Raw genomic sequence first — 959,016 nt, 5'->3', positions numbered from 1 at the left:
TTGCATCTCATGAACGTTCATTAAAACAGCCGCCTGGGCATCCCATCAGACCTTTCAGTCTTGCGTCGTGCCAGCGAGAAATTACATTGGTGTCAAGATTGCTAATGAGTTCACAAGGCGGTCCTCAGTCCGCCAGAGATTTTGGGGTGGATGCAACAACTTTGTGCCATAGTGCTGCACTACATCTATGTACTGACTGCACCACCACCCCACCCCCCAGGTGGGGGGGGCAGGCCAGTTCCAGCCTCCATTTTTATGTTGAGTTGGTCTTCCATGGACAGCACTGTGCTGGTGGACCCATGGACCTTCCTGTGTCACCGTCTCGGATCAGTACTATACCTGGGGTTGGGGAGTAAAAGGTTCTTCTTCCTCCTCCCCCTCCCAGTGTCTCAGAGGAGTGTCTATCTGTATAGCACTGTGCTGTGGGACTTGTACAGCTTCCACAGCAAAGCTCTGAAGTTCAACTGGTGGGGTGGACTGCCAGGTGATGCTGCGGGGAGGTATGGCCAACAAAGATTGCGGGGGGGGGGGGCGGGGAGGTGGTGCAATGTGGAAGGAAGCCTGTGCAAGGAAGGGAGAAAGGCAAGGGTCCACAGTGGCACTCGGGGGGTGGGGGTGGGAGCAAGGAGATGGATGAAAATCAACAATGGAAGGCAGAGGGAAGACCGAGGAGAGGGAAGCAGGACCCCAACAAGGCTGCATGAAAAGCTCATAGGGGGGTCAAAGGGATACTCTTGAGAAGTACAGCAATCTCCTTTCCCCCGTGTCACACAGCAGTATTTATCTGGACAAGGAGGAGGGTGGATGGGTGAGAGATCACAATGGCACAAAGGAGCATGGAGATGGGTGAAGATGATGAACAATAGAAAAGGGAGGGAAGCTGGAGCCTGACAAGGCTGCATGGGAAGCTGAATGTGGAGATGCCGGCATTGGACTGATAACACTGTAAGGAGTCTCACAACACCAGACTGAAGTCCAACAGGTTTATTTGGTAACACAAGCCACAAGCTTTCAGAGCAGTGTGCCCCTTCATCAGGTGAGGGCGTCTTGTGTTCACAAACAGGGAATGTATAGACGTAAACTCAAATTACAAGATAATGGTTGGAATGCGAGTTTTTATAGATAATCAAGTCATAAAGGTACAGACAATGTGAGTGGAGAGAGGGTTAAGCACAGGTTAAAGAGATGTGTATTGTCTCCAGCCAGGACAGTAAGTGAGATTTTGCAAGCCCAGGCAAGTCGTGGAGGTTACAGATGGTGTGACATGAACCAAGATCCCGGTTGAGGCCGATCTCGTCCGCAGAACTTGGCTATATACAAGGGGATCAAAGGGGATGCCATACCCTTCACTGGAAGGGGATAGATGAAGATTCCAGATACAGTGGGTAGAGGTCCAAATAGGGAGTGGGTGCCTCGTAGGTGATGGGCTCAGGAGGGGAAGGTGGCTAAATGGAGGCTTTCTCATGAAGCTGCTAGTCCCCCTCTGGGTTGCCCGATCTGGTGAAGATAGATGGGCTGGAGAGTGATGCGAGGGTGCTGGACTGGTGTTTAAACATGGCACCGAGGCCTTCAAATGCATTGGTTGAGAGCGGGTGGATGAATCAGCTGCCGTCCTGTCAGGAGAGTCAGAGGGGAGCTCGTTGTACATATTAATGAGCTTCCACGCTCAGAATCTGACGCAACCTCGCTATTCTGGTCAGTGGGGGAGGTGCTGCCAAAGCTACCCATGGACAGATACATCTGCAACAGGCAGATTGGTAAAGGTGAGGTTAAGTAGGTTTTTCCCTCTTGACTGTTCTGTCACCACCTGCCTAGGACTAGAGGGCACAGCCTCAGGATAAAGGGGGGGCGGTTTAGAACAGAGTTGAGGAGGAACTTCTTCACTCAAAGGGTGGTGAATCTCTGGAATTCTCTGCCCGTTGAAGTGGTGGAGGCTGCCTCGCTAAATATTTTTAAGACGCGGGTTGATAGGTTTTTGATAAGCAAGGGGATTAAGGGTTATGGGGAGAGGGCGGGAATGTGGAACTGAGCCACGACAGATCAGCCATGATCTTATTGAATGGCGGGGCAGGCTCGAGGGGCTAGATGGCCTACTCCTGCTCCTATTTCTTATGTTCTTATAGGCCCAGCCTAACTGATATGTCCTTCAAGGCTCAACCAGCTTGGTCAATAATAATGCTGGACAATGAAACACTCCCCACCCAGAATACATTGTTGCTACCCTCAATGCTTCTTCCAACATGGAGGAATACCAATTCACCAACTGTGGGGATTAGCCAGACATTTCCTTGTTTGACCTGATGCCAATGAACTCATTGGGTTCTGGAATCATTATTGAAGACTCTCAGGGCCACTCCCTCCTGTCTGCATATCATTCTGCTGCCACCTCTGCTGGGAGTGTGGAACAGAACATATCCAGGGATGGAAATGGAGGGAGTCTGGAACATTGGCTATAAGATATGACTCAGTGACTATGACTATGTCAGGCTATTGTTTGACTAGACTGTGAGACAACTCTCAACTTTGGCACAAGTCCGCAGATGTTAGTAAGAAGGACTTCTCAGGGTTGACTTTGCCATTTCTGGTGTCTAGGTCAATGTTGGTTGGTCTGTCAAGTTTAATTATTCTACTTTTCTGTAGCAGTTCGATAGCACTGAGTTGCCTGCTCAATCATTTCAGGAGGCCAATTGAGAGGTACCCACATTGCTGTGGCTCTGGAGTCGCACGTAGGCCAGACCAGGTAAGGACAGTAGATTTCCTTTCCTAAAGGACATTAGAGAACCAGGTGAGTTTTTACTAACAGTTTTTTTCCCAGCTTCATTTATTATTTGAACAGGAATTCCACCAGCTGCTATGGTGGTGTTTGAGATCATGTCTCTGGAGGATTAGTTTGTGTCTCTAGATAACTCATCCAGTAACATTCCAGCTATGCTGCAGTTCCTATTCTCCACATGAGCCTCCTCCCACTCCTCATTCAATCTTATTTTCTTCTTCATGTGTCTATTCAATTTCCCTTTAAATATATTTGTGCCATTTTCTTATTTACACCTTCTGATAGCAAGTTCCACATTCTCAACACTCTGGACAAATACGTTTCTCCTGAATTCTTGATTTGATTTTGGGAAGATGGTGGCACAATGGTATTGTCACAGGACCAGTAACCCAGAGACCCAGGGTAATGCTTCATAACCCTGGATCGAATCCCACCATGGCAGATGGTGAGAGTTGAATTCAATAAAAATCTGAAATTAAAAGCCTAATGATGACTGTTGTGGGGTAAGTTGAGATGACCAGTACTGTCTTCAACTACAGACAATACAAAACTCACGAGGCCGCTATCTCTGGATAAAGACATTGAATACATTGAATGTATTCAAGAGGTGGCTGGTTACAGCACTTAGTACGAATGGGATCAAAGGTTATGGGGAGAAAGCAGGATTAGGCTATTGATTTGGACAATCAGCCATGATCGTAATGAATAGTGGAGCAGGCTGGAAGGGCCAAATGGCCTCCTCCTGCTCCTGTCTTCTATGTTTCTATGTTAAGAAGTAATATTTATTTAAAAACAAAAACACAACAAGCAGCTGCTTAGAGATCACCAAAAGGATTGAGTACCTCCGAAATAGAGTGACAGAACGTCTCCAATGAATCTGCCAAATACAATCAAAAACAGATCGATTATAGTTTTTCTTACTAATTATTCCTGCCTTACATTAGTTTAAAGTCAACTACATTCAGTGAACATACATCAGTAATAACCCCTGACTATACACCTTTAGCCAATTGCATTTTACCATCCAGCATAATATCTCATTCGTCCATTTAATCTGGATGCTAAACTCCCAAATTGGCTAAAGTCACTTCCTGGTTGCCTAGATGCTTGCTACAAGGGTCAAAATGGATTTTCCACTGGATCATTGTCAACCTGGATGAACATGTGATCCTGCATCCAAGCATACCTTTTTCTGTGTTTGGACAATGAATGGACCTATTCATAATGTTGCAAGCTTTATTCCCTCATGAGAAACTTTCTGGTATGAATTTCACTAACTACCAAGTTCCCAGGCCTTTGGCTCTGAACTCTTCACCTTTACCATCATCTCTTGTGGCAACCTGCTTTCGGCAAAAGTGGGCAATGATTCAACAACACTTCAAATACATCTAAAATATCAATATATGTTTTAAAATTATAATTACTTGTTTAATTCTCTTCCTACATCCATATGTGTGTAAACTATTTGTTTCATTAGCTTATTAACTTTATTTCAAGAATCATTGAACTCTGGTATTGTTGATGTCTTATATATTCTGCTTAAAACCTTATTAGCTGGTTAATAATTTCCATCTTCAATAACCATTGTCAACTGTTGTAAAAACCCATCTGGTTCACAAATATCCTTTAGGGAAGGAAATCTGTGGCCCTTACCTAGTCTGGCCTACATGTGACTCCAGATCCACAGCAATGCGGTTGACTCTTAACTGTACCTCAGTTCAAGGGCAATTTGGGACGGGCAATAAATGCTGACCCAAACAGCAATGTTCAGATACAATAAATTGAAAAAAACATATTTCTGATTTGGATATTTCAGATCATATTTCTGATTCTGTTTTGGATTCCTTTCAGGTGAGAACATCATTTCTATGTCTACCCTGTCAAGCTTATTGCTAATTCTCAGGAGGTCTAACAGGTCAAAGTTCAGCCTCTTCTGGGTGAAAGGACTTCACTCTTGTCAATCTCTCCTGATGAAAACATCCCCTCAATTCTGGTATCATCCTTGTAAATCTTTTCTCCTCCAGTGACCCCTATGATCTTTTCATAATACAGGGATCGGCTCACTTGGCAGCCTTCAATCCATTTTTGATCAAAGATTATTGATTTGAAGCAAGAATCCTGTTCCTGCCTCCCCAAGTGCGGCCTGATCCAACTCTTTCGATCCTGATCTCCAATCACTTGCTGAGCAAAGATGAAGCCGAGGGGTGTGTTCTTTGTAAGTGCATGAAGTATTTATAGTTTTTGTTTGAACTATGCTTGGGGTGGTGGAGTGTACAGATATGCCCAATGCACGCGCACACACACACATAACTTAGGAGTTGCCGAGATCAGCCAAGTAAATTCTGCATGAGATTTAACTTGACATGTTGTACTCCCATGTCACAATCAATTTTCTTTCTCGACTGTGAAGAATTTTATGAAATGCTGGATTGAGATATATGAAGTTGTCTGTCTGTCCGGGGGCAAACTCATGCCTGGAGTTCTTTTTATCGATATATTGACCCACGTTTTTATTTGGTATCTTGGGAATAGCCATGTATAGTTATTGCATCTTCAGGTCTAACCTCTTTTTGCCTTTAGTCGTCTTACATTCTTCCAGCAAACACTTAAATCAAACTAAAAGATAGAAGTGGACCTGACTAAATAGCAAACGTGGATTTAGTTCACATGATGTGCCACTTCTATCTTACATAACGGTTTGCCTTGCCAAAGGCAAGCAGCTGCCCAGCACCAATACTGGAGTGGGCTACTGAGTTTCTGTGGGGACCATGGAAACAAACAAACCAAGTGAGTCTAAAATCTGGGTCAGTTGGATATTTGAGATGCATTGAAATAGTGGGCAGGCATTCACAGTGTTTAAGAGTATCTAAACTGAGATCTCTGGAAATCTAATCCTCTGAGTGAATAGAATATCCACAATTCTCATCGAAGCCATGCCTACAGCTCCCTGAGTTGTCATGTCTGGAATTTTCTTCCTAAACTGGGCAGCCTCACCATCCTCCTTTGAGATGTTTCTTGTAACTCTGTGTCAAAATTTGTCCTTGGCCGTTTTGATCTTAAATGAACCCGGTTTCTTTTACCTCCCTTCCCCATCACTTGAGGAGGGTGTCAGTTCTATCCTTCTGGTTTGTGATTAAGCCAGTCTGTTCACAACCCTGACTTTAAGATGAGTTTTGGGGCCCATGTCATCACTAAGACCGTCTTGTCATCCCTGTCTTAGCTCACGTGCTGCTGAAACTCTGATCCATGCCTTTGTGGTCTCTATACTTTATTGCTCCACTGCAGCCTAGACTGATCTTCCACTACTCTCCTAAACCCTGCTGCCCATGTCTTATCTTGTACCCAAGTTGTGCCCCGATCACTCCTGTGCTTGCTACATGAATTCCCGCTCAAGTGATGTTTTGATTTTAAAATTCTCTTCCAATCTCTGTAACCTGCCGCAGCCCCATAACCCTCTGAGATATCTGTGCTCCTCTAATTCTGCCCTCTCGATCATCCCTGATATTCATTGTTGATGGCCATTGGTGGCTGCATCTCTAGTCGCCTAGGTTCTAAGCTCCGGAATGTCCCCCTCTGTAAACCTCTGATTTAAGATGTTTCTTAAAACCAAGCTCTTTGTCCAAGCTTTTGGCCAACTGTGTTAAATTGCCTCGTGTGGCGTGATGTCAAATATTGCTCTACAAAACCTCTTAGGACATGTTACCATGCTAAATGCACTGAATAAATACACACCATTGTTGCTAGTGTGGCTTGGACATCTGTGAACTGAAGAGGACATAGAAACTAGAAACAGGAGCAAGTTATTCAGCCCTTCGAATCTATTCTGCCATTCATCTTGATCATGGCTGATCATCAAAATCAATCTCCTGATTCCACCTTCACCCCATATCCTTTAATCCCTTTAACCCCAAGATTGCAGTGTTAATGTAAGCCTACTTGTGACAACAATAAATAAACAGAACTATATCTAATTTCTTCTTGAAATCACACAATGTTTTGGCCTCAATTCTGTGTTAGTGAATTCCTCAGATTTACCACCCTCTGGGTGGAGAAATTTCTCCTCGCTTCAGTTCTAAAAGGTTTACCCCTTATCCTCAAACTATGACTCCTAGTTCTGGATTCCCCCATCATTGGGAACATTCCTTCTGACTCTACCCTGTCTAATCCTGTTAGAATTTTATATGTTTCTATGAGATCCCCTCTCAGTCTTCTAGACTTCAGTGAATATAATCCTAACGGACTTAGTCTCTCCTCATATAACAGCCCTGCCATCCCAGGAATCAGCCTGGTAAACCTTTGCTGCGCTCCCTCTATAGCTTTCCTCAGATAAAGACACCAAAACTGCACACAGTTCTCCAGGACAAGAGTGAAAAGCATATAAGTATGATTGCAGATTGTCCAGACTACAAGAGGTATTGCATTCTGTTCCTTGTCAGTGAGGGTTGAAGAGCTAAGACGAGTTTTATTCTTTCTTGATGGCATTCCTTGCCCATCACAATGTGGGATGCCATTGAGTAGGAGATGTATCAGTGCTAGGCGCACCCAGGCCAGATACAACAGAAACAGAAACAGGGTAAAGTTTCTTCTCTGTGAGTGTTTTCCAGTCCCACTGTCAGTACAGTTCTCTTCACCACCCGAGTGTGACATTTACCTCATCCACTATCTCGGAAACCTTCTGGGATAATGCAGACAGTTAGCGTACTGATCTAGAACAGAAGTCTTTTCAAAAAGCTGAATATGTTCAGCAGACCATAAGACCCCCTGCAAAGTTGGGATCCGATTGCTTCTGAGTTGTTGTGTCCTTTGGGATGAATCTGAGTGTCAGCCTGAACTGAATGTGCAATCTTAAATTGTTTAGAACGGGAGAGGAGCTTGTGGATACTGTGGTATTGAGCCGTCTGTACAAATCGATGCATTGTTTGTTTAAGAAAGTAAAAGGCGATTAATGGGTTGGATTTAAGCATAAGTGATGTATTCAGTATTCAAAAGAACATTGAGACATCTTAGTCCATTGAATAAATCGGAAAGCCTCTATCTAAAACCATCCTTATTGTCTCTTGCACAAACTGCCTTAACATTAAATGGTAATGGCTGCATTTAAATTCACATCAAGATAAAAAAGCGTCGTTTCCTGGATCAAACGATTCCAATAACTACTCACTGATTTTGATTTCTTTTCTATGTGGAGTAACTTTCCATTGGGTATCGTAGCAAAAGCTTTGCTGAAATCCAGATTAGTGATGTCCATGCAATTTCTGTAATCTATAAATCCTGAAACCTCTTCAAAGAAGGCTAATAGGTTTATAAAATGTGATATTCCTCTCTCCTTTGAGAAGTCTGAAGGGACCACTCAATCTGTGTCTGATTGTGTGACATCTACCACTTGTTTTACAGGGGACTGTGTGGTTACTGAGAGCAGGCGGCACAGTGGCACAGCGGTTAGCACTGCTGCCTCATTGTGCCAGGGACCCGGGTTTGATTCCCGGCTTGGGTGACTATTTGTGTGAAGTCTACACATTCTCCCTGTGCCTGTGTGGGTTTCCTCCGGGGTGCTCCAGTTTCTGCCCACATTGAAAGCTGTGCTAGTTAGATGCATTGACCCAAACAGGCATGGGATTATGGCGACTAGGGGAATTTCAGAGCAACTTCATTGCAGTGTTAATGTAAACCTTACTTGTAACTAATAAATAAACTTTATATTTAAATCTATGTTATCCTTAAAATCTGTGTATATTTGTGAATATAGGTGGGAGTGAAGGAGTACTGTATTATGGTCAAAATGTCTATGTTTAATTAATACTTTATTGTAATTAATGGAGGCAAATTTGATAGGGTTTTTTAAGAGACTTCTGGATGAGTACATGGGACTTAGTAGGATTGAGGGTTATAAGTAAGCCTAATAAGTAGGGATATGATCGGCGCAACTTGTGGGCCGAAGGGCCTGTTTGTGCTGTAGTTGTTCTGTGTTTTATGTTCTATGTAACTGGCAGCCCAGTGATTCTGTTCCTCCATTTTTCCTAAAAAAAAAGTAAAAGTTCTGGTCTTTTGAGTCAGAGTTTTGTTCCTGGATCTTCCTAACATCAGCTGGGATCATAACAGCGAGGTTTAAGAGGAGATTTGATAGAATGTGTTCAGAATTAAGGCAAGCTGTGATAGAACCAACAACATGAAGCTGTTCATTGTGACAGGGTGGTTACTAACCAGAGATTATTAATATTTAAGGTGTTTGATAAAGGAATCAGCAGATACATGAGGGATTTTTTTTTAATGCAGTGAGCTGTTTTGATCTGGAAAGATTGGCTCAATAATAACATCTGAAAATAAACTCGAAACATACTGGAAGGGAAGGTATTTCATGTCTACAAGACTAATTGGATCACTACCAAGAGGCTGGAACAGTCACAATGGCTGCATCAGTTTATGATTCTGTTAACCTGATCTGAATCTGTTGGGTTCCCACATTTGGGGAGACAGTGATGGAGTGGTAATGTCACAATGCTATTAACTCACTCGGATGCTCTGGGGACACAGCTTCAAATCCCACTGTGGCAGCTGATGGAATCTAAATTCAATTAATAAAAATTTGGAACGGAAAGCTGTTCTCAGTAACGGTGACCGTGAAACCACTGCCGATTGTTGTAAAAACCCAATGTCCTTTAGGGAAGAAAATCTGCCCTCCTTACTGTGTCTGGCCTACACGTAACTCCAGACACACAGCAATGTAGTTGACTCATAAAATTCCCTCTGAAATGGCCCAGCAAGTCACTCAGTTCAAGGGTAATCAGGGATGGGCAATAAATACTAGCCCAGCTAGTAGCACTGACATCCCGTGAAAGTAAAAAAAAAAAATCCTCTTTGTGAATGCCAAAAGTAGCCTTGATAAATTGGAAACACTTTCCCCATCCTTATTTATTCGCACGTTGAGGGAAGGATGAATACAGAGTCTGTCTTTTCCTTAATCCAGGTTTATTCCCAAAACTGCAGAGTAAAGGCACAGATTCTCTTGTTCCCTCCTACACCCAGTGTGAACTGGTTTTTGTACATTCATAATGATTTCCCAATCTTTCCACAGTTGGTGGCAACTGCTCTCAATTACAAACCAAAAATGCATTACATTGCGGCATGATTCTAACATTAACATTGTCCACTGTCGATAGATATGAATCTGTCTTGAGTTCTACATTTTCATTGGGGGTGCAATATCTGATGGATTTTTACTGAAAGCAATGTGTATTTGGGAAAAGCTGAGTGTTAATCACTGAGTTTAAATGTAATTGCAGTGGGCCTTTGTTTGGGAATCTGGGAGCCATTGGAACATCTTGGATTATTTGCATACACCGAGGGCAGGCTCTGGAATTTGGGAATTCTGGGAAGTTTACACAGCGAATGTCCAGCAAGGCTGGGGATTGGATTGTTTTGGATCATGACATTTGGAATTGAAGCAAAGATGAGTATTACTGATGCTTTCTGAAATGGGTGCGTGGTTCCCATAGGTTCCTCAGATACAGTCCCGACTCTCAAAACCCAACATTTGCTCCTCTCTCCCTGTACCTCCACATCTCCAATCTGCCTAATTTCTTCCGTGTTGGCACCTCTCAAACCTCTCCTACAATTCCTCACTTTAATCTCTAGTCAGCTTCCCTCCCCCCTCCCTCCACCATCTAAACAGCCTTCAACAGAGTCACAAATGTCATCATCCATCTGCTGTCTCCTTCCTCGACCTCCTTTGACATGAAAAATCATGCCATTCTCCTGCAAAGCCCCTCTCCCATTGTCCAGCTCAGTGGAACTACACTTTTTTGGCCTTAGTCGCTTGTATTTATCCAATTGTAATCTAAGCATCTCTCGCAGTGGCTTCTGTCACCACTCTTGACAGCGGTACCTCCAGAATTCCTCAAGGATCGAACCATGACCACCCTCCGTCCCCTTCCTTTCCTCATCCACATATTTTTCTACTTATTGAGATGACCTTCTGAGCACCACATGGACAATTCCCAGCTCTGTCACTTCTCTGGCTCTCTGTAACTCTGTTGTCATAATGCTTGACTTATCACTTGCCTTTGGGAAATCTAACACATCTAAATAACGTCCACCTAACTGTTGAGTTGATTGACCATGCTAAATTGCCCCTTAGTCTCAGGATGCGTCGGTAAGAGGGGTCAGTGGGGTGTATGGGGGGAGGGGGAGGTTTGCGGGGATAAGTCTGGGTGGGATTGTTGTCGGTACAGACTCAGTGGGCCAAATGGCCTCCTGCTGCACTGTAGGAATTCTATGATTCTAATTGCTTGTATTGCTGTAGCTGTCATGCTGTAAAGTTAATTTTTGAATGTTCCATGTTAATGGCTTACTTTCCTTGTGCTGTGAATAGTGCACATTAATGTGATTAATCCATCCAAGACCCAAAACCACATATTTCTGTGAGGTTCCCTGCTAGCGTTAGACTATCACAATTAAATTCTGTTTGTGGGTGGCTGCCTGGACATGTTTAGTATGGAGAACAATATTGTAATGTTTAACAATACAGAGTTGTGTGCAGACACAGGTATTCATCATATTCTGCCCACTGTGCACTTTTGGGCTTAACAGAAGGTGGCATTTCTGGTCTGAATCAGCATCACACTGAGAGAGGTTTCAGAAATGTTAGCCACCCAGTCACAAAGCATTCCTATAAATTGAGAAGGTTACAAAACAATGGCACAGGACTGGGACTAAGTGGCTAATTGGTTCAGAGAGTCAGCATTAGAGCAATGGCTGATGGGGGGGCTGCTGGGTGGTGGAACTGAATCTCTCTCCCAGGGTACAGACAAGGTAAGTAAATAAGTTTATTTATTAATCACAGATAGGCTTCCATTAATATTGCAATGAAGTTACTGTGAAATTCCCCTAGTCGCCGCACTCCGCTTGTTTGGGTACACTGAGGGAGAATTTAGCATGGTTAATGCTAACCAGCACATCTTTTCGGACTGTAGGAGGAAACCAGAGCAACCAAAAGAAACCCATGCGGACATGAGGAGAATGTGCAAAGTCCACACAGACGTGACCCAAGCCGGGAATTGAACCTGGGCCCCTGGCGCTGTGAGGCAGCAGTGCTAACCCACTGTGCCACCATGCCACCCAACAAGACAACCTCCATCTGTGCCGTCAATGATGAATGAGGGGCCATGCTAAGGACACCAAGACGGGGTGGCATGGTGGCACAGTGGTTAGCACTGTGGCTCACAATGCCGGGGACCGAGGTTCGATTCCTGGCTCAGGTCACTGTGCAGAATCTGTATGTTCTCCCCGTGTCTGCATGGGTTTCCTCCCACAGCCTGCAAGATGTACTGGTTAGGTGCATTGGCCATGCTAAATTCTCCCTCAGTGTACCTGAACAGGTGTCGGGAGTGTGGGGACTAGGGGAATTTCACAGTAACTTCACTGCAATGTTAATGTATGCTTACTTGTGACTAATAAATAAATTTTAACTTTACAGCTGCTAGGAGCGATGCAATGTCACACAGCAATGGCTCGCGTAGGAAGCTCAAAGCACAATGGGGTTGTGCTCTGTAAGAAGGGAATTCCAGCTGTTGGGACTTTATGTTGACATCTTGAGTTTATTCGCTTTCAGTCCACCCTTTTGGCATCTCCTTCACAAACACCAAAGTGTTTAACGCTCTGAGGCCACCACCTTACAATTAATTATTGGAGAATATCAGAGCCCAAAATAATGAATACAATGTACGGGTCATGGCCCAAATTTGTATTCTCCAAAAGCTCTGTTTTTTAATCAGAGCCTTCATATTTGTCAGCCCTTTCTGTCTGCACCAAGTGAGTGAACTCCGAGTTCACGGACAATGGATTGCGGTTTAAACATCTTAATGTGCAACGGTTAATCAGTCTGTTGTCAGGGAGGCTATTACCTTGTGACATAAAACCAGTTAAGATGCTCAGAGTCTGCTCTTTTTGCTGTTTGCACATACTCCCATGTGTGCTGAGCCCAATGAGTTATCCTTCCTTCAGCACTGCGCTTGTACTGTTCAAGGTTGCAAGCATCTGCTTGAACAGACAGTGGAGCTTTAGAATTGCATGTGCTTCACATCAAACCAGAGCACCGTACAGCACACAAAGAGGCTATTTGACCCATTGGTCCTGTTTTAGCCCTTAGAAAGTGCTTCACAATTAGTTGCTCTTCCCTGCTCTTTCCCCATAGTCCTGTGCATTTTTCCTGTCATGTACTTATCTATTTCCTTTCTGAAAATCATTATTGAATCTTTTTTCACCATCCCTTTTTTAGGTAGTGCATTTCAGATCATAACTCAGAAAAAGTTCTCCTTATCTCATCCCTATTTATTTGGCCAATTAACATAAACCTGTGATCTTTTGGTGACTGATCTTCCCTGCCTGTGGGAACAAAGCTTCTAATTTACTCTGACAAAACTTAATCATTGTGAACACCATTAACGATTCTCTCCTTACGTTATTCTGCTTTAAGGAGAACTACTCCAGCTCCTTCAGTCTGTTGTCTTGCCAGCCTGATATCATTCCAAGTCCCACAATGTGTAGGTCAGGGGGATTGGCCATGCTAAATTGCCCCTTACAGTCCCACAATATGTAGGTTAGGGTGGATTGGCCATGCTCAATTGCCCCTTACAGTTCCACAATGTGCAGGTTAGGGTGGATTGGCCTTGCTGAATTGCCCCTTAGAATGCCAAGATGTGCAGGTTGGGGGTAGGAGTTAGGAGATAGGGCCCAGGTCAGATAATCTGTTGGAGGGTTGGTGCAGACTTGATGGGCCGAATGGCTGCTTCTGTGCTGTAGGGATTCTATGATTCTGCTAAATTTTCTCTAGGAACATAGGAAGAGGAGTTAGGCCATTCAGCCCACCAAGTCTGCTGTGCCATTCAATATGATCATCGCTGATTGGACACCTCCGTCAAAATTGAAATCCTTCCTTGACATTCCCCCAACTCCAACATTACCCTCCCTTCGCCCCCCCCCCCACTCCATACCCCGACCCCTCCACATCCATCCACCCCTGCCCCTTTAATTAAGATGCCACCTTTTTCTCGGAAACGGGTTCTGTGGCTAGCAGTTACCCTCTATTATCTCACACAACACCTATCCTACCTGTGTGAATGTGGATACTATCAGCAGGGGAACTGTTTGAGTTCAGCGTGATCGTAGCCAAGCCTTTGTTCTTTTACATCTTCTCGTGGGCATCACTGGCAAGGCCAGCATCTGTTACCCATCCCTAATTACTCTCGGGCCCTGTGCCTTGCTAGGTCATTCAGAGGGCCATTCAGAATCAAACACATTACTGTGAATCTAGACTCCAAAGGGAGGGCTTCATAACCGACTAACTGTACCTCCTAATAATTGAGGCAACTAGGGGTTAGTCATGCTCGGTTGTGTTCGGATCTTTATGGAGGCCATACTGCAGCAGGTTCATTCCCAACTCATGAGTGTCGTACTATTCAGACCCTAGTGAGGCCAATTTGTGCCAGTTGTCATCTCACTGTGTCAGAGGTAGGCAAGGAGCGGGATTCCTCTGAGGAACAGCAGCCAACTGGTGACTCCAAACCCCCATCCTCCTGCCTGCATGGTCTGCCTGACTGATGGTAAATTTCCCTCTCCTAAAGAGTGTTAGATGTGAGACAAGAGGGTGGCACAGTGGTTAGCACAGCTGCCTCACAGCACCAGGGACCTAGATTCAATTCCCGGCTTGGGTCGCTGTCTGTGTGGAGTTTGCACATTCTCCCCATGTCTGCGGGGGTTTCCTCTGGGTGTTCAAGTTTCCTCGTGCTATCCGAAAGACTCGCTGGTTAGGTGCGTTGGCCATGCTAAATTCTTCCTCAGTGTGTCCAGGTGCCTGAGTGTGGTGACTAGGGGATCTTCATAGTAACTTCATTGCAGTATTAATGTAAGCCTACTTGCGACATTAATTGCGACTTCATCTCCTGGATATATTTATTGAATTTAAATTCCACCAGCTACTGTGGACTATTGCTCTAGTGATATAAACACCATACTCCTCCACCCACCCACCCCACGCCACCCCAACCTGAGGCTGTTCCGACCTGGTGAACACACACCAATGATCAGGAGTGGGAACCCACCCAGATTCCTGTCCTTAACTAGACAGCCTTTGAAAGAAGTGAGTATTGGCATCGCTGTGCTGGCCAGTGAGCAGGGGGGAGTGTTACGGCAGACTGGACAAGAGTCCAGTCGCTCCAAAAGGTGCACACTGGTTAAACAGACCCCTTATAAACGACCAAAGTCTTGGTCAAAGCTGCAGAAGTTTTTGTTCCCCGATAAAAGCAGAGTCGCCGCTGTAACGGAATTGTAGTTAGTGGAGAGGAATGCAAATTAGGTGCATAAAATCAACCTCCACTCCCTTTATGATCAGGGAATAGACAAAACAGTTTGTAAATAGAATTCAAGGTAACTCAATTTTTTTAAAAAAGGTCTTGCAACCTCAAGAGAACACAAAGCAGTTTCCAGCCAATGATGTAATTCTGAAGTGTAGCACTAATGTGCAGAGAGATATCTTGCCAATGTGTTGTGTTGCAGACTTGTTTTTTATTGAGGATGTTGGTTGCAGGACAACACAGGAGGTATTCCTCTACTTTTCCCGGGATGGTTTCCTGGAATCTTTTACATGCACCCTTGGAAGGCATCAATTAAACAACTCAAATAAAGGCTAGCAGCCCCAACAGTGCGGCACTCCCTCAGTAGTGCACCAGGCTGTCAACCTAGGTTTTGAGCTTGAGGGGCGGCACAGTGGTTAGCACTGCTGCTTCATGGCGCCAGGGACTCAGGTTCGATTCCCAGCTTGGGTGACTGTTTAGACTTTGCATGTTCTCCCCTTGTCTGTGTGACTTTCTTCTAGGTGCTCTGCTTTCCTCCCATTGATGTGGATATGCCGGCGTTGGACTGGGGTAAACACAGTAAAAAGTCTGACAACACCAGGTTTTCGAAAGCTAGTGAATTTCCTATCAAATAAATCGGTTGGACTAAAACCTGGTGTTGTCAGACTTTTTACTGTGTTCCTCCCATTGTCCAAAGATATGCAGGTTAGGTGCATTAGCCATGCTGAATTGACCCTTCGTATCACAGGATGCATAGGTTAGGATTTACGGGGGGGGGGGGATAGGCCCTGGGTGGGGTTGTTGTTGGTGCAGACTCAACAGGCCGAATGGCTTCTTTCCACACTGTCGGGATTCTGTGACATCTTTGGGTGGGTTTTGAACCCGCAATGTTCTGAGGCCAGTGTGCACTGCCGAGTTTAGCTTTAACACACTAACCCATGGGCTGTTTCCCGCAGATTGAATGTTCTAGCCGGACTAAAGGACCAACAATTCTCTTTCCACTACAATGGATGTTTTTCTGCTGAATTCACAGATTAAACTGTAAGCGTGTAGTGTCAGCAAATCTGACCCTTGGGAATGTGATTTCATTAGCTTTGAAGAAATGGGAGCTATTTACTGATTCTTTAACTGTTTCAAAGCATTTAACCACAATAAGGCATATAGAGTGGGCTTTTAGTCACATGTTGGAATAAATTGAGAGCAGCTAGTTTAATGAGAAGAGCCCTACAGAGAGTGGACCTAGATTGGTCGAATGTCTTGTACAATCTCAAGGCTTTGCCAATGAAGTACTTTAATGTAATTTGGTCACTGTTGTATTCCTTTCTGAGCCACCATGTACTAATTCCATTCTGAGTGTGTACAGATCCAAGGACAGACTGTAGCCCCACTAGAAACATAGATGATAGGAGCAGGAGGAGGCCATAAGGCCCTTCGAGCCTGCTCCGCCATTCATTAAGATCATGGCTGATCATCCAATTCAATAGCCTAATCCTGCTTTCTCCCCATAACCTTTGATCCCATTCACCCCAAGGCGAATATATATCTAGCCACTTCTTGAATACAGTTAATGTTTTGGCATCAACTATTTCCTGTGGTAATGAATTCCACAGGCTCACCACTCTTTGGGTGAAGAAATCTCTCCTCACCTCCGTGCTAAATGGCCTACCCCGAATCCTCAGACTGTGACCTCTGGTTCTGGACTCCCCCACCATTGGGAACAGCCTCCCTGCATCTACCCTGTATAGTCCTGTTAGAATTTTATAAATCTCTATGAGACCGCCCCCTCATTCATCTGAACTCCAGCGAAAACAATCCTAACCTCGTCCATCTCTCCTCATACCTCAGTCCTGCCATCCCCAGAATCAGCCTGGTAAACCTTCAGTTTACTCATTCGAGGGCAAGAACATCCTTCCTTAGACAAGGAGACCAAAACTGTACACAATACTCTAGGTGTGGCCTCACCAAGGCTTATATAATTGTAACAACGCATCCCTGCTCCTGTACTTGAAACCACTCACAATGAAAGCCAATATACCATTTGCCTTCTTTACTGCCTGCTGTACCTGTATGCTTACCTTCAGTGACTGGTACACAAGGACACCCTGGTCCCACTGCGCATTCCCCTCTCCCAATTTACAGCCATTCCAGTAGTAATCTACCTTCTTGTTTTTACTTCCAACATGAATAATCCCACATTTATGAGCATAACTTTCCCCGGTTCACACAAACAACTTCTCAGTGGTGCTCTCCTTCCCGCCATCAGCCAGTCTATCTTCCTTCCTCCAATCAGAATCCTTTCTCTGCATTCTTTACTGAGGTGACCTGATTGAGACATACAAGATGATCAAAGGATTGAATAGGGTGGACAGTGAGAGCCTTTTACTTCGGATGATGATGGCTAACACAAGGGGACATAGCTTTAAATTAAGGGGTGGTAATTATAGGACGGATGTCAGAGGTAGGTTCTTTACTCAGAGGGTAGTAAGGTCGTGGAATACTCTGCCTGCAGCAGTTGTGGACTCGCCAACTTTAAGGGCGTTCAAATGGTCAGTGGATAGGCATATGGGTAACGTTGGAATAGTTTAGGTTAGAGGGTCATTAGATTGGTTCCACTGGTTGGCGCAACATCGAGGGCCGAAGGGCCTGTACTGCGCTGTAATGTTCTATGTTCTATCTTTCTAAGTGAAGCTGCTGGGACTTCAGTGGTGGCAAACACACCCGTCTCTGACTCAGGGATATGGATGGTGGTAGAACACAAACATAAGAGCAGAGGAGGCCATTCGGTCCCTCAGGTCTGCTCTAACCCTTCAATAGGGTTGTGGCTGATCTGACTGAAGCCTCAACACCAATTTACTGCCTGCCTGACCCTGAACATTGAGTCCCCTGTCAAACAAAAGTCTGTCTAACTCAGCCTCGAACATATTCAGTGACCCAGCCCCCACTTCACTCTGTGGGAAAGAATTCCACAGACTAACATCCCTCTGGGAAAAGAAATTCCTCCTCATCTCCACCTGAAATGGAAGGCCCCTTATTCTGAAACTGTTATCCCAAGTTCCATGCTCCTATGAGCAAAAACACCCTCTGAGCATTCACACTGTCACCCCTCACAATCTGATATGTTTCTGAAAGAACAAAGAACAGCACAGAAACAGGCCCTTCAGCCCACCAAGTATGTGCTGAGTAATTGACCCTTCGACCCTTAGGAAAAGACTTTGACTGTCCATCCTGTCGTAATCTTGTAAACCTCTATTGGGTCCCCCTTCATCCTCAAACGCTCCAATGAAAACAATCCCAGCTTGTTCAACCTTTCATCATAGTCCATATCCTCCAAATCAGGCAACATCCTGGTCAATCTCTTCTGCACCCTTTCCAGTGCATCAACATCCTTTTGGTAGTGTGGCAAGCAGAATTGTCCACAATGCTCCAATTGCGGCCTAACCAAAGTCTTATACAGCTGCAACATGATTTTCCAATTCCTATACTCAATGTCGTAACTAATTAAAGCCAGCATGCCATATGCCTCCTTGACCATTTTGCCTACCTGAGTTACAGGGGATCCCCAGGAATCACTGTATTTAGAGGAATCCCCAGGAATCACTGTATTTAGAGGGATCCCCAGGAATCACTGTATTTACAGGGATCCCCAGGAATCACTGTATTTACAGGGATCCCCAGGAATCACTGTATTTACAGGGATCCCCAGGAATCACTGTATTTACAGGGATCCCCAGGAATCACTGTATTTACAGGGATCCCCAGGAATCACTGTATTTACAGGGATCCCCAGGAATCACTGTATTTACAGGGATCCCCAGGAATCACTGTATTTACAGGGATCCCCAGGAATCACTGTATTTCCGGGGGTCCTTGACAATCAGTATATTTACAGGGATCCCCGGAATCATGAAATTTACAGGGCATTCCCGGAATCACAGGGGATTCCCCAGGAAACATTGTATTAACAGGGATCCCAGAATCAGTGTATTTACAGTGGATCCGTGGAATCACTGCATTTACAGGGGATTCCGGGAATCACTGTGTTTACGTAGATCCCAGAATCACTATTTATAGAAGATTCTCGGAATCACCGTATTTACAGGGGATCCCCGGAATCACCATAAGTACAGGGGATTCCCCTGGGAATCTCTGTATTTACAGGGAACCTATAATTGCTGTGTTTACAGGGGATCCCGGTGGAGAAGGTAGTCAAGAAGGCAGACGGCATGCTTGCCTTCATTGGCTGGGGCACTGAGTTTAAAAATTGGCAAGTCATGTTCACACTTTATAGAATCTTAGTGAGGCTGCACTTGGAATCTAGTGTTCAATTCTGGTTGCCACACTACCAGAAGGATGTGGAAGCTTTGGAGAAGTTACAGAAAAGATTTACCAGGATGTTGCCTGGTATGGAGGGCATTAGCTACGAGGAGAGATTGGAGCGACTTGGTTTGTTCTCACTGGAGCGACGGAGGTTGAGGGGAGACCTGATAGAAGTCTACAAGATTGTGAGGGGCATGGACAGAATGGATAGTCAGAAGTTTTTTCCCAGGGTGGAAGAGTCAATTACTAGGGGGAATAGGTTTAAGGTGAGAGGGGCAAGGTTTAAAGGAGATGTACGAGGCAGATTTTTTACACAGAGGGTAGTGGGTGCCTGGAACTCGTGCCGGGGGAGGTAGTGGAAGCGAATACGGTAGTCACTTTTAAGGGGTGTCTTGACAAGTACATGAGTAGGATGGGAATAGAGGGATATGGTCCCTGGAAGGGTAGGGGGTTTTAGTTCAGTCGGGCAGCATGGTTGGTGCAGGCTTGGAGGACCGAAGGGCCTGTTCCTGTGCTGTAATTTTCTTTGTTCTTTGACTCCCAAAAATGTCTGAGTGTTTATGGAGAATTCTCTGGGAATGTCAGAATGTTCACAGGGAATTCTCTGGGAATGTCAGAGTGTTCACAGGGAATTCTCTGGGAATGTCAGAGTGTTCACAGGGAATTCTCTGGGAATGTCAGAGTGTTTACAGGGAATTCTCTGGGAATGTCAGAGTGTTTACAGGGAATTCTCTGGGAATGTCAGAGTGTTTGTAAGGAATCCTCCCCGTCCACTATCCAGGGTTGAATATATATTTGATGGTTTGTAGACTTATTTGGGTGAGGACTATATATTGCACAGGGTTCAGTGTTCGGTGAAATGAATCATCCATCCTGTGTTCAGGCAGCTGTGTGGAGGATTCATTGAGACAAGCATCTTCCTTTGTGTAATTCCCTTAGCTATTGCTGCAGATTTCACAGTATCAGGGCAGCCGCAGAGAGCCTCTGAAGTGTCTTTTAAGTTGCGTACGCTGCCAGTGAATGCAGCAATGCCACACTAGACTGACTGCCGTGGTTAGTCATCACTTTTCTGTTTAGGTGTGGTGACATGTGGAATATTCTTTGCTTACTTTAACTGTTTCCTTAATGATTGGTTCCTTTGAACATTATCTAACAGTCACGTTCTTTCCATTGCTGAGGTGCGCGTTGCGAGACAGCTTAATAGAGCATTTAGTCTTTACCTCACAGTTTTAATGTTCTGTTCTGACATACCTGCTTTGTTTTGCTGATCTAGATTTAGCCGGGTACAAATCCACCACGGTGCCCACCCAAGTCAAGCAGGCAGGATTTCCATCTCTCAAGGACATTAATGAACCAGTTGCATTTTTACAACCTCCCATTAAGTTTATTGAATATATCCTCGTAACTTATCCTGGCAATTATTCAACAAAAATTTGACTCCGTGCACAGAACACATTGGTATCTCCTCAGCCAACCTCATCCTACTTTAACGAGTCTCCATGAAGGAGGAAAGAGGGGTAGCAGTGTTTTAGGGAGGGAGATTCCAGAGTTTTGGGATAACTAATGAGGCTGAAGATATGGGGCACAATCTTACTGCCCGTTCACGCTGCGCTCCCACTGTGACAAGGTCGGAGAATTCAGAAGGCCAACTTCTCTGGCTGGGAAAATCTCAGTGGTGTGAACAGTGGTAAGATTCCGGCACCGCCCTCCAATAGCAGGCTGAGGGACACAGGGATATACAGGAGGACTGTAATAAGTCTGCGGAGGCGGAAGTCCCTTTACCAAAATCTCTTTATTTACAACTCTAACAGCAGTACACAGAGTGCTACCAGTTATCAGTCCATCTCTGGGGGTGTCAGAGGAACTGACAGTCTCGGTCCAGTATAAGGCAAAGACTCCCTGACTGGCCAGTCAATTAGATCCTTAATCAGGGAGCTCATATTCCAATAGGCCAACCTTAATGGTTTGATTGAAGTCATGACAAGGGCGGAGTTGGAGGAGGTCAGAAATCTCGAGGGTGAGGAGTTTAGACTGGAGGTGTTGCTAGGCAGAGTACTGATAAATGTCCATTGAGCTAGAAGCAGGGAACACAAACTCTGGGGGCAGCTGCAATAACGCTGTTGGCGTGGACGGAATAGAAATCAGGGAGTGATGTGGAATAGACACTTATCACCATCACTCAAAACTGCCCCCCCTCCCCATAGTGTCCAAGCAACAAAGCAAATCCAGGATGTTGCAGCACGCTGTACGATGCTGAAACTCCACAAGCAGAACAGCACAAATAATTCTCATTGCCAAACTGAACCAAGAGATGGCACGCAGGAAAAGAACAAGGTGAAACCCTGGTACCAGAGGGAAGAGCTGTGAAGAACAGTTTGAGAAGCTGGGGCTCCTCTTCAAGAGAGATGTTTCAGAGAGAGACAGAGTCCTGGTCTGAATAGCAGCATTTCTGAGCACCCAGCGGCATCTCACTGGACTGTCAGCTTGGGCCTCTGGGTGGCCTTCTGATTCAGAGACAGGAGCGTTAGTCGCTCAGCCACAGCTGACACCTAATGTCGATTTAACTTTGATTTCAAGAAAGAATTAGATCTAGCTCTTGGGGCTAAAGGGATCAAGGGCCATGGGTGGGGAAATCAGGATATTGAACTTGATGATCAGCCATGATCAAAATGTGCAGCAGAGCAGGCTCGAAGGGCCAAATGACCTACTACTTCTATTGTCTCTATTTCTAGACACAATGGCACAGTGGTTAGCACTGCTGCCTCAGAGCACCAGGAACCCAGGTTCAATTCCTGGCTTGGGTCACTGTCTGTATGGAGTTTGCACGTTCTCCCCAAGTCTGCGTGGGTTTCCTCCCATGCTGCTATGATATGCAGGTTAGGTGATTGGTCATACTAAATTGCCCCCTACTAAATAGTCAGGAAGACTAGCTAGGGTAAATGCATGTTGTTGCGGGGATAGGGCCTGGGTGGGATTGTGGTCACTGCAGACTGCATGGCCCAATGGCCCTTCTCTGAAGGGATTCTATGATTCTGTGATTCTAGACCAATATCAGGACTTAAGAGGCTGAGAAACAGCTGGAACTAATACCGGGAGGGGAGGCTGAGTGGATTCATTTAAGAAACAGGTCTGCTCTGGAACAGACAGGCAGGTATATCTTTAAAGGATCCAATCAAATGAACCTTTCTCATCCCAACCTACCTCTTGACTTCACCATCATCTGGCTGGCGATCGGTGCCCATCACTGCCTCCTGCTGGTCCCAGGGACAGAATTCAGGTGGAAGAGGGGTAGATGTAGCAGTCTCACTGAAGGAAAGCAAGGAAGGTTTCCATAGCAATCCGTCAGAAGGGGAACTCTGGCTCTTGGGAGAAGGCTATTTAGAAAATGATATTGTTGAGGCTGATTCTTTCACTGAAAGCTCATTCTGCTCAAAGAAATCCTACCCATCCACTGTCTGCAACAATAAAGACCCATTTTCATTAATATGTGTAAGTGCGCAGACTATGGATGCGATTAATACCTAGAATAACATAAATGTATTATAATGATCCTCATACTGATCCTAGCAAATGTTAATCCACCAGCTATTCTTCTAGAAGAGAATTTAATGTGCTCTTACTGTCTGAGAGGCTTTTACTCAGGCAGCCTGTTGGAAACTGGCCTATCGTTGTGAAGTAAAGATATTCAACACCGTATTGTCAAGGGGCTACACAGAACAGAATCACAGGGCTAATTAACATCTAATTCTGACTGATAGTGAGTCATCCCTGTTTATTCCCATCTATTTCAAGCAGGCTGCCATTTCATTTCTCATTTTGTTTCTGCCGCTGTTGGAACATTTTTTTTGCTCTCTCGGCCTCTAAGCTCCTCACCCCCCCCAACTAACCCCCATCATACTTCCTCCCCAACTTCATCACATCCCAGAGCCCGGCCACAAGGAATTGCTACCGCATACGACACGGAGGTAGGTAAGTGAACTGTGAAGAGGACATAAGGGACGGGATTTTCCGGCCACGCTTGCCCCCAAGACTGGAAAATCCTGCCCGAGGTCAATGGACCTCTGCATGGTCCTGTCCCCCCATCTACTCCAATTCCTGTGAAGGTGGAATGGGAAAGTTCATCCCAAGGAATCTGCAAAGGGATACGGGCTATGTGAATGGGCAAACACTTGGCAGGTGGGGTATAATGTGGGAAAAGGAGAAAGTGTCCACGTTGGCAAAAAGAGTAGAAAAGAAGCATATTATTTAAGTGGGGAGAGAGGGATCTGGGTGTCCCAGTATATGAATCACAAAAAAGTTACCATGCAGCATAGCAAGTGATTGGGAAGGCAATGGAATCTTGGTATTTATTATGGAGGGAATGGAATATAAAATCTGGGAAATATTTGCTACAGCTGGACGTAGTGGCTGGAATTTTACCAGCACGCCCACCCTGGAATCAGGACAGGCGAGACTGACAGAACGGCATTCTCTGTTGGCCTCGGATGGGATCTTACACGCCTTGGGTGAGCGAGATGATAAAATTCCAGTAAGTGTTGGTGAGACCCCAGCTCGAGTACTGTACACAGATCTGGGCTCCTTGTTTGGAAAGGCTATAAAGAGAGTGCTGATTGGTTAGTACTACTGCCTCACAGCACCAGGGGTTTGGGTTCGATTCCCGACTTGGGTCACTGTCTGTGCGGAGTCTGCACATTCTCCCTGTGTCTGCGTGGGTTTCCTCCATGTGCTCCAGTTTCCTCCCATGCTGTTTAGATGCATTGACCCGAACTGGTGCCAGACATAAGAACATAAGAAATAGGAGCAGGAGTAGGCCATCTAGCCCTTCGAGCCTGCCCCTCCATTCAATAAGATCATGGCTGATCTGAAGTGGATCAGTTCCACTTTCCCGCTTTCTCCCCATAACCCTTAATTCCCCTATCAAAAACCTATCTACCCATGACTTAAATATACTTAGCAAGGTAGCCTCCACCACTTCAACGGGCAGAGAATTCCAGAGATTCACCACCCTTTGAATGAAGAAGTTCCTCCTCAACTCTGATCTAAGCTACGCCCCCTTATCTTGAGGCTGTGTCCTCTAGTTCTGCTATCCTTTCTAAGCAAGAAGAATCTCTCTACCTCTACCCTATCTATCCCCTTCATTATCTTATACGTCTCTATAAGATCCCCCCTTCATCCTTCTAAACTCCAACGAGTACAGACCCAGTCTATTTAGTTTCTCTTCATAGTCCAACCCCGTCATCTCCGGTATCAGCCTATTGAACCTCCTCTGCACTCTCTCCAAGGCCAAAATATCCTTTCTCAAATGCGGGGACCAAAACTGCACACAATACTCCAGTTGCGGCCTCACCAGTGCCCTGTACAGTTGCAGCAAGACCTCCCTGCTTTTATATTCCATCCCTCTCGCTATAAAGGCCAACATTCCATTCGCCTTCTTGATCACCTGCAGACTGGATTTTTGCGACTTGTGCACAAGGACCCCCAGGTCCCTCTGCACCGTAGCATAGTGCAGCTTTTCGCCTTTTAAATAATAATCCCTCCTACTATTATTTCTGCCAAAGTGGATAACCTCACACTTGCTAACATTGTACTCCAGGCTGCGGTGACTAGGGGGAATTTCACAGTAACTTCATTGCAGTGTTAATGTAAGCCTACTTGGGACTAATAAATAAACTTCAAAATAAAGTGGGCTCTGGAGCAATGGCCCACGTTCCCAAAAACTGCAATCTGGTAAATGACTGGATAATCTCTTTTAGTGATTTTGCCGGTTGGATAAACATTGACCAAACTCTCCTGCGCTCCTTTGAATCAGGGTCATGGGATCTTTGCGTTCACCCATGGAAAAAGTGGAGCCTCAGTTTAATGTTTCATCTCCAACCACACAGTTTTCCAATAGTAAAACACTGGTGTATCAGATTAGAGAGCGGGGTGGGACTGGAACCTGGGACGAGGGAGTTACCAGTGAGCCTGGCAGCCTCAGAGTTCCATCAATGATGAACTATGTCCAATTATTGTTGATGCAATGATCAAACACAGCCTCCCAGCAGGAATAGTACAGCATCAGGTTCTTTGGGCCCGTCTATCTTGTGAGCTGGAGACAAATCACTCCCATATTCCCTATTTGCTTCCCAAATATAGTCCTTAATACCAACATTTACCTGCTTTGCTTGTCCCACGGGTAAGTACAATGTAGGTACATGTGTAAGCACAAGGGCTATTTTTCCCTGCAGCTGATCTCTAGAAGCACTCAGTTCCTTGGGCATTGTCAAGAACAAAAGGAGCAGAGATTTTGCTACTACCCCATTCGCATTGCCCCCGGGATAATGGCGGGGCAACGGGAGGGGGTGCAGCACTGTCAGAGGCATTGCAAAGTGAAATAGCTGTTCCTGGTCTTTGTGACCTTGAGTTCTGGTGTGAAAACTGATCCAGAATCTGAAAATCATGGCACTGTGATTTTAGAGGTGATTCCCTCAAAAAAATTCAAAGTTTTGAATTCACGGGAAAGCAGGAGTAATTCCGTGTGTTTTGTCAGTGGGAGTTCTCACTAGATTGTGCAATGCAGAGGTCACCAGTGTGAATATCATTAGATTTCAGGGGGTGGGTCCGATTCCAGTCTGGGAGGCTAAAATCACCTGGCCTCTGCACATGCGCAATGACCCTGAACTGTCAGCCTCCTGTTTGCTGGCCAGCTTGATCACTAGTTAGCCCAGGACACCCACAGTGCTGCCTCTCCCAAGGCCTCTCCCCCCGATCCCCCACAGTCCGGTCACAGCCATTCCCAGACCAGCCCTGAACCCCCAACCATCCCACCCTGGTCTGCCCTGATCGCTAGCCCCCCCCCATTACCCCACCTCACCACCAGTGATGATCCACTCCCCATGCCACTGCGCCCCCCCCCCCCCCCCCCCAATACCCACAGGCAGATTCTTCCCTGGCAGACCTCCCCCCAGCAGACGCCCCTCCCCAGAAAACCCTCCCAGCAGACCCCACTTTCCCCAGCCTGCCCAAATCGCTGGCTTCCACACTGCCCCTATCAATGCAGAGTGGCAGCGGGAACCCCCGCTGATCACCCCAGCAGGCCACCGCTGCCCCCCCCCCAGTCCCTGCCTCAATAGGACCAGCACCCTTGGCACTGCCCGATGCTAGTGGCACAAGTTGGCACTACCAAGGTGCCCATGCCCAGGGTGCACCACCCTCCCCACCACCCAACCCATTTTGAGGGGCCCCGATTGCCCCCCTTCACTCCAGCGGCGTCGCCCCTGCTAGTTCGTCAAACGTGAGGAGCTATATTAATCCCCGCTGGATTGAAATGCTCTGGTGGATACTCTCAGGCCCAGAGAATTCGTTCCCAGACCCACTAATAGCATTTGAAGAGGAGGTTAAATGTTATTTAAATGCTAGCTCCACCTCCCAACCATGTAGACCCCTGGAAACCCGGGCTTGGGAGACCCAACTGTGGCTCGAACGCTCACGGGAATTCCACAAATTGGCCAATGCAAGATTCGTCCAGCGCACTGCACAGCAGGATGGGAGAATCACCCCACCACCACCCCCTTGTCTCTAAATCTGATCCCGCCCCATATCGCTCCTCCCAAAGGCAGAGTTTGCTGTTTGTGGGATCTTGCTCTGCACAAACCAGCTGCCGCAATTGCCTGCAGAGTAACAAGAGGCCACACTTCAGAATTAATTGGCTCTAAAGTGGCTCAGGGTTCCCTGAGGACACAAGAAGCCTGTATAAAATGTAAGTCCTCTCTCGTCTCTGCATTGCAATGCACCAGTGCCCAAAGCTGTATTTCAGTTGGCTGCACAAAGCCTCATTCCACGCTGCAGACCACATACTAATGAGGACGTCCTCTCTGCACTGTCACACTGCATCTCTCTGTCAGGGGACCAGAGACTGAAAGACCTCAACTGATGAAGGAAAAATTACCCAGATAACGATACACAAAAGATATCCATTGTTCTCACAAAAATACATCACATGTACTTCAGCCGTTCCTTCGCTGCTGCTTGGTTCAAAACCCTGGAAACATACCCCCACCCTACCTCTCTAACAGCACCGTGGATGGACCTACACCTCACTGACTGCAGTGTGTTCAAGACCACCTCCTCCTCGAAATCAATTCAGTTAATCTTTCTCTAGACCCTAGCTATGACTGTAGCACTACATTCTACACTCTCTCCTTTCTTTCTTTCTGAACAGTATTGCTCTGTCTGTATCACTGTTTGTTAATACATGTGACAATAATAAATCAAATCAGTTAGGTTTTAGCTGATAAATGCTGACCTTCTCCCATCCAGCAAATAAACTCCGAAAAGAAATACATCTGTGCTGAAGCCGTCCTTTGAAAAACAGCACAGTTTTTCTGCAATAAGAAGCAGACAAAGGTTTGAAACAAGGTTTAGGCAGCAGTGAGATGTGGGGAGGTATTAAAGCTGCACGGTAGATCAGAGGGAGCAGCGCGTGCTGTGTCTTAGACACCTGCGTGTGCCTCAGCCCTGAACTCGATCAAAGCATTAGACGGAGAACAGCACTAATCAACAACAACTTGCTTTGGCCGTCTCAGTCCCAGCACTGCCAAGGTGATCAGTGTGCTTGTCACCGCCACTGCTGAGATCAGATCAAAATGACCCAAATGCCTGGATTGTACCATGCTGAGATTCTCTGTTACAGCTCGCTCTGTGTGGAAGCAACATGTTTTTAACAAAGAGGCACCCAGCAGTGTGGTGTAAGAACATCTAGAGAGACAGAACCTTGCCCTGAGTACTCAACCTCGCAGTACAAAGATTAAGTCATCTTAAACACTTGTGCAATAAATCTGAGGTTATCTGGGGTCGCGGTCACCCTTCACTTGCCTGATACATTCTGAGGACAGGGAAAGGGAGCTGTCACCAAGAGATTAGAAATTCCAGCTACAGGGTCACACCAAGAGCTCCACAGCACCCTTATTTTGGAATGGAAAACACAGTCGGACTCTGCATGTATCTTAGCAACCCCACCCCTCACTCAGAAACACTACCGTGTTGGGCATGAATGTAAGGAAACCATGAAAGAAACTTTGGACAATGACTGGAAAATTAATTCACAAATGCATACAGTTGTGTTCTACGACAGAATCCCAAAAGCCAGTTGGTCATTTCCTAACTTGCACAAGCTCCCAGTTACCCAACACCACAGTGTTCACACTGACCAACATCTGCGCCTTATCAGACTTAATTTTAAAATTCTCCTCGCTGTTAAAAAATCCCTCGCCTCTCTGTGTCTCTGCAACCTGCTCCTCCACACCAAGGTTTCAACTCTCCAATTCTGGTCTCCTCTTTCATTACTCCACCACTGATGGCCGTAACTTACTGCTGTCTCCACCTAAGCTCTGGAATTCACTCACCAAGCTTCTCTGATTCTCTACATCTCTCTCTCCTCCTTTAGGATGTTCCTTAGGGCAACACGGTGGCACAGTGGTTGGCACTGCTGCTTCACAGTGCCAGGGACCCAGGTTCAATTCCAGTCTTTTTCTCAAATTCCATGAAGTTTGCACGTTCCCCCTGTGTCTGCGTGGGTTTCCTCCGGATACTCCGGTTTCCTCCCACAATCCAAAGATGTTCGGATTAGGTGGATTGGCCATGCTAAATTGCCCCTTAGTGTCCCTAGATGTGTCCCTAGGGTAGCACGGTGGCACAATGGTTAGCATTGCTGCCTCACAGCACCAGGGACCCAGGTTCAATTCCCAGCCTTGGGAATCATCCATCATCTGCCACCATCCGCAACTCCCGTCTGCATCCGCAAAAACGCCTGTCTGCCCCCCTCACTATAGAGTCTCCTATTAACACTGCCTTCTGCCTCCTTTCCTCACCTTTTTGAGCTACTGGGCCGGGCTCAGCTCCAGAGACACGGCCCCTGCTGCTTCCCCCAGGTGGGCTGTCCCCCCAGCAGTACTCAGACAGGAGTACTTATGAAGGGCCACATCCACCGGGGTGCTCTCCATCACTTGAGCTTTCCCCTTCCTGACTTCCAGTTGCCTTCCTCCCGTGGCCCCGGTGTGACCACCTGCCGGTAGCTCCTGTCAATCACCTCCTCATTTTCCCTAACCAGACAAAGGTCCTCGAGCTGCAGTTCCAGTTCCCTAACACAGTCCCTTAGGAACAGCAGCTCAACACACCCAGCACAGATATGGACGTCTGGGAGGCCAGGAGCCTCCAGGACCTCCCACATCCTACACTGGGAACAACATACTGGCTTCACACTCATAATTGCCCTTTTAAGAAATACAGGGGGGAAAGAAAGTAGTTAAAACTTATAAACTTACCCTGCCTCGCCCTGTTCGCCAAAGCCCTTACAGCTCATACCCTGCTCACTCCACTGTCCGCTCCCAATGCTGCCTGCTGTCTCCTGCGGCCTTTTATACTTTGCGCGGTAAAAATCCCTTCCCAGAAGAACCCGCAGCCCCACTTCCTGTTAAAGTTTTAAAGCTAGATTTAACCATTAAAAAGCCCTCAAGAAACTTTACAAAGTCAATCGCTTACCTTCACTCTCTTTATCCTTCTCTCCGTTTGCTCCAACGAACAATGACTCGTGAAGTCAGTATCCTGGTCAAAGACATATCTTTATTTGACCAACGATCGCTGGGAGAACTAGCACTGGGCAGTCCAACACCTTCCTGAGAGAAGACCCTGTGTATTCCAGTGCTACGCTGAAGTGACAGTACATCAGATAGGACAATTATACATTTTCAAGTTTGCTTTTCCTGCCTTCCCGTTAGTTATTAACCAGTCATCATTAGTACAAATCAATCATTGTTAACAGTTAACTTTAACCAATTACATGCTATCTAATGGGATTTCATTGGTCTGTAGAATCTGGATGCTTCTTTCCCCCTTTCGCTTAGTAACCCTGGACGCTTAGCCATAGAGTTAAAAGGTGCTGATCTTACCAATTCACAATTGCATCAGTGGTTGAGTCAGACAGTTGATATTCCCGTGTCTGAGAAGCATTGTCTTATCAGTATCAATTGAACAGCTCTATTCATACTATAGCTTGAGGAACCCACACTGTCCATAACCTATGCTAATAAGAGTATACACATTCTGTGGTTTCATTGTTCCAAAGAATGTGGTTCGTCTCACTAAGTCCTGATCCCATCAGGCTGCTGGGGAGCCTGCTTTTGGCTAAAGTGCACAGATTACTTTAAAAATACACTTTAAAATCCGAAATACATGTTCAAATCTCTTACCTGTTTAAATCTCTTACTGTAGGTATACGTGTTTTTATGCAGACAGTATCCTTATTAGTCTGTAAGTCTGATCTGGAGTCATTTCACTCAGTGTTAGTAGTTTGATCAGTATATTAAATCCCTGATTATTTGAGATTTCTCTAACACTGATACAGGCTGTACATCCTATTAGCAAACTCACCTTTCAGTCTGCAGGTCGTGTCCCACTTTAACACAACATTTTGGCTGATGCTTCAATTCATTACTGAGGGAGTATGACTCTGCTGGAAATGATGACTGGAATTCTCCAGCCGTTCACACCAGCAGGATTCTCCAGTTCCACCAGCAACGCAGCCCCCCCTCCCCACCATGTTTCCCAATGGCGTGGTGTGACATCAAAGGAAATTCTCATTGACCGCATTGAACATAAGAACATAAGAAGTAGGAGTAGGCCATCTAGCCCTTCGAGCCTGCCCCGCCATTCAATAAGATCATGGCTGATCTGTCGCTGCTCAGTTCCACTTTCCCGCCCTCTCCCCATAACCCTTAATCCCCTCTCTTATCAAAAACCCATCAACCCGCGTCTTAAAAATATTTAGCGAGGCAGCCTCCACCACTTCAACGGGCAGAGAATTCCAGAGATTCACCACCCTTTGAGTGAAGAAGTTCCTCCTCAACTCCGTTCTAAACCGCCCCCCTTTTATCTTGAGGCTGTGCCCCCTAGTCCTACTGTCTTTTTTGAGCGGGAAGAGTCTCTCCACCTCTATCCTATCCATCCCATTCATCATCTTATATGTCTCAATGAGATCTCCCCTCATTCTTCTAAACTCTAACGAGTACAAGCCCAGTTTATTCAGCCTCTCCTCATAGCTCAACCCCCTCAACTCCGGTATCAGCCTAGTAAACCTCCTCTGCACTCCCTCCAAGGCCAAAATATCTTTGCGCAGGTGCGGCGCCCAAAACTGCACACAGTACTCCAGCTGCGGCCTCACCAATGCCCTATACAGCTGCAGCAAGACCTCCCTACTTTTATATTCAATCCCCCTTGCTATGAAGGCCAGCATCCCATTCGCCTTCCTGACCACCTGCTGCACCTGCAAGCTGGGTTTTTGCGACTCATGCACAAGGACCCCGAGGTCCCTCTGCACTGTCGCCTGCTGCAGTTTTTCGCCCCGTAAGTAATAGTCCTTCCTACCATTCTTCCTACCAAAGTGGACCACCTCACACTTGCCAACATTAAATTCCATTTGCCATTTCCTGGCCCATTCGCCCAGCCTATCTAGATCCTTCTGCAGACTCTCCACACCCTCCGCACAATTTGCCGTTCCCCCAATCTTGGTGTCATTAGCAAATTTCGACACCCTACACTCGGTTCCCTCCTCCAGATCATCTATATAAATGGTAAAAAGCTGAGGCCCCAGCACCGACCCCTGGGGCACTCCACTAGTCACCATCCGCCAATCCGAATAGCACCCATTGACCCCCACTCTCTGCCTCCTATTTGACAACCAATCCTCTATCCACGCTAACACCCTACCCCCAACTCCATGTCCCTTGACCTTCTGCAATAACCTCTTGTGAGGTACTTTGTCAAACGCCTTCTGAAAATCAAGAAAGACCACATCCACCGGCTCTCCTCTATCCACCGCCCTAGACACATCCTCATAGAACTCCAGTAAATTTGTCAGACCAGCGAATCCTGCTGGTAGCAAACACACGGCTGGGAGGCTGGCGAATTTCACCTGATAACTTGTGAATGAGACAGTAAACAAAAGCCCTGTCTGCTTTTTCAGGTGTGGGAGAAAGATGGCACTGTTTTGAAGAAGAGTAGGAGGGGTCTCAAAATTTCTCAACCAGCTCTTAAAGCAGAACATCCGATAATTGCTGTTTGTTTGCAATTTGTCTTCTGTGTTTTCTATATTTGTAATGACTGTAGTATAAGGGTCTGGCACATACAGGGTTAACGTGGTGTCAGAAAGCAGAAGTGGTTGTATGTAATCTACCTTTGTGTTGTTGGGTTATTAGCAATAAGGTATAGATTTAAGTGGTTTTAGTGTTTCTGTGTAAGAAAGAGTAAAACTAGTTAGATTCAATTTAAAAAGTGTTTGCATGTATAGGCATTTTTGGTTTCAGTTCAAACTGAAACCAAACAGACTTTGTGTCTGTATTGTTCCTAGTGAGTTTACATCATGGAAAATAAACACGAGCCTGGAAAAAGCTTGAGATGTTGCTTAGCAACTGGGGGCTACTTTTAAGGGGAAAATCTTTTGGGTTTCCAATCACCAAGAAAGAAAAATCCCACCCTAGGCCAACGGACCTTTGCACGGTCCTGTCCCATCTTTTACATTTCCCACAATGGCGGAGGATGAGAAAATTCCATCCTTTGCGTTTTAGTGTTTAACTGGATCCAGGCAGATGGAGCTAGGGAGCCAAAAGCAGGACAAGGCAGCTGAAAAAAGCAGGCTTCCCAAAAAGAACAACGGAAATGAAAGAACAGCCAGTTATGGAAACAGGAGAATGAAAAGAGATGTTTCCAGGAAGGTTAGAATAAAAAGGAAAACAAGACCAGGAACTGGGTACTGTTCATGAAGTTAAAGATAAAACTGGAAAAGGAAGGAATAGGATAAGGCTGGCTAGTGAGAACCCAGAGACCATTCAGAAGCAATTGTAAGATTTGGTGTCCTTTTTTCCAGCCTTCGAAATGATAGCATTCTGTTGGAAACTGAGTACCTGAGTTTTTGGTAGATGTTTAGATACATGTGGCAATTCAAGGCAAAGCAACACTGAAAGTGGAGTTGGAAAACCTGGATATGGATCCTCGTTAAAACAGCTAAGAGACAGCATTGTTTGAAAGAATAGTTGAAAAACCTGGAGCTGGATCCTTGGTGAAACGAGCTGAGGGAAAGCATTGTTTGAAAGAAGATTTAAAAGCATGACATTTTGACAGTGGAGTTTGGAACCAATTGCATGGCAATCATTTGGGTTGGGGTGGGATGGATTTGAACAAAGTCCACAGAAGATCAGTTGAGTGGCACCTGCCACTTGGCTTCAGAGTGGGGTGTTAGCTGACCATGATTAGTCTGTTGGGTTACAGGGACTTGTGTTTATTGAGACCGTTATAGCGTAAGATATATTGTGTAACCTGTCTTACGTTTGAAATCCGTGTACGTTTGTGAAGATAAGTGGAACTGAAGGAGTATTGTATTACAATCAAATTTTTCATGTTTAATAAATGTTTTTTTTCCTATTGTTAAAAAAAGACAGTCTTGAGACGCTGTCCCTCCATATTTTCTAAATAAAAAGAGGAAAAGTTACAATCTTTTGAGCCAGGGTTCCATTCTGGGATTTTCCCATCCAGTAGTAACATTATCTAGGATTGAACACATTAGCGCCCACTGTTAGGGTCCTGTACCCAAACCCCAATGTATATTGTTAAACCAGACTAGATCCCAACAACTTTTTATAAGTGTGAGGATAGGATGCTTCATGCCAGAAGTAATTCCACTGACAAATTAGGGTTCCTTTATCAAAACAGGTTTATTCACAACCACAGTTTAAATATAGCTCAAACAAAATGAAGCAGCTTAACTTTTAACAGTTGAACAATAATTAAAAATGAAAGGAAACAATTCTAATTTCTAACTTATCACTATTTCAGTTCCAAATAAGCAACAGTCCTGCTTGATTCAAATGCCACTTTAAATGCAATAAGCAAACCCAGGCATACTTGCTACAAATTGGGTTAACAGTCTTGAAATTTTCAGATAGGTTTTGATTTTCAGAACAGCTTACAGACTTCTACCACACCCAGAAACTGAACAGAAATCAGTTTCTCTCTCTGATACATACCTAACTTCTCACATTAACCACACTTCCACATGGTCCAATATACCTAAAGCCACCTTCCATTCCTTTAATCAAAAAAAACCCAGCGAACCTTTTCTTTTGTAAACAAGAGTCTATTAGCCCTCTCCTAAGTAAATATTATATGACTAAAATAAGTAATTATCTTGCTCTCCGAGCATCTGAGCTATATTCCTTCTAGATACACTGACTGTAGAAAAAAACTGAACTTCAAAACAGGCCCCTTAAACACAAAATATATTAATAGCATAGTATCATCACACCACATAGAACATACGATCCATACCTAGTTGATCAGCCTAATGTTAGATAAAGCCATGTGCATAAATAAATGTGGAAACAGATCTTAGCTTGAATCTTTTACTATGGATATGTATTTAGTGCTTGTAGTTAATAAGTCAATCCTGTTAACCTACTTAATACTACAAAGATTTCATTAAGACCTACCAGGCAGTACCCAACACCCAACAAGTGTGACAGCATGAGAGGATTACTTCATTGACTGGGAAGATCTTGAGGATATCCTGAGATTGTGAAAGATGGTGTAGAAATGTAAGTTCAGTCACACATGCATTGTTCCGCAGTGGATGTTTCCCATCTCTACTGTTTGTTCTATATTTCCCTGCCACCCCCTCTGCATCTGCAAGATGATCTGCTTGATGTGTAAATGATAACCTTTTGACTTGGGCTGGTTGAACTTTTTGGAAGTGTGACAGGTATTGTGATGGAGCTGGAGACTGTTACTTCATGCTCAATAATTTTACTGATGCTCATTTGTGGAGTTGACTGGAATTCAGCTGCAAAAAGGATATAAGAAAATGTCATTTGCAAATGTCCTATGATCTTCTTCTCTGAGCTCTGACAAAGGGTCATCCAGGCTCGAAACATTGGCTCCATTCTCTGTCCACAGATGCTGTCAGATCTGCTGAGCTTTTCCAGAATTTTTTGTTTTTGTTCAACATGAAACATTTGGCCTGAATAGTCCATTTCTGTAAATTCTTTATAAAATTCCATTTCATTTTAAGTAAGCGTTGGAAGGTGCAAATGAGAAGACGTCAATAAGTAACATGTTTGCCGTCTTCACTCAGCTTTTGGTGAAGAGTTTTGGGTCCTGCAGCTGTTGAGGAAGGGTCAATAATGTGAGGAAAGGCACCAAGGGATGAAACCTTATTGTGTGAGCTTACCACTGGAAATCTGAACTACTTTCTCAAAGTTACCAGTCTCTATAGCTATCATAACATAACTGAAATCAAACTGAAAAACATGCTGCTGGTAGAATCAGTGGGGGGATATTTATACTCCACAAGACTAACTGGGAGGAAATGGCTGAGGGTCTGGCCTTTTCAAACCTAATCTTTATTTCCTACTGTTGAAAATCAGTTCAATGCTTTTAAATTATAGTGTAACAGGCTCGAGGAGCTAAATAGCCTACTCCTGTTCCGAACTTTCTGATGTAACTGTCTGTTAAGCCACAGGGATACTAACACAAGGGTCTCACTTTTCCATTGACTGTCAAGCAGACTGTGATACAATGTGCTCCATGAGGTATGTCAGCTGCTCCTGCCGTGAATTCTTAACCCCTTTGCTGAAACCTGCCTTCGCAAGGCATTCGCAGATCCTTCAACTGCTCCTGTTTTCACACCCACATGAACGGTATCGCCAGGCAGTTTGTCAAACCAGAGGCTGTAGTTTCATATTGGAATCAGGAACACAGTCCTACCTTGAGACGTGAATGCTCTATCTGAGCCAGAGATCAGTTTGGCGCTAGTGATGCTGAGTGTTACAGGGAGGCAGGAGCTGCATGCGGAGCATGCGTCGCAAAGGCAGACGGTGACCATGATGGGGGCTGCCACTGTTTTGTAGGAGAGAGCATGTTGTGTCCTCAGGCCGAGTCCCACAGCTCCACCAGGTACGAAAGTCGCCAAACAGTCAAATGAAAGGTTAAGAGCATAATCCGGCGCAAGATTCCCCCAGGTGCTGAGGTTTTACAACATTAAAGGATAACTTTAACTTCTGCCTGCTTTGAACCCAACAGCTGTGTAGGAATGTACATCAAACTGTGCAGGTTTGATGATTTCAGCTTTGAAAATACCGTTCTCACCCTCCCCAATCCTGCTAATGACCACCTCAGGGACCGTAATGGCCTTTAATTGGAGGTGGTTGGATTTCCCTTTTCTCCCTGCTTCCCTTTGAAGATTGTATCATTTTCCAGAGGCAATGGGACCCAGTCCCTGTCTCTAAAAACACAATTTTCAAATGGCTATCCCCAGCAATTGAAAATCCCAGACAATCTTCTGAAATAAAGCTCCTTGGAAAAGCACTCCAAAAGCAAAGGCCAAAATTGGAAATTTTAACCACTGCCTCACCCACCTCAAAGGAGTTAAGATCCAACTTCCAACTTGTCATGTTCCTGACAACATAATATAAAAAGCTGCAATCCCGTTAAAAGCAGCTAGCACCTTCAGAAGCAACACTTGCAATCTAGATAGGATATTGGAATTCAAGCTACAACCATCAATCACAATCTTATTGAATGGTGGAGAAGGGTTGAAGGGCCAAATCGCCCGCCTCCTGCCCCTAAATCCTGTGTTCCTATTATTCTGTGACCAATCAAGCAAACTTCAATATATCTCTAAAGTTTAAAGTTTATTTATTAGTGTCACATGTAGGCTTAGATTAACACCGCAATGAGTTTACTGTGAAAATCCCATAGTTGCCACACTCCAGCATCAGTTCGGGTAAACTGAGGGTGAATGTAGCATGGGCAATGCACCTAACCAGCACATCTTTCAGCGTGTGGAAGGAAACCGGAGCACCCAGAGGATGGAGCAAATGGCAGCTTTACCCAATTGACTGAGTCTTACAGATTATCAGTAAAAAGACTGATAAGGATGCATGTAAACATCAAGAAGGTGGAGATCAAAAGGTGCGCTTGTGTGTCCATTTTCATTTTGGAACAAAGATAGCATGTCTACAAATCTGTAAAAATAGCACATTTGAATGCCCTCATAACAGTGTCCAGGGGATGATTGCACTTTAGAACTATCACTGGAGGAGTTACACTAACTACACAATTGTCTGATTTTACACTCTATGATTTACTGGCATTTGTTCACTTACAAGTCAATTAGATTCCACTCCACTGTGGGAGCAGTACCTAACCCTCCCTGTGCTCTGTTGATGGGCTCATTTATTTCCTCTCATTCAAATCATTGCCTTCAAATCTTCTTGTGTTTGCTGAGTTATAGGCTGGAATTTTACGGGCACGTCTGCCCAGATTCTGGCTCACAGAACTGCCTTCTCCGTTGGCCTTGGGTGGGCTCTTACAAGCATTGGGCAGGCGTGCTGGTAAAATTCTGTCCACAAGCAGACAAAGCCCAATCTAGCCCTCCAATGGAACCATTGGGTCAACATTTAATTGGTGCACATTTGGAAACATTTTGCAAGACAATCAGAGGTGAATATTTTTGTGAGGTGACTGTGACTCAGAAAACATTGCATGTAGAAGGTTAAGGAGTGATCTAACTGAGATGGTTAAGATTTGGAATGAGCATGGCAGTGGGGGATGGACAGAAGCTATTTCTTGGCATAGTGGTTGCACTGCTGCCTCATGCTGCCAGGGTCCTGGGTTCAATTCTAGCCTTAGGTCACTGTCTTTGTCGCGTCTACACATTCTGTGTTTGAGTGGGTTTTCTCCGGGTGCTCCGGTTTCCTTCCACACGCTGAAAGATGTGCTGTTAGGTGCATTGCCCATGCTAAATTCACCCTCAGTGTACTCGAACAGAGTGTGGCAACTAGGGGATTTTTGAGTAAATTCATTGTGGTGTTAATCTAAGCCTACTTGTGACACTAATAAATAAACTTTAAACTTTAGAGTTCAGAACAATTGGGGATTAGAGAGGAGAGATGGTGGCATAGTGATAATGTCACGGGATAAGTAACCTGGAGGCTTAGGCTAATGTCCATAGACATAGGTTCAAATCCCATCGTGGCAGTGGGTAATTTTAATCTGACTTTCAGAGGGGGTATAGCTCAGTGGTAGAGCATTTGACTGCAGATCAAGAGGTCCGTGGTTCGAATCCACGTGTCCCCTTTGGTGGTTGGCTGCTGTTTCCTACATTATAACAACAACCTTTTATGGGCCAACATGGTGACACAGTGTTTAGCACTGCAATCTCATAGCGCCAGGGATCAGAGTTCAATCCACCCTGTGTGGAGTTTGCACATTATCTCCCTGTCTGGTGGGTTTCCTCCAGGTGCTCCAGTTTCCTCCCACAGTCCAAAGATGTGTAGGTTAGGTGGATTAGTGGGGTAAATGAGTGGGGTTACGGGGATAGGGAGACTGGCTGTTTGGATGTGGGGGCAAGATGGACCTGGCTAAGATGCTCTGAAGGAGAGTTGATGGGCCAAATGGCCTCCTTCTGCACTGTAGGGATTCTATGATTCTATAAAGAGGGTGATGTCCGGATACACTTCCTCACAAAAACACAGTGGAAATCAGCCTAGGTTTACTAGGCTGATTCCGGAGTTGAGGGGGTTGAGCTATGAGGAGAGGCTGAATAAACTAGGCTTGTACTTGTTAGAGTTTAGAAGAATGAGGGGAAATCTCATTGAGACGTATAAGATGATGAACGGGATGGATAGGATAGAGGTGGAGAGGCTCTTCCTGCTCAGAAAGGACAGTAGGACTAGAGGGTACAGCCTCAAGATAAAGGGTGGGGTGCGGTTTAGAATGGAGTTCAGGAGGAACTTCTTCACTCAAAGGGTGGTGAATCTCTGGAATTCTCTGCCCGTTGAAGTGGTGGAGGCTACCTCACTCAATATTTTTAAGACGCGGGTTGATAGGTTTTTGATAGGCAAGGGGATTAAGGGTTATGGGGAGAGGGCGGGAATGTGAAACTGAGCCACGACAGATCAGCCATGATCTTATTGAATGGCGGGGCAGGCTCGAGGGGCTAGATGGCCTACTCCTGCTCCTATTTCTTATGTTTTTAAAGCTCTCTCCTTCAAGAAGCTCTCAATTCCTGAAGCTCTGATTCAAGATTCAGTTGAAAATTTCTGAACCGGAATGTGATTTATTTTGGGTGAGGGGGTGTGAAGAGTTACAGAACCGAGGGAGGTAAAATGGAGTTAAGAGACGGGTTAGCCATGATCTGACTGAATGATGGAACAGGCCCAAGGGACTGAACAACCTCTGTCTGACTTCCCAAAAGAGATGTCTGAAGAAATCTGTAAATTCTGGGAAAAATGGCAAAGTCAAAATTAATTCGACCTGAAGAAATATCAGGAAATAGAAGGAAACCTGGGATGGGGAGAGAGAAACGGAATGAAAGCAGTGATTCTCTCAGCTGGCTGTCTCAGGATTTTCATCATATATTTATGAATATATTAAAACCAGACTTAGCGCAAGATTGGACGGTTTCTACACTTCAAGACTTTGTGAAGTGAATTGAGAAATGGCTGGCCCTAGGGGGCTGGAAATGTCACTGCTGTTAAGCTTTTACATGTTCTCAAACCACCCTTTGCAATGGACTAAAAGGACTTTTATACAGAGACCGAGGAAATAATAGTGTGATTATAAGGCAGTAATATTAGAACATCAAATCAGGAGGAGGCCATTCAGTCCCTCAAGCCAGTGCCATCATCCAATTGGACATATCTGATCTATATTTTAATTTACTGGTTTTGATTCCATATCTCTTAACACCTGACAAAATCCCTCAATCTCAGTTCTGAAATTTTCAATTGATCCCATCACAGCTCACTACCAGCCTCAACCTCAATGGTTTCTTTGGAGGAGAGAATTCTAAATTTCCTCTGTGAAGACATCATTCCTGACACCATCGCTAAATAGCCTGGCTCTGATTTTTAAGGTTGCGCCCTCTTATTCTGGATCACAGCAACCAGAGGAAATAATAAGAACATAAGAAATAGGAGCAGGAGTAGGCCATCTAGACCTTCGAGCCTGCCCCGCCATTCAATAAGATCATGGCTGATCTGAAGTGGATCAGTTCCACTTTCCCGCTTTCTCCCCATAACCCTTAATTCCCTTGCCTACCAAAAAACCTATCTACCTGTGACTTAAATATATTTAGCGAGGCAGCCTCCAAAACGTCAACGGGCAGAGAATTCCAGAGATTCACCACCCTTTGAGTGAAATAATTTCGCTCTGATGACCTTATCAATTCCTATAGTCACCTTAAACACCTCTGTTAGATCACCCCTAGGTCTTCCATAGCCAAAGAAGCACAAACCTAATCCATGCAACTGTTCTTCAGGTAATGCCCATAAACTAAAAACCTCGAAGTTTGTAATGGTCCGTGGCCTCAATATTCAGTCACGCCTATGTCTACACTTTTGGATCAGATGTGAAACGAAGGTTCCAGTTGCCAGTTTAAGGGCAATGTAGAAGGTTTGATACCGCTGTTGCACAGAAAAACAGGGCAGTTTGCTGCAGTTCTAGATTGGCATCGGTAGACGTTTAGGAACAGGTATCGTCTGCTGTCAGTGAATGCTGGAGTGCGGCAAGGCAACTTCGAGAAAAGGAGAAACACTACAACAACAACTTACACTTGTATAGCACTGTTAATCTAGTGCAATACCCCAGGGTGCTTCACAGGAGTATGATCCGATAAAAGTGATTTGAACTTAAAAAGAATTCTCACATAAACTGTAAACTAAATTCTTTTCAATTTTGATCACCTGCACCTCATTCTCTCAGCCATGTGATAGTAGCCCAATGCCTATCCCCAATCATCACTTCCTCTTGATGTATTAATTAAATAGTTCTTGGGATACTGGGTGTCGCTGGATAGGCCTGGATTTATTGCCCATCCCTAATTGCCCTTGAGAAGGTGGTGGTAAGCTGTCTTGAGCCAATGCATTACACGTGGAGAGAGTGCACCCACAGTGCTGTTAGGGAGAGAGTTTCAGGATTTTGACCAGTGACAGTGAAGGAAAGGTGATGTATTTCCAAATCAGGATGGTGAATGGTTTGGAGAGGAACATCCAGGTGATGGTATTCCCAGGTACCCGCTGCCTTTGTCCTTCTAGATAGTCAAGATTGCTGGTTTGGAAGATGCTGCCGAAGAGGCCTTGATGAGTTGTTGCAATGCATCTTGTAGATGGTACGCACTGTTGCCAATTTGTGCCAGTGTGGAGACAGAATGTTTAAGGTGTTGGAAGTGGATCGCCTTGTCCTGGATGGTGTTGTTGGAGCTGCCCCCATCCAGCCAAGTGGGGAGTATTCCATCACACTCCTGTCTTGTGTCTTGTAGATGGTGTTTAGGATTTGGGGAGTTGGGAGGTGAATTATTCGCTGCAGGATTCCCAGCCTCCAACCTGCTCTTGTAACCACAGTATTTCTATGGCTAGTCCAGTTCAATTTCAGGTCAATTTTAAACCCCAGGATGTTAATAGTGAGGGGATTAAACAGTGATAATGCCATCGAACGTTAAAGGCAAATGGTTAGATGTTCTCCTGTTTGGCGGCAGTTTTGTGGGGTTATAGATGTCACTTGCCATTTATCTGCCTAAGCCTGAATGCTGTCCAGGTCTTGCTGCATATGGACACAGACTACCTCAGTCTCTGGGGAGTTTTGAATGGTGCTGAACATTGTGGAATTGTCAGGGAACATCCCCACTGCTGACCTTTTGAAGGAAGGAAGGTTACTTATGAAGCAGCTGAAGATGGTTGGGTCTAGGACACTACCTTGAGTAACTCCCTGCAGTGATGTCCTGGAGTTAAAGTGATTGACCTCCAAAAACCACAACCATCTTCCTTTTGTGTTTGGTAAGAATTCAGTAGGAAGTTTTCCCGTTGATTCTGATTGACTTCAGATTTGCTAGGGCTCCTTGATAGCATATTCTTTCAAATACTGCCTTGATGTCAAGAACAGGCTGTTTCACCTCACCTCATCACATCACTGCAAGTGATTCACAGCACTAACTAGTTACAACAGTGCTGACATTTTATTTATTGCATGTAGATCCTGTGATGTTTTGTTCTAAACATGGAAGTAATCTAAGAAAGAAAATAGACCTAAGGGCAATGAGGTAACACATCATTGCACAATGAAGATAGCAATGATTCCACACTAACACACTTAGTGTTTTAAGATGCCATTACTTAATGACAACACAAGATAATGGGAAACTATTGAAGAGACTGATTTGTTACAATGTAAGTAAAAGTTTCATTAATGCCTTATTAACCTTAGATTCTATAGACTGAGTTTATGGAATACAAGGCATGGGAAGGTAATGGAGACCAGAAACCTTACAACCTTTTAAAAAATATTTGGATGAGCACTTGAAATATGGTAATATCCAAGGATATGTGACAAGTCAGGGAAATGGGATTGGTGTGCCTTTAGTGTTTGTTATTATTGGTGCAGACACAATGGGCCAAAGGGCCTTTTCTGCGCTGTATGCTTGTATGACATCTTGGGCATTCATTCTAGGAAGGGTAGAGTTGGGAATGGGTGGGATGGCTGTGGGGTGCTGGTGGACAAGGGGTGAGTGTTTTGTGTTTAGGAACCACTGGTTTGTATTTAGTTTGTATGAAAACTCTGCCATTTGTCTTTGCTTCAACTCTCTCTCAACTTCTAATTCTCCTCCTGAACGTGCTGGGGCTCATCTCAAATCCAGACCTGTAGGCAGCAGGAGATCTCTGCCTTGTCAAGTGACCCTTTGTCAGGCAGGGACACAACTGGAGATGTGAACCCAAGTAAACTCAATGTGAACCCAATGTGAACTCTCTCTCACTGCTGTAACCCTTTCACCCACAAAAGGTGGTCGCGCATTCACCTGTCTAGGTCCAAAATTCTGGAATTCAGTCCCTGAATGCATCTGCCTTAGCAGCCCTTTCTGCTCCTTGACTCCAACTTCCAACTATTGCCTTGGGAAGCTCAGGGACTTGTCTGATGACTCGCCTGTGAAGCACTTTGGGATGTTTTATTTCAATTAATTTAAAATTTGATAACATTCAAGGATATGGGACAAGTGCAGGGAAATGGGATTGGTGTGCCTTTAGTGTTTGTTATTATTGGTGCAGACGCAGTGGGCCAAAGGGCCTTTTCTGCGCTGTATGCTTGTATGACATATTGGGCATTCATACTGCAATTTAAATGTAAATGGCTATTGTTGTCCTCGGTCCGATGCTGATACATTGCAGCTGAGGGTTGAGATGGAGAGTGTGACTGAATTTGCCTCAGTCCTGTTCAGCAACTCCCGCCAATCTGCAATTTCTCGCAGTGCAGTGTTACATACTTAGCTGTCTTGACAAAGCTGTAAGCAGTGCTTTTTAATTTCTATTGATTCTGGATGACGAGCCAAGACCTGAGAGCTGGGAACCATGAATGAAGGGCATGCTTAAAACTTGGCCACACTAATGTGGTGATTAATGAGCGGAAGAAAGTGAGAGCGAGGAACGCACGATGATAGACTGGGGGAGGGGAGAGGGATTCAGCCAACACGTATTAGCTAGGTTAAAAACTATTAATTACAACTGACACCCAGCTTCCTTTTCCCTCGACAGATAAAAACTGAACATATTTTTAAAGGTTATTTTTACAGACGCTCCAATGATTTTACAATGAACTTTACATCATATTTCAAGACCTATATTTAGCTATATGGGTTTGCCGATACGGGGTCAGAGAATGAGATGGCAAAGAAGGAGGCCATTTGTTCCATCATGCCTGTGCCAGCTCTTTGAACAGGTTGTCTAATTAGCCCCGCTCCCCTGCTCTTTCCCCACAGCCATGCATTATTTTTTTCCCCTTCAAAGGGGAGGCGATGATCTAGTGGTATTATTGCTAGGCTATTAATCTAGAAACTCAACTAAAGTTCTGGGGACCTGGGTTCAAATCCCACAATGGCAGATGGTGGAATTTGATTTCCATGAAAAAAAATCTGGAATTAAGTATCTACTGATGATCATGAAACTATTGTCAATTGTCAGAAAAAAAAAACCACCTGGTTGACTAACATCCTAATGTGAGGGAAGGAAATCTGCCATCCTTACCTGGTCTGGCCTACATGTGACTCCAGAGCCACAGCAATGTGGTTGACTTACAACTGCTCCTTTGAAATGGCCTAGCTATGGGCAATAAATGCCAGCCAGCGATGCCCATGTCCCTTGAATGAATAAAGAAAAGTATTTATTCTTTGACAGTTGAATCTGCTTCCAATATAGATTGGAGTCATAGAGGTTTACAGCTTGGAAACAGGCTTTTTGGCCCAACTTGTCCATGCTGTCCCTTTTTTTTAAACGCCTAAGCTAGGCCCAATTGCCTGCGTTTGGCCCATATCCCTCTAAACCCATCTTATCCATGTAACTGTCTAAATGCTTTTTAAAAGACAAAATTGTACCCGCTTCTACAACTATCTCTGGCGGCTTGTTCCAGACACTCACCATCCTCTGTGACAAAATTGCCCCTCAGGACCCTTTTGTATCTCTCCCCTTTCATCTTAAACCTATGCTCTCTAGTTTTAGACTCCCCTACCTTTGGGAAAAGATATTGACTATCTAGTTGATCTTTGCCCCTCATTATTTTATAGACCTCCATAAAGATCATGCCCTAAGCCTCTTATGTTCCAGAGAAAAAAGTTCCAGTCTGTCCAGCCTTATAACTCAAACCATCAACATCCTAGTAAATCTTTTCTGCACTCTTTCAGGCAACGTATTGCTGTACACAGCATAAACTATTTTCCTTGCCTGGTTCTTCTAACAACTATTTTAAATGTGAGTCCTCTCCTCCTGCACCAGTTGTGGTAATCATCCCACAATGGTTAAAAAAACAACAGCTCAAAAGTGAATAGCCATACTCATTAGGAACTCAGGAGAAGTATTAAGTTAAAAAGTACCTCGTAATTAATTCATGGTTGGAATGTGTGCAGGGAAGAAACTGCTTCATATATAACATAAATAAGTGTCTGATTGGAAAACAATGAGGGGTTTGGATGTGCTGAGTGCCCACAATGTCCTTTCCCTTCCTTTCTCCCCAAGCACACAGCATACATGTCACTACCTAGTGGCCAGTGCTAAAACTGCACCATGACAATTTGAGTAACAAAACTGAATGGGTAAAGTTGACATAGCAATTTGTGACATTAATTTAAGTGAAAAATGTGACTGAGAAGTGTGACAACAGCAAGCAATGTGTGTGGACAGCAAGTCTTTAATAATATGTACCAAATGCACGTGAAATTATTAACTCAGCACCCAGTAATCCATGTACACAGATGTGTTAGCTGCAAAAAAATGTTCCAACACACCTTCTCTGAACTAAACACACGTTGTTTGATTAATAATGTTCATCTGCATTCTTGTAGTTTCACCCTTTTAGATCACCAGAATTACAAACCACTTTGGTCCAACTTTATTCCACTTGTGGATTTAGACAGTAAGTAATAAGCAGTTAAACCTTATTGAAATTTAAGAATTGTGCTATAGTGATAACCTTTACAGATGTATCAAGAAGCCATGTAAATGTTTTTTTCCTAGTGTTTGTGCCTTCAGGGAAGGCGATGGCCTAATGCTATTATCGCTAGACTATTAGTCCAGAAACTGAGCTAATGTTCTGGGGATCCAGGTTTGAATCCCACCACAGCAGATGGTGGAATTTGAATTCAATAAAAAGTATCTGGAATTAAGAATCTGATGACCGTGAAACTATTGCCAATTGTCGGAAAAACCCATCTGCTTCACTAATGTCCTTAAGGGAAGGAAATCTGCCGTCCTTACCTGCTCCGGTCTACATGTGACTCACAGCAATGTGGCTGACTCTGAAATGGCCAAACAAAGCCACTCACTTCCAGGCCAATTAGGGATGGGCAATAAATGCTGGCCAACCAGCAGTGCTCATGTCCAAGAATGAATGAATCAAAAAAAGTGCAACAAATCTATTGGCAATGTTAGGAACATCTGGGGAAAACTTACAACTTTTAAATAAATAATTCCAATATTTACACTAGTCCTCAGATATATCACAGATCATGAGCTAGAGGTGCACCCACTGAATCAAGTAGGCTGGATATCAAAATGCTACATGTCTTTCTTGTAGATGTCATTGTACCCTGCATACAGAGCCTCTCTGACCACCACCACCACCCCCCCACCCCCCCAGCTGAAACAATAGATAGTGAATCACGTGATGCTTGAAATGTCCCTTTTCTCATTGTGTGTGGATCCATTGGCAGGGAAATTAAGGGCCAAAGTTACCTTTGTAGACATTGAACAGGGCAAGGTGAGCTCTACCAAAGTCCAGAGTCCAGGTCAAGAGATGGTACTGTTGTGTAACCACCTCCTTGGGAAACACACTGCTCCTGTTTTAGCTCTTGTTGGGAGAAATGCTCCTAAGGACCCTGAGTATATAAGGTCTCCTATTAAGCAGCTTCCCCCTCCCGATGTGAGCACCTCAGCCTCTCTGCTGCCTCTGAGGCTGCTGCCCAAGGAGGAACTCAACTAAAGCCCCCAGGATTGACAGCAAGAGGTTTATTCAGGAGGTCTTTCAGAAGATTACAACGGACTATATTGTCTCGTCCAGCCCCTGCCTGGAATTGAGTTGAGAATTGAGCAGCCAGAATTTCTAATTCCCAATACATGCCATCCTCCCTGAACCGGGAATAATGTCAGATCGTGATCCATGCATGCATCTTTGGTGATGTCTGGGTGTCGTCATTATGAAAGCTGAGGGAAATTTGAACTTCATCTTCCCCACTAAAATTGTTGCTTTGTAAGTTCAAGATGGCTTGCCAATGCCTCCTTATATTCCCCATGATTTCTCATATCTGCCATAACGTGCCCCAGTATCCCTCTATCCGCATGCTTCCTCTTTGCTCCTTCATATCCCTTAGACCCCCATGCTCCTCCACCCTATGCACTTTACCTACCCTTCTATTACCCCCCATATTTCTTTCATGCCCCCATACCCAGTCCCTCACGATGCACAGAAACAATGGAACATTGACAAGTTAGCCAAGTCTTCAAATGCTCCAGAAACTGATACAATAAGCAAACATGCTTCAAAAGTCTCATTTGAAAAAACTGCTCATCTTACAAATTCATAAAAGTATCAATACACGATAGATATTCAAAGTATCAATGAATAAAGCTTTAATTTCCTTAACACCTGTTAATCTTGTCCAAATAAACAAACAGGCATTGAGAAACCACATCAAAGTAAGAAAAATTAAGTACAACCTCATAAAAGTGCCAATCAAACAAAGCTAGCACTCCCGGTCAGACTGTATCGACATTGCTCACCGCGCTAAATCTACTAACCAGTTTTGAGTTCAATAATTCAATATGATGCCATCTGGTGAAACAGATATCTAACCACCAGTTCAGTGTGCTTCTGTTAATAGAGTTGGCAAATAGCCATAGTTTGAATGCTTGGCTGAGTTTCATTACTGGCTAACAATTTTGACAGTTTGAAGGGAAATGGTGGGGCGAATCTCCCAAAACAATTCTAAGCGTCAAACTTGCATGAAAACTGGAATAAATCATGTTGGTTTTCTTGGTGGGAGTTTCAGATTGAATCTCCCACATTCTGTGAACTGCAGAGTGCACTAGTGTAAATCACACTGAACATCATTGGGCAGGGCCTGTCGCCACTTGAGAGGCTGGCAGCATAGCTCTGAGCAGGCCACTGTGCATCAGCTGATGGGTCAGTGCCAAGATCAGCCCATGCACAGTGACCCCTGTCTGCCTGCCTCCCAATCGCTGGCCAGCTCAATTGCTTGCCAGCCCCACGATGCTGCATTGCCAGCGAAATGACCCCCCCTCCACCATGGCCCAATCGCTGGACCCCAGACCACATCTGGGCCCAGCCACAGCCTCTCCCCAAAGCCCCTGCCCCCCCCCGACAGTGCTGACCCACCCTCCCTGGTCGTCCTAATCCAACCCACAGTGCCGCCGCCCCACAACACAGATCCAATCCCTCGTGCAGTGACAACCCGCACCCGCAGCCCAAACCTTCCCAAAGTACCTAATCCCCCTGCAGTCCTGCTCCCTCCAACCCACCCCGATCTCTGGCCTCCCTCCTTCCCCAACTGATCCTGTCTGCAGAGCGGCAGTGGCTCCCCACCCACAGATCGCCCCATCAGACCCTGACCCTAAGCTCTACCCCCCCCCCATGGGCTCCAGCCCTTTTGGCACTGCCCCATACCAAGGTGCCCCCCCCTCAGGTGTTAACTAGATGCTCAAAATAGCAGGTGAAGGTATGTCCCTTTAAGAGAATGGCATGGAGCTGACAGTGTCAGAAATCTGGCGCTGAGATTAGTGCAGCAGGACGGGACAACTGTCCCCGGTTATTTGATTCACATTTTTATGTGGTTTCTCAATGCCACTTTATTAGGACAGGGTCTCAATGGGGCAGGGACAATATTGGAGTGCAGGCTAGGGGGGCCTAACCACGGTGGAGAGGACTGGGCCAGAATCATAGAGAACCCGGGTGGCTTTCTAAACCAACCCACCACACTACCAGCAAGGCTTTGTCACAAGAGTGTTAAAATTGTTACTGCAGGCATAATTCAGTGTAGGAGGGTGTACAAGGGTAGGAAAGCCCACTGCAATGATACAGAGATGTAGGCCACAAAACTCAGCTCCTGTAGCAGGGTGCTATTATGATATTGAAACTAATAATAGACCACAAGGTCAGTGGTAGTAAACCGAGGGAGGCAGCAGTTGTGAACCTTGCCCGCCCATTTCTCACAGAGATGAGAAGGCTATGGGAATGGGAGGATGTGATGGGGGCCAGGATGGAGGAAGACATTACTTGCAGTTCCTGAGGCTGAGCGGATGATCCCTGATCCAAAGCCATCGCCATGTCCAGCACCACTCCACGGCTGAATTAACCAACTTAAACAACTCCTCCAGAAATCCAGTACAAACTCTGCAACAGCAAGTTAACAGTCAGAGGCAACTAGCCTGCAAGTTGGCTGGTGATGCCTTTAAACAGGATCAGTGGGGGGAGGAGGGAGGCCAGAGATCGGGGCAGGTTGTTGGGGCCGGGAGGGGCAAGGAGCAGGACTGCAGGGGGATTTGGTACTGTGGGAGTCATCACTGCAGGAGGGGTTGGGTCTGTGTTGTGCGGGGTTGGATCAGACTACCGGGTGCTGGTGGGGTAATCCCTGGTTCAGGTAAACACATGTTCCTGTGGGTGTATTTAAGAGCGGGTCCAAAATAGCAGGTGAAGGTACGTCCCTTTAAGAGAATGGATTAGGTGACCCAGGACTCGAGCTCCCCTCGGTGGAGCTTATCTAGCTGACTGTTCTCGGATAAAGACATGTTAATAAAGTGTTCCAGTTAGTTTACTACCACTGACCTTGTGGTCTATTATTAGTTTCAATATCATAATAGCACCCTGCTACAGGAGCTGAGTTTTGTGGCCTACATCTCTATATAATTGCAGTGGGATTTCCTACCCTTGTCATTCACTGAATTATGCCTGCAGTAACAATTCTAACACTCTTGTGACTAACACAGGAACATGGATGTCAGCACGAACTTCTGCCTACACCGTTCTTATCTGTCTCGTAAACACAACAATCACATCGGAAAGAAAGGGAGGCTGTAAAATTAAATAATCTCAATGGAGTTGCCTGCTCTATAAAAATGGCATCTGGGGTAGAAACTGCTGTAAAAATGCAATGTTTTCAGAAGTGACCTTAAAATAATAAAATCCTCTCCAGTCTACTTGTCACTGCACTGGCAGGAAAAACTGATTGTCAATCCCATCAATGCACAAACTCTTTAAGGAGATATTGTTCACCCTGAAGTTAGCAGCTGAAAATGTTACTGCTCATTCAGGCACTGGAGCACTTTGCTAGAAGGTTTGCAAGCAATCACTGGCGTTATAATTGGCTAATGCAGGAAGATGGAAAGGTGGATGCACTTTTCAAAAACACTCCCTTGTGTTGCAATTGTCAAGGGTACAGCATCAAGAGCTCAACAAAAGCAACATGTCAGCTGGTTGAAGTCTTGAGTGAAGTGAAAATGAAGTTAAGAGGTGTGTTTCTGCGCAGCATTGTGCATCCTCTGAATGAAAGGCATACTGCTTGACATTCCTGGAGGGAATCGCATCTAAGATGGCACTGCTTGTTGTTACTCTGCTGAAGATCGCAGTGGGAAGACTGGTGGGCTTGGGCATTGCTGCCTGGCATGTCTTCACCTGCTTGTGTATGCTTCTGGAAATTCAGTGCCCTCACTCCTCCCTCGGTATTTGTCCTGACTCCCATCTCTCCAACCCAGACATCATCTCTTTAGCCCCCTCTCTGAGCAAAGGAGGCCATCTGCAAAAGCAAACTCAGATACTTGCCCTCCTCACCTGGACCCACATATGTGCCTGTGAAGGCCGATACGACTAGTATTTGTATAGCACCTTTAACATGGTGCAATGTCCCAAGGCATCTCGGGTGGCATGGTGGCACAGTGGTTAGTATTGCTGCCTCACAGTGCCAGGGACCTGGGTTCAAATCCCAGCTTAGGTGACTGTCTGTCTGGCATTTGCATGTTCTCCTTGTGTCTGCGTGGGTTTCCTCCAGGTGCTCTGGCTTCCTTCCATAATCTAAAGGTTAGGTGGATTAGCCATGGCAAATGTGTGGGGTTACAGAGATAGGATAGAGAGGAGCCTGGGTAAGAGAGAGAGAGTCGGTGCAGACTCAATGGACTAAATAGCTCCTTCTGCATTGCAGGGATTCTAAGAATTATGGGAGCATCATTGGACTAAATTTGACATGGATCCACATAAGGATTGGCAATCAAAAAAATGAGGTTCTACTGGAGCCCGAAGCTCCCCGAGCATTAGCTGAGTTTCTGGATTAATAGTCTAGCGATAATACCACTAGGCCATCGCCTCCCCTTCAAAGATTATGGCAGGAAATCAAGGTCCTGGATCAGTGCACCAACTTGACAAAGGTAGGCCAGGCGAGTTCATTCTCAGGTTAGGGGTTGTGGACATGCTGCTAAACAGTAGCCTCAGTTGCTTCAACAGACAGGGGCTGCACCCAAACCCTATCTGTTAGCAATGGGTGAGTTAGGTTAAAATTACACTAAAGCCTTACAGAAAGAGAGAGTGAACAAAGATGGAGAGAGTGGCAAATCAGGACTTCATCTAGCGTAGGGGGAGCTAATCTAGTCCAGTGAAGGCCCTTGGAAACATTCTGAGCTCAGGATTGACATTTGGTTTGGAAAGGAGTCAAAAACACAAAAGTAAAAGTTTAAGTGGTAGAGTAGATTAAAACAAGCACCTTTGAATTTTCCTAAGTATAATCTGGCATGTTCTCTAAGGAAATCTGTAAAGGAGATTACACTCAATCAAATAAGTACTTTCCAAACCTGACTCCATTGTAACTCACAGAAATGACTTACATTTAATAATACCTGATCACAGTAACCTAGTGAAACGAGTTACATTTTGTTCATCAGCACACACACAGCGGCCATTTTGTACACAGCAAAAGTCCCACGCTCAAGGAGCTAAGTGACCAATTACCACCAATGGATTTTGATAGTGCTTGGAATGGGAAGGAGAAAACCTCTGGAATCTGCAGAACTGACAATAAATAATTGGGGGGCACCATACACCCCATCCGACTTTCTTTGGCAATGACTTCAATAGGAGTCACCTACCTCACAGGATAAACTCCAGCCACCTTTGCTTCATCCGTAGAACGGTCCCTCTGACAGAACAAGGCTCCCACGTTGGAATGTTGGTCCAGATTTTGCACTGACATCCTGAGGGAGGGGGGAGGGTATTTAAACTCATGATTCTTCAACTCAGAAGGGAAAATGCCCACTGAGCCTCACCGTACAGTGGTAGATCAACATATACAATAGTCACATTGCAAACAAAAAACTAGTCAATATTAGATCTAGATGGTTTTCTCCCCCAACCCCCAATTACCCAGTACTTAACAGTTGTACCAGTGAACAGTTGATACCTTTGCAACCTCACTGTGGGGGGTTAAAAAAGACAACAGAATGAATTCTGCAGAATGTCACAATTTATATTTAACAAAATAATATATTTTATAATATATGATTATTTGCCACACTAAGTACAGTTGCGCTAGAATTCCACATTGTAAATTATTTTCATCAGAATATCCTCTTTTACAGGTTCAGGCACAACATTAGTGTATCAGACTATAAAATGAACAGTCTTTTCCTGTGACAGCTTCCGTCCGTTAATTGTCAAGTGAAGATGAAGCGTACAGCAAAGTGCAGAGAGAGTCACAGCTGAACTAAATTCGGAATTGCTAGAAGGATCACGGTTTGTCTGCAAACAGCCACAAAAATGTGAATGCAAACAGGCAGTGGAGTCGAAGACAGGGAAAAAATCCTTCAGGTGACACAAAGAAGCGATAGCAACAGACGGAAGAACGAAAATATATCAGTAATCAGCAGTCGAGACGTTAATTTAACTTTCAACCAGAGTAGTAGAATGGGACAATCAACAATGTTAAAAAAGTGTTTCACCAAACAGTGTTTGCACCAGGAATCTAGGTTTTCTGGTGACTATTGCAATGGGTAGAGCTAGGCAATTTTTTTTTTTGGCTGTACAGCACACTAAGGTGCTGCTTTGCTGGCAGTTAGTTCAAAGTGGAACAGTCGTTCTGTGTCGCCCGGGTCACAGGCGTTCACACTCGCGCTTGACACACGTCGCCTGTCGTTCCGTCTTCCACCAGTCCCCGTTCTGAGAGCAGTAGCAGATGGTGCAGTCATCCACCTTCACTTCCTTCCCTGCCGGGATTATTGTCGAGCCTGCAAAACAGTTGGGACCTAGACGGAGAGGTAAACAGGCGTACCAGGGGGAGGGCACGGAGAATTAGTCACGGGGCCACTCTCACTTGACATTAACAAAAACTGTAAATCTCAAACACACACACAGAAATAAAGGAAAATGTACTGGGAGATGTACAAAGGCTGAGTCAACTAGGGAATTTTATGGAACTGCTGCAGAAGGGCTGGGAAATGCAGCAAGCCATTGGGACATCCACTGACTTTGGCAGGAGTGGAAGAAATCTGCCGGTGAAAAATTCCACCCCCTGTGAGGGGAGCCCCTTGTGAGCGAGAATGGAGAATTGGTAATCAAACCAAAGCTCCACTCACTGTCAGCAACACCAGAAAATGCCAGCCATGATCGAGGATAGAAGATTGTGGCCAACATCTATCAAACCTCAGGCTAATGATTTGTCGATGCAAGTTTATCTTGAGTTTCAGCAAATGCTTTCAACTGCCTGAAGCACTTTATTAAGTTAAGACCTGGGCGGCACGGTGGCATGGAGGTTAGCACTGCTGCCTCACTGCACCAGGGACCTGGTTCGATTCCCGGCTTGGTTCACTCTTTGTGTGGGGTTTGCACGTTCTCTCCGTGTTTGCATGGGTTTTTCTCCAAGTGCTCCAGTTTCCTCCCAAAGTCCAAAGATAGGTTAGGCGGATTGGCCATGGTAAATCATCCCTTATTGTCAAGGGGACCGACTAGGGTAAATACATGGGGATAGAGCCTGGGTGGGATTGTGGTCAGTGGTCGATGGGCTGAATGGCGTTCTATGATTACTTTACCATAGCATCTGTAACTATAAATACTTTAATATGGGTGGTGTAATAAAAATGCGGAGATGGTTTGTGTGTGTAAATAGGTCTTTACCCTTTAGCAATTTAATGATACACAGATCAACTAACTGAAAATATAATTAGCATAGCTAATGAAACAGTAATTTTGATGGCTATTTAAATGGAAACATTTTTATTCTACACTATTTTATTAGTTCTCCTGAGCTGATGGTAATATAGACAGATATCGAAATATTACGATTTGGAGTGGATTGCAAGGGGCTAAGACTTCAGCCTGCACTTTCTTTATATAGATATGCTCAGTGCTATCTCTAAACATGTCAAACAGAACAAAGGCCTAAACTGGCTGAATCTATGTCTGTCCATGATCCCAAACTAAGGAAACTACCTGATAGTATTGTGGAAACTCGCATAGTGTTATCTCTGAAGAGACACTAATGTCCCTCTGTGGGCCGACCTGACCAAAATGGCATTACCATCATTGAATCTCCCACTATTAGCACCCTGAGGGTTAGCATTGTCCAGAAACTCAACCAGACCAGTCAGATAAATACTGCGGCTATAAGAGTAGGTCAGAGGCTAGGATTCCTGCAGTAAGTACTCACATCCTGACTTCCCAAAGCCTGTTCACAATCTACAAGGCACAAGTCAGACGTATGATAGAACACTCTCCACTTGCTTGGATGGGCACAACTCCAACACTCAGGAAGCTCAGCACGATCCAGCACAAAGCAGCCCGTTTGATTGGCACCACATCCACAAACATACACTCCCTCCATCACCGACGCTCAATAGCAGCAGTGTCTACCATTTACAGGACGCACTGCAGGAGTTTATCAAGATAGCAGTGTTGGACTGGGGTGGGCACAGTAAGAAGTCTCACAACACCAGGTTAAAAGTCCAACAGATTTATTTGGTAGCATAAGCTTTCAGAGCGCAGCTCTTTCATCAAGTAAGTGGAGACCTAGTGTTTAATCTAGTGTTGTGAGACTTCTTATGGAAATCACCAAGGCTCCTTTGACAGCATTTTCCAAACCTACAACCATCATCATCTAGGAGGAGAAGGGCAGCAGATACATGGGAACACCAGCACCTGGAGGTTCCCCTCCAAGTCATTCGCCATCCTGACTTGGAAAGATAATGCCATTTCTGCACTGACGATGGGTTAAAACCGTGGAACTCCCTCCCTAACAGCACTGGGGGTGTACCTACACTACATGGGCTGCAGCAGTTCTGGAAGACTACCACCTTCTCAAGGATAACTATGTAATTAGGAATCCTGGCCTAGCCAGCAACACCTCCAACCCACAAATGAATTAAAAAATTTGAAGAAGTCTATACAAAAGTCATCAGCATTTTCCGAGCCCAAGCTGGCCAACGGCAACCTGCTCAAAGGGCCCTGCAAACCTCTTTTCAATTTCTAATGGCTGAGAGATTTAACAATTCCTGAGACTCAGGTCCGTGTCCTTTGTCAATGATAGTGTAGAAAGGTGGGTGTCATTTAACATAGGCTTGTGCAACCAGTAATATTGCCTTGCTGAACTGTAAAGTTTTGGCCTGCCTTTTCAACATCTGACTGGCAGCCTCATAGACAAGGTGTTCTGCTGGGATTGGGTAACTAGCCCCACCTACATTGCTGCCACAGGAGATGTTGTACCATTACCTACAAGACTGATCCATCTCTGCATGCCTGTCTCATCCTCTGAAAAAACCCCACTGGAAAAGTGATTAATGCAGCATTGGTTTTCAGCCTAATCACCTCCATGAAGGAATATTCAATGGATTTTGACTCTGGAATGAGGTGAAACAATATTTAATTTCTCTGTTATCTCTGCACTTTAAATATTTATTTTCACTATCCCTTCTTTACTGTGCGAATGTAAAGGAAGCAACTTAGCGACCCACTTCCTGCATTTTAAGTGTGTGCAAATAAACTAACCGTTTGAGTTCATGAGTTTGCTGTGGGGTTATTCATAGACCATGGGATTACAGCAAAACTGAAAAGTTGGGAAATGCACTGCTGCTTATGAAAGGAGAAACACAATTGAACATCTTTCTGTTTACTGTTCTGAGAGGAGAAATTAGTGCCTTTGAAATGATCTCACCTCTTGTCCAAAACAGAGTTCATGGACAAGGAAGTAGTAAGGGGCTATTTGGAAAGGCAAAATGAAACCCATCAAAGCCAGCATGGTTTTATGAAGGGTAAATCATGTTTGACTAATTTGCTGGAGTTCTTTGAAGATATAACAAGCAAAGTGGATAATGGGTCCTGTAGATGTACAGGATCTAGACTTCCAGAAGGTATTTGATAAAGTGCCACACAAAAGGTTAATACATAAGGTAAGATCGTGCAGGATTGTGGATAATATTTTAGCTTGGATAGAGAACTGTCTAATGAAAGCAGAGAGTGGGAATAAATGGTTGGCAAGATGTAACTAGTAGTGTGCCACATGGTTCAGTCCTCAAGCTGCAATTATTTACAACCTATATTAATGACTTGCATGCAAGAATAAAGGTACTATGGCTAACTTTGCAGATGACACTAAAAATAGGTGGGAAAGCAAGTTGCAATGAGGAAGTAAAAAATTTACAAATGGATATGGATGTGTTAGATGGCCAAAATTTGGCAGATGGAATTTAACATGGATAAGTGTGAGATTATCCATTTTGGCTGGAGGAATAAAAAGATAAATTATCAAAATGGAGAAAAACTTCGAAATGCTTCAGTGCAGAGGGATCTGTGTGTCTTCATGCATGAATCACAGCAAGTTAGTATGCAGGTGCAGCATGTAATAGGGAAGGCAAATGGAATTTTGGTATTCATTGCTAATGGAACAGAGTATAAAAGTAAAGTGTCACTGCAATTGTAAAGGGTATTAGTGAAACCACATCTGGAATATTGTACCTAGTATTGGCCCACTTATTTGAGGAAGGAAGCATTAGAGGTGATTCAGAGGAGGTTCACTTGATTGATTCCAGGGATCAGGGGCTTGTCTTATGAAGAGAGATTGAATGGTTGAGGCCTATACTCTCTGGAATTTAGAAGAATGTGAGGAGATCTAATTGAGGTATAAAAACGCTAAAGGGAATTGACAGAATAGACGTGGAGCAATGATTCCCCTTGTTGGATATTCTAGAACAAGAGGCCATAATTTTAAACAGATTTAAAACAGAAATGAGGAAGACTGTGAATCTGTGGAATTCTCTACCTTAGAGTGCAGTGGACGCAGGAACAGTGAATACATTTAAGGTGGCGATAGATAGGTTTTGATTAGAGGTAGGATGAAGCGTTATGGGGAGTGGGCAGGAAAGGAGAGATGAGGCTGAGATGAGTTGTAAAAGTGGATAATCCCCAGGCCCAGATGAGATGAAAAGTATATTTATGTGTGTCACCAGTAGGTTTAATTAACACTGCAATGAAGTTACTGTGAAAGTCCCCTGGTTGCCACACTCTGGCACCTGTTCAGGTAAACTGCTGGAGAATTATAGCATGGCCAATGAACCTAACCAATCTGCTGTTGGCAGCAAGGGAGAAGATTGCAGAGGCTCTGAAAGTAATTTTCAAATCTTCTCTGACCACAGGGGAGGTGCGAGAGGACTGCAGGACGGCTAATGTGGTACTATTACTCTGGAAGGGATATAGGGAAAAACCAGGAAATTACAGGCCAGTGAGTTAACTTCAATGATAGGAAAACTATTTGAAAAAATTCTGAGTGGCAGAATTAATCTCCACTTGGGGAGACAAGGATTAATCAAGGATTGTCAGCATGGCTTTGTCAAATAGGGATCACGCCTTACAAATTTGATTGAAGTTTTCGAGGACGTGACCTGGTGTGTAGATGAGGGTGGTGCAGTTACTGTAGTTTACATGGTCTTCAGTAAGGCTTTTGACACAGTCTCATTGGAGGCAGATGAAGAAGTAAGAGTCCATGGGATCCAGGGTAATTTGGCATATTGGATCCGAAATTGGCTTAATGGTAGGAGGCAGAATGTGATGGTTGAAGGTTGCTTTTGTGATTAAAAGCTTGTGTCCAGTGGTGTTCCGCAGGGATCGGTGCTGGGTTCCTTATTGTTTGCAATGTACATTAATGATCTGGATGTGAATGTAGGAAGAATGAGCAGTAAGTTCACAGATGACACAAAAATTGGCGATGGAGTAAATACTGAGCAAAGCCTTAGATTACAGAACGATATTGACAAGCTGGTTAGATGGGCAGAACAGTGGCAAATAAAATTTAACACTGAAAAGTGTGTGGTAATACATTTTGGGAAGACTAACGAGGGAATATACAACAAATGGTCAGACCATAGAAAGTACAAGGGATCAGAGGGACCTTGATATGCATGTCCATCAATCTCTGAAGATAGTAGGACAGGTAGATAAGGTGGTTATGAAGGCATGTAGAATACTTGCCTTTATTAACCGACATTAAGAGCTGTGTGAAACACTGGTTAGGCCACGACTAGAGTGTTCTGCAGTTCTGGTTGCCACACTATAAGGAGGAAGTAATTGCACTGGAGAGGGTGGAGGGGAGATACACCAGAATGTTGCCTGGGCTGGAGCGTATCAGCTACCAAGAGAGACTGAATAGACTGGGGTTGTTTTCCTTGGCACAGTGAAGGCCGAGGGGGGACTTGATTGAGGTGTGTAAAATAATAAGAGACATTATCAGGATGGATAGGAAGAAACTTTTTCCCTTAGCAGAGGGGTCAATAATCAGGGGGTATAGATTCAAGGGATAGGAAGTTTATAAGAGATGAGAGGAAAAACTTTTTCCTCCAGAGGGTGATGGGAATCTGAAACTTACTGTCTGAAAGGGTGATAACGGAAGGAAACTTCAACATTTAAGAAGCATTTAGATGAGCATTTGAAACACCATAGCGTACCAGGCTATGGACCAAGTGCTGGAAAATGGGATTACAATAGATAGGTGCTTGATGGCTGGTGCAGATACGATGGGCCAAAAGGCCTCATTCCATGCTGGAAAACTCAATTAGGGTGGGGGGGGGCGGTTTCTCTGGGCCCACTAGCTCTGATCATGAATTGCAATGACTTGGAGAATCAGGCATCAGTGCAAAATCGTGTTTTGCATTGGGCACCAAAGCCGGCGCGATGCCCTTATCCCTGGCTGAGAATCCAATCGCGTACAGCAGGCGGGAATCCAATAAATATTCCAATAGCCTCTTTACCATGTCACTGGCATGCTTGGAGGCCGATTCAATGGCCTCCGCTCTGCAGCTGCCCCTCCAACTGGACTGGTACCAGTGAGATTCATTCCAGCTCTTCACAGTCATGGACCTGGTGCATAGGATCCCAAGGGTCTGGGGGCACCACCAGCCTCTCAGCAAAGAGGGTATCCCCCTCTCCCTCACCACACCATGCAAGCAGGGGGGTGACCCTGCCCACATAGCCCCCCCCTTACACCTTTTAACCCACGCTCAGATACTTTCACCCTCAGTTCCCACTTAGCACCTGCCCCCTCCTCCTCAGATTCTCAAGCAGCTCTCACTTGCTCCTTTAGAAAGCAGAAACCACAAACTGTCAGTCAGACTTAGCTTGTGGTCAGGATCAATGAAACCACTTCAGATGTATTCACAGCTGAGGCTGTCACTAAATGCTTTCAGAAAAATGGCCGCTCTAAGCCTTCTTCTTCACTATGGCCTGAAGGGACCCTGAGGGGGGAGAGGAGCCTGAGTTAGGGTCTGAGTGTGACGGGGGTTCAGGTTGGGTCATTCCTCGGTGTGTGGTGGTCGGAGGGGTTACCATTAATTGTGGGCAGGAGGGAATATTGCCTCTCTTTGGTGAGTGCTAGTGGTGCTCCCCTGTTCAGTGTGGGTGGGTGGGTGGGTGGGGCATTTTTTGAGGGGGAGTGGGTGGTAAACGATTGCGAAGATCGGGATGTCATTTATCAACGGAGGCTCGGTTTCGGAATAGCTGGGCTGGCCGAAGATGTCTACCATTCTTCCAGGCTGTGTCCCAGATCATAACAGCTCTTTGTGGGTAAAAAAAAACCTCCTCATCTCTCCCTTGACATTTTTTATGCCAAGTATCTTAAATACCAAACAGAACGCTGGTTCTGATTCTGAACCCTGGTGGCCCCCGCCACATGGCTCTCCCATTCTGATAAACAATCACTGCCTACTTCTCTCCGTCTCTCAGCCTGTGTCATATCCATATTGCCATCACCCAATAAAAATAATGGTCTTTAAAAACGAAAGGCCTTCAAATATAAAATAGGTGAAATTCACTGAGAATTTGAGGAGGAGGATCTGGGTCTGTTCTGTAATCAGGTAAAATCTTTGACTGCAGTTTCCTCCACTCAGATCTACTCAGTAGCCAGAATTTTGTTGTCCCACTCACAGCGGGAATTGGAAGGGACGAGGGGCAGAAGATGGAAAGGTCCGTTGACCTCGGGCAGGATTTTTCAGTTTCGGGGTGAGCGAGGCTGCAAAATCCTGCCCAATATGTTTATATCCATGGTCTGATTAAGTGTTACATTTCATTTCCTACTCATCAAATCATAGAATCCTATAGTGCAGAAGGAGGCCATTTGGCCCATCGAGTCTGCACCGACCACAATCGCACCCCAGCCCTATTCCCATAACCCCATGCATTTACCCTCGCTAGTACCCCTGACACTCAGGGGCAATTTAGCACAGCCAACCCACCCAACCCGCATGTCTTTGGAGTGTGGGAGGAAACTGGAGCACCCAGAGGAAACCCACGCAGACACGGGGAGAATGTGCAAACTCCACACAGTGACCCAAAGCAGGAATTGAACCCGGGTCCCTGGCGCTGAGAGGCAGCAGTGCTAACCACTGTGCCACCATGCCGCCCATCGATCTAATGTTCAGAGCACATTAATTCAGTGAGCCAACTGCAGAAATAAGGGGACTGTTATAAGTCACTTGGCTTTAGAATTGCACTACAAAAGGAAATGTGTTTTGGGGTTTCCGGAAATAAAGAGCTCCAAACACAAGATCATCACTAATAAATGCAATAAGAAATGCAGAAGAAACCTTTAAAACTGTTTAGAATTTATACAAATGAGTTGGATGGAGGGATGATTACCAAATTTGCTGATGACACAAAGGTCAGAGAGATAATTGTGAAGTGAGTGCAAGTAGGTTGTAAAGTGATATAGTTAGTTTAAGTGAGTGCACAAAGATCTGGCAAATGGACTATAATGTGGAAAATATAAATTTGGCCAATTTGGCAGGAAGAATAAAAGTATTTCATCAAAATGGTGAGAGATTGCAGAGCACAGGATGTCCTTGTGCATGAGTTACAAAAGGCAAGTATGCAGATACAGCAAGTGGTTGGTAAAGCTAACAGAATGTTATTGGGCTGGATTCTCTGACCTCGCTCGCAGCTGGAATTCTCCAGTCCCACTGCAGTGAATGGGATTTAGCTGCATGCCAGCTTCTCACCAGGAGCAGTGGCAAGGTGTGAATGGCCAGAGAATTCCAGCCATCATTTGTTGTGAGGGCAATTGATTACAAAAGTAGGGACATTATGTTTCAGTTATACAGAGCACCAGTGAGACCATATCTCAATACAGCATTGGTCACCTTATTTCAGGAAGGATATAAATACATTGGAAGCAGATCACAGAAGGTAATACTGGTGGATTGTTTTATGAGGAAAGGTTGGACAGGCTAGACTTGTATCTGCTGGCGTTTAGAAGAGTAAAACGCAACTTGATTGAAACATAAGATTCTGAGGGGTCTTGTCAGGTTGGATGATGTGGAGAAGATACTCCCTCTTGTAGGAGAATCCAGAACTAGGGGTCACTGTTTAAAAATAAGGGGTTGTCCATTTGAAAATTAGATGGGGTGAAATTTTTTCTCTCAGAGAATTGCGAGCCTTTGGAACTCTGTTCTTGAAAAGGCAGTGGAAGCAGACTCTGAATATTTTTAAGGCAGAGGTGGATAGATTCTTGGTAAGTAAGGGGGTGCAGGCAGAATGCAGATTTGAGGTTACTATCTGGCCATGATCTTATTAGATGGCAGCGCAGGCTCAAGGAGCTGAATGGCCTCCTCCTGCCCCTTGTTCATACATACCTGGAGAGTGAACTGAATGTGGAACTTGCTTCCACTGGGACTAGCTGTTGTAATAATCTTTGACATTTTTCAGGAGAAGCTGGATCCTCACATGGGAGAAAGGAATCAAAGGAGTGATATGCTGTTAGGGTAAAGTGAATTAGGTGAGGTAGAGGCTTGTGTGGAGCTAAAACACTGGCAGTGAGCAGCTGGGCTGAGTCACTGTACATTCTGCGTAATTCTTTCCGATCAGCCCTGAATAAAGTCACAACTGCGAAGCTTCCTGTGTAAGTGCAGGTGGAACATAGTCACTCCTTGTACACGATAGACGGAAACATCCACAGCAAATTCAAACACTGTATATTACAAGAAATAAGAGTCACTAAAAGAGATTGCAAGGCAGTAATCTAATCTCAAAGTTCAGCAGGCACCATATTTCTAAGCTGCTCTCGTTTTACAATGTCACCTGAAGCTGGTGATTAGATTAGTTTTTTGTAATTGCTGTCATGTATCCAGTCCTTCCTGTTCAAATGTGCCACGTGCTCTTTCTAATGCTATCACTTACACTCTGTAAACACATGACTGTTGTAAATATTAAATGGTCCCACTAGTGATGGGGAGGTTCATCATTCTTCAGTGGCTATGGAAGACGGATAATCTAAATACTAAGGCAAGTGAAGACATCTTTCCCAAGGTAGCCAGGATTCTGCTATCGCTGGTGGGAAACAGCCTTTATTCTTTGAGTTATGCAGCTCTGGATAGAGCATTGAATGAGTTGTGCAGTAATACACCTTGCTGCCAACACTTTGCCAGCAATGCGTCAATGCAAACATTTGAATTATTCACTTGGAGTTTCAATTCAGTGATACAGATTCTGAAGGCCATAAAATTACTGACCACCTCCAAAAAATGTCAATTAGAAGCTAACTGCATAATGGATAATGATTCAGATCATTTGTTAATGCTGCGTTTTTCTATTCCTCACAACAGGACTTCCTCCTTTACTTCTCCCTCCTGACAATACATTGGCTGTATCAAATATGGGAATTTAGCATCCAGTAGCGCAGCCCCAACAACACTCAAGAAGCTCAACATCATCCAGGACAAAGTAGCCTGCTTGGTTGACATCTCATCCAACCACCTTAAACATTCACTCCATCCATTACTGACACACAGTGATAGCAGTCTGTAGTACCCACACAAAATGCACTGCAGAAACTCAGCAAGGCTCCTTAAACAGCACTTTCCAAACTCATATCCTGGTCAAAATCCTGGAGTTCACGCTAAACACCACTGTGGGTGTACCTACAGCACAGTTCAAGAAAACAGCTCATTACCGCCTTCTCAAGGACAATTAGGGATGGACAATGAATGCTGGCTTAGCATTGATACAGGGGAAACACCATCACCTGCAAGTTCCCCTGCAAACCACTCACTATCCTGACTTGGAACCGTATCGCCATTCTTTCACTGTTGCTGGGTCAAAGTGTTGGAACTACCTCCCTAACAGCCCTGTGGGTGTATTCATATCACAATTCTTCAAGAAGGTAGTTGTCACACTCAGGACAAGCATAGGGATACTGGGTATTAATGAATTGTGAGATCACACTTTATGAGTAGGGCCACAAACTCAGCCTGCAACTTAACATCTGACTACGCACACTTAAATCCTGGACACTATTCAATATTGTGATCAATATTAGTTACACATGGACTTCAATAAGGGGACTAAGTTTGAACATCTCACAGTGTAAGGATGAACCAATATTTGAGGAATATGAAATATCTCGACTGCTTCGTCTGGAACAGCTAAAACTCCAGGAAACATCTGACATTTATCTGGCAATATGGAAAATTGCCCAGGTATAATCTGTACACAAGAGACAGAATAAGTCCAAGTGGGCTAGTTACTGCCCCATCAGTCTACTCTTCATCATCAGTAAAATGATGGATAGGGTCATCAACAGTGCTATCACACAGCACCTGCTCACTGATGCCCAGTTTGGGTTTCGCCAGGGTCACTCAGCTCCTGACCTCATTGCAGCCTTAGTTCAAGCATGAACAAAAAAGCTGAACAACAGAGGTGAGGTGAGGGTGCCTACCCTTGACATCAAGGCAGCATTCAACTGAGTGTGGTATCAAGAAGCCTTATCAAAGCTGGAGTCAATAGGAATCAGAGGGAAACTCTCCGCTGATTGGAGAGTTGGTACAAAGGAAGATGGTTGTGGTGATTGGAAGTCAATCATCTCAGCTCCAAGACAACTCTACAGGAGTTCCTCAGGGTAAGGTCCTAGGTCCAATCATTTTCAACTACTGCATCAGTCACCTTCCTTCCATCATAAGGTCAGAAGTGGGGATGTTTGCTAATGATTACACAATGTTCTTGACCATCTGCAAATTCTCATACACTGAGGCAGTTTTAGAAGGCAGCTCACCATCAACTTCTGAAGGGCAATTAGGGATGGGTAATGAATGGTGACTTAGCAAGTGAAGCCTACATCCCGTGAATGAATAGAAAGAAACAAGCCTCTGAAGCACAACTTTGTGTGTTCAAATCACACTCTGAAAGGCTTGGGCACGAAATCTACGCTGACACTCCAGTGCAGTAGTGAGGGAGTGCTGCACTGTCACAGGTGCTGCCTTTCAGATAAGATGTTAAACTGAGGTTTCCTTAGTTCAGTCTGATGGACATAAAGATAATTCTATTTCAAAAAACAAAGAAAAGTACAGCACAGGAACGGGCCCTTCGGCCTATCATGATGCCTGCTTAAATTAAAACCGTATCCTTCAGTATCCTTCCATTCCCATCCTACTCATGTATTTGTCTAGTTGCCCCTTAAATACTGCAATCATACCTGCTCCCACCACCTCCCCAGGCAGCACGTTCCAGACATTGATAACCCTCTGTGTAAAAAACTTGTCTCACACATCTCCTTTAAACTTTTCCCCACACACCTAAAATCTGTGTCCCCTGGTACTTAAATTTTCTACCCTTGGAAAGAACATCTGACTATCCACTCTGTCCATGCCACTCAATCTTATAAACCTCTATCAGGTCATCCCTCAACCTCCGTTGTTCCAGTGAGAACAAATCGAGTTTATCCAACTCTCTTCATAGCTAATACCCTCCAGACCAGGCAACATCCTGGTAAACCATGCTGTACCCTCTCCAAAGCATCCATATCCTTCTGGTGATGTGGTGACCAGAATTGGACACAATATGCTGAACAAGGCCTAAGGTTCTATACAGCTGCAGCATGACTTGACAATTTTTATATTCAATGCCCTGACCGATGAAGAGAAGCATGCTGTATGCCTTCTTGACTACCTTATCCACTTGTATTGCCACTTACAGTGACTGGTAGATATGTATGCCCAGGTCTCTCTGTCTGTCAGTACTCATAAGGGTTCTACCATTTACTGTATAATTCCTCAATGCATTGGACCTTACAAAATATATTATCTCACATTTGTCCGGATTAAACTCCATCGATTATTTCTCAGCCCAAGTCTCCAACTGGTCTACATCTTGCTGTATCCTCTGACAATCCTCTTCACTATCTGCAACTCCATCAATTTTTGTTGTCCACCAATTTCAAAGAGGAAATAGGGAATTCTCCCTGCTGTCTCAGTCAATGTTTACCCCTCAATTAACATCAGTTAAAGAAAAAGTATCACATTTTTATTTGAGAGAGCTTATTGTGCATGAATGAGCAGACGCATTATCTATATTACAGCAGTAGCTACACTTCAGATGCTTCATTGGTAGTGAAGTGTTTTGGGATGTGTTCAGATTGTGGGAATTGATTCATAGATGCAAATGATTCCCCCTTTTCTGAACTTTCTTCCCCACATATCACCAATTGAACTTGGAACGAATCAAAACAATTCATACCACTTGGAGATCGCAGACGGGGTCTCTAAGTTGTTGAAGTCTTGGTGTCACAAAAGAAATCAAGACTATGAACAATACACTATCTATCATTGTAGAAACAAGGGGACCACTCAGTGGGACTCCCTAAAAGAATGGTACAACCAAGCTGCACTTTTGTTGCTAAAAATGATCTGCAATGAGTTGGTTACACATTGACTCCTCCCTGTTACTCCCTCCAATGTGCATCTCAGCAGGATGTCAGACATCCCCAAGACAAACCAGGTCATCACTAAGTTGCCACGTGTTCACTGGTACAGGGTGTTATGGCCCCTTCTGCCTGGGGGGGATATAACAGTCCAGCCTAAGGAAACGGCAATCTAAATGCCCCTGCAACCGTTGTGTGTGTGGGGGGGCTGGCGGTGGAATATGCTACGTTGGGGCCATAAAATCCTGGCCTTGAAATATCTTAACATTTGGCAGCAAGAGTTAAACTCCATCCTCTTTAATTCCATCATACTTAGAGACATTGGGCCCAGAATTTGGCTTCTGATAACATCTGCAATTTGTTAAGACTTGTCGCTGTCCCCTCAACCTCAAAACATGTTTGCTTAAGGTGTGAGCTGATAGTGGTGCAGTGAAGAAAACAGGGCATCTGGAGCATGAGTGATCAGGGTCCATTATCTTCTTAATCAATCAGATGGAGGGAACATAAACAGCATAAGGACTGAGAAGGAAATGCACATTTGTGTGGGTGAATTCAATGTCAAGTCAGACACACAAAGTGGAAAATGGGAAATGAAAGACTGGTTTAAAGAGAGAGAAAAGAGGCAAAGGAAAGTAATGTAAGTATTTAAAAATGTTAAATTTTATATTTTTAAATCTCAACTGTTTGCTTGAGTCCCTACAATTATAGCAGTTTTTTTTTTAGGACCAGAGAGGCTGAATGACAATAATCAACATTTATTACATTGTTTAAAAAGGTACAGGACTTAACTTGTTGGCAAGTTTAGCTTGCACCAACCAGCAAATATGATGACTGCATGACTTTAAGTAAATGTTAGACAGGAGATACCATTTTAACTAAACTAACAGTGAAGTACCGCCACTCACTCAGTAACTTCAAGGGCATTCACATCTAAGTATGAATCTCCTTCTCACCTGAAGTTGCTGTATCATTTACACATTAATATTGAGAGTGCAATTACCCTCAAAGTTGTTTTGACAGCAAAATCTAATGGAATATCTACTGCAATTGATGTCAGTCAGATCTTGGAACGAGTTATGGAGCATTATTAAAAAAAATTACAGGTGACATTAAACTGGCCTAGCAGCTGGAGAAGGCTCTAGTCTAATTAGAAATAGACAGTGAAGGCTTAAGGGTCCTTATTTGTGATTATGTGGCAGAACAAGCAGGTCAAAATTTGGAATACTTTGAGTTGGTGAGGGAAAGAGATGTGAATTGGTGAGGGTGTGGGGCGGGGGAGGGGCTGAATCCACAACACTAATTAGTCTAGTCATCTAGCAATATGAAGGGAAACAGGCAGAAAGCTATCTACAAGCGACTATATCAATTTGTAGAGAAATGGGTTTTCGTGATTTGGAGATAATTTAGAATCACTCGTACATGCCTCTTCAATTAGACACAGAGTGTGTTCCATTTTTAAAAAATCAATCCAGATCAATTAACTCTATCCTCACTGGATGAAGACTATACATGATATAGGTTATCAACAAAAGGGAAAAAGGAATACAATATTCCCTTCCAGTTATTTTCCAGCTCATCTGAGTTCCAGGATTTTTAAAATCATTCACCAGTTTCTGCTAAATCTGCTTCCTCTGTGTAGGGGAGTGGGGCTTGAATGGTGACTTATGGTAAAACGTTCATGGTAATGGAGCTAAAGCACAACTGCTGACGAGAGAAATAATCAGTGGGAGATCAGGAGAGATCGCGGGTGGCATAGTGGTAACATCACTTGACTAGTAATCCAAAGACTGAGGCAAGTACAATGGGGAGGGAACATGGGTTCAAATCCCACCAAGGCAGCTGGAGGAGTTTGAATTTGGCAATAATAAATGGTGACTGTGAAACGGTCAACAATTGCCTTAAAGACCCATTTAGTTCACCAATATCCTTTAGGGAGGGAAATCTGTCGATCTTACCTGATCTGGCCTACATGTGACTCCAGACCCACCACAATGTGGTTGGCTCTTAACTGTCTCTGAAATGGCCACTCAGTTCAAGGGCAATTAGGAATGGGAACTGGCCTTGCCAGTGATGACCCCATCCCCTGAAAGAATTAAAAACTGGCAAGGTCCTTTATCATATAGCAAGTCCTCAATAATACATGAAATAAAAATCTAACATAAGTTGAGAAGTTAGAAGAATTTATAATCTGATTTTCCATACTTGTTATATACTGTTTGTGAATGCAGATTCACCTGTCTTTTACACATACCTCTATTCACATATTTTGACTATCTTTGATCCAAAACAATACTTTTCACTATATACTAATACATTTGACAATAATAAATCAAAGCAAACCAAACTCATCCATTGACGCTGTCTGCACTTCCGACTGCCTCAGAAAAGCAGGACCCCACGCACCCCAGACATTCTCTCTTCACCTTCTTCTGTTGGGAAAAAGATACAAGAGTCTGAGGTCACGTACGAACCGACTCTTCCCTGTTGCCATCAGACTTTTGAATGGACCTATCTTGCATCAAGTTAATCTTTCTCTTTAACCCAGCTACGACTGGAACACTACATTCTACACTCTCTCGTTTCCTTCTCTATGTATGGTATGCTTTGTCTGTATACTGCACAAGAAACAATACTTTTCACTGTATACTAATACATGTGACAAGAAATCAAATCAAACCTCCCAATACACAGCAACATTATGTAAACTGTACCAAACACAGTTATCGTGTAGCCATATTGTCTTGAAGAATAATTGTCATTGTCATCACAAAACTACAACAACTTGCTTTGACAAATGGTCACCTGAACTCAAAACGGCTTTTCTCTCCTTACAGATGCTGGCAGACCTGCTAAGATTTTCCAGCATTTTCTCTTTTGACTATAACAACTTGCATTTATAAAGCACTTTTAACGTATTAAAACATGTTTCAAAAGGGCACTATCTGACAAAATCTGGCAGGCACCAACCGACAGCAGCAGATTTTAGGAAAGGTGATCAAAATCTTGGTCAAAGAGGTAGTGTCTGATCCCTGAGGAACACCACTTGTCACAGCCCTCCATTCAGAAATGCACCCTTCCACTGCTACCCTCTGTCTTCTTTGACTGACCCAGTTTTGTATCCACCTTGCCAGCTCATCTTTGATCCCATGCAACTTCACCTTCTACACCAGTCTGCCATGAGGGATCTTGTCAACGGCTTTACTGAAGTCCATATAGACAACATCCACTGCCCTACCCTCATCAATCATCTTCGTCACTTCCTCAAAAAACTCAGTCAAATTTGTGAGACACGGCCTCCCCTTCACAAAACCATGTTGCCTCTCACTAATATGTCCACTTATTTCCAAGTGGGAATAAATCCTATCATCTCGAAGGATCCTCTCCAATCAATTCCCTAGCACTAATGTAAAGCTCACTGGCCTGTAATTACCTGGATTATTCTTGTTACTCTTCTTAAACAAACAAACAACATTGGCTATTCTCCAGTCCTCTGGAACCTCCCCTGTAGCCAATGAAGATACAAAGATTTCTCTTAAGGCCCCAGCAATTTCCTCTCTTGCCTCTCTCAGTATTCAGGGATATGTCCCATCAGGTCCTGGGGATTTGTCTACCTTAATGTTTCTCAAGTCCTTTTTGATCTCAACTTGGCTCAAACTATCTACACATCCTTTCCCAGACTCATCATCCACCAAGTCCTTCTCTTTGGTGGATACTGACACAAAGTTTAATACCTCGCCCATTTCCTCTGGCTCCACACATAGATTCCCTCCCTTGTCCTCGAGTGGGCCAACCCTTTCCCTGGCTACCCTCTTGCTCTTTATGTATGTGTAAAAAGCCTTGGGGTTTTCCTTAATCCTGCCTGCCAATGCTTTTTCATGACCCCTTTTAGCTCTTCTTACTCCTTGCTTAAGTTTCTTTCTTCTTTCCTTGTATTCCACACTTACTTCGTGTGTTCCCAGCATCCTAGCTTTGACAAATGCTTCCTTTTTCTCTTTGACTAGGCTCACAATATCTCTCGTTATCCAAAGTACCCAAAACTTACCATACTTATCCTTCATCCTTCCAGGAATGTGCCAGTCCTGAATCCCTATCAACTTACTGAAGTCTCCCACATGCCAGATGTTGATTTGCCCTCAAACATCTGCCCCCAATCTACGTTCTTCAGCTCCTGCCTAATATTGTTATTATTCCCCCAATTTAGCATCTTAGCTTGAGGACTACACTTATCTTTATCTATCAGTACCTTAAAGCTTACTGAATTGTGGTCACTGTTCCCAAACTGCTCCTCTACTGAAACATCAATCACCTGGCCAGGCTCATTCCCCAATACCAGGTCCAGTATGGCCCCTTCCCTAGTTGGACTATCGATATACTGTTTCAGAAGCCCTCCTGGATGCTCCTTACAAACTCTGCCCCATCCACATCCCTAGCACTAACTGAGTCCCAGTCAATATAGGGGAAATTAACATTTCTCACCACAACAACCCTGTTACTTTTACACCTTGCCAAAATCTGCCTACATATCTGTTCCTCAATCTCCCGCTGGCAGCTGGATGGCCTGTAGTAAACCCCCAACACCGTAACCACACCTTTCCTATTCCTGAGTTCTACCCATATTGCCTAGCTGTATGAACCCTCTGAGGTGTCCTCCCAGAGTACAGCTGTGATATTCTCCTTAAGCAGTAGTGCAACTCCCCCACCCCTTTTACATCCCCCTCTACTATGCCTGAAACATCTATATCCTGGAATGTTAACTACCAATCTTGTCCTTCCCTTAACCAAGTCTCTGTAATAAGAACATAAGAACATAAGAAATAGGAGCAGGAGTAGGCCATCTAGCCCTTCGAGCCTGCCCCGCCATTCAATAAGATCATGGCTGATCTGTTGTGGCTCAGTTCCACTTTCCTGCCCTCTCCCCATAACCCTTAATCCCCTCTCTTATCAAGAACCCATCAACCCGCTTCTTAAAAATATTTAGCGAGGCAGCCTCCACCACTTCAACGGGCAGAGAATTCCAGAGATTCACCACCCTTTGAGTGAAGAAGTTCCTCCTCAACTCCGTTCTAAACCGCCTCCCCTTTATCTTGAGGCTGTGCCCCCTAGTCCTACTGTCTTTTTTGAGCGGGAAGAGTCTTTCCACCTCTATCCTATCCATCCCATTCATCATCTTATACGTCTCAATGAGATCTCCCCTCATTCTTCTAAACTCTAACGAGTACAAGCCCAGTTTATTCAGCCTCTCCTCATAGCTCAACCCCCTCAACTCCGGTATCAGCCTAGTAAACCTCCTCTGCACTCCCTCCAGGGCCAAAATGTCCTTGCGCAGGTGCGGCGCCCAAAACTGCACACAGTACTCCAGCTGCGGCCTCACCAATGCCCTATACAGCTGCAGCAAGACCTCCCTACTTTTATATTCAATCCCCCTCGCTATGAAGGCCAGCATCCCATTCGCCTTCCTGATCATCTGCTGCACCTGCAAGCTGGGTTTTTGCGACTCATGCACAAGGACCCCGAGGTCCCTCTGCACCGTCGCCTGCTGCAGTTTTTCGCCCCGTAAGTAATAGTCCTTCCTACCATTCTTCCTACCAAAGTGGACCACCTCACACTTGCCAACATTAAATTCCATTTGCCATTTCCTGGCCCATTCGCCCAGCCTATCTAGATCCTTCTGCAGACTCTCCACACCCTCCGCACAATTTGCCTTTCCCCCAATCTTGGTGTCATCAGCAAATTTCGACACCCTACACTCGGTTCCCTCCTCCAGATCATCTATATAAATGGTAAATAGCTGAGGCCCCAGCACCGACCCCTGGGGCACCCCACTAGTCACCAACCGCCAATCCGAATAGCACCCATTGACCCCCACTCTCTGCCTCCTATTTGACAACCAATCCTCTATCCACGCTAACCCTACCCCCAACTCCATGTCCCCTGACCTTCTGCAATAACCTCTTGTGAGGTACCTTGTCAAACGCCTTCTGAAAATCCAGAAAGACCACATCCACCGGCTCTCCTCTATCCACTGCCCGAGACACATCCTCATAGAACTCCAGTAAATTTGTCAGACACGACTTCCCTTTAATGAAACCGTGTTGCGTCCGCCCTATCAAGCAATTCCCTTCAAGATGCCTCACAATTTCCTCCTTAATGACGGATTCTAACATTTTACCTACCACAGACGTTAAACTAACCGGCCTATAATTCCCCGCCTTTTGCCTGGCACCCTTCTTAAACAACGGCGTAACATTAGCCGTTTTCCAATCTTCCAGCACTTCCCCGGAATCCAGCGACGTCTGGAAAATAACCACCAAGGCATCCACTATCACCTCCGCCATTTCTTTCAGAACCCTCGGATGCATTCCATCCGGTCCTGGGGACTTGTCCACAATCAGCCCCTCCAGTCTGTCGAGCACCACCTCTCTAGTAACAGTAATGTCATTAAGACCTCCAGTCCTACCACCTTTCCATCGCTAACACCCGGCAAATTATTCACGTCCTCCTCCGTGAAGACAGAAACAAAAAAGTTATTCAAGACCTTAGCCATATCCCCATCCCCTACCACTAGCTCCCCTTTCTCATCCTCTAAAGGACCAACGTTCACCCTAGCCAGCCTCTTCCTTTTTATATATTTATAAAAACTCTTGCTATCCTTTTTTATATTAAGTGCTAGCCCAGTCTCATAGCTTCTCCTACCCTCCTTTATCAACTTCTTTGTCAACCTTTGTTGACATTTAAACCTTTCCCAATCCTCTTCTCGCCCACTGCTCTTAGCTACTCTAAATTCCTCCGCTTTTAATTTAACACTTTCCTTCACCTCCTTCGTTATCCACGGCTTATTACCTCTCTTCCTACTGTCCTTTTTAACCATCGGAATAAATTTCTGCTGAGCACCAAGAAAGATCTCCTTAAAGATCCTCCACTGCTCCTCAGCAGACCTACCTTCCAACGCACTCCCCCAGTCCACATTCGCCAATTCTTCTCTCATCCTACCATACTCCCCTCTATTCAAACAAAGGACGCGTGTCCGGGAACCCACTTTCTCCTCCTCCATCTGCACCAGAAACTCCACCATACAATGATCACTCTCTCCAAGAGGATCCTTCACCGCAAGGTCCCTAATTCTACCCGCCTCATTACATAGCACCAGATCCAAGATAGCTCGCTCCCTCGTCGGCTCCAACACACACTGTTCAAGGAAATTATCCCGGCAGCATTCCAAGAACTCCTCCTCGAGCCCACCTCGTCCAACATGGATCGACCAATCAATATGCAGATTGAAATCTCCCATAACTACTGCCGTCCCATTCCTGCACGCCGCACTTATTTGCGCGTTAACAGCCCGCCCCACCTCCAGATCATTATTCGGGGGCCTATAGACGACACCCACCAGCGTCTTCCTCCCTTTGCTGTTCCTAATCTCCACCCACAACGATTCCACGTTCTGCTCTTTGGCTCCGATATCATCCCTTGCTACCACCTTGATGCTGTCCTTAATCAGCAGAGCTATGCCACCCCCTCTTTCCTCCTGCCTATCCTTCCTAAACACTTGATAGCCCTGTACATTCATCTCCCAATCCCTGTCACCTTGCAGCCACGTCTCTGTAATGGCCACCAGATCGTATCCATTTGTGTCGATCTGCGCCACCAGCTCATCCACTTTATTCCGAATGCTTCGTGCATTCAGATAAAGCGCTTTCATCCCAGCCTTCACCTGGACCCTATTTGCCGTAACGCCACCAATTGAGACATCCTTGGCCTCTTCCCTTACCTGTACCCTATCCTTAACTTTAGACCTCGTAGCGTCACCTACCCTCGCACCCTCCCCCCCCCTAATTAGTTTAAAGCCCTGTCTACAGTCCTCTTTACTCGATTCGCCAACACTCTGGTCCCAGCACGATTCAGACCAACTCCATCCTGCCCGAACAAGTCCCACCTACCCCAATACTGGTGCCAATGCCCCATAAATTCGAACCCATTCCTCCCACACCAATCCCTGAGCCACCCATTCACTTCCTTTATCCTGTCAACCCTACGCCCGTCTGCACTCGTTTCAGGCAGTAGCCCAGAGACGACCACCTTGTCGGTTCTACTTTTTAATTCCATTCCCAGCTTCTCATACTCCCTCCCCAGATCCTCAGTCCGCACTTTGCCTACGTCGCCGGCACCCACATGTACCACAACGACCGGATTCTCACCCTCCTACTCCAGGTTCCTCTGCAGCCCAGCTGCGACATCCCGTACCCGAGCACCAGGCAGACAACACACCCTTCTGTGCACTTTGTCATTGTGACAAAGGACAGTGTCAATACTCTTCACCCCACTATCTCCAATCACTACTACGTTCCTTTTCCCCTTCTCTTTGCCTATGTCCTGCTGCATCACTGTACTGTGTGCAGTTTGCTCACCAACCTCACCTGCCTCGTCCTCTTCCAGACTGGAAGCAAGAACCTCAAACCTGTTATGCAGATTAAGAGGCTGAGGCCTCCACTCCTCACCCCCCCTTCCTCCTCCCAGCAGCCCCCTTTTGTCCCTGACCCTTAGATTTAGCCAGTCTAGGGGCACCCTCTCTCCCCCTGATGAGCCTCAGTGTCTGTAGCTCAGAGGCCAGCTCATCCACCTTGAGCTGGAGCTCCTCCAGCAACCTGCACTTACTGCAGACATGGTCACTGGGAAGGACCCTGGGGTCCGCCAGTTCCCACATCATACAGAAACCACACATCACATGCCCCTCCATTATTCACTGTAATTTTTTATGGGGAAAAAATTTATTTCCTTGTTTCTTGCTGTAGTAGTTTTGAAAAAATTTTTTTTTCCTTTTTTTTCAAACAAACTCACCTGGCCTTTTTCCTCCAAGCCCTTTTTGATATTAAGCCCTATTAACTCACTCTGCTTCCCACTCACTCCGCTGCCCGCTCAGACACTGCCCGCTGTCTACACCAGGCCTCCTTTTAAACCTGTAATGGCAACTATGTCATAGTTTCTAGTACTAATCCAAGCTCTAAGTTCATCTACCTTACCTGTCATACTTCTCGCATTGAAACAAATCCACCAGACCTTCTCTGATTTGCAATCTCACCCTGCCTGCTGTTTCTCTGAGTCTTACTGGCCTTATTCTCTCGTTCCCCTACAGCTAATTCACCTTTGCTTTGCGTTCCACCCCCCTGCCAAACTAGTTTAAATCCTCCCGTGTGACACTAGTAAACCTCCAGGCCAGAATATTTGTGCCCCTCCAGTTCTTGTACAGGTCCCATCTGCCCTGGAAGAGACCCCAATGGTCCAGATAGCTGAAATCCTCCTTCCCCATACAAGCTGTTTAGCCACGTGTTGAGCTCCACTATCTGCCTACTCCTAGCCTCACTGGCACATGGCAGAGGGAGTAATCCTGAGATTACAACCCTAGAAGTCCTGCTTTTTAACTTTCTACCTAACTCCCTAAACTGCTGCTGCAGGACCTCATCACTCCTCCTGCCTGTGTCGTTTGTACCAATATGTACCACAACCTCTGGCTGTTCACCCTCTGCCTTCAGAATGCTTTCTCTCCGTTCAGAGATATCCAGGACCCTGGCACTAGGGTGGCAACATACCATTCTGGAGTCTCTTTCACATCCACAAAAGCACCTATCTGCACCCCTAACTATAGAGACCCCTATAACTATTGCTCTAGTCCTCTTTGTCCCTCCCTGCTTAACAACAGAGCCAGCCATGGTACCACTGCTTTGGCTGCTGCTGCTGGTATCCCCTAATACCCCATTTCCCCCAACAGTATCCAAAATGGTATACTTGTTAGCACTGCTGCCTCACAGTACCAGAGACACAAGTTTGATTCCCAGCTTGGGTTACTGTCTGTGCGGAGTTTGCACATTCTTCCCATGACTCTGGATGCTCCGGTTTCCTCCCACAATCCAAAAGACATACTGGTTATGTGCACTGGCCATGCTAAATTCTCCTTCAGTATGCCTAAAGAGTGTGGCAATGTGGGGATTTTCCACAGTAACTTCAGTGCAGTGTGAATGTAAGCTTACTTGTGACACTAATAAATGAACTTCAAACTCAGAAGGAATGCATGAACCAATTTGTATTTAAAAGGATACTAGAAGATTTGCCCAGCTGAGGCAGGGAAATAGAGCCTGTTGAATTGCTGGGAGGCACTTGAAATTTTAAATACAAAGCTATGTATCTGCCTTAAAATGTGCCCGGATGGAGAAAAGTGGCATGGGGTCTTTAGTTATGTTACGAAGTTACAGGGGAATACATTTTCTGCCGTTTAGTGTATTGCTTGCCTAATAGTAATGTTTAGTCATGCTCATTTTAGTTGATTTGTTACAGTAAAAGTATTAAAATATGAACTCTTATATGATCCTTTGCAGAAATTAATTTTTCATATGAAAGTTTTTGGTTTTCTACAGGCATTAGAGTAGTTAGGTTTTTAATAGAATCATAAAGAGAGGGAGGGAGGTAGAAAATCAGAGAGGTTTAGAGATGAAAAAGAAGGGTTTAGAGACCAAAGATATTGGAAAGGTGGACAATGCAGCAGCAAAGCTATCATCATTCCCAAAGTTTACAATTAAATTGACACACAAGTAAACAAACAGTATATAGAAAAGGTGTTCAGGCCAGAACAGTGTCAAATGTAGTATGGTGAGATAAATCAATCAACAAACTTGATATATTAATTGAGGTTGAAGAACTGCAGTCTATAAATAGGGGAGTGCACTCTCTGTACATTAAGGATTGTTTATAAAGGTCCACTGTTTTACTGCTGGAGATGTGCAAGTAAGTAAACTGCTTGTAGCAGTTTGCATAATACCTCACTACCTTTCTTCCAAATAAGTATCAGGCCTGTATTTGTTAAAGGAATTAAAAAGTAGTTTGAAATGGGGGTGGAGTTGGGAGGGGGTGCAGAATGCATTATGTTTGAAAGACCCTGGTTAGGTTAATGGGCCAGTTTGCTCACATCTTAGGAATAAGAATAGGCCATTTAGCCCCTGGTTCTGCTAATCAACTACATCAAGGCTCATCTATGTCTTAAAACATTGTCAACCTGCCCTACTTCCATATCTCTTAACACTCTAACCCAAGAAAAATCTACTGGCTTAAAATTCTCTTGAAATTTTCAACTGGCTCCAAGCCTTGACTGCTCTTTAGGGAAGAGAGCTGTAGGTTTTCATGACTCGGTATCAAACAGTGCTGCCTAAAATCACCCCTGAATGGTCTTGTTTAACAACGATGGGTCAAAGAACTGCATACTTTGCCTCATTAACCAATTTCAATACATGTTTTATTCAGTACCCATCGGTGCAGTCTCTGTATTGTTAAATGTGATTATGAACATTCTGGCAGAAATCTTGAGGTTGGTTAATTTTTTTTCCCTGCTGAGATTGTAAAGCAGTGGGCGAACTATGATTGACGGTGTAAAACACTCAAGGAGATTGACTCTAGGCTTGTTTACGTCAATGTGGCAATGGTTTAAAACAGCAGCTTCTGTGCACAGATATTGTTCCTTATGGACTGCCTCTTAAGCAACCAGAAGCATGAAATTAGGATTGTTTTGTTTTGCTGCACCAGTGCCCTTAGATCTTAAATTGACATGCGCAGCACACAGCTCATTTTGGGGGGAGATTCATGGAGGATGCCATATTGTCGTGAGTGTTGGCACACATGCATGAAGAGCCATGTTGGGCATACAATGTGACAGCATCATTTAACGCTGAAGTTGCTATTTTAGAACTCAATGGCCTTCCTTCACCTTGTACAGCTGAAGACATATTCCACAAGCACTGCTTTAAAGGGATCATCAATTACTTATAGGTTGATTTCTTCTCAACCCTATATGCGTTTGTATGACTGTTCAAAGTTGCAAGAGTCTCCAGAAGTGACGTGGCAGGTGATAAATGCGTTTTTGCTGACTTCAAGGCTCCTACACAGAGCAGTTGCTGACAGACCTGTGTATTAGCAGGCACTGTCCTTGCAATGCAACATGACTTGGAGGATGAGCAGAGCAAGGCAGATTGCTGACAGAGGGCAGAGAGGAAGGGTTCTTCAGCAGGAGGCTTTATCTGTCCAGGACGTTCTGGGAGTAATTTGCTACCTAAAGCTCAACAAGCAACATTGCCTGAGAGATCTGTGTTTTAGTACAGATGAGTTTCCTGGTATCTGCCACATTCTACAGTCACAACTACAACCTCACAGCAGGGCAAGGAGCATATTGTCACTGGCTGCGAAGGTAATTGTGGAGATGAGCCTTTGGTGTCTTTCAGGTTAGAACTGCAAGAATTTACAACACTGCGAAGTTCACTGTCTGCAGTTGTGTAATGGAGGTCACTAAAGCTCTCTACTCAAAGATAGGAACAGGAGTAGGCCATTCGGCCTGTCAAGCCTGTTCTGCCATTCCGTCATGGCTGATTATCTGCCTCAAGCCCATTTTCCTGCATTACCTCCAAATCTCTTGTTGTGATTGGTCTCCAGAAATTTCTGTCTTGAACATAATCAGTGACTGAGCTTCCATAGCCTCCTAGGGTAGAGAATGCCAAAGATTCACCATCCTCTGAGTGAAGAAAATTTTTTAATCTCAATGGCCTGCTTCCATCCTGAGATTATGGCCAGAATTTTACTCTCCCGCCTGCCATGGGAATTGGAGTGGGCCAGGGGCAGACCATGGAAAGATCTGCTGACCTCGGCTGGGATTTTACGGTTTTGGGATGAGCGAGGCTATAAATTTCCACCCTATGTCCTTTGGGTTTAGACTCCCCAGTCGGGGAAACGTTTTATCTACATCCACTCCATCACACTCTGTAAGAATTTAGTAAGTTTCAATGAGGGATGACCTCATTTGTCAAAACTCAATGAAATACAGACCCTAACTAACTATATTAGTCTAACATCAGTGGTTATCATTGTTTCTGGAAACAATTATTCCAGATAGAATTAGTAGTCACATGGAAAAATGTGAGTTGACTACGAAAAATCAGCATGGATTTCTAAAGGGGAAATCATGTTCAACTAAATGAGGCATAATACTGTGGATGCTGGAATCTGAAACAAGAACAGAGGATGCTGGAAAAGCTCAGTATGTCTGCCAGCATCTATTAGGAGATAAAAGGTGTCAAGCATCATCTATTCTTGTACCATGTTTAACTAACTTGCTGGAGTTTTTGAGGAGGTAACAGAGAGGGTCAATAATGTGGTGTACTTGGGCTTTCAAAAGGCATTCATTACAGACTTGTGAGAAAAGTTATAGCTCATGGAATAAAAGGGACAGTAGCAAAATGGATACAAAATTGGCTGAACAATTGGAAGCAGAGAGTAATGGTCGATTCATATTTTTCAGGCTGGAGGAAGATTTGTAATGGTGTTCCCCACGGATAGGTATTGGGACCCTTGCTTTTCCTGACATGTATAAAATATCTAGATCGGCGTGCACAGGACAATTACAAAGTTTGCGGGTGATATAAAACTTGGAAGCATTGTAAACTGTGAAGGGGACCGTGTAGAACTTCAAAAGGACATACACAAGTTGGTGGAGTGGGCAGATAGGTGGCAAATGAAGTTCAATTCCGAGAAGTGTGAGGTGCATTTTAGTAGGAAGGACATGGACAGACTACACAAAATAAGGTGTAAAATTCTAAAAGAGGTGCTGGAGCAGAGGAAGCTGTGTGTCTATGTGCATTGATTAATGAAGGTGAAAAGACAGGTGGAGATTGCAGTTAATAAAGCAGATAGTACTCTTAGCTTTATTAATAAGTGCATAAAATACAAGGGCAAGGAGGTCAGGCTGAATTTGTGCAAAATACTTGTTAGACCTTGGCTGCAATATTGTGTACAGTTCTGGATGCCACACCATAGTAAGCGTGCGAATGTATTGGAGAGAGTGCAGAGAAGGTTTACAAGATTGGATCAATGGATGAGAAACTTCAGTTATGAGGATAAAGTGGAAAGGTTCGCACTGTTCACCTTGGAAAGAAGGTGGCTAAGAGGAGATTTGATAGCAATGTTCAGGGGGTATGACACCAAGTCGTGATGCTCATTTGAACAGATGGCACGGACACGATAGGCCAAATGGCCTCCTACCATGCTTTAACAGTTCTGTGATACTGCAGCTCCAAACTAAGGGGTGGCTGCTGCACATCCCGGATAATCAGCTGACCACATGGAATGAAATCCATGCTGCTAGAAGAAAGGTGATAGAGTAGATTACTGGTTTGCTTCAACAACATTTCTGATGCCTAGACCATGCTGCAGGAGCCCAGTAGGACTTGGCAAAGTCACTGCCCCACTCATGCTGTTTTCTTATTCTGAGGGGATAGCCCTTGTTGAGACTATACAGTGACCAGCTGTGAAACAGGGGCATGAAGGGGAAGAGGAACTCTGTAACATGGCTCTGGAAGGATGCTGTCTTTCAGTGGAAGACATTTCAGATGGCCTTGGAGGATAGCCTCGAGCAGCTCTGTTTCTAGAAGGCCCTGCTGCACACAGCACCATCTCAGTGTAGGCTCAGACTGGACTAGCTGCCTGACAGTCACTCACAAGAGAACTGGTGGAGTGGCAGGGGTGAGAGGGCACATGCCGCCATCTTTAGAGAGGACAGCAGATCCTGCTCCATGGAGCCATTGTCAGCTCCTTGCCGTGGTGTCTCAGTAATCTTGGTAATCTGCTGGAACACTGATTGCTACACTGCTGTGAGAGACTACAGGTCCCCTTTACACAATGTAATCCATCGACATGGCGGTAGAATGATGGCGATCCCAGCTTCCACTGCCGCACTTAAACATTGGGTGGACACTGCTGGTGCTAAAATGGAAGCTGCAACATTGGCCCTTAGATTCTGCATCATAATTGGGTCCATAAGCGTGCACGTAGAGTTGGCCACTACATACATGGTGAAAAGATGAGTTCCAAATGCTCTGCAATGCCCTACACTAAATTGGCCGCAGTCTTTTCCACATTCTTTGACACTGGCAGGCTTCCTGGCACATTTTCCAATGCACCGAGCATTTTGTGGTGCACATGCATTAACCTTCTTCTGCCCACAGAGTCCTCATTTGAGTTCTCTGCGGTGTAACTTGTGTGACATTGTCCTCCATGGAGCTGGATTCTGCCTTATCTTAGCCCTCAGCTCTGTGACAGTGCACTCGTACAGGCTGCTCACTATGTACAGATTCAGCTCGGTGCTATCCTTAAATTAGTGTCAGTATCTGCCCCTGTTGCCATGCTGTGAAATTGATTGATGGTGTGCCATCATCCTATCTGCCTGCTTGCTGCTCCGCCAGGTCGCACTTCTTGACTATTTGGAAGGAGAAAGGCACAAGGGTATGGATGGAAAAGTAAGAGGTGCATGCTTCCACCATCTAGATTTGTAGATCAGAAGAGATTGTGGGATGGGGTGGGGGTAGAAGGAGGATCAATGATGAAGATACTGCCATCTTTGATTATTTTAGCCCTGCCCTGGGTCACAATCCCGGTAAAGGACCTCCCAATAATAGCCAACTCTATTGCCTGCGTTGGGATTGGATAGTTGGGAATGCCTGTCTCCCTCTGGTTAGCTCCTGCCTCTGGTTATGCATCGCCTTCTCCTGCAAGAGAACAGGAAGAGTGCCAGTGGATTTTTTACTATGTTTGACTGATGTGACTATCAGGGTTGAATAGCTGGCAAGCTGTGTAAGGTGGGTGCAACGTCATCACAATTTCCTTGCACTGGAGGTAGTTCAGAGAGGGCTCACCAGGTTGTTTCTTGGCATTATCTCCCGTGGAAAGGTTGAGCAGGTTGGACTATTTCCCATTAGATTTCTGAAGACCGGAGGTGATATTGTTGAAGCAAACAAGATTCAGAGGGAGCTTGACAGTGTAGATACCAAGAGGATGGTTCCCCTTGTGTGGGAACTCAAGAACACGGGTGTACAGCTTTAAGAAAAGGGCTTCCCACTTAAGTAAGAGGTGGGTGGTTTTGACAGCACTGTATCTAGAGCTTTACTCATGGAAACTTAGAAAATTGGAGCCGGAGTGGGCCATTCGGCCCTTCAAGCCTGCTCAACTATTTAATATAATCATTGATGATCCTCCATCTCAGCACCCCACACATCCATACTGTCCATATATCCCGTAACACCTTTACAGTCTAGAAATCTATTTCCTTCTTGAATATTTTCAATGACTTGGCCTCTACTGCGTTCTGTGATAGAGAATTCCACAGGTTCACCACTCTGTGTGAAGAAGTTTCTCCTCACCTCTGCCCTAAATGTTCTACTCTGTATCATGAGACTTTAACCTCTTGTTTTCCACCCCCCCAGCCAAAGGAAACAACACCCCTACATCCAATCTGTCCAGTCTCTCGGAATTTTATATGTTTTAATTAGATTCCCTCTCATCCTTCTAAATTCCACTGAATACAGGCCCAATCGACCAAATCTTTCCTCTTACAACAATTTCTCCTCATCCCAAAAGTCAGTCCGGTGGACATTTGTTGCATTCTCTCTACGGCAAATATATTCTTTCTCAGATAAGGAGACTAAAACTGCACACAACACTGCAGGTGTGGTCTCACCAAGGGCCTGTACAGCTACAGTAAGACATCCTTGCTCCCGTACTCAAGTCCTTTTGCAATTAAAGCCAACATACCATTTGTCTTCCTAATTGCTTGCAGTACCTGCTTTCAGTGACTGGCAAACTAAGACACCCAGGTCTCTTTGTACATTAACATTTTGTTGTCTATCATTTAAATAATATTCTGCCATTCTGTTCCTCCTTCTGAAGTGAATAACTTCACATTCACCAACATTATACTGCATCAGTCAAGTATTTGCCCACTTATTGAACTTGTCTAAATCACCTTGAAGCCTCCAAATTTCCTTTTCACCGTTCACATTCCTACCTAGTTTTGTGTCATCAGCAAACTTGGAAATATTACATTTGGTTCCATCATCTAAGTCATTGATGTATATTGTGAATATACATCAAGGCCCAAGCATTGATCCCTGCGGGACCCCACTAGTCACTGCCTGCCACTTTGAAAAAGACCCATTTATTCTTACTCTGTTTTCTGTCTGCTATTCAATTCTCAATCCATGCCAGTATATTACCCCCAATCCATGTGCTTTAATTGTGCAACTAACCTCTTATGTGGGGTTTTACCAAAAGCTTTCGGGGGGTGGGGGGGGGGGGGTGTGGGGGATGGGGAAAGGTTGAGAAGGCGAAGCCTTCATGAATAGACAGTATCCAACAATTGAAATACTCTCTAAAAGCCGGAAGCCAAGCAGAACCTTCATAGAATCCCTGCGGTTCAGAATGAGACCATTCAGGGCATGAGTCTGCACCGACCACAGTCCCACCCAGGCCCTATATCCGTAACCCCACATATTTACCCTGCTAACCCACTCTGACACCAGGGTCAATTTCACATGGCCAATCAACCTAACCTGCACATCTTTGGGAGGAAACTGGAGCATCTGGAGGAAACCCATGCAGACATAGGGAGAACATGCAAATTTCACACAGATAGTGACCCAAGGCTGGAAATGAACCCAGGTCCCTGGCACTGTGAGGCAGCAGTGATAACCACTGTGTCACCATGCCGTCCTGATTAGAATGCCTTTGAATCAGCATGCATAAAGGCCCTTCGGCCCATCGAGTCTGCACAGACAATATCTACCACCAAAGAGGCGCTAATCCCATTTTCCTGAACATCTTTGAATGTTGTGACATTTCAGGCGCTCATAGAAATATTTTTTAAAGGTTTAAGGTGTCCAGCTTCTGCTATCTTCCCAGGCAATGCATTCCAGATTCCCAACACCCTCTGAGTGAAAAAGTTTTGTTTCTCAAATCCCTTTTGCCCCTTACCCTAAAACCATGTCCCCTCGAGACTGACACCTCGACCAAGGTTGCGGGTTTGAATGAAGTTTCATTCGATTTGTTGCTTTAATTTACTAATTAGAATATTCTAAATATTCTAATCTGCACTTTAGGAAACCTGGGATGTTCTGCCCTATTAAACCCTGTGAGTCCTATAGAGGAACATCTCTCCTGCTGTCTGCAGTATCTGAGGCGAGGGATATAGAAGAGTGTGTAGTAGCTCACAGCTCCTTACCGTTCTTGCAAACAGGGCAGCATTGCTCGGGCTCATACACTGGGTTGACGCACTCCGGCACGGCACAGTCAGCGACCACACAGTGCACCTCACTGCTGGCCTCGCACCGACACCACTCACAGGGGGACGGCTGAAACAACCATACAGGTTTGCTTTATAACTCAAATCACACAGCCGCCCAAAAAAAAACTCCTTTCAATGGAGCTGACTTCAAACATTAGAGGGGGGGGGGGGGGGAGGTGGAAAAAGACACTTAGATTATAGCACAGTTACTTAACAGCAACTCACCTTCTCCGTTAAAATTTAACAATATATAGCAGACAAATAAGGCAGGGAGCGGTTACAAATACATCCAATTCACTTAGGTGATCGTCCCGAGAGAAATTAATATAGTTCCTCGCTGTTCTGCCCAATTAATCGCCAGTTTAATTTGTGTAATGCCCATTTTTTGCGGCTTTAAGGAAATGGATCAATCTCTGGTGATGTTTGTAAGAGTGCGGGGGGAGGGGACATTTACAATCTCTGAATTAAATACACAATTCTAGGTGTTCAGGTGAGCCCACTTTAAGAAAACACAGTTGAATCTGTTCCCCAGTGTATCCTCTCCCTTCTGAAGCCAGTGTTTTGAACTCACATCTGGCTTTCACCCTCTCACCAGTTGTGGAATGATGGGCACAGCTGTTGGGCTGCAATGCTCCTACCTTGAACTCTTCCAGCACCTTGTAGGTTTTGGCACGGTATTCACAAAAGTTTTTCACCTCTTTGCATTCGGGGCAGCAGCCGTTGTGTTCGACCTTGCTGCACTTGGGGTGGATCTTGGGGCACTGGGGTTGCTCGCACACCGGCCCGTCCTCCGTGCACACACACGGGCAGTTCGAGTGTCCCGGGAAAAAGCGCTCGCCCAGCTTGTACACAAAGCCACTATCGTCCACGCAGCCTTTGCCGCGGTAGTCGTCGAAGTCCATCTCGTTGTTGGTCGGTCCCAGGGTGTTGTCGCCGCCGAGGTCATCCTCCAGGTCGCCAGCAACCGGGCTGAGGAGGAGCAGGGTCAGGAGGAGGCTGCATGCTGCAGGGAGCCCTGCAATCATAGTCCACAAGTGTCTCTGCCTGGCCATCAGCTCCTGCTCCGGATTGGGCTGGAGCTGCCCATAGACTCCAGACTGGAAAACACATGACAAGTTTAAAGAAAGACTTGCATTTAAACAATGCCGTCCACCCTAAGCTAATGCACCTGACTGCCGCACCTTATTAAGCTGCTGGAATATAACGCTCAGCAAGCTTCAAAAGACATGCCACAAATGATCATGTTTTTGTTTCTGTGTATTTGTAGGACACCAGGAAAAAAAAACAACCGCCCTCACAAATAATGTCATCTTATAAACGCACCCGGAAGGAGCTCCCCACAGTGCAGCACAGTCTCAGCACTGCGCTGGAGTCTTGACCTGGATTCTGTGTTGGAGACTGGGACCTAAACCCACAATCTTACAACCTGTCGACGCGTGCTGCCCACTGGAGCCAGCCTGGCACCAAAGTAGCTGCATCTCAAACACAGACAGGGAAACTTTAAACCGAGAATCACAGCCTGCACATCTCACCATACGGTGTGATAAACATGTTAAACTTTATATTTTAAAAAGAGATGCAGGGTCTGAAGTAGACAGGAGCGGCTTCTTGCCCTGAGGCAGATCCCCATTCCTCCCCCCAGGAACTGGAATGACCTTTAGTCTCCTAGGATTCAGAGTTACACCACTGTTATCCATACAGTCATACTCACCGCCTGATTTATAGCCTCTCCGGACTATTAATTACAAGCTGGGATGGCGAGTGCAAGCAAGGCAAGGTCACTTGGGTGACGGTTGTAAATCTGATCAGTTCCTCCACATTAACTCTCCCCCCCCCCCCCCGACTCGCATTCCACAGCAGGTGGGGAATGGGAGCAACATTGACACCAGTTGCCAGCGTGTCGCATTTTCTTCCTGCAACTTATGTGCGGGTGGATAGCACTGGCTGGCTGAGGGAATGGAACCAGACATCCCACGGCCGGGCTTAGAGCTCACAGTGCAATCCCGATGACAATGTGTAGACCGGGGGGAAGCGGGGGGGGGGGGTGGATGTTGGGGGTAAATACATAAATTGACAGTACCTGGTCCGAATCAGCGCGATGGTCTCTGCCAAGATGATTTGTGGTCAACTGACTTCTTTACGCAAAGCGCATCTTCAATAAAGGCAGAATGGTCGCTAAACGGTAGCTCCGGCAAGCACACATCTTGAAATCACCTGAAATTCCCTCCCCCATCCCCCATCCTCAGCGCCCCCCCCCCCCCCCCCTCCCAGCGAGAATGACAAATAACAGAAAGTTGCCCCTTTCAAAGATTCGGTGCCAAGAGACGGATCAGCCGGGAGAAGGCGCCTTGTGGAGACTGACCGCTGGAAGTGTGTCCCAGGCGATGCGGGATCCCACCTGAGATTCTAGCAGCCCCCCTGCATGCCCGCACCAAACCCCCGAGCCCTTCTGCTTGGAACAGCTCCAAGTGCCCAGTCTTCATGAGCATCACTTTTACAAAACAGAGAGAAATCCACTTTCAGCACCGCGGACAGCGCTCCAAACCCAGAGCCTTGTGTGTGCGTGTGTGTGTATACACTCAGTCCGCGCCCTGGCCACACAGCTATCTAGATCTTTAATACAAAGACCACAGTGCAAACAGGCGAGTGCTCCATCCAGTAAAGCGGGAGATCATCCTCTCCACCGCTCGTTAATTTCTGTCTAATAGTTGCTCCGCTTTCAGCAATGGTTAAAATCGTTGGCAATTCATCACTGCAGCACACCTACACCGTGGTCCTGTTCTCCTGGCCCGCCAAGGCATCTCTGCTCTCGCTCCCACCCGTTCCTCGGTTCGGCCCGCTTGAACTTGCTTGGCTCTGGTTTATCCCAGTCAACTCCAGGTCAGGTTGCTGGCTTGGCTCAGAGTCCTGGGAGAAGGATTACACTGGCCGGGAAGTTTCCAGCCATGCAGTACGTCTGCCTTGTCATTAGGCGTCATTGTCAAGCAAGCAACTGCATATCTCCATCAGAAAAAAATCAGACCGATGGATAGTCCAGCCCACTCCCCCCTCCCCATTCCCATTCACCCCCTTCCCCCCAGCAAATACCTCCCATCCCCGCCTCCTGCATAATATGGACAAGTCATGGCCATTTCACATGCAGCAGTGTAACACACACACATAAAATATCAAACACTTACTACACTGCGGGTTCTTCAATGACCCGAAACAATCCCACTAGGCGAAGTTATTATTAAATCTTGCAGCACCATGCGGCCCATCGTGTTGCTATTGCTCCCTTCTCCCCTTTCTTCCCCTTCAGTTACTTAACTAGCTATCTGTTAGATGCTGTTATTTGAATCTGCCCCAGGTAGGCTAAGTTGAACAGTCTTCCATACCTATGGCCAGCTAGCAGAGTAACAAGGCAGAACCTTTGGGAACTGCTTCGTTTTGGGTCCGATTCCCTCCAACTAACACAACAATTCCTAGTTATAAAGCAGCCGTTTTTTAATATTTAAATAAACACCTCTGTCACGATTAGATACAAACATTGTTTATTTGAAATAAACATCTAGTCGATTCTAGACACAACAGTTTATTAAGTGACAGGAGTTGAACAAGGTAGATCGTTGCACACCGCGGATACAAAGGTTAGAAGGACTTGTCCATTACGTTACCCGATTTTTCGACAAAAATAAATCCGATTCATTACAAATAGAGTGAAAGGCACGTCATAAGCTGAAGGCACTGCGGACTTAGGTTCTTACGCCTCAAGTCCAGAGGCGGACGGTGCCATCAGAGCCTCCCGACATCACATATTCACCCTTGTGGTCAAACAGCACACACTGCACAGCATCTTCATGCCCTGTTAGGCTGTGCAACTGGCCCGAGGGCAGATCCAATATCTTCACCGTCCCATCATTGCTGGCCATGATCACCAGGTGAGCTGGGAAAGAACAACAAAAAAAACACCAGAAATGTAGAACCATTAACTAAATGAAAGTGGTATCATCATCAATAGATCTCACTGGAACAGGACACTGAGATGAACTCAATCTCTAGTTTAACACCAGTGGCTTTTGATTTTTTTTTCAAAAACCCTGCAGATGCCTGCTTACACCCTCCACCCCCACCAGCTATATGCAAATTCTCACCAAATATCTCATTAAATCATTTGTAATAATGTATACCCATTAAAAGGTCACATAGTGTCAAGAGTGACCTGCTGTGGAAATCACATCCTCAGCTTGGATGTTTTAGTTTTAATTTCTTCTTGCTAATATGAAACAAAATCAACAGGGATTTGAATTAATGAACTTGCTGTGTCTGGGCAACAAGTTCTGTATTATAAAGTGGATACTAGCCGTTGGTGTTGAATGCACCTATAATGAGCAGCCTCAAGCACAGAAAACTCCTTGTGAACAAAGAACAAAGAAAATTACAGCACAGGAACAGGCCCTTCAGCCTCCAAGCCTGCACCAACCATGCTGTCCATCTGAACTAAAACCCTCTACCCTTCCAGAGACCATATCCCTCCATTCCCATCCTATTCATGTATTTGTCCAGATGCCCCTTAAAAATCACTATTGTATCCACTTCCACTACCTCCCCCAGCAGTGAGTTCCAGTCACCCACCAGTCCCTATGTAAAAAACTTGCCTCATACATCTCCTTTAGACCTTGCTCCTTGCACCTTAAACTGAGTCTTGTAGTAATTGACTCTTCCACCCTGGAAAAAAGCTGACTATCCATTCTGTCCATGCCCCTCATAATCTTGTAGACTTCTATCAGGTAGTCTGCTTGTTTTTTTTTAGAAAATATGGTAAAGACTTTAGAGAACATACTTTTGAATGGTATACTAGCAATGTGGTTAAGTTACATGGAGAAGCTGGGCTTGTTTCTCCCAAAGGATGGAAGACTCAGGAGAGTTTTACTCAGGGTGTTCAAAATCATAAAACATTTGATACAGTAAATAAGGAGAAATTATATCCAGAACCAGAAAGCTTGGGAACCAAATTTAACCACAGATGGTATAAAACTTGGAGGTTAGTTGTTTTAGACAGTGAGTTGTTATGATTTAGAATGCACTGTCAGACAGTTTGGTGGAAGCAGAGTTAACAGTAGATTTCAAAAAGGAATTAGATAAAAACTTCAGGGGGAAAAGTCAGTGTTATGGGAGAGAGCAGGGACTGATTCGATAGCTCTTGAAAAGAGTCAGTACAGATTGGATGGAACTAATAGCCTATTCTCTGTTGTATGATTTTATGATTCTATAACTCCAGGTTCTGCTGAATCCTTGGAACTTGCATTTGAGATCAGCCTACAAAGGTTACATTATGAGGACAGCTTCCTTAGAACTAGTCTGTATTTCCTGAGGTATAGGAGATTAACGACATAACTTAATTGAAATAGCTAAGATGATTAAAGGAGTTTATAGGATAGAGAGAAACTATTTCCTCTGGTGGAGGAGCCCAGAAGAAAGGGATAACCTTAAAATTAGAAGTAGGTCACTTAGAGGTAATGTCAGCAAACATTTCCTGCCAGCAAAGGAGGCCACGATATAATGGAAATGTCATTGGACTCCAAGTCCTGGCTAATACTCTAGGGATGAGTTCAAATCCCACCACAGCAGCTGGTGCAATTTATATCAATTAACTCATAAATCTGGAATTAAAGAAACTAGTCTCAGTAAATTGTGACCATGTTGGTTTTATATCTCCACACACATTATTTTCCTTTGGGGACTAGTGGGGAAGTGTTGGACAGATTAACAGGCTTATTATCATCCTGTTGAACCACGTCATGAGCACTCCTTTGGTGGAGTGCAGCCTCAACCTGGAGCATTGTTTCAGGGGCAAGGACACTAAAATAAACAGCATTCCAGAATGGTAAACATGAAACTACCAGGAAGTAGAAATCTACTCTGCAAACAGCTGTTGAAGCTTGGGGCGGGGGGCGGGGGGATGGGTGGTGGTCAACTGAAAACCTCAAAACCGAGATTGATAGATTTTTTGTAGGGTAAACATATAATGGGATGTGGCTGTAAACAGATTGAATAGATTTCAGATACAGATCCAACGTGATCCAACTGTTTGGTGGAACAGGCCGGAGGATCTGAATGGCTGAGTCCAATGATTATGTCAATAAAATGAGCGAAGGCCTGAAGACTTTTCCTGTAGAGTTGAATTTTGTTTAAAGTTTAAAATTTATTTATTATTGTCACAAGTAGGCTTACATTAACACTGCAATTAAGTTCATGTGAAAATCCCTTGTGGCTCATTTGATACAGTCTTGTTTATGTATTATTGCTGTGAATTTTCTCTCACGTTTTGTTTTGACAGAAGCAGGTTGTGAATTTGGGCCTCTGAGATTGCTTCTGGATAACCTCTCCGGCACAGGATGTCCACTGTCACATAGAACCAGCACCAATGAAGTGGGCCAGAATAGATGCACCTTCATTTACACCGATGCAGCCATATGGAAGGAAACATTGACAGCTAATGCAACCCGCAATCTTGTACATGATGGTTAGATCAATTAATACCATTCTTGTGCAGGATACACATTGTATACTGCCTGTAAATCAGCCAGTTTTACGCCATTTAATAAACTCCCACATACTGCCAATTTTCCCAATGATTGTGCTTGACATTAATAGTTGAAACCCTTTTCAATATTGTGTTGGCTTCCTTTAATAGGGAATGAATCTCTCTCACCAGAACTCAGAAGGCTAATGTCCCTCTGCTTATGAACTAAATGTTATAATGATGAGCTGCACTCAGCGGAAAATCAATGAATTCATTTCAAGGCCCAATATGGGGGCTCATGTATATAAATAAAGCTGTAGGTGTGGACTGGCATGTATTGCAACTCATAGTGCAATCCCTTTTGAGCAGCAACGTGTCTGGTATATTTTTGGTTAAGTTGAAGTGTGCTGTGTTGACACCAATGAATCAATATGAATAATAATCTGGGAAGCAGATTTAAAATATCAAAGACACTTGAGACTGCAAGAAAGACTGTGAGCCTTGAATGACCTTCTGTATGTAAATGTGACCAGGGAATTGTCCTGCTGCTCAATTGAAACTAAATTGCTCTCAATACTGTGATATTGACTGCACACAACATAAATAATGGAAGGGGGTGGGGTATAACACATAAACTTTAATCAATCCCCTCCCCTTTATCAATAGGCAGCACAATTGAAACAGCCAGAGGGATACAAGAACATACATACTTTAGATTGAAAAATATTTATTCAGTAATTGCCATGAATATTCCACTGCCTTTGCAAGAGGTGTATTTTGTCGTCGGCAGTTAAGTGTGATAAATTCACACTGTTTACCAGCCTTTAATAACTAGCTAGCTTCTTCAGCCAGAACAAAGCCTGACGCAGCACCAGCTACTGGATAGATGGGGGTGTCCAATGCAGCAGGTTCTAGTATTTATTACAGATCCCGGTGAAGGCTTCATATCGAGTTTCCAGCTGCTCTTTGCTCTTGATACTAACAGTTTGAGGAACAGACACAGCCCCACAATCCCAGGTACATAAACATACCATCAGCAGCAAACAAATGTCCCCTAGAAGCAAACACAGGGCTCACAAGAATTGAATGCGCGACAACTAAGAACATTAGGTAAAAGAAATAGATAAAGAATCACTGCAGTCCACTGTGTTCTAATGAGAGGCAGTGAATCTGCCCATATACTTCCCCACTATGAGTCGATAAAATAGTTTCATTATAAGCAGGCAAAGCACAAGAAGGTCAACCTAATGCTCGGAGAAAGGAATTGATCTTAATTGAAAAGTGATCTTACCAGAGTTGTGAAACTGCATTCAGATAATTGATTGAATCATTACACTTGATCTTAAATGCTCCCACAAGATTAAAACAATTGTCCTCTCCCCCTCTCTTATCTGAATGTGACTAAACATTTTAATATTAAAGTGCACTTTCAGTTTTCATTGGAAAGCCAAATGATTGGAATTTTAAAACAGTAAAATCATTTAAACAAACTCTTGCTTGATTTTATATCTTCTAATGGAGCTGGTGCAGGAATTGGAAATTCATGCCCTGCCTCACCTACATATTAGGGCAGCTGGGAGCTGTCTTTCCACAATTAGCACACACAACGCCTCTATTGTAAAAAATATCTTTGTAGAATTTAACCTTGGTTATGTAGCAATGCTCTCACCCCTGTGCAAGAGGATTGTGCAGTTAAGCGAGCATCCCGATTACCAGTCAGATGCTACAGTACAGTGCTAAGGAGTACTACACTGTCACAGGCGTTGTCCCGTGGATGCAATGTCAAATTGAGCTTCTGTCTGTGCTCTCAATTGATGTAAAAGGTGGCCTTGTCATGTTTCGAAGAAATGCAGAGAGGTTCTCTCAGTGTATTAATCCACAGTAACCTCCAGTGGTATCACTAGCTTATCTGGTCATTTCATTTATTGTTGCTTGGGGATTCTTGCAATGTATGTTCTATCAATTATGAACAGTAACCACATATCATCGGCTGCGATGTGCTTGAGAGGAACTATATAAATGCAAACCCTTTTTTTCTTACCTCCCGAAGAGAAATAGAAATCCAGTGTGCCTGCACTGACAAAATGCACACTTATGATGGGTCCAAATCTGTATCCACTGGATCCACCGCCAAATATGATCACACAGCCCAGGTCAAAAGCAAGTTACAAAAATGTTTGTTAAACTTGTGTAAGTGTAACAAACTGCCTTGTGCTGTATAAGATAGGATTTATTCTCATGGTTCAATACGTCTATATAATTATGGGCTGCCCAAGACATACAAAAGTGATATCACATTACACCCCATTTTATTCTGCACCACATGAATTGGTCAAATTGTTAAGTGAATTGCCACAACCAGTTCTGAGTTTTCCACATACATGATGAAGGATGTCTGCCATACACATGAGTAATACAGTATGTGAATTTGTGTGATGTCAGTTATGTAGGGCCCTGTGTCCCAAAGATTGGTTTTGCATCAAACAGCACATCCCTTAGGTGCTTCAAAATAGGCAGAATAATGACCTTTGTCAATCAGCCCATGCTTATAAAACTCAGACCATAATCCAAAATGTTTCATGTTAGATGTGCTTCTGCAATTAGATAGCACTCACTGAACAATCCTGAGCCTGTATTCAATCCTGAGCCTTACACTAGTGATCAATTTGAAGTTACCAGTTGGATTTATAATATGCCTCACCTATGCTTGTTAGAAGTTGTTTATATTCAAACACAGTGACCCAGCCTCTGCAAACAAAAGGAACATTTCCAGCTATTCTGCCTTTTTGAATTAAATACAAGTCTGGGGGACAATAGTTCCCTGGTGCATTCTCCATGGAAATGTTTCAACCAGAGTTGACTTACCAACCAATCATCACTCTTTGTTTATGCACTACAAATTGTTGCTCCCTATGAAATTTGGCATTCTTGTATCTGCCCGGATGAATGCAAGATGAAAAACTTCAATAGCTTATTGCTTTTTCAGCAATATTCAAGTTATGTTGTGTTTGGTGAGACACTTCACTAATGTTTCCAATTCAGAATCTTATTACTGCCGGTAACTATAGATGCAACTACATGGTTCCAGCTATTTTGGTCCAGGTACTTAAATACAATTTGTTTGTGTGTGACAGGTTTTTATAGCTCAAACTTCAAAGATGATTGACTTTCTAAAGTTATATGCACAATTACATGGGGCATTAGTGAACATGGCCTGCACTTGTCGAAGGATAAATTACTGCCAGCTTAGGTCCTAAAAGGTAATAAAGTGATTAAAAGTCTGGAATCTACCCAGTGCATTCCTTATGTCAGGTGAATTCTCTTGCCTTTTATTTTTTAAAGATAATGCTCCTTCTGGGCTTTTTTGAGAACAAACTGAGCCAAAGGTGTTTGGAAAGAGTATTTAATCCATCATCCTGATGATGGATTAAATACTCAGCCTCTACATAGTGGAAAACATTGAATACCGTAGACAACAATGCAATTCTTCAACTCTCCCAAGACATTCCTTCAATTTCTTCCATTACCACAGTGACAGCACTTCAAAAGAATTTCATTGAATATGAAGTCCTTGGGAAATCCGAAGGTGGTGAAAGGAGCTGGATCAATGCTAGTCCTCCCTTTTTATAACTGAAAACAGCAAGGAATTGAATTGTTCTTGGAAAAGATGCCAATTGCACTCTGTAAATCTGTTGTACTGGCCTCCTGTGAGTTTTAGGCCCACTCTCAGAGTATTCAGGACACTCGATGAGTGAAAGAAATGATAGGATAATAGCCTCATTAATGCTTAAGAAATTAATCCACGCTCTCTTTAATTCAGCAGCCTGCGAGAGCTGACACAGACCCAGAACAGCACGGTCAGGATTTTTCACAAGGCTGCTATATCTGCCAAGGACATAAATAAGCACAGACCTTTGTGTAGGCATTCCTGGACCTCATAAAATGGAACCTCACATACAAATATCTAACACCAACTGTCTAAAGTCTAAACACCAACTGCCTCGCTAAATATTTTTAAGAAGCGGGTTGATGGGTTCTTGATAAGAGAGGGGATTAAGGGTTATGGGGAGAGGGCAGGAAAGTGGAACTGAGCCACAACAGATCAGCCATGATCTTATTGAATGGCGGGGCAGGCTCGAAGGGCTAGATGGCCTACTCCTGCTCCTATTTCTTATGTATCTTATGTAAAGAAGATAGCAAGATGCCCATAAATGAGACAGACCAGGCCAGGGATGGTCTCATTTCCTTGGAGCTGTAATAGGAGGGGCTCAACTTGGGTATCCACCTCCTGGTGTTGGACAATTGAATGGGAAGCTGTGATTGAATGATTGACTGGTATAATGTATCCATCGGCTCTAAAAACAATGTGTATAAACAAGCATCCCAGGAGGAAAGATCATGTCCCTCAAAGTGGATCTACGCTAGTATTGGCTTAACACATCCAGCCAACTGGAGAGTGAACCAGAGGAGAAATCAATGGAGATCTAACTACTTTGCCTCACCCATCTCAAGTACTTCTAATCCAGGATTGTAAACCATTGTCACCTGTTACAGGTCGTGTGTACTTCTGAATTTGAAGTGTGCCTTGTTAATAAATCGCTTGTAAAATGTCTTGACTCTTGAATAATCTGTGACCCCTGGGATCCAATCGAACATGAGGAAACGAGATGGATCTCTGCACAAAAACCATTTATTATGTGCAGTATATTGGGAAAAGGATTTTTCAATAAGTAGTTTTCCTACTGGGTTTATTACCAAGGGACAAATGCAAATTTTCTTCAAAGTAAATATCACAATACTGGAGCTTAAGTGGCATTTAGAACTCAAAAGACAAGACAATAATAGAAGGCCGATAATGTCATTCCTGTGAATAAATATGGAATATACCAACCACAGAGATAACCAAAACCCTATAAACTAAAACACATACAATTTAGAATTGATGGAATGTGTATATCTTTATAAAAGCTTGTTAAAGTGTAATTTTCCCTAAACAAATTACATACTTTTGGTGTACATTTTGCTAAACTGTTCATTGCAAATGCTATGAACCTAAGGCACTCAACAGTCAGAAATGGAGCAAATCACTAAATGTTTTTTGATAAAATGAAAACAGAAAATAAAATAACACATTACATTATGAAAGCAGTTCTGAATAAGGGCTGCATTGGAATCATTAAACTGTATCTTCTCTTTTCACATTCTGAAAAAGCTGCTCAACTTTCAATTTCTCTGGTACTTGCAATTTTATAATTAGTATTCCCCTGTTTGAACTCATTGCAGATGCGCTGTAATAATGACCATGGTTCCCTAAACATCTATTATTTCACAGGGTGACGATACCTCATAGTTGGGTATTACAGAGCAAACACATCTTTTATCACCCTAGGGTAAATATTATTCCAAAATTAGCATATTCTTTTTGATCTTGGATTTGAAACAGCCCTTTTCAAATCCATTTGGACAAACTCTGAACAGGCTGAAGCTTTTTTTCTCTAGAAAAGAGAAGATTGAGAGCTGGGCAACCTGATGGAAAAAAGTAAAAAAAAAACCCTGCATTTATATAATGCCTTTCACTACATCCCAAAGCATCTTACAGTCAATAATATATTTTTGGCATACATTCACTATTGAAAAATAGGAAACACAAAAGACAACTTGTACACACAGTGAGATCCCACAAAATCACTTAATCTGATAACAGCAGATAGCAAAAAGCTGTGTGCAGTGACGTTTGAGGGTTAAATGTCAAATTGTGTGGGCAGACAAAGTCTCAATTTAAAATTTCATCATGATGAGTTTTGAAGTAGAGAAGATGTTTCCACATCTGAGAGAGTCCAAAACTAGGGACCATGAAGATAAGACAATCAATAATATTCAAGAAGGCGTTTAGCAGAAATGTCATTATCCAGAGAGTGTTAGGAATGTAGAACTTGCCATCGTTTGGGTTGGTTAAGGCGATTAGCACAAATGCCTTTAAAGGGAAGTCAGGTGAGTGCAGGAACCATTATGCAACTTGGTGTATTGTATGGGTCACTAAATAGTGGGAAGGAGATGGAGGAGCAGATTAGCAGGGAAATTACTGAGCGGCATATGAACTATAGAGTGAATATGAAAGTCACCAAAGTCCCAGAGGATCATAAGCTGCTCTCCCCCATCAGAAAGCAAGAGAGAGAGAGAGAGAGAGCTGAATGGTGATGATTTAACCTGAGGGTCACCACACCTCAGGCAAGGGGTATGATTAAGAAGGCAGGACCTTCATGAATACCTCAGCTGATATAGGAATTGAATCCATACTATTGACATTGCTCCACCTCACGTACTAGCCAACTGAGCTAACCGACCCCACAGGCAATAGTAGTGATGATGGGAAACCTTATTGTCTCCCAGAGATTCTCTTAAGGGCAAAAAGGAAGAGGAATTTATTAAGAATGTTCAGGACAACTTTCTTCATCATTATGTCTCCTGTCTAATGGGGAAAAATACATTGCTGATTCTAGTCCTGGGGAATGAAACTAGTCATGGGGTGAAAGTCATAGTGGGGAAACATCTTGGGAATAGCGAAGGTAATATCATTGCATCTCCCAAACCTGTGATCTCTACCACCTAGAAGGCCTAGGGCAGCAGCTACAAGAGAACACCATCACCTGCAAGTTTCCCTTTAAGTCAAACACCATCCTAACTTGGAACTGTATCACCATTCTTTTTCCATTACCTGGTTAAAACCCTGGAACTCTCTCTTTACAGCTGTATGAATGTACTTACACCATATGGATTGAAGCAGTTCAAGAAGGTAGCTCATTACATCGTTTTCTTGAGGGCAATTAGGAATGGGCAATAAATGCTGGCCTTGCCTGTGATACTCATATTCCATGAAATAATAAAATCAGGTTTAAACTGATTATGGAAAAGGAAAAGGAGCAATCTAGAATTAAAATACTGAACTGGTGGAAGGCTTATTTCACCAATTAAGGACGGTTCGGGCACAGATAAATTGGTGAGAAGACAGTCAGGCAGAAAGAAAGCTCCAAAGATGTACAGGTTAGATGGATTGGCTATGCTAAATTGTCCCTTAATGTCCAAAGCTGTGTTGGTTAAGGGGATTAGCAAGATAAATCTATGGCGTTACAGGATAGGGCAGAGGGTGGGCCTGGGTAAGATGCTCCGTCAGAGAGTTAGTGCAGGCTCAATGGGCTGAATGCCCTCCTTCTGCACTGTATGGATTCTATTCTAATCTATAAATGCAAAGAGGAGATGGTTTAGGTACAGTTTACATTCCAGGAAGGGGATGGAAACCAAAGCCAGAGCTCAATGGATGATGAAGGAGTTACAGGGTTGGGTAAAGCAGGAACAGGGGAACCATGAGAGATGCCAGCTTGATAAAGTTTAATGTTTATAAGAACATAAGAACATAAGAAATAGGAGTAGGAGTAGGCCATCTAGCCCCTCAAGCCTGCCCCGCCATTCAATAAGATCATGGCTGATCTGAAGTGGCTCAGTTCCACTTTCCCGCTTTCTCCCCATAACCCTTAATCCCCTTGCCTACCAAAAACCTATCTACCCGTGTCTTAAATATATTTAGCGAGGTAGCCTCCACCACTTCAACGGGCAGAGAATTCCAGAGATTCACCACCCTTCGAGTGAAGAAGTTCCTCCTCAACTCCGTTCTAAACTGCCCCCCCCACTTATCTTGAGGCTGTGCCCTCTAGTCCTGCTGTCCTTTCTGAGCAGGAAGAACCTCTCAACCTCTACCCTATCCATCCCCTTCATCATCTTATACGTCTCAATAAGATCCCCCCTCATCCTTCTAAACTCCAATGAGTACAAGCCCAGTCTCTCAGCCTCTCTTCATAGTTCAACCCCCTCAACTCCAGTATCAGCCTACTGAACCTCCCCTGCACTCCCTCCAAGGCCAGTAATATTTATTTATTACTGTAACAAATAGGCTTATATTAACACTACAATGAAGTTACTGTGAAAATCCCCGATACGCCTGTTCGGGTACACTGAGGAAAAATTTAGCATGACAATCCACCTAATCAGCGTGTCTTTTGGATTGTGATGGAAACCGGAGCACCCAGAGGAAACCCTCGCAGAGTCAGAAAGGACGTGCAAACTCCACAGACAGTGACCCAAGCCGGGAATTGAACCTGGGTCCCTGGCACTGTGAAGCAGCAGTGTAAACCACTGTGCCACCCCATAATATCAGGAAGAATAAGATTGAATATCAAAAGTATAGGGGAAAGTTTTTGATAAGCGAAGGGATTAAGGGTTATGGGGAGAGGGCGGGAATGTGGAACTGAGCCACGACAGATCAGCCATGATCTTATTGAATGGCGGGGCAGGCTCGAAGAGCTAGATGGCCTACTCCTGCTCCTATTTCTTATGTTCTTATGTTATGTTTCTGTTCAAAGTGATTGTACCAGAGTAGATTGGTAGCTTGTTGATAAGGGAATCCAAAGTTCTTCTATAGACCTCTGGGCAGTAAAATAGTTGTCAGAGGAGCAATGGATCTGATCAGGGACCTAGACTAAGATTTATTGATGGAGGCAGCAGGCTAAATTGAGGCACTAAACCAGTACTTTGTATCAGTGTTTATCAATAAAGAGGACTTTGTTTAAGCTATGGTAAAATGACGAGGCTTTTGGGACACAGGATGAGGTGAAAATAGATAAGAAGTTGGTACTAGAAAGGTTCGCAGTACTTGAAGTGGTTATTTCACCTGGTTTGGATGGGATTAGATCCCAGGATGTTGAGAGTGGAGTAGAAATTTTAGAGGTGCTGGCTATAATCTCCCAGATCCCAACAGAGGCAATGCCAAAGGATCCAAGGATTGCATACCTTACATCCTTTTTCAAAAAGGTGAAAATAATTCACCTGACAATTGCAGTTTAGTTATTTTAATAAAGGTGATAGGAAGCTATGAGAAACAATAATCTGGGAGAAAAACTAATAACTACTTGGACAAACATAAGCTAATAGGAGACCCAACACAAACTAAGGACAAATCATGTTTGGCAATCTTGATTGAGCTTTCTGACAAGGTGGCTGAGAAAGTGGATGAGGACAGAGCAGCTAATTTTGTGTGTTTGGACTTTGGGAAGGTCCATTTGATAAGGTATCACATATTAGGATTGTCAGCAAGGTTGAAGCCTATGAGACAATATGGCTTGGACTTGGCAGCACTGGGCACAATTTCAAAATTATCAGATGACATGAAACTCTGAAATGGAGTAAGGACTGGGCAAAATAGTAATGGAGTTCAAGAGGACATGGAGGGGCTGGTGGAATGGGCGGACACATAGCGAATGAAATTCAATGCAGGAAAGTGTGAGGCAATGCACTTTTTTAGGAAGACATTATGGGTGGAAGGGGTGAAGCAGGTTTTGTAGTGATCTGTTATTTACAGCCTAACATAGGCTGAGCTGTGTTCCCCAGAGCAGGAAATCATGGAAATGATTCTCATGGAATAATGAGAATTCCAACTTTCTCCCCAACTCATCACCAGTCACGATCCCTTAAAAAGCTACATGTTGTTCAAATAACTGTAACTGGGCAATGTGATTAATAAAACTTGATGAACAGCAGAACTGACCATGAAAAAAAATCTTATAATGATGGGGTGATGTTAAATGATAAACTAGTAAATTTTTTGAGCTAATTTAAAAAGGTAATTTCTAAAAGAAGTATTTGGTTAAAATACTTTAGTGTGTGTACGCCCAATCTTTAATTTGCCCTGTGGAATTCTTTTTTAAAAGTGGTCCTCATTTAATGCTTTTAGCTTTCTGTTTGCAGGTGGAGGTAGACTGTGAAAATCCTTTAACGTGATCGGCTACTTGGACAATCTAATAGTTTCACCACGGCCCCACCCTGTGAATGTTCAGTGAGGAATGTTGCAATCAGCTGCACTATCCCTGCACAGCACGAGAACTGAAATTCTGACCAGATAAATCACTCAGTCTTTCAGCGCAATTTACTTGCTAGGAAGAGTCGAGTGTCCTGGCTTCATTGCTGACTGCAGAATCCGGCCCGATACATGTTAAATGATACAATGGATATTTTAAAGTGGGGTGTAAGAAGGGAGGGAGTTGGAGATGCTGCACGCAAATTTTTGAAGGCAGCAGGGCAGGTTAATAAGGCAGTTAATGAAGCAAACGGGATACTAGGCTTTAGAAATAGAGGTGTTGCGTATAAAAGCTAGGAAGTTATGTTAAACATGTACAATACTATTGATTTCCCCCAGCTGGGGTAATGTATCCAATTCTGGATATCACGCTTTAGGAAGGATGTGAAAGTTTTGGAGTGGGCTTAGAATGGTTCCAGAGAAGGATGATTGCAGTTATGGGATAAACTGGAGGAGCTGGGTTGTTTTATGAAAATGAACGGAAATGCTTGGGTGGAATTCTCCCAAAAAAATTCTAAGTGTCAAATCTGCGTGAAAACGGGAGTAAATCACGCTGGTTTTTCAGTGTTCAGAGAAGAATTTCCCACACTCTGCGCACTGCAGAGGTCCCAGCATGAATATCATTAAATTTCAGGGGTGGGCTTTATTCCTCCGGAGAGGCTGGAATCAGCGCACTGAGTGCCAGCCTCCTAGTTGCTGGCCAGCTTGATCACTGGCCAGTCCCATGACCCTCGCAACACTGCTCTCCAACCCCACCATGGCCGGATCGCTGGCCCCCCGACCATTTCCGGGCCTAGCTCCAATCCCCCCTCCCAGCTCACCCTGCTCTCCAGCCCCTGCCCACCGACATTGAACCCCTCCCCCCTCCACAGTTACCCCACTCCATAGCCCTGTTCCCCCCCAACCCCCAAGCAGGCTGGCTGTCCCCCACGTCGGCTGAACCCTCCCCCAGCCTGCCCCGATTGCTGGCCTCCCACCTTTCCCCACCGATCCCCGTGTGGGAACCCCCACCCCTAGCCCCACCAATCACTCCCTGGGCCCATCTCAACAGACCCAGCCCCCTAGGTCAGATCCCATATATGCCTTACGCACCCACACCCCACCACCACCCCCCCCCGGCACTGCCCCATGTCCGATGGGTAGTGCCAAGATGCGCCCTGGGCATTGGCACTTTTCCTCTTGGGCAGTGCCAGGGGACACAGGCTGGCACTGCCAGGGTGCCAATGCCTGGGGGCACCCCTGCCGCCCAACCCTCTGAGGAGCCCTGATTGCCCCAGCAGGGTCAGACCGCTAGTTCCCTGAAATTGTGGAGTTTCCCACTGGAATGAACCACTCTGGTGGGGGATGGAGATGCTAGCAGTCCTGGAGATTTCAGTTTAGGGCCCACTAATCCCACTTCAATGAGATTAAAATGATCATTTTAATGGCTTTCGCATCATCTGCCGATCTCTGGCATGGAGCAGATGTCTCTGGAAATCCGGCGCTGGGAGAGGTGTGAATGTTCGCACCACAAATCGACCGATGTGGCAATCTCCCATTCCACTGCACTAAAAAATTAGCACAGCGGGAATGTAGAATTGCAGCCTTTGTCTTTCTGCTACTCGTAAGGGATCTGAGGTAAAACATTCTGACAGTTTCAGTAAACTGGATTTTGACATTGAGTGATAGCATAAAACAGGTGTCAGCAAATCAGCAGCCTGTTTTAAAAGGGATTTTATTTTCTTTCTGTTGACAGTAGAGAGAGATTTATATGAGCTATTTGCTGTCACCTGTTCCACACTATCACACAGAGTCAAAAATCTACCACAGAGTATCTCTGTTCCAAAACTAGCCAGAATTATATTTTTAAAAAGTGAAATACATATCAAGAACAGAACAAGTTCAAGAACTAACTTCTTCCAACAGAGCCACACTTGGAAACACTTTGGATTGTGGAGTGGCCACTCCTTGAATTCTTCATGGACTAGGAGGCAGGGGTTCCTTTCCTGAGTTTCCACTTCCCCAACTCCTAAGATGGGAAGTGTTAGATGTTCCTCTTGCTGTCCCTAATCTCCTGCACTTTTCCTCTATTTATCCGTTTTTTAAAATGTTTTTAGATTATTTCTGGGTTCTAGTTTATGTCACCTGTTAATCATTTTTTATCCTCTCTCTTTGCCCTTTTTATAACAGTTCAATCCATTTCCTCCTGCGCTGTCTGTATCCTATCTTGTTTTGAATTCTATTTAGCACCCAACACTTATCATAAACCTTCCCTTCCTGTTTTATTTTCACCTTTATTTCCTCTGTCATCCAGGGTCTTCAGATTTCTGCTTCTGAGAATGTCAGTTTTGTACCCAAATTATTCCCTTCCCTTAATTTTATTGGATTGTGGCACAGGAAAAGCTTGGCCAGTGAACTTGTTTTGCAGCATATTTGGAATGGTGACATAGCAATAATGTCACTGAACTAGTGATCCAGAGATCCAGGCTAATGTCCTCGGTAATGAGTTTAAAATTCCACCACAGAAGCTGCTGAAATTTAAATCCAAATGATAAATTTGGGGTGGGATTTTCCATGCAACCTGCCATGTGTTACATGGTGGCTGAGGCCATTGGCCAATGGTGGGATATTCTGGTCCTGCCATTAACAACGGGGTTTCCCATCGAATGTAACCCTCACCGTCGTGAAACCCATAGTGGGGTTGCACCATCAGGGTGAATGGCTGGAAAGACCCGGCTTGGGAATTTAAAATGAACCTCAGGAATGGTGACCATGAAACTAACATTAAAGGTTGTAAAAACCCAACCGGTTCACTAATGCCCTGTAGGGAAGGAAATCTGCCGTCCTTACCTGGCCTGGCCTATGCGTGACTCCAAACCCACAGTAATGTGGTTGACTCTCAGCTGCCGTCTGAAATGGCCTGGCAAAGCCACTCAGGGCACTTAAAGATGGACAACAAACACTGGCGCAGCCAGTAACACCCACATTCCATGAAAGAATGAAGAAGAAAGTACCAGTGAGGCAGTCACTCTTTAAGGGCTGCAGCTGACCATTAAAGATAAAGTCACGTTGCTGGCAGAAAAATGGATTTTGGTGAGGATTCAATTTATGGTTTGGTTCACAAGAGCATTTTATTGTTTCACAGGTTCAGTTGCATTTTTGGATAACTATATACTGAGCAGTCCGAACACACTCCTAAATATAATGATTGTTTTGAAAGTGACAAGCACTGGTCCACTCATGAGAATACCCAGGACAAAAGACTAAGCTTCCATAATCATAAAAATGCATGTGATATTCCTTAAAGTTCATCTGCATTTCTGTTCTTGCAAACTGCTTCAGGTTGCTTCTCCTCCTGCATGAATGAGTCAGGCATTTGCTACTCCCTAGAAAGGAGGAAGGGAAGCTGCGAGTCATGCTAACTTCGAAGATCACACTCTGAGGAAATCCTTACCAATAGGAATGCACAATAAGGAGACATTCAGAAACTCTTTGCAGTTCTTAATTCTGCGACAATCAAAAATTCAAGAAAAGCGTTCACGGTGAGTCAAAGCTAAAGATTCCTGTTAGCATACCTGAACTTTCCTGTGGTGCTCATTACCGAAACAGCCAACAGAATTACTACAAGGCTCATAATAAAACAAGTGTGCCCACTGAACAAAGCCTTCAACAAAATTGCACCATTTGGGCACAGTATATCATGCCCCCACGCTTCAGGTTCTTGTCCATAAACTTAAAAAGTGGGTCTGTAATTGGCACATTTCTGTTGTCTAAACTACAAAGTATAGAATTTTTGCTAAAAGTTAGTTTAGCCACTTCTAACTTTGGACATGTTAGCAAATGGGGTAAAAAAACAGCCTGTTCAGATAAACCACATTGTTCAGACTTTTATTTGCTGATGAAAACCAATAAAGCACAGAAAGAAGTCACAATTTTGGACATGGAACTCAGCAAGATAACAAAGAAATCACAAGCCAGAACACTAATTCTACTAATTTAGTATTGATCAGACTCGCCTTGAAACTGGACAACTAGAATGAACTGTGCTATTGTTAGGAAAGGTAGAAGACAAAGAAAAATAAGTTTGATATACACTCCTGGGTCTACTCCAAAACAGATGCAGTGGTCAATCTATGTCCTACTTGTGAGTATTACCTAGATCAGTACCTTATTGTATTTGGCAGTGAAAGTAAGGGCTTAGCAATTTTCACAGCATTTTCTGCACTTGGTGACTTCACTTAAGTTTAGAATAAGTGTTAGAGACCAGATCAGAAACTCCAAGGTGTATTAAGAAGTTAAATTAGATCCTATTTTTGATTTTGACATTAGTGTGAGGATAAGGTGTTTCACTCCAGATGTAACTCCATCTACATACCAGGAAGCTTTTATTAAAACAAATACAATTTTATTAAAACAACACAATTTAACTAAAACAAAAATGATTAGCATAACTTTTAATGATTCATAGAATACAATCACAGAAGGAAGCTATTCAGCCCATCGAGTCGGTACCACAATCCTACCCAGGCCCTGTTCCCATCACCCCGCATATTTACTCTGCTAATCCCCTGACACTAGGGTCAATTTAGCATGGCCAATCAACCTAACCCGCACATCTTTGGACTGTAGGAGGAAACTAGAGCACCTGGAGGAAACCCACACAGACACGGGGAGTATGTGCAAACTCCACAAAGACAGTGACCCAAGGCTGGAATTGAACCCAGGTCCCTGGTGCTGTGACATAAGAACATAAGAACATAAGAAATAGGAGCAGGAGTAGGCCATCTAGCCCTACGAGCCTGCCCTGCCATTCAATAAGATCATGGCTGATCTGTCGCTGCTCAGTTCCACTTTCCCGCCCTCTCCCCATAACCCTTAATCCCCTCTCTTATCAAAAACCCATCAACCCGCGTCTTAAAAATATTTAGCGAGGCAGCCTCCACCACTTCAACGGGCAGAGAATTCCAGAGATTCACCACCCTTTGAGTGAAGAAGTTCTTCCTCAACTCCGTTCTAAACCGCCCCCCTTTTATCTTGAGGCTGTGCCCCCTAGTCCTACTGTCTTTTTTGAGCGGGAAGAGTCTTTCCACCTCTATCCTATCCATCCCATTCATCATCTTATACGTCTCAATGAGATCTCCCCTCATTCTTCTAAACTCTAACGAGTACAAGCCCAGTTTATTCAGCCTCTCCTCATAGCTCAACCCCCTCAACTCCGGTATCAGCCGAGTAAACCTCCTCTGCACTCCCTCCACGGCCAAAATATCTTTGCGCAGGTGCGGCCCCCAAAACTGCACACAGTACTCCAGCTGCAGCCTCACCAATGCCCTATACAGCTGCAGCAAGACCTCCCTACTTTTATATTCAATCCCCCTCGCTATGTAGGCCAGCATCCCATTCGCCTTCCTGACCACCTGCTGCACCTGCAAGCTGGGTTTTTGCGACTCATGCACAAGGACCCCGAGGTCCCTCTGCACCGTCGCCTGCTGCAGTTTTTCGCCATGTAAGTAATAGTCCTTCCTACCATTATTCCTACCAAAGTGGACCACCTCACACTTGCCAACATTAAATTCCATTTGCCAGTTCCTGGCCCATTCGCCCAGCCTATCTAGATCCTTCTGCAGACTCTCCACACCCTCCGCACAATTTGCCGTTCCCCCAATCTTGGTGTCATCAGCAAATTTCGACACTCTACACTTGGTTCCCTCCTCCAGATCATCTATATAAATGGTAAAAAGCTGAGGCCCCAGCACCGACCCCTGGGGCACTCCACTAGTCACCATCCGCCAATCCGAATAGCACCCGTTGACCCCCACTCTCTGCCTCCTATTTGACAACCAATCCTCTATCCACGCTAACACCCTACCCCCAACTCCATGTCCCTCGACCTTCTGCAATAACCACTTGTGAGGTACTTTGTCAAACGCCTTCTGAAAATCTAGAAAGACCACATCCACCGGCTCTCCTCTATCCACTGCCCTAGACACATCCTCATAGAACTCCAGTAAATTTGTCAGACACGACTTCCCTTTAATGAAACCGTGCTGCGTCTGCTCTATCAAGCAATTCCCTTCAAGATGCCTCGCAATTTCCTCCTTAATGACAGATTCTAACATTTTACCTACCACAGACGTTAAACTAACCGGCCTATAATTCCCCGCCTTTTGCCTGGCACCCTTCTTAAACAACGGCGTAACATTAGCCGTTTTCCAATCATCCGGCACTTCCCCGGAATCCAGCGACGTCTGGAAAATAACCACCAAGGCATCCACTATCACCTCCGCCATTTCTTTCAGAACCCTCGGATGCATTCCATCCGGTCCTGGGGACTTGTCCACAATCAGCCCCTCCAGTCTGTCGAGCACCGCCTCTCTAGTAACAGTAATGTCATTAAGACCCTCCAGTCCTACCACCTTTCCATCGCTAACACCTGGCAAATTATTCACGTCCTCCTCCGTGAAGACAGAAACAAAAAAGTTATTCAATACCTTAGCCATATCCCCATCCCCTACCACTAGCTCCCCTTTCTCATCCTCTAAAGGACCAACATTCACCCTAGCCAGCCTCTTCCTTTTTATATATTTATAAAAACTCTTGCTATCCTTTTTTATATTAAGCGCTAGCCCAGCTTCATAGTTTCTCCTACCCTTCTTTATCAACTTCTTTGTCAATCTTTGTTGACATTTAAACCTCTCCCAATCCTCTTCTCGCCCACTACTCTTAGCTACTCTAAATTCCTCTGCTTTTAGTTTAACACTTTCCTTCACCTCCTTCGTTATCCACGGCTTATTACCTCTCCTCCTACTATCCTTTTTGACCATCGGAATAAATTTCCGCTGAGCACCAAGAAAGATCTCCTTAAAGATCCTCCACTGCTCCTCAACAGACCCTCCCTCCAACGCGCTCCCCCAGTCCACATTCGCCAATTCTTCTCTCATCCTACCGTACTCCCCTCTATTCAAACAAAGGACGCGTGTCCGGGAACCCACTTTCTCCTCCTCCATCTGCACCAGAAACTCCACCATACAATGATCACTCTCCCCAAGAGGATCCTTCACCACAAGATCCCTAATTCTACCCGCCTCATTACATAGCACCAGATCCAAGATAGCTCGCTCCCTCGTCGGCTCCAACACACACTGTTCGAGGAAACTATCCCGGCAGCATTCCAAGAACTCTTCCTTGAGCCCCCCACGTCCAACATGGGTCGACCAATCAATATGCAGATTGAAATCCCCCATAACTACGGCCGTCCCATTCCTGCACGCCGCACTTATTTGCGCGTTAACAGCCCGCCCCACCTCCAGATCATTATTCGGGGGCCTATAGACAACACCCACCAGCGTCTTCCTCCCTTTGCTGTTCCTAATCTCCACCCACAACGATTCCACCCTCTGCTCCTTGGCTCCCATATCATCCCTTGCTACCACCTTGATACTATCCTTAATCAGCAGAGCTACGCCCCCCTCTTTTCCCTCCTGCCTATCCTTCCTAAACACTTGATAGCCCTGTACATTCAGCTCCCAGTCCCTGTCACCCTGCAGCCACGTCTCTGTAATGGCCACCAGATCGTATCCATTTGTGTCGACCTGCGCCACCAACTCATCCACTTTATTCCGAATGCTTCGTGCATTCAGATAAAGCGCTTTCATCCCAGCCTTCACCTGGACCCTATTTGCCGTAACGCCACCAACCATACTCACGCCCCCTACTCCCTCTATTATTGGGACATCCTCGGCCTCTTCCCTTACCTGTACCCTCTCCTTAACTTTAGACCTCGTAACATCACCTACCCTCGCACCCTCCCCCCCCCCCCCCAGTTAGTTTAAAGCCCTGTCTACAGTCCTCTTTACTCGATTCGCCAGCACTCTGGTCCCAGCACGGTTCAGACCAACCCCAACCCGCCCAAACAGGTCCCACCTACCCCAATACTGGTGCCAATGCCCCATAAATTCAAACCCATTCCTCCCACACCAATCCCTGAGCCACCCATTCACTTCCTTAATCCTGTCAACCCTACGTCCGTCTGCACTCGGTTCAGGCAGTAGCCCAGAGATAACCACCTTGTCGGTTCTACTTTTTAATTCCATTCCCAGCTTTTCATACTCCCTCCCCAGATCCTCAGTCTGCATTTTGCTTACGTCGCCGGCACCCACATGCACCACAACGACCGGATTCTCACCCTCCCACTCCAGGTTCCTCTGCAGCCCAGCTGCGACATCCCGTACCCGAGCACCAGGCAGACAACACACCCTTCTGTGCACTTTGTCATTGTGACAAAGGACAGTGTCAATACCCTTCACCCCACTATCCCCAATCACTACTACGTTCCTTTTCCCCTTCTCTTTGCCTATGTCCTGCTGCAGCACTGTACCGTGTGCAGTTTGCTCACCAACCTCACCTGCCTCGTTCTCGTCCAGCCTGGAAGCAAGAACCTCAAACCTGTTATGCAGATTAAGAGGCTGAGGCCTCCGCTCCTCACCCCCCTTCCTCCTCCCAGCAGCCCCCTCTTGTCCCTGACCCTTAGAGTTAGCCAGTCTAGGGGGGGTGGATGTCACTGGCACCCCATTGACAATGGCACCCTCTCTCCCCTTGATGAGCCTCAGTGTCTGTAGCTCAGAGGCCAGCTCATCCACCTTGAGCTGGAGCTCCTCCAGCAACCTGCACTTACTGCAGATATGGTCACTGGGATGGACCCTGGGGTCCACCAGTTCCCACATCATACAGAAACCACATATCACATGCCCCTCCATTATTCACTGTAGTAGTTTTGAAAAAAATTTTTTTTTTGTTTTTTTTTCCTTGTTTTTCAAATGAACTCACCTGGCCTTTTTTCCCTCCAGCCCTTTTTGATATTAAGCCCTAGTAGCTCACTCTGCTTCCCACTCACCCCGCTGCCCGCTCAGACGCTGCCCGCTGTCTACACCAGGCCTCCTTTTAAACCTAGCGCTGATTTAAAGCTGATATCCCACAACTGCCTGCTAACCACTCCCTCAGAATTCTTAAAGCAGTAAATACAATAAATAAATGCTTTAAACAGTTCTACAAAGAACAAAGTGCTTTAAACTTATTTTAAACAGGTTTTTAACAGGTAAGATCTTAGCTCTCTCTCTGCTCTTTCACTCGCCTGCTCCAGCAAACAATGACAGTGACACAGCAGTGCTAACCATTGTGCCATTGTGCCACCCACTTAAATACCTGAACATGGCAAGACATAATTCTTAACTGCTAGTCTATCTCTATTAATTCCAATTTAAGCAATATTCCTCACAGCCTTAAACTCTGCTTCAAAATCAGTTAGCAGACAACACAGGCTTTTGTGCTGGCATGCAGGCTGCTGGCTCTCCAGTCTTCAGAACACTTCTGAAGAGAGGTATTTATTTTCTACCAGGTCCCAAACTACAGTCTCCAGAGAGAGAAAGAGAGAGAAAAAAAGAAAAGAGCCTCTGCTCCTTCTAGACCCAAGCAGAAAAAATGCCTGCTTGTCTCTGAAAGCATAACTTCTCCTATTAGCACATGACTTGGCCTCTGTTAATCAATCTAATCAAATTCTACTCTGAAATCCCAGGGGACAACCCAAAATATAAACAAAACTGCATTAGCTCAGATTAATTATTTTGCTACATTCTCATCATGTGGGCTGCCTGGAGCATACAGATTGGCACCATTTACAGATCTGAATTTTAAACACATCCTTCACGAGACACATAATAAATATACATTAGTAATAGGTTTATTTTCCCAAAACCTTTAACAAAAATGATCCTCACACTTTGGAAATGCTGCCTGAAAGATGGGAACCAATCGTTAATTGAAGTAGGCTTTGTCTTGGCTCTTCAACTCAATCATGGCATCAGCATCCCACTTTGGGATTTCCTGGCCAGTGACAAAGTGTGGATGTGATGCTGGTGTGCACACTGTCAAGGAAGGCATCGCAATAGGGATCAGAATAGCTACAGAAAATCTTGCTGCTGAAGCATGCTGAAAACAAGAGAACGAAAGGAATGCGTTGAGAGGGTGCCTTTTGTCTTAGATCTCTGACATTTTCCTTGAGGTCATGCTGGAGGCAGTCAGAGGATAGGAGAGAACCCCTCATCAGCTGGCTGGGAGGAAAAGGTCAGCCAGCCAAATGAAAGAGGTATGGCTGGAAATAGCACAGGCTGTGAGCAACAGGAATGTCTCTGAAAGCATAGCTCCTAAGAATGTGGTGCCCAGGACATGGATTTAGTACCACAAAGGATTTAATGACCTCATGTTCAAAAAGGATGGGTGCCATTCCATTTTTAGGTGATATCCATCTTTTCTGACTACCTGAGTGTTTTCCTGTACATTGCTCTTCTGACACATCTTGCAGGTTTACATATTCCTTTCTCTTGTAAATCTGTCAATGTATCTACAAGTACACACTGTGATAATTAAATTGTTAAATAATTGCCTTATTAAAGACAGGTTATGGTTATGGGCTCAACTTGCAAAAGAGGTTAACAGACACAGCTCAAACAGCTGCTGTGGGCTTTTATATAGAGTTTGTGTCTCTGAGAGTTAGATGCAAAATAGACTTGCTGAAGGTAAAAGGCAAGCTGCTGCATTATTCCTCCATCACATTCCAAAGTTAGTATTAAAATACTTCCAGGCACCTCCTCAAATCTTTGTCTGAACAGACAACACACACACTCACTTTTATCCTATTGCCTCTCACACTTGTCCCTCACAGTCACCCTCCTCAAACATGATCATTTCCATTCTTAGTACACATTCTACATCTCAAACTCATATATCTCTGCTTTCTCTCATCACAGGAGGGGACCGCACAACTCCTGGCAGAGGCAGAAAATAAAGTGTGGACTTGCAGCCATAGCTATTCTGCCCACAATGCAGGAAGATGTCTTGAAAATTGATAATGGAGAGATGGAAGTGGCTCAGAATCCAAGTGACAGTATGAGATGATGCATTGCCATGTGGCACTTAATAGTTACCTTTGTTGAATTGATGTCACCACTAACTGAAGTGCCACGATTGGCATTATGTTGAGTTTGTAACCTTTCCCATATCAGCTCTGACTCATACCTTTGAGGTCCCACAGGTCCTTCAAGGCTGATGGAGAACTGCTGCTAAAGATGGCCGAGGAGTATTCAGAGAAGGTGAGCACTCTGATGAAGCACTGTCACATCATGCACATTCTGCATCAGTGCAAATACATGCAGCTTGGCAGGCACTGCAGTAGAGATAGCTACATGGTGATAGGACACATCACATGGTGGGATTGTGGTTGCTGCAGACTCAATAAGCCGAATGGCCTCCTTCTGCACTGTAGAGATTCTATGATTCATGTGAGCAAGAGCTGATGTTGGAGACAGGGACAGCAGTATCTCTACTGGAGGTCACAGAACACTCAGATACCAAACCTCCAGAGTCTTCCCTGAAAAGATAACTCGTGGAGCAGATATGGGAAATGTGTGTGGTTCTATCAGCATTCCCAGAGGTAGTAAGAATGCCCTTGGAGAGAGAATGGAAGACTATTCCTGAACATGCCATGCCTCAGGCATTTGTGCAGATATTCATCTCCTTCCAAGAGTTGTCACTTGAGTGTACGATCATACATGGCATGCCACTAAATGCATGCTGGCCCAGATCATAGGCCTGCATCCTTGTGACTGCCACTTTACACAGCTTGCAGGAAAGTTTCACCGTAGTGGCTCAATGTTTCACTGAAGCTGAACCCTCTGCAGCCATTGGCTAGTAGGGATGTGTGGATGAGCTAAGAGAGGGAAGATGGAGAAAGAGCATATGATTGTAGGGATTGCTCTGAAGGTACTCCTCACTTTTCATCCCTTGCCTCCTTGCAGTCAGATGTTCTGCTGTCTGAGTCTGCTGCTGAACAGGTACAAGTGGGGCAGTCTTTGACAGGGTCTTTAAGGAGATCCACCATGGTCATCTCATGTCTCAAAGCAAAGCAATGAACAGCCTGCCTCTAGCCCTGCTGGAGTTACAGAGACTGCACTATATAGGAGTAAAATGAAATGGATGAGAAACACATCTTGGTCAAACAACGGGATTCACCTGGTACTCACATTGATGTTAATGTAGTGAGAATGATATTTGTTTCAATGAATGGAAGACTTCATTTGAACTCCTCATTCTCATGGCCCCCACTTTGTTGCACTTTTTATTCTTTCTGAACAGTAGCTTTTAGGTGAATGGAAAGGGTGTGAACGTGGTGGCTGCCAATTAGAATAAGGTTTATTGGGCGACCCAGATTTTCTACTGGCACTCTCAGATGGCTTCATACATGTGATAAGTGTCTGGATGAGTCCATTGTAGGCTTTTCTGTGGGCAGGGATGCAATTGCAGGAATCATGCCACATCTGGATCCTCTTCCTCCTTTGGATATTGGTCATTCCACATCTTCCTCTTGTTGTAGTTCCACTTCTCTCTGCAGTGCAATGCTGTGAATGTTGTCCACAACAATTATGGAGACCCTGAATGGGACATATAACTCCAGATCCATCCAGGCATGTCAACTGCATTTTGAGAAACCCACTGGCTTGATTCCTTGTGGTAATGTGACTCCTGCTGTATCCTGCTGTCACTATTAGGGTTCTTTACAGGACTCAGCAGCCAGATCTTCAACATACAGCTCTCAGTTCCCAGAAACCAGCCACTGAGGCTGTATGGAGGAGAAAAGACCTATGGGAGGTGCAGAATGAATCAGACATTGCAGCTCCCTGAATGTGACTCACAAACAAGCATGATGATCTTTAGGTGATCTCCTGCCCCTGTGAGAATCCAGTCACTGCAGTGAAGCCAACAGTCCTCTGTGTCTAACTGGCTCCATGGCAAAGTTCACATGATGACAGCTTGGAAAGCAAAGTAGAATTGTGGCCAGCTGATTGTGAAATCCAGCGGATATCACCACCAGATCGCTGGAAGTAGCCAGAAGTGAAGAAACTCAGGGCTGTGATGACCATGATGATCACATGTGTCCACATGATCCTAACCCTAACCCGATCTTCATGGAAAGAGACCTTGTTCTAGGAGGCTGTGGATATCAGCAATGACCTTGCAAAGGAAGTCTGAGCCTCCTGAGACACAGTTGCTCCATCATGTTCAGGCAGTTCACCCTTGGGATGTCACCTCCTACAAGCTGCAGCTCTGTTTCATCCCTCTGTCCTGTGGAATGGTATATAGTTTCAGAACAGGCCATTCCTGGTGCTGTTGCTGCTGGTCTGACTGCTCCTCCCACTCCCCATCAGAGGTCCATGAGTTGCTGCATAAGCTGCTCTCACGCTCATACTAGTTATGTGATCCTGAAATCACTATTTTGGGGATCAATGTCAACTTTTTGAAACCACTTTCAACTGCTTTGGTACCTACTCACCTTCCTCTTAGCTTCCTTGTTGTCAGGCTCAACATTAAGGGCTTTGTTGATCTGCTTGATACATTTGCACAGACTCAAAAATGTCCCCTGGAACAGCCTGGAAGGTGCCTGACGGAAAAAAGATTAAGTACAGTGGTGATTTTGACAGCCGTTGATATCTGGGCTGGTAGGCAACAGGCTCTGATGCGAGAGGTTGTGTAAATCAATGACAAATTGGGAAGTGCAGCCTCCTGATATGGTGCTTTTCAATCATGTGCAGGAAATAATTCTTCTCCTATACACCTGGGCAGAATAAGGCCTTCTGTGAATGTTATATATTTGAGATGTTGTGTTGTTGCATGGCCACTTTAAGAGGCGATCATGTGATCACTTGGTAATGTTATCGGGCAGGCTTTGCCTTAAGCGAGATTCAGCTGTTTTACAGTGAACAGCTCTTAATAAACCTACTTGCTGTTGTCTACAAAACCCCATGTGTATGAACATCATTTTTTTGTTCATTAACATCTAAAGCAGCACATACAGCAACGAGCAGCAGCTTGCACTGGGTGTACTCAAACAGGTCCAGCTCTACTTGCACAGTGTTGAAACAGAGATATATCTGTGATAGGCTGTCTGAGCTTCGAGAGTTTCATTGCATTAGGGTAAATGTACCCTGTCAGGAAACAGGAACATCTCCTGCTCGTGACCGGGAAGCAGTGAACAAATGGATAGAATTCAAAGTGCACTCAGTTATTTAAAGAAATCCTCGCAATTTCTTCATAGGACAGTGTATTGTACAACCAGAGTACCAGGATCAGACTGCCTGTAACATTCTGTCCCTTTAAATCCAGTTTTCAGTCATGATAATCCTATAACATTTTACTCAGCAGATTTGCTTTAGGCGAACTTCTCAGCTGACCAGCTAAAATTGCATATCATATTGGTCTTATTTGGATCAGGGGGTCCAAACTTACATTTAGTCATAGTCATATTTTTGGTCCGTGTGCAAGAGTCAGGTCCCAAAGTAAAATGGAGGTCAGTGGTTTTCTGCAGGAATGGACTAGCAAGTTGATGGTCACCATTTTGACTGCTTAAACAGGGTGGATTAGGTTAAAAACAGGGCCAAAAATTCCAATTGGGATGCTCTGCAACTGGAAGAACTCAAGACTCTACTATCAATGAACATAATTTTCACACTCAGGGCAGGTGGCAAGACTGCAAGAAACTTCAAAAGGTCGTGAATGAAGCCCAGTCCATCATACAAACCAGCCTTCCATCCATTGATTCTGTCTACACTTCCCAAAGCCTCAGAAAAACAGCCAGTACAATCAGGGACCCCACCCACCCCAGACATACTCTCTTCCACCTTCTTCCATCAGGAAAAAGATACAAAAACCTGAGGTCATGTACTAACTGACTCAAGAACAGCTTCTTCCCTGCTGTCATCAGACTTTTGAATGGTCCTATCGTATATTAAGTTGATCTTTCTCTACAACCATTCTGCACCCTCTCCTTTCATTCTTCCCTTTGCACTCTATGAATGGTATGCTTTGTCTGAATAGTGCGTTAGAAACAATACTGTTCACTGTATCCCAACACTTGTGACAATAATAAAATCAAATCAATAAATCAAATTAAATCAAAGTTAATCAGAAATAGACTTGGTATTTCCCAGTGATGCAGGGAAGGGTGGCCGGAGGATTTGCCCACTTCCTCTTCTCACTTATTAGAAACTGGCTCACCTTTGAAAATGAACAGAATGCAAGCGAATAAAAGCAAATTCCTGTGGATGCTGGAATGATGGAATCCCTGCAATGCAGAAAGATGCCATTTGGCCCATCGAATCTGCATCAACTCTCTCTGACAGAATATCTTACCCAAGCCCTTTCCCCCACCCTATCTCCATAATCTAACACATTTACCATAGCTAATCCAACTAACCTACACATCTTGGGCCATAAACGGACAGTTTACCATGGCCAATCTACCTAACCTGCACATCTTTGGACTGTGGCAGGAAACTGGAGCACTCAAAGGAAACCCTCGTAGACATGGACAGAATGTGCAAACTCCACACAGACAATTACCCAAGACGGAAATGAACCTGGGTCACTGGGGCTGTGAGACAGCAGCGCTAACTAATGTGCCACCCCGAAACAAATCTGAAACAAAAACAGAAAATGCTGGAAAATCTCAGCAGGTTTGACAGCACCTGTGGACAGAGAACAGAGCTAAGTCTCTGGATGACTCTTCATCAGAGCTGAATGCAAGTGAAATCTGGTTCTATTTGATTTTGCAACCTCGTTCCAGTTAGTTTATCAGTTTTAGGTTACCCACATAGTATATATTTCAACCATATCATCATTATCAGTGTAAACAAGACGTGAATAAACTCTGTTGGCTTGAGGTGAAATGTCCAAAATGACTGAAACTGAGCAGGCTGGCTCTTTCTTTAGAAATAAAAAAGCTGAGGGATAACCTGACTGAGGTCTTTAAAATTCTGAACATATTTGATAGGATAGATAAAAGCAAAATACAGTGAATGCTTTGATAGATGTACAGAAGATGTTTCCATTTGGGCTCATAAGCAAAAGATTGTCATTAATGAAACCAATAAGGAAATCAGGAAAATTATCTTCATGCAGGAAGTTTTTAGACTATGGAACATGCTATCACATGGGGTAGTTGAGGTGAATATCATGGATGTGTTCAAAGAGGTGTTAGATAAGAATATGAGGGAGTAAGGAATAATAGGAATATGTAAAGTAGGATGTGAAGGGAACATATAGAACAGAATAGGAAAAATCTCATTGAGAGTGAACACTGGTATGAACTAATTAGATCAAATGGTGCTTTTGTGCTGTAAATTTTATGTCATGCATGAAAAGCTTTTTTATTCTGCATCCTGCTGTTTGATTAGTTTTGTTGACAAGAGGTTCCAATTTACTCAAAACATTTGGTGAAAAATTAACCTAGCTGTATACTTTACGAATGAATACCCCTTCTACATATGTACATGCTCATATGTTATGTTTTAACATGTATTGCACTACATTTATCCACATTAAATTCCATCTGTCTTCCTCAGTTCTGTTTGCTCCAATCTTTTTGAATGCTTCTTTATACTTATCACCTGGCCATTGGCCATTGGCTTAATGTCATCAGTAAACTCTATAATATCTGAAGTATTCCCATAATCCATGAACAATGGGAACAACAGGGAATTTAGAGCAGACCTCCATTGAAACTCACCTGCCATTGCTCATGCCAGAATTTTGTCATCTACTGCTTTCCTTCCTATTGACACATTTTCAATCCGGTTTACTAAAACAGCAATGGTCCGCAAGCTTTAACCTTTAGAAACCCAAAATATGCCATTTCGTTTTATAAAAAGTCTTCTGAAAATCTAATTACATTCACTTGATGAACTTAGACAGTTAACATGGCTACCTCTTCAAAGAAATTCCACACATCAGTGAGTCATTTACCATAGAGTCATGGTTTGGGAGTGCTTTGGGAGAACCATTACCAGCATCTCCTGCCTGAAAAAATGGGAATGTGGTTATGGCGTGATAATGGTCGGGGGAGGCTGCAAAGATTGGGTCATCGTTTTGCTGGACAACTTTGTTTGGTTTGCAAGCAAGATCCGGTGTTTCTGGGTACTTGCTATTTCAAATCTCCATCCCATTCCACTCTGGCCACAGTCTTCAATGCTGTTCCAACAATGTTCAATATTGAGGTGTAGCATTTTACCTTCCAACGAGGCACGTAATTGCACTGTGGAGTCTCAAACCTGAAAGGTAGTAAATTGCTCTTGGAGGCTTTTTTAAACTATTTTTCTTACTTTCATTCCCATTTCCTTTTCTTTGCTCTCCTACTTCGATCTTTCTTTAACTCCCTTTCTGGCTCTAATTCAGCCCATTTTTTTTCAGTGTCACTCCTCAGATTTGCTCTCTGTTCTCCAATTTAATTGTTCAAGGAGCTAGATGGTGGGTTCTGTCATTTGTCTTGGTCCCAAATGTTGATCATGCACAATATGCAATTCCAGCAACTTGTGGTCGAAAAATAACTGGAGTCGCGTAGGAAAATATCCAACTTGTGGTGCGTGCAGTAGGAAACCCTACTCCAGAAGATTCAAGATCAGTATCTTGCTGGTGTGGGATACAGCTTTGCAGGGTCATAATCCTTCACACAAGACAATTGGTCAAAATTCTTATGAGGAGACATGATTTTGAAATTAAGAGCACTAGAGTGTTGGTGCTGGGGATTTCAAATAAAAACAGAAAATGCTGGAAAAACTCAGCAGGTCTGGCAGCATCTGTAGAGAGAGAGAAACAGAGTTAATGTTTTGAGTCCAATATGACTTCTTTAGAACTTTGCACTCCATTGGACATGAAATGTTAACTCTGCTTTTCTCTGCAGGTGCTGCCAGACCTGCTGAGATTTTCCAGCACTTTCTGTTATGATTGGTTGAAATTATTGAGCTTAAGCATTTGCCCTCACCAGCATTATCATTCCCTGTGCTTGGCATAATTTCCTGTTGCAGAAGTGATTCGTCTGTCAGCTTTTACATTTTGGATTTGTTTTTGATGCAATGAAATCACTTGACGGTGATTAGCTGATGATTCACATTCAGTGATTCATTTTGAAAGATTTCAAGTGAGGATAAAGGAGCTCAGTTCCATCGTTGCTGCTGACACCTTGTGTTAACCCACTTTTTAATTATTAACACGCAGATACCTATGGCTCTCAGATGTCTGACAAAATGGTTCATCCACTCTTAATAGCATGCAACTGTAGACCATTTAGTCTTGGGTGCATGAATCTAGGTAATTCTCAGAGGATGATTTTTCACAGACTTATGTTTCAGTATTCATCCAAAGATTCAATTTTTTTGTTTTCTCCTGACGGCCTTTGATATCCTCCTTTAAGTAATTATCCAGTAAGTTTCCCAATACCGCAATCAATTTAGAATTGATTGTTACTTGTGAAAGCCTTTCTATGGTTTAATATCTTAGGCGAAAGAAGTTTCTTCAATCCCTCCATTTAGTGCGAAGGGAAAAGAACAGGGACCTTTCAGATTGTAAGTCCCTCAATTATGCTTGACGTGTACCTTCTGGCAATGAAACAAATGTGGTCGGGACCCATGTATTCAGGTCCAGGAGCCATTATAAAGGCTTGCACCGTCTTAGTCTGTGACATCAATATCCGATACAATGGGGCATTCAGGACTGCCAGGCAATGAGCAATGCAAACACCAAGACAAATATAAAGAGACAGAAAGAAACATTCTTTCAGTTCTTTCTGGAAAAGAACATTAACTATTGAATTTTATAGTGCCTTTAATGCAAGAAAATATCCTAAAGTGCTTCACACAGTATTATTAAACAAAATGTTACATCAATAGTTACCCAGAAAAAGTTGAAGAATTAAAACCATTTCTAGCTTCTGGGTAACTATTGTATAAACACACACAGACACACACCCCCTCCCCCCACCAGTGTGATTCCCCTCAAACTCCTGGGGACTCTTCCCCAACTCTGACTAGACACAACAAGACTGCCCTAGCCCCTTCAGTAGGGCTCCTGTCTGTCTGCAACAACCCCGCTCTTCCTCAAACGACTTACCCTCCACCCCACGGGACTTCTCACACCCCAGACTACCCCCTCCAGGATGAGCCAGCTCGATTCACCAACCCAAGGTCTGGCCTGACCCAATCTTCCCCTCCCACAAATCCCCACACCCATTAACAATATTAACTGACATGGGCAGGGAGAGAAGACGTTCTGCCCGACCCTCCTCAGCACTGGCCTGGGAGTCGAGTCATCCTTGTAGCTGCTCCCCTCAACAATCTAAGCACACAGGTGTGCTGGTGGCTCACTGGGTTCTGGCTATCTGGCCTAGCCTCTGCTCTCACTCTTGCCGTCATCGCCCAGCCCTCCCACTCTCAGCCCTGGCCTCTGGTCAAGTTGCGTGACTGCTCCCCGAAAACCACACCAATGCCTGCCTGGCCTTTGCACCTCTTGACTGCTTATCTCTTGCTTGGGTGGCTAGGCCTTGATTCTCATCAGCTGTGTGTGTCCTTGGCTGGCTGTCTGTCTGCTGCTTGTTTTATCTGACCTGCCCTGGTCTAGCCTCTGTTCTTTCTTTGGTTGGTTGCCCGCTCACCCTGGCCTGGAGGTCAAGTGTCACCCCGCTGCTCCTCTCCACAGCCATTGGCCAGCGTCTCCTCCTTGTTGAAGGCCTTGCAGACTCGCGTCCCGATGTAAGATTGGCAACTTCATGTTGCCTCAGGTTGCTGAGCCTGAATATCAGAAACGTGACTGCTGCTTTACTAACGAATAGTTCAGAAACTGAAGACCAGACAATCAGGAGATCTGTCCAAACCGCTCTTTTCACCACCACTTCTCAACATCTAGAACACTGTTTTCCCACTCTATGAGGACTCCACCAATTAGAGCCTGATGTTATTCTGCATTGACTGCCGATAGGCTCAGGAAATTTGAATGAGCCTATCAGCATATTCAGAGCTACCAGGCTCTGACTGGTGCACCCACAACCACCTCTCACTATGGGGGCCCCCATTGGCTGGGACCCTGTACTGCAGTGCTGTATGCTTCATTGTAAGTCTGCCTCTGAGTTCAGGCCGAGAATAGGGGAAAGCTTACGGGAACTTCTGTTACTTGCAAGTTTCCTTCCAAGCCACAAGTATCATGACTAATTTTATTAATGTTCTTTCATTTCTGTTGAGTCAAAATAATGGAACTCCCTTCCTAACAACACAGTGGGTGCACCTACACCTTACGGACTATAGCAATTGATTTTATTTTATTTATTGTCACATATATTGGGGTACTGTAAAAAATATTGTTTCTAGCAAGGTATAGCGGCAAAACATACTATTCATACAGTACATATGGGAGAAGAACAAGGTGCAGAAAATAGTGTTACAGATACAGCTAGGATGTGGCAAAAGATCAGCTTAATTAATAGTAGGTCCAGTCAAAGGTCTGACAGCAGAAGGGAAGGAGTTGTTCTTGAGTTGGTTGGTATGTTCAAGAAGATGGTTCACTATCACTTTCTCAATGGCAATTAGGGATGCAGGACAAATGCCAGCCTGGCCAGTGATGCCCATGTCCCATGAAAGAATTTTAAAAGTCCTTATTCATGCTTATTAAAATGCTGAAATAACACTCATGTGTGGCCACCCAAATCAATATAATATTAGACACATGTTATTAAACCTGCTATTAAACCTTGCAGTGCAAATTCCATTTCATGCCTTCTGCTTGAATCCAAAAACCTATTCCAAGTTCTTGCAGCAGATTCTCAGTAAGTAACAAGATGCAAGACTTTAAATTATAGTCAATTATGCCTCTGTGTCCAGATCTATTTATCCTCCGTCCTCCTAATTCCACTTCATCCAAATACAACACTTCAACAGCTTAACCGAATTTTAATTGATGCTATAAATTTACACCTCTATTAAAATCAGTCAGAGGGAAATTGGACCAGCTGTATAATGTGTGACCTATTCTATACTGCCCATCTTACACTACTGCACATATTTAAATTTACCCCTTTCGTCTTTGCCCCCTTATCTTTCTAACAAGAGATGGCTTAACTTTTTATATTTCATTTAGTCACACATTTCTTCACCTATCTTGAGTGTGCTCCCCATGCTTCATCTATGAATAATGAATTGAACCAGGAAATACGAGCATTGAAGACAATATTAACAATTTTTAACCATTTGTGCCACACCATGCAGCAAGAAGGGGCTGTTCAAGCAGTTTGTCCAATGATGTGAACACAGATCGTTTCATTCGTATGTTGCCAAATGCTCAGAATATCAATACCATTCAGTGGCCTGTAGCTGAGTCGTAAGAAATATTGTGAGAAACCTTTCCAATAACAGGGCATCTGAAGCTGATCAAAAGAAATGCAAAACTGGCCTAAAATGAAACTATGTCAAGGTTGTACATGTTTTACTGACCTGTAACGTTTATTAGATGATTGCTTCTGCACACACAAAAAAACTTTCTGCACATTGTAAGTTTATTGAGAGTAGCTCAATTGTAGCAACTATTTAATCAGAGCCTTTTAAAAATGCACGCAAAGCAAAATAGGAAAAACTCTGCAAACTTGAAGAAGCAGACCCAGCTGCTGAAATGACCTCTCGTCTATTTTCTGTTTCTATTGAAGTATAGCACAATAGGCAATAAAATCAGTGTGAGCATGTTTGGTCAGTGTGAGCATGTTTGGTCATGCTATTGTGACTGAGTCACATAGAACACTTAGATATAAAATCTACTTTTCTATTACTTGAACAGTATATGGGCAATATAATTCATTTCCAGATTTCCATTTCTTTTTTATTAACATCTAGCTGAGTACTTAAGCAAGTTTTATTTCCCTAAAAGCAACCATTTTTATTGACATTATGTACATTGTTGTGGCGAATCAAATGCAAGGACAACAAAAGGTGGTGAAAGCAGTGATTACTTCTTTGAACCTTTTATGAAACATAACGTGGTAACCTTTTAGAGCTGTAGATTTGATGAGGCGAATGGTCTCTTTCTGTAATGTAGGGATTAGCTCAAACCTGAACGAACACTCCCAGTGGGGTGCTGAGGGACTGCTGCATTGTCAGAACCAAGGTGTCAAACTGAGGCACTGTTTGCCCTTTTCAACACCATTTTAGAAAAGAGTAGAGGACTTTTCCCAGTCTCGGTAATATTGACAGCCGGATCAAAATCACTGAAAGATAATCCAGTAACGATTGCATTGCTATTTCTGAGCCAACTGGCTGCTGCTCTTTCAAAATTACAACTTAAAGCACTTTGGGACAAAACAGAAAATAGAGAGCATCTTACCCAGGCCCACCCCCTGCCCTATTCCTATAACTCAATCCATTTAACCCAATCCATTTACCATGGTCAATCCACCTAACCTGCACATCTTTGGAACTATGGGGCAATTTAACATGACCAATCCACCTAACCTACACATCTCTGGACACACGGGGGCAATTTAGTATGGCCAATCCATGCTAAGGATTACAAAGTGAGAGTTGAATCAACAACCTGATTCAGAAGCAAGCCTGCTATTGACTGAGTCATGGTTGACTCATCATTGCAGAGTCTATGGCCTACATCTTGTGGCCATTTCTACTGGCGGGATCTTTCTGTTCACTGATGATGACCCCCTGGTGCAGGTTCCCCAGCAGCGAAGGGTGATAAGAACACGAAAACCCATTGACAGCGGCAGGACCCGAAGATCTTGCCACTGGCCAATACTGGGCTGCCTCCGCTGCCACAAGTCACGCGGTGGGGGAGGAACGGAATATCCCACCTATTTAATTGAACCTGGAGCAGCCTTTTTAACTTTTTGTACAGTACTGGTAAGGCCAGGTTAGGATTGATGCAATTCTGAACTCAAATATTAATGTAGTGAAGGCTTTTCTAAGAAGAGTGACAGTGCAGAGGTTATTGGTCAGTATAGAAGCAAAATTTCTCCCCCTTGGGGAGAAGCAAGCTGTTATGAAGTGAGGCCAGTAGAACTGAACTCCCTTCATCGGAAAAGATCGAGAGAAGACAATATTCAGATTTTAAACTGCTGAGCTGAATGAACAATAGAGATGCATTAGATTATTTAGCTTGCACTGTGAATGTGAACTAGGAGGCATGAGCGCTAAATAAAAAACCTGAGAAATGAGATTGTTGGGTGCATTTCTTTGAAATGTGAATTGAAGATTGGAGTTCAGGGCAAGCTCCCTGGCAGAAATTTAACATTTATTTATTACAAAAAAAATCTACAAAATGCAAGCATGAGTTTCAGCCTGAGTGAAATAATGAGCTCTGTGTAGGAAAGGCTAGTACGGAGGCATTTTCAGCTAGGCAGATTCAGTGATACATGTCCTTTATTTGCCAGTAAAGATGGACAATAGCAGTCATCCTTACACATTTCACATTTAAGATTTGACAGGATATAAATGCTCCCTTCACAGAAGCAACTGAGAGAGCAGATGTAATCATTGATTAAATGATTTTATACAGATCTAAAACAATTTGGAACAATGCTTCAGATCAATATAGATGGGCAGAAAAGCTTCTCAGCATTTATTGGGTGTTGAAGGCCATATTGATTCAGCCACATTGTATTGAGCCCTGCACATTTTGAATGGCATCTGGTGCCTTTTGAAAGAAAGGTTTTTCGCTATTAGTACCTGACAACAGTTTACTTTCTGTAATTTTGATGTTAAGTCAAGCTGCAATTGTACAAAGTCAAATACCACAAAACCACATATGTGGTAAGGTTACAAAAATGTAAACAATGCAGAGCTTTCCATCTGTGTAACTGCTCAGGAATCTCTCTCTTGGTAGTGTTTAATTCCTTGTCTACCAGTTAAACATTGATTAGCATAATAAACTATTGAATAGGGAATGAGAACAGTTATTACATCACATCTCATTTGCTCCTATCAGTCTAGTGGTTCATAAAAGTCAAAATGATTGTGGTTCATTCATTGATAAAATAGTGCGCTTGAATTAAAATGTAGGACATTCGTCTAACACAATAACAAAGTCACCTAGCAAACCCAGGTATCCTACTCACGAATAATTCTTAGCACTGTATCTGATACGTAGTTGATAGTATCCAAACATTGGAAAGGTGATAACTTACAATGACTGCAAATGCAAACATGAGGATAGCAAGTATTGTTAAAGTAACAAGTTCTTTTTAATAACTTGTTTGGATATTTCTTTTGGTTTGAGTCTAAAAAAGTTAACAACCCTAAAAGACATAAGTTCCACTTTTGCATTTTGGCATCCACGCCAATAAATGAGGTGAGAAACAATGTAAAGTTAAAAGACAAACAAATATGCTGAGAAATAGGGGCTGGGAGAGTGGTGCAAAGCGAAACAGGGACACACGGAAAATAATCAGAGGTGAAAAAAAGAAATGTTAAATACAACAACCTTGCAAGGGATATTAAAGCTTAAGGAAAATGATTTTATCCATTTGCTGAGAGAAAGAGGTTGGTAAAAGGGAATATGGGGCAATAAAAGACGTATGTAAGTGGGAATATGGGTGGATTTCTCCCAGTCTGAGACAACCTCCTGTGGCAGGAGTGGGAACATGGAGCGTTCTCCATTGCAGTCTTGTAGAAATCAACACAGGAAAACATCTCACCCCAACCACACTAATTGTGCGCCTGAGTTTTTCATGCTATATTCAGTGGTAGGGCAAATCTGGATGGTTTTGATCCACCATTGTGTCCGGGTGCCATATTGAAAAGGCATCCATTATCACTGACCCACTACTGAAGAAAGAAAGTGAACCTCCTGAGAATAAAGATGGACCGGGAACACTCTGACGCTGGACGATGGACCTATCCAGGACACTTAATCCTAAAGTTCAACTTGTAGATGCACCCCGGACCCACTGCTGTGGTGTTCCAGCATCCAGGGTTGTGGTTGGCCTCCATCTTGAACTCCAGAGGCAGTCCTAGGCATCGTTCAGATGAGTCCCAGTATCTGCACAGCGCAGGGGCAATTCTCCTAAAAGTGCTGAAGTGGCGAGAAAACTGGTCTAGATCACGATTATTTTTTCAGTGCAACTTCAGATCTGAATCTCTGCACTCTGTGCAATGCAGAGGTCCCAACTGTGGACCTCATTAAAAACCCAGGGGGCAGGGCCTATTCATGCCAGACGCTGACAGTTCTGGACTTCTGCACATGCGCATGCCCCGATCTGTCAGCTCAATCACTGGCCAGCCCAGGAACCCCAGTGTGCTGCCCTTCCAGTTTTTCCATAGCCCATTTGCAGCTCCCACAATTCCTGGGCCCATCCCATCCTGGATCGCCCCGATCTCCAGGCTCGCCCCAGCAGCAGCAAAAACCTACCCCACACTGACCCCCTCCCGACAGACCAACCCCCGCCGAAGGCAGACCACCCTCCCCTCCCCGACAGGAGGCAGACCACCCCGGCAGAGCACCCACCCCAATTGTTGGCCCCCCTCCAGCCCCGACCAATCCCCATGCAGAGTGGCGGTGGGACTCCCCCCCCCCACTGATTGCCCCCTAGACCCCACACTGCCAACATCCCCCCTGGACATGAGCACTTTGCCCTTTGGGCAGTGCCAAGGGGCAAATTGTTGACCTCCCTCCAGTCCTGACCAATCCCCATGCAGATGGCAGCGGGACTCCCCACTCCCACTGATTGCCCCCTAGGCCCAGCACTGCTAACGTCCCCCCTAGACACGAGCACTTTTCCCTTTGGGCAGTGCCAAGGGGCACAGGCTGGCACCGCCAGGGTTCCCATGCCCGGGAGCACTACCGCTCACCACCCTGGGGGCCCCAATTGCCCTCCTTTCACTCCGACGGGGTCTCCTGCTGGTTCCCTGAATGTGGGGAGCTACTCTAAACCTGGCTGGAGTGAAATACTCCTGGCGGAGTGGGAGATGCTATCGGGCCCAGCAAATTCTGTGTCAGGCCCAAAAATGACATTTAAAATAGATTAAAAATTCATTTGAAACATATTAAAATCACTTATCTTTCTTCCTGCCAGTTTCCAGTATGGTCCCGATTGAGCCTGTTCTCTGATCCCACAGAATGGCCGACACGCGCATCTCCCAACCCGACAGAAAATTTGCGGATCGCAAAGGGAGAATTGCTCCTCACATGTGTACAAATGTGTTTTCCTGCTGGCATATTATCTCACCAGTGTTGCGGAGAATCTGACATGGGGTTGGGCCTTCATCTACATCCATTAACAGAATGCAAATGAGGTTCACATTGTGGAAGATCCCACTGTAAATTCACACCAGGATGAAGCTGACATCTAGCCCTTCCACCATATTCACCCACCATGCCTGCCATCAAACACACCAGTTGGGGCTTGGGAGAATTCTGCCTTTTAATGGATAATAAGGAAATTGCGGATTTGTTAAATATGAACTTTGTAACTGTTTTCACTGTGGAGGAAGAGGATAAATTAATGGTGATAAACAAGATTCAAAGAATATATCCTGGGGAGAAACTCAATAGATTTAATACATGTTAGAATTGGAAGTGGAGAAAATAAGGACTTAAGATAGACAAGCTACTGAGACCAAATGATCTCCCCTAAGATATTTAAAAGAAATAGAAGAGGAAATTTCAGTTATATTAGTCATAAAACTCTCTGGACTTATACATTTGAATGGGGAAAGTTTAAATGCAACACCATTATTTAAGGAGTAAGGCAGGCAAAAACAAGATAATTTTCAGTTTAAAATCAATTGTGGAGAAGCTACTGGAATCTACCATCAGACATAAAGGCGTGGATAGTTACAAGGAGGGTGAGAGGGATTGCAGTCAAAAAAAGGAGGCTGAAGATTTCCATGAGGGGTTGGATAGCCCAAAAGGAGCCGTTTTCATATTTTAGTAGAATGTGGGTGTTTCTGTCAAGGTCAGCAGTTGCTATCAATCTCAAACTACCCTTGAGAGGGTGTTGGGGATCCAAAGTCTTGAACCATTGCAGTTTATATGGAGCAGGTACACCAGCAATGCTGCTGGAAAGAAACTCCCAGGATTTTGATCCCACAACAGTGAAGGAATGGTGATATAGTTGCAAGTCAGCATGGTGTGTGGCTTAGAGGAGGACTTGCAGTTGGTGGCTTTCCTATGCATTTGCTGCCCTTGTCCTTCTTGGTCTGGAGGTTGTAGGCTTGAAGTTTGCTGTTGAAGAAGTCTTGGTGTTACTGCAATACCTCTTTTAAACAGTACACAAACTGCTGCCTTTATGCATAGCAGTGGAGGGAGTGAAAGTTTGAGTTGGTGGATGTGATGCTGATCAAGTGGGCTGCTGTGTCCTGAGAGGTGTAAAATTTCCTGAGCTGCATGCATCTCGGCAAGTGGAGAATATTCCATCACATTCCTGAATTGGTGTGGAGATGCCTTCACCTGATGGAGGAGCAATGCTCCGAAAGTTCGTGATTCCAAATAAACTTGTTGGACTTTAACCTGGTGTTGTGTGACTTCTTACTATCTCTGACTTGCACTTTTGTAGTGGACAGACTGTGGCGAGTAAAGAAGTGAGTTACTTGCATTAGAATTCTCAGACTTTGATCTGCTCTTGTAGTCACAGTATTTATTTGGCTGGTATAATTCATATACTGGTCAATAATAACCCCCAGGATGTTGATAGTGAGGTATTCAGCAATGGTAATCCCATTAAATGGTGATGGTTAAATTCCCTCTTGCTGGAGATGAACACCGCTTGTGTTCCATCCAGAAGGCAGGGAGAGAAATGTAGTCAACCTGGCTACTTTATAAAATTATTTTACTTTAGAATGGACAAAGGCATGCCTGACTTGCCATGTTTTATATCAGAGGAATATCTAGCCATCAGAAAACCAGCAGGGACCTTGTTATCTGTGAAGAGCTGCTGATGGCCCAGTGACTTGAGAAAATCAAATTCCAAACAAACATACCACCACTCTTTATGTTTCTAAAACAGAGCTTTGGTCAATGGTGCCAGTGTGTCTGCAAGGACAAAACAGAACCTGACTCCTTTATTAAAAGTTTTAAGATTCTAAACCTGGAAAAATACATCCTTTGTCCAACCCCCAGGAGAAGAAGTGGGAAGTATGTCAAATGACCTTCCCCAAGCTGCTAGAACCTGTGATATTGCCGTGTGGAACTGAATCCAGACAGTCTACCATTTTAGCACCTAACAGGTAGCATCAGAAAGAGCTCTATACAGGTAAATTGCCACATCTAAACTGTGTAATACAGGAAACAGCTGAACTCCTTCATTGGTGTTTATAAGGCTGATTCATCTCTTCCTGCTTTCTTACTTCATGGAAGTCCTCACTTCAGGAAAGATGGATCACCTTGCACCCTGTGTCAGCCTGCTAATGCCTGAAGGAATTCACCATTCAACTTTTGATTCTGGACTCTCATGAAACCAAAACTCTTGTTTTTATCGTGGCCTTGCCCTTCACTTCTTTCTATTCCTTACCCCTCTTTTATTGTATGAGTGCAAAAACCGACAGACATTGTTAAACCCTTTTTTCAGTTTTGTTTGTGTGCAAAATAAGCCAACCTTCTTCTCTGACCATTTCCCGAGTTTGGTGTGGGGTTAATTGAGGGTCAGATCACTCCAAATTGAAAGGTTGTGGAAAATGCCACCAAGGAGAGATCAAAAATCTAAAACACCTTCCTGTTTACAGATGGGTAGTGTGAGAAGAAATCAGGGCTGTTTAAAGTAATCCCTCCTGTCCATAACACTTGTGTGATATGGATATTACTTGCCACTTATTAGACCAAGCCTAAATGTTGACCAGATCCTGTTGCATATTGACAGTTCTTTCATTCTGTAAGAAGTTGTGAATGGTACTGAACATTGTGCAATCATCAGCGAACATCCCCACTCCTAACCTTATGATGGGGGGGAGCTCATTGATGAAGAAGCTATAAATAGTTGGGCCTAGGACACAATTCTGAGGAACTCCTGCAGTGATAAGATGATTGACGTCCAACAACCATAACCATCTCCTTTTGTTCTAGGTATGACTCTAATCAGCAGACAGCTTTCCTCAATTCCCATTGATGTCAATTTTGCCAGGACTCCCATCAATTGATGACAAGGGCAGTCACCCTCACCAGGGCTCTTGAATTCAGCTCTTCTGCCTATATTTGGTCCAGGACTGTAACGAGGTCAGGATCCAAATGGCCCAGGCAGAACGCAAACTGAGCACCAGTGTGCATGTTGATGCAGTGTCATTGACACCTTCTTTTACTGTGCAGATAATTAAGAGGAGGCTTGATGAATGGATTGGGTTCATCCTGCTTTTTATGGGCAGGACATATCTGGGCAATTTTGCACAGATGCAAATGTTGAAGCTATATAGGATCAGCTTGGTTATGGGTTCCACTAGTTCTGGAGCAGACTTCAGCACTATTGCCAGAATATTGTCAGGGCCTATAACGTTTGCAGTATCCAGCACTTTCAGCCATTTCTCAATATCACTCTGAGTTGAAGAATCTGGGGACCTCAAGAGGAGGCTAAAAGGGATCATTCACTTGTCACTTCTGCCTGAAGTTGACACTGACTTTTGCACTGATGTGCTGTGCTCCCCAATCATTGAGAATGAGGATATTTGTGGAATTTGTCCACCACTAGATGTGGCAGGACAACACAGCTTTGAATGTTGATTGTGGGATCACTGACCTCTGTGTATTGAATGCTGCTCCAGCTTCTGAAAGCAAGAACATTCTGAACCAGTACCTCCTCCCTCCAACCCCTTGTCCTTGGTGAGTCAGACTTTCCAAAAATAACATAAATATTTCTGCTACAGAAAGGTCCTAAGTAAGAAGTATTCTTTTTAGTGGAGGCCGTCATGTTTTTAAAATGATGGAAGTCATCAATCACTCATAAGGGACTGGGTCGACACATCGTGCGTTCATTTATTTAGTCTCGGCACATGATAGAAAGCTTGAGGATATCAGGACTGTGCTGTATTCTGCTCACAGGCAAAAGTGAAACTAGAACTAGATCATATGACTCAGTTCCTCTCCAGTGATGGTGTGATGCCATTTCTTAAAGGCATATACAACAGACAGCTGTCATGCGGGGTCTCCTCCTTCTATTCTGTTGATGTCAGTTATGAGGATATTTACGTCTCAGAGTGGCTCCGTTCAGTTCACTGGAGGCCAAAGCTTTGGATCAAATTGGAAGTGAATTGAGAGCTACATGATCCTGAAAGGATATTTATAATTATGTTTTCCAAAGCTTTTGAAACATTTCTTACATGGATATGAATGGGATTCTGCAGTATTAAATGATATAGTTTATTAAAGAAAGACCATGTGCCTTTACATCAATGTCTCACAGAGGGATGGGTTTCTATTTGAGATTCTTGACAGTCTTAAGTACCTTACTTATTGTACTTTTTCTATAGTATATGGAATAATGGGTTATGAATTTTACCTTGGACCAATTAGTCAATGTAATCATTGCCACTCTAAGGAAACCATTTTTAAATTTAAGTGGACAAAAGAAATGCACTGTAAATACTCACGAAGGAGGTATTAAAACCTTTTACTGGCTTCTGAATAAATTAAGTAATGGCAAACAAATTATGTATTTTCAGCGTGCATTTGAAATTAATTTAAGAAGCTAACACTTGCTAAGGACATGGTGTCAAAATGAAAGCATTAACTTTATACTCTACAATAAAATTCTGATAAAATCCTATTCTAACTGAGCAGGGAGGAAACATTGATACTGGAGACAACAATTACAGTACCATAAAAGTGCCACAAATCTGGAATGTCTGCAATTTAAGAGTCGTCTATGAATCATTCTGTGGCAGGGGTATCTTTAACTTGCACATTTCTAATCCAATTGTTGACATTCGTAAGACTCAGCAAGTGAAAACAATATTTTTTTAATGTACTAAACTTTTTAATCCATTTAATTTAATTCACAGACATATATCATTTAATCCCCAAACAGATAATCTAATTTTCTCTGGTAGTACAGCACTTGAATATTGCTGAAAAGAGAGACTATTGCCAAAGTTTTTTGTCTTGCACTTATCAGGACAAATGTAATGTGATGATACGATACCTTTAAGAAAGGTATTTGAGACATGTTTCTTGTGCAGGATCTGTTTTAGCAGTTTTTTTTAAAAAAAATCAATGCCATTATTTTGCATCTGGCAGCTCTGGATTATACAGCAGCATAATTGTGCTTGATTGCTAGAACGTTAGTTTTAATGCTGTTCTATTATTTTACTGCGGATTTACCCTGGGGTTTTGTACAGTAGGACTTATTAGCTTGATTAACAGAAAAAAACGTCTGGTGACTGGGTAGAGAAATGAAGCTTAGATGCTGCTTAGAGTTGTTAGAGAGCAGGGTCTTTCTCTTCCTCTCTGGAGTTGGAGACTGGAATCAGCAGGAATTAAGTCTGTTTTTCTGAGCATCTGCTGTTTGAGGACATATTCTTCTCTGGAAACTGCTGTATGACAGTCAGAAAACAAGTGCCTGCCTGGATCTCTGTCCAGAGATGTTAAAAAGCTGGAAGTCTAGCATCCACATAAGCACATCTGCTTTTGGTGCTAACTAGTTCTGAAGAAGGAATATCTGTTTATGGGATACTGCTTACAATTGGAACTATAGAGATTGCTATCTGTTAAGAATTAGACTTTCTCTTGTTTAAGTATTTTAATGGCTACGTTATGCTATTTTGTTTGTTATATTCCGTCTGTTCATAAGTAAAGTTTGTTTTGATAAAAGCTTCTTAGTGGGAGAATTGAATCATACCTGAAACATAACACCAAATGTTTACCCTAATGCAAAATTGAAAAGTAAAGTTAGGGTCCGTTCATAATTAACCCTGGAGTTTCTGATTTGGTCCTGAACAGTAAGAATGACAAATTTTATATGACCACACCAATTTATACCACTAAAGGGTGCTGATTGATTGGCAAGTCCACTCAAATTGGTTGATCTGTTGCCATGGAGAAGGCAATGCGGATCTGTTAACTCCAGAAACTCCCAGATAATTTAAAAGTGGCACAAGGCTTGAACATATTGCTTTTGTTTGCAGTAAACAGGTCACTGTGTATGAATATATGTTACTTTTAATAAGTGTAACTGAGCCATGTTACAAGTTTGACTGATTATCTTAGATTGGTAGTTTAACTATTAGCATAGTCAGGATTGTTCATCAAATGCAGAATCACGCTTAATAGTAGACATTTGTTTTGGGTTTGCAAGTGCAGGCTGGTTGAGTACAGTCTATACTCTGCCGAGTATGAATAGCCAAAAGAACATGCTGTCTAATCTAATCAGCCAATTGCTGGGATATGTGGCCTTTGTACTTAGTATTGCACAGGCTCTGAAATGCATACACAAAATTGCTCAACTGTTTGGTTAACAGAAGACTCTTTGGACTGATGGTAGTCATAGACATGGAGAAGATATATGGAATCTTCCCAAAAGGGGGTGGGGGGGGGAAGTCCTCATGTTATCTGGTGTCCCAGCACACTTAGGTGGGAGGTAGGAATTCCTCCGCATGATCAGATGATCATCAAAAATCAACAGTCAAGGGAGATGGTCGATTAAGGAAGCCAGGTGGACCTTCCAGGCTGCTGGTCCACTGAGAGAAGTGTCTGCTATTGAGGCCCCCTCACTGTGGTGACAGAAAGTCAGTTTTCTTACTGGGGTCAAACAGGTAGGCCCTGGTGATTGGGCAAAGCCCATCCAGCAATGATATTGAGGTCAAGCGGACAACCGTTGCCGCTGGCAGTCTCCTCCATAGGCCATGATGGTTCTCCTGGGAAGCCAGAAGGAAGCAGTCTATATGCAGCCAGCAGCCTTGAGCTCCTTTATTGCTGGCAAAATACCAACAGCCTGGGAAAATGGTCCTTAACTGGGCCTTTAATTATTCAGAGTGGACCAGCATTTCTTTCAGCCACTGCTTTTTTTTGCCACTGGGAAGCTTCCCTAACTGCGTGCCTGTATCGGGGAGCCATCCTGAAGCAATGCCCTGGTATTTCACCAGCCCACCCACCTCCTTACATGCTTGTTAATTTAGAAAACAGAATGATAGAGGAGCTTTATTATTTATAGTCAGACAGCTTTGAATAAGTAGAAGCTGTTGTCAGGAGTTCAGAGTACTACAAACATTGCAGGACACTGTGACCTCTCTGCAATCAAGGGATGGGGGTGACCGAGATCTCAATCATCAGGGTGCTGGGGCTGGGGAGTCCTTGAGTGCCCCCTGACCATTCATTGCAGGAGGGTGATGATGAGTCGCAGTGAGGAAGGGTCTGTGATTTTCCTCAGAGATGCCACTAATATCTGACTCCTGCTAGTCTGCTGCCAGCACCGTGTCACAGTGAGGTGCAGCGCTACATTCATAGTCCCTTTGTCTAGAGGGGGATTAGGGGTGAGGTCTCGGTTCATTGAATAATGACTGAGGACTATCACTGTGAATAAAGCATTTGCTCTGAGAGGGTCGAATTGTCTGGCAAGCATGAAGGCTCACTGAGAACAGCTGCGTCCTGATGGGGAGAACCGCCATACACTGACAGCTGGGTTAAAGGTTCTGAGGCATTCAAATGGTGAGCTACAAAAATACTTAATTCGGTGAGATTTCAAAAATTGACAAATAACACCAGCTACTAGTGTTTAACGTCACCGATGCTCATGCTGTGCCCCTATAATTCCATAGACTTTCTCTCCCTCGCACTATGTCTAAATGTGTCCTTAGAATGCACATCAGAGGTGGTGGTGGCCCGCTGTCTTCCATGTCTTATTGCCTGAAATTCACTTGGTGGGTGTTCTCTGGAGGGCTGAGAACTCAAGGGCCTCGGCCTACTTCCAGGCCTGGGCAAGATGCTCTTTCGGAGATTCGGTACAGGTTTGATGGGCCAGCTGGCCTCCTTCTGCACTGTAGGGATTCTACTGACTGAACCACACTTTGGACATCTCCTGCCATGGATATGGTTTCAAGACCCAGGTTTTCCACTGTGGACATCATCTTTGCAGTGTTGGACCAAATGGCCTCCATCAGCACTGTAGGGATTACATGTTTTAAGGAATTCTCTGATACAGCTTGAGCATCCCACCTCCCATCTTCTCTCACTGACTGTGGTTGTGAGTAAGCTTATCCTGCAGTATGAGGCTAGCCTTCCATCTGGTGGGTCAGAGATATCGATGAAACCTGCTATGTTTGGGCACAGCATGTGAGCAGGGAGGGGTTGTATGGAGAGGAGTCCCAAGGTGCTGTGAGGAAGCTTGTGGAAGGTTGGGTGCTGGGGCCCTGCTAGGTGGCAGCATGTGGGCTTGAGGTTACAATCCAAGGGGTAACAGCCAGATGGAGCAGGCTTGGATGGAGCTGTCTCAGGAGGGGACAACCATAATTGCCCCCTTCGGCTGTCAGCAGGAGGAAGAGGCAAAGGTAGAGGCAGCTGGAAGGATGGAGACAGACACAGCCATACTCTGTTGGGTGAGTGGATGAGGATGCAAAGCAATGGGAGTCACGTACAAAGCTGGAAAGAGTTTTGTCCCCCCAGCAGCCATCAAAGTAGTCTCTCGGGTGACTTGAACACCTGCTATGATGGCCCAGGATGCTGCTGTCATGGCAGCTATCAGAAACTGTGCACAGCCCTGAAGGAACACATGAGGTAGAGTGGAACCTCTTCTTATTGCTAAATATCTCTGGCTATTCTGCCAGGCTCCTGGTTGCCACATGGGTCCTGTTGCTTATGCCTGGCACCTGAGGGAATCCTGCCGCAGAGGCAAAGCTCAAAGTATGGCTACATCATTCTTGAATTCATAGTAGGCTGATTCCCTCCCCTAGAAGACACTCATTACCTGCCTGATGATGGGAAGTCCTCACGATTTGCCACACAGGTTAAGTGCCACGTCTTGAAATGACCCAGTGACAATGAAGTTCAGCACCATCACCACTTTTACAGTTTCTGACAGGGGCAGCACTGCTACTCCTACAGGACTGGGAAGATGATACTTTTCCAGTGCATCCAATGGAGAACATCATCCCTTCATACCCTTTCTGTCCATTAAGCATCACCTCTGTATAGTTCTGCAGCTGTTGTTGGTGCTGCTGCCCCTCATCATTAATCGTCATCAGCTCAGAGCATTCGAGCCCCTTGTCTGGGGATGATCACAGTGGCCACCGGCTGTATGGGATGAGTGACTTCAGTTATGTAGATAGTTTGGAGACGCCGCATTGCTGGGTTGTTTCACTTAGAGAAAAGAAGGTTGATAAATGTGTTCAAAATCATGAGAGTAGGCAGAGAGAAATTGTGCCCATTGGCAGAAGGATCGAGAGTCAGAGGACACAGATTTGAGGAATGGGAAAAGAACCAAAAATGATATTTAAAAATTTTCTCCTTCCTGAGTGAGTGCTTAGGATCTGGAATGCAATGCCTCAGAGTATGGCTGCTACAGATTCAAGTGTGGCTTTCAAAAGGGAATCAGTAAGAGGATATGAACCAGGGAAAAGGGCATGGGTGTGGGTAAACAAGCTAAATTATTCTTCCAGAGAGCAAGCATGGATTTGATGGGCCAGTCTTTTACTGTGCTGTAAATGCTCCATGATTCTACAATTCTTCTTCTTCTTCTATGAATATTTTTCTGATTATTGGTGGACACAATTTATTTTTCCATTCATATAAAAGCAATGTATCTCAATGCGTGGAAATTGTCCCATTCCATACCCTAAGCAGCCACAGACATTTTAAATGTGTTATAAATATATGCTCAATCAGATGAGAGATCTGCCTTTTACAACATGGAATGGCAATGCCACAAAGAATATTTTCAGCTGTAACAGGTGTGACATTTGGTAACAACTGCATCAAAGTCTAAATGACATATCTACATAATTTTCAACTTGATGGGCTGCCTTCAAAGAACAACTGCTGTTTCATTACAGAGCCATAACTATTTCTTATCTATCAACTGTGTGCTGGATTACTGCCAATGCAGAAACTGATATTGTGTGCATGATTCCTAGGTACCACTTAGCTCATTCAGAATTGTCTACACTATGCAATTAGCAAAGTAAACTTAATCAAATTCCAAGTTTCTTACATTACAACAGTGATTACTCTTCAAAAGTAATTCATTGCTTGTAAAATGTGTTGTGGTTGTGAGCTATTCTGTATAGATGGATCTTTCCATTTTAAGGAGCTTTAAAACAAAAATGGTATCATTTTCTTGCTGATTTTCTTTCCTCCTGGAACATTTATTTAAACCGCTGCAGATAGATTTTATATTAAGTTATTACAGTTGTGAGGATTAGAACATAACTATATTTTGAGATGGTGCGGCAAATTTTCCTGTTCTGCCCGCCATGGGAATTGTAGTGGGTGAGGGGTGGACCATGGAAAGGCCTGTTGACTTTGGGCAGGATTTTCCCGTTTCAGGGTGAGCACAGCCGGAATATCCCGCCCTGTATCTTTCAGTTTAGGGTAATTGAAGGGAGTTATGTGACCTGTTCAAAAGTTTGGGTGGTCTAATTGTTAAAGTTCAAAAGAAGGATTAGATTATTTTACTGAGGAGAACATGTAAGGTATTTACCTTGGATATAAGGCAGCTGTCTTAGGGTTTACACCGAGGAGATTTTTGAGTCTCTCAAAGTCCCAGAAAGGTATTGATCTATTAGGTTGTCAACAGTCGGTGCTGTCCATTTATTTCCAGAATAAAAGGGAGTTGGGATTTAGGATAGCTAACTAGGATTTCTAGCTGGATGGAAGATGAATATGTTTCATATTGACATAGGGAAGAGAGCAGAGGAAGCTATTTCTGAGATCAGAGTACAGGCTTCCCATAAATCAGTGAAATTTGCAGGCAGACAGCAGTTTTGTTTGATCAGCAGAGAAAAAAGGCTGCTTGACCTTGTGAGTTACCACAGCTTGATGTGGGATGGAGATAGTCGCTAGTCGAAGTGACACATCCTACATGGTCTTCAGGAGATTTCTTTCCCAACACTGTCAGGAGGAATAGGTTTTCCTGCTGGTGGTGGATTTAAGAAACTTGCCAAAAGCTGAGGGGAATACCTTGAGATGATCACTCAAAATTACTACTCAGTGAAGTGGAGACATGGGAACCCAATGGAAGCTGGGAGCCACTGTAACATTTTGCTATAACAATGTAATTCAGTGGAGAGTGTGAAGTATAAAAGAGGAATGTTCTTCTCTATAGTTTGAAGTATAACTTGCCTGTGAAAAGAAAATGGTGTTTAATCAATACTGTTTTAGTCATTTGTTACAGTAAAAGTTTTAAAACATGAAATCTTGTGTCATTTTTCCAGCTATCAATTGGGAGTTCCAATCTCTTTTTAAACATTTAATCAATAGTGTTTTTAGACATTTGTTACAGTATAAGTTTTAAAATGTGAAATCTTGTATCGTTCTTTTAGCTATCAGCGGCAAGCTCAAAGCCAATGAGGATTTCCTATTTAAGGTGGACATCAGGCGGAACAACTTCCTTCAGTGGGTCATTCATCTTTGGAATTCTTTTCCACAGGTAGCAGTAGAGGTCGGGTCAGAGAAAATATTCAAGATTGAGTTAGATAGATTTTTGATTGGCAGGGAGTTAAGGGTAATAGAGGGCAGGCAAGAACCCAGTGTTATGGACAGCACAGCCATGTTCTTATTGAATGGGAAAGCAGGCCTGATGGGCCAAATGGTCTACTCTTGCTCCCATTTCTTATGATCTTATTAAAAGTTACAGGCCTCTACAAAGATTGTAGCAAATGTAAATCATTTGGTTGCTGTATCATGATAGTTTTAGGTAGAATTTATATTGAAAAGAAAAATAAAACATGGGTATCAAAGATTACATTAGGAATGCTGGCAAAACAAATGCACATAAAATAAAGCAGTATGAATAACTTCATGAACTGGCACTGTATAATCGACTGGAATAATTGGACTTTTAAATGCATTGCACATATATTCTTTCTTTCTCTCAAATTCCACTGTGTCATAGCAGAATTGTAATTTATCATTTGGAGATATAACATAAAAGACTCAATAAACTGCACTGCGGGAGAAAAATAAACCAGTAATGTACACCTGCTCTAAAGTATGTATAGAGCATTTTCTTTTAATGAGGCAGCAAAAGCTTGTGAGTAATTCAACTGGAAAAAAGTGCCTAACTTTACATTCATAGTGGCTATTTTAGATGTAATTTGGAAGGGTACATCTTCTAGCCCTGGGCCTTGCTGGCCAGGAATACAGTTCCATTCTTTCTCTGATTTTTATTACATTTCCCCTCTTAAATTTGCAATGTTGGGTGCCAGAGGATGGGGGCTGGTGGCTGGTAGGCAGTGATAGGAAAAATGGGACGATCGAGGGGAAGTGCAAATTCAGTGGCAACACTAGGCTGGTATTATTGCAGTTATACTGATATTGTGGTTGCAATGTCATTGCAGTTGTAATGTCATTACAGTTGTAATGTCATTGTGATTGCAATTATATTGCAGTTGTAATGATGGTGCAGTTGTAATGTCATTGTGGTTGTGATGTCATTGCAGTTGGAATGTTATTGCAGTCGGAATATGATTGAAGTCAAAATGTTATTGTGCTCGTAATGATACTGCAGTTGTAATGTCATTGTAGATGTAATGTCACTGCGGTTGTAATGTCATTGTGGTTAGAATGATATTGCAGATGTAATGATATCGCAGTTATAATGTCACTGCAGTTGTAATGATATTACAGTTTGCAGGAGGGTGGTAGAGGAAGGTGGTGTTTCAGAAAGGAATGAATTCCAATGGAGCTGTAAGCCAGAGAAAGGGCTCCCAGGGTCTCTGATGGGACACTGGAGACCTTCTTCAAGGAGTTAGAAAGGTGCAAAGCCGGGCAGAGGTCTTGTTTCTGCAAGAGGCCAAGTGGGCACTCAAGGCATCCTGTAAAGGGAATGGGAGTAGGTAGTCATGGAAGTGATTCAAGGAGGCTGGCTTCATCTGATTGATGTGCCTTAAAAAACTTCAAGACCATGTGAGTGGTTAAGGTCAGTGGATTTTAAAAACCTTTTTCACAGGTGTAGGCATTGCCGGCTAGGCCTGTATTTATAGCCCATCCCTAATTGTTCTCGAGAAGGTGGTGGTGAGCCACCTCCTTGAACTGCTGCAGGCCATGTAGTGTAGGTACACCCACACTGCTGTAAGGAAGGGAGTTCCTGGATTTTGATGCAGTGACAGTGGAAGAACAGCAATATATTTCCAAGTCAGGATGGTGGGTGGCTTAGAGGGAATTTGCAGGTGGTGGTGTTCCCAACTATCTGCTGTCCTTGTCCTTTGAGGTGGTAGAAGCTGTGGATTTGACAGATGCTATCAAAGGGTCCATGGTGAGTTCCTGCAGTGCATCTTGTAAATGGTACACACTGCTGCCACTGTGTGTCAGTGGTGGAGGGAATGAAGGTTAAGATGGTGGATGGGGTGAAATTCAAGGGGTCTGTTTTGTCTTGGATGGTGTCGAGCCTCTTGAATGTTGTTGGAGCTGCATTCATCTGAAGAGTATTCCACCACAATCCTAACTTGAGCCTTGTAAGTAGATGGTGGACAGGCTTTGGGGAGTCAAAAGGTGAGTTACTCACTGCAGAATTCCCAGCCTCTGTCCGGATCTTGTAGTCACAGTATCTATATGGATGGTCTAGTTCAGTTTCTGATTAACTGTGACTCCTAGGATATTGATAGAGCAGTATTCAATGAATGTAATGCCATTGAATATCAAGGGACAATGGGTAGATTCTTTCTTGTTGGAGATGGTCATCATTACCTGGTACTTTGTGGCGTGAATACTACTGGCCATTTATTGGCCCTAGATTGAATGCTGTCCAGGTCTTGCTGTATTTGGACACCCTGACCAGATGAAGAATAACCTTTCTTCCACCTCACAACAGAGGTCTCAGGGACTTCTTTCCTTCCCCAATCATTACTGACATCTCTCCCAGCCATCAATGTTAGTATTTCTCCCTCTGCCGCCACCAACACTGGCATCTCTCTCCCTGACCCCCCCCACCTGCCCACCAACACCAGCATCTCTCTTCCCGACACCCCCCCTCCCCCCCCCGCAGCCCATCAACACCAGCATCTGTCCCTCTCTCTTCCTCCTCAGCAGTCATTGCTGGGATTTCCTTCCCTCTTCATTGAATGCTCTCTCCTTCCCCACTACACATATATGTTTCCCCTCTCCACTCCCATGAGGTTCCATTAGGATCTGCCCTGGCATTGCCCCCGGCACAGGTTGGCACTGCCAGGTCAACCTGACAATGCCAACCTGTACTGGGGTAGTGCCAGGGCACTGTCTAGCTGTGTCCCTTTGCCCTGGGGAAATCCCAGGGGAATACAAATCTTTGTATCCTGGGAGAATCCCCTTGACATGTTCTCGTCTGCGTGAAGCTGTTGTAAACCTTGCCAACCTAACATCACTTTGGTCAGATACAAAAAATTTAGTGAAGGGGGAAGATCTGGTGAGGGGCGTTTCATTATATTCAAATGTGTCAATATGGATATAAAGGCACAAGTCAGGAGTGTGATGGAATACTCCCCACTTGTCTGGATGGGGTGTAGCTCCAACAACACTCAAGAAGCTTGACACCATCCAGGACAAAGCAGTCCACTTGATTGGCACCACATTTACATTCAATCTCTCCACCACCGACCCTTAGTTAGCAGCCGTGTGGACCATCTCCAAGATGCATTGCAGAAATTCACCAAAGATCCTGAGACAGCACCTTCCAAACCCATGACCATTTCCATCTAGAAGGACAAGAATAGCGGATGCATTGGAATACCACCTTTCCCTCCAAGTTTCCCTCCAAGCCACTCACAATCCTGATTTGGAAATATATCACCGTTCCTTTGGGTTGAAATCCTGGAATTCCCTCCCTAATGGCAATGTAGGTCAACCTCAAGCACATGGACTGCAGCGATTCATGGCAGCAGCTCACCACCACCTTCTCAAGGGGCAACTAAGGATGGGCAATAAATGCTGGCCCAGCCAGTGATGCCCATTGTCCCACAAATTAATTTTAAAAAAAATCAGGCTCTCACTTACTATAGGCATGAACCTTACTGCGTTGCCGGTGAAGGGTGGCAACACCAGAAATCGCTATCTAGTCAGCGAGGTCTGCGATTTCTGGGATTCACCAGATTTTGAGCCTCTGCTGCTGATCCCATGGACAGAGAGTGCAGGCTCAAGATCACCCCCAACTGGTCTGATTCCTGACTTCAATTCGACCTGTTTCAATACTGAGACAAGACTGGAAACCTGATTGGAAGATCCATTTGTTGAGTTGGAGAAAGTTGGGAATGGACTTGGGAGGTTACAAGACATAAGTAGCAGAGAAACAAAGTACTGAACACATACTTGAAAATCTTTGGTAGCATGTATTCATCCATTAACATATCTTCTTATTTATCCATCAACTTCCCACATGTGATCAACAAATTAATTTATTTAGAAAATTAATGGGTGGAATTCTCCCCAAAGAAACTTATTGGTGAGATTAATGGAGTGATTGTGCCAGTCTCTCAGGTGTGCTCTGCATTGCAATCCTCCCACATTCAGTCTTTTTTTTGGAGAGGTGGGAATTTTGTGCTGGTTCCCTGAGCCTCCAGTGTGACCATCGTGCCAGTGGTGGAAACCAATGCTGATTCTTGCTGTTATTGCTTCACGCCTGAAGGTTGGAGATTTCCATGGTGCTGGGGGTTGAACTGGCTATAAATATTTAAATACTAATTTAAATATGTTAGTCAGCCTCACGCCCTTTCTGGGTGCGATCCAGCTCGCACCATTAAACAGGAGAATCGCAAACTGCTTGGCATGAGCACGAAATCGATTTTTAGGCCTGCACACTATTCTCTGGGATCAGCGCAATCTGTGCCAACCTTGGGAGGTCAGAGAATCACCCCTAATATTTTAGTTTTTCAAGGTGCAAAACTAAAAACTCAAGTTTGACTCCATCTTAATTTTCCTTTATAAAATGCAATGCCAAATATTCAAATAATCTGTCACTGAACCCCTCAAAGACATGCAGTTTTTAATGATGTGCATTATAAATGGTCTTCAAATAAATAAAGACAAATTACCTCAATTAGCTCACAGATTTGAGTTAGATTTAGTTGGACTAGTAGGAGCTTGTCAATGTAATCATCCAAGCAGCACAGGATGATCCTGACACACACCACAAACCTTTGAAAATGTCATTTCTTTTGCAGTGTAAGTGGTGAAGGGATGGAATTCGCAATGCACTGAAGCAATGCTGAAAACAGTCTCACTGAAGAATGAAATGAGAGTTCCACAATATTAACTGGTATCTGAGAGCACCTTCCACCTCAAGCACTTTTGATGGATCGGACACTCACAGAACAGAATGATTTAATCCTGAGATCTATGCTATACATGAATTATTAGAACAGTTCACTTCTTCCACAGTAAGTCTGTTACTATCCTTCTCGCTGCTCATTGTATTTCCCAGTTTTGTGTCGTTTGCAATCGTTGAAATTATTCTCTGTATATCCAAAGTCTTTTATCTAATATGTCAGGTATGGTTCAGTGCATTGCATTCTAATCTCTGAATAAGAAGGTTGTGTGTTCATTGATCCAGTCCAGTGACAGAATGCACAATCTAGGCAGACAATCCACTGCAATACTGAGAGAGTGCTTCACTGTCAGGTGAGATATTAAACTGTGGCACTGACTTGTTTCTCAGGTGGATTTAAAGGAGACATGGAACTACTTTGAGGTAGAGGAGCGGGATTCAAATTGGAGGGCTGACTAACATTTACCCTGTAAATGCAAGTCTTTCCTTTTTAAGAAATGGTTCTATCTTATGTATCTGAACATGAGCCATGTGTGGTCCATTACAAATATAATATACTATAAAGAAAAAAAAATTAAATCAAACAGAACTTCCAGTTTTGGCTTGCAATAATTTTAAGCTCTTGAATGTCCAAGAATTCCACATTTGAACTCAGGTTGTAGGTGGACTACTGTATTCGAGTAGTCCCTCACTAAATTGGTTCAATAAACTGTGACATGAGTTAATTTCTATACGTGAAACATTTGTTGGTTTCTGTGTGTGGAGTTTGCACATTCTCCCAGAGTTTGCGTGGGTTTCTTCTGGGTTCTCTGGTTTCCTCCCACAGTCCAAAAACGTGTAGGTTCGGAGATTAGTGGGGTAAGTGCAAAGGGCAGGAGATGGGCCTGGCTACAATCTCTTTTGGAGAGTTGTGGCCTCAATAGGCCTTCTGCACTGTAGGGATTCTATACGTGAGGGTGCTTTCATTAACAGAGGATTTTGTGTGCTCAGTTTTATTTTGTTTCTGATAAGAAGCACTGCTAACTGAATACACACCAGAGACTCAGAATCATGGAATCCTTACAGTGCAGAAGGAGGCCATTCAGCCCATCGAGTATGCACTGATCACAATCCCACCCTGGCCCTATTCCCGCAACCCCACGCATTGTACGTTGCTAATCCCCCTGATGCTAGTGGACAATTTAGCATGGTCAATCAACCTAACCTACATGTCTTTGGAATATGGGAAGCAACTGGAGCACCCAGAGGAAACCCATGCAGACACAGGGAGAATGTGCAAACTCCACATAGACAGTGACCCCAGGTTGGAATTGAACCTGGGAGCCTGGCACTGTGAGGCAGCAGTGTTAACCACTATGCCACTCTGCCGTCCTAACAAGACTAACAAGAGATGTTCAAGAGAACACTGCGCTAATCTATTGGACTCTGATGAAACACAAAATGATGAAATACATATATCATAAATCATAAATACAAAATCTTAATTTAACTGTTAATATGAACAGTTGTCAACATTAGGTTTGTGTACTTTCAATTTTCACACCCTCCATTCACAAAATATCAGCAATAACATTAATATTTAGTTTACCCATCACCTTTCTGTTCATTGATCTATTTTGGTTTCTGATGCAGCAATGCCTTGATTTTAAAATTCTCAATCTTGATTTCAAATCCCCTCATGGCCTCATTCCTTCCTAGCTCTGTACCCCCTCCGCACCTACAACCCTGCGAGATCTCTGCAATTCTGGCCTCTTATATACTGCTCATTTTCAGTCCTTCATCATTGGCAGCCATGCCTTCAGCTGCCTGGGCCCCATGAGTTCTGAGTCTCTCTGTCTCTTGTTAAGTTGAAAAATATTTAAAATATGCAAGTGGAGAAGCTTTTTTGGTTGAGGTTATGCTGTTGCTTGGCTAGAATAAAATGAGTTTTGCATTCAATAGTCTTACAGCACTGCTACAGAGTGGGGGAAACCCAGAACAAGGAGCTTAACCTTTAAATTAGAGGCAGGCTGTTTAGGAGTTAGGTCAGGAATACATTTTCACAGAAAGGGTAGTGGTGATCTGGAACTCTCTATTCCAAGATGCTGTTGAAACTGGAGATCAATAGAACATTTCAAAACTGAGAGGTTTAGACAGTGATGAAAATAAGAGAATTTTTGTTGCATCAGGATATAGATGGATAGGAAGCCAAGATGGATAAAGGGATCGAAGATTCAGATCAGCCACAATGTTGTGGACCAGGGTATAGAACAGGGCTTCCCAAACTGCAGATCGTGACATGAGGTGAGATTTTGGGATTGTGAGCTCTGACATAGCAATGGTTGTCATGAAGCTCAGACTGAGTGCTAACAGCTGCAAGCCCCCTATAAATCCTTGTGTTTTTTTCTGATGTTGAATGTAACCCAATGGTCAGATTTTTGAGGTCTGATTCCTGCTCCAAAGAAGCCAATGGAAAGATAGTTTATTTTCCCTCTCACACAAATTTCTCCCCCTCCACTCTCTAAAATCTCCCCCTCTGATTTCAGAAATCACCTCACCGTCCCCCTCCTTCACTCACAAATCTCACTGCCCCTTCACAAATCTACCCCTCAGTTCTCACAGGGATCTACCCACCTCCACCCCACCCCACCCCACAAAACCTGGCTCTCACTCTAGGCTGTTGTGGCAATTTTCAAGTCTCAAAATGGGGTCAGAGTGGGGTGCTGTTTGGGAAGCATTGCTCCAGAGTTTGTATGTCCTTCTCTGCTTGATGTTAAGACTGGATTTCAGACAAAAATGTTTGATTTCACAGCACTAGCATCCTTCATCTGATAAGCAACAGGAAAAAAGAACCAACATATAAATTTAGAATTAATAGTATTGCTCATGGTCAGCCAAAAATACTTGTTTTGATTGCAGAAGACATTCATGAGCAGAGCAGGATCAAACAGCCACCTTTTCAGGCAGAGAGCCATCTGCTCCAAGCCATTTGTCCCCAGTAGTCTGAGTTGATTTATAAAAACATCAGTATGGCAGCCAGTGTGTTTTTGCTAAATCCTGTGTTCCAGAAGCATAGAAACATGGAGTCACAGAATCCTACAGTGCAGAAGGAGGCCATTCAGCCCATCGAGTCTGCACCGACCACAATCCCACCCAGTCCCTATCGCCATAATCCCATGATTTACCTTGCCAATCCTCCTGACACTAAGTGGCAATTTAGCATGGCCAATCTGCCTAACGTGCACATCTTTGGACTGTGGGAGGAAACCGGAGCACCCGGAGGAAATCCATGTAGACATGAGGAGAACATGCAAATTCCACACAGACGGTGACCCAAGCTGGGAATTGAATCCGAGTCCCTGGCGCTGTGAGGCAGCAGTGCTAATCACAGTGCTGCCTTGCCGCCAGGAAGCATATATTGGCTTCCACCTCAAAGCATTGTGAGGGAATCCCAGTCCTGAACTAAATTTACCCTCTTGCCACTATTAAACGTAATTTCTTTCCATTATGTGAAACCGAGTTTTCAAATTGAATGTCAAGCATGAAGTGAACTGCAAGTATGTGGAATTTACTAAAGGAATAGTACAATGTAAACATATTTTTCTACACATAATTATCGAGATAGCACTTAATAGTTTCTAATTACTGTTTGTGCCTATTGTATAGCCGCACCAAGCTAAATTTATCATGTTTCAATAGCCGCTCTTTAGTGTTAATTTTATGTAACCTGATGAATCTGTTAGAACATAAGAACATAAGAAATAGGAGCAGGAGTAGGCCATCTAGCCCTTCGAGCCTACCCCGCCATTCAATAAGACCATGGCTGATCTGTCGCTGCTCAGTTCCACATTCCCGCCCTCTCCCCATAACCCTTAATCCCCTCTTTTATCAAAAACCCATCAACCCGCGTCTTAAAAATATTTAGCGAGGCAGCCTCCACCACTTCAACGGGCAGAGAATTCCAGAGATTCACCACCCTTTGAGTGAAGAAGTTCCTCCTCAACTCCGTTCTAAACCGCCCCCCTTTTATCTTGAGGCTGTGCCCCCTAGTCCTACTGTCTTTTTTGAGCGGGAAGAGTCTCTCCACCTCTATCCTATCCATCCCATTCATCATCTTATACGTCTCAATGAGATCTCCCCTCATTCTTCTAAACTCTAACGAGTACAAGCCCAGTTTATTCAGCCTCTCCTCATAGCTCAGCCCCCTCAACTCCGGTATCAGCCTAGTAAACCTCCTCTGCACTCCCTCCAAGGCCAAAATATCTTTGCGCAGGTGCGGCCCCCAAAACTGCACACAGTACTCCAGCTGCGGCCTCACCAATGCCCTATACAGCTGCAGCAAGACCTCCCTACTTTTATATTCAATCCCCCTCGCTATGAAGGCCAGCATCCCATTCGCCTTCCTGACCACCTGCTGCACTTGCAAGCTGGGTTTTTGCGACTCATGCACAAGGACCCCGAGGTCCCTCTGCACCGTCGCCTGCTGCAGTTTTTCGCCCCGTAAGTAATAGTCCTTCCTACCATTATTCCTACCAAAGTGGACCACCTCACACTTGCCAACATTAAATTCCATTTGCCATTTCCTGGCCCATTCGCCCAGCCTATCTAGATCCTTCTGCAGACTCTCCACACCCTCCGCACAATTTGCCGTTCCACCAATCTTGGTGTCATCAGCAAATTTCGACACCCTATACTCGGTTCCCTCCTCCAGATCATCTATATAAATGGTAAAAAGCTGAGGCCCCAGCACCGACCCCTGGGGCACTCCACTAGTCACCATCCGCCAATCCGAATAGCACCCGTTGACCCCCACTCTCTGCCTCCTATTTGACAACCAATCCTCTATCCACGCTAACACCCTACCCCCAACTCCATGTCCCTTGACCTTCTGCAATAACCTCTTGTGAGGTACTTTGTCAAACGCCTTCTGAAAATCTAGAAAGACCACATCCACCGGCTCTCCTCTATCCACCGCCCTAGACACATCCTCATAGAACTCCAGTAAATTTGTCAGACACGACTTCCCTTTAATGAAACCGTGCTGCGTCTGCTCTATCAAGCAATTCCCTTCAAGATGCCTCGCAATTTCCTCCTTAATGACAGATTCTAACATTTTACCTACCACAGACGTTAAACTAACCGGCCTATAATTCCCCGCCTTTTGCCTGGCACCCTTCTTAAACAACGGCGTAACATTAGCCGTTTTCCAATCATCCGGCACTTCCCCGGAATCCAGCGACGTCTGGAAAATAACCACCAAGGCATCCACTATCACCTCCGCCATGTCTTTCAGAACCCTCGGGTGCATTCCATCCGGTCCTGGGGACTTGTCCACAATCAGCCCCTCCAGTCTGTCGAGCACCGCCTCTCTAGTAACAGTAATGTCATTAAGACCCTCCAGTCCTACCACCTTTCCATCGCTAACACCCGGCAAATTATTCACGTCCTCCTCCGTGAAGACAGAAACAAAAAAGTTATTCAATACCTTCGCCATATCCCCATCCCCTACCACTAGGTCCCCTTTCTCATCCTCTAAAGGACCAACATTCACCCTAGCCAGCCTCTTCCTTTTTATATATTTATAAAAACTCTTGCTATTCTTTTTTATATTAAGCGCTAGCCCAGCTTCATAGTTTCTCCTACCCTTCTTTATCAACTTCTTTGTCAATCTTTGTTGACATTTAAACCTCTCCCAATCCTCTTCTCGCCCACTACTCTTAGCTACTCTAAATTCCTCCGCTTTTAATTTAACACTTCCCTTCACCTCCTTCGTTATCCACGGCTTATTACCTCTCCTCCTACTATCCTTTTTGACCATCGGAATAAATTTCCGCTGAGCACCAAGAAAGATCTCCTTAAAGATCCTCCACTGCTCCTCAACAGACCCTCCCTCCAACGCGCTCCCCCAGTCCACATTCGCCAATTCTTCTCTCATCCTACCGTACTCCCCTCTATTCAAACAAAGGACGCGTGTCCGGGAACCCACTTTCTCCTCCTCCATCTGCACCAGAAACTCCACCATACAATGATCACTCTCCCCAAGAGGATCCTTCACCACAAGATCCCTAATTCTACCCGCCTCATTACATAGCACCAGATCCAAGATAGCTCGCTCCCTCGTCGGCTCCAACACACACTGTTCCAGGAAACTATCCCGGCAGCATTCCAAGAACTCTTCCTCGAGCCCCCCGCGTCCAACATGGGTCGACCAATCAATATGCAGATTGAAATCCCCCATAACTACGGCCGTCCCATTCCTGCACGCCGCACTTATTTGCGCGTTAACAGCCCGCCCCACCTCCAGATCATTATTCGGGGGCCTATAGACGACACTCACCAGCGTCTTCCTCCCTTTGCTGTTCCTAATCTCCACCCACAACGATTCCACCCTCTGCTCCTTGGCTCCAATATCATCCCTTGCTACCACCGTGATGCTATCCTTAATCAGCAGAGCTACGCCCCCCCCCTTTCCCTCCTGCCTATCCTTCCTAAACACTTGATAGCCCTGTACATTCAGCTCCCAGTCCCTGTCACCCTGCAGCCACGTCTCTGTAATGGCCACCAGATCGTATCCATTTGTGTCGATCTGCGCCACCAGCTCATCCACTTTATTCTGAATGCTTCGTGCATTCAGATAAAGTGCTTTCATCCCAGCCTTCACCTGGACCCTATTTGCTGTAACGCCACCAACCATACTCACGCCTAGGTTTAGGCAATATTGAACAAGAAGGCATGCATGCAGTGAGAAATTTAGCATGTCGGATTGTCTCAATACAAGGTGAAGCCAGGCACCAAACATATTCCAAAGAGATGATATTTCCACTTTCATGCTCACTTTTCCTGTTATGTCCTATACCCTTTTCACTGTTTAAAAATTCAATAATAACTTTTAAAATTAAAAAAAAATCTATCCAGAACATTTTAAAATCAACTTTACTGTGTGATTGGCAGTTAATCCAACATCAAGCAAAATCATTATGCAGAAGGGAACTGAGCGTACAATACAAATTTGGAGAAAAGTAACATTACAAGCAAGTACAATGGTGATATTTAATCGCACTATTAGTATTGATTCCTCTGTGATCTGATTATCTTCTAGGCTGTTTCACTTTAAGTCAACAAAGTCTGATTCCCAATCAGTGGAAACACTGCAGTACGTGATTTAGAATGACTTTATGTCATCATTATTACAGAAGAAGAAAGATTATTATGGGGATGAATTAAGTAGTAAATGGTGGACGATAAACTGCTTCAGATATACATAGTGCTTAAGTACATGTATAGCTGACAGCTTGCTTTGTCAGTGGCATCAATTTATTAACCTTTAATTGCTAGTTAAAATGGGGGTGGGGGAAGGGAATTGGCAGGGTGGGGGTAACCCCCGAAGATGTGCTGAGGTTCTCTGGATGTCACAATGTAAGGTTTGCATGGCAATTGCCTGGGAAATTAAACTTCCCTGTAATTCCTCTGTACTGAAAACCATCCAATATTTAGATTTAAATCGGACACTTCAGATGGTTCATAACAATCATAAGAACTGGGAGTAAGAGTAGACAATTCGGCACAGCAAGCCTGCTCCACCATGTAATGCAATCAGACTGATCTTATCTCGGCCTCAAATCCATTTTCCTCTCCGTTCACCATAGTCCTTCAAATCCTTACTAATTAAAAAAATGTCCACCTCTTCCTTAAATTTATTCCAAGTCCTGGCTTCCACCACGCTCTGGGGTAGTGAATTGTACTGACTATTCTGACACAGACAGTTCAGTCTTTCATCATCAAACATGTACGCTCAGGAATCATTAGAAGGGTTCAAACTACTTATAATTCCTAGCTAGCAATGGTGCTGACTCACTGACCACACCCAAACTGGGTTTTTATCCTTCCTGATTACCCTCCTCTATCTCTTACCCCTACCCCTGTCCAGAGACCCCTTTACTGCTCTCGAGCAGACGAACCCAACAACTTCTGACTACTCCTGACTAATATCCAGGCCTTCCAACAATCTCCCATTCTCTCTCTACAACTCTAGCCCCAACTACCTTACCAACCCCATGTTTCCCCACCTCCACTATCCTCATGAACTCCAACTACCCACTACCCCGATTACCCTCCTGTCCCACAGACTATAATCCCAGTTCCTCCTGACCAACCTCCAAGTACTCCCCCACATCTTAACCACCTCCTGATCATCTGTCTACCTTCCCAACCAACATCTCCATCCCTAACTACCCCCAATCCTCACAACTACCCTCACAGCCCCCCAACTATCCTCCTTAACCTTGACTGTACCCCCACCACTCCTAATAGCCATTATGACCCTCCCAAACCCATCTTAAAGACACCCCCTCAACCTAAACTACCACCACCCCCCCATCTTGGCCCATCCATCAACCTGCTTCCCTGTAAATTCTACCCATTTACCTCACACATTCACCTTCTCCATGGCTTTTCAATGTGGCTGGATCCTTTAAACTAATCTGCTTTATGGCAGTCACTGCTGTAAAAAGGGGTCTTGTCTTCACTTCCCCAAATACTGCTGTCCTACATGGAAGGCCTCGGGAACTCGCTACACATTTCTCACCAGGCCTGAGTCGGAATGTTGGGCAAGAAATGTGCAGCTCCAATTAAGATAAGTAAAAAGGAGTGGAGTGGCAATCCAATGTGATTGTCATTGCTAAGATGTTCTGGCCCTATTTAATAATCTCTCGGAAGCCAATGCCTCAACAACACACAATGAAATGTACTGCCTTTTCTTTTCTCTCCTGCATCCACAATTGTATTTGCTTCAGCAAGGTTTAACTTCTAAAAATAGATAAGAATTCCCCTTTGAGCAATGCAAAAGATCACATAGCAAGATTTCACATTTTAAAACTTTTACTGCAACAAACAAACTAAACTCGGCATTGACCAAACCTTGTCGACAGCTCATACTCTTAACTACAGAACAGGTAAGCTCCTTGAACTTCCTATCACAGTGGAAAACAATACTGCCTTCATTCCATTACACCACACTCTCTTCAGTCATTTAGGCTGGATTTTCACCAAGTTGGAATAACTCGGGAGCCTTTTAAAAATGGGACCAGATTCCAGGACTCCAGACCCCATTCCCTGGGGTTTTCAACTTTTGGAATGCCTTTTGAATAGGGTGTGGGCTGGTTCGGATCATGGATCATGATTCCACAAGCAGGCCAGCTTCATCATGGGACTAGACCTGTCTCAGTCCCGCACAATTTTTATGAAATTGGGCCAGCTTTGCAAAGAATCCTGGTTCACAGCACCTATTGTTGTCGTGAACCACAGTCTGCACGAGAAAACCTTTTATAGGCTAAGTTCAAACGATTCTCCTCATGCTTCCTATACAAAGATAAACCCTCCCACACATCCCTTTGACTCCTCATGCCCTCCATGCCAAGTTATGGCACTTCCATGTCTATTCACCCACTGTACACCACAGACCCAATCAACCCAATAGTGACAGTGGGATATATAAAAACTTCTTTAAAAACCATCAGTCATTGGTAACTTTGCACTTTCTTAAAAATCTCCTATCTACTACAGCCTAATAAATGTGTCAACCATCTAGACACTATAAAATTTCAAAGGCTGAAATTAAAAGCACTTTTATCTCTCAAATAAACATTGTGAATTTGACAGCATAGATCAGAGAGCCAGAGCTATGAGCCAAGCAATGTTTTTTCTGAGGTTCAGGTACTTCAACAGACTAATGGATTTCTGGGCTCTCAGCCAAGCTTCATTATGAATTATTGGCCGAAAGCCCAGATATCCATTAGCCTACTGAAGCACGCTCAACCCCTAACATCCTCCTCCAACAGTGACTTGTTGACCTGGAGCAAACAAGTCATTGCTGAGAATTTTAAGTAATGCAAATATTATCACCCTTTACTATTCACTTAAGAACATAAGAACATAAGAAATAGGAGCAGGAGTAGGCCATCTAGCCCTTCGAGCCTGCCCCGCCATTCAATAAGATCATGGCTGATCTGTCGTGGCTCAGTTCCACATTCCCGCCCTCTCCCCAGAACCCTTAATCCCCTTGCCTATCAAAAACCTATCAACCCGCGTCTTAAAAATATTTAGCGAGGTAGCCTCCACCACTTCAACGGGCAGAGAATTCCAGAGATTCACCACCCTTTGAGTGAAGAAGTTCCTCCTCAACTCCGTTCTAAACCGCCCCCCCCTTTATCTTGAGGCTGTGCCCCCTAGTCCTACTGTCCTTTCTGAGAGGGAAGAGTCTCTCCACCTCTATCCTATCCATCCCATTCATCATCTTATATGTCTCAATGAGATCTCCCCTCATTCTTCTAAACTCTGACGAGTACAAGCCTAGTTTATTCAGCCTCTCCTCATAGCTCAACCCCCTCAACTCCGGTATCAGCCTAGTAAACCTCCTCTGCACTCCCTCCACGGCCAAAATATCCTTGCGTAAGTGCGGCGACCAAAACTGCACACAGTACTCCAGCTGCGGCCTCACCAATGCCCTATACAGCTGCAGCAAGACCTCCCTACTTTTATATTCAATCCCCCTCGCTATGAAGGCCAGCATCCCATTAGCCTTCCTGACCACCTGCTGCACCTGCAGGCTGGGTTTTTGCGACTCATGCACAAGGACCCCGAGGTCCCTCTGCACCGTCGCCTGCTGCAGTTTTTCGCCACGTAAGCAATAGTCCTTCCCACCATTATTCCTACCAAAGTGGACCACCTCGCACTTGCTGTCAGAGGATTGAAGAGATGTTCTGAAACATGAAGGGAGGCTTTCTAGGACATTTTATCAAGACTTCAGCACTCACTCAACATTTATTCCTGAAATTCTCTGATGGTTTCACCTAAGGGCTGTGCTACTCTATCTTTTTGGATGCATCATAGAAGTCACCAGGAGAAAGTGAATGCTTGGTTATGGGCACCTTGCTATCAGACACCTTGATCTGGAAGAGGAATGGTGGAGGAGACGTGGCCAAGCAAAGAAACACTAGCTGTTGCAGGAGAGAGGAACTCTGGATTGGTGTCTAGTTTGAGAGAATTGTCCTATGATGAGGTGCCTTAATAAGCTGGTCCTATATCCTCTGATATTTAGAGATGATTCCATTGAAATATATAAGATTCTGAGGGGACTCAATAGAGTAGACATTGAGAGGTGGTGCTGGAGTGAGTGCAGCTGACTGGGGAGTTAAATTAAAATGCAAGTACTTGCAGTACTTAAAAGCTCCACTGCTATAGGCACAGACAGCACATGACTCTGAAGTCTAAGGAAAGACACAACACATCTGGACCTCTGATGGACCTCCAACTTCAAGTCCAGTAAAAAGGTGCAAGACAAAGCATGTTCAGAACAACAGCTATCATTGGCCAAGTAGCCTGTCAATCTGGGCGGTTAGTAAGCTCTGCCTCCCTCCCCCCACAGAGGCCTGGATCCTGTCCATTTGGCGGGCACCAAACAGCCATCATTTCCTGTAATTTTGAGTATGTACTTCTGCCATTCTGGGATTTTTCCTGTGAACCCCTGAAACATTTCAGGAGATTTTTGAGAAAGGGGCAGCACGGTGGCACAGTGGTTAGCACTGCTGTCTCACAGCGCCAGAGACCCAAGTTCAATTCTGGCCTCGGGTCACTGTCTGTGTGGAGTTTGCACATTCTCCCTGTGTCTGCACAGGTTTCCTCTGGGTGCTCCGGTTCCTCCCACATCCCAAAGATGTGCAGGTTAGGTTGACTGGCCATGCTAAATTGACCCTAGCGTCAGGGGGATTAGCAGGGTAAATATGAGGGGTTACGGGAATAGGGCTGGGGTGGGATTGACCGAATGACCTCCTTCTGCACTGTAGGGATTCTATGATTTGTGAACCCCAGGTTTGGGAGTCACTGATCAAGACGATGAGAGAGGATTTTTGTGTCTGCTGTCAGTGTGTCAAAGACCCAGCTGCACTGAGAAGCATCGGCTTATTCTGTCAAAGCTTAATTCTCATGATCACTTTTTGTGTCTCCTGTAAATTCTGAGGGGGAATGCCAGAGCCCTGTTATGTCACTCGCGTAACCACAGGAAATTGAGATGCCATCACATCTTATAATGTGCATTCTCCATTTGCCCAAATAAACTCTCTCAGTGATGTTTCCTCACAAGCACTTAGATAGAGTGGCACTGCTGAAGATCGTGGCATGACTGAACAGGAAGAAGTGAGAGAGACAGAGGCAACTATAGGCAGTTTCCCTTAGTGGGGAGAGGTACACAACCATGCTCAGTTCGATGCAGATGCAGGGCCTTGTGATTCACAAGAAAGGCAGCTCCACTTACGCCAACAATAATTGTTGTGGTTCTAATGTCAGTTACCTGAAGCAATGTGCATTCATGGGCCCTGAATGAAGAAGCCTACTCAGTTCATGTGTATCCCCATAATGGCTTGGGGCTTTGAATGCATGAGGTCCTCCCTTGAGAATGTCGCCAATCCCATGCTAAGTCATAGGTTGCAACACTTGAAGAGGTTGCAGGAACAGCATGTTGACATGTGTAGAATGTATGGAGCACTCTGTAGTGTTGCCCATCAGTGGCACTGATGGCACAGAGATGTTTAGAGTGAAAATGGAAGAGATTGGGGGATCCTGATTGCTTCCCTTCAACCAGCTACAGCATCATCCAAGGACGAGGGTGCCACCTCTGACAGAGCATCATCATCATGGCCTTCTTTCTGCCTCTGTGTGAGGGATCATTTATGCAACAGATCTTGTGACTGACCCTGCCGCAGTAGTCTCTGGAGGTGTGCTGTGAACAACTCTTCCAAACAGAGACAAGCAAGTGGGCTGCCTACATCTCATCCAAGACCAAAAGGAATGCCACATAAAAGTGGTTGAAAGTGGAGGCCACTGCATCAGGCAGGTCACTGAGGTTTGCTTCATTTGCAAATGCAAATTTTTGAAGACAGTGTAAAAATTGACACTTGAGTGAGCTTCTAGGGGCAACCCTCCCGTCCTGCTGCACTGCTTTTTTAGTGCAGTGGACCAGGAGACTCTAGTGGTGGCCAGTTTGTGCAATCTGTGCTGGGCATCTGGATTGCTGCGTGTCTCCCAGCGCTGATTTCTGGCACAGAGCTACATTATATACTCAAACAGTGATTTTAATATAATTTAAATATAATTAGCAGGCCTAGGTTTACTATTGATCCCACCCCCCCTAATGGAGAGCTGGTGTCCCGATCCTGCTGGAGTGAAGAGGGGGACAATCAAGGACTCTCAGAGGGTCAGGTGCAGGGGGTTCCCCAAGGGCATTGGCATCATGGTAGTATCAGCCTTTGCCTCCTAGCACTGCCTAAGGGGCAAAGTGCCAGTTCCCAGGGGACACCTTGGCACTGCCCATCAGGCATGGGGCAGGGCATAATGAAGGGGCAAGGCCACTGAAGAGTGATTGGGGGTTGGAGGGTCCCGCTGCCACTCTGCAGTCGGGATCAGTGGGGGATGGAGGGAAGCCAACGATTGGGGCTAGCTATCAGGGTTGGGTGGGGATTGTCAGTGTGGGGAGGATGGGGGATTTGGGACTGCTGGGAAGGGGCAGGAGATTGAGGTGGACCAGGAGGGGAGTGGTCAAGGCTGGACTGGACGGTGGTGAGGGGGTGGGGTGAGAGGGCTGGCGTGTGGGGGGAGGGTGGGTGGTCACAGGGCTGGCCAGCAATTGGGAGTCCAGCAAACAGGGGCCACTGCACATGTGCCAATCTCAGCACTGACAGATCGGCGCATGTGCAATGGCTCGCTCAGTGCTATGCTGCTGGCCTCTCCAGCAGGCGTACCCAGTGATTTCTGGAGTGAATCACACTCATGTTGTCAGTGGTGCACAGAGTGTGGGAGATTCATTTTTAAACTCCCGCTGAACAAATCAGCGTGATCTAGTTCAGTTTGCACGCAAGTTCGACAATTCAAATTTTTTTTTTTAGGGAGAATCGCCTCACTATTTCCTGGTGAAACTGAAAAAGTGGGAAGAAGTCGTGAAGGGAAGCCAAAGTCTTTGGAGGGGGGTAGTGAAACTACAGTACAGATCTACATCATCAGCACAGGGACTAAATTTACAGATGATACAAAGCTGATAAAGGTGGTAGATTTTAAAGCAGAACTAGAAAAGACACGGGAGGATGTGGTGGCAAATGAAGTGCAATGGAATGTAAAATGCTTCACATAGGGACAAACTTAAATTGGAAAGAAATTAATGAGCATGGAAAATGAAAGAGCTTTGGGAATCCTGTTTGACAGTAAATTGAAGCTATTGCAAAAACACTTAGTGGCAGTGTGCAAAGCAAACCAGATATTGAAATATATTTAAAGGTCACTATTGAGTCAAGATAGTGAGATAATTTTTCTACTTCAAAAACCATTGGCGCGACTGTACTTAGGATTCTGCATGGAGCTCTGGTCACCTCAGAACTGAAAGGATATGGCAGCTATTGAAAGGATAGACAAGATGATTGAGGGGGTGGACGAATTGGATTATTAGGAGCAATTATGTAAATTGGACATGTTATCACTGGCAAAGAGAGGTTGAGAGGTAATATGATTGCTGTTTTTAGGTGTCTAAATGGATTAGATAATGTATAATATGCCCTTGCAGTTAATTCAGAACCAAAGGATGCAGCTTACATTTGAAGGGGAGTAAATTGAAAACTACTCAGTGGACACATTGGTCCCAGTACTCACAGAGCAAGGATGCCTTTTAATTTGTTTCCAAGCTTCCCATCCAGCATCCAAACTCATTGCTGGGTTGCAGGAGAAGTGTTGACAGAGAGTTGGAGATGGGCTCCATGGGAAGAGAATGCCAGGGGGAGTGGACATAGGTGGTTAGCAGAGGGATTAGGTATTGGGGGACAGAATGTGATGTTGGAAATGCCGATTTGGTGGGGCAGATTGTGGGGGTGGAGATGGAGGTTTGGGGGGATTGTGGGGGTGGAGATAGGAGTTTGGGGGGATTCTGGGGGTAGAGGTGGAGATTTTGGGGGCATTGTGAGGGTGGAGATGGGGGTTTGGGGGGAATTGCGGAGGTGGAGATGGGAGTTTGGGCGGATTCTGGGAGCGGAGATGGGTATTTGGGGGGAATGTGGAGGCGGAGATGGGGGTTTGGGGGGAATTGTGGGGGTGGAGATGGGGGTTTGGAGGGGATTGTGGAAATAAAGATGGGAGTTTGGGGGAATTGTGGGAAGGAGATGGGAGTTTGGGGGTGGTTGTGGGGGTGGAGATGGGGATTTGGGGAGATTGTGGGGACAGGGATGGGAGTTGGGGGATTGTGGGGGTGGGGATGGGGGCTTGGGGGGATTGTGGGGGGAAATGGAGGTTTGGGGGAATTGTGGGGGTGGAGATGGGGGTTTGGGATGGATTGTGGGGGTGGAGATGGGGGTTTGGGGGGATTGTTAGGGTGCAGATGGGGATTTGGGGGGGATTATGGAGATGGGGATTTGGGGGGATTGTGGGGGTGGAGATGGGAGTTTGGGGGGATTGTGGGGGTGGAGATGGGGGTTTTGGGGGGATTGTGGGGATGGAGATAGGGGTTTGGGGGGAGATTGTGGGGATGGAGATAGGGGTTTGGGGGGAGATTGTGGGGATGGAGATAGGGGTTTGGGGGGATTGTGGGGTTGGAGATGGGGGTTTGGTGGGGATTGAGAGGGTGGAGATGGGGGTTTGGTGGGGATTGAGGGGGTGGAGATAGGGGTTTGGGGGGATTGTGGGGTTGGAGATGGGGGTTTGGTGGGGATTGAGGGGGTGGAGATGGTGGTTTGGTGGGGATTGTGGGGGTGGAGATGGGGATTTTGGGGATTGTGGGGTGGAGATGGGGATTTGGTGGAATTGTGGGGGTGGCGATGTGTGTTTAGAGAGAGGGGATTTTGGGGGTAGAGATGGCTGTTTTGGGAGGAACTGTGGGGGTGAAGATGGGGGTCATTGGAGAGATGGTGGTCGGGGGAGGACTTGAAGGGATGAGATGACAATCGTGGGGAGAGATTAGCCAGGGAGAAGAGAGTGGTCACTGAGAGAGCCGGCAGTCGTGGATGGTCTGCCCCTTGACTGATATGAGTTAGAATTTAAAAGATTGCAAAAATAGAGGGTGAAGATTCCTTACAGTTTTCATTGACTGACAGCCTCCTTAAAGCAGCTTGGTTAACTGCCCCTTCTCCTGCCTCTGTTAAAACTGAAAGTGTATGAGCTTGAGCTGGCTTGGAGTTGAATTTGACAACTAAAAGATTTTAATTTCTCACCAGGTTCAAATTCACTCTTTTCTGGGGATCAGAACAAGGCCCCTTATTTCAGAGAACAAGTGGTCAATCAATGCTCACTGATGATTACACAATGTTCAGTATTGTTCACAGCACCTCAGGTACTGAAGCAATCTGTGTCCATAGAAGACTTGGACAGCATTCAGGTTAGGACTGATAAATGGCAAAAGGAGCAGAGAAAGTGTGCTTATGACATGTTGTAACCTGTACTACCTAGACACACAAGTGTCAGTACATTGGAAGACAATCAGCTGCAAGTTCCCCTCTCAGTCACACATCATTCTGATTTCAAAATATGTTGCGTTCCTTCACTGTAGCCAGGTCAGAATCCTAGAATTCCTTCACCAATATCACTGTGGGTGTACATACACCACGTAGACATTTGAGAATCAAGAAGGCAGCTCACCACCACCTTTCAAAGGCAATTAGGTTTGGGCAACAAATGCTGGCCTAGCCAATGAAACTCACATCCCAAAAGTGAATATTAAAAACAGCACAGTTATATTCTCCATGGGTCAGTCCTGGGACAGAGATTTTTTTGATATCCATTCATGACTCGGGTGTCCAGGAAAAAAATTCTAAATTTGCAAATGACACAAAATTTGGAAGTGTGGTAAACTGTGAGGAGGATGGTGAGGCACAGGTAAGCAGTGTGATGGAATCTCGTCCTTTGCCTGGGTTAATGCAGTTCTAACAACATTCATGATGGCTTGACACCATCCAAGCCATAGAGTCTTCTTAATTGGCACCACATCATGAGGAGTCTATCATCTAGAGTAGATAAAGAGAAATTGTTGCCTTGGTAGAAATGTCAAGAACTAGGCAATACAATTTAAGCTAACTGGTGAAAGAGCCAAAGGTAACTAAAGGAAAAACGTTGATGCTTGAGTGGTTATGATATAAAATGCACTGCCTGAAAGGATGTTGGTGCAGATTCAACCATGGTTTTCAAAAGGGAATTGGAAAACCATTGGGAAATGGGAAAGGATAGAAGTGGGGCCAGCTAAAATTGCTCATCAGAATGATATTAATGATCTGGATGAGGGTATAGTTGGGTGGATTAGTAAATTTGCTGATGACACCAAAGTCGGAGGTGTGGTAGATTGTGAGGAAGGGTGTCATTGTTTGCAGGGTGACTTAGACAGGTTGCAGAGCTGGGCCGCGAGGTGGCGGATGGAGTTTAATGCAGAGAAGTGTGAGGTAATTCATTTCGGTAGGAGTAACAGGTTGAGTATAGGGCTAACGGGAGGACTTTGAATAGTGTGGAGGAGCAGAGGGATCTAGGTGTATGTGTACATAGATCCCTGAAAGTTGGGAATCAAGTAGATAAGGTTGTTAAGAAGGCATACGGTGTCTTGGCGTTTATTGGTAGGGGGATTGAATTTAGGAGTCGCAGCGTCATGTTGCAACTGTACACAACTCTGGTGCGGCCGCACTTGGAGTACTGTGTGCAGTTCTGGTCCCCACATTACAGGAAGGACATGGAGGCTTTGGACAGGGTGCAGAGGAGGTTTACCAGGATGTTGCCTGGTATGGAGGGGAGGTCCTATGAGGAGAGACTGAGGGATTTGGGGTTGTTTTCGCTGGAAAGAAGGAGGCTAAGAGGGGATCTTATTGAAACATATAAGATGATTAGAGGTTTAGATAGGGTGGATAGTGATAGCCTTTTTCCTCGGATGGAGAAAGCTAGCACGAGGGGGCATGGCTTTAAATTAAGGGGGGGTAGTTATAGGACGGATGTCAGGGGTAAGTTCTTTACCCAGAAGGTGGTGAGGGATTGGAATGCCCTGCCTGCTGCGGTTGTAAATGCGCCTAGTTTGGGGGCGTTTAAGAGATCTGTGGATAGGTTTATGGACGAAAAGGGATTGGTTTAGATTAGTGGGTCAGTGTTTTTTTTTAAAAAACTGGTCGGCGCAACATCGTGGGCCGAAGGGCCTGTTCTGCGCTGTAATGTTCTATGTTCTATATCATGGGCAAATGGTCTGTTTCTGTGCTATAATATCTACTATTCTGTTCTATGAACCTTTCCTGTCAGCATGAGCTGGATTCACTGGAGAGTTCCCAAATAAAAAAGGTTATAATGTTAACATTAAGTTAGTCAGATAAAAGTACGAATGAGTTATCATACCTCAGGGATATACAGCTCCAGAGTCACCTCAAAGAAAAAGATGTCCAAAGAGAGTATAGAGCTAAACTGAAAAAAAAGACCTGCTAACTTCCAAATCGCTTTATAGCCAAGGAAGTGCTTTCAAATTACAGTCAGTGTTGTATGGCCACAGATTGTTGTTTATGAGAATTTGATGTACACAATGTGATAGTGATCAGATAATCTCTTTGAGTGTTGCTGGTTGAGGGATAAATATTGGCCTGGACATCAGAAGAATTACCTTGCTCCACTTCAAAACAGGACCATAGATTTTACATCCTTCTGAAAGGACAGGCGGGCCTTGGTTTACATCTGACCGAGGAGACGACACCACCAAAGCTCAGTCTCTTTTTCCTCTCTCCTCCCGCATATATAAGCAGCACAAGAAATCTTTGCAGCAGCACACCTCATGCAGTGTAATTAATAGCATACTTTGATCTAAAATGTCAGGGAAATAATTTGCTGGTAGCAGGCTGAAAGTTTGCTGTTTATTATTTTCGCACAATTCAATTTGTGTGAGTGTGCCTCAGTGATTTTCTGAAAGGAAGTTTAATTAGGAATGAATACGATTGTCTAATTTAAGACTGCACAGGTCTCAAGCTGCTGAAGTTAATTAAATGCTACACCTGTTCCTGCGACTTCTAAAACCCTGGTCTCCTAAATAAAGTAAAGCCAGTTTCCAGTTTTCAAAGGCTTTGCAATTATCAAATAAATCTAAACTTGAAAAACATCAAAATGGCAAGACCTCAGAATTAGCCTGCTTAAATATTAAAATGCAAACACTTCTCATGTTGGTAGAAATTCCTTTCCTTCTATCCATCGATGGTAATTAGGGACTGAATGGTCACATGGATGCAGTGATGCCACGGTCATGTGTCAGGAGCATTGGAGTTCTCCCCGGAATGTGGGCAGAGCTGCAGCATGTAAGAGTTGCTTAGACTATTGAATAATCTGTTCTTATTACAAATCCTTCGTCATCACTCACTGAAACCCAGCACTTCCACACAGTGCCAGTATTTGGCAGAATGGCACAAGGGCTTTGCCACATTACCCACTCACATTCAATGAAACCATTGCAGGCAACTGGGCAAAGTTTGAAAAAGAGTGGCACAGCTACTGTAGTGCCAGTTTAATGGACAAACCAAAGAAGGTACTGGAATACACTTTACTAAATTTAGTGATTCTCAGAAGAGAAGTTTGAATCTTTTGTTTTCTTAATGGAGGAGAAAGTGGATTCTGAGAAACTGTTAAAAAAGTTACAGAACATTTGCTTTCCAGTGTAGAACATAATACTCAATAAACACTACCAACCAAAGATCTGATGAATCAGTACAGTCTTACACTGCAACTCTAAAAACCTTCACAAAAACATGTGCGTTTGGCACCCTTACTGATGACCTAGTCAGGGATCTCATGGTATGCGGGGTTCAAAGTGATCTTGTCTGAAAATAGCTCCTTCGTGAGAAAGATCAAACATTTTAATCTACCATCAGCATCTGTAATGCTGAAAGAGCAGTCAGAAAAAAAGCAGCAAGGTGTTTATGGTGGCAAACAGGGGTTTTGGTGGGAGAGGGCACTGCCCAAATTCAATTGCCAACACCTTTGGAACAGAAGGTTGATGTTTGGTAAACATTGCAATAAATGTGCCAAGTGAAATGTTGCAGATCTTCCTATGTCGCCAACCATATTGTAGCCAGTCAATCCTCCAACGTTCGGAGCACGAATGAGCAAAATGAACTGGAGCTTAATAAGAGCCTCCAACAAGGCTTAACTGTCACAGAGAAGAGTGAAGTCTTTTAGGGTGGCATGGTGGCACCGTGGTTAGAACTACTGCCTCGCAGTGCTAGGGACCTGGGTTCAATTCTAGCCTTGGGTGACTGTCTGTGTGGAGATTGCACATTCTCCCCATGTCTGCATGGTTTTCCTCTGGGTGCTCTGGTTTTTTTCCACACTCCAAAGATGTTAGGTGGATTGGCCACGGGAAATGTGTGGGATTACAGGATAGGATGCGGGAATGGGCCTTAGTAAGATTCTTTCGAAAAGGCATTGCAGACTTGATAGGTTGAATGGCCTCCTTATGTACTTTAGAGATTCTATGGTTCACCACTTTGAACAATGCTTGCATTAATGTAAAACTGAAGGTAAAAATTGGCACTGGAGTAAAATTCAACTGTCCAGGCAAATGCTGAGGAAACTAGATCCATATGCAGCATCAGACCCTAACACCCAAGTAGACCTTGTGGCCTATGGTGGACAAACCATCCACACAGAAGGTGTGGCTACTCTTTGTTACACAGAGCAATTTCAAGTTTCACCAGAATATAAGGCCACAGTTGAGTCTTCGGAATGGCATCATACTGTGCGGCTCATCCACCTTGATCCAGGTACAAACACTCTGCAGCACCAGGCCTCAGAAGTGACAGATTACAAGGAACTATTCAATAGTGACATCATTGGTAAGCTACCTATAATATACCACATGAGGTACCACAAACAGCCTGTGTTGTGAGAGGAGTAACTTTAGCTATGAAGCAGAAAGCAGAAAGTCAATGAGCTGCATTGGATGATGACACTCCCATGGACAAGGCCACAGGGTGGGTTTTGGCAATGGTGACTGCAATAAAGAAAGATGGCATAGTTAGGATTCACAGTGACCCAGTCCATTTAAACAAGACTCTGCTCAGCCCTCATCACCTTATAAAGACAATTGAACAGGTGTCATTTATTGATACGTCCAATGCCAAGGTTTTCAGCAAAATGCAAAATGCGGGTTCTGGCAAATCCTGCTCGATGACGAATCTCAAAATTCACTATGCTCATGCCTACATTCTCCACGTTCTCTGGGATCTCCACTGGCAGTGAGGTATTCCAATAGTGCATGGAGAAACTCTTTACAAGCCAACCATGTGAAATCATTGCCAATGATATCTGGTTTGGGGTCATACAATACAAGAACATGATCTTGTCTTTGTCTAGTCCTCAAGAGAATTAGGACCACACAGTTAAAGCTCAACCCTGCTAAGTGCAGACTCAGGGTCAACCAGGTTCCCTACATGGGTCACTTATTCACAACTGATGGTGTGAAGCCAAATCCAGACAAGACAGCAGCTATTCGTCAGATGTCCATTCCTGAGAATAAGCACGCTTTGGAGACTTTCCTTGGTATGATGAATTATCTTTCATTCTTTGTTACAGTGAGGTCACTGGACCTCTTCGTCAGGTCCTCCACCAGGACTGGTGCTGGCAGGAGCACCAATCTATTGTCTTCAACACACTCAAACAGGTATTCTGAGCCCGGCCGGTGCTACAATACTTTTACATTTGACCACCCGTACTTCCATCAGCAGATGCCTCCCAACAGAGACTTTGCACAGTCTGCATCCAGAATGGCAGACAACAGCTTCAAGGGCCCTCACTGACACTGAGACTCGTTTTGCTCAGACTGAAAAGGGACTCCTTGTTCTAGTTTTTGCCTGTCAAAAATTTCATTTATTGTCGGTCTGCAAGTGTTGAAACTGATCATTAGCTACACATAACTAAGAAAGCCTCTTTGTATTGTATCTGCATGGCTGCAGCTACAACCTTACAACCTCAGTGTTGTCTATAAATGTGGCTGATATCTATCACAGACCAGACAAATCCTGTGCAGGACATCAACATAATAACTGTAGAGGTACTTTCCTCTCATAAAATCTAGGATCTCAAGGATGCCCTGTACATGCAATCCAGATCGAGATCACATTTGGCCACAACAAATTAGCAGTGGTACATAGCCATGTCCCACAGTCAAATAGCAATGTGGTGGCCTCGGATGGTGCCTACTATGTCTGAAACTGGTGTCACCTACTTCAGGTTTCGGAATCAGCACCAGCAACCGCCAGCCACCAGATTACTCCAGCCCTCTAATCTACAATCAGAGCCACCTCCACCAGTGGAAATGGAGGCTTCTCCAGAGGCCTTGGCAGCAGGCCCTACAGCCACTGGGTACACCAAAGAATGTCTGTCACCCACACTGAGGACACCAGCCCAAGAGCAGCCCCAGCATAGCCAACCAGCACAATCACACGCTCAGGGTTATGACTAAACCAAATACAATGCTCCAGGACAATCTAATAGTCTACGACTGGCCATTGTTTTTGAACAACCAAGTTGGTGGGAGGAGACGCGATGGGCTATACACCAGTTGCAGCTGCCACATCCATGTTTCACACAATGTTCAATTTGTATGTTGTAAAATAGTTTGCACCCACTGACTATTTGTGCACATCATTACATCTCAGTATCATCAGATGTCCCAACTTCATGGGGAAAATGAAGACTAAGTGGTCATGTGGGTGCCATGACGAAGCTGCTACTTAAAAACTCACACGTCAGGATGCAGGCAGAGTTAGAGTACGCACGAGCTGCTCAGAATATTTAATAAACTATTATTGTTTTAAGTACTTGGTTACCAGTCATTGGGACCCAACACTTCTACAGTAATAATCTATTTAAAGTAAATCGGTTGATCTTTCCTTTAAAATGTTGTCAAAGGAGCTTTACAGGGATGGCTTATAATATTCAAAATGCTTACTTCCAATCCTTTTAAAAATGCATTTTAATTTTTCAAACAAACATTTGATCTAAAATATAGCTCAAACATCTGGCTTTTTGAATATTCAACATTAATTATGTACACCCTCCAAAGAATTATTCAGATTTCAATTTCTGTAACATTGCCATTCACTTCAACGCTGCTATTTACTGTCATTATTGCTTGTGGTGGACAGGACAAAGTTAGGGCTAGTGAGGTACAGTGTCCTTTCCTTCTGAGCTTTATTATTCATGCAACCACCAATCAGAGAATACTATAGCACAAAAGGAGACAATTCACCCATTGAAACTGCACTGTCTCTTTTATTTATCGACCTAGGACAGCCCAACAATCTGTAGGATTTGTTGTGTGATAGTGCAAGACAGGCATTAGCAAATCAACATCCTGTTTCAGAACCCTCCTGGTTTTTATTTCCATTTAAGTCAGGAGAAATGTAACATGGGCTGTCGATTCACTAACATCTGTTTTACATTATCATTCAAAATCAAAATCTACTCTATTCATTTCAAGTACATTTAATGGATTATGCTTGCCTGCATTGTAGCATTCATATACTCAGGGTGCAGTCACACTCTCACTTCTTGTTCTGAAAAGATCTTTACAGTCACAAATACATTAATAAATCAATGGTCTATATTACTACACACCAACATGTCAATAAGACCATTTTTTCAATGTCTCAATACGACAGGTGTAGTGTGGTTTACTCCACATTTTTATACAATGAAATGATTGAAATATAGGTAAGCAGAGCATTTAAGGTATTTAAGTTTGATAAGTGCAGTTAAATGTAAGAGAGCTGTTAAATGAGATATGGGTTTCCTGAGATTTTCCTATCGTGATTTCATGCTCTACATCCAAAAGTTGTGAGAAACGCATCCAGTTAAAAGAAGCCATTAATCATTCTGTCAACATTCAAGAATAAATTTGGTAGTTGAAGGAAAGGGAAGGAAAGGGATGCAGGGACAGAGTGTGCACATGCTAGTGTGAAGGATAAACACATGTATGGACTGATCGGTCTGAGCGACATGTTAGATTGTATTTCTGTGCATTCCAATCCAAGTTAACAATAATACCAAAACCATTAACACATACAGGATGGGAATATCTTTTTATTTATGGCAGAGTTTATTAAAAGTGTGAGATGCCTTACTTTATATTACATGTTCATTATATTACATTGAAATAATTTGTGCTAAAATAAATTAAGGTGTGACCAAGGTTTGCAAAATGTGAACAAATATCCTCAAAGAAACTCTGCATGAAGCATTTGAGCCATTTAACAGGATGCTTCATTGTGATACTTATAATAACTTGCATACTTGAGTATAAGTGCCATAAAGGTTTTCAAGACCATATTTTGTTATTTATGATTGGCAAAGGGTGGAACCAAATTATTACAGCTTTTTTTAGTGGCGTACAATAAATGTAGAAATGTCATCTGTTTTGACATCTGCCTGTGCAATTAAAGGCTGAATGCAAAAAAAAGTGACACTCTGTTATCTAAGGACATTTAACACACTAAGAGTTGTATTAATATAGCCATATCCAAGAAAACAAGCTATTTAAAAAGATTGCTGTGCCAATACTGTTGCTATTTCATTACAAGATCAAATAAGAGTTCCAGTGGAAACAGAATGATTATTTTAAACAGCTTGCATACTTTAATATAACCATATTAATAGAACTGTGGGCTGTAAATGTCCTTGCACAAAGCTGTATTTCCATAGTTCACTCTTTGAAAAGAAAAAAGAGACTCAAACTATTAATTTGACATTGCTTTTTGCCCCAGGCACTGACAACATCAGTTATATTCAATGTTAAATGCGCCCACAGTATTGTTTTAAAATTGTCATCTTTAGCAGAAAGAAAAACTGACAGTTAAACAAAAGACCAGGAATATTCCAGGCAATTTTAAAAAAAAACTTTAGATCCACAAATATATGTTGCAAATCTTCCAGTAAGATAGATTATTTACAAATTGGAGTCGATGTCATTCTGTGAGCGCAATTTGTCCTCTTGCCTATCCTCGATTGCATGATGGTTATACAAAAATTATTTTCCTGAGCCTCAGATTGCACCATTTTAGCTTTAGTCAAGTCATTTTCTTTATCGTTTATTTTAATTTTAATGTTTCGATCCACCTTTGACAGCTACTCGTATTTAAGTAGTGGCTGGAATTTTAAGTTGGGTGGGGGTCTATGACCTTCAGCATGAATGCTCAGGAGGTGCAGCTCCCTCCCCCTCAATGTTATTTAATAGTTGTCAGGCTGTTATTTGTCTTGGGATGAGACTTCTGCCCCCATCTGGGCAGGAACTCTGACCACCAACAGCTGCTAATGGCTGGCGGTTCTCTGGTTCCAGCAGTGACACTAGGAATGGTGGCCACTGCTGAGATTACATCCAGTCCCCAAAGGCGATTGTCATTGGAACTGATGCAAGTTTAGTGCTGGCAGTATTGCTGGGACCCGGATGGCAAGCCCCAGTGGGGAAGGTGAGGCCAGCTGGTTTGGAGAAGAAGAAGGAGGGAAAATGTGAGGGCAGGGGGAAGAAAAGAGGGGAACTGTCCAATGGACCCATGCAGCCAATAAAGGAGGTTCACATTCCAGGACTGTCACCAGCTTAAGCAGTGAAAGCTGTTGGGCTTCACAACCGGTGCTGGTTTTCACCTGCCACAGGTTAAATACCAACTAAACAGGCCATTAACTGGCCAGTTAAGGACCTCAATTAACCCACAGGCAGGCAGGCAAGCCTCCCCATCCCAGGTAAAACTGCAGCAAAGGCAGCAGTGGGGGTGGATGGGTAGATGCTGGGAATGGTGCCCAAGGCATTGCACTCAATTTTCTGCCTCCAACTCCCACCGGCCAATCCACCCTCAAAGTGGCTTAATTTTCACGCAATATTTTTGATGTAATTCAGCGTTTCAGGCTGCTTCAGTGAATGAAGTAAAGTCTTGCATTTATATAGTGCTTTCCAAGATCACCAGATATCTTTACCATTCCAGAAAGGAGGGATAAAAAACAGGAAACTATAGGCCAGTTAGCCTATCATCTGTCATTGAGAAAATGCTGGAATCCATTATTAAGGATATAAAAACAAGACTTTTAGAAGATCAGAATACAATCAGGCAGTTGACATGGTATTGTGAAAGGGAAATCATGTTTGACTCATTATTAAAATTCTTTGAGGAAGTAACAAGCAGTGTAGATAAAGGGGAACTTGGAAATGTGGTAAACTTGGATTTCCAAACAGCATTCAATAAGGTGCCACCTCTAAGGTTATTTCACAAAATAAGAGCTCATGGTATGGGGGTAACATATAAGCATGGATCGAGGATTGGTTAGCGAACAGGATGCACAGTGTTGGATAAATGGATCATTTTCTTGTTGGGAAGCGGTGGAATGCCATGGGAATCAGTTCTGGGCCTCAACAATTTATTATCTATATCAATGACTTTGATGAAGGGAAAAATGTACGATAGCAAAGTTTGCTGGTGATACAAGGATAGATAGGAAAGGAAGTTGTCAAGTGGATAAAAAAGGCGGTATTTTATGATCACATGATGTAATTGGTGGGGGAGGGAGAATCCGCTATCAGTCTGAGTGGTGGAGGCGGGGTGGGGGTTTGGTGCCAGCTGCATCTTGGACCACGGGCCCCCGTGATTGTAGTGGATGGGGGCGGGGGGGAGACCTGCTTCAGGCTGCCTGCAGCAGCAGGGGTGTGACAGCTCTCTTTGGCTGTCAGGCCCCTGTTACTGTTAATGCGCATGTGCAGCATCAAAGGTCTGCACATGTGCACTACCTCCCTCTGCAGGCTTTCAGGTGTGTTAAGCCCCACCCACAGGCTTCTGCAGTGAGCAACAGACTTGCTCAAAATTATGCAGCCAGAGTGCGTGTGGGAAGGGGCCAGAAAATGTGCCCAAAAAACACATCTGAAACTCTCCCAGTTCCACACCCACCCGGCACTTAGAAATAAAATGGTAATATTCCAACCAAAGAGTGTACAAAGGGGTTCACCTTATTGGCTCCTGTGACGAAGGGTTTAGCTTATAAGGAAAGGTTGAGCAGGTTGGGCCTGTACCAAATAGAGTTTTGAAAAATGAGATGTGAAATGTATAAGATCCTGAGGGACTTGACAGGGTGCGGGTTAAGATGGTGATTCCCTTTGTGAGAAAGTCCAGAGCTGGGGGACACAATTTAAAAATTAGGGGTTTCCCATTTAAGAGAGATAAGAAAATGTATTTTCTCAGAAGGATGTAAGCCTGTGGAATTCTCTTCCTCAGAGCAGTAGAGGCTGGGTCATTGAAAATATTCAAGACCGAGTTAGATAGGTTTTTGATCAACAATGGAGTCAAGGGTTATAGGGGGCAGAAAGGTAAGTCGATTTGAGGCCATAATCAGATCAACCATGATATTATCCGGTGTTGCAGACTCGGAGGGCTAATGAATTAATAATAATGGATTACTTCTGCTCCTAATTCTTGTGTTCTTTATAGCCAATGAAGTACCTGTGAATTGTATTCAATGAGGAAAAGTGACAGTCTGTTATTGTGGCACTGCTGCCTCAGAGCGCCAGGGATCCGGGTTCGATTCCTGGCTTGGGTAACTGTCTATACGGAGTCTGCACGTTCTCCCCGTGTTTGCATGGGTTTCCTCCAGGTCCTCTGCTTTCCTCCCGCAGTCCAAAGATGTGCTGGTTAGGTGGACTGTCAACGGGTCTAGCTAGAGTAAATGTGTGGGATTATGGGGATAGACCCTGGGTGGGATTGTGGTCAGTGCAGACTCAATGGGCCGAATAGCCTGCTTCTGTACTGTAGGGATTCTATGATTCTCTTAACAGCAATGTGACATTGTCCAAATAATCTTTATTTTGTGATGGTGGTTGAGGGATAAATATTGGTGAGGATAACTTCCCTACTCTTATTTGAAATGGTGCATGGAATGTTTTACATCCTTCCTCACAGGTAGTTGGAACCTTGGTTTTACATCTCATCCCACTGCACCTCCAACAGTGCAGCACTCCTGTACTTTTGTTTATAGCCTAGACTGGAACTTGAACATACATAACTGTATTCTTTGAATGATCTCTTGAAGAAGGGTGTTCTCTGGAAATGGACAGAGGAATGTGACAAGGCAGTCAAATTGTGGGAAAATCAACTTGTAGAGGGTACGGTGTGTGTATATTTCTGTGTATCCAAAGAGACAAGTATAGCATGCGATGCTTCTCCATATGAAGTAATTGCTGTGATCACTCATCTGTTGAATTGTGATGGGAGGAGGCCGACTGCATTTTGCCTCTCACACCTTCAGTGAATGAATATTGGAAGGTTAGGTGAAGCAGAGTCATGAGAATATGAACATTTTTGGTCAAGATGTTTGCTTGTGGATTGGATCCGAACTAGTCTCTGACATTACTTATGTTGAGATATCTATTGCTTCTTGACTCTTTTCCAAACTAACTGATTCATCAGAATCTTTTGGTTCTTCTGAATTTCCTTTATCTTCCTGAACCTCTGAAGATAAAACATGGTCTATAACATAGATGCTCATGATCTATATCACAGTTCAGATCCAATTCAGAGTCAGACTGACATGTCTGAAGTGGAAAATTGAATTGTAGGACAAGGTTAAGATCAGCCCATGTTGGAGAAAACATTTCCTTAGATTCAGTCCAAGTTGGGCCAAGGTTTTTCCACAAATTCTGAAAGTTTGATTTAAAAAAGCGGTATCATTTTAGGAAAGGGAAACTAGTGATTAAGTTTTATTCATGAATTAAGGAAACAGAAGTGAGTGAAAATGTTATTCACTGAAAATATTGTATCATAATGTAACTTCTTCATTAAGGAGGGTGGAGTGTAATAGCACCATCTCATGGTCATTTGTGTATTCATGTATATAAGAAGTAAATAGATTAAACTAGTTTCATTATACCCATCTAGCACACGTACAAATGAGTAATTTAGTCTGTAAAGATATGACAGTGACAAAGACATAGATGAGTGTCTCAGCAAAGGTGTGCTGAGACAAGGTCAGAGTTAAACAATGTTATGGAGTAAGAAGTATGCGGTTTTGGTGATAGTGCAGACATGTGGTTGGAAACTCATCACTGAGTCAAACACGGCACCAAAGTTGTGAATGGTCTTGCTCAGCTTAAGGCAATGCCAGTGATAAAATGGCACTCAATTTGTGGTAGGACCAAAGACCATTGCCTCATTCTTCCAAATATTGGCAGAAATCTCTGCTCACCCAATGTTGGATATTGGCAAGAAATGTATCATAATCATCTAGTATTATGGTTTACATTAATATTTTTGCAGGTAATTTTTAGTTTGGGAGGATTAAATGTGTAAGGGTAAGGTAATTCAAATGCTGAACTTTAGAAATTGCTGGAACACCTCAAGTAGCGGCAATTCAAAGGATGAGGTTAGAATTGGAGGGGAGAAAATGTAAACAATGTTTTCTCCAAGATGACCTTTCTCTGAACTTGTGGTACAGCATGGAGGGCTAAACCTACCATGATAAAAGATTTGAATTATGCCTGTAGTTCCCAGATAAAAAGCTAAAAACAGTTTGAGTTTTAGAGAGTTTAAATTATGGAGTTTCCAGGTGGAACCAACAAGTTTGGAATAAAGAGTCATTAACCCTATTAGAAATATAAATTATTCATGTAGGCCTCAGAATCAAAGGTTTCCCTTGAAGTAAATTTCTATTTGGAACATCCCAGGCATGCCATATCGTCATGGAGATAGGTTGCAGGGAGCTGCCCTTTTGCATTGGACTCATCTGTATATTTTGTTCACAAACATAAGCAGTTCTGCTTGGAGACACCAGAAGATTATTTGGGTAGGAGCTGAAAGTACCCACGTTGATAGGTGTAAGTCCTGAGTTCAAAGGACAAGGGAAAATAAATTACCAAGAGCTGTGGAACAAATGTGGACCAAAGAATAGAATTATGACAAACTAAGGATGGGAACACCACCATCTGCAAGTTCTGTCCCAAGTCACACACCATACTGATTTGGAAGTATATCACCATCCCCTCACTGTCACTGCAACAGAATTCTGGCTCTCCCTTTGTTACACACTATGGATGTACCTATGCCACAAGGACTGCAGTGGTTCAAAAAGGCAGCTCATCAGCATTATCTCAAGAGCAATAAATGTTGACTATGCCAATGACATCCACATCCCGTGAAAGAACAGATTATCTTTTAAAAATTATCCTCAGTGTCCAGGCCAATATTCATTCTTCAAACATCACAATAAAACAGATTATCTGGTCATTATCACATTGCAGGTTGTGACCTTGCTGTGCACAAACCAGCTGCTGTGTTTTCTAAATTACCACAGTGATGACACTCCAAAAATATTTCAGGTGCGATCTTACCTACCGTTCACACCATGCTCCCGCTGCAGCGAGGTCAGAGAATTTGGCAGCCAGGCAAATCTCCGTTCTCTGTGGTGGGATGGGAAAATTTCATCAGTGTGAACGGTGGTAAGATTCCTGTCTTATTGTCTGTTGTGATGACCTTTGGCCTGGAAGCAGAACAACAAGAAAATTTTTTAAAAATTTAATTTAGAAAAATTGTGTGGAATCTGTAATTGTCTTTAAGAAATTTGAATGTTTAAGAGTTTACATCAATTAAGGTACCAATTATAATTTTCTTGAAATAATAAGAAATTGTTCCACTGTAACACTTTGTCTGGAAGCAGTACCAATAGGGAGAAAGTTAACATATGAAAGCCATGTGGCCAGATATTAAGGAGATCTGCAATAGAGTGAGGAAGAACAGAAAGGCACATTTGCAAGGAGCTCTGTGTGTGTGTGCGTGTGTGTGTATGTGTGTGTGTGTGAGAGAGAGAGTGTGTGTGTGTTTGTGCATGTGCATCTGCGCGTGTGTGTCTGCGCGAATGTCTGTGTGTGTTACAGTCATAGGGGACAGAATAGATGTCAAAGGCACGGTTTGGGCAGGGATTGTGAACTGGACAGTTTTACTGCTGCTGATTCCGTTTTGCCAGGAACTGACCAGACCTTTTGGTGAGATTTATTAAACAGCTCAGATAAAGGGAATTTGCGCCACCAGGACGGTTGTGAACTTACTGAAGGAGGTTCTGCAGAAGTTTGCCATTTGGGTGATGATTATCTCTGAGCCCTCAAATGGAATATAGCTGCTGGCAAACATAACTGAAGGGCTGAATCAATCAAGTGGACAAGTGAAAGACCTCCTGCAGCAGGGGCTGCACTGGAGAACTTTGCAACTGCAGATGGTACCACATGTCTGCACGTACTGATACAGGCGATGTATTTGTATATGAGGTAACTTTGTTGTATCGACAATTCATAGAGAAATCTTCCCTATTATTTGAAGTATTATTCATCTGTTAATTCATGTTTAATTTGGGTTGGTTCTAAAGTCAATGTTACAAGATAGGAAATCTTGTCATTAGTCTCTTCATTGGGAGTTGTTTGGTAAATTTGTTTATTTTGGTTTACAATTCCCCCATGGAGATAATATCACTGTAAAGTACTTTGGGACATAAGAACATATGAAATAGGAGCAGGAGTAGGCCATCTAGCCCTTTGAGCCTGCCCCGCCATTCAATAAGATCATGGCTGATCTGTCGTGGCTCAGTTCCACATTCCCGCCCTCTCCCCATAACCCTTAATCCCCTCTCTTATCAAAAACCCATCAACCTGCGTCTTAAAAATATTTAGCGAGGTAGCCTCCACCACTTCAATGGGCAGAGAATTCCAGAGATTCACCACCCTTTGAGTGAAGAAGTTCCTCCTCAACTCCATTCTAAACTGCCCCCCCTTTATCTTGAGGCTGTGCCCTCTAGTCCTACTATCCTTTCTGAGCGGGAAGAGTCTCTCCACCTCTATCCTATCCATCCCATTCATCTCAATGAGATCTCCCCTCATTCTTCTGAACTCTAACGAGTACAAGCCTAATTTATTCAGCCTCTCCTCATAGCTCAGCCCCCTCAACTCCGGCATCAGCTGAGTAAACCGCCTCTGCACTCCCTCCAAGGCCAAAATATCCTTGCGTAAGTACGGCGCCCAAAACTGCACACAGTACTCCAGCTGCGGCCTCACCAATGCCCTATACAGCCGCAGCAAGACCTCCCTACTTTTATATTCAATCCCCCTTGCTATGAAGGCCAGCATCCCATTCGCCTTCCTGACCACCTGCTGCACCTGCAAGCTGGGTTTTTGCGACTCATGCACAAGGACCCTGAGGTCCCTCTGCACCGTCGCCTGCTGCAGTTTTTCACCACGTAAGTAATAATCCTTCCTACCATCATTCCTACCAAAGTGGACCACCTCACACTTACCAACATTAAATTCCATTTGCCATTTCCTGGCCCATTCGCCCAGCCTATCTAGATCCTTCTGTAGACTCTCCACACCCTCCGCACAATTTGCTGTTCCACCAATCTTGGGGGACATCCTGAGATCATGAAAGGTGTTACATAAATATAAATATTTTATCTTTACTTGATGCAGTAATTATCAAAGATATCAAAAGATAACAAAGATATCAAATTCTGATTAATGTGGCAAATATTGAAAGGATCTTGTGTGAAAGTTGAATACAGTGCTGAATTCCACCTCAATGGACAAGCTGACCCTATGGTAGCTTTTTCCTATAGGTAAAGCTCCACTGCCTCCGCCTTTCTCACAAATCGTAAACAATGAAGTCTAGACAGTTAAACCCTGGCAAAGTGTGTGTTATTGGGCCTGAAAGGGTACCAGATGCCTGAGATGCCTATGCAACTGCCTTTCCTTCCTCTGCATGAACTCCACTTCCTTTTTTGAACACTGCACGGCCACTGGCAAATTGAATTCAATGTCCATGTTGATTCGTGTCATCAGCAGTTCAGAATACAAAGTCACTGATCCAACATATTAACCCTGTTTCTCTCTCCACAGATGTTGCCTGACCAGCTGAATATTTCCAGCATTTTCTATTTTTGTTTCAGACTTTCCAGCATTTGCTGTACTTTGCTTTTAATTAGTGCCAGATTCTGTGGCACAAAGAAAAAGAAATCTGCAGCCAATTGTAAAAACAATGGTGCAGAAACAGCAGGATAGCAAATGCAGAGCAGTAGCAACAAACGACTTTAACAGCCAGTCCCAGCTTGAAGCAGTAGACATTCTCCAATTAACAGCATAGAAGAAGTTTCAAATGCTGTACTTTAAACAGGTGAGTGGTGAACAGAGTTCAAGGACTGGAAAACAAAGAGACCTATTTACATCTCACAAAAATGTGATAAAAGCAGTCACAAACAAATGGGAGGAATACGTGTTTTAAATTTTAGCTGCAGCATCCCATTTCAACATTAAATAGAATGAAAACTTCCCACATACAATGCCAAATTTTTGACTGACCTAAAATTACTCAGTTTCTCTGTGCCAGTATAGGTCACCGGCCTATCAAGTTATGGAAGTGGACATATTAGCTGGAATTATTTACAGAAAAGTCAGGGGTGAGCCTGCCTTCACCAGCCTAGGAAGACACAACTGAGTTTTACAGTTGTCAGGCAGACAGCTACCCAAGTTGTGGCATTGGCCCCAATGTGGCAGGATGTCCCACTTCCAAGAGCTGCCAGCCAATCAGATAGCTTCAGTCCAGCAGTGCCACTGGGAGCAGTAGTCAGTGCTGGGACTGTAGTCTGTCCTCCAATGAGGAACTGCAATGGAGGCTAGATAATCAGGAGTGTGGGGTGGCTTTACTGAGAGGGCAATGATGATCATGAGGCTTTGGGGAATGACTTGGTGCGGAGAGGCTGCATATCATATCACAAGCAGGATTGGCCCTTGCTGCTGTGGGGTCTCCATTGGGGAACAAGATTCACAAACAGAAGCAAACCCCTCCTCCTGAAACCCTGCCAGACTGGCAATTAAGTGTGAGCATCCATACCAATGGTGGTGGGAAGAAGTACTTAAGCGGCCTTTAATTGGCTTCTTGAGGACCGTAATTGGTCCAAGGCCATGCAGGCCACCTGACATCTACCCTGGCACTGGTAAAATCTCAGTAGAGGGGGGTACGCAATAAAGCATCGTTCCTCTCCCTACCCCCGAACTCCCCTGTCTTCCCTGCTTCATCTTACAACCCGATTTTAGGCTTCTCGCTTACCACCCTTTTCCAGAGGTTAGTGCAAGGGTGGGATGCAAAATTCTGGTCATTAACTATGAAAGATTTCTTCTGCTTCCCAAATGTTAACGTGTAACGTGAAGGAGAGAATGCTTATACTCTGAGAAGGAAGAATTTAGTGTTGAATGCTAAACAAGCACTTGTGTCATATAGCACTTTCAATACCTCAGCACATCCCAAAGCACTTCATAGTCAATGAAATACTTCTGCAAAGTTATCACTGTTATAATGTAGGAAATGGAGCAGCCTTTTTCCATGCAGCAAATTCCTGTTCTTTTACTGATGTTGATTATTTTGTAAATATTGGTAAAGGTATGAGGGAGAAAACTCTTTCTTTTTCAAAATGATGACATGAGCTCTTATACACCCAGCTGGGAGGGCAGATGGGGCCCCACTTTCATATCTCATCAGAAGGATTATACAGTTGACAAAGAAATGATTACTTAATACTCCACTGGCGTGTCAGCCTTGATGTTGTGCTCAAATTTGTGAAGTGGGGTTTGAAGCCTCAAACTTTTGATTCAATGGATTTGAACCAAACCATGGCTGAAAGCATGCAATGTAATACCCAATACTTATTGATGCTTCTGTCAAAAGATGTAAAACATATATTCCTCCCTTTTGCTTCTGACTGCCTTCATCGATTTTTCATGAGGTGTAAGTACACCTCGTTGTTCTCCAATCCTTGAACTGTTTGCCACTCACCTGTTTAAAGCTTAGCACTTGAGACTTCTAAGTGGCATGAGAGGAATATTGTTGCCTGGATTCAGAAGAGGAAGGTCAAAAAGATTCCAGCTAAAAGTCCTTAAAATAAGCAGCAGTTCATGTAGTATTCCTTGCCTTACATCAAATGACAGACAGTGTGAACCAGGGTGGGAGGTGCTCAATCCTCCTTCCTTGAGAGAGAATAGCAAATTTGTTTGGAATATTTAATCTGTCAGGTTGTGCCATTTTAATTAACTGGAAGTAATTCCACATGTAAAGTGGATTATGGAACCTAATCGCATTTTGGAATGAAAAGCTTTCAAAAGGATTTACTAGGGAGCAGGGAACCATCAGCGCTACCTTAATAACAACTGAAAACAGTTAGGAAAGATCACAGGTCGCAAGAGAAAATTCTTGGGAATGTTCCACATGCACTAAGGAATTACGCTTTATTGTTTATATTAACAGATTACATTCATAAGCACCAATTAAAAGGTCTCAGAAAATGTAAAATCTGCATAACAAACTCTGCATTCATTGCACAGACTTTGATGTGAATTTTGCTCAGGCTGTCCTATTAGTTAGTCTTTATCCCTCATCCTTCAGCTCAGATATAGTTAGCACTGCAACTTGCTGGAAGTGGGAGCTGATACTGTGAGGAGGGCAATGGGGCATCTGAGACTTTGGGTCAAGTATGATAGCAAAAATCTGTCCCCTTAAATCAGGGGTTTCCAAGCTGTGGTCCGCGGGTACCCATGGGACCACAAAGACTCTCCAGATGGTCCATGAAATTGACCGCCAAAATGTGACCAGCAAACACTGGTTTGAACAGCAAAATTTAAAAAATATTAGAGAAAACAAATAGGCCAATCAGAGCAAGGCCTCTAACTTGCTAAAGTGCTTTACAACCAATGAAGTATTTTGGAAATATCGTCAATGTTTTAATGTAGGCAGCCAATTTGTGCACAGCAAGCTCCTGCAAATAGCAATGATAAAGACCAGATAATCTGTTTTTGTGATGTTGTGATTTTTTTACTTCCACTTGAGAGGGAAGAATCAGCTTTGCTTTAATGTCTTTTCTGAAAGGTAGCACCTTTGATACTGCAGCACTCCGTCAGTACTTGAGTTAGAATGTCAGCCTTGATTTTTAAATCATGGAGTAGGACTTGAACCTTCTGACTCAGAGGTGAGAGTGCTACCAACTGAACCACGGCTTTTCTTCAGGACTCAGAAGAGGAAGGTCAAAAAGATTCCAGCTAAAAGTCCTCAAAATAAGCAGCAGTTCATGTAATGTTCCTTGCCTTACATCAAATGACAGACAGTGTGAACAAGGGTGGGAGGGGCTCAATCCTCAAAAACTAAGAAAAAAATGTTAAAAACTCTCTAATGGAATGCTACTTTATTGTTTCAATTGTTTCCTTTCCAGGCCAGAAGGCATGTGTTCCAGTGCAGGAACTTAAATCACATCAATTAAAAGATTTCTAACACTATTAAGTACCAGCTTTAACTTCCTGTGCTAAGTTTAATGGACAATTAATGCCCAAATGCAGCAATTTTTTAAAAGTGAAGGAGAGGTTGAGAAAGAGAGCTGCCATTTCTGTGAGGCTAATTGTGAAGTGGCATAAGTTCCCCAGAAACTCAAAATGATTTATAATTCACAAATGATTGTTGGGATTACTTTCCTGTTCTATTTTGTTATGTTACTTCGAACTCCAAAACACACAGATATTAGTTGTAACAACGCATAGTCATTAATAAGCTCCTACTACACAACCCAAAGTATGTGCTCAGACAAATCACATCACATGATTTCAGTATGATTATGATTTTTCTTATTGAATTCATGATTCATTATGGAAATCTGGTACATCACACTGCACAATCCAGTGTGATTACAACGTAGTGGTTCACTCAAAACTTATACCAATTCTAAGCTTGATCTCCATATATCGTGCATACTATCACATCACACCAAAATGCACATAAATGGCATCACATTAACAACATGAAGCCAAGAAAGTGCACCTCTCCTAATCATCCTGTTATCATGGTTATGTGGTTCACTTAAGCTCTTGATCACTTTATTTCTGTAAACAGAGGACTGAACAATATTTCCCTCAACCATGATCCTTCACAACTTCCTTCAACTCCATATTCTTGCCTTTGGCTTCTTTACAAAGTACCCCTCTGAAAGCAGAAAGCTGTTTTACTCATTGACTCCTAACTTCCTCTGGACAAATGACTGGGGCTGGGAAGCATCTGACAAAGCGATATAAATCGTTAGTTTTGAATGGTTCCACCAGTGTTACCCTGATTGTTACTCTGAAAGAGAAGGGGAAAAAAATCACTCCTAACTTCTGAATAACTACTTAGAAAACTCAGACCGAGTTTTACATACACACAACCCCCAGCAAATCCTCCACACTATTCTCATTCCCTACCTCAGACCTGACCACTCCTTTCTCTGTTCAACCTACCTTCACCCCCTTCCTGACTTGACCAACCACCCATCCCACTCCCTTCCCCTCTGGGGCCTGCATGACCGTTTCCCCCTCACCCCCTGTCTCCTGGCCTGGTCCAACACTCACCCCCACTCCCAGCTTGACTCTCCCAGTCTGCCCCCTCCCCCCAGATCCGACCGTGTTCCTTTTCTTTTCCCTGAGCTTGTTCTGACCCTATCCCCGACCTAAACTCCCCAATCTAATATAATTCCACCCCTCCACCATCCTGCCCCCCTTCCCCCCTCCAGGAGTTGCCAGTCCTGGTTCTGGATGGGGGGGGGCATGGTGTATCAATAGCAGTCACACTGAGAAAGGTCGCACTCACAAGGCCACATAAAGTCCAGCCTTGGAAAGTGCCCTTGGCAAATTGCTTAGATGTGAGTGGAACCATAGTACAGTCTGGGGAGTGGGCAACTCTTTCTTTCCAATGGGCTGGCAACCATTTCAGATTCTAGCCACAAGGCAGGTAGGGACAGAAAAATATCCCAGATGGCACTTATATAAAAAGGGGTTATTCCATTGATCATAGAAACATTGGCAGGGGATCATACCAGAAGTGACATTTTGGTGCAACTGCTGGGGTTATACTCTACATAAAATTGGGGCCTCTATGCCTGGGGGTCCTGCATGGTTATTAAGATATTAATGTTTCCTCCAAAGACTTTCCATCCTTTGACAATTAACTTGTTAATGATATAGAACTCAGCATTGGCCATTGAGTGATTACACAGAGTGTGAGTTGTTGCCACCCACATTAACTACTTAAGTGAGATGTAGCTGAGGTTAACTTGGACAGAAATAAAATTTCAGTTAGTTTCTGCTAAATCAGTAATGACTCTGAGTTGGACACAAAAGTAAAATGCCATCTTTTTGGGAAGCTATCAACCTCACCATCTATATAAATATGAAAACAAATTAATACCTGTCAGTGGCCCCAGAGGGAGAATAAACAACATTTGTTATTGTTCCCCAATGGAGAAACAAGGCCAACCAATTGACTGTACACATCCCCATTAAATGATTATGGCTAGGCTTACAGTGGATAGATCCACCTTGTATGAACTTCTCTAAAATCATGGTGTTGGGGAACATTACCCATGGGAGGGGGTAACTAAATGTTGAAAAGTCTATTTCTTTCTGCGATGTCATAGAAATCACAAATGATTCTGAAATCGTTGGGCAAAGTGCCTGGGATGAATTAAAGAGTGAGGCAGTACAAAGAAGTTCAATTAACATCTGTAATTAGTTATTGATGCAGGGCAATTTAGCTGGCTTGTCATTTGAACGGTGTATGATAATGCATTTTCTTCATAATTCTACGCTTAGCACCTCTTCCGAGCAATTTCTTTGCTGATGTCATCATCATTTAGAAAAAAAACATCGAGCTAGACAAAAAGCACTGTTAATCTTTTGTTTGGTTTTCAGGATTGTACTAATGAGAAGTCTCTCTCTGTTAAAGCTGTGTTAAGATTTCAAGGACTGTTCACTCTAAAATAATTAACCAATTATCTCACTGGTAATCAACGTTTCAGCTGTTCTTTCACTCAAGCACAATACTGTTGTAATTCACTTACGTCTCTGTGAGTTATAGGCCTTTCTGAATTCTGAAGGAACATAATTAACTCATAGTCAGTAGTGTGATCTGCCCCGTTGTACAGCAACTAGGCACACAGGTAATGAAAACTGCATTCAGAAATAAAAACTTGGGCCTGAATTTTCAGAATAGTGAGCCCTTGGTGCTCGTCCTCCTGTGAGTCAGTGGGGAACACATCCCTGCTGATTCTGACAGGCCTGTTGCCATTCCACATCCAATTGAGTGTTGATTGCCAGGAGGCAGAATTTCATCCGCCCTTGGCAGGAGATCCTGCCAATCAGATTAGCCGACAGCTTTCCAGTTCCTCCAGGCAAAGTACTTGCAGTGGCCAGAAAAGGTATTGCAGTGCCATTCCTGAGCCTAAGTCCTGGGTCCGCACTTCACAAAGTACCAGGGATCCCAGGGGCAGGAGGCTAGGGGATGCCCTGGGGGATCCAGAGAGGGATGGTTTTGATGTGGGGGTAAGGCCAAGGGGTGAGGGAGCGCTGGAGTTCCCAGGCCCCTGAGGGGAGGGTGCTCCTAATCTGAAGGGGCCTTCTGATTGGGGCATTGCCACTCGTAGAACATAGAACATAGAACACTACAGCACAAACAGGCCCTTCGGCCCACGAGTTGCGCCGATCACATCAATACCTACCAATCTATAGACCTATCTATAACCCCCAATCCCATTAAATCCCATATACTCATCCAGAAGTCTTTTAAAAGACCCCAGCGAGTTCGCCTCCCCCACCACTGATGGCAGCCGATTCCATTCACTCACCACCCTCTGAGTGAAAAACTTACCCCTAACATCACTTCTGTACTTGCCTCCCCGCACCTTCAATCTGTGTCCTCTCGTAGCGACCATTTCAACCCAGGGAAATAGCCTCTGAGAATCCACCCTATCTATTCCTCTCAACATTTTATAAACCTCTATCAGGTCGCCTCTCAACCTTCGTCTCTCCAGGGAGAAGAGTACCAGCTCCCTCAACCTATCTTCATAAGGCATGCCTCCCAATCCAGGCAACATCCTTGTAAATCTCCTCTGTACCCTTTCAATAGCTTCTACGTCCTTCCTATAGTGAGGTGACCAGAACTGTGCACAGTACTCCAAGTGAGGCCTGACAAGGGTCTTATAAAGTTGCAGCATTACCTCCCGATTCCTAAACTCAATCCCTCGATTAATGAAGGCCAGTACACCATACGCCTTCTTGACCACATCCTCCACCTGCGAGGCCGATTTAAGGGTCCTGTGGACCCGGACACCAAGATCCTTCTGCTCTTCAACACTGCTAAGACTCCTGCCCTTGATAGTGTACTTGTTCATCCCATTGGTCCTGCCAAAATGGACTTCACCCATCTTCTTGCCCAAGATTGAGACTGCTCGCTTTTTCTACCTGGCATCCTGATCCAACCAGTGGCCAGAAGCCTAAAAATTGAGGTTAGGCAGAAAAAGATCAGAAGTGGCTACTTAAGGGCCTTAATAGGGGCAGTGGTGGGCTTCCTGCCCAAGGCCCTGCCCATCCTATTGTGAAATTCCATCTGGGTTGCAGTGGCCGAGATCCTGGAGGTTTTGTGGGGGGAGGTGGTGGTGTAAAATTCCGGCCTTGTGTTCGTAGACATATCTGCACTCCATCTTCGAAATACGAAGACTGCTTATTGAGCCATTTCTCAAAACCTTCCCAACAGCACTTTTTCACTCTGCCTGGTGGGAATGTTAACAAAACTGGTTACTTTCTGAAACAAATTCAAACATACAACTCGAATCCTGCCAAACCAACGGAGGAAGATAATTTGCTGGTCATACAAGGTTCATTTTATTACAAAAATCAAATATTTGAAATAAAATCAGGAAGTGCTGGAATGTGTAGCAGTTCTGATATTATTGACCTGAAACATGATTCCGAATTTTAATGTTCAAATCTGCTCACAGCAGGGAAACCTGACAGCACATTGGCAAACTAGATGTTTTAGCAGTGCATTTGTCAATCACTTTTTAACTATCCACTCTGCTTGCATCTGACTTCTGGATCTTCTGACGAGTTAGTGCAAGGAGCGTGATGATGATCCGCAGCAATCTATTTCAGCTGAAATATTTGAACCCTGCAGTTGTCAGACTTTCACAGAACTCAATCTTACAGATACGGAGATACAGGGTGGAATTATCCGCCAGTGGGATTTTCCACTCCTGTTGAAGACAATGGATTTTTGAATGACTCATCACATTTTTCAGCCTCACCCCACCCTGAACACCCCCCCCACCCCTCCCTGTATTGGGGCCATTACATTCAGGCCACAGTGTACTGAAGCAGCACCACATTCTGACAATGCCTCCCTTAAGGTCATGCTGCAGGCTCCAAGGACAAGGAGAAAGATTTCTGTTTATGCGCGGAACAAGCCTGCTGCAGAGGAACACAAATACTTGGCTGGAAGTCGCAGAAGTGTGCTACTACGCTTTTGAATGTAGTGCTGAAAGAGGTGAATGACCTAAACATAGCAAAAAAGGTCAGTGGCAAGACACAGCCAAGTATATCCTGATAAAAGCAAAATACTGTGGATGCTGGAATCTGAAACAAAAACAGAAAATGCCAGAAAATCTCAGCAGGTCTGACAGCATCTTGGGAGAAAAGAGAGCCAATGTTTCAAATTTAGATGACCCTTTATCAGATATCCTGATACCTGACTAACCTCAAGCTCATCCACTCTGCCTTTAATCTTGCTCTCATCACTTCTTATATCAATGAACTTTGTAAGTTCACACATCCTTTGTCTAGCTACTCTTTCCATTCTCATTTGGCCATCCACCGTTTACACTTTCCCTCACCTTAAGGTAACGTTACACTTAGCCCTCACTGTGTTTCTCCACAATTAATGTCCTTCCATCCCCTCGGAACATTCCATTTCTCACATTCATAGGTATCTTCTTTCTCTCCATGCCGGGTGGCGCGGTAGCCCAGTGATTAACACTGCTGCTTCACAGCTCCAGGGACCAGGGTTCGATTCCCAGCTTGCGTCACTGTCCATGTGGAGTTTGCACATTCTCCTCGTGTCTGCATGGGTTTCCTCCGGGTGCTCCAGATTCCTCCCACAGTCCAAAAATGTGTGGGTTAGGTTGATTGGCCATGCTAAAAAATTGCTCTTAGTGTCCTGAGATGTATAGGTTAGAGGGATTAGTGGGTAAATATATAGGGATATGGGGGTAGGGCCTGGGTGGGATTGTGATCGGTGCAGACTCAATGGGCCGAGTGACCTCTTTCTGTACTGTAGGGATTATAAGTTAATGAGGAAGAAAGCACAGAACACTAGGGAGAAGCAGAGAACAGAAGGCAGGCCTTTCAGCTTTGACAGTGTAGAGGAGGAGATGCTGGAAATAAGTTGCATGTCAGCAGGTATGGCCATTTGAAAAGCAGAGATGGCAATCTCCAATACCGCCACATGACATGCAAGGTTCACCAATGCAGACTTAATGTCAGCAGCCAGTGAAATATGCTGTGACATAATATCCTCTTTGACAGTTCTATTTCATGTGTTTCACCTTACATAGGCCCTTCTGTCATGAAGTGGTGCAGGAGGAGCAGGAAGACATATCTCAGCTGAGATCATTTACTCTGAGCTTCCACTTTCACAGCACTCACGTGCACACCCTCCACCAGCTCAGATACATATACCTTTGTGGGGTTACCAAGACAGTCACATTGTCTTGAACAACACAGGAGTAAAGGAGCAGGTCAAATAGGCAAGGACAGGAGTAGAGAGAGTTCCCATAGAGTGCAGGACACTCCAAGCTCTGCTCAGTGTAGATGCTGAGCCTCAGGGGCAGGGAAGAAATATTCTGGAGCGGTAATAAATGTAATGTTGCTCTCAGCATTTTCTCACATCCCCTCTAAAAGTGCTGGCCCATACCTGAGTCATTGATTCCTCCACCTAGGGCAAATGTTTCTTCCTGTCTACTCTATCTATATCCCTCATAATGTTATATATCTCACTTACGTCCCTCCTCAGTCTCCACTTCTCCAAGCAAGACAACCTCAGTCTATCCAATCTCTCTTCATAACTAAGAGCAGAAATTTCCCGTCCTGCCCGCCACAGGAATGATAGCAGGTGAGACATGGACCAAAGATCCGTTGACCTTGGGCGGGATTTTCTGGCTTTGGAGTGAGCACTTGAAAACTCTCCAGCCCAGCCCAGGCAACATCCTGGTAAATCTCCTCTGCAGCCTTTCTAATGCTACTACACCCCTCCCATAATGTGGATTCCAGAATTGCACATAATACTCTAGCTGTGGCCGAACAAAGTTCCAGCATAACCTTCCTGCCAGAGATGTGAGCAGTCTGCCTCCAGCTTCTACGAACCAACAAAGGGAGTACCTGTATAGGAGTGTCCAAAAGCGGAGGGCACCACGTAACTTAGACTAATTGGGTCACTGTGGCGTTTAGATAAGTACAGATGAATGTACAAGAAGTGCATACACTGAAGCAAAATCCTTTGTGTGAACATTTAGGATTATTTACATATATTTACAGAATTTTGCAGTTTATATGTGGTCAAACATCCTTAATTTTCCACCTGCTATCTTAGGGCAGCATCCAGTTGCTGTTCCTCAAGCCTCACATTTGGTTGAATGCATGATGTTTAAATGCCTTGCCCTTGGCATCTGCTAGTCCTTACTCTGCCTTTTAAGTTTTGCTTCACACCCTTGCAAGGTAATCATCAAGTGAGATGGGGTGAGTAGGTCTGGTTACAATGGCATCCTGCACAGACACTCAACCCCTCAACAATCATGTCATCTGCCTTGTCTTTGGGGTCACTCCCATGGACCTTCTGCCTCACTATCCTCCTCCTGATGCTCCTCATCAAAGGAGAGGCTCTGTTCCTTACCCTCCCCCGTGCCTGTGCCAGACTCCTTTGTTGCACAAAGTTATGGAACATAGTAAAATTAATTGGGATATCCTAAACAGTATATACTGTAGAGCCCCCATTGAGCAGACAGAGGATCTAAACCACATCTGAACCGGCCACTGGCCTGCTGAAATTAGAGTCCTTGTATGGAAGTGGCTTTTGTTGTACCTTCCCTGGCATCTATCTGAGGTTGCTGTCTTGCCATCTTCTTGGGGGATAGGTATCCTTATATCCCCTAGTATCCATCCATGCATGCATCTGTGAGGTTGACAGGAACATACTCGGCAGCCTTGAGTTTCATACAATAGATGATCCAGGCTGATTGCCAGGTTAACAGGTGCAGACATGCAGGTGCTTTTGTGGTGATCACAGCATAGATACACATTCAAAGAACAGTAGCTCTTTTGGCGAATACATTGTGCATTGGAGCCCTTGTCACAATACATGTAGGTTAGAGGGATTAGTGGGTATAATATGTAGGGATATGGGGGTAGGGCCTGGGTGGGATTGTGTTCAGTGCAGACTCGATGGGCTGAAGGGCCTCTTTCTGCACTGTAGGGTTCTATAGTTCTATGGTGTGCAGTCGACCATGCTTTGCATTTAGGGAAAGGCATTTATGAAGGCAAAACTAGTTGTTCTCTTTGTCTGATACATTACATCAGTTTCAGAAGAATTGAACAAAACCCCCCTGATGAAAAGGGGATCAGTCACTGCATAGATGGACCTGTAGCTGCTGGCTGAGAGATGCCATACAGGTCAGCAGCAGAGTCTTAGAACAAACCCCTGGCAAAAAAAAGAAAAGGGTCACGGTGAGCTTCAATACCACTGATTGTGTAAACATCTGATGGTCCCTTGACTGCAGGTCTTCTTGTAGAAGGGTACAAAGTTCAACCACTGCCTCAAGGGCTAAATGCAGCCTCCTTCTGCACTGTCTCGATCTCATGTATAAGAAAGAAATTCTGTTCCTGAAGACCCTCTTGAGTGGACACTGTCTCGCTGTTCAATGCCTCCTTTGTGCAGGTGTTTGGTGTCTTCATTCCTCCTGTCCATGGACTTGCCCACATGGAGCGCAAAGCACTTCAGGCTGCTACACCTGTACCTCTATGTATTGAGATGCCCTGCTGCTACACCCATGATCTAGGGAACAATTTTAAAGGGGGACCTGACTTGCAGTTTTTGACTCTGTAATGGAGCCCTGTTGCTGGCAGTTTGGTAGTTGGGCTGGGTGCGGACTGTTGAGACTCCTCCATTCACCCCTTCCTGGCAGAGAATATATTAGCTGGTAGGTAAGTGCTGTCTATCAAAAGATGAAAAAAAAAACTTAGAAAATATTGTTGCACCACTTTCCCAAAGACTTCCTGACCTGGTAGAAGTGGTCAGGACTCGATAGAAAAGATATGCTTTTTTAAGGTTCTCAAAACATGCTACAGCAGATACTGATAATGTGCAATGGGAAATAAAATGGCGGCCCTGATATCGTGCATGAAGGGTCATGATTCAAGGCCTTCTCAACCCCCAAAAAGGGCACATAAAATAGTGCAGGATTGGGAGAGGGCTGAAATTTCAAAGTCGTTGCAAAAATGCAGGTTTTTGGTTTTCCCAACTCGATTTCTGCCTCCCACAGCCAACAGAAATCTGGCCAACAGAAATCTGACCCACATTGAAGTCAGCATTCAGGCTGAAAGGAACAGATAATGAGCACTTGACATATTTAAATAGTTGACCAATCGTTCTACATAGTTTGCCTACGTGCTGCCGATCATGGTCAGGTTAAAGATAGAAATCGGCAATTTCCTGCCAACTTTCTGACTTCCCTGCAATTTTCGCTCTTTTAACTTGTCACCTACTTGCAAATCAACCCACCTTCTCAGGTTAAAATTCCCCCCATTACTCTGATTATCTCTCCACAGAAGATGCCTGTGCTACTTGAGTATTTTTGGCACTATACATTTTTATTTCTGGGATCATTTTTTAGCTCTGCCATCTTTTACATCTCAATAATTAAAAGAGAATATTTGCACTGGAATAAATATAAGCCATGATGTGTAAATGCCACTGTATTACTTCGGTTTTATCATTTTCATGAAATAATTACATATCTGTTCCCTTCATCCGCTTCCCATTTTCATATCAAGGTAAACATGACTGAACTTTAGACAAGTTTAAATTTGTTGAGGGTGTAGGAGGGTAGAGCAACAAGATAAATGAAGCAAAGCAAAGAAAAAGCTCAACTAAGGATTTCAGTTGTGGTAAGCTGAAGTAGAGTTGGAGACAGACAATTTGTAGGGATATGAGGAAGCAGTTTTGATGCTGAAAAACATATGGAGAAGAAACCTGATCTCTGGGTAAAACAAGATACCACAGGTTTGCTACAATCTAGCTAGGGAGAGAAATAGAGAGTGTGAAGTTGCAGAATTCATACCAGAGGATGAAACCAATGGAGTCAAATTTTATTTGTTTAATTGAAGGAAATTGTGACATATCCACTACATAATGTTGGACGAATAACGTGGCAGCACACAAAAGGGTGACGGAACTTATCCAAGGTACAGATAGATATCTTTATATTTGACATGTGTGTGAAAGCTGAAGCCATGAGTTGGATTTGAGTGTCTTCCTGGAATTGGGAATTGCTAAAACTGCAAATTTCAATTTCCTGTATAAAAATGGGCCCTCACAAATATCCCATTGGCACAAAGGGGTTTGGATGAGGGTCAAGTTGCAACCCTGCATCAGGTCCTCTGACATAGGGTGGCTATTAACAACCCCAGGGAAAATGTATATTTCCTGTCCCCCAGTATTTTCAATGGATGATACGGGACTTTGAAGCCTAATAGATAAGTGAGTTCCTGAAAGTTTGGGAAGGTTGCTGAGGAGTTGGGAAGATTCTGGCAATCAATTGTTGCATGTTTTAACAGCTTCAAATTAAATGTTGCCTTCTAATTTAGATGCGTTTATACTTCAGTGATTGGTAATAGGGCTCAGTCCTTCAAACGTAAGTTAACCATTAGATTGACTACCATTGTGTAAATGTTAAGATGTATTAGAGTAGTTTTCCCGTTGAGAAAATTGCTAATATGCATTCGGCTAAAGTAAACAGTGCTCGAGCACTCTCTTGTCATGCTCTGATGTGGTTTAAATGTTCACAACACTTTAAATTTGAAAAGAAAAGTTGGTCTGCAGCTTCCACTTTAAAAAAAGCAACCTGCTCCTGAGCTGCTTTAATTAACAAGCAATCTGTTTAGATTAGATTAGCCACCTATTCTTTTCCAATTTCAATAAGAACCATTGTTTGCAGTTGCAATGATTTGTTTTGATGTTTGAGCCTATTGGAATGCTTGGCTGAGTTTCCAAAGCTTAAGAACCATTTGTCTCAGCAGGGGGAGGGGGATGTATTCAGTTGAATGACAGTTTTAAGTGGTTATTCTCAATGGGACAATGTATCTAGTTTGCGAGTATAGTATCAAATAAATAGGTTGGACTAAAACCTGGTGTTGTCAGACTTTTTACTGTGTTTACGCCAGTCCAACGCCGGCATACCCACATCATGTCTAGTTTGAACAACAGTTTTAAGAGGTTATTAAAGGATTATCTAATTGATTGACCACTTCAGGTTTTTTTTTTAATAGCTGGCTCAGGCATGTTTGGGGATGCCAGCAATCGGGCTGTGAGGGGTGGGTCGCTGGACTAGCCAGCGATTGAACTGTCCTGCAATCAGGAGGCTAGCGGATAGGGACCATTGCGCATGCGCCGATCCCATGCTGACAGATCGGCGCATGTGCAATGGCTCACTCAGTGCTCTGCAGCTGGCCTCTCCAGCAGGAATCAGCCCGCCCATAGATTTTTTTTACATGATTTACACTAGTGCACTCAGCAATGCATACAGTGTGTGAGATTCTTCTCTGAACTGCCACTGCATGATTTACTCCAGTTTTCACATGAATTGCCCCCCAGGTGTTAATCACTGGAAAGATGTGAAAAAAGTACAAAATTATGAGAGGCATAAACAGGGTGGATAGTCAGAAGTTTTTCCCAGGATGCAAGTGTCAATTAAAAGGGGGCACAGGTTTGAGGTGAGAGGGGGTTGTGGGGGACATTTTCACACAGAAAGTGGTGGTGCACAGAACTTCCAGAGGAGGTGGTGGAAGCAGGCAGATTAGCAATATTTAAGAAGCATCTGGATGGGTACATGAATTGGGAGGGCACAGAGGGATACAGTCCAAGTAAGGGCAGAAGTTTTTTTTAGTTTAGTTATGCCATCATGATTGGCACAGGTTTGGAGGGCCAAAGGACCTATTCCTGTGCTGTACTTTTCTTTGTTATTTGTTCTTTGTTCAAATTGGTGGAAGACGGGAAGTGGTGAGTACACAATTGTACACCATCTACACAGACAACTTGAACTTGGAAATTGGAAGTACAACTCCAAAATTTGTGGATGAGCTCAAGTTGGGGAGCACAGTTAATATAGAGGGACTGGGCAACAAAAAGCAGAGGCATTAATAAGTTTTGAGAATGGGTGTGTAATTGGCAAACTAATTTCAAAATAGATGTGAGATAATGCGTCCTGGTAAAGGTTATAAGGGAGCAGTATGCACCTTAGGAAAAAAAGACTAAATGGGGTAGAGGAACAAGGGGATACAGGTACCAACACTTAAACTGGCACCCCAGGTTTAATAAAGCTATTTAGAAAACAAACTAAGCACTGAGGTTCTTTTCTAGAGGCATAACAGAAAAGCAGAGAAGATATGCTAAACCTGTGTAGAAATTTTGATCACAATTGGGGAACTGTACACAGTTTTGGTCTTCATATTATAAAAAATACAAACTGGCACTGGAGAAAATACTAAGAAGGTTTCCAAGGATGAGCATTCTATTCATCAGCAAAGATAAAACAGCTAACAGCTGGGATTCCTCTTCCAGGCAGAAGATTGAGGGATGATCTGGTGGTGGTCACAGTTTGAAAGAGATGATTAAGGTAGAGATAAGAGGAAATTTTCCAGTTGTGGGCAGGGAGGGACAAAAACTAGGGGTTATAAGCATTAGATAGCAGTGTTGCATATCGTTCTGGGAGTCCGGGTTGTATGCAATGTATACTTTCACATACATGCTGTACTCTAGAGCTATGGATAGTGTCACTAGAATCTCCAAATTTCTTTCCATCATATGACTGGCCAGGAATCATTCCCACTCTTATTTCCCATCAGACATTGGATGGATTTGCATGTTAACATTCAACCTGTTTGGCTGCATTATGAGTACACTTTCCTTGACCATCAAGTCCTGGGATGGGACTTGAACCCAGAAGCTTCTGGTTCTAAGGCAAAGACCCTAACCACTAGACCACATCAGAAATATATGTTTGTCACTAATAAATCCAATGGGGAATTCAGGAGAAACTTCTTCACCCAGATATTAACTGGAATGTGAACTCACTACCTTGAGGAGCAGTAAATAGCATAGGTGCATTTATGGAGAACCTGGATAAATAAATCAAGCAGAAAGGAGTAGGAACTTATATTGATAGGGTTAGATGAAGAGGGGTGGAAGATGATGATGTGGAACATAAATACCAGCACTGACCAGATGGACTGAATGCCCTGTTTCTGTGCTGAATATTCTAAGTTATGCAACTTCTTGTTGTTCAACCAAATAGTCACTTAATTGGAAGATTGGAAGTTTTCACTGCAGATGTTTTCTTGTATGATGTGGAAGATCAATGTACACATGCAGTGGACTATGAGAAAAATCAAAGTCTGCAATCTGCTTGATGATGTTAAAAGAAAACACTGACAGTAATCTGTGTAAAAGTCTCATTTAATTAATCCAAATGTTTGGTCACAGTGGAATAAAAGAATAATATGAAATTGAAATTTGATTGTATTGGTAATACTGCTAGTCAATGATAACTAAAGCTTTTCAGAAAGTATCGTGAACTATTTACACAAGTAACGTACCAACAAATATCATGAGTACACAGAATGTGGTTGCTTATAGCTGATCGTATTGCTCAGTACTTTTAACTCCTAACTAATTAGCATAAGCATAAGGACCTCAAGATGGCTGCTGTAGGCTTACTGCCCTTTCACCCATTTTGCAGGTTTTTGAGTGTGGGAGTGGCTGCCACCCTAGGGCATACCCAGCTAACAGAGTCATCTAGACCCTCTGTGTCACCAATTAGGGCCTGATTTAGCTCTCTTGAGTTTGACCTGCCTAGAGTTGTGAACCAATTGTTTGAGAATCTGACAGCTTTTTAATCGCAGACTCTGACGACAATGCAGTCACAAGTTCATCTTTCAATGCACCATACCTGCAAGAAATGGCTAGATGATAGATATATGTCAGTAAGAAACAATTCGACAGATTCCTCTGTTCATTGGGATCTGATTAAATTCTGCTTCCTCAAACACAAGGTTTTGTTTCAGACTAAATATGTTTCAAATGCTTTTAGGGCACTCTCAAAGACTGCAGTAGTCTCTTCTAACCCCCGGTCTCAAGAAGACATTGCTGGCGACAGGCTCTACAGGAAAAGAAGAATGAATTAACTTGGTACTTGTGCACTTTGACACACAAGTCTGGAGCTGCTCAACACATTAGGAAGTGTTTCTTCCATAACTCCCAATGTTGGCCTCTCTGCTGGCCCTCAAAACTTTCGAACAGGCACAGAAGGGGCAATGACTGTTCCCCTGGTGCTGACATTGCCACCATTTTCCAGTGTGCCTCCCTCTTAGTCTTCTACTTCTTGCTCCAGCAGGTCTTGCTCCAGCACACCTTATCGCTGTGGGTGTTAGAACATAGAACATAGAACATAGAACACTACAGCACAAACAGGCCCTTCGGCCCACGAGTTGCGCCGATCACATCAATACCTACCAATCTATAGACCTATCTATAACCCCCAATCCCATTAAATTCCATATACTCATCCAGAAGTCTTTTAAAAGACCCCAGCGAGTTCGCCTCCACCACCACTGACGGCAGCCGATTCCATTCACTCACCACCCTCTGAGTGAAAAACTTACCCCAACATCACTTCTGTACTTGCCTCCCCGCACCTTCAATCTGTGTCCTCTCGTAGCGACCATTTCAACCCAGGGAAATAGCCTCTGAGAATCCACCCTACCTATTCCACTCAACATTTTATAAACCTCTATCAGGTCGCCTCTCAACCTTCGTCTCTCCAGGGAAAATAGTCCCAGCTCCCTCAACCTAACTTCATAAGGCATGCCTCCCAGTCCAGGCAACATCCTTGTAAATCTCCTCTGTACCCTTTCAATAGCTTCTACGTCCTTCCTATAGTGAGGCGACCAGAACTGCGCACAGTACTCCAAATGAGGCCTGACAAGGGTCTTATAAAGTTGCAGCATTACCTCCCGATTCCTAAACTCAATCCCTCGATTAATGAAGGCCAGTACACCATATGCCTTCTTGACCACATCCTCCACCTGCGAGGCCGATTTAAGAGTCCTGTGGACCCGGACCCCAAGATCCTTCTGCTCTTCAACACTACTAAGACTCCTGCCCTTGATAGTGTACTCGTGTTCTGATAATGGCACCAACCCATCATTAGTGTAACCACCAAATGCTATCATATTCAGTATGTTGGTTGCATGATCTACATTAGAGTAACTCTGATTTGACTCAGGTAGGTTACTTCGAACTGCTTTATTAACACAATATACAGGAGAGGCTAAAGAGTAGGTTTATCTCTCTTGACTACAGACTGTTCTATCTGCTCTACATCTAGCTACCGATGTCACTCATACACATCATGATACACGTCACCAACTCATAGCCATAACTATTAATGCATTACACTACAGATTCCATGCAAAGTCTAAAAGATTTAGCACACAATTAAAAACAAAGAAACTGAAACAAATTAGATTAAACATGAAATTGGTGAAGAGCCCCAAATGAAAGGAAACATTCAAAATAGTTAAATTGACAGATAAATATGGGAGCATTGCTGAAACTATTTATCAGGATGGTCAGTTTTTAGCTTTTCCTGGTTCCAGAGAAAAGATGTATGTATTTCAAATTTATCTATGGACATTTTTCACAAGCTAATCCTAGCTGAGTTTGAAAATGAATAGTTGAGCATTTAATTGTCCAAATGGTTTTACAGACAGGGGTATAGGATATTATTAATGGTGCATTTTACTGCAGTCGAAGATTGTCTGTCAAGCAGCAAATGTCTTAGTGGACTTTGGGTTGCTGTGCTCACAGTAAGATGCAGAAGGCAAAAAGCATGTACATTACACAACAAAGAGAAACCTGGTGGATGGCATTGATTCAGGTTTATAAGATCTCAAAAAAGATCAATGTGGTAACTGTGAAGAAGTTCTTTATCACGTAACTAGGACATACAAATCTAAGTCCAATGTAATTCAAAGACACAATTTTGGATTTGTTTACTCGTCTTGAGGTTACACAAGATTTGTTTATTGATAATTGAGAAGTGTGAGCTCCATTATGAATTCTGAAGACAGGGGGGAGAGAAGTTATGAAATTTGTGCTAAAGCAAATAGAAGATAGAATTAAAGCAAAATACTGATGTTGGAAATCTGAAATAAAAACAGAAAACGCTGGATAAATCCAGCAAGTCTGAAGATAGAAATTGTTCTGACTGTGAATATTGGTCGAAGTGAAAGAGCAAGCTGGTTTAGTTGAACAGTCTCTTCTTGTCCAATATTAACTTGACTTAATATCACAAAATATGGCAAATGTCGTGGCTCTGACGAGTAAATGAATAAAAGAAAGATTTATAGGTGGTGCAAATGGCAATAGCAGAATCATTACTGACAGCTTCTGTCTTAAATAATGGGAGCTGTGATTATGAGTTGAAATCAGTGAACTTAATGTTGAGTCTGCAAGGAGAAAAGGAAAGTTTCATCCTTAGCTGAAGAGCCTTGTCTATTTTTGAATCAGCTGGAAACAAGCTTCTGCTCAGAGTGAAAGCATGGTTTCCCCACTCAGGCTTCAGCTAACATGGGATTCTATTGATGTCATACAATCCTGATTTAGATGCATTTATATGGCTCATCTGCATAAAAATTTCATATATTGGGAATGGTCAAAATTTGAACGTATAACTAACTTGCTCAATCTTAACAGTCCTTGCCCAGTTTCTACTATTGTCTTGATAAAGGGGCATTCTGCTTAGTGCACTAAGTCTTGTTAATTCTACCAATGGAAGCAGGCAACAGTTTTGTGAAAAGATAAGTCAAATCCTTGGTAAAATGAAATTGGAGTTTCCTGTCTGTACTGCTGGTCTATTTATCCAGTTGCATGGGGTAGAAACATGGACTTCCTACCGCATGTTTAATTGTTCTGTTACTGACAATATCATGTCAATAGGTGATCTGATTATACAGCATCACTACTCAGGATTTTCTGCTCCTGTTCACATTGAGAGAGTTTGGTGGAGAGAGCAGAAAATTTCACAAGAAGGCCAAAGTGGCATTTCCCACCAATGCAAAAGCCGGAAGCAATTGTCCCATGCTACCAACCCAACCCGTACCGCTCTCCCACCCCTCACCCCAACCAACAGGACACATTTCCCGTCTTTCAATGTTGGGAACCTCATTGGAATACATTTGCATAACATTATCTGGCCCCTAAGCTGGAATCATACTCCCACATCACATAATGATCCATGGCAGCATGATGTTGGTATGATGCATGATTAGTCTCGAAGGCATGCGCCTACTTAACAGTATTCCGTGGAAATTCAGTGGTGATCACAGCACTCAGGGGAGATGGTTGTCCCAGGGTAATGCTACTTTGATGCTGGGGTAGTGCCATAAGGGAGTCAGTGGGGTTGCTTGGGTGGGGTTAGGGGGGGTTCACTGGGTCAAGGATGTTTCCTGATGTGCTCGTTTTGCGCTGGGGAACCTTTAAATATGGTACCCAGACCATCAAAGCGCTGAGTTGATGGCAGGGCGGGGTGAATCAGAGGCCACCCACCAGCGACACGTCATGGAATCTCTGCCTTCCTCAATACATTGTCAATTTATACGTTGAATTATTTGTGAACTGAAAAATCATCAGCAATGCACAAAGGTTATTTGCTTTCTTTTAGGGTGGTATGCCATTGTTTCTCCTTTGTTGTAGAGCTGGCATGCCCTTCTCGCTAGCCTGCTCATCAGGCTGTCTATAGGGTTGTGATTGGACTTGTTCACTCTTATAGGCAGCCCTAATTTGAAGAAATAGCGTTGTTCAAAGAAAAACACTGGAGTTATCCCCATTGTTCTGGCCAACATCTAGCCTATAACATCACTAAAAAAAAATATCTGGTTATTATTACATTGTTGTTGTAAGATCTTGTTGTGTGCATGTTGGCTGTTGCCTCTTCTAAATTACAGCAGTATTTCCTCTTCAAAAATACTGCATTGGTTGTAAAGATCTTCGTGTCCTCCTGAGATTGTGAAAGGCATTATTCTTTCTTTCAACTGGGATACAGAGGGATACACAGGCTTTCAAAGCATAAAATTCTGATGCTAATTCATTTTTACTATCTGTGTAAAAATGTTCTCCCAACTTCTCTCTTGGATACATTACTGGCTAACTTACATTTATGACACCTAGTTCTGTTTGCACTTTAAAGTGAAAACATCTGCTGCAAAATCTGATCAGGCTTGAAAATAATTGTTGCAACTGTGGTGCTTTTAGTGCTGACAGCATCCTAACTGTGCACTGCCTAATCATTTAGATGACTGCATGCTGTTAAATGGTTGCACACCTGAGCAATGGGTGCAGAATTGAATGAGGCGTGTGCAAATGCAAGTTAGCCCACCCTACTACTGAGTCACTCCTCAATCTTCTGTAAAAAGCTCCAACCTATTCAATCTTTGCTGATATTGTAACCTATCAATTCTGGTATCATTCCAGTGATTCAAAATCCTTTTTATTACATGGAGACCACAGTATTCCACACATGGTCTAACCAAGATTCTATACAAGTTCATCACAGATTTCCTAGTTATGGATTGGAATTCTCTGGCTGTTCCCGAAATTGGGATCTTCTGGTCCTGCCAACAGCGCACCTCTGCCTCGGGATGCCAGGTGACATGGGGCGCAGTCAACAAGAAAACTCGTTGACTGAGGTAGGACCAGAAGATCCTGCCACAGGCAAATGGCATGCTGCCTCCCGCTAAGAAACACACTGCAGGGCAGCCTGAGAATCACCCCCACCATGGTCTTATTCACTTCATTTGCTAATTTTAGTGATTTCTGTAGCTGTGTCCCCAGATCTCTTTCTTCCTTTTTTTTTACCCAACTTAGACACTTATTTTCCAAGGAGTATTTGGCCTCTTGATTCTTCCTGTCAAAATTTATTACGTTTGACCATGTCTCTTTTGCAAGGTTCTTAATTCATCAGATCACTTTTTCTGCATTGGCTACAGCCCCAATAATGGTGTCCTTTACAATTTGGAAAGGTGTTTCATGATGGCATGTTTTGAGGTGATGGAGGCAACCTGCTAAAACTGGCAGAATCTTCTGGTTCCACTGCTGACAACAGGATTCTTCACTGTATGCACCACCTACCACTAGGAAACCAGCGACAGGGGTTTGCTGTCAGTGGGATTGGAAGACCTCCTGCCAGTGGGAACAGCTGGAAAATTCCAGCTGTGTTTACAATTGCCAAGAACTCCATTTTCTACCATACACGAAATCCTGTCATCCAAACTGTTAGTTGATCCAACTCCACATCTTGAAACCTTAGTGGTGTTATCTACTATGCAGTACCTTACTGAAGGCCATATAATAATCGAAGAATAATATGGCTACTACATTTCCTTTGTCTATTTTTTCTGCTGCTTCTTCAAATAACACAATAGGATTTTGCTTTATATATATATGAATCAGGTTAGCTTTCTGCCTGTCCCTGATACCAATCTCTTTTCCAATTATTCTTTACACATACATGTAATATTGCCATTGCTTTCTCTTCCCTAACTTGTTCTAACATGAGCTGATGCAAGCCAATTGGACTCGTGATTTTATCCTCTCTAATATTGATTAGTTTAGTAATTATTTCTCTCCTCTCTGTTTCAAATGTCTTTAAATGCTTTCTGATCTCTTCTCACAATGTTACATCCCACATTTTACTATCCTTGCTAAGTACAGAGGTAAAGTAATGTTTAAATATTTCAATTTGACTGCCATTACCTGTAAAGTTGTGTTCATGCACCAGTCGTGGCATTATGTGACTGCAGAATATTTCTTTCTATATTCCTTGAAAAGTTCTCCGAGATAATATCCCGGGAATAACTAAACCTGCTATCCGTCAGCTCGCTCGGCGTGGGGATGTTAAGCGCGTTTCAGGCCTTATTTATGAAGAAATCCGTGGAGTCCTGAAGGTTTCCTTGGAGAACATCATTCAGGACTGGGTTACCTACACCGAACATGCCAAACGCAAGACCGTTACTGCTATGGATGTTGTGTACACCCTGAAATGCCAAGGACGAACCCGCTACGGTCTAGGTGGTTGAAAACTTAAGGGAAAATATTTTTCTGGTGGGATATATTTCTCCTGGACTCTATTAATCCCTGTTTTAAATGTTTCCCAGTGCTATTCTATTTTGTTGTCGGTACCTTTTACCAGTTTATTTCCCCAATTCCATTTTCATCCTTTTGAAATCATCTTTTTTCCCCCCACAATTAATTATTTTGGTCTTTGTTTTATTTATATCCTTATCAATTTTCATCTAAAAGCTTAATTCGTGGTAGCAGTTAATTTCCCTGATTTAAGGGGAATCTGCATAACCACGGGAAGAAGAGGAGCAGAAGGAAATGTTGATAGGGTGAAACGAAATAATGCATGCAGAGACTCATGCGGAGTATAAACACTGCATTGACTATTTTGGATGGATGGATTGTTTCTGTGCTGTAAATACTTGGTGAAGTGTAAATTCTATGTAATCTATACTTGCAGCAAGACGGGGCTATGGCAGAAATACCAGTTTTCAGTCTGTGCAGCCTACTTCGTGCCAGTCTGAATCTAAGCACCTCAGGAGTTCTGCTTCAACTTTCACTGCAATGCAGAAAGTACAATTTCACAGTTTGTTGCTGATTTTTGATTTCTGAGCTGATGTGTGAATTCCAGCTGTTTCAGTGGACACGGCGCAAAGACACTAAAGTCAGACGACCTGCTGATGTGATCTCATTGGAAACAGAGCAGCTGAAACAGTGTGCTAGTAGAACATTGTGCTAATTTCACATTAAGTATCAGCATAAATTCAGCACAAAGATTCCGGTACAACAGGGAATCAAAGGGGATTACATTTATTAGCCACCGGAAATGCGGGCGGGGATCACAATGATGGATTACCTTGAGCCTATTGCTTCCATGCAGGAAGCACACAAATTTCACGCGGCCTGCTCATTTACATGGATTCAGCACACAGTCAGCATTAATAATTTTGTCAAGTGGCTGCTCACCTCAGCGAGGGGCCCAAAACACCAGTACAAATTAAAGGGGAGGTGTATTGTAGATCGAACAGGTGTTGGAATTCATTCTACAACTAATTCTGTTGTAGGAAAGACAGAAGACTGACACAACCAAGGGAGAGAATGAGTTCCAAAAACTTTTGAGGCTGCACTGATGGCTTTGATCATGGAATTGCAGAGGGTGAGTGATTTGCTGTGTTCACAGGGGGCCAGGAGAAACTCAAAACAGAAGGCAGTGGAGCTAGATAACTGTGGCAGTTAAGCCTCAAAGAAATGGGTACAGTGTTGCAAAATGTTGAACGGGCTCAGAAAAATACTCAAGGTCAGTGTTAGTTGCTGGAATTCTCTGGCCATTCACACTCCCTTGCTGTGCCAATCTCCATTCTCTGCAGCGGGACTATGGAATCCTAGCTGCAGGCAAGATTGGAATATCCAGCCCTGCATTTTCAAATCCATATCCCAAAAACTGCACCATTAATCTCAGATACTGTACAAAAACCCCACAAGCCCATCACTGATCTAACAACAATCTCTATCGATGATTCAAATCTAATGTTCACAGCTTCATCACACCCTCACATGCTCAGCACTGCCTCAAGCCTCCCACCCACATAGCTTGCACACACTGTCAGATATTCTATTATGATGTGGAAACCTCGAAAGCTTGTGAGTCTATTATCAAATAAATCGGTTGGACTAAAACCTGGTGTTGTCAGACTTTTTACTGTGTGTACATTCTATTATGCCAGCTGCATCACCCACCGATACAATTACCTTAGCCTTGCAGGACAAGGTGGGGCATAACCGGAGATAGCAAGATCTAACCAGCGAGGGCAGATGTGGTTCCATGTTCTTTACCCCCTGAAAATTATGGTGCTTGTCACCAAAGAAGTGGCCATTGCTGAGGCCATGGCCAGCAGTGGATATGAACTGATAGAAGAAATAGTTTCCTTGTACCTAATATTCATTCCCATATCCCACTTCCTCAACATTCCATAATTGCTTCTGATTTAAAAGCTGCGGATGGTGTAAGCAAGCAACCCGTACTTTCTTCCTTCCTCACCTTACCACAACCCATCTTCTCTTCCTTTCAGATTCACAAGAACCATGGTTCAAAATGGCACACAGTGGTCAGAATTCTTCCGTCTGGACTAAGTTCTGTGGCGGGGCGAGGATAGGGATTATTTCGCAGTGCAGAGGCTGACAGGAAATCGCAACATATTTTCCATCCTCAACGTAATTAATTATGCATCTTGAGATTTTGCACCATCTTCCGTGGTGGGGAGGGCTTGATGGCATGCCTTTGTATCTGGTTGCCAAATTTAAAATGCGCCTGACCCATTGTTGAAAGAAGAAGATGGACTTCCTGAAGAAAGATGATGAACCTTCTGAAGAAAGAAGATGGCCCTCAAGGAAGACTCTGAGGTTGGGAGATCGACCTCTGCAAAGACATTGAAGATGGAAGATCCACTTGATAGATGCTTCCCTTTACCTGCTGCAATGGTATTCCAGGGCTGTTTGCGGACTCCGTGCCTGTTATATACTTAAGTAGTTGTATGATTGCTTTAAGAGCTGATCACATGAATTGATGGTGATATCATTAAGTGTTTCAGAGGCTGCTGTAGTTTCAATTTTTGTTCTGTGCAGCGCAGAGAGTATCTTTTTCAATAAACCTGTTGTGTGTTGCTTTGCACCTGTGTGCGCAAACCACAGCTTTTTGCTTTTTGTTTAAAACCCACAATCTCTAACATAGTTAGGAAACTAAGTTCCTGAATTCTAGAGACAGCCCCAGGCCCTCTTAATGTAAGACCTGATTTTTGCACACCATGTTAGCCCAGATGTGTTGTGGACTGGCATGGTGTTTTCTCATTGGCGTAACAGAGAATTTGGCATGGTAGGAGGAAGATTCCAATCCGGCCTTCATCTGCATTCCATTAATGGGATACAAATTGGTTTCAGCCTGGGCCTCCACTGGGATTCCTGATCCACCACGGTGGGAAGTATCAGAAGATCTACTGTAAATTCATGCTGGTGTGAAACTGATTTTTGGGCCTCTCTCCAAATTCTCCCCACTCCACCCGTCATTGATCCTGCTAGTAGTGTCATGAAAGAATTCAGCCCATTGTTACCTCACCAGTACCACTGCACAAGACTTAGAGTCATAGAGGTTTACAGCATGGAAACAGGCCCTTCGGCCCAACTTGTCCATGCCATCTCTTTTTTTAAACCCCTAAGCTAATCCCAATTGCCCGCATTTGGCCCATAGCCCTCTATACTCATCATACCCATGTAACTATCTAACTGCTTTTTAAAAGATAAAATTATACCTGCATCTACTACTACCTCTGACAGCTTGTTCCAGACACTCATCACCCTCTGTGTGGAAAAAATTGCCCCTCTGGACACTTTGTATCTCTCCCCTCTCACCTTAAACCTATGCCCTCTAGTTTTAGGAAAAGATATTGACTATCTAGCTGATCTGTGGCCCTCATTATTTTATAGACCTCTATAAGATCACCCCCTCAGCCTCCTACACTCCAGAGAAAAAAGTCCCAGTTTATCCAGCCTCTCCTTATAACTTAATCCATCAAGTCCCAGTAGCATCCAAATAAATCTTTTCTGCACTTCTAGTTTAATAATATCCTTTCTATTATAGGGTGACCAGAATTACACACAGTATTCCAATGACAAAAAAGAGTAGACCCAGCACTGATCCCTCAGGCATACCGCTTGTCACAGGCCTCTAGTTTGAAAAACAATTCTCTACAACTACCCTCTGGCTTCTGTCAAGAAGTCAATTTTGTATCCATCTAGATACCTCACCTGGGTAACCTTATGCAACAACCTATCATGCGGTATCTTGTCAAAGGCCTTGCTAAAGTCCATGTAGACAACATCAACTGCAGTGCCCTCATCTACCTTCTTGGTTACCCCTTCAAAAAACTCAATCAAATTTGTGAGACATGACTTTCCACTCACAAAACCATGATGACTGTCCCTAATTAGTACTTGCATCTCTAAATGCCTGTAGATCCTGTCTCTCAAAATACCTTTCAACAATTTACCCACCACAGATGTGAGGCTCACTGGCCTGTAGTTCCCACGTTTTTCCCTGCAGCCCTTTTTAAACAAAGGCACAACATTTGCCACTCTTTAATCTTCAGGCACCTCACCCGTGACTATCGATGATTCAAATATCTCGGCTAGGAGTCTTGAATCTGGAACTTCTAGCTTGGAGGCAGGGACACTACTCATTGTGCCACAAGACCTCCCTAGTAAGCAATGAGCAAGGGAAATGGCATGTTGGCCTTTATATACATGGGATTATAGTACTACCCTCTGTGTGGAAAAATTGCCCCTCTGGATACTTCTGTATCTCTCCCCTCTCACCTTAAACCTATGCCCTCTAGTTTTAGATTCCCCTACTTTTGGGAAAAGATATTGGACACTACAATGGGTAGTGTCCCTGCCTCTAAGCTAGAAGCTCCAGATTCAAATCCCACTCTAGATCCTGATGGCACTGAAAAAACATTCATAATGTGTCAAAATGGGTTGCGTACAAGTATTTAATTCCTTCCAATTTGTTTTCCAATTGGTAACATTTTGAACTATTTCTTTTAAATGTTTCCCATTATTTATTTACCTCATGCCTTTTTGTCTATTTACCCAATTAACCTTAGCCAGTTCTCTCCTCAAACCTATGTAAATTGCTTTGCTTTATTAGAGAATCTTGTCTGTGTTTGGAATATACCACTTTCAAACTTAATATTGAATTTTAATGGTATTATGATCACAATTTGAATGAATATTTTACTGTGACATTTTTAAATAATCCCGCCTCATTCTAAGATTTAAGCTAACTTTATTTCTAATCGGTTCTACAATGTATTGCTCCAGGAAGCTGTCACAGAGACAGTCGACAAACTCATCTTCTGAATCATTCTTGTCAACTTTATTGTCGATATGAAGATTAAATTCCCCATAATTATTACATTACCTTTGTTACAAGCACCAACAATTTCTTGTTTAATGTTTCATTCAGTGATATAACTTCTGTTAAGGGGCCTATAACTTACTCCCACCAATGTTTGACTGACTCCAATTATTCCTAATTTCTCCCATACTGATTCTACTTCATGATCTGTTAAGGCCTGATCCTTTCTCACTAATGTCCTTACATACAGCGTTTATTAGTTTACACTTTGATGCAATATGGCATAGTTTGAATTTTACATTTGCCTTGGAATGTTTATTTTGTGTTGGGTTTTATTTTTGCATCGAGGTCAAGCTAGAACTGTGGTGGTCAGAAACAGAGCGAAGGTAATGTATGAAACTGATGCTGAGTGGGGAATTGTATTTTTCTTGTATCAATGCCAAATGCGTTGTCCATGGATCACCCGACGAAGAAGCGGCTATCTATGTTGCTGTCTTCCTTTCTCCTTCTCCATTTCATCCTCTTTGCCTGCTCCTGTTTCTTAACTGCTTATGGTAGTAGCTAGGGTTATTCTCTCTTGATAGTAAGGTTATATAGCAGTAATGCAGCATTGCTCCAGAGTAAGTCAGGCACCAGAAGTATTGTTTCAGAAAAGCATTTCATGCGGCTTTCTACCGTATTCGTGCAGCCCATGTATGTATGAGTTTCCCACAGTTTCTAGCCATTTGGTCACTTATTAGCCCTTCTCATCTCGTAGCCAGTTTCTTGACAATTGTGATGACGGAAATATAGATGGCACAGTGATCCGCTACAGAACGAAGACGACATGACTGTTTCCAGGATAGTAAGCATTGATCTGTATAGTGCGCTATGGTGAGACACCAATTGAATATTGAGGTAGTGTAATTCTTTTTGATTCAGTACATCTCAGAGTTAAAATGTGGGTCCACGAAGGGAAATGAGTGTAATTAATGACACCCTGACCATGGAGCAACCTGCCTGTTGTTCTCTGGCAAGAGAAAATAAAACATATTTAGCTTTCAGTGAATACAGTGTTGGTGACCTCCAATATGCAACAGTTAAGGACAAGTGCAAGATGTTGCAAAAATATGATCCTCTCTGGGAGGAGACAGAGGGATAAAGATTTATGATGCTGTCAACTTCACAACCATTGAGAATGCCATGCTTATTTTGCTTATTTCACAACGTCCTATGTGAAATGGAGATGTTTGACATACTGTTCCTTGCTGATGCATTTTTTTTAAGCTTTTGAACACTTGGTTTTTAAACACTTCTCCCCCTTATCCCTCTTCTGGAAACTTGTCCTGCTCTGTGTCACCTCTGCTCTTTCTCTATTCCAACAGGAGTACCTACTATTGCACCCATGTAGCAGCTAACATGTGCTGAAACTTTGAAATCATGAACAAGTCCTTCAGCATGTCCCAAACCACCGTGGTTAGACTTTAGCAACTTTGAAATACACAGGAAAGCACTAAAGACTTACACAATAGCCAGTCAGAATCAATTAGGAGTGAACCAGAAAGTAGGTGCTGATCTCTTTAAATAGTGCTGGTGGGCTGTCCTTGTTGGTGAGCGTTCAGCAGTGTGTGATTAAGAGATGGTGTTAGCTCAAGGATTGAGCTCCAGATTGGTAGTAGGGAATGTCGCGATCTGCCTACTCTACATACTTTCAACAGATATTCACTGTGCACATGCTAACATCCTGACTAATATGGTGTGTGGTGCAATTCGCACCAAAAATGTGTACACATAATATGGATGCCATTTTGGACCTGTAAGGCTACTCATGTACCCAGAACATGGTGAACCCAACTGGATTTTGTGCCAAATAATTTAAGTGTGGCAAAACACTTGATTAATGTTTGCAGAATTTCATATTTCTAACTATAAAATTATTCACCATCTATCATAATTTTCTTTAGACTCCGCTTCCTCAGTACTTCATTTTATTTACAACCAGTGGAATCCAACAACAATATGGTAACATTATTACAAGATTTTGTATTTAAATAGCATCTTTAATGGATCAAAACATTTCAGCTCCAATCCCAAGAAGCAATTTAAAAAATATCTACTATATAAATAGATTAGTGAGTTATAAGTGTGAGACAAATAAAAGACCACATAAGTCCAGTGCAATAAAGAAGTAATAAAGGATTTAGTTAAATTATTGCTTGTCTGTTACAGAGACAATTCTACATACAGACACACATATATATATATCTACAAAACAACCATAAATAGGTTTATAATTGTTGATTATTCACATTATGATCTACTCAACCAGCCAGAAAAAGAATGAATACAACAATAATAAGAACAAAGAAAATTACAGCACAGGAACAGGCATTTTGGCCCTCCAAGCCTGCACCGACCATGCTGCTTGACTTAACTAAAACCCCCTACACTTCCGGGGACCATATCCCTCTATTCCCACCCTATTCATGTACTTGTCAAGACGCCCCTTAAAAGTCACTACCATCTCCATTTCCACTACCTCCCCCAGCAACGAGTTCCAGGCACCCACCACTCTCTGTGTAAAAAATCTGCCTCATACATCTCTTTTAAAACTTGCCCCTTGCACCTTAAACCTATGCCCCCAGAAATTGACTCTTCCACCCTGGGACAAAGCTTCTGACTATCCACTCTGTCCATGCCTCTCATAATCTTTTAGACTTCTATCAGGTCTGCCCCCTCAACCTCTGTCGCTCCAGTGAGAACAAACCCAGTTTCTCCAATCTCTCCTCATAGCTAATGCCCTCCATACCAGGCAACATCTGGTAAATCTTTTCTGTACCCTCTCCAAAGCCTCCACATCCTTCTGGTAGTGTGGTGACCAAAATTGAACACTATATTCCAAGTGCGGCTTAGTTAAGGTTCTATGAAGCGTCAACATGACTTGCCAATTTTTAAACTCAGTATGTTGGCCGATGAAGGCAAGCATGCCGTATGCCTTCTTGACTATCTTTTCCACCTGCATTGCCACTTTCAGTGACCTTGTACCTGTACACCCAGATCCCTTTGCCTATCAATACTCCTAAGGGTTCTGCCATTTATTGTATATTTCCTATCTGTATTAGACCTTCCAAAATGCATTACCTCACATTTGTCCGGATTAAACTCCATCTGCCATCTCTCCGCCCAAATCTGCAACTGATCTATATCCTGCTGTATCCTCTGATGGTCCTCATCGCTATCCACAAGTCCACCAACCTTTGTGTCATCTGCAAACTTACTAATCAATTCAGTTACATTTTCCTCCAAACCATTTATATAACAAACAGCAAAGGTCCCAGCACTGATCCCTGAAGAATGGCAATATTGGCTTTAAAATGGCTACTCTGGCTGACAGTTAAGCATGCTGGGATTTTGGTCAACTTATAATTAAAACCAGAAGCAAGTCGGGGGTCTGGGATCTGATCTGGGAACTGTGATCTGAAGCTTCCTGTGTTGACCAAACATGGGAAGTCATTTACTTTGGAATACAGTGGCATCAAATTTTATTGCCTTTATGTAAGGGACATGCCAATCGAACTAAGCATATTGACATTGTTTACGAGTACTTGCACTGCCTGTTCTAGCTGTGTGATTGATTTCTGGCTACACAATTGGCTAGATGACAGAAAATCCTCTGCAAGCAAGTGAAGGAATTTGTAGATAAAAGACACGTGCAGTCCTTTTTTTGCCAACAATAACTCTGTAGAGATTCACTATTGTAAAAAGTGTGCCCTGAAGGATTCTTCAGAGAGAAGACTATGAAAATAGATTCTACATTAGGAATATTTCTTGGCCAAGGCTTTTCTTAAACTGGGTGGTTTTTCAGTTAAATAATAAAAGTTAACGTTCAGTTAAGAGTCAAAGTTCAAAAAAAGAGTTAAAAGAGTTGCAACTGTTTACGTTTGAGTTGGTACCTAAAGTGTTAAATAAAGGGAGATTGTTGAATGAATCAAAGAGTTGGCTCCTGTTCTCATTTGTCTCATTAAACTGGAATGCTTGGAGGGTGTTTAAATTAATAGCTGAGTAATACTAGATTATTAGCGCACAGGTAATCTTTAATTTTACCCTGAATAATTTGTTCCCTTATTTAAATGGATGGAAGGAAAACTATTGGATCTGTTGTTGAATGTGCCGCTTTGTCACTTTGTTTGAAAATAAGCACTGCAAATTATTTCCAATCTGCTAGAATCCCCCCTCATGTCCATAATGGTTATCAAAGGCTCACAAATTTTCTCCCTAATCTTACTCAACAATGTGGGTTGAAGATCATCTATCCCTGCTGATTTATTTGTTTGGGGCCTTTTTAGCTCATCTAGGATTTCATTCACAGCTGTATTGAAGGTTTTAAGTTATTTCTGTTTGAGAAGGCATGTTGCTCATGACCTCCCTGGGAATACTTGGAACAGGCAATCATTCAGAATATTTACTATCAGTACTCATTCGTAGTTTCAAGTATGTTTGCGTCTTTTATGATTTTCACCACTTCTCTGACTGAACAACTGGAACAAATCTGAATTCTCATTAGGAGACAATTTGTGGGCTCTTAAATCATCCTCACAACATAATTATCACACACAATGCCTTTTAAAGAATAAATCTAGAGATCAGGACTTCGTGCTGACTGGTTTTTCTGATCTTGGTTCCTTGACTACTTTATCCGTTCTGACTGTTATTTATAGCACAGCTAATGGACTCTCACAACTAGTCTTTCAGAAGTGATGTTAAACTGAGGCCCCATCTGCCCTCTCAGGTGGATGTAAAAGATCCCCAGGTTCAAATCCTAAGAAGAGCAGGGGCACTTTCCCTGGTGCCCTAGACACTATTTATTTCATATCACTAAAAAGCATCTTATCTGGCCATTATCAAATTGCTGTTTTTGAATCTTGCTGTGCTCAAAATAGTTGCCACATTTCCTGCACTACAACAGTGACACCATTTTAAACTTCATTGTTTGTGCAGTGTTTTGGGATGCCATGAAGGTTTCAAATGGAGTATAGAAATGATTGTTCTTCCTTGTAGTGAGACTCAAGTATGAACCTTTTTTTGTTCATTTACAAACAGAAAACAATTGCAAATACAAATAAGGTATCTTAGAAACTAAAAAGTAGAAAATTGAGTACAGGAGTTGGATGTCTTGTTGAAGTTGTACAAGGCATTGGTAAGGCCACACTTGGAATACTGTGTGCAATTCTGGTCACCCTATTATAGAAAGGATATTATTAAACTAGAAAGAGTGCAGAAAAAATTTACTAGGATGTTACCGGGACTTGATGGATTTAGTTATTAGGAGAGCCTGAATAAACTGGGACTTTTCTTTCTGGAGCATAGGAGGCTGAGGGGTGACCTTATAGCGGTCTATAAAATAATGAGGGGCATAGACAAGGTAGATAGTCAATATCTTTTCCCAAAGGTAGGGAAGCCTAAAACCAGAGGGTATAGGTTTATGGTGAAAGGGGAGAGATACAAAAGTGACCAGAGGGGCAATTTTTTCACACAGAGGATGGTTAGTGTCTGGAACAAGCTGCCAGAGGTAGTAGTAGAGACGGGTACAATTTTATCTTTTAAAAAGTATTTAGACAGTTACATGGATACGACGGGTATAAAGGGATATGGGCCAAATGTGGGTAACTGGGATTAGTATAGGGGTTTCAAAAAAAAGGGCGGCATGGACAAGCTAGGCCGAAGGGCCTGTTTCCATGCTGTACATAAGAACATAAGAACATAAGAAATAGGAGCAGGAGTAGGCCAACTAGCCCTTCGAGCCTGCCCCGCCATTCAGTAAGATCATGGCTGATCTGTCTTGGCTCAGTTCCACATTCCCGCCCTCTCCCCATAACCCTCTATGAGTCTGCGGCAGTAGTTTCAGGTGCATTGTCTCCACCAAATGCATGAAGCCATATTCCCTTTCCGTTTCTAATGGATCTTTTGTATGTTTACAACATCTGTGTTCATTTTTCAGATCCATAACATCTGCAGTTTTTCTTTTAAGCTTGACGTGTTTGCTTAAGATTGTTTCTGGATCCCTACAGCGTATTAAGAAGCAGCAGTGAGGTTTCTACGAATTTCAAGCACATCAGTCTTGCATAACACAAAGCAACAACGATAAACAAATGGACAAATACCATCCCTAAAGGTGGACTTTTAAGGATCTAGTTCATGTAAGATAATTAAACCTCATTTGTGAAACAAAAACATTTTAAAAAATGTATTATTATGACTGTTGGCAAAAATAAATCCCTGGTGAACAGTACAATAAATAAACCTTTGGAAGACTTTCTGCTTTTATGTAGCAAACAACGAATTAAGCACATGAATTGCATAATGGAACCCTGGAACACAGGAACAGGAGATCATTTCGTCCTCAAGCCTGCTTCACGACTCAACTTGATCATGGTTGATCTGTATCCTAACTCCATTTACTAACTTTGGTTCCACATGGCAGCACAGTGGCACAATGATTAGCATTGCTGTTTCACAACAGCAGGGACCAGGTTTGATTCCCAGTTTGGGTCACTGTTTGTGTGGAGTTTGCACGTTCTCCCCTTGTCTGCCTGGATTTCTTCCAGGTGCTCCAGTTTCCTCCCACACTCCATAGATGTGTGGCTTAGGTTGATTGGCCAGGTTAAATTGCCCCTTCGTGTCAGGGGGATTAGCAGCAGGGTGGATGCATGGGGTTGTGGGAATAGGGCCTAACAGGGACTGTTGTCGGTGCGAGTTTGATGAGCCAAGTGGTCCTCTTCTGAGATTCTAGATTCTTTCATAACCACCTCAGTTTTGAAATGTTCAGTTGGGGGGTGGGGGGTGGGGGGGGGGGGGGTGCAGGCAGAAGGAGGTGGAGGAGGAGAAGTAGTAGTAAAAGAAAGAGCTTGCTGACATCACTCCTGAATCACTTAGCTCTAATTTTAAGATTACATCCCTTTGTTTTGAACCCCAACACTCTCCAGAGAAAATAGAATCAGAAAATCATAGAATCCTTAAAGCACAGAGGGAAGTCATTTGGCCCATCAAGCCTGCAGCAACAACAATCTCACCCATCCGCAAATCCCCATCTATTTACCTTGCTAATCTTTCTGACACTTAGAGGCAATTTAATATGGCCAATCAACCTAACCTGCACATCTTTGGGAGTATAGGAGGGAACCGGAGCACCCGGGGGAAACCCACGCAGACGTGGGGAAAATGTGCAAACTCCACACATAGAGTAAACCAGAGGGCAGAACTGAACCCGGGTATCTGGTGCTTTGCGGCAGCAATGCTAACCACTGTGCCACCATGCCACCCGCATAGTTTCTTTCCATTTACTTTATCAACTCCCTTAATTACCTTAAAAACCTTAATTACATCACCTCTTAATCTTTTATTCTTGAGGGAATGAAAGCCATGACTATGCATCACGATTTAACCCCTTTAGCCCCGATATAATTTTGATAGATCTGCGCTGCACCTTCTCCAAGGTCAATATATCCTTCCTGAGGCACAATGTCCAGGACTGATTAACTTTCTATGCATGTCTGCAGGTGATAACAGTTTCCCTATTACTTTATGTGTTTTGTGTATTCTAATCTGGTCAGCTACAAGACTTAAGCACTTTCAAGCTCTGTTTATGTGAGCAAATGTAATGGTTCTGCATAACATCTCCCAAGTGACTGAAAAGGGAATGGTCTAACGTATATGCCAGCTTTTCGTACTGGCAAGTGGGAGAGCGATGAGGCCGTCAGCTGATGGATCAAGGCCGAATGTGTCAAGAAGCATCACGATGTGAAGCAAGCAATGTTAGACACAGTAATTGACTGAAAGAATCCATGTCTCTTCTTAAAGTTATAGAATGAATATGTTAAGCAGAAATTGATCCAGTTGGTAGGCTAGTTCCCCTTACCATAAGCAAGCGAACCAGATGCAGTGGTCTCACTGGGCAGGTGATAAAAAGAAATCAAAAGGAACTATTTTTGGTCAGAATGGACAAGCTGCCTATGAATAAATAAGATGTGATACAGTACGGCTGAACGGAAAGCAAGATATTGATTTTAATCTTTAACTCAGTTTTATGACTACCTCCTTGACTATAGGCTGTGTTAGATACAAACAAGCAGAAGATTAGATTATAGATTTACTATCAGAAGCTTGTTATGGTCTCTCAAGTTGTATTATGTTTATTATATACTCCTGCATCTCAACAGTGCAGTGCAAGAAATGCACTGAGAAAGCCAAGCATACAGCTAAAATAAATGCATCCATTTCTTCACAGTACATGGCAATCAATAACAGGGGATGAAATGAGGAACTTTACTTATAAACGTAAGAATTCCTAATTATAAAATGGCCAAAGCACAGAATAATTAGGTCTAATTTGTTACTTTTCTGTGCGGACTGTTATTATCATAAATGCACAATTTATGTACAAACAGTGGGGAGAGATGTCCTCTCCACTAAATATATAAAAAATGTACAAACAGTGGGGAGCGATGTCCACTGCACTAAATATATAAAATCATAAAGAAAGGAAAGAAAGATTGATATTTCTCTAGCATTTTTATGGGTAATCAAAGCATTTTACAGAAAATTAAGAACCTATTGACCTGTCATGCTGGCATCGGAACAATATATTTGCACAGAGCAAGTACCAACAAACAGCACAATGAATGACCAGTAAATCTATTTTTTGGGGGTTGATTGAGGGATAAATAATAGCCAGACTTTGAATCATGCAGAAGGAGGCCATTCGGCCCATTGAGTCTGCACTGACCATAATCCCTCCCAAGCCCTATCCCCATAACCCCATATATTTATCCTGTTGCCTCCCTCGACACTGAGTGGCAACTTAGAATGGCCAATCAACCTAACCCGTGCATCTTTCAAACTGTGGGAGGGAAATGGAGCATGCGGAAGAGACCCATGCAGACACTGGGACAAAGCGCAAACTCCACACAGTCACCAAAGCTGGGAGTCAAACCCGGATTCCTGGTGCTGTGAGGCAGCAGTGCTAACCACTGTGCCACCTCCAGGACGATCAACCTCAGGACAATCTTCTTTGTTCTTTGAATAGTGCCTGAGGATCCTTTATGCCCACTTGAGGGAGCAGATGGGTTAAACATGTCACCTAAAAACCAGCATCTCTGAAAGTGCAGCACACTCTCAATACTGCACTGGTACATTATCACAGGTTGCATGCTTAAGACTGGAGTATGATTTAAGTTCACAATCTATTGACTTAAAAGTGGGAGTGATATCCACTGAGCTAAAGCCAACAAACATTCTTCCAGGTGAGCTGCTAGCAGGCCTTTGGCTTATCCAATATTCTTATCATAAAGGCTATCGTGAAGGCTAACTCCAGCATCTGTATGCCAGTCAGTTTAATCTGAGTAATGGAAATGTTTTAAGAAATGATAATCCAGGACAAAATCAATAGTCATTTGGACAAGTGTGGATTAATTACAGATTTGTTAAGGGCAAACTTAATTTAGCTAACTTAATTGAGTTATTAGATGAGCTAACAGGGCCAGTTGATGAGGATACCATGGTTAACATATCAGCCAAGATTAAAGGGTGGAGCAGATTCAATGGGTCAAATGGCTTAATTCTGCTTCTGTATTTCATGGTCTTATAGTTAATGTAGCGTACATGGACTTTCAAAGGCATTTCATAAAGAGGTGTATACAGGGAATGATCCCTACACAATATTGATAGGGAGATGTGGGGAAGTTGTGTTTGGTGATGACAGCATGTTGGAGACGGTAGAGAACAATTCTTTGAATGCAGAGGCTGGTGGGGTGAAAAATTAGGACAAGGGGAACCAAATCATGGTGCTGGGAGGGAGGGGAAGGGGTGAAGGCAGAGGTGCAGGAGATGGATTAGATATAGTTGAGGACCCTGCCAACCACAGTGGAGGTGGGGTAAACCTTGGTTCAGGAAAAAGAAAGACATGTCATAAGTGCTATTTTGAAAGGTGGTATCATGGGAACCAAAGCAAAGGAGGTAGAGAAACTGGGAGAATGGGATGGCATCCTTACAGAGAGTAGGGTGTGAAGACCTGCACTCAAAATACCTGAGGGTGTTGGTAGGCTTGTAATGAATATTGGTAGACACCCAAAATGGAGGTAGAGAAGTCAAGGAGGGATGGTGCCAGAGATGGGCCATGGAAAGGTGAGACGGGAGTGGAAATTAGAAGCAAAACCAATAACTATTTTCAGGTCCAGACAGGATTCTGAGACAGCACTGAGACAGTCATCCATGTACCGGAAAAATAGTTGTGAAACGGATACTGAGTAGAACTGGAAAAAAGGAATGTTCCACATATCCCATTAAAATTTCTCATGCTGATAGCCACAACTTTAATATGCAGGAGACAAATTAAAAGGGAAGTTGTTGAGTGAGGAAACAAGTCCAAGTTGACGTGGAGTGGTAGTGGACAGAAATTCTTCAGGCCTCTGCTCAAGGAAGAAGTGGAGAGCCCAGACTCACTTGATGGTGTAGAGGGACTGGGCGTCCATAGTGAAGAGGTGGTGTTTAGGGTCAGGAAATTGGAAATGTTGATAAGACGTCAGGCATCAGAGGAATCACGAATGTAGGTAGGAAGTGACTGGACAAGGGGGGGTATAATAAATCCACGGAGGCAAAGGTCCCATCACCGAAAGCTCTTTAATTACAAGACATACTACACAACAGAGTGCTCCCTGCTTCAGCAAGCAGAGACTAACACACCTGCTTTAAATAGGGAACATGAAGTACTCTGGTTGGGCCATCAATTAGGACTCAATCAGGGACATCTTTTAGTGTGTGTTTATACTCTAGCAGACCAACCTCATTTACCTCACTGAAGTCATCACAGGGGGACAGAATGTCGTCAAGACAGGAAGAATGAGTTCAACAGGGCAGGAGTAGCTTGAAGTGATGGGTCTGCCAGGACATTCCCATTTGTGAATTTTGATTGAGAAAGAGGTATTCATGGACCGTACAGGTCGGGAGGGTCTCTCTGCCACTGCCAGGCTACAGTAAATCCAGAATCTGCAGTGTCCCCCTTAATATCTCAGGGATTGAGAGCAGTCCCACAGATGAGTCAAGTCAAGGAGCAAGCCAGTTATACTCTCAGAATGATACCTTACAGATAATGTCCCTGACACCACCATCACTATCCTTGGGAATGTACTGCTCCACCAATGGATCAGACCCACCAGAGATGGCTGTGGCACTGTGGTACAAAGTCAGGAAGGAGTTGCCATTGGAGTTCACAATAGTGACTTTGGACCCTATGGTATCAGGAGTGAAACATGGGCAAAGAAACTGTTGGCTGGCAGCCCCCCTAACCTCTTCCATGTTGAACACCACTTGGAGGAAGCATTGAGGGTTGTTGGAGAACAGACTATACTCTGGATGGGGCACTTCAATGTCCATCATCAAAATTAGCTTGGTAGAATCATTACTGGTCAAGTCCTAATGGACATAACAGCAAGACTGGATCTGCAGCTGGTGCTGAGGAAGCCAACAAGAGGAAAAACCTACTTGATCCAAAGATGTGCAGGTTAGGTTGATTGGCCATGCTAAAATTGCCCTTAGCTTCCTGAGATGTGTAGGTTAGAAGGATTAGTGGGTAAATGTGTAGGGATATGGGGATAGGGCCTGGGTGAGATAGTGGTCAGTGCAGACTCGATGGGGCAAATGGCGTCTTTCTGCACTGTAGGGATTCAATGACTCTATGACCTTGACCCCACCAATCTATCTGTCACAGGTGCATCTGTCCATGACAGTAGCAGTGACCATTGAACATATTTCTCTCCACAAGGACTGTGCAATGGTCTGAAGGTGGCTGTAAATGCTCCATCTTTTGTTTTGCACTGATGTGTTGGGTTCCCCATGATAGAATTTAGGGATATTTCTCTCCACAAGGACTCCCTAAATTCTATCATGGGGAACCCAACACATCAGTGCAAAACAAAAGATGGAGCATTTACAGCCACCTTCAGTCAGAAGTCCTTACTAGATGATCCATCTCGGCTCTCGCCCAAAGACCCCAGCATCACACTCCATGTGATATGAAGAAATAGCTGAAAGGACTGAATACTGAAAAGGCAATGAGCTCTGACAGCATTCCAGCAATACTGAAGACCTGATGGAGGGTGCTAACATCAGGAAACCCTGCACTCCAGACCTAGCTGCCAAGCTCTTTCAGTACAGCTACAACACTGACATTGACCCAATAATGTGGACAATTGCCCAGGTATGACCTCCACAAAAAGAAGGAAAAATCCAACCCAGCCTACCAGTCTACTGATCATCAGCAAATTGATGAAAGGGCTCATCAACAATGCTATTGAGTGGCACTTATTCAGTAATAACTGCTCAGTTTGGGTTCTGCCAGGCCCATTCAGTTCCTGGCTTTATTACAGCCACGGTCCAGACATAGACTTCTTGAAGTGAGGTGGGAGTGACTGTCCTTGACATCAAAGCAGCATTTGAACAGTTATGCCATCAAAGAGCCCTAGCAAAACTGGAGTCAATAGGAATCAGGGGCAAACTCTCCACTGGTTGGAGTCATACCTAGCTCAAAGGAAAATGGTTATAGTTGTTGGAGGTTAATCATTTCAGTCTCAGGAAATCACTGCAGAAGTTCCTCAGGGTAGCGTTCTAGGTTCGCAAATTATTGCACAATGTTCAGGACCATTTGGGTTTCCTCAGATACTTAAGCAGTCTGTGTCCATATGCAGCAAGACCTGGACAACATTCAGGCTACAGCTGATAAGTGACAAGTTATATTCTTGTCACATAAGTGCTAAACAATGACCATCTCCAATAATCTCCCATGAATTCAGTGATGTTGCAATTGCTGAAATTTCCACTAAAAACATCCAAGGGGGTTTTATCATTTTACCATTGACCAGAAACTGAACAACATTTTACTTTCGATTTTTATTTTAATTTTACTGCAACCTCCCACTGCTGTGAGCTGACATACATACATTTGTCAAGAAATTGATCTGAAAATTTCACAGGAACTGTCAACTTTTCACTTCACCTGTCTCAGTTATGAGTTCCTTGTGATTCAATCATATAGTGGGGCTTTGCGTAGGAGACAGATGTTTGTTTACTGACGATACTTTCAAATTCTTTCTCTCATCTGTTGCTTACACCCTAAACATTCAACAGTTATCATCCAGTCTCAATTTTAGGATTGAAAACCATTTTGCCAGCTTGCCAGAGTTAAGCTCACATACAAACATGCTGATTGGATTATTCATGTGCTCAATAGCTACCAATTCAAACGTTAATGATTGTCATTTGCTGCTTTGGAGACTCTGCCATCCACAATACCAAAAAGAAATCCTAGACCCTGGGAGCATCTGGTGAAGGTCTCCAGCTTGACCTGCACTAATCCTTGTTAAGGTCAGTGAATGGTATTAAAAACCCAGTTACTTCACTCCAGCTGTCCTGCCATGCGGAAAGGGTATGATGTGTTATGTTAAGAATTTGATCTAACATTTTGGCCAAGTTGCAGGATTCATTCACTGGATGTTAATGTCACTAGCAAGATAGGCATTTCTTGCTCATTCGTAGTGGTCCTGAGAAGGTGGTGGTCCCTCTTCTGAACCTATGGTTTTGAACTGCTGCATGTAGCAGTTTGAGTCAGAGGGCAGTTAAGAGTCCTCCAATTTACTGTGGAACTGGAGTCACATTGGCCAGATTAGGACGGCAGGTATCCTTCACTAAAGTTGGACTTTTAACAGAACCTGTTAGCTTCATGGACAATAGTACTAATACAAGGTTTTAATTTTTAATTCCAAATGAAATACTCAAACTGCTAAGGTGGGATTTAAACTTCCATTCTCCAGACTATTAGTGCATGCCCCTGGATTACTGGTGCAGTCACATAACCATTACACTGTAAAGGAAGACAAGTCATATGGACTCAAAACATTGGGCAGGCTTTTTCCGCTGTTCCTGCTGGCAGGATCTTCCAGTCCCATCGACAGTATCCTTGTGATGGAGGGTGCTAACATCGGGAAACCCTGCTGACAGCAGCAGGACTCGGAGACACATCCACTCTGACTTCTGTTTGCATAGTGATCTTGACCCAGCTAGTCAATTAGCAGGCAGTGTCATTGATGACACTATGTTTGAGGGTGGGGCTTGAGGCAGCATGTTCAATGACAACTCCCTGTTCTGTCCTCATCCACATTGCTGGGGCAAGGTTGGAGCTCCTTCGTAGGGATCTCAAATAACTAAGTCTGGATTGAGGTTCCAGAGGAGGGAAGTAGCCACAGAATTGTCTGGCAAACCTGGCTGTAGTGCTGCAAGCGGGTCAATGACCTTCTCTAATCTGCCAGAGTGAGTGACAGATCTCAGTCACCTATTTGCTGCTCCCCCCAAAGATAAGTGAGATAATGTGGATGCTGGGGAGGGAGAGCCCATCATGCAGTGGCAATGAATGGAGGCTTCACCATCTCCTGGGGAGGAATGACTACAGCTGTGTCAGGACATGTGAGGCTCGATAGGCCAAAGGGCTTTTTCTGTGCTGTATGATGCTATGGCACTGTCTGTTCTTGCTGGCCCAGTGTCATTGGCATTCCCTGCCTACTGACGCTGCAGCAACTGTGTAAATCAATTCGATCACATGTTTGTTTCAGTGCGGCTTGCTTAGAGTGTGGATCTTTATTTGTCTGGATGACTGAAGTGGCACGAATTAGGAGCAACAAATTGAGGACAATCGCCTTCCAGCCTCTCTCGCACCTAGACCTTGGTGTTCTCCAAGTGGTCCCTCATGTCTGTCAGGGCCTTACAGCTCCTGTTTGACTTCCTCTTTGTTCTCCTTGTCTGAAGATGCCTCATACTTCCTCATGATTTTGGCAGCAGGGCCTTTCACCCTCTGTAGCACCAGGCTGCATGAAGTGCAGCAGACTACCACAATCAATGAGAACCTTGCTGGAATATACTGAAGAGTACTACCCAACTGGTCCAGCCACTGGAATCCCATTTTGAAGGAACCAATGGATTGCTTGATGGCTATTGGGTCATAGTGCGGTTTGTATTATAACATTCATATGCCCCTCTCATAGGTTTCCTTACTGGTATTATCAGCCATTTCTTCAATGTCGATGAGTATATATCCTTGTAAACACACAGGGGCTATGAAAAGCTGTGGTACATGTGAGTACCAGAGAATGTAAACATTGTGACTGATCCCAGGACAGTGGGGACATACCTGATGGCAACATGCATACAGTCCTCTAGATTTTGCCCCTCTGGGAGTCCAGTCATGGCACTAAAGACTCTGGCTATCCTGGCCTGACTGTTCAGTTTAAGTTTAAGTTTATTTATTTGTGTCACAACTAGGCTTACATTAACACTGCAATGAAGTTACTGTGAAAATCCCCTAGTCGCTACACTCTGGCACCTGTTCAAATACACTGAGGGTGAATTCAGTATGACCAATGCGCCTAAGCAGCAGGTTTTTCGGATCGTGGGTGGAAGCTGAAGCACCTGCAGGAAACCCATCCTGACACAGGGAGAACATGCAGATTCTGCACAGACAGTGACCAAGCCGAGTCCCTGACACTGTGAGGCAGCAATTCTAACTGCTATGCCAACGTTTTGCTGTTCAGATTGGCTTTGTACTAATTGACTCTCCTGTAGAGGGCATTTGTCACTACCTTGAATCAGCTTTGTGCTGCTGATTGGGAGATGCTGATGCATGTCTCTTGTGAGCCCATAGGATAAACCTAAGTCATAGAAATTCAGGGCCATTTGACCTTGAGTGCCACTGGGACTGGGTGCTCACTAATACAATCAGGGCTCACCTCCTGTTCCAACATTGCGCACAGATTGGCCATGGCCACTGGGAACAAGTGTATTCTTCAGTGACATTGCTATTCTGAAACCTGGGGATAGCTCATCCATTGTCTTTACAAAGCCACTGAGTACCTTCATCTCTGTATTTGACTCGGTGTCCAGTCCCCTCTGCAATCTTCTGTCCCTTCTCTGTCAACAGGCTGCCTCTGCAGAGGGTAACTAATGTCTGCTATTTGCAGTATACTCCAGTTTTCTGCCAGTCATGTTGCAGCCACTGCAGTAATGGTATGTAGCAGCAATAAATCAGGCTCAGGCACACTAAGCCAGACACCAGAGAGAATGAAAAGGATGATTAGTGACTTTTGCATGGAATATTGGATTGTATATTGATAAAGTCGGTTGGAATGGCAGTTTTGTGCTGGCTTTTATTGCAGCGTTGTGGTCAAAAAGACACTGGGCGGGATTTTCCAACCCTTCCCCTGGTGGAATCTTTCGGTTCCACCAAAGATGAATTACATAGCACATTCCCTGGCAACAGAATGGGCAATCCATGCAAAATGCCATAGACATCGGTGAGACCAGACAACCCCACCGGCAGCCAATGGTGGGCTGCTTCCGCTGCTGGAAAACTCGCCTTGGGAAAGGGAGGTTGGAAAATCCAGCCCACTGATAGAAAAAGGGAAAAGAATGGGACTCATTTTCAGTGGGGAGTTGTATTCGCCGGTACTACTGTTTGATGAACTAATCTCAGACAGGCCCATTGAAAATGGAATCTGTTCATTGCCTCTGCCATTCCATTTACTCCTCCTTTTCACCCTTCTCCTCTTTTTCCTCAACTGTTCATTCAAGGGCTAGTGATAAAGACTGTGCTCTCATGAGAGCAAGGCAGGATTCTTGTAGACAAACATGAGGCACATTCTCTGAGTACGGCAGTGCTGCTCCAGAGTATTCCAGGCAGCAGAAGCACTGCTTCAGCACCCGGGTTGCTCACGTGGCAAGTGGTTCTCATTCCACGAATGCTACCACGTCTGTGTGGGTTGTACACCAGAGTCATGAGCCAGGTGATGAGCAGATAGTCTTTATCTCCTGGCATCCGCCCTTTGGTTTGACATTGTGGCTTAAAACTGATGGTACATTAGACAGGCACAGAATAAAGGCATGATAATTGCTGCCAGGAAACTGGACAGTGCCAAGCACAATGTGCTCTGCATGGTCACATCCAGGGAATGGAACCCTTTACAATTGTGGTATATATCCACATTTAGAAATGGCACCGGAAGACAGCATGTGGGCAGTTAATGTTGTCTGCGCTACCTCTACTCCATATCTTTGTCATATTGCATGCTAAGAGAGATAATAACCACAGCATCCACTTCTGAGAATGAGTGGTCTCAACTAAAGTCTTGAAGTGAGAACCAAGACCTTCACCACAACAATACTGCTCCCTTCACCAAAACTTCATCAAATTTAAATAACAGTAGAAAACTCACAGCACTTCCACAATCTCAGCAACAGCTAATAGAAATCAATCAGCAAAATAATGGATGGCCCATTTAAGTAGCATTCATAAGTGGTCTTTCATTCTGCTGAAAGAAAGTTCAGCTGTGCAAAGTCAAGAGAGGGCATTAATTGGGGCATTTGAGGTTGAAAAAGTCAGTGTCATGCAGAGGTGTCAAAAAACTGTCTACTCTGCATAGTTCTGGTGCACACTCTTAATATCCATGGTTATGCCCTGACTAAGGTGGAGTCAGGCTGTGCCAGCATGTGGACACCATTTTACACACAGTAAACAGCATCAGTAACACTGAAAAATTGGGTGCTATGGAGCCAAACTTTGCAACCAATTGTCTTTCATAAAGGTAAGTAGAAGATCAAAGAAAATAGCTGCCAATGCCATTCCCACTCAGAGTGGGTGGAGAGCTGGGTAAAAGTAATTTCTTAAAGAACTTGAGGAAAACAAAAATGATCACTTCCCATTTGGTTTCAAACTAGTTCTTGGGGGACATGTAAAGATAGCATCAATTATGTCTGCACATTTGATGCATGATATACATGCATAGCATGGTGGCATAGTGGTCAGCACTGCTGCTCCAAGGTGCTAAGGACCTAGGTTTGATTCCTGGTTTGGCCCACTGTCTGTGCAGAGTCTGCACGTTCTTCCCCGTGACTATGTAGGTTTCCTCTGGGTGCTCCGGTTTCATCCCATAGTCTGAAAGACCTGCTGGTTAGGTACATTGGCCATGCTAAATTTTCCCTCTGTGTACCCGAACAGGCTCCGGAGTTTGGCGACTAGGGGATTTTCACAGTAACTTCATTGCAGTATTAATGTAAGCCTACTTGTGACACAAATAAATAAATGTAAACGTACATGCCATGCTGAAATCATTGATTTGATGTGTGTTGCATTTCTGGACCAAGCTCTGGTAGGAAGGAAAACAGCTATGCAATTAGGACTTTTTATATGGGAATTCAATCCACCTTTAGGCAAGGATTATAGGATTAGATCCTGATTTTGTGTGATCATATAGATTGGGAGATTGTGGCAAACTATTTTACATTTCTCCCAATTTTACGGCAGTCAAAGGCAATAAAACTGGGGATAAAACATAGAGTCAAGTGATAAGCTCATATTCTTTATACTGCTGCAAACGTCAGTCTTTAATTCACAGATCAGCATGGGATAAGGACAGCAGTCCTCTGATGCAATTAACATATTGATAGCCCTGAGAAGACTGAGGTGATTAATCAAAGGCTGACATAGATCAAACACCAAAACACTGTACACTAAAAGAAAGCCACAACAGTTTCTCTCGATATAATCTGTGATAATTTTAATATCCAGCCATCATGGGCAGCCAAATGCCTGAAGCCATAGCAATAACTATCAGCAACCTGCATTGTGCTTTAAGTGCTTGGATTCACCAATTTGGACATCGCCAGCATCCACCCACAAAAGCTAAATGCTTTGGATGGAGATTCTGATACAATAGATTGCAAAGCATCTGCAAGAGTGAAGAACTTGCTGGAATAAATTGATTTTCAGAGATTTTAAAATACTCCTCTCCTATGCATTGCCGAGGGCTGTGAGAGTAAAGGACATTTATTTGTATAGTTTCTTTCATGGCCTCAGGACTTCCCAAAGCATTTTGCAGTACTTTCGAAGTTTAATCACTGTTGTAATGTGGGTTACAAGGTACCGCAACAGCAACGCAAGAGCAGATCAAGGACCGCCAAGTCCTTATCTATCAAACAACAACAGGGAGATATAGCTTACAAAGATTGAGAAGCAGTTGTTTTTCTGGGGGCTCATCTCAGACACCTCCTGATTGAATATTGGTCCCTCAGCCTCTCTGCCAGAGATCCCAGTGTCTCCAATAGCTGTGGTGACAGAGGACGGTTTTGCACATGCAAGAATACCTCAGCATACTGGATTCCTCCGAACCTCAGGTAGCCAGAGGACAATGACCAAGGACGGCCATCTGCCCAGTCTGCGGTTAGTTGAGCTTTGTACAGTAGACTTTCTCCCATGCACTTCTTTGAGTGGCAGTCCACTTGCACTCCCCTTTGTGTACTTTTCTGACATGTCCACTCAGGAGATAATCCTCTTGGTGCTTCTGCTGTTGATGCCAGATGCTAGTTCTCTCTCCTTTACCATTCCACTCTTCCTCCCTGCAGGGGGCCAAAAGGCTGGATTGATCCTATGTCAGTCTCTTTTGCACTGTCATTGCTGTCCACCTCCCCCAAACCTTCCACTTGCTACTTCCTTGCGCATAAATACCACTGCTCCTCTGTGTCCCTTACAAAACACCCCAAGTCCTCGGTTGCTGTTACCCTTATACATCCCTTGCTGACACCCTTACCCCCAACTGCTATTACTGGCACCCTTACCTACCTCACCTACTGTTACTGGCACCCTTCTAAACCACTTCTAACCCAATGATACAGGCACCCCTAGAGGGCTCTGTTGCCATCAGGCAAAGAACTCCGGTTCCCACTCTATTTATTTGTCACCCTGCTTTAAGAGGCTAGCATGAGGCTAGTTACCGCCACTATTAAATGGTTGGGGCTCTGAGGGCCTGTTAATCCAGTATACCATTCGCTAAGTACAAACCGTGCTGGATAATTCTGTTCAATTGTATTTATCCACCTCCTAAAAAAACACAATTAATGTCCTGTCACTTCACAGCAAGACATTTTCCCTGTTAGTCATAAATTTCAGAAGTGACACCACAACATTTGGCTTCTGTGTGAGTGTGTTCGGTCTGCATGTTTCCACACCAGCCCCCACCCCTACCTGCAATCCTGCACTAGCAGGCCCAGTAAAATTCCAGCCTAAGGGTGCACTGACTCATGACAATTTTTAGGTCTACGCCAGATGTCCACTCACGTTCATTACCATCACTCTCTGTTGTTGATGTCCCTTATGATCAGGAGATCACTTTTATTTCCCAGTAACTAGCCGTACATGTAGTGGCTGATTGCTATTAACAATGAAGTCTCTTGTTATGTGCAATGGAAGCTTTGAAACTAGCATATGGCACCACATTCACTTCTTCTTCCTTTCAAGAATTGAACTAATCAACCCTCTTGTGAAATAAATACCAAGAACAGAATAATGACTGCAGTGAATTACTGTAGGCCATAACCTTCCTTGTAATATAGAAAATTACTAAAACATCACACTACCTCTGTTAGCAGGCTAAATTGATATCTTTCAGTTGTTCTCACTCAACCTGGCACTGCTCATGGAAAGAACATTCTTTCTTAAGACCTAACTTCCATGGCAGAGATCAGAGACACTTTTCCCAGACTGCATGCAAAATTTTCAATTTGGATGGGGTGTAAAATGGATAACACTGATTGGATACTTGCTATGTATAGAATCTCAACAGCGCAGAAGGAAACCGAGAAACCCAACGAGTGTGCACCAACTACAATCCCATGCAGGCCCTTTCCCCATAACCCCATACATTTAACCTAACTAGTCTCCTGACACCAAGGAGCAATTTAGCATGGCCAATCCACCGACCTGCACATCTTTGGACTGTGGGAGGAAACCAGCGCACCCAGAGGAAACCCACACAGACATGGAGAGAATGTGTAAACTCCACACACAGACAGTGACCCAAGCCAGGAATTGAACCCAGATCCCTGGTGCTGTGAGGCAACAGTGCTAACCACTTGTGCCACTGTGCCACCCATCTAGCCGAATTTACTTTTCATTGACTTCAACGTGTTCTTTTTTTAGCTGGATGAGAAGCTTCTGGCCTTTCCCTGGTCCTTGGCATTCTAGAATTAGCCTTTTGAAGCGATACTCAAACTGGCTCTCACTTTATTTGGTCGGGCCTCCACAGCAGCTAAACCCTGGTGATTGCAATAAATGGGACCACTCCTACACAACAAGGTGTTAATGTTTTCCAGAATGTATAGATAAATCTCCATTGCCTCAAGCTGACGTGGTATGTGGGAAGCACCAGATCACCAGTTGACTCGGCTTGACTGTGGCTAAATCACATACCAGCTCTGAGGAATTGATTCCTATTGAACTTAATTGTCACATTTCAATATAAATTACATTAAAATAAGCCTGTTGTGAAATAGTCAGAAATGATAAAATGTTACAATGCCCAAAGTAAGTGAGGGAAGTCAAGGCTACTGCACACTGAAAGGTTCTAGAGCTCCAACGAATAAGATTTTGAATCATTTAAGGTGTTATGAGCAGGGGAAAATACCTCAGGTATAATATATTCTGATTGTGATATTTATATTAAAAGAAGCCTCAGTGTGACACCTGAATTTACTGTATGGGACAATTTTCAGTTATTCAGTGGAAAATTATTAATGATAGGCGTGCGTCAGATAATTTAAAAAAAGTTCTTTATCATGGTGGAGTTCCCTTAGGCCAGGAAAGGAATATTTGTGTCAAATTTCAATCATTTAATGGTCTGAGAACAAAAGGAGAATTGCGCCTCATCCTGAACCAATGGCAATTTAACTTCTTCCAGAGAGATGCGAGCTTGTTAAATTACTACAAGTCCTTCAGTGAAGAGATACTGAAGAGATTGTAGCCACAACAGAGGACTTAACACTCAGTAATATCATAACTCAGTATTGGAATAATTCAAGGAGAATCGCAAAAACTATTGATCTCCTTCAGGCTCTGATAGGAGAGAGGAAGGATATTCCAGAATCTGGGAGGCACAATATTTTTATGTAATATAGGCACTTTTCCTTGGCGATATGACCAAACATGTGGAATGATCTTCTCCACAGGTTGCCTGAACTCTAATTGCAGGAACCTGTGTGTTTCATAAGATGTTGCAAATGAAAATTGCCTTCAACCTGTGGAGGTCATTTGTTGAAGAAAGTTCTCGCTAAGAGAAGTTGACAGGATTGTTTTCTTCTTTGTCTGTACACAAAATTCTTTTAGATTTAGGGATGAGGGTGTCAGTGGCCCTGCACTGCCGGCCTCACAATCACTGGCCAGCCCTGCGACCCCGCTTTACTGCCACTCTGACACGCCCCACCCCCACCCCACCACCCTCCGATCGCTGGCCTTCCTGACATTTTGCAGTCCTGCAGCCCTTGTTGCCCTGTAAACCCCACGAGAGTGAAATACCCCTGGTGAGGGGGGGAGAGGCCAGCTGGCCCGGAGACTTCAGTCCAGGGCCCACTAATGATATTTAAATATAAATTTTAATATGGAAATCAACTCAGCGCCGGTTTCTGGTGCAGAGCAGTTGGCGCCAGAAATCCTGGCTCTGGAGGTGTGCGGAGGCCATGGCACCCAACAGGGGACCCACAAAACAGTCTCCACTGATGTCTCCTGCCTGGAGCAGCACAGTGGGCTGAGAAAACCACCCCTGAGGTTCTTGTGTTTGGACCAGTCAGGAGGTGCCCAACAATACAGCCCCCGGAGGGTTTCCTGCATTATTGCGGTCCACTGCAAACTCCACAAAATGGTGTTTCAGAAGGGAGAACATCTAAACCTGAAGGAGATGGCGGGCGCCAGATTTCATCAGATGAGGAGGATGTTGAGGGGCTGGTGGACCCGATGATGTGAAGGGAAAGTGCTGGGCAGTGGACAGAGCCAGAATTTGGTCATTGAGCAAGGGGTGCCCTGATTACATCTTGTTTTGAATGGGAGTAGCAGATGGTGAGGTTTCCCACAATGGGTGTAAGGTCAAGCAAATGATAGTACCACCATGATCTAACCACTTGGTAACATGTTTTCAATGACAGGAGGCTGCAGCCATTAGCCTGACTCTGCAGAAGAATGATAATGCTTCTCTCATCCTCAGCAACATATCTGATTTCTGCCTGACAGAGAATCGGCACATTATGGGGTTCATCAAAGCTGGAGTGATAGTCTTAGGCAAGCCCCCCTAAGTATTTGGCCAGGGTTTCACTTTCACCTTGCACCCAAGGTGGGAAGGCAATCAGCGCTTTGACAAATCCTTAGCCTCTGTCGTTCAGGTGAAGAGATGCAAAACTGAAGTGCTTTGGTTTGGACAAATGGGAAGGTGGGAGCAAGTTTGCTCCTTCTCCGAGTGAGATTTTGGGAAGGGTGGTTCGGGGGTTGGGGGTGTGGGGTGGGTTTCCTCCAGGTGCTCCGGTTTCCTCCGACAGTCCAAAGATGTGTGGGTTAGGTTGATTGGCCATGTTAAAATTGCCCCTTAGTGTCCCGGGATACATAGGTTAGAGGGATTAGTGGGTAAAATATATAGGGATATGGGGGTAGGGCCTGGGTGGGATTGTGGTCAGTGAACATAAAGAACATAAGGAATAGGAGCAGGAGTAGGCCATCTAGCCCTTTGAGCCTGCCCCGCCATTCAAAAAGATCATGGCTGATCTGAAGTGGCTCAGTTCCACTTTCCCCCCATAACCCTTAATCCCCTTGCCTACCAAAAACCTATCTACCCGTGTCTTAAATATATTTAGCGAGGTAGCCTCCACCACTTCAACAGGCAGAGAATTCCAGAGATTCACCACCCTTTGAGTGAAGAAGTTCCTCCTCAACTCTGTTCTAAACTGCCCCCCCGTTATCTTGAGGCTGTGCCCTCTAGTCCTGCTGTCCTTTCTGAGCGGGAAGAACCTCTCCACCTCTACCCTACCCATCCCTTTCATCATCTTATATGTCTCAATGAGATCTCCCCTCATCCTTCTAAACTCTAACGAGTACAAGCCCAGTCTATTCAGCCTCTCCTCATAGCTCAACCCCCTCAACTCCGGTATCAGCCTAGTAAACCTCCTCTGCACTCCCTCCAAGGCCAAATTATCCTTGCGCAAGTGCGGCGACCAAAATTGCACACAGTACTCCAGCTGCGGCCTCACCAGTGCCCTGTACAGTTGTAGCAAGACCTCCCTACTTTTATATTCAATCCCCCTCACTATGAAGGCCAGCATCCCATTTGCCTTCCTGACCACCTGCTGCACCTGTAGGCTGGGTTTTTGCGACTCATGCACAAGGACCCCCAGGTCCCTCTGCACTGTAGCATGCTGCAGCTTTTCGCCCTGTAAGTAGTAGTCCTTCCTACCATTATTCCTACCAAAGTGGATAACCTCACACTTGCCAACATTGTATTCCATCTGCCAGGTCCTCGCCCACTCGCTCAGCCTATCTAGATCCCTCTGCAGACTTTCCACACCCTCCGCACAATTTGCTGTTGCACTTATCTTTGTGTCATCAGCAAATTTCGACACCTTACACTCGGCTCCCTCCTCCAGATCATCTATATAAATGGTAGATAGCTGAGGCCCCAGCACCGATCCCTGGGGCACTCCAATAGTCACCAACCGCCAATCAGAATAGCACCCATTGACACCCACTCTCTGCCTCCTATTTGACAGCCAATCCCCTATCCACACTAACACCCTACCCCCAACTCCATGCCCCCTAACCTTCTGTAACAACCTTTTGTGCGGCACTCGATGCAGCACTTTTGTGAAGACCTCTTTCTGCACTGTAGGGTTCTATGATTCTATGACTCTATGAAGTGTTGCCTGCAGCATGGCTTCTTTCCTCTGTCCTCAGTGTGGGGAGACATAGCACAGCCATTCTCACACTCCACGGGAATGAAGAGGTGTGTGTGTGTGTGTGTGTGTGTGTGTGCGTGCGTATATGTGTGAGAGTGCATGTATGTCCGTGTGCGTCCACTGAGCTTGGCAGCATGAAATGATGGAGTGGAGGCTCTGTGAGTGGATTCCTATCAGTGCCTGCACCATGCAGTTGGAGTCCTCAGACATTGAGGTCACGGGTTAACTATGGTGTGAATCTCCTGCCACAGAGTGCATGTCCATCGCCGAGATCTCTACAACGGGTGCCAACCTAATAGTGTTGGCCTCAGTGTGCTGAAGTGATGGCACCACCTCCTGGGACATAAGGCGATGGCACTCCTCCAGCTGGCTTTGCAGGTGAAGAATGATTCTGTCATTCCGTCCTGATGCTCATGATTCTGCCTTTGCAGTTCCATCAGCTCTGGGACAACCGGATCCAGGGGCACCAGGGTCAGAAATTACATTGGAGCCTTCACTCTATTTTTCTTGCTGGAACCGACACTCTGCCAAAATCTAGAAAGATCACCCTTGTTATGTTGTGAGTTTTGCAAGCATCGACTGGCTGAATACGGTCATAATTCCGATGATTGCAAAAGGCCGAAGGGATGTGCTGTTTGATATGATCTGCCAGTCACAGAGGTGTACATACTATGTACCTGACAACTCACTGGCATTGAAATGTATATATCACATTACTCATTTGCGTGGGAGGCAGAGCATCTTTTTTGTTTGACAACAGTATCCTGTTAGTGAAGAATACCACTCATGTTGCTACAACATAATAGCAAAAATAAAAAGCTTTGATAGCACATCAGATTTTTCAGCAATACTAAACTTCCTTACTGTTGGTACTGATTCCAGGCCAATGGTCAATAGATCACCAGGATCAGAATTTATTATTTTCCAAAAAAGATTAACCCCTTAACTGATGCAAACTTTTAAATGTCCTTTCCAACGTTCTTAAAAACAATGACAGATTCCACAGACATTTTAAAGAAATGACATTTTTACCTTACTACTCTGCTTCTGGGTCACTCATAAGAACTATTAGTCCATAATGTCCTGGCTCCACAGTGTTGGATTTGGGGGCTACCTGAAGATGTGCTGAAGAATCCCTCTTGGAAGTTTCTCAGTAAGTACTTCCATGACAATTGTCCAGAAATGCTAACTTCTGGACAATTGGGTAGCACTGGGACCCATCTGACAAAGCCACTTAAATTGTCAATTTCAGATAGTTCTGCTAGTGTTACACTAATAGCTATTCTGAAAAAAATTAGAAGAAATAAAATCACTTTCAAATTCAGTATAACTGTTTTAAATACCCAGACTGAGCCTACATGAGATTCCCCCCACAATCTCAGTTTCACAGGAGACACCGCCCATTGCAAAAACCTCCATTATATGCACCCCCATGGTATTTCCCATCCACGAACACCCTCCCCCCACCCCACCTGCATAGGATTCCTCCCCACTCAATCTCCCAACCTGATCCAACTTGACTCGACCCGATTAGATTCCCCCCTCTTGACACAACTCGACTCAGCCCAAACTGATAAGACCTGGCCCCAGCCCATTAAGGAATTAGCTTTAACAATTTAATTGCTATATTTGGTAAGTACTGTGAGGTATTACCCTACCAGGGCCTTTCCATTCCCAGTGACTTTCTCTGTTATAATACACCAAAGCCCCTGAATTAAATCTCTTTGATATATTCTGTTCTGAAGAAGAGTCATATTGGACTACACATCCACTTCATTTTCCAGATGGTTCAGACTCCGAAACATAGTCCGTAATCATACACTGACAATTTGTACATGTTTTCTGACATTTTCCACAATGATCACCAGGATTGTAGTTTGTCTGATTTTTAAAAAAAGACTTTGCTTTCGACCTTTAGCTTCAGGCAGCCAATTTTCCCCCTACCCTCCTCATTTTTCCTGCCACCTACCCTCCTTCCCCAGATACCAGATGATTTGACACATAGGGCATCACGATGTGAAGTGATTCAGCAAGCCCCATTGGGTGGCTCTGATGTAAATTGCTGAAAAGAGTAGAGCCATTGTATTCAACAATATCAAAGAATGGCTGTCCATTCAATTTTGGCAAACCTTCCATGGATGATTGTTGATATAATTATGAGAGAAACAGCCATCTATTGCCATCTGCTTTACAGAACTTCAAAGGCCTCAGATAACTTATTCTGCGGATATGCTTGCCTATGGCCAGTTGCAGCTTTTTAGCCAGAACATGAAGGGCTCTGTATTGTTAAGATTCTGTGAGTCAACTGAAGGGCTTGAATATTTTTCCATCTGTGGCACTTTTTCACAGAATAAGAAGTGAGTTGTGTTTTAAAGTCTATGTTCAAAGAAAAAATGACAAAAGCTTTATTAGCTTGGGTATTAATGAGGGAAATGGTATGTGATTCACTGTTCTGCATTATTTACTGTTTATTAGCCAGTTGTATTTAAATAAAGATGTGCATTGATTCAAGACCTGGGTGTTACGCTGGCAAGAGAGATTACTGAATCAGCTTCTTGAAAATAATTACATGGCACAACATGATACATTCATTATTATTATTATACATAATTATTTGAAAGGAAAAATGTGCAGGGCCAAGTGAAGGGGAGAATACAGGGAAGCAATATGAGGAAAATTGAGAGCTAGTGCAGACAAGATGGGCTGAATGGCTCCTTCGGTACTGCAACAATTCTGTGATTCAGTGGCCGGCATGTGGTATCAAGGAGTCAGAGCAGCAGGCAGGAAAGTGGAGATAAAACACAAGCTTAGCTGTGGTCGTGTTGCTCAAATGTGCAGGCTCAATAGGCCGTATTGTTCAATTTCTCGTGTTGTTGTATCTTCTGCTGTGATTCATGTGCCTTATTGCTATTTGCCTAGGCACTGGCTCACTCCTGATCATGGGCAATGCCAGATCTGTTTAACAGAGACCCTGTGATGCTGAACTTCATAAGATATCTAATTACATTTACTTGAACATGTAACTTTCAGTGACTTATCTATCAGACTTCATGAAGTGAGAATCAAAACAAAGAATGTTTTGATAGTTTAAATATCAGCAGATTCGTATAAATGCAACTTATTTCTCATCAATGTCAGTTAAATCTGTACCTTATGCATCATTTAAGAATCGGGATTTTCATTAGTATAACAGAACAAGAACATAATAGCTGCATCAATTGAGAAGCAATAAGATGAAGATCCCAAGACACACACTCTAGCAATACGGAGCTCAAACTTGTCATTTTCATCCCTTTATCAAATTGTCAAGTGACAACATTGAATAGCTGCTAGAAACAAATGCTGTATTTAATTTGAAAGTTAAAGCAGTACAAATTGGACTGCTTGAGTCAATTCAAAAGTATCAATAGCATCTGCAACAAAGCAGAGAAAGATGTGATATATCAAAAATGAATAATTCACCTTATTCATCCACTATATTATGCACATACACAGAGTATCTTATAACCATAGTAGCTCAGAGATGAGACTATAACTATATGGCTTGAACCTCAGATTTCACGGAGTGTGGTCGACTATTTTGTGTGGACAACTATTTTGAATAGCTAGGTCTAACAACAATACTCAAAGGCAGGTTCCACTGCCAAAATAGCAGCAAGTTTCATGGCACTTGATATTATGAGTGTGCAGATCAACCAGCATCTTGTGGCGAGGAAAAAGCATGCCACAAAATGAATTCACAACATATTATTGGGTGACTTGCACCGCTCTGCCATTAATTTCACGAAAACAGCAACTTGCTCTGTGAGCTTCAATGAACTGCTGCGTTTGGCATTTGGCAATTAAACATGCCATAGAAAGTTAGAGCTGGTGCTTAACTGCATAAGTACTGCTCTAATGATGAGAGTTATGTTCCTGCAATACCATGCAACTTCTCCAGCATAGAAAAGGGACAATTTAAACCATGGAGTCTCTCCTGTTGGGAAGTAAAATGAATTTTGAAAAATATTAATACTTGACCTTAAAAAAAATAAATTTTCTAACTTTCCCTGTCTGTTCCTATATTCCTTTCTCTCGGTGCATTTTTCATAAAAGATGGGGTTCAGGAATCAGTTTGTTATAGATTCTCAATATAGAATAATTAAACCAGAAAATAAGAAAAGAACCCCATTTATAAACATCCTTCTCAACCTTGGAACATTTCAAAACATCTAGCAGCCAATAGTGTACTTTTGCAATGTAGCTACTGTTGTAATGCTGGAACTGACCCTGACATAACAGGGTCGCACAAAGAACAATGAGATAATGACTCAATAATCTAACTTAGTGACGTTGGTTGGAAGATAAATATTACCTCACAACATAGCTGTGAACTCCCGACTCTTCTTTGAGATAGTGCGATGAAATCTTTTACATCCACCTGACAGGACAGCTAGGACCTCAGTTTAACATTCCATCCAAAAGACAGCACTTCTGACAGTGCAGCACACCCTCAGTTCTGCATTGGATTTGACCATAGTATGAAAATTGGAAAGGATCCCTCCAAATCTCCAGGCCAAGTCATACATCAATCTCCCTTTATGAACGATGAAGGATATGGGATTTTTCACTTTTCATATTTTATATTTTTAAATTCAGCAGATTTCCTTCAATGACACTGACAATGTGAGTGAGGATCATTCCAACCCAGCTGGCTCCATGGGAAATTGACCGAATTTGATAAGCACCCATTTTACAACCCACCCACTGAAGAAAACAGAAAGTGAAATCAGGACAGGGGTAAGTTAAAATCGACTATCTTATTCTCTTAACAGTAATCCAACTGGCCACTTTGATTGGGTGAAGGTGGCAGCATCATGCTGAGTGAAGTCAATGAGACAAAGGTCGGCGAGGGTGTAATGCAGGTAGAGTCTTTACTATCTTCTGTTTTTGCATGATTGCCCAAAATCAATTGCAATGTTAATGAAATAGAGGCTACCAGAGCACAAACTGCCTTCAATGTCTGTCTGAGATTTGTGTGGCTGGATCCTTTCAATCATATAGTCACGGAAACAGTTTACTTAAGCAACCCAAATGGAGCCTGCAGCATGTCAAGGTACTGGAGCAATGATCAGCTGAAACTGGGAGTGAGAAGGTCAGTGTATTGATCAATTAATCTTGCTGTCAGAAGCAATGGAGGTAAACAGGTGAGAGGACAGAAGGATGAACAGAATGAGGCAATGTTGAGGCAAGTTGCAGATCAATCAGCGCTGCTGTGGCAAAATCACATTTGTCACACAGAATACATTACAAAATTCATTTGCCAATGCATGATGATGCATTAACAAATCAATAGCCTTAAACATAGCATCACCTGATTAGTTAATAACAATACCAGGTACCAGTCTCTTTTCACATAGAGGGTGGAAAATTATCTCTCTATATATCAGCAAGTCCAATGGACCATGAAAAAAGTCCCTGAACAGACTCGCAGGAATATAACCCTATTTAGTTACTGGCCATTGACCCACATTTCCAGCTGGCTTAATTGTAACGCTGATGAAGATAGATAAGGGTAAAGTTTCTTCATATGTTACCAGTGTGCAGCTGTGCTTGCAATGAATACCAGTTGCAGATAGGTTTATAATACCATTGAGATCATTCTCAACCAATTCTCCCTTGAGTGCAGCTCCTTTCTGAAAGAGTGCAATCAATCAATTTATCCTCTAGAGTCACACTTTCATATTTATATTTTATTACCTGCTCAGCAATGCGAAACTGGTGCATTATCTATTCCACACAAAGGCTTTTAAATGGTGCACCATGCATGTACAAAGCCACTTGAGACAGCTAAATCTAACAACACTTCTGAATTTTGGACCACCAAAGCCAAATTCAAATCAGCAAAAAAAAGCCTTCAGATGCTGGAAATCTGAAACAAAACCAGAAACTGATGTAAACACTTTGGAATAAATTTTCAACACCTGTCCCCCACCAAGATGGGAAAGGAGGTGGGCAGATCCCCTGGAGATGTCAGCATTGTGGCATATTGAGTGCAAGACTGTGGTCCCAGTGTCAGTGATCTTGAGCAGTGTGGTAGGAACAACGGAAGGAGTACTGCTCCTTTCCAATTAGGGCAAATTAAACACGTTAAAAACCTTATTTAGAGCTTGTGGAGGGGGAAGAGTGGGGTATTTGAAGGCAAAGGCAGGTTTTCAAAACTATCAGTTTCAGAGCAACTAAGAGGAGGCAGGTACCTAGTGTGGAGATCATCCTGACCACATAAGAGGGTCAGTGGAGATAAAGGGGGTAGCTGGGCACTTGATAAGGGTGGCAGGGAGAGTGGGCACTTACTGCCTGTGCTCTGAATATTGTTGGCACACCCCTGGTTTCATGGCTGATGAAGAGCAAGGGACAAGATTACCTAGGACAATTGGGTGACCATCTGCACAGAAGGTAGGTACCAGCTGGCGATGGGGCTGTCAAGTTTTGTGGGCCCTGTGGATCTGGGTGGCAACACCTTTCGCTGGAAGGACAGAACCTCAGGTGGGCGTGGGAAAGGAAAGATAGACAGGAAGGCAATGGAAACCAAACCCTCAACACAGAATTGACCAATGAAGATGAGCTACCTGGAGATAACCAAGAACTAATGTCATAGCTGACTGCGACTCTCCAGGCAGTGGGTTTGCAGATACTTGTGCCCTCATTGCTGAAGACATCACACCTCACGGCTTCCATCCCCTTGTTAATCAAGAACCTATTGAGTTCTGGCTTAAAAATATTCAAACAGTCTGCTTCCACTGCCTTTTGAGGAAGTGAATTCCAGGGACACTCAGTCTCTGAGGGAAAAACTTTTCCTTATCTCCATCTTAAATTATTTTTAAACAGGGACCCCTAGTTCCAGATTCTCTAACAAGAGGAAACATCCTCTGCATTTCATTACCCTTCAGGATCTTGAAGTTTTTGATCAAGTCACCTCTTATCTTCTGAATTCTAGGAGACACAAGCATAACCTTTCCAACCTTCCCTCATTCCTGATGTTAGTCTAGCAAACCTTCTCTGAACTGTTTCTAACACATTTACATATTCCCTTAAATAAAAAGACCAGTACTGTATACAATACTTCAGATGTGGTTTGCCAAATGCCCTGTGCAACTGAAGCATAACCTCTGTACTATTGTAATCAATTCCCACACAATAACCTATAACATTCTATTAGCTTTCCTAATTACTTGCTGTACCTGTATACTAGCCTTTTGTGATTCATGGAGCAAGACACCAAAAACATGATTTATAATGTTCAGATTGGACTTGAAATGTTAACTCTGCTTCTCTCTTTACAGATGCTGACAGACCTGCTAAGTTTTTCAAGCATTTTCTGTTTGTATTTCAGATTTCCAGCATCTGCAATGTTTTGGTTTTGTGGCTTATAGTGGCTCCTTATCTCTGAGCACCTCAATTCAAACATTCTCATTGTTGTGTTCAAATCTCCACATGACTGTGCCCCACCTTACTTCCAAAATCTCCTCCATGTCTACAACCCTCTGGCAGATAGAATAGTGACAAATACATGAATAGGATGGGAAAAGACGGATATGGTTCCCAGAAGGGTAGAGAGTTTTACTTCAGACGGGTAGCATAGTTGGTGCAGGCTTGGAGGGCCAAAGGGCCTGTTCCTGTGCTGTCATTTTCTTTGTTCTTTGTTGTTCTTTAATTCTACTATTGTAAAGTTCTAGCCTCTTTGGCATCCCTGAATTTCTTCGCCCCACCACAAGCGACCATGTCTTCAGTTAGTGAGATCCAAAACTCTGTAACATCCTCCATAAACCTCTCCACTTCTCTTTCCTTCTTTAAAGCACTTCTGAAGACCTACCTCTCCGACCAAGATTTAGTTCATCTGTAACAGCGGCCGGAATTCTCTGAATGCACGCCCCGCTACTGCTGCCAGTGAGAACTGAGAATCTGGCGTTCAGCCAATTCTCCATTCACTTCTGTGGGCAAGGTCAGAGAATTCCAGCCAATATCTCCTCCTTTGACTTGATATTAATTTTTCACCCTAAATACTTTCTGTGCGGTGGCTATTTTGTGAGTTTTATTATTTTGCATAGCTTCAATAATGAAATTTAACATTAATGAAAAATAATTAAACTTCATCTTGTGGCTGATATATGACCAAACAGCTTACATTATGTTTAGGATACCAGGGGTTTGCAGTTTCTACTTCAACATTACCCAGTGAGTACCATGTCAGGTGATATTATAGTCTAAAACCTGTTTTTCTCACAGGGTATCTTATATCTATGACACCTTTGAGGCTGATGAGTTATGATTCTCTCACGACAGCAATGCATCATCAGCATAAAATTTCCCATCTGTTATGCTTTCATGGTAGAGAAATGGGGAAAAAATATGAATCTGGTTGATGTAAAGCTATTCCTCTAACAACTTATTTAGCTTAACCGTGAAGGATTCTGGTGCAGGACCCAATTTACTAAAAAAAAATTGGTTTGTTTCTCAAGTACTTTGGAAATAAGAACAGGTGAAATGATATTATGAAATGAATGGCAGAAATGACTTATGACCACCCCCCCCCCCCCCTTTACGGGCCAATAGAATTCTTACTGCAAACATCATCATGTTCTATCTTTTCAATTATAGAAAAATCCAGCTTTTGCCTTTTTGACTGACAAGTAACACTCAAACAAATCTTGGAGTAAGATATTAAATAAGGTCTACATCTTGACAGGCATGAATTAAACAAAGAAAGGCTTTTCTATATAGCTGTCATTTTTCTGGTTAACCCCGAGGGATAAAGGATTCATCTTTGTCAGATGAAAGGAGCCTGGACAGTTATAATCGTTCCACAATAAGCACTGAAAACGATGGCAGCAGCGACATCAGTGGTCAATATCCATTACTGAATGGGTGGAACAGAAATACTGAATCCACTCTAGATGATTGTGCTATAGTTCGGGCACAAAATGAGATTATAGCGGGACCATGAGAGATTTTCCACCATAATTCGAATTCTGGTCCGATATCTGGGCTGTATTACAACTTCTGAAGATTAAGCCATATAAATCTCAACTATCAAATATGTAAGACATGGGTACAGACTCTTTATTCCTTTGCTCTGAATAATGGTTAAATTTTACAAGAATCTATATCTTATTAAAACTGTATCATGTGATATACCGACAAGCCATTAGAATTTGTAGATCTTAGCTACATAATGAGATCATTAAGTAACTGCAGCAATTTTTTAAAGAAATCCTGGCTTCTTTGCTGTCATCTGTCATCATTTTATTTAACTTCACCAGACATCCTGTCAGAAAGATGGGATAGTCCAAAATGCTGAGTTCTCCATTGTAACTGTCAGTATTTTCTCTTAATTGATCAGAGTAGGGTATGTTTCTTTCCCCAATCTCACCAATCTATCTTCAGAATGTATCCATAAATACCGGACATTGAAAAATCAATCTAAACCAAGTTCCTAAATTGAAATATATTTCTTCACTGGAACAGATATACTCTTCTGAGAATAGGTTATGCAAACTTCTCCCTGAGGTCCTCAAGATAATTTTGAGAATACTTATCTAACCTCACAAGAAGTATTGTTCATCCAAAATATAACAGATAGGTCATGGAATTTATTGCTTTTTTAGGCTGCAATAATGTGCTGCTAGCCACTTCCTGCATTTCCTGTGAGACATTCCATTAGGGAAAGGACATTTCCAGCATGCGCAGGAGAGCTGTCTATATATCCAATCTTGACCTTACAACACCCAGCCCAATTCGGAAAGCAAATTTGTGCAAAACCAGGCAACACATTTGTCAATTGCTCACCAAACTGCTAGAGTGTTCTTTCAGATTTAGGCATCTAAATTACAGGTAAAATAATTTTTTAAGAACTTCACTATTGCATGGTGTTTGGCGGTGTTGTAGTGAAATCAGAAACATAATGTTCTTCTCAGTGTCGCAACCAGCCCCATAATACTGAGAACCATCTCTTCTGTAACATTCAGTAAATGCAGGTGTTCTCATACCCCACAAGTCTTGCTCTGCTCGATTGTTTTGTCTGCTGCCTTTCAAGGGAAGGAGTGAGATGATTGTCAGTGAGTGTGGAACAGTGTGTTTGGATGATATGCACACCATAACTTAGTAATATGGAAATAGCGAGTGGTGGGTATGAGGCAGGCAGCATTGGCAGCCTTGAGAGGGTGGGGTGGATGTCAGATGTGAGTCCTGAGTGCCTGTGAGTGCTGCTGGATGATAATAATGAGGATGTAGTACAATACACTGAAGAATGTGAGAGGTTGGTGCTGTGGTGGAGAGGGTTTGACATGTGAAAATGCGTGCAATTACCTTGATCATCCACGTATAAATACTAGACTTTGTGTGGCACTTCTGGCAGGTCCTGAGATCAGGCTCTAGGAGCTTACCTCCCTGGTCATCTGGTCTCTTTCCCTTCTAAGGGTGGACCCTGTCAGCCTCCTAGACCCCTAAGGGAACATGGTATCTCTACTTTGCTACTAATTGCTCCAGTGCTACATCTGTCATGCTGAAACCAACCCCTGAGTTTCAATTTCCATCTTTTAAATTTCAGCAAACTTTTTGCGTGCACCTTTCCTTTCAGAGGGACAGCTTGCCTTTAAAAACAGCAGGCTGGTTGGACCAAGTGATCTCAGTACAACGCTCTTTGGTCCTCTGTTGAGTACAGAGAAGCTGGCAGCATGAAGAGAATGGTAGCAATCATGAATGGGCAAGGCCTATGGAACTATAAGATAACTAAGGAAATAAACCAGGTTTGCACACTGTCCACTGTTAACAGGACTGGCATGGGTAGGTATAAGTCGTGATCTGTGTCCAAAAACAGGCAGGCAAATATTTTGTCCAAAGTGCTGAAAATGCACAGATAGAAAAAATGGAAGATAATGTTTCAAGTGGAGATTTTTAAAAAATTATACTATATTCTCTCCTTTAAAAACTAACACGGAACTCATCCTTTGACCTGATTGTCTGGCTCTGATAAAAGGTTATCAACCTGAAACATTGGGCAGGATTTTACAGCCTTGCTCAGGCGAGATCATAAAATCCCACCCGAGGACAATCGAGATGGATGGGACCTGGATGCAGAAGCCTTACCCCATTTCCAACAGATTCAATTTTTGCTGCATGTGGAAGGGGTCAGGGCATGATTCACACAGTACTTGGTGAATGGTGTTCTCACGAGGATTGCAGCAGACACCTCCAGACGCTGATAGATGCCCTCATAAGATCAGAATATGGCGCTCAACTCATCAATCAACAGTTCTAGTGCGCCACAGTGAAAAACCGCCTCAGAAGACAAACATGGGACACGGCGGACAAAGTACCCTTCATCGTCCTGTACTTCCCCAGATCGGAGAAGCTACAACAACTTCTCCGGAGCCTTCAAAATATCACTGATGAAGATGAACATCTCGCCAGTTGAATGGCGGGGCAGGCTCGAAGGGCTAGGTGGCCTACTCCTGCTTCTATTTCTTATGTTCTTATGTTCTTATGCCAAGGCCATTCCCACACCCCCCACTTCTTGCCTTCAAACAACCGCACAATCTCAAACAGACCATTGTCTGTAACGAACAACCTAAGCCTTCAGGAGAACACTGACCACGACTCCATACAACCCTGCCACAGCAAACTCTGCAAGACATGCTGGATCATTGACACGGATGCCATCATCTTACGTGAGAACACCATCTACCAGGTACATGGTACATACTCTTGCAATTCGGCCAATGTTGTTTACCTGATACGCTGCAGGAAAGGTTGTACCGAGGCACAGTACGTTGGGGAGACCATGCAGATGCTCTGACAATGGATGAATGAACACCGCTCGACAATCACTAGTAAAGTGTTCTCTTCCTGTTGGGGAACACTTCAGCGGTCACAGGCATTCAGCCTCTGATCTTCAGGTAAGCGTTTCCAAGGCGGCCTTCACGACACACAACAACCCAGTTCAGCAGAGCAGAGACTGATAACTAAGTTCTGCACACATGAGGACAGCCTCAACCAGGATCTTGGGTACATGTCACACTATCTGTAACCCCCACAACTTGCCTGGGCTTGCAAATCTCACTGTCTGTCCTGGCTGAAGGCAATACACATCTCTTTAACCTGTGCTTAACCCTCTTGCCACCCACATTGTCTGTACCTTTAAGACTTGATTAGCTGCAAAGCATCGTATTCCAACCATTATTTTGTAAATTGAGTTTGTGTCTTCATATGCCCTGTTTGTGAACAGAGCTCCCACTCATTTGATGAAGGGACTTGTGCTACCAAGTAAACCTGTTGGACTTTATCTGGTGTTGTGAGACTTCTTACTGTGCTTACCCCAGTCCAATGCCGGCATCTCCACATCATGATTCATACAGGAAGGAAACCCAAATTCAGCAGGACTGTTTGAAAATAGTGCTGCAATCAAACAGATCCTATTTTGGCTGTATCAAGGGGTAAACCCTCTGTGTGAGAGTACCACATTGGTAGAGTGGACGTAAATGCTCTTGAAGTATGGATAAGAGTTTAAATGTCTTTTTTTTCACGTGCTGATCTTTAAACTTAAAAGAAAAACAGGCTTCAGCAGTTGGTGAAACTTTAAAAAACTGTCTATTGAATGGCTTTGATTTTGACAGACCATCTGGCAGAGGTTAGAAAAATTATGACCATCTGTTCTACAGTTTCAATAGAGATCATTATGGACATTTCTCATGGATTGGTATTATGTCATTATAAAGGGTTGGCTGAGTTTCAAAAGCTACAATTATGCCAGCGAGAATTCTGAATTCACAGTTTTATTGGCAGTTTAAAGAAGCTATTAAAGCTTTAGCTGCTTCTGATTTGGTTACTAGATAGGAGTGTGTTTGTTTTTAGAACAGAGTAACCACTTTAGCAGATTTAAAAGCTTTGAATCAAATCCATGATTGGGAGCTTTATTCACTATCAAATATGTATGATGGTGGGCTGCATTAGATTGTTTGATGCTTGTTTTTTTCCATCTCCACATGGTTCCTGACATCTGCCCAAGGTGGATACTGGGTGAGTGGCTATGGAAATGGCATGGGGGTATGAGGGGCAAGGGAATGGATGGGGAGGATGAAGTGGTGTGAGGGGTCAAAGCTAGAGGGCCTAACAGCTTCTAAATAAAACCAGGACCAAGTCCCAGAGAATTGAGGCAAACCTTCTAACCAGCCCTCACCTCAGAATCCCTCCACTGTAGAAGGGAGCCATTCGGCCCATCAAGTCTGCACCGACTCAGCATCTTAATACCATCCACCCAATTCCAGTAACCCCTAATCCACCTTACCTCAGGATACTAAGGGATAACTTAGCAAGGCCAATCCACCTAACCTACACGTCTGTGGAGTGAGAGGAAAGTGGAGCAACCGGAGGAAACCCAAGCAGACACAGGGAAAATGTGCAACCTCCACACATACAATCACCAGAGTCTGGAATTGAACCTGGGTCCTTGCGCTCTGAGGCAACTGTACCACCCATAACACCTCCCCCAATGACTGCCCATGATCTGCTTTCGAGGTTGGCAGACATGACTCCATCCCACGCCAACCCCGTTAGTGAAAATTGGGTGTAACAGATCCCTTTAAACCAAGGTAAGTCAGCTGAGTTGGAAATTTCCTGACACAATCTATCCACCTCAGTGACTAAAATGAAACTTGTTGTCCCTGTTTTTTCTTTACCACAGATGTTGCCTGAGACAGCATTTTCCGTTTGCATTTTTCATTTTGGATTTGCGGTATCCACAACATATTGAGTCTTTGATCCTTGGCCCTGTGTGCCGATACTCTCACTATTACTCTGCAAAGTGTTTTGAAATATTTTGTGCGTTACATGATGGAAATAAATGCAAGTTGTTGTTCATTGTCAGCATGACATTTGAAATTCCCAATAGTTGGAATAACAACAACTTGCATTACATTTCACCTTAACCATAATAAAAAATCCCAAAGCACACCACAAAGGATTGGACACTGAATGATTAAAGAATTAGGAAAAGTGGCTGAAAATAACGCTTGAGAAGATGCAGCTTTTGAAGACAGGGAGAGGAGTAATAAGATGGAGAGATTTAAGGAGGGCATTTTAGAGAGGAACTAATGGAACTAATAAGTCTTTGCAAATAATGGTGGACCAAAAGGAGGTTGGGATGCATGTTGGGGGAGTGAGTGATGTAGATAGCAATGGAAAACTGCATAGCAGGAAGTGAAGGGACCACGGGGGAATTTATAAACGATGATTCTGAATTTACAGCAAACATGGCTCAGAAATTGTATGGATAACATGCAGCACTGATATTTAGGGAGGGCTGAGCTTGGGACGCCTGCCATTGTGGCTCTGACTAAATGGAGTCTGGAACTAATAACTGAGTGGGTGATAGTTTCAGTCGGACTGACGGAAGGATAAAGGAGATCTCGAAATTGAAAATCAGCTGAGGATAGAACAGGACATTAAAATTATGAATCATCTGGTGCTAGTTGCTTGACCAGCTGGGTGTAGAACAGAATAAATAACAAGGGTTTTATGATGGGTTGGCTTTGGTCTCTGCAGTGTCTGACTTCAGGAAGTTCTGGATCATTCACAATCTGACATCATAGAAACAATGCAACAACAGTTGAAGGCGAGAGTGATGCCAGACAAGTACAGTTGGGTGTCATCTATACTGTGCTCCACACTATATTTAATCAATTCTCTACATATTTATTCTTTTAGCTTTCAGTCTTGTTCACCGTCTTCAATACTGTCTGCTTCCTTACCAACACTAATTGCTGAAACTATTGCACTTTATTCCACAAACATGCTATTCTTTGTGGAATCAAAAAATCTTTGCATTCTCACTGTCCGCAGGAGGGTCATTCATTTTGTGTCCCTGGCATCCTATTATGCTTGTACAACTGTGTTACATTCAAGACCATTAGCCATTCCTCTCAGCATTTCAAAACAGTCTGTGAATTTTTCTTTGCAAGTTGAATTGTCCTCATCATTCACCTTTGCACAATCATTAAAGGTAATGGCCGGAACTTTCCGACTGTTCATGTCTTGTGCCTCTGCAAGTGAGGATGGAGAATTTGGCATTCAGTCAAAACTTTGTTGAGATTTTCAAATTGCAGCAGGACCAGAGAATCCTGCTGGAGTGAATGGCCGAAAAATGGGCTCATCCTCAAAATGTGGTTCCACTATTGAGCAATGCATGGTTAGAACAAATTATTTTTGATCTGAGGTTACATGCTCTTTTGATGCATGTTGCAATCTATGTCATATTGATTACAGGGGGTGATTTTCCCATCCTGATGCAGGCTGGGAGACATAAGCGGAGGCCATTTAGTGGGCTCCCCGCTGGGCACCATGGCCTCCATGCGTTTCCTGCCACCGGAATTCTGGCGCCATCAACTCCATGCCAGAAATGGGCGTGGAGCAGATTAAAATATATAAATTTAAATCCCATGAATGGGCCCAGGACTGAAGTCTCCTGACCTGCTAGCCTTTCCCCACAGCCAGGAGTATTTCACTCCAGCAGGGTTTATAACAACTCCCCACTAATGGGAGCTGGCAGCCTGACCCAGCTGGAGTGTAGGGGGGAGGGGGTCATGGAGGCCAGAGGGAGGCAGGGCCGAGGAGCGGGGCCGGAGCTTATTGGGCAGCAGGTCTATGGGGGGAGGGGGGAGATCAGAGGGAGGGCGGTGGAGATTCTGCTGCCACTCTGCGCTTGAGATCGGTGACAGAGAGAGGGAATGACTGATTGGACCTGGCCATCGAGGTTGTGTGTGTGTGTGGGATGGGGGCAATTGGCATTCGGGGGGCTTCAGGACAATGGGGGGGTTGAGGAGGAGGGGCTGCTAGAGGGTATCAGGACAACAGGACTGCTGGGGGTGGGGGTGTGCAGGAGGAGATCAAGGCGGGCTGGGGTTCGGAGGGGGGAGTTGAAGCTGGCCTGGAGACATCCAAAAGGCCAGTGATCAAGGAGTGGGGGGGTTGGTAGGCCAGTAGTGCAGGCTTGCGAGGCTAGCCAGCAATCAAGCTGGCCAGCAACTGGGAGGCCAGCAGTGCAGGGCTACAGCACATGAGCCAATCTCAGCGCTGACAGGTTGGTCGTGAGCAGTGGCCCTTTCAGCACTATGCTGCTGGCCTCTTGGGTGGGAACAATCCCCCACCCACTGATTTTCAGCGTCAATCTCCCTCAGGCACTCTGAAGTTCATAGACTGTGGGAGATTCATTTTGAAAATCTCACTAAAAAAATCAACAGGATTTACTCCAGTTTTTACGTAAATTTGGCACTTAGAATTTTTTTGGGAGAATCCTGGCCAACGTCTTTGCAACGGTTAGGTAATTTCTATGACTGGTCAATAATCATGGGTGGCATGGTAGCACAGTGATTAGCACTGCTGCTTCACAGCTTCAGGGACCTGGGTTCGATTCCCAGCTTGGGTCACTGTCTGTGTGGAGGTTGCACATTCTCCTCATGTCTGTGTGGGTTTCCTCCAGGTGCTCTGGTTTCCTCCCACAGTCCAAAGATGTGCGGGTTAGGTTGATTGGTCATGCTAAAGAAAATTGCCCTTAGTGTCCTGAGATGCATAGGTTAGGGGGATTAGTGGGTAAATGTGTAGGGATACGGGGGTAGGGCCTGTTAGGATTGTGGTCGGTGCAGACTCGATGGGCCGAGTGGCCTATTTCTGTACTGGAGGGTTTCTATGGTAATCTATGATGATAATCATGCAGATATCCATCTGTTTTCTGACTTTCAAAAAATGTCATGAGCAGAGGCTGAATAAGATTGGTTTGTTTTCACTCGAGTGTAAGATATTCCGGGGTGATCTGATTAAAGTGTTAATTGATTTTATAGGACATATATGAGTAACTGTTTCCTTTAATTGGGGAATCAAGCTCAAGGATGGATGTGGAGAGTCTCCTCTTGCAGGAGAATCTAGAACTAGGGGTCACTAAGGGGTTGTCCTTTAAAGACAGAGGAGAAATATTTCTCTCTCAGAGGGTGGTGGGTCTCTGGAATTGGTGAAAGCAGAGTCTTTGAATATTTTTAAGGCAGAGCTGGATATATTTTTGATTAACAAGCGGGTGAAAGGTTATCAAGGGTAGGTGAGAATATGGGGTTGAAGTTACAAACAGATTAGCCATTGAATGACGGAGCAGGTTGGAAGGGCCAGGTGGCTTATTCCTGCTCCTAATTTGTATGTTTTTAAATTTCTAAAATTAGGGCCAGAACCTACAAGAGCAAAATCAGGAAATGATTTTTCACAGGATGGGTGGTGGAATTTGAAATCTTTATCCCTATAAGGCTGTGGATTTCCGTTAACTGGAGTTCTCAAGGTTAGATGGATTTCTGTCAGATAAAGGTATCAAGGGATATGGAGTTGAGGTCAACTGTGATCTAACTGAATGGCAGAACTGGCTTGAGGGGTTGGATGGCTTATTCTTGTTCCTAAGATTCCTATGATATCCATCAAGATCTTTTTCAGTTATTAAATATTTAGAGCATAGAAACAGGTCATTTGGCTCCTTGTCAATTTTCTTTACTGCACACGAGCCTCATTTTGTGCAGTGTTAAGCAGTACAATATAAAGCTGAAATACAGTGACAGATTGAATGACAAATTGAATTGAGTGAAAAGCAGAATATTGCAGATGGTGGAAATTTGGAATAAAAACAGCAAATGCAGGAAATGCTCAGCAGGTCAGGCAGTATCTGTGTAAATGGGCAGAATTCTCTCATGTCACACTAGTGGCATTAATGGGGGTGGGGGGGGGAAGTTGGTGGGGGGACTCAAAGATTGATTTCACCCCAGCATGAAATCACAACAGGATCTTCCAATGCTGCCCAGCACAGAAATGGGATCCCACCGGAGGCCAGTGTGAAACCAATTGGTGTCCCACTCATGGAATGCAGATGAAAGCCTGACCAGAATCTTCCCTCCAAGCTAGATTCTCCAAGGTGCCAATGGGAATACACGTTGCTTCAGAACAAATCTGGGACAACGTGGCATGCAGAAGTCAGGACTTACCTGAGGAAGGCCTGGGGCTGCCTCTGGAGTTTAGGATAGAGGCAGCCAGCGACACTGGACACTGGATCTGGAACACCATAGCAGTGGGTAAGGGGAGCACTTATCTTCCAGCTTCAGTGTCTTTAAGAAGGTCTACCTTGCAGGTTTAAAGTGTTCCTGGAGATCCATCTTCTTTCTCCAACAGTAGGTCAATGATGGTGAGTGTGTTTTAAACATGGCACCCAGATATGGCGCACCATCAAGCCTGCTTCATCATGAAAGATGGCACAAACTACACAGATACATAGTTAATTATGCCAGGGGTGGAAGTTATGGCATGGTTTCCCATCAAACACTCCCCAACCCCGGCACAGGGCTTAGATTTGGATGGCAGAATTCCACACAACATTTCAGAATTGGGAAAGTTAGAGATGTAATATACTTTTGATTTGATTTATTATTGTCACATGTATTAACATTTAGCAGAAATTTTGTTTCTTGCGCATGCTGCAGACAAAGCATATCGTTCATAGAATCGGAAACGAGAGAGTGCAGAATGTAGTGTTACATGCATAGCTAGAGTGTAGCAAAAGATCAACTTAATGCAAGGTAAGTCCGTTCAAAAGTCTGACAGCAGCAGGGAAGAAGGTGTTCTTGAGTTGTGACCTTAGACTTTTGTACCTTTTTCCCGATGGAAGAAGGTGGAAGAGAGAATGTCCAGGGTGCGTGGGGCCCTTAATTATGTTGGCTGCTTTGCCGACGCAACAGGAAGTGTAAACAGAGTCAATGGATGGGAGGTTGGTTTGCATGATAGATTGGGCTACATTCACGACCTTTCTAGTTCCTTGTGGTCTTGGGCAGCGCAGGAACCATACCAAGCTGTGATACAACCAGGAAGAATGCTTCCTATGGTGCATCTGTAACATTGGTAAGAGCCGTAACTGACATGCCAAATTTCCTTAGTCTTCTGAGAAAGTAGAAGCATTGGTGGTCTTTCTCAACTATAGTATTGGCATGGGGGACCAGGACAGATTGTTGGTGATCTCTCGATTCTTTCTACTTCATCCCTGTTGATGTAGACAAGGGCATGTTCTCCTTTATGCTTCCTGAAGTTGATGACAATCTCCTTCATTTTGTTGACATTGAGGGAGAGATTATTGTTGCCACACCAGTTCACGAGATTCTCTATCTCATTCCTGTACTCAGTCTCGTCATTGTTTGAGATCTGACCCACTATGGTGATGTTGTCAGCAAACTTTAAAATCAAATTGGAGGGGAATTTGGCCACACAGTCACAGGTGTATAAAGAGTACAGTAGGGAGCTGTGGAGCACCAGTGTTGAGGATGATCGTGGGGTAGGTGTTGTTACCAATCCTTACTGATTGTGGTCTGTGAGTTAGGAAGATCAGGATCCAGTCGCAGAGAGAGGTGCTGAGGAGTTTGGAAATGACTTTCGTGGGAATAATGGTGTTGAAAGCTGAACTATCATCAATAAATAGGAGTCTGACATAGGTGTCTATGTTATCTAGGTGTTCCAGGGTTGAGTGCAGGCCCAGGGAAATGGTGTTTGCTGTGGACCTGTTGCGACGGTAGGCAAACTGTAATAGATCCAGGTAATTTGGGAGGCTGGAACTGATTCACGCCATGAATAACCTTTTGAAGCACTTCATAATGATGGATGTCAGAGCCGCCAGCTGATAGTCATTAAGGCATGCTACTTGGTTTTTCTTAGATACCAGGATGATGGTCGTCTTCTTGAAGCAGATAGGGACCTCAGATTGTCATAAAGAGAGGAAGGAATGGGTGAACAAAGACAAAGTCTGTTTATGGTGGAGGGCAGGGGAGAATGAATGATAGTCTTACAGGGCCAAAGGGAATGGTGAAAGGTAAAAAAGAAACAAAAAAACAAAAAGATGTGCCTAGAGCAAGTATGCTGCTATCAGAAAGGGAAAGTAACAGAAAAAACAAAACATGCAAAGAAAAGGAAATAAACTGGGAGGAGCAAATTTACAGTATGAAATTGTTGAACTCAGTGTTGAATTGGGAAAGCTGCAAAGTGCCTAATCAATTGATGAGTTGTTGTTCCTCAAGTTTACCACTGGAAAGGTGCAGCAGACCAAGGACAAAGATGTCAGTGTGAGAGCAAGGCTGAAAATTAAAATGACACACCTCCAGAAGATCAGGGTCATGCTTGTGGGTTGAATGGAGGTATTATTCCAAGCAGTGTCCCAATCTGTTTTTGGTCAATGTAGAGAAGATACTGTTAGTAGCAAATACCATATCCTAAATTTAAAGAAGTTACCGCTTCACCAAAGGAGTGTCTGGGGCCCTTGGATATTAAGGAGAGGGAGGCAAAAAAGTGAGGTGTCACTTGGAAATGAGCTGTGGGAAGGGGTGATTGAGAAGTGGAGCAGAGTATCATGGATGGAACGATCTCTTTGGTGGTGACTTCATACTGGAGGTGTGGAAATGAAGGAAAGTAAGAGTTAGACATGGCTAGTGGGATTCAAGATGAGGACAAGAAGAACTTGATCACTGTTTTGCAAAGGATGGGAAAAGATGAGAGCAGAGGTGTGTGAATTAAAGCAGACACAGTTGATGGCTCTGTAAACCATTTGTGTTGGGGGGGTGGGTAAGTATTCAGCACAATACAGTGTTCAGTACAGAATTTAAAATAAACACACCTATTGTGCTAAATTCTGAAAGCCATCAATAGGCACTCAAGGTTTGGCCTGTCACAACCATCAAATTTCCTGACTGAGTAGTAGAAATAAAAACATTTCAGGAAGAATCTGATGCCTCAAAGGACAACAGGATTTCTCTGGATAAATAAATCAAAATGAGTCATATAGCTCCCTCAGACATAATCATCCAATGAACTTGTAAACTTACTTTTATATGCATGAAAACTCAATGTGAAGAGTAAAATAAGATTTTCCACATGTACTTTGCAAAATCGAGGCTAAAATGTGCAATTACGAGACTCAGAAGCATCTTCATTCTGCTTACAAAAACATTTCTGTATAATTTGGCATTGATAATTTGACATCTGCTGCACAAACTGAACATTTTTCTTGTACTAAACTAGATAAATATCAGATAACCACACTTTCCACAGTGCAAAACCAAACCATTATTCCATCACTTCTACATTTGTATAACAATTATATTTTAACAGCTGATAGGTTGCACTAGAAACTGTGACTACAACAGCCAATATGACACCTTGTAGGTCAAAAAGAAAAGCTTCCTACCTGATGGGTGAAAGATCACTTGGTTTCCAGGATGGGGCCCTGCGTCAACTGATAGCATTATTGATACTTTCCGCACATCCCAAAGCTTTAGTATTCCATATGAATCACAGGAAACAATAGTATCACCCTGTCAGGCAAACATGAGGAAGATTTCTGTAAGAGGTGAAGCTTCAGATTTATATGTCACATTTTGGACTGACCTTAAAAAGGGATGTTTCACAAGATGGAAATACAACTTTGATGTTAGCCCAATATCCTGAGGCTGAGTAGAGCTGCATTTGACTCAGACTGGTGCAAAGGGTGGACAAGAGTGAATGGAGAGGCTTCTGTAAATTGGGCTTCTGATTTTATATTATCTGTTTTGCACAAACATAGAAATTAAATTTCACCCTCAGACGAGAATTAAACATAAGTTAAGTTTTAGTTTATTGATGAGTGTCACAAATAGGCTTACATTAACACTTCAGTGAAATCACTGTGAAAATCCCTTGGGCGCCATACTCCGGCGCCTGTTTGGATGCACAGAGAGAGAATTCAGCATGGCCAATGCACCTAACCAGCACATCTTTTGGACTGTGGAAGGAAACTAGAACACCTGGAGGAAACCCATGCAGACACAGGGAGAATGTGTAGATTCTACACAGACAGTGATCTGAGCCAGGAATTGAACCCAGGTCCCAGGCGCTGTCAGGTAGCAGTGCTAACCACTTGCCACCGTGCCACCCCAGCCCATAATTATATAGAGTTCACAGCACAGAAGCAGGCCATTCAGCCCAATGGGTCAACAGCAATGTTTATGCTTCACACCAGTGTCTATCCACTCCTCTTCATCTAACCCTATCTGCACTTTTGTAGTCTTTTCTCCTCATCTAGCTTCTGCTTATCATCATCTATACTATCCACCTCAGTTACGCCATGTAGTAATATGCTTCACATTCTAACCGGTCTCTGGGTAAAGAAGTTGCAATTAAAATCCTGATTGGATTTATTTGTAACTGTCTTATATTTTTATGATCCCTAGTTTTAGATTTCCCAACAGCTGGAAAAATCTTTTCTATATCTTCTGTATCAAACTCCTTTATAATTTTAAAGACTGTCCATTGGGTCAGCCTCTTTTCTAGAGAAAATATTCATTATATTTTTATTTATACAATTTATATTTTGTGCAATTAATTTAATTTGTCAATATATTTTGGAAACTGGAACACTATGTTCAGTTAACTATAACATGGGCCATATTACAGCCACTGCTCCCTCTAAATTACCTGTTGAAGGTTACTCAAACTGAGTTACTCAAGCTCCAAGGAGCATTCCACACACTCCCGAAGATGCAATTTTATTGTTGACTGCAGTTGCTGAGTGAGTGTAAAATAACACTGAATCTTAGGAGCCTATGTGCAATGGGCTTGTGCCAACTGTCTTCTTGGTTCAGAGTAATCATTCATCAAAAGAAGGAGACATTGATCTCAATCTGCTCAAACTCTGCTACCCAGCATCTTGTTGTTTTGTAAATAGGCAGTGTCTGACTTTCCTGTCCCATTTTCAGGTGCAAGACCTTGTCAAAGGTTGAGCTTGCACCAAGGTTAGGACCAGGCCATGTAAATTACCAGGTCCATAAAATCCAACTGCACTGAGGCCTGGGCAGGACCAATGTATAGTAGCTGATGTGTGCCCGTCTACTTGGGAGAGGGTGCCCAGGAGACTGTCCACATACCTTGCTAATTGAATCTTAAAGGGGTAAAGGCTGTAAAATTTCAGCTAATTTCTATGAATTGCTGTTCTTGTTAAAGTTCCCAGTGTCCTTTTGTGCTGATAGGCAAAGACAGATATATTGCGCCTGGCATTTGGTGGCAGTTTAATCGAGGCTATTTTCCAAAATACATTACAATATTCAGCCTCACCAGTGTCTGTGTCAATAACTCTACTCACATTTACTTACACTGCTCCCATATCTATCCATTCCATTTTCCTGCCTCCACTTGTCCAATCTAATCTGGAACATTATCTAATCTTGAACACGGTTTACAAACAGGACAGTTTGCACCTGAACCAGAGGGGCACTAGTATCCTGGGAGGGAAATTTGCATCTGCTCTTCAGCGGGGGGTTTAAACTAATTTGTCAGGGGGATGAGAAAAATGAGATGTAGTCCAAAGAGTAGGCGTGCAGAGACTATTTCCTTGGGTGGATGTAGCTGTTACTAGGGGGAATAACTATAAGCTCATGGTGGGAGATATAAGAGGGATGTCCGAGGTAGATTCTTCACTCAGAGAGTGGTAGGAATGTGGAATAGATTGCCTGGTGTGATAGTGGAGTTGGACACTTTAGGAACTTTCAAGCGGTTATTGGACAGGCACATGGGGCACACCAGAATTATAGGGAGTGGGATTGGACATTGGGATTGATCTTGGGATTGGACATAGCTCAGCACAACATTGAGGGCTGAAGGGCCTGTACTGTGCTGTAATGTTCTACGTTCTATTAACATAGGACTGGATTTAATGGGATGGGAGGGGTGTGTGCTGTGGAGTGGAGTCTCATGATTGTCAGCAGTTATTAAATGGCCGTTGGACCATTAGTTGGTGCAGGATGAGATCTCTGCCCCCATCTAATCGGCCTGGGGGACCTGCAGAGAAGGCACCCCTTTCTCTGGCCTGAGCAATGGAAGCTGGTAAGCTTCACACCTGGTGTCTGCATTTCCCAATTTAGCTAAATTCCTGTGATGTCTGGAGGAGAACCTTAAATGACCATTAATTGGCCTCTTAAACGTCTCAAATGACCCATGGGCAGATGGGACTCCTGATGCCTCCCCCGTTACTAATAAAATTACAGTGGGGTAGGTGCAGGGTCAGGTGGGTGGACACAGGGAACAGTGCTCATGATATTATACCCAGTTTAATACCACCCCCCACCCCGCACCCACCCCCCCCCCCCCCCCCCCACCTCCGCCCCCCACCGCCTTCCAACTTATCCCTGGAGGACCATAAAACCCAGCTCATAGCATCTATCTCAAACACCAATCCTAGGAGTGAACTTCACATCCTCAAAGTCTACACAAAGAACTTAGCTGTTTGCTTCTAAATTTCTTATATTTACTCTGGTATCTATGGGCCCTCTCTTGACCTCTCAACTATTAAAAGTAGCCTGCTTCTAACTAATCTGTGCTAATCTTCCATAATTTTAAACAGTTCTGTCAAATTGCTCTTTTCTAACAAAAAAAAATGATGACCTCTCGTGTTCGTACCCAGTGTGCAAGGAAGCAAGGAAGGTGGCTAAGTACTATCAGCTGTATGAGAGGAGGTGCTATCAGAAAAATGGGGATGATTTTAATGCAGGACAATTGGGTTGTATATTTGAACAGGGACATAATGAGATATAGGACAGGAGCTTGAGCTTGATCTGTGAAATCGCAGACAATGGCTCAAGATCTGGTGAAACCTGGGAATCACGAATGTCACCAGAGAGATTGTGATTTCCAATTTTTGCCACTCCTTGCTGGCAATGTAATCAGGTGAGAACATGATTTCCACTCATTTAAATAGATTTGAATCCAATTAAAAACCCCCCTCAGTGGATTTTTATACCGAGCTGACATGATATCACGTCAGCAAGGTTTACAATAGGTTCACCTGCATGTGAACTGTCAAGGGGGTACCCCCGGGGACACAAAGGTCATTATACCCCCCAGGGCAGAGGGACATGGCAAAAGTGCTCTGGCAATGCCCCCTAGCTGTGCCAGGAGGTATTGCCAGGGCAGGCCCTAGAGAAACAATAGCACTGATTGGGCTTGGCCCAAATTGTGCCAATGCTGGTGATGAATGGGGTGGATAGTTGGGGGGATGGGCTGCTGGCGCTGATCTGTGGAGAGGTCAAGGGGGCAGATGCCAGTGATGATCAGGTGGGGGGGAGTGGCAAGGGGATGGGGGTCGATGCCACCAATGATTGTTGGGGGAGGGGGTGATGGGGAATGTCAGGGATGATCGATGTCACAGATACCTCCTTTGTGGAGTGCGGGGGCAGATTAATTATTTTTCGAGTTATAAAAAGGTTACCCCGATCTCAGTTGAGCTGCTTCCCACTTAAAAAGAGTCCCTACCTTGCCAAAGTGTCAGCAAAACTACGCCCACTCTTTTATTTTGTAAGTTAAAGGGAGAAGATCTGGAGAGAAAACTGACCAGCGGAGATCTCACCAGAACTGAAACTCTGCCAAATTCTCAGAAGATTCCGCCCATTGGCTCAAAGGGGAAAAATTCTTAAATATGTATTTAAAAGGTAGATTTTATATTTTTCAAACCGCAAGCTCTGCTTTGTTCATACATGCTTGTTTTGCACACATATCCAAATACAACAGTGACAGGGCAAAATATCAATATTGCAGATGTCATTGAAAATTGATAATCCAATTAAAACTCCGACTGCTAGAATTCCTGGATTAACCTATAGGGAAAACATATTAAACAATGCATTAATAATAGTAGGGAACTTTTTTATTGTGCAAGAAAATTAACTGGATCATCAACAATGAAAAGACAAACAGGGTTAACTTTTTTTTGTTTTGCTAAGAGAGTCAGAATTGGTTTTCACAAAGCAGCTTCTATTTAATTTTGTATTAAAATATGTATTGATGAGGTGTGGTGATGTGGCTGCATAGCATATTGGAGCTGTGCTTCTGATTCCCCATGTGGGAACTTGTCCGTCTAAGTGAGTTTGTCAGCAGGAGATGCAGAGTAAAGGCCAGGCACTATCTCTTCAAAAGAGGACAAATTGAAGGGCAGGTAAGCCATTCTTGCATATTTAAGGGCAGCCTTTGCAAGAAGCTAGCGCCTTGTTTTACTTAGATATTCAGAATGTCACACCGCCAAACACATCTTCTTCTCAGGAATCAGCATTAAATTTTCAAGATTAGAAAACAGACCAGAAGTTAATTAGCAGCAAAAAGAAGCCAGCAAGCAAACTATAGGTAATGGATGCTCCCTTAAATAAAAATGTTGAAGTTTCCTGTCCTTGGATTAGCGTCACAAGTTGTTAGGCAGTTTTATTACATGACATTACAACCATAGGAGCCTTATTAAAATATTTGAACAACCAAAGAGGGCCCTGGGAGTCTATGGAGAAATCTGTTTCAATATATTAGGCAGCTCCATTCCAGTTCATAATGAGGGCTGCCGTATCAATGAAATTGAATGCTTAAGATCCCATTTGGCACAGTGTCATCAGATATCTGGCCCACTGTTTCTATTGATTGAAGGTGTCTGGAATATGTTGGCATGGGTTTAATGCAGGAGATTTAGGAAAAAGAACGGAAGAAACATTTTTTGCATGGAGGGTTGTGACGCTTTAGAGTACACAAATGGAAGTTGTGATTAAATAGAGGCAAGATCAAGATTTAAGAAGGACGGTTAAGATAGGGTAATTGAACAAAATTGACCTAAATGATATGATAACAGAGCCAGCATATAAAATAGGTTTCTGGGCCACTACTGGCTGGGAAATAGGAGACAGAGGGTAGTTGTGGAGGGGACCTTGTCGGGCTGGAGGCCAGTGATAGTGGTGTGCCGCAGGGCTCAGTACTGGGACCTCTCCTCTTTGTAGTCTACATAAATGACTTGGAAGAGGGCGTAGGTGGTGTGATCAGCAAGTTTGCTGATGACACCAAGATGGCAGGGTTGGCGGGTACGGAACTGGATTGTCAGGTGATACAACAGGATATAGATAGGTTGGTGTAGTGGGCAGATAGGTGGCAGATGGCATTTAATCCTGACAAATGCGAGGTGATGCATTTTGGACGGAATAATGCAGAGAGGAGCTATGTGATAAAAGGTAGGCCGATTAGGAGTATAGACATACAGAGGGACCTGGGAGTGCAGGTTCACAAATCCATGAAGGTTGCGTCACAAGTGGAGAACGTTGTCAGGAAGGCTTATGGGATGTTAGCCTTTATAGGAAGGGGCATAGAGTATAAAAGCTGCCGTCTAATGCTTCAGTTGTATAGAACGTTGGTTAGACCGCATTTGGAGTACTGCGTCCAGTTCTGGTCACCTTACTACCGGAAGGACGTGGAGTCTCTGGAAAGGGTGCAGAGGAGGTTTACCAGGATGTTGCCTGGCATGGGGGGACTGGGTTACGAGGAGAGATTGAAGAAACTGGGGCTATTCTCCTTGGAAAGACGGAGATTGAGAGGGGACATGATAGAAGTATATAAGATACTGAAGGGAATAGATAGAGTTAATAGTGAGAGACTGCTCCCTAGACTGGGTACGAACACGAGAGGTCATCATTTAAGGGTGAGGGGGGGGAGGTATAATTTGGAGGTGAGAAGAAGGTTCTTTACGCAGAGAGTTGTGGGGGTCTGGAATGCGCTACCGAGTAGGGTGGTGGAGGCAGGAACGTTGGACTCGTTTAAGATGCAGTTAGATAGGCACATGAGTGAAACGAGAATGGAGGGATATGGTAGGGGCTATTAAATAGGGTTAAACCTCGGGAGACACCGGAAGGGCAGGCTGTATGATTAATATTTTTTGTCTTTATTCCACAGGTGGAGGTCCACCTCGTGTCAAGCGAGGGGCATGCACACGGCGGGTCGTGCGTGGGCTGCTCTTGGAAGTCCAGGAGTGGCCTAGTACTTCATGTCGGTGTGTGTGCTTGATCCTGGACCAGTAGACGGGCGCCGCAACAGCTCAGTGACTAGCACTGCTGGCTGTGCAGACACATGGATTTGGGCCTGTGTCTGTGGGAGTTTGCGCATTCTCCCTGTGGTTGTGTGGGTTTCCTCCGGGCGCTCCGGTTTCCTCCCACACCCCAAAGATGTGCTCTTAGGCTAATCGGTTTTTACCAAATTGACACTATTTCTTCCCTGAATCTGACTGAGTAGGGTCCCATTCGTAGACATGCAGGGTAGAATAGGTGTAGGGTGATGCGGCGGCGCGGGCTCGTTGGGCCGAAGGGCCTGTTTCCCGTGCTGGGTTGTTCTTTGTTCTTTGTACTCACCTTTCAAAGAAAGAGTTTCATACCTTCAGGATGTCTCTAAGCCAATAAATTACTTACTGAAAAGCAATCACTGTTGACATGTAGGAAAATGTAGTCAAATTTGCATGCATCCAGGTCCCACAGATGGAAACAAGATAATTGAATGGAAAAGCTCTTTGTGGTGCAAGATGAATGTTGAGATTACTGAGAGAATGCCTCTGTAATATAGTGGTGAGATTTTTATGGGCTCTCATCTGAAAGGTGGTGCCTCTGACAATGCAACAGTCCCTCGGTACCACCCTGAAAAGTCAGTTGAGATTATCACCAAGAATTTCCTTGGAAGGGGAACTTTCCAATTGATTACTATAGCTTTGGGAAAAGAGTAACGGGATGGGATTTGAAATTATATCACAGCATTCAATCAGGAGAACCTTGATTTTGAAGTCATGGTTTCAAAAGGGAGAGTTCTCCACTCAACCAAGTGGCACATTTAATTAGGTTAACACCAGAAAATTTAATTATTCACTTAATTTTCACAAATTCTAAGGACGAATCTTCCTCCAAAACATTCTGGAAATCCAAATATTTTGCTTGTTGGATTTCCCACATGCTCCTAATTCAGCAACCTCAAAGGTTGCCTTGGGGTCTCCAGGAATTGAAGATTAATCTCCAAGATATTGTTGTGAGCAACCTAGGACAAAAATCATAGTGGAGGTGGGCGGGGGCAGGTTGTTAAGAAATTGTTCCTGAAAAGCATTCTTCAAACATTTGTTTGTTTCCACATATAAAAATGTTGGGCAGCGGAAAAGTGGCCAAACGATTGGCGATCGGATATCGCTCAATCAGCTCTATTCACTTTTTGATTGACGTGGAAAGGCTATGAGAACGGACATTTCAGGAGACCAATGGCAGGAGTTTGGGGGAAGGGGGGGCAATGAGTTTAGAGGCAGGAAGTCATGTGACAAATATGTCCACCAGAGTAAACCCTAGATACCTCTTTGCAGGGCACTGCCAGATCTGTGAAGAATGCTGGGTTATTTTTAAGTAGATTATGCCTCAAACAATTTGCTCTCATTTAGATGAATATTGATATATTTTTTAAATTCTGAGCACTATTCCTGAATTTCTACTGGTAGGCAAGTATATTTAGTAGAAAAATAGAAAATGCTGGGGGGAAAAGCTCAGCAGGTCTGGCAACATTTGCAGAGACTCTTTTTCAGAGCCGGCTTAGCATTTTTGCTAGGTTTCAATATCCGCTATTTATATAAATCTGAAAAATCCTCAACTCGCTCCTCCCTTCTTCTATTTTCATTTTGCTTCTTCTGAGTCCTTTATATACAGTTAACTACTTGAGAAAAGTAAAGTTTACTTATTAGTAACAAGTAAGGCTTACATTAACACTGCAATGAAGTTACTGTGAAATTCCCCTTAGTCATCACGCTTCGGCACCTGTTCAAGTTAATGCACATAACACCTAGCCAGCACATCTTTGGACTGTAGGAGGAAACCGGAGCACCCAAAGGAAACCCACACAGACACAAGGAGAACATGCAAACTCCACACAAACAGTGACCCAAGCCAGGAATCAAACTTGGCTCCCTGGCACTGTGAGGCAGCAGTGCTCACCACTGTGCTACCGTGCCGCCATTCCTTTGTAATAGATGGCTTGCATGTGTCTACAGATTCTATAGTTTGTTTGGATCAATTTGTGTACTTTTAACTATGAAGACAGATACATTCTATTATCCTGATCCTTAATAATGTTTATCCGCCTTTATACCCTAACAAGTCTATCTCAAGTTTTATTCCCCATCAACCACTGTGGAGAGAAATCTTTTGATTACTCGAGCTAGCTATAATCCTGCAGCTATCTACCTGTTCAATGCCTTCACTCTTCTGATGCTCCTTTTAGTTGTCCTCAGCCAGCCTTTGAATGACTATCAACCTCAACTGCTGTTTGTTTACCTGTGTAACTTTTACTTTTGATGTTCTTATTTGATAGCTGTGTTCCTAATCCTGTTATCACAGTGAGTCCCAAAGTAAATAACATACCAGTCACAATAAATCCACAAGGGGAATTTTGAACTGCATATGAAATAGATTCTTAGATGACTTCAAAATAAGTTGTGTGTTTTCTTAAACAAATGATCGTATCTGATTGTAAGACAGAGAAAGGAAAGCTCCAAAATTAATTACTATTGAGCCAGGAGTCCTGAAGAAAAGAGAGAGACTTGCATTTGCACAGTGCCTTTCCTAACCTCACGATATCCCAAGCGCTTCACAGGCAATAAAGTACTTTTGTAGCGAAGGCATTGCTTTGGGTTAGAAAAGGCAGCAGCCAATCTGCACAAAGTAGACACCTACATATGGCAATGTGATAATGACCAGATAATGGACTGAAACTTCCATTCTCGGTGGGTGTCTCCTTGCTGCCGGAAAAGTTGTGAGACAAACATATCAGTTGGAATTTATGGCTGCTTTATGCCCATGTTGCGGTGGGAAAATGTTGTAAGATTGGGCGTAAAACGGCTAGTGCGAACGGTGCCAGTTTTCACATCTGTCGTGATTTTACAACACCCGGATTTCCAGTCTGGTCAGCCTCTCGCCCGAAATAGGCGAGAGGCTGATTAATTTATTTAAATTTATTTAAATGTTAACTTGAATGTGTTTAGCGAGTCCGGCATTCAATTGTCCAGGCTTGCTTGCCTTTATGGCCTCGTCAGGAGAGGCTCTCTTGGTGTGGAAAACACCTGCTCCCACGACAGGGAACAGACATATTGGCGTCGTCGGTGGAACCGGAGGTCATTGAGGGAGACCGAGGGAAAGGTAGGGATGCCCCTTGGACAGTGCCAGACTGGCAGTGCCAACCTTGCATCTGTTTTATGTTTTTTGCTACATTACATTCATATTCTATTCTCCCTTTCTTTCCCAGTTACTTGGTCCTCCTTTGCTGAATTCTAAAATGCTCCATTCCTCAGGCTTACTACTGTTTTTCAGCAACTTTATAAGCCTCCTCCTTAGATCAAATTAACTTTTTTAACTAGTTGACTCATTTTTCTGTTGGGCTTTTGTACCTTAGTGGAGTGTATTAATTCTTTAAATACTAGCTATTGTCTGACTACCTTCATAGTTTTTAATGAACTTTCTCAAACTACCACAGCTAACTTGCTGTAAACAGCTTCACAGTCCCCTTTGTTTAGATTTAAGACTCCAGTTTTGGATTGAGCTACATTGTTTTCCATTTTAATGAGTATTATATTATGGTCACTCTTCCCTAAAGGTTTTTTTTTACATCAAAAGTATTAATTAATCCCTTCTCATTGCATAATACTAGATCTAAAATAGTCTGTTATCTTATTGAGTCTTCAACGTCTTGCTCTAGAAAATTAACTCAAACACATTCCAGCAATTTGTCCCTCACAGCACGAATGTTCGTTTGACTTACTCGTCTATATGTAGAGTGAAGTCACCCAAGATTACTATTGGTCCCTTAGAGGATGAGACAAGGTAGTTAATAAGAGGGAACACATAAATGGCAGAGACACTAAATCAATATTTTGCCTCAGTTTTCATGGTGAAGGACACTAAAACCATCCTAAGAGTAACAGGTAATGCAGAGGTTATTGAAAAGGAAGAACGTAAAATAGTTGTCATCACTAGGCAAAAAAATACTGAGCAAACTATTGGAATTAAAGGCAAACAAATCCCCAGGGCCTGATGGCCTACACCCTAGTGTCTTCATAGAAATGGCAGCAGAAATAGGAGATATTGGTTATAATATTCCAAAATCCCTGGGATTCTGGAAAGATTCCAGTACATTGGAAAAAAGGCTATTCTAACAATCCTGATCAAAAAGGGAGAAAGGCAGGAAGTATGATACTATAAATGTATATTTCTAGTTGTAGTAGCAACTTCTTACAAGCAGCATTGAATCTGAAAAGAATGACATCACCAGAAGTGATGTCACCGGCTGTTTGCATGGGCAACTATGCAGAGTAGGTTTGCAGCCTGCACTGAAAACATCTCCTTAATAAAGCTCCTGAGTTTGTTGAACATCTGTGGCTTCCCAGCCCTCAAACAACAATGAGGATTGGATTAAATAACACTTGCAACCACCCAAAAGAAAAACAATAATCGAAAAATTCAAAGAAAATAATTTTAAAGAAGAGCTCACCACATCCTCTGCCCGGAACAAACTTGATAACCGAGAGTCGCAAATACCTTACAACAATAAACCCAGAGCTGGGGGTATGTTAAAACAAAGAAAAACAGGCTGAGCTTGGGTTGTGCCTTGTTTTGGGAGAAAGGAAGCTAGGTAATGCTAAATATTCACAGTACATCGTGCACTTGCAGATCCTTCCATAGAGAGAAAATTGCAGGAGTTTTGGATGCCACTGGACTGTTTGATAAAAAATACGGAGTAGAGTTGTAAACAGAACAATCTGACTATTTTGTTCAAGCTAAGAAGATAGCAGAGGATATAAAAGTTCCCATGCCCCTGAGCATAATGGGAAAACATTTAACCTCTTTAGGAGTCTGATGAGGCTGGCAAAGCCAGGCACAAAAGACATACAAAGAAATAGTGGAAATTTTGCAGGGTCATTATTCACCAAAACCTATAGTCATTGTAGAAAGGTTTCGATTTCATAAGCACGATCAAGAAAAGGATGAATCAATTGCTCAATTTGTGCTTACACTGAAAATGCTGGCAGAACACTGAGTTCAGGGATGTATTAAATGATACAATCCAAGATAAACTGGGCTGCAGTAGGAAGAGCGAGGCAATTCAAAAGCAGTTGTTAATGGAAAGAAACCTGACATTAAAGAAAACCATTGAAGTTGCTGTATGAATGGACTAACAGTCAAAGAAGCTCAGCAGTTGAGTTGAAAAATGGATTCACAAGGGACCCAGGTTCGATTCCAGTCTTGGGTGACTGTGTGAAGATTGCATGTTCTCCCTGTGTCTGTGTGGGTTTCCTCCAGATGCTCCGGTTTCTTCCCACAGTACAAAGATGTGCATGTTAGGTGTATTGGCTATGATAAATGCGCAGGGTTACAAAGAAAGGGCAGAGGGGAGGGCCTGGTTGGGATGCACTTTCAGAGAGTCGGCGTGGACTTGATTGGCTGGATGTCCACTGCACTGTAATGATTCTACAGTCCTCCTACAACCTTCTATGTCAGCCGAAACTCAAATGCAAACACAGACTCATAATTACCACAGATGTGCGAAGGCCAGACACTTAGCAGCAGACAGTTGGTGCAAAAATGCCATGTGCAGAAACTGTGGAAGAATGGGCCACATTGGACATACATGTTGGAAAAAGAAGCAAGCTTCAGATAAAAGTAGCAAAAAGCAAAAGCTGAATAAAGCAACTGGCAAACAGAGCAAAGGAAAAAGTGTCCATGTAGTACAACAGGATGAGAGGAAAGGCTTGATTTGCAGTTTGAGGATGAATCAACATTGAATGTGCTACAATAGATAATGGGTCACTACACTGGATAAAAGCAAATTACTGTGGATGCTGTCTCGCTGGTGCCAGGGACTGCTTGAAAAGAACCAACATATTCCTCTGAAACCCTTGGAACAGTGTTAAAGATTTATACAGATGGAGTTGCATTGATGTGCTATATTGGTATAGCAGCACAATTAAAGGGACAGACGGCAGGTTTATCCTTACACATAGTCAAAGGAAATAATCTGACACCAATGGATAGAACTTGATTGGAAAATATTCGACTAATTTCGGCCAAAGTCAACTGGATAACTGGTGCAGGGTCAGGCCTTATCAAAAGCCTGAAGGAACAGAAAGTGGCAGCTACTGAGAAAGCTCTAAAAGCAGCTGTGACCAAGGTCCAGGCTAGTAGTACTGGGTCCAAGAGAACAAAGATTCAGCGTATAGCAGATGTAGTTCAGGATTGAGAAACAAAGGGTGAAGAGTTCATGAAAGATGCATATGAATGCTTTGACAAAAATGAAAGTCAAAGGTATACTGAAAAGTATGGTGAGGATTACCAGAATGCATTAAAATACTCCCTTTGTAAATTTCAAACCACAGAGGGACAAGAAATTAAGGTGCATCTCCAAATTTCTTACCATAAGGAAACTCCCTAATTCACTGGAAAGAACATCCAGTTTGGAAACAGAGCTGCTGCCTTCCTTCATGTATCAATGATCAACAAGAATAAAAACATTGCTGATTGTAAACAATGGCAATCATAAGACCAAAAGCAGCCAAGAAACTCAGGAAGGATGTTTGGATGGGAGATGCCCCAGAAGACCAAATGAAAAGAGTTGAAACTGCTCAGAATGCAATCTACAATACCGATATTCCTTTCTATTTCATGCTGTAGTTCAATGGACATACCAACAACAAGATGAATTACCATGACCTGGTCAGAAGAGAAAGGCTCCTCACAGCCAGCAGCATGTTCAATAGCCTAACACTACAGGCTAAATTCGATATGTTCTTAAAGGGTGAGAATCTTTTGAAAATCATTAGGAGTAGCAGCTTCAACAGAATAGTTAAAAGTTGCATTGCAAAAACAAAACCAAAAATGAAAGGGTGAACTGCAAGAAAAATATAACCAAGAGATAGAGGAAAAGAAAAGGCTAGCTTCTGAAGTGAAAGCTCTGAACCTGTAGGTTCAGTGGTTGCAATTCAGCAGATCACAAATCCATCAGTGCCGAATTATGGCCCGGACCTTCCCGAAAACCTGACACTAACAGAACCGATTGGGGAGAACAGCACTTCAAATGCAAATCAGCTGGCGAGTCAACATCAAATCATAACATCAACTCCAGTTAAAACAACCACTAATGACATTCATATCAGGCTGAAAACATCAGAAGTTACAGCAAGTGCCAAGAAGCAGTTGTCTGAGATTTGCCAACAATCAGAGAAAGACGACCTCCAAATGGTCTGACTTATTGACTGTTGTCCGTTCGTGTTATACTTGTTTAATATGTTGGGGATGTTTGATTTAAAAGGGGGAGGAAATGTTGCGTACTCTTAGCAATTTCTTACCCGGCAGCAGGAAAGCTGAACTGAGCTCTTTTAGATGATGGCTGCACAACATCACTGGAAGTGGCGTCTATGACCATTTGCAGAGTAGGTTTGCAGCCTATACTACAGCCCGTACAGTTCTTTGCTCTTAATAAAGCTCCTGAGTTTGTTAAAGCTCTGTGGGCTCCTCTCCTGAATTGTGCAAACACCACAATAGACCAGTTAGCTTAACATTTGTCATTGGTAAATTGATGGAATCCATTATTAAGGTGAAGTTGCACGGGATTAGAGAAAGCTGGCAAGATGAAAACAGAACTGGCTCGGTCATAGAAGTGATGTGGAGATGCCAGTGTTGGATTGGGGTAAACACAAAAAGAAGTCTCACAACACCAGGTAAAGTCCAACAGGTTTATTTGGTAGCAAAAGCCATTAGTTTTCGGAGCGCTGCTCTTTCATCAGGTAAGTGGGAGTTCTGTTCACAAACAGGGCATATACAGACAAACTCAATTTACAAAATAATGGTTTGAATGCGAGTCTTCACAGGTAATCAAGTCTTAAAGGTACAGACAATGTGAGTGGAGAGAGGATTAAACACAGATTAAAGAGATGTGTATTGTCTCCAGACAAGAAAGTTAGTGAGATTTTGCAAGCCCAGGCAAGTTGTGGGGCTTACAGATAGTGCGAGATGAACCCAAGATTCTGGTTGAGGCTGTCCTCATGTGTGCAGAACTTGGCTACCAGTCTCTGCTCAGTGACTTTGCGTTTTTGTGTGTCGTGAAGGCCGCCTTGGAGAATGCTTACCCGAAGATCAGCGGCCGAATGCCCGTGACCGCTGAAGTGTTCCCCAACAGGAAGAGACCACTCTTGCCCGGTGATTGTCGAGCGGTGTTCATTCATCTATTGTCGTAACACCTGCATGGTCTCCCCAATGTACCGAGCCTCAGGACATCCTTTCCTGCAGTGTATCAGGCAGACAACGGTGGCCAAGTTGCAAGATACATAAGTTAAACACACCCGGCCGTCCCATAATATCGGACAACGGGATCCTATGCAAGAATCTCTCTGGCTACACCGAGGGCATCCTGAAACCCATTGTACAAAGAACCCTCAGCTTTTGTCGCGACACTACGGGCTTCCTACAGAAACTCAACGCACATGGAGTAGTTGAACCAGGAGCACTCCTTGTCACAATGGATGTCTCAGCACTCTACATCAGCATCACCCCAAGACAATGGCATTGCTGTAACTGCCTCAGTATTCAGCACCAACAATTGCCAGTCTCCAGATGCAATTTTACAACTCATCTGCTTCATCCTGGACCACAATGTCTTCACCTTCAACACTCAGTTCTTCATCCAGACTCATGGAACAGTCATGGGGATCAAATTTACACCTCAATATGCCAACATCTTCATGCACAGGTTCAAACAAGATCTCTTCACTGCACAGGACCTTCAACCGATGCTATAGACCAGATACATCAATGACATTTTCTTTCTTTGGATTTATGGTGACCAATCACTGAAACAACTATATGATGACATCAACAAGTTCCATCCCACCATCAGACTCACCATGAACTACTCTCTGGAATCGTCTGCATTCTTGGATACATGCACCTCCATCAAGGATGGTCACCTCAGCACTTCACTGTACCGCAAGCCCACAGATAACCTCACGATGCTCCACTTCTCCAGCTTCCACCCTAAACACGTTAAAGAAGCCATCCCTTATGGACAAGTCCTCCGAATACACAGGACCTGCTCAGATGAGGAGGATCGCAACAGACATCTCCAGATGCTGAAAGATGCCCTCATAAGAACAGGATACGGGTCGACTCATCGATCAACATTTCCAAAGTGCCACAGCGAAAAACCACACCGACCTCCTCAGAAGATAAACACAGGATTGACGGGCAGAGTACTCTTCGTTGTCCAGTACTTCCCCGGACCGGAGAAGCTATGACATCTTCTCCGGAGCCTTCAACACGTCATTGATGAAGACAAACATCTCCCCAAGGCCATCCCCACACTCCCACTTCTTGCCTTCAAACAACCGCACAACCTCAAACAGACCATTATCTGCAGCAAGCTACCCAGCCTTCAGGAGAACAGCAACCAAGTCACCACACAACCCTGCCACAGCAATCTCTGCAAGGCGTGCCCGATCATCGACACAGATGCCATCATCTCATGTGAGAATACCATCCGCCAGGTACAAGGTATATACTCTTGCAACTCGGTCAATGTTGTTTACCTGATATGCTGCAGGAAAGGATGCTCCGAGGCATGGTACATTGGGCTACAACAATGGATAAATGAACACCGCTCGACAATCACCAGGCAAGAGTGTTTTCTTCCTGTTGGGGAACACTTCATTGGTCATCGGCATTCAGCCTCTGATCTTCGGGTAAGTGTTCTCCAAGGTGGCCTTCATAACACATGATAACGCAGATTCGCTGAGCAGAGACTGATAGTCAAGTTCTGCAAACATGAGGATGGCCTCAACAGGGATCTTGGGTTAATGTCACACTCTCTGTAACCCTCATGACTTGCCTGGGCTTACAAAATCTCGCCAACTGTCCTCGCTGGAGACAATATACATCTCTTTAATCCGTATTTAATTCTCTTTCCACTCACGTTGTCTGTGTCTTTAAGACTTGATTACCTGTAAAGACTCGCATTCCAACCATTATTTTGTAAATTGAGTTTGTTTCTTTGCCCTCATTGTGAACAAAACTCCCATTTACCTAACGAAGGAACAGCCCTCCGAAAGCTAGTGGATTTTACTAACAAATAAACCCGTTGGACTTTAACCTTACTCAGTCATAGAAGACAGAGGGTAGCAGTGGAAGGGTATGTTTCTGAACAGAGGGCTGTGACAAGTGGTGTTCCTCGGGGATCAGTACTGGGACCTTTGCTGTTTGTGATATATATAAATGATTTGGAGGAAAATGTATCTGGTTTGATTAGTAAGTTTGTGGGCAACACAAAGGTTGGTGGAATTATGGATAGCATTGAGGTCAGAGGATACAGCAGGATATAGACTGGCTGGAGACTTGGGTGGAGAGATGGCAGATGGAGTTTAATCCAGATAAATATGAGATAATGCATTTTGCAAGGTCTAATACAGATAGGAAATATACAGTAAATGGCAGAACCGTTAAGATTCTTGATAGGCAGAGGTTTCTGGATGTACAGGTACACAAGTCACTGAAAGTTGCAACACAGGTGGCGAAGGTAGCCAAGAAGGCATATGGCATGCTTGTCTTCATCGGCCAAGGCATTGAGTTTAAGGCCACACTTGGAATATAGTGTTCAATTCTGGTCGCCACACCACCAGAAGGATGTGAAGGCTTTGGAGAGGGTGTGAGAATAGCTATGAGGAGAAACTTGGTTAGTTCTCACTGGAATGATGGAGGTTGAGGAGCGACCTGATAGAAGTGGAATGCATCCGAGGGTCCTGAAAGAAATGGCGGAGGTGATAGTGGATGCCTTGGTGGTGATTTTCCAGACGTCGCTGGATTCCGGGGAAGTGCCGGAAGATTGGAAAACCGCTAATGTTACGCCGTTGTTTAAGAAGGGTGCCAGCCAAAAGGCGGGGAATTATAGGCCTGTTAGTTTAACGTCTGTTGTAGGTAAAATGTTAGAATCCGTCATCAAGGAGGAAATAGCGAGGCATCTTGAGGGGAACTGCTTGATAGAGCAGACGCAGCACGGCTTCGTTAAAGGGAAGTCGTGTCTGACAAATTTACTGGAGTTCTATGAGGATGTGTCTAGGGCGGTGGATAGAGGAGAGGCGGTGGATAGAGGAGAGCCGGTGGATGTCGTCTTTCTTGATTTTCAGAAGGCGTTTGACAAGGTACCTCACAAGACGTTATTGCAGAAGGTCAGGGGGCATGGAGTTGGGGGTAGGGTGTTAGCGTGGATAGAGGACTGGTTGTCAAATAGGAGGCAGAGAGTGGGGGTCAATGGGTGCTATTCGGATTGGCGGATGGTGACTAGTGGAGTGCCCCAGGGGTCGGTGCTGGGGCCTCAGCTATTTACCATTTATATAGATGATCTGGAGGAGGGAACCGAGTGTAGGGTGTCAAAATTTGCTGATGACACCAAAATTGGTGGAAAGGCAAATTGTGCGGAGGGTGGTGAGAGTCTGCAGAAGGATCTAGATAGGCTGGGCGAATGGGCCAGGAAATGGCAAATGGAATTTAATGTTGGCAAGTGCGAGGTGGTCCACTTTGGTAGGAATAATGGTAGGAAGGATTATTACTTACGTGGAGAAAAACTGCAGCAGGCGACGGTGCAGAGGGACCTCAGGGTCCTTGTGCATGAGTTGCAAAAACCCAGCTTGCATGTGCAGCAGGTGGTCAGGAAGGCGAATGGGATGCTGGCCTTCATCGCGAGGGGGATTGAATATAAAAGTAGGGAGGTCTTGCTGCGGCTGTATAGGGCATTGGTGAGGCCGCAGCTGGAGTACTGTGTGCAGTTTTGGGCGCCGTACTTACGCAAGGATTTTTTGGCCTTGGAGGGAGTGCAGAGGAGGTTTACTAGGCTGATGCCGGAGTTGAGGGGGTTGAGCTATGAGGAGAGGCTGAATAAATTAGGCTTGTACTCGTTAGAGTTTAGAAGAATGAGGGGAGATCTCATTGAGACGTATAAGATGATGAATGGGATGGATAGGATAGAGGTGGAGAGACTCTTCCCGCTCAGAAAGGACAGTAGGACTAGGGGGCACAGCCTCAAGATAAAGGGGGGGCGGTTTAGAATGGAGTTGAGGAGGAACTTCTTCACTCAAAGGGTGGTGAATCTCTGGAATTCTCTGCCCGTTGAAGTGGTGGAGGCTACCTCGCTAAATATTTTTAAGACGCGGGTTGATGGGTTTTTGATAAGAGAGGGGATTAAGGGTTATGGGGAGAGGGCGGGAATGTGGAACTGAGCCACGACAGATCAGCCATGATCTTATTGAATGGCGTGGCAGGCTCGAGGGGCTAGTTGGCCTACTCCTGCTCCTATTTCTTATGTTCTTATGTTCTTAAGTCCATCAGATTATGAGGGCTATGGACAGAGTGGATAGTCAGAAGCTTTTTTCCAGGGTGGAAGAGTCAATTACCAGAGGGCATAGGTTTGAGGTGTACATGGCAAATTTTTTTACACAGAGGGTGGTGGGTGCCTGGAACTCACTGCTGGGGAAGGTAGTGGAAGCAGATGCGAAAGTGAATTTTAAGGGGCATCTTGACAAATACATGAATAGGATGGGAATAGAGGGATATGGGCCCTGGAAAGATAGGGGGTTTTAGTTGAGTCGGGCAGCATGGCCGGCGCCGGCGTGATGGGCCGAGTGCCTGTTCCTATGCTATCATTTTCTTTGTTCTTAATAACGGGACATTTGTAATGTTAATACACAATCCATTAGAGTCATCATGGTTTTATGAAGGGTCAATCGTGTCTGACTAATTTGCTGCAGTTCTTCAAAAATGTCACAAGGAAAATGGATAATGGAGAGTCCTGTAGATGTGGTATATCTGGACTTCCAGAAGGCATTTGATAAGGTGCCACACAAAGGTTAATACACAAGCTAAGGCTCCACTGGATTTGGGGTAATATATTAGCTTGGATAACGGACTGGCTAACCAACAGAAAGCAGAGAGTAGGAATAAATGATTGGCAAGCTGTGTGTCACAGATTTCAGACCTTGGGCTCCAACTATTTACAACCTATATTAATGATTTGCATGCAGGAATAAAGGTACTATAGTCAAATTTGCAGAATACACTAAAATAGGTGGGGAAGCAAGTTGCAATGAGGAAATAAGAAATTTAAAAATGGAAATGGATGGGTTAGGTAAGTGGCCAAAATTTGGCAGATAGAATTTAACGTGGATAAATGTGAGGTTATCCATTTTGGCTGGAGGAATAAAAAGGCAATTTATTATCAAAATGGAGAGAAACTTCAAAATGCTTCAGTGCAGAGGGATCTGGGTGTCCTCATGCATGAATCACAGCAAGTTAGTATGCAGATGCAGCAGCTAATAAGGAAAGCAAATTGAATTTTGGCACTCATTGCTAATAGAATAGAGTATAAAAGTAGTGAAGTGCAGTTGCGGCTGTAAATGGCATTGGTGAGTCCGCATCTGGAGAATTGCACCTGATTTTGGTCCTGTTACTTGAGGAAAGATGTAAATGCATTAGAGGTGGTTCAAGAATAAGAGGCCATAGCTTTAGGCTAAGGAGTTGCAGATTTAAAACAGAAATGCTGGATGCTAAATTTAAGGAGACAATAGATAGGTTTTTAATTAGAAGCAGGATGAAGGGCTATAGGGAGCAGGCAGAAAGGTGGAGATCAGGCCGACATGCGATCAGCTTTGGGCGTATTGAATGGTGGAGCAGTCTTGAGGGCCTGAGTTGCGTACTCCTTCTCCTAGTTCTTATGTTATATTCTTATGCACAGACACTGATTTAGATACTACTTAAACAGTTTAAAAGTCATACAATTATACAGCTAGAAGCCATTCAGCCCATGGGGCTGATACTGGCTCTTTGATAGGTCTATCCAATTAGTCTCTTTCACCATGGACGTTGCTAGGCTACCAGGTGGATGACAGCTAGCGTTGGGGGAAAGCCTGAAATAAAGGGAGTTTGATCCTGGGCAGGAAGGTAGTGAAATGTGCAGAAATTATATTATTGACATTGCATTCACTACTTTTCAATATAATGATTACAAAAAATCCATTGCAAACATTAACCCCATCATAAAGGACATAGAACTGCCAAATATATTTAATAAGAAAGTGTCCTTTGAAGAATTTACAATTAATACAGTTGAGGTTGTGTACAATAAAGTACATAAAATACACGATTATAGTTTATTCACAGCAGATCTATTTTGTTTAGTGTGGTAGTCTAGTGTTATTTCTTTGTGTATAAAACAGAGGGACTAATTCAGAACACTGCAAAATGGCAAAGCATTACAAATATAAAATAATACAGCACAGAAGGCGCATACAACTCAGTCTATTGTATGCGTACCAGTTCTTCGAAATTGGCCTCCATTTAGCCCAAGTGCCTTGCTGTAGACTCACAATTTCTTCACTTCAACTGTTCAACAAATTCCTTTTCAAAATTATTATTGAATCTACTTCTATTGCCCATTCAAGCAGTGCATTCTCAAGCATAACAACTTGCTTTGTACAGAATGTCTCCACGTCTCAACTCTGGATCCATTGCCAAAAGTATTATGCACTGACAGGGAAACATCTGTAGTCTTTAGAACCGCTGAATCTTCACATGGATGCGTGAAATGCTATTTTATCATATCACTGAATCAATACATTTTGCCAAAATTTACAGCACCTCAACGAGTATTCTGATTTCTTTGCTTACTTGATGTTTGGCACACCAGGACCTGCATACAATTAGAGATCCAACCAAACAGATAAAATAAAAGAAACTGCAAATGCTGGAAACTCAGTGCATGTCAATCAACTATAGAACAAACAGGTACTCAGAGTTACCTAGAATGTACAATACAGAAACAAACTACTCAGTCCAACTGATCCATGCTGGTGGTTATCCTACACACAAGCCTCTTCCCAACCTTCTTCATTTCATCCTTCCACCATATCCTTCTATTTCTTTCTTATTTATGTGCTTATTTTGCCTCCTCCTTAATTCACCTATGCTATTTACCTCAAACATTTCTTATGGTTGCAAGCACTGCATTCCTACTAGCCTCTGGATGAAAAGGTTTCTCTGGAATACATCGAGTGCTTGGGTATTTTTTCCAAACAAATTAAATAGGGGAGGAGGCAAAATCCAAAGCAATTCTCCTACGTGTTTATTGAACTCAGATCTATATCTTTATTCCCAGTCTCACAGCCCCAAGAACGCTAGATTTCACATCATTTAATGAGTCCGTGGATTTAGTGAAGGCTCAAGTGCACACTCAACCATCAGTCATACTCCAGAGAATCACATTTAATTCAAGCAAATCGATCATGACTGACATTGCTAAAGTGAAGCAAGTATAGAGTACTATGATTTTGGAGCCCCCATAAATGACATGTTATGGATTGGTTAGTCTATGGCATGAACAACAATGGTATTCATCGCAGGTTGCTTACAGAGGTCAACTTAAATTTTAAATGAGCAATGGAGATAGCAGTGGCCATAGAGAGCACTAAAAAGAATGCACAAAAGCTGCAGAGTGCACAAAGTTATGCTGTTCACCAGTTAGAACAGGAAGCTGCAACCAACTGTGACACCAAAACCACTGAAGCAGCTGCAAAGCAGGAAAGAATTTCAATAATGCACAGAATAGGCAATCAATCAGTGATGCTTAAGGGGGAATGTTACCGATGTGGAACTAACCACACTCCTGAATTATATTGGTTTAAGGAGACTGAATGTTTTCACTGTCATAAAAAGGGATGTTTGATGAAGCAGCACAGAGCTGAATCAAGATCACTGAGTAATCAATAAACTAAGATGTTACAAGTATACAATGTGCCTGATGCCTGTGATTATGGTATTCACTCTTTATTTAATCTCAAAAAATAGGCAAGAGAGATCCTAGTACTGTAACACACTGAGTAAATGGGAAGCCTCTTAAGATGGAAGTGGATGCAGGAGCATCTGCCATTGTGATGGGTGAGCATACATTTTAGTACCTTATAAAGGGAGCCCAACCATTGAACATGAATTGCACTTCTGGCAAGTTGAAGACATATTCTGGAGTAGCAATAGAAGTAAAAGGCACAGAATGGTATCTGTAAGCTGTGGGCAACAGTCTACCAATGATAATAGTGACGGGTGAAAGATCAAGCCTTCTTGGCTGTGATTAGCTCAAAGAAATCAAGTTGAATTGGGCTGAGATTTTAGAAGTGTCGGAAGGGGGACTGCCCGAATTGATAAGGAAATATGAGAGCTTGTTTGTGATGAATTGGGTAAAATCAAACGGCTACATGATAAGATTTACGTTGACCGAGAGGCAAATCCTGATTCTTTACGGCAAGAACGGTACCATATGGCAAACCAGAGGAAGTGGATACTGAGTTCAACAGGTTTGAAGAACTATGCATTATGCAGCCAGTTCTCGGAATGAGCAGCACCGATAGTTCCCATATTGAAACTGGAAATACCTGCCAGAATTCTACTGCCCCGCCCACCACAGAAATTGGAGTGGGCGAGGGGCGGACAATAGGAAGGTCTGTAGACCTCTGGTGGGATCTTCCGGTCTCGGGTTAGAGGGAAAATTGGTCCTCTTAGGGACAAAGGAAGGGAGCTATGCATCGAGTCTGAGGGAATGGGGGAGATCCTGAATGAATACTTTGCGTCGGTATTCACAAAGGAGAGGGGTTTGGTGTCGTGTAATGTCTTGGAGGGAGCTGTAGATCATTTGAAGGAAATATCCATTATGAGGGAGGAAGTGCTAGGGTTTTTAGGTAGCATAAAAATGGATAAAGCTCCAGGGCCTGATGGTATTTATCCCAGGCTGCTTAGGGAGGTGAAAGATGAAATTGCTGGGCCTCTGATGCAAATCTTTGTCTCTTCTTTGGACACAGGTGAGGTCCCAGAGGACTGGAGGGTAGCTAATGTGGTACCGCTGTTTAAAAAGGGCAGTAGGGATAACCCTGGTAAGTATAGATCAGTGAGTTTGACATCGGTGGTAGGAAAATAATTGGAAAAAATTCTTAGGGATAGGATGTATAAGCATTTGGAGCGTTGCGATCTGATTAGGGATACGCAACATGGCTTTGTTCAGGGGAGGTCTTGCCTTACGAATCTGGTCGAATTTTTTGAGGAGGTGACAAAAACGGTTGACGATGGACGAGCCGTTGATGTCATCTATATGGATTTCAGTAAGGCGTTTGACAAAGTCCCTCACGGTAGGCTGGTAGAAAAGGTTAAGGCACATGGGATACAAGGACAGGTAGCTAGATGGATTGAAAACTGGCTGGGCAACAGGAGACAGAGAGTAGTAGTGGAAGGGTCCTTTTCTGGCTGGAGGTCAGTCACCAGTGGTGTGCCGCAGGGCTCAGTACTGGGACCTCTCCTCTTTGTAATATATATAAATGACTTGGAAGAGGGCGTACATGGTGTGATCAGCAAGTTTGCAGATGACACCAAGATGGCAGGATTGGCGGATACTGAGGAAGATTGTCAGGTGACACAGCAGGATATAGATAGGTTGGTATATTGGGCAGATAGATGGCAGATGGAATTTAATCCTGACAAATGCGAGGTGATGCATTTTGGAAGGAATAACGCAGGGAGGAGTTACATGATAAAAGGTAGACCGATTAAGAGTATAGAAATACAGAGGGACCTGGGAGTGCAGGTCCCTGAAGGTGTCAACACAGGTAGAGAAGGTTGTGAAGAAAGCTTACGGAATGCTAGCCTTTATAGGAAGGGGTATAGAGTATAAGAGCTGTCGTCTAATGCTTCAGTTGTACAGAACATTGGTTAGGCCGCATTTGGAGTACTGCGTCCAGTTCTGGTCACCTTACTACCGGAAGGACGTGGAGACCCTGGAGATGGTGCAGAGGAGGTTTACCAGGATGCTGCCTGGTACGGAAGGACTGAGTTATGAGGAAAGATTGGAAAAACTGGGGCTCTTCGCCTTAGAAAGACGGAGATTAAGGGGGGATCTGATAGAGGTGTATAAAATAATGAAGGGAATAGATAGAGTCAACAGTGGCAGGCTTTTCCCTAGATTGGGGACAACTATTACGAGAGGTCACGATCTAAGGGTGAGGGGGGAGAAGTATAATTTGGATACTAGAGGAAGGTTTTTCACGCAGAGGGTCGTGGGGGTATGGAACGTGCTACCAAGTAAGGTGGTGGAGGCAGGCACGTTGGACTTGTTTAAGGTTTACTTAGATAGACACAAGTGAAACAGGGATGGAGGGTTATAGAAGACGGTATTAAAAAGGGTCAGAGCCTCGGGACGACACTGGAAATGTAATATTACATGTTAATGTTTTGTCTCTTTTAATCCACAGGTGTTGGTCCACCTTGTTGTCAAACGAGGGGCATGCACACAGTGGGTCGTGCGTGGGCTGCTCTTGGAGGTTTCGAGAGTGGCCTAGTACTTCGTGTCGTTGTGTGTGCTTAATCCTGGACCAGCAGATGGGCACCACAACAGGTCACTGACTATCACTGCTAGCTGTGCAGATACATGGATTTGGGCCAGTGTCTGTGGGAGTTTGCGCATTCTCCCTGTGGTTGTGTGGGTTTTCTCCGGGTGCTCCGGTTTCCTCCCACACCCCAAAGATGTGCTCTTAGGCTGATTGGTTTACCAAATTGACCCTACACTATTCTCCCCTGAATCTAGCTACATTAGGGGTACCATTCACATACACACGGGGCAGGGTAGGTGTAGGAAAATGCTTTGTTGAAATGGTGGCGCGGGCTCGTTGGGCCGAAGGGCCTGTTCCCCGTGCTGAGTTGTTCTTTGTTTCTTTGTTTTTGTTTCAGTTCGATTGAGGCTGAAAAATCCCACCCACCATTTACATTTCAGGTGATAATGAGCTAACAGTTAATCAAATAAAGCTGGATAAATATCCGATCCCATAAACTGAAGACCTGCAAGGAAGACAATCTTATACAAATATGAATCACACATACCAGCAATTTGAATTAGATGATGTTTCCTGGAGTATATTTTAATAAACACACACAAAGGCCTGTTCCACTTCAAGCCTGCCTTTTCATGTGTCTTCAGCATGTGCAATATTCTAAAGGACAATGGAGAATCTGCTGCAGGGGCTACTGCGGGTTGTAGTATACCTTAATGATGTCTTTATAACTGGTTCAACAAAGGCTGAGTATCTAGCAAACTTAGAGGAGGTGTTAAAGAGATTTCAGGCAGCTGGACTTTATCTCAAGAAAGAGAAGTATACTTTCAAGCCACTGAGGTGACCTACCCGGGGCACTGTGTGGATGCAAAATAATTACACTTTGTGGAAGACAAGGCGATAAAGGAGGTGCTTGCCCACACAAACACAACTGAACTCAAAGTGTTTCTGGGGATGGTAAACTACTACGGATGTTTTTTTTTAAACCAAACTTATGAACGATGTTGGCTCCCTTGCATAGTCTCCTAAAGAAACACCATAGTTGGTCTTGGAAGGCTCACCAGAGTAAAGCAATTGCTGGATTTCTCAAACTTGATAGTACATTTCAATCCATCAAAAGAACTGATTTCACCTGCAACGCTTCTCCATTTGGTGTTGGTGCGGTTTTGTCCCACGAAATGGACAATGGCTCTGAAAGGCCAATAGTTCTATCTCCAAAGCCAAAAAAGACTATTTACAAATCGAGAAGGAAGGATGATTATTAGTCTTTGGTGTCAAGAAATTCCACCAGTATCTAGATGATAGACACTTTACCATCACTTCTGACCAAAAACTGCTTTTGGGTCTCTTCAAAAAAGACAAGGCTATCCCACTGATTGCCTCAGCAAGAATTCAATAATGGATATCCATCTGTCTGCCCATGAATCTGCTTTCAAGTACCAACCTACAACACACAGGAATGTAGATGCTCTTAGCCATCTACTCTTGCAAGAAAGTACCACCTGTATTCCAGTACCACAAGAAATCATCATGGAGTTAAATATTTTAGATACATTGCCAGTCTTGGCAAAGCAGATCAGGAACTGGACTGATCAAGATCCACTTCTGTTCAAAGTGAGGGACAAAGTTTTTATAGACTGGGCCAATATGGCAGTTTCCGAGGAAATGAAACCATTCTTTACCCACACGAATGCATTGAATTGTTAGGATGGCATCATATTCTGGGAAACAAGAGTTTTCATTCCTGAACCAGACAGAGAGCTGCTCCTAACTGAATTACACATCTCTAAGGTGATGATGTTTGTTCGAGTTATGTGTGGTGGCCTGGTATTGATGCTGACATAAAGAAGCTAGTCCAACATGGTCAACAGTTCCAAAGGCAACAAATATTACCTGCCACAGCCCCAATGTACCCTCGGGAATGGCCTGGCTGGCCATGGGTTCAAATCCTTATCGATTATTTAAGTCCATCCCTGAGCACAATATTTGTGTCCAAGATTGATTCACCATCTGAATGGGTGGCCTTTTTTTTTAAACTGAACTCACCTACATTGCACGCTACCATCAAAAGATTACACCAACGCTTTTCGAATCACTCATTATCTGAAGTAATTGTTTCAGACAATGGAACCATATTCACAAGTGCTGAGTTTCAAAGTACCACTCTCAATGGCGTTAAACACATTAGAGCTGTGCCTTACCATCCAGCATCAAATGGCCTGCCCAAGAGAGCCGTGCAAACTTTCAAATCTGGCCTAAAGAAACTATCAGGAGGAACCTTGGAGGTCAAAATCTTTTGATTTCTCCTTAGCTATCATACCACTCCACATGTAACAACAGGAGTTCCTCCAGCAGAACTGCTATTGAAATGTCATCACAGAATGGGACTGACCTTCATGCTTCCAAATTTGCCAGGGAGGGGAGAAGCCAGCTAAAATAATTAGAAAGCAAGCCACGATTCACATAGTACAACATTTATGGTAAACAAAGCCATATACATGAGAAATTTCAGTAATGGAGCAAGTTGGATCCCTAGAATAATTGTCTCTAAGAACTGAGCCCTTTCATACTAAACGTACATGGAGGGATGGATCGTTCATAAACATGTGGACCACATGTTTCAGTGAAATGCTTCAGTGCTCAATGTTGCCATTAAGAAATGTTTTCGAACCCATAAGCACCATAATACCTGATAGATCTGTTGAAGCAAGTAGTGATGAATTGCCTGTGCCAGAAGAGAGGCCTGTTAATGCAGTTTTGGTTAACATTGATCCTGAGGAAGTATCTCAAACAACAGAATTATAGCACTCCACAAAAAACAGAAAAACTTCTCAAATAATTGATATCTAATTGTCCAACTCATGTACAATATGTTTAATTAATATTTAGGACTGAGAGAATTAATTATTTAAGGGTATTAATGACTTAAAATGATTGTTCCTTTAAGAGTCACATGGTCTGTAGGGAGTCAGGGAGCTGCCATTGGGAACCCAGAGGTAGCAGGAGCAGCAATCAGGCATCCTGGCGGCTTTATCCCAGGACATTCCAAGGTCACTCTGCTACTCCACCTCCCCTCTACCAGTGACCCCATTGTTTCCAGCAGGTTAGGCTGAGGAGATTACACCTGCACCAGGCCTCAGACCAGAGGATGCCCACCAGAGTTCTCAGTCAACAAGGCACAGTAATCAGCAGGTTGTTTGCACCTGTTGATGTCAGGGTTGAACCTAAACGTAGCGCTGGCAAAGAAAGGCTGGGAATTTCCACTCCCCATCCCTTTGGGTGGGTTCAGCAACAGCAGCAGAAAATCCCAGAAGAACAGTCAAATCGCATTTCACGTCAATCTGAACGCTTGACATAATTGTCCCCTCCCCTCATCAATGACGGGGTTCGTTTCCTGACATTTAATGTTGGAAACATCATTTGAATGAATTAGCAAATCAGTATTAGGCCTCTATACCTGAATCATCCCCTCTGCCAGAAAAACCCATTATGTTGGCATGAGGGCAGAATGTCGTAAAACGCAACTAGTTTGCCAAAGCGTGCACCTAGCAATCAGACCTTCCAGAAGAGCTCAGGTAAATGTATCATTTAGGGGGGAGAGAGAGACACGCCTGGGTACTGCTCAGGCACTGCCCCTGGTACTGCCCCTTGGCATTGTCCATGCACTGCCCTGGTATTGTTTCTGGTACAGTCCCATAGCACCGCCGAAGCACTGCCCCAGTACTGCTTTGGCAGTGCCTGGGCACTGTTGGGAGCCTGAGGATTTGAGGATGAATTCCTTAGCACTGGGGCAGCCTTTAAAAATGGCACCTCAATCCTTGAAGAGTGAAGTTGCAAGCACAGTGGGCAAATAAGAGGCTGTCCCACAGCGATGGAACCTGCCCCCGACTGGTTATTTTCTAGATGTGGGACGATATGGCAGAGAAATGCAGCCTGAAGTTCTGAATGCACACACTTAGCACCGGGCTACAACCATTTTTTAAAATGAATTTGGCATTTATAAATATACATTCGCAAGCATAGTTTGGAAGTTTCCTGGATTCCATCTTGCTGCTCCTTGCTTCAATTGTCGCAGGAATGTAAGGATGTGGAAATTGGGCTCCCATCAGATTTCAGTGGATTCACTTCTCTCACGTTAGTGATGACTAAATAATCTCACATGTGCATGATTAAGCGTTGGCCATTATTTGTGAGCATACGGCTTGGCCAAGCATCAACAATTAGATTGTAATGGGCCTATCTGCCGCATCATACTGTTGTTCTGGCTTCAGCATGTGGCTTAGCAACATCCTGGCACTTATCAACTCCGTCCCCTTCAACATTTTCATCATTGACGTCCTCCCTTTGCTCTGAATGGTTGTGTAGGGTGTGTAGATGTAGAGGTGTTTTTGCTTTCACAAAACACAATAAGCATTGTGTTTAGTAGCAATCTTAATTTTCTTATAGGTGCAAGGTGATTTTGACTGCATACATATGGCCTGAGAGCTTCCTGACAACAGCTAGTCATATTTATCAATAGGAAAGATTTTCACTCTTTGAATGTGCAGCTGATATAAGCCTTCAAGGCAAATCCTGCATCTTTGTGTTCTGTTTCCTGGGAGCTATCACAATGTCTCAAGCATTAAGGGGCATGATTGCACCTATTACCATCCATCTCCACATGCTTTCTCTCCCCTGTGAACTTACACTTGTTACCATCTCCATGCCCATCCTGAACCCCTCATTATAGCAGAGCCATATGTTTCAACTATTCCCGTGAAAACCACTCATGAAACCTTCAGCTACCTAACTATCAACTTGGTCCTGCCACTCCACCACATCCACTCCCATCTCACACTGTAACTGTTCCCTCCCCAGCCCAGCATCATAATTTCAACCCCCAGAACCCCACTGTCCACAGCAGCAATCTGACCCTCTAGGACCATCTCTCTCCCACCCATCCCTGCCTGCAAACCTTGTTTCTCTCACACCCAAGCCACAGGACACCCAGACCAAATAAGACAGGCCCTCCATCCTACATCACTGCCTCTTCACCTTGCCTCACTGCCTTCCTCCCCACTCCACACTGTCTCTTCCTTCTCTGGAGAACCTGCCTCCCTTCCTTCTTGTGCCTGCCTCCATTGCCAGCCTCCATTCCACCCTTCCACTCTATCGTCCCCTCCTTCTAAGCTTCACCTGGCTCCCCTGTCCAGCCCCTTCTCCCTCTTCTAACCACCACTCTTTGTTTGCATCCCTTCTTTTCTAAAACGTTTTTTTTACTCCTTCCTTAAAATTACAAAGTCAATGCTCAGAGTGCACTGGGCAAACCTGAACCCATTCCTTGCTTGCTCCAAAAATCAAATTCAAAATCCAATTGAATCCAATTCATGGTCCCTTTGTGACAGATACACAAAATCCAAGCTGATTGGATAAAACACTGCACCCCATCTTGGGCTTGATCTTGATCTTAGCCAAAAGGCTGCATCTGTTCCACCTTTCGTGCAGCTTGTCTTATCAACACCAGATACGAGTCAAGATTTGAGAACAGTCCACAAGAAGCAGCATTTACTCACCTCAATGTCATGCAAGAAGTCAAGCTCGCCAGGTGTATGTTATTTATGTGCAGCTATAAAACTGAATGTTCTCATTTCTGACTGGTAGAGATCTTAATTTGAAGGGAGAATTTCATTTTGACAGGGTGGCCTTTTAATGAGTATGCATGGTGTTAATGCATTCAAAAGGGCTTCCGTCATTCTTTATCAGGAAACTTGACCCGTCTTTAACTCACATTTAAAGTCCCAAAAACAGAATTTCCAAACTTCATCCTGTTGCCGCGAAACTGATTTATGACCTTCTGCCTAATTAAGTTGCTCCACCCAGCAAGCCTCCTGCTGCTGGCGAGGTCGCAAGATTCTACCCCGTGTCTGAGTTGTTCATTTGTATTGCCCTTCACAGATGCTGACTAAACTCCTGGACATTTCCAGCACTTCTTGTTTTGGCTTTCTGCAAAAATATCCTCAGTAACGAACAGTAACAACCTACACAGGGAATCAAGTCTCAGGTAGCCAAAATACTGATGGAATAACAAAGATAAAATGACAAATTTTGCATATCAATATTTATTTCATTTATTTTGTCAACTATAAATGTTAAAATAAAACCAATTGCATGTTTATATAAAGTTATTTCGAACATCACCCCTTATGGTCCATTGCTAGAATGCTAATTCTGATCATGCAATGTCATCAATATAAATTGCAAACAGGAAAGTGAATCATAATGTAACTGCAGCTGCGAACTGACAGACCTGAATCTATATTACTGTCTTTCTTTACCTCACACTATCCAAAAATGCTCTGCTGCCAAATGTAAAAAGATTTTAAAATACTACAGCTTAAATCTGAAGCAATTGTTGAAATTATCAGACACTGTGGCTTTGTTTCAAGTCACAAGATTGTTTTCAGGCCATCTGTTGTAATGGCTATGGGCGATCATTAATAAATCTACCCTTGGGATTCATGGAGTAGCAGCTGCCTTGTTGAGCGAGTGGAGGCTCACCCAATGGGAAGCAGCCAGTGAGGGTTTTAAACCTGTAAATTTACCCAAATTGGAGCTGTCGGTCCCAAGGTGGAGACCACCTGACTGTAAGCCACGAGACTGGCCTTTCCTTTGGTTCGCAATAAAGCGTGACAGTAAAACGGTGTGTGGTTAATTACTACACTGATAGCGAGGAGAAAAATGATTTTCTTCCTCTATCTTTCCCTCTGGACAACCTCTGATCAAGAATTTCTTCGGTGAGAAAAGCCATTATGCCTCTTTTTGGGAAACTCGAGCCCAATGACACCAGTGAAGAAAACTGGTGCTTATATACTGAGCTCATGCTATGTGCTAACAACACTGAAGGAGGTGAAAAGCATAAAGTGATATTATTAACAGCATGTGGGGCCCCAACTCTCAATTTAATAAGAAGGCTGACCTATCCAGATGTCCCTGGCTCAAAAACTTCTAATGAACAGTTAGACATAGTAAAAAACCACTATGGCCTGAAGCCCCTGGTAATTCTTTACAAATAAAAGGCACTGAAGTAGCCCTGGTAACTTATAGACAGCAATCAGTTCATCTCCCACTGGTTGTTGTACGGTGGCACAGACCAACCTTTGTGGGGAGAGTTTGGCTCAACTTGTTGGAGATCTTTGGGCTAGGCATGGGAGATTGTCTGAGATTATCAGTGGATATCTTCGAGTTTTTCAGGAGGGCCTGGGGAAAATAGAAGGAGCCAAGGCCACAGTCTATGTTGACCCCAACGCTGAACCCAGATACTTTAGAGCCAGGCCAATCCATTACTCCATAGTGGACAAGGTGGAAACCAAACTAGGGTATCTCGAAAACTTGGGCATCATAAGGCTGGTTCAATTTGTAGAATGGGTCATGCCTGCTGTCCCTGTTCTTAAATCTGACAGATCGATTTACCTTTGTGGGGACTTTAAACAGATGGTCAGTCGGATCTTCAAACTCTATAGGTACCCTATGCCTGATCTGTACACTAAGTTAACAGTTAGCAAGATGTTCTCCAAATTGGAAATGCACCACACCTATCTCCAACTTGAATTGGACAAGTCCTCTTGGAAATAAGCAGCAATCAACACATGTAAAGAACTCTATGAATGTATCTGTTTTCCTCTTGGGGTCTCATCAGCATGTTCCATCATCTAGAGGGCTATTGGGAATATTTTTCAAGAGCTCTCCAAGGGAGCAGTATACTTAGATGATGTCTTGGTCATGGGGGCTTCAGAACAGGAACATCTGGCCAACTCGGAAGAAATTGGCATGATAGAGGATGGCACGGTAGCACAGTGGTTAGCACTGCAGCTTCACAGCTCCAGGGACCTGGGTCCGATTCCCGTCTTGGGTCACTGTCTGTGTGGACTTTGCACATTCTCCTCGTGTCTGCATAGGTTTCTTCTGGGTGCTCCCGTTTCCTCCCGCAGTCCAAAGATGTGTGGATTAGGTTGATTGGCCATGCTAAAATTGCCCCTTAGTGTGCTGAGATGCATAGGTTAGAGGGATTAGTGGGTAAAATATATAAGGATATGGGGGTGGGGCCTGGGTGGTATTGTGGTCAGTGCAGGCTCGATGGGCCGAATGCCTCTTTCCGTACTGTAGGGTTTCTATGATTCTATGAAGTCCTGCAATGATTTTCCAGGACTGGAAAGGGAGAAATGTGTTTTTCAGGCAGCCAAAGTAACCTATTTAGGTTATTGACTAGGTGGTAAGCAGTTACATTCAGTAGAGGATGAAATAAAGGCTGTCAAGGAGGCACCAACCTCAAGGGATACCAGAAAGGTAAAATCCTTCCTGGGATTTTAATAATTAGTCAATTATTCCAGAAAATTTATCCTGAATTTGGCTTCCATGCTGCCCCCACTTGCATGTCCCACTACAAAAATATCACTGATGGTCTAGGGACACTTCTTCTCAGCTCAAATGTCAGATACTGTCATCCAACTTACTGGCCCATTTTGACCTGAAGGAAGAACTTATTTTGACTAGTAATGCTTCTCTACGTGGGGCTAGTGCAGTGCTATCATATCACTAGAGAAATGGCACGGTGAAGCCCACTGCAGATGCCGAGCAAAAATATCCTCAAATTGAGAAGGAAGGGTTGGCGGTCGTATTGGTGCAAAGAAATTCCATCAACTTGTCTCCGGTTGCTGCTTTTGTGTCATCTTCTGTTGCACACAAACCTGGCTCCTTTACCAGCAGTAGAGGTTATGATGCTCCTGAACTGGAGACTTTACCAGTGTCAGCAAGGCTGGGCTCAAAAAGACCCAACCTTATTTAAAGTTAAGCACGTGATCATACATGGGGGATTCCAAGGATGACCCCCCTGAGGAAATGAAACTCTACCTCACTAAAAAATCTGAACTCAGAGTTGGAGACGGGATCATTCTTTGGGGCCCCGAGTAATTGTTCCACCCTAGGACAACATCCAATATTAATGGAACTACATGATGGCCACCCAGAGTCTCAAAATGAAGATGCTGGCCAGGAGTTATGTCTGGTCACGAGTTATGTCTGGTCACTTAGTTCAGATTCCATCATCATAGACATGGTAAAGCAATGTGATCTGTGCCAGGAAAGTCAAAAACTTCCACCCTCAGCCTCCCTACCCCTATGGGAGAAGCTTGGCAGGCCATGGGAGCGCTTACGTGTTGACTATGCAGGTCCTTTTACTGGTTCTATGTTTTTAATCATAGCGGACGCACTCCAAGTGGTTGGAGATGCACCACATGAGTTCCATGCTCACTTAGACTACGAAAAAGAAATTGTAGCAAAGCTTCAGAATACCGAAAGTCCTGATTTCTGATATGGCATGGCTTTCACTTGCGGTGATTCTCAGAATGTTTTGCTATCCAGTGGTCTGCGACACTCCTGGACTGCAGCTTATCACCTGTCATCAAATGGACTGGCAGAACGGCCGGTTCAAACCTTCAAAAATGATCTAAACAAACAACCAGTGGCATCTATGGAGACTAAACTGGCACAATTTTTGTGATTAGAGGACCACTCTGCACACAACAACAGGTTTATCTCCAGCAGAGCTGTTAATGGAAGAATGGCTTTGTAACAGATTGAGCCTATTATTCCCAAACTTGGTGAAGAAGGTGGAGTCCCAACAGGAAAACCAAAAAGAAAGTTTGATTCCATGAGGGCAGAATAAACTTTTGTGATGGGTGGTCTGGTTCATGTAAGGAACTTTGGGGATGGTCCCAGATGGGTTCCTTGGATGATTATAGAGAAAACAGAACTGATATAAGGTCAAAGTTCAAGGTAAAACCCTAAAATAGCACTGAGACCACCTCAAGGCCAGGAGTCCTTGCCCGAGCCACCCCCACCATTGGCCATGGAGAGAGCCACTGCCACTCTTCAGCTTAAACTCTATACGGTTCCACCAGATAGCAAAGGTGGAGCTGAAGAAGTGGGCCTCTGGGATGAAGTGGAACCTGAGGAGGAATCTGCTTCAATAATTCTATGACATTCCCTCTGAAAAAGAAGGTTCCCTGTTTGGTATACACCGCCTGACCTAGCTCCACCTTCAACAGACAACTACCCGAGTGCCAAGTGCCAAAAAGGACATCCATGCTGGGAGAAACGTGGACATAAAGGAGGAAGAATGTTATGATAGCCATGAAAGCCATGGGCGATCATTATGCATTATGATCCACCCGTGGGCTCTGTGGAGTTCATGCTGCCTTATTGAGCGAGCAAAGGCTCCCTCAATGGGAAGCAGCAGCTGGGGTTCTTACACCTGTAACATTATCTGGACTGGAATTGTAGGTCCTGAGGTAAAGGTTACCTGACTGTAAGGTGCAGGAACGGCCTTTTTCCTTTTGTTCACAATAAAGGAAACCAGTGTGTGACTGAATTACTACACCATCACCCAGAATATTGACTACTGATGTGCTTTTAAGTCACAGTCTACTTAGTAAATGCTAGTAATACTTTTATATTTGTGTGAAGATCATAATTTATTAAATCGAATTCTGCAGAGAACCAATAACCAAATCAATTATGTGAAACAGCAAATATGATAAATCTTAGACGTTATGAGCTGTTCATGCAAATGTTCCTGAGGGGCTGTAAGATTCCAAAAGCAATCACACTGTGAAGTATCATTTTAAAGTCCTTACCCTATAGCTGTGAACAACAGGATACATGAAGTAATGCTTCGCCTATGAATATGAAGGGCAAACTATTCATTGTGGAAAGCAGCTGTGTGTGCTAAATGCTTATTGAAGTAAACAGTTTGCAACACATAGTTACCACAGAAAATAATTTTCCTTTGTATCAGAATTTCCATTTCCTTTAGTGGGAGTTGACAAATAAGGCAATAGATAGAATTAAATGGAGAACAAGCATAGGCAATTCAGCCAAATGGTCCATACCAGTGTTTAAGGTCCTCTCGCACCACTTCCCACCCCTCTTCATCTAATTCTATAAGCATAATCTTCTATTTCTTCCTCCCTCAATCTTTTATCGAGCATTCCTTTAAATATTATTTGCTTTAATTACTCCATATGGCAAAGAATTTCACGTTCTCGTCACTGTCTGAGTAAAGACATTTCTCCTGAACTCTATTAGGTTTAATGATAAATAACTTATATTCATAGTTCCTAGCTTTGGACTTCCCACCATTGAAAGCATCTTTTCTGTGCTTACCCTGTCAAATTCCTTCACAATTATAAGAGGTTACCTTTTAGTTTTCTATTTCCTAGAAAGAGCCTCTGCCTCTTTAATTGTTAATGATAGCACATTACTACTTCTCCAGTCTGGAAATCTATTATTCAGAAACACCAATTGTCTGGACATTTTCTGCACAGGCTTTCAACGTTATTTTAATATTCTGTGGGAGTGGAAACATGGAAAATACAGCATTTGGATAAGTAAAGCTTTTTTGTATCTCTCCTTATAATGTTTTAGCACTGTTTTTATTTTTCAGTTAAATATTTATATCTACAATGTTTTCTGGTTCATATATTTGTGATTTGGCATTCTAATATCATTCTATGGTCCAGAAAATTCCAAAATCTAGAAATAAGTTGTTCCCAAGTATTCTGGAGAGGTGACAGTATATAATTTCTCAGTTCTGCTGTTATCCTTGTAAATCTTTCCACACTCACTCCAGTATCTCCACACCCTTTTTAGCTTTGAAATCAGAACTGTGATATTATATATTTAAAAGGGTTGCATGTTCTCTTTAAGAGCTGATCACACGATTTGATAGTGATGTCATTAGGGTGTTGCCACAGGGCGCTGTCTTACTTTCAGTTTCTACTCTGTGCAGTATAGAGATCATCTCTTTCAAAAAACCTGTTGTATGTTAATTTGAACCTACTTGTGCAAACCACATCCTTTTTCTTTTTTTAAAAACCCACGACCCTAACACAAGGTTGATCACACCAAACATCTGGGGCCTGTAAGATTGCGAGGGGTGAAAAGCAGGATGCAAGCCAAATTTTTCAGCTCTCACGCGCTCTTACCAACTCAACCCCCACCGACCCCCGCCCCCCCGCCCCAATCAACCAGCATGAAGAGCGGTATGATATTCTCTCCCCCACCCCCTTATGGACTACATATCAAGAAAGTAAAGTATGACTTTCTTCAGACATTTTAGGAAAGCTCTAGATGAAGCAGCCAAAAAGACTGACACTATTTTAGAAGCATCACATCCAATGAATGTGACACAATTGAGGTCCTTTCTTAGTAAATTATTAGGGCAAATTTGTTCCTAACTTAGTTATATTACTGAAGCCATTGCATAATTTATTATGTGTGAAACAGTCATGGGACTCAACAACCAAAGCATATGAGGATATCAAACGTACTTTGCAGAAGTCATTGAGTCACAGAGTCATACAGCATAAAGATCCATCAGCCCATCGAGTCTGCACTGACAATAAGAACATAAGAACATAAGAAATAGGAGCAGGAGTAGGCCATCTAGCCCTTCGAGCCTGCCCCGCCATTCAATAAGATCATGGCTGATCTGTTGTGGCTCAGTTCCACTTTCCCGCCCTCTCCCCATAACCCTTAATCCCCTCTCTTATCAAGAACCCATCAACCCGCTTCTTAAAAATATTTAGCGAGGCAGCCTCCACCACTTCAACGGGCAGAGAATTCCAGAGATTCACCACCCTTTGAGTGAAGAAGTTCCTCCTCAACTCCGTTCTAAACTGCCTCCCCTTTATCTTGAGGCTGTGCCCCCTAGTCCTACTGTCTTTTTTGAGCGGGAAGAGTCTCTCCACCTCTATCCTATCCATCCCATTCATCATCTTATACGTCTCAATGAGATCTCCCCTCATTCTTCTAAACTCTAATGAGTACAAGCCTAGTTTATTCAGCCTCTCCTCATAGCTCAATCCCCTCAACTCCGGTATCAGCCTAGTAAACCTCCTCTGCACTCCCTCCAGGGCCAAAATATCCTTGCGCAGGTGCGGCGCCCAAAACTGCACACAGTACTCCAGCTGCGGCCTCACCAATGCCCTATACAGCTGCAGCAAGACCTCCCTACTTTTATATTCAATCCCCCTCGCTATGAAGGCCAGCATCCCATTTGCCTTCCTGACCACTAACTATCACTGAAGTCGCGCTAATTCCATTTTCCAGCACTTGATCTGTATTGTTGAATGTTATGAAATTTCAAGTGCTCATCTAAATACTTTTTTAAGGTTGTAAGGTTTCCAGCTTCCACCAACTTCCCAGGAAGTGCACATGGGATAGCAGATTCTCACCACTCTCTGAGCAATTTTTTTCCCGAAATCCCCTCTGAATCTCCTGTCCCTTAACCTAAAACTATGCCCCCTCATGAGTAACCCCTCAACCAAGGGAAACAGTTGCCTCTTACTCATCTTGTCCATATCCTTCATAATCTTATACACCTCAATATATGTCCCCCTCAGCCTCTTCTGCTCTAAAGGAAACAATGCTATTTAATCTCTCCTAATAGCGCAAATGCTCCATCCCAGGCAACACCCTGGTTAATCTCCTTTTTACCTGCTCTAGTGCAATCACATGCATCCTATAGTGAGCTGGCCAGAACTGCACACAGTAGTCCAGTTGTGGCATAACCAACATTCTATACAGCTTCAACATAACCTTCTTGCTGTTATACTCTATGCCATGACTGATAAAAGCAAGTGTCCCATATGCCTTCCTAAATACCCTATTTACCTTCTCTCCACTTTCAGGGATCTGTGAATAAGTCCCAAAGATCCATCTGTTCCTCTGAGCTTCCGAGTGTCCTGCCATTTATTAAATACCCCTTGTTTTGTTACTTCTTCCAAAATGCATCACCTTGCACTTACCAGGTTTAAATACCACCTGCCTCTGCCCTGCCCATTTGACAAACCCATCTGTATCTTCCTGTAACTTACAACCTCCTTCTTCACTATTAACCACGCTACCAATCTTGGTGTCATCTGCAAAGTTACTTATCATTCCCCCCACATTCTCATCTGTATAATTTATGTATATAACAAAAAAAAGTGACCCAGCACTGAACCTTGCAGTATACTGTTGGATACTGGCCTCCAGTCAGTCAAACAGCTTTCTACCTTTGTGATCTATTACTAAGCCAGTTTCAAATCCATCTCACCAAATCTCCCTGAATTCCATGTGCTTCAAAGATTTGCTTCAAAGACTGGCTGGCAGCAATTGGCAGGTGGGAACTCTGTCCCTAGGTCTTAACCATGGAGAAAGGCCCACCAGTGGTTTCTCAACTAACTGGTTAGCACATGGTTTCTCAGGCCTTCCACAAAGGAGTTAACACAAGTCTTTTGCTGGCTCTCCAGCCAGTAGGTGAATTTCCTGTTGCCTTCACCACAAAATTCTGCCCTGTGTAACAATATCCTTAACTTCTACTCTCTGCTCTCTGTTTGGCAGCTGGCTTGCAATCCAATCTTGGAACAAAGGAACATAGGAACAGGAGTAGACCAGTCAACCTCTCGAGCTTGCTCCGCTATTCAAAGAGATCATGATTGAACTGTAGCCTACTTCCTTACACCTGCCGTTGGCCCACATCTCTTAATGCTTTTGCTTAAAAAACATTATCTTTGTCAGAATTAAAATTAGCAACTGATCTAACATCAACTGCCTTTTGTGAAAGAGAATTCCAAACCTTTACCACTCTTTGTGTGTAGAAGTGTTTCCTAACATCTCTTCTGAGCAGCCTGGTCCTATTTTTTTAAACTATGCACCTAGTTCTAGCATCACCAACCAGTGGAAATAGTTTATTTCTATTTACCCTGTCTTGTCATGTTACTATCTTGAAGACTTTTATCAAATCACCTTTTAACTTCTGAATTCTGCAGAAAACAGGCCAAACCTGAATAACCTCTCTTCATAACTTAATCCTTGAAGTCCAGGTATCATTCTTGTAAACCTATGCTGTACTTTCTCCAAGGCCAGTGGTGCCCAGATCTGCTCACCGTACTCCAAGTGTACCCAGGGTTTTGTATAGCTGCAGCATAACTTCTGCATCTTTATACCCCAATCCTCTAGTATAAAGGCCAGCATTCCATTAGCCTTCATGATTATATTCTGCACCTATACATGGCATTTTAAAGATCTGTGCACCTAAGCTCCCAAGTGTTTTTGGACATCCACTGTATTTAGCTTCATACCAGATAGAAAGTACCTGGTTTATCCTTTTTCAGTCCAAAATGGATAATCTCACATCTGCTTACATTGAAATCCATCTGCCACAGTTTTGCCCATTCACCCAGTCTATCAATATCCCTTTGTAATCTTATGCTGTCACCTACACGGTCTACAATGCTGCCTAACTTAGTGTCATCAGCAAATTTGGTTGTATGACTTTTTATGCCATTATCCAAGTCGTCAATAAATAATCTGAATAATTGAGGCTCTAACACCACTTGTCACATCCTTCCAATTTGAGTGCCTACCCTTCATCACTACTTTCTGTCAGCTGTCCCTCAACCAATGTGCCATGTCAGTAATATGCTCTCGATTCTGTGGGCTTCTAGCTTAGTTAATGGTGTCTTATGTGGGACTTATCAAATGCCTTCTGGAAGTCCATATAAGTAACATCCATAGACATTCCCCTGTCCACTACCTTAGTCACCTCTTCAAAGTATCACTGAGGTTCATTAGGCATGATCTTCCTGTCATGGATCCGTGCTGGCTCTCCCCGATTAACTCAAACATTTCAAGATGTTCACGTTACCCTATTCTTGATTATAAACATGAATAATCTCCCCACCACCGATCTTGAGCTTACTGGTCTGTAATTCTCTGGTTTTCCACTTTCACCCGTCTTAAAAAATTGAATGGCATGAGCAATTTTATAATCCAGAGGGATGGCTCCTGAGTCTAGGGAACTCTGAAAGATTATAGTTAGGGCATCCACTGTATTTTTTCCACTTTCTTTAACACCTTTCAGATGGAAATTGTTCGATCTGGGGATTTGTCACTCTTTAATTCCATTAATTTCTTCATTATCGATGTTTGCTTATGTTAATTTGACTTAGACCCTTTCCCCGATCCACTATTAATTTCCTTGGGGCTTCCAGCACGCTACCCTTCTTTTCTACTGTAAATACTGAGGCAAAGTAATTACGCAACATTTCTATTGCCCTAAAGTTAGTCGTGAGTCTACTATTCATTATTTTATCAATGCTTTTTGAAAACCCAATGGGTAAGATTTTAAGGCCTTGCTTGATCCAACACTGGAAAATCCTGCCCAAGGTCAATGGAGTTTCCCATTGTCCGTTCCTCACCCGCTCTGATTCCCGTGGCGGGCAGAACAGTAGAATTCCAGCAAATATACCACATTTACCGTATTAGCTCTTTGCTCTTTCTGTTACTTCTTCAAAGAATTTAGTAAGGTTGGTCAAGCATAACCTTCATTTTTCAAATGTGTTGACTAATTTGATTATAATTTTGGGTTCTATATAAATAAACATGGACAGGAAGAACTCACCTTCAGGTTAAAGGTGGCATCATTGCAGGAGTGCAGGTGACCGAAGAAAGTTTGAGCGCACAGTCCCTGCAGAATAAAGAAAAAAATACTTTTATGAAGTACTTACTCAACTTTTCAATTATTAGTTTGTGGGTAGGTTGGTAATGATTGAAGTTTGGAATAAAGTCTCTAACTGTACTTAAAATGTGTTGCAGGATAGATGACAGAAAGAGTTTTGCTCACCATTACATAGTCAGATTTCAGCATCTTTTAATTCACATCTACATAGGCTCCCATCTTTCAGAGGCTGGGATGCTTGCTTGTACAAAAGACTGCAATTTGCTGTCTTGCCTGCATTCATTTCCAAATGATAAATCTCAAAAGAAGCCCCAAATGCAGTATTAGATGCTAAACCTGATCAGACTTTTTGGAAAGGCATTAATGGAAGTACCTGCGTCAAACTTAATTGAGTTTAAGGTTTGACAATGAAATGAAAAATACATGAGTAGTGAAGTTGAAAAGCTCTCACTATGTTCTGGAGATGAATCAGAATTTTTCAAAGGCCTGCAGAGCATTAAAATATCACATAATTAAATATAATTTTGGCATTCAGCTTTAGCAATCCAAGGGCTAATTTTAACCATGGTGCTTGCAATTTCCTGAGAGCCTTACATAGAATTTCACAGACTTTATAGCACAGAAACATTTGACCATAAGGTCCATGCTGAGGATTATATGCCACATGAGCCTGCTCCCAACTTACTTCAATCTCTCCATTCTTCCTAATTTCAATATCTGCTTAAAGGACAAAACTACACATAAGAAGGGTAGAACAATTCAGAACTAGAGAAGGTTATCTAAACCTAGGATTCTTACTCATTTCCCAATGAGTACAGGACCCTCCAACTCCAGGTACCGGAGGAAGTAGAGCAAATAGAGGAGAGTGGTTTTACAGACTGTACCCAAAGTCATGGACAGTATCATTTTTTATTTGATGTTCAGTCTCTGCCTGGTCACACATTCATTCAGTGCCCAAAATGGAAACACACATTATACCAGAGCAGGGTAAAATACATGTATTTAAAGAGGTATCTTCTTGCCTGTCAGCTGGGGTGGATCACTCCCAATCCTTCTCCAGTCTGTCCATCTGCTTTGACAGCTGTAACTGCAATTTTTTACACTAAGGGTGGGATTTTCCAGCCCCCATGATTTCTGGCAGAGGAGGAAACTTGCCATCAGCCACAGGCGGGATCTTCTGGTCTACACCATTTTGCATGGCTCAGCCGTTCCACCACTGGGGAACCCGCTGCGAAGGTTGCCTTTGGTGGGAGTGGTATATTCCATCAGCGGGAAGGGCTAGAAATTTCCACTTTAAGAATCTTATTAGCTGTAAATTCACTTTGGCACATCCTGAGGTCATGAAAAATGCAATAAAAAAATGCACGGCTTTCTTTACTATTCTTGCAACGCAAGTTGAATTACTGCTCAGAAAGCTCAGAAAGCAACAGAAGCGCCCCCCTACCCTCAGCAACACAGGAGCTGACATTGATGTTAGTACCAGGGAGATGCTGAAAAAGCTCAACTACGAAGCGACACTTGAGCGATTGTGACTATTTGCATTGAAAGCTAAGGAATTTAATGGAGTTTTTTTTAATTATGGAGGGATTTTTCGAGAGTGAACGGGGATATCAAAGCAAGGGAGAACAGTCAATTCAGATTCACCAGGGTGTTCTCCATACAGCGAAGATGGCTATCAGAAAATTTAACTGAGATGCTCAAAATTATGAGGGAGTTTGGCAGAATATTTTGCAAGAAACATACAGGTGGCTGGAAAACCAGTAACTAGACAAAACAGATGGAAGATGATTGACAAAAGAACCAGAGGGGATATGAAGAGAATTTGTTTTACTCAGTGAATTGGAAAGATCTGGAAAGCACCACCTGAGAGGGTGGAGGAAAAGATTCAAAAGCAGCTATCAAAGAGAGCTACATAAATACCGAGAAAGGAGAAGTTTGCAGGATTTTGGGGAAAGAGCAGGGACTTGGGACAAACTAGACAGCTGTTTCAGGAATAAAAACAGAAAAACAGATAAACTCAGCCCGTCTGGCAGCGCCTGTGGAGAGAAACAGAGTTAACGTTTTAGATCTAAATGATCCTTTCTCAGAACTCAGAACCGAGGACTACATTTTATCAGCCCCTGGTTTGTGGAAACAGAGGAAGGAGGGGATCAGAAATGGGCATCTGGTTTGCATAATTAAGTTTCCTGTATGAGCTAGTTGATGTTCTGGCAACATTTTACCAGTCGTGAGGTAACCCCAGCTGTGTGGGGAAGACTGTCAGCTTCGCTGTTTCATGGAGATGGCCTCTTCATGGCAGCCCAGAGACTCCGTGACCCAAAGAATGCCACGGGTCAGGAAGGCTCCTCCTACAGCCCCGATAGGCTATCTGGAGAGATTTTCTCTCTGCTCAATGCGATCTTCCTATGTCAGCTTCATAAGTTTAATTTTTATACACCTGTTCGTGGGCACTTCCATTTTAAGGCACTTCCTTAGTTCTGCTGCCTGCCTCAGCAGTGGCATTGCAAAACTTCAGAGCCCCTCTGATTGGGCTTGCAGCATCAGAAGCCCACTCACCATCCTTAATTCAACAGGAAAGTCATCTGTGTAAAGTCTCGGAGCCAGTTACACTGCTGGCAATGTGGCCTCCACACCTGCTTTTTGGTCTGGCGTTGGGGTCCCAATGTTAATTGTATACAAACTCTGCAGGTGGAGAACATTGATTGAGTAGTTACTTGAGCACAGGTAGAGAGACACTCACTGCCACTGGGGCAAGAGTTGAGATAGGAGCTATAAATTAGTATTGTTTCATTCTGTGAATATTATCCATACTGAGAAAAGATTTGTTCTGGTTTCATCTTTCAATTGGCTATCAGGTGTTAAACAACCAAAGGCCAATAAAATCCAGTCCTCAAAGACCTGGCACAGACACAATGGAATGAATGGCCTCCCTCTGTCTGATTCTACAATGACATGGAGAGGCGCGATAGATATGAAAAGAGATATTGAGCAGCAACATTGGTTTATGTGTGGGAAAGTGGCAAGAAATCAGCGTACACCTGGATCATGTTTCCATCAAACCAGCAATCTGCAAACACTGATCAGCTATATGATCAGTAGCAGTACCAGAGTGAAGCCAGGATGAACTTGCCTATTCCTTCTGGCTCCAAATTAAGGCCTACTAAAAACAAAAATCATTTCTTTTCACCAAGGCTTCCAGCAGCCCCTTTAAGCACTGCTGATAAGACCACAGCTAACCCAGTTTATCTGAGCACAGCACATGCTCCAAATGTTCCTTCCAGTTTCAGCAGCAGAGTCCTAATGGAAGCAATAGATCCCACAATAAGCATCCTTAAAGGACTAATGTACATGTCAAAACACTTAGAAGTTGCTGGGTTCCAATTTGACAACCAACGTACTTCAGGAGAAAGATCGGACAGGTGAAATTTCCACCCAAAATCTATCTCTCAAGCACTCGTGTAGCACAGGCCAGTTTTTCCTCTTGTGCCAATGTCCCTTGGAGCAACAAAAGCTTCAAGATTTAATCAGGGCTTTTAAAACAATGGGAGCATTTGACAAAATAAATAAGGAAAGGCTATTTCCACAGATTGGGCAGCCAGTGAAGAGAGGTCATTCATTCCAAATTGTTTCTAAGAGAATGGGTGAATGAGATGGGCGGCATGGTGGCATAGTGGTTAGCACTGTTGCCTCACAGCACCAGGGACCCAGGTTCAATTCCAGCCTCAGGTCACTGTCTGTGTGGTGTTTGCACACTCTCCCCATGTCTGTGTGGGTCTCCTATGGGTGCTCCAGTTTCCCCCCACACTTCAAAGATGTGCAGGTTAGACGGATTGACCATGCTAAATTGCCCCTTAGTGTCAGGAGGATTAGTTGGGATAAATAGGTGGGGTTATGAGGATGTGGCCTGGATGGGATTGTGATCGGTGCAGACTCAATGGGCTAAATGGCCTCCTTCTGCACTGTAGGGATTCCATGATTGAGATGCTGGAAGAATGCTCTTTGTGCAATGGGTTATTGGAGCATGCAACACCACTGAATAAAGTTGAGGCAAACCTATCACAGGTGAAAATGGAAAATTATTTGCATGGTAGGCATGGCGGGCATGGCGGGCACAATTGGGTTAGTTTTGAAATACAAATGAATGACATAGACACAATGGCTCAAATGGTCTTTTTCTGTGCCAGAAACCTCTTGGCTTTTCTGCTCATCATTTTAAGTCTGACCAAATTGAGGTCTCATCCTGTTTAGCCTCTCTGTCCAGTCTGAGCCATCTCTCCATCATGGATCCAGTAAGATTACATCCGTTGATCCGTAATCCCGATCACATAAAAGACATGTCCTTGAGGTGACTGTGGGCTGAGAATTTGTCCTTATGTACGTAGCTTCATTTTAATTTTTAAGTGGCTCAATTTGAAATTAGCCCACCAGACAAGCTTTAGTCTTAATCAAGCTGAGGGAAGGTTATTATAAAAACTACTGCTGGAAGTTACTTTGGTAAAAATGATAAAATTATTAACTAAATTACAGGGAGAAAGATTAAAAGTAGATAAGGATAAAAAGGTACTTAAAGATGAAATTTCACATCAGTTGCTGTGTGATATCCTTGCAGACCTGTTTCTTGAACCCCTTTTTTCCAAAATAAAGGGGTTGAAAGTTAAGGTTGGGTTTAGCAGCTGTGAGAGTATTGCAATAGACAATTCCCCACTAGTTCTGCAGGTTCAATACTTGCAGATTGTCTAGACTTTTTCAACAAAACAGTGATTGACTTCTTAATCCTTTCCTCTTTGCCAAGAAACCCCTCGCTATTCACAAACAGACTTTATACAGTTCCAAAACTTAATTCCAAACTCTTGAACTATACTTCATATTAGCTATTGAGTGGGATTTTATGACCTCATCACACTCGTTTTGCAGAGGCAGTGGCAGGACGAGAGAGCGGAGACCTCGGCAATTCCGCAAGTGAGTGTCCTTTGATCAACTGTTGGAAATTGTCTACCACTCTGGCTCTGAAAAGAAACAGTGCGCCACCTGTGACATTTGATGCAGGACCTGGTACTTCAGGGTTCAGGGGAACCCACTCCCAGTGGCTGTGAAAGTGACAGTTGCCTTAAACTTTTGAGGCATCAGGTCTTTCCAGACCGCCAGAGACCTTTGTGACATCTCACAATTATCCATCCATAAGTGTGTGAAGGAGGTCACGGATGCCCTGTATGCTCGGATTGGCCAGTATATTAAATTGACTTAGGGCAGACCCAGCAGGAAGCCCGGGCTGCAACATTCACGGCCATCATGGGGACACCAAATGCACAGGGGGCTATAGACGCCACCCACATTGCCCTCAAGGCCCTGATGAAAAATCCTGGAAGATTCATGAATAGGAAGGGCTTCCATTCAATCAATGTGTGACCATCAACTGCATGTTTGTGCCAGACACCCTGGCACCATACATGATAGCTTTATATTGAGGAGCTCCGATATCCTGGAAGTCTTTGAGGAGCACCTCAAGGTGCAGGGATGGCTCATGGGGGACATGAGATACCCGCTTCAGGCTTGGCTTGTAGGCCGGAGGCTGAGGCGGAGACCCGAGATAATAAGGCCCACATTGCCACCCGGTCAAAAACGGAGTGGTACATAGGGTTCCTCAAAATGCACTTCAGGTGTCTGGACCACTGTGGTGGGGCCCTCCAATATAACCCCCTGATATCATCCCGGAGCAGGTTGGGGGGGGGGGGGGCAGCAATGGGTGGGATGAAGGGAATCTCTCCTGCGTTCTGGGGAAGCTGTGACAGATGTTGTAAGTCTCTGCCAATGTGCTAATGCAAGCCACATGCTGTAGTCAGCAATTCATTTGAGCGCGTTGGTTTTCACAGCAGCAGCGACAGGGCGTTGAGGGGCCTCCCCCACTGAGATCAACATGCAGGGTCCCTCCAGCAACCATGGAGATAAGTTCAATCCTGTTGAAGGCTAATCAGAGACAAGTTAGTCTGAGTTGTAGAGCGAAATAATATTTATTGGTGCCAATAAAAGTGCCTTCAAAATAAAAGCTAATCTAAAAACATGTGAACATGAGACTTTAAAGTGCCTAAATATTCTATCTAACTCGTGTTCTCTTTCACTCCCCATTTATGGGCCATTACAACTTCTTAACCTTATGTGGCCTACTACCATATTTCCTAGGTGCCTAGGGGCTTTTGAATAAAGGAATGGAAGGTGGATTTAGATATGTAGGATAATGTGGTTCATGGGAGGAGGGAGGTATGTAGCAGAGAAAAGACAGCTTTCTGTTATGGCTGGGTTTGTTTAAAGACAGAGCTATGCAAGCTGCTCTCTCCCCAAATTCTATCTTAAAGTTTCATGGCTGTTTACACTCCTTATAGCAAGTATATTTATAGTTAACTGTATTTAAAGTGGTTTTTAAGTCTGGAAGAAGAATGTTGCTTATTGGAACTAGAATAGTTAGAAATTAGAATTGTTTTTTCCATGTTTAAAGATTGTTCAAATGGGCAATAGTTAGGCTGCTTCATTTGTTATAATTATAGTTAAACTGTGTTATTAAATAAAGCTTGTTTTACTATTAAAAAATCTATAATTTGTCAGCAGAATTATTTCTAGAGAGAAGCATCCTTTCCTCACATTTATGCCAAAACAGAAAAATGAGGTAGTCTGGCTTCCTAACATAATTTGGGATTCTAGTCTAAGGCCCTAACAGTATATAAACATAAAGTGATTGTATTATTATGACACAGGAGGACATTCCACATTGACTCCATGGCACCCTCTGCACGGCAATCCACTCAATCCCATTTCCCCACTCTACTCCAAAAGCCCTGCAAATTTATTTCTTCATGTGCCTATCCAATTTCCCTTTAAAATCAATGATCAACTCCCGTCAATGGGTGATGGGTTCCAGGTGATTACCACGCTTTGTGTAAAAATGTTCTTTTCACATTCCTGTTGCATCACTTGCTGAAAATCTTAAATCTATATTCCCTAGTTCTTTTATGACAGCTAGTGGAAACAGCTTTTCTTTGCCTTATGACGAACTCTGCACTTTGCAAGAAGCCTGCATTTGTGAAACATCCGTTTAATTTAAAATGAAATTAAGCTGGTTCTGAGAAAACAATTACTAATTGGATTTCTTGGCTGCGAGGTCATTTCTGAGAGGTGACCTGTGACTCAAAGTTGCTATGGAGATGAGATCTGGGTAACCAAATAAGGTAATTAAAACCTAATTGGTGGTATCATGTTTCAGTCTGTTGTGTTGCAGGGGGAAAAATAAACTCACACACAATGTCTGGCATTGAGGAGAAGCAAACAGAATTTTTTAATGAAAAAGCCAGTTTTGTGTTTGGGAATAAGAAGAAATTGGAACTCCTGGAGCTCTTGGGAAGCAATATATGAATGAGCTAAGAGAGACAATCACCTAAAAACAGTGTGAATAGCTCAGGGATGCTAACAATCAGAGGCGACCCCGGTTGTGAACCAGGGTATGGTTGGTTGAAAAGGATCTCTAAAAAGTTACGCCCGAGGACTGTTATGACCCAAGGGAGAGGGAGTTCATAGATGTGTGCCTTGTCAGTTTTAATTATAACTGGGGACCTCATAGAATTAAGGTTGCAAGTGAAAGCTATTCGAAGGTAAAATCCAGCAAGTGGCAAAAATTAGAGATCCTTTGTAGAAGAAGTAGAGTTGGGATTGTACATGGTACCATATATATGCTGGGATTGTTGCTGACAATAGTTCTGAGACCTTTCTTTGTTGCATGGTTAATTTCATGCTGATATTAGCTTCAACTATTGCAGTAAAAGTTTAAAAAATATGGGGTTTTGTCTATTGGATCTTTAAGGGATTCCTTTACTTTTGGGTTACCGGTCTTTATGAGATGGCAACAGTCTATCTTAAATCTGCCATAATCTTCTACACCTTTTTCCAGTTTTCCACCATCTTTGCTCCAAGGGGAACATAGCCATCTTCTCCAACCTAATCTTGTAAGTAAAATCCCTCATCCCTGGAACCATTCTGGTAAATTTCCTTTCTACTCTCTCAAGGACCCTCATATCCTTCCTAAAGTGTTGTGACAAGAAAATAATGCAATATTCTAGCTGTGACCTAACCAAAGCTTTGTAAACATCAGCATGATTTGCCAGCATTTGTACTCAATACCCAATACCTAAAATCCCATATGCTTTGTCAAACACTCTCAGTACATCCTGCAGCCTTCAAAGATGCACAGGTCCCTCTTTAGAAATGTGCCATTAAGAATATATTTCCTCTTCCTATTCCTTCTGCCAAAATGCATCACACTTTTCTGCATCCAATTCCATGCAACAAGTGTCTGCCCATTCTGCTGGTCCATCGATGTCCTCAGTATATTTCTTGGTATCTGCAAAGGTAAACATGTTCATGTCTGAGTGTCCCAGTAATAATTCTTCTTCTCTGAGCCTATGCTCTTTCTCCTCAATCCCTCATCTCCTCCAGTTCTATCCACAGTCTCTCAGACTTTCCCTTATGTTGTATAGAATTATATTACATGCAAAGCACGGAAACAAGTCATTTGGTCCAACAGGTTTACCCTGATGTTAATGCTTTACATTAGTTTCCGCCCACCTTTTTCATACAAACCGATCAGGATTACCTTCTACGCCTTTCTTTCTCATATGTTTATCTTGTCTCCCCATAAAGAGAAAGAATTTCTGCAACTATCATGCACCTTTGAAACAGGCTCCTCGGATCCAGGGGTATGAGACACAAACGGAAACAGGGAAAAGAACATATTGAAAAGGAGAGAGATATGTAGAGGCAAAACATGAAGGTGGAAATACAGGAAATATGGAAAGCATAGACCTGAATTGCATGCGCAACTTGCGTGAACAGCAGGCAGGACTGGTGAGAGAGGTTTGGGGCATCATACTTTACTATTGAGGCTGTGATGCCGCAGTAGGCTCATGGTTGTGTGGGTTGGTTGGAGGTGGTGACCATGGACTCTATAGGCATGCATAGCCAGAAAAAATGTTGAATCAAAGCTTCCCTGGTGACCCTGCCTCCCTGGTGTCCCTGATTTCAGCCTCACCATCCTCGCCATCTGGATGCCCGGGTCCTGCATCTGAGTCATCATAGCTTTCCTCATCTGAAACAAGTATACCTGCCTCAGTGACCTTCTGGTTTCTCTCCCTCAAGAGCACAACAGACAATGCTGGTGAATGACACGTGCTAGGTGGATACTGAAGGGCACTCCCAGAATGATTCAGGCATCAGGACTCATCTCCAACAGGTGAACTGTCCACTACAAAACCCACTTTGTGCATACTTGGCAGAGATTATATCTCTCCTCTGCCTCTGTGTTTGGGTGTGAGGCACCATTAGCCATCTTGTCAAAAGATAACTCTCGTCACCAAACAACATACCATCGTGGCGATCTGGTGCCATGCATAGTGTTGACACTTGTGAGTGACATAGAATGTAGGCAGAATGGGACCTGCCAGAATACCTTGCATAAACCTGTAGAATCTGAACATTCATGCACTGAAATCTCTTCCTGCTGACAAAGTTACCTAGCTGGCACCTTGATGATCACATGGGTGCAATGAATGGCACACTGGATGCCCTGGGGAGTCCTGCAATTACAGCAAAGCCTCTGGCCTGCTCAGCCAGGCTTACTTGATCCGTTCTGAAATAGATGAATGTTCTCACCTGCCTGAACAGAGCATCAGTCACCTGCTTGACACAGCTGTGTGTAGCTGACTACAAGACTCCATCAAGAAGACTCACTGAGTCCTGAAAAAATCCAGAGGCATAAAAGTTAAATGCTACAGAGACCGTGAGAGCCACGGGTATTGGGTTTTCACCAACAGAATTGGAGACTACTTCCAGCCCAATCATCTGGCATATGGTGGTGACGGCTTCCCTGAATAGCTAGAGAATTCTGCGGCACTGGACCTCTGTCATATCAAGGTAGTTGGGTTGCTGCCTATGTACCCTGACAGCTGGGAAGTGGCATCTTCTGTGGGGCCATCCTCCTTGCCATTCCTGCTGGCCCTGAGCACTCTGTCTATGCTTCTGCTCTCAGGTGATGCCTACACTCACCTGGCCTCCTCTCTATTTGCCTGTTGTTCTTCTCAGAGGAAGAGGTGCTGTCTGCAGAGTACACTATATCCACCTGTAGAGATGTTAATGGGGTTGATCCATGCACTGAGTGTGACAGTGGGACCGAATCTCTGATGTAAGAGGTCTGCAATATCCCAAAAGCTTCAGAATATGCTGAACACTCCAAAGCATGCAAAAAAAATGCTCCAAATCAAACCCCTACCGAACTCTCAACAACTCCCCATCCTGCCTTTGCTCCAGCCATCTTTTTTTCCCACCTTTGAATAAATTGCATTAATGGATTGGCTGTCTGTACGCTGACCTAAAAATCATACAGGCAACATAATATTGTGGTCAATTGGAGAATTAATTCTTTAAATGACTCCATTAATGTCAGCGAGCGTGCTACTGATCCATGCCTGCACCCGCTGACCAAAACATCATGTAAGTGCACGCTGACATTAGGATGCATGCCTTACATCAGCATGCACTATTTCACACACTTCCAGGTCAGATGTGTGCCACATAAAATTCTGCCCAGAGGAAAGGGAAGACATTACAGAGTTGGAATAGTGAGAAAACAATCAGGGAGATATTTTGCTGATAGTGAATGTACCACAGACTTATAGAATACCTTTGTTGATTTGCTCCAACATGGAACAGAAATCCAACCCTGTAAGTATTTAAAATCTTTATCTTTATGATTATTTCTAATTTTTAAATGGGGCTTCTCTACTGAACAGGGAGAATTAAGACCCTCTGAAAATTGTCCCCAGCAGTCTCCAGAACAAAAGAATTCCCTTCTCAGTTATGGGAGTGTTACATGTTGTCATGCTGAAGAAGATTCTAACAGACTACCCAAGAAAGTTCAGATCAATTTCAAAGGGAGTTACAGGAATGCTACCTCAATTTGATAAGCCAACCTTGCTAGCGGAGTCTGTGGGTCAATTGAAACAACATCATCCCAAACACCAGAACCTCAGCATGAATTATACCCTTTCAACATATAATGGCCTAGTCATTATCAGTTCTAAAAACAAAGCTAAATTCCAGCTGTTGGATAAACATCCATTGTTAAAATCACTGTGAAGAAAAATCACATGATTCTGGACGTTTTGGCAGTTTAATATTACCTCTCTGAGCTGTTTAATCTCCAACAAGAAGGCTGCACAGAAACAAGATTTGTCTGATTTGGACTACCAGCCCATTTAACCTAACTTTATTGGAAAATCTTGTAGCATTGGTGCAGAACTGATGCAATCTCTGTGTATGAACTTCATATTGTAGCATCAACGCAACCTGCAAACGCAAATGTTACAACACAGGGCTCCAGTCAGCCAAGCTTCAAATGCCATTGAATGCCTACCTGAAAGCCTTGCTTATTGGACTCCGACTTTAGGACTCTGGAACTCACATGAACCAATATTCAGTTTTTCTGTTGCTCTTATACTGGAAACCTCCTTTCCTCTATCCCTCCCTTTACTGTTTGAATGTGGAGAGGGAAGCTCTGAATACCCCTGTTTGTAGGTTTTGAATATGTACAAGGAACTAAGCTTACCTAGGTTTGGATTGGGTCACACAAAAACTGAGGGGTTGGGAAAATACACCACCACCTATTCGTAAAGAACAAAGTAATTCAAAATATCTTCTGCTTATTGCCAGGTAGTAAGAGGAAACATTGCTGTTTGAAATGATCCCCTCCCTGTTCGTAACACCTTTCAACACAACAGCTATTCCAAAGTACTTTGCAACCAATGAAATACATTTCAAATACAGTAGCTGTTGTAATGTATGAAACCTAGCAGCCAGGGATAGCTATTCCTTGAGACACCAGGAATACCTTTGTTACTTGTCTTCAAATTAGTGCCATTGGAAGTGTGATATCCACCTGAAGGAGCAGACAAGGCAGGTCATGGTTATCTTGTCATTTTAAGTATAGTACCTCCAACAGTACTGAGTCCTAAAGCTGAAATGTCAGCCTTGAGTTGTGTGATCAAGACCTGCAATGAAACTTCAGCCCACAATCTTCTGACTCAGAAACAAAAGTGTCAATAATTGAGCCCCAGCTAACAAATTATAAATATGGAGAAACACGGACAGAAAGAGTGAAAGACAAACAGAAACAGACAGAACCTGAGAGCATGAAACACAGTCATAGAGATTGTGTCATTGGGGATTAACCATTATTCATTATAGTGTTTTCCTTGCTTCCTTCAGTCTCCTGTTATAAATTACCTTGTATTTACTGCTTTTCAGCTGCCAATCTATAGCACACACAAGGTAGATAGCTGATATTCTACTAGTGATCCACTTCTAACTTCAGTCTATTTCAGAGATATTCATTGACAATCTGATGTTAATCTCATTAAGGTCCATTATTTATTAAGTATGCTGATTCAGCACCTTTTCTTTTCCTGCTACTTCTCTTTCGATCACAGTCTATCTTGTGATTGTACTTATCCTCAATTCACCTGTTTTCCCACTTTTCAACTGTGTGCTCTTATCATCAGTATTCAGATGGAGTAACAGCTTCCTCCCAAATAATATTTCCCAGTAACGTGACACTATCTAACTTAGTGATTTTCAAACTGCACTTTATAGTAAATTTCTGCAAATATTATCAGAGACCCAGAGACTGCCAGCAAATATTTATACACCACCAGGGGAATCCCTGCAGATATGAGAACACTGATACTATTTGTTACTAATGGCGCACTGGCAGGAGTTACATCCAAATATTGACAGATCTCTGGAGGTGCTACTGTCAAAACTTATAGAAAACAGTCTTAGTTGTCCAAAAGAAATACTGCTTTCCTCGAGAAACCAGATAGTACTACATAGTGTTTACAGCACAGAAACAAGCCATTAAATCCAACAGTACGTATACGCCAAACAAGTCTTTTCCCATCCTTCTTCATCTCACTTGTTCAACATTCCCTTTTATTCAGAGAACATTGTGGTGCAGCACAAAAGTAAGCCATTTGGCCCACTGCATGTATTCCAGCCCTTTCAATTAAGTTAATCCCACTCCCATTCTGTTTTGTCATTTCCCTGAAGTTTATTTCGTCTTTCAGCTTTTGGATCCCATTCTCTTTAGATTGAATGAGTGGGAGAGGGTGAATGTGAGTCTGCCTTACTCCCAGTCTCAGTTTTATCGTTCACATTCACTGCCACACTCCAACACATACACATGCACACATCCACCCACCCACATACACTGACCCTCCAACATTCTGATCATTTTTATTGTTTACTCTTTTTTAACTCAGCAATGTATATTACATTTATTCAGCAATTATTTCAGACCGTAAAGCCTCAACTTTTTATGAAATTCAGTTTATTGTTTTGCCAAACCTGGGCAGGATTTTACAGCCTCACTCGAGAAAGACCAAAAATTCCCACCCGAGATCAATGAAGATTTCCATTGTTAGACCCTCGCCCACTCTGATTCTGTGGCAGGCGAGATGGTAAAGTTTTGACTCCTATTTATCCAAAATTTGCTCATCAGCCTTTGAGTCAGAAAAATATGCAAACATGGCCTCAGAGTGAAAAGGTTGGACAAGCCTGCTTTAGAAGGTTACTACTGAGTCTGTTTCCACCTCCCTTTAAGGCACTGCATTGTAAATTCTAACCATTCATTCTAAAAGAAATATATTTTCTTATTTCCCTCGGGTTCTTTTGCCAATCACCTTAAATCTGAGTCTGCTGGTCACGGACTTCTCAATACTGGAACTTTCTTTTTATTTATTGTCTAACTATTCTTTTTATGAAGAAGCGTCTCTTGAAATCTCTATGAAATGTACTGTCACTATGCAAATCGAAACTGGTTTCTCCTCAGTCCTGGGCTGTTGTATGAATCAGGTGACAGCCATTCGGCAGCTTGTACTTGCCCCATTTTCTGTTCTATTGATTTCATTGCAAATGGAAATCAGTTGGGATGTAAAAATCAATTGGCTGTTGCCCACTTCTTATTACCATTCAAAATGCATTTCATTCTCAACATGTCAAATAATAGTTTAATACTGCAGCTGAAATTCTGAATATTTTTCTCTGTTTCATACATCGCTGGATTATTTTCGGTGCATTACTTGTTGTTGTTGTTTGCACCAAAGTTTCTGCAATGCAAAATTCCTTTATCGCAGGGCAATGTTGTAAGCAGATGCCATTTGACTGACAGGGACCAGAGTGTTTTGCATGCTAACATTGGTGCTGGATTTGGAGACGGAGAGTTCATACTGAAAAAGATATGAAGGTGTAATTGTACCTTAATCACATGGTAACCACTTAACCTCACCGCAGGAGTCTAATCATCAAGCACTGGCAGACCTACTTGAAGTGGTCAAAAAATACTTTGATTTCTATGCTGCAAGAATCCTGTCACCAAGTTGCAGAATCATAGAATTATTACAATGAAGAGGTTTAGCCACTTCCCCTTAACCACGCAATGTTTTCCCTTCAGCTGCTTACCCAACACCCTTTCAAAAGCCACATTGGAACTTGTCTCCACCACCCTCTCATGTGCATTCCAGATCCTAACCATTCACAACGTAAAAATGCTTTTGATCATGTTATGTTTGGTTAATTGCCAATCACTTTAAATCTGTGTTTGTCATTCCCAAACCTTTCATCATTGGAAACAGTTTATCTCTACCTGCTCTATCTAAACCATTCATGATTTTGGACACCTCTATTAAATCTCTTCTCAACATTCCCTTCTCCCAGGAGAACAATTCCTTCTTCTCCAATCTTTCTATGTAACTGATGCCCTCCATCCTGGGAATCATTCTCTTCAATTGATTCTGCACTCTCTGAAAAGCTTTCACATCCTTCCTAATGTACTTTACCCAGAATTGAACACAATATTCCAGTTTTAGAAAAGCTCATCACAACTTCTGTTACTTTGGTACACTGTGCCTCTATTTATAAAGCCCAGGATCCCGCATGCCTTTTTAACCACGTTCTCTACCTGCCCTGTCTCTTCAATGGTTTATGCACATATACCACAGGTCCCCCTGTTCCTACAGTCTTTTTATTATTGTACCCTTTAGTTTGTATTGCCTCTCCTTTTTCACCCAGAGGGAGGTGAGAGTCTGGAACTCACTACTTGAAAGGGTTGTGGAGGCACAGATCAAATATTTAGATATGCACTTCCAATACCGAGGCATACAGGGCTATGGGCGAATATATGCTGGAAAATGGGTTAGAATAGTTCAGTGGTTGTTTTTGACCGATGCAGACGCAACGGACAGAACAGCCATTTTTATGCTGCAGACTCTATGACCCATTCTTCCTACCAAAATGTATCACTTTGCATTTCTCTGCTTTAAATTTTATCTGCCATATGTCTGCCCAGTTCTATCAACCGATCTACATGCTCTTGAAGTTAGCCATTATTCTCCTCACAGTTCACTAAACTTCCTAGTAGAGTTGCTAATTCTCCAGGAATGGCTGGGAGACTACTAGATTCTCCATGAATCACACACTGGTCATTAAAAGCAATCTGGGAGATTTTAAAATGATAATTCTGTAATTTGCAGCTACTGGTCGCAATTCATGAACATTGATGACTGTAACCAATATAACCATGCAGTAATGTCACCGCTGCCACTGCCTTTTATTTCCTGCCAGCTCTACTGGAGCCTCATGTCAACCTCTAACTGCAGTTGAATGAAAGTTCTGGGACTTGAGGTAAGAGGGAGCTATGCTAGAAATATTACATTGATTAAAAAAGCCTAAAATGGTCACTTGTCTTAAGACAGTGTAATTGGCAAAACGGCTGATTTAGCAACTTTTTGTTAGTGAAGTATTAATCTTGTTGAAAAGGTCTTCGATTCAATAATTGGTTGGGCATGACTTCGTTAGTGAAATGGCAGTGATCAAGCTGGAAATTAAAACTTAGGTCCACCTTAATATTTGGACCTTTCCTGCACTTATGATCGTTAACGTTTGAGCAGGTTGCATCCATCTCAAAGAGACAGTGGAAGTGTTGCCAATTTTTACTCTAGTGTTTTATTTGTCTTCTGCTGATCTTGGGATATTTATTGAATACACACATGTTGGAAGCCAGAATTAAACTTTTAAAGACCCCAAGGTGGCTGTTGCAGGGGAGAAAAAAGAGAAACAAAGAAGAGAAATAAATGTCAAAAATGACTAAGTCTGGGATGGCAACAAAGGGAAGCTGGGTGAGATGGCGAGTGGATGAGAAATTGGGTCAGGAAAGAAATTTACTCTCTCACCGTGTCACAGGCTTTCCATTCCACATATGTCTTCCAGAATATGTCTAGCCAGTATTGGCAATCTTACTTCCTAGTTTTGTGTCATCTGCAACTTTTGAACTTATGCCCTGAATCCCCAACTCTAAGTCCAATGTCATGGATGTGTATCAAGAAAAATAATGGTCATTATACCACCCTCCTGAAAACACCACTGTATTCTTCCTCCTGTACAGAAAATGAGTGTTTTCTATTCCTTTTCCTGTCACTGAGCTAATTTTTGTATCCAGTCTGCTGCCACTGTCCATTTTATTCCAGAAGTCTCAACTTTGCTGGCTAGTTTATTATGTAATGCATTATCAAAAGCGTTTTGAAAGTCCAAATGCACCAATCGAGAGCATTACAATTATCAACCCCCTCACGGTCATCAAAAAATTCAATCAAGTTAGTTTAAAATGATTTGCCTTCAACAAATCTATGCAGCCATTCCCCGCTTGTTCAAGTGACGGTTCATTTTGTCCTAGGTGAAAACTACTAAAAGTCTTTCCACCAAGGTTAAACTGACTGGCCTGTAACTGTTAGGTTTATCCTTGCACCCATTTTTTGAGCAGGATTTATCATTTGCTTTTCTCCAGTGGCATCATGTCCATATCTAAGGAATATTCTAATCTTGTTATCCTCAGCATACTCAGATGCAACCCATCCAGTCTTACTGATTCATCAACTTTAAGTACAGCCAGCCTTTATTGTACCTCCTGTTTAACAATTTTTAGTCCACCCAGTATCTCAACCATCACCTCTTGCAGTGTGACTTCAGCTGTACCCTCTCCCTTTGTAAAGACATATGCAAAGTACTCATTTAGTATCTCAGATATGCCCTCTGCCTTCATGCATTGGTCTCTATTTTGGTCCCTAATCACATCCACCTCACCTTTTACTCTTTATATGCCAATAGAAAACACTTGGATCCCCTTTTACATTAGCTGGCAGCCAATTCTCATAATGTCTCTTGTTCCTCCTATTTTGTTATTGACTTTCCCAATGTGGTTCTCATTTGTATTATCAATCGAATGTTTGTTGCATGATCTCTTTTTTCAGCGTCATTTTATTCTCCATCTCATTTGTCATCCAACAAGCTTTGCCCTCCCTCTCCTCCTCATAAGAATGTACCTCCACTGTATTCAAAACATTTCCTCTTTCAAGGTAGCTCATTGTTCACTTACAGCTTTGGTTGCCAATCTTTGATACCAACTTACTTGTGAACCAATCCTTTCTTAATACAGTGAAATTAGCTGTTCTGCAATTAAGTATTCTAGATTTATCCTTGTCCTTTTCCATAGCTAATCTAAACTTTATACTACAATTGCATTATCCTAAATATTCCTTTCCTGACATTTGATCCATTTGACTCTCCTCATTGACATTCATGCTACCTCCTTAAGTTTGAACTTCAGACAAAATATACCAAGGCGACATTTGTGCCTGTGGCACTAAAGGTTACCACAATACTGAAGTGATTGAATTCTGAAGAAGCATCATATTGGATTTGAAACATCAGCGCTGTTTCTCTCTCCACAGATGCCACCAAACCTGCTGAGTTTTTCTGGCCCTTCTGTTTTTATTTTTATCGAAGTAGTAGCATTTGTCACATCAATAAGGTTTCAATCTCACAAACAAATATACATCAGAACCTGTGGAAGCATTTTTGTCACATTCTAAAAGAGATAGCAACACAAGCACTTTTACCAGGTGGCAGGCTTTTCAAAAGTGCCATACCTCAGAGGAACACTGCTCTACCAGTGATATAGGCTTCCACTGACAGTTATTTCTAAGACCTCTGAAGAAAAAACTGGTCTTCAGTTGGTTAAAACTTGGTAGGATTGACTACTTGGCATGTAAAGCTGAAATAGCTCAGAGTTGTGAGGCAGGAGGCCTGAGAGTGAAGGTCAAAACAAAACTGTTCCCACTTCTAAAAGGATCAAGAATGAGAGGATATAGATTTAAAATGATTTGCAAGAGAAGCAAATGTGATGTGAGGAAATACTTTTAAACTTAGTGAGTGGTTTGAGTCTGAAATGCTCTGCCTGGAAGTGTGGAGGAGGTAGGTTCAATGGAGGTGTTCAAGAGGGCATTAGATGATTATTTGACTAGAAACAATGTGCAGGGGAAAAGGCAAGGGAATGGCACTAAGTCATGATGCTCATTTGGAGAGTCAGTGCAGACATGATGGGCAAATGGTCTCCTTTTGTGCTGTAACAATTCTCTGAGTCTGCTAAAAAAAATGACGTGTATGTAACATGCAGGCACCAACTGTAAGGGTGAATAGATTTTAAGTTGTGTGTTGGACCAACGAGTGAACCTGGATTAGTTTGAGTTTATCATCAGTGAGTGCATCATTAGAGGTTGTTGAGGTCAATATAAATGAAAAGCAGATGGTTTCTACAACTAGCAGCTGGCCTGCAATGCCAGCTTTATACCCAGGAGGCAACTTGTAAGATCTACCTTTCCATTTAGTGAGAAGGCAGATTGCCTTTTTGTTATTTCACATATCAAGGTTTGTGGTGAAAAATATCTCACTGTGACAACTATGCACTGGGCCAATTCTGCAGCTAAAATAATGGGGAGTTTAATGCACTTGATGCTATGAGTGTGACCCTACCCTTACGTTCTTGAGTTTCAAGATATTTCTGCATTTGCACATTAATTATCATCTAAACTCACCACAGAATATTAGGAACTGTACTTCAATGATGCAAAAACTCATTTAATTAAAATATTTATTTTTCTGCAATGACATGCAAGCTCCTTTGCCCAGAAAGGAAACAACTAAAACCCTCAGAGGGAATGGGAGGACAAGTCCTGGAATCTGAATCTGAGGACCTGGCAGCAATGCCACAATGATCTCGCACAGGTACTGCAAAAATTGAAGGGTCTGCTGCCACTCTGCCTGAGATTGGTGGGGGGGAAGGGGGGGAGGGGCCCACAATTGGTGTGGGTGACGCGGGGGGGTGTGAGGGAATAAGGGGTCAGTAATGTTTTGGAGGTGAGGCAATGTCTGTGAGCGCCAGGGAGAGGCATTATCCGGCCTGGGTGGGATGTGGCAGGGGAGCAGAATTCTCTTTTTTTTCTGTGTATGCACAGTTGGAGGCACCAATCCGAGCTGCAGGATTTCGGGCATGTTAAGCCTCACCCACAGCGTGATTTGGAATCATTGGTATTTTTTCAAGCAGAGCCAGCACCTCAGAATCTAAAAGTTAGATCTGAAACACTCCCAGTTTCAAGTCTGTCCAGCACTGAGAATCAAAATGGTAAAATCGGGCTCGACCTGTGCAAACCACAGCTTTTCTTCTGTGTAAAACCCCCAATCTCTAAAATAGTTAAGGCATTACAGTTGTATTCGCCATCACTCATCCAGTATTACTCATTGAGGATTCAAACCTAACATCCAGATACACTCTTCCTCCATCTCCCCCTTACAAACTTTCCAATGCTGCCAGTCTCACACCCACATTTTATTATCTCCAACTGTTCGGTATAGCAGGTACATCAGCCAAACATAGAACAACACAACATTGACATTCTACCTCATTCTTTTGACACAAGGTGGCACACAGTAGAAAGGAGCAGAGACAACTGGTAGAGGACAAGGTACCTTTGCTGGAAGAGCTGCATCATGGGCCAGTTGCAATGTGGTCCATGGCATCCAATGCCCACTCTGGGTGATACTATGTTCCCACCTTTGCCTTTCTCAACTCAATGCACACACTCATGATGCTTTCTTTCACGATGCATGAACAATTGATGGTGTCATCATGGACTGCTTTCCACCCCACCCAACTTGCAACAAACTTCTCATTCTGCATTCCAGCTTTCAGCCATCAAAGGATTGCTAACTGCCCAGGCACAGGAGATTCAGGAGCAGGGAAAAGAACCTATCATTTGACCACAAAATCCTGTTGTGTCTTTGTTTAAGCAAACCACGGATTTTCTTTCTATGTAAGACCCACAACCCCGAACATAGTAAGCAAATTATAATTATCTGCCCAGACACAGGAACCCCAGAAGGGGAAAAAGAGCCCCAACACTTGGTTTGACACTTGCAGCTATCAGTTTAGGTACTGTGTGACATTTACCTTGGTAGCTAACATAAAGCTAGGGTCAGCATGTGTTGAATTATTTAGCTATGAGTGGCCCATGGCCAGCTAAGGGGTCTAGAATGGTTCACTTGCCAGCTCACTAGAGAATAATGTGGCAGAGGAATTCTGCTGCAGAAAAGGACCTTGATGGGGTGGCATATAAGAGAATGCTGTTGGGCATGCACATTGAGATGTTTCTTGCTGAGGTCAAGGAACATGAGTGAGTCCGGTTCAAAGTTGGCCCTCTTCAATGTCTCTGTTCCATATCCCTACTGTGCTGAAGGCCTAGAGATAATGCCACTATCACACACTTACCTTTGCAGTCATTGTATGCACAGGTTACTTGCTCCCCTGCCCGTCCAACCTCCTCGCCCCTCTCCTCCCTCCCTTCCACCATCCCCCAGCCTTTGAGGATGCAGCAGATTCTCTGGCAAATCCAGAAACTCACCAAAACAGGGACCAAGTGATTAAATTAACTGTGGAGTCAGGGACCTGTTCCTACTTGAGTCACATGAAGGTTTTGTAAAAATTGACATTAAGAAAACATATTTTTAGTTGACAACCACAGTGGAAGCTGAAGAAACCTAAGCAGAGTAGTCCTGACTGTTCTGCTCTTTGCTGTTCAGTTTCACAAAAGGAGTCCAAAACAAGCATTTATGGGAAAAGTGGATTTAATCACCGGAATTCTACCGCCCTGCCCACCATAGGAATGGCAGCAAGCAAAGGGGGGGCACGGGAAGGTCCAATGACCTCAGGTGGGATTTTCCCATCTTGGGTCAAGCGAGGCCATAAAAGCCTGCCCAATATCTGTTTTAGATGGCTGCTGAGCTTTGTCCTGGTTATTTTGATTGGGTGTTGTTGAAATGTACTTGAGGTGCAGGAGTTTGGTTACTGAAACCAGACTTCATTGCATAAACTAATGTCCTTTAGGAAAGGAAATCTGCTGCCCTTAACTAATCTGGCTTACACGTGATTCCAGAGCTACAGCAATGTGGTTGACTCAGCTGCCCTTCGGCAACTAGGGATAGGCAATAATTGCCGGCTAGCCAGCAACGCCTATGTCCTGTGGATGAATAAAAAAAACCTGGATAGAAATTTTTATCCTGGTGTGTCCAACTCTGTTATTGATGCCTCTGCTAGGTAGAAATTAAATGACAGCATTGTGCAACAGTGGTTTTGCTGACAGATTTTCAATAGTTTGTGTGGAACAGCAGAAGCAAGGTAATGTTGGCATCTTATCAAAACCTACACTTGAATATTGATTCAATCAATTATCTGATATATTTTAATTAGGAAAGGAGAGGGGATGTTTTGTCTTCTATTCTACAGCTTGCAGCATAAATTCATGAAGCATTATTTTTAATTTTTTCATATTGTTTTTATTTTTCTAAGGGACAAGAGCATCTTTGATTCCTACCTGTGTTATCCCTCCGGAGAGTGGTGGCAAGTTGTTTTCTTGAGCCATTGCAACTCATCTGGTGTAAGAACATCCACATTTCGATCAGGCAGGGGGTTCTGGGTTTTTGGTACAACAACAATGAAGGAACAGTATATATTTCCAAATGAGGATGGTGTACAACTTGGAGGGGAGCTTGTAAGTGGTGATGTTCCCATGCATTTGTTGTCCTTGTCATTCTAGGTGGTAGGTGTCATCGGTTTGGAAGGTGCTGTTGAAGGAACTAGTTACTGCATTGAACCTTATATGTGGTACATCCTGCATATTGTGTATGATATAATCACCTATCCTAAATCCTTTATGTTCTGTACTCAACACTCCTTAACCGTTAGGTCCAATCCTATCAACAACATCTGTTTAAATATATTGTCCACGCAGCTGTACTACATTTAATTTTTGCTCTTTTGTCAGATGGAAAATATCTGACCGTTGATTCATGAGTCATACCTCTCTTCTAGTCAATTAGCGATCTCATTTAATGAGTACAACTATTAAGAGTACATCATCTGATTGATGTGCCTCCACTCCACTTTTTAAAAATGATGATGAACAGTAATGACTGCAAAAAATATCAACGTAATAATATCCTTTTAGTGGAAGTTTCTTAATGGTACCACCATTCTCTTAATTAAGACATTTGATTTCATCAAGTATTCTATTAAGAAAATAATGTAAAATGTAAATTAATGAATAAATGCCCTGAACATATATTCTCTTTGAATAACTGTTCCATTGACAAATTGCCAAAAAAGATATTGTAACTACAACAAAGATACTTTGACAATGCTGATAGAGAATCCTTGGATTTGCTAGAGGGTGAATTCCTACACGTACAGACAGTCATAGACTACATACATATGGCAACCAAGACTCCCTCAGATTAGTCAGACATGTTCATCACTTAAAAGGGGTTTTACTCTGATGATGTTCAGTTGGTAAGAGAGCATGAAAAAAGATTGTCAGCAATTATAAAAGAAAATCTCAATGTATTCTATCAGCATGTAAGTAGTAGAAGGGTTGTAAAAGGGTTAGGTTTAGTACAGAAAAGTGGGGGGCGGGGGGGAGCAGAATGATTACAGACCAAAAATATGTTAGGGACCAGATTAGAAACTCCAAGGTATATTGTAAAGTTAGGCTAGACCCCAACTAGTGTTGATTTTGCCAATAGTGTGAGCATAAGGTATTTCACTCCAGGTGTGATTCTACTGACTCATTTGGAAGCTTTTATTAAAACATACCTTATTTAACAATATCATTTAACTATAAGAAAGAACTATAAAAAGAATTAACATAATTTTTACCAATTGAAGTACTTAAACATGACATGTCTTAACTGCTAGCTTTCACTATTCATTCCAGTTTAAGCAATATTCCCCATAGACGTAAACTCTTCAGAATCAGTTTTGTTGTCATGATTGTAAATGAGTTCTGCTGATGTCCTCAGAGAGCTAGGCAGGATCAGGAGGATAAAAACTTTAAACTGGATGCAAAATTGGCACAAAACACTTCAGATTTGCTCATGATTTTTTTTTTCGCTGAGTCCAGGAAGTTCTTTTGATTTTTTTGGAATCCTGAAATATCAAAATGAAGTACCCTTTTTCCAGAAGATTGAGCTGGATAGAGACTTTGTCAAAGAGAAACTGTCTCTTTGTTTGCTTTCTCAATTTCACTTGTGTGTGATCATAGCCATTCAGAAAAGTCACTTTATCTCTGTCCCATTTCCATCAACTGCTCTTATTTTCTGTCAGGCAGTCCAACTCCAACTTCTGTTGCGAAATGGGACGTTCAACTGTCTTTCCAGCATCTTCAATTGTAGATCTTTCTGCTCCAATGCAGTTCATCAATTACTTTCTTTGTTCTGTACCTTTATCACCCTTCTCCGCTAATTTTTTGGCAAAAATATATTGCAAATTGTTGTCTCTGGTGTCAGAACACATTGCAACAATGGTTCCAGCAAGCATTGTGGCAGTTATGCTGCTGCGAAAATCATTATAATTTATTCAAAAACCAGCTATGAAGAGCACTGTTTCTTTTGGTTTCCACACCTGTGCAAGTCGCAAAGATTCATTACTGTAGCTGTTCATTTTGAATGATGACACTGTTTCATCAAACAACAGTATTTCACTTCACTGTCCTTTAGTTTTGCCTCCAGTAGTAAAATACTCTGCTCCTCAATCTCCATTTTGAGGTCACTCATGATTGTTCTCATAGATTTTGAGCTGTGAGGGCAATTTTGCTGATGGACGTGGACTTTCGAAAGACATTTAATAAATACAGCATAACACACTTGTGAGCAATATTGACAGGAAACAAAGTACAGGGTGACTTTATTTGTGAATTTTATTTGTAAATTCAAAAACTGAACACATCCATAAACCACGCTTCCTTTGAACTCCATTGACCTTTAGTGCGGGAAGTCTAGCTGTTTGTCTGCATTGTTTATCTTGTGATGTTTGAGGCAAACATGTCAAAAACAAACTTAATATAGACCCACTGTATTTATCTTAGTTTTCTAGCTATTTTGTTTACTCTAGATTATAGTCAGCTTTGGTTAAGACTATTGTCATGTAAGTTTATTTGCAGTTCCGAAAACCAAAATGCAATTGGCTCAAGGGTTTTGGATAACATATGTTTGACCTTTAGTGTTCAATGACTGTTTTTCAAACTGGAGAAAGGTTTGTACTGAAATGCCCCAAGGGTCTATGTTTGGACCCTTGATCTTCCTGATATTTATTAATCACCTAAATTTTAGTAAACGGGGCACAAAACTTCCAACTAATATGAAACACTGTGAACCATGAAGAAGAATTTCAGTAGAATTTCAAAAGGACAAAGACAGTTTTGTGGAATGGATGAACAAGTGGCAGATGAAGTTCAAGAAAAGTGTAAAGTAATTTATTTTGGTATGAAGAACATGGAAAGCCAACTTAAAATAAATTCTGCATGAGCAGAAGGACCTGGGTATATCTGTACAAGATGGTAGGACAAGTTGAGAAAGTGATTAATGAAGTAAATAGTATTCTAGGTTTTATTAATAGGGGCACAGAGTACAGAAGCAAGGAGGTTATGTTAAACTTGTTTAGAATACTGGTTCAGCCTCAACTGAAGTATTGTAACCAATTCTGATCATCACACATTATGAAAGATGTGAAGGCATTAAAGACGGTGCAGAAAAGATTCATGAGAATGATTCCAGGAGTGAGGAACTTCTGTAATGTAGATAGATCAGAGAAATCGTGACTATTTTTCTTGAAGTAGAAAGGGTTGAGAGGAGATTTGACAGAGATATTCAAAGTTTTGAGGGTTCTTTGTAGAGTGGATTGGGTGGAATTGTTCTAATTAGTGGCAGAATCAAGAACAAGAGGGCACAGGTTTAATATAATTGGTAAAAGAAGCAATGGAGACATGAAAAGGAAGTTTTACATGCAATAAGTGGTTAAGCTCTGGAATGTACGCCTGAGTGTGTTGGAGGCAAGTTCAATTGAGCCGGTCAAGAGAGAATTGGATTATTATTTATAAAGGAGGAATATGCAAGTTTAAGGCACTGGAGTGAGGCAACTAGGGGATTTTCACAGTAACTTCACTGCAGTGCTAATGTAAGCCTACTTATGACACTAGTAAGTGAACTTTAAAAGAAGGTGGAGGAGTGATACTTGAATTTGTCCTTCAGATATTCAACGCAGATACAGCAAGCTGAATTGCTGTACAATTCTATGTGGTATTTAACTACTGGAAGATCGTCATGCATGTCTGTGCAAGGTATCCAAGAATCAGCTACGATGCATTCATTCTGAAGTAGATATTTGTTCAGATATTTGCACCTCCAAGCAGAGTCTGCAGATAATTCCTTAGAGACAATGGCTAAAACAAAATCATACGATCATCTTAGAACCATAGAACTGATGCAGCATACGAGGGGGCTATTTCACCCATGCTGACCCAAAGACACCCAGGTGCCCTTTCTAATCCCATCTCCCTGCACATGACCCATAGCCCTGCAACTTATGGCACTTCAGGTGCAGATCCATGTACTTTTTAAATGAGTTTAGATTTTGTGCCTCAGGCAGCGAATTCTAATCACCGCCAACCTCTGCGTAAAAAAAGTTTTTCCTCATGTTCCCTCTAATCCTTCTGCCACTTAGCTTGAATCAGTGACATCTCATTTTTGAACTCTTTGTCAAGTAAAACAGGTTCTTCCTGTCTACTCAATCTCTGCCCCTCACAATTTTGTATACATCAATCTTGTCACCCCTCAACCTTCTCTGTTCCATGAAAAAAAACAACCTCACAGCTACAATTCTCCTCACAGCTACAATTCTCCGGCTCTGGCAACACTCTAGTAAATCTTCTCTGTACTCTCTCCAGAGCAATTACGTTCTGTATTGTGGTGACCAGAACTGCACACAATACTCCAGTTGTGTCCTCACCAGTTCCATCATTATATCCTTACTCTTGAATTCCATACCTTTGCCTTCTTTTACAAACTTATCTAATGATACTTCTTTTAAGGACCTATGCACTTGCATGGCAAGATCTCATATATATCTCTCTCAGCATATTCTCATTGATTGTGTATTCCCTTTTACTGTTGACCTTCTTAAATGCATTACCTTACACTTTGAGTTGAACTGCATCTCCCACATTCCTACCCACTCCAACACCTCATCCATATCATTTTGGAGCTTCAAGCTATATTCCACACTATCCACTACACTGTCAGTCATTGTGTCATCTGCAAATTTCCCAATTGTGCCCCCCACATTCAAGTCCAAATTATTATTATAGAAAACAAATAGCAGGGTTCCCAACACCAAGCCTTATTGAACACCACTTGAAACAGCTTTCCATTTGCAAAGGCAGCCATCAACCATTATCCCTTGTTTTCTGCTGCTAAGCCACATTACTCTGTACCTCATGGGATTTTACTTTTTTGACCAGTCTTGTCAAATTCCTTATTAAAATCCATGTAGATAATATCTACTGCACTACTCTCATTGATTCTCCTTGCCACCTCCTCAAAGGATTCAATCCAACTTGCAAAGCACAACTTGACAAAATCATAATGACTTCTCCTGACTAATCCATACCTTTCTAAGTGACAGTTTATCTGATCACTCAGAATTGATTCCAACAATTTGTCCACCACCGAAGTAAGACTAACTGGCCTATAATTGTTTGGCATTTCCTTTGTATTTTTCTAAAAAAAAAGAACCACATTTACATTCCGCCAGTCCTTCAGCACCTCACCTGTGTCTAGTGAAGATTGGAAAATAATTCCCACAGCATCTGCTCTTTCCTCCCTGACCTGTTTCGAAATTCCAGGGAACAATCCATCTGGCCCTGGCGATTTATCCACTTTCAAGAATTCCAACTTCTCTAACACTTCCCCTCTTATGATTATTTTATCCAATATTTCACATTGCTCCTCTTGGATTACTATATCCACATCATCCCTTTCCTTAGGGGATATGGAGATATGGACAGATGTATTTTTACCTTGTGATGAATTTGTAAAAATTGGTATGTTTGGGCATGTGTCAGTTTTACATCTCTCCAGACCTGTAGCTAAGCACCAGTTTCTGTCTTCTTGATCACTCAATGACAATGCCATGGGTGCACCCAGGAAATGAAAGCTGCTCCTGGTCTAATACTGTCACCAGCTGTACATTTTTCTTTAGACTTAGGAGCAGTGAGTCTAAGAGGTGACCCAGCTGAAGATTTTTCCTATTAGGTGGTTTTATCTCTCAAATGGTGGAGCACTTTACATTGAAATTAATTACTGTCACAATTTCACAATTAAACATTTCTAAAATAGCCATCTGAATTCTAGCTGCATTGTACTTTCAGTCTAATATTTTACTCAGTAAGATAAGGTTTAATGAAAAAGTAAAAATTATTAACCAGAAGACAAACTTTATTGAAAGCATACAGTATTGGAATGTCTTTTTGCTTTTAACACTAATTCCGTTGTTACTCAGTCTTGCTCCCACATTAAAATATATTAGACAATAATCCTCCTCCCTAACCACCACAAATATATGTTTGCTAAGTGCTGTATTCAAAGGCAGTCATGAAACTGCAATGAAGTATATATGACAGCTATTGACTCTGTCTCGTGTCCTCAGCTCTGTCTGAGCAACCTTAGCATCCTATTTGACCCTGAGATGTGGTTCTGACCCCATATCATAGAGTCCCTACAGTGCAGAAGGAGGCCATTCAGCCCACCAAGTCTGCACTGATAACAATCCCACCCCAACCCTATCCTCCTAACCCCACACATTTATCCTGCTAATCCCACTGAAACTAAGGGTTAATTTAGCATAGCCAATCAACATAACCCACACATCTTTGGACTGTAGGAGGAGACACCTGGAGGACACCCACACAGACATGGGGAGAATGTGCAAACTCCACGCAGTCAGATTGCCTTCTTCCATCTATAGCATGCCTAAAGTTGAAACATTCAGAAATGCCTTTGTTACCTTTTGAGTCGATGATTTGAATTCTCTCTTGGCCACTCTCCCCACCTTGCATTCTCTGCAATGTTGAGCTCAATCAAAACCCTGCTACCTGTTCCTTAACTCACAATAAGTACCAAGCAATGACCAATTCCAACAAGAGATAATCTAACCATCTCCCATTGACTTTCAATGGCATTACGTGCACTGTATCCCACACTATCAGCATCCTGGGGTTAACATTGACAAGAAACGGAATTAGAACATAAAACATTGCAGCGCAGTACAGGCCCTTCGGCCCTCGATGTTGCGCCGACTAGTGGAACGAATCTAATGACCTTCTAATCTAAACTATTCCAATGTTATCCATATGCCTATCCACTGACCATTTGAACGCCCTTAAAGTTGGTGAGTCCACAACTGCTGCAGGCAGGGCATTCCACACCCTTACTCCCTCTGAGTAAAGAACCTACCTCTGACATCCGTACTATAATTACCACCCCTCAATCTAAAGCTATGTCCCCTCATGTTAGCCATCACCATCCGAGGAAAAAGGATCTCACTGTCCGTCCTACCTAACTCTCTGATCATCCTGTATGCCTCAATTAGGTCACCTCTTAATCTTCTTCTCTCTAACGAAAATAACCTCAAGTCCCTCACCCTTTCCTCATAAGACCTTCCCACCATTCCAGGCAACATCCTGGTAATCCTCCTCTGCACCCTTTCCAACATTTCCACATCTTTCTTATAATGCGGCGACCAGCACTGTACGCAATACTCCAAGTGCGGCCACACTTTGTACAGTTGCAACATGATCTCACGACTCTGAAATTCAATCCCTCTACCAATAAAAGCTAACACACCATACGCCTTCTTAACAACCTTATCAACCTGGGTGCCAACTTTCAGGGATCTATGCACATGTAGACCCAGATCTCTCTGCTCGTAGACACTACCAAGAGCCTTTCCATTAGCCCTATATTCTGTACTCCTGTTACTCTTACCAAAGTGAATCACCTCACACTGTTCCGCATTAAACTCCATTTGCCACCTCTCAGCCCAGCTCTGCAGCTTATTTATGTCCCTCTACAAACTGTGACATCCATCCTCACTATCTACAACTCCTCCAACTTTGGTGTCGTCAGGAAATTTACTAACCCATCCTTCTACACCCTCATCTAGGTCATTTATAAAAATTGGACTAGCCATACAAATACTGCTGCTGCAAGAAGGGCAGAAGCTGGGAATTCTCTGGTCCTGGCTCCCCAAAGCCTGTCTACCATCAACAAGGCACAAGTCAAGAGTATGACTGACAGAATACTCTCTACCTGTATGAATGTGTGCAGCTCCCATAGCATTCAAGGAGCTTTACATCATCCAGGACAAGAAGCCGATCAAATTGACACCCCATCCACCAACTTAAACATTCACTTCCCCCATCATCGATTCACAGTGACAGCAGTGTGTACCATCTAAAAGATGCACTCCAGCAACTCACCAAGGCTCCTCCAACAGCATTTTCCTACCATATTGGACAAAGATAGTGGACACATGGAACACCACCACCTGCAAGTTTCCCTCCAAACCACACATCACTCTGAATTGGAAATATTTTGCAGTTCCTTCACTGTTCTCAGTCAAAATCCTGAAGTTCTTTCCTAATAGCACTGTGGATGTGTCTACACCACTTGAGGTGCAATAATTCAAATTAACAGTTCTCACCACAAGCTCCTCAAGAGCAATTAGGAATGAGCAACAATTCCTGGCCTAGCCAGTGATGCCCACATCATTTGAAAGAATAAAAGTCCTACTCATCCATTGTTCCTTTGCTCACTGATATACATTGTCTCGATTTTAAAATGATCAATCTGGTTTTGAAATTCCTCCATCGCCTTTACTTCCCTGTCTCTATAATTTCCTGCAGTCCTGCAAACCCCTGCAACCTATACATTCAGACCCCAACCTCGTTGTGTGAAAAAGTGTTTTGCCATATCACATGTGGTTCTTGGTTCTTTTACAAATCACTTTAAATCTGTACCCTTTTGTTCTTGATCCTTTTATGAAGGGTAACAGTTTTTCCTTATGTACGCCATCCAACCTCCTCATGATTTTGAATATCTCTATCGAATCTCCTTTCAGTCTTCTCATCTCCAAGGAGAACAGTCCCAATCTCTCCCATCTATCCTCATAACTGAACTAATTTTTGTAACCATTCTTGTAAACCTTTTCTGCACTCTCTCCAATATATTCACATTCTTCCTATGGTATAACACTCAGAACTGTATGCAATATTCCAACTGAGGTCCAACTAATGTCTTGTATAAGTTTAGTATAATGTCCTTGCCTTGTATTCTATGCTCCTATTAATAACACACAGAATACTATATACTTTATTAACTGCTCTCCATCTGTCCTGTCACCTTCAATGATCTATACACATATAACCTCAGGTCCCTCTGTTTTTGCACTCTTTTTAGAATGTTGTACATTGTCTCTCCATTTTCTTCCTCAAAATGTATCACCTCACATTTCTCTGCATTGAACTTCATCTGCCTCCTACCTCCCCACTCCACCAACTTGTCTACATCCATTTGAGGTTCTACACTATCTTCTTCACAGCTTGCAATAATTTCAGGTTTTGTATCATCTGTAAACTTTGAAACTGCCCTCTTCCCCCAAGATCTAATATATATCAGGAAAAACAAAGGTCTCAAAACTGACCCCTTGGGGGACACCACTACAAACCTTTCGCCAGCCTGAAAAATATCCACTGGCCATTGACTTCTTATTATTCATGATGTAGAGATGCCTGCATTGGACTGGGGTAAGCACGGTAAGAAGTCTCACAACACCAGGTTTATTTGGCAGCACTAGTTTTCAGAGTCTCAAGCTCCTTCATCAGGTGAGTGAGGGCTTGTGTTCACAAATAGGGCATATAAAGATACAAACTCAATTTACAAGAAAGGATTTTCAGGAAAGGATGTTCTGAGGCATGGTACATTGGGGAGAACATGCAGACGCTACGACAATGAATGAATGCACACCGCTCGACAATCACCAGGCAGGAGCGCTCCCTTCCAGTTGGGGAACACTTCAGCAGTCACGGGCATTCAGCCTCTGATCTTCGGGTAAGCATTCTCCAATGCGGCCTTCACGACACACTACAATGCGGAATCGCTGAGTAGAAACTGATAGCCAAGTTCCGCACACATGAAGATGGCCTCAACCGTGATCTTGGGTTCATGTCACACTATCTATAACCCCCACGACTTGCCCAGGCTTGCAAAATCTCACTAACTGACCTGGCTGGAGATAATACACACCTCTTTAACCTGTGCGTGACTCTCTCTCCACTCACATTGTCTGCATCTTTAAGACTTGATTACCTGTAAAGACTCACATTCCAACCAGTAAATTAAGTTTGTGTCTTTATATGCCCTGTTTGTGGATACAAGTCCTCACTCACCTGATGGAGGATCTTGAGACTCTGAAAGCTAGTGTTGCCAAATAAACCTGTTGGACTTTAACCTAGTATTGTGAGACTTCTTACACTTTTTATTCAGCCATTTTTTTCCACATTGCTACTGTCCCTTTTATTCCATGATCAATAAGCTTTCTCACAGGTTTGTTGTGTGTCACTGCACTGAATGCTTTCTGAAAGTCCAAGTGCTACACATTAACAGCATTACTCTCATTCACCCTCTCTGTTGCCTCCTCAAAACATCTAGCAATTTAGTTAAACACGATTTGCCCTTTAGAAATCCAGGCTTCTTCCTAATCGATCCAATTTTTCTAGGTGACTATTAATTCTACCTAAATAATTGCTTCTAGAAACTTGCCTATTAAACTCACTGGCCTGTAATTGCTGGGGCTATCCTTACAAATGTTTTTGAACATTTCCAATTCTTCAGTCCTTTGGTATTCTCCCTAAGTCTAGAGAAATTGAAAGGTTATGGTCAGCGACCCTGCAATATCCATTCTCACTTCTTTCAATATTCTTGGATGTATCTCACTCAATCTTAATAGCTTGTCAACTTTCAGTACCAACAGTCTATTTAATATGTCCTCCTTATCAATTTTAAACATTTCTAGGGACAAAATTTCCTCAATCATCACTATGTCCTGGGTAGTGTCTACTTCCTTGATAAAGACAGATGCAAAGTATTAATTTAATATCTCAGCCCTGCCTCCATGTGTAAATCCCTTTCAAGTGCTTAATCAGCCCTATTTCTCCTTTTACTCTTAATATGCCTATAGAAGACTTTGGGATTCATATTTATGAAATTCCTTAAAACCTACTGTGATGATAGTAGTGCAATTGATATGCTTCTATATATATCTTTAAGGGAAGTGCTTAAAAATTCAGCTTTTTTCTACAGGCAGTCTGTATGTCTGATAGGAATGCAGCTCAAATTTTCAAAGAGCAGAGTAATTACTCATTTCAGCCTTGCAAGTGTTTACTTTAAGTAGAGCTAATGGGCTTTTGTTTACTTCAGCTACCCTGGGATTTCTGATTAGAGCGATTGACAGGGTCATGGGATGATGTGACTTATGTGCAGAGCTGTGTCTGCAGCATATAAAAAACATTTGCAGTCAGTAATTAGTTGCAGCTGAAGCCTGGTTTAAATTAGAAGGAATTTTCTGGCTTCTGGAGCTCTATCTCTCTCTGAAAGCAAGTATGTCTGACTTTGTTCATTGTATCTACTTAAAATTTGATTTGATTTGATTTATGCATGAATGTCGCTTATTTGAAATTGGAACAGTCATGAACTATTATTCTATTCCTTTGTGGAACATGCATGTCACTGGCTGACCAGCATTTATTGCCAACCTCCTAGTTGCTGAAGAGTAGCTGACAGTCAACCCCATTGCTGTGGCTCTGGAGTCACATGTAAGCCAGACTAGGTAAGGACAGCAGATTTCCTTTCCTAAAGGACATTAATGAACCAGATGGGTTTTTCCGACAATCGATAACGATTTCATGGTCATCAGTAGATTCCTAATTCCAGATATTATTCATTGAATTCAAATTCCACCATCTGCCGTGGCAGTTTTCGAACCCAGGTCCTCAGAACACTAGCTGAGTTTCTGGATTGATAGTCTAGTGACAATACTATAGCTAGAAAATAAATTTGTTTCTTCTCATTTTTAAATATTGTTCAACTCTTAATGGTTAAGCTGATTCATTTGTTAGAGTTATATTTAAAAATTATGTTATTGAATGGAGTTTGTTTTACTATAAAAGATCCATATTTTATCAGTGGAATTACTCCTGGAGTGAAACATCCTATCCTCACATTTATGCTGAATAGAAAAATTGTTGAGGTCTAGTTTGGCTTCGTAATGAAACTTTGGGTTCTGGTCCAGCACCCTAACATCACTTCTTTGGCCACGCTTTTGGTCAACTGCCCCAACAGCTCCTTTTGCAGCATGTTTTATATGCTCTTGTAAAGCACCTTTTGATGCTTTATTATGTTAAAGTGCTAAATAAATGCAAGTTGTTGTTGTGTGACACAAAACCTAATCTAACACTTCAATGCAATACTGGTGGTCATTGGAGCTGCCATCCTTTAAATGAGATGATAAACTGAGGACTCATCTGCCCTTTCAGATCCCACGACACTGGACCTGAGTTGCCGCGGGATGGCAATCCGCGTTGGAGTGCCGTTCTAATCCTAAGTCCTCTCCTTGAAATCTTTTCAATCCTGTCTCGCCCAGCCTTCCAACTGAGGCCAGGTAGCGCACTCCTGAGGTCATCGATCAAGCCTTGCTGAATCAGAGGGAAGGAAGCCTTGCCCCCTTTCATACAGCACCAACTGCTGTAAATCAATGAAAAGGTAGGTTAGCCAGGTAAGTGGGTAGAATCTGAGGGGAACCGGCTAGTCAGGGCTCTTGGTGGTTGTTGGCCAGTCAGGGGGTGAAGGACTATTGACTAGTCAGGGATTGGGGGGGTTGTTGGACAGTCAGGGGTTTGGTGGGGGGAGCCGGTTAGTTGACATGGAGGGTGGGGGTTGGTCATTTGGCTGGTGGGGGGGGAGGGGGGGTGGTTAGTCAGCCAGGAGGATAGGGTGTCGTATAGTTGGCAGGGGCAAATCATACAGTGAGGAAGGACTGATCGGGCATTCAGGTGAAGGGGGGGAGGGGGCGGTTTGAACTGGCTGTGACTTGGGTGGGGGGGGGCATTGGGGTGTGTGTAATCAAGGGTTGAGGGAAGCCGTGTGTGCAGTGGAAGGGGGTGGAGTCCCATGGTGGAGATGTATTGAGGGTAGGGGCGTCCCATGGGGATGAAGTAGTTGTCATTGCGGTAGGGTGGGGGAATGTGGACAAATGGTGAGTCTCCTGGGGTTTTGGAGGGATATTGGTGAGACATCTTGTGGGAAGATCAGTGTGGGTTTGTTTTAATCCTTCTAGACTTTTCTGGGTGACTACTGATGTAACAGTATTGGAACCATCTAAAGTTAGCGATTTAAATTGCAACTTTCAGATGGTTCTCAGTACAGGGCAACTACCAATTGGAAGTTTGCTTTCTAGGCAATCCTTCCCTGGGAACTGCTGTCAGCAGGTTGGGGTTCCCAGCCCATCTTTGGGGTACTTTTCCATCCCACTCCTACGCTCCTGTTAAATTGCCCTGGAGCTTGGAGCCCACTATATTTGTAACATACTGAGTGTGGCAAGTGTGATTTAGCTGCAGCAGGTGGTGATGGTGATTGATCTGCAACTTGCTTTAAAATCTCATTTTGTTCACTTTGCTATCCTCTCACCTGTTTACCACCATTGCTTCTGACAGTAAGATTAACGTTGCTGCAGAGCTGATCAATGAACTGATCTTCCCAGTCCTTGCTTCAGCTCACAGCTGATTGACACTCCTGCAGCTTGACAGGCTGCAGGCTCCAAATGGGGTCCGTAGAAGGCTGTTATCTTTTGTATCAGGTGGTTTATTTGGATTATGTTTCAGATGGATGGATTGCCACAGATGTCTGTCAGCATCCCACACTCAGCCGACGCAAACAATACCCCCACAACATGCGCATCCCTACACGCACACCCTTTGTACACAACTCATACACACTCCTATATACACAAACATACAAACATCACAGTTACACACACACAAACCATATACACAAATTCCCTACATACACACACAAAATTGACCTATATACACAGCTCACAAGTGCACCTCACACACAGACAATCCACACAACACACTTGTTCACAAACACAAAACTCACACAGAGCATTATGGCAATGTGCAGTTCCATAAATAACTCCACAGATAATGGAGCAGCTTATACACATATGCAGCATGACCTGGACAACAAGCCTTGGGCTGATAATTGGCGTGGAGCTTTGACACTGCACAAGTAATGACAATCTCCAACAAGGGAAAATTTAATCATCTCCCTTTAACATTCAATAGCATAACTATTGACAAATCCCTCACAAACAACATCTTGAGGACCATCATTGGCCAGAAATATAACTGGAGCATTCAAATTAATATTATAGCTACAAGTACAAGCCAGAGGATTCTGCGGTGAGTAATTCACTCCTAACCACTCCCACAATATCGATCCATCATCCACAGGGCAAGAATCAGGAATGTGATGGAACACATCCCATTTTCCCAGGTGAGTGATGCTCCAACAATACACAAGAAGCTTGACATCATCCCTGACGATATACTATACTTGATCAGAACATTATTCACCGCCTTAAACATCCACTCTCTCCATGGCCACCAGTAATAGCTGTGTGAACCACCTGCAAGATGCAGCAACTCTACAAGTCTCCTTTGACAGCAACTTCCAAATCCACAATTTCTAGCATCTAGAATAATTGGGACTGCAGGCACACAGTAACACCAGCACCGAGTTCCTCTCCATGTCATGTACCATCTTGACAGGGAATCACTTAATTTAGTCTTTGTTGTTGCTGAGTCAAAATTCTGGAGTTCACAATTGTAGTTGAAGGATCCAGCACATTAAGGGTTAATGGTGTGCATTTTCTCAAAATTGGACACCAACAGTGTCTGGCCATTTCTCCTCACGAAGAATCTCAGCTCCTAACCACCTTCTTTACCCCCTCTGGAAAATTCTGCTTCAACTTTTGGGATCACATCAGTGCTGGAGATCTTCCAGCATACAATGTCTGACATCCTGTAAGGCCTGCAAAGTGTTGTTTTCTACATAGATGATGGAACACTGCACAAGAACATGAAGTGCTAGAATGGTTACAGGAAGCTGGACTAAGAATGAATGAAAAATGCAACTTCTCAAAAAACTTCAATTGTCTCCTGGGCCATGTTATCGTCAGCAGCAATAGTGTCATGGCAGACCCTCAGAAAGCAAGGCAATCACCAATCTTCCTCCATCTTCTTTCATCTCGAACCTGCAATGCCTTCTGGGTGTGGTGAACCAGTTGACAAAATCCTTGCCCCACCTGGCACATGCCACGTATCCACTTACTTGGGCCCAACTCTGGGTGCAGGTTTTCCTGAAGATGTTACTCTCTACAGCCATCCTGGTCCACTATGACCTTGCTCTAGCCACCAGCATTGTAGCTGATACCTTCTCCAAGGATTCAGAGCATTACTCTTTCAGCAGCAACCAGGCAAATTTATGCTTCAAGCAGTCCATCAAACATGCAAACCATGTCAGCCATCATTGAAAAAGAAGTTTTGGTGGTTATAGATAGACATAAAATAGTACAGCACAGTACAGGCCCTTTGGCCCTCAATGTTGTGCCGAGCTTTGTCCTAAACCAAGATCAAGCTAGCCCACTCCCTATCATTCTGGTGTGCTCCATGCGCCTATCCAACAACAACTTGAAAGTTCCTAAAGTGTCCGACTCCACCAGCACAGCAGGCAGACCATTCCATACCCCAACCACTCTCTGAGTAAAGAATCTACCTTGGACATCCCTCCTATATCTCTCACCATGAACCTTATAGTTATGCCCCCTATCCATCCAAGGAAATAGTCTCTGCACGTCCACTCTATCTATCCCCCACATCATCTCATAAACCTCTATTAAGTCACCTCTCATCCTCCTCCGCTCTAAAGAGAAACGCCCAACTCCCTCAACCGTTCCTCAAACCACCTACCCTCCAAACCAGGCAGCATTCTGGTAAATCTCCTCTGCACTCTCTCCAACACTTCCACATTCTTCTTATAGTGAGATGACTAGAACTGCACACAATATTCCAAATGCGGTCTCACCAAGGTTCTGTACAGTTACAGCATAACCCCATGGCTCTTAAACTCAAACCCCTTGTTAACACACTATTGGCCTTCTTCATGACTTTATCCACTTGAGTGGCAACCTTCAGAGATCTGTGGATATGAACCCCAAGATCTCTCTGTTCCTCCACATTTCTCAGAGCTCTGCCGTTGACCCTGTAATCCACATTCAAATTTGTCCTACCAAAATGAATCACCTCACACTTATCAGGGTTAAACTCCATCTACCATTTTTTGGCCCAGCTCTGCATCCTACCAATGTCACTTTGCAGCCTACAACACCTCATCCACCACTCCACTAATCTTGGTGTCATTAGCAAATTTACTGATCCACCCTTCGGCCCCGTCCTCCAAGTCATTGATAAAAATCACGAGTAGCAGAGGGCCCAGCACTGATCCCTGTGGTACACCGCTAGTAACTAGTCTCCAGACTGAAAATTTTCCATCCACCACCACCCTCTGTCTTCTACGAGATATGATGTGGAGATGCTGGTGTTGGACTGGGGTAAACGCAGTAAGAAGTCTCACAACACCAGGTTAAAGTCCAACAGGTTTATTAGCTTTCGGGGCTTTGCCCCTTCATCAGAACTCCCCACTCACCTGACAAAGAGGCATAGCTCCGAAAGCTAATAAACCTGTTGGACTTTAATCTGGTGTTGTGAGACTTCTTTTTATGAGATAGCTAGATACTTATCCAATTGGCCACATTTCCCCCTATCCCATACCTCCTTACTTTCTTCATGAGCCTATCATGGGGAACCTTCTCAAACGCCTTACTAAAATCCTTGTATATGACATCAACTGCTCTACTTCCTAGTTACCTCCTCAAAGAATTCAGTCAAATTTGTGAGGCAAGACTTATCCTTCACGAATCCGTGCTGACTATCCTGGATTAAGCTGCATCTTTTCAAATGGTCATAAATCCTATCCCTCAGGACCTTTTCCATTAACTTACCGGCCACCAAAGAAAGACGAACTGGCCTATAATTACCAGGGTCATTCCTATTTCCTTTCTTGAACAGAGGAACGACATTCACCACTCTCCAGTCCTCTGGCACTATCCCCACGGACAGTGAGGACCCAAAGATCAAAGCCAAAGGCTTTGCAATCTCATTCCTTGCCTCCCAAAGAATCCTAGGATATATCCCATTTGACTTATCGACCCTCAGGTTTATATGGGCCAAGAAAAGTTCTCAGACTACATCAGCCTGAAAACCATCATTAAGATAGACCACAAGCCACTGCTCAGCAAGATTGCAGGTTCAAATGCTCCTTCCTATAGGTTCCACCTATATCTCATGCATTTTGCACATGAGAAAGTGCAGGGAAACAACCAAACATACTACTCCAAATGGGTAAGAGATAAAGAAACTCCACATGACCATCACTAAGACAATCATCAAGACAATCAAGGAATTGTTTTCAACCCACAATATCCCAAATAAACTTGTTTTCAATAACAGTCCCCAATTCAGTTACCAATGCTTTGTGTATTTCGCAGCAGTAGCTGGACTCCAGACAAACTCCCCAAAGTACCAGCAGTCCAATGGTGAACCAAAGTGGACAGCCTGCATGGTAAAGACCCTCTTGAAGAAGAAAAAAACTTTCCTCCACCCCACTCACACATAGGCCCATCCACTTACAATGCAGGCTTATCCTGTCAGAGCTTTTGATTTGCGCACTTAGCTTGCAATCCTGCCAAATAAGCTCCTGATGTGGAGATGCCAGCGTTGGACTGGGATAAACACAGTAAGATGCCTCACAACACCAGGTTAAAGTTCAACAGGTTTATTTGGTAGTAAACGCCACTAGCTTTTGGAATGCTGTTCCTTTGTCAGGTGAGTGGAGAGTTCTGATCACAAACAGGGCATATAAAGGTGCACACATTTTACAGAATACTGATTAGAATGCGAGTCTTTGCAGCTAATCTGCTGTTCAAGTCTTAAAGGTGCAGACAATGTGAGTGGAGTTGGATTAAGCATAGGTTAAAAAGATGTGTATTGTCTCCAGACAGGATAGTAAGTGAGATGTTGCAAATTCAGGCAAGTTACATGGGGGTTACAGATAGTGTGATATGAACCCAAGATCCCGGTTGAGGCCCTCCTCATGTGTACGGAACTTGGCTATCAGTTTCTGCTCAGTGACTCTGTGCTGTCGTGTGTCGTGAAGGCCATCTTGGAGAATGTTTACTCGAAAATCAGAGACCGAATGCCCATGACCACTGAAGTGTTGGCCAACAGGAAGGGAACACTCTTGCCTGGTGACTGTCGAGCAGTGTTTATTCATCTGATGTCGTAGCGTCTGCATGGTTGCCCCAACGTACCGTGCCTCAGGACATCCTTTTCTGCAGCGTAACAGGGAGATAAAGTTGGCCAAGTTGCAAGACGATGTGCCGTGTACCTGGTGGATGGTGTTCTCACGTGAGATGATGGCATCCATGTCAATGATCCGGCATGTCTTGCAGAGTTTGCTGTGGTAGGGTTGTGTGGTGTTGTGGTTACTGTTCTCCTGAAGGCTGGGTAGTTTGCTGCAGACAATGGTCTGTTTGAGGTTGTGTAGTTGTTTGAAGGCAACAAGTGGGGGTGTGGGGATGGCCCTGGCGAGATGTTCATCTTCATCAATGACATGTTGATGAACTTGCAACATCTCACTTACCGTCCTGTCTGGAGACAACACACATCTCTTTAACCTATGATTAATGCTATCTCCACTCACACTGTCTGCACCTTTAAGACTTGATTAGCAGATTAGCTGCAAAGACTCGCATTCTAACCAGTGTTCTGTAAACTGTGTGTGTCTTCATATGCCCTGTCTGTGATCAGAACTCTCCACTCACCTGACGAAGGAACAGCATTCCGAAAGCTAGTGGCGTTTACTACCAAATAAACCTGTTGAACTTTAACCTGGTCTTGAAAGGAACTCCTGCCAGGGATGGTAGCCAAAGACTAGGGAGCTGTGCGTGAGAAAGACTTGGCTGACAAATAAAAGACCTCCACTTACAATAGGCAACACTGCACCAGGCACCTGCTACAGTTGTGCCAGGGTGACAATGTTCGGATCTCTGACCATGCAAGACAAGATGAGTTCTTTGCCTAATCGAGGAACAATTCCATTACGAATCACCAGAGGACACAATCAGATGCAACAGGCAGAGTTGTCACTCTCTCCCTGATCAGGCTGTCTTCATTGCAAGCTGGAGCACCATTCACAAGGGTGACATATGCTGGAGTCACTTCCAAGCAAATGGCAAGAGCAAGCCCCTTCAGTGTTAGCCATTCACCAGACCGAATGACAAACGAGGAGCAGAAGAATCATATGACTTCCAGGCCACCTGAACTTCTGCTTTCAAGGACTTCAAGGAGGGAGATGGGGGTCATATGAGCTCTGTTAATGCATGGTGTTAATGTAATGTTAATCACAAAGGAGCTTAGAGTTGCAGTAGTTAGAGTTGCAAAACTGAAGTTAAGTACGCAAGCGTCACGACAACACAAGATTTGAAGTGACTATTATCAGTAATAAGGACATTGGGTGAATGGGGACAAGGAGAGCTTGTAGTCAAAGGGCAGCAAAGTGTTTAGCACTGCTGCCTCAGAGCGCTAGGGACTTGAATTCAATTCCGGCCTTGGATGACTGTTTACATGTTCTCTCCGTGTCTGCGTGGGTTTCCTTTGGGTGCTCCGTTTTCCTCCCACAGTCTAAAGGTGTGCAGGTTTGATGGATTGGCCATGCTGAATTGCTCCGTAGTGTCTGTCCCAAGATGTGTAGGGTAGGGGGAATTAGCCACAGTAAATGCATGGATTTATGGGGATAGGACGACGAGTGGGGGCCTGGGTAAGATGTTCTGTTGAGAGTTGGTGTAGACTTGATGGGTCGAATGTCCTCCTTCTCCACTATAAGGATTAAATGGTTCTATTTTCTATGGATCCAGTACATTAAAGGTTTACCTGGGACTGCATACACTCGCCCTCCAGTGACGTGATGTAGGTCAGCAGTGTAGAAGTGGGATTCTTTCCATGCAGTCCTTTCCATATCTGTACCCTCAACTGTAAATTATTTAATAGCTTGTCAGAGGCATTAGGTGTAGGCAGTATGAGCTTTGCAGCAATGGTACAACCTGCGAATGAATAAAAGCATATACTACACACAAAAAGCTCACATCCACACAACACATACAGAACAAACTTATGGAAGATTGACGCTGTGGGGTGCAATAACACGAAATAGAGGTGCTACGCAAGGGTTGTAATGGAATATTGTAAACAGATTTATTGCAGTGATAGTTACTGTACAGGGTTAAGATCTAGATTGCCTGCAAGCCACTGGAAGCCCGAAGATATCACAAGGTGACCAGTGATTGTTCTCTTAAAGGGACCATGCCACAATAGCATTATTACCCCAAAAATATAATACAAATACACACATACATATCATTCTACATGCCATTTCTTTAACCCACAACAGCCACCATCAGTTCCACAGACAGATACATACGTACAGCAAGAGATGAATATTAAAGACACTAGGAATTAATGGTAAAAATGCCTTCACTGGACTTAACTTACTGCACCTGTCTTCAAACTCAGGAAACAGTTTGTCAATCTCTACCTGATCTCACCAGGGGATCTCTGGCCTTGATTCTGTACTCCTTCCTAATACATCCTATCTATTTCATTTTTCCCCTTTACTATCAGACTTTTAAATGTCAACATTTTTATGGTGTAACCAGGTCAGTAGAACACATGATCTATTGAGGTAATGGATGGTTGTGAAACCAGTCATGCCACAGTAATCCAATAATTGGAAGCCTTCAGGCTTATCTCGAGAGACAGAACTAGCAAGCAATGTTTTGTTTTTCAACACTTCAGACATTTTTTTTCAAGATTTAAAGGGCTGGGACTTTTAAATGCCTTCATAGCTTGTCAGCTCTCTATGACAGGTGTTTTTAACAACTCTTGTCAACATGTTTGACAAATCATCTTGATTGGTCCTCTTGACAGGTGGTTTTGACGGGGCTGTTGACATCATAGAATCCCTACAGTACAGAAGGAGGCCATTTGACCCATCAAGTCTGTACCGACCACACTCCCACGCAGTCCTATCCTATAACTCTACACATTTACCCTACTAATCTCCCTGACACTAAGGGGCAATTTAGCATAGCCAATCAACATAACCCATACATCTTTGGACTGTGGGAGGAAACCAGAGCACCCAAAGGAAATCCACACAGATACGGGAAGAATTTGCAAACTCCACACAGACAATGACCAAGCCAAGAATCAAACCCGGGTCCCTGACATTGTGAAGCAGCAGTGCTAACCAGGGTGCTGCCCTTTTCCAATGAATTTGACAGTTAATCAGTATATACACTCTTGCACACATTTATGCCGATTTTAAAGATTTCAAAGCTGCACTTTACCTTCCTCAAAGGGCACCTGGCCACCCCTAAAGGTGACCAGGGGCCATGTATCTTACCTCTCCAAAGTGGTAGACTGGCTATCCAAGGAAATGCACAAAGTTCAGACTGTTTTTACCAGGTCTACTCTGCACATTTTGGGTCTCACACTCCTTGACTACCAACTTGATTGGAGATTGCTGATGATTTAGAATAGCCAGTTGCCTCTATTAAATATACATGCTAAAACTTTAGACTTCTGGGCCCATCTGTTACTTTCACTGCAGTAGAGAGGCTCTCCATTATGGTGAAAATCCAGGCCTGTGTAAAACCTATTTGACAACTTTAAATCAAATATTTAAAATATGTTATTATCTTTCTAACTTAGGAATTGCCTTCCGCAATGATGCAGTCCTCTATGTCATGTCATGTCCCACAGGTTCTACAGGTAAGACTCATCAATAGTGGATACAAGATATGGGTACAGAGCCAAGTACCTCTTAAACATAATGCATATATTCCAATATTCACTGTTGGAAAGAAAGCCCACAACTTACGACGCATATTCAAAATGCCAGAATAGCAACTTCCATCTGTACCAAACTTCCATTACCATTGACTTGTGCTTCACTTCATTACAAAAGCATGGGGTTAATTTTAGCACGCATTGTTTGAAATTAACAGCCAGCATTGGCTACAGCAATTCTCCACATCTCAAATTTCAATTGTTCCATCATTGGTGATCATGTTTTCAGCTGCCTTGGCCCCAAATTCTGAAACCCCCCAAACCTTTCCAACTTTCCACCTCTCTCTCATTCTTTAAAATGTTCCTTAAAAACTTACCAAGGATCCTTTGACAGCACTTTCCAAACCCTAGATCTCTACCAACTAGAGGGACGAGGGCAACAAGATGCATGGGAACACCACCAAGATGCCACACCATTCAGATTTATAGACATGTCACTGTTCGCTCACTGTCACTGGGTTAAAATCCTGAAACTCTCTTCCTAAGAGCGCTGTATGTGTACTGACACCACATAGGCTGTAGCGTTTCAAGAAAGCAGTTCACCATCATCTTCTCAAGGGCAATTAGGAACGGGCAATAAATACTGACTCAGTCAACAACCCCTGCATCCTGAGAATGAATAAATATTAAAAAAGCTGCTTCTTTGACCAATCTTCTGGTTATTTGCCTGATATCGCTCTGTTAGCTCACTGTTTGATTATTAATGTTTTTGGGAGATGCCTTGGGACAGTTTACTTTGTTAAAAGTGACATGCAAATTTGTGTTGCTGTTACAATAGACTTGGACTGACTTGGTCAGCAAATTGCAGCTATGTTCTTTGGGATTGATGCAAGATTTTGGGTCATTTTTTCCTCGTACAAAACTTTCAAACACATCCTCCAGAACATTGACAATCAAATTCAAAATAATTCATTAAATGAGCTATTCTGTTGCTTGTGGTTAATGGTTTTAACCCAATGAACAGAATTTAAGATCATCTAATGCAAGATAACAATCTAGTGCACCACTGTGGCAGTGTTAGCCTCATCTTTAGTCTAACATATCTGGTGACACTGGGCACATTCTAGCCAGAAACCTGGTTTATATCCCATTCAATTTTTGACTTCTTGAAGTTAATTGCTGTGTAAATTAAGCTAATATTGGGCGCAACTGTATTTGACAGATGCCACACTTCAGGGGAGATGTCAGACTGAGTCACATGCAACCAGAAAAAGCAAATGATCTGGTGAATTGAGCATGTTCTGATTTGCAGGATCTTGCTGCGCACAAATTGGCTACTGTGAACGCCTGCATGACAATCACTGTGTTTCCAGATTTTCCTTGTGTGCCCGCAGCGGTTTTGAGGTTTGGGGCATAATTGGGGTGAGGAAAGGGTTAGGCAGGAGACTGTAGAGAGAAAAGGTAGAAGCAAGGGATTAACATATCCAGATTGCTCAGATTGCCAACAAAATGGTGCTCATCCACCAACTTCTTTTCACTTTGTAATTCTCCACAAAATAAGCACAATTGATTCTCTATTTGGAAGAGAGGAAATGCATCCCAGTTTGATTTAAAAGCATAACTGGATTTTAATGCAGAATGTTGGCATCTTCTGAGACTCTAATAAAAAGTCATGAGTGTTAATTTGATTTTGATTTTTCCACAGAAGAAAATCAATGCCCTAGCCTTCATTTGGGGTTTTTTTGCTCCATTAGGCAAAGTGCTAGCCTCAGTGTGATAAATGCAATTACTATTGTATTGTGACCAATTAATAATTTTCTCAAAATTAAGTTTTTACATTTCTTGAAAGCACCAGAGGCACAAATGTTCCATAGATCTGTAAAAGGTCTCTCCATTGCTCACTAAGTTTAACTGGGTTATCTATTTTGTCTAGTCATCTTGGAAAAGTGAAATTGATGCTGAAACTATACAGTTGTAGCATAATTTAATGAATAATTTGAGTGTGCGCATGTAGCAAACCAGCTTCTCAGAATTGAATCATTAAAACAAACGTAATTCCCCAGAGTGGTTTAAAAACGTAGCAACAATTATCTTTCAATGTACATTTCAAATGTATTCAAATTCACAAGATTACAATTGAAGTAATTCTTTAATCTGATACTGATATCAAAATAGTGCTATAGTCCCCAGATTATAATAATTGTCTCAAGGAATTAGAACAAGCTGCTTTCTGATGGTTTTTATGAAGATAACTTCAACTTGAAGTCAAAAGAAAATAATTCTAAAGTCCAACTTTTGACACTGTAATGATCATTGGGCGGACCCCAGGTTGTGGATGAGATCTGGTTACAGATCAATGATTTCTTTAAAGTAGGCTAAGTTTGAGATACAAGGCACTTACTAAATAGAAAATGCCGCAAGGTTCTAAAGGTTTTCAACAAGCCTAAATAAACTTTGCCATAAAAGTTCAGAAAGATAAAACAATTCAGTCCCAGAAACCTCCCACCTCACCCCCAGCTGGGATTCTCTGATCCTGTGAATGGAGTTTTGGCTGAGCGCCAAATTCTTCTGGCAGCGGTGAATCCCACCCAATATCTATCGTATATTCGAACATTCAGGGTCAGTATGAGGTATGAGTGAGTTAACAGGTAATCTGTGACTAAACACACCGCACTACATAATAAATGACAGATGCTGTCAAAAGAGATTCCATGGATTCTCAACAAACCATTCATACTGTAGTCATATTTTGAGTCAACTGAAACTCCTTCTTTCTCGTGAAGGTTTCCAATCTTTCCTTTTGAAGATGTTGCTTTCAAATTCTCTCCAAACGTCATTCTAACTCAGATGGCTTCAACAATGGCCAACTTCACAAGTTTTCAATCTCTCCTTCTGAGATTTTGTTCCTCTGCATTTCTGAATATGCTCAAACAATATCTCACAAGCACAATTTTATGCAAAGCAAAACACACTGTGTCAAAGGGGTACTACTGCTCCGATGGCCCTCTTTACTTGAAGCCCTTTCTCTAACTATTTAACTGTGACATCTTGCTGTCCTGTGTCCTTGTTCTTCACCTGGCACTTGCTGGCTGATTCAAACTGACTGTTCACTGGACCTTGAATTCACCTGGCAACCTGTCAAAACACTACAAGAAGGTCCTGCCCTTGTTACTAGACAGGAACAAGTGTAACAAACATCTCAGTCTCTTTTATCTATAAGAAATTTGATCTTACAATAATAATTGATGATGAAGTCTATCTTCTGAATGGTTAGATCATTTTTCAATGAATCGAGTCCTCATCAGAGTTTCTTTCTGAGTTTCTAAGACAACTTGCCCCATTTCCATAATTCAGGAGAATTCTTGAACAGTCTGAATATAGAAAGTTCATATGGGAAGTAATAAGAAAGTCAGAGAGGAAAGGTAAGAATGTGAGAAGAGACTGACAACTAGCATAAAGGGGAATCCAAAATATTTCTACAGGCATATAAATAGTAAAAGGGTATAAAGAGTGTTGGGGCCAATGTGGGACCAAAAAGAGGATCTATTCATGGAAGAAGTCAACTTATTAGAACATGTTGCCCAAGTCACTGTGAGAAAAGAAGGATTTGAAATACTAGATGGGTTAAAATTTGAGCTATTAGGAAGGCAGGATGTACTTCAAATTGATGGAATGGATGTATTCAAAGATATTGACGGAAACATGGGTGGAAATTGCAGAGACATTGGTCCTAATCTTACAATCCTCCTTAGATCTAGCGTCCTGCCAGAGGATTGGAGAATTGTATAGTTGCATGCTTGTTCAAAAAAAGGATGTACGAATAAATACAACAATTACAGGTCAGTCAGTTTAACATCAGTGGTGGTAATGTTTTAGAGATGATAATCTGGGACAAAACTAACAGTCACAAGTGCAGATTAATTAGAGAAAGCAGGCACAACCAATCAGGTTTAACTAGTTTAATTGAGTTTTTTGATCAGGTAACAAGGTGATTGATGATGATGTATACAGAATTCCACAAGGGAAGTCTTGTGACACAGTGGCAATGGGTACTGTCTCTACCTCTGAGCCAGAAGCTCCGGGTTCAAGTACCACTTCAGGACTTGGTGGCCAAGGAAGGTACATGCATAATATGTTTGTTCGTGTTATGAATGCACCTTCCTTGGCCATCAAGTCCTGGAGTGGGACTCAAACCCAGGGTGTGTCAACCTGTAAATCCTTCCAACACTCCAATGGCTGCTAGTAAGAGTGGTCAAGACTCCAGGTTGATGTGGAGTGGCGCCTCCTCAAGTTATAAGCCTCTGGCAACAGACTAATGATCTGTCCCCTAACTACTGGCTATGGAAACAGACAAAAATCTGCTTCACTATACCAATATGTATGGAAGAGAAATGGAATTTCAAAAAGAATTTGAAAAGTTGAAGCCCATGGAACAAACAAAAAAGTGGCAATGTGAATATGAAGTAGACTGAGTGACAGGGAAACAGAAAATCATGATAACCAGTTGTTTCTCAAACTAGAAAAACATATACAAAGGGGTCCCCAAGGGTCAGTAGTAGGATTATTGCTCTTCTTAATGTATATGAATGACTAAAGAATTTAAGGTATATTGTTGAGTTAGATTTGGATGCAAAGGGCTCAATTTTAAATTTAAAGATGCTGCAAAACATTGAAGCATTGTGAACTGTAAAGAAGATACTGATACACTTCAAGAGGACAAAGACAGTTGGTAGAATGGGCAAACATATGGGTGATGAAATTTAATGCAAACAAGTGTGTACATGCTGGTGGGAAAAACAAGGAGAGACAATATAAAATAAAAGGCACAATTCTAAAGGGATTGCAGGAACAGAGACCTGGCGAAGAGGAGGTAGGAGTTTATATGCACAAATCGTGGAAAGTGGCAGGGCAGGGTGAGAAAGTGGGTAAATAGAGGTCTCGAGCACAAAAGTAAGGAAGATATAACGAATCTTTGGAAAACACTGGTTCAACTTCAACTGGAATATTTATCCAATTCCTGGCAGTGCACTTTAGGAAGGATGAGAAGGTTTTGGAGACAGTGCAGAAAAACTTTACACAGATGATTCCAGGGATGAGGAACTTCATTTATGTGGCTGGATTGGAGGAGCTGAGGTTATTCACATTTGAGAAGGAAAGGTTGAGCACCAAGTTGAAAGAGGTGTTCAAAATCATGAGGGGTTTAGACAGAGTAAATACAGAATGAAGATGTTCTGGATGGGCTGGGAAGCAGAGTACATCAATTAAAGTATTTAGCAAATTGTTATGAATGTGAGGTTTTTAGAAGATGATTATGTTTTGGGACTGTGTTTAATTCAAGGTAAAATGGGAAATTGAGGAAGATTATGTGATCTCTAAATGAGTTCCAACTAGCGATAAAATAGGGGAGCTTGGTTATTATGGAGACAAGGAGGCTCACATCGAGATTTAATGGAAGCAAAGTGTAAAATATTCACAGCTGGAAACAATGGTAAGGGCAGCTGAGTTAACTGAATGGATTTTCAGTCCCCAAGTTTTTGTACAGAAAACAAGAGAGAAATATCTCTCAGAAAGAGAGAGAGACACAGCACTGCAGCTAGTGTGGTCGGCAGAGAGAATTGGGCTACAAGTTCACTGCAAGCAACCAAGCAGCAACGTTGGAGTAAAGATTGTATTGGCTCAAAAAGACATATCCTGTGGCAATCTAAGGAATCCAGGAGAAGCCTCCCGGAATAGCAAGAGCTGGGAAGAATTGCAAGAGTGCACCTTATTGCTAGCAGTCAGCTCAAGACTTCTTCAAAAATTGAGAATAGCATTGTTTTATGGTCACTCAACAATACAATTTAGCGAAACGGGGATAAAAGCTGGTGATGTTGAATAGGTCCTTGTGAAAATTGTTATTCTGTGGAAAGCATAACTGATGTGGGGCTTTTTTTGATCCTGTCAAAGATGGGATATCCTTTCTGTAGTTTAAAGTATTAGCAGCCAACTAAGGAATCTTCAGCCAGTGTTGCTTTTCAGTTGTTTATGACAGGAACACTCTTAAAACTTGAAATCTTGCTGTGTGATCCTTTCAATCAGTCACTGGTAATTCAAATCTCTTATTTCAAATTATTGGCCTCTATAGAGATCATAACAAAATGAAACAACAGCAACATGAAGAAACATTATATCTTGCTGTGAGTGGTTAGGATCTGGAATGCACTAAGGTTGTGTTGGAGGCAGACATAATTGGAGCTTTCAGAAGGGAATAGAATGCGCAAAGATGAGAAAAAGCTTGCAGGTTTACGGACAAAGTGGAAGGGGAAATGAGAACAGCTGAGTTATTCTTGCAGAGACTCAGCACACATGAGGGGCTGAATAGCCTTAACTATTCTACAATTCTGTTAGAACAGACCCATAACTATTGGTTGGAAGAATAAGGAGCATCAATATAAACTCAATGGTGCAACATTAAAGAGGATACAGGATCTTAATGACCTCGGATTGTACACAGTCAAATTATTAAATGCAGCAGGACTAGTTGAGGAGACTTTAAAAAGGCAAAGAAGGTATTGGCCCTGATGTCAATCTGACGGTAAACAGTGCAGAGAAAAATCACAAGGTAAACAGTATAGACCAGTGATGGGCAACCTAGGCTGGTGAGTGGGCTGCATGAGTGGCCCTCCTTCATCTCAATGGGACATAAGATTGAAATCAAGCTTGTTCGCTAACCAAGACCCCATGAATAAGATTAAATGTATTAAATACACGCCAAAATATTTCACAAGTTGAAGAAAATGCTTAATCATTTATATATTAACAGAAATATCAACTTCAAGTGGTAAAAACAAAAGAAATGTTTACACCTTGAACACAGAGGGAACGCATGGCTCTCAATATCAATGTAATGAGCAATCAGCACGCATCTCACTTCACTTGTTCTAGTATGTCATTCCGACATACCGGCAGGAAAAGAAGACTATGTGAATGGAAGCCGGAGGAATGTGACAACACTGAGCATGGACAACGATCAACAAAATGTCTCGTTGTCCACACTGAGAACCCAGATGGGCTGCAACTGGCCCTCGGGCGGCAGGCTGCTCACCATTGGTACAGGCCAATTACTAAACTTCCTGTCCTAAAGGTCAAGTCTAGTCAGAGAGATTCATATTGGCTCAATTCAGAGACTTCTCATGCTAAAGCTTGGGTGTAGTCAGAGATCTAAGAACATAACATAAGAACATAAGAAATAGGAGCAGGAGTAGGCCATCTAGCCCTTTGAGCCTGCCCCGCCATTCAATAAGATCATGGCTGATCTGAAGTGGATCAGTTCCACTTTCCCGCTTTCTCCTCATAACCCTTAATTCCCTTGTCTATCAGAAACCTATCTACCCATGACTTAAATATATTCAGCGAGGTAGCCTCCACCACTTCAACGGGCAGAGAATTCCAGAGATTCACCACCCTTTGAGTGAAGAAGTTCCTCCTCAACTCCGATCTAAACTGCTCCCTCCCCCCCTTATTTTGAGGCTGTGCCCTCTAGTTCTGCTATCCTTTCTAAACGGGAAGAATCTCTCTACCTCTACCCTATCTATCCCCTTCATTATCTTATGTGTCTCTATAAGATCCCCCCTTCATCCTTCTAAACTCGAAACTCCAATGAGTACAGACCCAGTCTATTCAATCTCTCCTCATAGGCTAACCCCCTCAACCCGGTATCAGCCTACTGAACCTTCTCTGCACTCCCTCCAAGGCCAATATATCCTTCCGCAAATGTGGCAACCCAAACTGCATACAGTCCTCCAGTTGCGGCCTCACCAGTACCCTGTACGGTTGCGGCAAGACCTCCTTGCTTTTATATTCCATCCCCCTCGCTATAAAGGCCAACATTCCATTCACCTTCTTGATCACCTGCTGCACTTGCAGACTGGGTTTTTGCGATTCGTGCACAAGGACGCCCAGGTCTCTCTGCACCATAGCATGCTGCAGCTTTTCGCCTTTTAAATAATAATCCCTCCTACTATTATTTCTACCAAAGTGGATAACCTCACATTTGCTAACATTATACTCCATCTGCCAGGTCCTCGCCCACTCACTCAGCCTATCCAGATCTCTCTGCAGACTTTCCGCACCTTCCACGCAATTTGCTTTTCCACTCATCCTCGCGTCATCAGCAAATTTTGTTACCTTTTTGCTGATCTATGTTGACTCTGGTCTTGTTGGCTCAGTAAGAAGTCTCACAACACCAGGTTTAAGTACAAACAGTTTATTTGATAGTAATCCCACTGGCTTTCGAAACGGTGTTCCTCAGGTCAGAGATACTCCATGTAAAAGGTAGGGTACGGTCAGTGAGGTTTATGTCAGTCCAGATTGTTTCTTGGGTCCAAGATCTCCTGCACTAAAGGTTGGGTGTGGTCAGCGAGATTTGCATCAGCTTGGGTCAAAGATTTTGTGCAGTAAAAATCATGTTCAATCAGTGAGGTTCATGTTGACTCAGGTCGTGTTGGCTCAATTGGAGACTATCTGCACTGGGTGGTCATTGAGATTTGTGTTGGTTCAGGTCGCATCAGTTTGCGTCACAGACTTCCCACACTAAATGTCAATGAGGTTCAAAGAAAGCAGTTTTTGGATGAGTTTGGTTTTTGGATTCACAGATAAAGGATACTCATGTTAAACGTAATGTTTTTTACCACTTCCAAGTCTTGGCAATTTTTGCATCCCAAGGGCCTACTTGCTCTTTCACTTATCTCACGACGAACGTGCAATGGATGGGTGAGTGGTTTGAGGTTTGAGCATGTGTTTGGTGCAAAGGGGGATGCTGGTGGTGGGAGTAGAGCACAGAATTTCATTTGTTATGTTTGCTAGATGAATCTTTGTAATAGTAGAGCATCCCTAGCAGCAAGGTAAGCAGTTACTTTGGCACTGTCAACCCCACCTTCATCTCTTCATCCTACTTCATAATCTCCTTATCCAAAAATGAGTGAGGAGCCTCTTCACATTCTCTTCCACCTGCAATCCTTTCTGCTGCGCTATATTTTGCAGATTACATTATGGAGACTCTCGCAGCCGAGTATTAAAGGGCACCACTAAACATATCCAGGCATCTTGAAGCATATTGTCTACATTCTGATGTCCTGCTCAGTGAAATACTTGGTGATGCTGTCATTCTTGTTATAGCTTTTTAGTGTCTCATTGCTGGGGCTTCTCAAAAATGTCATAAGCAATGACTGATGGGGTATCCCTTGTCCACTAGAGCTAGCCTTCAGTTTGCTTCTCTTATATTAAGCTTGTTGGAGTGAAATCAAAGTAAAGGACACAAAATGGACTCTGGGAAGGGACATTAAGAGGCACTGACTTTGGGCACAGACGCTTACACAAAGAGTTAAAACTGTAGTGTTTAAATTACTGCAGGAAACAGGTCAGACTTTGAGGCACCTTAAACTTGAGATAAAAGCAGACACAGAACAATGAGTTTGATAACAAGATCAGCCACTGATAGGACGTAAATGTATATAACAAGATCAGCCATTGATAGAGGACATAATTGCATAAATGTATCTACTCTATGTACAATCATGTGATAACTATCAATGTCCGTACTTGTCCATGTATAATGATGTGTTAACTGTCGATGTCCTCACTGTCTACTCAACTTGTAATGATGTGCTAACAGCTAATATCCATACTGTCTATTATCTAAAAAGTATAAAAGATGCTCAACTACTATTGTGTAGTTGAGAAGGTGGCTGCCCGTACTGCAGTGTGCCAGCGCTTCTCCCAAAGCTTTGTCTGAATAAAACTGTTGAAACTCCAAGTCCGACTCCGAAGTGGTGAATTTCCCACAACAAACTGCAACAGATGAAAGCTTCATGACCACTTCAAGGGTATTTGATGCAGGCCTGTGTAACCTTTTGTGACTGAACACCAGCTGCATATGGGTGTAGGAACATCCCTCTTTGCAGTTTATAAAATCTCCCAGTTGTGGTGATGACACTTGAATTGCCACTGAAGTGACAAACCCAGCCTGTGAAACAACTGCTCTTCTAAGAAGTCAAAGAAAGTGAACCTTTGTCAGTAAACCTGTGACCTGACCGGTGTTTCCTACATCCTTAGCCCTCACCAATGCACCTCCTTTCTGTGCACAGACACTAGCGTTCAGTCAATTCAATTTACTCCATGTAACAATGCAAGAGCACAACAATCTGGTTGTACATAAGAACACACGTAAATGTGTATGAACATATGAATTAGGAGCAGGAGTTGGCCACTCAGCTCCCTTGAGCCTGCTCCGGCATTCAATCAGATCATGGCTGATCTGACTGAAACCTCAACTCCACATCTCGACTATCCGATAACCTTTCACTTTTTTGCTTAAATAAAATATGCCTTAAAATAGTCAAAGAATCTGCTTCCACTACCATTTGAGGAAGAGAGTCCAAAGACGCACAGTCCTCTGACAGAAAAAAATTCTCCTCACATCTGTCTTAAATGGGCAACTCCTTATTTTTAAGCTCTGACTTGTAGCTCTAGATTCACCCACAAGAGGAAGCAGCCCTTCCACATCCACCCTGTAAAGACGCCTCAGGATCTTATATGTCCCAATCATGTCTCAATTAAATTTTTGTGGATGCAAGCATAGCCTGTCCAACTTTCCATCCATCCCAGGTATCAGTTTAGTAAACCTACTCTAAACTGCCTTCACAACCTGTGATGTAAGGTGACTGCACATAGTGCTCCAGTGTGGTCCCACCAATGCCCTGTATAACTGAAGCATAACCTCCCTACTTTTCTATTCAATTCCCCTCACAATAAACAATAACATTTTATTAGCCTTCTAAATTACTTGTTGCAGCTGCATACTGGCCTTTTGTGATTCATGCACCAGGACCTCCAGATCACTTTGCATCTCAGAGCTCTGCTCCTCTCACCGTTTAGATAATGTGCTTCTTTTTCATTCTTTCTGCCAATTTCACATTTTCCCACAATATATTCCATTTGCTAGATCTTTGTCCACTCATTTAATGTATCCATATCCACTTGTAATTGTCTTATGTACGCTTCACAACTTAATTTCCTACCTATCTTTGTACCTTCAGCAAATTAGTAAACGCCACTAGCTTTCAGAGGGCTGCTCTTCATTTACTATCAAATAAACCTGTTGGACTTTAACCTGGTGTTGTGAGACTTCTTACTGTGTTCACCCTAACCAACGCCCGCATCTCCACATCATGCTCCAGAACTAGCCAGGCTCCAGCCAGGCTGTTCCAGTACAACCATAACATTAACATCTATCTGACAAAATTAAAAAATATCTAGGCATATCCTGTCCACAAAATTCAGAATAAAGCCAATTTGGCTAATGTTCATTCAATTATTCTATTTTTAATCAGCAGCAAAAAACGGAAGGTGCTATTGGCAGTGTTATTTTGGTTTAATGTTTTATGTTTCATTTGTGATTCAGTTTTGTTTTAAATAGTTTCCCTTTAAGGGGCTGCTCCTTTATTTTGTCCCTCAGTTTATTGAATTTAGTTTAATTGTTTAACTCAAAAGAGTTGGCAATGTTCTCAAGCGACATTCACTCAATGATCTGCTCCGTCATGCTCAGGCTGAGTTCCGCCAAGACCACTCCACTCCAGGCCTCGTGGACAGAAGTCCACACATGGACAAAGGAGCTGTATTCCAGATGTGAGGTGAGATGGGAGTGACTGCCCTTGACATCAAAGCAGTAGGGTTGCAGAGGTAATTGGCTGGAATTGTACCAGGGATGGAAGTGTTCATATACGTTGAATGATTGGAGAAACTGGAATTGCTCGCCTTAAAGCAGAGAAGGTTAAGGAGAGACTTCAAAATCAAGGAGTTTGAGTATGTAAGAGAAATTCCAATGGCAAAGAATTGGTAACAAGAGGACACTGGGTTTAAGGTCATTTGCAAAAGAATCAGAGGTGAGATGAGAAGAAATAAAATACAGCACATTCAGATTTGGTATGCACTGAGGGTTCGGTGAAAGCAGATTCAATAACAACATTCAAAAAGGGATTAGACAAATACTTGAGACAGGGAAATTTACAAGGCAATGGGTAAAGGAGGGGATTGGGACTAATTGAAAAAGTCAGCACCGGCACAGTGGGAGACATGACCTCTTCTGTGATATATCATTCTTTGATTCTATGGTTCTTTCACATCTCTCACTGACTGTTCAATTGAGTCTTTTTCTTTCGCTGCTTCCTAAAATTCACTCTGGTCTTTCTAGTCTAATGAGGACTGCTGCTGTGATTCTGCCTTCTTTAAATGCAGCCATCTAGAATGTTTTCAAATAATTTCTGTATCACTAACGCAATGCTCACCGGTCTATAGAATCCTTACGGTACAGAAAGAGGCCATTCGGCCCATCAAATTTGCAGCAACCACAATTCCACCCAGGCCCTACCCCCATATCCCTACATATTTTACCCACTAATCCCTCTAACCTACACATCTCAGGACACTAAGGGGCAATTTTAGCACGGTCAATCAACCTAACCTGCACATCTTTGGACTGTGGGAGGAAACCGGAGCACCCGGAGAAATGAGGAGACATGAGGAGAATGTGCAAACTCCGCACAGACAGTGACCCAAACCAGGAATCAAACCCAGGTCCCTGGAGCTGTGAAGCAGCAGTGTTAACCACTCTGTTACCGTGCCACCCCATGTCTCGGGCTAGGTGAATTATGATGCAGCGTATCACTAGAATACTATGATAGTTCATATGTTACTGTGACCTCTGACTCAAAACAGAAAGTGGTTGCTCTTCCTATTGGTGGATGCTGCTGGATATTGTTGTTGCACTTTTGGTCAACCTGTGTGGTTAATTGTGGCCACTGCATGAGATTTACCAGTACTGGATTACAGCATAGAGGGCGAGTGTGGAGGAGCAAAAACCTGGAACTAGTGACTTATTGTGAAGGGGGTGAAGAGACGGGATTGGTTGCTGTGGAGCCTGGGACTGATTAACAAAGAACAAAGAACAAAGAACAACCCAGCACGGGAAACAGGCCCTTCGGCCCAACAAGCCCGCGCCGCCGCATTACTGAGGTGGAAAGTCAGATTAGTTACTGTAGAGAGATAAAGGGGGAAATTTCACCATTTTTTGCTGGAGAGTTTCACATCTGTCTTTTGGGTGTTTCCAGGCACCCTCCCCCGCCATGTGCAGTCTGCCTGCAAAATTCTAAGTAGGCTGTTGCTCGCTGCAGATGTCTATGGGTGGGGCTTAACTCGCCATAAAGCCTGCAGAGGGAGGTAATGCACATGCGCAGGCCTCTGATACTGCACATGCGCATTAGCAGTAGCAGCTGTTTCGCAGAAGAGAGAGAACTGTCAGGGCCAGCAAGTGCAGGCAGCCTAAAGCAGCTTCCCCCACCCTTGCAATCACAGGCACGTGCAGTCTAAGATATAGCCCCTGCCAAACTGCCACCCAGACTGATTGCAGATCCCCTCTCTTCCCCGACCTATCGCTGCAGAGAGGCAGCGAGCACCCCCTCCCTCCCTATCCCTACTGATCACTGCAGAATGGCAGTTGGCCTCGCTCCCTCATTCCCCCCCTCCATCCACTGGCCCTTTCCCCATTAGCCCCATCCCCCACTGACTCCGTTCTGCTGCCCCCACCACCACAGGCCCTGCCCCCATTGCCCTGCTCCTGGCAGTGCCCAGTGGGCATTGCTCAGTTGCCAGGGTGGCACTGCCAGTCAGACAGTGCCCAAGGGGCACCCACCTCCTTGCCCTCAGCCTCCTTGGGGGACCTCAATGACCTCCAGTTCCACCGGCGAGGCCAAGTCTACTTCTCCCCATTCATGAGCAGCATGTCTATTCCTCGCCGGCATGAATCTTTCCCTGCAAGGTCATAATTGGGGCGGGGGGGGTGGGGGGGGGAGCAGGCCCATACAATTGAGCGCCAGGCTCGGTATGCAGGTATTCAACAGCATTTAAATAAAGTTAAATACATTAACCTGTCTCTCGCCCATTTCCTGTGAGAGACTGACCACACGGAAATCCAGCATTTGTAAAATGGCACTGTTCTCTCGCCAGTGCTAATCACGCCAATCGCTTTACACTCCAATTTACACCGAGTCGTGCCCAAATACAGGTGCAACGCGATGGTAAAATTGCCCCCAAATAATCTGGATTGGTTATCATGGAGGAAGAGCCCAGATACATAAGAACATAAGAAATAGGAGCAGGAGTAGGCCATCCAGCCCTTCGAGCCTGCCCCGCCATTCAATAAGATCATGGCTGATCTGTCATGGCTCAGTTCCACATTCCCGCCCTCTCCCCATAACCCTTAATCCCATCTCTTATCAAAAACCCATCAACCCGCGTCTTAAAAATATTTAGCGAGGTAGCCTCCACCACTTCAACGGGCAGAGAATTCCAGAGATTCACCACCCTTTGAGTGAAGAAGTTCCTCCTCAACTCCGTTCTAAACCAACCCCCCTTTATCTTCAGGCTGTGCCCCCTAGTCCTACTATCCTTTCTGAGCGGGGAGAGTCTCTCCACCTCTATCCTATCCATCCCATTCAACATCTTATACGTCTCAATGAGATCTCCCCTCATTCTCCTAAACTCTAATGAGTACAAGCCTAGTTTATTCAGCCTCTCCTCATAGCTCAACCCCCTCAACTCCGGCATCAGCCTAGTACACCTCCTCTGCACTCCCTCCAAGGCCAAAATATCCTTGCGTAAGTACAGCGTCCAAAACTGCACACAGTACTCCAGCTGTGGCCTCACCAATGCCCTATACAGCTGCAGCAAGACCTCCTTACTTTTATATTCAATCCCCCTCGCTATGAATACGTTATTGAGGAAGAGGTGAAAAGCCTGGGATTAGTGACTGTGGAGAAGCAGAGCCTGGGGTTGGTTGTGCACAGGGGTTGAAAAGCCTGGACTGATTATTGTGGAGGTGCAGAGCCTGTGATTTGTGACTGTGGAGGAGCAGAGCCTGGATTAGTTATTGTGGAGGGGACAGAGGCTCCATGGTTAGTTACTGTGCAGGAGCAAATCTTGGGATTTGTTACTGTGGAGAGGGTGGACTGTCTGGATTGGTTACTGTGGAGGGGGTGAACTGCCTGGACTGGTTGCTGTGGAGAGGGTCAAGAGTCTGGGATTGGTTACTTTGGAAAGGTTGAACTGTCTGGATTGGTTATTGTGGAGAGAGTGAACTGTCTGGATTGGTTACTGTGGAAGGGGTGAACTGCCTGGATTGGTTGCTGTGGAAGGGGTGAACTGCCTGGATTGGTTACTGTGGAGGGGGTGAACTGCCTGGATTGGTTACTGTGGAGGGGGTGAACTGCCTGGATTGGTTACTGTGGAGGGGGTGAACTGCCTGGATTGGTCACTGTGGAGAGGGTAAATTGTCTGGATTGGTTACTGTGGAGGGGGTGAACTGTCTGGATTGGTTACTGTGGACGGGGTGAGGACTCTGGGATTGGTTACTGTGGAAGGGGTGAGTAGTCTGGGATTGTTTACTAAAAAGGAGCAGAGCCTGGGTTGTTTGCTGTATAGAGTTGTGTTATTACTGTGAAGCTTTAAGTTTGAGAGCATAAATGGTATTGACATCTTTTTGAGATAGGTCACCCGCAGGCTCCTCTGTTTGATGATCTCTTTTTCAACTGAGCTCATTCTTGAAAATGGCATTTGTGACTAGAGGTTACAAAGCATGTTCGTATTGAACAAAATGTCCTGCCTTAAGAAATCCATTATTCAGCTTGACTAGTTATTGAATTGTGAGTGATCCCATGATTGTGACATCAGTAGCTAAATTACAAGATCTCATAGAAAAATGATTGGAATCTGCCCCTTTCCCTTTTGTGAATTTCAACAGAATTTTACAGGGATAAAATCTGCTGTTGCCTCAAAGTTCTGATAGAGCCATTAAGCAAGCCACAAAGCACACAGAAGCCATGAGTTGCATAACACTGAAATACTGTGGTCTCATCTCTATTGCAAACATGTGTCAAGAACCACTAGAGAGATGTCAATCATCAAAATTAATAATGACATGTTGTCTGTAATAACTAGTTCCATCTCCACTTGTGGGTCATGGAAGAGTGCTTAGGGAGCCATCGTATGAGGAAGTTTAACTGCAACAGTCTAGTGAAATGTGGAAGACTGCTAAACTGGGATATGTGCAAAAATGTACTCACAATTGAGCTGTCAGAGCAGACTTCTCTGAGCTAAAGACATTCAGAAAAACAATGAGCAGGATTTCAAATTTTCTGAGTCCATCAAATCTAATGGATTGTCATTGGTTGCCTCAATTTTAAAATACTCATATTTGTTTTCAAATTCTTCCATAGCCATGACATTCCCTCACTGTGCAACCTACTTCAGTCTGACAACCTATGATATCTCTGCCAATTCTATCCCCTTGGGCATTCCCAATTTTATTCACTCCATTACTGCCTTCAATCTCCATGATCCTAAGTTTTGAAATTCTTTCCCTAAATCTCTCTGCCTTTCTTCATTTCTCTTCACCTTTGTGACGTTCCTTAAAACTTCCCACTTTGTTCCAGGTACTGGTTGTTTGGTCTAATGCCTCCTTATTTGGCTCATTGTCTTTTTTTGATAATGCTCCTATAAAGTGCTTTGGAGCATTACATTATGTTAAAGGTGCTACATAATTACCAGTTGTTGTTGTTGCCTGAAGGTTACTCCCTTTCTCTTGATCAGAACTGAAGTTGAATAGTGTCAAGTAACAAATCTTGCATCACATGCATTTCTGGATAGAGTCACCTAACAATGGTAGGTGACAATTTCTGATTGTGACAATTTCACACAGGCAACAAACTCAAAACAGAGTCCAACATTAAATGTGATTCCATGATAACAACATTAACTCAATAATCTTCAATGTGGTAAGAATTATATTGACAATGAATTTAAAATTTTCAGCCAGGCTCACAGTGTGGTGCATTTACATGTAATGGAAGCTACATACATTAGTACACAAGGCCCTGTTCTTTACAGACAGAAAGAATACACACACACATTGCACCCGTTTCAGATAAACAAAGTATATGTCAACGATTCACTGATTTATTCCCCAGGGCAGTGCCTTGACCAATCAAGGTCAAGCTGCCTGATTCAAATTTCAAACAATGCTTGGCAGTTATCTGTCAGTCACCATCAGCAGGTGCATGGCCAACTAGCTATACCTTCTCATACAGTATACATTTTTGTTTTCCCCTTATACTGGTATTCATGTGAAGTGTCCTGAAGAGTGCAAGATGAAAAGCTTCAACATATCTCTTTTTTCAGCAATACTCAAATTCTGTATTACCAAACGAATAGGATATAAAGCATCCAAGTTCTCTTGATTTCTGTAGAGTAGTATGTAAATCTTCAGAGACTACTGGATGTCTCTGCAGTTTATCTTCCTGATCATCTGCATAGTTTCTGTTTCTTCTCATTACTCCACTTTTAATTTCTATAAGATAGGATCACGAATTTAGTATTTCATCCAAAATTTGGCCTTCTTGATTCTGGTCATGAATCCAGATTGACTCACCAGATTGGGATTCTGATAAATCCTGCACTCAATGGCACTGAATTTTGTTTTAGATTGATTTATATAGTAGCCACTCTCTTTCCCTCTTTGAGGCATGGCATAAGAATATGTGGAGGAACAGAAAGTTGAGCCAATGGCCATCTTCCCATCAGAGACTCTGAGAGAACGAAACCACTCAGGAGTGAATTGAATGGTAGCTCAACAGTGCCAAGTTGATGTTGTAATTTTTCTTCCTTACTCCACTTTTGGTATTTCCATTTGTTTGTGGGTATCCGGGTGAACTAGACTTGTGGACAAATCCATAGACATCTGTAAACTGATTAAGTTGTCTGAAATGACTAAATCTGGAATGTCACAAGTAGCAAAAATTTATTTTAGTAATTTAATGACTACTTCAGAGGTTGTACGATGAAGACATTTAACCTCAATCCATCTGGAGGTTCCATCAACAACTGTAAGGAATGTCTCCCCTTTGAGCTTGAAAAGATTCATTCCAAGATGTCCCCAAGGTCTGGATCTAAATGAGGATACCATCTGTAGTTCCCTTTGTTCTTGGTAATGCATTGGGAAGCTCAAGATCATGATTTTTTTAATCCCTGGCCACCAAACAGAATTCGGTACTCTAGTACAATATTTTGCATTGCCTGGGTGTCCCCGGTATATTCTCTGAAGAATTTTGAGTCTGATCAGTCTTGGTATAGGCAATTTCTCATCATAAATCAACATATCATCGATGACACTGATATGAAGTTAATTTATTAGTCACAAGTAAGACTTGCACTAACACTGCAACGAAGTTACTGGGAAATTCCCTTAGTCGCCAGAGTCTGGCGCCTTTTCGGGTCAATGCACCCAATCAGCGCATCTTTCAGAATGTGGGAGGAAAGTGGAGTATCTGGAGGAAACCCACGCAGACATGGGGAGAATGTGCAAACTCCGTACAGACAGTGACCCAAGCTGGGAATCAAACCCAGGTTTGGTGTGAAGCAGCAGTGCTAACCACTGTGCTACTGTGTCCTGGTTGTCTTATCAGGATAATATGCTGTCCATCCACTTTTTTAATATTATCTAATTTTTTTTCCACATTCTTCATTAGCTCCTTTTGCATTTCAAATTTCATTCAGCTTTTTTATTGTTGCTGGTAGAAATTTTGTGGTCAATGAGAGTTGTGTATTTGGAGAATGACACTCAGGAACACTCAATAAATGAATGTAACTTTATTGCGATGTGTTCTTTCTGAAACGCGCTTTTTTTTGCTTCCCACTCCACATCACATTGCATCACTTCCTTGCACACATTACTACACCAGGGCTCTACAGTCAGCCAAAAGAGACAAATATTTTTTCCCACCTTCATTTGAACATTCCCAAAACAAGTTCAACATGAACAACAGTCAATGTGTTGGTATTATATATTTTAAAACAAAAGTTGTTTTAAGAGCATGACTTGTTGCCGATGTCATTAGGGTGTATGATCAGTCTGCTGTATTACTTCAGTTTTGTATTCTGATGCAGAGCAGAGAACAGTTTTCAATTAAACTTGTTGTCTGTTTATTAAATCTATGAATGCAAACCACGTTCTTTTCTTTCAGACCGTCATCCAGACAAGAAGAATTACTCTGTTCTCTCTCCACAGATGCTGTCAGACCTGCTAAGATTTCCAGCATTTTCTGTTTTTGTTTCAGATTCCAGCATCCGCAGTAATTTGCCCTTGTCCTCAGACACGATTGATAAATACTGCCAGAGGTTAGGCTGTTAGTAAACTTTATTATTATTGAATATTCCACCATCTATGTACACTACAAGACTTAAGGAGGCAGCAGAAAGGAAATTATAGGCCAGTTAGCCTGATTTCAGTCATTGGCAAGATTTTAGAGTCCATTATTAAGGATAAAATTGTGGAGTACTTGGAAGTGCATGATAAAATAGGACTGAGTCAGCACGGCTTTGTCAAAGGGAGGTCATGTCTGACTAGTTTGTTAGAGATCTTTGAGGAAATAACAAGGAAGTTAGATAAAGGAGAACCAGTGGTTTATTTAGATTAAATTTTAGAAGGATTTTGACAAGATGCCGCATATGAGACTGTTAAATAAGTTAAGTGCCCCTGGTATTAAGGATAAGATCCTGGCATGGATAGAAGATTGGCTGACTGGCAGAAAGCAGAGAGTGGGGATAAAGGGGTCTTTCTCAGGATGGCAGCGGTGACTAGTGGTGTGCCTCAGGGGTCAGTGCTGGGACCACAACTTTTCACAACACACATTAACAATTTGGAGGAAGGAACTGAATGCACTATTGCTAAGATATGTAGAGGGACAATAGTATCGAGGAAGCAGAGGATCTGTGGAAGCACTTGGACAGCTTAGGCGTGGGCAAAGAAGTGGCAGATGGAATACAATGTGGAAAAGTGTGAGGTTATGCACTTTGGAAGAAGGAATGGAGGCACAGACTATTTTCTAAATGAGAAAATGCTTCATAAAACAGAAACACAAAGGGACTTGGGGGTCATTCAAGATTCTCTTAAGGTTAACATGCAGGTTCTGTCGGCAGTTAGGAAGGTAAATGCAACATGAGCATTCAAGTCGAAAGGGCTAGAATACAAGAGCAGGGATGTACTTCTGAGGCTGTATAAGGCTCTGGGCAGACCCCATTTGGAGTATTGTGAGCAGTTTTGAGCCCCATATCTGGCCTTGGAAAGGGTCCAGAGGAAGATCACAAGTATGATCCCTGGAATGAAGAACTTGTCGTATGAGGAACGGTTGAGGACTCTGGCCCTGTACTCAATAGAGTTCAGAAAGATGAGGGGGAATCTTATTGAAACTTACAGGATACTGCGAGGTCTGGATAGAGTGGACATGGGGGGAGTGTTTCCACTAGTAGAAAAAACTAGAGCCAGAGGGCAGATCCTGAGGCTAAAGGGACGATCCTTTAAAACAGATGAGGAGGAATTTCTTCAGTCAGGTATTGGTGAATCTATGGAACTCTTTGCTGCAGAGGGCTGAGGAGGCCAGGTCATTGAGTGTCTTTTAGACACAGATAGATAGGTTCTTGATTAATAAGAGGAGTAGGGGTTATGGGCAAAAGGCAGGAGAATGGGGATGAGAAAAAAAAATCAGCCATGATTGAATGGCGGAGCAGACTCAATGGGCCAAGTGGCCTAATTCTGCTCCTATATCTTATAGTCTTAGCATGAAGCTTCACATGGAACTGCAAGGCTGGCATGATGGCACACTAGTCAGCTCTACTGCCTCACGACAAGGACCTGGGTTTGATTCCAGCTTTGAATGATTGCCTGTGTGGAGTTTGCTCTTTTTCATTGTGCCTGCAAGTGCTCTGGTTTCCTCCCACACTACAAAGATATGCGGGTTAGGTTGGATTGGCCATGCTAAATTGCCCCTTAGTGTCAGGGGATTAGCAAGGGTTACAGGAATAGGGCCTGGGTGGGATTATTGTCAGTGCAGGCTTGATGGGCCAAATGGCCTCCTTCTGCACTGTAGGGATTCTATTTTATGAACTATTTCTCAGCACACTTTGTTGTCATGCAATCTTACATCACTGGTTATGTCAACTGTCTATTTATATATTTAATATTAACCCTTTATACTACAAGCAAGTTTGTTTCCTTGTTCCAAATGTCTTACATTTAAGCTTGCATCCACGTGGCTGTTTGTTATTATGCCCTCAACTGCTGGAAACAGTCTTTTATTTACCGTATCCAACCTTTCACGATCTTAAGCACATGGCCCCACAATCTGTGGCTCCAAAGGAAAAATAGACAATTTGAAATCTTTGGAAAATGTAGCAAATTGGGGGCCTGATCAGCCTTTTGCTAGGTTGTTGATGAATGGGTAGAAAACCAAGAGAAGCAGATTTTGCGATGAACCATCCAGGAAGAAAGATGTCAATTAAAACTTTTGCAGAAAATTTAAGTTGAAGAGTTAATGTATTTATCCTTCAATCAACATCACAAAAAAAAGATGACCTGGTTGTTATCAGGTTGCTGCCTGTGGGAGTTTGCTTTGCGCAAATTGGCTGCAGCAGTTCCTCCTTTACAACAGAAACAAGGCTACAGTGGTACTTCACTTGTGGGAAAACACTGAGATGCGCAGCAAAAAAAGCACTTTATAAATGCAAATCTTTCTTTTGTTTGATAAATAATTATCACATAAAATATAACTATACAAATCACTTTGGTACGTACTACCTCATCATAACTGTTTGCTTGTTTTGTTTGTTCCCTCAAACTAATATACAACAATTTCAACTCTCATAATCCCAGCAAACGAGGTATTTTTTTTAGTACAAATGCTGAATAATTCTGCTGAAAAAAAATTGCAGAGTGCAAGAATATGGAAGTTTATTTTTAAATATAAAAATGATCGTCAGCTTTGAACTGAGAAAAGAAAAACAGAAGAGCTATTTCCGGGAGTGGATTTTGGTGTAATTGGCGTTGGGAAGAATTCCAGAAACATGTGAGTATTTGTGTGTCAGCTTTCACTGGAGCAGCTATCAATCAAGAAACAGCTAGTGTCTGCTGATTCTGCTAGATTCTAAATTAACAGTAAGGCACAGTGTGGAAGTCATTGTGAAGCCTAGGTTACCCATCAGGGTTTCCACCTGGCAGCCAACTACTGCATCTCATAACAGTGCAGGTGATGTGGTACAGATGCATTACAATTACATCTCCATAAAACATCTAGTCTTCTGGATTTCCTACCTAGAAGCAGTAGAGTTGGTCGAATTTGTTTCCCTGTATCATATACAATTGATGTGATCATCATAGATTTGATGTTATGTGACTGCAGAAGATTGTATAGGTTGTCCATCATGTATTGGAAAACACACAGTATACAGCCTAAAAAAACCTGTATTTATATCGCACATTTAACATCATAAAATCTTTCATGGTACTTCACGGCAGCATTATCATTCAGAATTTGACAGAACTACATATAATTACATTAGAAAGGTGAGGAAAATCTTGTTCAAGGAGATGAGCATCTTAAGCGAACATCTTAAAAGAGGAGTTTTAAGAAGGGAAATCCAGAATTTAGCCCAGACAGCTAATGCCAAAAGGACAATTGTGGAGCTATTTCCCCATCTTTTTGATATGGACAAATGAGGACATTTGTAAAATAAAAATATTTGAACTGCATTTAGGAACAGGAGTTCGGAATAGAAATAGACAGGCATGGAATTGCATGCTGTCAGCCTGCATGTTGGATCCCTGGCTCAATTCCTCCCCCAGGGCATTTTCCCAGAGAAGGGATGGGTTTTGCAACAAGGCTACCTGCTTGCAACTGGTGGATATCCAATTGAATTAATTAAAGGCCTACCTTTGCCTATTGAAAGAGGCTTCCAAACATTTTCCTGCCTTTCTCCAGGTCCCTGCATAGAGTAGGGGCATAGCTTGCAGACCAGATTGGGGTGTGATGGTTGTGGGGCAGCACTCCAGGCAGGCTTGAAGCCCTCCCTGCCTGACTAGTTTAGCAGCCACATGTCACCTTGTTAAGGAGATCCCCATCACAGTGGTGGCCTGGTGGTAAGGCCTTCATTCAGTTAAAATTTGAAAAGATTGGAGAGAGGGCCCCTCCATTAATGGATGCCTTCTCTCATTTTTCTGCTGGAAGGTCTTTTATTGTGCTTCAGCTTTGAGAGCCATCTACTGTCATTAATTGGACAATGCGACTGACATCTAACAACAAATTGGTCAAACGGGGAAAATCAAAAATGAGTGGCTTTCCCATACAGTGTGGGTATCTGACCTCCATTTCAGTCTAACAGTAGGGTTTAGAAGGAAAATCCTGCCCATGGGATATTGTGAGAAATGTCGGTGAGAGTCCTCACTGGCACTGCCATGTCAGGAAATAATCTCTTTGCTATTACACTCAAAAGTCATGATGCTCTTGGAATATCTTCTGAGGGTAAACCATTTTTTCATAAAAAGACTATTGTCTCAGTAGGAATATGTTAATGAACAGTGTGATATTCTTTGAGAGAGTGCCATTCTTTAATAACTAAATCATCAACTGGAGGTTACAATGAATTATGCATGAGACCAACAAAATGAATGAATTTACTGTGAAAAGTCTGTGATTAAATAGAGCAACCAAGGCTTTAAAAACATTTACATAAAGAAAGCTATCTAGTTTCACATTTCATTAAAACTGACTGTGTGGTCTTTTTAAAAAAACTGAAGTACACTAATCAAAATAAAGAGAGGAAGAAAGAAAGCACATAGAATGCTTCCCTATTGCAGCTGCATCATTTACCACCTTGCTTGGTTTGGGGTAAATGTAAGTAAACCCTATCTATCTAGATAAGTACATTCTATCTAGAAAAGTCCATGAGAGGGAAAGGAATTCAAGTGGGAGGAGGTTCATGTGGAACATAAACACTAGCATAGACCAGTTGAGTTGAGTAGTCTGCTTTTTATGATGTAATCCTATGCAAAGAAAATCAGGCAGTTTACAGCTTGCCATTGACAGTGACCCATTACAACAGGAAGATTGAATGAGTAAAGTGTTTTATTTACCGTTCGAGCATCCCAAAGAGAGAGGGTCTTGTCTGCTGCACTGGTAAGCAGAGTGTTGGAGAAGGGAAGAAACTCAACGCTATTCACAGAATCAACATGACCTCGCAGTGTCTGCCTACATCTCTGACTATAAAAAAAAACAAGAAACAGTGGTTAAAAATGAATCAGTTGTTTGCAGAACAAAGCAGTCAAGGCATTTCCATCACTAAGTGCCAAGTGTTGAACAGAAGTTCAATCATATGCTATCCTGGCTGAAATGAAATCAAGCTTTGCAGTCACTAGGTCACCGGTTCCATCTCCCTTATATTAAACAGCTGAGACTAATTACCAGCTCTATATTATTTTTCACACACTCAAGATCTAGTAGCAGCTTCTTCTACTTGACAAAGTAATGTGATGATGACTAGAGATACCACTGTCTCATTTCAGTTTCAAAGGAACAACTTGTCACATCATGGGGAAAATAACTGTCATGTCTAGACTAGACTTGCACAAAAATGATTTTCACTCAGATCCAACGGAAGACATTACGATTCTTTTGACAAAAAGTATGTTCAAAATGATGACTTTGACAGTCCAGGTATGAACTTGTTAATCTGAATTTGGCTGACAAACGAAAGGCACAAGACACAAGCAGACAGCCATTGGTTGTATGTTAGGTGTACGCCACCCAATCAAGCAAAACAGATACATCAGGTATCTGTAAGATTAATTAGCCACCATGGCAAGCAACCATAGCCTATCTCTTTCAAGCAGGGTGAAAATAGACACAACTGATGGGCTCTGACAGACTGATGAACCATATGATTTGTTGTTTATCATCAATATGAAAGTAAGCATTATAGTACCCATGTTATACTTGAAGAAAATGTAGTTTAACGATGGGTCCTTTGAACATTTAATTTATATCTACTGTGTAGATTGACATCTTAAGGTTGTGTCTTCTGACAAGCAAATGTATTGTGTTTTTCTTCTCAAGCCACAACTGTGATGTAGAATGCATTATTTATCATTTCAAAATGAAACGGATAGCTCTTGAGTTCAAGCTTTTATACGGAATTTAGTAAGGAACAACTGCTGCTCATGTCTAATCTGCACAATGAAAGCACATCACATCTCAGTACATTTCTTTCAGATTCTTCTTCCACCAGGAATACAATAAACCCACACAGATGAAGAATGAAGTAATAACAACAGGTTAGATTAGTTCTCACTTGCTTCTCTTTGTTGGCAAATTAAATCCCAGTAATGATATTGTTCAGGAATTCATTAATCATGTAAACAATTTTCCTTTGCCCTTTTTCCTCGTCTTTCCCACATCTCAGCCAATAAGCCAATCTTCGCATGTAAGCTTGTGTTGGCAGTTTATTAGATTAGACACTAGATGTCGAAACAGCAGTTTAGAAGGTAGTACTCTCACCTCTAAGGCAGACAAGTGTGAGTTCACATCCCAGCCCAGAAACCTGAGCAAAATATCCAAACTAGCACATCTAAAGCAGTACCGAAGGATGAGCCATTAAATTTGAGGGTCTGTTTGATCTCTCAGGTGGATATGAAATATTCCATGGTGTCATTTTGGAGAAGCTCCAAAATGTTATAGATGAGTTGGAGGAGTTGGCAGGACAGGGTAGTTGAAATAAGAAATCTTGGCGCGCAAGTGCACAGGTCCCGTAAAGTAGCAGTACAGGTACCTAAGGTTGTAAAGAAGACATATAGAATGTTTTCCTTCCTTGACAGAGGTAGAGGGTATAAACGTGGAGATTTAATGATGGAACTGTATAAGACACTGGTGAAGCCAGAACTGGAATTGTGTGTGCAGTTCTGGCCAACACATTACAGGAAAGACGTAATTGCTCTGGAGGGAGTGCAAAGAAGATTTACTAGAATGTTGCCAGAGCTGGAGCTACATGGAGAGGTTGGAGATATTTTTCTTGGAATAGAGAAGGCTGAGGGGTGACATGCTTGAGGTATACAAAATTGTGAATGATAGAGATAGAGTAGACAGAGGAACCTGTTTCCCCTGGCAGAGAGTTCAAAAACCAGTGGTCATAGATTCAAGCTAAGTGGCAGAAGGATTAGAGAGGACGTAAGAAAAACCTTTTTCTGCAGAGGGTAGTGGATATCTGGAATTTGCTGGCTGAGTGGTGGAGACAGAGACCCTAAACTCATTTAATAAGTATCTGGATCTGCTCCTAAAGTGCTGTAACTGCAGGACTATGGGCCATGTGCAGGAACGAAATTTGCTGATGACACCAAGATTGGGGGAAAGGCAAATTGTGCGGAGGGTGTGGAGAGTCTGCAGAAGGATCTAGATAGGCTGGGCGAATGGGCCAGGAAATGGCAAATGGAATTTAATGTTGGCAAGTGTGAGGTGGTCCACTTTGGTAGGAAGAATGGTAGGAAGGACTATTACTTACGTGGCGAAAAACTGCAGCAGGCGACGGTGCAGAGGGACCTCGGGGTCCTTGTGCATGAGTCGCAAAAACCCAGCCTGCAGGTGCAGCAGGTGGTCAGGAAGGCGAATGGGATGCTGGCCTTCATAGCGAGGGGGATTGAATATAAAAGTAGGGAGGTCTTGCTGCAGCTGTATAGGGCACTGGTGAGGCCGCAGCTGGAGTACTGTGTGCAGTTTTGGGCGCCGCACCTGCGCAAGGATATTTTGGCCTTGGAGGGAGTGCAGAGGAGGTTTACTAGGCTGATACCGGAGTTGAGGGGGTTGAGCTATGAGGAGAGGCTGAATAAACTAGGCTTGTACTCGTTAGAGTTTAGAAGAATGAGGGGAGATCTCATTGAGACGTATAAGATGATGAATGGGATGGATAGGATAGAGGTGGAAAGACTCTTCCCGCTCAAAAAAGACAGTAGGACTAGGGGGCACAGCCTCAAGATAAAGGGGGGGCGGTTCAGAACGGAGTTGAGGAGGAACTTCTTCACTCAAAGGGTGGTGAATCTCTGGAATTCTCTGCCCGTTGAAGTGGTGGAGGCTGCCTCGCTAAATATTTTTAAGAAGCGGGTTGATGGGTTTTTGATAAGAGAGGGGATTAAGGGTTATGGGGAGAGGGCGGGAAAGTGGAACTGAGCCACGACAGATCAGCCATGATCTTATTGAATGGCGGGGCAGGCTCGAAGGGCCAGATGGCCTACTCCTGCTCCTATTTCTTATGTTCTTATGTTCTTATGTTCTTAAGATGGAATTAGGCTGACATTGATAAGATGGGCCAAATGACCCCCTTCTGTGTTGTTTAATTTCTATTGTTCTATGGTTCTAATAGCAAGGATATTCTTCCTGGTGTCTTGGCCAATATTTATTCATCAACTTATAACATTATAACATTAACAGTACTGGGACCTCTCCTCTTTGTAGTCTACATAAATGACTTGGAAGAGGGCGTAGGTGGTGTGATCAGCAAGTTTGCTGATGACACCAAGATGGCAGGGTTGGCGGGTACGGAACTGGATTGTCAGGTGATACAACAGGATATAGATAGGTTGGTGCAGTGGGCAGATAGGTGGCAGATGGCATTTAATCCTGACAAATGCGAGGTGATGCATTTTGGACGGAATAATGCAGAGAGGAGCTATGTGATAAAAGGTAGGCCGATTAGGAGTATAGACATACAGAGGGACCTGGGAGTGCAGGTTCACAAATCCATGAAGGTTGCGTCACAAGTGGAGAAGGTTGTTAGCAAGGCTTATGGGATGTTAGCCTTTATAGGAAGGGGCATAGAGTATAAAAGCTGCCGTCTAATGCTTCAGTTGTACAGAACGTTGGTTAGACTGCATTTGGAGTACTGCGTCCAGTTCTGGTCACCTTACTACCGGAAGGACGTGGAGTCTCTGGAAAGGGTGCAGAGGAGGTTTACCAGGATGTTGCCTGGCATGGGGGGACTGGGTTACGAGGAGAGGTTGAAGAAACTGGGACTATTCTCCTTGGAAAGACGGAGATTGAGAGGGGACATGATAGAAGTATATAAGATACTGAAGGGAATAGATAGAGTTAATAGTGAGAGACTGCTCCCTAGACTGGGTACGAACACGAGAGGTCATCATTTAAGGGTGAGGGGGGAGAGGTATAATTTGGAGGTGAGAAGAAGGTTCTTTACGTAGAGAGTTGTGGGGGTCTGGAACGCGCTACCGAGTAGGGTGGTGGAGGCAGGAACGTTGGACTCGTTTAAGATGCAGTTAGATAGGCACATGAGTGAAACGAGAATGGAGGGATATGGTAGGGGCTATTAAATAGGGTTAAACCTCGGGAGACAGCGGAAGGGCAGGCCGTAAGATTAATATTTTTGTCTTTATTCCACAGGTGGAGGTCCACCTCGTGTCAAGCGAGGGGCATGCACACGGCGGGTCGTGCGTGGGCTGCTCTTGGAAGTCCAGGAGTGGCCTAGTACTTCATGTCGGTGTGTGTGCTTGATCCTGGACCGGTAGACGGGTGCCGCAACAGCTCAGTGACTAGCACTGCTGGCTGTGCAGACACATGGATTTGGGCCTGTGTCTGTGGGAGTTTGCGCATTCTCCCTGTGGTTGCGTGGGTTTCCTCCGGGCGCTCCGGTTTCCTCCCACACCCCAAAGATGTGCTCTTAGGCTAATCGGTTTTTACCAAATTGACACTATTTCTTCCCTGAATCTGACTGAGTAGGGTTCCATTCGTAGACATGCAGGGTAGAATAGGTGTAGGGTGATGCGGCGGCGCGGGCTCGTTGGGCCGAAGGGCCTGTTTCCCGTGCTGGGTTGTTCTTTGTTCTTTATTACACAGACATTCTGATCATTACCATATTTCTGTATGTGGGGCCTTTCTGTGTGAAAATTGGTTGCCACATCTACATCGCAATAGTAATTATAAATCAAATGTGCTACTAAGTGCATTATAATGTTCAGGGATTACGAAAGAAGCTGTTAATTCAAGTCTTTCCAGTGGAAACCACTGGACAATCATCAAGAGCAGTGATCCTGTACTCTCCTCCTACCCACGAACCATTTCTAAACTGTTCCTAAAGTCAGTTACTGCATGGTCGAGGTCAGGCACCTCCTCACAGTTCATAAGTTCATAAGATATAGGAGCAGAATTAAGCCATTCGACCCATCGAGTCTGTTCTGCCATTCAATCATGGCTGATATGCTCCTCATCCCCATTTTCCTGCCTTCTCCCCATAACCCTTCAACTCATTATCAATTATAATTCTGTCTAATTCTTCCTTACATTTACACACTGTCCCAGCATGCACTGCATTTCAGGGTAGTGAATTCCACAGATTCACAACCCTTTGGGAGAAGTAGTTTCTCCTCAACTCTGTTTTAAATTTGCTATCCCTTAAATCCAAGCATTTAGCCGAGAATATATAACTCAGCATATTTACTCAGTGAATCCCTTGGAAGAATTGCATTTCATCTCATCTTGTGGTTCTTATAAAACACTAAAATTCCTCTAATTAAAAATCCATGATCAACATTTCAGTTAATGAGCAGAATCCGTACCGCAATTTTGCTTGCAGTAACAAAAATTCAACAGCTGCAAAATCATCCTTTTATGCTTCTCAAATGACAGCCGGGAGTTTTGTCCTCGAGGTACGTAGGGGGAGTTGGGAAAATTCTGGGTTTCGGGAGGAATTGCCCACCAAGGTGCTGGGTACTTCATTACTGTGGGCTGGGTGAGAGCTGGAGTCAGGCCAGGCCTACCCAGGAGGAAGTGCGGAGGCAACAACAGGGCTGCCGTGTGCTGAGGCGGATTGTTTAAAAGAGTCACCTTAAAAATACAAAAGTCCTGTAGCCCTCACTCCCCACAATCCCTTCACCCTCCAAGCACACCCCATGCCCCATCTATATCAGTTCATGTCCCCTCATGCAATCCTTCTCATGCCTTTACACTGTCCAGCTACTTCTCTTGACACTTCATGCTCTCAAGCCAAGTTCCACCACTCCATCTACTCCATGTTCCCTCATGCCTCCATGCCTAGCTCTGCCCCTTCAGCCACCCTCATGTCCTTTCATCCTTCCTATTCTAATGTCTGCCCTTCCATCCATCCCCTCAGAGTTTTGCTCTTCCAGCCATCCCATGTCCCTTCATGCCCCCTATTCTTAGCTTTGCCCTTCCACTCATCCACTCAAGACTCTCATGCCTCCTATGTCAAGTTCTGGTGCCTCAATGTCCATTATCCCACTATTCACTATCTCCAACCAATGAACATTGTAGTATATAGCAGTATTGGTCAAGAAAATAACATTGAAAAAATGTGATCCATTGGTAAATTTCTCCAAAGAAAAAAAGCCTGGACAGCAAGTGTCAATCACCGAGGCCTGTTTTAAGTTTCAAAAGCCACAAACATCTGAAACCACGTAAGTTTTGTCAACAACATTGTGACGTTGACCAGAGAGATCAGAGAGTCTGAGCTGCCCATTAAGCAATGTGTCTTCTGGGAAGTAGCCCTGTTTATACTTTAATGGCAGCCTGGGCTCTAAGTCAAACATGTATAATAAGGTTTTGTTCAGACAACAACTTTTCCTAGTTCAAGTATGCTGCTGTACAGCTGGACACGAAAAAGAAATATGCCTGATGTACAGGGCGAAAGGCTGGAATTTTCCAGCTGTTCAGGTCGGCGGAATCTTCAGGTCACCGATGGTGCACCTCCACCGCAGGTTTCTTGGTGGCGTGGGGTGCAGTCAAATCCTACTGATAGCAGCATATCGTTGGTGAATGGCACACCGCCTCCTGCCACGAGAAATACACTGCATCGAGGCCAGAAAATTCCCCACAAAGTTTTAACCTCATGGTTCCTTTGATTATTTTTGCCAGGTTTTCATCCACAGGTAGCCTGATTGACCGGTGAGAGACTGATCAGGCAGTCATCCTGCTTCTTAAGGCCAAAGCTCTGAGAGCAGGTAGATGTACTGGAGAATGAGAGAAACTGGGGAGAAATCCCCAGGGTTGCAGGAAAAGTTCTGATCATGGGGTGTTTCGATTGTGTACAGTCCTGGTCACCCTATTATAGAAAGGATATTTTTAAACTAGAAAGAGTACAGAAAGATTTACTAGGATGCTACAGGGACTTATTGGTTTGAGTTATAAGGAGAGGCTGGATAGACTGGGACATTTTTCCTTGGAGTGTAGGAGACTTAAGGATGACCTTATAGAAGTCTATAAAATAATGAGGGGCATAGAGCAGCTAGATAGTCAACATCTTTTCACAAAGACTGGGGAGTCTAAAACTAGGCAGCACAGTTGAAGATGAGAGAGGAGGGACACAAAAGGGTCCAGAGGGGCAATTTTTTCACACAGAGGGTGATGAGTATCTGGAACAAGCTGCCAGAGATAGTAGTAGAGATGGGTACAATTTTGTCTTTTAAAAAGCATTTAGACAGTTACATGCATAAATGGTTATAGAGGGATATGGGCAAATGTGGGCAATTGAGACTAGCTTAGCAGCTAAAGAAGAAAGGGTGGCATAGACAAGTTGGGCCGAAAGGCCTGTTTCCATGCTGTAAACCTCTATGACTCCATTGTGAGATTTCAACCATTTTGGGATGTGGGTTCAGTGGTGGTCGAGGTGGAAGCAGACAGATCATGTATGGGGATGGGGAGGTAATGTTTACTAGGTAGCTTGCTGGTTATGGAGGAAAATGTCTCCCTTGTCTGGTCCATATGCATTACCATAAAGATTCCCTTATGGAATCAACTTTTTCAACCTATTTGCTGATTCCTGCCTTCCCATCCAGAAAACCTTGGACACCAGGAAATCCTAGAAGAATTAGAGGGGAGATGAGGAAAATCTTTTTCACGCAGAGGATTATAGGGATCTGGAATTTACTTCCTGAAAGGATAATAGAGACAGAAACTCTTAACTCATTTAAAAGGTATCTCGACAAATTGTTGTAGTATGCAAGGCTTTGGACCAAATGCTGGAAAGAGCAGTTAGGCTGGGTGATTTGTTTTCGGGCTGTTACAGGCATGATGGACTCAGCTGCCTCTTTCTGTGCTGTAAACTTTCTATGAACCTCTGATTCTAATCAGGCTAAAATGAACCAAAAATAGAATGACCATTAAAATGAAGGCAGGCAGCTTCATTGTCATGGTTAAATAACTGATTCACTTCCAGTGAGTGAAAAAGCCGCCTTCCCTTCGTCCAGCCTTCATTAAAACTGGAAATGGGCATGCTTGATCAATGGCCGTTTTCTCTTTCTATTTCTTTGCATTTCAATCTCTGGCGCAACACAAACCTAGGAGCTCTTGGGAGTTAAAATTCAGATCAATAACTTTAATGTAGATTCTGCTTATCTATGATCCATCCCAAATTACAACTTATCCAAATTGTGTCTCATACTCGATTCCACCCATCACCTCAGTTCTCGCTGATCAAACTGGCGCTCAACCTCAATCTATAAAATGTACTAAAAAAAACTTTGCCCCACCTTTGTAACTCCTTTAGCTTCATATTATTTCTTGATTATTTTGCTCTTCTGGTCTTTTATCTATTTCTTCTCCCATTGCCCATCATTTGTGGAACAGCCATTGAGCTGCCTCAGTCCTGTCCACTGGAATTCTCTCTCACTTTGCCTCTTGAAAACCTCTTCAGAATCTACAAATCACTATAACACTGCAAACCATTCTCACTGTCTCCCAGACTCGAAAAGAAGCAGATACTCCAGGAAGCGTGGAAAACATGCAGGCCTGCAGGTGAGAATGAAACAACGTAGTCCCAAGGCCCACCTCCCCAGCTTATTACTTGCAAATGTTCAATCTCTGGAAAACAAGCAAGACAAACTTAGAGCCAGATTCACTTTCTAAAGAGAACTGAGGGACTGCTGTGTACTCTGGCTCACTCCTGCTTCACCGGACAGTGTGCTACAACCAGAGGGCTTTTCAATCCATTGAATGGACCACACAAGGTCCATTCGATGGCAAGGCCAGGGGAGGTGGCATCTGCTTCCTAATCAACACCTCGTTACGCCTAGATGTAGCAACACTGGCAACTTTGTGCTCCCCAGACCTAGAATACTGACGCTAAAATGCTGCCCCTACTACCTTCTGCACGAGTTCACTTCCGTTATCCTGATGGCAGTTTACATTCTATCCCATGTGGATGTTAAGATTTCACGGGACAAAATATATACTACTACGAACAGCCTTGAGACATAACACCCTGAGGCCTTGTTCATTGTGGCCGGGGGGCTTCGATCAGGCCAAGCTCAAGAGTATACTACCAAGTTACCACCAACACGTCTCCTGGTCCATCAGAGGCCCAAACACACAAATATCAAACATGCCTACTGCTCTATTGCCCACCCACACTTTGGCAAATCAGACCACAAGGCTATGCTTCCGCTCCTGGCTTACAAGCAAAAACTGAAGTGGGAGAATCCATCAAAGAAAGTTGTGCAATGTTGGTCTGAGTAATTGGATGATCGCCTATGGGGTTGAGTGGAGTCAGTGGACTGGTCAATATTTAAAAACTCTGCAACCAGCCTGAACGAGGATGCCATTACAGTAACTGACTTCATCAGTTAATGTGTAGAAGACTGTGTGCCAAAGAAGCAAATTTGTGTGTTCCCCAACTGGAAACCATGGATGAAAAGGGATGTCCACTGCATGCTGAAGTCCAGGTCTGAAGCATTCAAGTTAGGCGATCCTGACCTATACAAGAAAGCCATATATGATCTAAGGAGATCCATCAAAGATGCCAAAAAACGGTACCGGACCAAGCTAGAGTCCCAAGCTAGCCACACCGATCCCCACTGACTATGGCAAGGTCTGCAAGACATAACAGGCTACAAGATGAAGGCATGTAAAATCACTGGCTCCAACACACCCCTCCCTGATGAGCTCAATGCATTTTACGCTCATTTTGAGCAAGAGGTCAGCAAGAGCATTCCCTCCACCCTGAAAGCTCTGGATGAACCTGTATCTGGGGTCACCATTGTAGAGTGAGAGCAGTTTCTCGAAGGTCAACCCACAGACAGCGACTGGCCTGGATGGGGGTACCTGTACGAGCACTCAGATCCTGTATGGATCAGCTGGCATTTGAAGGCATCTTCAACCTCTCTTTACAACAAGGTCCTTATCTGCTTCAAGAAGATGACCATCATCCTGGTACCTATGAAAAACCAAGCAAAGTGCCTTAATGACTATCGGCCGCTGGCTCTGATATTCATCACTATGAAGTGCTTCGAAAGGCTAGTCATGGCATGAATCAATTTCAGCCTCCGGACTACCTGGATCACCTACAATTTGTCTATCACTGCAACAGGTCCACAGCAGATGCCATCTCCCTGGCCCTGCACTCAACTCTGGAACATCTAGATAACCTATGTCAGACTCTGATTTATTGACTACAGCTCAGCCTTCAACACCATTATTCCCAAAAAACACATCTCCAAACTCCATGGCCTGGGCCTCGGCATCTCTCTCTACCACTGGATCTTGAACTTTCTAAAGCACAGACTACAATCAGTAAGGATAGGCAACAACACCTCCTCCACGATCATCCTCAACACAGGTGCTCCACAAGGCTGTGTTCTCAGCCCCCTACTATACTCCTTATACACCTATGATTGTGTGGCCAAATTCCCTCCAATTCGATCATCAAGTTTGCTGACGACACCACCATAGTGGGTCGGATCTCAGACAATGACAAGATAGAGTACAGGAATGAGATAGAGAATCTGGTAAACTGGTGTGGCAACAATAATCTTCCCTCAATGTCAACAAAATGAAGGACATTGTCATTGACATCAGAAAGCGTAAAGGAGAACATGCCCCTATCTACATCAACGGGGACGAAGTAGAAAGGGTCGAAAGCTTCAGGTTTTTAGGTGTCCAGATCACCAACAACCTGTCCTGGTCCCTCAATGCTGACACTATAGCTAAGAAAGCCCACCAATGCCTCTACTTTCTCAGAAGACCAAGGAAATTTGGTATGTCAGCTATGACTCTTACCAGCCTTTATAGATGCATCACAGAAAGCATTCTTTCTGGCTACATCACAGCTTCGTATGGCTCCTGCTCTGCCCAAGACCGCAAGGAACTAGAAAAGATCATGAATGTAGCCCAATCCATTGCACAAACCAGCCTCCCATCCACTGACTCTATCTACACTTCCTGCCACCTCGGCAAAGCAGCCAGCATAGATAAGGACCCCACTCACCCTGGACATTCTCTCTTCCACTTTCTTCTGTCAGGAAAAAGATACAAAAGTCTGAAGTTACGTTCCAACCAACTCAAGAACAGCTTCTTCTCTGCTGCTGTCAAACTTTTGAATTGACTTACCTTGCATTAAGTTGATCTTTCTCTGCACCCTAGCTTTGACTGTAACACTACACTCTGCACTCACTTGTTTCGTTATTTATGAATGGTATGCTTTGTCTGTATAGCTCAAGAAATAATACTTTTCACTCTATGTTAGTACGTGTGATAATAATAAATCAAATCAAGTCAAACAAATTGACCAAGATTCTGGCCATCTTTCTAATCTCCCTCTTCCAATCTGACAGTCCATTTACCTTCTGACTTGCTATGAAGCATCATTTTTTAAATTCATTTGTGGGGTATGAATGTCAGTGGCAAAGCGAGAATTTATTGCCCATCCCTAATTACCCTTAAGAAATGGTAGTGAGCTGTCTTCTTGAATTGCTATAGTATGTGCACAATGTTGTTTGGTCAAAATGCTAGCACTTCTTTCCTAATATCAGAGAAGGAATTGGGATATGTTTCCAAATCAGGGTGGTATGAGACTTGGAGGGGAATTTGCAGGTGATGTTCCATACCCTTATTCTTCAAGGTGGTAGAGTTCATGGGTTTGGAAGGGCTGTCAAAAGAGCCTTGGTGGGTTACTGCAGTGCATCTTGTAGATGGTATGCATTGTTGCCACCGTGCACTGGTGGTGGAGGGAGTGAATGTTTAAGGTAGTAGATGGGGTGCCCATAAAATGGGCTGCTTTGTCCTGGAAGTTGTTGAGTTCTTGAGTGCTGTTGAAGCTGCACTCGCCCAGACAAGTGGAAGCCAATCTTCTCAGTTCTAGGACATTGGAGGGAATCCTGATGCAGGAGTTGCTCAGGATAGAGTCCTCAGCCCAAGCATCTTCAGCTCCTTTATCAAAGACTTTCCTTCATTAAATAAGGATGTTTGCTGATGATTATATTGTATTAAGCACCTTCAGAACTCATCAGATACTGAAGCAGTCCGTTTCCATAAGCAGCAAGACCTGGACAAAATTCAGGCTTAAGTTGAAAAGTGGCAAATATGTGCCACACAAGAGAGAACCTAACCATCCTCTTGACATTCATTAGGAATACCATGCTGAATTCTCTATTATCAACTTCCTACTATCAGTCACATAGACCAGAAACTTAACTGGACCAGCTAGATAAATACAATGGCCACAGGAGCGGGTCAGAGGCTAGGAATGCCACTATAAGTATCTCCCCCTTTGACTCTATGAAGAGATACTTATAGTGGCATATAAGTATCTCCCCCTTTGACTCTATGAAGAGATACTTATAGTGGCATATAAGTATCTCCCCCTTTGACTCTATGAAGAGATACTTATAGTGGCATATAAGTATCTCCCCCTTTGACTCTATGAAGAGATACTTATAGTGGCATATAAGTATCTCCCCCTTTGACTCTATGAAGAGATACTTATAGTGGCATATAAGTATCTCCACCTTTGACTCTATGAAGAGATACTTATAGTGGCATTCCTAGCCTCTGACCCGCTCCTGTGGCCATTGTATTTATCTAGCTGGTCCAGTTAAGTTTCTGGTCTATGTGACTGATAGTAGGAAGTTGATAATAGAGAATTCAGCATGGTATTCCTAATGAATGTCAAGAGGATGGTTAGGTTCTCTCTTGTGTGGCACATATTTGCCACTTTTCAACTTAAGCCTGAATTTTGTCCAGGTCTTGCTGCTTACGGAAACGGACTGCTTCAGTATCTGATGAGTTCTGAAGGTGCTTAATACAATGTAATCATCAGCAAACATCCTTATTTAATGAAGGAAAGTCTTTGATAAAGGAGCTGAAGATGCTTGGGCTGAGGACTCTATCCTGAGCAACTCCTGCATCAGGATTCCCTCCAATGTCCTAGAACTGAGAAGATTGGCTTCTAACAACAACAACAACAATTTCTCTTCCTGCTAGGTGTGACTCCACCCAGTGGAAAGTTCTCCCACTGATTCCCACTGGCTTCAATTTTGTTCAGTCTTGATGCCATACTCAGTCAAAAGCTGCCTTAATGTCAAGGGCAGGAAGTGAACTCAATTGGGCCACTCAGTTGGCTGCTACATGGCTGAGTTCCCCCACTGGTAATATGTGATGGTGCCAGTAAGATGTTAGGCTCCCCTCCTGACATCTTTCTCTTCTATATTATCAGCCCTCCTCCCTCTCATCACCACGCAGCTGGGAAAATTCAGTACCTCGTCTCTGAAGTGGGACTTGAATCCACAATCTTCAGAGATGGGATTGCTATCCACTGACCCAGCTTCTTTATGAATAACTGAATCATATTTCAAAAATTTTATGTTTTGAAGTGACAACTTCACACAATTTTAGTAATGGAGGCTAAAATACAATTACAAATTTCTCTCTAAAACAAAATCCAACCTTTTATACAATCTTATTATTAAAATGAGTTTAAATAGTAATGTTGGCAAGTACATTATTCCCAAACTAAATCATGCTGTAATGTTCTATGAGCTGCTCCCCTATTCTGATGAGGCATATTTTAAATTACTAAGCATCATCCAATCTCAAAATGATTATTTTTAAACCAAACTTGTAATTGAAAGAATTGGTTAAGAACTCAGTGAGGTGCATGAAAAACATTTGTGCAATTTCAAAATCATCTCATCAGAAGTGCATAAAAAAGCTGATGTGTACAATGTAATCATCTTTTATTCAAAATGTACCACATTCATTTTAAACTCAAGAGACGGCACTTCATTAAGTGAGCATTACAAAACAGTTATTGCAAGGTAAAGATTGTCTAAATGGAATACTGAAATGGAGAGTACTTGGCTATGCACAAACATTTCAGTTTGTTCTTATTACAAAATAACTGTCGATGCACCACATAATGCTTGAAAGACTGGACACATTTTTCCTGTTTAAATACAAGTAAAATGTCTGTGGTGGCTGGAAATCTGAAATAAAACCAGAAAGTTCTGGAAAACTCAACAGGTCTGGCAGCATATGTGGAGAGAGTTAATGCTTCGAGTCTGTATGACTCTTCTTCTGAACTGAGCTGAGGAGGGTCAGGTAGAACAAAAGGAAGATCACAGATTGGTTAAAGAGCAGGAGAGATTAAATTCTAAAGGTGTCATGGAACAAAAGGCAAAGGGAGAGGTAATGTTGGTAGTAAACAAAGCATGGGTCTAGAGTAAGTGTAAATGGCAGAATAAAGATCAGCTCTCTGAAATCAACAAAAAAAGATCAAAATGAAGGACAATGTTGAGTCCAGAAGGCTGTAAGGAGCCTGGTTGGAAGATGAGGCGCTGTACCTCAAATTTTTGCTGGTCTTCACTGGAAAATCGCAGCAGACTGATTACAGAAATATCAGTATGACAGCAAAGTCATGAATCAAGCAGTCAGAACTCAGGACCATGTTTGTGCACTGAGCGATGGTATTCCACAAAGTAGTCCAATAATCTACATTTGATCTTCCTAATGTAGAGAAGATTCAATATGAGCAGTAAATATAGTATACTAAATTGAAGCAAGTACAGAAATCACTGCTTCACATAGAAATAGTGTTTGAGGCCTTGGATAGTGAGAAGTCATAGAAGTAAAGATGCAACTGTTATGCCTCTTGAGATTGCATGGATAGGTGACGTGAAAAGGTAACAAGCTGTTGCGGTGATAGAGATTTGACTAGGCTCCTGCAGAGCAAACAGTCCCTTCACATTAACTCTGTTTAAATCTAGATGCTAACATATTTGGCTTCGATTTCCTGGGTTTCTCATTCCAGCTTGGTAACTACGTACACCCTGTGATTCTGCTCTCTCCTCACTGGAGTCTCTCTTGAGCAGGTGACTCAGGCACTTGCAGGTAAGAATTGGAGCCCTTCCTTGAATATGTAGAATGATTTTGTTCTTTGTATGGGGATCCAGCTGCAATATTTGTTTGAGGCTTGAGTGAGGGAGTCATGACAGCTTCTCCTCCAGTCCAGATCTGCTGGGAGGCAGGCTATGCACCAAAAAAGTCCCAGCTTTAAATGTAATTTTAGGTTACGGGTCGCACAAGGAAACCTTTCGACTTCCTCGCTTCCTTCCTTCCCAATACCCCAAATTTCAGACCAAGTGTCCCCTTATTGATTGCCTGGGTCCCCAACTTGGGCCTCCTATCATTGAGTTCCCAGCAACCAGTTAGTGGATCTGACTGAGTTTAGGTGGGCAGCAGAAACAACACTGGCAATGAAGACCAACCATCAAGATTGGCTAGCCCTTCCTGCAGCACACTTGGGGTGCACCACCTGTGTCAGAATCCGGTGCAACATTCTTTACCTCAACACGCCCTATGCCTACCCCTTAAGATCATTTCTGAGGTGTCACATAAGTGTACATTGTCTACCAAACGAAAGTTTAAATTATGTTTGTCACTATACAGGAATGAATTACTGTACAGAGTTAATTATGCACCAATATCATCAATCGGTCTGGGTTTTAGCAGTTTGGTTTTTATCTAATGGCTGATTACAACGTATCATGCAACAAATAAGGCTTAATATACCTCATTATTCTCCTTTTGGTCATATACAAATCACTAATTCTGAGGTTTATATTTGTATTGCATGTCTTTTGATATTCTCTTCCACTGACCACAATCGAGCCACCACTTCACGACTGCTGATTTTGCAAGATAGCCTGATTCCTATTTCTACTCTATAATGAATTATTTATATCTCCAATTCTAGCTCCCTCTCAATGACCCTGATATTTGCAGCCAGTGGTAAAGGGATGGTACTCATCCTTCACTCTGCTGACAGCTGCCCATAGGCATTATGCAAACTTTCGAATGGGAACTTGTGGTCTGCTCCACTACAGTGCATCTTCAATGTGTGTGAGCAGCAGTGTGATTCTTCATCCCATTTGGGAATCAGGGAGTAGGGAGGCACTGGGAGTTAGAGAGTGGAGTGGGTGTTGTGGTGGCAAAACTGGATTAGACCATAAGACATAAGAGCAGAATTAGGCCATTCGGCTCATCAAGTCTGTTCCGTCATTCAATTATGGCTGATATTTTTCTCATCCCCATTCTCCTGCCTTTTCCCCATAACCCCTGATCCCCTTATAAATCAAGAACCTATCTATCTCTGTCTTAAAGACACTCAATGACCTGGCCTCCTCAGCTTTCCGCAGCAAAGAGTTCCACAGATTCACCATCATCTGGCTGAAGAAATTCCTCCACATTTCTGTTTTAAAGGATCGTCTCTTTAGCCTGAGGATTGAGTATGGAAAGCACAGAAGTAAGTGCAGAGGGTCTGTTAGTGGTTGCTTAACTCAAATCACCTCCATCTTATTTCTGTACAACTGGTGTCAGCAGGCCAGATGTGGACCTGCATAATACAGTCACATCTCCAGTTAATTAAAAGGACACTCCAAACATCTAAGTTGAAGAGTTTGAAAAGAAAAGTGAAGAAAGTTACATAATGTATTCCACATGGGGTATCTCATGGAGTGCCTTTCTTTATGTGCTGCTGGGGCCGTGAAGAGTGGAGAGAGACAATGTTGCTTAGCAATTGGAGAAAGAAGCCTGAAGCTGAGACCAACAAGTTATGATTAAAGGGAGAGGAGATCAGCAGCAAGCCACTTTCCTGGATTAAATTCAGAAAGTGCTTTAATAAGCAGGTCAGGAAAGGTGAATACAGAATCACACTCACATACATCCCACTGTGCACATCACCCCACCTCCTCATTTTGACTTCTCGAGCTTGCCATCCCTAAAGAGAAGAACTTTAATACAAAGGCATAATATTATGGATGTTGGAAATGTTAATAACATATCAGAAGAACTTTATTGATGGCTAAACCATTAAACTGAAAGCTGAAAAAAACAGGCATATTAACAAACATTAGAGGCAGCTGGTAACTAAGGATAAATCCTGGGTTGCTATTAAATCGGTGGAATGGAGTGGTACAGTTTTAAGATATGATCCCATCAAACTACAACACACATAACCATAGAATAATAGAAACCCTACAGTGCGGAAAGAAGCAAGCCTTTCAGCCTATTGAGTCTGCACTGACTCTTCGACAGAGCATCTTACCCAAGCCCACCTCATTCCAGTAACCCAAGCATTTAACCCACTAATTCCCTAATCTTCACATCTTGGGGCACTAAGGGGCAAGTTAGCATGGCCAATCTATCTAATCTGCACATTTTTGGACTGTGGGAGGAAACCGGAGCACCCGGAGGAAACCCAGACAGACATTGGGAAAAAGCACAAATACTGACAGTCACCTGAGGGCGGAATCAAACCTGGGCCCCTGGTGCTGTGAAGGCAGCGATGCTAGTCACTGTGTCACACATAATGAGGTAACCCTCCTGAACCTTAACCATGGGGGTATTAGAATGCTTGGAGGAACCAATCATTGTGATTCTCACACGCACTTCTCAAAGAAAGTATGGACACAAAGGAGATAAGAAAGAATACAATGTATAGTTTGAGCACAGCAATTTGTAAGGACAGACATGACCCAGTTTAAGACTAGAAAGGTTCAACAAACTTTGACTGATTGTCGATATAGCCAACTGGATATTTAAAAACTGCAGGACAGATCTAGTGATATTTCTTATTTAATCTATTAATTTAATTCATTAAATAAAGATAATTTCTCTGAGATAAAGAGAGAAGGTGTATCCATGTCCATCTGTTAAGACAGATTCAAATGTATGAAGGCTGCCCTAACACCTAATGTAGAAGGTGTGAAAGTTATAAATAATTCCAAAGCAGCATTCCTCACATTCTCTTACATCCTTCTTATTTAATCTATTAATTTAATTCATGAAATAAAGATAATTTCTCTGAGATAAAGAGAGAAAGTGTATCCATGTCCATCTGTTAAGACAGATTCAAATGCATGAAGGCTACCCTAACACCTAATGTAGAAGGTGCGAAAGTTATAAATAATTCCAATGCAGCATTCCTCACATTCTCTTACATCCTTCTCTTTCTATGCACTTCCCCACATCCTCATCCATGCACCATTCTCATTCATTTGTTCTTATACAATCTCATTCTTCTCCCTCACACTCACCACTTGAATTCTGTCCATTAATAGCATATGCTATTATATCTACTCATACTTCTCTTCTTCCCCATTTTTCAGAAGAGAATATGTACAACGCCGTAGAGAGGGAGAAAACCAGAAATGCCTCCACACACATTACAACTGGAAATCAAAGTTGTTGCAGCATCACTGGATATTGCATATGTGGTGATAGGGATCTCCCAGCTACCTGGTGACAAAATTAAATATATGCCACACATATGCCATAGAAACATAGAAAATAGGAGCAGGGGTAGGCTATTTGGCCCTTTGAGCCTGTTCCACCATTCACTGTGATCATGGCTGATCATCCAACTCAGTAACCTGCTCTTGCTTTCTCACGGCCACCATAATTTTAAAATGAGTGAGATATGATCATCTTTATAATGATAATTCCAACACATTTTTAACTTGCCAAGACAAATCTATGTATTTTACTTCCAAAAGGGTCTTTTATGTACGCAGCAGAAGTAAATGGGAGGTTACTGATGACAATACCTTAGAGAAGCTGAGTGCTATTGATAGTGCACTGTTACAGGACTCATGCAGTCCATGCCACTATCTCAGATACTCACATTTAAGTGGGACCAAGAAAACAAATAGTTGGCTTTTCATCTGGTGATTCGCACTTCACAAGTAAACGAGAGTATATATTGGAGAGTAAATATTAGAGGGCAAAGCCCTCTCCAAGCCCTGTTCAATTGGCCATAGTTGCTGTACCCCAAGGGATATTGATGAGGAGAATAAGTGAGCAGCAAAAGACAAATGTGCTGACAGACCTTAATTTTAGAGAAAATGGAGGAGTCAAACTTAAGTATCAGGAGCTGATGTCACAGGTCATTGAGATACCTTCATCCATTGGTAGAATAGCTGGCACCATAGGCCATTGTACCATTGTACCCTCCAATCAAATAAGTTCATTCATGCCTTGAACATCAAAGTGCACATTCCAGAAGACAACATTCCTGCCAAATTAACTAGGCTGAAAGATACCTAAACCTTACAATGCAAGGCCAGTCAGCACCATAGGACTTTTTAGCTCAGTGGTAGCAGTGAAGAATAGCTGGACCATAGACAGATGTTGGGGAAAAGAACATAAATCTACTAAGTTCACAAACATAGATTTTACCTACTTATGTTCAGCTAATGGACCTGTAGGGGTGTCTCTATCTACTCATGCTGGCCAGGCATGAAGAGGGATCAAACTTCATCATGCTTACAACTTGAGGTTCCTTTCTTTTTCTCTGGTTCTTTTTTGATACTGCTAGTCCAAACTCCAATATTTATTCTTTTGAGACTGGCTAAAACACATGCAGTTCTGCACGTAGGCATTAATTATAGGCATACCATTCAAATTGGTTTATTGTAGGCTGCCTGACTTTAGGGCAATGTCCTAAGCCTGTTTAACATTTAAAATCAATCTTCTGGTTTCATTTATATCTACTTGCTGTCCATTTAATTGATTCAAATGACTTTATTATCCATTGTAAAAGCAAAGATATTTGTCATAAGTAAACAGAGCAGCCCACAGGCTCAGCTGGAGTTAAAGCCATATTTTCCATCAGGCCATAATTGTGCCCTTTCTTTGCTTGGCCATTTAGAATTAGACAATAGCCCTCTGACCACATGAGTCATGGAAGTAGAGCACTTCAATTTATCAGCATCAGCCCAACTCTTCTGTTCCTGCAGGTACAGATGGATTTTCCATAACTTGGGAGCCTCCTCTTGACAGAGACATTCACAGAAATCAAATTCATTATCACCTGTAATGTGCCTGCTCAGTCTTTGGCTGACTGGGGAAAGGAGTATTTGAGGACCAGCATCTCAAACCTGAGACTAAAGTCCTGGTTTTGCAGACAACAGTGATCCTGTATGCTTCAGAAACTTAGACATCCTACAGTGAGCATCTCCAAGCACAAGATCTTCCAAATCCCAACAGCAGCATCCTTTTCTAAGTGAAAAATATTGAGGCACTAGTCATTTAAAACCAGCTCTACTGTGTGGGACATATCTTTCACATGCCTGACACCCGAAGTAGCTGGTCTATTCAGAACTTAGGCGCAGAAGGGGACTCCAGGAGGACACTGTAAACACTTGAGCGATGTCTTCAAAGCATTCCTTAAGAACACCATCCCCACTGACTCATGCAAATCCCCCTGGTTTGTGGCTGACTAAAATGGAGAAGGTTCATTTAGGAAATAGGGAATAGGGAATTTATTTACTTTGATCGAAAGAATAAAAAAGTAGAACATAGGTGTAGGTGTTGATATTCAAAGAGATTTGGGTGTGGTGGTATGAAGATGCAGAAAGTTAAAAGAAAGCAATTAGGAAAGCAAATAGCATGTTGGCTTTTATTAAAAGGGGATTAGAGTACACAAATAAAGAAGTCATGTTAGAATCATACTGGGTCTTGGTGAAACTGCATTTGGAGCACTCTCATATTCTTCTTCGCGGGATAAGACTTCCATCCCTAGAATGAGTCAGTGAAGAAACTCTGAACGTCTTCTAATGCAATTATTTCTTCAAATAAAGAGACCAACACTGTATTCCAGATGGATGTGGTTTCAACAATGCCTTGCATAGCTGTAGTAATACTACAAAAATGTATCACTCCACACTTTGCTGCATTAAATTTCATCCATCATGTGCCTGCCCATTCCACCAGCTTAAGTGCTCTTGAAGTCTATTTCTATCCTCCTCATAGTTCACAATGTTTCCAAATTGGCATCTGCAATTTTTGAAATTGCACCTGTACACCCACGTCTAGGCCACTAATACATATTAAGGAAAACAGTGGCACTATTACAGACCCCTGGAAACATCACTGTATTCCTCCCTTCAGTCCGAAAAACAACTGTTAACCACTACTCTCTTCTTCCTGTCACTCAGCCAACTTTGTTCTTTGTATTTTGTTCTTGGGTGTGGGTAGTATGAGGTCTTTTAATGTGTTTGATGGTGAATGTGGTAATATGAATTTTGGGGATCAATGGAAGGATGTTTAAGGAGAGGGAAGTTGGTTGATTGAAGGATTATTTTGTGTCAGCGGGGTGGCAGGGAAGGGAGGAGTGACAGTTGCTTTTCTCAGTATGTGTCCACTGCTCAAGTGAATCTGAAAGAGACAGTCATTCCTGATATTCCAACAGCGCATGAGCAATTGAGGTGCATTGTTCTCATTACCCCCTTTTCTTCCTCCTCCCTCTTTGAATCTTATTAAGGGAACCGAGCTCTTGACTATGTTGTCCCTGAAGATCCAAACTGAATGTAACGCAGAGCACAGCAAACCATGACCAAGCCAGTTGGTCCATATTGAACGGTGTCTCCTGATCTGCCTCAGCACCTGAAGTGCATTTCAGCATGCTAATACTCTGTTCAATCACACATCTTGCAGTGATATAACCTTCATATAAGCCTCTTGATCTTCTGGGTTTCTGATAGAGGACATGAGTAAAGTTTGAGCTAAGTGAGATCACCAAACAGCCGTCCTTCAATGGCAGCAGGCTCGGAAAATTGCACACGTGCATAGACACCTTGTGGTTGCACGAGCTGCACACTGCAGAAACATCTGTGGTTATCAAATATTTCTGGTTAACTTTGTAGTGCCCAGATTGCCATGTGTGTACCAATGATGCCCTATACATATGGGAAGTAAAGCTGTGTGCCCACTCACTGTGACTGGCATCACTGGTGGAAAAGTTGACATAATCATTCACTATGGAAAACAACTCATTAGTCACTTGTTTCATGTATTTGTGGCCAGCCAGCTGGAGAATCTGCATCAGCCTTTTGGAAGGGTCAGACAGAGGTGCTGATGGTGGTGCTGAGGTTGACAGTCACTGAAACCAAAACAAAAAATGCTGGAAAATCTCAGCAGGTCTGGCAGCATCTGTGAGGAGAGAAAAGAGCTGACGTTTTGAGTCCAGATGACCCTTTGGTTTTGACAGTCACTGGCTGTGCATGGCCACCAAGTCCAGCAATTAACAGATATTCTTCTAGGTGTCTGTCACCAACTGGCTGGATATTTAGTCTCCTGAGACACTGGTGTTGAGACATGCTGGAAAATTGTCATCTCTTTGCTGGGTCCCTCTCTGCTGGTTGCTTCTCCACTAGATTCCCCCGCTGCACATCTCTGCTGTGCAGATCTGTCAGCCGCAGGATGCCGTGGGTGCTGTTGTTACTGGTCATCTTGATCCTCATCTGAAGTCCAATCTAAAAGAATGTAGCAGCGCCCTGACATAATACAGGAAACCTCCAGTGTAAAAAGTAATCTCTAAATTGAACAAAGCAACCTCTCAGCCAAAGCATTTAGAACAAACCCTTTCTTATCCACGAGTGGATAAGAAAGCAGCTGTAAGTACTGACTATTTATTGGCAATTTTTCCTGAAATTGCTTCAACCCCCACAATTGCTGCTCTTACTCACCTTGGTTTCACTAGTGCAGTTCAGAAAGCCCAGGAAACCCATTGATCTGACATTAAACTGAAAGTAGTATGTCAATATTGTTCTAATTGAGTATATGGAAATTAACAACCTGCCTGTCCTGAGGGGCTTGCGTGCACATAGCTTAATGTGCTGTAGCCAAATGTGGAAGTCAATGGGTTGCAGTCAGTTTTGCAATGCATTGTTAATTTTTCTGATTTTAACATCTTCCCCTGCCCACACCTAAACCCACAGGTGCCTCCACATTAAAATTCAGCCTACAGAGTCAAAACCAGTTAGTATAAACCATCAATGTTCTTGTTTATTGCAAAGGGAATGGAATACAGAAGTAGGCATCGTTTGCTACTGTTGTATAGGGTATGGGTGAGAGTAGTCTGTACAGTTTTGATCTCCTTATTTAAGGACATAATTTCACGATAAGCAGTTCAGAGAAGATTCACTTGACTGGGTTGATGGGGTTATCTTATAAGAGAAGATTAGAAAGGTTGGGTCTGTAGCCATTGGAGAATGAGAGCTGATCTTATTGACCCTGAGGAGACTTGACATAGTGGATGCTGAGAAAATGTTTCCTGTTGTGGGAGAGATCAGAAATGTGCAGGACACAGATTAAAAATAAGGTCTTCTGATTTAAGATGGAGAGAAGTTTTTTTCTGTCCGAGCACAGTGAATCTATAGAACTCGCTTAATCAGAAAGTGTTAGAGTCAGCATCAAATAATATTTTTAAGGCAGAAATAGATAGATTCTTCACTAACAAGGAATCAAAATGTTAGGGGGTAGACAGGAAAGTGGCATTGAGGCAGGGCAGGCTCAATGGACCAAATGACCTACTCCTGCTCCTAATTCATATGTTCATTCACTCATATGTTTTAAGTACAAATCAGATTCAAATTGTGTGCAGAAAATGAAATAAAGAGAGCAAGAAAAGAAATGGACAAATGTTTTAAATTTCCAACACTAATTACAATAATTAACTTTTCAGTGCCAAAGAGCTATTTTGGCACCAATTTTTGACTTAGCACACTGTTAAATAATCACTTACAACGGAATATACCAGCCTGTATTTTTCTCTTATGTGGGCACATTTAGTAGGCAGCTATTAGGGAAATACTGCAACTTCCCAGCCTTCCATGCATTTATTTTGTTCTAGAGTTTATTCAAGTCTATCGTGAGGTACTATTGTAATGCCACCTGAGAAACAGCATATTAACTTTGACAGCAATGTCTGGAATTCACGGCTGGACTACATGTGTGAACTCCGGAAGATGTTATCTGATTTACTCCATAACTATGGTCAGTGTTATTTGCTTCACATTAATCTTATTGGAAAATTCCACTAACACATTTCTAACTTTATGCTGTTCAATATTGAGTAGAATGGAATCATAAACAGGTATAATTGAACATTTTTATGACTTGGTTCTAATTCATATCATAGAAAATCCTCCCGTTCATATTTTATCTCTTTATTGATGTACGTCTCCAAATTGCCTCTTCCATTTTCTGTTTGTTTCTCTTGTGTCGAGGCACTCTGTATGTTTCATTGCTTTTCTTCCAGCAGAGACTTGGAGACAAACTTGGAGCTCCTGAACATGTGCTAGTTACAGAAAAACTCACATGGTCCAGTGGTAAGTGGCAATATACTTTCTCCAGGCCATCCACCCAGTCCTCAAACTGCCTTTGGAAGCATATAATCACACAGAAATACTAGGGGCATAACATTTGGTAAGGGACATATTGCGACTATTTGAAAAATCTAGACTTGAGAAAGGAATGGAATGTATTTGCAGGCAACAGTGGCACAGTGGTTAGCATTGCTGCCTCGCAGCACCAGGGACCTGAGCTCAATTCCAGCCTTGGGATTCCTCCCACAGTCCAAAAATGTGTAGGTTAGGTGGATTTTCCAAGCTAAATTGCCCCTTAGTGTCCAAAGATTTATGGGTTAGGTGGATTGTCCCTGCTAAATTTTCCCTTAGTGTCCAAATATATATAGGTCAGGTGGATTGGCCATGGTAAAAATGCACGGGGTTACACGGATAGGAAGTACTTCCCACTCCTTTTGTCCTATTTTGGCAGCTGTGTTTTAGCTATCTAGAGTTTCTTCACCTGTTGAAGCAGATGTTCAAACTATCAAGAGTGAGTTTGGAGATATGGTGCCATGAACCAGAGAGTATAATCTGTTTATTATTATCCATTCTTGACGGGCTCTTTCCTTATCCTCATGTAAAAGTTAACGTTGTTCAACAAGTGCACAACTCTCAGTAATTTTATATTATTTATTTTTTAAGGCATTGTCTTCAAGATGCATTATAATACTTCTTCATTTTATTTTCCAATAGATCTAGTTATCACCCTAATGGGGTCACACCACTCAAAAACAGCTGCTACCACAAGCTGATTCAGAAAATTTGTCACCAGAGGATATTTCAATGAATTTTTGATAAAATTGTAATATTTCAAAATGGGATGGTTGTAAATAATTACCTCATGAAATTTCAAAGCTTGCCATCATTTGTTTATTGAAACTTATGCTTTTTATGGCAGTGATCACAGGTGAATATCTGGATGAGGAGAACTGCTGCATTAAAATAGACAAGAAAATATTTGTACAACCAAGCTGTTGAAGTGTCGAAAGCTTCACCGCAGAGTGGTTAAGGCACAAGTTAATACTTTTAAATGAAAAATTTATAAATATTTGAAGCAGAAAGAAGTACAAGGCAATAGGGAGAAATGGTGCATTTGTTTTATTTTAAATTGCTATAGGAAAGAGCCAGGACTGACCTGAGGAGCTGAATAAACTCATTCTATGCTAGGTCCATCTCTCACTTTGCGCACTGCACATTTGTGGCCATGTCTTCAGCTGTTTAGGCTCTAAATGCTGGCATTCCCTTCTTAAACTTTCTGTTTTTCTACCTCTCCATTCCCATTTAAGTTTCTCCTGAAAACCCACCTCTTTCATTGAGCAAAATTTTGTACCAAACCACAAGGAGATATCTGGGCAAGTGACCAAAGGCTTGGTCAAAGAAGTTAAAAAATAGGTTTTGAAGAACATCTTAAAGGAGGAGACAGATGAACAACAGAGAAGTTTGGGATGCTCCCACCTGCAGTTCAACAAAAGAACTTTCAGCTGTAAGTCAGAAGGTGTGGGTTCTCCACTCCGAAAACTTGAGAGTAGTCTAGGCTCCCAATGTAGCACTGAGTGAGAGCACTGTTAGGTGAACCCAGGTTCCATTTCTCTATCAGTGAAAAAGACCCTACAGCACTTTTTCAAAGAACAGGGAAGACCTTCTGATTAATATTTATGCCGTGGTGGCACGGTGGCACAATGGTTAGCACTGGTACCTCACAGCACCAAAGACCTGGGTTCAATTCCCGGTTTGGGTCACTGTCTGTGTGGAATTTACATATTCGCCCCAAGTCTGCGGGGTGTCCTCCAGATACTCCAGTTTCCTCCCACAGTCCAAAGATGTGCAGGTTAGGTGAATTGGCCATGCTAAATTCTCCTTCAGTGTACCCGAACAGGCACCAGAGTGTGGTGACTAGGAGATTTTCACAGTAATTTCATTGCAGTGTGAATGTAAGCCTATTTGTGGCTAATAAATAAACTTTACTTCAATATTTATCCTTGAAGCAATTTCAGGCAGCCTGCTCATTATCATGTTTGTGGATATTTGCTGTTTCCAATTTGGTGGCCATGTTTCCTGCATTGCAGCAACAAAAATACTTGCTTCGAAAATACTTCATGGACTATAAAATGCTTTGGGATGCCCGACAGTCAGGGAATGTATGTTGCAAATGTCTGTCTTTCTTTACATTTGGCACACTTGAAGTGTTGACAGGAAGTCACACTTCCTGAAATCCAAAGTGGAATAACTTCTGCTTCTCTACGACAATGCATCCCTTGGCCCACAAAAACCAGCAGACTAAGATTGCTTTCTGTTACTCGGCATCAATTTGAGACTCTGTGCTGAATGGTGTGTTGATTTCAAGTCAGTTAAATTATTTGAGACATATTTGTGCATTTTAGCAAACTTACATTTAGGAAACACAAAAACAACAGATAATCATAAGACCTCCTTTGTAAAGGAGCCTGGAGGCTAAAAAGACAGACAAAAATAAACCCTTTGACATTCCCTGGTTAAAAATTAATCAATGTTGGCAGGGCATGATGCTGAATTTGAACAGAATGCTAAACTAAGATTTGCATGAATGTTTTTTTCCTATTGATTGACAACCTTGTCACATGAAAAAGCCACACAGCAGAGCTATTTCATAACAATATTTCTGCATCAGCAGCTAAAGAAATATCAATAAAATTTTCATATCTTCCACACAACAGTTATCTTTGAGTGTATGATTGAATTCAAATATGATTTTTGAAAAATGACACATTGAAATATTGGTCTGGATTTATATCTTCCAGGTGACATTGTGAGCTAAGCCATTTCCCAATGCCATGATTCTACCTCCTGCCCATGCTATTTTCATGATGGGGTGGCAGGGATGGATTAGAGTTGGGGCTGCCGATGACGGACTCCAGGTACAAAGATAGATTGGAGAAGCTGAGATTGGTATCAGGGACGGCACGGTGACACAGTGGCTAGCACTGCGCCAGGGATCCAGGTTCAATTCCAACCGTGGGTCACTGTCTGTGTGGAGTTTGCACATTCTCCCCGCATCTGTGTGGGTTTCCTCCGGGTGCTCCGATTTCCTCCCACAGTCCAAAGATTAGGTTAGGTGGATTGGCCATGGTGAATTGCCCTTTAGTGTCAGAGGGACAAGCAGGGTAAAAAATTTGAGGTTAAGGGATAGGGCTGGATAGATCTGTGGTCAGTGCAAACTCGATGGGCAAAATGGCCGCCTTCTGCACCGTAGAGATTCTATGATTCCTTATGGAAGGGAAATCTGAGAGGAGCTCTGGTAGAGCTCTCCAAAGTCACGAGAGGTCCAGACAGAGTAGATAGAGAGAAACTATTATCTTTGGTGGAAGGGTTAAGAATCAGATGTAAGGTGATTGGCAAAAGAACCAAAGGTGACAGAGGAAGTTTTTTTTTACACAGTGAGTGTTTTGGATCTAGAAGGTATTGCTGGCAGGTTCAACTATGGCTTTCGTAAGGGAATTGGAAAGGCGTCTGAAGATTAAAAAAAAAACGCAGGGCCACAGGGCAAGGGTGGGAAATTGGAGTGGCTAAATTACCCTTGAAGACAGCACAGATTGAGGCCAAATAGCCTCCTTCTGCTCTGTAACCATTTTATAATTCTGTGATAATTGAGGTACAATAAGTTGGATAGGGAGTCAGCCAACATCAAAATAAAATCCTTGGAATAGGAACAAAATGTACACAACATTGCTGCACATTGCTCGACATTCAGAACACAATGAGCTGCCAACTGGTTGTATCATGGTTTATCATGGAAGAACAATCACTATGTTTGAAGCTGTTCAGTGACAACGCATTTGTGATATTACTCCAAAACACTTCAACTCATCTGAGGGTCTCCTACCAAAGGAACTCAATAGTGAAGTCACCACAATTTTGGAGAGCTTAAACTCAACTGTTGCAAAAGTTGTGCGTGAAATTAGGCAATTTTTTAACCTTTCACTTGTTTATTCTTTTAACTTCTTTTGGCTAAATCCATGTTAACAAAATGGCAGCAGCCAACCATGACTATCAAATTCCATAATTAAATCCCCTTTATAGTATGATTATTCTACATGGCTGATTACATTGACATTGACCTTTGCCCACTGCTTGTATCCAAGAAAAAAGTAGACAAACATATGTCAATACATCAGCAAAATTAAATGAGTAAAAATGGGAGAAGAGGGCTGTAACAAGAGCTGGTTGAGCGAATGGCCTGTTTCTGTGCCATGTATCTTTTGTAATCCTTTGTGCATATGTGATAGTTTTAGCATGCATGCTATGTTTTCACTATTGAAATTAACAGTAGAATATGGTAGGCATCTTGCACCTTCTCCAGAGAATAATTAAACATGGCTGATGGTTAATTATTAAACATGCGCTATAATATCTCAAATAAAGATGCACATTTCAGCTCACTGGAGGCATCAAGTGCACATTGGATGATTAAAATAAACTGTTTTATATCACCATCTTTTCAGTTATCACTTGTAATTTGGCACATGTAAAATCACTTACAACAATTAAAAAATATCTGTAAGAACTAATATGCAGCAATGGGGAACATTTTTTGTATTGCTGTGTTGAGATTTTAGCTAAGGGAAGGGTAAGTATGAACGTAATGGTAATTATCCCTATCTATTGAGCGCTGAGTGTCATTATGTACGGAATAAATGATGTAGCTTGTACAACCGCAACTCTAGCCGTCAGCAATGATTTGAAGTTTTCAACTAGGAGGGGTAATTTTTCCAGAGATTGAATCTGATATTATTTCAAAATGTAAAAGGTTGTGGGGCACAATAGCTTTTAACATGTCATTACACAGATACTTGTTATGCTGTTCACTGTAACACTGAACAAAATAAAACTTGATAACAACTTTAATTTCCTACAATAAATTCACAAGGCTTCACTATCAGGAATATTCTATCACTTGAAGCAATAACATAGTTTAGAAATTCCAGCACGCAATGCCTGCTTTTCAGGCACCCTAACCCTCTGATACGATGGGCAGGAAGCACATGCTGATTACAATCCTGAGGTGCACAGCCTATCATATTGCTAAGAACATAAAAAAAATCAAGTGTAATGCCCGTATCTGAAACAAACATTTGGTGGAAACAACAAGGTAGGCTTGCTCAAAAAACTAACCTAAATATCGAACTGTGAGGAGCAGGGGTGTCCTTCGTGACCCCAACATTCAAAGAATATGAGCCACTGCTACCCCTCCTCAGCCTTACTTCCCATTCGATGGCCACTGTTCATACCTTCTCCTCCAAAGATTATCCAGCACTTCCTATTATTGTGAAACTGAATTCACCAAGTGTTAGATTGTTCACCTGTTAATAAACAATTCAATCTAGGGCCAGTCTGTTATGATACAGGTTAGTTTCACCCAACTGATGATTATGCTGTTGCAATAATAACTTTACTCAATATCAGAGGAACCGCAGCCTCAGACATTGGTGCATGTGCTTGCCTGAGGAGCCCAGGATGCAAAGTTACCATCTATACAGTTGTGTCTGAACACCTCTAAATCAGAATCTCACCTAAACTGATTCATTTCTGGCACAATCGCCTCCTTTCTTGGTCACCTCCCTTCACCTCTTATCTCAGGGATGGTTCTGGTGTCATAGTGATTGACAATCAATACTGCTTCACCCACAAGTTGCCTGTTAATGTCTTCAGGTCATCAGTTCGCAGGTAATGAAACCCAAGACCTAATATTGGGTGTGTTTTGTACCTTACCATTCATGGATTAAGAATGAGTACCTAGTCTTGAAACATACTAGGATTCCGAGGACGATATGACTGGTTGCAAAATTATGTGATTCTATTGTGGAGCTTTCCGTTTATTGCCATCCGCCTCACAACCTTGCATCAATGTACAGCAGGTACATTATTAAAAACAGAAACTTCATATTGCAGATTTTGTGATATGAGTTAACCTGACATTATTAAGTCAATAAAGCTGTACCCTTGTAGTTTATGGTATTAGCTCAGTCAATGTATTATTTTTGCATGTTAACTATCCTTCTCTCAGCAGAAATTTTATTGTGCTTGACAAAATCATAGAGCAAAGAAAATTAGAGCACAGGAACAGGCCCATCAGCCCTCCAAGCTGCACCAATCATACTGCCCAACTGAACTAAACCCTCCACCCTTCCAGGGACCATATCCCTCTATTCCCATCCTATTCATGTATCTGTCAAGTCACTATCATACCTGCTTCCACTACGTCCCCTGGCAATGAGTTCCAGGCACCCACCACCCTCTGTGTAAAAAAACTTGCCTCAGACATCTCCTGTAAATCTTGCCTCTCGTGCCTTAAACCTATGCCCCCTAGTAGTCGCCTCTTCCATCCTGACTATCCACTCTGTTCATGCCTCTCATAATCTTGTAGACTTCTAGCACATCGCCCCTCAATCTCCTTCATTCCAGTGAGAACAAACCAAGTTTCTCCAACCTCTCCTCATAGCTAATGCCCTCCATACCATGCAACATCCTGGTATATCTTTTCTGTACCCTCTCCAAAGTGTGGTGACTGGAATTGAACACTATATTCTAAGTGTGGCCTAACCATGGTTCTATGAAGTCACAAAATGACTTGCCAATTTTTAAACTCAATGCCCCAGCTGATGAAGGCAAGCATACCGTATTGCCTTCTTGACTACCTTCTCCACCTGCATTGCCACTTTCAGTGACTTGTGTACCTGTACATCCAGGTCCCTCTGTTTATCAATATTCTTAAGGGTTTTGCCATTTACTGTACATTTCATATTTGTAATAAATCTTCCAAAATGCATTACCTTACTTATGTCCTGATTAAACTTCACCTGCCATCTTTCCACCCAATATATCCTGTTGTATCCTCCGACGGTTCTTATCACTATCCGCAAATCCACCAACCTCTGTGTCGTCCGCAAACTTATTAATCAAACCAGTTCATTTTCCTCCAAATCATTGATATATATTACAAACAGCAAAGGTCCCAGCCCTGATCCCTAAGGAACGTCACTTGTCACAGTCCTCCATTCAGGAACGCACCCTTCCACTGCTACCCTCTGCTTTCTATGACGAAGCTAGTTCTGTATCCACCTTGCCAACTCACCTCTGATCCCATGTATCTTCACCTTCTGCATCAGTCTGCCATGAGGGAGTTGTCAAAGGCTTTACTGAAGTCCATGTAGACAACATTCAGGGCCCACCCTCATCAATCACCTTCGTCACTTCCTCAAAAAACTCGATCAAGTTAGTGAGATATGACCTCCCCTTCACAAAACCTTTCGCTAATACGTCCATTTATTTCTAAGTGGGAGTAAATCCTGTCTCGAAGGATCCTCTCCGATAATTTCCCTACTGCTGACATAAGGCTCACCGGCCTGTAAGTTATCTGGGTTATTCTTGTTGCCCTTCTTAAACAAAGGAACATCATTGGCTATTCTCCAATCCTCTGGGACCTCCCCTGTAGCCAGTGAGGATACAAAGATTTCTCTCAAGGCCTCAGCAATTTCCTTCCTCGTCTTTCTCAGTATTCTAGGGTAAATCACATCAGACCCTGGGGACCTGTCTACCTTAATGTTTCTCAAGAACCCAATGGCTTCTCCTTTTTGATCTCAACATGATTCAAACTATCGACACACCCTTTCCTAGACTCATCATTCACCAAGTCCTTCTCTTTGGCAAATACTAACGCAAAGTACACATTTCATACCTCACCCATTTTCTCTGGCTCCACGCATAGATTCCCTCCCCTGTCCTAGAGTGGGCCAACCCTCTCCCTGGCTACCTTCCTGCTCTTTATGTATGTATGAAAAGCCTTGGGATTTTCCTTAATCCTGCTGGTCAATGATTTTTTTTGTGACCCCTTTTAGCCCTCTTTACTTCTTGTTTAAGTTTCTTTCTACTTTCCTTCTATTCCACACTTATTTCATGTGTTCCCAGCCTCCTAGCCTTCACAAATGCTTCACTTTTCTCTTTGAGTAGGCTCACACTATCTCTCGTTATCCAAGGTTCTCAAAACATACTTATCATTCATCCTTACAGAAATGTCCTGGTCCTGAATTCCTATCAACTTACTCTTGAAAGCCTCCCACATGCCAGATGTTGATTTGCCGTCAAACATCTGCCCTCAATGTACATTCTTCAGTTCCTGCCTAATATTGTCGTAAATAGCCTTACCCTAATTTAGCACATTAACTTGAGGACCACACTTATCTTTATCCGTCAGTACCTTAAAGCTTACTGAATTGTGGTCACTGTTCCTGAAATGTGTCTGAAAAGCTGATACCCTACTGAAACATCGAACACTTGGCTGGGCTTATGCCCCAACACCAGGTCCAGTATGGCCCCTTCCCTAGTTGGACTTTCTATATAATGCTTCACATTTTCCTATGTAGAAGAAACCCTAATCTTTCAAAGGCAAGAGGGCAATTGGTTCAAAATTCACTTTTCAATTTTCAGCTGCCCCAAAACAAGATTGCCCAGTTTAAAACTAAATGGATCACCATCCTAACTTCTTTAAACAACATAGAGCTGAACCTTGTTTTGTTCATGGTGGTTTGGTTATAATATTGGCAACTCATCTTCCCTTTCCCTTGAAGCCCAACACTTAAATACACCCTGTGAGTATTTGGTCTAACTGCAGCATATCCAGAAAAGCTGTATCTGATTAGAAGCCCCTGAGCCGAAGGAGAATAGGTCTGTAAATGCATGTAATTTTCTGGCTCCTATCAGGAAATGACTTTTAAAATTTCCTTTCATTGTCAAAATTATTTTAATTCTAAAACAAGGTAATTTCAGCATATGATACATGAGCACTCAATGCAAGATTCTAATAACTATAATAGATTTATACAATGCATAGTCTGCAATCTATCTTCCATCTTTACATCAAGGTTCAGCCATTTATTTTAAGGCTATGTTGACACGTGTTGTATTAAATTTCAGGACTTTTCTTAGTAAGAAACAAAGCCTTGGCTTTGCTTTTCACTAGTCTTTCACAGGAAGAAACGTGTCTGAAAAGCTGATCGGCTTGTTCTGACCATCAGTGGAATAGGTCAGGTTTACAAGAGTAAAAAGATAGTGCTTTTGAGATTAGGCTGGCAATGCAGTTTGTCATGCTTCTGACTCAAAGGGGTTCAGCAAATATGTGGGTGTCAAAAAGGTTGACAGATCTAAACAAGTCCAATAAAGAACTGTGCTCATCCATTTTGCCTTAAAAGACTTGAAAACTCAATTGACAAGCACATTTATTATGAATCACATTTCAATTAAAGTTAGTACAGAATCTACTGGGATATGTTATGTCGTTCTGTACAAAGTCCCAGCTATACTATATAATATTATACAGCATAGAAAAAAACAGGCTTCTTGAGACTATATCCCAAGGCATGGTGGGATGGGTGTGCATCCCTCCGTCATATCCGGATGTCATATTTAAAACATGGCCAGGCATCCTTACTGTCAGCACTTACCTATCAAGAGATCTCAGGAAAGTCTGACACCTTCCTGTGCACCCTCTCGACCCATGTCGAGGTCGGGAGGGATATTCTCTACCCTGCTGAGGAGGTCCTGCATGGGTGCAGGTGGCTGATGCTGTAGTTGTCCAGGGGATGCAGAGGAGATCAGCAACCTACTGAATGACCTTATTCGCTCCCCCAGGGCAAGTCTCTTCAACGGACACATAATCTGCAAAGATGCCAATACGTCAGGGTCCAAGGACAAGTGGCAATGGGATGTCCTATCTCACAACCCCACTTTAGTGCATCTAAGCTGTGGTTGAGTGATCACTTTGCCCAGGGCACCCAGTCTGGCACTGCCAGGGTGCCATTGCCAAGGGGGCACCCTGTCCCAAGCTCCTGACCCTCTGTGGGTCCTTGATTTCTCCCCTTCACTCCAGCAGCATCCGACCACCAGCTCCCCGCAAGTGGTGAACTATTGTAAACCCCATTTGGGTGAAATTCCCTCCGGTGGGGGAAAGGCCAGCGGGCCAGGAGAGTTCAGTTCTGGACTCGCTAATATCATTTAAATTAAAGTATAATTCTTATTTACATAAATTATGCAGCTCCTTGCCAATTTTTGACGTGGCGCTGACAGCGTTGGAAATTTAAATGCTAAAATCGGGCCCCTGAATTGCCCCCTGAATTTCCCAAACAGATCGGAAATCAGCAAAGCTGCAGCTGTTGCAAGTAGCCTCCCAGCTTCTAAGAGTTGCTTTGCATATACATGAGGGTGCACACATCTTCTTTTGTTAAGAATATTGTTATAGAAAACTTTTGTTTTACATTTGCCATAAAATACAGCACATTCCCAAAATATAGTGCAGTACAGAGTAATCATTATTCCACACAAACATATAGAAAAGACCTGTGAATATACATACAAATGATTCCAATTATCCATCATTACAATCTTTGTAGTCAATGTCTCCTCTCATATGGATAAAGAAAGGATATCAGATAGAGTAGGGGATTTCAGGATAACAAGATAAAATCATGAGTACATGGCCCTATGGTGCACGTCCTCCGACACAGGATAACATAGACAGCACTACAAAATAGAGGGCGTCTCTGATGGGGTAATATAATAAGAACCTAATTCAGCATCGCAGCACCTCCTGGCAATGGAAGAATAACCCAGGAAAGGGTATCGTCATCGGCACAAGCTACAGCACAGCAGCATAAACTATAGCTATAAACTCAGCTATAAACTAGAAAGCCAAAGACTCACATCTCGCCGAGACTCACAGCTCTACAAACCTCCCTCCTCTCCAACCAAATCAGAGGCACCAATCAGACTTTCCATCTCTGAAAAATTTTCCCAGGAAAACCTATCAACAAGGAGAAGCAAAAACACGAAGACACCCATCCACAAGGAATAGATACAACCCTCCCCATCTTGACAAGGGAAACCCTCTAGGATTAACTACAATAAATCAAAGCCTGTATCAACACCTGGATTAAGTGAAGCACCAAAAAAAAGAGCATTAGGATTGTCCAATAAATGCCAGATGTAGTCTTTCAGCATAAAATCTTACAACAAGGATACCAGAAACAGAACAGCATACCCTTACCATGAACAGGACACTGCTCCTATCACCATAGTTCTGACAAGGGACTTTCTTCACTTACAATAATGACTGAAATGGCCATACCAACCATCTCAATATCAAACCACAAAACCACCACCCTGCTGTAGTGCTGCTCAAAGTATCCTACAAAAAAGTGAAGGATATTAAAACTGTACTGCCCAAATGTAAACACAAGAATTATAGCATATAAAAATAAAGATAAACCAGATAAGATAGCATAACCCTCATGTCACAAAATTAACTCAGCATGCTCCCCAATAGACAGAAGAAGGATATCTGATGGAGTAGGGGATTTAAACAATAATTAAATGCTGACCTCTCTCATTCACACCAGTGAACAAACACCATCAAAAACAAAAACAAATAAACAATCCCGATTCTCATAGTATAACAGGCGACAAACGCTTCTGTGCTCATACACCCTTGTCAGGATAAAAGACAGAATCACAAAATCAGGTTTAAAATCTCAAGGGAACAAAGTTCGGGATTAATGATGAACATAGAATAATATAACCACCCATTCAGCTTGAAAAGACCAAAGCCATGACAGGAACATCAAGCAACATCCAGGATTCATCCAGAGTTTCACCAAAGCCTCTACACCTCCATCATGTCATTGTTCTGATGACCCAGCAAAGAAACGCGTAGGCCCCAACGGGTGGCAAGGACCTGGCACATCCAGCCATCTCCAGCCCTTCTCAACAAACAGTGAGGACAAGACATTGTAAGACCATTGATCAGAGTTTTTGACCGACTCAGGCCTCGAAGGCTGGATACAATGTGCTTCATCAAGCTCAAGACGCCCAGCCACCAAATGGATATTGTGAAAGCATGGATCTAGAGTAGTAAGTGCAACTTTAAGAATATATATTTGCATTGCAGGCAGTACAGCAAGGATTACTAAATTGGTCCCTGGGATGAGGGAGTTGACTTATGATGGAGCGCTGACTAAATTGGGTGTATATTCTTTGTAGTTTAGAAAAATGTGAAGCGATCTCATTGAAACCTACAAAATTCTGAAGAGGCTTGATAAGGTGGATGTTGAGAGATCGTTTCCATTGGTTAAGAAATCTAAAACTTGAGGGCACAGTCTCAGGATAAAGGCCTGTTCATTTAGGGCTGAGATGAGGAGAAAGTTCTTAATTCAAATGGTTGTGAATCTTTGGAATTCTCTACCCAGAAGCTTGTAGATGTTCTATCATTGAATACATTTAAGGCCAGGGTAGACCTTTTTTTATCTCTCAAGGAATAACAGGATTCGGGGAACATGGCGGAAAATGGAGTGGAAGTCCATGATCACACATCGTCATATTAAATATTGGAGCAGGTGTACTCCTACTCCCTTTTCTTATGATCTTATGTTTTTGTGTTGGAGAATTTAACATTCTAATCAAATTCTGCATAAGGAAACTTTTTCCTCAATTTCTTATTGAATTTATCAGTGATTATCCTATATTTATGACTTGCAAGTAGAAACACCTTTTCTCCAACTATATTAGTAAACTCTCTCAGAATTTTAATAACCATTATTCAGTCAGCCCTCAGCCTTCTCTTTCTTGGCTACGTGTGCCCCAGCCTGCTCAGTTTTTTATGATAGTTATAATTTCTAAGTCCTGGTATTATTATATTCATATTGCCATTAAATCTTTTGATATGTATGTCCCTGGGTGCTAAATTAGCTATTTATGGAGATTATAATATAGTACAGCATATTCTATTATAGTATAGGATATTCAAGTGCTTGTTACATTGGTTCCTGCCTAGTAACAAGGGTGGGATCCTTAGGGAGTGTTTTGATAGCTCACCAGAACTGTTCAAGGTTCAGGGAACAAATTCTTCTTGAGGCATCCAGTTTCAGGAGAGTCAGGAGCAGGAGGAAGAAGCTCCATGCAGCCAGTTGCTGCTGTCAGTAGTGTGGTGCTGAGAACAGGGCTTGGGGAAGCGCTAGTAACTGAAGAGGGTTCGGGGAAACCCTGATAATCAAACATGGCTCAGGGAAAGACTGTGGAATCAAACAGAGGTGGATACAGCTGGGAGACAGGAGTTTGAAGGACTTCCTGGGCAGTGCCAGAGCAGTGAAGCTAACGGTCAAGCAAAGCGTGAAGATTATGCCAATAGGTGGAGGCCAAAGTTTAGAATTGAGAATCCAGTGAGAAGGTATCTCGAAAGATGAGACCGAAGCCCTGAGGGATTGGCTATTATTCAAGCCATCAGATTGGGGTGACTTTTGGAGAGAATTCCAAAGAGGGATGAAAATGCATTTGCATGCATTTAAACTGACTTAATGGGCTGTACATCCAACTTTACTGGCACTTCCCCCTTTACCACCACATTCACCCATCCAGAATCGCCTCAAAACATGTAAGTCGGATTTGGGCCCTCCAGTTAGTGAGAAGGTAAATGCTGAGTGCCCAATGGCTCTCTGCTTGAGATCGTGGGGGAGCAGGGAAGGTGGGTCCGATGGCTCTCTGCTTGAGATCAGTGGGGGGAGGTGGGGAAGAGTTGGGTCCACTGCCATTCTGCCTGAGATTAGTAGAGGGGAAGGGGGGGGTCCACTGCCACTCTGCCTAAGATCAGTGGCGGGGAAGGGGAGTCTGCTGCCATTCTACCTGTGATCAGTGGCGGAGAAGGGTGAATCTGCTGCCACTCTGCCTGAAATTGGTGGGGGGTGGGGGGGAGGGGGGGAGGGAAGAGGGGAGAAGGCCTCACGATCAGTGTAGGTGACGAGGACGTTGGGGAATAAGGGGGTCTGTAATGTTGTGGAGGTGGGGTAATGTCTTTGGGAGCCAGGGAGAGGCATTATCTGGCCTGGGAGGGATGTGGCAGGGGAGCAGTATGCTATCTTTTTTTTTGCGCATGCACATTTGGAGGCACCAATCAGAGCTTCAGGGCTTTGGGTGCATTAAGCTCCGCCCATAAGCTTCTGCAACATGATTCCGAATCGCTGATACTTTTGCAGGGGGCGCCTCAGAATGGGTCTAAAAGTTGGATCTGAAACACTCCCAGTTTCAAGTCTGCCCAGTGCTTTGATTCAAAATGATAAAATAGGGCCCAGAGTTTCAGTTGGATTGTTTGACTTGGTGTTTACCGATGTCTGGGTGGATTCTTAAGAAATCTATGGACTCTATCTTGGTTGCATCTGTCAATTACTCTGTACTGTAGTGTGTTTGACCACAGTTCATCCATTAATTCACTTGTACCTCATATTACCCAAACGTTAGAGTATAAGACACATGTTGCAAATAGTTTTATCATTCTGAATTTGTATCGTAATTTTTTTTTTGGTTGTTTAAAATCCATGGAATATTGTGGTTTTATTCCAAAAACTGGTCCTTAAATCTCAACCTTTATCTAACTTAGACAAAATGTTACTGTCCTTAAGTTGGTCCTTGGCCAGACTCCATGAAGGATGCTGGTAGGCTAACACTCTATTGCACCTATTAGACTGAGACACACTGAGGGCTCTATTTTAGCATTTTGATTCTAAGTGCTGGACAGACTTGAAACTGGGATTATTTCAGATCTGACTTTTAAATGTGTTCTCAGGCGCCCCCCTACGTACTCTGCCTGAAAAAGTAGTAGCAATTCTGAGTCGTGCTGCATAAACCTGTGGATGGGGCTTAATGCGCCTGAATCACTATAGCTCCGATCGGCACCTCTTACTGCGCATGCACAATAAAGAAAATAGTAAAACGCTCCCATGCCACACTGCTTCTGGGCCAGATAATGCCTCCCCCTGGCCCCCACAGATATTGCCTCACCCCCACAATGTTACTGAACCTTTTATCCCCCTATCTTCCTGCCACCCAGACCAATCGCAGGCCCTCCCCACCCTCCCCCCCCCCCCACCCCCCAAACTGATCACACGCAGAGTGGCATTGGATCCCCTCCCTTCCCCCTCTCTGAGCAAAGGCAGAGAAGCAGCAGATCCCACTTTCCCCTCCCCCCCCACCGATCACATGCAGAATGGCAATGGACCTCTCATTTCCCCTTACTGAGCATAGGCAGACTGGCGGCAGACTGGCAGCGGACCCCCCTCCCCACCCCAATTTGATGCACAGAGCCATCTGACCCACCTTCCCCCCACCTACATGACTCACAGAACCATCTGACCCACTCCCTCCCCTCCCCCCGCTGATCTGACATACAGAGCAATCTGACCCACCTCCCCCCCCCCACCTATCTGATGCACAGAGCAATCTGACCCACCGACCCCACCCCCCAACATCAATCTGACGCACAGAGCAATCTGACCCACCTCCCCCCCCACCTATCTGATGCACAGAGCAATCTGACCCACCGACCCCACCCCCCAACATCAATCTGACGCACAGAGCAATCTGACCCACCTCCCCCCCCACCAATCTGATGCACAGAGCAATCTGACCCACCTCCCCCTCCCACCAATCTGACGCACAGAGCAATCTGACCCACCTCCCCCCCCCACCTATCTGATGCACAGAGCAATCTGACCCACCGACCCCACCCCCCAACATCAATCTGACGCACAGAGCAATCTGACCCACCTCCCCCCCCACCTATCTGATGCACAGAGCAATCTGACCCACCGACCCCACCCCCCAACATCAATCTGATGCACAGAGCAATCTGACCCACCTCCCCCCCCACCAATCTGACGCACAGAGCAATCTGACCCACCTCCCCCCCAACATCAATCTGATGCACAGAGCAATCTGACCCACCTCCCCCTCCCACCAATCTGACGCACTGAGCAATCTGACCCACCTCCCCCTCACCTATCTGATGCACAGAGCAATCTGACCCACCTACCCCTCTCCACCAATCTGACACACACAGCAATCTGACCCACCTAGCCCCCTTCCCCATTAATATGACGCAGAGTCATCTGACCCACCTACCTCCCCCCATATCAGTCTGATGCACAGAGCAATCTGACCCATCTCCCCGCCGCAACAACGTGACGCGCAGAGCAATCTGACCCACCTCTCCCCCCAACAATCTGACACACAGAGCAATCTGACCCACCTCCCCCCCACCCCACCAATCTGACGCACAGAGCAATCTGACCCACCTACGGGGATGGCACGGTGGCACAATGGTTAGCACTGCTGCTTCACAGCTCCAGGGACCTGAGTTCGATTCCCGGCTTGGGTCACTGTGTGGAGTTTGCACATTCTCTTTGTGTTTGCGTGGATTTCCTCCGGGTGCTCCGGTTTCCTCCCACAGTCCAAAGATGTGCGGGTTAGGTTGACTGGCATCTAAAAATTGCCCTTAGTGTCCTGAGATGCATAGGTTAGAAGGATTAGTGGGTAAATATGTAGGGATATGGGGTAAGACCTGGGTGGGATTGTGGTCGGTGCAGACTTGATGGGCCAAATGGCCTCTTTCTGCACAGTAGGATTTCTATGGTTTCTACCCCCCCCCTTCCCCCACCAAGCTGATGCACAGAGCCATTTGACATCACCTCCCTCTGCTTTAAACCATGTCAGTTTCCTGCTGAACCTGGACGAGCGAACACCATGGTAAAGGGGGAAGTGCCGGTAAGTGCAGCCCATTAAGCCAATTTAAATGCAAATGCAGTTAAATTGATATTGCACCTGTTTTGGGGACAGTCCCAACAATGGCCATTTTTGGTCCTCGGTAAAGGGGGAACCAATGCCAAGGCAGGAGCGCATCACATGACTCGTCTCTGTCCAACTTTATCAATGTTTTCGTGCTGGAAAACAGGCGCAATTTGATAGTAATGTCAGGCCCTGAGTAACTTGTATTGTGTTGACCACGTAACCCTAGATAATTATAACAAACGATTTCAACTTGATGCTTAGTATCATCTTTAACTCTTAAAAATATTGCAATATAACTCAGCACAATATACTAATTGCTTTTATGAGCTGCTGTCAGTGGTCAGAAGTAAAGCAACGATGCTTACTTCTTACCCTGAAGAAAGCCTTAAAGTTAAAGATTTTAAGTTTATTTATTACTGTCACAAATAGTCTTACATTAACACTGCAATAAAGTTACTGTAAAAATCCCCTCGCCACCACACTCTGACGCCTGTTCAGGTACACTGAGGGAGAATTTAGCATGGTCAATGCATCTTTGGACAATGGGAGAAAACCCGCGCAGACACGGGAGAATGTGCAAACTCCACACAGGCAATGATCCAAGCATGACATTGAACCAGTGTCCCTGGCACTGTGAGGCAGCAGTGCTAACTGCTGTGCCATTATGCCGTCCCACAAAGATTGAGAAATATTTGTAGTATTACTTTTATTGATGATAATTTGAATCTGGTACTATGACCTGGTACTATGGCATTATCCACGCATCCAGCCACAGTTACGTTTTCAAACAGGCAAGAAGCCAGTCTCACTGAAGAATCCTCACAGAGAGCAAGCCAGCAACTAAAATGCACTGAGCATCCTTCATTCCTCATAACTTTTACAGAAAGTGAAAACAATTCCTGGGTTACATACATTAGAAACTGAAATATCATGCAGGTTATTTCAAAATGAATTATTAGGAAACTTGGATTTTTTTTTTACAGAATGGAAAAATTGACCTTATACAAATATAAAAGTCATTTTCCAGGTCCAGGAAGCTTCTTTGTCAGCAATTATGACTGAGTATACCTTCAAAAGCCCACTTCCACATCATTAAAGAGGCATCACTTTCTCAGGGGGTGTTTAGCAGGGATACTGTCTGTTCACTGATTTCAAATTGATTGCTGCCTGTATTTAACAATATGTGTACAGATTCCAGAAGTTTCTGCCAGTAACGATGATAAATTTTGACAGTTTCATCATCATTAGTACTGCAAATTCGAGGCCAATAATATGCTCCTGGTGCAGTAATGCTGAGACTACTATTGGTCAGGCTTTACTATCTCTGCACTCCCTACTGTGCTTGTGCTTGCGTGCAAGGCCATCTTGTCTATTAACATATAAACGCTAAAATCCTTTGAGGTTCCTTTCGTCAGATTTAATTCTCAAGTCATGATTTTGTCATGCCTTTTAATACTTAGTAACGCCTGAGCAATATTTGAAGTAACTGCTCAGTAACGCTGCTTATTAAGTGTATCGAGAAATGCTGAGACAGCTGTTTTCACCATTTAACCTTTCAGTTGCACCTTGAATGTCACAGTTATCATAGTTCGACTCAATCAGCTGCCTTCAAGAATAGTCCTCTTTTTAATCATTCTGAGTATCTGAATCACCAGCAAGGTCAGCAACTTTTGCTCACGCCTTGTTGCTCTTATGAGGTGGTGATGGGTGTTTGGAAAAGTATCTTTGTGCACTGCGATTTGTCATCAGCTTGCAATGGCCATGTGACCTCTGATGTCAACTTCCGTGTATAAAAGGAGACAGTAGTGTAGTGGTAATGTCACTATACACGTGATCCAGCGGCCCAAGCTAATGACTTTTAGCAGCTGGTGGAATTTTAGTTCAACAAATAAAATCTGGAATTATAAAGCTAGTCTCAATAATGGTGGTTGTGAAACTATCATTGATAATTGTAAAAACCATTTTAAAAACACCAAAAAGAAACAAATCTCTTCAAAGACTGGTGTGTTTTAGGAACAAGAGATCCTCCTGTAAGAGATGAAAGAAGATGAGCCAAATGACCTCCTTCTGCATTGTAGAGATTTTTCGAAATCATTCTAGGTGCAGTGATGTGTTGGATTTGGGAACTGCCTTGGAAAGTTCTTGTCCAATTTGTCATCAGAGCGTGAACCTTTACTCAAATTCACTGCAAGGTATATTCAACGGTATTAGCGCACAGAACGAGAAGTATATTTTACTTGCAACAAACAACAAGTGATGAGCAAGATAGTGTTGAGGTACAGTAAATCACCCTGCTGTGTGATGCCAGTCAGGCAGGACGTGGAGAAACCCTCATGTAGAAGGACAGCCAATTGAATTTGTATCTAGAGCAAGCTACGCAATGAGATGCAACTCTCCAAGTACTGCAGGAAGTAGTGATGAGAGGATGACCTGAAACTATTAAGGATATTTATGTTGCTATGATAGACTATTAGACATATAAAGATGAAATGATTGCCCAAGAAGGCACTTTTTTTTTATATAGAGAAACTAGAGTCAATATCCCTAAAGAGATGAGAAAAGAGATGATGAAGCATATCTATGCAACCTCATCTAAGGAAGAAAGGACTTCACTGGCCAAATATGAGCAATAAGGTTAAGGACCACATCAGCCAGTGAAATGTTTGTAATGAACACCAAGCTAAGTAAACTATAAAGACTGACATCCCAGACCATGGATGAAGCTTGGAGTAGACATCCTCACTCTCACTGGGACTGATGTCCCATCACAGTTGACTACTATTCAGATTACTGGGAGTAACTGATATCAGCAGCTACCAATGAGATAGTAGAGTTCCTGAAATCAGGCTTCAGTTGTCATGGTGTTGCAAACATTGTGAGATTGAGAGTGTTGGGTTCCTCCCACACAGAACTTAAACCCAACCCAAACAAAAGAACCCCCTTTTCTCCGCCCCCGCCCCCACACAAATATCAACACCCCCCCCCCCCACCCCTCCCTCGCATCCCACACATGAACATTTTAAAAAAAGCAATGTTGCAGGAACAAGAATACAACAAGCCACAATATAAGAGCGAGGAACCACAGGGATCAACAAGGGTTGGATGTGAGCTGAAAGAAAATTAACAGTTATTGTAGCTCCACACAGTCATGCAAGTGTTGAATGCTCCAAAACACTGCTGACACGTGCCTTATGGAAAAGCTTGGGGAATCAAGAGCTGAGTTCCTGATAGCCTCTTTTCAATTTTCAGCAAAGGCCAAGGTATTTTAGGATTGTTGTTTTTAAAACTGCTTCAAAGTGCATTAATTGGTGCAACATATTTCAAATATTCAAAAGTATTATTTTTACACTTAATATTTTCATGCTTTCCTATTCCCCGGTTGCTATTAGCAATATTGCACGAAATAAATAAGATCTATGTTACTAGATATGCAATGCTTCCCCTCAGCTTTGTTCTTCACTCCAAAACATTTAGATGCATTTTAAAACATCCCAGGAGACTTGAAGCCTAACAATGCTTCAAATGGATATTTTCCTGCCTCATATTTTGCCAATATTGTTCTTCTGGCAAAAACTTCCAAAATAAATAAATTGCCTTGTTGCTATTGTCGCCACTGGCTGCTCATTTCTATCTAAAATTGATTAGGATTTCAGACAGCTTGATTCAGTGCACATATTTTACCGTTGAGGGATCCATCAATTTTATTATTCCTGTTGCTTTACATTAAAAAAAACAAATTCCATGTTTAAATAAATAAATTTATGGAGCTACTCGTAAGAAGTTAAGAAGTATGCTTTGCCATTCATTAAAATCATGGCTGATCTTTTACCTCAACTCCTGGCTTGTCCCCAATATCCCTTCATTCCCACGCTGTCCAATCATGATTAATTCAAGTCTTAACATACTGAGCACCCATGGCTCCATGGCTCAGAAAATTAACTGAAAATTGCTACCTATTACAGCAACCTGAGAACAGGGCAAGAACAACAACGCCAGTGGCTGTTAATGCTACCGTGGCCATGAACATTTGTGTGTTGGGGTGATTCCAGGTCAGCGGTGCATGCAATATTTGCAATATCTCCAAGTTTCCCTTCCAATATTGCACAAAGAAGGTCACCAAGGCACATAATCTTTGGAGTGCTTGATTCACTTAATTCTCTCTTCTTCGAGTGGAGTAAGAAAATTCCTTCTCAAGATTGCATTGCTAGCGCTGCATATCTGCCACTGGAAGAGATCCACCCCGAGTCTAGATGAGCTGGCTTTGGACAGTATGGGCGTGGTACAGTGGTTAGCATTGCTGCCTCACAGTGCCAGAGACCTGGCTTCGTTTCCCAGCTTGGGTCACTGTCATTGCGGAGCCTGCATGTTCTTCCCATGTCTACGTGGGATTCCTTTGGGTGCTCCGGTTTCCTCCCATTGTCCGAAAGATGTGCTTATTAGGTCACTGGCCATGCTAAATTTCTCCCTCAGTGTACCCGAACCCACGATTAGCGATTTGGGGATTTTCACAGTAACTTCATTGCAGTGTTGTCAGCCCACTTATGACAATAATAAATAAATTTAAACTTAAATAAACTTAATCTCAGCATTAATAGCAGCAGTCTGGTTGACTTACAGCAAAGACAAAAGCAATGGTGGAGTGGCAGTGATGAGAGTACAAATGCTGTCATTCTGAGAGAACAACAGATTTGTGCTCCACAAAGCTCTTCCCTCTTCTGTGGTAGTGCCTCAGTAATCCTGGTAATCTGTCAGAAGACAGGCTGCTGGACTACTCCAACGTTTTGCAAGTCCTCTTGCACACTGGTAGTTCTAGCCATAATAGCATTAGTGAGATTTTCTGCGGCGGGAATCTCAGCTCCTGTGAAAGCAGTCTGAGCTTCTAGGGCAGCTAGCTAACCTTTTATGATCTCTCTCTGAGTTTCCATAGCAGCAGCTAGACATTGGCTGGCTTCAACTGGATGTCAAGGCATCAGCCATTAGATGCTTCATCAGGGCTGGTTCTGAAGTGCACTAACTGAATAGGGCCACCACTTCCACATTGGAAAATATGAGCTCCAAGCTCTTCAAAAAAATGCTCTATGGGCCTTGAAATTGCATGTTTTCTATCAAGTCTGTCACCAAGCATTTAATTGTGCATATCCATCAGCCTCCTTCTGTCACCCACCCAGTTGAAATGCAGCAGAACACATCTACAACCCAACCCTTTTACAAGCTGGCAACGTATCTAATCTTTGCTGGCTCCAGACTACTTGAAACAATGTCCTCTAAGTTACCCTCTAAAGTATGGAAAATACCAATATCTGAGCTGGTGGTTACAATTGAGAGATTGAGTGATAGTGTTTGCAAGCTTTAATTATCAGGTGGTCACACGGTGAAGCCTTCCATTGTTTGCTGGAGCAGAGGAGTGAAGGAGCAGAGAGAGAGATAAGAATTTACCTGTTAAAAACCTGTTTAAATAAGTTTAAAGCACTTTGTTCCTTGTAGAACTGTTTAAATCATTTAAAAGCATTTTTGTGGGCTTTTTGTACTTACCTCTTTAAGAATTCTGAGGGAGTGGTTAGAAGGGAGTTGTGGACCAGCAAGCTTTAAATCAGCGCCAGGTTTAAAAGGAGGCCTGGTATAGACCGCGGGCAGCGTCGGAGCGGGCAGCGGAGTGAGTGGGAAGCAGAGTGAGCTATTAGGGCTTAATATCAAAAGGGCTGGGGAGAAAAAGGGCCAGGTAAGTGCGTGTGGAAATTTTCAATACTACTACAGTGAATAATGGAGGGGCATGTGATGTGTTGTTTCTGTATGATGTGGGAACTGGTGGACCCCAGGGTCCTTCCCAGTGACCATATCTGCAGTAAGTGCAGGTTGCTGGAGGAGCTCCAGCTCAAGGTAGATGAGCTGGCCTCTGAGCTACAGACGCTGAGGCTCATCAAGGGGAGGGAGGGTGCCATTGTCAATGGGGTGCAAGTGACATCCACCCCCCCTAGACAGGCTAACTCTAAGGGTCAGGAACAAGAGGGGGCTGCTGACAGGAGGAAGGGGAGTGGGGAGAGGAGGAAGGGGGGTGGGGAGCGGAGGCCTCAGCCTCTCAATCTGCATAACAGGTTTGAGGTTCTTGCTTCCAGTTTGGACGAGGACGAGGGAGGTGAGGTCGGTGAGCAAACTGCACACAGTACAGTGATGCAGCAGGACATAGGCAAGGAGAAGGTGAAAAGGAACATAGTAGTGATTGGGGATAGTGGGGTGAAGGGTATTGACACTGTCCTTTGTCACAATGACAAAGTGCACAGAAGGGTGTGTTGTCTGCCTGGTGCTCGGGTCCGGGATGTCGCATCTGGGCTGCAGAGGAACCTGGAGTGGGAGGGTGCGAATCCGGTCATCGTGGTACATGTGGGTGCCAACGACGTAGGCAAAATGCGAACTGAGGATCTGGGGAGGGAGTATGAAAAGCTGGGAATGGAATTAAAGAGTAGAACAAACAAGGTGGTTATCTCTGGGCTACTGCCTGAACCAAGTGCAGACGGGCGTAGGGTTGATAGGATTAAGGAAGTGAATGGGTGGCTCAGGGATTGGTGTGGGAGGAATGGGTTTGAATTTATGGGGCATTGGCATCAGTATTGGGGTAGGTGGGACCTGTTCGAGCGGGATGGGGTTGGTCTGAACCGTGCTGGGACCAGAGTGCTGGCGAATAGAGTAAAGAGGACTGTAGACAGGGCTTTAAACTAATTAGGGGGGGGAGGGTGCGAGGGTAGGTGACATTACGGGGTCTAAAGTTGAGGAGAGGGTACAGGTAAGGGAAGAGGCTGAGGATGTCCCAATAATAGAGGGAGTAGGGGGCGTGAGTATGGTTGGTGGCGTTATGGCAAATAGGGTCCAGGTGAAGGCTGGGATGAAGGCACTTTATCTGAATGCACGAAGCATTCGGAATAAAGTGGATGAGCTGGTGGCGCAGATCAGCACAAATGGATATGATCTGGTGGCCATTACAGAGACGTGGCTGCAAGGTGACAGGGACTGGGAGCTGAATGTCCAGGGGTATCAAGTGTTTAGGAAGGATAGGCGGGAGGGAAAAGTGGGGGGGGGGCGTAGCTCTGCTGATTAAGGATAGCATCAGGGTGGTAGCAAGGGATGATACTGGAGCCAAGGAACAGAAAGCGGAATCGTTGTGGGTAGAGATTAGGAACAGCAAAGGGAGGAAGACACTGGTGGGTGTCGTTTATAGGCCCCCGAATAATGATCTGGAGGTGGGGCGGGCTGTTAACGCGCAAATAAGTGCGGCGTGCAGGAATGGGACGGCCGTTGTTATGGGGGATTTCAGTCTACATATAGATTGGTCGACCCATGTTGGACATGGTGGGCTCGAGGAGGAGTTCTTGGAATGCTGCCGGGATAGTTTCCTGGAACAGTGTGTGTTGGAGCCGACGAGGGAGCGAGCTGTCTTGGATCTGGTGTTATGTAATGAGGCGGGTAGAATTAGGGACCTTGCGGTGAAGGATCCTCTTGGGGAGAGTGATCATTGTATGGTGGAGTTTCTGGTGCAGATGGAGGAGGAGAAAGTGGGTTCCCGGACGCTCGTCCTTTGTTTGAACAGAGGGGAGTACGGTAGGATGAGAGAAGAATTGGCGAATGTGGACTGGGGGAGCGCGTTGGAAGGTAGGTCTGCTGAGGAGCAGTGGAGGATCTTTAAGGAGATCTTTCTTGGTGCTCAGCGGAAATTTATTCCGATGGTCAAAAAGGACAGTAGGAGGAGAGGTAATAAGCCGTGGATAACAAAGGAGGTGAAGGGAAGTGTTAAATTAAAAGTGGAGGCGTTTAGAGTAGCTAAGAATAGTGGGCGAGAAGAGGATTGGGAGAGGTTTAAATGTCAACAAAGATTGACAAAGAAGTTGATAAAGAAGGGCAGGAGAAACTACGAAGCTGGGCTAGCGCTTAATATAAAAAAGGATAGCAAGAGTTTTTATAAATATATAAAAAGAGGCTGGCTAGGGTGAACGTTGGTCCCTTAGAGGATGAGAAGGGGGACTTAGTGGTAGGGGATGGGGATATGGCTGAGGTCCTGAATAACTTTTTTGTTTCTGTCTTCACGGAGGAGGACGTGAATAATTTGCCGGGTGTTAGCGATGGAAAGGTGGTAGGACTGGAGGGTCTTAATGACATTGATTGTGGACAAGTCGCCAGGACCGGATGGAATGCATCCGAGGGTTCTGAAAGAAATGGCGGAGTTGATAGTGGATGCCTTGGTGGTTATTTTCCAGACGTCGCTGGATTCCGGGGAAGTGCCGGAAGATTGGAAAGCGGCTAATGTTACGCCATTGTTTAAGAAGGGTGCCAGGCAAAAGGCAGGGAATTATAGGCCGGTTAGTTTAACGTCTGTTGTAGGTAAAATGTTAGAATCCGTCATCAAGGAGGAAATAGCGAGGCACCTTGAGAGGAATTGCTTGATAGAGCAGACGCAGCACGGTTTCGTTAAAGGGAAGTCGTGTCTGACAAATTTACTGGAGTTCTATGAGGATGTGTCTAGGGCGGTGGATAGAGGAGAGCCGGTGGATGTGGTCTTTCTTGATTTTCAGAAGGCGTTTGACAAGGTACCTCACAAGAGGTTATTGCAGAAGGTCAGGGGACATGGAGTTGGGGGTAGGGTGTTAGCGTGGATAGAGGATTGGTTGTCAAATAGGAGGCAGAGAGTGGGGGTCAATGGGTGCTATTCGGATTGGCGGATGGTGACTAGTGGAGTGCCCCAGGGGTCGGTGCTGGGGCCTCAGCTATTTACCATTTATATAGATGATCTGGAGGAGGGAACCGAGTGTAGGGTGTCAAAATTTGCTGATGACACCAAGATTGGTGGAATGGCAAATTGTGCGGAGGGTGTGGAGAGTCTGCAGAAGGATCTAGATAGGCAGGGCGAATGGGCCAGGAAATGGCAAATGGAATTTAATGTTGGCAAGTGCGAGGTGGTCCACTTTGGTAGGAATAATGGTAGGAAGAATTATTACTTACATGGCGAAAAACTGCAGCAAGCGACGGTGCAGAGGGACCTCGGGGTCCTTGTGCATGAGTCGCAAAAACCCAGCTTGCAGGTGCAGCAGGTGGTCAGGAAGGCGAATGGGATGCTGGCCTTCATAGTGAGGGGGATTGAATATAAAAGTAGGGAGGTCTTGCTGCGGCTGTATAGGGCATTGGTGGGGCCGCAGCTGGAGTACTGTGTGCAGTTTTGGGCGCCGTACTTACGCAAGGATATTTTGGCCTTGGAGGGAGTGCAGAGGAGGTTTACTAGGCTGATGCCGGAGTTGAGGGGGTTGAGCTATGAGGAGAGGCTGAATAAACTAGGCTTGCACTCGTTAGAGTTTAGAAGAATGAGGGGAGATCTCATTGAGACGTATAAGATGATGAATGGGATGGATAGGATAGAGGTGGAGAGACTCTTCCCGCTCAGAAAGGATAGTAGGACTAGGAGGCACAGCTTCAAGATAAAGGGGGGGCGGTTTAGAACAGAGTTGAGGAGGAACTTCTTCACTCAAAGGGTGGTGAATCTCTGGAATTCTCTGCCCATTGAAGTGGTGGAGGCTGCCTCGCTAAATATTTTTAAGACGCGGGTTGATGGGTTTTTGATAAGAGAGGGGATTAAGGGTTATGGGGAGAGGGCGGAAATGTGGAACTGAGCCACGACAGATCAGCCATGATCTTATTGAATGGCGGGGCAGGCTTGAAGGGCTAGATGGCCTACTCCTGCTCCTATTTCTTATGTTCTTATGTTATGTTCTTTGTCATCATTGTCTTACTGCTCCTCCACACTGCTTCGTGTAGTAGCAATTCTTAGATGTCTGAAAGGGGAAAAGCACAGGGATAAGGTTATGGAGAGGGGAAGGGGGGGGGTTAAAATAAAAGATGCATGCTTAAACCATCTTCAGCTTGTAAATCAGAAAAGATTGTGGTCCTGCAGAAAAAGATGGTTCTTTTTGGAAACGTTTGTTTTCAATAAAGAACATTGTTGAGCTTCAGCCCAAACCTGGAGCAGAAGAGCAAGAAATTTATTGAACTACACAAGGTTGCTGTGGTAGTTATCTTAATGTGTGCAATCATTTTACATATTGGCTTAGAAACACATTAACGATGTTTTCCTCTAAACTTCAAATCCCATCACAAAAAAAAAGGATTGTCCCTAGGTGTACAATTAATTATGCTCACATTCTTCCTAAGCACTCCGGCATTACCATTGTATGGCCCACATATAGTGGAAAGGAACACCATTATTTAAATACAGATATCACTCAGCACAAGTTAGGGCCCAGATGAAAGATTTTAATCCCAAAGAATGGATGAATTTCAGGTAGGTAGATAGAAAGTTAATTTAGTATATTTTTCAACCTGACCGCAATCTACCTTTTAATAAATGTACTTCTGGTTTTAATAGAGGCAAGATTCACTCGCCAATGTGAGCTGGTAAAATCCTTTAGGAGGCTGAGTTGTTGATGCCTCATCAATTATATTGTAAAGGTTTGTAAATGTCAATTGCATTGATAACATTCAGAGAAAAGTGTATTGGGCGTTAATCACCTTTGAGTAATATAAATAGGGGATAGCTGGAGCACTAGGTTGTGTGGGAAGAGAGCTTTGAAACTGAACAATTCAATAAGCTTCAACCAAGAAAAGTTGTGTCTTGGTTTTGATTTACCAACTGCTTGGATCCTGTTAACGTGTGTGACTCTATTTTTACACAATTTTCAGTTTTAACTAATTTTAGTTTGTTTAATTTCCTGGCCCTTGGGAAACGCAACAGGTACAAAGAGGAAGAGGTGGTGGCAGACCTATATGGCAAGCATTTACAGCACTGCTTGTGGATCAGGAAGAATGGGGATTTTTCTCCAGGCCCAACAAGTAAAGCTCTCTAAAGGCCTCCGAAAAACATCCAATCACTGCTTCATGATCTGTCCACTCATCCCTATGATCTATGATTAAACTGCACAATCTCCTCATGATTTCCCAATCCCTGCAATTTCTGCCCACCACCTCCTGTAATCCCACCTGTGATCTCCCCTGTAACCTCCCCATTGGAATCTTTACCCTCTCACCCACCCCATCACCTGTCGGTCTCCTGGCTGTGGCTTCATGTCTGATGAGCTTAATTTCTGCAAGATGTCTTCAGACATATACCTCTGAGTCCCTGTTTGGAAATTCTCTCCATTGATCTGTGCATGATCCTGAGTAAATATGACCCATGGTCTTTCTTCAAAAGTTGCTTATCTCCAAATAAAGCTTTAAGGCATTCCTAACACTAAGGGCAGTTTTCTGTCTACGTTTGTGACTTATAGTCATTTTAAAATATTTATACCAAATGAAACTTCCAATGATAAATCTGAACCATTCCAATCTAATTTCCTGCTTCTGAAAAAGATCTTTTCTGCAGAATTTGTTATCAATTAATCAAAGTTCTTTACTATGTGCACTAAAATGTATTTTAATTAGGTTTACTGCCTAAACCGATGATTGCTTTAGGTCATATTAATTCAGCAGTTCAGTGGTCATTCCATTGATGTTAAGCATAGATATATTTAAATTAAAGCAAGCCAGTTTTAAAATGAGAACATTCACTTAATCCAAGATGAACCCTCCCTTATCGTGTTGATGGCTGCCTTGATATTCCCTGTTTTAAACTATCACTGCAAATCAAAGCTCATCCTAAGAAAGGAAAACAATATTAAAATTCAGGAGAAACTATTTTACTAAAAGTAAAATTCCAAATTTATTGAAATAAATTAGTGACAATGTATCAAGAAACCTCAATAGGTTCCAAGTGAGAAAAAGAGAGTAACTTGTTACCAAATAATATTTAAGGTTACTAGAGTTGCACCAAGGAGTGCTGTGGAAAGGTGGGCTGGTTGGACTGAATGTCTTCTCCTGCCCGATGCTGTTGTTCAGTAATTTAGTTATCTATCTAAACATATACTATTCATCATTCAACTTATAAACTGATAAAAGATAGTTTTGCTATAACATGGCACTTTAACGTGTTGTTCAAAACAAAAATGTGCATTTATAAAATGCCTTTAATATAGTAAAAAAAGGAGCATTTTCAACCAAACATTGAGCCAAACACGGAGTCATTGGTGATCAAAAGCATGCTTAAGGATGTAGGTTTTTAAAGAATCTTTGAGCAAGGTGCAGAGGTTTCGGGAGGGAATTTCAGAACTCACCTCCATTGTAGCTTTCTCAAAAGCAGTCAGGGCTTGAAACTTATGATGACTTATTGTGTTAGGAACATATGGAGCACGAGAAGGCCATTTAGCCCATTGAGCATGATCTACCATTCAATACAATCATGGTTGCTCATCCATTTCAGTGTCTTTTCCCCACACAATCCTCACATCCAATTATGTCATTGGTATTTAGAAATTTGTCAATCTCTGCTTTAAACATGCTTAGTGAATGAGCTTCCATAGTCCTCTGGGGTAGAGAATTCCAAAGATTCGCAATGCTCTGATTAAAAAAACACATTCTCCTCATCTCGGTCCTAAGTAATTTCCCCCTTATTTTGAAATGGTGTCCCTGGTTCTAGGCTCTCCAAAAGTGCGAGGACCTGTTCACTTTTGTTATCTTGTCCAGCAAGGACACAGTAGTACCATGCTAGATGTGTTGGAAGAATGTTCTGTGCGTAACCCCTTTAAAATTTCAGTGTGACACTAGTTTCAGATACAAGTTAGGAACATAGAAGCATAGAAACTGGAAGCAGGAGTAAGCCATTCAGCCCTTCGAGCCTGCTGTGCCATTCATCTTGATCATGGCTGATCAGTGAATTTAATATCCTGATCCCCCCTTCCTCCCATATCCTTTGATCCATTTAGCCCCAGGAGCTATATCTAAAGTTGCCTCATTACCATTCATGACAAACTTTTAAAAGGCACTGAGGTTACAATGAAAGCTTTGAAAAAATTAGTAGTCAGCAATCATTCTCTAATTTCCATTTCATTGAACTCAGTGAAAACAAACTTGAGCAGAGATATATGACGGGCAGATGCTCTGATCTCTCCCAAAATCTGACATTGCCAAAGTTTGAATACCTCCCATATGGCTTTTCCAGCTATTCCCATGATGATGTCACAACATGCTAAAACAAGAATTTAATTCAACAGAAATTGACAGAAGAACAAAAGTGATGACAACACTAATGAAATGGCCTCAAGCGCTTCACGTTCAATGAATGACTTTGAAATGCAGCCATCATCAGGAGCAGCTCATCATTCCACATAGCATTTGATTATTGCTAGCCATTCTGTCCTTAACTTTCAAATGCATTCAGAAATAAATATTCATTTTGTTCTCCTTTTTCAAAAGACTAACTGGGGAAGCAAGGGCCAGTTAGTTCAGTTGGCTAGACAGTGAGCATATGGTGCAGAATAATGCAATCACCATTCCTGCCTCCTACCTCTACCCCTTAGTAAGATTACAGCATGAGTGGTGGTTTGGTGACCCTCAAATGTTTGAGGATGTTACCTGGAAAAGAAAACCTGGTACAGCATTAATTACTTTCGTTTTGAGCCTATTTTACATATCCATCTCTGCAAGAGCCAAACTTGCCCTCTGTTGATGCATTGCTTGAGACTTATTGTGCCCTCTGGTTCTATGCTCGTTATCCAAATTAAGCAATCAGATTTAAATCTACATAATCTATCCCATTCCCATCTTCAATGTTTCATCAATGACTTTTGTGGGAAGCCACTGTTTTACTCTACTTTTATTTTACTTTTTTTATATAACATTTTTATAGCATTTTTTGCGGTATATTTTTATTAATATTTTCACATGCTTATCATGTTACTATGTTACATGTGATGCTCTGCTGGTCATGTACTTGGTATGTGACTTAGCTAACCTTGGCAGAAGACCACTAACTTGTGCACACTGCATGATTAGAGGTCGGGACTAATCAGTGTTGAGCATCTTATGTGATGTTCTTAATTAACCAATGAATGTAAATGGGTGTTCTCTGGAGAACAAATAATAATACTGTGTAAGAACAATAGAAAGGAGAGAGACTGGTAACATCAAGAGAGAGAAAGAGAGAGGGTGACTGATACGGAAAAGCTGGTGTACATCTTGAATCAACTTGCCCAAGACCTATGAGGTGTCAGTGAATCCTTGAATCTAACAATTCTGACATCACCAATCGGATGTAACTTGAGAAGCACCCATGGACCCATAGGCACTGAGAGGTAAGAGCCCCTTTTATCAAAGGTTCTTCTCCGTTATGCGACTCTAAGTCAGCCATTCATCTGGTGCCATATTCTCTGAACACCTCATCCAGAGATTTTGGGTCAAAGCTCCACACTGAGTGCACTCTTTCAGTAAAGGCTATCCCACAGTCATTATTGACCCCAATCAGCTCGAGACCTCTCCTACTCAGAACTAAAGATGGAAGGAGAAAATAATAAAAGTCACTTACCTACTATAGAAAAGGGCAGCATGGCCCTGCCAGAGGTAACAGAACAAAAAATGATGCACCAACTGAAAGAGTACAGTGGACCTTGGATGATATTAAACGAGCATGGAGGAAAACTAAGAGATTGCCCAGCAAGGACTGTGTTTGCTGGTCCTGCACCATGATGAGTCAATTTAGACAGCAAAACAAAACTATAGATCATACAGAATGAGACTGAGGGATTAAGGGACACCAGGATCAATTAGTTACAGTATGTACCTCTCTGAAGGAGGAGAAATGAAAGTGTCAGAAACTAGCAGACGAGATTGTGATCCTGAAGCACACCATAAAGCTCTATCAATACCTATCTCCAGAATGTACTCTGTTCTGAAATGAATAAAATGGGCAAGACAACTAAGGGAAGTTTATAGGGGAGATGAGTTTTCTTCTTCGAGGACTCCAAGAATAAAGGAGAGAAGGAAACACCTAAGAATACTTTTCCCTTGAAATATAAGACGGTAAAGACTAAGTCTCAAAGAACAGGTGCTGATGGGGTGACTCGTGCCGAGAACAGATATGGTAACACAGCAGTTCACGTACCTGCGGACATAAAAAAGATTGATAAATGGACAAAAGAAATACCTCACCTAAAACAAATGGAGCAAAAACATAGGATGCTTTGAAAGGCTTGAAAGGAATTTATGGGCTTCATCCGTTGGACGGAGTGCAGATATTATCCTTTGTGGTTCCAGACAGAAAAAAGTGGGACATTACTGACTGATGTACAGGGGAGGATTGAGTCAAGGCAGACAGAACTGAGAGGGAGGATGCAATCAGATTAGATTGTGGTGTATGGTATATACGGCAAGCAAGACAGACTGAAGTAAAATAGCATCATACCAGCAGAAAGTGAGTGAAGAAATCTCTGATTATGAAGAAAGGTTTAAGACAACTCGAGCATTAAGGCATTCGGGAAGTAACCACGGAGGATATAGATGGGAGTGTGTTGATGACATTAAAATCAGCATTTGTAGCTGGCCTGAAATTGGAAGTATCTGAAATGCTGACAGTTGCCAAACCCGATTGGGAAGAGGAAGGCACGACCTATACTCAGCTAGTTACATACCTTAGTCGGTTAAAATGGGATATGACTGAGATCAGCACAAGTGACAGTGCATTCAACTAGTGACTGGTGCCAAGATCAATGTCATAATTGTGGAATGGAAGGTCAGTGGGCAAAGACATGTCAATCATGGGGACAAGGCAAGTGAAGGCAAAACGGAAATTCTGAGAAAGATGCTAAAGACATACCAGATGAATTAGTAGAGCAGTTTAAACAGCTCACTGCCTGACAGCAGGAAGCAGCCCTTCAAAAAACTAGTAGATCCTACCCTCACTTTACCGCTGTTGGCCTTCTTGCAATAATAAGCCGATGGCCTTTATGTGAATGCAAGGGTAGGTGAAGAATCAGTGGCTTGTTTATTGAACACCAGAGAGAATTAACATGTATACCCAGGGATCAGTTACCATAGGTTCCCCTGTCTGGCAATAAAACATGGGTCGGGGCGGGGGAGCAACTGGGAAACAGATGTGTGAGACAGTTCCCCTGATATCACAGCTGGGACCACACAGAATCGAAATGCCTGTATAGGTAGAATCAGGCACGCAGACACTGATGGAAATGGATGTGCTCACCCAGATGGATTTGGCTTTGTGTTTCTCCAAAAGAAAAGTCACCTGGAATTTCAGGTTCCTGGAGAAAGATAAACTGAAGGAACACCTGGTTTGGGCTAAGGACAAAAATGATTGTGGACTGTTACAAATTGACCCAGTAATGGACCTTTTACAAATGGACCTTACTGGGACCCCTCCATCCTGTACCATGCAGTATCCCATTACCAGGCATTTATTGATGCAATTCTGCCCACCATGAATCAGTTAGTGGAGAAAGGAATATTGATTAATGTCAGTACATCCAACAGTCCTGTATGGCCAGTGGAGAAAGCAAATGGAACCTGGAGGTTGACAATAGATTATAGGAATGGTAATCAACGTGGATAACCCCCTTGCTAGTTGATTCTTCTACCATCTTTAACAAATTATCACTGGAGCACAAGTAGTTAATTAATTAATTAATCAATATGGCAAATGGTTTTTGGTCTGTTCCCCTAGCATCCGAGGTTCAACCTTGGTTTGCCCTTACAATAGACTTACAACAGTACACATGGACTAGACTCTCTCAGGGATTCCACAACAGCCCCACAGTTTATCATATAGTATTGTGAAATCACCTTCAAGGAGTACCACCGACTAATTTGGTTATCATCCAATACGTAGGTGATATCTTAGTAGCCTCTGAGATCGAAGAATAGCACAAGAGTGACATGAAAGCTTTGTTGGACTACTTGTACAGAAGGGTCATTAGGCCAGCATTAGTGAAGCCCAAATTGCTCAGGAAGAAGTTATTTATCTGGGTCCAAAGATATCCCAGAGCAAGAGGGAGGTAATTCAGGATCATACCATCACTATAGACCGCCAAACAGCCCACCACAGTTTGGGTCTCTGCAACTACAATCGATGCTGGATAGGCTATACACACAATTGGCACAACCATTGATGGATCTCTTCTTGGGAAAATGAGATTCAAAGGAAGGAATAGAACTGAATGGGGGACAAAAGCAGGCTTTTGTGCAATTGAAGGAGGCCTTGTGTACTGTTCCAGCATTAGTAATCCCATTATTTTACTTTGCCTTTGTTTTACTTTTTTTTCAATAACATTTTCTATAGTGCATTTTTATTAACATTTTCACGAAGGATAAACCCCACTGAAGCTTATCACGTTAAAATGTTACATGGGTTGCTCTGCTCGTCACATACTCACAATGTGTGATTTAGCTAACCTTGGTAGAAGGCCACTAACTTGTGCACGCTGCGTGATCAGGGGTCTGGATTAGTCAGTGTTGACTACCTTATGTAATGTGTTTAATTAAACTGACCACCACGTCTTTGTATATCACTTTAATTGGCCCAAATTACTTGGAATATTAATAATCTTTCCTATACGTGATGTTTTTATGCAACTCAATATCATCAATTTCATTTATGAACTTTGTTAAGCATAGTTGCATGGAATTGGGAACAGAACTCCAGTTGTTTCCTTGTCAGAGTCCATTGTATTGATCGTCATTGTTATATTGTTATTACACTTTTTTAAAAACCATGCAGACAATTGTTATTAGTTGTATGAACCTTAGGTTCATAGAACAATTCAGCACAGAAGGAGACCATGTGGTCCAACTGTGGCCTTAGGATAGAGAACTGTGTGTAACCTTTCAAAATACAACATGAGAGTATTATTGATGCAGTGCATTCAGGCTACATGATCTTCCCAAGACCGGGGCGGTGTGGGGGGGGGGCGGGGAGAGAGGTGTGTAATAGGATAATTCTTTTAATGAGCCAGCATAGGTGTAGGCTGAATGGCCTCCTCTGCTGGATGGTTCTATGGTTTATTAATGTTGCTGTTGTGGCCTGGAATTTTAAAAGAGAATAAAATGTTACAGAACTTTGATTTAAATAGGCACAATTGGCAGATGTTCACAAATACTTTGGCTCATACAAGCAGAGATGCGACACCCACATTATCATTTTTGAAAATCAGATCTGTTTATGTATCGAGTAAATATTATTCACCTCTCTATCAAAATCTTTCCACATGTCAGTTCCAGAAGCTGCTTTGAGCCTCCTACATCATTTAACATGTTACAATGATTGACAGACCCTAACAAGTTTAACAATAAATTTTATCAAAGAAAAACTCATTAAAAATTGAATAAATTTCTCATGTGTATTATTAACCTGTGCCTTTGGGTGTAAAGTGCATGGCATAACAATTTATTTTAGCATAAATAAAATAAAAACAAGTGCTGCAAACCCTGATATTCTGCTGGTAGATCCAACAGAATATATAAAGAGAAAATACAATTTAACATGTCCAGGTCTGCACCTTTTATCAGAGCTGGGAAGCAGCAGGTAAGTCTGCCAATTAATAGGGGGAGGAAGAAAGATTATAAGATTGATTATCCTCTCCTGAATTCCAAAGATCAAAATTGGGGTAGAGATCTATTATTGTCCTTTTGAGTTGTGTTGATATATCTGTCGGACTGATTGAAGAGAAAATGGTGGGTAGAGCACTTCCCAGTTGAGCAGATGCAAATATTTTAATCTGAGGCAGATGAGGTAGATATGGTAGGGTCTCCTGTCTCATTTTCATGCCTCAAAGCCATAAGGGTTCCCAACCAGGGAATTACAGACTGGTGAGTCACATGTCAGTGGTAGGGAAACTATTGGAGAAAATTCTGAAGGAGAACACTAATCTCCATTCGGAAAGGCAAGGGTTGATTAGGGATAGTCACGTGGCTTTGTCAGAGACCTAACAAATTTGATAGAATTTTTCAAAAAAGTGGTTGAGAGTATGGATGAGGGAAGTGCAGTTGATGTAGTTTATATAGATTTCAGTAAAACCTTTGACAAGGTCCCACATGGGAGACTGACTGAGAAGGTTGAAGCACATGGAATTCAGAAAAACCTATCAAGATGGATCTGAAACTAGCTTAGTAATATGTCACAAAGGGTGGTGGTATAAGGCTGTTTGACTGGAGGTTGATGTCCAGTGGCATACCACAAGATTCAGTACTGGGTCCCCTATTGCTTGTTGTTTACATAAATGATACAGATGAGAATGTGAGGAAAATGATAAGTTTCCAGATTACATCAAAATTGGTAGGGTGGTTAATAGTGAAGACAAAGGTCGTAGGTTACAGGAAGATATAGACATATTAGTTAGATGGGCAAAGCAGTGGCAGATGGTATTTAACCCTATAAATACAAGCTGATGCATTTTGGAAGAAGGAACAAGACGAGTACTCAGTGAACGGCAGGGCACTAGAAAGCTCAGAGGAACAGATGGATCTTGGGGTTCCTATTTGCTGATTCCTGAAAGTGGTACAGCAGGTAAATAGGGTAATTAAGAAGGCATATGGGACATTAGCTTTTATCAGTCAAGGCATATATCTTTTTCTTTTTGTTTAAAAACTCACAACCCCTCAAATAGTTAGGACATTACAGTGGGGTTGGCATGAACATAGGTGGGAGTGGCAGCCTCTGCTGCTTCTGCAGCCCTGCCATCATTAACTGTAATCATCAAAAAATATGGGGTAAAGAACTACACCCAATTCAATTTGACAATTGAGGCATAAATCAAAGCCGTGGCTGGGGTTGTCAGCTCTTCAGCCAATGTGGCCAACTCCAAAATGTTCAGGAAGGCTGCGTTTTTTCTAAAGCCCGAGTAGGCACCAGACTTGGTCCACAAGAAAGGGTTCATGTTGGGTAGGATTTTCCTGTAGGTCACTGAGGTCTGCAGTGATTAGTTATCTCAAATGTCCAGCAGGTGAGCTCCTTCTTGCCTCACTTTTGTCAACTGGGCGAGGTGAGAATGGGGATAATGCTGATCCCACTATCCATTGGCACGTCTTTGCCATGATCTTTCTTGGTGCTCAACGGAAATTTATTCCGATGGTCAAAAAGGATAGGAGGAGGAGAGGTAATAAGCCGTGGATAACAAAGGAGGTGAAGGAAAGTGTTAAACTAAAAGCGGAGGAATTTAGAGTAGCTAAGAGTAGTGGGCGAGAAGAGGATTGGGAGAGGTTTAAATGTCAACAAAGATTGACAAAGAAGTTGATAAGGAAGGGTAGGAGAAACTATGAAGCTGGGCTAGCGCTTAATATAAAAAAGGATAGCAAGAGTTTTTATAAATATATAAAAAGGAAGAGGCTGGCTAGGGTGAATGTTGGTCCTTTAGAGGATGAGAAAGGGGACCTAGTGGTAGGGGATGGGGATATGGCTAAGGTATTGAATAACTTTTTTGTTTCTGTCTTCACGGAGGAGGACGTGAATAATTTGCCGGGTGTTAGCGATAGAAAGGTGGTAGGACTGGAGGGTCTTAATGACATTACTGTTACTAGAAAGGCGGTGCTCGACAGACTGGAGGGGCTGATTGTGGACAAGTCCCCAGGACCGGATGGAATGCATCCTCCTATTTCTTATGTTCTTATGTCTTTGTGGAGGAGGAGGAGGACATGGAGGATGCTATCTATCACATCTTCTGGACATTGGACAGTGTGAAGTGACATACCTGTAGAGAGGTGGGGCATGTACAAAAAAACTGCTCCACTCCCCAGACTGTCAAAACAACTCAGGTGGCCTCGGCAGTCACCAACCACTGCCCTGCCTCCAGCTCCCATTCCATCATCCGAATCACTATGACTGCTAGCAGGGATTGGGGTATGTGCATTCAGATGGAAGGAAGACATGGTGAATAACCGAGCATCTCGAACTAAGCCCCTCCGAATAGCACCAGCCAGCCCATGAGTGATCCTGTGCTCACCTGCATTCTTGTGCCTACAAATGTCCCTACGTGTAATTCTGTGATTTGGCAGAAATGTCATATTCCACAGCTGGACTTGGATGCAAAAACAAGGGAGAGGGAAGAGATGGAGGATATGGAGCCAAAGGCGAGTGTCGCAACTCCTTGGAAATCAGGATCTGGGCAAGGGATTTACCTTCGAACAGGTAGCCCTCGTGAATCATGCTCTGTCCCAACACCACATATAGCAAGTAGAGGCCGTCCATCCCTTTGGAGGGTGAAATGGATCTCTTTGTTGAGCCACTATCTCCCAGGGTGAGGAGGGGACCACTTCATGAATGAGGAGGGGGGTGGTATTGCCCAGTAAATATTCACCAGTCCAAGCTTTCTGGAAGCTGAAATATGTGAACTTGAGATTGTTTGGGCCGTCATGCCACATGGTGATATCTTCCAGGTCCTGCTCGACCTGATGGAGGTTTTGGCTAAAAAGGGTCCACAGACTGGTTCTCTGATTGGGTGGCACGATTAGCAGAGGGTCCCCTTTCTCTGACTCTGACTTTAGTGGTAGGGGTACTGGTGCTGTGGATACAGCTGTTCCCGGAGTTGTCATGCGGCCTGGTACTTGAAGCAGAGAGGTGTCCTGAACTATCGTCTACTTCTGATCATGAAGTCCCAGAGGACTACATGGATCTACTGTCGATCCTGGTGGTGTGATGATGACAGAGGAGTTCAGTTTCATTTGTGGAACGTATTACTCCCCAGGCCACCACGCAGCAAGTGTGTTTCTTCGATAAAGTTCCTGTTTAATTTGGCTTCTTAAGAACATAAGAACATAAGAAATAGGAGCAGGAGTAGGCCATCTAGCCCTTCGAGCCTGCCCCGCCATTCAATAAGATCATGACTGATCTGTCGTGGCTCAGTTCCACATTCCCGCCCTCTCCCCATAACCCTTAATCTCCTCTCTTATCAAAAACCCATCAACCCGCGTCTTAAAAATATTTAGCGAGGTCACCTCCACCACTTCAACGGGCAGAGAATTCCAGAGATTCACCACCCTTTGAGTGAAGAAGTTCTTCCTCAACTCCGTTCTAAACCGCCCCCCCTTTATCTTGAGGCTGTGCCCCCTAGTCCTACTGTCCTTTCTGAGCGGGAAGAGTCTCTCCACCTCTATCCTATCCATCCCATTCATCATCTTATATGTCTCAATGAGATCTCCCCTCATTCTTCTAAACTCTAACGAGTACAAGCCCAGTTTATTCAGCCTCTCCTCATAGCTCAACCCCCTCAACTCCGGCATCAGCCTAGTAAACCTCCTCTGCACTCCCTCCAAGGCCAAAATATCCTTGCGTAAGTACGGCATCCAAAACTGCACACAGTACTCCAGCTGCAGCCTCACCAATGCCCTATACAGCCGCAGCAAGACCTCCCTACTTTTATATTCAATCCCCCTTGCTATGAAGGCCAGCATCCCATTCGCCTTCCTGACCACCTGCTGCACCTGCAAGCTGGGTTTTTGCGACTCATGCACAAGGACCCTGAGGTCCCTCTGCACCGTCGCCTGCTGCAGTTTTTCGCCACGTAAGTAATAATCCTTCCTACCATTATTCCTACCAAAGTGGACCACCTCGCACTTGGTCATGAAGAGTGCACATCATTGAGGGGAGGGGGGTAGATTTCAACCAAACCTTTGAGGACTCTGTGGTACCCCCTCACCATCCTGTGGCAGTAGAGAATTTGAAGGAATAGGTTAAGTCCATGATGTGGTGAATGCAGGATTCAAAACATTGTTTTTTCAAGGTCTACCTTTTGATTTTAGAGGGCTATGTTTTATGTTTTCAGTGGTTCCTTTTTCCATTCTCACTACCTCATTTATTAGGTGATATAGAAACATGTAGAAACATTGCCTTCTGTATGGGTTTTTGGGATTCACACTGAAACAGAATTAGAAGAATTCATCAATATATTCAATAATAATCACCCCTCCATTAAACCTAAAGCCACAGTAGACAAGCAAAGAATTAATTTCCTCGACACCGCAATAATTGGCAATTTGGCATAAGTTGACATCATTATTTTTTCAAACTATTGATACACACTTCCACACACTAAAAGCCACCACCCTAACTGTGCTCTCCATGGGCTGGTGAGGTCACAACTGATGGATTTTTACTGCACATGCATGAAGTTGGAAAATTTTAACCAGGTAGTTTTACTGCATCTCAATCTCAGATTTAAATTTAACAATCAATCTAGCATCAGTTGCTGTTTGTGGAAAACTCCGACCACCCTTTGGGTATAGAAGTGATTCCTAATTTCAGTCCTGAAAGATCTGGCTATCATTTTTACCATTGCTCCCTAGCCCTGAACTCCCCTAAATTAATCAGTCATTTACCTCAAATATGACTGCACAGTCGTGAGGTAGGGCAACTGTAATCAGGTAGTAAATGTGATAAGACCTTCTATAGTTGACAGAAATACAGATAATGAATCGATAAAATTGAGGATGAAAAATAAGTTACAAGAGCCTCTGTCATTTTAATAGATGAGGGATAGAGGTTAAAATTCAGGCATGGAAAGCTATTGTCACAACTAGTTTTAATTTCAATGATGCCTTGCTGTTAAAAGTGGTGAGATCTCCAAATTCTCTGAGGGAGCTGTCCACTTTTGACTCACGCAAACTATTTCTATTATCACGATGATGTGACTTGTGCATGAGTGATATCAATCTGTAATTCCCTTGGCTGATCAAACATATATTGAACTGTTTAGAAAGGACTTTTTAAAGATAAAAAAAACACTGATTTAATATGGGCATCACAAGTCACCCGACATCTGGTATTACAAGTTGACCAGCTCAAGGAGGGCTCCATGTGAATTACAATTCAGATATGCCACAGCATCATTATGTGGATTTCATACCTGTTGATGTCAAGACTTAAAAAGATTTACTGAAACTACACTGGAACCCACATATGTATTTCTATAAGGCTACGTCTCAAGCACAGACAGAAAGTCTATGAGGGCAATAGATACATAAAAGGTGTTCTTCTTCTCTCACGAATAATGGCTATTCAGGAGTTAATAGCTGGAACACTACAGAATCTCATCCCATTGGCCATAAAATAAAAGCCACCATCTGTCCAGATATCAACTAAGCAAATACCTACTGAAATCATTATGGGGAGAGAGGTTAATACAGCATGCGAGCTTCTAAAACAGTATTTTGGAAAAACTGCCGATAAAGCAGTAACAAGCTCCCTTCTCCTCTCTCCCCAGTTCAGGACCCATTTAGTTTTAAACTCAATAAAGCCTGCCAGACTTGGTTTTTTGCAATCAGCATACAATTGAGGGCAACACAGTGACACAGTCGTTAGCACTGCTGCCTCACAGCACCAGTGATCCAGGTTCAATTCCAATCTTGGGTGACAGTGTGGAGTTTGCACCTTCTCCCTGTGTCTGCATAGGTTTCTTCCAGATGCTCTGGCTTCCTCCCATAGTCCAGTTAGGTGGATCAACCCTAGTAAATGCACAGGGTTACAGGGATAGAGCGGGAGGGGTGGTGAGCCTGATTAAGATGCCCTTTCGGAGAGTTGGTGCAAACTCAGTGGGCTGAATGGCCTCCTTCTGCACTGCAGAGTATCTATGGATTCTATGATTAAATACGTTCTTACAGTAAATACCTTCATCTTTATAAATTCACAAAAAAACTCCTCTTACTTTTGGACTTGGAGGTGGGATAGGGAAGTCATATTTACCCCTCCTCACTTGGTATCACAATATGTAAACTCCACTCATACGAATTGAGGCTATGGTGTGACACCACCGCAGAAACACTCTCAAATTGCTGCTGCTGCAGTAAGGACATATTATATAGAGTCTCACAAATTACTCAAAGTGTTTCACATACAATTAAGTGATTTGAAGTGCAATGAACAAAGAGCAGGACTGCAGCTCATGTAAAGTGAAGATCCCAGGTGGCTCTTTGTTCTGAAATTTGAGCTTGACTTTTCATTCATATTCATCTAATCATTTGTACTGCCTAAAAATTCAATTTCAATTTCCTTTCACTGTCAGCAGAAATCCAATAGGGCAAGTTTCAAACACATTAAAACTTAACGCACATTCACATGCCAGCTACCCAAAGTTCTTTGTAAATGTGAAAGGATGCACATATGGAGTCATATTTTCCTCTGGCCAAGGTTGGACTTTAACCTGGTGTTGTGAGACTTCTTACTAGGTCCAAGCAGCATCAACAGTATCGTTCAGGGTTGTCGGCTCCAACAAGTATCCTGAATAATACTGCAGTACAATAACTACCTTCATGACATCAGTAAAATGGCTCTAAAATGCTTTGGTGTATATCTGCAATTTAACGTAGTAAGAACAAACCTCAGTAAATACAGACAAAATTACATCGTATTTTACAGCACCAAAACAGGTCATTCAGCCCAATTTATGCTCTCTATTAATGCTCCACATAAGCCTCCTCCCATTGAACTTCATCTCATCCTATCAATAAGGAAGTCTCACAACACCAGGTTAAAGCCCAATAGGTTTATTTGGAATCACAAACTTTTGGACCACTGTTCCTTCATCAGTGAGTCATCCTATTAACATATCTTTCTATTTTTTTCTCCCTCATGTGCTGAGATAGCTTTCCCTTAAATGCACACATGCTATATTCTAACTACTCAGTCTGTTAATGAATTCCACAGTATTACCAGTTTTTTAATTAAGATGTTCTTCCTGAATTCCCTCATGGATTTATTGGTGACTGCCTTATATTTGTGGGTACTAGTATAATGTAGTTTAAGTTAGAGTGCAAATCCAATGGATCTAGATTGTTTGGCAAATTTGCTGGTGGATAAATTGCCCACTTGAAGATTTGGTACCAGTGATAAGGACTACACACAAAAGAAATATCTGCCACACAGCATGATTCAGGACTGACAACACTTGCTATAAACAAGCCAAACACATTGGTTTAGGTCTATCACATGGCCAATGAACAAGGTATGCACTGAGTGTCTTGTTGCAGAATGATATTTTTCTATGTGCGCTTGGCATTAAAAGAAGCTTTTCTTACTGCAAAACCTCAAATCATATTTTGTCCATTACTAGGTGGATGAGACTGTAAAAGCCAGGAATAAGTTATAGTTTTAACATTTCAGAATTAATTCCTTTCTTTAGATGACAAGTTGAATGTATGCCTCATAATCAAATATTTTGACAGTATAATCCAAAAGTTTGAAAGATATTCACATGAGGAGTTTGAAGATTCTGTTGCATCAGCGTGTCCTTTACATCACAATCACAAATCTTTGATTTTTTTTTGCAGTGTTAGGGACTCAAGAGGGTTTTACGTAGCAGCAATGAGAAAGCAGCCTTTGAATCTTTATTGTCACAAATAAAGTGACCATGAATTTACTTAACAGTTGCTCCGAGTCATAGATGTTCTTTTCATTGTATTATTATAAACAGCCCCATGTAAATTAGCTAGAATAAAACATAAGCCTATCCACTACTGAAACCAAGGCAAGTTTGAAAAACGCAACTTAGTATCATGTTCAAAAATATAATTTGAAAGAAAGACATGTATTTAAACACTGCCTTTCACAAACTCAGGAAGTCATTTAATGCTCCAGCAACCCAGGTTCAATTCCTGGCTTGGGTCACTGTCTGTGTGGAATTTGCACATTCTCCCCATGTTTGTGTGGATTTCCTCTGGGTGCTCCATTTTCCTCATACAGTCCAAAGATGTGCAGGTTAGGCAGATTGGACGTGTTAAATTAACCCTTAGTGTCTTGGGATGTGATAGGTTAGGGAGATTAGCAGGGTAGATGAGCAGGGATAGGAGCTGGGTGGGATTGTAATTCGGTGCAGACTCGATGGGCTGAATGGCCTCCCTCCGCACTGCAGGGATTCTATGGAATTCAGCCACCATTGTAATGAAAAAGTGGCAACCCATTTTTGTAAAACAAGGCCCCATGAACAGGATTGTAATCGTTTGTTTTTTGTGATGTTCATTTAGGGATAAATATTGCAGGATGAGGACATCCTTATTCTTCAAATAATAACATGAGATCTTTAATTTCCACCTGAGAGGGAGAGTGGGCCTTGGCTTAGTGTCTCATCTGAAAGATGATACCACTGAAACTGCAGCTCAATACTGCCCTGTAAGGTCAGCTCAGATTATATATAGATAAGTAGTTCTGGACTTTGAAATCAGTAAAATTCTGGTATTCATGAAGTGAAGTTAATTCTGATTGCTCTGGTCAGTGCCTTTTTAGGCCAAAAAGGGGAATAGCTAATCCTTGCCCATACACAAGGTGGGATTTTCCAGCCTCTCCTGCTGGCAGGATCTTTTAATCCCATCAAAGTCAGTCCTTTATGATAGGTTACTCAGCGATGTGCCAGGCTAACCATGTAAAAATGCCGCAGGCTTCAGGGTATCAGAAATACCCACAAGTGACCAATGGCATGCCGCCTCCACCATAGGAAAACACACCGCAGGGCCAGAAAATCCCAAGCATACTTTAGATGGAATTGGAAGGAAACATAGATAATATCCTGCCGTAGTCGAGACACAAACACTGCTGTCAACAGGCAACAAAACTGAATTAAAATAAACCTAATTAATAGAAAAAAGGAAATGAAAACTATTGGTTTAACAGTCAAATCATCCTCCCTTCATCTTCCACAATACCAATAAAGGGTCAGAATAGCAACCAACTCACATCCTCTACAAAGATTAATATAATTACGCTGAAAAGCATTTCATTCACAACATTGATATCTAGTGTTGATGTTAACTGCTCTTCTTAATGCTTTAGCCGAAACATTTCATGAATGCATTTACTTACACTTGATATATGAATTATCAACTAACAACATCAATTGAGATAAGATTTAGTTCACAGCACCTTATATTGGATGTAAGTCAAAATATTCATTAAACATCTTTGTTTATTCATTGCTAGCTTCTGTAACTCACAGTTGACATAGATCCAGAGAACACAACTCACAATCACACATATTTGTTAATCTTTTCATAAAGGCCTAGACAATAATAGATATTAAATCAGAAAATATTTGTTTAGCTGCAATCATGCTGAGTTAGGAATTTTGTTGGGAACAGCAAATCAAATATAGATCAACTAAATCTGTCTATCCTGGTACATAATCTCTTGGAGCATCCTCATGTGTATTATAAATATGCAAACACAAACTAATGCTGATGAAGCTATTGCATGCACTGAATGGGACCTTATGCCTGCTCCCATATTGAGTTTTGTGGCAGGAGTTATTTAATCAGGTAGAAGCGTGCCAGGTGAGAACGTTGACACCTTTCTGTCTCTGCCTCAATTAAACCCGTGGTGGGAAGGTCTTCCTTCCCTGCTGCCAATTGAAGCCCTTAAATGGACAATTATTGCTCAATCAAGGGTTTCATGCTGACATTGGAGGCAATCCAGAGAAGGTTCACTCAGTTGATCCTGGGTATGGTGGGATTTTCTTATGAGGAGAGGTTGAGTAGTTTGGGCCTGCATTCATTGGAGCTTAGAGAATGAACTTAGTGGCACATATAGCATTCTCAGAGAGCTTCAGGGTTGATTAACTTTTACATTGTGACCCACTGAGCCATTTTTCAAAAGGAATGATTTCCATGCATTCTGAAGAAAACAGTATGAAATATCAGAGTTTATTTTAACATCCACTTTTTATTACTTACTATCTCTACCAGAATTCTCTTTCTGATTAACAATGTAAGTTCTTAAGACATGTAAAACTGTACATACAGGAAGTAAAGTACTAGTGCCACCTCAGATGGAGCATTGGGTTTAATTCTGGGCACTACACCTTTTGGAATTCGATTAGGCGCAGAAAAGATTGATGAGGATGTTTCCCGGGATCAGTTATGTGGATAGATTGGAAAGGCTTGGATGTTCTCCTTCGAGAAGAGAGGTTGAAAGAAGATTTGATAAGGGTGTTCAAAGTTATGGAGGGTCTGAATAGAGTAGATGGAGAGAAACTCCTCTCATTGGTGGCAAATTCACAAACTAAAGGACACCGACTTAAGGTGATTGGTAACATGAGAAATAACATTTTTTAACATAGTGAGTGGTTAGGACCTGGAATTCAATGCTTGATAGTGTAGCAGTGGCAGATTGAATCATGGTTTTCAAAGGGGAGCTGGATAATTATCTGAAAAAAGTAAATTCCAGGGCTATGGGGGAAAGGTGGGGAAGTGGGAGTAGCTGGGTTGAACTTACGTAAAGCCAGCAAGGTCATGATAAGCCTAATGAGCTCCTTCTGTGCTGCGAATACTTTATGATTACATGATGAAATAGTTTGAAGTGTTTATGAGCCCGTCAACTCCTGGGAGATCAAATAACACTATGAAGCACACCAGAGTAAAATTTAAGTGGTTTGCAAACATTCACTTGAAACCTTCATAAAACATTGCCTATAACAATTTCCTTTATTGTTTTTATTTGTAATTTTCATATTTTCAGTGGATCATGTTAATGGTCCACACAAAGAGTGTGCTAATAGTGACAGGGAAATTCATTGAATGATAATCTATATTTGATAACAGAAAGTAACAGCCAGTATGCAAAAAAATGAATTGCAAAAAGAATGTAGAAAGATATTTCCTGACCTGTTAATATCCCAGATCTTAACACTGTTATCCATGGAACAAGATGCTACAAAGTCACCACAGGTGTGCCATGAGCAGCCCCAGACAGCATGAAGATGGCCAGTAAATGTGAATACACATTCAACCTTTGCGAAATCCCATATCTTCACTGTTTTGTCTCCAGCGGTAGTAGCAAGCATGTTACCACTGCGGAAAAAGGAAATCACAGTATGAGACTTTGATATAATGTTTCTCTTTCATTTTGTCTTTGGCATGCATTCATATTTCAATCCGAAGGGTGGAACAGTCCATCTCATCACTGCCTGACAAACAACAGAGAGTAATTTAATTCCCTATTCTCTAAGGTAAAGCATTCTGTTAGATTACTTCATAAAAAGATAGGAGTTGCTTGATGAAAAGTAGACCAAATTCCACTTATTTTGCCTTTTACCATCGTGGCACTGGCATGATACAATTACGTTGGAGTTGCAGACTAATCAAAGCAATTAATTTCTATCAATTAATCCACAGATTTATTCAGAAGTTTGAATAAAAAGCGGCATGAATTGAAAACAGGAATTCAGAAGTCAGTTTTAGGCTGAGATTATAACTTGCAAAACCAACATGGGTAGGATTCTTTGTGAAATTTTGACATCAATGTTGTACAGGAATTAAATTTGTAATAACACACTGGAGGTGATGATTGGCCTTAAATATTCATGGACCAACATGTTGCTTTACAGATAGGGACTGGATGCTCACAATTTCACAAAAAACAGGGACTCCTAGAATAGTGAAGTATAAGGAAAATAGGAGAACTGTAGGCTGAATTGCTAGAAATTTGCCATTTAGCCTATCAAGCCGCCTCCAACTTTTGATACAATCATGGCTGATTCTGATGGTGGCCTTAACTTCACATGCAAATTTACATAAAATATGAAAATGCACTGGTATTGTCTTAGAACGCAATTACATTTTTTAAAATTCTAGTTCTACAACTGAACAGTTCATTTTAGAAGCCTTTTTATCCAAATATAACCACGGGCTCTGAATTCTGAGAAATCAAACATTAGTTTAGTTTATTCTGTTTTGTAGATTCAAGTCTTATTTAGGCACTCACTTTGATTAAATGTATCTTCTGGATTAAATGCATAAACGATGCAGCATGGAAAGCATCTTTAAAAATCTTATACTATAATTTATATTTTGAAACAAGTCCAAAAATTGTTAGTCTGCTCAGATCCTCATGCTGGTACATTTCCTGAAGAAAATCTCCTGTAATAGGCTCGGTAATAGGCATAGTGTCATAATACTTCAAAAGAAGGACTGATGAAAAGAACAATCTCAGGAATATTTTGTATGAAGATTTCTGTGGCTTCTTTGAGTTGATGTAAGATGACAGGGAAAATGTTTTTAAGCAGCTCCTGATTTCCCAGAAAAAAAGATGTACAGAATATGATTACAACACAGAATATTGAAACAAGCTTTTTGCCCTAAATAGTTCATTTTTCTTTTATATCTACCTTATCAAACCCTTTCATAATCTTGAAGGCTTCTACTGAAGACTGTTCTGCCCTCTCTTTTTTAAAAAGAGCCCCAGCCTGTTCAGTTTTTAGAAAGATCTATTACTTTATCTTATTACTTTATTTCTAAGCCGTATGATGTTTAAACAAATAGAAAATCTAACTAGAAATGTCAGCAATGCCATGAGAGCTCTGAAAAACATTCAAAAGGTGCTACACAAAATCATATGCTCTGTCTGAGGCCAGAACTTTCCATTCACCTGACGAAGGGACTAACCCAAAAGCTTGTGCGTTTACTATCAAATAAATCGGTTGGACTAAAACCTGGTGTTGTCAGACTTTTTACTAAGTTTCTACTCCCCAGACCCAGAATACCTGAAGCTAAAATGCCGCCCCTATTACCTTCCATGGGAATTCACCTCTGTTATCCAGATGGCAGTTTACGTCCTACCCAATGCAGATGTGAAGATTGCTCTGGATGAAATATACATAACTACAAATAGGCTTGAGACGAAACATCCCGAGGCCTTGTTCATCATGGCTGGGGGCTTCAATAGGCCAAGCTCGACTATACTATCAAATTACCACCAACACATCTCCGGACGTGTTCCACCAGAGGCCCAAACATCCTAGACCACTGCTACACAAATATCAAACATGCCTACTGCTTGCCTGCCAACACTTTGGCAAATCAGACTACAAGGCTGTGCTCCTGCTCCCGACTTACAAGCAAAAACTCAAGCAAATCCATCAAAGAAAGTTGTGCAATGATGGTCTGAGGAATTGGATAATCTTCTATGGGACTGCTTGGAGTCAGTGGACAGGTTAGTATTTAAAAACTGTGCGACCAGCCTGAACGAGTACATCACTACAGTGTGCCAAAAAAGCAAATTTGCGTGTTTCCCAACCAGAAACCACGGATGAACAGGGATATCCACTGCTTGCTGAAGAACAGGTCTGAGACGTTCAAGTCAGGCGGCCCTGACCTATACAAGAAAGCCACATACGATTTAAGGAGATCCATCAAAGATGCCAAAAGACAGTACCGGACCAAACTAGAATCCCAAGCTAGCCACACACAGCCCTGCCAACTATAGCAAGGTCTGCAAGACATAACAGGTTACAAGATGAAGGCATGTAAAATCGTTGGCTCCAACGCACCCCTCCCTGATGTGCTCAATGAATTCCATGCCTGTTTTGAGCAAGAGGTCAGTGAGAGCATGCCACCACCCTGGAGGCCCTGAATGAACCTGTATCTGGGGTCACCATCGCAGCTGTCTTGAAGGTAAACTCATGGAAAGTGACTGGCCTGGATGGAGTACCTGGCTGAGCACGCAGATCCTCCACGGGTATTCACTGACATCTTCAACCTCTCTTTACAACAATCTGAGGTCCCTATCTGCTTCAAGAAGATGATCATCATCTCAGTACCTAAGAAAACCCAAGCAGCATGCCTCAATGACTATCGTCCGGTGGCTCTGACATCCATCATTTTGAAGTGCTTCGAAGGCCTAATCATGGCATGAATCAATTCCAGCTTTCCAGATTACTGGATCCAGTACAGTTTGCCTATTGCCACAACAGGTCCATAGCAGACACCATCTCCCTGACCCTGCACTCAACCCTGGAACAACTAGATAACCAAGACACCTATGTCAGACTCCTATTTGTTGACTACAGCTCAGTCTTCAACACTATTATTCACACGAAAGTCATCTCCTAACTCTGTGGCCTGGGCCTTGGCTCCTCCCTCTGTAACCAGATCCTGAATTTCCTAACTCATAGACCACCATAAGTAAGGATAGGTAACAATACCTCTTCCATGATCATCCTCAACACTTGTGTCCCACAAGGCTGTGTTCTCAGCCTCCTATTATACTCCTTATACATCTATGACTTGTGGCCAAATTCCCCTCCATTTCAATTTTCAAGTTTGCTGATGACACCACTGTAGTGGGACAGACAACAGGGATGAGATAGAGAACCTGGTAAATTGGTGCAACGACAATAATCTCTCCCTCAAAGTCAACAAAACGAAGGAGATTGTCACCGACTTCAGGAAGCATAGAGGAGAACATGACACTGTCTACATCAACGTGGACAAAATAGAAAGGATCAAGAGCTTCAAGTTTTTAAATGTCCGGATCACCAATAACTTGTCCTGGTCCCATGCCGACACCATAGTTAAGAAAGCCCACCAACGCCTCTGCTTTCTCGGAAGACAAAGGAAATTCAGCACATCAACTACAATTCTTGCCAACTTTTACAGATACACCATAGAAAGCATTTTTCTGGTTGAATCACAGTTTAGTATGGCCCCTGCTCTGCTCAAGAGTGCAGCAACTACAAAATGTCATGAATGTAGCCCAATCTATCATGCAAACCAGCCTTCTATCCATTGAGTCTGTTACACTTCCTGCACGCATCAGCGAAGTAGCCAGCATAATTAAGGACACAATGCAGCCTGGACATTCTCTCTTCCAACTTCCTCTGTCAGGTAAAAAAATATAGAAGTCTGAGGTCACATGCCAACCGACTCAAAAACAACTTCTCTGCTGCCATCAGACTTTTGAATGGACCTACCTTGCATTAAGTTGATCTTTCTCTACACCCTAGCTATGATTGTAACACTACATTCTGCACTCTCTCCTTTCCTTCTCTATGAAAAAGTGTGCTTTGTCAGTAAAGCATGGAAGAAACAATACTTTTCACTGTATGCTAATACATGTGACAATAACAGATCAAATCAAATCAAAGTTGCTTGCTTGCAATCCAGGATGGAAGAGACGGAGAATCTCCCAAATGCCTCTGATGATGTCACCATGTAATCAAGTGACACACCGCACAGAGATGCCTTGGTTTCTAATACATAACATCCTTCCTTTTATTCCAGCAGTACAACTGCTGACATTAACTTTTACTCATTATGACCAATAATTATTTTACCAAGTATCCTATGAGAACTTTAGTTGGTGTATGTTGGTTCCATTTAGGAAGAATCCATCATTCAGGAGTCTTTGCTTTCATGTGCCTGATAGTCTGTTCATCATTTGGCTCACCCACTGGGAGATGCATCACATGTGAGTCGTATTTTTAAATTAGGGTCAAAATGACTCCCGTTTTGGTCAGCATTATATGCCTTTATGCAGTCTTTTCTCTAAATCCATTGTTGGTTCGCACACAATAATGTATGAAGTGGTTCTAATATGGTGACGAGATTGGAATAAATTTTCCATGGTAATTGATAAGTCCAAAAAAAGTCTGAGTTGGGAAATATTTTGCAGTCTAGGCACATCGAAAATCACAATCATTTTCTTAGGTTCCTTGTGGGAGTTCATCTATATCAATTACATGGCCTACATGGTGTGAATTTTGTATAGTTTTGGCAAAAAGACCTCCCCTTTATATTCTAGTCCAATGGGCTTCCATTTGTCTTTTTGATTTTTTTCCCCCCTAGTCTGACAGCTAGTGATTTAGTGATTTTAGTGATCTGTGTACAAGGACCCCAAAATCCCTTTGGACCTCCCTACTCCTAACTTTTTACCAGTTAAATAACATTTAGATCACTCCTTGGTCCAACATGAATGAAGTCAAATTTGTCTGCATTGAAAACCATCTATCACAATTTTGCTCACTCACTTAATCTATCAACACCTTTACATGATGTTATGCTTCCATCGTCACTGCTTATGGTACCACCCATCTTTCTATCGTATAGTAAACTATATATTCAAGTTTGCTAGAGTTAACTAAGTGATTAATAAAGATAGTGAATAATTGATGCCCTTTAGAAAGGCAAATCTGTCAAAGTGATTGGGGTCAAATATATTGCCATAACCTTGAACTAGGAAGATCCTATGCAAAGTACTAAGAAAGCTTGGCTAGATCCTTCATTCCACAGCCACCTGGACCAGGAGTAAGAAAGTAATATAGTTTTCATTACTATGATATCAAGGAAGAGACATGGAGAGTTAATAAGTGTAAGAACACTCTTTTCAAACGTGTAGCATTTCATCACAGCATTTGTATAAGATGTGGATGTGTTGTGGAATTATACAATTCTACAAAATTACTTATCTTTGCACTTTTTCACTCCTTTGTCAAACTGTCTTACCTGATCAACCAGGCATATTTTATACATTAGAATAACACACTTATTGAGATGAAGACAACTATATAATTGCTGTGTCAAATATTATGCATTAATTCAAATGCTAAAAGATTGTTTTGTACAATGTAAGATTAAATGGACATTAATTGCAGCTCAAGCCAGCAGCCATTGTATTGCCGAGTTATACCGTGCCCATAAGCATAGAAGCAGGCCATTCAGCCCAACTGGTCCACATCAGCCTTCACCTACCTTCATTTTCACACCTTATCAGCATAGCCTTCTATTCCTTTCTCCCTCATGTGTGTATTTAGCTGAGCTTTAACTCCATCTATACTATGATTTCAATTACTCCATGTGGTAGTGTGTACTGCGTTCTAACTATTCTTCAGGTAAACATGTTTCTCTGGATTTCCTCAAAAGTACTGCTGGGTCGAACATGCTATTTATTTATATGGGTCTAATTCTCAGGACATTCAGATTCCAACTCCTTTGTAAATGTATTTATATTTGAATCTACATTTCATTTCATCTCCAGTGTTTAGTAACACAACTCTGAGTTTGTAAGAAAGAGCATTTTTTCAAATGTTTCCCTTTCATATCCAACATCCTCCCAGTGCTCAAAAATCAACACAATTTTTACCTTTGTTCTTTGCAACCATCTAACATTGCTTGAATTACTCAATTATGTCCCAGTGTATTTTGTACAACTTTGTCTATATTTATCATAAAACTTATTTATGAAAGCAGTCAAATCCACCCCAAAGGATCATATGTATCCTCTCAAATTAAACAGGGGAGCAAAAATGAATTAGGCCCAACAGCAGACACAGAAGTGCTGATTGGCACGTATACTGTGGTGCATTGGCAGATTTGCCAGAGTATCTTGTTACTGTTAAGGAGCATAGGGAGGATCCTGGTTCCAACTTGGCACAGGGTTTAACGCAGAACTTGGAATCCATTCTTTCCAGCATGGAAATGGTGACCAACTCCATGTCGGAATGTGCTCATTGAGGTTTACAGCATGGAAACCTCCAAACTGTCCATGCTGCCCAGTTGTTACCATTAAGCTCTTCCCAATTGCCAACGTTGGCCCATATCCCGCTATACCCATCTTACCCATATAACTGTCAAAAAGCTTTTAAAAAGAAAAAATTATACTCGCCTCTACTACTACCTCTGGCAACTCATTCCAGACAGTCACCACCCTCTGAATGAAAATATTGCCCCTCTGAATCCTTTTGTATCTCTCACCTTAAACCTATGCCCTCTAGTTTTAGACTCCCTACCTTTGGGAAAATATGTTGACTATCTCCCTGATCTACGCCCCTTATTATTTTATAGACCTCTATAAGATCACCCCTAAGCTTCCTATGCTCCAGGAAAAAAAGTCTCAGTCTATCCAGCTCTCCATTCTTCCCAAACACTACTGCTGGCATCCACAGCTCCTCCAGCTGCTCCAGCCCACCGCCACATTTAAATTAATTGCCTCCTCTCCCTTATGAGGCCCCCACTGGGGTCAAACCCTTCCCACAGGTAAGCATTGCCAGGTTGGCAGTATCACCTATTCCAAGAGGCAGTGTCACAGGACATTGCCAGGCCACTACTTGACCATGTCCCTCTCCCTTGGGGGTTATGCTTACCTTAGTGTCTCCAGGGAGATCCCCATGACAGGTTCATGCAACAAAGAAATTGACATTCTTACCATACTACTATCACAGACACCATCAATGATAGTGAAGCTACCTGCAACACTGAAGACCACATTGTTGCAGTGATTTTACTTGTAAACACTAATCCTGTTACACAAGAGGAGTTGAAGACATAATTGGTGAAAGACAGTATGCCGCAGAAAATAAGCTAGTACCTAAAACCTGAGTGGCCTTGCAAAACAGGGGAAATACTGGTTCCATACTACAGAGTATGAAATAAACTCACATTATTTGATGACACTTAGATTGCACACACAATTCAAGTAGTTATCTTGAAAGTGCTGCAGCAACGTGTATTGCACCTTGTCCTTGATGGGCATCTAGGTTTTGTTAAGTTGAGACAACGATCCTGTGAAGCAGTCTGCTGGCCAGTAATAGACTGTTGAGTAGAAGAGTTCAACAAAAAGTGACCAACAAAACTGTGGCAGCTACTCCAAATAGATATTTTTGGAGAGGAGCAAGCAGTCCTGAGCACTCAATGGTTTTTGTTTGTTCATGCTATGTATAGCTAATTGTTGGAAATAGTTCCATACCCACCATTTTAGTCATTGACATTCCAGACAAGTTGATTACAAATTGGAGTTTGCCATAGACTTTCACTATAGATGCAGATCTTGAAGGAGTGTGCGGCACAGTGCCACTGCTGCCTCACAGTACCTGGGACCTGAGTTCAATTCCAGCCTTGGGCGACTGTGTGGAATTTGTATGTTCTTCCCGTGCCTGTATCAGTTTCCTTTGGTGCTCTGGTTTCTTACCACATTGCAAAGATGTTCTGGTTGAGTAGTGGCCATCTAAAACTATCCCTTAATGTTCTTCAATCCAACAATTCTCTGACATTTGTATTCTCTCAATTCTGGGGACGAGAGGGGCCCATTCATTTTTTTAGCGCAGCTGGTCAGGAGGATCACACAGGAGGCAATTCAGGGGGTCCCCGCGAGTATGTGCACCCCAGATAGTGACTCCAGGCGCCAAATTTCCAGCGCGGTCTGGTGTATGCCGGAAATCGGTGGGGAGGCAGGTATATCATAAAATATCATTTAAGTGCTAATAGCGGGCTAGGGACTGAACTCTTTGGGCCTGCTTGCCTCTCCCACCCTGCCAGACTGTTTCACTCCAGCGGGATTTAGAGCAGCTCCCCACTTTCGGGGAGCGAGCAGCTTCACCCTGCTGGAGTGAAGGGGGAAAATCGGAGCCCCCCTCCAAGGGGTTGGGGGGGGGTGATGCCCCGGGCATGGGTACCCTGGGAATGCCAGCCTGGTCCCCTGAAAGGGAGGAGTCGAAGCTGACCCCAGAATGATCGGTGGGGTCTGTGATTTGGCTGTGGGTGTTGGGGGTTCCCAGGCTAGCCAGCATTTGAGCTGGCAGCAATTAACAGTTCTGGGCTACTGCACATGCACAGAGGCCACTGGTTTCAGCCTCCTGGGTAGGAATTGGTCCCGTCCCCTGAAATCTAATGATATTCACACTGGTGGCCTCTGCATTGCATACAGTGGGAGATTCTAATGTAAAAAACAGTGTAAATTGCTCCAGTTTTCCTGCAAATTCAACACTTAGAATTTATTCTTGGAGAATTCCACCCCTGGTCTCTTATGCAGTCCTGATATCCTTTGTTTCACCATTGGCAGCGTGTTTTAATTGTCTAGGTCTATCCAAAACCTCTCGGTCTCTTCCTTTGTAAATATGTTCTTTTGGTCAAGTTTTTTGTCATCTACCCTAACATCTTATGTGGCTAGGGTTCGATTCCCGGCTTGGGTCACTGCACATTCTCCTCGTGTCTGCGTGGGTTTCCTCCAGGTGCTCCGGTTTCCTCCCACAGTCCAAAGATGTGTGGGTTAGATTAATTGGCCATGCTAAAATTGCCCTTAGTGTCCTGAGATGCGTAGGTTAGAGGGATTAATGGGTAAATATGTAGAAATGTGGGTGTAGGGCATGGATGGGATTGTGGTCGGTGCAGACTCAATGGCCCAAATGGTCTCTTTCTGGACTGTAGGATTTCTATGATTTTCCTACGATCACTTATGGCTATGCTCATTGCTCCCAATAGCTGTGTATTGATGCGTAGCAGACTATTCCTGCTCTGCGATTTGAAAATTGTCTTCAAGGAACTTAACAGACAGTTAATTGGAAGCAAACAGGATGCCAGTTCCTACAGCCCAGCATTCCCCACCCTACACCCCCATATTCAAAATAACAGTGCATTCTGGAGGCATCTGAAGAGCTACACACCATTCAAGACTGCTTTTGTCAAAGTGCTCCCACACCCAATCTTGTCACAGACAACTAAAAATCAAGCATTTCCAACTCTGCTTCATTCTCCACAGATGTTGTCTGATGTGCTGAGTATTTTCAGCATTTTCTTTTTTTTAAATTATAACAGCAGTGACTGCTGGAATTGGATAAGAGACGGGAGAAAATCAACATGAACTCTTTAATGTCATCCTTAAAAAGGATATACATTTCCTTTCCCGCATTGTTCATATGTTTGTAAGTATATTGCTGCAGATGTTGGGTGAAGCCAAGATTATTACTTGTTGTCATGCTTTAGTTGAATATTTAACCAATGATATGGGATAGTAAGCTCACTATCTGATGCCCAAACTACATCTTTGAAGAAGAATCTTACAGCCTGACACAGATGTCTTTGTCACCTGCTCGGAAAACTAGATTATGATCAATCCACATAGGATCGTGGCTGGGTAAAGTTGCACTGACTGTTTTAACTACTCAAGCTTGCAGGGTTAAAATTGGTCCTTTATCGGAAAGTTACCACTGGAATTCCATAATCTCTCACCAATAAGATCACGTAGACTTGGATGTAAAGGAAATTGCTTTAAATTCACTGCTGATTACAATAAAGATCATATCACTTAAGTATATCATTTTAGGCTGTTAATAGATGAGTTTGCTTTGGCATGTCAAATTCTTTATAAGTGTTCAATACTAATAGAAGCTTTAAATTGCTTATAAAAGCTCAGCGTTAACAGGCAGGTTTATCGAAAAGAAAGAGCTGGATTTAATGGCCTCCCTGCTAGGTGTGTTTATGACAGCAGGGTGGGTACATTTGAGGACACGTTAAATATTTTGGCTGACTAGCCTACTACCTTCCAGCCCACCTCTGAGCTGACTCTTATAATATGTTAGGTGGATGGGGTCCAAAATCGGCAGCCTCTCCCAGAGATGTCACACCTCCTTTACTCAGCACCTGGCCTCCAAAGTCTGGCCCCCATTATGCCTCTTCCCTGAGCTCTTGGATCCCTCCCCATCCTAAATGCACAGGACTGCTGCAGGAGCCATCGCTCTTCTTTGCAATCCTTGCTGCAAGTCCACTAATCAGCTTTGGCACTGTCAGGTCTGCCGGAGCAGCCAGTCAATCAAATTAGCTGGCAGCTTTCAAGCGTGGGACTTCCTCCCATTGAGGGGTAGAAGTCTCACTCTTACTTTGTTTAGCCCATGCCTAATGTGTCACTGTTTCTGGCGTGTTGATTGCTGGTCAACTTTCCTTCTGGAGGGTGAGCTGTTGACTCCCCCTTCCCCTGCCTCTGTAAAATGTAAACCAGCTAATTTTCCTTGTTAGGATCATTATTATCTGGACAATTGAATACTTGGTAACAAAAATTAATGACATAAGAACCCATAAGCATGTGTGAAGCAGTTCAGCAACCTAAAATTAATTTTAGAGAAATGTTTGCTATTTCTAAGACGCTTATTGAATTTTCAAATTCCCATGACGTAATGTCTTTTACGCAACATTTAGCACATACTTTATAAAAAGTGGTTTCTCTAAAATTCATTCTGGATGATATAAAGGCAGTAACACTCACCACATTGTCTGTGCCCAAGGGGGGAAAGGAGAACACACCAGCAATTTGCTTGAAATGTGGTGATTCAATGATAAAAGGGTGGTACAAAATTCAGAATTATGCATTTGATCAAAACAGAACATAACAAAGTATTTACTCTGCAGGCAATTGTATCTATATTCTTGTGGTTTAAAGGGCAGGGGGAGAATGGGAGACAGGTTTTGGAGGGTAGGAGTGAAGAAAGAAGGGAAGAGTGATGGGACACTCAGGTGGAGGTCATTTAGCAGGCTTCCTGTTGGATGCCATGGCCCCCGTGAGTCTCCCACAACTGGATTTCTGGCACCATCAGTTCCATGCCGATTTTTGGTACGGAGCTGAATAGATTATAATAATCCTCATTTACATACAATTTGAATTCCATGTGCGGGCCCGGGACTGAAACCCTCCAGCCTGCCACAGATTCCCCCCGTCTCCCGCTAGAAGTGTTTCACTCCAATGGGGTTTACAATAGCTCCCCACTTGCAGGGAGCTGGCGACCCAACCCCACTGGAGTGAAGCAGGGCCATCGAGGCCCCCAAAGGATCGGCGGTAAGGGGAGGTGCCCTCGGACATTGCCAGCTTGACAGTGCTAGCCTGGGCCCCAGCACTGCTCAAGGGGCAAAGGGGAAATGCCGAGGGGGCATCAAACAGTGCCAAGGGGTCAGGGCCTAATGGGGTGGGGCCTAGAAGGTGGGGCCTCTGGGTGGGACATTGGTGGGGATGAGGGGTGCCACTATCACTTTGCATAGGGAGGGAGGCCTGCGATCAGGACTGGGCATCGGGGTGCGGGGGAAGGCAGGGGTTAGTCTGCCAGGTGGGGGGTGATAGGGGGATCAGGGCTATCGGAGGCAGGGGAGGTTGAGGCTAGCTGGACATGTTTGGGGGGCCAGCAATTGGGCCATGGGGGGAGTTGAACCCCAGCGATGAGGGGTTGTGGGGCTGGCCAGCGATCGAGCTGGCCAATGATCAGGAGACTGGCAGTCCGGATTACTGTGTATGCACCAATCTCGGCACTGGCAGACTGGCGCTTGTGCAGTGGCCCATTCAGCTATACTGCTACCCTCTCCAGCAGGAATAGGCCCTGCCCTCTGACTTTTCGCGAGATTTGCGCTTGTACTCTCTGCAGTACAGAATGTGGGAGGTTCATTTTGAAACTCTCACTAAAAAGAAGGATTTACCATTTACTCCAGTTTTTACGCAAATAAGACACTTAGAATTTTTTTGGGAGGATTGCCCCCAACGTCTTTGGCGGTGATGACTGGGGTTGCCCCGCTGCATGCAGTGCACCCCCGAATGAGGTGCCCCCACCCTTACTTGCAGAAGCTCTTTGGAATTTGTCACCTCCAGGATCTTTGGGAAGAATTTCACAATCCCATCGCAGCAGGGGTGGGGCCTTAAATATAACAAGCCATTCAAAAGTCCATTGACTGCGGCGAGAGAGTAAAATCCCGTCAATGTAAAATTCTGCTCCACAATTCAGATGCTCTTGTGGCCAGACTGTAATTCTTCAAACTATTCAGACACACATTTGGCTCATCCAAAACACCACTGCCCAAATTCCAACATGTGGCAAGTCCCACTCACTCATCATGCCCATCCTAACTTTATGAAATGCTCCTCCTGGCTTCATAAGAAAGCAGTGGGACACTGGCAACCCAAGCTCATCGCCTTCAGCTTTATTTACTCCTATACACCCCCAGGATTACCTGTAGCCATCATGGAGTCACAGTTAAGTTTGTCAGGCACCAAGCAGTGAGTTTCCAATTTGACACCAGCTGCTCACCATCTCTTAGGTTTGCCAACTCTGTTTGGACATATTCTTGGAGGTTTTGTTGCCTCATTTCCAATATTTTTGTAACTAATACATAAAAATGTTGAAATTGTAATGAAAAGTCAAACAATATTTTTAATCCCCCAATGACTTTTCCACCAGATTGCTCGCAGCTGTGCTGGCAACATGGCAACTTCTATTCAAATGACGCACAATGCTGAAACCAATTTGGGTTAATGACCAGAATGGAGCAGAGCACAAAATAATATCTTCATCTACTCGTCACCCATTTTGTGTGGTAATCAAATTTCAACCCCCTATTTCTGTCAATGCCATTCACAACCTGATAGTGATCTTTCTGAAGCATCTTATTCACATGGCATTGAACTTTCTTGCAGAAAATTTGCTTTGAATATCATATTAGATAAAACTAGTTTCTGCTTATGACTTGTCTTGCTTGAGAATAATTTGAAAGATGTTTTTCTTCTCTATTCTAGCAGTTCAATTCCATTTGTGGTTTGTCATTATTTTACATAACTAATTTGCTTTGGTACAAGCAATCCGTCTGCACTAAGTTGTAACTAGAATGATTGCCAGAGATTTAAGCTCTTGGGGTTTTTGTGTAGTTTGTTCAAACAATAGTAAATTTGAGTTCAAAGCTCAAAAAGCAATACTTAAACAAATAATTTTAAAGAGCATTCACTGGAAAATAATCCCAGCTCATTTTACTCAACAGATTTGAATGGTACATGTGTTTCACAATCAATTTTTAGTTGCAGACCAAAAAATAAAGTTTCTTTGCTAAGGCTTGCTATTTTCTTTCCCTTTTCTTTATTGCTAGGAATATTAGGGGTTACATTCAGCTGAAACCTGACTGACACTACATCTCAGCAAGATCAAAGATGAAGAAGTAGGTTTTCAACCAGTGATTTCAATGGATATGAAAATCAGGCAATCTCTGTGTAAGGTAGCCAACTTTGTGCCAGTTTTTTGAACAAAAAATGTATTTGCACTGTCTATAGATTGTTGCTCATGGGCCAAAGATTGTTTAGTATTCTAATATATGTTGCTGTTATTTATTCTATATAGCAACATCCCCAGTGGCATTTTGGATAAGTATAAATTTCAGCCATGTGCTTCAAAGGGTAAAAGAGATTAACTCGACTGGCAAACATCCTTTGTATTTGACATCCTGTGGATCTTTCATGGCATCATTCACAATTGCAGGACTAGCTTTTAATATGGTAACATAATTGTTTAGTGAGTAATCCAGAGGCCTGGAGTAATGACGTGGAGAGATGTGACTTCAAATCCCAAAATAGCAACTGGAGAATTTAAATTCTGTTAATTAAATACATCTGGATTTACAAACTAGTCTCAGTAATGGTGGCGATGAAACCGGTAATTCTTGTAAAAACGCATCTGATTCACGAATGTCCTTTAAGGAAGGAAATCGGCTGTCCTTATCCAATTTGGCCTATATGTGACTCCAAATCCATATCACTGCTGTTGACAATTAAGTATGTTTTCAAATGGCCAAGAAAGCCACTTAGTTGTATTCAAGAGGCAGTTCATGACCAATTCCTCAAAGGGTAATTAAGAATAGACAATATGCCACATCCCACAAATGAATTTAAAAAAAATCAAGTCTGCGCTGTCTCCATTATTGCAAAATAACTTTTTAAAGGATTTAAATGAAGTAGTACAAAGAAAGACAAATAAACATGTAAAAATAAAAGCAAAATACCGAAGATGTTGGAATCTTGAAACAAAACAGAAAATGCCAGCAAAGCTCTAAAATAGAGTCCTACAGACTTTTCCAACATTTTTCTGTTTATGTTGTAAAAGTAATCTATTTCAGAAAACCTACTTTATTAAAATGAATAAATTGATATTTGCATTGGTGATTTTAGGATTCCATTATTCAGTTAGAGATTCTTGGATTTGGACTGGATTAAGTTGATTCTGTGTTAACTCCTGGTTGTGGTTGAATGTCAAATAGTGACTGGTGGGCAGGTGTCATCGGTCTGATCAGTGATGGTGAAAGTTTGGAGCTGGAAGACAAGCCAGTCATGGAATGGCACGAGGTGTGAAGAGAGAGAAAATTCAATTTTGTTTACTTCTTCCCCAGCAGATCTGCCTGCTCCATTCAAAACTAAACAGGTTAAAGATTGGCAGGAGCATGGCACTGGGGCTATGAGTAAGTCAGACCAGGAATCAGGAGGCATGGCAGTGCACAGAGTAGAAGATTAGGTCCGGGAACAGTAGGGAGGTGCATAAATGAGAAGGTCAGAGAGGTAGCAGCAGATATGGGAATCCGGAAGGGTGGGGGGGACAAATTTCAGAATGGCTAGGAGAATAGGAAAAGTAGCATGTGGGAACATGCCAGAAGATCAAAGCTGGAATCTGAAATTCAGGAAAACAGACTGGATGGAACAAATTTGATCTTCTAGGGAAACAGAACACCAAGATTATTTTTTGGGAGCAGAAAACACAGGAGGGGGCAGGTAGTTAAGAAAACAATTAATTCCTTCATTTTGACTGTAGCGTGATCAGAGACATAGGGAATTAAAGAAACCAGCCCAGAATTACAGTTTGAGGCTGAATGGTGTCAGACATTGTGGCTGGGAGACATAAAGACGCTGTAAAATTTGGAAAGCTAAAAGTGTGGATGGACCACATCTTTAGAGAGAGAAGAGCTCACTCAGAAGGTAATGGACAGGAATGCTGCTAGATACTGGATTTAGATGATAAATATTTGTTCATAGAACCCAAATTATAAGTATGCCACAGGTGAGTGGAATACAAAATGATGAGGTACAAAATCATGAAGTATAAAAAACAGCATGAGTTCTGTGAACAAATGTAGTCATGGGTTCTATAGGCAAAAAAATGGCAAAGCCTAAGATTAGGATAATAAAGAATAGTGGTTTGACTTGGGCCATTCCTACCACAACACAGATTAGTGGCAGGAGACTAGTAACTACACTATGATAGAAAATAACACTTTTTCATGCTTACAGAGACTTTTGTCTAAAGTTTTTGCTTTACTGAGATTGGACACATCTTTCAGCGTAGCATAAAGATGCAATTCTGACCCCAGGGTGATTAACTGACACCGGGACAAGCAGAGACAATTAAAGAAAGTCCAGGTTAAAAGCATTACAGCCACATTTGTGAGCATCATCTAATAACATCACACTACTGTGGATGCCAGAAATCTGAAAAAGAAAATATTGGAAAAACTCAGCAGATCTTGCAGTATCTGTGGAGAGAAAAACAGAGTTAACGGGCAGGATTTGCGTGCCCCAAGACTGGAAATTCTGCCAAAGGTCAATGAACCTTTAAGTGGTACACTAAAGTTTCTATCCCCCCCGCTATGATTCTTGTGATGGGCAGGACCAGAAAATCTCAACAAACACTTCGAGTCTGTAGGACTCTTCTTTGAAGTATCTTCTTCAGAGACTCTGCTTCTGAAGAAGTCATACAGTCTTGAAATGTTGGGCAGAATTTTCCTGAGATGCCAAATGATGCTGAGTTGAGCTGGGTACATCAGTTGTAGGATTGATTTAACGTTCTTATTTTTGACCTTTTCTGCTGCAATTGCGACATTGGTGATCTTGTGTATGGCCACAATGTTGAGTTCCACATGCACTGGTAACTCTGTTACTGCTGGTCCACATATGAGCTTGATGGCATGAGACTCACCATCTATTTTGGGTGCCATGTTGAAATGTCCAATGTCACAAACTCACAATCAAAGAAGAAAGATGGACCTTCTGAATAAGAAGATGGATCTCCAGGAATACCCTGAAGTTGGAAGATGGACCTTCTGAGTAGCTGTATTTCCAAGTTCATGTACCTCTGCAACGAATGGGTGAACCATTGTACACGGGTTGTTCGTATGTCGTAGGTTGTATCACTGATTTTCAATGATCTAGATCTATGTCATTCAGGTTTCTGACTAGCACGGTCCTGTATTGTCTCTGGCTGTTAACGTGTGTTTTTTTTTGGGCATATGATGTTGATCCTAACAAAAGCTTTTTATGGTTTATCTTCATCCACATTGTAGAAAGCTTATGCATTTTCCGGTTGAAGATCTTTCCAGTTTCCATCTTTATCTATCTTTATCTTGGTCTGTCTTGTGTACATACTTGCATTTATGTGCTCTGAGTACAGTCCCTATCATTGCTGCTATTACACTGCACATATTTTTTATTTGGGTGCATCTTACCTCTGGTCGCACCTCCAGATGTGGAGATGCCAGCTTGGACTGGAGTAACACAGTAAGATGTTTCACAACACCAGGTTAAAGTCCAACAGGTTTATTTGGTAGCAAAAGCCACTAGCTTTTGGAGTGCTGCTCCTTCGTCAACTAAGTGGGAGTTCTATTCACAAACAGGGCATATAAAGACACAAACTCAATTTACAAAATAATGGTTGGAATGCGAGATAATCAAGTCTTAAAGGTACAGACAATGTGAGTGGAGAGAGCATTAAGCACATGTTAAAGCGAGGGTTCTGAAAGAAATGGCGGAGGTGATAGTGGATGCCTTGGTGGTTATTTTCCAGACGTCGCTGGATTCCGGGGAAGCGCCGGAGGATTGGAAAACGGCTAATGTTACGCCGTTGTTTAAGAAGGGTGCCAGGCAAAAGGCGGGGAATTATAGGCCGGTTAGTTTAACGTCTGTGGTAGGTAAAATGTTAGAATCTGTCATTAAGGAGGAAATTGCGAGGCATCTTGAAGGGAATTGCTTGGTAGAGCAGACGCAGCACGGTTTCATTAAAGGGAAGTCGTGTCTGACAAATTTACTGGAGTTCTATGAGGATGTGTCTAGGGCGGTGGATAGAGGAGAGCCGGTGGATGTGGTCTTTCTAGATTTTCAGAAGGCGTTTGACAAAGTGCCTCACAAGAGATTATTGCAGAAGGTCGAGGGACATGGAGTTGGGGGTAGGGTGTTAGTGTGGATAGAGGATTGGTTGTCAAATAGGAGGCAGAGAGTGGGGGTCAACGGGTGCTATTCGGATTGGCGGATGGTGACTAGTGGAGTGCCCCAGGGGTCGGTGCTGGGGCCTCAACTTTTTACCATTTATATAGATGATCTGGAGGAGGGAACCGAGTGTAGAGTGTCGAAATTTGCTGATGACACCAAGATTGGGGGAACGGCAAATTGTGCAGAGGGTGTGGAGAGTCTGCAGAAGGATCTAGATAGGCTGGGCAAATGGGCCAGGAAATGGCAAATGGAATTTAATGTTGGCAAGTGTGAGGTGGTCCACTTTGGTAGGAAGAATGGTAGGAAGGACTATTACTTACGGGGCGAAAAACTGCAGCGGGCGACGGTGCAGAGGGACCTCAGGGTCCTTGTGCATGAGTCGCAAAAACCCAGCTTGCAGGTGCAGCAGGTGGTCAGGAAGGCGAATGGGATGCTGGCCTTCATAGCGAAGGGGATTGAATATAAAAGTAGGGAGGTCTTGCTGCAGCTGTATAGGGCATTGGTGAGGCTGCAACTGGAGTACTGTGTGCATTTTTGGGCGCCGCACCTGCGCAAAGATATTTTGGCCTTGGAGGGAGTGCAGAGGAGGTTTACTAGGCTGATACCGGAGTTGAGGGGGTTGAGCTATGAGGAGAGGCTGAATAAACTGGGCTTGTACTCGTTAGAGTTTAGAAGAATGAGGGGAGATCTCATTGAGACGTATAAGATGATGAATGGGATGGATAGGATAGAGGTGGAAAGACTCTTCCCGCTCAAAAAAGACAGTAGGACTAGGGGGCACAGCCTCAAGATAAAAGGGGGGCGGTTTAGAATGGAGTTGAGGAGGAACTTCTTCACTCAAAGGGTGGTGAATCTCTGGAATTCTCTGCCCGTTGAAGTGGTGGAGGCTGCCTCGCTAAATATTTTTAAGACGCGGGTTGATGGGTTTTTGATAGGAGAGGGGATTAAGGGTTATGGGGAGAGGGCGGGAAAGTGGAACTGAGCAGCGACAGATCAGCCATGATCTTATTGAATGGTGGGGCAGGCTCGAAGGGCTGGATGGCCTACTCCTGCTCCTATTTCTTATGTTCTTATCTGTATTGTCTCCAGAGCGGACAGTTAGTGAGATTTTGGAAGCCCAGGCAAATTGTGGGTGTTACAGATAGTGTGACATGAACCCAAGATCCCGGTTAGACCATCCTCGTATGTGCGGAACATGGCTATCAGTCCCTGCTCAGCAATTCTGCATTGTCGTGGGTCGTGAAAGCCGCCTTGGAGAACACTTAACCCGAAGATCAGAGGCCGAATGCCCGTGACCACTGAAGTGTTCTCCACAGGACGAGAACACTCTTGCCTGGTGATTGTTGAGCAGTGTTCATTCATCCATTGTCGTAGTGTCTGCATGGTCTCCCCAATATACCATGCCTCGGGGCATGCTTTCCTGCAGCATATCAGGTAGATGACATTGGCCGTAGAATCGCTGAGCAGAGAATGATAGCCAAGTTCCGCACATGAGGACAGCCTCAACTGGGATCTTGGATTCGTATCACACTCGCTATAATCCTCATGACTTGTCTGGGCTTGCAAAATCTCACTAACTGTCCTGTCTGGAGACAATACACATCTCTTTAACATGTGCTTAATGCTCTCTCCACTCACATTGTCTGTATCTTTAAGACTTGATTACCTGTAAAGACTTGCATTCCAACCATTATTTTGTAAATTGCGTTTGTGTCTTTATAGTCCTGATTGTGAACACAATTCTCACTTACCTGACGAAAGAGTAGCGCTCCGAAAGCTAATGGCTTTTGCTACCAAATAAACCTGGACGAAATAGCACACTTAATTGACACCACATCTACAAATATCCACTCCCTCCACCATCGATGCTCATTATTAGCAGTGTATGTTATTTGCAAGATGCACTGCATCAATTCATCAAAGATCCTTAGATAGCGCCTTCCAAACCTACAACCACTTCTATTTAGAAAGACAAGGGCAGCAGATAACACCACCATCTGCAAGGGCAGCAGATAACACCATCACTTGCAAGTTCTCCTTCAACCCATTCACCATCCTGACTTGGAAATACATCGCTGTTTCGTTGTAGTTGCTGGGTCAAAATCCTGAAATTTCCTCCCTAACGGCATTGTGGGTCAACCCACATGGGTTGACAACAGCACACGGGTTGCAGGAATTCAAGACGGCAGCTCACCACCACCTTCTTTAGGGAAACTAGGAAGGGCAATAAATGCTGGCCAGCCAGTGACACCCATACGTGAATAAAAAAGAATGTCACAAATTAGGTACTCAGCGCTCTGTAAAACACTATCTGTGGAGAAGGTCTGCCTTCAGAGGTCTGCAATGCCTATACAACCTTTGTGCAACACAAAATTTTGTCAGCTTTTTTCTGTGATCTTCAAATCTTCATCATGTTGTTTAAGGTTGATGTTCATAATGTTGTAATTCAATGTTAGCTTATTACAACTTACCCATCTCACATAAGAGTGGGAAAATTAAATATTGGTTTGGTTTATTTGAAGTGGTAGTACAGAATTGATCAGCAAACAGGTGTACTTTAAAGATTCAACAGTTATTGCAAACAAGAAAGTAAAGCTGCAATTCCTTCACACCACATACTGCTAGCTAAACTGAAAGTCCCTCTGAATAATGTTTGCTGATTATGTGGTTTACATCCTGGTTTCTTATTTATTATTGTATGCTCTCTTAAACAGAGAGTAACAACTTAACAGCTTCCAACTTAATCATGAGAGATATTTTCATCACCAGAAGCAGAATATGCAGCCTCAGCAGCGCTTAAGTGGGCCCAATTACCATGTTTCTTGCAAAGATGGCTGCATTAAATTTAGCTCCATGCTTTTTTTTAGCCATCCATTTACAAACATGATCAGAGAATAGAAATTGTAACTCCCATGGCCCCATCAACAGGTTTACTGATGGGCAGAGAGAAAAGAACTTAGCAGGAAACCAAAAATTGGTTTTACGCTGGTGTGAATTTCCCACAGGATCTTTCATTGGTGCCCACCATGATGGGCTGGGAAACCCACTGGAGGCCAGCTTGAAACTTTATTTATTTTGTTCATGGGATGTAGATGAAAGGTTTACCAGAATATTCTCCCAATTCTCCACGGCATCAGTGAGAAAACACGTGGTCCAGGACACGTCTGGAACAACGTGGTGTGCAGAAGTTGTGACTTAGTTGAACAATAATTGGGATTGCCTCCAGAGCTTGGGATGGAGGATTGAATCACTAGGTAAGGAGAGAATATCTACAGATACATCTTTCAGATTTAGTGTCATGAGGTTGTCCGGCTTCAGACTATTCCTGGAGATCCAACTTTTTAATCAAAAGGTCTGTCTTCCTTCTTCAATGGTGGGTCAGGGATGTTGGGCATCTTTTCAAAATGGTACCCAGATATGATGGTGGGACTCACGCCATCATACGCACCCATCACGGAATAAGATGCAAAGGCCACTGGGTGCATAATTAACGATGTTGAGGCTAGCCTCCACAGCAGGAAAGGCTCTACAATCCTGATCCTGCCATAGGATCTAACCCCAGATGGGAGAATTCCGTCCTATACATTATATTAAAATTTCAACTTTTTCCTGAAGATCTCTTTCTAAATAGATGTTTGTTAGCAATGTATTTGTTGCAGAAGCATTTAGATTTTATTTATTTGTTCATGAGATGAGGGAATCACTGGCAAAAATAAAATTCGTTGCTTGTCCATAATTGCCCTTGAGAAGGTAGCTTCTCGAACGATAAGGGTTCTTGTATAGGTACACCAACAGTGATGCCGGTGAAGGAGTTCCAAGATTTTGACCCTGCGACAGTGAAGGAACAACGATATAGGCTGGAACTTTGCAGACCTTCACACTAGCAGGAAATCTAGTCCTGCTTACAGTACTCCCCTGTTGTTGTTTTTCAGTGGGATACATTCAACAGGAATCCCACTTTGCAAAGACGTAGTGATTGCTTGGTTAAAAACCTGCCCATATTTTCAAGTCAGGTGTGTGTGTCCTCGAGGGAAACTTGTAGTTGGTGGTGCTCCCATGTGCCTACTGCCTTTGTTCTTTCAGGTGGTAGAGTCCATGAGATTGGAAGTTGCTTTCATGTATCTTGTATCTTTCATCAGTGGTGTGCATGGTGCTTAAGTTGGTTGATAGGATGCCAGTCAGTTTATGCTAGTGATCTGTGAATCTGTCAGATCAGCTAACCAAGTAAAAGGACATCAGAGAGCAGTCTAATTGACAAATATTGTAGAGTAACATTGTGAGCACCTTCAGCTCTAAATCCAGATTCATAAACACAGAGAACAACTTTAATTAGAACACTGTACTGACAAAAATAATTAGCAGTTCATTTGATCATTCTTATACATCATGGCCCAGATAGGATTTTATGGTGCAGCTCAGGAATTCTGGAACCACCTGGTGCAGTCACTTGGGAGGGAATGTGTCAGAACCCCTCCCATCATTCACATTTGTGTCTGCTATAAGACTTTTAATCAGAGAGCATTTCCATCTGATTTCCATCAAATAAGTTACTTGCGTCAGTCTGGCTACTAATCTTAAATCTGCTTATTAGACTTAAAAATATAATAATTTATACTAAAATGAAATTCCAAGGATTTTTTCAGTAACAGAATGAAATTCTTAAAATAGGATTACAATTCAGGAATTTCTTTTTGAAGCTAACTATACAAGCAAGGTCAGACAAACAGAATTAATGACTGGATAGTCAGTTTTTAGTAAGTGGTGGTTGAGTTACATATTAGGCAAATGCTCCTTCTTTCTTGTGAACAATGTTACAGTTGCAGGGCTGGGGTTTCAGTTCATGACCTTTTCCAATCATAAGACCCTACAGTGCAGAAAGAGGCCCTTCGGCCCATCGAGTCTGCACTGAGCACAATCCCACCCAGGCCTTACCCCCATATCCCTACATATTTTACCAGCTAATCCCTCTAACCTAAGCAATCTAGGACACTAAGGGGCAATTTTAGCATGGCCAATTAACCTAACCCGCACATCTTTGGACTGTGGGAGGAAACCGGAGCACCCGGAGGAAACCCACACAGACAAGAGGAGAACATGCAAACTCCACACAGGCTGTGATCTGAGCCGGGACTCGAACCCAGGTCCCTGGAGCTGTGAAGCAGCAGTGCTAAACACTATGCTACCGTGCCGCTTTTGACTCTTAGGCAAAACTTACTATTTATCAAGACTAATAATTCTTTCTTCTTTCCAGCTAGATATAATCTTCAGATAGCATAACCCGAAGGTAGATTTCACTATTAATCAGTTTCAATCTGCCTTTCAGTAAATTTGCCATAACTACTTCGACATCTTTTTTCATCAAGGACATGGAGCAATCTGATAGCCAGCAGTGGCATAAAATCTCAAAGACAAATTAAAAACCCATGAAAATTTCAACAGTATATTTGTAAATGTGACAGGTGATACTTGGAAATCAACTAAAGAGTCAGTTGAAGGCTGAAATCCCAGCATTCAGACGTAAAAACAGAAAACGCTGAAAATACTCAACTGATCAAAGTCACAGATCTGCAATGTTGGCCGGAATTTTCCAGCATCCACGTCATGGGTTCTCCTGTGGCAGGGCTAGCGAGCCGTTGAAACCTCCAATCACATCAGCAGGACTGTAAGTTCCTGCCAGTGTGAAGGGTTAGAAAATTCCAGCCACTAAGTCTGATATTTGCTTTCTACAGATGCTCCCTGATTGCTGCGTATTTCCAGCATTTTCTACTTTTTATTTCAGATGTCCAACATCCACAGTATTTTGCCTTGTCCTTAGTATTCAGATGATGAATATAAAATTCTTAAATAACTGAATCCCTTGGCCATTTAGTGCTTTGAGCCTTTTCCATTACCCAATGTGATAATAATTGATCTATGAACTAAGTCCACAGCCAGAATTCTCTGGTCTCGCATGTCCTGCTATTGAGTGAGAACTGAGTATTTGGCACTCAGCCAAATCTCTGTTCGCAGCAGCAGGACTGGATGATCCCAGCTGCAGGTGAAGTCAGAGAATTCCAGCCCACATACCTGCTTTTGTGCTATATCCCTTAATGCTACATATCAGTTAACAATAATACATCAAACTCACACTCAGAATTCACAAATGATCTCACTTGACTCACATCCCAGGCATCCACTGCTAATATGTATACATTATGGAAAGGATTAAAAGAGGCACATTTAATAAAATGGATTCTAATATCACAGAATATTTATTGTTTGAAAATCAATGATAGCATTGTGCAGGTGCAATGAAAGGGATAGCATCATTTACAAATCGATTTTATAGGTTAATGTATGATGTATTAATTAAAAATAACTATAATGTGTTGACATGTTATCAACTCACTAGGAAAACGTAACTAACACTACAGCACAACATACAAAGAATCAGGTGGACTTGAACTTTGGTCACGGGATTGGAACTATGCAATTACAACTCTTCCTTATGAGTCCTGCCATGACTATCTGTATCAGTAATCGGTCAGTCGGTAATAGGTTGTGTAAAATGATTCAAAAGTTTTAAACTGACCTAAGACTATAAGACATAGGAGCAGAAACAGGCCAATTGGCCCATCGAGTTAGCTCTGCCATGAGATCAGGACTGATATGATTATCCTCAACTCCACTTTCCTGCCTTCTATCCATAATCCTTGATTCCTTTACTACTTAAAAATTCTGTCTCTCTCAGCCTTGAACAAACTTAATGACCCAGTCTCTACAGCTCGCTGCAGTAAAGATTCACTATCCTCAGAGAAGAAATTTCTTCTCATCTCTGTCTTAAGTGCATGACCCCTTCCTTTGGAATTACACCTTCTGGTCCTAGACTCTCCCATAGGCTGAAGCAACATCTCAGCACCTACCCTCTCAACCCTAAGAATCCTATATATCTCAATAAGGTAACCTCTTATTCTTCTAAACTCCAATGAGTACAGGCCCAACTGACTCAACCTCTCCTGATAAGAAAATCCCTTCATACCCAGGATCAACCTAGTGAACCTTCTCTGGACTGTCTCCAATGCCTGCATACCTTTCCTTAGATAAGGGGGACCAAAGCTGTTCACAGTATTCCAGGTGTGGTCTAACTAATGCTTTGTATAATTTTAACAAGACTTCCCTATTTTTATAGTCAGTTCCCTTTGGAATAAGAACATAAGAAATAGGAGCAGGAGTAGGCCATCTGGCCCTTTGAGCCTGCCCCGCCATTCAATAAGATCATGGCTGATCTGTCGTGGCTCAGTTCCACATTCCCGCCCTCTCCCCATAACCCTTAATCCCCTTGCTTATCAAAAACCCATCAACCCGCGTCTTAAAAATATTGACCGAGATAGCCTCCACCACTTCAACGGGCAGAGAATTCCAGAGATTCACCACCCTTTGAGTGAAGAAATTCTTCCTCAACTCTGTTCTAAACCGCCCCCCCTTTATCTTGAGGCTGTGCCCCCTAGTCCTACTATCCTTTCTAAGCGGGAAGAGTCTCTATCCTATCCTATCCATCCCATTCATCATCTTATATGTCTCAATGAGATCTCCCCTCATTCTTCTAAACTCTAACGAGTACAAGCCTAGTTTATTCAGCCTCTCCTCATAGCTCAACCCCCTCAACTCCGGCATCAGCCTAGTAAACCTCCTCTGCACTCCCTCCAAGGCCAAAATATCTTTGCGTAAGTACGGCGCCCAAAACTGCACACAGTACTCCAGCTGCGGCCTCACCAATGCCCTATACAGCCGCTGCAAGACCTCCCTACTTTTATATTCAATCCCCCTCGCTATGAAGGCCAGCATCCCATTAGCCTTCCTGACCACCTGCTGCACCTGCAAGCTGGGTTTTTGCGACTCATGCACAAGGACCCCGAGGTCCCTCTGCACCGTCGCCTGCTGCAGTTTTTCTCCACGTAAGTAATAATCCTTCCTACCATTATTCCTACCAAAGTGGACTACCTCACACTTACCAACATTAAATTCCATTTGCCAGTTCCTGGCCCATTCGCCCAGCCTATCTAGATCCTTCTGTAGACTCTCACCACCCTCCGCGCAATTTGCCGTTCCACCAATCTTGGTGTCATCAGCAAATTTCGACACCATACACCCGGTTCCCTCCTCCAGATCATCTATATAAATGGTAAATAGCTGAGGCCCCAGCACCGACCCCTGGGGCACTCCACTAGTCACCATCCGCCAATCCGAATAGCACCCATTGACCCCCACTCTCTGCCTCCTATTTGACAACCAATCCTCTATCCACGCTAACACCCTACCCCCAACTCCATGTCCCCTGACCTTCTGCAATAACCTCTTGTGAGGTACCTTGTCAAATGCCCTCTGAAAATCAAGAAAGACCACATCCACCGGCTCTCCTCTATCCACCGCCCTCGACACATCCTCATAGAACTCCAGTAAATTTGTCAGACACGACTTCCCCTTAACGAAACCGTGCTGCGTCTGCTCTATCAAGCAATTCCCCTCAAGATGCCTTGCTATTTCCTCCTTGATGACGGATTCTAACATTTTACCTACAACAGACGTTAAACTAACCGGCCTATAATTCCCCGCCTTTTTCCTGGCATTCTTCTTAAACAACAGCATAACATTAGCCGCTTTCCAATCTTCCGGCACTTCCCCGGAATCCAGCGACGTCTGGAAAATAACCACCAAGGCATCCACTATCACCTCCGCCATTTCTTTCAGAACCCTCGGATGCATTCCATCCGGTCCTGGCGACTTGTCCACAATCAGCCCCTCCAGTCTGTCGAGCACCACCTCTCTAGTAACAGTAATGTCATTGAGACCCTCCAGTCCTACCACCTTTCCATCTCTAACACCCAGCAAATTATTCACGTCCTCCTCTGTGAAGACCGAAACAAAAAAGTTATTCAAGACCTCAGCCATTTCCCCATCCCCTACCACTAAGTCCCCCTTCTCATCCTCTAAGGGTCCAATGTTCACCCTAGCCAGCCTCTTCCTTTTTATATACTCATAAAAACTCTTGCTATCCTTTTTTATATTAAGCGCTAGCCCAGCTTCATAGTTTCTCCTACCCTTCTTTATCAATTTCTTTATAAGTGCCAACATTCCATTTGTCTCCAATTACCTGCTGAACTTGCATGCTAGATTTTTGTAATTTATGCACAAGGACCCCCAAATCTCTCTGTGCTGCAGCTTTCTGTAGTGTTCTTCTATTTAAATAATATTCCACTCCTTTGTTCTTCCAACAAAGTGCATAACTTCACATTTTCCTATATTATATTCCATCTGCCAAGTTTTGTCCACTCATTTAACCTGTCTATATGCCTCGCATGGCCATGTGGCCAATGGCCTGAATAGCCAGGCCAGATACATAATGGGACAACCTAAATTAAACAGCAGCCAACAGCTTGAACAGGCAGGCCTGATGGGAATTCAGACAGGCCAAGTTTAAGCACAGACACAGGTCATGGTTGAACAAGGACGAGCCTGGACTTATCCTGGAAGCTGGGACTGAAGGTGCTTGATCCTGACCAAAGAAGGACATAAGAATATAAGAACATAAGAACTAGGAGCAGGAGTAGGTCATTTGGCCCCTCGAGCCATTCAATAAGATTATGGCTGATCTTTTCATGGACTCAGCTCCACTTACCCGCCCACTCACCATAACCTTTAATTCCTTTACTGTTCAAAAATGTATATATATCCTTGCCTTAAAAATATTCAGTGAGGTAGCTCAACTGCTTCACTGGGCAGGGAATTCCACAGATTCACAATGTGTGAAAAGTTCCTCCTCAACTCAGTCCTAAATATGCCCCCCCTTATTTTGAGGCTATGCCCCCTAATTCTAGTTTCACCTGCCAGTGGAAACAACCTCCTTGCTTCTATGTTATCTATTCCCTTCATAATCTTATATGTTTCTATAAGATCTCCCCTCATTCTTCTGAATTCCAATGAGTATGTCCCAGTCTGCTCAGTCTCTCCTCAAAAGCCAACTCTCTCAACTCCAGAACATTGTTTTGTGTACTTGCTAGTTTGGACTAGACTACCTCAGTTACAATATGTGGAAAGAACTACATGCTGTCTGTGCACCTGAGGCTGGACACCTAGGGTACTCCTGGTGTCTTCCAAATATGGAATCAGCAATCCCATTGGGTGCTGCGACACCTACCCAGTAACATCATTGGCTGGAAGCCAGACAACCTTCTAAAAGGGCATGAGGAAAGGGGGCTGCATGAAGTGGGCGAATAAGAAAAGATACCTGCAGGCCAGCCCCAGCAAAGGCTTGATCACCTAGCAAAGACACAGCGATGATGGAAGAGGGTGCGTGAGACCACCTTAATGAAAAAGACCCTGAGTTCAGAGGCAAGATCATCAGAAATGGCGGAGTTCAGTGAAGACAAAGAGCCATACTCACCAGAGCAGTGTGACCAAGTTCAATTACACAGGTAGTATCAGAGTCTCGGACAGACAGAATAGTGTGTTAATATGTTTATTAAAAGTTTTTTTAAATAAAGCTTTGATAATATGGTTCTTCAATAAAATTGGCTTAACCACAAATCAACTCTTATCCTTTGTTTGCCTCTTGAGTAAGAGCACTTTGCTAAACCAATTTTAGTACAAACTGTTCAAAGTATCTAACACTAGAGACATTACTTTGTAGATTCTTTGTGTCAACCTCACCACCTGCCTTCCCACCTATTTTTGTGTCATCCACAAGTTTGATATGTGCCATATTCACTTCCCTCTGTCTTACTGGAGGCATTCTTACCATTGCACCCCACTGGCCATTGGGCGGGGTGAGACAGTAAGATTACCCTCATTAAGTCCTCGTTTACTTCTTGTGTGAATGCAGATAATTCTGTAAAATCCCAATGTATATTAATCCCAGTTTAGGGGCAAAATCTTAAAATCTGCTTATGATTTAAGCACTGTACTGAGTTTCCTCTTCTGAGAATAAACAACTGCATAGACTGAATTTTCTGACACTATAGCAGTGTTTTAAGTCCAATAGGCGTGTTTGTGACTCTTCTGGCAGTGGGCCACTTTTCACGGTGTACATATACAATAAATTCTCATATATGACCTGTTAAATGTTAGCTGTGGTTCAGTGATACACTCTTAGCCTGATTTAGTGTTATTTGGGAAAAGTTGGATTCGGTTGGTAATTTGGTATGGCGGGGTCACGACAATTAATTTGATCCTGTTCTGGGAATGTGAGCTGCGTTAAAATGGCAGTGGTGTGCAGCTCAGCACAATGCTAAGGGGTTGCAAGCCTCAGCAGGGAATCCATGAACCACTTAAAGCCAGTCTAAACAGAGTTAGAGAGACTCTTCCCGCTCAAAAAAGACAGTAGGACTAGGGGGCACAGCCTAGAACGGAGTTGAGGAGGAACTTCTTCACTCAAAGGGTGGTGAATCTCTGGAATTCTCTGCCCGTTGAAGTGGTGGAGGCTGCCTCGCTAAATATTTTTAAGACGCGGGTTGATGGGTTTTTGATAAGAGAGGGGATTAAGGGTTATGGGGAGAAAGCAGGAAAGTGGAACTGAGCAGCGACAGATCAGCCATGATCTTATTGAATGGCAGGGCAGGCTCGAATGGCTAGATGGCTTACTCCTGCTCCTATTTCTTATGTTCTTATGTTCTTATGAAACACATCATATCTAGACACAGGGCCCGAACCAATGAGTGATTTTGGGGGGGTGGGGGGAGAAACATGCTGGCCATGTTTTTGGGGAACCAGAGCCTGAGAACTTTGAACTTGCTGAGGTGGATCTGCACATGGTCAGTCACAGGGCACAAATTGGCTTACAGTCAGAACATGCAGAAAGGGATTGCACGGGTACCTGCTCACTGGAGGGTGAGGTTACACATGCTGCAAAGGACTCAGATAAGAGTTTTAATGGAATGATGCACATACAAAGACTGATGAATATGTAGGATGGAATGCTTGATGCAGTAGCCAGCCTGTGGGAAAACCTGTTGACATTTCCAAGGAGCTTGAGAACAATTGTGGCTTGAAGAAATTCAAGGCCTTGATCATCTTCACCAGTAGCCCAGCTCAACCCTCTGAGGCTGCAGGTTGGATTGCATGAAGTGATTGAGAATCTTCTCTGTAAAGTGCAGATGACCCACATAGTGCTTTTGGCTCTGATGGAGATAAGCGAAAGACTCCTAAAAGATGTTCTGTGGATAGTGCCTCATGCTGAGAATTCTTCACCACCCCCCTGTCTTATATAAGAAGTTTATAGTTTTTGCCCCCTCTCGTTCATCTCCCTCACATATTACAAACCAAGAGGTGCGGCAAATGTAGCTCATTGTGAGACTGCTTACTGTGCCCACTCTAGTCCAATGCTGGCATCTCCACATTATGGCTGTTTGAGAATGTGGCAGAGGCTGATTCTGTCAGGGCCTTCAAAAAAGAATTGGATAATTATCTGAAGAGAAGAATAATTTGCAGAATTACAGGGAAAGAAGTAGTGTTGGTCTTGTTGAGTTCCTCTTGTGCTAGAACAATTCTTTGGTTCTATGATAAGAAGAAGCTAGTTTTTCATAACAAATGCAGTTAATGCAAAGGTTATGCTGGACATGTGCTTACTGATGAGTCATCTCCTGAACACTGTTCTGCAGGGACTACAGTCTGGTAAAATCAACAAGGAATTTTGTTTCTGTGACGAAGGGTTATTCAGACTCAAAATGTTAGCTCTGTTCTCCCTCCACAAATGCTGAGATTTTCCAGCATTCTCTGCTTTTGTTTCAGATTTCAGCATTTGCAGTAATTTGCTTTTAAATTAGGAATTTTGAATATTATTGGTAGCTTTCCGGCCCCAACAATAAGTGATCACATGCACCTTTGTTCGAGAATTGAGAAACAAGGCCTAACATATCATTAAGGTTGGAAGAAGCGAAGGAGGTGATGGGGTGGGGCAAATACACTCCTCACCCCTCTCCTCTGCAACTTAGATTTCCAGATGGACGCCATGATTTAAAAAAAATATAAACATCTCCCACCCTGCTTTCCCCATCCGCCCACCACGATACTTACCTGACAATCCAACCACAGTCTTCCACCATGGAGCTCCCCCCCCCCACCCCCCAAATCTAATATGGACCTGTAAGACTGAAAGGGCTGCTACCCCGCTGCAAATTCTACATAGAAAAGTTAGTAATTAGATTTTGGATTTTTAGAAAGCTGAGGGTTCAAGGAAATAGGGAAGATTAATAGGAGCATGGAATTTAGTAAATTCTGGAAAAGAAACAGCAGGTAGTACATGCCTATCATAGGTCTTATGATAGTGAGAATGAGAGCAAGCATGTAGGAATGAGGAACAGCCACTATTTCAGAGAAGAAAGGAGAAAGTGAGAGAAGATACAACAGTGTCTGGAGACTGAAGGTGCAAGGAGGATGAATTTTCTGATGCCTGTCTTTCTAGCATGCCAGAAGAATCATCTCAACAAAAAAAGTAAACGAAGCTTCTCAGAGATTGAATTAACAAAGGAGGAAATGTAGGAGCTGTATTCCAGGTCAGTTCAAGTAGCAAGGTCAAAAATGTCAATTTATGTTAAGAGACTGAGGGGCATCAAGTCATCAAAAATGTGAAGATTATGGGTAGAATTTTCTCATGATTTGGCAAAATGGAGCAGTGGACAGGAAAAGAAGGATGGAAACCAGCAGTCCCAAGAGCGGCTTCCTCTGATTTTCAGACAAAAAGTAGCAAGTGGCGGGTCCCATGTGCTAGTGGGGTGAGGTGGGGCAGGGTGAGATGGGCTGTGATTGTGCCTCCATTCCATCCCCACCCAGCTACTTCGGTTTTCAGATGGATGCCTGATTTAAAAAAAAAGAAACACCTTCCTATCCTGCTCCCCCCATCCCCCCACTACAGTACTTACCTGACACCCAACCACAGTCCTCCCACCATGGATATTTAAATGAGAACCTTGACTTTCAATGTCAGGATTCCTGTTACATGGGTTGGGGACAATTGATTGGGAGAAATCCTGTTTTAGGACTCCTGTGGGATTTTCCATCCCTCTTCCATCTCTCTCCCCCCGAAAAACAGGAGCCAAAAAACCGCTTCCATGAACGTAAACACACATGGACATAAGTATTAAATATTCAAACTAATTAACTCTCCTGTCTATTGAGCAATCAGAATTTGTGTTAATATTTCTGTTGCTCAGAATGATCAAGAAACAATAGTTATTAACGAATGCTGTTAACTCTTTCAATACCATATTGCCAGTTCCATCTATTGGAAAACCAACCTCCAAATTACACTAACAATAGCTGCACTCTCACAACAAACTCGGTTAAGGTTATGAGTGGGAAAATACACATTTTTCAATGTAAATATTTAACCCGCCAAATCACTGTAAAGTAATTGCCTGGATTTTACTTCAATGATGGGAGGTAATTCAGTTTCCAGATTGTTTTTTGACCATTTCAAAAGTAGCTGCGGTCCAAGATAATTTATTCCATTGACACTAAAACAACATTTTAATAAAAGTCCTGCATTTTTTAACCTCAACACTTATCCAGGCATTTTTGACTCATCCTCCCCAAAGGACTCAGTAAATAAAAGGACTCCTAGCATACAGATCAGAGGGGCTCAGATATGAATTCCTAATATTTATATGCATGCTATACTGATCACAGCTGGGTTAGCAATTAGGGCATTATAATTGGCCTCAGTGTCCTTGAGCAAAGGAGAGGAAATATCTGGCAGGGTTTGTACTTTCCAACAACCCATCCTGGTAGGCAGAAAGGGACTCAGCATTGATAGCTTTCACAATAAATTGGCTGGTCAAGGCTGGTACCCAAAGAATAGCAAATTGATTAAAGTACCATAGGTTGCCAGCATCCATTGAACTATACTGGCAGCACCTTCAGGAGAGGTCCAGGAAGAGAAAAAGAAAGTCATGGTTTATTGCATCATTTTAACCCTCTGTTATGAAAACTTTTAAAATTTGCTTTTTTATATATAATTTCCACAAATTCCAAGCACTAATTTCTGTGTTTCGTTTTTGGAAAGGTCAGTGCATGGTCTGTTTTATGCAAAGCTATAGTTTACTTATATCTTTTGAAAATTATTTCATGCAATGTGAACAAGACCAGCATTTGTTGCTCACCCCAAATTACCTTTGACTATTGTTTTTTCAAAAACAAAAGTCACTTCTCTTCACACTCCATAGTCAAGAGTTTTTTGTTTTATTTGTATGCTTTCATAGGAGCCACTTGGCTCTGCTCTCGCTATGGCAGCATGCAGTGCCATTCATGAACCACAAGGAATACTACTCCCTCATATTCAAATTGTCTGCGACCACATGGTATGCATTATACAGGTATGTGCCTGTTTCCAGGAAGGCGTCCAAGACAGTTACATCCCAGAACACTTACAGATCCCAGCCTACTTCCTGCCGACCTGGCCAGCCTTCCCTGACCCAGTCCCAGTAACAATACAGGAAAGAAACAGCCTACAATTGGAGAAGCAGCTTCTCACCAATTCTACCACTTCCACATCTAGGGATTGCTTTTCTCTGATTGGTCACTCCATGATAGAATTTTTCAGGGAATTTAGGGGATTTTGGAGGTGGACTTTGAACACTGGTTCCCCTGGCTGTAGAACCTAGAACTAAGGGACATAGTTTCAGGATAAAAGGTCAGCCATTTAGAATTAAAATGAGGAAATATTCCTTCACTCAGATGGTTGTGATACTTTGAACTTCTCCACCCCAGAGGACAGTGGACATTCAGAGTGAGTGAGGGCAAGAGTGAGAGGAATTGACTTGTTGGTTTTCATAGCTGCATTTATGTTTTAAAAGAAAGCACCATCTAATTAGCAAAGGTACCAAAAGAAAGCAGAGGTTCCAGAGAGAAGAAACAAAGGGCCTCATTTTCCCAAAAAATTCTAAGTGCTGAATTGGCAAGAAAAATGATGTAATTCATGATTGTTTTTTCAATGGGAGTTCAGACTAGAACCTCCCACATTCTGTGCAACGCAAAGGACACAATCGTGAATATCATTAAAAGCTTGGGGGTGGGGGGTGGGGGGTGGGGTTTGCAATTATTCACACCGAGTCTGACAGTTCCAGAACCCCACATATGCATAGTGACCCAAACTACCAACCTGCACTTTATTGGCCAGTGATTGAGCTGGCCAGCCCAGGACCTTCACATGGCTGCCCCTCCAGCCCACACCACAGCCTGATCGTAGCCTGTGCAAACATTCCTGGGCCACCTCCGACACCTCCCCCACCATCCCTGTCCTGGAGCACTGCAATTGCCAGCCCCCACCCCTCCTATCAGTGACAATCCTACCCAACTCCCCCTTCGCACCCGCCCCCCCCACCCCGCCTCCAACAGGCAGACCTGGCTGCTGAACACCACCACCGCCATCGCCATCGCCACCGCCCCCACCCCCACCTCCACCTCCAGGGGGCAGGCCCATCCCCTGGCAGACCAAACAGTCCAACAGTCCCTGGCAGTCCATCCCAATCGTTGGCCTCCCTCCAGCCCCAACCAATCCTATCTGCAGTGGGACCCCTCACCACCCTCCCAGCACCACCCCTCCCATTGCCCCCTAGGCCTGGCCAACAATGGGTCCCGCCCTAAGTGCCCCACTCCCTTGGCATTGCCCTTAGACCCTGCCCCTAGCTTGCCCCACCCCTAGGCCACATCCCTTGGCCCATCCATCTGGCCCTGCCCACTGCCTGGTGAGCAATGCCAAGGTGCCACCTGGGCATGGACACTTTGCCCCTTGGAGAGTGCCAGGGAGCGCAGGCTGACACTGCCAAGGGGGGACCACCACCCCCACCACCCGATCCCCAGGGGAGGGCCCCAATTGTCCTTCATTCCAGCAGGGTCTCCCACAAGTTCTCTGCAAATGGGGAGCTACTCTAAACCCCGCCAGAGTGAAATACTCCTGGTGGTGTGGGAGATGCTATCAGGCCCAGAGAATTCTGTGCCGGGCCCGATAATGATATTTAAATAACATTAAAAATAGAGTTAAATCACTTACCTGTGATCCTGCCAGTTTCCAACATGGTCCTGACTGCCCCTGTTCTCCGGCTATGAGAGATGTGCACGCGTCAGGAATGCATGCATGAATCCTGCGAAATGGCCGACACATACATCTCCCAACCCAATGCGCCAAGGGGGTGGGAGAATCAGGCCCCAACAGAGAAGACCAGAAGATTCTGGAAGATGCCAAATCTGGTTGTAATTTAGAGAGTGGCTAAAATTCTATTCTGTTGTTAATAAATGGGAATTGTATTGATCTAAACAGCATTCCATTACAATCGTTTTTCTGTTGGGTTTGTTAATAGTTTAATCTGTTCACTGTTAGTTAGATAAATAAAGTGTTTTCTGTTGATTTTTGTTGTAGACAGTATTGGGCAAATATTTTCATTTAACCACTAAAAGTTGCTGAAGAACAGATCGTACCATTTCACACTCACTTCTACAGATTATGATGTGAGGTGCTCCTCTTTGAGTGGCTAGGTGTTATTTGTCAAGGTGAGGATCTACATCCGCTTCATAACAATGGTAATGTGAAGGTTAGGTAGATCTATCATGATCTTATTGAATGGCGAGTAGATATTCAATGGGCTATATGACCTACTACTGCCCTTTTTTTTTATTTAGTGTTCCTTTAACTTGATCTCTTTCCTAGCTCATACACAAACTATTGCATTAGGCAATGCCATATAATGCTACCCAAAAGGCTTTGTCAATACAATCTAGAAACATTTTTGAGTGGACAAATTTTTGTTTTTCTCTTCCCAATTCAGTTCATGTGATGACTTTGCATTTCTTCCCGTTTTCATCTCCACAGAAAGCAATGCAAACATAAGACACAACACAAAAATGAAACTTTATTGATCACAGCATATGTAGCTCACATTCTTCTCTTAATTTGACAAATGAGGAAATCATAGGATATTTATATTATTGTGCCTAATGCCACCAAGCGACTTTCCAAATTACAGAAAACAAGCACATGCTCAGTCATCCAAGTACAAGCGTATGCATTTGCTTTCCTCAATGTACTGCAATGAACTAGAAACTTGCCAGCAAAATAGGCATGTTGCCAATCAATTTCTGGCTGTTAAGCCCAATGTTATACACTCTGATTCTGTTTTACCAAGTACTCTCTCAGTTATACCATCCAAGGAACTGGAAGATGAAATTACAACAGATGCTTAACAGTGTCAACAAATTAAACCTCATACTGCTTCAGATGCAGATGCTGAAAAACATGAAGAATATATAATTGCACAATTGCCCAACGTGCAGTTTTTTTTTGCTGAACCACCACCACACCCCCTACATATTTAGTGAACAATGGAAACTGGGTGACAATCGAGATTTCCCAAACGTTGACAAACAATTTGCCATCTATTAATTCCACATAGACCATCACGTGTGAAAAAATTCACACAAAAAAACAAGAAGAGCAGTTACGCGAAGTGAAGGAGAAGAAAAAATCATAGAAATGATTTATGTGTGGAGTTTCAATGGTCAAACTGTTTGGGCTTCATTCTAGCTCTTTAGTTTAAAGTTTAAGTTTATTTAATAGTGTCATAAATAGGCTTTCATTTATACTGCAATGAAGTTACTATGAAAATCCCCTATTCGCCACACACTGGCATCTGTTCGGGTACACTGAGGGAGGATTTAACATGGCCAATTCACCTAACCTGCACATCTTTGGACTGTGGGAAGAAACCAAAGCACCTGGAGGAAACCCACGCAGACACGGAGAGGATGTGCAAACTGCTCACAGACAGTGACCCAAGCCAGAAAATCGAACCCGGGTCTCTTGCACTGTGAGGCAGCAGTGCTAACCACTGTGCCACCGTGCCGCTCTTGAAATGGCACAAGAATGCTCTTGAAACATATAGCTAACTTGTTTATCCTTCTAAAAACATGCACTGTTTCAATTTCATGTGCATTTTCCAGCTTTAGTTTTCTCATGGTCAATAGCAACTGCCAGTGTGTTCCGATTTATTGATACGTTGGAAAGCAGAATTAATGATTGTGCTCCAGTTACTACAAATTTAGAAAAATAAAGTCTACGGTTGACTACTGGGAGAATATGATCAATACGTAATTTCGCTCCCAGAAGGCAACATCACCATTGTTGCATGATAAATTATTCCAGAATTAACAGGCAAGAAATATTTGGGTAAACTATTTCTACAGATTTGTTGGTCTGCTTTTATTCATGTACAATGTTCACTCTGAAGCTTCTGTGTTTCAGATATGCTCCTTAACAATGCTTTACAATTGGAGGTGCATTGATTGGAGTTCCACATCAAGCAATTTTATGAGAACATCATGTGTGAAAACTTCAGGGAGTTTTTCAGTAAAGTGGAAATCAGCTTATCTGTTGTTCCTGAGAATGCTGTCTCTGTGTTTTCCTGACAATGCAATTTTAAAATTCATCCACTTAGGTTTCTGGTTTTGAAGGTCACTTTCAATTATTGTGCCAACACCTGGCAATTCACATACTTAATGATATCCATTTATTTCTGCCTTGTCTCATTCAACCAGAAAAAAGGATTAAACCAAAGGGAATAGGAGGGAGGCTCAATGTGTAGGAACTTCCAACACAAACACAAATCAGAGTCCAAATTTTCTGTTCTTTTAAAGAAAGCTGTTATTTAATAGGTCTGTGACAAACTAGCTGTTGCATTCTAATAAATTTGCTTTCTTAACTTCCTTTTCAATTAATACAATTAAACTAATTTGGATTCAGTAGCCAAAGAAAGAGAGTGTATGTAGGATGATCACAGTTAGGAAGTAAATATTCCAGGCTACCTGACTATAAAAGAAAGATAAGCAAACTGCAAGAGGGTAGTACTGGCGAATGAAAAAGTGTGAGAAAGTAGCTTAGCACAGAAAATTAAGATTTAGGCTCATAACTTCCCCAGTGTCAGGTTTGCTGGGTACCCTCTTAGAAGTTCCCAGATAAGGATTTACCCGACAATTTGTCCAGAAGCGCCATCTTCCCTTAGACAATTGCATTGAGCTGGGAACCATCTGACAAAGTGATTTAAATCATTGGCTTTGGACGGTTCTGCTAGTTTTACACCAAAAGTTACTCATAAAGAGTCAGAAGAAATAAAACCACTTCTAACTTCAGAGTAATTATTTTAAATACTTAGATTTAGCCCCACATGGGACACTTTCCACATTCTGGATCCCCATGCCTGTCTAATCAACTCCTACGAACTCCACTCCAATGGGATTTACCTCACATCCCAATCCGCAGCTGCATCAGAGTCCACAATCTGTTTGTAGAATTTTAAGACCCCCTGAACAGACCCAGATATCACTACCCCTGAGCTGCACCCTCCTACTCCAGAAACTGCACCCCCCTGACCTCACCCCACTCCCACCCCCTACCCCCTTCCTCTCTCCAAGTGGACTCGGACTCTCCCCTAACCTAGAGGCAGATCTGATCCTGACAGTCACATGAGCGAACTCTCAATCCTCTCCCCCACACCCCATCCCTAATCCTCAGACTCTCACCTCTAATCCCCCTCGTTGGACCCCTAAATTCCATGCACTTAACTCGACACACCTTCTTCCTGGCCTATCAGGTTCACTGGGCCCTTTAATCCAACATGCTTATTGGCAGCCAGTGTAGTAATGAAAGGGGAAATGGCCTCCCTGAGTTCACTGGAGTTCTATTGTGCTGTGCCCTTCGAGGATTCTTTCACTGCAGGCTCCAGCCAGCGGGGTTTGAACAAAGTTTTTCAGAACAGTTAAACATGCTTTAAACTCTTGTAATTCCGGTGGATCAGAACTTTAGTTGCTGGGTAGAAATTATGGCGCATAGAATCAGTATGGGTGGAGCTATAGATAACAATAGACAGAAAACACTGGCGGAAGTTTATAGGCTTACAAATAATAATTCTGGTGTTGGATAGAGGATGAACTGGAAAATTAGAGAAGTGTGTACCAAGGGTAATGCAATTATTGTGAGAAACATTAATCTTCATTTGGTTTGGGTAAACCAAATTGGCAAAAATAGCTTGGAGATGAGTTCATGGAATGTCATACAGACAGTTTTATAGGGCAATAAAGTCAAGGAACCAACTTGGGACCAGGCTATTTCAGACCTAGTGTTGTGTAAGAGATGGTTATTTAGTAAGAACATTTGAACATAAGAAATATGGCCAATAGATCACTGCTGAACTTCTACATCACTGTCACTTTTTTGCTCTGTTCACACTTCCCTTTCTTTCATTAATGGCCAAAAATGTATTGATCTCAGCCTTGAACTATGTGCCCACAGTGCTCTAAGATAGAGAATTCCAAAAATTCACTGAGCAAAGAAATCGCTCCTTATTTCAGTCATGCATTAGATTAAAAGACAGGATGGTGAATAAGCAATAGCAAGCTTTTTTAAAGTGAATACCGAACAACTATATATGTATTCCTGAAGGGAATATATACTGCATTCGACAAGTGGTAAAGCCCTGAATGTTGGACGGAATTTAGGTATTAATGAAGGATAACCAAAAATTTGATAACGAGTAAGAAAATTGAATAAGAGTAAACCAGGAAGAAATACTTTAAAATGAATTGTAAGAGCTTTTACAAGAATGCAAAAATGAAGAGATTAGTGGAAGTAAATGCCTCATTGACAGAGGCAGGGAAAATTATGTAATGGGAGATAAGGAAAGGCAGCGACATTAAGTAAATATTTTGGCTGGATTTTCGCCATCGAGGTGGCAAGCTTGCGTCAGGAAATTCCCCAACTTGGCAGACCCATCTCCATATAAATCGCCACCGCATGCACCATTTTTTTCATGGGGTGCTGGGAGGAGTTGGGATGAAGTAGGGCACACTGAACAAGGAAGCAATTCCAATGTGGCCATAGATGTGGACAAATACAAAGGCAGGCTGGCTCAAAGACTCATTTCAGTTCTTTGGCACTTAATCCCAGCTGTACTAAAGTCTATTGAGCCCTTTAGTCCTCATCCTTTACGCCCCTAACCACACTCCAAGTCACCTCCACTCAACTTAATGCCATCTCCATGCCCCATAACATTTCTATACCCTCCTCTCCAGGATGAAATTGACAACCAAAGAGTAATATAATAACTATGGCAATTCTTGAAATGTGCTTAAGAAACACACATTCAAAACTCTACTTTGAAAATAAATGTTACTCTCACAAACTTATAATACTGTCAATCAGTTGCAATTACAGAAAATTACACACACTTCTTATTCCTGTCCAAATAAACAGACATTGAAAAAACAAATAAAAGGAAGAATAACCTACTATAAGCTTCTAAAGATGTCAATCAGCCAAAGCAGATATTCCCCTTTATGTGTATGAACAGGCCCTGGCTAAACAAACATGTAGTGAAACATAGAACTCAGCCAAGCACTCATAATGAGGCCATCTGGGAACTGTATCAACTTAAATAGATGGACAAACATTTATTTCTCTAGATGACTTCTGGTGGGAGCCATGTGTCGCTTTGCAATGGGAAGGCCAATTAAGTAGGTAGACAGCAAGGGCAGATGGGTGGTTTCCTGGGTGCCTCACTGCTGGGTATGTAAATCAGGATTCGAGTGCCTTCTAATTAGGAACTTCACCACCCTCCCATAAGACCACATGAAAATTTGACAGGTTTGCCGGGTGGCCTCCCTCATTGATACCAGTAGTGTTGAGATGACGCCCTTAAGTGACCAATGAATGGCCTCAATTGACCTCCAAACAGGAAGGCATCCCACAAGCCTTCATGTCCAAGGCTTAATAGAGAGAAGCAGGAAAACAGTTGGGTCTCTACCCCACCTGCCCACCAGCCAACCAAATGCTTGCCCATCTTTTTCCAATTCCACCTTTTTCCAATCCAAATGGGGGATTAAATTCCCCCATATATCTATGATTTATATCAGGGAACTAAGTACAATGTATCCAAGGACTGAATTGTACATTCGTGGCATGCCCAAAGTTAGCGTGGATGGGGGAGGTATGAAACTCACTCCCACCAACATCGCATTGTTGAAGCGAGATTTACGCTGGATGGCCAGTTAAGGCCTACCCGATGTGTAACGTATCTTCCTGTTGCACCTCTGTGCAGGTAGTGGCGGGAACAGGTTGGGCACTGGGTCCAATGCAGACCTGACAAGGACGTTTAAAAGGAAAGGCAGTAGGCTGCCAGGGTTCGTGAAAGAGGCTGAAGGTGCTGCATGTCTCGTAACTAGTTAGAGGTATGTCATCTGTGCCAGAATGGCATGGAAGGTGGGAGGGCAAGTCGAAAGGGCTGAGTGCCCTCCATTTTTACAGCTGAATACCTGTCTGTGCTTGTGCTTGATACCTGTCAGTACCAGGCACAGCATCCTGATGCCAAGGGACGGGATCAGCTCCAGAGGTAGCCTTTGGACAGTATGGTGTGTTTAGTTAACTTCTATAGTGCAAGAAGGTTTACTAAATTAGCCTCACTATCTGCTGATGCTTTATCCTGTGATCTTTTTTGGTAGTTTTTGTCAGTGGTGGTTGCCAGTGCCTTCCATTCTCAAGAAGCAAGTCCTAAGTCCACCTCAGCCAGAACAGGAATCAAACCTGCACTGTTAATTGTTGAGCGAAATCTTGTGCTAACCACCAAACTAACTGAGCAATGACAAGATAGAAGGCTACAAAAGTGAGCTCTTGATCATAAGGAACTGGGATCATGTAGACGTGACCAGTGATGCTAAAGGCATCAAGAATTTAAATTTATGAAATGCAAACAGACATGGTGTAGACTTGGCAAATAATTCACTTGCATGAAGAGGGAGACAAAGATCTGTATTTTTAGCCGCTGGTGGAGGTTCAAAAATCAAAAATTAATGTTTGTTGAGTTTAATAATTTGCATGAAGTTTAATCTACAAAAGCCTTCAGAGTATATTTCTTAATTTAAGTGCTTTATTTGCATATACAATTAGACCATTACTTCGAGTCACTAAAAGTCACTAAAGTTAGCAGTATTGTTTTTAAATACCTGTTTCACTGGGGAAATGGGTATTTAGCTGACGCTGCTTCGGTGTTATTCTTCTCTGAGGATTACTAAATCTAAGCGTGTGTCTGTCACAAAAGCCATCATCAGTGTATCATTCCACCCTGTGGATTCCAGTTCCAATCTCTTCAAAACATGTTGCAGAAATGTGCTTTGTTTGAAGATAAATTACAGTTATTTGTTTCAAAACATTAAATGGACTCTAAAGGTAGTAGTTATTAAGCAGATGCTGTTGACAAAAATACCCATTTCTTTTCAATCTTGGCTACTCATTGTGTTAGGTAGCTTGAGAGCTGAAATCTAATAGGAACAAATGTATGCCAGTCCCTCATTAAATTATGGCAGGTTTGTGCAGCAATTAGTTGCTTTTTCCTCATGCCCAGTGATACCTTACTTAACCAACATTATTGATTTCAGACTTGAAAATTTAATTTTTACTTCGGATTCATGACTCTTTGTGCATAAAACAATACTTACTGTTTTCACTCTTAATTATCTTTGCTCTAGTTTTAAGATTTTCCCTTTTTTTCTGAATTCCCCCACTTGTGAAAGGTTTCTCTGTCAAAGCTGTTGATCATTTCAAAGATGTTTCTAACTTCAAATTGTTGGAGATGGGATGCACGTCAGAGATGCCTGTCAGAATTCTGAGGATGTGCTGACATGCAGAACTCACGCAGGAAGTTTAAGCTTTTGATGGGCTGATTCCCAGCTGCCCAGGATCTGATATGAACATCCCAAACTTGACTGCAGGGTGGAGATTTGGACAGATACACAGGATTTACCTGTGTACTTATCTGGAAAATGATAGAAAATTTTTCACCTGCTCCAGCTCTGGCAAAGAAAATATCAGTGACTGGCAAGCTACAGCATGCGCAGCCCTCATTGAGCTACCACGAAGGTCTGCAACTGATCTTTGAGAGGAGCCAGAGGCAAAGAAATTCAAGGCCACAGTGATTTTGAAGGGCATGCACTCATGATGATCAATGAACAAAGGTGTGAGATCTTCAGCCATGAGAATACAAGTGGCTAAGACCACTTGCCTAGAGAGTTACTGTCTCCTGCAGCATTAGGTCTTAGTTATCTTCAGATAATTCTGTCTTGAGTGGTTAATCCTGCATTGGCTTTGTTACCTTCCTGTCACTCTCTCCTTTCCCAGACCTTCTCGATATCCAGGGTTTTGCCTTTCACATGGAGGATACTGCCCTCATTGTCATTGGGCCCCAAATTTGACAGTCGTGCTCCCAATGTCAGCTGCAGTCTTTCTTCTGGGCAAGTGGCCACCCAGTTGACCTTACCTCATGCCCCTTTGATGCTGGGGTGATGTTGACCCTGTTCAAAGCTTGTGTACTGAGTACCCACTCTCCCTGTCACTTGCACATCTTCTTTGATGACTTGCACATCTTTACAAAATGGTTCTACTTTAAACAAGAGTGACACTTTTTCCCTCAAGCTGGACATGATGTTGTGATTTTCACAATTTGCACACATTTATGAAAACTGTGATGGGGCACACGTTAATGAGACAACTGAGGTCTCTTTGCCCATACCCTTACATTTCAGCTGGTTGGACAGGCTGTGTCTGCATCCCTGAGTATAAGGGTGCAATTCAGTTTATTGGTCACAAATTAGTTCAAATTTATATGCAGCAACTGCACCACTACCATGTATTGTTTCAGAGGCTCATCACTTCCCTGGCATCTCTGGCAGAATGTATATCCTTCAATTGTTACACTTTCCTTTGGCCTGAAGTGTTTCTCAAGAGCATTTATCACTGTATCACTTATCTTCTCTGGGCTGCTCAAATATTCACTGGCCTTCTGCTCTAAGGCCGTGTATGAGTATTGCCTTCGTATGAATTGCTGCTATATTCAGGTTGTCCATCCCTGAGTGAACAAGTAGGTCTTATACCATGATATCCATTGATCCCATTACATGGGATGATCTGTCACTGATGAAATAAATGGTTCTTGTGCTGGTAAAGTTAAATTTTTCTCAATCGCCTCATTGCCAATTTTGTTGTGTATTCGCCAGTTGGTTCTATACTTTGTATATCAAATATATTTCAGGGACATCCAGAGATGAAACAAGTTCTCAGTCAACAACAACTTTATTTGCAGTGCTTTAAAATATATTTTGAATTTTAAGATGTCTCCATGCATGCTTATAGATCAGGTCTTCTCAGGTCTTTCTTTGGAAGCTACTGTTTATTTTGGCTTACCAAGGCTCCAGCAAGCTTAAATAATCAAGCAAGTATACATAGATCAACTACCAGACTAACAGAATCAAACACAGACTAATGAAACCATTGAGCGTTACGGAGACACTGTCACCAGAATTCTACCATCCCACCTGTCACAGGAATCAGACCAAGCAAGAAACAGACAATGGGAATGTCCGTTGACCTCAGGCAGGATTTTACAGTTTCAGGACATAAAATCCTGCCCTGTATCTTACATGCAGATATTGCAGCCTCAATTATATGCTAGTCAATGGTTTCCTCCAAATCTTGCTGTGGTTTGTTTCTGCCATAAAATATTTCCTGAGTAGATAGGTGTGAAAAGCATAATTTCAAACACCAAGGCTAATGTTTCCCGCTCGATATTCAAGTAATTGACTGCACAATAGTTAGGGTATTTTGAATACAATGGATTTACCCTTTTGTAATATGCATGCTTCTATGTCTTTTTGGGATGTGCCCACTTTTAGAGTAGTAATTTCTCTTGGGTCATAGAATCACAATAATGATGCTTCTGTTATTTACTCCTTCAGTGGTCTTCAGTCACAGAAAAGGCACCTTTTTTTTCCCACAAAGATTACAATTTTTGAGCAAAATTAGGAATCTAGGGAAACAAAATTCTGAAATGACCTAAACGTGCCTTGGACTGTTGGCATACCATATATAATTTGTAGCTTACCCAGATCAGGACAGATACCAGCATTCAAATAAATTGACCTAAAGAAGTCAATTTGCTGCTTGTTAAAGCTGTGACCAGTCCTTTTTTTATGTGCTGCTTGCATCAGCAGATGTAAATTTTGATAATACTCCTATTTTGTTGATGGTCATCTGTACACCTTGGTACTATATACATAGGTGATATGACCTATATAATGCATGAAAAAATATCTTGACGATTGGATCAACCAAAAGAAAGCTGTTGGAGGAAATAACAGTCAAATTAGTATGAAACATATTCGGCTCCTGGGACTTCACTGCCAGAAGACCAATATCTATTTTTTTGTGTCAAAAGCATGCTTGTTCCCATGAATTTTGGATTGAGCGTCTCTAAATTGGGGATTTTATGTGGACAATGCTTTAATGCTTTGTTCAAACATTTCGGATCCAGGTACACCTGGAGTGATCTATCTTTCTTGGTGACACATTAACCTTACGCTTTCTTGGGTCTGGCTAATCTGGCCAATGTGTTACAGTTAAGGTTGCACACAAATCCTGCAAGCTTTGTCTGTCTACAATGATCACCTCATACTTTTATCTGTCTTTGAATAACTCATCAATATTGTAGCTAGTGGGTTTGTTCAGCAAATCTTTGAAAAGTGTCTAGCATCCAGAGGATACCCACATAGATACAGGGAGAGTTTGTGGATTCCGTACAAGCAGTGACTCAGGCCAGGAATCGAGCCTGGGTCCTTGGCACTGTGAAGCACTGGTGCTGGCCACTGTGCCTTCCCCATGGTGCGTATATGGAATAAGCTGCCTGAGAAAGTGATCGAGGCTGGTCAATAGCAACATTTAAAAAGCATTTGGATGAGCACATGGATAGGAAAGGATTAGCGGGATACAGGCCAAATGCAGGCAATTGGGACTAGCTGGGAGATAGCATAATCAGCATGGACTGGTTGGGTCGAAGGGCCTGTTTCCGTGCTGTATTACTCTACTGATGTAAATGTAATCCCTAATTCTGTGATTCTGTCCGCCAACCCTACTTGTGAAAAATCACGTCTACTGATAATATAATCAATAGATTCTTTAGGCTGTTGAATGTATGATAAACTCCAGGCAATGGATACAGAAATTCACATTGGCTGAAATTTTCCGGCTGTTCTTGCCCGCGGGATCTTCTGGTCTCGCTGAAGGCAGGAAAGTTGGGAAAAATGGGAAAACTCATTGGCAGCGGTGGGGCCACACGATCCCACTGCCAGCCAATTGTAGGCCGCCTCCACTGCTGCAAATATGTCACTGTGTGGAGGAAATCCCACTCCTTGACTCTGTTCTTGAGCCGATGTAAACCTTAATTTTAAATGGGTAAATGAATCTTGGTGGTTTACTTGTCTGATTCGGATTTGCCCAAGTTGACAAACTGTTGCTCTGTGCATTGCTTAAATAATTTAAACTGTCAGAGGATCAGCTGTCTTCTAATGCAAGCTTGGAAATATTTCCTGGGTCGTCTTCTTCCTTTAAAGTGTTTGAACAGTGTAAATACTTTAAACACACTGCAGTTTTTCAGTTGTTTGTTCCTCGATTCACCAGAACTCATTGCACTTTTGCTGCAGCACTTGGGGTGAGTGGCACTACTGTCATTTGCATAAACATTTCTAAGCACTGCCCACGAAGCTGGGTTACGGTGAGAATGCATTGTGATACTCCACAAATAATGACACTAAAAACTTTTCCAGCCCTTTCAACTCTCAATTCCACCTGTGGTCTTTGCGAACTTACTTGGCCCTATTTCCACGATGCTTAATAGCTCTGCCATCAATCCAAATGTCCATACCCTGTGCGGGCTTCCCTGATATCAAGTACTGCCTAGTGCTGCGCCTCACACTTGCTGTTCCTGACTATTAAATTCACACATTATCAACGTCTGGCAGAAGGCCATGAACTCCACTTCGAGTGAGCAGTTTACTGCTTCAGATTTTTTTCCTGCTTACCAGCCTGTTTGATCAGCTTTGGCACCAAGTTGTGTGGGCTGTGCTTGAAAATGAAGCATCTTTGTGTTTTCTTCTCCTCGTACTTACTAAAAATTTAATGTTAAGACACCAACCATGCATAACGGATTGGATAATACATAAAAATGCAGGTTCATTTATTAAGGAGTAGAGAAGTTGGTATTAACATTAGAAAGTGTGAAAACTTGTACACATGTTGCTGGGATTCTCCCAACCTGCTCCGCTGCTTGAGTAGCACAGCCAGCTGGGTGGCATCAGCACCTTTAGCAGGATTTGTGGCCAATGTCCAGCCAGTTGCAAGTCTCCCAGGCCCTTTGTTGTCACGTAATCAGTCCCGCATTGGAAATCAGCACATGGCTGATTAGCATCTTGAAGTTGCTATTTCAATACAATTTGCGGGCCTGCGACGGTAGTCTCCTGGCTTGCTAGCATTTCCCCCAACTCTCAGCCTGACAGTGGCAGCCTGTACTGCTCACTCAGCAGTGTCAAGGAGGTGGAGTCAAACAGGGCAGGGCGAGATCAGTGGTGGGGGTGGGACCTGCTGCCACTCTGCAATGGGAGCGGTGGGGGAAGGAGTGAGGTGGCTATCAAAGCTGGCCATGGGGATGGGGGGAGATCAGGGCTTGCCATGGAGGGATAAGGGAGTGGGAGCACATCAAGGCTAGCTGGGGGGGGGGGGGGGGGGGGGGGCGGTTATCCAGTAGGCCAGCGATCAAGAGGTGGGGGGCGGAGGGGGGCTGGTGCGCATGCACTAATCTCCCCACTGACAGATCGCATGTGCGCAGTGACCCGCTCAGCGTGCCGATTCTGGCCTCTTGAGTGGGATTAGACTCTGCCCCCTACTTTCTGGCATGAATCCTTCTGACACTCTGTGAAGCACAAAGTGTCAGAGATTTGTTCATCTGCACGGGTTTATGACAGTCGCTCCAGTTTCCTCCCACAGTCCAACAATGTGTTGATTAACTATACTAAATTGCCCCAAGGTGTGTAGGGAAGGGGGATTAGCAGGATAAATGCATGATGTTACCAGGATAGAGCCTGGGTGGGATTGTTGCCAGAGAGTCAGTGTGGGCTCAATGGGCCAGATGGCCTCCTCCTGCACTGTTGAGATTCTATGATTCTACAAGTAATCTACAAATAATTTTGTCACTGTCGCTAAGTGGAGATACAGCAGCACCATGTTGATGTTAATGCTTTATGTGACTTCCAATCTTTCTTTCAAGAGCTCATTCTCAGACGTATCTCTTATTTTTTAATTCTTTGATTTATTCCATAGTCTCAATACACCACATAGAAAAAACAGAAAAACGGTGGTTGAAATGAAACCAGAATAAATTTTCTACCAATGCATACTCTCATTACAATCATAATCCCTGATTTCCTCTATTGAATTTACCACTTCCTTTCATTCCAAGTTCAAAATCATATTGTGAAACATATTTTCCGTGCTTCCTAAGGCCACTTCCAGCTCTCAATATCATCTAAGATAAATTTATTCATTTGAAAAACGATGATGTATTAATTTTCAAAGGAATACACATGCGACTACAATGCTTTAACATGCTGTGTTCCTACTCATTTTTCACTGAAATTTTAATCTAGGAGAACTCCCTTCTCTGCCAAAGCTTTAATCTTCCTTGCTAGATAGCATCCCATTGTAAATCACAAAATAATGCAATTAGAATTTTCTGTCTCTTTCAGACAGGAAAATAAAATATTGCATGCTTAATAGTTTCTGTAGATCATACTTTGCATACTTTATGAATTCAAAGAAAATTGGGTTGCCTACTATGATGCGTCATTTTCATTTTACAAATGACATTTCAAAAGAGGAAGCTCAGACTGCCACTGACGAAAACCACTGGGATATTTGCCCTTCAGCAGGTCATGGATACTGGGGATCCGACCATTGTGTTCACTCCATATGGAAAAAAAAACGTTTGTGACATTTCAGTTCTTTTTTAATGCGGACAAAAATTGAACATAGAAACAAAAGTAAACAATTCAACTCCTCAGGCCAATTCTACCATTCCATTCGGTCGTGTCTGATTTGTATCTGAATTTCATTGATCCACTTTGGTTCCCAATTGCTTAGTGGCTGTGTCCAACAAAAATCTATCAATTTTAATTTCAAAATTTTCAATTGACTCCCAATCACAACAGCTTTTTGGAGGAGACAAGACGTCGGCTACGTGTAAAGAGACATTTACAGAAGCCATGAAATCAAATGGTGCCTCTTTCAAGGGACTCAAGCAGTGATACCCTTGGTCACTTTAATGATGCAGCTCAAAGCCATTGCTTCCCACAATACTCATTGGTTGCATGTCTGTGGGTGTTGAATATTCGACATCTATAATGCCACTTAATTGAAGTTGGAATGGAAAAGATGCATTCTGGCTGCAGCCACCAAGAAAACACTTCTGGTTAAGAAATGGTTGGGACAAGTAGTAGAGTGCGCCAAAGATTCCCTGATGCTGACTTGGAGTTCATTGTGCAGAGAATGGACAGAAGCAGGAGCAGGAGGCTAGCAGGAATGGCTGGAAAATCTCACTCAAGTTTTCCAATTAGGTCACAGCATAAATACAAACTTAATTGATGCAAGTCTGGTTTTAACTTGGGAATGAGAAGAAATGTTGAAAAAATCTATAAGAACTCCTTGAGAAGTATAGTTTGTTCAATGCCCATCACCAGAAAATTCTGCCATAACTTCAGCAGATGACTGGGAGAAACCCAGCTCAGAGCGGGAAGAATTTTCCTTTTTTTTGGATGTGTCATTTTGGGTGTGAAAAGCAGTGAGTAGCTCACCAGCAACATTGATGCATTTCACACCATACTTTTAGGCACCGAAATAAAATTTTCACACAGTTTCCGTAGCGAGCTGACTCTGATTTGACTACCCTGCCATCAGCTGAGCACTTCAATCAGACTTCATTTAACTGCCTCCCCAGCACTTGTAACAAGTCCAGCCAAGAAAATTGCTGCTGCCCTCCACTTCCCCCCTCCACTCCGCAGGGTGAGCCCCTTAGCTGGCTGTCACCTCAGAGCACGCCCAGAGCTCTCCCCATGGATGGCTTGGTGGACAATGGCAACCTGTCTGCTCACCACCAAACCTCCCCTTGGAGGTGAGGTCGCTAGGTTCCTGTTTTTAAAACCTATTGTAAACCCCACCATCGTGTCGTCATGCTGGCAGGCTCAGGCAAAGGGGGATGGTTTAGTGGGACTGCCTGCTTATGATAAAATAATGGACTCAAATGAAGTTCCCAACCTTTCTGGGCATGAGCTGAGTTAGGTCAATGGTGGGGGACAGGAACAATCAAATAATGAGATCTTGCTGGCATAAATATCATTTCTCGACTCCCGCAAGATCATGAGCCCCGTTGCCATTTATGCCCACAGAAAACGGGCACAAAATTCTGACCAGCGTATCCAGGGTTTTTGTACAAGTCACAGTGACATATTGGTCTCTGCAACTATTACCTAAGTTTTGATTCAGGGGATGCTTTTTTAAAATTCATGCTAGTGTATCCAGGGAAGTTAATAGCCAGATTAAGTCAGCCTTGGACTAATGGTTCTCCTGGTAAACTGTTAGAAGCTTGTTTTATCGTCTCCCTTGGTAACAGGCTAGCTTGTAGAATATCAAAAGAAAATTTTTCTTCTGTTGAAACGCTAGTGATTGTTGGTTCATAGTGGATCAAAATGATCTCACTTACAAAATGACTTGATTATCCTTTAACTTGCATCAAGAGAGAAGAGTCCTTAAAATTGATTGGAAAGTGTGCATGTTGAATTCTGGGTGACGCAATTTAATTTTAAAGTTTATCATGCATGTTAACTTTGATAGATATTATACAATTATATTTCTCTTTGTCTTCAGAACCTCATAGATCTTGCTTCATATATTCAACTTTGTTCTCTCTCTGAAGAATGGGAAAGCCATAATTCCACCATCTCAAAGGCTAGTTCCTCAAGATCATTACAAATGTCAGCTTCAAAAATTCTAGTTAGGTGCAGCATAAGTAGTGTATTAACACAATAGCACAAGATCAATAAATCATTAAGTAAACCAAGACTGCCAACAATGCTAACATCAGCAATTCACTGCTTTAATAATGTGATTTAATTTCCTTTTTCCAGTGCTCTATTCTAGGAAGGACATTGAGGCCATGGGAAGGAGACCAAGGATAAGATGCATTAGTCATGGGGAGCCACTGGAGAATCTGGGGATCTTTTCACTGGAACATAAAATTATGAAGAGTTTTGATATTGGGATGGCATAGTGGTTAGCACTGCTGCCTCACAGCATCAGGGACCCAGGTTCAATTCTGACCTCAAGTGCCTGTCTGTATGGAGTTTGCACATTCTCCCTATGTCTTTGTGGGTTTCCTCGAGGTGCTTCGGTTTCCTCCCACACTCAAAAGATGTGTAGGTTAGGTTGATTGGCATGCTAAATTGCTCCTTAGTGTCAGGGAAATAGCAGGGTAAATACATGTGGTTTCAAGAATAGGGCCTGAATGGGACAGTTGTTGGTGCAGACTTGATGGGCTGAATGGCCTCCTTCTGCATTGTAGGGATTCTATAATACGTAAATAGGGGACATCTATTTTCACTAGTCAGTGAAACTGTTAGTAAAGGTCAGCAATTATGTCCACAGAAAGTTAGGTGCTTTTACAATGGTTACTGTATAAAAAGCCTTGTACAGTGGTGAAAGCAAGATATAAAATAACAATACCCTTTAAAAGGAAAATCATTAAATGTCTGAAAAAGAAAATGTATGGTGAAAGGGAAGGGAATTAGACTAAGTGAATATTTCTATCTCAGAGTTGGCATAGAGACTTTCTTTGCAGTTCAGTTAAATAATTCTCCAATCCCTCCCTCAGCAGGAGGCAGTCAAGAATGGTCTGCCACTCAATATAACCACGGTTGTTTATGACCTTCAATTCTACTTTATTGTCCACTCTCCATATCCCTTGATTCCGAGAGACCAAAAATCCTTCAATCCTAGCCTTAAATATATTCAAAAACGGAGCATCTACAAAGAATTCCAAATGTTCACAACCCTCTGTGGGAAGTAATTCTTTGTCATCTCAGTCCTAAATGATCCACCCCTCATCCTGAGATTATGCCCTCATGTTTTACGTTCTCTGCCCAATGCAAACCACCTCTCAATCAAGCTCCCTCAGAATCAAGGAAGTTTCAATGAGATTGCTTTTCATTCTTCTAAACTCCAGAGATTATAGGCTCAATTTCTCAGTCTTTCAAAGGACAACTGCCTCATTCCATTGACCAATTTAGCGAACCTATCCTTACCTACGGAGAAAAAAACTGCACACTGTATTCCAGATGTGGTCTCACCAAAGCCCTGAACAAATGTAGCATGACTGCTTTATTCCAATACACAAATACTCTCGCAACAAAGGCTGAAATGCAGTTACCTTCCCAATTTTATTTTAAAGATCTGAGCACCTGAATGCCTAAATCTCTTTGGACATCTTCTGTATTTAACATCATTATGTTGTTCACAGCACTTGGTGCTAATATTCAATCTGCTGATATGGTGTGACATCTCTGTGAACTCTAACTTTACATTATCTAATGGTCCTTATGAGAGTAAATGGGTGGGGCCATTTCCCACTGGAGATGCTGCATATGCACATCTCTGGGAGATCACTAAACAAGCCCTCCCAACATGGAGATCACTGGCCTTTCACTCACCCACAGACATTGTTAGCCTCATTGCTGACCTCTCACCCCCCTCATCCCCACAAGAACATTGCTGGCCTCTACATCCCCCATTGACCCAGACATCGCTGATCTCCAAATGCCCCACTGACCCGGACATTGCTGGCTTCCCGATCTCCCACTGATCTGGACATGGCTGGCCTCCCCATCCTCTACTGGCCCAGACAAGGTAGAACTGTATATAAACTGCAAAATGGACACACAGGCAGTCATACCAGGGAAATGGCACAGAGGAGAAATGCATCCAGATTTTCAGAAGGTGAGCAGGGACACCTGCTGGATACAGTAAAGGAAAAATGCCAGTTGCTCTACCCCACTCAAGGCCATCGACTATGGAGTTACGCCACAGGTTATCCATGGTACCTTAAGGTACCAAGCCCTCTGTCCTATGGTTCAGCAAGGTCTCCCTGGGGATCCCCAAGCCATCCAGGAAAGGCACAAGCTCCTCTGTCTTTGGGAGCTGGAGGTCCTGCTACCTGACCATGCTGGCCTAGGAGGAGGCCTCCAAGGAGGTCAGCGCTCATGAGAAACACTAAAGGAACTCCCTGCACTTCAGGAAAAAGATGAATTATCTGATGCACCTCGCCAGAGTATGTGAAACTTCTATTCACTCCAAACACACTCTCATAAGGACCAGTAGGCAATATAAAGTTAGAGTTCACAGAGATGTCACACTATATCAGCAGACTGGATATTAGCACCAAGCATCTGCTAGCCACTTTAACCTCACTATCTCATTAAATTTCTTGCACAATGTCTTAAACCATTAGTGGGGAGGGTTCACCAGACACAACAGGCTGTCTGCTTCTGAACTGCTCTTTCATCCACAGTGCTTACAATTAATTAATTTGCCTTTATGCAGGACAAGATTGCTCACAACAAAAAGGAGAGAGCCAAGACCAAAAGGGAGGCCCCAGAATCAAGGACACTCCACCCATAGGAGTAGGTTGGAGAGGATAAGGATTGTTCTTGCATGGAGGATGAGATCTGTCTTCCCCAACACGTTGAAGCTGCATCCAGTGTACATCAACCACATGTGGACAATGACCATGTGTGAACACCCATCTCATGAAGAATCACCATTGCGTTCACCGGCATCCTCCACCAGTGCAGATGTATGCCCTTCAATGGGTCCTAGGGTTCACAAACTACTGCTCACCTCACAAGCATGTACCCCCAGCAGGTAAAGGCAGTGGTAGCCAAGGTCTCAGACACTCGGAGGTATGCTGGTCACAAGGCACCTATAGAGTCCGACTATGATGATGAACCTCTGGAATCAGCTCTGAGACAAATGTTGGAGATGCAGAGACAGGCAGGGGGAACATCAGATTGAGTTGTCAAGCAGACTGAAATGAAGGATGGAGGAGTCCGACCACGTTCTGCCTAAAGTTGTGGCTTAGACATGCAAGCACATCAATGTCTCCATGGAAACAGTGGCTGCCACCTTGGACACCCAGGTTCAGCAGTTTCTTCCAGATTTGTGCTTGAACATGCACACCATAGCCATAGGTAGGCCCCAATAATGGCTAGGCAAGACGAGGACGAGAGACCTCGACCTTCCTGCAGGTGCTCCTTCTCCCCAAAGAGTGAGAGAAGGGCTTTAGGGCACCCAAAAGGAGAAGGGCCAGTCAGATACTCTAGGAGCACCCAAAGAGGATGCACCAAGGGTGTCTCATCACTTCATCACTTGCCAGGGACCCCATCAACTTCAGCAGATCAAACTAAGGAGGGTGCACCTGCACCAGAGCAGAAGACCCATATCTCCAGACTCCAGGCCACCAGAGTACATCTGCCAATGTCATCTCAGACAACAGAGCATAGAAGTACCTCCACCTCTGCTGCTGATATCAAAGCTGCATCAAGATAGCCTTCTATTAGCCTTTGATCCTCCATACTCCATCACCTTCAGCTTATCCAGAACTCTACTGCCTTTGTCAAATCTGCATCAACTTTTGTTCATCTGGTATTGGTTCTCATGGATTACATTAAACCAAAGTTTGAGTTCCACCTGAACCACTCAGCTCAAAGTCTCATTACAGCCTTGGAACAAATATGGACAATACAGCTGAATTCAAAAGGTGAGGTGAATCACATCAAGGCAGCATTTGATAAAGTGTGACACCAAGAGGTTTGAGTAAAATTGAAGTCAATGCAAATGAGGAGAAAGTTTTCCAGTGGCTTTGATCATATCAAACACAACAGAAGATGGTTGTGATTGTTGGAAGCCAATTATCTCAGCCGCAGATCATCATTGCAGGAGTTCCTCAAGGAAATCTCCTAAGCCCAACCATTTCCAGCCAGTTCATCAATGACTTTCTCTCCACCATAGGTTCAGAAGAGAGAAATGTTTAGTCATGATCAATTTCATTTGTGTTTCCTCAGATAATGAAGGATTTTGTGCCTGCAATTTTGTGCCAAAAAAGCACCAGACAATGACCATCTCCACCAAGGGACAGTCTAGTCATTTTTCTTTGGCATTCAATGCATCAGTTCAGTTCAGGTCAATAATATGGGGACTCACTATTGACCAGAAATTTAACTGGACCAGCCATATAAATGGAATTGCAACAGGAATAGGTCAGGGCTGGAAATTCTGCTGTTTGTGACTCACCTGATTTCACAAAGCCTGACAACGACCCATATGGCACAAGGCAGGAATGTAATGGAATACTCCCCACTACCCGGATGAGTGTAGCTCCATCAACACTCTAACATTTTTTGTATAAGACTGGAGCTAAGTGAGAACATTCCCACTGAGCTGAACATCAGATGTGAAGTGCTGGCAAATAATGGCAGCTCCACAATATTAGAGTCTGCAGTCAGGTTAAAAAAGTGCAATAGTGCACAGCCACAGACGATATCATTTGTGACTTTGATTCACACAGTGAGAAAGATGAGCTTACAAAAGAGGGGAGGAAGGTTGGACATACAACGTTAGTTTGCAAGAATAAAGTTGGGTCTCATGTACAATATGCAGAGTGCAGAGTTAAATTCTGAAATCAGCCGCACCTGCTGAGTATTTCCAAAGTTGTTTTTATTTTTTTAAAATCTGTGGTAGAGTGGAGTTGATTTGTAGAAAGTCCAGACATCAATTTTGCAGTGTTGCAGTGCAAAGACAGTTGTGGATCTCGGACCTATTTCTGAGGGCCAAAGTATTTGTGAATGCATTGCTAGAGGTTTTCCAGTTAAGTCAGAGAGCCATGAAAGCTCATGGGCCAGTGGAGGTCAATCCAAGGTACAGCAGACGTGTATGTAACTGAAAGATGATTGGTCAGAATATAAAGAATAACGGAGATTGACTAAAAGTTAACCAGGAAAAATAAATTAGAATACGAGAGGAAGAATGCTAGAAGTGGAAGAATAGATAGCAAGAAATTCTACAGGTATTTAAACCGGAAAGAAGTGAGTAATGGATGTGTTGGTCCTCTGGAAGTGAGGGTGGGAATTTAATAGTGGACAATAAGAAAAAGACGGATGAAATGAACAAATATTTTGCTTCTGTATTCATTATAGAGGAAACAAGAAATATTCCTGTGGTAACATTGTTCTCTTAAGAGGGAGATCCTTGGGGGCCACATGATTGGGCTGGACCTTATCGAGAGGCCACATGGGAAGCTAAGCCAATCAGGAACAAGGACGCAAATCCTGGGTCAAGGAAGAACCTCATCTGGAGCCACGAAGAAGAAGAAAGTAAATGTGTACTGAAATTTTGTCAGACCCTTGGTTGTACAAAAATAAATGCTGTTAATAAATCAGTAATTGCTTGAATCACCTTTGGATTTATTACAATTCCTGTAATATCAGTAAATTGGGTGTTGGGAGGGAGAGAGGAACTTGGTGAAACTACTAGAGAAACAGTACTGAGCAAACTGATGGAGCTGCAGGCTCACAAGTCTCTGGGTCCTTCCTGATGGATTTCATCCTAGGGTCTTCAAAGAGGTAACAAATGAGATGGATGCATTAGCACGAATTTCCCAAAATCCATTTGATTCCAGAAAGGTTCTATTAAACTGGAAAGTAGCAAATATAATCTCTTTATTCTAGAAGGGAGGGAGGCAGAAAACAGGGAATTAAAGGCCAGTTAGCCTGGCATGTCATAAGGAAGGTGTTAGAATTGATCCTTAACGAGGTTATAACTAGGGCAATTAGAAAAGCTCAAAGTAATTGGGAAGTGTCAGCATGACTTTATGAAAGGAAAATCATGTTTAACCAATGTGTTAGTGCTCTTTGAAGGAGTAACATGTGCTGTGTATACAGAGCAGCCTGTATACATAGAGTTCTTGGATTTCCAGAAAGCATTTGATAAGGTGCCACACCAAAAGTTTGTAAAAAAGTAGAAGCTCATGGCACAAGGGTCAATATATTAGCAGAGACAGAAGATTGGCTAGATCTTTGTCTGACTGGCAAGATGTGACAAGTGGGGCCCGTCTGGGATCTGTGCAGCAGCTTCAACATTTTACAAGTTACATCAATGACTTAGGTGAGGGGAAGCAAGGCATGGCAGCTAAATTTGCTTCAACACAAAGATAGGTAAGGAAGTATGTTGTGAAGAAGACACACGGGGCTGAATTTTACGACATTTTTTCGAAGTGTCAGGCAGGCCTGAAACTGAGAGAGTTGCAGATCTGTTTTTTGGGTGAGTTTTCAGATCCAATCTTATGCACTCTGTCTTTAAAATTTTGGACAAGTTCATTTCTGGCTGGAGAGGCTGTGGGTGGGGCTTAATGCATCTACCAGCCTGTAGAGGGCAGTATTGCACATGTGCAGATTTCTGATGCAGCACATGCACATTAACAGTAGCAGGGGTTTAACTGATGAAGAGTGCTGTCAGGCCCCTGCTACTGCAGGCAGCTTCAAGTATCCCACCCCCAACAATGGTAGGGGCCCGCAGCCCGAGATGCAGCTCCCGCTGCTTAGACCAATCGTGGACCTCCTCCCTCCCCCACCAATTGTGGCCCCATGCCCTCCCCCACCAATTGCAGCCATGCACCTCCCCCACCAATCACGACCTGCCACCCTTCCCCACCAATTGCATGCACAGTGGCAGCAGGCCCCACCCCCTCCCCCCATTTAGCCCAAGTGCCCAGAGGGCATTGCCCAGGTGCCAGAGTAGCTCTACCAACTTGGCACTGCCCAAGCGGCACCCCCACCTTGCCCTTGGCCTCCTCAAGGGGCCTCAATGGCCTCCATTTCCACCAATGAGGCCAACACTGTTCATGGAAAGCAGGTGCTTTTCTTACCAGAAGGAACCTTTCCTGGCTAGGCCATAAAGGCAAGCGAGCCCGGATGATTAAGCACTGGGCTTGCTAAAGGTATGGAAATCAACATTTAAAGAAACTTCAATAAACTAACCAGCCTCTCACCAATTTCCGGCGAGAGGTTGACTGCGCTGTAAATCCAAGTGTCGTAAAATCGTGCTGGTTGCAAAAATACCCGATTTTACGACATTTTCCCACTGCAAAGTGTAAAGCAGTGATAAAACTCTGCCCACAGAGTTTGCAGATAGATGTTGATAAGTTGCAGGAGTGGGCAGAAATCTGGCAGATGGGATATGACACGGAAAAGTGTGAAGTTGTTCAATTTAGCAGGAAGAATAAAAATGTAGAGTATTATTTAAGTGGAGAACAACCAAAGAATGCTGAGGTGCAAGGGGACCTAACTGTTCTCATGCATGAGTTGCAGTAAGTTAGTCTGTAGGCACAGCATGTAATCAAGATGACTAATGGAATGCTGTCCTTTATTACAAGGGGAATTGAACATAAAAGGAAAGATGTTCTGCTTTAGTTGTACAGGGCACTGGTGAGAGCACATCTCCAATACTGTGCGCAGTTTTGATCTCCTTATTTAAGGATGTCAATGCATTGGAGGTAGTTCGTATGACATTTACTTGATTGATACCTGGAATGAGCAAGTTGTCCTACGAGGATAGTTTGGGCTTGTTTCTATTAGAATTTTGAAGAGGGGTGACTTGATTATATAAAATCCTGAACAGGACTGACAAGGTGGATGTTGTGTGTGAGTCTTTAATTAGATGTCCCCCTTATAGGGCAGAGATGAGGAGAATTTCTTTTTCCAGAGGAACTGGAACTCACTGCCGCAGTAGGCGGTGGAAGTGAATATTTTTAAAGGCGGAAGCAGATAGATTCTTGTTAGGCAAGAGAATCAAAGATTATCAAGGGGAGATGGGAAGGTGGAACTCAACATATACAGATCAGCTACGATCTTACTTACAGGGGTGGAGTAGGCTCGAGGGACCAAATGGTCAACTTTAGCTTTTTAAAACTTATTTATTAGTGTCGCAAGTAGGCTTCCATTAACACTGCAATGAAGTTACTTTGAAAATCTCCCAGTTGCCATACTCTGGCATACCTGTTCAGGTATACTGAGGGCGAATTTAGTGCAGCCAATGCACCTAGCCAGCATGTCTTTCAGACTGTGGAAGAAAGCAGAGTACCTGGAGGAAACCCGTGCAAGCACGAGAGAACGTGCAGACGCTGCACAGACAGTGACCCAATCCGAGAATTGAACCCGAGTCCCTGGCGCTCTGAGGCAGCAGTGCTAACCAGTGTGTGACCATGCTTCTGTTCCTATTTTTTATGTTTTATGATAGTACTTTGGAAATTCACAGGATGCACCAACAGATCAAAAGCAATAGCAGAGGAACTGGAATCTGAATCCTAAGCACCAAGTAGAATCATGTCCAGTGAGCTGGAGAGAGTGAATGGTAAATCCACAAATTCAGTGAAGATGAACAAGCTGATCTGAGGAACAGCTGCAGTGAAGTGAAAACCACATAAGGTCAGAGAAACAGTGAGAGCTTGAGGAGCTGATTTAAATCAGTTTAATGAAGGAGTTCTGAAGGGCAAGTTCGTCAAGGCAGAATCATAAACCAGAAGAAGTAAGCAGATGGAAGCCACTGAGAGATTATTCAGAGCAGGATGAGAATGAGCATGAACAAGCAAAGACAACTCTTCTAAGTGAAGTGAAAAGAGGAGCAAACACAGAGTTTGCAGAAGGACTTCAGGTACTGGAGTAGACTCTTATGCTCTCCAGTGGAGAATCCAGTTCTAGTAAAAGAAATGCAGGGAATTATGGTTAAAATCCTGAATGCAGCAGTGAAATGTCCAGGACCCAATGCAGCAGGGTACTGTTTGGCTCAGTGATTGCAGCAGCTTAAACTGAAAGGGTTAAATGATGTGGACAGGTTGCAGAAACCTGCAATCTGTCCACATAACCTCCAAAGATTATGATGTGATCAAATTGAAGCGTTTGTAATGAAAGGAGTTGACAGTAAATACTGAGGTTATTTTCTTTGACGGTAAAGCCCAGAACATAAGAACATAAGAAATAGGAGCAGGAGTAGGCCATCTAGCCCTTCGAGCCTGCCCACCATTCAATAAGATCATGGCTGATCTGTCGTGGCTCAGTTCCACATTCCTGCCCTCTCCCCATAACCCTTAATCCCCTCGCTTATCAAAAACCCATCAACCCGCGTCTTAAAAATATTGAGCGAGGCAGCCTCCACCACTTCAACGGGCAGAGAATTCCAGAGATTCACCACCCTTTGAGTGAAGAAGTTCCTCCTCAACTCCGTTCTAAACCGCCCCCCCTTTATCTTCAGGCTGTGCCCCCTAGTCCTACTGTCCTTTCTGAGCGGGAAGAGTCTCTCCACCTCTATCCTATCCATCCCATTCATCATCTTATACGTCTCAATGAGATCTCCCCTCATTCTTCTAAACTCTAACGAGTACAAGCCTAATTTATTCAGCCTCTCCTCATAGCTCAACCCCCTCAACTCCGGCATCAGCCTAGTAAACCTCCTCTGCACTCCCTCCAAGGCCAAAATATCCTTGCGAGAACAAGAGGGCATAACCTTAAACTCAGAGCGAGGTCACTCAGGGGTGATCTCAGGAAATACCTCTTCACACAAAGCAAAATCTGAAACTCTGCTCTAAAAGCTCTGAGGTAGGAAATTTCAAAATTTCAAAGCTGAAATTGATAGGTTTTTATTAGGTAATGGCGTTTAATAGAAACACAGAAACTGGAAACAGGAGTAGGCCATTCGGCCCTATGAGCCTAATCCACTATTCATTTTGATCATGGCTGTTCATCAAATTCAATGTCCTGAACCCTCCTTCCTCCTATATCCCTTGATCCCTTTATCCCCAAGAGCTATTTCTAATTTCTTCTTGAAATCAATGTTTTGACCTCAACTACATTTTGTGGGGTGAATTCCACACATTCACCACCCTTGGGTGAAGAAATTTCTCCTCACCTCAGATTTAAAGGTTTATCCCTTATCCTCAAACTATGATCCTTAGTTCTGGACTCTCCCACCATCGTGAACATTCTGAATCTAGAATTTTATAAGTTTCTCTGAGATCCCCTCTCATTCTTCTAAACTCTAGTGAATATAATCCTAATCGACTTAGTCTCTCCTCATATGACGGACTTGTCATCCCAGGAATCAGCCTGGTAAACCTTCGCTGTATTCCCTTTATAGCAAGGACATCCTTCCTCAGTTAAGGATACCAAAACTGCACACAATACTCCAGGTGTGGCCTCACCAGCATCCTATACAATTGCAGCAGAACATCCCTATCCCTATACTCAAAACCTCTTGCTGTGAAGGCCAATATACTATTTGCCTTCTTTATTGCCTGCTGTACCCGAATGCTTACTTTCAGTGATTGATACACAAGGACTAAGGTTTTGTTGAGTATCCACCCATTCAAGTAATAATCTGTCTTCCTATTACTGCTTCCAAAGAGGATAACCTCACAGTTATTCACATTATACTTTTTTGATTTGAATTATTATTGTCACATATATTAACATACAATGAAAAGTATTGTTTCTTGCGCACAATACAAAGCATACCGTTCATAGGAACCGAGAAAGTGCAGAACGTAGTGTTACTGCATCTGCCTTGCAGATACCCACACACTCAGCCTGTCCAAATCATGCTGCAGCATCTCTGCACCCTCCTCATAGCTCATTCTCCCACCCAACTTTATATCATCTGCAAATTTTGGAATAACACATTCTGTTCCCTCTTCCAAGTCATTAATATATAATGTGAACAGTTTGGGTCCTAGCACAGATCCCTATGGAACCCCACTAGTCACTGACTGCTAATCAGAAAAAGAACAATTTATGCCAACTCTTTGCTTCTATAATGTTACGTAACTATAGTTGTATGGTGACATGGCCCCTTTAAGGGGGTGATCCCTGAGGGCTACTTGATTGGACCGGACCTGTGGGGAGGCAACGTAGGAAGCCAAGACAATTGTGTGTACAGACACTTACCTGGGTCGGGGAGGAACCTTAGTTGGAGCCAGGGAGGGGTGAACAGTAAACGTGTATACAATTTTGCCAGACCCTTATTTGTGTGTATAGATATATAAACATTGTTGGTAATAAATCTTTTACAACTTGAAGCCACAACAAGTCACCATTGAAATTATTGCAGATGGATAATTGAGGTTTAGAGGCAGGTCAGCCATGACCTAACTGAATGGTCAGACTTGTTAGGATGAATGGCCTACTTCTGTCTCAAAGTTTCTATGATGTGTGCCATAAGCTGAAGTTCAATCCAATTCTCTTCCCGCATCCGGTGGTGCACAAAGGCAGGCTTTCATCTGTTTCCATAGTTAGTAGTTCCTGGAACAGGTCACTTGTATGCCACCAGGGGCTTATAGCTTGAGGGGTGCCACTCCATATCAAGCATGGCTGACCAGGAGTCTCTCCCACTTTTACCAATAACTATAGGCGTGTTTGGAAGGATTTTGTAGGTTGATACTCAGCCTGTTTGGCCCTATTACAAACACATCTTCCTTCGATAAGGTGAAGTAGGTTTCCTTAAACACAGGAACGTATGAATTAAGAGCAAGAATAGGCCATTCAGCCCCTAATACCTGTTCCATCTTTCAATAAGGTCATGGCTGATCTGATTGTAACATCAATTCCACATTCCTCATTACCTTCAATAACCTATCACCCACCTTGCTTATCAAAAATCTGAGAGAAAAAGATTTTTGCTCATCTCTGTCTTAAATGGGCTTTATTTTTAAACAGACATTTCTAGTTTTAGATTCTACCACAGGAGGAAACATTCTCTTCACATTCATTCTGTCAAGACTTTGAAGAGGTTGAATGGTAAAAACTAAAAACATTTACAGTAAGCCAGGCCGCAGAAGTTTTTGAATGCTATTCTAATCCAAGAGACCGTTTATTATTCCCTACTTGTGGAGAGATAATAAATGAAGACAATTGAAAGTTGAGATTTCCTAGCATTGTGCATTATGCATTTTTGACTGGGCCAAAGTAAATAATGTTTTGTCAAGTTGGAAAATCTGATCTATTCAATTCTTTCATTCAAAATCTATCATTATTTTGTGGTTTATGAAAACCAAATGAACACTTTTTTTGATATTCGTTGAGGAGTGGCAAATAAAACTCGAGAGATACACATATTGATAACATGACTAATGTTCCAGTCAATGAAATAAGGCTGTCAAGGAAGATCATTGAGAACATTTATAAATGCATTACACAAAATGGAAGAGAAACAAAAGCAAACATGAAGCACACTATCATCAGTTCAGCCTAGAAATGAAAAGACTAATGCAAACAACAGTATGTAAAGATACTCTCAGCTGGGATTCATGTTGCCTGAATACTGTGTTTGTACTAACCTGGGATGGAAGCAGCAGCCAGAAAGCCAATCATCATGACCTTCACCTGTCATAATAATGTCACCATCGGGAATGGACCACATCTTCCAGAGGCGTTCATCACTTCCAGTCACCAGGATTTGTTTACGTGGGTGGAGAGCTAGGCTGTGACAGAATGAGGAGATGATAAGCATATTTTCAGCACTACCTTGTGCTTTTCAAACATACTGGCCACAATTCTACCATCCCACTGTGCTAATTTTTTAGTGCAGCGACTTAGGAAAATCTCACGGTGGGCGATGTGCGAGTGCCATGTGTGGTCACATGTGTTCTCACCATGATAGTGTCTCCCAGCGCCAGATTTCTGATGGCGTCTGCTTCATGCCAGATATCGGCAGGGAGGCGGGGTAGTAATTTTAATCTTATTTTGCATGTGATTTAAATCTAATAGCATGCCCAGACTGAAGCCTCCAGACCCGCTAGCCTCACCCCCCACTGCCAGAACAGTATACTTCAGTGGGGTTTACTATAGCTCCCCGTTTTCGGGGTAAGAGCGGCCTGACTCTGCTGTAATGAAATGGTGGGGGGGGGGGGGGGGGGGGGTGCAATTAGGCCACACAAATGGGGTGGAACTGCAGGGATGACGCCTGGGCACTGCACCCTGACAGAGCCAGCCTGTACCCTTGGCACTGCCCAAGAGGCAAAGTACCAATGTTCAGGAGGCACCTTGGCACTGCCCATTGGGTATGCAGCAGTGCCAAATGGTAGGACATATGGGGGCATGGGGCCAGATGGGGACAGGCCTAGGGACGATCGGTGAGGGTGGGGATCCTGCTGCCACTCTACAGTCAGGGTCGGTGGGGCAGGGAGGAAGGCTAGCAATCATGGTGGGCTGGGGGGTTGAGGGTCAGCTTACAGGAGGTAGGGTCGGGGCTGCAGGGGGGGTATCTGTCAGGAGGAGGGGATGGAGATCGGGGTGGCCCAGGAGGGGGGAGGTTTGGGACTGGGTCCGGGAATGGTTAGAGGTCAGTGATCAGGCCATGGGGATGGAGGACTAGCAATGCGAGGACCGGAGCCTGGCCAGCAATCGAGGCCACCGCGCATGTGCTGATCTCTGCACCGACAAATCTGCTCATGTGCTGTGTCCTGCTCAGCACTGTGCTGCTGGCCTCTCCAGCAGGAATAGCCTTGTCCCTTTGTTTTTAATGATACTCACACTGGTGCTCTCTGCAGTGCAAACAGTGTGGGAGACTTTTCTCTGAACCCGCGCTGAAAACCCAGTGTGAATTACTCCAGTTTTCACACAAATTTGACCCTTTGAATTTTTTTGGGAAAATTCCGGCCATTGTTTACCATACAAGCATATCAAAATATCCTCTTGAATATCACAAGGAATAGAGTTGACAGAAGCATTTTGGCATATTTAGATATCTTAAAATTGCATTGTAATCTAATTTTTTTAAGAACCTAGATTAGCATGCACTTTGACAATTAAATTAATACACAGAAAATGAAAAGGTGACAATTAAAGTAATTTGTCTAGTCCATTCTGCAATTATGATAACACACTATACGGGATTAATTTACTTTTACTATAATGATGCACTCACTATTAACTAAATGGAAGTACTTTTTTTATTTAGGAGTGCATGTGCAGCTTAGCATGCTAAAAAGCACAATACCTAATAGAATGTGCTCATGATAGCACTGCTGATTAACCCATTTTCTCCTCACTCCACCCTTTAGATGACATCAAAGTGCAATAAAGAATCATCAGCACATTGATCCTGGTGTGAAGGTACAGGAGAGGTCAAAAAAGATTCTAAAACATCTATTTTACAAAACACCTGTAAATTATTGCATATGGCATAAAGAAATTATTTAATAAAACTCAGTTGGTCAGATGGATCCCATTACAAGAATCAGAGATTTGATTTGATTTATTATAGTCACATGTATTATTATACAGTGAAAAGTATTGTTTCTTACTTGCTATACAAACAAAGTCTACCGTTCACAGAGAAGGAAAGGAGAAGGTGTAGAACGTAATACTGCAATCATTGCTAGGGTGTAGAGAAAGATCAACTTAATACGAGGTAGGTCTATTCAAAAGTCTGCTGGCAGCATGGAAGAAACTGTTTTTGAGTCAGTTGGTATGTGTATCTTTGTCCTGATGGAAGAAGGAGGAGGAGGAAAGAATGTCTGGGGTGCATGGGATCCTTAATTACGTTGGCTACTTTGCCGAGGCAGCAGAAAGTGGAGACAGGGTCAATGGATGGGAGGCTGGTTTATGTGATGAACTGGGCTTCGTTCATGGCTTTTTTGATTTCTTGTGTTCTTGGGCGGAGCAGGAGCCATACCAAGCTGTGATACAACCAGAAAGAATGCTTTCTACGGTGAGAATCATAGCAGACATGCCAAATTTTCTTAGTCTTCTGAGAAAGTAGAGGTGTTGTTGGGCTTTCTTAACAATAGTATCGGCATGGGGAGAATAGGACAGGTTGTTGGTGATCTGGAGTCACGTACGCCAGACCGGATAAGGACAGCAGATTTCCTTCCCTAACAGACATTAATGAATCAAATGAGTTTTTCTGACAATCGACAGTGGTTTCATGGTCATCATTAGCTGAGTTTCTGGATGTATAGTCTAGCGATAATACCACTAGGCCATTGCCTCCCCCTCATTTGATTTGGTTCAATAAGGTCCCCCGTGCAAAACTTCTTGAGAAAGTGAGAGGGCATGGGATCCAAGGGGCTGTTGCCTCATGGATCCAGATCTGGTTTGCTTGCAGAAGGCAGAGAGTGGTTGTGGATGGGTCTTTTTCTGCATGGACGTCGGTCACCAGTAGAGTGCCTCAGGGATCTGTTCTAGGACCCTTGCTGTTTATCATTTTCATAAATGACCTGGATGAGGAAGTGGAGGGATGGGTTGGTAAGTTTGACAACGTCACGAAGGTTGGTGGTATTGTGGATAGTCTGGAGGGATGTCAGAAGTTGCAGCGAGACATAGATAGGATGCAAGACTGGGCAGAGAAGTGGCAGATGGACTTCAACCCGGATAAATGTGAAGTGGTCCATTTTGGCTGGTCCAATGGGATGAAGGAGTATAATATCAAGGGTAGGACTCTTAGCAGTGTAGAGGATCAGAAGGACCTTGGGGTCCATAGCACTCTTAAATTGGCCTCGCAGGTGGAGGATGTGGTCAAGAAGGCGTATGGTGTACTAGCCTTCATTAATCGAAGGATTGAGTTTAGGAGTTGGGAGATAATGCTGCAACTTTATAAGACCCTTGTCAGACCCCACTTGGAGTACTGTGCGCAGTTCTGGTCACCTCTTTACAAGAAGGAAGCTACTGAAAGGGTGCAGAAGATATTTACAAGGATGTTGCCTGGATTGGGCGGCATGCCTTATGAGGATAGGTTGAGGGAGCTAGGTCTTTTCTCCCTGGAGAGACAAAGGTTGAGAGGTGACCTGATAGACATTATAAGATGTTGACAGGTATAGATAGGGTGGATTCTCGGAGGCTATTTCCCAGGGCTGAAATGGCGCTACGAGAGGACACAGGTTTAAGGTGCTGGGGAGCAGGGGTAAGTTTTTCACTCAGAGGGTGGTGAGTGAGTGGAATCGGCTGCCGTCGATGGTGGTGGAGGTGAACTCGTTGGAGTCTTTTAAGAGACTTCTGGATGAGTACATGGGATTTGATAGGATTGAGGGTTATAGATAGGCCTGGTAGGTAGGGATATGATCAGCACAACTTGTGGGCTGAAGGGCCTGTTTGTGCTGTAGTGTTCTATATTCTATTATAAAAGAATAACCAGCTCAAAGGTTTATATATCACAATTCAATACATCAAGATTTCCAAACAGCTTTCTATTTAATGAAGTATTTTTGAGATGAAGGCTGTAACTGTGGAAATATGACAGGCAATTTGCACACAGCAAGGTCCAATTTGATAATGCAGGATGTGATAATAACCAGAGAATCTGTTTGAAGTGAAAACAGAAACTTCTGGAAAAACTTAGAAGGTCTGGCACATTTATGGAGAGAGAAAAACAGAATGAAATGTTGAGTCTGAATGACTCTTTTTCAGAACATCTGGTGGTTTCTTACTTGGCTTGGCCTGCGTATGACTCCAGACACATAATGTGGTTGACTCTTAACTGGCCTCTGAAATGGCCTAGCAAGCTACTCAGATCAAGGAAAATTAGAGATGGGCAGTAAAAACTGGCCAAACCAGCAGCCTCCATATCCCATGACTGATAAAAAAAAACCTTCTTCAATAAAGAAAAGAATTCCATATGCTTTCTTTACCATCTTATCCACCTACTGCCTTCAAGGACCCATGGACATGCAATCCAAGGTCCCTCACTCTTCAACCTCTCTCAATATCCTTCCATTTATCTCCAAATGCACTTTTTCAAATTGAATTCTACTTGCTGCTCTTCCACCCAATCAACTAAGTGATTGCTATCATTCTGGAAACAGCAGCTATCTCCTTCACTAACAACTGCACGGCTAATTTTGAGTCATCTGTAAATTCCTGTCCATGCCTCCCACATTTGAGTCCAAATTATTAACACAGCAAGAGCCCCAACACCAATGGCCCTGTGAAAATTATTTTCCATTTGCAAAAGCATCTATCAGCCATTACCCTTTGGTTCCTGTTGCTAAGACAATTTTGGACCCATTCCTGGTGTCCCATAGGATCTCATTTTTCTGACCAGTCTACGATGTGGGACCATGCCTGACTAAAATCCGTGTAGACAATATCCACTATGCTATCCGTAGTAATCCTCTTTGTTACTTCCTCAAAATATTAGTAAGACATGATCTTCCCATGCCGAAACTATGCTGACTATCCCTGTCTTAGCCAAGTCTCATTATGCTCATGACCTGAATCAGCCCACACATTTAACTCTCACTGGTGAAAATTGGAGGCATCAGGTTTGGGTCAGGTGTTCTAGAATTAGATCCCAGTTGTCGGTTTCCCCTCCACTTAGTCTCCCTGACTCCAGAAAAATCCAGGCACTAAAATTGAGATTTTGAATTGTTTATTTCTAAATTCGCTTTATAAACATTTTTATCTGAATTTATACTATGAGTCACTTCTTATTGTTGATCAGTAATAATATAAATAATATAAATAATAACATAACTTCCGAGTAATAATATAAATACTCAGAAGGCCAGCATTAATTTCCCATGAGATCTTTCACTGGTGCCCATCAAGGTGAATTGGGAAATCCACTGGAGGCTGGTGTGACACTCATTTGCATCCTGCTAATGGGATGCAGACAAAGGTCCAATCACCCACGTGCAATTTTTCATGCCGCAAGTTGGAAAATATATAGAATCGTAGAATCCTACAATGCAGAAGGAGGCTATTCGGCCCACAAAGTCTGCACCAACCCACAATTTCACCCAGGCCCAATCCCCATAATTACCCTAGCTCATCTCCTGGCACTAAGACCTGGTTGCATAACTAATTTGGTTGAAGCCATGGATTTGGCATATTTTCCTGCCAGCCTCTACAGCAGGAAACACTGCACCTTCTTATCTCAACCACGAGCCTTAGTGCCCAGGTAGGAGAATTCCGCCTGCATCTGAGTCAACAAAATAAGTTTTTCATGTAACTTGGATCATCAACTTGATATTTTCTGATTTCTAATTACTTGGTAAATTATGCTTGCTCCATTCCTGCTTAGTAAAAGGCTGACTGTTGATTATCGACACAAATCTTTGATTTGGTGACCTTACTCCCTAGCAGACAAAAACCATGGTCATGCTGATTGGAAAATGCAATGTTCACATTGGTTTTACATTAAAGGGCCATAAACTCGACCATCCCAATTATTAGAAAACTCTGAAGGGTACCATATTTGTAAAAACATACAAAATAAGAGCAGGAGTAGGCCATTCGGCCTGTTTGAACATGTTCTACAATTCAATAACATTATGGTTGATCTGATTGTGGCTTTAATTCCAGTCTCTTGCCTGTCCCCTCCACAATCCTTGACTCCCTTCCAAAAATCTGCCTATCATTGAATATATTCAATGATCTAGTTTCCACTGCTCTCTGGCGTGGAGAATTTCTGAAGGTTAATGGTCCTCTAGTGAAAGAAATTCCTCTTCCTCTGGCTTAAATGGAGATCCTTATTTTGAAAATGTTTCCCCAGTTCAAGCTTACCCCACGAGAGAAAAGATCCTTTCAACATTCACCCCACCAACCCCTTCAGTATCTCATACATTTCAAAAACATTATCTCTTATTCTTCTAATCTCCAATGATTACAGGCCCTAATAAGAAAATCCCTTAATTCGTGGAATGAACCTAATGAACGTTCTCTGAATTGTCACTCCTTATGTAAGGAGACCAAATTGTATATAATATTTAGTTGCAGTCTCACCAATGCCCTGCACATTCATGGCAAGGCTTCCCTACTTTTATAATCCATCCCCTTGCAATTAAGGCTGACACTCTGTTTGCCTTCCTATTTTCTATATTTGGATGCTAATGTCTTATGATTCATGCACAAGGACACCCTGATCCTTCTGCACCATAGTATTCTGCAGTCTCTCTCCAATTAAATAATGGTCTGCATTTCTGCTCTTGCACCAAAGTGATCAACCTCACATTTCCCCACATTATAAGCAATTTGCCAAATTTTTAACCAATTCACTTAACCCATCTATATTCCTTTGCAGAATGTGTTCTCATGACTTGCTTTCCCACCTAATTCAGCTTCATCAGCAAATTTGGCTGCAATACATTCAGTCACCTTATCCAAGTTCTTGATACAGATGGTAAACAGTTGATTCTGGCACTGATTCTTATGGCAAAAAAATCCCAAGATTAATACTATTCTGAATTCACTAAAGATACCCTCAAATAAAAGAATGTGATTTATTTTGATATAAAAAAACTATTATTTTTTTCAGTACTATGCTTTGATCCCAGTGCTTTTTTTTAATGATACAGGAGGCTGGAGCTGAACGTGTATTGATTTTATGATGGAGAACCTTAAGTATTAGATTTATAACATCTTCTCAAAGGCAATAAGGGCTGGCCAATAAATACCAGCAATGTACACATTCCAAAAGTGAATAAAAGAAGGGGGTGGGGTGGGGTGGGGAGGGGAGAAACAGTAGGCAGTATTATCAAGTTGTATTTTTATTGTTAAACAGTAGAATTGTAGAAAAATTTCCACTTTAGACATGTGTATACAGAGAATAATATAGCTTATTGCAACTATTTCTCTATTAACTAAGCCTATAACAAACCATGAGAGTGAAATTTGAACCGTTCGTTACATCTACCTGACCTAAAAGACTAAGTTCCAATTTTGAACTTACTCATACTATCAATTACTGTTCAAAACATACGGTATTCCAATCTCAATTACTTTTAATGTTGTTTGCAATTGGTAATGCCATTAATGTCCAATAACATTCATAAACACTATTAATGGTTTGTGAGGACATTGTAGCAGACTCACTGTGATACATTCCATAGTGATAGATGGATGCCTCTATCAGCAACATAATGTACAATAATAAATAATTTGAGTGAATCAGAGAGTTGTAGATAGCATCAACTTAATTTGAAACAAAAACAGAAAATGCTGTTAAATCTCAGCAGGTCTGACAGCATCTGTGGAGAGAGAATGGAGCTAACATTTGGAGTCTGGATGACCCTTTGTCAGAGCTTTGAAGCCAGTGGTCACATAAACAATGTCACTCTTTATTCATATAGATCACAAAACATCTGAGATCAGTAGGCACCGGTAATTTTCACAGTAACTTCATTGCAGTGTTAATGTAAGCCTACTTGTGACACTAATAAATAAACTTAAAACATAATTTATTTCCAAACTATAGTATTTTGTATACCATTTGAATCTGCGTTTTACCTCCTTTCCTATGGAGAGCTATGGTCAATGATACTAAAGATTTTGCTGTCAACACAAACTTAAGAAGCTATCAGGAACGGGGAATAATCATTGAGGTGTTGCAGTAGGTAAAGGAGAAGTGCATATATTTCAAGTTAAAAGTGCACAATTTAAAGGAAAATAATTCTGATTCATAAATATGCAATTTTCGCTATATAATTTGCAAGAAATATTAGGAAACAATGCACAGATACCATATAATTAGGTGGATTTAATAAAACCATAAAATGTAACAATACAGAAGTCGTCCATTTGGCCTATCATATTTTCAGCAGTTCATTGAAAGAGCTATCTAAATCAGATCCACATCTTATCTATTTCTCAATAATTGTGTAAATTACTCTTCTCAAGTATTTGTTCATTGTTTTTTGTGAGTTATTATGGAATTTGACTTTACACTATCAGGAAGGGCATACCAGATCATAAGGAAAATGAACCCATCTTGGCTAATCTCTCCACTGAGCTTCCTCACCCCTGGTTTCATCATCGTAAATTTCTTCTTTAGACACTACAAACAAGCCCTGATCCTTCTTCCTGAAGTAAATACCCATAATTGTACTCCAAACGAGGCCGACTCAGTGATTTGAAAATGTTTAGCATGGCTTCCTTATTTCTGAATTCAATGCCCTTATTTGCAAAGTCAAGTAATCAATAAGTTTCTTCGTTGCTTTATTAACATGTCTTGCCACCTTCAAGGATTTGTGAAAGCCCTTCACATCCCTCTATCCCCGAACCTCCTGAAAAAGTATCATTTAGATTATACTGCCTCTCCAATTTGTTTCTCTCAAGGTGCATCATTTTGCATTTATATGTATTAAATTGCAACTCATAAGAATCATAAGAACTAGGAGTAGGACTAGATAGTTTAGCTCCTCGAGCCTGCTTGCCATTTACTACAATCCTGGCTGACATCATCTTGGTCTCAGCTCCATTTTCCTGCCCATTCGCGTTCAAATCCTGATTAATTAAAAATGTGTCCATCTCTTACTTTAAATTTCTTGGCATCCACTACACTCTGGGGTAGTGAATTCCACAGATTCATGACTCTTTAAGAGAAGTAATTTCCCCTCATCTCTGTTTTAAATCTGCTAATCCTTATCCTAAAACTATGACCTCTTGTTCTAGATTGCCCCATAAGAGTAAGCGTCCTCCCCTCGCTTACTTTGTCAATCCCCCTTTTCATCTTATACTCTCAACTAGATCTCCTCTTATTTTTTGAAACTCCAAGGAGGAAAGGCCTATACTGTCCAATTACTCTTCATAAGGCAAACCTTTCATCTCTGGAATTAATCTAGTGAACCTTCTCTGAACTGCCTCCAATGCAACTGCATCCCGCCTCAAGTAAGGGGACCAAAACTGTGCAATAATATTCCAAGTGCAGTCTCGCTAATAGCAGCAACACTTCATGACTTCTATATTCTATTCCTTTAGAAATAAATGCCAAGATTCAATTTGCTTTGCCACTTACCTGCTAAACCTATATGTTAGCTTTCTGCAATTCATGTACAAGGACACAGATTTCTCTACACCAAAGCAGTTTCTCTCCTTTTAGATAATAACCAAAATGATAACCTCACACTTATCCAAGTTAAACTCCAGCTGCCAAATTTTTCTCCATTCACTTAACCTATCCATATCCATTTGTGAATTTCTTATTTCATTATCACAACTTACTATCCACCTATTTTACTATTTTACTGCAAATTTGGCTATATAAAGGCTATCAAAAGGCTTAGTAATGTCAGGGATGCCTTTCCTCCTGCTCTGGTGAAATATTCAGTCAACGAACCAATATTGAAGTTGAATTGTAGCCAACAATGGGTTGGATTTGCCCTTTGGATAGCCCTTTTATCCCTGCATCCAAGTCATAAATAGTTGGGTCCTGAAGGTTGAAACCTGTGGCATGCCACAAGTTACATCTTGTCAATTTGAAAAAGAGCCACTTATTCCCATTCTCTGCTTTCTGTTGGTTAGCCAATCCTCTATCCAAGATAATAAATTACTCCTAATCCCACGTGAACCAACTGCCATGTTTCCTCATTTCACCTGTCATCTATTTCCTCCTGAAATTTGGTACTAATCTGATATGTAACAAAACCTAAATGTACTTATACATAACAAAATAACCTAATATCCATCAACTGCTGGGAGATTGCATTGTATACTTCCCTCCAGTCAGTAAAACATTAACTCACCAATAATCATTGCCTCCTATCTCTTAACCGATTTGGTACCCCAGCTGGCACCATAAAGATCATACGATCAGAACCACCAGTGAAGCATTACAGATCATAATCATGCCTCCCATTTTTCAGACAGCAGCTCATGGTGATGATTGTCTTATTGTCATATCACATGAGACCCATCTCTTGTTTCTTTACTTCTCTCATTGCTTTCGCCTTTTGTTTTGTACCATCATCCCAAATGTCACTTAATCTCTCCTGCCTTCCACCTTGCCACAGATCTTCCTTTTGTTTCTTTCTCACATTCCCACTTGTTCTGCCTTTGTAATTGCTTAATGCTTGTTACATCTCTAACATGTTCCAATTGTGAAAAAATGCTATCGACTGAAACATTAACTTTGGGCTGAACATTACAAGAACGGCCGAGATCGGCCATTGGGGTTGAAAACATGAGGTGAACATTGCCATCAGCAGACTCCTCCATGGATCATGGAATTTCCCAAATGCAGAGAGTCCCTTCTGCAACATCCCTCTCCCAAACTTCACCAACAAAGCTTGCTATGAGGCCTTTGGGTTCCACTGGACAGAGCCTTCAAGCGATGGCAGGTCCAATGTGGTCAACATGCAGAGGAGGGCAGAGATCATTAATTGACCATTGAAGTGACTCAGTCAGGCTGAAGGCAACATATATGCCAACTTTCCCACAAGTGGCAAATTGATTTGGCAGCAGGAAGATGTCGGGTATATCCGTCACCATTTTCCAGAGTGAATCCAGCTGAGGCACTCAGCAGTGCAACTCCTATTTTTCCACAGATTGGGTACTTAGATTTTTATGGGAAGAATCCCAGCCATCATTTTAATTAATTTATGGAATGTCAACACCATTTGCAAGACCAACATTTATTGCCCACTCCTAACTAACATTGAGAAAGTAGTGGTGTCCGCGCACTTGTTGCCTTGTCCTTTTTGGAACAGAGGTCACTGATTTGAGTGGTGCTTTTGAAGAAGCCTTAGTAGATGGCACACACTACAACCATGGTACACTAGTGATGGAGGCGGCCACCAGGAAGCAAGGTTATGAAAAGAATCAATGCGGCTAAGCTAAAGAACCCCAGCATAGCTTCAGCACTGGCTGAAGACTTAGAAATCAAGCTTGCTGACATACCCCTCACAGACAGCGCTGAGGATGACTGGGAACGCTTCAGGGATGCTGTCCATACATCTGCACTGAAGATGCTCGGACCCTCTACCCACAAGCAGCATGACTGGTTTGATAAGAATGATGAGGAGATACAGGCTCTACTTGTTGAAAAGCACCGTCTTCATCAGGCCTGTCAGAAAGACCCATCATCAGCTGCCAAGAAAAATGCTTTCACCAGTGCTCGCAGGATAGTCCAGAATAAACTGCGTAAAATGCAGGATGCCTGGCTGAGTGCCAAGGCAGATGAAATACAAGGATACGCTGACAGAAACGACTTGAAACGGTTCTATGAAGCTCTCAACACTCTCTCTGGACCTCAATCTCTCGGCAGTTCCCCCCTCCTGAGTACAGACGGTACAACTCTCATTACAGTGAGGGCTCAGATCCTGCAGAGGGCTGACCACTTGAAGTCATCCTCAACCGACCGTCATCTATTAACGATGAGGCAATAGACAGGATTCCCCAGGTTGATATCAACAGCGCCATGGATGACCCACCGGTATAGCCAAAGTCATGAAAGCTGTCAGCCAGCTATCCAGTGGCAGATGCCATACCCACAGAGGTCTATAAAGCTGCTGGTCCTGTACTTAGAGAAGCTCACAGAGTTGTTTCAGTCCTTTTGGAAGCAAGGATCCATTCCTCAGGAACTTACAGATGCTTTCATCGTACACCTCTACAAGAGGATGTATGCGACAACCACTGAGGAATCTCTCTGCTCTCCATCACAGGAAATCCCTCGCAAGACTCCTGCTAAATTGTCAGGTCACTCATCTGGAGCTGGGCCTGCTTCCAGAGTCACAGTGTGGCTTCTGCAAAAGTCGCGGGACTATTGACATGAGTTTTGCTGCGCGCCAACTTCAGAAGTGTCATGAGCAGGATCACGAGCTTCACACAACCTTTGTTGACCTCATGAAAGCCTTCGACACTGAGCCAACAAGGCCTGTACAGCATCATATCAAAGTTCGGCTGCCCCCCCAAATTCATTCAGATGGTTTACCAGTTCCATGATGGCATGATGACCATAGTGCTGCATGGCAGAGGATCCTCTGAAGCATTCCCAGTCACCAATGGCATCAAACAGGGCTCTGTGCTCACACCCACACAGTTCAGCATGATATTTACTGTCATGCTGAATGATGCCTTCCAGGACAGTGTTGAATTAACCTCAAGTACAGAGTGGATGGAGACTTCAAGCTATTACCAAAGTGAAGGAGAGTGTTCTGAGAGAGTTCCTCTTTGCATGACTGCACCCTGTATACTGGCTCAGAGCCACAGATGCAAGTCAGTACGGACAAATTTTCCGTGGCTTGTGACAACTTTGGACTCACCATCAACATTAAAAAGACCAAAGTCATGCACCAGCCTACTCCTCAGACACCCTACACAGAACCCATAATCACAATCAAAGGGCAGAAACTACAGGTAGTGGACCAGTTCACTTATCTTGGCAGCACCCTACAGAAGTTAACTGCAGAATAGCAAAGGCAAGTTCTGCTTTTGGTAGACTGCGCTCCACTGTATGGGAACATCGAGGAATCAGCCCAGCAACAAAACTGAAGGTCTACAACCCTGCAGTACTCACTACCCTCCTATATGCCTGTGAAACGTGGACTGTGTATGCAAGACAGCTCAATCATTTCCACATAACTTGCCTTCGCAGAATATTACGCATCAGATGGCAAGACAAAGTACCAGACACTGACGTTCTCTCTAGAGCAAGTCTGCCATCAGTCCACATACTGCTGATGAGAGCGCAGACCCGGTGGGCAGATCATGTCATCCGTATGTCAGACAAGCGCATGTCCAAGCAGCTCCTTTTTGGGGAACTCTCTGCTGGAAGGCGCTCGCATGGAGGGCAGAAGAAACGTTTCAAAGGCACATTCAAGGCCTCCCTGAAGTTGCTTGACATAGACACGACCACCTGGGAAACACACGCACAAAACACGACCACCTGGGAAACGCTGGCACAAAACCGTCCCACCTGGCGCTGCCTCATCCACAAAGACTGTCAAGCTTACGAAGCAAGGTGCATTGCTGAAGCACAACTTAAGTGTGAGCTGTGCAAGTCCAGGGCCCCAGCGCAACAACTACAGTGTCTACACTTGTTTGTGTAATATGTGCCAGCACATTCCATGCCCGAATTGGCCTGATCAGTCATCTTCGGATACACTGCAACCAGCCTCAAAACAACTAATGGTGTCAAGGTCCTCATCAATGACAATGGATGAATAATAACAACCTGTGATGTCACTTTTAGGGAATTATGTATCTGTATTCCCAGATCCCTCTGTTCGACCTTGTAAATGGTAGAACATCTGCAGTATATCACAGGCCTCCATGCACAGATATGTGTGTCAGGTCACAGGTGCCTTGTACACCCGAGCAAGCCAATACATGAACTTTGATGTTGGCTAGGCGCAGCAGGAGAGTCAGGCTGCAGGCTTTGTTACCACAGCTGGAATGCCCCATGTGTAGGGGGCTGCAGATGGGACTCACATCGCCCAGCGGTCCCCGCGAGGTGAGGGGCAACCTCTTATCAACAGGAAAGGCTTCCACTCACTAAACGTGCAGATTGTCTGTGACGACTGACTGATCATTATGCAGTGTGAAAGATCTTGGGGTCCGGGTTCATAGAACTCTCAAATCGGCTTCACAGGTAGAGGCTGTGGCCTTCATCAATCAAGGAATTGAGTTTAGGAGTCAGACCCCACTTGGAGTACTGTGCTCAGTTCTGATCGCCTCACTACAAGAAGGGTGTGGAAGCCATTGAAAGGGTGCAGAGAGATTTACAAGGCTGTTACCTGGATTGGGTGGCATGCCTTATGAGGATAGGTTGAGAGACTTCGATCTTTTCTCCTTAGAGAGACAAAGGATGAGAGGGGACCTGATAGAGGTGTATAAGATGATGAGAGGTATTGATCAAGTGGACTCTTAGAGGCTTTTCCCCAGGGCTGAAATGGCTGCCACAAGAGGACATGGGTTTAAGGTGCTGGGGAGTAGGTACAGAGGAGATTTCAGGGGTAGGTTTTTCACTCAGAGGGTGGTGGGTGAGTGAAATCGGCTGCTGTCGGTGCTGGTGGAGGCAAATTCGTTAGGGTCTTTTAAGACACTCTTGGATGAGTACATGGGACTTAATAGAATTTAGGGTTATAGGTAAGCCTAGTAGGTAGAGATAAGATTGGTGCAACTTGTGGGCCGAAGGGCCTGTTTGTGCTGCACTTTTTCTATGATTCTACCCAGGGAGTGTCCATGGCAGCTATGTCCTGAGATGTTTGGACATCCTGGGCTATTTGAAGACCAGACCACACTGCCGTGATAGTCTGTAGGGGACAAAGACTACCTGCTTTGGTCATAGCTGATGATGCCAGTGAGGAGGCTTGACACTGAGGTGGAGACCCATTAAAATGAGTTCACCCATCCATTGTTGAATGGTGCATAGGCCTGCTTAAAATGTGATTCCGGTGCCTGAACCGCTCTGGCGGTGATCTCCAATACGGTCGGGCCTCTCACATCATAATTGTCTGCTGCTTTGTGCACAATATAGTATAGCAGCAGGGAGGCCACCTGTAGGATGTGGAGGAGGTGCCATATGAGGAGCTGGAAGATGGAGGACAGCCGACGATGGCGAGTGTCCAGCAGGGCAGGACAGCAAGGGATGCTTTAATTGCAGCACAATTCACCTAGTTGCTGTTACCACCACACTCTCACCACAGGAGACACTGCAGCTGTGCCCCCACCTCCCCAACCCCAAGCTACCCCCTCAACCCCACTGAGCTTTTCCCTCCCCCATTCTCTTTCACCCCACCCTCAACCTCTTTAATTCCCTCCCCCTCCACTGGTTATAAGAAACATCACAACAGGATACTGGGCCTGGCCTGCCACTGATAGCGAGTCTTTAGTCAAGGCTGGAGGGTGATGACGGCTCGCTGTAAGGCACACTGGGATCCTGCCCTGGTGCCACATAAGCCTGACTCCTACCCATTCTCCGACTGCACATTGGCACCTGGGCCCACATAGGAGTAAGAGTTTTGACCTCAAGTGTGAGGCAGATGCCAGGAGGTAGTGTTTGACAAAGGCTCTTGCGGATGCTGGGGAAAGCAGAACAGATGGTCTGCAACTTTTGGCCAAGGGACCAGTATCGCACAGCACAGTTATCTGCGCCTCGATGCATGGGATTAGGGTAAATTCAGAAACAGATTAGTTACATCTATGAAGTGCAAAAAACATTTAACTGTGATCTTAACAGTGACAAAGGCCTTCAGCCTGACTACTGCAGACCTTCACCCGTGCCCTCATAGTGACCCTACAACTTTCTAATTTTACGTGGCCTATTGCTTTGTCTAGATGCTCCACCGGGCATTGGAGGGAAGGCGTCCCGCTGTGATCCACGCTTGTGTCCCCTGGGGGTGGTCGAAACCTGGAGGGCCCGAGCTGACTTGCAGATGACGCTGATGTTTCTGTGCCACTGTGTACATCCAGCTGGCTCTGAGATGTTCTGGTGTGAGAAAGAGGCGATTCAGGAAGTCTGAGGATGTCCGGAGTCTCCTGGATGGAAAGCCCCGGCAGGGGTTTAGCCCTTGCTCCTCCCTTGGGATGTCCATAGACCCTGGGGACAGTCCATAGGATGCCAAGGCAGCTGAACTGAGCTCCACAGGCCTTGGCGTCACCTGGCTCTGCCAGTCCTGAAGGCTCTTTATGCTTCTGCCCCATGGTCTGTGATCTCTCAGCGCTGACCCTCTGAGACTGGGCCAAGCTCTGGAGCTCCTTCGCTACAGCATTCTGTGAGTGAGCCAAGCTCTAGAGCTCCTCAGCTTTACCCCTGTGAGGCTGGGCTAAGTCAAGGCCCAGAGCCAGGACCTGCTGCGTTGCCAGAATCAAGAGCCCCATCCATGGCCAGAACTAAATGGTCAACTAGGCCAAAGTTCTTCAAATAAAACAATCAGTATTTAAAGTAACAATAAGCATTTTGTTTAACCACACACTACAGCTGAGTACTTACAAGGCCATTAGTCACATCTAGTAACAGAAAATCACTTGTACAAAATTTATCTCTGCACTCAGTACTATTGCTTAAAATGCAATTAAAAGTAAGATATTCCATGACAACTAAAATTAATTCATGAAGAATACACACTTGGACCGACAGTGGGACTTAGCACGAGTAATTGTTCAGGTGTATTCTTAATAGAAACGGACACAACAATTACTGTTACCATTGGAAATTATGCAAGGAAATTGTCCTTATTGGCCATAAACGACATGCTTTGCATGTTAACGAAAGGTGAATTATATCCAAAATAACAATAGGTTTAACTTGGGCTTCCTTTCATCCCAAGTGCACAAAGCTACCTTTACAACAAAGTACTGAAAAACAATTTTAGAAAATGATCACCTGTAATACAGCAATGCAATTTTAAATGCAACAAGGAAAAAGGTTAGCCGTAACTAATATTGAACATATCCCGGGCATGATTTTCTTCTGGCCATGGAATGAGAAAGATACAACAAAAGTAATTGAATCATTTTTTTTACTTAATTGCTACGTTTCTTGTGTTTTTGGCTGTCAAACACAGAGATATGTTAGCAAGAGCAAAAAAAATGAGTACTGCCTGCTGAATATTTGCAGCACTTTCAAACTTTTTTTTGGCCAGCTTCAAATGAAACTGTGCAAGTGAGAACACTGGAGTGTATAAGATTGGAATATCAATTTTTACTAGGCGCAGCATCTTAACTTCAAAAACGAGGGAGGCACTGAACTGAAGTCCAGTGGCAGGTTTGTTGAGGGGAAAGTCATTTCAAATGGTGGGGTATGTTTAGGATAAAATATAACTTTTCAGACATTTTGTGTTGTTAATTTGTTTGTTAGATTAAAAATGTAGTTTTTGAGTTGTGAGCATTCTGAGAGTGAGGAATCAACATGGTTGCTGAAAGGAATTTAAAACATTTCAAAAGTGAGGTTTTGATGGTGAATGGATTGTTTTAGAGAGATTGTGACATATGTATTTTTTGTTTGATTAGTTGTTTTTCAATAAATGGGACGTGTAAGCAAATCAAACTACATCAATTAGTGCCCTGTGAGCACCTTTTCCATCAAATGGGGACACTTTCTAGATAGAACACTTTTTATTATTGATATATTAGCTATTTATGAAAATGGACACATAATCCTGTCTTACAAATGGATTTGTTGAGATCAGCCTTAAGCATATGGCTGTTAAGGATTGTGACCCTTGAACAAAAGCACTCCTGAGATAAAGACTCTTGATCATCAAATAAGGTTGATGTGATGAACTTCATACAAAAGCTTTTCAAAAATTAGAGATAAAAGAAAATGAATGGAAAATTGTAATTTCACCAGGGACTAAGACAATAGTTATGAAATCTTCGAATTTCATTAACAATTCCTATCTTCGGAACCCCTAAATAAGACTTATTCTCTTCTTGATTTCAATTATTTTCTTGATTTGTATCTTCTTCTTTATAATGACAGATGGAGATGGCTTTCAAAGACCATTTCTTAAATTAAAATAGGTAGCAATTTTTGTCAAGGCTGGGGATTACATTTTCATTACAGAGTAGCTATACCTCACAAAACTTAAACACAAGTGAGGTTGGAAGAGAAATGAATGATTGGCAGGAAGAGATGGAAAAAGGTGATCAACCAGCATTGTGGGAGAAGCCAACAGTAGAAGGGAGATTATTGATTCTACATTTGCAGCCCGTTTGACCTCCACTTGTTCTTTTTATTTTTTGCCATTGCTGATCTCAGAAGCAGAAAAGGCTAAATTTGGCACACCACTGTAAGCGCTGCAATCTTTTTGATTGCTTTCACTACGTGTTTGAACAAAGAAGGACAGAAAGAAAGAACCAGAGACATTTGAAACATGACTAAAAGATGGACCATGAGAGGAACCAATGCAGCTAAATTCTGATCAATGTGTTTGACGTGCCAAGAAATATTCAAATTGGATTTACTTTTATTTGGATAAAAGATCACTGATCTGTAAATCTTACCACCAGGGTTTATTTATTCATTGGCTTAATGTAAAGGGTTAACAACATTAATATTAATGCAACTGCTGATGTAACTATTGTAGTAACTGAAATCTGAAGAGAAACACAATCTCTAGTACAGTACCGAGATGAACATTGATCTGAAAATAAACAAGAATGCTTTTTACCAGTAAGTCTGTGGTAGTATTCTTAAAGTGACTGACAAACCCGAAGGAAATCCCATCAGGACCCAGAACGCAAAATGAAGTGCCTGATTTAACTTTAATAGCATCTGTCCACCTCAGGAGATAATGGACTGTGCCAAGGATGAATGTCACTTCTGGATCAGTGATTGTGTCTTGTGGCTATAGAGACTGACCTGTGAGTGGCAATTCCTTTCATAGTTGAGGAATAGGGTTGGCCTGAGGTTGGCTAATGTTATTGTTTTCTGGTCAGCTCTCTTTTCCACCATCTGATTGTTTCTCTTTCCTCTGCTTTTTCCATAACCTTCCTGACTGCTTATCTGCAAGGACTTTTCAAACATCAATTCCAATCTCGATCAACTCGATCAACTCGAGGTCTTGCTTGGAGACATCCTTGTATCGCAGAAATAAAAACAGAAAATGCTGGAAAACCTCAAATGGTCTGACAGCATCTATGAAGAGAGAATAGAGCTAATGTTTCAAGTTAGGTTGATCCATGGTATACCTGCTGAGATTTCACAGCATTTTCTGTTTTTGTTACAGAATCCAGCATCTGCAGTAATTTTCTTTTCTCTCATATCGTAGATGTTGGTCTCATGCCAGTAGCAAACTTGCCATACAGCATGTCATTGGGAATGTGGACATCATCCATTCAGCTCACATGACCCAGCTAACAGAATCGTTGCTGATTTAAGTGGGCAAACACATCAGGATCCTGCATATTTGTGTATTTTTGCATTTTGGAACTCTCTCTTGTCAGGAGACCCCCAATCTTCATCTCATGCAATAGAGATTGATGCTGTTCAGTCGATTTTCTTGGCTTTCATAAATTATTCACGCTGCATTACTGTGGAGGAGGTTGCTAAGCACACAAGCCTGATAACATGTGGAACTTTATACTTTCAGTTAATTTGCTGTTGATCCACACTCAGCTTCTCAACTTTGACATGAGCTAAGGTCTTGGCAAAACTGATGCTGACTTAGGCATCATGAAGCAGTTTGATGGTGATTGTTGATCCAAGGTATGAGAAGTTGTCAGTGATCTCCAGAATAAAGTTGTACATTCAATAGGTTTCATGAAGAGGTTCTGAGTCTTGTATGGATTTATAGTCAAATAGTATGGACTATTTATTGAAAACACAGAACTATGCAAACATATACATGGACTAGCCCAAGCTATCAGCTAACTCCATGCTTACGTCTACACAAGTCTCTGTCCAGTCCACAACTGGCTCGAGTCTCAGTTGATGTGGCTCTACACCACACTGTGGGCAATACTGCTTCCCAGTCCCACCTCAACCCTTATTATGCCCAATATCCTTATACTACATTGTTGATGTTGATGGAAGGTGGAGTCTTTGGACTGTCAGTCTAAACTCCTTGCAGACCCTAGAGAACTAAGCTACAAAACAATGCAAGTGAGCTTCAGTGTGGGGTGCCAGCGCAGCATCATCAAAAAACATCAACTCACAGACTAGGCCTTTATGCACTTTGATCTTGGCACTTAGTCTTGCCAAGTTGAACAGCTTGCCATCTGGCATGCAGGCACATCCTCGTTTAAGTCACTGAAAGTGCACAATAGCAGCATAAAGAAGAATATGCCAAAGAGAGTTGGCAAATAAATACTTAAAATAAAAGCACAGCATGTTTATTGCTTATGCTTGGCAAAATGGGCAGCCAAGGAAAACACTTGTGAGTTTAGAGTTTAATATTATGTTGTGTGCACCTAGCATGGAAGTATAATTATGAGAGTATCACTGTCCTATAAGGATATCATGACACTGTGGTTATATTATTGGACTAGTAATCAAGAGAATGAGAATTCAACCCCACCACTGCAGTTTCAGAATTTGATTACAAATATACAACTGATTCACTTTAAGTAAGAGTCTGGGCAATGAGGATACGCTCGCTAATTGTGGTTGAATACATTCCTTCAGGTGTTGTCACATGGCCTCTTTTTCTCAAGCACCCTGCCCAACAATCCTGTCATTGTTCATCTAACATATCCATCCATCCTCATATTGCACCACTGCTTTTTCAGCCAGTTAGAAAACTAACAATTAATTACCTGAACGGATGCTAGTCTGCCCACATTGTCAGTCAGATCGTCCTTTTTAATTCTGTATCTAGTATTTTTAAAACACGTACATGTTCAAAATAATAGAAATTACACACCAAGGAGCCAGCAGTGGGAATCGTGGTGGGCAGGGGCACTTAATTTAAATGAGACAAAAATTAAATGAGACAAAAATTGTGGGCAGGGCTTCGCACAGCCAAAACAATTGGAGGTCTGAACTGCGCATGGGCAGTTAGAAAAAAATTTGAAAAAGTGCATCCGTGTCAGATCGCTCCTGGCTGCAGAAAGTGGCCCGGGAGTGACAAGTGGGAGCGATGGCTCCCATAGACATCACTGTCCCCTTATTCACCACCCCCCTCCCGCTACTCACACACATCACTGTCCCCTTTATCCATCCCCCCCCCCCCCCGACTACCCTGACTGATCTCCAGCCCTGCTCCCCTTGCCCCCCCCGCCCCCCGATTGCCCAGAGTGGCAGCGGATTCCCCAGCCCCCCCACCGCGCCCTCCCAGAGATATATCTGCCCCCCCCCCCCCCCCCCACCAGAGATCCATCTGCCCCCCACCCCTGAGATATATCTTACCCATCTCCCTCCTCCTCCCCACTCAACAATGATCTGGCCTCACTCATCCTCCCCCCACAGAGAATGGTGTGGCCTCACTCACCTCACCCTCCTCCCCCCAGACAACGATCTGGTCTCACTCATTCCCACCCTACCCCCCAGACAACGATCTGGCCTCACTCATTCTCCCCTCCCCCAGAGAATGGTCTGGCCTCACTCACCCCCCTACCCCCAAGGGAACATCTGACCCGCCTCCTCCTCCCTCCCCACCAGACAACGATCAGCCCTTCCCGTCCCACCAGAGATACATCTGACCCGCCTTCTCCTTCCCCCCCCCGCACCGCCCCCCCCCCCCACACCAGACAACAATGTGGCCTCACTCCCCTCTCCCCCCTACAACCAGAGAATGATCAGGCCCGCCTCCCTCCTGACCCCCCATCACTGATCTGAGTCAGAGAGCCATTGGGAAGCTCGGAATGCAGTCTTCAGCAGCTGGAGCGCCCGATTCAGGTTTTCATTTCGCAGGTCCATTACAGCGTAGTTCCGGATTGGCAAACGTGGTGGTAAAGGGGGAAATGCTGATAAAGTTGGGCGGGCAGTTCATTAATTCAATTTAAATGCATGCAAATGCATTTAAATCGCCGTTGTGCCTGTTTTGGGCGTGAATCGAATCGCCACCATTCTCCCGTTTTGATAAAGTGGCAATCTGCGCTGACGCGGGCGCGGATCGCGTTAATGGCCTCACACCCAACCTTCCCACGTTTTCGTGCCAAAAAGTCAGGCCCACTGTCTCAATATTGTTCTCCCAACTTTCAAGGCAGGTTGAGCTTCCTCACAGGCAATGTCAGGAACCTCACCAGTATGTATGAACATCCCACACATGCTAATTTAAAGACCATTTTACCAGGATTAAGTTCACCCTCCATCAAGAACTCACAACATTCAAATGGAAAAAAGTGGTGTGTACCTGTCACCATTACCTTTTCCATGACTTTGAAGTCAGTAGAAGCTGGGGTGGAGGAGAGGGGGAGTGAAGGCAGGGTACGGGTGACAAAAGGGAATAATCAGTGTGGGTCGTGAGATATACAGTAGGGTGGTAGGTTGGTAGGTTGGATGAGAATTTGGCCGTGAAGGTCTCATGGGGGTGAAATAGAGGGGGACCAGGCTGATTGGCTCCAGAAAACAGCCTGAAAAGAAGAATTGTTAACTGTCTATTCAAATTATTGAGTATAAAATCTTCAGGCTCAAACACTGGGAAATAATTCCACGGACAACGCAAATGCCATGCAAAGTTAAACAGTTGATATAGACTTCCTACACTGATATAAATTCTTCAGTTATTGATGCTGTTTTTGAGTTCACATGCAAGCATGGAAAATTCTAGTTTATAGCAACAGTCTAGAAAATACAATTTAAAACCGATTTAGGGGGCAATTTTGAGCCCACACTCATTTGCTGGAATAGTGGCATTTGTTCAAAATCCAGAAAGCGTGATTCCGGCAAGTTTCTGAGTTCATATCTTATCAGTTCCTCACCGGTGGAGTGGCATGAAATATACTGTGGGACCGCAAAAAGCTCATTTTAACACATTAGCATGTCATTAGTGAGCACTGTCACCGGATATCCAGCGAGCGCTGACATGACACCACACCAGCACCATTTACAGCAGGTTCACCCAGATGTGAACCTGTCATGGCCATACTATTCACCTACCACGTCACCCATCTGTCACCTTATCCACTTGCCACCCTACCCATCCACCATCTCATCGAAGTGCCACCTCACTCACCTACAATATCTGTGTGCCACACTACCAACCTGCCATCTCACCCACTATCAGTTCATCCACTGATCACTTCACCCATCGTACCTACTTACCTCATTCACTCATTCCTCTACCCACCCATTTACTAACATTCAAAGCCTGAATCTTTAAAATTACTGTATAGTGTTCCAAGAATGGGGAGGTGTCCTGTCTTCCCCCGTCTCTGCTCTACTGCGATGGTGCTCTCCAATGAATGCTATGTTTTCATCATTTCTGGTAAAGCTGGTCTCAGAAAACATGGCAAAAACATGGAGCAGCATCCAATTGGAGGAAATTTTGAACAGAATGACAATCCAGTGGTGTTTGCCACTGCTTGGAAAATCCAGGCCAATGTGCCGTGAGGGAGTCCAAGATAGTGCAACAACTACTAGAAGGCACAGTTCCCAGCAAAGTGGAAGAAACATTGTCAATGAATTGAAAAATGGCAAGTTCAGGGTCATGAATAAAATCAGTGAACCCATTGAAATGCATAGCCTACATCTAAATAGAAAAATGGCACAGGATATGATTAAAAAAGCAAATGTATTCCTTTTTGATTTTAGCTATATCTGACAGGCTCCAGATTTTAAAAGAATACAAAGAGATGGATCGTGCAAAGATGTATATGAGATTGAGTTTCTGTTTTGGACGCAATTGGCAATCTGGGAACAAGTTGTGCCAATTTTTCAAAGTGAAGTTATGTTTCAAGTTTTCTACTCACTAATTTGCATAATCACAAATACAAGGCAATCAGGCAATGTTTTATAATGTACTTATTTACTTTCACCTTTCATTACAAGAACATTCCTTAAAATATTTAAGAATGGCAATGGCTTAGTGGTATTATCACATAACTATTAATTCAGAAACCCAGGTAACGTTCTGGGGACCCGGGTTCCAATCCCACCAGGGCAGATGGTGAAATCTGAATTCAATAAAATAAAAATCTGGAATTAAGAATCTATTGATGATCATGAAGCCATTGTCGATTGTCAGAAAAACCTACCTGGTTCACTAATGTCCTTTAGGGAAGGAAATCTGCCATCCTTACCTGGTCTGGCCTACATGTGACTCCAGAGCCACAACAATGTGGTTGACCCTTAACTGCCCTCTGAAATGGCTTAGCCATTTCAGTTGTAACAGTCGCTACAAAGTCTCACCAAAGAAATGTAACCAGAGGACCACCTGGCATCAACCTTGGCACCGGAAAAGACAACAGGAAAACAAGCAGACCTGCTGATCCTGCAAAGTCCTCCTTACTAACAGGAAGAGTTAGTGTTAGTAGTGCCAAAATTGGGAGAGCTATCTCACAGACTAGTCAAGCAACAGCCTGGCATAGTCATTCTCACGGAATCATATTTTACAGATAACACTCCAGGCACCACCATTACCACAATGATATACATTTGGGAGGGAGTTGCCCTGGGAGTCCTTAACATTGACTCTGGACCACATGAAGTTTCATGGTTTCAGGTTAAACATAGGCAAGGAAACCTCTTATTGGTTATCACGTACCGTCCTCCTTCAGCTGATGAATCAGTATTCCTCCATGTCGAACAACACTTGGAGGAAGCACCAAGGGTGACAAGACACAAAATGTACTCTGGATGGGGGATTTCAATGTCCACCACCAAGAGTGGCTCAGTAACAGCACAACTGATCGAGCTGGTTGGGTCCTAAAGGATATAAATGATAGACTGGGTCTGCAGCAGGTGGTGAAGGAACCAGCAAGAGGAAATAACATACTTTTCATCAATCCTACCAAAGGCTAGCTGCAGATGCATCTGTCCATGACAGTATTGCTAACTGTGACCACTGCACAATCCTTGTGGACAAAGTCCTGCCTTCACATTCAGAATAACTTCCATTGTATTGTTTAGCACTAGCACCATACTAAATGGGACTAAACCGAACTAGCAACTCAAGACTGGGCATCCATGAGGCGCTGTGGGGCATCAACAGCAGCGGAACTGTACCCCAGCACAACCTGCAACCTCATGGGCTTACATATCCTCCATTCAACCATTACCATCAAGCCAGGGGATCCACCCTGGTTCAATGGAGAGTGCAGGAGGGCATGCCAGGAGCTGTACTAGGCGTACCCAAATATAAGGCATCAACCTGGTGAAGCTACCATGCAGGACTACTTGCTTGCCAAATGGCAAAAACAGCAAGTGATAGAACCAAGTGAATAACCTCCATTGTATTATGTCGGATCAGATCTAAGCTCTACAGTCCTTCCACATCCAGTCAAGAATGGTGGTGGACAATTAAACAACTCACCGGAGGAGGAGGCTCCACAAATATCCCCATTCTCAAAGATGGCGGAGCCCAGCGCATTAGTGCAAAAGATAAGGCTGAAGTATTCACAGCAATCTTCAGCCAGAAGTACTCAGTGGACGGTCCATCTCGGCCTCTTCCAGTGGTCCCCAGCATCTCAGATATCAGTCTCCAATTCGATTCACTCCATGTGATATCAAGAAATGGTTGGAGGTACTGGATACTGCAAAGGCAATGGGCCCTGATAACATTCCAGCAATAATACTGAAGACTTGTGCTCCAAAACTTGCCACTCCCCTAGCCAAGTTCTTCCAGTACAGTTACAACACTAGCATACAACACTAAAAAGCTTGACACCATCCAGGAGAAAGCAGCCCGTCTGATTGGCACTATATCCAGAAACATTCAATCCCTCCACCACCGATGCTCAGCAGCAGCAGTTTGTGCTATCTACAAAATGCACTGCACCAATTCACCAAAGATCCTTAGTCAGCACCTACCAAACACATGACCACTTCCATCTAGAAGGATAAGGGCAACGAATACATGGGGACACCACCATTTGCAAGTTCCCCTCCAAGTCATAGCGAGGGGGATTGAATATAAAAGTAGGGAGGTCTTGCTGCAGCTGTATAGGGCATTGGTGAGGCCGCAGCTGGAGTACTGTGTGCAGTTTTGGTCGCTGCACTTACGCAAGGATATTTTGGCCTTTGAGGGAGTGCAGAGGAGGTTTACTAGGCTGATGTCGGAGTTGAGGGGGTTGAGCTATGAGGAGAGGCTGAATAAACTAGGCTTGTACTCATTAGAGTTTAGAAGAATGAGGGGAGATCTCATTCAGACGTATAAGATGATGGATAGGATAGAGGTGGAGAGACTATTCCCTCTCAGAAAGGACAGTAGGACTAGGGGGCACAGCCTCAAGATAAAGGGGGGGCGGTTTAGAACGGAGTTGAGGAGGAACTTCTTCACTCAAAGGGTGGTGAATCTCTGGAATTCTCTGCCCGTTGAAGTGGTGGAGGCTGCCTCGCTCAATATTTTTAAGACGCGGGTTGATGGGTTTTTGATAAGCGAGGGGATTAAGGGTTATGGGGAGAGGGCAGGAATGTGGAACTGAGCCACGACAGATCAGCCATGATCTTATTGAATGACGGGGCAGGCTCGAAGGGCTAGGTGGCCTACTCCTGCTCCTATTTCTTATGTTCTTATGTTCTAAGTCACTCACTATGCTGGCTTAGAAGTATATCACCATTCCTTCACAGTGGCTGGGTCAAAATCCTAGAACTCCCACCCAAACAACATTGTCGGTCAACCCACAGAAAGTGGACTGCAGCGATTCAAGAAGGCAGTTCACCAACACCTTCTCAAGGGCAACTAGGGATGGGAAGTAAATTCTGGCCAGCCTGTGACGCCCATGAATGAATAGAAAAAAAGCTGTATTAATACTGCTTAAAATAATTTATCTGAAAAAAGTAATTTATTAAAAGAGTGGTTTGTCCATCACCTGTGTGCAACCTGATTCTGAATAACTGACAATGACTTCAAAATCCTATTCGCATACTAGTTTCACTATGGTAGAGTCACAGTTCCTTTGTTTTTTTTAGTATTGAAAAGCTTGTAAAATAGGTGCCTTTCTCGTGTTCTTTTACTAAAAAAAACTTTGTATTCAGAGTTAGTGATAGGTCGGAAAGGTGTCAACTTGATCTGGGAGAGTGGTCAGTTTTTTGGAAGGGATTTGAGCTTAAAACTTTCAATGCTTTGCACTTGGTTTGGCCATTATTGGGCACAAACAGTACACGCAGGGTAGAATAGGTGTAGGGTGATGCGGCGGCGCGGGCTTGTTGGGCCGAAGGGCCTGTTTCCCGTGCTGGGTTGTTCTTTGTTCTTTATAAGAACATAAGAAATAGGAGCAGGAGTAGGCTATCTAGCCCTTCGAGTCTGCCCCGCCGGCTGATCTGTCGCTGCTCAGTTCCACTTTCCCGCCCTCTCCCCATAAGATCTCCTTAATTGGGCCCTCTCCCTACCCTCCCCTCCCCTCACCACAACACCATTCTCATCAGACTGGAACAAGTCTATAGCTAATACTTGAAATGGAAACAGGCTCCTGTTTCTTTTCAGAAATGATAACTTCACACATATAATCTTAATATTTTGTTTTCCTGGTGAGGAACATTGTTCATTGGCAGCTTACGCTGTTAATTCAGGGGCATGCTAGAAACAACCTTCTACCCATTCATTTAAATGATTGGAAAGTCTTGCACCATGCATGCTTAAATTTTATATGAGCACTGCAGTCAGCAAGGTTCTATGGCTGCAGCACTTTATTAGGAAATGAGAAAATCAGCTCAGGCTAACCTATTTCAGCAATGCTGGACCATTAACTCTCTGTGGACATTAATAATTAAGTTTATAAAGTTCCCAGGTAGGAATGAAGTTTAACAGATGTGACATTATCTTTATTCTGTTCCCTACATGTGTTTCAAGTGTAATTAAATTCAAATTGTGCAATGATGAAGTAGGTATAAAGAAATAGAAAGACTTGTATTTATTTAGCACCTTTCACAATCACAATATGCCCCAAAGTGCCTCACAGCCAATAAAGTGTTTTTGAAGAGTACTCATTTTTTAAAATACAGAAAATGCAGCAGCCAATTTGCCACAGCCAGGTTGAAGTGAACAGCAATGTGATAAGCGTCAGGCAATATGTTTCCAACTAGGATAAAAGCAAAATACTGTATATGCTGGAATCTGAAACAAAAACAGAACATGTTGGAAAATCTCAGCAGTTCTGACAGCATCTGTGGGGAGAGAATAGAGCTGCCGTTTCAAAGCTGGATGATCCTTCATCAGAGCAAGAGAAATTGAAAGCCCTTAGCTGTTTTTGAAGTTGTTTGCAGCTGTGAACCAGCCCAAGCAACCGAACCCACAGTACCCTTGACAGACCCTCTCTTTGCAGCCTGGCAATGTCAGAGGGGCACATAGGCACTGTACTTACTTCCTTGACCCACCTCAGAGTACAAGGTGCCAAGTCAAGGTATCACTGCTAGGGGCAAATGCAAGATTGGCACTTGGGATTCTGAGGGGACTCTAAGAGTGATCATGAGGGGGATAATGCGGGGGTGTAGATGGAGTCTTGAGGGCGCCCATGAAGGTGATCCAGAGGTGTTCCTAAGGGAGTGTCATGAACGGTGTCCTGATAGAAGTTATGAGGGGGGTCCATCTGGGAGAGTCTCTCTCGCGGGGGGTCTGTTGAGGCCTCTAGCTGGGGGAAGATCCAGTCACTCTCATGCCTGGGTGGTGTTGGGGAAAGAGTGGAGGGAATCATCATTTCCATTGTGGTGGTTGTGGGTGTGAAGAGATGCCTGTCTGTCAGTGTGGAGATAAGTGCACACATTAAAAATGCCACCCCGATCTCTGAACAGCCGGACTGGCGGGTGTGTTTCGTGCTCTGCATAAATTTAAGTGGTTAAATTGGATGACTACCATCTCACAGCTACTGCTGACACCAGCAGGAAACAGTCCAGTTTTCCCTCTGGCATAGACACTTAGTTGCCATAATTCACCCATTTTGAATCTAACTCTTTTTACACTCTGGAACTTAGATTGTCAGGTCCAGGGGATTTATTTACTTAAAATCCCATAATTTCTCCAGTACTACCTTGTTCTAATGTTAATCTATTTCAGAGTCTCATGCTTGCCAATTCCTTGGTTCGCTAGTATTTCCGAGATGATTTCTGTATCCTCCATGAAGACAGGCGCAAAGCAGGGTATTTTCCATTTCTGTCTTTGGCACATGTGGTGGGGTTTGCTTTGCTTAGATTTAAGACCCTAATTTCAGATTGAACTACACCTCTTTCAAACTTAATGTAAAATGCCGTCATCTTGCGGTCATTCTTCCCTCAAGGCTTTTATACAATGAAGTTATTGATTATCCCCTTCTCATTGCACAATACCAGATCTAAACTAGGTTTCCCTAGTTGGCTCCTCAACATACTGTTGCAGAAATCATCTTGTATGCATTCCTGGAATGAATCCTCCATACCCAGCCTATATGTAAATTGAAATCCCTATTGATTACTGTATTGACCTTATTTCATGTGCCTCTAATTTTCCTGATTTATACCATGCCCCACATCTACCATGACCATGAACAACTCTCATCCATTATTCCTGGGAAGGATGGGAGTGGATTGAGTAACACTGTGAGGAATGGTTGGATGGGGGGAGTGTGCATCTTCCTGCTGTCCCAAAAGGCACTGGCATTTGGAGCATTAAAAAGTGCTATCAGAGTTTGTCAGCATCCTGAAATATTAGCACATCATTAGAAGAGATCATCAGATTTGGAAGCCCTGGGATGAAATCTCAGAGTCTTTGAGGATTGGAAAGATGTAGCAGAGTGTGTAAGTATTGGGAATAGTAAGTCATAGGGGTGGATTTTTGTTTTGGCTTTGGGAAATGCGAGTCTGGGCAGTTTACCAACCTGAGACTCTCATCTCCTCCCTTTCCCACCATATTTTCAAGACCTAGAGAAAGCGGCATGCGGGAGAATTTGTGGCGTGGTAGTAACATCCCTACCTTTGGGCCAGAAGCTCAGGGTTCAAGTCCCATTCCAGGGCTTAATAACCATGGAAGGTACTCTTATAACTTGGCCAAACAGGTTGATTACCAGCCTGTGAAATCCTTCCAATATGCCTTTTGACAGATGGTAAGCGTTGGAAAATTCCTGGTCAGCCATACTGCTGAACGCAATAGCAAACCACTTTGCCAAGCATAATCATGGACCAATGATAATGCTCATAATCATGGACCAATGATCATGCTCTAAGAGGTCCATAATCATGGACCTCTTAGAGCATGAAGGAGGGGAAGAGACAGGAGCAGGGCAATATTGTTCTAAGTTAAAGCACCCTGGGCTTCTAAATTACTATTCAGATCATGGCAAGAGTTCTTTTAAGCATTATTTTAGAGTGTTTAGAATGCAGAACAGTACTTTTTTTAACTAGATAAAGTACTTTAATGCATGTCAACATTTGTATAATACTGGTCAATATAATTGCTAGCTTGCCTTTCTTGAACAGAGCCCCAGGATCAATCAGTGCTGTAAGATATATCCAACTGATAAGACAGCATCCAATAATGCCATTTGAAGTTGTCAAAACATTTAACACTACTTGACAGAATGTTCCTAACTCCTCAGTACACCCTCCAAGATTCCAATATTCGCTTATTAGGCAGGCTTTTCAAAGGCTTCAGAAAACAGCCCAACGTAACAGAAGTACCGATTGGGACGTGCATGGTGTTGCGATCCAAACTTAACCCAATTTTTTCACACTTATGGGAAAGTTGTGTGGAGCTATTTTTGAGGGAGAAATTCAAATTTAATGACCCCATGGTCTCAATTTTGCCAATTCCCGCACCCATTCTGACTTTTTTGGGGTACAAAAAGGCGGCCCATAAAGTATACCTTCTTATAGGGAAGAAAGCATTTGAGCACAGGTTAGGTTTAAATTAGTGTCTGATCAGGTGAGATGCCCTCTACAAGGTATCTATGATAAATGTGAGAAGAATAAAAAACAGTGAAGTTCTTCAACCAGAATGAAGAATCCTCAGGAAACAAATTTCAATTTCAAAAGGCATAAAAGGGAGCTGTTTGCCATTTTGCTGGGGAGGACAGTACTGCCAGCTGCTTCTGACACAGGCCATACAGTAGGCCCTTTTGAAAAGGATGAACATCGCTCGACAGTCACCAGGCAAGACTGTTCCCTTCCTGTTGGCGAACACTTCAGTGGTCACGGGCATTCAGCCTCTGACCTTCGGGTAAGCGTTCTCCAAGGCGGCCTTCACGACACACGACAGCGCAGAGTCGCTGAACAGAGACTGATAGCCAAGTTCCGCACACATGAGGACGGTCTCAACAGGGATCTTGGGTTCATGTCGCACTATCTGTAACCCCCGTGACTTGCCTGGGTTTGCAAAACCTCACTTACTGTACTGTCTGGAGACAATACACATCTCTTTAACCTGTGATCAGTGCTCCTTCCACTCACATTATCAGCCACTTCAGGTCTTGAACAGCAGGCTAGGTGTAAGGATTCGCATTCTAATCAGTAATCTCTAAACTGTCTGTGCTTTATATGCTCTGTCTGAGGCCAGAACTCTCCATTCACCTGACGAAGGGGCTAACCCCGAAAGCTTGTGAGTATATTATCAAATAAATAGGTTGGACTAAAACCTGGTGTTGTCAGACTTTTTACTGTGTTTATGCCAGTCCAACGCCGGCATACCCACATCATGGGCAATAGGAGACAGAGGGTAGTTGTTGAGGGGACCTTTTCGGGCTGGAGGCCAGTGACCAGTGGTGTGCCGCAGGACTCAGTACTGGGACCTCTCCTCTTTGTAGTATACATAAACAACTTGGAAGAGAGTGTACGTGGTGTGATCAGCAAGTTTGCGGATGACACCAAGATGGCAGGGTTGGTGGATACTGAGGCGGAATGTCAGGTGATACAGCAGGATATAGATAGGTTGGTACATTGGGCAGATGGGTGGCAGATGGAATTTAATCCTGACAAATGCGAGGTGATGCATTTTGGAAGGAATAATGCAGAGAGGAGCTACGTGATAAAAAGTAGACCGATTAGGAGTATAGAAATACAGAGGGACCTGGGAGTGCAGGTTCACAAGTCTATGAAGGTTGCGACACAAGTGGAGAAGGTTGTGAGGAAAGCTTATGGAATGCTAGCCTTTATAGGAAGGGGTATAGAGTATAGGAGCTGCCGTCTAATGCTTCAGTTGTACAGAACGTTGGTTAGACCGCATTTGGAGTACTGCGTCCAGTTCTGGTCACCTTACTACCGGAAGGACGTGGAGTCTCTGGAGAGGGTGCAGAGGAGGTTTACCAAGATGTTGCCTGGCATGGAAGGACTGAGTTACGAGGAAAGGTTGGAGAAACTGGGACTTTTCTCCTTGGAAAGACGGAGATTGAGGGGAGACATGATAGAGGTATATAAGATACTGAAGGGAATAGATAGAGTCAATAGTGAGAGGCTGCTCCCTAGACTGGGTACAATTACGAGAGGTCATGATCTAAGGGTGAGGGGGGAGAAGTATAATTTGGATGTGAGAGGAAGGTTCTTCACGCAGAGGGTCATGGGGGTATGGAACGCGCTACCGAGTAGGGTGGTGGAGGCAGGAACGTTGGACTTGTTTAAGGTTTACTTAGATAGACTGTGCTTGATCCTGGACCGGTAGACGGGTGCCGCAACAGCTCAGTGACTAGCACTGCTAGCTGTGCAGATACATGGATTTGGGCCTGTGTCTGTGGGAGTTTGCGCATTCTCCCAGTGGTTGCGTGGGTTTCCTCCGGGCACTCCGGTTTCCTCCCACACCCCAAAGATGTGCTCTTAGGCTGATTGGTTTACCAAATTGACACTATTCTCCCCTGAATCTGGCTAAGTTAGGGGTTCCACTCGCAGACACGCAGGGCAGGGTAGGTGTAGGAGGATGCGGCGGCGCGGGCTTGTTGGGCCGAAGGGCCTGTTTCCCGTGCTGGGTTGTTCTTTGTTAAATAGCAGAAATAGGAGAACCAAGCAATTAAACATGCTGGCAGGAAAGCTGGTATAAGAGTGAGGGCATTAGATTTTTGAGGCATTGGGACCAATTCTGGGGAAGGTGGGATCTGTACAAGCAAGACAGTCTACACCTGATCAGAACTGGGACAAATATTCTTGTACAGAAATTTGCTAACTATGGTGATGGGGTTTAAATTAGATTAGCAGGGGGATGGAAATATGATAGAAAATTCAGAGAAGGGAATGGGAGATAGAAAATTAGTGAGTGATTGAAAGAAGAAGCATACAGGCCTAAAAGAATACATATATGAATGCAAGGAGTGTAGCAAATAAAGCTGATAAGCTGAGGGCATAGATAGACACAAGACAGTATGATATTGTCACTCTAATGAAAATTTGGATTAAAAATAGGCAAAAATGGTAGTTCAATGTCAGTGGATATAGAGTTTTCAGACAGGATAGGGAGGGGGTTCAAAAAATGTGGGGGTATAAAGAATCAATTACAATTGTGAGGAGGGATGAGATCTTAGGCAGCATTCTCTGGCTATTCATGCCAGTGGGATTCTTGGGTCCCACTGCAATGAATGAAGGTTTGGCTGAGCACCAAATTCTCCATTCTCATTGGCAGGAGTGGAGGGGTGTGAACAGCTGGAGAATTCTGACCATTAAATTAAGCATCAAATGAGGCCATATGGCCAAACTCAGGAAAAAAAGGCTGGCCACACTGCTAGAACTGTACTATAGATGCCAAAATAGTATAAGTGAATTAGGAAAGCAAATATGTAGGCAAATTTCTGAATGCAAAAACAATAGGGCAGTAATTGTTGAAGATTTCCAATTAATATTAATTGGTATAGGAACAGCATGAAGGGCACAAAATTCTTGAATTGCAGTCAACAGAATGTTTTAGCCAGCACATAACAAGCCCCATGAGAAAGGTTGCAATTCTAGTTTACTCTTAGGAAATGGAGCTGGGCAAGTGAGTAAAATAGCAGTGGAAACAGTCACCATGATATGATTAGATTTACCATCAATATGGAAAAAGACAAAGATAGAACAGAAGTAAAATTTTTAAATTGGGGAAAATAAATTTTGCAAAGCTGAGAGATGAACTGGCATTAGTAAAGGTAGTAATCTCGGGATTGCTGCCTGTGCCATGAGACAGCGAGAGTAGGAATGGAATGAGGTGGAGGATAAATGCGTGGCTGATGGATTGGAGCAGGGGGCAGGGATTCAGGTTTCTGGATCATTGGGACCTTTTTTGGGGCAGGTGTGACCTGTACAAAAAGGACAGATTGTACTTGAACCCCAGGGGGACCAAGATCCTGGTGGGGAGGTTTGCTAAGGTTACTGGGGAGAGTTTAAACTAGAAAGGTTGGGGAGTGGGAATCAAACTGAAGTGACGGGGACAGAGGAGGTTAGCTCACAAGTAGGTTTGAGATATGTCTATTTTAATGCAAGGAGTGTTGTGAACAAAGTGGATGAACTTAGAGCATAGATCACTATTTGGAAATGTGATGTAGTGGCCATTACAGAGACTTGGATGACTCAGGGACAGGACTGGTTACTTCAAGTGCTGGGTTTCAGATGTTTCAGAAGGGACAGGGAGGGAGGCAAAAGAGGTGGGGGAGTGGCACTGTTGATTAGAGATAGTGTCACGGCTGCAGAAAAGATGGACACCATGGAGGGATTGTCTACGGAGTCTCTGTGGGTGGAGGTTAGGAACAGGAAGGGGTCAATAACTTTACTGGGTGTTTTCTATAGGCCGCCCAGTAGTAACAGGGATGTTGAGGAACAGATTGGGAAACAGATCCTGGAAAGGTGTAATAATAACACAGTTGTCGTGATGGGAGATTTTAATTTCCCAAATATTGATTGGAATCTCCCTTGGGTAAGAGGTTTAGGTGGGGAGGAGTTTGTTAGGTGTGTTCAGGAGAGTTTCTTGACACAGTATGTGGACAAACCTACAAGAGGAGAGGCTGTACTTGATTTGGTATTGGGAAATGAACCTGGTCAGGTGTCAGATCTCTCAGTGGGAGAGCATTTTGGAGATAGTGATCATAATTCTATTTCCTTTACAATAGCATTGGAGAGAGATAGGATCAGACAAGTTAGAAAAGTGTTTAATTGGGGTAAGGGGAATTTGAGACTATCAGGCAGGAAATTGGAGGCTTAAATTGGAAAAAGGTTTTCTCAGGGAAATGTACGGAAATGTGGCAAATTTACAGGGAATATTTGTCTGGAGTTCTGCATAGCAACGTTCCAGTGAGACAGGGAAGTTATGGTAGGTTACAGGAAACGTAGTGTACAAAGACTATAATAAATCTAGTCAAGAAGAAAAGAAAAGCTTACGAAAGGTTCAGAGAGCTAGGTAATGTTAGAGATCTAGAAGCGTATAATGCTAATAGGAAGGATCTTAAGAAGGAAAATAAGAAAGCCAGAAGGGGTCACGAGGAGGCCTTGGCAGGCAGGATTAAGGAAAACCCCAAGGCATTCTACAAGTATGTGAAGAACAAGAGGATAAGATGAGAAAGAATAGGACCTATCAAGTGTGACGGTGGGAAAGTTTGTATGGAACCGGAAGAAATAGCAGAAGTACTTAATGAATACTGTACTTCAGTATTCACTATGGAAAAGGATCTTGGTGGTTGTAGTGCAGACTTGCAGCAGACTGAAAAGCTTGATCATGTAGATATTAAGAAAGAGCATGTGTTGGAGCTTTTGAAAAGCATCAAGTTAGATAAGTCGCCGGGACCGGATGGGATATACCCTAGGCTACTGTGGGAGGCGAGGGAGGAGATTGCTGAGCCTCTGGCGATGATCTTTGCATCATCAATGGAGCCGGGAGAGGTTCTGGAGGATTGCAGACATTGTTCCTTTATTCAAGAAAGGGAGTAGAGATAGCCCTGGAAATTATAGACCAGTGAGTCTAACCTCAGTTGTTGGTAAGTTGATGGAATAGATCCTGACAGGCAGGATTTATAAACATTTGGAGAGGTATAATATGATTAAGAATAGTCAGCATGGCTTTGTCAAAGGAAGATCATGCCTTACGAGCCTGATTGAATTTTTTGAAGATGTGACTAAACACACTGATGAAGGAAGAGCAGTAGATGTAGTATATATGGACTTCGGCAAGGCATTTGATAAGGGGCCCCATACAAGGCTTATTGAGAAAGTGTGGGGGCATGGGATCCAAGGGAACATTGCTTTGTGGATCCAGAACTGGCTTGTCCACAGAAGGCAAAGAGTGGTTATACAAAGGGATGCAGAAAAATGGGATTAAAATAAGCAGCCAGTTTCTTTTTTTTTGCTTTTTTGGGTGTTGCAGACACAATGGGGCTAAATGGCCTCTATCTTTGCCATAATTTTCTATGATTCTATGGTTCTATCATCAATAATACAGATTAAATTAAACTTCTCAAACTGTATCAAAACAAGGAAGATGAGTGATGATTTAGAAACAGAGTTTTATAAACTTCCTGTAATGCCAAAATGACAGAGTGGGGGAAACTTAAGGAATCCCTCATTGTCATGGGTTTGCCTGGTAACAACAAGATCCAGAATTAACAAAGGAAAGGATGGATGTAATCTACCTTGCAATAAGGGAGAAATATGCCTGGCAACAGCAATAGCCCACATTCAAAGGAGCTGATTAGATGTATCCTTTTCCCAATAATGAGATTAGCAGATATCCACATAACAGCAGATATAAATGGCTCTATCATCTGGAAGCAGTTTACCGAGATGACTGAGAAAGCAGGGCAAGCAGACAGATGCAAATATTCAAGAGTCAGCAAACAGGAGAGATAGGTGGCCCAAAATGTGATGAGCAGAATCAGGGAGAGCCAGGGATATAATTGTCAACTCCTGCAGAAGCAACATACCAGTTTTAACCTCTCACTGAGACCAGTATAACGTTTTACTGGGAGACCTGGGTAACATCCAACAGCAAGCCAGTTAACAGCAGAGGTCTTTTTAAAAAACCTAAGTTAACGCAGAAACCTTCGTCTAGGTAGATTACCTATCATCACTGAACCATCCAAAGATGCTTCTCAGACTGGATCATTCTCTTGGTATTGTGTATGTGTATTATTCCAGTTTTATAATTCTGTTTATATCTAGTTGTCTTTTCTTTCATTTAATAAATAGCCTTCAGTAATTATTGCACACCAAATGGGCTGCTTATTCTCATGAGTGGTTCCATGTGACTCCTGACACCATTTCCAAAAACAATAATATACACCAGCAGGAACTGGTGTCTTGAAGTACAGGAAAAGTACAGTACAGAGTAGAGGAATGAGGAAGAGAATCTGGTGTACTGGGGCAGCAACAATAATCTCTCCCTCAATGTCAACAAAATGAAGGAGATCGTCAACAACTTCAGGAATTGTAGAGGACATGCCCCTGTCTATATCAACAGGGAAGTAGTAGAAAGGATTGTGAGCTTCAAGTTTTTAGGTGCCCAGATCACCAACAACCTGGTCCCCTCATGCCGACTCTATAGTTAAGACAGCCCACCAATGTCTCTACTTTCTCAGAAGACTAAGGAAACTTGGTGTGTCAGCTACAACTCTCGCCAACTTTTAGAGATGCGCCATAGAAAGCATTCTTTCTGGTTGTACCACAGCTTGGTATGCTCTTGCACTGCCCAAGACTGCAAGGAACAACAAAAGGTTGTGAATGTAGCTCAATTCATCATGCAAACCAGTCTCCCATCTATTGACTCTGCCTACTCTTCCCGTTGTCTTGGCAAAGCAGCCAGCATATTTAAGGACCCCACATACCCTGGACATTCTCTCTTCCACCTTCTTCCGTCTGGAAAAAGATACAGAAGTCTAAGGTCACATACCAACTGACTCAAGAATAGCTTCTTCCCTACTGCCATAAGACTTTTGATTGTTCCTACCTTGCATTAAGTTGAACTTTTCTACACCCTAGCTATGACAGTAACACTACATTCTGCATTCTCTCGTTTCCTTCTCTATGAACATATGCTTTATCTGTATAGCACACAAGAAACAATACTTTTCATTGTATACTAATACATGTGACGATAATAAATCAAACCAAAGTTGTTTCAAGGATACAGAGGTACTTGTCATTTTAATGTAGCAAAGCAGGACAACTGGTCAGTTACATTGACGTGCATGTATAGAGCTGCAAGAATAGAACTTCCCACAAATATTACAACTTGACAAAGGTTATCACAAATATATGCTGTCTGAAAAGTTAAAACAAGTACTTGAAGAAACTGAATAACAAGATTAAACAGATTGCAAAGGTTGGCCTTATGTTTATCTGGGCATTGATGCAGACGTTTAAAAATAGTTAGATTGTATATTTATTCACTGGGTATATTTTCCATAAGTCTAAGCTATTTTTTTCTTAAATGTCATAACTGAAACAAGTTAAACCTTCTTTTCAGTTTATCTTCATAACAGAGTATATTCATTTGATCTGTTAATGTTTATTATCATTGTAAACATGAATTCTGATTGCAATAAACAGTATCACTGTTTATTGTACAATTGTAGTAAAATTGTGGAAGTCTGGTAGATTGCTTTCAATTCACATGCAGCTGCGGGATACAAGGGTAAATTAATATTACTTATAAACTGCAAGAATTTAAAAAAGTCTCATTCACGTGGTCAATACAATCAGATACCACAGTTACTTTAATCCAAACACTGGCTTAACGAGTTCTGTTCCAGTTTTTTGGTTCATAGCAAAGTAGGTAGATGGAGTTAGTTTTAATATTAGAGTGCAGCTAGAGCTAGGGTTAGGTTAGCGTTTATGCTGGAGTTCTGGGTTCAGATTAGGGCTAGGTTTACAATAAGAGTTAGGGTTAGGGTTAGTCTTGATTTTGGTCTAAATTGAGGGCTAGAGCTAAATTTTGGATTTCATTTAAGAAAATTTCTTGCTCAAAGTTAGAACAATTATTTTCAAATGAGGTTTTTTGGGTCATTTTATTTTGTTCTTTTTAACTCATGCCTCAGAACAGCTAAATCTTTAGTTTGGTAATACAATAGCAGGAGAAAGAAAATAATAAACTTGGATTTCTACTGTATTTCTCATGAGCTGAAATCGACTGAAGTGTGAAAGATAGTCACTCCTAATGTTGGGAAATTTTGCAGCAAATTTACACATAGCGGGTTTTCACAAGCAGAAATGACAGATGGCCAAATAATCTATTTTCGTTATGTTAGTTGAAGGATAAATATTTGTTAAGACACCAGGCAAATCTCATGCTTTACTTCAAATAGTGCAGTGGGATGTTTGACATTCCCCTGAGAGGGCTTTGATTTAACATGTCATCTCAAACACCTTATCAGAAGTCCTTCAGCAATGCACTACAGTGTCAGCCTGAGTTATGTTTTCAAATCTCTGGAGTGGTCCTTGAATCCTCAACATTTTCACTTAAAGACAAGGTTGTTAGAACTGAGGGAAAGCTGATGCCTATTACTCTAAAAATTGGGACAGTAGATAGACCTTGTGATTACGATAATATTTTCCTGTGCAATTTCATTAGTATTGTGGCTATTTCACTTAACCACAAATAACTTCCTCAGTTACGCTATGGAATTTATTTTCCTCTCTATATGTCTTGTCAAGACAACCAATAAAGATGCTGAATATTTTAAATTTATTGCTCTTTGATTCATTGCAAACATTAACATTTACAATGAATTTACAATTAATGCCCATTAAAGGACCTCGTCCTGCCATGGCTAGTATTCCACCAATATCAAACAGGGCAGTCAACAGAATGGGTAGCCTGAAAAGCAAACACTCTTGTGTTTGCTTAGTGGTGATGCCACCTGCAATTGAGAGTTTCCTGTCTTTGATTGGTTGTCAGATCTTGAGGGTGGGGTGAGAGTTTCATTTTCCTGGGGAAGGCCTGCTGCTGGCCACTTAAGTTCTGATAGCACTGAATATAGTTGGCCATCCTCAAAGGAAATAACCCAGTGGGTTCCTTGTTGCCGAGACTAAATTCTTTCCATAGTTTCTTTTACAAAATACACCATTTCCTGCTATTAATTAAGATATGTTGGCCCAGGGGTTAGCACTGCTGCCTCACAGCACCAGGGACCTGGGTTCAATTCCAGCCTCTGGTGACTGTCTGGAGTTTACACATTGACCTGTGTCTACATGGATTTCCTCCTGGTGCTACAGTTTCCTCCCACAGTCCAAAGATGGACAGGTTAGGTGGATTGCCCATATTAAATGACCTCTTAGTGTCAAAAGATGTGTAACTTAGGGGGGATTAGTGGGATCACTATGTAGGGTTATAGGGAGAGGGCCTGTGTGAGATGCTGTTGAAGAGTTGGCACAAGCTTGATGGACCAAATGGCCTCCTTCTGCACTGTAGGGATTCAATGATTCTATTTGTGAATATATTGACAATGTAGTGATGAACACCTATTTATAACTCAATTTAGCCATCTTCTTTCTTGTTTCCGAATGTAATTATGTCTGCACATTTTTAAATTAAATACTGCAAATAAGGGCACATATGCCATTAACATCAGGGCAGCCCATGGTTGAATGGGGAACAGAAATTCAGTCCACCAAATGCAGTATTAATTTGAATTTCATCACAACGTGACTTCCAGCACAACATGCTAAATTGGCCTGATAGTTAATGCAAATATTTCATAAGTATGCACATGCCTTTAATAAAGGAACGTGCCGGTTTTGTATCTAATCAACATTATTAAATTTATTTCCCTGTTATACGAAAAATGATTAACAGTAGGAAAAGGAAAATCCCTCACATGGTGACTATTTGTATCTCTATGGCAAATAGGTTGAGGTGAAGATGGGTGGAAGGAAAATCGTGTGGGACATAAACACCAACACGGATCAGTTGGGCCGAAAGTAATGTAATTATAGATAATTCAGCATTGCATGTTTATTCTCTGCATACATCTCTGAGGACTCAATTTGCAAAACTTCAAGCTGCTTTCCATCTTGGCAGCTGGAACTTGACAACTATTTATTTCAGTTTTGACAAGTAAGCATGGTTTTCTCTGTTTGGACGCAAGTGGATGCTGGCTTTAAATCTGCATATAAACTTAACTTGCCAGTTTGTTTCTTTGGTTAACATTACCTGGCCACCTCTTCACATTCTACCTTGTCAACTGAATGTTATAGATTGTACAAAAAATGCTAATTATCATTTTTAAATGGACTCAAGGAACCTTAAAGATGGCTAGCTGGCCTTTTTTCAATTATAATGTTAAAGCTCCCGAGTGGGATTAAGCAAATATACCCAAGCATGATTTTTTTTTAAATTCAATGAGTTCTCAAACAGAAAATGACTTTCCCTGAAGCTGCAAAAACCTTAGCCCATTTTGAACATTGCAGCTGATTGCATTTGTATTGCCTTATTTGGAAGATGACTTGACATTTTGTCCAGATCACATGATAACAATCGTTTTAAATTTTACAACTGTATAAAGCAGTGGTGGACATCCTGTGGCCCGGGTGCCACATGTGGCCCATCTGGGTTTAGAGGGTGGGAAACAAGACATTTTGTTGACCGCAGGATTGCTACTTTCCACTGAATTCCTCTGCATAGTTTTTAATTCCTATCGGTATGATTGAAGTGACATGCATGTAAAGCCAGGACAAGTGATGTGAGGTGCATGTTGATTGCACTAGGCTTGTAATCCAGAGACCAAGGCGCATGCTGCAGGGACTTGGACATAGAAACTTAGAATCCCTACAGTGCAGAAGGAGGCCATTTGGCCCATCGGGTCTGCACCACCCACAATCCCACTCAGGCCCTACCCCCCATATCCCTACATATTTATCCACTAATCCCTCTAACCTACGCATCTCACGACTCTAAGGGACAATTTTTAGCATGGCCAATCAACCTAACCCACACATCTTTGGACCGTGGGGGGAAACTGGAGCACCCGGAGGAAACCCACACAAACACGTGGAGAATGTACAAACTCCACATAGACAGTGACCCAAGCCAGGAATCGAACCCAGGTCCCTGGAGCTGTGAAGCAGTAGTGCTAACCACTGTGCTACCGTGCCACCTGCTAACCACTGGATTAACATCCCAGCATGGCAGTTAGAATTTTTGAATCCAGTTAACAAATCTGGAATATAAAGCTACTCTCAGTAATGAAGACCATGACAGCTGTCATCAATTGTTGTAAAAAGACATTTAATGCCATACTAAGATTTCAGTGTGAACAAATTATAAGTCCTGTGACCTTACCACAATGCCACTGTCTCCCCTGTTGATATAATATGATATCTGTTGATATTAAGGAATCAACAGGTGTTTCTGCTGAAAATGTCTAGGTGATCAGCAAGTGCATTGACTGCAGAAGTAGCAAGAAGGAGGTGACCTTCTCTCTCCCAAAAATTTGCTGTGCCCACCTGAAAAAGGCAAACACAGACTGGCGAACCGCAGAAGTCACTACAACTGTTAACTGTTTTAACCTCTTCACCTTTGAAAGGCCTGTATTGATGCTTCACAGAGACCAATTTGAAATTTCAAACTTTATCTGGATTTCTGTATTTTTTTTTGTTTATATCGTCATCACTTGTTATCAGCAGTAGTTTGTAATAACTATCCTATCTTCTTCAAGATTGAAGCTTGTCTGCTGGGTTATTTTTAAATTGAAATAATCTTAAATTAAAAGAGGACTACTGACACACACAAATTCATAGTTTATGGATGTTTAAAGGAAATGCTTTTTATATAGTTGTGACAAGAGGCCGTGAATATTTGCTTTATAATATTCTGTATTGTACAATCCTATAATCTTTTGAAAAAAAGTTTTTAAATGATCCTGCTCCAAGGTATTCAAAATAAGAAAAAGTGCAAAGAAGTGCAAAAGGCATTCTTTGCACACTATGCAATTGTTTTGGAAGCAATATTGCATGTGAATATGGGAACACAAAACAGATTTAGAAAAACAATGGGCGGAATTTTCCCCAAAAAAATCTAAATGTTGAATCTGAGGGAAAACTGGAGCAATTCACACTTTTTTTTCAGTGGGAGTTCACACTAGAATCTCCCACAGTCTGTGCAATGCAGAAGCCACCAATGTAAATATCATTAGATTTCAGGGGCAGGGCCTCTTCCCACCTGAGAGGCTGAAACTAGCAGACCTCCCATTTGCTGGCCAGCCCTGGACCCCTGCAGTGCTGCCCCCCCACCCATGGCCCGATCACAGCTCCCCCGACCATTCTTGGGCCACTCCCATCCCAACCCACCCTAATCTCCAGCTACCCCCTCCCCCTTCCACATAGTGCCTATTCCCCCAGCAGACCTCTCCAACCCTCCTAAGCAGACTCCTACACAGCAGACCCCCACCCCCTTAGCTCTGCCTGACAGCAGGCGTCCCTCTCACCCCCATCGATCCCAATGCAGATCCCAAGGCAGCAGGACCCCCCCTCCGATTGCATCCAGGCCCATCCCAATGGACCATGCTCCCATATGCCCTGCCCCCGGGCACTGCCCAATGTGCAGTGCCAAGATGCCCTTGTGCAGTGCCAGGGAGCATAGGCTGGCACTGCCGGGGACCCCTTACCAAGGGGACCCTGCTGTCCAACCCCCAGGGTCCTGAATGTCTTCCCTTCATTCCGTGATTGCGCTGCTAGCTCCCTGAAAGTGGGGAGCTAGAGTAATCCCCGCTGGAGTGAAGCGCTCTGACGGGGTGGAAGAGGCTAGCAGGCCTGGAGAATTAAGTCCCGGACCCACTAATAGCATTTAAATGAAATGTAAAATATAATTTAAATGCTAGCCCCATCTCCCCACCAATTTCCAATGCAGAGCAGACTGTGCAGGAAAAACGGTGCTGGGAGACGCTAGCGGGGCACAAATGCTCACAGGAATCCCACAAATCACACCCCACCCCACCGGCCCGCTGTGCTAGAAAATTAGTGCAGTGGATGGGAGAATCGTGCCCCAGTGTTTCATATTGATCAAGTGTAACCAAATCATACTTGCACTGATCCAGTGTGATCAAACCAATTTGATTGTGAGAGGAATGATGTGCTTTTAATTTAAGATTTTAATCACATTGGTAAGGGGGATATCTTATTACCTATTTTATTTTACACAGATCTTTTGCATTCATTCAACATGTTATGGAAAAACTCATTAAAATTGATTTTAAATCTACAAAGACAATTAAAAATGAGCAATCAAGGACACAGGAACTTTGATTGAGAGACTTTAGAATTCAAACAATCATGAATTCTCAATTAGGTAATACATGGTGCTAGGGCCTCTCTAAACAATTAGGGAAATTGATGCAAACTCCTTCCCACTCCTCCTTGCTGATTTTGCTCCTTTGTTATTCACTGCAGACATTGATGCCTGGGTATAATTAATTTTGCAAGTGTCATGTGTTCACATATACCTCATTAAAGTAACATTCATTCATATATTGATATGATGCCTTGATAGTCATCCAGCAGGGTGTACACACTTGGGGTGGAATTTTATGCTTGACTGGGTGCCCAGTCACAGGTCCACTCATGCACAATTGATTTGTCCTGCAGGCATTTAACGGTCAGGAAGACCATGCCCCATTTCCAAATGCTGCCAGCTAATCAAATGGCAGCCAAAGCTCTGAGCTCAGCAGTGCCTCCAGGAGAGGTGGTCACTTCTGGAACTGCATTCAGCTCCCAACAGTGATCACAGAAAATGTTGGACAAACATATATGCAAGGGGGAGGTTTGCTCGGGCCAGACTGTCAGGCATGGGGTGAAGTGGAAGGCAGTGGGGAAGAGGATAGTGGGGGGTTGGGGCCAGGGTGGTCATGCTGGGGAAGAGGGAAATAGGAGCGGGAAGACATTTGTGGCGGTGGGGAAGCCTGCAATGGACCCTGCGGACCTGTTTTGGTGGTACCTCTGTTATTGTTCGGTTGTCCTGGAAGATGTAAGTGTTTATTCTAGTTAAAAATCTGAGGCAAAGATATTTTCTGTAAAAATACTTTCATAGACATAACTAACAATATACAAGATTACAGAACATCAGGATAGAGTTACTACATTTCTCTTATGTTTTGTCATTTCTCTCTAAGTGACATCATTATGACATAGCTCCATAAGCATATGCTCATTAGCTATTACTAAAGTAAAATTAGAGTTAACCTTTTTCTCTCGGGGAGACACCAACCACCCCTTCCCCAACTCCACCTCTGCGTGAATTGTGCCCAGACCATCACAGTTTACAAGGTGTTGTGGGACCATAACCCTAGCGAGTGGTGGGACAATAAAAAAAGCATTTTAACTAAACAAAAAGCAAAAATAAGAGTAGGGAAAGAATACTACAAAACAAAATCTGAATTGAACTTAATGGGCCCAAATCACAGATGGAATTTCTAGAAATACAAAGAATGCATAACAGAGAAAAAGATCGTACAACTGGTCTACAACAATGTTTATGCTCCACATGAGGCTCCTCCAGCCCCCTCTCTATATAACTCTAACAACATAAGCTTCTAACTCTTTCTTTCTCCTATGTCCCTCTAGCTTTTCCTCAAATGCATCTATGCTATTTAGCTCAACCATTCATTGTAGCAGTGAATTCCACTTCGTAAAGAACTTCCTCTTGAATTTCTTTTTTGTTCGTGACTATTTTATATTTATGTCTTTTAATCATGGTGTCCTTAAAAGTGGAAATAGTAAAAAAAGTTGAAAGAAAAATGTGGAAGAACTAAAGGCAATTCCTTCCTGTTATCAAGTATAATCTGCTAAAACATTACAATCTTTCTTTTTAAACTCGTCCATGGTCATAACTCTCCCTATTTCTGTAATGTTCTGCAACCCTCTAAGATCTCTATGTTCCACCAATTCTGGTCTCTTGCGCGGCCCCGATTTTCACCGGTCCACCACTGGCAGTTGTGCTGGTCTCAATTAGCTTTCACAGAGCAGGCAACTGATTATAATAATGTTTGATTAAATACTATAGAGTCATGCTCCTTTTTAAAGATTCATGTATACAGTGGTAATACGGCACATTAACTATCAGGTCAACTTAGCAGGTTTTGCTGGAAGTCATAATTAAAGGCTGTATAAAGGTGAAGCATTAATTCTTAAAATATTGACTTCAAAATGTTGTGATGTAATTCTAATTAATGTTGCATTTGGTTTTCTGAATTCCTGTTCCCTCTTTAGCTATCGGCTGCCCTGATATTAACAGTGAATGTGCCCTCATTTGTAATATTTAATTAAAAACTGTGCAAGAGGAATTACATCTAAAAACAAGAAAGATGATGCCTAAAATGAATAAGTAAGTGTAGATCCCTATATATAATGCATACTCAATGACTTCAATAAATGGTGGATTACATTAAAACAAACTGCACTCCTCCAATTATGCCTTCTTGCATATGTTTGATTTTCATCACTCTAGCACTGGATGCTGTACCTTTGCCATGTTGTTAAGCTCTGGAATGTCCTCCCTAAACCACTTTGTCTTTCCGCCTTTCTCTCTTCCTTTAACACGCTTCTAAAAACCTTCTTCTTTGACCAAACTTAGGTCACATATTCTAATATCGCCATGCGTTTCAAACTTAATTGCTAAGGCTCCTGTGATGTACCTTGGAATGTTTTATCCCATTAAAGTACTACATGGATGTAAGTTGAGATTATTGTTGATTCTGTTCTGCCATCTTTTCAGGTGTTGCATTCCAAATAATAAAATTAACCAAATTTTAAAAAATACTTTATATTTCCCCCTTCATTTTTGCCATTTATCTTAAAATATTTGCATGGTTTGTGGTTGATATGTCACATTCAATAACTCAGCTATTTAAAGCAACTACTTAAACCAGTTACTTAAAGCTCCTATTAATTACTTCAATATTTTTTAATCAACATTCTTGGTCAATTGTATAAACAATAATTTAGTATAATAAAATATTTGGTGATCATAATGACAAGAATCTTCAGATTTTTATGGAAAGACAATAGCAATCATTTTCATAGTGCCCATCTAACAGATACAGTACCACTAAACTCAGCTGCCCTGACATTGCAGAAGATTCTGTGACTTTGCTGCCTTGAACTATTTGCATGTTGGGAGAATATTGGAGGGCAGAGATTCACCTCCCTGGCTCGGCCTTGTGCCGAGCAAGTGAGGAATCAGAATATAGTTTACAGTTTAAGAGTTTGCAACATCAGATAAAAAGGAACTGTCATCTTGGGCGGGACTTTCTGGCCGTGCCCACCCCAAAGTTGGAAATTCCACACGAGATCAACAGACCTTTGCATGGTCTGTGTCTCGCCCACTATGATTCGCATGATGGGTGGAACAGAAAAATTCCACCCTTACAGTGCCTTTCAGGATTTCAAGATACAAATATTTCAAAATGTAAGACAGCAAACAAAGAACAAAGAAAATTGCAGCACAGGAACAGGCCCTTCGGGCCTCCAAGCCTGTACCGACTATGCTACCCAACTTAACTAAAACGTGCTTCCAGGGACCATATCCCCCTATTCCCATCTCATTCATGTACTTGTCAAGATGCCCCTTCAAAGTCAATATTGTATCCGCTTCACTACTTCCCCCGGCAGCGAGTTCCAGGCACCCACCACTCTCTATGTAAAAAATCTGCCTCGTACATCTCTTTTAAACTTTGCCCCTCGCACCTTAAACCTATGCATCCAATGTGCAAGGAACAAGTTATGGTAATGAGGAACAGAGGTTCTGTTGAATTAATGGAAAAGATCAAGGAAATTTAAGTGTGTTGTAAAAAATGAGAGGAAGAGTTCTACTTGAACTTCCTTGATCTTTCTCCCACCCCAGTGTTTTCTAAGAGATTTCAGAGCATTAACCAAAACAAAATCTAGGGTAGCTATTAAAAAAAACTTGAAGTAAGTCTTGATTAGCATGATAAACAGTCAAATTTTTACTCCTACATAAATAAAGGCAATTTAATTCTGCTACCCAAGAATCTACTTAACCAAGTGCAAAAGTTGATAATCGCAGGTGTGTCAAAGGAACCTAATAATTTTTGTTGAGTACATTCAATTCAGAGCAATTTGCTCAACTGTAATGAAAGACAGGCAAAAAAAGCACAAAATAAATGCTTTGCTCAGATGGAACAAATAAAAGTACAATTTTACTTTCCAAAGAACTACTTTCTGCAGCAATTTATGTGCTCAATCCTGTGTGTTGAGTGTCAACAATATGGCCAATAATGCAATTGCAGTAAGTAATCATTACCACCTTTGCATATAAAGCCATTATTAATTCTGAGAAAAGAATGTTAAAGGCATTAGTCACTGTTTTCATTCATATCATATGATAATTACAGAAGACAAAGGCTATCTAACCCGTTTTAATTCATCTGTCACAAAATATCCTCCCCGTTTCAGCATCTAACTTTTGTTAAATGGTTTTCACCTCCAGTTCTCTATGTGGAAATCCATTGCATGTATTGATCATTCCTGTCATCAATATGACATTTATTTCCTACCATTTTGAACATGAGTCTGTTCCTCCAACTCTCACAATTTAATGTAAAGCAATGTTTAAGATTTATCTTTTCTTTCCTTCCCACACTCCCCCATTATATGAGAGACCTGTAGCAGGATTTTAGTCTCGCTTGTCCCGAAACTGTAAAATCCCACCAAGGTCAATGGACCTGTGCATTGTCCTGCTCTCACCCGCTCCGATTCCAGTGGCGGGCAGTGTGGTAAAATTCTGGCCTTGGTTTCCTTCTGGCGTTCTCTTTTAAAGGTTACCTCAAGATTTCTTACGTGTCCTTGCTCCATTTTGTTTAAGTGCACATGCTTTTCGATTCAAATCTCAGTACATTTGAAATGAAGGCCATGGTAATGCCCAGGTAAAGTAATATGCCCATGTATAACACAGGGTATACTGATGTATACTGATAAACTTTCTATCGTTTGACCAAACCATTTAGTATAAGCAATATCTTCCTCTCTCTTTTCACACCTAGAGGGTGATTCTCTAAGCCTGCTGCGCTTGCTTGAGCAGCTCAGCAGGCCGGGGGACATCAGCAGAGGCCGTTTTGCAGGCTTCCTGCTGGTTGCCGTGATCTCCACATATCTGGCAGACTAAGATTTCCTGTGTAATCAGCTCCATGTCGGAAATTGGCGCAGGGCTGATAACAATATGGAACTTGCAATTTATATTTCACGAATGGGCCTGGGACTGAAGCCTCCGGGTCAGCTAGCATCTCCCCCAGCCCCCTCGGGAGTATTCACTCCACTGATATATACTCCTTTTTCCCAGTAACGGGATAGATGGCCCGAACCCATTGAAGGGAAGAGAGGCCACTGAGGTCCCCCCCAGGATATCGGGAATGCCCCTTGGGCAGAGCCAGACTGGCTCCTGGCACTGCCCAAGGGACACCTTGGCACTGTCCACTGAGAGGGAGACAGGAAGTGCTTGGAGCTAGCCATTCGGTGAGAGGGGGTCAGGATTGTCAGGGAGGGATTGGAACTGCCTGGTAGAGGGTGGGGGGAGCAGGAGGAAAATTGAGAAATTGGGGCTGGCCCCAGGAATTTCTGGGAGGTCAGTAATCATGGGATGGGGCAGGGGATCGGAAGGACGGGGGAGTTGCAGGACTGGCCAGCGATCAATAAGCCGGCAATGTACAGCCACTGCGCATGCACTGATCTCCGCAGTGACAGATTGGCGTTCATGCAGTGACCTGCTCAGCATTATGCTGACGGCCTCTCAGGTGGGAATAGGCTCCAGCCCCTGATTTCCAGAGTAAATCTCTCTAGGGCACTCTGTGATGCATAGAGTGTTGAAGATTCATTCTGGAAATCACGCAGGAAAAAACAGTGGGATTTACTCCCATTTTCCTGCAATCTGGGGACTTAGAATTTTTTTGGGAGAATTCTGGCACTGTGGTACATGAGGCAGACGAAGTATGTATTTGTGACTGTTTTCCATAGATAGCCTTTATTGATCAAATTATTGGCTGCCACCAAATGTGATCGCTCAAGGGGTGCCATTCCATATTGTGCTTGGCTGATCAGGAGACTCTCCCACATGTACCAGTTGTCGTAGGCATATTTGGGAGATTTACAAGTTGATAATCAAATTGTTTGGCCATATTGTGAATACACCTTCCATGACCATCAAGTCCTGAAGTGAGACTTGAACCTGGATCATGTGGCTCAGAAGTACGGATGCCACAACACTTCCCATGGACAATAATAGGAGCAGTGTGCAATAAATCATACCAATTGTGTCCTCTGGAAGCAGTGTTATGATGAAAGCAATTGCCATCAGTAGCAAAGCTCAGCTAATGATTTATTTATTGTTCAACTTAATTATGGCAAACGACCCCAGATAACATAAATCAAATCCTCAGGGTTTTAAACTATAAGCACTTTGTATATTTATATTCACAACAAATCTAGGACCCCGAATTACATCTGGGGATATTGCTGTGCAAGTAAATAACTTGTTCATTTGAAATTCTTCTACTTTAGATGAGGCATTAATCACCTGAAATACACAGGTTAATCTATCCACCATAATAGTGGAGTGAGAATTTTAAAACAATCAAGGGAATTCCAGTCACTGGTGACATTTAGTGTGACACCTCCAATTTTATTTGGTCCATTTGCAAAGAAACAGTTTAGCCTGCCCAGACAGACTAACAATGCAAATTCCAAATTGGGAATTTCCCAGCCATTCACACCAGCGGGATTTTCTGGTCCCACTGTAGTGGACGGAAATTTGGCTGAGCGCCAAATTCTCCATCCTGTTTGCAGTGGCAACAGGGCATGAAGGGCTGAAAAATTCAGCTGGAATGTCAACTGGAATCATGAACTTGTAGTAACATGCATACTGTGATAATCTAAACAGGGCCTAGTTTTAAGCCTGATAAAATTAGATATCCTAAATTAAAGAATTGGGCATATTAAAATCAAACATAGTCAAACCTCGGGCAGGCCAATTGTACAATTACACAAACCTGTCTGGACCTGACCCATCAATCATCCATCAAAGGTCATTGCACTCCACTGATAGTTAGCAGGAGATCATTGCACCCCATTGAAATGCACCGGCCTATTGTTAGAAGCCCAGATTGGGCCAGACTTTCTGTCACCAAGAGTTCCTGCAGTTACCTTATCTGATAACAGGTTGCACGTAAGCAACAGCATGGAGATGGTCACCTGGGGGCGGACCCCGGTGTCCTGTCAGGCAGACATCAAGAAACCCACTGGGTATGGGAAGCCCCTCCTGGGACCTCATTGGCCAGAAGCCAGAGAAGTTTCCGGAAAAGCAAGCAGGTGGGGGAATAAAGGCACACATTTCAGACTCACCAGGACAAACACTCGACGAAGGAGGCAACCTTGATCATCTGGAAGACTGACCAGAGAAGGAAGGAAGGAAGAAGCTGCCATCTAGATTCACCTTCGTGATGAGAGACCAAAAGGACTCAGAGAATCAAGCCTGCAGTTTAACCAAACCAAATTTGGGGGAAGTATACTTGAATCTGGGGTATCCTCTTGTTTTATGTGGGTAATTTAAGGATTAATAGTGTTATTATTAATAAACTTGTTGAACCTTTACTTGTATTTGTCCTTCTTGCAAATAAGGAACGTTAAAGTAAGCAAACTGGTCGAAAGTATCCGAGAATTAACAGGTACAACATTTGGCACCCCAGATGGGACTTCGATAAGAAGTGATACGTTGCTCCGAAATCGAACCTTCAACCCGGTATTCTCCGACCCTCCGTCTGAGCCTGAATTAAGAGGGCAGGTTGCCCTACGTGACGGCCAGTCTTAAGTGAGTGAAGGACTAATACAGATTCGACCAGTAAATTGGGCCATAAACCCAGTGTCTGTAACACAAGATGGACAAACTGTGTAGTTAGAACTAGAACAGTCTCGGGTATTTGGGTAAAATCTACGGGAGGGAATTTAGTGAAAACCAGACCCCTATCCCGATCCCTTCCCTATACTCAAGTGATGAATCCTAAAAGGAAATATTTATGGCCAGTCATGCCGAATGGGAGGAATTCCTCCGTTTATATTCGAACTATAAGTGGCCCAAATGGGTGCAGTGGGTGATGCCCTGAAACTGGATCTGGGATCTGAGGGAGGGAATTGTTGGAGTCCATCAGGAAGTGGGTACAAGGGCTCCGAAGCTTAAGGAGGCAATTGCAATTGCCAGTTGTCTAGAATAGCTCCTTGGTAGAGAAGCGGAGATTATCTAGGTTAAATGGGACAGAGGCGTCCAGGTAATCCAACTAAAGCAGAACGTAATGAGTGCTACCGCGCACATACAACAATTGGAAGCGGAGGTAGACACACAAGAGGAAAGGAACCAAATTAATATGATACACATGAGTCAGTTCCAGGCTCAATGTGATAAAGCCTACCAAAAGGCACTGCGTGCTGTCAGTGAGAGAGAGGCTGCGCTGCAACAGGTAGAGGAATTTAAACATAAATGCAGTGACCTGCAGGCTGCAGTAAGTTTTGCACCAAGCAGGAAAAGTAAATACAGACTGCGCAACAGACCACTCTAAATGCCTCCGTGAGATTGCAGATTTAAAATCACAACTAGCTATAAAAAGGGGTGTAATATGTGCATACGCGACCAAAACAGGGGATAGTGACCCAGGGGTAGAGTGGGGGGAATTTAGAAGAGGATGCCGACCATTATGCAACAGTTAGCGTCACTGCCAACTGGGGACCCCCACTTCTATTCCCGGTGATGAAACCAACAGTGCCACCTAATCTGGCCCCCATCCTAGAAAACTCAGTCTCAGCCCCTAGTCCAATTCCCATCCCTATAAGTTCAGTCACTAATCTGGTTCATCACCCAATGACAGGATGGACAGAACCACAATGTGACTTATGTAAGTCCATACACCATGACACAGCTCATTGACATAGCTAAAGCGATTGAGTATTTGAACCCTCTGGGGATCCACATGCTCTCTTTGACCAGGTCACCCAATATCATGTTTTAAACGGCCCAGACGAGGCAGAAGAGGTTATACTTATTTTATCCTATGTTTAAATCCTGCCATCCGTTTTGGCCTACCTGAACCCCAGAAATGTGGCCAGGGGAACCCCACCAGAAATGAAGGCAACCGTTCTGGCTGCTATAGGCTACAATAGGGATGGCCCGGTAAAAGGCTTAAACCACTGCCAACAAAAGCAAGGGGAACACCCAACAGCCTATGCTGGCCGACTATGGAACCAATTTGTTGCAGTTTTTGGTCAACTAAATCGAGTCCAATTAAATGCACATCACTGGTCCACATGGATCCAGATCCTGCTGGCACACTCCACTGAGGGGAGTCAGAAAGCCTGTGAGAATTTTGACCCTGATGATAATACATACACAGAAGCCTGGGACATTCGCAAAATGACTCGTGTGTGGGAACGGGAAGTCAGACAAACAGACACCCCCAAGTCCACAAAACATAGATTGATGAACCCAATCCACACAGACCTGGCCCCGGTTTGGCATAACAAACCGGGAGGTGGAAACAGGGGAATGGGAAACTCAACCCCATATACCCGTGCCAATCATTGATATGGCAAACTGCAGCCCGACTCAAAACCCCAATATATTCCCAACCCCAGGTACAGGGAACAAGATAAAACCAATCCCAGATATGCACCCCCACAGTGTTACAACTATGGGCAACCTAACCATTTTGCCCGGGACTGTAGGGCACCACCAAATTTCAGGGGACCAGCAAACCCTGCACACCCATACACTATTGCTGATCGCCGACACAGGGAACCACAAGGCTGCACAGGACGTAGGTCCAACCCCTGACACCGAGAATGATATATAGCTGAGCCCAGAGGCCCACAGCCGCAACCCGACCATTTTGCCCAGGACTGTAGCTACCCCACGCGACCATCTCAAAGGTTCCCTGACAACGGACCCCGACCCATGCCCCTTGAAGGACCGGCCCGGCAAGCCACTATAACTCACACCCTGTATTCCCAGGACCAGCACACGCACCCTCAGTTCCCACCCTAATTTGCAGGGCTTCAGGAATAAAACCCCAGCCTGGGGACCCCAATGAAAAGGATGGGGAACTGCAAACCTTACCCCCTATGGCACCTTTGGTACCGGGACTCCCAGAACCGTTTGACCCGGGGCTCACGACCAGAGGTGTTAATGCAGTGGGTATCTGGCAGCCAAAGCCCGCCCATATAGGTTCCCTCCACTAAGAAAGAATCAAGACTTGACAGTCCAGATTGTAAATAGCTTTATCCGTCCACTCTATGCATCACACGGTTGAAAGGGGCTTGTTATCTGCCCACATTATACTGTGTCATAATCTTCCCACACACCACATTTGGTTGTGGGATGCAGAATCTAATGTTATACGCTGCCATAATCCTCTAACAACAAGGATGAATACCACATACCCAACATTTTATTTTCATGCTCTGCAAACTCCTTACCCCACTCAACCCTATTAAACACTGATTGCTGACCAATTCTTCGTATGACTCTACTGGGATTTTATTATTCATTTACTTTTTTGAGGCGAGTCATATGATAGTCTTGTAATGAAATCGAAGAGAATCAGGTATTAATAAAAATTAACAGGTGCTACCTTGATCTCCCCCAGAATGAACTACATACTTCTCTGCTATCTGGGACTCCTCATCTCAGACCGAACCACAGACACCAGATCAACCAAAGACCAGAAGATCAACCTCCAATATCCCGGATATATGTGGATCACCCCACTAGATGCAGGCAAATGTGGGGATGGCATCCTTCGGGTACACCCCAATAAGAGTATCACCTCTGGGTGTAATAACCAAAAGGTGGTGTGCAGGAAAAATAATGGGAGCTCTGATTACTGCTCCCTAAAGACGACCCTCACTAGTGTTTGGTGGGTGTACACTAACCATGGGTGCATGGAGTTAGCCTATCTAGCCCATGGTCCAGAAAAAGGGCTGAATTAGGAAAGAAGTGCCCCGGTAAGGTTATTCAGAATGAGTATATATACTATGAAATTAAGAATGGGTTAAGACCAACTGATAGCACACCCATCCCCACTTGTCCCAAATTTACCCCAGGGCCCCAAAATGGGTTGATACTAAAAGATACAGGGAAAATATTATTCAACAACACACACTACGAATTGGTACCAGCAGTGGTAGATTTAGCCGGAACACAATTACCATACAGGTGTCCCTCCCCATTTAGAAAACTGCACCTCCACTTGACCCAGAGGCTGCTAAGCCGAAAGACTGGGACACAGATGGGGGAAGAGATGCCCAGGTGAAAGAGGCCGAAGAGAAGGGAAATCCTGAATGATCTGGCAACTGCATATGGAGCACGGGTATCCACCATTAATGCATTGGATCTGGTTAATTTGGATAATAAACTGAGTCTTAATCCAACACGTTAAACAGACCTTGGACAGCTTAAATGAAAACACTTGGCAAGATGGAGAGAGGGAGATTTGGCTGAGAACAGGGCTAGTAGCCTTATGGTTACTGTAATAGAAGGACATGCCCAAAGTATTAATTAGATCGCCCAAGCGAGGGTGGAAGATGATGCCAGGCAACAGAAACAAACTCTATGTAGGATATATGGGCAATAGATGGTCAAGCAGTTAAAAGAGAATCTTGACCAGGTTAGCAGGAGGAAAGTTCCATCCTGGATCAATGATGAACAGATTGAACACCTGTACCGGGAAAAAAGACACCCCAATGTCACTAACTGCCAATTACGGCGACTGACCAAGGTTTATTCTAACGATGGTTGTAGAGGAACCCCAGGGGGACTGCACTAGGAATGGTGTTGGAGATCCCAAGAATTTTAAAAGATAAGGTCAGGTTGAGACTTTTTGAAGCCGAAAATATAGGGATCATTAAAGGAGGGATTTGGATGAGATACCAGGTTGAGAGAGGAGGGAAGCTCATAGGCACCAGTCTGGAGAAATGTGAACCCACAGACAGTCTGAAAATGAACATGCCCCATGTAGATTCAGAACAACCACTAAGCTAAATTATACAATGGAAATTTGAAATTTGGAAAGGGATGTCACCTGGGTGCCTTACAGTGGGGAGGGAGAATATTGTATACAACCTCGCTTGAAAATTACCAATATGGGACAGCCATTTGTAACATCCTCAACACTATCTTTTGCATTAAACCATAGATTCCTGCCAGGATAGGATTAATTGAGATGGTAGACATAATACACAGAAGAGAGAAAACACTAATAAATGCTAGTGGGAAATTGAGACAAAGGTTGGGATACTATTTTGAAAAATTTGATACTGGGATAACACGTCTCCGAGAAACTTCAACAAATTCTGACACAATTGATCACAGCACACAAGATTTTTGTCAAAGTGGTGCAACAAACAGGGAAAATAGAAAAGAACATTCGTGAAATTAGTGTTGCTACATGGTGAGAGGACCTCTGGGATTAGGGTTCAAATGTCCAAATCGACTCAGGAGTCTGCATTCGGTCACACCCAGCAGTAATGGGAATCCTACTTATGGCAGTGTACCTAACCATCCTCACATTTAAATTTGCTGCATGGAAGAAGGAATTTCTGCAAAACCTGGACTCGGCAAGGGACATCCGACATCGGGAGAGGCTCTACAATGAAGAGCCTTGTTATTCTCCCATCTATATTTAATATGTATAGTCACTTGTCATTTTGTACTGTTTATTGCTTTGTTTTATACCTGAATGATGCATTTTTTAAAAATTATTTTACTTCATTTAAATTTGTTGGTACTATTGTGAGTTAGGGATGATACTATCAACCCCAAATTCGGGGTACTTGCTTTTTGAGATGGTTTGGTAAGAATTGTGTGATCCAGTTCACTGACACTCATTGGATCAAGAGGAGGGAATGTGGTAATCTAAACAGGGCCTAGTTTTAAGCCTGATAAAATTAGATATCCTAAATTAAAGAATTGGGCATATTAAAATCAAACATAGTCAAACCTCGGGCAGGCCAATTGTACAGTTGTCTAGGCCTGACCCATCAAAGATCGTTGCACTTTCCTGATACTTAGCAGGAGATCATTGCACCCCATTGAAATGCATCGGCCTATTGTTAGAAGCCCAGATCGGGCCAGACTTCCTGTCACCAAGTGTTCCTGCAGTTACCTTATCTGATAATAGGTTACATGTAAGCAACAGCAAGGAGATGGACACCTGGGGGCAGACCCTGGTGTCCTGTCAGGCAGACATCAAGAAATCCGCTGGGTATTGGAAGCCCCTCCTGGGACCTCATTGGCCAGAAGCAGAGAAGTTTCTGGAAAGGTAAGCAGTCAGGGGATAATGGGACACATTTCAGACACACCAGGAGCGAAGACTCGACGAAGGAGGCGATCTTGACCATCCGGAAGGCTGACCAGAGAAGGAAGGAAGAAGATGCCATCGAGATTCACCTTCGTGACGACAGACCAGAGGGACTCAGAGAATTGGGCCTGTAGTTTAACCAAACTATTTTTGAAGGAAGTATATTTGAATCTGGGGTATCCTCTTGTGTTATGTGGGTAATTGAAGGCTTAATAGTGTTATTATTAATAAACTTGTTGAATCTTTACTTGTGTTTGTCCTTTGTCCATCTTGCAAATAAGGACACCAGGGTAAAACCTTACAGTAAGCAAACTGGTCGAAAGTATCTAAGAATTAACAGGTACAACAATACGTTTTAAGAGCTATAAACCTGCAAACCTTGTAAGTGTGCAACTAACCTGATGGCACAGAATCTGCCCTGCAGAATAAACTACTTAAATTGAGCATCAAACTAGTAATCAAGAACCTATTACCAAATAATATGGACTGTTTCTTGGAGTAGTTTGGGATCCAAATCTGATTAATCTAAGACAGCTAGCCAGCAACCTAAGAACAATAAAAACTAAATCTTACCATGTGATTTTCTTAAACAAAATAAGCAACAGCATTTCTTTCAAGAAATGCACAAACTTACCAAACTAATAATCAATCTTTGCTGTTACAAAAGTAAAAATTCCCCTGAAATTTCACTGCAGGATACTGGAAAATTACTTATCTTGATTGCTTGAAAATCTGCTCCTCACTAATCTAATTGCTTGTACGCCAGTTATTCAAGATGTTATTTCAGAACCAAAGATTGATGTGGTGAATATAGATATACAAAGTCCTTCAATTTTTATATATTTGTAGTTCATGACCCTGAGGATTTGATTCACATTTGCCAATATTTGCCAAATAACTAGACATGCATTAACTCTATGAATGTATAAAATGTCCGAAAGAGTGGAAACTACATTGTGACAAATATATTTTGTGTTTGTTCTTTGTTCAATGCACAATTCAGCAAAAGATAGGCATGTTCAAATCGAAACATAGACTAGAAAAACCTTTTCAGTGAACTAAGTACTTTGTTTCTCAGGGTCAGCAGCCATTGGTGCATAACATACTGGCAATGCAAAATGTTCCATCAATATACACAGCAGCAAAGACAATCCACAACATTCTGTAACAGTGATATGCAACCTAGGTAGTGAATGGGCCGGAAGAGTGACTCTCCTTTATCTCAGTGGGCCACAAGATTGAAATCAGGTTTGTTCAATAACCATGAATAAGATTAAATAAATTTAATACTGGCTGAATATTTCATATTGAGTTATAGAAAATGTTTAATCATATATATATATCAATAGAAGTATCATCAACTTCAAATGGTAAAAGCAAAATAAATAGTTATGCTTTGGATACAGAGAGAGCACGTGGCTTTCACAGTCAACATTACTCTCTTTACTTGCCCTTACTTTGCATGCATATCACTTCAGTCATACAGATAGAAAAAACTACATGGGCAGAAATCAGCGAAATGTGGCAATCCTGCATGTGGGCCACATTCAGAACACAGATGGGCCGCATATGGAGATCAATAACATTCTAAATCAAATGACCCACAACCAATCTAAAGTAAATAATCTAATTTGCCCTATTTCCCAATGTTAATGGATCATTTAAAAAAATTTTAGGATTTGGATCCACATCCTTGTCAAATTGTGATCTATTCTTTGGGCTGTACCCTATCTGTATCGGACATGCCAATTACAGCCAGGGCCATGCCCAGCAAATTCGATCCACAAACTGTGCCCATCGTCTCTCCAACTACAAAGACATTAAAAAGCTTGTCATCAGCAACATTATGGAGGCTGCTGCGGTTCAAAATGTTTCTGAGGCCAGTGTCTTTGATGCTTAGATTTTACCAAAGCTGTACGTGAAATTACATTGCAGTGTATAGCATAGTTGACACAGTAATGTGGTAAGAAATCATTTGCAAGAGGACAGGAAAGACCAAACTCAACCTCAGTGTTTCAGGCCAGACATCAACATTCCACATGGACTTCCTCTGTGAACATTAGTGGATCTAGTCACCATTAAAAAAAATAAAGAAGTTGAACTTTTTTTCTGCCACAGGAAAGGCCTCTTAAGACAGTGAAGTAAAAGTAGATCAAGGCTATCCAGTACCACAGTTAGTAATACATGGCAAGTGCAAAATATGGAAGAGTCCAGCACAAAGCATTTAAACATTCATGCATTGTTCGATATAGAAGTGGGTAAGGTAGTCCCCATAACTGTGATGCTTTTGGTAAATGGTAGGCCCTTAAGGATGAAAGTTGATACAGGATCCTCTGCCACAGTGATTGGAAAACATACATTTTGATATTTACAAGGAGGAGTCCAGCCATTGAGTTTGAGGAGGAACCTCAGCAAAACTAACAACTTACATAGGAGAAGACAACAAGATCCATAGAATCTATATAATCTGTTGAATCCCTTCAGTGCAGGAGGCGGCAATTTGGCCCATCAAGTCTGGCGTTCCCAGATATCTGTTGGTAGCTACGGTATTTATGTGGCCAATCCAGTTCAGTTTCTGGTCCAAGGCCGTATGAGGTCAGGAGCTGGGTGACCCTGGCAGACCCAAACTGAGCATCGGTGAACAGGATATTGCTGGGTAACTGCCACTTGATAACACTGTTGATGACCCTTCCCATTTACTGATGATTGAGAGTCGACTGATGGGTCAGTAATTGGCCAGATTGGACTTGTCCCATTTCTTGTGTACAGGACATACCTGGGCAAATTTCCACATTGCCTATGGATGCCATTGTTGTAGCTGTATTGGAACAGCTTGGCTAGAGGTGCAGCAAGTACTGGAGCACAAGTCTTCAGGAATATTGCCGGAATATTGTCAGGGAACATAGCCTTTGCAGCATCCAATGCCTTTAGCCCTTTATATCACATGAGCGAACCAAATTGATTGAGGACTGTGATGCTGGGGACCTCTAGAAGAGGCCAAGATGGATCATCTACTCAACACTTTTGGCTGAAGATTGTTGCCAATGCTTCAGCCTTATCTTTTGCACTAATGAGCTGGGCTCCTCCATCATAGAGGATGGGGATATATGTGAAACCTCCTCCTGCAATGGGTTAATTAATTATCCACCACGATTCACAACTGGATGTGGCAGAACTGCAAAGTTGATCTATTAGTTCTGGCATCACTTAGCTCTGTCTAATACTTGCTGCTTATGCTATTTGACATGCAAATAGTCTTCTGTTGTGGCTTCACCAGGTTGACACCGCATTCTTAGCTATGTCTGGCATTTCTTCTGGCATGTCCTTCTGCAGCATTAAAACCCTGTTGAGCCCCTGGCTAGGTGGTAATGGTAGAGTAGGGATATGTTGGGCAATGAGGTTGCAGATTGTGGTTGAGTGCTGCTGATGGCTCACAGCACCTCATGAAGGCCCAGTCTTGAGTAGCTAGACTTGAAATCTACCCTATTTAGCATGGTGGTAGTGCAATGGACACAATGGAGGTATCCTCAATGTGAAGCTGGGACTTTGTCTCCGCAAGGACTGTGTGGTGGTCACTCCTACTGATAGTGTCATGTACAGATACATCTGCAGCAGGCAGGTTGGTGAGGATGAGGTCAAATATATCTTATTTGTTTTCTCGCCACTTGCCACAGTCTCAGTCTACCAGCTATCTCCTTTCGGACCCAGTGAGCTCAGTCTGTAATGATACTGCTGAGCCACTTTTGGTGATAGACATTGAATCATCCAGAGCACCTAAGGGCCCTAACAGCCCAAAGGTGATCAAGCTGCCTGAAGCCATACCCACTCACTGTAGTATGGGAGACAAGTCAGGAGTGGGCAGTAAGACATTGGAAAGGCCATTCATTTTATCTTACAAACTTCTCCCCGCCTTCAAAAAAGACAGCCAAGGTCTTTAAAATTCACCCCTTTGTACTGCTGTAAACATTAAATACTGCTGTTAATCTTTGAATCCCATTTTAAACAGAAGTTCATCATCCCTGAGCTTCCTCTGCACGACATGAACAGGATGATTCCATTATTTTCAAGGATGATTTTAATCTTAGTTGATAAACTTATTTTAATAATCCATGTGCTTACCTTGTATGTCACAATCATTAGCATACAAGATAATAATGTCAAAAATGTGAATATTGAATTCAAAATTACACGTCAAATCAAGCCACTAATTTAAATTTCACAAACTTTTTCAATTGATGAGTCCACTAAAAACAGTCCAGGATGTAATGGTCAATTTGCCAGGATCTTAAACTGAAGAGTAGTATTTTACTTTGAAGTTACAATTGCAATTCAACAAACCAAGTAATTCCTGGTTCTCCTGTCAATTTTATTTTAATCACTAATTATAAATGCAGTATCCTGAAGATGATGGAAAGGATTTTCTGGCGAATCCCACCATGGGTTCTCCAGCAATGGAGTACAAACAACAGAAAGCCCTGTTGACAGCAGTGGAACTCGAAGATCGCACCTCCAACCAATGGTGGGCTGCCTCCAAAAAACACACCACCGGGCGAAGGGGTAATATAGAAGTTCCCACTAAATGGTTTTCCTTTAAATGACCAGAAATCATCAATTATAAAGCAAGACTGTATGGTGGAATTAAACCAGATTTGATTATTGAAGTGTTTAAATCATTCAAAATGAAACCAAACTTGAAATTGCGTGAAAGTTTTTATCTGCAACTATCTTTAGCTTTTCAAAGGCAACACATTGAAGACACTGAGGAGAGATCTAGTAAATGATTTTGTGCCCTTTACTGAAACTAATTCCTGCAGCATGTCTAGTTTATTGACCAGTTCAGTAAATGTAATTTACTGGAATCACCTTGTTTCTACCTCATCCTGTATTTGGGTTTAAATATTATTTATCTTTGAATGAATAAGATATATGTCAGAAAGTCCAATTAACAGAACATAGAATCGTAGAATTGTAGAATCCCTACAGTGCAGGAGGCCATTCAGTCCACTGTGTCTGCACCGATCACAAACTCACCCAGGCCTTATTCCCATAATCCTCACATTTACCCCACTAATCCCACTGACACTACGGTTAACTTAGCATGGCCAATCAACCTAACCAGCATGTCTTTTGGACTGTGGGAGGAAACCAGTGCACCCAGAGGAAACTCACGCAGATACAGGAAGAGTGTGCAAACTCCACACAGACAGTAACCCAAGGCCGGAGTTGAAAGTGGGTTGGGCGTTGTAAAGCACAGTGCTAACCACTGTGCCACCCACGTTTGTCTTCTCTCTCCAATCGTTACAATGTGTGAATCAAGACAGAGAAAAATAAAATGAATGGGATGAAGGGAGAAGAAATATCTCTCAATGAATCTTAGTGGAAATATTATTGAGATAAAATATTGGACTACAACATGTCTTGTTGGAATGCAGATGCTGCCTTAAATAAAGTAGCCAGTGGTGAAGTACAGAAGATTTTAAGCATCCAAGATTATAGAATGATTTTAGACATAATGGGCTAAACTTTTTGACCTATAGATTGTTGGAGACCAGACAAATGTCCGATGACTTTTGAATCAACACTCGGGGCTGTGGAAGTCCTGACTTGCTGACCTAGATGGGAATTGTCTGCGAAGTTTCAACTTCTGATGCTCCCTGGGGACCCGCGTGAAAGTCCCTGACTGAGTTGGAGACTTGGGACTGTTCTAATAGTCTTAACTGGGCAGTTCTGCAGGAAATGATAGTCTGATTAAAATCTAGCCAAACTTTTGTGTAACTCCAGGACCAGCATCCCAAATACTCACACTGACCTCCTGACCAACACTCTGATCCCATAACTACCGGCAAGGCCACCCCTCCCAATCACCCGACTACTCTCCCAACCTAACTACAACACCCGTCCAATCCTCCTGACTACCCTTCCAACCTGTCCTGAACTGACTAACCCCTCCAAACTGCCCAAAGGTTCCCCTCTAAATCACTCACGATCCTAACTTGGAAATATATCACCATTCCTTCATTGGCATCATCTTCGTCACTTCCTCAAAAAACTCGTTCAAGTTCATGAGACAAGACACCCCCCCCTTCACAAAACCATATTACCTCTCACTAATACGTCCACTTATTTCCAAGTGGGAATAAATCCTGTCTCGAAGAATCACCTCCAATAATTTCCCTACCACTGATGTAAGGCTTACTGGCCTGTAATTACCTGGATTATTCTTGCTACCCTTCTTAAACAAAGAAACAACATTGGCCATTCTCCAATCCTCAATTTCAGCAGAAAAAAGAACTTCAATATTTGCACAGTGGACAAATCAACGGACAGTCATGTTAGTTAATAGAAAGTAGCACTTGTTCAGTACAATTGTGAAAAATTTGAATGTATGAAATAGTACAGGGATCTTCAGGTCAGCAGTTACTGTAGCCCTTTTGCTGAACCATGTAGCCATTCAGGTTGATCAAAGACAAGTTTACATATGAGGCTCTAGAAGCCTTGCTGAAGAGACAAAGTGAGTAGGGCGGGGCATGAACTGATGGCCAATTGAGTATTACTTGCATTACACACACTGAATAATCTAGCACAGGAACATGAGAGCAAATTGTGGTTCTGATCAATGCTGTCTTTCCAAGACTTTGGAATGAGAACAGAGAATGCCAAGCCAAGTCATCAATACTGTTACATAAAACAAATACTTGACACAAATACAAGTGCAAAAAAGTTTATCTCTGCTATGAGATCCTTTTTTCATGTAAGATGCTATGCTGCAGTATTAAGTTGTCCAGAGGCAGTCCAAATACGACAAACATCCAAAGAATGCTTTGTATGAATGTAGTCAGCTGGTATGCATGGTCTACTTCCAATCACCAAGTGTATATGGCGACTTCAGAATACTTAACAAAATATTAAAACATTTATTAAACACGATAGAGCCATAGAGGTTTCCAGCATGGAAGCAGGCCCTTCAGCCCAACTTGTCCATGCCTTTTTTTAAAGCCCTAAGCTAGTCTCAATTGCCCACATTTGGCCCATATCCCTCTATACCCATCTTATCCATGTAACTGTCTAAATGCTTCTTAAAAGACAAATTTGTACCCACCTCTACTACTACCTCTGGCAGCTAGTTCCAGACACTCACCACCCTCTGTGAAAAAATTGCCCTTCTGGACCCCTTTGTATCTCTCCCCTCTCACCTTAAACTTATGCCCTCCAGTTTTAGACTGCCCTACATTTGGAAAAAGCTATTGACTATCTACCTTATCTATGCCCCTCATTATTTTATAGATCTCCATAAGAACACCTCTTAGTCTTCTATACTCTTAGAGAAAAAAGTCCCAGTCCATCCAACCTCTCCTTATAACTCAAACCATCAAGTCCCAGTAGCATCCTAGTAAATCTTTTCTGCATTCTTTCTAGTTTAATAATATCCTTTCTAAAATAGGGTGACCAGAACTGTACACAGTATTCCAAGTGTAGCCTTATCAATGTCTTGTATAGCTTTAACGAGATGTACCAACTCCTGTATTCAATGTTCTGACCAATGAAATCAAGCATGCTGAATGTCTTCTTCACCACTCTGTCTGCCTTTGACTCCACTTTCAAGGAACTATGAACATGTATCCCTAAATTTCTTTGCTCTGTGACTCTCCCCAGTGCCCTACCATTAACTGAGTAAGTCCTGCCCTGGTTCAATCTACCAAAATGCATCACCTCACATTTACCTAAATTAAACTCCACCTGCCATTCGTCAGCCCACTGGCCCAACTGATCAACATCCTGTTGCAGTCCGAGATAACCTTCTTCACTGTCCATTATGCCACCAATCTTGGTGTCATCTACAAACTTACTAACCATGTCTCCTATATTCTCATCCAAATCATTAATATAAATGACAAATAACAGTGGACCCAGCCCTGATCCCTGAGACACCCCGCTGGTCTCAAGCCTCCAATTTGAAAAACAACCCTCTGGTTTCTGTTGTCAAGCCAATTTTGTATCCATTTAGCTATCTCACCCTGGATCCCATGAGATTTAACCTTACGCAACAACCTACCATGTAGTACCTTGTCAAAGGCCTTGCTAAAGTCCATGTAGACAACATCAACTGCACTGCCTTCATCTACCAGTGATGTCCATGGTGGATGGGGAGGCCAGCGATGTCCATGGGGGATAAGAAGCCAGTGATGTACATGGGGGATGGAGTCAGTGGGATGGTGAGAAGCCAATGATGTCCGTGGGTGGGGAGGGGTGGTTAGAGGCCAGTGATGAAGCAGGAGATGCCTGTGGAGGATTGCGGCCAGTGATCTCAATGCTGTGACGTCTTTTTAGTGATCTCCCAGAGGTGTGCGCATGCACGGGGTTGCGCTCATTGTGTTGATTTCCGTCTCTTCAGCGGGAACAGACCCTGCACCCTGGTTTTTAATGATAATCATGCTAATGGCCTCTGTAATGCTCAGAATATGGAGATTCGTTTCAGGAAACACTTTCACGTATATTTGATACTTAGACTTTTTTGAGGAGAATTCCGGCTATGTTCTTTTCCTTTAACTTAATCTAAAGATCTTCTTAGGACCTTTCTCCTTTATTGTTAGGACCTGTTCTTTGCAGTTCACTCTCCCAGTAGATTGTTGACAAAGCAATATCTCCCATGAGATCATGAGAACTCACTCTACATTCATTGTTACTTTAGGGCAGTTCATCTCAGATTCTTAGGCTTATTTTCCTCAGCAAACTGCTAGTATGTCCAGTTAGAGAAACTTAAACTGCTCCTTTCACCTTACAACAGAATCACCAACTGAACTGCAAACTGCTTTCCATTTCTCTATGGCCTTTCTGTTGCTAAGCAACAACCCAGTTTTCTCCTCATTGGACAGAATTTTCTCTGATTTTAGTGAAGTGCAATTTAGGGCAGGAAAAGTGGTGCTAAGCCCACTGATGGTAATTACAGCTTTTAACACCATATAGAGTGGCACTCAGAAAAAAAAAGGCAGGCAGATGTTCCATGATTGTAGCACTGGCGGGTGGCCTCTGATTCACCTACCCCATGATTAATTCAGTGCTTCAAAGATCAGGGAGCCTTCATCCAGGTACACCCCATGGCACCCCTGGCATCAACCTGGTTTACCCTGCATTAACCTAGCATAACCCTCTCCCCTGAATGCTGTGCTTACCTCTGAGTTTCCCTTCGGGTATTGCTCACAAGATGTATGCCTTCTGATGCCCATGTACATGTGCCCAATAACGATCTGCAAATGTATTAGAATGAAGTTCCCAACATTGAACAGGGAGAGGGGATGATCACTTTCAGGTTTTACATCGAAGCAAAACATGACTTTGGTCTTCTCGCGATATTTTCTGTCTTGCTGCCAAACCTACTCAACGTGACAAAGGATGGAAAATTCCTGGCTTTTTCATGGAATTATCTGTGTTTTTTGCAAAGTGCAGGCTCAGGTGAGAAAAGGGGTTTATAGCCTGCTGCCTGCACTGCCAGCTTATCTCAGCATATTTTCCAGTGCTTCGGGAGAAGGGCTGTAGTACCAGCGGGCAGTGCCAGGGCATATCCTAACCCCCTGGGGCTGTAATTATTTGTGCACCGAGACAGGGTTTCTTTGTCTGGTCCTTATTGGCTTAGACCTGTCATCCGGGAGGGAAGAAATCCGAATGTGGGGGTGACACAGCAGGGAAGCCTGTTCATGATATTAAAATAGTTTTAAATGAGGTTCTCAACCTTCCTGAGCGTGAATCACATTCCTTCAATGGCAAGGAGCAGGGACAATCGTGTCATAAGATCTTGCCGATGACAATCTCATTTTCAGCCTCTTACAAGCTATTGTGCCCACATCGCCATTTGTGTACATACTAATGCCCAGGCTTTGTGTTTGCTTTAACTTCCCTTCAAGAGTTGTAACACCTCATTAAAAATGCAGGTACACAAACAACTTGGGCCTACTGTCTCCACTCTGAAATGAAACTAGAACCAGGATTCAAGTAAAGTTGAAGGGTGAAATGCATAGAGTGCTGGCTGAGGTGAGAAAACCGGCATGCAGTTCGTAGGCTGCACAGCAGGTTTTCTCCCAACATAATCCAGCACTCTGCGCAGTAAAAATCTGGAAGTGTGGCCCAGGCCATCACGCTGCCAGGGTACGGCTGGAAAATGCCACAGCCAATAATTTTGAGTTCAATCTTCAATATGAAACACAGGAATCTCCCACACACACAAAGATACCACTTCCCCCCATGCACCCTCCCTGGACATGAGGGACATTCTCTTAACAAGCACAAGAGGAACACCCCCACATGCACAACAGGAGCTCCCCCCACAACCGATATGAGGAACCCCTGCACTGGAACTCCCCAGATGGCCCAGTCCTGGCATGGCCTCATGGCACTGCCTTGGGGCAATGCCAGGGTGCAGTGCTGGAGAAGTCACAGGGGCAGTATCAAGGGGAAATGCCAGGATGCCAAAGTACTGCCTGGGTATGTCACTCTCCTTCTGGGGCCAATACTTACCTGTGCGTCCTTAGTGGATTACATTCACTTAGTTTCTATTTTTGAAAAACATCTGTAAACCTCACTAACTTGATGGGAATTCCAAATATGGGGGTATGATATGGCGAGGAAACCTGTTCATTATATGAAAATTTATTGAAATAAGGTTCTAAGCCTTCCTGGGTTAGAACCTCATTACATCACTGGTGGGGGATGGGGAGAATCGGAAAACAATATTTTGCCAGCGAGATTCTTATTTTCCAAGTCTCATGAGATTTTATATCCATGCAGTAAATGCTAATGCAAAATTCCAGCAACACAATATTTTGTTCTTAACATGCACAAGTAGAAGGCAACTTATTTAGAACTGTCTCCATTTCCTATCAAATTTTCTTTCTAGAGATGGAAGCTCTGTTCTCAATCTCTATTCGTAACTCTAATGCTGAGAAACCATTTTGTTGTGGTGAGATGCAATAACTCAGAAGAGCTGTACTATGGTCTTAGCTTTTCTTCAATAATCTTTGACAGTTCATAGCCCTCTCTCAGCTTTCTCCATTCACTTCAGGATAGCAAGATGAACTAGTGACATGAATGAAGTCATATTTGTTTACAAAATATGAAATAGCTCAGCAGAAAATAGTTGCCCATTGTCAGACACTGCGATGTCAGGAACATCATGTGTAGCATTAATTTGAGAGGTTGGATAGGTGCTTTTACTATGGTACAATGCAATCTGTTTAATTCAATCCACTGTGAGGAGTAATCAGTGACAATAGGAAAGTATTTTTCCCACTTAATTCAAATAAGTCCATTCTCAGATTCTCCAACAGCCTTGATAGAAAAACAAAGGTAGGATTAGTTTTTTGTTTTTGGCCTTACATACACAAGTCAACTGTGATAAGTCGTCAATGACAGTGAGGCATTTGTGCTGTTTAAAGCATTGCCATAGTATCGAATTACTGGAGATATAGTAGACTAACCATACAGTCAATATTCTTCATCTCATTCATGGACTTGTTTTATTTCCTGCAACTTCTTTGCAGAAGCTAGTCAGCGCTGAGTGATTAAGGAAATACATGCTTCAATCTCTTTGATGAAGTGTAAATCTTCTTGTTTGGTTCCTTCTGCGCTATTCATGACAATGGGTGGGATTTTACAGCCTCCCTCATCCCAAAACCATAAAATCCCACCTGAGGTCAACAGACCTTCCCGTTGTCTGCCTGTCATCCGCTCCGATTCTCTTGGTGGGTGGGACAGCAAAATTCCAGCCAATGTGTCAGCCATTATTTGCTACTTCCCTTGCAAATACTCTGTGACAAAATCACATGTCATCAATAATCAATCTAACTGCTGGGTTCCTGATGGCATCTTTGCCATTTCTTTCATGCTCATCAGGGTGACCAATGGCCTATAGACTTATATGCTTCTGGGAGCGATGGTATGAACTCTATGGGTGAGATTTTCTGGCCGCACTCACCCCGAAACCAGAAAATCCCATCCGACATCAACAGACCTGTCCAGGGTCCGCCGCTGCTTGCCCGCTACGATTCCCATAGTGGGTGGAATAGGAGAATTCGCCCCCACGTTTCTGCTGAGCGTTGGAATTGTTCCAGCTTCTCTACTGCTGCTTACTATTTTGGGTCTGTACTCACTGCAGTCTAGTCTTTGGGTCTGTGTCTCAGTTTTCATCTCCCATAATGCTCTGATGTCTTGGTGAGTTTAATTTATTTGTATTTTTTACCCTTTCTTCCAGAATCTATTTTTGCACCAGTCCTGTATCTTCCTTTTAAGGTCTGCTGAGTCTTATACTTATTGCCACCATGTTTCGTCGCGTGATAAACACTACATAAATGCATGTATTTCTTTTTCTAATGAATAAGCAGTAGATACAGAAGGCCTTGCAGTAAGCAATAGATAAAATGAGACCACCATTATTGTGGGATTGCATTTAATGGGAAATCAGACTAGTGCTTGAGGGAGAAAGGAAGAGAGGGCTATGTTGATAGGGTGATATGAATTAGGGTGGGAGGCTTATGTGGAGCAAAACAACGAAATAGGCCAGTTTGGATAAATGGCCAGTTAATGTGCTGTATATTTTATGTAGCATCCATGCTAAATTCAATATTTAAACAACAGTTGATGTATATGAACATCAGGATTACGTTGCACATATATAACTGAGCATTGCAACCAGGTGAACCTTCCTATGTTAAAATCATTCTTGTACATTGCCAGCTTTATTTTAATCTGGAATAAAAAGACTGATACAACAATGTAGATAATTATTACAAGGAACAAATATCACTCTAGACATTACTATGGACACAATGCAAATTTGCTAAAAGAACAGAATGAATTCACTTTGGTATGTATGTGATGTAGGTGAAGCCAGCACTCAGTACAAGTAATCTAATTGTTAATTTGATGCAATCTAATTAAAACATTATTCTCAAGAGAGTTTGATTTTCAAGTGGGATTAAAGAGTCTGAATTTCTGAAAAAAACAATCTGTCAAAAACTACTTTCTGTTTCTAGATCTAAATTGCACCTTTTCATAAAAATAAATTATTTTCAACTGATGACCACAAACATTATGGCCATCACAGCCAAAAATGGGAGTGCAAAGACAGGGCATCCATTTCACATACCTATTAATGTTGTCCCAGGCAGTGTACAATATTTATACTGCCTGCTCATCATCCTGAATCATGCATGCAGTCAATGAATAGCTTGGGAAGTTGGATATTGAGCATCTGTGATGCCACTCAAAATGTAGTCAGCATCTCTTAAAGGGAAAGTATACTCTGGCTATGTAATGAAGGGAACAGTTCTGAACAGAGAAATTGGTGAAGCAAATACTGAGTGGTCACCAAGGTTCTTGCATGGAGCCTTGGAGGCTCTGATGCAGGCAATAAACAAGAGGGAGATCGTATTCTCTCCAGAGGACAACAATCCCACTCTGTCACCGGTGGGAAGAGGTTGCTGAGGTGATCTTAGACAGGAGTTTAGCTGTAAGTAGGAGGCTGTTGTTACGAGATGCCATTTTAAGATAGCTATATTTTCCAACTGCTTAACTTCAGATAAAAGGGCGTAGTTAAAGGAATCATGAGATCTGCTCTGAATTTTACTAGACAACAAGCTTGGGTGCCTAGGCTGCTATGGGGACATGATAGCGTGCAAGATATTCACAGCTATGGAACAAGGAAAGAGAATCTGTGCTGACTGGTGGAAGACTATTAGTCTCCAAGTCTCACAGGGAGGTGTAAAGAATTTCAGGTTTTATACTTTAAATTATCTGTTTAATTCCAAATTAGAATAGAGTTGGTAGTGTGGAGGGTTGTAATTGGCATTCCTCCTTCTATATAAGGCCCATGCAATTCATGTTGCCATAGAAATAAGCTTTGAGCCGGCAACAGACTATTACACTACTGGGTTACAGAGCTACCTAAGACATCATTGCACCTCATAGACACAAGTCAGTCTGCAAGAATGAGAGGTAGAGCGAGCAGAAGATGGAGGCAGCTAGTTCTGCACCTGAAGCAGAGAAAATGCTGACCCTGTTGTTCACCGTGCAGAACGCAGGTGGGAGCTTGTACTCATATTAAAGATACTGACTTCATGAGGATTTAAAGGCAGCTAAATGATTTGCTTAGCCTTGGTTCAATAGATGAAATGTTTATTTATTAGTCACAAGTAGGCTTATATTAACATTGCAATGAAATTACTGTGAAAATATTCAAGTCGCCACACTCCAATGCCTCTTCAGTTACACTGAGGCAGAATTTTAGCATGGCTAATGCACTTAACCAGCATATCTTTTGGACTAAGGGAGGAAACTGGAGCACCCAAAGGAAACCTACACTGACATAGGGAGAGCATGCAGACTCCACAGAGACAGTGACCAAGCCAGGAATTGAACCCGGGTCTCTGACATCGTAAGGCAGTAGTGCTAACCACAGTGCCACCATGCCGCCCTATGTCCAGTGTAACCCTCACAATGAAAGTCCATTCTGGAATTTGAGATTACCTGGCTGAGAGAGGAGGAGGAAGCAGGCCACTAGCAATGGAAAATAGGTTCCAAATAATAAAGTGTCCATTTAATGACAGCATAAAATACAATAATGATGAGGGATGGTTGATCATGTCAAAAGTCACATGGGGGATTTTTTTCTGTAGTTTGTAGTAATAAATGGTTAGTCAATGTTGCTTTTAGTTTGTTTGTATAGTATTGTCTTAAAACCTGAAATCTTGTGTAATCCTTTCAGTCAATCATTGGGAATGCAAATATGCTATAAGTTGCTACAGGCACTGTAACACTGTAGCGCCGCAAAAAAAATCAATTACCTCACCAGAGTTACCACGGTAAGAATGCTGCTCTCTTATCCTCTGCTCACAACTCTCCTAACTCCAGTCTCACTAATTACAAGGCTTCACTCTCTCATTTTATTCTCGCACAATCACAGCACCACACTTCACTCCATTGCCATTCACTCCATTAGTCTCTTTTTTTTTGGAGGGCACAATAGCACAGTGGTAACACCACTGACAAGTAATCCATATTCCTAATTGCCGTCTGAAGTGGCATAGCAAGCAAATCAGAAAGGATTGGTAATAAATGCTGTCCATATTCTGTGAATAAATACTTTAAAAATTGCTGGTATAATTCTGCTAAACTGACATATGACTCACCAACGAATTCACCAGCCTTTCAATAGACAAGTAGGTGGCTCACTACAACCTACTCAAAGGCAATTAGGGATGGGACAGTGACACCCACACTCTGATATATGAATTTAAAAAAACGCTACAACAACAATTGTCACACCTCATATCTATTCAACCACGATAGGAACACCTCCCAGAAATGTTACCCTTTGTTTTCTTGTGGTAGAAAATCATCCACAACTCTATACAGAAAGTTGCCAGGGAGGAAGCTGAGTCCAACTTTGCACCCTCTTGTACATCAAATGAGTTGTCCTAACTATCATGAGTCAGAGCAGAATCAATGTCACTGGCAACCAGCAATGTTGGCGGAAATGTTGCATGGGATTTCTTCATACCTTAACCTTTTACTCTCTTATTAAACCTACACATGCTGCAAGACAAACTGAAGCTGCTTTCACAAGTCACTTCATTCTCTCAACCCTTCCTTCATACTAATTCTAACCCTTCTCCCCCTCTTTCATTTCACTTGCCAAAGATGGAATCATACCTCTGCAACTGTGGCAAAGGGCAGCCTTCCTGATGGTCCAACTTCACTCACTCTGAGCCTCACAGATTGGCACAACATGTACAGGAGGCACTAAGCTAGAGGAGGGATCTTGACATGGCAGATATCAGACATAAGTCCAGCAGCAAGTGCCAAGAATAGGATGCACAAGTGGGAATTTATTGGGAGCTAAGACTCTATGTTTCAGAGAGCTTAGATGCTGACTTTGAGCAACCCTCCAAAATAGGCTAACGAGCATTACACCAGCAAATGCTAAGTGTACTGCACAACCAAGCAAGTGTCTCAAGAATAATGTCACAGAACATAGAAGAGTCTTACTTTAACTTGTGTATGAAACCTGTTCTATTTTGCTTTATCATTGCCGCTCCATCATGGAACATCTGACAGCTCTCCTAGCTGCACTGGTAGTTTAGACAGCTATCCTGGCAATGAATTCCGGATTGTCACATCACCCCTGCACTGTGTTCTTACACAGAACAGCAGGAATGCTGAGGCGTAGCCGTGGGAGAGTGGGACACAACCTGCTATCCTCTCTCAGGATGACACGCTGCCTGCTCCAATGTAATCTGTTCTGTCACTTCCTCATCAGTACCATTCAGCCAGCTATATCTGACTATCCTAGCTTACATGTGGTGTCTGCAATCTGGCCCTCAAGGCCTAGAGTTGCTTTCAATCACTCACCATGGTTATCTGAAGTGGCCTCAGTGGAAGCTCAGCCTCCTTCCATATCTCAACCTAACAGCACTAGGAAAGGACTTCATAGGAAGACTAGGATAGAAAAATGAGCACACAAGACAAGCAGGAAGAGTTGCACACAGGTGATCCATAATTATTTTGGTTAACTGTTAGATATGCAATTCAGCTGTTGATCGATTTGTTGCTAGTTCTGGATTACATGGTTTTTATACGTGTGGTGAAATGATAGCAAGAGCAATATGGCTGAACTGAAGGAAGGCAATTAGATAGTGGTAGTAAAGGCAGTGGTGAAGATTGCGGGGTGAATGGTGTATTGGGGATGGTTATTATGATTTAGGACCTAAATTTTAGGTGAAGCACTCTTTCTCACTTTGAACAAAATTACTCTTGGCTATTTCCAGCCCTCAAACCCCAAGAATCCAGCCCACAAAATAATACTCGCTGGTTTGTATTGCTTGAATTCTGTGGACCTGCAAATATTGCATGACAGCTTTGCTTACCACTGTAGCCTCATTAGTCGATACGTTGATAAGTACACCACCAAGCTCTGTTGAAATGGTACATTTGTCAATTTGATGTAAATGTGCCAATTATATGACAAGGACAGATAAAAAAAAGGGTTCTTTATTTGAAGACTATACACAAATATTGTTAACCAAGAGGCTAAGTGCACATGCCTGACTTCGACGATCTGCAGCTGCAGAATAAAGGACAAGTCATGGCCCCAATCACATCCTGTCAAGGTAGTAGTAATTCACAGCGGTTTAAGATATGTCCCCACCCCACCCCCCCCCAACCCCATGGTAATACGTTACCTCATGCCATCATGGGAATTTTTCATCTTCCTGTTTTTCAAGTCATCCCATTAGACTGGGTGCATTGGTGACTGGACAGTGTTTTCCACACCTGTATTCTGAATAGAAATTCTGCATTTGTTCCTCAGCACAATGAAATGCTGGACAAAATATATACCACCACAAATAGCCTTGAGAAGAAACATCCCAAAGCCTTGTTCATCATGGCTGGGTACTTCAACTAGGCTAAGCTCAAGAATGTCCTACCAAGATGCCACCAACACACCTCCTTTCCACCAGAGGCCCAAACACCCAAGACTATTGTTACACAAATATCAAACATGCCTTCTGCTTTATTGCCCTTCCACACTTTGGCAAGTCAGATCACAAGGCTGTGCTCCTGCTCCCGGTTTACAAACAAACACTGAAACAAGAGAATCCAATAAAGAAAGTTATGTAATGTTGGTCTGAGGAATTGGGTGATCTCCTACAGGACTGCTTAGAGTCAGTGAACAATATTTGTTATGAAGCGTAGGCTGATCCCCCCTCTGAGAACTAACATCAAACCACCCAAAGAGGAGTACCTTGCCTCATAATCTGTAAAACATATGTGAGAAGTGGTGTGACCTGGTTGTTGGCAACTCCTAATGGTTAAATACAAAATAAATCCCTGACATTCACTCTAAAATCAGCATATAACTATTTATGTATTTACTTAACAGTGAACAAGTTTACTAAACTATTAGCAAACTGAATAAAACAATATTTTAATGGTATGCTGTTCCAATAAATACAATTCCGACTTATTAACAAAAATTTAGTTACTCTCTAAACTGCAGCAAGGTTTTGTGCCCACCGGAATAATCTGGGTCTTTGCTGTGGATTCTTCTGTTGAAACTTCTGTCTTCTTTCATCTTTGGTACCTTTGCTATCTAAATGATGCTTTGAGCTAAAAGTTGAGAGCTGTGGCAATTGTTTTCCTCTTTTTATCCCACTGCCCTCTTCTTTTATATCTGTGATAACATATCAATAGTTCCCACAATAGGATTGATACTAGGTTGTCAAAAAATTCAGAAGACTGTTGTCATGGTAACACTGCTGTTTGGCCTTTCGATACAAATGTTTTAGTTCGGGGCTCTATTTGTACTTGCATTTTTTAAACTCTCTAAGCACAGAAAAAGCACCATCTTTTAAAGAACCATGCAATGCTTTCTCCCTAGCATTTTACAATTTTACAAATGCCAATCTACAATTACCCTACCCAACATCGCAACAATATTTAATAACTCAGCAACAAACCTGAACAAGTACGCCACTAAAGTAACAGACTTCATTAGTAAGTGTGTAGAAGACTGTGTGCCAAAGAAGCAAATCTGTGCATTTCCCAATCAGAAACCATGGATGAACAGGGATATCCACTGCTTGCTGAAGCCCAGATTTGAAGCATTCAAGTCAGGTGACCCTGACCTATACAAGAAATCCAAATACAATCAAAGGAGAATCATCAAAGATGCCAAGAGACAGTACCGGATCAAGCTAGAGTCCTAGGCAAGCCACATAGAGTCCCACTGACTATGCATAATTAAGGATCCCCATGCACCCCAGACATTCTCTCTTCCACCTTCTTCTGTCAGGAAAAAGATACAAAAGTCTCAATACATGTACCAACCGACTCAAAAACAGCTTCTTCCCTGCTGTCATCAGAGGGAAGATAGGTCTTAATATAAGACCTATCTTATATTAAGTTGATCTTTCTCTACACCTTATCTATGACTGTAACATTACATTCTGCACTCTCTCCTTTCTTTCCCTAAGTACAGTATGCTTTGTATAGCGCGCAAGAAACAATACTTTTCACTGTATACTAATACATGTGACAATAATAAATCAAAATCAAAAATCAAATTAATGCTGGGCAGACCCCACCAAATTCTGTTAACTTAGACAGTAGTGTAATCCCCTTGATCATTATAACATGATTTTTCTGGGCCTGCATTTTTTTTTATATATGATACTTCAGCATAATTGTTTAAACATTCCTCAAAATTAATTGTGAAATATCACTCAATGCTGCGGGGGTACTTGTAAAATATTAGACTTCACAGGAGACCTCTCATTTCCTAGATTGACAACCTAAAAGTTTCTGGCTCAACAGATTTTCAAAGAATATATATGACTATAAACTACAGTCTAAGATATTTACAAAGAATTAGCTGAAGATATACCCTGAATAAAATACTTTTCTCTGATTTGAGCTCAAAATTAAAAAATGACAAAGTAAGAATTGTATTATGAAGATGTGCGCGCAGGTTTAATTTTTGTATTCATTGTGAGTTTGGAATTATAGTTATGTCCTGGATCAGTGATTTGTGGAAAAATAATAGGCTACTGTTTAAGGAAATAAATGTATGATGCAATAAGGGTGGCAGAGGGAGAAAGATACCTATTTCAGGTGGGCTTGGACAGTGAGCTAAAGATTCAAAGTTTGAATATGACTATGCAAGTAGAAAAGAAGCATGGCTGATGTGTAAAAGGTAAAGTGTCCAACAGCAGGTGCAGTGTCCATTGATAGAGATTAAGGTCTATGCACAGGACATAGACATGGACATGGAGATAAATATCTATTGATGGGATTTTCTGATCTCATCTGTGGCCACTCTGCTGCAAGTGAGAACAGAGAATTTGGTGTTTCAGCCAAAACTCCATTTACTTTCAGTTGCACCAGAGAATCCCAGCCACGAGCAAGGACAAAGATTTTCCACATGTGAGTGAAGTAAGAAGGGTGGAAATGCTGCAATTTGTAAATCTTTAGCCCTTACCAGTCGATCCATGGCTTTCCACCATTTACTTTGCACAGACAGCTCTTGCCCTGAGCCATCTCAACTCCTTCTCCTCATTATTTTTAAGAACTTGCTGCAGTTGAGCATCAATTGCCCATTAATCTATTTACTATGGTCGAAACTGTTTAAAATTCTATACAATGTGCAGGTGCACAGGGCAAAAAGAAAATGTATAAGATTATTTTTCCCTTCTTACAGCTGAAATCAAGCCACCTTTTCTCTGTTTGCTCAGAAGCTTTCAGATCAGGAACAGAAGTGTCAGTTTTATTTGAACCCCAGCTCAAGCTATTGTACACAGTCACCAACTAATGTTGTTGGGATGTCAAATTATAATGAGAACAAAGGGAGAAACAGGGGACTCGAACGAATACAGACATGAAACATTATGCATTACAAATCTCATTAATAATTATCATAGTTCATAGTAACCTTGTCTTAAACAAATGACAAAAGCATGCACCTGGAATTTATCAAAGAGATTACTGCTGATTATTATGCTGCGGTTATTGTATTTCCACCTTCACTCACTGCAGGATGAAAAGAATTGTTCATTTGAATGATCTTGCTTTTGATGTGTTAACCATGGTATTAAACAAACAGGTTCTTTAACATTGCCTTTGCTGTTTTGAAGCTTATAATCTTACAAAAGGAGAATTGTGGAAAGTTGAATATCTGACAGGCCAGTTCTGATTGGTATATTTCTCAGCAGTAAAATCCAGTCCCACATATTACCATGGTGGCAAGTTCTTGCACACTTTTAGTGTCATCATGGGTATCAGTTGTTAGATGGTGTGTTTTGCTTGTTTAGTGTTAGCATGCTTGGTATGTTAGCCCCAGAAAGTTACCACAATCACGAAAGTTACTCCTTTGAAATCTGCAGATAGGGAAGTACTCACTGACAGGAACAAGCAATGGCCTGGATGGAGCACTGCTCTAAGCTGTATCCATGTGAAATGGAAAGCTATATGCCTGTGCTTGATTAGCTTTCTCAGTTACCTGTCATGCATGAACTTGATACATATCCTCTCATTACTTAAGGTTGGAAAGGCCTTTGACTCCATAGCAACTAGGAAAGCACCTGTAAAGGATGCAATACCAACTGAGTTACTCAAATATGGAAAATTCTTCTTGCTGATTCACCTCCACAACCTCTTCCTCCTCTGCTAGTGGGTCAGTTCCAATTTCCTTGTAAACCATTTGTTCTATAACTGCTAAACTTTTTATAAAGTAGTGTACTCTGTAACACGTTCAACATGGAATCTGGAATTGTTTGACTGCTACTGGTATTGTTTGGTGCGCTAAATAAGTAATGTCAGCTCACCTTTGGAGCAAATCACACTGGATGCCATATTGTTGATGGCATTAGCACGCAATGCTAATGTTCAGATTTTAGTAGTCAATGTTCCAGCAATTGGCCTCTCTTAACCTCACGTAGCTGAGCAGACTGATTTGATTTGATTTATTATTGTCACATGTATCGGGATACAGTGAAAAGAATTGTTTCTTGCGAGCTATACAGACAGGGCATACCGTTCAAAGAATATACAGGGGTGAAGGAAAGGAGAGGGTGTAAAATGTAGTGTTACAATCATAGATAGGGTGCAGAGAAAGATCAACTTAATATAAGATAGGTCCATTAAAAAGTTTGATGGCAGCAGGGAAGAAACTGTACTTCAGTCAGTTGGTACATGATCTCAGACTTTTGTACCTTTTTCCCGACGGAAGAAGATGGCAGAGTATGTCTGGGATACATGGGGTCCTTGATTATAATGGCTGCTTTTCCAAGTCAGCGGGAAATGTAAACAGAGTCAATGGATGGGAGGCTGGTTAGCAATAGGGCTAAGTTCACAGCCCTTTGCAGTTTCTTGCCTTGGGCAGAGCAGGAGCCATACCAAGCTGTGATACATTCGGAAAGGATACTTTCTCTGGTTCATCTGTAAACGTTAGTGAGAGTTGTAGCAGACATGCCAAATTTCCTTAGCCTCCTGGGAAAATAGAGGCATTGATGGGATTTCTATACAGCATCGGCATGCAAGGTCCAAGACAGGTTGTTGGTGATCTGGACAACTAGAAACTTGAAGCTTTTAACTATTTTCATTTCATCCTTGTTGATGTAGACACTGATGTCCTCCATGGCATTTCCAGAATTCAATGGCTACCTCTTTCATTTTACTAACATTGAGGGAGAGATTATTGTTGTTGCACCAATTCACCAGATTCTCCATCTCTTTCCTGTACTGTTTCATCTTTGTTTGAGATCCGACCCACTATGGTGTGTTAGCAACAAACTTGAAAATCAAGTCGGAGTGGAATTTGGTCACACAGTTATGGGTGTATAAGGAGTGTAGCAAGGAGCTGAGGGCACAGCTTTGTGGGGCACTGGTGTTGAGGATTATCGTGAAGAAGGTGTCATTGCCTATCCTTACTGTTTGCAGTTTGTGGGTCAGGAAGACTAGGATCCAGCTGCAGAGAGAGGGCCGAGTCTTAGGCCATGGAATTTGGAGATGAATTTTGCAGAAATAATGATATTGAATGCTGAGTTGTGGTCAATAAATAGAAGTCTGGCATAAATTTAGCAACGAGAAGAACCCCAATTATTGTTAGTTAAAGGGATAATCAACTATTTACAGTTTAATTGTTGGCTAGTTTCTTCTGGAAGATGCTATGATTCAACAACTGTCTGATGCTTTTTACTTCTTTTTAAAGTTGCCAAAGTCTACAGGGAGCGCTATGGCAAGTGCTCATGAAATGTTTGCTGACTTCAAGGCTTCTGAACAAACCAGTTGATCCAGATATGGATACAATGATGGAATTCCCCTCGGAATATAACCGGATTGGGTGACAAACAAAAGCTATGCAGAGCAGGACAAGCTGCTGGACAATGAAAACCTAGCCTCAGTCATCTCTGTTTGAAGCTTTCATCAAAAGCAATTTCAATTAAGACTGAATTTTGACCATATTGTAAATTTGTGTGAACGGAAACATTTTTATAAAAAATCTTATTCTTTTAGAACCATCAGTTAATATCACTGATAACTTCGAATTACAGAAGCAGGTTACCATGTTTTTCATGCAACTAATGCACTTCTGATAGGCAGGTACCCCTTTCAGTAGGATACCTGAAAAAAACCATCCTGTAGGACCAATTATCTTCTGACTTCAAGTGCCTCAAAGCAATCACAATGTTGAAAAGAGGAGTTCCAGTGATTTTGCCAGGTTACTGGTAGATTAGAGGCCAGAAACAGGAAATTGTCTTAACTTCATGTTACATTTCCACAAAACCTTCAGACAAATGAAGCCTTTGGACATTTAGGTAAAGATAAGCAGTGTGAGCTAGGAAAGAGAGATTAAAGGTAATGGTGCATCAGTGAGTGAAGTCCACGTAAAGAACTGTGATTTTAAAAATAATCAAGTAGCTTTAACTATATTCACAAAATGCTTGTGACAAGACAGATGAACTAGAAGCACAAATGGGTTTGAAGGAATTCCCACTGCAAAGAGACAATTGCAAAGTGACCAAGATTGAGAAATAAATATTCAGGGGTACATATTTCAAAGAGATCAGCAGAACAGGAAAGGAAGAGGAGTGTACATATTACAGGGAAGGAGGTGCTGGAAATCTTAAAGCACATCAAGGTAGATAAATCCCCAGGATCGGATGAATTGTAACCCAGGACATTGCGGGAGGCTAGGGAGGAAAGTGCAGGTCCTTTAGCAGAGATACTTGCATTATCGACAGCCACAGATGAGATGCCTGAAGATTGGAGGATGGCAATTGCTGTGCTTTTGTTTAAGGGCTACAGGGAAACTACAGACCAGTGAATCTAATTTCTGTAGTGGGTTAGTTGTTCGGAGGTATTCTGAGAGACAGAATCTACAGGCATTTAAAGAGGCAAGGAGCGATTAGGGTATTGAGAGTGGAAAATCACGTCTCACAAATTTGATTGAGTTTTTTTTGAAGGGACAACCAAAAAGGTAGATGAAGGCAGTGCAGTCAACATTGTCTACATGGACTTTAGCAAGGCCTTTGACAGGATACCGTATGGTAGGTTGTTGCATAAGGTTCAATCTCACATGATTCAGGGTGATGTAGCCAATCAGATACAAAATTGGCTTGATGATGGAAGAGAAAGGGTGGCTGTAGAGGGTTACTTTCCAAACTGGAGGCCTGCAACCAGCAGAGGTCAGTGCTGGGTCTACTGTTATTTGTAATTTATATTAATGATTTGGAATTTGGGAGGCATGGCTAGTAAGTTTGCAGATGACACCAAGATTGGTGGCATAGTGGACAGTGAAGAAGGTTATCTGGATTGCAATGGGATATTGGTCAACTGGGCTAGAGGGATAATGAATGGCAGATGGAGTTTAATTTAGAAAAATGAGTGGTCATGCATTTTGATTGATCAAGGGTGAGATTTATTCAGTTATTGGTACAGCGTTGGGGAGAATTATAGGACAAAAAGATCTAGGGGTACAGATTCACAGTTCCTTGAAAGTGGAATCACAAGTCGACAGGATGCTGAAGGCAGCATTCGGCATGCTTGGTTTCATTGGTCAGAACACTGAATACAGGAGTTGGGATGTTTTGTTGAAGTAGTATAAGGCCACACTTGGAATATTGAGCAGATTATAGAAATGATACTATTAAACTAATGCAGAAAAGATTTACTAGGATGCTACCAGGACTTGATGCTTGAGTTATAAGAAGAGGCTGGATAGATTAGAACTTTTTTCCCTGAAGTGTAGGAGGTTTTATGGTGTTCTTATAGAGGTCAATAAAATAATGAGGGGCATAGTCAACAATAGTCAATGAGGTAGATAGTCAACATCTTTTCCCAAATGTAGAGAAGTCTAAAACTAGAGGATGTAGGTTTAAGATAAGAGAGAAGAGATACAAAAGAGTCCAGAGGGGCGATTTTTTTCACACAAAGGGTGGTGAGTGTCTGGAACAAGCTGTCTGAGGCAATAGTAGAGCTAGATACAACTTTGTCTTTTTAAAACATTTGGACAGCAGGAGTACTCAAATCAAACCTTTGCAGACCACGTCTGTTTAATTCTGAATCTGGAACGGCGAACGCAGTGGTAAAGGAGGAAGTGCTGGTATAGAGGGAAATAGGCCAAATGGAGGCAATTGGGACTAGCTTCATGGTAAAATTTGGGGGCAAGTTGAGCCGAAGGGCCTGTCTCCATGCTATAAACCTCTGTGACTTTATGGGCCTGATTTTACCATTTTGATTCTAATTGCTGAATCTGGCAGTATTTCAGATCTGACTTTTAGACCCGTTCTCAGGCACCCCTATATGCACGCTGCCTGAAAAAAAAGTGATTCTGAATCGCACTGCAGAAGCCTGTGGGCAGTGCTTATCACGCCCAAAACAATGCTGCTCTGATCGGAGCCTTCAACTGCGCATGCACAGTAAAAACAAATAGAAAAATGCTCCCTGGTACATCACTCCTGGGTCCGATAATTTTGTAAGTGTGCAAAAATCAGTTTCATGCTGGCATGGATTTCCCTACTGCCTGCTGGTCCTCACCATGGTGGGTCAGAAACCCACTGAAGGCTGATGTGAAATTGGTTTGCATCCTGCAAATGGGATGTGTGTGAAGGCCCAACAAGAATCTTCCACCCACTCCTGATTCTCTGAATGCCAGTAGGAAAACACACCAATGTAAGACAGGTCTGGAGCAAGGTGGCCTGCAGAACAATGTCTAGGGCTTCCTCTGGAGATAGGAATGGAGGCTGCCAGAACCCCAGAAAAGAACAGCAGTGGCTGGGGAAACAAATACTGGTGGATCTTCCAGATTCAGTGTCATTGAGGAGGTTCTTCTTCTAGCTTCAGAATGTCCCTAGAGATATATCTTCATTTTCAGAAACTCCATCTTCTTCTTCAATAGTAGGTCAGTGATGTATGGCATCCGGATACAACAGCAGACCACAGGCCTTCTCCTGCCATGGAATACTGCACAAAACATCGTACAATTAATGAGGTCACGGCTGGAAGATGATAACTGGTTTTTGCCAGTCTCCACAGTGGGAAAAACTCCACATTCCCACTCCACCATGCGAGTCCCAGGTTGAAACATTCCACCCTTAGGATCATTATCAGGGTAAGTTATAGTCAATTTAGGACTGAAATGAGAAATTTCATCACTCAAATGTGATTTTTTGGAATTCTCTACCCCAGAGGACAATGGATAGTTTATTATTAAGTATATTCAAGATAGATTTGTGGGTGCTAAAAGAATCAAAGGATATGGGAAAAGAGCAGAAAAGTGACATTGAAGTAGATCAGTCATGAACATCTTGAATGGCTGAACAGGCTTGAGAGCACAGCCTACTTCTGCACTTATTTCCTATGTCCTTAAAAAAAACATGAGTGCTATTCTCTGAGAGAAAGTTCTAGTTATTGACAGGCATCTGATGTAAAAACTCCCTGGAGAAAAATAATTTCAAGTGGGAGAGCACAGCTACTAGCTAGTTTCCCCAAGACACTGGTATATTTTCCTTTGGCATGTTATGCTGAAAGAGATTTATTTTACTAAACTGACATTGGTTTCTAAAATTTATCAAATTAATTTTCCTTTCAGGTGGCAAGCTGAAAATAAACTCCATTGCCTGGAATAATCAACCTACAGTTACATAGGATAAAATGAAGATGTCAAGATTAAGACACTACAGGATTGAACGGTGAGGTCGAAAAAAAACAAAAATAGAAAAATTAAAATTGGTCCACACTTAGGTGAAAAAGTTGATTGGAACACCCTGGGTGTGATTTTCTGTACTTTCTGTCAGGAGTGTGTTTCATGGGAGTGGAGGTGTCCTGTGATCTTTTGGTCCCGCCACAGTCAATAGGGTTTCCCATTTTATGCACCCCTCCATCCCTCCCCCACCACTGGGAAATCTACGGTGGGGGGTTCATCGTCAACAGGACTAGAAGATTCCACTGGCAGGAATGGCTGCAAAATTCTGGGCCTTGTTGGTGTATAACCTGAATTATTGCATTTGCCTTGAGAAATTAAGAGCACAGCCTTTCCTAAAAGTATGTTTTCTACTGCTCATCTTGTCAGACTCGGTGAAAGCCATTTTAACAGAGACAGGGACAGGATTTTCCACGCTCACCCTAAAACTGGAAAATCCCACCCAAGATCAATGGACATTTGCATGGTACCCTCCCACCTCTGCCTGCTAAGATTTCCTTGGTGAATGGGATGGGAAAATACCCCCCCAGCAATCATTTTTGGAGTAACTAGAGTCACTGCCAGACTACAAAAATCATTTTCTTTCTGAAGACTTAAATGCTTATAATTTTTGAATCAAAGTTTAAAGAACTGATATAAAAATTTTGCTTAGTTTTAGAGTTAATCAGTCAAGATAGGCATCTTACTAGTGAGAATTGGAAAGTTTTAAGCTGCGATGTGCTTTCTGATGCTATCATGTTTCTTTTGTCAAAGCAGCACCTCAAAGTTTTACAGCATAAAAAGAAATGCTGCGATCCATCATCTCCACACCTAATCTTCCAATTAGGCACTTGTTTAACAACTTTGTGATCTTTCTCTACCATCTCAACCCTTTTTTTTAATCCAAAATATTTTTTGTCTGAATGCAAAACCCCCACTCACCCTTCCCCACTAGGCTGTCACTTGTTCTTAAATTTCGCTTTAACTAGGCGGTGAACTTTGTTCTATTTACATATTCTGCTATTTCACCTTTACGCCACTATTAGCACTTTCTATAGCCCTTTACACTGTCATTAGCGCTTCCTCCATCTCATGCCCTATGCATCTTTGTTGCAATCTTTCCTAGCTCCCATCTATCACTGACTTTCTACTCTGCTCCAGCTACTCCATCCCCTCTTATATAGTGTATAATCCACCGCGTTTCTCCCTCTTTTTAGTTCTGAAGAAGTCACTCAAAACGTTAACTCTGTTTCTCACTCCACACATGCTGCCAGCCCTGCTGAATTTATCCAGCATTTCTGGTTTTTATTTCAGATTCCCAGCATCTGCAGTATTCTGCTTTTATTTAATGATTCTGAATATGTTTGAATCACTGGTCTAGAAATTCAATGGCATCATATCTGTTTCTCAGGCAGTATAATGGGTGCTTCAGTCTCCAAGATGACTCCTAAAATGCCCATGTCTTTTATGAACAAAAAGGGCACAGCTGCCAAATTGATACAGGTAAAGAAAAATACAGTCAGGATTTTATCTGAAACAGGATCACAAATAAGTGGCTGAACACCTGCTTGAGGCCTTCTGTGAAAATTTAGGTGGCCCTGGATGCAGTTGGTAATGTTGGCTCCAAAATGTTAATTTGCCTCTTGATTTGTTAAGGTGTTAGTGTTGATTGGAGAATAGCCAATGTGTATGTAGCATTTTCCAGTTTTTTTCATTTTCTTATTCTGGAAACCATTGTCCTAAATGGGAGAGCAAAATTTTCCCAAATCACCATCAATGTGTTCAATAACAGGTGATGGGTGAACAATTTGCTGAGAGGCTCAAAAATCATTTCAAGTCAATGTGAAATTACAGTGGAATTTCTGGGGCTGCCCGCCACTGCTGATCAGGAATCCCTTTAGAGATGCAGATGAAGGCCCATCTGGAATGCTCTCCCCCGAAGTGGGATTCTCCGTGATGCCAGTGGAAAAGCACATCAGGCCAGACATCTCTGGAACAAATCAGTGTGCAGAAGTCAGGACTTGCCTGAAGGAGGCCTGGGGCTGCCTCGGGAGTTTGGGATGGAGGCCACCAGCAACCTTGGACTCTAGAACACCACTGCAATGGATGGTGGGTGCATTTAATAGATGGATTTTCAGCTTCAGGGTCTTCAAGGAGGTTCATCTTCCAGCCTCACAGTGTTCTTTCGGGAGTTCCATCTTCTTTAGTCACTGTGTCAGTGATAATTTGGGTGCCTTTTAAATGTGGCATGCAAATATGATGGTACATCATCAAGCTCACCACACTACAGAAGACGGTATAAAATTCTTGGATGCATAATTAATTACGCTGGGGATGGAAAATATAGCATGGTTTCCAATCAACATCCGTTGCAGGAAGTGGAAGTGTACAGTGGTTAGCTCTGCTACCTCACAGCACTAGGGACCTGGGTTCAATTCGGGCCTCGGGTCACTGTCGGTGTGTTCTTCTGGTGTCTGCATGGGTCTCCTCCGGGTGCTCTGGTTTCCTCCGACAGTCCAAAGGTATGCGGGTTATGTTGATTGGCCATGCTAAATTGACCCTAAAGTCAGGGGATTCACAGAATAAATATGTGGAGTTATGGGAATAGGGCCTGGGTGGGATTGCGGTCGGCACAGACTTGATGAGTCGAATGGCCTCTTTCCGCACGGTAGGGACTCTATGATCTAGGAAACACTCCGAGTCCCCGTCACAGGACTTAGTCCCAGAGGAGTGAATTCCACCGGCGGTTTCTTCAATTTTAATCTTAACAAGGAAAACGACAAAAAGCATGAGATTTTAACTCACTCAGAACTTATTCATTTAGAGTTAAAATCAAGCCCAACATATCAAGCAAAGAAATGTTATAGCTGTGCACGAAAGGTAGTTTCTCCGCTGTGCAAGGTTAATATTCAGGACTATTGTTAATAGAGTTGGAAAAACCATCTGGTTAAAATTATTCCAAATACTGAAAAGCCCCTAAAATGACAACACTGCTGGGTTTTTTACCTGTTGGAAGCTGACTGATCCATTTAATCTACAGGCTGAAAAAGAGAATTCCTAATTGCAATGCAATGACTAGAAATAATTATACATTTTTAAATAAATTTAATACAATGCCCATCGAAAGTGATTATAGCCTTATTTAATAATGTTCAAAAGGATGCATTTTTAATAGCGGCCATCTTTCATTCTGCATAGCTAAAGATAATGAGCAGCAGAAGCTAAAAACCATTTATGAATAGTTTGGTCATCAGAGGGAGATGGCCAGTAACAGCTTATGGCTTTTCATTTATCACCCTATTACCTTTGATTTATTGATTAATGATACATTGAAACAAGTTCCATGATCACTCCGCAAAATCTCCATTTCAAGTCACACTGGCAACCTCAGCAGTTGTTGAATGAATTTGTAGTTCTCTCATATGAAATGTGCAAAACAACAACAAAAACAGCATAAAAGGCCTCTGACCTTCGGGTAAGCAATCTCCAAGGCAGCCTTCACAACACACGACAGCGCAGAGTCGCTGAGCAGAGACTGATAGCCAAGTTCCACACACGAGGACAGTCTCAACAGGGATCTTGGGTTCATGTCGCACTATCTGTAACCCCCGTGACTTGCCTGGGTTTGCAAAACCTCACTTACTGTACTGTCTGGAGACAATATACATCTCTTAACCTGCGATCAGTGCTCCTTCCACTCACATTGTTGGCCACTTTAGGACTTGAACAGCAGGTTAGGTGTAAAGATTCGCATTCTAATCAGTAATCTGTAAACTGTCTGTGCTTCATATGCTCTGTCTGAGGCCAGAACTCTCCATTCACCTGACAAATGGACAAACCCCGTAAGCTTGTGAGTTTACTATCAAATAAATCGGTTGGACTTAAACCTGGTGTTGTCAGACATTTTACTGTGTTTACCCCAGTCCAACGCCGGCATATCCACATCAGAGGTACAGGTGACAGCTATAACACCTCTTCAATGCTGGTCTCCAAGATGTCTCCCTTGGTGCTGCTTGGATCTGTGATATCCAGGTGTCACAAAGATGGTCCAGGCTGGTCTGCTGATTGTCCTGCAATGGAAGGGAGATGGCTTTAATGTGATAGGAGAAAGATCACTCACGTGAGGCTTGTGCCACGACTGGATGTGTTGAGGGTTCTCATGTGTCCTTGGCTCCCAAGTAGCCTTCTGCACAGGCACAGTCCTTCTCTTTGCCAGCAAGCTCATGTGGTCGTTCCTCGAATGGGCTAAGGGTCTTGAGCTCTGGCATCTTTCCAGCTGTATGTGCTCGCTCATGCCTGTTGTGCTCAAATTTATCCAGCAATGAGACAGATGGGGAGTGTGTAGGCAGGAGTCATGCCACGTCAGATAGGAATGAAGTCTGGTATGCATAGAAGGTGAGTGGGGTGAGCCTGTGAGGCATATAGGCACTATTAGGGGAACATGTCAAGTGCTGTGGCACGGCAAGGTGCATGGGAATGAGATCCCTGTGGAGGTGTAATGGGTGTGTTAGGTGAAGCTGTAGGAGACATAAGGAGTCAAATTTACTCTGGTTGCAGGTCTTTCATCTTCTTTCGGCAATGTATCCCTGTCCATTATGGAGCGAGCTGGTGCTCATAATCATGGCCACAACCTCCTAGGTGGAGCTGATCTCTTTGCTGGCTGGTCACCTGAGTGTGGTGGGGGTTTTCTACTTCTGCCCGACCCCATCCAGAAGCTTGCTGAGGGCTCCCTCAGTGAAGCATGGTGCTATTTTTCTGGCAGCTATCTCCCCAGTTGGACTTGGAACAAGTGCTGGAGAGGCATTTAAATGATGGGCCCCACTGATTGCAAATATTAAAAGTTGTAGCATGGCAAGCAAATCAGAAGCAGGCCGCCACGGTGTGAAACTCATGAAAAAGAATTTCTCCTTATAAAGGCTGAATATATGGTGAGTTTTCTTGCCAATGGCACTGTTGGGATTTTCTCGGTTTTCTCACTGAAACCTACATTTAGAAATGATATTGTAAAATTCCACCCTCAGTGACAAGCCACAGCTGCTGAAAGCATACATTGCAAATCCAGTAGCTTGTTTCATATTCTTTATAGACCATTAAAATTAATGATCAGAATCATCGTCGACCCAAATTTCTGGTATGTGCTCCATGTGGACAATATGTTTAAAAAGATCAAACAGATGTTTATTCTCAGATTCCTGATCCCTTTCCGAGTCCCTGTCCACAGTCTACATGGCTGCCCATCTCCTTTAATAGAAAATGCTGTGCCCATGTGGCAGCCTGGCCTCTCACACATGCAAACCAATCAAATGGACAGAATAAAGTAGCATTCGCTGAAATTGATCTGAAGTCCGCAATGCCAGTCACATGACAATGCCCTTCATGTTATGAGGCTGAAACACCATAAAAACAGGAGTTAATATTTTAGCTTCTCTGCCATTTGCCATTCACACCCTTTATTCTTTCTATGGATTGCCATTGGCAGCCTTTTCCCCTGATTTCTGTTGCTATGACTCACCTTTCACTCCCTCACTCTGTAGTATAAATATCTCCCACTTTCTATGCCTTTTAGCTCTGACAAAGGGTCATCTGGACTCGAAATGTCAGACCTACTGAGATTTTCCAGCATTTTCTCTTTTGGTTTCAGGTTCCAGCATCCGCAGTAATTTGCTTTTATCTAGTTAATATTTGTACTAAGTTTGGAGAATCGCATATGCAATGTACCCAATTTCAGAACTGGTTACCATTCTCAAGCCCAGAGATTTCAAGGAAATCAGAGCTTCCCTCAAATTTATCTCCACAAAATAAAGGACAGAAAGGTACAGAGGAATGTGGAGGAACAGAAGGATCTTGGGGTTCATATTCACAGACCTCTGAAGGTTGCCATTCAAGTGGATAGAGCCGTGAAGAAGGCTTATAGTGTGTTAGCATTTATGAAGGGGGGTTTGAGTTTAAGAGCCGTAGGGCTATGCTGTAACTATACAGGACCTTGGTGAGAACACATTTGGAATATTGTGTGCAATTCTGATCACCTCAATATAAGGAGGACGTGGAAGCATTGGGGAGAGTGCAGAGGAGATTTACCGGGATACTGCCTGGTTTGGAGGGTAGGTCTCATGATGAAAGGTTGAGGAAGCTGGGGCTTTTCTCTTTAGAGTGGAGGAGGATGAAAGGCAAATTAATAGAAGCTTATAAGATGATGAAGGGAATAGGATGGACATTCAGAGACTATTTCCTTGGGTGGATGTAGCTGTTACTAGGGGGCATAACTATAAGGTTCATGGTGGGAGATAAAGTGGGGGGGGGGGGGGGTAATGTCCGAGGTAGGTTCTTTACTCAGAGAGAGTGGTTGGGGTGTGGAATGCCAGCTGTGATAGTGGAGTCAAGCACTTTAGGAACTTTCAAGCAGTTATTGGATAGGCACATGGAGCACACCAGGATGACAGGGTGGGATAGCTTGATCTTGGGTTTGGATATAGCTCGGCACAACATCGAGGACTGAAGGGCCTATACTGTGCTGTACTGTTCTGTGTTCTATATACCAATTCCTTACACATTTCGGGTCTTCATATGTATTTAAGTGTCTATAATATGGGAATGGTGTTTTAGTCTGTAATTTTAATGTAACTTCAACTTAATGTCTCTTCCTTTAATATCTGGTTCACCACTTTCCTTTTTACTGTTGAACTTGTTTGTCTATTATTGTCATTTTCTCACGTTTGTCTGTTTTCAAACTTAATTACTTAGCTTATACAATTTAGTCTGTAGTTCAACCTTTCAACCATTAACCTGTTTCTTGAACAAAATATCATTAATATTATTACTTGGGAGCACAGTGAGAAAGCTGTAATTTCATGCAGAGTCAGGCGACCTTGACCCTCTTCAGTTGAGTCTGCCTACGTGTGGCAGGTTTGCTTCACAGTCCTTTTATGGCAGTTGGGCTGCTATTTGGCTTGATTGGGTCTTCTGCTTCCGTAAGCTGTTGGCCAATCAAATAGCCAGCAGTTCTAAAGTGCCAACAGTACCACTGACAGCTATTGCCATTGCTGGGACTGCAGACAGTTCCCGAAAAAGAGGCAGCATGGAACAGACTTAAAATAAACTTGGGGTTTCTCAGGGACTAGGCTGGGAGGTTTGAGAGGATGGGGGGGGACGGACAGCAGAGACTACCTTGAAGGAAGGGTACCTTCATTGGGCTCAGAGTGTAAGAACATGAGGGAGCTCACCCACTTTCAAAAAGAACGCCAGAGTTCACGTGGCTGTCTTTCTACATGGCAGCAACACTCTGCTGTCACTCCTAGTGGCAACAGTAGGAGGCCTTGAAGTGGGTACACAATTAATTGGCTACATAAAGGTCTCAATTTGCCCATGGACAAGTGGGTTCACCATGTCACAGGTAAAATCCCAACAGAAGTCATATTCAACAAGCATGGCACTGCCACCATGATGCCCAATTTTACACCACTTGCCAACCTATCACACACACACAATTATCCTTGCAAAGTAATTATTTCTGATCTGTGTGCTCATTTTATCAGTTCTGAATGTCACCACATACCTGACCACACTCATTCTTGAGGTTAAGATGAACTGTTCCTTAAGGAACAATTTGTTGATTTCCAAGGGATCATCAATATCTTCATCAGATCCCCTTTTAGCTTTCTCTAGTATTAATAAACTCATCTTCTCAGGAATCTGACGCACATAGGTAGTCCTTCGCTGCATCTTTTATAGTGTCATACTTTCTTTTTCGCTATATAGTGATTAGAACTGCACATGATACTCCAAGCTAGTGATAAATTGGTTCATATATCACATTCTGTGACTTGTGTTCCGAACGCTGTGCTTTAAAATCCAAGATTTGATTTGCCTTATCTACTACTGTCACAGACTGTGCAGATCATTCATTGATTTACATACCACCACTATCAAATCCTTCTCCTATGCTGTATCCAGGAAACTATCCCCAGTTTGTTTATAATTTCTTTCCCAAACTCATTATTTTGCACTTCACTACAGTAAATTTCATCTGTTCTTTCTTAGCCCAATTTGTCAAACCATCCAAATCCCTCAGTACCCGATCACCATAGTCACAGAGATTTACAGCATGGAAACAAGGCCTTCGGCCCAACTTATCCATGCTGGCCTTCTTTTTAAACCCTGAAGCTAGTCCCAATTGCCCGCATTTGGCCCATATCCCTCAATACCCATCTTACTCATGTAACTGTCTAAATCTTTTTAAAAGACAAATTTATACCCACCTTTACTACCTCTGGCAGCTCGTTCCAGACACTCGTCACCCTCTGAGTGAAAAAATTGCCCTTCTGGACACTTTTGTACCTCTCCCCTCTCACCTTTAGTTTATGCCCTCTAGTTTTAAACATTCCTACCTTTGAGAAAAAATATCGACTATCTACCTTATCTATGCTCCTCATTATCTTATAGACCTCTATAAGATTACTCCTCAGCCTTCTATACTCCAGAGAAAAAAGTCCCAGTCTACCCAGCCTCTCCTTACAACTCAAACCATCTAGTCCTGGTAGCATCCTAGTAAACCTTTTCTGCACACTTTCCAGTTTAATAATATCCATTCAATAATAGGGTGACCAGAACTGTACTCATTACTCCAAGTGTGGTCTTACCAATATCTTGTGCAACTTCAACAAGACATATTCAATGTTCTGACCAATGAAACCAAGCATGCTGAATGCCTTCTTTACCACTCTGTCCACCTGTGACTCCACTCTCAAAGAGTTATGAACCTGTACCCTGAGATATCTTTGGTCTGTAACTCTTCCCAACGTCCTACCATTAATTGAGTAAGTCCTGCCCTGGTTCAATCTATCAAAATGCATCACCTCACATTTATCTAAATTAAACTCCATCTGCTATTCATCAGCCCATTGGCCCAATTGATCAAGATCCCGTTGCAATCCGAGATAACTTTCTTCACTGTCCGCTATGCCACCAATTTTGGTGTCATCTGCAAACTTACTAACCATGTCTCCTATATTCTCATCCAAATCATTAATATAAATGACAAATAACAGTGGACCCAGCACTGATCCCTGAGGCACACCGCTGATCACAGGCCTCCAGTTTGAAAAACAACCTTCTACAACTACCCTCTGGCTTCTGACATCAAGACAATTTTGTATCCATTTGGCTACCTCACCCTGGATCCCATGAGATTTAACCTTGCGCAACAATGTACCAAGCAGTACCTTGTCAAAGGCCTTGCTAAAGTCCATGTAAACAACATTAACTGCGCTGTCCTCATCTACCTTCTTGGTTACCCCTTCAAAAAATGAAATCAAATTTGTGAGACATGATTTTCCACTCACCAAGCCAAGCTGACTGTTCCTAATCAGTCCTTACGTCTTTAGATACCTGTAGATCCTGTCTGTCAAAATACCTTCCAACAACTTACCCATCACAGATGTGAGGCTCACTGGCCTGTAGTTCCCAGTTTTTCCCTGTAGCCCTTCTTAAACAAGGACACATTTGCCACTCTCCAATCCTTAGGCATCTCAGCTGTGATTATTGATGATTCAAATATCTCTGCTAGGCGACCCATAATTTTCTCCCTAGCCTTCCACAATGTCCTGGGATGTACTTCATCAGGTGCCAGGGATTTATCTATCTTGATGTGCTTTAATACTTCCAGCACCTCTTCTCTGTAATATGTACACTCTTCAAGACAACACTATTTATTTCCCCAAGTTCCCTAACTTCCATGCTTTTCTCAACAGTAAATATTGATGAGAAATATTCATTTAGGATCAAATTACATCAAAAACATCCTGATTGAATCTCTCCACTCCACCATCATCATATAACTCCCAAACTTGATAGTTGGTAACATTGACAGGTTTGTCTCTATTCCCATTTACAAATCATTGATGTGTGATATAATTAGTAAAGATCACAGCATTGATACTTGGATCAAAGTGTCAAGCAAAGTGCTCCAACTCTCTGGCCATCCTCTGACTTCTTTAAAAGTTGGTAATCTACTTCAACAGCCACATCAAAAGTCTTCATAAACAATAACCTGGACATTTACAGGGATGGAGTGAAGTAGGGGAGCAGCCCAGGGTTTGGGAAAGCCAATGCTAATAGGCTTTGTTCAGATCCTTCCAAATTTAATAGCAGGACCTGATTACCGTTCTGAAGTCCATTTCCTAGCTGTAGTCAGGGAACAGAGAGGAGAATGAGAGAGATTATGTAAAGGATGTGGCAGTGGTGGGCAGATGGAGAAGGTGGGAGCAATTTAAGGGCTGCCCAAGAGATCAAGGGGATGGAGAGAAGAAAGTTGACACGGATGCCCTATGGTGGGAACAGGAAGAAGAGAGAAGTCAGGAGAACTGATAATTTACCAATAGTGGAAGGGTCAAGAGAGGGGGGTGGTGGGGTAGAGGTTTGGATAATGTCACCCAGAGGCAGCATGTAGGAGAGAAATAGTAGTGAGCCAAGGATAGACCTGAAAAAAAACTCTACACAACTTCACCTTCCCACCCTATCCTAAGTTTTAAAATTCATTCAGAGATGCAGATAACATTGGCTACACCAACATTCATTGCCCCTTCCTAATTGCCCTTGAGAAGGTGGTGCTGAACTGCCTTATTGAATCATGAAAGTCCATGTGATGTAGGTACACCCACAGTGCCATTAGGGAGGGAGTTCCAGGAACTCCTTCACGTGATGATTGTGAAGGAATGTTAAAATATTTTCAAGTGGCTTGGATGGGAACTTCTAGGTGCTGGTTTTCCCATGTGTCTGCTGCTGCTGGTTTTCTAGATGATAAAGGTCTTGAGTTTAGAAAATACTGTTTCACAAGATTTGGTGAGTTCCTGCAATGCATTTTTTACTTGGCACATACTGTTGTCGCTATGGGCGAAATCTTACCAAAAAATGGCAGTGTTAGTTCCGGTGTGAAAAATGGAGTGATTTTTTTTTGCCCAATAAATTTGTATGGGGAGGAAGCCCTAGACACTGCATGTGTATTATCTCCCACCCTCCCCCTCCCCTAATCTAAAACAAAAACCTGGTGTGACAGTAGGTGAGCTTTCTTTTTCTTCTTATCTCTTTTGTTTCTTAGTAAGGTTAGTTAACAAAGCTATCAGTGCAGGCAGTGCAATGTTCCTCCTGTGGGATGTTTGAGGTAAGGGACACCATTACTGTCCCAGCTGAGTACGCGTGTAGGAAATGCACCCAAATCCAGCTCCTTGAAGACCATGTTAGGGAACTGGATGAACTCAGGATCATTCGGGAGGCAGGAACAGTAATAGACAAAAGCGACAGGAGGCTTCATACTCTTAGGAATGAGGATACTTGGGTGACTGTTAGAAGGGGTAAGAAGCAGTCAGCGCAGCAATCCCCTGTGGCTGTTCCTCTGTATAACAAGTATACTGTTTTGGATATGGTTGGAGAGGACGACTTACCAGGAATAAGCCATGGGGTACAGGTCTCAGGCACAGTCTGTCCCTGTTGCTCAGAAGGGAAAGAGGGAGAGTGGAGCATTCTTTATTGGGGACTTCATTGTTCAGGGGACAGATAGGAGATTCTGTGAGAATGAGACTTGCGGTTGCTGTGTTGTCTCCCAGGTGCCAGCGTCCGTGATGTCTCAGATCATGTTTTCGAGATCCTTAAGGGAGAAGGGGACCAGCCTCAAGTGCTGATCCACATAGGCACCAGTGACATAGGTAGGAAAAGGGATGGAGATGTAACACAGAAATTCAGGGAGTTAGGGTGGAAGCTTAGACTACAACAAACAAGTTGTTATCTCCGGTTCGTGCTAGCGAGGAGAGGAATAGGGAGTGAGAGAGAGCATTTGAACATGTGGCTACAGAAATGGTGTAGGAGGGAAGGATTCAGATAGCTGGATAATTAGGGCTCATTCTGGGGTAGGTGGGACCTCTACAAACGGGATGGTCTATACTTGGACCAAAGGGGTACCAATATCCTGGGGGGTAAATTTGCTCTTCAGGGGTGTTTAAACTAATTCAGCAGGGGAGGGGAACCTGGATTGTTGCTCCAGTGTACAGGATGATGTGAGTAGTGAGGTCATGAATAACATTTCAAGATCGCAGGAGTGTACCAGCAGGCATGAAGGTGGTTTGAAGTGTGTCTACTTCAACACCAGGAACATCCGGAATAAGGTGGGTGAACTTGCAGCATGGGTTGGTACCTGGGACATAAATGTTGTGGCCACTTTGGCAACATGGATTGAGCAGGGGCAGGAATGGTCGTTGCAGATTCCGAGGTTTAGATATTTCAGTAAGATCAGGGAAGGTGGTAAAAGTGGGGGAGGTGTGGCATTGTTAGTCAAGGACAGTATTATGGTGGCAGAAAGGACATTTGATGAGGACTCGTCTACTGAGGTAGTGTGGGCTGAGGTTAGAAACAGGAAAGGAGAGGTTACCGGGTTGGGAGTTTTCTACAGGTCTCCGAAAAGTTGCAGCGATGTAGAGGAAAGGATTGCAAAGATGATTCTGGATAGGAACAAAAAGTAACAGGGTAGTTGTTATGGGGGACATTAACTTTACAAATATTGACTGGAAACGCTATAGTTAGAGTACTCTAGATGGGCCAGTTTTTGTCCAATGTGTGCAGGAGAGTTTCCTGACACAGTATGTACATAGAAACATAGACATAGAACAGTACAGCACAGTACAGGCCCTTCGACCCTCAATGTTGTGTCGAGTTACGTCTGAACCCAAGATCAATCTATCCCACTCCCGATCATTCTGGTGTGCTCCACGTGCCTATCCATTAACCGCTTGAAAGTTCCTGAAGTGTCCGACTCCACTATCACAGCAGGCAGTGTATTCTACACCCTAAACACTCTCTGAGTGAAGAATCTACCTCGGACATCCCTCCTATATCTCCCACCATGAACCTTATAGTTATGCCCCCTAGTAACATCTACGTTCACCTGAGGAATAGTCTCTGCACGTCCACTCTATCCATCCTCCTCATCATCTTATAAACCTCAATTAAGTCACCTCTCATCCTCCTCCACTCTGAAGTGAAAGGCCCAGCTCCCTCAACCTTTCCTCATAAGACCTACCCTCCAAACCAGGCAGCACCCTGGTAACTCTCCTCTCCACTCTCTCCAATGCTTCCATATCTTCTTATAGTGAGGTGACCAGAACTGCACACAATATTCCAAATGTGGTCTCACCAAGGTCCGGTATAGTTGCAGCATAACCCCACGGCTCTTAAACTCAAACCCTCTGTTAATAAATGCTAACACACTATAAGCCTTCTTCACAGCTCTATCCACTTGAGTGGCAATCTTCAGAGGTATGTGGATATGAACCCCAAGATCTCTCTGTTCCTCCACATTCCTCAGAACCCTGCCATTAACCCTGTAATCCACATTCAAGTTTGTCCTACCTAAATGAATCACCTTGCACTTATCAGGGTTAAACTCCATCTGCCACTTTTCGGCCCAGCTCTGCATCCTATCAATGTCTCTTTGCAGCCTACAAGAGCCCTCCACCTCATCCACTACTCCACCAATCTTGGTGTCATCAGCAAATTTACTAATCCACCCTTCAGCCCCCTCTTCCAAGAGGCTGATAAAACTCACAAATAGCAGAGGACCCAGCACTGAGCCCTGTGGTTCACCACTGGTACCTGGCCTCCAGTCTGAAAATTTTCCCTCCACCACCACCCTCTGTCTTCGATGAGACAGCCAGTTACTTATCCAATCGGCCAAATTTCCTTCTATCCCACACCTCCTTACCATCTTTATGAGCTTACCATGGGGAACCTTATCAAATGCCATACTAAAATCCATGTATACTACATCAACTGCTCTCCTTCGTTTACACACTTAGTTACTCCGTAAAGAATTCAATCAAATTTGTGAGGCAGGAGTTACCCCTCACAAAACCATGCTGACTATGCCGGATTAAACTGCATCTTTCCAAATGGTCACAATTCCTAACTCTCAGGACCCTTTCCATTAACTTACCAAGCACCGAAGATAGACTAACTGGCCTATAATTACCAGAGTCATTCCTATTTCCTTTCCTGAAGAGAGGAACAACACTCATCACTCTTCAGTCCTCTGGCACAGTCCACGCGGACTGTGAGGACCCAAAGATCAAAGCTAAAGGCTCTGCAATCTCATCCCTTGCCTCCCAAAGTATCCTAGGATGTATCCCATCTGGCCCAGGGGACTTATAGACCCTCAGGTTTTTCAAAATTGCACCTCAGAACATCTACCTCCTCCATCCTTTCAGTGTATCACCCACCCATTCTCAAAAACATGGCCCCTCTTCTTACTGAACACTGAAGTATTCATTCAACGCCTCACCTGTCTCTTCTGACTCCATGCACACATTCCCACTATTATCTTGACTGGCCCTAATCTCACCCAGATAGATCAACAAGAGGCGAGGCCACATTGGATTTGGTACTGGGTAATGAACCAGGCCAGGTGTTAGATTTGGAGGTAGGTGAGCACTCTGGTGATAGAGAGCACAATTCGGTTACGTTTACTTTAGCAAGGAAAGGGATAGGTATATACCGCAGGGCAAGAGTTATAGCTGGGGAAAAGGAAATTATGATGCAATTAGGTGAGATTTAGGATGCATAGGATGGGGAAGAAATCTGCAGGGGATGGGCGCAATTGAAATGTGGAGCTTGTTCAAGGAACAACTACTATGTGTCCTTGAGAAGTATGTACCTGTCAGCCAGGGAGGAAGTGGTCGAGCGAGGGAACCGTGGTTTACTAAAGAAGTTAATCTCTTGTGAAGAGGAAGAAGGAGACTTATGTAAAGATGAGACATGAAGGCTCAGTTAGGGTACTTGAGAGTTACAATTTAACCAGGAAGGACCTAAAGAGAGAGTTAAGAAGAGCCAGGAGGGGACATGAGCAGTCTTTGGCAGGTAGGATCAAAGAAAACCCTAAAGCTTTCTATAGTTGTCAGGAATAAAGGAATGACTCAGTAATATTAGGGCCAGTCATGGACAGTAGTGGGAAGTTGTGCATGGAGTCCGAAGAGATAGGAGAGGTGCTAAATGAATATTTTTCATCAGTATTCACACAGGAAAAAGACAATGTTGTCAAAGAGAATACTGAGATACAGACTATTAGACCAGACGGGATTGAGGTTCATAAGGAGGTGATGTTAGCAATTCTGGAAACTGTGAAAATAGATAAGTCCCCTGGGCCAGATGGGATTTATCCCAGGATTCTCTGGGAAGTTAGGGAGGAGATTGCAGAACCTTTGGCTTTGATCTTTATGTCGTCATTGTCTATAGGAATAGTTCCAGAAGACTGGAGGATAGCAATGTTGTCCCCTTGTTCAAGAAGGGGAGTAGAGACAACCCTGGTAATTATAGATCAGTGAGCCTTACTTCTGTTGTGGACAAAATTTTGGAAAGAATTATAAGAGATAAGGCTTATAATCATCTAGAAAGGAACAATTTGATTAGGGATAGTCAATACAGTTTTGTGAAGGATAGGTCATGCCTCACAAACTTTGCATTCCTTGAGAAGGTGACCAAAGAGTGGATAAGAGTAAAGCAGTTGATGTGGTGTATATGGATATCAGCAAAGTATTTGATAAGGTTCCCCACGGTAGGCTATTGCAGAAACTACGGAGTCATGGAATTGAGGATGATTTTGCTGTTTGGATCAGAAATTGGTTAGCTGAAAGAAGACAGAGGGTGGTGGTTGATGGGAAATGTTCATCCTGGAGTTCAGTTACGAGTGGTGTACCCCAAGGATCTGTTTTGGGGCCACTGAAGTTTGTCATTTTTATAAATGACCTGGATGAGGGCATGGAAAGATGGGTTAGTAAATTTGCGGATGACGCTAATGTCAGTGGTGCTGTGGACAGTGTGGAAGGATGTTGCAGGTTATAAAGGGACATAGATAAGCTGCAGAGCTGGGCTGAGAGGTGGCAAATGGAGTTTAATGCGGAAAAGTGTGAGGTGATTCACTTTGGAAGGAGTAACAGGAATACAGGGTACTGGGTAATGGTAAGATACTTGGTAGTGTAGATGAGCAGAGAGGTCTTGGTATCCATGTGCATAGATCCCTGGAAGTTGGCATCCAGGTTGATAGGGTTGTTAAGAAGGCGTACAGTTAGCTTTTATTGGTAGAGGGATTGAGTTTCGGAGCCATGATGTCATGTTGCAGCTCTATAAAACTCTGGTGCAGCCACACTTGGGAGTAATGCGTACAGTTCTGGTCGCTGCATTATAGGAAGGATGTGGAAGCATTAGAAAGGGTGCAGAGGAGATTTACCAGGATGTTCCTGGTATGGTGGGAAGGTCTTATGAGAAAAGGCTGAGTGACTTGCGGCTGTTTTCGTTAGAGAGAAGAAGGTTAAGAGGTGACTTAATAGAGGCATACAAGATGATCAGAGGATTAGATAGGTTAGACAGTGTGAACCTTTTTCCTCGGATGGTGATGGCTCGTATGAGGGGACATAGCTTTAAATTCAGGTGTGATAGACATAGGACAGATGTCAGAAGTAGGTTCTTTACTCAGAGAGTAGTAAGGGCGTGGAATGCCCCTCCTGCAATAGTAGTGGACTCGTCAACATTAAGGGCATATAAAGGGTCATTGGATAAGCATATGGATGATATTAGAATAGTGTAGGTTAGATGGGCTTTAGATTCATTTCACAGGTCAGTGCAACATCAAGGACTGAAGAGCCTGTATTGCGCTGTAATGTTGTATGTTCTATGTTCTACTGGTGCCAGCATGTTTTCAGGCCTCATTAGCAATAATTTTTATGCCCACGTGTATCACTCCTGCGGCATGTTCCCTGCAGACGAGTTAACTGCTGCAAGTGCTGGGGAGCTCCATGTAAATGGCTCCCCAGCACTTGTTCCACAATAATTGCAGGGGCTGGCAGCCAAGAAGGCAGCACCGCTCTTTTTGGAGAGTACCCTCACCGGGTTGCTGGATGGAATGAAGCAGAGGCGGGACACCCTCCACCCAGGAGATGACCTTCCATCAGGGTCACTATCCCCAGCTGGGATGCAGGGAAAGGCCAGGCCAGTGCAGTGCACTTCAGAAGAGGATAGAGCAGTAGTGTTGGAAGAAGATGAATGATCATCTTTGCTCATCCAGGATAAGTGAACCACTCCCGTCTCCCACTGAACGAACTTACACATCCCTCACAGCTCCAATCCTTTCTCTCATGGCCACTTTGGCTTTTGCTAACACCAGGCACCAGGTTCCTTCCTCCTTCCCATAAACATCATGTTTCCCCCAGTTGCTGCTATAATCCTCACACTGCAGCTCCCATCCAAGCCTTATGCTTCCCATACCTCATCACCATCTTAAATTTCTACACTCCCACCTACATTCTTCCTCAGTATCATTTCAAGGCAAACTCAACTACAACAGGTGGCAGTGGGCGCAAGCAGCTGGAGTCATGCTCAAGCTGATGGCCTGATGCCTGGTGCTGGTGTAGTGTGGGCAGCAGAGAAACATTAGGGTACTCAATACATATACAGTCATTCCTCAAGTCTCAAGTGACGAGTCAATGTTCTCTCTGCATCCTCTGTAATGCACTGATGCCACATCCCTTCCTTTGCAGGTTGAACAGCAGAACAGGCTGGACCATCACGTCCCCTAGACTCACCGGACTACAACAGCTCAGAGAGGGACTTCTCCAACCACTTCTCCCTACTGTTGAAGAGGCATCACAGCTGTCACCTGCATTTGGCATCAGCCTTGATGGGATCACTAAGTAGGCAGGCTTCTGGGTCACTCAATGGTGAGCACCTCACAGCTGAAGATGCACAGCAGGCAAAGACAGAGACATCACAGGAAACAAGCACTCAGAGGGATGCTAGAGCCCAGGACTTTGCTGAGTCTTTGCCCCATAGCTGCCAGAGCTGGAATGGCAGAGTTGCAAGTTTCAGGAAGGGATAACCAGCCCTCCTCAAAGTGCAAGGCCGATTTGAGGAGTCCCGTTGCCTTCTATCCAAGGAGATGATGCCGTCACTGCAGCTCACCAAGGCCAATACTGCGAGGGTGGTGTATGCAGTGGTGACTTGGGTACAGGATGTGCACTCCATAACAGAAGATGTCTGCATCATGGCTCAGTGCATGAGCTCCACGGTCCAGAGCTTTGACTGCATGATGCAGGTGCTGGGAGAATCCACGAGAATCTGTGCCAGAGAACAATGAGGCATCTGTATTGCACTCCTACTGCTCCTCCATCCCAGGATGTTGTGCTACCACTTTAAGAGTCCAGTCACGTGTTTAGTTTGTGATGTCAACAGCTGCTTCACAGGCTTTCAGTCAGTCTAACCCAAGCTTTTGTACAGTGAACAACTTCTCAATAAACCTGCCTTGTTCACTGCAACCAACCCACGTGCTGTGAATTCCAAAGATTCACAAAACACTGAGTGAAGAAACTTCTCCTTATCTCAGTTCTAAATGGACAACCCCTTATCCCGAGATTATGGCCAGTTGTCCAGCATAGAATCATAGAAACCTCCAGTGCATAAAGAGGCCATTTGGTCCATCAAGTCTGCACTGACCACAATCCCACTCAGGTCCTACCCCCATCTCCCTACATATTTGCCAGCTAATCCCTCTAACCTCCGCATCTCAGGACACTAAGGGGCAATTTTAGCATGGCCAATCAACCTATTCCACACATCTTTGGACTGTGGGAGGAAACCAGAGCACCTGGAGGAAACCCATGCAGACACGAGGAGAATGTGCAAACTCCACACAGACATAGACCCAAGCCAGGAATCAAACCCAGGTCCCTGGAGCTGTGAAACAGCAATGCTAACCACTGTGCTACCGCGCCACCCATCTCAGCACCTTCAAAGAGAAACAGACAGTTAAATACATTTGAAGTAAAGTCACTTTGCAATATATGAAATGCAGCACAACAAGGTCCCAAAAACAGTATGTGATGATGACCAGGTAAAGACTTAAGCACACAACCTCATTAAAAAAATTAAATAAGGGACCAATCTCACTCAGCCCCATCCTGCCGCTGCTAAAACCAACAATGGACAAATTCGAGGCAAGTTGGTGCCAGTTTGAAACTTCCTAAATGTTAACTTCTCATCTCTCTTTTGTCTACGCACTTCCCTTTATCTACAAACTTTAGTGATACTAATAAAAATCAGCCAAGAGCATGGAATAAGATTTTGCCTTTCCCATAAAGCCAACTTGCGATAATGATTTTGTTTTTCTCCAGGAATCTGGAGTTGCCTGTAGCAGTTTTGCCATAACAGATGTCAGGCTCACCAATGTACGAAGGGTACCCTTGTCTAAAGATGTGAATTATGTTACTTTCTCTCAGTGTGACTCCCAGCTCTGTAGATACCACAAAATACCCTGCCTGAAAATGACAATTTCATTGACTATTTTTTGAAGTACCCTTATGTAGAGGCCACTAGCTGGAGGGCCTCATTATCTTTCAGTTAATATTCAAGTAAAGCATTTCAAATTTTACTAACAGTCAGGAAACAAATTAATATTTGTTTAACTAAACGTGGGAGTCCGTGTGGATTTCAAGCAAAACAAATATAAGCTTTATAGTCCAGTAAACATATTTTACAAGTCACCAGATTTGTAAGTAATCGATACAAAATGAAAAAAAAGTAAAATAGCAACAAGATAAAGCTTGACATGAAGATGAAATACACTTATTTCTATACATCCTTGCATAGCAGCATTAAGATAACAGTAGGCAGAAAGGCTTGCATTTACATTGTGCCTCTCTCAATTTTGGGGTTCCCAAAGCTCTGAAAGGCCATTCAATACTTTTAAAGCAGAAACGCTGGCAGGATTTTCAATCCTCCCACAGTGGGAGGGGAAGCCTGCAATTGGTCAGCAGTGGGACCTTCCAGACCCACCAATGTCAATGGCTTTTTCCATGGCTCATGCCTTCTGCCGCTGGGAAAACAGCAATGGGAGTTACCATTGACAGAACCTAAAGATCCTGCTGGCGGAAAGGGCCTGAAAATTTCAGCCACTATTGCAATGTAGGAAATGCAGCAGCCAATCAGCACAGCAAGGTCCCAGAAATAGTAACTGGCAATAAATTAGTAACTGGTTGAGGAATAAATCTTGGCCAGGACACCACAGAGAACTCATCAACACTTATTCAAAATAATGCCATGGGATGTTTTAAACTCTATCCGAAAAGCAGATAAGACATTGTGCAGCTTCTTGCTTGAACCCCTCACTTCTCTCCAGCATCATGCTGAATGGAATTTAGCTCTGCAGACCTCAGCTCTGCCGCAGCATCCCATTTTAAGATAAATGACCAGATGATGGAAAACAAAGATAAATTAACCTGAATGGTGGACAGAAGAGTAAATCAAAAAGTGTAATGTGAAAAATCCCAAAGAAGCAATTAAAAAGTTAAATCGGAATAAACATGCCTATTCTACAGATCAGAAAAAAAGATGAACAATGAGAACGACAATATCTTGATTGACTGAAATGGAAAATGAGACACATCCCTGGGACAAGAAATGGAGAATTTGAGGAAACAATAATTAAGTTGGAGAATCCAAGGGTGGTAAACTGATTTAAAAACATGATCTGAAATAGAATATCAATAAAATACAAAGGGCAGAATTTTTAAAGAAATTGAAGGCAGGTTTAGATGCGTGCTAGGTAGGAACATCCCAGATATTGCTGCCGGGACATCATCCTGTCCTCTTCCCTTTCTGTGGGGCAGGATTTAAGGTCAGAGGTGAACTCCTTTGGATCTGTCAGGTAAGTAATTAAGAAGTAGTTGAGGTAGATTCAGAAGCCAGTTATGATTTGTTTTAATTCTGAATCTTGGATTTCCCACCCACCTGTTTCCTGTCCTACCAGCTAATTGCAGAGCACTAAAGTGAGTAAATAGCAGGAACAGCTTCTTCAGTGAATCTGATAAGCTGGGAAATTATACTGAGGACCTTGGTCATGGTGGGGGGAAAGACTTCAGCTCAAAACATTTCTTATTTTAGAAAGTACTTCCATTGCCTGATAACTCATTGTTAATTTTTTAGAAGATATTTAAACTGTTTAGCACTTCACTCACTTCCAGCTGCACTGTTGCCAGCCTTCAGCTTGTGCAGCTCCAGCCTCTTCCTGTGCTGTGTGGCAAGAGCAGAGACCACACCACTGCCAACAGCTTGAACAACGAAGCAACACCAGCTACAGCAACAGCTGCCTTACATTCAGTTGTGCGCTCCTCTGCAGGGCAGACAGGATATACAGGCAGAAGACCAGTTTTATCAAAGTGCCTGAGCACCAGTTCTCAGTTGACTCTCAAAGCAGATTTCTCCTGACAACTGCAGCTTCCTGCAACAAGGCCTCATTCCCAGTGAGCCAGGTGGGCTTTTCAAAATCTGTGAAATCTGTGTCCCAAACCCTCATTCATCTCCAATCCCCTTCCCCAAAACTTTCTGACCAGCCACTCCCTGCAAGTTGATAAGTAAAAAGTCCCCCTCTAAGCTTACTTTCAATTAAAACTACTTCTAAACTAGAAGTTTTTTTCAATTTATTGTAATTACCCAGATTCTCGACAATGACTTATGTTCTGTGTATAAATCGTGATTCATTTTAATCTGAAGTATAATTAGTGTACTATAATATTTAATGTGACTTTATTAGAGAAGTTATTAATAAAGTTAATTTGCTTTCAAAAAATAAGAAAAATCACACCAAGAAACTGATGAATGCACTTACATGAGTGCCAAATGATTTTCAGAGCTGCCACTGCCTAAGAGAGGTGGATCAAAGCATTTTCTATACAGTAAGAAGCTATGAACACAGTGGATGAATAGAGATTTACAGTTCAAAGTGTAGAATCACTAAAAAAATGGTAGAAGGGTTAAAAGGAGTGGAAAATATGCTACAAATTGTAAAAAAAACTTTGGTCAGACTCTATCTGGAATACTGCATCCAATTCTGGAACAGCACCTAAGGAAGGATATGTTGGACTTAGTGTGGATACGGTACAGATTTACCAGAATAACAAGGGAGCTAAAAGGATTAAATTATGAGCATAAATCGCAAGGATTATGCTTGCTTTTCCCTGAATAAAGAAAATTATCCTCTTGTCCTGTTCTGCTTCTCCAAATCTCTCATTGCTTGTCATGCTCATCTGTGTCTCATCCATAGCCATTGTAGCTCGTTTGCAACTGCACTGTAACTAAGGTCAGCTCCTCTTTACGTTGTCCATCACTTTGTCCTTTAGCAGGATTAATGTAGCTTTTCAGCTCTGATCAAAAGGCTGAGATACTGACATTTTCTTTTCTGTATGTCACTTTTAGAGTTTTGTTGCTCTTGCAATTTCAAGCACCTATTCATTTCTCTTATGCTCAGTAAGTGGAATTTTAAGATATGTCTTAGCATCCACATCTCAAAGGCCTCTATTTTCTTCCACAGGTCTTTACTTATTGTCCAAGTTTCTGAGGCACACAGGAAAATCAATAGAATGTAGCATCTTAAAAGCTTTTTCCTTGTTTCAAGTTTTTTTGTTAACACATCACTCACCTTTACAAAATTACTTCTGGTCACGTCTATCCTTCTGATATTGGTATCACATCGACCATCTTCTGTTATAACTTGTCCTAAGTAGATAAACCTATTTACTTCTTCCAGTGTGACACCATCCACTCCAATATTCACTCTAGTGTATGTATCCTTCTAATACATTCCTTCTGACCACCATTGTTTTTGTCTCTTTGGTAGTTATATTCAATCCATATTCTAAGCTTCTGGATTTTATTTGATCTGTGATATTTTGTAGATTAAAGGTAAGTCTAATTTAGGTGATTAGAATGATTATTTCTATTGGTGGGGCAGTCCAGAACAAGGGAATATAATCTTAAAATTAGAGCAAGGTCATTCAGCGGTGATGTCCAGCAGCAGTTCTTCAAAGGGTAGAAGAAATCTGAAACTCACTCCCCCAAATGTCTGTTGAGGTGGAGGTCAATTGAAAATTTCACAGCAGAGATTAAGATTTTTTATCAGATAAGGGTATTAAGGGATATGGACTGAAGGTAGATAATTTGAGTTTAGCCACCTTCTTGACATGCTGAAGTTGTTTTGATGCAGATGCACCCATAGTGCTATTAGGGAAGGAGCTCCAGGAATTTGACCCAGCATCAGTGAAGGAACAGCGATATATTTCCAAGTCAGGATATGTTGACTTGGAGGGAACTTGCAGGTGGCCATGCATCTATGCCCTTGTTGTTCAAGGTGGAAGAGGTTGAAGGTTTACGAGATGCCTTGGTAAGTTGCTGCAGTGCATTTTGTAGATGGTACATGCTACTGCCACTATGCATTGGTGGTGAAGGGAGTAGATGCTGAAGTTGGTGGGTGAGATACCACTCAAGAAGATGACTTTGTCCTGGATGGTGTTGAACACGAGTGTTGCTGGAGCTGCACTCATCCAGGCAAGTGAAGTGAATTCCATCACACTCCTGACTTATGTTTTGTGGTTGATTGATAGGCTTTGAAGATGAGTTATTTGCCATAGAATTCACAGCCTCTCATTTGCCTTTGTAAGCATAATAATTATAAGGCTGGTCAATGGCAACTACCAGGATGTTGATAGTGGGGAATCCAATGACGGTGGCACAGTTCTCCCGTTTTGAGGCTAAGTGCCCATGCCAGTGGGAAAACAAGATTGTTTCCCACTAACGCTGGAGGCATCTATCAGGTAGCATTCACCTACCTGAAAAATGCAGGTGAGCTCATTTTTAGCAACCTGCTGACCAACTCAATAGGGCCACCATTTTAAATGGCTCCCCAATCTCTGTGCTCGAAGATAGGCTCCCCCCCAACAAAAAAAGGCACTTGTGTTACATCAATGTTACTTGCAATTTATCAGCCCAAGCTTGAATGCTGTCCAGGTCCTCCCTCCATCAGAAGGTCAGAAATGGAGATGTTTGCTGATGATTGCACAAATTCAGCACCATTTGTGACTTCTCAGACACTGAAGTAGTCTGTATCCTATCCACCACCTTAAACAGTCACTTCTTCCACAATAGCACACAGTGGCAGAAGTCTGTACCATCTACAAAGTGTCCTAGAGCAACTTGCCAAACCTCCTTCCAAAGCATGTTCCAAAGCAAAGGCAACACCACTAGCTACAAGGTTCCCTCCAAGATATACATCATCCCGAGTTGGATTGCCATTCCTTCACTGCAGCTGGATCAAAATCCTGGAACTCCCTTCCTAACAGCAGAGTAAGTGCACCAGCACCAAACGGACTTCAGCTCACCACCACCTTTCCACCGACAGCCAGGCTGAGAAACAAATGTTAGCCTTTACATCCCAGGAACAAATAAAACAAAATTAACAACTACTGAATCTCCTCTTAATGGGCTCTGTTCACTAGAAACAGTTTCAGTTAACTCAGGTCCCCCCTCAGAATTAAACTTCTGTTATCACCTTGGTAAATTTACATTGTGTGCTTTCTACAGCTTTAAGTTCATTTTAGGAAATGGGTGCTCAAATAGGTGCAATTTACTCTAAAAATAGCCTATTGCTTTGTTCAAATTTATCATTATCTCTTTCCTCTTCTATTCTATATCCTTATTTATGAAATCCTAATTGCAACTAACTTTTAAATATCTTTATCTGGACTTTATCAATTTAACAGGAGACTCCATTATAATTTGGCTGGACTCACACTTTTAAGGATTTACGTATTTGAACCATTATTATCTCTGTTCATCCATACCTTTCAATGCCTTTCCTTTAAATGTACACTGACATCCTCTGTTTCCTCCAAAATGTGTTATCACAAACTTTTCTCCGGCGACGTAAGCAAAATGCAGACTGAGGATCTGGGGAGGGAGTATGAAAAGCTGGGAATGGAATTAAAAAGTAGAACCGACAAGGTGGTTATCTCTGGGCTACTGCCTGAACCGTGTGCAGATGGGCGTAGGGTTGACAGGATTAAGGAAGTGAATGGGTGGCTCAGGGATTGGTGTGGGAGGAATGGGTTTGAATTTATGGGGCGTTGGCACCAGTATTGGGGTAGGTGGGACCTGTTCGGGCGGGATGGGGTTGGTCTGAACCGTGCTGGGACCAGAGTGCTGGCGAATCGAGTAAAGAGGACTGTAGACAGGGCTTTAAACTAATTAGGGGGGGGGAGGGTGCGAGGGTAGGTGACCTTACGAGGTCTAAAGTTAAGGAGAGTGTACATGTAAGGGAAGAGGCCGAGGATGTCCCAATAATAGAGGGAGTAGGGGGCGTGAGTATAGTTGGTGGCATTGCGGCAAATAGGGTCCAGGTGAAGGCTGGGATGAAAGCACTTTATCTGAATGCACGAAGCATTCGGAATAAAGTGGATGAGCTGATGGCGCAGATCGACACAAATGGATACGATCTGGTGGCCATTACAGAGACGTGGCTGCAGGGTGACAGGGACTGGGAGCTGAATGTACAGGGCTATCAAGTGTTTAGGAAGGATAGGCAGGAGGGAAAAGGGGGGGGCGTAGCTTTGCTGATTAAGGATAGCATCACGGTGGTAGCAAGGGATGATATTGGAGCCAAGGAGCAGAGGGTGGAATCGTTGTGGGTGGAGATTAGGAACAACAAAGGGAGGAAGACGCTGGTGGGTGTCGTCTATAGGCCCCCGAATAATGATCTGGAGATGGGGCGGGCTGTTAACGCGCAAATAAGTGCGGCGTGCAGGAATGGGACGGCCGTAGGTATGGGGGATTTCAATCTGCATATTGATTGGTCGACCCATGTTGGACGTGGGGGGCTCGAGGAAGAGTTCTTGAAATGCTGCCGGGATAGTTTCCTCGAACAGTGTGTGTTGGAGCCGACGAGGGAGCGAGCTATCTTGGATCTGGTGCTATGTAATGAAGCGGGTAGAATTAGGGACCTTGTGGTGAAGGATCCTCTTGGGGAGAGTGATCATTGTATGGTAGAGTTTCTGGTGCAGATGGAGGAGGAGAAAGTGGATTCCCAGACACGCGTCCTTTGTTTGAATAGAGGGGAATAAGGTAGGATGAGAGAAGAATTGGCGAATGTGGACTGGGAGAGCACGTTGGAGGGAGGGTCTGTTGAGGAGCAGTGGAGGATCTTTAAGGAGATCTTTCTTGGTGCTCAGCGGAAATTTATTCCGATGGTCAAAAAGGATAGTAGGAGGAGAGGTAATAAGCCGTGGATAACGAAGGAAGTGAAGGAAAGTGTTAAACTAAAAGCGGAGGAATTTAGAGTAGCTAAGAGTAGTGGGCGAGAAGAGGATTGGGAGAGGTTTAAATGTCAACAAAGATTGACAAAGAAGTTGATAAGGAAGGGTAGGAGAAACTATGAAGCTGGGCTAGCGCTTAATATAAAAAAGGATAGCAAGAGTTTTTATAAATATATAAAAAGGAAGAGGCTGGCTAGGGTGAATGTTGGTCCTTTAGAGGATGAGAAAGGGGACCTAGTGGTAGGGGATGGGGATATGGCTAAGGTATTGAATAACTTTTTTGTTTCTGTCTTCACGGAGGAGGACGTGAATAATTTGCCGGGTGTTAGCGATGGAAAGGTGGTAGGACTGGAGGGTCTTAATGACATTACTGTTACTAGAAAGGCGGTGCTCGACAGACTGGAGGGGCTGATTGTGGACAAGTCCCCAGGACCGGATGGAATGCATCCGAGGGTTCTGAAAGAAATGGCGGAGGTGATAGTGGATGCCTTGGTGGTTATTTTCCAAACGTCGCTGGATTCCGGGGAAGTGCCGGATGATTGGAAAACGGCTATTGTTACGCCGTTGTTTAAGAAGGGTGCCAGGCAAAAGGCGGGGAATTATAAGCCAGTTAGTTTAACGTCTGTGGTAGGTAAAATGTTAGAATCTGTTATTAAGGAGGAAATTGCGAGGCATCTTGAAGGGAATTGCTTGATAGAGCAGACGCAGCACGGTTTCATTAAAGGGAAGTCGTGTCTGACAAATTTACTGGAGTTCTATGAGGATGTGTCTAGGGCGGTGGATAGAGGAGAGCCGGTGGATGTGGTCTTTCTAGATTTTCAGAAGGCGTTTGACAAAGTGCCTCACAAGAGGTTATTGCAGAAGGTCGAGGGACATGGAGTTGGGGGTAGGGTGTTAGCGTGGATAGAGGATTGGTTGTCAAATAGGAGGCAGAGAGTGGGGGTCAACGGGTGCTATTCGGATTGGCGGATGGTGACTAGTGGAGTGCCCCAGGGGTCGGTGCTGGGGCCTCAGCTTTTTACCATTTATATAGATGATCTGGAGGAGGGAACCGAGTGTAGAGTGTCGAAATTTGCTAATGACACCAAGATTGGGGAACGGCAAATTGTGCGGAGGGTGTGGAGAGTCTGCAGAAGGATCTAGATAGGCTGGGCGAATGGGCCAGGAAATGGCAAATGGAATTTAATGTTGGCAAGTGTGAGGTGGTCCACTTTGGTAGGAAGAATGGTAGGAAGGACTATTACTTACGGGGCGAAAAACTGCAGCAGGCGACGGTGCAGAGGGACCTCGGGGTCCTTGTGCATGAGTCGCAAAAACCCAGCTTGCAGGTGCAGCAGGTGGTCAGGAAGGCGAATGGGATGCTGGCCTTCATAGCGAAGGGGATTGAATATAAAAGTAGGGAGGTCTTGCTGCAGCTGTATAGGGCATTGGTGAGGCCGCAACTGGAGCACTGTGTGCATTTTTGGGCGCCGCACCTGCGCAAAGATATTTTGGCCTTGGAGGGAGTGCAGAAGAGGTTTACTAGGCTGATACCGGAGTTGAGGGGGTTGAGCTATGAGGAGAGGCTGAATAAACTGGGCTTGTACTCGTTAGAGTTTAGAAGAATGAGAGGAGATCTCATTGAGACGTATAAGATGATGAATGGGATGGATAGGATAGAGGTGGAAAGACTCTTCCCGCTCAAAAAAGACAATAGGACTAGGGGGCACAGCCTCAAGATAAAAGGGGGGCGGTTTAGAACGGAGTTGAGGAGGAACTTCTTCACTCAAAGGGTGGTGAATCTCTGGAATTCTCTGCCCGTTGAAGTGGTGGAGGCTGCCTTGCTAAATATTTTTAAGACGCGGGTTGATGGGTTTTTGATAGGAGAGGGGATTAAGGGTTATGGGGAGGGGGCGGGAAAGTGGAACTGAGCAGCGACAGATCAGCCATGATCTTATTGAATGGCGGGGCAGGCTCGAAGGGCTGGATGGCCTACTCCTGCTCCTATTTCTTATGTTCTTATGTTCTTAAGTCTATCCATTCTGCTAAATCCTCCCAAAGTTACTGTTTATCAAGTCATCAGAAAACTTCAATAGTCTACTCCGGTTCCCAAGTTTAGAGGGCATAGATTTAAAGTGAGAGGGGAGAGCTACAAAAGCGTTCAGATGGGCAATTTTTCCACACAGTGATGAGTGTCTGGAACAAGCTGCCAGAGGTAGTAGTAGAGGTGGGTACAATATTGTCTTTTAAAAAGCATTTAGACAGTACATGGGTAAGATGGGTATAGAGGGATATGGGCCAAATGTGGGCAATTGGGACCAGCTTAGGGGTTAAAAAAAAAGGGCTGCATGGACAAGTTGGCCCAAAGGACCTGTTTCCATGCTGTAAACCTCTATGACTCTAAATCATCTATATTTAATTGGAGCCCATTTCCAGCCCTCCTCTAATCTGATCTATTAACTCGAAATCATTGTTCCCTGTCAACCAACTTCCTCTCCATCCTGCTCCATTTTTTCTTTCACCACATCCCTGAATTTTTGTGTGACTCTTTTGAAACAGCTTATCAGAATTTTTTGAAAATATTATATCTGGAATATTTTTATTGCATTTCCTCTGCCTATTCATTTGGCTATTTCTCAAAGGATCTGTACTAAATTTGTCAAATATGACTCGTTTTCGACAAATCTGGAGCTCTTGTTGTCATGAATTGGTTCTAAGAGATTGTGCACACTGGCATTACAAGTTTATAGTTATCCAGTTCATTTTGCTTTCTCTGTTTGAAATGAGCTATTACTTTGACTACTTTGTTCAAAGCACAAGGAGCATACTGAACAAGGATTGGAAAATTTCACAATCCTCTTTCTTCCTTAAACAGCCTTGAGTGCAAGTCAGAAAGGTTTGGTGAATTATCCAATAGAAATTCTGCTAATGCTTTTAGAACCAATTTCTTTTTTTCCAACTGCCTCAGACAATGGTTCAATTTGTTCCCAATTGCAACTACATTCTCTGGCCTCTAAAACTAGATTTTCCATTTCATTTCTGAGTGGGCTACCCTTTCTGTAACTATTCTTTTTATTTTTGATATACTTTAATAAACCTTTACCTTTTTATCAATTAATCATGCCTACTTCTCATTTTCACTAAAATTCAGAGCAAAATATCAAAATATTGAGTCAGTAGATCCTCCCAAGTCAATGTACTGGCCTTTGGACTGACAGCACTAAATACTATTTGACATGATAAAGTGCAAGACAATTATTATATGCTAGTGGTAGCAGCCACCGAGTAGCTTTTAACTTGGACTGTAAGATTAAAGGTATGAAAATAGCATGCCATTCCTGTTTATGTCATTCCCAAAATGGCCTTCTGTTGAACAGTTGTATCAACTACTTGATTCAAGTGGCAATCTTTTCAAATGTATAAAATTTGGCTCCTATGTTATGCATAGGAAGTTACAAGAGTTGATGGTTTCAAGATTGCCAACATTTACAAGCCATCAGAGCCCTAGGCCAATAATCCAGAGTACCTAGGCTTGAATCCCACCATAGTTGTTTGAGAATTAAGATTTAGTTGAGAAAAAAATAGTATCAATAGAAGTGGCCATGAACAGTTGAACCACAAAAAAAGGATGGAAACTTGCCATTTTTATTTGGTTTGGCCTGTACATGATCCCAGTCCAATACCATTGTTTTATATTGTTTATCACAAACATACCAATCATACAACAAGGATTGGTAAAATAAAATTACTCGTGCTTTATTTGAAGATATCACCAAGACACTGTATGGAGTAAATTTGGCAGTTGTTGGTGAAGCATCGCTTGCTACTTCTGAGAGTATAAACATTTCAGTGTGTAAAGTGGAAGGATGTTTGCACCTACATCAGCATCTAATTATACACATAGTTTATGCTCTCTCGACCTCTGTGGGCATAGAAATGGATGGTGGCAAAGGCTTCTTTTCTGATGATCACTAAATGGGATGTCTGTGCACTTCATACATTAACATTCTGATGACCCTCATCATCTGACTGCATAGCCTGGCTAGTCATTTCATGGATCTTGTTTTGATAATGTTTGATTGACAGTCTTGGTTGGTGAGAAAGTTATACTTGTCTGGCCTCAGGTTGTGGCTTCTCATGAAGTTGATGTTCCCGGGTTTTGCTTTCTGCATTGGTACTTCCAATATCATTCAGTGCCAGTTGCCTTTCATACATTGTGAAAAGTTAGGCAATTTCTGGGTGCATTTATGAGGCCTTATCACCTGCATTGCTTACTAATGGTGGATGATTGAATGACACATACCTTGTAGACTCTATCTACCTAGTGGTGTGGCTTTGTTTTTACATTCGCTTTGTCATGGTGCTTCCACATCATAGCCTTTAGGTTGATCCAAGGGATCTTTTTTGGAATGCTTCTCCGGGGGTTTATGCCATCATGATTATTCTGTTGTCCAGCTCTGCTGCCGTAAAATCACAATCACACACTTTGGATGGACTGTTTCCATACCCCCCCCCACCATGGGAATCATAGCAGACTGGACAGGAAACATGCAAAGGTCAGCTGACCTTGGGCAGGATTTTCTAAGTCTTGGGGTGTGCACAACTGGAAAATCTCAGCTTTTTTCTCTTCATTCACTTATAACTTGATCTACGGTCTCCCTCAGAATGGTCTAAATACCATAAACTCCAGACGGTGTATTTGGAAGTTGAGCTTCACTCCCAGTTGGTCTTCAAATGTTGACTATACTTTGTTGAATTTTTGAGGTCATCGTTTGACAGACCTGAAGTATTCAGTCTGTGGAGGTCTTCTTTGCCTACAGCTATGTTAATCTTTATGGTTAATTTATCCGGTTCAGAAATATCCAGGGCCAGGAAACAGAACTCTAGCTGGTGAGCCTAGAACAGAGATGAGGCAAAATTTCTTTGCTCGGGGGATGATTAATCTTTTGAAATCTCTATCCCAGAGAGCAGTAAAAGCTTAAGCAATGAACGTGATCGAGCAGAAATTGACAGATTTCTGGAAATTAAAGATATCAAAGGATATGGGAATAATATAGGAAAGTGGGGTTGAGATAGATGATCTAATTGGATGGTGGAGTAGGGTCAATGGACTGAATAGCCTCCTCCTGCTCCTACGTTCCTATGTCTGAATCAGTGAACGCAAAGAGGAGGTCTGCTGGCATCTAATTGAGTATTGGAAATGTTGGGGTCATTCTGTGACTTTCTGTAGGACTAGCAAGGCGATTGTGACAGGAGCACATGTTCAGGCTCTCACAATCCTTCAGGACTTGATTTCTTATAGCTCCTCTGGCTTGCAGTTCCTTGATTGGCCAAACTTGTAGACTGTAATGGTGGTGCTGTTGCTACCTTCCCAGATTTTCTAGAGGTTCTGTGGAAGTTAAAATGTTCAGATTGAAGTTTCATTGTTTGGAAGTTAAATTGTGTGTAAGTTAAGGTGTTCAAATTAGAATTTCATGCTTTCTCTGTACATAGTGGAGAATGTTCATCAGCTTACTGACCTTCAAAGGGAGTCAGTCTGTGCTATTTTTTCTTGACCCCATAACATTTCCCGTTTCATCAGAGGGTGAGCAAAACCAAAGTTTATCCATAAAAAATACCGAAGGCAAGATATGAGGATATGCTATGCAAATGACAAATTAGCAGAAGTCAATTTTTCATCAATGAGATAGGGCAAAAAGCCAGGATTTAATTGGCAAATATGTATGTCAATGAAAGATGTGAAAAATCTCCTGTTCGTGATTTGCTGTAATTGACTAAAACTGCTGAGCTGTTTTTCTGTGAACTCAAAACTGCTCCGGCCATCCCGTGATGGGCGGAAGGCGTTCTCCTTGAGCACAAGTATGGTGTCCAGCTCTGTTTGTGTGAAGAGTCAACTGAGTGTCTTTAGATAGATGTTACTCAGAGAGCTCTGACAGCTCCATCCACGAAGCTGTGTTTTAAGTGCAAAAATAAACTCCAGGCCTGAAAAGGTGGATTGAATGGTAGAAAGAAACTGTTTACAACCTTCTACAAGTTGCTGGTAGCTGTTACTGGATAGACTCTTTTTCACTGGCACAGTCACAAGTGTCCAATTGTGCAAGAAAACAGGAAAATTCCTTCCCAATCCCTTGGCAACTGAACTGATCCAAAGGTCACATTGACCTAATGTATATTACATAATAATTTGCAGGAGGTGATCTATTTCTCAGCAAGGAAGAACTTCATTGAAAAACAATTTCACATTCCTGGCTAGTGTTCATGCATTGATTTGCTTATTCAACTTTAATTATTCATGAGTATTTTCCTCTGGCCTAACCAAAGTGCTAATCCAGGTGGATATCAACAAGAAAAGTAATCTCTCGCTGTGTTGGAACAACATTTAGATTCCTGATTTAGACAATTCACAAAGGAGGGGTGGCCTCCCCAATGGGCCAAACAATCAGCATCAAGTGATTTAAAGAAGTGAACTGCAATATTTAAATTAACAGATTCTATGGACACTTAGATTATTCCTTGTCCAGCATTGGCTTGTTAAAAAAGAAAAATCCATTTATTATCCATTTTCAATTTAGTTGATAGTGCGCCAAAAAAGTTTGTTGGCTTCCTTGATTAGGATGCTTATCATGGAATAATAACAATGATTTAATCAATGGTCTCTACAATTAGGGGAAAGGGATGGCACAGTGGTTTTGTCACTCGACTACTGACCCAGAAATCCAGGGCAATATTCTGGGGACTCAGATGGGAGTCCCACCATGGCAGATGGTGAAATTTGAAACCTAGGATTAAAAGTCTAATGATGATCATGAATTAATTATAGTAAAAATCCATCTTGTTGACTAATGTCCTTTGCGAAGGAAATCTGCTGTCCTTCCCCAGTCTGGCCTAAAAGTGACTCCAGAGTCAAAGATTGGAAGGCAAGACTGGATACGATGGCCAGGCATTTTGATGAGCATTCATCAGACGCAAGTGAATGCAGAAAGCATTCACACCACCAGCCAACAGGAAGACCGACCCACAACTGGGAGAATTCCAAGGTGATTTTACACTGGTGGATTTCTGACTTTGTGGCTCCTATTGAATTGCTCCTGCCTGCCACCAAACCTGCCATGGCACGATGGGAGAATTCCACTCATTGAAACAACTCTAATCCAACAACAAAATAAAATAACATCTGCCTGAAACCCATCCCTACTAAAAATTCTGACCTCAAGTCTTGGGTCAGCTGCAATTTCATTCCAGAAAACATTAAGATGACCAAAGCCATCAGTGTAATCTTCCAACACAAATTTCATATTGTTGCCAGTGATTCCACCCCTCTCTGATGTAAGCTGGTTTCTTCAACTGCTGTTTCAATATGTGCATTCAGGTATAGACATACAGGTGGGCATATGAATGGCATGAGGTCTGAGGAATTGGAAATGGATGGGGATTGCTGCAGGAGGTAGGACGCCAAGCGATTTCCTGCCCTTTTCTGTCCCAGGTCTGCGAAGAAAAGGATCTGGCTAGAAACCTCTCCATCGCTTCCAATGTTTCTAGCCTGTTTAGCAATATTTGATCCTTTCAATCACGTACCTTAGTCTATTCTGATGTCATTCTTTCAAGTAAAGATCATGTCTACAATCAATCCTTGCACGTGCACCAATATCAATTTAATTGTTCAAGAATCCATTTAGTTCGTCAAATTGATCCGTGTTCAAAATCATTTTGACAGGACCAATACAGAGTACTAAATCTATGAAGTTTAAATAGTGCTAATGAAAAATGGATTGATGCAGACACCTTATTGGCATTACAAATAAGATACAAATCATTAATTATGTCAAAATATTAAAGAAATGCATACAATGGATGAGGTGAGTGGATCTTTTTAGCTGTATAGGTACTGTTCATAGTTCCAGGATGTAAATATACAGCAATCTTACTTAAAACCAAATATAACCCAGAAGCTGTCTAGGTTTGTTCGCCACCCTCAAGATGAAAACTATACTGGTATTCCATGCTCACTGGAACAAAAATTAACATTCTGAGTAGATAATGCAACCACAAAAGGAAGACTTGCATTTACATGGCATCTTTCAAAGTTTTAGGTTCCTGGATGTCCCAAAATGCTTTATAGACAATGCAAGATTTTTGAAAAGTTGTCATGGTTTTAGTGTCGGAAATGTAGCAGCCAATTTGTGAACAAACATTCCGCAAAAGCATTCCTGTTCCTTGCCATTTTGACTCAATCCAGTGAAGCTCGGTGCAAGCTGGAGGAGCAGCATCTCATCTTCCCATTCAGCAAGTTGCAGCCTTCTGGACTCAACATTGAGTTTCACAGCTTTAGATTGTGACCTTTCTACTCGACTTAAAACCCTCTTGTTAAAAATATCCCACACTACAAAACATCCTCACTACAACCCCTCCCTCCTCCCACACTAGGCTATCTGCCTTTGTCCTTAAAGTTGCTACATTTTATTGCAGTCTCTCACAGCAACACTTCAAAATGTAACATATTCTCTCTCTCCAGTTCTAACAAAAGGATTTAAAGGGTTGAGTCTGCTTTCTCTCCTTACAGGTACTGCCAGACCTGCTGAGTTTCTCCAGCAATCTCTGCTCTTGTTTGACACTGGGGAGAATTCTCCCGCTCTTATTCAAAATAGTGGCTTGGGGCCTTTTGCATTTATTACAGAGGGCAGACAGAGCCTTGGTTTAACATCACATCTGGCAGTATAGAATTCTCTCAGTGCTGCACTGATTGAAGTTTTTTTTTACACAATGTATATGCTGCCAAATACTAACACCTCAATTACAGATTCAACTTCAACCTGAGAAGTATATAATTTGTAAAGTTGTTCTTTCACATTCAGTCACTAGAGACTAGGTTAAACAAGGTGGTTGTTTCATCTGCCGTTCCTCATTTGACAGTAGGGAGGTCAAATTTAAGTTTAGCATTCAATCTCAAATGTTGCCAGCCATATATAGTGGATAGCCCACAAATGTGCCAGGATTTATTTGGTGCAAAGTAAATGATTTATTGCTACTGGGACCTCAGCACTGATATAAATAAAGTGGTTTCATTACTGAACTGCAATACATACACTAGTAAAAGGTTTATTAGCTATTGTGTATCGGGTGTTGCCAGTAATACAATTTAATTTTGCTAATTCCGCTGTAAACTAATAACTATGATTATTTAGCAAGTAAAGGGAAAGTAAAACTCAGCACATTGAATCTTTAATGGTATGCAAGCAATAACCAGAGAACGCAACAAAAAAGCACCAAAGGAATGTGCAGTAATTACTTATTAGCATTCAGGGGTTGGGAGGTTAGATAACAGTATTGGAGATCACAAGTGCCCGAGGCCACAATATCAGGTATTAGTCTATGCAAGCCATCATTTCATTTTTATGAAAAGTGTTATATTTTATTTATAGTTTTATTAATTGATGGCGGATTTATAAATAGGTTTGCAAAATTCACTGCTATTCATGATCGTTCCTGCCAGTGGGATCTTCTGGTCCCGCTGATGAAGATCCCTGTCTTGGGTCCCCTGGTGGCGGAGGGTGCAAACAACAGGAAATGCCATTGACAGTGGTGGGACTGGAAAATGCCACCATTGGCCAATGGCAGGCTGCCTGCACTGCTGTAAAACATGCCATGGTGTGGGGATCAGAAAATCCTGCCCAAGCACTTTCAGATTGTCACACATGGGCGTAGCTAGGGTATGACCAACTGCAAGCACAGGCTTTATGTGCTATGTGCCTGATAAGCATTTTGATGGGTCTAACTGTTGGTGTTGCAGGCATCACTTCTAAATGTAAATGAATATGCAATTTCAGTGAAACTTATGCATACCTGTAGTATGGGACCATTTACACTGAATTTTGCAAAAACATGGCACACAGATGTGAAGGAGAGAGACTGGAACCAGATCTTCTGATCTGCACCTTCCAGCTTTAATGCCTTACAATCAAAGAAAAAGGCTTGAAAAATTGGTGCTTAAGTATCAAAAGTATTTTCAGAAGCAAATAAATGTAGTAAACAAATTGCAGTGATCTTTTATAACAAGCACTTTGGTTGAAAAATACATTCACTTTCACTGCAAAATTCATGGATGTCTTTTTGTAACTATCATGACAATATTGAAGATCATGTGATCTTCTTGTCTGGGATTTCTGCATACCTCGTGAACCACGTGACTCCTCAACCAATGGGACTGCAGCAAGTGATGGAGAGTGGGCTTTAAAACCAGCAGGTGGGGCCTGGACAGCAGATTATGTTAGTTCTGATTGTACTGTTATCTTGATGTAAATGTTTCTTATAAATAGTCTTTCCTTCCTATAAATAAATATTTGTTGTTCCACCAGTTGGTTGGATGGCAGGTGTTTCATTGGCAGTGATGGACAAATCCAACATCCATTGCAGACTGCAAGAACCTCCCACTCCAGTTTAAAGAGGTATCATTATGCTGTTTTATGGTAAGCTCGAACCATTTAATCTGAATGAAGAAGATTGAGTTCAATACATAGAACATATGCATTACTTTTTCAGAGCCAACAGCATAGAAGAGAGGAAAAGCAGAGGATTATCTTGCTGACAGTTTGTAGCACCCAGGTGTACAGTGTAATAAAGGGTTTGATCTACCCAGAGACTCCTGCTTCAAAATTATTCACTGTGTTGATAGAGCTGGTCAGGAACCATTATCATTCACAGCTCTCTATCATTCTCCAAAGACATAAGTTTAATTGGTTAGGGAGAACTCCTGGAGAATCCATTGTGGACTTCGTGGCCAGAATAATGAAACTGGGGGATACTGAGAGTTTGGAATATCCCTGAAAATGTTAGGGGATAGGCTGGTATAAAAGATAAATAGCACAGCTATCCAAAAGAAATTACTAGCAGAATCAGCTTGAAAAAGTCTTTGTCCCTAGAAAATGCAGAAAAAGGTGCTGAGGAAATGCAAAGCATAGCTGAAGGTGAGGTCCACCAGTTGGGGAGAGGGACCACAAGCAGCTGCAACACAGCACTTGAGTTGCAAGTGCCTATTCAAGCAAAGGAAGGGATAGTGAAGTGAAAAAACAGGGTAAAATTTATTGTTTCAATCAAAAAGAAATTAGAGGAATATCTTGGATGTGGGAGTAACCACGTCCCACAGAAGTGCAGGTTTCAGGGATGCAGTGTTTTAGATGTGATAGAAGAGGTCATCTGAGGCATAAACATGGAAGCAAGCAGAGCCCGCTCAGTTCAGGAAAAGGACAAAAGCAGCATCGGTCCACAGTATGGGGGAAAGCCAGTTGCCGGAGCAAAATATGTTGACACAGAACCACACTGACGTGGCCAAAATGGCCGCAATAACCACGGTGCTGCTAGTGAATGGAAGTCCTTCGAAAATGGAAGTGTGGACTGGGGCTTTGGCAACCATCATCGGGGAACAAACTTCCAGTATTTACAAGACAGGGTCTAACCATTGAGGTTTGAAAATACTGTGACCTGGCTAGTTATGTTTATGAGGGCATCATTTAAGATCAAGGGTAGCATCATGGCTCCTGTAGCTTATGGACAACAGTCAGTCCAGCTCCTCTTACTGTTGAACTTGGACAAGGACCAAGCCTGATAGGGAAGGACTGAATCCAACATATTAAGTTAAACTGGGTAGAGATGGCTAAAATGGCCATTGTGAGCCCAGCACCTATTACCGCAGAAACTAAAGGAACAACAGCAGAGAATGTCCTTGTATCGACAGAAGCCGATAGAGCGGCTATCCAAAGCGAGACAACCTCCGAAGAGAAACCCCAACCAATGATACTCTGTCACTCCCAACATAAATGGAAGTCATGAGAGACTGATGCATTGATGTCAAGATCTTTAGGTAATAGGAGGCCTGAAGGATGATGCAGCAATCTCAGAGACCATGTAATCTTTTCATCTCAGGTTTTGGCAAATCTCAGGAACCACATGACTCCCTGACAAATGGGACAGCAGCACACGCATTTTGGACTAGTGAGCAGGCTTTGAAATCTGCAGTTGGGGCCTGGACAGCAGGATATTTTTGTTCCAATTATACTGTTGTGTTAATGTAAATGTTTTTTGTGAATAGCCTTTTCTTTCTATAAATAATTAATTGTTACTCCACCAGGATGCCACATTCTTCATTGTTATAATAACTGAAGATGATTATTTAAAAATAAATACTTCAATATCTCAGGACCCACATTCCCTACACAGTTTGCCTTGTGCTCATGTCTAACACTGACTCTTGGTCCCCTGATGTCTCAATTTCTAAATTCTTTAAATTCACTCAACGGGCTGAATTTAAATTTCCCATTGGAGCAGTCTGGAAGGAGAGGGAGAGCCACAGAATTAGGAGGGAACATTGAGGGAAGGAGTGTCCTTCGCTTTCCTGATTACCTCTGATTAAGTCAATAGCTGAGAAGCTCTGGCCTTACCTTCTGGGGGACGATCAAGACCCTTAAAGTGGCCAAACAGCTAATAAATAGTCAATAAGGAGCTTCATCCTGTTACTGCTGATATTCTACCAGGTTGAGGAGAGAGTTCATATGTCACTTGGGGAGGTCATCCAGTAAAAGCCGATAGCAGCTGAATGGGAAGGCCCACATGATGGGGCACTCTGTAGCCTGGTGGCAAGGAAAAAGTTCTAGTCTGACCTTATCAACGATCCTTCCCTCTTACCAGGTATATTCCCATGGTCCTGCAAGCTCTACCTTCTCTGCTGCTCTGGGCCTTCTGCAGCACCAGCAATGCCTACTGCTTCAAGTGATGTTGCTGGGACTGAAGAGCTTCCAGCCGTCTGTTTGGAGGCAGGATCTTCAGCTTCAACATTATCGAAGCCCTGATAAGCAGGCAGTTGATCTGTCTGATTGATATGCCATTGAAGCTTCTGAAAATAGCCACAGGGGTTTGCCTCCAGCTTTTCATGCAGTGGAAAGGACCACCATTGAGGCCATGAAATTCAGCTATAAGTTCTTCCAGAGCCACACAGCGCTTTCTACTCCAACTCTTGCATTTTCTCTGGTCTTGTTCCCCAACATAGGGACCCATATCTTCAGAGGCCTAGGTCACCATTTTGGAAACATCTCCTTAAAATTCTTTTCTACTCTTGTTTCAATTGCACTTCATTGACCAATATTCTGCTCCCTTTCTTCCGGTTTAAATCATCTACATATAATTGGAAGTCACGATCAGTCTTTCTCTAATAATGATTTTTTTCTAATAGTGATTTTAATGCTTTGTTCCCTGTCTTTCATCCTAACTTTCAGTCCACCCTGTTACAATTTTTCTTTCACGATATGCCTGAAGTTTTGTGTGCCTCTCTAAGACAGTTTATTAGTCCTCATCGGCAATCTGGGATGTAGATTTGCCAGTAGAAGGGTGGGGAGCTTCACTGGGTCTGTTCACCAACACAGGCCCACTGCAGCATACTGTGAGTAACTGTTGATGTCATAGAGTTTTACAACACAAAAAGGGGCCCTTCGGCCTAACGCGTCTGCACTGGCCATCAAGCACCTATCCATTCTAATCCCATTTCCAGTACTTGGTCCGCAGCCTTGTCACCAGTCGATCCTTGGAAGGAGCCAGAGGTGAAGAACTTCAGGGCTATCATGAATTTGATGGTTATTGCAAGGAGTCCACCTCAGCACTGACGACATGAGTCTGAGCCTCCTAAGGCACTTGCGCTTAGACATGTTCAGCAAGTCAATCCTTTGCCTGTGTACCCTGTGTTGGGTTTATCACCTCCCTTGAACTGGAGCTGCAGTTATCCCCTCTGTCCTGTGAAGTGGCAAATGTGTTAATTTGGTGTATATCCATTTGGCAAAGGAAGAACCCAGTCTTGTCTTCTAAATAGGTTTATTCTCAAAACCTATTTATAACATAAATGCAGGCTACTTTTTCCTTCCATATATTTCCCAGCCCGAAGGTGAAAACTTTTATATGTGCCCTAATCTTTCCCCAATTAGTATTAGCTATAACAACCGGAGCACGCATTCGATTGTCAGCATTTGCAACATTAACAGGTGGTTGAGGAGAAGGCTGCTGCTGCTCCACAATTTCTCTCGTTCTTCATCAGAGGCTCAGAGTAGAGTGAAAAGGATCTCTCATGGTGTGGAGAAGGTTGATAGCTGAGAATTGCAGATCAAAGGCAAAACAACAAATAATCTAAAAAGACCTCTTGAAACATGTTAATTGAGGTATTTCAGTCAGAATGAAGATCTAGCGGATGTGCAGAATTAAAAGCGGAGAAGAACGACGATGGTGAAGTTGAATGTTACCATAAGACCTAGAAGCCACAGAGGAGTATATTTCAGCCTATGGAAAATGAAACAGCTCACAGTAATGAGCGGTATAATATTTTGACCCATTTCCAGAATGACCTGCAACAGAGTGCAAGCGCGCTCCCAGAACAAGTCCTATCAACAGAGCCTACCACATAGGCAAAGAAGCAGCTGTATTTAACGGTTTTCCAGAAGTTCAATTTCTCAACCCAATTGTTCCTCACACTCCTTTCACTTTGTTCAGCCTGACAAGTTCTAGGAAATCCAGGAAACTCATGCACTGAGAATTAAAGACCAGAACCTATGGTGAAAAATTGACTCTAGTTTTTTTTTAAATCAGATATTAACAACAGAATCACCAGTCCTATAGGATTTGTCATTTGCTGCCAAATGCTCTTAAGTTAAATGTGGAAGTTGGCAGATTCTGCAAAATTCCTGATATGCCAGTACTTTTTGCTCTTTTTATCTGCCCAAAACCTGCTCATCCCAGCAGACTAAAATTTCCTCAGTGTTTCTGCCTGGAGGCACAAATTAAATGTGTCCAGATTAAGGAACAAACAGCAAGTCAAACAATACTGGATCCTCTACACTCAAGGAACACAATGTTAATTTCATGCATACCTTGATGTTGACGGGCACCACCTGAGACTGGGACAGGGAACAGAACCTTATTGGATTAATGTTTAAAAATCAAATTTTTACCAATTTGCTTTTTGTGCCATGAAAAATACTAACATTTTGCTTTGGGCAGGAGCTTTTCAAGCAAATTGAGATGTTGCATTGGATAATACTGTGTTTGGCAGATACATGAAATTTAGCAATGTCGCCATAAAATTGAGGCCCCCTATCAAATCAGCCCCATAGTTATGTTTGCAAATGATCATTTTATGCCTAGGCCCACAGCATTGCTCTGAAAAACAGCAAATATTAATCAGAACTTAATGAGCATGTTGAAAATTGATCTGCAGGGATAAAGGTTAGACAATTTTGCTAAGTCAATTTGTTCAGCAACATTCAAGTAACCACAGTCACTAGCTGGTGGAGGATGTAACACAAGCAATAAGTAGCTGAAACCCTTTTCTCAATTCAACAGACCTAATCTCTTCAAAGATAAAGAGTGCACACTCCAGCACTTTAATTCAAAAATATCTGAACGTAGGAACATTCATGCACCAGCGAACATGCCTGGAGTACCAGAACAATGAAGCACCAGGCAGCAGCTTCATTTCTTATTCTTTGGTTAACCAGCTCACTGCCAAGCTGTACAAAGTTGCTTTATCTTTACAAATATTTATAATTTAAAATTCCTGCAGTATCCCTGCAGAAGAGCATGGGGATAAATTTTAACACTGAGAAGCATGTGGATTCAGGAGCAAATAAAATTGATAGTATGTTAGAAGGCTCCAACCTTCTGACTCTTGGGTTTAGCTTCAACTCATTTGGCCACTTGCGTGCAATCCCTTCAACAGAAGTTAGCATGTTTATTGGAACCCTAATGCAAAATTAGAGCAAGTTTTAACACAGTCTTGAGTTTACCATGAAATGCAGATTTCTTGGGCTTCCTGAAAACCATCACTAAAAGCAAGGTAAGACCACTTTGATAATTGAGGGAAATCAATCTCAGGAAAATATCCATGCTTAGGAACCACAGTTGTTTTCTCACCTGCTAGTGTGAAAGGATGTTCATAGTAGTTTTGTTGACAGTTGACTTTCTATAGTAATGGAGGTTTAATCTATCAGATCAGGATGTCTGTTGCTTACAATATCTAAGATTGGGTTGGATAAGAACCCAATGATCGGGAAAAGCACCGACAGCAAGTCCAGCAGCCTAATGGTCACAGATCTGTGGCTATACAGGACAGAGGAAACTGGTCAGGTGAGATGGCTGCAGTGGCGTGGGGGAAGCAGAGAAGGCAGCAATAGAGAGGGGAGCAGTCAAGAATTACAGCTTGCAGGAGACAATATTTGCCTACATTCAACATTCTGTGTCAATATCACTAACTTTGTGATTAGCTTGGGTCTATTGCCAGCTTGCCTCTTCTGAGGGGTTTGCACACAAGCAGCCAAATCTACTGGCAGAGGGTCAACTTGTCACAATGCCAGTGTCTCAGAAGGCTCAGTTGTCACATTAGGTGAGGGAAAACATGTCTGAAGCCTGCTCAAAGTTGTCCTCCTACTATATCTGGATCTGGTGAGAACAGCTTTCCCAATGGCTGTCAAAGTCAGCACTGCCTTCAAACCTTTTGCTTCTGAATCTTTCCAGGGCTCTCCCAGACAGGGCCTCACAAATGCATAAGGTAGACGACTGATAAGTTGTTTCCCAGGGTCAACAAGTAAGCTTTGCGACTGTGACTGACTTTCCACAGGTACATGGTGTCATCAACTGCATGCATATGGCATACAAGGTTCCCATAGATCATTCAGGAATGTTCAACAATCACCAGGGTTTTCAATTCATCAATCAAGTTACTGTGCAACTGCTGGAAGATATTTATGCATGTGTGCACAAGATTCCTGGGCAGCTGCCATGATGCCTTCATCCTGTGGAATCCTGATCTCTTCCAACCTCAAGGGAGAGTTACCAGTTGGCTGCTCAGAGAAAAGTGTATCCACTTAAAATATGGCAGATGACACTTCCCATTTCTGGGGACGGTATTTCCCTCCAGCTCCTCATAACTTCCCATGTCATTCAGGAAGGCATCATTGAAGCAGGATGCAGCTTTGCACAACTTATTTCTAATTCTTCTTTCTTCTCCTGAACTCCAACACATTTTGCAGGGCCTTGTAAAATCTCATCACACAGTTTCTCATCATGACCTCTGATGGTAATTGGACAGGAAACCAGATTTAATGTTATAATGATTAGGTTGTAATGAAAAGGCAGCGACTGACATACTTAACACACTTCCAGGTTTCCTATGCAATGTCAGCCCACCTCACTCAATGTGTTTCCAAGATAAAATCACAGCCTACATGTCCAAAACATACTTTGGGATTATATGATAATCAGACTTCTTTTTTACTAATATAGTCTTCTATGGCATTGCTCAAGTCTAGCCTGCAGTCCAGAGTAACCAAATATAAGCCAGCACTCAGGACTTTCCTCACATATATGTGTACAGTGTGTTACATTACAAACTGTAAAATGTACTAGAAGATCACATGAGGGAGAGGGGAATAGCAGGGGTTGGAAGAAGAAGATTGGGAGGAGCTCTAGTGCAACATAAATGTTGGCATAAACCTGTTGGCCAAAAGACCTCTTTCAATGCAGTACGTAGAATATAAACTAAAGTGAAAATGTTAAAAATATAACGTACATATTCCATTGTTTGTTTTTGCAGGCGTGTCATTGAACTTAAAGCAATGAAAGACATGGTTCAGGCCACTGGAAGTTGGGACCTATTCATGAGCATGTAAAGTGATCAAAGACACAAATGCCAACATAATTTCACATAAGATTAGAAAAGATACAGAAACATCACAAAGTGTTTTGGATTGACTCTTGGGAAGTAGCGTTTTTCTTTATCCAGAACAGCTTGATAAACAAATAGGAGCCACAGCCGCATCAATAAACTGTATTTTGAAATATCCATATAAAGGAAAAGGCAAGCTCTGCAATTATTTAGAATTCATTGCAAAATATAAAATTTTTGATAAAATGCCTCAGTTGCTTTAGTAGAAACTTGAAAAGTTACAGTAGGAATTGATTCCAATCCCACAGTTGTAGTTAACAGATATGGTTCCGCCTGGGTCACATTATTAATGGTGCATCACAAGCGATTGTTCCTAGACCTGGGCCAGGATTTTCCCAAAAAAATTCTAAGTCCCCAATTCACATGAAAACAGGAGTAACTCCCACCAATTTTTTCAGCGTGATTTTCAGACTGAATCTCCGACAATCTCTGTATCACAGAGTGCCCTGGCGGGTGGGATTCCCTATGAAAATCAGGGGGTAGACCTATTCCTGCTGGAGAGGCCAGCAGCACAGAGTGGAACAGGTCACTGTGCATTGTGCCGATCTGTCAGTATGGAGATCATGAATTCGCAGTGGCCCCGCATCGCCAACCTCCCAATCATTGGCCGACGTGATTGCTGGCCATCCCCACAACCCTCCATCACTGGCCTACCAACTCGCTTCCCCCACCCCCCTGACCACTGGCCTCCCAGGCCTCTCTGGGGCAGCCCTGATCTGCCTGACCCCTGGCCAGACCCGATATCCCTGACACCCAATGGCCAGCCTCGTCTACCATCTTCCCTCCCTCTTCCCGTGATCCCTGTACAGAGTGGCAGCAGGATCGGCAACCCCACCAATTGGTCCCCAATACATTCTGCCACCCAATAGGCCCTGTCCCCTCTGCCCCCACTCCCACACAGCCCAATGGCCAATGGGCCGTGCCAAGATGCTCCATGGGCATTGCTACTTTGCCCCTTGGGCAGTGCCAGGGGCCATGCTGGCACTGCCCAAGGGGCACCTACCCCTTGCCCCAGAGCTCCTGGAGGGACCTTAGTGGCCTCTCTGCACTCCAGTAGGGTTGAGCTATCATTAGTGAGGAGCAATTGTAAGCCCTGCTGGAGTGAAGTAGTCCTGGCATGGCGGGAAGATGCTCGCGGGCCTGGAGACTTCACTCTAAGGCCTGCTAATGATATGGGAATCCTGATTTCCATATTGCTCAAGCAAGGATATGAATTGCAGTTTTGCCTTGGTCCATCTTTGCAAGGGAAGGTTGTCCATGTGCACTCCATGTGATTTCCATATTGTAATCAGCTCTGCACTGATCTCTGGAGCAGAGCTGATTTTTTTTAAAAACGGGGTCCTGGAGATGTGCAGAGGTTGTGGTGCCCAGCAGGAAGCCCATGAAATGGCCTCTCCTGATGTCTCCTGGCCCACTGTGCTGCTGGCGTTTTTTTCTGTCTTTATTAATGATCTGAGTAGTGGTAGAATGATCAGTAAATTTACAGCAGACATGAGGATCTGTGAAAGCATTGAAACAGTATAGAAGTGCAATCAAATGGAAAATGTTTTAAATGTGCCGTGCAAGTGGACAACACACTGATAAAACGGCTTCTAATTACAAATGTAGTATTATGCATATTGGTCAGGCTAACACAAAAGAAACATATTATTTTCAGGGAACACTACTGAAAGTGTTTGAGAGGAAAAGATGTGGATGTTATTGTGCATAGATCACAGAAGTTTCATGATAACTTGTAGTCAAAGCTAACAAAGAATTCAACTGAATTAATGGAACCATTCAATATAAATCAAAGGACACTACGTCCCTGGTGAGACAGTATCTCAAGTACTGTGCCAAACATGGTGGGTGATATAGTGGTCTTGGAAAAAGTCCAAAGAACAACTACAAGAATGATTTCTAGCTTAAAGGACCACAGATACTCAAACAGGCTCAAGGACATTGTTCTATTTATGTTAGAACAACATAGGCTTAGAGGTAACTTAACAGACATCTGTGAAATAGTTAAAAGATTGGATAGCTCTGTCTTGATAAGATTATTACAATTTAATAGATTAGAGAGCGCCAGGGGAGATGGGAAGATAGAAGTGCTTAGTCATGATACACTGGCTATGGCAGGTAGACTTGATGGAACAGCTGCTCAATTTAATATATTTGTAGAAAGATTCAATTCCCTGGGCAGAATTTGTATGTTTTGACCTGCTGGAGTAGGGGAAGCTCAGTAGCGCATGGGGAACAGAAAAGTATTTGCAGTATAATTGTCAGTGGTTTTTATATTTAAACACCGCATTTGCTTCTGACTACCATGTTTTCCAATAAATTCATGAAAGCGGACTTGGTGACAACGTACATGAGTCTACTTCAAATAAGCTATTTAAAGGGGAACTGAAAAGATAGCAGTTTAGGATTATGCAAATCAGGGATCAGAGGAAGTAACTGGTATTATGGAGTCACAATGTGACAAGTGTAATGCCTTAACAGACACCTCACTACCCCTGTATTGCAGACTGAGAGGCTGCAGACAGATACACTTCCCTGCTAACATGAAGTCTGCCTCAGCGTGCAAGAATACATGGTTGAAGATCACTGAAGAGGTTAGTATGAGGTGCATGGTGCTGTACCGTCAGGGTACAGTGCTGGAAGTGACCTAATCAGGTGGGAAAAGTGAGACTAGTGGCTACCACTATCACCCCAATCCCTCCTCAATTTTTCTTCTCAATCCCACCTCTACACGTGGTTCTTCACACGAACTTATCTTGTAGATGCTTCCGTGCCTCTCTATGCCCATCTCCATATGACCATCCATTACTGACATTCTGATCTTAATGCAATACATGTCTATCCCTCGAAGTGACCCTCAACTAATGTTGTCCTTTCATCCACTCATGCAATCCTATTACACTGACAAACAGATCACTCCTTTATCTCCTTTGTGGGAGGAGAGTTCCAAACAGCAGGCAGAGGCAGAGAACTGAAGGTGACCCTCCAGTCACCTTCATACTGACAACTGGAGCGGAGAAGAAGTGCTGATGAGTTTCTGTAAGCCTAGCCATTGGATGTGGAGAAATGAAAACCATGCAGCTGGCACATGACAGAATTACATATCCGCATGACATACAACACTTATTCATGTTGATTTGATGTCATCAGCCAATGAAGTATGATCAAGTTCAATTAAAACTTTCTGACTTTGAAAGTTCTCATTTATGTTTTCAATCTCCCACAGACTCAACAAACAACCCATCAGGAGGAGTTGAAAAAAAAAGACTCATCAAAGGTCACTCTCTCTAAGGATACAGGTCAGAGAACTTATGGATGTCCATCCACTTGATTAGATACACACTCCTCATTGGGACCTACAAGACAGGTATTAGAGTTTCCACCTTGTGTCTCAAACATTACAAGTGAGTAAGAACTGATGGTGGAACTATGGGACAGCAATGAGGAATTGACATTGGAGGACATCAGGCAGTTCAATTTCTGCTCAGCTAGACAAGATTCTGTACCTCACACAACATCAATGAAGAGGACAACTGTGGAGCAGCAACAAAAAAATGTGTCAGGTTATGCTAGGTTTTCCAATGGCACTGTGCACTCTTGAAAAGATATCAGAGCAGATGGCATGAGTGCCATCAATTGAAGGCATCAGTGATGATATATTTGTCCGTGGAAAGGGTGGCTTTCCTAATTATTTGCTGTAAATGAATGCTAGCCTTTTGTGATTCATGCAATAAGGCACCCAGATGCCACTGCTCTGCAGTCTCTCACCATTTAGATAATGTGCTTCTCTTTTATTCTTCCTGCCAAAATAAACAATTTCATATTTCCCACATTATACTTGATTTGCCAGATCTTTGCCCACTCACTTAACCAATCTATATATTTTGTAGCCACCTTAAATCCTCTTCATAACTTAGTTTTTTTTCCAACCATCCCCTCAACCAAATCATTTATAGAGATTATGAACGGTTGAGGTCCCAGCACTGATCACTGCGGCACACCACTCATTACAGCTTGCCAACCCGAAAAAGATCCATTTATGCCTCGTCTCTGCATCCTGTTAGCCAGCCAGTCTTCTATCCAAGCCAATATCTTATCCCCTATACCATGAGCTTTTATTTTCTGCATTAACCTCTGAGGTGGCACTTTATCAAATCCTTTCTGGAAATCTCAGTACAGTACATTCAGTGGTTCCCTTTATCCACAGCACATGTTACAACCTCAAAGAGCTCCAATAATTTGGTTAAATATGATTTCCCTTTCACAAAACCATACTGTCTACCTTGAACTTATTCAAGTGTCCTGCAATAACCTCTTAACAGTAGTGTCTTAACATTTTGCCTATGACAGATGTCAAGCTAACTGGCCTGTTTGTTGTTTCCAATTTTCTATCTCCCTCTGTTTTTAAATAATAGAATTACATTTGCTATCTTCCAATCTAATAGGACCTTTCTTGAATCTAAGGAGAATTTGAAAATTAAAACCAATGCATGAACTATCTCACTATAATCACTTACTTTTCGGCTCTGGATGACATCCATTTGGATCCAGGCACTTGTCAGTATGCAGCTCTAACAATTTACTCAGTGCACTATTCTGGTGGTTGTAAATTTTCCTCAGTTCCTCCCTTCCTTCCACTTCCTGATTTATAGCTGCTTCTGGGACGTTATAGTGAAGACTGATGCAAAATATCTATTCAGTTCATTTGCCATTTTCTTTTTTTTCATTATCAATTCTCCAGACTCACTTTCTATAGGATTAATGCTCCATTTGTTAACTTGTTTCTTTTTTAAATATTTACAGAAACTCTTATTTTTCATATTTCTGGCTTGCACCAGGCACGTTTAAAATTAGGTGACGCCAACAAACAGGATTATTTGCGTGGCAAACAGCATAAGTAGCAAGTGTTGGCAGAGCCAAGCGATTCCACAACCAACAGATAGTACCTAAGCACTGCAGTCCTGTCGCATCCTTTGAATGGTGATGGACAATTAAACAATTCACTGGAGGAGGAGGAGGCTCCATAAATATTCCCATCTTCAATGATGGAAGAGACCAGAACATCAGCACAGAAGATAAGACTGAAGCATTTTACAACAATCTTCAGCCAGAAGTGCCTTGTGGATGATCCAGCTCGACTTTCTCCAGAGCTCCCTTGCATCACAAATGCCAGTCTTCAGCCAATTTGATTCATCCCATATCAAGAAACAGCTGAAGGCACTGGATACTGCAAAGCCTTGTGCCCTGACAATATTCCAGTAATAGCACTGAAGACTTATGCTCCAAAACAATCCTCACCCGTAACCAAACCATTATAGTACATTTACCACATTAGCATCTACCCGGCATCGTGAAAAATTGCCCAGATATATCCTGTGCACAAAACGTAGGACAAATCCTCCAAACACAACCAAGTACTGCCCCATAATCTATTCTCGACGATCAGTAAAGTGCAGTACAGTGGCACAGTTGGTTAGCACTCCTGCCTCACAGCGCCAGGAACCCGGGTGACTGTGTTGAGTTTTCACATTCTCTCCTTTTCTAAATGGGTTTCCTCCAGGTGCTACGGTTTCTTCCTAGTCTAAAGATCTATGGGTTAGGTTGATTGGCCATGCTAACTTGCCCCTTGGTGTCCCTAGATGTGTAGGTTAGGGGGATTAGTGTAGGGTAAATACCTGGGATCATGGGGATAGGGTCTGGGTGGAATTGTTGTCAGTGCAGGCTGAATGGACCAAATGGCCTCTTTCTGCACCATAGCAGTTCAATGATTCTGAAGTGATGGAAGAGGTCATCAACAATGCTAACAAGCGGCACCTCCTTAGTAATGGGCTGCTCAGTTTGGATTCCACCAGGGTCAACATCATTTGAACACTGGTTCAAACATGGACAAAAGAGTTCAAGTCCTGAACTGAGATGAGATGCCTTTGACATCAAGCATCCCTAGAAAATCAGAGTCATGGGGAATCAGGGAAAAATTCTGCACTGGTTAGAGTCTTACCAAACACAAAAGATGACGGTTGTGGTTATTGGAGATCAATCGTCTCAGTTCCAGGGTGTCACTGGAGGTGTTCCTCAGAGTAGTGTCATATGCCCAATTATCTTCAGCCTCTTCATCAATGACCTTCCATCCATCAAAAGGTCAGAAGTGGGAACGTTCGCTGGTAATTGCAACGTTCACGACTCCTCAGAAACTCAAGCAGTCCATGTTCAAATGCAGCAAGATCTGGACAACATGCAGGCTCTGGCTAGCAAGTGGCAAGTAACATTCATGCCTCACAAGTGCCAGTCAATTCAACAAGAGAGAATCTAAGCATCACCCTTGGACATTCAATGACATTACCATTGCTGTATCCCTTATTATCAACATTCCAGGGGCTACCATTGACCAGAAAAAGAACTGAATGAGCTATATAAATTCTGTGGCTACAACAGCAGGTCAGAGACAAGGAAACCTGCGGTGAGTAACTCACCTCTTGACTCCTGAGACTCTGTCCACCATCTACAAGGCACAAGTCAGGATTGTGATGGAATACGCAGTTCCAACAATAGTCAAGAAGCTTGACATAACCAAAGACAAAATAGCCTGTTTGACTGGCATCAGAACTATAAATATTTACTCCCTTTACCACTGACACACAGTGGTAGCAATGTGTGGGATCTAAAGATACAGCAGGAATTCACCAAAGCTCCTTAGACAAAATTTTTCAAATCCATGATGACTACCATCTAGAAGGACAAAGGCAATATCTAGAAAGCTCCCTTTCAAGCTACTCACCATCTTGGAAATGTATCTCTGTTCTTTCACTCTCATTGGGTCAAAACCCTAGAACTCATTTCCTAACTGCACTTTGGGTATACCTGTACCACATGGACTGCAGTGATTCAAGAAGGCAACCCTCCAGCACTTTCTCAAGACTAATTAGAGATGGGCAGTAGTGGATGTCCATATCCCATGAATAAATAAGAGAAATTGATCATGTAGAAAGATACAAGGAAGTATTTCTTCTTGTAGTTCTTTGGAGTCATCTACACAGGGAGTTGTGGATACTCCACAGCTGAGTACATTCTAGACTGAAATCATGCTCCTCGAGGATTGGGGAGCAGCCAGCTCATAGATCAGCCACATCACACTAAATATTGGAGTAGGCTCAAGGAGCTGATTGGTTTACACCTGCTTAATTTTATTCTGTTCTTATATCCTAATATCTCCTTATATGGATTAGTGTCAACTTTGGTTCATCTGTGAAGTACCTCGGGATGTTTTACTACATTAAAAAGCACTATATAAATGTACAGTTTGTTGTTGTATCAGAGAGCACCCAGCAGCTGTAAAATTACACCCCAAGGGGAGTCAACACTCTTAGGGCAGAAGGTAAGGTGAAGTAAGCAAAGACCACAGAACTTGTTACAGGAAATGTTTTGTCATGGTCTTTAGATTAACATGATTACATTGTAATTTGACCATCTAGGTGTTTTTGATAGCTCCAGTCAATTTCCTAACAACTCTTCTAACTGAGGATCAAAATCCTGAGCACTGATGGATTTTTTTGTTTTTCCCAGTATTTTATGGCTTTTTTTTTTCAGGATCCAACACATGATTTCCATAAGAACATCAGAAATAGGAGCAGGAGTAGGCCATCTAGCCCTTCGAGCCTGCCCTGCCATTCAATAAGATCATGGCTGAAGTGGATCAGTTCCACTTTCCCGCTTTCTCCCCATAACCCTTAATTCCCTTGTCTGTCAAAAACCTATCTACCCGTGACTTAAATATATTTAGCGAGGTAGCCTCCACCACATCATCGGGCAGAGAATTCCAGAGATGCACCACCCTTTGAGTGAAGAAGTTCCTCCTCAACTCTGTTCTAAACTGCAACCCCCCCTCCCCTTATCTTGAGGCTGTGCCCTGCTGTCCTTTCTGAGCGGGAAGAATCTCTCTACCTCTACCCTATCCATCCCTTTCATTATCTTATATATCTCTCTAAGATCCCCCCTCATCCTTCTAAACTCCAACGAGTACAGGCTCAGTCTATTTAGTCTCTCTTCATAGTCTAACCCGCTCATCTCCGGTATCAGCCTAGTGAACCTCCTCTGCACTCCCTCCAAGGCCAAAATATCCTTGCGCAAGTGCGGCGACCAAAACTGCACACAGTACTCCAGCTGCGGCCTCACCAGTGCCCTGTACAGTTGCAGCAAGACCTCCCTGCTTTTATATTCTATCCCCCTCGCTATAAAGGCCAGCATCCCATTCGCCTCCTTGATCACCTGTTGCACCTGCAGACTGGGTTTTTGCGACTCATGCACAAGGACCCCCAGGTCCCTCTGCACCGTAGCATGCTGCAGCTTTTCGCCCTTTAAATAGTAATCCCTCCTATTATTCCTGCCAAAGTGGATAACCTCACACTTGCTAACATTGTACTCCATCGGCCAGGTCCTCGCCCATTTGCTCAGCCTATCCAGATCCCTCTGCAGACTTTCCACACCCTCCGCACGATTTGCTTTTCCACTCATCTTTGTGTCATCAGCAAATTTCGTTACCCTACACTCATTCCCCTCCTCCAGATCATCTATATAAATGGTAAAGAGCTGAGGCCTCAGCCCCAATCCCTGCGGCACTCCACTAGTCACCGACCGCCAATCAGAATAGCACCCATTGATACCAACTCTCTGCCTTCTATTAGGCAACCAATCCTCTGTCCACGCTAACACCTTACCCCCAACTCCATGCCCCCTAACCTTCTGAAGCAACCTTTTGTGCGGCACCTTATCAAACGCCTTTTGAAAACCGAGAAACACCACATCCACTGGTTCCCCTCTTTCTACTGCACTAGTCACATCCTCATAGAAATCCAATAAATTTGTCAAAGATGACTTCCCCTTAACAAATCCGTGCTGCGTCTGCTCTATCAAACCATTTTCTTTTCATCCATACTGATGACAAAACCTATTAATTTAAAAGATTTGCAGTGAAAGAAGATAATGAGGCTTTCCCCTTATTTCATTATGAACATTTACAGAACATAGCTGGTTTCGCAAAATTAGGTTTCATACCAGGTTGTGCACAAGTGAAATTGCTGCCTGATTGAAAACTACAGGTTGAGAAGGATGCAGCTGTCATAAGGTCAGATGCAGCATGGATCATGATTCATGGTACCTCACTACACGCCACAGAAAAACCTTCAGTCTCAGATGAATGCCCTCAGCTGTATTGGTTACACTTGTGATAGTTAACAAGGTTAATAGTCTAATAATAGGACTTGTAAATTACGACCAGTTTTATTTTATCCTATATTGAGAATCGTGATCTAAAATATGTTTCTCTGCTTCAGATTCATTCTCTCTGTCAAGATGGGGCCGAGGTGGGTCAAGATGATTATTTGTTGAAGCGCCATCATTTTCTTCGAAATGGTACAAATCACAAGACAACATGACTGCTTGACCAGCTTCAATTTGCAGTGCCAATATATCCAGGGATTCCCTTCCCCCACTTATTTATGCCAACAGCTTTAAAGAAAGGTAGTACTACATCTCCAATGCAAGCATCTTACCAAAACTATAACTGATTAGCAAACAGCACAATCTGGATATTGTTTCAAAGTTCATGAGCCATACTTTTTTTTAGTTATCAATGTCAGAAGTCTGTTGTTTGTTAATTCCTGATTAGAAATACACCATTTAAAAAATTGCACCTAGAAGAAAAATGATGGGCCCTAAAGCTAACTTTCAAGGAGGAGTCATACTTTCAAGGAGATTCTAAAATGGAGAAACTATAGACCTTCATTTAATATAGCAGGGCAACTAAAGGTGTTTAGTCAGACTTGATGAAAGCAAATTATTGCGGATGCTGGTATCTGAAACCAAAAGAAGAATTGCAGCAAAATCTCAGCAGGTGTGGCAGCATCTGTAAAGAGAGAAAAAGAGCTGATGTTTCAAGCTCAGATGACCCTTTGTCAAAGCTTTGATAGGCTCACCACTCTCCGGGTGAAGAAATTTCTCACCTCAGTGCGAAATCCCTTATCCTCAAACTATGTCCTCCCTAGATTATTCTAGACTCACCCATCTTCGGGAACATTCTTTCTGAATCCAGTCCGTCTAATCCTGTTAGAATTTTATAAGTTTCTATGAGATCCTCTTTTACTTTTCTAAACTCCAATGAAAATAATCCTAATCAATTTAGTCTCTCCTCACATGAAACTTCTATTCTGCCATTCAATAAGTTTATGACTAATCTAATTTTAACCTTAACTTTCTGCATATCTCCTTGCTTATCAAGAATCTATCTATTTCTGCCTTAAAGATATTCAAAGACTATGCCTAAAGCATGCTTTGAGGCAGAGAATTCCAAAGTTTCTCAATCCTCAGAGAAAATATATTGCCTCACCTTAGTCTTAAATGGCGACCCATAATTTTAAATCCCTAGTTCTAGATTCTCACAGAAGAGGAAATGTCTTTCCCACATACACCCTGTCAAGTCCCCTCAGAATCTTTTATGTCTCAATTAAGTCACATTTCACTCTTCTAAACTCCAGTAGGTACAAGCCTAGCTGGTTCAGTCTTTCTTCATAAGACAATCTGCCCATTCCAGGTATCACTTTAGTAAGCCTTCTCTGAACTGAATCAGATTGTAAATCTCAGATACAAATGGGGTGAGCATGTACCATGCAGACCCTGAAGTCAAACTGCTCAAAGGAAACGTCTGAAATTCTGACAAAAGGTAAGTTATTAACTTGTTTCATTTTTCTGTTTTTATTTTAAGAGGCCTTCAGTTTTAGGTTGCTAAATCAATCTTTGTGGACTACCACACTGTTTCATGTTTAAGGACACCCATCTTCATCAGTGTCTTGCCTCAGGTGAGAGTCTTTATTGAACTGCTATTAAGATGTCTGTCACCAAAGGCAACCTTATGACATAGCCACATGCTTACAGAAATCTAGACGTGTCAATCAACTGGTTACATTTCAAAATCCTTTTCCTAGCGAACAAAAGGCGACCACAATTCTCCCCCATGACCCTCTAATTTTTTGGCGGATCAGACTGGGAGAATCACGTGTGTGCCGATTTGCGCATGCATTCCTGGTGCACGCCAATCTCCCACAACGGATATCTGCCATGGTGGGAACTGCACTGGAAACCAGTGGGAACACCAAGTAAATAATTTCAATCTTATTTTAATGTGATTTGAATGTAATTATAGCATCTCCCATTCCGCCAGTACAATTTCACTCTGGCGGGGTTTAGAGTAGCTCCCTCCCCACTTTCGGGGAACTAGTGGGAAATCCGGCTGGAGTGAAGTGAGAGCAATTCCAGGGGGTCAGGTGTCTGGGGTGGTGGTGCCACCTGGACAATGCCACCTTGGCAGTGCCAGCCTGTGCCCCCTGGCACTGCCCAAAGTGTCCATGCCCACAGGCATGAGCACTTTGGCATCCCCCATCAGGCAGTACCAAGGAGGCGGGACCAAGGGGGCAATCGCTAAGGGGTTCTGCTGACACTCGACCTTGGGGATCTGTCAGAACTGCAAGGAGGCCAGTGATGGGGGGCGTGGGTCTGCTGAGTTGGGGCAGGGGGGGAAATCATCACTGCTGGGTGGGGAGGTGGGCAGGGGAGGGTCAGGGTGCTCTGCAGCTGGGGAATTGGGGCTGGCCTGTGAATGGTCATGGGGCCACAATCAGCCATGATCTTACTGAATGGAGGAACAGACTCGAGGGGGCCAGATGGCCTACTCCTGCTTCCAGTTCTTGCGCCATGGGAGGAATGTTTAGGGGCAGCAGTTAGCCAGCAATTGAGCTGGACAGCAAAGTGCAGGCTGACAGTTTGGGGCCACTGTCAAACTTCGGCATGAATAGGTACCCCGCTGCCCCCCGCCGACCCACCCCACCCCGAACTTTTAATGATATTCACGATTGTGGCCTCTGCATTGCACGTGTATGGGAGATTTGAGTGTGAACTCCCACTCAATCATGATTTACATCAGTTTTCCCGCAAATTCAGCACTTAAAACTTTTTTGGGATAATCGCCCCCGACGTATTTGCGTGACAATCCTACGTGACCAAGGTTTTTCTCTATGCACCAATTGTTCTCATACATTAACAACTGTTCATTCTGCTCATCAGTTACTGCACATGCATTGCATGCAAAGGGTGGAATTCTCCCATCAAAGACTAAGGGCGGAATTTTACTACTTCACCGTTTTGCAGCAGGAGAAAGCAATAAAATCAGGCAGGATGCAACTAGTGGGAGTGGCACACATGTTCGTGCCCATTCCTATTTTACCAAGAAAAGTAATTGGCATGATTGGAATCCCGCCCAAAACGGGTGAAACGTCAATTTGCAATTTTTTTGCATTCATCACAATGTAATTAGTGAGCTTCACTCCCAATCATCTCAGCTCACCTGCTTTAATGACCTCGTCTACTGAAGCTGGAATCAGTGAGGAAAACAGCTCAAGTGTAAAAGTCGCTTTCAGAGGCTTGAGCAGTGAGGATAGCGAGGAGGCAAGTCTGAGCTTTCAAACTGCTCTGTGCTGCTCAGGGAGGGTTGTTTCATGGTGGCCATGTTGTGTTTCGGGTTGGGGGAGAGAAGTTGTGAGTGTGTGGGAGCTGCTGTCAGACTCTCAACAGGGACCTGGGTCTCAGCGCTGAGAATTAGCCCTGACTCCGAGTTCTAGTGACAGCAGAAGCAAGTACAGTTGCTGGGGATGGGCTGGAAAGGCCCCGGAGTGGCAGTGCTGCAGCCTCAGGATTTGTCAAGCAGCACTGTCTGGGGCCACTACTGCATGGGTTCTGGATGTATGTTTGTGAGTGGAGGGTTGGGGGGAAATTGGTTGCCATTCTGGGGCTGGGGGAAACGAGGGGAGGGGTATAAGAACATAAGAAATAGGAGCAGGAGTAGGCCATCTAGCCCTTCGAGCCTGCCCCGCCATTCAATAAGATCATGGCTGATCTGTCGTGGCTCAGTTCCACATTCCCGCCCTCTCCCCATAACCCTTAATCCCCTCTCTCATCAAAAACCCATCAACCCGCGTCTTAAAAATATTTAGCGAGGCAGCCTCCACCACTTCAACAGGCAGAGAATTCCAGAGATTCACCACCCTTTGAGTGAAGAAGTTCTTCCTCAACTCCGTTCTAAACCACCTCCCCTTTATCTTGAGGCTATGCCCCCTAGTCCTACTATCCTTTCTGAGCAGGAAGAGTCTCTCCACCTCTATCCTATCCATCCCATTCATCATCTTATACGTCTCAATGAGATCTCCCCTCATTCTTCTCAACTCTAACGAGTACAAGCCCAATCTATTCAGCCTCTCCTCATAGCTCAACCCCCTCAACTCCAGCATCAGCCTAGTAAACCTCCTCTGCACTCCCTCCAAGGCCAAAATATCTTTGCGTAAGTACGGCGCCCAAAACCGCACACAGTACTCCAGCTGCGGCCTCACCAACGCCCTATACAGCCACAGCAAGACCTCCCTACTTTTATATTCAATCCCCCTCGCGATGAAGGCCAGCATCCCATTCGCCTTCCTGACCACCTGCTGCATCTGCAAGCTGGGTTTTTGCGACTCATGCACAAGGACCCCGAGGTCCCTCTGCACCGTCGCCTGCTGCAGTTTTTCTCCACGTAAGTAATAATTCTTCCTACCATTATTCCTACCAAAGTGGACCACCTCGCACTTGCCAACATTAAATTCCATTTGCCATTTCCTGGCCCATTCGCCCAGCCTATCTAGCTCCTTCTGTAGACTCTCCCCACCCTCCGCACAATTTGCCTTTCCACCAATCTTGGTGTCATCAGCAAATTTCGACACCCTGCACTCGGTTCCCTCCTCCAGATCATCTATATAAATGGTAAATAGCTGAGGCCCCAGCACCGACCCCTGGGGCACTCCACTAGTCACCATCCGCCAATCCGAATAGCACCTATTGACCCCCACTCTCTGCCTCCTATTTGACAACCAGTCCTCTATCCACGCTAACACCCTACCCCCAACTCCATGTCCCCTGACCTTCTGTAATAACCTCTTGTGAGGTACCTTGTCAAACGCCTTCTGAAAATCCAGAAAGACCACATCCACCGGCTCTCCTCTATCCACTGCCCTAGACACATCCTCATAGAACTCCAGTAAATTTGTCAGACACGACTTCCCTTTAAGGAAGCCATGCTGTGTCTGCTCTATCAAGCAGTTCCCCTCAAGATGCCTCGTTATTTCCTCCTTGATGACGGATTCTAACATTTTACCGACAACAGACGTTAAACTAACAGGCCTATAATTCCCCGCCTTTTGCCTGGCACCCTTCTTAAACAACGGCGTAACATTAGCCGTTTTCCAATCTTCTGGCACTTCCCTGGAATCCAGCGACGTCTGGAAAATAACCACCAAGGCATCCACTATCACCTCCGCCATTTCTTTCAGGACCCTCGGATGCATTCCATCCGGTCCTGGGGACTTGTCCACAATCAGCCCCTCCAGTCTGTCGAGCACCACCTCTCTAGTAACAGGAGTGTGTGTTGCTGGGAGAGCTATGGGGGGTGGTATGGGGAGTGTGTGTTGCTGGGGAGTTGTGGGGGGTTATGGGAAATGTGTTGCTGGGGTGCCATGGCAGAGCTATGGGAAGTGCATGTTACTGGGGGGCCATGGGAGGGTATGGAGAGTTGTGTTGCTGGAGGCGGGCAGGGGTAGCGGGGAATGTGGGGAGTGCGGGGAGTGCGGGGAGTGCACGTTTTTTGATTGGGGAGAGCAGCGTTCTTTAACCTCTCCATCTGTCTCTCCCCTTCCCCAACCACGCCCCCACTGCCCCCTTCAAATTGACGAGATGGCTTTTACAGTGCAACCAATTGATCTTGCTCTTCTTTTGGTTGCTGCTGGAGCTGAGGAGGAGGAGGATGAATTGCGGGCAGAGGAGACCAAGGCTTTTCCACTCACAGGAGTAGAAAGAGACGGCTATAGGAGGCAGGATGTGGCCACCATTACCCAAAGAGTGGGGGCAGTAGAAAGAGGGAGCAGAGAGCATAGCAATTCTGCACGCAAGTGTACTTTGGGCAACTGTTCGACATCGAGTGCTGCCAACTGCTCCGGCTCTGAAAGGAGGGAATGCAACACCTGTGCCACTTGTTGCAAGATCTGGCACCTCTAGGCACAAGGAGTCACCCACTCCCATTGGCTGTGATAGTGACGGCTGCCTTAAACTTTTACGCCATCAGGTCCTTTCAGACCACCAGTGGAGACCTTTGTGGCATTTCCCAATCATCCGTCCACAAATGTGTAAAGGAGGTCACAGATGCCCTGTATGCTCCGGCTGGCCAGCATGTTAAATTTGACCTGGACCAGGCCCAGCATGAAGCCAGGCTGCAGCATTTATGGCCATCATGGGGATGCTAAATGCGCAGGGGCCAAAGACTGCACCCACATTGCCCTCAAGACCCTGGTGACGAATCCAGAAAGGTTCATTAACAGAAAGGGCTTCCATTCAATAAATGTGCGCTTGGCGTATGACCATCAGCTGAAGATCATGCACGTTTGTGCCAGATACCGCACAGCATGCATGACAGTTTTATATTGAGGAGCTTTGAGGAAGAGTCCAGGGTACAGGGATGGCTTGTGAGATGGGGTACTCGTTTCAGACTTGGCTGATGGCACCTGTGTGGAGACCTGAGACTGAGGTGGAAACCCGATATAATGTTGTGGAGCAGTGCACAGGGCTCCTCAACATGCTTAAAAGGCACTATGTAAATGCAATTGGTTGTTGTTATTATAGGGACCAATATAGAACAATTAAAACTGGCTCAGGTAAACTTGTGGTTCAGTTTTAGAGGCCCTGGAGAAGATTAAGAGTCAACTGATTTCACAGACTCAGAGCTACAAATGGGTGTTCAAGAAACAAATTTACTTTGGCCCAATCCAGCATAAAACAATGGGCAGACAGGCTATTTCATCAACTTTTGGCTATAAGTCAAATTTCACGGCCTAATGATGTTGTGGATTAAACCCTAATTCAATTTTTAGAATGTTCAATCCTTGTTGCCTGTGACTATTTTAATTTTATTGACAGAATAATAGCCATCATTAAAATTAGGATAATATATTGATTTGCAAGCCGCAGGTTTATCAGGACCCCCAAAAGATTTCCATAAACCCTTGAATTTCATTTTCATGGACTGTGATGCCATCTGAACACTTTAAATGCTGCGTTATTGCTTGCTCTTAATAGTGTAACAACTCATATTTGGCACTGACACAAATACAATTATTGCAGAGATAAAACTATGGAGAAAGTTCAGGGAGAAATAGTGGTGTAGTGGTAATGTCACTAGATTAGTGATCCAGAGTTCCAGGCTAATGGTTCTAGGGATAGGGGTCAAATCCTGCCATGCCATCTGGTGGAATCTGGAATATAAAGCAATTTGACCATGAAACTACCTTAGGATGACCTAAAAACCCATCGTCTTGTTCATTAATACCATTAGGAACAAAATCTATCATCCATACCTGGTCTGACCTGCACGTGATTCCAGACCCACAGCAACGTGGTTGACTGCCCTCTGAAATGGCCTAGCCAGCCACTCATATCAAAGGTAATCTATAATGCACAATAAATGCTACCTTGCCAACAATGCCCACATTGCATTGAATTTTAAAAAGATGCCAGCTACAGATGCTGTAACTCCACTATAAAAGCTGTGAAACAATTAACATGTTTAAAAATTTGAACACTACTCTTGCTCTCGAGTTGCCCTACTTTCTTTCAGCTTTCTTCTTCCCCATTGTGTCATTTTTTTTATCTATTTCAATCTAATATATTTATGGGTACTTAAAAATTAAGTTTGACCAACTCCAATTGATAAACACATTACATTGTGCAACGATAATTAGCAAAAAATGATTGCATAGATTTGAGAAATTCTTTCATAATATCCCATTATTCTCTTGCTCTGATGTTCCTGTGATGTATGTGCATCTTAGGACCCAATCTTCTGTACAAACAAAAACAAAAATTATACAAGACTGATCTTTTTAAGAGTGGGCTGCGATCTATTTCATGTCCTGTTTTGAGCTTTTTATTCTTTACGCTGCAGTAAACATGAGATTTATATTTTTATTATGTATGGAGGAAAGAGAGAAATGTTATAGTTATTACCAAAAATATGCAAAGACTAAACAAAAAAAGGGTGATTTTGATCAAGGATTTGGGAAGGGAAAATAAGACAAGAGAACACATAATAAATCACAGAATCATACACTGCACATAGACCTTGGAGTCCACATCCACGGATCCCAGAAGGTAGCTGGAAGGTTGATTAAGGCAGCAAACTGGACAATTTTCTTTTATTAGCTGAGAAAGAGCAAAGAGGTGAAAAATACTAGTTGGACTCAGCTAGAGTGCTGTGTATAGTTCTGATCACCATATTACAAAAAGAATAGAGAGGCAGAGACCATATAGAAGAAATTTGTGAGGATGCTGAAAGAGGAGAATCTTAGCTCTGAGAAAAGATTGAATATGCCAGAGTTACTTTCTTTGGAACTGAGAAGTTTGGGGGCATATTTAATTGAATAAGATGCATAAAATTATGAACAGCCTAGAGTGGATAGAAAGAGCCTATTTTCTTTAGCAGAAATCAATAATTAAGGGGAAATGACTCTAAGTAATTGACAGAAGGGTTAGAGGGGAGTTAAGGAGAAAATGGTGGTAAAGGTCTGGAACTCACTGTCTGAAAGAATGGTAGAGGCAGAAATCCTCATCACTTTTTTTTAAAATGGGGATATGTGCCTGAAGTAGCATAATCTGTAAAGGACTATGATCAACAGCTGGAAGGTGGAACTGGATTGAATAGCCCGTTTTTGACTGCCACAGGTATGATGGACCATATTCTCTCCGGTACTGTAAATTGTCAATATTCCTATTGATTGGATTTAATATTGAGGCTGGTAATCCCACCTATGTCTAAACTTAAAGTGCAGTCTTACCTCTGTCAGGTAACAAGCCCATTAATTATATTGCAGTAGGATTTCTGTCCCTCAGCAACAAGAAGTCCCACCTCGGAGAACTTCAGGCCAATCGGAGGCTGGTAGCTCTTCAGTACCAGTGTTGATATCAGGAGCAGTGGCCATTGCTGGTACACAGTGTTGCCTGCAGAAAGGCAAGCTGCATTGGAGCAGAGGACTGAGATAGGTCTTGTGTCTCTCACCTAGGCAAAATAATAGACCCCCACGATTGCCGACTTAAATGGCGACTAAGTCTGCCATTAGCAGGTGGGTCTCCTGATGGCTTCCCCCACTGCTGGTAGAGTTTTGGTGGGCTTGGTTGGGAGTAGGCACAGCTGACTTATCATGGGGAGATATAGAATCAAAATGGCAAAATAGAGCCCCATGTGCTGGGTGGACTTGAAACTAGGAGTGTTTCAGATCTGACTTTTAGACCCATTCTGAAGCGCCCCCATACTGATCACAGTGGAGTGGCAGCAGAATCACCTCTCTCCCGCCGCCCCCCCCCCGCCCGCCCGCCCCCCCTGCACACCTCCCGCGCCCCCCCCCCCCCCCCCCCCCCCCCCACCCCCAACCCACCAATCTCAAGCAGAGGGCCATCAAACGCTAGGCGCATACCTCTTCACTAACCCTCATTGGTGGAGCACCAGAATTGGACTTATATGGAGCATGTCTGTTTCACGCCAATGCCAGATGGATGAACACAGTGGTAAAGGGGGAACTGCCACCAAAGTTGGGTATGCGACCCATTAAGTTAATTTAAATGCATTTAAATGCCGTCGCACCTGTTTCAGGTGCGGTACCAATTGCAACCATATTCGGGCCTTGATAAAGGAGGAACCGGTGCAGAGGCATGCGCGGATCATCTCACGCCTGGCTTTACCAAACTTTCGCAACTTGATGGTAAAGTCGGGTCCATAAAATTCAGCTCCATGTTTCTACAAGTTATTTGGCAAAAGAGAAACTTCCCATGTTCCCATGAACGTACTCTTCAATATTTTTTGTTATTCCATCATCACAGTGGCAAGTAAATGGCTAGCACCACTACAATAAACAAAGACCACTGCAGGTCAAGGAGGGGAGTTGGAACTGCAGTATTATTTGAGAAGCAATGGTCCACTGGGTTTCTGCCCATGGCATCTCTCACACCAAATGATGTTGCAGGAGGGATGGGGTTGGGTGTCGTATTAGGAGCTGACTTGTTGCATCCTTGGAAATCCTTGGAGGAGTATTAGGGGGAATCCTGGGTGACTGATGTGGCTCCTGTTATTTTAAAGAAGTCTGCAACTCCAATAACCTCAACAAGAATTGGAGACGATAGACCTAATGAAAGCTGATAGTATCATTTTGAAGACCTACAGTAGTATCACAATAAATATAATGCTTTAAACAAAGCTAATCTCTGCAGCAGTCTACTGAAGCCCTAACACAAAAACCACACCTCCAAAACTATCTTTCCAGCTCTTCTCATCCATTTTATTATGTGATACATCAAAGATTACTACGAAAAATAAAACTTCATGGTGTACAAAGTAACATTCGCATGGAGAGAAGATTGGTTAACTAATAGGAAGCAAAGGGGAGAGATAAATGGGCCATTTCCAAGTTGGCAAGCTGTAACTAGTGGAGTGCCACAGGGATTACTGCTGGGCCCTCAACTATTTAGAACTGGATGAAAGGGCCACTTGCACGATTGCTTAATCAGCTAATGACACAAAAATAAGTAGGAGAGTAAGTTGTGAGAAGGACATAAAGGGTGGGATTTTCCATCTGCATTTGCTCCAAGACTGGAAAGTCCCACCCGAGGTCAATGGACCTTGCATGGTCTGGGTCCCGTCTGCTATGATTCCTGTGGTGGGTGGGACAGGAAAATTCTGCCAAAATGTCTGCAAAGGTTAAGACAAAAATTTAACAGGGGGCCTAATGTTGGAAAATATGAACTTATCCACTTTGGCAGGAAGAATAGAAAAGCAGCACATTATTGAAGTAGTGAGAGATTGCAAAACTCTGTGCTACAGAGGGAGCTGGGTATCCTGGGATATGAATCACAAGACATTAGTTTGCAGGCAGAGCAAGTGATTAAAAAGGCAAAAGGAATGTTAATGTTTATTGCAAAGGGGATGGAATATAAAAATAGATGTTGACTGCAGATGAAAAGGAAAGAGAGAGAATTGTTTACAATATTGGCACAATGGGGCCAAGATGAGAAGTTGGGGGAACAGCCATTTATTGGGAATAAGATCAAGGAACAAGAGGCAGGTCTCATAAGCAAGATGAGCTCAGAGAGGGCAAGGAGGAAGATAGGAAAGAAACTAGAGAAAAATGCAAGTTCAGGTTCAGACAAGGAGGAGCATTAAATGAAGTTTGGCCAAATGACCTAGTGGAAAAGGAACATGGCAGAGCCAGCTTATTGTATTTTCTAATCTTTGTGACAAAATAAGTCTATGAGCTCCTCACATTTGTTGTTGGGAGTTAGGATGGATGGGCAGGAGAGGGTTTAAGAGGATGATTGATAGTCGAGAAAAGAAGCCAGAGGCAATCTTTGCATTCCAGGCTAATCCTAAAATAGTGAGCAGTTTTAGCAGGAGAGAGTATGATCCAATAGTGTTTTAAGTCCTGCCAGTTACAGCTTTGGGCAGTTAACCAGTTGGGCGCAGTATGCTTTAAAGTCTGTAGCTATTGGACTTAAGTGAGCAGAGATGTGAGGATAAGCACAGTGAGAGAGGGTAATTGTTTCCTTGTGGATTAGGACATCACAGGTGAAGGTGAGGATGCAGTTGAGTAAATCGGTAGCTGCAAATCATGTGGTGAATGGAAGTCCAAAGGCTAGACAGTTGGAATTTTGAAAGTATAGTTGTAAGTAAATAGGGGGATAGCTTTTCTCTAGGGATGAATACAGGAGGAGGTATTGTGGGAACATGGAAGGGTGATATGGATGATGAATGATACAAGGAAATGATCAGAGATGGCCTTATCTGGGAGTAGAAAAATCATGCAAGAGATCAAGAAGATTATCATGAGGCTAAAGAGTTCACATGGAGAAATTCAGAACAGATAACAAGGCAACTAACTCAAAAGAGGGAGAACATGATGAGTTGGAGGTTGAAAAGGTCAAGGATTGAGAGAGGAAAGCAGTGAAGAAATCTGTGTTAAAATTTTTATTGTTCCCAGGAGGACATTACGAAATTATGATTTTAAACTGAAGGAGAATCATCTTCTACCCAGGTTGTCAGATCAATGGAGATAGGCTATTGATGCCACAGATAAAGGAAAAGCAACAAGCACATTAGCTAGTGAGGCAGAACATTTGACTATATTCCCATTCTTTCCCCTTTGCACTGAACTCTTTTGCTCACATGCAGTACATGTGATGTTGCATTGCCCTTCTCGCTTGCCACAAACTGAAGTTATCTAATGCCATAGGTTCATGCCAAGTCTTTGGTCCAGTGCTAGCAAAGAAAAAGAAAGTCAGTCTTTCATAAAACAGTTAAGTATTGTTTGAGCTAATATTAAATGACAATCCTAAACTCTTAAGGGTTTAATGGTATTTGTGCTCAGAATGTTGCTGATACTGTAATAAGATATAGAGTGATATCACATGTATTAGCATACAGTGAAAAGTATTGTTTCTTGCATGCTATACAGACAAAGCATACCACTCAGAGTAGGAAAAGAGAGAGTACAGAATGTAGTGTTACAGTCACAGTTAGGGTGTACCGAAAGATCAACTTAATTCAAAAGTAGGTCCACTCAAAAGTCTGACCGCAGTAAAGCAGAAGTTGTTCTTGAATCAGCTGATACATGACTTGACCTCAGACTTTTGTATCATTTTCCCCAACTGAAGAAGGTGGAAGAGAATATGTCCAGGATGCATGGGGTCTTTGATTATGCTGGCTGCTTTTCCAAGGCTGACAGAGTCAATGAATGGGACGCTGGTTTGCATGAGGTATTGTTCACAACCTTGGTAATTTCGTGTGTTCTAGGATAGAGCAGGAGTCATACCATGCTGTGGTACAACTAGAAAGAATATTTTCTATGGTGTATCTGTAAAAATCATAGTGAACATGCCAAATTTCCTTAACCTCCTCAGAAAGTAGAGACATTGATGGCTTTCTTAACTATAGCATTGGCGTGGAGGGACCAGGACAGGTTGTTGGTGATCAGGGCACCTAGAAACTTGAAGCTCACGACCATTTCTCTATTGATGCACACAGGGGCATGTCTTCCACTATGCTTCCGGAAGTTGCTGACTATCTCCTTTGTTTTGTTGACATTGACAGAGAAATTATTGTCATCCCATCTGTTCATCAGATTCTCTATCTCTTTCCTGTACTCCATCTCATCATTGTTTCCATTGTCTCAAAGATATGTTTTTTTTGTCCCCATGATAACAGCAATGCTGGGCAGATAGCAGTTACACACCAATCCTCATTACCATGAAAAGGTGATTATAAGCCTTCTTCTGATTAACTGCAGTCCTTGTGGTAGGGTATTTCAGTGATGGTGTTAGAAAGGAATTTCCAAGATTTTGACAATTGAAAGTGGAACAGCAATCTATGTCCAAGTTAGGATGGTATGTGACTTGGAGCTGAACTTGGAGGTGGTAGCATTTCCTTGAACATACAATTGATACAAGGTTATCAGTGAAGCAGATGAAGATAGATGTTTGATTTAAGGATATTGCCCTGAAGAACTACGACTCTTGGGCTGCGTGTTGATCCCTGACAATCTTCTTTTGTGTTAGTTTTATCTCTAGCCATTGAAGACTTTTACTTTTGATGGCCATTGACTTAATTTTTGCTTGACCTCCTTGATGCCATTCACAATCAAATATTATCTTGGATTAAAAGCAGTTACTCCCAACCCAAGGACAGTGTGGTGGCAGTGGTTAGCACTGCTGCCTCACTGCGTCAGGGACCTGCGCACGATTCCTGGCTTTGGTCACTGTGCAAAGTCTGCATGTTGTCCCTATGTCTGTATGGGTTTCCTCCAGATGCTCCGGTTTCCCCCCTCAGTCTGAAAGACATGCTAATTAGGTGTATTAGCTATGCTAAATTCTCCCTCAGTGCACTCGAACAGGCGCCGAGAGGATTTTCACAGTAATTTCATTGCAGTGTTAATGTAAGCCCACTTGTGACACTAGTAAATAAACATAAAACTTTTCCCCAGAATTCAGCACATATTCATGTCTGAACCAAGTTTATGTCAGGGACTGCAATCAAGTGATTCTGCTAGATCTGAACTGACTATCAGTGAGCAGATTATTGTTGTTTAAGTGTTGCTTGATGGCACTATTTATGTATGACTCCTATTATTTTACTGATGTTTATGAGGCTGCCAAGATAATAATTGGCTGGATTAGATTTGTCTTGCTCATTGTGGATAGAGTATACTGTGGCAGCTTCTGCTGTTGCTGTGTCTGTGCAATTCCTTGGCTATTTCTATTGCACAAATCCTTCAAACAGTCAGGGTGTCGTCAGAGCCCAGAGTTTTTGCTGTGCCCATGGTCTTGGCTGTGATGAATGGTGTTGCTGCAGCCATCGTGATGAACTAATTGGTCTTATCCTGTCTGTAACTTTTGGTCATAAGTTAATAGCTGAGATGAGGTGGTAGTGAAGGCAAGACATTTTGGAGAATAGGTCAGATAGTTTTTTTTTCTGTATAGTTAGAGCAACACTGAAGACCTGCTTTTCAATAAATTATCCCCTACTTCTCTCATGAACAATGTCAGTAACATACATGTTTCCACCTTGTAATATACCATATATCAAACAGGTACTTGATTTAAACGGCCTCAGTTGTTTTCTGAAGCAGTCCCATGTTCCTTGCTGAGATGTGTCCAGCATAGTGAATCTAAATTGTCATGTGGCAGCTTTGAAACTGTTTAAACTGTTGCTCTTATGTTTCATAAATTGCCTTAGCAGTGGCCAAGGCCACCACCAACATTAAAAACTCAGCTCATCAGCTAGAATGCAAGTCTGAAATTGGTGACTGAAGAATAATAAGCTATGCAGAATTCTCCAGTAGATACTTTCAAATGTTATAAAAAATTGAGACTTATAACCACTTTGGATTTGCCTTCAATCCCCACCCCATCACCATCTTAATCCCTATCCACTACAGCTACTGTCTGACACAAACAAATGCTCACAACCTTGGTGTCATATCCGACCTAGTTGCGAGATTACAATTGCATATTTTTGCCTTACTAAAACCATCTATTTCCACTTATGTAAAATGACTAACCCAGTCCCTGCCTCAGACCATCTAATGCTTTTGTTACTTCCAGATGTGACTATCCCAAAATACCCGTGGCCAGTCAGTCAAATCTATAGACTTGAAATCATTCAAAACTCTGCTGCCATTTTTTTACTCACGCCAAGTCCCATTCAGCCATCACCTGCATGTTTGCTGACCTACATTGTCCCCTGGTAAAGCGACGACAGCTCAATTTTAAAATTTTCATCCTTGTTTTCAAATCCCTCGATGACCTTGCCTATCTCTGTAAATTACCCTATCTCTGTAAATTCACTCCAGATCTTCAGCCCTCCAATATATATGCGCTCTTCTAATTCTGGCCTCTTGAGCATTCCTGATTATTCCACCACTGGTAGCCTTATCATCAGCTGCCAAAGTCTGAAGCTCTGGAGTTTCCTCCCTAACCATTCCAGCTCTTTAACTCTCTTTCCTCTGTTAAAATGTACCTCATTAATCAAGCTTTTGTTCATCTGGCTTCATATGTCTATGTGTTTCTGTGTCAAATCTTGTTTATAACGCTAATGAAGCACCATAGCATTAAGCATTTAAGGGAAGCTAGATAAGTACATGAAGGCAGAAAGGAAGAGAAGGATAAATAAGCTGAGAGTATGAATGTGTGGAACATAAACAACACTAAAGGCCATTTGGGCAAATGACCGGTTTCTGTGCTGTACATTTTAATGGATTCCATGTAGTAAATTATTTCATAGTTCTCAAAACTTTCAATTTTAAACTAACCAGGGCAAATTGCATTTGGCTGATGTTTTTAGTTACTAATAATAGGAAACACCTTTTAGCACCACTCATTCCTGTGTCTCCAGGCACTTCACATCTGAGCAGCCAACACTCACAAGCGCTTCCAGACTATTATGCCTTTGCATCTATATTTCAATCACCTTTCAGAAATGGTGTCCTTCCCTCGTCTCCACACGAGCCATCATGACCCTTCACGTGTCTCTGCTTCTTTCTTTGCAGAAGCGAGCATAGAACCAGGCAGAAGGCAGAGACATCAAGTTGGGGCTGCCCTCTAGTGACAGCACCTTATCAGCTTTTGCTCATGCATGTCTACCTGTTCCATTGCTAAGGGAGTCTTGTTCCTGCCTTGACAGCCTGAACATCTTTTGGCACTAATGTTCACGCATGTTAATTAAGCTATGGGTATCTTACCTTTCTCCAGCTGTAACTTGGTGCCTTTACCTCTGCCTCACGAAGGGGCAAGCAGCTGAGAAGGCAGCTGATACTACTGTTGATATTGTTCCTCATGCTGCTGGAGCTGTTGGCAGTAGTATAGTTTCCAATCTTGACCCTCAACATATGTAATGTTGCAAATGCTGCTCCCATGCCATGAAGAAGGCTAGCAGTCAGGAAGTGAGTGAAGTGCTGGACAAGCAAAGTGCATTCCAACAAGTTGGCAATCACCTGTTAAGCAGTGAAAGCAATTTATAAGAGAAGGCAGGCTTTGAACAGTAGTCTCTTTGTGGCCATGGCAGGACCTCCTCAATGGAGCTAATCATAGCTTGTCAGTTTTACTGAAGACACTGGAACTGATCACAGCTTGTCAATTTTCCTTCCACTCTGTATTATCCACCTCCTCTGTGACCCTTGCAAAGTGCAGATGGGTCAGTAAACAGATTCCATAGCTGGGAAATCTAAGACTCAGGGCAAAAGCTGTTCATAATTGGCTTAACAACCTCAACAACATTTTAATTATTACCAAGAGATCTAAGGGCATATCTTGCTCACTTTTAGTGCTGCCTTGAAGAGAGAGAGAATAGTGTCAGGATCCCAATCCAAAGTATTCAAGACTTTCCCACCCTGTTCACCTCACAAATCAACTTCCGAGAAAATTATATTCAAAGTATCTCAGTTGTAACAGCCAGGTCAGAATTCTCCCACTTTGAGACTAAGTGTGGTGGTAGGTAGCTCCAGCAGTACCTGCCCCGCCAATCAAAATGACAGGATCCCACACCAGATTTGTGCTTGCAACCTCATTAATTATGCACAGACAAGTTCCACTCCAACTCTCCTGGTGGGGCAGCAACTGATTTTTCTGCCTGCCGTCAACTGACAGGTTTGAAACTCCCGGTACCATATTCAAATGCCAGTTTGGCACATTCATATCACCCTCTCCAGCCCAATTGTTTTCACAGACTGTGCAGGATATCAGCAACAAAGAGGAAAAAAGTTAGCAGCTTCAAGAAAATGTTTGTTCCTTGATTCATGCACCTTCCCTCTGAGCCCATTCCCTTTCAGTAAAAGATGTGGTAACCCTATGATCTCCTCATTTGTGAGCTTTCCATGCAGGCTTATTGGGGTCCAGCTTTCCTCCACCTTTCATTGCTCATCTTCTTTAACCACGTCCGTGCCCCTCTGTCTGTCCTCATGAGCCCTCATCCTACATGTCACTCCTTGCATAGACCTCCTTCCATTTATTTCCCTGCTTGTTTTCATCAGCTACCATCGCCACTCCTCTCACCTCACACACTTTCCCCATTTGAACCTTGGACCTTTGTGGTGGCTACATGAGTCCTGCAACAGAGTGCTGTCCAGGTAGACACTGATGAGTGGCACCAGGGAAAAGGAGACCTCTACACTCTCCAATCCCAAGCACAGTACTGAATCAAGACACAGGAAGGTCCATGAATCCAGCAGTAAAAAGAGTTGTTGAAGACGACCAGCTCAGCATGGAAATGAAGGTCAAGGACCAATCTACCCTGACAGAGTGGTGTACAGTGCACCAGGAGCATTGCAGCACTAGGCAGAAAGGCTTTGTTGCAATCACCCTGAAGTCTCCAGCGAACTGAGGATTGTCTTGTACTTGACACCCTTTAGCAATTGAGTTTGACACTGATGTGATTTCCCACTGGCATGATGCAAGATTGGAAGGCCTGATGTGACATCGGGAGGCAACTATTTTAATCAGCATTCATGAGGTGCAAATGAAAGCAAATGATAGATGCACCACTTGCCAATATGATGACCAACGCACCATTAGCCTGCCATTGGGAGAATTGCAACGTAATTTTACAATGGTGGGTTTTTTTGGCTCTTGTCAGATTCTCTGCACCTGCAACAAACCCACTATGGGGGGGTTGGGAAAATTCCGCTAGTAGTTCCAGAAGCTATTTCCCTGTGAAAAACCATCACAGCTGCAATGAGTCTGGACTTTTCATTTTACAGAAAGGGCACACACTTGTTATAGAAATATTCTCAATTTATTTGCTTTAATATATAAAGATTGATGCAATAAAGAACCATAAGAATATAAAAAGAAACACAAAAATAAATGAGGAAAAAGACAAATGAAGGTTGCAAAATAGCTAAGATATTTTAAAAAATGGACAAGCGGACAGGGTATACATAAATGTTTGACAATTTTTCTGTGAAATCTAAGAATGACTTTTGTTACAGAAAAACCATTAGCCTTAAAAATTTCCACCAGCATGAATGAGAAAGCATTGATGGTAGCTGCTTGAATCAATGTATCATCAATTTGTTATTGATTTTACAACTGACTTCACCATCTGAAACAAAAATTCACTATTTGTTGCAGTAAGGTTATTACTGTGATGTGGTGATTCATTTTCTCCTCCAAATCAATTTCATTGTTAATGTTAATAATTTCCAAAATGACAGTGTAAGGCTTTGCATTGTGAAGGGAAAACACTATAATATTGATCAGAACTTCTTGATAAGCATTTGGTTGCCTTTAATACAAAGAATATTTCCAATGAAGAAGCTAAATGGGCACACTTATACAATCTCTTTCATAGCTCTGAAAAAATATTTTGTATTTTGTAGAGAAAGTAAAAAGGTTCTGAATCATCAGCTAGTGCTTCAGATCTCAATTACTGCCCTTTTAATGCAGAAGGTTTCAGACATTTAGGAACCATTAAGTGCTGTTTAATCATGGTCTACTCAGCAGCAGATTTTTATCCCCCCGAATTTTTGTGTGCTTTGTCCTGTGACAGACAGAAGAAAAAACATGTCTTTGAAAATAACAAGCAGTATCAAGAAGACAAAGATAAACTATCACAAAGTTTAGGCACCATCTATGTTTTATCAACTCTCCTACCTCAGTGGAAAAGGTAGGATGATTCTTAATTTACTCTTAAATATGATACCTGGTAATATTTGGCACACGCTAATCGATTTTCAATTAATTCTAATGGAAAAGTTTGAGATGAATGTAAAGATCATCAAGTTCCCTGATGGCCACGGTTCAAATCATCTTTTATTTCAGAAAATTTAATCAAAATTGGATATCCAGTAAATTTCAGGTCAATAATTCAACCACAGGCTTCCATTTTAGGTGTTCCAATATTTCCACACCAAAGCTTCTGAAGTTAGATTTATGACTATAGAAAAGTTTAAAACAAACGTAGCACATAGTTTTCACTTCAAGTTCAACAGCCCTGTATGTCTTTCCCAAGGCTAGGGTGAATGTTGGACCCTTAGAAGATGAGAAGGGGGACTTAGACTTAGTGGTAGGGGATGGGGAAATGGCTGAGGTCTTGAATAACTTTTTTGTTTCTGTCTTCACGGAGGAGGACATGAATAATTTGCCGGGTGTTAGAGATGGAAAGGTGGTAGGACTGGAGGGTCTCGATGACATTACTGTTACTAGAGAAGTGGTGCTCGACAGACTGGAGGGGCTGATTGTGGACAAGTCCCCAGGACCGGATGGAATGCATCCGAGGGTTCTGAAAGAGATGGCAGAGGTGATAGTGGATGCCTTGGTGGTTATTTTCCAGACGTTGCTGGATTCCGGGGAAGTGCCGGAAGATTGGAAAACGGCTAATGTTACGCCGTTGTTTAAGAAGGGTGCCAGGCAAAAGGCAGGGAATTATAGACCGGTTAGTTTAACATCTGTTGTAGGTAAAATGTTAGAATCCGTCATCAAGGAGGAAATAGTGAGGCATCTTGAGGGGAATTGCTTGATAGAGCAGACGCAGCATGGTTTCGTTAAGGGGAAGTCGTGTCTGACAAATTTACTTGAGTTCTATGAGGATGTGTCTAGAGCGGTGGATATGGTCTTTCTTGATTTTCAGAAGGCGTTTGACAAGGTACCTCACAAGAGGTTATTGCAGAAGGTCAGGGGACATGGAGTTGGGGGTAGGGTGTTAGCGTGGATAGAGGACTGGTTGTCAAATAGGAGGCAGAGAGTGGGGGTCAATGGGTGCTATTCGGATTGGCGGATGGTGACTAGTGGAGTGCCTCAGGGGTCGGTGCTGGGGCCTCAGCTATTTACCATTTATATAGATGATCTGGAGGAGGGAACCGAGCGTATGGTGTCGAAATTTGCTGATGACACCAAGATTGGTGGAAAGGCAAATTGTGCGGAGGGTGTGGAGAGTCTGCAGAAGGATCTAGATAGGCTGGGCGAACGGGCCAGGAAATGACAAATGGAATTTAATGTTGGCAAGTGCGAGGTGGTCCACTTTGGTAGGAATAATGGTAGGAAGGATTATTACTTACGTGGAGAAAAACTGCAGCAGGCGACGGTGCAGAGGGACCTCGGGGTCCTTGTGCATGAGTCGCAAAAACCCAGCTTGCAGGTGCAGCAGGTGGTCAGGAAGGCGAATGGGATGCTGGCCTTCATAGCGAGGGGGATTGAATATAAAAGTAGGGAGGTCTTGCTGAGGCCGCAGCTGGAGTACTGTGTGCAGTTTTGGGCGCCGTACTTACGCAAGGATATTTTGGCCTTGGAGGGAGTGCAGAGGAGGTTTACTAGGCTGATGCCGGAGTTGAAGGGGTTGAGCTATGAGGAGAGGCTGAATAAACTAGGCTTGTACTCGTTAGAGTTTAGAAGAATGAAGGGAGATCTCATTGAGACGTATAAGGTGATGAATGGGATGGATAGGATAGAGGTGGAGAGACTCTTCCCGCTCAGAAAGGACAGTAGGACTAGGGGGCACAGCCTCAAGATAAAGGGGGGGCGGTTTAGAACAGAGTTGAGGAAGAACTTCTTCACTCAAAGGGTGGTGAATCTCTGGAATTCTCTGCCCGTTGAAGTGGTGGAGGCTACCTCGCTAAATATTTTTAAGAAGCGGGTTGATGGGTTTTTGATAAGAGAGGGGATTAAGGGTTATGGGGAGAGGGCGGGAATGTGGAACTGAGCCACGACAGATCAGCCATGATCTTATTGAATGGCGGGGCAGGCTCGAAGGGTCAGATGGCCTACTCTTGCTCCTATTTCTTATGTTCTTATTGCCTGTTTATAGAAAGTAATTCAACTACAACAAGAAAATGCAGATAATTTTCTGCTTCCATAAGCAGAAGATTTTTAGTGAGTCTTACATTGAATTATTTGAGGACTATCATTAATCAATTATTATTAAATACTAAATTCTGTGTCATCAAGCAGCTTAAAGTCATGTGTTACCACAAAAAAAATGTTCCAGTGAGCACCTGAGGTCAATAATAATTAGCTTTTAAAATCAAATGTAAGATGATTCCAAACTTTATCAAGCATATATTTCCAATTTGCCGAAGATATCTTCTTTGCTACAATTTTATCAGGTTATTTAATTTGTAAATTGTTTAAGCAATAAATTGAAGTAGCAAATACTTTACAAAGATAATTCAGTATTTTCCAACTATTGGGTAGTATTTGTACAAAACTGTGGATTTAAAACTTGTGAACAATTTTAACTTCAAAAGATGCACCTTCTAAGACATGGATAATGATATTTTGTTTTATCTGCTGCCATGTACTGTCTGCCCTATGAATGAGGTACCAACTGTGGGATCTAGGCATTTAGAGATGGAAGGACTGATTAGTGACAGTCAGCATGGCTTTGAGAGTGGAAAAATCATATCTCATAAATTTGATTGAGTTTTTTTGAAGGGATAACCAAGAAGGTGGCTGAGGGCAGTGCAGGTGATGTTGTCTACATGGACTTGAACTAGGCCTTTGACAAGGTACCACATGGTAGGTTGTCACATAAAATTAAATCTCAGAATCTAGGATGAAGTAGCTAAATGGATACAAAATTGGCTTCATAACAGAAGCCAGAGAGTGGTTGTAGAGGGTTGTTTTTCAAACTAGAGACTTGTGACCAGTGCTATGCCTCAGGGATCCATGCTAAGTCCACTATTACTTGTCATTTATATTAATGGTTTTGATGAGAATATAGGAGGCATGGTTAGTAAATCTGCAGATGACACTAAGATTGGTGGCATAGTGGACGGTGAAGAAGGTTATCTAGAATTGTAACAGGATCTTGATCAATTGGGCCAGTGGACTGACAAATGGCAGATGGAGTTTAATTTAGATAAATGTGAGGTGATGCATTTTGATAGATTGAACCAGGGTAGGACTTAGTTAATGGTAGGGTGCTGGGGATAGTGACAGAACAAAGAGATATAGGATACAGGTTCATAGCTCCTTGAAAGTGGAGTCACAGGTGGACAGAGTGGTGAAGAAGGCATTCAGCATGCTTAGTTTCATTGGTCAGAACACTGAATGCAGGAGTTGGGACGTCTTGTTGAAGTTGTACGAGATATTAGAAAGGCCACACTTGGAATAATGTGTACAGTTATGGTCACCCTATTATAGAAAGGATAGTGTTAAACTAGAAAGAGTGCAGAAAAGATTTACTAGGATACTACTGGGACTTGATGATTTGAGTTATAAGGAGAGACTAGATAGACTGGGATTTTTTTCTCTGGAGGGTAGGAGTCTGAGGGGTGATCTTATAGTGATCTACAAAATAATGAGGGACATAGATCAGCTAGATAGTCAATATCTTTTCCCAAAGTTGGTGGAGTCTAAAACTAGAGGGCATTGGTTTAAGGTGAGAGGGGAGCGATACAAAAGGGTCCAGAGGGGCAATGTTTTCACACAGAGGGTAGTGAGTGTCTGGAACAAGCTGCCAGATGTAGCAGTAGAGGGTACAATTTTGTCTTTTAAAAAGTGTTTAGACAATTTCATGGGTAAGATGGATATGGAGGGATATGGGCCAAGTGCAGGCAATTGGGACTAGCTTAGGGATTTAAAAAAAAGGGCGGCATGGACAAGTTGGGCCAAAGAGCCTGTTCCATGCTTAAACCTCTATGACTCTATAACTAAATAGCCTATCTAGGGGACAAACTATACAAAAATATTTAATTGCACTAAAATGATGAAAGTAATGCAAATAGATTTTGTTACAATAAAAAGATGCACAGTTCAATACACCAGGATAGGTTCGGACTCCCAGTTGCTATAAGATGAAGGTAAAATTTTTCATTTCTGCACAGAGTGATGGTTGAGATGAGAAAACCAATGTGCAGCTCTCTGTGCAAATAAAAATGGAGGCATCATCCATGCCATCACACTGGTATGCCTGGCTGGAAAAGGCCAGTAACATCGGGAATCCCGAAGGGTGCCTCAATTTCCAATCTCTGATTTAATAAAAAAAGGACCCCCCCCATGTCCCATGAATAAGGGAACCACACCCAATGGAGCTCCCCACAAGGATACCACCTCCCCCCCCCCACCCCCCAAACCCCAGAACTACCCTTGGCACTCCACCTGCCACTGTCCATTGGCACTGCACAAGGCACCTTGGCACTGCCAGGGAGAACCATAGTGCCAGAAGGCAGAAGAAGTGTGCCAGGGACAGTTCCAAGTGGCAGTGTCAGAGTGCCAGGTTACTGCTCAGCCATGAACCTCTTCGCTGGGAGCTATACTTATTTGTGCACCTCCAGTGGGTTCCCTTTTTAAAAAAAAGTTGTAAACCTTGCCTACATAACGTCACATCAGCACAGTCACTACTTGTTTTTGCGACAAACACAAGCGCAACAGCCTCCCAGTGTAAAACAAGTGAACAGTTACTTTGTAATTTTTCACATCAAAGAAAAAATGTATCCATATAAATATATCAAAATTAGCAGATAATTCTTACAAGAAAAAATATTGCAAATTTAAATATGAAGTCCTGAAAAAATTACAGCAATTAGCGAGTCCAATAAAATTTGTTTGAATTGACAAATGTAAAAATATGTAAATGTGTATGTCAACGTGCCAGGGTCTTTATACGAATAACAAATACCATCAAATCATTAAGTAGTCAAGGAAGCTGTGGGAGTCAGTGAATCAGCTACATTGAATACACCTCCTCTCACCCTGCTTCTTGCAAGGACTCTATTCCATTCTCTGATATGTCTGTTTTGACAATGCCACTTGCATACCAGTGTTGTGATAGATCTTCCTTTATCCTTAACCAAAAATTGCTCTCCACTGTGTTCAAAAGGCTCTCTGCTGTCTCTGTTTTATTTCCCATGCTCCTGCTGACCTCACCTCCCTCACAGAACAATGATAGAGTTTCCAATGTCCTCAATGTCTTCCACCGACATTTCTGCCACCTCTAACATGATGCCACCACCAATCACGGGAGCAATTCTCCCAACTTGTTGTGCTGTTCTAGGCATCAGCGGAGGCCGTTTCACAGGTTTCCTGCCGGGGGCCACAATCTCTGCTCGCCTTGGCACTTCCCATTGGGCATCAGACAGTGGGGAGGGTGGGGCTTGAGGGGCACGGTCTATTGGGGGCAGTGGGGGTAGGGGTGGGGGGTCCCGCTGCCACTCTGTATTCGGGATTGCGGACAGAGGGAGAGAGGATGGCAATCTCCTTGTCTACGGGGTGGGGATTTGCCCATGTGCATGGAGGGATTCCTGATTGATGAAAATTGATTTTGTGCAAGAGACCAGAATTGAAAGAATGCAGCAGAGATTTTCGATACTTCCGGGCTGAAGTATCCAAAGACATACAAAGGTGAGAAGCAAAGATCTGAAAACCGGGATAAGAATTTTAAATTTGAATGTTTGTGGATCAGAAGCCACTCTAGATCTGCAAGCATGGGGTGATGGATAAATGGGACTTGGTGCAAAGTAGGATACTGGAAGCCATATTTTGGATGGTAATGTGAAGTCCTTCCTTTATTTTATTCCTCTTTTTCACATTGTAACTTTAGAGAGCCTCCACATATTTCACTTTCTCCACGTTCCAAGTTCCTCTTACATTCTACTTTTTGTTGGGCATCAGGCCATCCCATCTCTAACCCATTCCAGTGGGCCCCAGATCACTTAAGAAATAGGAACAGGGTCATTCTGTAAGAGGAGAGATAGATATAGTCAGAGGAGTTTAGAAAGGACATTAGGGAGTCAGTCAAATGGAAAGAATTTTGTCAGAGAGTAGAGAGGGAAGCAAGCAAGAAAAATATGGGAGCATCCAAAAGTGTGTAATAAGAAAAAGAGGAATAAAACAGTGATGTTTTCATGTCATTCTTTGCCCCACACTTCCTTTCTATATTTTGCTATTTCTATATTTTGTAATATTTTCTATATTTGGTGTGTCTGGGCAGAATCTTACGACTATGTCACAACTGTTCACAGTCGTAAAGTGGGGCGTGATTGGCACCGGATTTTGCAAACAGCGCAATTTTGTGCCAGTAGCATTTCAGGTGTGGTCAGCCCCTTGCCAGAAATAAGTGAGAGGCTGGTTAATTTACTTGAATTGATTAAAATGTCAACTTCAATGCAATTAATGAGCCCAGCGTTCAATCGTCTGGACTCGCTTGCCTGTATGGCCTCGCCAGAGAGGTTCTTGCAGGCGAGGATTATATTTGTTCCCCATGAATGGGAGCAGTCGTGTTGGCCTTGAAGGTGGAACCAGAGTCCACTGAGGACCCCAAGGAGGCCGAGAGAAAGGTGAGGATGCTCCTTGGGCAGTGCAATACTGGCAGTGCCACCCTAGCAATGCCAGACTAGCACCTAGGCAATGCCCACTAGGTAGCTGGAGCCAATGGGTGCAATGTCAATGCGAGGATGGGGCCGATGGGGAGCAGGGACCCGCTACCACTCTGCATGCGATTGGTGTTGCTTCAGGCTGCCTGCAATAGCAGGGGCCTGACAGCCCTCTCTTAGTTTGTCAGACCCGCTACTACAGTTAATGCGCATGTGTAGCATCAGAGGTCTACAGGTTTTCTGCCACGTTAAGCCCTGCCCTTTGCAGGCTTCTGCAGTGAGTAACGGAGTCACTCAAAATTTTGCAGCCAGAATGCATATGGTGGGGGGAGCCTGAGAACGCACCCAAACAATGGATCTGGAACTCTCACCCACCCAAATTCTACCCATAATTTTTATCTCTCCTTTCTACTTTTTCCAGATTCAGAGTGACTGCCCCAATTGTTTCTTCGTTGCCAGACTTCATCCATGCCATCATACTGGTGTGTCTGGCTGGAAAAAGCCAGTAATATCAGGAATCCCGGCCTCAATTTCCAATATCTGATTTAAAAAAAAACAGAAATCTCCGCATGCCCCATGGATAAGGGAACCACACCCAATGGAGCTCCCTACAGGGCTACCCCCCTCCCCACCGGGAACTGCTCCTTGGCACTGTACAAGGCACCTTGGCACTGCCAGGGAGAACCATAGTGCCAGGAGGCAGTAGAAGGGTGTCAATTCATGTTGATGATTACCTTCCTCATGATGTTTACCTTCCACATGGGCAGACAGGCCTAATTACACTTACCAAAATGTTCCTGTATCTCCTCACCCCTTTTCCCTTCAACTGCCTTTCCAATCTAAAGTTGAATGTTGAAGAATGATTTTATTCAAGAAATCTCTTCAATGCTCATGATTCATTACTATCTTCTTTCCTCCTCAAACTTCAGTTAACTTTTACGACCCACCACATAATTTTCCAATCACAATCACCGACCTCTGTACAAACTAACTGTTTCTTTTTTCCTCTGCTATTTCTGCACCCATCAGGCATTACTCCACAAATCACCCCTCCCAAATTGGCAGCTGCATTTCAATCAGCACAAAAATTGGCATTTACACAAAAACAGAAGTCTCTAAATATCTTTAATACATGATTTCTATATAAAATACTACATTCAGATTCTGTTTAGTAATATATGTTCCAGAAAAATATTTTTTACACAGGCTCATATATATTCATTATATTAAAATATTGCGCCTTCATGCCTTTCCTATGTCAGTTTTTCCATTACTAATTGCTATGTTCACATTTATAATGGACAATGCCTATGTGGACTTGTCAAACTGTAATTATACCCTTGCTCTTGTTTTCATCTTCCGGCCCCTCAGTTTATGATGTTGAAAAAGAGAATTGTCGTCTCCAATTGCAGGTGGGAATATGACAGTACTTCTTGCCCCATTCCTGCTCTTAATTCATCTGCTGATACTTCAGTGGGGGGGTGGTTTCACATGATAGTACAGGTACAAACATGTTTTAGGTAGCTCTCTGTACTTAAGTATTCATATTGAGATTGTACATTGGTGCAGAACCACAATGCAACATTCACATACAAATGGACAAAGCACGCACAATCCACCTATTGTCACAAGACATTGAACAAAAACAACATGCATTCATTTTACATCTTTTATGAGTTGAGGCACCAAAGCTTTTCCATTCCATTAACTATTTTTGAGATGCAATCACAGTCAGATTGCAGAAAATGTAGCAATCAATTTGCATGCAGTAAGCTTCCACAAACAGCAATATGACCAGATAAGTCATTGCAGTGACACTGGTTGGGAGACAGTTATCAGTGAGGACATTTTGGGGGTCTCTCCCCCTGCTCTTCTTCAAAATGATGTTACAGGATTTTTTTGTTCACTTGAGCAGGGAAATGAAGTCTTGGTTTAATGTCTCATCTGAAAGAGGGCACTTCCAACTTTGCAGCACTCCTTCAGTACTGCGTTGGACTGTTAGGTTAGATTTTTATGATCAAGTCACTAGACCAGATTGTGAACCTAAAACTTTCCTTCTCAAAGATGAGTGTGTTATCCACTGAACACTGTCTGACAGCTTAAATGAAATGACTCTGGAAAACAGTGAAATCACTCAGATACACCTCTATGTTTCGTGGTCCACAAAAACTGTCTGGTCCGCTACAGGCCCAAAGCAGGGAGATTTGGCTTGATTAGCATGCTACTTCCAACACCTCACCTTGAACTGTTGGGAAATTAGTTGGAAGCAATGCACAACTGTTAAAATTGGGCAATTTAGAGGTCACTGCCAGAGGCTCCTGCAATGATTTGTGCATCAGGTAAGTGGATCAAAAAAATTGGCAAACAAATCTTAATTGGAGGGAGGAGAAATGAAGCCGGAGCAGACAAGGCCTAAGATTTCCTTGCGAGGCCCAAAGAAATACTTCTGCTCTTCCAGCCCAACAAGGAAAATTTAAACAAATGTAAGAAATATGCCTGATTGAGGGCCAGAAAATGTCCAATGAAGCTAAGGGTAGCTGCCAATGTTTCCCTTTTCAAGCCACAAATAAAACTAACTGAATCCTATTGATGCCATCAGAGGACAATCTATATATTTGAAGAACTCTGTTGGGAAAGACAATGCAAGATCAACTCCATAGTTCTTTAAGCTTGTGTTGAGCTTTTTTATAACAGTGCATTCTTAAATGGGATTGGAAGGGTAACTTAAAATGACCAACAATAACTCAGGCCTGCATGAGCAGACAGGATAGAGACATTTAGCAAAGTTGTCATCTGCAATCCACATGAAGGAACTGCACTGAGGAAAGTGAATATAATGTATGAGGTTGAAGGAAGTTCACAAAATTTGCTACCTCATACAGACAAATGCCTTGTGGCCTATAAGACAGTTTGGAAGAAGTTTAACGGGAAAGGGATGAATTCCTATATTTGTACAGAAGGGAGGACAGGTGGAATTGCACCAATGTGTCAGAGAAGGAATGATCTTTTCAAAAAGCAGGGAATGGAAGGAAGATGTGTTTGGTGGTATGGTCCTGTTGAAGATTATGTAAATGGCTGAAAGCTAATGTTGTAAATGTGGAAGCTGTGAGTTGAAGGGCGAACCCTACAGGCCCTTTGTTATGGTTATGCATGGAAGGGTAAGTATCAGGGAAGTGGCACAAGATGTGGGCAGGTTCAGTTCAGCATAGGGCCCTGTTGACCACAATAAAGAGGACGGTTTGGCTGAGAAAAGATGGGAGATATTTCAGGTGAAGTGCTGCAGCAAATAGGGTCAACAAGCAGATATGACAAAGAACATGGGAGAATAGGATGATGGAGTCTTCACTCTAGGTATCAGTCATGATACAGAAGGAGATAGAAAGATGTATTAGATAGTCATCTACCCTCAACACAATAGATGTCTCCCTTTCCCATCATGTCTCTTTCCCACTTCTAAGGTGTCAGTGTCAATACAATTTCATCACCTTTATGCGCTTCAAAACTGACTTATTTGGGGTGATACCATTGAAGTTACAACATGGGAAACACACCATTCAGCCAATTAATTAATGTTGGTGATTACCTTCCACATGGGCAGACAGGCCTAATCATACTTACCAAAATGTTCCTACATCTCCTCATCCCTTTTCCCTTCAACTTGCTTTCCAATCTAAGGTTAAATGTTGAATTAGGGGTGGATTTTCATTACTGCACCAGATAGCTTGGGTTGGGAAATTTCTCAACTTGGCAGACGTGCCTCAATTTAAAGGACCCTGCTGCATCCAGTTTTCATCTGGGGAGGCAGCAGCAGATTAGATGTGGTAAAAGGTGGTCTTGGAATGGCAGAATGTCAAGGGAAGCTGGTTCGAAGACCCTCATGATGTGAAGATGCCGGCATTGGACTGGGGTAAGCACAGTAAGAAGTCTCACAACACCAGGTTGGACTTTAACCTGGTTTTGAGAGACTTCTTACCAGAAGAGCTTCCTCTTATCTTGGAAATTCATCCCAGTTGTTTGAAGCTGTTAGACCCATTAGTCCTCACCCCTCGCACTCCCATACACTCTTGTCCCATCCATGCAAACTAATGTCTCCATGGCACCTCATTGCCCATACTCCTCTATTGCCACTTAACCAGTATTCACAAGGGGCAGCTACTTATCCAACAGTCATCCTAACATGATCTACCAGTACAGCCTTCCCCCTCCCCCACAGAGACATTCAAACATGGAGGTAAAAAAACAAATTTCTAAAAAATCCAGTAGAGATTTTACTTGTACACACTTGATGCAAAAAATCTCATCCATTAAACCCATTTAAACATCTTGTGTTAAATATCAAAACATCAAAGAAAACAAATTCTTTAATAGCCTCCTGAACCAATGAATTAAAATGGAAACCTCAGTGGTAGGAGCACCGAGTTAAGTTCTTTTGTAGCTTTTGCAACTTAACTAAACATTCATAATGACTCTTGCTATATGTCAACAAGGAGCTCTATTGAAACTGCAAGAACAAATGATTAAGTTTTTCTTCTGATCCTACAGCTTGTTAATCAAGTAGGCCAGCAGTTAGTGTTTTTTTTAAAACTCTAACTTATGGTTTTTATTTTACAAGGACTATGGATTTAATAAACTTCAGATCATGACACTTGTACATGCTTTATCCACACCTCATGAGCATCTATATCTACTCCATAAATTTGTGACTCCTATACTACGGGTTAAGGCAGAGGTGCCCAGATTTTAATAACTTGAGATCTATTTTTTCAACAGTCATCCTAACAGCGCAGTCTTGCCCCTCCCCCACAGGGTCATTCAAAAATGTTGCACAACATAGGCCATATACTGTCTGTCTATGGATAAAAATAAGTGAAATACACCAAAAATACCTTTGCACACTATTATGCAAGGACTTCCTCCCTTAAAGGCATGAGCAAAGCAGGTAGGTTTCTTTTATAATAATCAGGAACTTTTGTGGTCAATGGTTCCAGAATTTTAACTAAGTTTAACTAATTGAATTTAAATTCTCCAACTTCATGTTGGGATTTAAACTTTTGTCTTCCAGATCATTAATCCAGGCCTCGGAATTACAAATCCTGTGACATAATATATGCTTCTGTACCCTAAATAGCTTAGGTTTAATGGAATATTCAGTTGCCACTTATTCTACGAGTTTAGAATTTTTTTTTAAAACATGAAGACAAATAAGTAGGGACAGTTTTGTGCTGCACATCTTTACCCATTAGCAATTGGGCTAAGACCTGAGGATAAAATCTTGTAACAATGCAATAAAGGCTAATAATTTTGCATAAGGCTTTCACACTCAACATTTTATTAGCCTTGGCAAAGTCTGAGTTCAAAACTGCAAGGCTAATGTCTAACCCATGCCAACTCTATTAACAATGGAATTATTCTAAAAATAAGTTAACTACATTCTGCTTAAAACACATGAAGCACCTTATGCAGGATATTTGCAACTTCCTTCACAAAAAAATGCACAAAAGTATATAATTTAGTTTCTATTGTATCATCAGCAGACAGAAATGCATGGTTGACCAAAAACTAATTTCTGATCAATCGGTCAACGACAATCGACATTTTGGGCACCTCTAGGCCTTTGGAATAGAGATAATGGATTCTGTTGGAATGAAAGCAGAACCTCCGTACTCGAGTCCCACCTGCTATCCTTAAAGGTGTGTGGAGTCGGCCCAACTCCATGAAAATCCATCCCATACTTTTTTGCTTCAGTCACTAATGCTGGAAATGATATCTTGTATTTTGTCTGTTGTCTTTGCTCTGTACATTTTTATTTCCCTCATTTCTCTTTTATTGTATGAATGCAAAGAGTTGGGGGGGGCAGGGGGAGGTGGAGGGCGGGAAACGTTCCAATCCCTCTTCCCACATTTTGAGTGTGTGTAAAATAAACTGACCCTCTGATTTTACCATGTCTCAAATTTGCTGAGGCTATTAATAGAGCATTGGATCATGCCAAAACTGAAAGGTTAGGGAAAATATGCCACTACTTATGAAGGGAGAAAACAAAAGTACCTGTTTACAGACACGTATTGAGAAGAGAAAGGTTGCTTTAAAATAAACTCCTTGTTGTCTGGAACACTAGTCAAGCAACAGCTAACAAAGCCACCAGACCATAAGATCATAAGTTATAGGAACAGTATTAGGCCATTCAGCTCATCGAGTCTGCTCTGCGAAGCATGGCTAAAATGCTCCTCATCCCCATTTTCCTGCCTTCTCCCCATAACCCTTCAACAGATTGCCAATTAAAAATCTGTCTAACTCCTCTTTAAATTTATTCACTGTCCCACTTTGGAGTGGCAAATTCTACAGATTCGCAACCCTTTGGGAGAACTCTGTTTTAAGTTTGCTACCCTTTATCCTAAGACTGTGACCTCTCATCCTAGAATGCCCCACAAGAGGAAGCATCCACTCCATGTCTACTTTATCCATACCTTTTATCATCTTATATACCTCAATTTGATCTCCCCTCATAATTCTAAATCCCAGAGAGTACAGGCCTAAACTGTTCAAATTCTCTTCATACGACAAACCCCTCATCTCTGGAATCAATCTAGTGAACTCCTTCTGAACTGCCTCCAATGCCAATACATCTTTCCTCAAATAAAGGAACCAAACTGTACACAATACTCCAGGTGCGGTCTCACCAATGCCTTGTATAGTTGCAACAATACTTTCTTACCTTTATAGGCTATTCCTTTAGCTATAAATGCCAACATTCCATTCACTTTATTATCTCCTGTACCTGCTTGCTAGTTTTCTGTGACACATGAACGAAGACACCCAGATCCCTCTCCACCAGAGCACCCCAAAGGCTCTTCCCATTTAGATAATAAGTTCGCCTTCCCATTTTTCTGACCAAAATTCATAACCTCACACTTATCTATGTTAAGCTGTATCTGCCACATTTTGGCCCACTCTTCTAACCTAACTATATCCATTACTTCCTCATTGCAACTTACTGTCCACCTATTTTTGTCTCATCTTCAAATTTGGCTGTAGAATCTTCTATCCCTCTATCCAAGTCATTACGTAGATTGTAAGTAGCTGGGGCCCAAGGACCGAACCCTGTGACACCCCACTGGTTACTTTTTGCCTTCCAGAAAAAAAAATTTATCCCAACTCTCACACAATGGTTAGGCATCTACAACAGTAGAACTGTAAATAATACATACAGATTGGAATTCATTACATCTGAATATGTCTCCACATTCTTTGCAAATGCTAATCCAACTAACTGCGATTAGAGAGAAACCTACTGGGTATCATAACCAGGATCTTTCCCAATGAAACCAACTTCATGGCACTAAACTATTCATGAGGCTGTTACAATATGTAAGAAGGCATTGATTTGGAATGGGTTTTTGCAGCAATCTTTGTCATGGTTGTGATCCTTGAGCTTTTTAAAGAAATGTGTGTTTCAGCAATCAGAGCAATAAGGTAAGCATACAAAGGAAAAAGGCAGCAGTCAACAGCAGTGGCAGCACTACACAGCACAACACTCAGAAAACAAGTTTTAAAAGAGAACTAAAAAAGCTAAAATAGGATAACTCAGCAAAAGGAACATCAGGAACAGTAGCAGCAAATTTTCAGAATCCAAGGGTTGTCTATGTGGATGCAGCTTAGAAGTCACAAGAACAGTGTTTTTGAGTATGACAATCATTTAACATAAAAAAGGGAGCAGAGTATTTATGCTTACAAGCTCATTTGTTAGTGCTCAATTGACTTAAAAGGAGAACAGTGTATTGACATTTTTAAGTTAATTAATGTCACAATAAACTAATAAAACGGAGAGTTGTCGGCATTCACCATTTTCTCCACCTGAACAAGTTCAGGTCAAACCTTAGTGTTTAAAGTATAAGAGGATATATGTGCAGTCATTCACTGACAAGAATCCAAAATTTATTTCCGAATTAATATGTCCAGAAAGAGATTAACTAGTCATTTATCTCCAATGCTGTTCGTGGGAGTGCGCTGTGCACACATTGTTTGTAGTGTTTTCCTTTGGAACAACAATGACTATGCTTCAAAGTACAATTCATTGAGTGTGTGGCACTTTGGGACATCCTGATAACATGGAAAGTGCTGCATAAACGTATGCCCTTTTTTAAGTAATCAAGTATCACATATGGTGAATCGGTTTAATGGTAAGTAGGCACAACATCATTGCCATGAACAAGATATTTTATTTTAGCATGGAATAAGCTTAAAAATAAGAAGGAGGAGGAGATTTTGTAATGTCAGAAGCAATAAAGAGTTGCATATATCACAATCAAATGTAGAAAAGTAATGAAGTGTAAAATAAGACATTGGTTTGTAGAAAAACTATCCAAAGCCAAACATCTGAACAGCATTTTAAAAATGAGAAACAACATAAATATGATCATTACCACAATAGTTTATGTGCATATTGTGAAACTGAAGGGTTTTCCAACTGTCAACATCACTGCTTGGTTATGCATCTTGGGTCAAGTAAAATAAAAGAGCTGAGTCCTCTTTGCTCCAATATGTACGTTTAATCTCAAGCTCATAATAGCACCATAGAGATCTCTAAGAGTGAAAATCTGCTAATTATGAGGAACAGCTTAATACACTGGGTATAACAAAGGCTATGCCCCCCAACGACTTCAAGGCTGAACGCCCGTACCTCAAGATAAATTGTTCCAGGACAGCTGCAAAAATTGGCCATCTACCCAGCAATGCTCAGGTATGCGCTTTGTGGAAAAATCAGAAAAAAAGCCAATTCAGGCAATTTTTGCCCCATAAGGCTATTTGCAAGTATCAGCAAACTGTTGGGATCTATAAAGCTTTCAAATGGTACTTACTTAGCAATAACATGCTCACCAGGTCAGTTGGGATTCCACGTGGGACACTCCGCTCCAAATCTCATTACAGCCTTGGTTAAAGTATGGGCAAAAAAGGCTGAATTCCATAATGAGGTGAGAATGGATGCATTTGAATCAAGGTAGCATTTAGTTTAGTGTGTCTTCAAGGAGCCCCAACAAAACTGAAGTCAATGGGGTTCAGAGGAAAATTGTCCACCAGCTGGACTTGTACCTCGCACAAAGATGTATATGGTCATTGGAGGTCACTCATCTGAGCCCCAGGGTATCACTGCAGGAGTTCCTCAGGGAAATGCCCTAGGTCCAACCATCTTCAGGTGTTTCACCTTGACCTTCCCACCAACATAAAGACAGAAGAGAGAACGTTTACTAATGATTACAGTGTGTTCATTCCACTTGCATCTCCTCACTAATGTAGAGGTCCGTGCCCATCTGCTACAAGAGCTGGACAACACTGAGGCAATGATTTGGATGAAAACGTAACATCTCAAAGTTCACAGATGATACCAACTTGGGTGGGAGAGTGAACTGTGACGAGGATGCAGAGGTCCTTCAGCATGGAATGGACAGGTTGGGTGAGTGGGCAAATCAATGGGGTGGGGGGAAGGGGAAGATGCAATATAATTTGGACAAATGTGAAACAAAAACAAGAAGGCAGATTACCATCTGAATGGCTGTAAATTGGAAGAGGGGAGTGTGCATTGGAACCTGTGTGTCGTTGTGCACCAGTCACTGAAGATGGAGGCACAGCAGGTGGTAAAGAAGGTAAATGGTATGTTGACCTTCATTTCGAGAGGTTTCGAATACAGGAATAGAGATGCGTTATTGCATTATACAGGGCATTGGTGAGGCTGCACCTAGAATAGTGTGCAGTTTTGGTCTCCTTTTCAGAGGAAGGATTTTCTTGCTGTCAAGGGAGTGCAGCAAAGGTTTACCAGGCTGATTCCGGGAATGGCGGGACTGATACGAGGAAAGATTGACTGGGTTAGGATTGTTTTCGCTGGAGTTCAGATGAATGAGTGGGGATCTTATAGAGACCTATAAAATTCTAATAGGACTTGACAGGATAGATACAAGAAGGATATTCCCAATGGTAGGGGTGCCCAGAACCAGGAGTCGTAGTCTGAGGATACAGTGTAGACAATTTAAGATGGGGATGAGGAGACATTTCTTCACCTAAAGAGTGTTGAGTCTGTGGAATTTGTGACCACAGGAAGTAGTTGATGCCAAAACATTGAGTGTATTCAAGTGGCGATTATATATAGCACTTGGGTGAATGAGATCAAAAATTATGGGGAGAAAGGAGGATTAGGCTACTGAATTAGACAATCAATCAGTCATGATCGTGATGAATGGCGGAGCAGACTCAAAGGCCAAATAGCCTCCTCTTGCTCCTATCTTCTATGTTTCTATGTAGGAGTTGTTAAGTATCTAGTAACATTCATGTCACTTAAAGTGCCAGGCAATGATCATCATTCGAAGTGACTATCTAACTAATTTCCCTTGACATTCAATGGCATCACCACTGCCAAATTGCCCCCCCACCCTGTCCCACTTCCATCAACAACCAATAACCAAAGGCTTAACTAGAACAGCCAAATACATCATGTGGAAATGGGAATTCGTCAGAAGCTGGGTATTCTGACTCACCAAAGCTTTTCCACTATCCATAAAACGTAATTGCAATAAAATTCTCACCACTTGCCTGGATGAGTACAGCTCCAAGAATCACTCAAGAAGCTCAATGCTACCCAAACAATGGTGCCAATTTTTGGTAGCCATCCACCACTGTAAACATTGATTCCCTGCATTGTGACTGCTGTTCTAGTTAAGCCTTTGGTTATTGGTTGTTGCTGTGTGTGACATTTACCATCTACAAGATGCACTGCAGCACCTCACCAAAGCTCCTTCAAAAGCATCTTCCAAACTAGGAACCTGTATCACAAGAGAGGCAATGCAACAGATGCAAGGCCATAGCACTCTCAGTTCCTTACAAAGATATTGCTGTTTCTTCATTGTCGCTGGGTCAAACTTTTGGAGATCCTTACTTGACAGGGTTGCAAGAGTACCTTCACTACATGGACTGGTGTTCAAGAAGATGGCTCACCACCACCTTTTCAAGGGCAATAAAGGACAGGCAATAAATGCAGGCTTTGGCAGTGAATACCACATTCTATGAATGAATAAACAAAAATTGAAAGCATAGTAATTTAGGTGATCAAACCTATATCCCATCATTGTCATGATACGGTACTAAATATGTCAAATGCAACACTGAGTTTTCAAATATAATTTGTGAATATTTTTATATAATTTCAGATTTAAGAAATCACTCCAGATTTATGCATCATAGACAGCTGTTTATGTTGACTATTAATCATAAGGCCCCACATCTCTTGTGTTGCATCATTGAACAGATGCACCATCAATTGACACTGACGGATTTGCAAGATACTTCAATGTTAATTAGTAGAAACAATGTATTATGAGATTGTCGGGGCAAAATATAAAAATTTAGAAAAAGATTCATCAGTCCAATATTTACCCCATTTTGTTGGTAATTGCAATCTAATATTTTACACTGTTTTATTTTCTGCTTTCTTCTAATATATGTAGGATTCAAATACTTTAAACCCAACTATTTCTCAGATAATGAAATGTTATGACAAAAGATGTGGAAAATCAATATTGCAGATGTATAAACCATTAGGCATTTTCATGCTGCATCACTGTCTTTAACAGGAACTTCCAGTATTGTGAACGGTAACGATCACTTCATTCATATGAGAAAGGGTTTCAATCTCATCTACCAGGACTAGATTTTAGCTCAAGGTCCTTTGATTTAAAATTCAGTGTTCTAATACACTCTGATCCTATCCTATCTTCTGTCAGAATATTGATTGCAAACCTTAGGCTGGGATGTTTTCCAATATTGGCACAGGCCAATGTTGGGTGAGAAAAATGGCAATGAGAGCTTTTCAGCCATATAGTGCAGCACTTAGTGCCAGACATTTTCATGCATGGTTTCCACACCGTATCGCTGGCAGGGCAGCCTCTAATTCATCTGGCCCTGCCATCACCTCAAGCACTGGGGCACCTCATTTAAAGGTCACCCCAGCATGCAGCAGCCACACTTCAGATCACCGGGGAGTGACAGCCGCCAGATATCTATCCATGAGTTTTCAGATGCCTTCCTGGAGAGACTGCTTGCTGTTGTGGAGGCCCGCCATGATGTGATCTAACTGCACCCAGGATGAAAACCAGCCAACAAGATTATGAATCCAAGATGGAAAGCAGTGGCAGTGCTGGTCAGCGTCAATGCCCTGCTAAAGAGGACAACCATCTAGTGCAGGAAGTGGATGAATAATCTACTCCAATCTACCAGAGTGAATCACTATTCTCATCATTCCCAACTCGCAAGCTCACAGACCCATCACACATTTGCAGGGATCTCACATAATGCCAGCTCAAGGAATACCACTATGCACTATTCCACTGCGAGTTGTGTCCTCATCACCTCCCTGAACCCACTCACCCTCCAAAAAATGCCAGACATCCTCATCATCTAGCCTGGCAAGTATCCTGTTTACATCTGTCCACCTGTCTTCACGCTAATTGCTAATAGCACTGCTATGGTAAAGATACCTGGAACACCAGGCTCAGGGGGACATATGAGTCCAGAAGGCAATCAGTTCTAAGCAAGAGGCTGCTGCAGGATCTGGTGCATGAAATTGATCCAAATGAGTGAAAGAAAGGAGAGTTTATTCGTGCATAGGGGCAGAGGCTTCTGAAACAGGAGACATGGCTCACAGCATGGTAATCTGATGAATGTTGCACTCGGTTTATTGCCATCGAACTCATCATCAGCACAGTCAACATCCTCCCAGAAAACGTTGGCTCACAAGAGAGGGAAACGCCAGACAGGGGGAAGGATGCCAGAACTAAGCTTTCGCCTGCGCTTTGAGGAGAGAGCCATTTTGCAGACCGCAGGGCTTCAAGTGTTCACTGCAGATGCGCCTCTATCTCTACGAGGAGGCCAGGGGCTTTTGGGCAAGAACAGAGAGGAGAATCAGTGGATTGGTGCATATCCCGGACCAACCAAAAGATGTGACTCTGGGAACGTCCCACCCATCTGAAATCCCTCTTCCTGTGAGCACTTCAGTGTTAAGCTTTACAGGCCAAGGAAGTGGCACTGCCACACAGCAGGACCTTGAAAGCAGACTGGGACTCCGCAGGGTTTTGGCCCACCAGAGGACGCCTGCCAAGGTCATCATAGACAACAAATGTGGCAAACAACAGGCTACTTCCACCTCTGCTGTGAATGGGGATGCACTAGGATTTGAAAGGTTAATAGAAGATCTGTCTGCACAGCCTGTGCACTGGTGTTAAACACCTTGGTAAATAACTCCCACTGATCACACCCTTTCTCTTTGTTCTGATGAACTGTGTTCCTGTAATTCCAATGTGAAAACCAGATCCCTGCACAAGAAAAGGGTAAGGTTTTCAGTCTAGTGCTTCTTCCATGTGCTTTATGCAAGGTTTCCAGCATATTGATGGCATCGCTTTAAAGTGAGTGAGCACATCAAGTCATGCTGTATCTCATAGGGAATGAGGGTATCTCCCACAATATACTGGGCTGGCAACGCTCATTCCAATGTGTTCTCTACGCCTTTAAGGCTGGCCCCCCTCCCATCTGCTTCTGTCTCTGGTGACACTGTTCCTCAAGGCTGCAGCTCTCGAAGGATGCCATAGGATCAGGAGAGGTAAAACCTTCCCCACTGTATCACCATGAAATGAACCTCATCATTGAAAGCAAGCGAGCTGCCATCAGCCAGTCAGGAGTCAAACATTCACAGAAGTTCTCTGAGAAGCTTATCCTCGTCCCCACTGCAAATTCTGGGTCCCCGTGACAGGAGCCTTATTTGTTGCTCAGCAACCCCAAAGCTGCCTATTATCGTCACAAACATTTCTGGCCTAATTTTCAAGGCAAATTGGGTGATCACCCACCGATCTTGAAATTGAAATGTGTGATAACGTCAGAAAACACTCGCAATATTTCCATGAGACTTTACGCACTTTTGCGTCAGGTGTGCGTATGGCCCAGGCATGTAAAATTTTGGCCAAAAGTTCTAATGACGAGAAGACTGGCAGCATGGCTAAGGATTTAAGGAACGTTTCATAGATTTTAGCCAAGACGTATGATGGCATGTTGTTGATCAGAATATAAAATACTTTTTAAAATAAAACAGGGATGATTTTCCTAGGACTAAATCTCTGGAGGATAAGTGAGAGACAACTCAGGGAGTAAAGTGTAGGAAAGAGCCAAGGCTCAGCAAAGAGCAGATAGATGTATGTGGGAATTGGAAGGTCAAGGGAGTGAGTGATAGGAATAAGGAGAGTGAAATGGTACTCATCATAGAACCCTACAGTGCAGAAAGAGGCCAATTGGCCCATCAAGTCTGTACTGACCACAATCCCACCCAGGCCCTACCCCCATATCCCTACATATTTTACCCGCTACTCCCTCTAACCTACGCACCTCAGGACACTAAGGGACAATTTTAGCATGGCCAATCAACCTAACCTGCACATCTTTGGACTGTGGGAGGGAACCGGAGCACCCAGAGAAAGCCTAAAAGTACTGTTAATGACCGTGTCAGGAACATGCTGGCAAGTACTATGGGAGGTAAGTTACAAATGACCTCTTTCTTTTATTATTGCTTATGTAAAGAAAATGTGTTGGTAGTTAAGTAGGAGCAGAGTTTTTTGTCGCATCAATGTTTCTACTACAACAGAACAACTAGAAAACTGAGCCATAAGCCTACAATGAACCAATCAAGAAGGTAGTGCATGAGGCTTCAGATGCAAAACAAAATGTTACATCAGTAGCTACAACATCTAGCAAAGCCTTAGTCAACCCATCGATAACTGCACTTGTCTAATTTTGGCCAATTGAGCACTCAATTTTAATTGCTTTACCACTGATGGTCATGCACTCAGTTTTCTTGGTTCTAAGTTCTGGAATTCCTTCCTCCTTTATGGCACTCCTTAAAACCAAACACAATGACCAAACTTTTCACCATCTATTCTAATATAGCTTCATGTGGTTCAGTGTCAAATTTTACCTCAGTGTTCCTGTGAAGCACCTTGGGCCATTTTATTACAGGTATTACATAAATACAAGTTGTGGTTGTTGTTGAAAAATGCTTTGGATTCAATAAAATCAATGAGAAAACTGCAGAAGGAAAAATTCATCAAGTACTGTCTTAAGAGCAGTAGCCAAATCTGCACCATAGAGAAGATACCTGAACACGTATTTACATTTAAAGTACCTGCTTCCTAAATTAAAATATTCACACATACCTATTCATCTTAGATTATAGCAGATTATCTTAAACAGAATTTTAGTTCTGTTTTACAATCAACTTTATTTGCTTTTAAAGAAGAAATTACAACGTAAAATTCAAAAGGGATGATATTCTCTTTTTGTGAGGAATGGGAGAATGAGTGTTTTTCCCTGTAATTAACACAATTTTGCAAAACAGCACAGTTTAATACATATCTTAATTATGTAGTATCATTTTCAAAATTTCCAATTATTTTGAATAGTTTGCTATAAAAAATTATTTTGTTTACTGGTAAAAGTGCCAAACATCTCATTTTATTCTGCGTCCTCTTTATTGGCAAACATTATGATTTTATGGACCTTTCATTCTCAGCATAATTTTGCAGATACCAAGAAGGCATAACAAAAATGCATCATTCAATTAATCTCAGACTATTCATTTGCTCGTATTTTGGTTTGGCAGTTGGAAATTAAGCTTTGAACTAGCATGATAAGATTTCAAATTCATTTTTGGTATAAACTCACCTCTATTGCTTTTAATGCTGCCATTGCAGCCCCAAAGTTACTGCTTTGGATTTAAATCTATTTTCCAATCCCAAAATTAGTCTAATTATTCAAACCTTGCTTCCCTCTGGTTAGAGGTTTGATTTTGCTGTCACCTACATGTGGCAATTGTATTTTATCTTCCTCAGGGACATTTTCGAAAGTGCAGCAAGAGATATGGGGTAAGATATTGCTCAGAGGAAGCACTGTCACATGGTTCATGCACATCTTCCATCTGTGCAGATTAACTTACCCCAATGGGTTCAACATCACAGGTAGAATAGATGGCACATGGCGAGGAGCATTTGAACAGGAGAGATTTCTGCAGTCAGAGACAGCTAGGGGACAGCCATTAGTCCCTGAGGAAGAATCCAGTTATACTTAGCTAGGCACAGACACTGAGCCACAGGGATCATATACTAAGCATGTGATTGTAGAGTTAATGAATCCCTGGACGTGAAAAAATTACTGCCACTAATGTGAAACTGATAGCCCCCTGGAATGACTGGCCACATCGGTGCCAAACCTCATATTCTGCAATACCTTCCGATACGAAATATCCATCACCTGGCTAATATAATTGTGGGTTATGGATTGTGAAATCCTGCAGATGTATATAATTGAGCCCTGGATTGAGTCAGATGCACAATGTTCAAAGCAATGATGACCTTGACCACTATGGGCAATGAGTGCCTTCCTGCTCCTCGTGGCATTAGGTCATCCTTTGTCAAGGGACACAGTCAGCAAACATTTGTCAGCGAAGCTGCAGTCTTCAAAAACACTGTTACTCTGATAGATCATTAGCCTATAGATCCACCAGGTCATGCTTTCTTCTGGGTGCGATCCTTTAGCCACCCTCTTTACTGCATCCAGGTGTCAGTCCATGTATTGCATTATGCAGTTGCTGGTCCTCTAACAGTTGCTGCCCCTGCTGTTGTGTTTACTAATCTGTGGCCACAGCTCCTCCTTAATAGCATACCCATCATGGAGTAAAAGGAACCCCTGTATGTCCCTGTGTATGGTCACAGGCCTAAACATCAATACACCAATTTAGTGCTTCATATGGTCTCAGTGGAATGACAGCAAGTTCTTCCTGTTGCAAACTATCCAAAGTATTTGCCTTAAGATATTGCTTCCATCAGAAATAGCTTTAGCTTGACTGGCCCACCCATTGTTAGTTTCCTGTTTATACTGCCAAGCAGATGATGAGTTAATTGTCCTAATTGGCTGCTTATTTCACCCACAGGGACTTGACATCACTGGCAACCCATCCCTGGAAAATCCAAAGAAAAGCAGAAAGATATGTTACCAACCTGATGGCTTTCTTTTCCCCCCACAATTTTCCAAACCACCTACCCTTGATCCTGCTTCCAAATGCTTGGTAAAATTTGACTCTGACTCATGGAATTTCTGCTATACTGATTGATTTCCTGTGACATTATTCAGATGTTCTGGGATCTAAAATGCTGTTGTTCAGATGCTATATGTGCTTAATCTGGCTTTCAATTTAAGTATCCTTTGGAAATGGATAAAGTAGGTGCATTCTGAGAGACCAATCACGTTGATCAATTGATGATGCAAAGCCTGCAATATGTTCGACCATAGACTATTGTGTTCTGTTCTCAACTGGAGGCTGGTGGATGGAGCTTCTGTGGAATGCAACTCAACATTTCTTGCACATGTCCTTGGAAGATAGATTATTTCGGATGGAAAACCAGCAGGAATTGCTATGTTTATTCTTTCCAATATACATTTCATGTTATCTTACATCTGGAAGTGATTTCTAGATTGTACTTAATCATGGACTTGGAAACATCTCAGGTTCAATGTAATTTTGTATGATGGTACTTCAGTTCTCCAATTAGATAACTGTCCTATAATGATACTCAGGTAAGCAGTGTTCCACATATAATTAGTAACTTGCTGCTTCCTTAAGTGCCTTGCTACCCGTGGCAACTACTACCACTGAACAAGCTTTAACTATCTTGATGCCATGCCCTGGAACAGCATTTCATATTTCCATCTTTAAAAATACAAACTTTATTCAATGTGGCCTCTTTGAAATTGACTTTTTTAAAAAGTGGACCAGGTGCTGCAAGGTTGGCCACAAAGGGTCAAATGTATTCAAAAACTAACTCTAACAGAGACAAATAAGGACATTCTAGATGGAAGGTGTCAACTACCAATATATCCTGAGATCGTTAAGAGACATTCCTGAATCGAGTCTTTTTTCAAACAGAGTGTGTGATTGTCCTAACCCCCTCAGGATAAATTCTTCAAACAAGAAGTCAAGACATGGCTAGTCAAACCAAGATCACCACTATGTTTGGAAAAGGAACTGCAACTGTGAGGGCTCACATGCTACGACAGCTCTAATTGTCCCTTTGTAATATTTAAACGCTATTATAGGTAGTAAGATTGAATAACAGCAGGAAAGTCAATGAAACTATATCTTAAAAGAATCTGAGGCTGTAAATCATGAGGTCTCCAAGCCAATTCTTTTTGGGGTCCACCAATACAGCAAACTGACCTCCTGGTAGCGAGACTGCAAGTGACTAACTTGGTGACTAGCAGAAAGTCCATTCCTTTGAAAGAATCCTGAAACGGCTTTGGCTTATGAATTTGGCTGTTCAATTTATCTAAACTACTTCTAATGAGTGAAGATTTTTTTTTCTTTATCAGGCCTGCAATGTGTGGCCAGAATTTTCTGGCCATTTACATCCCACCACTGCTGAAAGTGAGAACAGGGAATTCAGCATTTCAGCCAAATCTCTGCTCACGGCAGCGGGACCAGAAAATTCCACCAGCGTAAACGGCTAGGAAATTCCATCTTGTGTTTTACAGAACAAGCTGAGCACATGAATTATGAATTTTGCTTGGCTTATGAATTGTGGAAATGCATTGTTCACTTCAACAGTATTTTCCTTGAATGAGAAAGAGAGACAGGGAATTAACATTTTGAATCAAATTGAGTCACATTAGACACAAAACGTTGGGCAGAATTTTCCCAAAAAATTATATTTCAGGCAAGAAAAATGGTGGCCAAATCGGATCGCGATCTTCCTGCAATTAGTCATTGTTGGAAGGGGGGCAAATTTTGCAAAGGTTCAGAGAGAGATGGGCCCATTTTTAAAGGGTGCTTTGATCTCAAGGTGCCCCAATCTCAAATTGAAGAACCCCCTACATGGCCTCTCAGACATTCAGAGCCCCCCCCCGCCCCCATTGAAGGCATGCCCCTCCCTTTGCATAACAGAGATTGCCAGCCTGATCACCCCACCCTACCCTGAACGTAGATTGTTGGCATCAGGACATTAGGCGTCCTTCCAACGGGTTCCAATTCATTCCCAGCCCCTTTCACGCCCCTCTTCATGATCTTTTATTCCCCACCCTTTTTGGCACCACCTCCTCATGCCCCATCCACAGGTCCTGCACTCTGGCACACATGATGTGAGATGTCGGTGTTGGACTGGGGTAAACACAAAGTTTCACAACACCAGATTAAAGTCCAACAGGTTTATTTGGTAGCAAACACCACTAGCTTTCGGGACACTGCCCCTTCGTCAGGTGAGTGGGGAGTTCTGATCACAAACAGGGCATAGAAAGACATACATTCAGTTTACAGAATACTGATTAGAATGCAAGTCTTTACAGCTGATCAAGTCTTAAAAGTGCAGACAACGTGAGTGGAGATAGCATTAAGCATAGGTTAAAGAGATGTGTATTGTCTCCAGACTGGACAATAAGTGAGATATTGCAAGCCCTGGGGGTTACAAATAGTGTGACATGAAACCAAGTTCCCAGTTGAGGCCGTCCTCATGTGTGCAGAACTTGGCTATCAGTCTCTGCTCAGCGACTCTACGCTGTTGTGTCTCATGAAGGCCGCCTTGGAGAACGCTTACCCCAAGATCAGAGGCCCAATGCCCGTGACCTCTGAAGTGAAAGCAGACAGGAAGAGAACAGTCTTGCCTGGTGATTATTCATCTGTTGTCATAGCGTCTGCATGGTCCTCCCAATGTATCATGCCTTGGGACATCCTTTCCTGCAGCGTATCAGGTAGACAACGTTGGCCGAGTTGCAAGAGTATGTACTGTGTACCTGGTGAATGGTGTTCTCATGTGAGATGATGGCATCCGTGTCAGTGGTCCGGCATGTCTTACACAGGTTGCTGTGGCAGGGTTGTGTGGCGTTGTGGTCACTGTTCTCCGGAAGGCTGGGTAGTTTGCTGCGGATAATGGTCTGTTTGAGGTTGTGTAGTTGTTGAAGGCAAGAAGTGGGAGTATAGGGATGGTCTTAGCAAGATGCTCATCTTCTTCAATGACATGTTGAAGACTCTGGAGAAGATGTTGTAGTTTCTCTGCTCCGGGGAAGTACTGTACGACGAAGGGTACTCTGTCCACCGTGTCCCGTTTTTGTCTTCTGAGGAGGTCGGTGTGGTTTTTCACTGTGGCGTGTCGGAACTGTCAATCGATGAGTCGAGCGCCATATCCTGTTCTTATGAGGGCATCTTTTAGGTCTGGAGGTGTCTGTTGTGATCCTCCTTATCTGAGCAGATCCTGCGCTTAAGGAGGGCTTGTCCGGAGCGATTGGCTTCTTTAACATGTTTAGGGTGGAAGCTGGAGAAGTGGAGCATCGTGAGGTTATCCGTGGGCTTGCGGTACGTGAAGTGCTGAGGTGACTGTCCTTATTGGAGATGCGCGTGTCCAAGAATGGAACCGATTCTGGAGAGTAGTCTATGGTGAGTCTGAGCACACCACCAGTTGGTACTGCCAGCAAGCCATTTGTGTCAAATGGGCATTATCCAGGCATGTGCCTGACCATCCAGGACTGCAATATCCCAAGCCCCATAGCTATCACACCTGGTCTCTGTTTGTGGAGACCACTAGTGATTCACACAGGGTTCCCACTGAATTGAGGGTCAGAGAATCCTGGAAGCATGGAAAATCTGGCTTCAAATTGACTACGTATATTTAAATTAAATATTTAAATGTGTTAATCTGGTTGCTGTCCTCACTGGACAGGAACCAGATTATATTCGGGCATGAGGGCTGGGAAAATCCCAAAGGGAATTATCACTAGTGCTAAATGCCCCAGTCTCCTCTTCACAATTGTTTGGCGCCAATGTGATCTTTGTACAAACGCACCAGGTGGAAAATCAGCCCCACTAACTCTGTATCTCTCTCTATAGATGCTGCCAGACCTGCTGAGTGTTTTTGGGACTTCCAGCTTTTATTTCAGATTTCCAGCATCTGCAATGTTTTGCTTTTATATCAGGGTGAAATGGAAGTGGGATAACAATGCTAATTAAGGAAAATGTTGTAGTGTTGAAAAGAGAGAATTTTCTTGAGGTGGTAAGGGCAGAACTCATACGATTAGAGCTGAGAAGCAAGAAGTATATGATCAGTGTACTAGGGGTATTTTATAGGCTTCCAATGGTGAGAGAAGGATAGAGAAACACATCTGCAAAGAAATCACAGACATATGCAAGAGCTGGAGTGTGGTGATATTGGGATACTTTCATTTCATTTCATTGATGGAAATAGTGCAAAAAGCAAAGGGGTGAGCAAATTTTGAGACATGTTCAAGAGAACTTCCTTGACCAGTATGTTCTTAGTCCAACAAGGAAGACGACATTGCTGGATCTGGTATTGGAGAATGAGGTGAGCCAGGCAGATTAAATATCTGTGGGGGAACCCTTGGGTAAGAATAATCATTATATCAGACTAATAATGGAGAAAAGCAAAGAACAATCTCAAATAAATCTTCTTAACTTCAGTGGATGAAAGAGAACTGAGTGAGAGTAAAATAGAACCAAAGATTGAAAAGAAAAACAGTTATGGAGCATTATGTGATCCTTAATAAGGGGCAAATGTTTTGGGTACAGGGTAGTTATATTCCAACAAAGGGGAAAGGTAGGGCTCCTCAGGTTGGGTGGGAAATAAAGCTTATGCTGAAACAAAATAAAAAGAGGTTAAGCTGCATGTTGGGTGAATTCTTCAAGCAAGAACCAAGCCAAATACAGCGAGTTGATAGGAAACATGAAGGGAAAAATAAGCCTGGCAAAAAGAGAATTAAAACAGAATAGCAGTTAACACAATAGGGAACCTAATATGTTTTACCAGCAAGTAAACAGTAAATTGATACTAAGAGGTAAAGTGGGTCACATCAGGTAGGTGAATCTAATTTGGAAATTCATTGGAATATCAAAGGGAAGCATATCCACAAGAGTGGCCCTCCATCTGCTCTGCCACGTGGTCTTGCAACCACCTAACAAAGAATGTGAAAATGCACTTAAATGCTGCCATGAGGAGATTGTCAGTGATGCTCAAGTCCACTCCAACTGAGTGATACTCTGTGCTGACCTGCCATTCAACACTATGGGATCATGTTACACGAGATGCAAAAAATTTAAGGAGCCACATTTACTCTCCCAGTCATGGCATGTCAGCTACACCTATCACCAGCTAATACAGATACACCACAGAAAGCATTATTTTTGGTTGTATCACCGCTTAGTACAGCTTCTGCTCTGCCCAAGACCGCAAGAAACTACAAAAGGTCGTGAACATAGCCCAATCCATCACATAAACCAGCTTCCCATCCACTGACTCTGTCTACACTTCCCATTGCCTCAGAAAAGCAGCCAGCATAATTAAGGACCCCACACACTCCAGACTTACTCTCTTCCACCTTCTTCTGTCAGGAAAAAGGTACAAAAGTCTGAGGTTATGTACCAACCAACTCAAGGACAGCTTCTTCCCTGCTGCTGTCATTTGAACGGACCCATCTCAGACTAAGTTTATCTTTCTATACACCCTAGCTATGACTGTAACACCATATTCTACACTCCCTCCTTTCCTTCTCTCTAAATAGTATTCTTTGGCTGTATAGCATGCAAGAAACAATACTTTTCACTAATACATGTGATAATAATAAATCAAATCAAATGAAGCTTCTCGAGTCTCTTCACATAACTGAATACCCTAAACCCTAGTTCCATTCTGATAAATCACCCTTTAGTACAAACTTAGTGCATTTTCTGCATTCATTTTACATATGTAAGATAATATACAAAATGCGAAGTGGCAAAAATAAGTGCATCTACCTTTGTATGCCTATTGGCTCTTCATCCATTGATAGCTGCACTATTACTGTAATGTCTTGCCCATTGCAGTTCAAAGTTCAGCTCACAAAGAATACCAATAACAGAAACAACATGCAAGCTAATTTGAAAAGTCCTGGCACCGGAAGTTAGGTGATCTGGGCAAAGGCTGCTGTTTTGATGTTGCTAGCATCATCCTAACGTATTCTGCTTAGAACTCAGGCCAATGCACAATCATAGAGAAAAGACAAGAAAAAACAATGCCTCAGCAGCTCTCCCTGGAGCTTTTTTTCCCCCATCATGAATCTGTGGAAGACAAGTTTCAAGGCACAATGCCAGGCCCCTGCAGCTATCTTGCATTTATTACTATTTTTACTGCACTCACTTTTTTAAATCCCTAAAACAAGGACTACACTTGTTTGGAGATGAACCGCAAGTCTTCTTCATATTCTCTTCCAGCAATTTACATAACAATCCCTGGTACATCAAACAGCTTACATCAAACATTTCATCCTTGCCCCAGTACCAAATGCTTATTTCCACCCTGCAAAGTGTAGGGGGTAACTTTTGGGAAGGACACTAGCAAGAAAAAAAAGGAACACAGAGTTGACAGAGGAAAAGTGAAGGCTTGAGCTTGCCTGTGTGCCAGAGGTATTGGTATCTTAATTAGGCTGCAGATGCAGAAGGTATTTCCCATACATCTCGAGTCCTCATGAACCATTTGCAGCAGCAGGGAAATAATGTGTAAGCAATGCACCTTTATCATTACAGTAGTCCTGTGTGAGAGATTTACAGAAATACAGGGTTCTAATGGAGCATGTGGCACCTGTCCACCAATCTGCAGCAGAGTTCCAAAGAACAGAGGGAGCAGGCACTGTCTATATTTCTCTACAGCTGTGGATACCCTCTTATGGAGCCTTTATGGGTGATACTGACTTCGTGTAAGGCAAGCTGTGATGCTGTTCCGGTGCAGCCTAAGTCCGATCCCTGCTTGTACTCTAACTGCATGATGTGGAGATGCCGGTGTTGGACTGGGGTAAACACAGTACACTCGCCTGACGAAGGGGCAAACCCCAAAAGCTTGCGAGTTTACTATCAAATAAATTGGTTGGACTTAAACCTGGTGTTGTCAGACTTCTTACTGTACTCGAACTGCACACAGACTTCTGGGCTCACATCTGAGTGAGGGTCCAGGGCACCATCATTTGGCCCAACACTCCAGTTGTGAGACCTGAAGGACAGTGAGGCAGGATAGCAAAATCTGAAACTGAGAGCTCTTTGGTGCAAATCTCGTTATAGGCTTTTTGAGAGATTGTGGCCAGAATGGGATTTAAACACATGGCTAACAGACCTGTTAAATCTCGACTATTGTCTCCATGCTGACTCTTTCCAGGCTTTACACACAGTCTACTATCATGTAATGCTTCACATCATACCCTGAGTGGTACTGTTCTTCACTAATCCTTGCTCTGCCTAAACACCCTTATACTACACCTCCCTCAAGTCCTTACCTAAATATATTGGCAATGAATTCAAAGAATTAGTTTATTTGTATATACTCAAAACATGTGTGGGGGAGACAGGGGTTGGTAACGCTTATAGCCCCCATGCACTCACAAAATAGAAGAGGGATAGAGAAAGGAAAGATTTATAAGACAAAGACCACAGAGAAGAGAATTGTTGTTTCACCAGAGTCCACAATCACAGCTCACTGAGGTATCTGTTCACAATGAGGTATCTACGCAGGCTGAAACCCAAGGTTACATAATTTACTTTTCTAGCAGAATTGCCTTTATATGAGGATACAGACATGCAAAAATGAATCAGTCTTGCAAGCATTGATGCAGAAGGTTCAACAGAAACAGTCTAAATGGGGGTTAGGCATTGAAACCTGGACAGCACCTGTTTAACGTGCTGCTGCCTATAGATAGTAAAAATGGCAGATTGGGCTTTGCAGTTTCACAAAGCAATATTACTGGCTACACAAGCTAGAGTTTTAATGTCACATGAATCCCTCTCCCTTCTATCCACATTGGTCTTTCCCAAAGGTATGTATTCCCCACCTGGGTGCCTGAGATGGTTAAATGTCCTATCCATTAAGAATGGGAAGGAACGTTGCAGGGCCACTTATCTTAGCAAACTAGTAGGCTCCGGTTGGCCAGCCTGGGTTCTGAAAAGCAGATGGCCTTGGGATAACTCTCTTCGAATTGGTGAGCACAGGGACATTGTTAATGTCTTTCCAGAGATCATGAGGTGTCAGCTTGTTTGAAATTGTCCTTGATATCCATTTGTTCAGGGTCAGAGACAGACATAGCTTCAGTCATTCTAAACACATTTATCCAGTTATTTTTAAATTTTGGAAATAGCCAGAAGGATATTTTAGAAATATCCAATGTGAGGTTTTAGTCCCCTCACTCATTTCATGATGAAGTTTCCATATTTCATTAAACTAAACTTGCATATCATAGAAACCCTACAGTGCAGAGAGAGGCCATTTGGCCCATCGAGTCTGCACCGACCACAATCCCACCCATAGAACCCGACATATTTACCCACTAATCCCTCTGACCTATGCATCTCAGGACACCAAGGGGTTATGTTAGCCCATCAATGTAACCCGCACATCTTTGGAAATATACCGCACATATGTGAAAATTAGTTTTCTCGTTTTCCTTAGTGGAGTTTTTTTTGCGCGCTATCCTCAAGCTCACATGCAGAAGTAAAATTGCAGTTAGTGTGACTCTTTGCTCTCTGTGAGAACTTATTCCTTCTGTTGCAACTGTTCAATTTTTTCTTGATATTCTCAGTTCTTCATTTCCATTTCAGCCTTGTCATTTCTCAACAACTCAATGATTCTTGGTATATTTGACGGATCCAGTGCTTTTTATTTTAGTTCCCTGAGCTGCAGAGTCAGGTTTACATCTTCTGTCCAGATTTCTGCCTTTTTTCCCTTTCTTGCAGCAGAGTTTTGTCCTTGTTCTTCATTTTGGTTTCACTATGAGCTAGGTCTATATTTGGTGAAATCTTGTTTCAGTACTGTAATTGTGCTATTTTTGTTTTCATTATCAGTTTTATTCGCAGCTTGGAAAAGGTTTTTGGCTTTCCTTTTCAATGCCTCCTCTTTTTCATTCAGCTCTTCAATCTTTTTCTTGCACCTTTTGGCTTCCTCCTAGAATACTGAACATTGTTGAGTCTTCTCTGCCAAGTGAAAGGGATGGATAGGGTAGAGGTGGAGAGGTTCTTCCCGCTCAGAAAGGACAGCAGGACTAGAGGGCACAGCCTCAAGATAAGGGGGGGGGGGTGCAGTTTAGAACGGAGTTGAGGAGGAACTTCTTCACTCAAAGGGTGGTGAATCTCTGGAATTCTCTGCCCGTTGAAGTGGTGGAGGCCACCTCGCTAAATATATTTAAGACGCAGGTAGATAGGTTTTTGGTAGGCAAGGGGATTAAGGGTTATGGGGAGAAAGCGGGAAAGTGGAACTGAGCCACTTCAGATCAGCCATGATCTTATTGAATGGCGGGGTAGGCTCGAAGGGCTAGATGGCCTCTCCTGCTCCTATTTATGTTCTTATGATTCTTCAGTTTGCTCAGAATGATATTAACTTAATTTTGCTTTTCTTCACAATTTACAAGGGCAACAAACATTGATCAAAGAGGGCATTGTAGCATGCGAACATCTTGAAACAGGTTTTTCTTTTTCTTTGCAAAGCTCAATTGCTCTATCTTGCTTTTTCTTGTAATTCAATAGAGTCTCCTTGAGTTTATTTTTCTTCCACTTTGCTATTTAGGTCTTCATTTCTTCATGCTTCCTTTTGCATTGGATCCTGAAAAACAATCACTTATTCTTTCAACTGTTCACTTTATTGTTAATCAATTTCTAATTCGCTGCGCTCTTCAGTGCATTGCTTTATTACTACTGATAGTTCCAATGCAATTTTTTAATGAAGTAATATTCAACTTCTTTTTAACTCTTAGGCCAGAACTCTACCGCCTCATCTGCTTTAGAACTGGAGCGGGCGAGGATCTGACAACAGAAATCTTTGTTGACCTCAGGTGGGAATTTCTGGTCTCGCCTGAGCAAGGGCGTAAAGTCCCACCCCTAATGTTTTCCTAGGGGCATATGTTAGTGCCACAAACATTCTTTCAAGGTCACAAGTTCTTTGAGTGTATATTGTGTCTGATTATACTCCTGGCTGAGTATTCCCAACTCCTTCAATTTACCAACAATGGAATTCAGAATTGCTTTTTTCCCTCCTGGCACTTTTCTGATGTCTCAGAAATTTGTTTGTTCAGATTTCAAACAGTTTGGTTTATTGAAGGCTTTAGGTTATCAGACATATTCAAATGTGTACACTCAGCTTGAATGCGGTGTTTAAAATCTTCCAATTCAGCTTTGATGTGAACATTTTCCAACCTTAATTCATTTCATTTTGCATGGCTTATGCATTTTAGACTTCATTACAGTCAGCTGCTCACTTTGTACTGCCAACTGTTGTTAGGTTAAGTGAGTGGGCAAAAATTGGCAGGTGGAGTATAATGTGGGAAGTGTGAACTCGTCCACTTTGACATGAAAAACAGAAAAGCAGTATATTGTTTAATTAGAGAAAGATTGCAGAGTTCTGCAGTACAGAGGGATCTGGATGCCCTTGTACATGAATCACCTGAAATTAGTATGTAGGCACAGCAAGTGATTAGGAAGGAAAATTGAATATTGTTGTTTATTTCCAAGGGAATGTAATATAAGTTTTGTTCCCATTGTACAAGGCATCAGTGAGACCATCTAAGGAGGGGTGATGACTATTAATCCAGAAACTCAGCTAATGTTCTGGAGACCTGGGTTCAAATCTTGCCATGGCAGATGGTGGAATTAAATTCAATTTAAAAAATGTGAAATGAAGAATCTACTAATGAGAATGAAACCATTGTTGATTGTCAGAAAAACCAGCCTGGTTCACAAATGTCCTTCAGAGAAATAAATGTATCATCCTTCCCTGGTCTGGCCTACAAGTGACTCCAGAGCCACAGCAATGTGGTTGACTTTCAACTGCTCTCAGACAACTAAGGATGGGCAATAAATGCTGGCCAGCCAGCAATGCCCATGTCCCATAAATGAATACAAAAGAAACATCTTGAGTATTTGGTACAGTTTTAGTCTCCCTACTTAATGAAGGACATAATTACATTAGTAACAGCTCCGAAAAGGTTCACTCAACTGACTCCTGGGATGAAGGGACTATCTTATGAGAAAAGGTTGGCCTGTATCCATTGATGTTTAGAAGCATGAGAGGTGACCGTATTGAAACATATAAAATCCTGAGTAGAATTGATAGAGTGGACATTGAGAGAGTATTTCTCCGTATGGAGAAAGTAGAACTAGGGACATTGTTTAAAATTGGTGATCTCCCATTTCAGATGGAAATGAGGAAAATATTTCCTCTCAAAGAGTCATTAGTATGTGTAATCCTTCTCCCCAGTGTAGTGGAGGCAGGGTTAATGAATATTTTTAAAGCTGAGTTAGACAGATTTTTCATAAACAAGGGAGTCAAAAGTTATAGAAGGGTAGACAGAAAAGTAGAGTTGAGGCCTTATCAAATGGTAGAGCAGCCTTGAGGATTTGAATGGTCAAAACCTGCTCCTAATTCTTCTATTTGCAAATAACATATCAACGCAATCCTAGTACAGTGTTTAAAATTATGATTAAGATGTAATGTAATAATATTGGAGAATTCTGAACAATCCATTTTGATCTGTTGCATGTAGCACAATAGCCAATGTGTTCTAGGTTATCACATGGTCACCCAGCCATCATCTAGAAGTGGTGGACTTCTAGATGAAAAACATTATTATTGTTGACTTGAAATGTACTTGTAAAACAAGATGAGCAGAAAAATGACAAGTGTTTCTATTATTTTTATAATTTCCTATATGGGACTAATTGTTAATTATATGTACTCCCACTCCCATTATGCAAGAGTTATCTTCTGTACTGAGAATAAACAAACATTTTTGAAAAATGGACTCGGCACATTGTTGAAATATACAAAAAATGGTGTCATCTTCATACAGGGTAGAAACACACAAACGTGTATTGTTTTGTCCACAGAGGGATAGATAGCTAATTTTTCATAAATAAATCAATTTACATGTAAAGCAGGAAGAATTATAAAATTAAATCATCAGCCATCTGTGAATGCTGAAACTCATGATTCATCAATCATCCTGTCAGATCCCTTAAGACAGTGTGCTTGAGCAGATACAGCACAGACCCCTGGGACAAGCACACTTCCAAAGGAAAGGAAGAAGAGCTAAGCAAGCACATATTGATCTGTGGAAATGCATTTTTCCTTCAAGTTGTACATATCCAAAGTTGAGTTTTTACATCTGAACTAGTGATATCCTATTAAAGCTGTAGGAACCCTTGAAGATGTAGAGCTATATACAAGTCCCAGACATATTTACATTAACTTAATAAAGCAACATTTAAATGAGCATACAGAGATAATTGGCTGATTAACTAGAACCTTCTGAGATTTACGTTTACATTTTTAGCTATGACTCTGGAAAATAAATCACCTCTGGTGAAATATGATTGTCTTATCAGTGAAGTTGACTGTCACTTACTAACATAAGAACACTGGAAAATTATAATCAGCTGCATAAGTAGAAATAAAAACATCAGATTCCAGATTGTTTATCACAATCATCATATTTGATAGTTTTTGATTAACTACAGTAAGGCTTTCTTTAAAAGCTACAAAGACTTCAGAAACTTTGTGGCATAACTCATCCTTCCTGACATTGCAACCCTGAAAACATGAAAAATGTATGAATAGTTGGAAACTGACTTGAGTGTGATGAAAGTAATGTTTCTGAAATTTGTTTATCAAAACTTGAAACTGTAGCTCTGCCAAACAAGAATCACCTTTGTAGCATTTTACAAATCATTTTGCAAATGTGTGAAACTTTGAATGTGTAATATCCCTCACTTCATAAATTCATTTGTTATAATGGTTACATATGTGATAATATGCAAAACAGTGCACACTACTTGTAAATCTGTCATTCATACTTTCTGGCAAAGAATCTTCAAAAAAGCTGCTACTCCCAGATTAAGATATTTGGTGTATGGAACAAAGGCCATGTAAAAGTCAGAGCTATCTTTGGGTTGAAAACAATTTTCTCATGATTACTGATGAAGCCAAATTCCTGAAGTGAGTACATGCTAGACAGCTGTTGATCTAGTTTCTCAACAAGCCAGTAATCTGAGGAAAGATAAGCACGAGAAAGCCACATTCTGAAATGTATAATAACGGATGCACATTCGATGAAAATCCTAGGGATGAAAGAAGATGAAAAGAGAATATTTATGTGACAGTGGCTATATGTTTGGAGAAGATCCTAAACCGAGTAAGCCAAAAGGAAGTACCATCTTCTGATTGCTGCAACTCATATATCCAGCATCACAATCTGACCTATTCCGGATTGTGCTCTTAGTTCCTTACTCAAAAGATCAACTTTGATAACAGCAAGGACATTGACACATGCACTCGTACAAGAAAAATGAGAGAAATAAATTAGGGATTGGCTGAGTGACTTTAAGCAATTTTTCAAACATGAGGAAAACCATCCTGATAGTAGGTATCCTAACACTTTCCTCTTTCTGGTACAGTGTCCTCAGTGGGCACTGACCACTGGCCATCATGGCCTTTCATTGGATTGATCCATGATTATGTTTGGAAAAGTATTGCAGTGGCTTGCTGTTGCTTTCTGCAGCATGGCTAACCAGGAGACTGTCCCGTTTTTACCACCAGCCATCAGGCATATTGGAAGGATTAAAGGCTGAAAATCAACATGTTTAGCCATGCTATGAACGTACCTTCCACAGCCAACAGATGTTGAAACGGGAGTTGAACCCAGAGTGCCTGGCCCAGAGATAGGATCACTATCACTCACAAGACTTCTACTGTTCTAACACACTATTATATTCATTCAAATTGCACATACAAGTATGATGATACAAAGTTAGAGTCACAGTGGTTTACAGCATGGAAACAGGCCCTTCGGCCCAACTTGTCCATGCCACTCCTTTTTTTAAACCCCTAAGCTAGTCTCAATTGCTCGCATTTGGCCCATATCCCTCTATACCCATCGTACCCATGAAACTGTCAAAATGCTTTTTAAAAGTACTACTACCTCTAGCAGCTTGTTCCAGACACTCACCACCCTCCCTGAGAAAAAAATGCCCCTCTGGATACTTTTGTATCCCTCCCCTCTCACCTTAAATCTATGCCCTCTAGTTTTAGACTTCCCAATCTTTGGGAAAAGATATTGACTATCTAGCTGATCTATGCCCCACATTATTTTATAGATCTCTGTAAGATCACCCCTCAGCCTCCTACCCTCCAGAGAAAAATGTTCCAATCTATCCAGCCTCTTCTTATAACTCAAACCATCCAGTCCCAGTAGCATCCAAGTAAACCTCTTCTGCATTCTTTCTAATTTAATAATATTCTTTCTATAATAGGGTGACCAGGACTGTACACAGTATTCCAAGCGTAGCCTTACCTACCTCTTGTACAACAGGATGTTCCAATGCCTGTATTCAATGTTCTGACCAATGAAATCAAGCATGCCAAATAGCTTCTTCACCACTCTGTCCACTTGCGACTCCATTTTCAAGGAGCTATAAACCTTTACCCCTAGATCTCTTTGTCCTATAACTCTCCCCAATGCCCTACCATTAACTGAATAAGTCCCACCCTGGTTTGATCTACCAAAATGCACCACCTCACATTTATCTAAATTAAACTCCATCTGCCATTCGTTGGCCCACTGGTCCAATTGATCAAGATCTTGTTGCAATCCTAGATAGCCTTCTTCACTGTCCACTATATCACAATCTTGCATCTGCAAACTTACTAACCATGCCTACTAAATTCGTGTTCATTAAGCTGATCTGAAGAATTCCACTACCATAGTACAGCGGTAACTCACCCTTAAAAACAGGTCAATTGTGGTCAGGTGAGAAGCCAAAACTTCAGAAATCTCAAAACCCAATCCACCCCAATCTCCCCACTTTTTTTTTACAAAGATGGTGGATTACTAACCCACTCCCAGAGGTGGTTTTTAACAATTTAAATCTCTTAGTGAGGCTATCAGTCTCTGATGTAATATGCCTTAACCTTGGCCAGCCAGGTTTCCCAGGCTTTGGTGAGATGGTAAGTGCCTTTGCAGGATAACAATTCTAGGAGAGCAGGAATACTTTCCTCTGTCCCATCAGGCTTACCTATTTTCATGGGATCAGCCATCCTCCCATCAGAAAGCCCCAGCCCACACAAAATCACCCTACCCAATTCCCCCAGGATCTGAGATTACAACTGTTCACTCCACATCACAGATTCCACATTTAGGGTCGGACCCTCATCCAGGGGCACAGGTTAGACCAAAGTGCTCCCATCATATTGCAAGTCAGGCCTGTCAAATCAGGTTGATTTTCAGGCATCTAGTCACATGTTGTTGAGTTAAAGTTCACAGCATGCAGGGAAATCATTTTGACCTGTCAAATCAGAACAAAAGTGCTGAATAAAAGCATGCAGAGTGTTTTACAGATTGTCTTGATGCTCTGTAGCAAATTCTCATTGTCATATTAGACCCACAATTGTAGAATGAGTTCTAAATTTTTGTGGTTTTTACCACGAGCGGATGTAACACTAGGAAATGCACTCAACTATAAAAATTGCAGGCCTATGCTAGCTAGTCACCAAAATTAAAGGTACAGTCCCTTCTCTCTTCACTCTGACTGGGGAGATATTTCTTGAAATTATGGAATTAGTGACAGTCAAATTAACTAGTGTCAAAAGACCATGCTCATTGCATTATGCAGACATAACTTCTCTGGCACTGAAGCCACTTCTGGGTCAACACTTCTATTGTGTGCAAGGACTGGTCATAACATAATGGCTGAGCTGCCAGGTGCAGAGAGGTTGTCAATAAAGTCTTGGAAATCAAATTAATCTGTATGCATCCCTGTCTGGAAAATAGTCTGATAGACAAGTTTGGCTTTGAGTAGAAGGGGAACAGATAGGTGGAGACCACGGACAGAAGTTAATTGGGAGGGAGACTTCCCAATTGAAGTGGCATGGAAAGGGAAGGGAGTCTGAGGTGGTGTTTGGAGATCTGGGTGAAGAGGAGAAAAATCTCTTTGTGAGGAGGGCTACAGTGGTGGAGGATTCCTAATTATAGGAGTTGCCCTTGCACGCATGCAGATATAAAGGCACTCACCTCCTAGATCCAGCAGCTCTTGCCTGGATGTAATTGCCAGTTTCCTGAGGCTTGAGAAACACAGCTCTCTGTAATTCATTAGAAAAGTAGAACAACAACAAAGCTTGCAGGCTTTTTACAATATGGAAGGTGCCAATCCACCTTCTTGGTGCAGGGCAGTCACCCTCCCACTCACTCCCTCTAATCCCAGGAATAGGGATTCTGATTAAGACTTTAAGACGCCCCATCCTAACCAAATATGCAAACAGGCAGATTTGCGCAGTCCATCCCTGAAGGAAGGCTCCCTGACTAAAACTGTATTTTTCCTTTTGCAAGACAAGTGCTATTATCAATCTCTAAAATCATCTCCAACCACATCAACGCCAAAAATCACCTTGCTGAACTTGAAATTATTTAACACCACCAAAACTTGTCCGTTTAAAGTTGATTAAATTGCCGTGCTGCCAACTAGAAATGCAGAATGCTTTCATTATACCACTGGTATTTTCTGAAACTGAACTCGTTTCTGAAGTCAAAAGCAAAAATAAACTCAATCGAGATAAACTGACAACAGCAGGAACTGCATTAAAGCTATTTATCAGCCTAAGATGATCTTAATAACTGAGCATATGAACACTTTCACAGATCGCTGTAATTACAAGACAAGCACTTAGTGGAAATATACCAAAAAGTGAAGATTATAAAATTTTGAAACCATAAACAACAGATTAATGTTGATTTGATTTCTCCATTGTCAAAGACAATAAGGAGGTCTACAGATAGAGAAAACAACAATACCACAGCCTAGAATAATGTTTCATGCAAAGCACAACAGGTGGGGAAAGGAGAGAAAATCACTTAGTGTGCACATGCGTATGAAATTCCTAAAGGGAAATGGTTCTAGGTTACTTTCTATCCTTACTGGATAATACAAGACTTCACACAGGACATGAAGACTGAACAAATTAGGGTGATTGTCTGATTATGTCAAACAGAAGCAGGTCTTATATTTTGCAATGTATTAGCAATGACCATCTCCAAAAAGAGAGAACTAACAATCGCCCAAAAACATTGAATGGCATTACTATCGCTGAATCCTATTACTATCCACATCTGGGGGTTACTATTGATCAGAAACAGAAATGATCTAACCATATGCATGATCTAGCTACAACAGCAGGCCAGAGGTTTGGAATCCTACCATAGGTTAATCACCCCCTGATTCCCCAAAGACTGTCCACCATCTATAAGGCACAGGCAGCTCAAGCCTTTTAGCTTTGACAATGGGTCATCTGGACTCGAAACTTCAGCTCTTTTCTCAATTTACAAATGCTGCCAGACCTACTGAGATTTCCAGCATTTTCTCTTTCAGCTCAGGAGTATGATGGAATATTCCCTGTTCGCATGGATGAGTGCAGCTCTAACAACACTCAGGCAGCTTGACACCATACAGAACAAAGCAACCCACTTGATCGGCACCTCATTCACAAACATTCGCTCCCTCTGCCACCTACACATAGTACACACTACAGCCACAATCTGTAAGATGCGCTGCAGGAACTCAAAGCTCCTTAGATAGCAACTTCCAAACCCACATCTACTACCTATCTAGAAGGGCAAGGGCAGCAGACAAATGGACCACCAACACCACAAAAGTTACTCACTGTCTTGACTTGGAAATGTATTTCCAAACTTCCATTGTCACTGGGTCAAAATACTGGTACTACCTCTCTAATAACACTGTGGGTGCAACTACTCCACATGGACTGCAGCAGCTCATCACAACCTTCACCAGGGCAATTAGGGATGGGCAAAAAATTGCTGGCCAGTGACACCCACATCCCATGAATGAATAAACAAAAAAAAATTAAATGTGCTTCATAATTTAATAGCAGCTTTTATCATACATTTCAGTCAACACTCCCACCCCCTAACTCAAAAGGTTAGAGTGAAAGGGGTGTTCTCGGGGGATGGGGGGAGGAATCAACAAATTGGAGAGTTGGATAATCCGCATGTTTCACGGGGGAGTCAGGCTAATCCATTGAATAGGCAGGGTGACTTGTAAAAACTGCTATCAATGTGAATGTAAATCACTCCTGCTTTCCTGCTGGTCGGGACACTTAGTCTCAAAATGGCAGAATTGGGCTCCCAGTTTCAAAATGGGAGAGTTCCATCCCTTGATGGGAGACATTTGCTCATTGCCCCCAGTGTTGCCTTCGGTCTGGGTGGGAATCAGATTGGGGCCAGCTGAGCAGGTCAGGTGAATCCCAGGAGTCTTCATGCCCATTGGGAACCCTGATATTTGGCTGACGTCCCATTCACCGGACCATTGAGATTCCTGCGAGCTGCCTGAAGAGGTGGGAGAATCATAATCTAAGTGCATTAGTGAGCAGCTCTAGTGACGCCTGTCCAGCCAACCAGAATAGTGGGATCCCGGACCAAATTCTGCGCTTGGAATCTCTTTAAAAAGTGTGCTCTGCTTCCAGTCACATGACACCACATTTAAATATCAGTCCAGAACACTCATACAACTCTCTCCAGCCCAGCTGTCTACTTCAGACTATGCATGATGTCATCGACCCAGACAAAAAAGGTTAGCAACCTCAGAAGATGTTTGTTCCTTGATTCAATCATCTTTCTCTCAAGCCCATCACCTGCAATGTGCCCAAGCCCACTTGGACATCTACCCACTGCATCCAAGTCTTCATGCATCCCCTTCCAGTAAATAGTGTTGTCCCTTTGACCACCTTGTTTGTGAGCTTCTTATGCAGTCTTGTTGGGGTTGAGCTGGTTGAACTTCAGACTTCCATTGCAGCACAGTGCTGTCCAGATTGACACTGGTGTGTGGCACAGGAGATTCTGTATTCCCCAACCCCAGGTGCAGTACTGATCCGAGTACTTGACATAAGAAGGTCCATGGGTTCAGCAGCACAGTGCTTTCCATGAAGACCAGCTCAGCATAGAAATGGAGGCAGGAGCCAATCTGCCCAACAGAGTGATGGAGAGCGCATCAGGAGTAGTGCAATACTATAGCAGAATGTTGCTATAATCATAGATCCCTACAGGGCTGAAGGAGGCCATTCGGCCCATCGAGTCTGCACCGACCACAATCCCACTTGGGCCCTATTCCCATAACCCCACATATTTACCCTGCTAATCCCCTGACATTAGGGTCAATTTAGCATAGCCAATCAACCTAACCTGCACATCTTTGGACTGTGGGAGGAAACCCACTCAGACACAGGAGAATGTGCAGTGACCCAAAACCAGAACTGAACCCAGGTTCCTGGTGCTGAGGGGCAGCAGTGCTAACCACTGTGCCACCATGCCACCCCTAATCTCTGGCATTTTGAGGACTGCCTTGGTGCATGCTACTCATTAGTAATTGGGCTTGGCGCCAGCCTAATTTTCCACTGGCGTGTTGCAAGATTGAAAGGCCTGATGGGATGCCGACAGCCAACTGTTTTCATGAGCATTCGTGAGCTGCAAATTAATGCAAATGCCATTTGCACCACCTGCCAGCGGAAAGAGCAACTGACAATTAATCCACCTTTCGGAGAACTGCAATGTGATTTTACACTAGTAGGTTTCAGGTTTTTTGGCTCCCGCTGGATTCATCATGCCTGTCTGCCAGCAAACCCTCTGCTGGCTGACTGGGACAATTCCATCGAGGCACCAGAAACGAAGACAGCAAATCCAAGAATGCTGCTAACTGTGCCACACCTAACACCGGGGAGGCAGAGGCACAGTTGTATTTTTGTTGGACTTGTAATCCAAAGACCCAGGGTAATGCTCTGGGGACAAGGGTTCAAATCCCATCATGACAGATGGTGGGATTAATAGTTCAATGATGACTATTATTGATTGTTGTAAAGAATCCAGCTGGTTCACTAATGCCCTTTAGGGAAGGAAACCCGCTGTCCTTATCTGGTCTGGCCTGCATATGACTTCATAGTTGACTCTGAAGCCACTCAGTTGCACTTAAATCGCTACAATGAAAACAAAAGGGAATGAAACTGGTTAGACCACCTGGCATCGATCGAGGCATCGAAATGACAATGACAAATTCAGCCCTGTCGACCTTGCAGAGTCCTCCTTACTAATATTTCACTGACTTGTCAAGCAACATACTCATGGAATCATACTTTACAGATAATGTCCCACACATCACCATCACCACTCTTGGATATATCCTGGCCCAGTGAAAGGATATGCCCCAACAATGATGTTGGTATAGTGGCCTAAAGTTGGAAGTTGCCCTGGAAGTCTCATGGTACCAGATTAAAAAATGGGCAAAATAACTTTCTGCTGATTGCTAAGTACCGTTCCCCCCCCACTCCATGTTGAACACAACTTGGAAGAAGCATGGAGGGTGGCAAGGGTGCAAAATGTACTTTGGGTAGGAGACTCCATCATCAAGAATGACTCCATCATCACCACTGACCGAGCTGGCGAAGTCCTAAAAGGGACTGGGGGAGGTGATGAGGGAGCTAACAAAAGGGCAAAACGTACTTGATCTCATCCTCACCAACTTGTCTGCCACAGATGCATCCCTGGCATTCTTGATCTTGAAGGACTAGCGCTGTCAGATTGGCTGAGTGGTGTTTAATTTGGTGGGTTTTTCCTGAAAGAACTGAGCCAGCTCTCTTGTCAGCAAGCGAGACCCCATCTGCTTCATTAAACTTGACTGCCTGTCTTCTTCTACCATAAGACCACATAATTCACTTTAAGTCAGTCTCCTGACTGCTTAAATGGCCTGGTGATTGAAGCTCACAATATGCGGCAATTCCTTATGAAACAGGGCATGCATAAAATTATATTATCTTTACAATATTGAGAGTTCACTTCCTGAATTACCTTTTGGACAAATGAAGCTGTGCCTAAACAATTTCATTTCCAAATCATGTAGATGAAAATGCACAAGTGATATCTGAAATCTCAGAGCTCTTTTATTGGTTTGCAATAGATGACACTTGCTTTGGTGTAAATAATCAAGCATGCAGCCACCCCTCTTCTACTTACTGCAGGTAAGTTTAAATGGATATACATAGTGGAATTGAATGCTCAGCATTGTGGCAACATGTATGTTTTCAATTACATATCTCGCTATTTATAAAAGACAGACAAGATACTGCAGGTGACAAGCAATTAACATAAAACGCCCACACTGGTGTCTTTAGCAATGATACAAAGCTGAACCCTTGCTTGATCTTCTTGAATGAACTGCATCATTCTTCCCTACTTCAGTATGGTATTTGTATGCAACTGCGTAATAAAATTAAATACACATGAACACACATTGAAGGATAAAACATGCTTCGTGGAGAATCATGGAAGACTTCTTTTGTTTCCAAAAACAATGCAAATGAGCTGCAGAAACTGAGCATTTGTATCATTGATTACCAAATGGTTAACTTTTGACCTAAGTTGAAAAGTTATCAGAATAATCTATACCCAGAACAAGAAGCACGCACAGAATTTGATAATGTAACCACTGAATTGCTAAGTATCAAAGACATTTTTGGAAATGATTAAATTTGAGCCTTAGCTTCACTTCTAAGAAAAGCCGTTGACTGGTTAACGACATCCAATGCTTTGGTACAGTGATAATTGTCGAGGTCATGAAGGTACAAAAAAAATGAGCTTGGAAAATGGATCACAAATTTTAAAAGGAGTTGGCAGTATTAATCAGATACTGTAACATCATTGGAAAGGGGTGACGCACTTGAAGACAAACATTAGAGGAATAATTACGCTGTTGGGGGGTATATATTATTGGGCACCGGTGGGAAGGAGATAGAGGAGCAAATTTCCAGGCAAATTTTCATAAAAATGCAAGAACTATAGAGTAATAATAGTGCGGACTTCAATTAACAGAATATATCAATTCAGAAGATACTAGTGTTAAGGGCAAAAGAGGTAGGAATTCTCAAAAAGAGAACTTTCTCAATCAGTATGTATCAGCCAAAAAGGAAGGAAATAGCACTGGATCCGATTCACAGAATGGTTACAACACAGAAGGAAGCCATTAACTTGTTCTGTCCGTGCTGGCTCTCCAAAGGAGCAATTCACTTAGTGCCAATTGCTCGCCTTCTCTCTCTATACCTGCACATTCTTCCTCTTTAGCAACGTAAGTAAGAAGAACATAAGTAGTAGGAGCAGGACTAGGCCATCAAGCCCTTCGAGCCTGTCCCGCCATTCAATAAGATCACGGCTGACCTGAAGAGGCTCAGTTCCACTTTCCCGCTTTCTCCCCATAACCCTTAATTCCCTTGCCTACCAAAAACCTATCTACCCATGACTTAAATATATTTAGCGAGGTAGCCTCCACCACTTCAACGGGCAGAGAATTCCAGAGATTCACCACCCTTTGAGTGAAGAAGCTCCTCCTCAACTCCGTTCTAAACTTCTTCCCCCCCCTTATCGGAAAGAATCTCTCTACCTCTACCTTATCCATCCCCTTCATTTTCTTACACATCTCTGTAAGATCCCCCCTCATCCTTCTAAACTCCAACGAGTACAGACCCAGTTTATTTAGTCTCTCTTCATAGTCCAACACCCTCATCTCCGGTGTCAGCCTAGTAAACCTCCTCCGCACTCCCTCCAAGGCCAAAATATCCTTGCGCAAGTGTGGTGACCAAAACTGCACACAGTACTCCAGGTGCGGCCTCACCAGTGCCCTGTACAGTTGCAGCAAGACCTCCCTGCTTTTATATTCTATCCCCCTCTCTATAAAGGCCAGCATCCCATTCGCCTTCTTGATCACCTGCTGCACCTGCAGACTGGGTTTTTGCGACTCATGCACAAGGACCCCCAGGTCCCTCTGCACCGTAGCATGTTGCAGCTTTTTGCCCTTTAAATAGTAATCCCTCCTACTATTATTTCTGCCAAAGTGGATAACGTCACACTTGTTAACATTGTACTCCATCTGCCAGGTCCTCGCCCACTCGCTCAGCCTATCTAGATCCCTCTGCAGACTTTCCACACCCTCCGCACAATTTGCTTTTCCACTCATCTTTGTGTCATCAGCAAATTTCGACACCCTACACTCAGCCCCCTCCTCCAGATCATCTATATAAATGGTAAAAAGCTGAGGCCCCAGCACTGATCCCTGCGGCACTCCACTAGTTACCAACCGCCAATCAGTATAGCGCCCATTGATACCAACTCTCTGCCTCCTATTAGGCAGCCTATCCTCTAGCCACACTAACACCTTACCGCCAACTCCATGGCCCCCAACCTTCTGAAGCAACCTTTCGTGCGGCACCTTATCAAACACCTTCTGAAAAATCGAGAAACACCACATCCGCTGGTTCCCCTCTGTCTACCGCACTAGTCATATCCTCATAGAATTCCAATAAATTTGTCAAACACGACTTCCCCTTAACGAATCCATGCTGCGTCTGCTCTATCAAACAATTCTTCTCTAGGTGCCTCGCTATTTCTTCTTTGATGACGGATTCCAGCATTTTTCCAACAACAGACGTTAAACTAACTGGCCTATAATTCCCTGCCTTTTGCCTGCTACCTTTTTTAAACAGTGGCGTAACATTAGCCGTTTTCCAATCTTCCGGCACTTCCCCGGAATCCAGCAAAGTTTGGTAAATAATCACTAAGGTGCCTACTATCACCTCTGCCATTTCCTTCAGAACCCTAGGATGCATTCCATCCGGTCCTGGGGACTTGTCCATCATCAGTCCTGCTAGTCGATCAAGCACTACCTCTCTAGTGAGGGTCAAAAATAATCTAATTTCCTCTTGAATGCCTCGATTGAACCAGCTTCTGGCACACTCTTAGGCAGTAAATTCTGAGGAATGAAATGGACCAAGCAGAGCATGCTGTGTTGCAATGTCAATCTCCTCAGCCTCTACAGTTGGTGGAGCTAAGGTGGTGAAAAGAAAAGGGGATTCAGATGGGCAGGATACTCCTGGAATCACTAGATGGATAGCCTTGGTGTATGCACCAGTTGCTCCCTCTCTCAAGTGTGCCCAAGGGCTCTTAGCTACCTCCTTGGGATACAGGGCCAGCTGGAATGAGCTCAAGAAGCACCACCATCCACTCGTGTTGGCACTTCTGGATCCTTGCAAGTGCCTACCCTGCACGAAGAATGCATGTCCTGCAGCAGTGTAGGATAGAACCTTTGTTATGTTGACATGTTGGTATCAGCATGTTGACACTCTCCTCAGACAGAAGGCGTTTCGATTCAAGGGACGTAGTTGGCATCTCTTCCTAATGTTCCTGACTTTGTCTTTGGAGCTCCAGTAACTGAAGCATGACTGGGTCCAGAGACTTGTCATCTGACTGGGCCTCAGCAGATTCCTGGCCTCCAGAAATACTCAGAGTATCAACACCCTTGACTGTCACTGCCTCCACTTGATGTGGATCAGAGAGAGTGAGGTTCTTCATGGTCTGTGACCCCGAGGTTTCACCAAGGTGTATGTCTCTGCTGATGGAGGGCATGGGTGAAACGATTCCCTAATCTCAAATATCAGAGTTATCATCCATGCTGATCTTTGAATTTTCTTGCACATGGCTAAGGGATTTCGAGCTGCTCCCCTGATATACTTACGTGAGAGATATGTGAGAGAACGGACATTTCATTAATTCATGACAGGGGCACTCAGATACAGGAGACATGACTCACATCAGTTTGAGAGATGGATGATGCTGTGCTGGATCCTCACTTAACTTACCACTGCCCACATCATTGTCGGTACAGGGGTGGTCAATTTCTTCCCAGGCCAGCTGGAGAGCTCATTTATAAGAACATAAGAACTAGGAGCAGGAATAGACCATCTGGCCCCTCCAGCCTGCTCTGCCATTCAATAAGATCATGGCTGATCTTTTTGTGGACTCAGCTCCACTTATCTGTGCACTCAACATAACCCTTAATTCCTTTACTGTTCAAAATTTTATCTATCCTTGCCTTAAAAACATTCAATGAGGTAGCCTCAATTGCTTCACTGGGCAGGGAATTCCACAGATTCACAACCTTTTGGGTGAAGAAGTGTTTCCTCAACTCAGTCCTAAATCTGCTCCCTCTTATTTTGAGGCCATGCCCCTAGTTCTAGTTTTACCTGCCAGTGGAAACAACTTCCCTGCTTCTATTTTATCTATTCCCTTCATAATCTTATATATTTCTATGAGATGTCCCCTCATTCTTCTGAATTCTAATGAGTATAGCCTCAGTCTACTCAGTCTCTCCCCATAAGCCAACCCCCTCTCAACTTCAGAATCAACCCAGTGAATCTTCTCTGTACCCTTTCATAAGAACATAAGAAATAGGAGCAGGAGTAGGCCATCTAGCCCTTCGAGCCTGCCCCGCCATTCAATAAGATCATGGCTGATCTGTTGTGTATCAGTTCCACATTCTCGCCCTCTCCCCATAACCCTTAATCCCCTTGCCTATCAAAAGCCTATCAACCCGCGTCTTAAATATATTTAGCGAGGCAGCCTCCACCACTTCAACAGGCAGAGAATTCCAGAGATTCACCACCCTTTGAGTGAAGAAGTTCCTCCTCAACTCCATTCTAAACCGCCCCCCCTTTATCTTGAGGCTGTGCCCTCTAGTCCTACTGTCCTTTCTGAGCAGGAAGAGCCTCTCCACCTCTATCCTATCCATCCCATTCATCATCTTATGTATCTCAATGAGATCTCCCCTCATTCTTCTAAACTCTAACGAGTACAAGCCTAGTTTATTCAGCCTTTCCTCATAGTTCAACCCCCTCAACTCCACTGCTAGTATATCCTTTCTCAAGTAAGGAGACCAAAATTGAACAGAGTAGGTGTGGCCTCCCCAGCGCCTTATACAGTTGCAATATAACCTCCCTATTTTTAAACTCCATCCCTCTAGCAATGAAGGACAAAATTTCGTTTATCTTCTTAATTACCTGCTGCACCTGTCAAATTATTGTGATTCATACACGAGAACACCCAGATCCCTCTGCACAGCAGCATGTTGCAATTTTTAACATTTAAATAATAGCGCATTGTGCTGTTATTCCTACCAAAATGGACGATCTCAAATTTACCAACATTGTACTTCACCTGCCAGACTCTTGCCCACTCACTTAGACTATCCCTTATATTGTCTTGAAGCCCATGAGGATCTTCTTCTCTGGCATTCCGCTGCCCATCTGGGATCTTGCCCTCTTACTGAAAACCAATTTTTCCTAAATAAAACAGATGGACATGAGGCAGAGATGCCAGCTTTGAAAGGTGGGCACAGTAGGAGCCTCACAACACCATGTTAAAGTCTAACAGGTTTATTTGAAATCATGAGCTTTCAAAGTACTGCTCCTTCATCAAAACAGATGGAGACAGTGCAAACAGGAGACATGCCAGGGGAGCTGCTAAAGAAGCCTGACAGGTGTGGATGGTAAGTGGGAGCAGTGAGGTGACAAGGACACGTCCTGCAAGAAGATTTTTTTTTGTATGTGAGGGCAAGTGATGGTGCCCCTTGAAGTGTATGTGTCTGTGTGTGTGTTAACAGTGATTGAGGAGTGACTTACTCTTGCGGGATGGAGCTCATTCACACTTTGCTGGCACTGGATGCCTATCTCCCTCCGTACAGTGTTAGTGTTGACCACTGCTGCAGCCGCTTCCAATGTTGAGTTGGTGCCCGTCCCTGATGATCATCTTCCTGTGCATGGGTACAGGATATCATGTTATGCCTCCACTGCATCCAGCAGTCTGCTGAGGGAGGCTCTTGGGAACTTGGAACAGTCTTCTTTACAGTCATCACTTATCTTCAACCAAGAAGAAGTGATTGGTGAGCTCTGGATGTGTGATGGTTGTGTGTGTGTGTGTGAGCTGAGAGTGATGTGAATGATTTACTCTTGCAGGACGGAGAAGGTCATTCACATTTTTCCAGCACTCCAGCATTAACATGCTGAGGTGGTGGTGGGTCGGGTGAATCTCACGGCTTAAAATTCTTTGCTGAAGTCCCATAGAATTCAGTGTGAAAATCTGCTATTGGCCGTTTCAAACTTAGGGAAATTCCACCCAGTATTTTTTCAACTTTAGGCTGTGATTCCACCCCATCCCACCACGCTCCCCCCAAGTGGGTTTTCGAGTGGTGGAGGCGGCTCACCCTTGGTCATCGTCAGGCTCTTCCAGTTCCACCGAAGTGTATGATGTTTTGTATGGCATGCCTGCCCCACTGTAAGGGAACCCACCACAGGTTGAGGTATAGAATCAGAATGGTTACAGCACAGGAGAAGGCTATTTGGTCTGTCAGTTCTCTGGAAGAGTGAATTAGTTTGTCCCACTTCCAAATCCTTTTCCCTTATTCCCGAGTTCTTTTTTCCCTTTAAAGTCATAATTGAATGTGTCCAGTTGTCCATCCCCCTGTCAGGCAATGCATTCCAGATTAACCGCTCACTGCACTTTCGGTTTCTTTGTTAATCACTTTAAAATCTGTGTCTTCTGGTTCTCAACACTTTTGTCATTAGGGAACAGTTTCTCTTGATGCACTCTGCAAGACCCCTTATGATTTTGAGCAGCTCTAACAAATCTCCTTTTCACTATAGAAGACAACCCTACCTTTTCCAGTCTATCCATGTACAATTGTTGATGTCCTTCATCCCTAGAAATAGTATCATAGATCTTTCCTGTCTCTTAAATGTCTTCACATGTTCTTTCCCTAAGGAGTGGTGCAAATGTTGAACTTGTTACCACAGGCATTTAAGGAGAAACATAGAAAACAAGGAAAAATAGAAACATAGAAAATAGGAGCAAGAGCCCTTGAGCCTGCTCCACTATTCATTATGATCATGTCTGATCATCCAACTCAATGGCCTGATCCACCTTACCCCGATATCCTTTGATCCCCATCACCCCAAGAGCTACATCTAACTCCTTCTTGAAAACATAGATGCTGGAATCCGCTGGCCGTTCACGGTGGTGAGATTCTCTGGTCCCAACAATACCACACCCCTGCCATGGGTTTCCCACTGGCATGGAGTGATGTCAATGGGAATTTCCATTGACAGTAGCAAGACCAGAGTACTGAGATCCATAGAAAATTGGTTGGCAGATGAGAAACAAAGAGTAGGAATAAACGGGTCATTTTCCAAATGGCTCGGACCCAGCTATTCACAATATATATTAATAGTTTAGATGAGGGAGCTAAATGTAATATCAAATTTGCATTGACACAAAGTAGGGTGGGAGGGTGAGCTGTGAGGAACATGTAAAAATGCTCCAGTGTGATTTGGACAAGCTGAGTGAGTGGGCAAATGCATGACAGATGCAGTATAATGTGGATACATTTGAATTTATCCACTTTGGTAGCAAAAATAGGAAGAGAGATTATCTGACTGACTACAAATTAAGAAAGGGGAACGTGCAACAAAATCTGGGTGTCCTCGTATAGGCGACATCTCCCACAAGTGGAAAACATGTGGCTGGGAGGCTAGAGAATCTCACCCACAATGTTTTGGCCTCAATTGCTTTCTGTGACAGTGAATTCCATAGGCTTACCACTCTCTGGCTGAAGAAATTTCTCATCTCAATGCTAAAAGATTTACCCTGTATCCTTAGACCATGACCCCTGGTTCTGGACACCTCCATAATTGGCAATATCCTTCCTGCATCTATCCTATTTCTGTTAGGAATTTTTTATGTTTCTATGAGATCCCCCTAATATCCTTCCTCTGATTAAGAGGCCAAACCTGTACATAATATTCTAGATGTGTCTCACCTAGGCCCAGTATAATTGGAGGAAGGCATCTCTTCTGCTTTACTCTAATCCTCTCACTATGACAGCCAATATACAATTTGCCTTCTTTAACACCTGCTGCACCTACATGCTTATCTTCATTGATGGGTATACGAGGACACCCAGATTTTGTTGCACATTCGCCTCTCTTAATTTGTAGCCATTCAGATAATAAATAACTTGTCTTCCTGTTTTTGCTACCAAAGTGGATAAATTTAAAAGCATCCACATTATACTGAATCTGCCATGCATTTGCCCACTCAGCTTGTCTAAATCAACTGAAGGATCTCTGCATCCTCCTCACAGCTCATCCTCCCACCCAGCTTTGTGTCATCTGCAAATTTGGAGATATTACATTTAGTTCCCTCATCTAAATCATTAATATATTTGTAATAGCACTGATCCTTGCAGTACCCTGCAAGTCACCGCCTGCTATTTGGAAAATGACCTGTTCATTCCTACTCTTTCTTGTCTGCCAACCAGTTTTCTATTCATCTCAATACACCATCCCAAATCCCATGTGCTTTAATTTTACATGCTAATCTCTTGTGTGGGACTTTGTTGAAAGCCTTCTGAAAATCCAAATAAACTACATCCAATTGCTCCTCCTCATCAAATCAACTAGTTACACCCTTAAGAATTCTACTGGTTTTGTCAAGTATGAATTCCCTTTCATAAATCCATGCTGACTCTGTTTAATTCTACCACTGTTTACCAACTGCTTCGCTATAAAATCTTTGATAAAGGACTCTTGAATTTTCCCTACTACCAAAGTCAGGCTGCCTGATCTATAATTCCCTGCTTTCTCTCTCCTTCCTTTTTAAATGGGGTTACATTAGCTATCCAGTCTGTAAGAACTATTCCAGAGTGTAAGGAATTTTGGAGGATCGCCACCAATGCATCCACTATTTCTAGGGTGACTTCCTCAAGTACTCTGGGATGTAGATGATCAGGCCCTGAGGATTTGAAGGGTCATAAATCCCATCAATTCCCAACACCATTTCTCTACTAATATTGATTTACTTTAGTTCCTCCTCACTAAACCTCAAGTTCCCCAACATTTCTGATATGTTATTTGTGTTCTCCTTTGTGATCACGGATCCAAAGTGCACTTAGTTGGTCAGCAATTTCATTGTTCCCCATTATCAATTCCCCTGTTTCTGACTGTAAGGAACCTAAATTTCTCTTTACATACCTATAGAAACTTTTACAAATCAGTTTTTTATGTTGCAAGCTTACTCTCATACTCTATTTTCCCCTTCTTAATCAATCCCTTGATCCTCCTTTGCTGAAGATTTTTTTTGACCAATTTTGATACTTCTTCTTTGGATCTAATACTATTTCTAATTTCCCTTATAAGCCATTATCTTTTTCACTTTATTTTTGTGCAGGACTGGAATAGGCAATTGTTGCAGTTCAGCTATGTGCTCTTTGAATGTTTGCCATTGTCTATCCAAAATCATCCCTTTAGGTCCCAATCCTTCATAGCCGACTCATGCCTCATACCATTGTAATCACCTTTATTAAGCTTAAGATTCAGGACCCTCATCTTAGAATCAGTTGTGTCACTCTTTACCATGACAAAATATTCTATCATATTATGGTCGCTCATCCCCAAGGGATCTCGCATAACCAGGAGTTCCAATTGTTGCTTTCTCATGGGACTCAGATGTCCTGCTCTCTAGATGGCTCCTCAACGTATTGGTCCAGAAAACCATCCTAGATAGATGGGCAAATGCATGTGTTTATAAAGGATAAATCTGTAACGGGACTTAAGTGGATTGTATGTGCTTTAATGAGTGTATGTTTTTGATATAAGAGGTCTAATAATTTACAAATTGAAGTCTGGAATTGATACATAGAATATTATTTTATTTCATCACAGCATGGCACCTGTGGTCTTTCCATGGTGGACACTGGGTCAGTTAGTAAGGAGTATGTAATGGAAAAATATGGTGGCTGGAGAGCATGGTTTGGCACTAAATGGATATAGAGCCCATAAGGGTCCATGGGAATGAGTGGGGGTCATGAGTTGACACTATCAGTAGAGGATCTATAAAGAACCAGGGGGAATGAATGGGGGTTGTGGGGTGGCACTAAATTGATATAGGGCCTACAGAGGCTCATGGAGATGATTGGAGAGACATTGGTTGGCCTGGAGAGTTGATGAGGGATCTGAAAGAAGGGCTAGAGGATCTAATATTTAACAACGCAGTTGAAGCAAAGCCCTAGAGAACTGAGGTGGTCCTTTTAAACACCCTGCCTCAACATTCGGCAGCTTTTCTGGCCACCTCCGATCTGCATCCGGGGAGCAGCCAGCTCGACTCCAGAATGCACTCAATCCTCACCCCACCAAAATGAAAAACAGATTCAAGGCACTTACTCAACTGAGAAATTTCTCAACTCTGAGCACTCGTCTCCAAAATGGAAGTCCAGCCCAATACTCCAGTTGAGGCCAAACCAGAGTTTTAATAAAGATTTATCACAACATTTTAGCTTTTGTGCTCTCTAGCCCTATTTATAAAGCTCAGGATCCCATATACTTCAATAACAATTGTCTCAACCTGTACTGACACCTTAAATGATCTGTGCACATGTATCCCCAGGTCAACCTGTTGCTGTGTACATTTTTGAAGAGTAGGTCATGCCTGACAAATTTGAATTTTTTGAAGAGGTGACTGAAATAGTGGATACGGATCTATGAGCGTTATTTACTTGGATCTTCAGAAGGCATTTGACAAAGTCACTCATAAGCAAAATATGGTGGCTAAAGGGCATGGTTTGGCACTAAATCGACATAGAGCCCATAAGGATCCATGGGAATGACAGTTAGCTAAAGTTGAAGCTCATGAAATTGAAAGCACAATGTTGACATGGTTAAGAAGTTAACTGAATAGCAGGAAAGAGAGAGGCAGACATTATGTGTAGGTACTGTAATTGGCAAGATGTGGCTAGTGATGTCCCACAAGGATCTAAGTTGGGGCCTTAACAATCAACTATATTTATCAACAACTTAACTAATGGGATAGAAAGCTTCATATCCAAACTTGCTGATGACAGAAAGGTAAGCTTTGGGGATGGAAAATTAAAAAGAGATTGTGATGGAACAAGTGAATAAGGAAAAACTGTGGGAAATTGATTTCACAATGTAAGTAATGCAGTCATCCACTGTGGACCTAAAAATGATAAAACAGAACTCTCTAGATGGCGAAAAAGAAGAACTTTAAAAAGACTAGAGGGCTCTAGGTCAATAGTTCATGAAAATGTTGTGAATGGGTGCAGAAAATGATCAAGCCAGCCAACGTAATGTTGATCTTTCTATCTGAAGGAATAGATTACAAGATGTAGAAGTCATGCTCCAGGCATGGTTAGACCTCGGCTGAATTACTGTGAGTGCTGAGAGTAGTTCTGGACACCATACCTGAAGAACAATACACTGGTCTTGGAAGGAATGCAGCATGGGTTTACTTGAATGCAACCTGGACTTCAAGGGCTAAACAAATTTGAGATGCATTCCCTTGATTTTAGAAGTTTATTAATCAAAGTTTTCAAGATATTAAGGAGATTAGATAGAGTGGATAGGGAAAAAACAGTTTTTGCAGGTTTAGGAGCCTAGGGCAAAGGTGCATTGTCAAAAAACAGTCTGCCCTTTTAGGAGTAAAATTAAGAAACACTTCTTCATGCAAAAGCTGGTCAAAGCTTGGAAGTTCCTTCTACAAAAAGCAATTTATGCCGATATAAGAAAAGATCTAAGAGATGTACACACAATTCATGGCTAATTAGAAAGGTTAAGATAGTATTAAACTTAAAGAAAAAGCACATCATTTTACAAAGATGGATGCAAGGTCAGAGATGAGGCATAATATAAGTAACAGCAAAGGATGACTGAAATATTAGTAACGAAAGAAAGCTAGTCAGAAATATAAAAATAGACAATGAGAGTTTCTATAAATATTTAAAAAAGAAATGAGTTAACAAAGTGAGTACTGGTCCTATAAAAGTGAGTCTGGAGAATTGATAATGAAAAACAAGGAAATGGCAGATCAATTGAACAGATATTTGGCATGAGTCATCACTATAAAGGATTCAAGTAACATCCCAGAAACAGCTATAAATCAGGAAATGGAAGGGAATTCAGGAAAATGACAATCAACCAGAGAAATGGTGCTGAGTGAAACGTTGGAGCTGAAGCTGACAAGTGCTCGGGTCCTGATGAACTTCATCCTCGGGTCTTAAAAGAAGCAGCTAGGGAGGTAGTTCATGCATTCGTTTTAATTTTCCAAAGATCCCTAAATTCAGGGAAGGTCATATTTTGGAAGATGGCAAATGTAAATCCATTATTCAAAAAGGGAGGGAGGGGCAAAAAGTGGAACACTACAGGCCCAGTTAGCTCTACATCTCTCATAAGAAAAATGTTAGAAGCTATTATCAAAGAAGCTATAGCAGGGCAACTTGAGTAAGGCCAAGTTAATCAGCCAGGCCTCCTGGTAAAAGAGAAACCAGGCACGACTTTCCCAGTTTGCTGCATTGCTCTATCAGCAGAGGCATGTCTCCCAGCCCAAAATTTTTGGAGTAATCAGCTCTGCGCCACAAATATGCTAATCTACATTTCAATGTCACTAGAGGGCCTAGAACGGAAGTCTCTGGGCCCACAAGCGTTTGCCTCCACTCCAGCAGGGTTTACAACTACGCCTCACTAATGGGGAATAGGTGGCCGACTCCGCTGGAACAGAGGGAGGCCAGTGAGGGCCCCCCAGGTGGTCAGGAATAGGGGGGGGAAGGCCACTGGGCAGTGCCAGCCTGATCCTCTGGTACTGCCCAAGGGGCACCATGGCACGACCCATCAGGCAGCAGGTAGTGCCAAAGGGGTGAAGCTAGAGGGGGCAAGGCAATTGGTGGCGCCAGGAGTTTCAGCTGCCACTCTGCATTCAGGAATGGTGGTAGAGGTAGGGGAGGATGGTGATCGTGGCTGGCCATCTCGGTTTGGGGGGAAGCAAAATTGGGAGACTGGGGCTGGCCAGGAAGTGGAGATAAAGGGGTTGGCCCGGGAGGCCACCAACCGGGGTCTGTTTGGAGGTCGGAAAGTCAGTGATGGGAGGTTGCGGGGCTGGCAATGTGGGGCCACTACATATGTGCCGATCTCCACACTGACAGATCAGTGCATGTGCAGTGTCCTGCTCAGCACTATTCCACTCAGGTGGAATAGGCTCCACCTCCTGATTTGCAGAGGGAGTCCTGCCAGGACATTGAATCTCGCACACATATGCATCACAATCTGAAAATCCCACAGAAAAACTCAGCGGGAGTTAATCCCATTTTCATGCGAATTGGGGATTTAGGAATTTTTTGGGAGAATCCCAGCCCTCATGTTTAATCAACTTATTAGACTTCTTTGAGGAAGTAACATGTGCATTTACAGATCCATCATAGAAAGCATTCTTTTTGGTTGTATTACAACTTGGCATGGCTCCTGCTCTGCCCAAGACAGCAAGGAACTATGAAAGATCATGAATATAGCCAAATTCATCACGCAAACCAGCCTCCTATCCATTGACTCTGTCTACATTTCCCACTGCCTCAGCAAAGCGGCCAATATAATCAAAGACCCCACACACCCCAGACATTCTTTCATCCACCTTCTTCCATTGGGAAAAAGATGCAAAAGTCTGAGATCAAGTATCAACCAATTCAAGAATAGCTTCTTCCCTGCTACTGAAGGACTTTTGAATGGGCTTACCTTGCATTAAGTTGATCTTTCTCTACAGCCTAGCTATGCGTGGAACACTATATTCTGCACAATCTTATTTCCTTTCCTATGAAAGATCTGCTTTGTCTGTATAGCGCGCAAGAAACAATACTTTTCACTGTATGTTAATACATGTAACAAATCAAATCTGTGGATCAGGGAACAAATTGCTGGATATGCTATATTTACATTTCCAGAAGACATGATAAAATTACACATCAAAGGTTACTGCAGAAAATAAAAGCTCATGGTATCGGGGTAGGATATTGGCATAAAAGCCAATAAAAGATTGGCTGGCTAACAGGATTCAGAAAGTAAATATAAATGAGTCTTCTTCAGTGCCTCAGCTCCTCCCTTTGTGACTGGATCCTGAAGTTCCTAACCCACAGACCACAATCAGTAAGGATAGGCAACCCCACCACCTTCATGATCATCCTCAACACCGGTGCCTCACGAAGCTGTGTACTCAGCCCCCTATTACATACACCTATGACTGTGTGGCCACATTCCCCTCCAACTCAATTTTCAAGTTTGCTGATGACATCACTGTACTGGGTGGGATCTCCAATGATGAGACAGAGCACAGGAATGAGATAGAGAATCTGGTGAGAAGAAAATAATTTCTCCCTCAACGTGGACTTCCATCAGCTAATGACAGTGTTTTCACTATCATTCGAGCATGAATTTGGTGTTCATTGTAATAAGGCACCATCTGAACTTTACAAATGATGGAGTTTGTCATCGACTTCAGGAAGCATAGTGGAGAACAATCCCCTTTTTACATCAACGGGTTGTGAGGTTGTGAAAATGATGTAAAGAGGCTGCAAAAAGATATAGATAGACTAAGTGAGTGGGAAAAGATCTGGAGTATAAAATGGGAAAATGTGAAACTCTCCATTTTGGCAGGAAGAATAAAAGAGAAACATATTTTCTCAAATGGTGACAGCTTGCAGAGCTCTGAGATGCAGAGGTATCTGGGTGTCTTTGTGCATAAGCTGCAAAAGACTACAATGCAGGTATGGCAAGTAATTAGGAAAGCTAATAGAATGTTAGAATTTTATTGCGAGGAGAATTGAATTCAAAAGTAGGGAAGTTATGGTTATGCTTCCATTATAGAGTGCTCATGAGATCACATCTGGAATACTGTGTACAGTATTGGTCACCTTATTTCAGGAAGGATTAAATACGTTGGAAGCAGTTCAGAGAAGGTTTACAGATTGGTACCTCGAATGGGCAGGTTGTCTTATGGGAGAATCTGGAATCAAGAGTCACTGTTTAAAAATAAGGTGCCTTCCACTTAAGATGGAGGTGATGCAAAAATTTTTCTCTCAGAGGGTGGTGAGTCTTTGGAACTCTCTTCCTGAAAAGGCAATGGAAGTATAAACTTTGAATGTTTTTAAGGCAGAAGTGGATAGATACTTGGCAAACAAGAGGGTGATTGGTTATGGTTTAGTTTATTTTGTTTATTTGTTAGTGTCACAGGTGGCCTTACATTGACATTGCAATGAAAATTCCCTGGTCACCACACTCCGGTGCGTGTCCGGGTACACTGAGGGAGAATTTAGGGTGGTCAAAGCACCTAACCAGCACATCTTCGGACTGTGGGAGGAAACTGGAGCATCCGGAGCAAACCCACGCAGACACAGGAAGAATGTGCAGACCCCGCACAGACAGTGACTATAAATTTAAGGACCTTAAGGACTGTGGGAGGAAACTGGACCATCCAGAGGAAAGGGCGAGTTTCCCAAGAGGCCCTACCTAACCTACTGTGAAATTGCATCTGGGCTGGGGCAGGCAAGATTCTGGAGGGAATCCAGTTCATGCAATTTTATGCTTCCTCCCACCTCAGAACCCACCTGGGAAAAGCAAAAAATTTGTGCATAGTGTAGGAACCAATGCAGCCAATTTGTAAAAAACAAGTGCCACAAATAGTAACAAATAATGGTAAGATTTTTATTTTTAGTGATATTGTTTGGGGGGATAAATATTGTCCAGAATTCCTCAGCTCTTCTTCAAAGTTATGCAGTGGAATATTTTACATTCACCAAGAGGACCGAAAGACAGTTCAGCAATCCTACAGTACTGCATGGGAGTTTAAACTTGGATCATGTATTCAACTTTCCGCAATAGAACTTAAAAATACAAACATATAATTCAGAGGTAAGAAGGCTGTCCACTAAGTCAAAACAAATGTATTCTTGACTGACTATTGCATCAGGTCTGAAATCAGATAATTGCTTTGGTTTCCAAGCTTTTGTCCTGGCAGCGTTGCCCCTCAACAAGTCACCTTTTGTATTTTGTTGAGTCTGTTTCTTTCTTTCCTGATGGGGAGTAGAAAAGCAGAAGGAATACAGGCATCAAAGTTAGAATTTCAGTATTAAAACTTCAGCTTTGACGATGTTGATGAAAGGATTATGATTAAATAAACCTTTCTTCAGTATCTTAAAAATCAAGCCATGCCTTATGCATTATAATGTCAGCAGCTAATAAAATCAATTAACCTACAAGAAAATTTCATAAATTTAAATATATTTGTGACTATGTTGTCATACTAATTGATTAAAAATTCCAACAACCTCATCATCAACTGAGAACATCTTTAAAATGTCACAATCAATCCATTATGGCGCAGTAAAATCTAAACTGTACATGATAATAGAGAAAGTATCACATTTGCCCTCTGTTCAATAGTTAATTGAAGTTCTGTTGGTACGAGGAGTGTACTGATCAACAAGGGACATTGTTGGTTTTCAAACTTTTTATTGAGTATAATCTTAATGACAAAGATGATAGAGTAGGTTTTCACGTATGATGCTCATCAGATCAGGGAGGTATCATGGTTTGATAGGTAGGCCATTTGGCATATCATGATAAATGCTATCTCGCCTAATCCCACTTTTCAGCTCTTGGTCTATAGCCCTGTAGTTTGTGGCACTTCAATACATTGTGGTCTGGTACAAAATAAGAGACGTGTTGGAAGGGGAGGGTGGGGGTTCTATATCTTGGGTGGGGGGGGGGGGGGGGGGGGGGGGCGGTGGTGGTGGTGGTGGGGAGTGGCAACTTAATGAGCCAGCATATCAGTTTAATTCTAGGTTTAACATCAATTGTGTATAGTGAATGTAACAAAGACCCACCCGGTGATCTCGACTCCGCTATTTAAAAGGGAAATCCAAAGATGGAATTCGAAGGCGTTTAGAAACAAGTGAAGACAATGCATGATAATGGATTCAGGATAGTCAAAAGGCTGCAGCCCACTTCAGTGATGCCTCCCTCAATGCATTACTGCACAGTGTGGGGATACACAGTAAAAAGCTTCGGGTAGCCTAAGAGGTCAGTAACAGGAACAATGTACCACACACAATAGAATTTAGGATAAAGCAGGAAGTGCTTTAATGTCCTAAACAAAGTGGGTAGGGAAAGGTGAATACTGTTGCACACCAATATTGTGCCGCGTGAATTATCTCACCCCACACTTCAGCTTGTCATGCTGCTCCTTCATAGAAAGGAATCTCCATCAGGCCAATGGAAAGAAAACTGATCAACAAGGTTTTACTGATGGCTCACAATTCACAAGTGAATAAGGTCAGATGATTGTGTTAAAGATAGAAGGGGAGAGAATGTGCAGCCATCCCCAAACTATTCTGTAGATGGATCATTTAGACCCATCATCATTATCATCATTTAGATACATTGGGCTGGATTCTCTGACCTTGCCAGTGGCTGGCATCTTCCAGTCCCGTGACAAGAGTGGAGAGTTGGTTGAGCACTAAATTCTCTATTCTCCATTCAAAAACTCTGTTTCTCTCCACAGATGCCACCAAATCTATTTTATCCAGCATTTTGTGTGTTTATTTTGGATTTCCAGCAGCTGCAGCATTTTGTTTCTATCGTCTCCAAGCTCTGCTCAATTGGACACATTATCTGTATTCCAGTAGCCATTAATGAAAAATAATAACTGAAGAGCAGAAGAGAACACGTGCTACAATGAAGAGCCTTCTAAGCAGTGACCACAATTACAGGGAGATCTCAAGAAGGTGTGGAATGATGTCAACAGGCATTATTTTTGTATTTCGATAGTGGTCAAATTCATGGAACAAACATGGCCATTAAACTAATTCATAATACTTTGATCATTACCGTACTTACTCTCGATGCCAACATAAATGCAATGTTAAATCTGATCACAGAATGGCAGCACCTTTAGCCAAGCCATTCCAGTGCAGTTACAACATAGGCCTCTACCTGATAATGTAAATTGCTTGGATATGTTGTGATTCAGAAAAAAGCAGTACAAATTCAATATGGCCAATTACCTCCATATCAGTTTATTCTCAATCAACAACACAGTTCTAGAAGGCGCCTTCAACAAAGCTTCAAGCAGCACTTACTCATCAATAACCTGCTTACCATGTTTAGTTTGAATTTCCCCAAGGCCACTGAACTCCAGACCTAAATTCCAAAGAGGAGTTGAGAGTGATTGTCCTTGGTATCAAGGCAGCTTCTGATCACGTGCGCCAGCAAAACTGAAGTCAAGGGGAATCAGGGAGAAATCTCTTCACTGGTTAGAGTCATAAACACAAAGGAAGATAGATATTACTGTTGGACACAAAGCAGTATCTTAGGTCTGATAACATTCAGCTGCTTCGTCAATGGCCTTCTATTCAACAGTCAGAATTGGGGATGTTCACTGACGATTGCACAGTGCTCAGTATCATTCACAAATCTTCAGATACTGAAGCGGTCCATGTCCACATGCAGCAAGATCTGGACAACATTCAAACTTGGGCTGTTAGGTGGCAAGTAATATCCATGCCACAAAAATGCCCCTGTAGGCAACGACCATACTTATGTGAGATCCAACTATCTCCCCTTGATATTCAATGACATTACCATTGCCGAATCTCTTACCTCAGCATCTTGGCTGTTACTACTGAGCAGAAACGGAACTGAATCAGACAAATACCGTGGCTACAAGAACACATCAAAGGCTGATTCTGCAGCAAATAACTCACCTCCAGACTCCACAAAGCCTGTCTGCTATCTACAAGACAAGTCAAGAGTGTGATGGAATACCCTCCATTTGCCTGGATGAAATCAGCTTCAACAATGCTCAAAAAGCTCGACACCACCCAATACAAAGCAGCCTATTTATCAGCATCTCGTTCTAGTTTAAATATTAAATGCCTCCACTATTGACACAGTGACAACAATATGTACCATGTAAAAAAAATGAACTGCAACAACCCATTAAGAGTCCTTTGACATTGCCTTCTAAACTATGACCTTTACCACCTGAAACAGAGAGTAGCAGTGGTATGGGAATATCACCACCAGGAATCCCCTCCAAGTCATTCACCATCTGGATTTGTGGTTGGCTCTTAAACACCCTCTGCAATGGCCTAGCAAGACACTCAGTGCAAGGGCAACTAGGGGTGGGCAATAAATGCTGGCTCAGTGATGCCCACATATCATGAAAGATTTTTTTAAAAATCCTTCATGTTCATTAGGGCAAAAGCCTGTCATATCATACCAACACGATTACATTGACTGCAGTGGTTCAAGAAGGTAGCTCACCTTCTCAAGGACAAGTAGTCGGTGTTTGTTTTGTTTCTCTTCCCACAACTAGTGGTGCACAAAGCAGACTTTCATCTGTTTCCATAGTTAATTTTTTCCTGGAACAAGTCGCTCGTCTGTTGAAGATTAATTAGGGATGGACAATAAATGCTGGCCTTGCCCATGATGTCTACATCCCAAGAACAAATTTTAAATACCTTAGTTTTATAGCATTGTACTGTTTTACACAAGTATGCTCTCTAACAGAGTGCCATTAATGAAGGTCAGCTGCACTATGAGACAATGGTGAAACTAGACATGGGACTGGGGCCTGCACTCAAAACTTTCCCCCTTCTCACATATTTACCCTCCCTCATTCAGTACACTACATGCTGCCTTGCATCACAGGTGTGATCAAAAAACTCTTTGAAGGACTCTCACTAGTTCAATGCAGCTCAGCACTTGAACAACGATCTGACCAGCCTACATTTGTGGAAGCCACAGAGGTTGTACTGCAGAGGTAGGAAAAGGAAAGGTAAAGTGTTGAAGTTGCCAGTGAAGATTTAGTGTTTGAGACATTGCTGTTCTGACATGACAAGGGAACTTTTTCTCTACCTTAACTATGTTTCACAGGTGCTTTCTGTGAATTATTCCCTTCTCTGTTCCTCATCAGCAGGTTGTCAAGAGCAGGCAGCTGCTGATGTGCTGCAGGTCATATAGCTTCTTATCCAACATCCAGTCTAAGGTAGACAACATGCCACCCTTTCTGATTTAATTCAGTATCCAAAGTATAGAAAGTAAATTCTCTGAAAAATACTATGAATCAAAACTTTTCCACATATGGATAAGAAAACAGTTGTGAATAGTGAACATTTCTTGGAGTGTTTCCATAGGTTTGAATATGTCCCCTCAGTTGTCATTGTGTTCTTACACTGCTTTCAATGGCACTCCCATTCACAGCAGGCATGAATTGTAGCAGGAGTGCAAAATGTCAGGAGAGGCCCAAAACGCGATTTAGGCTGGCAGGATTTCCCGCTGCGATTGTCCACAGTCAATGACATAACCGGAACCCTGACATTCAACACTGGGAAGTGCATTACAATGAAATTATGTCTCATTATCAGACATCTATACTTGATCATCCCACTCCCCCAATTACGTATTTCATTCATGTTGACATGAATTTCAACAGGTCCTGAAGAATTAGCCGTTGATCTGATGGCTAGACTATGGTGCAGAATAACGTGAAAAATCATGGGTTCAATTCCCGTACGAGCTGAGGTAGCTTTTGGAGTCTGCTTCTTCACTTTGCCCAACAATGATATCATGGCATAAGCCATGATTGGTAACCCTTGGAGAATGAGAATAGGCCAAAAGAAAATAATATATGGCTGTGTGCTTTGTAACACCAAAATGCATTCTGCTGAGCCCTTTTAGATGGTTCCAGGAATTTTTTACTGTAACTTGGAATGCATGATTTTAAAGCATGGTGGAAACAGATTCAACAGTAATCTTTAAAACAGAATTGGAAGAAAAATTGCAGGGCAGCAAATGAAGTTGGCAGTGGCACTATTTGGAAAGCTCTACGAAGGTGGGCCAAATGACCTGTACTTACCATTCTATGATATGGAGTTGCCAGTGTTGGATTGGGGTAGGCACAGTAAATAGTCCCACAACAACATCTGGTTAAAATCCAACAGGTGCTACCAAATAAACCTGTTGGACTTTAACCTAGTGCTGTGAGACCACTTCCTGTATCATTCTATGCTTCTAGGAATAGTTGTTACTTCAGTCAATTACTGGAAGGGTCTCTACTGGACTGAGGAATTAAGCTTGAATAAGAGAATTCACCACAAGAAGAAAAATTAACAAATCATCAAAAGAAGTTTCCAAAAGAAAATAAGAAATAGGAGCAGGAGTAGGCCATCCAGCCCTTCGAGCCTGCCCCGCCATTCAATAAGATCATGGCTGATCTGTCGCTGCTCAGTTCCACTTTCCCGCCCTCTCCCCATAACCCTTAATCCCCTCTCTTATCAAAAACCCATCAACCCGCGTCTTAAAAATATTTAGCGAGGCAGCCTCCACCACTTCAACGGGCAGAGAATTCCAGAGATTCACCACCCTGAGTGAAGAAGTTCCTCCTCAACTCCGTTCTAAACCGCCCCCCTTTTATCTTGAGGCTGTGCCCCCTAGTCCTATTGTCTTTTTTGAGCGGGAAGAGTCTTTCCACCTCTATCCTATCCATCCCATTCATCATCTTATACGTCTCAATGAGATCTCCCCTCATTCTTCTAAACTCTAACGAGTACAAGCCCAGTTTATTCAGCCTCTCCTCATAGCTCAACCCCCTCAACTCCGGTATCAGCCTAGTAAACCTCCTCTGCACTCCCTCCAAGGCCAAAATATCTTTGCGCAGGTGCGGCGCCCAAAAATGCACACAGTACTCCAGTTGCAGCCTCACCAATGCCCTATACAGCTGCAGCAAGACCTCCCTACTTTTATATTCAATCCCCTTCGCTATGAAGGCCAGCATCCCATTCGCCTTCCTGACCACCTGCTGCACCTGCAAGCTGGGTTTTTGCGACTCATGCACAAGGACCCCGAGGTCCCTCTGCACCGTCGCCTGCTGCAGTTTTTCGCCCCGTAAGTAATAGTCCTTCCTACCATTCTTCCTACCAGAGTGGACCACCTCACACTTGCCAACATTAAATTCCATTTGCCATTTCCTGGCCCATTCACCCAGCCTATCTAGATCCTTCTGCAGACTCTCCACACCCTCCGCACAATTTGCCGTTCCCCCAATCTTGGTGTCATCAGCAAATTTCGACACTCTACACTCGGTTCCCTCCTCCAGATCATCTATATAAATGGTAAAAAGCTGAGGCCCCAGCACCGACCCCTGGGGCACTCCACTAGTCACCATCCGCCAATCCGAATAGCACCCATTGACCCCCCACTCTCTGCCTCCTATTTGACAACCAATCCTCTATCCACGCTAACACCCTACCCCCAACTCCATGTCCCTCGACCTTCTGCAATAACCTCTTGTGAGGCACTTTGTCAAACGCCTTCTGAAAATCTAGAAAGACCACCGGCTCTCCTCTATCCACTGCCCTAGACACATCCTCATAGAACTCCAGTAAATTTGTCAGACACGACTTCCCTTTAATGAAACCTTTAGGCTACTAATTTGCATACATGTCATATCTTGCAACATGGCACAAAATACTTTAGCAATAATAATCACTTTCATGTGTCTATCACAGCCATTATGTAAACTTCACAAACATGAGAACAAGGATCTGGCTCCTGTAATTCAATTGCTATCTAAATTTAGGTTAAACCATGGTAAATGGTTAGCAAATCAAGATTGCATTGATATCTTTTCAGTTCTCAACGGAATATAGAGATTTCAAAATGGCCACTTGAGTCACGTGACCTCCTTCCACAATGATTACAAAAGAATTATCTAAGCCAGATCATCAATAAGGGTTCTCATCTCACGTGAGATCATCATCCACCAGGTACACGGTACATACTCTTGCAACTCGGCCAACGTTGTCTACCTGATATGCTGTAGGAAAGGATGTCCCGAGGCTTGGTACATTGGGGAGACCACGCAGACGTTACGACAACGGATGAACGAATGTCGCTCGACAATCACTAGGCAAGATTGTTCTCTTCCTGTTGGGGAACGCTTCCATGGTCATGGGCATTCGGCCTCTGATCTTCGGGAGGGCGTTCTCCAAGGCGGCCTTCAGGACACACGACAGCACAGAGTTGCTGAGCAGAAACTGATAGCCAAGTTCAGCACACATGAGAACGGCCTCAACCGGGATCTTGGGTTCATGTGACACTATCTGTAACATCCACAACTTGCCTGGACTTGCACAATCTCACTAACTTTCCTGTCTCTTTAACCTGTGCTTAAAGCTCTTTCCACTCACGTTGTCTGTACCTTTAAGAATTGAGTAGCTGTAAAGACTCACATTCCAATCATTATGCATGTAAATTGAGTTTGTGCCTTTGTGTCCTTTTTACGATCAGAACTCCCAGCCACCTGACGAAGGGGCAGGCTGTCCCGAAAGCTTGCGGCTTTTGCTACAAATAAACTTGTTTGGACTTTAAACTGGTGTTGTGGGATTTCTTTCTGTTTTACCCCAGTCCAACGCCGGCATCTCCACATCGGTGGGTAAAGGTCATGGCTCTGGTGTCCCAGTTCACCTGGTCCCGGTAAAAGTTGACAAACATTTCAGCCCTGGGATAAAGGGCATCTGTCAGCTCCCTAAAACATTTGTGAATGGCAGACTGGGAGATGCCACAGATGTCCCCTGTGCTGCCCTGGAATGAACTGCTCGCATAAAAGTTCATAGTGGCTGTAACTTTAAGGGTCACAGGATTTGGTGTTTTCCAGTTCCATGTGGTGTCAGTCTGTGTGCAGTATATGTGGGAAAAGTGGTCCACTATCCCCCAGGGCACAGTCTTCTCTGGCACTGTAGCTCAGCCAACTGAAGGTAGGAACATTGATGGCAGAAGATTTTTGATCACCGCTGTCTCTGGTGTCATTCCTCCATGTGTGGCTCTTCTCCTTGAGCCTGAAGCAATACTTTATCTTAGAAATCTTTTCCTCCAAAGTTCCCAATTATGTGATCGATCCTTTGGATTAGCCTGAATTGATTTGGTAATGTGGAATTTTGATCATAGTTAAATTTTTAAAAGTGTAGGTTCTGCTTTAACAGCTTTTTGAACTCAAATGGTGTCACCGTTCACTTGCAGACAAAAGGATTTCCTGTACCTATCGATTTTTGGGCTCCACTACAATGATCATCGCACTCAGTTTGAAAATGGTTTTTTTTTCAACAATGCTTGCCTGAATTGACTATCTGCACAGTTCTTTTGCTCAATGTTTTACTTTAATTTATCAAACCCTGATTTTGCTTTCTCTCAGCTGAGTTTAGAAGTTACAATTCTGCTAGATTGTTTGTTTAATTTTTCCATTTCAGAGCAAGCTTGGATGCCACGTTCAGGCACCGTCTTGGGAATCAAATTTTAATGTTTTTTTTCAAACTGTATTTCTGACTCTGAATTATTTAAGAATTTCTCAGGACTTGCTCTAGCCTGGAATTTTTAGGAGATTTAGCTTACCCTTGCTTAGACTGTTGGCTCTGAACTCTGGGATTTAAAGCTTAAGTTCCAAAGGAAATTCAGTGGAGATTTCTACTTAAGTAAAGAATTTTCAAATTCTGCCTGCAGCTTCCAAGTTTTTCTTTAGAGCTTTTCCTGGCAAACTTTCTGCTGTGCCTCTGCTTCTGGAACTTCTTCTCAGGTTTTTCCACAGGCTGCCAACATATTGTAGGGTGTTTGTTAGAGTTTAGTAGTTCTCAAAAAGACTTCATAGACATACATAGGTTAACTGAGTTTTTAATGACCCTCAGGACAGATATATAATAATGGTTACAAGCTAAGAGCTAGCTTCATGCTTGCTGGTCCACTATGTCCAAACAATCTGGGTGAGTAGTTCTGTATTCGAACACACATTAACTCTGTATATGCCACTCCCTTATTACATTCCACAATTCTGCCTCCTGATAGAGTTATGTTCAATGTAAAAAAATAGCAGCTGGACTCCTGCTAGAAAGCAGCTGGCAACACAGCTCCTCAAAACCCGTTTCATTTTAAAAGCATTTAACCACTGCCTGACAAATAGTCAACCTACAGAAACCTCACTATACCTTCACCATTCACTTTAAAGTAGTTTCAAGCTGCTGTCTCCAACCAGGGACTCATCTGAACTAAACTCCATGAAGGAAACTCCCATTGTACTTTGACTTCCTGAACTCTGGAATTATGTGAACTAATATCTGTGATTTATTTTACTATCATAATTCATAGTTGTGAAACTCCCTCATTTTCTATTCCCCTACTGTAAGTGTATACATGTGTATGTAAAGTTATGTACATCTTCTCTGCAGCATGAACCCCAACCCCCCTCACCATCCAAATTTGCTATGGAAATATTAGGGACCAGATCAGAAACTCCAAGGTATATTATTAAGTCAACCTAACTTTTTTTTTGATTTTAGCATTAAGGTGAGATAAGATGTTTTGCTCCAGATATTACCCATTAGGAAGTATTTATTAAAACAAACTTCATTTAAAGAACGCCATCAGGAAATAACAAAAAGGATTAGCATAACATTTACCAATTAAAATACCTAAACATGACAAAGTATAATTCTTAACAGCTATCCATATCTGTAGTTCCAACTTAAGCAGTATCGTCATAAATCCCTTTACAGAATCATCACCAAACACCTATGCTCATGTGGGTGCTATATTTTCAGCTTTTTAAATCACAATAGACAGATATAGAGAGATAACCTGTCTTCTGATTCCCATAGTGTAATTGCCAAAAAAAAAATCCTCAAACAGCAGAACTTCAGAGAAATAAACCTTGACTCTGGTGGATTTCCGATTTAAGACACAGAAAGAACTACTTCTCTCTACAACTTCCAAACAGCAACTGACTTGATTTTTCTGTGTGAGCCTCACACCACCCAGTCACAACCCTTACTTGTCAATCAACCTAATTAAGCTCCACTGCAAAACCCCAGGCAAAACAGTAAAATAACAACACTGCTTTAGTCCAAATTAAAACAAACATGTTAGCAATTAAGATCAATTATGCTGCTGCAGGAACAACAGGGCTGCTGGATGCAGATGAAGTGGCACCAATAATAAAATAAATTGCTAAAATTGATCCTACACAAGAAGAATGACCCAAATACATTTCTTAAAGGCACAGTGTTGTCACAGAAGTTCTAAGTTAATCACAAAGAGAGATTCTACAACATATTAAGAAAATTAGAATACATCATCTGAGGAAACCCACCACAGCCTATTTTTAAAACAATTAAAAACAACTTTCTTAATGGACAGATGGTGAGAGGATAAAGAAGTTCAGTTTGCCTTTCACTGCTGTCCATAACGGTGGTATATGGAACAGATTTTATTCACATACAGTGCAGCAATCAGCCTAAATGTATACAGAGAGCAGGTTTTCTGCATCTTTTACACCCCTGAAGTACGATTACATGTACACCATATTTTGTGGAAATTAAAGGTATATGTCTCAAGATGCAATTATTCTCAAATCCTTTTGAAGACAGTTTTATAAACTATCAAGGTCGTTTATCCCAAGCTCACTTTTCTCAAACAAGAGGTCCTGACATAATTGTTTCTAAATTTTTTGAAAGCAGGCTTTATTAATTGTTATCCTTCAATGCCATAGCTTACAGATCAAGTACTTACAATTATTACACTAGATTGATGTCACCTTAATCACTCATGGCTGATGTCACAACTGTGATTTACTTCCACTTCAAAGCTGTTGGCCGGAATCTTATCACTGCAGGATTTTCCCATCCTGCTACAGTGAACAGAGATTTAGCTGTCTCCAGCGGGAGTGTGGAGTGAATGACCAGTAAGATCACACCCATCCTGTTTATTGTGGGAAGGCGATTGCTCTATGTTACAAAGATGTTTGACCATACACCCATAACTCCCAAACTGTCCAACAGATTGTCCAGCTCTCCAACATTTATTATATAGCATCATAGACCATCAAATTGTAATGGTATATCAGCAAATAAGTAATAGAACAAAGAACAGTGCAGCACAAGAACATGCCCTTTGGCCCACCAAGCCTATGTCAATCATTTTATCCTATCTAGGCTTACCTACTGCCTATATCCCTCTATTTCCTGCCCATTCATCTGTCTATCCAGGTAAGTCTTAAATGACTCTAATGTGTTTGCCTCAGCCACCTCACTTGGCAATGCATTCCAGGTCCCCACCATCCTCTGTGTAAAAAAACTTCCCCCACACATCTCCATTGAACTTTCCCCCTTTACTTTGAGCTTGTGGCCATTTGTAATTGTCATTTCTGCTCTGGGAAAACGCTTCCAACCGTTCACCTTATCACAAGAACATAAGAACTAGGAGCAGGAGTAGGCCATCTAGCCCTTCGAGCCTGCCCCGCCATTCAATAAGATCATGGCTGATCTGTCATGGCTCAGTTCCACCTTCCCGCCCTCTCCCCATAACCCTTAATCCCCTTGCCTATCAAAAACCCATCAACCCGCGTCTTAAATATATTTAGCGAGGCAGCCTCCACCACTTCAACAGGCAGAGAATTCCAGAGATTCACCACCCTTTGAGTGAAGAAGTTCCTCCTCAACTCCGTTCTAAATCGCCCCCCCTTTATCTTAAGGCTGTGCCCTCTAGTCCTACCGTCCTTTCTGAGTGGGAAGAGCCTCTCCACCTCTATCCTATCCATCCTATTCATCATCTTAAACGTCTCAATGAGATCTCCCCTCATTCTTCTAAACTCTAACGAGTACAAGCCTAGTTTATTCAGCCTCTCCTCATAGTTCAACCCCCTCAACTCTGGTATCAGCCTAGTGAACCTCCTCTGCACTCCCTCCAAGGCCAAAATATCCTTGCGTAAGTGCGGCGACCAAAACTGCACACAGTACTCCAGCTGCGGCCTCACCAGTGCCCTGTACAGTTGCAACAAGACCTCCCTACTTTTATATTCAATCCCCCTCGCTATGAAGGCCAGCATCCCATTCGCCTTCCTGACCACCTGCTGCACCTGCAGGCTGGGTTTTTGCGACTCATGCACAAGGACCCCGAGGTCCCTCTGCACCGTCGCCTGCTGCAGTTTTTCGCCAAGTAATAGTCCTTCCTACTATTATTCCTACCAAAGTGGACAACTTCACACTTGCCAACATTAAATTCCATTCGCCAGTTCCTGGCCCATTCGCCCAGCCTATCTAGATCCTTCTGCAGACTTCCCACACCCTCCGCACAATTTGCCGTTCCACCAACCTTGGTGTCATCAGCAAATTTCGACACCATACACTCGGTTCCCTCCTCCAGATCATCTATATAAATGGTAAATAGCTGAGGCCCCAGCACCGACCCCTGGGGCACTCCACTAGTCACCAACCGCCAATCCGAATAGCACCCATTGACCCCCACTCTCTGCCTCCTATTTGACAGCCAATCCCCTATCCACGCTAACACCCTACCCCCAACTCCATGCCCCCTGACCTTCTGCAATAACCTCTTGTGCGGCACCTTATCAAACGCCTTCTGAAAATCAAGAAACACCACATCCACCAATTTATAAACTTCTATCAGATTACCCCTCAGCTTCCACCTTTCCAGGGAGAACAATCCCAGTTTATTCAATCTCTCTTCAAGGCAACATCCTGCTAAACCTTTTCTGTACTCCCTCCAAAGCCTTCACGTCCTTCTGGTCGTGTGGCAACCAGAATTCGACACACTATTCCAAATTCTAACCAACATTTTAGATAACTGTAACATCATTTGCCAACTTTTAAGTACATAAGAAATAGGAGCAGGAGTAGGCCATCTAGCCCTTCGAGCCTGCCCTGCCATTCAATAAGATCATGGCTGATCTGAAGTGGCTCAGTTCCACTTTCCCGCTTTCTCCCCACAACCCTTAATCCCCTTGCCTACCAAAAACCTATCTACCCGCGTCTTAAATATATTTAGCAAGGTAGCCTCCACACTTCAACGGGCAGAGAATTCCAGAGATTCACCACCCTTTGAGTGAAGATGATGCTCTTGCGGATGAAGGCAAGCATGCGAGATGCTTTCTTTACTACCTTTTCCACCTGTGCTGCCGCTTTTAAGGATCTGTGGCCTCTCAAATTCTATGTATAGATTAATTGCAATAAGCAAACATAAATTCATCAGGTTAGAGTAACATAGGAAATAATGAGGTAAATTGGTACTCAATTAAGTAATTTATACAATTAAGTAAGAATCTGTGCAGTAAAATCACTAACACGAATTTGAAGTGATGCTCAAAATCATTCTGCCTTTCTTGGATTCTTAGTCTTTACAATTTGCCAGACGAGGCTTCCTGCAGTATGTTAATAACTTCTACTTAATATGGTTAAAATTAATGTTATGGCATGTATTGTACCAAATAGGAGACAGATCAGCAAATTACATTTTTATTAGCTCAATGGTTTCTTTTCAGCAATAAAATATGATGATCAGTATATAGCAAAGGAAAAATAATTATGCATCAATGGCAATAATTTCACTGTTTGCACAGCAGTATTTTCAGGAACATGAAACTTTGGAACATGAGGAGGCTATTTTGCCTCTCAAACCTGTTCCGTCATTCAATTAGATAATGATTGAGCTGCACCTCAATTCGATTTACCTGTCTTTATTTCATATCCTGTGATATCCCTACCTAACAAAAATCTATCACCTTCAAGATCTTAAAAACGTCAATTGACCTTGGATGCACAGCATTTTGTGTAAGGCGGGGGGCTGGAAGGGGTGCCTTGCTGAGGTGAAGTTAGCCTTTGTGTGAAAAAGTAATTACACTTGCAAATTTCACTCAAAATTAGAATAGCTGTAATTTGATACCCCCCTTCATTCTGGATTTTCCCACCACAGGAGCTAGATTCTTTGTATCTACTCAAATGAAACCTTCTATCAGTTTAAATTTTCCAATTAAATCACCTCTCAACTTCCTAAAAGAATAGAAATGCAATTTGTGCAACCCATGCTGATAAAATAACTTTCTAAGCCCCAGCGTCAATCTAAGGAATCTTCAATGTAACTGCTTCAATACATCCCTCCTAGCGGATTGATGCCACAAATTGAGCGCAATGAGATGGGGTCTGACCAAGGTCTTAAGGAAGCATAATTTATTCTGCTTTGTTTTCCATCTTCCTTTAGGTAAAGGCCAACATTCTATTAGCATTTTTGCTAACTGTTTGTACCAGTTTTTAACAACATGTGTGTAGAGACACCCTCTGCTCCTCCACACTTTTTAGTAATCACCATTTAGAAATTATTCCAATTTGCCTTTCCTGAAAACACTACCAACATGACATTATAAAAGCTGTATTTCTGTAGGTGAGCATCTTTGTCGGTAGTTTCATGCAGCTATTATCAAGAAGTTCCGATAATGTGAAATAGAGTGGGAGAAAGGAAAAGCTAAAAGTAGGGAAAAGGGGAAATCAAGGCTGAGGAAAAGCTGAGAAAGAGAAATAGGGGAAACCAAAAGAGAAGTATGAAAACCGAGGGTGATGAAGTGTGGAAACTGAGGGCAGACAAGAGAGGAGAGAATTCTGGGGAAGGGGGAGAAAAACCAAAAGAGAGAGGAAACCGACAGAGTGTTGAAAATGAAGTTGCAGAAGAAAATAAACTGCAATGGGGAGGGTGAAAGAGGGGAAACCTAAATTGAGGAAACATTCAAGGAATCAAATGTACTTTAATTCCCACAATAACTAATAATAGCAAACTGAGATTGCGTTGCCACCTAATAGTAACAAATGCCATTCATAACTGTTACCTCATTAGTAAATGGTAGTAATGGGTTTAATGCTCCAATATCTTACATGTCGCTTGTAGTGATTCTATATCATAATGGTGTTAAACAGCTAGAATCTCCCTACTCTGGGCAAGGTGTGGTCTACTTCCCTAAATGTTTCCACTTTTAATAGACATCCATCTCTCTTCCTTCTTTGACCTAATGTAATTTTGAGTTTGTTTACTTGGTTTGACCCGAAAGATCCCCCACCCCCCCCATCTCTCTCCCAATATCTCCTTGGACTCAAGTGCTGCGTTCAAGTGTTCAAATCCTTCATACAGATATCACATGGCAAAACTGGCCGATAATTTGAATTGAACTGAATGATTATGTGGGAAGCGAGTTCTGAGTGCACACTTCTCAGAGACATCATCTGAAATTTGATTCAGTACGTTTCTAAACCACTCCCTAAGCTCAGACTCAAGGGGGAGATCTTAACAAGAAAATTCTAAGTGCTGAATGAGCATGAAAACAACAACAAATTGCACTTTTTTTTTCAGCGAGCTTTCAGGCACTATCTAATGCAGAAAAAGAAGCAAAATGTGATTCATGGCAGTTGGAGGAGTGCATGGAGTCTATTTTCATTTGAAAGCTGGCTGCTCCCAACTAGAAGGTGCTATTACATTTGCATAGATCTCTCACTGTTCTGTGCCCGATTGCCACCCACCCCCAGCTGATCACCCCCTCCCCCACCCTCAGCAAATTGTCACCCATTCCTGGCCTATCACCCTCCCCAGCTTCCCCCCGCTCGTGGCTAATCCCTGATTGCAGAGTCCACAGGCCCACTCCCGCCCCACCAGCATGCCCTTAGGCCCTGCCCCCATCATGGCCTCATCCCTCACCTTAGTCCCCGCCTTTATCATGGCCCACCCCTTACCACTGCCCTGTGCCCAAAAGGCAGTGCCAAATTGGCACTGCCCTCCACTCCTGAGCATGTGGGGGCCTTAATGGCCTCTGTTCCCACCAGCGAGGCCATCACGACAGCCCCATTGGTCTGGACCATATGTGATCCTCGTCGGTGAGGACTTTCATTGGCAAGGCTGTTGCAGCAAGTGAGCCCCAGATGATTCTATCCTGAGCTCACTAAGAATATTTAAAAACAGATTTAAATATCAAAATCAGCCTTACGCCTGATCACGCCGGCAATCCAGGGCCAGTATGATCACGAGAGGCAAGAAACCTAGCATGAACCCAGTTTTTCTACTCTCACAATCTTACCTGCTCGCAACGCTGATCGATTAGTGTGACAAGCCAGTAAGGTCACCCCAATAAATGAGTTTTCATGAAATTATAGAAATTACAGCTAAGGAAGAGGCAAATTGGCCCACAGTACCTGCGTTAGTGCTGGTGCTCTCCGGTAATGCTGAGCTGAACATCCACCCAATTTCCCAATCTCCCCCCTCACAACTGCCCAAACCTCAACCTTCTGACCCCCATTGTCTATTCTTTATTTCCTTTTTAATCCCTTCTCTCAAATTACCTTCTTTGACTTTTTTCCCCTCGATGCCAGCACCTATCTCCCTCTCCTCCAACGATCAGACTCCTGCCACTCTCTCTTCATACTGAACCTGCAAATCAACCGGCTTCCCGTTATCACAAACTCCAATCCCCTGTTTCAGTCCCTGTTCAACCTAGGTCCATAACTCTCACTACTCTGTCTCACCCCTTCCCAACACCAATCAATTTACAGATTCCTTTCCAATTACTCCCAAACTCTCTCCTAATTTAGTGTTGTGTGCAAATTGAGATATACAGTTCTCTAAATTAATATATGGTGAAATACAGAGGTTCTGATACAGATCCTAAGGGAACACCAACTGGCCACAATCTGTCAATCTGAGGTTATATCTCTTTATCCCTATACTCTTGCACCTTCCGTTCAATTGCCCAACCATGTCATGAAATTACTTTTAATTTCATGTATTTTCATTTTCTTGTGCAGAACATATTAATTACCTAAAGCTATTCCAAGAAAATCGAATTTTGACCATACATTAATTCTTGGCCACATGACTCATTACTGTATAATAGTTTGATAAATTTATCATGCATTCACATGCATACTAGTCTTACATCCACATCATTACACACAAAATCATTACAGCATTTCAATTTTTCCAAAGTAGTAATTAATATCCGAAGAAGTGAAAATATCATACATTCTACAAAACTTATAAATTAAATATATTGATATTTCCAATGTCTCACTACTAATACACCCCACATTTAATTAATTATGCTCAAGTTGCATCAGTTCACTTTCTGGTTGTCGAACTGCAGAATTATTCAATTTATTCAATTGTTCATTAAAGATCAGAGATTAGAGAACCAGAAGGGTTAGAGAACCATTCAGGAGAATGACACTTAAACAATATAAAAGAATCTTGCCCACCTCTTAAATTTGGGTGCTGCAGATGAAGCATGAGATTGCAATAAACAAAGTTTTGTTAGTGGTACCCTGCAATGCAATGTAATCACTCTCTGTGGCTCATTTGATCTACAAAAACAAGCAGTGACTTGGAGATTTCTCAGTTCATCCTTGTCAGCTTTCTCCCCTCCAGTAAACAACAATTCATTGCTAGATATGGTCCTAAACGTATGTTGCCAGTCAAATTCCAGTGGCTTATTCACATAATAAATGTTGGAAGCTGATTCCACCACTTAGGGCGGTGGAGGATAAGGTAGAGATCACAGCCAAGTCTGATTAATTTTTTTTCAACTACTATGGCCAAGATTTTCAAAAATCAGCTGCAAGAAATCATAGGCAGGATTCTCCGATCTCATCCATGAAGGGACGTGTTGCAAATGAGAATGGAATATTTGGCATTCCAGCCAAAACTCTAACTTTCAGCGAGACTGGAAAATCCCAGCCACAAATGAGGGTGGAAGATTTCAGCTGGTATCTGGATGACATTTTAATTTCAGGAGCTATTGTAAAGGAATATTTAGAGAGTTAGGTGTTTCTCTGAAGCTAGTATCAGGCGAAAGAGGGGATATTGTTTGTCTCAGGTAAATGAAATAATGTACCTTGGGTACAGAGTTGACAAGGATTGATTACACCCTTCAAAGAGGTGAAAGCCAGAAAAGAAGTTCCGGTTCCTAGGAACACAAAGGAGTTGAAGTCTTTCCTAGGTCTCATAAATCGTTATGGAAAATTCATACCGAACCTGGAGATCCTGTTTGCACTATTTGATGTCCTGCTTAAAAGAAAATCAGAAATGGTTGTGGCAAATGCTACAAGAGAAAGCAATTGCTGTTTGACACTTGTAAAGACTATCAACAAATATACTGGCCCATTCCAACCCCTGAGACCACTTATCGTAACCTATGATGGGATAGAAGCTGTATTGTTGCACCGTTGGGATAATGAGACAGAAACATCAAATCGTGTATGCATCACAACACTGGCAGATGTAGAAACAAAGGACGCCTAGATTGAGAAGGTTTGGCCTTTGTGAAAAAGTCTACCAATATATCTAAGATCGGCATTTCACCATAGTGACAGATACAAATCTCTGCTGATCCTCTTTGCAGAGGGCAAGCATCAGCCCGGATCCAACGCTGGACATTGCTGTTAGGTGCCTATGAGTATACTCTAGAACACTGTCCAGGGAGACAGATAGCCCTGAGCCACTTGCCACTACCTACTAGCCTCCAAAGATGAATGAAGTCATCTTGACTTTATACTTCATGGACACTCTTGGGGCAGCACAGTGGCACAGTGGTTAGCACTACTGCCTCACTGCACCACGGACTTGGGTTTGATTCTTGGCTTGGGTGATTGCCTGTGTGGAGTTTGCATGTTCTTCCCATGTCTGTGTGGGTTTCATCTGGATGCTCTGGTTTCCTCCCACAGTCTGAAAGATGTGCTGGTTAGGTATATTGGCCATGCTAAATTCTCCCAGTATACCCGAACAGGCGCCAGAGTGTTGACTAGGGGCTTCGCACAGTAAATTCATTGAAGTGTTAATGTAAACCTATTTGTGACACTAAGAAACAAACCTTAACTCTGCCAGTATCTGCCAGGCAAATTCAGGTTTGGACATAAAGAAGGTCCCTTCACTGGCAAAGCTATGTAATATTGTCCGAATATTGTGGACCACAAGGAATTCCTATAGAGGGTCTAAAACTAATATCTCCAAATATCAAGAACTGAGCATTGAAGATGACATCATCCTTTGAGATGCCTGGGTGATTGGCCCACGCCCAGGCCAGCAATCGTTACTTAACGAATTGCGTAATGACTAGCCAGGAATTTCTAAAATGAAAATGCTTGCAAGAAACTAAGGACGTTGAAAACCTGGTCAAGCAGTGCAAAATCTGCCAAGAAAACCAGAAGGTCCCACCAGCAGCCTCGTTGCATCCCTGGGAAAGGTGGGGAGATCCTAGGTGTGAGTACCTGCAGACTTCGTAGGGTCATTTAATTCTGGCAATCTTTCTGCATGTATGGTATACCTGAAGTCCTTGTAACGGACAACAGGATCCCATTTACTAGAGGGGTGTTTCACACTTTCATGAATACAAATAGAGCTAGGCACATCTGCATGGCACCTATCACCCAGTCTGGCTGTGCAACCAATCTAATTATTCAAAAATAGCATGCAAAAACAAACGATGGCTCTTTGGAAATGAAGCTTGCATGTGTCCTTTTCAATTATAGGACAATACCGCACCTGACATTGGGAGTAGCCCTAGTAGAGCTATTGATGGGCCAATGCTTAACCTGACTTTTCCAAATCAGGACAACAATATCAAAGGAAAACAAGAAGCTCAGAAAAGGAACCATGATGGACACGAACCTGACAGGATCTTCAAACCAGGAGACACCATCCACAAACAGAACTACAGAGACAACTCCCCATGGATTCCAGGAGATGGCCTCTTAAAAACGGGACTAATGTCATACATGGTAAAAAAAAACGACAGGAAGACGATCAAAAAACATGTCGACGACCTCCGCCATTGGAAACCCATAGGGGTAACTGCTTCAGAATTCATGCCACCATTGGCCTGTGGATGGGAAACTCCATCTACTAAGAGCACAAGAGAGATCTATGAAGACTCAGCCTCAGAAATGGAGACAGAGGCGGCGGAATTGCCATCAAATATCATGGCTCTTGGACATTCGCAAGGAAGGGACATTCGCCCACTCCATATAAGCTCTCTGACCAAACTGTGCAGGTGACAGAAATGAGGCCACAGGCCAAATGGCAAAAATGGCCCCATCACCATCGGAGCAAGGGGGAATCCTCAGACTCGGAGGGAGGGGATCTGTGGTAACCCCCATGAGGGGGTTGTTGAATATGAGTTCCCTTGGTAACTGGCAATTGCCTATTAAAACTCATCACATGAGCCCTTTATAAGGCAGACAGGAAGAAGACAAAGAGCTTTCAGCCAACCACCAACCGTGTGGGGTGGCACGGTAGCACAGTGGTTAGCACTGCTGCCTCACAGCTCCAGGGACCTTGGTTCAATTCCCGGTTTGGGTCACTGTCTATGTGGAGTTTGCACATTCTCCTCGTGTCTGCGTGGGTTTCCTCCCACAGTCCAAAGATGTGCGGGTTAGGTTGATTGGCCATGCTAAATTGACTGTATATGCATTGTTAGAGAGGATTAGTGGATGAAATATGTACAGATTGTGGGGAGGGCCTGGGTGGGATTGTGGTCAGTGCAGACTCAGTGGGCCAAAGGGCCTGTTTCTGTACTGTAGGGTTTCTATGATTCACAAGACCAGCAGTTTTACAGACTAGCAGTGACCACTACAAGAACTTCAGAAAGCTTCGTATAAGGAACTGCAACAAGGGTCTGGAGGACTGATAATTGGGCAACCTCATCAAGGCCAATTGGTTAGGCCCTGGCAAAAGGCAAGAGGGGATTTGGTATTGAGACAGAATGCTCTTCCCACATACACTCCCCTTGCCACTTTCAGCCTGCCCTGTATTGCGGGAGTGGCATTCAATTTCGCCTCATACTTCAGCTATGGGCTCACCAAGGCCCTACATAATTGCAGCAAGATTTCTTAACTATTACAGTCTTACTCTTTGTTGTTAAGGCCATCAGACAATTGCTTTCCTAATTTTTTTTACTGTACCATGCACAAGATGCCTAATTCCGTAATCTATCCGGCTAGATTGAGATTGCCAAAATGGGAGTGGGGATTCTGGAATCGGGCCTGGCTCACCATTTTTAATGGCCTCCAGAATATGTCTGACTCTGCAAGAATCTGGCCCTTAATCTAAAATAGTCGTTATGCTGAAATTTTAGACTTCATTGTAATTTTATCTTCTGTCAGTGAAGCGCATCAATTAATTAAAGCCTTGGCTCAGTTGGTAGCACACTTGCTTTTGAGTTACAAGATTGTGGGATCTAGTCCCACTCCAAAACTTGAGCACAAAAATCCTGACCAACATTATAGTGCAGAACCGAGGGGGTACGATGCACTATTGAAGGTGCTGTCTTTCGGAAGAGATGCTAAACCGATGCCCTATCTGCCCTCTCAGTTAGATTATAAAAGAGCTTTGAGAACTAGTATGGTATTTCAGAGGAGTTACATGTCCTACCATATCCTGTCCTCAATCAGCATCACTAAAGCAGATTGTCTGGCCTCATCATATTGATGTTTGTGGGAGATTTCTGTGCACAAATTGGTTGCTATGCTTTTCTAACATCACAATACTTCAAAAATTAATTAGCTGTAATGTACTTTGAGGCATCCTGTGGACATGAAAGACGCCATATAAATGTGACCCTTTGTCATGAACCCTGCTGATGTTCACTGAAAGTGTGTCCCAACTTGGAAACACTAGTTCATAGTGGTGTATAGTTTTAGCTCCAGGAACAGTGTAAGGGGTCATGTGTGATACCCAGTGAGAACAGTAATCAGCCCAGTCATTGTATAACACTTATTCAAGAATATTTATTATAATAAGGAAAAAGACACATACACATGAATAGGACCATAATAATCTAAGATAGTAATGTACAAGACTACTAAACATACGGACATAGTTTCAGTAGGGATTATCCTTCCACATTTACAAGACATGAACTTTTTCAGGACTCCCTCTGCCCAAACAACATCCAATCCAATGGACCTATAAGTAAAGGCCAGCTTATAGTTACCACGCTTTATAGGTTTGAGTAGTTATTCTGGGAAACGTCTCTCCTTGGTTCAGCAAAGATATGGGTTTTATCTGCTCCACGATAGGTACTCTGCATTCTTGCTTCTGGTCTGCTAACCAGCACCAGCTTACAGGCTGATAGTTGGGATTCTGCTCCTCAGGCTGCTGGATGAATATTGCCTCTTGCTTCCACAAATTATACCATTGTTTCCCTTTGAAGTTACTCTCTGTATATTTGGTTGTCTGTCTCCTCGACTTCTGTTAGTTCTACCTTTATTATATGTGTATCTTCCCTGATTGGTACTATCATCTATTTCAAAGCATTTCCTATTAGCGGGACAATGCATTTGTTTTTATTCCAATTCAATCAAATCAAGTCCAATTCAGAGTCTCAACTAGTTGAGACATTCCTGATCCAAGCTGACAAGGCACAGCTCTCACCTCCTGTCTTGGGCTTGATCTACATGATCCAAAGCTGATTGGAGTAGACACAGCTCCTCCTCCAAGGCTTGATCTCATTTGCATCTTAGCCAAAAGGCCGAGATGCCACTTTTAAGAATTGCTTCAAATGAAGCTAAAATGTAACCTAATGACTTCAACCAAGCACAGCATGTCAATACTACACTTGATCTTAGCCAAAAGGCTGAGAAGTGGGACAATGCATTTGTTTTGCACTGTCTATAACTGCTAGTCTTGTTATTGGGATTCATATCCTTTTGAAACGCTGGTGGCTTTGGACTTGCTAGCACATTCAAGGCAGCTTTACTTTTTTTTTTGGCACACGTTGCAGTTTAATTCAAGTAAACGGAAATCATTTGTTTGGGAGACAATAAAAGCAAATATGGTGTGATATTCACTACTAATATAAATTTGTGCATATTTTTGAAATACATTCATTAAATATTATTGGATTATGTATTTGGCCTTAAAAGATTGATTCATCACAGATCGGATTGATCAGATTAAATTAAGTTGCTACTGGCAAATGAATCCACGTCTTCTTCCCCCAACTGATAGTCCTTAGAAACTAAAGAAAGTCTGTTGCAGGCCTCAAACAAAAAAATAAGAAATGTATAATCTCTTGAAAATAGATGGATTTTAAATTTAAGTGATCAATTCCCACAAATTTGGCTGAACAACATATGTGAATTGGAAAATAAATTCTAATGCTGTCTTGTCACATTGCATTCTCACTGCCAATAACTGTATTAGTCATAATGCATTATTTTAATTCATTGTTTGAAGCTGCACTTAATATTTATTTGGCGAAAAATATCAAACTTTAAGTGAACATATAATGAAGTATCTGCAATGTGAATGCTGAGGTTTTCGACTAAGAATTGTAAAATGTTTGACTTAATAAAAACTCTAATGTTACCTGTTCAACTGAGACATTCCTTATCCATTCAGCATGACCCAATGTTTGTGTATCCTTGATGAAGCAATTTATCAAATTCAGCAGTTCACTAGATAAGCCACAAAGAGCACCCTTCTCAAAATTTAAGTAAGTGAGCTGAACATTAAAGGAATCACTCAATTTCTGTACTAAAGCTATGGGTATCAAAGGCCAGCAAAACTGACAGCCAGAACCGGGTTTTTGTGATAGAAACACTACAATGCCACCTGTAAATATATAAAAAGGAAGAGGCTGGCTAGGGTGAACGTTGGTCCCTTACAGGATGAGAAGGGGGACTTAGTGGTAGGGGATGGGGATATGGTTGAGGTCTTCACGGAGGAGGACGTGAATAATTTGCCGGGTGTTAGAGATGGAAAGGTGGTAGGACTGGAGGGTCTTAATGACATTACTCTTACTAGAGAGGCGGTGCTCGACAGACTGGAGGGGCTGATTGTGGACAAGTCCCCAGGACCGGATGGAATGCATCCAAGGGTTCTGAAAGAAATGGCGGAGGTGATAGTGGATGCCTTGGTGGTTATTTTCCAGACGTCGCTGGATTCCGGGGAAGTGCCGGAAGATTGGAAAACGGCTAATGTTACGCCGTTGTTTAAGAAGGGTGCCAGGCAAAAGGCAGGGAATTATAGGCCGGTTAGTTTAACGTCTGTTGTAGGTAAAATGTTAGAATCCGTCATCAAGGAGGAAATAGCAAGGCATCTTGAGGGGAATTGCTTGATAGAGCAGACGCAGCACGGTTTCGTTAAGGGGAAGTCGTGTCTGACAAATTTACTGGAGTTCTATGAGGATGTGTCTAGGGCGGTGGATAGAGGAGAGCCGGTGGATGTGGTCTTTCTTGATTTTCAGAAGGCGTTTGACAAGGTACCTCACAAGAGGTTATTGCAGAAGGACAGGGGACATGGAGTTGGGGGTAGGGTGTTAGCGTGGATAGAGGACTGGTTGTCAAATATGAGGCAGAGAGTGGGGGTCAATGGGTGCTATTCGGATTGGCGGTTGGTGACTAGTGGAGTGCCCCAGGAGTCGGCGCTGGGGCCTCAGCTATTTACCATTTATATAGATGATCTGGAGGAGAGAACCGAGGGTATAGTGTCGAAATTTGCTGATGACACCAAGATTGGTGGAAAGGCAAATTGTGCGGAGGGTGTGGAGAGTCTGCAGAAGGATCTAGATAGGCTGGGCGAATGGGCCAGGAACTGGCAAATGGAATTTAATGTTGGCAAGTGCGAGGTGGTCCACTTTGGTAGGAATAATGGTAGGAAGGATTATTACTTACGTGGCGAAAAACTGCAGCAGGCGACGGTGCAGAGGGACCTCGGGGTCCTTGTGCATGAGTCGCAAAAACCCAGCTTGCAGGTGCAGCAGGTGGTCAGGAAGGCGAATGGGATGCTGGCCTTCATAGCGAGGGGGATTGAATATAAAAGTAGGGAGGTCTTGCTGCAGCTGTATAGGGCATTGGTAAGGCCGCAGCTGGAGTACTGTGTGCAGTTTTGGGCGCCGTACTTACGCAAGGATATTTTGGCCTTGGAGGGAGTGCAGAGGAGGTTTACTAGGCTGATGCCGGAGTTGAGGGGGTTGAGCTATGAGGAGAGGCTGAATAAACTAGGCTTGTACTTGTTAGAGTTTAGAAGAATGAGGGGAGATCTCATTGAGATGTTTAAGATGATGAATGGGATGGATAGGATAGAGGTGGAGAGACTCTTCCCACTCAGAAAGGACAGTAGGACTAGGGGGCACAGCCTCAAGATAAAGGGGGGGCGGTTTAGAACGGAGTTGAGGAGGAACTTCTTCACTCAAAGGGTGGTGAATCTCTGGAATTCTCTGCCCGTTGAAGTGGTGGAGGCTACCTCGCTAAATATTTTTAAGACACGGGTTGATGGGTTTTTGATAAGAGAGGGGATTAAGGGTTATGGGGAGAGGGCGGGAATGTGGAACTGAGCCACGACAGATCAGCCATGATCTTATTGAATGGCGGGGCAGGCTCGAAGGGCTAGATGGCCTACTCCTGCTCCTATTTCTTATGTTCTTACGTTCTTATGTTTTACTAGGGCTGAAATGAACTTCAGTAGATCTTTCAGGAATTAGCAAGATCTAATTGCTATGACATTATCTAATGATGTTGATTCAGATCATACATTTGGCAGGGGTAGCTAGTTCAAACTAACTTCTCAGACAAGGTTTTCAGAAAACTTTCAAAAGTATTTATACTATCAATTGATTCTAATATCAAGGAGTTAAGAGGCTGTCATGATGCTATTCTTGTTGTAATTCAAACTATTGTTCCCCTCAAGTAGCCAGACAAAGTCACAGAGTGGTTTAAGATGATTTATTACTGCAGCTACAAGACCCTGACCAAATCTTTAAGGCCAACTAGACTGTAGAATTCAGAAATACACAAGCAATTATTGTTTCAGATTTGATTACAAGTAATTAGCATATACCAAAGAATAGGAGTTATCTCTATCCACTCACAGTTACTGATGCATATGTAAGGGTAGTTATCCAGTTGTGCATGCCATATCATCAGAAAATGATAACTTTACCTCTGACCAATGGTTATCAACCTGCTTTTCCATTGTTTCTTGTTCTAATGGGCAAACATGAGCTGCAGCTGCACAACATTTAATTAAGTTAGTTAAGAGTCCTTAATTCTTATCTGGGTCTGCTTTGATCAATACCTGTGGGTTTCACATAGTTTGCCCTGTGTGACTGAGATACAGCTTGCAACTTATGTGTTTTTTTAAAAACTTGTGATTGTTAACCCTTTCGCAATGTTTTCAGGAGCTCTAACTTTTTTGTGAACTTTGATTCAGTTGATTGTGTTTCAATGCTTTAACAGTACATGTAAGGGATAATTCAACCACTGGGTGCTTCTGGTGAGGAGAAACCTCTCAGATCAGAAAATTGCTGGCCGTTATGCTGGTTCTTAATAGATAATTGGGATTGTTGGCACATGATTCCCTGACCCTTATGATACCCTTTCTCACAAGGAGCATCCAATGGGTATGTAAGCCTATAGTATTTGATTTTAAGTAACACTGCAGTAAAAATTGTGCTCAGCAGTTCAGTCCTATCTACAGAAATGTAGCATTTTCAAACATGGAATCTTTATAAACATTTTGTAAAGGGACCCTGCTATAATTCAGCAGTACTTCAAAGATACTCTGAAGATAATTAATTCCAAATCTTGCTTGATAGAGGTTGATTTTTGTTTAATATAGTAAAAGTCAGACAAGACAGATCATAGCCAGAGTTAAGTTCAGGCTCATTCATTATCTAGTTCATTTTAGAACAATTCATAACAGTTTATAAATTCATGACTGTACCAACTAAAGCAACTGGCAAGTGCATGTGCGGCCTTTCTGTCACTACATCATACTACTTCTTTTTGGTCATCTAGACATCTGACATTTGTATAAACAGCCATCAGGTTTAAGAATGTTGAATTCAAATGTTAAAAAAATTTATACATATCTGTCAGGTTTTGGCCAATATGGAGCGATAACATTTAGGGATCTCAAAGTGTGCAAAGGGCTACTGTTGGAATTTAACTAGCTAAGACTATGCAGCAACCAAAGAACAGGTGGGAACATGAGAGCTGGCAGAGCTATCTAAGGACAATGGGAAGAATCCCAGTCTCACTCTACGGACGCAATTTTTCCAAAAAGATGACTAAGGGCAGAATTTTACAAAAAACTTTGAAGTTCCCAAATGAAAACAGGGGAATTTCTGAACCATTCTTTGTGCGAGTTTGGAATGCAACCTCGTGGCACATTGTGCTAAAAAATGCCAGGATATGATTTTCACCAGTCGTATGCGTGTGCACGCATGCATGTGTGGAGGCTGAGTCCATAGGGGAAGGTGGCTGCTGAGCCCTCGAGTGCCACTATGTCGGCACCCTGATCTCCCACTGTACTGCTGCCAACCCCCACCACACACACATCGCAAACCCCGCCCCCCCACCTCTGAATAAACAGCAGCAGAGACCCAATTCCCATGGACATCAGGAACCATCCCTCCGATCTCCTGTGCAGAGCTCCCTTCTTCCACCCCGCCAATGATCGCCCTCCCAGCAGAGTACCCTTTCTCCCTTCCGATCGACCCCCTGCCCAACTACACCCCCAGCAGAGCTCCCTCCCTCCCACCTGCTGCCGATCATCCCCACAGCAGAGATCCCACTGCTCTCTCGTACTGCCTGCCACCGATCACCTGGGTGAGGGGCTTCAATGGCCTCCAATTCCCCCGGCAAGATATCACATCCGGTCCCACTGGTGGGGATCATACGTGATTCTTACTAGGGAGATCCTAGACCAGTGAGATGGTAAAGGCAAGTGAGCCCAGATGATGGCATCCGTGTCATTAATATTTAAGTTTGCTTATGACAGTTGTCTCATCATGTTCTGCATCTATGAGTGAACCGGTGGGTAGCTGTTCACTCGGATGTATGCATGGGCTGATAATGGGGTAACTCTCCCTCCTTGTGAGGGAGTGTTTGCCTTCCAATGATTAGAAAGGATTTTCTGGAGGCATTATATGTGCTAATCTATATCTAATTGCCTACAAGCTGAAATTCCTAGTGTTATGTGCCATCCTGATGCTCCTTCACTAGGTTCAATTTGAGAACTGCACCTTAATCTATTTTCATAGGTTTGTGAGAAGGATAGAACCACTGAGATGCATTTGTCATGGGGTAAACTACAGGTTTGCTTCAGTTATATCAAATTTTTACATAGACATTGTGTTTAATATCTGTTCTGATCATAATGACTACATTTTTGGGAGCAATTCAGTTACTGGATTGAATTTTCTTTTGTGGTTCTTGCTGTGGTGCAGACTTTCAAATGTTAATCCATAGTTCCAAATCAAAATTATTAGTCTGATGAAGGATATTACATGAAATGTTTCCTGCAGTAATGTGACAATAGGTTATTATTCCTTCAATCCTTGTGACAGAAGGAAAAGCAGGAAATGGTCTTCGCTCAGCTGAACTGCTGCTTGCTGATTCCAGCAGGTACACACCTGGACCACTCAGTGTAGTGTGATTACCATGGGGGGAAAGATAGCTCATTTAAATGAGCTGAATAGGATCTACTAAGTCCTGTCAGTGCCAATGGGAATCATTCCAACTTTCCTGCTGGCAGCGGCATTTTGAGTGCGATGGTGGGAATTAATCCCAAGAGACATTTGTTAAGCAAGAGTATCAAAGAAAATGGAGAACAGGTGGGTAAATGTAGATGAGGTAGAGATCAGCCATAGTGTAGCTGAATGGAAGAGTCTCAAGGAGATGAATGGGGTATTGATATCCCTATGTAATAGTAACCTAAGTATAAAGCAAACTAGAGCATTTGTGTAAAGAAGCATTGGATGCTCTGTTCCATCAGTTTTAAGAAGCATCCTGGATAATCATGGTCTATAGCTCGACCACTTAATATTGGAAATACGTAAACTAGATGAGAAAAAGAGGGATGCAGTCATAATATATTTTGATTCTATGTTCAAAACGTAGAAGAGTTCCGGATCACAAATACATTTCTGTCAATACAATAGATTTGAAAAAGTAATTTTAGCACTTGCTATTGAGTGCTATATCTAACTTGACAACAATAAAGTAATTATTAAAAGTCTTTGGAACATCATATTTTGTTGCACATTTGGCACAGATATTTCTTCCATATCACTCATGTAAGAGTTTGTTAAACTGCTGCATAAAATTTTAATGCGGAAAGTATAAAAGGAAATAAATGAAAGAATATACTATTTCAAGCAAGTAAAAAATAATCAACAGTGCAAAAATGCTCTCATGGAGTTCAAAAATTTAAAACTTATTTTCTTTAATCATGTATAAGAATTATTTCTATCGGGTTGGAGCCTTTTGTCTTCAGATTATTTATAGCTTACCAAAATCAATATTTTGAGATCACATCTTTCAGCTTTACCATCCTTTGTTCCTTACTTGAAATTAGCTTTCATCAGATGTAAAAGATTTAGCCACCTTCCTCACAGGAAGCACTTAAACACCAGATCAAGGATAAATCTTTTCTTATTCGATTATTTCAGTGTTATCATTTTACCAACAAATGAAATGTGAAGAATATAATCTGGTCCAGCTACTGATTCTCTTAACCTCAAGACAGCACTCAGATGAATTGAGATACATAAAACAATAAATCAAACCTTACGTCACTGGTCAAGAGGCATCAGAAACAAGAAATTTACTCAGACACCACAAAAGTAATTACTATTGATATTGCATGATGCATCAGGCAATATGGAATATTAGCATATCAATACTAAATATGAGTACATGTATGTTTTAAGTACTGAAAACATCTTAAGGAACAATGTAATTGTGGTCAAAGATGCACGAGTAAAATGGGAATATTTAAACAATTCTCTGTTTTCTTTGAAAAAGTTAAAACAAGAATTGACTTTCCACATACATAATTCTGAATCCATGGTCGAACAAAGGTAGAATTTCAATTCCCTTACCCACCCCATTCCATTTCCATCCCATGGCAATTTCAATGCCCTATAACTGAGGGAAGTTACTGTTCCTGGAGAAATTCACAACCATATCTTATTGCTTTGTTATACCCAGGGTGAAGGTGATTTGCTTTGGTAAGGAATGCATCTGTGGCCTGTTTGAATGCTTTCAAATTACAGGAAGCAAGGTTCAATTGAAGGGAGGAGTAGAAATCCAAAAAGGAAGGTTGCGATTGTATAATGATATAGGTAGAGAAAAGCAAAGTTAGCAACCTGCCTCCAACCTGTCTAAAACGAGACTGCAGAGTTAGCAACCTGCCTCTTGTGCTTGTGTTACTTTGCCAACCGCTTCATTTGCTGTTTCTTGTTTGCAAGTCTACTAGAGATATAAATAAGCATTGTGTTGTAATGATCTGAGTGGGCTTCATGTTTTTCATAGGTTCAAACCTCATGCGTGCTTTATGTTAGATGGCAGGGGCAGCAGGCTTTATTACATTGTTTATGAGGCAACAGTGGGGTCATGGCATTGCCTTCTTAGAGATGATGGAGGAGGTGTCCTTGAACTGAGATGGAAGCCAAGTCTTCACACCCTAGCTGAAGGAGCATTGAATCAATGCCTCCCTGATGTCTCTGTCTCTCTGAATGTTCATCATTGCTGCCTGTTGTTCTCACCCTTTGCCTGCCAGGCTTCTCATCTATGGCGTCTTCCTCTGAGATGTGTGGAGCTGCCTCAGTTTGTTCACCCTTGAGTGGATCCCACCTTGCTGGTGCCAGATTGTGCAGAACACAACATACTATGGCAATGAGCAACACGCATAAAGGAGGATATTGCGGGGAACCCCTGGAATGGTCCAGGTAGTGGAACCTCATCTTCAGTAGTTCTATTGTCTTCTCCACTGCCGCCCCTGTGGAGACATGGCTCCAATTATATCTCTTCTTCCGCCTCTTTCCTAGGACACCAATGTGATGTCATGAGATAACTTTTTAATGGATACCCTTTGTCAATCAGAAACCAACCAACCAGAGAAGCTGGAACTATGAACAGCCTTGGCAGCTGAGAATTTCACAGTATGTACACATCATGAGAATTGCTCAGGTACCTTGCACAGACTTGCTGAATCTAAGTCCTATGGTCGCATACTATCTGCAAGTTTAGGGAATGAATACACGTCCCATTCACAAAGTGCTGACTGGCGCCTTGATGGTCATTTGGATTAGTCTATGTCACTTCAGATGAGGGGGAAGCTAGCAAGAATTGCAAAGCCTCTGTCTTGCTCAGCCTCACTGGCTTGGTTCGTCTATAACGGATGAAATTGTGGATAGAGTGCCGGTCACAAGCCTGATGCAGCTTTGGACAACTGATTGGGACATCCTGCTCAGATCCATTACTGATGCTTGGAAAAATCTGGATGCATAAGTGTTGAGGGTAACTCTGACCTTCACGGCCACTGGCATTGGGTGTCCATCCACACAGATGGATGTGATCTCTGGCCCAATCATGTGGCATAATGATATCATGGTTTTCCGAAAGAAGTGGAGTCTCCTGTACAACTGAACATTGGTCATGTTGAGACAGTTGGATCCCTGCCTGCACATTCTGGCAACAGGCGTCTTCTGTGGACCCAATCTTCCTCCCCCCCACTTGCTGGTCCTTTACCCCTGTTCATACACCCTTTCTCTCAAAGGGGTCTTTCTGCAATGCTGTCTGTGGACACTTAGGTTTCATTCCCATCTGCCCCTCTGTTCCTCAGGGGAGGTGCCCCCAGTGGCGTACACATTCCTCATCTGCTCAGATGCAGATGGCAGTGCCCTGTGCACTGAAGGCTGCAAGGGGCAGAAAATGCTTCAAAAGGATTATCAGAACAAGGTAAACAATACAAATAACTCAAAAGAAAACAAAGGAAAAGCTCTGAAATCTCAAGACTAAAGTAACAGCAAACTCTCAACCGAACTCCCAACTGCTCACACAGCTCATCCAACCCTTTTTATCTTCCCCTTTGGGTGAGTAAAGTGAAAACACAGGTAGGCTTCCTGCCCATGTTGCCCATGTGCCAACCTAAAAATTGCACAGGCAATGTTAAATTGACTTTTAATCACTTGTAACCGGCTGCTTGATTGCCAGCAGGCACAGAGTCAACTCCTGATTGCACCTGCTGATTGAAATATCCCACGACTGCACAGTGACGTCAAGATGCGCGCCTGACATCTTCGTCTGTGATTTCAAATACTTATGGGTCAGACGGGCACCCTTCTGGGGTAAGTAAAGTTTTGACCCTTATGTTTCTCTTCGCAATAAAGACACAGGCTCTATACCAGAGACAGACAGTAACCTGGGGCTAAAAGGAATGAGGAAATTAGCTGAGATAAAGCATTGGAGAAACTTAAGGGACTAAAATCCATCAAATCCCTGGGACCTAATGGCCTATACCCCAAGGTTCTAAAAGACATAGCTGCAGAGATAATGAATGTGCTCTTTATGATTTTCCAAAATTATTTTGATTCACAAATGGTCCCACTGGATTGAATGTTGTCAAATATCACACCACTTTTCAGGACAGAAGGGAGAAAGAAAGTAGTGAGCCACAGACCAATTAGTCTGAGACAAGTTTTTGGGAATTGGAATTTATTATTAAGGAAGTCATAATATTGCATTTCCAAGAGCATAGTATAATTGGAACAAATCAACAAGGCTTTATTGAAGGGAAGTAATGTTTGACATTACTGATGCGATTAAGCAAGAATTAGGGAGCTTAAGATGGGAACAGAAACTGTCAGGGAAAGGCACAAATGAAAAGTGAAGCTTGTTCAAGGAACAAATGCAGCGTGTCCTTGATGTCCCTGTCAGGCAGGGAGGAAATGCCGAGTGAGGAGACCATGGTTCACAAAAGAGGTTGAATGTCTTATCTAGAGGAAAAAGGTAGCGTATGTAAGGATGAGAAAACAAGGTTCAATTGAGTCGCTTGAGGGTTACAAGATAGCAAGGAATGAGCTAACAAAAAGGGCTTAGGAGAGCTAGGAGGGGGCATGAGAAGCCCTTGGCGGGTTGGATAAAGGAAAACCCCAAGGCTTTTTACTCTGTGTGAATGACCAGGATAAAAGAATGACCAGGGTAAGGTTAGGGCCGGTCAAGGATATTAGTGGGAACTTGTGCACGGAGTCAGAAGAGACAGGAGAAGCAATGAATTAATACTTTTCTTCAGTGTTCACCAAGGAGAGGGGCCATGTTTTTGAGGATGTGTGTGAGATACAGGCTGATAGGCTGGAGGAGGTAAATGGTCTGAGGGAAGATGTATTAGCAATTTTGAAAAACCTGAGTGTCGATAAGTCCCCTGGGCCAGATGGGATATATCCTAAGATACTTTGGGAGGCAAGAGATGAGATTGCAGAGCCTTTGGCTTTGATCTTTAGGTCCTCACTGTCCACGGGGAGAGTGCCAGAGGAATGGAGAGCAGCGAATATTCTTCCTCTGTTCAAGAAAGGAAATACAAATGACCCTAGTAATTAGAGGCTGGGTAGTCTTACTTCGGTGGTCAGTAAGTTAATGGAAAAGGTCCTGAGGGATAGAATTTATGACCATTTGGAAAGATGCAGCTTAATCCGGGATAGTCAGCACAGATTTGTGAGGGGTAAGTCCTGCCTCACAAATCTGATTGGATTCTTTGCAGAGGTAACTAAGCGCGTAGATGAAGGTAGAGCAGTTGGCGTCGTATACATGGATTTTAGTAAGGCATTTGATAAGGTTCCCCATGGTAGGTCATAAAGATGGTAAGGAGGTGTGGGATAGAAGGAAATTTGGCCGATTGCGTAAGTAACTGGCTGTCTCATAGAAGACAGAAGGTGGTGGTGGAAGGAAAATTTTCAAACTGGAGGCCAGTTTCCAGTGGTGAACAACAGGGATCAGTGCTGGGTCCTCTGCTATTTGTGCTTTTTATCAATGACTTGGAAGAGGGGGCTGAAGGGTGGGTTAGTAAATTTGCTGATGACACCAAGATTGGTGGAGTAGTGGATGAGGTGGAGGGCTCTTGTAGGCTGCAAAGAGACATTAATAGATGCAAAGCTGGGCCGAAGAGTGACGGATGGAGTTTAACCCTGATAACTGCAAGGTGATTCATTTTGGTTGGACAAATTTGAACGTGGATTACAGGATCAACAGCAGGGTTCTGAAGAATGTGGAGGAACAGAGAGATCTTGGAGTTCATATCCACAGATCTCTGAAGGTTGCCACTCAAGTGGACAGAGCCATGAAGAAGGCCTATAGTGTGTTAGCGTTTATTAACAGGGAAGTTTAAGAACTGTGGGGTTATGCTGCAACTGTACAGGACCTTGGTGAGACCACATTTGGAATATTGTGCGCAGTTCTGGTCACCTCACTATAAGAAGGATGTGGAAGCATTGGAGAGAGTGCAGAGGAGATTTACCAGGATGCTGCCGAGTTTGTAGGGTAGGTCTTATGAGCAAGAGTTGAGGGAGCTGGGCTTTTCTGTTTAGAGTGGAGGAGGATGAGAGGCGATTTAATAGAGGTTTATAAGATGATGAGGGGGATCGATAGAATGGACGTGCAGAGACTATTTCCTCAGGTGAATGTAGATGTAGTTGTTAATAGAGGACATAACTATAAGGTTCATGGTGGGAGATATAGGAGGGATGTCTGAGGTAGGTTCTTTACCCAGAGAGGTTGGGGCGTGGAATGGACTGCCTGCTGTGATAGTGAAGTTAGACACTTTAGGAGCTTGCAAGCGGTTACTGGATTGGCACGTTGAGCACACCAGAAGCTCAAAGGCCAGGATCTTACTTTCTTGGCCCATTGGCTCATGGGTGGGGAGAGCTGGTAAAATTAAAAGAGCTGAGAAATTGGATTTGCACTCAATTTCTTGTCTCTTGCAATCTTATCAGCACCAGATATCTGGTGTGAGGCTGAATATATTATTTAAATTTAGGTGAAGCTAATAGAACTAATGAGCCTGGGTCATTATCATCCGGGCTCACTCAATGGGGAAGGTTCTCTCCAGCAAGGATCACGTATGGTCCTAATCAATGGGGATTAGAAATTAAGACCTTGCTGATAGAAGCAGAAGCCATTGAGGTTCCCTTGGGAGGTCGGGAGCAAGTGGAACATGCCCCTTGGGTAGTGCAAGCTTAGCACCTTGGCACTGCCCAGTGGGCAGTGCCAGCCTAGCACCTGAGGGAGTTGGGCCAGGCCAGGGCAGGCCATTCAGTGGAGGTGAGGAAGCGTTCCGTGCTCTGTCCAGCAAACTGTGGGGGAGGGGGAAGGGCGACTCCTGCACATTCTGCACAGCGATCAATTGGGGGGGGGGGGGGGGGGGGGTGGTGGGAAGGCTTGCGATTGATCGCAGGGCCCCGTGTCAGCAGAGGGATGGGGGTGTTGGGCCATGAAGGATGGCTATAGCAGCAGAGGCAGCAGCAGATTCCTGCTGCTGTCAGAGCACAGAAATCTGCACATGCACAATTACGACCTCCCCTGCTATTAGGCAGCTTTTGGGTGATTTAGGCCAGGCTTATTATATTGAATGGAGAATAGGGTCAATGGGCTGTGTGATCTATTCCTGCTCCTATTTATCTTGTTCTTATGCTCTTATAAATTCTTTACTTTTTTCAAGTGAATTGAATCAGGCATCCATTTATGCAGCTTAAGATCATGTGGCCTACATAAAACACCAATAGTGCTTTAAAGATTGACTGGTACAGGATGCATGCTACTGTTGCCCACTCATTCTGACTGGCATTATTGCAGGCAAAATATCCTTTCCAGTCCTTGCAAACAGATCACTAGTGACCCAGTAAATGCATTTGTGGACAGCTGACCAGGAGATACTAGATATATCCACCCCGGACATCCACCCACATCACCTCCCTCACCTGTTCCTGCCAGCCTGGCCCTGGCAATGCTCCCCCACTTATCTGGATGCCTGGCTCTTGTAATAATCAACTGTAGTGAGTGAATGAAAATTCTGTCATGGCCATGGCTCCCAGGTAAAGCTGCTAGGATCAGCGATCTGCCAGCCATTTGATTCCAGGAGGTGGCCATCCCACATGGAGAGAGAGTATAAGACAATAGATGGATGGCCATCAACTAGAAAACTAGAAGGGGCAGGAACTGCAGGAATTTCCAGCACGCTACTATCAACCCAATGCTCAGCATTGGAGATCTCGATGGTGTGAAATTCAGACTATGGCACCAACGGCAAAGGGACTTCATGGCAGGAACAGCAACACATAGAAATGCAAACATTATTCAAGGTTCCATAGTTTGGGGAACAGAAAGGCATTTCTGCAACTGTCCCCATATCTCCAATCACCTCCAGGAATGTACAATCTTGTCAAGAAAGCTGAGCATCTGCTTGTAAGATCCCGTTGTGTGGGTACCTCAGCTAGGTGCACCCCTCTGCTTGTTCTCTCTATGTTGATTCCTTCTCTGCTGCCAACCTCTCTCCTCTGCATTTACAGTTCTGCGACCAGCAGGCTGCAGCTAGTGTTTCTAGTCATCTTAGCCCTAATCTGCAGCACAAAGTGGCATCCATCCTGATGTGACAAGAGGAAAATGCAGGGAGAAACCGTTCATCAAAAGTCCTGTTAAGAAACCGTTTCCCACAAGCAGCTAAGAAAGCAGTTGTATCACATATTTATTGCCATCTCCCCCTGAGATTGATCTAACCCATTCAATGGCCAAAATAGACTCAGCTTGCTTCCAGTGATGAGTTTCAGGATGCCTCAGAAACTCAAGACCTAATTTTAAATCAAAATATTTGTTGAAATTTCACTCCAATTGACAATCTTTCTCTCTTCAGAAGGCTGGGCACATGCAGCCTAATGCATTTTGAGTGAAATGCAGACGTTAGCAGGCTGGAGCCAGTTTCCTGACACACTATCAATTTTGCTGGTTTTAACACCCACCAACACTGAACCCCACCTGCAAATTAAAGTTCAGTCCAATAAAAGTAAGACACCCTACACTAATATATATATATACTTATGAGACTTTTGTACCATAGATCCATAGATAAAGAACAATAAAGAAGGTGTGGCTCATAAGGAAGCCATTCAGCCCATCACTTCTGCATCCATCGAGAAAAAGAAAATAAAGGAACTAACTACTCATTTTAATCCCACTTAACAACATCAAGGCTGTAGCTTTCAAGTTACAGCAAAATCTAGATATATTTAAATGAGTCCAGTGTTTCAGCCTCAACCACCAAATCAGACAGTGAGTTCCAGATGCCCATGGTCCTCTGGGTGAAAGATTTTCCTCATGTTCCCTCTGATCCTTCAACCAATCACCTTAAATCTATATTCCCTAATAATTAACATCTCAGCTAGGAGAAACAGATCATTCTTGTCTACCCTACCTAGATTCCTCATTATTTTGTGCACCTCAAATAGGTCACCTGTCAGTCTCCTCTGTTCTAAGGAAAGAAACCATAGGCCATCCAGTCATTCCTCATAGTTGCAATTTTCAAGTCCTGGGAATAGTCTTGTAAATTTTCAGAGCAATTATATTTTTCCTGTAATGTTCTGTGCAGAACTGTAAACAAAATCCCAGCTGTGGCCTAACCGTTTTATACAGTTCAAGCATTACATCCCTGCTTTTGTATTCAATACCTCATCCAGCAAAGGAAAACATTCCATACGCTTTCTTTACCACCTTATCCACCAATCCTATCACCTTCAAGGACCAATGGACATGCTCTCCAAAATCCAGTCTAATGGATAGAATATTGAAAGTTACAATGTATCCTCCTCTTCCGAGTCATGTATACTGTTGCTAAATCGTAAGAGAAAGAAGAATGGTATAATGAAAGTTGTTAGTTCCAACAGAGAGAGACATTAGATATTCTGAAACAGAAGAGTGATGATATTGTTTTTCATTTAGACAGAGAAGTTGAGCGTATCAGATACTAAGCAACATAAATAATGACATGTTGTTTTTGTTAGACATGACAGTGTAGCTAGATTCACATTTGGAAAATACCGCAGCCAGTTGATAAGACCACGCGTATTTGTGAGAAGGGCTCTGTGCATGAAGTATTAGCTCTTCAGATAAAGATGTCCAGTTGTCACTATACTATTCTGAATTCAAAGGACATCTAAACCATAGATTAATTCATGCAAGCCATTACTGGTCCATATTAAAACCAATTTATGTTTAATGCCACACTAAGAACTGCTCCCAGAGCAACAAAGGCAAATGTAACAAGTGTGATAAGCTTTGAACCTAGAACTATTGCATTGCTGCATGCAGCTACCATCCTTGAAAACAATATTTATAATTGAAAGATTTGTCTTCCAAGTCAGTCTGTGGCAGTGACATACTTTTGTAATGGACTCTAAAATTCTGAAATTGGTGTCAGAAGTGATGGAAACATATGATTTGATTTTCTGACTGATGCTGATTACTGTTGTAAAATGTGGCAATATCATCAATTTTTATGCAATTTCACAAGATTTACAGTATACCACCTCTTGCAAAATTTCACAACCCACCAATTGTGTTATGGTTTGATAGTTGATCACTCAAGAGACTTGCTCACTGTGGTAGAAACGCTGAAATTGATAGAATAATATGACACTTGCTGAAAGCCAATTTGTACGAGCGGGGGAAAGAGAAGAAGATTATCAATCAGCTAGGTAAATGAATTTAAGCAGTTGCAGACACTTATAACAATGTTGAAGGAATTTGAGACAAATAACGAGGTGGATATTGGTCGGTGAGCAAAATTTGAAGAAATACTTAAGGATGGTGATGAAAGACACAAAGGGGTTTTTCAGGTGGTGACATAATGAAGAATAGGGATCCTAACAGTTGAAACCAACTCTGCCACCAAGATAGTGCCAAGTTGGGAGAAAACAGCCTCAAAAATAGCAAACGGTATGTGCAGGATTATTTCTATTCACAATTCCCTGATAATCAAACAAGAGCGATTTTCAGCAAACAATTTTATACACTTAAATGTTTAGTTTAATAAATCCATGCTGACTGTCCTTGATTAATCAGTGCTTTTCTAAATGATGATTAATACTGAACCTCAGAATTCCTTTTCAAAAGTTGCCTACCATCAAGGTTAGGCTGAGTGGATGGTAATTAAAATGCATACAAAGTGGCAAAGATTAGTGGGAAGCTAGAGGATTGGGAAACCTTTAAAGGTCAGCAGAAAGCCATGAAAAAAGCTATAAAGAAAGGCAAGATGGATTATGAGAATAAACTAGCTCAGAATATAAAAAAGATAGCAAATGTTTCTACAGATATATAAAATGAAAAAGAGTGGCGAAAGTAAACATTGGTCCTTTAGAGGAAGAGAAGGGGGATATAATAACTGAAAATGAGAAAATGGCTGAGGCAATGAACAGGTATTTTGTGTTGATCTTCACAGTGGAAGACACAAATAACATGCCAAAAATTGATGTCAGGAAGGCTATGGTAGGTGAGAACCTAGAAACTATCATCATGAAAGAGGTAGTGTTGGGCAAGTTAATGGGGCTAAAGGTAGACAAGTCTCCTGATCCTGATGGAATGCATCCCAGGGTACTAACAGAGATGGCGGGAGAAATAGCAAATGCACTAGTGGTAATTTACCAAAATTTGTTGGATTCTGGAGTGGTTCCCGCAGATTGGAAAACAGCAAATGTGATGCCACTGTTTAAAAAAGGAGGTAGACAAAAAACAGGTAACTATAGGCCAGTTAGCTTAACTTCTGTAGTAGGGAAAATGCTTGAATCTATCATCAAGGAAGAAATAGCGAGACATCTGGATATAAATTGTTTCATTGGTAAGATGCATGGGTTCATGAAGAGCAGATCATGTTTGACTAATTTGATGGAATTCTTTGACAACATTACATGTGCAGTGGACAATGGGGAACCTGTGGATGTGGTATATCTGGATGTCCAGAAGGCATTTGACAAGGTGCCACACCAAAGACTGCTACATAAGATAAAGGTGCACAGTGTTGCGGATAATGTATTAGCATGGATAGAAGATTGGTTAACTAACAGAAAGCAAAGAGTGGGGGTAAATGGGTGTCTTTCTGGTTGGCGATCAGTGACGAGTGGTGTGCCTCAGGATTCAGTGTTGGGACCGCAATTGTTTATTTGGAGTTGGGGACCAAGTGTAGTGTGTCAAAATTTGCAGATGACACTAAGATGGGTGAAACAGCAAAGTGTTCAGAGGACGCTGAAAGTCTGCAAAGGGATATAAATAATCTAAGTGAATGGGCGAGGGTCTGGCAGATGAGTATAATGTTGATAAATGTGAGGTCATCCATTTTGGTAGGAATAACAGCAAAATGGACTATTATTTAAATGGTAAAAAATTGCAGCTGCTGCTGTTCAGAGGGACCTGGATGTCCTTGTGCAGGAATCTCAAGGAGTTGGTTTGCAGGTGCAGCAGGTAATTAAGAAAACAAATGGAATTTTGTCCTTCATTGCTAGAGGGATGGAGTTTAAAAACAGCAAGATTATGAGGCCACACCTGGAACATTTTTTGGTCTCCTTACTTGAGAAAGGATATACTGGCATTGGAGGGGGGTGCAGAGGAGATTCACTAAGTTGATTCCAGAGTTGAGAGGGTTGGCTTATGAGGAAAGACTGAGTAGACTGGGGCTATACATTTTGGAAGAAATAATGTAGGGGGGAGTTACACAATAAATGGTAGGCCTATTAAGAGTATAGAAACGCAGAGGGACCTGGAGGTGCAAGTACACGAGTCCTTGAAGGTGGCAGTACAGGTGGAGAAGGTGGCAAAGAAGGCCTATGGTATGCTTGCCTTTATAGGGAGGGGTATAGAGTATCTATATAGAGTATCTATCTGGCATCTAATGTTGCAGTTGTATAGAATGTTGGTTCGCCCGCATTTGGGATACTGCATCCAGTTCTGGTCGCCTGACTACCGGAAGGATGTGGAGACCCTGGAGAGAGTGCAGAGGAGGTTTACCAGGATGCTGCCTGGTATGGAAGGACTGAGCTATGAGGAGAGATTGGACAAATTGGGGCTGTTCTCCTTAGAAAAGCGGAGAATGAGGGGAGTTCTAATAAGATTATGAAGGGTATAGATAGAGTGAACAGAGGTAAGCTTTTTCCTAGATTGGATACAAAAATTATGAGGGGCCACGGGCTTAGGGTTAGGGGGACGAGGTATAATTCGGATGTTAGAGGGAGGTTTTTCACACGGTGGTGGGGGCCTGGGATGCACTGCCAAGTAGGGTGGTGGAGGCAGGCACGCTAGAGTTGTTTAAGGCTTACTTAGATAGGCACATGAGCAGACTAGAGATGGAGGGATACAGAAGACTGTTCTAAATAAAGATCAAGAGCCTTGGGACATCCCTGGAAATCAACTGATCCCTACGGACCTTCCAACATATTTCATGGCTCACTTGTCTTACTTCTGAGCTTCTGGGGATTCCATAAATGTCTGCGTTTTGCATGTTTATTGATGACTTTTCTTTTACTTCACAGGTGATTCGGTCCACCTTGTTGTCCAACAAGGGGCATACACGGGGTGGGCCGTGCAAGGGCCCATGGATGTTGCCTCGAGAGTTGCCTAATGCTTCACGTCGTTAGTGTACGCTTAAACTGGACCATCTGACGGGCAACATGACAGCTCAGTGACTATCACTGTTTGCTGTGCAGATACATGGATTTGGGCCAGTGTCTGCGAGAGTTTGCACATTCTCCCCGTGATTGCGTGGGTTTTCTCCGGGTGCTCCGGTTTCCTCCCACACCCCAAAAACATGCTCTTAGGCTGACTGGTGTAATAAATTGTCCCTAAACTATTCTTCCCTCAATCTTCCCCAGTAGGCATAGACAAAGGTCATAGGTAGAGGAGGGCACTCAATGTAAAAATGGCGGGGCGGGCTCGTTAGGCCGAAGGGCCTGTTTCCCATGCTGTGTTGTTCTTTGTACTCATTGGAGCTATATTCACTGGAATTCAGAAAAATGACGGGAGATCTTATAGAAACATAAGATTATGAAGGGAGTAGATAAGATAGAAGCAGGGAAGTTGTTTCCACTGGTGGGTGAAACTAGAACTAGGTGGCATGGCCTCAAAATAAGGGGAAGCAAATTTAGGACTGAGTCGAGGAGGAACTTCTTCACACAAAAGGTCGTGAATCTATGGAATTAACTGTCCAGTGAAGCAGCTGAGGCTACTTTGTGGAATGTTCTTAAGGCAAGGATAGATAAATTTTTGTACAGTAAAGGGATTAAGGGTTATGGTGAGTGAGCAGGTAAGTGGAGCTGAGTCAACAAAAAGGTCAGCCATGATCTTATTGAATGACAGAGGAGGCGCGAGGGGCCAGATGGCCTACTCCTGCTCCTAGTTCTTATGTTCTTATTTAGTCTATTCCTTTCTCCCATTTTAAACAATGATCCTTTAGCAGTTCTCTCGCACTACCCCCATAGTTTTTATTAGTATCATAAGTAGGCTTACACTAACACTGCAATGAAGTTACTGTGAAAATCCTCCAGTCACCACACTCCGGCATCTGTTTGTGTACACTGAGACAGAATTTAGCCTTCACCTAACCAGCACATCTTTTGGACTGTGAGAGGAAACCGGAGCACTCACAGGAAACCCACACAGACACGAGGAGAATGTGCAGACTCCACACAGACAATGACCCAAGCCAGGAATCAAACCTGGATCCCTGGCGCTGTGAGGCAGCAGTGCTAACCACTGTGCCACCATGAAAATTGGAGAATAATGGTTAGAGCCACTGTTTCTCACTTCCTTAACAGCTTTTTTTAACAGCTCGGAGTACTCTTCATTCTTGTCTGGAGATTTATCAAATTTGAAAGATGCTAAATTTGTTAATATTTCCTACATTTCAGGCTTCTTTGGATGCCTCATCTGTATTTTGTGAGAAGTCAAATGCACCATGAAGGAACCTTGCTCATGTCTTTCAAACATTAATTTTCTTTTTGATCTCAAATTGGTCCTACATTTTTCTTACTTATCCGAGATAACTAGACCTAAGCCTAGATTTGAGATTCCCACCATTTAACTTTGTGAAACATATTTATCCTGAAGAGTCATTACCTTCTCTTTGAATACCTCTCACTGCTGCTTTGGCACTAATTTACCTTCAAGTAACTGTTTCCAGTCCATTTTTGTTACAACACACATCACCTTTTGTAAAATTGTCCTTCCTCGATTGAAAACTGACTCCCGGTCTGTTTTTGACCTTTTCTATAATTATGCTAAGTTCTAACTGAATTATAATCACTGCCATCAAAATGCTTTCTTACTGACACTTTTTTGACCTGCTTAGTTTAATTCTTAAAATGAAGTTCAGGACTGCTCATGTCATGTGCTTGCTGCATACGAGATAAAAATGGTTATTCTGAGTGCATTTTAATAATTCTGAGCCCTCTACATTGTTATGAAGATCTGTTATTTAAAATTTTAATTTATGTCATTGGTTTGACATAGGCCCTAGAAGGAGAGTAGTTGAAATTTTTGACAAGGAGACAAAATTTTGAAGGACTTTGTGACCTAGTTTGATCACCAATATGCTGTAGACTGCCAAGCCAATTCGTAAAATCCACCTTTGTTATATCTATCATTTAATGCATAATTTGTAGTTTATAATCATCCACAATTTGTCTGTTACATCATGATTAACTTATGTTGATCCTGGGCGTTACAGTACAGGGGGTTAACCAGGATAGTATTTAGTGCTTGCTTTGTTTGACTCCTGTATAGTCAGGAAGGTTAGTCAACCAATCAGTATACTCCAGGTAGGAAAAAGGTAAATTAATGATTTGAAATGCATTGCCTGGAAGTGTGGGGGAGGCAGGTTTAATCGATACATTCAAGAGGACATTAGGTGATTATTTGAATAGAAACAATGTGCAAGGGTGTGTGGAAGAAATAGGAGAATGGGACTACATTGTAATTCTCATTTCAAGTCCCAGTGCAAACAAGATGGGCCGAATAGCCTCCTTCTGCACCATTAAAGTTCTATGATTCTGAATGCACCTGAGGGTTCAAAAAAGTCAGATATTGAAAATTCATTAGGTCAAGCCCCCAGTAATAAAGTTAGCCAATACAAAGAGTTAAATATTTTGGATAGAATATTATACCATCTTGCAAAGATGTCTCAAGGTGACTTGGCCAAATTACGTAAAAAATGATTCAATGCGCACGTTAGACCACACACGCTTCTTTGGCTGCACACACACAGAAAATAAAAGCAGGAGTAGGCCATTCAGCCCTTTGAGCCTGCTCCACCATTCATCATGGTCATGGCTGACCATCAAATTCAATACCCTGGTCCCACCTTCCTTCCATTTAGTCCCAAGAGCTACATCTAATTCCTTCTTGAAATCATATCATTGTTTGGCCTCAACTACTTTCTGTGGTAGTGAATTCCACAGATTCACCACTCTTTGGGTGAAGACATTTCTTCTCACCTCAGTCCTATCCTCGATCTAAGACCCCTAATTCTGGACCATCAGGAACATTCTTTCTGAAACTGCCTGTCTAATCCTGTTAGAATCTTATAAATTTCTATGAGACTCCACCTCAACCTTATAAACTCCAATGAATATCATCCTAACTGACCTAGTCCTGCCATCCCAGGAATCAGTCTGGTAAACCTTTCCTGCAAGAACCTCTTTTTTCAGATAAGGACATCTAAACTGCATACAATACTCCAGGCGTGGCCTCATTAATACAACTGCAGTAAAACATCCTTATTCCTATACTCTCATCCTCTCACTATGAAGGCCAACATTTGCTTTCTTAACTGCCTGCTATTCCCATGCACTTTTAGTGACTGATGCACATGAAGTTGATATGGGAAATTCTACACTCACGAACAAAACCCTTACTGACTCAATTCTCGAAATTGGCTTAAGTCAGAGAGGAAATTAAATTTATGCTGGACAATGATATCATTGAACCAAGTCAATGTAGCTTGAGTTCTGCAGTCAAACTGGTACCAAAATTGATTGATTCTGCATCGATTACAGGAAAATTACTGCTGCAACAAAAACTGACTCTTATCGAATTCCCTGACTTGAAGTTTGCATGGATAAAGGTGGAAATTCAGGCTTTGTTAGCAAGATTGATTTATTAAAGGTTAATGGCAAGTTCCATAAACAGATCAAGCCAAAGAAATCTGCTTTTGTACACCCAGAGAGGCTGTACCAATATAAGAAAATGCCATTCAGAATGAAGAATGCGTCAGCTAGCCTTCAAAGACTGACAATTGCCAGACTAAACAACACTGTACATACAGTAAGACCCCACCTGATATTGATTAACTTAATGTTGTTTCATGTTAATTTTGCTAATATAGTGGCAAATATCCATTTAACTTTTCCAGTTTCACTTCAACATTATTTGGCACAGACTTCATCTTATGTGGCCTGCCTGCTTGCATGACCTTTCCCCCAGATATTCCACCCTTACCCTCAGTTCCTCTTCTCCCGCTCATGTACTTCCCTCCCATCTGCCTCCTATCCTGTAGTCCTAGGAGTCTTCTTCAGCCATTCCCTTTCCTTGGCTCTTACCCTACACTTGCACTGAAGTCTTGTGCCCCATCTAGTGGCAGATGTTTGTTGTTGCAGGTAGTCCAAAGTCATCAACTACTACCCTCACTGATCAATTTCTACCACTAGATGGCGCAAGGTCAATCTAAAAGTACTATGTGAATTTTACATTTATTGTACATAGCATTTCTTTCGTATTTAGTGATATATTTTATTTCGAAACTTATTTCACCTAAGAATGGACAGTGCTGCATATGCACAGAACTGTATTTCACCTTGATTTGCTTTATTGTCACATATATTAGTATAGTGAAAAGTATTGTTTCTTGTGCACTAAACAAACAAAACATACCATACATAGGGAAAGAGAGAGTGCAGAACGTAGTGTTATAGTCATAGTTAGGGTGGAGAGAAAGATCAACTTAATGCATGGTAGGTCCGTTCAAAAATCTGATGGCAGAAGGGAAGAATCTGTTCTTGAGTCGGTTGGTATGTGTCCTCAGGCTTTTGTATCTTTTTCCTGATGGAAGAAAGTGAAAGAGATTATGTCCAGGATGTGTGGGGTTCTTTAATTATGTTGGATGCTTTTCCAAGGCAACGGGAAGTGTAGACAGTGTCAATGACTGCAAAGCTGGTTTACGTGATGGACTGGGCTTTGTTCATGACCCTTTGTTAGTGCAGTCTTGGACAGAGCAGAAGCCATACCAAGCTGTACTGGAGAGAACGTTTTCTATTGTGCATCAGTAGAAGTTGGTGAAAGTTGTAGTGGGCATGCCAAATTTCCTTAGCTTCCTGAGAAAGTAGACGGGTTGGTGGGCTTTCTTAACTACAGCGTCTGCTGGGACCAGGACAGGTTGATGATGATCTGGACACCTAAAAAAATTGAAATTCTTGACCATTTCTACTTCGTCCCCATTGATGTAGACAGGCATGCCTTCCACAACGCTTCCTGAAGTCTATGAGCATCTCCTTCATTTTGTCCATTGGTATTCCAGATAAGGAACATTCGACGGAACCTAAATCTGTCTTTAACACTGATTCCTATGGGAACATATGATTCACTCAAAGTTGTCACAATTTTCAGGGATGGAATAACTTTGTGAGGATTCCCTGTATCAATCATGTAATGGTCTACAGTAACACTCGGGAAGAACATGTGGAAACCTAAGTACCCTATTTACTAAGTATATAAAAAGCCGATTTGGGGATAAATTTGGTGAAAAGTGAGTTAGCCAAGACTAAAAAATCTCCTATTTGGGACATGCTGTGGGAGAATGTTGAGTGTTGCCACAGAAGCTAAAGTTAAAGAAATCATGGATTTTCCTGCTCCTAAAACAAAATGAGAAATACTACACCTCCATGGAATGTGTGGATCTATCTGTTAAAAGATTGTGCAGATTTTCATTGCAGTGGACACTCCATTAAGAAAATGAAGAAAAATATACAATTTAATCTCAAGAGTCTTGTCTCACGTCTTTGAATTGTTGAAGGCAGTATTAATAAATTAATTTGTTTTGGTTCCTCTGAATTTCAAGAAACCATTCAAAATAGCTATTGATGCCAGTAATACAAGCATAGGAGCAGTGTTGCTGCAGGCTGATGATATTGGTAAAGTGCACCGAACCAGTTATTTCTCAAGAAAAGTTAATACCTGTCATCAAAGATGCAATTGAGGGAAGAAACATTAAGGGCGGGATTTTCCGGCCACGCTTACCCCAAAGCTGGAAAATCCCTCCCGAGGTCAATGGATCTTTGCATGTTTGCATGGTTCATGTCCTGCCCCACTGTGGTTCCCGTGGCGGGTAGGATGAGAATATTCCTCCCTAAATCTTGTCTTGGCTCTTTAACAATTTCAAGAATATGGTTTGAATGATCAAAGAGGCACAGAAATTTACACTGAGTATAATCCCTTGGTATTTTTGGAAAGGTTTTACACAAGGAATCTTTGTTTGTTTTGCAGGATTTTGATGTTGCAGCCGTGCATCCTGAAAAAAAGGGCACGTTGCAGGCAAAATCAATGCTGAAGCGCGGATCAGAGTTTAAAGAATGGGTCTAGGAAAGAAGACAGTCACTGAGTTATGATTATTCTATAGGTGGTTAAATCCTGCTGATCCTAAAGTCTTTATAATTTTGTAAATGTTATATGTGTAGTCATGCAATTTGCAAAGGTTACCTGTATAGTGTGTAATAAGCTATTTGTTAAAATGTTTATGTTGGCAGGAACCTGCTGACTTTCAAAACTGTTTCAAAGACACTCTCACTGTGATAAAGCTTTCTTTTACCCTAAAGAGCGAGTGCCATGGAATCAATGGTTACTCAGCTTGTGGTTTTTTTTGAGGCTGATCTTGAATGAAAATGTAAACTGAAAAAGTAAACAAAGGAAACTGACCCTTCAGTTTCAAAGAAAACAAAAAATGAAGCTGAGATTTGGAAACCAAAGCTTCAGGGCAGACAAACTGGTGAGGCTGTAAAAAGGGATATAGGGCCATCCAAGCTCAGGAATAGCAGTTGGTGAGTCCAGGGATGCAGTAAAGGCAAGCTGAAGAAGACAGAAGTCAAATTCAGCAGCTAAGAATAAGTTGATGCAGTTGTTTCTGTTATTTGAAGATAGAATTGATGGATCTATGCCCCAGGTCAGGCTGAGGGTGTTCTGCAGGCCTACACCATTTGTGGTGAAGACTGGTGTTTGGAATTCAGATTGGTTGCACTGTTGTCGCTGAGGCTCACTACATCCTCAAAGGAGATGAGCTGAAATTCTTCAGAAGGGAGGCAGGGTTTTGAAATTGTCACTGATTTTGATTTTGCTGTGAGCTGTTGAGTCAATTTGTAAGATCTGCCTCAGTTGTTTCTGTCATTTAACAAGTAATTTGTTTACAATTGACCACAATTCGCCTGTTAATTCATGTGCAACTTACGTTGATTGTGGGTGTTAGGTGGTTAGCTAAGACAGTATTTAATGCTGGCTTTGTATGACTCATGTATTGTAAAAATTATTGTTTAAAACCATGAAAATCATGTGGCTTAATTATTTGTTAATAATAATGGAAAATGAGATAGGAGATTAATTGCATTAGTCATCAGTATAGAGGATACAAGTAAAATACCAAGGATGGTTGTAAATCAGAAAATGGAAGGAAGGGAAGAACTCAAAAAAATTACAATAATCAGGGAAGCGGCACTGAGCCAATTGTTGAAGCTGTGGGCTGACAAGTCCCCCAGGTCATGATGGACATCATCCTAGGTTCTTAAAAGAAGTGGCTAGTGAGATAGTTGATGTATTGGTTTTAATTTTCCAAAACTCCCTTGGTACAGAGGCATTTCCATTAGTTTGGAAAATAGTGAATATAAGTCCTACATTCAAAAAAAAGGAGAGCGACGTAAAACAGGGAACTACAGGCCAATTAGCTTAACATCTGTCAGAAGGAAAATGTTAGAAGCTATTATCAAAGACATTATAGCAGGGCACTTAGATAAATTCAAGGTAATCAGGCAGAGTCAAATGATTTTATGAAAGGAAAATTATGCATAACTAATTTAGTGGAGTTCCTTGAAGGAGGAACATGTACTATGGATAAAGAGGAACAGGTGGATGTACTGTAATTAGATTTCCAGAAGAAAATCTATGTCCCTTGATGTGTGCCACATCATAGGTTATTGCGCAAAATAAAGGCTCATGGTGTAAGAGGTAACATATTGGCATGGAAAGGAGTTGGCTAGTGAACAGAAACAGAGCTGGCATAAATGGGTTATTTTCTGGTCAGCAAGCTGTAAAGAGTGCTATACCGTGTCATAGGGATTAGTGCTGGGGCCTCAACTTTTCACAATTTATTTAAACAATTTGGACAAAGGGTGCAAAGGCATCTTGACAGGGTTGATGTGGAGGGGATGCATCCTCTTATGGGACAATGAGGAACTGGGGTCACTGTCTAAAAATAAGGGGTTGTCCATTTAGGATTGGGATAAGGAGAATTATTTTTTTCTCAGAGGGTCTTGAGTCTTTGGCACTTTCTTCCTCAAAAGGCTAGGGAAGCAGAGTCATTGAATATTTTTAAGGCAGAGGTAGATTAATTCTTGATTGATAAGGGGGTGAAAGATTATCAAGGTAGGCAGAAATATGGAGTTAAAGTTACAATTAGGTCAGCCATGATCTTGCTAAATGGCAGAGCAGACTCAAGGGGCTGAGTGGCCTACTCCTGATTCATGTATTCTTATGTATGTTTTTATTAAATAACTGGGACTTAGGATTTCTTTTTTGAAAAAAGTTACTGGTCTCAGAGATCATAACATAATGCACAACACAACCTTTGGCCATTCACCTGGCACTCTCAGAATCTTCAGCTGCAGCTCAGTGCCATTTGTGACCAGTAGACAACATATTATCTGGAGTCATGATAAATGAAGACAGGTTATAGAAGTAGTTCACAGAATTGCATGGTAATTATGAATTTCACGATTTTATTGGAGAAAAGCAATTTCAAAATAAGATAGTAATTGAAAAAAGATGAATGCTGGGTTCAATACCTGTTTTCAGGTGCAGGGATGCATGAAGTTAAATGGGTTATTTATTTATTTATTCATGGCAATGACTGTCACTGGCAAGACTGGTATTTATTGGACATTCCTAATTCCCTTAAGGTGGTGGTGTTGAGTCAATGCAGTCCACAGGTGAAGGTACTTCTCAAAATGCTATTATTAGCGAGTTCCAGGGTTTGGCCTAGCAACGATGAAGGAATGATGATATATGCCCAAGTAAAGATGGTACATGTCTTGCAGGAGATGTTGTTCCCATACATGTTGTCATGGGAACATGACAACATGGGACCACACATGCACCTTTCAGGCATTAGAGGTTGTGGATTTGTGATGTGCTGTCAAAGAAGCTTTGGCAAATGGTTGCAGTGTATCTCATAAATAGTACCATACCACAGTCATGGTGAAGGGGAAGTTAGGAACACAGCACAGTCAGAATAATGAAGGATAAGCTTTCTGAATAGGGAAAATGTTTATAATCTTATTACAGGAATAGACAAAGCAAGAGAAGGCCATTGGCCCCCTCAAGCTGATTCTGCTATTCAATTAAGACTTCTTGCAGATGTGTACCTTCACTCCATTTACTCACCTTTTGTCCATTCACTTAGTATTCTTACCCAACAAAAAAATTAACATCTGCCTTGAAAATTTCAGTTGAGCCTGTACCAAAAGCTGTCCCAGGAGGTCCAAGTTCCAATGTTCTACTATATTTTGCAGAAAAAGATTATTCATTTTACTAGTATTTTAACCTATAACTTAGAAGGTCTTAGATTCAAATCCTAATTACCCTCTTAAGGATACAGTATATCTCTCTTTCTTTCCATCTCTCCCACCAAGACTGCCAGTATGACATCCAAAAATCTTGGATTCCAGTCTCTTCCACGGTCAGCCATTATTGAATCTTCCATAGCAAAATATTCTGGATGATTTCAGCAGTACCACCAGCCACAATGCACCTTCCCTTTAAGAGGAGTAAGGAGCTTATGTTGAACATCCACAAGTCATGAGTTGGGCCTCAGCTGGAGTATTGCATTGAGTTCTGGCAACCACACTTCAGGAAGAATGTAGAGGCATTGAAGACAGTGCAGAAAAGATTCACGAGAATGGTTCCAGGGATGAGAAACTTCAGTTATTAAGATAGATTTGAAGGGTTAGGACTGTTTTCCTTGGGGAAGGCTAAGAGGAGATTTAATAGAAATATTCAAAAGCATAAGGGGTCTGGACAGAGTAGATACAGAAAAACTGTTCTCACTCATAAAAGCATCAAGAATAAAAGGAAACAAAGCAATTTTCAAAAGAAGGAAAGACGCAATGAGAAAAAAAATGTTTTCAAGCCAGATAATACTGAAACGCATGCTCCAGGATCTAGCTTGAATTTTGTGGGGTGACCAACAACCTCTAATTTAATGCTCCAATAATCACATTCTGTTTTGTTAACTTCTCCTAAGAAGTTCATTTGATTTTTTCAGCGCCTCTTCCACTTCTAGGATTTGACTTGGGCTGTTATTTTCTTTTTCTTCCTGTGAGCAATTTGTATATTAAATAGGCAGGTGGTTTCAAAATGTCCTATCTTTCCACAGTTGTGGCACTCAGCTTCCCCTGCTGGGTATTCCTCTCTTTTGTGCAAGGTTTTCCTGGCACATCGAGAGCATTTAACATGGTGTTTAGTGCGTTTTTCACCAAGTTCATGGGATTTTGTTTCAATGCGCACTCTCTCTTTTTTATTTGACATATTGAATAGCCTCACTCATTTTTTCCAAGAGACATCATTTCTTCCATGAATAACTTCTGTTTTACTTCCTTACTTGGTCTGTTACATCCTAACTCAGCCCATCATGCTATCTGTACTGTCTTTGTGAGAGTTAAATCTTCCCTTATTTGCAAGAGTTCTGATAGGTTTCATCTAAGACCCCCACTACTTTTGAAATAACGTATTAATTCATCTCTGAGGATCCCATGGTCATAATTTTATGGTAGCTTTTCAGATCATTTGTGGAAGAATTCATGCGTTCACTTGGTTTTTGATTCTTCTTATTAAACTTTCTTCATTCAATGATTAAACTTTTCCAAACACTTGATATTCACATCAGATGCCTGGATTACTTAATCATGAGCTTGAAGCCTCATCGACTCCCTGTCTTACTATAAGATTATCAGCAATATCCCCTGCTGCACAGAGTAAAGTGCTGACCTGATTATTTTGTTCCTTCTTGTTCAAAATTGAAGCTGTTCTGTATCTGGGGATTTTCTTCCTCTAATCATCCCAGCACTGAGTCTGTTGTGAGTCTTCAATGCTGCTGAAAGGTTTTCAGAATGGCAATGTAGATTCCATGCTTATCCAAAGCTCTTGATCTTGTGCTACTTTAGTAGTATGTAGATTCTGATCTATACTCACAGCTGTCTGGACTTCACATCTGTGGTCAGCTTGCATTTGCTGTACCCAAGATGTAGGTCTTTCAGGTCTGCAGTCTTCACTTGGAGTTTTTTTCTGGATCTTGTACGCCCTGTCCACTGTCATCACACTTCATTTTGCATTGGGTTTATATGTGGTTTTTTTGGGGTTTGCCTGTTATCTAAATAATGCTATCATAAACTGTTATTCGTAAAAACCATTCTTATTTATGTCCAGCTTGATATGCAGCTCAATACTCTACACAACGCTGTACTTCGGCTTCCCATAAAATCTCAATTACTTAATCATATGGACATTGTATCAATAGTTACATTAGTATCAGGTGCTCCTGATGTTGACCCTTTACATGTGTTATAAAATTCTGCAATTCTGTGAAATGCAGGATGGTTTGGAATATTACTAGGAACTCATAGGACTGGATTTTGCAGTCAATGGTGAAGTAAATTTCACTAATTTCAACTCTACTGCTGGGCAGTGGTGCTGCAATTGACAGCACTGTTCTCTACTGAGCATTCACAGTATAGTGCAGCAATAGTGTCATCAGCCTGGTCAAGCAGCCAACCACATTCAAAGATTTCAAAGGACCCCCAAGTAAGAAACTCAAAGCAATAAAACACAATAATTTTTCACATTTTTACACAGAGCAACTTAAAGGTTGGAACATACACACAGGGTGAAGATAGAGGCTGAAGTATTCTGAAAAAACTTTTTCAAATAGCTAATAAAATTTAACTTTAAAAAATCTATTGAACCATTTAGCAGTACTCCACAATTACACAATTACTTTTTCAGAGTTAGTTTTGTTTGTTCATCAAACTTTATGAAACACAGTGTCAGAAACCTAGCTACACTTGATTCAACAAAGTGGAACATTTTAACAATTTTCAGATCGTGATGTGGGGTAACAAAGTGAATGACTTAGCAGCCCATATGTCTGTTATTCGGAGCTGGAGCTATATTTCAATTTAAGCCTTCAACCTGAGGCCATGTTTATTGTTACAAGGTAATGTCCTGCTTGGAAAATATACTATGGGTGAAGTATTTCAAGGCAAGGCTCCCAGCCACTGGAGAGAGATTATAAATCATACAGGCTATGTCAAGAAAGTCTCCAGCAGAGGAAAGCTGCTCTCTCTCTCCCATTTGGAATAAGTGTATCACCTGGTTCAAGATGCCAAATCTACAAAAACTTGTCAGTGAACCAAGATCTCAATAATTGCAACATTTTCTCCAGTTTTTAAAAACGTTCACAGGATATGGGCATTGCTAACTGGTACAGCATTTATTCAAAAGTCTATGGATGGAGACACATGTAGGCCAGACCAGATAAGGATGACAGATTTTCTTCCCTAATGAACATTAGTGAACCAGATGGTTTTGTACAATAATCAATACTGGTTTCATGGTCATCATTAGACTTTTAATTCCAGATGTTTTATTACATTCAAATTTCACTATTTGCCATGGTAAGATTTGAATGCAGCTCTCCAAAGCATTACCCAGGTTTCTGAATTACTAACCCAGTGACAATGCCACTGCACCACCACCTCCTCATCTAAACTCAGCCAAGAAACTAGCTATTCTAAATTGGCCACAACATTTACAATCTCAAGGATAATCAAAGGACACTTAACAGTAAATTATTTTATCTCTTTTTTTAATTGAACTCGAACTTTATTTCTGAACTGTGAGCGTATATTTGTGTGGGCCACAATTACTACATGAGGACCAAAGACATGTTTTTATTATTTTTTTCAGGCATAGTGGTTAATAAGTTTGCTTCTTTGACTCAAGAAAATCTTGTTTCATTGGCTTCCTATTGCTCACAACCCGAATAGTTAAATACATCTGAATTTGGAAAAGGCATATCATCATAAAAACGAAACTTAAATCTTTGTTGTGACCAACTGAGGAGGTTGAATAGGAAGGAGCCAGTTCACCCTTTCTCACCTGATCATAACCTTGCCTACTCAGTCACCATTTGCAAAACAGTTCTCCAGGTTTCTAGGCCAACATTTATCTCACACCCAAAAACAGATTAGTATATCATTAATTTTATATGCTGCCCATGGAATTGTACCTGCTACAATCATACTTTGGAAGTATTTTACTAAGATGCTAGATAAAAGCCAATTCTTTCTTTCTAGTGTAGTGACCTTAACTCCAAAGCAGTGCTTGCAGCTCCATCTATTGTTGCAATAATGCAATCAATCTCTTTACCTGATTAAAATAACTACTGTCATAGCTTCACGATAAAAATGCAACTTTTGTATTGCTAACTGCACCAGGAAGACGAGTTTGGCTTCCAGCAGCAGCACAAAAAGAGCTCATGGAATCTGCAGTTGATTTTTCACTGTGTCCAATCTGCCTTCCACCAAGTTCACAGAATTATGGTTCGAACTCCTGTACATGATTCCTCATGACACTGTCATTATTGCTTTGTTTGAAATTAAAAATCTTGGTAATATTTTCCAAGTTAATGGGAAATATAAATTCACCTGGTGAAAAGTTAGCTCTGATTTGCAATAAGCCCATTTCGCACTGCTGGCATTGACCAATTTCACTACCATGGTGTTTAAAATCTGGATTGGTTATCACAATGATTGCTATGTTAAGATTTAGCACTTTGTAACAAAACCAATCATCCAGTTCATGGGAATGCAAAAGCTGTCTAATTAAGATGGTGTGAATATTTTATAACACTCAGTCTGGGTTTTTTATCAAAATCAATCTGGAACCTTGTGATCTGCTGTTTGAGAAAGACCCCTTAAATAGTCTCAATACACTACCTGTTGTTTGCAAGCAGGAAGCCACTCTGGACCTGACCCAGCTTCATGGAAATTGGCCTGCTGTCTGAATCATGCTAGGATATGAGCAATTTGTCTGGCGGTGGGAAATTCTGGGCCCTCTGAGGCTGCTGCATTTTGCCACAAAAATCCTACCCATGGAGTTCTAAACTAGAAGCTTTTCCTGCAAGAGGGCGATTCCTAATTCTTGAAGGAGAGTTAATCTGACTTATCCTTCAGTGAAAGGGGATCATTATTAAAAAGTGTTGCATAAAGGGTAAAAGTTAGAAACTAGAATCTTGGGAATGTAGCAGCCTATATCTGAATATATGTCAAACAAAGTTGAATATGTATTCCTTGTGGACCTTGTTTTTAAACGAAGTAGTATATACCTTGTTCTTTTACTTCATTCTGTCACATGTAAACAAATACTGTAGCAATTTTAGCTTATGCCAGTCTAATCTTGCATGTGACCTACCCACTTTAAAAATTGGTTGACTATCCTACATATATTCCAATACCCAACTTTTGAACTTGGGTCAATTATTTGCCTCACTGAGGTCAGAACTTTTTTGTATTCTTAAGTGTGATGAATGAAATCCACTCAGGAAGAACTGCATGGTTATTGAAAGAAAAACATTTAAAAAGTCATAGCAGCATAAACTCTAAGGATGATGATGATACTCAGAGTAACTTGTCATTACCTTGTATTACAAATCCTTTGCACATTATCAATTAATTGATCTGCGATGGTGTTGCTCCAACTAAAAAGAATGCATCAACTATTCTAATTTTCTCTCATTTTCATGTTGCTTGCCTTTCTCTTGATGCTTACACACTTGCCTCATTATCTATCTATCTGCTTGCGCTTGAATCTCTTTTATATCTATCAAATGATTCCCAGCCATAGCCAGTTTGATACTGAACTGATTGAAATATGCTACATGTCACATCTGTATTAACATCCTCCTCTCAAATGTTATCAAAACACAAAGAAAGTGCGCTTTAAAAATAAAAGGACCTTAGGAAAATTCAAATAGTAAAATTCAGGCCTAGAATTGCCATGGGGTTCTGCATATCTCCTAATGGAACTCCTTGAGAAACAGATCATTTGATATCTTTAGTCATTCATACCATTTTGCTGGAAGTTCCAGATATGACTTACAATGTGCAAGATCTCTGGTCTTCTCCTGATTCCAAAATCCAGATCACTCCAATTTCCTCCCAACAGTAGCCATGATCCCCTAGAGCCCTACATCCCCAATTGCGCTCCAAAGTTCATGAGTAACATGGCACACACCTACAATATTCTTTCCTGGCCTGCTAACAATCCCCTATTCCAAGCACGCTCCAAAGACCATAAAAGCAAGAGCAGATCCCCGCAATATTCTTTCCCAACCTCTAGTCTCTGCTCTGAATGCATTACGAGGCTAAGCCAATCCTCCACCAGGCCCCCATGTTCTTACTTAATCACTTACCTAAATATTGAAATGGTTCCTATTGCTGCACTTTCTATGTGACAATGAGCTGTGAGGCCAAAATCTCAGGATCCTTGGATAAGATAAAGGGCTGTTAGCATTCAGTAGATCAGATGCTCAAAGCAGGCTGTGCTGAATTTTTAGACCAAGATGCCAAATATCTAGGTTTGCTGATGTTACAATGTTATATAGCACATAAATAGGGTAGATGGAATGAGAAATTTGCAAATGAGCATTGATAGATTAAGCGATTGGAAAAACTGTGGCAGATGGAGCTCAATGTGGGAAAGTGATATCTCACATTGAGATACGTTCATCAATGTCTTTTCTAAATACTGCTACATTAGCAACTGCGGAGCAACATAAGAACAAATAGGAGCAGGAATAGACCACTTGGCCCATCAAGCCTGCTCAGCCGTTCCATAAAATCATGACTGATCTCTCAACTCTACTTTCCCACTTGTTTCCCATATTCCCCAATTCTGAGAGATCAATAATCTGTCAACATCAGTTTTGAATGTGCTCCATAATAGAGTATTCACAACCCTCCAAGGTAAACAATTCCAAAGATTCATAACCCTTGAATGAAGAAATCTCTCCTCATCTCAGGCCTATGTGATGGACTTCTTAGCCTGAGGCTGTACCCACTGTGTTTAAGATTTAAACCACCACTTAATGTTCACCCTGTCAAGCCTATTCAGTATCCTGCATGTTTAAGTTAGATCACCTAAACTCCAGAAATAGGCCCAATTTATTCAGCATCTCATTATTGGACAGTCCTCTCATCTCAAGAATCAATTTAGTGAAATAAAAACAGAAAATGTTGGAAATACTTAGCGAGTCTGGCATCATCAAAGTAGAGTTAATGTTTCAGATCAAGGATCTTTCTTCAGAACCAACTTAGTGAATCCCTACTAGGGCAAGTAAATCCTGCTTTGTATGTGGAAATCAAATCAGTACCCTAGGCATGGCTGCACAAAGATCTTTTACAATTGTAACAATTCTGTTTTATATTATGCTATATGTTCATATTCTCTTGCAAGGAAGCCCAACATGGTATTTGCCTTCTTAATTACTTGCAGTATCTGTATGTTAATTTCAGTGCTCCTTGTATGACCGTACTCAGATTTCTGTCAACATAAAACCATTGGACCCTTAAAATGCAGAAAAACCATGGCTAATAAACCTAAACTACACATCTTTGGGCACTAAGGGGCAATTTTAGCATGGCCAATTCACCTAACCTACAGATCTTTGGATTGTAAGAGGAAACTGGAGCACCTGGATGAAATCCACATGAGGAGAACATGCTGACTTCTCACAGTCACCCAAGACTGGAATCAAACTTGGGTCCCTGGAGCTGTGAGGCAGCAGTGCTCACTACTCTGTCACCATGCCACCAATATTAATATTTAAAAGTTGCATCCCTTTTAAAAAATATTGTTTTTCTATTCTTAACAGCAAAGTGTATAACCTCACTCTCTTCCACATTATACTCAACAGCCACCTTGTTGCTTATCACTTAACCAATATCTATATCTCTTTGTATTCTCTTCGTATCCTACTCACAGCTTACATTTCCATTTAGCTTTGCGTCATCAGCAAACTTAAGTATATTATTCTCAGTCTAAGCCATTAATATATTCAGTAAATAGCTGAGGCCTTAGAACTAATGCTTGTGACATCCGACTACCTGCCAATTTGAATAAACAGAGAACCTTCAGGTCCATGTACAGAAATCATTATAAATCAGTGGATAGGTACAAAAAATAAATGGAATGTTCATCTTTATCTCTGGAACGCAAAGTGCAATATATAAAGCTGTGGTTACTCTTGGAATATTGCTATAATCCTCAGCATGTATGCCTCAACGCTGGAAATACAGACAAGTCCAAAGAGGAATTGTAATAAGCCTCAAACAATCCTCAGGCTGAGTCCAAGCTGATCATCCTTGGCGACTTCAACACCAGAGTTGGAAAGGACACAGATCTCTGGACAGGCGTAATCAGCAGAGAATTGATAGGGAAATCCAACACCAAGGCTCCCTGCTCTTGACAAAATGCCTAAAACATGGCCTTGTCAGAACCAACACCTTGTTTCATAAAAAGACAAGTACAAGACTCATAGCAACACCCTCACTCCAAATATTGGCATTTGCTTGACTATGTCATTATCTGAGTAAGAAATCGCATGGACATGCCATGATAGGAGCCAATGAGTGCTTAATGGGTCACTATCTAAGCCACTCTGATCAACATCAATGTAGCCCCAAAGTAGCAATGGTATTAAAAGCAATGCCACAGGAAAATCAACGCTAAGGCACTCAAAGACCCCAGGAAAAGAGCCCTATTGCTCAATACCAACTTGATGGCTCCCAGTGATCCAGAGATGCAGAAGCCCATGGCACCTGGCCTGTCCTCAAGTGCTCCATAATCAACACCTGTAAAGAGATCTTGGTTAACTGACCAGGAAACAGCAAGATTGGTTTGATGAAAATGATCAGGAAACCCCAGAGCCGCTAAGCTGCAAGCACAAGGGTTTTCTGAACCTGAAATAATAACTAAACTCAAGAGCATGAAAGCAGCTCTACAGCCGACAGAAGGCTGAAGTCCAGCACAAAACCTATGACTTAAAGAACAGATTTGGGTGGAAGAAAAACAGGAGATCCAGTAGTTAACCAACAACGATGACGTACAAAATTTCTTTAGCGCAATCAAGACTGCCTACAGCCAAAACACTCAATGCTCCCACCCCACTTCATCAGGGTTGGCACAGCTGGATGAGAGACTCAAAATGTGTTTGATGCCCAGCATCAGACCTATCTTTTGCTAATGCCTGATTCTCCAGATCAATGTGATTTCCTCCGAGGGTTAGCAGGCCCAGAGAATCGCCCCCATTGATTTTGTTAGGCAAGAGTGATATGAAGCAAGGTGGGTCAATGGAAGTTAGACACAGATCAGCTATGATCTAGTTCAAAGTCAGAATAGGTCAAGGGGTGCTATTCCTGCGATAATTGAACTTGAGCAAGAAACAGTTGAGAATCAGACATTTACTTGCTCAAGTAAAATAGTATGATTTCAGAGGAAATAACAACATTAGACATTTAATAATAAAGCCATTTGCTACACTGCTACATATTATGTATCACATAATATTAATTTGCTGCTAAGTCACAATTCTGTTTGAGCCGACCTGTTGCTATAAGCCCATTATGTCTAATTCCAGACAATAATGACACTCAAAGGTCAATTAAAAATTACTTACAGTTAATGAAGAATATCTGCAGATTTACAGATGCTTGTATGCTGTAAGCTTTCAAGTCCTTGAATATTACCTGAGAGGCAGGAAGAATGCAGGCAGGATAGCTGGAGATGATTTAAGTATATGGAATGCTGCCTGACATGTGGCCATCTGACTGACAGATGGGAGCAGACATCAGCAGCAGGAGGTCAGAGCGGGGTCATGGGAATGCTACCTGGCAGTTAATGAATAGATTGTGACATGAAAAGGGAAATGTAAAAGGGATCTGTAGAGGGAGAGGCCTGTGGGAAAAACTGCAAAGAAGATGTAAAGGGCCACAATCGTCAGACGGGTTTCCCAGGAGAAAAAAGACTAAAGGTTTCCTTGTGAGACCCAGAGGAGCATTGCTGCCCTGTAAGGAAAGTTGAAATAAAACTCTTATATTAACTTACATCCTGAACCTCTTCCGGCCCAGGCTCCCAGCAGGTTCTGCCTAACAGAGAAGCTGGCACTCTCCCCCAAGCTTAGGCCTCAGGTTAAAATTGCAGATCAGATTCTGATGACATCATTAGATCTCATTTGCAAACGTGAAACAGGATCCGATTTCTTTCCTGCTCGATAAAGCAGTCGACGTGGGGAATTAGTAGGCAGCAAGTAGGTCTGGAGGGGTTAACTGACTGGTATTATTTTAACTGCCACCACCCACCCACTTTCCATGCCCAGTTTCCATCAGGCAGAAATGAAAAGTGAGGCTGAAATACGTGTTTTTATTCTTTTTGTTTAAACATGTTTGATGTGTGGATGAAACAATTACTTATACTACTGGATCTCCCATGGTATTATCCACAGTAAGTTGGTAGATAAGTTGTTTAATGAACAGAAGTGATAGTATAGCAGGTAACACAATGCATTCTAAGTACCAGAGTTGCAGTGCCTGAATATATCTAGTTTCAGAATATTTTTAGTTTTTGCTGCCTTTTTGGAGATCAAATTCAGCTAGTCTGTCCATAAAGCCATGATACCAAACTAGGGTACGCAGTTAAAACTGAAGAAAACTGAAGAAAAATGTAATAATGTGAGACAACATAAGAAAACTTGCAACTAGGAAGTTAGCTGGACAGTTTCATGCCAAATGAATATTGACATGCATAAACATGAGTTGATGTAGGTGAACTCCAGAAGTTGTTTATTCCTGTTTGGCGCAAGAGATCTAAGGGAATTGTTGCCAAACCATGGCTTAGAAGGGAAATTAGTGATAATATCAAATTCAAGGAAGAAGCATACAAATTGGCAAGAGAAAGCAATAGGCCTGAGGATTGGTAGCAGTTTAAAATTCAGCAAAAGGAGGATCAAGGGACTGATTAAGAAGGGAAAAATGGAGTATGAAAGTAAGCTGGCAAGGAATATATAATCTGACTACAAAAGTTTCTACAGATATTTAAAGAGAAAAAGATTGACAAAAACGAACAAACGCCCTTTAGAGTCGGAAACGGGAGAATTCATAATGGGGAATAAAGAAATGGCTGAGGAATTAAATTTGTACTTTGCTTCAGTCTTCACAAAGGAATACATGAATAATGTGCCAGAAGTGCTGAGAGGAACATGTTTTATCAAGAAGTGAAGGAAACCAGCATTAGTGGAGAAATGGGTTTGGAGAAATTGATGGGTTGAAGGTGGATAAATCTCCAGGTCCTGATAATCCTCATCCCAGAGTACTTAAGGAAGTGACCCCGGAAATAGTAGCCCCATTGGTGGTTATTTTCCAAAATTCTTTGGACTCTGGGATAGTTCATGCAGATTGGAGGGTAGCTAACGTAAGCCCGCTATTCAAAAAGGAAGGTAGAGAGAAAACAGGGAAATATAGAGCAATGAGCCTAAGGTCGATATTGGGGAAGTTGCTAGAGTCTACTATCAAGGATTTCATAACTAGGCATTAGGAAGACAGTGGTATAATCAGACAAAGTCAACATGGATTTGACAAATTGATTGGAACTTTCTGAGAATGTAGTGTTGGCCGAGGGGAATTGGGGATGTGGCTTACTTAGACTTTCAGAAGGCTTTCGATAAGGTCTCACATACCAGACTAACTATGAATAACCAGAATAACTGACTACTCTGTAAAGTTAAAGCACATGAGATTGCAGATAATGTCTTGAGATGGATAGAAAACTGGTTAGCAGATAGGAAGCAAAGAGTTGGCATAAATGGGTCATTTTCTAATTGGTAGTCAGTGACTAGCAGGGTTCCACAGGGATCTGTGCTAGGACCCCAACTGTTCACATTATATATTAATGATTTGGAAGAGGGAACTGAATGTATTATATCCAAATTTGCAGATGATACAAAGTTGGGTGGGAGGGTGAGCTGTGAGGAGAATGCAGAGATGCTTCAGCATGATTTGGACAGGCTGAGTGTGTGGGCATCTGCATGGCAGATGCAGTATAATATGGATAAATGTGAGGTTATCCACTTTGGTAGTAATAATAGGAAGACAGATTATTATTTGGAGGATGTAACTTGAGAAAGGTAGATACTCAACGAGATCTTGTAATCCTCATGCATCAGTCACTGAAAGTAAGCACGCAGGTACAGCAGGCAGTAAAGAAGGCAAATGGCCTTCATAGCGAGAGGATTTGAGTAGCGGAATAGGGATGTTTTGCTGCAACTGTATAGGGCATTGGTGAGGCCACACCTGGAGTATTGTGTGCAATTTTGGTGTCCTTATCTGAAAAAGGATGTCCTTACTATAGAGGACGTACAGCAAAGGTTTACCAGGCTGATTCCTGGGATGGCAGGTCTGTTATATGAGGAGAGACTAAGTCAGTTACATTTATGTTCACTGGAGTTTAGAAGAGTGAGAAGGAATCTCATAGAAGCTTAGAAAATTGTAACAGGATTAGACAGGATAGATTCAGAAAGTATGTTCCCAATGGTGGGGGAGTCCAGAACAAGAGGGTCATAGTTTGAAGATGAGGTAAACCTTTTAGATCTGAAGTGAGGAGAAATTTCTTCACCCAGGGGGTGGTAAATGTGTGGAATTCACTACCACCCGAATGTGGTTGAGGCCAAAACATTGTCTGATTTCAAGAAGAAATTTGATAGAGCTCTTGGGGCTATGGGGATCAAGGGAGGAAGGGGGGGGGGGAGCGGGTGGAAATCAGGATATTGAATTTGATGATTAGTCATGATCAAGATGAATGGCAAAGCAAGCATGAAGGACCGAATTGCCTACTCCTGCTTCTAGTTTCTATGTACATTCAAGGAGAAATATCACCTACAGAGTGGAACTCCAAAGGGATTTAAGGATACAGGTGAACAAAACGTTAAAACATGCATTGGTAAACAAAGCAAAATTGCTAATACAACACAGATTTATTTTGAGTAGTATCAAATTCAAAGGCAGCAGTTATGTTAAAACCATATGCTACTACTGTGCACGATACTGATCTACATTGTAGAAAACAGATAGAAGCACTGGAAAATGTGCAATGTCCAAGTTTGTTTTCAGTATTTAGAAATTATAGTTATTGAGAAAGGTTGAATAGGCTGGGTCTTTTTTCTTCAGAGAAGAATTAAAGGTAACCTGATGAAGTCTTTAAAATTCTGAATGAGGTAGACGTGGAGATACTGTAAGTATAAAATAATTATTACAGTTATTGATAAATTCATTTGGAAAATAAAAGAAATTTATCAACTCAAGAGTTTTAGAATGTGGAATTTACTACCAATAATAGCTCAGGTGCTTTCAAAATAATAAACAACAGAACAGAAAGATACGCTGAAAGGATAGATGGAATGGGATAAGCCTCATGTAAGGACTAGTTGGGTTGATGGCCTATTCTTGTGCAGAATATTCTATATGTTCCATGAAAATTGAAAACGAGTGAAAATGATCATTACTACTTTACATTAGTTTTTCCTCCCAGTGATGTTCAAAGCCTTGGACAAATGGAGCCCAATAAGTAAAGTGAAACTGATACTGATCCCAGCGAATTTAATCTCTGCTGTTAAGATAGATTTAATAATAGGTATAGAAATCACTTTATCTTCCAGCTTCGTACATCTAATTTGAATTTAAAATCCTAATGAAATAGACAGGAGGCAGGTATTTTGTTTTATGGGCTTCCAGCTGATCAAAATTACTTAATCAAACTAATCTGTATTAAAAGTACTGACGTAAGTTTTTTTTTGCTCTTTTTGCGCTTTCGTAATCAGGTAACATCACATTCAGTACTTCTCACAGTTTTTCTCATTGTGACCCCATTTTAAAGTTTGAAAATTGGTACAGTCCCAGCACAGAGCAGGGGGGTGCGGAATACTTCCACAGGGTCTCAGAACAAAGTATGCATGCAGATGTACTGGAGCCCCGGCACCAATCCCAGGATTTTCCCGCCATAGTCGCAATTGTTGATTGAGCTCACAATCCCAAATGATCAGCCTATTACCCCAACAGGGGTCGTGACCACATTTTGGGAGCCCCTCATGTAATTACTGTCTTATTTCACTTTAAACACTAAAGATTTAATTTGGTAATGCTCCAAGCCATAACCAAGCAATGCTAGTAATAATATTATGATCAGAAACTGAGATTCCTGCAAACTACTTCATCAGTGAAGAGTTTATGTCTGCAATTTATCTAATACAATACTGACAACAATGAAATAAATAAAAATAGTGAAAGGTTGCATTTAGATGCCTCTGGGAACTTTTTTGCACAAAGCAATGTTAGTTATACCTATCAGTGCCATAAATCAATGAGGTGGCATTGTGTGTAAGTTAATAACAGTCATTATAAATTCAAGGAATTTGTCAGATATTAATCTGCATTTGATAGACCGGCAAAGGTCAAGTATACACTCTATCAGGCTGACATTTGCTAAAGGTTGTAATCAGCTTACCATTTGTTTCAGCTAGTAACTGGTTAGAAAAAGAAGCGTTTGCATTAACAGAATAAATTTACTCCCAATTAATATTTCAAAGGTAGCAAGGCGGAGAAACATTGGTACCAGGACTATAGATGTTACTAAACTGCCTCAAAATGCAGAATATGCCATATGCTCTCCACTGTCATCACTTATTGTTAACTACAAGACTGTAGGGAGTCATTAAATTGAAACAATGGCCAAATTGTTCTGGCCCTTCTCGCTGACAGAATCTTCCAGTCCCATCAATGTTGACTACTCCCCCCAATCCCATGGCGTGTTCCCCAGTGACAGAGGATGCAAGGTATGCAAAGCCATAGACATTTATGGAACTGGAAGATCCTGCCGCTTGCCAATGGCGGGCTATCTTAGCCACCAGAAAATACGCCATGTGGGGGCCAGGTAATCCTGCCCAATAAGTTTCAGTGCAATCCAAAAAGTCACTGTATGGATCATTGTTTCAGTAAATGTTCTAAAAGACAATATATTTTATGAAAAAAAAGCAGACTCTATTGTTCAGGTCCCACTAGAGCTGTTTTAATTCCTAATTTCCAGCATCCCCAGTATTTCCCATTTGAAAAAGGTCTTTTTGCTGTCGCACATCAGTTGCACATTGAAGGAGTCTTGTGGATGAAGAGTGCTCCTCTGTGATTTTGAGGTGCTTTAATTGTTACATGCATGACCAGGGAGAAGAACAGCCTTAGTTGCCAGACAACTTGCAAGATACAACACTGACATTGCAGCCCTGAGCAAAACTCGTCTTGCCAATGTAGGTCAGTTGACTGAAACTGGAGGTGGATACACTTTTTTCTGGAGCGGTCACGGCAGCGATGAGCGTCGTGATGCTGGAGTTGGATTTGCCATCAGGAGTCACCTTGTTCGGAAACTTGTTAGTCTACCCAAGGGTGTGAATGACCAGCTTATGACATTACAGCTTCCGCTACAGAACAGAAGTCAAGCCACCCTGATCAGCGCCTATGTCCCCACAATGAACAACCCAGACAAGGTGAAAGGCAAGTTTGACGAAGAACTAGACACCCTACTATCAGCTGTGAGCAGTACTAACAAGCTGATCTTGCTTGGCGATTTCAATGCAACAGTAGGGTGTGACTCTGCAATCTGGCAGGGGTTCATTGGGAGGCATGGAGTGGGCAAGGGTAACAGTAACGGCCTACGCTTAATGAAGACCTGTGCAGCACACAACCTCCTCAACACCAACACAACCTTCCGTCTGCCTACCTGTAACAAGACCTCCTGGGTGCATCCCCGCTGTAAGCATGGCATCTTATTAACCATGTCATTGTCAGGAGAAAAGACAGGCAGGATGTCAGAGTGAGCAAGGCCATGTGTGGTGCTAACTGCTGGGTAGGCTCATTGTCTCCAAAATGAGGCTCCACGTCAGACTCATGAGGCGACCACAAGGAAGGAAGGTTATGAAAAGATTCAATGCGGCCAAGCTAAAGAACCCCAGCATAGCTTCAGCTCTGGCTAAAGACTTAGAAATCAAGCTTGCTAACCTACACCTCTCAGGCAGCGCTGAGGATGACTGGGAACGCTTCAGGGATGCTATCCATACATCTGCGCTGAAGATGCTTGGGCCTTCCACCCGCAAGCAGCATGATTGGTTTGATGAGAATGATGAGGAGATACAGGCTCTACTTGTTGAAAAGCACCGTCTTCATCGGGCCTGTCAGAACGACCCATCTTCAGCTGCCAAGAAAAATGCTTTTACCAGTGCTCGCAGGACAGACCAGAATAAACTGCGTAAAACGCAGGATGCCTGGCTGAGGCACCAAGGCAGATGAAATACAGGGATATGCTGACAGAAATGACTTGAAACGGTCTATGAAGCCCTCAACACTTTCTACGGACCTCAATCTCTCAGGAGCTCTCCCCCTGCCCCCCCGAGTACAGATGGTACAACTCTCATTACAGAAAAGGCTCAGATCCTGCAGAGACGGGCTGAACACTTTGAAGCTGTCCTCAACCGACCGTCATCTATTAACGATGAGGCAATAGACAGGATTCCCCAGGTTGGTATCAACAGCGCCATGGATGATCCACCGATAGTAGCCAAAGTCACAAAAGCTGTGAGCCAGCTATCCAATGGCAAAGCCCAGGGGCAGATGCCATACCCGCAGAGATCTATAAAGCTGCTGGTCCTGCACATCGAGAAGCTCACTGAGTCCTTTTGGAAGCAAGGATCCATTCCTCAGGAACTTAAAGACGCTTCCATCAGGGCAATCAGCAAGTATGCGACAACCACCGAGAAATCTCGCTGCTCTCCATCACAGGAAAAACCCTCGCAAGACTCCTGCTAAATTGTCTGGTCACTCATCTGGAGCTGGGCCTGCTTCCAGAGTCACAGTATGGCTTCTGCAAAGGTCGTGGGACTACTGACATGATTTCTGCTGCGCACCAACTTCAGGAGAAGTATCAGGAGCAGAATCACGAGCTCTACACAACCTTTGTTGACCTTGCGAAAGCCTTCGGCACTATAAATCGACAAGGCCTGTGGAGGATCGTGTCAAAGTTCGGCTGCCCCCACAAATTCATTCAGACAGTACGCCAGTTCCGTGACGGCATGGTGGCCAGAGTACTGGATGGCAGAGAATCCTCTGAGGCACTCCCGGTCACCAATGGCGTCAAACAGGGCTGTGTGCTTGCATCCACACTGTTCAGCATTATGTTTACTGCCATGCTGAATGATGCCTTCCAGGACTGTTGCCGGAATCAGCCTCAAGTACATAGTGGATGGGAAGCTCTTCAACCTGAGGAGACTTCAAGCTATTACCAAAGTGAAGGAGACTGTTCTGAGAGATTTCCTCTTTGCTGGTGACTGCGCCCTGTATGCTGGCCCCCACATTATGCTGGCTCAAAGCCAGAGATGCAAGTCAGTATGGACAAATTTTCCAAGGCTTGTGACACCTTTAGACTCACAATCAACATTGAAAAGACCGAAGTCATGCACCAGCTTGCTCCTTGTGCACCATACACAGAACCCATAATCACAATCAAAGGGCAGGAATTACAGGCAGTGGACCAGTTCACTTATCTTGGCAGCACCCTCTCCCAAGCAGTGACTATTGATACAGAAGTTAACTGCAGAATAGCAAAGGCAAGTGCTGCTTTCGGTAGACTGCGCTTCACTGTATGGGAATATTGAGGAATCAGCCCAGCAACAAAACTGAAGGTCTACAGTGCCGCGGTCCTCACTACCATCCTGTATGCCTGTGAAATGTGGACTGTATATCGAAGGCATGCAAGACAGCTCAATCATTTCCACATGACTTGTCTTTGCAGAATATTATGGATCCAATGGCAAGACAAAGTACCAGACTTTTCTCTCTACAGCAAGTCTGCCATCAGTCCACACACTGCTGATGAGAGCGCAGGTCATGTCATCCATATGTCAGATAAGCACATACCCAAGCAGCTCCTTTTTGGGGAACTGTCTGCTGGAAGACACTTGCATGGAGGGCAGAAGAAACGTTTCAAAGAAACACTCAAGACCTCCTTGAAGTCGCTTGACATTGACAAGGCCACCTGGGAAACGCTGGCACAAAACTGCCCTACCTGGCACTGCCTCATCCACAAAGGCTGTCAAGCCCACGAAGCAAGGCGTATTGCTGAAGCACAACCTAAGCGCAAGCTGTGCAAGTCCAGAGCCACCAGCGCAACAACTACAGTGTCTACACAAGTCTGTCCGATATGTGCCAGCACATTCCGTGCCCGAATTGGCCTGATCAGTCATCTTCAGACACACTGCAACCAGCCTCAAAATGACTAATTGGTGTCGAGGTCCTCATCAATGACGAAACGCAACAGCTTGCTACTGATGATGTCCCACACCTGTGGCCAGCCAGTCACCAACCTGATAACTGGCATCACTGGTCAAAAATATTGGCATAATTGCCTACCCTGGCAAATAATCCATCAGTCATCTGTTTCATGAACTTCTGGGACATTGACTGTAAAGGTCCTGCAAAGACCTCCAGCAGAACACTCAGAGTAACCAGAGCCAAAAAAATTGAGGGTGGTGGTGACTTTCACAGCCATATATAAACAAATAATAAAGAACAAAGAGAATTAGAGCACAGTAACAGGCCCTTCGGCCCTCCAAGCCTGCACCGACCATGCTGCCTGACTTAACTAAACCCCCTACCCTTCAGGGGACTATATTCCTCTATTCCCATTCTATTCATGGGCTTGTCAAGGGGCCCCTTAAAAGTCACTACTGTACCTGCTTCCAGCATCTCCCCTGGCAACGGGTTCCAGGCACTCTGTGTTAAAAATCTGCCTCCTACATCTCCTTGCCCCTCACACCTTAAACAGTGACCATGAGGTCCACTTAACATAAGAACATAAGAACATAAGAAATAGGAGCAGGAGTAGGCCATCTAGCCCTTCGAGCCTGCCCCGCCATTCAATAAGATCATGGCTGATCTGTCGTGGCTCAGTTCCACTTTCCCGCCCTCTCCCCATAACCCTTAATCCCCTCTCTTATCAAGAACCCATCAACCCGCTTCTTAAAAATATTTAGCGAGGCAGCCTCCACCACTTCAACGGGCAGAGAATTCCAGAGATTCACCACTCTTTGAGTGAAGAAGTTCCTCCTCAACTCCGTTCTAAACCGCCTCCCCTTTATCTTGAGGCTGTGCCCCCTAGTCCTACTGTCTTTTTTGAGCGGGAAGAGTCTCTCCACCTCTATCCTATCCATCCCATTCATCATCTTATACGTCTCAATGAGATCTCCCCTCATTCTTCTAAACTCTAACGAGTACAAGCCTAGTTTATTCAGCCTCTCCTCATAGCTCAATCCCCTCAACTCCGGTATCAGCCTAGTAAACCTCCTCTGCACTCCCTCCAGGGCCAAAATATCCTTGCGCAGGTGCGGCGCCCAAAACTGCACACAGTACTCCAGCTGCGGCCTCACCAATGCCCTATACAGCTGCAGCAAGACCTCCCTACTTTTATATTCAATCCCCCTCGCTATGAAGGCCAGCATCCCATTCGCCTTCCTGACCACCTGCTGCACCTGCAAGCTGGGTTTTTGCGACTCATGCACAAGGACCCCGAGGTCCCTCTGCACCGTCGCCTGCTGCAGTTTTTCGCCCCATAAGTAATAGTCCTTCCTACCATTCTTCCTACCAAAGTGGACCACCTCACACTTGCCAACATTAAATTCCATTTGCCATTTCCTGGCCCATTCGCCCAGCCTATCTAGATCCTTCTGCAGACTCTCCACACCCTCCGCACAATTTGCCTTTCCCCCAATCTTGGTGTCATCAGCAAATTTCGACACCCTGCACTCGGTTCCCTCCTCCAGATCATCTATATAAATGGTAAATAGCTGAGGCCCCAGCACCGACCCCTGGGGCACCCCACTAGTCACCAACCGCCAATCCGAATAGCACCCATTGATCCCCACTCTCTGCCTCCTATTTGACAACCAATCTAGTTCCAGCAGGTTACATATCCCCCCTCTGTGAGGCTGCACATATCTGTGAGGAGCAAGCTTTGGCTCCTACTGGTCCTACTTATGGTGCTCATCATTTTTGACCTCAAATTTGAGATCCAAAGCAACACAGCATAAGCAACAGCCATGCTGATCTGATAGGTCAGAGCTCCAAAGTGCAGATCTGAAGCACAAACCTCCAACTTGTCAAACTTGCAGCACAGTAGTTGGAATAATGACCACACATGCAGGTAAGAAAATAATGCATATTGGCATACTGTATTTCTCTGTCATGTCTTTCACCTCCTTGCTTTGCTTCCATTAGTGACTGGAAAACCCATGGACCCATAATTAAATTTCAAAACCTTTGTTAATACTACGGTAATTGACATATTATAATTGACAACCTGCTTCTCCTGTGGGGATTTCTCACAAGCGAAGTAATGTGCTCCAGTTAAATGTGGAAACCGTTAGATTGGGGCCAGCTTCGCAAGCATTGTCAATTTCTCCAGTTTCAACATTTCCACCTACTTCCAAATCTATATGCTCCTGTATATTAAATAGCAGATGGAAATCCTTACTTTGCTATAACTGCGGAGCAGAATTATTGGTATTCAAGTCTAATATTTTCATGTGTATTCTATGCTTTTACATTTGGATAGAGGATACCTAATAAAGAGCGAACTAGATTTATAAATTTACATATTTAGACATATATAATAAATTAGTTTTTATTTATTCATTCTATTACACATTGTTCATAACAAATAGAAAAATATTCTTCTTATTTGTTAAAAATACTTGTTTTCCATCTCAGATTTCGTTTAAAACCTTTCGCAGTACTTTTAGCATGTGATTTTACCACAATTTCTGCATCATTGCGAAAACAGTTTCTGTTTTTCAGTGACAATATAATTCCAGAATCAGATTCATCTGATCTTGGAGCAAGAGATGCAAATTCTCTTCAAAGAGATTGTTTTGCAGCACTTTGGGTTTCTGGCATATAGTTCTAAACTGTGTCAAGTTTGAATGCTCTCACTCATACCTCAAAGTATTTAAAATGCAACACACAGAAGCAAAGCTCTTCACACAGATGTAAATCCATATGTGTGCAGCTCTCTCCTCATCTTCAGAATTCGCTGCAGAGTTATTCTATAATAATCCCATAGCCATCAATTTAATACGAGCAGCAACAATACAGAAGCAGTTTTACACTGTATCAACAATATAATTAGCTCTTGTTTCAAAACTCTATATTACAAGTACTGAAATGGGTTACATTTTGAGTCCATAGGGAAAAAACCTGGCTTCAGAAAGGAAAATGTTTTAAATTGGTCCTTACTTTACACTGTTGTTACACCACTGTGAAGGGCAATCAGGGACAGGCAACAAATCCTCTCAGTGATGCCCAGATCACAAGAAAAAATAAAATAAGTGCTCTGATACTTGAATAACATTCCTATATAACAGCATCTGATGATAGAGACTGAGACATTACAAACTGCTATATAACAGCATCTGACGTTAGAGACTGAGACATTACAAACTGATTAGCAGTAGATCCAAAACTGTACTATGAACACATCTAAATATGCAGAATGGAACATACAAATTACTGAGTTCTCAAATTGTAGCTCAGAGGTCAATGTAAAATTCAATTCCATAATGACATAAGGAGAAATGGGGCTAATTGTAGACCAAAAAAGATTTATGAAGAGGCAGAGAGATAGCTGTTGTTGTGGGTGGTCTTGTTCCGAACAAAAGCAGAAAGAGAGCGAGCTAGATGCATGCCAAGGCAGATGATAAGGATACCCTGTATTTGTGTGTGGTGAGTGGAGCCATGGACGGGATGAGGACGAAAGCTCCAGAGGATATGAGCCTGATGTGAAGGTGTGTTTGTGTGTGTGTGCGCATGTGTGTGTGTGAAAGTGAGAGGTGATGTCCCTTGAGCCGGCAGCGAGTGAGATCAATGTGAATGTGATTTTGGGGTGGGGAGTGGGGGGTGGGCAGTGAGCCTGTGAGTTAACTCTCACTTTCTTCCTGCATTGAGTGGCAGACCTCTTCTGAGAGGGAGAAGGAGGGAGAGGGAGAGGGAGTGGAGGGAGAGGGAGGGGAGGGGAGGGAGAGGAAGGGGAGGGGAGGGAGAGGAAGGGGAGGGGAGGAGAAGGAGGGGAGGGGAGGAGAAGGAGGGGAGGGGAGGGATAGGGAGGGGATGGAGAGGGAGAGGGAGGGGAGGGAAAGGCAGGAGGGAGTTAACTCTCATTTCCTTCCTGCATTGAGTGACAGACCTCTTCTGAGCTGCCTTTGCCACCACCTCCAAAGCCTGAGTGGTGAGGTTAGTAGACCTTCAGCCACTACAGTGGTGAAGGATATTGTAGCAGTCCTCCACAGTGTTCAGCAGGAGACCCAACGAGACATCACTAAATTTGAATGCTGACATCTTCTTCTTCATCCATGTAGACAGTTCTCAGCTGGATCAGTCCTGGTCTTTATACATGAAGGAGGCTATGCTCTGAGCTTTAAAAATGGCACTTGGAGCAAGAAGGTGGTGAGGTCACACTGAGGTTGGAAAATCAGGGGTGCTCACCAGTGATCCAGTGCATTTCATGTGGATGAATATTTAACTCTGAAGTGTATGCTGTGGCATGAAAACACACTATTGTTGCTGCCAGGAAAAACACCTATTTCCATGCCTACCATTGCAGTTAGTGTGCAGGAGTGCAGGATGGGAAGTTCCACCTATTCGTGCTGACAGCAGTCAGGAAAAATTGCCCATGGGATTGCTTAGCACTGACTCCAGAAGCCATGGAGCCTCATAGCATTAGGTCAAGCAGGAGTAAGAAAATTTCCTTTCTCATTATGACCTACCACCTCAGTTGATCTACCACCTCAATTGATGAATCAGTACTTCCAAGTGGCAGTGAACATGAAAAGAAGCACTGAAGGTATAGGGCATAAAATGTACATTGGGTGGAAGGCTTCAATGCCCATAATTAAGAGTGAAAGTAGCACCACTACTGACCAAGCTGGTTGAGTCCTGAAGTATGTAGCTGCAAGATTAGGCCAAATGGATTATCCATTTCGGCCTCCTCTTGAGACCCCAGTAACCCAGATATCAGTCTTTTCTCAGCCAGTTCAATTCACTCCAAATGAATAAGGAACAGCTGGGGCACTAGATACAGAAAATGCTATGCACCCTGACAATGTCTTGATTGTAGCACTGAAGACCTGTGCTTTAGAACTAGCCACATCTCCAGCCAATCTGTTGCAGTACAGGTATACTATCAACATTTACTACCAAATTGCATAGGTATGTCTTGTCCACAGAAAAACATGGCATATTCAATCCAACTAGTCAGCACTCGATAAATCTACTGTCAATTATCAGCATAGTGATGGAAGGTGTCATTGCCAGTGCTATCAAGTAGCATTTATTCATAAATAACCTGCTCATCAACATTCAGTTTGAGTTCTGTCAGGATCACGTGGCTCCACACCTCATTAAGGCTTGATCCCAACATGAATTGAGGAGCTGAATTCCAGAGTTGAGACTGAGAGTGACTGCCTTTGACACTAAAGGATCTTTTGACCAAATGTGGAATCAACGAACCTAAGTAAATTTGAAGTTAACATTCTGATCGAACTAGAGTCATATCAACAAGAAAGATGGTTGCAATTTATGGAGGCCCAGAACATTGCTGTTGGAATTCCTTTGGGCAGTGCCCCCACCCCAACCATCTTCAGCTGTTTCATCCATTCCTTTCATCCAACATACAGTCAGAAGCATGTATATTAATAACTGAATAGTATTCGATTCCATTTACAAATCTGCAGAAAATGGCTTACATTGTTTGTGCTTACATGAAGCAAGACATGGGCAACATTCAGGCTTGGGCTGGTAAATGGCAAATAACATTCATACCATACAGGTGCAAGACAACAATTATTTCCAATAAAGAGTCCAACAAGCCCTTGACATTTAATGGAATTACTATTGGTAAGTATCCTACCATAAACATCCACGTGTAGTAGCAATCCCCAGCAACTTAATTTAAGTAACGCGGCTGTAACAGCACATCAGAATTTAGGTGTTCTGCAGTGTTGTAGGTGAAATAATACTTCTGAGACTGTTATTGAGTCCACGTACAGTAGCTTTATTACAAAAGCTTTTGGGAGGTGCACGTTCCTAAAAGTGGTTCGCCAGACTTCTCCCCGAATATAAATGAGTATGGATATTTATACAGTATAGTCCCAGTCACGGCCACAGTTCTTCCAGCTCTAGTCACAATCGCAGTTCCTTCTTTGTGTAGTCGCAGCCGTTCTCAGCATGATTCCTCCTTTCAAACAGTCGTTATCGCGCTTCAGCATCTGCAACTGTTTAGCTATGTTTACTTAGCACATAAGCCTGCACAAACAGATAAGGTTTGCAATGCTCTTGCACAAATTCCAAGTACAAAATTCATTAACCCTTTCCATTCTTCATGCAGTGAAGGTCACAATTCATGCTTACCCAGAGCCTTTCAACCATCCAAAGTACACGTGAGGTATATGATAGTATGTTGTCTTTATGGTAGAATGTTGTCCATTTGCCTGGCTAAATGAAACTCCAGCAAACTCAAGAAGCCCAACACCATTCACGACAAAGCAGCCCACTTAATTTGCGTTCCATTCACCACATTAAACATTCATGTCCCTCACTATTAATGTACCATGATTGTCATGTACATCATCTATAAGATGCAGTGCAACAACTCGCCAAGGTTTCTGTGACAGCACTTCTCAAACTTGTGACCTCTACCATCTAAAAGAACAAGGGCAACAGGTGCACGACAATACTGCCTGCAAGTTCTCCTCCAAATCATGGAACATCCTGATATGGAAGTATATCGCTGTTCGTTGCTGGATCAAAATCCTGGTACTCCCTCATCATTACAATGCTACGGGAGTACAGTACAATACAATACAGACTACAGCAGTTCAAAAAGACAGATCATCAGCACCTTCTCAAGAGCAATTAAGGATGGGCAATAAATGCTGACATAGCCACCCACACCAATGAACAAAACAAAAAGTTAACAATAAGAGCAATGACCTAGAAATGGTTCAGTTTTGATGAGGGGAAGTTGGCATAAAATAATAAGATAGAAAAGTTAGCAAAAAGGCTCATCTTTCAGCCATGAAAAATGTACAAAGGTAGACAATGTACAAAGGTAGACAAAGTACAAAATAAATATATTCCTGTTAGGTGTAAATTGGGTGATTTAAAAGATTAGAGTTCAATGGATAAATAGATTAAAACTAAAAAGGAAGGAAAAGAAAGAACAAGAAAGAAAGAAGAAACACTTGCCATTATAAAAAACATTTGACAACTTTATGTCATCTCAAAGCACATCACAGCTAATGAAATACTTCTGAAGTGTAGTCTCTGTTGGAAGAAGCAAGTTACAAATAGGTGGGGGGGGAGGGGTGGGGTGTGCATTTCTAGCCCACGCTCTCCATCAGAGAAAATGGCAATGTGGATGGAAAATCCAGGATAATCTCTCCAGAGATCACATTTCCTGAATTTCCAAGCCCATTGCCAGTGACATTATATGGTTCACGCCCACAAAGGGCAGGAATCTCATTTATATAGATTTTGATGAATTTAAATATTATTAACGCCAACTGCCCACTGCCTCCCCACCCATGCCATATAGTTTCTCCCCAAGTAAATATTTATACCTCACTGACATTGGCGAAATTCAAAACAGGCCTGGCTAAATGAGGAACTGTCAAAGGGATTTCTTGGGGCAAGGAGGTACATATAGCACCTGGGGGGAAAGAGGCATGCCACTGGTATAAGTAGTGGGAGTCACAAGGGGGGAAAAAGACTGGGCACTGAGGAGGAGGAATGCAGGATGTGGTGATTTTTGCCAGGGTTGAGAAGGGAACATCAGTGATGACTGTAAGAGGGAGGATGGGGTGGGTGGGGGGCGGTGGTACAAAGAACAAAGAACAACCCAGCACGGGAAACAGGCCCTTCGGCCCAACAAGCCCGCGCCGCCGCATCACCCTACACCTATTCTACCCTGCGTGTGTACGAATGGAACCCCTAACTTAGCCAGATTCAGGGGAGAATAGTGTCAATTTGGTAAAACCAATCAGCCTAAGAGCACATCTTTGGGGTGTGGGAGGAAACCGGAGCGCCCGGAGGAAACCCACGCATCCGCAGGGAGAATGCACAAACTCCCACAGACACAGGCCCAAATCCATGTATCTGCACAGCTAGCAGTGCTAGTCACCGAGCTGTTGCAGCGCCCTTCTACCGGTCCAGGATCAAGCACACACACCGACACGAAGTACTAGGCCACTCCTGGAACCTCCAAGAGTAGCCCACGCACGACCCACCGTGTGCATGCCCCTCATTTGACAACGAGGTGGACCTCCACCTGCGGAATAAAGACAAAAACGTTAATCACAAGCCTGCCTTTCCAGTCTCTCCCGAGGTTCTAACCCTCATTTAATACCCCTACCGTAACCCTCCATCCTCGTTTCACTCATGTGCCTATCTAACTGAACCTTAAACGAGTCCAACGTTCCCGCCTCCACCACCCTACTCGGTAGTGCGTTCCATACCCCCACAACTCTCTGCATAAAGAACCTTCCTCTCATATCCAAATTGTATCTCTCCCCCCTCACCCTTAAATCATGTCCTCTTGTGTTTGTTACCAATCTAGGGAGCAGTCTCTCACTATTGACTCTATCTATTCCCTTCAGTATCTTATATACCTCTATCATGTCCCCCCTCAATCTCCGTCTTTCCAAGGAGAACAGTCCCAGTTTCTCCAACCTTTCCTCGTACCCCAGCCCCTCCATGCCAGGCAACATCCTGGTAAACCTCCTCTGCACCCTTTCCAGAGCCTCCACGTCCTTCCGGTAGTAGGGTGACCAGAACTGGACGCAGTACTCCAAATGCGGTCTAACCAACGTTCTATACAACTGAAGCATTAGACGGCAGCTTTTAAACTCTATCCCCCTTCCTATAAAGGCTAGCATTCCATAAGCCTTCCTGACAACATTCTCCACTTGTGTTGCAACCTTCATGGATTTGTGAACCTGCTCTCCCAGGTCCCTCTGTGTTTATATACTCCTAATTTGTCTACCTTTAATCACATAGCTCCTCTCTACATTATTCCTTCCAAAATGCATCACCTCGCATTTGTCAGGATTAAATTCCATCTGCCACCTATCTGCCCACTGCACCAACCTATCTATATCCTGTTGTATCACCTCACAATCCACTTCGGTACCCGCCAACCCTGCCATCTTGGTGTCATCAGCAAACTTGCTGATCACACCACCTACGCTCTCTTCCAAGTCATTTATGTAGACTACAAAGAGGAGAGGTCCCAGTACTGAGCCCTGCGGCACACCACTGGTCACTGGCCTCCAGCCGGACAAAGTCCCCTCCACTACTACCCTCTGTCTCCTATTACCCAGCCAGTTCTCGATCCACCTAGCTACCTGACCTCGTATCCCATGTGCCTTAACCTTTTCTACCAGCCTACCATGAGGGACTTTGTCAAACACCTTACTGAAATCCATATAGATGACATCAACGGCTCTCCCATCGTCAACCATTTTTGTCACCTCCTCAAAGAATTCCACCAGATTCGTAAAGCAAGACCTCCCTCTAACAAAGCCATGTTGCGTATCCCTAATCAGACCGCAACGCTCCAGATGCTCATACATCCTACCCCTAAGTACTTTTTCCATTAATTTCCCTACCACCGATGTCAAACTCACCGGCCTATAATTTCCAGGGTTATCCCTACTACCTTTTTTGAACAGCGGTACCACATTTGCTACCCTCCAGTCTTCTGGGACCTCACCTGTGTCCAAAGAAGAGACAAAGATTTGCGCCAGAGGCCCAGCAATTTCATCTTTCACCTCCCTAAGCAGCCTGGGATAAATACCATCAGGCCCCGGAGCTTTATCCGTCCTTACACTACCTAAAAGCCCTAGCACTTCCTCCCTCGTAATAGATATTTCCTGCAGCTGATCCTCAGCTCCCTCTAACAGACCGCACGATTCCGAACCCCTCTCCTTCGTGAATACCGACGCAAAGTATTCATTCAGGAGCTCCCCCATTCCCTCCGACTCAATACATATCTCCCCACTTTTGTCCCTAAGAGGACCAATTTTCCCTCTAACTACTCTCTTGCTCCTAATATAGGAATAAAATGCCTTTGGATTTTCCTTAATCCTACCAGCCAAAGCCATTTCATGCCCTCTCTTCGCCCTTCTAATTCCCCTTTTTAGTTCCCTCCTACTCTCTCTATATTCCTCCAGCGCACTCTCCGTACCCAGTCGTTTCGACCTAACATACGCCTCCCTCTTCTTCCTGACCAAGTCTTCAATAGCCCCTGTAATCCACGGCTCTCTAATCCTACCTTTCCCATCCTTCCGCTTAACTGGAACATACCTCCCCTGCAACCATTTCATTTTGCCCTTAAAAGCCTCCCACTTGCCAACCGTGGACTTGCCAGCTAACGGTCCCTCCCAATCAGTGTCCTGGTGGTGGTGGAATGCCTGCAATGATTGACACGGCAGGGGGCTGAGGAGGAAGGGAGTGCCAGTGTTTTGGCCGGGGTGGGGGGAAGGTGAGGGAATGTCAGCGGTGGCGAGAAGGGGATTGCTGCCATTGATTATTGGCAAAGGAGGGCATGCTGCCAATAATTGTCAGGACAGGGGAAAGGGGAATGCAGTCAATGATTGTCAGTGGGCTGGGGGAGGGGGGCAGGGAAGGAGTTTATTTTTTGTTCTGTTTGGAACGCCCTTTGAAGAAGGGTCCCCCCGATCTCTGGAGCGTGTCTTGCCAGCTCTATCAGGCCCTGCCCCTCCGGAGTGAACCACACCCACTCAAGACACTCAAGATCTGGAGGGGAACCAGTCTGTGTAGCTGACAACATTCATCTGGTTTTTTTATTCATTCATGGGACGTGAGCATTAGTGGTTGGGCTTGCATTTACTGCCCATCTCTGAGGACATCTGAGAGTTAACCACATTGATGAGAATCTGAAGTCATATGTAGGCCAGACTGGGTTATCCTCCCAATTTGTGTACAGCATACTCCCACAAACAGCAATGAAATAAATACCCAAGTTATTTCAGGGATACAGATCGACCAGGGCACAAGGACAATTCCCTTGTTCTTCTACTATTTGTTCCATGGGATATTTTATGTTCATTTGAGGGAGCTGATGAGGTTTCTGTTTAACAGCTTAATTCCTAAACTAAAATTTAGATTGTTTAAATTTTGCTTTTCACTGCCAGTGGCTTTAGAACCATGGAATTCCTACAGTGCAGAAGGATGCCATTTGGCCCATCAAGTCTGCTCTGACTTTGACAGATCATCTTACCTAGAGCCCATTCCTCCACCCTTTACCATGGCTAATTCACCTATACTACACATTTTTGGACACTAAAGAGAAATTTAGCATTGTTAATCTACCTAACCTGCACATCACTGAACTACGGGAAGAAAGCCGAGCACCCGGAGAAAACCCACGCAGTCATCCAAGCCTGTATTCAAACCCAGTTCCCTGGTGCTGTAAGGCAGCAGTGCTAACCATTGTACCATGTCATCCTTTACGAAGTAATACTTTCAGAAATAGTTGCTTGAACATCACTGTAGACATTTTGAGTAACTTGTATATAATTTCCATTTATCTTTTACCCATTAAAACTGCAAGAATATTTTGTTTGCAAGATATTTCCCAGCAATAGCTCAAGCAATTTACTCATTTTCTTTTGATGATGCTTGTAATAGAAACCTGAGTAAATTCATCTGAACAGATAAGAATTTTATCTATTCTTCTAGATAACATGCCCAGTACACATGCGCATCAAGGTCATCCCAGATTCAATCTATTTTCTGTGCAAACTTAAGTGATATTGGATACAAATGTAATAGCATTATAATTAAACTCAGCAATTTCCTGCTTGCACGATGTAGGGTCAGCTAGGGATCCTGCTCTTCATCACTCATCAGGAACCTTGCACTTGAAAGTAGGGAGATATCAAATGAGAAAAGAGCCTCTAGCTGTGATCACCCTTGTGGAAAAATAGGTTACCGAGAATCACCATTTAGGCTCACATACAAAGATTGGGAACCAGTGGAGATGTGTATCAACATGAGTCAGTACTTTGTGGAGGGGGAGTGGGCAACTAGATAAAAAGAGAATTGCAATTCATCACATAGGGTCTACATTTCTCAAGATTAGATTTTCCACCTCCATAAGTGATGAAAATTGGAACTATTTCCATTACAAATTAAGAATGAATGCATGTACAAATTAAATATTGTAAGTAATTTAGTTGTAATGATATCATTAAAAATAAAATGTACTTCAAAGTACTTCAATAAAGCTTAGACAGAGCTTGCTGGCAACTGTGGGCAGTGGTAGAGAGGTGGCGGTGGCAACAGCAAGCTGCTTTTAAACGTTTTTCTCTCTGTTCTCCCTCATATCTGAAGCTAATCTTTGTGCTCCTCCTTAATTTCAGTTGCAAATAATGCTGATACCACTCAGTCAGTCGAAGAAGAGTCCAGCCTTCCAGTGGATGTACCATCTTTCAATCTGACTCTTGCAAGCACCTCAGATATCGGCACTAGACAGATTTTAGAAGGCGAGACCTTTGATTGGGAGTGAAGGCAGACAATTGAGGGTGGTTGTATGAAAAATGAATAGGACTATGACACATTTGATGAATAGATAATAGGAAGTTGAGTTAACTTCCTATTTAAGGACTTCACAATGAACTGGTCTCCAATCACTGATAAGGAGAGGAACTGATGGTCATTGCCTTTCCTCTGCCTCTTCTTGCTTCTTCTCTTGTACTTGTTGCCATGTAGTAATAAAAGCTATAGAAACTTGCTACGTATAAGAACACTTCTATGTAGCTTACCAATATTGATTGCAAAGTTAACATCAGTGTTCCTCTGGCATAGACAGCCCATATGACCTCACTTATACAATGGTTGTGGTGACTTGAGACTGAAAATTAGATAGTCAAATGCTTTGTTCAAAAGAATAAGCATCTTCATATAAATAAATGACAAAGTTTAACAATAACAATTTGACATAACAGTAATAACCAAGAAAACAGGAGCATTAGTAAAATAAATCTTGCTTATAGATCACCCTCTTGCAGACTGAAAAGCTGACCAAAGCCGGCACATGCTCAGAACCCTCAACTGAAGCCAGTTAAATAATTACATAGGAGAAAGGCTTATAAGAACACTGTAATCAGATGATACCATGTAACAACGGTAGACTGCAAAATGGTCACTGGTTTCCTGCTGCAATTTGGAAAGAGCCCACAGTGTAAATGTTAAGGGTCATGGTGAACTTGATAGTTACAAGCATTGCAGGCCATACCCTGCTTTGAAACTCAAGTTGTGGCTGTGGCAGGTGACACAGTTCAGAGACAATCTTGTTTGTTATGCAAGGATCTCTAATACATTGCTCTTCAGTAAAGTTAATGTTGAACAAGTGCCACCTGAATACCTGCTAAACATATGGCCTTCTGCACAATGCCCTCCTCCTCTCTCTAATGATAACTGTTATGCTCTCAGTTTCTCCCTTTCGCTTGTTATATCAGCAAAATCTTGCTCTCTTTAGATAGTGAATTACTCTGAGCAAGAAAGCACACCAGACAATTAGTAACCCAAAATGATATAGTAGCAACTCACCTCTAACTTCTGCATAATTCATTTAAGTAGAGCTAGAGAGGGGATATTTTTTCCAGACATATGTTGCTAGGCAAGTTCAGCACAAGGCAAGTCATGCACTGGCGCATATCAAAATCACAAAGGCTTCTGCAAGAACTGTAAGGTCCTAATCCAAAAGTATTTTGCAGATGCTTACATAATACTATCAGATATTCCTGATTTCAGTGGTGTAACCTGTAGTAATAACTCACTTCTGACTTTTAATGAACATTGTTATCCAGCCTGCAATATTGCAATTTTAGGAGGCTGATTGGCAAAAATGAACATTGTGGAGTGTGACCCTAGAGTATATTTAAGAAAGATATTTTTTTAATCATGTTGTCTGCAGTTATAAGCAGCTTTGGTTTTTTTCATTGTTGCCAAACCATCTACTTTGAAGTCCTTTTATTGCTGCCTCAAATGTTTATTTTTACTCTGGGCATTATGCAGTGTCTGGGGTTTTATGACCTTTTGCATTGCTATGGGGAAGAATAATTGACAGGTCAGGTGACAGAGGCTTTTTATTTTCAGTTTTGGGCTGGGCTTCAGGCTGCTGTTTTAGTTTAGAAGGTGTTTCAACATTAGACTGAAAAGTAGTGTTTCTATGTTTCTCTTTCCCTGATATTGTAAATTCTGTTGGCTAGCTGGAAGCTCGTCTTCTTGCCTTCCTGGAGTGAAAATTCTGTTGGTGGTTTGCTAGTTAGTAACTAGAGTCTTTCTCTCTTGATGTTTGAGAAGCTATTCTGACTTCAAGCTTGTGTGTGTGTGTGTGTGTGTGTGTGGTCAGTCAAGAAAGCTGCCGAATCCAACCAAAGGACTAAGTTCCAGCATCACGTGGGCATCCAAACAAACTTCCTAAAAACATACACCTGCCACAGGTTTGTTTGGTTGGAACATTTCATATGGTTGTTTTTTTTCTTGCTTGTAATTGGTAAATGTTATTGCGATATGTTAATTGTATTCTAAAATAAAGATGGTTTGATAAAAGCTCCCTAGTGGATCATTTGAATCATACCTGAAGTGAAATATCTCATGCTTACCCTAGCCAAATTCAAACTGCAAAACATCTGATTCAGGCGGAATTCTGGGGTTTCTGATCTGAATTATAACAGGAGTTGAATTGTTAGGCCATATTTTCTGTGAGGATTTATAAAAGCTATCCTCCAAAGTTGGATAGCAACCTACAACTGAAGTTTCAAAAAGGAAATCTATATTGACAAGACATCAGACCACCTAATTTTAGTTGTATTCTGAACTCAACACAAAGGTCAACAACATTTTAATTTAAAATCATCAATCATTGTCTATATTCACTGACTGAAAGCAACTGACACTCTGTTCTGCAAATATTTTTAAGGGTTCTGTGGCATGTGATTAGAAATTTTATTCTGAATATAAATCAAAGCAAAATATAACATTTATATAAGAAGTTGTTTACATTGATTTAATTACATTTTTATGGACTACAGTCAGAATAACCAACATGATGCAGTAAAAGGCTAGATTTGGACCATCAAAATCCTTGATAATTAATCTTATTACATAACATGCATAATTAACAACTGTCATTAATCAATTTTCATTAGCTCATCAGCTTACTTGAAGGCAATGACTATTGCAATCTAAATCTGCTGAGAGGGTTTAGATGCTGACCTTCAGTTCACAGCTGATAACATTTTCCTTACAGCTTTCAGAAAATAATTTGTGTTAGAAGAATTTTGCTAATGTCCATCTAATCCATGTTTAAAAGTTCACAATATATATAACTTTCTTACAAACACTAGGCCCGGAATTCTCCCAAAAAAATTCATGGTGTTTTTTTTAAGTGGGAGTTCACACTAGAATTTCCCACACACTGTGCAATACGGAGGCCACGAGCCTAAATATCGTTAGGTTTCAGGGGCATGGCCTATTCATGCTGGAGAGCCTGAAACCAGCAGACCTCTGTGCATGCGCAGTGACCCCAAAATGTCATCCTCTCGTTTGCTGGCCAGCTCAATCACTGGCCAGCCTCGCAACCCCCACAGTGCTGCCCCTCCAACTCCCTCACGGCCTGATTGCGGCACCCGTCCATTCACAGGCCAGCCCCGAACCCTCTTCCCCCACCGTCCCAGCCCGCCCCATTCTCCACCTCCTCCCCTTCTCTGGCAGAAATGATCCCTGCTCCCCCAACCCATCACGGCAGAACCCCCTTCATCCCAGCAGACCCCCACCCCAGCAGACACCCCCCCTCCACCTTACTTCTCAGCCCGCCCCAATTGCTGGCCTCCCTTCTGCCCCCATTGATTGCAAGGGCAGAGTCACAGCAGGAAAAATTAGTGCAGCGGGATAGGAGGATCGCAGCCTAGAATGTACAATGTAGAAAATGTCAACACTTCTTTCAGTTGATAACAATCTGCAAAGCAGACAGCTGGGATTTTCCCCACCTACACAGGCACTAAAATATAATTGTTTTGAATATTTCTTTGCATCTGGTCTGGAATTTGCTTAATCTTTTTTTTTGTTTTACGTATTCAGTCTTTATTGAAATCTATAAAATGAATTTGAGGTTGCCAGAGAGCTAATGCAGAGCATGTAGCAATTTAGGCCACAAAGGCTTTGTGCTGAGCATTCTGTCCAATTTGGGCCAAGTGGTCAGATTCATCAACATACAGTGTAAATCACTGTGATACAGCCTCTTATAGAATAGAATCATAGAACTCCACAAAGCTTTGTCCTCAGCCCCCTATGATACTTCTGTTGCACTTTGGACTGCATGACTAAATTCAGCTCCAACTCAATTTTCAAGTTTGCTGATGACACCACCATAGTGGGTCGATTTCAAACAATGATGAGATGGAGCACAGGAAGGAGATAGAGAATCTGGTGAAATGATTCAATGATAATAATCTCACCCTCAATGTCAGTAAAATGAAGGAGATAGTTATCGACTTCAGGAAGTGCAGTGGAGGACAAGTCCCTCTACAACAATGGAAATAAAACGAGAGGTTCAAGTTTTTAGGTGTTCAGATTACTAACAACCTGTCCTGGTCCCTCCACTCCAACGTTATAGTTAAAAAAGCCATCAATGCCTCTACTTTCTCAGGAGTCTAAGGAAATTTGGCACGTCTATTATCACTCGCACCAATTTTTACAGATGCACCATAGAAAACATCCTTTCTCGTTGTATCATAGAAGCTCCTGCTTTGACCGTGACCGCAAGAAATTACGAAAGATTGTGAACGTGGCTGAATCAATCACATAAACCAGCCTGCCATCTACTGACTCTGTCTACACTTCCCACTGTCTCGGAAAAGCAACCAGCATAATTAAGGACCCCATGCACCTTGGACATTCTCTCTTCCACATTCTTCCATGGGGAAAAAGATACAAAAGTATGAGGTCACGTCCCAACTGACTCAAGAACAGCTTCTTCCCTGCTGCCATCAGACTTTTGAACAGACCTACCTTATACTTAGTTGATCTTTCCTTACTACCTTGCTATAACTGGAACACTACATTCTACACTTCTCCTTCCCTTCTCCCAATGTACTCTAAGAATGGTATGCTTTCTCTGTATAGCATGCAAGAAACAATACTTTGCACTGTATACCAATACATGTGACAAAAATAAATCAATTAAATTGTTGAGAAGGTGCACCCAATCCAAAGTAGTCTAAATATGGGCTAGAGTTAGAATCACTTTAGTAGATGTTCAGAGCCAATCTTAGCCCCAGGGTATTACTGCAGAAGTTCCCCAGCATAGCATTTTGGGCTTAACAATCTTCAGTTGCTTCATCAATGACCTTCCATCCATCATTATGTCAGAGGTGACAATGTGCACCAGTAGTTGCACAGTGATCAGTATCATTTGCAAAACCTTACACTGATGCAGTCCTGAACAACATTCTGATTTAGACTGATAACTGGCAAGGGACATTCAGACCATTCAAAGACCAGGCAATGACCATCTCCAACAAGATAGAATCTATTCCTCTCCCCTTGATTTCATGGGCATTATCATCGCCGAATCCCCTACCATTAACCTCCCGGACAACTACAATGGCAAGAAGCTTAATTGAACCAATCATTACGACTGTGACCACAAAAGTAGGTTGGAAACCTATTGCATGCTGCTCACCTACTGTCACCGAAGCCCACCTGCCATCTACAAGACCCAAGTCAACAGTATTTTCAAATACTTTTATACTCGCCTAGACGATAACAGCTCCAACAACATTGAGAAAAGATACTAAATGCTTTCCAGGACAAAGCAGCGGGTATAATGGACATCTGTTCGCTCCACCACTTCCACTGGCAGCAGTGTGTACCATTTACAAGAGGCACTGCAACAACTTGACAAGGCTCTTTGACGGTACCTGCCAAGCCAGCAAACTCTGCCATCTAGATGAACCAAGAGCAGCAGATGGAGGGAAATTGTCACCTCCAAGTCACACACCATTCTGACCTGAAAGTACAATGATGCCAATGCAATACAAATTAACCACTAGGTGGCACACTATTTGCACACTCACAAATGCTGCATGTTCAAGTGTAAGTGACAGTTCAGGCAGCTGCCAATAAGAACGATGCAGCTGCTCAATTGTTTGCAGTCAAGCAATGCAATTAACACAAGACCTTGTAACTTTGTGACTCAGGTGAAAGTGCAACCAACTATGACATGGCCAAAATCCAAATAATTAATCATTTATCATGATTAACTAAATTTTGTTTATTTGCGCAAAACACAGAGATGAATGAGAAATAAATGCACAACTCACTAAGAAAATACAGTTTTACTAAAGAGATCTACAATGTTTGGCAGGATAATCAGCGCATTCAGCTCATGAGTGGGAATGGGGTCTGGTTTTATGAAGATGAATCAGATATCTGCATAAAATTACTGCAGCAGGCCTTGAGCCTGCAATCCTCTGATAACATCATGATTTATATCAAAGTCAAATGCCTTATCAATTAGACCACACTGAATCACCAAATGGACCTGACATCTTTTTTCACGCTTCACTGATACTGTCCAATGATGTCATCGCACATGCACAAATTGATAATTGCAGTTGGAATGACATCTCCAGTTGCTCTGTACATGTGCTAACCACTGCACATGCGCAAAGTGGTCGCAGCAATCATTTCAATAGCGGTGGCATCGCACACAGCGAAGTATATTATCAATTATATTATCAAGTATATTGTTGTTGCTGAATTAAAATCCTAGAACGGCTCCCAAACAGCACTCTGGGTGTATCTACACCACATGGACTCAACAGGTAGGTAGATGGCTCACCGCTACCTTCACCATAAATGTTGGCCTTGTCAGCGATGCTCACTTTTCATTAATTATGTTTTTAAAAACCAAACAGTTCTTAAAGTTTCATCACTTCCATTAGATAAAAGAAACTCTTAAATTCACATCAGTGTTTTACTGAATGGTGTTATTAAAACACAAAAGGCTCTGTTCTACAGGATTTATTTTTTCATGGGCAGCCAATATCAAAGGTCTTACATGAAGTAAGGAAAACTATAGGTTGACAGGGAGCTTTTTTTTAGTGCAATTTTCAATTTAAGGAATATGTCATCTTAATCCAACAATTTAGGGAAGAGTTGCTTTATTTCACAAAACCTGCTCCTTCCATCTCTAATTTTTCTATTACGCTGAGCTGAAATTGATCCATCAAGTGTGAGTGATGATTGTAGCTACTTCATAAATACAAGCAGAAATTAACTACCAATCTTTTCTGTTCCCATTGACTGCTGAAACATATATATTTCTTTCATTTGCTATTATAGTGTGCATTTTCTAGATTATTCTCATTTATTTGTTCCTCATATTTTGTATACGTCAACTGAGAACAACATAGTACGTATACCCTCTAGAATATTGTTTTTCATGCAGAACTTTTGTAATCCAAATGTAAGTGGCCAGAATTTGAAGCCTTAGTCAGATATACCAGTGTTGTAGCCGCAATCATACAAAATTAATGAGCAGGAAAATATTAGCTTTTCCATTAAGCCTTCCCCTACCCATAACAGTTGAGACATCAAGCCTCGATACTTCCTATCCTCCACTTGCATCTATTTAATCTCATTAGAAAGGCAAATTAATCCAGCTAATAATGGAAGGAAACATGGAAAACTCCTCTTTAACACATCCTAGGCTCACTGATCCTCACTTTACAAACTGCCAAACCACTTGATGAGGTGAGTGTGACTGCCTTTGACATCAATATCTCATTTGATGAGTGCGGTACCAAGGAAATGGAGTGAAACTGAAGTTAATGGGGAACTTGGCTGGAGTTAACATAGCAGAAAGGAAGATGATTGTGGCTGAAGGAGTCAATCATCTCTGCTCTAGGACATCACTGCAAGATTTCATCAGGGCAATATCCAAGGCTCAACTATCTCGAAGTATTTCATCAAATACCTTCCTCCATTATAAGACCATACCTACCAGGTGTTTGCTGATGACTTCACAGTGTTTGACACCTTTCACAATTTTTCAGATGAAGAAGCAGTCCATTCCCACATTTCAGCATGACTTGGACAAAATCCAGGCTTATATTGATAAGTAACAAGTAATATTAGTGCCATACGAATGTCAAACAATGATCATTTCCATTTTTTACTGACTAGAATGCCCATTTTGCACCCGCAGGTTCCTGACAGAATTGAAATGAAATCTGAATCAAAGAACAGTTCTGGATAATGGAATGGAACATGAAATGGGCAATTCCCAACATATGGTAAAGGAAAATAAAAGAATAGTAATCAATCGCATGATTTATCAATCACTATATATTAATTGATAAATAAGTAAGGTTTCCAAAGGTAATTAGTTCTTACAGAATGATATATTGTACGTGAAAGGCAAGTTTGACACTGTATGCAACATTTGTAAATCAGTGGTTTTTGAAAATCTATTAGATTGGTGTTAGCACATATCAACTACTGTCTTATTTTCCACTGTATCTGTCATCTTAACTGGAAAATAAAACTGAATGCATAAATATTATTCCTGTTCATCGTCTACCCTGAACTTTTATACTTACTTGTCATTTGACTTATTTGCTAGTAAAATAACTGAGCTTTGATTTCAACACAATCGAAAAAGTAACATGAAAACTTTCTTACTGAACACTAATACAAATGACAATGATTCCAAGGCATATTTGCTGCAATATTCTCAACAAAATATGTACTGAATTCAAGAGAGAATCCTGGAGGCATACAATTTATTTTTCAATAATCTGCACGTATACATCAATCAACCCAAATTGTATGATTTCTTTATATTAATCAATGCAATCATACACAAAATACAAATTAAACCACCACGAATATTATTCTCTATTTCTTAAAGTATTGTCCATGTTTTTTCATGGGTTCAGCTACCTATAGCACTAATTTTGTATAAAATAGCTTAGAAAGGAAACAACTCTCCCAAACTGAAATTGATATTGTATTTTTCATTCAATAAATGTCCTTGAAATATAAGACAAAAACCATATATACTCCATTTAGTAAGAAGTAACGAAGTTGGTAGAAGGAAATTAAGAGGGGTGGGAGGAGGTTCATGTGGAGCATAAGCACCACATGAATCTATTGAGTGAAATGATCTGTTTCTCAGATATGAATACTTTGTAATGAATCCTTAAGTCAATGAACAATCTTTTGTGTTATAGTACTATTACAAAGCTTTACAGTAATCATTGGAATGGATTTCAACATATAGATCTCATGGCAGCAAAGATAATGTCAAGTTGGCACAAATAGATGATTAATAAAAACTTAAAAATATGAGCAAGTTACAAGGTACAAAAATTCTAGAATATAAAAATAAGCAATTCCAAAGTATCATTTATATCTGGCTACCTGTAACTTCAAATAGCAACAACTTGTGTTATTAATATTTTCAGGGACATAATCTTCAAAATATGCGACAGTTTTCTTTTACATTTTAAAATATGTTTGCCAGAGGTTGGCAATATTTTAAAGCAAATATTATTTAAACATTTGATTTCGGTTATATTAGTGTCAATCTTAAGTTGTCACATATAGTTTTTGGCAACAAAATTGTCCATCACATACTTATAAACAGACTATGCCTTCTGCTTTTGTTGCTGCAAGATTAAAAGTCTTGCAATTATACATATAAACATACATATTTTATGAAAAACATTTTCGACGCACACTCCACTGAATTGGGTGTTGAACTTTAAAAGGACTGCTAGAGGCCAAGTTTCAAAATGTATTTTTGTGGGGTCAAGAGGGATAGTTCTGCTCGCTGACTGCCTATTCGTCCTCTCCTTCCTGAATCCACTTTCCCAACAACCAGCTTTGTGCAAACTTTGGTCAATTTTCTGCCATTCAAAAAGTGGCAACCTGAGTTTGGCACCTCTATCAGTAAAATTGGAATGTAGGCAAAATCTGAAAAAGCACTTTATGCTGACACTAAAAATCCCCCTCCCAAATCTATCTTACAGTATCAAAATAAATGCTGTTCAGTGAGCATTTCTTAATATATAAACAATGTTACTTACCAGCTCACTGCCAGCTCATGTACTTTCATAATCTTCGTCATTTTGCATCCACCTGATCTAAGCAAATTACTAGGAGAGCTTTTCATTTGAGCAAGGTATGGGTTCACTCTTGTGTCAATTGGAAATTCTGAATCCTATTAATCAAAAAGGAATAAATTAATTTTCTTGTTCTCCAGAATGATTGTTTTCTAGAAAATAGACAGTAAAAGTAATGGCAAAGAATTGTCCTGCTGATAATTAACTTTGAACAGTATACTAAACACAACCAAAATCAATATTTTCACCATACTCTATGACTACAAACACAGAATTTTATTGAATGCAATCCTGAGAGCCACCAACGTACTTTTGCACTTTCATCTACAAATTACCATATCACTTTGTGCTGTTGTTAAGTACACTGCTAACAATAGATCAAAGCTAAGCATGCCAACATGCATCAATGTCAAGGAAGGTGACCAGCCGTAAGAAAATGCCATTTTTCATACAGTCCTCAAATACAAACAAAACTAGTTTTATTGACCCACTTAATATTTCACCACAGTTCCAGAATTGTCCTTGTTTTCAATTAAACCAAAACTCAATTTCTTCAGAATGCTTTCATCTGATATCTAGAAACTCTGAAGTGAAGCAGTCTGAAGAAATTAAACTAACACACAGCACTGAACACAAAAAAAACCTGAAGCTATTGTGACTATAGTGTGGCTTTAAGGAATGTGTTTTAGTCATGTTTCTGTGTGGGATGTTTCTAGCAGTCTCTTCCAGTTTATCAGCGTCATTCCGCCTTTAGCCAGTATCCTGTACTGTTACTGCAGCAGTGTAATTGCTTAATCTGAACTAATGTTGTTCTTGGTGTTCTCCTGGGATTTCGCAGAGTGGGGTTTGATTGGGATGATTGACAGGGGGGCACACTTAGGTTTACACAGAATATTCAAATTTAGATGCAGTTTTTGAGTTGGGAGAGAGCAGTTTCTCTCTTTTCCCCTCTCTGAAGTTGGAAACTGGAATCTGCTAGAAGTTTCTGTCTTGGAGGTTCTGCTATATGAGAGTAGGTTTCTCTCTGAGAGTTGCTGTTTTGGAAGCTGTAGAGAGAGAGGCACCTGTTTCTGTCTCTGAAGTCTGGAGACTGGGAGCTGCCAGCGACTAAGATACCACTCTGAAGACTGACTGTTTTGAGGCTACTCTGAAAACTGCTCTCTGGATCTCAGTCCAGAAGTGTTAAAAGGCTGAAAATCCAGCATCACATTAGCATCATAGTTTTTGTGCTATCTAATTCTGAAGAAGGGTGTATTCCATGGACTATTGCTTTCAATTGGAGCAACAAGGATAGCTAGATGTTAAGGATTATACTTTGCCATCTTGAAGTATTTTATTTGGTAAAAGATATGCTAATTCTTTTTGTTACATTGTAACTGTGTTCTTAGACAAAATGTGTGTTGATAAAAGCTTCCTAGTGGATCATTTGAATCAAACCTGGAGTGAAACACCTTATACACACCCTAATGCCAAAATCACATGCAAACGTTGCAGTCTAGGCTAACTGCACAATACACCTTGGAGTTTCTTGTCTGGGCCTCAACAAATGTGTAATGTGAATGTGTAAATGGATTTCTATGATCCCACATTTTCAAATTTGTGAATGGTTAATTGACATAAAAATACAATTTGCTGTTTTTCCTGTGACACAACTGTTATACTATTTCTGTCTAATGTCATCCTTCTACATGCAAGACCCATGATGGGGAAATTCAGTTTATACCAAAAAAAACATTACAAATAGTTACAGCAGACAATACAGAAGCAATTTTATGACCTTACCGCACCTGTCACAGATGACGCCAATCCCAGAAAATAGCGTGTGGGTCTTAAAGTCGATTTTGCACCCAACACCAAAGAGTTTGCATTTGTCCTGGTCCCTTTCTAATGGCACAATCTGGACCAAACCCAGAGAGAGTGCAAGGCCGATTAGCATGTTTAAAGTAGCATTTAAATATTCTTAGTTCATTTGACACCGGATTCTCCTAGCTCCTTGCATCTTCCAACCTTTGGATGCGGCAGATCGGCGAGAATCATTACTGGTCTCTACTCGCGGAGACCAGGCATGATGGGCATGTTGGGGGAGCTCAGAGGCCACTGAAGTCCCCAGGTTGTTGGGGACATGTGTGGGCAGTGCCCACCTGGCACACTGAAAGGGCCAGGGCAGTGTCAAAGGAGTGCGGCCTGTTGGCGTGGAGCCAGAGATATGCCTAGGGCAACATGACAAGGGCAACGTGATGAGGGTGACAGGAAGTGGAGAGGCTATGGAGGGAGGGCAATCCAGGGGAGAAGCATGCCACCAATTGTGTGAGGGGGGGGATCCCCAGAGGGAATCTCAAAGTACACTGTGAGATAAGGATGTACTTCCAAATCCAGCCTCTCCCAAACCAGTACACAACTCAACACTCTCCCAAGAAATGATGGAATATGGGATGATTGTGGTCCAGACTGCACCTGACAGGCTGGCATGGATCACTCCAGTTTTCTCAACATTATGACACTTAGAGTGAAATTTTCCCAAAATGTTCCCAAAATTTTCTCAAAGTGTCATAATGGTGAGAAAACTGAAGCTTTCTATGCCAGTGTCTTAGGTGTGCTCCACTTCACAATCTATCAACAATGGAAGTGGAATGAAAGAGTCTCTATGCGAATCGTATCATTATGGAGGCTTCAGGCATGCGATGCACTGGAAGTAGACATAATTATGCATCATTAAGCAGGCAGAGCTCCATTTAAGCACTAATGATGCACTCAGTCAGTCACATCAGGAAGATGGCATCTCGTAGAGCAGTGCCACAATTTGCAGAGGGAAAGCTGGGACAGCTTCTGAATACCGTGAAGAGGAGGGCCATCTTTTCCCCCCGATATGGTCGGGCCGGGAATATGGCTTATGAAGAAGAAGTGACAGTAGCTGTATGTGCTTGCGCACTGGCAAGGAAGACTGACGCCCAATGCCAGCAGGGGTGAGTGTCTATCCCGTTCCGGCATCAATCCCAAAAATCAGGCCTGGAATGTCCACGTTGGTTCCACATTGATTCATTTCCTGACAACTGCAGCCTTCCAGTACACGTCCACCTAGCAACTGCCTCCAACTCTCTGGCATCGTCCCATCACAACCCTTGCCTACCAAGGCACAATACCGAAAAGCATCACCCAATTGCCCTCACTCCCAACCCTCTCCCCACCCCCATGCCCTTCCAGCCAACAGGCTTTCAATCCCCCAGGTTGTCCCCGTAGGAAAACACAGCCCATGACAGGAGGGAGCGGAGGTGGGTCCCCAAGCTCCATCTCCTTACGCCATTTGAGTAGTGTGCCATGGAGCTATTGGGGTAGGCCCAGGAAGAGCTGTGACTGATAGTCAGGTTAGGGTGTGCCACGAAAATAAGGAGCCATAAAACCTTCATTCATATGACCTTTCTCAAGTAAGCAATCTGCCCAGATACTCGTCCTTCCCTTGCACTGAACCATATATCTTCTTTTGCTGGAAACAAACCTGATGACGGCAAACCATGAGGAGTTGGTATCCCCTGTACCCCTGTGCGACCCCTGGCCATACAACAGAAGAATGCCCCGAGGAAACTTCAGAGGAAGATTCTACAGAAACCTATGAAGAAAGCACCTACTAGCCAACACAGGTATCACACACAACAGTAGCGCTGATATAATTATCTCAGTGAGATATGTTTGTGAATAAAGGATAGGATCCTGGGTGAATAAACAACCTCCTGACTCCCCAGAGTTTGTCCACCACTAGTCTCCACTTGCCTAGATGAATGCAGATCCAACAACACTTAGGAAGCTTGACACCATCTAGGACAAAGTAGCCCAGTCCCCCCACCACTGACAAACAGTGGCAATTGTGCATACAAGATACATTGCCGAACACACCAATGTTCCTTAGGCAGCAGCTTCCAAACCCATGACCACTACCATCTAAAAGGACAAGCGCAGCAGATTCCTGGAAACACCACAACCTGGAGGTTCCTCTCCAAGTCACTCATCACCTTGACTTGGAAATATATCGCCGTTCCTTCACTGTCACTGGGTCAAAATCCTGGATTTCCCTCCCTTTCAGCACTGTGGGTCTACCTATAATTCAGAGGTTGCAGTGGTTCAAGAAGGCAGTTCACTACCACCTTCTGAAGGATAACTAAGAATGGACAATAAATACTGCCCTAGTGAGCAACACCCACACCCTGTAAATGCACCTTTAAAAAAACAGCTATGCTGTCCGACAAACTGTTCAGAGGAAGGGATAACAATCTCTATTGTGCCTTACTGCCGATAAAGACTGGTATTAACCCAACTAAGTCTAATGTTGCCAAAGCAATCTATATGAGTGTTAAAATTTGGCAAAAGGAACAAAACCATTTTTTGAAGACCAAACTTGAAATAACTTTTATATGATTAATGTCTATACAATTTATACAAATAATCTCCAGATTTCAGATTGAAGCCCATATAATTTGTGAAATATGTGCATAGACAAAAACCACACGTACATGCATATCTACCTTTGGATTCCCTGTCACGCTTCTCACTAATGCTTTGAAATGGAATCAAACCATATGATTACTACTGATTACTGCTCTGCTGAGTGTGTCCTGTTGCTTTAAAGCTAATGGTTGTCAAGAGAGACATCTTGAGATCGATCAGTGATTAATTGCTATTGGCAAAAGATTTTTGCATATTAACAAATGATTATGAATTCCTAGCTCTAGATTAATACTGATACATATGTAATAGGGGTTCCCTTCATAAAGAAAGCACTAGCAAGCAATTCCCAGCGTGCTTTCATTTGCAATTTTAATTCTCTCAAAGTCAGAGGTTGAACATTAGAAGGATTCTGGAGAAGCATTGATCAAGTGCTACGTGAAACAGCTATCAATTAGGCAGAAAAATAAAAGAATGCATCTGGACAACACTGGATTACAAAGTAGAATAAGGGATTACATAGGATTTACTGCATAGAAACAAACCATTCAGTCCAACCAGTCTCGATCAGTGTTTATCTATTCGAGTCTCCATTTATCTTTCCTCAACTAAATCTACCTTCGCAAATGTCCCTCTGTTCCATTCTCCATCATTTGCTTGCCTAACTTCCACTTAAACACCTTTACTATTTACTTCAACCACTCTCTGTGGTAACGAGTTCCACATCCTCACCATCCTTATATTTCTTATTGGATTTCTTTGTGACTATCTTATGTTGATGACATCCACTTATGCTCTTTTCCAAAAGGGGAAACGTTCTTCATCCTTCCAGTCTATCAAAATATTTCATAATTTTGAAAACCTCTTATAAGGCCACTTCTTAGCCTTTTGTTCGCAAGGCAAAAGATACCCAACCCAGTGTATAAATATTTTCCTGATATGTATGAACATATATTTCTGATATAATCCTTGTAAATTTTCTATGCATCTTTTCCAGTGTTTCTATATCTCTTAATACGACAACCAGAACTGAACACCGTACTTAAGTGTTGTCTTACAGGTTCTATACAGTTTAGCATAACCTTTCAATTGTATTCCTCTCAAAATAAAACATAATGCTTGGCTTGCTTTTTAAAAAATTTAAAATGTTTACTGGATGCTGTATTTGTACCTTGAGATGTCTTTGTTCTGGTATTCCACTTGTAGCACTTCCTTTCAAAATATGCAGCCTCACATCTACATACGTTGAACTTTGGGGACAGGATTTTCATCAGGTGATGGAAGTGGGATTGTAGTTAGGAATGCCAAAACCTGAGAATTTTTGCCACTAATTTCAAATTTGCTGTGCCTTCCTGCGCTGCTTTTTCATGGGTCAGAAAAGTTCTGAGGCACGGCTTTGCACTTATCTCTTCTAAGAATTGGAAAAAATTAAAATTTCCCATTGGTGTCGAAATGATCATTTATCTCATTGCGGTTACAGATTTACAGGATTAATAGTCACACAAGTTTAAAAACCACACAAGCTGAAAAAAAAGGTCTTCTTATAAGAGGCTTCACAGACTATTAGTCTGGCAAAGTGCATAAATCAGACATCTGTAACTGGAAAATGGGAGTGATCCACAGATGCAGAAACTAGCTGTACTATGAAGTTTTCATGTTGATTGGACATTATAATGAAGTAGGCATAAAGTGATTGTAATTTGGTTTATGCTGATTACTTGTAATCGATCTTAAAAACTATAATTGCCTTTGTATCTTTGAATACAACACTCTGGCTAGCGACAGGGATGTGAACTGTAACTTCCCAGCATCCTTGCTATATCTTGTATTTAAACAGCTAAGAGAATTCTGTGACTTGTCTGGTTACTTGAAGGGTAAAGGTGTGATCAATTAAAAGGCTGACATCAAAGTCCACAACAACAGTAAGGAAACTTTTTATGAAATACTCCTACAGGTTTAAATTCCTTTAATCCGCAATCATTTGCAATCTTTCTCTGCAGCTCCATCAATTCATTTTGTTGAAATATGTGACTTAAAATCAGAATTTGAAAACATGGATTATCAACTTTCGTAGGAAAGTTTATTCCTGAACAAAATTACTTTCCATCAATTGCTTTCGATTTGCTGCAAATTCACTAAAGTATAATACTAAAATCACTAGACCTTCACATAATAACTTCAAGGTAATAGGGAACTGAAATATTAATTATCATGTAATTACAAACCATAACCAAGAGATCAGTTGGCCCCAAAGAGATCCCGTAATTAACCTTGTAATATTACTGATCACTTTTCTGTTGTTTCATGACAGTCAAAATCACCTCCCTTTTCAGCAGTCTTCTAAACAGTTACTTTTAAAATCAAGTCACCAATGCAAGACAAAAATCATGCTACTTGAATACAGACAAAATATGTGTAATTTTGAAAACTTCCATCAGATCACACCTTCTGGCTTTAGTTCCCTGGAGCAAAGAACCCCAACCAGTTCAGTCTTTGCTGATAGCTACAATTTCTCAGCATGTAAATTTTTATTGCACTATGCTGCTTCCATACCCTTATTATAACAAGATGACCAAGCCAAAATGCAAGAAGCTTGAAAATAGTCAGCTAGCCTAGTGAGCTACGTAAGGGTCTATATTTGGGTCTCAGCTCTTTGCAACCTTTGTCAACAACTTTCATGAAGGACTGAGAGTAATATATCCAGGTGGGAAAATAAGCTGTAAGGAGGAAGCAAAAAGGCTGCAAGTGGATATAAACAGTTGGTGAGGGGTAGGAACATGGCATATGGAATGCAATGTGGTGGTATTTGAAGTGATCCATTTGTTAGAGAAAATATAAAACAATACTTTTATATAATGAGAGACTGTAAAATATTATTATTGAGGGATCTGGGTGTCCTTGTACATGAGTCAAAGAAAGTTTACATGCAGGTACCGCATGCAGTTAGGAAGTTAAGTACAATGTTAGCTTTTATTACAAAGAGATTTGAGGATGATGGTAAATAACTCTTTGTACCATTATAATCGAGTCTTAGTGCGACCAGCCCACACCGTTCCATGAGGCAGTACCAGGGGCAGTGTCCATATACTGCCCGGGTGTGAACCTCTCCCCCTGCGTGATGCCTTCTGGCAAGTTCTGCCCACAAGGTGCATACCATGGGAAACCTGTCATAACTCACATTGATGTGAGGAATAATGTAACAGGGAGGATTATCAGGCTGACAGGCCCAATAATCAGATGCAAATTTATTGTAATAGGGTTCCTGACATTGAATGTCAAGATTCCCGTTACTTCACCCCCTTTACATCAGGGCAAAATGCAATTTGGTCCTCTTATAGGATTTTCTGCCCCCATTGCTAATCCCGTTTGACAAAATGAAAAACGAAAGTGGAAAATCAGCCCAACTCTTAACATGCACATTTCAAATATTGTGATGATGCTTTCATGATCTGTGAATCTTCAGACTTGTATAAGGATTTCCTTACACACCTTAAAGCACACATCTGCGCTCCAATACATGGTTGAGATAATAGCTGAGAAATCCACTAATGGATTCTCCACTACTGTGTACTGGAAGCCTACCTTTCACTGATTGATGTGTGTGTTGAATTCATAAAACTCCACATGCTCCCAGATTGGCCTTATTAGCAATATCGTAAATAGGGCCACTTGTTCACCTTGGAAGCTGAACACAGAAATAGAGGTCATCAAAGCTTTCATGTAGGACAATGGCAATCCTAATTAGATCATTATTTGCTGTGTATTGCGCAAATGCAAATATAAAAATTTTAAAACAGGTTGAGCAAGCTGTTTCACACTACACTATGCAATGGTAACTGTTAACATATTACTAATCAAAATGTGGCAATCACTTTGTTGAAAGAATTGGCAGTAAAACCTGTATCATTGGTTGTATTATAAATAGACACAGTTGCAAGACTCTGCAGTTGAGTTTGTACATCTGCAGTTCTGAAATAGAGACTGACAAAAAGACAGCTTGACGTTAAAGACAAGTGTGAAGTGATTCTTCCACCACAACCATTTATTGTGAGTAACAATGTTGCAGAGGATGAGCCTTAAGCTTGGTGACTGACTGCTGTATGTGAAGCCGTTTTGTCTCAGTCCTCTGTGGGAAACAGGTGTAATGTTGCTGACAACTTAAGTTGCAGAATGGCGGAAGGATAGTGCTAAATTGCAAGTTTTGACTATCTACCTATTTTTTCTGACTTGAACCATATCAGCAATGGAAAGCTTAAGTAGAAATGTGGACCTGAGTTACTTCCATACCCTAAAAGTAGTAAGGTATGGCATTAGCATTATTGTTTTCACCCAAAAGGTAAGATCAGGAGTAAGGTATTTTCAGAATGGAAACCACCCATCAAGTGATGTGGAAGGAAAGCTATGGAAGTTGAACAAGTGTATAGTACTTTTCCGTGAGATCTGTTCTTTTGAAAATGAGTTGAGCTCCTTATATGCCTGCAGTTTGAAGTAGAAGCTTACAATAAAACAGCTTGAACCTGAAGTGATTCTTCCATCTCAACCATTTATCATGATTAACCTCAACCATGTTTTGGAGCACAGAATGTGTGCTTTAAGGTGTGTAAGAAAATCCTTATACAAGTCTGAAGATTCACAGATCATGAAAAGCATCATCACAATATTCAAAATGTGCACGTTAAGAGTTGGGCTGATTTTCCACTTTCGTTTTTCATTTTGTCAAACGGGATTAGCAATGGGGGCAGAAAATCCTATAAGAGGACCAAATTGCATTTTGCCCTGATGTAAAGGGGGTGAAGTAACGGGAATCTTGACATTCAATGTCAGGAACCCTATTACAATAAATTTGCATCTGATTATTGGGCCTGTCAGCCTGATAATCCTCCCTGTTACATTATTCCTCACATCAATGTGAGTTATGACAGGTTTCCCATGGTATGCACCTTGTGGGCAGAACTTGCCAGAAGGCATCACGCAGGGGGAGAGGTTCACACCCGGGCAGTATATGGACACTGCCCCTGGTACTGCCTCATGGAACTGTCTGGGCTGGTCGCACTAAGATCCGATTATAATGGTAACAAGAGTAGTATTTTCTACTAGTAGGACTAGTGAGCTGTTCTGTCTACCACACAATTTAGCAATGCTCTGTATGAATTTCAATACCTGTGGTATGCCAAGTATATAGTCCCAATGATTGGCTGATCAAATTAACCAATATGTTCTTCCAGCTGCCTATAATAGACCATACGTAACAAGCACATGCTTGCAAAACTCAAAACAAAACGTCTGCCATTGGGTGTGATTCCATGCTGAACAATCCTGAGTGGACTAACAGTACACAAACAAGCAATTTAAGATAATCAGTTGAGCTCACAACATGGCTCATTTACATTTGGAGTGGCATACATTAATACATGAGGACCCAGTCATTGTAAACAAAAGGAATACATTTGAGCCTTGTACTTTTTTGAATTATCTGGAAGCATGGGGAGTCTTGTTGCCTTCTCCGTGGTGTTTGGAGCAGGTGAGAAGGGGTGCAATGACACCTCCCTTTTCCCACTCCACATTTGGTTACAGCAGAGAATTTGAATTTTAAAAGGACACTGTATTGCCAATTCAGTCTAGAAATAGAAAATAGGAGTAGGCCCTTCGAGTCTGTTCCACCATTCGCTAAGATCATGGCAAATCATCAAATTCAATATCTTGATTCTCCCTGCAACCCCCCCCCCATATCCCATGATCCCTTTATCCCCATGAGCTATATTTAGTTTCTACCTGAAATCACTCAATGTTTTGGCCCCAATTACTTTCTGTGGTAGTGCATTCTGCACACTCATCATTATCATTCTACATATGTACTTAACCTGCACAATTTGTAAGAATTATGCTAGACATGAGTTATGGGGTAGTTGCTCTAAAATCACTCAGTTAAAAATAATTAAAACATATTAACTGCAAAGTAATGGGTTAATGTCCAAGTTAACAAGACCATGATGATATTAATGATGTTTGAATGACATCAGTTCTCAGATGACCAAGAGAGCTAGGTGAAGAATATTCTGCGTCCTGTTTTCCCCGAGGTCTTTGTAAATAGTTCTTTTAAAATTTTGAAGTTCAACTATATCAACCATCTCAAGAATGTCAAAAGGAAAGCAAAGCCTCATCATTCAGGAAGACTAAAAATTATGTTATTACTAAAAACTTTCTAAAGCTTAGCAACAATGTTTGAGGCATTAACAACATACAAATATGTCCTACTAATGCATTTAAACACACGCACAAAATCCAAGAAGCGGAAAGCAAAGCAACTTTATAGAGTATCACATGTTAATCCTGTTAAAATGCAGATAAAAATGGAAAGTCAATCAGGGTTCACTGATTGTATCTGGAGGGATTGGTTCTCAACTGAAGTGGTTACTTTTCATTGTTGTGATTGGTATGCTCCTTTTTCTCCTGGAAACACTAGTGGAAGTCCAATGATTTTTTAGTAGAGTCTCTGTCTGTTGTAGGAATAGGACATAATTAAAGATCGGCAAAACAGAGTTCAAAATTTAAATGGATTGTTGTAGAGAGGGAGGTGAAAGACAACCACCCATACAAAAAGCTCTGTGTCACTTCTCCAGCTTGGTCAACAGTAATTCAGAAACTAGTTGTAAATTTCAGAAGAACGTTCTGATCAGCCCGTTTCTGGAATTTATTTTTAACTATTGTGTATTTTTACAGCTGAAGTGACTAAGTTTTAATATTCCAACAACTAATTTCTAATGGTTTGTTCCTCTAGGGAGGTGAGTGTTTGCTGAGATCTACATTGACCCTACGTCTCCATGAAATGGAATGTGGCTACATACATGCAAATGGGCAGGCATTTTAAGTAAGAGTCTTTGTGTTTCAGTGAAATATCCTTTTATAAAAATGTGAAACTTACTACTGAAATATTAAATTAGTATTCCATGTGAAACATCTTTGTGACAGTGGTAATGCTTTATTCAATCCCAGAGTCAACTTGTCAACCTGTCAACCAATCAGCACACTTTTCTCCTTGCTGTGATTGTATAAAATTTGGCATTCTCGCATTTGTCCTGAAGACTGCAAGACAAAAAAACTTCAGCAACTCATCTCTCTTTTCAGCAATATTCAAGAAATATAACATTCTTATGGAACTTGACAAATTAAATGCTTTCAAGACTGAGAAATCTAGATCTAGAGGTCACACAGTCAGAATAAGGAGTAAGCTATTTTAGACTGAGCTGAAGAGTAACTTCTACACAAGGGGATATGAATTCTCCACTTCAGACAGCTATGATTACTCAGTCACTGAATACAATTACGATAGAGATCAATAGATTTTTGGGTAGAAAATAAATATAGGGCTATAGGAGTAGTGTGGAAAGATGAAATTGAGGTTAAAGATCCATCATAATCATTGAATTGTGAAGCATGCACAAAGGGCCAAATGGTCTAATCCTCCCTTCAATTTCTGATATTCAGAGTGCTGAATCTTTGTCTCGACTCCTGGATAGTGAGCCACCCATGCTGAATTCAACTAAATGGAAATCAGGCTAGTTCTATGAAGGATTGACAGCCATCCAGTCAGATGTACAACTCTATCAAAGTGGAAACTTCTGCAAACTCATGTTAAAAGATCAGTGAGAAATCCCGAAAATTAAATACAAAATATGATGCAAGAATTACATGTTTAATAGTATTTTCTGGAAAAGGAGTGCTGATAATATAATAAATTTGGCATGACAACGTTAACTGATTTTAGAAGAGGAATGTTGAAAACTGTAATGGGTTAGATACATTGAACTATAATAGTGTGTAGTTCATATATTTCATGAACTTTTCATGAGAAAGGACTTCTAATAATTATGAATCTGTTATGTAAAATTCTCCTGCAACTTTAATTGAAGACAGGGTTCAACTGATATTGCCAAAATACTCAGTTGACTATTGACAATGTAATGGATTAGAATAAATGGAACTGCCATAAAATTGTAGTTTTCCTGAATAAGTGTTTCAAGATGTTTAAAAACTGAGGAACTCTGGTGTATTCAAAGGCAAGCATCAGGTCAAGTTCAATTCTGATCAGAATAACAGCTCTATGACAGTAAAGTCAATTCAATCATATTATAATATTAATAGTTCTGGCACAAAAAGTAAGCTGCACTTGAAAGCGGTCGAGCATAAATTGGCCTCATGAAATTAAAGTCATTTTATTCTGCAAACATTTCCATCAAAATTGAAATCTCCAAGTGTACAACCAACTCTGTTAAGAAAAAGAAAACAATATTGTACTTCACACTAGTAATTTTATTACAGGCAAGAAATAGCAACAATTTCTGGATGAGCTGCTATAAGATGTCCCAGCCTGTGTTGTAAAACAACTTATCTGCATATAACTATAAAGGGAAAATAAACGAGAACCTTTGACTAAGTACTAAATAAAGCACTGTTCCACTAATCAACTTTGCACTTTTATGTCAAGATCCAACATTAAAAAATACTTTTAATGAAACTTTCTATTTCATCAGGGGCATGAAATGGACAAATCATCCACCCAGCATATGCTCTGGCTCTTTTTTCTCCATTCCACTGCATTGTTCATATTCAATTGCTTATTTAATTTGTCTTGCTTTGGAAACTCTTCTCAATACCATAAATACAAAGCATGCATCAATCGCACCTACTTGACAGACTTAATTAACCATGTGGATTTGCTGAAACTTAGGCCAGGACTTTTCAAATGGTGAGGTTTTCTTTCCTGCCATTCGAAGAGGTGCCCGATATTAAACAAACTGTTGATGGAATCCCCCTGCTCTACTACCACTTCCCACCTTGAGGCCTGAACAGGATTAATTTTCAGGCTTTCTCCCGGCTGCTGAGCACCACCAGTTAGCCTGAAAATTGAGGCTGGATGGGAAACAGCCATTAGATGGTCAATAATTGGCATTAGTACTACAGTTTTATTTTTATACACATCTAAATCAATCCTATATACATTTATCATTATTAGCATATTATTAAGCTGCTGGAATTTTCTCCATTGCTATCTTGTTACATTATATATCACTTTTATAGTAACAAAATCCAGCCAGTTTGACCACATGATGTAAACCTGAAGGCAATGAGACTAATATTCTTAACAAGTAACATTGGTCTGTTTATGCCATGAGTTTGTTTCTGACTGTTTTTGTTATTGGAATTTAATTATCGGTTTGGTTCAGTGATTAGTATTTTTACCTGAGGCAGAAGATAGTGGATTGAGGCCCTAAATATAAATTTGATAACTTAGATTAAACCTTTATCAGTCACTGAATTTAACAAAGGCCTTCTTAATTTTAAACATCTCCATTAAATCTGCCCTAAGACATTTGCTGCAGTACTCAGGGAGTGCAACATCAACTAAGCTGCTGGATAGGATTTTCCAGCTGCGCTCATCCCAAAACCAGAAAATCCAGCCCGAGGTCAATGGACCTTCCAATAGTCCACCTCTCACCCGCTATGATTCCTGTGGTGGGCGGAACAGGATCATTCGCCCCCTATCTTTCTCATGAAGCCTGTCATAAAGATACAAATACACTGTTCAAAGGAGCAAGGAAGTTATCCCAGTATCCTCACCCCACACCATCAAAAGAGGCTATTAAAATTGTATAGTATAAATGTCATTCAGCTGATCACGCCTATTTCTATTCTTTGAACGAGATATCCAATTAAAAAGTAAAGTTTATTTATTAGTCACAAGTAAGGGTTACATTAACACTGCAATTAAGTCAGTGAAATTCCCCTAGCTGCCACACTCTGGTGCCTGTTTGGGTTAATGCACCTAACCAGCACATTTTTCAGACTGTGGGAGGAAACAGGAGGAAACCCACGCAGACCCAAGCCGGGCCCCTGCCGCTATGCTAATCACTGTGCCATCATACCATCCCACAGTTAGTCCCACTTCTCTGCTCACTCCTCACAACCCTGCAGTTTTTTTTCCATTCAAAGCCTGTATTCAAATCCCTTGTGAAAGAAAGGTACTATTGAATCTGCTGCCAACATCCTTTCAGGTAGCACTTTTCAGATCATAATGGCTCACTGTGCAAAACAATTTCTCCTCTGGTTGTTTACCCAAATATCCCAAATCTGTCTCTTTTAGTTATTAACCAATTTGCAAGTATTAACAGTTTCTCCTTATTTAGTTTAACATCTCCATTAAATCTGCCCGAAGAATAATACCAGATTGCCTGATTTCTCCACACAAGTTAAGTTCCTCAAGCCTTGTATCACTCTAGTAAATCTCCTCTGCACCTTCCTGAAGGTCTTGACATCCATCTTAAATTTTGGAGCTCAGAATTGAAAATAATGTCAGCTGATTAGTGATTGATAAAGATCTAGCATAACTTTCTTGCTTTTGTACACCATGGGAGCATTTTTACCAAAAAAATTCTAAGTGCTGAACCAGTATGAAAACAGGACAGAACTACACCCATTCTTTAGGTGAGTTCTCAGATGCTATCTTCTGCCATTTGGAGAAAAAAAATGAGGCAGTGTGATTTGTGTTAGTAAGGGAGAGTGGATGGAGTCTGTTCATGCCAGGAAGCCAGCTGTTGATTGCTAGAGGGCATCATTGCATGTGTGCCTGATCTCCCAATGCTCACTCCACTACTTCCTCAGACGGCAACCACCAATTTCTCCCATGCCCCTGTTCACCCCCACCCCAGTCGATCACAATCCTTGATTGTAGAGTGCGCAGCTCTCCATGCGCTGCCAGCCCTTTCCCTTAGACCCAATCCCTTGACACTGCCAGGGTCCCAGATGGTCTTTATATGTGATCCTCGCCAGTAAAGCCATTAAGGTATTAATAACATTTAAATTATAGTTTAAATATTAAAATCAGCTTCACGCCCTTTGTAGGTTTTTGTCTGTCACGCAATCTTACTAGCTTGCATGTCAATCAACAGATGTGACGAGCTGGTAAGATGACCCTCATGTCACTATTTTTAAGTCAATGATCCATTATGCTTCTTTCATAGCTTTAGCAAGTTGTCCTGTAACTTCCTAAGATGTGTGATGTGAACACCCAGGTTCCACCGTTCCTGCACTCTCTTTAAAGTCATACTATTTAAGTTAATCAGTAAATGACTGATCTCATTGCTCTTTGTAGAACAGTTAGTTGTCCAATTGCCCTACATTATGTCAATGTCAAACTGAATCATTTTGGATGATCTGAGCATATGTAAGGTGCATTATAAATGCAAGTTGTTCTTAACTGTGTCAATTAAATTCTTTGTCAGATAAATTCCTTATTATTTTACTGACAAAATGAATTAAAACTATTAATTTTTTGGAAAAGAAGTAGGAATTTATTTTTATTTGAGATCAAATCCAAAATGTGAGCGCGAAAATAAAAGGACAGTTCATAAAAGGAGTGTATAGACGTTGATTATAGTGCATTTCTAACCACTAGCAAAAGCTACATCAACGGACTACTGGAATGATCTTTCATGTTAACAGATTTCTCGCAATCAAGATGGCAACAGCGTAAAATTCATTCCAGAAATTATTTTAAAATAATACCAGGTCTAAGTATAACATGCTTCAAGTAAAATAAACAGCCGTCTAACTTCTCAAACTGGCCTAATTCTGTCAGTGCAAGAAGAGACTCTTTTGTTACCATAAAATTTAATCTGTGCTCCAGTGTTGATACATTAGATGAAGAACAAAGAAAAACTGAAATAATTTTGAACTGCAGGTAAAACTCCTAAACCATCTCCCAAAGCAATTTAAGGCAAGATCAAAGGACAGCCTGGTAATCTTGCCAAATTAAGTGCATTCAGTTAACCACCAGTGCAGAGTTAATTAACTTTCTTGGGTCAAAAATGTAATTTTGTGCTCAAGTAATTTCAGCTTACAAGTGTGCAGTGATTCAAAAAGAAGGATACAGGATGCTTATATATTACTAAGTTGAAATTCCAGATAGGAGTATCAGGCAAATGAGTAAGATTCAATTTCCAAATTCCTTCCATGAAATACAATGAGCGCCACCATTAAATGTAAAGGGAAAGCTGTTATAGTAACAGCATACACACTACAAGCTGAATTTTAGCCCTAAATGAAAAACAGTGTAAATGCATCAGTATTGAACAGACCTGTAAAGACAGATGGTCATTGAAATGCACGCTAGGTGGCATTTCTTTTTCTCCCATGACTGCAGTAAGTTATCTGCATGGAGGGTATCCTGAAAACTATTGAAGTTGTCAATGTAAAGGGGGTGGAGACCTGGGGCCAGATGTTGTGTTGGGACAAGAAGTGCGAGTCGGCCCTCTTTGGTTTCCGAAATGCAAGCTCTCCTGTGAACGCATTTTGTGCTGCATTTGTGTACCTTGGAGGCTGGAGCAGTTTAGGATGCAGTTTCTGAGTTTCAATTAGGTGTGGATTTATTTTCAAGCCAGCAATAGGTCAAGGGTAGCAGCAGGTTCTTCCTATATTCTGCTCAACAGTTAAACATCCCAATGTCGAAGATCTGCCCAAAGACAACTCTGAGATGCCGCTGGAGGTGAACAGTGACATCTGTGCTGTAAATAATGCTGAGTTAGATATTAGCTGAAACACTATTGTCCTGTGAGAGCTATCCAACTGATTGCATGCCCTTCATAAAACCAATAACTATTGATGTGTTCCCTGTTGTAATCCAATGTTGTCACTTTAGCCTTTCCTTTGAGTACCCAGCTACGCCAATCTTTTGCTGCTCACCCTTGACAGTCACTGATCTTAAAGGATAATACAGCAGTTTTGCAATTTGCTGCAGAAGCACTGTTCTCCTGCCCAACCCCTCACACCAATTTAGACTCTCTCTCAAATAACATCCATCTTAATTACCCTTCAGATGATGCAGCACACTGAGGACTCCTAGATTTATCCTCAGAAACAGTACAAAACAGGCCATGCATGCTCTTGGTACAAAGAACAAAGAACAACCCAGCACGGGAAACAGGCCCTTCGGCCCAACGAGCCCGCGCCGCCACATCACCCTACACCTATTCTACCCTGCGTGTCTACGAATGGAACCCCTAACTTAGCCAGATTCAGGGGAGAATAGTGTCAATTTAGTAAACCAATCAGCCTAAGAGCACATCTTTGGGGTGTGGGAGGAAACCGGAGCGCCCGGAGGAAACCCACGCAACCACAGGGAGAATGCACAAACTCCCACAGACACAGGCCCAAATCCATGTATCTGCACAGCCAACAGTGCTAGTCACCGAGCTGTTGCGGCGCCCATCTACCGGTCCACGATCAAGCACACACACCGACATGAAGTACTAGGCCACTCCCGGAACCTCCAAGAGCAGCCCACGCACGACCCACCGTGTGCATGCCCCTCGTTTGACAACGAGGTGGACCTCCACCTGCGGAATAAAAAGACAAAAACGTTAACTTTGAAGTCTGCATTTCCGGTGCCTCCCAAGGTTCTGACCTTATTTAATAGCCCCTACTATAACCCTCCATCTTCGTTTCACTCATGTGTCTGTCTAACTGAACCTTAAACGAGTCCAACGTTCCTGCCTCCACCACCCTCCTCGGTAGTGCGTTCCATACCCCCACAACTCTCTGCGTAAAGAACCTTCCTCTCACATCCAAATTATACCTCTCCCCCCGTCACCCTTAAATCACGACCTCTCGTATTTGTACCCAGTCTAGGGAGCAGTCTCTCACTATTGACTCTATCTATTCCCTTCAGTATCTTATATACCTCTATCATGTCCCTCCTCAACCTCTGTCTTTCCAAGGAGAAAAGTACTCCTTGGGACTCTGAAACTACAATCTGGGTTATGGCTTGCCACCCTGTTAGTGGTAAAACAATGCTCAGGCCACCAAACCTATGCTAGACAAACCCTTTCCTCCCATATCACATACCCACACAGAGAGCATCACATTCCCATCATAATAATCTTCTAAAAACGATTTGACCCTCTCTTAGGAAATGGTGAGTATGAGAAGGAACCAATTGTAAAGGGCAATAGCCAATATAGAAATGCTATGTGGCCCAAAAGCCTCTGGATCTCACAGCTGCCTTGTTTAGCCTTTGCATGTACACCTAACCTTCTGTTAAATACTAATATAACTTAAGTGATAGACGCACGCACACACATACACACAGCTGGAACTGAACCTGGGTCCTTGGTACTATGAGACAGCAGTGCGAACTACTGTGCCACCAGGCCATCCTAACCATTATGGCATCCTGCCACCCTTCCCAAATGTAACAGCTTTGTGCTCCACAACTTCTAACCAGTAACTAATATTTCTCGTAAATGGCCCCAGCATTGTAAATAGCTTGCAAGTAATTGTGATTCTTCCGAGTTGCACAAGATCTGCAAGAAGAAATTTCAGAACCTAGATTCAGCAAATGTCATCTTTTGTTTTTGATAAATGTAAATTACTCAGTGTAATTTACAAACTTTATTATTACATCTGTAATTTCACCGAGCAAGAAAAAGTATCACGTTAACAAGGCATCGTCATTGTATACCACTTTCATCCCAAAACCACCTCTCTATACATCACTATAAAAGAGAGGCTTGCTATTTCACAAAAGATGTTTTACTTAAATAGTTACTTATTAATTTCTTTCAGCAATCTCTTAGTCTAACTTTTCTCATGGACAATATTTTAATGCTACATAAACCCATTGAAATTGAGTGAGTTAATGATCACATTAAAGTAATTCCAATCGTAAAATCTAGACCCCTCCAAACCCCTAATCTGCAATCAACTACTCATCTGATAAATTTCTACGCAATATAAATTATCCCAAGGCTTCTTCTGAATTTTCAATAGGATTTGAATGTTATGCATCATGGTAACGTCATGTCATGTTTTATGTAAATTGCCTGCAGTCAAATGCAATGGATAAACTAAAATGAAAAGTTTTGGACCGGCTCAGGAAGCATAATGAGCTATGAATGCCAACAAGTCTTGAGATACAACCATCTCCCAAAAAATTAGTTTAACATCTCTGTCTCAGCTATTAAATCCCACATTGCACCAATCTTGGAAGTGCTGAGACAGGGACAGAATCTTCCAGTCCTGCCATCAGCATGAAGCTTGGTGAAAGGTGGAACTTGATCAGCATGAGACCAAAAGTCAGTTTCTCAGTAACGAGGTGATCTGCAGGAATTCTGATCTTAGGACAATAATGGCGAGTTAAAGGTGTCAGGCTGTTCAAAAAATAATATTGCGGAGCCCTTTTACTTGCATTAGCACATCATGTATGTTCATTAAAAGGCCACCGAGTTGGAATCAAGTTCCCTGCCAACAAGAAATTAAAACATTCATTTTTATGACAGTATATAAATTGCATGCACCTGGTGACAGTGATTTCTTCCATAGTTAATTGTGAGTTGTCACAGATTGTCCTCTTAAGGAAGCATCTGTAAATACTAGACTTTGCTTCAGATTAGGTGATGGTAGCAGAGAATGATCAAAACAGTGAGGCAGGCTTAGCAAGAAAGAGTGAAACATAGAAACTAGAAGCAGAAGTAGGCCACTCGGCCCTTCAAGCCTGCTCCACCATTCATTATGATCATGGCTAATCATCAAATGTAATATCCTGATTCCCCCTCTCTCCAGCCCCAAAAGCTACATGTAATTTTTTCTTGAAATCATACATTTTGACCCTAGCAATTTTCAGTAGTAGTGAATTCCACACATTCACCACTGTCTGTATGTATTTGACTTGTGCAATTTGTAAGAATTATGCGAGACATGAGTTATGGACTCCTCCACCATCAGGAACATTTTTTCTGAATATACTCGGTCTAACGCTGTTATATTTTTAAGATTTTATGAGATCCCCTCTCCCTCTTCTAAACTCCAATGAAAACAATCCTAACTGACTTGGCCTCTCTTGCTATACCTACATGCTTACTTTCAGTGACCAATGCACAAGGATGATATGACTGCAAGTGAAGCAGGTAGATGCACTCAAAAGATACCACTGGAGGAGCCTCAGCTCCTGCCCTTGTCCAACAGGCTTGAGATCCCTGCTCCCCATATGGATGAAAGCAACTGCTGTAGGGAGGATGAGTAAACTGACCACAGCACCATGACTCATGGAGCTGTTCAAGTGGTGGGAGAAAAGGCAAATGTAATCATAATTGGAGATAGTATAGACACTTTTGTAGCGAAGGCTACGTTGCCTGTCCAGTGACAGGCTTTGGAACATCTGTGGTGGGATGGGAAGGGCCCCATGGTCCATGTAGGTACCGACGACATAGGCAGAATGAGGAAAGAGGTTCAATGTAGGCAGTTTGAGGAGTTAGGTACCAAATTAAAGAGCAGAACTTCCAAGGTTATAACTTCTGGATTATTACTTGAGCTGCATGCAAATAGCAAAGGGTACCTAAAATCAGAGATGAATACATGGCTTAAATTGAGTTTTGGTGGCACACTGGCATTAGTACTGAGGATAGTGGGGCTGTGCTGTTGGGATGGCCTACATCTGAACCATGCTGGGACCAGTGTTCTTGTGGACCATATAACAAGTGAAGTAGGGAGGTTTTAAACTAAATAGTTGGGTGAAGGTTCAGTTGCATGGAAAATTAAGAAGTTAGGAGCAGGTTAGTGAGTCTGAGGGACAACAGAAATCAGAAAGTAGTGACAGATCATATGAAAGTCATATTACACTAAGGACTAATACAAGATAAGGGAAATTGGATAATAAAGCAGCAAGTAGCCTTCCATACAGGGTGGTCAACTATGGTGCGGAATCAGGAGGTGAAATTTGATTGATGTATATATAGTCTGACTGATGGCAGATTGGAGACACCACTGCCTGAATTTTTCACCTGTTGGGCATGAACAACTGGCAGTAAACACAATTCTGGTCACAATCGGCCCAGATGATTTAATGCAGCCAGCATGAAACACACACTGGAAAAGGCTCAACACTGAAAGAGGGTGGGTGCCAAGAAAGAGAGGATATAGGCTTGCACTTCTAATGTCCTCCCTCGGAACTACTGCTGCTCCTACATCAGGGAGCTACAATCCGGTAAAAAATAAATTGAAATGCCACAGAGTGTCTAGACAGCACATTCAAGCACAAACCTCAGTCCCCAGACACCTTTTAATTTTATTTCAGCCCAGATAGTTCATCCTGTCCTGGATTGAGGTTGAAGCTAAAACTTAAAGGCTGCCCACTAACTGTAAAAGCCACATAAGATTGTGTTCCATTAGGCTCTTTTTGGGCTATGTTGCCTGTTTGATTGTTGACTGGCACGTTTCCAACTGTAGCGTGTGCCCACTGACTGAAGTATAGCTCAAGTGCGCAATGACATTGGAAAGTGCACCTGATATCTTCTCGCATGATTTTACACATTTCTGGGCCAGGTTCATGCTCACCTGGGCAATGTGAAATTCTGGCCCATCAAAAGAGTAGTGAAGATTGCAAAGCCTTGCAGTGTCTGTGAGGAGAATTGATAAGGACTTAAGTGTTAACCAGACTTGTTTTGAGAATGTCTGAACAAAGCCTTAAAAGATTGGAAAGGAATAGTCAACCACTGAAGACTATGAGAAAGGGGTGTAGGAGTGACTAGCCAAAGAGTACAACCCAGGTTAGGTTACTTAGAGACTTTGCTAATATATGTACCAAGGGGAAATCTTACCAATTTAGGGTCCTGTCATGGAATAGAGCAAATTGAGATTATTGTTTGCGCTCTAAAAACGAATCTAGCATACTACTTTTCATGTCTCTTTTTCATATTAACAATTATGATTATAATAGCAATATGACAATTATAATTATTTAATATTCAATAAAATTCTTGTTTTAACATATTATCTGGCATTGTCATTTATTCCTGTTACATCCAGAGTACAACTCCAAAGGGATTCTCATTCCCATACAGATTTTTGGCCAGGAGCCCAAAGACAACAGGTAAGGCTAGAGAGAAGTATTGTGGAGCTAAGTTACCCCTGAATGAGAGATGGATTAGACTCATTGAGCAATCGGCTGTTTCAGTCTTTGAGGTAGAACTCTGGATGTGGTGATCCATATGTAGATAGTACTATAGGGGAAATGCATGATATTAGAGAGCCAGATGATGGAAATAAAAATTAAGTTTAACAATAAGAAACAAGATTTGAATGAGCATTAAACTAAACTAGCTAAGAAGCTAAATTAATACAGAAAGAAGAATTGGTAAACACTTTCTTACAAAACGAAGGGTAGCACACAGTTGCAGAACATATTCTCAGTCAGCGCCAAATGAAGAGGGAAGGGAAAAATCGGACAGGAAAACTTGCTACAGGATTTGACCATCGGGCAGGGAAAGTGGAATAGGGTATGTAAAAGATAGGGAGCTTTGGAAAAAATCAAATGAGGACCTCAGTCAGGAATGTCAGAGATTAGATATGGGAAAAGGGGATGTAAAGGCAGCATTCAGAGTGCTACAGAAAGAGTAGCAAGCAGATCATGCTGCTTGCAAGTGGGAGATGCTGCAGTATAAAGTAAACTGCAAAAACAGCGTGGGATGATCTGTAAATTAAGGGCATTAGACCCCCCATGAACTGGGCAACTGTTGATGAGATAGGGCAATAGGACCCTAGGACAGGCATTTTATTGTTCCCATATACTTCAGGGGGATGGGGGTGCTGGTGTGACAGAGAATGACTAGTAACATAAGAAATTGGAAAGAACCTTCCTAGAAATTGATCAGCTTGCTGGATTACATAGATTAGATGAGAATGAAAAGAACAAATCGTTCTTATTTACTTTAGTTCTGGATGTTTACTGAGCTCTGCTGAGAAACTAAAACAGGAGGGGTACATGAGAAGGGATGAAAAATTTGTTGGGGGAGGCCTGATATAGGGAAACCCCTTTGAGATGCAAACTCAGCAGCAACTGGATGAGTCCAATTGCATTCACAGATAAGTGTATGTCCTTACAAATATAGCAGTTGGTGCAGATGGAGACCACTTACAGGACAGGCCTTTAATCGCTGGCACTGGACATTAGTTAGACATTCTCTACCCTAAATAAGGAGGGATTTAATGATTTTGACCCAGAACATCAGCCTATCACAGGACAGGCAGCAGTACAAGAACTGACCGTTTGTTTTGAGAAAAGGCTGAGGGAGAATATGGCAAGGATTATAGGGAGATGGGGAAGGTGCAGGAGATAAAAGATGGGGACAACAGAGAAAGCAGGTGGGATCCTGCAAGGGAAACAATGGCCTGAAGTATTTTAATTGTGGTCTTTCAGGCCACTTTTGAAACACTTGTAAACAGTCACTTAGAAAGGGAAATGCAGAGTTCCCTCAGGAAAATGGAAAATCAACAGAGGGTCAGAACCAAGATTTGGAAAAATGAATAGCAGCAGCAGTTGAGGTTGCATCAGAGAAAAGAAAGGGACTTATTGCAACTGTGAATGAGGTCTTACTTGAGTTCCCACCTCCACTGCTTCCCATTTACCAATGAGGGGAGTGCTCGGGGCCCAAGAACTTGTGTTCACTCAAGAGTGAGTCTTGTGGGTGAACTTGCATGTATATCATGATAGAATGATGGGGAGGAAGTTATTTAGTGGTCAACTCAGTCATTTATTGTGAGGGTCCATTTAACAGTCCTTGACCAAGTTGGGCAACTTAGCCCCTAGAGGGCTTTGCTTGGGGTGGGTCATGAGAACAGTCTAAATTACTCTGGAGATCGAGATGAGACCACAATAAACTCAGTGGCCACATATAGAGTTGCATAGTTGGGTAGAATAATTGTAAATTGATGATTGTAAAATTGTGAAATGCTAGGGAGAAGGCATTGCATGGTTCCTTTAAAAAGTGGTGCTTTTTCTATAAAGTTACCAAAGCAACAGGCTTTTGAAATTTTTTTTCATTCAGCCAATTTGAATTAGGCACTAAGATATCAAGAACCTATTAAATTTAAATCTGGTTGTTTTGACAACCTAGGACCAATCCTATTGAGAAATATTGATATAAAAGGGCAATGGGACAAAAAGGGGAGAGCAACTGCTACCTGCCACAGCTCACAGCACCATCTAGATAGCAAAGGTACCAAAGAAGAAAGAAGTTCCAGACAGAAGAATCAACAGAGAATGCCCAGAATATTCTGGAAGACACAAAACCTGGTTGCAATTCAGAGGGTAACTAAATTCTACTTTTCTGTTAATGAGTAGGAATTATGCTTATTGGAACAGCATACCATTGTAACCTTGTTTTATTCGGTTTGTTAATAGTTTGGTAAGTTTGTTCACACTTAGTTAGATAAATAAATTAACTGTTGATTTTAGAATGAATGTCACAGATTTATTTTGTATTTAACCACTAGGAGTGGTTGAAGAGCAGGTCATACCACTTCACACACACTTTTTACAGATTACGAGGCTAGGAATTCCTCTTTGAGTCTTTTGGTGTTAGTTCTCAGGGGGAGGGATCAACCACCACTTCATTATGATATTAACCAACTTGTCAGACACACGGATCATTAGTGGGATCAGATTAGGAGAAGATCCATGTTGTTATAGTAGATATTTGCAATCAGTTCTTGAAGAGAGGAATAGGAGATGGGAAAGAAATATTGGTTATTCTCAGAGTAAAAGTAAGCGGGAGGGACAGGTAGCAAGTTCAGTTGTACAATTTACCTAACCGAGTGCAGTCTCTCCTGGGTTTTCAGGAAATAATAGCATGGAATGGAAAAACACAAAAACTACTGTGGACAAGTTAAAATGATAGAGGTTAGAATTGATGAGGACCCCATGTAATGACCTCAGACAACACAATTTCAAATGGGAAGATGATCTGATGATGATGGTTCATTCAAGAATAGATCAAGAATTATTGAGAGTAATCGGCAAGCATATAATTCTCCTATTTGGTCAGTTTGCAAACTAGTCATGAAAGCTGATAGTGGATTTTTGGGTCTTAAAAGAAGAACATTCCTGCCTGCATACTCACAGTAGGCAGACATACAACAATCATTCAACAAATAGCCACAGTGTGTTCTTTGATTTGATTTATTATTGTCACATATATTAACATACAGTGAAAAGTATTGTTTCTTGCACACTATACACACAAAACATAACATTCTTAGAGAAGAAAGCGAGGGAGTGCAGAATGTAGTGTTCTAGTCATAGCTAGGGTGTAGAGAAAGATCAACTGAATGTAAGGTAAATCCATTCAAAAGTCCTTCATTCGAAATCCATTCAAAAGTTCTTGAACTCGTTGGCATGTGACCTCAGACTTTTGTACCTTTTTCCTAAAAGAGGAAGATGGAAGATAATATCTGGGGTGCAAGGGGTTCTCAATTATGCTGGCTGTTTTACCCAGGCAGTGGGAAGTCTAGACAGACTTAATGGATGGGAGGTTGGTTTGCATGATGGACTGGGCTACTTTCATAGCCTTTTGTGGTTCCAAGCAGTCTTGGGCCCTACCGAGCTGTGATACGACCAGAAAGGATGTTTTCTATTGTGCATCTGTAAAAGTTGGAGAATCATAGCTGACATGCCAAATTTCCTTAGTTTTCTAAGAAAGTAGAGGTGTTGGTGGGCTTTCTTAACTATAGTGTCAGCCCAGACCACGTAGCTTGGAGATGAGTTCTGTGGGAATAATAGTGTTGAAGGCTGTGCTAGGTACTTCAACAAATTTTGGTCAATTTCCTTAAATCAGAATGATCAATACAAATTTGCCTTTTACTTTTAATGGTCAAGAGCTTACATGGACAAGCCTTCCAGAGGGTTTTCATAATAGTCCCTCCATTTTCCAAGAATGTATGGAAACAATTTTAAAGCCTTCAGTCGACCTGAGTGCTTGATTCAATTTGGGATGAATTTTACCGTCCTGCCCACCATGGGAATTGTAGCAGGCGGTACACAGACCATGCGAAGGTCCACTGATCTTGGGAGGAACGTTCCAGCCTTGGGGCCCACTCAATATATTGACGACCTTTTGATGTTAGCAGAGAGTGAGGAGAACATGCTGCCCTCTTGACGAAACTTTTACAATTGCTGAAGAAAGCAGGACTGAAGGTGAACCCTAATAAAGTGCAGATAGGGGAGTGAGAAGTTTCTGGGATTAGATCTAAAACTAGGAGAAAAGAGTATTGAGCAATCAAAAAGAGAGACAATAGCCAAGTTAATCTGTCTCACCTCAATGACTACATCACAATGTCTCTTTGGACTGACGGTTTATTGTAGAGAGTTCATTGAAGATTATGGGGCAAGTTAACTCCCACTGCTAACCCTGTTGATAAAGGGAGGGCAGTGGAATTGGACACCTAAATATGAAGAGGCTTTTGAAGAACTGAAAAGTGGTCTTCAGCTTGTACCAGCCCTCGCAATGATTAAGCTGAAAAAGGGATTTGCTTTGAAACTAGCAGCTAGCAACAGCAGCCTTCGATGCAGTATTGATGCAAGATATTCACGGGAAATTAAGACCAATGGCATACTCCTCCCAGGTATTAATTGAAGTAGAGAAGGAATACACAACATACAAATACCACCTATTGGCCACTTTCTAAGTCATAAAGCATTTTGCAGTTTACACAAGGACTTAGGATCCATAATACTCCCACAAGGCTATTATTAGAAGAAAAGATTAAAGATGGGACATTACCCAGTGTCAGAATTGTTCAATGGACTCTGGTTTTACAAGGCACAATTCTGAAAGTACAATCATTGCATGATCCTAAATTAGCAGCAAATCTGTTATACAAGGGAGAAACACATGAATGTTCAGTTGATGGTATCTGGGAAATGGAGGAAGAATTTAAAACAGGAATACACCTAAATGGGTGAGACATCTATGTAAAAGATTCAAATCAGCAGTAGCAAGAGAAACGGTAGACAGGTTGTGGGATTTATGAGCTTGACAATCAGATGCGGTCAGGTCTAAAACTTCCTAGACACTTGAGTGCTCAGCAGACCGAGTTAGCAGTTGTAGCTTATGTGGTTATGAATCCTGGAAAGTTTCCACATCTTTAAACCATTTGCTCAGATTCAGTGCATTGATCAAATTTCTGACAATATGGCAAAGACAGCACATACCTCAGCAAATAAGAAACCACTGACCATTAAACTCCCTTTAGAAACAATTTTGTAGGCAATCCCAACAAAACCCAGAGTAGCATCATATCCATAAAGTGAAAGCTGATTCTAAATCAGAACCCAGACAGGAATGGAATTGAGGCTGAAAAAAAAAACACACAAGGTAAGGCCTAAAACGGGGGGGGGGGGGGGGGGGGGGAGAGAGAGAGAGAGAGAGAGAGAGAGAGAGAGAGAGAGAGAGAGAGAGAGATATTCCAAAATCAACATAAAACATGTGATGTTATTTAAAGGTGAGAAATGGAAACTATCGGAGACATGTTATTGTGAAGTGATGAAATTGGTTCCATAGGAGGTCCAGGAGTGGGCCACTTGGGAACAGAAACCACTTGGGAAAGGTTACCGCATATTGGATGGTGGTCTGAGATAAGAAAGGATGTGGAGGATATACCTGTTAATGATACTTGATCTGTGCTGCCAATAATCCTGATCCACAAAAGAGAAAGGCACCTATGGGACACTCTAGGAGAGTGGAGGATCCATGGCAGGGATCCAAATTGATTTCATAGGACCTTTACCTCAGAAAAAGAGGTGGAACAATTGTGTCTGGAAGTGGCAGATAACTTCACCAAATGGTTGAGGCATTCCCTTGTAAATCCACAACTTGCTGTGAATAGCTAGGACATTGGTGCAAGAAGTCTTACAAAAAGTGGATTTACCTCAAATTCTGGAATCCAATCAAGGAAGTCAGATAGTGCAACACATTCTGCAGCTTCTAGCAATTGAGGGAAAGTGGCAAATGCCTTACAATCCACAATCATCTGAGGTAGTGGAGCACATGAATCATATGATTAACATGCTGATGAAAGTGTTATTGGGGGGATTGGGATGAAATTCTACCACTAGTACTTCTAAGTATATCAGCACAGTAAAGTCCAAGAAAACTGGATATTCTCCCCATGAGTTGCTTACGGAAGACCTATGAAAAAAACCAGAAAAGTGGGATGTCAGTCAGAAGCTCATGGTGCAAATATTATATAAGGGTTGGTCTCTTTGAACCTCTGTACAAAAGGACCATACAGAATTGGAGATAATGGTGTATGCAGGCCAACTTTCTAAGTGGCTTCATATTAGTCAGATATTACTTAAAGGGGAATATTTGCTCAAAGGGAAAGCAGCCAGCACTATGCCGATGGACCCAATAGTATAGGATTAGAAGAACTAACTCCAAGGCACTGCCACCGGAGGAGCTAAAGCTGGGTGCAGCCCTGTCCAGACAAAACACCAACAGAGTTATGTGTTACAAAAACAGGACTGATGGGAGACAACTCAGATGATTCATTCCTGCACAGAAGCGATAGGGTCAATAAAGGAGGTAATGTTGTTAACACTTAACTACTAGCCTTTGTCCAAAAGAAAAGTTTTAGCATATTTTGCTTTATTTTTCAGAACAATCATGATTGACCAGTTGAAGATGTGGGCTTAAACATTAATGATAATCTGTCAACAGCAATCAGTATTCTGGAAGAGGTCACAAGTGTATATCATAATTCAGATTGGAAAAGCAATTTATTCGATTGGTCCAACCATAGTGACCGTTATTTTGCTTTTCCCAAACTCAAGTAATTCCTAGAGAGCTGAAGAAGGTACATATGTGCCTTAGACGGCACAGTAGTTAGCACTGCTGCCTCAGTGCCAGGGACCCAGGTTCGATTCCTGACTTGGGTTACTGTCTGTGAAGAATCTACACATTCTCCCTGTGTCTGGAGGGGGTTGCCTCCCTCAGTCCAAAAGTGGTGGTGGTTAGGTGTATTGACCATGCTAAGTTCTCCTTTTGTACTCAAACAGGTGCTGGAATGTGGCAACAAGGAGATTTTTACAGCAACTTAATTGCATTGTTAATGTAAGCCTACTTGTGACACTAATAAACAAACCTTAAAATTTGGGAATACCATGTGAAGATTAAAGGTGATTGCCCAGGCAGTTGCTCTCTGTAAAGAACATGGTGAGTATGGCCAATACAGGGAGGAAAAAGAGTGTGTTTAATGTGAGTTTCAACAGAAGATACTCATGTTAGGGGCAGAGAAGTTTCAGCCTCTTCGACATTCCAGATTTGTTGTTTTGAAACAAATTGAGTAGCAGATGGACAAAGGTGGGAGGTTATAACGTAGGAGATAACCTAAGAATAATGCTGACAGGCCTACCTAATAATTATATCCAGTTATGTTGATCCAAATGGCAAGATAAATTCCATCCAGGAAACTATATATTTCTTCAGGGGATAAGGTTCCAGCAGAGTTATCAAAAAAGGGTTCTCCCTGACAGTGCATGTTAACATCCCTGAATGGAGAATGAACCAAGGGAAGGAGATTCCATCTTATGGACCAAACTTATCCCATATGTCCCTGATGGTTATCTTGTGTGTAAACAAGGACCAACAGATTCTGTTACAGTTGGCAGCTGCACAGCGTTTTAAAGAAATATAACTTACGCTCAGTGCTCCTTAGGTAAGTGAACCAGATTGTCCAAAATACAAAGGCGGATCAAAAAATAGTTTAATTCCGACGGGAAAAATTGGTGCAAGGTAAAAACACAGGCATTGTACAAAAATCTGTTGCACCAAGTTATTGAGTTGAGCATAAAATTAGATAGAGGACTAGTTGTTAGCGATGCAAATAGAAGTGGTCCCAGAACTAAGAGGGGATTAATAAATGATTCAGCAACAAGATTTAATACCTAAGTTTCAATGGTATATATATAGATCTGGCCACACTAAATGGTTCAATTAAAAGTCTTAGAATACAACTGAAAAATATTCTGCAAGGGAATGCCAAACAGGATACTCAATTATGGGATAATCAGGTAATGGCAATTCACTTAAAGGATATGGCAAGTGAATTAGAGAATCATGTAAAAATAATCAATTAATTAATCAGGGAAGACCATTATGCATTGATAGAAAAAGCTCAAATTTATGTGTGCATAATATATGGGCCCTGGCTGGTGTACCAAGCCCAAGAGAATACGAGATAGATACATGAGGGCAAAGTCCCCTCATAAATCACTAATGAATGTTTAGCAGCCCTGTCAAAGTATAAAAGTAGCATCACAGCTCCCCAACTCTGGGGAATGGTTCAATCTTAACCTGTCCAGGTAAAATGTGAAGCTGCCAATTAGATCATCATTGGCTTAATTCTGCATCTACCAGTGGTAAATGAGATTTAATCATGTTTTTGTTTAATGTTTTAAGTTTCATTTGTGTTTTAATTTTTGTTTAAAGCAATCCCCTTTGAGGGGTTACTCCTTTAATTTGTCCCTCAATTCATTTGATTGGTAGTTTTATTTCAAAAGAGGAGTAACAAGTAAGACTGGACCATTGAAAATATAACAAGTAGAAAACTAGGTTGATTCAGGGAATATACAATATCACAGTATTTACCATATGCAGTAAACTTGGGAGATTGTTTTAGGAACTCAGCTGGAAGGATATAGCACATAGAAAGAAGGGATTGTGCCTGGACAAGTTAAGGGGCCCTCCTGAAGCACCCTGTGGGTTTAATGAAACACAAATAAATTGCAAAATGGAAGCTTTTAGGTGTGAAGCTGACATAAACTACATACGTAGGAGAGGGGGAATTACTGTGTTTATCACAATAGAAAAATAATTTAATAATGTTTACAAAAATTCATGTCTTGTTCCCAAGATTACCTTTTGTTTTACCCCACCTATCTGAATTGGTGCTCGAGAATTGATGATATTTACCAGCACAATATCACATAAATTAGTGTAAAAGACAGAATGAAAGAACAACTACAAGAGTTTGTAGAAAGATTCGGTTATAATATCTCTCAGTTACCAGACCAACTAAATGAATTGAGAGAATTGCTAAATTTCAGAAAGTGTATTTCCATTTGCAGCAAGAAAATGATTACATTAATAAGAAAACTGATATCAAAATTACCACATAGTGGAGGGATTTATGAAATTGGGGCACAAATGTGAATATTCATTTATGGATTAGGATTATATCACATGTATTAGTCTTTGTCCAATTACTGATAATTCCCTTTCTGTGAATTAACGATCAATATGAAAATAAAAAGTGTACCAATAACTCAAGTAACTGAACTCAAACTACCACTCTACTAGTTTTGAAATCCCAGTGGGATAATAAAGACAGATTAGTGGGGATTTTGAATTTTAAAGTATGACTATAATCTTGTTTTTTTTTAAAAAGGGAGCGGGTTTTACTACAGTTGCAATCACTAATTTTTGTAATTTCTTATTTTTGATCCAAACCTAGATGTCACTGTGCTTTGATAATTGATCACACATCAGTAATATTATCTGTGAACACTGGCTTTTTCCCAAGGATTTTTTTTGCACGCCATCTTGCCTCTGCTGTTTTGACTAAAAAGAGTGTTGTTTTCTCAATGTGCCACTAAACAAAAAATGTTTCTTCATTGTTTAATGAAAGAGAAATCACTTTTTTTTGTTCTAGAATCAAAACTCTGCCATTTTTAGGTAAGACTTCATCTTGCATCTTATGTCTTGAAGGAGAAGAAAATACTCAATGTGTGGCACACAATTTCCACTGTAGAAAGACCCGCTAAGCCATCACTTTCCCACACATTTGGAGGACAAAGACCCAAAGCTATTGGACATTAACATGTCAAAACCAATTAAGAAGTGAGAGAGGAAATGCCAGATACTAATTAGGGAAGTGTAATGCACTAATATGTTAGGGATTGGGAGTTTTAAAGAAAAAGATGTTCTCTGCACAGTACAGAAACTGAAACTAAACATCAGTCTGTGAAACACGCTAATGACATCACCATTGAATCACATGATTTTGGTTGACTATTACGCTTTATCTTGAACTTCACTTGAAGTCCCTTCATTCAAACAACTATCTCTTCGAATACACATTCGTAATTATCCAGAAGTGCCGTTGCTCTGCTTTGGCATCAACAAATTTGTTGACAGCACTCCAGTTAAGCTTTATCTTCTCCCATCATAATCTCCCAAATAGAGCTGGAAAATTAGCATGGACCACATGGAAAGGCAACTCCACTTTATTTTGACCATGATGTAACCTTTTAACAGTGCAATCTCTTCTGTGTATGCCCTAAAAATCACATCAGTTGGTTGGAAAGGAAGATGCTTCAGCTTTTGTGGCATGCACTCAGGAATTAAAGATTAACAGCACCAATATCCTAATAGGTTAACTTCAGAATCACTCAATCGATGATATTTAGCCTATATGGATAATACTTTCAGTTGGAGCTCTTCATCATATTTCTGGATATTCTCTTCTTCATAGTCATAATTCTTTCATTCCATATTGTAAATTCTTTTTGTAGAATTTCTTAAAAGGTGCCCAGATTATTCTTCTGAATATTCTCAGAGTAACCGGTCCAGCTCAACAAGCTTTTGCACAATGACTACTTTACCACAATTCTTCCTTTGTTCTGAATGGCACATTTGTAACATGCTTGTCACTGTTTTGACTTCTTATGGACAATTCCCAACTTACAAATCTTCATTCTTGCACCTTTTTAGCAGCCAGTTTCATTGGCACTGTGCTTTCTGTTGCTGTCTTTAGAGTTAAATCATGTCCTGAGCCCATTGCTGTTTGTTTTCTATATCAACGATTTAGATGGGAATGGACACGGCATGATCAGTAAGTTTGCAGATGACACTAAAATACCTGGTATTGTAGACAGTGAAGAAGGTTATCAAAAATTGTAGCTGGGGAAGTAAGCCAAAAAAAGGGCAAATAGAGATCAATACAGAAATGTGAGGTGTTGTATTTTGGAAAGTCAAATCAAGCTAGGACTTTCACAGTGAATGGTAGGACCTTAGGGTGTATCATCAAACAGAGGGACCTTGGAGTTCAGGTGCATGGTTCTCTAAAGTTGGAGACACAGGTTGTTAGGGTAGTGAAAAAGATTTTTGGCATGCTGGCCTTCACCAATCAGGGCATAGAATATAGAAGTTGGGAACTTATGTTGCAGTTGTACAGGATGTTGGTGAGGCCGCACGTGGAGTATTGTTCAGTTTTGGTTGCCTTGCTTTTGCTTTTGGTTGCCTTGAAAGATGTCATTAAATTGAGAGAATATAGAGATTTTCAAGGACTCAAAGGACTGAGTTATAGGGAGAGATTGGACAGACTAGGACTTTTTTCTTTAGAGTATAGGGAACTGAGGAGCGTTCAAGTCAGGTGATTCTGACCTATGCAAGAAAGCCAGATATGATCTAAGGACATCCATCAAAAGGTGCCAAAAGACAGTACCAGACCAAGCTAGAGTCCCAGGCTAGCCATATGGACCCCTGCCAACTATGACAAGGTCTGCAGGAGGTAATAGGCTACAAGATGAAGGCATGTAAAATCACCAGCACCAATGCACACCTTCCTGATGACCTCAATGCATTCTATCCCCATGTTGAGCAAGAGGTCCACAAGAGCACACCCTCCACCCCCAGAAGCCTTGGATGAACCTGTATCCGAAATCACCATTGCAGAGGTTACAGCAGCCTTCTCAAAGGTCAATCCATGGAAAATGACTGGCCAGAAGGAGTACCCAGATGAACATTGAGATCTTGCATGGAGCAGCTGGCAGGGGTACTCGCAGACATCTTCTACCTCTCTTTACAACAATCTGAGAACCCTATCTGCTTCAAGACCACAGTCATTCACAATATATATTAACGATTTAGATGACGAAACAAAATGTAACATCTCAAAGTTTGCAGATGATGTCAAGTTGGATGGGAGGATGAACTGTGATGAAGATTCAGAGATCCTTCAGAACGATCTGGACAGGTTGGTTAAGTGGGCAAATCAATGGCACGTGCAGTAAAATTTGGATAAATGTGAGGTTATTCACTTTGGAAGCAAAAAAAGAAGGCGGCAGATTACGACCTGAATGGCTGTAAACTGGGGGAAGGGAGTATGCAGTGGGACCTGGGTATCCTTGTGCACCAGTCACTGAAGATAAGCATGCAGGTGCAGCAGACGATAAAGAAGCCAAATGGTATGTTGGCCTTCATTGTGAGAAGTTTCAAGTACAGGAGCAGGGATGTGTTGTTGCAATTATACAAGACCTTGGTGAGGCCACACCCAGAGTACTGTGTGCAGTTTTGGTCTCCTTTTCTGAGGAAGGATGTTCTTGCTCTTGAGCAAGTGCAGCGAAGGTTTACCAGGCTGATTCCAGGGATAGTAAGACTGATGTATAAGGACAGATTGACTAGGTTAGGATATTTTTCTCTGGAGTTCAGGGGACAGTGAGGGGGGCTTTCATCCAAATCATTGATATAGATAACAAACAGCAATGGGCTCAGCACATGATTTGACTCTAAAGACAGCAATAGAAATCATAGTGCCAATGAAACTGGCTGCTAAAAAGGTGCAGGAATGAAGATTCATAAGTTGGGAACTGCCCATAAGAAGTCAAAACAGCAACAAGCATGTTACAAATGTGCCAGTGAGTGAATACTGGAGCAATACAGTCAATGCAAGAATTGTGGCAAAGTGGTCATTGTGCAAAAGCTTGTTGGGCTGGACCAGTTACTCTGAGAATATTCAGAAGAATAAGTTGCATTCTACAAAAAGAATTTACAATAATGGAATGAAAGAATTATGACTATGAAGAAGAAAATTCAAACAGGACTCGACAGGGTAGATGCAGGGAGGATGTTCATAGAATCATAGAACCCTGAAAGAGACACTTCAGCCCAACGAGTCTGCACTGATCAGAATCCCACCCAGGCCCTACCCCCATATCCCTACATATTATACCCACTAATCCCTCTAACGCTACTGAGTTGGATGATCAGCCATGATTGTAATGAATAGCAGAGCAGGCTCGAGCGGCTAAATGGCTTCCTCCTGCTCCTATCTTCTATGTTTCTGTGTCAAGTAGACAACCATCATCCTGGTACCAAAGAAAAGCCAAGCAGCGTCCGTTACTGACTATCATCTGGTGGCTCTGACATCTATCATTATGAAGTGCTTTGAAAGATTAGCCGTTGCACAAATCAATTCTAGCCTCCCAGGTTGCTTGGATCCACTACAGTTTGCCAAATGCTGCTTCAGGTCCACAGCAGATGCTATCTCCCTGGCCCTGCATTCAACCTCGATACACCTAAATAACCTACATCATATTGCTATTTATCGACTGCAGTTCAGCCTTAAATACCATTATTCCTCGAAGCTCATCTCCAAACTGCATGGCCTGACGCTCAGCTCCTCCCTCTGTGACTGGATCCTGAACTTCCTAACTCTCAGACTGCAATCAGTAACAATAGGTAACACCACCTCCTCAACACCAGTGCCCCACAAGGGCAATGTATTCTCAGCCCCTTACTATATTCTTTATACACATGACTGTGTGGCTAAATTCCCCTCCTCAATTTTCAAGTTTGCTAATGGCACCACTGTAGTGGGTCAGATCTCAAACAATGGCAAGACAGAGTACAGGAAAGTGACAGAGAATGTGGTGAACTGGTGCAATAACAATAATTTCTCACTCAACTTCAACAAAACAAAAAAGAGATAGTCATTGACTTCAGAAAGCGTAGTAGAGGACATATCCCTGTCTACATCAATGGGGACGAAGTAGAAATGGTCGAGAAATTCAAGTTTCTAGCTGTCCAGATCACCACCAACCTGTCCTGGTTCCCCCCCCCCACCGCCCCCCAACTATGCTGACACTATAGTTAATAAAGCCCACCAATGCCTCTACTTTCTCAGAAGACTAAGAAAATCTCATTGCATTATTAGTCCACTATGACCCTCTCCAATTTTTGCAGATGCACCACAGAAAGCATTTGTTCTAGTTGTATTATAACTTGGTATGGCTCCTGTTCTATCCAAGGCCATAAGAAACTACAAAGGTCAGGAATGAAGCCCAGTCCATCACTTAAACCAGTCTTCCACCCACTTCCCATTGCCTTGGAAAAGCAGCCAGCACAATTAAGGACACCACCCCAGACCTATTCTCTGCCACCTTCTTCTGTTGGAAAAAAGATACTTTCAGTCAGTACCAACCAACTCAATAGCTTCTGTGCTACTATCAGACTTTTGAAAGGACTTACCTTATATTAAAGTTGATCTTTCTCTGCATCCTAGCTAAGATTATAACACTACATTCTGTATTTTCTTTCCTTTTCTATGAACGGTATGCTTTGTCTGTATAGTGCACAAGAAACAATACTTTTCACTATTTACCAATACATGTGACAATAATAAATTAAATCTTAGAGGTGTATAAGATAACGAGAGGCATGGATAGGATGCCCCAGGGTTGGGGAAATTGAGAACTAGAGGGCATAGTTTTAAGTTAAGAGGGAAAAGAATTGATGGGAACCTGAGGAGCAATTTTTTTTTAGACACACAGGGTGGTACATACGTAGAATGAACAACAAGAGGAAGTGGTTGAGGCAGGTACATTGACATCATTTAAAAAGGCATTTGGACAGATAAGTGGATAGGAAAGGTTCAGAGATACATGGACCAAATTGCAAGCAAATGGGGTTAGCTTAAAATAGGCATTTTGGTCAGCATGGACCAGTTTGGGCTAAAGGGCCTGTCTCCGTGCTGTTGATTCTATGATTCTACGTTCAGTATGCAGTCTTCTTTGGATAGTCTCATTTTGGAGTTCACAAACTAAATGAGTTCGTAGAGAATCATCTAATGACTCACCAACCTCACAATGTTATGCCAGCCTTTTTAAGTTTGCCACAAACTGACCAATACTTTCATCTTCCACTTGATTTCTTCAGTGGAACTTGAATTGTTCACGATCAATGGCTTTAGAGAGTAATGCTCTTCAAGGACCTTTGTCAAGTTATCATGTGTTTTGGTTTCTGAATGTAATATTTCTGTACAAAATCTCATTGCATTCTTTGTTTTTTTGTTGTAAAAGTGCATTGGCCATTGCACAGCCCAACAACCTACACCACCTTCTCACCTTATAGGTACAACAGCCACAATACCCACATCCCTCAGCTTTGTTCATGCTAACATTTCACACACTATCACTGTTTTTATCCCATGTGAGCATCAGCCCAAATGGCTGTGGAATAGCTTTGTAAAGGCATTGCTAAACAAAGAGCTCTCTTCCCTACAAGGTCCATCTAGTTCACCTTCTACTATCCTCATGGTCCACATCACAAATGATAATTAAGTTGTTTTTCTTTGAGGTATCTTAAATATAAATTATACCTTTAAATCACACCGTAGCCTGTGTCCCTACTCCTCTGGTAATTTCTCTTCCTTTGACTATGTCATCTTGTTCCATTCCTTATTTTTCTTTCAAAATCCTAATTCTGTGGTACCCACACAGGTTTCACCAAGATACTTTCACTGCTTCCCTTTGTCAGATTCTGCCTTAGTGATTTCAATCTCCATCTTAACTCCTCTTGTTTTTTCTCCTTTGAGCTCATTGCTCTCGTTTACTCCCTAAATTGCTTCCTCCATATAAATTCTGTTACCTATATTCTTGGACAGGGCCACAACATTATTCTCTCATGTAGCCTCACCACTTCCATCATGATTATTACTATTGTCTCTATGAATATTCCCCTCCCTCCTTCCCTGCCTCCAGCGATGGAAAAAAAATCTCTCCCTTCCATTTCACTTTCAATTTCTCGCAACCATCTAGTTTTTGGCTTATGATTCATCATGCCATTTCCACAGCTACTGATTTGCTAAATCATGCCCTTTCTCCCATCTTTGATATGCTCATCCCCACTAAAACTGTTACACATGCTTCCCGTAATATCTCCTTCATCTTCATACCCAAGTTTAACGAATGCAGATTTTGTGAAGAATTGATTGAATCATCCATTGTCAGAACTGGCTAAGTCACAAAGCATTATGAGATCCTGTTTACCCACAAAAACCATTCAATGATAATCCACTAAAGCAAAGATAACGCCTGGTTTCTCTTCTCTACCAAAACAGTCTTAAAGTTATTCATATCGCCACGAACGTTTCTTATACAAAGACCAAAGGGTGGCACAGTGGTTAGTACTGTTCCCTCACAATGCCAGGGACCCAGATTTGATTCCTGGCTTGGGTCACTGTGTGTGGAATTTGCACGTTCTCCCTGTATATGCATGGGTTTCCTCCCACAGTCCAAAGGTTAGGTGCATTGGCCATGCTAAATTGCTCCCTAGTGTCAGCAGGATTATGGTTATGGAGGTATGGGTGCAAACTTGATGGGCCAAATGGCCTCCTTCTGCACTGTAGGATTCTATGACTCTATTCAAGACTCCATTCAACTGTTTCTGCTGCCTCCCTCCATTCTCTTAGGTTCATGAAGACAAATTTCCTCAAGTTCTTCGCCAACCTCACTCTGAATTCACATCCTTCTCTAGTTTCTCTTCTATTTCCCTCTTTGCCCTCTGCAAGTTCATCTTACCAATGAGATAGACCTCTTGTTCTCCTGATCCTATTCTCATTGTTTTGTTTTACTGATCACACAACACCATTTCCATTCCAGCTCCTACATTAGCTATATTATTGCAGGTCCTATCACCTCGGGTATTAAAAAAAATGTGCATTTATCTGGGATCCTTCATGACCACAAGAGATTGTAAAGGATATCACAGTCAATAAAATATTTTTGAAAGAGGAATGTATTCTTCCCCTCTTCAAATTTGCTGTCACCACCCATCTCTGCAGAATAAAACCTTGATTCTGCCATCCTTAAAACAACTGCACCATCTCCAACTTCCTTTTGTTCTCAAGTCCTTGAAGTGTCATCTCCAAAATCCATGCACATTTTTTTTGTGAAATTTTGAACTCCTCCAATGCCTCAGTTTTAAAATGAACATCCATTTTATTAAATCCTTTCATGGACTCACACATTCCCACCTTGTAATTTTCTCCAACCTTACAGTCTTCCGAGATCTTCGTGCGTTGCTAATTTTTGTCCCTTGAGCATTCTTGATTTTAATTGCTCCACCACTGGAAGTCGTGCCTTCATTACCTCTCTAAATCTCTATGCTTCATACTCTGTTTCATCCTTTCAAATGGATCTTAAAGTTTACCTTCTTAACCAAGCTTTCTAGTCATCTGGCCTAATATCTCCTTATGTGGCTCATAGAATCATAGAAGTCCCACAGTGTCAAAGATGATCATTTGGCCCATTAAGTCAGCATTAACACAATCCCACCTAGGCCCTATCCCCTTAACCCCACCTATTTAACCTGCAACACCCACCGCCACCTCCCCCCCCCCCACCCCACCCCTGGCACTAAGGGGCAACTTAGCATGAACAATCCTTCTAACCCACACATCTTTTGGAATGTGGGAGGAAATCAGAGCACCCGGAGGAAACCCACACAGACATGAGGAGAACATGCAAACTCCACACAGACAGTGACCTGAGGCCAGAATTGAACTCAGATCCCTGGCATTATGAGGCATCAATGCTAACCACTGTGACACCCGGCTCAGTATAAAACAAAATTTGATAACACTTATAAAGCACCTTGCAATGTGTTATTACATTTAAGATGCTACCTAAATGTAAGTTGTCATTAATGTTGTTGAGTAATCATAGCAATCAATCTCTATTAATAAGTCTGCAGACACAGAAATTACATGAGGATAAACTTCAATGGTAGAGTGTTTTGGGAATCATTAGCCCAAAATTGCATTTTTCTCCCAAGCATGCTACATGCACATATCATGTTTTGAATTACATGTATATTTGAATGACAAAATTCTGAAATAAATTAATCCAATGTACATTTGAATAAATCACTGATAACTGCTTGCCAGTCACCTTAAGGAGTGTGTTCCATAGATGACCTCTTTTCACTGCAATATTGTTACCGAAAATTCATTTTTTGCATTTAGCCCTTTCAAACATAGGCCAGGTTTTCTGATTTTACTGCTCTGAACAAGGTCAAATAATTGGTCAAGGTCTACATTGTTTCATTATATAAGAATATTTAAAATAGCAATCGTATCACCTGTCGATCTCCTCTTGGAACATGCCCAATTCCCATAATCAAATCCAAATGATCGTTCAACCTTTTTCATTTCTCCCGTCAGTACCCTTTCAGTAGCTGCAATGTCCGTTCACGTTCTGTACACTTCCGGTTGCCACAGTGTGGACATATCAATGATTTATAAAGTAGCAGGATGACTTCCTTCTTTAAAGGAAAGAATAATGTACGATTGTTAATGCTGACAATTGCAAGTGAAAGTGAATAAAGCACTTAAACTAGTTGCTGAATTCCAACAAAACTGGCTGCATTTGATCAACTAGAAATCAAGAATGATTTGGGTGTGGATTATTCTGAAACAAAGTTAGAAGCTGACATAATGACAAAACAAAATAGAACATATAGAACATAGAACAGTACAGGCCCTTCAGCCCTCAATGTTTGCTGAGCTATGTCCAATCCCAAGATCAAGCTATCCCACTCCCTATCATTCTGATGAGCTCCATGTGCCTATCCAACAACCGCTTGAAAGGTCCTAAAGTGTCTGAATCCACTATCACAGCAGGCAGTGCATTCCACACCCCAACCACTCTAAGTAAAGAATCTACCTTGGACATCCCTCCTATATCTCCCACCACGAACCTTATAGTTATGCCCCCTAGTAACACCTATATCGACCCGAGGGTATAGTCTCTGTACATCCACTCTATCTATCCCCCTCGTCATCTTATAGACCTCTATTAAATCACCTCTCATCCTCCTCCACTTTAAAGAGAAAGGCCCAGCTCCCTCAACCTTTCCTCATAAGACCTACCCTCCAAACCAAGCAGCATCCTGGTAAATCTCCTCTGCACTCTCTCCAATGTTTCTACATCCTTCTTATAGTGAGGTGACCAGAACTGCACACAATATTCCAAATGTGGTCTCACCAAGGTCCGGTATAATTGCAACATAACCCCACGGCTCTAAAACTCAAACTCCCTATTAATAAACACTAACACACTATAAGCCTTCTTCACGGCTCTATCCACTTGAGCGGCAACCTTCAGTGGATATAAACCCCAAGATCCCTCCGTTCCTCCACATTCCTCAAAGTCCTGCCGTTGACCTGTAATCCGCATTCAAGTTTGTCCAACCAAAATGAATCACCTTGCACTTATCAGGGTTAAACTCCATCTGCCACTTTTCTGCCCAGCTCTGCATCCTATCAATGTCTCTTTACAGCCTACAAGAGCCCTCCACTTTATCCACTACTCCACCAATCTTGGAGTCATCAGCAAATTTACTAACCCACTCTTCAGCCCCCTTTTCCAGGTCATTGATAAAAATCACAAATAGCAGAGGACCCAGCACTGATCCCAGTGGTAACTGGCCTCCAGTCTGAAAATTTTCCAATTTATGAATGGAAAGAGCCTAGGGTTCATAATATCAATATAAAACTTAAAAGCAGTCTGCAAACCAACAAAAAATGGTTTATAGAACATAGAACATTAAGGCACAGTACAGGCCCTTCGGCCCTCAATGTTGTGCTGAGCTATGTCCAATCCCAAGATCAAGCTATCTCACTCCCTATCATTCTGGAGTGCTCCGTGTGCCTATCCAATAACTGCTTGCAAGTTCGTAAAGTGTCCGACTCCACTATCATAGCAGGCAGTCTATTCCACACCCCAACCACTCTCCGAGTAAAGAATTTACCTCGTTTAGAGGTAAAGGGAGGAAATTTCAACTACTGGCCATTTGTTTTTCCACCAGAAAAACGTGCAGCTGAAAGTGGAAAATTAGGTCTGATTTTGGGGCACCCATTCTCCTCCAATTTCAATTTTCAGGCAGGACTTTAAAATCAGAGGAGAATCACAAAATTGTTTGAACACTTGGGGGCATTCCCTATACACGCACAGTTATTATCTCTGGCAGTGTCAGAGCACTAGCTATATATATTTCAAAAAAGTTGGCTTGACACAGACTAACAACAAAGCTCAAGTTTTCCTTTTTGAGTTGAGAGATCCTTAATCAATTTCAAGTTCTTAAATCAAGTTAATGTATCAGTTATCAACTGTTTCCTCTTTAAAACATGCTTCTGACAATTCAGTAAATGATGAAGATATATAAATTTCAGTAGATGTGATTTTTCACTTACAATGTGGAGAATTGGTTTTACGTTTAGTTTAAGGACACTTACTGGTAAATAAGTGGTCAATAACAATCAATTTTGACTAAAATAATTGATTTCATCACCCAATACAAGTTCCATTATCTACTAAACTGCAATTGTCACCTTATTACTTGTATGGAGAAATGTGAACTCAGGTGATTACAGACCTGAAAACATTAATTTTGAGGCAGTTTTTGGAAACTAGAGACATAAGGCCCAATTTTACTATCAAGTTGCATCCATTTTCAAGCGCAAAAGCATGGTAAAGCCGGGCGCAAGGCAAGTAGCGCAATCCACACCCGCCTTAGCGCCCATTCTCCTGTTACCAAGGGCCAGAAATGGCCGCCATCAGGACCATGCCCAAAATGGGCGTAACAACAATTTAAATGCATTTGCATACATTTAAATGGACTTAATGGGCTGCACAGCCCAAACTTACCAGCACTTCCCTCTTTACAAACGCATTTGCCAGTTTAGATTTGGCGAGAAACAGATATGGTCCGCAAAGGTCCGATTTGGGTGCTCTAGCTTCTAAGGGGGTAAGTTCAGAGCTTCCGGAAGCTCTCTGACTCAGAGTGTGGGTGGTGGAAGTGTCAGATGGCTCTCGGGAGAAGGGTCGGGGGGAGGGGCGGAAGAGAAGGGTCGGGGGGAGGGGCGGAAGAGAAGGGTCGGGGGGAGGGGCGGAAGAGAAGGGTCGGGGGGAGGGGCGGAAGAGAAGGGTTGGGGGGAGGGGCGGAAGAGAAGGGTCGGGGGGAGGGGCGGAAGAGAAGGGTCGGGGGGAGGGGCGGAAGAGAAGGGTCGGGGGGAGGGGCGGAAGAGAAGGGTCGGGGGGAGTGGTGGAAGAGAAGGGTCGGGGGGAAGAGAAGTGGGGGAGGGAGGGAGGGAGTGGGGGGGGAGGGAGGGAGGCAGGGAGGGAGGGAGGGAGGGAGGGAGGGAGGGAGGTTCAGATGGCTCTCTGGTGGGGTGGAGGGAGGAAGGTGGGTCAGATGTCATCTCTGATGGGGAGGCAGGTCAGATGGCTCTCTGGTTGGGGAGGGAGGCAGGTCAAATGACTCTCTGGTAGGAGGGAGAGAAGGAGGCGGGTCAGACTGCTCAGATGTTGGGGAGGGAGGCGGTCAGATGGCTCTGCGTTGGGGGAAGGGGAGGAGCAGGGGAGCTCACTCCTACTGTGTGTGTGTGATCAGTGCTGGGGGGTGGAGGGGAAGAACAGCCATGCATGTGCATGTGCACTTGGCTGGCATGTTGGTCCACAGTTCCTGATGCCCCTGTGGTCAGTGGCAGGAGCTTAGATTGGTGTTGACTCCACTGTAACATATAAAAGGACAAAATTTTCTGGCTATTCACGTCTGCAGCATCCTGCCAATGATGCGCCCCCACTGCTGGTTTCCTGGTGGTGAGAGGTGTTTTCAATGGGAAACCTCTTTGACAATGGCCGGACCAGTAGATCCTGCCACCAGTCAATGGCAAGCCACCTCTGCTGGCATGAAATACATGGCAGGTCATGTCAAATCCTGCCCACAAAAACATAATTTGTTTCCAACAATTCATCCCAGTTTCTTGAATTGGTAGATAATGGGACGTTTAATCATTGTCAATGCACGTAAATCACTTAAAGGTATGGGCATAAATACAAAATATAAATCAAAAAGGCAAATGGATTATTGTGTTTTATCTGAGGGTGACAGGGTGGAGTGGGGTGTGGATGATTTGATATTCAGAAGCCAAGGAATAATGCATCATCAAAGGCCATTTGGATCCGCTACATTCAGGTTTCAGCAAAATGTATTGGCCTTGGAAGGGATACAGCACTGATTCACAAGAATTATAATTCTTAACAATTAATGCTTTAGAAGTTAAGTTATAAGAATACGTTGTATAAACTTGATTTGTATCCGAGGCTAGAGAGTTGAGTACAGATCAAATCACTGTCTTGAAGATGATTGAAGTTCAGTAGAGTAAACCTCTGTTGGGGAATGCAGAATCTGAAACTCACAAAAAGCTGTGGATGCTGATTCAAGTGAACTTTTCAAAACTGAGATCACTAGATTTTTGTTGGGTAGGCTTTAAAGAGATATAGAACAAAGGTGGGCAAATGGAATTGAGATCCAGGTCAGAGATGATCAAATTAATTAGCAGTCTGCGCTCAAAGGAGTTGGATGGTCCATCGCAGTTCCTGTGTGCTATGAAAGTAAAAAGCTTTGAATCGCTAAAATCCTCATAGCTGAAGACCATCATGCTCAGTTCTACGAAGCATTATCACCTAATTTTCTGCTACTGAAACTACTTACTGGAGACAAAGACCTGTCAGACATTCTGAGCCACCACTATCACATTGGTATTTAAGACAAGGGCCAAAATATTCTGCCCATTTCACTGGCGGTATCATCTTGTTCTGCCAACAGTGACCCTTGCCTGCCATGGGTTCCGCAATGGTGGAAAGTACACACAATGAAAAAAACCTTTGGCTGGCAGGGGAATCTTTTGGTCCCACTACTATCAATGGTAGGCTGCCTCCATTACCACAAAACACACCAATGAAGAGTGGGGGGGAGGCAGGAAACCTCACCCAAACATTCTGCTCGGTGTTTGAGATATATTCTGTATTCTATCTCAATTGATGGTCAAATTCTTAACCTTCAAACCGGAGGTCATTCCTTAGCTGGTTCACAGACTAACAAATTTTCTGATAAGTTGTCTTTCAAGAAACATTAGGAGGCTATCCGACGAATATTCTTATGCTCTCCCTGCATTTGGGAAGCTATTCAAGAGTGGAAAACAAAGGAAAAGCATAAAATTAAATACAAACAAACTAATTTAGGGAAGGATGGTGGCATAGTGGTAATGCCATTAAGCTAGTAACCTACAGTCTATGCTAATACTCTGTGGACAACGGCAAATTGTGCGGAGGGTGTGGAGAGTCTGCAGAAGGATCTAGATAGGCTGGGCGAATGGGCCAGGAAATGGCAAATGGAATTTAATGTTGGCAAGTGTGAGGTGGTCCACTTTGGTAGGAAGAATGGTAGGAAGGACTATTACTTACGGGGCGAAAAACTGCAGCAGGCGACGGTGCAGAGGGACCTCGGGGTCCTTGTGCATGAGTCGCAAAAACCCAGCTTGCAGGTGCAGCAGGTGGTCAGGAAGGCGAATGGGATGCTGGCCTTCATAGCGAGGGGGATTGAATATAAAAGTAGGGAGGTCTTGCTGCAGCTGTATAGGGCATTGGTGAGGCCGCAGCTGGAGTACTGTGTGCAGTTTTGGGCGCCGCACCTGCGCAAAGATATTTTGGCCTTGGAGGGAGTGCAGAGGAGGTTTACTAGGCTGATGCCGGAGTTGAGGGGGTTGAGCTATGAGGAGAGGCTGAATAAACTGGGCTTGTACTCGTTAGAGTTTAGAAGAATGAGGGGAGATCTCATTGAGACGTATAAGATGACGAATGGGATGGATAGGATAGAGGTGGAAAGACTCTTCCCGCTCAAAAAAGACAATAGGACTAGGGGGCACAGCCTCAAGATAAAAGGGGGGCGGTTTAGAACGGAGTTGAGGAGGAACTTCTTCACTCAAAGGGTGGTGAATCTCTGGAATTCTCTGCCCGTTGAAGTGGTAGAGGCTGCCTCGCTAAATATTTTTAAGACGCGGGTTGATGGGTTTTTGATAAGAGAGGGGATTAAGGGTTATGGGGAGAGGGCGGGAAAGTGGAACTGAGCAGCGACAGATCAGCCATGATCTTATTGAATGGCGGGGCAGGCTCGAAGGGCTAGATGGCCTACTCCTGCTCCTATTTCTTATGTTCTTATGTTCTTAAAGGCTCAAATCACATCATGGAAGCTGGTGTAATATAGATTATATTAGTAAATGAGGAATATATTCTCAATAATGGTGACCATGAAACTATGGACTGTTGTAAAGACCCATTTGCTTTACAAATGTCCTCTAGAGAAGAAAAACTGCCATTTTTACCTGGTGTGGCCTATGTGTGACCCCAGACCCACAGCAGTAATGTTGAGCGTTAATTGCTTCTGAAATGAACTGAGTAGCATGGTAGGCCAAGGATAGGCAGCAAATGCTGATCTTTCCACATCCACATCCCACAAAAGAATACAAAAGCAAAAAGAAATTCTATAGATGCTGGCTCACCATCTGCTTTGTTGAATCTTGAGATGGATGATATTGACGACTTTCCTCTTTAGCTTCAGCATGCACTCTAGCTTCAGCAAGTGCTCTCTGGCTAGGACCAACTTTTCTACATTCGCTGTGGCCCTTGTAGCCTGTTTGAAATACAAAGTATAATGGTTAAGTGTTAGAGCTCTCGCTGAGGCAAATGCAGTATAAATCTGATAACATAATTAGAAACAAAAGTGAGGCACAAAATAAAAATCCTCAAGTAGCACTGAAGATGTCATTCAAAGTGCAGTTCAAGATTAAAACACAACTGGATAGGGAAATATCACTATAAACTGAAGGGGCGGCGTGGTGGCACTGTGGTTAGCACTGCTGTTTCACAGCGCCAGGGACCGAGGTTCAATTCCTGGCTTGGGTCACAGTCTGTGTGGACTTTGCATGTTCTCCCTGTGTCTGTGTGGGTTTCCTCCGGGTGCTCCTCCCACAGTCTGAAAGACATGCTGATTAGGTGTATTGACCCAAACAGGCACGGGAGTGTGGCGACTAGGGCAATTTCACAGTAACTAAACTGCAGTGTTAATGTACTGTGACTAATAAATAAACTTCAAAGTCCCACTTTTTAAAGTGTCCAAATCTTACACAATAAATATAAGGTGGAACTCTCTTCTCTCCGCATCGGTGGCAATAATGGACTGAAATTTGGTATGAATAAAAAGTCAGCTTCCCCCAGTGCAAAATTAGTCTGAAATTGTGTTCTCCTGATTTTGATGGTGAGTTAAAGCTAGGTCATGTGTCCTGTTGAGATATGTCACAAACTACATTTGTATTCTCTTACATCTCATGAATGTTCATTGAAAGGTCAACTCACTGGAATCATGTTGCCCCTCCAAACCAAGTACCCTGCCAGTGGATAATTAGGTCTGATTTATGACAACACAAGTGATGTGCATCAGGCAAGTTCACTTCATCCACAACTTGGAGGTCAGTAGATGCTGCTTTTGTCTTCCTTTCACACAGTAACTAGTAATTATTGAATGCTTGTAGCACAAGCTGTGCTATGGTTGGGCACAGAAGCATGACCAGCGAGCAGGGCTGAGACAGAGGTATGACTGATATGGTGGTGGGGTAGAGGGGAAGGTGAGACAGAGACACAATTGGCTTTGGGGGTGAGGGGGTGGTCAAGGTACAGAGTGGAATAGTGAAAAATTGTCTGGGGCAAGAGTTAAAAGGCTGTCCAGAAAAGGTTAAAGACTGTCTTGGGACTGAAGTCACATTTGGAGGCCTATTTCAGAGATTGTCCTGGGGCTGAGGCTACATTGTCAGAGCCATATTTCTGAGATGATCACGGGGAACTTCGTGGGCCATTCAAGGGGAACTAACATGGATTGCTCATACTTACAAACAGAAACGGAGAATACAGGTTGCAGGTAATGTTGTCTTATTGACAGCTATGATTAGAATGAGGAGAAGGGTCCATTGTCAATTGGCATAGCGCTGGGAAGACAGCCTCCCTGACAGCCAGAGGGGCCCCTGATGCTGATGAGGGGGGCAAAATCTAGGAAGGTGTTTAGTGTGACCAAGGGTCTACAGAAGACACATACATCAAGGTGAGCGAAAGAGAGTGCCACGTTCTTTCACTTATCTAGGGATGTGGTAGCTCACTTTTATCAACATCTCCGTGAGGAACTTGTGTTGCAAAGAATTGGAGGGCATCCTAAACCAAATGTTTTGAAGGTAACTGTTATACTAAGCTTTTTGCGAGTGGATCGTTCCAGGGCTCTGCTGGGAACCTTTGCAGAATCTCACAATCAATGACACACAAATGCATAAAGTGACAGATGCTCTTTTCAGTAAAGCTCACTGTCACATTTAGTTCTGCCTCGATGAAGCAAGCCACTGTCAGACTGTGGATCCGCTGCTATCTCAGGTTTCCCACAAGTCCAGGGCAGCATCAACTGCAAACTTGTGGCCTTGAGAATACCCTGGCAGCAGCCTGTGAAATTCATTAATAGAAAAGGATTTCATTCTCTGAATGTTCAGCTAATTTGTGATCACAGAAAGAAAATCCAGCATGTTTGTGCTAAATACCCAGGGGGTACCACAAATATTTGAGGGACCTTTGCACATAGCGGCTTGGCTCCTCAGTGACAAAGAGTACCTCAGAAGACATGGTTATTGACACCCAATCATCAGCTACAGAGTGTTTCTGAGGAGGGACACAATGGGCCCGATTTTACCATTTTGATTCAAAGTGCTGATTCTGGGTGAAGTACAGATCCGACTCAGAAATCTCATTTTAGGCACCCCCATATGCCCTCAGCCATCTCCAGTCTGATTCGCGCTGTGGGCGGGGCTTAGTGCTGCCAGAACGATTGGAGTTCTGAACTGCGCATGCGCAGTTACAAAAAAAAATTAGAAAAAGCGCAACCGTATCAGATTGCTCCCGAGCCGCAGAAGGCAGCAGCGAGGGTATATCTCGGGGTGGGGGGAGGGGGGGTATAAGATGTATTGGGGAGCAGATAGATCTCCGGGGGGGGGGGGGGGGGCGGGAGCGCAAGGGTGGTGATCGGTCTGGGTAGGGAGGGTGGATAAGGGGGGGCAGTGATGTATGTGGGTAGTGAGGGGGAGGATAAAGGGGGACACACACTTCACTGCTCCCCTTATCCACCCCTCCCAACTACCCAGACTGATTGCCACCCCTGCCCCTTTCACCCACCCCACCCCCCCACAATCATCCAGAGTGGCAGCAGACCCCCCGCCCCCCCCCACCCGCAGAGATCCACCTGCCCCTCCCCCAACAGAGATCGATCTGCCCTCTCCCTCCTCTTCCACCCCCCACCAGAGATCTATCTGACCCGCCTCCCTCCTTCTCCCCCCGCCAGTTCAACCTCATAGCTACAAGATTTCAGGAGCAAAAAGGGGATGACAAATTTTTCACAACCAAAAATCACTTCAGCCTTCAATGAAGGGGTCACAACACTTCATTCTTAGTATAATCACTTCAGAAAAGGTCGGAGATCTCACAATGATCATGGAAGCACATCACTCACCTTCCATCTTAATGATGGGGTCATCCTTGGAAAACATAGTAGCATGTGACTGCTGTGGAATGTGATTAGCATGAGCACACATCTTTAAGCAGTTTCACATAGTACAACCTTTTCAACTATGGCATCACCTAGTCATTGGGCATGGCAGATTTTACATGGCTGAAAAGCCAATTCAAACATGGGTACATTCATCAGTAGGCTCGGTAGAAAGACAGCCAAAACAAAAAAAATTCAATGGTTTGTGCTTACAAATCTTCAGAAGGGAGCAATATCCATAGAACTCCATTTATCCCCTGGCCAACACTGAAGGATGAATAATGCAGAGGCATCATCCTGTTACTAACTCCCACTAGCTTTTTTCACATCGAACTCTACATCATGCACCCAAAGTTGTGAAGTTTGTTTGCATTGTCCACAGAGACCTCAGGCACAATGGCTTAGTAGTTAACATTGCTGCCTTAAAAGCGCCAGGGACCTGGGTTCAAGTCCAGCCATGAGTGACTGTGCGGAGTTTGCACATTCTCCCCATGTCTGCATGGTTTCCTCCAGGTGCTCCAGTTTCCTCCACAGTCCAGAGATTGCAGGTTAAATGGATTGGCCATGCTACATTGCCTCTTAAGTGTCAAAAGCTGGGTGAATTAGCTGGATTAGCCATGGTAAATACACAGGGTTATGAGGATATGAGGGCCTGAGTGGGATGTACTTTTGGAAGGTTGGTGCAGACTCAATGGGCCAAATGGCCTTTTTCTGTACTGTAGGGATTCTACGGTTCTAGGTGCTGTCTCTAGCGGGAAAACCAGTGAGACTCCTGCTGGGAGGGTCAGCGCGATTTAGTTCACAATTTAACCACACTAAAAACTTTATTTGGAGTGGGGGCCTAAAAACACCAGCAAGACTGGCTCCTCAGAGATTGAGGTGCTGTTTTTGGAAGGGTGCCCAATTTCCAGACAATCCTAAACACCCCCTCCCCTCCTACTTGCCAGCTGGTTCCCATTCATTGGCATCAAGCCCCCTCAAGTGAGCGACACCCCACTAAGGGGGCACTAGGGCCCCCCGTTGGACCTACCAATTTGGCACTACCCAGCAATTTACCCAATGGGTTCCGAGCCCCCTGGCATTGCCATCACAACTGGTGTCCATTTTTGGAAATCAGTAGTGATTGGTGCCAGGTTCTGGCTGCCCCCAAAGATTGGAAAATCCTGGGAGCAGGGAGAATCCAATTTCAAACCGACATTGCATACTTAAATTACATTACTTCAGGTGCAGGGGCAGGGAAAATCCCAAAGGGATTCCTCCCCAGCGCTGGACATGCTATGGCCCCTCTCCCGTAATTTCCCAGCCCCAGCATATTCTGCACGTCAACAAGCAGGACAGGGAGTTGCCACCCATCTCACCACCACAATCTTGGTTTGATTAGTTGTAAACACTGAGGACCCTGCACTTATCAGAAGCCTGCATGTTTCTGTGCCAGATGATCTCTACGTTAGGGAGAAACATGGCCCAGTTAGCATTAACACAGTTGTCACTGATAACATTTTCCCTTCACAGATCCGGTCCCTCCATACATCCTGCGGAGGTCTTAGGAGACGTGCAAATGCGTGGCTTCCAGAGCATGACAGTTCTCGATAAGGTCCAGACCAATCTTTCTACATACTCTAAGTCATAAGTACGTTGTCATGCAATGAATTCTGTATCAATTGTGTTTTGTGTCTTTACGCAAGGGTCACAAAGCACTGCTAAGCAGCCATCCAGGAGCAATGCAAGATCCTCACAGGAAATAGCTTCAAGTTGAGCTTTTGACATCACATACTCATACCCCTCTTGCAAATATTTTTAATCTCCCTAATTGAAGCCCACTCCTCTAGTTCAGCATCATGCATCAGGAGATTGGGAACTAAGGATGGAATGACATTCAGCCTTAAATGCAGAGACGATAACAAGATAAAATCATGAATGCCTATGGTGCTCAACTTTATATACAACTTTTCCCAAGACTCACTTTCATAAAATAAATGCCATTGCAAAATGCACATTGGATAAATGGTTATAACATTTATCACAACAAATAATTGTGCTATCCACAAACAACAGACATCATTGTGACAGCGGCAGGATGACCTCTAACCTTTTCGAGCAATTCTCCTTAGTTCTAATAACGTCTGCCTGAAATCTAAAAGGTGTCAAGTGAATTGGTTAGCCATCATTGTTCCATATGATGTATCTTTGCTGATGTCACAGATGTGGAAATAAAGGTGATTGTTTGAGAATTAATGCAACTGAAGATCCAGATAGGATGTCATTTGGGGGATACATGTTTAAACCTGATCTGACAATGTTTAGATTGCAATTAAAAACTTTAAACCTGTTTTTGAAAGTCTAGTTTTGAATTGCTGGAATTAATTGATATTTAAATCTAATAATAACCTTGGGACTAGAATAACTTGATGGTTTCAACATTCCCCTACTATAATTCTGGAAGGAGACCAATGGAACGACACTCCATTCCCACACTTCCCCAACCAAACTCTCTACTAACCACCTCCTTTTTATATCCTTTTCTTTGTACGTTTTGACTTTTCTCTCATTTTTTTTTTCTGACAGTAGCACATCTTTAGGCGCATCTTTTATTTATTTTCTGCCTCTTTTCCAACACCTTTTGCCATTTTTGACTAACTCATCCGACATTTAATTTCTTCTGTTTTCCAAGCTATCACACACTTGCCTTTTATCCCTTTTCTCATCCACTCAAATTGACTGCATTTCTAACTTTTCCAAGTTCTGGTCAAAGGTCATCAACCTGAAACAGTAACTTTCCCATTCCACAGATACCATCACATCTGCTACGCATTTTCAACATTTTGTGATTTCATTTCAGATTTTCAGCATGCGGCTTTTTTGCCTCTGGAATAGCTATGCAACTTCTGTCATTTCCATAGAAACTGGTAGGCATCATGCTTTTGATAAAAAATTCCTGCAACCTCTGTTTATAGGGAGCCTGGCATTTCACTGGTGGTTGATACTGGCTGCTGAGACAGTGTACCAACTTCTATCCTGGCCAAACCATTTTAAAATGCAGATGCCCATGTTTATGGACCTACTGCCTCACTTCCAAACAAAAGTTCTCTCCGGACTGCCACTACTGCAACTCTCCAGCATCACAGCTATTTAAGCCCATCTCCTGTCTTTTAGCTCTCTCTCTTCTGTTCTGATCTTTTTGACCTATAACCCAGAAGTTATATTCCAAAACTACAATTCATACTATAAAGTTAAAATATATTCTAAAACAGATGAACCATAAACATCAGCAATTTCTAAAAGAAAAACAGTAGTGACAGGAGGGGGGAGAACATAATGCTTCCCTAGGATTGATGGCCCACCATTCTGCAACAAAAACATGAGGGCATCCTTTCAGCCTGGAGGTCGTCTTAGATTGAAGTGAGATCAGAGTCAAACAGGCTGTATAAAAAGCAAATAAAAATGTGTAACTCACTTCATAAACAAATGACCCTAATGAACTGCTTTGATGCAGTGTAATGGAATCGTCCTCCGCCAGCTAATAATTGGCTGCAAGACAGAGTTGCTATCTAGTCAAATTCACAAAAGCTGCTCTAAATAGGAGGAAAATCACAATGGTCTTGAATAACACTGCCAGGAGTTATCCACTTGCCTCAAAACTGCATTTCTCAAGTACACCCCTGGTGCAGAGCACACCTTGGGGTCAAAAATATGGAGGAATCTTACAAGTATAAGTGGTTTTTAATTTTACCACAGCAGCCATATCAGCTGATTGAAGCAGTACAGAAGGAATAAAAAAGGACAGTCTGGATTTCATCCTGAAAAGCAATATGTTGGACAGGTTACAATTTTACATGACATTGAGAGGCATCAGAAAATTCAGTGGAAACTGAATTGCATTCTACTTATTAACCTTCACAACTTAGATGAAGGGTATAACCTATCCAGGTTTGCTGTTGTCGCAACATTTGGTAGGAAATAAGTGGTGAGGTGGACATAAAGAGGCTGCAAAGAGATATAAACTGGTTGAATGAGTGGGTAAGAGTGAAGTTAACAATGTTAGAAGGCATAATAGAAAAGCAGAATACTTTCTAAATGGTGAAAGAGAATGGAAAATGTTGATATTCAGAAGATCCTGGTTGTCTTCACACATAAAACATAGATATTGACATGCAGGTACAGCAAGTAATTAGGGAAACAAATGGTATACTAGCCTGGATTACAAAGAGATTAGAATAAAGATGACAAACTTACAGTTGTACAGATTCTTACTGAGACGACACCTAGAATGTGTGTACAACTTTGATCTCCTTATCTAAAGGAGGATATGCTAGTCTTGGAGGATGTGCAACATGGGTCTACCTGTCGGAAGCATGTCAAGAGGGCATTGTCCTAGAAGGAGAAATTGAATAGACTAGGACTAAATTGCCTGGAATATCAAAGACTGAAGAGCTGAGCTCATTGAAACAAATAAGGGGAGAATTTCAGCACTATCGATAAAGAATGCTGCATATGTAGTGGCTTCCAGAGAACCAGTGTAAACATGCCTAGAAATGACATGACACAAACTAAAATCTTTATCACAGAGAAATTAAAAGGGAAAAATGAGGTAAATTCTGGACAGATGATTTTTCCTCTGGCTGGTGTGTCTAGAACTAGGGATCCAAGACTCAGAATAAGGGGTTGAACATTAGCACAGAGTGAAATTTCTTCATCTGAAGAGTTGTGGATCTTTGCAATTCTTTACACCAAACTAGAGGACTTTGGATGCTCAATTGTTGAATATATTTTTGTATTGGAACTAAGGGATATAGGAAAGGTACAAGAAGTTGAAATTGAGGAAAGATTGGCTGTTATTGTATTAAATGATAGAGCAGGTTCAAAAGGCCAAGTGTTCCATGGTCCTATTTCTAATAGGAAGGAGATGGTGGACACCATGGGGTGCAGCATGGGAAGGGGGGGACAGCATCAGAGGGAGGTAGGGACAAGATATTGTTGGACTGGGAATTCTATCAACAGCAGGGCTAGAAGCATTTAGGCTGCCTGCCCAAGGAGGCAGGGAGATCATTTCCATATGTAAAGGCCAAATTAGTGCCATCGGTAGAGACAGTTTCCGAGGATTTAAAAGTCTTATGAAGCAAAGAATGAGCCATATGCAGCCTTGCACACCCCAAAGACTTCCATAGAGAGGTTTCTCCACCACCACTTGACTCCACAAATGCTTATTATGATTTTCTTCCATAGCTGTTGTAGGCTTCTTTGGCTTTCTCCCTGCCTCTGACCGGGCTCATAACTCTTGGTGTGGGTTGCTGTCCTTAATAGGAAAGCATCCAGCAGCAGCCACTAATTTGGCTGCCACCTGTAAATCGTGGCACTGGGTTCCACCAACTGCTGAAGTGGGGTTGCCTCTGTTTCTGGCCACAGAGCACCTGCTGCCTTTGCAAAATCCCTGCCTGAGTTTCTAACAACATAGGTTTATTTAATCACTTCAAACATTTATTGCAAAATGACCCCAGTAAATGCCAAATATTTCAAAATTTGAATCAGCAAAATCTGAAATTGATTATACATTCCACATTTCATAAAACATTCACTAATGTGAACTCCTTACAGAATTAGACTAATATAAAGCTATACAGAGCAACTTACATTTATATTGCAACATTAACATAGTAAATTACTTAACACCTATTGCCTTTGAGGGAAAGTTAAGAGAATGGACAAAAGCTTTTGAATACACAAAAAAAAAGCAATGTTGAATTTAACAAAATAGTTCTAGAGTGAAAAGGTAAATGTTGGAGGCAATGGCACATGGATGGTAGCATGTGTTGAGGAGGGACAGTGTAGGGATTTTGTTCTTTTAGAAAAGTAATTAGTGACAGCAGAAATATAGATATTCAGTGGTTTGTGGAGTTAGGGTAAAGCAAGCGATTTATCTATAGGAAAGGCAAATGTGTTGATGTACTGAGAAGCAGAGACCAAACATATGTCAGTAAGGATAGTTGTGAGAAGCATGGAAAAGGACAAGTTGGAATTTATGCAGCTAACAAGGAGGACATTGGAATGCTTGAGTTTCAGTGATGATTAAACTCACAAATGGGAGTTTTAGAGGCTGTGAGATAAGAATGGAAGCATGTTGGGCACGATTTTCCCAGCCCGCTGCACTGCTCGATTAGCGCAGAGGACCGAGAAACATCAGCAGAAGGGCAGTAGCAGGATCCCATGACTTTACTGGGCCATTTTTTGTGACGTAATCAACTTGAAACAATGACCCTGAAATTGGTATTGTGATGCCACTGTGCCTTGAAGGAATGGATTTTAATCCTATTTCTCTGCAGTTTTTTTTAAAGCAGGCTATTTTTGTTGTATCATTGCTTGATGTCTGTTGATGGCATATAATGGGCTTCTGTTTATTTTTAATTTGGGCTGAATACAATGTCCTCGAGTTTTAGAAGTTTTATGAATCGTTCTAATTTGTTACAGGAAGACTGACTGACAGCTCAAGGTCAGGTGGTTTCTTCACAGAGAAATCATAGGATTCACTTTCAGTTTGGTGAGTTAGAAGCTGTTGGACTCCAGACTGCAAGTAATGTGTTTCTGGGTCTTTGCCTGGTATTAGAAATCTAGTTCTCAGTGGCTGGCTAGCTAGTAACTAAAGGCAAGGAGCACCTGTGTCTCAAAGTGGTTTGCTGGCTCAAAGCAAGAAGCCAGCAATGGCTCTATCTCTACCTCGAGGTTGACTGGGACCTCCAGGATGGGAAAGTCAGAGTTTCAGTTCTCCATCCAAAAGACTAAGTCACAGCAGGTACTGCAAAGCTGTAAGATCCAGCATCATATGAGCATACTTACTTTCTACTTTAAGCCTGGAACGGGGGTATACGTTTGTAGGGGTTCTTGCGTTGAAACAGTATTCATAGATATTATGGTTTGTACAATACAATGATTGTTTTTTCTTTTTTGTAATTGGTAAAAGTTATTGCTAATTATATTATATTTTAACTGTATGCTTATTTAAACTTTATTTTATAAAAGCTCCCTAGTGAGTTATTTGAATCATACTTGGAGCGAAACATCTGATACTTAGCCATGCCAAAATTCAAAGTGCAAAACTTATGATCTAGGCTGACTCCAAAAAAAACACCTTGGATTACTGACCTGGATTATAACAGTATGCAGAGAGTGCACTAAAACATTACCAAAAAAAAGTGTTTAATAAGTATCAGCCCACACAGTTTGTACCTGAAGTCATAGCAACTGGAAAATCACATCCACATTCTATGGCACGTAAGGCTGCTTGCAAACCTGACACCTATGAATGAAATGAAGTTATTTAAATTGGGTTATTTTGAAAATAAAAATAAATTTCACAATACTTATTACATTACTGTGTATTATTACAATATTATTACAGTATTGTTACAATACTCATTACATTATTGTGGTTTGAACATGAATAAACATGCAAACCTGAAGCATCACTTCAACATGCAAGATTATACAGTACTTAATTCAAGTTTTCAGCTCTTCAATTTTGATATCCTGTGTGAGCCAGGTGTTGGTGTTTGACTCCAATTGTTTAGATTTGTCACTTGCCTATATTGTCAGATGATTATGCTGTGAACCTATCTATTTTTCAGGCTGTTTCTTTTATTTTGAGATCCAGAAGTGCAGATAATACATAAAATATGCCACTGAGACCAATTAGTCCACACAACAGTTATTTTCATATTTTTCCACTTACAGCAGAAAAATAATTAGAAACATAAGAACAAGATTTAAGGGCACTCAGTGTCTCAAGCACCCTCCATTGAATCAGATCATGGCTGAACTGTACCTCAATTCCATTTGCCCATCTTTGATCCATATTTCTTAATGTCCTTGTCTAACAGAAATCTATCACAGTCTTGAAAATGTCAACTGAATGCATATCAATAACTTTATAATTTCATAATATCTAGTACCCTTTAAATGTAAAGTGCTTTCTAAAATCATACGTAAGTGTCTGAGTTCCAATTTTAAGATGCAAGTCATCATTCTGGATTCACCCACCAGCAGAAATCATTCCCCAGTATCTATCTTGAGTTTACTATGAAAGCTTGGGAGTTTATGGCCTCGCTCATCCCAAGACCGTAAAATCCCACACAAGGTCAACAGATCTTTCCATTGTTTGCTCCTCACCTGCTCCAATTCCCAGAGCGGATGGGGTGATTAAATTCCGGCCTAAGTTTCCTGAAGTCCCAGAAGGTGTTGTTGAGGAGAAAATAACAATGCATTTAGAAAGTCATAATTTGATCAGGCAGATTAAGCACAGGTTCATGAAGGGAAAAATTTGTCTGACAGATTTACCAGAGTTCTTTTAGGAGGTATCAGCTCAACAAGATAGAGGAGAACCAAGTGATGTTGTACATTTGGATTTTCAAAAAGTTACTACGCAAGATATTGAAAGTAATATTCTAGCTTAGGTAGAGGATTGGTAACCGAATAGTAAACAAATAGCGATAAGGAAGTCTTCCTCAGATTGGAAGGCAGTATATGAGTGAAGTGCCACAAGGACTATTGCTGCGACTGCAGCTTTTCACAATAGGAAGGAACAGAGTTTACTGTGGCAAAATTTGCAGGTGATACAAAAGTGGGAGGAAGACAGGATGTAAGGAAGATATATATGTAGTTTTTACAGAGATATTGACAGGTTAAGTGCATGGGCAGAAAAATGGCAAATGGAATTCAACGTGGGAAAATCTGAGATTATTTATTTTGTAGAAAGAATAAGGTGGATTATTATTTAAACTGAGAGAGGCTATAGAAAAGGGCACGGGGGCCTTGTTCATGAAACACAAAGCTACTATACAGGTGCAGAAGGTAATAGGGAAGGCAAATGGAATGTTGGGTTTTTATTTCAAGGGGGTTGGAGTATAGAAGTACAGGAGGTGTTGCTGCAACTGTACAAGACACTGATGAGACCACATTTAGGATACAGCATACAGTTTTGGTCCTCTTGTTTAAGGAAAGATATATTATCATTTTATCATTGGAGGCAGCGCAGAGAAGATTTACTAAGATGATAACGGTATGGAAGGGCTGCCATATCAGGAAAGATTCAACAGGTTGGGTCTCTACTCCTTGGAGTTCAGAAGAATGAGAAGTGACATGATTAGAAGATTTTGAAAGGGTTAGACAGGGGAAATGTTGGGAGGATGTTTCCACTCTTGGGAAAGTGTAGAATCAGCAGGCATGGTAACAGAACAGGGGTGCTCATTTAAGACAGGTTTGAGGAAGAATTTCTTCTCTCACAAATTGGTAAATCTTTGGAATTCTTTACCCCAGGAAGCAGTGAAGGTTGAGTTCTTGAACATTTTCAAGACTGAGATTGATAGGTTTTTAATGAATAGGGGAATTAAGGGTTAAGAGAGAGAAGACAGGATAGTGGTAAAGTCGGGCGTGAGGCCATTAACATGATCCATGCCTGCGCAGATGCCCACTTTACCGAGGCCTGGGAATGGCCACGATCCAATTCACGTCCGAAACAGGCGCAATGGCAATTTAAATGCATTTGTATGCATTTAAATTGAATTAATGAACTGCCTGACCAACTTTATCAGCAGCATTTCCCCCTTTACCATCGCGTTCACCTGTCCAGACTCAGCACAAAACAGACATGCTTGGCAAAAAGATGTGTTTTGGATGCTCCAGCTGCTGAAGAGGTAAGTTCAGAGCTTTCAATGGCTCTCTGATTCAGATCGGTGGTGGTTGAGGGGTGGAGGGGCTAGAGGCGGGTCAAATGTGTCTCTGGTGTGGGGGAGGTGATCATTGTCTGATGGGGTCGGGGGGGAGAGGGGGTGGAGAGGCAGGTCAGGTCATTCTCTGGTGAGATGGGGGGCGGGGGGGGGGAGGCGGGGTGGTGGAGGCAGGTCAGATATGTGTCTGGTGGACGGGCGCGAGGGAGAAGGGAGGCCCGATCATCATTCTCTTGGGGGGAGGTGTTCATTTTATCCCATCACATTTCTAATTCTGATCATTCCTGTTATAAATGCTATCTTAGATTATATTTCACTTGTCATGAATGTTTTTTTCCCCTACACCAGCAAGTTCAGAAGAAGTAGTAGAAATCATTTTATTACTATTTCCCAAATTACCTTCTAAACTTGAAAATGCAACTCTTAGAATTTACTGCAAGTTGGCTGTTGCTAAACACAATTGCAAAGGTTGTTGGATCAAGCAACAGTTATTGTATACGCTCCTATATGTTTCATTACACAACTTCAATAAAGGCCTGGATATGTACCTTGGTGGATTTTGAAGTACAGGCAGCAGAAAGAAGGGATTCCATAACTATAATAGTGCATGTGCACTTAATTAGTGAAACTGTCAAAGTGCTCAGCTGTGAGTATGTGAAATATACTGGGAGGGAGGCCAGATGGATCTCTGGTGATGGTGGTGGTGGTGTTTGGGGGTGGGGGGGCTGCGTGTGTGTGTGTGGGGGTCCGCTGCCATTCTGTGGGGGATCGGTGGAGGTGGATAAGAGGGAGAATTATGTTGTAGGGGTAGGGATGATATCTGTGGGGGTCATTGCTCCTGGGCTGCTTTATCCACTTTTTGTAGCCCGATTTTCAATTTTTTTTTAACTAACTAGTTCAGAGCTCCAATTGTTTCAGGTGCCCTAAGTCCTGCTTATAGCGCAATTCAGACTCGCGAATTTTTTTTCAGGCTAAGTGCGTATGGGAGCATCTGAAAGCAGATTTCCAAGTCGGATCTGAATTGCGCCCAGATTCAGCACTTAGAATGAAAATGGTAAAGTCACACCCAGTGAGTGTTAGATTAGACATGATCTTAAAAAATGGCACAGCAGGCTCAAAGGGCTGAACGTCCTACTCCTGTTCCTATTTCTTGTGGTCTTATAAAACAGTTGTGCAGAAAACAGTCCATTTTCTTTTAGATAAAAGGGAGTTTGGATCCAAGACATTTGATTAGCATACCACTTGGATTCAAGATTAATTTGTTTCGTGCTGCTGTGGGGACGAGGGCAGGGAAAGCCATTTTTGAGATCAGCTTACAGGCTTCCCTACAAAGCAATGAATGATACTGACAGAAACTGAGGTTCACTGTGGTCAGAAGAGAAAACAGGCTGCTTGACTTTGCAAGCTCCAACAGTTGGATGTGGAAAGGAGATGATCTTATGTCTCATTATGCAGCAGCTAAGGATTCTGGGACATGGTCAGGGGCAAGAAGAATCATTGGAACATGTTTTATTGTTTTTGATGGATTTAAGTAACTTTCCAAAAAAAGTATCTCAACATGGTCACTTGATGCTAATACTCAGGAAGGGAATGCAAGGAAAGCCTTGCAGGATAGGAACAACTATGCACTATTTGTAAAAAGGTAGGTAATTCCATGGAGAGTGCGCTGAGTGAAGTATAAAAGGGGAATGTGTCTCTGTAGTTTAAAAGTATAAATTGCCTACAAAAAGAAAGTGATGTCGTCAGGGGACTGAGACTTCATTCTTTAGATTTCCATAATGTATACATGGCTAAAAAGAATTTTAAACTGAACACCTTTGAAAATAGCTGAAATCATGTCTCTCAGTAATCCTCAAACATTCAGCCCTTTGAGCCTTCCACATTCTTTCTATTGTAATTTCTGTACTATTGCTTGTAGCACCGATATATCTCTATCGGAAGAGAATTATACAACACTGGTTTTCAGACTATTGACCTCCATGAAGAAATACCTCAATGGAATTTGATTCTAGATTCTGGACTCATGTGAAAAAATAATTATTTTCTCTGTGGTCTTTGTCCTGCAAATCTTTCTTTTCACTATCCCTGTTTTCCTGTATGAGTTCACAGGGGTTACATGGTAACTCCACTCTCACCTTTTGAGTGCTGCAATAAACTAACCCTTTGAGTTCCTACTATTGAGAGTTTGATGTGAGGTTATTAATAGAAATTGGATCACACCAACATTATAAGTGCTGGTATATTTCCCAGCCCCTCAAAGTAGGGAGAAAATCAAAACATCTTTCTGTTTAGGAACAGGTTGCGAAGGAGAAATCAAGACTGTTTAAATTAACACTCCTCCTGTCCACAACACTGTTTAGTAATTTGTTACAGAAAAAAAGTCAAATTTGCCATCCAATTAATTTAGCTCATAAATGGAAGGGCAAGTTTCTTTGTGAAACTTATCAATCTCCATGGAAATTATAACAGCATCTTAGGTCCATTCACCCATCTCTCCTGTGTTCGCTTATCTACATTATGTTCACTCATGCAACATCTTGATTTTTTATTTGTGATCTTTGGGGGATCCATGGCCCTCCCTTTGCCTATTTCCACACTACAACCCTCATAGATACCTGTGCTCCTCTAATTTTGATCTCTTGATTAGAAACATCACATCATAGGTGATCATGCCTTCAACTGCCTTAGCCTTAATCTTAGAATTCTTTCTATACAACTCTCCAACTTGTTTCCTTTAAGACTTTAAAATCTATTTGACCAAGCATTTGGCCACCTGATATGGCCAAATGTGGCTGGGTGTCGTTTTGCTTCATAAAACTCTTATGAAATGCCTCTGAATATTTAATTATGTTACAGTTGCTTTCAAAATATGAGTTATTGTTCCTGAAATATATGATCACATATCACCTTTTCCATACTTCATAACACTTTATATCCCTGAAACTTGTCACTTTCTTCTAATTCAAGACTTAAACTTGATTAAACATCCACCTTATTATGATTTATCACTTGGACTAATTATACAAACCAGCTCAGTGTTGAGTTTAAACAAACCCCATTTTTAATTTAGCAAGAGTCTTATCTTATACAATGGGAGTTATGAATCTTTAGAGTAGTAGCTGATGTTCTAGGAGAGTAAGTAAGTAAATTATGAATAGCTGTCAAGTCAAGTGCCTATGTCCGTGAGAGTTTTTAAAAATCTGTTCCAGAATTTTCAATAGCTGTTCATTAACATAACAGCTATCATTATAGCATTTTGAATGCTTGACTGATTTTTACAACCTACAATTACCACAGTGGGGAAGATGATGCTGCAAGTGCACAGCTCAAAGAAGTTATTAAAAGGATTAGATTTTGTTTATGTGGGGTTAGGAATACAATTTTGTTTCGATAAGGGTTAAATATTTGAGGCGATTTGAATGTGTTAAATGGGCTTCTATGAATGGGAGCATTTTTATACAATGAATTGTGTGATAGATACAGAATTTTTTTAATTTCAGCTCAGCATGGCTCCTGATGTCTGCCCATGGTCGTTAATGAGTGAATTGACATGAATGGTGTAAGGGTGAAGTGTAGTGGGTCATGAGTTGGCACTGTTGGCAAAGGGGCATGAGAGTAGATAGGACATGGGTTATCAAGTGGGTGAGAGAGGTCATTGAATGTAGTGAGGCATGAGCTGGCATATGTAAGCATGGAGACTGGATAGGGGTTGAGGTGTTTGAGGATTGAGGACTAGACAGCCTAATATTTAAAAAATAACTGGGAGAATGTCCCAGAGAACTGAGGCAGGCCCTTTAAACAGCTCAGTTCAGCACTCAACAGTTCCTGTGGTCACCTCCAATCTGCAACTGGGAGTCAGATCCGCCACCACATCTCACAAAATGAAGGTCCTGCCATTCAGCACACTTGTTCCATGAGGTCTGCTATGCAGCTTAGAATCAAAAATCCAGGTCACAGTTGCTTAGAGTCAGTTGGATTGAAAGATTTGGGGGAAGAAGATGCTGCTATGTCAAGCAGAACAAAAAAGGACTGCTTTTGGGTTAATCGCCAAGCAAAGGATTGATGAGGACAGGCTGAAAAGGAGACTTTGTTTAAAAAGGACACTGGAAGAGTCACCCTGATGAAGCATGAAGAAGGGGTCCTGTTAGAGCCAGGATGAGCTTTGGGTTTTAAACTCAAGGTTACACATCTACAGCAAGTGTAGAGTTTCAGGTTATAGATCATGGAATTTTTACATTAAGAAGGCCATTCAGTCCATCTAGCCTGCCCTGACAACAATCCCACCTAGACCCTATCTCTATAACCTCATGTACTTTTGCTGCGAATCCCTCTGACACTGAGGGGCAATTTAGCATTGGCAATCAGAATAACCTGCACATCTTTGGAGTGTAAGTGGAAACTGGAGAACCCAGAGGAAACCCATGAAGACATGGGAAGAACGTGCAAACTCCACACGAATCACCCGGGGCTGGAACTGAACCTGGGTCCTGGCACCGTGAGGCAGCAGTGCTAACCGCTGTGGAACTGTGCCGCCCTGTGTAATATTAAGCATTTGCGAGCAATATATTTACTGTATTTTAGTGCATGAGTTGCCTACTAAGCAAATGTTTAGTTGATGCAGATTTTAGTTCACTTATACAGTAAAAATTTTAAAACATTAAATTACAATCTTTTGAGTTGGTCACTAGGAAATTCACATCTTTCTAAAAAGCTATCGACCTCTATGGTGGCCGCAACTTTTTTGAAAATTATGTAGTACATGTGATGACATTCATTTAATATATTAAGCAATAACAAGAATACTTTCTGAAATTGGATTATTGGATAAACCCTTTTATGCTGCATCACAAGTATCAAATTGCATCACTCTGGAAATAGAAGCAAATAGCAATTCCAAATTTTAAAACAAGTACAATTACAAACCTGCACAAGAGCTCTGTCTCTCTCCATGCTTGTTAGCATTTTCTGCCTTATTGCAGCATTGTACTTCTCTTTGATCTTGCTCAGGGTAGGTTCAAAGGATGCATAATGTTTCTTAAGCCTAAATAAACCACAAACAGATCATATCTGACTCAGGATCACAAATACAGTTTTAACTCCCAAATATCCTGCAGGTCCTGAAATGTCTAGAGACATCCTCAAAATTGCTTTCAGCTGTGAACTCTAGGGAAAAGAAAATTAAGGTCTGACAGCCATGGGTACTTCAAGGTAAGCACATCAATATGGCAACAAAACATTTACACTTACCATTGAGTTCCAATTAAGTGCCACAGTAAGGCATTTGAATCAAAAATATTGTCAAAGGATGAATGAAGATTATGCCCTGAAGAGAGCTGCCAGTTAATCTTGCCTTAATCTCCAGCACGGTGACCTTTAGGAATACTCACAGGTAGTACTAATGCTTGAGGTCTTGCATGTATTTACAACTTAATTTTTAAAGAAGTCCCAATTAATGGGACAATCTGACCTTAAATTTAAGGGTTATTCATTAGTAATTACTCATCCCTGGGAAGTTCCCATCCTACCGGCAAGACAGACCCACCGCAGGTGGCAGCAGCATATTCAACATCGATCCCCGGCTGCATGAGGTCTCATTGCATCAGGTTAAAAATGACAAGCAATTCCTACAAAGCACCACTTATCACCCTCCCTCAGCAAACAAATCAGTACTCCTCCATGTTGGACACCACTTGAGAGAAGCATCGAGGATAGCACACTCAATGGGAAACTTCACCAAGGGTGGCCCGGTATCACCACTACTCAATGAGCTAATGGAATCCTGAAGGACATAGCCACCGGACTTGGCCTGCATCATGCAACGAGAACACCAATAAGGGGAAAAGACACTTAATTCGGCCTGACCAAAATCAACCTCCTGCAACACTTCTGTCCATGACAATATTGGTTACTGAGATATAAGGGCAGGTCAGAGATAGGAAATTCTGTGGTGAGCAATTCCCCTTCTGACTCGCCAAAGCCTATCACATACGAGACAAGTCAGGAGTGTGGTTGCATAGTGGTAATGTCACTGGACCAGTATACTACAGGCCCAGGTTCATGCCCTAGAGATGGGGTTTCAAATTTCGCCATAGCAACTGATGGAATTTAAATTTGATCAATAAAATCAGGAATTGGAAGCTAGCCCACTATTATAAAAACCCACTATAATGTCCTGTGGGTGCCCACATCCAAAACAGTGTTTAAAAAATACAAGATGTGCCAGGGGGGTCATGGAGATCTACCAACACTACACTGTTTGGGAAATTCACCAGAGTCAGATTTGGAGGCTCAACAAACAGTTCTATTCGGACAAAGCTTTGGGAGAAGCGCTGGTACTCCGCAGTACTGGCAGCCACCTTCTCAACTACACAATGGCAGTTGAGCATCTTTTATATTTTTTAGATAATAAACAGTACGGACATTAGCCGCTAGTACATTGTTACAAGTTCAGTAGACAGATATGGACATCAACAGTTAACACATTGTTATAAGCAGACAAATACGGACATCGATAGTTAACATATCATTATACATAGAATAAATACATTTATGCAGTTACGTCCTCTATCAATGATTGGTTTTGTTATATACATTCATGCATTTATGTCCCCATCAGTGGCTGATCTCATTATCAAACTCATTGTTCTGGGTCTGACCTTATCTCAAGTTTTAAGGTGGCTCAAGGTCTGACCAGTTTCCTGCAGTGATTTAAACGCTACAGGTTTAACTCTTTGTGTAAACGTCTGTGCCCAAAGTCAGTGCCTCTTAATGTCCCGTCCCAGAGTCCATTATGTGTGCCAGGTAACCATTCTGTGTCCTTTATTTCAATTTCACCCTAACACCATTCCAAGACAGCAGACCTCTCACCAGTGACATCTGGCAACCCTTACTCAGCAAGCACATTACCATCCACCCTGCACAGTCAACCAGTCAGTAGTAAGAAATCTAACATATACCAACCTATTAGTGTAGCCAATCAACATTAATATCCAGCCCAAATGCCCATTCTTCACTATATATAAAGTACCTCTTTCACCTGTTCTAGGCATTCCTCCAGATGATGGGCAGAGTACATTGCCCGAAAATGTTCCACCACTTCTAAAAGAATTCAAAATGCTTTTCAGAGCAAATATTACTTGTTGTTCGTCCATTGTCATTGATGAGGACCTCAACACCATTACTCATTCTGAGGCTGGCTGCGGTGCGTCCAAAGATGACTGATCAAGCCAATTCAGGCATGGAATATCCTGGCACATATTGGACAGACTTGTATAGACACTGTACTTGTTGTGCTGGTGGCTCTGAACTTGCGCAGCTCACACTTCAGTTGCGCTTCAGCAATACACCTTGCTTCAGAAGCTTGAAAGCCTTCGTGGATGAGGCAGCACCAGGTAGGGCGGTTTTGTGCCAGCATTTCCCAGGTGGTCATGCGCCCTCCATGCGAGCGGCTTCCAGCAGAGAGTTCCCCAAAAAGGAGCTGCTTGGGTATGCGCTCGTCTGACATACGAATGACATGACTTGCCCACCAGGTCTGCGCTCTCATAAGCAGTGTGTGAACTGATGGTAGACTTGCTCTAGGGAGTAACTTCTGTGATCTATTTGTCACCATACCTTACATGGAATTATTTCAATGGCTGGGGCTATAGCGTAGAGTGTCCGTGGTTCAGACCCAGCAACCTTGAAGCCATTGTTTTTCACCCGATATGATGATCGTTTTGATACTGGAATCTAACTTGATATTGGTTAAATGGCCACTTACTGAGATGTCTATGTTCCAGAAGGAGGAGCTGCATCGTCTGATGTCACCCATGTATGGCTCTTCAGATTGTCTGCACAGTGCAGAGGACGTGACTGAAGTGCACCTATTTGTGATAGTGGAAGCATAACAGCATTGTGCAGACATTGGTCGTTCCTGTGGGTGCACCTACCCTGTGTGCCCCTGTGCTGGCATAAATCGCCAAGGTGATTGGATGTTGGCTTACCCTGGCTTGGATAGTCTCTGCACTTCTGTGGCCAAAAGTGATGACCAATGTTTGGCTTCTGCCTCATTAAGTGGTCTCACCTCTGAGAATGGTCCAATGTTGGTCTTGCAGTTCAGACAACCTGACTAGCTGGACGATCTTGTTGGAAATGACGTTTCTCTTGGCTTGGATAAGATCGGAGAGCAAACTGTCCTCAACACTCACCATGATCTGTCTTGGGTGATTTATTTCAGATCTCTGTATTTGCATCCTTCTGCCATGTGGTAAAGGTTATTGATAACGGAATCGATAGGCTCCCCAGGATGTTGGGCTCTACAGTTAAATTTGGTACATTCCAAGACTTCATTGGATCACAGGTTGAAAGAGAGTTCAAAAGATTTTAAAACCTCTTAAAACTTAACAGACAACACATCTATGACTTGTCTGGTGATGGTGAATCATTTTCTTCAATAACTCCAATAGTGAGATTTGTCCAGGCCATGGGTAAGGCACATTGAGGGTGGAAGTGATAAACTGAGTTCCATGGTTGAAAAATTTAAATTGTGGATGTCCCTTTAAGAGATCAAAGTATTTTAAAATGACATCACTAGCCACTGCCTAAGAAAAGATTTGTACAGTCCAATTTGTACAGTCCCACCTCTCCCAGAATGGGTCCCAATACCCCAGGAATCTGAAACCCTCCCCCGACACCATCTCTTCAGCCACGTATTTATCTGATATATCTTCTCATTTCTACTCTGACTGGCACGTAGCACCGATAGTAATCCTGAGATCACTACCTTTGAGGTCCAATTTCTTCCTAGCTCCCTGTATTCTGCTTTTAGGACCTCATCCCTTTTTTTTTAACCTATGTTGCTTATACCAACGTGTACTACGACACTGGCTATTCGCCATCCCCCTTCAGAATGTCCTGCAGCCGTTCCAAGACACCCTTGACCCTAGCACCAGGGAGGCAACATACCATCCTGAAGTCTCGATTGCGGTCACAGAAACTCCTGTCTATTCACCTTATGATTGAATCACCTATAACTATTGCACTGGCACACTTTTTACCCCTCCCCTCTACAGCAGAGCCAACCGTGGTGCAATGAGTTTGGCTGCTGCTGCTTTCCCTAGAGAGGTCATGCCCCTCAACAGTATCCAAAGCAGTATATCTGTTTTGCAGGGGAATGGTCACAGGAGGTTCCTGCACTACCTGTCTATCTTTCTTGCTCTGTCTGGTGGTCACCCATTCTCTTCCTGCCTGAGTCTGCACATGTGGCATGACCAATTCTCTATACGTGCTATCCATGATGCTCTGACTCGTGGATGCTCGACAGTGTCTCCAGCCACCACTCCAGCTCTGAAACTCAAGCTTCCACGAGCTGTAGCTGGAGATACTTCCCACACACACAGTGACTCAGGGGACAGGAACTGTCCCCAGCCTGCCACATGGAGCAAGAGGAGCAAACCACAGCTTGGAGCTCTCCTGTCATGTCTTACCCCTTTAATTAAACTTTTGAAAGATGTTTTGTTTCAGATATATACAATTTTCTTGGGCCCTTCTTTCCTGCTCCTTGTTACTACCGAGTATACCCTTTTCAAACTATTCTTGATTGTTCAGTCTTTTTACAGAAAATGTGAATTTTGATTTCCAGCTGCCACCATGTTTTGTCAGATGGTCGCTAAGCATGGCATGTACTACCAAGACACCATTAAGCAGTCTTGAAGAAATTACCAAGAGGTCTTTATTAATATTACTGAACTATGTCCAAATTTAGAGCAGAGGGTACAGGTACAGAGGGGGTTCAGTGGCATGTTTTTACATGTTGCTTTCTACTTGTAAACCACTGACCTAAGCGCTAGATCAGGTGCTTTCTTATATCATTGGTGGTCAGTCCTAGGTTAAGCCTTAATGTAATGATCCTTCTTTGTTACTCACCTCATTCCAACGGGCATGGGTGTGCCATGTATCGCAGACCCAACCTCCTAATCCTGTGGCAAATAAACTTCATGGTTCAAGATTTTTAATAAATGTTTCGATAACTTCTGGGGCACACAGTACTGATGTGCATTAATACTCCTACTGATTGGAAGATGTCAATGAAATGTGATAGCTTTACATGGACAGACTGCATTATATATATGTGGATGTCAGAAGTTACAACGCAAGAAAAAGTTAACTCAGATTTATAAAAACAAGACAGCGGTAAATGCAGTAGATTATAGATAAATTGTAATTTTTCTTTTACATAAATGATTTTAGTTTAATATTTTTCTACATGCAGGGGCTTTTGTTACAAGGGCCAGAAAGTGAAATGGAGGCACCCAATGTGCACCCCCCCCTCCCCCCACATAATTGGGTAGTTCTGAGTTGGTTTACAACAGTTAGGCCATTAATTCGTTCAGGACAAGTCTTCCACCCATATTGGAAGAGGTCCAGCCTCAGAGTTGCTGGCCAGTCAGATGGCCTGATGTTCTCTGGTTGTAGCAGCACTACCAGGACTCTCTGATGAAGGAGCAGCACTCCAAAACCTCGTGATTCCAAATAAACCTATTGGAATTTAACCTGATACTGTGAGACTTCTTACTGTGCTCACCCAAGTCCAACACCACATCTCCATATCAGGATTAATGGCCACTGCTGGGACTGCATGCAGTCCCCTACGATGATTAATGGAGCCAGATTAGGAGGTAAATTGGGGTGTTTCACCAGAGCTAGTCTGGCAAATCTGAGCGAGGAGGGTAAAGGATTGAGTTCAGGATGGCAGAGGGATGGGAGAAATCACACATGGAAGGGAAGAGTACTATGGGAGGGGGGGGGGTCCCCAACTGGGCACAGGATACCCAAACAGACGAAACATATCTCCAGCCCTTATAAAAACCATTCTGCTATCATTAAAATACTAGTGGCAACCAGGAGCCCTAAAGTGGCCATTAATTTGTAACCATTCCATATTCTATTAGACATGGCTACAGGGAAAAGGTAGGTATGCCAGCATACATGATAGGTCAAATGGACCCCTTCTATGATTTTATTTTTCATTGAGCACATAAGGGCCTCAGTTGGCCTAAGGGTGAGTGCATAATGCCTTCTCCATCATTGATGAAAGGACAATACTGCACAGGAATAGGCCCTTTGGCCTTCCAAGCATGTGTTCCTAACTAGACCATCCGTTTGTATCCCTCTATTTCCAGCCTGTTCATGTGGCTATCTAGATAAGTCTTAAATGATTCTAGCATGAATGCCTCAACCACTTTGCTTGGTAGTGCATTCCAGGCCTCCATCTCCCTTTGTGTAAAATACGCCCCTGTGTTAAAATACGATTGGAGGAAGGAAGGGGATGAGCATGTCACTACTGCCAAGTCCTCCAATTTTACATCCCCACCCTCCATCTGCCAATCTGCTCCCAGAGGCGCTATAAAATTTCACCCAAGGTATGTGTCAACCCAAAGAATCCACACTGACCTGCAACATTTAGTGTACATCAAGCAATATGAAAACAAAAACTTTTTCATATTATGAATACAAGATAAGGTCCTTCGAATTTTTGTTTCTTAAAGCAAACAATGCTACCAAAATGTTATTTTGGGGTTATTTCTTAGAATTAGTGTATTCTGAAAATCATAATTGTTTTCAAATTATTCCTAATATTGGCCAGCATGTCTTCAGCTTCAGAGGCCCTAAGCTCTGGAATTTCCTTCCTAAAGTTTTCTGCCTTTCTATCTCTCTTTTCTCCTCTCTATCCTAATATCTCTATAGATGGCTCGGTGTCAAACTTTGTTTGATAACTGTCCTGTGAAGTGCCTTAATTGGAACATTTTACTATGTTCAAAGCATAATATAAATACTTTGATGAAAGGTCCTCAACCAGAAATGTTAACTTTGTTTTCCTTGCCACACAACCAGTTACCAGACCTGCTGAGTATTTCCAACAGACATAGTATTTGGCTTTTGTGTACTCTGGGAAAACAGAAAGACTGATGATTTTAAAAATGAAAATATGATTTATTAAATTAGCAAATCATAAGTATATTCATAGGAGGGGGAAGGCTGGGTAATATACTTCGTCAGAGAGTTGGTGCAAAGTCAATGGGCTGTCTAACACTGTGGGATTCTATGATTCTAAGCTCACATCTAAATTGATCAGTGTGCTTCTTAACCGTTGGCAATTGACATTTAAAGATTATACAGATTATGGCAAATTTCACTTGGAATGATGTACAGTGATGTACATAATGATTCTTGCTAACATTAAAAGATTTGGGAAAAGGGTTTATAAATCACTCAGAATTTGCAGCTATAAAGATAGTGAAACAATCAGTGCTTGAATCATTATGTGATTGTAAAACTGACAAGAGCCTCTGGTGTTAGCACATGCACACCTGAACAGTTGCTGTGTTCACAGATGCAATCACTGGTTTGTCATGAACTTCAACTTTTTTTTAACCCATTAACCTCACTGTAAAGCTGAAAATATTAAGCCTTTTTCAATAGACATAACTTTGTTATTACAGAACACTAACGCATAAATATTGTTGAACATATTTGTGGTCCTGAGAAAAAAATCTAATTTCACAAGATGAAAAACTTTCTGCTTTGCTCTGAGAATTTTACAGTGTGGTCGGTTTAATAATCTTGCATTCTGCCTACTCTGTTCAAGGACACACTACAGGCATCCAGTTCAGTGATGTGGGTATAGAAGAAATCTATCCTATATGTATTCTAAAGCTTTATGGGCCACTTTCTTCAAGTGGCCAAGGCAAGTACTGTCCCTTTACCACTGACCCCGGAATATAGGCCAATAGTGGGACTATTCAAAAGGGAATCTCAAACATTTGAGCATTCAAAAAGAAGCCGCAGAGTCTGGGAATGCTGTAAATGGTGTGTTGGGAGGGCCTGGCTGCAACGGAAGATGGGAAACTTCTGAACGGGTTCACTAGCTGTCAAAACATGACCCAAATTCAATAGTCTCTACAATCATTTGAAATAGTTAATATTTAAAATCATACAGGATCTTCAAGGATTAAAAATCATTTTCTTATTTGGCTGTGCTTTCCAAAGACTTAAAATCCCACATTTCCTTACCTTTTAATATCATTAATGAGTCTGTTCTTTTCTTGTGCCACACGCTTATGGTGCATCCTATGGAAATCACGCTCTTTCCTAAGTTTTACTAATGTTTCGCTAGCTGTACTGTTGATGAAAAAATTGGCAAGTTTTATTTGTTGCGAAGGTAATACAAGTATTTCACAAATGTATGTTTCCACATAATTTCTGTACTTTCAAATAACATTAAATTATTTATGACATACTTGGTTGTTATTTTGCAGCCCTCAAGATCTTTCTTCAAATTTTGCAACTCATTCTCAAGCAGCTGGTTTTGAGCATACACGTCAGGAACAAATCCAACATCCTGCAATTTTAGTGAGCCTTTTTGCAGCATTTCATACCTGAAATGATAAAATGTAAAATACTTTGAGGCTCACTGGATAGGGTGAATCTTTTCTCCAGGGTTGGGGAATCAAGAAATAAAGGGCATAGGTTTAAGTTAAAAGGGGAAAGAATTAATAGGAACCTGAGGAGCAACTTTTTTTTTTACAGAGGGTGATACTTTCGTGGAATGAGCTGTTGGAGGAAGTGGTTGAGGCAGGGACATTGACAACATTTAAAAGGCATTTGGACAGACACATGGATAGGAAAGATTGTTGAGGGATACAGACAAAAGGGGTTAGCTTAGATGGACATTTTGGTTGACAAGGACTAGTTTGGGATGAAGGGCCTTACTCCTGTCATAGATTCTATGCTATGATTTTCAAGCAGATATCTTACTGATTTGTGTGTTTCACTATCACTAGAATGAGAACAACAACAACAGTGGCATGTTAAAAGCATATGGCATGACATGAAGGAAAAAGAAATAGGCTATATATAAAGAAAAATTTGAGTGAGCAAGAATATTAAAAGCTAATGTGAATATATAAATTAATATAAAAGGAACAAAATAGGTTAGTTGCAAGTTCTGGCACAACGGAAAGAAACAAATGTTATGGAAATAAGTGAAACTTATTTGAAATAAAATGATAACTCAGGAGTTAACTTGCAGAGTTGTGTGTGTTTAGGAAGATAACAGGAAGGTAAGGCAGTGGATCACGCAAAATTACTTGTTAGAGATGGAATGTATTGCAACAGAGTTAGACGCTGGAAGTGTTACCGAGTCTCTTTCGTAAAATTTAAAGAGAAATAGTAATAGGAGTGTGCAACATCAAAAAGCCATAGGGAGGCTGATGACATTTTTTGGGCGATGTCAATATAGGTCGATGAGTCTTCTGTAACATTCCTGGGGACATCAGTTTTCCTTATGCTGGCTGTGGTGCACAATAGGGATGCATACAAGCATGAATTTGTGAAATTTTAAGCCATTTGTTTTTAAATCAGGGCATTAAAAATGCATATAGGTGAATGCAATGTTCCATTTAGTTCCAACAAATGAGAGGAAACAACAATCAAAGTAGAATATAGAACTAATGATCCAAAGATATGAGATCAAATCCTACCAAGGTAGATGGGAAATTTAAATTCAGTTCATTAACAATTCTGGAATTAAAATCTAGTATCAGCAATGATGACTGTAAAACTACTTGATTGTTATAAAAATCTATCTGATTCACTTAGATATTTTCTGGAAAGAAATGTGTTTTTACTTGGTCAAATCCAAAGCAATGTGGTTGACTCTTAACTGCCCTTTAAAATATGGCGTAGCAAGCCAAGCTGGGGAGTGGCTCACCACCACTTTCTCAAAACTAATTCAGGATGGGCAACAAGTGCTGGCTTTGCAAGTGACATTCACATTCACTGAATGAATAAAAAAAGATGTTTAGGAACCTGTAACCGCAATATTCTGACCTTAGGGTGTTAAGAGATCAGCAATATTAAAATCAGCTTAAGGATGTAAAATAGTGCATGGGAGTGTTAAAAAAGGGAAGAGATGCTGGAAGGAAAAGATGTGGAAAAAAGTGGTATAGTTTCCAAAAAAAACAGGAATTTAACCTTGAAATAGGTTGATCATCTAGTAAGGCATGTTTGGTTTACTATCAAAATTTTGAAAGGCATTAGGTAAAAAAGGAAAACATTTATTAAAACGTTCAGAATGGAACACTGAATCTAGTGATAAACTGAAGTGTGCCAAGAAACTGATGAGAGTTTTGATGATGGATCATGAGCAAAATATAGCTGGAGACAGGAAAGTATCATTCAAGTATGTTGGGATTAAATAAAAGATGCAAAGAGGGGGAACAGACGACATGCAGTAATTGTGCCTGAAGGCAGAGAAATTGCTGAAGAATTTTATTCTTATTTTTCAATAGTATTCACAAAGAAATGGGGGTGGGGAGACAGAGAGATTCCAGAATTGGAGGCATGGCTTAAAGGTGAATATAAACTGAAACGTGTTAAAAATCACAAAAAAGGACATATTGGGGAATTGTTCAAGCTCAAGATAGAAAATTTCCTGTCTTTGATAAGTTTTGTTTCAAGGTTCTGAAGGAATTGATTCAAATGATTAAGAATTCTCTTGCGAGTATTTTTCACAGTTCCTAACTCAAGCCAAACGTCAAAGGATTGAAAAATAGTAAATGTGACTCTGATCTTCGAAATGGAGGCAATTATAAAAATGTCAAGTATGTTTTTGGAAAAGGATGTGAAACTTTAGGACTTTAGGGGCAAGAGTTAACCCAAGACATCAAGTGTGGTTTTAAGGATGGGAGATCATGCTTGAGTAATTCATTGAATTTCTTGAAGAAATATGGGATTGATAGTGAGTGTCACTTTAAGGAACGTATTTGACATTGTCCTACACAATAGGCTACTGCTCAAGGTACAAGCACAAGGAACAGAACAGAATATTTTAACACAGTTTGCCAAATGGTTGGTAAGTACACAACAAGTGATCAACCGTAAAATAACAAACAGTAGTTGTACATGGACAAGCATTCTGCAGGTGGCAGGTTATAATTGAAGTACTACAATATTCAATTTTGGGGTTGAAGTTGCTTTCAGCTTTTAACAAAGTTTGACAAAGTGTCACAGAATAGAACAAAATTAAAGCCCATGGGATTAAAGGGCAATACAAACATAAATAAGAACATAAAGCATTTGCTAAGAAACAGAACGCAGAAAGTAACGGTCAAGCTATTTTTCAGACTGGAGGGAAGTATTCAATAGCATTCCTTGAGGTTTGGTATATATTTGAGGTGTATTAAAAGGGCATAGCTTCAAAATTCCTAGATGGTATGGAACTCAGAAATGTAGTCATTTGAATAATAAGACTTCAGGAGGACATAGACAGGTAAAATGGGCAAATGCACTGAAGGTGAATTGTAATACACAGAAGTATGAAGTGATACATTTTTACATTTTGGAAGATTGAAGAGTGATAATATGGATTAAATAGTAAAGGAAAAATGACATCAGAGATTCTTTGAAAATGGCAAGACAAGTTGAGAAGTCTATTAAAAAGCAAATGGTATCATTTATTAATAGAGGAAGAGTATACTAAAGTAAGGAAGTTATGCTAAACCTTTACAAAACATTAGACAGGCTTCAGCTTCGCCACTGTGTTTAATTCTGGGTACTACATTTCAGAAAGGATGTCAAAATCTTGGAAATAGTGCAGAAGAGATTTATTAGACTACACCTACGACGAGGGTCATCGGAACGCGCGATCGAGAGCACGCAGTTGGAGTGGCGTTTCAGTAAAGAAAGCTTGTAGGTAAGAGGGATTTTTACCTTACTTTTTTCGGAGTTTTTTTTTCTAAACTGGGAGCGTAAAACCGGAGTGGGCCCCAGTGAGACCTGGGAAGGTTTTCCACACACACCCCCCCCCGCCCGCCAATAAATTTGAATGGGGGGGAAACACAAGACTCTACACTTTGAGTCTCCCACCCTTCCCCCTCCATTAACCTAAAAAAAAGCCTTGGAGTGACAGCAGGTAAGCTTTCTTTTTCTCTTTTCACTTATTCCTCAAACCTAAAGGGGTAAGGGAATATCAGGCTCATTGTTTGACCGGAGCAAGGCAGAGGGAGTGATTTGTGGCAGGAGTGCTGAGGGTAAGAGATTTATTGTTGTTTTTCACCTTTCTTTTTTGCGGAGTTTTTTTGAGTGCACAGGTGCCTGAAGTCAGCCAGTAGTGCACGTGAGGTTTAAAAAGCAGGCTGCACTATCCAGCAGACAGCGTCATTAGCAGGCAGTGGAGTGAGCAGGTAGCAGAGTGAAGGCTGAAGGGCTTCTGCTCAATTGGCTTAGGCGGAAATGGGTGAAGCAGGGTAGGTTTACTTCTTAGTTTTTCCTGCGTTATTTGAAGAAAAGGGGGAATTATGAGTGTGATGCTAATTTGTTGTTCTCGGTGTCAGATGTGGGAGATCCTGGAGTCTTCTAGCCTCCTGGATGTCCATATCTGCACCAGGTGCATCGAGTTGTGGCTCCGAAGGGACCGTGTTAGAGAACTGGAGCTGCAGCTCAATGACCTTTGTATAGTCAGGGTGCGTGTGCTGGGTGCGTGTGCTGGGTGCGTGTGCTGGGTGCGTGTGCTGGGTGCGTGTTGGGTGCGTGCGTGAGCGAGCGCGGGTGCGTGCGTGAGCGAGCGCGGGTGCGTGCGTGAGCGAGCGCGGGTGCGTGCGTGAGCGAGCGCGGGTGCGTGCGTGAGCGAGCGCGGGTGCGTGCGTGAGCGAGCGCGGGTGCGTGCGTGAGCGAGCGCGGGTGCGTGCGTGAGCGAGCGCGGGTGCGTGCGTGAGCGAGCGCGGGTGCGTGCGTGAGCGAGCGCGGGTGCGTGCGTGAGCGAGCGCGGGTGCGTGCGCGCGTGTTGGGTGCGTGCGTGTGTGCGTGTTGGGTGCGTGTGTGTGTGTGTGTGTTGGGTGCGTGTGTGTGTGTGTGTGTTGGGTGCGTCTGTGTGTGTGTGTGTGTGTTGGGTGCGTGTGTGTGTGCGCGTTGGGTGCGTGTGTGTGTGCGCGCGTTGGGTGCGTGTGTGTGTGCGCGCGTTGGGTGCGTGTGTGTGTGCGCGCGTTGGGTGCGTGTGTGTGCGCGCGCGTTGGGTGCGTGTGCGCGCGTTGGGTGCGTGTGCGCGCGTTGGGTGCGTGTGCGCGCGTTGGGTGCGTGTGCGCGCGTTGGGTGCGTGTGCGCGCGTTGGGTGCGTGTGCGCGCGTTGGGTGCGTGTGCGCGCGTTGGGTGCGTGTGCGCGCGTTGGGTGCGTGTGCGCGCGTTGGGTGCGTGTGCGCGCGTTGGGTGCGTGTGCGCGCGTTGGGTGCGTGTGCGCGTGTTGTGTGTGTGTTGTGTGTGTGTGTGTTGTGTGTGTGTTGGGTGTGTGTGTGTTGTGTGTGTGTTGGGTGTGTGTGTGTGTGTGTTGGATGTGTGTGTGTGTTGGGTGTGTGTGTGTGTGTGTTGGGTGTGTGTGTGTGTGTGTTGGGTGTGTGTGTGTGTTGGGTGTGTGTGTGTGTTGGGTGTGTGTGTGTGTTGGGTGTGTGTGTGTGTTGGGTGTGTGTGTGTGTGTGTTGGGTGTGTGTGTTGGGTGTGTGTGTGTGTGTGTTGGGTGTGTGTGTGTGTGTGTGTGTGTTGGGTGTGTGTGTGTGTGTGTTGGGTGTGTGTGTGTGTGTGTTGGGTGTGTGTGTGTGTGTGTGTGTGTGTGTGTGTGTTGGGTGTGTGTGTGTGTGTGTTGGGGTGGGTGTGTGTGTGTGTGTTGGGGTGTGTGTGTGTGTGTGTGTGTGTTGGGTGTGTGTGTGTGTGTGTGTGTTGGGTGTGTGTGTGTGTGTGTTGGGGTGTGTGTGTGTGTGTTGGGTGTGTGTGTGTGTGTGTGTGTTGGGGAGGTGTGTGTGTGTGTTGGGGGTGTGTGTGTGTGTGTTGGGGGGGTGTGTGTGCGTGTGTTGGGGGGGTGTGTGTGCGTGTGTGTGTGCGTGTGCGTGCGTGCGTGCGTGCGTGCGTGCAGACAAGGAGGAGGAAAGAAAGAAAGCCGACCTGGGGGAAGCAATGGCATCTGCGCCTCTGGCTCAGAAGGGTACGGAAAGAAGGAGGAAGTTAGTGGTGATAGGGAGTCTATAGTGAGGGGGTCAGACAGGCAATTCTGCAGACTCAGTCAAGAAACTCGGGTGGTAGTTTGCCTCCCTGGTGCAGGATCCAGGATGTTTCTGATTGTGTCCAAGATATCCTGAAGTGGGAGGGAGAAGAGCCAGAGGTCATGGTACATATTGGTACCAATGACATAGGTAGGAAAAGGGAAGAGGTCCTGAAAGGAGAATATAAGGAATTAGGAAGGGAGTTGAGAGGAAAGACCATAATCTCAGGATTGCTGCCTGTGCCACGAGACAGTGAGAATAGGAATGGAATGAGGTAGAGGATAAATGCGTGGTTGAGGGATTGGAGAGCATTTTGGAGATAGTGATCATAATTCTACCTCCTTTACAATAGCATTGGAGAGAGAGATAGGATCAGACAAGTTAGAAAAGCGTTTAATTGGAGTAAGGGGAATTATGAGACTATCAGGCAGGAAATTGGAGGCTTACATTGGAAAGACGTTTTCTCAGGGAAACATACGGAAGAAGTGTGGCAAATTTTCTGGGAATATTTGTCTGGAGTTCTGCATAGCAACGTTCCAACGAAACAGGGAAGTTATGGTAGGTTACAGGAACCGTGGTGTACAAAGACTATAATAAATCTAGTCAAGAAGAAAAGAAAAGCTCACAAAAGATTCAGAGAGCTAGATAACGTTAGAGATCTAGAAGAGTATACGGCTAATAGAAAGGAATCTTAAGAAGGAAATTAGGAGAGCCAGAAGGGGTCATGAGAAGGCCTTGACAGGCAGGATTAAAGAAAACCCCAAGGCATTCTACAAGTATGTGAAGAACAAGAGGATAAGACGGTAAAGAATAGGACCAAGTGTGATGGTGGGAAAGTTTGTATGGAACCAGAAGGCAAAGAGTGGTTATAGATGGGTCATATTCTGCATGGAGGTCGGTCGCCAGTGGAATGCCCCAGGGATCTGTTCTGGGACCCTTACTATTTCTGATTTTTATAAGTGATCTGGATAAGGAAGTGGAGGGATGGGTTGGTAAGTTTGCTGATGACTCAAAGGTTGGAGGTGTTGTGGATAGTGTGGAGGGATGTCAGAAGTTGCAGTGAGACATTGATAGGATGCAAGACTGGGCAGAGAAGTAGCAGATGGAGTTCAACTCAGATAAGTGTGAAGTGGTTCATTTTGGCAAGTCAAATACAATGGCAGAATATAACATTAATGGTAGGACTCTTGGCAGTGTGGAAGATCAGAAGGATCTTGGGGTCCAAGTTCATAGGACGCTCAAAGCAGCTGCGCAGGTTGAAGCTATGGTTAAGAAGGTGTATGGTGTACTAGCCTTCATCAAATCGAGGAATTGAGTTTAGGAGTCGAGAGATAATGTTGCAGCTATATAAGACCCTGGTCAGACCCCATTTGGAGTACTGTGCTCAGTTCTGGTCACCTCGTTACAGGAAGGATGTGGAAGCCATAGAAAGGCTGCAGAAGAGATTTACAAGGGTGTTGTCTCGATTGGGGAGCATGCCTTATGGGGATAGGTTAAGGGAGCTCGGCCTTTTCTCCTTTGAGAGACGAAGGATGAGGGGTGACCTGTTGGAGGTGTATAAGATGTTGAGAGGTATTGATCAGGTGGATAGTCAGAGGCATTTTCCCCAGGGCTGAAATGGCTGCCACAAGAGGACACAGGTTTAAGGTGCTGGGAAGTAGAGATGTCAGGGGTAAGTTTTTAAACTCAGAATGGTGGGTGCGTGGAATGGGCTGCCAGCAATGGTGATGGGGATGGATTTGATAGGATCTTTTAAGAGACTTTTAGATAAGTACATGGAACTTAGTAAGATAGAGGGTTATAGGTAAACCTAGTAATTTCTAAGATAGGGACATGTTCGGCACAATTTTATGGGTCGAAGGGCATTGTGCTATGGTGTTTTTATGTTTCTATGAGAGCGAGCGATTTCTTTCTGCCATCAGCTCCAGGCAGCAACTGCTCTTGATTTAAAATGAAAATGAAACTATATTTTGCTGCAAGCTTAGCTTATCCAATAAACCACCTAACTCTGTCCCTATCATCCTAATCAAAATCTCACATGACACTTCATACCTTGTCGAACATAAGTAAACAAAAGGTCCATTAACTCTCCAAAATAACACTGAGCTAAGATCAATTATCTTGCATTCTCAACATTTGAGCAAATTGACTCTTGTAACAAAGCACTGCCTTTAAGCAGCCCCACCTTAAACATAATATACAGCAAAACAAAACAGTTTCATCACACCTACCTCCCTAAAAAATGAATTAAAAATCTGAACAAATGGCTTCATTTTCCAAAACCTCTAGTGTTCACACTATTAGTACTCTAAGATATATATGTATCTTATTACATCTAAGCATGCAAATATAACTGTAGTATATTTTAGTTCTGTCTTTCTCTTCCATCATTGCTAGTTTCTCCTTTCATCAAAGAGATGATAAAGCATCTGCAATTACAGTCTTCCTCCCTGCCACTGATATAATTTTTTTCAAATTAAATGGCTGCAATAATAAACTCTTGCATTCTAAACTCTAAACAGTCTTGCATTCTCATTTTTAAAATTCTTCAGAAACTTCAATGGATTACGGTCAGTATAAACGATTGTCTCTGATGAATGTTAAAATGTTGCAAGACCAACACCAAACTCAATGTCTCTTTTTCAATGGTTGAACATTTCTTTTAACGAATATTTAGTTTTTGCGAAAATTAACCAATTGGCCTTTCTATCCTTCTGTTGTCTTCTTGTAACAATACAGCACCAAAACCTACATCACTTGCTCAATGGCTACCTTGCGTCGTTGAGCATAATTCAGCATTGCCAACACTGGTGTAGTGCTAAACACTATTTTCAGATTGTGAAATGTCTCCCGACACTCAGACGGCCAGTGAATTGTCTGTTTTTTTTCCAGTAGTTCAGTGAATGGAGCAACCACACTGCTAAAATTTGGCACAGATTTCCTGTAGAAAACATTCATGCCTCGGAATGTGAGTGCTTCCCTTCTCGTTGACAGTGTTGGGAACTCCCCAATAACTTCTGTTTTCACGTTTCAAAATATTACTTGAGCTTTATTTTGGCAATTTTGAAAACCAAGTATAAACCTGGATATGGGCTGCAAGTTCAAATTTTTCTGCTCCCAACTTACAAATCACCATATCAGGTGAGACTTCTGTAGGTTGTGTGTATAATTTTAAAAGACACCTGAAGATGGTGAAAGAAAGCTGCTCAAAGTTAACAGTGTAAAGATTTTTGCAAACAAAATTAGCCTATTTTTACCATTCAGTTTGAAAAGAGTCAAGAGTTTTCATCATTCCCATCTTGATCAGAAAATTTCTTAGAAAATCATCAATTACTTCTGGTCTTTGGGACACAAGATGCTCTGGAAACAAATCACCCCCCTGAGCCTGCGAAAAAAAAACAGATAATTAGATAATCAGATAATTAGGCATTCACATGAAGGAGTAAACGTTGTTCTTAAAGATCATAATCTAAATTCTGAACTTTATAAATCTAATCATGGCATCAGGTCATATATAAGTCATGAAGCTGCCTATTAATTTTATCCATCACTCTCCCACAGCTAATGAATCAGCGCTCCTTCATCTTCAACACAATGTTGAAGTAACATGAAGGATAGGAAAGGCACAGAATGCGTTCTGGGTGAGGAATTTTTGTCCATCATCAAAAGCTGTTCGGTAATACCACCATTTATTGTACTGGGCATGTCCTGAAGGACATTGTGGGCAGATTGGGCTTGTGGCAGGTGGTGAGAGAATCAACACAAGGGAAAAAGCTATTTTACCTTGTCCTTAATCATCTGACTGTCACAGATATAATTTTTCCTGACAGCATTGGTAGGATTAGCCACTACAATTCTTGTGGGAATAAAGTCTTATCTTCACACAGAAGACGTACTCCATCAAGTGTGTGGCACCATCACAGTACTAAATGGGATAGATTTGAAACAGATCCAGCAGCTCAGAACAGATCATCCATGAACAGGGGCAAAATTGTATTCCATCTTCAGTTTGAGTTTATTTATTAGTGTCACATGTAGGCTTACATTAACACTGCAATGAAGCCACAGCAAAAATCCTCTCATCGCCACACTCCGGTGCCTGTTTGGATACGGAGAGAGAACTTAGCATGGCCAATGCACCTCACCAGCATGTTTTCTGAACTGGAGCACCCCGGCAGAAACCCATGCAGATAGTGGGGGAAGAACATGCAAACTCCAGACAGACAGTGACCCAAGCTGGGAATCAAACCTGGGTCCCTGGCACTGTGAGATAGTAGTGCTAACCACTGTACCACCACGCCACCCCATGGCAAGCATATCCTTCATTGAACATTACGGTCAAGCCAACGTGATAAACAGATTTCTTGAGAAATGTAAACAAGTATGCCAGGAGCAGCATTAGACTAGGTATACTTAAAAACATGAGGTGAGAACCTGGCAAAACTATAGAAAGAGCTACATGCATACTAAACAGCAGATTGATGACACTATCGTAGTAGGACAGATCTCAAACAATGACAAGACAAAGTACAGGAATGAATTAAAGAACCTGGTGAACTGGTGCAGTGACAATAATCTCTCCCTCAATGTCAACAAAATGAAGGAGATTGTCAATGACTTCAAAAAACGTAGAAGAGAACATGCCCCTGTCTACATCAACAGGGACAAAGTAGAAAAGGTGGAGAGCTTCAAGTTTTAGGTGTCCAGATCACCAACCTGTTCTGGTCCCCTCATGTCAACACTATAGTTAAGACAGCCCCCCAATGCCTCTACTTTCTCAGAAGACTAAAGGGAATTTGGCACATCAGCTACAACTCTCACCAACTTTTAAAGATGCAGCATAGAAAGCATTCTTTCTGGTCTTATCACATTCTTGATATGGCTCCTGCTCTGCCCAAGACTGCAATAAACTACAAAAAGTCATGAATGTAGACCAATCCATCACACAAACCAATCTCCCACCCATTGACTCTGTCTACACTTCCCGCTGCCTCAATGAAGCAGCCAGCATAATTAAAAGGACCTTATGCACGCCGAACATTCTCTCTTTCATCTTCTTCTGTCAGGAAAAGATACAAAAGTCTGGGATTAAATACACATCAACTCAAGAACAGTTTCTTCCCTACTGCCAGACTTCTGAAAGGATCTACCTTGCATTCAGTTGATCTTTTTCTGCACCCCAACTATGATTGTAACACTACTTTCTGCACTGTCTCGTTCCCTTCTCTATGAATGGCATGCTTTGTATAGCGTGCAAGAAATAATACTTTTCACTGTTTGCTAATACATGTTACAATAATAAATCAAAATCAGCTTTTAATGAAAGCATTAGGCGATCACACAACAAACAGATGAAAGTGCTGCAGTCCTGGCACATCAAGTCATGAATGAGGATGAGCAATTAAACAGCTCACAGAAGGAACTCCATGATGGCGAAAGTTCAGCAAGCCAGTACAAAAGACAAAGCTGAAGCCGTTGCAAATGTCTGCAGCAGAAGTACCAAGTGAATGAATTATTTCAGCCTCGTTCTATCATGAGATTTACATTAATCTAAAGTAGAACTTCTAAACAGCTGACATCAATGACACAAGAAGGGATCTACTCAGAATAAAACGAAACCAAAGTTTGACAGGGAAAACTTTAATAGTACAATGGGTGATCTTCAAGGAAGAGAATTTTCAGGGTAAGCACATCATTAAGGAGGAAGGCCAGGGAAACCAAAGCCAGGGATCCTTGAATGATGAGAGAGATACAGCATATGTTAAAACAAAACAAAAAGATGTACACTGCATGTCAGGCAAATTCTTCAAACAAGAAAATGGTCAAATACTGGGCCCTATTTTACCATTTTGATTCTAAGCGCTAGACAGACTTGAAATTGGAAGTGTTTCAGATCTGACTTTTAGACCCATTCTCAGGCACCTCCATATGCACTCTGCCTTCACCCCCACTGATCTCAAGCAGAGTGGCAGTGGACCCTCTTCCCTCTCACTGATCTCAGGCAGAGTGGCAGTGGACCCTCTTCCCTCTCACTGATCTCAGCCAGAGTGGCAGCAGACACCCTCCTCCGCTTCACTGATTTGAGGCAGGCAGTGGACACCCATTTTCCACCTCCCCACCAGAGTGGCAGTGGACCCCCTTTCACCCCCACTGATCTCAGGTAGAGTGGCAGCGGACCCCTCTTCCCTCTCCACCGATCTCAAGTAGTGTGCCAGAGGACCCTCCGCCCCCACGGATCTTAGGTAGAATGGCAGTGGACCCACCCCCTCATTGATCTAAGGCAGAGTGGCAGTGGACCCCTCTTCCCTCCCCCCAACTCTCCCCAGTCAGACGCATGGTACTTACCCACACATTAACTGGAGCGCATCTGTTTTGTGCTGATTCTGGATGGGCGAACGCAGTGTAAAGGGGGAAGTGCCAGTAAGGTTGAGCATGCAGCCCATTAAGTCAACTTAAAAGCGTGCAAATGCAACTTGATGGTAAAATCGGGCCCAATTTGTTGAGAAGGAAGAAGGGAAACAAAGAGGAAAATAAGACTGACAAGGGGAGAATGAGAATAAAGTAGCCATTAACATAGAAGGGAATTTAAAAACCTTCTACTTGCACATAAATAGTAAGCAGGTAGTAGGAGCCAAACTGGCATTTAATAGGAACAAAGAAGGTGATATATGCTTGGAGGTGCAGAGTAAGACTAGAATATTTAATGGGTACTTCGTATCACTATTTATTAAGGAAGAGAGTGTTGACAAAATATCAGAACAAAGCCAGGTTCCTGGTAGGGAAGCAGCAGTGTCACTGCGTCACCTAGTGACTATGGGAAATTGAGGTGGAGATTGCTGAAGGGCTTGCCATTATCATCTAATTTCTCCTTAATAAGAGGGAGGTCCAGAGAGTTGGAGAGTAGCAAGTGTGTTTTCCCAATTCAAGAAAAGGCATAAGGACATTCAGAGTAACTGCGGGCCAGTTTAATGTCAGTGGAGACAATCATCATGTAACAATTAGCAGACTTTAATTAACAGGCATTATCTGATGGTACAAGGACCAAGGCTCACTGATTTAAGGTTTGGGATAAGACATATAAAAAGGGGGATGTGAACAAAGGATTTTTTTGACACAAATTGTAATAACCTGGAACTCACTGGCCTTGAAGAAAGAGCGATGAAAGTGGAGATGATCAGCAATTCAAAAGTAAATTGGACAGACACTTGAGGGAAATAAAATTGCAAGGTCAGCCAAGGTGTTTAGAAGGGACTGATTGAATTACTCTAGGCAGAGCCCACATGGCATGTTTGGTGAGCCGAATGGCCTCCTTCTGAGCCTTAATGACTAAGACTGCTGAGATTTAAACAACCAATAGAAGTAAAATTTTAAGCAATTCAATGCACTCCACATGATATCAAGAAAATAATGAATCAGCTGAATATGGATTTCACAACATCCTTGATGTAATGAAGACTTATGCTCCAGAACTACCATATCTCTTGCCAAGCTGTTCCAGTTTATCTAAAACATTGGTATCTAGCCGATAAAGTGGATAAACGCTCAACTACGTATTGTCTATAAAAGGCAGGACAAGTCCAATCCAACCTTTACTGACCAAACAGCCTCCTCTCAGTCATCAATAAATGGAAGGCCTTGTCAACACTGTTACTAAGCAGTACATACTCACTTACAATTTGCTTACTAATACCATGTTACAGTCTGGTCTAAACATGGTCAAGCTGGTTGAATTCCAGAAGTGGTGGTGAGGAAGATGATCCTTGACATCAAGGCAGCACTGGGCTGAGTGTGACAAAGGAGTTCTTATCCACCCTAGTCATGTTAAACATTGACTTCTACATTTTTCCACAATTGTTAGCATCTGCAACAGCCCTGACTTGTGTGGCATTGTATCCTTTCAGCTAATTTACTGATGTAAATACTTCCACCAGACTGACTGTCTTATTATCTAGTCACTTTCAAATAGTTTAATCTTAGCTCCATTTGATGCTCCTAACTCATATTCCATTATCTCCAGTTAACCAAAATTCGATCTCCCTCCCATTGAGGCATGATGGACCAAATGCTGTGCTGTATCATTTTATGATTCTATCATCTACCAAATTCTTCACAGGTCTCTATAAACTCCTTCATTGGTGTTACCTGTTTATATTCCTTTATTCAGTGTTATTTCCTATTTTCACAGGAAGCAATCACTAAATTGCTATATAGAAATCTAGTCTATGTATCAATGAAAATCAGTTCTCATCCAACTTTTCAAAAGGCGTAGTTTCTTCATTCATTTCACAAGACTAACCTGCAGCATACAATTCTTGCCTGTGAAAATGTCACTTCAGGAGTACCTCATTCATCAATATTCTTGACCATTTCCATCAACATAACATGAAAGCCCATCTCCTGTATTGCTTTAATTGTGTCCAGATGCTTTGTTTTATATTTAAGTTCATACACTTCTTTATCCTTTCAAAATGCTAATAACTGTAAGATCCAAGTTCATGGTCATGAGCAATGCTCCCTCTAAATTCCCTCTGTTCTTCGTGACTTATTTATTTCACTGCACATTAACTTATTTTCTGTGCCCATACTGCATCTTACACTGAACCATTCATGAGCAGCTTGCACAGTATTTTCCAGATTAATATACAGTTTAGAAGGATTATTCCAGTTTTCCAATTTCTTCAACCTATTCCACTAATTGCAACTTTGATGATATCTCGTACAATTGGCCCTTCAGTTTGGTCTGGCAATAAAATAGCCAGGACTGATAAAGTTCACAATCAATGGGTTCTAGTGATGTTAAGCTGCAAGTGCAAAATAATTGGCAGTCTATTACATATTGTTTATTGATCAGTCAACAATCCTTGCCCTACTCATCTTCCACTATTAAATGCATCAAAACCATTACTGAAATCATTGGGCTACAAATTCATTTGTATAATTTTTGGCCATTAGGTCACAATTCAAACCTGCTCTCACCCTCAGCAGCAGGGTGAGCAGCACGTAAAATGCATGTACCCATCTCATCTCCATGACTGCAGCATGGTTATGAGAAGCACCTGTGTTCAACTCATCTCTGCTGTGCTGCTACCAGTCTCTGTGCATTGCATGGGATAAATGGCATTGTAAAGAATGTACTCCAGGCAATGCACTCATTTCAAAGATGAAGTCCCTATAAAAGGGAATTTACAACAATGCATTGCAGACACATTGGAGCATTGAGGAAAAACATGACAGTGCATCTGGACAAGGAAGCCCTCAGTTCAGTGACATCATTGTGAACACATTGATCAAACAGGCAGAGGCCAGGAAGGAAACTGTGCTCTTACCATGGAGCACAAGGGTTTCAAGAATGAATCTCAGAAGGAATAGGAATAGGTGGCAAGGCCAATTAATGCCCAGAACATGGCACTTAGGACAGGGCAACAGTGGCAAAAGAAATTTAATGACCTTGGCTAGTCAAGTTGAATGAATGCATTTGCATACTACGGGCCCAATTTTACCACTGCATTGCGCCTGTGTTCAGATATAAAAACTTGGTAAAGTTGGATGTGAAGCAATTAGCACCTGCACAGATGCAAACCTAACCGAGGCCCGAAAACGGCCACAATCCAAACCGTGCCTGAAATAGGCACAATGATAATTTAAATGCATTTCATGCACTTAAATTGAATTAATGGATTGCTCACCCAACTTTACCAGCAATTGGGCAGCACGGTAACAAGTGGTTAGCACTGCTGCTTCACAGCTCCAAGGACTTGGTTCGATTCCCAGCTTGGGTCACTGTCTATGTGGAGTTTGCACATTCTCCTCATGTCTGCATGGGTTTTCTTCGGGTGCCCTGGTTTCCTCCCACAGTCCAAAGATATGCGAGTTAGGTTGATTGGCCGTGCTGAAATTGCCCCTTAGTGTCCTGAGATGCGTAGGTTAGAGGGATTAGCAGGCAAAATATGTAGTGATATGGGGGTAGGGCCTGGGTGGGATTGTGGTCGATACAGACTCGATGGGCCAAATGGCCCCTTTCTATACTGTAGGGATTCTATGAATTCCTCCTTTACCATCATGCACGAAACAGACATGCTTGACAAAGGTCTGTTTCGGGTGCTCCAGCTTCTGAAGAGGTAAGTTCAGAGCTTCCGACGGCTCTGTCTCAGATCAGTGGTTGGGTGGGGAGGTGGGGGAGTGGTACAGGTTGGAGAGGAGGAGGAGGCCAGGTGGTTTTCTGGCAAGGGGTGGGAAGGGCCCTACAGACAAATCGGTGGGAGGAAAAGGGGAAGTTGGATAAGGGGGACAGTTATGTTGTGGCGGGGCGATATCTGTGGGGGCCATTGCTCCCGCTCTTTGCTCCCGTGCCACTTTATCTGGGAGCGATGTGACAGCAGGGTGTTTTTCAATTTTTTTTTGTCACCGTGCATGTGCAGTTCAAAGCTCCAATCAGACCTGCAGCGATTCAGGTGTGATTTCCCCGCCCACAGCACAATTCAGACCCGGTGATTTTTTTTTTGGCTGAGTGCATATGGGGGCGCCTGAGAACAGGTTTCCAAGTCAGATCTAAATTGCACCCAGATTCAGCACTTAGAATCAAAATGGTAAAAATCAGGCCCGCATTTCACACCCATCACAGCACCCATCGCTTATCACTGTTCAATGCACCACACTCCATTACTTGTCCAGCAGCACTCCTTGGCACTGACTCATCTATCCTGCAGCACACATACCACCCAATCACATGCCAAACATCAAAACATGTCCACAAATCCACAGCTTTTTAGCTATGGCAAGCTATCACCCAATGACATGGACAGTGACTGACGTTTTGCCCTGTCTCTTGCAGGAGAAGATAGTCCAAATAGGGAGGAGACCAGAGGATGAGTGTGCCTGCATCCCCTCAACACCCTCAACGAGATGGGCCAGGGAATCCTCAGAGTCAATGCCACACAGCCTGTGGTAAGTTGCTGGCTTAGTTACTTTCTCCATTCACTGCTCATCCTTATATAAAGTGCTATGAAATGAAGACTGCAAATGGAATCATCATTTTGCACCTGATTTACTCCCCACTTGCCCTTTCCTGATCTCTATCATCTCCCTATGTTTTTGTGCCTTCAGATATTAAGAACCAGTTGGCTGGCCAGCCATTGCAGCCTCAAGAGCAATAGCAGATTTCTGAGAACCCACTGCCATGGGACAGAAGATTATGCAGAACGTGGAGCCAAACCTTTCCACCACAGAAGTGGCTTTCCATGGCAACAATGTCAGACTGACCAAGGTGGATCATCTGCTCGATGCTATCTCAGCTTCCGCTGCAGCATAGGCCTTCTAGTAACTTACTACTGCAATGGAAGCTCAGACAGTGGTCATGAGATCCCTGACTGCTGCCATGGAGGCTGTCACATCATAGGAGCAAAATGCTGCAAATCTGAAATGAAAACAGAAAAAAAAACTGGAAATACTCAATTGGTCTGGCAGCAGCTTTGGAAAGAGAAGCAGAATTAACATTTCAGGTTTGTGATCTTTCAGCAGAACAGGGCAAAGTTAGAAATGTAATAGGTTTTGAGCAAGTGAAAGGGGAGAGGATAGGATGAAGCACAGAAGGGAAAGTCCGGCTTAGAGAAGTGGGCAGGAGCAGTTATAGATGGCAAAAGATTTCTTGGTGAAATACCAAAGGGATTGATAATGGAACAAGAGGAAAACAAAGTGGACGCAAGTAGTGTGAATGGCAGGATCCTGAATTGCTGCTATCCAAAAGCAAATTCAAGGAAAAAAAGGCAGAGAAGAAAAGACAAACCAGCAAAGAAAATCGAACAGAATGTGGGCAGAGGTTACAATTTAAAATCACTGATCTTAATGTTAAGACCATAAAGCTGAAAAGTACCTTTTCCAATTCAACCATGAGATTTGGGCCTTACTGGCCAGACCAGCATTTATTGTCCATCCCTAATAACCCTTGAGGTGGTGAGCTATCTTCTTGAAATGTTGCAGTCCATGTGATGTAGATACACCCACAGTCCTGCTACAGAGGGAGTTCCAGGATTTTCATCTAGCAACAATGAAAGAGCAGCAATATATTTCAAAGTTAGGATGATGAGCGGGTTGGGCTGCTTTGTCCTGGATGGTATCAAGCTTCTTTTTTGGAGTTGGGTTGATCCAGGCAGAGAGTATTCCGTTACACTCTTGCATTGTAGATTGTAGACATGCTTTGGCAAGTCAGGAGGTGAGGTACTCACTGCAAAATTCATAGCCTCTGATCTGCTCCTGCGGCCACAATATTGACCAGTTCATTTTTTGATCAATGATAACCCCAGGATATTGATAGTTCAAGCTTGTCCAACCTGTGGCCTATAGAACACAAGCCCGCCCACCAAGCCTCTGTATCTGCCCCATTGATAAACTTGAAGAGCCTATCAACAGCAAATTTGGGAGAGAAAAAAAATCTCTGACTGGAGAGCAGCAAACAACATGAGGATGAATGGATTCTCTTTGATTCCACAGCATGCCCTCTTTCTGCTTTTTGGCCATGCCATCTGCCTCTCTCTTTCTCATTCTTCTGCAAAGGTACCAGCCCTGTAAAAGAACACTGGGGTGAAGATGGCACAGTGGGCCAGGAAGGCTGCAAGGAACATTAGAGTTGCAACAACAGCACACACTCGGTCCCATGCCACACAGGGCAGCTGCAGTCACAGGCAGGATGAACTTAGGAAGCGCACGCCTTCACAGCATCATAAATACCTGCTCAGTAAGATGTCCAAACCTTTCAGGCCCAGGTAGTGAGTGAATAAGTCTGAGTCAGTGAGTGAATGACTGAGTGAGAGTGAGGGTCTGTAAGTGAGTGAGTGAATCTGTGTGAATGAGAGAGAGGATGAGCCTGTGTGTGCGTGAGTCCAAGTGAGCAGGTTTGACTGAGGGAACAAATAAGTGAGTCTGAATTAGAGAGCAAGTCAAATCTTCATTAGAGTATGTGTGAGAGATTGAGTCTATGTGTGCGTGTGTGAAAAAATAACATTGTGCTGGTGCAAAAGAGAATGTGAGTGGGTGGGTGAGTGGGTGGGTGAGTGGGTGGGTGAGTGGGTGGGTGGGTGGAGTGAGTGAGTGCTTTTGTCTGAAAGTCTGTGACCAGCCCAATGTGAGAGCCCGAGTCTGTGTGGGTGAGTGAGCAAATGAATGAGTGTGAGTGAGAGGAAGCGTCATTAAGTCTGAGTGAGTTAGCATGAGAGAATGAGTTTGAGAGTCTGAGTCTCAGTTCACCTGAGTGAGCGAACAAGTTTGAGTGAGTGTGTGAGAGAGAATCAGTCTATTAGTGTAAGTGAATCTGAGTGAGTGAGTCTGTATGAGTGACTGTGTGTGTGTGTGTGTGTGTGTGTGTGTGTGTGTGTGTGTGTGTGTGTGAGAGAGAGAGAGAGAGAGAGTGTATGGGTGCGACAGCGAGCAAAGGGGTGAGCCTAGGTAAGCGAGTCTGAGCGAATGACTTAGAGTGAATGGGCGAGAATGAGTGAGTAATTAAACAAGGCAGGATGAACTTAGGAAGCGCACGCCTTCACAGCATCATAAATACCTGCTCAGTAAGATGTCCAAACCTTCCAGGCCCAGGTAGTGAGTGAATAAGTCTGAGTCAGTAAGTGAATGACTGAGTGAGAGTGAGGGTCTGTAAGTGAGGGAATTTCAATGAGTGCAAGCGTATGTGAGAGAGTGAACGAGCATGTGAATGTGATTGAATAAGTCTGAAATAAGCGAGTGAGGTTCTCAAATACAGAGTCACTCATTCAATCACTCGTTCTCTCATTCTCTAATGCAGAATCATTGTCTCCTTTCACAGACTCTCACTCTCGCACATTTATTCATTCGCTCAGACTCTTGTTCAGGCTCTCTCAAAGTAATTTACTCCCTAACAAAGCCTCATAAACACACACTTAATCACACACACTCAGACTGACTGAATCACTCATTCACTCAGACTCGTCCAATCACTCAGACTTGCTCACAGACATTCAAAGACACTCACGCAGATGCATTCTCACTCACACACTTGTTATCTCATTCAGAATCATTCACTCATTCTTCTCAGACTTAGTCAATCACACTAAAGCACTCAGTTTCTCGCTAACTCACTAAGACTTACAGACTCATTCTCTCCTGCACACTCATTAAGTCTATGCGAGATTGAGCCAATCAATCATTCATTCGCAGAGTGAATCTGAGTGAGTAAGTCTGTATGAGTGACTCTGTGTGAGTGAGAATACGGGTGCGTCAGTGAGCAAGGGAGTGAGCCTGAGTGAATGGGTTAGTTTGAATGGGTGAGAATGAGTGAGTAATTAAACAAAGGTGAGAGTGAGGGAGTTTCAATGAGTGAAAGCATACGTGTAAAACAGTACGTGGATGAGCCTGTGTGAGGGAAAGAGTGAATGAGTGAGTGTGTGAGAATGAGTCTGATTGTGAGAGAGTCTGTATGCATGCCAGTGTGCATGTTCATTTGTGAGATTGATATGAGTGAGTAATTGATTCAGTAAGTCTGTGTGTGAATGCATGTATGCAATTGAATGAGTCTGTGAGTGAATCTGAATGAGTAAGTTTAAACAAGTCTGAGTGAGAGTGAGTGGGGGCTTGAGTGAATGCATGAATGCATCTCAGAGTGATTAAGTCTGTGTGAGGTGAATGAGGTGAGCGAGGTGAGAGAATGAGTCTGTGTGTGTCTGCCATTGAGTATGTGTCCACGAGTGAGTCTGGCTGAATGATTCAGCATGTTTCTGAGTCTGGGTGAGAGAGAGAGAGAGTGTGTGAGTGAGTGAGTGAGTCTGGGTGATAGTTTCAATGATTGAGTCTGGATCAGACAGAGTGAGGGTGGGAACCTTGCGACTAGGAGTGAGCCACTGACACCTTCCCATCCTCAAAATCCTATCCACAGGGCACGCCTAGACAGAGAAAACCTCAGGCTGAAAGGCAACCCAGTTCTGACTTCCACTTTCATATGATTTCTACTGTAGCCAGCACAGAGTGTATGACACGAGAGGCAAATGCAAGGTCAGTGTTAGTTAGCTTTGCCTCAGTCCCCAATCCTTCCCTCGTGACCAGGACTTGGGACCTAGTCAGTCTTGCTCTCGCTCTGCTTCTTAGGTAAAAAAGCAAAATAGGGTTTATTGGTTAATTCTGCTGCTTAGTGCTTTTTAATGGTCATTTTTATTAATTGCCTTGGGGAAAATAATAATAATTATATTGCTTTGTCATTGATTTTTTAAAATTCATGTTTAATGTTGTGCCAAACCTTATCTTGCTGAAATTTACTCATTGATGCCTTGAGTGATGAAAAGAATGAAATGTGGTCTCCCCCCCACATAAAAAGGTTCAACAATCCTGACCCAGTTGAATGATGACCTACAGAAAGCATGGGATGATGACCCAATGTCTGCTAGATATTCTGGTCAGCAGCACACATGCACACCTAGGTGGTGGGACTTACTCATTGATTAAATGAGGAAGTACCAATTAAGGGCCAGCAGGCAGAGAACTGAGTCAATTAAGAGAGACAGAGGAGTCAGTCCTGTATACTGTTACACCTATTTTTTTTAAAGGAAAACTACAACATTTAAGCAGCTTGCAGGTAGAAGCTATAAAGGGGTTATTTGAAACCAGATGGACCACCCCAATATCTATCTGGACATCAGAAATGACAACTGCACATCAGCCCTGCACAGTTGTCATTGCTAACCTCTGGTCACTTGTGCCAAAATTGTGCAAGCTGTCCTACAGACTAGTGAAGCAACAACCTAACTAGTCATACTCAGTGAATCATCTTATAGACACCACCATCACCACTTCTGGGTATGTCCTCTCGCATTGACAGGGCACACCCACCAAAGGTGGGGGCATAATGGTACACAGTTGGAACAGTGAAGACCTGAAAGTGCACAAGATTTACTTCAGACCCCATGAAGTATTATGGCATCAGATCAAATATGGGTCAGGAAACATGCTGCTGGTTATTCTCTACTACACGCCTCACCCTCAGCTGATTAATTAGTACTTCTCAATATTGAACACAACTTGGAAGAAGCTTTGAGAAAGGCAAGGGCATGGCATTTACTCTGGGTGGGAGGAACTTCGATGTCCATCACTAAAAATGACTCAATAGCATCATACTGACCAAGCTCTATAAGACATAGCTCCTAGGATGGTTCTATATCAGCTGGTGAGAGAGCTAACAAGAGGGGAAAAAAACTTACTTGACCTCATCCTCGTCAATCTGCCCAACAAGGATGTATCTATCCGCCCATGATAATGTCATTACAGGTGACCACCACTCAGTGCTTGTGGAGATGAAGTCCCACATTTACATTGAGGATACCCACCATCATGCTCTTTATCACCATGCCATACGAGATAGATTTTGAACAGATCTACTTAAAACTGAGCATCCATTAAGTAATCAGTATAACAATAATAAGTAATAAGTAATTAAGCATCCATTAAGACTATCCGCAGCAGAAGAATTATACTCAATCACAATCTGCAACCTCATGGCCCAACCTATCTCACATTCTACCATTACAATCAAGCCAAAAGGTCAACCTTGGTTCGAAGAAGAGCGCAGGAGTGCATGCCAGGAGCGGCACAAGGCATACCTAAAACAAAAAAGAGGTCAATCTAGTGAAGCTGCAAAACAGGACTATTTGCCATCCTATTCTGCAGTCCTGGCATTTCCAGCCTTGAATGGTGGTGGGCAATTAAGCAACTAACAGGAAAAAGGAGGCTCCAACACTATCCCCATCATTAATGAAGGGGGGGGCAGCAGAGAACATCAGTGCAAAAGAGAAGGCTGCAGTATTTGCTACAATCTTCAGTCTGAAGTGCCAAGTGGATGATCCCTCTTGGCCTCCTCCAAAAATTTTCTGCATCACAGATGCCTGTCTTCAGTCAATTCAATTCACTCCACGTGATATCAGTAAATAGCTGAAGGCATTGGACACTACAAAAAGTGTGGAACCCTGATGACATTCTGGCAATAGTAACAAAGACTTATGTTCCAAGACCACCCAAGCTGGTATACTACAGTCACAAAACTGCTATCTACCTGACAATAAATAGCAGTTTTGTGACAATGTGGAAAATTGACCAGGCATGTCTTGTACACAAAATGCAGGACAAATCCAACCCAGCCAATTCCCTCCCCATCAGTATACTTTCAGTGAGCAAGCTAAGGTAAGGATCACGGACAGTGCTAATAAACAGTACTTGCTTCAATAACCTGCTCACTGATGCTCAGTTTGGATTCTGCCAGGACACTATTACTGCCTCAATCCAAACATAGACAAAAGGGCTGAAACTCTTTTAGTGAGGTGAGAGTGATTGTCCTTTGCACCAAGGCAGCATTTGACCAAGCGTGACATCAAGGAACCCTATCAAAATTGGAATCAATGGGAATCAGGGAGGAAACGCTACAGTGATGGGAGTCATACCTAGCACAGAGGAAGATGGTTGTGGTTGTTAGGAGTCAATCATCTCAGTCCCAGAATATCAATGCAGACTCCCTCAGGGTAGTGTTCTAGACGCAACCATCTTCAGTTGCTCCTTCAAATGACTTTCCCTCCATTCTAAGCTCAGAAGTGGTGATGTTCAGTGATGACTGCACAATGATCAACACCATTCATAACTTGTCAGATACTGAGGAAGTCCATAAATCCATATGCAGCATGACCTGGCCAACATTCAGATTCAGGCTGTTAAGGGGCAAGTTACATTCACGCCATAAAGATCCAAGGCTATAACCATCTCCAACAAGAGAGAATCTAACCACGTCCTCTTGATATTCAATGGCATTACCAATGCTGAATCCCCCACTATGAACATCCAGGGGGTTACCATAGACCAGAAACTTAACTGGACCAACCATATAAATACTGTGGCTACAAGAGCAGATCAGAGGCTGGGAATTCTGCAGTGAGTAACTCACCTCTAGAATCCCTAAAGTCAGTCAGTCCACTGTCTACAAGGCATAAATCAGTTGTGATGCAATACTTTTCACTTGTCTAGATCAGTGCAGTTCCAATAATACTCAAAAACACCAATATCATCCAGAACAAAGCAGCCTGCTTAAGTGGCACCTCATTCATCATCTTCAATCCCTCCACCACCAGTGCATAATGGCAGCAGTGTGTACAATCTACAAGATACATTGCAGAAACTCAACAAGTTTCCTTTGACAGCACCTTCCAAACCCATGACCCAATTGTCAAGAAGGACAAGGGTAGCAGAAGCATGGGAACACCACCACTTGCAAATTCCTCTCCAGGCCACATGCCACCATGAATGACATAGCAGTTCCTTCACAGCTGCAGGGTCAAAATCCTGGAATTTCCTTCCTAACAGAACTGTGAGCATATTAAAACCAATGGACTGCAGCGGCTCAAGAAGGTGGCTCACCATCTCCTTCATAATGACACTTAGGGATGAGCAATGCTGGCTGAGCCAACGACACCCACATCCTGTGAAGAATGTAAAAGAAAAAGATGGGAGAAAGGGCTTCGTCAAGACGAAGGTCTGCTCCAAGATTCAGTGACATCTCCCAGGAATTATGCTCCTGCAGCCAGCAAGGCAAAGTTGTGATGTCCTGTTTCTAGCATAGAGAAGAAAGAGGCTAGTAAGCCTAATGATGGAGGTGGCAGAAGAGGTCAGTCGCTAAGGGGTGGTTCCAAGAATGTGAATTCAAATCGCAGAAAAGATTAAATGACTAGGTCCACACTTAAAAAGGTGAATGGTATTTAGAATGGCAAACTGAAAATCTAGCATGAATTAAAAGGGTGTCCATGAAATACAAGTTCAGGTGGTTGTTACATGCATGTGTCAAGACCAGGCACCAATATCTACCAATGCTGAGGCATCCTATTCACATGCATGCAAACCCATAGTCAATGCTGGCCAAATACATCTGTACTAAATGTTTAGAACTGCAGCGCTTGAGGGCCTGGGTCAGGCAACTCGAGGGGCATCTGGAAGATGCGTTTCTAGTCAGGGAAAACGAGGAGTTAATGGCTAGGAACCATGAGCAGGAAGAGGTCCCAAGGGCTGAAGAGCAGGAAGGGTGGACGACTGTTAGGAGGAGAAAGAGGAAGAAGAAGAGTAGTCAGGGTCCCCCGGCCTCCCCAGAGGCCCCCCAAAGTTCATCGACAGGGGCACAGAAAGAGAGGCAGGAGGGCCAGACTGACTTAGAGGAACAGAAGGGGGCTGGCAAGGTAATAGTGGTAGGGGATGGGAGGGTCCGAGATATTGATAGGAGGTTCTGTGGACAGAGGCGTGACTCCAGGATGGTGGTCTGCCTCCCTGGAACAGGGGTAAAGGATGTAACGGAAAGGGTAGAGGGAATTTTGAAAGGGGAGGGGGCACAGGCTGAGGTCATAGTACACGTAGGGGAGGGGGACATAGGAAGGAGGAGTAGGGTAGAGGTCCGTAGGCAATTTAGGGAGTTGGGGTCCAAACTAAAGAGCAGGACGTCCAGGGTGGCACTCTCTGGGTTGCTGCCCAGAACCAGCAGGGCAAAGAATGACGAGATCATGCAGCTGAATGCATGGTTGAGGGATTGGTGTAGGGTAGAGGGCTTTACTTTTGTGGATCACTGGGAGGTGTTTAGGAGAGAAGGGCAACTGTACAGGAGGGGTGGGGAGAATTTGAATGGGAGGGGAACTAGTGTCTTAGCGGGGAGGTTAGCTGGGGTGTTTAGGAATGGTTTAAACTAATAGGGAGGGGGGGGTGGGGATGTGGCTGGGAGAGAGTCGGGTGAAAGGAAAATTATCAGGGAGAAGGAGGTTCCGAGGGACACTTGTGGGTTGAACTGTGTCTGTTTCAATGCTAGGAGTGTGACAGGGAAAACAGATGAGCTTAGGGCCTTGATGTTTGTGAGGAAGTTAGATGTGGTGGCTGTAACGGAGACGTGGTTACGGGAAGGGCAGGACTGGCAGCTGAATGTTCCTGGGTACAAGTGTTTTAGGTGTGACAGAGGAGGGTTGAAGAGAGGTGGAAGGGTGGCACTGTTAGTAAAGGAGAACATCACAGTAGTGCAGAGGGAGGACAATATGGAAGAGATAGGGATTAAGTCACTGTGGGTGGAGTTGAGAAATAAAAAGGGAGAGATTACATTGCTAGGGGTGTACTATAGGCCACCCAACAGCCCGAGGTCAGTGGAGGAAGGCATTTGCAGGGGCATTTTGGATAGGTGCGGGAAGAATAGGGTGGTTGTAGTGGGTGACTTTAATCTACCTGGAGTGAATTGGAGGGAGCCTAGAGCTGGGGGTACGGAGGGAGAGGAGTTTGTGAAATGTGTTTTGGAAGGGTCTCTAGAGCAGTATGTAACTAGCCCGACTACGGGAGGGGCTATACTGGATTTAGTGTTGGGTAATGAGCCGGGGCAGGTGGTTGAGGTAGAGGTAGGCGAACATGTGGCTAACAGTGACCACAAGTCCGTCTACTTTAGGATAAAAATGGAAAGGGACGAGTGCCGACCGAACGGGAATGTGCTGAACTGGGGAAAGGCGAGCTATTGCAGGATTAGGAGGGAGCTGCAGGACACTGATTGGGAGGGACTGTTAGCTGGAAAGTCCACGATTGGCAAGTGGGAGGCTTTTAAGGGCAAAATGAAATGGTTGCAGGGGAGGTATGTTCCGGTTAAGCGGAAGGATGGGAAAGGTAGGATTAGAGAGCCGTGGATGACAGGGGGTATTGAAAACTTGGTCAGGAAGAAGAGGGAGGTGTATGTTAGGTCGAAACGACTGGGTACGGAGAGTGCGCTGGAGGAATATAGAGAGTGTAGGAGGGAGCTAAAAAGGGGAATTAGAAGGGCGAAGAGAGGGCATGAAATGGCTTTGGCTGGTAGGATTAAGGAAAATCCAAAGGCATTTTATTCCTATATTAGGAGCAAGAGAGTAGTTAGAGGGAAAATTGGTCCTCTTAGGGACAAAAGTGGGGAGTTATGTATTGAGTCGGAGGGAATGGGGGAGCTCCTGAATGAATGCGTCGGTATTCACGAAGGAGAGGGGTTCGGAATCATGCGGTCTCTTGGAGGGAGCTGAGGATCAGTTGCAGGAAGTATCTATTACGAGGGAGGAAGTGCTAGGGCTTTTAGGTAGCGTAAGGACGGATAAAGCTCCGGGGCCTGATGGTATTTATCCCAGGCTGCTTAGGGAGGTGAAAGATGAAATTGCTGGGCCTCTGGCGCAAATCTTTGTCTCTTCTTTGGACACAGGTGAGGTCCCAGAAGACTGGAGGGTAGCAAATGTGGTACCGCTGTTTAAAAAAGGTAGTAGGGATAACCCTGGAAATTATAGACCGGTGAGTTTGACATCGGTGGTAGGGAAATTAATGGAAAAAATACTTAGGCGTAGGATGTATGAGCATTTGGAGCGTTGCGATCTGATTAGGGATACGCAACATGGCTTTGTTAGAGGGAGGTCTTGCCTTACGAATCTGGTAGAATTCTTTGAGGAGGTGACAAAAACGGTTGATGATGGGAGAGCCGTTGATGTCATCTATATGGATTTCAGTAAGGCGTTTGACAAAGTCCCTCATGGTAGGCTGGTAGAAAAGGTTAAGGCGCATGGGATACGATGTCAGGTAGCTAGGTGGATTGAGAACTGGCTGGGCAATAGGAGACAGAGGGTAGTTGTGGAGGGGACCTTTTCGGGCTGGAGGCCAGTGACCAGTGGTGTGCCGCAGGGCTCAGTACTGGGACCTCTCCTCTTTGTAGTATACATAAATGACTTGGAAGAGAGCGTAGGTGGTGTGATCAGCAAGTTTGCAGATGACACCAAGATGGCAGGGTTGGCGGGTACTGAAGTGGAATGTCAGGTGATACAACAGGATATAGATACGTTGGTGCATTGGGCGGATAGGTGGCAGATGGAATTTAATCCTGACAAATGCGAGGTGATGCATTTTGGAAGGAATAATGCAGAGAGAAGCTATGTGATAAAAGGTAGACCGATTAGGAGTATAGACATTCAGAGGGACCTGGGAGTGCAGGTTCACAAATCCATGAAGGTTGCGAAACAAGTGGAGAAGGTTGTTAGGAAGGCTTATGGAATGCTAGCCTTTATAGGAAGGGGTATAGAGTATAAAAGCTGCCGTCTAATGCTTCAGTTGTATAGAACGTTGGTTAGACCGCATTTGGAGTACTGCGTCCAGTTCTGGTCACCTTACTACCGGAAGGACGTGGAGGCTCTGGAGAGGGTTCAGAGGAGGTTTACCAGGATGTTGCCTGGCATAGAGGGGCTGGGGTACGAGGAAAGGTTGGAGAAACTGGGACTTTTCTCCTTGGAAAGGCGGAGGTTGAGGGGGGACATGATAGAGGTATATAAGATACTGAAGGGAATAGATAGAGTCAATAGTGAGAGACTGCTCCCTAGACTGGGCACAAATACGAGAGGTCATGATTTAAGGGTGAGGGGGGAGAGGTATAATTTGGATGTGAGAGGAAGGTTCTTTACACAGAGAGTTGTGAGGGTATGGAACGCGCTACCGAGTAGGGTGGTGGAGGCAGGAACGTTGGACTCGTTTAAGGTTCAGTTAGACAGACACGAGTGAAACGAGGATGGAGGGTTATAGTAGGGGCTATTAAATAAGGTCAGAACCTCGGGAGACACCGGAAATGCAGACTTGTAAGTTAATGTTTTTGTCTTTTTATTCCACAGGTGGAGGTCCACCTCGTTGTCAAACGAGGGGCATGCACACGGTGGGTCGTGCGTGGGCTGCTCTTTGAGGTTCCGGGAGTGGCCTAGTACTTCGTGTCGGTGTGTGTGCTTGATCATGGACCGGTAGACGGGCGCTGCAACAGCTCGGTGACTAGCACTGCTGGCTGTGCAGATACATGGATTTGGGCCTGTGTCTGTGGGAGTTTGTGCATTCTCCCCGTGGTTGCGCGGGTTTCCTCCGGGCGCTCCGGTTTCCTCCCACACCCCAAAGATGTGCTCTTAGGCTGATTGGTTTACCAAATTGACACTATTCTCCCCTGAATTTGGCTAAGTTAGGGGTTCCATTCGTAGACACGCAGGGTAGAATAGGTGTAGGGTGATGCGGCGGCGCGGGCTCATTGGGCCGAAGGGCCTGTTTCCCGTGCTGGGTTGTTCTTTGTTCTTTGTTAATACTGCATTTAGATGGCTGAATGGCCATGTCACATTGCCATCCCAACAGCATGGTGCTGCACATTTACAGTGGCTCAAGTGACCAATAGGAGGTACACCATAAGACAGGAATGACATTGCGTATGTCTGAGCTTCCTGGAGAAGTATGGTCACAATGCCAAAGATTGTCAATGGACAACAGGCGGAGTTCTGAAGATGTTTCTAAATGTCCTAAATGGTTTACCCTATATCCTGAAACTGTGACCACTTGTGCTAGACTCCCCAGCCACAGTAAATATCAACACTGAATCCAGTCTGTCCAGTCCTGTCAGAATTTTACACATCAGTTAGATCCCCTCGTATTCATTGGAATTTGGAAGAATGCAGATCCAGTCAACCCAATCTTTCCTCATACGAAAATCCTGCCATCCTAGGATTCAGCCTTCCTCTTTCACTCCTCTATGACAAGTGTATATTTTCACAGATAAGACAACCAAAACTATTCACAATACTCCATGTATAGTCTCATTAAGACCCTGCACAGCTGCAGTAAGATATCCCTGCTCCTGTACTTAAGTCATTCTGCAATGAAGGCCAACATACAATTTGCCTTCCTAACTACTTGATGCACCTGCATTCAGTTTGCTTTCAATGACTGGTGCACAAGGTCACCCAGGTCCCATTGTACGTCAACATCTCCCAATCTATTACTATTTAAATAATACTCTGCCATCCTGTTTCTCCGAAGTGGGTAACATCACATTGCATCTGCCATATATTTGTCCGCTCTTTAACGTGGCATGCAACCTTCAGAACTCCTGGTTGCAGCTGCAGAGAATAACATCTATTTTCCTGGCTAAAAATTGTCCTTTATCAACACCACAATCTAGGTCGCTTGGTTTGCTGAAGTGCTACTCCACCGGAGTGGCACCGCCACTGCCATTCCAATGGAATAGCGCTTGAACAAAAAGCTGCTGTTCGCTCTCAGGATGACAGCACTCATGCTCCCCCATTAAAATGGTGCCAGTGCCCTTACTATTGCCTCTCAGCCAGTCATCCCAGCCTGCCAAGGTATTGCAATTCAAACAAACTTCTCAAGAAGGTTTGAGGACATTCTACAAAGCTGCATGATTAGAACTGCTGCTTCACAGCACACCAGGGGCCTGGGTTTGATTCTGGCCTTTGGGTGACTGTATGCAGAGTTCTCCCCATGTCTACTATGGGTAGCCTCCAAGTGCTCTGGTTTCCTCCCACAGTCCAAAGATAAACAGGTTAGGTGGATTGGCCATGGAAAATTGCCCTTTAGTATCCAAAGGTGTGTAGGTTAGGTGGATTAGCCATGGTAAACGCACGGGGTTATGGAGGTAGAGAGAAGGGGAGAGGAAGGTGGGATGCTCTTTGAGAGTTGGTGTAAACTTAATGGGCTGGATGGCCTCTTTCTGCACCATAGGGATTCTACAATTCTATGATGAAGGCCATCTTCAATATTCCCCAGTGAAAATCAGCAGCTTTCTACCACCCTTGGGCACATGCAAGACAGGTATTAAGGGAATGCACCGGTGTGATCAGTTATTTTCTTTTTCTATTATTGATATGACACCATATTTGATGCTGGCCAAGGGAACTTTGTTTTGGGGAGTCTGAAATGGATGCATTGTTAAGGAATGGTGGGTCAACCTTGAGGTAGAATGTTTATTTCAACCAAAGTTGAGACAATATAACCCCTCTCATTCCATCCAGTCGCTCATGGTGGATGCAAGAGCCCTGTCCCCTCATCCTCAAGTGGCCTCTGGATGCATTTGAACAGCTCGAGTCCTGGCTTCAGGTTATATCACCTTGGCATCGGTGACAGCAGTCTGGACCAACTGGCTGAGGAGTACCACCAAGACCATGAGTGAAGTTGTAAGTTGAAGTTTCAGTGTGATTGGACAGGCCTTGTGTGGGCATATGCATGGCAGATGTAGTATAATGGGGAGGAGTTTTGCCTGAATGCTTGCGGAACTGGCTTCAAGACGTTCAGCTATCCTCCCCATTCACAAGGCTGTGGGTTCAAGCCCCACTCCAGGGACTTGAGCAAATAATCTTAAGGTAACATATCAATTAGTATTCTAATGCCTTTTATCCCATATCCAACATTGATAAGCATCTATCTAGCCACTTATTGTATTGATATGTATGAGAGACCATGCTGTGTCCAATTTGACTGCCACATTCCCTACATTACAAAAGCGATTACAACAACTGTTTTGCTGAAAACCAAAACCAAAGCTTCTTGACTTGCATCATTAGGACAGCTCACAAGATAAACCAACAGAAAAAGGAAAGGACAATTTATACTGCGTAAGAGAGTGCTGATTGCTTGGCAAGTGGACTCTAATTGGTAGAGGCTTTGCTGTGGAGAATGCAGCAGAGAATTGTTAATTGCTGAATTTTAATTCAAATTCAAGCTAAGCAGGTCAACAGGTTGCCATTGGAAATGAACAAAGGAATAGCTGTCCCCCAAACTTTGTTTTGTTGGAAAAGGTGCAATACATGGACATACACCTTTGTCTACAAAGAACAGGGCCCTATGTGTGATTATATTTGTGGTTTCAAACATGCATGAGTGAGTACAGTAAGAAGTCTCACAACACCAGGTTAAAGTCCAGCAGGTTTATTTGGTAGCACAGCTTTTGGAGCACTGCCCCTTCATCAGGTGAGAGTTGGGTTCACAAACAGGGCATATAGTTTCTTACTGTGCCTACCCCAGTCTAACACTGGCATCTCCTCATCATGCATAAGTGAGTCACACTGCAAGTCCAAATTATAATCTTAAATTGGTTTGCAGTATAATTTTTAGCACAATCGGGAGTTTTTAGCAAGTGCTGTCTAATCATGAATCACATCTGATGTTGAACTTTTTTTTTGAGTTTTGCAAGAATGGGCTGGTTGGCTACAATCAATACTTATGAACAACTGAAGGCATGTGTTATTTGATACGATCCACAGTGGTTGGTAGATATGACCTACATCCCTGGCATCACACTGATAATGTAAAACTCTGCACCTCGTCGGGCTCGGTTCGACAATAATCGATTCAACTCCAGTTATAATTTTAAAGTATTTATTGAATGTGATTTACGATGTCAGGTCAGTCTTCCACATAACATGAGGTGGGTAAGAACGTAAGAAATAGGAGCAGGAGTAGGCCATCTAGCCCTTCGAGCCTGCCCCGCCATTCAATAAGATCATGGCTGATCTGAAGTGGCTCAGTTCCACTTTCCCACTTTCTCCCCATAACCCTTAATTCCCTTGCCTACCAAAAACCTATCTACCCGTGTCTTAAATTTATTTAGCAAGGTAGCCTCCACCACTTCAACGGGCAGAGAATTCCAGAGATTCACCACCCTTTGAGTGAAGAAGTTCCTCCTCAACTCTGTTCTAAACTGCAACCCCCCCTTATCTGTGCCCTCTAGTCCTGCTGTCCTTTGAGCGGGAAGAATTTCTCTACCCTATCCATCCCCTTCATTATCTTATACGTCTCTATAAGATCCCCCCTCATCCTTCTAAACTCCAACGAGTACAAACCCAGTCTACTCAGCCTCTCTTCACAGTTCAACCCCCTCAACTCCGGTATCAGCCTAGTGAACCTCCTCTGCACTCCCTCCAAGGCCAAAATATCCTTGCGCAAGTGCGGCAACCAAAACTGCACACAGTACTCCAGCTGCAGCCTCACCAGTGCCCTGTACAGTTGCAGCAAGACCTCCCTGCTTTTATATTCTATCCCCCTCGCTATAAAGGCCAGCATCCCATTTGCCTTCCTGATCACCTGCTGAACCTGCAAGCTGGGTTTTTGTGACTCATGCACAAGGACCCTCAGGTCCCTCTGCACCGTAGCATGCTGCAGCTTTTCGCCCTTTAAATAGTAATCCCTCCTACTATTATTCCTGCCAAAGTGGATAACCTCACACTTGCTAACATTGTACTCCATCTGCCAGGTCCTCGCCTACTCGCTTAGCCTATCTAGAACCCTCTGTAGACTTTCCACACCCTCCGCACAATTTGCTTCTCCACTTATCTTTGTGTCATCAGCAAATTTCAACACCCTACACTCAGCCCCCTCCTCCAGATCATCTATATAAATGGTAAATAGTTGAGGCCCCAGCACCGAGCCCCGGGGCACTCCACTAGTCACCAACCACCAATCAGAATAGCACCCATTGATACCAACTCTCTGCCTCCTATTAGACAACCAATCCTCTATCCACACTAACATCTTACTGCCAACTCCATGCCCCCTAACCTTCTGAAGCAACCTTTTGTGTGGCAAGTAATACCCACTCCACTGAAGACAGACCAACAACTTATTATGATTATACAGAGGATTTATACTTCTTCTCCGCTGAAGCATGCACAAAGGAAACAGCCTATCACTCGTCTCCACCACACATTTTTACCAAATAAGGTTATACACCATTCATAATATCTCATATTAACCAATCACTCCCGCTGCACGTAGCTTCTTCCCTCATGGCAGTTAGTGACTACATTCAGTTAAATCGTCAGCAGCCATTATTCTTTGTTCTGCAAAGCTTGCAATTATCTTAAGTGCAAATACCTGCAATAGTTTCTGCACAATTATGCCTACAATATACAACATTACAAAGCACCCCGAAGCGCACACCCGTAACGCCAAAAACCTCTTACATCCTCAACACTGACACTAAAACTCATATACCACATTTTGTTATTAAAAAATTTTTTTTTGGCTTGGCGGCAATACCAATAACGTTGCTACTGCACAGTAATGGCCAGCAATGGCTAGATGCACCTATTGCTCACATTTGTGACCCTTACCCTTCTAAGTAGACTGGACATTTTTCTCGGCCAAAAATAGCAGCCTTTGGCCCATACATGAGTTTGTACAATATACAGTGAGCAATGATCTGATCAATGTAGCCAATGTCCCACAGGATGATTTTGATCTTTCAACATCAAGCTTGCAAAGTGAGCAAATGGCTTAGGCACTATTTATGAGATTGCTGATCAGGTATAATAACTCCATGGAGGCAAAAGCCCCATCACTAAATTACTTTATTTACACCATACATCTGTACACAGCCAGCTCTCCAGTTGCTCCCTGCTGAATGCAAGCTGGGAGACTGACACATCTGCTTTAAGTAGGGAGCATGAGACTCCCTGATTTAATCAATTAAGATTCGTCCGGTAGTTCTTACGAGCTAAACGAGTAAAACCAACTCAAATTAACTTAGGGACGAATTAAGAGGGGCAGCCCCCGAAAAAGGAAGTGGGGGGGTGGGGGGAGAACGGCCCAAACAGAAACCAAAGTCCAAAGGAAACTTAAAACATTAAATCAAAATGTGATTGAAGGGGTCTATAATGCACGCCAGCCCCTGCGGTGCTCAGAAGGCACGGAAGGCGTCGACTGCACCCGCGGACACCGCGTGCTCCCTCTCCAGGGACACCTGGCCGCGAACGTGGCCGCGGTAGAGGGGCAGGCAGTCGGGACGGACGGCCACGTTGATCGCCCACTGCCTGGACCTATTGATGGCACGTCGCGCCAGGCCCAGCAGCAGGTTCACGAGGAGGTCGGCGTCCCGACGCACCCCTCTCCGCACCAGGTGCCCGTAGATCAGGAGCGTGGGACTGAAGTGCAAACAAAACATTAATAAAAGGTGTTTGAGAAAATCAAAAAGGGTGTGCAGTCTATAACACAGAACGTAGACATGGTCCACGGACTCCTCGAGGCCGCAGAAAGGGCAGTCTCGGGAGCCCGTGTACCAGAAAAACCTACGGTTGTACGGCACTGCCACATGCAGCAACCTCCACCCCAGGTCCCCGAGGTAATTGGGGAGATCCCTCTGTAGAGGGACCTCCATCGGGGATCTCCGCCACCCGGCGGCAACAAGGCCCGCCAAGGCGTGTCCAGGCGACAGGCGAGGACGCGGTAGTGGAAGGTGGCAGAAGCAGCCCGTACAGGAAACGCCTCCGCGCGGTGGAAAAGGGCACGGAGGTCATTTCCGCGAGACGGCTCACGCAGTGGGGCACCTGACCCCGGGGGGGCGGGGGGGTGGGATCTAGGCTTCGGGGCAATGTGGAATTCCCTCCGAACAGGGGAACGCTCGGATGGGGTCCCACCGCACGCCTGAGCCGCCTCGAGCCCGCGTGTGCACTCGGGGCCGAGCACGACCGTCTTAAGGTCTCGGATGGCTTTGGCCGTGTGCCGGACAGTCACCCCCGTGCGCTCAGCCAGCACGCAAGGGTTCATCCAGCCCGCTTCTCCGCCATTCAGCACGTCCCCAATCCTGGTCACCCCGGCGCCCACAGCCTCCCTCTCCGTCAGCCACCTGAAGTTGTAAGGCTGGAGGCGCGGATTCCTGAGCAGCGGCTCTCGCACGACAGCCGCTACTCCTGACGGGGGAGAACTGCGGCGCAAGGCGACCGTGTTCCAGATCGTCAGGAGGTCCTGGTAAAAGACGGGCAGCTCCCGCAACGAGGCCGGAACACGCCCCAGATTGACGTGCAGGAGTTGCACGTCATAGTTGAGGCCGCGCCACTGGCAGAAGAAATACATCGCCAGGGCACGCCATCGCGGAGGAGGCTCGACGTAAAGGTATCTCCGCAGGGTCTGGAGGCGGAAGGTCGCTATCTGCGTGCGGAGGCACACCAGACCTTGGCCGCCCTCCTCAAGCGGGAGATGCAGAACCTCTGCAGCGACCCAGTGCAGTCGATTGTCCCAGAAGAACCGCACGAGCGTCTTCTGCATGTCTGTGACAAATCCAGGGGGAGGGGTCAAAGCGACCAGCCAGTACCACAACATGGAGGCCACCAGCTGGTTTATGACCAGAACTCGCGCCCTGTAGGACAGCACTCGGAGCAGTCCTGTCCAGCGAGCCAGGCAGGCGGAGACTTTGGCCTCCAGCTCCCACCAGTTCTCTGGCCAGGATTCCTCAGTTGGACAGAGATGGACCCCCAGGTAGAGGAGGTTGGTCCCGCTCCAGGTGAAAGGCCTGAGCTCCTCCGGAAGGGGGTCCATCTCCCAAGGACCGACCAGGAGTCCGGAACACTTGGCCCAGTTGATCCTGGCGGAGGACGCGGCGGAGTACACCGCCTGGCATTCTCGCATCCTCCGCAGGTCAGCCGGGTCTGTGAACACGAGGAGCACGTCGTCGGCGTAGGCCGACAGGACCACCCTCAGGTCCGGGCCGCGCAGAGTCAAACCCGACAACCTCCTCCGCAAGAGGCGCAGGAAGGGCTCCACGTACACGGAATACAGTTGGCCGGACAAGGGGCAGCCCTGCCATACTCCTCTCCCGAAGCGAAGGGGCGCCGTCAGCGACCCGTTAACCTTAATCAGACACTCTGCGGCAGAGTACAGTAATCGGATCCGGGCGACAAAATGCTTCCCGAACCCGAATGCCTGCACAGTCCCGAGTAAATACTCATGCTCCACCCTGTCGAATGCCTTCTCCTGATCTAAGGACAAGAAGGCGCACGACAGACCAACCCTCTGGGAATGGTGGATCAGGTCCCGGACCAGATGGATATTGTCGTGGATGGAGCGGCCCGGGACCGTGCAGGACTGGTCGGGGTGGATCATGTGGTCCAGCACAGACGCGAGGCGTGAAGACAACGCTCTGGCGAAGATTTTGTAATCCGTGCTGAGGAGGGAGACCGGGCGCCAGTTTTTAAGTCGCCGGAGATCCCCCTTCTTGAGCAGCAGGGCAATGACGGCCCTGCACCACGAAAGGGGCATCTCCCCGGTAGCGATGCTCTCCCCCAGGACCCCAGCATAGTCGTTCCCCAGGACGTCCCAGAACGCCCTGAAGAACTCTACGGTCAGCCCGTCCAGCCCCGGGGCCTTTCCCCGTTGGAGGCTGTCGAGGGCGCCGGTCAGCTCGGCCACGGTGATGGGGGCCTCGAGCCTGCCGACGCCCTCCGGGCCGATTTGCGGGAGGCCCTCCCACAAAACTCTGCAGGCATCCTCGCTGGACAGATCCGGAGAGAAGAGGGCGGTGTAATAATCCCGGGCGACGGCCTGGATGCCCTCCGGGTCCGAGACGGGGGAACCGTCATCGGCCAGCAGCGTAGGGAGCTGCTGACGGTTAGCCCGCCCTTTTTCCAGCGAGTAGAAGAAGGGAGAGCCGCGGTCCAGGTCCACCCGGAACTGGATCCGCGACCTCACGTACGCGCCGCGGGACCCGACGAGTTGCAGGTCCCGCAGTGCGTCCTTCTTCTCCCTGTACTCCAGACGCAGGGCCGGGTCCGCGTCGGGCCGACCGAGACGTGCCTCCAGGTCGAACAGCTCCTTCTCTAACTCCTCGAGCCTGGATTTCTGCCTCCTCGTCGACCCCCTCGCGTACTCCTGACAGAAGGTACGGACGTGAGTCTTGCCCACGTCCCACCATAGCCTCAAAGAGGGGGAAGCCTCCCCGCTTCCTTCTCCAGCCGGCCCAGAATCGACAGAACGAGTCCAGGAAGCGCTCGTCCTCCAGCAGCGTGTTGTTGAAATGCCAGTAGGCGGAACCCCCCCGGCGCGAGATGGAACAAACTCCGCCCACACCAGGTGGTGGTCCGTGCTCAGCACCTGCCGCATGGAGGCCGACGGCACGCCGGACACGTACGCCCTCAAGACGTAAAGGCGGTCGATTCTGGACGCTCCGCCTCTAGGCTTCACGAAGGTGAAAGCTCTAGAGCCGGGATGGAGAAGTCTCCAAACGTCCACCAAGTCGTGGGTCCCGAGCAGGTCCCGCAACTTCACCATCGCCGGGGTGCGCCACAAGGGGCCAGCGCGGTCCCGTGCCTCGAGGGTACAGTTGAAATCCCTCCCCCCCGAGGACGATGCATTCGCCCCCCGCGACGGTGTCGAGATGAGCGGACACTTTCTCGTAGAAAGTCGTTTGCTGCGGTCCGGCGGTCAGGGCGTAGACGTTCACCAACTGAATGACCACGCCCCCCTCGCAGACTGTCAAGTGCAGCAACCGGCCTGGCACCGGCTCCTTGACCCCCAAGATCTCCGGCTGAAAATGCGGGGCCAGCAAGATCGCCACCCCGCTGGACGCAAGCGTGAAGTGGCTCATGTAGACCCCCCCCTCGCCATTCCAGGTACCAAAGGGCTTCCGTCTCCCGGAATGGTACAGGTTTCTTGCAGGAAACACACCGCATACTTCCCGTCACGGAGGACCGAGAAGTTCTGGAACCTGCGGAGCGGTTCGCTGCGGCCGTTGACGTTGAGGCTGGCTATGGTCACCTTCATGGCAGAAGCATCGTGCCACCATCACCACTTATCTTATCTAATTATCTAGGGGAGCACTGGCGCAAGTCGGGCCGGTCCCCTCCCCAGTGAGCCCGTCAAGGAACTCCTGTACCCGACGCCACTCTCTTTTAGTCAGGTCCGACGCGGCCCAGACGAGCAGCGCCAGGTCCGACCAACGGTCAAGGGCCAGTCGGACTCAGTCAGGGCGGCCAGAGTGGGTCTTGATAAAGGCCCTGAGCTCCCCAAAGGGAATGAGGGGCGTCTCGGTGAGGGGCGCGAGGGAGTCCCCCACCTCGCTCAAGGTGAACTCCAAAACGGACCTCGCGCCCTCCACCGAGCAGCTTACCTCCTCGGGACCGTCGCCCTTTGACTCCGCGTCCCCTGCCGCAGAGCATACAGCGGGCGACACGGAGCTGCCAACTAGCCCTGGCTCCTCCCCGATCCCACCCCCAGGATCGGCGGGGGAGGGGATCCCCACAGGCTCTTTTCTTTTCATTTTGGGATCCGTGGCTGACAGCGGCTCAGTTCCCCGCTCCGCCCCTGACACATTGGCACCCCACAGGTCCGGAGATCCCTCCGGTATGACGTCAGGGGTGTCCGGCTTCAGAGATCGGGACGGAGAGGGGAGGCCTTCCAAGCCACCGTCGCCCAGGGACCCGAACAACTGGGTGCCGCCGCAGTCCCCCAACAGTTCGAGGAAGAACTCCTCGGTCGTACTAAAACTGACCGGGTGCAACGAGACCGTGGGGGTCCCACTCTCACCCGGCTCGGGGGAGTCCTGTCTGAAGGACTGCAAGGAACAAAGACGGGTGGGGGCAGGGCAGGGGATGGCACAAACTGAGGGAGGGGCGTAGGCACCGCAAAGTCCGAGCTTTGGGAGGGGGTGTGGGGAGTCCCACTGGTCTCAACTTCCCCCTCCCTCACGGTGTGGCGCCTCTTCTTTAGGGGCAACACCTTGGCGGGCGATGCCCCTCGCACTTTGCCCCTCCCCTTCCTGCCTCGCCCCTTCGCGTTCTCTTCTCCTTCCCCAGGAGGTGTGACCGCCGCCGGCTCGGGATCGCGTTCCCTCCCACGCCCTGACCCGGGATCGCGCGCACTCTCGATGCCGGGCCCGGCACTAGGCACCGATGCGCCCAAGGGCCCGATAAGTGGTTTTGGGGGGGGACCGGGGGCGTTCTTGCTTTTCCCCGAGCCGGCAGCCGGGGTAACTGGGGTGGTGGGGGTCGGTGTTCTATTTCCCCCCTTCGTTTTGCCCTTTTCCTTCGCCGGGGTCTTCTGGTCGCACAGAGGCTCCGCTCCCTCCCTGCCGGCAGCCGCGGTGGCAGCTGCTGCCGGCATGGCCTCCCCTTGCGGGGGGCCAGGTGGTACTCGCTTGGGGGGAGAGGGGGCTGCGGTGCCCTCTGCGGCCGCCTTGATTTGGGAGTTGGCAGTTTTGGAGGCGGGGCAGTTTTTCTTGATATGCCCCGCCTCCTTACAAGCATGGCACCGCACGCCATCTGGGGACCAGAAGACCCGATGCCCTCGAAACGGACGTTGAAACCGCCCTCCAGGACCTCCTCCCGGGCCAGGCGGACATATACCTGGCGCCGGAAGGAGTAGATGTGCCTCAGGGCGGGGTCTCGCAGGCCGAGTGGGATCGGCACCACCTCGGACCTGACCTCCCCCAGTAGACGGAAGTGGGGGAGGAGGAGCTCCACGGGGAGGAAGGGCAGGACGTTGGAAATTACTAAGCGGTGGGCGGTGGCCTCAAGGGGGTCCACCGCCAAGAACGTCCCGCCCACCATGAGCCCCTTTTCCAGGGCGAGGTGGACCGCCCGCTCGGCTTTCAAGAAGAACACGGCCTTGCCGTACATCTTCGAGGCCGCTACAATGGCTGAGGGGCCGACAACCCTAGCCATTGCGCGAACACACGCCTCGATTGTCATGTCGGGGTGGGCGTAGCATTTCACCCCTAGTTGTTTCGTTATTAATTTAAAAGGCGGCAGGGGCTTTAGCTGCCGCCACACCCACATAAGTGGCCCTAGAGGGCCCTGCCACCGGCGACGGTGTCACTGTCGCCATGGTTGTCAAACAATAGACGCTACGCCCACCCCGAGATTGCTTAGATGTACGGCAGGCAGTATTGGTTCTCTGTAGGGTGTAGGGAGGGTTGGGTAGGGGAGTCCTCTACACCAGAGGTGCAGAGAGAGAGAGCAGGTAGAGGGAAGGGATGTGGGTGTGGCAGGTCTCTGCCCAGGTGTCGGGGGTGGGGGGGGGGGGGCGCAGAGAGAATCAGAGTGAGGGAGTCTGGAGATCCAGTTGCCCTCTTCCTGGTGTCAGAGAGGGAGAGAAGGGGACAGAAGGGCAGAAGGGAGGACAGGTGATAGGGCACTGAGACAGGCCCATGCCCCAGGTCAGTAGAAGAGGTTGCCGGTGTTGGGGCAGCAGCAGTGGGTGGGGTACTTTAAATCTTCAGCTCTTGACAGCCAAAAGTCCAGGGGAAGTGGTATCTTCACCCCCCCACCCACGTAGAAGAGGTAGCTCAGAGACCTCTGATGGTCAGAGGCCACCAACAACTCAGTCTCTTGATGATATCTTCTCTCTTCCTTTGCTCAGAGTTCCTCCCTCCTGCAGATGAGCCTTCCTCTCTCTCTTTCTTCTCCCCCCAGGGAGAGAGCACCTTCCAGGGAATGGATCTTCAAAAAGGACTTTGGCCCTTCCTTCCCCTGAAGACAAGAAGAGCCTCCACCCAGCTTCTTTCCTTCCTTTCTTCTTTCTTTCCTTCCTTCCTTCCTTCTTTCTTTCTTTCAGCAACAAGGAGAATTCAGTCTGTGCACATACAGTCAGCACTCCAGTTGCTTCCTGCTGAATGCAAGCTGGGAGACTGACACATCTGCTTTAAATAGGGAGTATGAGACTCCCTGATCTAATCAATTAAGATTCGTCAGGTAGTTCTTTCAATGACCCAACAAGTAAAACAAACTCAAATTAACTTAGGGTTTTATACTTTAGCAAGCCAACCTCATTAGCCTGGCTGAAGTCATCACATCAGGCCAATGTTATAGCGCATAGAACTGAAGGCAATCCAATGTGTATATTGGGCAGTGAAGGTATGCTTGAAGGAGATAGTAGTAGAGAACCCATTAGCAGATTTCTCAACTAGCACATTGAGGAAAGAGAGCTAACAAAAACACAGCAACTCTGATGAAGGGTCATCCTGATACAAAATGTTGGCTCTATTCTCTCCACAGATGCTGTCAGACCTGCTGAGATTTTCCAGCATTCTGTTTTTGTTTCAGATTCCTGCATCTGCAATACTTTGCCTTTAATATATTAGGAAAGCGAACCAATTTGACTGTTACATTACAAAGGCAAGTTTGAGTGCACAATGGAGTCCATTAAGATGTGTAAGGAAGTTGTTGCACGCAGGTATGGATTGGATTCAAATAAAGCAAACACACCATCTGTATCAGAAATATGCAAAGAGTAGGAGGTTAGCTGCCATTACTTCCCATGTGTTTCACCTGGAAGCCAGCAAAAATCTTTGACAGAGCTAAGGATGGAGGGGATCCACTGCCAACACTATCTATATGGGCATATATGGTGTTGTTAAAACTGAACTCAACTGCTTGAGTTGCTGAGTTCATAAGTTTAATGAAGAGATTCAGACATTGGTAGTGTATCTAAATTGCCATGATATTGACGTGGCACTGGCTTCCTTTAGCAGTACATTGTTAGTTTATTCACTAATGTTAAATGGACACATGAACATGGCATTGCTATTGATATGCAAATCCCATATGGTGTTTGCAAAGGTGGCGTATGTGTGAAAGCTTGCTCAGAACTGATTGTAGCAAAATGTCCAACCATTTGGCCAATTTATGTTGTGCGAAACTAGTAATAGATAAGATGGGGCATGAAGGGGAATCATCTTTGTGTCTTGGGAAGCCCATACACATGCTGATGCAGTGGCCTGTGAGAACTAATCCTACCAAATACACCAGTTGGCAGCTCTTACTCCATGGAACTCTAACAAGTGTTTTTGTCACTTGCTATCAAGCAGGGTTGTTTGAATATCAGCAGGTTCAATGGATACAAATATTGACCTATCATTGTATCAACAAAATACATGTCATTCTTAGTCACATTTGTTGAAGATGACTATTCTAATCCCTTTATTGGGTTTACAGATGTGTACGTCTAGGTTGGTCTTGTGGTCTTGAAATGCTACCAGCCATTCACATTGCATGTGAACATCACCGAAGTCATTCAGAATCCCGCAACAAAGATTCAGCATTTTCAGTGGATGCTGGTTTGTGGCAGGATACTCCGGGTGGGGGTGGGGAGCGAGCACAGTTTGGACTCAGCAAGTACCTCTTCCCATTCGAAGAGTTCTTAATTTGGCTTCAGGACTTCCTGGTGTCATTTATTGCATTCTGGAAATGCAAACTCTTTCTTTCTCTTTTCACTGCAGTTAATGTTAACGTAGAAGGGGATGCATTAACTTATCAGAAAGCAAATATGTTGATCACTGACCATTTTTGCCTCAATTAAATAAATATTTACCAACACAAAACAGTGTAATAATTCTGCAAACCTCAAGTTCAATGTCACTACTAGGACCGGAGCTATCAGAATACTTTGTGGTTTAGCCATTTCATAGTTTAACAATTCAAATGTTTTGAACTACATACTGAAATCAATTAAAAAAAGTTTCTTACTGCAACTTTTAAATCTTCATTCTGTTGCTCTATTGTTTTCACGATATTCTCCAAACTTTCATCTCCTTCTACAACACTGATGTCATCATCAGCTGGAACCTGAACAAAACAAAAAAGTAGAAACACATCAATTCATCAAATTCATGATACAATGGGAGGACTAATTTCATGTTGCTGAGAGCTCGGACGTAAAACAAAATAAGAGATAACTGGAAAGCAGAAATGTGTGGCAATAACTATTCATATATAGCGATATGAAGTAATTCTCAGTGGAACGTTGTGTACACAATTACTTATGTGAGCTACCAATTCAAAGTTTCAAGGTGCACATTTTAAATATTATCAGCTATTCTAATCACTGTAAGGTATATATTCAAGGCTTTCATCTACAATCCTAAAAATCTGCTAAAATTACAATGAAGTACAATGAATATTTGTAGCAACACAATAAAATATTAATTATGCAAACAATGGCAAAGTGGTGAGGAGTTCAAATAGTCAGGACAGCATCTTTAAAAAATAGTATTTGTTTAGTCTGGCTGGAAGATGCATATACTTACTACCACTGTAAACAACTTACAAGAAAAAGTGATTTGCACAGTAGCTTTAGCTAATTTCACATTTCATTACAGTGGAAATATTTTTCATTCAAGCCTAAAGATCCTAAAGAGTGGACGACACAAACAGAAGAAACAAAAGTGCAATATTTATGGAGACTTCATATGAAAAATGAAAAAATACAGTACCTCTTCATATTGGTAATCATCTTCAAATTCTTCTGTAATAGTAACCTCTGTATTCGAGTCAAGTTAAGAGCATATAATTGCATTAATTTAATAACAGCAGTAGAAATGTCTATCTTAACCAGGTATGCAATCTATCATTTTAAAAGATAAGGGAATTATTATTTATTATGATGGCCACGGGGGATTGTCATGCCCATGTGCCTTGTAGAATGGGGAATCTGTCACCAAATGTCTGATTACGAATATTAGGTTATGAAAATTTGCAGAGCATGGTGAATTCAGGCCATTCCTGAAAGACATGTTGCAAGATAGACTGGTCTGGGGAACTAACAATGTGATAGTCAAAATAAATTATTGGCAGAACACATTTAGGATCTAAAGAAAGTCATTGAGTTGGCTCTATCATTAGAGAATGTAGATAAAGGGGCTCAGGAACCATAGGGGATGTCAGACAGCAGTGCCCTCTGATTGCGGGGAGGGGCCTCATGCAGGGGCCATCCCTTAGCTGAGAGCAATGATATTGGGAAAATATCAGAGAATCCCTTATAGCAGTGGAGCTCAAGTCACATCACCAGGCAGTTAAGGGCAAGGGACAGCCTTCAGATTAAATGAAACACGACTTCACGAGGAAAGACGAGCTCAGTGTTGAGAATGGCATCATCCTCCAAGATTTCCACTTAGTTGTCCCTCACCCAAAGCTATGTCTAATACATATAGAGTTACACCAGGGCCACCCTGGGATTTTGAAGATGAAAATGCTAGCCAGGAGCTACATACGGTGGCCTGGTCTTGATGCAGACAATACAGACTTAGTCATGCCAAAAGAATCAAAAGACTGCCTCACTTCCTCCATGGGAGTGGCCCTTGGTGTGACTAAATGTGGACTTCCCCAGGCCTTTTTGGGTTCCATGTTCTTAATAATAATCGATGCACACTAAAAACGGTTGGAGGTATATTATTGATATCTATCACTTTAGATACTATCACTTAGAAGAACCAACAACATTGCTACATGCACAGAATACCTTGCGTTCTGATCTCTGCATTAGCAGAGGCACTGCATTTACAAGCATCAAGTTTCAGATCTTCATACTTTCCAATGGAATCAAATGCATTGGGTGATTGGGCGCTGTCCTCGATGATGGGTGATTGGGCGCTGTCCTACCATTGATTGGATTGGCTGAATGGGCAGTGTACAAGCTTGGCATGAAGAAGCAACCCACAGCACCCAGAGACCAAACTGGTGTGATTTTTATTCAGCTATTGGAACACCCCTCACACAACAACAGGAATCACCCCAATGGGACGGAAGCTTCGGAGAAGATTTAAATTATTGTTCTCAAACCTGGCTGAGAGAGTGGAGACCCAACAAGAGAACCAGAAGAGCTATGATTCTGCAAGGACAGAAAGAATGTTCAAAACTGAAACCCCAATGAGAAACTTTAAGGACAGTCTCAGTTGGATCCCCAGGATCATCACAGAAAAAATAGGGCCCATGTTTCATAAGGTCCAAATGCAGAGCAAAATTATCATAAACCACCTTTTGAGGAGTCAGGAGCTTATGCCACTGCTGGCCTCATTACCAGCTATGGGGATGACCACTGCCAGCGTCAGCCATGACTAGAAGTTAATCTTAAGCCTGCCTCTCCAGGTAAAGAGGACATGGATCCCAACATGGCCGGTGCCCCAAGTGAAGCAACACCTCAGGAAGAACCAGCATCAGAGGCTTCACGATGCTCCCTTTGGAAGTGAAGGTCTCCAATCCGTTTCACACCCCTTAATCAGTCCTGCCTCCAATCGACGCCAGGCCTACTGCTAAGCAGCAGAAAAGGCCCTCCTGTGGCAGGGGCATTGAGGATGAAACCAACATGAAGGAGGAGGGATGTTATGATGGCCACAGAGGATGAACAGTAGATCTCTCTGTGGGCCTTGTAGAATTCAATTTCCCCTATTAAGTGAATGGAGGCTCAGTCAATGGGAAGGAGCAGCAAAGCATTTTAAACCAACTGCCTCCATTCAGGCTTGATGTGGAGATGCTGGAATTGGAATGGTTTTGGAGGTCTTGGAACGAGCAGTTTGCGGTGTCGATGGTAGCCATGATGTGGAAATGCCTGCGTTGGACTGGGCAACCTTCACGACACAACAATACAGAATCACTGAGCAGAAACTAATAGCCAAGTTCCATACACGAGGAGGCCTCAAACGGGATTTTGGGTTCATGTCAAAGTATCTGTAACCCCCATGACTTGCCTGGGCTTACAAAATCTCACTAACTGGCCTGGTTGGAGACAATACACATCTCTAACTTGTGCTTAACCCTCTCTCCACTCACATTGTCTGTACCTTTAAGACTTGATTACCTGTAAAGACTGTAAATGGAGTTTGTGGCTTTATTTGCCCTGTTTGTGAACAGAACTCCCACTCACCTGATGAAGGAACAGCACTCCGAAAGCTTGTGGTTTGTGCTACCAAATAAACCTGTGTTGTAAGACTTCTTACTGCCCATTCTGGCTGCCAGTGAAAGACTTTGGAGCTGCCCTTTACTCTGTGGCTGCTGAGTGGCACTTTGAGCATGTTTTAAATAAAGGGTGATGGTGATGAAAGACTGGCCTCAGTAAGATTATTACATTATTCACAGTTCTTATGGACAAATGTAGTATAATAAAAGAGGTTCATTCGAACTGTATAATGTCTTCCTCAGGCACAGTATACATCATCACAGGAATGCTCTCTGATTGAATCGCTTGGGAAGATGTAGCTGCAGTAAATTATTATTTTTTTAAGAACATTAACCTTTTCCTTACCTCAGCAAACTCTATAAAATATTTTGCGTTAGTGTATATATACTGGAAATAGGTGAAAGAACAGTCTCTGCCATTACCAGAAAGCTTCACAGCCCTTAATCAAAGCATGGCTTAACTGGTGCCAAATATCCACCAGATATCATAGCATATTGGATTTTGCTGCGAAACAAGCAGTGAGCAGGTCATTAAGCCATTATGCGTGATAGGTAGCTGTGCAATTACCTTCCTAGTCTGGAAAGGAATCACAAAGAGGTTAAAAAAAAACTATGTATGACAAAGTAACAGAAATACTTGAGGTTGAATTTTCATGTCCCACCCACCACAGGAATTGTAGTGGACGGGGGTGGGCCATGCAAAGGTCTGTTGACCTTGGGCAGGAATTTCTAGCCTTGGGGCGAGAGTGACTGGAAAAATCATGCCGTTGATGTTAATTCTGCAAATGCTGTAACAATTGAGAATGTTGTAGTTGTGATTAAGAGCAGCTGATACCAATTGAGGAAAGGTTAGGGCACATATAAAAATTGGTTTCCATCCTAGTGAGAGGGAACTGCATAGAAGCAAGTCTACACTTATATTATACTGACGAGTAAACCTACATAAAAAGACAAACAGGCCAGTTTCTATCTTTACCAAATGCCTGCTCAATAGATTAACATTTGATATCTACTTCAATCATTGAAAGAACACCATTATTGAATGGCCTAAAATTAACAGGGTATGCCCAAAGACAGGAGAAAGGATTGATACACTCATTACTGGTCTGTATAAACTTGCAGAGAACTGTGAATATAATGTCTTAAAACATGAACTAACGTAATGATACAGAAAGAAGCATTAGCTGCAGCATGGGCTTGTGAAAAGTTTGCAGATTGTGTTCTTGGTTTCCACTTAAAGATAGAAACAGACCACAAACACTTAGTGATAATCTTATATTCAAAGGAATTAGCTAAAATGCCACGAGTACAATGAATCACACTGAATTCATGAGGTTTAATGTAAAGACAGAGTACATTCTGGGAAAGCAGCAAACTAAAGCAGATGCTTTGTCCCATATCCCCAAGACCTGAACAAGACAACATAACCCTCGTCAAAAAGATAGAAACTTTAGCATCAACGACCAGCAAAGGAATGAAAGAGTTTCCTAGAAACCTAATGATGCTCAGGTCAGCGAGTACAATCACACTCTCAGACAATACAATAAACATAGTGGACACCTCAGTGTCGTTTGTGATTTACTCATCTAGGATTGGAGTCTGGTCATTCCAAGTGTTGTGAAATTCAATATACCTTTGGGCATAACAAAATGTTGAGCCAGAGCAAAAGTAAAATATTCTGTTTGGCCTTTGACAGGGTACCTACCGCATACTAGGTTGTTGCATTCGGTTAAATCTCACAGAATCCAGCTTGAGGTAGCCAATTGGATATAAAACTGGTTCAATGACCAAGGTTGTAATGAGTTGTTCTTCAAACAGGAGACCTGTGACCAGCAGTGTGTCTCAGGGATTGGTGCTGGGTCCACTGTCATTTTGTCATTTATATTAATGATTTGAATGAGAATTTAGGAGGCATGATTAGTAAGTTTGCAGATGACACTAAGATTGGTGGCATAGTGGACAGTGAAGTAGGGTTGCAACAGAATCTTGATCAATCGGGCTGAAGAATAGGAGTTGGAGTTTAGATAAATGTAAGGTAATGCATTTTGGTAGATTGAACCAGGGCAGGACTTACTCAGTTAATGGTAGGGCATTAGGGACAGTTATAGATCAAAGAGATCCAGGGGTACAGGTTCACAGCTTCTTGAAAGTGGAGTCACAGGCGGACTGAAGACGACATTCAGCATGCTTGGTTTCATTGACCAGAACATTGAATACAGGAGCTCAGATGTCTTGCTGAAGTTATACAAGACATTAGTAAGGCCAATACTATGTGCATAGTATGTGCAGTTCTGGTCACCCTGTTATAGAAAGGATATTACTAAATTAGAAAGAGTGCAGAAAAGATTTACTAGGATGCTACCGGGACTTGAAGGTTTGAGTTGTAAGGAGACACTGGATAGACTGGGACCTTTTTCCCTAGAATGTAAGAGGCTTAGGGGTGATCTTATAAAGGTCTACAAAATAATGAGGGGCATAGAAAAGGTAAATGGTCAACATTTTTTCCCGAAGTATGGGAGTCTAAAACTGGAGGGCATAGATTTATGGTGGGAGATAGACAAGAATCCAGGGGGCAATTTTTTCCACACAGAAGGTGATGACTGTCTGGAACGAGCTGCCAGAGGTACTAGTAGAGGTGGGTATAATATTGTCTTTTTAAAAGCATTTAGATAGGTGCAAGGGCAAGATTGATATAGCGGGATATGGGCCAAATGTGGGCAATTGGGTTTAGCTTAAATGGTAAAAAAACTGGGCAGCATGAATAAGAAAGGCTGAAGAACCCATTTCCATGCAAATCAACCTTTATTACAGCCAGGTGTCTCAAAATCATTGGAACAGATGACATAAAAGTGTATTACGTATGCTATTCTATTTAATACTATTTAATTGACTGGAGTTTGAGGACATTATGAGCAACATTACGGGGAACCAGTGGATGTGGTGTATCTGGATTTCCAGAAGGCATTCAACAAGCTCCCGCACAAAAGGCTGCTGCATAAGATAAAAAGGTGCATGGCATTATGTTTAATTTATTAGAATAGATAGAGGATTGGTTAACTAATGGGAAGCAAATAGTTTGAGTGGGAAAGGGTCTGGTAAATGGAGTACAATGTTGGTAATGTGAGGTCATCCATTTTGGCAGGAACATCAGCAAAATGGACTATTATTTAAATGGTAAAATATTGCAGTATGCTGCTGTACAAAGAGTCCTAAGTGTCCTCATGCATGAATCACAAAGTCAGTTTGCAGGTACAGCAGGTAATTAAGAAGGCAAATGGAATTTTGTCCTTCATTTCTAGACAGATGGAGTTTAAAAAAAGACATTATGTTGCAGCTGTATAAATGTGCTGGTGAGGCCACATCTGGGAGTACTGTGTAGTTTTGTTTTCCTTACTTGAGAAACAATATACTGGCACTGGACTGAGTGCAGAGGAGATTCATTACGTTGATTCCAGAGTTGATGGGGTGGCTTATGAGGGTAGACTGGGACTATACTCATTGGAATTTAGAAGTGTGAGGGAGTACTCTTATAGAAACATATAAAAGGGAATAGATAAGAAAGAAGCAGGGAGGTGGTTTCTCCACTGGCAGGTGAAACTAGAACTAGGGGTCATGGCCTCAAAATAAGGGGGAGCAGATTTAGGACAAGTTGAGGAGGAACTTCTTCACCCAAAGGGTTGTGAATCTGTGGAATTCCCTGCCCAGCAAAGCAGTTGAAGCTATCTCATTGAATGTTTTTAAAGCAAAGATATTTTTGAACAGTAAAGGAAGGGTTACAGTGAGCAGGTGGGTAAGTGGAGCTGAGTCCACGAAAAGATCAGCCACGATCTTGTTGAATGGCAGAACAAGTTCAAGGGGCCAGATGGCCTACTCCTGCTCCTAGTTCTTATTCATCATCAGGAAACAAGAGAATTGTTAATTGCATCTTCCTTTCCATCAAGATCATGGGAAGAACTTGGGATGGACCTCTTCGAACACAGGCAAGATATTCTTGATTATAGGGGCTATAATCTAGATGGAGTGAAAGTGCTTACTTGGCTGATAGAGCTATGTGCAACACGAAACATACTAGCACAGATTATTGGTCAGTCTCTTGTGGAACTCTAAAAACATCACAAAGCATTCAATCAAAACCCCAAACTCCAACACCAAACTCGCTACAGACAAGTTTAAGTTTATTTAGTGTCACAAGTAAGCTTACATTAACACTGCAATGAAGTTAATGTGAAAATCCCCTGTGAAAAAGTAATTGAACAGACATCACATCCACAGTCCAACCATAAACAATATAAACGAGGGAACAGATGTGTACTAACTACCACACAGGAGCACCCTCCCCACAGTCTCAGAAGTCACCCACACAACCAACAGACCAGAGTTGCTGCATTCATTAAGAGATCCATCCAGATGACTAACAAACTGGTGATCCTGAGTCACCTACAAATTTGCCTCTGACCAGCAGAGTAATACAGCTTACCCACTGGACTCAAATACCCAATTTCCTCCAAAGGAGCAGAGAATCTGCTCAGGCAGACTAGCGAAACCATCACCCTATAAAACAAAATGGAAGTCAGAGACTTGAGGGAAATTGTAGTTAATTATAATTGTGTGATATGCTAAGAAAATAGTATTACATCATCACAAGGTGTGATGCAATGTCTAATGATCTTGCTCTCTCTTGAGTCTCATGGTAAGATGAAGCCACAAGTAAGTGGTTTCTTAATAAAGTTAATGTTTTCTTAGCCTCAGCAGATTCCAAACATGTTGGCACAATGACACCAAGAATATTATTCCATTTGCACTTCAGATGTTGTTATGTAAATACAAGTTTATTCTTTCTTCTGATTTAAACTTACTAGAAAGCCTATTTGTACCTATACTTCAAAGTCACAACACTCAGAGGGTTGAAAATAATTCCTCTAAAATAATTTGTTGCAAATACTCAAGAGGGGCAAAAGTTACCCCAAAACCTCTCCCCATCCATAACACGAGATTCTCCAGCCAAGGGAAACATGCTTTCATTGTACAATGTTGTTGGAGGACTTGACAATCAATAAAATCATCTCTCATTCTCCTGAAATCAGAGACAAATTTACATTTAGTCGGATCCTGTGCTCACTTTCATTTCTGGCATACCCCCATAATGACATGCCTTTCCTGACCCTGTCCACCTTCACCCCTCAGATCAGAAAGGCGCAAGTCACAAAAATACACAAATTGACCACTGCTTTAGTGCTTTTTAACTTGTAAAAACACGTCTGTATGAATAACTGCTGAATTGAAATCCAAGCTTACCTCATGTCAGAATGATGATAAAAGATGGTCAATATTGCAATGTGTGTTTTGAGGCAAGCAAACATAAAACTTGCTGATGAGCAAAAACATGCAAAAAAAAAATCAACCAATGATATCACTGCAGCATAGGACAGAAATCAGCCAATCCCATGCAGGAGCAAATACTCCAATCAACAAGATGCATGTACTGCCATTCAATATATTTCAGAGTCTTGTTCAGTTTCAAAAGTTAACTTCCTTTGTCCCAGCCAAGTTGGTCATAGGCAGACAGCTCCACACCTCTCTGCATAGCCAGATTGTGAAGAGCACAGTAAACTGCAATGATGCGGCAAATCTTCTTTGGCATATATTGCCAAAAATTCTTCAGCAGTCTTACAGTACGCTCTTTGACGGAGCTTTTGATGGTGTGAGCAGTGTTGTACCTTTTATCAGCTTGTACCTAAGGCAATGCAATGGAGTCATTACCACAGTTTAAGTGGGTAGCCTGCAACCATCACTGCAGACTTTCTGACCCTTCAAAGATTCCAGACACCTAGGAGCAACTTAGGAGTGTTGGTAACTCTCAGGAAACCATGCAGAAAGTGCTTTCAATAATTGTGCATTGTTAGGGAACAAAATTTTCATTAAATTGTCTACAGGCAGACACAAGTAATCCTGAAGTTAATACCAGACACAAAAGAGAAAAACAAAAAAAAAGATGTACCCAAGTTGGTTTAGGAATTATGGAAAATGTACGTGAGCACCTCCATGCTTCATGCAGCGTCAGCATGTGGAGAATTTGTCAAGGAACTCAGTCAGTTGATAACCGCTTTGCTCATCAAGAAAGTGCAGAAAAGAACAAGATAGGACAGGAACCCAGAGTGACAGATTGAGGAGATTAAGACAAAGCCTTGCTAAAGTGAAAATGGAAAGCCTTACAATTGATGAAACTCAAGGGCTGCTAGAAAGCACATATAGTCACATGGGGCAAAGTGAAAGAAGAGATCAAGTACAAAACAATAAAACAAAAAAAAACTTGGGTGAATTGAACCAACCTCTATGAGGCCATTGGATTAAAGTACACATGAAAAACAACAACAAAGCAAAAAAAGTCTGAAAAAAAAATGCACCAGTGCCTCAATAGTGACACAGTTCCCAAACAGCAGAAAACAAACATAAATTAAATAAATGAATGAAAGAAAGAAAAAAAAACACCCAGGTCGAGAGACACACACCAATGGGTGACAGTGGAAAATTGCTGGACACACATCTTACACTTCTTCCTCCTTCCCCTTCCTATGACACACTAGGTGGCTTTATAACTGCCACAATTCTGGTTGTCCAGTCACATGTTCATCACACACATCAATTGCATGTTGATAGAATGGAAAGCCTTACAATTGATGAAACTCAAGGGCTGCTAGAAAGCACATATAGCCACATGGGTGCAGTTTATTGCTCTCTACAACCTCAGGAACCCAGAGATAGCTGCGAAACCCATGAATCTCTAAGGCTGGCTAAGTTCAAAGTAAATTTCAGATTACAACAGGCCTTCTTAGAAAACTGGTCACTTCCTGAATGCACCAATGTATTACCGACATTGAAATGGTGTACCAAGTTCCCAGTTGCTCCCTGGAAAAATCCACAGGCAAAGACACAGTGCTTCCATCACCTTCAGGGCCACTGGCAAAAAAAAAGCCTTGGTGTGTGCTATGGGACAAATTGGGCAGCTGAGCCTTGGTACCTTAGATTGCCTTGCTCCTCATGCTACCTTACTCCATGGACTTGAGCATACACAATGGTCAGCAGCACTCCATTCTGCAGATGTTACATCTGGGGATCTGTTGAGTGAACTTGCGAATTACACATTTCAGAGCCACATGGGTTCAACACTTACTCATTGACTTGGAATAACTATGAGCATGTGTTCGCTCATGATAAATGAATGGAATCCGTTTGGCCAGTGATGAATGGAATTAATTGTTAAGATGTGACTCCCCTTCAATGACGGGATGGTGAATTGATGCAGGTGTGTTCCCTTGACAATAGCTTCACTCCCCAAGACTGCATTACTGTCTTCCATGTGTAGCTTTCCAAAATTTGACATGAACTTATTGAGTTGTGTCAATCCCTTTCACAGCAACAGGGTCAGAATACTGTGTAATTGACCTGGACCTTGTCCACTGTAGCAGTATCAAAAACTGAGTATATGTCTCAAGGAGCTCCAAAAGCCAGCTTTGTGGTCCTCCCATACTTCAATATACCCCTCCCAGACAGAACAGATTTTGCGTCCGATTTTGGAGATGACAATGCTGAACCTTTTTTTTTAAACAGGACTGAGTTCAACTCTCCCTCCCTCACTGTCCACATGCCTCTGATGTGCCTGGTGCTTCACGATGTGTAAGTAGAGATGCCATCTATTATTCTCCAGCTTCTCTCATTAATACCAGATCTTGTCGCTGTGGTGGTGAACATTAACACATGCCCCCAATCCCCAGCTCTCTTTCGCCCCACCCCCCCACCACACACATCACTGGCAAGGTGCCAAAGTTTCATGTAGACCTGTAGTCGCCCCATTTGGAAGCTGTGTGCATCATCATTTACAGGCGTTCCCCCCACATGCCCGAACGAGAGCCCTACACATTACCCCCACAAACCCTGTGCTATGTGTTCCCTAACAACGGGCTACAGATGCACCTCGCAACTATCACCATATCCTTTGCAGCCCATACAGAGTCCACCACATCCAAGGACAACAACTGTGGTACAGTTTTGCACTTAGACTGTGCATTTTTCCTTTGAAGCACGCAGCCCTTGCCCCAGCCTGCAGCTAAGTGCATCATGATTCCACTGACTGTTCCTAATGGACGCTGCTTTTCTGTACTGTCTTCTTTCCGACTTCAGACTGAAGTCCTGGACTGCTCATCGTCCATTATTCCTTTCTATTTCGCAGCAGGAAGATCTGTACTCTGCGACTCCTGTCTGCTAACCCCTGAGCTTAAGTGGGAACCCTAACACAGTTCCCATTTCCAAAGAGAACACTGGACAATAGTAATGTCACAAAGCACTATAGCCTCAACTTATTTAGTGTTCATGCAAATCATCTCTAATGTGCCATATTAAAACACACCCACCCCATAATCTGCCATCTACGTGCATCCCTGTCAGTAATACATGTGCTGGCCCTGAGAGCCCCTTTCTTGTCTGCATGTTATCCAGCCTCCTACCTCCATTTCCTCAGCCTTCCCTCTATCTTCCATTGTTCATCTTCTTCATTCAACTCTTTGCCCCTCTGCCTGCCACTGTGAATCTTGGCACATCCCCCAACCCCTGCTGACATAGTACTCCTTCCACAAAGTCTCCTAGTGTTTGACCTTCCCCTACCCCATTCCTTGCATAGCCCTCCTTCCACATTGTCCCTTTGTTTTCATCTTTCCACCGCCACCCTAACGTCGCAACCCACCCCCACTCAACCTTCAGGCCTTTGCTGCAGTGGTTGCATTAGTCCCACACCACAGTGCTGTCCAGATAGTTGGTGTGTGCAACCGGGGCTGAGGGGGCTTAAGGAGATCTTTGTATCCCTTCAAACCCAGATGCAAATAGTGACTCATGAAGGTCCATAGTTCCAGTGGTCTGCTGTTTTAACGAGCATTCTTGAGATGCACATAGGATCTAAGGTTTATATTGTTTTGCAGTAATACAAAATAGGTTATGGTAACTGGAAATGCAGCTGAGGAGCTGATCCATGAAATACTTGTTGGACATACTGACCTTCTGTTGTTCCTAAAAAAATCTTATTCATTCTTCTGTCCTTAGGTAAATCAGTATCCAAATGTAGGGCACCAAAGAGACAGGAGTTTAGACTCATGACTATTCCTAATGTCCCAATACATCCTTGAACACTGGAACACAGGGGTCGCTACCCAATGATAGGTTGAATTCCAGAGCCTGATAATCCATCACTAGGGGCTGCCATAATAAAAGCATTCTATGCATAATCTGAAACTCAATATATAGCAGTATATTTCGGAATTCACCATCTACGTTGTCTCCTTTTTCCATATTCTTCTGATTAATCACTGCGAGCAACAGGAAATGTAATTGTTCCGAACCGTTGGTGAAGCAACATGAAAAAGAAGATGATCAGCATTTTGGCAGATGATATATTTCCTGCCAGCGTCAAGTTGATAAGATTATTCCTATTATGTGCTTGCTTCATGTCTGCCTGTGGGATCCACTTAAGTGAAATGAAATTGATTTTTATCTCCAATGCATATGCTGCCTCTGACAGTTGGAATCCTGTTAACCCACAGCTGCATCACAAGTACTTCCCTGGAAGATGTCATCGTGGAGCCTTCAATAATAGCAAGGTTGTATCGCAGACTATGTTCATGCTGTACTACTTTTATTCATTTGAGAGACACGGGTGTCGCTGGCTGGCCCAGCATTTATTGCCCATCCCTAATTGCCTGAGGGCAGTTAAGAGTCAACCACATTGCTGTGGCTCTGGTGTCACATGTAGGCCAGACCAGGTAAGGGTGCCAGATTTTCTTCCCTAATGGACATTTGTGAAACAGATGGATTCTTAGGTGGTATATATTCTAAAGTCTCCTCCAATCCTACAAACATCCAACAGTAAAGGTGCCAAAATTACCTAATCCAGATCTCTTCTGTTTGCTCTACAATGGCACACACCACATTGTAGTACTTTCGTTCTGCAGGTGTCTATGGGGTTGGACAATCAATAAGGCCACTTGCTTTGAACAAGTAGCTTTTCTGTTTGACATCCTGGTGAATACCTGCTTTTGAATATGAGTAATGGTTAATGAGTAATGTGTAGGATTTTTTTGTGGATTTCACTGCATCCAGCAAAGGCAGAAGTTCTGTCTTTTTATTGCTGTCCCTGAATTTCAGCATTATCTCCATGCAGATATCAATTCCAGTGGACCTAGCTTTCCAAGCAGTGGCTGAGCTATCCTTTGCAGATCATCCAATGGTTTAAAAAAAAAGTGGGTCACTTCTGATGAGCTATTCACCATCACGAACAGCTCTGATGACAAAATGTCTTAGAAAGTCGAGAGGTAGGGCACAAAAACACAGTTCTTACACTCCATCTTTTCCAGGTGGGACATACAGATCCTGCAACCATCTCTCTCCTTCCCCACCCAACATCACCCAAGTCTCCACTGTGTACCATCAAACGCCATTCATCCCATTCCTCATCAGAGTAATTACAGCAGCTACAACGAAGCAGCTCTGAGCTTTAATCACAAAAAGTGTAACATAACTTACTTTCATTCAAACAACCCATACAACCATTGACCTCTTCCCAATTAATAATCATAACAGGTTATTTTCCAATCGATCAGCAACTGGGGCTCAACATGATTCTGGAACACTGCATTCAGTTCTGTGTGCCACATCTCAGGACTAGTATATTTGCTTATGATAGAAAACAGCAGATTCACCAGAAAGTTAAAGGATCAAATTATGAGAAAATATTGTATGGACCAAGCTTACATTACCTCAATTGTAGAAAATTACAGATGATCTGATTGAAGTGGATGGCACAGTATCGAAGTACTTAGCACTGCTGCCTCACAGAACAAGGCACCTGGATTCAGTTCTGGCCTTGGGTGACTGTCTGTGTGGAGTTTTCACATTCTCCCAGTGTCTGCATGGGTTTCCTCCTATAGTTCTAAGATATGCAGGTAAGGTGGATCGGCCATGCTGAATTATGCCTTGGTGTCCCAAGATGATTAGGTTAGGGAGATTAATGGAGTAAATACATAAGGTTACAGGGATAGGACGGGGACTGAATGCTCTGTCGGAGAGACTGTGCAGACTCAAATAGTCTTTTTCTGTACTGTAGAGATTTTATGAGAAAAATGTTGGTCAATGTTTCTATGAAAAAGTATTTAAGATAATTAAAGGAACTGATGGATTCTTAGAAACTATTTCCTCCGGTGGAAAAGTCCAGCATAGAGAGGGCACAACATTAAAATTATACTTGAGTTATTTAGGGCTGATGTCAAAGAACACTTCTCTGCACAAAAGGGTGTGTAATTCTGGAAATATCTCACTCAAAGTTGTGAGGGGGTCCAATGAAAAATTCAAAAGTGAGATTGATAGATTTTTGTTGAGCAACGGTATTAGACCATAAAATCGTAAGATATAAGTAGAATAAGGCCATCGAGTCTGCTGTGTCACTCAATCATGGCTGATAAGTATCTCAACACCATTTGACCACCTTTTCCCTGTAACCTTTGATCCCCTTACCAATCAAGGATTTATCTCTGGCTTAAATATACTCAACGACCCGGCCTCTGTGGTCTTCTGTGGCAATGAATTCCATAGATTCACCACCCACTGGCTGAAGAAATTCCTCACCTCCGTTCTGAAGTAAAATCTCTTTACTGTGAGGCTATGCCCTCAGATCCTAGTCTCTCCTACTAATGCAAACATCTTCCCCACATTCACTTTATCCAGGCCTTTCAATATTTCACAAGTTTCAATGAGATCCCCTCATCCTTCTAAACTCCATCAAGTATTAAGTATCAAGTGTTAAGCAATATGAAACCAAAGGGGGTAAATTATATTAAACTACAGATTAGCCATGATCTAATTAAGTGGTAGAAATACAGAAACTAGAAGCAGGAATAGACCTCACACATGAACTAAATAGATGGGATAGGTTTGTTTTCCCCTCTATTGTGGAAAATTCCATAAGGATACCTTAGTACACCATTAATTAGGAAGAGTCTTTCACCATGGTTTTTTGTGCAATGAAATCAAGAAAAGCTCTGTAGTGGGCAAAGTTTGTACAGTGCAACCAAGAATACCAATTTCCAATAGCTAAACATGCAGAAAACACCTATTTAAAAAGTCAATAATTGTAGATAACGTAAGTGGAGTTGAATCTATGACATATTGTTGCATTGTCAAACTCTATCCAACTGCTTGATAATTGCATTGTTGATTTTTTGTTTTGAGAAGTCATATTTTGACAATCCAGCTTCAACTGCACTGCCATGGAGAGGATTAAGAGCTCAAGGATGACACTAAAGAGAAATTAATAGGGCTAAGATGTATTTCATTAAATATGAAATAGAACAGAATTGCATTTCATTGGCAGTGAGGCATTGAGAGTGAACATGATAGTTAGAGTTTTTTAAAAAAATGGTGAAGTGTCAGGTTCTGACTGAAAACCGGCATGTTTCTCCCCCGAAATATAGCCAGATTTTCAATCCAGATCTTCTGAAACTTTGTCAAAAAAAACATAGAGTGACCTGTTTTTTGCCATCATTCTGGTAGGATGGGGCTTGAGAAACAGCGAGCCTAGCCAGAGATTAGGGTTGGGCTGCCATTTCCCCCACCCAACCCAACCCCAGGGTGTAGCACGTCTGCTACGATTTTCACTAATTTTTACAGATGCATCATAGAAAATATTCTTTCCGGAGGCATAACAGCTTGGTATGGCACCTGCTCTGACCAAATCCACAAGAAACTACAAAGTGTTGTGAACGTAGCCCAGTCCATCATGCGTCAGGGTGAATAGACCCCCTCCTATATTTGCTGTCGTCAAGGCAACCCCCATTCTCACTGAATGCCCCTCCCCCACTGTAGATACAATCTTCCCCCAGTCAGTACTACTGCTCCTAGTTTTTATGCTCTTGTGGACACATTAACTTAACATCATTATTGTTAATAGTGAGGCATTAGTGATCATTTATTTTCCTACTAGCCAACATGCACACAAACATGAAATTGAAGGGACATTCACCTCCATCCTTCCAAATTTCTAAAATGGTTACAATACAGAAGGCCATCTGAGTCGATGCCAGCTTTCTGTAAGGGCAATTTAACTGGTCCCACTCCCTTGCCCTTTGCCTTTAGTCTAGCAAATGTTTTCCCTTGGAGTGTCTATCCAATCTCTTTAGAAAAATCACAACTTAACCTGCCACCACCACCTTTGCAATCAATGCATTACAAATAATAATTCACTGGTTAAAAAGTTTTTCCTCATTTTGCCTTTGTTACTTTTGCCAATCACTCTGGAACTGATTTCTGGTTCTTAACCCTTCCACTCCATTGATAACACTTTCTCTGTCTACTCTCATGAACTGCACCTCAGTCAAATTCCCTCTCAGCCTCTTATGTAAGGCAAATGACCCCAACTGCCGCTTAGGGGCCATGGGCTCAATAGCTCCAGCTGAAATTGCCCAAATTCTACAATGCCTATCACAACCTAAGTGTAGTCAACTCAACCATGTGTGACGAAGAGGAAATGGTCGAGAACTTCAAGTTTTTTGGTGCTCAGATTACCAACAACCTGTCCTGGTCCCTCCACGTCAACACTATAGTTAAGAAATTATTAAAATATGCAAAGGTGTGCAGGTTATAAAGTTATTATAAAATTAAAGTTATTAAAATTAAAGTTATTATAAAATTATAAAGATGTTCAAAGATGTGCAGGTTAGGTTGATTGGCTATGCTAAGAAATTGCCCCTTAGTGTCCAGGGATGCATAGGTTAGAAGGATTAGTGGGTATAACATGTAGAGATATGGGGGTAGGGCCTGGGTGGGATTGTGTTCGGTGCAGACTTGATGGGCCGAAGGGCCTCTTTCTGCACTGTAGGGTTCTATGATTCTAAGAAAGTCCATTAATGCCTCAGCTTTCTCAGGAGGCGAAGGAAATTTGGCATGTCTGCTACGATTCTCACTAGTTTTTACAGATGCATCATAGAAAATATTCTTTCCAGATGCATAACAACTTGGTATGGCACCTGCTCTGACAAAGACCACAAGAAACTACAAAGTGTTGTGAATGTAGCCCAGTGCATCATGCAAACCAGCCTCCAATCCACCGACAGTCTACAATTCCCGCTGCCTCAGAAAAGCAGCCAGCATAATCAAGGACTCTGCACCCCTGACATACTTACTCTCTTTCACTTCTTCCACCAGGAAAAAGATACAAAGGTCTGAAAACACATACAAACCGACTCAAGAACCACTTCTTCCTTGCTATCAGACTTTTGAATGGACCTACCCTATATTAAGCTGATCTTTCTCTTTACTTATCTGTAACTGCAGCACTACACTACACTTTTCATCCTTTCTCTGTGTGCTGTATGAGCGGCATGTTTTGTCTGTCTAGCGCACAAGAAACAATATTTTACACTACATCCCAATGCACGTGACAATAATAAATCAAATCAACCCAATCCAGACCAAAGGTTTAATGATATAGTTAATGAAGGTATGAAATTGTGACCGGTCATCTCGGGTGGAGTCCTGCATGTGGTTGGTGGGTGATGGTGAATGGGGACTAATGACAATAGTATGGACAACAAACATGTGAATGGAGGGCAGGAGCAAAAGTTAAACCCCTCCCCCGCCGCACAATTCCTAACGGCTCGGCATTCGAACAACAGGCAGCAAACCGTTTCAGAACGCACGAGACGCGGTCAGCTGACTGCAGTGCAAGGGCGAAGGATTGACAAAAGCGCGTGTCCCCCTCCCCTCCCCAGCGAGAGCGTGGCGATATTTCACACTGACTACGAGGTGGGTGGGGGCGGAAGACAGGAGGTGAGAGAGCATCACGTTGACTACTGTCGCTTCAAAGCGAGGAGAGTACTGGGGTGGAGGGGAAAGTACTGGGGTGACGTGTTTTTCACATAAGACATAAAAATCCTCCTCCTCACTTTATCTTCCCGCACTAGTCAGACAGACAGAGTCCGTTTGAAAGGATACGCTGCAGATAGAAGGCACCATCCTCCTGTTCATCCGACATGATTGTTGTGGCTCGCCGATTGCTCGCGTGCCCGTTGCCATTGACGCCAACCGGCCGCTCTCGCGGATCCTGTCGCGAGAGTTGGCTGGCAGTGGGCGTCCAGTTGCCATGGAAACCCCGTGCTCCTCCAGCCCCTCCCTCCAGCCTCGCGCCCCCCTCCCTCCCCCCCAGGGGATTCATTCCTTACATCTTTAAAAAAAATCAGCCTTTGGTAAACCGAAGTTTGGGGGAAAGAAAGCAAAATTCTCGGTGTAAAATGGATAATTTATATTGAACGCGTTTATTTATTTTGACATGTCCAGTCAAACCCCGTCTTTTTAAATGCTGACAGAGAGAGAGAAGAAAATGGCTTTAATAAAGGATTGAGATGTTATTTTATCTTAAAAAACAAAAATTAAAGGCAGTGGTGGCCTGTCGCGCATTAAGGGCGTGGATTAATGACATTCGCCGAGGCGATGCAACTTTAGATTCAGGAAGGTAAGAAACTGGTTTGTCTGTCAGTGTTTTGTTTTTTTTTGTTTAACCCTTTCGGTTTTATGATCGAGTGATTCGGCCTTGAGATACTGTGTGTGGTACAGGGTTCATCCATTCACATCCCGTCTCTCCGAATAGGAGTTTAAAGGGAGACACCAGATTGCCTTTATTCACAGACAATCAGACGGACCGCGCTTTGTTTACATTCAAATGAAAGATATTCAGTGCCGTTTAGTCACTCCCCCCATGGCTGTCGTTATTGATATAAAGACAGCCGATAAAAGTTAGGGAAAGCAGAGCCATCCGCATTTTAAAGTCAATATCCAAACATGCTTTTTCGTGTGTTTTTTTTAATTTAAAAACAACACTTTTCAGATTATTCCAACCAAAAAACCCAATTGGAATTGAACCCAATTCATGGCCCCCACATATGGGACAGATAAGATCCAAGCTGACAAGATGAGACATTGGTCCCCATATATGGGACAAATAAGATCTAAGCTGACAAGATGAGACATTGGTCCTCACAGCTGAGAAGATCCCCATCAGCACACCCAATTCTGCGATTGATTGCTATGAAACACTCTGAGTGTAATCGTATGCCGCTCAGCCCTCTTTCCAGTTTCCCCTTTGTTATGTAAACCCGGCCCATTCTGTAAAAGTGTGTGGAAACATGACCATCCGAAGAAGGCTGCACTTTGCGACCCTTTTTCGTATTTTCCCTCCTTGATTCTGGACCCTCACGCCAAAACGTGCAGCCTCTCGAAACTGGATTGCTAATGTTCAAATCGCTCCTGGTATTATGATTATCAATTTTAGTCAGCGGGGGATTAAAAATAGATATTGTGTAGTGTATGTAGTTTCAAACCACAGGTTGGATTTAACCTCACAAAAGTATTACTGCCCTCGGCAATCCACAATGGGGCAGTGTTCTCTGCTGGCTTTGCACACACTAACGTTTAGCCGGTAACTGAAATAAAAGGAATGATCCCACTGTAACTTCATTTGGTTCATTATTTATTTTCATTTTTAAAAAAGTTGTTTTCGATAACATCTACAAGGTTGCAATCTAAAATTCTAACTTGTACATTGTTTTATCAAGATGAAATTTTCTTAAAATGTAACTGAACAATCGTACGTATTTAAGTTCAAATATAAAACTGGTGTGATATTTCACATAGACATGTATGTAATATATTTCAAAATAAATAGAGATTTTCTATAAAGGTTAAGCGGACTCTGCATGGACTATTTCTCGCCTATTCCAGCAAGCACATTTGACCGCTTTTAATGTTATCTGAATCCCCGATCAAAGAATGACTCATAGTCGCAAGCCGCCTGACAGGCGTTTGCCAATACTTAATGATTGCCAGAAAATTACTTTTGGGTACAGGATTTGGTATCTGACGGTTTTTCATGGCGAATATTGAATTACTTTATCTGCCTTTAATAGTAAATAAAATCCAACAACTGGCCCGTCTAAGTTGAATTACACAATAATGATATGAAGCTTTGACCAATAGGAACCTCACTTCTCCTCATGAAGTTTGAAGGTTTTTTCCACCTACAAGTTTCCTGTCTTTCGATGTGTAGATTAGGTAACTGATAGCAATAATGTTCAACATTTACCGTGAACTCGACGCTGCACTTTATTTCTCTCAAGATATTGTAACACTGAGCTATCCCCATTCTTCGATGCACCCCATTGATTAATTGCGTGGGCGTCTGAAGCGGAGTGGTTAAAACTTTTCATGTATCCAGTTAATGATCGCAATTAGTATTCTGTTACTGTATGTTTTTAAATGTCAAACCTCGGTCTATGTAATGGACTATCGAGGTGGAAGTGGTTTTTGAAACATTTTTTAACCAAATAGCAAATTATACATTCAAAAAGTTAAAGGAACTTGCTCCTGTTTCAATAATGACTACATAGATTGCAATTACAATTAATACTAAACAACTAAAGGATATTATTAAACCGATGGAAATGATGAAAGGACAATTACTTGTTATGTTTGTGAAATGTTTAATTTTTTTTCCTGATGCCAATTTTAAAATTTATATTTAAAATAATACTGGTGGAAGTATTGTCAAACGTAGGGAGGATCTATTCAGATGTGAGTATTTTGTAAGGTAATAGATATTGTACAAGGAAACAAAGTTTATTAGGCAGATTCAGATCCAGTATGATAAAGCAGGGCTTGGAACAGTGCAGGAGCATTGTCAAAGCTGTCACTGATGACAACATGGTAATAAATGCCTTTCCATTTTTTCATTGCAGTGACAAGCCTGAGTTAGTGGCACTAAAACTATTTCCCTCCATTTTATTAGCTCCACTTGTCTATTTGTATCATAAGACAAGGCCCATCACACCATATTAGTTTTCTCACTGAGACTCCATCATTGGTTATGTCTGAGTCTGCCCCATTATGAGGCCACCTCCACTAAAAAATGCACATTTCATACTGTGTTTTTTCAGCCAAGTGTGATGCCAATATTAGAGACCCATTAATTGGTCAGGGGTTCATGATCTGGGAGACTTAGCACTTGGTATCCAATGGCCCTAAGTTACCACTTCAACTTATGACTACCGATATAAGATATTCCATCAACCAATTCAGTATGGCGCAGGTAGGTGCAGCTATTGTGCGCTTGCTGAACTTTGACCCATATGTTCCCTTTGACCCCCAAATATCTGTACAAAAAAAAACAAACCAACTAATGAAAAGTCAATCAACATTGTACATTGCATACCTGTGAGCTGCACTGGATGGGTAACAGGTAATAAACTGAAGGAAATAATAATCAAGTGAGAAGTCTGCAAAGTGGTAATGACAGATCACAGACTGTGGGCTAGATTCCTTGCACTCTCAAAATCACTATTGTAAGAGCAATTGTTCTCAAATTTATACTTGTAATGAAACATGTCCACATAATGAAGGTTGTTCTGTAACCAAGATTGAAAGAGGAATATTAAGCTTCCATTATGTTTTCTGTCAGTGTAAGCTCTTACCAACAAAGCAAATTCATAATGTTATACATTTGGAGGAAATTTGATTATAATTAAAAATAAATTATTCTAACATTTGAGGTCCCATTTAAAATGTTGTGTGAGGTATTGGTGACTAAATTTTCAATTAATAATCAATGTTTAGAAAACCTCAAATTAAGGTTAATAAAGGCAAATTAAGGCAATAAAGATGATTTAGATACTTCAGAAAGTTACAAAAACAGACTCTGAATTGAACTTAATAGAGCAAAGGGGAACAAAATCCAGTCAGTGTAATGATCGCAATCAATATGGATTCATGTAAGAGAAGTAGTGTATGCAATTTGTAAATAATCTGCCTCAAATTATTCTGGAGTTGACAACAATTTTCCCACGCAGTAGTGTTCATGTGGAGCAGATTCTCAGCAAAAACAGTGAGTATGTTACAGGTGAACTCTTCAAAAAAACCATTGTACTGGACAATTTATCTGGTTAGAAATAGTATTAATTGCCTGAGTGACAATTATTTGTGAGAATTCCTCTGCCCAAGACTGCAAGGAACTACAAAGAGTCATGAATGAAGCCCAGTCCATCTTGCAAAGCAGCCTCCCATCCATTGACTCTGTCTACACTTCCTGTGGAAAAGCAGCCAGCATAATTAAGGACCCCACACACCCCATACATACTCTTTTCCACCTTCTTCTGCCAGGAAAAAGATATAAAAGTCTGAGGTTACGTACCAACCAATTCAAGAACAGCTTCTTCCTTGCTGCCATCAGATTTTTGAATGGACCTACCTAGCACTGGAGAGCAAAACTGCTTTCTAATTTTAAATGGTGACATATTTCTCTACACCCTAACTATTTCTGTAACAACATTCTGTACTCTCCTTTCCTTCTCTGTGAACGGGTATGCTTTGTATAGCATGCAAGATGCAATACTTTTCATTGAGTCTGCACCAACTCATTGAAAAAGCATCCCACCCTAGATTATCCCCAATAATAAATAAAAATATCAAAAGCTTCTTTAATCGAAGTAATCTAATTTTTAGAAAACATTCAGCTGATGTGGAATGAAGATGATATTCCTGGTTACCGTTGGGCAATTTTTACAGTTGATTAAATAATTAATGTCTTTGAAAGCCTACATCTTGTGGAGCCTCTCAAAGGAAGTAACCTGGCCTTTCAACTTCTATGCTTTCCTATCAATTTCCTTAGTAGTAGAAATACTATGCAAAAAAGAAAACATACTCAGTGAAAATGCACAACGATATACTATGTCACTGATAATTTAGGCAGGGAATTAAACTAAGTAATTAAATATCCTGATTATTACTAACTGATCCCAGGCTCATTTAATTTCTAATAATAATTACAGTGTGAAAAATTAATTTGATGTGAATTCAGTATTTCCTGCAAGAAAATGAAATGAGTTGAAATGTATTATTTCTAGCCACCAATAGCCATAATATTTGTACAGGGCTGTATTTATGGTGCAATTAAAGTTTAGCACTACTCAATTTTTTTGAAAGTAGAATCAGAAATGATTTATAAAGTGAGAGTGACTACCTTTCACATCAAGGCAACATTTGACCAGTAATGGTGTCTGGTAAAATTGTAGTCAGTGGGAATACGCTCTGCTAGTGAATCATGACAAAGGAAGATGGTTGTCTTTGTTAGAGGAACATGTTAGGACAACACAGTGGCAAGCATTGCTTCCTCACAACATCAGGGATCTAGGTTTGATTCCAGCTTTGGGTGATTGTGTGAAGTTTGCATGTTCTCCTCATGTCTGCGTGCATTTCACCCAGGTGTTTCAGTTTCCTCCCACAGTCCCAAGATATGTAGGTTAAGTGGATTAGTCTTGGTAAATGTGTGAGGTTACAGGGATAGGGCTTAGGGATTGCCCAGGGTGGGATGCTTTGTCAAAGAGTTGGTGCAGACTCAATGGATGGCCTTCTTCTGCACTGTAGGAATTCTGATTTTAGGCCAGTCACCTTCTGAACATTTCCTAACCTGAACCAAACACTATCAAACACCATCTCTTTATTGGAGATTCAGAAGTGGGGATGTTGGCAAACAATTGCACAGCATTCAATTCCATTCCCAACTCTTCAGATAATGAAACAATCTGTTCCCATCTGCAACAAAACCTGGATGATATTCAGGCTTGGGCTGATAACTGACAAGTAACATTCACACCACACTAGATAGGCAATGTCTATCTCCAAAAGGGAGAATCTAACCATTGCTCTTTAGCGTGTAACTGTGTGACAACTGGTGAATCTTCCATCATCAACATCCTGGATGCTACCATTGACCAGAAGCTTCACTAGATCAGCTACAAAGCGAGTCAGGTGCTTGTATTTCTGCAGCGAATAATTCAAGTCTCGACTCCCTAAAGGTTGTCCACTACTACAAAGGCACAGCTCAGGAATTTGATGGAATATTTCCACCTGCCCAGACGAGTGAAATCCCAACATCATTCAAGAAGCGAGAAGCAAGACACAATCCACAACAAATCAGTCTGAACGTTCACTCCCTCTATCAGCAGCACCTAGGGATAACAGTATGTCACACCTAAAGAATGCAGTACAACAACTCATCAAGGCTCCTTTGACAGCACTTTCCAAATCCATGACTTCTATCCAATTAAAAGATAGGAGCAGAAGACTCATGGGAACAGCACCACCTGCATGTTCCCCTCCAAGTAACAAACCATCATGACTTGGAAATATATTGCTGTTATTTCATTGTCGCTGGGTCAAATTCCTGGAACTCTGTCTTGTACTTACACCACATGGACTGCAGCAATTCAAGAAGGCAATTCACTTTCTCAAGGGCAATCAGGGACGGGCAATGATCATAATGCTCACGTCTCACGAATGAATAAGAAAATCTTTGGTGAAAGCAATTATGAGAATTGAAAGCTAATATAGTTTTAGCAGTAAGAGATTATTGCTTACAAACTTACTGAAAATTTACATGACGTAGTAAAGGGAATGAGTAGTTATATGTACTTTCAAAAGGTACTTGATTCATAAGTCACTCATAATGAACATTAGTGGATTAAAAAGGATCAAAATTGAACACACGCTGACTCCATGTGTGTGCCCAAAATTCTCCACAAGATAAGTTAGGGAAGATGAAATATGGAATTATTCCTCATCGGAAGAAAGAAATGGCAAGATTTTCAGTGGTTATAGAAAGAAAAATAAAGATTTGCAATATAATGTATCTTGATCAACCTCAGGATACCTCCCACACATTTTAGCCAATCCATAAGTATATTTGAAGTATAGTTAATGTAGGAAACATGGCAACAATTTGTACACTGCAAAATCATCAATTTTTAGACTGAGGGATAACTGCTGGTCAGGACAGTAGGAGGATTGCTTTGTTCTCCTTGGAATAGTGTCATATGAATACTTACATCCACTTGAAAGGGCAAATTGGTGCTTGATTCTTTTATTTATTTAGTTGTATATTCTGATCAACACCAGTATGATCATGTCTGAATTTCTATATTAATTCAACTTTCCCAACTTATCCTTTGATCTGATTTATTATTGTCATGTGTACTAATATACAGTGAAAAGTATTGTTTCTTGTGTACTATACATACAAAGCAAACTGTACATAGAAAAGGAAAGGAGAGAGTGCAGAATGTAGTGTTACAGTTACAGCTAGAGTGTAGAGAAAGATCAACTTAGTGCCAAGTAGATCCTGCAAAAGTCTGATGGCAGCAGGGCATAAGCTGTTCTTGAGTCGGTTGGTACATGTCCTCAGACTTTTGTATCTTTTCCCCAATGGAAGAAGGTGGAAGAGAGTATGGTGTGCATGGTGTCCTAAATTAAGCTGGATGCTTTTCCGAGGCAGTGGAAAGTGTAGACAGAATCAATGGATGGGAGGCTGGTTTGCTTGATGGACTGGGTTTTGTTTACGACCCTTTGTAGTTTCTTGTGGTCTTGAATAGAGCAGCAGCCATACCAAGCTGTGATACAGCCAGAAAGAATGCTTTCTATGGTGCATCTATAAAAATTGGTGAGCGTCGTAGGGATATGCCAAATTTCCTTAACCTACTGAGAAAGTAGAGATGTTGGTGGGTTTTCTTAACTATAACGTCGATGTGGAGGGACCAGGATAGGTTGGTGGTGATCTGAACACCTAGAAACTTGAAGCTCTCGACCATTTCCACTTCATCCCCATTGATGTAAACAGGGGCACATCCTCCACTATGTTTCCTTAAGTTGATGGCTATGTCCTTCGTTTTGTTGACATTGAGGGAGAGATTATTGACGTCACACCATTTCACCAGATTCTCTATCTCTTTCCCGTACTCCATCTCATCATTATTTGAGATCCAACCCAATACGGTGGTGTCATCAGCAAACTTGAAAATTGAGTTGGAGGGGAATTTAGCTACACAGCCAAAGGTGTATAAAAAGAGTATAGTAGGGCTCTGAGGAACACAGCCTTGTGGGGCTGCTAAGAATGACCATGGAGGTGTTGTTGTTGCTTATCCTTACTTTTGCAGTCTGTGGGTTAGGATCCAGTCACAGAGGGGGGAGCCGAGTCCCAGACTGTGGAATTTGAAGATGAGTTTTTAGGATAAACTGCAGCCAATAAACAGGAGTCTGACATAGGTGTCTTTGTTATCCAGGTGTTCCACGGTTGAGTGTAGGGCCTGGGAGATGGCATCTGCTGTGGACCTGTTGCGACAATAGGCGAACTGTTGTGGACCCAGGAAATCTGGGAGGCCGGAATTGATTCATGCCATGGCTAACCTTTCGAGCACTTCATAATGGTGGATGTTAGAGCCACCAGACGATAGTCATTAAGGCATGCGGCCTGGCTTTTCTTTGGCACCGGGATGATAGGTGTCTTGAAGCAGATAGAGACCTCAGATTGATGTAGAATGGTTAAAGTTGTCTGCAAATACCCCCACCAGCTGGTCTGTGCAGGATCTGAGTGCTCATCCGGGTATCCTATCTGTGCCAGTCACTTTCCGTAGGTTGAATTATGAGAAGGCTGATCTGACATCTGCGATGGTGACCTCAGATACGGGTTTTGACGAGGCTTCCAAGTGGAAGGCTTGCTCTCGCTGACCTCTTCCCTAAAATAGACATTGAATGTGTTGAGCTCATCGGGGAGGGGTGCATTAGTGCCAGCAATTCTACATGCCTCATCTTGTAGCCTGTTATGTCTTGCAGACCTTGCCATTGTCAGTGGGGATTCGCGTGGCTAGCCTGGGACTCTAGCTTGGTCTGATACTATTTTTTGACATCTTTGATAGATCTTTGTACATCATACAGGCAGCACAGTAGCAGTGGTTAGCACTGCTGTCTCACAGCAGAAGGGACCTGGGTTCAATTCCAGCCTCAGGTGACTGTCTGCGGGGAGTTTGCATGTTCTTCCCCTGTCTGCATTAGTTTCCTCTGGGTACTCTGGTTTTCTCCCACAGTCCAAAGACGTGCAGGTTAGATTGATTATGGTAAATTACCCTTAGTGTCAGCGTAAATCAGCAGGGTAAATACATGGAGTTACAAGGATAGGGCCTGGGTGGGATGGTGTTGTTACAGGCTCGATGGGCTGAATGGCAGCCTCCTGCGCTGTAGGGATTCTATGATTAAATCTGGATTTCTTACATAAGTCAGGGACTTGAATGCCTCTGACCTGGACTTCAGCAAACAGTGGATATCCCTATTCATCCATGGTTTCCTGTTGGGAAAAACATGGATATGCTTCTTTGGCAGTTTTCTGCACGCTTACTAATGAAGTCAGTCACTCCCCAGTTAAGTTCAGTAATTTAACTTAAAATCTACATGACACAATTCTAATTTTGTAATAATTTTAAGCATGGGTGTTGCTTTTAAAATAGCAAACATAAGTAACTGAATTAAAACATTCCTTTTTCAATTTTCACCAAGTGACTAGATTACATAATATGTTGGCAGTACATTTTCCTCTGTTGTATTAGGTTTGAAGGATAGAGTAGGCACAAATAACAAAGCATGCTAATCCTCTGCATCTACCACACTAATTTGAGTCCTCAGTACAGTTTTTATCTATCATCCCATTGTTACAGGTTTGATTACGCACCCATGACAGTGTGATAAACTTACACATGTTATGATAAGCCCACAACCCACTGTCCTTCATTTATGACTTTTCACACAAAGCTTCCCACACAGAGCTGAAACATCAGTATGACAAGCTTAAGCCTCCAGGGCTCAACAAATCGAATGCTCATTTGCATCACAACATTAGCCACAAAATTTTTAAATATGTGCAGTAGAAAGTTAGCACATTATCTCAAGAAGTAATATTTTAAAAATTCATGTTGTTAAAGGATCGTGAAAAATGAGAGCAACATCAGATTAATTCACCTCAGAAATTGCAACTGATCCAATTACGTTTTTCTTAATTTTGAAATTTATTCAAATATTTAGCAAATATCTACCATTTATTTCAAAAGTAGAAATCCTCCGGTCCTTCTGCTAGCCCCATTAGGATGATGACAGTTATCTCTCTTAGAGGCAGCCTTTCATTCCTTGGTGACAAGTGAGGAATAGGTGGGGGAAGGGCTCAGGTGGGGAGGAGGAGTAACTGCCCATTGACCTCAAAGACCATGGTTCTATAACCATGTTGAGAAAAAGGGACACATTCACTGCCCTGTAAGAGAGTTCTGTCTTTTCTGGTGAATGGAGTAATAGATTAAAACCCTGAAAAGTTCTGATTGGTGATTTGATTGTTTGAAGGTGATGACCATCATTAAGCAATCCACTAATTAGGCCTATAAACAAAAAGAAAAAAGAGTAATGAGAATGAAAATGGATTTTAAGGAGAACGTTAAACAAAAAGAAAGATTGTAAAGAGAATGGTAGAGAAGGGAGGAAGTGGTGGTTTGGAGAGGAAATTGCAGAATGTGGGCCCTAGTTTAAAGCAAAACTTGTAGGACTGGAGGAGGTTACTGTACAGGGGCAGGGGTGAAAGGCCATGAAGAGATTTAAAGACAGGGATAAGACTTATAAATGTTGAGACATTGGGATATTAGCAGCCATTGTTTGTGAACAGGAAAAGGTAATGGGTGAATAAAACGTAGTGCCAGATATCATTTTGGCAGCAAAGTTTTGGATGAACTTAATTTAATTGAAAATGAACGGTGAGAACCAGCCAGAACACTATTGCTATAGTCAAATTTGGAGGTGACAAGGCACAGATTCAATTCCCTCAACAGTAGGTTAATGGCAGGTCAGTTATCCCACTGTCTGGTGTTGTGACGCAATTTGCATTAATTTTTGTCTTGTGAATGCTCATTAAGACAGCTGCTCACCAGAATCTCCTTAAACCTTCCAATCTTGCATCATGCCAGAGGGAAATCATGTTGGCCTCAAAAACACTTGGAAGGACTGGTGTGCACAAAGTGAACTTCAGTTTGCTTGAGACCTAGAGGAGGTTGCAACATACACAACCTACCTGCCATGGTGCTGAACCATTCCTGTTGCGTTGAATGCCATTCTGCTCAGGCAGCACAAGTCGTACCGTCCAGTTGCTTGTCGACATTGTAAGGACAGCATTGTGCTTCAGGACTCTGCTTTGACCACCTTTGATCAGTACTGTACCCAGGATTGTGGATCTCGAGTGTCTGACACCATTATCTGTACAGACAGCACAGTACTGCAGGGCATTATCAGCCTACAATTTTACTGACTCAGAGTTCTACCAGGGATGGGGTGTGAGGTGAATATATGGCTGAGAAGCAATGGGGAACTGTGTCAGGGCAGGTGGAAGGACAAGAACAAGGGGGGTAATAGGAAAGCTGTATAAGCTGGGGTGAAAGGGCAAGGAGGCACAATGGAAGGCAGAGGGGCAAGGAGATGGAGGAGGATAATGAACAATAGAAGGCAGAGGGAAGACCAAAGGGTGGGAAAAAGGACTTTGACAAGGGTGTCAAAGGAATATCACATTGTTTACTGGAAGGGGGTGCATCTGGAATGGGAGAGGGTAGGGCTCATTTGTATGGCACATCAGGGATGGTTCATGCAAAGACTTCAAAATTTGGGGTGGTGTTGTTTTGGAGGGTCACTGTTGTCCTTTGTTTTCATTTACAATGGGAATTGTGTGAAGGTTTTGGTTTTCACTCCAGGACCTACAGACTGGAGTCAGAATGCAGAGATTCCTGTTGCAAAATAGAAAGTAGTCACACATGACAGGGGCTATGTGGATCACATAGTCAGATGTCAGAGTGTCCACTATGTCCACTACAACAATATTATTAAGGGAGGCTGGAGAATAACAGGGAGGTAGTTTTACTTTTGCATTGTGTGGTTCAAGGTAAATTGGAGACACACAGATAGTGAGGGAGGGAGCATCTAACTTGATCATGAAGCAGAGGTGTAGCAGCACCATTGGGTTCCTAGAACAATGATATTCAGCAAAAACAAAACTAACATGGGTACTGTCTGGGAGTGGTAGGAGGCACTGTGGGAGGACTGCTGAGCTGGGCTATGAGGCCCCTTCTTGGGATGCACAGTAACTTGTTGGTGCTGCTACAGTGGACAAGATCCTGGTAAGTTACAGATGAGAGAGACCCTATTGCAACTGAAAGCCAATCATTTCCTTCAGCACTGTTAAAGAGATAGACAGAACTCACTATCTTCACCTCAGAGTGAAGGCAGTAATGAAGGGGGCACAGCTGCAATATATCTGGTATTCCATCAATGAAGAGCAGTCATACATCACTGGACAAACAGCTGCTACTTATTGATAATAAGCAACTGAAAGGTCATTGGTATGCCACTTCAAGGACTGCAGTGCAGAGCTATTTTGGTTCAATCATTTCATTCACATGTAATCACCCCCCAGGGGGCTCCAGATGTTACATTTATGGAATTCATACATTTATGGTTTCTCACCTTAATGTGTGCTTGCATCTCAGGGGTAAGGCTGCATCAGCTGCAAAGCAAGCAAGGCTCCCAAAGCTGTGGGTCCCACATTTCCCCTATGTATCTTAATCAGAGATTCCCTTTCTGCACCAATTAATTATTGTTGTCTTCAATGTTTCATTTTAGAGAGATGGAAACAGGACTCATGGATCCAGGGTTCCATGAGTGAGAGGTAATGCCAGGCATGCCTGTGTTTGTACATCACAAATGCCTCGTTCTTGAAGACCTGACACCTCATGGGGTTGGAGGTTTCCCATGACCAGTGTCTTTGAGGGCGATGGCAGTGCTCAATTTCTTTGCCTGTGGGTCTTTCCAGTAATCAACAGGGGATTTGTGCGGCATTTCTCAATCCGCAACACATTGATGCATAAAGGAAGTCATTGATGCCCTTTACAGGGAAAGCCCATCATTGTCAGGGTGGCTTTGGATGAAGATAGCCAGCCTCAAAGATTCACTGGCTTTGCAGCTGTCTCGGGCTTTTCAAGAGTGCAGGGTGCAGTAGACTGCTTCCATGTGGCTATAATATTCCATGACAGCAGCCTCTAATGTTTATTAACCATATAGATCCAATACACAATTGTTGTGTAATCATCCTGGCCATATGCCATGGTATCCTTGGAACTGATAGTAGTCATGATGTGGGTATGCCGGCGTTGGACTGGCGTAAACACAGTAAAAAGTCTGACAACACCAGGTTTTAGTCCAACCTATTTATTTGATAATATACTCGCAAGCTTTCGAGGGGTTACCCTCTTCGTCAGGTGAATGGAGAGTTCTGGCCTCAGACAGAGCATATAAAGCACAGACAGTTTAGAGATTACTGATTAAAATGCGAATGAACAGCAGGTTAGGTGTAAGGATTCGCATTTTAATCAGTAATCTCTAAACTGTCTGTGCTTTATATGCTCTGTCTGAGGCCAGAACTCTCCATTCACCTGACGAAGAGGGTAACCCCTCGAAAGCTTGCGAGTATATTATCAAATAAATAGGTTGGACTAAAACCTGGTGTTGTCAGACTTTTTACTATCCTTGGAACTGCCATGACTCCTACGTCCTCAGTCACTCCTATGTACCTGGGAATTTTGAGAGGCCAGACCGTCTACAAGAATGGTTCCCTGCAGATAAGGGTTATCCACGTAAACACTGGCTGATGATTCTGGTGTGTTGCTCTCAAACTTGTGCCGGAGAGAGGTAGAACAATGCTGCTCACAGCTCCATATGCTCCCTTTTGAAGCTGACTGCAACATTTCTGAAGATGTGCTTCAGATGCTTGGACCATGCAGGTGGCTCTCTGCAATACACACCAGAGAGGGTTTCCCACATGATCACAATGCGTTGTGCCTTTTGCAATCTGATTATACACAATGTGAGGATTTGCTAGAGAGTGAACTGGAGCAGGCTGAGAGCACTTTAAAAAATGAAGATACAGAGGTCCAGGAAGCCAAGGGAGCTGCTGAGGGACAATATGAGCTCCCTGATGCCATGGAGGAAGACCTGGGAGACAGGCCTGTGATACTTTAACTGTTGACAGAAAATGAAGTAAGGTCGTCTTTCCCCGTCATTGAAGCCATTTTCTGTCATCTCGGGATGGTCAAACAATTGTTGACAGAATGAGTCCTGCACTCACACTTGTGTGGCCTAGCCTCATGACTTGCTAGGATATGATCTTAACATTGGTCAGAAGTGTCCTGCTAATGCACTCACCCTATGTACTTAAAATCCACTGAGGAGGAATAACAGCGAGAGAGATGTGGCTTGCTGCTTTCAACACCATCTAATGATGCAAACACTATTGTAACTGAGAACCAATCTGGGTATTTCATCCAAAAATCTCATCTTGAGATTGGGCACTAACACTCCAGATGCTGCTGCAGTATCATTGCTGATGAGTTGCTCTCATTGATGTCATCGGAAGAGTTGCAAACCTTTCCATCATACATTTCAAATAAAGATATAAACGTTCCTCCCTGACAACACAGAAGAGTATGGAAACTAGTTAGTGAGGTTGACATAACATGAATATTCATTGCAGAGTGGGATTCTGTCACACAAGTGGGATGATGGCTAAGCCTCCAAGATAAGAGGATTCTGAAGTATAAATTTACACGTCTTCAGTTGACCAGAGAACATTCAAATGCACTCACGTTTTTAAATACTGCAATTTATTTACAGTGACAGCATACACCTGAACCAGAAGTGACAACATTTTTTTACTTTTCTATCCTGCCATCACAACTTAGGGCAGCCTCAGCATCTGCAGCAGAGGTGGAGACAGCCTGCAGACTGCTGCATCCTGATACATATGATGACCTTGGGTGGATTCTGGTAGCCAAGCCCTGGAGACCCTGGCCAGATAAGGGCCCCCCTGCTCAGGGACACATGTGCTCTCAGTAGTCTGTATTGCTACATTGGATGTGGGCATAGGCAGAGGGCACTGTGAGCAGCTGCACATACTTGGAATGTGCTGGGAAGCAGTCCCTGGGGTCTCTACCTGACACTCATCTTCACAATGGGTGTCAGGGGACTGCGACCTGATTCCTCCAGGAGGTAGTGCACCCGAAGGGAGGTCAAGGTGAGAGCAATGATCTCAATCTCGACTCGCTTACCACCTTTGCCTGAATGATCAGATGGGATGGAGCAGAGGTTGCATGAAAAACAATCCCAATGTGATGAGAGCCCCTGCAAGAGCCAAAGGAAGGAATGTGAGCAACATGATAAATGAAAACAGTGATAATGCAAAAGTGTCCATGAGAGAATGATTGTTGATATGTGTCACCCAATAGTGGATGTGTGAGATCCAGAAAGAGAGTAGCCATTTGAGTACCAGATGACAAGATACTGGAGGGAGGCGAGAGAAGACTTTGTCTAGAAGAGCAGATGAGATGAGATCATTCATCCACTTCCTGCACTGCATGGTGCAGTCACCAGTCACATTGTCCTCCTGGGCGATGGCCTCCCAGGCCAGAGAGATGACATTCAGGTAATTTTTGGAACCATCTTGTGGCTAGGGGACATACATCTGCACTGGACGCCTCAGATCAAATGCTTCAAGGGCCTGGTGGTTGAAACAGGGTGCTGTCATTTGCTTCTGGCTGGATGACATCTTTAGCAGTCTCCTGAAGACAACTGAGCTGAAGAGAGAGAGAGGGAGAAAGATATGATTCTGCTGGACTGGTATTCAAAAATGGCACCAGTACCATTAAACCCACTAGCTGACAGTGGGGTGGACAAATCCAACCCTAACCCACCGGGGACTCTGTGAGAGGCAATGAGGAGACTGTAAGATAATGCTGGTTTGATTATCTAAATTGAATCAAACTTAGGATGACATGGGGTATTGTCGACCATCCCAAAGGCTGCAGGGTGGCTAAGGAGCTAGGATAATGCCTACAGTCAAAGAGAATGACATTTGAGACTTGCTTAGAGCTGATTATTTATAAGACAGGAACAGAAATCTATTTGGAGGTTCGAGGATGGATTATCAAAAAAGACATAGGCTGGGACTTTCTGGCCCCACAGTGGCAGAATCTATAATGGAATGCAGTGGGCTAGCCAAAAGTTAATTGACTTTCAGTGGGTTTGGAAGATCTTGACGATAGGCAGGGCTGGAAAACCCTGGCCGTTTTTCATGTATTTAGGATGCAACAATATAGTGAAGAACTTTGACGAGGAAGGATAATGGGCACATGACTAGATTATACTGACAGCTTATTTTTAAAGTAAGAGGGATAATTACAGGTTCACGAATCTTTACAAAGCAAAAAGAGGCCTTTTGGCTTACTGGCTCTCTGCAGAGCATTCTACTTAGTCCCACTCTCCTGCCTTATCCTCATACCTTCCACATTCTTGCTTTAAATCTCAATTCAATTCCCTTTTTAATTCTCTCTATCAAACCTACCTCCACAACCCTCTCAAGAAGTTTGCTCCAGATTCTAACCATCGTCTAGGTGAAAAGAAAAATCCTCACATCAATTTTGCTCCTTTTGTCAATGATCTGGAATCTGTGTATATCCTCTTAATACTCAAGTGGAAATAATTTCTCATTATTTATCCTGTCCATACCCCTCAGGATCTTCAATACCCTTATCAAATTTCCTCCAAACCTTCCCTTCTCCAAGAGAAATAGTTCCAATGTCTCAATTCTATTTTCATACTACAGTTCTTTATCTCCTTGGTACTCTCTCCAATGTCGTTATATCCTTCCTCATGTATGGTGCCCAGAACAGGATGCAGTATGCCAGATGAGGCCTCGTGAGTGTTTTACACAAAGTTCAACATGACCTCCTTACTCTTGCACTCTATGCCCCTATTAATAAAGCTTAAGATCACATCTGCTTTATTGACTTCTATTCTCAATGTGCCCTGCCAACTTCAATGATATATGTACATGTACACTGAGTTCCTTTTGTTCCTGTACCTTCTTCAGAATTTTTCCCCACACCAAAAAGCAGAAGCAGCTAAGAGTTCAGCTAGAATCAGATAACCCAAGAAGCAAGACATCTTCACAGAAACTATCAGTTGCAGACAGGACACTACAGGGATGCAGAAATCGTCACAGAAACTAAAAGAAAAGTAAGAAATCAGGGAATGAGCATTCTAGGAAATTAAAGGAATAAAGAACAGAAACTTGGAAAAGATGAAGTCAGGACCTGAGAGAAAGGCACACATCTAAGGATAGAGCTGCAAGGTGCAGACCTGGAGAAGTTGGCTAGCAAGAAGTCAGACATCTGAAGTAATCCCAAGGTTGCTGTCAGAGATTTGCGTACCAGCAACAGCAACAAGAAGTTAAAAAGGCCTGAAAGATAGAAATCTACCTAGCAATAGTAACAACCAGCATTTCCAGGGCAGGCAAGCCTCAAAGTGGTCAGGGCATTCCAAAGGCACGAAAGCATTTAAGGTTGTTTAAGATTAGGTGTGAATTGCTCTAGTAGTAGAAACAGATTACTTGATGGCTGCTATAAAAATGTTAAGTTCCACAAGCAGAACTAGTAGCCATTCAGGACCCCCCCTCAGAAGCAGAGGGGGCCAGTCCACATTTCATGCCAGAACCAGTCTGCTATAGTATTGCATCTAAGTCGAAGTCTTGGAGCCAAAGCATTGCAGCAAACATCCATAAAGTTTAAATATCTTTGCTGGACCAGGAAAAGACATTTACCAGACTTGATCATCAGTCCTTTAGTGTGTGGTAACTGTAAACTGGATTTGGTTTAGAATTATTTAATTTGGATGTTGTCTGGGAAAGGGAAGTCTTAGTGAGTTCAGGGATCAGATATAGACAGAAGATGTATTAGGTGGCATCTGTTAATTGGTTTCAGAGTATGGTGTGTCTGACCACATTTTGCCTATCAGTTTATATAAACTGTGTACTTAGAGAACATGAGTTTAATATTTATTTTGTAATGTGTGTTACCATTTCCCCTGAGTGCATTCCATTTTCACCCAGCATTCAGCTTTGAATACAGATGAGTGTGACAGTTAAGACCTTAAGATATAGGAGCAGAATTAGGCCACTGGGGCAATTTTCACTGAATGTGTGGGATGGTTGCAATGGTGGTGGCACTATCTACACGCTACAAACTGACACTGATAAGGAAATAAGGCAATGCACGTGTCAGAGTGTAACCAGGATCTCAGAGAGGAGTTTGGAGTTCAATATACCAGCAGATAGGATATGCGCACTAAATGCCACTTCATCTTCTCAATCTTCTACCAATTTCAGGATATCCTGCTTTTTGTTCACTTACTGGGGAGGACTTAGCAGCTGCCATGAGCATATATGCTCTTGAATGCCCATACAGCATTGGGATGACAATCAATTGCTTTCTCCTTCTGCAGAACAAGATGGTCACAGTAAGCAGAAGAGAGCCAAGATGGGAGGCGGCATTCAAGTCCTCACCCCAGATGAGGAGGAGGACATCAAGATAGCCTGCGAAGAGCAGGACTATGCCTGCACCAGAGGAGATAGGACACTCCCAGGAGGCTAGTGAGAATGCTTCCAATCTGCAGTTGTTAGTTATGCCCACAGAGTAACATGTTGGTAAAATTAAGGAACCTGCTTAGGCAATCACTTTTTTTCTCTATTTCAGGTGCCAGTTTAAAAAAAGGGGGAGGCTAACAACAGTTCTATCATGAACTCCACTTCTGAGGAGGATGCTTCAGAAGACGATCATCAAGGTATTCACATGCATCCTCAACCAGCGCAGATTCATTCACCAATCTATCTGTGTTCCAGAGTAGGTTCGGTGTCACAATCTGGTGAGCACATTGCAGATACATTCACAGCTGACAGAAGAAGTGACAGCTGAGGTTTCTGACATTTGGAGACTGCTGGAGACCAGGCCCCTGCTCAGCCCTATGCAGATGATAAGCCTCTGGACTCAGGCCCAAGGGACAGAGACAGGCAGAGTTGCCAGAGACCCTGCATAAACTGGAATGAAGGCTGGAACTGTCTGTCTATATTCTGTCTGATGTGTCTCTAGCATGTGAGCACTTGGCTGTGTTCTTGATAAGGGTAGTCTTCAGCATGGATGCCCAGGTCCAGCAGAAGGCACAATTACTGCCAGATACATACTTGCACCTGCTCTAGTCATTGGTGCAGTACAGCATTGGAAGCTGCTGCCCCTTCTCCTCAAGGAATGCCATCAGGCACCAGCAGAGAGGGCGAGTACCAGCCAGGCACTTCAGGTGCTTCATTCCAGGACACTCTAAGGTGCCTGCTGCTCCACTTCCTCTCTGCCAATGACCTTATCACTTCCAGCAGCTTAGACTGAGAAGAGTAAAACTGCAAGGGGGATTTGAATATGACTTAAGAGGTGTGTGTGTGCAGTCTTTGTTAGTACTCTTATGGAAATTGGTTTGGCATTTGTCTCCTTATCAAACAAGGGTGGCAATCAACCTTGCTCAAAGGGTTTGTAACCAAAATGCATTGGACATCATTGAAGGAGTGAGGTCTTAGTTCATGAGGTGAGAGAGTAGAATGGGCCCATGTGCTGGACTATGTCAAGGACCCGAAGACAATGAGGCTATTATGTGAAGCATTAGCAGTTCTAACAGGGCTCTGCAAGGTCCATGCAGGAAAGATGGGTATCCACAATGATGGATGACAATTGTGCACTAATACTAAAGCTGTCTGGGCTTGAGATTGGAGGGCCTGGACTGGGTGCTGCGCAACAACCTATGGTGCAGGTGGAGCACTGGGTAGACTCCAAAGTAATTCCAGCTTCTCAGCATGATAACAATGTCAAGGGAAATGAGTTTACTATGGGCAAGTGGTGATATGGGGGCAGGAGCATGATCTTCCCTGATAAATCTGCATGGACAAAAATTTAAGTATTCTCATTCTATTCCCTTTGGATCCATCTATCTGGTTCTGCCTGAAAGAGGTCTCTGCAGGTCTGCCCCTGAGAGCAGAGACCGACTCTTTAAAACCAAGATGAGGAGGAATTTCTTCAGTTAGAGAGTGGTGAATCTATGGAATTCATTGCCACAGAGGGCCATGGAGACCAGGTCATTGAGTGTATTTAAGACAGAGTTGGATAGGTTCTTGACTGGTGAAGGGGTCAAAGGATACTGAGAAAAACTGAAAGAATGGAGTTGAGAAACTTAGCAGCCATGATTGAATGGCAGAGCAAACTTGATGGGCCAAATAGCCTCATTCTGCTCCTGTATCTTATGGTCTTATGGTATGAGTACATCCCTGCCAAGGTTTGATATGATATTGCTTCCAAGTTGCCATGCACGCAGATTGCGAGGATGTGGGTAAAATCTCAATTTTACTTTCAAGTGTCCAAGGTCACAGGAGAATGGTGCTTTCTAACATGATCATTTATTGCCAGGGCACTGTTTGGTGTGTGCAAAGGATCAAACCACCAGCAGGGAAGACATGAGTAATGCAGTTTAAGTCAACTATCATAAATCAAGATACATTAAAGCAAATTGTAATGTCTGTAACCAAAGCGAAACTGAAGCCTTCCAGTCAACAAATGGAAAGTCAAAAAGTAAAAATAAAGTCTTAGCCATTTATTCTGCCTCTAATTTGTTGGCTATGAGATTGTCCTGGGTGTGTTGTACCCTTGCAAACATTTTCATGGCTTCAAGACACCCTGGTCTGTGATTGGAGGGCCTGGTGTGGTCCTTCTTCAACATCCACATTGTGAGAGGAGACATCTCAGTCCCCCTCTCGGCCAAGACATCCTTTCTTTGTTGTGCAGAGTGCAGCAAACAAAAATAATTTGGAATACTCTGGTTTATATTGGAGAGCCCACTTGACTGGTCCAAACATCTGGACTTCATCTTTAGAAGGCCTGTCGCATGGACCTGGTGGAGACATGTATGATATTGTAACTTACATCAGCAGCACTCTAGACAGCAAGCTGGCATCATAAACCAGGTCTTCTGAGGATCTCTTATTCCCAAAAAGTCAGCCTACAATCACTAAGGTCCTTCAAAAACCTGTAGCACCTGGGAGAGGGTCAGAATGTAGGCATTATGAGAGCTCCTTGGGAATTAAGCATAAACATGGCGTATTTTTCTGCTGTGATCATAGCAGGGTGGAAGCCTTTCCTATTGATGAATACGAGAGGTCGCTGCCAAGGAGCTCTCATGGCCACATATGTACAGTTGGTAGTGCTTAACATTTACGGAAAACCCGAGATTGCTGCAAACCTATTGCTCTTGCAGCCTGGCTTTTGGATTCCAGATAGAATTGGACAAATTAGTGTGCTGTACCTGTCACCTCCTGGAGGCACTTGTGTCTTACTGATTGGAAGATGTTGCATAGGTCTCCAGTGGACCCCTGGTGACTTCTAATGCCTCCAAATCATTGCAGCCACAGATTTTCTTGGAAAAACTGACAGATGTGCGTGGCTACACTCTGGGATGTTCAAAGTTGCCTCCATCATTGCCTTTTACTTGTTGCAGATAACTGCACTGCATATGACATCTGTGTTTGAGCCAACGCAGCATACCTTGGTTTCCAACATCCTGACCTTCTTGAGGCAGCATTGCCTCTTGATGCTCAGGCCATTGCTCCTCCTGACATTGTGCCAACCTGTGACAAGCTCTCCTCCATCTCATATGAACATGATCCATAAAAAGACAGGGTTATTTGGATCCTGCATCATCTAGGCCTTAGAGATCTGTGAACAAATTGAAATAAATCTATTAAACAAATTCTTTGCAGGGTCTGCCTTCATCTCAGAGACATCAAGTCCTGTGTCTGGCATCTGTCTAGACATGGCATCCCCACCCCACCCCATCCAGGTGGACTGGAGGACTGGAGATGGATGTTCCTCCTATTCATGACTGCAAGACTGCACAGGGAGCCATTGCTCTTTGGCCGGAGTGATGACATCTTTGTATAGCAACCCTCCCTCTAACACTGTTTAGCTTGCCATCTCTACCCTCGCAACGCTATAGAGAGGCCATTGCCTCTAACCACATAAGCACTTGTTAGGAAGTTTGGAGTCAGACATTTGCTGCCATTAACCAGGCATGTCCCTTGGAGCCATCCTCCTCCCTACTTGCATAAAACCTGCACGCATATTGAAAAGACATGTTTGTAATAGTTTTATAAAATTATAGACACCAGGATTAAAATACTTTAAACAATTATAAAGTTCTGGAAACACCAATGTTATTTTATCTCTGCTAATAAAGATGGACAATGGTAATGGCTACAATTTTCCAATTATTGTGGTGGGATCTTCTGATCCCATCGACAGGGAACACTGCTGTGGGGAGTGTGTAGAACAGTAAATCCCATTGACAACAGTGGGATATGGCTAATGTAGAGTTGCCTCCACTGCTGTGAAACATGCCATGAGGGCACACACAAAATCTCATCCAATGTTTTTACTCCTGTTAGTCTATTTCTGTAAATAGTATATCCCAAATGCTAATGGATGAATTTTAACTATCCCTGGTATGCAGATAGAGCATTGCCCAAGTGGTACTGATTAACTTTTAGCAAATTTGCTGATCTGGATCCTGGATTTTTTTTTAAAGTAGCCATTAACATTGGGATATGGCCAAATTGACTTTAACTTTTCAAATGTGGACTAGGGATAGTAAAAGTGTAAAGGGCTGAGAGGAGCATGTTCAGGGAAAATGCCTTAGCAGTATTGTTCCAGCCCATTTGAGAAGCCTACTTGATTTCCAATTGCTCCTGAGCCTATCTGACCTCCAACCACTACAGGTCTATCCAATCTCCAGTCACTCAGTGGACCTTCCCATCTTCTTCCTAATTGTTGGACATATGTTATTTCCTATTTGACATACTGCTTACCTGTCCTCTGAAGCACTTGTTTGTTTTCTTTCCCCTTATGTTTCCTCATGGCCTCCCCACTCACCCTTGGTCCTGTTCTCCTTTAAGTGTCCAGGAGCATGAGAAAGCACATGCTCTGAAAACAAAGGAGCAGCCAATCAAACCAGTTTCTTGCCTCCCCCAATCATAACAGCCCTGTTTTGCCAGTGAAATCTTTTGGACATGAAGTAAATTTCAATATTAATAACATGATTAACATGTCATTTGTGTGGCCTGGACACTTTCATCCAGGCTCACTTGAACTGACGTGCTCGTTGGTTGAATTACTCATTGGCGGGAATCACAGCTGGTCTCCAGCAGTAGAGACCAGACATGGCCTCGCCAGTGGTATTGGAGGCCATTGAAGCCCCTTGGGTGGTCAGAGACAGGCAGTGCCTAAGGAGCAGTGTCACCTTGGCACTTTCTGCTAGGCACCATAACTGTACCAAAGGGGTAGGGCTGAAGCCTGAGTGGGGTGGGAAGGGAAAGGGAGTTCCGCAGGGTGGTGATCGGAGGAGGGAACTCTACAGACAAGGGTGATTTTCGTAAGATTGTGCCCTGATTCTCTCCCAAATCTGCTGAAAATGCAAGCAGATTCAGATCATTCAACTTACTTGCAATTTGAAGAGTCTGCAGGCCCAATACAGAAGCTTCAAGGACCAGGTTGTGGCCTGAAGGCCAGGGGTTGGACAAGCCTGGCTTAAATGTTGGCCTTGTCAGCAAGATTTGCATCCCAAAATGGGTTTATTTTAATGTATGTATTTCCTGCTCTCCTTCCTTTATTTTTTATAATTTCTGTCCTGGTGAAGGTCTCTCATCTGTTCTCTCCACAGATGCTATCTGGCCTGGTGAGTGTTTCCAACATTTCTGTTTATACTGGTACAGTATTAAGTTTTGTCAGCATTGATTAAGCTAGCGTTCACATTATAGAAGGAATTTTACCATTGGTCAAGAACCAAATTTAAAAATCAAACCCTTTGAGCAAGAAGGCTGAACTGAGGGAAAAGTATGTTAAACTTAAGATATCAATTGCCTTTTCAGTGTATTTCAAAGTGAAACAATCAAACCTGCAGTAAGCATATAAATAATGTTGATTTTCCATTGCTTCATTCGGGTTGTGTAGCAAATCAGAAAAATTCTACTATATTAACTTATTTCAGGCAGTTTGGGATAGGGTGAGACAGTAGTGGTACTGCACTTGGCCACAGCACTCTGGAATGGGGAAGAGAAAACAACGCGTGTTCATGCCCCCATTTGCGACACATGAGGCCAAGCTAAAGATATGCTGCTGTCTATACTGGGCCATGCCTTGCTATGCCAGAAATTTTGTTGAGGATCCTGACATGTGATTTGGTTGTTAGATGAGTCACTAGGGCAGTAGTTCCCAACCTTTTCAGTAATATTGCATACTTCAATGAGAAAAAAATTCCATGGCACACCCACTTTTTTCAGATGAATCATTTGCTCATAAACATCACGTTTACAATGGTTACAGTTTTACTAGTGAGGTTTGTAGCACATTGAAATTCAGTGGATCAGAGCAAAATGAAAAGTTGAGCAAATAGCAACTTATCAGGTTAGTGGGAAACCAGGGGCTGCCAGTGTGTGCACAGCCTTTTGATCCAGGTTTGGAATTGATGAGGGCCACCACAAATCTTACTCCACCAACAAGACCAGTGTTGAAAATGCTAGCTTGCAGATTGCACAGTCAACCTGGCTCTGTTAGAAGACTAAGGAAATTTGGCATGTGAGCTACGACTCTCACCAACTTTTACAGATGCACCATAGAAAGCACTATTTCTGGTTGTATCACAACTTGGTATGGGGCCTGCTCTGCCCAAGATCACAAGGAACTACAAAAGGTTGTGAATGTAGCCCAATCCATCACGCAAATCAGCCTCCCATCCGCTGACTTGTCAACACTTCCTGCTGCCTTGGCAAAGCAGTCAGGATAATTAAAGACTTCACGCACCCCGGACATTCTGTCTTCCACCTTTTTCCGTCGGGAAAAAGATACAAAAGTCTGAGGTCAGGTCTTACTCAAGAATAGTTTCCCTGCTGCTGTCAGACTTTTGAATGGACTTACCTCGTGTTAAGTTGATCTTTCTCTACACCCTAGCTATGACTGTAACACTACATTCTGCACACTGTCTCATTTCCTTCTTAATCTTCCTTGTCTGTATAGCGCACAAGAAATAATACTTTTCACTTATGTTAATACACGTGATAATAATAAATCAAATCAAAGTAATTTGCTCTGTTTAATGTAATAGTCAGTAACCAGTTGAACCCTTCATTGATCATTCCTTTGAGAGATTAAATAAATCTATCAAGACCACGTCAGTGCATCTTAGACATGGTTTATAGCAAAGATTGTGTTCAGTGACTCTGACACTGGCAGTCAGGAGGGAAGCTTCCCC

The 959,016-nt window shown here is 42.8% G+C and overlaps 2 protein-coding genes and 1 non-coding gene across 7 annotated transcripts; 1 reads left to right on the top strand and 2 right to left on the bottom strand.

The window, feature by feature from the left end:
- Window positions 1-38,526: 38,526 nt before the first annotated feature.
- On the top strand, window positions 38,527-38,598 carry trnac-gca (transfer RNA cysteine (anticodon GCA)). The gene has a single exon. It is a non-coding gene; the product is annotated as a tRNA-Cys (tRNA).
- Window positions 38,599-51,980: 13,382 nt separating this feature from the next.
- On the bottom strand, window positions 51,981-86,541 carry vwc2l (von Willebrand factor C domain containing 2 like). Of its 4 annotated transcripts, none has more exons than XM_080198178.1 (5): window positions 86,431-86,541; window positions 84,989-85,447; window positions 84,288-84,417; window positions 68,552-68,640; window positions 53,221-53,294 (listed from the first exon to the last, which is right to left on the bottom strand). In XM_080198178.1, exons 2-4 carry the CDS (start codon window positions 85,400-85,402, stop codon window positions 68,591-68,593), a joined length of 594 nt encoding a protein of 197 aa, XP_080054304.1. In that variant the 5' UTR covers window positions 85,403-85,447; window positions 86,431-86,541; the 3' UTR covers window positions 53,221-53,294; window positions 68,552-68,590. The 4 variants fall into 4 exon arrangements, with proteins under 4 accessions (XP_080054302.1, XP_080054303.1, XP_080054304.1 ...); XM_080198180.1 differs by having other exon boundaries at window positions 68,552-68,637; XM_080198176.1 differs by lacking the exon at window positions 68,552-68,640 and having other exon boundaries at window positions 51,981-53,294.
- A 1,387-nt stretch (window positions 86,542-87,928) lies between these two features.
- spag16 (sperm associated antigen 16) lies at window positions 87,929-933,928 on the bottom strand. 2 transcript variants are annotated; one of them, XM_080198174.1, is made up of 16 exons: window positions 933,844-933,928; window positions 916,359-916,405; window positions 915,613-915,711; window positions 881,824-881,951; window positions 872,780-872,917; window positions 872,553-872,660; window positions 864,426-864,543; window positions 857,008-857,077; window positions 846,719-846,849; window positions 799,961-800,094; window positions 493,085-493,228; window positions 429,791-429,976; window positions 359,339-359,465; window positions 291,785-291,850; window positions 250,261-250,387; window positions 87,929-88,275 (listed from the first exon to the last, which is right to left on the bottom strand). In XM_080198174.1, the coding sequence occupies exons 1-16, from the start codon at window positions 933,881-933,883 to the stop codon at window positions 88,100-88,102; spliced, it is 1,839 nt and encodes a 612-aa protein (XP_080054300.1). In that variant the 5' UTR covers window positions 933,884-933,928; the 3' UTR covers window positions 87,929-88,099. The 2 variants fall into 2 exon arrangements, with proteins under 2 accessions (XP_080054300.1, XP_080054301.1); XM_080198175.1 differs by lacking the exons at window positions 881,824-881,951; window positions 915,613-915,711; window positions 916,359-916,405; window positions 933,844-933,928 and adding an exon at window positions 879,014-879,072.
- Between the last annotated feature and the right edge of the window lie 25,088 nt (window positions 933,929-959,016).

Source organism: Carcharhinus amblyrhynchos, chromosome 11 (assembly GCF_965287045.1).
Source record: "Carcharhinus amblyrhynchos chromosome 11, sCarAmb.v2.hapA, whole genome shotgun sequence".
In the NCBI taxonomy this organism is placed as follows: domain Eukaryota; kingdom Metazoa; phylum Chordata; class Chondrichthyes; order Carcharhiniformes; family Carcharhinidae; genus Carcharhinus; species Carcharhinus amblyrhynchos.
Note: the sequence above shows the minus strand (reverse complement) of the source record. Positions and strands in the feature narration are given on the sequence as shown.

What these genes read in the sequence shown, in the direction of transcription:
- vwc2l (XM_080198176.1), bottom strand. Translation starts at nt 85,402, where the DNA reads ATGGCCAGGCAGAGACACTTGTGGACTATGATTGCAGGGCTCCCTGCA. An exon ending in AGGTGCTGGAAGAGTTCAAG is followed by an intron (nt 84,418 to 84,988) that starts GTAGGAGCATTG and finishes TGGTTGTTTCAG; the next exon opens with CCGTCCCCCTGTGAGTGGTG. An exon ending in CTGCCCTGTTTGCAAGAACG is followed by an intron (nt 53,295 to 84,287) that starts GTAAGGAGCTGT and finishes CTCTCCGTCTAG; the next exon opens with GTCCCAACTGTTTTGCAGGC.
- spag16 (XM_080198174.1), bottom strand. Translation starts at nt 933,883, where the DNA reads ATGTCGGATGAACAGGAGGATGGTGCCTTCTATCTGCAGC. An exon ending in TGGTGCCTTCTATCTGCAGC is followed by an intron (nt 916,406 to 933,843) that starts GTATCCTTTCAA and finishes ACTCGAATACAG; the next exon opens with AGGTTACTATTACAGAAGAA. An exon ending in AAGATCTGGGATATTAACAG is followed by an intron (nt 359,466 to 429,790) that starts GTCAGGAAATAT and finishes TTTTTTTTATAG; the next exon opens with TCAGAGATGTAGGCAGACAC.